This window comes from Ambystoma mexicanum, chromosome 1q, assembly GCF_040938575.1.
Source record: "Ambystoma mexicanum isolate Mex_15411 chromosome 1q, UKY_AmexF1_1, whole genome shotgun sequence".
In the NCBI taxonomy this organism is placed as follows: domain Eukaryota; kingdom Metazoa; phylum Chordata; class Amphibia; order Caudata; family Ambystomatidae; genus Ambystoma; species Ambystoma mexicanum.
The window spans coordinates 1040349451-1041459051 of NC_090922.1; the positions used below are offsets into that span (position 1 = coordinate 1040349451).

Sequence of the window (1109601 nt, forward strand, 5' to 3'; positions counted from 1 at the left end):
TTTGTGTGATGTTCTGGGGCAAAACCCCATTGTTTATTAATATTACAAACTCCCTGTTTCAGCTAGACAAACGAAAATGCATTGGTATGTGGGTAGATATGTGAGGAACAGTTGTATAAAATTTAATGAAGATCCAATGTTGTTTAGCACATTAAAAAGTGCTAGAAGTGGCCGTTTTTGAATGCAAGCTCCTAGGAAAAGCACATTTGGACAGAGACATGGCTAAATTCAGCCACACCATGTATATGTAATTTTAAACAAATGTGTACCTGTGCAAATATGTTTTTAGGTCAGATATAGATTGTGTGTAAAGTTGACAGGGGTGGGTTCTCTGTATCATAAACAGACCTCATCATGATGACACTTCATTTCATTCCCCCAATCAAGTAAGAAATGGAAGTTTGACCAATTAGAAGCTGAGAGAGAGGTAGGGTCAGTGATGCTAGAACACACCCACATTCTAAACACATAAAAGCAGACAGTCAGGACACATAGAGACTTCAAAATCCATCTGCCGCTGGAAGCCCTGCCGGAAAAATCCATACTTACCTCCATCAACCTCCAGAGAGCCAAACTAGAGACTTCAATCTATCCAGAACTAAGAGACCAGACCAGAGAGACCCAGACCAGCAGAGAGAGTGACCCAGATCACTGTGAAGTGCAGAGGCCAGACCAGACCAGAGCCCAGTCCAAAACCCTGACCAGATCCATGGCGAGGCCCATTTCACTCAAGAATATAGTGTGAGTACATAGCAAACTGTGTAGAACCAAGCTTTTAGTTTAAATTCATCTAATTCAATCTATTTAACCTAAGTAGAACTGCTTGATAGCTCCAAATCTGTCACCTGTCATTCTAGCTGCAAAAAGCTGCACTTGTCTTTTTGAAACTTTAAAATTTCAAATCTGAAAAACGACCTTTATTTAATCGCTCATATCTCCGCAACCGTTTGTGCTAGAGACTTGCAATAACTTTCATCTGAAAGGTTAGAATCGTGGCTTTCCTACGAACCTAGAACCGCATTCCTACCCCTTATAGTTTTACCGCAATCGCGGAACACGCATCCGCGAATTTTACCGCGATTTGCAATTTCTTCACATGTAAAAACGGCTGCTGCTGATTTCCATTTGCCAGAAATTCGTTTAACCTGCTAACTATCCCTGCATCATTGCTAGTGTGAGCCTGGACTAATATTAACTAGATACCACTCACCCTGAACCTCTAATAGGGAATTAAAAGCGTTTCCAGCATATTTCTCATCCATTGCTAGCACAGATCAAAGAATTTGGGCCTGTGATTTCAAAAACTCCTATCTGTTTTCTGTCGTCTAAAGCTTGCTGGATTGAACTGAATTACAGTTGATTGCATTTCTGAGAACTGCGTGTTTTCCTTCCATTTCCTTGCCTTGCATCAAGGGGGGGGAGGGGATTGCCAGAGGAAAGTGATTACATTGTTGGGTTGAAATCACATTGAGTATTTTCTGTATTGCATTCAGTGAATATTGCATCCACCTGAGCTACATAAAGCATCCTCTACCACAGTATACTTTTGTTCCTATTTCCCAGTGTGCTACCTTATCCATTTCATGTTAACTCATTAGTCATTATAAAGAAGTGTGCTAGTGCCAGATTCTCCGTTGTTAATATTTCCCATATCAGATTAAGTGTGATATTCAATTATTAATTTATTATAAAGTGTGATATCTATATTTTAATTTATCAAATAAACCTTTTAAACTTGCAAAACAGAACTACTTCTTGGCTCAGTGGGGTCAGGGGGATTCCAAGAGAGGGGTGTCATACAAGGGTAGTCATCCAGAACGCATGAACTGGACCTAAAGATATATCAATAAGGGTTTTCATTCAGTATTATAGACTAGGTGTTAATTTGGCTGTAGTGCTGAATTGAATCCTCTTACAATAAGCAGGTGGCATTGACTACTTATCTCAAGTTCCATCTCCCCTACCTCCTAATCATCGGTAAATAGCTGTTCATCAGTCATGCCTGTCAAACGCTGAGTAGGGTTGATGCATACAACAGCGTGCCATTCAATACCTTCGTCATCTCTGCCTTGTAAGATCACCTTACACTTTTTTGTTATTACTACATCTAGCTGTATGGCAATGACGGTGCCCAGCACTACTTCCTTATATACTGCTGGTCTGAACTGAACTGTTTGCAATTGAAATCTATGGTCATTAATTCTGGGCACCCATCCCAACAACACCTGTACCCCGTAGCGGAACAACTCTGGGTAAATTGGGACACCTCCCAGTGCACTGTGGGTGGAAAGTGTTTGAATCACTGCGCAAGCTTGGGTGTAACACCATCAGGTAGGACACTCTATACCTTTGTCAGTTAATCAAATGGTCATGTTCAGCCTGCTCCTGATGTCCCTGCCCAGTATGTTGATTAGTGTGTCTCCGGAATACAGCAGGGACACTACTACTTCTTGTGTGCCAATGGTAACCGGTAAATATTCAGTGAAAGAATCCATCACTACAGCCCCAGAGACTCCATGTGTGTCCGTCATTTGAGCCGAGAAATGTAATTTTCCCTCTCTAATGCAAAACATGGTAGGCCCTGTGTCGACCAAAAATAAAAAATGTCCTGTCGCCTATGCTGACTGCCACCTGTGGCTCCTCTTCCAGGCCTGCAGTTACTGATAGGATGGGGCATGCCAGTGCTCCCTACGGGTTGTCCTATTGCATTGTCATGTCTGTGCTTAGGGACAAGACAGGGTTGGTCCCCAAAACTGCTGCTCCTGTGTAGTGTGGTACAGGCCCCTGGGGCAAAAAGTTGCTGTCCCTTTGCTGATTGAGTGTTTGCCCTTATGTCTGTAGTTGGAGAGGGTTTGGTTGATGATACTGCTGCAGTGTGTTACTGAGTGCCGATGGGACAAATGGCTGCAGTAATTGTGGCGCTATCTGTGCGATGGGGGACTACTGTATAATCGGGGAGCTCTGCACACTTGGAGTGACACATTTGCTGCAGTGGGCACTCTGGGGAAATCTATGTTCTATGGGAACAACTTGCTGTTCTGTCTGTGGGTAATACAACATGTTCTGTTGCAGTGGGGCACCATAGAGGTCACATGCCATTTGATTTCTGCTCCTACATTTCCTTACAAAGTGCCCTATTTCTCCACAGGCTCAACATTGTCCTCCATACTGCGATATTGTTCCACCATATCCAACCCCCATCTCCCTCTTTGGAACCCCCCCAAGTGGTTGTGGAAAATATCCCCCCTTGTGGGACGAATCCCCCTGGTGGGCCAAATCCAGCTTGTGGTGCAAACCCTCCCTGTGGAGCAAACCTGCCTTGTGGGACACCCCCCTTGCTGAGGAAAGCTCCCTGGGGAGAATACCCCTATTGTGGTCCGCCCCTCCTTATGGTAGGAACCCACCTCAGGGAATAATACCTCCCAGTGATACAAACCCTCCCTGCGGAACAGCACTAGTGATAACAGTCCGATCCGTACTATATTTAGCCAATTTCTTTTGTACCAATGTTGCTTCTGCCTTCTGAGAGTCCTCTATCTTTCTCCTCTCTTTATCCTGCTTAGCTCTGCAATGATGTCCTATGTGAGCTTATATCTCAGACTATCCCTTATTTTCTATGCCTGTCTAAACAACTGCCGGAAGACCTTTTGTCAAAATGTGGTAAACAACAGGTATGCTCCTATCCCATGACTGCCATGTTTCTAAACACCATTTCTCCTTTATCTCTTGAATGTATCTGGTCCCATTGTGCCAGTAAAGATGGACTGCATATCAGACGAATCTGGGTATAACTGTTACCTTGCCTCTGCGGGAGCATTAGGAGCCTCGGGACTGGTGTTGCAACTGGGACGTGTTCTGTGCTGTGTATGGAGCTGCACCTATTGGAAGGGAACAGGTATTAACTCCTGTACCTTGCACTCCTCCCTGATTCTCCCGCTGGTTTTGTGTCCCTCTGGGGTTCTGCTCACCTGAAAGTTAGGATCGATGGGCTCTTCGTCCTGCTACCCTTTGCAATGAGTGCCTAAATCTTGCAGCAATATGATGTTTTTCAGTTACTTCACTGAAGCTCAAGCCCAGACCTGCTGCATCTTGAAAGCGCTACTTCAATGTCTTTATGTTGGTGCTCCAGTGCTGTGCAGTCTAATGTCCAGGTAAGTGCAGGTAAGTCCATAGGAGCTGAGTGGCTGTTGCAGTCCATACAGTAGTTGAAGCAAGTAAATTAGTTGGAGTGGTTGTTACTGATGGACATGGCGTAAATGCTCCTTAAATTGAGGTTTAGGTGATTAATTGCATACACGTAGGATGCAGTCTCTTTCATTGCTGAACTGGCGGTATGTCTCTTTCGTGTGGTTCGTTCCGTGTAGTGAAGGTGCTGTCTGCTATCCGCAGGGTTTGCTGTGTGCTGGGAGTGAGTGCAGTTAAAGTTGTTTGCTGTGTGCGCTGAGCGCGATTGCTCACTCGTGACCTGCCTGTTAATGCTGTCTTTTTCCCTCCAAGTGTTCTAATGCAGAAGAAGACCGGAGCAGCTTCCAGAGGACCTGGAGCGACTGGAGCAGAGGTTTCTTTGATCCGGAGCGAGGTGTTCGGAGCGAGGAGTGGGAACAGCTGATAGCCGGTGAGCAGAGGAGGAGCGAAAAAGCCGGGTTGAATTCCAGCGCTGAGGCAGAGGTTTCATGCAAACCACGCTACTTCAAGGGTAAGCGTGTGGGATGGGGTTCAGTTTACATGGAGATGAGTGCCTGCTAACTGTGCTGTTTCTCTTTGCAGGTCGGAGCTTTGATAAGCGTCATGCTGCTAAAACGGGAAGAAAAAAGCCAAGCACAGATTCCTGTCTCAGAGTGATTTATATGGCCAGCCACTCCCAGCAACAGTACAGTGCAGTTAAAGTCTATAGCTCATTAAACAGCCATCTTGGGGAGAAACCAGGAAGTCTCTATCCTACTTTACCAATGCATTATGAGATAAGCGCCAGTTGCGCCACGCATAAACCCAACTTGTTTTGCCCCCATGAAACTTGGATCTGCCGGCATCATGAACAACTGACCTCCACTGTTCGGGAGGCATCACCGCACATTGCCAGCTCTCCTCCTGTGATGCATGTACGAGTTCCTCCTCTGCCTCTTTAAACTCTTCCTCTCTCTATGTCTGTTTCTTTTCCCTATTTCTGTACACAGTGTACTATTAGCTGCATCTTTTGTTATGGTGCTGCTATCTGTTGTATAATTTTTCATCTGTTCCCTTTGCCTATCAGGGGCATATCGAGGTCTGGTGTAGCCTGTGGAGGGCTGTAGAGGAAAGAGCCAAGAGAGGGGCAGGGCCAGGGGTGTCACAACCTCTGACGTAGAGCTATCTGTGGTGGTTACGTTAACTTTAACAGGGGTGATAGCACTCTCTTTCCCTTTTTTCTCCCTTATCGTCACAGGCGTCCTTGCCTCCTCATACATCCTCCATAACTTCGATATACTCTGTCTGTTTTTCACTTTTTTCCCCTTATAAGTCATTTCTAAATGTGAATACATGTGCTCCAGGATGTCCCATGCATGTCTACCCTCCCAGGGCAATCATGAGGACATTTTCCCTGCTGTGTCCTGTACCCACTCTGCATGATACTTTAATATTTTCTCCCCATGCTGTGTAAGGGCTTCGCATATCTGCTCCAACAGAGTCACCATAGTGCTGTCGGATGTCAAACCCCTAACTTCTATGAACACTGTGCCAGCAGTGTCTTATGCCTCTTGTTTCTGCTCTCTCCCTGCTCTCTCCCTGGCCCAATAATATATTCAACACCATTTCAATTATCAAATAAAATCTCAAAGGCCAATTCTCAGCCAGTTTGTTTTTTGACATCTTTAACTCACACCACACCTTTCACACACCACCCCACATTAATGTCTATACTTTTCACACACACACACCCATACTTCCCCTCATATCCAAACAATCCATATCACACAAAACATAACTCCCAACACACATGCACAAACCTACACACATCAAATATCTCAACAGAAATCTTCCATATATAACCAAAATGAACCATCTCTAATATAATCATTCTAAACCACACCATTATCCACAATAATTCACCTCTCAACACAACTAATACCCCTACTTCTCCCCCACAAACCGGGGCACCGAAACATCTTCTCCTACTGTACAAGACTATAATTCTTCAACACAAAATCATTTCACATTAACATATCACCACTAGTCTACTTATCATGCCATCTTTCCTCCCAGCCGATGAGATCCCTTCAATAAATCCGCATGCAATACTACACTACTTATGATATCATCTTTCCTCCCAGTGGAGAATATCCCTTCATGAGAACCACATGCAGTACTTCATGGCTTTGTCTTTCTCCACCAGCGGGGAGATCCCCTTTGCAATCGGCATGCAATACTACACGACACTGCCTTTCACCAACTATGGGGAGGTCCCTGCACTATTTGCTCTACTCAATAATAATAAAACTAAAACAAAAACCCTAACAGCAATAATCAATAACAACTAACACAAAACACTGCACTGCTCTTTCATGCAAGAGTGCACTCATGTGTTGCCGATCCTCCAAGTTCCCTCGATGCTCAGCCTGCCCCAACTGATTGCACTACCAGGATCCATGCCTTAGGGGTCAGGCAGACCTTTGGGAACTAGGCATCTGCAAAACCTCCTTGCCCGTGCACACAAACAAAGGTGCCTGTTGCTCTTGTACCAACAGGCATACTGAGTCGAGCCCCATCTCCTTGGGCTGCTGGAATCTCACTGGGACTCCCAAACAATCCCAAAGAGTAATCCAGAATACGCAAAAATGGAGTGCACCACTTGCAAGAAAAAGCCCCCAATATATTTACACAACACGACCACTAGATAGAATTTAACAAAGCCCTCTGAACCACTCTACCACAATGAACAGAGCTTTTAAAGGCATAAACCATCACATTTGCATGCTCGCCAAAATGTAACCAAAAATGATGCATTTTCATTTCTATTGGCTGGTCATCACCAGTCCCCTAAAGAACACTATTCATTAACAAAATCTACTGGAAGGTTCCCTCTCGTCATAACAAAAACTACCACCTACGCACCTCAGCAGAAAAGGCACCAATCCCATTGGCTGCTATTTTCCAAAGCACAACTCGACTGAGGGCTTAATTCTGATTGGGCCATAGAACCTCAAAGAACTTGGGCCGCAGCATCCCACTGAGACCGACCAATTAAATGGCAAACATGTCAAACATGTATCTGTGCGGCCGAAAATTGTTGCAAATCAGCACACAACACTATTCCTTCAATTCATTTCCCGTTCCCACCATCTGCACCTGCTCGCCATGTAGCTCGCCATGTACCTCCCCACTCGATACATGTTGCCATTCCAGGCACACAAGCTTCTAGCTACCTCATTGCAATGAATGGTCTCCTATAAAAAAACATGGCTGGACCTCTGCCGAGGCCTGCTCCTGAACCATCATTTCTACCATGTTCTCCAAATCACCAAGCCAATGTTGCATCCCTCCTGCCTGAGAACTGCTCCCACCTCCCACGGTGGCTTTACAACTATTATGTATTTGTTCCCTATCTGGTGGTCTGGGATCTGATGGCTGTGACTGAGCTCTGGTCCCTTGAGAAATGCTTCCATAGCAATAATAATTGAACACCTATCTCATACCAAATCCCCCTTGTCCTTGATTGCTTGGAGCTGTCCTGCTTGCAGAGGAAGACATAATTCAGCTAAAAGATCCCAGCTGAAATCTGCGGTCCAGTACACTGCAATGGCAAATCTAAACCTTTGTCTGGGGTCTATTCAAAACATGACAGAGCTCTTGCTAACTAACACTGATAACTTCTTACCCAAAACACATAAAATAAATCCTAAACAAATTCCCAACAACATTGTCCTACGACGACCTTACAAATACTGTAACTAAAAACTATAGCTAAAAATATAATGAAATGTGCTGCGTGTCTTCTATGACAACACAGCTTAGGCAAAAATAAAATGAAATGGGTTACATGTGTTCTATAAAAAAAATGTTGTGCAGGGAAAAATATAATACAGTTTGCTACATAAAGAGAAAACACAGTGCAATGTGTCACCTGTATCCTCTAAAATTCCACTACCAACCGACAACTCTCCAATATGTGGCAACACTATTTCCGCCACAGCAAATGCTTCAGCTTGCCACAAAAAGCATGTGACCACCACTTGCTCCTGACGTCATCTGCTGTTATTTGGTGCCCTGCTAGAAGAGCTTGCTTAGGCGATAACTGTGCTTGTGGTTGGGGTGCTGCAACTGCATCTTTACAACATCAGCCATACGGGTCTGTTTTTCGACCATCTGACGGAAGCCTGGAAATGTTTCTGGGATGACTATTTCAAAGGCATCTTCTAGTTGGGTAGAGAGGTCTTTGCTCATGGTTTCTAGCTGGGCAGTTGATTCCTTTAAATATCTCATCTTCCAGGGTCTCACAGGTAACATCTTTTACTCCATAGGGGCGCAGGGAGTACACTATAAAATTTCCCCCATGATGAGTATAAACGTTTCTGGCCAGTTGCCACCAGTATTGTCACAACAATCTTCTGGCATGGGACGGATTATAGGATTGGCTAAATCAATGGAAAAGTGTTTAGAATAAACAGCCATCCCAATAGTGGTATGTGGGGATACAATGGTAATTTGGAGCTCATTATCAACAACTAGTATTCAGATGGTGTCATCTTTGTGATCTACTATTGGAGTTGGATGTAGAGACGGACCCTGTTACTGAAAAATATTATTTAAGTTGATAAAGGACTCTTCATTAAACAAGTTCTGCCCTTTTTTAGTTTTCAATGGCATTGTATATTGTTGCGTATTTCCTGTAATAATTTCTTTTTCTTTTATTTGAACCTCAGCAGCATAAGGGAGGTGACAAAATGCCTCTTCCATATCATTGAAATCCATTGGGTTTCCCTTGATTTTGGACCAGACCAAAGTATTAATAAGGTCCATGTTAACTGTTAATCAATGCAGTATTTCATTGCCATTGTAAAAATCAGAAGTTACATCTCTCACAACCGAACAATTAAGATTTATGTTTTCATTTCGAATTTCAGTATACACTGGCTTGTAATCACGTGTTTTGAATCCAGTGTACCACATCCAGATCCCATGCATCAATCAGATGAAATGTGTGAATCTTTGATCCTTTTGTAATTTACAGAGCAATCTTGTAGAAATGAAACTTCTTTCATGAGTTCAGCACACTTGAGAGAACTTTTTCCTTACGTTCATTGATTTGAATATAGAAAATATGGAGTAAGGGGTCAAGAGTAAGAGTCTGACACAGTGTTAGGTTATGTTTTTGACTATACACATTTATTGCCAAAATAATAAGAGGGTTTGGGGAAATCCTATCTGTCCCTATATCTATGAGGGTTTTCCCAACCTCAGTAAAACAAATAAAAGTCTGTCGCAGGATATCTACCAAATAAAGCGTCCTTTGCCCTGTGTCAAACCTCTAAATTGACCCTTACATGCTGAACTGAATAAAAAGTGGCAATAGGGTTATCTTTGGTCTCACAATGTATAATGTTCCAAGAATAAAGTTCTAAGGTGCACAAAAGGAAAAGGTGACTGTTGCTCCACCAGTAAGATAGGGGTTCTCCTTGCCCCTATGTTTCCTCTGTTTCTCTGAAGAAGTTCTGGCCTTTCGGCGCACGCAAGAGTGTTCCAACATTTTCCAAGGAGATTCTTCTCTCCATGAGGTATCTTTTCTGTCTGTTGATGTCACTCTTTTCCTCTCTTTATTGCCTCTTCAATGGATATGGCTCCCCCTCTTGTATCATTATTCCACAACTTCAGAGCTTGTTTACTTCCTTTTTTCCTCCTTGGTTACTTTCCTACAAGTGTTTTAGTATTTTGGCTTCTTCTCTTGGTTTAGCTTTGAAATTCTTAAAGGGGCATGAGTCCTCCCTTGCCTTCTGACCCCTGAACTTTATGAAACCTTCTTTTTTTTCTGGTACACTTTCCTGCCAGTGTATGATTCCTTCCCTGCTATACTCTCCTCCCAGGATATGTTGCCCTGTTGCTTAAAAAAAGGGTTATGGGTCCTCCCGTTTGTCCTTTGGCTTTTTTATTCCTGGTTTACTCACCTGCCAGGATGTCATCTTGATTGTGACTGGCTGATCAACTGGTTGCCTGGTTCTCTAAACTTGGCAGAAAGAGAAATTTGAAAACATTATCGCTTGTACTGTTATGTTGGAAGTAAATCCGGCTGTGGGTAAATGCAAGGTGTGGGTCGCCTGCCAAGCTTGCCACAATTTGTAAGTTATAGAGCAAAGATTGCATTCACACTGCACACAAATCACAAAGGTCCAGGTGTAAGTTGCATGTATTTAATTGATTGTAGGTCAGCCTGACACGTGTTTCGAGCTATGTGCTCTTCGTCCGAGGCTGACCATATCATATACAAATGAGTTTTAAAGCCACATCAAAATAATGTTTTCATTGAGGTAACACAAACCAAAAGACAGTTTAGCAGGGCAGAGAAACATAAACCCCATAACAATTCATTTGGGTTGGTGCAAATAAGAATTTCTGAATTATACATTCACAGAAACATAAAATGTTACCCATCCATGTAAGTATTGCATATAATATAAAAAGGATATCTGATAGCAGATATGCACATAAAGATGAAGAGATGAAAGAGATGGGTAGGGGAAAAGCAAACACATACAATTAAAAATAATGTTTGTAAACAAATCATACATGGTTCAGTGTGCGCGCTGTATCCAAGCCTTGCAAGAGCCTCATTGTATATAATAATAATGAAGGAAGTATACCTTGTGTAGTCTTGGTGTCAATCTATACCACAAAAGAATAAAATTACCGGTAAATAACGTGAAGCTATCACTGGTTATATACAATTCTAACTATAGTTTAGTTTAGTTTAGTTTAGTTTATTCATTTGTATTGCGCACCAGACCCGAGGGTATGAGGGCGCATAAGCAGCAAGGTTATTCAAAGCTTGGTTACAGGTTGCTTATACAGTGCATTACATAATTGCAGTGTGACAATGAAGGACATGTGTGCAGTTTGGCACGCAGGAAGGAGATAATGCAGTACATATATTTAGAGAATTACATATATTTTACAAATTTACATATAGGCATACAGAGCGGAAAGCAACCGTGTGGTGTAAGAGGTGTTAATTGTTCGTGTTCTTTATCCAATGGATGTAGTTGCATCTGAAAAGTGAGTAAGATTGGGGTGTTCTGAGAGATGGTGGTAGGGAGTTCCAGTGTTGAGGTGCTTTCACCTGGAAGCTGTTGCCGCCCATTTTGGTGCGTTTAAACCTGGGGACAGTGAGCAGGTTAGTGTTGGGGGTTCTGGCGGGTCTGTTGGGGATGTGTTTGCATATTCTGTCTGCCAGATAGCGTGGGGCAGCGCTGTTCAGGCATTTGTGGGTGAGCGATGCTACTTTAAGCAGGATTTTGGCTGTTGTGCTGAGCCAGTTATGGGATTTCCTGATGTTGGAGATGTGTTCCCTCCTAGGAATGTTGAGCGCTGCCCTAAGAGCGTTGTTTTGTAGCGTCTGAATTTTGTTGGTGATTTGCTTGCTGGCTCCTATGTAGAGGGCATTACAATAGTCAAGTTTGGATAACACCAAGGCTCTGGCTAGTGTAATGCAGCTCTGAGTGGAAAGGAAGGGTTTGGCTGCTCTTTTTAAGCTTACATGTGTAGGCCGTGGAGGATGCCATCGAGTTAATCTATTTGTGAAAGGTTAGGGAGGAGTCGAGGTATATTCCTAGAGTTTTCACTTCTTTGGAAACCTTGATTAGGTTCCCGTCTATGATGAAGTTGGCGTAGTTGTGGTCGAGTTTGGTTAGGTTGGAGGTTGAACCTAGGATGATGAGTTCAGTTTTGTCATCATTCAGGCATAGACTGTGCGAAGTCATCCATGCCTGGATGATGAGATACACCTTGTTCACCAAGGCCAAATCCTGGTTGTAATCTTCCGTCAGCGGGATGAGGATCTGTGTATCATCAGCATAATTGGTGTAGGTGATACCCAGACCATCTAGATCGTCAAACAGGGGCTTCGTGAACACGTTGTACAGAGTGGGGGAGACGCAAGAGCCCTGTGGGACTCCGCATGTGATAGGGATGGGGTCGGCGGCAGCAGAGGAGGAGAAGACGCGCATGGATCTGTTGTTGAGGAATGACTCAATCCAGCTGATCGCTTCTTGGGAGAAGTGGGCGGCTGAGTCTAAGTGCTTGCAGAGGATTTTATGGTCAACTAGGTCAAACACCGCAGAGATGTCTAGCAGGAGTAGTAATGCGGTTTTTCCGTTGTCTCTAAGGGCATCTATTTGGGCTTTCAGATCTATCAGGGCGGTTTCAGTCCCATGTTGGGGTCTGAAGCCTGATTGTCTTATGCCTAGCAGGTGGTTTGTTTCAAGATATTTTTGGATTTGTTGGTATGCTGTCTTGTCTAGTATTTTGAGCAGGAATGGGACGGTGGTAATCAGTCTGTAGTTGGTCGGGATGGACGGGTCGAGGGAAGGTTTTTTGAGAAGAGGGAGGACCCAGGACTCTTTGAGGTTGCTGGGGACTGTCCCTGAGGAGAATGAGGCATTGATGAGTCTGGTGATGAATGGCGAGAGGTCTCTTGCCGCATCTTTAATGATTTGTGGGGGGCAGAGGTCGCCTTTGCAATTGGAGGGTTTAAGACCAAGAATGATTTTTTCTACTTCGAGAGTAGAGACTTTGGAGAAGCTGAAGCGAGCGGTGTTGGGTGTCTGGTGTGGGGGTGGAGGGCTAGAGTGGGCGTTGAAGGGATTGGTTAGTTTGGTGAGGGAGTCTTTCTTTTTTTTAATTTTAGTTTGAAGGCCGGTGACTTTGTTGTTTAGTGCGTTTTGGACGCTGGTGCACCATTGTTTATTCATAATGCAGGTATCTGGGATTAGTACCGGTGTTTCCAATTCTTTCAGAATAGTAAATAGTTCTTTGGTGCTGGAATTGGAATGTGAGATTCTCTGGTTATAGGATTCTTGTTTGGCCGCTATGATTTCTTTTTTATAGTTGGCCGTTATTTTGTTGAGCAGTAGTTTGTTATAGACTGTCGGAGACTGTCTCCAGACTTGTTCCAGTTTACGCTTTTCCGATCTAAGGGTTTTAAGATGGCTGGAAAACCATTGGTTGAGGTGCTTTTTTGGTTTGCATTTTCTGAGTTTCAGTGGTGCAATGGCGTCTAAGGCTGTGCGCATGGTGTTGTTATAGCCTTCTATGACGTCATAAGGATTAGAGTCTTGGAGTTGGCTAAGCGTAGGAAGGATGAGCGGGATCAGTTTTTCCACTGTAATGTTTTTTTTGCTTCTCGCGGGGATGGCTGCTGCTAGTGCCATGTTGGACATGGGGCTTGAGGCCTTGAGAGAGAAGGAGAAGAGGTGGTGGTCAGTCCAGGATTGGGGAGTGTTGTTAGTGATCGGACTGGACTGGATACTTTTTGTGTGAAGCCTAGTTCAGACAAAGTGTTACTGATGAGGGTGGCTTGATTCGCTTTGCGGTCTTTGTAACCTAAATTGAAGACTCCTAAGAGGAGGCATTGTGAGGAGTTTTTTAGGTTGTCGGTAAGGATGGCACAGAGGTCTTCCTCGAAGGATCCCAGAGGTCCAGGCGGTCTGTATAGTAGGTGAATGGATATAGTTTGGGATTTGGCAGTGGGTAGCTTGGCTGTGAGTGATTCGCATGATGGGAGGTGTGTAGCGGAGTTAAGTCTGATGTTAAGGTAAGTCTTGGCAATGATGGCCAAACCTCCACCTCTAGCATCAGTTCTGTCCACTCGGATGATGGTGTAATCAATTGGGATGGCTAGCGAAAGGGCGGAGCATGCGTCTGCATGGAGCCAGGACTCTGTTATGGCTAGGAGGTCTAGATCTTCAGCTAAGATGAGGTCAGCGATGTCCATGGCATGAGCAATTATGGAGCGAGCGTTGATGAGAGCAGCTTTTATAGGTGGAGTAGTGGTTTTGGCAGGAGTATGGGTGGTTGCTGTGATGAGCGCTTTCTTAGTGGTTGTGGTGGTGTTGAGGTGTTTAAGTTTGGGTTTTTTTAGTTTAAGGTTAGCGCAGGTGCTAATGGAGGTCGGTTTGTGAGTTTGGATTGTGTGGAGTCCCTGGCTTTGGGCTCATGTATGTTGGGGAGTCTGGATCGTAATCTGGTCAGCCTGTCCGAGAAGCATGGGGGACAGAGAAGGGTAAGCATGATTCTGGAGCTAGGCTCAGTGAAGGTGGGTGATGTGGTGCCAGGGCTGATCAAGTTGAGGGGTGGGCTGGGCAGCATGCTGAATTAATGAGGTGGAGAACGATTCTCAGTAGTATAGAATAAAGGCCTAGGAGGAACATTGTGTATGGTGGGTAAGATGCAGTGTGTGCATTTGGTGTGTAGGTGGATAGTGTTGGCCACCTAGAGCTGAGCAGACTAGCATTTAAAATCAGAGTAGCATATGTTTCAAAGCATCTAGGACTAGAGAAGCACATAGGATCACTTAGTGGCACTTAGATTCAGAGTAACACCTAGATACAGAATAACACCTAGATTCAAAGTAGCACCTAGATTCAGAGCAGCACCTAGATTCAGAGTAACACCTAGATACATAGTAACACCTAGATTCAAAGTAGCACCTAGATTCAGAGTAGCACCTAGATTCAGAGTAGCGCAGGTTTGCAGATTGACATTTGGATTCAAAGTAGCATATGCAGAGCATCTAGGACTAGAGAAGCACATAGGATCACTTAGTGGCACTTAGATTCAGAGTAACACATAGATACAGAGTAACACCTAGATTCAAAGTAGCACCTAGATTCAGAGTAGCACCTAGATTCAGAGTAACACCTAGATACAGAGTAACACCTAGATTCAAAGTAGCACATAGATTCAGAGTAGCACCTAGATTCAGAGTAGCGCAGGTTTGCAGATTGACATTTGGATTCAAAGTAGCATATGCAGAGCATCTAGGACCAGAGAAGCACATAGGATCACTTAGTGGCGCATAGATTTAGAGTAACACCTAGGATCAGAATAGCGCAGGTTTGCAGATTAGCATTTAGATTCAAGGTAGCATATGTTTGCAAATTGGCGCAGCACCAGATTTTAGAGTGACACAGGCATACAACAGAGTAGTACATGTTGGCGACTGGGAGTATTAGCAAAAATACAGTTAGCTAGTGAACGTCATGGGTGGCATGTAGTTATAGTGTTGGGGCGTATCAGCATAATGAGTCCTGCTGTAAGAGTTTGATGCTGCTGCAATGTTCACTGGCTTTAAGAGGGGTTAGGTAGCGGCAGTGCAGTGAATGCGGCGGGTGCTTACTGCGCCAGGAGTGTGTAAGTGGCTGTGGGCCGGCGTGGATTCGGGCCAGAGATGCAGGGGTCCTTGCCTCTGACTCGGTAGACTCTGGTCAGGCTCAGGTCAGGTGCCTTAGTGAGTGCCTTGGGGGAGTGCTGGCTTCGCCTGCCGGCGTTCGTTGATAGGTAGATGTAGATTCAGTGGTGGCCAATGGGGGTTGGTGGCGTCAGGGGGCCTGGGGTCAGGCAAGCTAGCGAGGAGTGGCGGTGGCCATCTTGGAATGATGGGAATCTTGTGGTTTCTACGGCGTTTCGAATACAATCCAAGTGTGTAGCTTGGAAGCAAGTCAGCTGTTCAAGCTGCTATTTCCCTCAATGAGTGCACGGAGCTGCCTGCTCGACGTGCGCGAGGGGTGGAAAGGGATGCAGGAAAGCAGGAGGATGTCTGTGGTGATCCTCTGTCTTACCTTGGCATCGTGGTAGCCTGATGGAGTGCGGAGGGCCTCCTCTGCAACGCCCAAGGGTGGCGCGAGTTCCAGCTCTACCGAAGGGGGAAGTGAGGCACCGGCTAAATATAAATATATAGAATGGCTAATTATAAATACTGCCACTTACCAATTGTCGAGTGACCATGAGCGCACTTATTGTGCAAGCTGTCATCTTAAAGTAAATATAACAAACAATACTAATTAGATTATACACCTTTTGGGTTTTAAATTGCAACCAAACACATATTGATAAATTTAAATTGCACATAGCTATATAAACCGCTGTTGCGTGATTCCATTCAATAGGTTATGGTAATTAATGCAGTAAACTTACCGGTACCATTGTTACTGGACCGGCAAACTTGTAATGAGGCCCAATGTCCTCATTACAAGTTTTGTATTAGCATCTTGACTCTCTTTCTGTCACATTTATTTATTCACCATGTCATCTAATAAGCCTTCAGTATGGATGGTTTGGTTAGTTATTTTGGCCTGCAACTCATCATATGTCTGTAGACATTGCCTGTGAATGCGGTTAAGATCTGAAAGTTTAGCATCTAGGCACCGTTTGGCTTTTTGAACAAGCACTAACTCTGCATAGGCAATTTGTGTATTTTCTGTAAAGCGATGCAACTCATATGAGTTTTCAGCTAATCTCCACTCCATCTTTTGAAGGCAAAAGAATCAATGCACCGAAAAATTCACAAGATTCGGTTTCTCATCACCTTTTGTGGTGGTCAGATAGCATTTTTGAAGCACTTCATCTAGCGTTCTTTGTGGAGCCCAACTATCCATGCCCACGATTTGCACCAAATGTTTAATTTCCAATTGCCATTTTTGAAGGTCCTGCATCTGCCATTGACCATGCAAAAAGTATCTAGTTAGTGCATGGGTAAGTACTACATCCAAATGTGTTTCTGATGTACAATCCCACTCCACAATTCCAGGCAATAAAACAGACTGTGATTGCACAAAACTCTAAGGGCCTCATTACCACTTTGGAGGCAGCCATGGTGCCTCCAAAATCGTGTCCGGGTCCGGGTTCCGTGAATGGGGAAATACCAGGCCATTCCAACATCAGAGGGCCCGGTATTTCCTCCTTCAGGGAACCTGGGCCCGTTCCTTCCCCATTCCCATTCGAGCCCCCATCGGGCTCAATGGGAATGGGGAGGGAGCTAACAACGGGCCCGTTCATTACGGGCCCGTTGTTAGCTCCCTGGTCCCTTCGCGGGACCCGCTATGGACGTCTGGAAAAACCAGACATCCAGAGCGGCCCCCGCGAAGGGACCTCATAATAGTGCGGAGTTGGTTTAACGGCGCTGGCACCATTACCGGCGCCGTTAAACCCATTCCGCACTAGTCGTAATGAGGCCCTAAATGTATTAAGAGAATTAAAATCAAACAAAGGTGGTCTCCAACTTTAAACCAAGGAAATCACTGTAATGTTATAGACTCATACAAAAATAGTCAACCAAATTACATTTTCCCTGCCTGTATGAATCTCTCTACTAGCTCACACAAGCATTATTTTCCATTATAATTTCAAGGTATTGATACTATAAAAGGTAATAAGCAGTTCAAATACACTCCTTCTGTGATTGCTTATGTCTAGGCAACACAATTTACTTCAATAATAACATTGCCACTTTTCATCCAGTGCATGCATTTATTGATATAAAACACATTCAAAAGTCTTTGATAACACTTGATTTTCTCCAGTATCAAAACAAGTGTGATATACGAGAAATGTTACTTGAACAATTGGCATTCCTGAACCCATATTATTTCTATTTAACTCTCGTGTGTAAGTGTGGGTTTATGAATTTATTGGCAATGTGCAGGTCACTGAAATGTAGGCAAGAACAATTTACATCAGGCTACTACAGATTTTTGGATTAGGAAAAATACAATTCTCAAGTAATGTTTTCACACTTCCCTAAACACATGAATTTCAGTCTTCTCAGATAATGTACGTGAAGCTTTTAATGAACATGTGTGGGCAACTTTCAATCTACGTGTGTGTGTTTGTACAGTTTTCAATCTACAGGTGTTTTCGGCTGGAGATGTAATATTCTCCAGTAATAGCTACCTTGTTAAAACACACTTGGCCTCTCACTTTACACATAGATCTGTCTGAATTTAAGCATAAGGGATTACAGGGGTTTAACACGTTTCACGATTTTCTGTGACTAGAATAATTATCTGTGCTAATTTCTGTTGCACAAACATCTCATTTAAAACTAGACTTATAACAGCTGCACATTTGCATGATATCACATTAGACAATAGTGATATCATAGTCATGAATCCACTATGGTTGGGATAATTCCACACCGGCATGAGCCAAGGATTCTATCATAACTTCTACATAAGTAATATTCATTTAAGTGCACCAAATGATGTCAGTTTTAAACTGCATTGGGGTTTATGGGAATAACTTGGAATTCACTTTAAATGGGAGACACATGGCATTTTCTCTCTGACCGACCCTCCCAGGTCCAACTTGTGTCCTTCCTCTCCTCTATCTCTCACACTACCTGTGGTGTTCCCCAGCTGTTTAATCTTTCTCCCTGGTTGTTCAACTAATACCTGACACCTCTCGCCCACCACATAGCTGCTCTCTGCTCCAACTTTCAATGCTATGCGGATGACACTCAGCTTGCTTTCAGGCGCCCCTCAGCCACCTCTTCTCCCTCTCTCATCCCAGATTGTGTGTCCGCAATCCAGGAGTGGCGTGCCACCGATGATCTCTGCATTAATGCCAGTAAGACAGAGATCCTCCTCTCGGCTCACCAGCACCTTCCTTTCCTGTCACTCTGTGGCCACCCACTCTGGGCCCTCTTCCTCCGCCCACCTGTGAGGCTAAGAACCTCAGGGTAATCTTTGACTCCACACTCTCCTTCCCTCCTCACATCTCCGACGTCTCTAAGAAGTCAAACTACCAGCTGCACCTCCTCAGAAGTATTCTTCCTTTCCTCACTTTCCCCCAGAAGCTCACTGTCTCTAGAGCTATGGTTCTCTCTAGGCTAACTACTGCAACAACCTCTTTCTAAATCTACCTGCCTCTACTCTCCGTCCTCTACAACTCATCCATAACAGGACTGCAAGACCTGTTCTTGGCCTCAAGCCCAGGGATTGTATCTCTCCAGCTCCGAAATCTCTGCATTGGCTCCCCGTGGCGGCAAGGATCAAGTTCAAGACCCTCTGCATTGTCCACAAGGCTTACTGGGGTCTGGCACCACAATACCTCCAACTCTCTCTGCAGAAATATCTTCCTACTTGAGCTCTTTGCTCCTTCACCTCCAACTCTTTGAAGGTCAGTAGCTTCTCCAAGCAACGAGTTGGGGGCAGATCTCTTTCTTTGGCTGGTGCCTCCCTCTGGAACAGCCTCCCTGCCTCTCTGAAACTTGAGAAGAAGCATCTCTGGTTCCGGAAGCAACTCAAGAACTTCCTCTTTGCTTCTGCCTTCTCTCTTCCTCTCTCCTGCTGATCTCTTGTCTGACACTTGCACTGGTCACCTGGCTACCCTCTGCATTCTGGCCCAGGTCCCTGCCCATCCAGCTGCATACCTGTACTGCCTCCTGGAACTACCTGCACTTGTGGTCTGTATCTGTAACCCTACAGTCCCTGCCCTGCACTTAGACACCAGTTGTCTGCACTTCTAATATTCACACTTGCCACCTGTTGGCTGCACTACTTGTTATGCTGATTCCTTGTCCTGCACTTGTCCTTCCTCCCACACTCCCTCCACTGGCACTTCTCCCCTTCCCTCTCCCATGCACTTGCGATGCCTAGTAAGATTGTTGTTTTCTTTCCTCCCTCTGTTCCACTCCCTTGCCTTGTCACACATTTAAACACTTGTGTATAGGTGCGTTATAAATGCCATATCATATCATTTTATCTAACACAGCACTGAGTCATTGTCAAATTAGTATTCACCTTAATTACCAGCCCTCTATTCCCTGGATTTATCATGGGTAGTCTATATGGACGGTTTGGAATTACATTGGGGTTTCTACTTATATTTTTAAATGTGGCTTCTGATTTGGGTAAAATCAGCTTGGATCCACGATCTACAGCTGCTGCATCCAGCAAGGTTCTTTCTAGCTGTCTATCTGACAATTAGTCTTGCTGTGGCCTGCTCATCTCTCCAGTCTGCCTGCAAATCAGCCTGCAAGTCTCGGTTCTCCCTACCCATCTCCACTTTCAGTGGTATCCCCAAATATTCTTCAATATTAATCATTCATATTTTCTTCATTATAATCCATCCCCATCTGTGTGCATACCATTTTATAATAATTAATTCCTCCCCACACTTGTGACTGTGGTGTGGTTTGAACTAGTCCCTTGACACCGAATGGAGGTGAGGCATTTCGTTTATGACATATAACTTTTGATTAACCTGTGCTAGTTTAATAAAAACGCATATCAATGAAATCTACAAATCAGGAGGAAGAATTCAAAACCGCTATTCTCTAATTTGTTTGATTATGCACCGGGCAGATATTTTATGAAGTGAAAGTCATTTGTTTCTAGGTACTAACTGCAATTGGTCACACTTTGATAGGACCTTCCATCACACAGATATGATTTGTGTAATGATTAAATCACAATGCATCATGTAACTTTCCTATTGAGTTTGTAAATGAAGAAATGTTGACTTTGACCAACAGAGGTCACTGCTGTTACATCCAATGCACACTCTCCTTTGTGATTTTAAATATATGTGAAGGCTAATTTTCATTGGCTGCACAGACATCTAATAAGGTGTTTTCATAACTTTAGTTAATGGGCCTCAAAACGAGTTGGGTGGTATCTCGGTGGTATTACCGCCGGGATACCACCAGGGCTATTAGCGTTATCGCCAAACCCCCACTGGCGCTATTAGAGCCGGATCACGGGTTTGGCAGAACAGTAATTCCCCATTCCCTATTGGGCCCATTCGGGAATTCCCCATTCCCCATTGGGCCCGTTACCGCCGCATTCAAGGGTTAACACCAAACTTGTGATGACCCTGAATGTATTTTCTGAGGGGCCTTAAGTTGACATATATGACACATCCCATTGTGCAAAACAAACACTAAAAAGACATAGGGGAAAGCTTAAACGGCCTGAGATTCATCCCCAATTACCTGCATGCGATAGCTTCTTAACTTAACTTAAGGACTCTTGTTGCCTCCATGCTATGTCCCTTTTAAGGAGAGCAGAACACTGACATAAGTGTGCCCATAGGAATTATATCATGCACACATAAACACTGAAAAAATGTATTACAAAACTTTATTCTTTAATATATATAAAAGAACATATACACAATAGTTAAAATACAACACATTGCAGGAAAACTCCTGCGTAAATCGATTTCTCTTACTGTTTCATAAAATGCCAACATGCAAACTCACTATCGGTCTCGCATACAACCGCTATCTCAAAAAAAACAGCACTTTTCAACTCACACTTGTAATGACCACATCTATCGAATGCTCTATAAAGGGAGCTCCCACCTTGTGGGCTGCTCACTTTTATCAACACGTATTCTGGCTAGGCGAATCCTGGTGCCTACAAATCCAAGGTTCTAATCTATTCAATAGTTCATTATTTCATCCCATTGTGCGTCCTGGGCTCAGGTCCGGTAGCTGGCCATCTAGCAGTGGTCTATCGACCTATTCATCAGAACCAGTTTGAATCCGATGAATCCAATAGTTCTGCGTGGCCTTGGTCTTGAGATGTGGCCTGGGGGCAACTGAAGGGAGGTGACTATTAGGTCACTCTAGTCAACATCAAGCTGCACCTTTTTGAGTTACATAACAAATATTTTTCATAATGATGGAGTGACAGGAAAGGAAAAGTGTAACAAAACTTCTTCTGATGCTTCCTTTCTACATTACACATTGCATCATTTAACTTCAAAGGAAACATTTTGCAAAATGCATTTATTGAAATAAATGAAAAAAGATTCTGATACATAAGTGCATTTTTCTTCTATGCCTGAGATCCAGGAACATGACACTGTGATGAAATCCCAGACTGTTCATTTATAATTGCATTTTCGCATGTGTTCACCATTGAAAGGAGAGGAACACATTTTAATGTTTTACATATATTTTCTCTACACAGTGCATGTGACGTATTGGAACATGCAGAGAAATAAAGTACTTTTTAAGCCTCAGTCCTATGGAGATAAGTGTTCTGGGAACCAGGCTAAATTCTTTGGAATGCAAGTATATTCTTTTTACATGTGGCGCAGATCCACTTCCATGTGCATTTTTCCACATGTCTTTAGCATTGACAATTAACTGTTTTTAAACCAGCCTTAGAAATGGTCCCAGTCTGTCAAACGTTCTTTTACTTTGCTGAAAAATGTTCTCGGTCGCACACAGCGATTCACATGTTGCCTTATGCAGGGGCAGCCTTTTTCTCGTGGCTGTGAGCAAGAGGTAAAATTGAGCACAAAACAAACTCTTTTGGATAAGTCCTCTCTCCCTTGGTACCAACGCAATCTCCATGTTCTCAATTTACTTTAGGGGAGTGGCACTCAGTTTCATAATTCCCAACAAGGGGTGTTAAACATGGCATAGCCATTTAACAGCAGGTTTCCGCATCTATTTCTGCACTCTGCGGGACTGGAAAATGAACCCACACGAGTCTTCTCAAACATGCATGACATCATGAAAACATTCTGGGCAATCTCTTTTTTCTGTGTACACGTCCTAATGACGGAGAGATGATTTCATGAGCCAACGCCTCTAATAATCATAAGCACACTTTACAATGTACTGGTTAACATTTACCATTTGGCCCATATTGTTTGGGATGCATATATGTCATAAAGTTAAATAATGGTTAAACATTTCAATCAAACACGCAAATACCTGTTTACTGATCAAGTTGTAGTATCTAATAAGAGCTACATGTTATCTTAAAAATACAGTCTTTGAGCACTTTCTCCTGGAAACCAGTTTAGGTTAATATGGCCGAGCAACACTGATAGGGGCTCATGGGGTAGGGATCAGTGTTGTGAAACGTTGATGTATACCTTTAAATGTTCCTCACCCAGATGTTTTAGGAGCCGCTCATCAGTTTACAATGCTTCACTCACTTTTGCTAACTTTGAGCAGGGGTTTGCAGCAAGAATGGTAATAGCATTATTTTGGAATCTTGCCTCCGAGTTCTTGTCATCAGTTTGCCTAGGATTACAACTAGTCCCTTTTGAGGAGCCGCTTGAGCACTATCAAACTCTATTCCACTTGTGTTGCACACCTGCCGTGCACTGGAGGAGTCTTCCTGTGACAATGAAGAGCCGCCTTTGAAGATCATTCATAGACTGATGCAGTGGTTTTTACAATAGACCTGAGCTAGCTGATCAGCCTGTGACAGCCTGTTGTAGTTTAGTGTTATCCCAGCCCGTATGTTTCTCTGTGTTGACCTTCAGAAATATCTTTTCAACCACTGGCTACTGTTTGACTTGGTGTTACGCAGCAGCTTCCAACTCAGACTTCCTAGATGATGCTCCTTTGACTGTTGACAGTTCTTTGATTACCTTACACTAGTAGGCAGTATACTTCCTAATGTCAGCACTGCTAGCTTTTTCTATTAAATAAAACAATTGGTGCATACACTAGCCAGAATATATTGTAAGCATGGGTGAACTGAGAACCAATAGAGGCCCTGGAAAAAATGTTCAAAGTTGCGCCACATTACACATTTTCAGCAAGCCAAATCCGTTTCCAATGAGAAAAAGTGGAAATAAAAGAGGTTACCACACAAAAGAGGCCCCGCGTGTAGAGGCCTGCCGGGAAATCCCCAGAGTTCCCTCTAGGCCAGTCCAACCCTGAGTGTAGGCCTTCCTAGATGTCTAGAGCTGCCACTCATTGCTTCACTGTTGCTTGCTGCATAGATGTTCCTGTCTCTGCGTTTTTTCTTTTGTTTGCTTTCCTTTGTTAGATTAACTCTTGCTTTACAATCATTTTTATAAAGTTGTTGTCTTCACCTTGCACTTGTGGCAGACTTGTCGCCTCAAATCTTGATTTCTATTCTGTTTTCTTTAACGCAAGAATTGCCAGGGCTCTTAAATGTATTCGCAGCCACAGCATCTTGATCACTAATGTGCGCACCTGCTTCTGGCCAATATCTACTGACTAACTTTTTTGCAATTGTGACATGCTGTTCCCCTTGTAGTGTGCACTCTCTCTGACCTTGCTCTTCCCGAATCATGCCAGATCAGTGATTCATATAAGTAAAAGTACATATATTTACCTGATTTTTAGTCTTACGGTTTTTGAGTTTAAGATGAAGTTTAGGCAATTCATGTCTGCACCGGAATGAAAAAGGACAGTTAAGAGTTTTCATTCAGTGTCAATAACAGAGATATAGGTATGCCATAATGACAGACACCCAGCATGGGCATGAACGATGTCTAACCTGTGCGTGGGCTTGTGATTGGCGAGTGCAAGACCAGAAGCTGGAAGTATAGAACCGGCAGACTGCCATCTTGCAGTGCCACAGCTTCGCATTTTAGGAATGTTCTCCTGTTTAGGTTTTGCTTCATAGATGACACAAAGCAACACGCTGGTGTTGTCTGAAACGGGTCCTATGAGTAAGCATTCTTCGAAGAATATATCTACACCACTGCTTTCTCTCCACCCTCTCCAAAATCATGGCATGGAGGCATGGGTGGCCTACGTCCGTCACAACAGAACCAGCAATGTATTTGATGTATTGGTATGGAGGACAGCTCTGTTGCTGAAATTCAACTTATAATATCTGCTTGATGTATATCTCACCAATGGGTTGCAAAACTGTTAGCAGTTTACTTTCCTTGGCTGAATAGTTCCGAATTTGTATTGCTTCTGTGTAGATGGCTAATTATTGTTCCCATCCTATTGGCCTTTAGTGATGGCAAGACAGAGACAGATATCATCATGGCTCCTTGCAAGAAGACGACGTGCTCTTTTATAAATCTATTGTCAGCTGGTTGAATGTTTTGACATTGGCACATTTCGGTGTCACCATTGAAAACACTCTGAAGAGGGAAAATCCGAGCAGACCTGCAGTCCTGGACGAACCCCTAACCGGCAGAAGCACCAGCAACAATTTAGCCGCTGATCCTATAAACCTATGCCGATCTCCACTGCCCCAGCCATGGACAACTACTGTGAAAGGTACCCTACCAGCCGACCATATACTCCTGCTACTACGGGAATTCTTCCTAGAGTGGACGAAGAAACACAGGACAGAGTTGAAGACAACCGCATGGACCGACTCGACTAAAGGCATCGAACCAAACCCGCCATGATGGAGGTCGTAAGAGACATCCCGACGACATAGCTCAGTTGGACACGAAGCACACGCGCAATCCGCGCAATTGACTCACACACACACCCCAATCTACACAAAGAACATGTACAGTCCGATGAGATAGAGGACAGTGACACATACACACTATCAGCACATTTATTATTATGTTATTAGGCTCGCTATAGCACCGCAGAAACGCAAGAAGCAAAGAATGTGTATATGCTTGCAGATGCTTACATGCAACTAACACTATGGAAGGACAGAAGCACTCAAGGGACCTGACCAACCGTCAACCTTTTACTAACATATGGATACTATGAGAACTCCATAACCAAAGCCAGAGCAGGCCTTAGGAGAATACAGTAAGCCGCAATGGTCTCGGAGAAATCCCAAACCGCAAGTTGCTGTGCCAGCAGAATAACCCCTGGCGTGAGCAGCAGACCACCAAGGACACCAGATATTCCACATCCCGAGCCAAGGTGATATCGGCAACAGCAATGAATATTCCCTGTAAAATACACGTTAATTCAAGGCAATTGAGCTTGCAAGAGTGGTCTCCAACCACGTGACCCGGCCGAGCTGAGAACGGGGCAAAACTCAGAGGCTGGGAACGAGCAGCCGCCCCATGGCCAGACAGCTGCCCGCAACATACTGATACCTCCAGACACCTTGTACGATGGGAATGGAACTCTCTCATGGCATTAGTCGTCCTCACATTATTGTAATACACAGACACATAGTTGCAAAGTGCTGGGACATAGGAGACATGTACTGAGAACAGGTGTCTCGCGGGCTGGGAACTGAGCTTGTCCCAGACTTGGGGGCCCGCGGCCTGACCAATCAGGACACTGTGTTCTGGGGGTAGATAGCAAGGTTTGCCAACCAATCACTGGGCTTCCTTACTGTAACTATTTAGATGTAGCAAATTTTGGGGATGCTCCAAGTACAGCACCTGACACAGTACCATCCAACAACACTTCCTTTGTATAGGGTCCTATACAGGACCTACTACTCAGGGGCCAATCCTTGTCCTCGATAGGTTTTAGAGGGAGTTTGCCGAGTGAGGAAGGTATTGCATCACGGGTGTATAAAACTGGCCTGCGAGCCAGAATGCGGCGAGATGCGCCTGAATGTCATTCATGCATATGACCCCTGTGCGTTTCGTATAATAAACTACAGGAAAACTTTGCTCCTTTTGTGAACCTCGACTTCTTGGGACCAGGGAAGGACTTAGGGCCTTCCGTGAGCTGGGAGTCCATGGACCCTTGCCATGGCTCTGCCAGCCCCAGAAATTACACTAACAGTTGGAGGCCTCAGCAAGATCATTTGTGATGTCAGCTCGGCCAGGTACTGCCTCCTCTGCCGTCGGACCTCAGAGGACTGCAGGACCCTTACGGGAATTGCGAGATAACATGCCTGCGCAACCGGAATAATTGGTTGTCTTGGAGCCGACTTCAAATTATCCTGCCTGCGATTGGCGAGTTGTCCACGCAGTCCCAAGGGGGTGAGGCGAGCCAAAGGAAGGGAGTCAGAGGCCGAGCAGCGCTGGCAGGCGTGTAACAACGTAAGTGTGGTCCACACAACGAGCAACCCAATTTGTGTGAGTGGGAGAGGAATGTGTAAATCAGGAAGATGTGAACTTGTAATAAGAATTAGTGTTAAGGTGTCTAGTGTTTAGCATGCATTCAGGTTGCGTGGCAAAGAATGAATGTGTTGTGTAGGATCGGCCGCTTGACGTGCTTGGATCGTGAACGAAATATAGATGTAGTGGATTCCTATATATTGGACGTTTTAGTTTGGTGAATAGATGAAGTATTCCCATAGAAGATTAGCTGGAGCTATCTTATAGTACGAAATTTGCATTCACTGGTTATGACTCCCCGGCGAGAGATGTATCATCCGTTAGGTGACGCAGCGGGGGCAGTCTAATCACATAGAGATGATAAGCGGTTGAAACAAATACTCCACTCCTCGGAAGTGGGAAGACAGCTGTGGGGATTTTATGAGTTTTTGGGTGGGATTGAAATGATGTCTTGTTGTTTTGTTAGCGCACAAAATGTTTTCCTCTCTCTCTAACATTAGTTGGTGACGTCACCCATAGGCCATTGCATAGGGCCTTGCATTGTGAATTGGTGGAGGATTAGCAAACTGGTATTTCTTGGATTGCTAGATAGGTGAACGAGCGGCAGTGCGCTGATGGCGCCTGCGCACTATTGAGGTGGTGTGCCGAACTACGAGAGTACGCTGCGTAAGGTGCAGAGCCGCAGAGGCTCGTAAAGAAAAAAAAAGAGGAGAAACCGCATATACTGTATTGCATAAGCTACACATTTCTTTTTCCTTGCATTGATAGCGGAGTGTCGAAATCCTCAATTAGAGGTCAGGTAAAATACAAACTGGTATTGTTCCTCACGGAAGGGTAACGGGGGGAAATGTACGGTGGATCAGGAATAGTGTTAACCCCCATTCAGCACATGTGCCTAACTTTGCCCCCCTATAAGGACAAAATAATGAAATACAGTGTACAATGGTCTATGGGTACAGAAGAGAAGATAATACGACCATGGCCACCTAACGGCAGTTTCTCCCCAGGTATGCTGCAATCGGTACCGACCCACCTACAGAACACATACAAGGGAAAGAAGTTAGCTAACCGTATGGAGATATACGATTTATGGCGTATTTTCCAGGCAGAGAGGCCATGGATGATGAGCTTGTGGGGAGTGAAGGAGGAGCGTGTGGACTCATGCACGCCACCTCCCGCACCACCCAGAATCACCTCCAACAACATAGAGGAAGAGGAGGATCAGGGCTTATACCCGTTACTGGACCTAGATGAGGTGAAGGAGCCACGAGAATTAAAAGCAGCTGAAGGATACTCAAATCCCACGTATAAGCCACCTCCATAGCCCCCAAAGATGTACGCTCCGAACATCTCACAGCAAGGGAAGGGGGAAGAGGCCGGCAGCCCAGGCCTCAATGAGGAAGGGCTGCGGTGCGCTAAGATGAACTTGCAGGGATAGGCCCAGACAAATGGGTGGCGGCACAGGTACTGTTGAAATTGCAAAGGGTCACGACAGGGGAGGCAGAAGGGGCAGCAAAGGCAATAGCGGAGCTGGAACTGGGACAGGGGTGTAGAGGGAAGTCAACGCATGTGGTAAGTACAGCGCAGCAGTGGGAATAGTCGGAACAGAGGATGGAAGAGGAGAGGAGGGAGCGAAAGGAGGTAATACTGCGTGGACTAGAACTTCAGGGGCAGGACTAGAAGGAGCAGTTAGCATTATTGGGAAAAGAGCGGTAAGTGGCAACTGAGAGAGGTACGAAGGGAGCGGGCAGGTAGCAGAAATGGAGGAAGCAGAGAAGGAAATAGAGAGAGAGGAAAGGGAAGATGCGGAAAAAGAAATGGCGTTCTGGAGAAAAAGATATTATTGCAACAGACACGTAAGCACGAAGAGGGAAAATTAAAGGAGTTGAGGTTGGCACTAATAACAAGGCAACATAATGAGAGTGATGAGGAGGAGCGGGCACTCAGAAGGGTCAGAGAAGCAATTAAGGGGGAGTTAGATAGGAAGAAACGCGATGAAGAGCAACGAGAAGAGCAACAGGATGGGCAGGTCCCTCATGGGTGCACAGTGTATCATGTGGGTACATCCAAGGCACACTCGATAGGCAGCGGGATAATACACTGAGGGGTACGAGAGGAGAAATAATGCATGCGGGTCCATGAATATCGATCTTGAAATGGTGACCGTACATTATCCACATGCACGCGAAATTGACATTCTCTGACTGATTTTGTAGTGATGAGGAAGGTGAGGACGGGGATGAAAACCTAACTGACGAGGAAAGGGAAAGGCCTAGTAAACTCAAAATAACACAAACAGGCACGGGAATGTCATGGGAATGTAAGACACAAGAAGAGAGAGACGGGGAAAAGCACGCAGACAGCACAACTCAAGACGCATCTGAAGGGGCGGCCCGACAGACACCTTATACAAGCAGGCTCAAGCAGGCTCCGGGACCTTCCAGGGTGTAGGACAGATGGGGCGACAGTAACACAAACTAGGGGGCACTCATGCTTATGGGGTGGGCTTACTGGGACACAAAAAAACCCGCACCGACCACATGCAATACAAGTAATGGACATAGATGCAGAAGCAGAGGATGAGAAGAGGCCCATTCAGATACAGCAGTATAGACGCACACCAGAAGAGAGGGCTGTGTACTCGCAGATGCCCCTATTAGAGAGAAGTGGGACAAGGCCACAGTATATACCTTGGAACCACACAGACAAGGAAAATGTCAAGCTGAGGCTACCCTCCTTGAGTGGAGGGGCAGGGAAATGGATATATGAAATGGAGAAGCTGACAGCAGGACACAGGCTGGCGGTGGGCAATGTTAAGGGCTTACTGGTCTCTATATTAGATGACGCAGCGGTTGACATTTGGAAGAGGGTGGGGTTCCTGGGGCTGACCATCCACAACACCGCACATGATGGAGCCCCATTCGCAAATTGCAGACATGCATTATGGCAGGCATTATGGACAAAGTTTCCCGTCAGACATAGGAGCGATCACGTCACAAGATGCGTGACAATGAAGATCCTGTTAGTTATATTCAAGAGATTCAAGAGTTTTGGTGCCTTGAAACTCAGGAGCCGTGGGATAAAACGATAGCTATATTTGATCACATCTTGATACTACAGGTTACCAGAGCCGGTACAGAGACAACTGAAGAAATTGGTTTGGATGGAGGCTAAAGCATCGTCGGAAATACTACTCACAATAGTACACCATTGCAGGCTATGGCAAGAAAAGATGAAGCAAAAGGTTGAGGATAGAAAAAGCAGACGAAGCAAAACTAGTTCAAAAGAAGCTATCCAAGTATGCCGTAGAGGGTGCGCTCATAACTAGCCCCACCCTGCAACAACAGACAGCAGTGTCGCAACCCCAGCCCCAACTGCAGCAGCAGCATAACGCTATGCAGCCACTCACACCCCAAATGGGAGGAGTGTATATGGGAATGAGCAGTTATCAAACAAACTATAGAGGAAGAGGGGGGTTTCAGAGATGACACCCGGGTGGAGGATTCAGGGCTTACGCACAAGGACAGGGTGAAGGAGGAGCAGGGTTTCCATGGCTAGCATGAGAACCACAACAGTGCTGGCCCTACGGACAACTAGGGCAGATCTCCTGTACATGCAGAAGTAGGGGGATGCAACCAGGATGGGGCGAGCAAGGGCAGCAGAGTTGCCTGAGTGGGCAGAATAGGTATTATATGCAAGACGTCTGACAGATGGGACTGCCACAGAATGCGCCACAACAAAACTTACCTCAGCCACAGGTGCAGCAACAGACATTTTTTTTTATTGTTACAGTTGTCGAAACAACTTTTCAATAAATCATTTAGAAATGACATGAATCACATATATAAAAATAAATAAGGTTTAAATAGCATAATGCGTTGACCAAGTAGCGCAGGGCACTCAGTTAACATATGTGAGAGTGTTTCAGTACACTCTTGGTTGCAACAAAATCTACAGAAGTTCTCACTACTCGACAGTTGCTGCCTTCGATTTTTTTACATCTCTAGGTGGGCACAAATTCAGACGAAAGCGTAGAAATGTGCTTCGCAAGTTTGGATGGGGAAATTTAAGAAGATACATTTCCGTAGTTTTATGTCTCTTAGCCTCCAAAGGATTTTCTTTGCCGACTTTATATTTTTTAAAGAGATCTAATGTATTAATCCAATCCAGGCGCCATAGATTACTTTTGGCTTTGTTTGGATTTGTTTTCAGTAAGAATTCTGAGATATTCGTTGCAATCATCATAGATCGTACACGTTTTCTCTATAATTGTGGGTATATATGCTCGGATTTCAACATGTACCGTGCAAGTTTAGATGGTATCAAGGGTGAAACTGGAAGCATGATTAGTTTTCTGTACAAAGCCAATAGTTTCCAGTTAGCCATCACATAAAGGGACGGTAAACCCAGCTCATACCTAATGAGACACATGGGTTGGCTCCTTGGTAAATTCAGGACTCTTTTCCAGTAGATCCCTTCCATTTTAGTCCAGAATATCTGGTTCTTTGGAGCTTTCGTCTCACTTCCATAAAGGATTATTGCAGTCACCTTCTGACTATAGAAAGTGATTGCAGGCTTACAAGAGAACTTTCCATATTTCCCTTGGATCAATAGCGCTTGCGAGGCACAAAAAAAAATCTTTGCATTCACTTCATTAATGGAAGGATCATCATGCAGATCATTATTATCTCGATAACAAGATATTTGTACTCGTTCACAACCTCTAAGTACTTGTTATCCAGAGTCCATTTATAACTAGTTGATTTAGAGGTTTCTTTATGTATACAGCACAGGACTTTAGTTTTGTCGGTATTAATTTCAAGGCCATTGGTACTGGCGTAAAGTTCAAGAACAGATAAAAGTTTTTGGAGACCTGTCGGGGTCTTAGATAACAAGACAAGGTCATCCGCCTACATTAGCCAAGAAACCTTGGATGATCCTAAACGAGGAGGATCCGATGCTAATGTCAAGAAATTGCGATGTAAGTCATGAATAAAGAAATTAAATAATATCGCTGCCAGGACACAGCCTGGTTTCAGGCCTCGATAAGTCCATATTGGATTCGAGAACAGGCCCTGCAAATTTAATCTCACCTGAATTGAAGTATTAGAGTGCAATTGCATTATTATGGATAGAAGGGAAGAAGGGCAACCTGTCTCCGTTAGCTTACTCACCAAAAGTTCTCTAGTTACCGAGTCAAAAGTGGACTTAAAGTCCACAAAAGCAATGTAAAGGCAAAAGACAATATTGGGCCTCATTACACGGATGGATGTAAGGGTTTACCGGTACCAGTATTTTACCGGTACCGGTAAATCCTTACCGCCTTACTACGAGGTCCCTTTGCGGGTTGGGGAATTTAACGCCTGCTTTTTGCAGGCGTTAAAAACCCAACCCGCAAAGGGACCAGGGACCTAATTACGGTACCGCAATTTGCGGTTCCGTAATTTGCGGTACCGTAATTAGCGCCTTCCCCATTCCCATAGAGCCCTATGGGGCAAAAATGGGAATGGGGAAGGGCAATGGTGGAAGGGGGAATTACCGCCCCGCCAACCTTGGAATGGGGCGGTAATTCTCCTTTCCACCAAGGCGGTGGCGGTATTTTACCGGCATGAACCATGGCGCTAACAGCGCCATGGTTCTCCGCCATCCGTGTAATGAGGCCCAATATCAGTAAACCAGCACATACAAGCACCACAAAAACAACAGCTACAACCACAACACATGGCAGCACCACAACCCCAAAATGCACAACTAGTGCAACAGTTGACGCAAAAAAGTACGTCTCCCCACAGCCTATGGACACAGCAGCAATGGTACCCCTAACGAGGTTGGGTGGGGTGACACTGGTAGGGCATGACCCTAACACCGGGAATGGACAGTCATTGCATCCACAATAGGACAGCCGACAGACGAACTTGTGTCCCATCCTATCAGTCACACCTAATCCTGCAGACGAACCTTGCATACGGGTGGCAATAGGTGACAAAATGTTTTCCTTTCTGGTTGACACTGGGGCGACTAGGTCATGCATACGGGAGGGGAAATATACATTGTCAGGTGATGCCATGAACAGGCAAGGATTCTCTGGGGCTCGAGAAGTGGTTCCTTTCACTGATAACATCTCCTTATCAATAGGAGATCACGACTTGTCACTACCCCTACTTTACTCCAAGTAGGCACCTGTAACCATATTGGGACGTGAAATAATGAGCAGAGTGAGCATGACCATCTCTTTCACAGACAAGGGCATAATTTGTCCCACACCAGGCATTCACATGCTCACAGCTAGGCAAATGCGTGCAGAGGGCGGAGCCTGTTGACCCAGAGGTCTTCCAGTACGGGACATACATGGCTCTTTCATGGCTGCCCAGTATGGCAGGGAAGGTATGGAGAAGGCCCAGTGAGTACCTCTTTAGGCCGGAGACACCTGCTGACGAAAAGGAAGGCACATGTGTATCAATTGATATACAGGGGATTGTGGCACGGGACGATTGGTTCGCTGTTCACGCCCTGGATGACGAAGGGAAGGCATGCAGGTCAATAATAATAGCACTGTCAGAGGGTGCCGATTAACATAAGTGTCAGATGAGGAATTGTATTCACAGGCAAAAGGGAACAGTGAGATGATGTTGGGAATGAGCGTGTATGTCTGGCTATACATAACATATAGGGAGGTGGCACAGAAAATGGCAATAGCCTTAGAAGCTCCACCTTCCTTTTGTGAGGAGAATCTAGCAAAGGTACACAAGACACCATGGACCACCAGTCCGTATGACATTGGGTTCATAAAAAACACAGGAGGAGTACAGATAAAACTGAAGCCAGGAGATATCCTACCAATGGCCTGGCAATACTCCCTGACTAAAGAAGCAGATAAAGGCATCTATGAAGAAATCAGTGCCCTTATAGACAGAGGTATCCTGGTACCCTCAGAATCTCTGTGCAACACTGCTGTGCACCACGTTTGTAAGTTCAATGGGAGTTCATGGCATTTCATACAAGATTCATGGCCTCTTAACAGCATTGTAGAGGCAGAGTACCCAGTAGCTGCTAACCCTGCCACTATCCTATGTGGCATCCCAGTCGAAACCACATGCTTCATGGTTATCGACCTCAAAAATGCCTTCTCTCAATACCCCTACACCCAGATTCACAAGATTTAGCAAGCTTCATGTACCGCAACCAGAAATGGAAACACACCAGGCTACTACAAGGTTATTGTGAATCACCTTCCATTTTCAACAGACGAATACAGAGGGACTTGGCCAATGTACAAACAAAAGACACAGTACTGCAGCATGTGGATGATATCCTCATCTGCAGTATCACTGAGGAAGAATGTAGGGAAGACTCAATATACATGCTCACTGTACTGGCGGAAAAGGGATACAAGGTGGACAAGGCCAAGCTACAGTACTGACAAAGGGAAGTGCTGTACCTCGGCCAGGTGATTTCACAAAATGGCAAACAAATAGCACCTAGCATGACACAAACAATACTTGACACGCCCAAGCTGACAACAGTGAGGGGACTGCAGCGATTCCTGGGATTATGCAACCATTGCAGGGCAATATACACAATAGTACACCATTGCAGGCTACGGCAAGAAAAGATGAAGCAAAAGGTTGAGGATAGAAAAAGCAGACGAAGCAAAACTAGTTCAAAAGAAGCTATCCAAGTATGCCTTAGAGGGTGCACTCATAACTAGCCCTGCCCTGCAACAACAGACAGCAGTGTCGCAACCCCAGCCCCAACTGCAGCCGCAGCATAATGCTATGCAGCCACTCACAGCCCAAATGGGAGGAGTGTATATGGGAATGAGCGGTTATCAAACAAACTATAGAGAAAGGGGGGGGTTTCAGAGATGACACCCGGGTGGAGGATTCAGGGCTTATCCACAAGGACAGGTTGAAGGAGGAGCAGGGTTTCCATGGCTAGCACGGGAACCACAACAGTGCTGGCCCTGCGGACAACTAGGGCATATCTCGTGTACGTGCAGAAATAGGGGCATGCAACCAGGAGGGGGCGAGCAAGGGCAGCAGAGTTGCCAGAGTGGGCAGAATAGGTATTATATGGAAGACATCCGACAGATGGGACTGCCACAGAATGCGCCACAACAAAACTTACCTCAGCCACAGGTGCAGCAACAGACAATTTTTTTTTTATTGTTACAGTTGTCGAAACAACTTTTCAATAAATGATTTAGAAATGACATTAATCACATATAATAAAACAATGAATCAACCATGAGCTTATAAAGAACAAGGAAGAAGAAAGACTAAACAAGGTATTTGTTAAAATTAAGAGCATATGGGAAGAACAAAGGCAAGAGGCAAAAAAAATGAACAGATCAGAAGATTCCAAGATAAGAAAAAAGAAAAAGGACATAAGGATTTAAAAAACTATGTATACAAAAACTGAATAAAAAAATAAAATATCAGAACATAGGCAGCATTAAAAAAAAATCAGCAATTATTACCACTTGATAATTTTAGGTATAGCATATTACAGAGATGCTGACTTGAAAGAGAGCACTGTAGGCTGAGAAACAAAAAGAATCAGGGCAGATACAGACTAATCAATCATTTGATGTTAAATGCTTCTTCCAGTTAATTTCAATATGATCACGGATCTAGATCAAGTAGGAGAATATATTTAACAACAGCTATTTGCAGATGGAATAATCTTGTAGGATACAGTCTCGTCCAAAGATCATCTGCGGTTAGAGTTGTAACATTTGCTAAATAAGGTTTAAATAGCATAATGCGTTGATCAAGTAGCGCAGGGCACTCAGTTAACATATGTGAGAGTGTTTCAGTACACTCTTGGTTGCAACAAAATCTACAGAAGTTCTCACTATTCGACAGTTGCTGTCTTCGATTTTTTAAGATATCTAGTTGGGCACAAATTCAGGCAAAAGCGTAGAAATGTACTTCGCAAGTTTGGATGGGGAAATTTAAGAAGATACATTTCCGTAGTTTTATGTCTCTTAGCCTCCAAAGGATTTTCTTCACAGACTTTATATTTTTTAAATAGATCTAATGTATTAATCCAATCCAGGCGCCATAGATTACTTTTGGCTTTGTTTGGATTCGTTTTCAGTAAGAATTCTGAGATATTCGTTGCAATCATCATAGATCGTACGCATTTTCTCCATACTTGTGGGTATATATGCTCGGATTTCAACATGTACCGTGCAAGTTTAGATGGTATCAAGGGCGAAACTGGAAGCATGATTAATTTTCTGCACAAAGCCAATAGTTTACAGTTAGCCATCACATGGGTTGGCTCCTTAGTAAATTCAGGACTCTTTTCCAGTAGATCCCTTCCATTTTAGTCCAGAATGTCTGGTTCTTTGGAGCTTTCGTCTCACTTCCATAAAGGATTATTGCAGTCACCTTCTGACTATAGAAAGTGATTGCAGGCTTACAAGAGAACTTTCCATATTTCCCTTGGATCAATAGCGCTTGCGAGGCACAAGATAAAATCTTTGCATTCACATCATTAATGGAAGGATCATCATGCAGATCATTATTGATCTCGATACCAAGATATTTGTACTCGTTCACAACCTCTAAGTACTTGTTATCCAGATTCCATTCATAACTAGTTGATTTAGATTTTTATTTATGTACACAGCACAGGACTTTAGTTTTGTTGGTATTAATTTCAAGGCCATTAGGACTGGCGTAAAGTTCAACAGCAGATAAAAGTTTTTGGAGACCTGCCGGGGTCTTAGATAACAAGACAAGGTCATCAGCCTACATTAGCCAAGAAACCTCGGATGATCCTAAATGAGGAGGATCCAATGCTAATGTCAAGAAATTGCGATGTAAATCATGAATAAAGAAATTAAATAATATTGCTGCCAGGACACAGCCTTGTTTCAGGCCTCAATAAGTCCATATTGGATTCGAGAGCAGGCCCTGCAAATTTAATCTCACCTGAATTGAAATATTAGAGTGCAATTGCATTTTGAAGGATAAAAGGGAAGAAGGGCAACCTGTCACCGTTAGCTTACTCACCAAGAGTTCTCTACTTACCGAATCAAAATTGGACTTAAAGTCCACAAAAGCAATGTAAAGGCAACAGACAATATTAGTAAACCAGCACATACAAGGACCACAAAAACAATAGCCACAACCACAACACATGGCAGCACACGACCCCAAAATGCACAGCTTGTGCAACAGTTGACACAAATAAAGGAAGACTCCCCACAGCCTATGGACACAGCAGCAATGGTACCCGTAAAAAGGTTGGGTGGGGTGACACTGGTAGGGCATGACCTTAACACCGGGAATGGACAGTCATTGTATCCACAATAGGACAGCCGACAGACAAACTTGTGTCCCATCCTATCAGTCACACCTAATCCGGCTGTGGAACCTCGCATACGGGTGGCAATAGGTGACAAAATGTTTTCCTTTCTGGTTGACACTGGGGCGACTAGGTCATGCATACGGGAGGGGAAATATACATTGTCAGGCGATGCCATAAACACGCATGGATTCTCTGGGGCTCAAGAAGTGGTTCCTTTTACTGATAACATCTCCTTATCAATAGGAGATCACGACTTGTCACAACCCCTACTTTACTCCAAGCAGGCACCTGTAAACATATTGGGACGTGACATAATGAGCAGACTGAACATGACCATCTCCTTCACAGACAAGGGCATAATTTGCTCCACACCAGGCATTCACATGCTCACAGCTAGGCAAATGCTTCAGGCATATTGTGGGCAATGCGTGCAGAGGGGGGAGCGTGTTGAACCAGAGGTCTTCCAGTACGGGACAGACATGGCTCTTGCATGGCTGCCTGGGATTGCAGGGAAGGTATGGAGAAGGCCCAGTGAGTACCTCTTTAGGCCGGAGACACCTGCTGATGAAAAGGAAGGCACATGTGTATTAATTGATATAGAGGGGATTGTGGCATGGGACAATTGGGTCGCTGTACACGCCCTGGATGATGAAGGGAAGGCATGCAGGGCAATAATAGCACTGTCAGAAGGGTGTCGATTAACATAAGTGTCAGATGAGGAAACCGGAACGCCGGAAACCCCAGGCCACTGCAAGGCAAACAAGCAGTTAACACAGAACACCAATGTAAGGGAATATCACTAGGGACAACTGAATACAGGCCAACATGAATAGCTTACCTAGTTGTGGGAAGGGTGCAACTTTGACAAAACCAAGGACTCTCAGGGGCAAGTACCGTAGTAGGCGTTATTGGTAGTACCCTCAGTGTATTGTAAGGGTGACAGCTGAAGGATGTAGATGATTAGTCACTGCTCCAGATTTGAACGTACCAAACACTGGAAGTACCTGTAGATGTTTGAAGTTGCAATCGGGAATAGGAGGAAGGAGTACCTTGAGGCGTCGTGGTAAAAGGGAGGAGCCAATAGAAGTCTGTGACACAGATCCGAAATCGGGTTTATCCGGGAAAGACAGAAGACAACAACAAATCTGAGGATAGGAGCAAAAGGAATCCAAGTTTCAAATCCAGGGGACGAGGCAACAGGAAATCAGTTCATGAGGCAATAATCCAAAGGGTAAGGCAAACGGAAGTCTGTAGTTCGTAGTCAGTGATCGAAGATGCCAGTAGTCGAGGTTCGTGAAGTACGCCAAACAGTGCTAACAGGAACAGCTGTGAAGCACTGGAGAGCGCGGGACCAGGGCTTTTAACCTGTCGCCATGGGGACTACGTCACGTGAGCGGGCCTTCCGTGTCACGTGATTCGTAGTTGAACATGGCTGCGTAGCAACAGGATGCCTGACCCTGCCTGAACCTATATGCCAGGGAAGTTGCCAGTAAAGAAACTGACGTAAACGTCCCGTGTGATGCGAAATTGGTTTCCCCAGAAGATAGCTGGCTCCAGTCCATGAACGAGGCCAACGGACACTAAACTGCCGCCGCCCTGAATGGGAACTGGATGTAGATGTGGGTGTGCGTGCAACAGGGACAACAGTAGACTGAGGGTCGGAGTGCACGACAGATGCTAATTCCATCTTTTCTTTCTTAAACCACTGTGATCAATAAGGCCCTGCCATGCACCTTCATATCCCCATTGTGCTTCAGACAAAACCCCAGCACTCAGGAAAATAACCATGGCTGTAGGACAGAGTGGGAATCTGAGGGAGATGCAAAAACGAATGTAAAAGGAAATGCCAGCTGTGCACCACGTGTAAAAAATGGTCTTTGGCAAAACTAAAGGAGAAAAATGCCTGTTTAGAAAGTAAACTGTTGAATGAAAGCCTGCCTTATCTAGCAATGTGAAGGGGTGTTGTTGCTGGTGATAATGCACACATGGGCTATTTTATTCCACAGGTTTGTTTTAATTCAGGACCAACTATCAGAAAATAAAGGTTTTAAACTGCCTTGGCTGGATTTGCAAGCTGTCAAAAACAGGTTATTCCGGTTGGCAGAGTTAAAGCTTCCCCCTAGGAAGGGAGCCATACCATAAACTCTCAGCAGATGCTAACACCCCCAGGATAATTACAGGGTGGGAAGGAATCTAGTCTAGGCTGAGCCCACTGACAATGAAATTTCCAGGACACGGACATGTGAGAAGAAAGTCGCATGTCATTGTGATTTCTACAGGAGGCTTCAGAGGAGATCTCCATGATGGCCCTGGCCTTTCGGGGGTAGCTTGCAAGCTATGACCACATATGGCAGACAATGGATTGCCATTTGCTTCCAGAGACTATTTTATAAATAAACTTTAAAGACTTTTATCTCTGCAGCAAGAATTGTAAAAATGTGAAAATGTTGTAGTTTAAATATGATTTTATGGGCTTTCTTTTAAAACATGGTAGAATTCACTGACACTTTGGGGACAGAAATGGCAAAGGGCCTCATTACACGGTACCGGTAAATCCTTACCGCCTTACTACAAGGTCCCTTTGCGGGTTGGAGAATTTAACGCCTGCCTTTTGCAGGCGTTAAAAACCAACCCGCAAAGGGACCAGGGAGCTAATTACAGTACCGTAATTTGCGGTGCCGTAATTAGCACCTTCCCCATTCCCATTATGCCCTATGGAGCAAAAATGGGAATGGGGAAGTGCAATGGGGGAAGGGGGAATTACCGCCCCACCAACCTTGGAATAGGGCGGTAATTCCCCTTTCCACCAAGGCGGTGCCGGTATTTTACCGGTATGGACCAAGGTGCTAATAGCACCTATTTATTATTTATTTGTCCATTTCCGAGTGTCATTTTATAACATTGCAAGGGGTTTAAAATCTGTTTTCCTCTCTTATTTGGGGAGGGAAGGTCAGATTTGGATTCCGTTTCCTTTTTCTGATTCCTGATTACCCGCTGCTTTGGTTTATCCACTCAGAATGGATTATTTGTGGGTTGAGGGAACATTGCAATGGGAAATTCTAACTTGGGTGCTATCTTTCCTAAATCAAAAGTGCTCCTATTCCGCTGTGCTATGTATATGTTCCACTAGAAGGGTAAACCCTGTGCATTGCTCACATTCTCATTGTAATTATCACCCCATTGGTGATTGCTGCCCCATATGATTTTATTTTGAATTTTAAAATAAATAAATATTGTATTTTACCAACCAGCCTGGTTCATGGTGCATTGTGACCCGGGGTATTCGAAAAGGGGGTGTGATATGAGTGGTGTACCATCTCAATATTTAATCTATATCATATAAAGAGTTAAGCTTTTCAGTTTTTTGCTGCATACTAGGCCGAGACCAAGGTGTGTGTCGCCTGATTGAAATCCTTAACAAATGAGCACTCCAGACAGCTGTAATGCCCTAATACCAAACACTGCAGGCTCTGGTGATTCCCTAAGCACAAGTGAACAAGAACGTGCTGGCCAGCCAATGGTCTGGCGCTCACAAGTCCCAGACATCCCCACTGAAATGTCAGTGAAAATTGATCAGTAACATGAAAACTGCCCTCAGTACTAAGGAACAAAGAGTATCCCTCAGTACTAAGGAACAAAGAGTATCGAACTTGCTACCCTCTCCCGTGCCCCAGTGCCTTACTATGCCTGTTGAAAGTTATTTTGAATGCTAAAATAGAGTTGACCATACAGCACACACAATCTCATTAAGAATACACTGTGTTAACACTTTTTTCTGATGTTCTCTCTTTTCTCTCACGCACACAGCTTGTTGCGACTGTGACTGTTGATGTATAAGTAGTTTAGGATAAGGTTACATGATAATAGATGCTGCCCTCTACTGACTACCCGAAGCGTTGTCTCATCAATATATTTACGCTATACGGAAGGCCGCCCACACTAGACCACGGCCACCCCGAATTTACTACTATGCATTTCTCGAATACCTGACACAAACATACCCACAACTTCACCATATTATACCGACCGTTAGACATAGATCAATACGAAAATTTGGGAAGAAATGTTTGCGAGGGCATTAAATGATTATCTAGTGAACAGAGCTTGAAACTCGAACAAATATTAACACAGTAATGCTTTTTATAGTGATTTCCAGGCGGGCAACTTTATCATCTCATCAGCTACAAGATCAGCGAAAGGAAAGGTAAAATGGTTAAGTTAATAAAAATTGTTATCAGTGGGTGCTTTAGCTGCTGTCCTCTGGAAAATGTATATAGCTTTGCATGTCTCCGCTGCATCAAATACTAACATTTCTCCAACCCAAATGGCAAGGATAACTGTGTCAGGTGGTACAGATGACACCATTGGTAAGGTAAGGAGAGGTAAGCTTAGTGTGGGAACAGATATAAAGGGAGTAGACACATATCTCCCTGGCACTGCACACGTAGCTACCAACATGTGGTACAAACACATGTCAAATATTGGTAAGGATACAAGAAGGGAGAGCTGCTATGTCTGCTCATTAATCCCTTATGCCATGGTTGCCACCAGGACCTACGTGGCAACGGAAGTGCCAGCTGCGACAGTGCAATGCCTCCTGTACCTCGCAATGTTCCAAACACGGGGACGGTTCCAAGGGAAGACAGCAACATTAAGTTGGAGATGAAAGGAAACGTTTCCATATGAGGATAACCTCATCAAGACTCTACCAATGATGGACAATTACTGGCAACAGGCAGAGGCCCTACGTTATATCACTGACAGACCAGAGAAAGGAGAAACAAAGGAGGTGACATTGCAGTACCTACCATTCATGTGGGGAGCAAAGGAGATTGGCGGAGAGCCCGGTTGCTGGGAACGACCGCAAGTGCTGGTGTACAGGAAGGTATACACGAAGGATGGATGGGAGGATGGAGTAGTAGGGAGCAAGGCATTGACTTTAACAAAAGCCGCTGTGACCAAGGTCCAGAAAGAAAATGACAAATGGCCCAAGGAATGGGCCAAGAGTGCAAAGTTGCTGACCTGGGTGGACAAGGAAGATGACCCGCTCACAATAATTCCGCTGACCACACCTGCCTTAAGCTACCAGCACGATAGCACCGATGAAGTGGGACAAAACAAAGGGTGCAGAAGAATAGAGAAGATCCCATAAATTAGAATAGGAACGGTGGTGCTGATGGATCACTACTGGACCTGTGGTTCTAAGGCATACGAGAAACTTCCACCAAACTGGGGAGGGATATGTTCCTTGGTGCACGTCAACATACCCTCACTGGTAGTACCCAAAACACATGTGAACATAAACAATTTCCCCAAAATGGACGAAGGCAACAGCAGGAAGAAGAGATCCCTTTCATCCACATGAGACGCTAACAACAACTCCACAACTAAGAAGGAAACACTCAGGAGAGTAAAAAGAGGAAACTACATTTGGGGACAGTCTGAGGTGGCACTTGACGAAATACCGCCAGCACACAGACTATTCAGCAGAACTGCAATGTTCTTCTCAGCACTGCTACACCCAGGATTCCAGACATATGCCAATGCAAAGTGGCGCCAAACAATGCACTGGGAGCTGATGATGACTATAAATTCAACTGTTAACGGTTTCATTGTGATAAAGGAGGAGCTCAGAGCAATACGGCGGGTGGCACTTCAAAACAGATAAGTCCTGAACCTCCTCATGGCTATAGAAGGAGGAGTTTGCACCAAAATTGGAAGTTCCTGCTGCACGTTCATACCAGCAAAAGACGAGGACAACGAAACGCTACCTGAAGCAGTAGCGCAACAGGCACAAATGCATGCAAATATGGAAGAAGAATCAAAGGGTACAAAGAAAGATAAGAGCTGGTTTTCGTACATCTGGTCCTGGATGCCTTCCTGGTTATCTGATGGCCTAAAGGTGTGAGCAGGAGGATTAGTAATGGGAGTGGCATCCCTATTCGGCGTGAAGTTTTGCATGGCGAAATGCAAGAATGCAACTGAAGAAGCGGTGGGGATGACTGATGGCCATGGATAGCGACCAACACATGAATGAAGTAATAAGAGAAAAAGAACGGCTGAGACAAAAGATAACAGAGGCAGACGTGCATCCCCCTTTAACGTAACTAGAAATTCCATGCAACCCAAGGAAATAAGTAGGGAAGTGGGTCTTTTGCAAGCCTGGAGGTGGCTGTGTCTACATGTACTGGTCGTTTGAGGATCATGTCAACCACTATGGGCAGTTTCGGTTCGATGGCTTTTGTCAAGTCGGTCCATGCGGTTGGACCCTTGATGCAGAGTGATGCAGACCCTTGGCATGGCTTTGCCAGCCCCAGAAATTACCCTAACAACTCCATGCTAAAAGTATTGTAAAGTAAAACACAACAAAAGGCAAAAAAAGGCATTCCAATAATGATATCAACAACATTTTTTAATGTAACACTTTTTAAAACGATGTTTGCCATTTTAAGGTACTTACTGTTCATATTAGTGAAATGAATGATGCTCAATGTACCAACCCAAAATGCTTAGTGTCACGATATATTATTATGTAGCCCAAGCCAGTCAAGGATCTCTTTCCCTTGCAAATCGATGTGGTGCACAATAAAACTGCTTTTTATATTTACAATCCCAATTTTATATTTGAGGAGGCCTCCAACCCGTCTCGCACACAAACTCCACAAGCACCCCGAACCAGACCAGGAACCAGGCTGGTGTGTTATCAATGAATATTTATTAATTTGTGATTTAATGGGAAAATTGAATGAACAGTGACAAGAACCACCAAGGTGTGGTAGTACAGACTTCAGAGTATTCTTGGTCCATTTGCACATCAAGACAGCCCAAACCTAGGTATCTTTTTTCACTCTGTTGCTTAATTTGCACTGTATCAGTATTTGTTACGCTCACTGGCTCCCACAGGGGCGTCGATCGGACCCGGACAGCTGCGACCTCCTCCAATGTGAAGCGTAGTGCAGAGATGACAGACTGGACTGGACCACCTAATCTCGTCTGCTTGACCCGTAGAAGTATTCACCTGCAAGTGGAGAAGGGATTTAGCCACCGGTGGATTCTCGTAATGGCACCCCACTGTTCACCACCTATATTCACTTTCACTAAGCTCACCTTATGTTTTAAAATGATGAGCTCTCCATCCTGCGTGGAATGCAGGGGCGCTTAGATACCAGTTACTTCACTGGTTTCAAGGCGTTGGAAGAGTTCCGGATGAATATTGACTCCGAGGTTCCAGGCGAGAACCCGTAAGTATAAAGTTCAAAGAGTTCAATATGTCCGATGTTCACTCTTGTACATTCCTTTCTTGTGTTGCAGCTGGATCCAAGGGAGATTGTCTTGTGGCAGCTGATGGTGTTCAGGTAAGAGCCTGTATTACCCAACACTGTCCGGTAAAAGATGCGTGTGTTTAAATTGCTGGTTTCTCTCTCCTTACAGGTGCGGCGTAAGAAGTTGCGGTTTGTTACAGAATAATGCCTCCGGTTCTTAATCAGGTAAGTCTATGGTGGAGAAGTTGTGTTTGTTGGCTCTCTCAGCTCACCTTATGTTTCTTTTGTCACCTAGATGGTGGAATTCGGCGAAGAAAATGATGGAGGCTGCGCCAGATCGAAAAATGCTGTGAGGACTGGTGAGTATGGCGCGGCGCTGCAGCTGGCGATGCAATGCGTGAAGAATAATGTCCTTTTCAAGTTCGAAGACGTGATGGATCCGGAATTCAGGTAAGGATTGAAATAATATCTGTATTCTAACCTTTCCTTCTTCTTTCTTCTATTGCTAGGAGCTCTGGATTCGAGACGGGCGTGGCTGAAGACTGGATGCTGACTGCAAGCACGGTGAGCCTTACGCTGCTGGATGCAGAATAACGCGAAGCATGTGCTGCTGTTCGGGTGTGGTTTAAATAGCCTCCAAAGTAGTTCCAGGTAAGAAGTCCCTAGAACAACACCCGAGTAAATGATAGTCCCTGTAGTAAAATAGTCCGATCCGGCCTCACGTTGGCTTGGATTCATTTGCAGCATGGTCTGCATGAGGTAAGTAAAGCTATTGAGCCTGGCGTCTATGGCGCCAGGACTGATTTCTATTATGAGCCTGGCGCCTAAGGCGCCAGGACTGAACCCAGACAGCCCCCAGACGGGGCTTCTGGGGTTTTATTAAATATCTGGATGCCTGCTCCCGGGGCTGATGGGCTTGATCCGGATACCAGGGGGTAGGCATCATGACAGTATTTAAATATTGCATAGTGAAAAACCAGGTCTTTTCTCCCCTTTTAGGTTTCCCAAACCTAGGTGTCTTTTTTCACTGTGTTACTTAATATGCACTGTATCAGTATTTAAATATTGCATTGTGAAAAAGCAGGTCTTTTCTCCCCTTTTAGGATTCCCAAACTTAGGTGTCTTTTTGTTCACTGTGTTGCTTAATATGCACTGTATCAGTTTTTAAATATTGCATTGTGAAAAACCAGGTCTTTTCTCCCCTTTTTAGGATTCCCAAACATAGGTGAGCCCTCCGACCTGTCTCAAACTGGCACAATTAAAAAATCTTATCCTGAGTATTGGCGTCTGTCCTACTGCGCAACTTGCTTCCTCTCGCTGTCTGTCTGCCTACTCCTGTGACCTTCGCTAGTGTCTTCCCCTCTCCCTCTCTGCCCTCCTCTCCCACCTACTCTATGGTGCTCTCTGTCTCTCCTAACTTTTCTAACTGCTTCTCTATTGACTATCCTGCTCTCCTCACTAAATCTGGTAGGAAGAAGTTTAAAAAGGACATCCTGGTCTCCAACCCAGGCCTCCCTATCACTAATACATACACCAGTGCCTCTTCCAAGGAAACTCTCACCGACATCCTCTTTGTCGGGCCTTCGCCAGACCTATGGACCCTTCATATGGTCTCTGTGCTCTCCCCTTTCTCCTCTTCTCCCATTAATGGTGGCATCCGCTTGGACGCCCTCCTGGCATCCTTCCATTCCTCTAAAGTCATCATCAATGTCTACTCCAATGGGACCGTCCTGGTCCAAGGCCCTCAGGCCAACCTTCACCTCTTTGATAGATGCTTCCCGCGCCTAATCAACTTCCTTTCTTCTCCTGCTGTCCCCTCTCCCCTTTCCTTCACTACCTCGCCTCCCTCTTCTGCCTCCACCTTGGCTTCCTTGCCTTCCCCTTCCCTCTACGCCCCTTCCCGGGCTCCTTCTACACCTCCGCAGTGCGTAACTCTGATCTGTACCCCTCCCCGGAAGTCCTTCAAGGATGGCAACCTTCTCCATATTGCCACTTTAAACTCTCGCTCTGCTGTCAAACACTCCTCTGATATCTGCCGCCTTCTGGAAGTACTTGACCTTGATGTCCTCGTTCTCACCGAGACATGGTTCACAGCCGCTCTGTCACGAGCTTTGATACGCTCCTACCTGACGGCTACAAGATCCTTTCCGCTCCCAGGGCCAACCGCTCTGGTGGGGGTGTAGCCCTGATCTTCCCCGAGTGGATTCCTGCCTGTGGGATGTATCAACCCACTCATCCAAGCCCTGCAACATCACTGTGCATTGCTGGCAGCAGAAACATCAGAATAGACACCGGAAAGCATGCTGCTCGCTCAAAATCACCAGAAAATGCGCAGTGAAAACCCGAAAAACAGGCCACCATCCACTTTTGCCTATCTTAGTGAGCACAGGAGACCATTGCCTAAAACCACCATTGGGCTACCCACAAAGCAGCCTGAAACCACTTGGAAATAGCAATGCTGATTGCAAAAGAAACAGAACTAGTTTCAAAAATCAATTTTCTTGATTGTCAAAAATTGCTAAAATCCTGGCTCACAAATCACCTAAAAGATCCAACCTCTTTGTTAGGTGTTCCACATTACTCTACTGCAAGAATCCACACAAATACAATGTCAGCAAGAATCATATGTTCTCAGAGCAAAATCCCCTAATTTAAAGATACTGATGGAGAGACAGCTGTCAAAAATGGGTGCAGTACCGTTACTCGCCTCTACCAAGAAGCCGGCGTTTTAAAACCATTTTTGTAAAGTTAAACAATGGAACCCCAAACTATGCCAAAGAAATACTTGCTATCAGAAGCCTAAGGGGTGGAGGCAATTTAAAACTATATTCTGAAATGAAGGAAGAAATTGTTTAATGTGTGTGTTAAAAATGAGGGTTATATTGTAAGAAAAGACAATTTGCAGACATTGGTTGCAGAGTTCACAAGTTTCCCACACTGGGATCAAACAGATTCCACACCTTCCCCTGGACAAAGGAGACTTCCCCTGCCCTTGGCCAAGAGATTGACAGACTGGTGTGAACAGGAACTAGCCAAGGCACCGTGGCATGTTGCTCTCAGTCAAGACAATGGGGGCTTTGGGATGAATAGGAATATGCTGATTTGGGTGTGACTGGTCAACAACTGCTCTGGGTGAGACAGGACATGTGACCTCTGAGGCAGCCAGATCTGGGGGCGGAGACAAACCACTGATGTGAATTGAATTGAAAGCAAATATATGTTTTATAAAATTGCTTATAACAAAGTGTACCAAGCTGACAAAAATGTACAACTTTGAGACGGTTAAAATGAAAAATTCACTCACAATTTAAGACTAAGCTGGACACATTCCAATTCATTATAGTTTCGTAATCGCGATTTACGCACGCGGAAAAAGTGCAGCGAATTGCAATTTAGCTCAATTTCAACACATGTCAGAATAGCTGTTTCTTGTTTGTAACTGCTGAATTTCGTTTCCAATTTGATAATCATTCATGAATCATTGCTAGTGCTGACCGGAACCAATCTAAAGTAACTATCACTCATCCTGAATCTCTTTTAGTGAATTAAAATCAATTTAGCATATTTTCACTTTAATGACAATCACATTCAAAAGTATTTTTGCCTGCTTTAAAATCCTTCCTGTGTTTTCTCTAAGCTTGCTGGGGGAACTGGGATTGAATTGCATTCTTGATTGTATCCTGAAACCTGTGTGCCCTCATTTCCTTCTCTCCATATTGCATAGGGGGAGTGAGTAGTCACAGGGGAAAAAGTGACCATATTATCTTTTGATTGAAATCATATCGAGTCTATTTCTTTGTTGCATTCTTTCCCATTATTGCATTTCCTGGAATCCATATAAAGTAGTCTCTGATACAGTATCCTTCCTATTCCTACTCCTTACTGATTAAAGAGATTGTTCAGACTGTAATATTATCCATTGCCGATTACCGTTCATATTCATAAGTGACCTTTACAAATATTATTTCGTTCATAAAAGTGTGATATATATATATTGTTTCATTCTTCAAATAAACCTTTTAATTTGCAAAACAAACCTACTTCTTGGCTCAGCGAGGTCAGGAGGATTCAAAGAGAGGGGCGTTATACAAGGGTTCATCATCCAGATTTAAAGAACTTTGACATAAAAATATATAAATAAGGGCTTCCATTGGGCATCCCAGACTAGGCATTGACTTAGTTGGAGTGCTGCATTGAAGTCACTTACATGCCTCTGTCACTCCTACGCCAGCCTACTCCTCTTTTGAATGCCTTGTCTGCAGGCTATCTTTCTCCCCTAGCCATTCACTTACTGTGGCTACTATCTATCAGCCACCTGGTCAAATTTCACCCTTCCTCTCTGAGTGGGCAGACCTCTCCTCCTCACTCCTAGCCTCAACTTCTCAACTCTTCCTTCTTGGAGACTTCAACATCCACCTGGATGCCTCCTGTCCTCCCTCTGGACTCTTTTGCGACCTCTGCGACTCTCTCTCACTCACTATTCTCCCCTCTGGCCCGACTCATTCTGCAGGGCACACTCTTGATGTTCTGATCTCCTCAGGCCTCCCCCTCTGTGTCCCTCTCACCACTCCTCTCTCCTGGAGTGATCAGTCTCTCCTCTCCTCCCAACTCACCCACCCTACCACTCAGGCCAAGCCACTTCCATCACTGTCATCCGCCTTCTCGGTCATCCAACCCATAAAATGTGTGTGAGCTGCGGCTTTCGTCGCCACCTTCTCACCCCCTCTCCCCCTTTGGCTGACTCTCATCCTGACACAGCCCTTTCCACGCTCCACTTTGCTATATCTGAAACTCTTGATATCCTTGCCCCTGTCATGAGAATCCGCCTGAAGCCCAAAGCCAAGTGCAACTCCTGGTACGACTCTGACCTCATCACCCTAAAACGCAAGTGTAGGGTGGCCGAGAGGAAATGGTGTGCTTCATGTACATCCTCTGACAAACTGGCCTGCCACTGCCGGCTCTCTCTCCTAACCAAGAAGAGAGCGCATATCCAAGCCCGCGTCTCTGCGGCATCTAACAATTTGGCTGAACTCTTTAAAATCTGCAAGGAACTGGCCAATCCTGCCGCAGTCTCTACCTCTCCTGTCCCCTCCCAGGCCCTCTGTACGGCACTGGCTTCTCACTTCATTTCTAAAACTCAGGACATCCTGTCCTCTCTCTCCTCCTATCCCCACCTCCCCCCACTCCCTGCTCTTCCTCTGGTCTCTCTGCAGCCACCTCTCCCTCCTCCTTCTCTGCCTTTCCCCTGGTCTCTGCAGACAAGGTTTCTAGACAAGTCCAATCTATGAAAGTCTTGTCAAAACAGGTTCACCCCTGTTCCTCCAAAACTATCAAGGACCACATCGACTCCCTGGCACTTGCCTTGGCTGATTTCTGCAATCACTCCTTCACCACTGGAGTCTTCCCATCCCCCCTGAAGCACTCCTTTGTGCACCCTCTTCTTAAGAAACCCTCTGCTGACCCCTCCTGCCTGGCCAACTATCGCCCAATCTCCATCACTCCCTTCCTGGGCAAGCTCCTGGAGGAACTGGCCATCTCCCAGCTTAATCTCCACAGTGAATCTGTTGGTTGTCTTCATGACCATCAGTCTGGCTTCAGAGCTGCCAGAAGCACAGAAACGGCTCTCCTGAACATCCATGAAGACCTGCTCTCCAACCTTGACTCTAACACCCCTTGCGTCCTCATCCTGCTTGATCTCTCTTCTGCCTTTGACACTGTCAACCATGCCATCCTGCTCAACCGTCTCTGTGATAACCTGGGTATCACTGGTCAGGCTCTGGCGTGGCAGACTTCTTTCTTCTGCGACCGACCTTCCCAGGTCCAACTTGGGTCCTTCCTCTCCGCTATCTTCTTCTCTACCTGTGGTGTCCCCCAGGGGTCTAACGTACAGCGAATTTGAACAGAGGAGGGGTCCTGGCTTGTAGTTTGGGCGAACTGGTTGGTCCCACCAGCTCAAGGGAAGAAGTTTCCTGGAGGATGTTCTCTGTCATCGGATTTGGAGATTCGGACCTGCAGCAAGGCTTCACCGGGAAGTCCAGTCGTTGTAGGGGTCCTCTTCTTCCAGTTCCTCATTGGTTCTTTTGTTCCAGTGGCGACTCTGCTCTTCCAGTCCCAGAGACCTGCTTTTTATGCAGTTTCCCCCCATTCATACAGCCTGGCTGTCAATCACACAGCAGGATGGCTGGCCTAACAAGGCCAGTCCCCTTAGCCAATCAGACAAGAGTGCGACTTGGGTTACCAAGGGAACCAATGGCAGGGGTCCGAAGATCCCTCCCTCACATCCTGCCTACCTAGACTATCAGGCGCCTTAAGAAGGGCTTCTGTGCAGAAGCCCACGAAAAGACAGCGAACAATGGAGTCATCCCCGGTTGGCGTGCAGAGAAAAACACGAGAAAGTCTTTAACAAAATGAAATGGTGACTAAACGTAGCCATAACCGAAATAAAACATATATGGTGAAGCAGGTTTTATGTTTGAGGCTAATATAATAGCCTAAAACATTACCACGTTATGTAAGATAACCACGGTAGAAAGGTTAGGGTAGATACCACTGCCACCAGCCAAGTCTTAATGTTAAGGGAGCGAAACAAGGCTCCAAGAGGCACAGACAAAAAGTGGTAAGAGTTAACCCTTTCCAGTACTCCAAGTAAGATGGGGTGTACTGGGTCTGTGGTTTAAAATGACTATATAAAGTTAATGGCAACTTTACCTGTTTCTGGGGGACAGTATTCAGCCCTAGAAAAAAATGAGTCAGTGGGACGTCTCAAAGACAACCCGGTGTCACTGCACTGAAGGTGCTGTGTAACACACACAAAAAGTGGTGCACTTGGAGTAGGTGAGGCTCCAGTGCCCAAGATCACACAGAATGTAGAAATACACATAGCAAAACACATGTAAGAGTGGGAAAAAAGGCTCACACTCTTACCAGGTGAAAAAAATAAATCCTAGAAATCCAGCAAAGCTTCTGGGGGACTCTTTAGGTAAGGGAAATCAACCATTTATGAGAATTCTCCCTAACACCGTCCCCCAGAAGCTCACGGTCTCCAGAGCTCTGGTTCTCTCTAGGCTGGATTATTGCAACAGCCTCCCTGCCTCCCTGAAACTTTAGGAGAATCATCTTCAGTTCCGGAAGCACCTCAAAACCTTTCTCTTTGCTTCTGCTTTTTCTCCTCCTCTCCCTTGCTGACTTCCTGGCTGACACTGAAATTGTACTGGTTCCTGGTCATCCTCTGATCTCGGGCCCAGGTCCCCTCCCCGCCAGTCGCACTCCTGCACTACCTTCCCGGCAACCCCCGCACGTGGGGACTGTTTTTCTGTATCCCTACAGTCCCATTACCAGCATTTGACACCTGATGTCTGCACTTACCATTGCACTTGCCACCTGCTGGTCATACTTTTACTTATTGTTAATTTTGTTTTTCTTCTTATCCCATGTACTACACTGTCCTCTCCCCCCCACTGCACTTCTCCTCCCTCCCCTTCCCATGCACTTGCGCAATCTGAATGACATCCGGCCTAGTAGGATTGTTGTCTATCCTCCTATTTTTCCCCTCCCTTGCCTCTTCGCGCCTTGAAACACTTGTGTACAGGCGCGTTATAAATGGCATATCATATCATATCACATCATATCAGACATGGACGGAACACGGATTTGCTTTACTGATTTCACCACTACAATCAACAGTTCAAAACACCCTGTAAATGAATTTGACCCACATGAAAGTGCATGCACACGCAAAAGCTTCCTTAATCTCAGCAACCCTCACCCCCCGCCCCCGTTAGACCTTCACTAGGCTTGTCAGCTTTGAAGGGTAGGCAGTGGCAAGGACTGGGAACACCAGGTTAAAATCAGATTTTTTAATGGGGTTTTCAGAAACCATAGGGAACAGCAATGAATGGGACAATTTGTTTTTTCTGCACCAGGTGAAACGATAATTACTTAGTCAGGACAATTGCTATGGGACAGAACACAAGGGGACTTCGTGCTGCTTAGACTAGAGAACAAATAGGGCTTCAGAACAGACTAGCTAGCACTCCATAGAAAATTAAATTTTAGTACATGCAACACATGATATTTTTTTTTAAAGGGAATGCAATTGTAAATCTGTTATCAGAGTACAGTAGGGGAAGAGGGATAGACTAGGAAAACCAGGTTAAATGAAATTTCCAGGAAAATGAAAAAAATGCAAATGACACTCGTTTTTCTAAGGCTGGGAATGGCAGGCAAGCTCTAGGCAATGGACACGGAAGGAAATGCAATTCAAAATCTGCGCTCAGAATATGGTAGGGGAAGGGATAAGATAGGAAAAACAATAAGGTTAAGCAACATTTTTAGAAAAACGAAAATACAAACCACACTTGTTTTGGCTGAGGCTGAAAATGACAGGCCCGCTTTAAACAAGGGGAAGGTACATTGGAAAAACGGTGTTCAGTTACAATGACACCCACGCACATAAAAGGTAGACTTTGGGCAAAGGGATTACTCACAATAACAAAATCGGTTTGGGTTTAAAATGACAGATGCAGATAGAACTTCAATTTGTAAAACACCATTTAAACACATGGACACGTTCTTATTTATCTCGCAGTGACCTTAATTCTTTGGTGAATACTTTATACTTATAATGGCTCGCAAGACACTGGGAAGGAATAGTTAGTTTTGAATGCTAACTATTCCAATCCCGTGAAATAATGTGGAAATTAATTGATTTACTGAGACAAAATATACTAGGGATCTACACATGCAACTGGGATTCTTTCAATGGCAAATGACAGCAATGCACAGGCAAACAACAGATTTTAATTGGAAACAATTACTATAATACGCAGACAAGTGAAATATTTTTCAATGGGAAATAGACTGAATTACACCAACACAAAGGATTTTACTGGGGACAATAACCACAATGCACGGACAAGTGAAATATCTTTCAATGGGAAAATGACTGAATTACACAAACACAAAGAAGATAGGGGGTTTACCATGGGGGAATCTCTATGGTAATGCTGAAGAATATAGGGCTAATTGTATTTATTGCTGTGGAGGTCTAGACTTACAAGAGAAAAGGGCTTTATGGTCATCAAGGGGCACCAGGGCTTCACTGCAGGGACCATCAAGGGGTCAGTCAAGGCCTCTCTCTGTCCTCCAATAGGTCATACTCCAGCTCCTGGCTTTACTCCAAGATTAGGCCCAATTCTGCAAGGATGTTCCAGATTTTGGCAGCTGCCGACCTCAAGATTTTTTGGGAGAGTCTGGATTTGAGGTGGAGTGACCTATTTATAAGGCAAATGACATCACAGTTTTGTCATCTTTTTCGCAAAATTGATAGGGCAATGGTCAAGGGTCCCCTCCCATCTGCAGGCTGATAATTCCACAGAAAATTGGCGTTTTCTGGGAAGCCAAGGGAGGATACCCCATCCATCATCTGACTGGGACAGGGGTTGGATCTGGATTTTGCACATGGAAATCTCACATTATGACAAATGCCCTTTCTTATCATGTTATGCCACAAATGGCAGTATTTTTTAATACTATATTTTTCAGGCAGTCGCATAAACCTTGTTTGATGTCTCTGTTACTTACTGGTTACTGGTGCAGAGCTACAGTATTTTCTCATTTATGCCCGAACTATGTTAATGAAAAATATGGCATTCGGTGGGCATAATATTTATCGCCTGTTACACATTTTCTCGAATTTTTATGGTTGCCACATTTAGGCAGAGGTCACAATCCATTTTTTTTCTAATAAATGTTGGTACGTTGGTGTCACCAAAATCGTTTTGGTTCACTAAATGCAGCTCTCGGACAGCTTTTCAGAAATCCTAACATGAATATTATGGATATTACATGATGAAACGTATGTCTCCCAATTTACACAATGGGAAATCAGCTCCCTCCTTCAACCTAGCCCCCACCTTTGGAAAAGATCTGGTTTTAGCTCTGACATCAAATCAAGGCTATTGTTTAGATTAGCCCACATTCCGGGAGCTTCAAATGGCTACTTGCAAGCTAAGGCAAATTTTATGGTGGCCTTAAGTGGTTTCTGGTCATAAACCTGGTGAGCAGGAGCATTCCTCATCTCATCCCCCTGACAACGGGCTTGGACAAGCTAGTTTCACACTTGGGGAAACTGAAAATTAGGACATGTTTATTTTTCCACTGCTAAGCAGCATTTTACATTTAATCCAACCTTAGCAAATGCACACAATCTGAACAGGTAAACCCTTGAAAAAGTAATTTGCTGTACACAGTGAATACAGCAGGGCAACATAATGCATATTTAAAGACTTAAGCTGTACATGGGAATACTTAAAGTGTTGGTTTGGAAGGCCCAATTTGTCTTCTCGTGATTAACTCATGATGGACAAAACGTACAGTTCCTTTATTACACTTTTGCAGACATTTTCAAGAGCATGTCTTTAATATAAAGGGAAAAACAGATTTTCACATTTCCTTTCATATTTCTGCTGAGATGCACTCTGCTTCATAGTAACTGTAGCTCACAATGCTGCCATCCCATTTAGGGTTCTGTGGACTGTAGTTCTGGAGTATTTCAGCATTCTCCTACTTTGACAAAATATGTCATTTGTCATTCCCTTCGATGAGGCAATGAACATTTTAAGGCATCTTCAATTTATGATGCCGAATTTTGCTCCTTTTCCCTTGGAAATCGCAGGGCCTTATTTTCATGTTAATTCAAATCAGGCCTTTCATTTTGGGGAGCCCCCACACTGGCTTCGGCCTTTGGTTATGGCATTCAGGTCTATTTCACCCCACATTAGTTAATCATGCCCGAATTGGTCCCTGTCACCTGTTTAAAAGGGATCTCCACAGCAAAGCCTATCCTACTGAGCCAACTTACTGGTTAATGAAGAACCAAGTCAGAAAATCCCAGAGACCATGAATAGTAACCAACATGTGATTAAGAACACTGGTAAATTATGTTATTGAAAATGCCATTTATCATCAATATACTTTCTGCAGAGACCACGCCCCCCATTTACATGTGTGTGCTATGGAAATAAATATTTCTTGAACTATGGCTAACCAGCATGGATTTTGTTTCCACATATTTGACTTGCATTAAGGGTGCGTATGTGCTTGGATATATTCAAAGGCAACATACTTAAAAGCAATCTCCTCCAATTAATTGCTGCCTTGTTTGTGGATTATACATGTATACCATTGTAGCAGTATCTCGCTTTCTTATTTTATATAGGGTTTCGTTCTGGATTCATTGCACTTTCCAGTGCTGCAATAATTACCTAATACCACTCTTAACAAACTAGCACTCAACAGATTTGATACTTTAGGAAGTACCTTAGAAAAATGAAAGTCAGAGCCGCATCTATAAAAGTAACACACAGTCACTAATACTGAACACCACAGCTTCACTCTACTTTAACAAAGTATCACCTATGGTTGCCCCCAGAACCCCACCACCATAATATTGTATATGCTCGAATTGAACCAACCTTGCATTGTATTACAGAAACGTAATGTACTTAGCACTCTTAGAAAATTCACCATACAAATATAAAATAATATGGAGCAGTGCTGGGACATCATATATGGTCCTGTGAATAATATTGACAACCAATGAGACTACAGCACCACATTGGCTTCCAGTCTAAGAGTCCCATTTAAAGCCCACTACCATGCACAAAACTAGTCAATCATACCCCAGCAAACAATTCTTTATATCATTTGTATTGTCTTCTCGTGCCACCAATGGACACCACATTACAAGACACAAGACTTATTAAGAGCCTTCTGAGACTCATCACTTTCCCTCAGCGGATAATGGTTATGGGTGCTTGTGTCTCCCCTCAGCTGGATTTCAATTGCATCTATCTGGGTCTTTCCTCAGATTAGAGAATCCAGAATTCCCGACCTAGGATGTTGTGCGGGCTGGGGAAGTATGATGCCATCGTCCCTGGATTCCATTAAAGCAACATACCTATTGAAAGCTGTGAGCTTGGTTCATAAAACTTTACATACATTGAATGCTGCTTTCTTGCACAAACCTAAAACTGTACTGGCAAAAAGAAAGTTCTCCTTGTTTTCAAAAAAGAGACGATTGACCTAATTTACAAAAGTGTGTTTGTTTGTTTGTTTGTTTATTTGTATTGCGCACCAGACCCGGGGGTATTCGGGCGCAAAGGCAGAAAGAGGGTTGTTCAACTTAGGTTACATGTTGCAAATAAACAGGGAATACAGCTGCGGTTACAGTGCTGTAGACATGGTTACATTTTGCACACAAAAAAACAACAGGAAATACAACTGCGGTTACAGTGCTGTAGACTTGTGGTGTCAGAGGATCCTATAAATATGTACAAAAGGCTTACAAGAATACAGAATTGACAGATTAATAGAAAAGAGCACACATACAGAATATACATGAGATCCCAAAAGGCAGTAGCGCGAGGTTAAACGTCATTAACTTTTAGCCATTGGATCAGGTTGGATCTGAATTGCTGGTAGGGGAGATCTTCCCTTAAATCAGTTGGGAGGGAGTTCCATAGTTGTGCCGCTTTGACAGCGAAGCTGCTCCCGCCAGATTTGGTGAGTTTAAATCTGGGTACTAACAGGAGGTTAGAGTTGGCTTTTCGTAAGGGACGGGAGGCTGTTTGTCTGGTAAATCTATCTATGAGGTATTGCGGGGCTGCATGGTTGAGGCATTTATGGGTGAGGGAGGCTGTTTTAAGGAGGATTTTGTCTTTAGTAGATAGCCAGTTGGTGGATCTCCTAAGGTCTGATATGTGGGCATTTTTAGGGAAGTTTAGGGCGGCTCTCAGGTCATTGTTTTACAATGTTTGAATTTTAGAGGTGATGTATTTATTGCTGCCTATGTAGAGGGCGTTGCAATAATCTAGTTTCGACAGGATAAGTGCTCTTGCTAGAGTGACACAATTGTTAGGTAAGAAGAAGGGTTTGGCTGCTCTAATTAGCTTGCAGGTATAGGACGTGGCTGAGGCCATCGAATTCACCTGTTTATCAAAAGTAAGCATAGAGTCTATGTAAAAACCGAGGGTTTTGACTACTTTGGCTACAGTGATGGTGTTGTTATCAATTATGAAGGAGTCATAGTTGGTGCCTAGTTTTTTGATGTTGGAGGAGGTGCCTAGAATGAGGAGTTCAGTTTTGTCATCATTCAGGCATAGACCGTGAGCGGCCATCCATGCCTGGATGATGAGGTAGACGCTGTTCACAAAGGCAAAATCCTTGTCATAATCTCCCGTCAGCAGGATGAGGATCTGTGTATCGTCTGAATAGTAGGTGATACCAAGACCATCTAGATCATCGAAAAGAGGCTTTGTGAAGATATTGTAGAGGGTGGGTGATACACAGGATCCTTGGGGCACTCTGCAAGTAATGGGTGCGGGGTCAGACGGTGTTGACACCTTAAAACACTTAAAAGTGTTTTAAGATGGGAAAGCCCCATTGAAATCAGTGTATGATCCTTTTAGCTCCTGCAAGCAAACCAGGGGAATACTCTTTGCATCTAGCTAAGGTTAGAAAGAAACCTTCTGACTTTAAGCAAACAACTTAAGACCTATTAATTCAATGTTAGGTAATGCATCTATGTTAGCGAAATTCCGCACAGACGTGTTTTTATGTCTTCTTTAGCGCCGAGATGCCCGTAGGCAGGGTTTAAGTGGGCCGGTAAGGGGGCGTGGCCAGCACGCATGCCGTGAGGACAGGCTTCCATAGAGCTCCGTCCGTGATCCTATTCGGAACGAATAAATATCGCTAAGATCCAGTCTGCAGAATGAAATAAACGCATAAGAGCAAAGGGGAACCGACTGCTGCCACTCGACAGCGTTTTTGGGCCGAACCGGAGAGCAGACGGCCAAAAACGGGAAGCCCGAAACTGAGCCCCTGAGACCCGCAAGATGGCGGCACCCGCTGCGGAGCATAGCTGAATCGGCCACGGACCTAAGCCACCCCACAGACCGCCGCAGCTGAAGGCACTGCCGCTGGCGAGCCGACCGCCTGCTCCATCGGCCGCACCCTGGCTCTTGTGGACGGGAGGCTGGGACCGGGAAATTGGGGATGGAGCCCTGCGGCAGCCGCGGCGCTCCGAAGAGGAACTGGCGCGTGGCCGCAGATCAGACGAGGACTCGCCCTTCGCGGCCGGAGAAGCAGGGGATACGGAATTACGCCTGCGGCGCTGACCCGCCCGCACACAGGTGAGACCGGGCGGGCCCACGGCTGAACGAAGTTATTGGGAACATAGCAGGGGCCGCGGAAGCGGCAGGCTCCCATACAATACAGTGCACTGCCTCCCAGCGCTCGGGAGCGGGAAGGAGGCCATCTTCATCTTGGCCCCCGGACAGCGGGATGGCCCCAACGGCAAGGGGGGCCCATGACTAGCACGACTGCTCGCTCGGGTAGCAACGACTGCAACACCAAAGCCGCTAGAAGACACAGGAGTGGCCTTTGAACCCCCCGAGAAGCGGGACTGAAGGCGGCTGAGGACCGCCAACCCACCTGGAGCCCAGCGCTCCCCCAGCCACACATTGGGATTCACTGGCAGACAAAGGCCCCCCCCAATGTTAGCAGCATAATAAGCAAAGGGGCAACCATTACTGCCTGACGATCGGCCTCAGGGATACTTCTTACTGGAACAAGTTCCAACGCCAATATAAGGCATACGAGGCCAGAGCACCGAGGAAGGTTGGGCTTGCCCAAGACCTACCGGAGGACCAGTCCGAGCTACATTCCATCAGCATAAACCAGCAGGCAAAGAAAGTGAGGCTGAGAGGCCCACACTATAATTCAAGCAGCTAGACACTGACTGAATAGGGGGCCCCGCCCAGGGACATAATCTAGTAACGGCAGACCTGCAACACTGACTAAGGGCTGTAAGCAAAGATCACACAACTTGTGGACCAGGACCGGGAACAGACAACCGAAGGACCTGGGGCGATGTCTCCCCCCAAAAGTAAACCGAAACTGGTCACAATGGATCATTTCATGGCGGCCAGACCCCAGAGACAACCACAACAGGTCCAGGAAACCTTAGAGGAGCCCCCTCAGCGGGAAGAAGACCTTAGACACGCGCAGGTCCTACAGGCGATAGCGGCCCTCCGCACATCGGAGGAAGGGAAGATAGAGGAAGTGAAATCGGACATACAGCTCATACGTCAAGATGCCCGTAACCTCACTGAAAGGGTGACGGTGGCAGAAAATACTCTGCAAGACACTGTGGAAGGTACCCAGGAACTGAAGACGAAAGTCCAGGATCTTGAGCAAAAGGTGGCAAGGCTGGAGGCGCGCTCTGAAGATGCTGAGGGTCGGGCCCGCCGAAACAATATCCGCATACTAGGAGTTCCCGAGGACTTGGAGGGCCCAGACCCGACCGAATTTATCGAGACATTGCTACTACAGGAAATCGGTCCAGGGAATCTTTCCCAGGGGTTACCAGTGGAAAGAGCCCACAGATCCCTCCAGAAATGCCCACCGCCAGGCTCACACCCACAACCAATTATAGCCAAAATCCAAAATTTTCGCGACCGTGAAACCATACTATGATACTCCAGAGAAGGAGGAGAAATCAAACTGAAGGACTCGACAATAGTCATATATCCGGACTATACCCCCACTGTGCAACGAGCAAGGAACTCCTTCATTCCAATAAAAGCACAATTACGGAAACTCAACTTAAAATACATGTTGCTTTACCCGTCACGCCTCAAAATCCTCTATAAAGGAAGAGCGGTATTCCGGGAGTCCCCAGCCGCAGCAAATTTGTGGCTAGAACATAACAATCTGGCCGATGACAAGGAAGACCCACCAAGGTCAGAAATGGGATGACAACCCACCCGCTGTAACAAGAAGAGTAGGGAGATATCCCCATGCGAAGCCACCAAAAGCAGACACTAAAATTACAACTGAATCCTATTGAGATGAAAGCTGGACCGGACGAGAGCTCGAAGGATTACACGAGCACAAACAAAAGTGACCCACCCCTACAGAAACTGTGTAGGCAACTCACCTACACGCATCCCGATCCGGAAGGCCAGTAGTGGCCTGGAAGGCTCGGGACCCCCTGAGCATTGCAAGTTGGAAGCAAATGCTGGGGGCAGTTCAAAGTTGCACTGTTTGCTGTTTTCACTCAATAGAATGAACGTGACTACTGTTGGTAAGTCTCCAAAGGGGAAAAGGGTGAGGAGAGGGGCTGAACTGAGGGAAGAGGAAACTTGTACCTCGTCCCATACAGGGAAGGAGCCATCACCACTAGCACCACGTCCACGGACACAAAAAAGGGAGGAACAGAATGAACATTATGCCCATCTTAAACCACCATGACCACAAAGGCAATAAAAATATTGACATGGAATGTGCGAGGCCTGGGGACATATCTCCGCAGAAATAGAGTCAAGACCTATCTACATAGAAAAGGGGTGATGATAGCGCTACTACAGAAGACCCACTGTACAGCGGACTCAGTGGCCAAACTCCAAACACACTGGGGAGGGCAGGGATTCGGCACCACCTATTCCAGATATGCTAGAGGAGTGTATACCTGGATACACCCGCAGCTCCCTTTCCGCCTGACCAAATCAGAAATAGACCCGGAAGGCAGATTTGTAATGTTATGGGGACACATAGAGCAGACAGAAATATGCATAATGAACTCCTACTTTCCTAATAGTAACATACCGGCCCATGTGAACTCACTATACCCCAGAATTGCGCAACATAGAGATGGCCTGTTCATCTGGGGGGGGCCACCTCAACTGCATATGCGATCCGACATTAGATAGATCCATTCTCCACCCGAAAGGCCCATCAGCAGCAACAACTGCTCTAACTGCAATGATAGACAGGCTGGACCTGGCAGATGTATGGCGGGAAACACACCCAGCATTGAGAGGATACTCATACTACTCGTCCCTGCACAAATTACACACAAGATTGGATCATATCCTCATAGGCAGGGAAAATTTACCCCAAGTGGAAGGAGCGCAATACTTAGGGAGAACCATATCTGATCACTCCCCACTCTTAATAACATGGAACCACAATGGCCCCAGACCCCCGATTCCCATGTGGAAAATGCCGGCAGATGCCCTCAAAGATCCAGCCTTCAGAGAGGAACTACAAGACACTATAGATAGCTATATAGAAATTAACGTGGGAAGTGTAGAACACAGCAGTACGGTGTGGGATGCCCTAAAAACGGTGATAAGAGGGGAAACCATTGCGAAGGCCGGGGGAATCAAGAAACAGCTCAGGAAAGCCTTAGATCAGTTGGAGAAGGAGATAGAAATGCTGGAAGCAGCCCCCACAGACACCCGGGATAGGGAAACAGAACTTCGGAAACTCAGGGGGGAAAATGAGATAGCGTGGAGTAGGCTAGAAAAGCTTGACTACACGGCCAAAACGAGCAGAACGCACACGGAGGCGGTAGACCGGGCAGACTGCTAGCCTGGCTATGCCGCAGGGAACACCCTAGACACTCCACCACTTCACTGCGAGATGTGGAAGGGAATATACACCACACACAGCAGAACATAAATGACACCTTTAAACGTTTCTATGCACACCTCTATTCACACGAGGAACAAGTCCCTCAAGAACAGATTACGGATACTCTAGATGAGATAGGGCTTCACAGAATACCCCCCGAACAAGCCTTGACATTAGACGCTGAAATTACACTTGAAGATATAACAGAAGCCATCAGGTCCCTGGCCACGTGCAAAGCGCCAGGTACGGACGGTCTGCCCTCAGAGTTTTATAAAGCATACAAGCCCTCCCTTACACCCCTGCTACATAAAGTATACCAAGAGGCATACGAGAGGGGGATACTGCCTAAAAGCATGAGAGAAACACTAGTGGTTCCGATCCTTAAGCCAAACAAACCGGCAGACCTGTGTGATTCCTACCGCCCATTGGCAATGCTAAATTATGACGTGAAAATCTTAACCATGATACTAGCCAAATGACTGTCCAGAATCATAGGGGACATAATACACACCGACCAGAGCCGCTTTATACCGGGCCGCAACACCTCAATGAACCTGAGCAGGCTGCAACACATTATAGCGCAAACTAAGGAAGACAAGAGCTCATATGCGTTACTATCCCTAGATGCCATAAAGGCATTTGACTCCATCTATTGGGAGTGGCTTGTGGCCGTGCTCAAGGAATTCGGCTTCGGACCTGAGTTCATTAGATGGGTCCAGATATTATACACCAGACCAAGAGCAAGAGTGAAGTCCGGGAAACATGTATCAGAAGCCTGGGATATACAAAGAGGGACCAGACAAGGCTGCCCGCTATCCCCAATGCTGTATATACTGCGGCTGGAACCCATAGCGATCTATTTTAGGAAGCAGTTCTTCGATGCTGGCATAAGGCTAGGAGGGACAGACCACATCATTTCGCTTTACGCGGATGACGTCCTTATATATGTTAGAGACCCACACCTCAACGTGCCCACCATGCTGGAAGTCCTGGATAATTACTCCAGAGTATCTGGGATCCAATTCAGCAAGTCAAAATCTTGCATGTTCCCCCTGGCGGCCCTGAAACATGAGGACATGGAGGCACTCCCGGCGGTAGGGATAAGATGGTAGACCACCACATTCCGATACCTAGGAGTCCAGATAATGCACAACCCCACACTGATGCACGAACACAACACAAAGGCAGCACTCCCGGCCCTGCGCAGGTCCATGAACTTCTGGTCGCGACTTCCCCTGTGAATGATGGGGAGGGCCTCAATAGTTAAAATGATTGTTTTACCGCGATTCCTATATGGGTTTCAAAACGTACACTATTATATCAATAAACCCTTTTTCCGACAGCTGGAGTCGCTAATAAAAGAGTTCATATGTGGGAAAAACAGGCACAAAATAGCGCTGTCAACATTAACCCTACCATATGCTCAGGGCGGCATTCAGCTCGCAAATTTAGAAAAATATTATTTAGCAGCCCAACTCAGCTTTGTAACTAAATGGTTTTCAGATGAACCCACCAACAAAACACCCCTGCTACAGACCATGAGCCTCCCACTCCACCTGAAAGAACTGGTCTGGGTACCACCGAAACTGCTGGGAGAAACCCCCCACATAGTCACCCTGGTGAGGGACATCTGGCGTAGAGCGAGAACACTCACCCACACACAGAATGCTTACACTCCAGAAGTCCCACTGATTGCAGATCTATACACATAGGCCACTGACCTGAAACAGATCAGATCATGGGAAAGGGAAGGGGTCTGCACTTGGGGAGATCTCTATGAGGAGGGTACCTTTAAAGAGTTTACCACGCTACAGGACAGAGAAGGCATTCACTCGGGACAGTTCCTCTGGTATCAGAGGGTCCGCGCTACAGCACGAAGTAAATGGGAAACATAGCCGGAAGAACCGGATACTGAACCACTATTGACGCTACTATACAATATGGGGGAGGGATGCCGACCAATATCTCAAATATATAGACATCTGAGCGATATACCTAACCCCCGGAGTATGGAGATGAAAAGTAAATGGGAAACAGATATAGGCAGAGAAATGACAGAGGGGGAGTGGAACAGAGCGCTCATATTCCCCAAAGAGGTGTCAAGAAACCATAGATTCCGGCAAATCCAGATGAATGTACTGCATCGAACCTACCTAACTCCGAAACGAATAGCCAAATTTAGCAAACAAGCGCAGTCAAAATGCACCTGGTGCATGAGGGAGGAAGCAGACCTAATACATATGATGTGGGAATGTCCCAAAACGAAGATACTGTGGGATAAAGTGAAATAGACATGCGAGAAAACAGGCATGACCAAATACAAATGGATGCCCGAAGAGTGCTTGCTGGGAACCTATCCCAGACTAGCCAAGCTAAAGCACACTGTCAGACTCATGGACATAACGTGCATATTGGCCAAAAGAACTATAGCCATGTCTTGGAAAAAAACAGCAGGGCCACAATATAAAGCATGGCATTGAGAAGCAGCGCGATGGCTGCTGGCTGAGACCAAGGCCTGGGAGGAATGTGTGGCTAGATCTAACGATGAGTCCAGCAGAGCCCTAGAGGCATGGAAAGAACTCACCAGAAATATGTTTCTCCCTTCGGACGACAAACCCCCCTGAACCAACGGCCTGAAATGAACAAGCCTGCAAGTCAGGCATGGAGATCGGATGAGAATTAATAAGAGACATAGCGGGCCCCAGGAAGGCACCCCCCATACCCATGAGTAACCTGATTGCCCTCTCCCACACAACCCCCCTCCCCGGGACAAGAGACGCTGAAACATACGAACATAGCAAGGAGACAGTTGTTGTTGTTACAATGTTAAAGTTAAATCAAAATGCACTGTATTTGAACATGCGTAAGGCACAATCTGGAAGTTATGTAGGAAGTTATGTAACCGATATTACTGAAAATGCCAATAAACACATTTTAAAATAAATTAAGTGGGCCGGTGCTAGCAGGGGCTGAGCTCCAACAGTCTCCAAAAAGGGCTCACGCTCAGGGGCCCTGTCGGGGCACACCCCGACTAGCCTAAGCCAGGCGGACACCTCCATCAGGCAGCCTGTGTAGCCGAAGCTCTTCAGTTACACAGGCTGCCTGCAGGTGTCAGCACTTTGGAAGTACTGACACCTGCAAACAGCCTGTGTAACCATCCAGCGCTTCAGCTACACAGGCTGCTTGATGTCTCTGTACTCAGAAACCAGAGGAGGGCTGGACTGCTCAGCTCTCCTTTGGTTTCCGAGTAAATAGTCATCAGGAAGCATGAAGCTAAGGGGCTTCATGCTGCTTCATGACTATTTACACGAAAACCAAAGGAGAGCTGGGAAGTCCAATCCTCCTCCAGTTTCTGAGTACAGAGATATCAGCAGCAGGGTGACCCTTCATCAAGGAGCCGGTGGTTAAAAGGTTGCCTACCACCGGCTCCTTGCATGAAAGGACTGCCTGCTGTGTGTGAGCTGGGGCACGCTGGTGTCACACCTATGGTGCGCCCAGCCCTTCTTTTGTTTAAAAGGAGGGGCTGGGCGCATCAAAGGTAATAATGCCAGTGCATGCCAGCTCTACTTCTATTACCAGCACCCCACCAACCTTACACGAGATGGGGCTCTCCTACACTCCCTAAGGAGAGACCCCGTTGATTTCTAATCCCACTTAAAGCGCTGCCTGTAGGTGAATGTAGACACTTTTTAAAGCCCTCTATAGATACATATGTTGGAAGAGTTGCAGTAAAATGAAAAGATAGAAGGGTTTCTAATCCTGTTCCCCATACCAGAACAGGACACCAATTAAACGTGTTTGGCAGCTGCAGTGAAGTAAAAGGCGAAGTTGTAAACTGTTTATTACCCTCACACTGACCTCAAGCTAATGGCCTTGCGGGTGGTAACAAGCATAACATATATTTAGCAGGGAGGAGAATTGTGGTGATAGTTCAATTTAACAGGGAGCATTGACAAGAACATGCTGATGAAGCAAAGCTCACAAATAATCCATGTCTTTCTAACTCACTAATTGCAGGATAACAGTGCTCCACTGATAGATGGGAGAAATAATGTTTGAAAGGGTTAATCGTTCTACAACCAAGACAAATACAAACAATTATTATTAATTCCAGTAAAGTATGTGAAGAGAATACATGACGATGTTGAATCTTGCAATATTTTTGATTTGGACAGATTCTTTGCTATTATGCGGCGAAAGGATTGTAGCTTTTTTTCATTGACAATCTACCATTCCCTCCTGAAACGTGCACAAGAGGCACACCAGGGAAGTTCATGATTGTCAAAAATCATATTGTGTGAGAGACATTCCGGGAAGTTCATGATTGTTAGGAATCAGATTGTGTGTGAGGCATGCCAGGGAAGTTCATGACTGTCAGCAATCAGATTGTGTGTGACACATGCCGGGGAAGTTCATGATTGTTAGGAATCAGATTGTGTGTGAAGCATGCCTCCGATGTTCATGATTGTCAGGAATCAGATTGTGTATGAAGCATGCCGGGGAAGTTCATGATTGTCAGGAATCAGATGTGTATGATGTATGTCGGGGAAGTTCAGGATTGTCAGGAATCAGTTTGTGTCTGAGGCATGCCAGGGAAATTCATGATTGTCAGGAATCAGATTGTGTGTGAGGCGTGCCGGAAAAGTTCATGATTGTCAGGAAATGGATTGCGTGCAATGTTTCCTCTAAACTGTGCACATGTACACTTGCCCAGCTTCCCTCTGGGTGCCACTCAGAAGAATTTTAGAAGTGCACACCGACAATTCACACCTATTGAAAAAGATTTAATGAGGCACACACCACAGTAAGAACCTAATATTTGCTTTCTCTCCAAATAAAGCTAAATTATACTAACTAGTCTTTATATTACGGTCTAGTCTATTTACATTGTCCTACTATGCAAACCTGACCTTAAAAACAAAAGCAAAAAACTAAAAATGGAATACACCAACAAGAGGTTAAAAACGAATATGAAAAAGTGGCTCCATGAAGAAAGGATATCAATATATGACTGCACACATTTACCAAATTGTCTTCCCTCCCCTGCCATGACGCCTATACTTGACTCTATCACATTTATACCTTATGACTCAAACTTCAGGCCCAGGCCATTCATATTCAGATATTACCAGGCAACCTTGACTCTTCCTACGTTGGCTCTGCAAAAGGTTAACAGACTTGTACCTGCATCCACTTGTTTTATGTTTGTTGTAATATTAATGAGTCCAAGCACACACATTTCTGTGACTCATGGTGCCTTAGCAAAAGTTTCACCCACACTATGTAACACAACAGTCAGCTGAAATATTGTATACAGACTGCAAGTAAGCAGGCTAGTTGGATGTGTAACCTCATCTCATGCTTCTTATTCTTTGTACATATGTCACACAAGCACTTTGAAGCAACCCCCTTGAAAGTTGACGCATTATTAAACTCAAATATTAATTTGCCCTCTAAGAATTTTGTGTAGGCAAATGTCATGCTCAGCATATCCTACTTTAGCATTGCTAACATTACTCTGTAAGTGGAGAGCAACATTGCAATATCATGTACTTTGCCTGCAAGAGATAATGGTTATGGACTATGCCTGGCACTATTTGTGTATAGCATTAGGGCAACGGATGTTCAGATAACTAGAATGATTGTCACACAATCTGAAACCTCTCCAGGTTTTCATAGTTCAATAAGGCACAGACCTTAACGAATGATATAGTAACTCGCGGCTATACAAAAAAGGGTTCACTGAGCACTTGTATAATCTTGACCAACAATCTTGCACGCACTTCCTAATAATTGTGCACATGTAGATTCATGACATTTTCTTAAACTGCACAAAATATCATGGCAAGGCTTTAAATAGGTTTTGCTTGCAAAGTATTGTAGGCATGCAAATATCCCAGTTACCGTTTTACTGCTAGTCCTACACAGTGGCGGATGCTATGGTAGGGTGTAGGGGCGGAGCCCCAACTTGTTTGCAGGGCAAGTAAAATGTAATTTGTTCTTTAAAGCCAAAATAGATATAATCTGTTTCTCTGTAGCACCTCTGCCTCATAAAGCCAAGCACAGCACCATCAGGTGGTGGTTGGTGGCGATTGCCAGGGAGTCTGATGCTTGGCAGGGGATAGTCCCGCTGCCAGCAAATTGCATTTTCTTTTTTATCTATGAAGTGCTCTAGAGTATGCGCTAATGTCATAGGCTCGACCATGAAGAAGCTGATGTTTGGCCCTGCTGGCTCCCTTTGTCTGTGTGAAACAGGTAAGCCTTCTGCTGCGCCTCCATGACCATGGCTGAGGGGCGGCCTTTCCAGGTCATCATGTGGCATTGGAATTGGAAAGAGACAAGCAGGTCAGTGTTTCAAACTTTGTATTTTTAAAAAAATATGTAAGTATCTGAAGGGTTACAGGTGGAGTGGTGCGCTGGTAAACTTAAGAAATGTCCAACATGTGGGCATTTGTGAGTGACAATTAATGTCATATGGATGGGAATGCTGTTTATGTGGAACTGGGCTCGAGGCTGTCAAGGGGCAACATCAGGGGATCAAGGTCGGAGAGTTGCCAGAAGATTTCTGTCGGCCTCCCGCACAAAATATAGTCCTACACATTTTGCTTTATTCGCTGCCACTCAGAAAAGGCTCACTCTGAGGACACCGTTCAGAGTGCACCAAGGGCCATGAGCAAGAAGTTGAGCGGAGGCATGTGATCACCTTTCTTGGCTAGTTTACGTGCCACCGGGACTGGCTATGGTTTGCATGTTTCGTATCTGGCTTTGGGGACCATGCTGTTAAGCCTATGCAGCTTGGATAATAAGGACGCAACACCAGGATGTAGTTAATACGACTTGCTTTATTCCCTTTTGGTTACACCCTAACTTGACCTCCTCTCGCTTCTCCGTAATGTCTCGCATGACTCCTGTCTCTATCTTAAAGAGGCAGTGCCCCGTAACATCACCCCCAGACAAATGTCCTCACGTTCACCTAGCACTCCTCCACTAGGCGAATCAGCCTCCTAATGGTTCGCTGAGGACGGGCACTTGTATCACCACCCTGGATCAACCTGCCCACTCCAGCCGGCTCGAACAGATGGCAAAGGGTTTCTTTTGGGGGAATCCACAGGTCATCCCGGGATTCACGAGGCTCCGGATCAGAGTCAGGAGGTGGAGGCCTTTCATCCTCTCTCTTGACGACATGTTTGAAGAGGGCGCTATTCCTTGTCACCTCTTTTTCAGCATTGGCAGCAGTGACCATGGTTCCTTTGATGGATGTGAATTGCCATGGCTTTGTTGCAAATCGGGAATCAGTCTTTTTCGACATGGCTTGCTGCACCCACACTTCATCTCCTACGTCGAAACTCTGTAGTCCTTGCTCCTCTTCTCTCATCAGTGGCCACTCAAGTTTTCTCTTTTTGCTCTGTATCTCTTCTTATGACCTCTTGGTCGCCTTCTGGCTGGGCCATGGGGTGTCTCACAATCCGTGTGCGATCGTCGTACCTCATCATTCGTTCAGCCGGGGTCTCATTGGTCGCCTCATGAGGAGTGTTGCGCTAGTCACGGAGCAGGCGACAGAGCGCCTTAGGCGGGTCGCCCTCCCTCAATGCAGGCTCTCTGGAGCGTATTCTTGATCGAGGCCATAAATTGCTCAGCCATGCCATTGGCTTGTGGCCAACGAGGTATGATCTTCTGATGGGTGAAACCCATGTGCTTTGCAAAGGTCGCAAACTCATGTCCACTGAATGGGAGCCCGTTATCAGACTTGATGATGACCTGGATTCCCCATTTGCTCAGTACCTCGTCGAAGATGGCGGCCACGTGTGCGAACGCTGTGGACGTTGTCGTCTTCACAATGGGGAATCTTGAGTGCTCATCTATGAACAATGGCAGGTGCTCCCCTGACTCCCGGGGTCCATAGAAATCGATGGCAACTCTCTCCCAGGGGAGGTTAGGGATGTGTGTGGGCTGGATTGGAGCCAGGGTTTCTGCTCTGGCCGTGCATTCTCACATAATGGAAAATGCTGCTGTTCGCATAGTTATGGGCATCAAAAGAAGAGACCATATTTCAACAGGGAGAAGAGCGTTACACTGGCTTAGAGTGGAAGACAGAATCACCTTTAAGGCCATGACAATAATTCACAGGTGTCTATACGGAGAAGCCCCGAGCTACTTCAAAAGGCAATTCTCATTCTACATACCTCAGAGCTGTCTAAGATCAGCAGATCAGCAGACAGGGGCTCTCTGAATATACCACATGTAAATCGAGTACAAGGCAGAGGTACGTCTACGGCGAATTATCAGAGTTTTCAAACCACTCTGTTCCATTAACCTAGGCCAATATGGCTATAATTAAATCTTGCCCCCATGTTTGACCGATATTAATTTGTGAATTTTTCTTTCTGATCCTCCATGCCCTGTTGCCCGTGTGTTTTCGGCACATAAGAAGCATACACTTAAACACATAAACATAAACATTGGCACGCTACGCAGTTCTTCACCCACCGGTCAACCATTGAGTCCAGGAAGGGAAACCACACGTGACACTGGAGCTGTTTTTTTTGTGTTCCCGGCACCTCAGTGCTCATTGTGCGCCATCTTGATGACCTCTGATCTGAGGGTCGTAGGGATGACGAGTTGGTACCCCCGCATTAGTATTACCTTGTCCTTCACGTCCAACTCTATGTGTATTTTGGCGAGTCTTTCCAATTCTTCCCTGCATGCCCCTGGATAGTTTAGCACAGCTCTGCGGTAGTCCTTCCACCTGTTGTTCTCCATCAGGCTGATTGCCAGTGCTATAAGGGGTCTGGCACTGAAGCGGACATGACTGCTTCTAGTGAGATAGCTGGTTGGAGCGCATTTGAGGTTACGTAGTTGATGTATTCAGTGTCCCCAGGTCTGGATATTGGCTTTCAGCCGGATGTCTCGAATATGGTAATTAGCCGGGTTGTTTTCGCCTCCTGGTCTGTGAATAATTTCAAGGTCATATTCTTGGAGCCTGGTGCCCCACTGCTCTATCCTGGGGGGCATTTTAGTCCTGGGGTTCCAAATAAGGAAAGCAGAACCTGATGGTCCGTGATGAGGGTAAACCATTTCCCTATTACAAAGTTGTGGAAGTGTTTCCACGTCCACATGGCTGCCAGGCTCTCCTTCTCAGCCTGTGAGTAGTCAGACTCAGGCAGGGCCAGTGCTCTGCTAGCATAGGCAATGATGTGCCTGGGGTTTGAGTCAACTCTGTTAGTCTGGGCCAGTATGGCCCCTAGCCCCACCGGGCTTGCATCCACGCTGATCTCAGTGTGCCACTCTGGGTCAAAATTAGGCCAGCCTCCGGGCTTCCGCCAGTGCTAGTTTAATGGTGTCGAACGCTTCCTGACATTCAACTGACCAGGTAAATGTAGTGTCCTTTTGGAGTAGGCGGACCAGTGGCTCGGTGATGGAGGCAGGATATATCAAGCGTATCCTGCCATCCCCAGAAACGATTGCATGTCAGCCACCTGGGTAGGTTCCTGCAGGTGGAATATGGTAGAAACCTTATCAGGATCCGGTGTCAACCCATCTGCAGAGAAGATATGCCCGAAGAATTTTAGCTTGCTCTGCTGAATCAGCATTTGTCAATGGTAAGGGTCAACCTGCTCCTTGGACTTCTGTGCGGGTAGTGAGAAAGCAGCGTTGTGTTCCTCTCGAGACCTTCCAAAAACGAGAATGTCGTCGCTGTAATTCAGTGGCCAACGTATTGGTCTGATGATTTGCCTGATTGCTTCATGGAAAATTTCGGCCGCCGAAGAGATAGCAAAATTGAGGCGTTTGTAACGAAACAGGCCATCATGGCTTTGCGAAGGTGGTGATGCCCCTCGACTCTGGATGTAACACCATCTGATGATAACCTTGATTAAGTTCAGTTTGGAGAAAAGGACTGATTTGTTCAGCTGAATGATCATATCTTCAATTCGAGGTCCTAGATGTCGTTCTTTCTGGATGGCGGTGTTGGCCATTCTCATATCCATGCAGAGTCATACACGCCCCCCTTCTTTGAGCACTATCACTAGCGGTGAAACCCATGGAGTCGTTCCTGTGGCTGGTTCGATGATGTCATCATTCAACAACTGCGTGAGTTCCCTCGAAACTGCAGCTTGATAGTGGAAACCTACTGTCCTCGGATGCTGGGGGATGGGTCAAACTGCCATGTCTATGTGCAGTTTAGTGGGGGACCTTTCATCTTTCCCAACCCCTTGCAGAGGAGCGGGAATTCCGCCAGGATTGTGTCCTTCGATATGGGGTTGCTGAGTAAGAGTTCATATCCCATTGTGCAGATGCGTTACTTTGGGACATCTGGGGGTGCAGTTGATTGTATCATGTCCCCTTCATGGACATGTATGTCAATGAATCCTAGACAGGACACCGTGTAGAAACTCAGGAGACATCTACCTTTGGTTGGGCTTCGATCACGTGTATGATAGTAGTGATGGACAGTCCTTTGTGCATGAGCCATCGTCAGAAGTGCCCAATGGAGTGGAGGGGAAGGTTTGCTCCCCACTGGCAGATTTTGGATGCTGTCTGGGTCAGCGTTGGCTTGTCAGGCATCTGGAGAAATTCTTTCTCACCCATTATATTAACGGTGGCTCCTGGGTCGACCAGGAAACAGAACTGTTTGCCACAGATGTCGATGGGGATCCTGGGTGCCTCTCTCGCTTCTATGTCACCCTGGATGAGATTGACATATATTCGTCTTGCCCCCATTGGTCGTAATATTCGCCTTCATACACAGAACTATGCGTCGCTGCCACATATGGATTTTGGCGTAGCTAAGGTGATCCATCATATTTGTCCCTGAGATGTGGGCTTTGTTCATACGCTTCAATGTCTTGGGGGTCATATTCAGGGTAGTGGTCCTCCACTATTCTCATGTAACATCTTGGCCCTTGCTGGTATGGACGCATCTGGTATGCTGGTTTTTGCGGGTTAAGACTGAACACCCTTTACTGTGACGAATGCGGTGGTCGCGGTGTGGGGAAGGGCTTTCTTTGCAGACTGAAGGAAAATGTCCTTCTCTACCGCAATTGCCGCATCTCTGAGAGAGAGCGGGGCAGATTCCTGAATGGGGGAACGCCATCCTGCAGTGGTAGCTCTGCCTCTGCATTCTGGAAGGCATCTGGTACCCTCCTGCGGTGCTCCTGTCTCCAGATCTTTGACTGGTTGGCTGGACCACTGCAATAAGTTCGCTCTTGTCCGGTTTGGAGGTGGCGCCCTCCAAAATTTGGGATGCCTGTGCGTCCACTCTTTCGAAGATCCTGGCCATTTCACTGACCTCATCGATGAAGAGTATATTCTTGAGCAGCTGTTTCTTCAGCGTTTGGGACAGGCATCCTTCGATGACCCTCAGCCAGATTGCTTCATCCAGGGAGAAGGTGTGAAACTGGCAGTGTGCCCCTTTGATCCTCCGGCGAGTGATGAACTCATCAACCATTTCTTCACACCTTTGGGTACACTGATTAAACATGTACCTATTGTACTCACAAATGGGCTCAATGGCAAGACTCTTATTGAGGGCGGTTAGTAGTGCTGCGATGTCTGGTCGCTCCTCCGCGGGAATGGTCTTAATAAGCGTCTTAACCTCACTAACAGCAATGTTGAGGAACATGTTGTGTAGATTTGGTGAGTTCTCCTCACCTGCCACCTTGATGAAGTTATTAAAGTCATTTACCCATTCTACCCACTGTGGGCCTTTGCCTGCTTGCAGAATCATGGAGAACAGGGGGTGGCATGCGCTATGCTGTGACAGTGGACCATACAGGTGGGTCAGGCATGGCAGGGGGTTGTGGCGCAGGTATGACCGGTGCACTCATTATGGTGACTGCGTTGGATTTGGCGACTGTGTGCCGTTGAAAGCAGTCCTCTTTGCAGGTAGCAAGTGTTGGAAGTGTTCCTGGTGGCTGTTGTCACTGTCACCTTCATGGGCAGCAAATGCACGTAGCACGTGAAAGGAGAACATGTGGCGCGGTGCATCCGGCGCTCATGTGCACGTGTTTGGTGGTGTCCACTTGTGTTGGGCCTGCGGGGCCCCCTTTGCGACCACGAGAGAAGGGAAGAACAAAACATGCAGCGTTGTGCATCCAGCGCTCATGTACACTTGTATTGAAGTGTCCTTGAGTTTATTTTTTCTTTGAAAGTTAATTTATTTATTCTTTGGCCAGCAGGGCCCACTTTGTGGTCTCTGTGGGCAGATGGCCTTCAGCAGGCCGCCTGTAGCCTGTGGCAGGGAGGCTTCTTTGTATGGAGGAGCCTGGAACCACCTGCTTGCTGGGCCGCATGCGCTGCTGTGCTCCAGCACGTGGGGAAAGCCGGGCGCTGGCGGATTGCCGCATGGCGAGGAAAATTGATATTTTCACTCCACGTCAGCAGTGTGGAGCTTGTGGGCCGTGTGGCTGGAGGAGGCCCGGGTCGGGCCTAGTAGCGCCGGTGGAATAACCAGGCACGTGTGAGGGGCTGCTGTGGAAACAGTCAGGAGCCGGATGCTGGGAAGGAGCATAGTGCGATGGGATCACCCGCTCGTTGGAAGGAGGAGGAGGAATCTGGTGCGCGGTAGGATCCGCCTCCTCGACAGTTGTTGAGCCTATGCGGCTTGGATAATAAGGACGCGACACCAGGATGTAGTTAATACATCTTGCTTTATTCCCTTTCGGTTGAGCTCCTCTCGCTCCCACCCGCTCCCACATCATAGCTTGCATGACTCCTGTCTCTATCTTAAAGAGACAGTGCCCCGTAACACATGCTATGGCAGAGATGCCGGAAAAGGAGGACATTAAAACAAAACTACCTGGCTACCATGAGAAGTTACACTGTTACCGTTAGAAGTCTTCCACAGTGCAAAATACAATGGTGAGGATCCTGGGGGAAGCCCGAGGGTAAGTGGCACAGGCAGGCAGATCAGATGCCTGCAACGTGAGGGTGCGCGCCTTACTATAAAAAACGTGAGACATTGAGGAAGTGGCTCTGGGAAAGATTTCTCAAGTGTATAGAAAATAATTGTGAAATGTTCAACTGTATTTCAATTTGACATTTGACTTATATAGTTCAAAATTTTAAACAATTCAGGTGTCACGTTATTGCACAGAGAGCAATCCCAGAGGGTTTGCAGGCCTGCAAAAATTAGATGTACGCAGCACAAGGTCTCTTCGGGTAATATGCAAAGAATGTATACATACATATCAAAGACATAGCTGACACTGTCCATAATCTCCAACTGTAACTATTTAATTGACTTATCTAGTTTCAGAACTGGCTGACACCAACCGTTTTATTTCAGCAAGCATGGTTTTACTAGGAGACGTGCTGCTTGTGTTTTTATAGTCTGGTCCCTCATGCCTATGGTCGCAGGAAAACACTGTACACAGTGAAATGATTTGGTGGTTATATTCTGTGCTGGCTGATATCACTTAATACGTGACAGGCAGAGGCACGCTTTTCTTTGGAAGGCAAAGGATGGAGAGACCTTTAAGAGGGCAGGGCAGGGGGCTGTTTCATTTTGAAGGCAATTTCAAAGCATTCATGATTTTCATTGTTACACTGCTGGAACATGGCACCTGTGTAGTTACTGAAGTGCAGCTTATCAGGTTTCTGAATGGGCTGCAGCTTCTAGTCCTCACAGTATTGCCACTTGGCTAGTGCATAGTTTTACCAGCTTTTCGAGCTCAGTGTTTGCTGAATAGGCTGGCAGTCACACACTATTGTTTGCCATTGTGCTTGTCACCAAGACAGATTAGGCAAGCCATGCATACAATTGAATGCAACTTAAATTGTTATTATTTGCAAAGTTCAGAATTCCGTTTCTGTCCTGATGTGAATGGCTGTGCCTTTTTTCGACAGCTTCACTAAGGTACAAAATTTGTGACATGCTGATATTTTGACCAGTGGCCTCTGAAATCTAAGACCTTGAGAGGCACAGAAAGACAGAAAAACAGTTGCTCAGAGGTGAGAGACAAAGACATGGGCACAAAGGTGAAACCAGATAATGAGGTACAGCGGCAGAGAAATTAGGTAATAATGGACACTTATAAGGGAATAACAAATGCTGAGAGACAAGGGGCAGACAAAGGCTCAAATGTAAGAGACAGAGAGACAAACGTGTTTAAAGAGGTTTAGGCAAAGAGATGGAAAACAGAGAGAAAAATGGCTAGAGGTGTGTTTGTGTTAGAGCACAAGATGAAGACCGAGAGATGCATTAGGCATGGGCATCATAAACATGTTCTTTACAGTGGCAGTTCTGGCATATATTGTCAGCAGAGGCATCATGAACATGGGTTATAAAATGCTAGTGTGTACTATTGGTCACCAGGCATCTAATGGCATTTTTCATATGCTACCCTTCAGTACGGACTCTTCATTGTATGACATTTTATCCAATTTTCGTAACTATATAAGTGCGCAAAATTGCACTATTTCAAACTCAAACTATTATTTAAAAAATGTTCTCTGGTGTGAAACCTCCCTACACCAAACCCTCCTAGGTTGCTTTGGGCTCCCACGCTATGTTCAGTCACTCAAACAAATTTTCTAGGAAAATGTATTCCTCTCGACTAAACAATTTCACCAGCCGCCACTGGTCCTTCCCATTTTACAGAGCCCTGTCAGCTGGTATTGGAGACAGCAAAGGAGTCGGGAAGGGCACAGGTGGAAGGGCATAGGAGAACAATCCTTTGGGCTGAAGAACAAATCAGCAACTTTCAAAAATCAGCATAGTAAACTGGAGGAAATGTGTTGTTTGTTTGCTAAAAGATAGGAAACTCTAGTAACAGTCTAGGAAACTGCATCTTTTGTTTCTTTCTAAGCTCAGCTATGAAGGGCCTTTTCATATAATTATGTGTTTGCATTTATCACCTCTAGCATTCCCATGTATCTTGTTCAACTGATAACAGTGAATTTCAGAAGAAGGGTATGTAAAGACTGCAGGGGGTGGTCTGTACTTCTGGTCTCTATATGGTACAGGAGAGGCACAGAGGACCCCAGCCAAGATTCTCGATTATTGGTACGTGTTCGAGCAATCAAGGCCCAGCTTCTCAGGAGGTGATGCAGTCTGGTTCTTAAGTACAGTATAGTCCCCAAGCACCCACAAAGGAATGTCTGCACACTGTATTAGTTAAAGCACAGTCTTTATATAATTAATATTCAAGGTTATGTACAATATCGCGATAACTCACTTTGTTATCGGTTATATATAATGGCAAATATACAGTTCTACGTGGTACCACAATTACTATTAGATCTCTTTAAAGTGCATCAACTGTACGGTTAACTGTCACAAAAATCAGTTGTAAAGGAAATCAACAATAGGTATAAGAGGAAAGCAGTTGGTTAGAACAATTGGCAGAATACTGGCCCTGCTATCTAGACGCAGTTCTGTCTGGAAATCCCCCCACCTGGGCAACCTGTAGAATAAAGATATATCACAAGCCCAGTACATATATTGTTCACAAGAGCCTTTCCAATAGTTCTGCAACCCCAAAGTACCTGGCGTTGTAGCGTTCCTCGTCGGGGAATCGACGGCCCTTCTTGAGTGCCCTCCCTTTAAGGCAGGAGTCACGGTCGTCAAACGTCCAGTGAAGAACAGGGTGAACTACAACAGTGAAGTGGCAGCTTCTTTCCTAGTGGTGCTCATCGACGGGGAAGTGTAAACGTCCTGCCAGGAAGAGGCATGTGGGGCACCACGATGTCGATAGTTCTGGACCAGAAAGAGTTTGAAGAACTGTGGCTCAGCAAGGGTGTCGAGTCGTCGGCCTCTCGGTGGTCTTTAGGTGGTGGGATACCTACTGGCGGATGCTCTCCGGCACGTTGACGGCCTTGTCTTCTCCGGCGGGATAAGGCGGGTGGCGGTACAGAACAGAGCGTCCTTGGATCAAATGTTCTAAGGCAACGGGAGCACGGTGGCTAAGGTCAGTGACCGCGGTCATCGATGGTGGTCACCGACAGTGGCGGACAACAGTCTGGGCGCTTCTCTTTGGGACGCCGCGGCAGTCCCCGTCTCCGGTCGGCAGCCTCTCGTAGGTCTGTCTACCAGGGAGCTTTGGCAAAGATCAGCTGGTGGACGATGGTCCCTCGTAGCTCGGGAAGAGGGCGCCTTACCAGGTCCTCTCTGGGTAAGTCCTTGGAGACACAGCAGCTTTCAGATTGATGTAGTAGAGCAGCAGCATTCTCTTCCAGCAGGGCTTCAAGGTTAAGCTTCAGGTTTACTCCAGTGGTCGGCCTCTCGGTGGTCTTTAGGTGGCGGGATACCTACTGGCGGATGCTCCTCGGCACGTTGACGGCCTTGTCTTCTCCGGCGGGATAAGGCGGGCGGCGGTACAGAACAGAGCGTCCTTGGATCAAATGTTCTAAGGCAACGGGAGCACGGTGGCTAAGGTCAGTGACCGAGGTCATCGATGGCGGTCACTGACAGTGGCGGACAACAGTCTGGGCGCTTCTCTTTGGGACGCCGCGGCAGTCCCCATCTCCGGTCGGCAGCCTCTCGTAGGTCTGTCTACCAGGGAGCTTTGGCAAAGATCAGCTGGTGGACGATGGTCCCTCGTAGCTCGGGAAGAGGGCGCCTTACCAGGTCCTCTCTGGGTAAGTCCTTGGAGACACAGCAGCTTTCAGATTGATGTAGTAGAGCAGCAGCATTCTCTTCCAGCAGGGCTTCAAGGTTAAGCTTCAGGTTTACTCCAGTTACTCTTCGTAGTGGACTTCAGCTTCTGAACACAAATTCTAGCAGGGAGAGGCCCCCAGATATAATAGTTGATCTCCCATTCATCCTTCTGGGTCACACTCAGGCAACTAATCGGTGAGAAGGGCATTCATGCAGGCAGGCAGCCAATCAGGTGCATATTGCATTCAGGCCATTCACTTCTCTCCAGACACTCACAACCAGTTATCTGTATTGGGACAAGTACCCAGCCATTCAACACCCCACACTGCATTCATACCAGTTTTGGGCAGGGCTGTCTCAGTCATTGTGTCAAACACCAGAAACTAGACATCCACAACAAGAAGTGCATATTCGTCACACACTCCATTCACTCAGGTCCCACCCACAGGTGTACCCACAACATACGGTCGTTGGGAAGGCTCCAGCCAGTCTGGTCGGCACTTCCCCACACTCCCATATATGGAACTTCCACCCAACAGCCAGTCAGGGGGAAGTGACAGAGTCAGGGCTTCCCGGGACTTCGGGAAGATCAAGGTAACAGGCGATGGAGGGCAAGAGGCCTCAGGGGCCATCTTGTCTCCATCAGGAATCTACCGATTCCAATGACAGGGCCTGGGCATCCCAAAATGGAGGATGCTCAGGCACCAGTCAATTCAGCATGGAGTGCCTCCAGCCCGTACCCTGCTCTGTACACTAGGGGCACAGGGTTGTACCCCCACCCATGGGTGCCATAGGGTATCCCATGGGTCTGTTCACCAAACCAAAAGAGAGAGCTGTACCGCCAGGAGTCCCACATGAACTCCTGCACAGAAAATACGACAGAACACATGATAAAAAGCAGTAAAGGACAAGGATACGGAGGCCCTGTCCCTCCAATGCATTTCCAGCATCACAGTGTCCATAGTTCAAGAAGAAGGTACTGAATCACAGAATCTGTTGTGCCTGTGAGCATTGCTGCTATTGACTTAAAAGGCAAATATATTTTATTTTTATTCAACGGGGCTCCAGAAGAAACCTCAGTATTGAATTGTATCTAGGCTGTGCTTAGGAAGGGTGTAGTATAAATGTAAAGTGCATTATGTGTTGTGTCATTTCACTTTGTATGTCAGGATTACAAGCAGGGCTCTGATACGATTTTACTTCCTACTTGGAATTAATTGATTTTTCAGGGAGTATGAAAGTAATTAGCTTTGCCAGAGATCTTTCATGCTTATTAAATTGGTCTTCGCTTAAAATTCCTCTTGTTATCAGGCAGTAATATTATTCGAGTTACTACTCAGGCTACCTCTGCTTGGCACTGATTTGATAAAAAAAATCCATGGAACTATGTGGGTAGAAAGAAGCAGGGGGTAGACTCCTATATGTTCATGGTTTCCTGTTGTTGTTGTTGGGCACATTGTCCTGTTTTTAAGGCTGGTTTTGAGTAAATGTTGCCACTACTCACAGAACAACGTAATGTGAATAGTAGGCAGAGGTCCAGGAATTCTGATCATCATATTCTGTGGTGCAGTCATTCTAATGCAATTATCATACTTGCAAAAATTATGAGGCATGTTCTCCTGGCTCTTAAATTACTTTATAAAGTAGCACATAAACTCCTATTTACATGTTTCTGACACATACCTTTTGGTTACCATTATTCCATTTGCAAAATCGGTGTGTTGTCTGGATTATTTTCTAGCCCCATCAGTGATAAGCGATATTTGTTTTTTGTAATAAACAGGAGTGTTTTTCCCAATAGCATTAAAAACCTTCTGAATGTATCTGAACAGTGTTATGTTATGTTACTTGGCATTTATATAATGCCTTATATATCATTGGTATGACCTCAAAGCGCTGGTAGGTTGAACACCCTCGGGAACAGCAGTTCATGTCAGTAGAGAGAGAGAGTGTTTTATAGTGTGTGGGTGCACCGGATATGTGTGCAGCTGATGCGGTTTTGCCTAATAGCTGCTTCTTAGCGGTAGGTGTAGTGCTGAGGAAATCAGTTGGATGTGTTCAGTCTGGAGGGTGGACACCCAGTCTGAGTTCTGGCTGCGTTAGACCTGAGGAGACGCCTAAGATAGCCAGAATGTGCTCAGCTAGCTGTGTTTTATTAGGATGATGAGGTGTTTGTGGGGTCATGTTAGTATGAAAACAGCTAGCCCGAATTAATCATGGTTTAGCTGTGTTCTAGTTGATTGATGGTGTATAGGAGAGAGTAAGCGTAGTAGTGTGATATGCTGGTTATCAATAAAGCATCTGTGACCAGCTACGAAAGCGGGACAGAGGGGCGTACATGGCGGAATGCGTATATAAAGCGACAGGATGGATAGGGTGAACATGTGATACATATAACATGGGGATACAGGTAGAAAGCGTATATAGGAGATATGGATATGTGCCATCAGTCGCAGCATCCGTACCATCGGCAGCATCTGCATCATCCATGCCATCCGTGTCATCTGTAGCATCAGCTCCATCCGCAGCTTCTGCTGCATCTGCACCATCTGAAGCATCCGCACCATCCGAAGCGTCCGCACCATCTGTTACATGCACTCCCTCTGTTTCATGCACTCCATCCATCACATGCTCTGCCTCCGTTCCATGTACTTCATCTGTACGATATACTCTATCCGTGCCATGTACTCCATCCGTTCTATCTGTTGCATCTGATCCATATGTTCCGTCCACCCCATCCGTTCTATCTGTTCCCTCCACTCATTCCGTTTCATCCTTCCTTTCCATGTGTTCCATCTGCTCCATCCGTTCAATCCGCTCCATCCACTCTATCCGTTCCAACCACTTCAACTGTTCCATCTACTCTATCGGTTCCATCCACTCCATCGGTTCCATCCACTCCATCAGTTCCATCCGCTCCATCCGTTTCATCCGTTACATCCATACCCTCTGATCTATCTGCACCACCCGATCCATTAGTTCTGTACACTCAGTCTGTTCCATCCACTCTATCCATCCAAACACTTCAACTGTTCCATCTACTCTATCGGTTCAATCCACTCCATCGGTTCCATTCACTCCATCAGTTCCATCCACCCCATTGGTTCCATCCACTCCATCCGTTCCTTCTGTTCCATCCGTTCCAACCGTTCAATCTGCTTCATCGGTTCCATCCACTTCATCTGTTCCATCCACTCCATCCATCCCATCCATACCCTCTGATCTATCCGCACCATCCGATCTATTCATTCTGTACACTCCGTTATATCTGCTCCATCTGTTCTGTCCACTCCATCTGTTCCATCCACTCCATTTGTTCCATCCACTCCATCCACACCATTCGTTCCATCCACTCCATCCATTCCATCCACTCATCCATTCCATCCATTCATCCGTTTCATCCATTCCATCCACTCTAACTGTTCCATCCGCTCCATCTGCTCGATCCACTCCATCTGCTCCATCCATTCCATCCATTCCATCAGTTCCATCCGTTCTATTTGTTCTATCCGTTCCATCTGTTCCATTCGTTCCATCCATTCCATCCACTCCTTCCATTCATCCGTTCCATCCACTTGATCCATACATCCGTTCCATCCACTCCACTCATCCGTTCGATCCGTTCCAGCCGTTCTAGCCGTTCCATCCACTCCATCCACCCCATCCACTCGTACGTTCCATCCATTCATTTCAACCATCCGTTTCATCGGTTCAATCACTCAATCCGTTCCATCCACTCCATCCGTTCTATCCACTCCATCCGTTCCATCCATGCCAGCTGTTCCATCCACTCCATCAGTTCCATCCACACCATTCGATCCTTCAACTCTATCAGTTCCATCGACTCTGTCCATTCCATCCGCTTCATCCACTCCATCTATTCCTTCCACTCCATCCATTCCATCCACTCCATCCACTCCATCCACTCCATCCACTCAATTTAATCCATCTACTCCATCTACTCCATCCACTCCATCCACTCCATCCACTCCATCTATTCCATCCACTCCATCCACATCATCCGATCCGTCCACACCATAGACAAAGAACTCAGAAAGGGAAAGTAACTCCAGAGTCACATATTTTGTATGCTTTTTCTGTCCCCCTATTGGATCAACCTCAAATCCAACGACTTGTGTTTGGTATGTCTATTTTAATTTCTTTTTCCAACAAAATTGTACTTGTTCTGTTTCTTCATGAATCTGCATTTAATTATTATGAAATACCTTGTGTATCTTGTCCAATGTTAACAGCTTTGAAAACGAACAGTTCGGTCGAAACACATGTCGGCTGTACAATAACTGATTAAACATACTCATAGTATCAATCTATGTGTACCCATTATTAGAGACTTGAGAAAGAATAATTTGACTGTAGCAACTAATGTCTTTGGCATTGCGTATTTGACCACACTCCCAAACCAATTTCGCTAGATTTATTGAGAGTGTCTTGTGGCTTCTTTAGTCATCACAATGTGCCATGCTGACAAATACTTTTCTAGAACCTGGCAAAGATGATGATTTTGTACAGGTTGTGCTTCCCACACCTACTAAGTAATAGGGTCCATAATCCCTACCCTTAATCACTGTGGATAGAAGGTCTTTAGGGCAATAATTATAATTAGCACCCTGCTGGGGGGTGCCAGCCAATCAGGTGGCTAGGAATGCAGGCTTGAACCGCTGGTGCAAGCCCGCATTCAATACTACCCGACGGCCACTCCCCCCACTGCCATCTTCCTCCCACCCTCTATTCACTTATTTTTTTTTATGTTTTCCCCTTTTCCCACCCCCACTTCCCTGTTTGTTGTGGCAGCCCAGGCCGCAGCTGCTTTCCTGCTTCTCTGGCCGCCATGGAAAGGGAAGAGGGCCTCCAAAGACCCCTGCCGTCCCTTTCCCTGGCAACCATCTTGGAAAAGGATTTCATTCATTGAACTGGCACACCTCGCCCTGAGGCCTACGGGCATGTGTGGGCGGTACAAAAATTAAAATAAATAAATAAATGAATGAAATCCTTTTTTGAAAATTAAAGTTAATACCCCGGGTTGCCGCTTTTGGAACCTGGTGTGCTAATGGCATTAAGCACCTGTTCCAGGCTTCGCTCTGGCTTTTAACTCGGGCCGCTGGTCCGTTAACACCCGTTCCAGCCCCTGGAATGGGTGCTTAACGCCACATGAAGTCATACAGTTCCCAGTAATAAGGGCAAAAATTATAATGAAGTCGTCCTGCTCCCAGTAGTATAAGAATGTCAAGTTCGTTTAACCTTTTCAAATGATCAGAAAACAGGCTATTGTGCTTAATTTTGTAGATCCAAGCTGTTCCTGATCTTAATTCTACCCATGATCAGCAAGAGCTGAACATAATGCTCTATCACACAGTTCCCTGATACAATGTGCCTCATTATGAGTGTGGCGGTTCGCAAACAAGGGTGCCGGTAAGCTTACCAGTACCCTTGTTTTTTCCAGACCACCACACTACAAGTCTGCCTGCCAGGGCCGCTGGGCCCGGCAGGTCTGACCCTGCCGGGCGCAGCGGCCCCGGTATTCAGAGTTGTCATGGAAGCACTGGCACCGTTAACATAGCAGTCCTGTGGGCCTGAACGGGAATGGGGACTTACGTATCCCCCACCTGACTTCCCACTCTGCCAGGACTTGTAATGTCCTGGTGGCACCGGGAAGTCAGGTGGCGGATCCGGGGTTACGGGTACGGCGGCAACCCGCTGGTAGCACCAACGGGTTACTGCTGTACTCGTAATGAGGCCCAATGTAGTGGATTTGACATTAGCTCTTGCTGTCAACATCAATAAATCATGAAATAGAACAGTATTGCGCAACCTCAGCCAACTTGGGAGAACAGAATCAAAACTGCAAATAAAACAAAACATAATACAACCTAAAAGAGCAGTCTAAAAACGTAAAGAAACGAAATTCTAAAACCAAATGGGACCCTTGTTGCAGTGTCCTTATTGGGATCATATACACCTTTGTATTACTATTGTTCCCTCCTGCATCAGGCCCTACTTAACTACTAGGAAAAAGCAAACATTGAAACTGGAGCTGTCTTGTTCAAACATACACAGTCTTTGGCAAATTTGTGCAGTCCTGCCTCTTTGATTGTTGATCTTAGCTCATCCTCAAACTAGCATACAGTTATCTTTGTCGCTTGTTTGGAATTAGGTGTGGGACATCAAAATAGTTGGGATGCGCCCGGCTTTTAACAGCCACCATCAGTGACTTCCTCTTCCTCCTGGCTAGATAATGCTCCTTTACCAAGCAGACACACATCTTACAAGGATCTCTTGGTGCTCCCTTAAATTGCTGAGTCCTACCTAAGACTAAGATTCCCTTAAAACCATTAGCCCCGGCACCACAATAGTGCCTTCAAGCCATATGATGTCCTCTAGGGAACTAAAATACAGCAAAGCATAGGGATTGGTCACATGAAGAAATGCATCAAGGAATTTAACCAAATGTTGTCTCCTCTGGGCCCAATCTCATCATACAAGGGGACAAGGTCTCTCATGAAACCCCCAAATAGGCACTGGGAAAGAAATTGTGACTATCTCCCTGGTACTCCACATACGTGCCACATAAAAGCCTTGAGCAATGGTTCTGTCTCTATGGACTTCCACAGCTTGGAGACCTACCAGATGCCCAACCTGCTGATAAAATTAAGCACAGTATTGGCTGTCTGGGGAATAGGATCTTAGACCTTCCTGCACTGATGACCAGCTTTATCATCACCTAGAATGATTCCAACCCACCAGTTCCTTTTCTAGACTGGTCCCAGTCCTGCCCAGAGAATGGCATGTTGTGTGAAGAGAAGAACTGGGGTTTTCACTTCTATCTTTGACAGCACTCTCACCTGATGATTACTATTGATTTTAAAAACTAGGAGGTCCTTGACACATCTATGTCTCATCCCCTTGATAACCAAATATTGTTAGCTGTTTTCCCCCTTGTGGCATTATGGAACTGCCAAAATAGTTCTTGGTGTACATGTTCTGAATGAACTTCAGTAAAATCGGATCTACTCCATCATATGCCCTGTAGAGAGCGCCTCTCTTTGACTTGGTATATGTGGATATAATTAAATTCAAGACTAGGCAATGGTCCAGTGTGACAGTTCAATGCCTAAACCTGGCATAACGATGAGAAAGTAAATCTGCCTCTTCCAGCTGTATCTGAAGAAGCCTCAGAAGGACTTTGCCAAAGACCTTAGCTATTGAATCCATGAGCAATATCTTTGGTTGCAAGAAGGTTCATCTGTAACTCCCTTCTTGAATATAGCAACAAACTGAGCCACGTCAATTGGTGGGCACCCACTCCACATCTACCACAGTAATCTATGGTACATACACCTGCCATGTATAAATATGTCTGTGCAATCCCCATTCACTATCACCATTATGACACAAGGCCTAGTAGGACAGCTTTTGTTTTCTTCATCCCTGTTCCCTTCCTCCATCTTGTCTTGTTGTGCATTGAAACACCATTTGCTGTATAGGCATATTATAAATACCCGATAAATAAAATAAGTAAAATGATTACTTCGCCATTACTCAGTTAATAATTCGTGATTATCTACCTGTCCTTTTGTAAATCAAACTTAACTGAGATTGCCTACAATGTAATGTATCCTTATGAACAACGCGTTTGATTGGAAATCTCTTTCTCCTGGTACCTAATGAATACCAAATACATCCAGTAGTCTATATAAAAGGTATGCTCATAGATGAGAATTGCGCTTGAAAATATCCAGCTCCAGGGCTTTGTTAGCATGCTGTGATGAAAAGTTGGATTTTGTCTCCTCGAAATGTAACTGTGGGGTCCCTACTGGATCCGATACCTTGGCATTTTGCCGACTCACTCTCTATTGTCTGGCCATCCACTGATGAAGTGTAAACGAAATCTCCATCCCTCCTCTGGGATGGAGGTCTCAGCATGACAAAGAGTGACAAAGGGTGATGTAATTGCCTGTGATTACCAATTGACATCATTTTTCATTCATTTTCATTGGCTTCCAACTTGAGTCTCTTCCAGACTTCTTCCCATACTGGCGGTAATCATCTGCCTGTAGTTGGCCATGATGCTGTGATGTCCACCGAAAATGCCCTCCCGGTGGTGCTAATTTTAAGGGAAATTTGTAACTTTGCCACCTTATATTTCCTATTGAGCCATTCAGTAATCCCTCTCTTTCTAGCTCTCCTACTGAGCACAGAAACATATCCTGATACTGATTTACAAACTAGGAGAAACATACCTAAATTGATTCCGTTTCAGCGTCCAAGTTTATTATTGGATCAATTTGCAGGTAAACTGGGTTCCCACCTGGGACTTTTAATTCCTGTCGAGGCTCTACAATTTTACTACGATGTAGAGAGGTGACAATGTTTTCACTATCCGTAGACATGCATTACCCTAAAAAGCATAACTGGTGTGAAAATTATCAGTCAGTCCTAGAAAAGTCTTGAATATTAGTTTCTAAGTGTAACAACATCCACTACAACACAACAACTTTATTGTGATGGCATTTCATAATAAAAGGGGCCAAAACATCATTAATCTGAAACACAAAGCAAACATGTATGTCCATGTGCATGCAGTACTGCTAAGTCACAGCATGAAAGCAGTAGAAATCTCTTCAATACGATTTCTCTAAAATGTGCAATCAGTTATGTTGCAATTATATGATAGCAACGGTATTTGTATCTAAGAGAACACCATGACATAATGTTGATTAAAATTGATTATATTTATCAGGGAGATCCAATCACAGTCAAACAACTGGCTCTTCATGACATGGTACATTCAGGAAACTGCAAAACAGCCATTGCTATTTGCGTAGCTGCAAAGGATTGTGTTCTGAATATATTGCTTTTTTATTGGCCGACTCAGCCACAGATCTCTGTGTTGGTTTGACCCAAATCTACCTTCAAAAGTGATCATGCACAGCCATTTGAGACACTGTTCATCATTTCGCCACTAGGTGGCTCCTTCCCATTCAACACAGGTGAGAGAAACTGGTCCTTAATTTTCTGCACCTGGCTACAGGTGCACTGTAAGTAGGTGCAGAGTGTGACGTACACTGGATTGAGTACACCTTCTTCCGGTAACCACGAAAGACTGGGGTGTCTTAGATATATTTTCTGAAGGCGATATACCTAATTTTTTGGTATTTTGTTATTGTGGTACAATCGTGGTATATTTTATTGTGGTATCGCATTGGTGGCTTCCCTATTCATAGTGGTAACGCTCCCCTCAGAATATACCCTAACACCTGTCCTTCATCCCTTTGTCTTTCAAAATAATAGCTACCTGACTTATTACACTTATATGTGACAGTATCCCTTTTTTTTCTCAGCAACTTATCTACGATGCTGAGCTATGCTCTAGCAGCCAAATCACAAAACATCCTCCATTAAGAGCAACTTATTAGATACACATACATCACACACTTCCAAACTTAATTACTGTGAAAACCAAAAGTTCACTTCATGTTTTACCACCTGTGGTAAATTGAATTACCACCTGCAGTAAAATAGGGCTATTCCCTGTAACCTCGCAACCTCAGTGCCAGTGAGTGCATTCATGCACAGAAAACTCAACTCAATCAGTTTTAGATTTGTTTTATATACAATGATACTCATAGCTGTTCAGATAAAACATGTCATCTGGTGTAAAACCTGTGTACAAAAGAAAATATCTAAATTATGTTACATTTCACAGCTCGTCCGTATCAAGAGGCTCTTTCAGTTTTATCCTATCACTGTCCTTGAAGATGAATAAAGTTGGTATCAGATGCAGCTTGAGAGAAAGAAAGAACAAAATAACAGCAAAACAACCCCCTTTTTTATGAACTTTCAAAGCTGTGTTTGTTTCACATTAATGAACATTATGCATGAAAGAAACCTGCTGGCCCTGACTAGCTATAAAAAAATGCATCCATGCATCCATATTCACCTTAGAAGCTGGCGAGGTTCCTGTGCTGCTAGCACAGGAAAACCCCTCTTTTTGGGCTCACCACCGATCAGAAATATCATGACCTCCCGGGCAGCCCACAAAAAGTACACGACTTCGATGCCAGTGGATCTCTGCTCTCCAGTGACTGCCACACATCTCCTTGTCAGTACAAAATGTCATGCCTCAGTAATACATGGCTAGACTGGTTGCATTAAAGTTGCCAATCTTGCTTCTTAATAACACGTATCATGCTTGCTTTACCAAAGATGCCCAATACAAAATGTCAAAAGCAATCAGAAATAACTAGACTGGCTGCTTTGGAATGCCAATCTATCTACATAAGTCTGTTTTCTCAAATCAGTCTTCTGAGAGTTAATGACTTAATTGGAGTTGTAAACACGCGTCTAAATGTCTTAACCATGTCGATTTATAAGCACTATGGGTGTCTTTCACTGAAATCCTGTTAAAACAAACATTGAAAAAGTCAACAGTTTTGGCTTAGATTTAAGTATTAGGCATTTGCCAGGCACTGCTATTAGATGCCCAGGTACTCGCGCCATTTTTTACTATCAATAGCCACTTAATACCACTACAACAGTGCCTGGCAAGTATCTTTCCTATGCCTACACAAAAGCCCAAACAGTTGGTATTGACAATGCTTGTTTTATTTGCTCCCTGCTTTTTTGTGTTTTTGCTATACAGATTATTATTTTCTTGTTTTTTTGTATTGTGATTGCTTTAAGACATCACAACAAAAACACCAAAATAAATTAAAGGAACTTGAACTCCAAATTGCTTTGTCGGAGGTGAAAATCAACTGGCAAAGCTCTCAGCTACAAAATTACAGTCACTTTTCACTGTTCCATTTTAAGGTGCAGTATAGTAAACCCTCTTGATGGAATCATACATGTTTTGTCTCTTTCTATCCTTCACCAGCCCCCCTCCCACACTTGAATTTTCTCTTCTCTCTGACTGCTCTTACAGCAAAGTGGCACATTTACACCATGACTTTAATAAACTTCACTGCCATAAAGTTGGTAATGACCCTTTAACTGGATTATAGTTAAGCAGTGGTTATGTTCCAGGCACCATAGACTTTGCTCCCTCCCTCTGGTGTCTTCACTTTGGTGATTATTAACATTTGGACTACTGCTGTGCCTTTTATGGCCCTCCCCAAGACACAGAAGTTGCCCCATATGGCAGTGAACTCACTGATACACATTTGGGGGCAGACCTCCTGAATGGTGTTGGGGGATATGGTGGAGGCAAGATGTTTCCATGTACATTCATTGCAAAATTAAAAATTGAACTATAATATACTACAGCATTTTATTTAACAGGTCTTTATTGGCATAAGCAATGCCACACTAAAAGTTGAAAACTACAAACTCAGTGATTGTGGTGAGCTGAGCTCTTGGACACACAATTCTGTTGCGCCGAAGGACACGATTAGCATAGTTGGTCCCAATGGCAGATGTATTGTCAGTACATGGTGGAATATGCTGCTAGTTGGGTTCCTCAAGCTGCATCCTTTGAAGACTGGAAGAGAATACCTGAAATCATCAACATTACCTGGTATTAGACAGTGCCAGGGCCTTCCTACTCCTGCTCTAATAACGGATCTACAGCCTTCAACTCTGCATATGTTTCTGATTTCAGAACCCACTAGCCCTAACCAGCATAGAAAATGCTGAGTGCTAATGGGAGATATAGTTCAAGACATCTGGAGAGGCACAGGTTGCAGACCTCACCTGTTAATGCCATAATATATGCTTACTGTACAGTCCATGCATCAGGTGCACAGTTTGCATCCCTGGTCTCAGTCCAAGGGATACATGTTAGGATTCCTTAGATCGGATCTGTAAAATGGCAAATTGTGTACAGAGCATCTTTCTATTAATCAGGGGAAAAGGCTTAGCAGAATAGCCTAAAGCCCAGCAAACAAAGCCACAAGTATGTCCTATGACATACCTGCATGGACAAACAGCAAACAGATATCTCACTTTCAAATCTAGCATTGTTGTGAGCATTAAAAGAACTCAGTTCCTGGGACTGTATATAAGAAAGACCAGTGGAGGGTCCTGCTCCATGCCAGCGGCATGCACATACTGGGAGGCATGCCTGCCAGTGAGGCAAGAAGGCCAAAGCACAATGCAAAGCCTCCCCTCCTTGCATTAGAAATAATAAATAAAATAAAAGATTCTGCCAGAATAGACAAAGTCCTGCTCATTCCCCATCTGTTCACACCACATTTTCGGCATTGTCCATCTGTGTTGGTGTTTGAATTAGCATACACATATCTCGACGGCCCAGAAAAAGGGCAGAGTTTGTATAAAAGCCCAGGCAGTATCCAATGTACACTATCACACTTTTTTTATGCATTGATATTTTCCCTGACCAATGAAGCAAAATAACTTTTACAAGCAAACCAAAAATCTGCCTGCCAAACCATTCTCTTCTACACTTCTACTGGCTTCAACTTTTATAACAAGAAGTGCAGAGCCTGTCTGTTCGCATTGCTACTGTTTGTGGATTAAGCTTTCACTTAACAAAAGCAAACAAAATAATAATAAAGCCAAACAAGACAATGGCGTTGGTTGGCAAGGCGAGGAGTTGAAATATGGCAATTAATGTGCAGGTGGAATTGATTCCCCTCCCTCGACTTTTCCCCTCGGCCTTCCAATACCAGCTGCATACTGCATTGTCTATGACAATTTTTGGTAAAATGATAACTCAAAGTGGTGTCTCGTTATTGTGACATCTTTATTGAAATGGTTTGTGCTAGCTTTTTCAATGTCTACCTTTAAACATACAGTGGCCACTAATGTACTGTATTGCCTATGACACAAATATAATATCTGCTGTTTTACGATCCTCCTGGCTTTCTATACAGTATCAAGAAGTGTAGTGCATGTCTGTTCCCATTTCCATTCATTGATTTCACAAAAGCAAATAATATTTTTTAAAAAAGTAAATGACAATCAGCCTTGGATGGCAAAGGGGTGTTAAACGTGGTGCATTACATAGAATGTGATCTATTGTCCCTTGCTTGACTTCTCCCCTCAGCCATCCAAGCCGTGACATTAGCTGCATAATGCATTGCCTATGACACGAGTCTGCTTATTTTAAGTCACCATGCAGTCACTCCGGCAGAATCATGTTCATGGGCAGTGTAGTTTCTGCCCAGCGATGTACCCTGGAGAGGTGCAGTTACTTTCTCTTTGGGGAGATCAGTGATTGGAAAAAGCAATACATCAAGCAGAGTTCACACAGTGAAGTAACGTGCCTCAGTTCGAGCAAAGGGCGCTTAACATGTAAGCTGATATATGTGTTCACACAGAGAGTTACTGTAATCAAATAAGAAGGATAGTGACACTCTATCCTGGATAAAGCTCACATGTATAAAAACTGGCAGAGAGGATGTATTCCTCATGTGCACATAAAGTGGGAAAAAGAGGATCTGGGTCAAGACTTCCTGTGCCAGGTTCTCACAAATACCTGTATCGTCCAGTTTGCTGCCTCGGCATTTAGAAGCCACGCTAAGCAGGGTGCAGTGGTGTCCTCAATGTTACCTGTATGGCTTGCTGGCGAGGCAAGCCTCATGGCCAGAATGGCGCATTAACGGGAGGATATTTTGTACCAAAGATTTTGACATGTCACTGCGTTCTCTAATAGACACTAATGTCAGGACTAGGTCCTTAGTCTGAGCTTGTTTTAAATATCCATGGGTCTCTGATAGAAATGCAAATAGCTAGACCTACGAAATCCAGTCGCTATTTTTACTGCCGTCTCATTAGCTGCTCCACATATAATTTGACTTCCTTTAACGTGCACTGGGGATAAATCAGTGGCCCTCATTCCGAGTTTGGAGGTAAGTAACGGTACTTACCGCCATGGTGCAAACTGCCGGTTCTGGGCAGTCATCAGTCCGCTAATAGAGGACTATTAAGACTTTGCGGGCACGAGCTTTGCGCCATGCCGGTAAGGTCATTACCACCATGCCGTTAAAGGCACCTTAAAAGCCCTTAGCGGCATGAAGCATAGCGCAGATAGCACTAGCGGCATGACCCAATGCGGTATTTGCGGTGACCGTTATTAGCGGTGACCGCTAATAACGGTCACCACTAATAACGGTCACCGCTAATAAGCGGACCCGGAAGTAGCGTCATCGCACAGGAACGGGAAGGAGCACGGCGGCCATCTTTAAAAACATAATCCATTGCCAACCTCACCACACAGGACCTGTTGGACTCTGCTGTTGTTGTGAACCATCCTCCTATAACACCACTATGCCCAAGGCCCTGCAGAAGGGAGCTGCCCACCAGCGGAAGGAGAGATTTAATGAGGATGAGCTGCAGATGCTGGTGGACACACTGCAGGAGCATGCTGGGATAGTTTTCTCAAACAACATGAAGAGGGAGTCATTACTGAAAAAAAAGGAGATCTGGGCACTTGTTGCTCAAAAAGCCAGTGCTGTTGGGAACACCCCACGCACCATCAAAGACTGTCGTAAGCGCTGGGACGACCTGCGACTCAGAGTTTGCAATATACTCTCAGTGAACAGGAGCCAGGCAATGGGAACAGGAGGATGTCCCAGCTCACCAATCAAGCTGACACCATGGGAGGACATCTGCACCAGCATGATCGGGATGGAGGGGATCGAAGGTGTTGGCGAGATGGAGTATGATGCCACAACATCGGGTGATGGAGGTGAGTGTCCTAAGTAAACATTGTTATGCCGAGTCTGATGAAAGTCAACCAATTTGTCAGTCCAAAGAGTCAAGCCATGGTCCAACACACACACACTCCCAGAAAAGTAGGCGGACACATCACAGACACATGCAGATGCCTGCTGCAAGGCAATGCCGTACCTGACACATACCACACAAAGATGTAAATGGCATGAGTCACACAGCGGGCAGGCCCCAAATAATGTGCATGTCAGATAGCATAGTTCTTGGCCAACATGAGGGTGCCGACGTATGCCTGCATAACACCCCCATGTATCAAACAACGTGCTCATCCAAACACAAATGCCTATTACCCCCAATTGTGTGGATGATCAATTGTCCAAATGTATGTATGATGCCTATCAAAACATCACTCATGCCGTCCCTCTCTTCGACCCCCACAGGCTCTGACCATGACAGCGATGGGCAGGACGCAACCCCCGCCAAGACCACACCCCAGAAGAGGTTCCGGGATGATGCAAACCGCCCTTCGACCTCGAGGGGACAACCCAGGGGCCACCGTGCACCAACAGGCAAAACACCCCAGGTAGCCATTACACCGGTTCCGCCAAGGCCCGTAGAGGGCGAAGCACCACTACCACCCATTGGCCATCCTGAGGAATCGGGTGAGGCACCACATTCAGAGGAGTCCAGTTTGGCTGGGGAGGTGGCAGCCACAGCACCCCTGGCTGTGGAGCACCCGCTGGATGACATATGGGTGCCCGTTGAGGACGATGCTTCGGAAGTGGTCCATACGCCCAGTACACCGGCATCCCCCAAAATATCGTTACTCAAAAGTCACCACGCCACCACCCTGGAGCAGTCTGGTCAGGAGCAGATGGAAGGGCACATCAGTCCCATTTTGCCAAGTGTGGAGGCTGAGCAGGCTGAGCAGGACAGCCAGGGAGCATCAACCTCCACAGGTGCACCCGCAGGGCCGCAGCGGTCAGAACAGCTTACTGCCCTTGTGCGGCAGTTTGTCGAGGACAACAGACTGGCCAGACAGTAGTGGCGTGAGAACTTCGTCTCTCTAGGCAGGTCCATCACAGAGAGCACCGCCTCCATTGCCAAATCCATTGCAGATAACACCAGCGCCTCTGCCCTCCGCCAGGTCTTAGGCCGCATAGCAGATGCCATGGAGGCAGGGCATCCTGCTACCCAAACCCAGCAGGCGGCCACATCGTCTTCATCCAGTTCGACCCAGATGAGCCCGCTCCGCAGGTCGGCACGTACCCTGCGCCGGCAAAACATGCCGCCACCTGGACCAAGGAGTGCCAATTGATAATCGGGGCAGCCTCATGTAGGCATTGGTGACTCGATGGGACATGTGTGGGGGAGTTGTGGGGGGAGGGGGAAGAGGCTGAGGGTTGGTGGGGGAGGGGTGAGGGTGTGTGGGGGAGTTGTGGAGGGAGGGAGAGAGGGGTGAGGGTGGTGGAGGGTTTTTGCACTTTCGTTATCATTGTTACATTTAATACACCCGTTGTGTGAAAATCAAGACCTGAGTGGACATTCATCATTGCGCATGTGTCATTTATTCATATACAGTGCATAGTGTACATTTACCCCCACACCCAGTGCCCTCTGTCCAACTATCATGTCACCCTCTGCTGCCATGTGTGTCATAAATATTGTGAAACCACTGACTGGCGCACTGCACGTCCCTCCTGTGCATCGGCGCCAAGATGATATCCAGCCACATCGTCTTCATCCCTTTCATCATCATCAGGTGGTAGCAGTTCAATGTCAGGGGCAGGGGCACGTTCTGGCGGATACACATATTGTGCAGCATGACACATGTCATGATGATCTTGGCCACCTTCTCATGCCTGTAGAGGAGTGCCCCACCCGACTGGCTGAGGCAGCGAAATCATGCCTTCAACAGGCCAAAGGTCTGCTCGATGACCACACGGGTACGGGTATGAGAACGATTGTAATCCTCCTCGTGCCGGTTCTGTGGGTTTCGGACAGGAGTGAGGAGCCACGGCTTCAAGGGATAGCCACTATCACCTGCATGAGTGGCAATGAAGGGAAAATGTTAGGCGATTCATGATGGACAGCTGTACTAGTCAGACATGCCTGCAGATTATCGTTTCCCACATGCACATGTCCCTGGATGTATTTATGCCATCTTCAGTCCCTCAATGTGTCCTGTGCCATGGACTAATGGTGTGGGTTGCATCTTCAAGATGATACATGGTGTGCACTGACGTCTTGTTGCACATGCATCGTGTACACATACAGCTGTGTTCATGTCAAATTTGTGATGTGTTGTATTCTGTGAAATTTACTTAGATGGAGCGTTGGAAGTAGTCTGTGCAATATTGGCCAACCAGCGCTGTTCATTCCCATGGTGACATGCAGCACTCCTGTGGGTGTGGCGGCCCTGTGACACACAGTGGATTCCCTAGTTGGTTCAGTTCAATGCACTCACAGGGATGCTTGTCCTGTGTGGTGATTTGCTGGAGACAGCAACATAGTGCATGTACACTGCATGGTGCTGGATGGCGTTACGGAGGGTGAGGGCCGCAGATCAGTGGTGCACGTGTTGTGGGATGTGGGGTGGTTTCCTGTTAGTCATGTAGTGATAGGTGTCGACCTTACTTCATTCACATGGGATTTGGGTGTCATGTACCGTTTGTGATGCTTTGGGGCACAGTGTTCAGTGATGTGCACATCGTGCAGTCACATCAACATTGGCAGCATGGTGGTGTGTGCATCTCTCCCCCCATTTCAATGCCATTTGCCAGTCATGCAACTTACCAAGCAGCCAGGCACGTCGTCCAGCATGTCGCTCCATGAAGCGTGGTAGCGTGGAGTTCCGCAGGACCATAGAGTCATGAGTTGATCCGGGATATCGGGCACAACAATGTGTGATGATCTTGCTGGCGTCGCATACCATCTGCACATTGATGGAGTGGTATTGCTGTTACGCTCACCTGACTCCCACGGAGGCGCTGGCCTGGTTCGCGCTGCTGTGACCTCTTCTAAGGTGATGCGCAGGGTTCGGAAGACGGACTGGACCAGGCCCCCAAATCTGGCTTGTCTGGCTCGCAGAAGTATCCTTCTGTAGGCGAAAATAGGGGATTAACTGTCTGCGGGGTAATGCAATCGCCCTCCCACTTTCCCCTCTCAACCTCCTCGAAACCCTTCTGTGTTTTCTCATAGCGTCTCACCTTAGGGTCTGGAAGGATGAGCTCTCCATCCTGCTTCTGATGCAGGGGCGCGTTGGTATCCAGTTACTTCACTGGATTTTCGGATTGGTGAGAACCAAACTTGCTTGGCTTCCAGGTAAGTTTTTTGATAAGAGGTTCCCCTTGTGTCCATGCATTAATGTACTAATGCTAGTGCCTTTTTCCCCATAGGGGCCGGGGTACGGAATGCCGGGGAACAGGCACCGACCCGAGATAAGGTGAAATCCTTGTAGAAATCAGGTAAGTCTTTAATGAGCGTTTTTTTGGTAATGTCTTTTCATTCGCTCATTAACGCTGATGTCTCTTTTTCCCCTTAGGGGCCGGGGTCCGGAAATGCCAGTATGCGGCGCGGACCCGAAATGAAGAGGGAATGAATCAACAGGTAAGTCTTAACATGGAGATTTAGCTTTCCTTATTCCCTTCTCTCTCTCACCTTTTGTTCTGGTCTTTTTCTCCCAAGGCGCTGGGGCGTGACTGCGAATCCGGATGATCGCTGCTGAACATGGAGGCACCCTGTAAAGGTGAGTGGAATGCGGCGCTGCAGCGATCGACGCGATGAGCTTTTAAATTAAAGTCTTCCTTTTCAGGATTGTCGGGGAGATGTCTCCGGGATGCGGATTTAGCAGGTAAGGACTTTTCCTTCTTCTGTTCTCTTCTTCTATTCCTTTGCAGGTGATCCAGGATGCTGGCAAGCATGGCAGAAGTCAGGATGCAGGAGCAGACACGGTGAGCGTCCAGCTGCTAGATGCAGAACATCACGAAGCACGTGTGGCTGTTCGGGTGGGGTTTAAATAGCCTTGGAAGAAGTTCCAGGTATGTATCCTTCCTCCAATCAGGTATGTATCCTTCCCCGACCACGCCCGGATGGTAAATTAGTCCCACAGGTAAAGTAGTTCCTTTCAGGCCTCAAGGAGGCCAGGATCCTGCAGCATGGTCTGCATCTGGTAAGTGCACCCTAGCACTCCCATAATGAGCCTGGCGCCTATGGCGCAAGGACTGATGTCTTTTATGAGCCTGGCGCCATAGGCGCCAGGACACTGTCCAAAGGGCCCCTATATGGGGTTGCTGGGTCCTTCCTTGGGGGACTGGATGTCCGCTTTCGGGGACGCAGGGCTTGAACCGGCTCCCCCGGAGCGGGCATCATGACAGCACTCCCCCCCAAGGCCCCTCCCAAGGTTGTTCCCTCCGTGGGTTTTGGTTTGTCTGGGAAGAGTCAGTGGAATTTCCTGACTAATCGAGGTGCATGCACATGGTCGCTGGGTTCCCACGACCTCTCCTGAGGTCCGTACCCCTTCCAATCAATTAGGTAGAATAGATTTGACCTAAACATTTTTGAGTCTAAAATATTCTTCACTTCGAATTCGGGCTCCCCATCTATTAGAATAGGTTCTGGAGGTTTGAGTAGTCGGGTTCCGGGTACCACTGGTTTCAGAAGTGACACATGAAAAACAGGGTGAATTCGCATACTAGCTGGTAAATCAAGTTTAACAGCCACTGGGTTAATTATTAATAGAATAAGGTCCCAGATATTTTGGGTTAAAAGTTCAAGGCCCTTTGAGTGGTAAATGTCTGGTAGCTAACCACACTTGATCCCTAATCTGATACGGAGGTGCTTCACTCCGATGTAGATCAGCATTCTCCTTGTATTTTCTCTTGGCTTGCTGTAAATGCGTAGTTGCCTCTTTGAAGGCTTGGGTAATTGTAGAATGCAGATGTTCTACTGCAGGCATTCCGAGGTTCTGAGGTGAGTCAAGGTTTGAGGTTCGAGGGTGATGCCCAAACAAAGTATAAAAAGGACTGTGGCCAGTTCCAGAGTGTACCGAATTATTATATGCGTATTCGGCTATCCAAAGAATGTCTTTCCAGTTGCTTTCAGATTGCTGTAACATACACCGTAAGTACTGTTCAAGGGTCTGATTTGTCCTTTCGGTCTGACCATCGGTCTGAGGGTGGTGACTGGTCGATAATCTTACGTCGATCTGCGCCATTTGACAACATTTGCGCCAGAAGTGGGAAATGAATTGGCTTCCCCGGTCAGAGATTTGTATAGATGGGAATCCATGTAGCCGAACAATATTTTTGAGGAATTCTTTGGCCAGGACAGAAGCTGAAGGTAAACCTTTCAAATGAATAAAGTGGGCCATTTTGGAAAACAAATCCACAATTACCAGAATAGTATTGTACCCCGAACAAGGAGGCAGGTCTGTAATAAAATCCATTGATAGGGTGTGCCAGGGTGCTGGTGGTATGTCTAGAGGTTGAAGGAGACCAGCTGGTCTTTTCTTTTGACTTTTATTTTGGGCGCAAACACCACAGGACATCACAAAAGATTTAACATCTTTTCGCCAAGAGGGCCACCAAAATTGTCGTTTCACCTTTTCCTCTGTCTTGGCAATACCGGGGTGTCCCTCTATTAATGTATCATGATAACCGGAAATAACTAGTTTGTGTAATTCCTTATGTGGCAGGAATAAGCGTCCTTGGAAATAAGGTAAACCATTATCTATGGTAAAGTCTGATCCCTTTTGTATCCATTCCTGTAAGGTTGTAGGGTCCAGGAGTTGTTTCACTCTGGCTTGAATGTCTTCAAGCGTCTGTAACGAAGTCATGCCTAGAATCCTCTGTTCGGGAATTATTGGTACTGGTTCTGAGTTTGTATCAGATTCTCCCATTCCAATTCGGGATAAGGCGTCTGCTTTGCCATTCTTGCAGCCAGATCGATAGGTAATCACGAAATCAAATTCAGTGAAAAACAAAGCCAATCGGAGCTGCCGTGATGACTGAGCCTTGGCGGTTTTCAAATACTGTAAATTCCGGTGATCAGTGATCACTGTGATGGTATGTCGAGCGCCAAGCAGAAAATGCCACCAGGCTTTAAAAGCGGACTTAATGGCTAACAGTTCTTTGTCCGTGATTGCATAATTAACCTCGGGTGCCGAGAATTTTCTGGACCAAAATGCTATGGGATGCAGTTGGTTGGTTTTGGGATCTCTTTGGGACAGGACAGCTCCCATGGCTAGGCTGGATGCGTCAGTCTCGACGACATAAGGGAGATCTGGACGCGAGTGTTTCAATATAGGTGCGGAGGTAAACTTAGCTTTTAAATCCTGAAAGGCCTGCTCGGCTTCTTCAGACCATTCAAAACGTTTATTTTTCCTCAAGAGTGCAGTAATGGGTTGTACCACGCGTGAAAATTCCGGGATAAACCTGTGATAGAAATTGGCAAAGCCGAGCATGCTTTGAACCCCTTTTACAGGGCTAGGTGATGGCCATTTGAGGGTGGCATCCACTTTTCTTGAGTCCATACGGACTCCTTTGGGTGTCAGGATGAAACCTAGAAACTCGACTTCTGTGGTATGGAAAACACATTTCTCCAATTTAGCAAATAGTTTGTGTTGGCGCAGTTTTTCAAGTACTGCCCTGACGTGTTTTCTGTGATCAGTTTCCGAAGAGGAGTACACAAGAATGTCATCGATATATACGACAACACAAACATCGATGAGTTCCCAAAGGACATCATTCATGAAATATTGGAAGGCAGCCGGCGCGTTACACAATCCGAAAGGCATCACCTGTTACTCGAATAATCCGTATTTAGTACGGAAGGCAGTTTTCCATTCGTCGCCTTCTTTAACTCGTACCAGATGATAAGCCCCCCGGAGATCTAGCTTGGTGTATATGCAAGCGTCCTTAACCTGGTCAAGGAGTTCAGGGATCAGAGGCAGAGGATAACGGTTTTTAACCGTTATCTGGTTCAATGCGCGGTAATCGATACAAGTTCTAAGGTCGCCTTCTTTTTTGGGCACGAACAACAAAGCCGAGGATGCCGGGGACTTTGACGGGCGAATAAAACCATTAGCTAGGTATTGATCCAAATATTGTCTCAAATGCAGATTCTCAGGTTCGGTAAGGGCATAAATCCTGCTACAAGGGGGTTGTGCACCGGGCACCAGATCGATTTGGCAATCGTACGATCTGTGAGGAGGTAACGTGTTGGCCTCTTCCTTTTGGAAGACGTCCTGAAAGTCTTGGTATTCCGGAGGCAGTTGCATGGAGGCAGAGGTTACAGATTCTAGATTAATCTTCAGGTTTTCTGGGTAGCAGGTTTGTGTACAATCCGCAAAGGTTATTCTCTTAGCTCGCCAATCAATTCGAGGATTATGGGTCTCTAACCAAGGGATTCCAAGAATAACCTGAAACTGTGGAGCCTTGATTACATCAAACACAACACTCTCCCGATGGCCATCGGGACCAATAAGAGTCACCGCAGTAGTGGAATGTGTTACTGGTCCAGAGGCAATTTCAGTTCCATCGACTGTGGTGATGACATCTTTGCTGGTTTTAGGACAGAGAGGGAGGTTAATCTTAGAGACCAATTCACGATCCACATAGTTTCCAATAGCCCCACTATCGATGTATGCCTTTATTGCATGCAACCTTTTAGGCTGTTCTGGATCTACGAGAACCATTGGCACAATGAAATGCGAGGTCTGAGAGTTAGTTTTCAAGCTCGGCAAGTGGACCCCTACACTTGTCGGGCGGAGTCGTTTCCCGAAACAGAGTCTTCATGGTTTTTATCAGCGGCCCCTAACGCCTTTCGGGGCGGTTTTGCCGGGCAATCTCGTAGAAAGTGTCCAGAATTCCCACAATAAAGACATCATTTTAACTGCCGCCTCCTTTCACGTTCCTTTTGAGTTAAGGGTCCTTTAACCCCTCCAATTTGCATAGGCTCAGAGACATCAACTCCCTTGGGATTAGCATGGGTCTTGACCAACACCCGGGTCTCAAACCTGGACCGATCTGCTTTTCTGTTTTGAAGTCTGTGATCCAATTGGACCACTAAGTCTATATACTCTGTGCATTCTTGGGGCAGATTTACAACTTGGGCCAAGACATCTTTAAGTTCTCCGCGAAGGCCTCGATAAAACAACGTGACTCTTTTATCCTCTGGCCATCCCGTTTCCACAATTAGTCTATTAAAGGTTGAAATATAGAACAGGAGGTCCTGATTGCCCTGTCGCAGGGATAGAAGTTCGTCATCCAGAGCCTGCCCCTGAGAGTGTCGAGCAAATAACCTTTCCATGCTTGCTTGAAACCTTTGAAAATCACGGAGAATCGGGTCATCTTGAGTAACCAGTGGAACTGACCAATCGGCAGCGCAGCCGCTGAGATATGACAATACAAAGGCTACCTTGGTCTGATCACTAGAGAAGGCCCCAGGTCTGCATAGGAAGTGCAAACGACACTGATTCATGAATACGGCGAATCATTTGGGGTCCCCAGCAAAGCGTTCGGGTGGGGCCAGCGGCATGTTTCCAGGTAGATTAATCTGCACAGGGTTACTGGAAACCACAGGAGCGGGGTTCCCTCCGGAACCGGGTAGAGGAGTTTGCCCAGCTTGACCTTGCAAAAGCTGTCTGGCCAGGTCATCAGTTCTTTCCTTTGATATTATTAATTCCCTCCTGAGGGCATTAGTCTCTTGACGAGCGGCATGTACTTCGGCCCGTAATTCCCCCAGTAATTGGGCCAACTGATCAGTCTCAGAACTTTCCATAGCGCCTGGGTGGGAATTTGTAGGAAGGCTTCGCGTTCTGTTACGCTCACCTAACTCCCACGGAGGCGTTGGCCTGGTTCGCGCTGCTGTGACCCCTTCTAAGGTGATGCGCAGGGTTCGCAAGACGGACTGGACTGGGCCCCCAAATCTGGCTTGTCTGGCTCGCAGAAGTATCCTTCTGTAGGCGAAAATAGGGGATTAACTGTCTGCGGGGTAATGCAATCGGCCTCCCACTTTCCCCTCTCACCCTCCTCGAAACCCTTCTGTGTTTTCTCGTAGCGTCTCACCTTAGGGTCTGGAAGGACGAGCTCTCCATCCTGCTTCTGATGCAGGGGCGCGTTGGTATCCAGTTACTTCACTGGATTTTCGGATTGGTGAGAACCAAACTTGCTTGGTTTCCAGGTAAGTTTTTTGATAAGAGGTTCCCCTTGTGTCCATGCATTAATGTACTAATGCTAGTGTCTTTTTCCTCATAGGGGCCGGGGTACGGAATGCTGGGGAATAGGCACCGACCCGAGATGAGAGGTGAAATCCTTGTAGAAATCAGGTAAGTCTTTAATGAGCGTTTTTTTGGTAATGTCTTTTCATTTGCTCATTAACGCTGATGTCTCTTTTTCCCCTTAGGGGCCAGGGTCCGGAAATGCCAGGATGCGGTGCGGACCCGAAATGAAGAGGGAATGAATCAACCGGTAAGTCTCAACATGGAGATTTAGCTTTCCTTATTCCCTTCTCTCTCTCACCTTTTTTTCTGGTCTTTTTCTCCTTAGGCGTTGGGGCGTGACTGCGAATCCGGATGATCGCTGCTGAACATGGAGGTGCCCTGTAAAGGTGAGTGGAATGCGGCGCTGCAGCGATCGACGCGATGAGCTTTTAAATTAAAGTCTTCCTTTTCAGGATTGTCGGCGAGATGTCTCCGGGATGCGGATTTAGCAGGTAAGGACTTTTCCTTCTTCTGTTCTCTTCTTCTCTTCCTTTGCAGGTGATCCAGGATGCTGGCAGGCGTGGCAGAAGACAGGATGCAGGAGCAGACACGGTGAGCGTCCAGCTGCTAGATGCAGAACAAAGCGAAGCACGTGTGGCTGTTCGGGTGGGGTTTAAATAGCATTGGAAGATGTTCCAGATATGTATCCTTCCTCCAATCAGGTATGTATCCTTCCCCGACCACGCCCGGATGGTAAATTAGTCCCACAGGTAAAGTAGTTCCTTTCAGGCCTCAAGGAGGCCGGGATCCTGCAGCATGGTCTGCATCAGGTAAGTGCACCCAAGCACTCCCACAATGAGCCTGGCGCCTATGGCGCCAGGACTGATGTCTTTTATGAGCCTGGCGCCATAGGCGCCAGGACACTGTCCAAAGGGCCCCTATATGGGGTTGCTGGGTCCTTCCTTGGGGACTGGATGTCCGCTTACGGGGACGCAGGGCTTGAACCGGCTCCCTGGGAGCGGGCATCATGACAATTGCTTGCGGTTGCGGTACAAAACCTCCATGGCATGCGGGACCACCAACTCCACGTGGGTGCAGTTGAGGGCACCTACACAATTTGGCATGCCTGCCAGTGCATGGAAGCCAACTTTTGTATCATATATCTCCTGGGGAGTCCATGGTAGGGATATGCAGTCCCTGGTGTGTTTGAGGAGGGCATCCAGCACTTGGTTCAGAATCCGAGAAAATAAGGATTGTGATATGACATGCATGTGCCCCACTGTATGCTGGTAGATACCTGTGGGAAAGAAGTGGAGCACAGACACTACCTTCAGTAGAGGGGCGATGGCTGTGCGTATTTCAATGAGGCTGACAATGTCATTGTGTATCATGTCCACAATGGTGGTGGTGGTGTCCCGGTCCAGACGGTACAGAGTGTGGATCTGCTCAGGGGTTAGGCTGAAAGGACTGGCTCTGATGCGAGGGATTGGGGGCTGCCTGCTTGGTAAAGGTGGCTGCACTGGTGGGGCATGCTGGGCCTGTCTCACCCTTCTTCTCCTCCTGCGTCTCCTATGTGGTGCCGGCTGTTGATGTTGTGGCAATGCAAGCATGTCCTCCAGCTCCAGTCATGTTATTACTATTCGAATTATCTTGGTGTGGGAGGGGGTGTGGTGTGTGGGTGTGCTCATTTTGTACTGGGCCAGACTCCATTGCTTCCACCTGTGCTGATTGTGTGCGCCTGTGGCAGTTGGCAACACTGCCCAAGGCAGTTTACGGTAGGTCGGAGATGCCGGTATTTACGGCATGCCGGTAACCACTTTTAACACCTTCATGATGCCGTTATTTGCATGTACGCTTCACTTGTGATCTCCTCCAGTTTACGGGATGCCACTATTGCCGGCCTGATGGCCCGCGTGCCTGCGCCCAAGCCGCTATTAGAGGCACCGTACTTTACGATACCACTAATAGCGGTCAGGCTGGCCAGAATAGCCCGTAGCGGTGAGCGATGCCGGTAATCATTTACCGGCATCGTTTTTCCCTTAGCACCATACTCGGAATGACCCCCAGTGTAACCCAACCCCTACAATGACAAAGGAATCGACTTGGCTTTGCATATCTGCGTAAAGAGCTCACTAGAGGACTGGTAACTTGGGTTATCTTTTGCACTTGAATTTCAATATGAGCCACCCACTTTAACTTACCTGAGAATGTCATGGGTAGGTAGCAAACAATTTTTACACACTGAAGTTTGCCTCCTGCAGTGCAAATGCATCAGAGTTGTTGGTATGTCTTACAAATGTACGGTGAATCTTACATGGCAATTTTTATTTGTAGGTCTCATGCTGCAATACATTCAACATGCTGTCTGCATTTGCGAGGGGGAACATATTGTGTTTTCCTATCTTGAAAGGGTCTGCAGTACACTTAGTTATCTTATATGGAAAGGAGTTGATGTACACATAAAGAAAGAGGGCGTCGACACACATCCCTGCCTTAATCCCTGAGTTGTTGGGGAGGGACTTTAAATTAAATTAATATTTATTGTGTTATAGTTTAAATTATAAACTTTACACAAACCTTAAAAAAATAGCGTATAAAGTTAATACATAATCCGAATATATATCTAAGTACATATACAGAAAATTCATAGCCTAAAGAATGAAAAAGAAGACTAACATATAAAATCTATCCACATAAATTACATACATTCAGCTGAGAATTGTCTATACATAAATTGAGATAATCACCTAAAGTGTTATGCCCAATCTAACTTCAACTCTAAGTCAGATGGTATATAGTGCTGTCAACAGGCACATACTGTTGGAATTCATACAATGGTGCCAAAACAGATCATCCTTAATATACATAGTTTCATTAATATATCTGCCAAGGAGGGGAGTAAATGTACTGGCCATCACTGGGCATTCAGTCAAAAGGTGCTTTGCCGTCTCCGGCTGATCTTGAGTTTTACATAGGCGGCATACTCGCAGCTCGACAGCAATCTTGTCTTTTCTCCCCGTGATCGTTATTGTGGGTAGTTGCTCCAATCTGAGCAATAAGATAAACTGTCTGAGTCTGGCTGATGGGCAGATGTTCAAATATCTCTGGGGTTTCTTAAACTCATACAATCTGTATTGCACAAATTGATAACTTCTCAGGCTCCTAAGGTGTTCAAAATTCTCTAACCAGTCCCAGAGATCTAAATGTTTGCTCAGAGCCCTATTTACTTCCTCTGATTAGCAACATTTCCTAGGTTGCCAACCTACTTCACGAAACAGATTAGTCATCTGATCAATGGTCGAGCATACCAAGTGCTCCTTATCCATTTCTTGATGGACCGCTGTTAATAATCCATTACTTGCATCACGGGTCATTTTTAGATATAACGAGGCCCACTTCTTTAATATTAATGCCTTTAACGAAGTCAGGCCAAGTTCTAATCTAACAATGGCCATAGGGACACAGGGAGGTAAGCCAAGAATGCAACGCCAAAATTTACCTTCTTTCACCTGTAACCACTTTAAATCAGACTCAAAGAGGGCTTCCAATCCATAGATTATGGCCGGGGCAAAAGCTTGTACATAAAGTTGGCGTGTACCCCACAAAGTAAAGCCACCCTGTTTAACAGTAAACCTATAGAACTGGGCAGTCAATTGTGCTGCTCTGATGCTGCGTGATTGTTTACAGGCCACATAATCTACAAAGACTTCAAAGTCTATGCCCAGGTAACGGTACTGGAGAACGTAGGAGATGTTCACCAAGCCTACTTTAAGTTGCACACGGGATATCTTCTTTTTAGTGTATCTCACAAGTGGCTTTACCTATTTTGGGGGGGCAGTTGCTAGCAACGGTTATTGCTTCGGGAATGTCATAAACATATAGGTTGTAAATTAGAGGTGCTGTAACGCAGCCTTGTTTTACTCACCTATTTAGGGCGACATTATCAGTTGTATGACCTTCCTGATCTAACTTCAGTTTAACTGAGTTATTTTGATGTAAGAGTCTTAGGTAATATAGTAAACCTTCCGGACATCCCATTAGTTGCAATTTTCTCCACAGACGGCTTCTAGGTATGGAATCAAAGGCCGCTGTGAAGTCTATATAAAGGGCATAAAGTGGGGCCGCCCCTCCTTTTAATGCTCTTGTTCATAAAATGTCCATTACCATAATATCATGGGAGGTAGAATATCCCTGTCTGAACCCACTTTGGAATTTAGACAGTACCCCGGAACCCTGAGCCCATGATTGTAGCTCCTTCAGCAAAAGTGAGGCAAATATCTTCCCTGTGGCATCTAGCATTGAAAGCAGCCTATAGTTGCTTGGATCGAGTCTGTTTCCCTTTTTAAACACGGGGATTAATATTGCCGTTTGCCAAGAGTAGGGTATTTTACCTGATTTTAAAACTTTATCAAATAATATGCCCAACAGACTCTCCCAGAATTCAGGGTATGATTTCATAACAATATTGGCCAGTCCGTTAGGGCCCGGTGCTCGTGAAGATTTTATCTCTTTAATTTTATTCAGGATGAGTTCATGTGATATTAGAAACGGGGCCTTTAAAGGGGGACTGCCCAATATTGTTAATTCCTCTTAATAAGGGACTTTACTTGTTGCCCAAACAATTGCATCACGTCCTCACAGTCAGGCTGTGCATTTCATAGAAACATACCCGGCCTCCCAATCGCTTTCAAGGTGGCCCATACTTGTGATCTATTGATGCCATCAAATGCAGGAGTTCGGCCCATGAACCCTATGCAAATCTGGGTCTTATAACCCAAATCACACTTAAAGGATCAACGTCAGAGTCAATATTTGCTCTATTATCCCCATGACTTCCTAGAAGCTAGAGTGGGTATGGGGGAAGATGACAGTCTAAATGTTTGTTTTTTTGTCAATGCGGACATTCTATATTTGTCTTTAATCAAGAGTTTGCCAAGAGTAGGGTATTTTACCTGATTTTAAAACTTCATCAAATAATATGCCCAACAGACTCTCCCAGAATTCAGGGTATGATTTCATAACAATATTGGCCAGTCCGTTAGGGCCCGGTGCTTGTGAAGATTTTATCTCTTTAATTTTATTCAGGATGAGTTCATGTGATATTAGAAACGGGGCCTTTAAAGGGGGACTGCCCAATATTGTTAATTCCTCTTAATAAGGGACTTTACCTGTTTCCCAAACAATTGCATCACATCCTCACAGTCAGGCTGTGCATTTCATAGAAACATACCCGGCCTCCCAATCTCTTTCAAGGTGGCCCATACTTGTGATCTATTGATGCCATCAAATGCAGGAGTTCGGCCCATGAACCCTATGCAAATCTGGGTCTTATAACCCAAATCACACTTAAAGGATCAACGTCAGAGTCAATATTTGCTCTATTATCCCCATGACTTCCTAGAAGCTAGAGTGGGTGTGGGGGGAAGATGACAGTCTAAATGTTTGCTTTTTTGTCAATGTGGACATTCTATATTTGTCTTTAATCAAGAGTTTGCCAAGAGTAGGGTATTTTACCTGATTTTAAAACTTCATCAAATAATATGCCCAACAGACTCTCCCAGAATTCAGGGTATGATTTCATAACAATATAGGCCAGTCCGTTAGGGCCCGGTGCTTGTGAAGATTTTATCTCTTTAATTTTATTCAGGATGAGTTCATGTGATATTAGAAACGGGGCCTTTAAAGGGGGACTGCCCAATATTGTTAATTCCTCTTAATAAGGGACTTTACTTGTTGCCCAAACAATTGCATCACATCCTCACAGTCAGGCTGTGCATTTCATAGAAATATACCCGGCCTCCCAATCGCTTTCAAGGTGGCCCATACTTGTGATCTATTGATGCCATCAAATGCAGGAGTTCGGCCCATGAACCCTATGCAAATCTGGGTCTTATAACCCAAATCACACTTAAAGGATCAACGTCAGAGTCAATATTTGCTCTATTATCCCCATGACTTCCTAGAAGCTAGAGTGGGTATGGGGGGAAGATGACAGTCTAAATGTTTGCTTTTTTGTCAATGCGGACATTCTATATTTGTCTTTAATCTCAATGCTGATATGCCATTTTATAACGTTGTTCAATAGTTCAACTCCCTTTCAATGTATAATGGTTTAGGTGTAAAGAAAAGTGGTATTCAAATCCAAATCCATCTAATAATTTTGGCCAAATTCAGCCACAAATATATTTGGGGGTTGGGTAAGGGTAATAATTAAGGTGGGGAGTAGGGGCGGTTTGAGGGGGTCTCCCTGCGCATATATTTGCAGCCAAATGGCTTAAAAGAAAAAAGAAAATCAATGGGTTTCGATTTAAACAAATCTCCTCGATGAAAATACAGAGAACAGTACAGCCAACTCTATTCTTTCCCAAAAAACGGAATTTCTTGCAAAGAGGGAAAACACAAATGAGAAATGCTGATAATGACTGAAAATTGTTCCTGGAATAACTATATTTGAGCCATTAACAAATGTATAATTCTAATAAGTATATTGGGATCTTATATAGTTCCACATGCTTTAGCTTCTAAGAGCTAGTTTATTTTCTCATTACAGTGGCAATTAGGCATCGCTTGCGCCACCTATAAGCCCAAACTATTGCATTACTGTACAGATAGGGAGACATGGCATATGAGGAGGGACATAAAGCTTGTAGATGTTATTTAGTTATTTGCCCACCCGCTGACAACCCATGGTTATGCTAGTCCTCATGGCCATTCCCACCCAGTTCCTTCCCCTCTCCACCCAAAACACCTCCCCGTGTGACCTCTTTGAGCTCCCTTTAATCAAGCCTTACCATCAAACTTTGCATCGAAAGTGCCTGCCCGTGTTTTCGTGAAAACAGTCTTCGGAGAGTTAATGACTTAATTGGAACTGTAGACAAGCTACTGGTGTAATACTCATTTCTTCAGACACTGAATTTATAAGCACTATGAGTGTCCTTCAAATAAGGCCTTTTAAAAAAACAGCATTTGCAAAGCCAATGATTATGGCTTGTGTATAAATATTAGATGCCCAGGTACTGACACCAGTTTGCACCTTCTACCAGTTAAAACCACCACAGCAGTGCCTGGAAAGTGCTTTTCCCATGCCTACACAAACTGCTGGCATTGCCAATGCATGTTTTTTTAATGGCACTTACTTTATCACCCTTGGAAGGATGAAAGGCTAAGTCATCCCTGCAACAGAGGGCACTTGTACCAGAAGGAAACATGAAGGAAACATTGGTCGAACGAATACACAATTCTGTCCCTCAACATTCTGCCTGGAATTGTCAAAACAAAATAACACTTACACAAGTTGCAGACTAAGGGCTTCCCAACGTACATCACATTTTTCACCAAAATTGCTTCTTAAACAGATTGATGTATCGATGAAGGACCCCCTTCCTGTTTCACATGTGCTCGAAAGCCTTTCTTAACAAGGTCTCAAATACTGGTGTACTGCCCACGTATACGATTTACAGTCTCCATCAAGTAAAACGAAGAGGTAATCTTTACCAGCTAATTATGAACATGGCTGTTAGAAATGGTAAACCTCATAAAAGTAAAACAATGAAAGCAACTTAACTCCGTTCCTATTGGCTGGCACTCCCTTTTCTGTGGGATGACGTGCCATGTGGCAGCACGAGAGGGAGACAGCGAGAGCGAGAGGAGCACGGGAGGAAGCCGAGGGAGAAATGAGATAAAGAGGGGCATACCGACTGATGAAGACCGAGGGACAGAAAGAATGAACTGATGCCTTTGGGGAAGAAAACAGGGAAAGGGGGAAAGAATAAGGCAGGCGTGATATGAGAGGCGAGATGTGGTAGACAGACGTATGCAAAATGCATGGATTGTGAAGAAAGGAGAGGGAACGGTGGGGGAGTAGAAATTGGGGTGAGGATAGAAACATGAAGGAGTGTCTTGCAACACGTTTCATAAAGAGCGTCAGCGCAGATATTATTCCCAATATTGTCGTCCTCACTCATGCCAAAGGCCTCTGGGGTTATTAAAGTTCACTTTAACAATAAGGAAGCGCTCCATAAAGTCGCTGCATACACTTATCTAGCAATTGTCATAATCTACAAAGCAATCTACAAGTAACCACCCGGGTGCTGGACGATTTCGGGCAAAGTCCCGGGATACTGTTCATTAACTAATGCTTGAAAAGACCCTGCATTGACGGAGTTATTTGTAATGCATTAAACGATCCCACCAGAAACAATGGACCACTGTAGAACAAAGCCTAAAAGTACAGCTACTATAGATAAAATCAAATATAATACAATTATGGCAACTCTGGTGCAACCATGACCCATGCGATAATTGGTGATTGCAGAGGTAAAAGTGAAATGTTTATATCGTCGGAAGCACAGATTACGACACAGTTTAATGTCTTGATAAAGCGCCTAGATACACGAAACGTGTGCCTGCCTTGAGTGATGAGCAAGAACCAGAAAACTGTTTTATAGAAAATAACTTTTTCACATATTGGGGAAACTAACAACGAGAATTCAAAGGAAGTGTCGTGTCTGGAATAATGATTTACAACATCATGTTAAAGATACACAAATGCACTATAAAAAAATGAAATGCAATTACAAAAAAAAAAAAAGAATAAAAGTATGAGGACACCTGTGGCAGTGCAATATTAAGTACAGATATTTCATTTCCAGGGTATGTTTATGATAATGGAAGTGCCACTGTGTGTCCTCACCAAACAACGGGTGTTAAAATTGAACAAAAGAATCTTGAGAGCCCAATGCAATGTGCAGCCCATGAGAGTCTAAATAACATAAATAATTAATAACCTTTAAATACAGGTCTGGGCACTGACACGAAAGGTTCAAGAAGTCCTCTCGCTGAGAATGTTTTACTTGTGGCCTTGTCCCACTTCCTCGCCCCATTCCTATCAAACATGAGGCCTTATACCTTCCAAGCAGAATAAAATTACCTTGATGAAGTTGGCCCCTCAACCACGCACCTCCCACAAGGCCTTTCCTTCAACAGTGCTCCTCCATTATTTTGGCTTCTCCTGGCATGATTCAGTAAGAATTTGCCTATTCTCCCACTGGGTCCACCCTGTCGACAGGGCTATGGGAGTGGTGGCACGATTAGACGTTGTGCTAAGGCGGTTGGACAATCTGCACCTTGCTTTCAGGCTTTAAACGTCCTAGTTCAATGGAAGCAGCAATACTGGCCCTCATTATAAGGTCAGCGGTCGACCTCGTAACACCGTTCTGCCACCTGAGATCCTGGTGCGGCCCGGGATGTCAGGCGGCAGAAAGTGTAAGTCCCCATTCCCGTGAGGACTCCACGGGAATGGGGACACGGAAGCACCAGCATCATTGTTAACAGTGCCAGTGCTTCTGTGAAAACCATGCCTGCACGGGCCGGTGTTCCCGTCACTTCAGTCATGCCAGGAGCACTGGCCCCTGCAGGCATTCCTGTAGTCTTATGGTCCGGAAAGGGTGGTGGTACATGGCTACCTGTACCCTTATTTCCGGACCGCCATGCTTGTAATGAGGACCAATGTCTATCCCACAACCCCCTGCACTCTAAATAGAATTAAAGCACAGAATAGGGAAATGCTCACAAAAAGTCTATTTTTGTGTTATATGAACAATAGTTTGGGCTGTTTCAGGCAAGCTTACATCTGTAACGGTTTATTGAGAAGCCACCCTCAACTCAGAGAGTTCCTTCCCTCCCCGCTCCCCGTGTCATGCAACAAACTGTTTAATGGATTCTTTTTTTCAGCGCTATCTCCAGTTAATCTAATACCCCTTGGATCCCTCCCCCTGAGTTGCCAATGAGCCAAGAACCAAGTGGGTGAACAGAAAATATATTTATATTTATTTGAATTACATGTTCTGAAACTCGCACTGAAATGTCAAACACCACTTTATCCATGGCACGACACAATAAACTTCTCTCAACATAAATACATTACACAAGTGAGTTGTAAAGAAAACAAATCATAATTCTTTACTTTCTACAAATTTCACTTCAAGGAATAAATGGCACTGATCAGTGAACACAATTTACAAATGTTAGGCGCTTATACAACAGGTACATTGTGTTTCAAAGCGCATACATGGCAACATGGAGGGGACATTGGATTGAAACAATTTATATATACACTGGAGGATAAAGACAAACCTACTGGGCCTTGTGGGTATTCAGAACATGCAAGTGCAGAGAGAGAAGAGGGGAGGAGGGAGTGGGGTTAAGTGCTGGAATGTCCGTGCTCGTAGGTGAGCAGCAGATGTAAGTGCAAAGTATAGTGAGTGCTAGGGAACGTTGAGCTGCAATAAGTGGGCAAGTGCAGGCCTACAGTGGGGTATGCCGGTGTGAGCAGAGGCAAGTGCAGTGTGTAGGCTGAAGCTGAGGGGATTGGGTGTGGGTGGCCCAGTACCCGAGGACACAAAAGGGCCCTGGTTACCAATTGTAGCAACATGTGAGCTTAGCAGAGAAGGGAAGAAGGGAAGGAAGGAAGTGAAAAGGCAAGTCTTGATGAGTTTCTGGAATTTGAGGAGGTCCGGCTCAAGAGGAAGGGGGAAGCTGTTCCAAAAGTGGGAGCCTGCTGAAGCAAGAGATCGGCTTCCGGCCCTTTGTTTAGTGAACCGATTCACACACAGAGAGTTGGTACCAGAGGAACGTTGAGGTCTATGGTGATAGCAAGTTACCGAAAGCGTTTTCCCTGGCCCCAGACAGCCTTGCAGAGGGATTTGAATTTAATCCGTGCAGCAACTGCGAACAAGTGAAGAGTTTTTAGGGCAGGAGAGATGTAGTCCCTGGGCTTGAGGCCAAGAATAGGTCTTGCTGCCCTATTCTGGATTAGCTCGAGGGGGCGTAGAGAGAAAGAGGGTAGACTCAAGAGTAGATTGTTGCAGTAGTCAAGCCTGGAGAGAACCAGAGCTCTGCTAATATTGAGCTTCTGGGGTAAAGTGAGAAAAGGGAGAATTCCTTTGGGAAGGACAAGTTGAAAGTTGGACTTTTTTGCAATGTCCGGGATGTGATGGAGGTAGGAGAGAGAGGAGTCGAAGAGGACTCCAAGGTTTTTGGCTTCGGTTGGAGGAGAAAAGGGAGAGCCTGTAGAGGATGACCTGAGAAAAAGGGAGCAGGGATCCCAATAGGAAGGATCTCAGTCTTGCTAGCATTGAGGCAGAGATCATTGGAAGTGCACCAAGACTATATAGCGGATAGGCAGTTCGATATGATGGAAGAAGCAAGAGGGTCAGCAGGCAGTTTGAAGAAAAGTTGAGTGTCATCTGACTAGCACTGGAAGTTAGGAGAGAATCAAGAAATGATGCATGCCAGTGGAGCAAGGTAAGTGGTGTCCGCCAGGACGAGAGGTTGGAGCCCTGGGGGACACCACAGGTGGAGAAGGAGGTAGGCAACAGAAGGTGCCCAGAATAACCTGGAATGGGTGGTCGGTTAGGAAGGAGGTCAGCCAGTCCAGTGTCCACTCTGAAATCCCCGGGGTATCATGGAACCGTTTTATGAGGATGGAGTGGTTGCCCGTGTCAAAGGCGGAGGAGAGATCAAGTAAAATGAGGACAGCTGGATGGTTAGAATCCAGAGATGCAGGCAGTTCTTTATGGGTATTCATAAGAGCATTTTCATGCCTCTGGATGCTCGGAATCCAGACTGATGGTTGTGGAGACCGCCAACAAGTTCGGTGTGTGAGATAAGTTGGGGGAAGGCCAACTTCTCCAGGAGTTTTCCAAGGAAGGGGGTGATAGCAATAGGGCAGTAGTTAGCTGGACAATTAGGGTCCGGTGAAGGTTTTTTCAGGAGAGGGCGTACAAGGGAGTGCTTGAGGGAGGAGGGGAAGATCCAGTAGCACAAGAGTTGTTGCAGAAATCAGCAAGAGCGGAGGAAAGAAAGCCAATGTTGTCATTGATGGTTCTGGAGGAGCAGCAGGAAACCTGTTTGGAGGAGACCTTCATGAAGCAGACAACTCTGTTGACCTCATCATGCGTGACAGGGGAGAAGGAGGAGAGAGAGGAGGAAGGAGGGTGGGAGGCCATAGGAGGCAAGGGGGTTAGGCAGGGGTTGGGGGGAAAGACTAGCAAGGGTGTTCAGGATATCCAGAATTTTTGTAGTGAAGTGTGTGCCCAGTGCATTGCAGAGGGTTTGGGAAGGAAGAGGGGAGGAGGAGACTGCAGAAAGGTTGGCTACTTCCCTACAGTTTTTAAAGAGTTCAGCCGTGTTCTTGGATGCACCGGATACCCGAGCCTGGATGTGGTCCCTTTTCTTGGCACGAATGGAGAGTCTGTATTGCTTTGGAGCAGGCGGCAGGCCAGTTTGTAAGAGGGTGAACCTGAGGTTTTCTACTTCCCTTCCGCAGTTCTGCATTTGCGTTTCAGGGCTGCAAGTTCGGAGTCGTACCAGGTATTGCGCTTAGAGGCAGGTTTCAGGCAGATCATCATGACTGGGGCAAGTATGTCCTGAGTGTTAGTAATGGCCAGATGGAGGCTGCTGAGAGCAGAGTCAGAGGTAGAGTCAGTGGTATTGGGAGAGGGGGCAATGAAGGTGGATGAGAAGGCAGCAGCTGACACTCATTTCATTAGACGGATGTTCGTGGACGAGGTTGGCAGGGCTGGAGGAGGTGCAGTCAGAGGAGTGAGGGAACACAGATAAGAAGAGAGGAGAGAGTTGTCTGACTAGGAAAGAGGTGTGATCAGAGGGGGGAAGAGGGAATGATCAGAGTGGATGAGGGCATAAATAGTGTGTCCTCCCGAGTGGCTTGGACCAGCCGGGAGAATGGAGAGCGAGAGTGAGTCACAAAGGTCAAGGAAGAGGGTGGATACTGTGCTAGAGGAGTCCAAATGGATGTGGAAGTCACCCAAGAGAAGGAGTTTGTAGGTGAAAGTGAGGAGAGAGGAGCAGAAGTAAGTCCATTCTGAGAGGAAAATAGTGGTAGTGCCGGGGGGCCTGTAGACAGTGGTCAGAGACGAGGAGAGAGAGATGACCCACTTGCAGGCCAGGCTCTCAAAGGAAGAGTAAGGCTGAGTAGGTATGATGAGGCAGGAACCCACTCAGAGAAGATTAATGCAACCACACCATTTAAAATAAACACAGGGTGATTTAGCGGTTTTTTTTTCAGACACCACCATACTTTGGTCTGGGCTGGGGAAGTCTGACAGAAAAATTGTAATGACTGAAGAATTTGTGGATTTCAGACCACTTTCCTATAAAAAAAAGGCCTATGTTGGGGATGGTTAGATAAAAAGATTGGACTGACTTAAGAACAAAGACACCCCTCTTCCTTATAGAAATCGGGTCAACAGGACAAAAATTAAATATTAACAAAATCACTCCGTAGTGTTATGCCAAAGGGAATTTATTACATTAATATTTGTAGTTAAATAGGCTAAGGATCTACCCAGTTTTTCCCCCAACCCCCAACCACTATAAAGGAAAGGATTTAAGGCTAGCAGATTCCCCAACCTTTTGGTTACAAAGGGCTTAAGTCTACTTACATTGAAATGTTCAGCATAGCCAGCTGCATGTCAGGACCCTCTGGAAAGATAAGGCAGGGGCTGGTCACTCCACTCTCAAGGATGGCCTTCCGCTCTCCACCATAGGACCCAGTCAGATTTTAGGCCTTCCTAGAAATAGACAGCTCCACCCAGATGCAATATTAGCAATCTCCTCTGGTGTTTCCTTGCAGCTGTCAGATGGTAGGTTTCAGCAGCTCTGTCTACCTCAAAGTGCATCCTACTGTATATAGCAGCAATGACATCATCCAGTTAACAATCATGGGGAAGTACCCAGCAAGAGTTCTAGCACAAAGTATTGGACAGTTACCCTTGTCTCTACTACCAACTCCAGCCCATCTCTATGGATTAGTTTAAGAGTCTGGAGCAGTCATATGGCAGCTCCATTTAAAATCCCCATTTGTTTCCATGTCAAATGTTGGTGAAAATCTAGTTATGTGGCAAAACATCATAATTTTACTCGCAACTGCCATAATAAATATATTTTCTGATTCAGCTAAATGTGGAGAATTAAATAAGATGACAGCCAGGTCTGCACCATGTTGCACAACCGTGTGTCAATTTTCTGCCATGTTTACAAAAGCGTAATAGTTGCTAACATTTTATTACACATATTCCTAATTGTATCCTCCAATGTTCACCAACTTTCAAATTTGGAACATTTTCAGATCAGACAGAAACCCATCTTAGATGGTCATTACACTTCCCTGAGTCGCAGGTGGATGCATTTTATATCACCAGAATTGCCTGGAAATTATCAAAAAAATGCCACATAAAAAAGAAAATCCGATTTATGGTTGCTGAGAAAAAGGCCTACATGATAATAGTCCTTTTAAACAAAGGGAATCTTCATCTGTGCACATATGAACTTCCCTTCCTCCAGCGCCATTTTCCATTTCTGGGCAAGTGTTTTTATTAGTCTCTTTGAAGTTGGTTGCTTATTTGATGTAGGAGTGTCAGCCTCCCTTAAATGTAACCCCCATTTTCACACATCCTGCTTACATTCTGGTCATGCTCCAGCCAAGGGAAATTGTCCTGCAGAGACAGCAAGTCTAAAGGACACTTGGTTTTCCACACCTTTCAAGCAAGCCACATTTTATTGCAGTTGTAAAATAGCTTGGGGGATGTAAACCAGGCTAGAGTGGGGGAGTTCTTTGCAACATTTGTCCCACAGCAAGCAAAGGGTTTGCCTCGGTCCTACAGAAACTTTTTCATGGAAACAAAGTGGTATTTTGTTTTCAAATGTCTGCTAGTATTTTACATGCAAAACATAATATACATTACTTTTCGTCAACACGCGCCATGTCTTTTTCACTAACATTTTTATGTTAGCAGGGATACATTTTTCACATTTAAACTGCAAACACATATGCAAAGCTGTTTTTGTGTCAGTGTTTAAAAATCCTGTTTGTCATGTGAAAGGGACCTTGCAATTTCTTCTTCCTTTGTGAATACAAATTCTGCTTTTCCTTTGGTAATGACAGGTAGGCGTTTTCCACAGGGCCCTATAGTTATGTTATTTTTAGGCCTTTGATTACACCCCACAGCTCCCCCTGTTCTTCCCGGATTCTTTGGTAGGGAAGAGCAGGGCAGAGTGGGGTTTCTTTCAAAGTCCCATTTTCTCTTTTTTTATTTCTTATTTTTCTTTCTGTTGGAGACTGTTCAGCTCAATTTAATTTCCTTCATTAGGGAGTGGGATCTTCAGTCTCACCTTCCCTCTCTGAGTTGGGGTGTGTAGCATGGCACATCCTTCCATCTTTGGGTTGGGGGTGTGGCATGGCATCCCCTTTCATTCTTCTTTCTGGTCCCTGGGGTTCTCAACTGACTCCCCTTTCTCCTCTAGGCTGGAAGTTAAGGAGTTTAGTTCTCTAATAATAGAAAGAAAAAGAGGTTCAGTACTTTTTACACACATAATTCCCTGGAAGATTTACATAGAATTGACAAAAACAACAACAGCATACAAATATAAAAAGGCATTTCACCATTTCACAAAACACATTTTATTTATTTTCTTCCTTTTTACAATGAGCACCAAGTAAATTTCTCCCGGGTATATATGCTCTTAGTTTTCATCCGATTTGTATCCTTCCTTTTCATTCTTCAGATGGTTCCTTTGCTTGACTTTCATTTGGCTCCTCAATCAGTCATACAGATTGTCTGGGATGACAGCTTTTCTACTGATTGATGTGGATCAATTTTTCTTCTGTCTGTTCTCCTTTTGGGATGCAGATCTTGTAGGCAACAGGTGATATTTTATCTACAATTTCAAAGGGACCACGCCATGATCGAAGGAACTTCCACTCCTTGGCCTGATTCCTTTGTCAATTGTACAGGTAAACCTTGTCCCCTACTTCATTTTCTTTTTTGGTGGTCTTTTGGCCATAATAGGTCTTGATTCCTGCAGCGATATTTGTTTCTTTTTGTAATAAACAGGAGTGTTTTTCTCATAGCATTAAACACTTGCTGTATTTTCTCTGAACAGTGTTGACAAATGAATAGCCACAACTAAACCTATTGTTTATCCTGAGCATACAAAGCTTTTCTTGTGTGCATATAGGTCTTTTTCTCTGCACAAGAGTACATTTGGTAGGTACAATGGCATATCTCTATATTGATAAAATAAAGATTTATAAATTCCCTTCCAAACTCCCCAGAGATGGTATCTCACTAAGTACGCATGCTCACAAAGTGGCTTACCTCGTTATTCTGTTGTGCACATGGAAAATAATGTGCACACAACGGTAATCAGTTCCACACTTAGTGAAAATGAATTAGAGCGAACATTGTGTGTGTGGGGCGTCAATACATTTGTGATGATCGATGTTCTCTGCACACTTCTGCCAGCTGCAGTTTGTGATGCCATTTGTCCACATTTACCGCCTGAAGAGTAACTCTCATGATAAGCAAAGGGAAAAGCTTGGCACTGAAGCTTTGGAGAGGAGAGAAACTCTGGGGGTTCCCCTATATGCCACTTGTATGGTCAGCATTTTACAGTGGGTTTCCTCTGCTCCCAAAGTCTCCTGAGTCTCCTCCTCCAGCCAACGACATGTGACTTCCTCTCAATCCACAACACTTAATTCTCTGAACAGCGAAGGCAATCAGTCCAAACTGAATGTGCCTCACGTAGGCCTCTTGCATTGCCCATTGCTCATCACAGCAGTGACATTTAGGCTCACATAAAACACTATCTTGATGGTGAGCTTCTGTGGACCTTACTAATGAAAGAGGCAAATGGCTGCTTTTCAGATTATCCATCACTACATGCATGCAGTATGAAGGCCTGAATGCCAAATGGGAACCTGCCAGTGACATTCAATGGTTGGGTAATGATGGTGGTGTATTCAGTGATCTTTTTAAAGGGATCAAACGGTGGTGTAGCAGATTGCACATGGTGTTTCAATCAAGACCTTTTTGGACATTTCTAAAAGTAGACAAAAAAGCAAAATAAATACCAAAAAGCAGGTGTCAGGAACTCCATGCCCTCCATAAACTGCACAGTGTTAAAAATATGACATAGACTCCTTAACACGCTTGAAGGTATTTTATTTTCCTTGAAATGTTGGAGCATTCTACAGGTCAAGTTGACTTCAATTTGTTTTGACATGGAAGTTTCTACTTTCAAAAGCATGGAATAATTTTGACTTGGTCATTGCTGGTAGTTGAGGAAATGACTAAATGTTTGCTGTTCAGCACCTGCATACAAAGTACTCTCAAATTCTCTCCTTAGGTGCCTAAGTCCACCACAGAGATCTCTCGTAATGCGTAGTGGCCAGTGGGCACAGACAGCACTGTGCCACTGTTTTTCCCTATTTAATCAGACATCCTTATCTCTGTGCCTGCTTACCCATTTTTGTGCCCCCACAAGCTCTGTGCCCAGTTACTCGTTATGTGTGCCCTCTATGCGCCATCAACCAATCTGTCCCATCCACTATGACTCACCTCATTCCCCTCTTTGCCCCTCCCCATAATGTGAGCCCCTTACTCTTCCTGTCCCATCATCCAATGTGTTGCCCCTCATTTCAATTGGGTTCATATCCATTCTCTTCCCGTTGCCCACTCTTTGCCCTACACTCACTCTGATCCAATTACCCATTACCCATTATGTGTAGTGCTCTAACACTCACCTATCAGTGTTGTGCAATATTTTCCACTCATCACTTTATATCTCCCACTCTCTGCACTCCTTCATTTGCCCTTTCTCCTCGTTTGAGTAATCAAGCTCTCATCTAATTTTCAGTGTTGGTAAAAACAAAAGGCGATTTATTAGCTTGCATGCAAGACAAGCAGACAGCATACCACCCATTAACCATCCCTTTTTGTTTAACCCGCCCCACTCTCTAGTCCGGTATCTTTTATAGATGGGTTGCCACATAATCATTGAATGACCAAGAAGGCTTGGGCTAGTCCTTCTGGCACACTAGTCACACCTCACACCTTAAACAAATCAAACATTCATAGAGAAAGCTAGTCCTTTCTGACTATCTTTTACAAAAATGACTTATGGTTTTAACACTTCCAGTAATCATGGCTTTGTCATAGAACATCTGGTCTTGCCTCCTTAGGTGAGGGCATAGGGCAACTTCCCCAATGATGTCTTCTGGTCCTACCGAGTGACCGATGGTCTAATCTGTCCTGCATTAGTGTGGTCCACTGCCTTAGTCCAACAGCATTTTCCGGCAACCCGGGAGGGGTACATTGTTCATAGTCATCAATTTGGCACACATGAGCAGTCCAGTTCATATAGAACACTACCTATCCACAGCCAACAGGGACAAGGGTTGCCACCTAACCTAAGTCTGCTAAAAGAAAACAAAAATATTAAACACTAAGGAGTCGAGCAGGGACTGCTATCATGAGGGAAAGAGAGCAGAATAGTCCACAAGGAAGATATCGATCAAATGGAAAAAACACTGCCCCTCCCCCAACCAATCCCAGTATTTATTTATTTTTCTGGCCTGCCGACAGTGCGCTACCACACCCTCACCAACTCTATGCCCCCGCCCCACCTCCTGCCTCCTTAATCCACTAAATGCAGTGTCAACCACTCTGCCCTGATCTTCTTAGCGACTGCTCACCCACACTTTGTCCTACTAATCCACTCAATGCTTTCAGGTCTCCTTCCTAAGGATCCCCACATGCATGCACTGGATCCTTGTTTTCTCTCCACCATGCTCAATGCTGGCAAGGCAGAGAGAAAAGAAGGGTAAATGCCTAGGTTTCCACCTGATCCCTGGCATTGCAGTTTACTCCTATGCCGATCAGAGAGAAAAGCCATTTGCCTCACAATTTTCCTGCCTAGCTGCACAATGTATGTGCTGGATGTTCCCGGGTATTCCAAACAATCATAATGCACCTGCTCTCAGCAGACGTTTCAGAATTGGCAGGTATGCTAATCCTGTGGTATGTTCATATGTCGGCATTATAATCCCTAGAATGCGGACACATAACAGCTGGTTTCAAATTCTAGATAGAATATGAGGATGCATGGATAAAATGTGGTAAACCTTTTCCCTTTGTATTTCCCCTCACTTGGGTATACCTGAGTGATATGAGTCTGTGGTGTCCAAGGTACCATATGCTATTCTCCTTTATCACCCACTATGTACTTTTACCCACTCTTTTCCCACTTACCCATCCTCTGTTCCTCTCACCCATTCTATACCTCTTTGCCCATGATCCACTGACTGCCATCACTCACTTTGTTGCCTGTTACACCCTCCAAATGTCTAATCCACCTTTTCCTACTTACCTACTGTGTGCACTCCGGGTCCACAACCTCCTTGTGCTCCCCATCAACTAAGTTCCTCATCACCTATTCTTTGTCACCTCCCACGCTCTACCCTTAGGTATCCGCTCACCCACTAAGTAGCCTCTCATCCCATCTAAGGACTAATCAACTCTGCACCCTTACACATTAGGCTCCCACGCTCACTCATTGCAGCAAGGCAACTTAGGACAGTGTCTAGAGGATCAGGTGGGAGGGGCCTCAGGACACATCTGGCCTCCTGTTCACCTCTGGGGTTATTTGAAAGTGTTTTCACCGGGGAGATAGTGTCATAGCCAGTGCCAGCACAGTCATATCAAATGTATTAGAGTGCTTCTACTTTTACAAAGGAGTCTGGCAAATGTGGTATTGCCCATTTTAGGGATAATATAACCTACCAGGGACTTAATGTCTTGTGGTTTCTTTAGTCATCACAATGTGCCATGCTGACAAATACCTTTCTAGAACCTGGCGCAGATTATGATTTTGTACAGGCTGTGCTTCCCACACCTACTAAGTAATAGGGTCCATAATCCCTACCCTTAATCACTGTGGATAGAAGGTCCTTAGGGCAATAATGATAATTAGCTCGCTGGTGGGGGGTGCCAGCCAATCAGGTGGCTAGGAACGCAGGCTTGTACCGCCGGTGCAAGCCTGCGTTCTATACCACCTGATGGTTGTCTCCCCACCACCATCTTCCCCCATCCTCCATTCCCATATTTTATCATTTTTTCCCTTTTACCAACCCCCATTTACCGGTTTATTGTGGCAGCGCAGGCCACCACCGCAGCTGCTTCCCAGCTTCTTTGGCTGCCATGGAAAGGAAAGAGGGGCTCCTAAGAGCCCTGCCGTCCCTTTCCATGGCAGCCATCTTGGAAAAGTATTTCATTCATTGAACGGGACGCCTCTCACGTCCCGTTCAATAAATAATATACTTTTTTTTAGTACCCCGGGTTACATATTTGGTAACCCGGGGTGCTAATGGCATTAAGCATCCATTCCAAGCATCATTCTGGCTTTTAACTTGGGATGCTGGGCCATTAACACCCGTTCCAGCCACTGGAACGGGTGCTTAACGCCACATGAAGTCATACAGTTCCCAGTAATAAGGACAATAATGATAATGAGGTCATACTGTTCCCAGAAGTATAAGCATGTCAAGATCATTTAACCTTTTCAAATGATCAGAAAACAGGCTGATAAAATGTATTGGCTTTGACATTAGCTCTTTCTGTCAACATCAATTAATCATCAAATAGAACAGTATTAAGCAACTGCAGCCAACTCGTGAGAAAATAATCAAAACTGCAAATAGAACAACACATAATAAAACCTAAGAGAGCAGTCTAAAACCGTAAATAAAGGCAATTCTAAAAACAAATGGGACCCTGGTCGCAGCATCCTTATTGGGATCATATACAACTCTGTATTACTATCGTTCCCTCCTGCTCCAGGCCATACTTAACTACTAGGAGAAAGCTAACATTGAACCTGGAGCTGTTGTGTTGAAACATACACAGACTTTGGCAAACGTGCGCAGTCCTGCCTCTTTGATTGTTGTTCTTAGCCAAGCCTTTCTAAAATTTGAATAGAAATGTAAATAGCTCATCTTCAAACTAGCATACAGTTATCTTTTTCTCTTGTTTGCAATTAAGGTGTGGTACATCAAAATCCTCGGAATACGCCAGGCTTCTAACAGCCACCACCGGTGACTTTCTCTTTCTCCTGGCTAGATAGTGTTTCTTTAGCAGGTAGACACACCTCTTACAAGGATCTCTTAGTGCTCCCTTAAATTGCTCAGTATCACCAAAGACCGAGATTCCCTTAAAAACTTTAGCCTTGGCACCACCATAGTGCCTTCAAGCCATATGCTGTCCTCTAGGGTATTATGATACAGCAAAGCCTTGGGATTGGTCAACATGAAGAAATGCATCAAATGTTGTCTCCTCTGGGCCCAATCTCATCATAAAAGGTGACAAGGTCTCTCATGAAACCCCCAAATAAGGACTGGGAAGATATTGTATGCACACGTCAATGTGATGAGTCTCCCTGATACTCCATATACATGCCACATAAAAGCCTTGAGCAATGGCTCTGTCTCTATAGACCTCCAAAGCTTGGAGATGTACTAGATGCCCAACCTGATGATACAATTAAGCACACTGTTGGCTGTCTGAGAAACTTTGGTTTTCAGCTCTTGCTCTTTACAAAAAGGAGAGAGCCAGACATGTGATATCATCAGTGATATCATCAATGACATTTGTGATGTTATCTTTCATGTCCTGGGTGTTAGTCTTAGCAATGCACGTAGGTGGAGCGAGTTATGGTTGCTTAGCTTACCATAACTAGCGAATGTGAAGGGTTTTTCAGTTTTACTTTGAACCATAACGTCCCTTTAAGAAAGTTTTTTTAATGAATTATATATATATGGCAGTGAACAAAAACAAAGGGGCTACACATGTGATATCATCAGTGATGTCATCAATGACATTTATGATGCCATCTTTCATGTTCTGGGTGTTGTTAGCAGTGCACAGTGATGTGGGCAGGTACGGTTGCTTAGCCTACCATAACTGGCGAATTTCAGGGGTTTTTCGGTTTTGCTTTGAACCATAATGTCACATTTGTAAAGTTTATTTAGTGAATTGCACAGGTTTTTAGTAGCGCAACTTAACCACAACGTCCCCTTAACAAAGTTTTTTTTCGTGAATTTTACGGGTTTTTACTAGGGCAACTTAACCATAACGCCCCTTTAAGAAAGTTTTATTTCAGTGATTTTTTCGGGTTTTTAGTAGGGCAACTTAACCATGACGTCCCTTTAACAAAGTTTTGTTTACTCATTTGGACAGGTTTTCAGTACAACAACTTAACCATACCGTCCCTTTGCAAAGTTTTTTTGCTAAACATGTTCGGTTTATAGTAGTGCCACGTAACCATAATGGAATGCAACTTCTGACTTATTTAAACGCCTTGCGGAGAATACCACTTGACAATATGCTTGTGTACAGCATGGTAACGTGTCCCAGAATCCGTAAACGTTTAACAGTAAGATGTTTGCCTCGTGGATAATGTTGAAACAGATTTTATATTGATGTAGGAACGTCCACCTGCAAAATTTGCCTTGCACAGTGCAAACACGTATTGGCACTCAGCCATTAACAATGTAGTACACATTACATACTTTTAGCAAAAGTTTTAGTTATGTGAAACCTAATGTGTCCCTCCTCCCCAAGAAACAGCAGCACTACTGTAATGAAGGAGCATGACAAACACTGCCCCAACCTTATAAATAACAAACACACAATATTTTTGCACCTGCCACCCACCCACCCCAATTCACTGTTTGATGCGTCTTTCCTCATTTCTGTTCGCAAAAGGCCTTATTAGCTGTAATACCAAAAAACAAACCCATCTGTTAACAAAGTAAATGTTGCGTTAAAAACCACCTTTCGCAATGTAAATGTTTTTTTTTTAAATTGCATTCACTCCATGTACTTTACATTTTTCATCAAAGGATATAGACGCTATAAGATTTATCAGGAATAGTATAAATGTGCAAAGAAGTAACGTATACTACGGAAAAATAGGATTTCTGGTTATAAAGCGGCCCGCCGATTACAAAACAATATCTCTTTCCAAGATTGCCATCATTGAAAGGAAAGGCGGTTCTTGCATACATGTCCCGTATTCATTTTCCATGGCAGCAAGGTAAAAGCAAAAGTATGTGTCGAGACGCAGAACCTCTGCATAAACATACAGCGATTACAAATCAAAATCCGTTTTCAAAATGGCCACCATAGATAGGGAGAGCGGTTGTTACATACATTGCCCCTCTTCGCTTTCCATGACAGCCTCCAAAAAACAACAGTACGTGCCGTGACGCAGAACCTGTAAATAAGACGGTTGTTGCATACATAGCTGGTTGTCATTTTCCATGGCAGCAAGATAAAAGCAAAAGTATGTGGCGAAATGCAGAACCTGTACATAAACATACAACGATTACAAAACAAAATCCTTTTTCAAGATGGCCACCATAGAAAGGTAAAGCGGTTGTTATATACATTGCCCCTCTTTGCTTTCCATGACAACCTCCAAAAAGCAACAGTATATGCCATGACGCAGAACCTGTAAATAAACATACAGCGACGTATAATATGGTACCTTACATTTCCAAAAAATAAACAGGATTTTAAAAGAAAACGTTAACATTTAAGAATGTGTAAAGTACTTTTATTTAACAAACAACTATCAGAGACCAACGGACTAATCCCATTTCCAATTACATTGTAACAATGGTTCTAATGGTAACATTGACAATGTTTATGGTGAAACACACGCTGTCCTTTTCGCATACACAAAGTATGCATTTCTGTTGAAACAACCGCTTTGTTTGCACAGGTATTTGCAATACGCCGCAATGACCGTTGTCTTACACCATCATAAATGATGTTATGTCACTCCTAATCGCTAGTTCAGCGTAGGGACAAAGGGGGCCAGGCCTGTCATCCCATAACATTATAATGGACAGGCAGCCGGTCACAAGCAATTGCATCTGGCGTGGAAAGAAGCCATCACTTGGTAGCTGGAAACCATGGCACGCACAGTACGGCTATATGTAGCTAGGCGGAAAACGTAAAAGAAAATCTTTGACAATACCCAACCTTTAGGAAAACATTTCAAAACAGACCCAAACAATGTGGAAAGTAGTACACAAATGGAAGTGGACAAACATGACATTTTAAGGAATTATTGGCGTTGACCATGGGTACATATAGTGCAAGCCTACAAAGGCCGTGAAACAGCAGTCTCCGTAAGGGTTAAAAAAAATGCCAACTACACAGTGAGAGGGTAATTCAGTTATGAAGCCAACATAAATGGGCAAGGAAGAAAAAATGACATGTCTTGATGTTACACAAGACCAAAAATACATGCAACCTGATAGACAAAGCTATGTGGGGAAGTATAACATTTGAAAGATGAATAAATAACGGTCAACAAGTTAGACTCTACTCATAGCCTTCAAACGCTAACAATGGGCACTCTCTGTTATTGAAGGAAACATATAGTGCAAGCCTACAAAGGCCGCGAAACAGCAATTGCCGTAAGGGTTAAGAAAATGCCAACTACACAGTGAGAGGGTAATTCAGTTATGAAGCCAGCATGAATGCGCAAGGAAGAAAAAATGACATGTCTTCATGTAATACAAGACCAAAAAAACATGCAACCTGATAGACAAAGCTACATGGGCAATCATAACATTTCAAAGAAGAAGTAAGGGTCAACAAGTGAGACTCTAGTCATAGCCTTCAAACGCTAACAATGGGCACTCTCTGTTATTGAAGGAAAAATATAACTGCACCCAAAAAAATACTTCAGTTACATTGTCACAATTAATGTTGGGTAATATAAAATTAAAATGCGGGTCGGTGTAGAGTCGTCAAAATTAAACTTACATGATCTTGACAGCCTCCATTGCTTTTCGCAAAGTCAGACAGCAATGTGTTCGCAACAAAGAATCTTTGTGAACTGATATTTCAAGTTTCTTACAAACGATTTTACAACATAACCTTATCAAACGATATGTTTTTCCAAGCTCTCATTCCTTGCATAGCTTTTGAAGTTTCCCTTTGCCTCAAGGTCAAAAAACAATAGCCCCTTATGGATTGACTTGGATGCGTGGGCCTACTGAGCTTGCAACCAAAAAAGCAAATTAACTGACCTTCACTCAGAAAGCAAATACATTCTCACTTTCAACAACATATGACAATCCAATCATGAGAACTGCTACTCCCATGCGCCTCCAGAACCACTGTTTCCAACAAACACTCCAGGTGGCGGGCTCAGAAATCAAAATTTAGGATGCCAGTCCGACTTTAATATTAATCTGAAAAAACATTGTAACACAGATACAGGCATTGGGCGCCGTACATTGAGCACCAACTTTCACTTTACCATATGAATGTGGTGGCAAGAAAACACCACTTTTTCAGTTTGCGCTGCCACATTCCATCCCAAGCTAATTAAAGCTCACCTTCGGAAACAGTATTTCATAAGTATAACAAGTCCATAGGTATCTTGTTTTGTATGTGTTGCTGGCGATGTCCGTGTACACCAAAACATGAATGAAAGATTGCGGAGGCAGCGAACATATGTGACGCACTTCAAGCTGTTCCACAGCCAATCAGTGAAAACGCCACATGTCCGCGGACATGACTCTACAGATTAGCCAATCGATTTCTTGTCCACGGAGCGAACAGGGAAGTGTGACCGTGGAGCAGACATAGATATCACTACATTTTTCTGACCTACTTTTTGATCGTTTTAAAGGAAACTACTGGACGGATTTTCACCAAATTTACAAAATCACGCTTTCAGGACCAAGCCGCTGCCCCTGCTGCAAATTTGGTGAAAATCCGTCCAGCGGTTTGGCCTTTAGGCGTGCGCAAAGTTTTTCCCCCATTCAGTCTATGAAAAAAAAGATGTCGTGGGACCCCCCTATAACTTTTCCCCCCTGGACCAAACATCACCAAACTTTGCAAAAAAATTCTGAGGGGCCCATATACTTTTTTTGCAAAGTTTGGTGAGGATTCGTCCAGGGGAGCAGAGTTATAAGCCGCCCAAAAAGTGCTCTTCCTATGGAAACAGCAATTTAACCATACCGTGGCTGTGTAATATATATATATATATATATATACATATATATATATAGGGGTTGGGTGGGTGGTGTGGGGGGTGTCCCCCCACATATACAATTGACCTTCACAATTCGGTAAATTGTGCAAAGGTCAATTGTAATTCAAACAATTGTAGTTCGAACAATTTGTATACAACCTTAGAGAGCACCTCTCTTTGCCTTGGTATATGAAGAGATAATTAAATTCAAGACTAGGCAATAGTCCAGCATGACAGTTCCATGCCTGAACCTGGCATAACAATGAGAAAAGAAATCTGCTTCTTCCAGCTGTATCTGAAGAAGCCCCAGAAGGACTTTGCCAAAGACCTTATCCATTGAATCCATGAGCAATATATTTGGTTACAAGGAGAGAAGGATCATCTCTAACTCCCTTCTTGAATATAGCAACAAACTGAGCCATGTCATCTCTCTCTGCTGGTGCCTAATAAATATCAAAGACATTCAGTAGTCTCTATAAAAGGTATGCTCATAGATGCAGATTGCGCTTGAAAATATCCAACTCCAGGGCTTTGTTAGCATGCTGTGATGAAAGGGTGGATTCTGTCTCCTCGAAATGTAACCATGGTGTCCCTACTGGATCCGATACTTTGGCATTTTGGAGACTCACTCTCTATTATCTGCCCATCTACTGGTGAAGTGTATACAAAATCTCTATCCCTCCACTGGTATGGAGGTCTCAGCATGACAAAGGGTGATGTAATTGCCTGTGTTTACCAATTGATATCATTTCTCAGTCATTTTCACTGTCTTCCAGCTTGAGTCTCCTCCAGACTTCTTCCCATACATCCTCTTACCTGTCCGTAATCATCTTCCTGTAGTTGGCTATGATCCTGTGATGTGCATCGAAAATGCCCTCGCGGTGGTGCTCATTTTAAGGGCAAGTTGTAACTTTGCCACCTTACATTTCATATTGAGCCAGTCAGTAAGCCCTCTCTTTCTAGCTGTCCTACTGAGCACAGAAACAAATGCCTGAGACTGATTTACGAGAGGTGACAATGTTTTCACTATCCTATCTGCAATTATCTTAAAAATTGTAACAGTTGTGAAAATTATCAGGCAGTCCTAGAAAAGTCTTGGATATTAATTTCTAAGTGTAACAATATCCACTACAACACACCATCTTTATGGTGATGGAATTTCTTCATACAAGAGGCCAATACATAATTAATCTGAAACACAAAGCAATGTATGTCCATGTGCACGCAGTACTGCTAAATTACAACATAAAAGCAGTAGAAATCTCTTAAATACGATTTCTCTAAAATGTGCAATCAGTTATGTTGCAATTATATGATAGCAACAGTATATGTATCTAAGAGAACACTGTGACCTAATGTTGATTTAAATTGATTATATTTATCAGGGAGATCCAATCACGGTCAAACAACTGGCTCTTCATGACATGGCACATTCAGGAAACTGCAAAACAGCTATTGCTATATAAATATCTGCAAAGGATTGTGTTCTGAATATATTGCTGTTTTATTGGCCGACTCAGCCACAGATCTCTGTGTTGGTTTGACCCCAATCAACCTTCAAAAGTGAACATGCACAGCCATTGGAGACCCTGTTCATCATTTCACCACTAGGTGGCTCCTTCCCATTCAACACAGGTGAGAGAACCTGGTCCTTCATTTTCTGCACCTGGCCACAGGTGCACTGTAATTAGGTGCAGAGTGCGACATAGACTAGATTGAGCACAACTACTTCTGGTAACCACCAAAGACTGGGGCGTGCTAGATATATTTTCTGAAGGATATACACCTAATCTTGTGGTATTTTGTTATTGTGGTAAAATCATGGTATATTTTATTGTGACGCATTGGTGGCTTCCCTATCCAAAGTGGTAACGCTCCCCTCAGAATATACCCTAACACCTGTCCATCATCACTGGGTCTTTCAAAATAATAGCTATCAGACTTATTACACTTATATTTGACAGTATCCCTTTTTTTCCTCAGCAACTTATCTACGATGCTGAGCTATGCTCTAGCAGCCAAATCACAAAACATCTTCCATTAAGAGCAACTTATTAGATACACATACATCACACACTTCTAAACTTAATTACTATATAAACCAAAAGTTCACTTCAGGTTTTACCACCTGTGGTAAAATTAAGTACCACCTGCAGTAAAATGGGACTATTCCCTGTAAACTCGAAACCTCAGTGCCAGTGAGTGCATTAATTCCCAAAAAACTCAGCTCAATAGGTTTTAGATTTGTGAAAGTTTTATATACAATGATACTTATAGCTGTTCAGATAAAACATTTCATGCTGTGTAGTGTAAAGAAGAAAACATCTAAATTATGTTACATTTCCCAACTCGCCCTCATCAAGAGGCTCTTTCGGTTTTATCTTACCACTGTCCTTGAAGGCGAATAAAGTTGGCAGCAGATGCAGCTTCAGAGAAAGAAAGAAAAAAATAAAAGCAAAACAAACCCTTTTTTATGAACTTTCAAAGCTATGTTCGTTTCACATTAATGAACATTATGCATGAAAGAAACCTGCTGGCCCTGATTAGCTATAATAAAACACGTCCATGAATCTAAACCTCACTTATGACCATATTCACCTTAGAGGTTGGTGAGGTTCCTCCGCTGCTAGCTCTGGAAAACCCCTCTTTCTGTGCTCTCCACCGATCAGAAATATCACAACCTCAGCACATCCGGGCAGCCCACAAGAAGTACACGACTTGGATGGCAGTGGATTTCTGCTCCCCAGTGACTGCCACACGTCTCCTTATCAGTCAACCTGCCCATCTGGCAGGAAGTTTCTGAACCGCTGCACTGCACGTCTGACCCACACCCTCTCTCTCTCTTACTTTTAAAGCCTCCTACTGCCACTCAAAAATAATCCTTTCACTCGCTTCACCTCCTCTGTCCAGTCCAGTACTTTTCCCCTCATCACAATAGTTTTGCAAACATAGCTGCAACAATTGCTTCCTGTGCATACAATGATGCTTTCCAACTGGGCAAATTCCATCTTACAATTTAAGCCATGCTGAATGAAATCACACAGCCAGTAACTGTTTGCCCATTTTAACTCCATTGCAGAAAGGCGCTTAAAAATAATTTAAATTTTATTTCATCTGAACCGATTTGCACTCCATGTTAAGGATGGAGAATTCAGTTTGTTAAAATGGGATGATCAGTTAGTATATTGTTAATGTATATTAGTTATTAAATTTGATGCAAATTCAGTCAAATGGAATATTATTCCGAAATGAACTAATTTCAACATGTGCTCATTGCAATGATAGTAAATGCATTTCAACCTGATGCAGGCGCTGGCCATTTATGATGGTTGTATTTTCTACATGAGCCCATTAACACCATCTATACAATAACCTATGTCCTTCACTTCTCCCAATTATCCTACAGGTGCAAAGTCCAAACATTGTGTGAGCCTCATGAATTATGTGACCCTTCAATCTACTGTGACCAAGGATCTGACCAGCTCACCATTGCCACTTTGAATGATTTCATTAATTAATACACTTAACACCATCAGCATTTATTGAGCATCTATTGTATTTATTATTTCCATTTTAAGTTTGGGCTATTAAGTGGCGCTATAGTCAAAACTATTGCATTCAAGTACATATAGGGAGAAATGGCATGTGAGGAGGGGACACAAAGCTTGCAGGTGTTGTTTGGTTATTTACCCACCCATTGACTGCCCACGACCATGCTAATCCCTATGGCCATTCCAACCCAGTGCCTGCCTTTCCCCGCCCAAAGCGACTCCTCATGGGAACTCTTTGAGCTCCCTTTAATCAAGCCTTCCCATTGAACTTTGCACTCAAAGTTCCTGCCAGTGTTTTATGAAATCTTTCTTCTTAGAGTTAATGACTTAATTGGAGTTGTAAACACGTGTCTGGTGTGCTCAAAATGTCTTAAACCAGGTCGATTTATAAGCACTATGCGTTTTTTTACTGAAATTCTCTTAAAAGAAACATTGACAAAGTCAACAGTTTTGGCTTGGGTTTAAGTATTAGGCATTTGCCAGGCACTGCTATTAGATGCCCAGGTACTCGCACCATTTTTTACTATCAATAGCCACTTAATACCACTACAACAGTGCCTGGCAAGTGCCTTTCCTATGCCTACACAAAAGCCAAAACAGTTGGTATTGACAATGCTTGTTTTATTTGCTTTCTGCTTTTTTGTGTTTTTGCTATACAGATTATTATTTTCTTTTTTTTTTGGTATTGTGATTGCTTTAGGACATCAAAACAAAAACACCAAAATAAATTAAACAAAGTTCAACTCCAAATTGCTTTTACGCAGGTGAAGATCAACTGCCAATGCTCTCAGTTACAAAATGACAGCCACTTTCCACTGTTACATCTTACGGTGCAGCATAGTAGACCCTCTCGATGGAATCATACAGGTTTTGTCTCTTTCTATCCTTCACCCGCCCCCCTCCCACACTTGAATGTTCTCTCCTCTCTGCCTCTGACTGCTCTTACAGCAAAGTGGCACATTTACACCTTGACTTTAATCAACTTTACTGCCATCAAGTTGGTAATGACCCTTTAACCTGACGATAGTTAGGGGGTGGATATCTGCCAGGCACCATATACTTTTCTCCCTCACTCTGATGTCTTCACCTTGGTACCAATGAAAGTGATTATTAACATTTGTACTACTGCTGTGGCCTTTATGCCCCTCCCCCAAGACACAGAAGTTGCTCCAATTGGCAATTAACTCTGATACACATTTGGGGGCAGACCTCAGCCAGCACCCATGGTAATGAAAGGAGTTAGGGGGTATGGTGGAGGCAGGATGCTTACATGTACATTCATTGCAACATTAAAAATTGAACTGTCATAAACAACTGCATTTTACTTAACAGGTCTTTATTGGCATAAGCAATGCCACATTTTTTTCTTTTTTTTAAACTTTAATTGTATTTGGCACAATGCACCTTTACAAATATTTAGTACGATACAAATGTATCAAAAGTAGCATTTACAACCCATAAAAAGAACTGATTAATTCATGTTCCACAAAATTTCAATTGAACTGATATAAGATTCAACTTTAAATCAAATAGAAAAAAAATCACCTTTTTTAACGTTGCATCTCTCTTAGGTTAGTTAGGAGCTTGGGTTTCGAGACCAAGGAGCTTTTCCTGTATGACTATAATAAAGTGTGTTAGTGCAAGTATCAACATCTGTGATTTACCCCACATATATTGGGACCACAACAATTCTCTAGAGAGCAGCAAGTCAGCATTATAGCATGTACCCAGATGTAGGGTGCGCATAGTCTCAAAGTGACTACAGTATATCACCAGGTGTTTAAGTGACTCATCAATATCTTTGATATAACAGAATCTGCAACCACAGAAATCTCCCACATTTTGGTTTTTAGCCCAATGCTTAGTTATTTCTGCAGTATGGATTAAGCTTAACTTAAATCTCAAATATGCACTCCTTGCTTTTGTACAAGGAAATATTAACAAATATTGCAGACGAGCAAGTTGTTTGTGAAAAAACCAATATTGATCTCTGTATGATTTGTATTTAGCATTAAGCTCAATTGTATTTGCCCAGTCCATTTGAAAACATTTCTTTTTAACCACACCTGATCGTTCATAAAGTCCTTTTTGGTCCATAGCTATTAGTTGTAATATATCTTCCATCTTCTTCACATGACAATTAATTCACACCGGATATTCATTCGTCACCATATTACAGAAATCTTGATACAACGAATTACGCGGGGGGTATAGCATTTTCCCATAATTTGTCAACTTTTGCCACCAAAATTTAGACACCAAAGAGTTGAACCCAAGTTCATGCAGGATTAGTGAATTAGGAAGTGATTTAGGTAAACCCAAAACAGATTTCAAGATTTTACCTTGCAACTTGTTGAGTATCTTTGTTAAATCTAGTATACATAAGTCAAGACCATACAAAACAATACTTTTGACCTTTAACGTATAGAACTCCAAAATAGGTGAGAGAGAAAAATTTGAATACCTGTGGTAAATGATTTTCATGTGCGCAATGAGGGGTGTTGCTTTGTGATTTAGGGTACTACTCCACATTTCCAATGAATTGGAATCGCACCACATCATTCATCTTCCATGTGTATCTGCAGAGTTTTTTCCTATTTGAAAATACCATTATGTTTGATTTACTAGCATTAATGGCGAGATTGTTACTTTTTTGCAAAATCATAGAATACATTCAATTTGGTCTGCAGCCCACCTGGTGTGCGATCGCAGAGAATGATATCATCAGCGAAACCTAACCAAATAATTTGGGTATCACCCACCTTCACTGGCAATACCACCAGCTGTTCCCATATTTTATGTATATCGCAGATATAGAGGTTAAACAGAACCGCTGCCAACTGACAGCCCTACTTAACCCCTATCTCTGTATCAATAGGCTTGGTAATAGGTCTATCCTGTTTGATCCGTACCATGTATGATGTATTGGAATGTAATAATGCTATCAGCCCCATAATGTGACCTGGAATACCATACCCGAGTAGCTTATTCCACAGCCTCTCCCTTATGACACTGTAAAAGGCTGCAGAAAGGTCCAATGACATCATATAAATGGCGCCTGAGGAGGTGTTGTGCATTGTTTCCAGGAGATGAGCAAGGATCGTGGCGTTTAGTGTAGTCCCCATCGCCTTACGAAATATTACCTGATATTTAGATAGCAGCTGCATAACAGCTACATACATCTCTAATTCCCTTAAGAGGAGAGTAGCAAACCCTTTAGCAGGCACATCAATCAAGGATATGGGGTGAAAATTTCCCGGGTCATCAATAGGCCCTTCCAGGAGATAAACAAGGATCGTGGCGTTTAGTGTAGTCCCCATCACCTTACAAAATCTTACCTGATATTTAGATATAAATATCTAAATTTTGTGTACAGTTAACTGCATCCCCACCCTCAATACTTGCACTTTGATCCTCTTGTAAAGATATATTTTTGCATTACAAATAACTTTTAGCAGCTGCATATCAGCTACATACATCTCTAATTCCCTTAAGAGAAGAGTAGCAAACCCTTTAGCAGGCACATCAATCAAGGATATGGGGCGAACATTTCCTGGGTCATCAATAGGCACTTTTCTATGAATGGTCACAATTTTTGCTGGCAATACCACACTAAAAGTTAAAAATCACAAACTCTGTGATGACTGTGAGCTGAGCTCTTGGACACACAGCTTCTGTTTTGTCAAAGGACACGATTAGCATAGTTGATCTCAATGGCAGATGTATTGTCAGTACATGGTGGAATATGCTGCTAGCTGGGTTCATCACGCCGCATCATTTAAAGACTGGAAGAGAATACATGAAATCATCAAAAACATTCCCTGGTATTAGACAGGGGGTGGGACTTCTTACTCCTGCTCTAATAATGGATCTATGGCCTTCAACTCTGCAGATGTTTCTGACTACGGAACCCACTAGCCCTAACCAGCATAGAAAATGCCGAGTGGTAATGGGAGGTATAGTACAACCCATCTGGATAGACATAGGTTGCAGGCCTCAGCCTTTAATGCCATAATATATGCTTACTGTGCTGCCCATGCATCAGGTGCACAGTTTGCATTCCTGGTCTCAGTCCAAAGGATACATGTTAGGATTCCTTAGCTCGGATCTGTAAAATGCCAAGTCTATATTGATCTGGGAAAAAGGCTTAGCAGTATAGCCTAATGCCCAGTAAACAAAGACACAAGTATGTCCTATGACATACCTGCATGGACAAACAGCAAACAGATCTCTCATAGTCAAATCTAGCATTGTTGTGAGTATTAAAAGAATCCAGTTCCTGGGTCGGTATATAAGAAAGACCAATGAAGGGTCATGGTCCATGCCAGTGGCATGCACATACTGGGGTGCATGCCTGCCAACGAGGCAAGAAGGCCAAAGCACAATGCAAACCCTCCCCTCCTTGCATTAGAAATCATAAATAAAAGAAAAGATTCTGTCAGAATAGACAAAGTCCTGCTCATTCCCCATCTGTTCACACCACATTTTCGGCATTGTCCATCTGTGTTGGGGTTTGAATTAGCATACACATATCTCCACACCCCGCCGAAAAAGGGCAGAGTTTGTATAAAAGCCCAGGCAGTATCCAATGTACACTATCACACTTTTTTTATGCATTGATATTTTCCCTGACCAATGAAGCAAAATAACTTTTACAAGCAAACCAAAAATCTGCCTGCCAAACCATTCTCTTCTACACTTCTACTGGCTTCAACTTTTATAACAAGAAGTGCAGAGCCTGTCTGTTCGCATTGCTACTGTTTGTGGATTAAGCTTTCACTTAACAAAAGCAAACAAAATAATAATAAAGCCAAACAAGACAATGGCGTTGGTTGGCAAGGCGAGGAGTTGAAATATGGCAATTAATGTGCAGGTGGAATTGATTCCCCTCCCTCGACTTTTCCCCTCGGCCTTCCAATACCAGCTGCATACTGCATTGTCTATGACACTGGTTGTCTTATTTTACGTCACCGTGCCATATGTTTGGGCAACAACATGCGCGTGGGCATTGGACTCATGGAGCTGTGTTCGAGTTTCTCACAAATTCTAGTTACAGTCAAGCAATATCATTGCTGGCTTTTTGGTAAAATGATAACTCAAAGTGGTGTCTCGTTATTGTGACATCTTTATTGAAATGGTTTGTGCTAGCTTTTTCAATGTCTACCTTTAAACATACAGTGGCCACTAGTGTACTGTATTGCCTATGACACAAATATAATATCTGCTGTTTTACGATCCTCCTGGCTTTCTATACAGTATCAAGAAGTGTAGTGCATGTCTGTTCCCATTTCCATTCATTGACTTCACAAAAGCAAATAATATTTTTTAAAAAAGTAAATGACAATCAGCCTTGGATGGCAAAGGGGTGTTAAACGTGGTGCATTACATAGAATGTGATCTATTGACCCTTGCCTGACTTCTCCCCTCAGCCATCCAAGCCGTGACATTAGCTACATAATGCATTGCCTATGACACGAGTCTGCTTATTTTAAGTCACCATGCAGTCACTCCGGCAGAATCATGTTCAGGGGCAGTGTAGTTTCTGCCCAGCGCTGTACCCTGGAGAGGTGCAGTTACTTTCTCTTTGGGGAGATCAGTGATTGGAAAAAGCATTACATCAAGCAGAGTTCACACAGTGAAGTAACGTGCCTCAGTTCGAGCAAAGGGCACTTGACATGTAAGCTAATATATGTGTTCACACAGAGAGTTACTATAGTCCTGGATATGGCTCACGTGTCTAAAAACGGGCAGAGGGGCAGGGACGTCATTTCACCAAAATGCCAGGGGTAGCGGGAGTGACATCACATGACCCCTGATGACACCACATGAAGTGATGTCATTTGACCCATGCCTGAAGTGACATCACGTGAAGCAATGGAACACAACCGTTTACCCCTCGACAAAACAGGAAGTGGCATCACATAGCATTGTTTCTAAGTACACTATGAAAAATATGATTACAATATCACTGTAACGTGATATACATTTCATACAAGAATGGATCACCATATGTATTGGCAGAAAAAAAACATGCTATAACTGCAACTTGCAAAATGAATGCTTATTATACTCTAAATGCGTTTTGGAGGATTTTGTCTGCATTGTGAATTTGATGTGTTTAAGAGCAGACTAAATCAGTGACACCCCCTGAAGTGTGCCTGAAATAAACCTTTAATGAGTCTAGCAATTCTTGTATAGAATTCCAGAAAGACACATTATTTGTTATTCCTCTTAATTAGGGTTACTGTTCAAAGTGTTACACTTGTGGAACCCGATGTTTTTGTAAGAAGCCTGAACAAGAAAGACAGCCACTCTAGAAACAAAGAGCCACATGGCATTGGCCACAGGCCAGTAACTTCAATTTAATAAAATAAACAATAAAAACGTTTTTTTTGTACAGTTTTTTTAGGGGTGGCAAGGGAGACCACAGGGGTAGCAGGGTAAACCACAGGGATCGCAAATGCGACCCCTGGCGACCCCCCCAAATGACATCCCTGCAGAGGGGATGTATTCCTCTTGTGCACATAAAGTGGGAAAAAAGAGGATCTGTGTCAAGACTTCCTGTGCCAGGTTCTCACAAATCCCTGTATCGTCCAGTTTGCTGCCTCTGCATTTAGAAGGCACGCTAAGCAGGGGTGCAGTGGTGTCCTCAGTGTTACCACTATGGCTTGTTGGCCAGGCAAGCCTCATGGCCAGAATGGCACATTAACGGGAGGGTATTTTGTACCAAAGATTTTGACAACTCACTGCTTTATCTAGCGTTAATTAGTAGGCAGTAATGTCAGGACTAGGTCCTTAGTCTGAGATTGTTTTAAATATCCATGGGTCTCTGATAGAAATGCAAATAGCTAGACCAGTAAGCCCTTTCTGCAGTTACCATATCCAGTCTCTACTTTTACTGCCATCTCATTGGCTACTACAGATATAATTTGGCTTCCTTTAATGTGCATTTGGTGGTAGATCAGTGTAACGCCACCCCAACAATGACAAAGGAATCGACTTGGCTTTGCATGTCTGTGTAAAGAGCTCACTAGGGGACTGTTAACTTGGGCTATCTTTCGCAATTGATTTTCAATATGTGCCGCCACTTTAATTTAGCTGAGAATGTCATGGCTAGGTAGCAAACAATTTTTACCCACTGAAGTTTGCCTCCTGCAGCGCAAATGGATCAGAGTTGTTGGTATGTCTTACAAATGTACGATTAATCTTTCTTGGCAATTCCTATTTGTAGGTCTCATGCAGCTATACATTCAACATACCGTCTGCATTTGCCAGGGGGAAAATATTGTGTTTTCCTATCTTGAAAGGGTCTGTAGTTCACTTAGTTATCTGATAAGGAAAGGAGTTGATGTCCACATAAAGAAAGAGGGCGTCGACACACATCCCTGCCTTACTCCCCGAGTATTTGGGAAGGGACTTTACTAGTTGCCCAGGCAATTGCAGCACATCCTCACAGTCAGGCTGTGCATTTCATAGAAAATTGACAGGGACATCAAACGCAGGAGTTCGGCCCATGAACCCTATGCAAATCTGGGTCTTATAACCCAAATCACACTTAAAGGATAGTTCCGGGACTTTTTTTTTATTGTCCCTACGGGTCGGCCATGTGTTTGTAAGCATAAATCGGTAGATCGTAGGAAACTTTCCTATGGACCTTACCCGACTTTTCGCCCATTATCGCACTCGAAATCAGCCTCCATTTTGTGATAATCCTATCATTCCGCCGCATCGACCTGGCTCACCTGCCTTTGCGACACTAAATCAAATCCCCCGCCCCTGAGCCTGACATCAGCAGACGCGTACTGCCCATTTCAAGCACGTCTCGTGTCAACAATCGCTGCGCCTCAGCTATTGACGTGTTGCCATGGAAATGGCAGGACGCCTCTTTCCCCAATAAGTATAAACAGACCGTTTCACAACACACAGCAGCAGATTTTCGATTCCATTCCTCTCTCTGTGTTACTTTGAGTATTCTGTGACTCGTTTCAGTGCTCTGGTCAGCTACCTTCGCCGCTTGTAGCCCGTGTGAACACCTGTACCATCTCTGTAAATTATTTTACTATCTTTACCGCACAATGGCCACAATAATGCCGTATATGTACGAGCCCGAGTACACCGAGGAAGAACTACTGGAAAGGCAAGCACGCGAAAACGATGGGGATTCGGACGGCAGTTGGGAGGACCAGTCAACGGATGAAGAGCCTGGACCATGTCGCATGGACGGCGTCTCCACCTGGTGCACGTGCAATCGGTGCGAGCTAATGCCAACTGAGGAGGAGAACTGCTGCTGCCGTGAAAATTCCGGGTGCTTGGCCTACATTTCGGAAAGCGAGCAAAGTCTGCAGGAAGGCGAGCAAAGTCCGCAATGCATCACCGAGCTGCCAGAGTTCAGGGAAGCCTGCCTCTCACGGACCGTGTTGAGGATGATGATGGTGCTTATGCACGAACTTCGCGGCACTGTTCGTCCGCGTAATCCGAGTAACGAGTAAGTATACTCTGTTTGTGATGTCAGTGATGCCACCACTATTTCATGGTCGTCTCCCACATATAAAATTACATTTACATATCATTCGAACGCATGTAAATTTGTTCCATATAGTGCATTTTCTAGATATAATTTTTTTCTAAGAAAAATGACATGTGTTACCTGAATCGACATTGATAAGAAAGTTTGGTCAGTTTAATACAGTTTGCATCTTTTTTTTCACAGGTGGTACAGGCTGGTGGCCTATCGTTGCTTCACTTGGTGGCTTCACGGGAGGCTCGGACACCGCGTTCGGAGAGTAATACCTGCCTGTGCGGTACTTGCCATTAGACAACATTTCCCCAGTGACAGTGGACAATACCGCGGATTTTCCCTCGATGTGCTGCAACCTCAACTTTACAATGTGTAATGTTTATTATTTATGTTTAATTAAAATCTAAAATAAAGCCCAACATATATTTTAACAATGGTTGTTTTGATTTTTTAAATGAATCTAGTGTATATTCTCCTGGGAGGGTGAGGTATTTATAAACTCACCCCCCTGCATTCCAAGTAGTAGATCCTGCAGCCATCCTCTTACATTCAGTTAGATGGCCTCTCCTTGGTGAGGCCCTGCGGCAAACTGGTCTTGTCTGCACGACCACCGCCCCGATCCACCCCCCGCCCTATCAAAGGCAGTTCGCACCGGGGTACTTGTGCTGGCAAGTGGAGCTGTCAGGGAGCGATAAAGGCCAAGAGGTGCCAAAGACCATGTACACTTCAAAGTGGTCTATAGAGCATGGGTTGTTGTTCCCATGTCTACCTCCAGACCCCGTGTCTCCTGCCAAGCATCCCCCCTCACGCTGGACGCCCCCCTGCAATCCACATAAGTGTGTCTCCATTCACGAGTCTTCCTGTGACTTGTCTGCACGACCACCGCCCCGATCCACCCCCCGCCGCCCTATCAAAGGCAGTTCGCACCGGGGTACTTGCGCTGGCAAGTGGAGCTGTCAGGGAGCGATAAAGGCCAAGAGGTGCCAAAGACCATGTACACTTCAAAGTGGTCTATAGAGCATGGGTTGTTGTTCCCATGTCTACCTCCAGACCCCGTGTCTCCTGCCAAGCATCCCCCTCACGATGGACGCCCCCCTGCAATCCACATAAGTGTGTCTCCATTCACGAGTCTTCCTGTGACTTGTCTGCACGACCACCGCCCCGATCCACCCCCCGCCGCCCTATCAAAGGCAGTTCGCACCGGGGTACTTGCGCTGGCAAGTGGAGCTGTCAGGGAGCGATAAAGGCCAAGAGGTGCCAAAGACCATGTACACTTCAAAGTGGTCTATAGAGCATGGGTTGTTGTTCCCATGTCTACCTCCAGACCCCGTGTCTCCTGCCAAGCATCCCCCTCACGCTGGACGCCCCCCTGCAATCCACATAAGTGTGTCTCCATTCACGAGTCTTCCTGTGACTTGTCTGCACGACCACCGCCCCGATCCACCCCCCGCCGCCCTATCAAAGGCAGTTCGCACCGGGGTACTTGCGCTGGCAAGTGGAGCTGTCAGGGAGCGATAAAGGCCAAGAGGTGCCAAAGACCATGTACACTTCAAAGTGGTCTATAGAGCATGGGTTGTTGTTCCCATGTCTACCTCCAGACCCCGTGTCTCCTGCCAAGCATCCCCCTCACGATGGACGCCCCCCTGCAATCCACATAAGTGTGTCTCCATTCACAAGTCTTCCTGTGTCTTGTCTGCACGACCACCGCCCCGATCCACCCCCCGCCCTATCAAAGGCAGTTCGCACCAGGGTACTTGCGCTGCTGGCAAGTGGAGCTGTCAGGGAGCGATAAAGGCCAAGAGGTGCCAAAGACCATGTACACTTCAAAGTGGTCTATAGAGCATGGGTTGTTGTTCCCATGTCTACCTCCAGACCCCGTGTCTCCTGCCAAGCATCCCCCCTCACGCTGGACGCCCCCCTGCAATCCGCATAATGCCACGACATATACACGTCATTCATTCACAAACACACCCCTGTTTCGAATTCTTTATAACCCACTTCATATTTCTAATGAGAACTTCTTTGCGCTTTGCTAGTCAACCCGTGAAGGTGCTGGTTATCTGCTCTTCGTCTCTGTGAACTTCCGTGACCACTTTGAGCAAACTCGTCAGTTTGCAACCTGTGAACTGCTCCCTGTTCTACGACAAGAAACTACTCTGATCCCTGCATCTAACTGTTTGTTCGTCAAGGTAAGTCCATGTACCATAATCATTTTGCGTCCTATTTTTTGATTTATATCTATTTGCTAGTAGTCATCAAATTGCATCCATGTTTTCTTTTCGTTCACGACAGTACATGCAAGGAACTAGTCACATGTTCTGAGTTTAGTCAAATTACTTTTTCTATTTTTTGAAAGTTATTGAAATACTTATCCGCATGTGAATAACGTGTATAGTTCCAAGAACCAAAACGGACCTTGCATTGAACCTTTTATGTGTCATTTAATGTTTTAACACATTGGTATTCATAGAGAATTGTTGATCTTTACTTTTCAGAACTCGATGGAGCAAATCGAATCATATTTAGATATCCATTATTTATTTTAGACAACTGATCATTTGTGCAGGTCTATTTAGATGAGCCGTTGACGCCTGCAGAAAGTTTATGTTCTTTTAAACAAAATACAAAACCATACTAATGCAATTACTGTGTTTCAGGGAGTTGCTGAAGCCTCATCTTCAATAATATCATCAATGGAAGTCTATGCGGAGCCCGAGGTATGGATCTTGACAGTTCAATCTAACTAGATCAACAATGCGTGAACTATTGTCGTTTGAATGTTCTACACAATGCGTTCATTCGTGTTTTGCTATTGAGATGTACGTATGGGTATTGGTCCCCAAGTACATTTTGTGTTTTCAATATTATTATACATACTAATGAAAGTTCTATGTTTCAGCGAGTCGATGGAGCCTCAGTGAGTGATGGATGTGCTTATCATGAAAGTATAGTCGTTGCAGCGCGAGAGGAAGTGGAGACATGCACACACGAGTCGGAGCAACAGCGTCCAGATGTTGAAGTTCGAGGAAAGAAAGTTTCAAAGAAAAGAAAGCAAAAGAAGGTTAGTGTCCTGTTCACTATATTATGTTGTCTTTCACTGTCAATAGTTCAATACTGTAAGTTGTGTTTAAACTGAACATCCCTTTTCTAATCTGTCCTCTAGTTGCGAGTGGGTGTAAGAACTAGATCTACACAGACAGTGAAGCGAACGAGAGATGTTGCTTGTCAAACCTTTTGGCAGGGACTTGAGACTGGAGATGCATCGTGCCAATGGGAAGAATATGAAGTGATTGACAACGGAGCTATACCACCACCAGCCATTGATAGTGAATGTCCTCCTGGTAGTTTGGATGCAGTCGTAGATCAATTCACAGAATCCACACCCGCAAAAAATAAGAGCACGCGAAAGTTGAAGACATTGTTTTTTTCTCCCATCTCCGGACAAGGAACAGATGTTGCAATGGAAGAGAATGAAGTGGACGACAATGAAACACCATCAATATCACTCAGCATAGCGGAAGACGATATCAGAGATTGTACCTTTCATGCGAGTGACATGTCCTCAACGTTACAGGCCGAACCAGCTGGGATGCAGAGTGACAGTATAAGGAAAGAGGCCAAATTCATTGTATTCGATAGCTGTTTGATGGATATTATTATGATGATGAAATGTGGGCATTGGGTTGGTGGGGAAGTATGTGGGGAGCCATTGATTAATGTGACTCGTGCAATTCGAGGCACTAACCTTAAAATACATGCCACCTGTACACAATATCATCCGTTCGCATGGTCTGCACAACCCATGCTGGGGCAACTGCCAGCAGGCAATCTACTTTGTGCAGCGGCCGCACTTTTTAGTGGTTCAAGTTTTAAAAAGTTACAGTATTTCTTTCAGTTTGTGGGAATCCATTTCATTGCGAAAAGTCAGTTCTACAAATACCAAACCGATTATCTATTTCCAGCCATCAGCGAAGCTTGGAGAATGGAAAAAATGTCAATGGAAAGTACATTCGCGGGCAAACGCTTCAGGCTAGCCGGTGATGGACAATGCGACAGTCCAGGATTTTCAGCCAAGTACTGCACCTACCACTTTCAGGACATGGAAAGTAAGAAAATTGTGAGTTCGTTGGTCGTGCAGGTGTCACAAAGTACATCCTCAGTGGGCATGGAGAAAGTTGGCTTTGTATCATCATTGCAAGAACTACAATCGCGGGGAATGGTGATCGACCTGATAGCCACGGACAGACACGTTTCAATTGCCAAGACAATGAGAGAACAGTACAAAAATATAAATCACCAATTTGACGTTTGGCATCTTGCAAAATCAATCAATAAAAAATTGTCGGCTGCAGGAAAAAAAAAAGATATGCAAGGTATTTCACAGTGGTCCAAGTCAATCAGCAACCATCTTTGGTGGAGCTCAAAAACATGTGAAGGGTCGTTGGAAATTCTACTGGAAAAATGGCGGTCAGTAATGTTGCACTGCAGCAACGTACATCGATGGTCGACAAATGAGCATTTCCACAAATGTGAACATGGCCATTTGTCCACAGAGGAGGCACGGAAGAAGAAGTGGTTGATTCCTTCATCACCCACTCACAAGGCCATTGAAAAGATTGTATTTGATAAAACTATAACAAAAGCTTTGAGTGGACTCACGGAATTCTGCCACACAGGAGATTTGGAGGTGTTCCACAATATGTGCCTCAAGTACAGGCCCAAAAGATTGCATTTTGGCATGGAAGGCATGATAAATCGGACTCTTCTAGCGGTCTTGGCACATAACCATAATGTTGGCCGTCAACAAAGTAGGACGACCGGAACTTTAGGGACGCTTCGCTACAATAAGGCCTTCACTAAAAGAAGTAAACAATGGGTGATCAAACCAGTGTTTGAGGATATGCAATATGAGTTTATTGAGAGACTTATCGTAGATGTCCTCGATAGGCACATACATGGAGTGGTGAACGAACCTATGCAGGGGACAACTGCATTGCCACCCAACATTGCCTCTGTTCCATGTCCACCTAAAGCAGAGCTCATTGAGAAATACACATCACGGTTTAAATGATTGTAATTCGATTGTCTGTTCTCTCTTCTCTCGAGTCTCCTCATGTTGCAGGCCCATTGCAATTAAACCAAACAGTAATATAAATCATTTTTACAAAAATTATAGAATGTTTCCGTATTACAAACACATGGCCGACCCATAGGGACAATAAAAAAAAAGGCACGCAGACAAGATGCCCTTACACTAACTGGAGCTAACTAGAAATGTGTGCTCGCTCAAAGTGAAGGTCAGCTGCTTTGATGTTTTGCTCGGGTGGCGGAACGGCCCACGACCCAATATAAGGTTCTATTGTGATTTGACCTTGACAGGCCGGGACCATCCTGAAAGACTAAGAAAAGATAATGAATAAAATTTCAGAAACGAAACGATGAGCCACGTTCATTAGAAGAAGTAACGTCGGCAAAGAAGGAGTGGTGTTTCGGGTCTGCCCTACACAGAGACAAAATGGAAAATGCAAATATAATGTAAGTAACTTTTGATGAGTTTATACCGCAATTTCATTATACAGTGGCTTTAAAGACGGGTTCAGTTGTACTTGTTCGTTCTATGTGGCATAGTGTTTTCTACCGCGCTCTATCTGGAGGAGAAACATCTGCTTTTACTGAAGCACCTCAAAACCTTCCTCTTTGCTTCTGCTTTCTCTCTCCCTCTCCCCTGCTACAACTGGTCCACTGTCTGCGACCTCGGTCCTGGGCCCTTCCACTCTCCACCTGCACTGCCTCCCTGTCAACCCCTGCACTGGGGGACTGTCTCAGTATCCTACAGCCCCCCCTTCCCAGCACTTGTTCTGCACTTACCTTGCACTTGCCACCAGCTGGCCCTATTTATTTATTATTTTATGCTACTTACCTTGTACTCCACTCCCCCCCCCTCCATGCCTCGCCACGCCTTTAAACACTTGTGTACACCCAGTAGCGCTGTCCTCGCTATGAAATGAATAATTTTAATAAGGATCTGATGGTGAGACTAATTTCATTTTTTATGTTTTTAGGTACATCATTCACTACTGTCTGTGTCACGAGTACCAGACACCGGCGGACGGCTTCTACAGCCGCCAGTTGCTTCTCCGCGTGAACAACGTTACCACCCTGACCATTTTATGGGACGATCGCCAAGTACAAGTATGCCCTTACGCGGTACTAACGGTTAGATGCAACATACCTACCGTTGTGGTGGCCTAGTGCCTCGTTGTTGGAACAGCCATGCGATTATCAGTGCGACAGAAGAGCTTATTTTTATCGTAAACCAACACCCTGTGTACTGCACACGAACATCGCTTCCCTCAAGACGAACTAATTTGGATCGAGAGCAAAGAAAAATGCAAATCGCTGAATATTCTCTAAACATTTGATGTCCAATAAACGTACTTTGCCAAATGTACAATCTTGCCGTTTGCTTTTAAACCACGGTTTCACATTCCGAATTGTGGTGCTGTATTGTGAGATGCTCTAAGACCCTGTGTACAGCAAAGGACCATCGCGTTCCTCAATACGAACTTTTTGGAACATGAGCAAATAAAAATGCAAATCGCTGAATATTCTCTAAACATTTGATGTCCAATAAACGTACTTTGCCAAATGTACAATCTTGCCGTTTGCTTTTAAACCACGGTTTCACATTCCGAATTGTGGTGCTGTATTGTGAGATGCTCTAAGACCCTGTGTACAGCAAAGGACCATCGCGTTCCTCAATACGAACTTTTTGGAACATGAGCAAATAAAAATGCAAATCGCTGAATATTCTCTAAACATTTGATGTCCAATAAACGTACTTTGCCAAATGTACAATCTTGCCGTTTGCTTTTGAACCACGGTTTCACATTCCGAATTGTGGTGCTGTATTGTGAGATGCTCTAAGACCCTGTGTACAGCAAAGGACCATCGCGTTCCTCAATACGAACTTTTTGGAACATGAGCAAATAAAAATGCAAATCGCTGAATATTCTCAAAACATTTGATGTCAAATAAATGTACTTTACCAAATTTACAATCTTGCGGTTTAATTTAAAAGTACAGTTTCATATTCCCAATTGTGGCGCGCTGTGTTGTGTGAGCTCATCTGTGTTGATTTCCGGGGTCTGTGTGGAGTCGCGTAGAAGACGCCTGGGCGCGTTTGCCTACGCAGCTCAGTCACGTCACGGATAGAGGCGGGGAATATGAATGTTTTGATAAAGTCTGTTTCAGGGGCGGGGGATTTGATTTAGTGCCGCAAAGGCAGGTGAGCCAGGTCGATGCGGCGGAATGATAGGATTATCACAAAATGGAGGCTGATTTCGAGTGCGATAATGGGCGAAAAGTCGGGTAAGGTCCATAGGAAAGTTTCCTACGATCTACCGATTTATGCTTACAAACACATGGCCGACCCGTAGGGACAATAAAAAAAAAGTCCCGGAACTATCCTTTAAAGGATCAACTTCAGATTCAATATTTGCTCTATTATCCCCATGACTTCCTAGAAGCTAGAGTGGGTATCAGCTAATATATCGGTCCATTGTTATACAGTGGATCTCTCGTCCACACCACTAACATAAGTATCCAGACGAGAGATGGGTCCATAACATTTCGTTCAAGGCAGCTTTCATTTTGCATGTAACTGCCTTGAAGACTTTGGGAGGTTTTCAGGTTCTAGAAAAGTGTGTTGGGGGGGGTGGAGTGACAGTCTAAATGTTTGCTTTTTTGTCAATGCGGACATTCTATATTTGTCTTTAATCTCAATGCTGATATGCCATTTTATAACATTGTTCAATAGTTCAACTCCCTTTCAATGTATAATGGTTTAGGTGTAAACAAAAACCCGTAGTAGAATCCAAATCCATCAAATTATTTTGGCCGAATTCGGCCACAAATATATTTTGGGGTTTGGTAAGGGTAATAATAAAGGTGGGGAGTAGTGGCGGTTTGTGGGGTCTCCTTCCACATAGATTTGCAGCCTAATGGCTTGAAAGAAAATCAATGGGTTTGAATTCAATCAAATCTCCTCAATGAAAATACAGAGAACCATACAGCCAACTCTATTCTTTCCCAGAAAACGAAATTTCTTGCAAAGAGGGAAAACACAAATGATGAAATGCTGATAATGACTGCAAATTGTTCCAGGAATAACCATATTTTGAGCCATTAAAACACATACAGTTCTAATAAGTACACTGGGTTCTTATATAGTTCCACATGCTTTAGCTTCTAAGAGCTAGTTTATTTTCTCATTACAGTGGCAATTAGGCATCGCTTGCGCCACCTATAAGCCCAAACTATTGCATTACTGTACAGATAGGGAGACATGGCATATGAGGAGGGACATAAAGCTTGTAGATGTTATTTAGTTATTTGCCCACCCGCTGACAACCCATGGTTATGCTAGTCCTCATGGCCATTCCCACCCAGTTCCTGCCCCTCTCCATCCAAAACACCTCCTCATGCGAACTCTTTGAGCTCCCTTCATTCAAGCCTTACCATCAAACTTTGCACTCAAAGTGCCTGCCCGTGTTTTTTCAAAGCAGTCTTCCGAGAGTTAATGACTTAATTGGAACTGTAGACACGCTACTGGTGTAATAAAAATTTCTTCAGCCACTGGATTTATAAGCACTATGAGTGTCCTTCAATTAAGACGTGTTAAAAAATAGCATTTGCAAAGCCAACAATTATGGCGTGTTTATAAGTATTAGGCATTTGCCAGGCACTGCTATTAGATGCCCAGGTACTCCCACCAGTTTGCACCTTCTACCAGTTAAAACCACCACAGCAGTGCCTGGCAAGTGCCTTTCCAATGCCTACACAAAATGTTGGCATTGCCAATGCCTGTTTTTTAATGGCACTTGCTTTATCACCCTTGGAAGGATGAAAGGCTACGTAAAATTAAGAGCTGATATTTACCTGCTTAACTATGAACATGGCTGTTAAAAATGGTAAAACTCATGTGAGTAAAACAATGAAAGCAGCTTAACTCCGTTCCTATTCGCTGGCACTCCCTTTGCTGTGGGATGAAGTGACAGAGGACAGCACGAGAGGGAGACAGCAAGAGGGGCACAGGAGGAAGCCGAGAGAGAAATGAGAGAAAGAGGGACATACCGGATGAGAAAGGCAAAGGGACGGAAAGAATGACCCGATGCCTTTGGGGAAGAAAACGGGGAACGGGGGAAAGAATAATGCCTGGCGTGATATGAGAGCGTAAATGCATGAATTGTGAAGCAAGGAGAGGGAACGGTGGGGGAGTAGGAGTTGGGGTCAGGGTAGAAAGACGAAGGAGTGTCTAGTAACACGTTTCATAAAGCGCGTCAACGCAGATATTATTCCCAATATCGTCGTCCTACCTCTAAAGGCCTCTGGGGTTAATAGAGTTCACTGCAACAATAAGGAAGCGCATCATAAAGTCGCTGCATACACTTATCTAGCAATTGTCACAATCTACAAAGCAATCTACAAGTAACCACCCGGGTGCTGGACGATTTCGGGCAAAGTCCTTCAGGGGAGTTGCTAGGTCTGGAAAAGACCCGGGGCTAAGCTGATGTCGGAACTGTTGGGACTGGGGGCTAGCTAGTCTTTTGGCTGTAGCTCCTGAGATTCTATCCGGGGCTACAACCAAAAGATATGGGGCTACAGCCCCCTTAGCCCCCCCTAGCAACGCCCCTGCCTGGGATACTGTTCATTAACTAATGCTTGAAAAGACCCTGCATTGACGGAGTTATTTGTAATGCATTAAACGATCCCACCAGAAACAATGGACCACTTTAGAACAAAGCCTAAAAGTACAGCTACTATAGATAAAATCAAATATAATACAATTATGGCAACTCTGGTGCAACCATGACCCATGCGATAATTGGTGATTGCAGAGGTAAAAGTGAAATGTTTATATCGTCGGAAGCACAGATTACGACACAGTTTAATGTCTTGATAAAGCGCCTAGATACACGAAACGTGTGCCTGCCTTGAGTGATGAGCAAGAACCAGAAAACTTTTTTTTTTTATAGAAAATAACTTGACATATTGGGGTTAACAAAAATCGAGAATTTAAAGGAAGTGGCCTGTCTGGAATACTGTTTTTAATAATTTATTATAACATCATGTTAAAGAAACACAAATGCACCATAAAGAAAAGAAATGCAATTACAAAAAAAATAAAAAAAGAAAGTATGGGGACACCTCTGGCAGTGCAATATGAAGTACAGATATTCCATTTCCAGTCTGTTTATGATAATAAAAGAGCCCCTTTGTGTCCTACGCAAACAACAGTGTTAAGATTTAATAAAAGAATCTTGAGACCCCAACTCAATTTACAGCCCATGAGAGTCTAAATAAACTGAATAAATATTAACCTTTAAATACAGGTCTGGGAACTGACAGGCAAGGTTCAAGAAGTCCTTCTTGCTGAGAATGTTGTACTTGTGTCTTTTATTGCCTTACTCCCATTCCTAACAAACATGAGGCCTTAAACCTTCCAAGCAGAATTACAAGACCTTTATGAGTTTTGCCCTTCAACCGCACGCCTCCCACAGGGCCTTACCTTCAACAGTGCTCCTCCATTTATTTTGGCTTCTACTGGCATGATTCAGTAAGAATTTGCCTATTCTCCCACTGGGTCCACCCTGCCGACAGGGCTATGGGAGTGGTGGCACGATTAAAAGTTGTGCTAAGGCGGTTGCACAATCTGCACCTTGTTTGGAGGAGTTGTGGTCTGTTCTGCCAAGCGCGGCCTTTAAACGCCATAGTACAGTGGAAGCAGCAACAGTGAGCCTCATTACAAGGTCAGCGATTGACCTCGTAACTCAGTTCTGCCGCCTGAGATCCTGGTGCCACCGGGATATTACGGGCCTCATTACGACCCAGGCGGTAAGTTACCGCCTGGGCCGTGACTTTACCACCATGGCGTAAACTACGTTTACGCCATGGTGGTTGGTGGACTTACCGCCCCATTCCGACCTTGGCGGGGCGGTAAGTCCCCAATCCCCATTTACCCTTCCCCATTCCCATTTTTGCCCCATAGGGCATAATGGGAGTGGGGAAGGCGTTAATTACGCCACCGTAAATTACGGTGGCGTAATTAACTCCATGGTCCCTTAGCGCCATGGATTTTAACACCCGCTAAAAGCGGGTGTTAAAACCTCCATGGCGCTAAGGGACCTCGTAATTGGCGGTAAGGGGTCGGCGCAGCTAACGCTGGCGTAAACCCCTTACCGCCAGGGTCGTAATGAGGCCCTACAAGTCCCGGCGGCCCCCCGGGATGTTAAGCGGCAGAAAGTGTAAGTCCCCATTCCCATGAAGTCCCAGGAATGGGGACACAGAAGCACCAGCACCATTGATAACAGTGCCGGTGCTTCTGTGAAAACCATGCCTGCACGGGCTGGTGGTCCTGCACGTCAGACATGCCGGGAGCATCGGCCCCTGCAGGTATTCCCGTAGTCTTACGGCCCTGGAAAGGGTGCAACTACATTGCTACCGGCACCCTTATTTTCAGACCGCCAGGCTTGTAATGAGGCCCAATGTCTATCCCAAACCCCCCTCCATTCTAAATGGAATTAACAAAGCACAGAATATGGAAAAGCCCACAAAAAGTCTATTTTTGTGCTGTATGAACAATAGTTTGGGCTGCTTCAGGCAAGCTTACATCTGTAACTGTTTAATCAGAGGCCACCCTCAACCCAGGGATTTCCTTCCCTCCCCGCTCAGGGTGTCATGCAAAAAACTGTTTAATGGATTCTTTTTTTTTCAGCCCTATTTTCAGTTAATCTAATACCCCTTGGATCCCTCCCCCTGAATTACCAATAAGCTAAGAACCAGGCCAGTGTACAGGAAATATATTTATATTTATTTGAATTAAAATGTCAAACACCACTTTATCCATGGCACAACACAATAAACTTCTCTCAACATAAATACATTACACACGTGAGTTGAAAAGAAAACAAATCACAATTCTTTACTTTCTACAAATTTCACTTCAAGAAATAAATGGCACTGGTCAGTGAACACAATTTACAAATGTAGTGCTGTGCAATTTCGATTTTCCTTCGTGCTTAAAAGGCTAGCAGTTTGGTTTTTCAGATTTGGACAAATCCGTATGGCATTTATGATTTCACTCACATGTTTGGTTTATTTATTTATGTATTGTGCATTTGCTAGGCGCTTATACAACAGGTACATTGTGTTTCAAAGCTCCCACATGGCAACAGGGAGGGATCATGGGATTGGAACAATATATATACAGTGGAGGATAAAGACAAACCTACTGGGCCTTGTGAGTATTCAGAACATGCAAGTGCAGAGAGAGAAGAGGGGAGGAGGGAGTGGGGGTAAGTGCTGGAATGTCCGGGCTCGTAAGTGAGCAGCAGATGTAAGTGCAAAGTATAGTAAGTGCTAGGGAACGTTGAGCTGCAATAAGTGTGCAAGTGCAGGCCTACAGTGGGGTATGCCGGTGTGAGCAGGGGCAAGTGCAGTGTGTAGGCAGAAGTAGAGGCGATTGGGTGCTGGAGGCTAGGGCCCCTAGGACACAAAAGGTCACTGGTTACCAATTGTAGTGACTGTGAGGTTAGCAGAGGAGGCAAGTAGGAAGTGAAAAGGAAAGTCTTGAGGAGCTTCTGGAATTTGAGGAGGTCCAGCTCAAGAAGAAGAGTAAGGGGGAGGCTGTTCCACAAGAGGAAACCTGCTGAAGCAAGGGATCAGCCTCCGGGCCTTTGTTTAGGGAACCGCTTCACAGAGAGAGAGTTGGTACCAGAGGAACGTAGAGGTCAAGAGGGAGACTATTTGGTGATAGCAGGATAGCATGGTCCCTGACCCCAGACAGCCTTGAGGATGATGCAGAGGGATTTGAATTTAATCCGTGCTGCAACCGCGAGCAAGTAAAGAGTTTTTAGGGCAGGAAAGATGCGCTCCCTGGGTTTGAGGCCAAGGATAGGTCTTGCTGCCCTATTCTAGATTAGCTTGAGGGGGCATAGAGGGGAAGAGGGTAGATTCAAGAGTAGAATGTTGCAGTATTTAAGCCTGGAGAGAAACAGAGCTCTGGTAACATTGAGCTTCTGGGGGAAAGTGTGAAAACAGAGAATTCCTTCAAGAAGGAAGAGCTGAAAGTTGGACTTTTCTTGCAATGTCTGGAATGTGAGGGAGGAAGGAGAGAGAGGAGTTGATGATTACTTTTTTGGATTCGGATGAAGGAGAAGGGGGAGAGCCCATAGAGGCTGAAAGAGGGAGCAGGGGTCCCAATAGGATGGATCTAAGTCTTGCTAGAATTGAGGCAGAGATCATTTGAAGTGCACCAAGATTATATAGTGGATAGGCAGTCTGGGATGATGGAAGAAGCAAGAGGGTCTGCATGAAGTTTGAAGAAAAGTTGAGTGTCATCTGAGTAGCACTGGAAGTTAGGAGAGAAGGAAGAAATGATGCGTGCCAACGGAGCAAGGTGTTAAAGAACCAGGGGGAGAGGTTGGAGCCCTGGGGGACACCATAAGTGGAGGAGGTAGGCGAGGCGAAGGTGCCCAGGATATCCTGGGATGAGTGGTCTTTTAGGAAGGAGGTCAGCCAGTCCAGTGCCCGCTCTGAGATCCCCAGGGTATCATGGAGCTGTTTTATGAGGATGGAGTGGTTGCCAGTGTCAAAGGCAGAGGAGAGATCAAGTAGAATGAGGACAGCTGGAGAGTTAGAATCCAGCGATGCGAGTAGATCTTCACAGGAGTTCAGAAGAACAGTTTCTGTGCCTCTGGAGGCTCGGAATCCAGATTGATGGTCGTGGAGACCGCAAACAAGTTTGGTGTGTGTTGTAAGTTCGGGGAAGGCCAACTGCTCCAGGGCTTTCCCAATGACGGGGGTGATTGAAACAGGGCAGCAGTTAGCTGGACAAGTAGGGTCTGCTGAAGGTTTTTTTCAGGGTAGGGCGCACAAAGGAGTGCTTGATGGGAGGAGGGGAAAGATCCAGTAGCAAAAGAGTTGTTGCAGAAATCAGCAAGAGCGGGGCAAGATAACCAATGTCGTATTTGATTGTTCTGGAGGAGCAGCGGAAAACCTGTTTGGAGGACTCCTTCATAGAGTGGACAACTCTGTTGACCCCATCAGGCGTGACGGGGGAGAAGGAGGAGGAATGAGAGTGGGAGGCAATAGAGGAATAGGGGGTTGGGGAGGGATTGGGGGGAATGGGTAGCAAGGGTGTCCAGGATGTCCAGAGTTTTTATGGTGAGGTGTGAGCCCAGTGCGTTGCAGAGGGCCTGGGAAGGAAGAGGGGAGGACAAGACTGTGGAAGGGTTGGCTAGTTCCCTGCAGATTTTAAATAGTTCAGCCGTGTTGTTGGATGCAATGGATACCCGAGCCTGGATGTGGTGCCTTTCAAAGAACAAAGAAATATCGAGGGTGAGTACCACAGAAGAAATACACCAATCACGCGGTGAAAAAATACAAGTATCTTTTATTACTGTACAGTTTACAAAGCAAAACAAATAGCTATCTGGCTCCCAACACCTCACAGTGTGTACCAGCCAACACAGAGAGGAGAGAGAGTGCTGGACATCTAAACACTAGCATATTTATACAATTCCTGCAATATTGTCCAGCCTCGATTCATGTTAATAATTTGTGGGCTAGAGTTCATGCCTAGTTCACATGACATATATTACAATGTTATACAAAGGATTACAATAGTTTGCATGTCCATGAAGATACAATGGTTTCGTTGATTCTCAAATCCCCGTTAAGCCTTAGTCCAAGTGTCTATACAATGTAGTTAAGCTAAGACATACCATCGACATTTGTTCTTCACTGTTTCGATGTTTATACAAGGATGAGGCTTGTGAGTGCAGGCAACACTTGAATGGCAGTTCATATGAAGCACAAGGTCTCTTTGAACAGTCGGCCCTCGGACAGTCTAAACCTTAACAGAACTCAAAGGTCGTAAGGCTCGACTGCAAGTTGAAAACACAGTCCACCATTTTAGAACATGAAACATGAGTGAAAATCAAAATGGCGGATGAATCTTAAAATGGCGGTGAAGTTAACCCAAAATCGGAACTTTGCAATGCAGTTTTCCCGTTTAACGTGAATGGGCTTAGGCCAATATTCACAATAAGGAGGCACTATGATTACGGTTTAACAAACCCTCCTTTTGGCTAAGCCAAGAGCATTACTAAAACATTCGCTTTACTCAAAACCCCACGTTTCAATGTCCGTACATCCCGAATCACATTCATCAGATATATCGATCGCCATTAGATCCTTGACAGTAATATCCTTCATCACAAAAACATTAGTAATTTTCTTGGGTGCGTGTATTTTTGACCCCAGTGTACCTACAGTTTGCGCACAACATCCCTCTAACACCGAACATATGGCAGGAAGACATTGTATGCAACAAAAACAGAACAATAGAATACCAAGGATAACCACTAAGGCTGAAAAGATTTTCCATCCCCAAGACCGTAAAAAGTCCCTGAACCAAGCACTAAGATCCCAATTTCCCTCGGGAACCTGTACTTCTGTACTCAGGACGGGCAGATTTTGTATTGCCTTAAATATGGTAGGGGAGGAGTCAGGTAGGAAAACACAACTAAGCAGATCCCACCAATTTACATACTCCACCACGCTCACCCAAGATGATGTCTAGCACCATTCGGTTCTGTAGAGCCACTCATCTAATTGCTTTCTGTTCGAACGTCATACTGTAGAGTATTTTGGTGGTCCAGTTGACGGTTTTCTCCAATACTCTTGCCAGTCTCCTAATATCCTCGGAATTCATGATCTGTCCCCAAAATGGCACAAAGGATTTTGCTACATCACCCATGACCTGCGAAGGAGTATCACCGTTCTCGTCCAACCTTGGACGAGCTCTAGAGACCTCAGAGGTGCTAGCTACAAATACCCCTGGTAGCTAGATACCCAAATAACAAGTACCCTGCCAATCTCTAGGGAGCCAAGGATAAGCTTCATTGCCACAAACAAAATAAACGGGATCACCTACATACAAAGGTCTGTTCTCACTAGTCAAATTCACAATATTGGTACAACCCACAAAAGTACCCATTGACTGAGAACCATCCCTTTGTATGCAGAAGGAAACAGAGTTGGGACTGTGATTAATAGTGTAAGAAGGAGGCGAGGCATCCCGGTTGCCTACGGGAGCCATCTTGAAAGAGATTAACGATTGGAAGGGTCTAGAAAGTCTATCGGAAGGCCTAATAGAAGCATATGGGTATGGGTCGCGTTATGCGCATGGAGGGAAGAGCTAGGGAACAAGGAGTTGGCGGTATGGTCAGATAACATGGCGGTGGTGCACGTGTTAAACAAGGGAAGTGCGTCATGCTGTATAGTATTGGAATTGATGAGGGCAATCACCCTGGAAAGCCTAAAAATGAATATATGCATAAAAGCGAGGCATATCGCTGGGGAAGAAAATGTGGTGGCTGATGCAATCTCTCGCTTTCAGTGGGAGAAATTCAGGGAGCAGAGACCGGACGCCGACAAGGAAAGAACGACCACGCCGCGGAAGGCATGGGTCCCATTGGAGGCACTAGAAAGGAAAGCACGGTTGGCCTCAAGGTCGACTCAAAAGAGGTGGGAGAATTATTATTTTATTATTATTAACATTGATCTTGCTCCTATTTGCAAAAAGGGAACATCCCAGAGGCATCAGGACTCGATTTTCAAACTCATTCAAATTAGTCCCATCTAAATTCCCAGAGATGCTGTAATTCCAACGACCAAAGAATAGTGCCCTTACAGAGGTGTAGCATGCAGTAGTCAAAGGAAGAGGATGATTATACCAGCCCAACCCTTTTTCCCCATGTTGTGGCAAATGCTAACATATCCAGCAATTAGTTCTATTCAAGATCGCATGCGTCGCATTCATGATTAACAAAGGTGTATTATTGTGGTAACTCTGTCTGTGTTGGGAATCCCTAGAACATAGAGTGTGCAGATGCACAAAAGGAGAAGACGTACTGGGAACACTCTCAGTAGGTATCAAAGTTTCAAGTGGATTCACCCCTTCAATATACCAAAACCCAAGAGCGATTACTACTGTTAGACCAGTTAACATAATTACAAGAAAACTGTAAGTCCTCAAGGACCAAGAATTTTTATGTCCAATGTCTTTGTTAGCCACACAATCGATCGGTTGCTTCGTACGTACGAGTAGAGTTAGCGACAGGCATTGTTCCTCAAAGTTCATTCCAGAAAGTCTCTGTGACAGACTCCTTAAGTTTGTTTGTTGGTGATCTCCTGACCACGTGATTTATCTTGATTGAAGACAGCTTTGCCGGTCCCAGATCCTTACTTGTGTTTCAGTGAGAGAGTGGCAAAGGACTAGCTCAACAGTCGTTTCCTGCGGGCAGAGCCAAGCTGTGCTGTAAGTCTAGTGCCATGGATGCAGATCGTACCTCAAGACTCCAGGCACGGCGTGATCTGCGAGCAGAGTGACGTTGCTTCCTGATGGAAGTGGTGAAACAGAGGCAAGATTACTCAAGGGTGCAGAAAGATCCGAAGAAGAATACAAAGGCAAAGCACGGAAGAATCTCTGAAACACCCTTGATGTTGTTCAAGACAGGTTGATCACCAGAAGCAGAGCAAACAGTTTCATTCTTTTCTTCTTCATCGAGTGGCAAAGGAAAAGATATGTTCTTGATGTGTGTCGCGTGGATCCAGTGTCTCCTGCCAGTTACTCGTACAGCAGTCTGTGTGGCCAACAGGACCTGGAACGGTCCTCTCCAGCGTGGTGCGAGGCTGGATGCTCTTTCTTTTTTTTTTTACTTTGTTTTATTAGCATTTACATAATAGAACAAACGGGCATGAAACATTTTCAGCAGAAAAATTATACTTGTAACAGGCCCAGTGACCCCCCCACCAACTCCCCCCCGCGGACCCACCCCCCCAAACAAACTTAGTCCCCTTTACGCCTACTTCTTTTAAGGGGACGCGTAGAAAGCTCAATGTATCCGGAGCTTGAGAAAGAGCCTGAGCGTTGACTGCATATGTGGCTGTGTATGTCCGCCGTCCCCCGGGGCGTGGGCGCCCGTTCCTTCCATGACTCTACCCTGTGGATCAGTGAACGTCCCATCCCCATGTCTGCTGTACCCCGTACCAGTTGGCTTGGAATGTGCCCAGACCATTGTTCATCATTGCCGTGAGTTTATCCATCAGGAACATGTTTTTGACCTTTTTTAGCCAGTCCTCCTTTGAGGGGGTCTCCGGGCTCTTCCATTTCTGGGCCAGGGCCACTCTCCCCGCCCTCAGCATTGTTTCCCACATTCTTGGGTATCTGGCTATGTCCGCGTCCTCAGGGGGGAGGCCCAGTAGCATTGTTAGAGGGTTTAGGGGGAGTAGTTCCTCCGAGACTTCAGCGATCCAGCCTCTAACCTCCACCCAATACGCCTGTGCTTTCGGGCAGTGCCACCACATGTGCCCTCTTGTACCGACCTGGTCGCAACCCCTCGGGCATGCGGGGGACACTCCCGTAAACATCTTCGGCAACTTTGCGGGGTCTCTATGCCACCCCTGAAGGATCTTGAGGTTCTGTTCCATGTCCGCTGTGAATAGGTTCCCATGGAAGTCTATTTTAAATATCCTTGCCCAGGCGTCTTCAGAGATCTCCTCCCCCGCCAAGTCCTTCCAAAAAGTACGGAATCTCCTCCTTTCCCCCATGTTAACAGTGTTCAGTATTCTATACATCCCTGAGACCGCCCCCTTCCTGGTGGATTCCCTTCAAGCGGAGGTATTCAAATATGGTGAGGGACCCCTCCCCCAGGGCCTCTCTCAAATCCTCATAGGGCAGAAACTCTCCTTTCCTAAACATTTGCCCCGCCCACTCCAACCCCGAGTCGGACCAGGACTGTGCGTTGCGGAATCCCCTGCTTCCCACATTTGAGTCTATTCGGAATGAATTTGCTTGGGGCCCAAAGGAGGTCCCGAACCTTAAGCGGGTGAGCATCCATGTCCTCCAGGTACGACCAGTATGTGCCCATCCCCTCTTTCATATGTTCCAGAAGTACGCGCAGCTGGGCAGCCCGGAAGTAGAGTTGAAAGTCTGGCAGCCCAAACCCTCCCTCCTCCCTCGGCAAGGTCAGGACGGCCTTTGTGGTTCTCAGGGTCCTACCCTGCCATATAAATTTACGCACCGCGTTCTGGAGGACCCTGAAGGTTTGGTCGGGGACTTTAGTCGGGAGGGCGGTAAAGAGGTATAGTAAGCGCAGGAGTATGTTCATCTTCACCGCCGTCATCCGACCGTACCATGACAGAATCATTGCCCGCCACCTCCTAAGATCTGCAGTGACCCTTGACACAACGGGATCATAATTGGCCTGGTCGAGGTTGGACAGGTCCCGGGTGAGAAGGACTCCCAGGTATCGAATGGAGACCTTCCCTATTGTTATCCCTTCCAGGCTGACCAGCGGGTCCAAGACCGGGTCCAGGGATCTCATGGGGAGTAGGACTGATTTAGAAGCATTAATCTTAAGGACCCAAAGGCTGCCATCAGGGACAGGAGGGGGGAAGCGAGGACACCGGGTCCACCAGATAGGCCAGGATATCGTCCGCGAACAGGGAGAGTTTGAATTCCACTTCGCCTCGCCTTATCCCCCTTATGTCCGGGTGAGCTCTGACCGCAATGGCCAGGGATTCCATGGAGAGGACGTAGATCAAAGGGGACAATGGATAACCCTGCCTTGTTCGCCGCGAGAGGGGGAATGGTTCTGACAACTTGCCGTTCACTTGAACCCTAGCCCTTGGGGCCCTGTATAACACCGCCACCCATTCTCTAATGTGTGTCCCAAAGCCCATTTTCCAGAGGGTGAGTTCCATGAATCTCCGCTCAACCCCGTCGAACGCCTTTTCCGAATCGAGGGACAGGACGCTTGCGTCCAGGTCAGACACCTGGGCATAGTGGAGCAGATCAATAGTTTTACGGATGTTATCTGAGCCCTGTCTTCCCCTGATGAACCCCACCTGGTCACCATGGACCAGTTTCGGCAGGATCCCCTCCACCCGCCCCCCTATCACCTTGGCCAGGAATTTTTACGTAAATATTCAACAAAGAAATTGGGCGGTAAGAGGAACACTCCGCGGGGTCCCTGCCCTCCTTGGGGAGAACCACTATGATTGCCTCCATCATGGAGTCCGGGAGGGAGCCCCCCTCCAGCACCGCGTTGAACACCTTCACCAAGTGGGGGGAAAGGGTCGAGCGGAACCTCTTATAGAAGTAGACCGAATAACCGTCCTCCCCCGGGGAAGTGCCCACTTTCATACCTCGGATCGCCCGTTCCACCTCGTCCTCGTTCACCGGGCCCTCCAACCCCTCCGCCATCTCTCTGGACAGGGCCGGGATCTGTAAAGAGTTTAGGAACCCCTCAATCTCCGCCTCACCCCCATTGTATTCCGAAGAGTATAACTTCTCATAGTATCGGCGGAAGGCCTTGCCAATGTGGGGCGTATCGTGGCCCACCACACCCGCCTAGTTTTTCACTGCCTTCACCAATTTACTTCTCTGAACCTCCCTCAGTTTCCAAGCCAGGATCCTGTCGGCCCTGTCCCCCTTTTCGTAATACTTTTGTTTGACCAGTTGGAGACTTCTCTCCGTCTTGTGGAGGAGGAGATCCCTCAGCTGGAGCCTGTAGTCGGCCAGAGCGGCCACCTGAGCACGGTCCAAGGGGCCAAGGGGGGGCACCGGGCCCCGGACCCGCCGTGTCAGGCCTTCGGGTGCCAAGGGAGTCCCCGTCCTCCACCTCGCTGGGGGATCCTCGTGTGGTGCCATCCGGGTCGGGGGGAGGGGTGGAGGGCGGAGGGGTCCCGTCCCCCGGGCTGCTGTGGTGTCTCCTGGCCGTCGGGGGCCGGTCCCCATCCAGGCCGGTCCTCCGTTCCAGTTAAGGAGGTCGTCGTGAGGAGGGGGCAGGCCAAGTCAAGGATCCAGAAGGGCGCGAGAGAGGTCCGCCTCTTCTCCGGCTCCGCGGCCGCCCAGGCCGAGCTCTGCAAACTGCCCAGGAGTACCGGGTCCCAATCTACGGTTCCCCGGGGACCCCGAGCGCCGCTCTTACGCCTGGTGGGTGCCCGGGGGGGTCCCCAGGTGAATCCGTCGAGGTGGGCCTGCCGGGAGGGTCAGGGGGGACACAATCCCCTACGATAACCCGGTCAAGACGGGAGCTGTGAACTCAGGCAGCCATTGCCTGTGCGTCCCCTGGTGGCCTCCTGGATGCTCTTTCAAATACTTTCGTAAGCACCAAGTCGCCTGGTCGAATTCGGTGACCTGGCCCCTCGTATTTAACTGGGAGGGCTTCTCGCACCTCTTGATAAATCAAATACAAGTTTTGAGTTAACTGGCCACAGGATTTAGCAAAAAGCAAATGCTCCACATCCTTCAGTACTTTGGGTTTTGTCATGTTCAAAATGTTAACTGGCCTCCCCATCACGATTTCATATCGGGAGAGTCCAGTTCTAGTCTGTGGGGGTCCTCCGCATGGACAGTAAAGCTACTGGCAAGGCATCTGGCCATTTCAAGTTACTGCTAGCACAAATTTTTGCTAGCTTGTTCTTCAGGAAACCATTATGGCGGTATCAGGTAATAATATCCCCATATATATGGTCGCCGTAAATAATATCGCCGGGAAAATGTTGTGGCGATATTATTTGGGTGACTATATATATATGGGGACAGGGGCAAAAAAAGTTTGGGGGTTGCGGGGGTGTCCCCCGCATGTTCCATGCAATAATGTCGCCACAAAAAACGGCAATTTTTCGGCGATATTTTTGTATGGCGAGATTTTTGTGGTGACATTATTACATGGAACCATTAGGGCTTTCTTCAAGTCCGGCACTCTGAGCATGTTTAGCCGAATGGAACCGTTTATCGATCTGCAATCCCACGCATACTTGCAGGATAACAGCAGCGATAAAATGTGGACCATTATCCGACCAGATGACCCTTGGCAACCCAAACCTAGGAAAATATTCCTTAAGCATGGTTTTCACCATTGCCATTGATGTGGCATCTTTCACAGGGGAGGCTTCAACCCACTTGCTAAAAGCCCAAATTACTACCAAGACATATCAGTAGTTATAGCAGCGCTCCATCTCGATGAAGTCGAAATGAATCACTTCAAAAGGCACAGAGGGGGGACCAAAACTACCCCTTGGTGTCGTCGTACTCTTCCTCATATTATGCTGTAAGCCTACCATACAGTTTTGGACAAAACGCTCAGCAGTTTTTGAGATGTTTACATTTACCCAGACAGGTTCTAGTAATTTACAGATTTTTCTAGCACATATGTGAGTGGGACCATGAGCCATTGTAACCATAGCGGTGACATATGCATCGGGTAGCATCCATCTTCCTTTTAAACTCTCAACCAAACACCCTTCCTCATCCAAACTTGCTAAACCCTCAGCCCAGTGTTTAAGTTCTTCTGGAGTGGCATCAGCTTGAATATTTTTTATGGAATAGATTCCTTCATCTATTGTACAAATATTTGTAGTTTCTTTCGTTACATACATTTCTGAGCATAAATCAGTAGCGGTCTGTTTAGCTATCCTGTCAGCAAAAGCGTTTCCTCTCCCTACATCATCTGTTATTTTCGGATGTGCAGCGCACTGCATGACTGCTAGCTGAGTAGGAAGCGCAAGTGCTGTGAGTAGCTGAACTATCAAGGTGCCATGTTGGATTTTTGTTCCGTGTGAGGTCAAGAAACCTTGTTCAGCCCATAGTCTATCGAAGTTGTGAACAACCCCAAAGGCATACTGGCTATCTACAAATATATTTACTCTAAACCCTTTGGAAAGTTCACAAGCTCGAGTCAGTGTGATAATCTCTGCGGCATGCGCAGAGTTATGCGGAATTCTCTTGGTTTCCACAATCGTGCTTAGTGTAGTGATGGAATAAGCAGCAGTGGGTATACCATCCGGAAGTTTGAAGCAGGAGCCATCGCAAAACAGCTCCCCTTGTGGATCATTCAGAGGTGTAGCATTTAAATCAATCCTGCCTTTAGTTTCTTGCTCTGTGGTGTAGAGGCAGTCATGTGACACTTCGTCACTGCAAGCAATTTCTTGCGTAAGTGGTAACAGTTCAGACGGATTCAATACGCAACACCTCTTAATTTGGATATGCGGTGCAAATAGGATCAGTTTGTATCTTGTTAATCGTGCTTAAGTAAGGTGCTGCGTTTGTGTTCTGTTTAATAGAACGTCTACGGAGTGGGGTACCATCACGGTTAAAGTGTGACCTAAAACCATACCCTCACTTTGATTTACAGACACACCAGCAGCAGCGACAGCTCTCAGACATCTCGGCAAAGCGCATGCAACAGGATCAAGTGTGGAGGTAAATTAACTGCACAGTCTATTCTTCCCCCTCATGTTCCTGTGTTAATACATCCAAAGCACATCCATCACATTCATGCACATACAACACAAAGCCCTTGTCATAATTTGGTGTGCCCAAAACTGGTGCTGAACACAGTGCAGTGTTGAGCAGATCAAAGGATTTCTGGTGTTCTAAGTTCCACGGTAATGGCTAGAAAATGTCCTTCTTTGTCAATGCCAAAATTGGCTTTATCACTAGTGAAAAGTTTGGGATCCACTGTCTACAGTAAGAAGCCATTCCTATCAAGGCTCTGACCTCTTTCTGTGTATTTGGGACAGACATACTAGAGATGCTTCCTATCTGTTCAGGTGTCAATCTTCTTCCCTCCTTTGACAGGAGATAGCCTATATAGGCGACCTCCTGTCGACAATACTGAAGCTTTTTTAATGAAGCTTTATGCCCATGCTCTGCTAGATGAATAAGCAATAACACGGTGCCCTCCTTGCAAGCACTTTCTGAGTCTGCAGCTAAGAGAAGGTCGTCAACATACTGCAACAATGTACAAGTGGAAGGCAGCTCAAGTGTATCGAGCTGTTCTTTCAAAGCCCTACTATAAATGCTTGGACTCTCCGTGTACCCTTGTGGTGCACGGGTGAATGTAAACAAGCGTCCCTCTAGGGTGAACGCGAACAAATATCTACTATCCATGTGTAAGGGAATACTAAAGAAGGCATTCTTTAGATCCACCACACTGAAATGAGTAGCAGAAGATGGAATCATCGTTAATATCATGGTTACATCAGGCACAATCGGAAATTGTGGAGCAACAATCTTATTGATAGCGTGCAAATCGATAATGAAACAAAAAGGAATTGCATTATCCCCTTTTTTGTACACCGGTAAAATCGGGCTATTGCACAAACTTCCTGTAATTTCTTCAATTATTCCACAATGTACAAAATCGGAAACTATACTCTTCAAAGCTTGCTCATTATCAACTGATATCTTATATTGTGGAATACGTGGCAACTTAGCTCCTGGTTTCAAAACAATTTTAACCGGCTCATTTTGCAAAATGCCAACATCATTGTCGTCAACCGCTCACAAACACGCCGGAACTTCACTAAATTCAGGCGGCAAAGGTCTAGTCAAAAATTGTGAGGCAGAAGATTGCTGTGGTAAAATCGTCAAACGTACTCCATCTGAAGAACAATGAATTACCGCATTTAAATTCCTTCAACAGATTCAACCCCAACAAATTCTCTCCACAGTTTGTTATTAGAAGAAACATACAGTGACCCGTGAAAGGCCCCAGTGAAATTGGTACCGGCCGTGAAACCGGACTAACCACTGGCGTGCCAGAAAACACTACAGAAACATTATTCTGCCCCGACAGTGGGATGTCTGGAACCCTGCAAATGATCAATGGAACACTTCTGTGCTCCTATAGCTATCAAAAATAGATGCCCTTTCTGATTGACGGGAATAGGCGTTGTATCCAGACCCTGTTTCGGGCTGTTCTAACGAAACAATATATCGTCAAAGACAAGATCTTCAGAAAGATAGGCAGTTGAAGGATTATCGAAAATATTTCTGCTATCTATACTAGGTTGCTGATTATCTTGTGGGAATGACTGTGGGTTTTGAGCGAACTGGCTTCTACCAGGACCCTCTACCGCAGGGCAGCCTCTGGATCGTCTACCCATGAAACCATATGTGTTATTTGGTCTGTGATGAAGGATCGGGCATTGTGCTCTCCAATGACCCTTTTGTCTGCAATAAGCACATTGGTTCACGTGTACAGGACCCAACTGCGAGAGGAAATGGCGTGCTTCATGTTCATCCTCGGACAAACTGGCCTGCCGCCTGCTCCAAAGGCAATACCGGCTCTCTGTTCTCACCAAGAAGAGAGCCCTTATCCAAGCTCGCATCTCTGCGGCATCTAACAATTCGGCCAAACTCTTTAAAATCTGCAAGGAGCTGGCCAACCCTGCTGCAGTCTCCACCTCTCCTGTCCCCTCCCAGGCCCTCTGCACGGCACTGGCCTCCCACTTCATTTAAAAAACTCAGGACATCCTGTCCTCACTCTCCTCCTATCACCTCCCCCCCTCTATTCCCTGCTCTCCCTCTGGCCCTTCTGCAGCCACCCCTCCTCCCTCCTTCTCTGCCTTTCCCCTTTTTTCTGCTGACGAGGTTTCAAGACAAGTCCGATCTATGAAAGTCTCATCAAAACAGGTCCACCCCTGTTCCTCCAAAACTATCAAGGACCACATAGACTCCCTGGCCCCTGCCCTGGCTGACTTCTGCAATCACTCCTTCGCCTCTGGAGTCTTCCCTTCCCCCCTCAAGCACTGCCTTGTGCACCCCCTTCTTAAGAAACCCTCTTCCGACCCCTCCTGCCCAGCTAACTATCGCCCAATCTCTATCACCCCCTTCCTGGGCAAGCTCCTGGAGAAACTGGCCATCTCCCAGCTTAATCTCCATGCTGAATCTGTTGGTTGTCTTCATGACCATCAGTCTGGCTTCAGAGCTGCCAGAAGCACGGAAACTGCTCTCCTGCACATCCGTGAGGATCTGCTGTCTAACCTTGACTCTAACACCCCTTGTGTTCTCATTCTGCTCGACCTCTCTTCTGCCTTTGACACTGTCAACCACACAATCCTGATTAACCGTCTCTGTGATAACCTGGGTATCACTGGTCAGGCTCTGGCGTGGCTGACCTCCTTCCTCTCCAATCGACCCTCCCAGGTCCAACTGGGTTCCTTCCTCTCTGACATCTTTTTCTCTACCTGTGGTGTCCCCCAGAGATCTAACCTCTCCCCCTGGCTGTTCAACCAGTATCTGGCACTTCTTGCTCACCGCATCGTCGCTCTCTGTCCCAACTTTCAGTGCTACGCGGATGATACCCAGCTCATTTTCAGGCTACCCTCAGCCTCCTCTTCCCCTTCCCTCATCTCTGACTGTCTCTCTGCTATCCAGGAATGGTGTGCCGCCAATGACCTCTGCCTTAATGCCAGTAAGACTGAGATTCTACTTATCGGCACACCCACTCCCTCCTTCCCTGCAGCTCTCTGGCCGGCCTCCCTTGGCATACTTCCTGCACCTACCTGCAAAGCAAAAAACCTTGGATTCATCTTCGACTCCACACTCTCTTTCTCTCCTCACATATCTGACGTCTCTAAGAAGTCACACTACCAGCTACACCTCCTCAGAGGTATCCTTCCCTTCCTCTCCTTCCGCCAGAAGCTCACTGTCTCCACAGCCTTGGTTCTCTCGAGGCTGGACTACTGTAACAGCCTCTATCTAAATCTTCCTGCCTCTACTCTCCGCCCTTTGCATCTTATCCAGAACAGGACTGCGAGACTTGTCCTGGGCCTCAAGCCCAAGGACTGTATCTCTCCAGGACTGAAATCACTACACTGGCTCCCAGTGGGTGCGAGGATTAAGTTCAAAACCCTCTGCATTGTCCACAAGGCCTTCTGGGGCCTTGGGCCAAAATACCTTCAATTCTCTCTTCCGAAATATCTTCCTTCTCGAGCTCTTCGCTCATCCACCTCCAACTACCTCAGGGTCAGCAGCTTCTCCAAGCAACAAGATGGGGGTAGATCTCTCTCCACAGCTGGGGCCTCCCTCTGGAACAGCCTTCCTGCCTCCCTGAAACATGAGGAGAACCATCTCCGGTTCAGGAAGCACCTTAAAACCTTCCTCTTTGCCTCTGCTTTCTCTCCCTCTCTCCACTGCTAAAAACACTGAACCTGGACTGAATCTGCTACCGGGCTACTCTCCGATCTCTGTCCTTGGCCCAGCCACTCTTCCCTCAACTGCCTACCTGCACTACGGGACTGTCTCTGTATCCTACAGCCGCTTCTCCAAGCACTTACCTTACACTTGCCACCAGCTGGCCCTATTATTTATCTTGTATTCTACTAACCATTTCCTGCACTTTTCCTTGCACTTGCCACCAGCTGGCCCTATTATGTATCTTGTATTCTACTAACCATGTACAACACTTTCCCCCTCTTCCTTCCCCTTGCACTTTTTCCCAGTCCCCTCTACCCTTGCACTTGCACGATCTGAATGACACCTGGCCTTGAAACACTTGTGTATAGGCGCGTTACAAATGCCATATCATATCATACCATATCGTTACTTCGTGGAACAAATTGACCACGAAACTGTGTACTCGCACCTCTAGGTCCTCTAACTATCTGTTGCAATAATACTTTGGTTTTCAGATCTCCCTTTTTCTTTTCAATCCTCTCTTTTTCATTATTACCTCTATTTTGTAGTACTGAGCCATATGCAATACTTCAGACTTCGATTTAGCTTGCCAAGCACTCTTGGAAGTCGTGATTTGTGACTGCATATCAGGCAACAATCCACACACAAATGTATCCACACACAACCTTTTCCCTGTGCTTAAATCCTGTCTGCTAAAATCAGAAATACTTGTTTGAACCGATTAAAGAATTCGGTAGCACCTTCAGATTTTCCTTGGGTACAAGCAGTGAGTTTGTCCCAAACAATCCTTCTCTCGGGAACCAAAGTTTTTAATTTCATTACTATTCTGTCTGGCAAAGTCAGTATCACTTGCGGTGGTCTCTCACCAGCTTTCCTTTCTCTGTCTATCCTCACCAAGTTATCGCATGTGTCGCCCAGCTCCGCTTGATCATCTACAGTCCTAATCTGTTTCCATAAATCAGCAGGTAGGATCACAGGAAACAACAAGTCTATGGGCCTCATTACACAGATGGCGGTAAGGGTTTACCGGTACCGCTAAGTGTACCAGTGCTGGTAAACCCTTACCGCCTTACTACGAGGTCCCTTTGTGGGACCCTACCTTAATGGCTAGTTTTACCAGGTTTTGACCGCCTTCCCCATTCCCATTTTAGCCCTATGGGGGCTAAAATGGGAATGGGGAAGGGCCATGGTGAATGGGGAATTACCGCCCCCACACACCTTGGAATAGGGCGGTAATTCCGCCATTCACCATGGCGGACTCTGTAAAATACCGGCGGCAACCATGGCGCTAATAGCACCATGGTTACCGCCGTCCGTGTAATGAGGCCCTATATCACCCAGAGTGAAAACTGACAAATTCAAGACAGATTCGATTTCTTTGTAAAACCCTGTTGGATTTTCCCTAATGTCTGGGATCGACTGTCTAAGAGTATTCACTTCCTGTCTGGAGAACGGCACATGAACAAATTGTGATACGTAGTGAGCTTCAATAGTAGTGGCTGCTGTACCTGCTGCGACATTAGCCGGAATCTCAACTTTAGGAACAAATGTCGGAGGAACCTCTCTCATAGGCAACTGAGAAGTAGGCAATTCTGAATGTTTGTTAAGCAATAAAGCCAGATCAAGTGCTAAAGTGGTGGAAGCAGTATCAGACGCAAAAGCTCTCTTATAAATAATCATCAGTTCTGCGGGACAACATATCTTTTTCTTTATACACTCATCCTGCAGGTATTCTACCATTACCTGTAACACTTTCTTCTGCATTTCTGGAGTATACTGACTGTACATAGCATATACCTCTATGGGAGATATTGACACATCCGGAATCCATCTAAGCGCATCCCTAGTGCAACTTTGTGTCTCTTCACTCGTTGACTTACAAGGAGGAAGGAACCGTTTCTACACATACAGAGCGTCCATCCTATCACCATCTGTTTCATCATTCTCTTACCGTTCTAACTCCATTCTTAACTCGAAAATTCTCTCGACATGCTCATTTACTTTCTCCGCAGTATCCCTTGAATAAGGCAAAACATTGAAATCCCTCAACCCTTGTGGGACATCCATGTCCGTCAAATTATTCCACATTACAGCCAAATGTATTCCCATCCCCTCAATGAAAACATTATGTTCGGGAATACTTTCTAGATTAAGGAGTGTAGCTAAGACAGTTGATTTTTCACCTTTATCTATGCATTGCTTAGCCCATGCATTCAAATCTCTCTTCTTATCTTTAGAAACTGTACTCCGAGTCACTACTTTTGATTCAACACTCGCTCCTTCATGGGATACAAGCGGAGCAGAACCGCTTGGAAAGAGAAAGTAGACAAATCCTGTACAACAGGTAGTGGAGACACTACCGTTGGTAACAAAGACGGAATTACCGGAACAGTAATAGTCGGTGAAGGTGGAGATACAGGAAGAGAAACAACAATAGGAAGAGGCGCAACAGCTGGCACTGGCAGTGGAGGAACAACAGGAAGAACAGGAATTGCTACGGGAGGAGGTGCAACAGCGGGAAGAGGTAAGACAACAGGAATAGGTACATAAGGAGGTGGTGCAGTGGCACCAGGCCTATGTTTATTTAAAAGTTTATTAATTAGTTCATCTGAGACATGGAAATCTTTAGACGGATATATTTTCTCTACACCAAGTTAAAAAGCCCTATCCATGTTTCTAACAGACTCTGACTGTTTTTGTTGATCATACAATAATGTCTTTTCTGAATTTGACATATGACGACGTGCATGCTTCTCTTTACTCCTATGTTGCTGCATAGCTTCTTTTTTGCAATTTTGAATTACATCAAATGCTGGAGGTCTAGCTTTTTTCTTTAATAATATGGACTCTAAATACTCTATTCGGGCAATCTCAAAGCTACCATTGACTGGCCACTGAAATTCAGAAGCATGTCTAGATCGTCTTTGTCAAATATTGTTGAATACTATACTACCAATGCCGTACTTACAGTACATAGTACATGCCGGCAACTCCTCCTGTGGTGCCGGTCGGCCAAATTCCAAAGATTGTCTGTCTCTGCGGAATAATCCCCTAAAACAGGCAGACAATTTCCCAGGCATGTCAGATTACTGGTATTACCTGGTGTTGTTTGTGCTCGCAAGTACAAATCTGCAACCAAATATCAGGATACTTAGGAATCGAGGCACGACTCACCTGATTTCAAAGGACAAAGGAGGCCCAATCGGATTACAAAGGACAAAGGACCCTCATGGTTGGTGATTTCGGCGATTTTCGATATGTGGACCCTCGTCAAGATGCTGTCTCGGACTGGGTGCTCACCGTCCAGGGATCAGATTGTGCAGTACTGTTGAGGTATGTCGTCTCATCCAAAAGGAGCACCCTTTTTCTCACCATCCGATCCCCGTACAATAGCCGCGTCTTCTCTTCAACGAGGTGGCATCAATCTTGAGGGTCCCTATTTGTGCGCCATCTGAGAGAACAAAGAAATATTGAGGCTGAGTACTACGAAAGAAATACACCAATCACGGGCTGAAAAGATACAAGTATCTTTTATTACTGTACAGTTTATAAAACAAAACAGATAGCTATCTGGCTCCCAACACCTCGCAGTGTGTACCAGCCGACACAGAGAGGAGAGAGAGTGCTGGACATCTAAACACTAGCATATTTATACAATTACCGCAATATTGTCCAGCCTCGATTCATGTTAATAATTTGTGGCCTAGAGTTTGTGCCTAGTTCACATGACAGATATTACAATGCTATACAAAGGATTACAAGATTGTGCATGTCCATGAAGATACAATGTTTTCGTTGATTCTCAAATCCCTGTTAAGCCTTAGTCCAAGTGTCTCTACAATGTAGTTCAGCTAAGACATACGATGGACAGTTGTTCTTCATTGTTTTGATGATTATACAAGGATGAGACTTGTGAGTGCAGACAACACTTGAATGGCAGTTTATATGAAGCACAAGGTCTCTTTGAACAGTCGGCTCTCGGACAGCCTAAACATTAACAGAACTCAAAGGTCGTAAGGCTCGACTGCAAGTTGAAAACACAGTCCACTATTTTAGAACATGAAACATGAGTAAAAATCAAAATGGTGGATAAATCTTAAAATGGCGGTGAAGTTAACCCAAAATCGGAACTTTGCAACGCGGTTTTCCCGTGTAACGCGAATGGGTTTAGGCCAATATTCACAATAAGGAGGCACTATATGATTACGGTTTAGCACCTTTTCTTGGCACACATGGAGAGTCTGTATTGCTTTGGAGCAGGCGGCAGGCCAGTTTGTAGGAGGGTGCACCTGAGGTTTGCTACTTCCGTTCCACAGTTGTGCACTTGCATTTCAGGGCTGCAAGTTCAGAGTCATACCAGGTATTGTGCTTAAAGGCAGGTTTTAGGCGGATCCTCATGACTGGGGCAAGAATGTCTAGATTGTTAGTAATGGCCAGATTCAGGTTGTCGAGAGCAGAGTCAGAGGTAGAGTCAGGGGTAGGGGAGATGAAGGTGGATAAGAAGGCAGCAGATGACACTCGTTTCATCAGACAGATGTTTGTGAATGAGGTTGGCAGGGCTGGAGGAGGTGTGGTCAGAGGGCCGAAGGGACACAGATAAGAAGAGAGAGTGGTCTGACCAGGAGAGAAGGGTGATCAGAGGGGGGGAGAGTGAAATATCAGAGTGGATGAGGGCATCAAGAGTGTGTCCTCCCGAGTGGTTTGGACCAAAATGGATAATGGAGAGCGAGAGCGAGTTGCAAAGGTCAAGGAAGAGGGTGGATGCTGTGCTAGAGGAGTCCAAATGGATGTGGAAGTCACCGAAGAGAAGGAGTTTGGAGGTGAAAGTGAGGAGAGAGGAGCAGAAGTCAGCCCATTCAGAGAGGAACAGGGTGGTAGTGCTGGGGGCCTGTAGATAGTGCAATGGTCAGAGAGGAGGAGGGAGAGATGACCAACTTGCAGGCCAGGCTCTCAAAGGAAGACTAAGGCTGAGTAGGTATGATGAGGCAGGAACCCACTCAGAGAAGATTAATGCAACCACACCATTCAAAATAAACACAGGGTGATTTAGCGGTTTGTTTTTAAGACCCCACCCTACTTTGCTCTAAATTGGGGAAGTCTGACAGAAAAATTAGGATGACTGAAGATTTTGTGGATTTCAGACCACTTTCCTATAAAAAAAAGCCTATGTGGGGAAGGTTAGAGAAAAAGATTGCACTGACTTAAGAACAAAGACACCCCTCTTCCTTAAATAAGTCGGGGTAAACAGGACAAAAAGGATTACCCAATTAAATTATAGGGTATAGTTTTTCAGCGCAAACTGAGAAGTGAACTTTGTTGATTTAGAATTTTAACAAAAATCACCCCATAGTGTTCTGCCAAAGGAAATTCATTAAATTAATATTTTTTGTTAAATAGGCTAAGGATCTACCCAGTTTTGCTCCCCCACCCCACCCACTATAAAAGGAAAGGATTTAAGGCCAGCATAATCCCCCACCCTTTGGTTACAAAGGGTTCAAGTCTACTTACATTGAAAACTTCAGTTTAAATTCAGGACAGCCAGCTGCATGTCAGGACCCTCTGGAAAGATAGGGCAGGGGCCTGGTCACCCCACTCTCAAGGATGGCCTCCCGGTCTCCACAATAGGAGCCAGTCAGCTTTTAGGCCTTCCTAGAAATGGACAGCTCCACCCAGATGCACTCAGCAATCTCCTCTGATGTCAGATGATAGGTTTCAGCAGCTCTGTCTTCCTCATAGTGGATCCCACCTTATATAGCAGTAATGGCACCATAAAGTTAACAATCTTGGGGAAGTACCCAGCAAGAGTTATAGCAACTAGGATTGGACGTTACCATTCTCTCTACTCCCAACTCCAGCCCATCTTTCTACGGATTGGTTTAAGAGTCTGGAGCAGATATAGGGCAGCTCCATTTACAATCCCCATTTGTTCTCATGTCAAATTCTGGTAAAAATCGAATTATGTGGTGACACTTCATAGTTTTACTTACAACTGCCATAATATATATATATTTTCTGATTCAGCTAATCGTGGGGAATTAAATAAAATGGCAGCCACGTCTGCACCATGCTGCATGAACGTGTGGCAATTTTCTGAAGCGTAATAGTTACTAACATGTCATTTTATTGCCCATATTCCTAATTTTATGCTCCACCCGTTCACCAACTCTCACATTTGGAACATTTTCAGATCAGTCAGAAACCCATATTAGATGGCCATTACAGTTCCCTGATTCACAGGTGGATGCATTTTATATCACCAAAATTGCCTGGAAATAATCTAAAAAATACCACATAGATAAAGAAAATCTGACGTATGGTTGCTGAGAAAAAAGCCTAAATTATAATAGTCCTTTTAAAGAAAGGGAATCTTCATTTGTGCACATATGAGCTTCCCATCCTCAAGCACCATTTGCCATTTCTGGCCCAGTGTTTTTATTAGTCTCTTTGAAGTTGGTTCCCTGTATGAAGTTGGAGTTTCAGACTCCCTTAATTGTAACCTCTGTTTTCACACCTCCTGCTTACATTCTGGTCATGCTCCAGCCAAGAGAAATTGTCCTGCTGAGACAGCAAGTCTAAAGGGCACTTGGTTTTCCACAACTTCCAAGCAAGCCACATTTTATTGCAGTTGTAAAATAGCGGGGGGGATGTAAACTAGATTTTCCATGGGGGAGTTCTTTGTAACTTTTGTCCCACAGCAAGCAAAAGGTTTGCCTTGGGCCTACAGAAACTTTTTCATGGAAACATTACATTGCTTTTTGTCAACAATTGCCATGTCTTTTTTCCTGACATTTTTATGTTAGCAGGGATAGATTTTTAACATTTAAACTGCAAACACACATGCAAAGCCGTTTTTGTGTCAGTGTTTAAAAATCCTGTTTTTCATGTGAAAGTGTAATGACAGGTCTGCCTTTTCCACATGGCCATTTAGTTATGTTATTTTGAGGCCTTTCGTTACACCCCACATGCCCTCCCCTGTTCTTCTCGCATTCTTTCATAGGGAAGAGCAGGGCAGAGTGGGGTTTCATTCAAAGTCCCCTTTTCTCTTCTTTATTTCATATTTTTCTTTCTGTTGGAGCCTGTCCAGCTCAATTTCCTTTATTAGGGAGTGGGAACTCCAGTCTCTCCTTCCCTCTCTGGGTATGGGGGTGTAGCATGGCATGCCTATCCATCTTTGAGTTGGGGTGTGGCACAGCAGCCCCTTTCATCCTTCTTTCTGCACCCTGGGGTTGTCACCGGACTCCCCTTTCTCCTCCAAGCTGGAGGTTAAGGAGGTTAGCTCTTAATAATAAAAATAAAAGAGGTTCAGTACTTTTACACACATATTTCCCTGGAAGAAATAAATAGAATTGACAACAACAACAACAGCATACAAGTATAAAAAGACATTTTCACCATTTCACAAAACACATTTTATTTATTTTCTTCCTTTTTACAATTAGCACCAAGTAAATTACTCCCTGTTACATATATTCATCTTAGTTTCCTTTGCTAGACTTTCATTTGGCTCCTCAATCAATCGTAAAGCTTGTCTGGCATGACAGCTTTTCAACTGATTGATGTGAATCCATTTTTCTTCTGTCTGTTCTCCTTTTGGGATGCGGATCTTGTGGGCAACAGGTGATATTTTATCTACAATTTCAAAGGGACCACGCCAAGATGGTAGGAAAGACTGCTCCTTGGCCTGATTCCGTTGTATATTGTATAGGTAAACCTTGTCCCCTACTTCATATTCTTTCTTGGTGGTCTTTAGGTCATAATAGCTCTTCATTTCTTCAGCCGACGTTTCTAAAGTGTGCTGAGCATAAGCAAAAGCATGCTAGAGGTGCTCCCTTAAATTTTCAATGTACTCATGAGTAGTGAATGCATTTATCAGTGTCTGCTCCTGAATTCTATAGAGCAGATGCTGCAGTAACACCATTTTCCATCCAGTCATGAGGTCAAATGGAGACATCTTTGTTGCAGAAAATGATGTAGAATTTATAGCCATCAGGACAAGCAGTAATCAGATGTCCCAACTAGGTCCAGAGTCTGCCACAAACTTCTTTATGATGCTCACAATTATTTTGTTGTATCTCGCTACCCCCTGCTTGAGGCCAAGAGGTAGGCAATATGAAGTTTTCTGTTTACCCCTAGAATCTCCCACATCTGCGCCATCACCTCACTGGTAAAATTACTTCCTCGATCCGACTCAATCCTTTGCAAGAGGCCGAAACGAGAGAAGATGTGATTGATCATTAGTGCAGCAGCTGTCTGTGCCTTACAATTCAGGGCTGGAAGACATTCTACCCACTTTGTGAACAAGCATGTCACAGTCAACATGTACTTGTTTCGTCTAGAGGAACGAATCACTGGCCTGATGAAATCAACTTGGAAATCTGACCAAGGCAGTGTCATTCCCCTTTTTTGTAGGGGAGCTCAGTGTGTGAGTGAACTGGGTTGAAACTGAGCACATACAAGGCACCCCTTTAGATAAGTGTCGAGGTCCTGGCCCATGTGTGGCCAGTAGTCAACCTTGTGCAAGATTTCTAATGTCGTTTGAAATAAACCCCCTATGACCGGCAGTGGCCGCATAATGGGTATGATTCAACATCAAGCTTCGGAATGAGGTAGCAATTATGACCAGTTCATTTCATTGGTGGTGCACTGCAGTGAGGATGGTTTGATGAACTGCCATAAACTCTACAGCCTGGCTACTTCGGGGTCCTATTTTATAACCAGCACAGGGTTCTGGGGTATCATTCACCCAGGCATTCCCAATGCCAGCCACCAGTTATTTTTCCCTTTTTTTATCAACATGGTAGGAGCACCCATCCACATAAATGGTGGGTATCCCCTGACACGTGTCTTCTTCATAGACCTTGTATGGGGAAGTTAAGAACGTCTCCATGTTGTTGTTGGTCATTAGACTTTTGTCCTCAGGTTTTCTTGAGCACAATCATGCAAGTCTGCCAACCCTTGCGCTAGGGGACTCTTCTTGTTTTGGCCATATCTGACCTCCACAAGAAAGCGTTGTATGGACAGAATACAGGAAGTGATTCTGGAATTACTAACGTTCCCTGCCCCTATTCTGTCACTTTGTAGAAATTGCAAGGGTTGATGAGGAGTCTTGACAATGATTTGCTCACCCTGGATGAATGGGTGGTAATTTTTCAACGCCCACACCGTTGCCAGGAGTGCCTTCTCGCAGTCATTGAGTCAAAGAGGACAACGTCTTGCTCACGTACGAGATGACTTTGTTGACCTTGTCATGCTTTTGGTATGATATGACATGAAAGTTTATTTGTATAGCGCCATACACAATGGGTTGCAAAGCGCTTCAAGGCAAGGGAGGGAACACCGGAAAATACTAACAGGGAACATTCTTACAAGGCCTTGAACAATAATAATGTGAAATGTACTATTGTACTTGGCCTGGCGACTTTTCAGATAGTGCAAGAGCTAAGACACAGATAAGGGAGGGAGGAGGTGGGTGGGAAGGGAAAGGGAACAGACAGGCGTCTAACGTTCTAGGCCTGATGACATTTCTGATCGAGCCGGAGGATTACAAGAGGAGTGGGTGAGGAGGAGGATAAGGAAGGAGAGGAACAAAACAAGACATTATCGTACTAGGCATGACAACATTTCAGATGCGTGAGAGGAAGGGGGAGGAAGAGGAACGAGAGTGGGGGTCGGAGACAAACAATGTAGCTATCATACTATGTCCGAGGACAATTCTGATAGAGTATGTGCATGGAGTAAAGAGGGGAAAGGGGGAGAGGAGAGAGGGAAAGGGAAGAAGGGAAGAAGAGGAGAGAACAGAGTGAGCAGTGAGAAAGAGTGGCGAGGCAAGTGGGGAGAGACTAATGCAGTTGCAGAGCCGGTGATAACACATAATATTGCAGGGAGCAGCAAATGCAAGACAGGATTCAGGATGAAAATGGCACAGCATGATACAAGAGTCAAAAGTGTCCACAAAGTCAAAACCAAGCATTTGCAACAACACAGTGATGGGAGAGCAATAGGGTATGAAGACAAAACTCCTGCAGTGGTGTGATGTAGGGGGGGGCAGAGGGAGATGGCTAAGAGGGATGGGAAAGCAGGATAGACAGGAGTAATCCAAGGCAGGTAACACAAGCAAACAAGAAGGGGGGCGGGGAATGTGAACGGCACACAACATCACAGCATGCTTACCTGCTGTCTGAGCAGGGGTTCGGGCCCTGGGTCCTCCTGGTCAGAACAGGAATTGCCCTTTTCTTTGTCTGCCCTTCGCTTCGGACGCCTGGGCGAGAGATGCCATTGGTCTACGAGTTAAGAGATGGAAGGTAGAGGCAGGGCTAAGAAGGTGGGTGGGGTTTAGGCCAGGTGGCCTAGACCCACTTGCACCTGCCCCCATCTGCAAAAGGAAGAGGCTGGAGGGCTCGTTAAGTGGGGAAAAAGAGCGGCAAGCAAGAAGGCAGCAGGTGGGCGGGGCTTGCCAAGTGGGGAAAAAGAGCAGCAACCAGGAAGGTACCAGGTGGGGGGGCTTAGGCCAGGTGACCTAGACCCACTTGCACCTGCTCCCCATCCTCATCTGGTACAATGCTGCTGTTGGGCAAGTATCTGAGAACCCTGTCTTCAAGAAGAACTCCTTTTTCTTTATGGGGTAAGCCAAATGAGGAGTCTGGGAAAGGCTTCTTTTCAATTGTTTAACTGCCATGGCTTGTTTCCGGACCCCACTCCCACTTGACCCCAGCTTTCAATACATGTGCCATGGGTTGAGTGACCTCTGTGTAGACTTCAATGAACTTTCAACTATAATTAATGAGTCTAAGAAGGCTTCTTAATTCTCGCAGAGAAGTCAGGCCTTTTCATTTCAATAAGGCTTCCGCTTTCTTTGACTGGGGATTAAGACCTTCAGGAGTGATCTCGTGCTCTAAGAAGTTCACTCGGGTCTTACAACGCTGTGCCTTCTGCAAGGACATTTTTGCTCTGGCTTTCTGCAACTAGTTTAGAACATAGCAGATTTCTGCTTTGTGTTCCTCCACAGTTGAGCTCTTGATCAAAACATCATCCACATAGGCCAGGTTTCCCTCTTCACCCAAATCGGGCATGGCCTTATGTAGGAAGATGTTGAACTCCCTGCTGGAGTTTATGTATGCAAAGGGGGTTCGGGTCCACGTGTGCTGCTGCTGCCCAAAGATAAAGGCAAACTAGTACTGGTCTTCCCTACTCACGGGAACTGTCTAGTAACCGCTGGTCAGGTCAATGGCAGTGTACACTTTTGACCCTTGGGTCTTGGGCAGTCCCTATTCAATTTAAGGAAGGGGCCATCTTGACGTGTGAACCCATTTGTTCAACTCCATCAGGTCTGCACATAGTCTCCATTGGCCATTTGGTTTGAGTATCCCCAGTAATGGGTTGTTGAAGGTACTGTGGATCGGCCAAATTATCCCACTGGATTCTAAGTTCTTAATAATCTCTGTGAGTAACTCCATGGATGCCATCTCGGGGTCTATGGGAATGGTAGTTGAATGAATGGATTTGTGTCCACAGTCGTATGAGTCCACTGAAAAGATGTCTTGGAATTCCAGGAAGACCTTTTTTAGCGTTTGTCTTTGCTCCTCTGTCTCAGAGGCATCAGCAAGATTGATCCTTTCCTCGACCATCTGCTTGAAACATGGACAGATCTTGGGTGTGGCAGTTTCGGTGGTGTCTTCCAGTTGTGTGGAGAGATCTCTTTTGATGGTGTTAACCTGGACAGGAGATTCGAGGTAGTGGTCCTTGACTCTGAACACTAACTCGTCCCTCCTAATGTCACAGGTCTCGTCCACCCTGTAGGGGTAGGAAGAGTACACCATGAAATTCCCCGATTGTCAAGACCAGGATTCAACAAGGGTCTCCAGTCAGGGAGAGAATTTTCTCAAGAGAGCGCAGCCTGCAGGGTGCTAAAAACACCTGTCAGGCCAGGGACTCAGGTGAAAAGGCCAGACAGCAACAGAGCTAGAGGGAGAAAAGATACAGAGCAACAGATCAGAACTCTGTCAAGTCCACAGTAGCCCCCCCACCCCCAAACACACTCCCCAGATCCTACCTGTAGTTGGTATGGTGCAAGCCTGGAACCTACTTGCACTGTGCCAACCAATTGGACTGCTCTAGGATGATCATTAATTAACACTGAGGGTAGGAGTCGCAGATCCGCCAGTGAAGACTCGAAATGGAAGGAGTATGCAGCTGAGTGAAGACCTGAACCGGGCGGAACAAGGGAACAGCTAATTCCCCCTTATCAGGGGTGATGGCATGTCTGCGTAGTCCCAAATATCCATAAAGAAGGTCCACAATCCAAAAACAATGTCCAGAAAATCAGTGGCCAAAATCCAAGAACCAGAATCCAGAAAAGGTAGCAATGTATGCCAGGAGTATTATCAGTGGTGTGCTGTAGAACTGTAGTTATGAGTTGGGAAGAAGACTGAACCAGTTAATAGTGCAACTGAGTACCAAGATGCAGGGGATAAGTGCTAGCCCGTGTGAAGTTTTTCCGAGAGGTTGATGAGTGCGTGAGTCAGAGCGGGCAGAACACTGGAGGAAACAGGAAAGGTGAAGCTGCTTAGGAGATGGAAGGCAGTGCTGGCGGGGGAAACAATGGAACCTTGCGCCAGACCCGGAAAGTTCAGCAAGCAAGCCGTAGTCAAAGGAATGAAGAGCCAGAGGTTGAGGAGCCAGGTAAGCAGTCTGAGGGAAAGGATGCGCAAGACGCAGAGAGTTCAGCAAGCAAGCCATAGTCAATTGAATGTAGAGCCAGAGGCTGGGGAGCCAGGTAAGCAGTCCGAGGGAAAGGGACCGAAACACCAAAGAGCAGGCAAGGGGCACACAAAGAAGTAATCCAGGGACAAAAGTGTAGAGAAGGAGCTAAGTACCCCCAGCTCAACCACTTTACCCAGAATGCCTATATGTTGGAAACCAGAGTATGTGACATATGCAGAACAAGTGAAACAACAGATGCCAAAGGAAATCCTGGAAGCAAGGTTCCCGTTGAGGAAACCATAACTGCATTCAAGACAGTATGATGGCTGCTTAAACGAAATCCCAGAAGAAGCCGGACGCCTGAATTACGAAGCAGATTGGTGATGTCATGCGAGAGTCGAGCTGACGTACATAGAAGAAATACAGAGACGAGAGAATGTGAATATTCTATGAGGCATCAAGAAAGTATCAAGGATAAGCAACATCCTGGGCTCAAGATGAAGAGGCTTATGCTACAGAAACGATGAACATATTAAGCCAGTTCACACGTGTACAAAAGCAAAGTAACGCAAGCAGACAAAGTTTTCATGAGGCTAGCTTTATAGTGAATAGATTGCGGCAAGCGCCAATGTATTGATACATAGGAATGAGTAAAGAATGGATGGTTCCACTACAAACTATAAGCAGAGCTGAGCTAAAGGAGAATGGCCCTTTTTTCAGCATGGCACAGTTAGAAAACAAATGGATTACAAGCGAAGTTCAGAAAGGCGAGGTTGCATGAGCCAAGAAGTCAAGGTCGTATTCGGCTGAGAAGAACATAAATTAGTTACAATCTTGTGAAGGAAGGAACCTCCTGTTCAGAAGCTTGGAGAGAACAAAGAAGATGTCAGAGGCTCATTGGGAAATAATCTATTTTAATACACTGAAAGCTCAATTTTGTGGTCTTCAGTCACGTGGGGAGAAGGAGTTGGACGAGCAGGATGGTCACACCTATGCACTAGGGCAGAGCGTGCCTCTTCTCCCCTTTATCTTCCAGAGCAAAAGAACACTCCCAAGGCGAGTTCAAAGGCCCTAACTGACAACTGACCACTGAGTTGATGATGGATGATGTTCTAATTGGTGGGAAGCGGATGCTTAAGACTACCTCACCAGCACCTGGACGCTTGGCCTGTGTGCAGCTAGCGTGGGCAGAAGGATGCTGACAGAGGTTAGAAGCCAACCAATGATAGAGGATCACATGATTAGGGGTCCTATAATTTTGTAGCCAATAGGATGTTATGTATTTAGTGACGTTCATAGTGACCTGTTTTGAGGGAAGGGCTTAGTTGCCCCACCTGATGTTAAGAAACCTATCACCTTTCTCACACCCATTAGACGAGTATGGATTATATACTTAGATGTTCCCTTAAACCCTGTTACTCTCTTTAGTAGGTTTTTGTGGTTTGCCACTGCATCCCCATTCATCTCAAATGTATTGCTGACCCGTCTTAAAGGGCTGGAAGTTCTCCAGTTCTAAAGAGTTCAAGTGAAGTCAGCAACAGGAAACAGCATGAACACAAGGAGCGGAGCAGCCTTGCCGGGCGAACGCGACAGTTAAGCAGCGTTGCCCGGCAACTTCACTGAAGCTATATGCAGCCACTTCCGGGTCCTGTTGGCTGCGTGATGACGTTGGGGAACTGACGAGCACTGAAAATGGGTTCTATTGGGAAGTGTAGTCGTCCGTCGCCGAAGCGGTCTTTGAGCCAGGCACCACGGCAGTGACCACCGGTGCTTCATAAAAGAGTGTACTGGCGTATCATTGAACATGGCTGACAAGTTCCTGACACTGATGCCTAGTAAAAACATTTCTGGAGGAATACAGTCGCTGAGGTTGAGACAGTTGTTTGGTATTTGTCCCATGGTTTCATTACCTAAATCAATAGAATAATATTGAGTCTCAACCCCTATTCCAATAAAGGTGTCCGCACCCAAAAGTGATAATTCAAGGGTCTCTGTTATCCACCAATATTCGAATTGTGTCGTGTTCTAGGTCTACTAGATGTGTCGGATTTAAATACAAATGTTGTTGTTGGAGATGGGGATTTAGATTTATATATGTGTCCTGAGGTTTGAGGTTCTGTACTCACTTAATATTTAGGGGAAGAGTAAATTGTCACCCCTGTCCTGGGATGGTAACCTCTTCTCGCACTTGAACTTCAACCACATAAGGCCGCAGTTGAGCTGACCGGAATGCTTTTTCAGTGTTGTCAAAGCCCATGGGGTTACCCCCCTACGGGACCAGGCTTTATTATTAATTAGGTCCAAATTAATTGCAAATCTATTGAGAATGTCACTGCCTAAATAAAAGGCAGAAGGGACATCTCTCACGACCCAACAATTATGATCTATGCTTTTGTTACCAATGGAGACTTTTAGCATACAGCTGCTAGGTAGGAGATGTTTGGAACTTGGGGTTTCCAGACCTACTTCCCATTTGTCCATCAGTTTAAATGTGGGAATGGTCTGATCTTTTGGGAGATTCCTGAAAAATAATTCGCTAATGAAGCTCCTTCCATTATTCAGGCATACTCTGGGGAGCACCGGCTCCTCCCTCTGGTTTAACTGAATGGGGAAAAACAACTGTTCACCCTTGGCGTCCCCCAAGGTTCTGTCCTTGGCCCCTTTCTCTTGTCACTCTACGCTTCCTTCCTTGCCCCTATCATCTCCTCCTTTGGTGTGTCACACCATTTCTATGCTGATGATACCCAGCTCTTCTTCTGCTTCTCCTCCTTCTCTCCCAACATCCACCATGAGCTTTCTTCCCGTCTCTCTGCTATTAAATCCTGGATGTACTCCCACTTCCTTACTCTCAATGATGACAAAACTGAAGTCCTATTCTTCCCTGCCAACACTTTCCCTCCTCCCTCCCCTCCCCCTTTCATTCTCTTTCCTCCCTCCCAACTCTCCTTCTCTCCCCCATGCCCATAACCTTGGTCTTTACATTGACCCCCACCTCTATCTATCTCACCAAAATTCTCTTACTGCCAGATCTTGCAGCTTTCACCTTTAAAACATCCGTAAAATTCGACCCTTCCTAACCTTTCATGCGACTAAACTCTTAATCTCCTCCCTCATCTTCACTAGACTTTTCTACTGCTGTACTCTTTTCTTTGGACTCCCCTCCTCTCACCTCTCCCGACTTAAATCTGTCTACCACTCTGCGATTCGCTCCCTCTGCCTTCTCTCACCTCATGACTCCATCTCTTCTTCTCTCACCTCTCTAGGCTGGCTCCCATTTCCCTCCCTGCTCAAATTCAAGTTCCTCTGCCTAGACTTCAAATCCCTCTATGGTCTTGCCCCCCCTACCTATCCTCCCTCCTCACTTTCTATACTCCTTCTCGTTCTCTCCGATCTGCTGATCTCTTCCTACTCTTTCCTCCTCCTCCACCTTGCGCCCCTTCCCGCTTCCGCTCATTCCAACTGCTCGCTCCTTTCCACTGGAACCGCCTCCCCCTCTCTACCTGCTCTATTCCCTCCTACCCAACCTTCCGCACCTCTCTAAAATCTTATTTCTTCCATTCACCTCCCTAAACCTTCCACTCTACTCCCTCCTACCCTTCTTCCAGCATCTCTAATTCTCATCTCTTTCATTCTGCTCCCTTTCACTATTTGCTTCCTCTCTTACTTCTGCTTTTATCACTACTCATACCTCTTACCCCCTCTCACACCTTGATCCCTTTTTACTCTCTCCAATAATGTAAATTGTTTCTTGTACTGTTTTCTGGTTTGATTCAATTTGTTATGCTTGTTGTATCTTGCTTGTTCCTCTTGTAAAGCGTTTTGGATTGAAACTCTATATAAATGCAATAAAATACAAATAAAATACAAAAATGAGACGGCCTAGAGTGTTGAACCCCAGGATTGGTGCTGCTCCCTCGATGGTAGCGCAAGGTAATATGAGTTGGTAACCAATAGAGAGGGTCAATATAAACACAGATAATCAATAGGAGTGTAATAACATGCGCACTTGAAATGTGCACGAGATCAGTGGGGATGGTTATTGGCAGTGGTTGCCCACAATGTTTAAGTCCCACTTCGCAACAATATCTCAATGACCTGATTTCTTATGCTCATGGAATACAAAGGGACATTCACACTTAACCACAGCAGAAGGGTTGCTAGCTCACATAAACCTATGATGGATGGTGGCCCTGCAGGAAACATGGCAGCTTGAGTCTCGTGTATTTCGATGGTCGTAGTACTGTCCATCAAATATCTACTAAAGGTCCAATTGCAAGACCAAAGGGTGGTTTCTTGATCTCTTCTGGCCACCCTTGGGCCTTGAAAGAGTTACATGGCTCCTCCCCAATGGTGTTAGCAGCCAAAGCCTCCCATAACTGTGACCCGAATGTCCCCCTCGTGATCGTGGCCGACTTAAATGCGAAAATAAGTAGTGGTGACATAGAACTGGTTAGGTCTCCAGTCTCGTTCCCTGTTAAGTCACTGGGGCTAGAGCATCAAGGCAGGACCTGGCCGACATTTCTATACTCTTATCCATTAAATAGACTTAATGGTAACTGTAGAGGTGACTCTCCAAAAGCATACACACAAATTAGTGGCAAAAGTGCTTCCACTATAGACTATGTATTTGCAAATCCTGTGGCAATGCTGTTACTGGTGGAAATGGCTATAGAATTACAGGAGGAAAGTGACTATATGCCACTATGTATAGCAATCGAAATGGATAGATCTGAAATGAGAAGCAAGGACCATGATGAGAATGGGGACATCTATATTAACAACAGTAATAACCATATCCAATGGACTCCTAGGCATCTTGAGAAAGCTAATACGCTAGTGCCAGAGTTACTGCCGAAATGTATTGCCCACAACATGATAGGTAAGGGGAGGGGGTCTCCTACTATCATAGCTGATTTTTTAGAACTCACAAGTAAGATCAAAGCAACTACTAAAAAACAACGAACGATTAAAAGTTTGCATGAGCGATGGAACTCGTCAGTTAAAAAACATGCATTTTGATATTAACATACATGCAGCAAAAAAACAGTTGAGGAACCAGATCCCAAGTATACTGAAATCTGTTGGTAAAATTAATTCTGATTGGGAGGTAAGTATGTCCATTAAAAAAGCAAAGATCTCTTACCGGAGATGGTTAAAAACACATTAATTAGCAGGCGAAAGAGAAATCTGGCACCAGCTAGCTAATCATACTCGTAGCGGAAACACTAATGGAGTCTGGGCGGCAATTAGAGGTGCCGCAAAACGTGCACTACCTATACAACGTGCGGCTGAAAATGCACGGTCTGAACACATTGCCATCACATTGAACAGTCAGACACCACCAGATATGGCCATAGAAATATCGACGCAAATATGGAATTGTAAGTTGTCAGTAGAAGACGTGATAGAGATTATTAGTAAACTGAATTCATCACGTGCCACAGACCCAAATGGAACATGTAATAGCCTAATCAAAAAATCTCTGTTACTCTGGGCACAGGCGCTTCATCTCTTCTTTTTAGGGATTGGGAAGAGTGGCTCTCTCCCTACCTCGTGGAGAGCAAGTCACATCCTGCCAGCCTATAAGAAAGAATGTTGGACAAATCCTACACATTATAGGATGCTGCCAATGTTAGACATTCCTGCCAAACTGTTCGCCAAAGTTATATTAACTGAATTTACCCAATGGATCAATGGCAATAACATTCTTCCTCCAAATAAGATTGGGTTTAGATTAAATTCCAATACGACTCATAACTTGCTAATACTAGTATCAGCAGTTGAATATTTGTTTGCATTTTGTATTTGTATTTTATTTATATAGCGTGCCAAGCCCTGAGGCATCTGGGCACTTTTCTTACAGTTGCTGTTACATAGAATAGGTATTTACATTTGCATAGAATAAATATTTACATTACATATAGAAACAAAATTGACTTTTGACATTGTATAGGCATTTTGCAGGTGTGGTTACATTACATTAGATATGAGGCAAGTTTTGCGGAGCTTGCAATTTGCGTTGCAATGTGGGAAGGGGAATATATACGTCAGATAAGCTAATTGCAAGGAAGATACTGGGTGTATGTGCTAGTAGTTAGTCTTCATTCAGAGTGAGCCAGGATTTTACATTATTCCTGAATTTGTGGAATTAATGTTCAGCTCTTAGGGTAGGAGGTAGGGAGTTCCAAATTTTGGCTGCTAGGACCGGGAAATTACTGCCTCCTGCCTTTTGGAGTTTAAACCTAGGGATGATAAGGCAATTATCATGTAGAGATTAAGTCGATCAATCTGAGGAGTTTAGTTTGAATTTATCACAGAAGTACGTGGGTGCTAGATTATTTAGGCATTTGAAGGTAAGTGATAGAGTTTTGAGTCGAATTCTTTGGTTAATTGAAAGCCAGTGAACACTGCGTCTCAGCTCTGAGATGTGGAGTAATCTAGAAAAGTTGGTCGCTGCTCTAAGCGCGTTGTTTTGTAAAATGTGTAGCTTTTTTGTGGTGGTTAGTAACCTAGGTACAAGGCATTGCAATAGTCTAGTTTAGTTAAGACTAGTGCCCTGGCTAGGGTAATGCAGTTATCTGTGGTCAGAAATGATCTGCCAGCGTTAATAAGCTTGGAAGTGTAAGCCGTGGTAGAGGCAGTTGCGTTAATTTGTCTTGATAGTGAGAGTGAGGAGTCAATATGGATGCCTAAGGTTTTTACATCCTTAGACACTTTGATATTATTGCCGTCGATATTGAATACATTGAGTTGTTTGTCTAGTCTGTTAAGTCTAGCTTGGGTTCCTACAAGGAGTAACTTTGTCTTATCATTGTTAACATAGAGTCCATGTTTGGCCATCCAAGCTTGAATGATTTAGATGTCATTAAGGTATTTAGAGTCTATGTTGTGGTCACTGGTAATGGGGATCAGGAGTTGGGTGTTGTCAGCGTAATTAGTGTAGGAGACACCCAAATGATCTAGGTGTTCAAAAAGAGGCTTTATAAATATGTTATAAAGCATAGGGGATACACAAGATCCCTGAGAGACCCCGCAAGTGACAGGGGCGGGTATAGCAGAAGCAGTAGGTGTGAATACTCTTGTGGTTCTGTTGTTGAGGAAGGACTGGATCCAAGAGGTGGCATTGTCAGAAAAATGGGCCGCCGATGATAGGTGGTTACATAGCATTTTATGGTCCACTAAGTAAAAGGCAGCTGATAGATCTAATAACAGAAGGAGAGCTAGGTTGCTGTTGTCTTTATGGTTTCCATTTGTGTTACTAGATCTATCAGGGCTGTTTCTGTGCCATGTCTGGGTCGGAAACCTGATTGGCGGAGCCCTAGTAGATTTTTGCTTGCCAGGTGATGCTGAATCTGTAAATAGGCAGCCCTGTCCAGAATTCCTAGGAGAAAGGGTACTGTGGTAATTGGTCTATAATTTGCCGAGGTATTCAGGTCAAGTCAGGGTTTCTTTAAGAGTAACAGGACCCAGGCATCCTTCAGATTGGTAGGTACTGTATTGGTTGCAAAAGAGGCATTTATTAATGAGGGTGCGAGATCCTTTACTGTGTCTTTAATAATTGTTGCTGGGCAGACATCACCCAGGCACCTGGATGGTTTTAAGCTTAGAATTATATCCTCAACTTCCTTAGTGTCAAGGGGAGAGAATTTAAACAAGTCCTGTTGATCAGGTAGAGGTGTTTGAGTTGCAAGGTGGGATATGTTTTTTCCATACTAGTTGTTTTGGTCTCTATTTTTGTTTGGATGAGCTCAATTTTGTCAGAAAGAGCTTTCTGAATATTATTGCACCATGTGAGGTCTTTTGTGCAGGTGACAGGTGGTGCGGTAGGGGATTCTAGCTCTCTGAGGATATTGAATAGCTCTTTAGTATTGGATTTGGCTTTAGTAATCCGGTCTTTGTAGGAGTCACATTTGAAGATAGCTGTTATATAGGTGGACCAGGCTATTGTGAAGTTATCTTTGTTAGATGTTGAAGGGAGGCTTTTCCAAAGGGTTTCGGCAGCTCTTTTGTTCTTATGCAGGATTCTCAGGTGTGGGGTGAACCAAGTGCTCAGGTGTGAATGAGGTTTGGCTTTTTGCATTTTTTGTGGTGCAATCTTGTTGATAGCATTAAGTATTGTGGCATTGCATAGGTGCACTAGAGAGGTTGGGTCCTCATTGAGGGTGGAGGAGTTAGTAAGGGGTTGAAGGAGCGGGAGTAACTTTTGAGCTGTTACGTTACGCATATTTCTGGCGAGTGCGGTGCCATAGGTTTGTCAAGGTTAGATTGATTGTTGTGCTGTAGGGTAAAGAGAATAATATGATGGTCGGACCAGGTGCACGGCTGGTTGGAGAGCATGTTAATGTCACAGTTGATAGTAGTGATCCAGTTTAATAGTCTGCCTTTATTATGAGTAGGTTGGGAGACACATTGTGAGAAGCCTAGTTCAGAAATATTATTTGCGATAGCTAATGCGTTGGCATCTTTGGGGTCGTGGAGTCCTAAGTTAAAGTCTCCCAGGAACATGACTTGTGATCCTGGCTTGGAGTTGGCTGTGAGGAGTAAGGTTGTATCTTCATCAAAGGAGGATAGTGGGCCTGGTGGTCTGTACATAAGGTGTTCTGTTGTAGTTTGTGTAGGCGACATAGGTAGCTTGATTGATAATTCTCCCTAGAGCAAGGTTTGGGTGGGGGCAGGCCTAAGGCCTAATTAAGTTTTTGCGATGAAGGCTACTCCACCGCCTTTCGCAGATCTTCTATCCTGCCTGAATATAGTGTACTTTTCTGGGATAGCTAACGAGAGCAGTGGCCCAGATGTAGTTTGGAGCCATGTCTCTGTAATAGCTAAGAAGTCGAGGTCGTTAGTGGTTATACGGTCGTTGATGTCTAGATCATGGGCTGTTAATGACCTGGCATTAATGAGTCCCTCTTTGATGGAAGAGGTTTTATCCTCAGTAGCCACTTTAGTTGCTTGGGTATTTTTACGTGGGTGGGCAATTTTTTGGGATGTATTGTTGGTTGTACTCTCTTGTTTCTGACCTATTGGTATAGGTATGATACTAGTTTTATGGGATCTTATCGTTGATGAGTAGCTACCTCTGATGAATCTATGACCTAGTCTAGAATTTCTAGTTGTAGTAGGGCAAAGTTGATTAGGCGTGGGTCTGCAAGCATATGGTTTTACCCATTGGTCAGGAGTCAGTACTTGGCCAGTTTTGGGAATAGAAACAGTCACATTCTCAGGTTTAGTTATAGTTTGGTCCAGTTGACGTAGGAAGGTAGTAGGTTTAACACTCTCCGATCGGGGCAATTTGGTGGCCATGGATAAGGTGAGACTAGTTCCCTTTGGTGTAGTTTGGGCATTCTTTGAGAGTATTTGGTGTAGCCCAGTAGAGTGGTGTCAGAGTCAGGGTCAGCCATTATGCAAAGGATAGAAGCTACCAATTTAAATAGTACGCTTGTAATGTTTAACCAAGGTTGTTGCATGGCTGTGTTATGAAGTTAGAACAATTTAAAGGGCCAGGATATTTTGCGACAGAGCAGATGGGTAGGCACTGCAGTGCTAAGCTGTGTCTCTGGCACCGCAATGTTAGACTATACAAACATATAAACATACGTTAGGCTATGCAAGCATATAATCAAATGGTGCAGTGGGCACACACAATATACCAAGCAAGAGCGCATGCGGGTCACGTGTTAATCAATTGCAATAGGGTGCACGGCCGAGTATGATTTTGTTATTATTATTATTATTATTATTATTATTATTATTATTATTAATAGAGTATTATTATTATTATGATTGTCAGAGGCAGTTTAGCACCAGGACGTAAATTCTTCTGTTACAATAGGCAGTGATGAACCAGGCCATCAGAACAGGAACTAGGCAAGTAGGGTGGACGTGACTACGGTATATAACGATCCAGTATTGTCAGGCATAGGGGGGCTTTGTACTGAGTGTCAAGCTTTATGCTTATGCAAGGGTACTATTACATCTATTGATAACACAAATAATCAGGATGCGAGATCCTCACAAAACTCCACAGTTTTTGGACATATTTATTTCAATCTCATAAACCACGATGACATTTCATATTTATATTATTTCTTTTTTACTGCTTGATGAATTTCATTCACAATGCTTTGCATTTCCAATGGCTCTTATGTTAACATTGTTATCATTGTTTTTACCAGGTTTTCATTTTATTTTATTATATAAATGTTTACCATTTGTACAGCCTTGACAACAACCTTGATGGTCGAAACACGTGTAGGCTGGTTCCATTCAACATATAATATCAATATAAAGTCTTAATTTGCTATACAACAAAAGTTGATGTGCAAGACAATATTTTTTCCAAAGATTGACGTTAATAACAACTGAGTTGAGCTGTTTTGAATCAAAGATGCTTAAAATATTATTTAGAATGCTGATGAGTTTGCCAGTGGAATATCTCTGGTTAGGGTTCAATATAAAGAGTATAATGGCAGTGTATGTATCGAGAGTTACCTTATGGTTTGAAAAATTACTATTTCTAGATAATGGCACTATGATAGTGAGCTACCTGAAAGCCTATGCATCAATAGAAGCATACAAACACATGGGTACTATGGCCAGAATCGGGAAGATCCACATGACTTGGTTTGCAGGCTTTGGGCGAGACAGTAGCAGGAACTGGTTTCCTATAGTTATGAAGCAATTTAGTTAAGCTAGCGAAAAATGGGAACAGTGGTCGGTATTTAGCATATATGATGCAGCGTGACCTAATGCCAAAATATGTGATGGCTTATCGTAGCAGTAAGATAATCAGAAAATATCTGTAGATAGAATTCAATAGTAGTCCTGTGCTTGAAACCATGGGAGCACATCTCCACCTAAACAGAGCAGATTGTTTATGCCACCTGTGTGGTAATAATATAATTGAATCTGTAGAGCATATATTGACAGACAGCGAATGCTTCACTAATATAAGAACTACTGAGTGAAATCATATAATAACAAATGTGACAGTGTTGACACATCTAACATGTGGAAAACAAAAAGGGGAGGCTCCAACCACATACCAATTAGTTGACACTCATATCCAATTCGAGTATCTACTGTGCTGTATCAGTTATTGTGTATTAATGCTTCAAAAGTAAGCTAAGTATCCCATAGTAGGGTCATTTTACTCTGGATTCTAGTCCATGCACATACTTTGAGACATAAATATTATGCTAAGAAAAAAGCTGCTTTTATTTAGCAAATCCAGTCCTCTGACTAGATTTGTATCTATCATATTCATGTTTCAGCAGATGAACAGAGTATTGATAGTGTAATGTTTTTAACAGTACTTAATCACAGTGCAACGTTTGAATCAATGGTGCGTTAGTACTGTTTGTGAGGTAAATATAACATCATATTTAAACATTTATAAAAAAAACAACAGAAGGCAAAGTAACAGTGTTGACACATAGAAATGCAGTAGTCTGCGCAACTCATACTATATTTCTATATATATGTTCCCTCGTACTGATTCAAAACAGGGATGTCCTCATGCACTTTATCTGAAGGAAGATAGATGCTAGTCTAATAGTTCTAGGCTAGCTACAGATCTGGGGCTAGTTAATGTAGCCAGCTCTGGGGTGGGTTAAAATATTCCCACAGAGAACCAAACGCTGGTCTACGCCAGGGGGAGTGTTGGGTATTTTGTGGATATTTGGGGCTTTGCAGTATTTTCTTACCGCCAAAATACCTTTAGCAATAATCACTCTCTGTATTCATATTGGATCACACATAACAATAATACATTGCATTATTTCAGAATTCAGACCTATTTAGATAATGTGCGCGATAATTTGCGTGGTTGGTTGGTATAGTGGTTGGTTTTTTTGTGGCCCGAATATCCAACATCCCTTGTTTTTTATCTAGATTGTTCTTGATCACTAGAGAGACCTCAGGCCTACATTTTAGGGATACCACATTTTCAGTGTTAGTGTTGTGTGCCACCATGGGCTATTGCGGTATTTTTGTGGTAATTTCCACTACCTTATATACGGTATGGAACTATGTCCAGAGAGTCTCTCTTCCCGTTGGCTCATGTACCTCCAACAAGCTATGCTACAAACAGTCACTCACAACTGTCCATACTGAATATAATCATGCACACATCTGTTTTAAAATGACAATTGCACTGTTTAAAAATCTACCCACGTTTAAACCTTTTCCCATGCAAAATGAAAGAGAGAAATAATACACACTAGCTATCTGTTGTCAGATATTTTTGTATTATAGAAATTTCCTTTAAACACAGTTTAACCTTTTTTTACAGAAATAAATGAAATGGTACAACATTATTTGTGATAAAATGAACAGAGAACTGCGAGAATATATTCAATTGGTAACATTAAATATGCTGATAAGGCACTGGGACTCCCTTGAATACACTGACTGAACAGTTTCACACACTTTCGCACAGCTCCCACACTTCTGTAATTACCTTATCTGTTCAGCATGAGTTTTCTCCGGCTATTCTCTTTCTGAATTTGGCTCCCTTGAAGATTAACCCCAGTGAAAACAAGCGTCTGCCGTTCTCAAACCGGGGTTATTGCCTGGAATTCTCAGCTTTTGCAGCAGGAATGCTTCAGCCAGGAAACAGGTCCTTCTCCCAGCTCTGCAAGATCTCGATTTGCTCTCCCCCTCCTCAAGCTTCCCCAGCAAAACTCTAATCACAGCCTCTAGCATGATACTTGCTATGACGCTGCTCCAATCAGAATCAATCATGTCATCTCCTCCCTCACTACTAATTGTAACAAACTGATTTCCTGTTGCTTCGAGCTCTTTGCTTCCTGTAGTTATGTGGACAGAGCAGCAGAGAAAAAAAATGAATGTGCGTTTAAAAGTTCACTTTCAGAGTAGACCTAATTCTGCAGTGGAGACACATTTTTATTAGTGGGTTATGTTAAATGAAGTTTTATTAGTCAGGTTAGCTATTAATAAGGTTAGTTATTAATTTTCAAATGTGTCTCTTGCAACATAGGCATTTCAGGTGAAAAATAGTGTGCATTTTTGAATGTGCACATGTGTGCTTTTAACTGTAAAAATAGATTTGCATCTTATATGTAAAAATCGTTTTTGACTGAATAGCCTGTCTTTACTTATATGTCCATGTTACTCTGGCAACACATATAGCAATGCACCACACCCATGTGGTGGTGCTGCATCAAAAAAAAAAGTTGCTACCTGTGCAGTAGTGCTGTACTCTGTGCTGTAACACGCCAAATATCCTTACAGGAGGCGCCCCCTAAGGAGTTCAGGTGGATTGATTAGCAAAGTCTTATGCTTGAACCACAGGCATTTCGGCCCCTTGGTGAAAAGCCTTCATCTGGGCCTCTGGGTTTGTCTCTCTGAAGGCAAACAAAGCAGGGAGGGGAAGGGAGAGAAAAAGAAGAGGGAGAGTAAGACTTAAACATGGTCTCTGGAAATTGTAATGTGCATTGCAAAACACCTTGCTGCTGCATAGCTGGAGGGCTAATGCAGGGCAAGGGATACTTTATAAAAATTCATGACACACCATGCTAAATCTGGTTTGTGTAGCTGGATTTAGACAGGGACTGACCTTTTGAAGATCCTAGGGCAAGGGCTGAGGCTATGGTTGCCCTTCAGTTGAGGTAGTGGTGCTGGGGGGCATGGTAGTACCGGTTCCGGGAGTGTTGGTTCCTGCCGTCCTCTTATGTAGGAAGACCCAGGAATGAATGGTGGAGCTGGGTGTAAGATGAAAGGGGAGTTATACACATATTTCTGTAAATTAGATAGTACAGTTGGAATAGGGCTAGGAAAGCTACATACCTTCTGGATTCTGGGGGGCAGATGCCCTAAATTTGAAGGTTGACAGAATGGTGCGAGGGCTACTGAGGTCTTTGGAAGCCAGGGGCTCTGCCATGTTCCAGAGTGCAGGTCTTGCTGGCTACATAGAGAAAAAAGGGGGAGAGGAAAGGGGAAAAGGGAATTTAGCATGTAAGTTCAGGGGTGTATGGAACTCGCTGTGTCCGAGTGGGGCAGCTGCTTACCTCGAGCGGGTGGCTAAATAATGAGGCGGTAGCCGCAGTTGCAGACAGAGTGATGGTGCTGCAGCTCTGTTGTTCCTGTTCTTCGGGAGTGAGCTGTGTCGATAATCGTAGTGCGCATGTGTAGGAATGCAGTGTTTCATTCACCGCGCATGTGTACGATGTCCGCTCGAAGTCGGTTGCCCTGGTAACCTAATGAAGCAACTACGGCGATTTCTAAAGTGTATGCAGGGAAAGCAAAGGTCCCTGTGTGCAATGACAGGTCTGTGGCGCCAGAGGACGAAGCGACCTGTATCTAGCCTGATGTTACAGAGGCAAAGTGTCCATTTGAGAGGAATAGATGGGTGCAAAGGCTGCGGTGTGCACACCCATGGAAGGAGGCTGCGGGTTGGCGCTAACTCTAAACCACATGGTAAGTGTGTTGTGGGACCATGATATATATTGGGAACAAGAAGGTGTTAAGGTGGAAAGGAGAGGCATGTGAGGTGCCATAAAAATGAATGCTGATGCACGGTAGTCACCTACGGAAGCGTGTGATAAGCAAGCTTCCTGATAGGGATTTCACAAGGGAGACCGGGGCAACGGGGCGGGATGGTGTGGCAGATAGGGTTCCAGGTGGGGGTGTGACCCTTAATGTTGTCACCTGTGGATGTCGTAATACCAGGAAGAAACGTGGTCATATGTCTGTAGGTGGCACACAGGAGGCCCAGGTGTTGTGGGACATGTCACATACTATCATCAGGTGCAATTCTGTAGGTAAGGGCATCACACACGGCCCTCCTATGTCTATGGTCTATTCTAGGCTACCGTTTCAGAAGTGTATCTAGCATTTAACGGTATGTGATATACAGTTCCTCCCAGGGCACATTTGCCTCAACTAATCCGCATGTGATGGTTTGGAGCTTAAAGATCCACTCCGCTTCTTTATGATTTAATGCATTTCTAGTATTGGTGTTACTGTCCAATTTGTCAATGACCCACCAGGTGAAGTCATCAGGTCCATGGTGAAATTCCAAGAAATAAGACACCAATGGTGCATTATGTACTCTTCACCGGATCCTAGAACGATGTTCACTGATCCTTTTGTTGAATGGTCTTTGTTTTGGCCAATTTACCTGAGTCTACAAGGGCATGGTATTAGCGAGATAGCATTGCATGTTTTACAGTTGGAAAAGTGCTTTAGGACTTAGTCTTTGTTACCAATTTTGAAGGATTTGGTTTTCTTTGTAAATTTGCATGCTAGGCATGTCCCACAGGGGTGGTGGCCGGTTAGGTCCATCAGGTTCCACAGGGTTGATCTTGCTGTTTTCTTTAGGCGTGCATGACTTAGGTGTTCCTTCAAGTTTTTAGCCCATTTGAGCGCCATCCTCGGGGTGGTGTCATTCGGAAGGCTCAATTGTATGAGTGGCCAGAACTTTTTGATGGTCTGCTGTATCCTGGTTGTATCAGGTCCAAATGTTGTAACACATGTTAGGAGATAATTTTCATTGTTCCTGTTTTTTGGAATTAGTAGTGTCTCTCATGGAGTATAGAGTGCTCTTTTGTTAGTATTCCAGATCAGTTTTTTCGGGTACCCTCTTGCTCGTAGTCTCTCCTCTAGACTGGCTGCATGTGATTTGTACTGACTGGTTTCTGTGCAATTTTTCCCTCCCTTGCCTGAGGAATTGGCCATAATGGAGATTGTTCCTTAGGTTTCTATGATAGTTGCTATTATAATGCAATAGAGTATTCCGGTGCGTGCCTTTTCTGAACAGGGTACAAGATAGTTTGTCATTCTGAGTTAGTATCTTCAGGTCCAAGAAGTTGATGTCATCACAGCTGTAGCTCATGGTAAATTTGATTTCTGTCGTTAGTTGGTTAATCCAGTCGTGGAATTCTTATATATAAAGATGATATCATCTATGTAGCGATACCAGTTTGTGATGAAATTTCGGAATGGGTTCTGGCAGAGAGTACTTATTTCTCTTCAAACTCAGCCAAGTTGGGCGCAAAGGCAGCCCCCATGGCAGTTCCGCATATTTGTAGGAAAAAGTTCTCATCAAAAGAGAAGTCGTTTTTTGTTAGTGCCAATTCCAAATGTTCAACTATAAAGTTTACTGGGACACGCTTCTGTGTCAGATGGTGGGTTAAGTGATTGCAAATGCACTCCAGTGCTGCCTCTTGGGGTATGTTGGTGTAGAGGGAAGTTATATCCAATGTCACCAATAAATCCCCCCCCTTTTGTCTATGTAGCCAGCAAGACCAGCACTCTGGAACACGCCAGAGCCCCTGGCTTCCAAAGTCCTCAGTAGCCCTTGCACCATTCTGTCAACCTTCAAATTTAGGGCATCTGCCCCCCAGAATCCAGAAGGTATGTAGCTTTCCTAGCCCTATTCCAACTATGCTATCTAATTTACAGAAATATGTGTATAACTCCCCTTTCCTCTTACACCCAGCTCCACCATTCATTCCTGGGTCTTCCTACATAAGAGGACGGCAAGAACCAACCCTCCTGGAAACAGCACTACCATGCCCCCGAGCAACACTACCACAACCGAGGGCCTCCATAGCCTCAGCCCTTCCCCTAGGATCTTCAACAGGTCAGTCCCTGTCTATCTCCAGCTGCACAAACCAGATTTAGCATGGTTTGTCACAAATTTTTATTAAGTATCCCGAACCCTGCATTAGCACTCCGGCTATGCAGCAGCACAGTGTTTTACAATGCACATTACAATTTCCAGAGACCCAGTTTAAGTCTCCCTCTTCTTCTCTCCCTTCCCCTCCCTGCTTTGTTTTCCTTCAGAGAGACAAAGCCAGAGGCCCAGATTAAGGCTTTTCACCAATGAGCCGAAATGCCTGTGGTTCAAGCATAAGACTTTGCTAATCAATCCATCTGAACTCCTTATAAGGCACCTCCCCCTGGCATAGACCAGCGGTTTGGTCCTCTGTGGGAATATTTTAACCCACACAAGAGCTGGCTACTTTAACTAACCTCAGATCTGAAGCTAGCCTAGAACCATTAGATTAGCATCTATCTTCCTTCAGACAAAGTGCATGAGCACATCCCTGTTTTCAATCAGTACGAGGGAACATATATAGAAATATTGTATGAGTTGCGCAGACTACTGCATTTCTGTGTCAACTTAATTTGCCTTCTGTTTTTATAAAGGTTTAAATATGATGTAATATTTACCTCACAAATAGTACTAACGCACCATTGATTCAAACGTTTCACTGTGATTAAGTACTGTTAAAAACATTACACTATCGATACTCTGTTCATCTGCTGAAACATGAATATGATAGATACAAATCTAGTCAGAGGACTGGATCTGCTAAATAAAAACAGCTTTTATCTGAGCATAATATTGATGTCTTAATGTATGTGCATGGACTAGAATCCAGAGTAAAACGACCCTACTATGGGATACTTAGCTTACTTTTGAAGCATTAACACACAATGATAACTGATACAGCACAGTAGATACTCGAATTGGATAGGAGTGTCAACTAATTGGTTTGTGGTTGGAGCCCCCCCCACTTTTTGTTTTCCACTTTGTTTGAGCTCTGTTTCCTTCCACATAACCAGGGCTATCCCTTTTGTTATCTATTGACACATCTAACATGTGGCAGAAACTGATTGAAGGGAATGACACCACTTTTATATATTTTATGGTGTCATTTTGTATGCAATCTACAGAGATTTTAGAGGAATTGTCAAGAGGTGTATTTTACATTTTTTACAAATGGATTTTTAATATTGTTTAGCTCATGTTGAGTGATGTCACACTGCAAATATCTCATGTAAAGCTTTGGTGATGATATGATTTACCCGTATAGCCTAACGCAATGTGCCTGTCATGATGATAGTCTCCTATACCGTATAGATTGTATTTTAAATGATGTGTCAAAATGTAATGTATATATATAAAACCACCTTAGCTATAAGTACATTAAATAAATAAATAAATAATAAAGTAGATTTGTGTATGCAACCTTGACTAGACAGTCCCTTTTATCATTGGGTAATAATTGTATTTTTGCTGTGTTGCAACTAACCAACGATCCATGACCTTGCAGAGATAAGCCTGCGTTCCGCCCACGTTACAAAAAATTGGACATGGAGGTTTATAGTTTACTTGTGTTTCCAATCTGTTCAGATCCCTTCTGGTGTACTAGAGGTGTGTGGCTGATTGATGTTTTAGAAATCGATATTCATCTCTGGATCACTGGTGCCCTGGAAGTTGATTTGACACATTGGTGGGAGAGGTGGGATCAGTTGGAGCCGTGTGCACAGCTTAATCACCCTATGATAAAGGTACTGTTGCAGGCATTGTTTAGTCACTTCTAGGTATTAGTAATAGTCACAGAGCTTGACATGGGGACTGTAAAATGCATGACCAAGGATGTGCTGCGCGTCTTTTGTCAAGAAAGGAGACTTCCCCACAGAACTAAGATGAATAAACCTGAGTTGCTGACTAGTCGCCAAGCTTGGGTAAAAGCGAGGGCAGTTGGGGACAAGACCCCAGGGGAGTGACTAGGCCCCATGTACACGAACGAACAAGACCTTCCGGAGAGGGAAAATTATGAGGACGACCGTATGAGCAGTGTTTCTCGCAATCATCCTGCAGGGGGGCAAGTGTGGTTTCTCAACACTCGAGGGTGTCAGTGCCAGTGCTAATACCTAGCAGTGACTAAACATTGCCTGCAACAGTACCATTATAGTTGGGTGACTAAGCTGGGCGCAAGGATCCAACTGATCCCACCTCTGCCACCATGTACCTTTGCTTCGAGAGGTTGTTTCTTACCTCCATCGACCAGGTGGCCTAGGTAAATCATGGTACTCTGCGCTATCTGACACTTCATGGCTTTGATAGTCAGTCCTGCATTCTTCAGCACCTGAAGCACTTGTTTTAGGTGGGATCAATGATCCTCCCTGGTGTGGCTGAACACAGCAATGTCATCTAAATATGCGACACTGAAGTTTTCCAGACCGACAAAACCTAGTTAACCATCTGCTGAAAAGTGGCAGCGGCATTCTTCGATCTGAAGGGCATCACAGTCAACTGATAATGTCATTACGGGGTTGAAAATGCTGACCTCTCTCTCGCTCCATCGGTCGGGCTGACCTGCCAATAACCTGCCATGAGGTAAAAGGTACTCATATACTTGGCAGAGCTGAGCTTTTCAATGATCTCATCTGCCCGAGGAATGGGGTGAGCAGCTGTCTTCGTTACAGAATTGAGGCCCCTGTAGTCCACACAAAAGCAAACTTCAGTTTTCCCACCACTGGTCTTTTTAGGGACCAGTTACTGGGCTATCCCAGGGGCTGTGAGATGGCTCTATCATTCATAAGCACAACATCTTGGAAACTTCCTCCTTTATGGTGTCCCTGACCTTATCGGACATCCAGTGAATCTTAATCTTCTCTGGCTTACTGTCTCCAGTGTCCACATCATGGGTGCACCAATCTGCGTGACCGGGAGTCAGTGAAAATAGACTGATGGGTGCATGAAAACATCCAGAGGAGAAGGGCAACACCTTCCTCCTCCGATGGCCAGCCTAATTAAATATCAAAGGCTCCATGGATCTGCCCTGTTCTATTGTCTAAATTCTGTGTGGTGGGAGTGCATACTGATCAGAGTTAATTGAAGCAGGACTGCGAATAGGCCTGGTCAAAGAACTTAACAATAGGCAGGAAATCTAACACCTCTTTGATATACAATGTGTCACCTTGAAGCTAGCTCCCACCTCTCTGTACGAAGGGCAATGAATGCCATGTCTGCGACAACTGTTTACAGTAGGCAAACTCCCTTTCAGAGGGATGAAGTATGTGATTTGAGGGAGACAGAGCTCTGTTCTCACCACAAACTTCAAGGGAGACCTGCGCTTTGATCATGAGCCACAAAGGGCACAGCTAACCAGAGCGACACTTTGAGCTACAACAGACAGGAAGATGGGTGGGACCTAGGATTACATGTTGTCACAGCTCACCTTTCTTGGTGCAAAGCAGTCTGGTCCTGACCTCACATATAACAGAAGATTGTTGGTAGGGACCCCGGATTGATTTCTTAAGGTAGGCTTAGCTGGCACGAATCACTGGGCCCCATTTTGCTTTAAAAGAGGGCTCAGCCCAACACTTACCAGATCATTTGAAGTCTTCACCAGAAGCAGGAAAGAAGAACTCAGCATTGGACCATGGCTGAAGGTACAGTGTACCATACAGCTTCTGCCAGTGAAGGAAGGCCAGGATTTCCAAGAGGGAAGCAAGATCCCTGCCCTAAACATCTGACAGGGAACAGAGGGAGATATCAGACTCAGAGGACCCGTCTAGCAGCTCCAGAACCGGTACGCAGCTAGCACACAGCATGCCCTGTTAGGTTCTGCCAGCAAGATTCCTAGGTGGCAAGTGCCAGAGAGTCTCTGAACAAAGGACAAGGCCGTTGCCTGCAAACACTCTCCTCAGCTTTGGGCCACCCGCCTTGAAAGGACGCCTCAAGCCCCGTGAAAAAAATAGGAGGAGTGCCACACAAGCATTAACCAGCATCCATCTTTTAAGGAAATTTTCGAGTCAGTCGCACCCTCGATCCGCGACCGGCTGCACCACTGTTGTCACACTGCAGTCACTTAAGCCGAAAGAGACGCTTCAACCAGCATTCCACATCCGCCAACCAGCAGAGAGACACTGATTCTTGACCCTAAGGCGCCGTGTAGGCCAGCCTACAGCCGTCCGTCCAGCCTTGCTTGCCGAACTGCCTGCCGCCTGATACCCGCAGCTGTCTCCCATCTTGAACTCTGTCGCAGGAGCTGCAGAGTTTCCTGAACCGACTCAACGCTGTCGAGCATGAACAACATCTCAAGCACCAGGTACATTGTGGTTCTGTCCCCCTGGTCCTTTTCCAAAGGCCCCTAGTGACATTTACGGCCCCTATCTCCCTTTGTGGCGAAACCAAATAACCTTGAACAGTTAAGACTGATTGCTTTACCGGCTTCCCTCCTGTCAGTATCCAGAGTGCATCCCTTTGTATTTTCGGTGTGATGCAACTAACCAACGATCCACGACCTTACAGAGATAAGACTGCTGTTCCGTACACTTTACCAAACATTGGGCAAGGAGGTTTATAATTTACTTGTGTTTCCAATCTGTTCAGATCAATTCTGGTGTACTAGAGGTGTGGGGCTGATTGATGGTTTAGAAACCGATATTCATCCCTGGACCACTAGTGCCCCGGAAGTTGATTCGTCTGAGCCTGAACCAGACAAGGTGGCTTCGGGAGGTTTCCTCACCTGGAGAAAAAAAGTGAAATAATGGGTTAAAACTGTGCTTTTTACAGCATTTTCTGTGAAAAATTGGCCAAAAAGCCACAGTTTGCAATCATTTTCTTATGGCAGCACATGAAAAATCCAAATAGATGCAAGTCACCAACATTGCACAGGACAATTTTCTGACACATTTTCATGATGCCTTTGCCCACAACATAATCCAGTCCATAAAACATTTTAATACTGGCTATAGCCATAGATGTACATGTATTCTACACCATTATTTGTCAGTGTTACCATATAAGGACTCAGAGCAGGTAAAAAAAATGCCATGCCACAGAAAGAAACTATATCCAGACTGTCTATACCAAGATAGGACATGTACCAAGTAATTGACCTTGCTTGCATTTACCCTTAATGCAAAGCTTTTTTTAAAAAAAGATGACACACACATACAATATGGCTAGACTGGAGCCACTAAGATAAGCCAGTCTAGCCAGATAATAACACACATCATGTTTGCTTTACCCTTGACAGTAAGAAAGTAAATGCACACTGATGCCACAGGCCAAGCTAGCCATGCAATAACACTTATCATATTTGCTTTCCCTTGACGCCAAGTAAATCATGCCATACCACATTAAGACAGTATATGATATCATATGATATGGCATTTATAACATGCCTATACACAAGTGTTTCAAGGCGCGAGAATACTGCCACTAGTAGGGCCAGTCTGCATATAATTGCTTAATGTGGCCTGGCATGTTTTATTTTGCATCAGGGGTAAAGCAAACTTGATAGTGTTATTATGTGGCTAGACTGGTCCTAGTAACTTAATAACACTTATCATGTTTGCATTACCCTTGATGCCAAATACAAAATGCCCTGCCACAATAAGAAAGTATATGCAGACTGGCACCTCTAAAGTAGGCCAGTCTAGCCAGGTTATAACACTTATCATGCTTGCTTCACTCTTGATGCACAGGTACTGTGCATCAAGGGTAAAACAAACATATGTGTTAATTATCTGGCTAGACTGGCCTACAATGAATGCAGGCCAGCGACAACACTTATCATGTTTGCTTCATCCTTGATGCACAGTAGCTGGGCATCATGAGTAAAGCAAAGGACGTGGCTAGACTGGCCTACTTTTAATGTAGGACAGTCTATCCAGGTAATAACACTTTTCCTGCTTACACTATCCTTGATGCAAGGCACACACACACACACACATCGCTTTCTCACAAGCATTCACACATCATTCACACAACTCCTTGCATGCATGCCTTTATAAAAACAAACACACCAACTTGCATACATACATACATACATAAATATACATTACATTAAAAAGACACTTACCTTACCTGCATGCACTCTCCACATGCCCCGGATGGCCCTCCCATCCTCTCTGCAAAATAAATACGCATACTGAAAGGAGAGGACTCCCTAAAGGTTCTGTATAAAAGCAAACAAATAAATGTGATAGCAGGGGATGTGCCCCTGCTCAGAAGCAGGTAGCACTGTCCCTCGTGCAAATAAAGTACATAGGGGACTGTGTTGCCTAGACTCAGCTGCCTGCCGCTTTCGCACCCCAAGAAAAAAAGTGAAATAATGGTTCACTTTACAGCACTTTCTGTGAAAAATTGGCCAAAAAGCCACACAGTTTGCAATCGATTTTCTATGGTAGCACATGACAAATCCAAATAGATGCAAGTCACCAACAGTGCGCATGACCATTTCCCAACACATTTTCATGATGTCTTTTCCCACGACATAATCCTGTACATAAAACATTGTCATGCTGCTTATGCCCATAGATGTACATGCATGCTGCACAATCATATGTCAGTATTACCATACAAGGACTCTGAGCAAGTAAAAAATGCCATGTCACAAAAAGAACGTTAATCCATACTGTCTATACCAAGATAGGACAGTGCAGCAAGTATTTTCCCTTGCTTGCTCTTACCATTCTTGCAAAGTACAAAAATGCCATGACACACAAACAATATATGGCTAGACTGGAGCCACTAAGATAAGCCAGTCTAGCCACGTAATAACACACACCATGTTTGCCTTACCCTTGATGTCATGTAATAAGTAACACATTCCATGTTACAATAAGAAAGTGAATGCACACTGACACCACAGGCCAAGCTGGCCATGCAATAACACTTATCATATTTGCTTTACACTTGATGCCAAGTAGACAATGTCATGCCACATTAAGAAAGTAAATGCAGACTTGCACTACTAATGTAAGTCTGTCTAGCCACATAATAACACTTATGTTTGCTTTACACTTGATGCCAAGTAAAGCATGCTATATTTTGCTTGCTTCACCCTTGATGCACACTTATATTTGCTTTACCCTTGATGCACAGGAGCTGTACATCAGGGATAAAGCAAACATAAGTGTTATTACCTAGCTAAACTCGCCTACAATGAATGCAGGCAAGTGACACCCCTTATCATGTTTTCTTCACCCTTGATGCACAGTAGCTGTGTGTCAAGGGTAATGCAAAGCAAAGTGTCATTACGTAGCTAGACTAGCCTGCTTTCAATGTAGGACAGTCTAGCAAGGTAATAACACTTTTCTCGTTACTTTACCGTTGATGCAAGGCACACACACACACGCACACAAACCACACTTTCTCCCAATCATTCACACATGATTAACACAACTCCTTGCAAGTATTAATGTTTAAAAACAAACACACCAACATGCATACATATATGCATACATACATGTACATTACATAAAAAAAAATATTTACCTTACCTGATGTCCTATCCGTCATGTGTGAAAGGACATGAAGGAGGGGTGGATAGACTGGAGGGAACTGGGGGTTAACTCCATTGTAGAGAGAAATAATTACAAGGAGCCGTGGAACATTACAACCATCTTTATTCTTCCCTGCCGGCCACTGCCTGCGCGTGGAAAGATTAGTGAGCATGCACGATGTGCGCTCGCCTCATTGGCTGGCACCTCTAATGACATGATCGAGCTCTGGCTCTCCATTAACTGAATCCATGCCGGACACAACATCTCCCCCCTTCGGGCAAACAAAAAGTCACTGCCAGTTTTTGCTTCACATCTCTTCAATGAGGTGTACAGGCCTTCGAATACACCTGGTGGACCTGGTACACTTTTCCTCCTGCTGCTCTATTGGCTCATCTTCTCTCTCACTCATCAACCCTTCATGTGTCGCATCCACTTCTTCCTCCCCTTGATCTTCACAGCCTTCTTCTTTGTATAGTATAAAATGAGAGACATTCCGAGTAACCACTCTCCTGGGGAATTGAGCACTAATCATTGTTCCATTCACATGCAATATCGTCAGGTGTTCTGGATCGAATTTCGAATCTGATTTTCTGTCTTGTCATCTGCATACGAGCATCCTGTCACCTACTTGCAGGTCAGTACGATCTGCTTGCCGCCTGGTATCGGCGTAATGCTTCATCTCTTGTTTTCTGGGAGCTTCTACATCTCATTTGTTGCACGTGGTTGCTCGGTTCTTCTGTGAAATGAGGCAGCCAAGACCTTATTTTTCTACAAAACAGTAGTTCAGAGGCACATTTCCCTATCGTGCCATGCGGCAAGTTCCTATAGTCCCTGAGCATGTTTCACACTGTCTGACTGAGCCACATCTCTCTTAACTTATTTTGCTGGGGAACTCTTTTCAAGCTGCCCATGAATCGCTCCACTATGCCATTGGCCTGAGGCCATAGAGGAGTCCTTCTTCTGTGACGGATTCCCATGTACTGCATGAACATTGCAAATTCCAGACTGCTGAAAGGTGGGCCGTTATCCGACTTCAGGACTTCTGGAATGCCCCACGCAGAGACGATGTTGTCCAATACAGGTATGACAGTGCTGGCCGCGGTGGATGATACCAGGTGTAGAGGGAAAATATAGAAAACTCGTTCCATGATGACCAGCCAGTACTTGATTTTCTCGAAGGGGTTGAAGAAGTTAATTGCAAGATGGGTCCAGGGATGTTCAGGCATTTCCGATATTACCAAAGGCTCTGGTCTGTTTGGACTGAGGTGCTCTAGCATAGATGGCACGGATTTATGGTGCGCTCCACCATTTTATCCAGCCCCGGGAACGACATGGTGTCTGTAATTTGTCTCTTTGTTGCCACTGTCCCACAGTGGCCCTAGTGTGTCAGATCAAGCCATGCACTAACACTTACAATATGTGTTTTACACTTGATGCCAAGTAAACAATGTCATGCCACATTAAGAAAGTAAATCCAGACTCGCACTACTAATGTAGGTCTGTCTAGTCACATAATAACACTTGTGTTTGCTTTACCCTTGATGGCAAGTAAAGCATGCCATACCACATTAAGACAGTATATGAAGACTGACACTAGTAGGGCTAGTATGCATATACTTGCTTATTTATTTATTTTTATTTTTATTTTTTTTGTTTTTTTTTTTTAATTTTTATTTTTGTCGGCAGAGGTTCACAAGGCACATACGTCAAGGCAACAAATAATTAAAGCAAGCATAGCATAAAACATCGTAATGGTTACAGAATACAGTTACAACAGTGGATATAGAGCATCAACAATACAGAAATACACAGCAATAATCACGGTGCATGAGTAGGGACCGGAGATAAGCCGGAACCGGGCGTGTTCTCACTTTGATTGTTGAGATATGTGTTAAATTCGCTCCAGATGTTCCTAGGGCGAGACTGGGCGGGCAGCATTGTCAGGTATTCCTCCTCACAGTTCCGCGACCATGTGAGCATACCCAGCCATTTCTGAGAGGCCGGTGGGGAGGAGCGCTTCCAGTTCTGAAGTATACATTTTTTGGCAATCATGCAGCTTATATTCAAAAACTTTTTCAAACGCTTAGTTTCGTCAGACCCCCAGACTCCAAACAGAACCGCCAAAGGATCGGGATCAATTACAGTTTCAGTTACCGCACTCAGTGTATGGAGGACACTGTCCCAGAAACCGGACAATTTGTTACAGGTCCAGAACATATGCAAGTGATCAGCATCCACCGCCCTACATCGCGAGCAGAGGTGCACCTCAGAGCGAGCAAACCCCAATGTCCTGGGTGGCGTATAGTAAAGCCTATTGAGGAGCTTGTATTGCATGGCACAGAAACGGAAATTGAGAGACACTTTTTGTGTGTGGCAGCACATATCCTCCCACAATTCATCAGAAATGTCTAGACCCAGTTCAGCTGACCATCCGTCGCGCGCCCTAAGAGTAGGAATGGGGATGATGTCTAGTAGGATTTGATACAGCGAAGAGACGATGCTGCGTGCACCGCCCGAGTTGGCGATGTAGGCTATCGCCGGGTTGTCTGGGGGCTCATCCGGAAAGGAGGGCCACATGGTGCGGAACGCGGCGTGAAGCCTGTAGTATTGGAGAGTCTCTAGGGGAGATCTGGTGTGCCCCGGCCTCCTAGTCTGGGGGCCTATGAATTTGCCCTCGGGATAGAAGTCGGACAGGGCCCGATACCCCAGCGCACCCAGTGTCGCGCCAAAGCGATATCAAGTGTGGGTTCCAGGCCCGGAAAGGCCCACACGGGAAGCCATTTGTAATATGGGGAGGGCCCACTTGTCGAGTGTAGTAGACATGACCAGGCATACAGGGTCGCAGCAATGGGGTCAACCGGGGAATCAGATGTGTAGCGTCGGTGTAGTATCAGGGACATTAAGTTGATACCAGCGGAGGCAAGCCATTCCAGTTTGACATGTGGGCGCACTGGGGAACCCGGGTACCAATGAGTAGCATGCTGGGCCTGGGCCGCGATCCAGTATAGTTCCAGGTCTGGAGCAGCAACACCACCCCGTCTTTATGAGAGTGCCATGTCAGTCCACTTTTTGCGCACCGCACCGGAGTGCCAGAGAAATTGCACGCAGAGCTTATGCAATTTAGTGAAGTAAGCCCTCCCGGGCCATATAGGAATGTTGCAAAAGGTGTATAAGAGCTTGGGGAGCAAGATCATTTTAATAAGGGATAGACGACCAGCGACGGACAACAGGAGGGTGCGCCAACGTGAAATTTTTGTCTCAACTGTTTGTGCTACAGCTGAGTAGTTATCGGCAAGCAGGGTGGGCTTAGTGAGGGACATCTGCACCCCAAGGTATCTCACACCCTCAGGGGCCCAGCGCAGGGGATACTCAGTGGTGGACTGCCGTGTAGCTTTAATGAGCGGGAAAATCTCCGATTTGGAATAATTAATCGTAAATCCGGAGTGGGTGCCAATCCGGGTGATGTCTCTCAGTATGGGATCCAGATGGGCTGTGGGGTCTATGACGTATAATAGGACATCGTCAGCATACAGGGATATTATTTCAGGCTCGTCAACCTTACGCGAATGCCGTGCTCGGATAAAGTCCGCCATCGGTTCTATCACCAATGCGAAAAGGATGGGGGAGAAGGGGCAGCCCTGTCTGGTGCCTCTGAATAGAGTGAACATCTCGGATGTTAGTGAGTTGACTCGTACCCGCGCAACGGGGGAAGTGTACAAGAGTTTAATGAACCCTATCATGTTAGGGCCGACGCCCATTGTTTCGAGGACCAGCCACATATATTTCCAGGAGACCATGTCGAAGGCCTTCTGAGCGTCCAGCATAACCGCTACGGCCTGGACGTCTTGGTCTATACAGGACATGACATTAAATAGTCTCCTGATGTTATGGGAGGTGGACCTACCGGGGACAAAGCCTGCTTGGTCCTCTTGTACCAAGTGCGTCATGGTGGGCAGAAAGCAGTTGGCAATGATCTTAGCAAAAATCTTTGTATCTAGGTTCATGAGGGAGAGAGGTCTATAGGACCCACACTCGTCCTCAGGTTTACCTGGTTTGAGCAGTACCGTGATGGCCGCTTCCCGCATGGAAGGGGGAAGGATAGTGGCTCGGAGTGCCTCATTCCATACCTCCAACATCCGGGGGGCCAGAATAGCCACGTGCTCTCGATAGAAATCCGCCGTGAGGCCGTCAGGTCCCAGCGCCTTGCCTATGGGCAAGTCTGAGATAGCCGATACTATCTCATCTAGCGTGAACGGGGTATCCAGCTGGTCTCGGGTCTGTGGGGAAATTTCCGTGGTGGGGATCTGGTCAAGGAGTTCTCGCATATGTTGTTCAGTGTGCTCTATGGGCTGGGAATAAAGGGATCTATAGAACTCGGTGAATATATCAAGTATTCGATGGTCCGCCCAATGAGCGTCACCGTTCTGATCTTTTATGGAAGTGATCTGCGTGCGGCCCAGTTCCCCCCTCACAAGTGTCGCAAGTGTCTTGCCGGGTCTGTCCCCCTCTCCATATTTCCTAGCGGCCTGCGGGCGGCTGAAATAATGAACTTCGCTGGTCGCTAAAGTGTTGAACACCTGGAGCTCGTCAGAGATTTGGGCCAGAGTAGTGGGGTCAGATACGGAGGAGCAGCATTGCTCCAACCTTTTCAGTTTGGCCTCAGATCGTCCAAGGGCGGCCCTAATAGCTTTCAACACCCCTGCCTCTCGGGAAATGGACATGCCCCTAATGTAAGCCTTAAATGCCTCCCATCTGACCGCGGTAGTCGTGTCTCGAAGAGAGTTAAGCTCAAAGAAGGACTCAATGTCTGCTAAAATCTCAGATTTAAACACAATGGCCCTCATTACGACCCTGGCGGAAAGGGGAAAACGATGGCGGAAATGCAATACCGCCATCGAATAGCGCTCGGTGCGACTATGACCCGTCACCGCAAAGTACGAAGCCATTAGCGACACCGTAGTGAACGCCAACGCTAACTGCACTAAGCACGCACGCGCGCGCCATGCCAAACCGCAAACACCAACATGGTGCAACGGTACGCCAATTCCGACCCTAGCGGACATGTACCTAACGCCATCAGGCATGGCGGAATGGACCATTCCGCCATGGCGAGAAGTACGGCATCGCGAATCAACCGTAAACGGCCCCACTGAGTGCCTGTACACCGCTCCCTGCCCACAAAGTACAACTCCCTGTAGGTGCAATGAAGTCACAATGCAACCATTGAAATGTACAAAGCACCCATGCATGCCAACGAACAAAAGCAACACAAGAGGGGCCAATGGGAGCTGCAGGTCACAGATGGCACGAATACAGAAGCCATCCCAATGGACATGACCACAGTCCCCCACCAAGAAACGCACGCAAACACAGGCACCTGTGCCCAGCAACATTCCGAAAATCACATCATTCCACCAGTCCACCTGGCTGACCGCCATCTGTTACACAAAACCCAATCCCCCGCCCCTGAGCATGACAACATTCAAACTGTCATATAGGCAGCCCCCATCCCTGACATCACGGGCTCAGTAGGCAAACGCGCCCAGTACAGTACCACGCAACTAAACCCCGAAGCAGGAACCCAATGCAGATCTCCTCACAATACATCGCCCCACAAATAGGCACATGCCACATCACTTGCAAAGAAAAACGCTACACGGCCCAAATCAGAATAGAAATTTAATGCACAACAAAATCACCAAGCCCATACAGCCATCAGGCCATGAACTCCAAAACACATTTCACCATTGTGGGCTGCATCCGCAAGAAATGACCAGCCCCTACTTGTGTGACGCCCTGTTCCATCATGGTACACAGAGCCACATTCACGTACGAAAAGGCAACATGGAAGCGCACACAACCGCAGGGCCGTCCCAATGGGGAGGCACTAGTCCAGCTGAAAGGCCGAAATGTTGCTCCGAGCCACCAGTACTGCGTAAGGGCATGTGGGCCACTGGCGATCGTCCCATAAGATCGTAATGCTGCTCCACCGATTAACACGAAGCAGCAGGTGTCGGGAGTAAAATCCATCTGCAGGAGTGGCATACAGATGGCAGTGGCAAAAGGGGAGGAGATACCTGTCAACCAAAAGAAAAGAACAAGAACAGAATGGCCATCAGAACTACATTCGAACAACTCACTCCAATGAGCACACGAAATCCACAGCCATATGCATGCTAGCCCACTCAAAAGGATCATCACCACCCCAGAGCCACTTGCGACTCATAACTATCTATATCGAGGTGTAAACACCATCACAAACGAGTGTACCTGTGCATGCGTCTGCCAAAACAGAATCCATCAGATGGGAATGTTAACGTGCATGGACACAAGTGTCTGAGGGCGCCTCGAGACAGGGAGGGCTCAACAAGGCCAGATAGACGATGGTCCCACTATGGCAGCCCTGCATCACATAGCGTAGGGGAGGCGGATAGATCCCAAGAAGCCCTGTACATGGCAAACTCTGTATCAAATCACCTGCCCATGCATCCATTCATCATTCCCTCATCCCGGGATCAAAACGCCTGAATGATTACTCACATGACATTAGAAACATCCATTGAGTCTGTGCGTAATGCAGCCTGCTAAATCCACAGTGCCCCAGCCCGTAAATCCAGTGATGTGAAGTAACATGTTTTGGGAATGGCCGGCCTCATCGCCCACGTAGCCATTGCGCATCCCAAACTATTCATATCAATCATTGCTCCCTCGCCATGGGCCTTGTCTCAAGGACATAGAACAATAGAACGTTATATTTGCAGTCAGACCTGTGGGCATCTCCTCGCCGCTAGCTGGAAACCGAAAGCGCCGCCCTTCGAATTCCTCATTTGCAACATCACGTCGAGAAGGCATCTGTGGCCGTTTGAGATCACTAATTATTCCATCGAGTGCGGCTGTGTGTGAAAATGGCAACTGCCTTCACCCACAAATGGGAAGCCACGCCCGTCGTTGCAACTCGGTACAGTGATGCATGAGGGCCCACCGTTACTCGAGTACTACGTTCCACTGACCCTTCACAAGTCCGTTCGCGACTGCACAGATAGAATGGGAAACAATGGGACCACAGCAGAATGAACATATCAACCAATCTTACACGGCCATCGGGTACAAATACATGAATGCAATAGCAAGATACAATTACCCGATTTGCAGCGTTGTGCGCGGGACATGCTCGGCCAAAGGGGAGAGCAGTTTGCACAGGTGGAATCAATCACCACAGGTGGAGGCCATACAGCCTGTAAACACATAAATTGCACACCCAGTCTCCTCCCACAACCACACCGAAATGCTACCGGCAGGACTCGCGATGTTGGCCCTGGGGGACCTGATAGCACTGCAAGTGCTCCGACTCCAAGAAGAAGACGAACAACAACTACAACCAGCCGCACGGAGGAGACGCAGGAGGAGGAGGAGGCCAAGGCAGGGCCAGCAAGGCCCAGCAGCACAGCCACTACCACCACGCAGGCAGCCCGCAATCCCACGCCTCCGAGCACATCCGTTCAACCTCACTGATGAGCAGATCCACACCCTCTACCGTCTGGACCGGGACACCATAGCCGCCATTGTGGACATGACACAGGCTGACCTAGTCAGCATGATAGATAGCCCAACCGCCATCCCACCCCTACTGAAGGTGGTGTCTGTACTCCACTTCCTGGCCACAGGCACCTACCAGCACACAGTCGGACAGTTGCATGGCATTTCTCAGCCACTGTTCTCACGGACACTATTCCAAGTGCTCGATGCCCTCCTGCAGCACGCAGACGACTACATCTCTCTACCACGCTCGGAGCAGGAAATAACCAACACAAAAGTGGGATTCCATGCACTTGGCGGCATACCGGGTTGCATTGGTGCCATCGACTGCACCCATGTGGAATTGGTCGTCCCACATGCCATGGAGGCCCAGTACCGCAACCGAAAACAATTTCATTCCCTGAATGTACAAATGGTGTGTGACTCCAACAGGATCTTTACGCATTGTTGTGCCCGATTCCCTGGATCAACCCATGATTCCATGGTCTTGAGGAACTCTACCATACCACGCTACATGGAGCGACACGCAGGGAACAGATCCTGGCTACTCGGTGAGTCTCATTGCATGCATGATGATGTGGGGTATGTGATTTGGCAATGTACTGGCAGGAAGGGGAGGGGGTGTGCGTAGGTATCAATGGCATTCCACATCCTACGTTTCTCGTCCACATACAGGTGATGCTGGATATCCACTGAAGAGATGGCTCCTCACACCAGTCCGGAACCCACGGGACCAGCATGAGGAGGACTACAACCATGCCCACTCACGTACCCGTGTAGTCATTGAGCAGGCATTCGGCCTACTGAAGACTCGCTTCCGGTGCCTCAGCAGGTCTGGCGGGGCACTCCTGTACCGCCATGAGAAGGTTGCAAAGATGGTGATGGCATGTGTCATGCTCCACAACATGTGCGTACGTAGAAATGTGCCCATGCCCCCTGACGCAGAACTGCAAGCACCGGATGATGGTCATGATGAGGGTGGGGATGTGGCAGCACCTCAAGGAGTCTGCGAGGCACCGGAGGCCCATGACATTCGTCAGCATCTCATTGATGTATGCTTCTAGCACTCATGCCTGGTGGCTGATACATGGACACGGGACACGTGGCACTGTGTGTGTCTGGAACATGCACAAAATGGACTGTACGCCTATGATGGCCTAGTACACAAAGATCAATGTCCACACATCTCATTGGTTGATCGTGCACTGTTTATGGCATATGTGATATAATGTTGAACACCCTATCGACCCGCCACCCAAGTGAGCCCAACACACCCCCTCCACCCTCCTACCTCCCCCCCGAACACCAGTGTCCAAAGATGCTCATTGTCAGTGGGCTGTCGCTATTGCATGCCCCCTCTGCGGGTATCAGGGGCACCCCTGCCTGTGGAGCGCCGGGTCCTCCCAGATCTACGTTGGGGGCTGCCCTGGACGGAACTTGCAACGGATGATGTGTCTGCCTGCTCACGTCCATGCATGTCCCTAAGGGTTTGCGAGAGCTCAGTGAGCACACGGCGCACTGCGGCAAGTTCGGCACATACGTCTTTGGACGTCGCATGCAGTTCCCCCCTCAGGCTCTCGGTGCTTCTCTCAATTTGTGACCTTAGCGTCTCTGTGCCTCTCTCCATTTCTGCCCTAAGTGTCTCAGTTGATGTTTCTATGTCTGCCTTGGTGCCCCCACATTCATCGGCATGGTCCTTGAGGAGTGTGGCCAGTTGCTGCTGTTGTTCGATCAACTGGTCGAGGGACTGTTGCCTCTGCTGGGCCATGGCCATTTGCGGGGGTGTCGCAGAGGGGCTGTTGACCTCATGTTGCCTTGTCACAGGGCTTGGGGGGGATGGGCAGTCGTCGTCTTGTGGGTGCCCCTGCGTGGCATCCTCATGTTGTACGGGATGGGACAGACAGGGGGATTGGGACAGGTCATGGATGGATCTGACTTCGGCATCCCCGTTTTCTGTGTCCGAGCATGCTGCCATCAATGGGGTGTCACCTATGGTGCTGCTGCCACCAGAGGCAGTGCCTTCTGTGGCATCCATTGGGGGGACCTGTGGTGGTGGTGTTGTGGCCATGCTGGCTGCTGGGGTGCCTGTTGATGTTCCCTCCTCTGTGCTGCCACCTGATTTGTGCTGCTGCCGTGTCTTGATGCGTGCAGCTGAGGTGGAGGGTCTCTGGCCGTTGGTCTTGGCCCTCTTTGCAGGTGTGCTGGTAGGGGTGTCCTGTAGCTCGTCGTTTGGATCGGACCCTGTGGTGGAGTAAAGGAGGGCGAGGGTTATTGATGGGTCTGTGGGAATTGGAATGGCATTGTATCACATGCTTTGGGGTGGTACCTGAGGGTGATTTGGGTCGGGGCCTTGGAGGTGCTTTCATTTGTGTGTGGAGTGAGGGTGCAGTTGTTTGGCAGCCTGCAGTTAGGGTGTGCCTGCTGCACGTGTAGTGCGTGTTTTAGGGGATTTTAATTATTTATGTATTTATAGTGGTTTTTAACGTGCGCTATCAGGCCGATGTGTGTGGACGTTCTCCTGGACATGTGTTTCTGTAGCACTATGTGGACACATGGTACTTCACATGATTGGACATTGTGGATTTAGCATTGTTTTATCAGGCCCACCTACCTGAATCTTCGGATGTCTGCACTCCTTTCTCCATCCCTCCGACTCCCTCTATGCTCTCCATTCCGATGGTGGAGGCACAGATTTCTTCCCAGGGGGTCAACTTGATGGGTGATTCAGGACCTCCCCCGGTGGCTGTGGCAATGTTGCGGTTGGCAGAGAGTATGCTGCGGACGCGTATCCGCAGGTCGTCCCATCGCTTGCGGCATTGCTGTGGGGTGCGGGGTGCGGTCCCCACCGCACTTACCCGCTGTGCCACCAGAGCCCATATGGTCTTCTTGTTTGCAAGTGCCGTCCTGGTCATTTGCGTGGAGAAGACGACGGCAGCATTCTCCTGGAGGGTCTCTGTTAGCACGGTGAGTTCCTCACGGGAGAAGTGGACCTGCCGCTTGCGGTCGCACGCTTTCTTCGCTACTTTTCCCATTTTTCTTGGTTTCGCTAGGGTGGTTGACGGGTTGGGGTGTGTCTCAGGGTGGTGTTTTTAGTGGTTGTGTGGTTTTAGTGTATTTATAGGTGTACGCCGGGATGTTTCCCGTTCCGGGCCCGTGTTTTAACTTCCGTTTCCGTATATTTCCGGCCACCGTACTTTCCGGTAGGCGCACACTGCGGTGACCGCTAAGAGGGGTGGCGGTATTGCACCTGGGGCGCCGTACGGCGGCGGTGTGGGCCGTTTTGGGGTCATTTCCGCCATCGCGGACTTTGCACTTCCGCCATGGCGTGGTGCTCGTGCCCGATGGGTCGGAATGGGCCGGACTTTGCTCCTTCGTGCAATGGCGGAAACGCTATTTACGCTGTGGCGGTCCGGTCAGTCGCTTTCCGCAAGGGTCGTAATGAGGGCCAATGTCTTTTAGAGCTTCGGACTTAAAGCGCCAGGTGCAGAGTGTTGGGATGGGAATTCCCAGCCCTAAGGAGAGTATGATCGGAGAATGATCCGAGAATGTGCGGGCCAAAATGTGTGTATCCCCCACCCTACCCATAGCATCTCTCAAGACCAAAAACAGATCTATCCTGGACGAACTATCATGTACAGACGAGTAATAAGTGTAGTCCCGCTGCTGGCGGTGAAGTGTTCTCCAGGCGTCGCAAATATTAAGCGACTGCATGTGGCCATGCAGCCTGTGCGCCGCGCTAGACATGGCTGTGGGTGTAGTGGCAGTTCTGTCCAGGGCCATGTCGAGTATAAGGTTCAGGTCCCCCCCCATATGATCTGCACTCCCACGAAGCCCAGCAGTATGGTAGTTACAGTATCAAAGAATTCCGGAGAATCTACATTGGGACAGTAAGTGTTAACCAGCAAGTACTCTTTATTGACCAGTGTGCAGTGTATTAAAACATAACAGCCCTCGGGATCAACATAGCTTTTATGCAGCACAAACTTAATTGATTTGTGGATCATTGTGAGAACTCCCCTAGATTGTGTGGAGTAAGAAGTAAAGAACCTGGCAGAACCCCATGATGGGGCAACAGCTCTCGGAATGAGGCCATCGGAGTGTGTCTCTTGTAAAAGCAATATCTTACAGTTGTGTCTGTTAGCATATGCAACAATCTTGCGGCCCTTAGTGTGGTTGCTCAGCCCCCGAATGTTCCAGGACATTATGACTGTAGCCATGTCAGAGGTAGGTATCTACAGACACAGTACCCATAAATCAGTGAACATCCCAGCTCCCGTGATGGTATGAGCTCTCAGTGTTGGAACAGCAAGTGGGCGTGGGGCCCTTAAGCATGCACGCTGCGAAACCTTGTGTGCCTTTTTGTAAAACAACCCCTTTCCCACCCCCCACCCTCACCACTAACCGTGGATCAGCAGTGTAAAGATCACCCACCCCTAACAACGCACAGTTGGACCGTCCCCAACCTGGCCCAATTTTCCCCGAGGCCCAACTGGGGCCAACACACACCAAAAAAATTAGAAAAAACAGTGCAATCGCAATGGGGTGCGCTGTTGCCGTGCACCAGCACGCTTGGAGCCAAATGGCTCAGTTGCAAAACGAGCAATGGTGGCGGACTCGCGGCGCAGGCCCTACCCACTAAGCGGGTAATCGGGGACCGCACACGAGCCCCCGTGGTTCCGAAATAGACCAAAACAGTTTCGACAGTCAAATATCGTACATCCCCGCATCTCAAATGCGGGGAACGGAGTATATAACTGAGAGATTAAGGACCTGAACGATAGGAGAACAGAAATTGAGGTAGGACAACAGAACAGTGTGAGACCAGCTCTGTGAAGTGTGTTGTGAGGATGTGTGCACAAGTGCTGCAGTACGCAAGGACTGCAGGGGCAGAGTGTCACAGTAAACAGCGCAGCCTTACCAGTACCACAGTGCAGAATAAGTGTCCACAGTCCGCGCCAATCACAGTTAAGTAGCGTCCACTCAGCCTTCTCCAGAGCCCTGAAGCGGTATTTGCATCTCGATGAATTTCACTGCCTCGTCCTAGACTGTGAAAAAGTACAATTTGCCATTATGAGTGAGCTTGAGACGAGCTGGGAATAAGATGGCGTACAGTACATTGCGTTCCCTGAGCATTTTCTTGACGCCAAGAAATTGGCGTCTCTCCTGCTGTACCGCCACAGAAAAGTCTGGGAAGATCCTGATGACATGAGACTCCAGTCGCAGCTCCCCTTTCTCCCGCGACAGGCGAAGAATGAGGTCCCTGTACCGATAATTAAGAATCTTGGCTATAATGGGTCTGGGGATGTCACCAGGTCGGGGTCGCGGGGCAAGGGCCCGGTGAGCCCGCTCCACCGTGAAGTAAGGGGAAAGGTCTGGATCCCCCAGCAAGTCCTTGAGTAGTTGTTCGACTGCATCTTCCATGCGCCCCTTCAGGGCAGTTTCAGGGACCCCAATGATGCAAAGATTGTTTCTGCGGGAGTGGGACTCCAAGTCATCGCATTTTGCTTTAACACTCTTCATGTCGCGCGATAAGGTGGCTACTGTGTCCTGAAGTACGTGTATCGCATCTTCATTAGTGGAGATCTGACCTTCGGCCTCAGTGATTCTCGATCCAGCCTGGTCTACCCGGGTCTTGAGCGAAGCGACATTCGCGTTGATATCGTCAAGCTTCTCATGAAAGGAGGCAAAGTTCTTAGCCATCGATTCCATCATGGCAGTGAGGTCCGGCGCCGCCACCCCCGGATCAGGGTCATTGTCATGTTCTTCCTGCGGAGGCGACGTGTGGCCCACCTCCGGTCGAGGGACCGTCTTAGCGAATTTGTCCATAGCACCCCCTTTAGCAGCTCCTTTGGAGCGACTCGACATGGCCGAAACCAGAGGGCACGACAAAGCTTGGTCGATGAAGCCAGTTAGTCGGGTATGGAAGAGATCCCGTGAGGGCACGATAGCAGTCTCCGCCGGCTCACGCCAGGCAGCCCAGTCCAGGCCCCCCACGGTCGCAGATGGGGCGCCGGCGCGCCTCGGTCGTCAGCGGCCTAGGACCCTAGCGGAAAGGACCGTCCGGCGGGACTAGGGCAGGAGCGAGCCGGCCCACGAGTGTAGTGTGTGCCCCAGGTGTCAGGGCAGAGCAGCCAGCAGCGAGTCCAATGAGGGTCACCCGGTCAGGTCGCGATGAGAGCAGGGCCCAGTGTAGGCCCAATGGGGGCGAGGCACGGCGGGACCAGGATCTCCAGTTCCGAGAGTCCGATTTCTCCCAGAACTCGATGTGTGGATAGGGCTCGATGGCCACAGTACAGGGATCATAGCAGGTACACAGGATTGAAGGCAGAACCGCAGATGTCAGCGGATAAGAGGTGGCTGGGCACGGAGCTCTCTCGCTAGGCAGCCATCTTGCAGGCAGCTCAAAAGCGCCCCCTTTTAATTTTATTTTTAACGCATCAGGGGTAAAGCAAACGTGATAGTGTTATTATGTGGCTAGAATGGTCCTAGTCACTTAATAACACTTATGTTTGCTTTACCCTTGATGCACAGGAGCTGTGCATCAAAAAGCAAACATAAGTGTTATTACTTTGCTAAACTGGCCTACAACGAATGCAGGCCAATCACAACACTTATCATGTTTTCTTCACCCTTGATGCACAGTAGCTGTGTGTCAAGGGTAAAGCAAAGATAAATGTCATTACGTCTCTAGACTAGCCTGCTTTCAATGTAGGACAGTCTAGCAAGGTAATAATACTTTTCTCGTTACTTTACCCTCGATGCAAGGCACACAAACACGGACACAAACAACATTTTCTCTCAAGCATTCACAAAACTCCTTGCAAGTATTAATTTATAAAAACAAACACACCAACATGCATACATATATGCATACATACATGTACATTACATTAATAAACCATTTACCTTACCTGATGTCCTATCCATCATGTGTGAAAGGACATGAAGGAGGGCTGGATAGACTGGAGGGAACTGGGGTTAACTCCAGTATAGAGAGAAATAATTACGAGGAGCCGGGGACGTTACAAACATCTTTATACTTCCCTGCCGGCTACTGCCTGCGCGTGGGAAGATTAGTGAGCGTGCATGATGTGCTGGCACCTCTAATGGCTGGCACCTCTAATGACATGATGGAGCTCTGGCTCTCCATTAACTGAATCCTTGCCCGGACACGACATCTCCCCCCTTCGGGCAAACAAAAAGTCAATGCCAGTTTTTGCTTCACATCTCTTCCATGAGGCGTACAGGCCTTCGAATACACCTGGTGGAACTGGTCCACTTTTCCTCCTGCTGCTCTCTTGGCTCATCTTCTCTCTCACTCATCAACCCTTCATGTGTCACATCTGCTTCTTTCTCCACTTGATCTTCACAGCTTTCTTTTTTGTATAGTTTAAAGTGAGAGACGTTCCGAGTAACCACTCTCCTGGGGCAATCGAGCAATAATCATTCTTCCATTCACGTGCAATATCGTCAGGTTTTCTGGATCAAATTACGAATCTGATTTTCTGTCTTGTCATCTGCATACAAGCACCCTGTCACCTACTTGCAGGTCAGTACGTTCTGCTGGCCGCCTGGTATCGGCGTATTGCTTCATCTCTTGTTTTCTGCGAGAATCTACATCTCTCATCTGTTGCACGTGGTTGCTCTGTTCTTCTGTGAAATGAGCCCGCCGAGTCCTTATTTTTCTACAAAACAGTAGAACAGAGGGACATTTCCCTATCGTGCCATGCAGCAAGTTCCTATAGTCCCTGCTCATGTTGCACACAGCCTGATTGAGCCACATCTCTCTTAACTCATTTTGCTGGAGAACTTGTTTCAAGCTGCCCATGAATCGCTCCACCATGCCATTGGCCTGAGGCCATAGTGGAGTCATTCTTCTGCGACGGATTCCCATGTACTGCATAAACATTGCAAATTCCAGACTGCTGAAAGGCGGGCCGTTATCCGACTTCAGTACTTCTGGAATGCCCCATGCAGAGAAGATGTTGTCCAATACAGGTATGACATTACTGACCACTGTGGATGATACCAGGTGCACCAGGGAAAATAGAGAAAACACATCCATGATGACCAGCCAGTACTTGATTTGCTCGAAGGGGCCGAAGAAGTCAATTGCAAGATGGGTCCATGGTTGTTCAGGCATTTCCGACATTACCAAAGGCTCTGGTCTGTTTGGTCTGGAGGTGTCTGGCATAGATGGCACGGATTTATGGTGCACTCCACCATTTGATCCAGCCCCGGGAACCACATGATGTCTTTAATTTGTCTCTTTGGGGCCACCGTCCCACAGTGGCCCTCATGTGCCAGATCAATTACTGCTTGTCGTAGATCCGAGGGAATAACTATTGTGGGCGTGGACCTTAAACTCTGCCACCCTGTACCCAAATTAGGCCCACCTCTAGAATTCGTAAGTATGCCTTTTGTCCATACTGCAAGTTTATTGTACAGACGGCCAGGAGGGGGCTTAGATGACATCGAACAGTCACACTAACCCTGGGCTCCCTGAACCACACAAATAACACACATTATATGCAGTTTGCTACAGTTAATACACTCGCCAAGATACTGTTACAAGAGCATCCCTCCCAAACATGATTGGTTGCCCTGTAAAGAGAAATCTAAAACCCACACAGTTCATGACACAGACATTACAATACAATCCACTAAAAACGTATAAATACAAGGTTTACATTTTTAACACACCCGTTCCCAAAAACCTCTTCATATTTGGTGGCAGCCTTGCCTCTTAGTTACGCAACAACAGAATTCCTATTAATGCCACACACAGACCTACGCCAAAAATACATAAGCACATGAAGATGAGAGAAAGACACGTAGATTCCCTTTTGACCTATTTGTGCTTGCAAATCACATTTCCCAAATCTGTCCGGTGTCTGATTTTCATGACTTCTACTTGACTGAACTTTCCTATTCACATGAGTTACGCCCACTCTCTGACAACACAATCGCTCTCCTGAAATGTATTACTAATGATCTCTGCAAGTGCCCTTGGGAGAGGCCACCTGTTCCAAACAACCCCGCAAGTTCACAAAATGCCTATCACAACAATTATCTCTCCTATGTACCAGAGATCATATCTTCCCTTAGCCCTCCAGCACTTGAGCCATCTGCAAAGGGACCACAGCCACTCTGTTGACTAATTTACAAAACTTGTTCCCTGACTGCTGACAGGGCCTTTGCAATCCTTTGCCACAATTGCGAAAACACCTTTCTAATTAATCCACAATACGAAGACCCATGATACACAGAGCAACCACACCTCATATATTTCATATCTTTTACTAAATTCGAAAAATACTTCACATAAATGTATACCATTATGTATGTATTTTTATTCCTTTTATGATCTCCTCTCATGACAGCCATTCATACAGCTAAACTCCACGTGCAGATATTGATCGCCTGCTTCACCTGAGTGGGGAGGGGCCCTCCATGTGACAATGTTTCATTGTCATGTTTCTGTGCACATGCAAATCTATAAATGTATCGCCTCTACACAAAATAACCTAAAGTAACCTAAATGTAATACTTAGCCCATTTACCATAAATATTGTAATATTTATAGAAATTTGTGAAAGTGACAGAAATGACAATGATGACGTGTCCACCCTCCAGTCAGTGTTATGGCGCGCGAAGCTCGAACTTTTCCAATTTCCCAACACTATCCAGTGACCTCTCATGACAAGTCAATCTGCCGATATTGACAGTTCTTCTCTTACATTCTTGAACGCACGCATTTCCACTGCAAGATGAGTTTCTTGTACTTCACTGGTGCTGCACAGATCTCTCAGATTGGATCAGTTCTTGCACCTTCCGTAGTATGATGTCCCACTTCATGGGAGTTGGGATGTGATTGCCCTGGGAGGACCATGGCATGTGGGGAAATAGATGTACTCCTTCCCTGGCTTGTGGATGATCGTGAAGTCAAAGTCCTGTAATCTCAGGCCCCATCTTTTGATCAGGTGGGGCATCTTAAACCGCGAACTTCCATATATGGTTATCAATGCCTGATGATCTGTCACAATTGTGAAAGGTTTTCCCAGGAGAAAGATTTTAAAGTATTTGCATGCCCAGACAACGGCAAGGACTTCTTTTTCCAGTTGTGAGTACCTGGTTTTCCACCTTTGAGAGGCTCTTGCCGGCATAGGTTACAAGAGTCCAGTGAGATTCCCGTCCCGACTGATGTTGTGCCAAAATCAATCCCAGGCCGAATGGGCTGGCATCAACGGTCAATTTGGTGCACAGGTTTGGATCAAAGTAGGCCATTTGTTCTGCGGATGTCATCCTTCATCCGTGCAAAAGCACCTTTGCAGTGATGTGACTATTGGAATGTCCTGGCTTTCTTGGCGACCTCTCTGAGGGGCACACTGGTCGTCACAAAGTCTCTGACATATCGGCCACAGTAGCAGGCCATTCCCAGAAATGATCTTACTTCACTGTCATCTTTGGGGGGTGAAATCTCTGAGATGGCAGCAACCTTGCTTGGATCCGGGCTCATCCCCTCTTGTGAGAATATGTTTCTGTAACCCAGCATCCACCAGTGCCGTGCACACTTGACGCAAGGCATGATCGTGCTGTGCCAGCGTGGTATTAGCCTATCTGACCGAAAAAAATTGACCTAATGACTAATTTGGTCGAATTTGACATGGGTGATTTGGCCTTCAGGCCTATTTGGTCACATATATTGCTAAATACCAACCGTGGAGAGCAGGGGTTGCGGGGGTGTCCCCTGCTATCCAGGGTTGGTATTTAGCAATTTTAGGGATGCAGGGGTGTCCCTCGCATCCTTAAAATTGGAGGCGAGGGACAAAAAAAACTAAAACGCATATGCGTTTAAATTCGTTCTCTCATGCAATTGTTTTTCATTCAAATTGCAGAAACTAATTGCATAAGGTCAAATCTACATAAACTGCCAGCATGGCCCCTAATATCAAAATGCTGTTGCTATAATGGAAGCAGTCCTTTATATGGCGAATCACTCTCCTCATACTCTCTTGAAAAATCTCAGCAGCTGAGCAGATGCCAAACGGAGTCTTTAAAACCTAAAGAGCCCAACCGGCGTGGCAAATGTGGTGATAAACCTGAATTGTTCATCTATCACAATCTGATGATATCCTTTGTTCGGGTCAAGTTTTGAAAACACCTTTGCTGCATTTAGTAGGCTGATCATATAATCCAGGTGCATTCCGGGAGGTCTCTCACGCCCAATTGGCTTGTTCACCTGGCGCATGTGCCGACACCTATGCATATCGTGATGATGTACTCTCTCTTGGGAACAGCTACTATGGGAGATGGGGCCATCAGCTGGTTCTATTATGCTGTCGCTCAAAAGACATTGTATTTCTTCCTCCACCAGTGGTTGCGGGTGTATTGGAATCCTCCTTGGGTGGTACGCAACCAGTGGTACTGATTTGTCAATGTGGAGTGTCACAGGATTTCCTCTCAGGCACCCAACGCCTTCGAACAGGATCGGGAACAGTTGTTTGGCCAAGAATCTGGATTGCATGTTGTATGTCACTGCCGCTATCTCCATCTCAATGGCTGTAGGGCGACCAAGTAGGTTTCTCCCGGGAACTTCTCCTTGAAGCACATGGAATTCAGCTTGGGTGCACTTCTCCTTGTATTGTAACGATGTGGAGAATTTCCTGTAGTTCTGCACCAGCCCTCTTGCTGCCCACTGGAAAACCTTCAGGTCACACGGACATAGCCATGGCAGGGACATCATCTTCCACTATTCTGACACACACATGATGTTCAGGGTGGCACCGGTATCGAACACGCCATTCATTGTGTAAGCATAATCTCACTGAGTTGGTTCTCGGGGGGTGAGAGCGAAGGAGACCTTCCTGTCACTTGTCTCACCTGGCGCACGAGGTCTTGCCTCACAGCACCGTCTCCCCTTGGGCCATTGCCACGTGCACTGAACTCTTGCTTGGATGGCATAGAGTTGTTCCCTCACGATGGTCCAGGTGGAGTCTTGCAGACGACCGCTAAATGGTTTTCCCTGCCGGACTTGGAGCACGCACAACCAAATGCGGGACATTTCACTCCTTCTTGATGGGGAAACAGAAGACCACATCTATAAATATTCCGGATGATGCAGGCCCTCTGGCCATGTGGCTGTCAGGGGGTCCCCCTCTGGCTGATGATGATATTTGAAACATTTGTTTTTTCCCGGGTACCTTAGAAGTTTCAATCTGCAAAGCTTGTGCCTCCACCCTGGACTCTGTCCTGGACATTTGCAATATGGTAGCCAGCGGGAGAGGTTCTCGAAGTAACTTTTTCCTAAATGACGATGCAAACACCCGCCTATGATTCGCAGTTGAATGGCTTCTTCATTCGAGAATGTGTGAAACTCGCAGTGCGCCACTAACTTGCGAAAGTGAGTTGCGATAGCATCCATTGATTCTCCGACCAGTTGGCACGTCGTATTGAAGAGGTGTCTTTCGTGGTCGATGTTGACTTGGGGTTAAAATACGCACTGAGTGCCTTTTTGAGGCCTGGCTAAGTCTTAACGTCCTCTGGAGGGAAGGTGGGTATGAGTTCTTCTACCTCATCTCCAACCAATTTCACTAATAACCTTCTGGCAAATTTGTCGGGTGCAGTTTCGTCATGTGCGTGCAGGTAGTTCTCAAATCTTCTTAATCATCTTTCCCAGCCGGGTGCTAGGGCTTGCTGATCAGTCATGTCAAATGACCTAGGTCGGCGAAATGCTGCAGCACTGCATGCATCGTCTTCATTCAGCTCACCTTCTGACATTATGGAATGAGGTGGTCCATGTGAAGGCCTCAGCAGTTCATGTCTCAGAAATCTTCAGGCACTAGTGTTGCATTTACTGGAATCCCATCCTCATCGCCATTGTCCTCTCCTTCATGTTTGAAAGGACATGAAGGAGGGCTGGATCCAGGGGAGGGAACTGGGGGTTAACTCCAGTGTGGAGAGAAATAATTACGAGGAGCTGGAGAACGTTACAACCATCTTAATTCTTGCCTGCCGGCCAATGCCTGTGCACAGAAAAACTAGTGCACATGCGTGATGTGCGGTCGCCTCATTTGCTGGGATCTCTAATGACATGATGGAGCTCCAGCGCTCCGTTAACTGTGTCCTTGCCAGGACATGACACCTGCATGCACCCTCCATATGCCCCAGATGGCCCTCCGCTCCTCTATGCAATATAAACATGCGTACTGACAGGAGAGGACTCCCTAAGGGCTATGCATACAAGCAAGCAAATCAATGTCATAGCAGGGGATGTGCCCTGCCCCGAAGCAGGTAGCACTGCCCCCCATGAAAATAAAGTACATGGGGGACTGTGCTTCCTGCCACTTGGACGAGGGGGCGGCCTGCCACTCAGGTGAGGTGGCAGCACCCCCCTACCTATAGTGGCAGGCTACCATTGCTCTTAGGAGGAGAGCACCGTCGGAGACACTCAAAAGTATCTAGCATGGGATCCGGAAAGCAAGATAGGTTCCATAAGTTTTAAAGTGTCTACATATTTACTGCGCATGTAACACATCTTCTTTGATAAACTTAAAGCAGGGTATAGATCTAGCAGGAGGGGTCAGAGTCAGACTCAGGCACTGGGTTGTGGAAAGAATGTGGTTGCGGGATGTGCGTGCAGGCATGACAATAAGATTTTTAAAAGGTATGTCATGTGTGACTTTTGACATTGTAAGATGGTGGTGATGTTTGATTCATGAGATCAAATTTTACAGAGAAAACTGATATTTCCTTTTCGTATTTAATGGAACATGGAATGTTAACCTTAACTATGCATATTGCATAATGTGTTTGGTTATATTTTTGCACAAACCGCAGAGGATTTAAAATCCCTATTTCCAAGGAATGATTTTCCCTAGCTCACAGTATTTATGGTATTCTACAAATTATGGCTCTCAACCATTGAGAAATCCACCATATAAACTTGTTCAATTAGACTAATTGTTCTTTAAGCAAGACAATCAATTTCCACTGAGCACCAGCCAAAGTCTTTATTAATAGGCTGCCACTCCAGGACCAACAATGGGCAGGTCAAAGGGCTACATAAAAATAAACACAGCAGAATATCTCTCCGTGCAAATAGCTGTTTGTGGCTACACTTTGTGAGCTGGCCATTACTGGGAACAAACCAATTGTATAACCAACAGTCAGCTTTATGTATACACATATCCATTATTAGATAAACGCCACTATGAAAAAATGTGAACACATATTTTTTTCTGCAGAATTGAATATTTTTAAGATCTTCTCGGAAGAAAGTCTTCGGTAAACACTCACATTCTGATGAACTTTAATGACGTATAGTGTATGCTTGTTTTTACACAGTACACCAAACACACACATAACTTCTTCCTACAGCCTAATGATAACCTTACTGGGTTCCCTGCAGGGTCTCTTTGTGTGATGTAATTACTCTTTCATTATACATACAATGTATGCTATGCTCAGACTACAGTCTGCTGGGACCCCAATTAGGAGCAGCAATTCACTACTGAATGAAAGTGCTACTGGGGGCTTCCCATGGCAATTTACAAATACCAAAGTAGCCTATCATGAACAAACTTCAGTCTAACATAATGGATACAGTGTTCACCTTCCCGAATTCAGTAACAAATCAAACTCAGACTGTGTTATAGAAAATCAATACCAAACTCTTAGAGATGACAATTGTGAATGATAAGCCAATAGTGGCCTAGTACATCCGTGTTGGACTACTTGGTTACAGCATGTTACTCTGAATTAAGGATTTTTACCACTGGGAAGTTTAGATATTTATCATATAATATGAAAAATACATAACTGGTTCACTGTGCATCATGGGTGCAATAATGTCATCTCGGTGTCTGGCTGAGACAAACTACTCTGTTTAGGCTCCATGGTTTATCATGTTGCCCAAACCCCTGAATGGAATTATATGACCATGCTACACCATCATCTGTTATTTAAACTTTATGCATGTATTTGCTTAAGAAACATATTTTCAGTATGTCTTTCCTGCTTTCCTGTCATGTCGATGATATCTAGTAACACTGAGATTTTGGCATGTTTCCATTCACCTAATTTAAAAAGCAAAAATGCTCCAGAGCTTTAATCTTCATAAATGGCTCCTCCATTATTATGAAGCGTTTCATTATGTAGCTCCAAACCTAACTGGCACATCAACTGTACAATTTTCATGGTGAAAGAACATGGCTCTGAAAGATTCCTTTAACAGAAACTTTAAAAAAAGTTATGAAACATATTTCTTTTTTCTCTGATTCTGCCCAACCAGCATTCTTCTTTTGACAATGATTTGTTTCATTGCTTATGTGCTTCATAACATTCAGGGATGTTGCTACAAAGGCGCCATTTTGGCCTCCAAGAAATCAAATACAGTCCTACTGAAATGGATGATACGAACAGTATACATTCGCCACGTCAGCATACATTCTTCCAGAGGCCCTGAATATATAGCAATGCATTGGAACTCTAAAGGCTTTCAAAGCAATAAACTAAAATGCAGCCATGAGGAAGTCCATTATGAAGACCTCATGCAGTGTTGAAGGTCATAAAAGCAGGAGGGGTTTTCCCCTCTGTGCCTTTCAAACTCTGTTTGGAAATCTGAAGTCAAAGTTCTATGACAAGTGAGCACCAGAGTGCTGAGGTGTGATTTATGATCCAGGCAAAGTCCTATCATAAAGTATATTATCCTCTGATTAAAAGAAGATACCGGTATAAGTAGACTTTCTATGCGGACCTGCTCATCCATTTCTGGTTGGACTCAAGAGACGGGGCAACATGTCCTTCTTACCCAGGAGTTTGGCTATATGTGTGGCCCTTCAGCTGCTAGGCCCTGCTAAGGGCTCCATGGTGCAGCTGAAAGACAATGGCTATGAAGACCTCGTCATTGCCATTAACCCGGGTTTACCCGAAGATGGAAAGATTATTGACAATATAAAGGTAAGGACAAATCAATCAAGCTTAGCACATATGTTTAATTTCTGAACAGCCTTTAGTTATGAATGATGAACACATAGAATTTCGTGCTTGTGAGCTTCGTTGTATATGTGGGTAGTTTTAAGCAGAAAAACGCACGGAAAGGCAATGTGTGCACTGTGTTCGAATATTAGGGTCTTTGTTTTTTTTGGGAGTCTCCTTCCCATTGGTGGTGAAGGATTATGATACACAGTTGTCGTTGCAGGCATATGACCGCTCTACAAGCATTTTATTTGACATGTATTTGACCATTTGACTTGCAAATACCTTTGTGAATTGTCACTATCTTGCAGACCCACCTCTCGTGCAATAGAAATCGATTATCTACTGAATGATTGGATATAATACTGCATTAGGAGACCAATAAAGCCTGTGACTCTCAGGCTGGATGTGTTCAATCTTTCTGGAATTGAATGACTGTAAAACAGGAGGTTCTGACTGTGTTTTGGGGGGTGGTAGATAGGTGAGACCATGGACCCACCCATTTCCTCCTCTGGCTATATTCCAAGAACCAGAGTGTTTATGTGAGATTGCTGTGGCATTTTGTGTGCCTGGCATACTCTGTCCTGTGGGGGTGCTTGTGGAATGCTCAGAGTGGAATGTTGATTGTTTGTGTGTGTGAGAGTTCTAGGATAGGAAGAACGTCTGGGGCAGCCAGGATGGAATTATGGACATGGTGATGGCCTTCCACAGACTCTCATATCTAACTATCTGCTAATGCCATGTAACTACAATACAGACTTACCTTTTATATACCGCATACTCCAGCATGGTTCCTGCTAGGCCTGACATCATTTACAGGCTGGATTCCACAATCGCAACATGGCGTTATGAGTTGAGATCAATTGAATCTGGAAGACCTGTTTCGGATATCTTTAAGTTCTTACCCTCTAGCCGCTAGTCTAGCGTCTCTTTATGAATTCACTACAGTAATAATCTTAGCCTTGGTCTCGTGGAATATCCTCTCCAAGCATTGACAACGCCAATAGTTTTGGTACTATACAGGCTGCTATATAGGCATTTGTCAGTCATTCGTATTACACATGACTCCTCAGGCAGGGTAGTGGAGGATTCGGAACTCAGCTTGCGGGGGAGTGGCTAGTGGTCTTCTCTGTAGCATCAGGAGTCTTGGAGATTAGTGATGTCATGGAGGGTGAGAAGCAGGACAACAGACCATAGGGGTGGAAGGGGTCTAGCAGGCAGATTGTTGGGCTGGGTAAGGCTAAACTCAGTGGCCTGAGGATTTCACTCTATCAGGACTCTCTCTTCATGATACCCAAGATATCACTGCCACACCTGCACTTCAACGTTCGTACCCTCACCAACAGGCTACAATGGTAGGGCCCTAAGAGGACGGTGATTGCATCCTTTCTCTCCCCTGCTTTCCTTCTGTGTGCCTCACATTTGCCTTTCACACAAACAATTTTTGGCTGCGTCATCTCTGACAAATGGCCAGGCAGACCCCGTATCTGGGGCATTGAGGGCATTGTTTCAAAACTACGTGATCATCTTTGCTCAACACATTTAGAGGGAATGGCAAAGCACTTCTTGGTTCCATCATGCATTCATGCTTCACGGATTCATTAAAAACTTCTCTTTGAAGTTTCAGAAAACTGCCTTCATGGGAAAATATTTGTCTCCAATATGAAATACATTTTCTTTTTTTTCATCATGATCATTTTCTCCTCCATCGTGCAATACACATACTTATACACATAATGACATCACTTCCTCCATTACCTTCGTGCCTATCCCCTCAATAAAGCTCATCTCCTCATAGTTCCTGACTCTAATGTTCTGTTTGTCCTTACTACTCTTTCTTTTTCTAGTCTACGCCTCGTGACCCTGCTACGGTCACTAAGTCCGCTATTTATCGCACAAGATCTTGCTGCTGCATAACCACTATGGGGGGATTAGCGTGTCATAAAAAACTCAAACATAACATATGTGTTCAACTACTATTGCAAACATATGCACACAGAGAGCCATCATTTGTGTGGCTTTACCAAACATGCTTTAAGATCTCATATCACATGACAGGCATTACTGTAATATACTGTGCATTTCAATCAAATCTCCAGGTGTCCACACCATGTGCAGGTTCTGTTATTACCCCACCCGCCCCCTGACTTTTTTACCATTGACATTCAAAGCAGATGCTCTCACTCTGCTTTCAAATATATATTCAGTTAGCACAAGAGTGCAGGGTTGCATTATACAATATCAGCATAGCAGCTCCATATTTCATTGCACCCAATTGGGATAGAAGTGGCAGGTCACACTATGGCTAAAGTGGTCCTGCTGAGAACAAAGAAACCGATGTATATTTTTGAACAAAGAAATGGAAGGAATGTTAATGTCAACAGCCTAACAATGCATGCCTTTCAAATCAGGTGGCCTCCAAGAAATATGACAGTTTAGACCAGTTACCAAGCGCTCCTTCCATGACTTGAGTCCAAAATAGGTATTTCTATAGACGTTAGTAGTTGGGAGCGGGAAATGGGAGTCTATGAAGGGATCTTTTTGTAGAAGGAGAAAGGCACTGCAGCTTGAACACTAACACAGCCCAGCAGAGATACTTGAGCTGTGTCCAGGTTTGTACCATGCTTCCTTTTGCACTGGGCACCTACTCAATAAACATTGGCAATACCAACCCTTTGGGCTTTTATGTAGGCATAGAAAAGGCACTTGACAGGCACTGCCATCGTGTCATTAAATGGCCATTGATGGGAGCAGATCCAAAATGGTGCAAGTACCTGGGCATTTAAAAGCTGTGCCTGGCAAATGCCTGATACTTATACACAAGCAAAACTGTTGGCTTTGCCAATGCTTGTCTTTAACAGGACTTCAGTGAAGGACATGCATAGTGCTTGTAAATCGAGTGGCTGAAGGCAGACCTGGTTCTGACATTTTTATTACACTAGTAGCACCTTTACAGCCCCAATGAAATCATTAATTCTCAGAAGACTGTTTTTGAATAACACTGGCAGGCACTTCAAGTGAAAGGTTTGATGGTAAGGCTTGTTTAAAGCAAGCACAAAGAGTTCCCATGAGGAGGTGTTCTGAGTGGAGAGGGGCAGGAACTGTGTGGGAATGGCCATAGGTAATAGCAGGGCCATGGGCAGGCGATGGGTGGGCACATAACCAAACAGCACTTACAAGCTGTGTGTCCCTCCTCATATGCAGTTCTCCCTCTCTGTACTCTAATTCAATAGTTTCAGTTTATAGGTGGCGCAAGTGCCACCTAATAGGCTAAATTAATTAGATTAGTACATATCTCATGGAAGCTAAGAATCTGCTTGGGCTATGATTTTTGTTGGGCATGTTTGAAGTGTATTACGAATTACAGCAGTCACACTTAAATCAACACTGACAACACTGATTTAAGACTAGGACATCAGTCTGCGCTTTTGTATGGAATTATTGATGCTAACATTTAGACATTTCTCATTACATGTGCATACCCACAACCTTTGGTGGTGCTTTGACTGAGGGGATTGCATTTCTTATTAATATAACACCTATTATTTCACTTTTTATTACAGTGCTTAGAAGCAGGGCAAATATGTCATGCACACTTCTTATAAATGCCATAATATTAATGTTACATTTTGGATTGAAAAAGGACTGGGGGCAAACAGGGGCCAGGACTGGGTGCAGGGCAAATATGATAAATATTTCTTTGTATATGCACTAAGTGTATAGCTCAGTGAGCTCTACTGTGACATGTGCTTGCCTGCACATTCCAAATTCAAATCTTGGCAGCACCTAATCAGTCCTTCAGCCTTCTGAGGTTGATAAATTGAGTGCCATGGCATTTGGTAGTAATTCCATCATTGTAGCACCACTTAGAAGTCGAAGGGTTGAAGCATGAAGCGCTATACATAAACATGTGATATAATAACATATTCTGGCAGCATTAGGGAAACACTAGCCCACAGTAGCATCAAAATTGTGTATTTTGGCATGCCCAAAATGATAGGTCATAGAAAGATAAAACAGTCAAGTTATAAAAGAAGCACTTCGTGTGAAACATCCAGTCTGCCTGCCCTAAATAGACAAACCCAACTCTCTACCTGTACCCTTGCGAGAAAAGCACATTAGCCACTGAAAGAAAGCAAAAATGTATGTGAAATGAGCAAGGTTCCTGGCAGGGGGAATTGTGGTGCAAATGTCAAACTGCAGCCTGCATTAAATGCAATGTACACATATTTCACCTGACTAGAATCTGTAACAAAATCAGTTTGTGTGTGCTGCAGGTCCCCATCGCTAGGACTTCTGTTGCTCAATGCAGGGAAGGGTCAAGGGGGCGAGGGCAGGCTTTATGGAACAGGTCCACCCAACCGTTCCTACAGACTCTACTGCAGCCGCAACAGCCACTACTGTACTCCAAAAACTAGAAATACTTCCAGAAACCAGTTATGCTCAGTCACCAAGCAATCAGCCTGGTGAGGTTACTCACATGGTGATAATGAGGCATGACTCTCACTCAGAGAAAGCCCAGGGATTCTGGGTTTGTGCATCATGGATTTCCAGACTCTTGAAATCAGAGACTGAAGATTATAAAATGGCATAATAATGTGATTTGCATTACTAAACGTATTCTCCTTTTATAATCTGTGCACCCACAGCTGCCTCCCCTAACAGAAGTCCTTTAACTAGGTTGCACTGAATTCACTCTTCCCATTCCTTATGATACATGTATTTTGTGATCAGGTATATGCTCCTGGGATTTAAACAAAACCTCACCAAACGAAACTGCTTGTCCCCCAAAAAATGGGTTTACCATTTTCCAACTGCCGTTTTGCATTTTAAATTTCCCCTGAAGATTGGGACAATTGAGTCCTGAGGGCCCATTGAAGACATCTCATCCTCAATCTGGCTTCTGGCACCAAAATAATGCAGGATGCCATAAGATCGAGCAACCTGAGAAAATCGAAGGCCGGTAGATACTGGGCATTCTGGAATTTTACTACCATCTGCAGAATGTGGTGAGGCTTGCCCGAACAAGTATTCAGGACTGCTCCAATAAACTGGAGTTTCTGAGATGGTATCACGTTTGACTCTTTTAAATTCAGAGAAAACCTTAGTTTGTAAAGGAAGTGGCAAGTTTTGGACAGATGTTCCTGGGCTTGTTCTGGAGAACGTGTCCTGATCATCCAATCGTCCAGGTAGGGGTAGACGTGAATCCCCCCTCTCCTGAGACTCGTTGCCACCACTGCCATCAACTTGGTGAAAACTCTTGGGGCGGAGGTCACCCCTAAAGGCAGAACTCGAAACTGATAGTGAGAATTGCCAATCGCGAACCTCAGGTACTTTCTGTACTTAAGATGGATTTGCACATGAAAGTAAGCATCCTGTAGGTCCAATAATACCAACCAGTCTTGGAGTTCGAGAGCCTGAAGGATCTGAGAAAGTGTGACCATCTTAAACTTGTCCTTCCTGAGGAACTTGTTCAAGCCTCTCAAGTCCAAGATGGGTCTCAGTCCTCCGTCCTTCTTTGGTGTGAGGAAATATGGGGAATACCAACCCTTGTTCCTCTCCGCTACAGGTTCATGTTCTATTGCACCTTTCTGTAGCCGGGTTAAGATTTCCTGCAACAGGATTGGGTCTGGATGTTTGACAGAGTTGTATCCCAGCGGGTGATTCTGAGGTTTCTTTTGAAAAGGATGGCAGTTACCTTGGTATACTGGTTCCAGTGCCCAAGCATCTGAAGTAATGCCCCGCCATACTTCCAGAGCTGTGAGATCCTGCCTCCCACTGGGGTCTTGTGGGTCAAAACCTCAGAGTGGTTTGCGGCAGCTGCATAAGCGGCTGAAGGGACAGTTGGCGCTGCTGGGGCAGATCTAGCACTTTTTCCTCGCCTCCGAGGAAATTTCCTTTGCCCTCTCTGACTAACCTGTCCCCTTCCTTTCCCAAATGAGGAATACAATTGAAAGGGATGACCCCTCCAGGAAGATGAGCCTTTGTAGGGGCGTTGTTGAGGTTGTCATATAGCGGCACTAAGTGATTTTGCCGCTGCTTTGGAGGTCTGCAGATTCTCCAAGCTTTCATCCGCCTTGCTGCCAAACAACCTCGAGCCGTCAAATGGCATATTAAGAAGCATGGATTGCACATCCGGTGCAAAACCTGACTTTCTTAGCCACGCAAATCTGCGCAGCACTGTACTATGCTGTCAGCTGTGTCCAAACCTGATTGAAGGCATTCCCCCGAAGCCTCCTTTCCATCCCTTACTATGGATAGGAACTCTTCATGTTCCTCACCTTCCGGGATGTGTTGAGCTGCCGCTGACATGCAGTCCCACGGGGTATATGTAAATTTTGCAAGGATGCAAGTTACATTTGTGGATTTTAAAGCCATGTTCCTTGATGTAAAAATCTTTCTGGACCATGCATCAATCTTTTTATCATCCCTATCGGGGGGGAATTGTAGGGTATGCAGCATTTTTAGTAGAAGCAGCTGCTTGAACTACCAGACTTTCAGGAGATGGATGTTTACTTAAGTGTTCGGGATCTGAGGGACAGGGTCTATATTTGGACACATACTTATTATTTACTGCCGGAATAGATTGAGGGTTTTCCCATGCAGTGTTAACCTTCCTTTGTAAGGCTACATGAAAAGGAAGTATGGAGTCTTGCTGAGGTCCTCCTGAAAGGATGCCAGTCATGGCATCCTCCTGATAGACAGGTGAATTTCTACTCCATCGCATGAATTCAGTTACCCTGTTCATCAATTTTCTATAACCCACATCAGCATGTTCAGCTGGATCAGGCTTTTCAAATTCATCTTCTGGAGATGTATCAAGACCACTTGCTGACTGCAAGCACTCATATAAGTCTGGCATCTTAGATTGAGGGTCAATTAACTCCTCAGGGACTTGTTTTGTACCAAATTTAACACCAGCAGGTGAAACCTCTTCTTCTGCTGATGAATCTCCTTCATATATGGAGGACAGGGTTCTAAAAAAATCATGTCTATTTTCTGGATGAAACACCTTTTCAGGTGGCATAGACTTTGACATTGGTGTCGATTTTGTCATTGGAGTGAACGAAGACGTTGACAAAAGCGTTGATGGCGTCGATTTTATAGTCATTACTCTCGAATTTGTCGAGGTCATTTTCGACACCTTCGAAGGAATCGTCGACCCCGTCGAAGGAGTTGTCGAGACCATCAACACAGTCGAAGGAGCCTTCAACACCATCGACTGAGCACTCGACGTGACCTTATTGGGTTGGGTCATCGACACCTTGTGTTCGACCGCCTCCGATAGCGGCTTCAAGGACGTTTTAGACGAGGACTTTGATGGCGTATGAGAGTCTGACGCCATTTTCTTGAGTTCTACCTCCGATTTATGCACCGGTAGGCTTTTTCTATGAGGTGTCTGGGAAGATTCCCTAGAAGACACCCTCAATTATTTTTTGGTGGATTCTCTCGTCGTAGATCTTCCCCTGTCACTTTTTTGAGCAGGGGCATGGTCTGCGTTAGACTTTTTTGAGGGGGTCTGGGCCGCATTCTCAAATTTTTTTAACATAGATGTTCTGAAAGCCTCCCACTTTCTTGGGGAGTCATGTCTCGATGGACATGTAATGATTTCCTCAGATGATGTCGAGGAAGAGGGAGACCGGTGTCGTCTTTTCCTTGCCTTTTTAGAGGAAGAATAAGAGGACTTCCTGGATCTACTCCTCGACCTAGATTTTTTATGACTTTTTTCTGAAGACTCAGCCGAGTCATTTCTCCCTCTCGAAGAAAACTTCGAGGATTCCTCCCCCACTGACAGTTTACCTCTTCATTCTTTTAAGGCCTTATGGGTCATCGACTGACAGGAACCGCACTCATCTATACGCTGGTCGGAACCGTGGCACCAGAGCCAATTCCGATGGGGATCAGTTAGCGACATCTTTCTCCCACATTTCTGGCATTTCTTGAATCCAGTCTTCGGTGTGGAAGGATTAGATGAAGACGACATTATCGTACGAACTGAAGTGCCATTTTCTCGATCCGAAGCGAAGCTAATGGAAAAACGGAATTGAGGGAAACGCTCGAGGCATTTATACAGCGGATGACGTCGGCGCTCGACGGAGGCCGCCGAGGGACATCGACGCTGCAGCCTCGAGTGGAGCGCCCTCTGGTGGAGAGAGAAAACATTTCCGAAGCAGCAAAGCTGAAGGTAAGGATATATCTAAGATGAGGAATACGTGGGAGGACACAATCCATTTGAAAGAGAATTTTAACTCCATGTCGCTCTACATACAGTTGTACATTCCTCATCTTTCTGTAATTTCCAAGTCCCCTCACATTCCAACTCATACAGACAAGGTTATGATCAGCCATTAAAATACAGGGGTATTGCTAGGTATCGTAGCAGCATACAGGGGGCCCAGTTCAAATAGTAGAAGATGTGTTTATTAAGGAGGTGCGTCCTCCATGGTGTAGCCTCACGCTCCTCCTCCATTGTACATGTCAAGCATTTTTTCCCATAACACCCCAACTCAGCCGCCCCCACCCACAACCCTTTCCCAACCAGTGGGGTGAAAACCCAACACCCATCAAACATAACCAAGAACAGTGGTGTCATCGCCTGGGGACTCGTGTGCTGGTTAGGCGGCTTTGCTTCCTTGCTGGGGACATGATTAGGATTGATGTGGTACAACATAGGTAATAACCAAAACTGGTGGTTCAAGTACAACGTTAAGTTCTAATGTTAATGAACAAAAATACTCATTGAACAAAGTAGTTCGCACAAAGGCCTCACCACATAAGCAAAAACAGTCAGGGGTTTCTCGGATCAAAACATACACTTGCCCTTGATGCGTTTAACACAATTGTATTTACTAGGATAGATATAGTTATCCGGGGAAGTGCTCAGCTATAAATAAAAATAAAAAACCTGTTTTGAATGTTCGATCCGGAGCTTGGCTGGATACAGCATAGCATACTTGAGCCCCAGTTCACGCAATCTCCTCTTGGCTGTCAAAAAGGTTTTGCACTCCTTCTGAACAGAGATCGAGAAATCAGGATATAAGTGGACCCTGGAGGATCGTAATAGGAGTTCACCCTTGGCTCTTGCTGCCTTGAGTAGTGCATTGCAATTGTGATAGTTCAAGACGCTTGCAATGATGGGGTGCGGGGGTGCACCAGGTTTAGGTTTCGCCGTAAGAGCGTGGTGGTCCCGCTATATAGCAAATTGCGGGGACAGCTTAGGGGAATCAAGCAGTCGAAGCAAGTTGTGTTCAATGTAGTCTTCCATGGGGCCTTCGATCCTGTCTTCGGGGATCCCGATGATGCAGAGGTTATTGCGCCTGGAGTGTGATTCGAGACCCTCATTTTTCTTGGCAACCTCCGACACCTGTCTAGCTAATGTGGCGACCTCCGAACGGAGAACCACTATGTCATCCTCTGCCGTACCCACCCTGGACTCCGTTCTTTCCATATGGGCTTTGATTGATGAAATGGTCCCATTTATAACATCGAGCTTAGAATAGAGGATAGTAAACCCTTCTCTCATGAATTCAAACATCTTCTGGGATTCAACGGGGTCCGGAGGTGTAGATGTGGTAGGCTCTGGTTGCGAACCAGGTTCAGTCGGCTTAGTTGGGGCTTTGGCTTTGGCAAACATATTGATGGAGCTTTGATGGAGCTTTGTTTTTTTTTTTGTATTTTGCCGGCCCCCTTGGTCATAGTTCCAGCAGGTTTCACGGACGGCGAATGAATCGCCCACAGGTAGCTAGGGCAATCCCACGGGGGCTGCGTCCCACGCAGGCTGCAGGACCGGTTACAAACTCATGGACTGAAGGCAATACGTATGGGTGGATCAGCTGTGTAAGCTGGGACAGGCTCCTGGCAGGGAAATAGAGGTCAGAGAAACCTGAGGGCAGAACTCAGGTAGGTAACCAGGAACAGGGGGCCCCGAACGGGGAAAAGGCGCTGCAATGTCAATATGTATAGTTATGCCCTGGGATAGTGCAGGGGTGAGTGTAGGCCCCAGAAGCGGCAGAGGAGAGACAGTCAGGAAAATGTATAGCCACCAGAGCCCAGAGATGGAGGCAGTGTGTTCAGCTCCCAAGTAGATTCATGCAGGTGTGCAGGCGCCTGCGTAAAGATGCCAAGGAGAGATGGTGGTGTGACAGACCCTGAGGCCGAGGAATTTAGGGCAGTAGAGCTCAGGACTTGCAGGTGAAGCCCCACTCCGAATGGCCCATCCGGGCTGGGATCAAATTGCACTTGAATGAGCCATAGGATGCAGACCAAATAGGAAGTGATCCGAGGTGATTTGTAAGCTTGAACCCATCCCTGAGGAACCAGGTTTAAATGGCGAAATGCTCCGTAGATGATAATAGGTCTGAACACTTTGGTCATTTCAGGCAGGCCTCTCCGTGGCCGGATGTCTAGTGTCTCTCCCTGTGTCAGGGGAACCGGAGAATGTATTGTGTCCTCCCACGTACCAAGGGGAGAGAGGCGGTCCCAATCTCCCAAGGCGTTGGGCGAGCGTTAAGTGCTGGGGCGTGCAGCTTTTGTTATCTGTTGCGGAAAGCAGGGAAGATGGGGCCACTGCGTTGCGGGGGGAGAGCGAGAGCCCCGCAGCCTTCCTGTTGTTAGCGGCGGGCCGAGGATTTACACCGAGTGTTCGCACCCAAAGCAGAGGAAAGGGGGAGTTGAGGTCTGTGGACGGCAATAAGTATTAGCAGGTGGGGGGTCCCCAGTCACTCTATGCGTTTAGCCAGCAGCAGAAGGGATAGCCAGCAACTGTCCAAGGAACGGACTCACTGTGTGGTCACGGAGCTGCTGGCCTCTGCGCACCGGTCCATCGGATCCTCCTCGCACCAAGATGGCACAGGTCCTTTGACTTGGTGGATGTGTTGCTCTCGGAGGGGCACTGCGCCTCGCCGCAAACGGGGGAGTTATTGTTCGGGCCGACCAGGAAGCTTGGGCTCCGGGCCGTATCAGAGCACACGGGGCCGTCGTGTAGATGGTGGTCACGGGAGGAGGGGGGGACAACAGTCCAGGGTGGTGGTATGTGGGGGCCTGTGTGACCCCCGGGATGAGTGCCGGATACCTTCCTCGCACTGCGTTACACGGGTCGGTGGCCGCAATCACTCGCCCCTCCCCCACAGGAGGCCCCGCAGCCATGGAAAATCTCAGTGCAGGAAACGGACCTCCATGGATGCTGCAAGCGGATCGGGGCATCAACGCCTCTCGGTCCGCCAAGAATGCTAATATCTGCACGGGAGACTGGAATCTCGGCCCAACATTCAGGTGACAGTCGGGGGAGGCTAGGTAGAAGGAGCCCCCAGTCTTCTTTCTCGAGAAGTAGGCGTACCACAGCGAAAACTGATGTAGATATGGACGCCCAGCACGGAGCACCTGTTTAGGCGGCCATGTTTCTTCAGCGCCCCCCATTGTGACCTGCTTTAAGTCCGTCTAAAATAGCCTTCCCTGGATTCATAAATATTGATATAAAAGTTAAAATGACCAGAAGGTGCTTTAAGCATTTTAACCTTTAAATAGCTAGCCAGCAAAGAAGTGCTTGCAAAACTATACAGGGCAACAGACTGGAACCCAGTGCGCTTGTCAGGGCTGAGGCCACTTGATAAACCAGGTCCGAATTAGAAGGTCCGAATTAGAAAAGAAACAAATGTGTAGCTGCTGCGAGCGGTTGTGTGTAATAGGAACCTATGCCCAAGGTATCCAAAGAGTAATAAGATATAAGAAGGTACGCAACCACACTGCGGTCCTCTTCCACGCTAATATCCATAAAGTAACATGATCAATAATAACATACACAATCATAAATGCATAAATTAAACCAACATGTCACGTTCATAAGGTCAACCCAGGAGAAATACGGCTGGGATAGCAGTTCACATATAAGAATCCAATATAAATGTGATGAACAGAGGCATTATCCCCAAAGGACAGTACGAACATGAAATCATATACAATAATCACGAATAAATGTAATGGATACAGGATGCCATCCCGGTCATATGGAAGTAGCCATATATTTAGAGAAAGGTAAACAACCTCATTATAATAACCTGTTGGCAATAACACTTGTAGAGGAGAGTGGGATACTCCCACCTCTGACATAACACTGAGTATGAGTGGTACATGCGCTACCAACATACAACACCAAAGCCAACACCTCACTCGTGCCTAAACTATAGTGAAAATCGTTACATGGTTATAACATGAATAAGAACATGGTTGTGTATACTTTTCAAAGGCTTAGCTATGTATTCGTTTGTAAACCGCATAAGTGTTAAATTGCATGCTTGTATTGGCTTAGGAAGATAGAATTCCACCATAACATAGCTCAGTGTGCTAACGCACTGAGAAGTGGCTCAGAGCAGAACGTTCCACCTGCCAGCCACACAAACAGCAAGGCCTACAAACAACATTGAGGCCTGTCAACAAAATGAGCAAAGATATAAGCGGTCTCTTGCCAAAGCCTGCACAGCATAGGATACGTCCTGCCTCTAATAAACATTCTCTTTGGAAGCACATAGAGTACACTTGGGAGAGCACTGCTGTCTCTGTTGCATTTGTGGAACGCCAACTGAATCCAAGATATCGACCAGGCAAGAAATAGCCATATTCCAAAGATGTGGGAGACCCACGTTGCTCCATTAGTAACATATCTTAGAATTCAGCCACTCCCACAGAGTGAATGGAAATCTCACACCTGCAGACCCTCATCGGGAGCCCGGCACACAGGGAGGGGACAGGGACATACATAAGGGAGTCCAGGGAAGCATGGATAGGGGAGTTTGGCCAAGTAGATGGTGTGCAGTTGAAGAAGCCTGTAGAGCAGAGAGACTGGGGGAACACAAGAGTAAGAGATGGAAAGAGGATGGATCAAAGGAGGAGTAAAAGACAGGAGGAGAGAGTAGGGTCAGAGGAGGAGGTGAACGGTGAAACGGTGGAGCTGGAAGAAGGGTTAAGAGAATGTCCGAGTCGTTGGAGATGGTGAAAGAAGGAACAGCAAATTGGAAGGTGGGAATAGGATCTGACAGGAAGAGGAGGTCAAATGAGGAGCAGATGGAAGAATAGGGAGGGGAAAGGTATAGAACAAGGAAAGGTGAATAAGGAGGGAGCAAGAGCTGAGAAGGAGGTTATTTGAGGTGCAATGGTGTAGAAGGAAGGAATGAGGGCTGAGGGGGAGTTCGTGAAAGGAGAACTAGAGAGAGGGAGAGAAGCCGGTATGCACCCTACAGACAAGGAGTGTCTGAGATTGGTGGGAGGATGCAGTAGTTTATGGTCAGGTATAGATAAGGTGCCCGGGGATCCAGTGGGCTGTCAGGTTCCCAAAGAAGTAGTGAGAGGGAGAGGCTTCTAGGTATGAGGTTCCATCAGGGCTACTGGGAGGAGAGTGATAGTGGGCTTGCAGCAGGCACAGACAGGACTCTGGATGAAGGTGTTGGTGAGGAGCCCATAACCCAACCGTAAGCCCTATGATCAAGTTTTGCATCTAGGAGGAGTACATTTAAACGTATTAGGAAGCTGAAATCATGGTCTTCCCAAGCAGCAGTCACTGGAAAGACAACTGCTAAAGAAAGTGGCTGCGAGTATTTCTGGCTTCTCATTTCAACATGAATTTGGCGGAGTGGGGGGCGGAGAGGTGGCCTCGGGACCCCCTTTTCAAAAGACCCAAAATTTCGAGTGAAGTTGATTGAAAGAAAATACTGGTATATTTCCTGGGCGATAGACATTTTTTGCATATCATCACACTTCCATCAGAAGAGTATGTGTTTGAGATTATCCCAGAAAAATGCTACCCTGACAATCTGAGTTATACCATACTTATGTTAAATCTTGACGAGAGGGGAAAAGACATCAGCCCAAAGCATAGGCACCCAATATAATGACTGAAGAGCGGCTAAGAAGAATCCTGGGTTATATATCAAGCAAGTTGTCTTCATTGACATTTATTTTTTCCCCTTATACCAAGTTCCACCCTTTTTGAAATACTGTACATAAATCAGATTATTCAGATTTGAAGAAATCTGAAGTGTGTCACGGTCGTGCTTAGGTCAACACACTAAAAATCCTTTTAGAACAGGGAAACTCTGTCTGATTGGCTGTGGTGACGGGGTCCCAGGCCACTGTTCAACCAAAGACTGTTGGTACAGGCTTTTGTACTGGGAGCCTGTTGTTCCAGATTAAGTGGGTTAAAAGCCAGGTGGAACATGCAGCTGAGAGGACAGCACCAGTTGCATCAGAGTCACTTCCTCCAGTTAGAGAAGACCCTGAATTGGGACATAATTGCTGCCATTCTGAGCTGGGAGGTATGCTTGAACGGACTGCTTGGCAGTCAGATAGATTCTCAACCCAAGCAGACTTCTGGCCAGCAGAATAAGAATGTGCCACCCTTGAAAGATGGTGCCCACAGGCAAGGATACAGGCGCAGTGTGAGGCCCCTGATCTTGATGAGGTAAGAGCATAGGTACCTGAACCGTGATGCTAGGAACTCCCACCCAAAGACCACCCGGAGGCCTGCATTGTCTCAAAGGATCCACAAGTTTCCGAACCTAGGAACAGGTGAGAACCATGAAAGTGCACAGTATGAGTTGACAGATGCAACAGCCTCAAAGGGGGACCTGAATAATTCAGCTGAACAACTCAGTTCATGGTTGGGACAACTACACGTGTGTCACACAGATCAGAGCACAGGCAGGGATCCAGGGGTGACTCCCTGTTTTGAGGAGACCAATAGAAAAGAGGGGTCAAATGAGTGCAAAAGGGGAAATCAAAAGGAAATGAGGCACTGAAAATACTCCCTCCCTTCTGTCTTATTCAAGAACAGCTGATTGTCTGGGAGGTGGCGTTTAGGCTGTAATCCTGAACATTAAAACAAAAGCCACAAAATTATTTAGGGAGAGTGTTTTCTCAAAGTAGGCCCTTCCAGTTTAGCTCTGAATGCCTGCTCCACAGACAGATTTCCAAGATTTGAAGGAATGCATGGATTGGGTTATAGTTTTAGTATTGTGTGTGGTCTCCATGACTGCATTGTTCAGAAGACTTAAGGGCGAATTCTCCAATAGTGGGGCATCGTAAAATTGTTCGGATGAAGCGCTATTTTTAGATGCCCTAGTTTAGGAAATGCACAGGTCTCAAAGGTGGCCTGCGAATTCCCAGGAGGCTGAGCTGTAGCGCAAATGATGAGCATATCAGCCTCCTTGAATACATTAGTGTCGGGAGCATGAGTTGTACATTCTCCCAGAACTCTCCTGGGTGCTGGGAGTGCATTTCACTGTACAGGCTTGTTACAGTGAAATGTCAAATTAAAAAAAACATTTCTATCCCTGTTTTCAGGATAGAAATGCAACAGTGACAGTTTAGATCGTGGCTGTATGACAGGGTCAGAAATGACCTGTAATGATTTGTGTATGCCCCCGCGTCTGTTTCCAACAGGCGCAGGGGAATCTTCATCATTTCAGTGCACTTAAAATTGCATCCAGTTTCTGAATTCGTGATGCACTTTCAAATGTGCCCAAACACGCCATGATTTAAGCAAAGGCGTGAACAAGGGCATCTGAATTTGTGCATCTAAAATGCGCATATGCAGTTGCCCTAAACGTTTTGAGAATCTGGTCCTAAGTACCTATTTGTTTGGAAATCATTTCAGTGTAAAGAGATGACTGACTCTTTAGACAGTGTATCCAAATCAAGTAAGATAATATAAAACTTTTACGATTGTCTAAAACTCTTCATGGCTTGGATTTCACTTGTAAACACAAGGACAGGGATTCACCAGTCAAATGCAGTTGGTCTCTCCTGATAATTCCGCCTGGGTCGAGAGGACTACCAATAGATGAGTTAGTTCTTCTTTTACTGGGGGTAAGGGTAAGGTTTGAGGCCCCTTTCTGCACAGTTTGTCCTGTTTTTGATATCACTTGTAGGCTGGGGCCAAAATCTGATAACCGCAGCTCCTTGTGTTTCTGTAAATGGAAAGTCTAAACTTCAGACATTTACTAACCAAGTGAAGAGGGATGGGGAAGCCTGCTCCCTCCTCCCCCTCCTATGAAATACATGACACTGAAGAAGACCAGGAAACATCGCAATAACCCATTCTTTTCTGGACAAGTTCCCAACAGACCGATGGTTGACAAGTATGCCGAGAGGTACCCCCTCAGACAGCCCTACAGGCCAGGTGCAGTAAAAATCTACCCCAGAGTGGACGAGGAGCCCCAAGCTTCCGTCAAAGACACTTAAATCGACAGTATTGATTAAAGTGCCAAGAAGCCATGTTGCTGATTTTGTTAGAGACACCACTACCTAGCAGCGTTAGACATGAAGCACACTTCCCATCCACACTTCGTGACATTAACACACATCTGAATACATGAACAACACAAGCGTACAGACACATCTACATATTGTCATTGTTTTTATTATTTTGCCATTAGTCAAACGCAGCAACGCATAAACCGCAAGAAGCAAGAGATCCTGAGCAAAGCTTACAGAGTCTTACATGCGAATAACCTTATGGAACTGCATGAGCACATATGGGACCCGACAGAAGCAAGTGTGGCTAACCTACGGAGAATATAGTATAGCACGAACATTGTAGAAACCTCATTATAATGGTTTAGGAAAATTGCAACTGGCCGCAGGCCTCTCAGCAAGAGCCGAGCTGAGCTGAATTCAGGCTGAACAAAGAGCAAAACATGTGAAACAGGACCCGCTGCCAAGGGCACAAGATACGGATGACATTCCATTTCCTGAACGACAGTAGCACCAGCTGCAGTAAATAAGAATTCCTCATAATTCAGAGCTGCACAGCTCCAGATCATGGTCTTCGAACACGTGACCCGGTCGACGCAGACAATGGACACCGACCTGGCTGGGAAAGAGCGCCAATCTCACGCTACCAGACAGAAGACCACAACAAATATGCTACAATGTGAGACAAGTAATGCACCGGGCGAACAAGCACTCTCAGACTGAGGTGGTACAGACAAGTTACAATGCAGACACATAAATCATTCTGATTACCTTGAAAAGGTACACCAAGTGCTGAGAACCTTTGCAGATCCCAGACCGTGGAACGTGAGCTCTAGCCAACCACAGTTCAGTATCCTGGGGGCGGGTAGCAACGGGCAGATTGTGCTAAATAGAGCCCCTGAGGAGGATGAATCCTGCCTTCATGGGGTTCAATTTCAGGTGGGTTTCTTGGCATTGATGCTTGAATCAGTAAGACGTCGAATTCTAGATGATGTATGCCATTGCCCGAATTTACCATTAGGTAGAGCACTGGCTTATTGATGGATGTTGATGTCAGGGTTAGCAAGGAGTTTCTGTAGTGGTTCCATATAGATAGATTTTGAGGTTGACAATGGATAGCATAGACCCTTGTTTGATCATAGGGACCAACTGGTATCTGTGTTAGAGGTAGGAGATGAACTGTCATAGTACTTTGTTATTTTGCTATTGTGCTCCATGCATCTGGTACGTGTGCTGAGAAGTGTTTTCAGGTTGACAAAATTTAAAGCGGCTGATAGGTTGAATAGAACTAGCAAACAGGGGTCACCTTTACGCATAATAAAAAGAGCATCATCAATTACCTGCATGCTAAATATTGGCTGTTCAACAGATTGATAGGTCTCTAGGGGATTGTGTTTGGTGATCTTTTTCATGCAACTGATGGGTGACATCTTGTCTAAGGATCTTTCAGATGAAGGTAATATTTGTGATGGATCGATAATTTACCCGATTTTCTGTGCCAAGAGAGGACGTCTCGGTCGGTAGCTGTCTTCTACTGCGTGTCTATGTGTGGTTTGTTTTGTTGGTGCATTGTAGTGAAGTGTGTTTGGTTTGTTGTGCAGTATAGGTATGGTTGTGATTATGTTTAGAATTTGAGAAGTGTGAGCAGAGGGATGAGATTTTTTGTGGATTTGGTTAGTGGCGGCACTCCATCGTACCTCCTACGCTATGGCCACTTGTGATACACGTCCCTGCTGATGTTGCATATCGTGGTGGTCTAGAGGGACAGAGGGTCTCCCTCGTTTATTTAGTGTAGGTTTGTGGGTTGTCTGCAGGACTATTTAAAGGCAGTGCCCCCTCCACCCAATGTCCTGAATAATTTATTTCTGCCCCGTTGTGTCATTTGGTCTGTACTGATGTGCACCTGCCACCTCTTTCCTAGGCCTCTTTCAGGGGTGCATTGGGGGTACCTTTTCCCTGCACTCTCGAACTACCTGTTCCCCGTGGCTTTCCGTTTGGTAGTGGCGCTTTCTCCTTCAACTCTTATCGCCTCTGTCTGTGGTTCATCCTAGGTCGCTCCCATCTTCCTCTTTAGGCTCTATTAAAGCTCTCCAAGGACCCGGGTCTCCTTCCTACTCCGAGGCCTCTCCAACTCCCTGCAATTGTCATGGTATTCTTTAGTCCTTTGTCTTGTGAGGTGTGTGTTCATTCCGATGGGTGTGGATGCTGCTCATTCGTTTTCATCTGGTTCAGAGTTGAATAGCCAGGTTTTTAGGAGTTTTCTGAATTTTAGATGGTCCTTCATGTTGTGAATTTCTCTCGGGTGGGGAGTTCCAAGTTTCAAGTTTTTGCCGTTTGGCAAGGGAATGCTGAGTCCCCCCTGTTTTTTTTTTTGAAACATCAGTTTATACATTCTTATAGTCTTGATCGGTTGTGGTATATCAACTCACGCTGAGTGTAAATGCTGCTTTATAGCTCCCATGTGATGGATCTTATTGATTTCCAAATTGATATTGGGAACAAATAATATTGCACTATAAAACATAAGATGTCATAGATATTATAATGGTAGAATGAAGACCCTTTTTTCAACGGCGAATTTGTTTATAGAAATCATGTTTATGCATTCTAGGATGACTCATGTACAGTGACCTTTTAAGTTATTCACTTCTACGTAGGTTTCTACAAAAAGATGCAAAAGAGCTCAATCAAGGAGAAGGAGGTTTTTTTCTGTAAATGTTAAGGTAGTCTAATAACTAACTAGAATCTTTATTTCGGACCATATTTTATTATTTAAGGTTATGGGCTACAATACTTTTTTCACAAACAAACAGGGATGTGTGGCTTCAATTGCCGTTCTCGCTGGAGTAGAGAGAGACTGTACATACTCACCCACATTTCATTATTATTATTTTTTATTAAATCATTTGGTTGAATTTAATTAACCTTTAATTTACAGTCAAAAACACAATTTCACTACAATTCATACATAAACATTTAAAATCTTAAGAGCAAGAAATCATATTTCAAAGCATTTTACAAATGTTAAAAAACAAGTCAAAAGTGAACAATATCCTTTAAAATCTCAATAACATGTTTGAGTGCGCTAATAAAACCTGAAATCACTATCACTGAGGATGTTGTGTGTCCTGCAAGTAACAGAGACCAGATAAAATCATCTCCATCAACAAAATTCATTTAATGAAATACATAATATTAAGTAATAATTATGTAAGTATTTAACATGCAGAGGAGTTAGGGCACTACATTCTAAAACCCAGTGTCTTAATGTCTCAGTATCATTTGCACAGAATATACACCCTGCTTTAGCCAAGGAAATCAAACCAAAGTGGACCATAAGACCCCTAATTTGTACAACTTTCCACCGAAAATGCAGGAAAAAAACCGGGTACCTCTGTCTGGATAAATACTAAGGAATGGTGCTAATGTAGCCAGTTCTGTATGTTCCCCATGCAGATGTTGTAGGGAACTATACACTCATATGGATTCTATCGTTTTAATCCAGTCTCAATGAAACAATTTAGATTTAGTCTTCATAGGGTTATCACAGAGTTCCTTGGTTGTGCTTCCTATTTCCTCCAAGATGCTCCCACACAGAGTGTGGATTTCTTTCAAGTGAACCACTCCCTGTTCTAAATAGATCTTATTCCGGTCCAGATAAAGAGAGTTCCCCGCAGGGCATACACATTTCCTTACCAGCAAAAGGTAACTACAGTATGCTCTAGTCTTGAGGGAAATGATCCCCAGATGAAACCTAATTAATGTCAATGTGATGCACTTTGGAGCTTTTAGTACACTTCTCCAGATTTTCTCCTCTAAGATCTTGAGAAGCTTCCAGAATTTTCATTTGGTACACCTCCACTCCATATAATAGTTTCGGGACAACCTTTACCTCATAGTACGGACCTGCTGGTTTGAGAGACAATTTCCCAAATTTAGCGTCCACTCTGGATAGTTGTTTAGACAAAGCAGAGGCTTTAGATTTATACCAGCCAGTTAGACTAGAAATATTTGGGCCCGCATTCATCTTGAATCCCAGGTATGTAAGGGATTTAACCTTTTGAATTTCTGTTTACACAATGAACCACCTATGTTGGAATCGCTTCCTGGATTTTGTCAACTGAATAATTTTTCTCTTTTCAAGGTTGACACTTAATGAGAAATCCTTTACGTACTTGACAAATGCATCCATATGCCAACCATTTAATTCTTAGTCCTGATACTTTAGGGGACACCAAGCCTGCGGATGCCAGATCTTCACCTGCGTCTGCAAAATACATATTAAAGAGCAGGGGTGCTAACATGCACCCTTGTCTTACACCCCTGCCCACAGGGATACTTTCAGAAAGCGAGCTTGACTGGTTCAAACATACTCTTAATGTAGTTTCTGAGTACAAAGCTATTATCATTCTCAGTAAACCCGTCGGAATTCCCCATAATATAAGTTTGCGCCATAACAGGCCTCTATCAACTGCATCCAAAGCAGCCGAGAGGTCAAGGGTGACCACAAACACACTGTCAGACTTTGAGTTAACGTTGTCGGTAGTACCCAAAATACTCCTCTCTTCTTTCCCCTCCTCCTCACCTGTGTAATAGTGGTCACTGTTCTCTGGACTGATGGACCTCTGTGTTCTGTAGTCTTTTTCCTTCCTTGTTGGGCGTCCGTGTCTCCCACGAGAGGAAGCCACAGTGGAGGCCAAATAAAAGCCCCCCACTGAGACCCCGTTCCCGGGAGGGACAATTAGGGGAAAAAGCCGTGTGTGGCTGAAAAAACCCCTGCTGATGGCACTGGAGTCCTCCTGGAAACTGGGCTCCACAGGAAGATGCAATGGTTTGTAATTTGTGTAAGCACTGAAGGCAAGGAGCAGCGTGAAAGGAGGGAGAGCCGCTGGAGGAACAGTGAGGCTGACCAGGAGAGAGAGAGAGAAGAGTAACAGAGCGGGAAGCTGTGGGAGAACACGGCAGAGAGGAGGCGATGGAAGCCAGGAGTAGGCGAACGGCAGAAGCAGCAGGGGACCAAACGAGGTAAAAAAGCTGAAGAGGCGGGAGAAGGAAAGTAAACAGAGCATTAGCAACAGACGGCAGCAAAGAGCAGCTGACTGCGAGGTTGCAACGAGAGACGCTGCAGAGGAGGCGGGGCTAAATAGGAGCCGTGGCACCCAGGAGAAAGACTAGACAGCGCGAACGTGCGCTGCAGTGTACGTGTAGCGCTTTCCAGCGCTAAACCGGAATCTTGGCCACACACGCCAGGAAGGGACGCAGCGTGTGACACACACTCTCATATCCCCATTCCATGGCAGTGGTTGAAGACAATTCATTATGGTTCCTTTGAGGGATGTGCCCATATTACACCTAAAACCGGTCTGCCACTTCTTGAGTATCCCCGGCTCCGCCTGCCATGATTCAAGATGTGATCGCAAAATAGATGCGAACACCTTACTATCTATTTTACGCATCTAAAATTACTATCGGGCGGAAGTTCATGGGATTGGACCTATCTACTCTTTTGAAGAAAGGTATTATATGGGCTGTAGACCAGGAATTAGGGAACACCCCCATCTTTACGATGCTCTAAATAAAAATAGAAAGAACCGCAGACTATAGTGAGGGATCCCCCCGGAACAAAAGATTTGAGAGACCATTTGGCCCTGGGGCACGAGAAGAACTTATTTTATGCAGACACTTCCCAACTTTATCTTTACTAAAGTCATTGAGTTTTAGCTCTTCATCATTATTACACAGATCAAGGACTTCCTGTAGATCCCCTGAGACTCCTGCGAATAGTCTAGAAAAATGGGAAACCCACGTTGCCTCGTTGACTCCATTCAACTGAATATCTGGCTGAATGTTGTCGACCGCGTTTATGATTTTCCAAAATGTTCTACTATCTTTATCTTTGAGGAATCAAAGCATTGCCTCTGAGTCTTCCTGCAAACACTTATTTTTATTTTTTTATTTAAAATGATATAGGTTACATTTAAACTTTTCATTTTACATAGATACAAGAGATAAGTGGGGCAAGAGGGACCCTCTTTTTTGTTTAAGGGGAGCCTGTTTCGAGAGGGTAGGTTACATACAGGAAGAAGAGAGAGCCAGAAGCTACCCCTGTTCAAAGACGCATTGGAGGTAAGTGTGAGTTGCAGCAAAAGGCCTGCATTATTTAGATGTCTGTCCATATATGAATTAAAGTAAAACATTTTTGGATTCAATTTGCCCTTTTTTTTAACTTTGTTTTTTGGCTAGTATTTGCTAAACCTAGCTTTTTGCTGCAACTCACACTTACCTCCAAAGCGTCTTTGAACAGGGGTATCTTCTGACTCTCTCTTCTTCCTTTACATAGATACAGCAATTAAATTACATATAATTTAGGTAGCAGTATATTACTTTTCTCTTTCATTAATCAATTGTTAGTCCTTCTGTTTGAAATTTGCGTTCTTCTGGTATTTTGTTAAATGGCATCTTCACAATATGATTCCGAAATTGGATAATCGTAAACACCAGTTCTTTGTCCTCGCCAGCAAGATCTGTGCCCATCTTGTCTCTGGTTCCATTTATGTTTTCGAAATCCTGAAGAACTCTCTAAAGAGCTTTCTCTTCTATGTTAGTTCAGGACAGTCCATAATGATGTGATGTAGTGATTCAATGGTTCCAGTTTGCTGGCAAAACCGGCAATCTTGCTGGGTTATTGGAATCATTCTCGTTTTTGAGAGAAGTTCTCTTGTCAGGAGTAAATTTAGCCGCAGTTTCAAAAATAAATCTTGTATCAATTGATCCGGAAAAATTGTGAGGTACTTAGGGAGTTGGTTAATAGATCGTGCTTCTATTTCACAATTAAGATTCAGATGATATGTTGCTTTTAACTGGCTCGTCTTGATCCACTAATTTTGTGAGATCTGTTTTATAGCATATTGCGGGCGCCTTTTTAACATCTCTAATGATATTTCATCATCCTTCATTTTCTGCTCAATATCTTTTTCCAGTCGTTCAAAGCCGTATCGTTAATTGAATTTGATTTGTTCTGAAGTATTTCTATTGCCGGTATATGTTCTTCACTCATGACCTTTCTGTACAAATCTAGTTGTTTCCATACAATAATAGAGTCTAAGGACTGAGTCGCAACGTCAAACCTAATTTGTGGCATTGGAAATGCTGCTGGTAGTGCCAGAACCTTCCTCCAGAATATTGCTTCGAGTTTTTGCCACATTGAGCTTTGTACCTTGATCATTGATTCACTGCCATATGTCAAGGTTGGCACCACTTTTTGTCTATAATATGAGATCACTAGTTTTATGGAAAATGTACCAAATTTACGATGGAGAAATCTTCCTTGCCGAGCTAGTGAGTGTGCCTTTGTATTGAGGTGGACAGCCCATTCTTTTTCAGCTCTAGATTGATTAATCAGCACACCCAGATATTTTATTGTTTTCACCACTAAGAGTTTTTTCCCTTCAAGGGATATGATTGGTATTTAAATTTTCTTGTTTGTCGATTTTGTTAGCATCATAATCTTCGTTTTTTCTATATTAATTTTTAGCTCATTGGTTCTCATAGATTCCTCCATCATCGTCAGACTTAATTGTATCCCTTTTGTTGTGTTACCAAGTAGTACGATATCGTCTGCGTACATCATACAATGCAATTGTACTGCGTTAATTTTTGGGGGATTGGTGGCTGTTATTTGCATCTCTTTTTCAAAGTCTGACGTATACAAGTTGAATAGGGTAGCCGCTAAGGGGCATTCCTGCTTGAATCCATTCCAGGTCTAAATAGGTGATTTTGTAACTCCCTCTTTTGACATTCGCACTTTAATCGTTGTATTGGTATATAGCGGTTTCATCAGTTCGAGGATATCTAGCGGGCAGCTCCATCGCAACAATTTGTCCCAAAGGGTTTGTCTCTTTACCGCATCTAAGGCCATCTGTAAATTGACACATGCTGCAAAGACTTGTTTTTCATTATTGCTTCTTGTTTGACTACATTTAGAAGCAATAAGTTCACGTTGGTACCCACTTTTTGTACAAATCTTGTTTGTCTCACAGCTAACCTTTCATTCTCTTTGTCCTATGCGATTAGCTTTTTTAACAAAAACGTCACAAAACTCTTACCCAGTGGATCCAGCAAGGCTATAGGTCTATAATTAGCCGTGTCTCTCCTGTCTCCCTGTTTGAAGATAGGTATCAAGATAGCCTTTTTCCACGTGTTTGGAATTTGCTTGGTTTCTGTGATTAGGCTGAATATGTGGGTACAGATGTCAGCCCACAATGCAGGATATCCTTTTATAATAGCGTTGGATAACCCATCCGGGCCGGGGGCTCGAGAGGTGTTCAGATTGTTGATTATCTTCAAGATATCTTCAAGCTCCCAATCTAGCTTCCATTTCTTTGCTTCTCCAACTGGAACGTTTTTGAGAGGCTGTTTCATCGATTTGTAGAGGTCAGTGTAGTGTTTTATCCAGGGCTTTTCTGGTACATCTGGAATCATCAGTTGTTGTTGCTGATTTTGTGAATGTGGCAGGTTCCATAGATCCCTTGAATTTCTATTTTTTACAGCCTCTAGAATATTTTCAGTGCCTGTTTGTTGTAGTATCCTTCTCATAGATTTCAGTCAGTTACTATATCGCAGTTTTTCAAGTTTTATGGTATGGACTTTATCTTCACGATTCTGTTTCGCAATTGTTTTGAGTTTCTTACATAATTCTTTTTTTTCCACAATTGTGAGTTATAGTGATGATTATGTTTCTTTATTGTGGTTTCATCTGGTTTTATTACTTGTTGATAAGGGTGAAGTAGCCATCCATAATTTAATTTTGCAGTTCCTTCTCACTGAGTATTTTTAAAATGATCTGTTAATTGTCCCATTTGATGTTGTTTTATTCGCAATCTATTCATGGTGCTGTTTAATTCCAAATTTGGGAAAGACACTTTCTTGGTCAGAAGAAAGGTTCAAGCCATGATATTGTTAACATTTGATGATCGCTGTTAGTTGAAGGAATATTTCTAGTTTTGACTACCATGTCCTTTATTTCAGGTGATACATAGATATAATCTGTTATTGCCCTTGATTTTCCCCTGGTCCAAGTCGGTATCAATTGATCCATTTTATTGATTGCTTTGCCAGTGAGGCTTATCTTTCTATTAGAAAGTTCCCTTTTCCATTTTTGGGCTCTGCTGGTCAGGTTGTTAGACTCTAGAATTTGGCCATTGGGGTTGTATAAATGGATGTTTAGATCACTGCAAATGATGAATTCAAGGTTGTTGTATTTGAGGCTTGCTTCATCCATAGTCGTAAGAACACTATCTATGTATGTTTCATCATTTATTGCCACATGGTTCCAGTACAAATTGAGTATCCCCAATTTAACCCTTCTTTGGCATCTCATTTCCTCATTGTCCTTATTTGTGGTTTGGGCTTCAAATTGGACAATGGTGCATTGCACCCATGGGTTAACATTGATTAGTTCCATAATTTTCAGATTCGGGTCAACTTTGGTCAGCGTCAGCATTCCCATCAATGGTCTGCCTTTGTTACGCTGAATTGCCGGGTTCCCACGCGTAATGAATCCTTCACAGTATGGTTGTAATGAGATCCATGTCTCTTGTAGACAAATAATATGAAATGTATCGAACTCTGGCATTGGGTGATGAAAAAGATGACCATGCCCTCTGGAATCCCATGAGCATACTGTAATGAGAGCAGCCTGGTGTACCGCTAATGGTCATAAATGCATATTGTTTTCCATTTCCATCTAATCAGCTTTATATTCTGTAACCCTCCATATGAAGTATTTTGTGATGTTAGATTTCTGATTATTAGACCGGTTCTCATTATTGTTAGCTCTTGCTAAGGAATAATGTTATTCTCCAGGTGTACATCTTGAAGACTTCCTATGGCCAGCAGTCATTCGTGTTTGGATATCTGCATGATCGCGTTCTTGTTTGGTGTTTGAAGATTCCACGTTTCTGTTAAACTTTTCATTCCGTCTTCTTTGCATGCAAATCCCAACTGGTATAGCTGCCTTTCCATTTCTAGTACAAGTTTCATTGCTCTGAGGTTTCTGAATATCCCTCACTGACTCCTCGTTATCGGTTGTTAGATCGATCACTCTCTGTGATTCTAATGTAGTGATGTACACACTGGTATCCGAGATGTCCACACAAGTGAGGTCTATTGATACCGTTTGCAATGAGAAACCCTCTTCGTATTGATCAATGATTGTTAAGGATGAATCATTCCAATCTGAAGTAAGATTGATAATCGTCTCATGGGCATCGCCCGATGTATTGATAGGTTCATCAACTCTTCTTGCTGTCTTGAGTCTTCTGCTGGTGATAATTCTTGCTTTTGGCTCTTATCTAGTATCTCCATTCTCATAAGCTTATCGTTCTCCTCTTTGGATTTTTGCTTGATAAACAAATCCTGTTTTTTACCATGTTTAGTAATATTCGTCTGTGGGGTAGATAAATTGGGCAAAAATGCCCTCGATCACGTTTGCCTTTTGTTCTTTTTTTTCCATTATCCTTTTTCTGTCTGTTCAGAGTATTGGGATTCTTCCTTGTAAAAATGTCAGAAAGGCTCAATCGGTTTCTGCATTAGAGTATTGTTCTGTGTTTTTGCCACATCTTTCTCTTTCTCCACTAGGTTGGAGAGAATTCTAGGCTTGATCGTTAGTTTGGTGCACCCCACCATCGGCTGATTTAGTGCTTCAGATTGATTTTGTTGCAATAAGTTCTCCTCATTGTTCTCAGGAGTAGTCATTTCTTTGTTACTTCCCTTCGTCACTGCTATCAAAGCATCCGTCATCTATTTTTTGTCAGCTCGGTCTGACCTGGCGATATCAAAATGTCTTGCTTGCCACAACAGACTTGCTTCTGTTTTTGCTTTTAACCACTTTTGAATTTTTGTCATGAAAGTTTCGAGATAGATTTGCTTCCTGTGAATGAGGGCCAAGAGTGTTCTTTGGTCCTTAATTGTTTCAATATTCACTTCTTGTAGTTTAAACAAAGGGATCATCCCTGGCAAAGTAGTCATCATCAGCATGTTCTGTAGATCAATCATGGTAGTCTGAATGGGCTCTCCTTGGCATTCCCGTGCTGTGTCACATTGACATTTGTTCTCTTGTCTGTCATTTGTTCTATTCAGCCCGACTTTGTGTCCCACTTCTCCGTATCTGATGCATGATTACAATGTTTCAGAGGTTCTATCTGTGTTTTGCCTTTGGGTCTTACATTGGATGGAGTTGAGGTAAGGTGTTTGTCCATCATCTTTCTATCATATCATTCACCAAATACTTCTTTCCTTTTCTCATGGTTGCTCATGAGAGTTTTGGTAATATCTAATGATAGCCCAGCTGCACAAGGATTCAATAGCTGATTAGTTTGGATTACATTTGTTTCTGTTTTAATATCTTGGGCATATCCACCATTGCTTTGCTTGCTGGGCTTTTTCTTTCAAGGAGAAATCTCCTTTTGTATCGGGTCGCAGTATGGAGAATTTTTTTGGTTGTATAGCCGCACATTCTGCTGTAGAATTCAAAGAGTTGATGCTTTGCTTGCTGGGCTTTTTCTTTCAAGGAGAAATCTCCTTTTGTATCGGGTCGCAGTATGGAGAGTTCTTTTGGTTGTATAGCCGCACATTCTGCTGTAGAGTTCAAAGAGTTGATGCTTTTCCGCCCTACTTTTAAGTGTGCTTCTTGAACGTCATCTTTGCAACTTTTTGATCTCCCTGTTACAACCAGAATTCCTATCTGACCGTTCTGGGGATCAGCCGATTGTAATTCCTCTCTTGTATTAGCCTGAATATTGTAGTCTTCTAGAACAACTCCATAGTCTGCATTTACTTCTATGCATACTTCGCGCTGTTGCAGTTCGCGCAACTGTGTATTTATAGTGTCAACAGTTATGAATTTCCCTTTCAGTGAGCTGTTGATCTTGTGTGGGGGTTTTCACCTGTTGGTCATTGCCAAGCATTGTGAGCTTATCAACAATGTGCGGGCCGGGAGTCGCTTCCCCTTCTATTACTTGTATATATGTATCTTTGTTCATCCCTTGTGTGGTTGATTACACTCATCAGTAACCGGTGTCTCTCGTGCAAATGGGGCTTTCTCTCTCTCTCTTCCCGCGTGCCGATGGACTTCTCCCCCTTTCCTCGCGCAGTTCTATCTTGTGTTGCCATCATTGGGGAAAAAGCTGGCTCTACTTCTGTCTCTATTTCGGGCGTGGGAGTATTTCTTTCTTCCTTCCCACCGGTAGACTTCTCAGCCTTTTCTATCACATTTGAAACATGTAAAGCCGGCATAGGGACACTCACCTTCGTCTGTGCCGGATCTCCCAAGTTTCGACGTGTCTCTTTAGTCAGCTGCCACAGACCCGGTAATATCTGTGACGGCGGCAAGAACATCAGGGCAGGTTCTGTATTCCTGCGTGTTCTTGTTAATGGGGCCAATGTATTTGCCATCTTGATTGCTTTTCCCCGGATGTTTGCGGGAGTAAGAGAACTGTCGGAGCACAGCAGATATTTAGACAACTTTATTCGGTCCAGTTCTTAAGTTCTTTATCTTTGTCTGTTTTGGAAACAGGTTGCAGGTCCCTGGGTCCGGAGAGCCCAAAGACCCAAAGACTCTGCGACCCAACTCGGCGGCCACTCCTTGGAATCTATCAGTTTATGTAGGAACTGGATATAGAACGAAAACTGGTTGATACTGCTGTCTTGTTGCACGTAGAATCCAGATAGGAACCAAACAGAGTCTGCTCCGAAAGACTCTGCGACCCGACTCTTATTTTTATTCTGTACGCGTCAGTTTTTATAAGTTTGTCAGGCCTTACGCATCCCTTCCCTCCTTTCCAGCTCGGAGAACATGCATGCTTTTTTGCAGTAGACAATTGTTTTCCTCATCAAATTCTTACGGGCAGCTACTTCTTCACTGTACACATGGGCGTGATGGCTTTGTCCCGCTCCCTGGTTACCAATCTTCAAGTGTTTACCCTCAGTTAACACTAGGGAAACAAATTTCCCAAAATTGGTCGGAGTAAAGACTCGATATTTCCACTGTTCAGAGTTCAACTTCAGATAACCGGAAAGTGAGTGATTGAACCTTGTCACAGAAACCCTATTACAGGAGATCCTATTCCCACTATAATTGACGACCAGGTCCTTCCTTCCTACTAACCTGCACCTGGAGTCTCCGTCAGATAACTCAATCTGGACAACTGCCTCCACCATAGCATGGTCGCTGTGAACGGTAAAGCGAGTTTCAACCCGTATACATTTAGGGGCCAGCCAATCATCAGTATCCATGCAGTCCAGTACTGATATTTCATTAAGGTGAACGCGGAACGTACCTCGAGTTTGCCATCTACTGCACGGGATGATTAAGATGACATTTTGGGAAAAGAATCATCTTTCAAGACCTTTGGAATGTAGTGAGGTAATAACTTCATACATAAACCAGTGTGCCACCATTTAACTAACTAATCGCACTACTGGACTACACGGACATCAATGTTGATGAGAGTTCACCCTGTTAAATTTAAGCAATCTGTTATCAGCACATAAGAAAGCACTAATTGTACTCTATTTAGATACTCAATGTAATCCTTCAAAACAACAGAGACTAGGATATAAGCGATCTCTGCATATTGTGCATTACGTGTTTCTTAATAAGGTGTAGTCTAGCCAGTAGAGAAAACATTTCTCAAACTGTAGTGGAAAGGCAACAAAATACCTGATATACTTCATAGCCAACCCTTTCAGCAAGGAATCATCAGCTGATCATTCAGACCTGTCATATGTGACCCTAGTCTATGGATCCAATGTGCTTCATTAAATAGGAGGGAACTTTCCACATTGATATTATTGTTTACAGTGTCTGTTATCTACCAGAACATATCATTTTAGGACATTTTATTTCTCTAGGTAACGTTGGACCATTGGGAATATATTAATTTTGCATCTCATTCTGGATCTGTGTTCAGCTATTCTGATAGAGGTTGCTCTGCTAGTTTGGCCTACATAAAGATGTCATATATAACTTTTGTGGTTTTACAATTAGTTACTTTTCTCAATGTCCAATCCTTATTATGTACTTTGAATGTAGTGACCTTGCTTGTGAAAATACAAAAACATGTGCCACATGGCAAATGACCTACCTAAAGGCATGGGTTCCGTAGTGTTTATTTCCTGTGTTGTACTAGATGTCTAGAATGAACTAACAAATCTTTTATATTTTTTGTTCTTTTAAGGGCAAACATTGGTGGGTTTTCTTCTGGAAGTATTTGCCGGATAAGTGACCAATATCTTCTAACAATCCTTTTAATATATAGTATTTTAGGGAAACATGTTGAGACACAGTTGATTCTCTCTTTTTTCAAAAGTTTTTCTCTCATTAGTAGTGCACCTGTAAGCGTAGAGCCTGCTCAGTTCTTGGTGTGTCTAATATGTTTTTTTAAGATATCCTACATGTTGTAGTCTCTTATGTATGCCTGAGCTTGATAATCTTCAAAAGAGGTATAGTGTGTACGAAATCTAAGGTACTGGCCATGGTTTGTGGTCAAAGATTCGAATCAAAAGATTCAAAAACAAAAGTCTCGACATACTATTTTTGACATGCAAAAGCACATTTCTTTCAAAACCAATCCGTCGACAATAGACATGGATTGGTTTCAACTGAAATGCACTTTTACATGTTAAAAGTAGCATTTCAATGCCGTTTTGTTTGTAACGTTGAGACGTTACATGGAGCTGTCCAGTGCTGAAATTACAGGGCTGGACAGCTCCATGTAACATTTCAAAGTTATTTGTGTATATTGGCATTAAAATGCCTTTTTTAGCTTTGAAATGTTACATGGAGCTATCCAGTCCTGTAATTGCAGCACTGGACAGCTCCATCTAACATTTTAAGGTTTTAGTGTATATTGGGGGGTTCTCCCCCAGCTCCCTCAACCCCCACGCCAGCCTCCCACCCCAACCCTAACCCAAGCCCCAACCCTAACCCTAACCCAAGTTTCGAAATGCAAACTTTCACATTTTTTTCGAATAAATTGTCATTTGAAATTTTTTATTTCGAAAAAAAATATTTGAAAGTTTGCCTTTCCAAACTTTTGTATTCGAAAACAATGACTGGACACCACTGGCCATATGGTAGGTTGTCTCTTAAATCATGTAGATGAAAACTACGGTAGTGCAAAAGAGTATTGCAGTCTGTTGGTTTTCTGAAAAGAGGAACATAATAAGTGATCATCCATTACTTTAATATCTACATCTAGAAAATTGACTTGCACATTACTTTAATCCCTTGTAAATTATGTTTTTATTGCTATGATTAACCCAATCTGCAAACAGTAATAGCTTCCTTGCCTCTCCATGCGAAATCATAATAACATCATCAATATACATTTTCCAAACCTTGATTTCCTCACAGAATGGTTTAGTACAAAAGATAATACACTTAAGTAGCATGGCTGAGTGCAAAAGCTGCTCTGATTGTGGTACCACTCACTTGAAGATAGAAATTATCCTTGAATTCAAAGTAGTTTCTTTGCAAGACTAATGTCATCAGTTCAATGATGAATTCATTTGGTACATTATCTGCTCAATGGATAGTAGATAAAATATCTCCGACCACCAGTACTGATTTCATTTTCAGAATATTGGTATATAATGATTGGATGTCTATAGTGACAAGAAGATTTTGATGTTTATTAAATGTCATATTTTCCAAAATATGTATCACAGATGTGCTATCTCATAAATATATTCTAGTATTCTGGCTTTTTGGCTTTAGGAGGAAATCTACATATTTACAGATTGGTTTCACTACTGAGTTACAGCCTGCTACTATCGGCCTACCTGGTGGACTGGTACGATTTTTTATTGATTACGGAAAAGCACAAAGACTCTGTATTCTTAACATTCAGATAATCAAATTCATTTTTAGTTATCTAGTTTCTCTGCATGGGCAAATTATGTGATGTTGAGTATTAGGGCCTCATTACGACCCTGGCGCTAAGCGAAAAACGATGGCGGTAAATGCTTACCGCCATCGTTTTCCGCCAGGTCCGATCATGACCCGTGACCGTTAACTACGATGCCAATAGCGGCATCGTAGTTAACGCTGCCGCAAACTGCGCTAAGGGTGCGCGCACGCGACCGCCCACACCGTACTTAGCGCCATGGCGGAAAGGCACGCAAATGCCGACCCAAGCGGACATGCACCTAACGCCATCATTGAGGCCGCTAAGTACCTTACCGCCATGGTGCAAATAACGCCATCGCGAACCAACCGTAAAGGGCCAATTCAAGTGAATGCAGCTGCCACAGGTGCACAGAAACAGCACAGGTGAAGGCAATACAGACTCAGGGGAGTATAAAAAGAGCACACCCCACCCCTACCCACACCCAGTCACACTCCACAATGATGCCAATACGACTAGCAATGTTGGGGCTGGAGGACCTGATAGCAATGCATGTGCTACTACAACAGCAACAGCAACAACAACAACAACAGGCAGCACAGAGGAGACGCAGGAGGAGAAGGAGGGCAAGGCAGGCCCAGCAAGCCCCACCAGCACAGCCAGTGCCACCACGCAGGCAGCCCCCAATCCCACGCATCAGAGCCAATCCAAACAACCTCACTGCTGAGCAGATCCACACCCTGTACCGTTTGGACAGGGACACCATCACCGCCATCGTAGACATGACACACAACGACATCGTCAGCATGATAGAAAGTCCAACCGCCATCCCCCCCCTACTGAAGGTAGTGGCTGTACTCCACTTCCTGGCCACAGGCACCTACCAGCACACAGTGGGGCACCTGCATGGCATTTCACAACCATTATTCTCACGAACACTCATCCAAGTGCTCGATGCCCTCCTCAAGCACACAGACGACCACATCTCATTACCACGGACTGCCCAGGAGATTGCAAACACCAAAGTGGGTTTCCATGCACTAGCCAGCATACCCGGTTGCATTGGTGCCATCGACTGCACCCATGTGGAATTGGTGGTTCCACGTGCCATGGAGGTACCGTACCGCAACCGGAAACAGTTCCACTCTATCAACGTGCAAATGGTCTGTGACTCCAACAAGATCATCACACATTGTTGTGCCCGATTCCCCGGATCAACCCATGATTCCATGATCCTGAGGAACTCCACAATACCACGCTACATGGAGCGACATGCAGGCCCAAGATCCTGGCTACTCGGTGAGTGCTATGTCATGGAAGTGGGCATGGGAATGACGTACCAGTGCATACTCCACCTGGCAGAAAGGGGGGGGGGGATGATGCATACTCCACCTGGCTGAAAGGGGGGGGGGGATGATGCATACTCCACCTGGCTGAAAGGGGGGGGGGATGATGCATACTCCACCTGGCTGAAAGGGGGGGGGGGATGATGCATACTCCACCTGGCTGTGAGTAACACAGAGAACGGATACAGAGGAAGGCCACTCACAATGCACTAAACCCCTCTGCATACATAGGGTGATGGCATGCTAAACAGGCCATGGCAGCAATGGGCATATACTGGTTGCATAGTGTGAATCAATTAGTGCATGTAGAAGTGAGCCAAGGTAACAGTTCCATGCCAGCCATGGTGGGACATCATGTTCCTGGACAGACAACATGACTGACACATACATTCTCGCCTACATACAGGTGATGCAGCCTACCCCCTGAAGAGGTGGCTCCTCACGCCAGTCCGGAACCCGCAGAACCAGCACGAGGAGGACTACAACCGTGCACATTCACGTACTCGTGTGGTCATAGAGCAGACATTCGGCCTCCTGAAGGCACGGTTCCGAAGCCTCAGCAGGTCTGGTGGGGCACTCCTGTATGGCCATGAGAAGGTGGCAAAGATCGTCATGGCATGTGTCATGCTGCACAATATGTGCGTCAGACGGAATGTGCCCCTGCCCCCTGACGCAGAACTGCAACCACCTGACGATGAGGATGAGGATGAGGAGGGTGCAGAAGGGGCGCCACCACATGGAGGAGGCGATGCACAGGAGGGGCGTGCCATGCGCCAAAGTATCATCAACCACTGCTTCTAGCACACACGGCTGGTGTTCATCGCATGGAGACAGCACTTGGGGCACTGTGTGACTCTGGGGCATGCACACTGAGGACTGGACACCAATAAAGCACACATACGCAATGAAAATGTCCACACGTTTCCTTTTGTGAAACGAATAAACTGTATTTGAACTATGTACTGTCGTGTCACACCCCCTCCCACCTCCCACCTCCCCCCTGCACACCCCCCCCCCCAAACTCCCCCCTTAACTCCCCAACACACCACCCCGCCACCCCCCTGCACACCCCAACACACCCCCTCCCACCTCCCACCTCCCCCCTGCACACACCCCCCCCAAACTCCCCCCTTAACTCCCCAACACACCACCCCGCCACCCCCCTGCACACCCCAACACACCCACTCCCCCCTCCACCCTCCCCCCCCCCTGGAATCCCAACAAAGGTGTGAGTTGGTCTGTGCAGCAGTGTCAGTAGTAGGATTCCTACACTGTCCGGCCACTATTGGCAGCCCCCTCCACTGGCCCCCGGGGCACCCCTGCCTGTGCTGCGGAGGTTCCTCCCCGATCGGCGGATGGGGCTGCTCGGTGTCGAGCTGGCAACCGAGGAGGATCCTGCCTGCTCATTTGGACGCATGGCCCGTATTGTCTGCACAAGGTCAGTGATGGCGTGCCGCACAGCAGCTAGTTCCGCGCAGATGTCCTTTGTGGACGACTCTATAGCTGCCTTCACAGTCTCAGCACATTTATCCATTGCTGCACTTGACCCCCCACATTCAGCAACATGTTCTTCGAGCAGCGAGGAAAGTTGCTGCTGCCGGGTGGCAATCGCCTCCAGAGAATGGTTGGGATTCTGGGCCATGGCTAATGGCAGTGGCATTCCCATTGGGCTGATCTGCCCCTGCAGCGGGGATGGAGTGGCTGGCCAATCGTCATCCTCTGGCTGACCCTGTGTGGCATCCACATGCGGGCTGCTTAGGGACAGGTAGGGGGAATGAGGGTGGCCTGTGGGGCTCCTGACATCACTCTCCTCAAAGGTCCCTGCTTCACTATCGGAGGAGGCAGCAATGGCAGCAGTCTCCCCAAGTGTGCTGCTTGCAGCAGAGGCTGTGGCTTCTGTGGGCATGATTGGTGTGATGTCTGCTGCTGCTGCTGCTGCTGCTGTACTGCCTGCTGGGGTGGCTGTCTGTGCCCTGTCCTGTTTCCCTTGCATGGATTTTGCCTGCTGTGGTGTTTTCCTCGGGACGACAGAGGTGGAGGGTTGTGGCGTTGGCACAGTTGGCCTGGCCCTCTTGGTGGGTGTGGAGGCTGTGGTGTCCTCTTCCTCAAGGTCGGAATTTGAGCCTGTGGTGGGACAGAGGAGGGAGAGTGTTATTGATGGGTCTGCGGACATTGGCCGGGCATTGTGGCGACTGGCATCTCATCAGTTAGTACATGTGGCACATTTCATGCAGGGGAAAAAAGTTGACTCCCTTTTGTGTGGAAGTAGCATGGAGGTATGTGGGTGCCTGCAGTTAGGGTGTGCATGCTGCATGTGTACAGGGTGCAGATCGGATGTATCTGTGGGCAGTCTCCTGCTGATGTGTTGCATTCACACTATGGGCCAACATTGTACTTCACATGAATGGACTTTGCATGCCTTGATTTGAGCCACCTACCTGCATCGCCCGATGTCGGGGCTCCTCTCTCCATTCCTCCTACTCCTTCAATGCTCTGCATTCCGATTGTGGAGGCACAGATTTCCTCCCATGGCTGCAATTTTATAGGGGACTCCGATCCTCCCCCAGTTGCCATTGCCAGGTTCATGTTGGCTGATAGTATGCTCCTGACTCTGAGCCGGAGATCGTCCCACCGCTTGCGGCACTGTTTGACATTGCGGGGTGTCGTTCCCACGGCACTGACCCGCTGAGCTACCAGTGCCCATATGGCCTTCTTCTTGGTTATGGCCGGTCTTGTCAGTTGGTTGGAGAATACCACTGCAGCGTTCTCCTGTAGGGTCTCCGCTAGAATGGTGAGCTCCTCTCTGGAGAAGCGGTCTTGCCGCTGGCGGTCACAGGCTTTTTTCAAAACTTTAGGCATCTTCCTGCAGGTAGAAGGTTGAAGCCGGTATTGGCGGGGTCTCAGGCTCGGATGTCCAGTGGTTTCGGAGGATGGCAATGGATTGTGTTTTTAAAGATGGCCGCCGTGCTCTTTCCCGTTCCGCCGCGGTGACGCTACTTCCGGTTCCGCTTATCTACGGTCAACGCTAATTGCGGTGACCGCTAACTACGGTCACCGCTATGTACGGCGGTGGCGGTGGTGCACCTTGCGCCGCATACGATGCCGGTAGGTGCCGTTTTGGGGGCATTACCGCCATGGCGCTGTTTACATTACCGCCATGGCGTAATGCTCGTGCGCGATGGGTCGTAATGTGGCGCACTTTACACCATCGTCCCACGGCGTTAACGTTCATTACGCCATGGCGGTAATGACGGCGGATTACCGCCAGGGTCGTAATGAGGCCCTTTAGTCTCTGGGTTTCCTTCATTGGGTCATTTTTGAGGATTGTAAAGCGTTTATCAACTTCAGGGAGATCTTGAAACATTTGTTCATATTGAATAGTTTCCATAACTATGATTGCCCCTCCATTATCTGCTGGTTTTATAGTTTTCGTAATATCTTCTTTCAATGATTTCAACACCACCCGTTCTTCATATGTAAGTTTGTTCAAATTCATTTCATTAGGCGTATTCTCTTATGTTTAAATATTTTTTAGAACACATTTTTCAAAGGTTATTATTTCATTTAGTGTCTGATAATCCTGGTGGGTAAACACTGATTTTTGCGTAATCCAGTAGTAGAAGGAATATAAATGCTACAAGAAGGCTTGTAATCCTATTTTCTGAAAAAACAGAGAAAGGTCTTTTCCTACTGTAAAACAATCTGTGAGGAGATTCGAGACGGACGATAAACCATTACTAAAGGCTGATATTTCTTCATCACTAGATCAATTACTGGTTTGCTCACACTTATGTCTACCGTGCGTACGCTCTTCGTTGTGTTGAAAACTCCTTGATTAGGATGCTCTTGGAAATGTGGGTCTCTGAATCTGGTTTTGTTTCTTCTCTGGCCTCTTCTGCCTAAAAAAAGGATAGGTGTACTGTTCTTGCTGTATCTGAATACATTTATATTGTGTTTCAGTTCCAGAGCCATTGCTGGTGTCCGAGAAGGTCACCCATCCTCTCTGATTGGGCCTACCTCTCATATTATTATTTCTCATCTCCCCTACCCATAGTCGAGATTCGTAGCAATCCTTATCAAGGTTGGGGTTTTGTATCTCCATTTTAAATATGCACATGTCTCTTGATAGTTTCTTATTTTTCGTATTCAATATAAAAGACCGAAAATCATCTATTTGTTTATCTCTAGAAGTTTAGATTTAGCATTAATTAAGGCTGTGTTTTCTAGACATTTCTTCTTTGCTTCTTAAAATTCTTTTTGGAGTTGACTGCTAATACCTTGTGCTGTAGATATTATTAGCACCATAAGATCTCTACTACACTCAGTCGCGATACAACTAAAGTTGCTCTTATATTCTTGGTTATCTATAAACAGACATGGTTCATTTCTCAAGACTAGTCCGGCTGGAATTACTTTTCCTTTCAAGCATTTGTTTGCGAAATGCCTATGTAGTTCCATTCTGAAACATTTTTCTTAGGTTTCAGGAGTCCATCACCAGATAGTTGTATTGTGTTGTGATGTTAAGGCTATTTCCGGTCCGGTTAAATAGTGAGCTTTACAGAAGCCTCTATGGTTATAATGTTATGAACACTCACATCATTACAAAGTAGATATTCTTAGAACATTAAATGTAAAAAAATTACTAAATCCCTTCCAGTGCAACCACTGTACCAATAAGCGGCCTTAAAGGTGTTCCTCTGCTGTTTTAGCAGCTCTGCTGCATTTAATTCTGCAAGAAAAAATGGGGGTTGTTTAGTGCGAAAAATGGGCAAGTAGAAACCAATCCTGAGGTGTTGATTCATGCAGGCTAGAAGTGGCCCAATTCTTTGTGCCTGTGTTATTCTAAGGGGTTTGAGGTGGTGAGTTCAATGTTCCCTTTAATTCGTTTTCTCTGTCCGCGAAAATGAAATGGTTGTGTGCACTATTCTTGGCTGTGTGCACCCCATGATAGGAAAATAAATAGCTAAATGATGCATCTAAACCACATTTTTCTAACAGTATTGACTTACAAGTAATAGGTTTTAGAGCTGGTCCATATCAGTGGTATTCAAACTTTTTTATGCAGAGTCCCCCCCGCCCCCCTAAAATGTTGTTACCGAGCCCCCCTTGATGAAGAATATTGCTTCAGCCAAGCTGAAATACCAACCATGAAGTGCCCATTCATAGCATTATTTGCTCAGCGCAAACAACAAGTTTAATTTATTTTGGTTTTTCAGAGAACCGCATTCAACCCAGAGGCACACCAAAATATGTTTTGTGCACAATAAAAATCATTATCATCCTAAAAATGAAAACCTACAGTAGCACAAATATTGCACATGACATCATATGCCTAAAAAATTGCTTCCTTTATGCACCCAGTGGAGGATATACAAATGGAACCAGAATGACAGTTCCATAAAATATGTTCATGGAAATGCATGTTCCAGAAGAAGCTGGCCATCAGAACTCATGTTATAAGAAAATGCTTGCCTCAGCAAAGAATATGGCAACTAAAAGTATTCCCCCAATGAGAAGACCACCAAGAATACTGCAAACAGAAAACAGTGACACAAACTGCTTAGCACACTAAATAAGAATGCAATTAAATGAGCCCATCAGCTTTTGTCCCAGTACACTATGCTCCAGTCTCTGCCCCATTCTCTGTTTGTACACTGTCTATGAACCTCTGTCATCCATCTCTCTCTGTGCTTTCTTTTTCTCTGTATGCCCCACTGTCTATAACTATCACATTCTTCCTGCCGTTCTCTGTTCCCATCCCTCATGCTGCCTCTCTGTGTCCATTTATTTATTTATCACATTTATATAACGCCCAAACCCTGGGGTATCACACCATTCGTTACATATGCAGAGATTGGTTACAGACAGACATACTTATTCATATTTATTACCAATTTCTTTAATACATGATGTGATTGCTCATTTCTTATGCTCATCGGGAGTGTGTTCCAGAGGGTGGGTGCAGTAACTCCAAAGCTACAGCCACCAGCCCTTTTGTTTCTGAAGTGGTGGTGACCAAGGAGATAATGGCGTTAGATCTAAGGACTCTAACTGTGTGTTTTTGGATAAGTGTGTCTTTGAGGTAAGTGGGTGCTGCTGTATAGATGCATTTGTGGGCGAGGCAGAGAGTGCTTTTACTGGCAGCCATTGTATCTCTCGTCTGATGGCAGAGATGTGGTCAGCACGCTTGAACCCCAGCGCATATAGCATCACTTTGTCCTGTAGCAGCTGCAGTTTAGCTAGGTTAGCGGCTGAGATGCCTGTACAGAGCATGTTGCAGTAGTCCAGTTTAGATAGAATTAGGGCACATGCCAGGGTGAGGCAGCTGGCTGGCGTCAGAAATTATCTGCTCAGTGAGATAAGCCGAGATGTGTAGACTGTGGAAGATGACAGCGCATTTATGTTTTTCGCCATGGTCGGCTTGGCTTCAAGATGTACCCCCAGGGTTTTCACTTGTTTCAGGACAGGGATGGTGGTACCATCTATGCAGATGGAGGAGAAGGTGGGGTGTAGGTTAGTTAAGCGGTAGGGAGAGCGGACTATGAGGAGCTTGGTTTTCTCATCCTTCAAGCACAAATTGTGTGTGGCCATCCAGTTTTGTATGGTGCTGTAGCCTGTGATGGGAATGAGTATTTGGGTGTCATTTGCAAAGATGGCGTGAGACTGTAAAATTGGGGACTTCCCTAGTTTTTTTCTAACAGGGGATCAGCTTTCAAGTGGGAAGAATGTCAAGTTAGAATTTATAGGTGGAAAACTGATTACCCCTCTCTTTGTCCAGTTATCTTTTTTAGATTGGTGAAAGGTTGATTAACCTTTTAATAATACTGGTTAGTATATTTTCTCCACCACAAAAATCTTTTCACACTAAGAATTTATTTTGTACTTTCAAATGAACGTAAAACCAATACCAACATTAATAATTCATGATAAAATACACACACAAAATCATAAATTGAAACAGAGTGGGGTTAGTAAGTGACTTTAAGCCTTCATTCTGTAATTTCATCATTATTCAAGGAATATGATAAAACAGAGACTGATACATGAAAACTGGCATATTTTTTTTCATGTTTCACTTGATATAGATTGGCAGAACTGTGAGTATCGTCTGTAAGTCACATCGATCTAGTCTGTCAATTGGTTGATCTAATCTGGTGATTAGGTCAAATGGTGAGACTGACTAGTTGTCTCCTCGATAGTCGACATATGTTTCACCCTTGTTTTAAATTAAGTGCTATCTCTAGCACTCATTTGCAGAAATATTTTAAGGCCTTCTTTAGGACAGGAGGATGTTTTGGAGAGTCAATCGCATATACCCATGATTGTAGAGATGGCGTGAAAAGGTGATCCCGATGTAAAAAAGGTACTCCTGATAAATATATATGACCCCCGGGTGTTTCATATTCTGATACTATCTTTGCCTATATTGATGAGGAATTGACTTTATGGGTAACTGGAAATGAATTCATCATTGTGTGGGGGGGGGGATTTTAACGGAAAAATTGGTGAGCACCTGACTGATGAGAATCTATGTAGTTTGAATTCTATTGTGTGTAAAAAAAGCAAACCCAAAAGGGAAAACATGGCTTAAATTCCTAAATGATTGGGACTTGGAGGTTTTAAAATGGTAGAACCAGTGGTGATATACCAGGGAAGCAAACCTGGCAAGGAAGTAATAGTAGTGCTACTTTGGATTACATTGATTTTTTAAGGGACTTCGGTTTAGTCACCCTAAGTTTCCTAGGGTCCTCCAGACGTGGACCCCTTGCTCACTGTGTTCAGAGAGGCACAGCTCCACCTCACTGATGATGCCCAACAAGGCTGAAACACGTGTATGGGGTTGATGTTGGTACTCTTGTTCAGAAGGGAATTGCCATAGCATTTTGGTGCTGGACAGCCCATGTGGGTGGGACAAAGACTGAAATGCAAATGGGTATTTCCCATCTGTGAAAGGTACAGTGAGCTAAAGTGTGGCTGCGGACTCTCAAGTGGGTACCTTCCCATAGAACAGGCAATCTTTGCCCTGTTCGTTCTCGCAGAGGGGCACCTATGGGCTATTTTTTTTTATTTTTTAAGGGACTTAGGTTTAGTCACCCTAAGTTTCCTAGGGTCATCCAGACGTGGACCCCTTGCTCACTGTGCTCAGAGAGGCACAGCTCCACCTCACTGATGATGCCCAACAAGGCTGAAACACGTGTATGGGGTTGATGTTGGTACTCTTGTTCAGAAGGGAATTGCCATAGCATTTTGATGCTGGACTGCCCATGTGGGTGGGACAAAGACTGATATGCAAATGGATATTTCCCATCTGTGAAAGGTACAGTGAGCTAAAGTGTGGCCGCGGACTCTAGAGTGGGTACCTTGCCATAGAACAGGCCATTTTCTGCCATGTTCGTTCTCACAGAGGGGCACCCATGACTATTTTTTGATAGGATTACAGACTAGATTTCGAAATTGGCTGTGTAAGAGAACTTGGGAGGCGAGACGTGGGAACTGGGAACAGCTGATCCACACTTTGAGGACTTGTAAGGTAGGTGAAATGTGGAAGATTTTGTGAGGGGCAATGTCCCCTGTGAAATCTAAGATTTTAAATCCAATTCCTGAAGGGACTTGGATCACACAGGTGAAAGATATAATGAGATGGAGTTTTTTTGTTGTTGCTGTTGATCACCTTAAACCATATTGGCCTCTGAATTTTACCCAACATAACATTGCTCAGTATTTAGGTAATCCAAAAAACTCCATAGCCCCATGTCCTAACAGCCTTTCTACTGCGGTACTAAAGAGCGAAGCCCTTTATCCTTTGTTCACCAAAGTTTGTAAAAAACAAATGTATTCCTGACTTCTGCAATGAGGCCATATTAGAGGCCTGTTTTTAAAACAGGAGATCGCCTATGCCCCAATAATTATAGACTGCTATCCTTAATCGATGTCACAGGAAAGATCTTTTTTCGACTTATGTCTTGAAACATTTCCAGGCATGGGTGGATGCAGCAGAGATTTTACATCCATGTCAGACTGGCTTCAGACCTGGGTCAAGCACTGTACACAACCTTAGAGTGTTGGATACATTAATCTCTCAGGCGTGCAAAGTGTCTGGCCCTTCGTTGTATATTGTATTTGTTGATTTTCGTTCAGCATTTGACTTCGATAATTGGGATGCACCAGTTGGCTCTCAGAAGTTATTAGGGCATTAGATGAGGGCACTACTGGCCGTATTAAACTAAAGGGCTCTTGTCGGATAGAATACCTATTAATAGGGGAGTCCGATAGGGTGGTATGCTTGCCCCATTCATTTTTAACACTGATATAGCAGATTTATTAGCCAGGCTGTTGGCTATAGCCGGATGCTTCCCTAAGATTGGTAACAACAGGATTGGGGGCATGTTATATGACGATGATCTGATCACCTTTGACCATCTGGTAGCAGGTTTGAAAGCTATGCCTGAGGAACTGTCAAACATATGCAAATGAGTTTAAACTCTCAGTAAACCTCGGAAACACCAGAGGGATGCTCGTTTCTTCTAGAAAAATCTGTAAGGTAAAACTGGGATCCCATATGGGGATTATTGATTATGTGGACAGTTACAAATACCTGGGCCTGGAGATGGCTAGGTTTAAAGGGTATGCTGAGATAATCGATACTAAGATCATAAAGGCAGGACAGATTACTGGGGTTTGCCGTAAATTTGTAAAGGACCACTCAGGTTTTACAATGTCGGGAATATTAATGCTATATAAACTTCGGCTTTGCCCAACTGTATTATATGGACTTGAGGCCCTTGCCATGAAAGATCTTAAATGGCTAAATAGGGTGGAAGCCAGCTTTTGGAGAGAGGTTCTACAGTTACCCAAGTTAGAGATAGGACTTGTTTCTCTTAGAGCCCAACTTCTAATGCGAACAGGTAGCCTGATGCTAAAAGCCAGAACCTCCCCCACGTGTCCTTTATTAAGTATTTTGGGCGCTAGTTATAAGTCTGGAAACTATGGAAGTATATATGCCAATTGTGAATGTTTATTTAAGGAACTTGGTGATGAAGTGGGATGGGTCACTGATTATAACCTCTGTTCAAATTTTGAAACATTGCAAGGTGCTATAAAAAGAATAGTCAAGAAACAAGATTGGGTATGTAATTATGAGCATCTCAGTACCTTAAAAAGTTACGAATATGTTGCAAAAGTGGTTTATCAATACCTGAAGCCTGAGAGTTACTTAGAAGCATGTCCTGACCCTCGAGTCAGAGACTTTTTTTCTCAGAGTGAATCAACTCTATATGGCACCAAGAGAGCGATCCCTAGAGAGTATGGGTTCTGTAGAATTTGTGGCACCCCCTCCTTTCTCGAAACACCAAGACATGTATTAACAGAATGTCCTCGTTTGGGCTCGCTGTATATGGTGACATTGGGGCACCTAGTCCACAATTTAGACTATATTAAAACCAATGAGTTCTGGTCTTACTGTATCAATGCCACTTCCAAAACTGTAGGGTTAGCCCTCTATAGAGTCTGGAGATCTGTCATGAATTATCTGGAGAAGATTGAGACTGATATAGAATAGTAATCCGAAAAGAGTATGACAGAGATAGAGGTTTCATTACTATATGCGTTGGGTTTGTCAAGTTGTTCCCTAAAATGTTAAATGTTAAATCGATAACCTTTCTAAATGGGTGTTTTATTGTACTGTTTTGTTTTAAATGGAACATAGATTTTACAATTTTATATATGGATGGAAATTTTATGTGAAACTAGAAAATAATGATGTTTGATGCATTGTATGGATTATTTGTAAAGATTGCAAAGTTGTTATTATTGTAAAGGTTTAGTTCTTTTGAACTAATATACAATTATAATAAATAAATATATATATAAACATTATGTTGATGTTTCACAAAATGTGGATAATTAAAAAGCAAAAATTCCAAATGGATAATTTTGAAACAAGTTATACATTGAAAATCATTAGTGATAACGATACGTAATACAGATACATAGATTTAGAGTCGACGCCGAAGTAACACTAAATACAGTACAAGATGGCACTGCCCCATTAGAACAATGTAAATTATAGGTTGGAGGCTCACGCCATATGAAATTTCCATGCCCACATGACGCAAGGCTTAGAAGTAAATAGACAAGATCTGTGCGCGGTGTTCGAATTAGGAAACAACGAGAAGACGCATAGCGGGTGTAAATGGAAACAAGCTTGCCGTGCATCACAACTAAGTAGATTACAATACAATATAAGCCGGTCAAGTGGCACAGCGAGTAGCGCACTCGCTTTGCATCCGTGCAGAGCCTGTTAACCAGGTTCGAATCCCGGCGGGGCCAAACTCAGCCTTTCATCCTTCCGAGCTCGATAAATGAGCACCACACACCGTGGGTAATAATAAGCCACGCTCAGATACCTGAGGGTTCGTAGCGCTATATAAACGCCTAATTATTATAAGTCAGCAAGAAACGAATGAAAAATACATCTGTACGAGTCGACACGATAAATGAATGTTGATTAAATCTAGCACCATGACATTAAAAAAAAATCGTTTATATAATTATGAAATTGCAGAATGAAGGCTTGAAGTCACTTACTAACCCCACTCTGTTTCAATTTATGATTTTTTGGTGTATTTTATCTTGAATTATTAATGTTGGTATTGTTTTTACGTTTAATTGAAAGTACAAAATAAATGTTTAAGGTCCAAAAAAATGTGTGGTGGAGAAAAAATATTAACCAGTATTATTAAAAGGTTAATCAACCAGTCACCAATCTAAAAAGATAACTGGACAAAGAGAGGGGTAATCAGTTTTCCTCCTATACATTCTGAGCACGGGTGAGAGACAGGATCCCTGCGGTAACCAAGATGGGCTGTAGTGGGATCGGCGGCCACTTCCCCTATGAACACTCTAGTGTGGTACGGCCACTGAAGAAGGAGTGTATCCAGGCAGTAGCATCCGTAAAAAAATAAAATGCTGGCTTAGGTGCTGGCAGAGTGTGTCGTGGTCAACTAAGTCAAAGGCCTCGGATAGGTCTAAGAGAAGGAGAATGCCGAGATTGTCTTAGTGCCTGATGATGTCGATTTGATTTTTGATATCCAACAGGGCAGTCTCTGTGCTGTCTTTAGGAGAAAGCTTGATTTCCTCTTACCGAGCAGGTGCTTGAGCTCTAGAATATTCTGCAATGGTAAGTAGGCCATCCGTCCAGAATCTTGAGAAGAAAGGGGACTGTGGCGATTGGCCGGTAGTTGGTAAAGATGGTAGGATCGAGCGTGGGTATTTTGAAGAGTGGGGTGATCCATGATGATTTAATGTTGGGCGGGACTTCATTAGTTAGGAAAGAGGCATTGACGAAGCTCATAATGATTGGAGCCAGGGTGCGAGCACAGAGTTTAACTACATGTGCTGGGCAGGAGTCCCCTTTGTAGTTGGATGGTTTTAGGTTGAGGATACCTGCAAGCACTCCATCTAGTGAGACTTTGTTGAACTTGAAAGGGGGAATGCTGATGGGGTTGGCCTTTGGTGGTGAGTTAGGGGAGATGGCAGCGGTTGCTTTGGTGCATGGGTTGGCTTTCTTAGTGCTGATTTTAATTTGCAAGTTGGTAATTTTGTGAGTTATCGCATCTTGGATGGTGGTATACCATGATTTGTTGGTGAGAGTGGGATTGGAATAGGGTCTCTAGCTCTCTTAGGATGACAAACAGCTCTTTGGTGTTTGAGCCTGCATTGTTGAAGCGCTCATTAGATGTGTTGGCTTTGGTGGTGGTGACAGTTGCTTTTTAATTGCGTACGACAGTGGCGAGTGCGGTACTGGTGCTGGAGGAGGGCTTCTTTTTGTGGAGGTTTTCTAAAGCTCTTTTTTTCCTGCATCGGAAGATGAGGTTGTCATTGAACCAACTATTGGTTGCCTTTCGGGGTTTTGGTGTTTTGCCTGGCTGGGGGCGTGTTTGTCCATGGTGGTGAGGAGACAGCCAAGGTTAGCAATGTCCGGTGGGTTCAGGTTGGCGCACTGGGGGCCTGCTTCCTGTCAGCGTAAGTTTTAAAGTGTCAGTGACAGTTTACTAGTGTGTCTGACCAATATGGAATTGAGCTTGGTAGTCTGGAAGCGGAGGAGGGAGTGGTCTGACCATATGATTTCATTGATGGCAGTGATGTCCACATTGACATTGTATGTGAGGAGCCAATCAAGTATACAGCCTTAAGTATGGGAGGAGGAGTCTATTAATTGGGTGAAGTTCATGTCTTCCAAAGCAATAGTGAAGGCTGTTGCTTTGGTGTTAGCCATGTCCTTAAATCCCAAATTGATATCGCCTAGGATAATGCATTTGGTAGCAGGTTTTAGGAGTGGAGTATAAGGGGTATGTCCAGGTCGGGGTGACTGGTATTGTTGGGTTGACGATAGATAAGAAGTATGTTGATGGTGGTCTTTGGGTTGGTTGACAGATTAGTTAGGAGTCCATGTAGTTCTCTCTCTTTGATCATCTCTTTTCCAGTATCTATCTCTACACCCACCTCTCCTGCTAGGCTGTCCTGCCCACTTTTCACTTCACTATCTTTCCTGTAGCCATCTGTATTTGTATTTCTTTATTTGTATAGCGCGCCTGGCCCAAAAGGCATCGGGGAGCATATCTTAAGTTACATAGAGATTGTGCAATGACAGTTACAAGGATTCATGTACAAAAGCAGGTAGTTGCAGATCGAATTTACAGATCATGATAAACAAAGAGGTTTAGTGCAAAGGCCAAATCAGTGGGTGTATAGCTTTCATAACCAACACCACATACAGTTGCAAATGCAGATAACATACAAGTCAGGTATACAGAAAAAAGTTAGCAAATTAGAGTTGCAGAGGCGACTCAAGATACAGTGGATGCAGGTAGAAGGGAGTAGAGTTAAGGTTGAAGTGACGTGTCATGTGAATCTTGGGCAATGAGCCACAATTTGGCTTTGCTCTTGAAAGCTTGGAAAGAGGGTCCTAATCTAAGTGTAGTGGGCAGAGAGTTCCAGAGTTTGGAAGCAAGGACCGGGAAGCTGACACCCCCAGATTTCTGTAATTTGAATCTGGGTATGGATAAGCAGTGGACTTCGGCTGCTCTCAGTGGGCAGCTGGAGGTATGTGGAATGAACTGGCTGGCCAAGTATTGTGGTGCCTTGTCAGCCAGACACTTATGTGTGAGGGCAAGTGCTTTGAGAGAAACTCTTTGTGCTACAGAGAGCCAGCGCAGATTACGCCGAGTATCTCTCGAGATTTCTAGGGATGTTCAGCACAGCCCTAATGGCATTATTTTGGGTGACCTGAAGTTTACAGAGGTTATGTTGACTAGTCCCTAGGTAGAGAGCATTTCAGTAGTCTAATTTAGCCATAATTAAGGTTCTGGCCAGGATAATGTAGTTCGCTGTGGTGAGGAAAGGGCGACACGCTGTGATAAGTTTGCATGTATAAGCAGATGCAGAAATCACAGCGTTGGTTTGCCTCGAGAGAGATAAGGTGGAGTCAAGGTATATACCTAACGTTTTGGTGTCATTGGAGACCTTAATAAGATTACCGTCAATGATGAAAGATTTAAAGGTGTGGTCTAGTCGACTAAGTCGGTTGGGTGAAACCAGGATGAGGAGCTCTGTCTTGTCGTTGTTCAGGCAAAGCTCGTGTTGAGCCATCCGGCCTGACTTGATAAACATTGTTTAAGGCTTTGGAATCCACAATATGATAACCCGCGATAGGGATGAGAATCTGGGTGTCGTCTGCATAATTTGTGTATTAGACACCCAGATAGTCGAGAATATTGAATAAGGGTTTAGTGAACACATTGTAGAGCGTGGGTGACATGCAAGATCCTTGGGGGACCCCATATAATACTGGTGATGGTTCAGCGGAAGCAGTAGAGGAGAAGACCCTCATGGATCTGTTTGCCAAAAATGATCGGATCCAGGTAGTGGCTTTATCAGAGAAGTGGGCAGGTGCTTTGAAGTGTTGGCACAAGATTTGGTGGTTCACTAGGTCGAACGCGGCGAATAGGTCTAGTAATAAGAAGAGGGCAATCTTGCCTTTATCTTTGAGATCCCCAATTTGTGTTTTGAGGTCAATAAGGGCAGTTTTGGTTCCGTTCTTGGAATGGAAGCCTGATTGCCCGAGGCCAATGAGATTGTTACACTCAAAGTAGTCCTGGATCTGCAGGTATGCTGCACGGTCAAGGATTTTCATGAGGAATGGCACGGTTGTGATGGGTCTATAGTTCGTAGGTGTGTTAGGGTCTAATGTTTTTTTATTTTAGGAGTGGGATAACCCATGCGTCCTTATGGTTATCGGGTACAATACCTGTGCTGAAAGATGTGTTTATAAGAGCCGTGATGAAGGGTGCTAGTTTGTGGGTAGACTCCTTTATGATAGTAGCTGGACAGGTATCGCCCTGGCAGTTAGACGGTTTGAGTTTATTAATGATGTTTTCAACCTCAGGGACCGTTAGTGATGCAAAGCTAAACGGTTTAAAGGTGTGTACAGTGAGATTAGTTTTGGAGGATTGGGGGTTAAATTGGAGGTTAGACTGGAGATTACTATTTTCGGCATTAATTTTAAACTGTAATGTTGAGATTTTGCCAAGGAGTGCTCTTTGAATGTTCGGGCACCATGTGCTGTCTTTACTGCAAGTATCAGGAGGTGTGGTAGGTGTTTCAAGTTCTTTGAGGATCTTGAAGAGCTCTTTGGTATTGGATTCAGCTGTGTTATACGCTGTGTTATACGTGTCTTTTTTTGCAAGAAAGATAGCTTTATTATAGTTAAGAGTGGATATGATGAGGCTATCCTTGTTAGTAGGGGAAGGGTGGCTTTGCCAACAGGCTTCGCTCGTTCTTTTTATCTTTTCGTAATACCTTCAACTGTGGTGTGAACCATGAGTGGAGGTACGCGCGTGGTTTCGGTTTCCTAGCTTTAATAGGGGCATTGGCATCCATTGCTTTGAGAATGGTTTTATTGTAAGTTTCAACTAAGACTGTGGGGTCCGAGCAAGATGATAGTACCTTGTTCAAGGTGGGTATGATGAGGTGGAGGAGATTCCCTTTGGTTATGTCTCTTTAGTTTTTGGTGCATATGGGTGGTGCAATGTAAGGGTTAGATCGTTGATAGTTGGATAGGATGTTAAATGTAATAGTGTGGTGGTCAGACCAGGCGCAGGGTGAGTTAGCTACAAGGTTGATGGAGCAGTTACGGTCGACCAACCAACCAATTGAGGTCACCTGGAAGTAGGATTTGTGAATTTGTCTTGGTTTTATCAGTCAGTATGGAGGTAATGTCATCTGCGAATGTTGCACTAGTGCCTGGTGGCCTGTAGATCAGATGTAGTGTGATACTTAGGTTATGTGAGATGAGAAGTTTAGCTGACAAAAGTTCTGCTGAGGAGATCTGATGAGTAGGTATGATTCTCAGGCAGATGGATATTTTGTGGATGGAGGCAACGTCACTGCCTTTGAGTTGGTTGTTACGATTGCATCAAATGATGGTGTAGTCATTAGGTATGGCTAGAGAGAGGAGGGTTCCTGATGCTGCATGGAGCCAGGTCTCTGTGATAGCAAGGAGGTCTAGATATTGGGTTATGATGAGATCGGCAATGTCAAGTGCGTGGGCCGTAAGGGACTTGGCATTGATAAGAGCACACTTGATGGCGACGTTTTTGTGCGAGCGGGTTGTGCTGAAGTTGGTGTTAGGCGGAGATACGCGTAGGGCAGAGGGCGTGTTTGGTTGCATGGAATTTTGGTGAGAGGATCTGGGAGTAAGTGGGGCTTTCGGTGCACTGCAATGATTGGCTGACTGACATATAGTGCATAGAAATCTAGAACCAAGTCTATAATTCCTAATGTGTAGTGCACAAGGTTAGTTATGTGTCGGTTTAGTGGCAAGGTTTTCCAACTAGAGAGCAGGGGCATTCAAGTAAGGATTAATGGATGGTGTCATTTGTAGCGATGTGAAGCTGTTTTTGTGTTGCAGGTCACGAGGCCAGCATGCTGAGGTGGTAGCAGGCATGGTGCTATAGGTATTCTCTAGATTGGGGTGCAAGCCTGAGGAGGCGCAGCGAAGGTACGAACCCAGTACCATGGGTTTGTACCATGCTAATCACAATACAGCCCTCGATACTCCATCTACCACCTCTCATACTAAATCACTGCTAAGTGGCCATCCTCTCACTCCTAAAATTAACTCCAAAACAAGTACTACCCCTAGATGGGTGACCAAAACAACAGAAGAAACCCACACTCTAAAACTACCCTCCACTCTCAAAAGCTCCCTCATAAATGCTCGTTCCCTAGGAGCTCATGCTATTGAAGTACATGACCTCATTGTAGAATCGAAGCTGGACATTCTAGTCATCACTGAATCATGGCTTCACCAAGCCTCTGGCCCCCACCTCACCATAGCCATTCCCCCCGATTACACCATCCTTAGAACGGATAGAACAGGTAGGACCCACTCACATGGAGGTGGAGTGGCCATCATTGCAAAGACTAATTTCCATCTAAGATCATGCCAAATTGAAAGCCCTAAAGGATATGAACTTCTGTTAGCCAAGCTCCCCGTAAATGGTAAAACAACTATCAATGTAGTCGTCATCTACAGAGCCCCCAACTCCAATAATCAGCCAGAGACAGACATCCCGCTACTATTGGCACCCCTCATCAAACCCAACACCAATGTATCCTCTTGGGAGATTTGAACTTGGGATTCAATGATAGCCATGATCATAAAGCGGAAGCTCTACATTCCTCCATGAAAGATATGAGTTTTACCCAGCTAGTGAACTCCCCCACCCATTCCAAAGGAAGAACCCTTGACTGGATTCTTTCGCTCAACACAGATATCTCCATTGACTCTATAACCCCCGTAGACTGGTCAGACCATCATAATATCATGTTCACCATCAACTCTTCTGCACCCTTCACAACCAACTCAAAATTCTCTAATTCTTATGAAACCAGAAACCTCTGTAAACTCACTCCTGAAACCCTAGAACCACTGCTCTCCAAAGCACTAGATACACTTTCCATCCCCGATGACAACCCCAACTCACTGGCAGACACATACCACAACTGCCTCATGTTAACCATTAATGCTGTAGCCCCACTCATTACTAAAACCAAGCGCTCAGAAAAACGATTGTGTTTCTGGTTCAATGAGGAACTGGTCGCTCTCAGGAGAACCAAACGGGCCAATGAACACATTTTTAGAAAACATCCATCGCCAGAAACTGAAACAGCATACCAGGAAGCTAACAGAACTTACAAAAAAGCCATCATCACACATAAAGCAAACGCCTTTAACACTCGGATCAGTAATGCTGCATCCGATTCAAAAGAACTCTTCACAATTCTAAAAGAATTGGAAAATCCAATACCAATCACCAACTGCACCAATTCTAGCAAAGAATGTTGCACCACTATCCAAGACGCTCTCGCTGCCAAGATCAACCTCCTTCAAAACAAAATCCAAACTAAAAAACAACTCCTAGCTGATAAATATGACACTGACACCCAGTCACCTACCATCAATGGCAACTCCAAACTAACCTTCCAGTTCACACCAGTTTCATAAGACTAGTGCTCAATACCATACCATATCCAAGCTTAAAGCATCCAACTGCAAGGGAGACTCCGTCCCGGCTAAAGTAGTCACATCATGCGCCCATGCACTGACACCCATCATAGCGAAATTCATAAATGCCTCCTTTGACAAAAACATGGTGCCAGCTAGCATCAAGGAAGTTTGGGTTATCCCCTTGCTAAAAAAGCATAACCTTGACCCCACTGTGCCTACGAACTATAGACCAATAACAACGGTCCCATCCTTGATAAAATAGCTTACAATCAAGTCCAAGTACACTTGGAACAGAACTAACTCTATGGCACCAGACAATTTGGCTTCCGCCCTAACCATAGCACAGACACAGCTCTTCTGGACCTCAAAATACAAATGGACTCCATCAGAGATTCAGGAAAGCTCTGTATCCTTCTCTTATTGGACCTATCTGCAGCGTTCAACCTTGTGGACCATAACACACTCTGTACCACCCTAGCTAAAGACTTCTCCAAGGATGCCACCACATGGTTCAAATCCTTTTTGGCAGTACGTACTTCCAGAGGGTCCATAGGCAAAGAAGCTGCAAACCCCATACCAGTCCCCATAGGTGTCCCACAAGGATCCTGCCTATCTCCCACTCTCTACAACGCTTACACGAAGCTCCTCTTTTCAGCATTGGATGATATGGGTGTCATCTACACCAATTTTGCAGATGACACCCAGATCCTCATCACACTCACAGGGAACTACTGTCATGATGCCGGCCTCCAAAGAGCCAAACCAGGCCCGCCACCCTCAGAGACAGACACCATGCATTCAAGGGAAGTCCCAGCAGCCCCAGATGGGGGCCCTTTGGACTCAGTCCTGGCGCCGTTGGCGTCAGGCTCATAGGGGACATCAGTCCTGGCGCCATCGGCGCCAGGCTCATACAGAAGTAGGTTGGGAGTAGTGCTTGGTGTAAACTTACCTGTGCAGACCATGCTGCAACTTCCAAGACTGGAAGGAACTATTTTTCTAGGGACTACTTGATCTCTAGGGTGTGACCGGTGGAGGAATACATATTTCTGGGGGAAGAATACATACCTGGAACTACTTGAAAGGCTATTTAAGCCACACCCAAGCAGCAGACCACGCTTCGCATTGTTCTGCACTTAGCAGCTGGACGCTCACCGTGCCTGCTCCTGCCTTGTTCCTCCATCACGCCTGCCAGCATCCTGGAAACACCGAAAGAAGAAAAGAGAAGAGAACAGGAGAAAACAAGAACCTTACCTGATACATCTGCACTCCGGATTCTGCACGCCGACGATCCTGCAAAGAAGGCAAACATTTCAAACGCGCATCGCGTCGCGCGCAGCACGCTGCATTTCACTCACCTGCACGTGGCGTTTTCGAGTCCTGCGACGTCCATCCGGAGCTTCCACCGCCATCCAGCACCTATTGGAAGGAAGGAGAAAGAGAGGTGAGAAGGGAAACACGAATCTAAGTAGAACTTATCTGTGGTTCAATTCCCTCTCCGCCTTTGGGTTTGTGCCATACCTTCGGCATCTCAGCACCCCGGCCCCTAAGGGGAAAAGAAACAGACATTGTATTAGTGAGAGCATGTGAGAACATTAGCAATACGCTCACTCAAGACTTACCCATTTGCAAGAGAGACACAGCAGCTCTTTTCGGGTCGGCGCCTTACCTCCGGCATTGCCGTACCCCGGCCCCTATGGGGAAAAAGACATTGGACATTAAAGGAGATACTTAAAACTGCAAAGGAATCTCTCATCGGAATTCTTACCAGAATTTGGCTTCATCCAAATCGCCTGCAGCCCGGAATCTTCTCCAGCACCTGTGAAAGAAAAGAACAGATGAGTGAATATAAACCCAAACTTGCCATAAACATTTGCTGTACGACGGGAATGGACAAACTAGTTTTAACTCATCAATCCAGTGAAGTAACTGGAATCACAACGCGCCCCTGCATCAGAAGCAGGATGGAGAGCTCGTCATTTTGGTCCCTAAGTGGGATATTCCTCCGAGCCAGAAAAGCCAGGTTGGGGAATCCAGTCCAGTCCATCTTCCGGGTCTTACGCATCTCTGCAGAAGAGGTCACAGTAGTCCCAGCCACGCCCGCGCCTCCGTGGGAGCCAAGTGAGCGTTACAACTACATACAAGACACATCAACCATGAATAAAATCTATTCCATAATCCAAAACTGGATGGCTTTAAACAGCCTATTTCAATGATGGAAAGACAGAGATTCTCATTGTGGGTGCACAAGCTAAAAATAAATGCCCTTCAGCCAGACTATGCCACCATCAACATAGACGGCACCATCATCCTAGTACTCAAGCATGTAAAAACACTAGGAGTATACCTAGTTTCAAATCTCTCCTTGACCAAACACATCAGCGCACTCTCTTCCTCCACGTCCTACAATTCAAAGCGTATCTCACTCAGTCGCCAATTCCTGACCACCTCCAATTGCAACACACTAGCCAGGGCCTTGATTTTATCAAGACTCAACTGCTGCAACGTACTATTTCTAGGTACTTCAGCCACCAACCACAACAAACTGCAGTTGATACAAAATAAAGTCCTTAGGGTTGCCCTCGGAATAAGAAAATCTGATCACATATCCAAAATCAGAAGAGAGCACCATTGGCTCCCTATCAAAACTAGAATCTTATTTAAAACGTTGTGCACCACTTTGAAATGCCTACATGAAAATACTCCCATCTACTTAAACCACGTAATAACAAAAATAAACAGTATCAGATCCCTAAGATCTAATAACCACTCACTACTCGCAATACCCCCTTTAAAAAAGACTAGAGCAGGAGGTGCCAGTTTTCAGTATTTAGCCCCCAAACACTGGAACACTCTGACGCTCCCCATCAAAAATGAGACAACCCTCAAGGGGTTAAAAAAATTGCTGAAAACTTGGCTATTTAATCAATAGAAATTATATCGCCATCACAACTTGATGTACATATATCTTCCATTGTATTTATGCTTGTGTTAGGAACATGTGTCCCCTGCTTTATTTTATGTACGTCTCTTGCCAATTTTTATTGCGCCTGTCCGGCCGATGTAATGTATACATTATCAAGCTGTCTGTAACTTTGCTGTGATGCCTAAGGGTCTGGGCGAGTAACAAATGTAATAAAATAAATAAAATAAAAATAAATTAAAAAGTATGTATACAGCAAGGCCAGTATAGTTAGCAGCTTAGCACGAGGTGTGGTCAGCCCTCCAGATAAGGAGCGTATTGGTGCTTTCTACGCATTAAAATAATGTAAATACACCACATTTTATTTTTTATTTTCGCACCATTTACGCAGGCTGGCCACAGTACTTTGTTGAGAATTTCCCTATTCTTTCATTCCAGTAGATGGCGCTGGAACACATATTTAGCAAACGCTAGCTTTCATTTCCTCCTTCTACAGCGAACAGCGCAGCTGGAACAATGCATTCCTCTTCACATCCTGAGGCCCTGCATTAATATCTGTAGGTAAGCCCCCTCCTGGGCTCTATGTTCCGGTGCACGATTGCGCCACAGTTGACTTTGTGACTCTGGCTAAATTGAACTCTGAGGTGTGGCATGTGCTTCATGTTATGATTGTGTACTTTTTGAGCATTTTGGCAGAGTCGTGTGTCTGCTGATGTGCTTTTTGTGTGCTGGCTTCACTGACCCCACGAGCCATAGCCATTCCAAGATGGCAGTTTCCTTCCATCAGCACCGGTGTGCTTTTGTTTTCAATGTTGGGTGCCTGTGATTGGGCCTGCACTCCTCACAAGGCCCACTCGGACACTCCTGGCCCTGTCTACCCCTGTTCACCAAGGTACGCCGATGTGCCGCCCCCATAAGTGCCTGTGTGCCCCCACTGCCCCTTGAATGTGCCTGTGTGCCACCACTGCCCCTCGAATGTGTCTGTCTCTGCCCTCTTCCCCGTTAAGTGTGTCTGTGTACCCCCACTGCCCCTCGAATGTATCTGTGTTCCTCCTCTGCCCCCGTAAGTGTCTGTGTGCCCCCACTGCCCTTCGAATGTGTCTGTGTGCCCCCACTGCCCTTGGAATGTGCCTGTGTGCCTCCACTGCCCCTCGAATGTCTGTGTGCCCCCACTGCCCCTCGAATGTGTCTGTGTGCCCCCACTGCCCCTCGAATGTGTCTGTTCCCCCACGGCCCCTCGAATGTGTCTGTGTTCCCCCTCTGCCCCTGAATGTGTCTGTATGCCCCCACTGCCCCCCAGTGTGCCTGTGTGCCCCCTCTGCCCCCCCAATGTGCATGTGTGCCCCCTCTGCCCCTCAAATGCATCTGTGTTCCCCCTACCCCTGAATGCGTCTGTGTTCCCCCTCTGCCCCTCAAATGCATCTGTGTCTGTGTTCCCCCTCTACCCCCGTAAGTGTCTGTGTGTCCCCACTGCCCCTTGAATGTGCCTGTATGCCCCCACTGCCCCTCGAATGTGTCTGTGTTCCTCCTCTGCCCCCGTTAAGTATGTCTGTGTGCCCCCACTGCCCCTTGAATGTGTCTGTGTTCCCCCTCTGCCCCCGTAAGTGTCTATGTGCCCCCACTGCCCCCCATAAGTGTCTGTGTGTCCCCACTGCCCCGTAAGTGTCTGTGTGCCCCCACTGCCCCCCATAAGTGTCTGTGTGTCCCCACTGCCCCTCAAATGTGCCTGTGTGCCCCCACTGCCCCCGAATTGTGTCTGTGTGCCCGCTCTGCCCCCCTAGTGTGCCTGGGTGCCCCCATTGCCCCTCGAATGGGTCTGTGTTCCCCTCTGCCCCCTGAATGGGTCTGTGTGCCCCCTTTGCCCCCAGTGTGCCTGTGTGCCCCCACTTCCCCTCCAGTGTGCCTGTGTGCCCCCTCTGCCCCCGAAAGAGTCTGTGTGCCCCCTCTGCCCCCCCCAGTGTGTCTGTGTGCCCCCACTGCCCCACCAGTGTGTCTGTGTTCCCCCACTGCCCCCAGTGTGTCTGTGATCCCCCCTCTACCCCCAAGTGTGTCTGTGTGCCCCCTCTGCCCCCGGGTGTGTCTGTGTGCCCCCTCTGCCCCCCGGTGTGCTTGTCTGCTCCTACTGCCCCCCGCTGTGCCTGTCTGCTCCTACTGCCCCACTAGTGTGTCTGTGTGCCCCCTCTGGCCCCCTATTTCCCTCAGAGCACCCTCCTCTCCACCTTTCCCTTCTTACAATCCCCTCCTCTCCCCTTCCCCCCTTTTCTCTTAAAGTCCACCTCTCACCCCCCCTTGCCCTCTGTGATGTTTCCCTTTCCCCCTCACCCCCTTGCTGCCTTGCATCCTTTCCCCTCTCCTCCCCCCCTCGTCTCTCCTCCCCTCCCTACACCGCCTTCCCTCCCTTCTGTAATCTCCAGCACTACCCCAATTGCCGTCAGGCATAGTAAATTGTAGTCGCCTGTCTTTTTGCAGCCTCTCCGCCTCCCCCCTCCTCTGTAACATTGAAGCTGCACTGGAATAGTCTCATTACAATGAGTAATGTAGTTAGATGCCCCTACACAAGTAAGTTTGCCACTTCTCCACCGTTTCTGAAGTTGGTGCCCCTCCCAACATTTGAAGGGTTAACCCCGCCTACATTTTAGCCTAGGTGCACCCCTGGATGTGCGCACTTGCATTTTGTTAGGCAGAGAGGTGAGGGAAGCCTTTCCCCAAAACTGGTAGTGTTAACATTTTACTGTATTTGTTCAGAAAAATGAACTTTGAACAAGCGCAGTAAAACTTTAAAGCTGTTACTTTCAAGAAAGACTTCATCACCTCTCTGCATATTGCGCTTTAAAATATACTATTCGATAGTATGTGTTGGATACGTTTTACTCTCTTGCAGAGGAGAAAACACATTTTTACTCACTTGATATTGCATTTACTCTCTAATTTGAAAAAGCATGCGTAAAATACTCCCACCTCAAAATCTTATCTGGAGCACTGGGTGTGGCAGAGGGTAACTGTGAAGTCGGTAAGGAGTGAGCCTAGTGTGGGTGTAAATTATGCTGAGCAGGGCAAGTAAGGCCATGCACCCAAGACCAAAGTTATAAGCACTGCACTTATAAATACACCCTTAGTATTGCATATCGATCAGGTGGTTGTGGGGAGGGCGTAGAGTCTTGGTTGCATGGCCGAAGGCTATGCGCCCAAGAACAAAGTTATAAGCACTGAAGTTATAAGCCAACATGGGTTTCATATAGAGCGGTGGTTGTGGGCAGGACGTAGACTTTTGGGTGCTTGGCTGCAGGCCATAGACCATACACCCAAGAGTGTAGACCCTGGCCACAACCACTGCAGCATATCACAGCTATAGATACACCCGTAGTATCGAACATCACTCAGGTGGTTGTGGGGAGGGCCTGCAGTCTTGGGTGCATGGCTGACGGGCATGCACCCCAAACCAAATTTATACGTAGTGAAGTTAGAAGCCACAATGGGTGCGATATGCTCTGGTGGTTCTGCCAGGACCGAGAGTCTTGCACAGGCCATGCACCCAAGACTGAAGTCATAAGCAGTGAGGTTATAAGTTAGCATGGGTGTGCTGTGGTGCGGTGGTTGTGTGCACGACCTAGAGTCTTAGGTGCATGGCCCCAGAGCATGCACCCAAGAGTAAACTTATAAGTAGTGAAATGATAAGCACCATGATTTTCATATGATGCAATGGTTGTGGGTAGGACCTATAGTCTTGGTTGCTTGGCTGCAGAGTGTAGGTGGTAAGTTATACATCCAAGACGCTAGGCCCTGCCTACAGGCACTGCTCTATATTACCAGCATAGATTAGATGTACAGATTCGAATATGTATGACATGTGTGAAATTATACTTACTGTTTACTTTGTTGCGATTCCATATATTTCTTACATGACTTTAGTACTTGGCGGAAATATCCTTTTTTAATGTCTGTGATAAAAGAAAAGAGCATGTTAGTGTTTGTATTTTATAAAGCCTTATTACATTGTATAATAGACATTTTAGTTTTATCTTTTTTTTTACCCTCATATTTAGTATACAAACCAGTGTACTGTGCATTTTGCTCAGTTTCTGTGTTTGTTTTTCAAATCCTTGTCGGATTAAAAAAACCCTTTCTTTGCTATGCTAAAAAACTATTGCTTTCTTTCCTTTGAGTGTTTACTTGTTGTTTCTGATTAATGTTATGTCTGTTGGCTTGTTGCAGATTTTTTTAAAACAGTTAGATACCTGTTTGCGTATTCTAACTGTGCATTTTTTGTTACGGATCTGTGGTATTCATTTATCTGTGTGGTTGTTATACACTCTTGGGCAGTTAGATACCTGTTGGCGTATTCTAACTGTTTATAATCTTTTAGTTGAATTTTTGTTAATGGTGTAGTACACATTAGTTATAAAATGTTGGCTTTAAGTAGATTAAATATGCATTTGTAAGATTAGCTGGCAATCTCTGCTTTAGAGTAATGGTGCTATCATTACATTCGACCCATCCACATTTCTTTTTAATATATGCAGTGTAGTGACCTGCATTGGTTGTAGCACCTGTGTGGTAGATTATACCTATTGTTTTAAAGGTTTTCTTCCCAAGTGACACTTGACCGTGTGTGAATCCAGTCAGCTTGCAGTTGTTTTTGGTACCATCTGCATTGTAACGTAGAAGCATAAGTATCATGTAGTTACTATGTGTTTGTATCAGTAAGGTGGAGCGATTAACTGAATTCCACATAGTACATAATCTGGCATGGTTTGCATTCTGTAGAAGTTGCTGAAATGGAATGGATTCACAATTAGGTATGGATACATACACAAATCACTCATTTGGGATTTGTGCCTGAATCACATTGTTACAGAGAGTGCATGTATGTTTCAACATGTATGAAATCTGGAAGATTTCGTTTATAGGTATGTTTTTGTTTTCCAGTACTTTTAGTATGTACATTAGAAATTCTTGTGGATCTTCTTGTGAGTTTATAGTGAATCTCACCATTCCAGCACAGTAGTCCAATTCTTGTCTTATTCCGTGAACACTGTACGTGTTGTCAGGATTGTTTGTTGCGTTTCTATGAAGGACTAACATTTGCAAACACAATTGGTCTGTACTGTTTAAGTAAATATTGTTAACAATTGGTGGCAATTGAAATAGAATATTCATTGCTACATTTGCATAGCAACTTACACCAGTTTCATTTGAAAATTTGAATGGACCAGCTAGTTCTGTCTCTGAGTGCTTTTTTCAGAGTTTCTGTTCCTTCTTTGAAGAAGTACCTGATTTACTTTCCCTAATAGGTTCTTCTTTGCTTGTGGTAATTGATGAAGTTTTAGCTTCTTTTGTTTTCTTTGAAGGATTTGCCGTCAGATTCTGTTGCATTTCTGTTTCATTTAGTTTTCTTTTACCACGTTTTACTTTTTCTGGAACAGGCTATGATTTCAGATGGGGGGTGTACAGTGAACGCAGTCTATTGTATTCTAAAATGCAAGGAATATCAGCGTTCAGTTTACTTGCATCAAAGTTGAATATAAATAGACTGTCAAGTGTACGTAAGCGTGATAGTGCTACGTAACTCATGCCTTCTTTAAAGACTGTGTTTCCTATATCTATCAATGCTTTGTCTAGGGTAAGACCTAGGGATTTATGAATGGTGACTGCATATGCAAGAGTTAGAGAAAATTGTTCTCTACGTACATACATGTCTTTGAAGAGAAGAAATCGAGCAGTTGAGCACCCTATCCTTTTCACTTCTGAAAGTTTGTCAAAGCGAATATTGACAAACTGAATGTTGTTGTCACGTGGGTATGTTTCAAAGCCAACAACTGTACCCAGTGCCCCATTAACTAGCCCTTGCTCCACGTCAAGGTTACGTTTAAGCATTAGTCTACAATTTAAGGGTAATTGTAATATTTTTTCCAACCCAGCTGTGTTGGAGATTGAATTTTCTAAGGTATTTAGTCTTGTTGTGGCCTGTTGACACATGGGTAGTGTCATACCATATACGTCTAGTTTGTCTGTGGTGCAAATTTCCATTATTGGCTGCATTTCTTTTCTTAACATGGTTTTATTGAATTTGAAACAGCTTGCAAGTGTTGGCATTAAGGCCATACAATTGACATTTTTGTGCGCTAATTGTTCCATAACATTAGTAGCACATGCGTTATCGCCATAAAGTGCATGAATGTGCCGGTTTTTGAATATTGCTTGTGCTTCTTGAGATAGTACACCAACTCTAATACTTTTTAAAATGTTGGCGTAAGTGAGATCTGCAGATTGACGCATGTTTTCTGTTCATTCTCTGTATTGGAAATGTTGCCAAAGGGTGACATTTCCTGTGCTGCCAACAGTTTTACGGCAGAGTTTGTGTCCTAAGGTTTTAAAAATAGGTTCACCTTTCACCGGTGTCAATTGTAGAAGATCTCCGAAAACGATAACGTGTTTCCCTGCAAAGAGTTCTTCGTAGTTTGTTTTAAGTACTTCTTGCAATCTGAGGTGAATCAAAGCCAACATTAGGTTGGAGACCATGCTCACTTCATCTATTAGTAGCATTTTTATTTGTTTTAATACTCTGCGTAGTTCCATTGCAGCTTCTGCAGAAAGTTTGTAATAGTCTAATTTGTTTTGGTGTTCTACTGGAAGGAGTAGTAATCAGTGTAAAGTGACACTGCCTATGTTGTAGGCAGCTAAACCTGTGGGGGCAGTTACAACAGCTGACAGTTTGTTGTTTGTCAATTGTTGAAGGAACTTGCTGATGATTTTGATTAAGAATGTTTTTCCTGACCCAGGTTCATCACTCACGTACAGCAGTATAGGTTTATAATTTTGGCAGGCACATTATCTTTATTTTCGTGTTGTACACCATGTGCAATTTCTTTTGTTACTTCTTCAAAAATGGTGCGCTGATCTTTGTTAAGTTTTGCTTGTAGTACAGTTAAGTCTTCTATGGGCCTCCTCACGACTTGGGCGGTAACGCCGGCGGTATTACCGGCGGCGGTATTAGCCCTACCGCCGAACTCCCCGGCGCTAATAGCGCCGGATCACGAGTCCGGCGGTAATTTTAATCCCCATTCCCCATTGAGCCCATTCGGGAATGCCCCATTCCCCATTGGGCTCAATGGGGACATTTCGCGCTAATACCGCCAGTGGATTTCCCGCCGCCAGTATCAGCGCAAATGTTCGGCGGGTTTCCCCCCAGCTAAGAGCTGGGGCAAAATCCGCCGAAGTCCTGATTTGGCGGACCCTTAAATCCGGCGGTAATAGCGCTACCGCCGGATTTAAGGGTTACCGCCAAAGTCGTGATGAGGCCCTATATCTTCTTCATAGTGACACATGGTGTTTTCCACTTCTGTCATAGCTAATTCTGCCTCATTTGCTATTAGTGGTTGTCCTAGTGGTTCTTGGCTTCCTGTTACAGAAGGTTGACTACTGTCGGAAGTGTCCTTATCTAGTTGGGCCTGAAGTTCTTCTTTGTGTTGCTGTTCATTGTGCAACATTGTTTTGTACTGCGTAAAGTTCACATCAGTGATATCGCTTTCATTTGCTTTGAAAGCATCTTCATAGCAGTCATAGTTATCTATTATCTCTTCCTCTTTTCTGCATGGTTTAAAAAGTTGTAGCAGAGACATGTAATATAGTTCTTTCTGTTGAGGAGTTTTTAATGACGATTTGACATGATTAAGTAAGCTTCGTTTGGTAAGTTTCACTAAGCTGCCTTCACAATCTGTCACTCTATACCTACCTTTGCTTTCATCAGGTTTTATATTATTTTTGTATGCAAAGTTTTTAGCTATGTGGTATAGAAACATGGTTTCCAAAGTGGTACTCCTGTACGGATAGTCCAGTAAATTGTTTTTTTAAAATGTCTTGGCTGTTGGGATCATTTCTGGCAATTGTCCTCGTATGATTTCAGAACTCTTTTTCTAGATTTAGCAGGACCAAGACTTAGCCATACTATGTTGTCTGATTTTCCATACAAAGCAGTACTGGTTAAACGATCTGCCGCTTCATAGGCGCCACATTCTCTATGAGAGAGCATTTTTATGCCTAGGCTGTACAATTTCTGAGATAGTGTTTTGTCTGATGATAGGCCATTCCAGAGGTCTTGAAGCTCTGTTTTTTTTTGCTTTTGTTAAGTACTTTTTTAACTATGGGTTCTTGTTACTATATCAGGATTAATAGGAGCATTGTTAGCAGTACTGGTAGCTGGTTTTTTGTAAAGCGTTCTCTGTTTCGTGCCACATTTTGATAGAGGAGCCACAGTTTCGGTAGTTGAAGCTTCCTTTGTTTCGCTAAAGGACTGTATTAGCTGTTTTGTTCCAACGTTCTCTACAAACTCTGCTACAGAGGGATGCTTACTTTGGACAGTTTTATTTTCATTTGCTCTATTTCTGCGTTCCTTTCTACAGACTTACATTTTGGTAGGCATTCTTTGGGGTCTGTTGAAAAAAAGAAGGCATGGTTTGGTCTGTTGTACAATGTATGTGTGCTGTGTGCATGCGTGCATGAATTTGATGGGGAAGCTTTTGTGGTGGTGTGTGAATGTGCATTGAGCAGTTACAATTGAGAAGGCTATTTTTCTTTTTATATATTACTACACTGTGCTTCAGATGAGAGTAGAAAGCGAGCTAATTTTTATTAATAGTAAACATAATGGTATAAAATTGAAACAGCTATTTGTTTTCTAGTACTAAGATTCTAAGGCTTCTGTATGTTATTTGAGCTCCAAAAACACAGGGATTTGTGAGCCATTCTGCCTGTTATTCTTTCTTTAATAAATGGGGATTTGTGGGTAGAATGGTTCAGAAATAAATGTTTGTTTTGGTGCCCAAATTACATAAATAACCCACACAGTCTCTTTGAGGAACAGTAAGAATATAAAGGTAGTACTGTACTTACTTTTTTGTGGAATGACCAGGTTTCTTCGGATATGTCGTTTGCAGTGTAGATGCTGTTGATTTTCAGGAGAGTAGTCTTCACTGCAATTGTAAAAGGAAGAAGTTAGTAACTTTGTGTGTTTAAAGCAGTGATGTTACTGTACACGTTCTTTTTGCATCTTTCGTCAGAGTATTCTCCTTTGCTATCTCAACACTGTGCATGTGTGCATTTCATTTCACTATGTGATGCCTTTATATGTTATTTGCAGTATGTTAGTTGAACCTGATTCGCAAATTAGTACAATTTTCAGTTTATGCAAATGCCTTGTTTTTTTTAATCTGTGTTTTCCATAGCAGAGGTTTGTAAGTGATAGTTCATTATAGTAGATGGGAAATATTCCACTACTTTCATATTATAAGTACGAATCCGAAAAATCGGGATGACCCTCAGAGGGAGATGTCACCACAGCAATCGGGAACGTTTATTTTTGTCATACGATCACATTGGAAGTAGCATTAATTTAGGCGGTACACAGTAAAAAATTGTGACATTTTCTAATGGAAAATCGAGTTTCGCGCCTAAATTGGGAGGGTTGCTACGTATGTATAGGTTATGCGGGAGACAGTAAGGAGTAGTGCGGTTTGTCAATGAAAAATCGGAAGTCTTGCACTTAAAGGGGGAGCGTTGGTATGTATTGGCTATGCAGATTTACTGGCATTAATTTGTTCAAATGAAATCATAAGGGTTGCACATGTTCTCTGATTAAAATATGCACACCTGTACTTTGTACTCATGCATGTGCGCATGCATGGAGCTGTACGTAGAAATCCGCGACACTTGCACTGTAATTTTTGAAGTAGGTGATTGGCAATGATATGCGACTTGCATTCAGAGTGATCAATAGTACATTTGAAGTTTAGATGACAGAGTTAGATGTAGAGATGTTGAATGTGATTGGTGGATGTTTGTGTGACTGCTTAGCTGTGTCCAATGAGGGAATGGATTCGTGAGTGATGTGGAAAGGGTAGAAGGACTGGCTAAGAGTTACGTGCCGCACGTAGACAGCGCTTCTCTGTGGGCAGGGCGTGCCACATACGGGGTTCTACAGCAAATTCAGCATGGAAAGGGGACTGTAGGCATCAGCCAATCAGATGTTCACATTGTTCATTTGTGTCGAAAGACACTGTGTGTAGTGAAGATGGCAGAGGTGGAGACAGACAGGGTTTTGGTGCTCAGAGATATTTTTGTCGATGGTTTACAGCACTATTCCGAAAGTAGGCATGTGGCACACAATTTCGATGTGAGAGGAGTGGAGGTGGTGTGGAGCGCTGAGACTGATAACAATGTTGCAGCAATTCTGCAAGTTTGCAGAGATATGCGTAGGATGACCAGTCCCCATGTGGTACTTTTGCACTACGGTGCTTGCCATTTGGGCTATGTGAGTTCACGTACTTTGTTGGAAGATTTGGAACAGTTGGTGCAAGCAGTCATTAATATCTTTCCAACTGCAAAAGTATTTTTTTCTGGCTTACTCCATAGAGGAAAATGGGACAACAGTTCTGTTTTCTGTCCTGATCAAAGTATTGGGAGGTGTAACATCAATCGCGGCATGCATGCTTTCATGTTACGGGCTGGTATGTTTTTCTGCAGCCACGAGAACATTGTTCTCAGTAATGTGGCTTACTTTGAAGCAGATGGTGTTGCGTTATCTTCTTTGGGAAATGCCATGTTCTTTTGGAATGTAAGGCTTGCTTTGGAGAAGGTTCTGTAATGATTGTAGGAGTAAAGTCTGACGCAACTGTATCCCTATATACTCTTATTTGTTAGCTTAACGGGAAGCAGTGACTAAAGTGCTTTTCACGGGAAGTTAAATGCACAATAGCATTTCATTTCGTAAAACCACACGAAAAGTTAAATCTGAATAGACTGAGTAGTCTATTTTATCTGTAGCGGCTTGCAGGTTCTTGAATACACCTCAGAACTTGGATTGCTGTGTTCTCTGGCACTTATTCTGCCGCAGGCACACGAGCCCGCACAGCCAGGACTACAAGTCCCAGAGTGCTCTCACGCCCACATATAGAAACGTCAGGCGCTTCAGCGCCGGCGCTTCTGCAACAAAGCCGGTCTACGCCCGTCCCGGTAGACGCTACATAAACACCCTCAGTTCTATCCTCACTCAGGACTCGAATTCCCAGGAGGCACAGAGGAGGCAGTGCTCAGAGCACCATCCTGAAAGTAACTAAAACTTCATTCCGTCACGTTGCTTGTACTCGACTTGCTGCTTGTTCTTGTATTGTGGAATAGAAGCTCAGCCTCCTAAAGAATGACGCAACTGTATCTCTATATACTCTTATTTGTTAGCTTAACGGGAAGCAGTGACTAAAGTGCTTTTCATGGGAAGTTAAATGCACAATAGCATTTCATTTCGTAAAACCACACGAAAAGTTAAATCTGAATAGACTGAGTAGTCTATTTTATCTGTAGCGGCTTGCAAGTTCTTGAATACACCTCAGAACTTGGATTGCTGTGTTCTCTGGCACTTATTCTGCCGCAGGCACATGAGCCCGCACAGCCAGGACTACAAGTCCCAGAGTGCTCTCACGCCCACATATAGAAACGTCAGGTGCTTCAGCGCCGGCGCTTCTGCAACGAAGCCGGTCTACGCCGGTCCCGGTGGACGCTACATAAACACCCTCACTTCTATCCTCACTCAGGACTCGAATTCCCAGGAGGCACAGAGGAGGCAGTGCTCAGAGCACCATCCTGAAAGTAACTAAAACTTCATTCCATCACGTTGCTTGTACTCGACTTGCTGCTTGTTCTTGTATTGTAGAACAGAAGCTCAGCCTCCTAAAGACTGACGCAACTGTATCCCTATATACTCTTATTTGTTAGCTTAACGGGAATCAGTGACTAAAGTGCTTTTCACGGGAAGTTAAATGCACAATAGCATTTCATTTCGTAAAACCACACGAAAAGTTAAATCTGAATAGACTGAGTATTCTATTTTATCTGTAGCGGCTTGCAAGTTCTTGAATACACCTCAGAACTTGGATTGCTGTGTTCTCTGGCACTTATTCTGCCGCAGGCACACGAGCTCGCACAGCCAGGACTACAAGTCCCAGAGTGCTCTCACGCCCACATATAGAAACGTCAGGCGCTTCAGCGCCGGCGCTTCTGCAACGAAGCCGGTCTACGCCCGTCCCGGTAGACGCTACATAAACACCCTCAGTTCTATCCTCACTCAGGACTCGAATTCCCAGGAGGCACAGAGGAGGCAGTGCTCAGAGCACCATCCTGAAAGTAACTAAAACTTCATTCCGTCACGTTGCTTGTACTCGACTTGCTGCTTGTTCTTGTATTGTAGAACAGAAGCTCAGCCTCCTAAAGACTGACGCAACTGTATCCCTATATACTCTTATTTGTTAGCTTAACGGGAATCAGTGACTAAAGTGCTTTTCACGGGAAGTTAAATGCACAATAGCATTTCATTTCGTAAAACCACACGAAAAGTTAAATCTGAATAGACTGAGTATTCTATTTTATCTGTAGCGGCTTGCAAGTTCTTGAATACACCTCAGAACTTGGATTGCTGTGTTCTCTGGCACTTATTCTGCCGCAGGCACACGAGCTCGCACAGCCAGGACTACAAGTCCCAGAGTGCTCTCACGCCCACATATAGAAACGTCAGGCGCTTCAGCGCCGGCGCTTCTGCAACGAAGCCGGTCTACGCCGGTCCACGGCGTCCGATGGCTCACGGCCTGAAACGCTGCCATTTTCGACATAAGGGCGACACAGCAAGATGTAAGGTATGGGTTGCCCAAATCTAACTGAGCTACTGTCCCGAAATACAATCTTACAGCAACTAGGATTAGTTCAAAATTATCTCAGACACAGACAAGAGATAACACCCACTAACGCAACATCGACAAGTAGTACTACACCCAAAGCCGCCCTCAACACGAAACCCGACTTGGAAATAGAAGATGACAAAGTTCATCTCAAAATTGCACTATTAAACACCAGGTCCATGCTTAAACATGCCCAAGAAATCCATGATTACATCACGGACGAAAACATAGACATCCTATGCCTTACAGAAACTTGGCTACATGAGCCTGTTGGACCCACGATAGACACAGCAGTACCTACAAACTACAATATCTACACAAAAAATAGAGACACAGGAAAGGGTGGAGGTGTGGCGATCATCGCAAAAAACTCACTCAAACTCTTTGCCTCTCCTATTCAGTGTTCAGGTTGTGAGGTCATTCACCTCAAACTCACACCCACCCCAAATAACTGCATCAATATAATCACTATCTACAGACCCCCATCTTTAGTATCAGATTTTAACGATGAGATTGTGACCCTACTTAACAACCTTAAATCAACCAACACAGAGACCATAATGTTAGGCGACATAAACAGATGGAGGGGGAACATACAGGACCAGCAAGCCATTACTCTAGAAGAGGACTTAGAGAACAGTGATTTCACCATCATCAATAAAGAGCCTACCGCAACTACAGGGAATCAACTAGATTGGATCGTCACAAACAACCCCAAAGTAACTATACTCGGCACTTACCCCTGCATATGGTCAGACCATTTCAAAATTGAAATCTCTCTACCACTGAAATTCAATAAGGGAAAACTAGCTAATTTACCAAAACCAGTTATGGCCAGAAACCTGAAAAAGATCACGAGTAGTATGCTCTCTGAGGAAATGCAGAAAATCATGAACTCCACTAAGGACGAAGACCACAGTAAACATATAATCTTGACTTACAACCAAGGCATGTCAAAACTGTTAGACACCCATGCCCCCCTGAAAGATAAAAAAGTTAGACCCAACACAAAACACCAAAAATGGTTCACTGCTGAAGCCATTAAGCTTAAAAAGGACAAAAGAATTCTTGAAAGGAAATGGTTAAAAGATCCCTCCGAAACTAATAAAAGCAACTGGAAGACAGCAGACCACTCATATAAATCAAAACTAGTGGATTTGAAGAAAAACCACTATAATGATATCATAAGTACCGCGGCAAACTCCACTGGAAAACTCTTCCAAATCCTTAAATCCATAGATAAGCCTACAACACTCACACCACCGTTCCAGCCAACCGAAACAGACTGTGAGAATGTTCAGACTGCATTTCAAAACAAAATTACCAAAGCCAGAGAAACTATCATTAACTGCCAGACCACAAACACTTCAGTTAAAACTTACCGCATAGAACACAACATCGAGACAGAAACCCCTAAATTCCAATTCCGACCCACCACAGTTGATATTATGAAGAAAACGCTATCCACCATGAGGTGTACCTCGTGCTCAGAAAATGTTCTTCCCCCTAAACTTATTCTTGAAAACCCTGATATCTTTGGTCCCTTTCTCACAAGAATGGTAAATGCCTCATTCAGAGACCATACTGTACCCAACATCATCAAAACAGTCACGGTCACTCCTTTACCAAAAAAACCAGACCTTAACCAACAGGACCCTGCCAACCTCAGGCCCATCACAAATTGCAATTTTCTGTTGAAAATTATGGATAAAATAGCTACTGATCAACTTCAAAGCTTTATAGACGAAAACAACTTACTTCACCCACAACAATCTGGGTTTAGATCCAGCCACAGCACTGAGTCGGCGCTATTAGACCTCCAAACTGAAATGCTCTCCATTCTGGACAGAGGCAAATCAGGGCTACTGATACTGCTGGACCTCTCGGCGGCGTTTGATTTGCTAGATCATGTCAAACTCCGTGAGGCCCTCAAAAAATCAGGCAATTGCTCAGAAGGAGCCATCGAATGGATTGCCTCTTTTCTGCAAAACAGACAATCCAAGATTGTTTGGGGAGACAAAACATCTAACACCAAATTAGTCGACTGTGGGGTCCCTCAGGGAGCCAGTTTCTCCCCCTTACTTTTTAACCTCTATATGCGATGCCTTTGCACCATGCTATCCCAGATGGGTATATTTTTTACCAATTTCGCTGACGATACCCAACTGGTATTTGAACTCAGTGGGAACTACCAAATAGACAATGATAAACTTTCTCTCCTGTACAACACCATCGAACACTGGATGAAAGAAAACTGGATGTGTCTAAATGGCTCTAAGACTGAGCTCATGATCTTCGGATCTACACAGGCCAGAAAGAAATTGAGCCCTGCCTTTAACTCATTTACCATCAAAAACATCCAGATTCCAATATCAGCAAAAGTAAAGACCCTAGGTGTGTATCTTCAAGCCTCTCTAGGCGCTGAAGCACATACAAGCTACCTTAAAAAAAACTGTCAGTACCATCAGATCCTCCTTAAAAAGATCAGGCCATTGTTAGACCAAAAGAACAGCATCATCATCGCTAGGGCCACTATATTGTCTAGATTGGACTACGGAAACTCCCTACTCTTGGGAGCCAATAGTAAGTGCTTGAAAAGATGTCAAACCATCCAAAACAACGCCATCAGAACGATCGCTGGAAAATCATGGAGAGAACACATCTCCGGAGAAAGGAAAGCCCTCCATTGGTTGGCTATGGAGGAGAGAATCTCCTTCAAGTCTCTTACCACGGTACATCGCTGCCTATATGGCGCAGCCCCGGCCTACCTCAAGAAACAGTTTAAATGGTACGAGCCACCCAGGAGCCTCAGATCATCAAATACAGGCAAACTACAAACCATTATAACTAAAAAACAACATGGCCTTGGCAAGGCCTTCCCGACATTAGCCATCGGAAAATGGAATGACCTACCCACCTCATTAAAACTTGAGCCTAACTACCTCACCTTCAGGAAAAAACTGAAAACCTTACTTTTTAAGTAAATCCTGGTAACATACTGAATCAATTTGAGTTAACTTAGGCCTTCTCTCGCCTAGTCCTGTCTCTTTTTTCTGTTGTCCAGTCTATATGTAAGCGTTCTGATGCCCGCGGGCTTTAACGCTATATAAACAAATAAATAAAAAAATAAAATAAATAAAGTAAGAAAAAAAAAAAATAATAGGTGTCTGTAAGGCATCTGCCCAAAAAACAACAAAAAAGAAAAACGGCGGCTCTTTTCAGAGCCCACCTTAAAGGGGAAAAGGGGAATAATATTTAAATGTACAGTCGTCACGCTCAGATCCTCTACGTGTCCGCGGACATGGCGGTAGTCTGTAGGCAGCGCGTATTACCAACGGGGTTTCTGGGGTGGAGACTCATGCAAATGAGAATGTGCGAAGCTAGGGATTGGTCAGTAAAGTTCAGTGGGTGTGTTCTGAACGGAGAAATTTAGTGAGAACATATTTTCCCTGACAGGAGACCAGACAGCCATGGCTCTGTGTGCTCGAAAACAGATTATCTGGATTTTGGGAGACTCATGGATACATTGGTTAAAGGTGCATGCAGAAAGTTGCGGTCTATCTGCAGATCTTGGATTTTCTCATGTGGAAGTGCACTGGCATGGAGTGCGTGGAATGAAGTGGCTGGACTTGGTGTTACCCTGTGCTACTTTACTGACAGAGTGTCATCCTGATATAATTATCATTCATTGTGGAGGAAACAGTTTAGGCCATGTCTCTGGAATTTCTTTGCAATTTGCAATGAAGGAAGGACTTGCAAAGGTCATGGACATGTTTCTAAATTGCCAAATAGTTTTTTCGCGTATTGCACCAAGACAAATATGACTGCGTTCTTCTGCATTTTGTCCACAAATGGAGAAAGCAAGGCGCAATGACAATAAATCTGTTTGTGCCTTTCTAAGAGATGTTGGCATGTCCTCATTCCACAATGAAAACATTTTGTTTCGCAGCACTTTCATTTTTCGCAGAGATGGAGTCCATCTCACATATGCTGGCAATCAGATTTTTCTTCGCAATGTACAAAATACATTGCAACCTTTTTTGGATTCATAGTCACCTATTTGGCAATCCAATTTTTCGAATCCACAGTTTTTAAAACACACAAAACCACACCGAAAGGCTCTTTTCAGAGCCACCACTTACTCCCAGTGAAAAGTGCATTGGTTTTGCTCCGCTTGCACCCTCCATTTTTGTGCGTCCTACGACTGTCCGCAGACTTTTTGAAAAATGTGCGGGGGCCAACACCGGTCACTTGATAGTTCTATTGTTAAACTGAGAAAGGCGGCTCTGAAAAGAGCCTTTTTTGTAATTTTTGTTTTTTTTCTAGTTTAGTGCTTTTCAGCACACGACACACTAGGAGAGGAGGGCAAAGGAGGGTAAGGAAGGGACACCAACCACAGGGATAAGAAAGGGCAGGTGGAGAGAGAAAGATGTAGGGTGGGCTTTACTTAGTTAGGGAGCAGTTCCTCTGGTGCTCAGTGACCGTAGTCTCAAAAGCACTTCGAACACTCTCCCCCCGGCAGAGTATTGCGTCAGAGTACATACACAATATTGTGACCCTCGCAAGGTAAGGGTCAACAGCATCGCAAATGGCCTGTGAGGCAGCTGGAGGGATGCGCTCCCCCAGAAGAGTGTCTATTGTGGGGAGAGGATCGGACACGGAGGATGCTGTGGAGGAACTCAATCTACTACATTCTTCACATGGCACCACCTTGCAAATGTCTGCACTGTGGAACGAAGTTAGGTGTCGCTTCATGGTTGTCGTAACAAAGCTGTACGCACCAGGTCTCCCACGACTCAGCACCAGGTTGCACTGCTTACACATGACCAGGTTCACACGTGCTTTTGGTATGTTTCCAAAAACGGTAAACAATCGCCACACCCACGACTCCCGGCGAGTGCTTGTAGTGTAGAGTTCCTCCACCTCATTCTCTTCTTCCTCTTCTTCCTCGATCTCTACATCCTCACCCGTATTTCCCTCTGCTGGCCCTTGGGGAGGTGGTGGCAGTGGAGGGTTTGGGGGTGGTGCTGAGGCTAATGAAGCAAAAGCAGCCATGGATGCCATAAGGATTAGTCGGCTAATGTTTGCTACAGCAGTAAAGGCAGCACAACTCAATCTGCTATAGCCAGAAGCACAATGAAGATGAGCTCGGGGGTGTGGCCATTTATAGGGGTGGAGGGGTGCGGCTCGTGACCATATCGATCACTCAAAAGCGTTGCAAAAATTCTAAACAATACTTTGAAAGGTAGGGCCATTGTATGGAACATGTGAAAAGGTGATTTTATAGTGTAAAATAATTTCCCATGTTTGTATAAGTTATTTTGAAATGTTGCGGAAGCAGACAAACTGCGCAAATTAGTCCACACGCTCAGCGTGGGTGCGGTCACATGATGACGTTGTGAACACATCCGCAAAGGAAATGGCTGCCCGCTGGACACCAAATGCAGAGTAATGGATGTGCGCATGCGCGCGGGATTTCTACGGACAGTGTTCGGGTCCTGAAACTAATTAAAAGTGCAACACAAATGAGACGGACAGTTAGGGACAGGCACAATGTTTGCAGTACTTATGGGTGTGGTGCGCATACGCGTAGATGTTCTGCTGACTGCACGGCCAGGTGCAGTGTCCTTAGGACATCTCCATTTTGTTTGACTACGGACATGCCGGACACCGCGTCTGTTCTATGGACAGTTCCATCTTGGCTGCGGACGGTACGGATAGGTATACTGTCCTTAGGACACTCCCATTTTGTCCATTTACAGACATCCCAGACACCTGGTGTGTTCTAAGAACATGTTTTATCTTGGTTGTGACCAGTATGGAGAGGTCGAATGTCCTTAGGACGCCCCCATTCTGTTCATTTACGGACAACTTGGACACCTGGTACGTTATAACATTAGTTCCATATTGGTTGCGATTGGTACGGGTAGGTGTATTGCCCCTAGAACATCCATAATATATTGATTACGGCCAGCCCGAACAGGCGCGCTGTCTGCGGGCATTTTAACTCTTTTAAAAAAAAAGGTTTTAATCGAAAACATTCCTCTACAACTAACATAAACAATTTTTTTAATACACACACAAATACATCAATCAAGAGAATCACAGGGGGAAGCAAATACTGAAACGAATATAGGGGAATTAGGGTTTAACAAAGGCTAGTTGTGAGGGGATGAAGGGATGGATGTTTCGTCAAAACGTTTATGTTCCTCTGAGGGTTTGGGGATGGGTCACTAGGAAATGGAGAAGGGGGACAGTTACAGGTGGGACAGTGGTATCTTATTTTTCCTCTCACGTACTCTTCCACAAATTGCCTTAAGCTGTTAAAATTCTCATTCAGTATGTCCATTTTCTGTTCTATCTGTTTCAGGCTGTCTTGCTCTGTGTCCTTTGGTGGACTTTCTTCTTTTTTCACCTGTTCTGTTAAAAATGAATATATATATGTTAAAACATGCCTATAAAATACTGACTGTTTATTTGCTTATGCAAAGAAGTGTGTACCATTATTATCGCTATCTTCCCACATTTCCCCATGCGGAAAATTCTCCTCAAACCACTCCAAAGTACTGCACATTTCTGTATCGAAACAACAGAAATACATTACTTTTTTTGCACCTCATACAAAAATGTACACACACATTTAAGAAGGTAAAAGGTCTATATTTGTACTGCTTCCCCTTTCCATGTCTTCTTACAATACTTTTCTTAGGTTACGGTCACATCATATCATACATATGCATACAAAAAGAAGGAATCCAGTAACACAAAAACCTTTTCTGTGCATGAAGTTAATTAGTTCGGGTTTGAACATTTTGTATTAAAACTGCAGTTTTTGGTGCATGCTTTACGTGCCGTGTATATGCATATATTTGTATGCATTGTGCTCTCAATATGTTTTTGTAAGTAGTAGGTTAATTAAGCAGTAAAAGAAGCATACGTAGATACTTTTGTTTCACAGTATGTAAACATTTGTAATGGTAGCATTTATCAATGTAGTATGCAACATGGGAAGATTGCAAATATTGCATCTTTATAGTGCATGCTGCAGACAATGTCTACATTTCTTCATGAGTTCGTTCATGTACCAAAAGAACTCAGTAATGGAATTGTTTTTTTTTCCATCAATGCATTGCTTAATGAACTAGGTGGCATATCTTAGTTCTTCAATCATCTCTGATACTTTTCTGCCAATTATATAATTACAATCCCTTCTGGAGCCTCTGCATTTAACCTAAATGTACATGTGATGTCATCAGTGATGTAATCAATGACATTTGTGATGTCATCTTTGATGTCCTGGGTGTTAGTGTTAGCAGTTCACAGTGGTGCGGGCAGTAATGGTTGCTTTGCCTACCATAACTGGTGAATTTCAGGGGTTTTCCGGTTTTACTGTGAACCATAATGTCACGTTTATAAAGTTTTTTTTTGTGAATTTCACAGGCTTGTATTAGTGCAACATAACCGTAATTTCCCCTTAAAGTTTTTTTTAGTAAATTTATATATATATATATATATATAAAACACATAGGTATGTTTCCGTACTCAGCTGATGCAATTTGTCAGCGTTAGGTTGCCCTCTGCGTTCCAAATGGCAAAGAGCACCTCTGTGTGCCATTCCACTTCAACAACAGCTATACTTTTAACAACCGATTGAGCATGGTTCTACGCGGTCACCTTCACATTCCAATAACGCAAACATTCGATATAATTTCAAGTTACTTCTTTTCACCCCCATTTCTCTTCACACAGGGCACGGCGGTTCCAGTGTCAAAGAACAGTTAATTACTAGCTATACATTTCAGTCTTTAAAGAGCAAAACGCTGTAGAACAAATGCCTCCTAACGAGCTAAAACTGAAAGTAGGTGCTGTAATTATGCTGCTACGCAATGTTATGCCATCATGGGGACACTGCAATGGAACAAAGTTGACAATTCTGCATCTACAAAAACACATCATAGAGGCCTGTGTAATCGATGAATTAAATTTAGATCCTGTTCTTATACCGGGCATACCTCTCATTCCATCTGATACAAATATGCCTTTCAAATTCAAAAGAAGACTATTTCCTATATGTTTAGTCTTTTTGATGACCATTACTAAGTCAAAGGGACCTACACATTTAAGAAGAAGGGACATACACATTTAAGAAGGGGGACAGAACTGACTCTATGAAATACCAACCGATATTGACCAGTAAGATGTGTTGGAACGGCATATGTTATGCCGGGAATAGCTACTATTTACTCAAAAGGGGCTAGAATTCCTTTGTGCCAATGAGTTGCTAAGAAAGATTTAAAGCACACGCAAGCTTCATCTATCATTCCAATCTCAGCCAGAACAGTCAGCAAGATGGCATAGCTGATCATTTCGAAGACAGCTGAGAAAGTTAACAACATCAGTATTCTCACTTTTCCAGCATCCAGATCCCATCAGAAATCATCAAGTAATTATGTAATCAGTGATTCTGTGTGATGGATTAGACAGAAGCCAGCCAAGTCATCAATTGGAGGGAGTTGGTATCCAAGAAAGTTTGTCACTGCTGTGTGACTGTTTTATCTAAAGACTTTGCAGGTTAGGACAGGTTACAAACAGCAGATGTATTTATTTTTTAAGTGGAGTAATCTATGAACGTTTAAATGCATCAGCGACGGTATTTGCTGTTAGCAATGTATTACTAATATCTTGGAGATGAGAGGCTGTTGATTTCATACCTGCCAACTTCTTATAGATTCTTGATGGACAGATATCTAATGGTAATCCCAAGCATTGGCTATTCCTCTTCAGATTAACATATTGTCCATTATCAAATTGGTCAATGGCCTCAAGCATACAGATTTTCTTTTCTGTTACAACTTTACTTTCTGGTTTTCAAAAGGAATGCATCTCAGTGAAATTCAAAGCAATTACCTTCTCTATTTTACAACTTTTGAAAAAATAAATGATGCAGTATATTATTGCATGATGTTGAATTTGGTGCAATTTCTATATTGTCCCCATGAGATTTCAAAATAGCCTACCTTGCATTGAATTCCTTTTTCATTGGGCGAGCTTTTTCAAATCTTTCTTTTTTTTTATAACTCTGTTTATTAAGTTTTAAACAACACAACAACAAAACAAACATGAATCATAGGCATACATCTGACCAAGGCAGTATGGCAATTTCAAAGACAAGAGGAGCCCTGCAGGGTCGAGAGCCGTCAGACATTTGTGGGATGAGGCAGGTAACCAATGCTAACAGCGGTACATATCTACTTACATTAAAGAATTTCAGTGAGCATCAAGCCATTTACCCCATATTTTTTCGAATTTGCGGGGGCAGCCCAATGCGTTATATATCTGGCATTCTGAGGCATCGCATCTGTCCAACTCATTACTCCAGCGGTTCAGAGATAGTGAGTCGGCAGAGCCCCAGTTAGCTACGATCAGTCTTTTGCCTGTCCCAAATGCTATCGTCAAAAACATTTTTTTGTATTTTGAGAGGTCAACTTCAACCCCGATGCCTAGTAGTATCATTTTGGGATCCCTAGGGATTGGTGTCGCCAGGGTAGCAGAGATCATGTTAATACATCCCTCCAAGAAGATCTGTAACACCCGGCAGTCCCATATCATATGGTAGAAGGTGGCAGGTTCCGTTTTGCATCTAAGGCCCCCGATCTGGCCATGGCAGTGCGTGAACGGTATGAGCGGTGAAGGATTCTCAATTGTATTAGCCTGAGTTTAGATTCTATACCAATCTCTCTACGGGACATTAATGCATCAACCCAGTCTTCTGGTTCCAGTTGACCTATATCCCTTTCCCACTTCTCCTTGAGCCCGTCGAGCTGAGTAGCCCCGAAGGAGTTAAGGGCTTAATAGAGCGTGGAAGTGACCTTAGAGGGAATGCTTTGTGGAAGGATATTGGTCTCAATGGGAGTACAGGGGGGGTATAGTTGCCGTATCAGGGAATTGGGTACAGATGGCGTGGGCCAGCTCCGCATGTCGAAACCGGTCCATGGGTGCGAGGTCGAATTGCTATTGCATGGCCTCGAAGTCGAGGATGTGACCCCCTTGTATCACATGTGCCAATGTGTGTGAGCACGCCAGTGACCAAAGGAGCCCATCTTTACTATTTCTGGGAGGAGCGCGTTGTGCCATAAGGGTTGAGATAGTGCTGGCTTTCCTTTCCAGCCAATTAGTTATGCGCCTCCCGGCAGGCCTGGCAAATATGGTGTGTCATTCTGGGTAACATCGGGGGTTGGGTGTCGGTGGCATACAGGATCTGCAGTGGGGTTAGCGGGGTCATGATCTCTATTTCAATACGGATGTGGGGAAGTGTGGAGTCTGCGTGTATCCAGTCATTTACTACCCCGATCTGTGCTGCAAGGTAATCGGTGCGTATGCAGGGTAAACCGATGCCTCCCTCCCAAACAGATCGCTGGAGCATATCAAGGACGATTCTGGGTTGCTACCCGCCCCACAGCAGCGAGCAAAGGTGTCTGTCAATAAGTGCAAAGGTGTCTCGGGGAATGTCAAGTGGGGCATTTTGGAGTATGTACAGCAGTCTGGGGAGGGTCATCATCTTGAATAGCGCAGCTCTGCCCATTAGTGATAGGGGGAGTGATTGCCAGTAGGAGGTATCTCTATTGAACCGGTCAATTACTAGTTGTAGGTTAAGTTGAAGGAACCCACCAAGTGTCGGATTGAGCAGTATACCCAGGTATTTAAATTCCCTAATAGCGACATGATATGGGCAGGTCTCAGGGATCGCCAACTCGCCGCCCTGTATCGGGAAGTAAATGGTTTTGGCTTCATTCACCTTTAGGGCCACAAAGTTCTGGTATTCCCTAAGAATGAGGGAGACAATCGGGCAGGAAGTGCGCAGGTTACTGAGGTATATGAGGAGGTCATCCGCGTAGAGCGATAGTCGGCCCCCCCCCCCCGGCCAGGCGAATCCTGTCCAGTTAGTGTTAGCCCTAAGCTCAATTGCGAGCGGTTCGATGGCAAGGAGGAAAAGAAGCGGGGAGAGCGGGTACCCCTGTCTCGTACCTCGACCCAAGGGAAATGATTCAGAAGACCTGCCGTTCACCCTTACCATGGCCTCCGGGAGTGCATAGAGAAGTTTAACCCATGATATAAACGTTTGCCCCAGGTTCATCCGAGCCATGATTGCCCACAGAGCCTCCCACCCCACAGAGCCAAATGCTTTTTCAAAGTCCACCGCCAGGAGGGCAAGTGGTGCTGGTATTTCCTTGGCACTACTCAGCGCCAGTTGAACTCTACGTGGGTTCATGCGGGTGGACTTATTGGGCATAAATCCACATTGGTCTGGGTGGACGAGGGTCTCTATCACCTGCAGTAGTCTGTTGGCGAGTGTTCTGGCGAGGACCTTAGCTTCACCGTTGATCAGGGATATGGGGCGATAGGAGGCACATTCCTCTGGGGGTTTCCCGGGCTTATGTATGACTATTATGCATGCCTTCCTGAGGTCCGGGGGGAGTGCCCCCAGCTCTTTGCTGCGCAGGAACATACGGTGCAAGTGGGTGGGTAGTGTACCACCGAGGCATTTCCATGTTTCTGTAGGGAACCCATTGGGGCCCAGGGTTTTCCCGGGTTGGAGCTGTGCAAGCGCCTCTTGAACCTCAGTTACAGTGATTTCAGCGTTCAGGAGATCTGTTTGGCACTGTGAGAGTTTCGGGATCTCTATCTGGTCAAGGTAGCATGAGGTTTCGGAAGGCGGGCTCTCGGCGGGTGGGGTATAGAGCTTCTTATAGTAGGCGGCAAATGCCTCAACAATGTCGGAGTCATCTGTGAGGAGTGTTCCGTCTGGAGACTTAATGGCCCGTACGTGTCCCATGCTCTGTTTGCGCCTCTCCAACCAGGCCAGGGTCTTATTCGCCTTGTCGGCCATTCATAAATTTGGCTCCGGACTAGCTGATGGGCTGTTCGCGCATTGTCTTGAGCGAGGTTGCTAAGGGCGTCTTGTGCCGTAAGCAGAACCTCTTTTGTCTCTTGGGTGCAGTGTTCTAGGGTTTGCCGTTCGCACTCCAAGATACTTGCTTCTGCCTCTTTGATCCTTTGGACTTGTCGTTGTTGGTCGGCTGACACCTCCGAAATAGCTTCCCCCCAGAGGACAGTCTTGTATGCCTTCCAGAGCGAGAACGGGCAGTCAACTGAGCCTTCGTTGTTTTCAAAATATTCCGTCGTCTTCTTTTCCAGTTCCTCCACAATTTCAGGGAGGCGTAGGTGATATGTATTCAGGCGCCAGTTACGATCCGGACATCGGCAGGAGTTCTTCATGGTCAGAAGGAGCGGAGAGTGGTCCGAAATACCCTTTGTGAGGAATTCAGCTTCTAGGAGTCTGTGATTTAAGCTGCGGGGCATGAAGGCATAATCAATCCTGGAGAATGACTTGTGAACGCCAGAAAAAAAGGAAAAACCAGCCTCATCGTTATGGAGAGAGCACCATGTGTCCGACATTCCCATGGCTTCGGCGAACATGGCGAATGGTGTGGAGGCGGCGCGGGTTACAGATCTCCTGTGAGATCTATCGACTGCAGTGTCCATCACTTCATTAAAGTCCCCACCAATCACCCATACATCGGCCTCTTCTTCCAGTAGTAGATTCCGTAGTTCAGAGAGCAGTTCTTTCGTATGCGGGAGGGAGGGCATAGATTGCAGCGAGGCCCCATTTCTCGCCCCAGATGTCGGCAAGTATCATTATGTAGCGGCCCCGGGGGTCGGTTTGACCTTCCTAACCTGCAGGGGGACTCGCTTGTGGACGAGTATCATTGTGCCCCTAGCTCCTGTCGTGAATCCGGCATGGTAGGTGTGAGAGTAGTTGGATCTTTTGAAGAAGTTAGTGCTCGTGCCTATCAAATGTGCTTCGTTTAGAAGAGCAATGTCTGGCGAGTATCGGTTGAGGTACTGGAGCACCAATCTTCGCTTTATGCAAGAGCCGAGGCCGTTAACGTTCCAGGAGAGCACGGTTACCTCGTTGGAGTTCGTTCTATCTGCGTGGGTCTCTTCTCAGGGCATCTGGGAGGATCAGTGGTGGTCGCGCACTTTCGGGAGGTGTGAGGTAATGTATTTTTGGGGGAGAGGTCCGGGGGTCGTCTCGTATTGGTGTACCTGCTGCATGTATGATAATTGTGTCAGCGGTCTTGCCCATAGACAGTGCTTGATTTCCTTGTCTGTGTTTTTCTGTATCGTGCCTTCTCGTCCCTTGATTCTGTTTCTTTACAGTCCTTAAACTCCCCTCACCCTGTACTTCCCCCCCAACTGGGAGCACCTGTCACCCAAACATTAAAATTATAACTTGATAAACTTCTTCAGGATAACCCGGGCTGTGGGCGGCAGCCGCTAAGTGAGCACTCCCATTCTATTGAGCAGAAGTTTAGTCCCCTTGTTGCGTGGCCTTCATCCCTTTTCCTCAGGGGTCCCCGTCGCATCGTCGTCTGTAGTGGTCGGAGAGCAAGGGGGCGAGGGTCTCTCAGACCGAGGCCGCTGTGTGGGTGGGCCCAAAGGCATACGCCTCACTCTGGAGTCCATGAGGACTTGAGTTTCAAGCCAGTCCCATGCATCTTTGGGATTGTAAAACAGGTGAGTAGTGCCCTCATACTGGACTTTTAGCAATGCCGGGAAGAAGAGGGCATATGTGATAGTCAGCAACTGGAGCTTCTTCTTGACGGAGTCAAATGACTGGTGGGCTTTTTGGACTTTAGTGTAATCGGGATAGAAACCGACCCTGTAGCCGTTGTATGTAATCGGGCCCAAGGCCCTTGCCATTTGTAGGATCGCATCCCGGTTGCGGTAGTTCAGTAGACGTGCAATCATTGTTCTGGGCGGGGCACCCGGTGTAGGTCGGCCGGTGGGGACTCTGTGTGCCCTTTCCACTGAAAAGAATTTGGGTAGCTTCTTAGGGGCAAAGACATGGGTGAGCCAATCTTCTAAGAAGAGTTCTGTGCTGGGGGCCTTCCTTTTTCTCTGTTATTCTGAGGATCCTGAGATTATTGCGCCGCGCCCTCCCCTCACTATCCTTAGCGCGGTTTTCCAGTTGGGCCACTTTTTAGGCGATCGAGGTGAGTTGCTGTTCCAGTCGGTGGACCGTGTCTTCTGTGTCAGCCACTCTCTGTTCCGCTACTCCCACCCTGGTCGACAGGTTGCGGAGGTCTTGACGTATAAGGGACATCTCAGAGGATAGGCCACCCATTTTGAGTTCCAAGGATGTCCTCGAGTCCCCAATCGCTTTCATGAGGTCTGACAGAGAGATAGGGAAGCTCGCGCTGGGGAGGGGCTCCCACGGTGTAGAGGTCCATTTTATTTTGTAGCATTTGCCGCTTGGATTTCTCCTTTCCCATGTCTTGATTGAGCGGCCCTGTGTGGCAGGGATCCGGGTGCTTCTTGACCACTCACCGGGGTTGAATGCAGGATCGGGAGAGGTCCTATATAGATCAGGCGGTCGTGTATAGGCTGCGCATGGTGCTCACTGCGAATCCGTGCAAAGGTCATGTTTAGGGTGGCAACAACGCAGCCGCTGCAAGTGTCAATCTAACTTCCAATGGCAGGGAGCCAACGCGAGGGATCAGCCTGTGGGGGAAGGAAGTTCGCCTCACTTGTAGTAGTGCCTCATAGGGGTTGTTCTGGTGTGCCTCCACCAACTGCGGTTGCCACTTAGTGGAGGAGAGGGGTGGGGGGATCCCGGGGGTTCCACTTAGTCCAGGAGTGTCTCCCTTGGTTGCGGGGACGAGTGCCCTCCGCCCCACCACTCGTAGCCTGGCCCCGTACGGAGGATTGTGTCCTTGTCCGTAGAGTGGTATGGCACTGGCACGTGCCTATCCCCGACACATAGAGTGGTCCCCGTGGTTCCTGTGATCTTAGCCGAATTTGCTAGAGGCCTCGTGGGGAGGACCGTATCCTTGTTCATACGCTGGTGTGGGGCTGGACTGTGTCCTTGTTCATACGCTGGTGTGGAGCTGGCCAAAGTCTATCTTCGCCACATAGAGCGGCCCCCTGTGGTTTCCGTGTTTCTGCCGGTGGTTTAGGGTGCACAGGGGAGTCCCAAGGGGGAGACAGGGCAGTCCCTCAGTTCGCGCAGAGTCCGGAGGTACACCATGGACCAGGGGCGGCTCAGTTGGTGGTGAGGAGAGGTGCCCCCCGTCCCCACATTCCCAGTTCAATTGTGCTGCGTATACGCCTCGTGGGCGGGCCGTGACACTATTCTGTGCGCTGATATAGTGCTGGTCCGTGCCTATCTTTGGCTCAGCTGTGGCCGTCGCAGGTTCTGTGGTCTTTGCAGCTGGCTATTTGCATAAGGGGCCGTGAGGGGGAAGTAAGGCAAATCTCCCACCCCACACACCCGCGTTCCTTGTTATACGTTTGTCCATTTGCAGCGTGTCATCCCTCAGCGGGGGAGCGCAGCTCGCGGCCCTCCTTGCCGCGCTGCCGCTCGACCCCGGGTGTTGCAGTCTCGTTGATGGGGGAGAGGGGATTTCCAGGGGGAAGGCAGATAATGTGGGCCCGAGCCGCGGGCGGGTATGGAGGCCAAGTTCGAGCAGGGGGATGCGGTGTAGCGTTTCACCCGCTGCTTTCCGCGGCTGCAGGGCTTCGCACCATCTGCGGCACTGTCGGGCCAAGAGGGGAGCCATTATGTATGGCATCGGTTGTGGTCACTTTGTGTCCCGCACTCCGTAAATTAAGGTGAAGGGGGTCGCCGTTGGTTCTCCGGCGGTGTCAGCAGGGTGCCGCGGAGTCCTGGAGGCAGTCCAGCAGTGTGTCCCCAGTGCGCCTTCTCACACAGAATCCCCTGCGTTGGCCGTGCCTCGGCGCGGGGAGGGGGTGGGTGGTCTCTCCGCCTGCACTTCGATGGCCTTGGCTCGCTCGCCTGCAGGGTCCAGACAGATTCTTGCGTACACCGCACCGATTCTTTTCAGGGATGTGGCGGCTACTTCCCAGCAGTATCCACCACCACTCACGCGTCGCTGGGGAGAAAATATTCAGCAAAAGGAGAGTATTTTGAAGGATAAATGTAGCAGCGCTGATGAGATTAGCTCTGCATGCGTCGCGCGCGCATGCCGATCCAAACTTTCAAATCTTTCTTGATAACAGCATTTGTTAGTTTTAAGCAATTTTTTCTATACATTTTTGCTCGTCTATTAAGCTTGATTCTGTTTTCCGGGTGATAATTGGTTATCTGTTGGTTTTGTTGCATCTAGTACAGAAGAACACCAATTTAAAAATGTTTCAAAACTCTCAATAATGTTCTGAAAATCCTTTCTACACTTCTCAATCAGTGAAAGTTTACATTTCAGTAAGGGCTACTGGTGAACATTTTATCCAATCCCAAACCAATATTATATGACTAGAAATCCTTATTTTTTCCTGATGCAAAGTATTCCTAATTTTAAATACATCTGCACAATGACCTGACCATAACTGATGTAATTGGGTAGACTGCCATTGTCTCTTCTGGGACATACTGAGATCCAACATATAACCTTTATTATGGGTTTCACCCTTTACCAACTGAGTTTAGTGTAGATCTGCCATTTTAGAGATACATGTGACGTAGCGGCACACACTTGTATCTACTCCTATGTTAAATTCTCCTAAAACCATCAAATTTAAAAATTATGTGGAATTTCCATTCCATTCTTGTGATAGGGTTGCTTCTAGAATTGTACGGGCCACCTGACATGACTCATCTTTCAGCTAAGTAAGGCAGAGTTTGAGCTGCCACTGCTTGGATGTAGGACAAGCATTTTGAAAGGCAATTTGTGCTTCTACTGGTAGCCAATGAGTGTCTCTCAGGTTGGGGCAATGTGGTATGTTTTGATGCCGATGATTAGTCTGGTCGTAGCCGGATGTAGTGCACAGTGTAGTACTTCGAGAGGAGCAAGGGTTGTGGCGGGTATGACTGAGAGGAGTGAGCTGTTGCTGACCAGGTGATTCTGAACTGTGCTTCTGAATTCATAGGGTTCCAGGATGGGCTTGATTTTAAACAGCTGCGATAGTTGCAACTTGGGTCAGAGGGCCTTTTTGGAAATTCAGTCTGAATGACAGGCAACAATTGATAGCAAAGCCAAGAGATTTTGACTTTTTGTACTAACTTTGGCATGAACCCCTTGAGGTTCATGCTATATAGTAACGATTAGATGAGTATTTGACTGGTCACATTACAGAGGAGCAGGAACTTAATCTATTTGGCATTGAATTTGAGATAAGAGATAGTCATCCAGGATTGAATGAGTGTAAGGCAGTGTTTACAACGGATATGTCTTTGATGCAGCTGACTTTCAGGAATATCTCTGTGTCATCTGCATATTGATGTATTGATATATTGTGGGTTGTTAAAGAGATCTCATAGAACATCGGTATGGTGTTTAAAGATGATTGGTGCTAAAATAGACCCCTGGGGATCTTGCTGGGGCTTGGGCATCCCATCTGATCCGTGGTTTCCCATTTGTTGAAGTTGGTAGCAGTTCGACAGGCAGGAAGAAACCACCCCAATAGAGACTCTGAATCCAATTGGTATAGTGAGAATTGCGAGAAAAACATCATGGCATACTCTGTTAAATGCTGTTCAGAGATTGAGCAGGACCAAGGAGCAAGGGGCCCCTTCGTTCTTGTAAGGCTTCATCACTAATTAAACAGTTGCTACCCGAGTTGCACAAGTTGAGGACAGGCCTAAGTCTAACATGCTTTCATTGAGGTGTGTTGGACGTATGATGTGCTGTGGTCAGTTCATGGTTTCAATCAACCAATGCTGAAAAAACTGTAGCCACTCCATTTTCAATTGCCTCCTATGAAACAAAAGACTGGCTAGTCATCAGCCCTGCATGTTTGATGACCTTACCAAAATTCTCATCTCGCTAAAATGTGCTCCTTACCAGGACAACATCCTATGAACCATCATCATGAAGTATATATTGGGCACCCTACCCCACACTATTACAATTCATGAATGACTCTCTCCAACATGAGTTTCTATTCCAACTCCCTCAAAACAGGATTAATCTGACTACTACTGAGAAAAACACCACTCGCCACAGATGATCCTCCAAACTACCCACCAAGCAACAGCCTATCATTTGTAGATGAAATCATCAAGACAGCATTAGTCAGTCAACCCCTGGACAGGCTTGCTCAACACATGCTACTTCATGACACCCAGAGTGGTTTCCTAACAAAAATAGCAGAGAAACAACAACCATACAAGTTATTGTCTATGCTCTCTAGATTATCGACAAATGAGACTTCTGCCTGGTGGTCCTATTACATCTCTCAGCTCCTTTTGACACCCTGTTGATTAAATTACTCTAAAAAGAATGGGATTCACTAGCACATTTCTTAGCTGGTTCACCTCCCATCTGTCAAATAGGGATCACTCAATCCAAATGTGCATCAGACCACTTCCCAGTCTCATGCAGTGTCCCCCAGGGCTCGATCCTATCCCTATTAATCGTGAATCTCTACATGGAGCCACTAGGATCACCCATTGCCCTCTCAGGAATACCAGTACACAAGAATGTGGGTAACATACTGCTATATCTTAAAGAGAAATTCTGCACATGACATCTCACAACAAAGGGACTGCCTCACAAACATCCAAACCTGGATGACAAGTACATAACTAAAGCTCAGCCCGATGAAAACAGAATTCACCCTATTAGGTCACACCTTGAAATTAAAGTCCTTCCATAGTTGGAAACATTTTATACAATCCGATTAGTTCTCAACGCAACTGATGCCATCAGCAAAATCACTCAGCTTCATCATCTACATTAATCTATATTTCTGCCAACATATTGCACACAAATCACAAACTACCTGGTACAAGCTAGCTTTCCTCTAGATGATCAAATCTTTTCTCACTCAATCGAAGTTCTGGAGCATGGTTCAGGCCCTTACTACCCTCCCTGTTAGGCATCCAAGCACGCCTCAGTATGCTTAATGAATGGAACCAAAGGATTTGACCATATCTCTCCATTCCTAAAACAATTACATTGCCTGCATATTCCAGCCAGAACACGGCTCAAGACCACATGCATCAAATATAAGGCTGGTAATACCCGAACACCACCCTTTCTTGTCATAGAACTCTCACAGTTTGGTGGCTTGTGTACACCTAAGAGTCACACCATCGCCAAGTTAGTCTACAAGAAGAAAACAAAAAAAACAGGCATTCACATGCTATGTCCCAGCCAACTGGGACAACATCACAATTTCAAATAGAACAGTCCGGACACACCTTCATTTTATGAAAAGACTTAAGACTTTAATCTTTGAGATACACCTAGGAGATATCACAAATGCCTAACTCCTACTTTGGGAGAAGCATCCATGGGTCTATGCTACAGGCCCAACCGACCCATCTTCAACACACACTGTTTTGTAAACATTCTTTTATCATTGTATCACACTCTATCGCACCACAGCTAGGTTCATGCCACATAAAACCATATAAATTACAGGGCTTGGTTAAGTTGCTCAACTCATAGAAGGAGCACTTTTTGGCTGGCTTATAACTTCACCCCCCTGGATAAATCCTCATGAAACTTTTCAAAAAAAGGTAGATGGCCCCCTGTGAATTAAGTCTGGTGTGGTTTTGCAAAAAGGGGGCAAAGTTTATAGGGGGGTCCCAAAATGTGTGGAAATCCCCATTGATGCAATGGAAATAAAATGTTGCTCACACCTACAGCCCAAACCGCTGGATAGATTTTCACCAAATTTGCACCAGGAGCGGCAGCTTGGTCCCGAAAGCGTGCTTTTGTAAATTTGGTGTACACCCGTCCAGTGTTTTTTTTTTAAAACTGCCAAAAAGTAGGTAAAACAAAATATTGATATCCGAGTCTGGGTCCGGTCCGTGAATTCACTTCCCGATTCATGGTCCGCGGACACGTCTGGGCCAATCAGGGTCCAGCGTGATGTCTGCTGACACCACGCATGACCACTGATTTGATTGGATGCTGAAAGCGTGAGATGCATTATATTTTGTGAAACGGTCACCATTTTGGCCGTTGTCAGCGGATAGCACAGTGGAGAAAAGGTGTGGAAAACACATTTGGGGATATATGGTGATCGTACAAGGGGATGGAAAAGATGATATGGAGCTGTTTTTGTAGGTTAAGAAAGTGGGTGCAGGTGACGTCCAGTGCACAGACACCTTGATAGTTAGCTGACAACACTGTGAACGACAGTTTGGAAAACACATTTGGGTTTTTTTATGGCTGAAAGAGGGCCTGGAAAGGGCATGGGAGTGGAGTAAAGTTGAGATGGAGCTGTTTTCTAGGTGAAAAAAAGTGTCTGCAGATGCTGCCGAGTCTTTGGTCAATTCTTACTGTCCGTGGACATTATATGGCTGGCAGGAGGGTCTGGGTGAGTCTTGGTATTTGAAGGTGTATTGTATGTACCTGTTATATGGTTTAATTCTATTGTGGTGGTTGTCGCCAGTGGCCTGATTTTTGGGGGCATGGCCGTAGGGGGCATGGTCGTAGCCATAGGCCATGCCCCAGAATATCTGGCCACTGGCAGCACATTGTATAGGAATATGTGTATAGTAATTATAGGTACTGTAGGGAGAATATACATCATTTGTAATATGGTGGAATTATATAATTAAAGTGTATATGGTATTTATGATTGTAGTACAATTGAGGATAGTGCTCCTTGAGGTCTTCTCCACCTTCCAGACGGTCAAACATTGTATCCTTATTAAATGGTTACATGATACCTTTAGCATTATGGACCGGGCACTTAACTGGTGGATCCGTTTTCCTCTCCAACCACCCTTCCCAGCTGCATTTGGGCTGTGCATACTCCACCATGTCACTGTGTAACTGCAGAGTACCCCAGGTTTTTTTTATCCTACGATTGTGGCTCTTCTATATATAGTTCGTTCCTCTGGTTACTTTTTTCTTATCTCATTTCCAGTGTTATGTTAATGATACACAGCTTTCCGTAAATTTCCCTGAACTAATTTGTTCTCCTCGTTTTTTATCCCTGATTGTCTGACAGCCATCAAAGCATTGTGTGCGGCTAACAATCTCTGTCTCAGTGTCAGTAAGACGGAGATCTTTCTTATTGTAACACCGCCGTTTTTTCTCCTACCCTCTGGCCGCTGTCTTTGGGCCCTCTACTCTCACCATCCTGTGAGGCCAAAAACCTTGGGGTTATCTTTAAGTCCTCTCTTTCCTTAACATTTTACATTTTGGAGCTTAAAAAGAAAGCACATGCTTTCGGCGTGACCTCCATACAGGCATTGTACCATTCCTCACCTTCCCCCAGGAGCGCAACGTCTGTAAAGCCCTGGACCTGTGTAGGCTGCACTAGTGCAACAGCCTCTTCCTTAACATCCCCCTTTGTTGTCCATGCCCCCTTCGACTAATCTAGAATAGGGCTGCAAGACTTATTTCCTTGGCCTCAAGCCCCGCGATTGTATTGCTGCAGCCCTAAAATGTGTAGATTGGCTCCTGCTAATTGCAAGGGCTACATTATGTCCAACTTTGTTTCCATAAATATTGCCCTGCTAGAGCCCACCTCTGCTATAACTCCCATACTCTGCTTGTTAAACGCTTTTTGAAAAAGAGAGCGGGAAGCATGTCTTTGTCTTTGGCAAGTGCCTCTCTTTTGAACAGACGTCTTGCTCCTTTAATACTTACGCTGGACCTACTTAAATTCAGGAAACTTACGAAAACTCTGCTTTTGTGTTCCTGTGTCACTTAATCCTTTCCCTGCTAACTCATACCACTGCCACTGAGATTGCGACTGGTGGCCTGGTCCCTTAAGAAGCTCACAGGTTCCAGGCCCTATATCTATTCGACACCAGTACACACACTGCCCCACCCTTCAGCACTGCCCTTGCGGGACTACCGTAAGGCTGCTGTCCCAGCAGGTAGCTAATGTCCCAAGTCTCCCAATTTGGCATGTTTTGGCACTTTCCTTCTGGGCTTCTATAAGCACCTGGTAATCCCTACTCTTTCCATTCATGCACTTATTTTACTGCACACTACATATGTGCATTTATAGCAGCAGTGTGTACAATTTGTTTGGATAAGCAAGGGAAATGCATAGGCATAAAATGAGGAGAACATTTTTAAGTGGCAGTTGGTGTGTGGAAGTTAAATATGTCGATAACTGATTGTTCGATATATGTGTTCTTCATGGTCAGAAGGAGCGGAGAGTGGTCCGAAATACCCTTTGTGAGGAATTCAGCTTCTAGGAGTCTGTGATTTAAGCTGCGGGGCATGAAGGCATAATCAATCCTGGAGAATGACTTGTGAACGCCAGAAAAAAAGGAAAAACCAGCCTCATCGTTATGGAGAGAGCACCATGTGTCCGACATTCCCATGGCTTCGGCGAACATGGCGAATGGTGTGGAGGCGGCGCGGGTTCCAGATCTCCTGTGAGATCTATCGACTGCAGTGTCCATCACTTCATTAAAGTCCCCACCAATCACCCATACATCGGCCTCTTCTTCCAGTAGTAGATTCCGTAGTTCAGAGAGCAGTTCTTTCGTATGCGGGAGGGAGGGCATAGATTGCAGCGAGGCCCCATTTCTCGCCCCAGATGTCGGCAAGTATCATTATGTAGCGGCCCCGGGGGTCGGTTTGACCTTCCTAACCTGCAGGGGGACTCGCTTGTGGACGAGTATCATTGTGCCCCTAGCTCCTGTCGTGAATCCGGCATGGTAGGTGTGAGAGTAGTTGGATCTTTTGAAGAAGTTAGTGCTCGTGCCTATCAAATGTGCTTCGTTTAGAAGAGCAATGTCTGGCGAGTATCGGTTGAGGTACTGGAGCACCAATCTTCGCTTTATGCAAGAGCCGAGGCCGTTAACGTTCCAGGAGAGCACGGTTACCTCGTTGGAGTTCGTTCTATCTGCGTGGGTCTCTTCTCAGGGCATCTGGGAGGATCAGTGGTGGTCGCGCACTTTCGGGAGGTGTGAGGTAATGTATTTTTGGGGGAGAGGTCCGGGGGTCGTCTCGTATTGGTGTACCTGCTGCATGTATGATAATTGTGTCAGCGGTCTTGCCCATAGACAGTGCTTGATTTCCTTGTCTGTGTTTTTCTGTATCGTGCCTTCTCGTCCCTTGATTCTGTTTCTTTACAGTCCTTAAACTCCCCTCACCCTGTACTTCCCCCCCAACTGGGAGCACCTGTCACCCAAACATTAAAATTATAACTTGATAAACTTCTTCAGGATAACCCGGGCTGTGGGCGGCAGCCGCTAAGTGAGCACTCCCATTCTATTGAGCAGAAGTTTAGTCCCCTTGTTGCGTGGCCTTCATCCCTTTTCCTCAGGGGTCCCCGTCGCATCGTCGTCTGTAGTGGTCGGAGAGCAAGGGGGCGAGGGTCTCTCAGACCGAGGCCGCTGTGTGGGTGGGCCCAAAGGCATACGCCTCACTCTGGAGTCCATGAGGACTTGAGTTTCAAGCCAGTCCCATGCATCTTTGGGATTGTAAAACAGGTGAGTAGTGCCCTCATACTGGACTTTTAGCAATGCCGGGAAGAAGAGGGCATATGTGATAGTCAGCAACTGGAGCTTCTTCTTGACGGAGTCAAATGACTGGTGGGCTTTTTGGACTTTAGTGTAATCGGGATAGAAACCGACCCTGTAGCCGTTGTATGTAATCGGGCCCAAGGCCCTTGCCATTTGTAGGATCGCATCCCGGTTGCGGTAGTTCAGTAGACGTGCAATCATTGTTCTGGGCGGGGCACCCGGTGTAGGTCGGCCGGTGGGGACTCTGTGTGCCCTTTCCACTGAAAAGAATTTGGGTAGCTTCTTAGGGGCAAAGACATGGGTGAGCCAATCTTCTAAGAAGAGTTCTGCGCTGGGGGCCTTCCTTTTTCTCTGTTATTCTGAGGATCCTGAGATTATTGCGCCGCGCCCTCCCCTCACTATCCTTAGCGCGGTTTTCCAGTTGGGCCACTTTTTAGGCGATCGCGGTGAGTTGCTGTTCCAGTCGGTGGACCGTGTCTTCTGTGTCAGCCACTCTCTGTTCCGCTACTCCCACCCTGGTCGACAGGTTGCGGAGGTCTTGACGTATAAGGGACATCTCAGAGGATAGGCCACCCATTTTGAGTTCCAAGGATGTCCTCGAGTCCCCAATCGCTTTCATGAGGTCTGACAGAGAGATAGGGAAGCTCGCGCTGGGGAGGGGCTCCCACGGTGTAGAGGTCCATTTTATTTTGTAGCATTTGCCGCTTGGATTTCTCCTTTCCCATGTCTTGATTGAGCGGCCCTGTGTGGCAGGGATCCGGGTGCTTCTTGACCACTCACCGGGGTTGAATGCAGGATCGGGAGAGGTCCTATATAGATCAGGCGGTCGTGTATAGGCTGCGCATGGTGCTCACTGCGAATCCGTGCAAAGGTCATGTTTAGGGTGGCAACAACGCAGCCGCTGCAAGTGTCAATCTAACTTCCAATGGCAGGGAGCCAACGCGAGGGATCAGCCTGTGGGGGAAGGAAGTTCGCCTCACTTGTAGTAGTGCCTCATAGGGGTTGTTCTGGTGTGCCTCCACCAACTGCGGTTGCCACTTAGTGGAGGAGAGGGGTGGGGGGATCCCGGGGGTTCCACTTAGTCCAGGAGTGTCTCCCTTGGTTGCGGGGACGAGTGCCCTCCGCCCCACCACTCGTAGCCTGGCCCCGTACGGAGGATTGTGTCCTTGTCCGTAGAGTGGTATGGCACTGGCACGTGCCTATCCCCGACACATAGAGTGGTCCCCGTGGTTCCTGTGATCTTAGCCGAATTTGCTAGAGGCCTCGTGGGGAGGACCGTATCCTTGTTCATACGCTGGTGTGGGGCTGGACTGTGTCCTTGTTCATACGCTGGTGTGGAGCTGGCCAAAGTCTATCTTCGCCACATAGAGCGGCCCCCTGTGGTTTCCGTGTTTCTGCCGGTGGTTTAGGGTGCACAGGGGAGTCCCAAGGGGGAGACAGGGCAGTCCCTCAGTTCGCGCAGAGTCCGGAGGTACACCATGGACCAGGGGCGGCTCAGTTGGTGGTGAGGAGAGGTGCCCCCCGTCCCCACATTCCCAGTTCAATTGTGCTGCGTATACGCCTCGTGGGCGGGCCGTGACACTATTCTGTGCGCTGATATAGTGCTGGTCCGTGCCTATCTTTGGCTCAGCTGTGGCCGTCGCAGGTTCTGTGGTCTTTGCAGCTGGCTATTTGCATAAGGGGCCGTGAGGGGGAAGTAAGGCAAATCTCCCACCCCACACACCCGCGTTCCTTGTTATACGTTTGTCCATTTGCAGCGTGTCATCCCTCAGCGGGGGAGCGCAGCTCGCGGCCCTCCTTGCCGCGCTGCCGCTCGACCCCGGGTGTTGCAGTCTCGTTGATGGGGGAGAGGGGATTTCCAGGGGGAAGGCAGATAATGTGGGCCCGAGCCGCGGGCGGGTATGGAGGCCAAGTTCGAGCAGGGGGATGCGGTGTAGCGTTTCACCCGCTGCTTTCCGCGGCTGCAGGGCTTCGCACCATCTGCGGCACTGTCGGGCCAAGAGGGGAGCCATTATGTATGGCATCGGTTGTGGTCACTTTGTGTCCCGCACTCCGTAAATTAAGGTGAAGGGGGTCGCCGTTGGTTCTCCGGCGGTGTCAGCAGGGTGCCGCGGAGTCCTGGAGGCAGTCCAGCAGTGTGTCCCCAGTGCGCCTTCTCACACAGAATCCCCTGCGTTGGCCGTGCCTCGGCGCGGGGAGGGGGTGGGTGGTCTCTCCGCCTGCACTTCGATGGCCTTGGCTCGCTCGCCTGCAGGGTCCAGACAGATTCTTGCGTACACCGCACCGATTCTTTTCAGGGATGTGGCGGCTACTTCCCAGCAGTATCCACCACCACTCACGCGTCGCTGGGGAGAAAATATTCAGCAAAAGGAGAGTATTTTGAAGGATAAATGTAGCAGCGCTGATGAGATTAGCTCTGCATGCGTCGCGCGCGCATGCCGATCCAAACTTTCAAATCTTTCTTGATAACAGCATTTGTTAGTTTTAAGCAATTTTTTCTATACATTTTTGCTCGTCTATTAAGCTTGATTCTGTTTTCCGGGTGATAATTGGTTATCTGTTGGTTTTGTTGCATCTAGTACAGAAGAACACCAATTTAAAAATGTTTCAAAACTCTCAATAATGTTCTGAAAATCCTTTCTACACTTCTCAATCAGTGAAAGTTTACATTTCAGTAAGGGCTACTGGTGAACATTTTATCCAATCCCAAACCAATATTATATGACTAGAAATCCTTATTTTTTCCTGATGCAAAGTATTCCTAATTTTAAATACATCTGCACAATGACCTGACCATAACTGATGTAATTGGGTAGACTGCCATTGTCTCTTCTGGGACATACTGAGATCCAACATATAACCTTTATTATGGGTTTCACCCTTTACCAACTGAGTTTAGTGTAGATCTGCCATTTTAGAGATACATGTGACGTAGCGGCACACACTTGTATCTACTCCTATGTTAAATTCTCCTAAAACCATCAAATTTAAAAATTATGTGGAATTTCCATTCCATTCTTGTGATAGGGTTGCTTCTAGAATTGTACGGGCCACCTGACATGACTCATCTTTCAGCTAAGTAAGGCAGAGTTTGAGCTGCCACTGCTTGGATGTAGGACAAGCATTTTGAAAGGCAATTTGTGCTTCTACTGGTAGCCAATGAGTGTCTCTCAGGTTGGGGCAATGTGGTATGTTTTGATGCCGATGATTAGTCTGGTCGTAGCCGGATGTAGTGCACAGTGTAGTACTTCGAGAGGAGCAAGGGTTGTGGCGGGTATGACTGAGAGGAGTGAGCTGTTGCTGACCAGGTGATTCTGAACTGTGCTTCTGAATTCATAGGGTTCCAGGATGGGCTTGATTTTAAACAGCTGCGATAGTTGCAACTTGGGTCAGAGGGCCTTTTTGGAAATTCAGTCTGAATGACAGGCAACAATTGATAGCAAAGCCAAGAGATTTTGACTTTTTGTACTAACTTTGGCATGAACCCCTTGAGGTTCATGCTATATAGTAACGATTAGATGAGTATTTGACTGGTCACATTACAGAGGAGCAGGAACTTAATCTATTTGGCATTGAATTTGAGATAAGAGATAGTCATCCAGGATTGAATGAGTGTAAGGCAGTGTTTACAACGGATATGTCTTTGATGCAGCTGACTTTCAGGAATATCTCTGTGTCATCTGCATATTGATGTATTGATATATTGTGGGTTGTTAAAGAGATCTCATAGAACATCGGTATGGTGTTTAAAGATGATTGGTGCTAAAATAGACCCCTGGGGATCTTGCTGGGGCTTGGGCATCCCATCTGATCCGTGGTTTCCCATTTGTTGAAGTTGGTAGCAGTTCGACAGGCAGGAAGAAACCACCCCAATAGAGACTCTGAATCCAATTGGTATAGTGAGAATTGCGAGAAAAACATCATGGCATACTCTGTTAAATGCTGTTCAGAGATTGAGCAGGACCAAGGAGCAAGGGGCCCCTTCGTTCTTGTAAGGCTTCATCACTAATTAAACAGTTGCTACCCGAGTTGCACAAGTTGAGGACAGGCCTAAGTCTAACATGCTTTCATTGAGGTGTGTTGGACGTATGATGTGCTGTGGTCATTTCATGGTTTCAATCAACCAATGCTGAAAAAACTGTAGCCACTCCATTTTCAATTGCCTCCTATGAAACAAAAGACTGGCTAGTCATCAGCCCTGCATGTTTGATGACCTTACCAAAATTCTCATCTCGCTAAAATGTGCTCCTTACCAGGACAACATCCTATGAACCATCATCATGAAGTATATATTGGGCACCCTACCCCACACTATTACAATTCATGAATGACTCTCTCCAACATGAGTTTCTATTCCAACTCCCTCAAAACAGGATTAATCTGACTACTACTGAGAAAAACACCACTCGCCACAGATGATCCTCCAAACTACCCACCAAGCAACAGCCTATCATTTGTAGATGAAATCATCAAGACAGCATTAGTCAGTCAACCCCTGGACAGGCTTGCTCAACACATGCTACTTCATGACACCCAGAGTGGTTTCCTAACAAAAATAGCAGAGAAACAACAACCATACAAGTTATTGTCTATGCTCTCTAGATTATCGACAAATGAGACTTCTGCCTGGTGGTCCTATTACATCTCTCAGCTCCTTTTGACACCCTGTTGATTAAATTACTCTAAAAAAGAATGGGATTCACTAGCACATTTCTTAGCTGGTTCACCTCCCATCTGTCAAATAGGGATCACTCAATCCAAATGTGCATCAGACCACTTCCCAGTCTCATGCAGTGTCCCCCAGGGCTCGATCCTATCCCTATTAATCGTGAATCTCTACATGGAGCCACTAGGATCACCCATTGCCCTCTCAGGAATACCAGTACACAAGAATGTGGGTAACATACTGCTATATCTTAAAGAGAAATTCTGCACATGACATCTCACAACAAAGGGACTGCCTCACAAACATCCAAACCTGGATGACAAGTACATAACTAAAGCTCAGCCCGATGAAAACAGAATTCACCCTATTAGGTCACACCTTGAAATTAAAGTCCTTCCATAGTTGGAAACATTTTATACAATCCGATTAGTTCTCAACGCAACTGATGCCATCAGCAAAATCACTCAGCTTCATCATCTACATTAATCTATATTTCTGCCAACATATTGCACACAAATCACAAACTACCTGGTACAAGCTAGCTTTCCTCTAGATGATCAAATCTTTTCTCACTCAATCGAAGTTCTGGAGCATGGTTCAGGCCCTTACTACCCTCCCTGTTAGGCATCCAAGCACGCCTCAGTATGCTTAATGAATGGAACCAAAGGATTTGACCATATCTCTCCATTCCTAAAACAATTACATTGCCTGCATATTCCAGCCAGAACACGGCTCAAGACCACATGCATCAAATATAAGGCTGGTAATACCCGAACACCACCCTTTCTTGTCATAGAACTCTCACAGTTTGGTGGCTTGTGTACACCTAAGAGTCACACCATCGCCAAGTTAGTCTACAAGAAGAAAACAAAAAAAACAGGCATTCACATGCTATGTCCCAGCCAACTGGGACAACATCACAATTTCAAATAGAACAGTCCGGACACACCTTCATTTTATGAAAAGACTTAAGACTTTAATCTTTGAGATACACCTAGGAGATATCACAAATGCCTAACTCCTACTTTGGGAGAAGCATCCATGGGTCTATGCTACAGGCCCAACCGACCCATCTTCAACACACACTGTTTTGTAAACATTCTTTTATCATTGTATCACACTCTATCGCACCACAGCTAGGTTCATGCCACATAAAACCATATAAATTACAGGGCTTGGTTAAGTTGCTCAACTCATAGAAGGAGCACTTTTTGGCTGGCTTATAACTTCACCCCCCTGGATAAATCCTCATGAAACTTTTCAAAAAAAGGTAGATGGCCCCCTGTGAATTAAGTCTGGTGTGGTTTTGCAAAAAGGGGGCAAAGTTTATAGGGGGGTCCCAAAATGTGTGGAAATCCCCATTGATGCAATGGAAATAAAATGTTGCTCACACCTACAGCCCAAACCGCTGGATAGATTTTCACCAAATTTGCACCAGGAGCGGCAGCTTGGTCCCGAAAGCGTGCTTTTGTAAATTTGGTGTACACCCGTCCAGTGTTTTTTTTTTAAAACTGCCAAAAAGTAGGTAAAACAAAATATTGATATCCGAGTCTGGGTCCGGTCCGTGAATTCACTTCCCGATTCATGGTCCGCGGACACGTCTGGGCCAATCAGGGTCCAGCGTGATGTCTGCTGACACCACGCATGACCACTGATTTGATTGGATGCTGAAAGCGTGAGATGCATTATATTTTGTGAAACGGTCACCATTTTGGCCGTTGTCAGCGGATAGCACAGTGGAGAAAAGGTGTGGAAAACACATTTGGGGATATATGGTGATCGTACAAGGGGATGGAAAAGATGATATGGAGCTGTTTTTGTAGGTTAAGAAAGTGGGTGCAGGTGACGTCCAGTGCACAGACACCTTGATAGTTAGCTGACAACACTGTGAACGACAGTTTGGAAAACACATTTGGGTTTTTTTATGGCTGAAAGAGGGCCTGGAAAGGGCATGGGAGTGGAGTAAAGTTGAGATGGAGCTGTTTTCTAGGTGAAAAAAAGTGTCTGCAGATGCTGCCGAGTCTTTGGTCAATTCTTACTGTCCGTGGACATTATATGGCTGGCAGGAGGGTCTGGGTGAGTCTTGGTATTTGAAGGTGTATTGTATGTACCTGTTATATGGTTTAATTCTATTGTGGTGGTTGTCGCCAGTGGCCTGATTTTTGGGGGCATGGCCGTAGGGGGCATGGTCGTAGCCATAGGCCATGCCCCAGAATATCTGGCCACTGGCAGCACATTGTATAGGAATATGTGTATAGTAATTATAGGTACTGTAGGGAGAATATACATCATTTGTAATATGGTGGAATTATATAATTAAAGTGTATATGGTATTTATGATTGTAGTACAATTGAGGATAGTGCTCCTTGAGGTCTTCTCCACCTTCCAGACGGTCAAACATTGTATCCTTATTAAATGGTTACATGATACCTTTAGCATTATGGACCGGGCACTTAACTGGTGGATCCGTTTTCCTCTCCAACCACCCTTCCCAGCTGCATTTGGGCTGTGCATACTCCACCATGTCACTGTGTAACTGCAGAGTACCCCAGGTTTTTTTTATCCTACGATTGTGGCTCTTCTATATATAGTTCGTTCCTCTGGTTACTTTTTTCTTATCTCATTTCCAGTGTTATGTTAATGATACACAGCTTTCCGTAAATTTCCCTGAACTAATTTGTTCTCCTCGTTTTTTATCCCTGATTGTCTGACAGCCATCAAAGCATTGTGTGCGGCTAACAATCTCTGTCTCAGTGTCAGTAAGACGGAGATCTTTCTTATTGTAACACCGCCGTTTTTTCTCCTACCCTCTGGCCGCTGTCTTTGGGCCCTCTACTCTCACCATCCTGTGAGGCCAAAAACCTTGGGGTTATCTTTAAGTCCTCTCTTTCCTTAACATTTTACATTTTGGAGCTTAAAAAGAAAGCACATGCTTTCGGCGTGACCTCCATACAGGCATTGTACCATTCCTCACCTTCCCCCAGGAGCGCAACGTCTGTAAAGCCCTGGACCTGTGTAGGCTGCACTAGTGCAACAGCCTCTTCCTTAACATCCCCCTTTGTTGTCCATGCCCCCTTCGACTAATCTAGAATAGGGCTGCAAGACTTATTTCCTTGGCCTCAAGCCCCGCGATTGTATTGCTGCAGCCCTAAAATGTGTAGATTGGCTCCTGCTAATTGCAAGGGCTACATTATGTCCAACTTTGTTTCCATAAATATTGCCCTGCTAGAGCCCACCTCTGCTATAACTCCCATACTCTGCTTGTTAAACGCTTTTTGAAAAAGAGAGCAGGAAGCATGTCTTTGTCTTTGGCAAGTGCCTCTCTTTTGAACAGACGTCTTGCTCCTTTAATACTTACGCTGGACCTACTTAAATTCAGGAAACTTACGAAAACTCTGCTTTTGTGTTCCTGTGTCACTTAATCCTTTCCCTGCTAACTCATACCACTGCCACTGAGATTGCGACTGGTGGCCTGGTCCCTTAAGAAGCTCACAGGTTCCAGGCCCTATATCTATTCGACACCAGTACACACACTGCCCCACCCTTCAGCACTGCCCTTGCGGGACTACCGTAAGGCTGCTGTCCCAGCAGGTAGCTAATGTCCCAAGTCTCCCAATTTGGCATGTTTTGGCACTTTCCTTCTGGGCTTCTATAAGCACCTGGTAATCCCTACTCTTTCCATTCATGCACTTATTTTACTGCACACTACATATGTGCATTTATAGCAGCAGTGTGTACAATTTGTTTGGATAAGCAAGGGAAATGCATAGGCATAAAATGAGGAGAACATTTTTAAGTGGCAGTTGGTGTGTGGAAGTTAAATATGTCGATAACTGATTGTTCGATATATGTGTGACTGTTTCAAAGCACGCAATGAGTGAATGCTACAAACATAACAGTGATTTTGAATAGTTTTTTTAGGTTTTTTTGCAAGTGGGGACAGGAAGTAAGGTGGGGACGGAATTAGGGGAAGGGGTACCAACCACAGATATGGAGTGGCAGGTGTAGAGGGGAAGACTTTGGGCGTTCATCAAATCTAAGGTGGGGGCAGTGTTTCTCATGCTCCTTGATTACAGCTTCGAAAGCACTTCAAAATGGCTCCCCGCTGCAGAGTGGTGTGTTGCAGTATATACAAAGTACTGTTGTCTTCGAAAGATATGGATCAACAGCCTTTTTTATGGCTTGCAAGGTAGCTGGTGGGATGTTGTGCCCCACAGGAGTAGCCTGTGTGGTGTCAGTTTTGGTTGAGGAAGATGGGGTACAGACCCCTACTACTTCCTGAGAAAGGAACAGCCTTTCTCAGAGCATCCCGGTGGTTGGATTTGGTGTGGTGGTGCATGGTGTTGGTGGTCCTGTAGGAGTACTGCCCAGGTTGTCCGGGACTCACTCAGTGCATTTCACCTTGGTAGCCTTAGCCTTTGGTACACCCCCAATGTTGCTAAAGAACTGCCACATACATGATTCTCTATGGGTGCCAGAGGTAGCCATTTCCTCTACCTCATCTTCTTGGAACTCTTTATTGTTTTCTGCATGATTGTGCTTCTTCCACTATCTAGGCCCTTCAGCTGATGGTGGTGGTTGTGGTAGTGGCGACTACTGGAGAGGAGGGATGGCAATAGCTCAAGAAATTTTTGAAGATAAATAGAAGTTTTGCAAATATTCTTCCAAGCATGCGCTCTTTCCTAGATTGCAAATGGATAATCAGTAAGAATAGGTGTAGGAGCTGTGCAAGGGTACATTTTGAGCTTAAAACCTCCTGGATCAGCTATAAATTCTGTTACGAACTGTTCACGAAGCACGGACCCATTAGCAAAGAGCTGACTTGTTCGTAAAAATGTCATCATGACGCGCACAAGCAAGTGGTCACATGACACTGTTTGGAAAGTCCACAATCACGTCAGACGTTCACGAACATTGGCAACCAAAAAATGAGTGAAAAAAGTTGAAGAAAGTTTGTACAAGTGTTAAAAATGTTGGTAGGAGGTGTGGAATGGCATAGTTCTAAGTTCAAACTTTCCACATCGGCCCAAAATGCTGCTATATTGAGGGGGTGTGGGAGTATGATATTAGGAAGTTGTAGTAAATTCGGGTGCACTGGTAAAAGACCCATGAAATTCAGTAAATAAACTTTGTTAAAGGGACGTTATGGTTACACGTCAAACTGGAAAACCGCAGAAATTCTCCAGTCATGGTGAGCTAAGCAACCATAACTCGCGCCACCACCGTGCACTGCTAAAACTAATACCCAGGACATCAAAGATGACATAACAAATGTCATTGATCACATCACTGATGACATTACATATTAAGTTAATTGTGATAAACATTTCCTACAAGAGGTTGTGTTTTCATTGTTGGTAGCAAGTTGTAAGGGGTGAGAGGAGACCTATCATGAAGTACTTCATGTATTAAAAAATGTACTCATCTAAACAAAATATTATCTTGGAGTGTTGTTGTTAATACAGGAACCTAATAATACATACGCATAGGTAATGGCTGCAGCATGCACCATAGAAGTACAGTATGTTTAATATAGCAATTTTGGCTGCTAAAATAATGAATGCTACTTTAGCTGAGTTTTTAGTAATCTTAAACATGGAATAAATAGAAATAACTCAAGACTTACTACATAATTATGTTAGTACAAACAATACATAAGTTCCACAATGCATACAAATCAGAGGCACATACAGGAAAAGAAAAGTAAGCAAAAAGGAAGCATCACCAGAACATTTTAATACTATTAAAGTTCATGATTATGTATACAAATTAATTGTGTGTTTGAAGCCTGCTTATTGCTCGATATATGTGCACTATGAGCTGAGACCGAACTCTAAGGAAAGTACTAAGAACATACAAGAAGGTTAATCTCCACATATATAGCATCTTTTCGATTTTCATAATTTCACTGTCAGTAAATAAAACTGCCTGACATATGTCAGTCAACAATAACAAGGTCCCCAGATATGTTATGTCATCACTGATGTGTTCAATGACATTTGTGATGGCATCTTTGATGTCCTGGGTGTTAGTGTTAGCACTCCACAGTGGTGGCGCAAATTATGGCTGCTTAGCTTACCATAACTGGCGAATTTCTGAGGGTTTTCAGTTTTACTTGTAACCATAACGTCCCTTTAACAACATTTTTTCATTGAATTTCATAGGTTTTTATTAGTGCAACTCAACCATAACATCCCTTTAACAAAGTTTGTTCAGTGAATAAATATATACAAAGTCCCAATCTGATAAAGGGCAATCAATTTGAGACTGTTGGAATTTGAGCTAATATGTGAAAGTTACAGTGAGCAAAAAGCGTGTGCTGCAAACTCATCTCAGAACAGGTTATCATGCCATGTTCTTTCTGGAGAGGAGCGCCTGCTTCCTTTTTGAAATATTTGCAAGGAACTTGGGGTTCGTCATCCTGAGTTACCTGGGGGCAACCAGACATGGATTCCCTGCTCACTGTGCTCAGAGAGGCACAGTTTCACCTCACTGATGAGGCCAAACAAGGCTGAAACGCGTGTTTGGGGTTGCTGTTGGTACTCTTGTTCAGAGAGGAACTGCCATAGCATTTCGGTGCTGGACTGCCCATGTGGGCGGGACAAAGACTGATATGCAAATGGATATTTCCCATCTGTGAAAGGTACAGTGATTAAAAAGCGTGTACTGCAAACTCTCATCTCATAACAGGTGATCATGCCATGTTCTTTCTGGAGAGGAGCGCCTGCTACCTTTTTTGTAAAATGAGAATGATGGCCGCAGGGCTACCTACTGCTAATACTGAGCATGGGAATGGCCAAGCATGTGGTGGGAGAAGCCCACAGGGTCGGTGGGTCTGTGTGATACAGTAGAGAACGACTGACCACTCCTGGCTTGCACAGCCCAAAAATGAAGTGCACTTGTCTGTGTCTGCCCTTTGCTGAGATTGCCCAGATGATGGATGCCCTGGTTGTCTGGGAGAAAAACGTTTGCATGATGTGATAAGTGGTAAGGGACATGGGCCTGGGCACTGTCAGCATCACTGGCTCCGTAGTAGATGGGATGGGTAGCAAGGAGAGTGTAGATTACCCCTGGTATCTGCGCAGGGAGTATTAATTCTATTAAAGACTAAGGAGGCGAGCATTATGCTTCATCTTCATTTATTTCTACTCTTCAGCAGTTCAACAAAACACATAGGGCCTCATTCCGAGTACGGCGCTAACCAATGGCGCTATTAACGCCTTGGTTGACGCCGTACCCGGACCGGCAGCGCCTTGGTGGTTGGCGGAATTACCGCCCCATTCCAAGGTTGGCGGGGCGGTAATTCCCCAATCCCCATTTACCCTTCCCCATTCCCATTCTTGCCCCATAGGGCATAATGGGAGTGGGGAAGGCGTCAATTACGCCACCGTAAATTACGGTGGCGTAATTAACATCAAGGTCCCTTAGCGCCATGGTATTTAACGCCTGCTAAAAGCAGGTGTTAAAAGCACCATGGCGCTAAGGGAACTCGGAGTATGGCGGTAAGGGATTACCGCCACCGCTCTCGTTAGCGGTGGCCGCTATCCCTTACCGCCATACTCGGAATGAGGCCCATAGAAACCATGAAAAGTGTAAAGGCAACTTTTTTTTTTTTTCAAAACTACAACATCCCTGAGTCTCTGTAGTCCATGCCCTTTCCACCAGTCACAACCCACTTCCTGTGCTTGGACTCCTCCTCTGCTTTTACTCGCTCTGATAGTCGCTCAAGTCCATTAACTGATCCTCACCAACGGTGCGAAGGCTCTTCTGAACTTTAAACTCAACTGCCGGTGCACTCCCGGTCTCCTGATACTCTCGGTTACGACACTGTCTTCAGCTATTCTTCTGATCTTCCCCTATGAAAACAGAATAGGAAATCTTAGGGTGGTGCGTATGTAGTGTACTCCCTCATATAATGCATCGACATTTTATATATAGTACATTACTCGGGAGGGAATTTAATGCTCGCCTCCTTAGTCTTTAATAGAATTAATACTCCCTGCGCAGATAGCAGGGGTAATCTACATTCTATGACAAGACTGGAGGCGAGCATTATGCTTGTTCAAAGCTTCCCCAACACTGTACTAGCCAGACTCTCTGTTGGCTTAAAGTAAAACTCTTTAAATGTACAATCGCTTGACCAGTCTGCTGCTAGCATTATTTCACTCAAGGGCACTCCCGCTTTCGCGGCTGACGATGCCATTGCACCTCTCACCGAATGAGCTCCATACGTGGCCACATTCACACCAGCTGCATGCATGACCTCTTTTACCCATCTAGCTATGGTAGCTGATGCTACTGCGTGATAGGGTTTCCTGCGCGCTATTAACAACTGGGTAGTATTAGCTGCTCTATTCTCTGCTGTTCTGCTCTCGTATTCTTTAATACATCGTGCTACGCACCATTTCGAATTGTTCAGAAAATAAGGATAATGCACTGTGGAGGTGCCTGTCTTAGTTCTCCTGGCTATGGAGAATGTGACTCCTTCCGGTCCGAAAGCTCGCCTGTTACTCTCTAGAGCTTTAACGTCTGACACTCGTTTGCATGAAATTAGACTTAATAGCATAGCTAGTTTACCAGATAATTGTTTAAGGGAAAGGTATTTATCTGTTGGCCAATCTGATAGTAATCGTAATACTGCTGCCACGTCCCATGTTGTATTATATCTGGGCACTGGTGGCACTCTGAATTTCGCTCCTCTAACGAGCCTGACTACTGCGGGATGCTCTCCTGCTGGTACTCCTTCTATTGGCATATGTCCCGCCGATATAGCTGATCTGTATACTCCTATCGTACGGAAAGCTCTTCCGTTCTGCAGTAAGTTCGCTAAGAAATTTAGAATTTCTACTACAGATGCTGAAACGGGATGAACACCTCTGTTCTTGCACCAGCTTGTCAATTTTGCCCAAGCTGCGTCGTAGCTCCTCCTAGTGGAAGGAGCCCAGGATTCTGCGATAAGCTGAGCTGCCTGCGCCGAAATTCCTGGCAGGGCCCAGCGTCTCCTGATATCCTGCACGCGACTAGCGGGAGTGTCCCTCTCACTCTCAGAGGATGACACAACCCAGCTGGGTCTGTGATCAGTCGCTCTCCTTCAGGGAGGACTCTGGGTACGTCCGCTACTCGCTCCATCAGCGTTGGAAACCACACTTGTGACTTCCACAAAGGGGCAACCAACACCAGTTCCGCTCTCTCCCTCCGACACTTCGCTAGAACTCTGCTCAACATCGCGAAGGGGGGAAAAGCGTAATGCGGACCTCCTGCCCACTCCTGCAGGAACGCATTTGTTCCTTGAGCTTCCGGATCCAGCCTCCTGCTGTAATAGAGGCTCGTCTGAGCGTTGAGCCGAGAGGCGAAAAGGTCCATACGTAGTGGTCCCCATCTCCTGTCTAGCCTCTGAAACACTGCTGGGTCCAGTCTCCAATCGCTGGAGTCTGTCAGGTAACGAGAGTTCCAGTCTGCTACTACATTCAGTGAGCCTGGCAAGTACTCTGCCGTCACTGACGTCTCTGACTGTAGACAAAAATGCCAGAAGTCCTTCGCTAGCTCTGCTAGCATCTTGGACCTCGTACCACCGAGGTGGTTTATGTACCTTACTGCTGAAATGTTGTCCATCTTCAGCAGCACACAAGATTTCACCCTTCCTCTTGTGAAGGCCTTGATCGCGAACGATCCTGCCAGTAGCTCCAGGCAGTTTATGTGGAGACGGAGCGCCTCTTCGCTCCATTTGCCCCCGGTCTGTAGGGTCCCACATCTGGCCCCCCAGCCCTTCCGGCTGGCGTCTGATTCTATTATCAGATCTGGCTTGTCTCCGAATATGGCTCGCCCATTCCAGGCGTCCATATTCTTTAATCACCACTCTAGTTCTGTAATGGAGTCTTGATCTAGAGGTACCTGTTGGTGATACTTCAGACCCTGTTGTAGATGTTTTATCTTCAACCTCTGTAGTGCCCGGTAGTGCAGGGGCCCTGGGAATATGGCTTGAATAGATGCTGCAAATAGCCCGACTATCCTTGCCAATGTCCTGAGAGATATCAGTTGTTTCTCTAGGCATAATCTGATCTCCCTCTTTATGTCTTTTATCTTTCGAGCTGGCAGCTCCAGGGTCGCTTTCTTTGTGTCTAGTACAAACCCCAGGAAGTCTAGCCTCTGAGCTGGTATGGTATCCGATTTCTCTGTGTTCACTAGAAATCCTAGAGAGACTAGAAGTTCTTGTACCCATCTCGTTTGGTATACCAGCACCTCTCAATCTTCTGCTAGGAGTAAAAGGTCGTCCAGATAGACGATCAGCCTGACGCCCTTCTCTCTGATTGCTGCCGCTACTGGTTTCATCAGCTTCATAAATTCCCAGGGAGCCGAAGCAAGTCCGAATGGCATTGTCTTGAATTGCCAGAACTGTCCGTGCCAGCGGAAAGCTAGGTATGGTCTGTACTCCTCGAGTACAGGCACTGTGAGATACGCGTCCTTTAGATCTAGGCGCGTCAACCAGTCTGCTTCCCTTAGGGAGTCTCTGAGCTGATGTATGCCCTCCATCTTGAAGTGGCGATATATGATCCAACCGTTCAGCTCTTTGAGATTTATAACCGGGCGTACCTTCTCTTTCCTGTGCACCAGGAACATATTGCTCACGAACTTGGGTGTCGTCTCACATCTCTCTATCGCCTGCTTGCAAACTAATTGTGCTATCTCGCTGTCTAGGAGTGCTTGTTCTGCTGAACTGGAGTCTCTATGAAATCTAGCCACAGACCTCTGACGGTCTGCAATATCCAGGAATCGCCTGAAAGCTTGCACCAACTCTCTAAAAACATGCGCGTCCTCCCCCCTACAGGAGGATACTGAACCGCTCTCACCTGGTGTAAACCCTTGACCTCGTCCTGATCCTCTGGACCTGCGGCCTCTCGGGAATCTCCCTCTGGACGGGAAGAATGTATCCTGGCTCTTGTTCTCCCAGTATTGAGCCCTGGGGTTCTGAGGCCTTCTCCCTCCTTGAGTGCGACCGGCTGCACGGCCTCTGGAGCGGCCGGTCCCTCCAAAAACTCTACTCAGGAATATTTGGCGGATTGATACTTGGGCCTTCTCGAGAGAAGCGTATGTCCCGACGAATCGGCCCATCTCCTTCCCAAAAGTCTCCCCGAACAGGAGGCCTTGGGCTCCTTCTCCCGCTTCGTACGATGAAAGATGGCTGAGCTTTGAATCTATCTTGAGTAAGAGGCCCTTCCTTCTCTCCGAAGCAATGGCACAATTCGCATTCCCAAGAAGGCAGACAGCTCTCTGCGCCCATCCTGCGAGAGCTTCGGGGTCAACTTCTAACCCCGTGTCTCTTGCTCTCTCCGCCAGGTCGATGATTTTTGCGAGGGGGCCTGCTAAGTCTAATACTTTTTCCTGGCAGCTTTTCCAGGACCTGTCAATACCCTTGCGTGGATCTTTATTTGTTTTTGACACAAATGTCAGCATCTTCGGATCGAGCTCGGGGGCTTCCGCTACTTTTCCCGGAAGATCTGGACGCGGGCACTCTGCCCGCAGTCGTTGTCTCACCTCCTGGTCTAGAGGCTTGCGTAATCTTGCTGCCATATATTGAGCTACTCGGGGGGACGGTTGCCACTCGGTGGACCTCGGATTCCGTATACTATCTGGGTCAAACATATCCTCCTGCGGCTCCAGGAGGTGCTTCTCCTTTCGAGCTCTCTTGCCCCCACTGGGTTTCGCCCAGTCTTCCTCCTCTACCTCCTCGTCTTCTAGCGAGGCCTGATCGTCAACCTTCTCATCTTCCGAGTCAGGGTCTTCTCCTATATTTTCATCCCCTGGAGAGGGGGTCATGAGGTGTGGCACTGCCTGCCGTTGCAGATACGCTTCTTTCAGCTTCGCGAACGCGTCAGGCACCTCTGGGGGCTTATCTTCTGCCCCTTCCAAAGAGCCCCGGGGGTCGTCAGAGGATTTCCTCTTGAGGGCCAGTATACTCCCCTTGTGTCCCTCTTTCAAGGGATCCGTGGGCGTGCGCTTCCAGTCTTTGGTGCTGCTACTAGGCTGTGAAAGATAGCCTCCAGCGTCTCCAGCCTCTCCTGTAGGGGTCTGACGCCCTCTGCCACTGCATCAATAAGGGAGCTTCCTAGCACTTTCTTAAAGCTGGCAGCGAGGTCCTGGGACTGCTCCTCCTCGCTCCACTCAAATTCCGACATTTTTGATGTGCTCGTGCCTAAAATACCTGAACCAGGTGTCTTAGCACGCCCACTGCCCCTTCTTGATGATTCAGAGTCAGTAAAGTCGTTTTACTCTTTGCACTCTTTCTTTTTTTTTTCCTTTCAGTGGCTGCACCTTAAAAGTAATCACTTTGTGGCTCCTGTGAAGCCCTCTTCTCTGCCGCGCCAATCCTCTGCTAATTAGCAGTGTAAGAGCCCTGCAGACTCCTGGCCTCTCCTTATCACGTGGACTGCTGTCCCTCTATGTGCTCCCTAGGAAACACGGCGCTCGCGATCGTTATGACCGCTGCATCATGAAAAGTCTCTTAATTGAGATCAATAATAACGTCCTGCTCGCACGTGCGTACTGTTGCCGGTGTGCTCTGCAGATAACGGCGCATCAATGCGGCGTCTTGAAACGCGTGTCATACGCGTCTAACTCCTCCCACCCGCGGGTGGGGGCTAACGCTTAAGAGCGTTGTGTTCTCCACTTTGTTTGCGGTAGCTCCGCCCACCCGCGGGTGGGGGCTGCCTGGGGAGCACTCTGGCCGCGCTACGTGCTTCGCGGGAGCCGGCTCCGCCTACGCGAGGGTGGGGGCCTGCTCTCGGATGCTGGCGCGGCCTGTGCTGTGTGGTTCGCGAGGCTGGCTAAACCCCCGGCATGCCGATATTACGACACGGGGCCGCCCGCTTCGCGAACAAACTCCTGCCTGAGAAAAACTTCGGGGATTCTCCCGCGTAATCCTCGCGCTGTCCCGAGCGCCCCAACTTCTATGTTAACGCGTCGCCTGTTCTATAAAACTACGCGCATAACATTATGAAAACTACTTCAATTACTATGTATATAAACATTTTTTTTTCACACGCTATATAAGCGCCTCCTCTCTTTCACACACATACCGTGCCTTGACTATCCTTAATATTAGTCTCCCACTCAAACCCAGTCAATACATTTGCTGACATGCGGAGAGGGAAGAAATTGTACTTGTCTGCTTGTAGAGCAGTAAATGAAGAGGAGGAGTCCAAGCACAGGAAGTGGGTTGTGACTGGTGGAAAGGGCATGGACTACAGAGACTCAGGGATGTTGTAGTTTTGAAAAAAAAAAAAAAAAAAAAAGAAAAGTTGCCTTTACACTTTTCATGGTTTATATGTGTTTTGTTGAACTGCTGAAGAGTAGAAATAAATGAAGATGAAGCATAATGCTCGCCTCCAGTCTTGTCATAGAATTCTGGTGAAAGCAGGGTGAATTCTGCAGGGAGAAAAAGCAAAAGCTAAAGGGGACAGAAAGAGAGTGACAAGCAGTAGGGACGTGTGACCAACAACCCTCAGTGTTTATGAGCCAGGCCTATTGTCATGTGATCAGCAGCTGGAAAAGGGGGTCCTGGGAAATGGCAGTATTACAGGCTCAGACTTATGGGAGGTTTGCAAGTGGTGCGAAAGCGGTGTCTTTCTGCAGCAGGGAGGAATCAGCATTCAAATGTCTTATACCCATGCACTGATGGCATTCACTCTCTCATTCACACGCACACCCATACAACATACCCACTTTCGTTCATGTGTGCACCTAAACACCATAAGCTAATTCCTAAACACTCAGCCATGTACAAATACACATTATTTTTCTTTATCTGCAGCCCTGGTCCAGAATCCACTCTGCTGCCCTCAGGATAGGCCTCCAAGGTGGCTCTCCAGCTTTCACGCAACATGCACAGAACCAGAAGGCAGAACAAGCTTCCTTGTTCCTGCACATGCACAGAGATGCCAGAGAACTGCTTGCATGATGCCTCAGTTGCCCTGAATGTGCAGGCAGACACAGGAATGCCCCCTACACACAACTAGAGCTGGGGTACCCCAGCATGCATCCCCAATGGGCCATGCAAAGCTGGGGAAGCAAAATGTCAATGGCATTTCATGGCCCATTTAACATGCGTGCTTGGGTACATGAACTGTGAAAGGAAACCACATTTCACTTTGACAGTTCGAGCTATCCAGGAGCACACCCTCAACTCCTTTGTTAGGGTTTTCACAGGGATGCTTCCTGGATTATCCAAAATCCATGGGCAGACACCACGTTGCCCATTATGGATGAGACTCCCCTAATTCTTTTCACCTCGACATATCCCTCTTTTGATCCATCTTTCAGATATTCAAACATTATTTTATGCCTGACTTTAGTAAAAAAAAAGAGTTTGTCTAGCTTAGTGTGGCCAGATGACATCCAGTCACCAGGACATGCATTCCTGTACTTTCATCTAAAAAAAGAATGCATTTCTGGAGTTGTAATCTTTGTTACTTCGAATTGAGCACGTTTGACTTAAGCACTTGATATCAAAGATGTCTAACAGAAGATTCTAGAACTGTCAGCTCCAGGGATGGCTGTCTGAAAGCTGTGCTCCTGTGGCTGGACTGAACCCTCATCCTACAATGGCTGATTTAAATACAACAGATCCAACCCAGCCAGCAAAAAGACAAAAAGGGGGAGGAGAGGAGGCTCCTGATGAAAGAGAAGACAGAATATTGGAGCATTTAACTAAAGTGACATTGGACGTGGCTGAGATAAAGGAAAAGGTATCAAAAGCTGAGGAGAGATATGTGGAGCCGACATCAAATATCACTAGAGTTGAAATGCACCTATCTGAAGTGGATGACAAGGTTTTGAGGATGGCGGATCAGATGAGGGAGTTACAATCAAAGAATGATAAGTTAACCTTAAAGACCTCCGAACACGAAAACCTCTCAAGAAGAAATAGGGGGTCATGACGACCCTGGCAGTAGCCATGCCGGTAAAAACGGCACGGCTGCTGCCAGAGTCATTTTTTTTCTGCCACCCGGCAATGGGCAATTACTGAGGGATTACATCCCCGGCGGACCCAGTAATTGCCCATTGCCGGGCGCTGGAAAAAATTACTTCCCATTCCCATAGGACTCAATGGGAATGGGGAGGATGCTAGCTACATCTGTGTCTGCGGGCGGGTGCCGTTCCTGCCCGCAGAACTCGTAGTTTGCCGGTCCGGTAACAACGGTGCCGTAGCTTACCGGCACCGTTGTTACCGGACCGGCAATCTTTTAATGAGGCGCACAATGTCAGAATTGATGGCTTTCCAGAAAATATTGAAAAGGGCAAACCTATGGATTTCTTGGAGAAAGCTCTGATTACCTTACTCAAGTTAGATCCAAAAATAAGACTGGAGATGGAAAGGGTGCATAGGAGTCTGGGGCCAAAGCCGGCACTTGGTCAGAGACCAAGGCACTTTGTGGTCACATTTTTGAGGTTTCTAATTAAGGAGATGATCTTGAAGAAAACAAGTGAGCTGGGTGATCTCTCGTGGGGGGGGGGGGTCACAGGATCATGATTTTTGGGGACTTGAGCCGTGATGTGCTGGATAAAAGGAAAGAATTCAATATGGCAAAGGAGAAGGCAAGAAGCAAAAACCTCATGTACTATATGGTATATCCAGCTATCTTTCATGTTGCTATGGATGGTCAGTTATTTTCCTTTAATGACTGCAAGAGTGCTGAAGCTTTCCTAAGTGATCTAGAAAGGGAGCACGAGCTCATGGAAGCTACCAGTACTTCACAAAGGATTTTACCATGATAGAAGAAAAGATAAGAGGCAGTTGATTAACTTCATGGATGCACAGTGGACACTTTAGTTTATTCAATGGTGTTTTGATTGTTTCTAATATATACAAAAGGTTGGTTACAGCAAAGTATGTGGTCCTTGTAACCGTTAAAATTGTTTTCTGAGTTGTTTTCTTTTGCTCCATGAGCTCGGAGCAATTAGAGTAAGGGACCTGGCGATGTACTACCGCACGCCCAATTCAGGAAGTATGGGGATCGAATTGCTGTGCAGAGATTCTACAACAAAAGACTTGGGATAACGCCATCTAGGCATCCGGCTTCAGACTTCCTGAATCATACTGCAAGGGTTGTAAACTTTCGGTGCGGGGTTGCAGAGAATTCCTAGCGAGTTCTCTGCTCGATTGTCATGACTCCGGAGTCGGGAGCAGGTAAGCTCTGGCTGAATCGCGCACCTTCTCTAGCGCATGGCCGCCGCCAATCTGCGCTTCGACCATGGTCTCCCCCTTGGAGGAGCACATGACTAAACCGTGAAAAGCCCTTTCCTCCCAACATGCCCTATTTTTAATAAGGCTGCATTTGTTTGTGTAATGGCAAACAAATGCTCCTGGGCCAGGAGCGCTATACAAATAAACAAAATACAAATGCAAATACTGTGGCTCCGGTTCTGGAATTTACGGCTCATGGAAAGTTAAGCTGCTGCAGCCGAAATCCCGCTGTGTTTTACGAGTATATCTCTGTCCGAAGCCCTGACGGATGGTGACTCTTTTTCCTCGTTTTATGGGCTAATGAAGCTAAAACAGGCGGGCTAGGCCCAGTGACAGTTCACGTGCCTGAGTGGGTGCCTATGCTGCGATTGGCCAGGGGTAATTACAGACACACTCCTGGAGAGCTCAGGCACTCGGGACATACAATATGTATATGCGAGAGGTCAACATGGGGTAGATATGATGCCTGCATTCATTCAAGCTCGGGTGGTGGGAGGGGCGCTGAGGGCCTCTGCTTTAATGCAGTGTATAGGGTGTCTGAGGCCGGTTGTGTGTTAAACTTACTGCTTACATGAGCTGACATCAGCAGAGATCACCCAGAGGACAAGAGTGGATGTGTGCCTCTTCAGAACACCGGGATATCAAGTTTTCCTGACTTCTCAAATACTCTGAGATACTTTAATTGGCAGCGGACTGCGGTTGGCTGTTGCATTAGAACAGGAGTTCACAGGGGACACGAGAAGACGGTGCAGCTTCTAGGTGGATAATGTACGTGGGAGTGTGTGATGTGCAGTGAGGAATAGACAACTGTACACCTGACCAGCACACCCATGCTCGCATTCTCATATATATGGTTATACATGTATGCATAGTTTATGCAAAGAGACCTGCTGTTCAGATGTTTTGAGCTCTGCCACTCACTCACAAACCCAGGATGAAGCCCTGGCTTGGCTAGTGTGGATTTTGTGGGGAAATAAAGAGGGAATATGAACAGAGGGAAGAAAGTACTGCTGGCTATGTTTGGAGGCTACTTCTGGAATAGTGATGGCAGCAGGACTAGAAATTGGAATGTGAACTTTGGTCTTGCAATAGCCATGTTTGTGAGGCAAATGTTGTATATTGCTTGTAGGGGATGATCTGCATTAATACAATAATATTTTGAGGTTAGTTAACTTAACTGGGAATTCTACAGCTGCAGCAAGGTGTCATTTTTAATGAGCTGTGTGAGCTAAACTGCTGGGTGTTACCTACATATAGAATGGAATAGGGCTAGAGGTGATTCAATATGGGAAAGGTGTGGCGTTTGATGACCTATCAAGGGAAAATCGTTTTAAAAGGCAAAAGCTGAGATCCTTGTATCACTACTTGGTGTGTAGCAATGTGGAATTACAAAAAGAAAATGGGAATTTGGAAGGTTAATAGGCAAACTATAGGGGTGTTGGCAGAAGTAATAGATTTTGAAGGAAATAGTAATGCGCATGCAATTAATTACGAGGGGGAACATGATTGATGACATTGGCACACTATAATGAGAGGTTGGTGAGAAAAGGCAAAACCTATATATGCTGAAGAATTCCTTTCATAGCTAACTCTGTGCCTTGATGGTACCAGAACATTAATGGAGATTGAAAAGGTTAATTGAAGGGCTGGAGTTGTATTATTTGAATGATAACATGCCAACAAGCTGTTGACTGCCCATAGAAGTAAGACTGGACGGGAACGGAATTCATGTGGCGTTTGTGGTGAGTTAAAATGGGGGTGGGCTGGATGCTAAATATATTGCTAACAAGTAGAGGCGTGGACTGGGGAGAGTATAGTTCTGAACAATTGATACAATGTAAATATTGAGGCTCAAAATCATTCCGTGAAGATGCGGAATGTTAAGATAACATTTTTTTGGATTTGTTCTTCATGTGTTTTAGTAAGCTTTTATGTTTTGTGTTGTCATATGATTGTTGTCTGTTCGATATGTAAGTATGTATCACGTTAGAAGTTGGCATTTGCATGGATACGGCTGACTTTGGTTCGGTTCCCAAACCAGAACTTAAATGAGTATAGATACAATTGCGCATTATAAGGGCCTTAATGAAACCTTCAAGAGTTATACATGTTAATCAAAGGAAGAGAGATATAGAAGGGAAGAAAAGGAAAGAACAGGGGAAGTAGGCAGTGAGATGAGTGAGTTCACATTCTGTTCATGGAACGTTAAAAGTTTAAATAATCCCCGGAAAAGGAAGGAAGTAACACTGAGGCTAAAGAGGGAAAAAGCGGATGTGGTCTTTTTGCAAGAAACTCATTTATTGGAAGAATCGAAAAGCCTAATGACAAACATAAATTACAATAAGGTTTTGTTAAATTGCTCTGTCTCTAAGTCAAGAGGAGTGGGGATACTATTCGCAGAGAATTGGATATGAGTGTGTAAAGAGAGTGACTATGGATGATGAAGGGAGAGTGATTTTGGTTGGTTTAAAGTATGAGGGGAATGTCATTCCGATAGGGTCCATCTATGGTCCCCATGCTGCAGGAAACAACTTTTCCACAAAAATAACATCTATGTTGCAAAATATGTGTGGAGAGCATATTATATTGGGGGGTGATTGTAACTGTGTCCTCAATTGGATCACTCGGCACAGTGCTGATACACAACAGAGAGTTCAAGTAGAGCATGTGGAGATCTTTTGAATAGTTTTGTCTTAGCCGATATATGGAGAACGTTGAATCCCGGGGAGAGGGAGTTTTCTTTTTTTTTTCACCAGTCCATGATTCATACTCTAGAATCGATTATTTTTTAATCTCTGAAAAACTAATTGAAAAGACTATTGGAGTGGAAATAATGGGACACGGATTATCGGCTCATTCTATGATCAAGTTGAAGTTAGAGCTAGGTGGTGTAAGGTCGGCTACATCAAGATGGCGATTAAAAACATGTATATTAAAGGATCAAGATGTGCTGACATCTTTAAAATCATTTGTCAAGTCCTTCTATGAAATAAATAAAGGCACAGCTGATGAATTAGTGGCCTGGGATAGCTTTAAGGCGGCTAATCAGGGAGAAATGATGAATATTACATCCCGTACAAGGAAAGCGGGGATGATGATATGATATAATATGATAAGGCATTTATAATGCGCCTATAGACAAGTGTTTCAAGGCGCAATGTGGCAAGGGAGGGGGAACAGAGGGAAGACAGAGACAATGATCCTCCTAGGCCAAGTGGTATTCAGATCGCACAAGTGCAGGGGAAGGGGGAAGAGGAAAAGTGCAGAGTGGGAGGGGAGTGGGGACAGTGCAGTACATGGGAAAAATAGAATTAAAAAAACAATATGAGAAGTAGGGCCAGCTGGTGGCAAGTGCAAGGGTAAGTGCAGACATCAGGTGTCAAATTCTGGTGGGGACTGTAGGGATACAGAAAAACAGTCTCCAAGTGTGGAGGTTGCCAGGGAGGCAGTGCAGGTGTGTAACTGGCGGGGAAGGGGACCTGGGCCCGAGATCAGAGGGTGGCCAGGTAACCAGTACAGTTCAGCCAGGAATTCAGCAGGGGAGAGGGGGGGAGGAGGAGAGAAAGCAGAAGCAAAGAGGAAGGTTTTTGAGGTGCTTCCGGAACCAGAGATGGTTCTCCTCAAGTTTCAGGGGGGCAGGGAGGCTGTTCCAGAGGGAGGCCCCAGCCGAGGAAAGAGATCTACCAGCAACTTGTTGCTTGGAGAAGCGACTGACCCTGAAGGAGTTGGAGGCGGATGAGCGAAGAGCTCGAGAAGTAATATATTTAGGAAGATAGAGTTGAAGGTATTGAGGCCCCAGGCCCAGAAGGCCTTGTTGACAATGCAGAGGGTTTTGAACTTAATCCTCGCAGCCACTGGGAGCCAGTGAAGAGATTTCAGTCCTGGAGAGATACAATCCCTGGGCTCGAGGCCAAGGACAAGTCTTGCAATCCTGTTCTGGATGAGTTGTAGAGGGCGGAGAGTAGAAAAAAAGCAGGCAGATTTAGAAAGAGGCTGGTGCAGTAGTCCAGCCTAGGGAGAACCAGAGCTCTGGAAACAGTGAGCTTCTGGGGGAAGGAGAGGAAAGGAGGAATACCTCTGAGGAGGTGCAGCTGGTAGTGTGACTTCTTAGAGATGTCAGAGATGTGAGGAGAGAAGGAGAGTGTGGAGTCGAAGATGACCACAAGGTTTTTAGCCTCGCAGGTGGGAGCAGGAAGAGGGCCAAGAGCGGCTGGCCAGAGAGTGACAGGAAAGGAGGGAGCATGTGTGCCGATGAGGAGAATCTCAGTCTTACTGGCATTAAGGCAGAGATCATTGGCAACACACCACTCCCCGATAGCAGACATTCAGAGATGAGAGACGGAGAAAAGGTGGCCGAAGGTAGCCTGGAAATGAGCTGAGTGTCATCCGCAAAGCACTGAAAGTTGGGGCAGACAGGGCAATGCGGTGGGCAGGAAGTGCCAGGTATTGGTTGAGCAGGCAGAGAGAGAGGTTAGACCCCTGGGGGACACCACAGGTAGCGATAGAGATAGAGGAGAGGAAGGACCCAAGTTGGACCTGGGATGAAATTGAAATGTCTGGAGAGTAGGTTAGGCAAGTTAAAGAAGAAATTTAAATTGTCAAGAAGTAGTGAGGATAAGGTGGAGATGGATAGGGTGCTGGAATCCCTGAAGAGTGAAATGGATGTGCAGAGTGAGAAAGGCCTGTTTTATATGAAACAAAAATATTGGGAACAGGGAGACAAGGGTGGCAGATTACTTGCCAACAAATTGAAGTGTTTGATAGATAAGGCATATGTTTAGAAAATAGTGAATGAGCATGGAATATCAATGGTGAAAAGGGAAGATATATGTGAATGTTTCAGGAACTTTTATACATCCTTGTATACTGAAACCCCATTTCTGACATTAGACAATTTAGAAGGGTTTTTTAGGAAAATTGATTTGCCAAAGTTGTCTACGGAGCAAGCAATAACCATTGATCAGCTGATCACGGAGCAGGAACTATTAAGAGCTATTGATCAGTTAATGTAGGTAAATATCTGGGTCTGGATGGGCGGACAGTTAAGTTCAACAGAGCGGTTGGACCTGAATTTGCTCCATTGCTTTTTTTTTTTTAATGTTAATGAAAAATTATTTTTTATTGTGGTGCAGGTCTGTACAGCATTGGAAATTAAACAGAATGCAGAACACAAGGAGCAGGGCAACAAACAAACAATGCAGTTAAACAGGTTCTCGTTAACAAATAAACATCTTACAACCAAATTTACAGACATGTTAGTTTTATGCAACTTCCTCTTCTGCCTCCTCCTCAAACTCTCCTTCCTCCTCAGCTGTAGCATCCTGATATTGTTGATACTCCGACACAAGATCATTCATGTTGCTCTCGGCTTCTGTGAACTCCATTTCATCCATACCCTCCCCTGTATACCAATGCAAAAAGGCCTTTCGGCGGAACATAGCAGTGAACTGCTCCGAAATGCGTTTGAATAGCTCTTGGATGGCCGTGCTGTTACCAATGAAAGTAGGAGACATTTTCAACCCACGTGGAGGAATGTCACACACAGCAGTTGTAACATTGCTATGTAGCATTTATAATCATTTTATGTTAGAGGGGCTTATGTATCCAACGATGTGGGAGGTGTGTATTACAGTAATCCCAAAACCAGGTAGGGATCATAGTAAATGTGAGAATTACAGGCCAATATCATTGCTTAACGTGGATGATAAAATATTTACCAGGATACTGACCAATCGGCTGGACACGTGCATTGATGTATTGATTGAACATTACCAGGTTGGGTTTATGCATGGGAGGCAGGGCTATGACCATAGTAGAACTATCATAGATTTACTGGGGCTCCCTAAAGATGAAGCAGGGAATATTCTATCAATGTTTATGGACGCTGAGAAAGGGTTCGATAGAGTCAATTGGGGCTTTCTGGAGTACACGCTTAGGAAAATGGGCTTTGGAAATACTTTTCTGAAAACTATTAAAGCGTTGCACTCCTCAATCAGTGCAAGAATATGGGTAAATGGAGAACGCTCTGCTTCTTTTGCGTGGATTAGGGTACCAGACAGGGGTGCCCGTTATCGTCTCTCCTCTTTAATCTGGCATTAGAACCCTTGATAGCTTATATCAGACAGGAACAAGGACTACGAGGGCTTAGAGTGGGGGATAGGGAAATTAAAGTGTTATGTTACGCGGATGTTAAGATGATGAAAGATGATTATGTTGGCTAACCCGAAGGAAGGTTGGGATAAGCTTAAAAGTACGTTTGAGGAGGTGGGTTACCAGTCAGATCATAAGATCAATTGGGAGAAATCAGTGGTTTTTCCATTGGATGTCACTCATCCGTGCAGTAATTGTCAGTGGGCTACAGAAAGTGTGAAGTATTTAGGGGTCCATCTGGTCCCAGATTTGAAGAGGATGGTGGAATTTAATGTAGCCAGGATAATTGAGGTAATTCAGAGGGATGTGTTAAAATGGGGTTGTCTCATTCTTAATGTTTGGTCTAAGGTCAATGCAATAAAAATTGTGCTTTTGTCTAATGTTTTTCATATCATTCAATCTATTCCACTTAAATTCATGAAGAAGGTTATTAGGTGCATTAACAAAGTTTTTCAGAATGTTCTTTGGGGTGAAGGCAAGAGACCTAGGATTCCACAGTATGTCCTAATGTGGGCAGTGCGTGAGGGGGGCTGTGGGTATCCCAATTTGGAGGATTATTGCAGGGGGTTTGTATTGAAGAAATCAGCATTATACTTTAATGAGAGGAATAATTGTATGCCATTAAGGATGATAATAGAGAAAGAGAAATGTCTGCCATACTCTCTGCAAGATGTATATACAATGAGGAAAATGCCTAATCTGGTTGCTAAATTGCCTACAATAGAAAAAACTGGAGATGCACTGAGATATTTTATGACCAATGGATGAGAAAATATATGGATTCATTATGAGGCATCATTGTGGCACAACTTGGGGCTACAGATTGGAAACAGACCTTGTACTGGAAGAGTTGCGTAAAGAAAGGTATTTTATGGGTAATGGCCCAAAATGTCGCCCTCATAATTGCGACGGCCGAAATGCCCGACATTCTTTTTTTTTTTAACACCCCCTTTACACTATATATCCATGTGGGGGGTATGGGATATTATAGTAATATGAGGGGCTGCGGGGAGTCTCAGTGATCACATAGATCCTATTTTAAGGGTGCATGATGTGTGGAAAGATGGACAAATGGTCCCCTTTGACATGCTCAGAACAGAATTTGGTCTAGGGAAAAGAGAGCATGGTCGTTATATAGAACTGAAATCTCTTCTCACGCAAAGACAGAGAATGTTAAGCCGCCCTATGAAAGAGAGGCCGACAGCCGGCAATATATTTCATTCTTCTCCATGTATGGTATCGACCTATCTGAAGTTGATGCCAATAGAGAGTACATGGGTGACTTCATGGGAGAAACTGTAGCAGACATGGGTGAAGGAGCTGGGCAAGGACATAACTATAAAAGATTGGGATAGCTTGATAAGAATTGGCACAAATTCTAAAATGGATTTGAATTTGCGATATATGCGTCAAAGGATTTTGTGTCATCTGTACCTGACCCTAAGTATGGCTAATGATGACCCATGCTGGGCGTGTGGCCAAAAAGGGGGTACTCTATTGCATATGCCACCATAGGTGCAAAACTGGTCTATTGCAATGCCCTCTTACTGGGCACCTCCGCCAAAAACATTAGCAGATGACAAATAGTACAAAACAATGTGCTGAGGGCAGCTCTCAGCATTCCCAGGAGGGAGCACATCTCCCAAGCAGGACAAAAGGCCCACTCGCTCCCGGTAAAGGAACGCATCTTGTTCAAAACTCTCACAGTCACCCACAATGTCTATCCCAATCTGCTCCAACCTACCTAACGGAACAAATACACCAAGTCCAAACACTCAGACCAAAACGTGACATGTACATAGCCTTCAGAAAGGCACTGAAAATCACTTTATTCAAGTAAACTGCACTTGCCCCGCTGTTCCCCTGCAACCATGGAACATGAGCAATGTTTGTAATTAATCTTTTTTACCTGCATCGTAAAATATGGTACCTATGTTCTACCTATATCCAAGAAGAGGATTCTTTAACAGCGCCTTGATGCCCGAGGGCAGTTTGTGCGCTTTATAAATGCAAATAAATAAATAAATGCTGTGGGATTTTCCGAGAGTGGGGCGAGGTCTTGAACAGGTTGGACATAATACTGGGAGTATAATTACCAAGATCGTCATTCTCAACAATTCTGCTCTTAAATACTGGGAGGTGTATGGTAGCTCGAGAACATAGTGGGTGGATTAACAGAGTATTGATGGTGGCTGCTAAGCAAATTCTGAGGGTGTGGAAATCGAGGAAAAAGCCAGATGGGGAGTGTTGGTTATCTGATTTGCAAATCTAGGCTAGTTAGAGAGAGTTATGCTAAAAAACAGGAACAGGGGAAATACTCTGAGATATGGGGACCATTTCATGAGCTGTATAGTTGATGCTTGAGTTTCTTTTGATAGTGTCATCTTTGTAACCGTTGACCGTAAAGTACCACACATGGCCATTTATTAACTGGATCTAGACCTTTTCTTGTCTTAAACCTATTCTGAATGTGCATTAACAGCTTAGTAAAATAAATGAAAGCTCAAACCAATTTGGCCAGTTGACGTTTATTACGTTTTGTCTCCGCTACTAGTTTATTATGTGCCCCTGGTGCACTTCCGCTAATATTAATTACTAGAGACGCTACTAGTGCTGGAGGCCAAATTGGTTTGAGAAATCAAATATATTTTAGTGTGCTGTTAATGTACATTCGGAATAGGTTTAAAACAAGAAAAGGTCTACATCCAGTTCATAAATGGCCCAGTGGGGCAACCCGCCAACCAGAACAAGCATTGGCAAGTCCAACAGTTTTGACCTTTGTGTAAGCATGGGATGAGCATTTTCCAGGCACTGCCATAATGATACTTCTTGGCTATATGATTGCAATAGCTGAAACATCGTGTTACCTGTGCATATGATAGCAGTGCCTGGAAAATGCTTATCTAATACCCATAGACAAGCCAAACCTATTGGTTTTGTCAATGCACGTTTTTAAAATGACTTTAGTGAAAAGAACACATATAAATCAAGTGTGTGAAGCACAATTGATTGCGACATTTGTATTACGCCGACAGCACATTAACAGGTGCAATTAAGCCATTATATCGCAGAAGACTACTTAGAAATAACTCTGGAAGGCCAAAGTTTGAAACTGCTGTTTGATAGATCTAGTTACAAAAATACAGAGAATGTGTTATGAGTGGCAAGGGGCAAGTAATGGATGGGAATGGCCAAAGGGGTAGGCATGGCGCGCCATGGGCAGTAAATGGGTAAGGTTAAATAACTAAACAACACCCACAAGCTGTATGTCCCTCTTCACATGTCATCTCACTTTGCAAGCAGTACTCCAATGAGACACTTTGTCTTATACATGGGGTTTAAGTGCCACTAATAATCAAACCTAGATTTTTTTATCTCACAAATAGTTTATGTAGTCATTCCTTAGGTTGGTTGACTTTGTACAACTTAATAAATATCTAACTAAAAATGTGCACGGCATACAAATAAAATGGAATTATTGGATTCACAATACCCCTAGAGTTTTCCAGAAAATCTTGTAATAAACTGCTAACATGAACGCATCAAAAGAAAATATCAGTATGTTAGGTGAATTACACATCCAGAGTCTACTTCTATGGAGTTGCTTTTGGCACACCATGCACACTGGAAATTCAGGCATGCCCAAGAAACCCGGCCTAGGGCCTTACTGAGTGGCTTCGGGCGTGGCTACACATGCACTATCGGTGCCTCACGTAATGCTGTCGTCTCTTCGCAAAGCAGCATTTCTCATCCATCTCCTCTGGGGCTGAGGTAGCGTTCGCTGGGAGGACCAGACATTCCATAACGAGCAAGTGGCACTCAGACAAAGGAACATGTGTCGCATGCAACAAAAACAAAAGGGGAATCTGTATTAGGCACACGAGCACGGTTCTTGGAAGTCATATATGGTCCAGTAAAATCCAAATGTCCAAGAATTTAAAAACTTAAAAATGGAAAGAAAGGCCTCCCAAAATATCATTGGACAATTAATTCTTCCAGTCATATTGTAAAGGATGCTTTCCCCGATATGTATGATCAGGGCGGCACTTGGTATTTCAATGCCTTTATATAGCAGATTGCTACTACTTATTAATGTGCTATCACTGTTTTCTCTAGTACACATCGAAATGTTCGTTTCCTCTTGTAGGCCATGGTGACAGAGGCTTCTACTTACTTGTTCCAAGCAACGCACAGAAGAGCGTATTTCAAGACAGTAAAAATACTAATACCTTTAACATGGAAACATGCTCCGGCGTATTTGCAACCAAAGACAGAATCATTCGACAAGGTAAGATTTGTGTATTTTAATGAAGCACGCCGCTTTCCTTGTTTCATCCGTCTTCGCCTACACGCACGTCCTCTGATGCGAGTCCTTTTTCTACTGTCAGGCGGATGTCATCATTGCTGAACCGTTCCTGAAATATGGCGATGACCCCTACACGCTGCAATATGGCGGCTGCGGTGAACCAGCAAAATACATCCATTTCACTCCTAATTTTATGACAAATGACACCGTGCTGCAAGTGTACGGACCACGAGGTAAACCCGTTCTCTTGATAGAAATGTGTTTTATTGGCCGTGATACTGTTCGATGAATGTGTTTACTATTTGTTCCATAGTTAAAGGTCTATTTTTGCTATAAGTAAGAATAACTAATCCCCCACACTAACGTGAGATGGGGGTTTAGATTCTATTAAAGACAAGGAGGCGATTATTATGCATTACAATCTTTACTCTGAAACCACAGCAGCAAAGAAAATACTTTTACAAACAAAAAAGTTTCCACAACAGAACTAGATAGAGTTCAATGTCAATGTATGGGGAACTCCCCAAACCATCATGGAGGACAGGTCATGCCCTGCAGGGGACCAATGAGCAGGGACCCTCCTCTACATATGTCCATTACTCTAACCCCAACCCCTCTTTCTGCAGCTGTCTTGCACCAGAAGTCCAATGAAACGGTTGAACTGCGTAGCGCGGAGAAAGGATCCATCGAAAATGGAGATCTCCACCTTCCCGCAGCCTGAATCTATGCTGAAGTTCTTCTGGAGAGAACTTAATCACGCACTCCACAACTTGTAACTGCGAGCCACACTCCTGATCAGAACCTCAACTCGTAGCTGTAAGAACAAGCAAGAAGGGTGGGTGGTTGGGAAGAACAACAAACCAAAGAATGTTCTTACTTGAACCACCTGTGTACATGCGTATCACAATTGACATATATCATATCATATACAGGGTGGGAGGGTGGGATAATAATCGCCTCCTTGTCTTTAATAGAATCTAAACCCCCATCTCACGTTAGTGTGGGGGATTAGTTATTCTATGACAAGACAGGAGGCTCATATTATGCAAGTTCAAAGCCCTTGCATCTCATTAGTACAACATGATCCATACAATAGAGCCAATAATAAATAAAATAACTAATAGGAAAGGAAACATTTTAAAAGCCTTTATTAAATTAATCAGCTGACCGCAAGAGGATTGCCTAAGACTAGGCTGCCCGAAAAACTGTCTTATAAGGCAGTCAAATCCTGCAAGAAAACAAGAAAAGTGCCAATTCCAGCGTTCCTTACAGGGCACCAAAACCAACTGGTTAAAAGAGGGGAAAAAACATTGAACCAAGTTCTCCTATACTAATAGGTTAGGACAAAACTCATCTGAAATAAACGCCTCCTTTGTCCAGTCAAACATTTAAAACACTTAAATTCATACCATCTTTGGGAACCTGGATAGTGTACCCAAGAAAAAATAATAAGCACCTAACACTTCTAGAGATAAAGAAAAGTACCCCATAGTGGTGAAAGACTTGTAGGATCCATCCCATGCATTAAAGGAAGATATTGCATTGGAAACAGGGCATGTCACATCACTACACTGGGGAACCAAGTGGGAAAGACAAATCTTCAAAAGGTAAAATGAGAGTAAAAAGACATTTTGTTAACTTGTAATAGGTCAACCCATCCTGAGCAGAGCTGAAAAGCAATAGACTTAACCCACAATTGTCTTCAGACATATGTGTATACTAAGGAGGGATGACTCCTGGAGCAGAATGGAAGAGAGGGGCCCACCTGGGAAGCTAAAGCTGTCAAAACGCCAACACGGAGATCTACCGACCTCCCGAACTCTTGAAGGAGGACCTAGCTACCATGACAAAAGGCAGATATTTACAAACCTGATCCTTAAGAGGCCAAACTTGGCAAGGAGAAAAAATGTATCTTACATCCAATCGCCACCATTATAGTGATATCTAAACCCCCTTGTAGATATACCCGGTGCTTGAATCTTGTTCTCCCTCCCTGGGTGAAAAAATCCCCATAGGATCAAAAACTAACCGAAGGAGGACACCTAAATGCCAAAGTCTTAGCCAGACTCTAAACTGTAAAGCTGTGAGCACTAAACAGTTAAACTGAAGTTGCCCACCAGAAGAAGTCTAACCTCTATATCAGCCAATTTTGAAGATCCATGAAGCTCACAGCACCCTGAGCTGGCACCTTATTGCAAAAACAAACTCTTGTGAAAAAAGCAGGTGACTAGGAGAACCAAGTCACTAAGTAAACATACATATCCCAGCCCTTTGAGAATCGTACTGGCAGACACCTTCTGATAGTTAATGTAGAGACGCTGGAACGCATCGTGATAGAGGGTCTTAATAACTTGGATGGGAGATTAGTATCACTCCCAGACCCCTCTATCCCACCAAGGGATATTAAGCCTTCACAAATGAGGAGAACCCTCCACTCACTTATCCAAGGGAAAACCTTGCAACCTAGAAGAAGGCTATCCTGAGGACCATTAAGGCCCCACTTTACATCCTTAAGAGAAATAAATACATTCTAACCCCTCTAACCAATCCCCTGACCGTGGACAGGCTCCGCTTAACTTATTGAAATACCAGGAATTTGCGCAAAGGAAAAGAACTGGCGAGAGGGAAATGCACAGTGCGAGTTTGCACAGGTCACGAGCCAGAACTCCTGTAAAAAGGAAACAGAAACCATCGGGAGCAACAAGAGGTGTATATCATGATGCAATCTCCCCCAGGGATGGCGAGAAGGGGAATGAGGGGGAAAAAGACTCCTGTATAATTATTAATGCCCCGCAAATGTAGGGCTGTGAAGGAAAATCAGGGACACTGTCCCCACAAACCCTGAGGTCTGAGTTGCTGTATTCGTGTGAGGGTGACTGGCCACTAAGGGAATCAGGTGAAGGAAAAAATTAAACACATTGTCCATAGCAAAACAGTACATATATAGTACTACGAACCCACAGGTATATGAGTGGTGCTTATCACTACTATGAACGGTGTGGAGAGAGGTGTTCACTTATCGATCTCAGCAGGATAAAGACTTATTCAAACCTTTCCAAAATTAGGAATCTGTATCAGTAGGGTCAGCACTAATATGAAAAACAGCACTCTATTCGCTGCACTGTAGAAAATTATATATATATAAATATATATATATATACACACCGAAAGAGGTCAAGCAACGCTCTAGAGGGTACAGAAACCTGCTTAAACTCCTCGAGCAGAGGGGAAATTGCAACACACTGTTAGACCGTTAGCTGAACCATAGGCCAAGCTTTGGGAGGAAACATGGGCAGGTGCCATAAAGTTATTATTTGGCCATTCGGCTATCCAAAACCATCAAGTGTTTCCAAACACTTCCTCCAAGTAGAACATGGTTGCTCAAGTTGCCATGCAACAAACTGAACAGTTACCCTCGAGCTGACCCTGTCTCCACCAATAGTCCAATAGAATAATGAATGTCCATGGGACACATAGTAAGGGAAACAGGTCCCCACTAAAGAGAGCCTCGAGCCCTGCAGACCTCAATAGAGGCAAATCGCATCATCTTTTCATCCTTATGTTGGGAGAAAAATACTGCAGCTTAACCAGCCCCGGTATTGGGTGGAGCAATTGATATCGGGGAAAGCAAACCTAAGGAAAGGACTGAGTTGTCCTGCAACTAACTAAGGTAAAGGGCGACAGAATTTTAACTAAAAGACGAAGGATAACACCAGAGTGATGGCTAGAGAGGAAGGTAAGACCCCCCATTATGGGTCTGTGTACAACAACCTTTATACACTCTTTTCTTTAAAGTACTCAATAAATAATATAAAATATATAATATATATATATAAGATATCCAAAGAAGAGGGGTTACGCCCTCACAGGGGTCCGGACCTCCGGCCTTTATAGAAGCTGATACCTACTGAGCTATGCAGGCTACAGACCTTTCTGAAGATGCCAATGTGTTCCAGTCATCACTTAAACATATTGTTTATCAAAGTACACTGAGTTAGTGCATCTCAACTGCTCACCCTAACAGGGTGTGGCAACGAGCAGTACACGAGGGGGCACCTCGCAGTAAAACTCAGGCAAAACCTGAAACCGAGCAGGTTATGGTATGTTTACAGAAAAAACAATGACATCCGCCATATGCAGCACTTAAACAAAGTTGCCAACCTTAAGGGAGGAAAAACACTGAACAAGTGCACCTCCAACTGCTCGCCCGAGCAGGGCGTGATAACCAGCAGTACACGAGGGGTAACCTCGCATTAGAACTCAGGCAAAACCTGAACTCGAGCAGGGAATGGCACATACCAGTTACTGTAATCATCAAAGTTGCCAACTTTAAGGGAGGAAACACTGAGAAGTGTACCGCAAACTGCTCACCCTAGCAGGGTGTGGAACCAGGCGTATACGAGGGGCCACCTCGCAGCAAAAAACACAGGCAAGACCCGCCCCCGAGCAGGTGACGGTACTTAACCTGGGAGAAAAAGACATCTGCCACCAGCCGCCCTTAAACAAAACTGCCAAGTTTAAGGGAGGAATGCACTGAGCCAATGTACCTGAAACTGCTCACCCCAGCAGGGTGTGGAAATCAGCAGCAGACGAGGGGGTAACCTCGCAATAGAACTCGGGCAGAACCTGAAACCGAAACAGGGTATGGCACCGACAGTGAAGGCAAATCACCCATGCTGTGAGCCGCACTTAAATAAATAAATAAATAAAACCAGCAGAATGGCAGCGTATGAGGCTCTTCCGTCGGCGAACTGGTGTAAATATAAGCTGAAAATATCAAATTAAAACATGACATAAAATATCCACTTTTAAATATATATATATATATAGAAATATATATATAAACACATGTAACTACATATACATATAAATACACATCCATATGTGTACACTTGCAATGGCGGGCAGCGAACCCAGCTCCCTCAGTATGGTAAACCGGCAACCTTCCCCTTGAGCTATGTCGCTTGTGTGCTGAAACAGAAGCCTTCATATATATATATATATATACTAAGGAATATAATAGAAATGCTCATTAACGAGCTACACCAACGAAATGAGGGCCTAGCGAACTGCCTCCCAGCCGGGTCCCAAGAACATACCTGACCTGTGTGCATTTGGTTTCAAACGCGAGCAGCGTATAAAAGAAAACCACCCACACACACACGCGACGCGTGTGAAGAGAAATTAAACTACACAGAGCTGTATTGCCACCGTGACAAACATATGGGCAATGCGCACTGGACTTGCCATGTTATTATTACACACAAGTTAAACACTGAAGGTAGGATACGAACCTGTGTAACAGGCCATGTTATTACCCCAAGCTGGATCCTAGTGCAGTGAGCTATGCGAGAGAACCCACACTTCCCCTGAGGGGAAAGAATGTTAAAACACACGTGGGCAGGGCGCGCTGGATCCGGAGACTGGAGGCAGCTGCGCTAAAATAAACAAACCTCCCCTGAAGGGAAAGAATCCCACGTGTCGCCGCCTGAGATTTATGAGGCAGGTGACTGTGATTACACTGAACACAGCGAAAACGCCGCTGACTGCACTCAGCCAATTACTCATAGTACAAGAAAATACAACACTCTTTCACTGGTACAGTGCAATAAATAACTTTCAATATAAATAAATAACAGAAAATAACACTCTAAACTCCATAAATTCAACACAAAGTCAAGAACTAGGAGGAGTGACTTAGCTTGTGGATTTCAGCAGCAAAGAAAGAGGGGTTGGGGTTAGAGTAATGGACATATGTAGAGGAGGGTCCCTGCTCATTGGTCCCCTGCAGGGCATGACCTGTCCTCCATGATGGTTTGGGGAGTTCCCCATACATTGACATTGAACTCTATCTAGTTCTGTTGTGGAAACTTTTTTGTTTGTAAAAGTATTTTCTTTGCTGCTGTGGTTTCAGAGTAAAGATTGTAATGCATAATATGAGCCTCCTGTCTTGTCATAGAATTACGTATGGGGATTTTATTCACTGTAAAAGCAAAATGAATCTCTGTAACAAAGGGAGAGCCAATGTTTTTCAAACACATACAAACTCATCTAAAGTGCTTTAATAGCTTAATCTTTTTAAAATGAAAAGTCTTAGGGATGAAAAAACATGCAGTGTTGTATAATATATGGAATGATACACAGGAGGCTGCATAGCTGCTGATGATGTTTCTTTATTCAGTCAGGAACATCAGCTTGATAACTGCATAATAACTCTAATAACAACAGGTGGGCAACAGGCCCTTCAACCATGCTCTGGCTAGCATGAGTCTCTAGTCTTTATCCATGCTCCTTAGGCTAGTCCAATGGAGGAGCACCCGAGAGGCGATGTTGCTCCGTGCCTCCGCTCCAGGCGTCTGCCGCATACGAAGCGAGGGAGCCGCATTTCCTCTCCCAGTCCGAGATCTCGCGAGACTGGGAAGTCTCGCAATATCTCTACACACCTCCCTCTGATAATGCAAAACAGGTTATTGCAGGACATAGTCATTGTATCTCACTGGTCTTCTGTGTTCCCTTCTCGGCCGGTCACCTCTCTCGCTATGGGCGTCCTGCTTGTGGTCATCTTCTTGCTCTACTGTGGGTGCATCCGTTTCAACTTAATTTTCTTCGACTTCTCTTCTGTTTGTCTCCGGCTCTCGTTCTCTCTCTAATTGTCCATTACTTCCTCGGTTTCGGGTCTTTCATGGGTCTTTTCTCTCTCTTGCCTCTTTTCAAACATGGCTACTCTCTCCATGTTCCATGGGCGCCCGTCTTCGGTGCGGGCGTGGTTGGTTCCTCTGTGAATAACTTTTTTACGGGTCTGCTGAACCTTGAGCATGTCATTTGATCTTTGGTCGGCAAACGCATTTTGATCCAATCTCCTTTTATGTCCCACCCTTGTTTTGTCCTTCTTCTTCGGTCGCTCCACCTTTTCATGCGTGCTTTGTTCTCTATTCTCCACACCACTTCCGACATGTCTACTTCCTCATCTTATCTTACTCTGGCCAACCATGGTGGCACTAGTGTGGAGGCCGCTCTCCTCCCTCTCAACATGCGAAAAGGGGAGATTTGGGTGATCGCGTTGGGAGTTAGTCTGTGAGTTGCAATGGCCTCTTTGGTCATTTTGAGGGGATCCATAACCGAGGCGGTCGCTAACTGGATGGCTCCTTTAATAAACCTGTTGGCCCTCTCCATGAGCCCAGTGGCTTGGGGATGATACAGCGCTGCTTTCTTCTGGTGAATGTTATGCTTCTTCAGGAGTAGTTCCATGTCTCTGGATATTAGCTGTACCCCATTGTCATTCACTAACTCACTGGGGAGCCCTTCCCTCTGGAAGATGGAAGTGAGGACTTCTATTACTTGGCAGTCGTGATGTTGGGGGCAAAATTGGCTTCGATCCACTTCGATAAGTAATCCACTAGCACTATGCCATAGCGATGTTTGGGCACCATTGTTTCCAATGGTCCTATAATGTCCAGGCCTACTTTTGACCACACCGCTTCAGGGGTTTCTGTGGGAATCATGGGCGCTGTCACTGTTGAGACAATCATGACATCTCTCAATCATTGTACGGATCTTCTGATCCATGGAAGGCCACCATTAGGCTTCCCTCACTCTGCGACGTGTCATGGTGTTTCCTAAATGACCTGCATGAGCTCTGCACAGGATGGTTTTCCTCATGCCTGTGGGCGGAATCACCTGGTCTGTCTTCATAATTATGCCATCAGTCTCAGAGATGTCATCGGCCCCTTTCCAATATGGTCTCATTCCTTCTGGCACTGTCCTTTCATCTGGCCATCCATTTTTGACCCCTTCTCTGATTCTCACCATGGTGGGGTCTTTCCCATCTTCTTCCCTCCAATGTCTCTCACTTAGCTGTAGGTAGTCTGGGGCCTTGAGATCTGTAATGGATGCTATAATGCATTCTTCTTGCAAGAAGGTGGTGGCATTGTCATTTCCTTCTGGCAATCTTGACATGCAGTCTGCCTGCAAGTTCTTCCACCCCGAGATGTGTTGTACCTCGAAAGTGTATTCTTGCAGTTTGGCTGCTATGCGTGCTAACCTGGGTGTCGACACTTTGGTGCCGCCTGGGCTGAGCATATGGATGAGGGGCTTGTGGTCGGTGACTGACTTGAACTTTGTGCCCCACACACATGTCCTGAAATGTTCCACAGCCCATGCATACGCCAGCATCTCTTTCTCGATGGTGGAATAATTTTGTTCAGCTGACGATAGGGCTTTAGAGGCAAATGCTACCACATTTATTTATTTCCATTTATAAAGCACACAACGGCCCTCGGGCAACGTGGCGCTGTTACAAGAATATTTACTTAGGTTGCTGCTTACATGGAAGCAAGTCTTGGTATTAGGTTAAGCATAACGTATATCTGTTACATACATGCAATTTACGTGTTAAGTACTTGTTGGTTAGCATACATGTCATACAGTAAAGTAGTGAGGTTACAGGCATAACAGCAGAGAGAGTATGGTCTACTTGAAGAGCATGGTTTTCAAGGCCTTTCTGAAGGCCATGAGAGAGGTTTCTTTCCTAAGTCTGAGCGGAAGAGGGTTTCAAGATTTTGGTATTGGAACTTCAAAACTTGAGCCTCCTGCTTTGATTCTTTTAAAGGCAGGGTTTTTGAGTTGGTGTGAGTATAAGTCACGTTTGGGTCTGATGGTAGGTGCTTGGTGGATTCGTTTAGAGAGATATGGTGGTGCAGATTGTGATAGGCATTTGTGAGTCATTGTGAGAGCCTTGAAAAGAATTCGCTCTTTGATGGGGAGCCAATGGGCGTCTTGTCTGGCCTGAGAAATATGCTCTCTCTTAGGGATGCTGAGAGCGGCTCTGAGAGCGTTGTTTTGGGTTATTTGTAGTCTATTAATGTTTTTGGATGAGGTACCTAGAAGGAGGACATTACAGTAATCTAATTTTGCCGCTATGGTGGCTCTTGCAATATTGAGGCGGTTTTGGGATGAGAGGTGAGGTTTGATGGCATTAATGATTTTGGTTGTGAATGCTACTGAGGACGTGATATAGCTGACTTGTCTGTCCATGGAGAGGGTTGAGTCCAGGAAGACTCCTAATGTTTTCATCGCGGTTGAAGCAGAGATTATAGTACTTTCATTTGGAAGTTGCAGTATTTGGTGTCTAGTTTTTTTAATATTTCCTTGGGGCCTACAAGTAGGATTTCAGTTTTGTCCCCATTGAGACAAAGGCCGTTAGATGCCATCCAGGCCTGGTTGATAGCATAGATGTGCTGTAGGGTTTTCAGGTCTTCCTGGTAGTCACCGGACAGTGGGAGAAGAATTTGTGTGTCATCGGCATAATTGGCGAAGGTTATGCCAAATTCTTCTAAGTCCTTGAATAGAGGTAGAGTGAAGAGGTTGTAGAGGGTAGGAGAGGTGCACAAGCCTTGTGGCACTCCACAGCCAATGGGAGATGGGTTTGCTGAAGCCTGGTCGGAGAAAACACTCATGGCCCGGCCCTCCAGAAAGGATGTTATCCAGATGGTGGCTTCTTGGGAGAAGTGAGCAGAGTGTATGAGGTGTCTTGTTAGGATCTCGTGGTCGACTAGGTCAAATGCTGCAGAGAGGTCGAGGAGTAGGAGAAGCGCAGCCTTGCCTTTGTCCATGTTTTCTAGAAGCTGATTTTGTAGGTCTAGCAGAGCTGACTCTGTGCCGTGCCGGGGGCGAAAGCCAGATTGACTTTTTCCCAGGATGTTATGCATTTCCAGGTAAGACTTGATCTGTAGGTATGCAGCCTGGTCCAGGATCTTCAGCAGGAAAGGCACTGTGATGATCGGCCTATAGTTATTTGGCGAGTCTGGGTCTAGTGTAGGCTTTTTCAGAAGAGGCCGGACCCAGGCTTCCTTAAGGGAGTCGGGTACAATACCGGAAGTGACGGAAGCATTAATAAAGGCTGTTCCGTGTCGCCCTTTTTCTGGGTGAGAACAGCTCCTAATCCGTATGCGCTGGCGTCCGTGGTGATGACTGTACTCCACTATGTGTCATTTGATGCTTTCCACTGCTTTCTTCTGGGCTTCTTGCCACGTGTACTCTGATCCTTTTTTGAGAAGCTCACGGACTGGCGCTGAGGTTTCAGAGAATTTGGGAGGAATTTGGCGTAATATTCCGCCAGACCGAAGAATAACCTCACCTCGTCTTTGTTGGTGGGTTCGGGAGCTTTAATTATTGCCTGTAGTAGGTTTTGCTTGGGACTTATACCTTGCTCTGATATCTTGTACCCCAAATACTCAACTTTTTGTGCCTTGAATACAATTTTCTGTACCTTAATCTTACTCCCGCTTCTTGAAGCTTGGTGAGGACAGTTTTCAATGTGGCATCATGTGTCTGTTCGTCTGCAGCGTATACCAGGATGTCATCCTGGAAATAGGACACGTTCCTGACATTCTGTAGTAGGACGTCCATCATGCATTGAAACGGCGAGGCTGCGGATGATAGGCCAAACGGCATCTTTGTGAATTGATAGGTGCCAAATGGAGTGATGAAAGCGGTCAATGGCTTGGACTCCTTATGTAGTTGTATTTGATGGCACGCATTCCTCATGTCCAACTTCGAGAACACTCTGGCCTCCTTCATCATGAGGATTAACTCGTTGATGCTCGGTAGGGGGTAGCTGTCCGCAATTATTTCCAGGTTTAGACTGCTGAGATCAATGCACACCCTTAGCTCTTATGAATTTTGTACCACTGGGCTCAGTCACTCTGATGCTTCAATTTCCTCGATGGTGCCTTCCTTCTTCATTCTGTCCAGTTGGCTTCTGAGTGTGTCTCTTGCAGTTGCCGGTACTGGCCTTACCCTATGTTTCACCGGGACTGCGTTGGCTTTAAGTAGTATTTTGTGGATGAAGCCCTTGATGTGTCCTGGCTCTTCCGAAAATAGTTTTGGATAATCTTCTTTCACTACCAGCGCTCCTCTAGAACTGACTGACAGTACCTGGTCGTCTGTGCTGGGATCCAGCTTAATTTTCAGTTTTGCCTGGTCATCCCACCCTAGCACTGCTGGGCCTTCTTGACTAAAGTAAACCTTTGTGGTGGTCTTTCTCCCTTTGAACTCCACTTTACCTTTGATGTAGCCAAGCAGGTCTACTGACGCACCACCGAAAACTGTGGGCCTGTGCCGTGTGCTGAGCACTTAGACTGTCTCTGTGCCCATCATTTCCTTGTATGTGCGCAGCGGTATTATGGTTACGTCAGACCCCGAGTCTCCATGACTCTTGTTTCCAATCTGTTAATTTTGATGGCGCTGTGGGGCTTTTCTCTTCTAGCCTGTGGGCTGTTCACCATTATGATGGTAGGCCTCCCTTCTTCATCAGAGGACGATTCCCTCTCCGTATTGTCTTCAGCTTTGACGCTGGTGACTTTTTTGTTTCGCCATCGGCACACTATTGAAAAATGTCCAATCTTTTTGCACACTAAGCATTCTTTGTCCCTTGCCGGGCGCTCTTTATCAAACGCTAAGTGTTTTGTGCTGAAGCACCTGTGACATTTCAACGGTTCTGTCCTCACCCATTTCCCTTCTCTCGTGTAGAGGACCAGCCTCGCCTTCTTTGGGCGGAAAGCTACCGCTTGTACTTCAGCTGGACTGTGCCCGATTGCGTATTCTTTCCTTCTACCTGCTGTCTCTTCCACTGCTCTCACTATTTCAACCGCTTTCTCCAGCTGTAGTTCTTTCTCTAGAATGAACTTGTCTTGCACCTTTCTGCTGTTGGTATGAACCACCAGTATGTCACAGATCAGACCTTCCGAGTTGTTTCCGAAGTTGCATAGCACCGCCAATTCGCGCAGTTTGGTCACATAATCATCCACTGGTTCTGACGCCTCCTGTTTGCGGCTGTAAAACCTTATCCTGTGTAGGACGGTATTCTCCTTGCTAGCAAACCTTTTGACTATTCTTCTCACGGCTTCCTTAAATACATCATCGTTGTCGCCTGCTACTGGCTCCGGGGTGAGACTTTCAAACACCCTCTGTCCTTCGACGCCCAGGGCATTTAGTAGCATCGCTCTGCGTCTCGCTGCCGAGTAGCCTGCACCTCCCAAGGCCTCCACATACGTGGTGAAGAAGGGTTGCCACTGCGGCCACGGAATGGCAGGCCTACCTGGAGTTTGCAGGAAAGGCGGTGGTGGTGTTGCCCCTTGCATGGCACCGCTTGGGTTTCAGTGGTGATCCTCGTCGCCAATTATGTTGTATAATATATGGAATGATACACAGGAGGCTGCGTAGCTGCCGATGATATTTCTTTATTCAGTCAGGAACATCAGCTTGATAAATGCATAATAACAACAGGTGGCTAGCACGAGTCTCTAATCTGTATCCAGGCTCCTTGGGCCAGTACAATGGAGGAGCACAGAGGAGCCGAAGTTGCTCCGTGCCTCCGGTCCAGGCGCCTGACGCGCGCGAAGCGCGGGAGCCGCATTTCCGCTTCAAGTCTGAGATATCGCGAGACCGGGAAGTCTCGCGATATCTCTACAGGCAGTAACAGTACTACTTAATGTTTTTTCAGTCTGTTTGATAATGAGTAAGTAAACCCATAAGGGGTAAAGCGCCTGCGTACTGCGTAGTAGTCATCACCTCCACACACGGAAAAAAATAAATTGGGCAGAGCAGTAATATGTGTAGTATTTCCATATACTCCATGTTTCACACCTACAGCCAACCGTCTGAGTACCCTAGAAAGGTACTGAATTCCTTTGAACAGTAATAGTCAAGGCAATAGCGCCTGGTTGAAGATGGTAATGTTTGGACTTCACTGTGAAATGGATGCTGAATGTCAATTTCATAATTACAGCTAGTCATCTCCTGTGTGAATGCCAGGACTTAGGGCCTCATTACACGGAAGGCGGTAAGGGTTAATGGTCACCGGTAAGGGTACCGGTGACCGTTAACCCTTACCGCCTTACTACGAGGTCCCTTTGCGGGTCCCAACTTTAACGGCTGGTCCCGCAAAGGGACATTGGTGCTAATTACGGTACCGCAATTTGCGGTACCGTTCTTAGCTCCTTCCTTATTCCCATTATGCCCTATGGGCAAAAATGGGAATGGGGAAGGGCCATGGAGGAAGGGGGAATTACCGCCCCGCCAACCTTGAAATGGGGTGGTAATTCCCCTTTCCTCCATGGTGGTACCGGAATGGTACCGGCGGCAACCATGGTGCTAATAGCACCATGGTTTACCGCCTACCGTGTAATGAGGCCCTTAATGTAATATGCTCGTCTTGGCACAGTGGCTTGGTTACAGTATATATCCCTAATGGGAGAAGCGATGGCCCTCCACGCTAATATGCTAAAATGTCTTATGAGCCGAATGCTCACACTGTGATTATGACCCACAATCCTTTTGGGACTCTCCAGACATACATATCAGGCCACAAACAAGAATTTAGCTCACCTTGACAAAGACACTTCTATTGTCGAAACACGTGTAGGCTGTAGAGGAAAACTTCTGTGATACTTTTTTCCCTCTCTCCTGATGCTGGACTCTCCTGATGCTGGATGGCTCCTGCATCCTGTGGCCTGGAGGCCTGGGATCACTTCCCCTCTGCACAATGTCGAAGGTAAGCCCTCTGGGCTTTTGTGAGGACATTTCATGTTGTGCACTGAGCACCTGCACGGAATTTCGTTTTTTTTAAATAATGGATCTCCTTTATAAATGGAACTATTTTGGTCATCATCCTTGCTGAAGTGACTGCCTCATTGTGCACATGTTGTGCATTGCACCTTGCTTTGTGCACTACAGAAGGCCTCTCTCAACATGGCCGATTCATTTTTCGTTCAGCTGGGCTGGTTCTGCCTGTCGCCTGCTCGCCTGGGATTGGTCCCCTCTGGTTAAAACTGGGCCAATCAGGCGAGCCGGCAGTCGAATGCCGGCCCATGATGCAAGGCCCCTGTCTGTTCCTGTCCATCGTCTGGCCGGGTCTGGGACCCTCCACTACACACCCCCACATGCTGCATGGAGGCTAGGGGTTGTCCTTCACCTCGCACCCCCTTCTGCTGCCTCACTTGTTTTCAGCCACCTCGGCAGAGCCGCAAACATTATGAACTCTTGCCTTTGCCTGCCTGATCCGGCAGCACTGACCCGGCTGCCTCCATAATCTGCAATGCCTTTTGTAACGGAAACAGTCTATGGAGGTAACACTAATGATGGGACTTTAAATGCATTAGAGACATCTGAATCGTGGTGAGATCTACATCGCTACCATTGTTATGTTGTCTCCTGGACATTTGAATCTCATTGGCCTTTACCTCTGCTCACCATACTCATTTTGACTGTCTATCTATACCTCCTTTCTGTCCCTGGCTTTACCTTCTCTTCTTCTCCCCCCTCCCTCACTATTGTCAGTGCTCTTAACACTATCTGAAACGTCGCCAGCCCTAGTACGATAGTTATTGTTTTGTTTTTGTTGATTCATTCTGAATGTCTCATAGCCTTGTATGATTACTGTATTTTCCCTGCTCCCTCCTCCGCCTTTAAGCGCTTTGAAACACTCTGTGTATAGGCGCTATATAAATAAACTATCATATCATATCATACATATGAATTAAACCACAGTTTAACAAGCCAATCAGGATACTTGTGCTGATTTACATTGATCAAAATTGATTTATTTGAAGAAACTACCTTTCAGGCTAGCGCAATCACCTGGAGCCACCCTGTTTTTTGTTTACTTTGTATTAGAATGCAGTGAATTACAATTAACATGGGTACCTATAGGGGTCAAGGTTAAAAAGAGAAAAGTGGAAATGTTGGAAAATGAGACCTAATTAGGAGTATGGAAGAAACAGTAAAATAGGTGGTATTACCAAATACCACCAGTTGGGGAAACCCCATAGGCATGAAAACCTCCTGCATGTGTGGGGACATAATCCTGCAACAGGAAAGGCAGTATTAGTGGAGGCAGTATTACTGTTATAGTAATACCTCAATGCCCCAATTAATTCTTTGGGACTTCAGAATGTTGCGTTTCACAGCCATAGTCCAGTTTGGCGGTATAAGCACTGCTAGTGCTAGGCAGGCAGATGGAATCTTTCACATTTCTGTTTCTGATTTCTTATCTCTCCATATGACTTCCGGCACAATAAGTTGTTTTGCTCAGAAAATGACATTAAATACATCTATCGCTCTAGAAAGGTTCAATACTTTAAACATGCACACTCACTTTCCAAAATAATAGTTTACAACATTTTCCATTTCGTATGCCATCTCTATTGACTTTGCTGTCTACTATGGGTCTCCCGTTGTTTTCACGAAGCAAATTATTTTGTGGTAATTTATTTTCTGGAAATTACTTTGAATTTCTTCAAATTGATATATGTATTTGTGGGTTAAGGCATAAAGGGGTTAGAGGAGTGTGGATACATTTGCGGTTGGGGTGGTAGTGAAGGTGAATGGGGGTTGGGCGGAAACCCCCAAAAAATAACATTCAAAGTAAAAAATCAAAGTGTTTTCAACATAGTAAATTACCACTAAGAAATGTATTTCGTTGAAATGACATTGAACTATACTTTTCTTCTGGAGATGTTACTTCTGGAAATTAATTACTAGTGCACGTTACTAGTAATAGTAACGTTCACAGAAGTAACGTGTCTTCTGTTGGTTCTTGCTATGGCTAAGCATCACAAACAAGATTTTATCTGAACCTCTGGCTACAATAGCCAGTGAACAATGTGGGGTTTCACAGACTGCCTTTCATTTTTCTCCCGTCTCAAATAGTGAGGTAGTGGATTTGGTAAGAATCTTGCATCCAACTAATTGTCCGGGAAACCTTGTCCCGTCTAAATTAATCTTGGAGAATGGGGAAGTCTTCAATGCTTGCTTTGCACATATTTTTTTCCCTTTGCTCATCAAGGAAGTAGCAGTGACACCACTGTTAAAAAAAAACAGATTAAACCCTAAGGATCATGCAAATCTTAGACCAATAACTAATACTCCATTCCTCCTAAAGATTATTGATAAAATAGATATGTTCCAACTTCAGCATCACATGGAGAACATGGGTCTTCTGCATCAGAAGCATTCAGGGTTTTGTGCCGCTCATGGTACGGAGAATGCTCTTCTTGATCTACGTACTCATATGTTGAATTGTCTGGAAAAAAGTGAGTCAGGGCTGCTGATTCTCTTAGATCTTTCTGCAGCTTTCGATCATGGCAGATTGTTATACGCATTGACCCACACCAAACACTTTACAGAGAAAGCCAGGGAATGGATGGAATCTTTTCTTGGTGGTTGTTTTTCCAGAGTTTGTTGGGGCGATTGCTCCTATGACCCTGGACCCATTAGTTGTTGTGTTCCGCAGGGGGCGTGTTTGTCCCTGCTTCTTTTTAACATCTATATTAAGGCCCTATGTGTGGAGCTAGAGAATCTGGGGATTTTCTTTGTTAATTATGCAATGATTTCCAGCTTTCTGTAAGAATTAGCAGAGATCACGAATTTGACCAGAAAATTCTAAATACTATCTACCAGTTTATCAAAGACTGGATGACTACAAATTAGTTAAGCTTGAATGCATCTAAAACTGAATTAATGCTGTATGGATCAAAACAAGCAAGAGAAAGACTGGGACCTGCCTATAACAGTTTTAGTATAGACGGAGGCTCAATGCCTGTGCTCAGCAAAGTTAAAATCCTCGGGCTTTTCATGGAAGCATCACTAAATGTTGATGCCCATGTGAACTATGTAGTCAAAAACTCCAACTGCTACTTGAGGGTCTTGAGACAAATCTGTACTGTGATTACTCAGGCCAACCGGGTTGAAGTGCTGTTGTCTTGGCCAGGCTGGATTACTGTAATTTCTTGCTTGGCGGTGCCATTTGTTAACGATTTCAATCAGGCGACACACACTTTGGTCTCAGCCTAGTATGTAGCGCACAACTGAGATGCTTTTCTCCTTATTTTATGCAGATTCTATTTGAGATGGTACACAACTCGTATCACACCCCCTTTTCAAATAACCCGGGTCACTATGGACCATGAACCAGGCTGGGTGGTAAAATGTAATATTTATTTATTTATTTATGTATTTTAAAATTCAAAAGAAATCATATAATTATCAATATGGGGCAGCAATCAGCAATAGGAGCACTTTTTGATTTAGGGAAGATAGCACCCAAGGTAGGATTTCCCACTACAGTGTTCCCTCAACCCACAAATAATTGAATTCTGAATAGATGGAAAGACACAGCAGATAATCAGGAATACGAGGCAGGAGACAGAATAAAAATCCAAACTTCCCTCACAGAATAAGAGGCAAACGCAGACTTTAAAACCCTTAGCAAAGGCCTAAAATAACACTCGAAAATGGCAAATAATTATTTAATGTGTGGTTAAATTATAATATTCATATGTTTTATCACAATAGCATGTAAGTGTTGTCACTGGCAATCACAAGGCAATGTATCAGCAAAAGGCATACAATTTGAAAACAAGTGGAAAGTTTAGAGCATGCTGGAGCCAAATGACACGTTGGAAACTTTGCAATTTACCTAATTCCTGCTTTAAATTACCCAAACAGTTTTTAATAAAAACGGGTGAAATACTCTGATTTGGGTTGGGGGATAGAGGTATATCACGGGGATATTCTAGAAGTGAAAATAGGTCTCTAGCGATGAAACTGGATGGATTATGCAAGATATAAAAAGGTGCGCTTTGAGTAAAATGAAGCCGTGAAATAGGAAAGGAAATCAGTTGTGACAAGAACAGTTTTACTCTAAACTAGAGTATTCAGACTAGACCACGAAAGATGGACACAGTAAGATCCAAGGTTGATTCGCGAATACAACCCTGTCACCCCACCGTCCAAACCTGGCGGAAACCAGTTTGATAACTAGAAATAGGACTAATGGTTTAGGATTACACAAAACAAAATTGAAAAGAGATGGCGCTAGCTCTTTAGAAATTCACAGGCAGGGCGCGCAGGTAATTCTAACAGTTTTAACACATTGGGCCTCATTACGACCCTGGCGCTAATGGTTTAACGGCGCCGTAAAGAGCGTCGGCGCCGTTAAACCATTAGCGCCTGATTACAAGGTCCCTTAGCGGGTTGGAGGCTTTAACGCCTGCTTTTTGCAGGCGTTAAAATCCAACCCGCTAAGGGACCTTGGAGCTAATTACGGCAACCGTAATTTACGGTGCTGTAATTAGCGCCTTCCCCATCCCCATTATGCCCTTTGGGGCAAAATGGGAATGGGGAAGGGCAAATGGTGAATGGGGAATTACCGCCCCCGCCAGCCTTGTGATGGGGCGGTAATTCCGCCATCCACCATGCCGGAGACCGGCATGGACCATGGTGCTAATAGCACCATGGTCCAGCGCCTGGGTCGTAATGAGGCCCATTATCAGGATAAGGATAAGATGGCTTAGAGAGTGGGACGAGGACAAAGTCAAGACACGATAGGTATGGGTTTCTCTGGGGTAGGGATTATACTCACAGTCCACTTTTAGTTTGGAGATTTTTGGACCGTCAACCGGTTCCTGTCACCACACGGCTGGGCGCCTGGCAAAAGAAAACAGCTGGGCCGTTCTGGTCACCGGATGGCAAGGACAGCGGAGTTGCAATTCCTGTTACTGCATACTAATGGTCAGCTGGATGGCAGGATTGCAGCGTGCATGCAGTTAGTGGGCAGCAAGCCAGGTTGGATCAGGATGCTTCACAAAAAAAATACCACAGCTTTCCCCTTTTTAATGGGAGATTAGTGGGTTTTCATAATTGGGACCTTGCAGGGAATAGGATCAGCAATGCTTGGGTTTTGCAGTGGGCTCTGGATTAGGGTCAGCAATGCTTTGGCCTTGTGGTGGGGTCTGGAATCTGGATGGAGCAGATCAGGAACGCAGCGCAGGAACTTCAGGAAGCATGTGTCTAGAGTCTTGTCAGGGACTCTTATTTATAATGCATAGTGACATCATAGACTATATTGACTATATAGCACCTGAATAAATGCTATAATCAGGTTACATATGTTATGTAGAGCATAGCAGTCCAATCCTGCAATCTGTGAGACATTGTTTTGTCCTTTTAATCATTTTTGGTCATTTTGAGTATGAAAGATTCGGCCTAAAATTCCATAACGTTATACACATGTGTGGATTATCATAAGGGATGTAAGTAAAAAAATTAGCATTGGTAACATGGATACTTTTCTTACAGTCCGCAATACTTTGCCATTTCCATTCCCAAGGTGTCAGTGACTTCTACAATGTCTCAAATTATAAAACACAAAATCACTTTTGAACTGCGAGAATTTTACATTTTTACAAAGGCTTGCTGCAGAGATAAAAGCCTTTAAAGCTTATTTATATAATAGACTTTGGAAACAAATGGCAGTCCCTTGTTTCCCATATTTGGTCATAGTTTACAGGCTACCCCCCCTGAACGGCAGGGTCATCATGGAGATCTCCTCTGAAGCCTCCTGAAGAAATCGCAAAGACGTGTGACTTTCTTTTCACATATCCTTGTCCTGGAAATTTCATTGTCAGTTGGTTTAGCCTAGACTAGATTCTGTCCAACCTAGTAATTATCATGGAGGTGTTAGTATCTACTGAGACTTTATGGTGGTTCCCTTCCCTGGGGGAAGCTTTAGCTCTGCCAACTAGAATAACCTGTTTTTGAAAGATTGCAAATCTAGCAGTCAGTTTAAAACCTTTATTTTCTTTTATTTGGTCCTGAATCCAAACAAGCCTGTGGAATAAAATAGCCCATATGTGTTTCCCAGCAGCCAACCCCTTCTCATTGCTAGGCACAGACAAGCTTTCATTCAACATTATACTTTCCCTTTAAAACTGGCATTTATTTTTCTTTGGTTTGCAAAGCCCATTTTACACATGTGGTGCAAGCTGGCATTTCTTTTTAAATTCGGTTTTTGCATCTGCCTTCCCAATATGGTTCTGTAGCTGTAGCCAGCTTGTTTGCACAACAGTCTGTACACGGCAAAGGTCTCCTGGAATTGACATGTGCACAGAGCTATGATTTCTTTTTCGGGGTTCATTCCTTTGACACTTTGTAGCACAAAATAAAGCGTTTCCCGTGCACGGCAGAAAGTGAAGTTTCTTGGGCCTTTTTTTCAGATTATGCTTAACAGAGCCTGTCATTCAGGGGCCATGCTTGGTTTTGCTGAAGCAGAATGGGGATATGAAGCATAGCAGGGCCTTATTAATCACAGTGGTTTAAGAAAGAACAGATGCAAGTAGTGTCAGAACAGCATTTTTTTAAGGTGAAAATGTTTCGTTTTTAATTGGGACTTTATTCTGGCAGCAAAAGAATGCTGTTTTTTCACTCTGTTTCTCATGTATATGTAACAACACACTGGCACGCTCCCTCCGTGTGTCCCCTGGTTCCACCCTGCCCAATGGGTGCTTGGCAAGAAGGTGCAGCCTTATTTCTGTTGCTGCAAAACGCAGTTTTAAGGCCATGGTGCTCATAGGAGCCAGCGCAACCATTTTGCTGTTTCTGCGCGAATGCAGCTTGGTTTTGGCAAAATTCTATTCTGTGGGTCAATGTAGCCCACAGAGTAAGAAATGTCTGGGCAAGTAACAAAAGATTCAAAATGATGCTGTAAGAGTAGTTCACAACATTGGGCATAGAGAACCAGTCTCAGTGGCCTTCAGGGAACTCCACTGGCTCCCGGTAGCCGCAAGGGTCCAATTCAAGTTGCTTACTTCGTAGTGCACTATTGTATCTGCATGATAAATTAGTGATCCGCAGGCCTGTTTGCCACTATACTATATGCACACTAATGTCTTTTTGATCCCACGCTTTAAGCAAAGTGGGCGAAATGGTCGTTCTTTTCCAGTGCTGATAGCTGAAGCGTGGAATAAGCTCCCAGATTTTCTGCGAATGGAAAAGAACCATCTCATCTGTAAGAAAGGCCTGGCAACTTTGTTCTTTGCCTAAGGGAGGCCTTTGTCTTCCGCAATCATCCTTCTGTGGAGTTCTGTTTGTTTGTGATTGTTTTTTGTGGCGCCTAGTTGCTTTGGCGCAATACAAACAAATAGAAAGAGAAATAGAAAATAAATAGAAAAATCCCTTTTTGCCCTGGTGCTGAAATGTCATTTTATTTGTCTACTTTACTTTCACCTCATCTGATAAGATAATCAGAAGCTGCCTGCACAGCAAAGGCAATACCTTAGAGAGTTTGGCGGCGTGGCTAAAAACTGTGGTAATACAATGGTAACTGAGTTACCACTGCATTGTGGCTGCATTACCGCACTGCCGAGCTATGGGTTTAAAGGTAAGGTGGAGGGAAAAAATCAAGCAAAAATCCCCATGGAGTCCTATGCATTCCATAAATGGGGACTAAAACTGCCATACTGCCACTTGTAATCCAGCGGTAATTCCACAGACCAATTGGTGGCAACAGTAAATCTGTTTGGTGGTATCTCAGTGGATTTACTGCCAAGATATCACCTAACTCATAAGAAGGCCCCTAGTCTATACATCGTCCCCACTCATCACCTGCGCAGACCTTATCCGACTCAACTCGTACGATCACGCGGCCAACCCAATGTCGATCACCCACTCGACCACAGCCCACAAAGATCAGGCTAAATGCCCCCTCACTCACCACAGCACAATCAAAACCTTCCTGGTTGATGCGCTAGAAGCAAAATTTGCAGACTTCCCCACCACAGGGAATGCCTCGCTCCTAGACGTATTCAACTACTCTGCTATAAATCTGGTGGACACTCATACCCCCCTAAAAACTACCAGTGCGAAGAACATACAATCGATCCCCTGGTACATCTCAAGCTCGCCTCCAGCAAATGCTCAATTAGATCCCTAGAGAAATGGTGGTGCAAAAACAATAACACTGGAGATCTCAACAACTCAGATCTCTCTGCACCACTTGTAAGATTCTGATTTTCAAGACCACATTTGCTTACTACTCCACCACCATTGCAGCAGCCTCTAACAGGAGCAAATCCCTCTTTGAAGTAGTAAAGCATTGTACCATTTCCAAGCTGACCCTAAGGTGCCAGCAACTCAGGAAAAAATCGACAGAATCAACAACTATTTAATTGAATAAATAGACAAATCCGACTCATCATTGAATTAACCTCCCACAGCCTTAACTCCCCATGGATTCTAGCGTGCATACTGCCCCCTTCACTGAATTATCTCCTCTGTGTTCCCCAGACGCCTGTTAGGTAGAAACCTGTGCAGTTCCCTTAGGGACCACTGCAAAAGATTTAAGACTACAGGTGTTGGCAGTAAACCCACTTGGTAGCAGTCTGTACCACCCAGATTTACCTGGTAGCTGTGGCTGAGCAGTCAGACTTCTCTCAAGAAGAGTTAGGCAGTATGCAAAGTATACACAATAGGCACTCAGATACAATAATACAAGCAAACACTGACCAGAGCTTTGGTATCAAAGTATATAATTATTTATTTAAAAACACACAGTTGAAACACTCCAGCACTCATATTGTAAAATATTCTAAACACAGTTACTATTGTACTATATACACCCCTTTTTCCCTATCAGATAAATCACAGTAAAACACCACTTATTTTCATACAGAGGTGAGCGCTTAACTAGATTGCACTCTAATAAGTTTGTGAGAAAGGGAGGGAAAAAGACAGAAGATGAAGAGGTACACCACTCTATGATCCAGGAACACTGTTAGCAAGGCAGAGAGCAAAAATTCACTGGTGAGCCAAAGTCCAAAGGCTGGGCCCACTCTTAGAGGGAGCAGAGCACAAATGCGCCCAAGATCACACAGTTACACTAGGCTTAGAAAGTCTTGCAGAGGTTTCAAGAAGAGTTTAGAGAGGCTTAGAAAAGTTAGCCAATGTGTCCCAGGCTAACCCAGGTTCGAAACCCGGGGGCTAAATCTACCCCGTACAGTCGGTAGCAAGGGAAGCCAGGCTTCCTTAAGGACACGGTACCTTAAGTGGGAAGGATCCTCCAGCGGTAGCAGTTGTTCCTGGTAGTGGGTGCAAGTTGCGTCGTAGTCCAGGGGAGGAAAGATGAAGGTCGTTGCACTACCAGGGAAGAAACCAGCCGTGGAGTTTTCCGGTTAAAGGTGGTACCTTTGTTTCGCGGTCGTGGTAAAACGTGGTATCCCGGTTGCCGGGGTGCTTGGCACAGGCAAGGCGGCCACGAGGTACGTCAGGAAGGCGAAAAGACGGTGAAACTGGTTATCCCCACCAGTCAAAGGAAGAAGACTCTCCGGCGGGAGATCTCCTCTGTCGGTGGGAAAAGTGGTGAGGCAGTCCAGCAGGGCTCCACCGGTGGTGGTGTCGTGGCAGGTCGGCTCAGCTTCTCCCTCGTCGGATTCTTAGGTCCTGTGGCGACTTCTGAAGTTCCAGTCCCCAAAGCCCTGCTTTTATGCAGAAAACCCCCATTCACTCAGCCTAGCTGTCACTCAAACATGCTAAGTGGTGAGCCGGCCGGCTCACCACTTGGGCCAATCAGGACGGAGTGCGACTTGAGTTGCCTAGGCAACTCAGTCCAGGGTGCCTAAATCCCCCTCCACCCCTCCTAAGTACCCCAGACAGAGTGGCACCACTTTGGAGGGCTTCTGTGGAGAAGCCCACCAAAAAGTGGAACAAAGGGCTCGACTTGGGTTGGAGTCACAGAAGAGAACACAAATGCCATTTTAGAATCAAGTTTTGGCAAAAAATACCAACCAGAGAATTAATATTAATTAAATAAACCGGCGGTATGTTCGAGGCTACCGTAAATAATTAAATAAAGATAGTAGCCTAAAACAATGGGAAATCCCATATGAAAATATTCACGGTTGAATATAAAAAGTAGTATCCACTGCCACCAGCCAAAACTCGATCAGGGGGGACGGAGACGTGCCCCCTCGACTAACAGATCCTGGGGCAATTGAATTGCCCCAGCCAATACGTCCACAATATGATGGTTTGTACTGGTTCTGTTCAGAATTTAAGACTAGTAAAGTCAATGGTGACTTTACATGCCCTGGGAGACAGTAGTCAGTCCCAGAGTATGGAGTCTATACTGGTGGGTCACCATGACACCCCTGTGTTACTGCACTGAGGGTGCTGTGTAACACACATCACAAAAACACATGAAGCCCTATGGGGTAAAAGACCCCATAGCCCATTAAACACATCTAGATTCAAAGAAACACACTCAAGTCATGCCCAAGAGTGAGGGTAAAAGAGTCTCACTCTTGGCAGGAGAAAGAAATAAACCCCAAAAATCCAGCAAAGCTGCTGGGGGACTCACTAGGTTAGGAAATTCAGCCTAAACAGAGAATTCTCCCTAACACTCGCCCCCCCCCAGACTAAGGGACAGAAGGATTTAATACTCTCCTGGATGAACCTCATACCTCTAGTCGATGACATACATCCTAGAGAGTCCATCAGCATTTTGATGGTGACACCTTGACCTATGTTCTATGGCCCAAGCAAAGGTTTTCCTTTGTAAGCTAAATGACCTACAAACCCTTTGAGGAACATCAGTCTTTTTATAGTTATAGGGCACCTGGTTGACCAGTCCCTCAGAAGTGCTTACAACTTCTGAACCTGTGTTAGGCTTTTTCAAGGTGTCCTTATAAAGGATTCCCTTAGATCTAGAGGGGCCTCCAAGGTTCCTCACCACCTCTCTTGTGGGAGCAGGTTGGGTCTTAGGCCTCTTGGTTGGAGGGGTTGGGGTTAGGCAATTTACCTGCTTCCCCTTCCTCTTAGATCTAACCTTACCTACTTTAGGAGTTTCCCCCCTAATACTAGGATTTGAGTTGGGGTCTTCAGTAGAAGGTCCAACAGTCTGAAGGTTTTTGGCCTTGGACTTTTCTTTCCTGGTTTTCCACCAGCATTGAGAATTACCAGTTCTCTCAGGCCTAGGTAAGGGTCCAGTAGGTCTATCCTCCTCTTCCTCAGAAGCAGGGGGAGTCACGGACTCTGAGACTGGGGGAACAATGATGGAGCTTGGTGGGGGCTCCCATTCCCCTAATGTACTAGCCTAAAATGTGCCTGGGTTAGAGGTCAACTTACTAACACCAGGGCTTGTAGTGGGGGTCTCAGTAGAGGTTCCCACAGGCTTAGAGGGGTCCCTTAAGGTGTCCTCTCTAGCCAATTTGGTTAGGTTCTGGGTCTCCATACTGGGAGGCCTGGGGGTATGTGACACTACTCCTAGAGTTCTCAGTTCATTCCCCAACAGGACCTTCCCAGGCACCTCAGTCTGAACATTGACAGGGATCCTCACTGTCATGTTGTTACACTGAATGAGGGCTGGTAGAATAGGAACCATCTGGACAGGGCCTCCAGACATTTTAGTGGGACCTTTGGGTGCTTTTGCCACATCCTCAGGTTGAAAGAAGCTTTCATCCACTACTGTTCTGCTGGCCCCAGTGTCTCTTCTGGCAGGAGTATCCTGGCCATTGACAAGAACACTGTCCACATAATACACCTTAGAGTTAACAGGTAGGGAGTTATACACAACCCTATTCTGGGGACTAACCAGACCCATAGGCTCTACGTTTACAGTTGCTTGAAGACCCAAGGGTTCTTCAGCAAAGAGTTCAAAGTGGGCACTAGCCATCTGTACTTCATCCTCAGGAGTGAAGGCTAAGGAGACTGTACTGATCCCTGCACGTTTACCCTTGCATCTGGGATCCCCTTTGATATGGTCAGTAGCCTTACAGATATAGCATTGTCCAAATGCTCTCTGAAAGGGTGGCTTGTGCTGACCTCCTTCTGGTTGTTGACCAGAAGGTACATTAGCCTGATTCGGTTTACCCTGGGGCTTACCCTGGTTATTTTGTTGTTTGTGACCCTCTTTGGTATGGGAGGTATTAGAATTCTCTGGATTCACTTTAGGTGGCTGCTTTCCCTCATCCTTTTTCTGAGTGACCCCTGAATCCTTGTGAGTGGCCCTGTTGGCAACCCACAAGTCAGCAGCCTTAGCTAGTCTTTTGGAATCTAATTCCTTTGAATCAGCCAAGTGCTGTCTGAGCTCAGGAGAGCAGGCATCATAAATTGACTCCAACATAAAAAGATTCTTCATACCTTCATAAGTGTTCACCTTGTAACCCTTAATCCATCCCTCTAAGTTTTTCAAAAATTCACTCACCCAGGTAGCCCAAGGGGTACCATCATGCTTTTTGAGGGTCCCAAACCTCTTAAGATACTGGGAAGGGGTCTTCCCAAATCTAGCTATCAGAGCTAGTTTCACACATTCATACTCTTTCATATCCTCCTCCCCCAACTCAATTACCACACCAGTTGCAACAGGGGGATGCCTAGAGAACAACCAGGTGAGTAAGTCGTTTCCTGTGATGTTCTGGAGCCCATGATTATATTCAAACAGAGACAACCAATCCAACACATCCAACTTAGGCTCATACATACCAACCAATTCTTTAGGCATCCGGGGTCTTTTAGGACTGGAACTTCTAGAGGAGCCAGAGAGAGAAGCATTTTCGACAGATAATTTCTTCATTTCTAGCTCATGCTTGAGCTCCATTTCCCTTAGCCTTAGTTCTTGATTCATTTCCTGATGTCTTTGTTCAGCCAGAGTATTCCGTCTCTTGAACTCTAGTTCAAGTTTCATTTTCTCTAATTCAAGATATTGAGGACTAAGTGTGGGACTTGGCAAAGGCCCAGTAGGTACAGCAGGTAGAGCAGACAGAGGCCTAGGGGGGACAGTCACAGCAGCCTCACCCTCCTCTTCCTCAAGATTATCAACATTTTGATCAATATCAATTTCTATACTGTTATCTGCATTTTCTGGCATGGTAGGTTCCTCAGCCCCATCATCCACACTTTGGTTAGCTAACAACCTTTCTATTAATTCCATTTTCTTGCCTTTAGTCAGGAGGTTCATATGCTTACATAATACTCTTAAACAATCAGCAGTTTTTGTAGCAAGGGACTCTTGACTATACGTTTCCATAGTTGACATGTTAGAAAGATTACTTTTTCAGTGCTAAGCTTTGTGGTTAGTTGTACTAAGGTATCCTCAAGCACTCTAAAGTGTATACTCAATACAAATCCCACCGCTGCCACCAGTGTTAGGCAGAAACCTGTGTAGTTCCCTTAGGGACCACTGCAAAAGATTTAAGACTACAGGTGTTGGCAGTAAACCCACTTGGTAGCAGTCTGTACCACCCAGATTTACCCGGTAGCTGTGGCTGAGCAGTCAGACTTCCCTCAAGAAGAGTTAGGCAGTATGCAAAGTATACACAATAGGCACTCAGATACAATAATACAAGCAAACACTGACCAGAGCTTTGGTATCAAAGTATATAATTATTTATTTAAAAACACACAGTTGAAACACTCCAGCACTCTTATTGTAAAATATTCTAAACACAGTTACTATTGTAATATATACACCCCTTTTCCCCTGTCAGATAAATCACAGTAAAACACCACTTATTTTCATACAGAGGTGAGCGCTTAACTAGATTGCACTCTAATAAGTTTGTGAGAAAGGGAGGGAAAAAGACAGAAGATGAAGAGGTACACCACTCTATGATCCAGGAACACTGTTAGCAAGGCAGAGAGCAAAAAGGGCCTAAGTCCAAAGGCTGGGCCCACTCTTAGAGGGAGCAGAGCACAAATGCGCCCAAGATCACACAGTTACACTAGGCTTAGAAAGTCTTGCAGAGGGTTCAAGAAGAGTTTAGAGAGGCTTAGAAAAGTTTAGCCAAGGTGTCCCAGGATAACCCAGGTTCGAAAGCTGGGGGCTAAATCTACCCCGTACAGTCGGTAGCAAGGGAAGCCAGGCGGGACACGGTACCTTAAGTGGGAAGGATCCTCCAGCGGTGGCAGTTGTTCCTGGTAGTGGGTGCAAGTTGCGTCGTAGTCCAGGGGAAGAGAAGATCTCGACTTGGAGGAAAGATGAAGGTTGTTGCACTACCAGGGAAGAAACCAGCCGTGGAGTTTTCCGGTTAAAGGTGGTACCTTTGTTTCACGGTCGTGGTAAAACGTGGTATCCCGGTTGCCGGGGTGCTTGGTACAGGCAAGGCGGCCACGAGGTACGTCGGGAAGGCGAAAAGACGGTGAAACTGGTTATCCCCACCAGTCAAAGGAAGAAGACTCTTTCCGGCGGGAGATCTCCTCTGTCGTTGGGAAAAGTGGTGAGGCAGTCCAGCAGGGCTCCATCGGTGGTGGTGTCGTGGCAGGTCGGCTCAGCTTCTCCCTCATCGGATTCTTAGGTCCTGTGGCGACTTCTGAAGTTCCAGTCCCCAAAGCCCGGTTTTTATGCAGAAAACCCCCATTCACTCAGCCTAGCTGTCACTCAAACATGCTAAGTGGTGAGCCGGCCGGCTCACCACTTGGGCCAGTCAGGACGGAGTGTGACTTGAGTTGCCTAGGCAACTCAGTCCAGGGTGCCTAAATCCCCCTCCACCCCTCCTAAGTACCCCAGACAGAGTGGCACCACTTTGGAGGGCTTCTGTGGAGAAGCCCGCCAAAAAGTGGAACAAAGGGCTCGACTTGGGTTGGAGTCACAGAAGAGAACACAAACGCCATTTTAGAATCAAGTTTTGGCAAAAAATACCAACCGGAGAATTAATATTAATTAAATAAACCAGCGGTATGTTCGAGGCTACCGTAAACAATTAAATAAAGATAGTAGCCTAAAACAATGGGAAATCCCATAGGAAAATATTTGCAGTTGAATATAAAAAGTAGTACCCACTGCCACCAGCCAAAACTCGATCAGGGGGGACGGAGACGTGCCCCCTCGACTAACAGACCCTGGGGCAATTGAATTGCCCTAGCCAGTACGTCCACAATATGATGGTTTGTACTGGTTCTGTTCAGAATTTAAGACTAGTAAAGTCAATGGTGACTTTACATGCCCTGGGAGACAGTAGTCAGTCCCAGGGTATGGAGTCTATACTGGGCGGTCACTATGACACCCCTGTGTTACTGCACTGAGGGTGCTGTGTAACACACATCACAAAAACACATGAAGCCCTATGGGGTAAAAGACCCCAAAGCCCATTAAACATATCTAGATTCAAAGAAACACACTCAAATCATGCCCAAGAGTGAGGGTAAAAGAGTCTCACTCTTGGCAGGAGAAAAAAAATAAACCCCAAAAATCCAGCAAAGCTGCTGGGGGACTCACTAGGTTAGGAAATTCAGCCTAAACAGAGAATTCTCCCTAACAACGCCCTAAAAGAAATTGTCTCCCAAAACCCTACTTCCTACTCTGACAATATCACCCTGGCCTCCATCATTACATAATTGATGAATTCCTCCCTCACAGGAAGGTCATTCCCAGACACCCTCAAAACTGGTCTCATATGACCTCTTTCGACAAAACCGTCCCTAAATCTAGACAAACTGGCCAACTAGCGACCCATTATGAACCCCCTGTTTATTGGCAAAATCTTGGAAAAGTTTGTCTATACACAACTACTCGGCAGAATCGAGCAACTAAACGACTATTAGTCGGGGTTCAGTCCCAAGTATAGCATTCAGACAGCCACCATCCAGGTGGTGGATGATGATGGGCAACTCATGCCTCCTCATCATCCTTGACCCCTCGGATGCATTTGACCCCATTGACCAGTGCATCCTCCTCTCCCTCCTCAATGACAGGATGGGATTCTCTGGCACTGTTCTCAATTGTTTTACCTCTTATCTCTCAGGCAAACACCTGGCTGTCCAGATGAACACGTTGGACCTCATTACGAGTGTGCCGGTCCGGTAACAACGTGCCGGTAAGCATAGCAGCACCGTTGTTTCCTGGATTAGCACACTATGAGTCTGCAGGCGGGTGACGTTCCGCCGGCCAGGGTCAGACCTGGCAGGCGGAACGGCACCCGACCACAGACTTTCACTGGCTGCACACAAACTAAATGCACCCAAGCACTATCTACTACCCTACTCTCTCCACTGACCTGTACTACTTTCATGGAGAGTGTTCAACCCACAGCACTTTGAGATCATGCCAATAATAAAAAAGGCTTTAGACAAATCCCCAATAGCATACCATACCATAACATAACACTGATCATCGACTAATCCCAATGGATGCACAGACCACGACTGACGGTACTGCGCTACTGTTAAAAGAAGCCATCCTAAACGCTTGCTACACACCCCCTGTACAGCCCTCGCTGCTCTTACATTAGGTCGGCTCTTTACACAATAAAATAAAGCAGGAAATATATTTATTTTCTTGGCAACCCTCAGGACTTGGTGAGCGCATGTGGAGTGTCAAGCACTTAACTATTTAAGGCATAAATATGTACCTTGTAAGAATACTCAAAAGCTTAATTTTCTCACTAGTGATGTGGGGCTGACGGACCGAACCTTGCTATCAATAAAATAGCTCACAGATAACTGCTTTGCCCAGAGGTCTGTATGAACTCTGACACCAGTTACAGGTTCTAATTCTAGCAGTGCCAACTAAGACCTTTATCCATCTGACATTGTTAAATTGAGTACAATGTCATTGGGTAATAATTTGTGCTATTACAGTGCCTGGAAATGGGAAGAATATGGGGTGTATAACTAAATAAAAAGTGAAAATGGCATTGCTTCTTGTTTTGACTAGAGAGACTACACCTGCACTTCCCCAGTTCCTCTGACATGCTTGTGTCTCTAATCAGTGAGTGAACTGTATCCTGGTGCTGCTTCTACAGCCTATTCCCAACCCAAGAGTATCATTACATTTTCTTGAATAGCTAGCATTGTGAAGAATCCTGGCGATCCCTCACTAAAACCCTGCCTAAAGTCTCCTCCTAGGTGGCCAGGAGAGGGCAGATGCTTCCTAATCCCAATCCTGGGAGTGGTGTACTGCAGGAGGATAACCTGGGTGGAGACAAAGCCCAGGGTAGTGAGGAAATCCCTTGGGATGAGACACAGTATTTTTCTTCTGAAGGGGATATTTTTATCATTATGCCAGAAGGGGTTATGGCTTACTGTCATTTTAATATCTCTCAAGCTCCTGTTAAAACTAAGGTGGTACATTCTAAGGTTGTAACATCCAAACCTATTATATAAAAAGAACAAATCTTTTGTATCCCTGAAAACAAATTCCCTTTTCAGTACCAAAGTTATACTACAAGCAATGGCTGAAATGTTGCCTTCTCTACACGTTCTTCCTCTAGTAAGGTTGAAACCTACAATCCCTCTTTTAAAAATACTAAGGGAATTAAATCTACCCTTAACATTTTTTCAGAAGTAAAATAATCTAACTTTTCTAAAATGAACTACATGTCCCAGAATCCCATAGGAACTCAGACGAAAAATAGGGCTGAAGAGGCATGTAGACGCAAAGGACAGGCAAGTAGACCTAAGAGCAATTGACAATAATGAACTACACCTGAAATCAATTGCCCCACATAACAGGGATAAAAGGCTGTAGCAGTAGGGGGAGGATAGATGGAGCAGGAGCTGGAAGGTTGGTAGTAGTAGCAGAAGGAGAAGAGCATGGGACTGGCAGCTCATGAGGAAGTATGATCACTTAAGGGATGCCAAGACTTGAGGAAAGCAGATTTAATCTGCAAGTTCTGAGAGGGTCCTGAGTTCACAAACTCTGCCTTGCCATGGCTGCACACAGAGAGACGTGCCCAGGTGTGCTGTATTTGCAGAACCGGGATTGTGTTGCAACCCGAGGCCTGTGTACAGAAGCAAGCCGAGGGGAGGGGCAGAGGGGTGAAGGAGACTCCCCTTTGCAAGGCCGGATCAGAGACACCCATGCTGCAGAGGGGTATGGGTCCCAAGTGTGCCTAAAGTGGTAGAAGAAGGAGAAGAAGTCGGGAAGTGGAAGTAACCAGAAACCGCAGTGTTGCTGGAGCCGGTGCGCAAAGCTCTGTGTTCAGGTTCAATCTGAAAACTTTGCTCTATATTAACTCGTGTAACAGTGGGAGCGAGTAGAAACTGTGTAGAGGAGATCCCAGACATGGCCTACACCCCATCCCCACAGTTTGAGGTACCAGGAACATACTCGCCAAAGTACGTGATGTATGAGGAACAATTGAACCAACAGAGAGCTGCACTGAGCCTATGCCCAGTGACCATCAGAAGAGCAATACCTGTTGAAGTGCCTACAACCGGACAACTCTGGGCAGCTCGGTAACCACTGAGGCAACCATACCAGCAGCTGGCACGAAGTGAAGACTACTTACAGACTGTCCCCGAAGAGACTCAAAGAGCCTTAATGGAAGGCAAATGGTGATGACATAAGAGCTCAGGCAGTCGTACAGATGAACATAAACGACAAGCGAAAAGGATGACACACAAGTTGAAAAGTTATGAATAATGGTGCAACAGACGTAAAAGAAGAAACAACGTTGCAGCACAAAAAAACGTAACCATTAAGTGAGATGAAAAAGTGCAACTAACAAATGCCTGTAAATAGGCTTGGAACGCAAGAAGCCAAGGAAAAGGTACTGCTTGCAATGCTTAGTAGAAGAATACAGCGGCATGCGCCAATTATACATCTACCACAATGAAGCACAGTATACAAGTGCAACTCCATTTGTAAAAGCAGGATTAAGCTCAGACTGCAAGGGGCTAACAAGGCCAAGATTCATATCCCAGCCAAAGTCAAAGGAAAGAGCGGAATCGAAACTCAGTAAAAAGCAGCTCATTACTGGGAATTCGAGGTCAACCTAAGGAAGGGAGGAGAGCAGCAACCTCGGAGAATCTAAACTTCAGAGCATACCAGCCAGCCAGTGAAGGTCGAGATAAAGAGGCCCCAGGCAGTTGGCGAGGCTACAGAAGAATCAAATACGCGAATACAAGGAAAATGAAGCAGATACCCGGTGAACAGACACGCGACCAGCCAGGCGCAAAGAGGTACCAACGTCTGATGTCACCCAGAACCTGAGGATGCCATAACTTTTCCTGATAAGAAGCTACAGTCTCGAGACCATCCGAGCCAACTAATTGACACATAGCCCTAAAAGTACTGATTAATGGAAAGGAGGCAGGGTGAATCGTGTGGCACAAGGCACCTGGGTGTCCATTCTGCATCCTGCTAATTAAAGTGGAGATTTATGTCTAGGGGTGTAACCCACCCAATCACAACGGACTAAATAATCTAGGGTCCTATAGCTTGTAGAACCAATAAGACATTGTAGTTGTAGTGACGTCTATCACTAGTGATGTAGAGGGATGGGCTTAGATGCCCACCCGATAAGAGTTATCCAATCCTCACGCTCTGTTACCATATACAGATATAGCACCTATACTTAAGTTACCTTTTCCAACCAATAGAATTGCATGACAAACTTTGAGTTTTACACGTCAAATGATGACGATTTTTGCCTATAAGAATTGCTGTTTGAATGGAGAAAAAGGAAGTTGAAGCAAGACAGGCGATCACGAGACTGTTGATTTCCATTTGTTTCACCGTTTTTTGTACTTGTCATTAAACGGACTTCCCTTTGCCAATCTAGTGAGTTGTCCTTATTGAATTGTGTCGGAGTAAGAGAATCTTGCACCCCATCCTCCTCAAGGTGCAGCTATCTTGTCTTGCAGGTACTAGAGGGTGAGCTCTGACCTATGGGCCCATCAGAGGATGCGCCGCCCTCTTGTACAACTGTTCATCATTGTGAAGAGTCCTGCTAATAATGAAAATGTATCATGCACACTTGTAATACAAGTAATACAAGTTGGAGTGCTTGCGTATAACAAAAAGCTTTTAATTTCCCATTGTTAAACTGTTAAAACGTTACCGGAGTGGTCGCGTGCCTCCAGTTAAGAAGGTGAATGCTTTCCAAATCACTTGAAAATTCTAAAGCTGAATTTCACAAATTGGTATAAGACTTATTACATCAAAGAGTGGTCACATGTGAACACTTGTAGTTCCCGACCTGTGTCAAAGCCTATCTCTCTGTTAATAAAAGGGAATACAATTAATTTTTAAAGTCAAAGATCTTCCTGAAATAGTAGTTGCATGTACCTAAATCTGATTCACTTTTGAAGATTGAACCTTGTAACATCAAGAACAAGTATTCAGTAAATGTAGAAGTTATTAACCTGAAGAGAAGAACAAGCATTACCCAAGCCAAGAGGCAAACCCTTTGTATAGTGAAACCAGCCCTGTTAAAATCCATCCACCTGAATTTTGAGGTTGTTAAAGTTGTTAAAGGTCCAGTGCTTCTGATACAAGTGTGACGTGGAAGTGCTTTGAAACACATTGTGTATAGGCGCTATATAAATAAACTATCATATCATATCCAAAGCTAGAAGTGTGACAATACAGCTTCAGGGTAGCTACTGGAACCAAGAAGGTGTGAACAAAGCTGGGGAAGGGAGCTGGGTGCTTGTAAAAAGATTAAGGCAACAAGCTGTAATGCTGAGACTGTTGAAGCTGAGAGAAAGGCAGCCTGAAAGCAAAGGCAGATTATACTGGTGGCAGTAAGACAGACAAAAGAGGCAAAGAGGCTGCCCTTTCCTTACAGCATAGGAAAGGAGAGTGTCTTGCCTACCTGTGGAGGCCGAAGAGCCTTGTCTTTAAATAGCCTAATAAGTAGAAATACCAGAATTCTGGTTGTGTTTAATACTGTCAGTGGATGTTACATTAAGAGTGGTTGGAGAAGGGGCATACTGTGCAGCAAAGCAGTCGGTTCCCACAGTAACAGTAGTAGAAGGGTGGTTGTCAAGAGGAAAATAACATCCTAAGAAGCAGCATCCTGACAAGAATACCAAAGACACTGCAGAGGTTGTAAATACTTGGAATATTTTTGAAGAAGAAGTTGTTCATTTCTTCCTTGAACTGTGGCAAACCAATTTTGGAAAGAGTATATCCAGGATTAATATTGGTGCTGTTTTCTTGGCTCAAATTGGAAGGGGAACTTTTCACCAGAAAGCTGAAGAACTGTAACCAGTGAATTTTTTTTTGGTGAACTTTTGTTTCATTTGGTTCAAGACTTTACTTTTACTTTGGTACATTTGGGAACATTGACTCTGAACAATCCAGGGGAAGGGATTTACCCAGGACAGCTGAAGGTCATCTGAATTACTGGTGGTTTGGTACTCATTTATGTTGTATATGATTTATTTTAATGTTTTGATGTTCAGTGTGAGGGCCAGTTTTGTTTATGTTGTGAGGCTGCAGCGAGCCTCTCCCTGTTGCCTTCCCACCTTCCCCCAACCCACAAAAACCAACAAAGCCCCATCCCCTTCCAACTTACCAGCAAGACCGGAGCTTTGAACTCCGCTCTCTGCGCTCCTTCCGATCAGCCACCATATAAATGGTGAATGGACACACTCCTTTGTCCCAATGGCACAAGCAGCCAATCTTCCAAAGGTTAAAAAAAAACATTTGCACCATGGATAAACTCTCACGCCCGGCCATGGGCATGGTGGACATGGCTCGGGCCTACCATAGCTCGGGCTGGTGGCCCGTTACCGGCCATGTCTCCCCTTGCTGGGGCGTGAACGTCATATTAGCACTCTAGCTCTAACGTTGGAATCTTGACAAGCAATCAGGCTGCTGGATGATTTTGCCTTGGTAGACATGGATCTTGATGCCTATCAGAATTCCGACATTCGCCCTGCTGCACCCTGCTTCCTGCACTCCCTTGCCTGCTTCTCCCACTCCCTTGCTTTCAGCCTGCCTCCATTCATAAGTTACTTATCTCTGCCTGCATCGTAGTCTTCGCCCTGCCACTCCCTCCTCCATCGCCACCACTGCCCCTCTGCCTTCTCCAGAAATCCCCTGCGGTGCAGTCTCCATACCGCAGAAAGCAAGAACAGACTTCACTGCCCTGAAGAAACAGAAGCAGGCTGAGGCAGTGAAGTTCATTTGCTGTTTCCATGTCATGTAGGAGATGGCAGACAGGCAACGGGCCCCGCACTTGGCTTCCAAGCACCTTGGCTGTCGCTTATAGCTATGTTGCCCATAGCAGTGGGCAGCACAGCTCTTATGTGACCCACAACTTCGCTTATGCACCCTCGCCTTGCTCTGCCCCATAAGCTGGGCTTGCAAATGCAAAGGAGACCATATTGCCTACTGGCACGACAAATAACATTATTCCCTCACTACAAGGAATCTAGCATCTAACATCCAAATAGAAATAGCATTGCAATCATTCCGTCACCAAACTACATGTTTGAGAATGATAATGCCTACTTTCACATCTGTAACTTTTTAGATCTCCACTCCATACTGCGTTTCTTCCCTTTCATTCGACTGAGACTGCTCTACTAGCTGTCACCGACTCTCTCCTCTCTGCCGTCGCTCTAAGAATGTTGATCTTTTGATTTTCTCATTCTACTCGATCTCATTGCTGTTTTTGACACAATGGATCATACTCCCCTTCTATCCTCTCTCTCTTTAATGTGGCAGTAACAGTATTACTGCCTCATTTAGGGCTGGCCCTATCACGAGTTGGACGCTAAAGGGGCGGTTTTACCTCCAGCTTTTTGCTGGAGGTGAAAATCCGATTTAGCGCCCTCTATTTTTGGCGCAATTACTGCCAAATGTATTAGCGCGCAGAATTTGCACCGAAAATCTCCCATTGGGTCCAATAGACACAATTGGGATTTACCGTTCACACCCAACCCGTGATCCGGCACTAATAGCGCCGGACCGGTTGGCGGTAAAACAATTACATTTGGGCAGTATTATTGCCGGGGTACAGCCCAAATCGTGATAAAGCTCTATGTCTCTTGCTGAAATCATTAAACTCTTTGGCCTCTCTTGCCATTTCTACGCTGACGATTCCCAGATCTTCTTATCTTTTTCCTCCTTTTCTGATGCAATCCACAATAACACCAATGCCTGCTTACAGGCTGTACAATCACGGATGCACTCACACTTTCTTTATCCTACTCACTCACGCTTTTTTCATCTTGCTCCCTTCTAAAATAGAAATACTTTTTTTCCCTTCCTCTTACATTTCCTCCCTCTGCCACCTCCTTCCATTCGTCTCCTTCTTGCATCTCTTTATCTCCTACTGCCTGGAATCTTGGGGTCACTTTTGATTCCTCACTTTGTTTCACCTGCCATATCTCTGACACGGCACATGTCTTCCTATTTCACCTTTTCAATATACGCAAGGGTCACCCTCTATTATCATTCCATGCTACTTGGTTTCTTTCTACACTCCTACCCCCTCTCTACAATCTGAATCTCTTTTTCTTCTTACAACACCTAAGGCTTCCTGTGCAGCCATCTGTTTCCCTACTTGCTCACAGGTTCTGGAATGATTTGCTGCATTCTGTCGGCTCTTCTTCTTTTTCATTCTCCTTTCATTCCTCTCTCAAAACTGATTTACCGATGTCTCAATATTTGTTGTTGCTACAACGCTAGAACAGTTATTTGTATTTTACAGCGCTTTGTCAAAAGCACTATACAAATTCAATAAATGAAATGAAAAGTAAATAACAATGTATTTATATAGCACTTTCGCCCAAACTGTGTACATCAAACATTTTATAAATTGTTGGGATAAACTCCCATGCATGCCAGAGGGCCACTGGGAGTTTGCAGACGCTTGGAAAGCCCAACACCTTCCCCAGGAGGAACGTAAGACTCCGTCAAGCGGCAAGTTCAAACTGTGGTTTATTACAACAAAACCAACAGGGATCGGTACAGGGACAGAAGAAATTTATGGACGTCTCAACATCTCCTGGTTCGCAGGACAGTTTTGTATCCTGATTGCGTCATCGTGACGTCACAACCTGGGCCCTACTCATGAAAACCTATCACAAACTGGGATTGGCCGACAGGACCCTAATAATCTATATGATTATCTAACATCTTTCTTATGATATGGCATTGATAACGCGCCTATACACAAGTGTTTCAAGGCGCAATGAGGCAAGGGAGGAGAACAGAGGGAAGACAGAAACAACGATCTTACTAGGCCAGGTGAAATTGAGATCACACATTTGCAGGGGAGGAGGAATGGGGAAAAGTGCAGGGGAATGGGGAAAAGTGCAGGGGAGTGGGGAGAGGGCAGTGCAGTACATAGGACAAACAGTAAAATAAATAAAACTAAGTAAAAATTGCGGCCAGCTGGTGGCAAGTGCAGGGGTAAGTCCAGACATCAGGTGTCAAGTGCTGGTAGGGGCTGTAGGGATATAGAAACAGACCCCAACTGCAAGGGTTGCCATGGGGGCAATGCAGGTGTGCAACTGCCGGGGAGGGGACTTGGGCCTAAGATCAGAGGATAGCCAGGTAAACAGTGCAGCTTCAGTTTCAGCTAGGAGATCAGCAGGGGAGAGGAGAGTAAGCAGAAGCAAAGAGGAAAGTCTTGAGGTGCTTCTGGAACCGGAGATGGTTCTCCTCAAGTTTCAGAGAGGCAGGGAGGCTGTTCCAGAGGGAGGCCCCAGCCGAAGAAAGAGATCTACCACCAACTCATTGCTTGGAGTAGCGACTGACCCTGACGAAGTTGGTGGCGGATGAGCGAAGAGCTCGAGAAAGAAGATATTTAGGAAGAGAGATTTCAAGGTATTGAGGCCCCAGGACCCAGAAGGCCTTGTGGACAATGCAGAGGGTTTTGAACTTAATCCTCGCCACCACTGTAAGCCAGTGCAGAGATTTCAGTCCACGAGAGATAAAATCCTTGGGCTTGAGGCCGAGGACAAGTCTCGCAGTCCTGTTTTGGCTGAGTTGCAGAGGGCAGAGAGTAGAGATAGGCAGATTTCGAAAGAGACTGTTGCAGTAGTCCAGCCTAGAGAGAACCAGAGCTCTGGCGACAGTGAGCTTCTGGGGGAAGGAGAGGAAAGGAAGAACACCTCTGAGGAGGTGCAGCTGGTAGTTTGACTTCTTAGAGACATCAGAGATGTGAGGAAAGAAGAAGAGTGTGGAGTCAACGAAGACCCCGAGGTTTTTAGCCTCACAGGTGGGAGCAGGAAGCGGACCAAGAGAGGCTGGCCAGAGAGTGACAGGAAATGAGGTAGCAGGTGTGCCGATGAGGATAATCTCGGTTTTACTGGCATTAAGGCAGGGATCATTGGCGGCACACCACTCCTGGATAGCAGACAGACCGTCATAGATGAGAGAAAGAGAAGTGGATGCAAGCTTCTGTCTGGCGGCATGAGATCGGCTCCCTTTCCAGCGATAATCACTGTCCATTGTCTGAGTCGGCCGGGTCACATGTTCGGAGGCCATGATTTGGAGCTATGCACCTCTGAATTATGAAGAATTATTCGCATTTACTGCAGCTAGTCTTACTGTCGTTCAGGGAATGGAATGTCATCCGTATCTTGTGGCCTTGGCAACAGGTCCTGTCTCACATGTTTGCTCATGTCCAGCCTGAATTCAACTCAGCTCAGCTCTTGCTGAGAGGCTTGTGGCCTGCTGTAATTTTCCTAAACCATAACGCGGTCCCTAAAGTGTTTGTGCTATGCTATATTCCTCATAGGTTAGTGACACTTGGCTCTGTCAGGTCCCAAAGGTGCTCCTGCAGTTCCATAAAGTTATTTGCATGTAAGCATCTGCCAGATTTACTCAGGATCTCTTGCTTCTTGCGGTTTCTGCCTTGCTGCGTTGTTGCATTTAGCTACTGGGAAAATAATAAAAGCAATGACAGTATGTATATGTCACTGTCCTCTAACTATATAACTGTTTGCTTGTGTTCTTCATGTATGTGTATGTTTGTGTCCCGAAGTGTGGATGGCACGTGTGCTTAATGTCTAATGCTGCTAACTCGTGGTGTCTCTATCGACGTAAGCAACATGGCTTTGTGGCGCTTTGATCGATACTGTCATTTGAGGTCGCTTGGTCGGAGCCTGGGGCTCCTCGTCCACTCTGGGGTAGACTTGTACTGCACCTGGCTTGTAGGGCTGGCTGAGGCGTTACCTCTAGACATACTTATCAATCATTGGAGCACTAGGAATTGGTCCGAAATAGTAGGGGCAATCTCTGTATCTCCAGGCCTTCTTCTGCATCATGTTTCTTATAGGAAGGGGGCCAGAGGGCGAACTTCTCCATCCCTCTTCAAAACAATTGTCCCCCAACCAAAGTTGGTACACATTCATCCATCTCAGAATGATAAAAGGCTGGATTGAAACCTGCAGATAACACACAAATCCCGGCAGCAAGCACTAAACCCACTGAGCTACCTTACCAGCATCCACCAAATCGTTTTTGAATTTTTGCAGTAATAATTAAAGAAAAGACATCCTCTTCAACGTAATTCAAGAGTCTAATATGTCTTTAGGATTCCTAAGTTTTAAAAGCAAGGTTTATGTGTTATTGGTGTATATCACTGTCAGCTATTTTAAGAGGGGCTTCAAAAGGGTCAAATACTTATTACAAATTAATAAAAAGGGAAGCTGGGGTTCTTCTTCAGAGTCATCACATGAGTTTGATATGGTTTGACCTTGCCTAGTCTCTGTAAGATAATACGCTAATGGTGACTAGTCAAATCTGATTGCTGTAAACAATATACTCTCCTGGTTACAGAATACTGAGCACGTACATGTCTGTATCTCGAAAGGTGCATACATAAGTCAAGATGTTTTGCCAGCAGGATATTCTTTGACAAATTTGCCAAATTTTTAACCTCAGTATATACTTGCACAAAGTTCATTAGTATACAGCCATTATCTTCCTGTATACAGTATTTTTGGAACCACAAGTCTGGGACACTGACCTAGAACAAGCAATCTTGATTTAACTAGTGCAGCCTATTTAAATTAACATTAGTAAATACATCATTAAATAAAGATTGCTGGAATGTACCCCTTTATCCTTCATAAGTCTACACCAGTGTTTTAATAGGGTTTTTAATATCAGATCCATTATTTTCGTATTCCCTGTTTCAGCAAGAGCGATTTATTCTGGGGTTCACTGGGAGACTCATAATAGTTTCTGAGGACATAGATTGTTTATTAATTGTAAAGGTTCAGAATTCCTGTAACCCTGTGATTCCATGGCATAAGCCATTTGGGCCATCAATATAGAGCCTTATTACAAGTGTGGTGGTAATTCCGTTGGCACTACCTGCAATCATGCAAATTCAGCTCAATTACAAGTGGCAGGGTGGAAGGGTTTATACTCACTTCAGAATCCATGGAACTTTATGGGGATTTTGGAGGAATTACCTGAATGGTAATTGAGGCAATGCAATTCCTGTAGTTGTTGGTGCTAATGTGGGGGAAACACCTCCAGCCAAATGTGGGGGAGGGGTCTTCTCTAAGTCAATTCCAAACTAGTAGTATTGTGCTGTGCTAAAAGTGGCGGAAATTCCAATATAGTCACTTTTTCATGTACCACCATACTGATAATAAACATCTCTGTACCTAAAGAGCATCCTTTCGGTGAGAAGAAGTGATTTATTTCTAGTTGTGTTTAACTGCATTTGTAAAAAGCAGTAAAGACCATTTCTGGTATCAAAGCATGAACAAAACTGCAGGAGGTATTTCCAATGCATGACATAACTTCATATCATACAGATTAATGTGAGTCTTACAAATCCCCCTTGGGTTTTAAAGCTATGGGCATCATTACATGTTTGCCGGTCCGGAAACAAGGGTGCTGGTAAGCTCACTGGCACCCTTGTTTCCAGACCAGCAAAGTAAGAGTCTGCCTGCCGGAGCCGCTGTGCCCGACAGGTCTGACCCTGCCGGCGGCAGCAGCCACGTTAGGCATACCGGTCACGGAAGCACCGGCACTGTTAGTAATGGTGCCGTGCTTCCATGTCCCCACTCCCATAGAGTCCTCTGGGACTCGATGGGAAGGGGGTAATAAAGAAAAAATCAGGATGGGAGATCAACACAACAAGATCATGGATTAATTTATTTAATCCCAGAATTGTGGTACAAATACTAAAAAGTTTTGCTTACTCATAAGATAACAGACTACGGACAGATTTCAGATCAACAGTTAGGAGTAATGCTGCGTACCAACCTCTTGAGTTTTGAGGGTATTTTCCTCACAATGGTGCACAATCTATCCAGCAAATTTAGACATTTTGTTACAGACAAGAGTAGGTGCTACCCAGGACAACTGATGGTCCATGGGTATTGTCAAGCATAACACACAACAACAAGTGTGAACAGACGGATGAGATATGGTGTTGTGTCATAAATCGACACTGTAGTGTTTTGGCCAACTGTAGCGGTACGTGGGAGCTAGTTGTTGGCGTGGCCTTCTTCAGGATGGGGGTGAAGGGTAACACTGTCCGTGGGATATCTCTTTGAATAAAATGGTGAAAGGTAGTTATGGTTGTGTGGGATCTCTATATTATTTGTAATTTTAGATACGTATTGGTAACTGATTGGTGTCAACAGATGCACTGAAGAGTGCATTTCTAAGAGGCTTACCATCAAAAGAACGATGCTGCGGTAAAGAGTCTAACAGTTTCCAACTGCACAATTTAGTGGAGACTGGTGGAGCGGTGTGATGAATACACTGCTCTGTGGACTTGAGTGGAGGGCACTCTGCAGGTCCTGGATGTGGTAGGTAGTCCATGGTGCAGCAATGCCCATAAGTGGCGTGTGTCGCTCAGAAGTGCTAAGAGAAGGGATAATGGAAATATGATCCATGAGGAAAGGACCAAGGTTCTGTGCTGCGTGCCAATTGGTGGCATGCAAGAAGGTAAAGCCAAGTGCTGTGACACGTGAGGAGGTATCGTGCCCAACAGTGCTGGACATTGGTATGCAATGGATAAAGTGCCTCTGTTGACTAGGGGCTGCGTGCGGCATGTGCCAGTATGAGTGCATAAACCATCTTGAAGGGATGGTGTGTGTCCGTATCAGTCTAGATGTGGTTTGTGTGAAGCTAGAAAAAAGTATTAGAAAAGCCGCCGGCGTGTTGTGGGCGTCTAGTGCACGCTTGCAGGATGGATGCATATGCCGTCCGTGACCGTAAGAATAATGGTAGTGGGGAAGCATACTGAAGGTGCTTCAGTGATTAACCCAGGAGCCCGCCTCACTTACTTGCATTTGATGCACGTACGACTCGGTCTCACTGAGCCTTGCCGTGAACTGAGCAATACCGAGGTAAAAGAAACTACGGCTGTTCCGCCCCCCCAGGCCATCGCAACCAATCACGGTGTGACATATGGGCCAATGATAAGGGGGGTGTGTGAAGCTCGTACGAAAAGAGAATGAAAATAATTTGGATAGGCTGCTGATGACTGTAGGGCCCAGAACGAGGCACCCGATGCCCGAAGAAAGATGGGAAATGTGGTCATGGTGTATCGGCCCGTGTCAGCACGTAAAAACGAAAGGAGCCAGCCAATGTGTTTTTAAACAATTGGTTTGTAATTGAAATGCAGGCACAGATGTGGCATTGAAGTTGGTGATTTAAATGTACCCGAGTGATGTCCTTGTGTGGATTTGCATACTTTTGTGTGCACAATGGCTATTTAAAAAATGCAATACACATACAGAACGTATACTAAAGTGCAATACAAAATATTGACAAATTGGTCTCTCTGGCACACTCAATACAACCGAGTCATGTCCCTGTGACACTTTCATACTGTTGTGTCCACAGTAGCAATTAGCAAGATAAGACATATATACAGGACATTGGACTAAGGTATATGCTCAGTACATTGTAGTATGGACGCCACTACTAGAGCACAGCTAGTGTGTTTACACAAGAAGTATACGTAACTGGAATACAAAACATTGTTTGACAAAATGGTCTCTCTGGCCCCTTGAATGCATTTCTCGCACAGATGGGGATTGATGATACGACAAAGTCAGACAAGTGTTCTACATTGAAAAAGTGCTGGGGTGTGTAGCCAGCTAAACATGTTGTCAGAAAAACGCACTGTTGTGCATGCCACAGTGTTGAACGAATGTTCCATGTTTGCTCTGATAATTCAAAGCTTAGATCAACGTTTTCTCATGTGGCAATTGCATAGTTATCAACAGAGAGAAACACAGTTGTGCATACCAAAGTATCATCCACATTTACACTATTTCTAGATTTCTGGGTCCCTTGACATGTATACTGCAAAAGACTGATGCTTTCAGAGCGACATAAGTTTAATTTAGAACAAATATGGCCACGTGTCTATATTGATCAGCTTTCAAGGATTGGGTACCATGGCAGATAGTTTTAAATATCCCGGACAAATGGTTTATTCCAGGGGAACAGGTGTGTGCTTTACCAAACCTAGCACGTGTTGGTTGCGTACATCGGAGAAAATTAACCCACGGGTATGAGTGCAAGCATGGGACAAATTATAGACACATGGTGCACACTATGTTGGGGAACCAGGGCTTGGTATGGGCCCAGTTAGGTCATGAATGGCTAGACGGCTGTGGATTAGTTCCAAAAATGCTTCCATTCTACTGTGATATTCAATCCGTTTTTCACGGTGTCCAATCTATGGACCCACTTCTGTTCCAAACGAGTTAGAGATAGATTTATTTCGCCCCCTCGTTTCTGGGGGGCCAGTTGTTGTACGATCGTACAGGTGAAATGTTCATTGGTGTGTCCTTTTTTGGTGAAATTGTCAACAAGTGGGTTGTCAGAAACTGCATTTTTAATGCATGACCTATGTTCACCAATACGTTGTTTGATGGGCCTGATCGTCTTGCCAATGTAGAGTAGGTCACAGGGGCATTTGATAACATAAATAATGTATTTGCTTTTGCAGTTGGTGTGGTTTTTCAGAGTCCAGTGGAAGTCTTTGGAATCAAATGGTTTGCTGGATTTTGTGTATCTGCATGCCACACATCGGCCACAACTAAAGTAACCGACCATGGGTGGTAGATTCCATAGTGTTGGCATATCCTTTTTCGGGTCTAGGAAAGTGTGTACCAATGTATCTCGCAGGCTTATGTTCTTTTTGAAAGCAAAAAGAGGTTTTTTCAACAGGGTCGCCTCATTTTTGATCAAATGCCAATGTTTATTGATAGCAGATTTTGTCAGATTGCTTGTAGGACTGAATGTGGTGACGCAGACTGTTCTCTCAATTGGTTTCTTTTCCTTGAGGGTGAGGCAGATTGTACGGTTTGTATTGGCTGCTCTCTTTTTAGCCATTTTAACTGACTTCTTTGGGTAGCCTCGCTCTGTGAGACGTGTCTGTAGTTGTTGGGCGTGGAACTCGATGTCAAATGTACCCAGAAATCTAGAAATATCAGTGTAAATGTGGATGACAGTTTTGTATGCACAACAGTTTTTTTCTCTGTTGATAACTATGCAATTGCCACATGGGAATACGTTGATCTAAGCTTCAATTATCAGAGCAAACATGGAACATTCGTTCAACACTGTGGCATGCACAACAGTGCGTTTTTCTGACAACATGTTTAGCTGGCTACACACCCCAGCCTTTTAAAATGTAGAACACTTGTCTGACTTTGTCGTATCATCAATCATCATCTGTATGAGAAATGCATTGAAGGGGTGAGAGAGACCATTTTGTCAAACAATGTTTTGTATTCCAGTTATGTATACTTCTTGTGTAAACACACTAGCTGCGCTCTAGTAGTGGCGTCCATACTACAATGTACTGAGCATTTACCTTGGTCAAATGTCCTGTATATATGTCTTATCTTGCTACTGTGAACACAACAGTATGCAAGTGTCACAGGGACATAACTCGGTTTTATTGAGTGTGCCAGAGAGGCCAATTGGTCAATATTTTGTATTGCACCTTTATATACATTCTATGTATGTATTGCATTTTTTAAGTGGCCATTGTGCACACAACAGTATGCAAATCCACACAACGACATCACTCGGGTACATTTAAATCACCACCTTCAATGCCACATCTGTGCCTGGATTTCGATTACAAACCAATTGTTTAAAAACACATTGACTGGCTCCTTTCGTTTTTACGTGCTGACACGGGCCGATACACCAGGACCACATTTCCCATCATTCTTTGGGAATCACGTGCCTCATTCTGGGCCCTTCAGTCATCAGCAGCCTATCCAAATTACTTTCATTTTCTTTTCATATGAGCTTCACACCCCCCCCTTTTCATTGGCCCATATGTCACACCGTGATTGGTTGCGAGGGCCTGGGGGCGGAACAGCCGTAATTTCTTTTATCTCGGTATTGCTCAGTTCACGGTGATGCCCATCCAGTGAGACCGAGTCGTGCGTGCAGCAAATACAAATAAGTGGGGCGGGCTCCTGGGTTTCCCACTGGAGCACTTTCACTCTGATTCCCCACTACCATTTTTCTTACGGCCATGGACGGCATATGTATCCATCCTGCAAGCATGCACTAGACGCCCACAACACGCCGGCGGCTTTTATAATGCTTTTTTCTAGCTTCACACCAACCACATCTAGACTGATACAGCCGCACACCATCCCTTCAAGATGGTTTTTGCACTCATACTGGCACATGCTGCTAGGAGCCCATAGTCAACAGAGGCACTTTATCCATTGCATACCAATGTCCAGCACTGTTAGGCACAATACCTCCTCATGTGTCACAGCCCTTGGCTTTACCTTCTTGCATGCCACCAATCGGCATGCAGCACAGAACCTTGGTCCTTTCCTCATGGATCATATTTTCATTATCCCTTCTCTTAGCACTGCTGAGATACACACGCCACTTCCGGGCGTTGCTGCACCCTGCACTACCTACCACATCCAGGACCTGCAGAGTGACCTCCACTCAAGTCCACAGAGCAGTGTATTCATCACACCGCTCCACAAGTCTCCACTAAATTGTGCAGTTGGAATCTCTTAGAAGCTTTACCGCTGCATCGTTCTTTTGACAGTAAGCCTCTTAGAGATGCACTCTTGAGTGCATCTGTTGACCCCAATCAGTTATTAATAAGTATCTGAAATTACAAATAATATAGAGATCCCACACGACCATAACTACCTTTCACCATTTTATTCAAACAGATATCCCACGGACAGTGTTAGCCTTCACCCCCATCCTGAAGCTGGACACGTCAACAACTAGCTCCCACGTACCGCTACAGTTGGCCGAAAAACTACAGTGTCGATTTATGACACAACACCATATCTCATCCGTCTGTTCACACTTGTTGTAGTGTGTTATGTTTGACAATACCCATGGACCATCAGTTGTCCTGGGTAGCACCTACTCTTGTCTGTAACAAAATCTCTAAATTGTGCTTGAGAGATTGTGCACCATTGTGAGGAAAGTACCCTCAAAACTCAAGAGGGTGGTACGCAGCAGTACCCCTAGCTGTTGATTTGAAATCTGTCCGTTGTCTGTTATCTTATGAGTAAGCAAAACCTTTTAGGATTTGTGCCACAATTCTGAGATTAAATAAATAAATCTTTGATCTTGTTGTGTTGATCTCCCATCTTGATTCTTTCTTTATTACCCCCATTGCTAACAGTGCCGGTTCTTACGTGACCGGTATGCCTACTGTGGCTGCTGCCGCCGGCAGCGTCAGACCTGTCGGGCACAGCGGCTCTGGCAGGCAGTCTCCTAGTTTGCTGGTCCGGAAACAAGGGTGCCGGTGAGCTTACCAGCACCCTTGTTTCCACACCGGCAAACGTGTAATGATGCCCATAGCTTTAAAACCCAAGGGGATTTGTTAGACTCACATTGATCTGTATGATATGAAATTAGGTCATGCATTGGAAATACCTTCTGCAGTTTTGTTAATGCTTTGATACCAGAAATGGTCTTTACTGCTTTTTACAAATGCAGTTAAACCCAACTAGAAATAAATCACTTCATCTCACCGAAAGGATGCTCTTAAGGTACAGAGATGTTTATTATCAGTATGGTGGTACATGAAAAAGTAGCTGTATTGGAATTTCTGCCACTTTTACCAGAGCACCATACTACTAGTTTGCAATTGACTCAGTTGTCCTGGGTAGCACCTACTCTTGTCTGTAACAAAATGTCTAAATTGTGCTTGAGCGATTGTGAACCATTGTGAGGACAATACCCTCAAAACTCAAGAGGGTGGTACGCAGCAGTACCCCTAGCTGTTGATTTGAAATCTGTCCGTTGTCTGTTATCTTATGAGTAAGCAAAACCTTTTAGTATTTGTGCCACAATTCTGAGATTAAATAAATAAATCTTTGATCTTGTTGTGTTGAACTCCCATCTTGATTCTTTCTTTATTACCCCCATTGCTAACAGTGCCGGTTCTTACGTGACCGGTATGCCTACTGTGGCTGCTGCCGCCGGCAGCGTCAGACCTGTCGGGCACAGCGGCTCTGGCAGGCAGTCTCCTAGTTTGCTGGTCCGGAAACAAGGGTGCCGGTGAGTTTACCAGCACCCTTGTTTCCACACCGGCAAACGTGTAATGATGCCCATAGCTTTAAAACCCAAGGGGATTTGTTAGACTCACATTGATCTGTATGATATGAAATTAGGTCATGCATTGGAAATACCTTCTGCAGTTTTGTTAATGCTTTGATACCAGAATCGGTCTTAACTGCTTTTTACAAATGCAGTTAAACCTAACTAGAAATAAATCACTTCATCTCACCGAAAGGATGCTCTTAAGGTACAGAGATATTTATTATCAGTATGGTGGTACATGAAAAAGTGGCTGTATTGGAATTTCTGCCACTTTTACCACAGCACCATACTACTAGTTTGCAATTGACTCAGTTGTCCTGGGTAGCACCTACTCTTGTCTGTAACAAAATGTCTAAATTGTGCTTGAGCGATTGTGCACCATTGTGAGGACAATACCCTCAAAACTCAAGAGGGTGGTACGCAGCAGTACCCCTAATTGTTGATTTGAAATCTGTCCGCTGTCTGTTATTTTATGAGTAAGCAAAACTTTTTAGTATTTGTGCCACAATTCTGAGATTAAATAAATTAATCCATAATCTTGTTGTGTTGATCTCCCATCCTGATTCTATCTTTATTACTATTTACCCTCCTGGACATATCAGGATATAGCCAGGCGCCCTTTATTATTTATCTTGACCTAGCACAACCCACGGTTGTAGGGCCATTTACATCCAGAGTATGGATTTAAAACTATACTCACACTATCTTACACACAGTGTAAATCATGGAAAAAGTCAACATAATTTCATACACAGATAAATACTTCCAGAAACTGCTAGGTACTACGTCCTCTGTCAGATCACAAGGAGGAGCCATTGCACAAGGATCAAACAAAGATGATCTAGACGCTATACACCAAAAGAAAAAGAAACTGATCCGCACTGAAATGCACAGTACTTTCATGTTGGAATATTTAAAAGCCGGCATCAAATCCGAGGGACTCCAGGTAAAAAACATCCCACGAGTTTTCACAGACAACCCCAAATTTAAAATCAATTTCAGCGGATTGGGCAATAGGTGCAGTCGTGACTGGATCATCCTAATCATTGACACAGCGGAAGAAGAATGTAAAAAGCAAGAAGAAGAACTAGCCGCTTTAGAAAAAAAAGTTCTCAACGACACCACCATAGCTGACGCCAAGCTCAAACTTGAGAAATTAGAAGAAGTTGTGAAGTTGAAACAAATCACAATAGATCGGAAGGTGCAAAAATTCAAAAAAGATCTCAATAATTACGGAGAAAAGAAAACTTACCCATACCTTAGGGAGAACTACTACAGGGATCTACAACAACAGCAGTTCAACAACTACAACAGACGGAAAAGAATCGTAACTTTTTCTGGAAGCTCCGGATCATCAAGTGGGAATAACGCCAGCCCCCCTGGTGGGAGCAAACCAACAGCACCCCCTCAACATCCTTTTTTTTCAGAGGGGGGCCAATGGGAACGCCCCAAGAGGAGACCACAACAGATAGGCCGATACATGCGCACCAGCCAATGGTACTCCAACCAAGCTTAACACAAATACCAATTTTCAACCTCTCCTCCAGAATGCTAAACAATGCAGAACAAGCACTTTTAGAGAGAGGACTCTCCTTTGTCCCCACTACTAAAGCCGATTCATTCCAGACAGAAGCAGATCTGAAAAGATTCTTCAGGAACCTTAGATTGAAATACTTCTTTGAGGTTTATGTACCCAAAAACCAAGAGAGTGACAACATGGCCGAGCAAGACCAAGAAAAACATCATGAGAATAGCACTGGTCTGAGACCCCGGTCTACTTTCATGCCACCACCACATACCATCCCGGTGGAATTTGACACCTTTGAGAAAATAGTGATGAAAACGGTCATAGAGGGACTATCACACAAACATTTCTATCAAAACAACCTTAACCAAGAAGAAAGGAAAGCTATAAATGCACTTAACACCGATCGTACTATCACTGTCAAACCAGCTGACAAAGGAGGTGGGATAGTACTCATGGACACCAAGGACTACAATCAAGAATGTCTACGACTGTTGGCAGACACCACATCATAATAGAAACTCAACAGAGAGCCTACGCAACGACTACAAGAAGAGATTGCTAGCCTCACAAGACACGCAGAAGAAGAGGGAAGAGGGTTGGATCTGCAAGGACAAACGCAGATTCCTCAAAAAAAAACTCACCCCAGAATTCCTGCTTTTTACATCTTACCAAAGATACATAAACACACCAAGAAACCTCCTGGCAGACCCATCGTCTCGGCCTGCAACTCTTTGCTAGAACCACTTTCACTATATACTGATTTCTTCATGAAACCCTTCATAGGAAAAATGAAATCCTTCTACAAGACACCACCAACACCATCAAGATCCTACAGACCCTTGCTCTCACCTCAGACTGTATCCTGGTGACCATGGATGTAGAGTCCCTATATACCTCTATACCCACAACAGGAAGGTTTAGAAGCATTATCCATCCACCTCCACAGAAGACCTGATGTCACCACCACACCAACGAATTTCATACTGGAATGCATCCGTTTAGCCATGTCAGAAAATGTCTTCCTGTTTGAGAAACAGATATACCAGCAAGTGAAGGGGGTCAGTATGGGCACCACTTTTGCCCCAGATGTGGCTAATCTAAACATGGCCCAATACGAGGAAGACCACATCTACAACAGCAGCAATCCCTACTTAAACAACATCCAAGTGTGGCGTCGATACATAGACAATGTCCTCCTCATTTGGCGAGGCCCGAGGCCAAACTCATAGCTTTCCACCAGTGGCTCAACAAACGGAACCTTGACATCAAATTTACCCTTGAATGGGACTTCCAGACAATCAACTTCCTGTATCTACACATATATCGGTCTGGAAACAACCTTAAGACAGAACTCTTCAGAAAGACAACAGACAGGAACAGCCTTCTACACTTTACCAGCTACCATCCTGTAGGACTCAAATATAACCTACCATATGGCAAGTTCCACCTTGTACGTAGAAACTACACTGAAAAAGAGAAATTCGAGTTCCACACCCAACAACTACAGACACGTCTCACAGAGCGAGGCTACCCACGAAGTCAGTTAAAATGGCTAAAAAGAGAGCAGCCAATACAGACCGTACCATCTACCTCAGCCTTAAGGAAAAGAAACCAATCGAGAGAACAGTCTGCGTCACCACATTCAGTGGTTCAAGCAATCTGACAAAATCTGCTATCAATAAACATTGGCATTTGATCAAAAATGAGGGGACCCTGTCGAAAAAACCTCTTTTTGCTTTAAAAAAAAACAAAAACCTTCGAGATACCTTGGTACACACTTTCCTAGAACCGGAAAAGGATATGCCAACACTGTGGAATCTACCACCGTGGTCGGTCACTTTAGTTGTGGCTGATGTGTGGCATGCAGATACACAAAATCCAGCAAAACTTTTGATTACAAAGACTTCCACTGGACTCAGAAAAACTACACCAACTGCGAAAGCAAATACGTCATTTATGTTATCAAATGCCCCTGCGACCTACTCTACATTGGCAAGACGATCAGGGCCATCAAACAACGCATTGGTGAACATTGGTCATGCATTAAAAATGCAGTGGCTGACAAACCACCATTTCACCAAAAAAGGACATACCAAAGAACATTTCACCTGGACGATTGTACAACAACTAACCCCCCAGTAACGAGGGGGCGATATAAATCTATCTCTAACTCGGTGGGTCCATAGATTGGACACCGTGAAAAACTGACTGAATATCACAGTAGAATGGAAGCTTTTTTGGAACTAATCCACAGCCGTCTAGCCATTCATGACCTAACTGAGCCCATGCCAAGCCCTGGTTCCCCAACATAGAGTTCACCATGTGTCTATAATTTGTCCCATCTTTGCACTCATACCCGTGGGTTAATTTTCCCCAATGTACGCAAACAACACGCGCTAGGTTTGGTAAAGCACACACCTGTTCCCCTGGAATTACCCCTTTGTCCGGGATATATAAAACTATCTGCCATGGTACCCAATCCTTGAAAGCTGGTCAATATAGACACGTGGCCATATTTGTTCTTAATTAAACATAGGTCGCTCTGAAAGCATCAGTCTTTTGCAGTTTACATGTCAGATGTACCCAGAAATCTAGAAATATCAGTGTAAATGTGGATGACACTTTGGTATGCACAACTGTGTTTTCTCTCTGTTTATAACTATGCAATTGTCACATGGGAATAAGTTGATCTAAGCTTTGAATTATCAGAGCAAACATGGAACATTCGTTCAACACTGTGGCATGCACAACAGTGCGTTTTCTGACAACATGTTTAGCTGGCTACAAACCCCAGCACTTTTTCAATGTAGAACACTTGTCTGACTTTGTCGTATCATCAATCCTCATCTGTGCGAGAAATGCATTCAAGGGGCCCGAGAGACCATTTTGTCAAACAATGTTTTGTATTCCAGTTATGTATACTTCTTGTGTAAACACACTAGCTGCGCTCTAGTAGTGGCGTCCATGCTACAATGTACTGAGCATATACCTTGGTCCAATGTCCTGTATATATGTCTTATCTTGCTACTGTGGACACAACAGTATGCAAGTGTCACAGGGACATAACTCGGTTGTATTGAGTGTGCCAGAGAGACCAATTTGTCAATATTTTGTATTGCACCTTTGTATACATTCTGTGTATGTATTGCATTTTTTAAGTGGCCATTGTGCACACAACAGTATGCAAATCTACACAAAGACATCACACGGGTACATTTAAATCACCACCTTCAATGCCACATCTGTGCCTGGATTTCGATTACAAACCAATTGTTTAAAAACACATTGACTGGCTCCTTTCTTTTTTACGTGCTGACACGGGCCGATACACCAGGACCACATTTCCCATCATTCTTCGGGCATCACGTGCCGCGTTCTGGGCGCTACAGTCATCAGCAGCCTATCCAGATTACTTTCATTTTCTTTTCGTACGAGCTTCACACGCCCCCCTTTTCATTGGCCCATATGTCTCACCGTGAATGGTTGCTACAGCCTGGGGGCGGAACAGCCGTAGTTTCTTTTACCTCAGTATTGCTCAGTTCACGGCGATGTCTATCTAGTGAGACCGAGTCGTACGTGCAGCAAATACAAGTAAGTGAGACGGGTTCCTGGGTTTCCCACTGGAGCACTTTCACTCTGCATCCCCACTACCGTTTTTCTTACGGGCACGGACGGCATATGCATCCATCCTGCAAGCATGCACTAGACACCCACAACACGCCGGTGGCTTTTATAATGCTTTTATCTACCTTCACACAAACCACATCTAGACTGATACTGCCGCACACCATCCCTTCAAGATGGTTTATGCACTCATACTGGCACATGCCGCACGGAGCCCGTAGTCAACAGAGGCACTTTATCTATTGCATACCAATGTCCAGCACTGTTAGGCACAATACCTCCTCACGTGTCACAGCTCTTGGCTTTACCTTCTTGCATGCCACCAACGGCATGCAGCACAGAACCTTGGTCCTTTCCTCATGGATCATATTTCCATTATCCCTTCTCTTAGCACTGCTGAGAGACACACGCCACTTACGGGTGTTGCTGCACCCTGGACTACCTACCACATCCAGGACCTGTAGAGTGACCTCCACTCAAGTCCACAGAGCAGTGTATTCATCACACCGCTCCACCAGTCTCCAATAAATTGTTCAGTTGGAAACTGTTAGAAGCTTTACTGCTGCATCGTTCTTTTGACGGTAAGCCTCTTAGAAGTGCACTCTTGAGTGCATCTGTTGACACCAATCAGTTACTAATAAGTATCTGAAATTACAAATAATATAGAGATCCCACACGACCATAACTACTTTTCACCATTTTATTCAAACAGATATCCCACGGACAGTGTTACCCTTCACCCCTATGATGAAGAAGGCCACACCAACAACTAGCTCCCACGTACCACTACAGTTGGCCGAAACACTACAGTGTCGATTTATGACACAAAACCATATCTCATCTATCTGTTCACACTTGTTGTTGTGTGTTATGTTTGACAATACCCATGGACCATCAGTTGTCCTGGGTAGCACCTACTCTTGTCTGTAACAAAATGTCTAAATTGTGCTTGAGAAATTGTGCACCATTGTGAGGAAAAAACCCTGAAAAGAGGGTGGTACGCAGCAGTACCCCCAACTGTTGATTTGAAATCTGTCTGTTGTCTGTTATCTTATGAGTAAGCAAAACATTTTAGTATTGGTGCCACAATTCTGAGATTAAATAAATGAATCCATAATCTTGTTGTGTTGATCTCCCATCCTGATTCTTTCTTCATTACTATTTACCCTCCTGGGCATATCAGGACATAGCCAGGCACCCTTTATTATTTATCTCTATGTGAAGGGGGACTTACAGTTTACTGTCGCCTGAATTCCCAGGTCGCCAGACTTGAAATCTCCCGGTGGCACCGGGAAGTCAGGCGGCAGTCACATTTTACGAGTTCAGCGAGCAACCCGCCGGTATAACCGGCAGGGTTACCGCCAGACTCGTAAGGAGGCCTTTGTCATTATTTCATAAAGCATGCAGCATTATACACCCTTCTCATTTCTGATCACCCCCATTCACATTTTTTAAGGGACAAACATCCCTGCAATTGTCCCCCCTCCCTCCCATCAATGTCTAATGGCTCCCATTGTAATGCTCTGTGCCAGGTCATTGAGGGTTCTGAGCAGGAACACCATGCTCGGCACCCTAATTGTCCTGCCAGCGGGGTTTCCCACTGCTAAATGTCCCAGTCTGGCTCTAACAAAGCCACTGGGGGGCCCTCCCTGTATCCAGCACTCTGCACGCTACTGCCATCAGTGCTCACTCAGGGTTCACCGGGAACTGCCAATGACGGCCATTCCAGAGCCTTTTGTTACTTTTCTGCCTCAGTGGTATTTTTAAAATTGTAGCATTACCCTCATTGTGGCATCTACAGGGTCCCCCAGGATGTTCGCCAAGTCTCACCATGTCTCACATGGAACTATCAATGGCTGCTCGTCTTCAGTCCTTCACTAAGCTTTGCCCCCTGGAGGCATTTTTAAAATTGAAGCAACTCCCTCAGTACGGCATCCAGAATGTCCATCAGTAGGTTCGCCAGATCTCACAGTGGGACTGCCAATGTCGGCCCTTTTGCAGTCCTTCTACTGGATAGTGGGGCAGTGACCTTATTTCTTTTCCCCTGGGTTAAAAGGGAAATAATGTAGTAAATATTTGGTCACGGGAGGGCTATGGTGGGGGGAGGGAGCAGACATGTAAGACAAGAAACATGTGATGGTTCACGCTGCTCTATCATAGTTCTCCTTCGGAAATGGTTTCTCTTGGATTGACAGCATGATGTGAAAACATAATGTGAATGCACAGTGTCATTGACTAAGGTTTATATATGATCAATTGTCTTTTGTAGGGAGAGTCTTTGTCCACGAATGGGCCCACCTTCGATGGGGCGTATTTGATGAATACAACAATGACAGACCTTTCTACATCTCTGGAAGCATTAAAGTAGAAGCAACAAGGTAACCTTCTTCCCCAGTGCTCCAGTGTTGATCATTTCACTTGGATGAATACAGGTTATTTCGCTCATCTTCTACTGACTATCGCTACCTTTTACAGCATGTTGGCAAAGTCTGCATGATACTCCTCCGTTTGTTATGGTACTGACACATACTGTGGATGTCCCACCACAGTGGAGCTTAGTGGTTGGTTGTACTAGTTATGCAATGATTATTCAACCAATCACTAACCAGGCTGAATGGCACGATTCATTGCACTGAAGTTTATTTGAATTTCGATTAACAAAGCAGCACTCTGGGCTTAAGATCAGATGCTGCAACCTGGCAAATGCCAACTTTGTCTATAATATTTCAGCAAAAATATTTTAGCAGGTGAAGACTGATGGTCTGGAACTTTGCCCAGAGCAATGCCAGAGGTTAAGATTAATTCTAAACCTTCCAGTCATCACCTCTTTTATTTTGCGGTTATATTTCAGTCCTGAGGTCTTAAACCATATTTGTTTACCATCCTAAAAGTACATAGATGGATGTTATCCAGCAAATTTGGCCAAAGACATTTTTTTAACTCTTTCATTAAACAAAATGATGTCTCGACATAAGTTCAAAATATACAATTATTTGTCATCTAATTCATTGCACTACAAGTATACAAATCAGTTTCAAAGTGAATTAATTTCTTACAGTCCTCATGTTTCTCACAATGAAGTACATTGTCAAGGCAAAATCAATTGTTTATCTTTACTGGCCCAACACCAATGAATAGTCTGTTAAAAGGACCAGTTCTGTAACCAACAATCTCTTTAATGATTTAACTGTTCTAATGACCAGAGGTGCAGGCGAGCCGAAAGTCTGACACAGTTGTCCCATCACCATTGATATTAATTTTGAGGAAGGAAGGCATCAGCAGATTTTAATACCCCACTAATTGATCAAATGAATAAAGGGATGAGAATTTGAGACCCCTTTTAGAGAAAGCAGAATATATTTAAGAACAGATTGCTGGTTGCAGAAGTTACATATTGGGAAAATAATCTTCACTAAAGCCTATATTATTTGTAAATTCTATGTATCGTCACATTGTATATGGCACTCTCCTACCAAATTTTTTAGATACATGTCAAATGATACTGGTTACATAAAGGCAAGCCTTCTTAGCCACATAGGCTTTTGAGAAGGAGTGTTAATGTGGATTAATTAGGCAACAAGCAGTGGTGGAGTTAGAGGAGGGATTGAAGGGGTGGTTGCACACCCCAGGACTAATTATAGATTCTGATGATCCATGCTTGCCACCCATCAACTTATGAAATTATATTTACCTGTGCCTTAGAAGGGGGCCTTTTCCCCCAGGACCCTTGGTCCTGGGGGAAAAGGCCCCCTTAAGTTCCGGAAGCTCCTTAAGTTCCGGAAACTCTTCAAGACCATCCTCTTCTCTTCCTCTTTCTCTCTCTCTCTCCCTTGCTAACCTCCTCTCTCTGTCTCTCCAGCCCCAGTCCTCCATCTCTCCCTAACTCTATTCAGCTTTCGCTGACTAGTCACCTGACTCACCTCCAGAGCCTCACAGGTCCCAGGTTCCCTTGCCGGTCTTTGCACTTGTCTCCCGGTCTCTGCACTTGCTCAGCACCACTGCACTTTCAGCATACGTTCTATGAGAGAGGTAACCTCTCTGCACTTAACCTAGGGCCCTGCTGGACTGGGCACAAGTGTTTCCCCTCACCCCTCCCTTGCACTTCTGTCTGTACACTTGGATGACCTGTGTAAGTTCTGTCTTGTTCCCCCTTTGTCTCTCCTCCCTAATCTGTTTCGCCTGGTACACTTCATGCACTTGCACCAGGAGAAATGCCGTCAGACCTAGTACGCTAGTTACTTTTTTGTTAGATCATTAAGAAACTTTAAGGCCTAAGAATGACTACAGTATTCCCTTGCTCCCTTCCTGCCTTGAAGTGCTTTGAAACACTTCACTTGTGTATAAGCATTGTACAAATAAACAATTACAATTACCCCAAAATCTGCCTTCACTGCTGGATAAGAGCCTATACATCATCAGTAATGTTGGACATTGCCTTATTACTTGAACACATATTTGTGAATTCTGGGTTCTCTCACATAAACCATCTGCAGACTTTTTTTTCTATCTTTACTTGATGGCCGTTGAGTGAACTGGTGGGTGCTGTTGTCATTGCCAACCTCTAATATAGCAGATCATTCTGCTTCAGAACTCATAATTTCCCCTTTGCCACGATGAAGCTACTTTTGAAGCTCAATTAATGAGGAAATATCTGCAAAAAATCACATCATGTGTCTGTAATCTGTCTAACTGTTATTGTTTAAAAAATTGCTGTTCTGTAGCTCCATTGAGCTGCTCAGAGAATGGAAGCACTCCTTGCAAGCTCTGCAATTGAGGGAGCAATTGACATGTACATTTCCTTAAATACCCCCAAAACAGAGATATTAAATGTTCCTGTTTATTTATTTTATTTCTCATTTCGCTCCACATGCCCATGGGCCCCAGGGCACACAATTAACATAAACAAAACAGATAAAGATATGGCCAAGGTCAGGAATAATGTGGAGCATTTAACAAGGCATCACACGTTTAGCCTAGATTCAGATTGAACAGGTACGTTTTGACTGCCCCTTTGACAGCTGACACGGAGTTGGAAGCTCTAATTGTTAGTCTAAGTATATTCCATTCTTTGGGGGCCTGCACCGGAAAGCTAGCACCTTCAAATTTAGGACATGGTTGTTCAAATTTGTAGTTCTCGCTAGAGCAAAGATGTTGCAAAGAATGATCAACTGTAAGCTGCTCTGAAAGATATGAGGGGGTAATGGAGGTACACATTTATAGGATAATGGTAAGATTTTATGCAAAATCCTGCGCTTAACTGGCAGCCAGTGCAATGCCCTCCTGGAATCGGCAATGTGGTTCTGTTTTCAGAGACCAAAGACTGCTCATACTGCATTGTTCTGGGTAGTCTTAAGAGCCACAAGGTTAGTTTGTGTTGTTCCATTTAAAAGACTATTACAATAGTCAAGTCTTGGAGTTGATTAAGGCTGATGCCAAGATAGATCTATTGCTAAGTGAGATATATGGCTTGATTTGATTAAGAAGCCTCACCACACAACCACAAGATGAGCGCGTGTGTTGACACATGAGTCCTCATGTTCAGTTCTGCATCTAGATGGGCGACTAGGGTTTTGACACAATGTTTAACCCTAATCTGATTATTGGCGATATTGAAGCTCTCATTAAATGTATCGAGTTTCTTGAGTCCCAACAGTAGCCACAATAAGAAGTTTGTCATGCAGTGTAGACATTGTTCACATTTTTGGAATCCTTGTCATAGTTGCCTGAAGTTCAAATACCATCTGGCTGTTGTCTGCATAGTTGGTATATCGGACACCCAGGCAGTTCAGTAAGTCAAGCAGTGGCCTTATATAGAAATTGAAAAGAGATGGCGATATGCAGGATCCCTGTGGGACTCCAGCATTAACAACATCTTGGGATGATTGAACATTATACACTGTCACTATTGATACCCGAAGGCCAAGAAGCCTTGATGTAAAAATCAGCTAGGCCCTTCACTGATCGCCAAGAACTGCATGGACGACTAGGTCGAAGAGCGCAGAGATATCCAATAGCATCAACAATGCTGGATTCCCTTTTTCATCTATGCCAGTCCAGGTAGTTTTAAGATCCAGGAGGACTGTTTCTGTCCCATGCCGTGCTCTGAAACCGGACTGATGTGTGCCCAGGATGTTTTTTTTTTCAAGAAAGTCCTCAAACTGAAGATAGGCCACTTTGTCCAGGATCTTGAGCAGAAAGTGTACGTTGGTTATGGGGTGATAATTTTGTGCTGAGGAAGGGTTCAAAGGGCTTTTTTTCAGTAAAGGGGTGACCCAAACCTTCTTCAAAGAGGCTGGAACTATGCCCTCACTAAACGATAGATTAACCATTCTTGTGATCCAAGGTGTCACAAAGGTGAGCGATTCTTTAAGAATAGCGGTGGGGCATATGTTTCCCTTGCATGAAGTGGGTTTTAGGTTGGCAACTATCTTGAAGATCTCTGCTTCAGTACATTGTTTGAATGAAGTTTGAATTTGGATGTCTGAAAGTTGGCATTGCTGGTATCTGAAATAGGCCTATCATCTGATAAAGCGTTCAACGTCAATTTTTGTTATTGAATGATTTCCTGAGGACAATCAATTAGATTTGAAAATTCTTCCTGTATCATTTGGCACCAGGCTGTGTCTCATTCGATGACATGCTTGCTTTCACTTTTTTCCCTCAACTTGCTTCAGAACTTTGAATAGCTCACTAGAACTAGATTTAGTATTACTAATTTTAGTGTTGTGATATTTACATTTTGCTTCAGTAATGGTTTTCTTAAAGTTCTTGACTGCAACTTTATAGTTTGTTAGGGCCTGGGGAGACGGATTTCTATGACATTCTCTCTCAAGTGCACTTTGCTTTGATCTTGACTGTGGCACGTCATCATTAAACCAGGTATTCTTTGGGGTTTCAGGTTTAATTAGCTTGGATTATTCTGGGGTTAAGGTCTCTATAACAGAGGATATGGCAGATGACAAATGAGTGACCAAAGAAGTGACGCTTCCAATGAGTCGGGGGGGGGGGGGGCAGTTTTGTTTTCAGGAGTGAGATATATTTGGATTGAGTCCCATTCTTAAAGTTGCAACACTTTTGATACATTCTTGGCAATTTGTCCATACAAACAGGTGTTTCAGGGAGGCACACTGTTAAATGGACTAGGAAATGGTCAGACCATCGACATCTAGAAGAAGTGGGGTTCATGACATTCAGGTGATGCATCAGAACCCAGTCAATGATGTGACCGGCCCTGTGTGTGGGTTCTTTAACTCATTGGATATAGTTAACCATATTCATTGCTTAGAGTAATGAGTTGGCTGATTTGTCCTGTTTATCCTCTGCCCAATAGTTAAAATCCCCTAGAATAATAATAGGTGACTTTGGCTTGGTTAAAGTATTAAGAATAGCAAGAATTTGCTGCACAAAAAAGTCATATCTTTAGGCGGTCTGTAAATGGTTAGAATGGTGATAGATAGATTGGGATTTATTTTTATTTTAATGAGCAGACTTTCACAACCGTCTAGGGCAGTGTGATTTACTTCATGGCAGTCCCATTGTTTTTTAACCAACAGTGCCACTCCTCCTCCTCGCTTCTCTATTCAGTCAGCCCGGAAGATATTGTAGTCCTGTGGGACTGCAAATAAGGCAGAAAAATGAGTTTTTTTTTATTGCATATAATCAACAACTTGTGATTTTTACAAAGACGAGTTGATTTGTTGAGAATTGAGAATTTTCTTCGTAAAAGTAGAAATAAAAGTGATGAAAAAGAATAATTCCGTTCGTTGCCTCTTTCACACCTCTAAATTACATTTTCCTTCATTTTTTCGAAAGCTATTGTCAAAAGTTTTGCTGAGTTGTATTATTCAGCCAGGTCTCAGTAATACTCAGTATGTTGAGAGTAGAAGTGACAAGGTAGTCTTCTACCTCTGCTCCATGCTGAACTAAGGAGCCTGTATTTAGGAGCGCCATATTGAGAACTGATGACGAAGGGGGTGCTGATGTTGTATAGGGAGGTGTCAAATTGGGATTGGTATTGACAGGTTTGATGAGTAAGGTGTCTAAATCGGTGGTAATATGGTTTGTTATAGGGTTTGTTTCTAGGGGATGCATGTAGAGTTGTTACTGAGTTGTCCCCCTCATATTAGTGCTTGTAGGTGGAGGGACCTGTGTCTTTATGGTTTCATTTACAACCAGGTATGGCAAGTCAATAGTTGCTACTCCCATCTCTTTGATGCTAATCTGAGTGTTAGCGACGGGCAAACTATTCAGACTATTGATACTAGAACAGCATACTAATACGCTTTGATGTTTGTTCATGATAGCAATCACCATTACAATCACAGCAAACCACATGCACTTCACCACACTGCAACAACAAACAAACAAACAACACATAAGTCACACCGAGAAGATAACAAGAGGACTCACATCAATCTGATATTCACACCCAAGCTCAGCGCACAGTGAAAACCAAACTGAAGCTGCCAACAGGGCATCATCTTTCTCACTTTCCTACTCCCTCTTCACCCTACTAACCCCACCCCACCTTCTTGTTTGCAGATCTGCTTGAGCACCTGGGGACCAATTCCGTTGGTGATGTGCGCGGTACAAATACCTTTAACAAGAACATTATCATTATCTTGTACCACTGCCCTAGAACTGCATAGTTGATCAAATAACTCGCTCAGGTGAGCAATGGTAAAGAAAAATGAGTGCAAAGCTTACTTGATGGAGATAGGGATAGGGATAGGTGAGGATCTCTTACCACACTTCCCGGACACTAACCGGCACAAACCGCGGCCTCCCCTAAAGCGCTGGTGCTGACGTGCCGCTGAGGGCCTTAAGGTCCTTAGAGAGTGCTAGGGGAGGTAGTTCCCAGAAACTACGGTGCAAACTACTTACAGTGTAACAGTTTGCAACTAGGAAAGCTGACAGTGCGCAATGAGCGGATTAAGCTTGCTCTCTTACCACAAGACTTAACGTGCCTAATGGGAAAAGGCTGCTCACTCGCACAATAGCAGTGTAATGCCAGTATTAGTGATAGTCATAATTAAGCAGTAGGCCCGGAGCTGGGGGGACATTACCACTTCAGGTAATGCCCGGGCGCATTACCTGAAGTGGTAATGACCCCCCTGTAGGGGCCTATTGCTATTAGTACACCGGCACATAAGACCGGGGTACTAAAAGTATTTTTTTTCTGGTTGGAAAGGCTCCGGAACATAAACAGAATTTATTTTTTTAAAACATGGCCGGCGGGGAAGGGAAAACAAAGTAGTTTTTCATTATTGTCTATGTGCCCTATTAATGGGCTTCGGAGGCTTCCTGGGTTGTGGACAGGTTTTGGAGGTTTTGGAGATTGGCTTTCATGTGCCCTGAAATTCTAAACCAGTTGGGAACTGATGAGGATACACTATGAAATATACAGATGCAGTCAAGAGAAAGTTGCCGGAGCTTGACTGGATAGAAACCGGCGACCGAAGATTAACACACAAATCTATGAGAAACAAACTTTTGAAATACAAAAACTGACACAATTCTCACAAATAAACCTGCACTAAAATTAAATTTTTGTCACATACTCATTGAATGGTAATAAAAACAGAAGAAAGGTTTCTGCATAGTGGAGTAGATTATTCGTGTTTAAGGTTTATATTCTGACCATCAGTTCTCAATCACTGTTCACACTAGGAGGTACCAACTCGAACATCAACTGTAGTTGTTCTAGAAATTTCGTTATTGCTATCATCAGTAGTTTACTCTCATAGTTGTGTAGTTGGCACCACCGTTCTTCACTACAATAAGTGCGATGTTTTTCCATCTCTTTTCTTAAGCATTTCTCTCGTTGTTCACACAATTTACTGCAGAAGAGGACTAGATGTCTTAAATCTTCGTCCCCATTTGCGCAAAATCTGCAGATTGTGTTTCTTAAAGAAATCATCCGTCGGTTTCTCAGAACTTCTTTGGTTTCAAATATATTAAGACGGAATTTTAGATAGAGTCTTCTTAGATGTTTACATGGTACAATGCTCAGATATTTTGATAGAGTATTAACACTTCTGGCTTCTGTTGGTGTGTTTCTCATAGATTTGTGTGTTAATCTTCGGTCGCCGGTTTCTATCCAGTCAAGCTCCGGCAACTTTCTCTTGACTGCATCTGTATATTTCATAGTGTATCCTCATCAGTTCCCAACTGGTTTAGAATTTCTCTACTTTGTTGTCTCCATTCCAACAGAGCCGTTTTCCTTCCTTGTTTTTTGTTAATTCATATTTTAAATGGAGCCAGATCTGCATCCTTGTTAGTCTTTCAGAATAATGCTAGTTTATTCCATATTATTCTGACATTTAATGTGGAGGTCCCGATTTCATACAGGACACAAGCAGTTGGAGTGCTTTGAGGAATCTGGAGAACTTTCTTCCAAAAATAGCCTTCACATCTTGATCAGATCTTATACTCGCATCCAAACATATTTTCAGCTCCATAGGATAGTACTGGGATACATTTACTTTGATAGAATTTCCTGACCGGAACAACAGAAAATGTTCCATATTTTTAATGTATTATGATACCCTGTGATGTTAATTGCGTACAGTTACTTAGAAGTTTCTTCTTCAAGGGTTCATCATTTATTCTGGAATTGATCACCATTCCCAGATATCTTGTATAAGGAACCTTGATTAGTTTCTTTGTCCCCAGTGCCCAACTGGTTTTGAGTATCCTCATCAGTTCCCAACTGGTTTAGAATTTCCCTACTTTGTTGGCTCCATTCCAACAGAGCCATTTTCCTTCCTTGTTTTTTGTCAATTCATATTTTAAATGGAGCCAGATCTGCATCCTTGTTAGTCTTTCGGAATAACGCTAGTTTATTCCATATTATTCTGGCATTTAATGTGGAGATCCCGATTTCATACAGGACACAAGCAGTTGGAGTGCTTTGAGGAATCTGGAGAACTTTCTTCCAAAAATAGCCTTCACATCTTGACCAGATCTTATACTCGCATCCAAACATATTTTCAGCTCCATAGGATAGTACTGGGATACATTTACTTTGATAGAATTTCCTGACCGGAACAACAGAAAATGTTCCATATTTTTAATGTATTATGATACCCTGTGATGTTAATTGCTTACAGTTACTTAGAAGTTTCTTCTTCAAGGGTTCATCATTTATTCTGGAATTGATCACCATTCCCAGATATCTTGTATAAGGAACCTTGATTAGTTTCTTTGTCCCCAGTGCCCAACTGGTTTTGAGTATCCTCATCAGTTCCCAACTGGTTTAGAATTTCCCTACTTTGTTGGCTCCATTCCAACAGAGCCATTTTCCTTCCTTGTTTTTTGTCAATTCATATTTTAAATGGAGCCAGATCTGCATCCTTGTTAGTCTTTCGGAATAACGCTAGTTTATTCCATATTATTCTGGCATTTAATGTGGAGATCCGGATTTCACACAGGACACAAGCAGTTGAAGTGCTTTGAGGAATCTGGAGAACTTTCTTCCAAAAATAGCCTTCACATCTTGACCAGATCTTATACTTGCATCCAAACATATTTTCAGCTCCATAGGATAGTACTGGGATAACTTTACTTTGATAGAATTTCCTGACCAGAACAACAGAAAATGTTCCATATTTTTAATGTATTATGATACCCTGTGATGTTAATTGCTTACAGTTACTTAGAAGTTTCTTCTTCATGGATTCATCATTTATACTGGAATTTATCACCGTTCCCAGATATCTTGTATAAGGAACCTTGATTAGTTTCTTTGTCCCCAGTGCCCAACTGGATTTGAGTATACTTGACCTCCTTCCTCTTTTATTTTCGAGAACTAAAATTTCCGATTTTACTAAATTGATTTCAAGACCTAGATCTTCTGTGAAGGCTTTTAGAGCTGATAATTTTGGTTGCAAACCTATGGGTGTATGGTCTAAAAGGGCCATATCATCAGCATATAGGATATGATTAAGGTGGTATCCATTCACCTTCGGTGGAAATGACTTCACACTTGTTAATGCATCCCCAACTTCTGATATATAGAAATTAAAGAGTGTAGCTCCGAGGGGACACCCTTGCTTAACACCCTTTCCATTGGAATGGCATTTGTTAGATTTCCTAGGTTGTCCAACCGAACTTTGATGTGGGTTCCTGAGTATAGTTCTTTGATGGCTTCGATTAAACTGGTGTTGCAACCTCTTTCCTTTAGTTTTATCCACAGCGTTTCCTGATCTACACTGTCAAATGCATTAGCCATATCTATAAAGGCTAGGTACACTTTTTGTCCTGACCTGATTGCTTCCACCTTCAGCAAGCTCAGAATGAGGAGATTAAGGCTACAGCCCACTCCTTTTATGAATCCGGATTGTCGCTCATCGTAAATTTCCTATTGCCGGATCCATGCCATCAGTTGGATTAGTAATAAACTTGTGAAGACCTTCCCTAGCACATCGAGTAAGGCTATTGGCCGATAATTTGCGGGATTGGTGCGAATACCCTTCTTATAGATGGGAACTACTATTCCTGATTTCCACATTGATGGAATCCGTCTTTCTTTGATTATTTGTTGGAACAGGATATCACAGAATTCGGCCCACTCATCAATGTTGTCTTTCAAGTCGGCATTAAAAAGGCCATCTGGTCCCACTGCTCGCGAGGCACTGCTTTTTTTAATGCATGTTCGAATATCCTCCCGATCGATCTTTAGATCCCATGGTTGACTTAGTTGGGGGCTCAAGCAGCGTATGTTTTTCGTTTTTTTAAATAACTTTGTAAAATGGTTTTCCCACTCTTTTTCTGTTACCATGTTCATAAGAACTGCTTTCTCAGGATGTGTTGATTCATTTATTATTGACCAGAACCCTCTAGAATTTTTATGATTAAGCGCTTATAGCATTATCTCCGCATCTCTCTGTTCCATTAATGCTCTGCGTGCTTTACACCAGTTGTAATAGCTATTCTTCTCTTTCTTTATCAGACTCCTACATCCTTGCTCTTTTGACGCACGGAGTCCTCTTATTGTTTTTCTTAGTTCTCTTTTTTTTGTGCCACCTCAGGTTCGTATTGATGTTTTTGGTGACTTTGGTATAGGTCTTTTTTGCGAGTTCCTCTTTTTAGTTTTATAAATCTCAAACAAGTGATGGTATTCTATTGAATCCTTTAGAAGGGTATTATGTTTTGGTCTCAGAATATCGGTTATTGCCACAATATCATCATTTCTCAATCGTAATCTGTTGTGACCAGGTTGCACTGCTATTTGATGGTTCCATTGTTGGCGCTGTCTTAGATTTTGATTGTACCATTCCATTGACAGCACATTATGGTCACTTTGTTTGGTCTTTGTAACTTTAAAGGATCCAATTTCCTGTAGTATATTTCTAGAGACAAAAATGTAATCTAGGATAGATTTTTGTGTGCCTCTTTCCCAAGTCATTTCCGGCGGGATATCTCCCCTTGTAGTGCCATTCAGCATTACAAGATTTCTTGTTTCCATTTCCTCAAGAGATCTATCGCTTTTGCTCTTCTCGTCTTGGTTTGGTAATGCTCTTGAATTTCCAACTTGAATTAGCTTAATTTTGAAATCTCCACATATTATGATACGAGCATTCTGTTCCATTATTAAGATGTTATTAATAGTATCGAGTATTTCATCCTCAAATTTATGATGTGTTCCTTTAGTTGTATTCCAGTATATATTTAGTAAATAAAGTATTGTAAATGAGGATGATGTTTGTTCTACTGTTTCCAGATAGGTCTTTTGTAGATGCGACAAAATTATGTCTGATGATTTAATTCTTAGCCCACAGTTTCTTCTCACAAAAGTCAGTTGACCAGACATAGGGCAACCTTTTTTTCCCTGAATTGCTGGATTTATAGAAACATCAAAACCCTCCACACATGGGGTTTTAGTCATCCAGGTTTCTTGTAAGCATATCAAATCAGCTGTCACTATGACTTCTGGGGTCAACCTCAATAGATGTGAGAAGCCTCTCGTGTTCCAAGCGGCGAGCGAGACATTGTATGATTTCCCTTGGCATTAGCTCTGACTTGAGCCGTTTAATGATTTTGCTATCCATGACCAATCATTTCTTTCCTCATTGAGTATTTTTATCAATAAGATGCATCACTTTGTAGACGATACGAATACGAAACATAATCGACCTACTCAGGGTATGCACTTCCTTTTAGCATCATAGGAAAGTGTTAGAGAGAACAGGGTCAGCCTCTTGCATGTCCCCCCACCATAGATAGGCGTCCCACCAGCGCTTCCTAGGGATGACTACAACCACAAAAAAGGGAAAGTAAGAGGTTACGCACAGGGAAATTTAGGCAAACATAGGGACTTAGACCACCAGGAATAACTTTTCAATCAAACGGTTCTGTCAGTAATATGTTAAACATCATTAGTGAGCCCAGACATAAGGCATGAGCCAACGAGAAAGTTCAAGGCATAGGTAGCAGGACAAGTGCCCTTGAAAGAGCTGGAGAAATGATGAGGGAGAGGTTGATTGATACACAAGATGGGGTCAGGGGACACCCCAGCCAACGTGGATAACAAAACAAAGTCCCACAGAAGCAGACACAGAGTGAGCTGCAGCTCAGCAAATAGACACCGATCCCAGGTGAATGGAGGGGGCAGTGACAAGGCCCCAGGGTTGGTGAAACAAGGGAGCCATGAAACAGGTGTAATAAACAGGCAATAAACAGCGCTTTGGCTGTGCTCCCCAACCACAGAGCAGCCAATTAAGTAGTGCTTTCAAGCAACAGGGAACCTACTCACAGGTCCTCGACATCACAACAGTGAATGGTGGACAAGCTGAATCCAGTAACTAAGACACTGCCACATGGAAAATGGGTGAAAAAGCCAAGGGTATAATCTCCTTTGTAAACCAATGGGACCAAAAACGAGCAGATCTGAAAAGCCCAACCTCCCAGAAGTGCTGAGTATTGAGCCACAACCTTGGGGGAGGTAGGAAAAGGACAATAAAAAGGGAAGAAAAGAAGAGAAAAGTGCGGAGGAGAGCGAGAGAACAGGAGGTGATAAAGGGTAGACGAGAGGAGGCGAGCAGGGGGAGAGGAGGAAAAAAAAAGAAATCTGCATTTCTCCATCTAGCATTATAATATATGCTAACCTCGAACAAGTGCATTTACTAAGACCGGCAATACTGATTTGACCGTGGTGACTTGGAAAACTTTGCAGTCGTACGGAACGCATTTGGGCGGTCGGTCTGGACATGCAGAGGTGAAGGGAAGAATGGGCAGGGTGAGTGAAAGTTGACGGGCTTTGTTGACTGGTTGTCTGTTCGGGGGCAATGGTCTGCAGTTTCGCTGCCTTGGACCGGATGCTGTGCCTTGAGGGAGACCAGGGTTGGACGAGGCACCTGTTGAAGGTCGCAGTGTTGATCAGTGAGTGGAGTGTTCCAGGGCGGCCATAGTTTTGATTGACAATCATTGCATTGTTTAATAGATCGGTGTTGATCATTGACCCAGCAGAGTCATTATTGAACACACTTAACTGACCTTCCCAGGGCAGCCATCTGCCCGTGCAACCCCTGCGGCTAAGGGCCCCAAAGCAAAGGGCGGCTCCAACAGAGACGGCTCCTGAAAGTGTCAGTAGATGTCTGCAGGGCAGCCAGTGAAGCTAGCGACCAGCCATCAACCAGCAGCAACCCAAAAAGTAAGTGTGGCATGGGTGGGGAGTAGAGCAATCACTCTACTCCGGAAAACCCTGCCACTCAACATTACCTTACCTCAGAACGATGAATGTTAGCAATGCCACACTTAGTTGGAATTGTGAACATTGTTAGCAATGCCGCACTTAGTTAGAATTGTGAACATTAGCCTACGCTAGACCCATACTAGTTTGTGAATGTTAGCAATACTGCACTTAGTTTGAATTGTGAACATTAGCCTGCCCAGATCCATACTAGACTATGAATGTTAGCAATGCTGCACTTAGTTAGAATTGTGAACATTAGCCTGACAGGATTGTGAATGTTAGCAATGCAACACTTAGTTAGAATTGTGAACATTAGCCTGCGCCGGACCCAGACAGGATTGTGAATGTTAGCTTTGCCACACCTAGAACTGTGAACATTTGCCTGACAGGATAGTGAATGTTAGCAATGCCACACCTAGTTAGAATTGTGAACATTAGCCTGCCCAGGTGCATACTAGATTGTGAATGTTAGCAATGCCGCACTTAGTAGAATTGAGAACATTAACCCACGCCAGACCCGGACAGGATTATGAATGTTGGCAATACCACACTTAGTTAGAATAGTGAACATTAGTCTACTCCAGACCCATACTAGAGTGTGAATGTTAGCAATGCAGCACTTGGTTAGAATTGTGAACATTAGCCCGCGCCAGACCCTGACAGGATTGTGAACGTTAGCCTGAATCACTTCTAGATAGAAATGTAAATGTTAACATGCCCCAAACGTGTATCACTGTGTACCCTGCTTTCCTGTTCCCCATGCTGTTGCTATACATCTGTATCGCCCCCTTCCGTCGCTGTAAACACAACCCCCTGTCTGTGTCCGTGTGTTGCTCTTCCCTGCCATCCTGTTCACGTGCCTGGTCTTGGGTGCTTTAAAGATAACCACCATATGACATCACTAAGCTTACTCTCTAATATATACCATCATTCAACTAGAACACAGCTATAACCCTGATTAATTCGGTCTCGCAGTTCACATACGAATATGACCCCATGACCTCATCACCCTAATAAAACGCAGCTAGCCAAGCCCATTCCGGCCTAGTTGCTCACATTAGCGTAATTCAGGCCTAACGCAGCCAGAGCCCAGTCTGGGTGTCCACCCACCAGACTGCACACATCCAACTGATATCTTCAACACCACACCTAACACTAGGATGCAGCTACCAACCAGCAATTACATCAGCTGCACACATCTGGTGCACCCACACACCCTACAACACTATCTCTGTCTACTGACCAAAACTACGGTTCCCAAGGGCGTTCAACCTACCAGCCTTTGAGGTCATACCAATGATATATAGAGCGCTATATAAATGCTAAGTAACATAACATAACATAGCATAACATATATCAACCAAACTAGCAACACAGAAAAAAACAAGGACCTCACCATACATGAATGAATTGGAGGAGAGGCTGTTGAACCATAACACAACATCAGTACCATCACAGAAAGTGAAACGTGAACTGAAATGTTTAAACATTGAGGAGAGAGGAGGGAAAGGGGAAGAGGGAGAGAAGAGAAAGGGCTCAACCCCCATCCCTGGATCTCCTCCATGCCATAACCCCTCTCCCCTCTTAACAGAGCCAAATGTGAGCCAAATAAAATATACATAGCAGAGGCCCAATTCCTGCACAAAAATGTAGAAAGCAAATTGTATGGCCATAGTAAAAAAGCAAGAACATTCTAGCACACCTAATTAAGACTGGCACATACTCACAACACACCAGTCATAAAAGTGTGAAAACCACGTTGAAACAGACCCAAATAAAATAAATGTGTCTTTTAGATCCTTTTACCGTGCACTGTACTCATTGGATAGGAAGAGAGACGACTCACAGTGCAATGCCTTCTTCCAATCACTCACTATCCCTAAGCTGTTAGTAGAAGAAATGATTTCCCCAATTACCAAAAAAGAACTCCATAGTAATCTCCTCGCGTTGCTCTGGGAAAGCACCAGTTCTGGATGAATTCTCCCCAGAGTTCTTTAAAATATTCCAGGGAACCCTGGTCCCACACCTGACAACACTCATTAACAATTTTATAAATCAATCCTTAATTCCAGAATCCATGACCCACACCGAAATAGTGCTAACTCTAAAACCATGCTAAAACGTCATGGAGCGTGGGAGCATCGTCTATATTTCACTTGTTAACACTAATTTAAAGACACTAGGCCTCATTATAAGTAAGCTTGTCGGTACTGTAGTTCCCGGATCGGCAAACTACAAGTTATGCACGCTGGAGCCTTTCTGCCCACTAGGTCGTACCTGGAGGGCAGAAAGGCACCCGCGAGCACAGCATGGCGGATGCACCAGCACCGCTATAAACAGTGCCGGTGCATCTGACCTCCCCATTCCCATTTGGCCCTTTGGGACCGAATGGGAATGGGGAGCATCTTTTTTCCGGTGCCCGCAAATGGTCAATTACTGGGTCCGGCAGGGCCGTAATGACCCAGTAATTGCCCATTTGCGGGCGCCAGAAATAATTGCAAGTTTGGCGGCAGCCTTTCGGTTTTACCGGCAAGGCTACCGATAAACTTGTAATGAGGCAGTACTGACTAAAATATTTGTAGAAAGAGTTCAGACGTCTATCGCTACTCCAGGGATGACCCAGAGATAACCGGAATCAGCGTGGGTGATACAAACAGCAAATTACTCGTAATACGCTGATAATATCTTTTTGACAATCCTGAGATTACACTCCCATGCATGGTGAAAATCACTTCAGAGTATGGGCAATCTCTCTATAAAATCGACTGGAGCAACACTGAACTCCTCCGCCTAGGCACTCATAAAGAATGACTGACTATGTGAGAAATTCCCCCATTTCAGATGTACTCTACTCTCCAATACTTGGGGATAAAACCCCATAGATCACTAGGACAAATGATGAAAATAAACCTTGGGGAACTTTGGGACGACATAGAGAGCCACCTTAAAATATGGGGTAAGCTCTCACTATTACTAATTGATAGAATATCACTATTCAAAATGATTTAAGAGGGGCAGGGAGGCTATTCCAGAGGGAGGCACCTGTCGAAGAGAGAGATCTACCACCCACCCTCTGCTTGGAAAAACATCAGATCTGTAGAGAGTTGAAGCTAGAGGACTGAAGGGCTCTAGCAATGGAGGTATTTATGGAGAGAGAGTTGGATGCAGTGCGGTCTCAGGCCCCAGAAAGTCTTGTGTATGATGCAGGGTCTTGAATTTGACCCCTGTAGCCACCAGGAGCCAGTGGAGAGATTTAAGGGCTGGAGAGATGCAGTCCCTGGACCTAAAGCCAAGGATAAGTCTTGCAGTCCTATTCTGGATTAGTTGAAAGGGGGAAAGAGAGGAAAGAGGCAGGTTGAGGAAGAGGCTGTTGCAGTATTCAAGCCTAGAGAGGAGCGTAGCTCTGGAGGCATTGAGTTTCTGCAGGAAGGTAAGGAAGGAGAGACTACCACTGAGGAGGTGAAACTGAAAAGTGGGCTTTCTTGGCAAGATCCATGATGTGAGGGGAGAAGGAGAGAGAGGAGTGAAATATGACACCAATGATTTTAGCCTAACAGATGGTGAGGGGAGGGGACCCAAGAGAGTGGGAGGGAAAAAGGGAACAGGGGTCCCAATGAGAAGGATTGCAGTCTTACTGGCATTAAGACAGAGATAATTAGCTGTCCACCATGCCTGGATAGCAGACAGACATTCAGGAATGAGAGAGGAAGAAGAGGAGGTAGTGGAGGGAAGCTTGAAAGAGAGTTGTGTGTCTTCTGCATAACACTGGAAATGAGGAGAGAAGGAGGAAATCAAGTGGGCCAGAGTGACAAGGTAGATGTTGAAGACCCAGGATGATGGGATAGAGCCCTGAGGGATGCCGAGTGAGATGGAGAAGAGAAAAAGGCCCAGTTGTATCTGGGAAGGTTGATTAGCTAGGAAGGAGGTCAGCCAATCCAGTGCCAGATCCATGATACCAGAGGTATCATGGAGCTGCTTTATGAGGGTGGCATGATTGACAGTGTCAAAGGCAGAGGACAGATCAAGGAGGATGAGAACAGAAGGAGAGTTGGAGTCAAAGTTCAGAGCAGGTCTTCACTGGTGTTCAGGAGAACAGTTTCCGTGCCTCTGTATGCTCTGAAGCCAGACTGGTAGTCATGTTGACAGCCAACAGATTCAGTGTGGTGAGTCAATTGGGAGATGACCAGCTTCTCAAGAGTTTGCCCAGGAAGGGAGTGGTGGAGATAGGGTGGTAGTTAGCTGGGAAGGAGGGATCGGCAGACAGCTTTATTAGGAGAGAGTGCACAAGGGAGTGCTTGAGGGATAGTGGGAAAGAGTCAGAGGCAAAGGAGTGATTACAGAAATCGGCTAAGGCAGGAGTAAGAGAGGAAATGCTGTCCTTGATAGTTCTGGAGGAGCAGGGGAGCACCTGTTTGGAGGAGACTTTCTTAGATGGACAGCTTTAGAGATCTCATCCGATGCTATGGGCGAGAAGGAGGTGAGTATGGGTGAGACAGAGAGAGTGGCAAGGGATACCTAAGATCAGGTGGGGTAGTAGGAAGGGGGCTAGAGGAGAGTGTGGACAAGATGTCCTGAGTTTTGGTTGTGAAAAAGGAGGCCAGTGCAGTACAGAGGACATGGGATGGAGGAGAAGTGGAAACTACAGTATGATTGGTGAGTTCCTTACAGATTTTGAACAGTTCAGCCATATTGTTGGTAGACCCAGAAATGCAAGATTGGATATGGGCCCTCTTCGTGGAGTGATTGGAGAGACAATATTGCCTTTGGAGCATGCGACAGGCCAGTTTGTCAGTGGATTTGTTGATGCCTGCCACTTCCGTTCAGCAGCTCTGCACTTGCGTTTCAGACAGGCTAGGTCAGTATTATACCAGCTGTTGTGCTTTGAAGCAGGCTTCATAAAGATCCTAAGGACAGGGGTAAGGGTATCAAGGGTGTTGGAGATGGAGAGGTGCAGGTTAGAGAGAGCTGTGTCAGTAGGAGAGTCAATGGCAAGGGTGGGACATGGATGAAAGTGGCGGCAAAAGCAGAGACTGTCACTCGTTTCATCGGTCGAATGACCGAGAAGGAGACTGGAAGTGCGGGAAGAGGCTTAGCCAGGTGGCCCAAGAGCTCCAGGTGAGAGGAGAGGAGAGTGTGGTCAGACCAAGAGAGAAGTGTGGTGAGAGGGTGAGAGATTGATACAGTGGCCGCATCAGATGAGTCATGATGAATGTTGAAGTGTCAGAGGAGAAGGGAGGAGAGAAGAGGTGAGGTGGGACCACTCAGAAAGGAAAAGGGATATCAGGCCAGGGGCCCAGTGGATGGTGGCAAGAGTAAGCGAGAGGGTAGGAGAAACACCAAGCCTGCAGACGAGGCATGTGAAGGAAGAATAGGAGTGGGTATGATGGTAGCAGGGTCCCATCCAGGGAAGATCAGGGCCTCTCCTCCTCCTGACCGGTTGGGCCTAGGCTTGGAGAGGATCTTGTAGCCCTCAGGAAGAAGAGCATCAAGAGAAGTGACAGAGCTGGCATTGAACCACGTCTCAGTGAGGGTGAGAACATCAAGATCAGACTCTTCAAGAAGGAGACATATGTCAGAATAGTGTTTAAAGGCACAACGAGCATTGAGCGTAGCTGGATGCCCATTTGAAGGTTTTCCGAGGATGGGCACAGGGATGTGGTACACCCGTTGGTGGCGGCAAAGGGCCCAGGGGTGGCAGAAGGAGGAATGGCAGGTGACGGAAAGAAGTTGATCAAAGACGGAAGATACCTATCAAGAAGGAGGAGGTTGGGCTGAGAGCCCTGAGCCATGACAGTACCATTCTGATAGACATTAATGATACACCTAGATGATGGGAAGTGTGCCAAGAGTAGTTCCCATATGGTTCCTCAATTAATGGGTGAAGAGGAGAAAGGGGAGAGGATTGAGACGATATGGGGAGACCAAGAGGATGTCAGTGATAGTCTGCCTGGAGCGAGAATTGACATAGGTGTCAGTGATGGGCAGGCCTTGGTTGGAAGCTAGGAGTGCTTTCTTAAACCTTTTCCTTCCAGGCTTTGACAGAGCGGTGGGGTAGGTGATAGAGTAGCAGTTAGAGTAGACAAAGGAGATGGAGAGTACTATGGAGGCAGGGGAGAGAGAACCAGACAGAGGGACTACACAGTGCTCGAAGCACTCACCAGATGGCCTAGCAGCAAAACATGCGCAGACGAATCAAATGAACAATAAGTCAAGTGTCCACGAGGGATAGGGCCAAGGTTACAAGAGACAGCAGAAAGCATGACACCAGGAAGCGAGATGAGAGGACAGAGGAAAAAAGCCTAAATGCAGCCAACAATTGCAAGCACCCACAGATGTGACTTTGCAAGAGAGGCAGAAAACAAATATGAAGGTGCATCCGGTAGTTTCAAAAAATACAGATTTGTGTTTCTAAAATAAGGTAAAAGAGGCTTAACTTTTAAACCACATCCAGTAGATTCAGGACACCCAGATTTGACTTTCGAAAGAGAGGTAAAAGGGCTAGTTTTTTAGCACAGCAGCAATTACAGAAGCACACAGATTTGACATCTAAAATAAAGTAAATGGCCTAACATTTAAAGTCATCCAGTAGATTCAGAACACCAAGATTTGACTTTCAAAATATATGTAAAATGGCTTTGCTTTTTAGCACATCAGCAATTTCAAAAACATTGACTTTCAAAGAAAAGGTAGAAGAAAGGACTAATTTCTAAACATATCCAGTAGTTTCAGACACCCAGATTTGACTTTATAAAACAGGGATAAAATGCCTAACAGTTAAACATAGCAAGAAACTGCCAGTCAAAATAGCATTGGCATAATCCAGTTTGGAAGTGACCAGGAAGCCAACCACTGCTGGATGGTCAGACGGAGCAATGAAAGAAGGGCATGGAGTAAGGCGTATTACATAGATTGTGCAATGGATCCAATTTACTAAACACATCTCAAATTGGATTGCCAATAGCTTCCCGTGTTCTTTACTTTTTGAGAATAGGATATGGGCACATTAAAAAGGCAAGGGGGGAGGGAATACCTGTTACATCATCCATCAGATGGTCAGGCCCCAGTAAAATAATCCCATGTTTTAGTTTGGTTAAGATGAAGCATATGTATCATCAACCATTGAGATATTTCAGCAGTGCACAAAAAAATACTGGAAAATGAGTATGCAGACTTATTGACCTGCATATACATTTGTGTATCAATCAACAATCAAAGCAAGAACTAGCATGTACCAATTCATTGACAGAAGATTTGATCTTTAGGGCTTTCATGAAATGTACTCCTGAATATATTACATTTTTTGCAAAAAAAACGAATTGAAATCATTAGCCAGTGCAGCTGAATTTGCAATACTAGGAGATGAACACAAAGGCTTTAAAGTAGAGGAACGTTCCCTGTGCTTATTAAGGGCTGTAGAAATGTCGCTCAGCAAAAAAATAGTTTTGGCTAAATAATAGATGTCCTATAAGAATCCAAAGTTGATTCGAAAGGTCCTTAGAAGGCATCCCAGATTTGCTCCATTCTTTTTCTTTTAAATGATATTAACATTTCAAATCTTTAGTGCCAGGTTATACCAGGGATTAGAATATGTATCCGCTAATCCCTCCAGAGTAGAACATTCTCTCCAACATGAAAATTGTAAACTCCTGTCAATAGCAAATGCTAGTAGGACTATCCTAAGACATTGGAAAGGGTCTACGTCTAATTTGCCCTATGCATGGACAAACATAATATTACCAATAGCAGGATTAGATCAATACTTGCTAAAGGGCAGGGTAGTAGAAATAAAGGCAAATTAAACATGAGAAAAGTCCTTATTAACTATTTAAAAACTGGAAAGTCAGTGGGCCGTGGAGCAAAAAAGATGTGCTGGATCCCCTGAAGCCCATCCCGCTACACTGTTGTAGAGTAAATTTTGTACTAAACTGAGACACTGTTACAACGAAGTGTGATAACACTGCAGATTCTTACTCTGGGCACCTGGATTATATACGTTTGGTGTTTTATATTTTCAATTTTTAATTCAATGCTGGAGGTTACAGTCGAAAACAAATGAAAATATATTCTGAAAAAAAGGTTATTTCTGCAACTGTAACATGCACATCACAAACCACCCGCCCTAAAATGAACCCCCCTTCTTAATCTTTCATTCCATATGCCTGCCTTCTATCAACCAGGTTGAACACTTTGAGATTCTGTTTTAATGTAAAATACATTAAAAAACGTGTACTGAGGGACTCAGATTTGGAACTGGCAGAAGTAGAAATAAACACCACCATGTTGCTCTGCCTACCAAAGTCATTGCTAAAGAAGTAAATATACCAGGCAAATTATTATGCGATACACCGGAGCAAGATTCCATACAGGAAAATCAATAACGGTTGGACTGAATATCTATGGAAACGAGGGTCCTGCTGAAATAGCAAATCTGTCACTGGGGCCCCAGGGGACACAATGTGGAGCAAGAATTACAGGCCTACACAAAGCTCATATTTGTTGCTTTGCTTTCCTCTGGGGATGATGAGTCCTGAAATTCATGAAGGAACAGGATTTTGCTCCTAAATTCCTTTGAAACCCTATCCGTGGGACTATGAAATCCTAAATTTTATTTCATTGCTTATAGCATGAACCTAGCTTGAGAGCAGCTCTGTCTTTCATCCTCATGAGGTCAATACATTCAGTACCATTGAGTTGGGTAATGAGAACACCTATTGGCAAGTATTACGAGACATTTCATTTGTGATGTGCTCAAGAAAATGTCTGGGTAGAGCCACAATGGTTCCAATATCTGACCTATCAAATTATATGAGCACAGATCTTGAGATGGATAACTTGAAACCACCACCCTGTGCAGTTTCATGCCAAGTTAAAGCCAAAGTAACTGTGGAGCAGCACCCATCAGTACACCTGAACTGCACCTCTGCAACTACTTCCTAGCTACTTACTTGCTGGAAAGTACATCAACCCATTCATGTTCAGCCTGAATATTACAGCTTTCCAGACAGCATTTCTTCTCTCTCCTCCTATGCTGTAATTTCCATCTCTAACATAGGGAAAGAAGAAGAGAATACTATATATTTTCAGAGGGACTTACCTGCAATTCACGGAAGTGTATGAGATACTTCGGCAAGCATTGGGAAAGGCTGAACAGAGGTCGTTGCATAACTATGTTTGTTAAAATGTGAGTGAATATGGACAGTATGATCGGTTAGGTTGTGGTACAGTCTATGTATCATTCAGATTCCCATTGTTCAACTTGTGGAATGGAGGTAACATTGTTTTCTTTAGGTTGTGACATGTTTCACTTTCTGCTTTATATGGTAAAATATAATCCATTGAAAGATGGCTAGTAACTGAGCGTCGTGCCGGAATCTACAGGTGGTGAGAGAACGCTATTGAATTTGTACAGTTATTTGATCCTTGAGGTGAAGACCATGTTGATAACCCAGAAATCTGGAAAGGTACTCAGTTTAAGAAGATACTAGTAGATTTATTTAAGTATAAACAAGATTTTGTTTCTTTTCACTACATTAGCAAGCACAGGTTTACTGACATGTTTAATGCTAAGGTGTGATCATTCTAATATGGAAGTTTACCCAATGAGGCATGCTCCACTGCCTGCCAGTCTCTGGAAAGGTCCTGAGTTAAGTGCTGATGTCCATTACAGAGGAATAGCCCACAAGCTGGAGGTTTATCACCATTAGCACTTCAAAGTACCATTCAGATGATAATGGCTGTGACAAAATGACCACTGCTCTACAGGAGTACAGGGCTGAATAGTGGCTAACTCAGTCCCATGCTACTCAGCCTCACACTAGTAGTTCTAAACCAGAAGTGATTCAAATCATAAAATGAGCCCAAAAGGTATACCTTCTTTGGATTATGTGGTAGCACAGGCTGAGGACAGGCTATATTCTAAGGAGGGGTGTGAGCTGATAACATAAGCAACGCAGGCATCTTCAGTACAAAATTTTCAGTACAATATTTAGCGGTATGCTTTCGATTTCCATAGTGAGACACGGCTTGCCGGAAAGAAAATCCCTCCTACATTGCAACGTTAACGCTGAGTGTACGGAGAGTGTTTACATTGTTTGCAGTGTGGAGGGGTGCTGGGTGACAGGCACGCCTACGAACATCCTTCCGGATCCATAGTTTCAACTCTGAAGGAAGGTAACACTCCAGCCTGTATCGGTCTAGCAAAGGTGAGACGTCACAACTAAACACTGTTTGATATGAGCTTGGTGCTGGGAGTCGCAAGATCACTGTGCAGGACGATACTGTTTTCAGCGTGTGCAGGGAGATTGTGGATAGGGGATTAAGTGGTGCCCCTGACAATATACCGACACACCCTGGGAATAGAGCAATCTAATTACATCCTGTGCAACAAACCAGCAGCCGGACGGGGCTCAAGGAGGTGAGAGCAAGAGTGTACCTGCACTCCAGGAATTATGAAAGAGAAGAACAAAAGGTACCCACTCAGAACGAGGGGGTGGTTACAGGGCTGAAAGAGGGAACTGAAATTCCATCTAATATGAAAACTATGTCCAATGAACAGGCTCCAATACAAGGCCTTATCACCAAATTCTTCCCAAATTGTGAACCCAAAACTTACAAGCAAGCATTGGTTCGGGCCTCAGATTCACAGGTGAATGAAACTAATGCGCAAACAGAAATAACGATCTGTTAAGTTTCTGGGCCTGTGCTAAACAACATTGAACAGCAGATGAGCATACTACAACCAAATGAAAATGATTGCATATAAAAAGAACTATATGATGCAGAAATCAGGACAGACAGACTGAGCCCTTCACCAGGACTATTTGATATCCAGGTTACCTCCATATCACATGATTTATCCAATACTGAATATGAGGAGGGACTGGATGACCTGGAGAGAATGGAGCCCACATCTGTAACTTTTGAAGGAGAGCTGGAATGAGGAAACAACCATGAAGACTTGAGCCTTAGTTCTCCGGCAGCCTTAAATATGGTATAACAGTCCTTTATACGACTACACGATACAGTGGCATTTGAGGTCAGAGCAAATACGGCACACTTGAGGGACCTATATTCTCTGATAATGACACAGCAGAGGAACACACACGGCGCAAAAGAGAATGAACATATTCCAGTACACCAAAGAGTAACATCAGTCCCTAATATGGCCCCAAATACGCCACTACCAGTGACTAGAGACGAATCCAGAAAATTGTATTGCGGAGAAATTCTAGATACACAACAGCCTGTGTCAGTTAAAACAAACAGTAATGATGACGATAGGAGAACAAAATCCAAAAATATAAAGGGGCTAGTGAGACAAAGCACCAAAGGGCCCCGGAAATGTATGCGCAAAATATGACAAGCACAGAAAGCCAAACAAAATGGAAAGAGTCTGAATAACAGTACCAAGAACACAGTGCCTACAACTTTGGTTAATACAGCCACAGTACTAACTGGAAGTACCACAAGAGACAATCTTGGAAAACAGGCCAACCCAGAGAAGGTGACCTGTCAGTGTGGCACAAAGCAAGCAACCTTGAAGGCTACGAAGAGTGCCACTACAGACTGGCTTGGAGGGGCGAGGTCCTATGAAACCAAACAAAAGAACTCGATTACAAGGAAATGAAAATGGAGAGAACATCAGCCTGCCACTACAGATTACAGAGAATTGGCAAGAAAAGAGTGCACGTTTGGATGAGGATTTGCACATGGAGTCAAACTACTCGATAGGCCGGAAGAAAATACAGTATAACTCAGGATGGAGAGTAAATGAAAGGAGAACTTAGACACCTATAATTTTTGAGTCAGTATTTGACAATGAAACAAAGACGCCTTTATATAGATCAAACACTTCAAATTTACTTGCTGCAATGCCTGCCCTAAACACTGTTGCCTCGATGGATCTACAATGTGTACATCTGTATGATAGAGCCTGCTTAGGAAAGTGTTGGAAAATCTAGTAGAAACACACCTGAAGGATATACTGTTAAAATGATATGAGAGCTACCCTATGGAGGTATCAAGCAAAGAAAGTAGCTTTGCAAGAAAGAACCTAACAATCACTAGACACTTTGACAATGACCATCGCAGGCACTTTCCAAGAACACAGTCATCCTCCTCCGAATGGGAAATTCCAGGTATCCCAGCATGCCAACTAGGCTTCTAAAAATCAGATTCAGAGCTGGAACTTGCAGGGTTCAATTCCTTTATACAGAAGAAACAGTATGACAATTTACAGACTTATAATTTTATATTACTACAAGAAACATGGCTCACCAGTTGTCTAATGTTGGATGGGCTTCTGCTAGACTACAAACCCACCAAGAAAGGACTGAGAATGTGCCCTTGGGGGGGTGTCTGTTACCATCTATAGCCAATGGGCATTAATATTCTATCAAAAAATGGAAATCAGAATTGGGTCTGGTAAATTAAATAATTCAAGCTGGAAGAAACCGACCCATGTGTTAATTATGAATATATACTACAATCCAACTCACTGCAAATTAATCAGGACACTGGATAAACTAGAAAATATTCTACTGAACTAGGAACAACAAGCCCCATTATGTCCTATAATTATAGGAGGGGACTTTAATTGTGAATGTAATATATGTGACAAAGTCTTAGTTCCTTTTGACAAAGTTAATGGAGATGTCCGATATCAAACATGTGACAATTCAAGTAGGTCTTTTTTGGGTAAATCTTGGTCTGCTTTTTTTCTAAGATGGGGATTTGTACAATCCAATGTTCTTTTTGATGGGAAAAATGAAGAATGTACCCATGTGGCAAATCATGGGAGTTAGCTCTGTAATCGACTATCTCTTTCTGAAAAATGTAAATGTGAATCCTGAGAATGTAGATACCTTTGATATTATATCAACAGCAATAAGTGACTATTGAATGCTAAGATTAGAAGAAGAAATAGGCCCTGTAACTATAACAGAAAATGGAAGCCTAACTAATCTTAAAGTTACTGGGAATCCCCCACAAAGCTAACATCAGACTGGTGGCCTGGTGGGACTCCTTATCAGAGCTTCCTCAACAAACTGGTAATTCCACCTACATCGAGTCCCGTAGTATATGAAGACTTCATTCCGAAACATATAAACACTTTTACAGTTCAGATAAATGCAAGGAAACAATTATTACGCGCCACTATTAAAGCATTGTCCACTCAGACTCCAAAATTAACTGAACTAGAGATACTAAAGGGGACACAGAGCACGAAAAAGGTATACCAATAATGGGGTAAGACACGCAGGATACAAACATACATAACAAAACATCAGATACTGCCTAAGCATATTATTGCCAAGGACTCGAAAATGACATGGATATCTCTGAATTGTACGATATGGCATTTATAATGCGCCTATACACAAGTGTTTCAAGGCGCGACGAGGCAAGGGAGGGGTGTTAGGAAGAATCATATGCAGTACCCTTTGGGAACACCACATACAATTAAGACTGTAAGTGTAAGTACAAATTCACCTTTGGTACACGCCTGTACTACACAGTAAAGTGGTAGCGATGGTTGAGCAGCCAGACGTATCTCAATAGTAAAGTGAGCAGTATCAATAGTTACACAAAGGACAGCAGTTACTATGGTTCAAACAAACACTGACTCAAGGTTTCTGAGTAAAAGAATATACATTTATTTACACATCAGTTGTAAACTAAGTAAAAGCAGCAGAAAAATCATACTCTTATTATACTAAACACCCAATTAATTCTGGACAAGTTAAGCTCACAATGAAGTGTGAGCAAAATGGCATCAAAGTAATTAAAAAGGGAGGGAAAGACAAGGATATACAAAATTAAGCAGCACCAACAAGTAAGTAGGCAGGGCCATCTAGAAAATGCTTTCTACCATGAGGATTCAAATCAATAGGCCAAGGCTAAAGTTAATGGGTCACAGTCTTTGCTCAGGATCACACAGTTTAGGGTAGTTTGCGGTTAAGTCTTTGCCAAGAGTTTGAAACGAAGTTGGTCGGCAGAAAAGTTATTCAAGAGTAGAGAAGGACAAGCCCTCGGATTGCCAAAAGATTTCAAACACTTTTACCGCAGTTGAACGGAACGAGCAACCGGATTTAAACAGTACCTTAAATGAAGAAGGAGGCTGTAGCTGAGGCAGAAGTTCCTGGCAGGTCCTGCAGGCTCACGGTTCCTGAAGCGACTGTCGGACTGACACAAAGTAGGAAGACTGGAGGGTCCTGCACTGCCCAGGGAAGAAACTAGCAGCAGAGCACAGCAACAAATAAAAGGGGCATTCCTTAAAACCTAAACAGGGTCCGAGCCTCCTGGCTGTCCGGTTCACTGCAGCTGGGTACAGCAAATTCGACCAGGAAACGGAGGCCTTGCTTGGTATTTGTTGAACTGGTTGGGCGCACCAGCTCAGGGGAAGAGGATTCCTTGCAGATCTTCTCTGTCTTCGAAGTATGGAGATTCGGACCCGCAGCAGGGCTTCACCGGGAGATTCAGTCATGGTAGTGATCCTCCTTCTTTCAGCTTCTCTTCGGTTCTCTCGATCCAGTGGCGACTCTGCCTTCATAGTCTCAGAGACCTGCTTTTTAAGCAGTTTTCCCCCATTCACACAGCCTGGCTGTCAATCACACGGCAGGGTGGCTGTCCTGGCAGGGCAGTCACCTAGCCAATCAAACAGGAGTGCGACTTGGGTTACCAAGGGAACCCGTGGCAGGGGTCCTAAAACCCCTCCCTCACATCCTGCCTACCCAGACATTTAGGTGCCTAAGGAGGGCTTCTGTGCAGAAGCCTGCCAAAGGACGGTGAACAAAGGAACCAAACCTGGTTTGGCGAGCAGAGTAAAACACGAGAAAGACCTTTAGAAAAAGAAATGGCGATCAAACCCAGCCAGAACCAAATTAAAGTGAATGTGGTCCAGCGGTCTTAAATTCGAGGCTACCAAGATAGCCTAAAACAGTACCAAGACTATTTAAATAAACCGCGGTAGGAAAAATATGGTAGATACAACTTCCACCAGCCAAATCTTAATGAAAGGGGAACGAAACAATGTTCCATGAGAGACAGACAAAAAGGGATAACTATTAACCCTTTGCAGTACGCTATGTAAGATAGGTTGTACTGGGTCTGTGAGTTTAAAAAGACTAATAAAGTCAATGGTAACTTTACATGTTCTGGGAGACAGTAGTCAGTCCCAGAATATGGAGTTTAAAGTGGGAAGTCTGAAAAAGACAACCCTGTGTCACTGCACTAAAGGTGTTGTGTGACACACAGTAAAAAGATGATGCCTATGGAGTAGGTGAGGCTCCACAAAACACATGCAAGAGTGGGAAGAAAAGGCCCACACTCTTACCAGTTGAAGAAAATAAATCCTAGAAATCCAGCAAAGCTGCTGAGGGACTCAGTAGGTAAGGGAAATTAGCCATTCCGGAGAATTCTCCCTAACAAGGGGGAACAGTGGGAAGACAAAGACAACGATCCTACTAGGCCAGGTGTCATTCAGATCGTGCAAGTGCATGGGAAGGGGGAAGGGGAAAGTGCGGGGGATCAATTGCTATTGATTCACACCAAGCGCATCTACACTCATGCTGTGTGTCAGAAGAAGACTTGGTGGTGTACTACACAAAGAAATTGGAGATGAAGCATGGGTATCTGACATCTAAGGAGGAGAGCTCAAATATCAAGAATGCATGGGATTGTCCATTTGACAAATTAGACATAGTTATGATCATCAAATCGTTAAATAACTCCATAACATGTGGTCCAGATGGGATTTCCAATCTAGTATACAGGGAGAACCCTTCATTATGGTCAAAAATATTATATACACTCTTCACTCACATTGCTAAAGGGGTACATGCCCAACTTCATGGAAAAGAGCAGCAATAGTGCCAATCTTTGAAGGAGGCGCCAGAACCCAACCCCAGAATGATCTACCCATTGCCCTATTAGACACAGCTGCAAATTCTTTTGCCAAATTAGTACTAAACTATCTAAGTAATTGGGTGGAGAAGGAGGGGATATTGAGTCCTCTGGAAACAGGATTCCATAAGGGGGTTGGTACAACACTGAGTGTTCTAGCACTACATGATTCTACTTCAAACATCGGTGGGCCCTTTGGGAACTCAATCTATGCCACTGTAATAGTAACAGGCTTTTAATAACATAGATATTGAGTACCTCTGGCACAAGTTGAAACTTTGGGGTATCAATAGGAGGCTCATCCTCATGATAAAACGTCGGTACACAGACAACACAATAAAAGTAAGACTGGGTAAGCAGGGAACTACATCTAGGGCAAGTCCAACCTTCAAAGCGTACGGCAGGGATGTGTATTTGCTCCCACACTGTTTAACCTATACCTTGTAGATCTGTGGGAGGAAAGTAAATCATGGAGATGCTATGCCCCAAATGGGGCGGTCTTTTGGCCAACATAATCGCTCATGCCGATGATTTAGTCCTGGTGGATGCTACGGAGTCAGGTCTACAGAGACTATTTGTGGGGGTAGATAGTTACTTACTTAAGAATCATCTGACTATAAACTCAAAGAAATCTTTTGTAATTACCTTTACAAGCAGACATAAAGTAAAATTAAACGCATGGAAGCTCGAGGACATGCCAATTGGAAAGGTCTCTAGTATCATCTACTTGGGGTACTCAATCTCCTCAAAGAGTCAACTCAGTAATCAGAAAAAGAAAATGTAGGACAAAATACAACAGTGCATCTCTATGATGAAGGTTTTGAAAAGGAAAATGTGTGCTTATTCCTTAATCCCCCTTATTGATTTTTATAAATTGAAAATGTCAACCATAATGCTATATGGATGTGAATTTACAAAATTCAAGAATAGAACATGTCTTGATGTCTTAGAAGGCAAAAAATGGAAAGATGTTCTGGCCTTGCCTAGATCAACCCCAATTAGTGCAATCCGGTTGGAACTGGCAATCACATCTTGGCGGGCCCAGATTGCTAAGCAAAGCCTATCTCTGCTATACATATTAAAATTGGCTGAAAAACCTAGCCTAGGCTAAGCCTTGTCTGGTTCTCAAAAAAGCAATAGACATGACAGACACTGACTCTGACTTTGTGAAGAAGATCATGAGGTGGGATAGGTACATGGACTCTGTGGATTTGGATAGACTGAGCTGTACAAAGACAAGCAGGTGTACTGTGCCCCCAAGGACAAGTTAAGGGAATACTTAGCCAAAGTTCCATCACAAAAAAATGAGGGACCATCACCTGACATTTCGTCTCAATGTGCTTCCAACCTTTGAGGTGATAAAACCTTTGAGGTGATAAAATACCAAAGGAACTGGGAGGATATTGTGTCTGTGGCCTGGCACCTCTGGAAACAATGCAACATCTGGTTCTGAAATGTCCGAATTGTATCACTGACAGAATCAGGATATTAGGTCCTTGGGTCCACTCTATTTATTCAGTAATTGATTCTGCATTGTGGGAGAGACTAATGGCAACAGACAACCATAGCCTAATACTTGTAAAAAAAAACAATATTGGGGTTAATCCTTGTGAAATTAGAAAATGTGCTAAAGCAGGGGGAGCAAAACTGGTTGGAATGCTGCGACAAGTAAATATGATAAGAACTACAGAATGTGTAAAACATTGTACATACAGAATAATGATGAATTGTTACATATAGAATAATGATGAACTGTCATTTGGTCCCGACCAGGATGGATATCAGTGTATTTTCCAATTCTGAAATGAAAACATTTTCTCTTTTCTTTTATTTTGGATTTGTATTTTGGAAATCAGATTATGTTTCTTTTAACTTTGTTTATTTTAATATGGTTATGATCAGTGATAAATGTTTCTTGTAAACTAGAAAACACTGAATAAATCTTTTTTTAAAAAATCTTTAAAAGTAAAAGAATTTCCAATCAGGGTTCCATAAAATGCAGACTTTTAATCAAACAATAAATGCAAACAAATAGTCCGAATATAACCCAGAGAATGAAGACCTTTGTGAAAGGGAACTCTGGGGAGATTATCAGGGGTGTTTTGGCACAATGTCACTGTTCAAAATATATGTTTCTAAGAACAAGATAGAGGAGTGGGGGGGCTTAAAAGTCATTATGATCCCAAGAACGGGGTCAGGGGCCACTTCACAGTACCTTATTTCTTGCCTTTGGGGTTCAGTGGCATTGAGCCAGGCTTTTCAACCCCAGAATTCTGGGCACATTCGCTGCCGGCCATGTTCACGTCCGGAGGCAGAAGTGTCGGGTCCCAATGATGCGGTGCTGTTCAGCAGCAAAATCATCTTGGTCAAGAAATGCTGAGACTGGCAGGTTGTGTTGGGTCAGCAGTGCAGGCAGTCTCAGTAATCTCTGGAACTGAGAAGTGGAGAGTGGCCTGTGGTGGTAAGCAGGCTCAGATGGCTCAAACAGCATCAGGGATCTGCAGCAACCTGCAGCTTGAGGGAACTGGTGACCAGGCAGAAGTGTCGAGCTCTTGATGCTAGACGACTCACCAGGTCTCAGATGCAGAGATGGTTAAGCATTGGTGTCAGCATCAAGCAGAATTGGAGATAAGGAGGCAATCGGGAGTTGACATCGGAGAGAGGACTGGCGGTTTCTGTGCAGCGGTTTGAGTGGTGTCAAAGTGCCCAAACTGGTGTTGAGGTGTCTCTGAGATGTAGGGAAAGGTGAATCATTATCTTCTGTATTCCCTCTACAGGGACTATTGCCGACACCTACAGTGGATCCTTCAACTCCAGTGACAGGTGCCTGGTTCTAGTGCAGCCATGAGGCCTTGCTCCAACAGCTGTCACTCCCACTGTTTCCTGGGGATGCTTAGGGGACAGAGGTCTTCTCTGACTTGGATGCCTGCTGTCTTCACCTCTATGACAGAGGACTTTGAAGTAGCCGGATATGTCAGTGACCTAGTGAATCCTTTATGTCCTTGTACACATCCAATGATGAATCAGAGAATGAGAGGGTTGCCCTCTTCCTTTAGAGGCAAACTGTCACAGGGAATTGACCCAAAGAAAACCTGCTATATAGGGTCCGATCCAATTTGTTGTAACAAGTGCCCTTTGCCTTATGACATCACATCCAGAGTAGCTTGACCGAAGGACAGGAGAAGAGAGCCCTAAAAGAAATCAAGAAGGTGGGACCCTTCTTCAGGCCTACCTCCCCTCTCTAGCTGCTCTACCTTCACCCCCTTTCCATGCCTACTGACTTCAAAGGGACTCCAGTGGTCAGCACCCGTGTGTGAGGGGGACACTTGTAATATCAGCACCTGCCTATGAAGCACAGTTCCCAGGTGAACTCCTGGGGGAAGCTCCAGTGACTTGAGAGAAGGTGTTACCATTCCTGCAGGAAGATCATAGGGACAGCATCCTAGCTCTTGTTCAACATAGCTGTAGTGGAGACATTCAGACCAGACACCAATTCACATCAGTACTGCCATAGCTGGCCCTTCTCCCAGAGCTGACATTAGTGTGATCTCAAATTACTTTGTCTGTGTAATTGTGTGCTCTTATTAGGCATCATGCCACAACTAGGCATGGCTTATATTTAAACATGTACCTCACACCCGACTCATTAAGGCCTAGAGTTATCCCAATTTTGATCAGATGTGCAGAAGATTAAAATGCCATCTCTGACTGAAGAAACATGTTGACCCTTCAGCTGTCAGCGGGGCACAGGAGACCTTTGAACCTGCTCTGTACCACTACGGAGCAGAAACCTTAGGGCACCTGTAGGTTGTCAGAGCAAAGGCATATGTGTGCACAGTAATTTATTAGCATTTCTGCCTTCAAGCTACAGCATTATCTGCAACATTCTTTGTAAAAATCATAAAAACGAAGGCTATCCCTCTGTAACCTAATGGCCATTCTGTAGTAAAGGGCAAAACAAGCAGAGAATAAAAAAGGGCAGTGGGTGGCACACAGCCCATATTCTATCCTCATAGAATAAAAGACTATAATTAAGATGGCCACCATGACAATAGGGGTCAAGCCCCTCTTTCTTTACCATGCCAGTCCATTATGACAGCAATAAATGAGAGTCAGGCAGGACAGGAGACATCAGTAGAGGCTATATCTGAGGGGCGCTGTAAGTGCAGAATATAACTCTACTTAAGGAAGGGTATAATGTGGGGGAGAGGAGTTCCAGTGGAGGCAAGGAGAGGAGAGCAGGTGGAACCGGGAGAGGTCACAAGTAGCCAACTGCTGGTAAAGCCTACTATCTGAGCAAACCGTTTGGTTGCATGCACTCCCCCAGATGCTAATAGGCAGTTGATGAAACCGACACTGACTAGAAGATGCGAAATTGAGAGAAAAGGCTTGCATGCGATCCCCCTCATTGGTTCTTCAGTGATAAAGGTTAAACTGGTAGAAACATAATTGTATGCTGTCAACAATTAAATGAACAGTGGAAACACAAAATCAAATTGGTTACTTAAAGGTGTCTTTGGATGAGATGGGAAAGTGGAACCTAACTGTTCTCAAGCATACATGTAGTCTAGGCATCTTGATGTGCCAGACAGCCCAGACTCAGAAGGCGGTCAGTTGGGTGAACTAGCAGAAGGTTCAAATATGCATCTGAAGGCTGCTTGCAGTCCAAAGACAGGTTAAAATTCTTCTTGGATGAAATGTTCATATGCTTAGCAACAGTTTGTGTCGGGGGTAATGCCATTGGACTTAGAACATGATTAGGTTTCCAGTACAAGTTCCTTTAAACATTTGGTGCCGACTTCTAATATTCACAAGCCAGGGAAGGATGACAAAGTCACTTGCAGGTTGCTTACAACAAAGGTATCTTGAACCCTGGCAGATCTTTCAAGATGGGTCAGTTACAAGTGGACAACGGATGAGGCAGGTTCATAACTTGTATGGTGGAATCTTGGCAGGGGTTTGGTGTATTTTCACGTGATCCACTCAAATTGTCACATCAAAAGGTCTGCAGTAAAAAATATATATATATATTTATTTGTATATGGTTTAAAAAAACCTTTACAAAATTGTACAAAATTACAAAGATTCATAGACAATTTCATAGATTAATACAGAAAAGACTTAATACAAAATTTCAAATCTAAAATTCAGCAAATGATAAACGATTTTCACAGTATTGAGGAAACCAGAAAAAATAATAAAAGTTAATACAAAATGTCATCTAAAATTCACCATCATTTCATTAAAACATGACTCTAAGAACAAGCTAAGAACAAGGTCTGCAGTAAATCAATTGCATGAAAAGGAAAAGCTGCAAAAAGGTAGTTTTCAAGATGGAAGAATGATTCTTCCCTCAGTCACTGGCCTTTTAACTTCTCTTTACCCCCCACACTTTTCCCCTACAGATGAAAGAGTCTGCTTTGTAATTGTCTTCTCACAATTCTCCCACCCAACCCCTGCTGTGCAGTTCTATTTGAAGTGCATGCAGTCAAACCTTCTCCGGAAATCAGCACCCCACCAAAAGAGTGAGGTGTCACATTCTCAGTTGGCCATCCAAAGGATTTCCTTGTTGTGCCTGGTCATCTGTTAACAGTTCCTACGAGAGGAGACCAGGCATTCAGCAATTGATACTTTCATCGTTTCACCAATGAGTGGAGGGCCAAAATCCAAGATGAATTCATCAGCAAATGCTAGTGTGTCAAATGCCTCAATTCCTTTAATACCATTATCTCGAATTTTAGGTGGGATACAGCTAAGCTTTATTTTGAACAAGCCTCCGATCGTAGGAGGCTGCGTATATAGAGTAAGATGTGCCAAATAGACAACTGCAATGGTATGAAGTTGGTTGTTCCTTTAGTGCCACACAAGGGAACATGCATGTGAAGTTGAAACACAGTTTCTCCGCTGGCACTTGCTATGTATATGTTCATGTTAAGTAGCTATGGAGTCGGCCTAACAGCTGCTAGGATGCCAAAGATCTGCCACACGGCAGAAAGAATATTTGTGGTCTTTTATATATCAATGCTAGTATTTCAGTTACGCAGTTTATGGGTTAGCAGGCCCATCTGGAGAGAATCTGCTAACACCACTTTTTTTAAAGACACTGAGCTATTTATGAAAGTGAGTCTTTTCAGCAGATCTGGATCTCAGGCAGAATCCAATTACCTGAGCTCCTGAAATTTTGAAAAAAAAAACAGGCGGTTTCCCTTGCAGTTGGAAACCCGCTGCAACAGTGAATGAAACCTGTATGGTAAATTGTTTCTAAAAATGTGGGCGGATAAAAATAAGATTTTATATCAGGTTCTGGTAGGCATTAGCTAAAAGTTTGGGACAACAGAATAATGCTTTATTTGTAGGCTAATTCTAAATATCTACAACAATTATGCTAATTCAAAAATCTCATTAACACCTATGTCCACATCCACCCCACTCCCCAGCTAATCCGAGGCAGTGTTTTCTGCTCCTCATACTCCCCCTTGTTAGCTCCCCTTTTCTGCATCCCTTCCAACCTGCGTCCCTCATCGTGTATGTCCCACTATGATTTGTAAAGTGCTCTATTGCTTCCTGAAACAAGGTCTGCACTCAATAGATACTCTAATAATGATAATATTTTTTCATTGTTTTTTTTATTGTGTCAGTTCGACATTAACTTTTCACACTCAAAAATAATGTAAAATAAACAAAACAGACATAAAAAACTAAATTATTTCTACATAATCATACATTACAATTATAATCAATGTTCTCGAAAGCCTAAGATTTAGGCAATACAAAATACCATTTGAATAGACTATTTGAGGTTGCTTGTTGACAAACATAAAGCAGAGTCATTCCTTGTTTTAAGTTTGTGAGTGACAGCTTGCCAGACCTTTACAAAGGCAATAGCTCTCGAAAGGTTACAGCCTGAAAGGCAATTCAGCCAAAACATCTCACCAAATATATTATCCCTTTTATCTGTGAGATGTTTGTAAAACCTTATACAATACTTTAACATGGATTTACACAAAGTCAACACATGTCTAGTTAATTCAGTTGTTTCCAGGTCATTACATAGATGACACCTATGTTCCTCTATAGGTAATTGTGACCATGAACCCTTTACTTTCTTGACTGGTAATTTATTCAACTGCATCAGCGTTGAATAAGCGTCTAAATGTAGGACAGGGAAACTAAATATGTTTGCGGTCTCCTTTAGGGGAAATTCAACTTGGAAAATGTACACAATGACGACAGTCTTCTAATGTGGTTATGATTTACTAACCAGTCCCAGTCCAAGGCCTACTTTTTGAATGAGCTCAATGGGGCACCCAGACCATCAGACCAACCAGGGGGCCATGAAAGATACTCAACAAATCTTTTATTTTTGTTTTTAAAGTCCTCCAGAGTTCTACAGTTATCCCTTAATAACTATTCCTTAATCAACTGAAGGATTGATTGATTTTCTGCACACATAGTTTTAATGTACACGTTACCTCTATGCTTATGACAGTGAACAATGAGGTTAGACCAAGCTCATTTCCTATGGCCTGGATTGGAGTCGCTTTTGAAAGACCTAATATACAGCGCCAAATATGTCCTTCCAATACAGATGCCAATTTTTCAAATTCTGAGTACGAACACTCCAGGGCATAGATCATATGTATAATAACAATTACAACAATGGTAATAATAATAAACAGTCACACTGTGCGCCATATAGAGACTTAAAAACTGACTTTGATAGGGACCTTTACAAGGCTTTTGTAAAGCAAGGTATATTGAATGAAGTTAATACATTTGTTCACAGGGAGCAAAGAAAAAGTGGGATATGGGACTAACGGGGAATCCACAGGCCCTATAACTGTGGGGAGAAATGTGCACCAACTCTTTATCCTGATGCTCTTTGCCCTCAATCTTTCTATAAACAAAAATTATTCATGGGGTCTAATTACGAGGCTGGCGGTAGCCGTGCCTGTAATACAGGCACGGAAGCCGCCGGTATTTTATTTTTTCCGGCGCCCAGAAATGGGCAATTACCGGGTCATTACGGCCTTGCCGGACCCGGTATTTGCCGATTCCTGTGTGCCCGAAAAAATTCTTCCCCATTCACATTTGAGCCCCATAGTGCTCAATGGGAATGGGGAAGCCGGATGCACCGCACCGTTATCAACGGTGCTGGTGCATCCAACATGCTCTGCTCGCGGGTGCCGGTACAGCCGCCAGGTCAGACATGGTGGCCGCAATGGCATTCGCAAGCAGAACTCTTGGAACTGGCATGCTTACCAGTACCGTAGTTCCCGGACCGGCAAACCTATAATGAGGCCCATGATCCTGCTAAATGTGGCCTTTGAACCTATGTTAGACAGTTCCTTATGGTAGTAACTATGCCAAATAAGTAATACACGCGATTGGTCCAATTTAATGAAATAGCAGTATCCTACATTAAATGGTAGTATACTCCATTAAATGGTGGTTTATAATGTGGCTAAAGGATCCTTCAGAGTTGCTCTCAACATTGATTTTATGAAAATATGGAAATCAGCGTAGTGAAATTATTTCCGGAATAAAGCATGTTGTATCAAACTTGATGACATCTATCAGAATGCTAAAACCATGTGTCTTGACTCATATCACAAGCTTTGTCTTAGTGTAGCGTAAGTTGGAAGAAGTGTGGGATATAGTGACCCACTCAATGGCATTGCCCCACACCACTAAGCTGCATTTGCACAGAAACAACCACAAAAGGGTTGCGCTGGCTCCTGTGAGCGCCATGGCTCAAAACTGCATTTTGCAACAACAACAAAAATGGATGCACCGTCCTGCCAAGCACACATCGGGCAGGATGGAACCGGGGGCACATTAAAGTAGATTGCCAGTGGGTTCCCACATAAAGAAAAGGAAGAAAGTGGAAAAAGCAGTGTTGCTTTGCTGCAAAAGCCAAAATATCAATTGAACAAGAATCCCTTTTCTTGGCGCTTTTTCCCCTTGTTCATTAAAGCCACTGTGCTTAATAAGACCTACCAAGCCCTGTGTGTTTCACTGTACCTCAGCAATACCAGGCATGATTCTGATTTGACAAGCACCGGGAAAACCAACTTTAAAAAAATCAACCAGGTACCTTACATTTACTCAAACAGGAAACGCAGTAATTTTCTTTGCAAAAGTATCCAAAACTCAGCTGTTCAGAGAGAGACTCTAACTAGTTGAGCCATGCCTGCTTCAGTGTATCCATGCTTCAGACCAACTCCAGCACTTCAAGAGAATACCTATAGCTGCAGACAGTGTGTGAATCTGCTTTAGATGAAAAGTTTAGTTTGAAAAGGAAGTCCATCTGCACCACGTGTAAAAAAAAGGGTTTTTGCAAACTAAAGAAAAACAAATGCCTGTGTGTTGGAACAGTACACTCGTGAATGAAAGCCTGCCAGTTTTTGGCAATATGAAGGGGTTTGTTGCTGGTGAGATTATATAACATGGGTTATTTTATGCAAAAGGCTTGCTTTAATTCTGGATCTAAGATCAGAAATGAAAGGGTAAAACAATGGTGGCTGGAGTTGCAAGTTGTAAAACAGTATAATTTTCTGAGGAACCTATTTAGATGGGTTTCCCTGTAGTCGGACCTCTGCGCCCTAGTATGTATTAGATGATTGTCTTTTCAGGGTTGCATGGGATTGTAACAACTGATTATCTGGCTCCTCTACTCCGTTAACTTCAAAAACAATTCTTGCAGTTACATTGAAATATTTTCATGCACCCACATTTTCCAGAGAAAAAGAAGACAAATGACCCTTTTTCTCAGTGTTCCTGTGAGAATTTTAGTTTTAATTGCACATATTTTTATGATTTTAACAGTGCCCTTTGCGATAACAGGTGTTTCGACGATCTCATCGTCTTTTTCAAATCAGGGCTTATCGTATCACATTTGCAAATTATAATTTCAAAAAAGCGCAAATACAATTTTGATCACATTAACCATCACATGAAATCCACACATTCATTCAATAGTATTATTCATTTGGTTGGCCATTGAGGGAGGGGTAATGGGTAGGAGTGTTAGGGATGATAAAGAAAACATGAAAAAAAGAAAAAGAAAAATGAAAATACAATAAGTAATAATAACAGACAATTAGATCGTTTGTAATAATAAAAACAAATTTGCACAACTATTCCTAATAGACTTGGTGTGTATTGTATTTGGTTCATTCTGATCCTGCTTACCCAATGGTGCTAGTTTGAACTTGTGCTCTTTAGGTCTTTTCTCAAACTCACGGGTTAAGTCTCAGCCCCAATGGTGTGAGTCTGAACATGTACACTTAAATTCTTTGCTTTCAAGTCACGGGTTAAATCCCTGGAATGAAAGCGAAAAACGATGAGAACCGCTTTTATTCTACAGCTTAATGTTTCACTTGTCGTCCATCTGCAGTTTAGTGACATGCAAAATGAATCAAAGTGCAGGGTGCTTGTTTTTCTTAAACTTGATATTGTGTGTGGACCGTTCCATTAATGTGTAGAGCTTGCTAGGATGTATAATTTTTAAACAATATGCATATTAATTAACAGTCATGCTCGATTATCTCATGTGAGTCCATTTATAATTACGGGTACGCTTTTAACTGTACCAAATATAACAGACTGGCGTTTGTCATTAATTAGCTATTGCAGATGGATAATGTTAACTCAACAGGTCTTCTCGAGGACCCACGTGTAGCTAGAAACGCAGATAAACCCCCCCTAGGGAGCCCCTCTTGCACGCTTACCTTCAAAGTGAAATAATTTGCAAATGTGATACGATAAGCCCTGATTTAAAAAAGACAATGAGATCGCCGAAACACGTGTTATCGCAAAGGGCACTGTTAAAAGCATAAAACAAGTTGTAAAACAGGTTCTGCTTGGAGGGGTGGCACCAAAAGGAGGGCTCTCTCTCAGCAGATACTGACAGCCCCCTGATAATTACGGGGTTGAACAGACTTTCGTCTCTGCTGGGACCCGGACAATGAAGCTCCCAGGGAAGGAAGCCTGAAGTGTGAAGGGGCAATAAAAACTTCTATCAAGGGAGAAACCCCCACCTTGCTTTGAAGGAAATGAGAGTTGGTGCCAGCTGAAATGGTCCAGGCCAAGACAAAGGACTGCCATTTGCTTCTGAAGACTATTTCATGAATAAAATGTAAAGACGTTTATCTCTGCAGCAGGACTTTGGAAAAATGTCAATATTTCACTGTTTAGAAGTAATTTTATGGCCTTTCTTTTAAGACGTCGTAGGTTTCATTGCTGCATAGGGAACAGAAGTAACAAAATATTGCAGATAACCAGAAAAGTATACATGTCCCAAATGTTAATTTTTATACTTACATACCTTATGATCAACCCCACATATGTAAAAAGTTATGGAATTTTAGGCCGAACTTTTCATGCTTAAAATGATCAAAAAGTAGTAACTGTCCAAAATAATGTCTCACAGATTGCAGGATTGGACGGCTGTCCTTTACATACATTTATTTATTTTTAAATGTTTTTATTGGCATTTCTGATATATAGGGCAGATTGAATCACAATTTATTTTCATTGCCATGTGCATTTGTAAGGGTAAGTCAATAACAATAAACAACTTTACAACAACAACAAACAGTCTTCATCTTTAATTTTTGTTTAGGGGTAATTGGTGTACTTTCGTGAGGGAGGTTTGTTTCATGTAGGATGCTCCGTCGCTTTTCCTTCGGCACCATACTAGTTTAGGCTATTACAGTGGGAAGTCTTTTGTGCATGATACGCCTCCAGGGGGTAGCACCTGGGCCCCTGGGGCCTCGGCCCTTGGTCTGGTCGGTGCCACCGGGGTCTGCATATTTAGCCGCATTCCACCCATGAGGAGGCAAATTTGTGTGTACACAGCTTCTTCACTGCGAGTTGTCTGTTTCATGGGGGTCTGTTGTCGGACGGATGGACCTTGTCCCATATCAGTGTCTTCCAGGCCTCATATGCTGGGCCCGCTTCCCCCCTGCCCTTGCAATCCCCTCGCCCCACACTTTCATCTCCGCTTCTGCCCAGCGCTCCTGGTCTCTATACCATCTAGTGTATTGCGGGCCTCCAGGTCTCTTCTTTGCTATTGCATTGGCCCTCTTCGCTAATACGCTAATATGCATGCCATATCCATGAATTTTATTAAATGTCGGATATTGCTTATTCTCAGGTAGGCGCCTAATAGACATTTCTTTGGTGTCCATTCATATCTTGATAACCCTGCCCTTCTGCATGTTTGTTCTATTTTATGCCAGAAAAGTCATACCTTGGGGCACCCCCAGACATGTGTGTTATGCCCGCTCCCTCTGACCCACACCATGGGCACAGTGGATCAGTGGCACCGTGAAATTAAGCAATTCTACTGGGGGTCATGTATGTTTTGTGTTCAGCTGGATCAGTCGGAACCTGGCATTCCTTGACACTTTCCGGGGGTATTCCAGTATCCTTTCCCATTCTTTTTCAGATATGTCAACGCCCAGGTCCCTCTCCCACCCCTGTTTCATCCCACTGCTTTTAGGATTCGGTCTGTCTGCAAACTGTTCATATATCCTAGATATGCCTCCATCCATCTCCCAAGCTATGCAACAATGTTAGTATCAGTGTAGGTGTTGGCTCTTCCGGCCAGTATGTCCTGACTGTCGTCGCTATCTTCCTAATTTTCTGGTACCAAAGAACCTGGCCGTTGGGCAGTCCTTCTTTAGTCACAAGGGAGTCAAATTCTCTAAAGGCCCCCTCCTCATACATATCCCCCCACTTATAAATGCTATAACCCTCCCTCTGTCTGCACCTTTGCAGATCTGCTTTGGTTGTGAATATGTCAGCCACCATCGGGTGTCAGGCGAGTAGGGATAATCTAGCCTCATCAGTTTCAGGGCTCTCTTCCAGACCTTCTTGCCTAGCTGATCAATCATTGGGTCGGTGCCGAGGCACTTCACTGAAACCCACAGCACCTCCTTCAGGCGCACTGGTGTAATTAGATGTTTGAACAACCTCGTTTCTGAGGTTGTATCGTCGGCCAACCATTTGGCCATGTAACTGAGTTGTGCTGCTAGAAAATATCTCTCAAGATCAGGTAATTGGACACCACTGTTTTGCATGGCAGCATAAGTATCTCTGAGGACAGTTGGTCCCATAGCAATTCCCTCAGCAGCCTCTCCAGTAATTTAAAGAAGGAAGCAGGTATAACATAGTGAATGTTATGGAAGAGGTATAGGAACCTTGGGAGGACAATCATTTTAACCACGGCCACCCTCCCCATTAATGACAACGGGAGTTTGGCCAAGAATTTCATGGAGTTGCGTAGCCCTTGTATCGCTAACATCGTGTTACCCCCATGCATTTGTTCAGGTGCATGCCAGATATTCACCCCCAGGTATCTAAACATATGTCTTTTGCCACTTGATCCCGACCTCTGGGAGGTCCCCTTCGGTCTTATTAGTCAGCCCAGCTGGCGGGAATGTGCAAGATTTTTCTGCGCTAAAGCTGATCCCAGTTATCCGCGCAAAATTCTGTAGAACATCTAGGATCACAGGTATGTTAAGGTGTGGGTCTCTTATGTATAGCAGTACATCGTCTGCATACAGTGATATAACATGATCTTGCCCGCCACTCATACGCCTGCATCAAAAAATTGTTTCCTAATATATATAGTGGCAGGTTCAAAGCCCAGAATGTAAAGCATAGGTGATAGCGGGCAGCCTTGCCTAGTGCCTCTTTGGATATCCCACAGTGCGGACACCACCTTCCCCGTTTCTACCCTTGCTTCCGGTGTGTTGTAGAGCAGCTTGATCCATCTTATGAATTGATCTCCCAGCCCAAATTAACTTAGAGTAGCGATCAGTGTGGGATGTGTCAACCCACTGGTCCAGGCCCTGCAACATTACTGTGCATTGCTGGCAGCAGAAGCATCAGAAATGGCCGCCGGAAAGCATGCTGCTCGCTAACAATCACCAGAAAGTGCGCAGTAAAAATCTGAAAAATAGGCCGCCATCCACTTTTGCCTATGTCAGTGGTAACACAGGAGACCGATGCCAAAACCCACCATTGGGCTACCGACAAAGTAGCCTGAGAGCGCTTGAAAAAGCAATGCTGATTGCCAAAAAGAAACACAGAGCTGTTTGGAAATCAGTTTTCTTGATTGTCAAAAATGTGCAAAAATCATGGCTCACAAACCACCTAAAAGATCCAACCTCCTTGTTGGGTGTTCTAAATTGAACCATAGCTCGCAGGAAGATGGGAGTTGAACAGAAATTCACCTCAGGCAATCTGTCATGTAACTATGTATTATGAACAACTTGTGTATCTTGGAAAAATGTTTTTTGGGGAAAATAGATTTCCTAAGAAAAAGCAAAGGGGAGGGATTTCCTTTGGGCCATAAACACAGCATCACTCTGACGCCTGATGACACACTGCTCCTGTCCCAAATCAGGAGAGGGGAAATTCTCTGACCTAGCAGATCCTTAGAGGGTTGGGCATAGTAGAATCAACCTCCCCACCCACTTTGGAAATACATAAATAGGCACTGCTGAGGACAGACAAGACACACACTTTCCACTCCTCAACTGATTTCTTGGCAAAGCACCCTGCAGGAAGATCCAGGCTCCAGACATAGATCCAGAGACCAGACTCTGAACCAAACTCTGGAACGTTGAAGCAGAGAGGCCTAACCCAAGAAGCTGAACCCTTTTTCAGCAGACCTCAGAATATTTTGCAACCTGATTCTAACCCCTAAACTTCCACGGGGCCTAACTAAACCATTTAACAGCCTGGCTGAGCTGTTTTGCTTCTGGCCAAGGACCCTGTGCTAGAACCAAGATCCAGATCTGCAAGAGCAGAGCTGTAACCCAGAACCCGTCAGATCCAGTCCAAGAGGCTGCGCCGACCAGAGTGCCTTGCTGAGAGCAGAGTCCAGGTGCCCTGAATCCTGTCCGGTGGCGAGAGAATCCCAGTCAAACCCTTGACCAGATCTTTGACGGGCCCATTCCATTCCAAAGCCATAGGAGTGAGTATTTAGCATAGAACTGTCTATAGTCATCTCTTAATTTAAAGTAATCCTATTCAATCCATTTAACCTATCCAGAACTGTATTATAGAATCTAGTGTCCATCCTGAATTCTTATCATTATATAGTCTGTGATAATTGTAGCGATAATCATCTGTGCGCTGATATTTTCTGAAGAAAGTCAAGTGTCCTGGCGCACAGCAATCAGAGCGGAAGGCGCCCTGGTCTGGTGGTTGTCCCGTTGGGTATCTTGTACTTTCATAGCTCCTTAGTATAAGTCCATCTTGGTTCCTAATCTTTAAAGCGCAATCTTTCATTTTTGAAATCTTGACTCTGTTTCTGAAAAATCTACCTTCACAAAAACCTCTGTAACTTTTGAACCGCAGGTCCTAGAAACTAGAAATTTTGAACCTAACATCCTCAGCTTTCAAACGAACCCAAAACGACATTCCAATTCCTTATAGTTTTGCTGTAATCGCATTTCCCCCCATGCGGAAAAATTGCTGCGATTTCGCAATTTTGGTTACATTTCATTCCATAGAAAAACAGCTATTTCTTGCTTTCAACTTCTGAATTTCGTTTTCCATCTGATAATCATTCATAAATAATTGCTAGTGTTGACCTGAACCAATCCAAAGTAACTTTCACTAATTCTGAATCTTCTTTAGCAAATTAAAGTCCCTTTAGCATTTTCCCATCCAATTCATATTACATTTAAAAGCAATTGACCTGTTTTAAAATCATTCCTGTTCTCTCTAAGCTTGCTGGGGGAATCGGGATTGAAACTGCAATTGTTGATTGTTCTTCCTGATACCCGTGTGCCCTCATTCCATCTCTTCATATTGCATACTGGGGGAGTGAGTAACAACAGGGGAAAGAGTGATTACATTGTTTTTGATTGAATTCATATCAAGTTTTATTTCTGGGTTGCATTCTTTCCTATCATTGCATTTCCTTGAACCATACAAAGTATTCTCTGATATATTATCTTCCTATTTCTACTCCTAATTGATTAAAGAGATTGTTGATATTGTAATATTACCCATTGCTGATCATTGTTCATATTCATAAGTTTGATATTCAGATATTATTCATATTCATAAAAGTGTAATCTATATATTATTCAATTCTTCAAATAAATCTTTTAATTTGCAAAACAAACCTATTTCTTGGTTCAGTGAGACCGGGGGGATTCAAAAAGAGGGGAGTTATATAAGGGTACATCATCCAGAATTAAACAAACTTTGACATAAAAATATATAAATAAGGGTTTCCATTGGGCATCCCATACTAGGCGTTGACTTGGTTGGAGTGCCACATTGAAATCACTTACATCAGCCACTCCCAATATATGGAATCAAACGTTTTTATGGTGTCTAGCGAGATCACGGCGTAGTTTCCCTGTTCCCCTGTCGTCTGTGCAATAATGTGTGTGGCACGAACCCATTCTGATCGTCATGCACTATGGACCCTATTACCTTCGAGAGCCGTTTAGCCAGTATGGTCGTGAGGATCTTAATGTCGAAGTTCAACATGGCTATCGGTCTGTATGAGCTACACTCTTCCGTGGGCTTCCCTGGTTTTGGGATCGGGACAACCAATGTTTCCCTCATGCTCTTCGGTAGTATCCCAGTATTATAAAATTCTGAGGGTAGCCCATCGCTCCCCGGGGTTTTGCAGGTGGCCAGCGATTGTATCACCTCGTTCACGTCTTCAACTGTTAGTTCCACGCCCAGCATTTCCCTCTGGGTTGCGTCTAGTGAAGGCAACCCCATCTCCTCCAGCGTTTCCCTTATGGTTTCTTGCGAGCCCTGCTCCTCGTGGCTGTACAGCTGGGAGTAAAAATCCCTGAACGCATCATTTATCGCCAACTGTGTGGTGTGCATAGCTCCCGTGTCATCTTTGATGACTGTTGTGTTGTCAGATGCCTCGGGTTTTCCATCTTGCATAGCCATGATAGCAGTCTGCCTTCTTTGTCTCCTTCTGCATGAGCTCTAGTAATTTTAGCTATATAGTCACATTTTAATAATCTGTCCGTGGCATTTCGGCACTCTTCTCTAACACCCGTCAGTTCCTGCTCTGCCTCCTTAGTCTTCTGGCCCAAGGCTTCCAGCTACTGGATCTTTTTTTTCTCCTGTTTCTAGTTCACCCCTGAGCAATCTCCTAATTCCCCCTGCGCTAGCAACAGCTTCTCCCCTAACTACGACCTTCATAGCCTCCCATATCAAGTCCCATCCTTTAACACTCCCCACATTAATTTCTACGTACTCTATTTTGCGCCTGAGGTCCTCTGTGAAAGCAACATCTGTGAGGGCATCTGTCGGCATGCGCCACAGTGGTATGGGCGTTCTGGGTCCCTTCATTCTCCATTCCATTACCAATGGTGAGTGGTCTGAGATCGATCTGCCAAGATAGGATCCCCATTAGATCTGGGGGAGGTGTATTTTATCCATCAGCAAATAGTCTATCCTAGTGTATAGGTTGTGGGGTGAGGAATAAAAGGAGTACTCTTCATCTGTTGGGTGCATTTCCCTCCATACTTCTGCCCGATCTAGGTTCCTCATTACCTCGTCCAATGGGGATGAGGACCGGTGCAGCCTTTGCGGTGGGTGTTTGCACCTGTCTAGTGTGGGGTCCCGAACACAGTTAAAGTCCCCACCACAAATGAAAAAGCTCCCCCGATAGGCCGCCAACTTTCCGTGGTTGGGGAGGTAAGAGTTTACTATGCATCCGTCTAACTGTTCAATGCTCCCCCTCAATATTAGGTACCTCCCCTCTGGGTCTGCCTCTTTGGATAGGAGCCTAAAGGGCACTGTGCCGTGTATCCAGGTATATACCCCCGGGGCATATTTAGAGTAGGGAGCCCCGAAACCCTGCCTCCCAACGGTTCGTCACTTTATCGTTTCCCTCAGCGGAAAGGTGGGTCTCTTGTAACATGGCAATGGAAATTCTTTTTCTGCCCAGGTAGGATTTAATCCTGTTTCTCTGCATGTAGGTGCCCATTCCTGTCATGATGCCTACCCCCAGGCATCCGGATCGAGTCCATCAGCCCCAGGAGCAAGCATCCAGATACTCATTAAAACCCCAACAGCGCCGGTTGGGGGATGTTTGGATTCAGTCCTGGCGCCTTAGGCCCCAGGCTCATCATAGAAATCAGTCCTGGCGCCATAGGTGCCAGGCTCATAGACTTTACTTACCTTATGCAGACTATGCTGCAAATGAGTCCAAGCCAACGTGAGGCCTGGATGGGACTATTTTATTACAGGGACTATTTTTTACTCGGGTGTGGTTCTGGGGAACTTCTTACCTGGGACTACTTTGCAGGCTATTTAAACCACACCCGAACAGCAGCTCATGCTTCGTGTTATTCTGCATCCAGCAGCGTAACGCTCACCGTGTCTGCAAGTTAGCATCCAGTCTTCTGCCACGCCTGCCTCGAATCCGGAGCTCCTAGACAAAAGGAAAAGAAAGGAGAAGAGGTTAGATCACGGACATTATTTGATTCCTTACCTGATCACGGACCCAGCACAGCTCCGAGCCTGGAAAGGACATTATTTCAGCACGCGTCACTTCGCCAGCAGCGCCGCGTTATACTCACAAGTCTACCGCATCTTTCAACTCGGCACTGCCTCCATCATTTTCTTCGTCGAAACCCAGCACCTGGGGGGAAAACAAAAGGAATAACATGGTGAGCCGAGAAAACCGGCAAAGACAATCTCTTTGCCCCCATAGGCTTACCTGCTTTACCACCTGAGGTATTATCCTTTAATTCGTCGCATCTTTCTATGCCGCACCTATACAGGGAGAGAAAACAGCAAGTTAAACTCATGCAACTTTTACTGGACAGTGTTTGGTAATACAGACTCTTACCTGAACGCCATCAGCTGCCTCCAGGCAATATTCTTTTGGACCCCGCTGCAACCTAACGAGGGAATGGAACAAGAGTGAACATCAGACATATTGAACTCTTTGAACTTTATAGACACTGGAGTCAATATTCCTCCAGAACTCCTCCAGTACCTTCAAACCAGTGAAGTAACTGGTATCTACACGCCCCTGCATGCTATGCAGGATGGAGAGCTCATCATTTAAAAACATAAGGAGAATACTTCTACGGGTCCAGCAGACAAGATTAGGCGGGCCAGTCCAGACTGCCATCTCTTCACTATGCATCTTCACTATGCATCACGTTGGTGGAGACCGCAGCTGTCTGGGTCCGATCGACGCCCCTGTGGACCAGGTGAGCGTAACAATTCCCCTGACGTTCCACGTCATCATTTTTATGTCACCCACCATTATCATGCGTCCCCCATCCCCCGCTGCTTGCCTTATTTCTCATTTCCAGCTCCCTTCCATTCCCTTCACCCCACATCTCATTGGGTGCGGCATTACCCCGGGCGTTGTCCCCTGTCAAGCTTCTCTTGAAGACCATAGAATAACATAACGAACAAAAAGAACTTAACAGACTGCACCGAATGTGTGCAGTGTACCCATGGTACTTATTAAAAAACAAATAACTGCGCTCACCAGCTACACTCCAGATGCAGCACTCGAGCGCCCTCACACCGCCGTGGCCCACCTGGGTCATCGTGTGCGAGTCTGTTTGGTGTCAGCAACGTGCCGTCTCCTAAACGTTCTTGGGGTGGGTCGTTCTCCGGTGAAGCGTCCGGGTCCTCGTTCCGTCTTGAGTGTCACAAATCAGTTTGGCTTGAAGTGATAGATATTGCGCTTGCCATATTGTGGTTTCTCGTCGTGCAGTTATTAGGTTCCCTTCTCCTCCATTCTTCCGTTCCTAGCCTGCCCAGCTCGGGTGTCTCGATCTTCCCCTTGGTCTAGATTGTTGTGTTCCATCCACATCCTAGCCGCTGCTGGTGTCTCAAGGAAGACCGGTCTCCCTTTGTATATCACCTTAAGTCTGGACGGGTATAGCAGCATGTATTTTAGCTGTAGTTGTCTGAGTCGTGCCTTAATTGGAACGAAGGAGTTCCTCACTCGTTGGACTACTGGTGTATAATCCGGGTATATGGTTATGTTGGAGTTGTCGCGGGGGATCTCCCCACCTTCTCTTGAAAATCTCAGGATGGTTTCTCTGTCTCGGAAGTTGAGAATTTTATGCTTTTATAGGGCAGAGGTAGGATCCAGGCAGCGTTTTTTTTGCAGGGACCTGTGGACTCTCTGAACCACCAATCCTTGTGAGAGCTTTTTGCCCCTACTTCCTGTAGGATCAGACTTTCAACTAACTCAGTAGGGTTCAGGCCCTCCATCCCTTCCGGGATCCCCAGCAAGCACACGTTGTTGCGCCAAGCGCGGCCTTCAGCATCCTCAGCCCTGTCCTCCAGTGCCACATTCCTTCTTTCTTGTCACCTTCAGGTCCTTCTCGGTAGTTGTAACTCTCTCTGTAAGGTTGCAAATGTCTTGTCTCATCAGTTGCATGTCTGACTTAACTTCACCTATTTTGGTGTCAATAAAAGTTCTCAGAGCAGCAATTGCTTCCAGCACTTGATTGTCTTTAGTCTCAGCCTCTTTATCTGGTTCGGCTAGTTGCAATGCATCGCATTTCGGTTGCCGTTTGAGTGTGGCTGCGTTAAATGAGTCCATGATTGTGGCCTTGTCCCTGTTTTTTCTCCTGGATTGGGACATCTCGTCGCAGCCAGTCAGCCTCTTTCTATCTTGGCTAGCATGCCGTAAGTCGCATGTGGGTGTGATTATTTGAAGCACCGTTCCTCGTTACCGGTTAAGCTGGTCAATCCCTGGGTCATCCTCTGGGTCCAAATTGTGGGTGTGCTGTTAGATGGCACAGGGAGAGATGTCAAGGCCGCTGTGCAGTCGGTTGGCAATTCGGCATACTTCCTCTGACTCCCGGCACCGGACTCCCTTCACCGCCCCGCCTCTGCGCCCTCAGCGTGCCTCTTGCCTGTGCTGCTCTTGTCCCCCTCGGGCTGATCTCGGCAACGTGGCGGCTTGGTAACCCCGGCACGCCCGGTGCCTCCTGTTTTAACTGGCTCTGTGGGTATCTGTGGCAGATCCGTCTCAGAGGGCCCAGGCCCTCCACTCCGTTTCAGTTCTCCGCTCCTGCCCTGCGGGGGAAGCGGCTGCCGTGTGTGTATGCCTTCTCATGTAAGGCTTGAAGGCAGCAGAGTGGTTCGGTTTCAGCGTTGTTTCAGTTCCAGTTTGTCGCGCTTGCCTCACGAGTGGGGGCAGCCGTGCTTACCTTGCCTGGGGAGCTCTGTGTTCTGGGCCTCCTGCTCAACACGCTGTGTGGTTCCGTCGGGTCCGGGCGTCCAGGTCTCTGCTGAACTCCTTTGTCTTTCCTGGTGCTGCTGGAGGGTGTTTCCGAGCAGCCCGGCTTGTCTGCGCTGCTCCTCACTCCGGTCCCAATGCCAGGCGTTCATTGCCCCTGCTGCCCTCGTCACGTTCCGCTTCTGCGGGTATGGCCGGCCGTGACTAAGCAGCCTTTGGCAAGGTCCCCCACTGCAGATCCGCCGAAGTCACACTGGTGGTCGACCCTGGTATCCTCCGCTGGCCTGCCACCGCCAGAGTTTGTTTGTGTCTGGATTCTGGTGCTCCAGTTACCGTTGATGAAGGAAGGCCGGCTCGGTCACACGCAGCCGCCTAGATACGCCAAGGGCTCAGTGCGGGCTCCTTCCCCATTGCTCCCTGTGCCTCTTCTCAGGCCGCCATTTTCTTCGCCCCTCAAGAGCTCTTTTATAGCATTCGTTTGGGTTAATGCAGGCTCCAAATTGCGTCGGAACTTCGCTCGAGGGTGGTAGAAACGCTTGCTCTGCTCAGCAGTGGTATTTTTTGCTGTTAAAGTTGCAATAGTCGTCGAAGTAAGGATCGTAACAAGGATCAGGACGGGAGCTCATCCCCAGTGCAGCCTCACTCCATGAGCTCCAGCCACGCCCCTCCTGTCCTTTATATAAAATATGTGACCTGATTATGCAATTTATTAAGGTGCCACCATTGTACAAAAGTGTAAATACTGATATGACAGATTTTTGGCAAAAAGATCTGTGGGAAGTCTTTTTTCCATCATAAAATACAACCTCATAAACTGGGTACAACCCAGGGGAGGTAACCAACATTGATTGCCCAATCCAGTTGTTTAAAGGCGTGTTTAGCTTAGCCGGCCCAGCAATATAGTCAATGATGTCACTATGTTCTATATAAAGGGTCCCTGACAGGACTCCAGACTCACACTCTTGCTGATTTCCTGCGTTCCGTTCCTGTACCCGTCATCTTGTAGATCCAGACTACAACTACAAGGCCAAGCATTGTTGATCCAACTCCAGGGCCCACTGCAAAACCCAAGCAGTGCTGATCCCATTCCCAGCAAGGCCTATAATATAAAAAAAAAAAAATAAATTTACCATTAACAAGGGGAAAACTGTGGTACCTTTTGCATCCTGATCCAGCCTGGCTTGCTGCCTCTCACTGCATGCTGCTGCCATCCTGCTACCCTGATGACCTATGGTATCCAGTGACCAGAATTGCCAGTCCAGAAGTGCTACCCGGTAACCCGAACTGGCCAGCTGTTTGCTAGGCGACCTTGCTGTGTAGTGACCAGAACCGCTGACTGTCCAAAATCCAAAAGCGAAAAAGTGGACTGTGAGTATCAATTGCCACCCCACCTAAACCCATAGTCTATCTTGTCTTTGTCCTCATCCCACTCTCTAAGTCACTGTATCCTTATCCTGATAACGTGTAAAACTGCCAGAATCATTCTTGCAACCAGTGCTTTCCAGTGCTAGCGCCAGTGCTAGCGCCATCTCATTTGTAATTTTGACTTGTTAATCCTAAAGTATTAATCCTATTTCAAGTGATCGGACTGGTTCCGCCGGGGGGGGTGCTGGGGTGAAAGGGTTGAACTCGCAAATCAACCCTGGAGCTTACTATGTCCATCTTTGGTGGCCTAGCCCGAATACTTCAGTGTATAGTAAAACTATTCTTGTCCCAACTGATTTTCATTCCTTTTTCGCGCCTTCATTTACTCAAAGTTCACCTTCTTAGATCTTGCATAACTCATTCAAATGACCAGCTAGATACTTACTTTCACCAGTGATCTATTGCTACACCCCAACACATTCCGATGTACAATATTTCCCCCGTTTTTCAAAGAAACTGTTTTAGTAAATTTACATGGAAAACGGAAATATTTGCAAAGTTTCCAATGTGTCATTTTAATTGGAAACTATTTTAAACTTTCCATCCATTTTTCAAACTGTATGTTCTTGCTAATCCATTGCTTGTGATTGTTCGTACCTTTAGATCGTTGCTTTAGTGAAGAACTGTATTTGTTTCAAGGTTTTTGCACACATTCATTACTTTGTTCATCTATTTCCGAGTGTCCTTTGTAACATTTCAAGGGTTTCAAATCCGTTTTTCGCTCTTATTTGGGGAGGGAAGGTCGGATTTTAATTCTGATTCAGCTTCTTATTCCTGATCACCTGCTGCTTCCTTCTATCCATTCAGAATTAATTATTTGTGGGTTGAGGGAACTTTGCAGCAGGAAATTGTAACGTGGGTGCTATCTGTCCTAAATGAAAAGTGCTTCTATTCTGTTGTGCTGTGTATATGCCTCACTAAAAATTCAAACCCAGTGCATTGCTCACATCCTCATTTGTTACTATAACCCCATTGGTGATTGCTGCCCCATATTAAAAAGTGTGTGATTTCTTTTGAATTTTACATAAATAAATAAATATTGCATTTGACCAACCAGCCTGGTTCATGGTACATCGTGACCCGGGGTATTTTAAAAAGGGATGTGATATGAGTGGTGTATCATCCCAAAATTGAATCCACATAAATAAGGAGACAAGTACCTTAGTTAGGCGCTACATACTAGGGCGATACCACGATGTGCGTGTCGCCTGACTGAAATCCTAAAGAGCTGTCAAAGTTTTGCTTAAAGGATAATTACACCCAATACCCTACTTAAATCCTATTTGCATTTGAAATGACGGGGTCCAGCAAAGTTGAACAAAAATGAGCTTTGGTCTATGGCCACTGAGGCAAGAAAATACTACCCCCATGGTTTATGTAAACTTTGTTTTCATGGAATGGGTGCAACAGACTCTGCAATCCAATTACTTTTCTTTTGCCCTTTTGTATAGAGTATTGGTATCCGAACTAAGAGTATTGGGATCCAAACTTTCATTATGTTGGCCCTTCCCCTCTCCCCTCTGTAAAAATATTGATTCTGGGTTCCCCAGATGCCATTATTGCTTATATTTTAATTAAAAAGCAGTCACTACACTTAATTTCTCATAAGCCATGCACCCCCTTGACATCCTTTGGGACCCCTAGGGGATCGGGCCCTACAGTTTGAAGACCACTGATATAGATGTTTATGGAGAAACACCTACTGGCTGCATTACAATCTAGTGGGATAAGAAGTCTCAAGCAAGCATTATTCTTTATAATAACATTTGATGCTAGGGCATCATTTTGAAATTAAGCCTTATTGTGTGAGGCAACAAAGCTTAACTAAAAGAGGTTTTTGAAAATGTGTGACCCAATCTATTGTGCAGCAAATATTGCAGATCTGATCAAACAATTAGTTATTTAATTACAGCATCAAGGTGTTGTTAAACTTAAACCCACTCTAAGTAAGCAATTTGTACTTGTGGATACATGCACTGTACACTTTTAGCCTCATTTAGCGTGTGGCGGAAGGGAAAATCGTACGGTTTTCTGCGGAAAGAACCCTACTTAAAGTTTCTATTACACCGGTTATCTGCCAGCGGAAAGCTGGTGGAATATCTTCTAGGTCTAGTGCGTTGCAATGAGGACCAGTGTTTGTTCCATCAGCTTTCTGCCAGCGGAAAACCGGTGTAAAGCCAGTGTAATGCAAACATTCAATAGGGTTCATTCCACCAGTGGAAAACAGGCATTTTTTCACTTGCACCACACTCTAAATGACACCCTTTACATCGTGTCAGAATTTTAAGCCCCACTATCTAGTATCTGCAAGATTTTAGAATGCATTATATAATACGTATTTACTGCATGTACAACAATGCAACACCACTGAATGAGGGCTACCCACAAGATATTTTTGAAATTGTGTGGCTTAATGGTTAATGTGTACAAAATGTTTTATTTATTTAATTGCTTAGTCATTTATTTATTCATTTATTCTAACTAAAGTAACCTGCCCTGAGAGTCTACTTAGTATTGCATGCTATTGCGCATCATGCACCCTATTGCTGAAATTGGAAGTCTTACTTTAAGACATGCTTTATAAGGGCATTTTCATGTTTGTATGTGTATTGGTGAAAACATCCTGTGCATAAACATTTATTAATACTACTAGCAGTCATTATTACTTACATTCATAGTTGTTTGTTAGTTGATGACTTCCTTCTTATTTATTTGCAATTTTGTATGGTCACTATATAAAAATAAACCTTTCATCACCGGGCAATACGGGAATGGAGCAGCAGAACCATTTTGTAGAGGGCGAGGGTGAAAGCCAGGGCTTCTGATTGCCGAGAAATTGATAGTGGCTTGTCAAGTTCCCAAGATATTGCAAAAGAAGGTTTCAAAATGAAGTTCTTATAACTGCAAATCCTTCCCATCACATTGATAAGGATTTGAAGGGGTGAGTATCCAGCTAGCTCTTGTTGGAGACACAAAGGAGTGGGGGCGCTTTGTGGTGGGAAATCATATTGGATACATCCACCAGTGCATTGCTATGAAGGGCTTTGTATACTAGCACCACCACCTTCAATTTGCATCTTTTGCCAAGAGGAAAACAGTGAAGTAATTGGAGAGATGGGTGTATTCGATCTTGCCGGGATACGTTACTGATTAGTCTGGCCATTAAATCCCAGAGGATATGAAGCTTGTTCATTCATATGGTTTTATGGTCTTCAAATCTGGCATTGGAATAGCCCAATTTGCTAATGATGCGATCCTGAGTTAAAGTATGGAAATGAGGATGTGAGAGATCATGTTTTAGGTTATGAAGTAGTTTCAAGGAACAGTAGCCATTAGAGAGTGGATGTTATGTGCATCTCAAAGGAGAACGATGGGCTAAGTGTTGCAGTAATGTTGTTAACTTTTGTGTTTCTAAAGATGTCATTGTTTCATTTGAATGGATCTTCAGAAGTACAACATAGATTAAGAATGCGTTAGGGGCAATTGAGTTTGGGGACTTTGCTTTGGACCCTGCTCATTTCTAGCATGCTATCATTGATCTAAATTTTTATCTTGTTGAAGGATGAAAACATATATTCAAGTTGAGGTGAGCTGTAGTCTTGGATACCTATATTCAGTTGGGTATCATTGCCATAGATATGGTCTCCAACATTTTAAGAGCCGAGGATGCTTTCCAGCTGTGCATATAAATGCTAACGAGAAGTGTAATGGGTGGGGTGGAGGATTTCCTAGTTGCATTCCATCATTTAGGTAGGAGGGTGAAATCATGGATGAGGTGGGGGCACACAGCTTGGGCGGTGGTGATGCTAATTGTAGATATGGCACAAGAAGTAGTATCATGGAAATAGTAAAAAACAAATTCAAGAATAACTACAGAAATCTGAAGATGTTAAAAAACATATACCATTAGATACATTCAAAAAATGATTAGAAGAACTGAACAAAGAGATAGAGGAGTTGAAATCTTTTTCTACAACAGAACACATTAAACGATTAAAACAGATCTGAAAACTTTCGGTGACAAGGAAGTTAGCTATATGTCAGGGAGATTATCATAACCCGAAATCACAAGCATTACATAGTGATAATATGCATAGCAATGCAGAGGGGATGAGCAAGGTTAGGGATACCATATATATTAGTTAAAAAAGTGCCAACAGTGGATGCAATGATAATGAAGGGAATTATGAAAGGATTTACACTGAAAATAAATCCTCGACATTATAGTAGAGGAACAAATTGAGGGAGAATTAGAGGAAGATGGCCAATAAAAGGCAGGCCTTTTTGGAGACAATAGAGCAATGCTGCAATATTACCAGAAGTGGTCATCCTTGGTAAAATAATCTATCCAATAAACAAATTCTTGAAAAAACGGACTGGGATTTGTAATAGGAAAATGCCATGATTTTCTCTTTTACTTTTCAAATGGAGTTTCAATTAATGATGCATAACATTCATTTAGAGCAACATTTAAACAAAGAGTATATAAGCCTGGAGAATTATTATTATTATTTGTTTTATGTTGTTTATCTGTTTATTACAAATCTTAGACAATTGTAAGAACAATGTCCACATATAGAAATCATCTGCCAGAGCTACCATAACATCCACTGAGAATAACATGCTGCAGAAGTGATCTGTAGCAATGCTGGAACTAGAGATCCATAACCCCTAATATTAGCATCAAATAGTTTTGGACAGGTAGTAAAAATATGGGGACTTGATTCAACCGCTGTACCACAAAATCTGAAGAGCCTCACATCATAGGGCTGCCCTGTCCAAGATCCAGTAACCTCAAATGTAGGAATCTGAATTGTACCACAAAATCTGAAGAGCCTCACATCATAGGGCTGCCCTGTCCAAGATCCAGTAACCTCAAATGTAGGAATCTGAATAAGCCTAAGCCGGAGCATAAAATCACTAACAGCCTTGCTTTTACCAAATGCTAAATATTTTTTCAGAAGGGTGGAAGTTAAAACCCTGCCTGACGTAGTCCTTAAACTTGACTTTAGATGTTAGCTGGCCAGTGATCACACATGTATCCCAATCAATAGCTTTATGTTTGAACTATTTAATAGATACACCTAATGATAAGGGCGTATCTATTTAATAATCAACAGCCTCAAAAATGTCATTTTCAACTTTTTGAAATACTATTGTTTTTGTTTTTTTTCCTTATTTATATTGAGCAATTTAAGATAAAAAATACCTATATAAATTTTCCATTGAGTCAGTAAGGAAGACAAACCTAACCCGCAATTAATTGCTTCTATAGCGACGCATCGCGGGAGTACCAAATAATATTTCCAAACATTTCCTTCAAGTTGATGCAACCACTTTACTTCTTTTTAAAATATGGTTCCAGTCCATAAAGAACCCGGCAAGATTTATATAACTTAACCAGGGCCGAATCAGAATAGCTAACCTTATGTGACACAAAAGTTTTGATAACACAAATGTTTTTCACAGTCTTGGAGAAAACATAATCACGCAAAGAATCTGCACATAATCTAGTATGAATAGGGACACCTAAATATACATATTTATGGGTGACTTCTATAGGAAGTTCACCAAGTTTCCATATGTTTTTTTTTGTTTCACCTTCTCTCTTCCAATTAGTAAGATCTTGTTTTTTTAGGATTAATGATAAGCCCATTGGCTATAGAGTACTTCTCCAGAGCTGAAAGGCTTCTCTGTAGGTCAATAGCTGTGCTATCCATAAGCACTGTCATCGGCATAAGCAAGCCAGCCTATGGGGGCCATGATATGGGGGGGAAATTTGGGGCAATACTCAAAACAGAGGGGCATGTCAGCCACAAACAGATTGTAAAGCAGAGGTGCCAAGACACACCCCTGCTTTACACCACAGTCTGTACTTATCTCAGAAGAAATGGTGCCTGCATGATCCAATTGCACGCATACAGTCGTGTCTTGGTAAATTTGGTTAACCATATGACGAATGCCATTTTTCCCACAACAGGTTCTGTGATACTGGCTCAAAGGCTTTTGTAAAATCTATAAAGCAGACATACAATTTGCAATCTTTTTTAGCCAAACAAGATCAAATCAAATGAAGAAGGACACATATTTTAAACAGTGTCCCCACCCCCCTTCTAAAACCTGTTTGTTGGGGGGATAAAATACCAGCATCCTTAACCCATATCGAAATTTCTCTAGTAAAGAAGTAGCAAAAATGTTTGAGATACTATCAGATAGAGCAAGGAACCTGTAATTACCAGAGTTGATAAGTCTGTTTTATAGATGGGAACCAAAGTAGCCTTCTCCCAAGACAGGGGAATAATACCCATTGTGGCCATATCCATAAATAGTCCATTCAAAATAGACGACCACATCTCAGGTTGCTATTAATGATAATATTTGGTAGCCCATCAGGCCCTGGAGTATAAGAAGGTTTTAATCTGCCTATAATTCTCAAGATGTCATCATGATCAAATTAGAAACATTTCCAGTCATAACACCAACCCTCACTTTAATAAGACCTGTCAATAGTTATTTTCAGGGGACGTGGCCTGAGCTCATGCGATGACGACACGACTATTCGGAGCTCCCACTGTGATCCTATATTTAGATCCTACATGCAGTGACTAATGCTAAATTACCTGCTCCTACGGGCATCTCTCGATTGAAAAAATCAGCGCCTACACACAACTTTCCCAGATTGAAATAAGTTGAGGGGGCTGAGAGATCTGAGCCAAAAATCTGTGGAGCTTTCCTAACAATCACAGACTGAGCTGGCACCTTGATTAGCGCCAGACCTTTTCCTATAATATGCCCAAGGACACACAAGCTGGGGGTGAGAGGCTTGAACGACCTGATATTGCGATGAGCTGCTGCATGAGTAACCCCACGCCTGACCTGAGAGGCTGGTGCGCGCTCAGACCAGGTTATGTGTACCGCCGCTAACGAGGACAGCAGTAAGCAAAGCATGGGACCGGCTGCAGGCCCCCTGGTGTGGCTGCAGTTAACTTCCACCTCCGTCGGCTGAAGACTGCCCTTGGGGACGACATCAGCAAGCGGTTTCCCAGAGTATGCGCAAGGACCTCAGGGGAGATAGTAACCCAGGTGCTGCCGGCACACTAGCTCACAATGCGCTGCACTGAGAAATACACAGCGAGTTCCCTGCCATCATTGAAAGCCTCATCCACACCTCCTGGTTGATCTGACCACATGAAATCCAACCTCTGAGAATCCCTGGAAATACCCTGGAATCACTTGGCTGCTGGGCATGACACGCCCTGTGCCTGCTGGGGGCCTAGTGGATCTTGCCCTCTAGCAATTGCCCTACTCACGGGGTGCCTCTCCCCCTTGCAGTCTGGATCATTGCATAATATGTACCCATATACAATGGCACCTGGGGCACCATGTGCCAGGATATTTGCATCATAAAAGGACCTGTGATCAAAGAACTGACCCTTCCTGAGCGAGGCAAATGTGACATTGATAGGTACAAGGCAACACAGGATGTTTTTGCACTAAACCCTGCGATCCGCTCACCTGGTGGGAAAAGCCTCTGGGCCCCTATGGGCCCCTATGGGTGCTTAACACGTAGGCCCCTGTGTACATTGACAAGGGGTTGGAGGGCCCTGTTGAGACTCTATGCACGGCAACAGGTGATTTTCCCAATGATAGCCCTGCTGCTGACTTCCATCTGACCCTTGGGGGAACACTCTCTGCAAGCAAATCCACACTCCCACTACTTTACACCAGCACTATTTCATTAAGTTCCCCCCGTTTTCATGTGCAGACGTACATACGCTAGCTGAAAAAGTCACAAATAGAGAATCACTGTTAAAGGAAAACACAACCACTACAGAGGACCTTGTGTTGCGGATGAAGGAACTGGAGGCAGGAAATGCTATGCTGTAACTGAGGGATGAAGATGCGGACGGTAGGTCCTACAGAAACAACATTCACGTAATGGGCCTCCCAGAGGCTGCGAAAGGGCCAGACCCGACCACCTATATCAACAACTTGATTCTGCACAAGGTTTTGTAGTTGAGAGGGCTCACTGTTCCCTCTAGAAGAAACCACCACCAGGGTCTTACCATAGACAGATCATAGCCAGAATCCTAAACTTTAGAGACAGGGAAGTAATCTTACAATACCCCAGGGAAGGAGGTGAGTTACTGAGTGATAACTCCAAGATCACTATATACCCGACTACACCCCCACTGTCCAAAGGGCGGGGAACATGTTTGTACCCACTAAGACGAGGCTCAGACAATTGGGACTTAAATACATGCTTATCTACCCGGACAGGCTAAAGGTCATCCACAAAGGAACAACACATTTTTTTGGCAGTCCAAAGGTGACTAAAATGTGGATCAAGCACAACAACCTGCCTAACAGAAACACCACCAACGCCTGAGGGGAAGAAGCGCCACGCAGATTTGCTGCTCCACTGAACATGCTTGTGCATTTGAGCTCCTCCCCACTGCAGGGGAGACAACCTGGCACGCAACCAATGGCTGGTGCAGAGAGCACGCACAATGGTTAATTCTACTATGTAGGCAGATCATGATCTGTGACGTGCTGCCTCAGGAACTTCCAGATAATGCTGCGCTAACATGGGTCAATGCTGCATATGCTAATTATTTCTTTCTGGGGGGGCCGTAGACTTGTTGCCCACTGGTGAACTTGGCTGACCCCATTTAAGATTGACACTTAGTACCAGATTGTTGCTTGTTCTTTACCTGGTACACAATGGCCACAACAGGCCTTTGAGGTACAGGTGTGCCCGAACAGTGTGGGCAATGTTTAGTTCTTGTGTTTAAGATGTTGTAATTTTGTTTTTGTTCAGTTTATATTAGGTGGATTACAAGGTACTACTTTAGGAAGGAGGAGGGAGCACGAGGGATGCAATTGTGTGCTCCTTACAATCACATTATGCATGTCGGCTGCAGATATGGTTAAATGATCTTTAAGATGAGAGCAGGGTCACTTGTGATTAATATCCTACAACGCAGGTGGTGGCCACGTGCACACAAACGTGACAGCGTCATCTATAACTCGATCATGACGCAAATTAAGGTGCTGACCTGGAATGTAAGGGGCCTGGGAGCCTACCTCCTCAGGAACATGGTGAAGTCTTATTTACACCAGAGGAAAATAAATATTGCGCTACTCCAGGAGACCCACTTAATGGTGAATTACCAAGACGCAGTCGTGAATCACTAGGGTGGCACTGATCATGGCGCCATATATTCTAGATTTGCCAGTGGGGTACATACATGGATAGATGGGTCGCTACCGTTCCAACTGTTAGAAGTAGAGAAGGACAGGGACGGAAGATACTTGATTCTGCGGGGCGATGTTATCAACAGGGAAATTTGCATTGTAAATTCCTATGTCCCAAATCACATGATACTGACGCATACCCGCACAATGTGCAGTCGCATTGAATTAAGACAGGATGTTTTCTTGATCTGCGGCAGAAATTTTAATTGTGTGAGTGACGCAATGCTTGATAGAACCACGCCCGAGGTGGCCCCTCTCTGGCCACTACTGCCCTGAATACAGCACTTTCTGAGCTGGACTTGGTAGATGTCTGGAGGGAACTACACCCATACGCCAGGGGATATTCATTTTCTCCTCGCCTCACAAGCTGCCCACTAGGATGAACTCTTTCTTTGTTGGGACAAGACAACTGGCTGAATTCCTCGGTGCAGAGTACATGGGCTGCACAATGTTTGATTACTTCCCCCTGGTGGTAGTATGGGAGAGCGTGGCTCCCAGACCACCTATTCCGATGCCTTGAGAGACACTTTCTTTAAAGAGAAGTTACGGGACATCTTGATTAACTTTCTAGAAGACAACGACAGGAGTGTAGACAGCTGGGCATTGTCTAGGAAACCATGCAAGTTGTGATCAGGGGAAATCATTGCTAGCATGGGAGGTATCCGCCGAAAATTGTGGGATGACCTAGATGCCACCGAGAATGAAAAAGGCACTTTGGAGACGCAATGCTAGCAGAAATCCACTCTTGACTAGCTAAATTTGACTACACCACATGAATAACTGGAATGTACACGGAGGGGGATAAATCTGAGAGGCAGCTGGCATGGCTCTGCAAATATGAACACCCTAAAACCACACTGCTACACGACAAATGTGGTGCCCCGTGGAGGTCCCAGACCGCAAGTAATAGCATTTTTACAGCTTTTTACACCCAATTGTACTAATACGACATCCAGCTACCCCCAGACGATATAACAGGGGCACTCTCACTGATACGATTCCCAAAACTGGGAGGCTGCTGGCATGGCTGTGCAAATATGAGCATCCTAGACCACACCTCTACACGACAAATCTATTGCCCCGTGGAGGTCCCAGACAGCAACCAATAGCATTTGTACTGCTTTCTACACCCAATTGTACTAACACGACATCCAGGTACCCCCAGACGATATAACAGAGGCGCCCTCACTGATACAATTCCCAAAGCTCACTGCTGGCCAGAAGGCTTCCCTAGATCTGCCTATCACCGTGGAAGAACTAAGAGAAGCAATTACCTCTCTCTCCACCAGTAAAACACTGGGAAGTGACGGGCTTCCAGCTGAATTTTATAAGGCATACTGTTCCAACCTAGCCCCAGCACTTTTAAAGGTCTTTGAAGAGGCATACGATAGAGGCATATGATAGAGGCATACTCTCAGCCAGCATGAGGGAGACACTGGTAATGCCCACCCCCAAACTCCCAACCCCGGGAAACCGATGGAGAAATGGGACTCATATCGCACCCTCGCTATGTTAAATTACGATGTGAAAATACTTACCACAGTGCAGGCTGCGCGCCTCTGTAAAATTATCTCTTCCTTGATACATGCAGATTAAACTGGGTTCATGCCTGGTTGCAACCCTACCCTGAACCTCAGTCGATTACAACACATCATTGATTAAACCAGCCCTTGCACTGAACACAACATGGTGGCGTCTCTAGATGCCATCAAGGCTTTTGACTGAGTCTATTGGGAGTGGATGTTCGCTGCATTACAAGGTTTTGGGTTCAGGGAGGCTTTCATTTGCTGGGTAACACTACTGTACACATCCCCAACGGCCAGAGTGAAATCGGGCAGGCAGATATCAGAGTCATGGATGCCCACTTTCCCCCATGCTATACATACTGGCTCTAGAGACGATGACTGCATATTTATGTAAGAATAGCTGGAGGCGGGCATTCCGATAGTTGGATCCAAGCATCTCATATTGCTGTACGCCAACAACACTTTGCTTTATTTATGTGAACCACCATAACTTGCCTATTGTCCTGAGCATGCTAGATGAATTTGCAATGTTATACAGGATCTCTTTTAACCGACAGAAATCATGTCTTTTCCAACTGGCAGGACTTTGCAGGGAGGATAAAGTTAGCCTACCTGATCTGGAGCTGAAGTGGGAGACACATTCCTTTAGATATCTGGGAATCCAAATCACACACACGCCTAAAGACACGCATGCACATAACACGCTCAGGGTAGTCGATGGAGTTAAGAGGTCTATTTTTATCTGGTATAGGTTACCATTTTCCCTTATGGGCAGGGTTACCATAGTTAAGATGATCATCCTTCCCAGGTTTTTATACACATTCATGAATGTACACTATTGCATAGAGCGTGCGCTTTTCTGTTCCATTGATACCCTCCTTAGGAGCTTTCTCTGGGGCCCAAGGCAGCATAGACTGGCGCTCAGCACTCTGTGCCTACCCTACAAGTACAGCGGGGTGCAACTAAAGCTTGGGGCTTTACTATCTGACTGCCCAATTAAGTTGTGTTACGAAATGGCTGACAGACCACTTTACGTCTGAATCTGAACTGCTCCAGTCACTGGTGAAACCTGCTTGTCTCAAAGAGATTCTGTGGCACCCACACTGCAACATTAACCCTCAGCCTTTGCCTGTGAAACTGGGTGGCCGATCTGGTCCAGAGCGCTACAACTACTTCAGATACGACATCCTTACTCACCCAATATCTCAACTGCTGATGATGTGTGCTTGAACATATAGGAACTAAGTGTTGCAAGGTGCTACGAGGAACTAGGCATATCTACCTGGGGTGATATGTATGATAGTGGGACATTCTGCGACCGGGACAGTTTAATACAACAGGAGGGCCTCCCTAATGGCCAATTGTTTAGGTACATGATGGTGGTGAAGGTGCCTAGATGCAAATGGAATGTGTGGCCTGCTGAGCCGGAGGAGACTCCGCTCCTGGCTCTGATGTATATAACCTGGAAGATGGCTGGAGACCTGTGTCTCAACTGAGCAAATGCTTGCTGAATGGGACTAGCACTAGAAACTCCAAATTGAAGGTGCGCTGGGAAACGGATGTAGGCTCAGAGATCATTGACCAACCATCGGAACAGTCATTGAGTTTTACCAAGAATGTGACCGGCAATGCAAGATTTTGACTGCTCCAAATGAACGTGCTTCACTGTACGTACATGACCCCCAGCAGAGCGGCTAAATGTAATGCTAGTTCGAAGTCGTCCTGCCCATGGTGCAACCAGGAGGGCACAGACCTGATGCACATGTTCTGGAAGTGCATGAGGGCGCAGGGTTTCTGGTACCGAATTGAGCAAGCCTGTACGAAAGCTGGTCTTACTAGATACCACTGGAACCCACTAGAATTATATGATATGATGTGGCATTTATGACACGCCTGTGCACAATATGCTTATGATGCTGAAACAAGTGCGTGGCTTCGGGCATTACAGACCAACGATGACAACTCGAATACCACCTTCGAGGCCTGGACGATGCTCACGAGAACTATGTTTCATCTGCCTGATGATAAACCACCCTGAATGAAATGTAACTCAATAATTAACTTGCATCTTGTAAATATGTACTGGGTTCCCAGATCTCTCTAAGCAGCTATGGCTACACCAATCCGACCACTATGATTTTCGTGCCCGAAGGGCTACCCCTCCCCGAAATTCCCACTGACTTGACTCTACCTTGTATGCAAGCCTGATTAGTAGGTAGGAATGTTTGTTCTGGTTTGGTCAAGCCGTATCGTGTCACACCTGCAATGTACTGTAATGACGTGTATGTGATGCTGTAACTTGATTACTAAATGTGAAACTTGATAACTGTGACCACAATAACCACGTTAATAAACAGATTTAAAAATAAAATAAAAAATTAATGGGTATTTTCACATTAAGCAGATGGCTTTTAAAATATAAGCTCTCAATATAGTCAATCCAAATAACATCAGATATAGGATTAGACTCAGCATCATTATTTGACATATACCTATTGACAAGAGAACAAAACTTCTTACTGCCCTAGATTGTAATGCCTCAAACATGATCTCCCAATGAACATCATGTTGGGACTGTTTATATCCACATCTTAAACATGGTTTCTGGTTAACAATTGCTCTCATTCTGGCTAGAGCTTCAACTTGCACATCTTTCTTAATTATTCTCAGAGTTGACCTAAACAGTTTCCTTATCTCAGAAATATTAGCATCAGAGTTGGTATTTTATACCTTAGCGACCTTAGCGACCGGGTTAACCATGTTGTTACTAATCCTAATATGGGTCTTAGATAGCTGAATACAACGAGTCCAGTCACCATACTTTGAATTGCAATTATCAAGATCGGAGAAATCAGTTTACAAATGCCTATACACTAGAGTAATAAATACTTTAAAGTTACCAACAAACCATTTTAGTCAAGTCCCCTGTGAATGACAGAAGCCTTCTCTGAACAATAGGTTGTGTCTATTGCAATGTGAGATTTTTATTTTCACTTTGGGTAGGCATAGTCACTTGTATTGGTGGTGATAAGGGAATATTCAGAGGCAATTTCAGTTAAAGTATAGGATACATCTATGTAATAAATCCTAGACCTAGAATCAGCTCTATGCAAAGTGTGTAAATTGTAGTTCCTATTACAGTTAGTCGTTTCATCACGGTTGATAAAGGACATATTCCAACTATTCAAAAATATAGACCAAGACATAGCTCCATTTTGATTAGAGCAAGATGAATCAACGATTGCAGAGGGATTGTTATGACAGACTAGATTAAGAACACCCACCAACATGAGCAATTGGCCTCATCATAATCCATCCAGTGAGATAGAATCAAGTTTATATATGTTTGAATCTCCCTAGTAGTAGCACCCCCAGAAGGGTCATATATATTAATTACCAGCAACTTCAACAGTTTATCTTGGGTCAAGTCAATAATTAGAGTTGATGGGGCATTCATAATTTGCCAATGTGGTAACTATTCATTTGAGTTCCGGTGAGCTCTTACTACAGTGATAAGACCGCCCAAAGGCATGCCAGCAGATGTTTTAGTGGAAAATCTCTGTGAGAGAACAAAGCCATCAACATAACCAGGACAAGTGAGCCATGTCTTCTGCAGGCAGTATATATCAGAACATAGCAAGTAGATTTATCCTTCATGATATAAAAAAAGATTGATAACCCCTTGAATTCCAAGATAGAATTGCTATATCTCCTAATATAGTAGAATGAGTGACATTGACCTTGTTGAATTAAAGTTAAACACAGATCCCTTATAGGCCTCCTGATTTAGGGCAAGTTTAAAAGCTTCAAATTTAGATTCCAATTGCAGAATTACTTTACCAATGTCCGTCTTGACTAACTCCAAGTTTTTCAAATTCTTTAATTTCCATTCAGAGTAAGCTTCAAGGTCAGCCTTAATTGTTTGTATGGGCATGTCTTCAAAGCCACTGATTTTAAGTAGTTTGGCTTGCAATAATACATGTTCCTCCAATAGTGGAGCAGAAAAATTAACACTGGCCCAATTTTGATCAGTTACAGAATAAGGAAGCTCAATAAAGGTAATATCCTTGGTCGAAATAACTGTACGTTGTGGAATACTTTGCATTATTTTGAGAACACATGATCTATTGATATGATATGATATGATATGATATGGCATTTGTAACGTGCCTATACACAAGTGTTTCAAGGCGTGACGAGGCAGGGAGGGGGGAACAAGGGGAAGACAGACACCGATCCTACTAGGCCAGGTGTCATTCAGATCGCGCAAGTGCAAGGGGAAGGGGAGGGGGGGAAGTACTGAACAGGGTAAGTAGAAACATTTTTTTTAAAAAAAAATAAATAGGGCCAGCTGGTGGCAAGTGCAAGGTAAGTGCAGACAAGTGCTGGGAGGGGGGAGCTGTAGGGATGCAGAGGCAGTCCCGCAGTGCAGGGGTTGCCAGGGAGGCAGTGCAAGTGGAGAGTGGCTGGGCCAAGGACCGAGGTCGGTGAGAGTGGCCCAGGTGCAGGTTCAGTGCAGTTTCAGTGAAGAATTTAGCAGGGGAGAGAGAGAGAGAAAGCAGAAGCAAAGAGGAAGGTTTTGAGGTGCTTCCGGAACCGAAGATGGTTCTCCTCAAGTTTCAGGGAGGCAGGAAGTCTGTTCCAGAGGGAGGCCCCTGCCGCAGAGAGAGAGATCTACCCCCAGCTCGTTGCTTCGAGAAACGGCTGACCCTGAGGGAGTTGGAGACAGATGAGCGAAGGGCTCGGGAAGGAAGATATTTAGGAAGAGAGAGTTGAAGGTATTTAGGCTCCAGAAGGCCTTGTGGACAATGCAGAGGGTTTTGAACTTAATCCTCGCAGCCACTGGGAGCTAGTGTAGAGATTTCAGTCCTGGAGAGATATGGTCCCTGGGCTTGAGGCCAAGGACAAGTCTCGCAGTCCTGTTCTGGATGAGTTGCAGAGGGCGGAGAGTGGAGGCAAGCAGATTAAGATAGAGGCTGTTACAGTAGTCGAGCTTCGAGAGAACCAGGGCTCTGGAGACCGTGAGCTTCTGGGGGAAGGAGAGGAAGGGAAGAATACTTATGAGGAGGTGCAGCTGGTAGTGTGACTTCTTGAAGACGTCAGATATATGAGGAGAGAAGGAGAGTGTTGAGTCGAAGATGACCCTGAGGTTTTTTGCCTTGCAAGTAGGAGCAGAAGACGGGCCAAGAGAGGCTGGCCAGAGCGCTGCAGGGAAGGAAGGAGTGGGTGTGCCGATGAGTAGAATCTCAGTCTTACTGGCATTAAGGCAGAGGTCATTGGCAGCACACCATTCCTGGATAGCAGACAGACAGTCGGAGATGAGGGAAGGTGAGGAGGAGGCCGAGGGTAGCCTGAAAATGAGCTGGGTATCGTCCGCATAGCACTGAAAGTTGGGGCAGAGAGTGGCGATGCGGTGGGCAAGGAGTGCCAGATACTGGCTGAACAGCCAGGGAGAGAGATTAGATCCCTGGGGGACACCACAGGTAGAGAAAAAGATGTCAGAGAGGAAAGACCCCAGTTGGACCTGGGAGGGTCGATTGGAAAGGAAAGAGGTCAGCCACGCCAGAGCCTGACCAGTGATACCCAGGTTATCACTGAGATGGTTGAGCAGGATGGCATGGTTGACAGTGTCAAAGGCAGAAGAGAGATCGAGCAGAATGAGAACACACGGCGTGTTGGAGTCGAGGTTCGAGAGCAGGTCCTCACGGATGTTCAGGAGAGCAGTTTCCGTGCTTCTGGCAGCTCTGGAGCCAGATTGATGGTCATGAAGACTACCAACAGATTCAGCATGGAGGTTAAGCTGGGAGATGGCCAGGTTCTCCAGGAGCTTGCCCAGGAAGGTAGTGAAGGAGATTGGGCGATAGTTAGCCGGGCAGGGGGGGGTATTGGTGGTGATAAGGGAATATTCAGAGGCAATTTCAGCTAAAGTATAGGATACATCTATGTAATAAATCCTAGACCTAGAATCAGCTCTATGCAAAGTGTGTAAATTGTAGTTCCTATTACAGTTAGTCGTTTCATCACGGTTGATAAAGGACATATTCCAACTATTCAAAAATATAGACCAAGACATAGCTCCATTTTGATTAGAGCAAGATAAATCAACGATTGCAGAGGGATTGTTATGACAGACTAGATTAAGAACACCCACCAACATGAGCAACTGGCCTCATCATAATCCATCCAGTGAGATAGAATCAAGTTTATATATGTTTGAATCTCCCTAGTAGTAGCACCCCCAGAAGGGTCATATATATTAATTACTAGCAACTTCAACAGTTTATCTTGGGTCAAGTCAATAATTAGAGTTGATGGGGCATTCTTAATTTGCCAATGTGGTAACTATTCATTTGAGTTCCGGTGAGCTCTTACTACAGTGATAAGACCGCCCAAAGGCATGCCAGCAGATGTTTTAGTGGAAAATCTCTGTGAGAGAACAAAGCCATCAACATAACCAGGACAAGTGAGCCATGTCTTCTGCAGGCAGTATATATCAGAACATAGCAAGTAGATTTATCCTTCATGATATAAAAAAAGATTGATAACCCCTTGAATTCCAAGATAGAATTGCTATATCTCCTAATATATTAGAATGAGTGACATTGACCTTGTTGAATTAAAGTTAAACAGAGATCCCTTACAGGCCTCCTGATTTAGGGCAAGTTTAAAAGCTTCAAATTTAGATTCCAATTGCAGAATTACTTTACCAATGTCCGTCTTGACTAACTCCAAGTTTTTCAAATTCTTTAATTTCCATTCAGAGTAAGCTTCAAGGTCAGCCTTAATTGTTTGTATGGGCATGTCTTCAAAGCCACTGATTTTAAGTAGTTTGGCTTGCAATAATACATGTTCCTCCAATAGTGGAGCAGAAAAATTAACACTGGCCCAATTTTGATCAGTTACAGAATAAGGAAGCTCAATAAGGGTAATATCCTTGGTCGAAATAACTGTACGTTGTGGAATACTTTGCATTATTTTGAGAACACATGATCTATTGATATGATATGATATGATATGATATGGCATTTGTAACGTGCCTATACACAAGTGTTTCAAGGCGCGACGAGGCAGGGAGGGGGGAACAAGGGGAAGACAGACACCGATCCTACTAGGCCAGGTGTCATTCAGATCGCGCAAGTGCAAGGGGAAGGGGAGGGGGGGAAGTACTGAACAGGGTAAGTAGAAACATTTTTTTAAAAAAAAATAAATAGGGCCAGCTGGTGGCAAGTGCAAGGTAAGTGCAGACAAGTGCTGGGAGGGGGGAGCTGTAGGGATGCAGAGGCAGTCCCGCAGTGCAGGGGTTGCCAGGGAGGCAGTGCAAGTGGAGAGTGGCTGGGCCAAGGACCGAGGTCGGTGAGAGTGGCCCAGGTGCAGGTTCAGTGCAGTTTCAGTGAAGAATTTAGCAGGGGAGAGGGAGAGAGAAAGCAGAAGCAAAGAGGAAGGTTTTGAGGTGCTTCCGGAACCGAAGATGGTTCTCCTCAAGTTTCAGGGAGGCAGGAAGGCTGTTCCAGAGGGAGGCCCCTGCCACAGAGAGAGAGATCTACCCCCAGCTCGTTGCTTCGAGAAACGGCTGACCCTGAGGGAGTTGGAGACAGATGAGCGAAGGGCTCGGGAAGGAAGATATTTAGGAAGAGAGAGTTGAAGGTATTTAGGCCCCAGAAGGCCTTGTGGACAATGCAGAGAGTTTTGAACTTAATCCTCGCAGCCACTGGGAGCTAGTGTAGAGATTTCAGTCCTGGAGAGATATGGTCCCTGGGCTTGAGGCCAAGGACAAGTCTCGCAGTCCTGTTCTGGATGAGTTGCAGAGGGCGGAGAGTGGAGGCAAGCAGATTAAGATAGAGGCTGTTACAGTAGTCCAGCTTCGAGAGAACCAGGGCTCTGGAGACCGTGAGCTTCTGGGGGAAGGGGAGGAAGGGAAGAATACCTCTGAGGAGGTGCAGCTGGTAGTGTGACTTCTTGAAGACGTCAGATATATGAGGAGAGAAGGAGAGTGTTGAGTCGAAGATGACCCTGAGGTTTTTTGCCTTGCAAGTAGGAGCAGAAGACGGGCCAAGAGAGGCTGGCCAGAGTGCTGCAGGGAAGGAGGGAGTGGGTGTGCCGATGAGTAGAATCTCAGTCTTACTGGCATTAAGGCAGAGGTCATTGGCAGCACACCATTCCTGGATAGCAGACAGACAGTCGGAGATGAGGGAAGGTGAGGAGGAGGCCGAGGGTAGCCTGAAAATGAGCTGGGTATCGTCCGCATAGCACTGAAAGTTGGGGCAGAGAGTGGCGATGCGGTGGGCAAGGAGTGCCAGATACTGGCTGAACAGCCAGGGAGAGAGATTAGATCCCTGGGGGACACCACAGGTAGAGAAAAAGATGTCAGAGAGGAAAGACCCCAGTTGGACCTGGGAGGGTCGATTGGAAAGGAAAGAGGTCAGCCACGCCAGAGCCTGACCAGTGATACCCAGGTTATCACAGAGATGGTTGAGCAGGATGGCATGGTTGACAGTGTCAAAGGCAGAAGAGAGATCGAGCAGAATGAGAACACACGGCGTGTTGGAGTCGAGGTTCGAGAGCAGGTCCTCACGGATGTTCAGGAGAGCAGTTTCCGTGCTTCTGGCAGCTCTGAAGCCAGATTGATGGTCATGAAGACTACCAACAGATTCAGCATGGAGGTTAAGCTGGGAGATGGCCAGGTTCTCCAGGAGCTTGCCCAGGAAGGTAGTGAAAGAGATTGGGCGATAGTTAGCCGGGCAGGGGGGGGTCGGACGAAGGTTTCTTAAGAAGAGGGTGCACAAGGGAGTGCTTAAGGGGGGATGGGAAGACTCCAGAGGCGAAGGAGTGGTTGCAAAAGTCAGCCAGGGCAGGAGCCAGGGAGTCGATGTGGTCCTATAAGGACTAAGATTCATTGCACATGACTCTAATATTTTTATTTTAGAAACATTCAATTTATCAAGCTTGACTGTAGGGCCAAATGTTGCAGTTATTATGCCCCTACAAGTATCATTAAACACTCCTCCACTATTGTTTACTTTCACTGTTTTTAACCTTAGGTGTTTCCTCTGTTTTTGTAGTCTCTTTTGTTCACCTTTTTTGCGATCTATGAATATATTCAGTGACTTCTATAGAATGAATGTATGAAAAAGACTTGACACTTGCCTGACCATTTAGCCCAGTTGTATTTACTACATCCGATTCAAATATTATCAAGTCACCATCACCTTGAGCTAAGTCCCCTTGCTTATTGGACTTTGGGGTATGATATGATATGATAGTTTATTTATATAGCGCCTATACACACTGTGCTTTTACAGAAAGGATACTAATTAGTTCCCCCTCAGAATTCATATCATTATTGAACAAAATGTTATCAACAATCTTGCTAGTGACAAACAATAACTATTTTTGATCAGTGGACATTTTGGAACACAGTGCTAACAGTGCCTTACATGTAGCTGATAATTCAATCACTTCATCATAAAGAGAACCAGAGTAATGTAATATGTCCATTGAATCAGTATCTCTACAAACATCCTCAACAATGCTTTCCAACACTTGTGATTTAGACAGTCTGTCATCTTCCGGGTTGATGATATTACCTTGAGCAGAGGAAGACATATTAGTGCCAGACATAAACTCATGCCCCCCTATTGAGTACCTCTGGAGTGAATAACACATATTCAATAGCAAATGGGTATTGTCAATGGGAGGCAATGAAAAAGAGTTACTGATTCTCTGCATAGAGGGCGAAGATGTAATCAGAGCGGGATGTTTGAAAGATATTTGTTACAGCGGCAGGTTCTCTGGTTTGAAAGAACGCAATCATTTTACGTATATGATCCTTTAAAACATTGCCTATATCAGAAGGAACATAATTAATAGGAGGTAAGCAACATCAGCAGTAACGTTCTTCTCGGAGCACTAATTCACAGAATAAGGCTTAGCAGTTTCCTTACATACAGCATTTCTGTACTGATACTTCCTTGAGCTGACCGGCCTAATAAAAATGTTTTTATATGTACCAGAATAAAAAAGAATACCATGTCAGGCAATCAGCTAGGAGATAAACTTAGACAGCTTTGGCAGCTTAAATCAACAAGACAGCATGAGGCAAAGTAACACCACAGATTTGCTAGAGGAGAAGAGCAATACAAGAGCAGCTCTTGTGATTCAGTCACTAGGCTTATCCTATCAAAACAAGAAAAGCCACTTGATCTTAATGTATTTAGCCCGAGCTGCAGCCATCAGCGGGACAGCGAGACAGCACTTGTGATGCACTCGCTCAATTCGTGCACACTGATGCACGTGCTGTTTGCTTTTAAGGAGTTTCTGGGTCTGGGAGGTGGGAGCAACAGCAAAAGCCAATGGAATTAATTAAGCTCATAGCTTCCACCAATTAGAAGTCGGAAGGTTCGTCTCAAATTCCAATCCTCCGGTAGCGTTGCAGCAATGAACAGAAAGTAAAGGACTTTGCTTTTCTTCAACTGTATTAAGCAGTACCTCTAGCAGCGAGACAGCACTCATGATGCACTCGCTCGATGGAGAATTATATGGCTTTAAAAAGCTCTTTAAAGTTTAATCCTCCTTCACATATGGGCACAGTCAAAGCATTGGTTTTTCAGAACAAAATACTTAAAAAGACTGAGATTTTAGGAAGCCAAAAATATAGACTCTTTAGAAATATCAATAAAGCAGAAGATGAAGCACACAAGAAGTTAGCCAAAAATTAATCTTTTTATTTTTAAAACTTTTATTTTTGGCAGCAGAGGTTCACCAGGCACATACATCAGGGCAACAAATATGCCCGATAAACATATGATGGAGAAACACATTGATCACAGTACATTAATCACAGCAATGTCGAATGAGCTTCACATGAGAGGAGAGTACATAGGAGTTCCTGATGCAGGAATGGTCCCTAATGGAATGGGGGACGAGCCGGACCCAGGCGTGCCCTCACTTTGATCGTTAAGATACGTATTGAATTCAACCCAGATGTTCTTGGGGCAGGAATGGGCGGGGAGCATGGACAGGTACTCCTCCTCACAGTTTCGTGACCAAGTTAGCATGTGGAGCCATTTCTGGTAGACAGTGGGGGAGGGACTTCTCCAGCTCTGAAGTATGCATTTTCTATCTACCATACACCCTATGTTCAGAAATTTAGCCAAACGTCTGGTGCCATCCGTTTTCCAGACTCCAAACAGAACTGCTAAAGGATCAGGATCAACCACAGTTTCAGTGATAACAGTGAATGTTTCTAGAATGCTTTCCCAGAATCCAAGCAGTTTATCGCAGGTCCAGAACATGTGTAATTGGTCAGCTTCTGTTGCTCCGCAAGGGGGGCCGGGGTGCACCGTGGCGTGAGTGAACCTCGAAGTCCTGTGTGGGGTATAATAAAGCCTGTTTAGAAGTTTATATTGCATGGCGCGATGACGGAAATTAAGGGAGACTTTTTGGGTGTGTAGGCACATTTCCCCCCAGACCTTGTCGGATATCTCTAGTTCCAGTTCAACAGCCCATTCATCGCGTGCCCTAAGAGCAGGGGTAGGGGTAGCGTCCTGTAGGATCTTATATAGTGAAGATACTACTCCTCGGGCGCCACCAGAGTTGGAAATATATGCAATCGCCGGGTCGTCTGGGGGCTCATCTGGCAATGTGGGCCATTTGGTGCGAAACGCGTCCCGCAGTCTATAGTATTGGAGGGTCTCCAAGGCGGACCTGGTATGCATGTGTTTCCACGTTTGGGGGTCAATAAACCTGCCTTCGGGGTAGAAGTCCGACAGTGCCTGGTATCTTAACGCCCCCCAGTGTCGGGCCAATGCTGTGTCATGTGTGGGCTCCAGGCCGGGGAAGGCCCAAACTGGGAGCCACTTATAGCATGGGGAGGCTTCAGGTGTCTGGTATAGCAAGCGCGTCCAGGCTTGAAGGGTCGTGTTGATTGGATCTGTGGGAGAGTCAGGTGTGTAATGATGGTGTAGGATGAGGGGCATTAGGTTGATGCCAGCGGCTGCCAGTCGTTCCAGTTTGACGTGGGGACCCGCCTGAGTACCAGGTTACCAATGAGTGTTGTGTTGGGCATGGGCCGCAGCCCAGTAAAGCGTCAGATCCGGAGCCGTGAGTCCCCCTTGACTGTATGGGAGCACCATGTCAGTCTACTCCTTGCGTACTGCGCCAGAGTGCCAGAGGAACTGTGCACATAGTGTGTGCAGTCTAGCGAAGTATTCCCTCCCAGGCCATACGGGTACGGTACTAAAAGTGTAGAGGAGTTTAGGGAGTAGAATCATTTTGATGAGGGAAAGCCGACCAGCAATGGATAGTGGAAGGGTACCCCACTGTGAGACTTTAGCCTCGACTGTTTGTGCTACCGCAGAGTAATTATCAGCCAGCAAGGTGGATTTGGTTAGGGATATTTGTACACCCAGATATCTGACACCATTAGGGGACCAGCGGAGGGGGAATTCCGTGGTAGGTTGTTGGGTGGATGTAGTGAGCGGGAAGATCTCTGACTTTGAATAATAGTGAAACCGGAGTGGGTGCCAATGTGGGTAATGTCTCTCAATATGGGGTCAATATGGGTTGTAGGATCTCTGATGTACAGTAGAACATCATCCGCATATAGGGATACAATTTCGGGGTTGTCTTTCAGTCTTACTCCCCTGCGGGAGTGATGTGCACGGACATAGTCTGCCATCGGTCAGACGTCAGTGTATTAGCTCTTACCCACGCCACAGGAGAAGTGTATAACAATTTGATGAACCCAATCATGTTTGGGCCAACGCCCATAGTCTCCAGCACCAGCCACATGTATCTCCAGGAGACCATATCAAAGGCCTTCTGAGCATCCAGCGTGACCGCCACAGCTTGTGCATCTTGGTCTATGCGGGACATAACATTAAACAGTCTTCAAATATTATGGGAGGTAGACCTTCCAGGTACGAAGCCAGCCTGGTCTTCATGGACTATATATGTCATGATGGGCAGAAAGCGATTTGCTATAATTTTAGCAAAGATTTTAGTGTCGAGGTTCATAAGGGAGAGGGGTCTATAGGACCCGCATTCATCACCAGGTTTACCAGGCTTGAGCAGCACCATGATGACAGCTTCACGCATGGAAAGTGGGAGGATAGAGACACAAAGTGATTCGTCCCAGACCTCATGCAGCCTGGGGGCTAATATGGCGATGTGTTCTTGATAGAAATTGGCGGTTAGCCCTTCAGGGCCCGGGGCCTAGCCAAAAATGAATCAATAGTTGAATAGTTGAATGCAAAGCAGATAAGGAAGGAGGAATAGTATTCCTCACTAGGTAAGGCTATGTAGAAAAAGATATATATATATATATATATATATATATATATATATATATATATATATATATATATATATATATATATATATAAAGTCAAACTATGTTTGCTGCAGGATTTTTGGTGAAGTGTTGTTCCTTATACAATTCCACACCGTTTCATCAATCTGCACCACATTTTGCATAGTTGCATGTTAAGACCCTCTGGACATTACTGGATAAATGACAGTTGGCCACCCCACTCTGTTCCCTGGATTTCAGCACAAGTAAAAATGTGTTTGTGTGTTTGTGGCTTGGTGAAGCATTGTTTCTTATACACTTCCACACCGTTTCACCAATTTGCACCAAGATGTGCATAGTTACCTGTTAGGACTCTGTAGACATTACTGGCTAAATGACATTTGGATACCCCACCCCTTTCCCTGGATTTCAATACCTTCACACATGAGAAGGTTGCCGGAAATCGGCGAAACATCAATGTGGTCATAGAAGGACCCGTCCCAAACTTAAGTTCCAGGCCCTAGGATGCATGGTTTCCAAGATATTTGCACTGCAATGCACTGCAATGTACTGTACCACACCAGGGTGATGCGATAGGTGGGGAGAGAGCGCAGAAGGTCCCAGTGTGCAGCAGCACACAAACTCTCGCCTGCCCTCAACACCTGCTGCAGGGTATGTCAGCCAACCACACGCACCCATTCTCAGTGCAGTTTACTTCAGGTTCCAAAGTACATCAATCGATAAGCGAATCAGAAACAATGACCTACAGGATCAGTGTAATCATGTCTGTCTACAGAACCCGCTCAGAGAACGGGCACTTCTGCTAGTGTGTAATAAAACTGGCTGATTCAACTTGTTATAGTCATCGTAGTAAAGATCCTACAACTAGATTACAACAGATTTTATACAATCTTGTGCTATAACAGCAAAGGACAATTAGTGATATTAAATTGAGAAGCAGAATGTTTAATACCATATAATCATAGGAAACATGTTTTACATAGTTCCTAAAATACATAAGCACAAAAACTGACACCCCCGGATGTCCGATAGTCTCAGGAGTGTTATTAGTTTTAGAACCTCTATCACAATATGCAGACAAATATATGGAACTATATGCTCCTATTATGAAGTTTTTAGTAAAAAACTATTTCTATTAACTAGAAGATAAACATTTAAATAAACAGGTAAACTTGCTTGTAAGTTTAGATAGATTACTATATAAAAGTTCCTAAACAGACTACTTTAGAGCTAGTAAGAGCAACTTGGAAACAGATTCTCAGACAGGATATATTTCAATAGAATGTGTACATTGGAGAATACAAATAAGTCTTACATAACATTTCTTTCAATTTCAAGGATAAACGTTTAAATAGATAGAAGTCATGGCAATAGAGCCAACAATAAGCTCCTAATGTAGCCAATCTATAATAATGTGAACAGCTTTGAAGAAAAAGTAATTTACCATGAGAACAATCCTTATAAAAACAACAATACTATCTGGAAATTATTCATAGATGATATAATAATATGGAATTGCACAAAAGCTCAGGCAGGCAGGTGCATACAATGATGTAATGCACAAGATCGACATCTTCAATGTACATGTTTTACATGGATGTACATGTATATACATTTTAGATACAACTATATTCCACAGCAAATGTGGACTGAAAGCCAAACTGTTCCATAAAACAAAAGATAGAAACAACTCATTACATAAACATAGAAGCCTGCAGTGTGATAAGGGCGTAGTGTTTGCGCCACTGGTTTTCGCTGCAGGAAGGATTTCCACCATGTCTATCCACAAAGACATGCCCCCATGGACTTTAAAAATAAAAGCAGTCACCCGCAGATGTGGTGTCGCCAGTCTCATTGCGTTTGGAGGACAAGTCCTCTGTCTGTTGCCATTGATCAGTGGGCGGTGACCCACGAGAAGTTAAGGGGCGGGGTTACCACCCGACAGTTAGTTCGAGATACGCAGTTGATGAATAAAGACGTGTTGCACCCCAGCTCGGTGTCGGCTCATCTTTAGTGATGTATTGCATGAGTGACATGATAGCGTGAGGCGGTCCACGTAGCAGAACATCACATTGGCGACAAGGCGGACACAAAGTCCCACCGTGCCTGCCATCTTGGGCCCACCACACGCGTGGTGTGTTACCTGGCGCCGCTGGTCTGCACTGGGCCCCATCCTGCTGGGATCATCCGGAGAGGTGGGTGGAACGTGAAGGCTTCCCCACACTGTGCGCACCACATCGAGGCGTCGGTGCACATATCTCCAGCGGGTGGAGCGAACTGTGAAAGCTCCCCGCGCAGTGATCCGTCCGGGTGGTGGAGAGTGAATGTCTCCCGCCAAAGGCAACGAAGCAAAGAAACCCGACCTGTGCACGTGTGTGCACGGTGGAGCACTGGCAGGTGGAGCAGCGACTCCCTGCTCACATTCCGGGCGGTTGAGAAGCACTGGCCTCCCGCCGACGGCAACGACAAAAAGAATTCGACCATGAGACGAGCTGTGGAGGCGTGAATCTCCCGCTCCAACGCGAAACACACACAAGGTCTCACAGACTTCGCTTACATGCGGCACAGCGCCCCCCTCTTTTGGCACGAAACGTCAGGAGACACCGAGCGGAAAGAAGCTCACGAGCCACCAACATCTAGTGCAGCGCTTTCAACCAGCTCCACTTCATGAAACCCGAGGAAACTTCTCTCCAGCACTTTTAGCAAAGAGAAGGGTACGAGTGGCGACAGCTCATGAGCGGCTCGGAAGGAGAATCACTAACCGTTCCAGTGAATCCAGCCAGACCAGAACACCGGAAAATGACGGACAGCCTTCTAGCCCAACTGCCAGCAAATTTCGATCTCACAGACACCGGCACCCTTGGATCTAGATGGAAAAGGTGGCTGAGGGACTTTGAAGTGTGCCTAAAAGCAGCTGGCCCACTGGAGAAGGAACAGAAGCTCAGCCTCTTAAACCATGCAGTAGGGTCAAACGTGCGAGACATCCTAGAAGAAATTCCTGAGAACAGCACAGACACATACACCAAATGGAAGACAACGCTCACAGAGTACTTCACACCCCACACCAATGTGGACTACGAACGACACGTTTTCCACACCACAAAGCAAAACAAAGGGGAAACCATTGATGCGTTCGTCATGAGACTACGATCAAAAATGAAACACTGTGATTTCAACAATTACTCCAACGACGAGGCCCTCAGGTCACAAATCATAGTGGGCTGCGGAAGCGCTGACTTCCGCAAACGACTACTGCAACAGCCCCGCAACCTAGATGAAATTCTACGCCTGGCGAGATCGCGGCTCAAGTAGAGGGCCTGGAGGACATAAAGATCACCCACGGAAAAAAAACACGAAAGCCTCAACAGACTAGAAGGGACTGCAAGAAACAACAGTGACCCTTTTTGCTACCGGTGTGGACACAAATATCCTCACGAAGGAACATGCCCAGCAATGGGTCAGACCTGCTCCGCGTGTGGTGGTGAAAACCACTATAAGGCCGTATGCTTCATATTGCGCAGCAAAATGAGAGGGGCAGGAAGAAGCAACAAACCCACAACAGAACCAGAACAAAGCCTGCTGCCACATCACCACCGGACAGCGCACCAGCCCCAAGATCAAACGCGCCACAGACACTACGAAGAGCCTCTGGTAAGGAGACAAGACAACAAGGATTGGAGGGACAAGACCACACCTTCCAAAACAAGGAGAAGACCGCGGAGATACATATGATGTCTCATCGAGCAGTCACAATCTGACAGTGTGTCAAGCGCTTCATCGGACGAGAGAGCCCGCCGACCCGACAAACAACAAGAAACACAGCGGAAAAAGGGATACCTATATGCCCTCGGAAACAACACGGCAAAAGAACATAGCCCAATACTCAGAATACAGGTCAATCAAATGGCAGCCGAATTTCTAATAGACACCGGGGCAACCGTAAATGTAATCAGCGAGGAAGTCTATGAAAGTATACCAAACGCCCCCCACCTCCAGCCAGCACGAGCACTCATCTACCCATACGGCTCAAAGCCCCCCTAGAATGCAAAGGATTCTTCATGGCATTGTGCCGATACAAAGAACATGAAAAAAACATCCCCATGCACATGTTAGAAGCGGCTACTAAGAGTGGATGCATACTGAGCTATCAGGCAGCCATAGAAATGGGACTCATCCACATATTATATCGTCTCATGGTACACAAATATCTAGACCCAACGGCAAGCATTCACCAAGTCTTCCCGTCACTATTCAAAGGCCTTGGCAAGTTGAAGGACAAACAGATCGAGCTCCACATCGACACCAGCGTCCACCCATAGCCCAACACTACCGGGGAATCCCCATCAACATTCAAAAGCAAGTTGAAAATGAACTGACCAAACTACTAGATGCACACATCATTGAGCCAGCAGAAGGCCCCACCCCATGGGTCTCCCCCATAGTACCCGTGCCCAAAAGAGACTCCTCCGACATTCGAATATGTGTAGACATGATGAGACCAAACAAAGCCATTCTGAGGGAACGTCACCAAGCCCCACGAATTACAGATATGATATACCTCCTGAACGGGGCAACCGTGTTCTCCAAACTGGACCTAAACAAAGGTTACCACCAGTTAGAACTCTGCAAGAGCTCCCGCTACATAACAACGTTCGCAACCCACCTAGGGCTCTTCCGATATAAGCGGTTAAGTTTCGGGGTGTCCTCCGCGGCGGAAATTTTTCAAGCAGAAATTCACAACGTCATCAAGCACGTGCCAAATTGCTTCAACTACAGCAACGACATACTGGTCTTCGGCCAGAATCAAGAACAACACAATGACACGCTAATGAGAGTATGTATGGCATTAGAAGACGCACGGCTCACCCTAAACAAGGAAAAATGCGAGTTCCGCAAGAGAACACTTCGTTTTTTTGGTCACATATTTTCTGAGAAAGGCATGACACCAGGCCCAGAGAAAGTCAGAGCGCTCTGAGAAACAGAGCCACCCACCACCACCTCAGACCTCAGATCATTCTTAGGACTCGCAAGTTACTGCACAAGATACATACGAGACTTCGCCTCTATCAGTGAACCTCTCAGAGCTCTCACCAAGCTCAACACAGAATTTGTCTGGTCACCCCAACGCCAAAAGGCTTTTCAGATCATCAAGGACCGCATTTCCGACGCCAGGAACATGGCATATTTCGACCCCAAGAAAACCACAGAACTCATCGTTGATGCCAGTCCATGTGGCCTAGGTGCCATTCTGACGCAACTGGGTGACAAAGAAGAGAGCGAAAAGCACATAGTATCATACGCCAGTCGAAGTCTCTCCAAAACTGAACAAGCCTACTCTCAGGCGGAGAAGGAAGGTTTGGCAGTGGTCTGGGCCTGTGAACATTTTCACTTGTTCCTGTATGGAAAACCTTTTGTGGTTGTAACGGACCATCAGGCTCTCACCTTTCTATATGGCAACCCTGAGGCAAAAATGCCGCCCAGAATGGCCCGATGGGCACTTCGACTACAAGATTACCAATTCACCATCACACACAGACCAGGGAAAGAACAAAACCCTGCAGACCTCCTCTCGTGGCACCCAAAGGTAACATGCGGGCCAGAACCCTCCATAGCTGACCAATACATAAAATATATCATCCACAGCAACGCACCCCAAGGGCTCAACATGGATCAGATAGCTCGAGAATCCAACGCCGACCAAGGAATACAAACCATACTGAGATGCCTAGAAACAGGAAGATGGAAACACGCTAAACAAATCCAAGAATCAATGAATGATAACATGAAACAAGACATCACCTGTTTTCTGGCCGTGAAGAAAGAACTGGCAAAATCAGGTGAAGGGCTACTGTTGAAAGGCGCCAAGCTCGTAATTCCGCGAAGCCTGCAACGGAAAGTACTAGAGCTGGCCCATGAAGGACACCGAGGAATAGTGTCTACCAAAAGAATGCTAAGGCAAAAACTATGGTTCCCCCAATTAGACACCTCAGTGGAAGAACTACTGCAAGACTGCCCTACGTGTGCCCTAGTAAAGCCCCACACATCACCTGAACCCTTGAACATGACTGCACTGCCAGAAAGCACCTGGGAGGAAATAGCTGTCAACCACTTCGGACCCATGGAAGGGGGAGAATAGATATTGGTAGCGGTGGACGAATACTCGAGATATCCCGACCTGCAGATAGTCCCGTCCACATCGGCTCATCACACCATTCCAGCCCTAGATCGAATGTTTGCAACCTACGGAGTGCCCAAGGTAGTAAAGTCCGAAAACGGACCTCCGTTTACTGGACAAGACTTTCAAGGATTCGCGGAATACATGGGTTTCCGTCACAGGAAAGTAACACCCCTGTGGCCACAAGCAAACGGGACAGTCGAAAGGTTCATGAGCAACGTTAAACGCACGACCCAGATTGCACACATCACGGGAGAACCTGTCGAAAAGCTGTTATACCAACTCATGCGAGATTATAGAAACACCCCACATAGCACCACCGGGAGAACACCATCAGAGGTGATGTTCGGGTGAACGATTGGGACACGATTACCACACATAGCGGCTGAGGAGGATCAATATGAAAAGGACACCAAAATGAGACACAGAGACAAACTCATGAAAGAGAACATGAAGAGGGCTGCTGACGCCACCCCCAGGGCCAAGGAGAATGACCTGACACCAGGAGACCTGGTTGTGGTCCGCCAACCCCAACAGCGCAAAAACATGGCATCATTCAGTGAAGAACCCCTCATCACAGCAGAAGGAGACAGCAGGTCTGTAACACGAAACTCATCTCACTTCAGGCGAGTGCCCGGAATCCCACCCTCAGAGGACGTGAGCAGGGATGGCACCTTCTCTCAATAGGACGCTCCCTATGAAGGAGACAGAGAAGACTCTGAAGGTGACCCGACGTCAGGAGCCGAGACCGGCTCATCAGCCAGAGTGGAACGTCGACCCCAGAGAACAAGGAAGAAACCACATCGTCTCATTGAAGAGATAACTGATGGCCGGACTATATGTTTAGTGGCGGGAGGGTGTGGTGTTGCCAGTCTCATTGTGTTTGGAGGACAAGTCCTCTGTCTGTTGCCATTGATCATTGGGCTGTGACCCATGGGAAGTTAAGGGGCGGGGTTACCGCCCGACAGTTAGTTCGAGATACGCAGTTGATGAATAAAGACGTGTTGCACCCCAGCTCAGTGTCGGCTCATCTTTAGTGATGTATTGCATGAGTGACATGATAGCGTGAGGCGGTCCACGTAGCAGAGCATCACAGCAGTGCTGGCTGCGAGGGAGTGTGTCCCTTTTAATTTATCCTGCTATTAGCATATTTGATATTTCTCACATAGCAGCAGTTTGGCTTGGTGGATGGGAGCAGCACAGCGCAGAGGCCAGCGTGAAGACATGCCCCGGGACTTTTGAAAGAGAAAGGTGCTTATGCTTTGTTTTGCTTACGTTCTTCCTATCTTTTTTATGATTGGTTATTACCCAGAGGCTTCTAAGCGCGGACCCGGGGATCGAACTGGTGTTGCTACGTGTCGTTTTGCTTCCAAGGCGAGCACGTTGCCGCTGAGCTATTCTCCCGAGATGTTCACACGTTAGTGCCATTGAATGAATTTATGCAGGTGCATAATGCGCCGCGTAGACTCCGCTGTCATCCCTGGAGCGAAGGCAGGGAGTCGGGTTGTGGGATCACGTAAGCCACTCCAACATTGTTCGCTCAGGTTATGGTGCACTTATCATAATCGCTTTGGTATGTTAATCAGCGCCTGTAGCCTGTTTACAGTGTGAATATTGCCTCGTACCCCAGGGTACAAGTACTGCAAACATGAAGGACCTTAAGAACATCAAGTATTTGATATCTTTAGTGGTCTAGGGAGGTATTATTATACCCGTCTCGCAGGTCGTACCAGAAGTACAGAGGTACTGTATTCCAAGTGACTCGATCACTCATAGCGGTTTATTACTGTGGTCGACCTCTGACTTTTTACCAGCAGCAGTGCGCTAGTGGGGGGGTGGGGGAGGGGCGTTAATGGCCACAGGAACTTGTTATGGGAACTTGCTGGCTCAAGTGGCCATATTCTTTTGGAAGTGCGTACTAAGATTTTTATACCTTGACTATTTGCACATGTTAGTATACTGTTGACGTATACTGGATGCACACGTGGAGAGCTTTGTATGTGAACCAAGTGGCTTTCATACTCGAAGCGTCTCATCTATTTTAGGTGTTTTTATTCTGACGGTTACAAGTGACAGACATTTGTATGTTTTATGCTCATGTGTATTTAGTTATTGTAATGTATTAACGTATAGTAATTACACTACTTTTTCTTCCAACATTTCTTAGTCGCAGGGGTTGCCCAGGTGTATCTGTATTTCTAGTGGTAACAGTGCCGGTCACACAGACGTTGAAACATGTCTAAAAGGAAGGCCACTTTTGAAAGCTCTCCAGGGAAAGGGCAGAAAAAGCACTTCACAACGTTCCAGTCAATTCATGAAGTGAATGCATTCATCACTGAAACTATTGAAGGATGCACTGGGGCCATAGAAAAAAGGGGGCTAACATCAAACTGTGTGGTGTCCGAGGCTGATGGAGGATTGCTGGAGATAGCCAGAGATGACCCTGGCACCAGTGACCCCCTGTGGACTGGCAGACCACTGCATGGAAAATACTGATGCACTGTGTAGGGAAACCCTGCATGAGTTTGCTGTTGACTGGAGATAGGGGCAGGAAGGGGGAGTACATTACCTGTCAACAGTTCACAATACTAGTATGCATGTCATGGTGCTCCCATGTGTCATAGAGCACATTGCCAACCGAGTGGAACCCCCAGTATTGAGCCCTATGGTCCCCAGGGAGAATACTGACTTGGACCATGACATCACAGAGAATTATACTGGGGAGGATAGTGCTGATCTCCAGTCCATCCAGTCCTTGAAATGTACCAGGCACAGGCATCAGGCCTGAACGGATCTGAAATTTGGGACTATATAAATACTCTTTCCCTCTGTGTAATCCAAAGGAAGTTCCTCAAGAGTACTCTTACTGCCACAAAGCACTCCAAGTGCAGTAGTGTGAATGGAGTGCAACTTGGGTTTCCTCAGGGATCAGACCAATGTACTACTGGCTATGAGTGTGAAGCAATCTAGGCCTACCCAAATATCGGGAGGCCCTTGAGTATGTGATGTCACTGGGGGTGCGGTGCATGTAATCCAATTGCTCACCCATGTAAAAAAATGGCTCACGATATTAGGGTTAAGTGTGTATTGGGATGACCCGACATTGATACCTAGGAATGCACACCTGAGAGCAAATACAGCTTACCTAAGGTATAAGAGAAACAGGATGATCGTAATGTTTTCAGCATTGGTCTGTGGGTCCGAAAACCTGAATTGCAAGGGTATGGCAGGGTATGAAGAATATTTCAATGTCTTGCTCCACCTTATGCGTGAGCACTGTACATCAGATTTCGTATGGGCTGAATGTCGTTAAGGTCTTATACCTGCCATTGGGAAAGGGCGTTGGGTGCAAGCTGCTTGATTTGTAGTGCTGTGGCCGACAGTCCTCTCCACTTCATGCTTATATGTGAGGGCTTTGGAGACCTAAGGAGAAGATATCTAAAACCGCTGTTTACATTGTTTAGCATCTCAATGACAAGGGATGCCATGCCATTTTGAAAATCAACAGAAAAAAAATAATGTATTATTTTTTGTTTCAAAAAATATTAATCGGGCATGGCTAAAGAGGAACAAATTAACAACTTGCATGCACTGAACCCCCATTTACTGTGGACTATATGCACTAGCACTTTATGACCTGCGTCTTAAGCTCTTGGACTATGTGTATTTTAACTGGTTTTAGACTGTTGTCAAGGAGACATTGTAGTAGTATTGACTCTTCCTGTATTCCTACTTTTTGATCCTAAGTTTTTTTTTGTCTTACTTAGAAATGGTTGTATTACGTCTTATTTTTTTACGTGATGGCTGAAGCTGAATAAAGGTATATACATTATAAAAAAAAAACATAGTCTTCATACCAAACATACAAAAGACAATTTACGGTCTGGACCGTTTTTGAGGCATAAAAGAAATAAAATAGTTATAAGGCAGTATATGAGGAAAACGCCAATCAACTGATAGTTAAATTGCACGGGTATATTAATTGCTGAAAAGTACAGTCAAGAGAGTGTGTAACAACATCCGACAAGCATTACAAGAACCAAACACTTCCAAAAAAGATGCTGAGACAATTTTTTGTGTGTCGGTACATATACAAATCTTTCATATAAAATTAAAAACTGTATTAACGGGAATGGGAAAATTCTCAATATTCGTAATTCCAAATTTGAATAACCAGTGTTCATTTATAAAATGAGTACCAGCATAAGAGACAGAATAAACCAGGACTTATTTGAAGACAAAAGAAGTAAGAGGACTGGCATACCCAGAAACATGATTGATATCAAATGAAAAGGTGCATTACCCAGGTGGGAATTGTGGTACGTGTGCACAAACTATCAAAACAGATTAAGCTGATTTGAGTTTACAGAGAAAATGGACACTGAAAAATGTGACAAACTCTAAGTCCAAAATGGTCATCTCTCAATAGTGTGCTGATTCCTGTGGTAATGGGAGAATGCTTGAAAATTAGAGTCTTCCCCATCCTCCCTGGAACTCACCATGTGCCCCCCTCTTTTCTTGGTACCCCCACTACTCTCCTTTCAAGTTTGACCTCCATGGCACTGTCCCATTACCTCTTTTCACTCTTTGGTTCATGATGTATTACATCTTCCTTTCAGAGTGCATCCCGTGTCATTACTGCAGGAATCGCATGCGATTTCTGCAGGATTCCCCCGATAAGCTGAAAATGTTCTCCCCCAAATGGGCTCCCAAGCCTTTTCCATACACCTCCGCCACACTTCAAATTCTCCTTCCCCCTCAACACCTGTAGCCTTATATGAATGCATCCCTTTTCCTCCTTAAAATGTAATTTTGTTCACCATTAAGTTTGGGCTTCCTCAGTATTGCTGCACGAATCGCTCGCATTAAGCAATATAAAAATGACAGGTTCTCATTTCTGATAAGCCTCTCAACCTCTTTTCCACAAAGCACCAGGAGACTGTTTCTTTGCATAAGGGACTGTTTTTAGAACAGAGTGATAAAGCTACAAGAGTATGTCATCATGGTGAATGCTCATTCAATACACAGTAACTTGGGTGTTTAAGAATAGCATGGTTGCAAATGGACAGTATTTTAAAATGCAAACTCCAATCAAGCTTTTCATTTGAATCCACAGCAGAAACACACTTTTTAAATGTTGCATCAGTCTTACTTGCACACGTGATCTGCTGTACCAGTGATGTTACTGATGATGCCATAAGTGACATCATATGTGATGCCATCAGTGTGCCTAGGGACTACACAATGGGGCCTCTTAGGTAAGATGGTGTAGCTTCCAACATCTACTTAATTTCAGGGGTTTTATTGCATTAAATCGGGACCTTAACATGACTTCGACTATATATTTTTTTTCACTGAATGTCAAGGAGATTGTTGCACTGACCTTATTCACCGTAACTGTCTCCTAACTAAAGTTTGTTCTTTGAATATATATTCAGTGAAAAAACGTTATTACAGAGGCGCTATGGTTAAGTTGCACTAATAAAAACCTATGAAATTCAGTGAAAAACCTTTGCTAAAGGGACTTTATGATTACAAGTAAAAACCAAAAAAACCTCGCACCACAACCATGCACTGCTAAGATTAGCACCCATGACATCAAAGATTACATCACAAATGTCATTGATGACATTACTGATGACATCATATATCTAGACCACTTGTTTTTGTTCGCTGACATATTAGGCCAGGTGGTTTTGTTCACTGACAGTCAGAATATGAACATTTAAAAGGTGTTATATATCTAGACGTTAACCTTGTCATATGTTCTTAAAGTACTTTCATTAGCGTTTGGTCTCAGATTATGGTGCACATACACTGGGCAATAAGCAGGGCTCAAACATACAATTCATGTGTATACATATAGATTAACTATTTAGTCCATGTTTTATATTACTCAAAACTATAATAATGTAGCATTCTTTATTTTACGATCCAAAATTACCAGATAAAAAATATTGTACTTCTATGATGCATGCTGCAGCCATTGCCTATGTGTATGTTTGATTAGGTTCCTGTATTAACAACAACACCCCAATATAATGTTTTGTTTAGATGTGTATATTTTTTAGACATTAAGTAGTTCATTATACCTCTCTCGATCACCCCTGCAATCTTGTTAACAATATTATAAACACAACCCCTTTTAGGGACTGTTTATGAAAATGTATCTCATATATGATATGATATAAGTCATTTATTGTGCACTTGTGCAGTGTTTCTAGGCATGATAAGACAAGGGGGAAGACAGAGGGAGGACAAGACAAATGATTTTACTAGGCCATGTATCATTCAGATCGTACGAGAGATGCAAAGGGGGAGAAATGCGAGAACGAGAAGTGCCAGGGAGAGGGACAGGAAACAGAGCAGCGATTCTCAAAGTAAGTGCAGCACATGGGCAGTGCGGCTCTGGGTAATTGCAAGGAGGCAAGTGTTATAATGTAGAAGCTTATACTATGCATGTTCCATATTCTATTAGAGTGTTCATCTTGTGTGGTTCTAGAACCTAGATTGAGAAAGACACAAGAAGAGGATGAGTTAGACTGAGATATGCTGTGAGGGACTTCCTTACAATAAACCTATGAAACTTACTAGTAGTGTCACATTGTTATTGGTGAAACTACATAACAATTGGCGATGAGGAGCTGTCGGTGAAGGGAGTCCCTGGATGTGTGTTGGTGTGCGTTAATGTGAATTACAGCATGCACTCCGGGTGAAGATAGTTTGAAGTTTGGGGTTGCAGTGCCAGTTAAGACAGCTGAGCCCACGCGAACGGCGCTTCACAGAGAACAAGGTCAGATAAATAATGTGGTGAATGAGTGACGCTCACCAGAGAAAATAGAGAGGGAGACCTGCATTGCTCAAAACTGTGCGCGAGCCGTCATCTGAAGGAGACCGGCGTCGTTTGAAACGGTGCGCGAGCCGACATCTGAAGGAGCTGCACGGAACGTACGATGAGTGGGCGCATCATCGCTCACACGGAGTGCTTCCTGCAAAGGAAAGGACCTTGGTGCATACGCTACGTGCCGCCATTTTGTGGGAGTTTGATACCATGGTAACGGCATATGTTATGAACATTACGTTGAGGATCGGCGCTTGAAGTGCGTTACAGCACTGAGATCACAGTGAAAGATTAGCAGTTACGACGATGTTCGACACGCTGCACAGTAGACACGTGTGGAGCATGATTCAACAAAAAAAAACAAAAAAAAAAGAGAAACGTGCATGAACCAAGCTGCGGATGACATGCATTGGTTGAAGTGAAGGAGAAACAAGAGTACGGCATGCATATCATTTATTAAAGACAAATTGCCATTTCAATAGACACACATCCCACCACAGCAACAAAACAGCTACTGTAGCCATGCAGAACATTGTGGCCCCTGTAAAATTCCTTGCACAGCCGGGGAGTCCAGTATGCAAATGGGAGTAGTGGCTGGATAATTTTCAAGTATACTTAAGGGCAATTGGAGGGGCTAAGTTTAATGATGATTTAAAGGAGTCTACTTTGCTCAATTGTGTGGGGGCAGAGGCTTTGAGAATATTCGGAACTTTGCCAGATCCTGGTGATGCGGAGGAAGGGACAAGTGATTCCGCTAGCAGTGCTAGGAAATATGAGACTGCATTATCTAAGCTGGGCATGCATTTTGGGAACAAAACTAACATTGTACTTGAGTGGTACAGATTATTTTCTAGGAAGCAAGGCAAGAATGAATCAGTAGATACATATGTTGCAGCATTGAGAGGTCTGATATCTACATGCAAATTTACCGGGATTGCGGATGAGTATTTGAGGGACCAGATTGTCCTGCATGTAGTTGATCCCTGGATCCAGCAAAGACTATGGCAAGCAAAGAATCCAACGCTAGAACAAGTGCTGGAAATAGCCAGGTCAATTGAACTTGGGGAAAAGTGCATGAAAGAGGTTCAAAATAAGCCAGAGTATGTTGACATCAAGTCAGTCCAAGAGTTAGAGGGATCCAACAGAGATGAAGAGGCCTTAGTTGCAATTGTGAAGAGAATAGTCAAGTCGGATTTTGGCATGAACTCCAGGCAAAGCAGAGAAACATTCTGTAGGTCACAGAACAGCTGTGGTAACTGCGGATTGTACAGACTTGCAAACCCGGAAAGAGATTGCCCGGCAAATAGGGCTGAGTGTTATAAATGTGGACAAGTAGGACATGTTGGCAAAGTTCGCCGCACTTCCAGAGGAAGGGGAAGATTCAATTCACGCTACAACACGGCAAGGAATAACACTTAGTTTGGAAGAGGTGCTTCAAATAGCGTGATAGCACTAGAAGAAGTTGGTGGTTCAGATGATATAGTGGCCATTACAACTGGATTCAAAGAAGAAGTGCAGATATTTGCACTCACACCAATAGAAAGTTCTGTTGGCCCCTGGGTGCCTGTGGCTATAAATGGCATCACCTTACAAGTCATGGTTGATACAGGGTTTCCCTATACAATGGTAGACATGGAGACATATCTGAATGTGTTAAAGAAGAAAATGGAAGATGTACACATGACCAAAGTTAGAGTGAGTGGTTATGGTAAGACACCGATCAATATTGTAGGCTATACTTGGGTACATTTGGACTTTGAAGGGAGGAAGACATATTGCAGATTATATGTAGCCCAAGATGGTTTTTCAATTCTAGGTTGGTGGGAACAGGCATTGTTGAAGATCAAGATACACCCAGGTGAGGATGTACTCATATTGTGCATAACAGATAAGAGTTGTGATTCCACTGCAGATTTGGTCAAGAACTTTCTGAAGGTGTTTAATGATAATATTGGTTTGCTCAAAGGTTTCAAACGTCACATAATTCTTAAGAGAGGGGCAAAGCCAGTAGTTCACAAAGTAAGGAATATTCCTATTGGCACCCGGGAAGCACTACAGAAAGAATTAGAGACATTATGTTCACAGGACATTATTGAACCAATTGAGAGCTCTGAGTGGCTTTCTCCCATAGTGATTGTAAGAAAACCGGAAGGGTCAATAAGGATGTGCGTCGATTTGAGAGATATCAATAACAGCATATGGGTGGATCGGCATCTACTGCCTAATATTGGAGAAATGCTCACTAGCATGGAGCCTGCAAAAATGTTCACTACGTTGGACTTATCCTCTGCATACCATCAGGTGGTCCTGGAAGAAGAGTCTAGACACCTCACATCGTTCATAACACCCCTGGGTGCATTTAGATATAAAAGGATGCCATTTGGGTTGGCGTCAGCAACTGCTGTATTCCAGAGACTGATGCAATATCTTTTCAAGGGCTTACGGGGTGTATATTATTTTCAGGACGACATATTGGTGTCTGCTATGACTGAGGAGGATCATGATGCCAAACTACTAGGAGTGTTGCAGGTCATACAACAAAAAGGTCTTACCCTTAAGATTGAAAAATGTAAAATAAAGAAAAAGGAGGTGTCATACCTATGACACTCCATAAATGCAGAGGGAATAAAACCTAAAGAAACCCTTGTGAACACCATTCTTAAATTACCTGATCCTGTGAACAAAGATCAACTTTGGAGCTTATTAGGCCTGACAGAATATTATTCGAAATTTGTGGATCATTATGCCGACAGAACAAGTCAAATGAGAAACTTGATGAATAAAGGTACTAAATTTGAATGGTCCCATGAATGCAAGAAGGAACTGGAGACAATCAAAATGTTAATTAATAAAGCACCTGTTCTCAAGATGTTCGATTGTAGTGCCAATACCATGATATCTGTGGATGTAAGTAACATGGGTTTAGGAGGTGTTTTAGAACAAGTGCAAAATGGATCGGTGGTTCCAATTGTTTTTGCTTCTAGAACTTTGAAAGGAATGGAATGGAACTATTCAACTATTGAAAAAGAGGCCCTAGCAGTGAAATAGATCCTGGAACATTTCAAAGGACGTATTTGGGGAATTCCCATTGAACTCAAGACGGATCACAAGCCACTTATACATGTTATGAATCCAAAAAACCCACATTTGACATCTCCACGTATTAGAAGGTGGATCCTGATCATTATGCAGTACAACGTAATCATAAAGTATATTCCAGGGAGAACAAATCTGGTGGCAGATTGTTTTCCCATTTACCTTGTATCTGTGAAGGTGAAGATTCTAGTGAAAATGATGAGACAATGGAGGATCAAAACACTGATTGCGTCATTGCGCAAGTACATCCTAGTTTCAATAGAGAAGAATGGATTGAAGCTACGAAGACAGATTCAGAACAAGAACAGTTGAGGAGAGCAGTGGTGAGTGACTGGAAAGAGATTAATAGAAGCATAGGAACTTGGGAGAAGATAAAAGATGAAATTTCATGTGATGAGATATGCATCTACAGGGGAGATCGCATTATTCCGCCTGTAGCTTTGAGAGAGAGGATAATGGAGATTGCACATGAAGGGCATGTAGGGAGAAGTCTAACGAAGAGAAGAGTGAGAGAAGCATACTGGTGGCCCAACATGTGGGGAGATTTGGAAGCCATGGTCAAAGATTGTTCTGCATGTGCAGTGAGTGATAAAGGAAAGATTACCAGAATGACACCGCTGCAACCAATACCTGTACCTGATGCAGTTTGGACAAAATTGGCTATTGACATAGCAGACCCGTATGAGATACTAGAACCACAAAAGATTTATTTCATCGTATTAGTTGACTATACATCCAAGTGGGTGGAGTGTGGAATCATTGAAGAGTCTGTTTCTGCCAGAAAAGTAAAAACATTTCTAGAAGAAATATTTAGCAGAGAGGGTGAACCACAAGAATTAATATCAGATAATGGTGCTCAATTCATGTCACAAGAAATCCAAGAATTTCTAGAAAAGAGAGCAATCAGACACAGCACGACAGCTTTATATCACCCTATAGGAAATGAATTAGTAGAAAGAATGAATCACTTTATAAAAGATGCAATACAATTAGCCATTGTAAATAATCTTCTGTGGAACGAACCGCTTAAAGAGGCATTGAATACATACAAAGTTACTCCACAGTCAGTGACAGAAGTGGAACCTTTCACACTGATGAGAGGAAGAGTTGCCACAAACAGACTGAGACCTGCATGAATGACTCTCAAGAGAAGTAAGAACATTGATACGGAGGAGATTGTAAAAAGAATAAAGAAGAAACAAGAAGAATATAAAAAATATTATGCCAATCACAAGCATGTAAAGGAGAGTAAAATTCAGAGTGGGGATTGGGTTAGAGTAAGAGAACCCAAGAGAGTTCTTAAAGGAGAATCCAAGTATCATTCCCCACAGAGAGTGGTTAAATGCTCAAAAAAAGCGGTGACTCTAGAGGATGGCAACAGGTGGTCATGTGATGATGTCATATTAACAAGAATAAAAGGGCCATCTGAGAACAGTGACAATAGATACTCCTCACAAGGAACATGGAAGGATAGATGCATGGTGCCTGGTGATAAAGCTGAGTGTTCTGCAAATTCAAAGTGACGTTGAACAAGTGAGGAAGCCTACCCATCAGAGAAACAATGCAACCTCTATGAGACCTAGAACAATTGTGCACAATTTCAAGAAGGATTTTATTTATTATTGAGGTTGTCAAATATACATTAATGTACATTATTTATATCTGCCATCTGAGAACCACCAAGGAATCATCATGTGTATCCTTTACATGTAAATAATTGCAGTGTAAAGTTGGAAGTCATGTGTTGAGTCTAAATCTGTACATAGTTATAGTGTATATAGTTTTATAGTTACAATATTCATAAACAATGTGGAGGAGGAGATGTTATAATGTAGAAGCTTATACTATGCATGTTCCATATTCTATTAGAGTGTTCATCTTGTGTGGTTCTAGAACCTAGATTGAGAAAGACACAAGAAGAGGATGAGTTAGACTGAGATATGCTGTGAGGGACTTCCTTACAATACAACTATGAAACTTACTAGTAGTGTCACATCGTTATTGGTGAAACTACATAACAGAAAGGGAAAGTAGAGGTTACAGTTACAGCCTTAAGTGTGTGAAAGCCCAGAGGAAGTGCAGGGGTGACAGATCAAGAGAGAGCCTGGTACCCAGTGAGACTCTGAGGGAGGCAAATCAACCAATTGGTAACGCAGACAGGTAGGTCAGCAGGGCAGGGAGAGGGAGAGAAAGCAGAGGAGAAGAGGAACGTTTTGAGCTGCTTCAGGTGTTCCGGCTCAAGTTTGAGAGGGGAGGGGAGGCCATTCAAGTGGAAGGCACCCTACCGCCCACTCTCTGCCTGTAGAAATGCCTGACCCTTAGAGAGTTGGAGTTAGCGGATTGAAGGGCTCGAGAAGGAAGGTATTTAGGAAGCGAGCATTGGATGTAATGCGGGCCCTGGCCCCAGAAAGCCCTGTGGATAATGCAAAGGGTCTTGAACTTGATCCTTGCAGCCACGGGAGCCAGTGGAGGGATTTCAGGCTTGGAGAGATACGGTCCCTGGGCTTGAGGCCGAGCATAAGTCTCGCAATGACATTTGTGATGTAATCTTTTATGTCCTGGGTGTTAGTCTTATCAGTGCACGGTGGTGGCGTGAATTATGGTTGCTTAGATTACCATAACTGGCAAATTTCTGGAGGGTTCCTGTTTTACTTGTAACCATAATGTCCATTTAACAACGTTTTTTCACTGAATTTCATGGGTCTTTACCAGTGCACCCTAATATCATACCCAATATAGCAGCATTTTCAGCTAATGTAGAAAGTTTGACTATAAAACTGTGCCATTCTCCACTTCCAACTAACATTTTTAACACTTCTACACATTTTTTTTGCACAGTTTTTATGTTTGCTGATTATCGCAAACATCTGACATCATCGCAGACTTTCCGGCCAGTGTCACGTGACCACACGTGTGCGTGGGGTATGATGATGTGTTTGTGAACGGCTCAACGATTTGCGAACAGTTCGAAACTGCATTTTTAGCTGATCTAGGAAGTTTCAAACTGAAAATGTACCCTTTCACAGCTCCTAGACCTAGTTTTACTCATTATTCATTTGCAATCTAAGACAGAGCACATGCTTGGAAGAATATTACCCAAACTGTTATTCATCTACAATAATGGCATCAGCTATTGTCATCCCTTCTTGCCAGGAGCAACAACCACCACCAGCGCTTGGAATGCCTACACAACGGAAGAAGTGGCAGAAAACAATCAAGAGGACCAGGAAGATAAAGTAGAGGAAACTACTACCTCTAGCACCAAGAGAGAATCCTGGTTGTGGCAGTTCTTTACTACCGTTGGGGATGTACCAAAGGCTAAGGATACCAAGGTGAAATTCACTGTTGTACTCTGTCGCGGACAGCCTGGGCAGTACTCCTATGGAACCACCCCTTTCGCCGCCACACTAAATCCAACCACGGAATGCTATCAGAAAGGATGTTCCTTTCTCAGGAAGTAGTTTGCTGTCTTCCTCTACCTCCTTTTCCTCAACCAATACTACCACAACACAGGCTGCTCCTGTGGGGAAGAAAATCCCACCAGCTACCTTGCAAGCCATAAAAGAAGCTGTTGCTCTATATGTTTTCAAGACAACAGTACTGTGTATATACTGCAACACACCACTCTGCAGGGGGGAGCAGTTTCAAAGTGCTTTTAAGGCTGTAATCAAGGAGCATGAGAAACACTGGCCCTACCTTAAAATGTACACATGCCCCACAACTTCCCCTGTCCACCTGCCCCCCCATACCTGTGGTTGGTGTCTCTTCCCTTATTTCCCTCCCTGACCTTACTTCCTAACCTCTCGTGCAAAAATAAAAAGAAAAATACTAAATAAATACTAAATAAAAAAACCCAAAAAGGTTCTTTTAGGGACCAGCTTACACAATTTAATAGGGAAGTGAGTCCGCGGACAAGCCCAAGATAGCATTCATTTTAGTTTACTTTTTGTGCGTTTAAAAAAAATCTACTGAATGGATTTGCAAAAGCATGTTTATGGTACAAAGCCGCTGCTCCTAGTGCACATTTGGTGAAAATCCATCCAGCCATTTGGGCTGTAGGTGTGAGCAAATTTATTTTTCCATTGTGCCTATGAGGATTTCCAAAAATGTTGGGTGCCCCCTATAACTTTGCCTTCCCTTGCCGAAACTGCACTAAACCTCACTGAATCTTTTGCGGGGGCTATATACTTTGCAACGTTAAATGAGGATTCGTCCAGTGGGGCAAAGTTATAAGCCACATAAAACGTGCTCTTTCTATGAGTTGAGAAACTTAACCATAACTACAGGGCTGCTACTGCATGCCCTGTGATGTATATATGCAAATATATACATCTTTTTATGTATATTGCAGTAAATATACATTTTTTTAAAATATATAAGTTAGAAATAAAAAAACCTTTCACTGATAGGAAAATGTGAATATGCACTAATTAGGACTTTAGTTGTAAGGTTATAAGAAGCACAGAACACTGTTTATTGCAGTATTATGGAAATAGATCGACAATTATTATGATATGGTGCCGGGAGCCTTCTCTGAGGTTAAGGTCAGTATTTTGCCTACTGCACATCGTTCAAGTCTGTGATTTACTCCACTCATTCTTTATATTGCTCCATGCAATGTTTATGAGTTTTCACAATCTACCCTGTTCTCTGTGGAAAGTTACGGTTCCTCGTGTTCCTTGTTTAGTCACCAAACTCTATTTTATTTTCTGTTCAGCACTAAAATGTTTGCTGCGTTTTTGAGTACTCATGCTGCACTATCTAAGAGATTATTGAAACAATATGGTAAATGGGCTTTTATTGAATCTGTGCGTGCGGGTGCCTCAAAATTTCCAGGGCCCCCATGCTCTTTCTTCATTTTGCATCACTCAGAAACGAGATAATGCACCATCTCCTTGATAAAACTGGTGAGCTCATTCGACCCTTACTCCCTAATTTGTTTAATCATCCCTTTTTTATAGTCTCAGATTCTTTTCTATTCGCTTCTAAGATAGCTCTTATTCTTTTCTCACAATCTTCCAAGAGTAGGTCTGGCAGAAATGTGATTATGCTTTTCTCTAACAACTACTTATGTAGTTCACACAGAATTCACTTTTGTTTCCTGTTGTTTAGTGTGGGCAACAGTGTGTAATCTCATGGAGGAACCTGTGCATGGTGGGGTCTACAATTTAACTTTTACCTTCACCGGTAGGTAGACCCTACCAGTGCATCATTCCTTCAGAATTTTCCAAACCAGATATTGCTTCTATTTCCTTATCGTTTTGCAGCTGCAGCACCTTACTGTGACGCAGCATCCAATAAATGTTCAGGGATTTTCTTTCAGCCTGTCATTGCTATGGTTACTAGTGCTAACACCTTCAGTATTGACGCAGCAGTTCTTGTATTTATTTGCAGTTCATTAATGTTCTCATATTGCTTCCGTCATGGCTAGTTTCTCGAGATCTTTGTCAACTGAAATGGTGATTATGTGGGTAATTATGCCTGTGTTTGCACATTTAAACACATATTGCCAGCATTTTTCTTCTTTTATGTATAGACTTCAATGGAGGTGTTGAAGTGAAAGTCGTCATTGTGTAGAACTATTGCACTACCAAGCAAATTGGCCAAAGTGGTTCCACGTAGAAAGGGGCAGGGGGAGAGATTGCGTACCACCATCCTATTTTTTTTTCTGATCTCTCCACTCTCCAGATTCCACTTCCAAAGAGACATATCTGCTCCTTAAGGGCACACACAGAGCGGTATGGGTGCTGGCAGGCCACACCCCACTTTGTCACAGCCCAAATGTGTGGTAAAGACTCTCCCTTAAGCCCCAAAGGTAACCACACTGGTTCTTCAACTGTCATCACCATTTGCTGTAAACTGGGGTGGAGATACAGTTGGTGATGTGGAGAGTGGAGGACTGGGATGTCAAATAATGGGGTTAGGGGTTCAGGGAGGGGAGTTAGGAGTGAGGGAATTGTGACAGGAAAGCGGATCAGCAAAGGTTGAGGGTTCAGGGGGATCCCCGTGGCTAGTGAGAAATGGGGCCAGGTGGTTGAGATGGTGTTAAGGCAGGTTGCGGGGGGTGTCATTCAAAGATGGGAGTGGAGTGGCAGCTTGGAGAGAGGTTGGATGGAAGGTACAATAATGGGGTTGAGGGTTCAGTGATGTTTAGGGTTAAGGGATAGGTACAGGAAATGGAAGCAGCAAGCGACCACCTCCACTGACAAGTGAGAAGAAGGTGAGCTCGAATATTATACACACGATCTGAAAAAATCTTGATATTTTTATGGATTTAAGGTAGATCAGTTCTTTTGGACTGGCACTAGTTGGCGATAAAGTACAACCTTTTTTTCTATATTAATGTACACTAATCAGTTACTTTAAAAGGACGATCATGGAAGTCGAATCACTTCGAGGGTCGATTAATTCAGAATGACCAATAGACATAGAACCCTTCTGTGTACATTAACGTGTCTGCTTCCAGAAACAAGTGTAGAATCTTGGAGTGGCATTAACTTCAGGCAGGACACAGGTACCACTCCAGAGCCAGGTATGTAAAAAAGGTAGGTTTGCATTATTGTTTCAGTTCAAGTAGGAAGGTAAGTATGGAGAGCAGGTGATTAGCTTCTACCTCCTCTGGCTCTCTCACTGCCTGTCCTCCACCGTCATCCCTCGAACTCCCATGCCCTCAGGTTCCAGGCCATCCTGCCAGGTGCTAGGCTAGGTGCTAGGTCACAACAACAAGCCTTTGTTGACGATTGTTTCTTGTCCAAGGTTCTGTTATTTGCATTGAACTGAGATGTGTTTCCCTTTTCAGGTGATAACTGGTTACCTTACTGACGCTGACATGTTTACTATGGGCAAGAAGCTACATTTATCCATACTATCCAAGTTGAGCAGTCATTGTGGCTTTTACTACAATCATCCTAAACACAGTCCCACTTTGTGCTTCCTACTTTAATTATAATTTCCACACGTTTTATGTATTACCGTGTAGAAACATCTTCATTACATTTTAGTTACTTTTAATAGGCCTTGGTTGTATTTGTTCCTAATATGTTCAACCTCCCAGTGCACACTTTCCTCTTACAGAATAAACATAGCAATGGACGTTCTACAAGTAACGAAATGCATAAATATGTTTCTTGTTGTCACAATTCTGACCCTGAAGGTGATGTCCCTGGGTGAGGCCCTCAGTTACTGGTCAATGCAGATTTGTTTTAACTAACTCCAACACCTGCTTTTTGCAATACCTACATAGTAATATTTCATATCCTATTACCCTGGCTCCCGAATAGGTGTCCTCTATTGTGCATATTTAGGTAAACGCAAAATATGATGCTAAATCTGTGACGCATATCAGACGTTTGGTTAAGAGTGAACATCCTGCCTAATGGTATTCTTGCTACTCATAAAGGCAAGGAAGAACACCCAAGACAATAGTAAGTCAGTCAGTAGGACACAGGGTCGCAGAAGGAGAATGAGGACAGAGTTAGCAAAAAATGACACTCAGCATATCTGACTATGCACTGATAATAAGTGTGTGTCCTATGTGGATTCTGGTTTCCCATGCACACAATATTCTTGTTGTAGTATATGTACTACTCACGCTTGGGGTAATGGGCTTTCTTTGAGGGCATTTATACCGAAATCCTGGAAAATAATCATTAATAGGAGAAATGCGGGTTGGATCTAGCTAGGTTCTCGAATGGGCGCAAGTCCTGTAGGTTCCAGCGCAAGCTCCAATTGTGGGCCTGTTATGCCAGTGAGGAGATAAGATTTGGCTACTGTGCAGCATATCCTGAAGCCCTAGTACTGCAGAGTCCATGCAGCAGAGGCACTGGATTGTGGAGATCGTGCACACTATATATTTCAATTGTGCTTTTTTCTCCTGATATTATCTTGAGGGATCCAAGATGGTGCTGCCTAGTTGGAGGTGGTAAAAGCATTGGCATGAGCATGCCCATTGTGTGAGGAGGAGGCCAGGGTGGAGCACTCCACGTTCTGCCCTGAGACCGGTGAAGAACCATACATACCTATCTTGGATAGGGTGACACCTTTGGCATGGGATTTACATGGAAAAGAACCATGACGGGCAGCTGTAGGATGCGACTGCTGGGAACATTTCATCATCAGCAAAGGGCTCCTAGGCTTCCTGATCTCATTACGTTCTGGTGTTGATCATGGCAATCCACCTCTGTATTACCTTCTCTAATGGCAGATTAGCGAGAGCTCACCCCTGCCACATCAGCCTTCCTTCTGGTGGGGGGCCCTTTTCACGGTGGTACAGAGGATACCTTTCAATGACCATACGGCCAAATCCACCAGGGACTCTTTCTTGAACCAGAGGGCACCTGCTATGGCACTGACTTCATTTGCTGATGCAACAGGGGATGGATCTATGCAGAGAACCTCAATTTTCCCGAGGAGAGTCTGTCCTGATGTCTACACCTAGGGGACTTAAAGCTATCACCAACAACGGTAACAGTACTTGAGAATAGGTTTGAGTCCACAGAGGCCCATTTTCACTCCAACATAGAGGTGGTGCAGGTAGTGACAGGGAGGGTGGGTGCCATCACAGCTAGAGTGAGAGATATACACCCCGTGTCCTCATCTTACTTGATCTCTCTTCTGCCTTTAACACAGTCAACTATGCCATCCTGCTCAATCGTCTCTGTGATAACCTGGATATCATCAATCAGGCCCTGGCTTGGCTGACTTCTTTCCTCTCCGATCGACCCTCCGAGGTGCAACTTGGGTCCTTCCTCCCTTCTATCTCTATCTCTGGTGTTCCCCAGGGGTCTAACCTCTCTCCCTGGCTGTTCAACCAATACCTGGCACTTCTTGGCCACCACATTGCTGCTCTCTGCCCCAACTTTCAGTGCTATGCGGATGATACTTTGCTCATTTTCAGGCTCCCTTTGACACCTCTTCTCCTTCTCTCATCTCTGACTGTCTGCTATCCAGGAGTGGTGTGCCGCCAATGATCTCTGCCTTAATGCCAGTAAGACTGAGATTCTCCTCATTGGCACACCCTCTCCCACCTTTCCTGTCACTCTCTGGCCGGCCTCTCTTGGCCCTCTTCCTGCTCCCACCTCTGAGGCTAAAACCCTCGGGGTCATCTTCGACTCCACACTCTCCTTCTCGTCTCACATATCTCGGATATCTCTAAGAAGTCACACTACCAGCTGCACCTCCTCAGAGGTATTCTTCCTTTCCTCTCCTTCCTCCAGAAGCTCACTGTCTCCATAGCTCTGGTTATCTCTATGCTGGAATACTGCAACAGCCACTTTCGAAATCTGCCTGCTTCTACTCTCTACCCTCTGCAGCTCATCCAGAACAGGACTGCGAGAATTGTCCTTGGCCTGAAGCCCAGGGATCGTATCTCTCCAGGACTGAAATCTCTGCACTGGCTCCCAGTGGCTGTGAGGATCAAGTTCAAAACCCTCTGCATTGTCCACAAAGTCTTCTGGGGCATGGGCGTCAATATCTTCAACTCTCTCTTTTTAAATGTCTTCTTTCTCGAGCTCTTCGCTCATCCGCCTCCAACTCCCTCAGGGTCAGTCGCTTCTCCAAGCAACAAGTTGGTGGTAGATCTCTTTCTTCGGCTGGGGCTTTCCTCTGGAACAACCTCCCTGCCTCCCTGAAACTTGAGGAGAACCATCTCGGGTTCCGGAAGCACCTCAAGACCTTCATCTTTGCTTGTGCTTTCTCTCCTCCTCTCCCCTGCTGAACTCCTGGTTGAAACTGAAACTGCACGGGTCACCTGGGTACCCTCTGTTCTCAGGTCCAGGTCCGCTCCCTGCCAGTTGCACACCTGCACTGCCCCACCTCCCCCCCCGGAAACCCTTGCACTCTGGGGCTGTTTCTGTACCCCTACAGCCCCCTACCAGCACGTGACACCTGATGTGTTCACTTACCCTTCACCTGCCACCAGCTGGCTGCACTTCTTATTTATTGTTTTATTTATTTACTGTTTATCCTATGTACTGCACTTCTCCCTCCCCTCTCGCACTTTCCCCTTCCCCCACTCCCCTGCACTTGCGCGATCTCAGTGGCACCTGGCCTAGTAAGTTTGTTGTTTCTGTCTTCCCTCTGTTGCCTCCCGTGTCTCGTTGCGCCTTGAAATATTTGTGTATAGGCGCGTTGTAAATGCCATATCACATCATATCATAGAGGCAGTCCAATTCACGTGCAGGAGATTTCAGGAGGGTGCGTTGGGTTTATTATCTCCCTTCACTTCCACACAGAGAAACTGAAATCTGAAAACCATTCTTGTGTCCCTCACCTGTGCAAAATAGGCCTTTAGGTGCTGCCCAACAAGTTAATTGAGCAAAGATATGTTGCAGGCTTCCTATAGTGAAAATCTACTGGCTATTAAATTGGAGGAGGTGATTCTACACAGAGTGACTGCATGTGGGGCAGATGGGCATAAATACCCCGAAGGCACGGTGACTGCCCAGTTGGGCTACTCGAGGAAAAATAAGAAAGGATGGCCATGATCTCATGCTGAAAATCATATAAAGCTGCCTCTTCGTTGGTAAAATAGCTGGTAAAACAAACCTACAACAAAACAGTGTCTAAATTGCCATATAATTATATATTTCCAGTCCCAGGGCTGACACCAAAAGCATAAACACTGTAAATCGAGCTATGTCAATTTTACATTTTGAAATTAACTGTGGTTTAATCTGAAGAAAATGAATATTTAGCTAGCCTGTATCTGTCAGGCATGATAAAACTCTTTCATCCTGCTGAACACATCTCAAAACATAGCTGTTTAAGCACCAACTTCAGCCAGACGCTAATGGTACCTTCAAACCCAAAACATACTTTACATTTGGATCTCTACCATCCTATTGTGAACCGTGGCTCTGTATCTGACAGATATTGTAATTGGAGCATCCCCAGGAATAAAAAAACAGCCTCTCAATACAAACTGTCAAGATAAAGATACTCCCTGAATTCTAAGTCCAATGGCTTAGCGAACTCCTCAACAATCCTTAAATGTGTCGTCTATCTATATGAAAAGATTGTAGGGATGCAAATCTGTGGTGCATGTTCACCCCTTTACCGGGCTCTTGGATAGAGCAGCCAATAACAGGAGATAGGTGGGCACAATAGTTCACCCATCCTGGAACAAGTCATCCCCATGAACTAACCACTAATTAGACATCCCGAATGTTTAATGTACTAGAACTAAGGTCCTGTTTTTAAAGTGTAAATGTATGTGCAAGGACGACAACATCCATGTAGGATTAACAGAGTGACTTCACACAAGCCTGACACCCCGGGCCATACTACCAAGAAACTAACACCCAAGCCCCACACTAACCATCAAAGTCAATGGCGCACAGTTGGCTCCAACATCTCCAGATGCCATCCCTGCCCAACCCACACCAGATGCATTGTAGTTCCTGATGGCCATTCACTACATCCCCACTACTGCATTTAACATCTACTAGGCATGACTGCAAGACACGCACATTGTTCTTAATGACCGAGTAAGTGGTGTGTACATACCATGTGCAATGTTATAGCTCTCTGTGCCCACCTTATACAGGTTACAATGCCTCAGTATACAGTACATAAAAAGGGCATAGTAAAACCAGACTCCATGTTTCCCATGCATGTGATGTTCACAAGCAGGGCATTTCAGGAAGCCATGTTCTTTTTGCCCCATACCCCAAGATGATGTTCACATAGCAAATGACCACAGGCCAGCACTGTGTGCTACATACCACAGTTAATACCAAGACGAACACCCATCCATGTGCAGTAATAATGACCAAGCTGAGTGGACGCATCATCTGGTGGGAAATGACTGGCAATGGAGACTTTCACTCATTTCCACTGGCCACGGACGAGATTTACATCAGGGTATCCCCCTGATTTTGCGGGCACGGCACTTAATTTAGGGAATACAGTGCCAATGGATTTATGACAAACACTACCCAAAAGAAACTGCCATTTAAATCGTCTAATTTTGTGCATTGTTCAAGATTGTCGCTGTCAGGATTCTTCTAAACTAGCCAGAGTGAATATTGACGTGTTTTTATACAGCGCTTTCACTAAAGCGCTTTACAGAGAACATATTTACACATGCCACTGGCAGGACTCTTCTACACCAGTCAGGATATAGGGAGATACTGTCAGGACTTTTGTACACTAGTAAGTATGTACGGAGCTCCATCTTCAAGGTTGCTACTCTCGGGACTCTTCTACGCCAGCCAGACTGAAGGGAGCTCCTTGTCCAAGGTTGCCACTGTCAGGAGTCTGCTACACCAGCAAGGGTGTAGGGAGATACTGGCAGGAGTCTGCTACACCAGCCAGAGTTTATGTTGATACTCCTTGTGGACCCAGGCAACCCTCAATTTAGGATGCGCTATGGGCAATGTTTTTACGTTTCTTCAACCCTGGAGGGAAAATACTGTTGACGAGGTTGAAGATATACACTTGATTGAATCTTCTGCATCATTGGATATAAAATCAACGTTGATACGGTACACAACAGTAGTTGGGTCAGTAAGTAGATTTCTTGTAAAAGACTCCTATTTAAAAACATCTGTACTTCTATTTATGTTTACCTATCGGTCAATGGCTTTGCATTTTAAAGGTCTAAAGGTTGACACATCATTTTAATTTCTGTGTGTTAATGTCCTTCTGTTTTAGGTGCTCAAAAGATGTTCATGGCATTCACGGAATTACAGAATGCAAAGGGCGCTCCTGCACTACTAGACAATGTATGCCTGATACCTCAACAGGACTTTTGGAAGAGGGATGTACCTTCATTCCTGAGAAATACCAAACTACAACAGCATCTATCATGTACATGCAATCGTTGTCCACGGTGAGTGTTCCACAGGCAAGGTGCAGATCTGGATTTTCCTCTTTCGTTTGTGGATTATTACTTTTTATTGTGTGCTTTTGCATGTGTGTTATAAAAATGTTTTGATAATACTTTTATTCCAAATTAAAAAGATTACATTAGCTCTACTAACTGTTGTACAGGACTTTATGTACATGAGACTGTTGGTTTACCACCTAAATTAAAAATGCATAAAACATTATTCGGAAATAAAACAATTAACTGATAAAGTAACATAGTATCCTGTGACATTACGTGTCATGCTTTGTCCCAAGTTTCGGAAGCATCGTAGCAGCCTCTCTGTTGTGGTGCTTAGCAAACGTGCAACGGCATATGTGGTTTGACACGGTAGTGCCGGTGGGAATATTGGAGTCTCCGGGTTTTCGGATCCCGTCCAATCCTCCATCCGATTGGCTAACGGCAGCTGTCTTTTGCAGCCAATCGGATGGAGGATTGGATGGGTCCCGGAAACGGCGCGAATGCAGTATTACCGTGTTTATTTTTCTTAAACTTTTATTCTTTTTGGCCAGTTTGCCTTATGTTTTAGTCACCCTAAATTAAAGGGCAACTAAAACATAAGGCAAACTGCCCAAAAAAAAATGAAAGCTGGAACAAAAACAAAAAAACACGGAATACTGCTTTCGGATTGAAAGCAGTATTCCGCTTTTCTTATTTTTTTCAGCTTTCATTTTCATAGGCCTCTCAGTTGAGGCAGCATTAGCAGTCCCAGGTTCATGCTTCCTTGCACTAGCCAGGCTTACACTAACCCTTGATGATAGGGTGGCCAACTGTCCCGGATTTTGCAGGATTGTCCCGCAATTAGGGACTCTGTCCCGCAATTTGTCGAGTGGCTGTGCAGGACGGAAGTTGTCCCGACTTTCGTCAGGACAACCTTCCTCCAGCACAGCCACTCTGCAAACTGAAGTGGCTGTCTACACAGCACGGCAATGCCGCCTGCTGCTTTCTTTCTCGGACAGCTCTGCAGCCCTGGCTCCTTTTGAGCCTACAGGTCGAGCTGTAACGCTCTGACACCTGGCTTAATTCAAATTCTAATGCTTTGTTCCTGAGGTCCTGATGGCCATGTTTGCAGTTAAAAGCGTGACCATCACTTCCCAAGGACAAACCATTTGCATTACAATTAAGCCAGGAATTAAGAGCCATTTAAAAAAATTAAATTAAAAAAAGGGGCGGGCCAAACGTGAATGACATTGTGACATCATCACCGCCTTGTGGGCAAGTGTCCCGCGACAGACTATCAAAGAGTTGGCCACCCTACTTGATCATTCCAACCATGGGTTGGAGCTAGAACCTGACACCCACCTTACTGCACTTCTAAAATTCTTGATTTCTTAATGGAAGGGTTTCAGAATGTTTGGGCGGTTGCAACACACAAGATGCAGTGGTCTGCCATTAGAGTGTTTATGAGTCCTTTGCTGGGACTGAATGAAGGTCCTAGAAGATCTCATTCCACTTTTCACATTCAGTGGCTCCAGTTCTTGGAGTTTAAAACATGCACACATTCTAAAGTTTTCAAAAACAGTATTTGAAGAAAATATCCTCTCTTGGTTTTGTGTTTTTATTGATTTTATGGAAGGCGTATGTAATTCGTCCTATTCAATTTGGGTGGTTATGAATAGCCAATGTAATGAAATGTATTGCATTCCACTGTAAAGTGCAAACTGCAAAATGTTGACATGGGGACGGGGTGTGTGGGCGGAGCCGTGTGCTAAGGGGCAGAGTCTTGTGTGGCTCTGGGCGCGTCATAAATCTCAGGATTTTTGATTTTGAAATGTAGGCAGGTATAGGTGTCTGTGAGCCCTGAAGCCCGAACGTCTGAGCTGCGGAAGGCTCCATGCTGCTGCAGCTTTTCATGGCCAGCAGCGCTGAAAACCTCTGCCCCACATGGCAGTGAGTTAGAAACGGGAACAGCAGTTCTCTATCCACAGTGCCAATCATTCCGCTTGGCTGGCGTTCCAGGTTCACCCACAATTAATTTTACCACAGTAAGGACATCCGGAGCAATTATTAATATTGCGCTCATCATCTTCACTGCCCCCTATACTGGGTAACAGCTGATTCCATTATCTTATTTACCCTATACTGCCTGCCTGATCGGGTCCGATTTCCTTGCCAGACCTACGCGTGCCGGGCGCTTGGCGGCACCATAACGAGGCTGAGCCTCATATCCACGCAACTATTTATTTCCAAAACATCCTCCAGCATGCGGATACGCCGGCAGCCATATACTAAGGCCATACAAAGGCCCTGTTTGCACCTGTTAGCGCTCTGCTGTGCGTCCCACACCATATATCTCCTATCTAAAGCCCTCACTGCAGAAACATCACCCTGCTTAATGCTGACTTTTATTGACAATGACCTGCTAATTTATCGTGACTCATAGGGGGTCATTATAAGGTGGGTGGTAAGGGATACCGGGCACCAGTAAGGAGACCGGTGCCGGTAATCCCTTACCGCCCTACTACAAGGTCCCTTAGCGGGTCCTGCCAGTAACGGCAGGTCTGACCTGCCGTTATGGACGGGACCCGCTAAGGGACCAGGGCGCAAATAATGGGCTTGACATGCGCGAGCCCGTTATTTGCACCCTCCCCATTCCCATTGAGCCCTAAGGGGGCTGAAATGGGAATGGGGAATGGCATTTTCAATGGGGACTTACCGGTCCCGCAAAGGTCGGACTACACCGGTAAGTCCCCATTGAACTAGACCGGTGCCGGACCCGTTATTGGTGGCAGTCATGGCACAAATAGCGCCATGACTACCACCAATCTCGGAATGAGGCCCATAGTGTTTATACACTGACGGCAGCACCAGCCAGCAACACCAGTGGTACGTTATTGTGGCAATACACGTCTTTAGGGAAACCCAATAGAACTACCCAAGTAGTCGTTCTACCTTTTATTGGGGGTGGGTCAATATTTCGAAACATCAGAAGGTAGTTAACACATATCAACAGTTTACATTTGTATTCATTAAATCGAAGCTGTAAGTGTTATATTTAAAGTCATATTTTAATTCAATAATTTGTAGAAAAGATACATTTTGAGTTAAGAAATGATGGGACAACCCCATTCATTTGGTACAGTAAAACATTCACACAATGTCTAAAAAGAGAGAAAGACTGTTTAGTCGTGACACATTGATTTGTATATTTTGATATCAAATATCTAGTAGCTTTGAATGGATATATTGATCTATGCAGAAAAAAGATCTTACACTTGCAATGATCCTTAAGCCCTATTATGGGGCGGTTATTTCGTCAAGCTAGTAGTTGTTACACTAGATGGTTAGATAGAACTCGACATGTTTCAGTTCTCTGGTGATTCTGGGAACTTTCTTCAGGAGTAGTGTCACTGTATCTAAATCATTCCTTACAGTAAAAACAAACAAACATCAGTAGGAGGTGTATTTAATACATTTGTCATCAGATATCAATTCCTATTACTGGTATTGCATGGCGGGTTTGGATCTGCCTTCTGCAACTGTTGATATGAAACAGAAAAACAGAAAGAAAAGGGATATGAATATTCCAATTGGTTCTGTAATAATTTCAATTTACAAGACAGGGCTAGGATAATTAATGACCTAGTCTTGTCGGAAGCGAGTGGCTCTTGAGGAGGTAGGGATCCTGAATTAAGCAGGATTTCGATCTCCTAGGTCTGTTGATAACTCGAAGTTGAGTTATATTATGACCTGCAAAGTTAATATGCATATTTTAGTGAAAGTTACTAACAGGTTGGCTCTATTCATGTAGGAAAGTACACTGAGGGGGCAGTAGAACAAGGCTTACCTCATAGAATGAGATATTGGAACTTCAAAAGTCGTTCTTTATAGATAGGGGCTTCGAATGTTCAAGCCACGTCTATTCGTTTATCTTATGTTAAGCGAGTGGGAACAGAATGTTTTCATGAGTCGAAATCTGTAGTAGGGGCAGGAGCCTAGAAAACGCGAACTAGATCTATTATAGCGTCAAGTTTAGCTGTAAATTAGTAGTTTATTGATAAAAAGTAAGGATTCCCTTCGTATTTGTAAATCACTTACCTGTATTAGTTATCAGGTGATCTTCGTCTCATATGTGGCTTAGGGCAGGTATGTCCGTATTCTTTTTGTTTTCTGAATTCGGACAGTTCAATTTAAGGTCTGTGTAGATGAGATCCTCTATTGAATCTGTAAATAGGACGTGAATGGACGTTTTAATAACTCTAAACGTTTATAAAGCGACTGGCATGTATCCATTCATATCGCGTTGTTTTGGTCTATATTGATTTTAAATTGATTTTAAACGGTTAGGAAATGGCGGGTTACCTGTTTTAGTTAATCTTTGCACTAGCGTCCTTCCTTTTCCTGGGTCCTCTGCCCGGCGCTGTCTCGATTGCGGGCGCCATCTTGGGTAGGGGTTTTTAATATAGGCTCACTAGTCCTTTTTTAGTTTTTATTAGTGTCGGTTGTGTTTACTAATACTGGTTGTTTTAAATGTCTAAAACACATTTAAAATGAAGGGTACAAAAGGCGGTATTGTGTATAAAGAAATAGATTACACTATATATTCTGTGAATATCTATCCTGATAACAATGAAACGTAAGCAGGAATGTGAACTAATTACATAGCTTCTTATGTATAAGTAGCAACCAGGAGGTGATAATTAGCTATTGAGGTGCACATTAAACCCTTTATAGAAAAATGGTATCTGGCGCTCAGATCTTGTGCCATTCAATGGCTTCGTTTAGCCCTAGTTCATCACTTTTGGTTTGGAAAATAAGTCTCTGTTCTTTTTCTAGTAGAAGATGTTTCTTCTTTGTTATGTCGTTTCCTTTTAATGTTAGTAGTACTGTCCATTTTATGTCGTTACTTGAATGGTTTTTATCTATAAAGTGTTTTACCAAAGGCGCTTGGATGGTTTTATTGCGTATGCAGCTCCGATGTTCTATGATGCGTGTTTTTATTTTTCGAACGGTTTTTCCTATATACTTTAAGCCACATGGGCAGGTTATCATGTAGATAACAAATTCTGAATTGCAATTAGAGAATTGTAATTGTTTCCATGGTGTAGATAACCCTATTTCAATTTCTTTAGATTTGTTAGTGTATTTACACACTGAACATCCACCACAGGGGTAATGGCCAGTGACTGGGCTAAGACCCCATGTTTTAGTTAGATTTTCAACTTCTGGTGGTTTACTTCTGAATTTACTGCTACTCACCCTGTTTCCTATGGTGGTAGATTTGCGATAAGCAAAAAGTGGACAGGGGAGTTCACTACTAGATTGTGCAAAGATCTTCCATTGTTTACGTACTATATTAGTCATGGAGAGACTAAGGTTGGTGAATGTATTCACACTCACTATTCTTGTGTCTGGTGGTTTTTTGACTTTGTCTTCAAGTAAGGCGTCTCGATTGTTGTTATATGCTCTTTTAGCTGCCCTTTTTATCAGTTTCTTAGGGTATAGTCGATCTTTTAGTTTTATAGAAAGAGCTCCTGCTTCTTTCTCGTAAGCTTCTCGGGTGCTACTATTTCTTTTTAGTCTTAAAAATTGGCCATATGGTAAATTGTCTTTTAGATGTTTGACATGATGGCTATGATAATGTAAAAGGGAATTTCTGTCTGTAGCCTTATGATAAGGCCTAACTAGTAACACACCTTGATGGTGAAAGATGGTAAGATCTAGAAAGTTGATTGAACATAACAAACGTGTATCAGTGTGTGGAGTGAACACTGAATCAGTAATGGAATCGTCAACACTATGGTGTTTCGGCCCAAAGACAAGCTGTTCAGTGAAGCTTGTGTGTGCAGGCCTTCATCAGGACATGTGGTAGATTGTAAATCCAACTCCTTGGTTCTCTATCTACAAGTATTAATGGGAGAGGTGTTGATTAGAGGTTGTGTGACCTCGGAGATACTTAGTACATTATTTAAAGTGCTCAAAAAGATGCTTTAAGCTAAAAAAAAAAGGGGAACACTATGCTGGACTAGCATGGCGTGTGTCTTACCGTAGACTATCCTGTGCTATGGTAAGTCTGATGGTCCACTCTTGCGTGGATAAACACTGGTGTGTAAGTAGCCAACAAGAAGGAATAGCCATAAAACTGAGATAACTATGTGGAACCACACAAAAGACATGAAAAGGTATTGTTGAAATACCTGGTCTAACCAGCTCAAGTGAGGGTGACTTATTACGAGATGCAGGTCGGATCTTACCTCCGGATTTTACTTCTTGCGTGAGTCTTGAGCGGGTATCTGGATCCCGAAGTTGTGGTAAAAGCAGCTGTTTCGAGTACCTTGTTCAGCACTTTTACTGTCTTCCTTCCTCCTACACCAGAAATGTACACAGCACATCTGACTCTACATCATTAACAAAGCAGAAACAAGCCTCACTGATCAGCACTTTGCCCTCTTACTACCTCTCCTACCCTCATTAGAATCTGGTCTAAATGCATGTGGCAGTGGAACAAATCTTCATGCAGCAGGCATGCCTGGGCACTGCGAGAACACTACCATGGTGATTGACAAAGTACAGTTAACTATTGTCATATGCACATACACAAGTAACTGAGTTGGAATGCAAATGTCCATTCTTGCTGTCAGTTTGACATTATCATTTTCTCCCGGGGATCTGTAACAATCTACTAGAACTTCTCTGATGGCCTCCATGACAAATGCTCATCCTTTCCCTGGTCCCAATGTATGTTCTCTTCTCTCTACACCTTTCAGTGTTCCTTGGCATAATGGATGTAACATGAGCAGAATGGCTACTATCGCAGTGTGTAGATGGTTGTTCACTTATGTGTCTTTCTCTGAGCTTTGTCCGCACCTTCACTTTCGATGGTGGCAGCCTCATTAATGTTCACTGCTACAGACTCATTGAATTCTGGTAGTACACTTGGGTCTCCACCATTTCCTGGTGCATTAGATCTTTCTAGGATATTTTGTTTTTCTCACACATTTTGCAGTCTGGCTATCTCTTCTTCTAGTCATTGCGTGCTTATGACACTCATGGCCGTAACCATTAAAAGGCAGCCTTGGCAAACATGGACATTTTCCAGCCCTTCAAATCAAACAGGGTTCCCTCATGTGGTGTACATTGGTATACATTGGGAGTAAAGACGAGAGAGGAAAGGGATGGATTTTAAGCAAATCTAAATATGATCTTGAAAGGTCCTCAGGGATTGTGGCAAGGAGCTCCACAGAATAGCTTATTGAAAAGCCTATTTATGAGTTTGTATCTGGGCACCGTACTTTGTGAGGCAAGTCTTAACATTCTGGACGGAACATAAGGTGAGAGCCTGTCTAACAAGAAACCAAAGCCCTGGTTGTGAAGAGCTCTGTGAACCAAACATAGAGCCTTAAACTGGATATGCTCTGTGATTGTAAGTAAGTGCAATGATGGCCAAACATGCTCTGCCTGGCCCAACCACTGAAGAATTTTGTCTGGCATTAGCTGAACAATATTTGCCGATGAAAAGAATGCCTTCTTGAAGTAATACAGGGAGCGGGAAACAAAGGTGTTCATCAACTGCTCCTTAAATGAGAAACAGAAATAGTGTAGAAACCTGTAAAGGACATTTAGATAATAGAAACAATAATTATGATAATAATAGTCATTTGCATGTTATATACAAATAATATATGTCATATGTCAAATGAAGTTGGTACTAATTTAACACGCTGTGAAGGAGGAAAAGCAGAGTTGACCTTGCCAGGATTCAAACCTGTGATCTTGAAATCACACACAGATCTCAGTAGTTGGCACTTAACATGCTAAGAATTCTTATCAGAATGATCGTGTTACATTGCTGATGTTTTAAAGAAGGAGAAGAGTTCAACAAAGTAACCAGACTTTGGTTTGTGACCATCGTTGGTTTCACAGGTCCAAAAGCTACTGGTCATGAGTTGGCATTCCAGCCCTTCATGATGTTAACTTTCGATGAACCTGCATCAAAGAACAGTATTTAGACTTTGTGAAATTGCTTTTCAAGTAGTTTGGGATCATCCAGCAGCTCACGAGCCCCATACATTTCTGAAAATTATTTTCCAAATCATGCAGGTTGACCTTGGCTTTGTCAAAGACATACTAAACCTGATATCAAGGATGGTCAGAGAAAGAACAGACAGAAAAGCAAAGGACTTACTGACGTTTCCTGATGAACCCCACAGCTGAGAGTATCACTGCCTTATTAGAAGGAGATCAGCACCATCATCTGCATCTGACACTACAAGACGGAATGAATACAGGCCCAAGCTAGGTCTCAGATAACAGGTGCAAAAGGAAATTGGGAAGTATAGGAATGTCAATGGTGTCAATGTCTGCCAAAATATTTAAGAAAATCAGAGCTGCAGCATTGCCACCATCCACCACCAACAGAATCATAGAAGTCACAAAACCAGCCCACAATAAAAGCAAAAACTCAACCTGATATTTACCACCTCATCAGCCATCAAATTTCTTCACACTCTACCTTTCAACTACACACACAGTGCAGCCAGACCCATACTGTTCCACCACACATCTCCGACTACAGAGGTCAGCCAAAACCAACCAAGACACTGAAGGGGCCCCTGATGGACCCTCGCGTATGGAAACAAGGCACAATCACCACACACAAACTGATACGCCAGACATGAGGTTGTATTCCCAAAAGCTAGGGTTTATTACACAGAAAATAGTCTCAGTTGGGCCACTGGGTCCCACGCCCCGCGACGTGTGTTACCAGACCTCGGGGGATGCAAGAAGAGAGAGAATCGTACAACAGTTACATATATACAAAGCAAGCATCTTACAATCAGTAGTGACACATCCTATACCGCCCCTAACACATTTCCTTTGAATTGGGTACGATGATTGACGATGGTGACGAGTATGACACCTTCAAACATTCATTTAGCAACAGTTTGCAATTTCGGGGGCCTACAGACACATGTCTTTGTTTTAAAAAACATAATGCTTCTGTTTTTGCAAGCAAGCTGCGTGCAGGGGAGAGGCACATTCCAGGCCTTGCTATCTCCTAGATCCTATTCATGTACTGGGGGCCAACTTGCTCTCCAGGGCTCTCTCTACAGGGCTCAGGAAAGGGGTGCCGCAAAGCAGAGCATAATTCAAGCCATTTAATGTTCGCATCTAACATTTCTACTGTATTAACGAGACTAGCTGGCACCTGTGTTCTGATTAGAATGCCTTGCTGCTTACTTCCAAGGACTCCTGAGGGAGGAGACCAGGCATTTCTGTCTGGGTTGCTGCATTATGTTTCAACATGCCTCTCGCTGCCTTGCGTTATGCACTAGTGGAGCAGAATAAGTTTTCAGCAAAGCAGTTTTAACAGAAAGCAAAAGGTAAATGTTAGAGAAAACAAAATGGCGATTTCGGTCACCTTAAAATGGCCGCACTTTAGTCAAGCTTATGGCTATATATTTCTAATACTAAACAAATGAGGCGGTTGGTCTTTGACCAACAAAGTACCTTGCTTACGATTGAGGGGTGTCTACTTTTTCTAGACTGACAACACCTCACTGCCCCTTTAAGAAATTTACTATGGATGCACTGGAAGGCCTCCATGCACCATCCCTCTGAGAATGGCAATGCCCAGCTAAACAGACTAAACTACACCCTTACTGAGATCGTCAACACACATTCCCCACTGACATGTACAAAAACATAAGCTCAACATACCTTGGTACACACAAGGAACAAATCAAAAGCCATTGCGTTATTCTCAATCAAGAAATGTTCTGAAGAAAATTCCCCATCAATAAGACTATATCATTTTCAAAATACTCTGTTTTGCTGACATGACACTCATCACCATAGCCGCCGAAGCAATCTACTACACAACAATGATCATGGAAGCACCCAACAGAAGCAAAGCAATCTTCTCATCTGCAAAGGACTGCATCAACCTGTAGTCAGACCATGCAATATTGCAATCCACTGACAAATGCAATGTCATCAACAATATGTTCACAGTCAAAATATAAATGACTGCACATTGACCTCTCCGAGCACACCACAGATGTCCCACCGATATCAGTTTGCAACAGAACTAAATGGACCAATCTCAGGACAATTACTCCAGAATAATTTACCATCAATCTTGCAGCCATTAAACCAACCTCCTGGAAAGATGACTGCCTTCATTATGGAGGATATCACATGTGATGTACTCACATCACTTCCCAACATTATGCCTGACACAATGTAGAGAAACCCACACTTGACCCGATTGCCCCATCATGCATCTACCCTTCTTCAGCAGAGTAATTGAGATGACCGTCACCATCCAGTTGCTTAAAAGAATCATTCAGGACAATCACTTAAGGACTACAAATCCTTATTCTGATCATGATGCAGCACACAGACCGCCACTAACAAAGTTATTGATTATGCTCTTCAAATCTTGGATAAAGTACTCATTCTACTTGACATCTTTGCCACCTTCAATATTGTTAACTTTTAAGCCCCCCACACCATCCTCGCCACATACAGTCTTTGATGTAACACTCATACAGTGGTTCAACTTCTACCTCCCAAACAGAGATTTACTCATCCAGATGGACCCAAACTGATCCCAGTGCCACCTAGTAACCTGCAGAGATACGCAAGGAGCCAGCCTGTCACCTGTAATCTTCAAACTCTGCTTTGAACCTCTGGGGGAACTCCTCACCAACACTGACATCAAAATACACAACTACGTATATGATATGCATCTTTCTCTAAAGGTGAATCCCCACAACAATAAACATAGACTCGAGCACTATCTGTCCCCCATAGACAGAATTAATTTTCATAGCAAACCTAATCAGACATGCAAAAGTCCTGAATTGGTTGGCACACATGAAGCTTGGTGGATTCATTTGTCAGCATCTCTTCCAGTGCAAAATCCTTTGGCTTTATCGTTGACTGCGACCTCTCATTCTAAGCACATATCGCCAAGAAAACTGTAGCAGCATGGTGATAGTTTGTATCCTGCTGCAAAAGGAATCCTATCATCCCTGCCCCTTGTTTCAGAAATGTTGACCAAGCCCTCATCATCTACCACATTAACACTGTCAATGCCTTAATTGCACAAGTCCCCGAGACCACCTTGTCCCCTCAGAAAGAAAATTGGACCACCTCATCTTCATCTTCTATGAGCTGCACTGGCTACTCCATTCATGCATCATGCACAACCTACTAAACAGAAGCAAAAGAGGAAAACAGGAAGTATACAATTTTTTCCTTTCCTATACAGAGAATATTGCCTCCTATGTCCTACATGGCTCATATGTCCTAAATTGCAGTGCCTTGAGACTCTATGCTCCAAAGAACATCTCACAAATCACTGATCATTCCCCTACACCCTACTTCTCCTTTGGGGAGCTCCCATCTCCCCTGCTCCTCCTTGCCATAGCAGGTCTTCAACTATCTATGAACCATACTTGTACCTCCATGGGTGTGTACCCTATGTATAGCACTCCTTTGCTTCTCAGCCCGGTTTGTGTTTTATAAAACCCATACATACTAGACAGATAAGTATCAATAATCATTGATCGTGTGCTTTGCACTGGTGTAAAGTCTACCTGGGAAACACCTACAATTTGAACATTTTCAATAAATTCCTGAATCTTGTATGGGATGTTAGCCTCCATCAACTTGCTGGTGTAAAGGATCTAAGTGATAGCGCAAATGTCGGAACGTTTCACAGGATCCAGAGTGTGCTTGTTAAAAAGAGGGACAACTTTTGGTCTGTACAAGATTTCAAGGACAATGTGAGACAAATAGAGGCATTGATTATTCCACAACAGTCATGGACCCCCAGCATCCAAGCATCCCTAAGCAAGTAAGGCAGACACTGATCATTCTGTGAGAAGCCTGTTGGATGATGGTCAGACAGTTTCTCTATGAGTTGGTATTCAATGATTGTGGAAAAGCCAGTTAACCTGGGGGATATGGCACTGCAACGTCTGCGAAATTTACAGGTAGCATAAGGATCTCCTCCTGAATCAGCTAAAAGTCGGTCTGACTAAGTTCTTTGGAGACATTGCCGATTGAGAAATATCTGGAAGAATAATGACATTTCTCAGCTTTTACAATACTATTTGTATAGACCCTGAGCTTTTGAATTTAAATACCTTAAGGTTCACTTAATACTAGTTCAACATGCATACTAGACTTTATGCAAAAAAGATCTATGACTTGTCAACTACTGCATGAATCAGTGTTTTGGTAGCGAGGATGAGGTATGCCATGGCACATTTGGAAAGGAGTGAGCATGTCTACTGATGGAGCAATTGCATCTTAAACATTTTTTAGCAGCGCATCAGAGGAAGAAGTAACCTCGGCAGGTGCATGGTACATATCATCTAACCAGGCTGTGAACCAGGTTCCCAGATCTTTTGGAGTGATATTGGACTATTTGCAGTAATGGGTTGATGTAGGTAGGCAAAGTAGGAGATTATGTCAGCTTGCCATCATAGAGTAGAGAAAAGGGCAGACCGACATGGTCAGTGCATAGACACTGCTTTTTGAGAACGAAAGTGAAATCTGCATTACAATTGGCCATATGAATTGTAATATGGATCCATTATACAAGATCTATGGACATTAAATCAGGGAGGGGTTTATGAGGGGATGTTCCAGGAGGACAAATCAGAAATTAAAGTCTCCTACCACCACAGGATTTGGGCAACTAATTGTAGTGTGTGCTCTGTAATCAGGAATTAAAGAGAAAACGATAGGGAGTCTGATAAACAGTAATCTGAACTACTGATGTGCTGGCAGTGAGCAGACATTTAATGTGAAGTTAGTCAGAACCCATATTAGTGAGTGATTCATTAACCTAGATATTAAAATCATTTTTTAAAAGAAGAGCAATTCTTCCACCCATTTTACCCACTCAGTTTTGCAAGGTTGACTTATGCATCGTGCGGTAAGATCATGGCGCCCGGTATTACTAACGTGTGTCAGCCTATACTTTTGCTGAATTGCTTTTTGCTGAATTTTGTACCACTTACTTTTACCCCAAAATGCAGATGGTAAGTTGGTCTAAGGTATATAGAAGGGGCGTAAAGGATGTGCAGTCTGTCTCTTCCCACATTTTACAGTAAAAAAAGGGTACAATCGGTAAAGAATAAATCAGTAAAACTGTAGGTCGGTAAAGAAAGTCAGCAAACATTCATAGATCCTGACGTGCAAGATTTTTTCTTCAGTTAGAATTGATTTGCTGATACATTCAGAACCAAGAGCCAGGTCGCGAAATAAATCATGAGTAGAAAAACTATTTTGGCAGAATGTAGGGTTAAAAGGAGATCTTTGAGAAGGCTTGCAGTCACTAGCTCCTGCTTAATGTGTTGGCTGGGTCTCTGTACTTCAAAATTAGAAGATACCGGAGATTTAGCAGCAGTTGCATCCGACTGAAGAGGGATTGATTGGGGCTATGCTCTACAAAATGTACAAGGGTGTGGGAGCCCTTACAAAATTAAGATTGTGTCCAGAGGCAGACAAAAGGGCTGGTGCAGGGTGAATGAACTACATGCTTCACCAAAATGAAGGACAAAATGACCTTCACCCCAGTGTTTGGGGAAGTTGTCCTTCCACTTTGACTTTTGTGTTGCTTTCTGTGCCTCTTGTCCCAAAACATTTCTTCATGGGGGCCCTTCCTGTTGTCATACATATTATGAATAGGCTCACTTTATACATATATGTCAGATGTACATGAGTTTAACGCAATACTTTGCAAGTGACACCATTTCCATGATAAACTTGCCTATCCATTGATTCCATGTGCGTTTGGCCAAATCCGTCATTCTTTTCATCCATCTGGTCAAATATAATATCATTTGTGCACGTTGTGTCTGATTCACAGAACATTTTCCAATGGGATTGCGCCATTATACATCGATTTTGTGATTAAAGGCCCCGTATGTCTGTACATTTCATATTTCCGTACATGCCGATTTGCGATCCGTGCATTTCAGTTGCTGATCCCTTTGATATGCAGCACCACATTGGGAGGAGTGATTACACACATTAATCTACTCCATTGCACCTCTCTTTCCAATGCTCAAAATCTTTCAGAATAAGACCCTTCTTCACTAATATAGGACTTTTTTTTAACACAATATGATTTGTGTATCCGATTTCTATAAATATGTCTTCTTGTTAGAATAAGACGTACTCAAAATATGTAAATGTATCTCTTAATTTCTATTTATTTCTTCTAAACAAGAAATATATCTTCCTTCATAAACTACTTATGTGCACATTTACTGTATTTACCATCTCAACAACGAGTTTTCAAACTAATTAGTCAGTATCCTTGACATAAATGTCATCGATGCATGGAATTAGAATTTCCCCTCTTCCTCAAAGTGCCTCCACATCATGGGTAGAACACATTTGACAGAGTTCTTCTAGTTGACCCTTTTTTTCATCCCAGTGATGTCATTCACTCCCTTGGCTTCAGTACTGCCTTGCCCTTTGCCCTGTAGAACTATTGTCCATACGCTGTTGAACTTTAAATGCAATGTGGAACATTTCATTCATAACTTGCATCTTCTATTGAAGGTAGTGTTGTAAAGTTTGATCTGTTGAAGGTGCTGACGTTTGCATGGAACTGTTTCTACTTCATCTTGTATGAGTGCAGTTAGTATCTGCCTTAAAGCTTTGCTGGATATTAATACATTATTAGTCTCTACTGTGTCTAGGTTTTGCTAAGAGCTACGACTACTCATTTTGGGGGTGGGGAGAGCAGAATTATAAATAATGATAGTGAAGATAAAGTTGATTTGTGGGACCAAATTCGGGGACAATATTAAGCTGCACAAACCAATATTATACAAATTAAATATTTAATGGAAAATATATTTTATTGGGTAAATATTTAGTGCATCTAAATAACCTAAAACCTCTCCTAAACATAGAACTATGTTGTTTGACCCGAGAAGGAATTTGTTCAGCCTCTAACTGGATAGCTTATTGACCGTTTGGTAACATGAATTCTTTGCTTGCATATGCATTTCAGGTGGTTGAATTCTGTGACTCCAGTACCCATAACACTGAAGCTCCAAACCTGCAGAATAGAATGTGCAGTTCCAGAAGCACTTGGGATGTCATCATGAATTCCACTGATTTCAAAGGCGTTTCTCCAATGGGTGGTACTAACTTGCCTGCTCCTCCAATGTTCTCACTACTGCAAAGTAGAGACAGAGTGGTCTGCTTAGTCCTCGACATTTCTGGGAGTATGAGTTCAGTAAGTATCTAAAACAGTAACATTTGCATTTTGAACATTGATTACTCAACTAATATCTTCATGTTTCTGGGTCAGTTTAGATATTGTTGAAAATCAGGATATTCTGAAAAGTAAAAATAAAAAATAAGCCTACTTGCTTTAGAATGTTGACACCTTTATACACTGTCCACCCCAAAGTTAAGGCTTAAGGTATGCTTTAACATTTAATATAACAACAACTATAACCAACTTTTACACTAAGCATAATATAAAATAACACAATATAAAATCAAACCAACGTGCCTCCTGTCTTCTCTCCATATTTCATGTTTTGGTTTTATGGATGGGTTTTTAGGATTATATTTAAATAGATGTTTTGGATTGATTGTGGTTTGTCCATTTAATAGAGAGTGCCGTGGAAAGATTCTTCCATGCTTATTTTGTGTTTTTGTTTTATCTTTCAAATTCCACAGAAGCCTTTATTTGATTGTGATGTTATGATAATTGCATTCAGACGAATGAACGTGAGCAGTATAATATGCACTGGTTGGTAAATCGCCATTATTACAAATGCCTGTGTGTTATCGTGTGTCCCTTAGATGGGCGCATTATCATGTACAGTTAGTTTCAATGGTATGTATTTTTGCACCATGCATTAGTATGAGAATAATGAAGCTTTCTTGGTGGTCTTATTTTGCAATTTCTGTATGGATATTGTGGCGAATGGGCAAGTGAAAATGTGTTTATCATTTGCCATGTGGTACAGCATAGAAAAAGTGGGTTCCTATGCACATTCTACTTCACAGTGGAAGTTTAAGGTGTCATGCATCACAATTGTAATATCAGAAACCAGTTTTTGTTGAAAGAATTCAGATGGGATAAACATTTTCCGATAATGGCTCACATTTCTGAAATGCAAATGTAAAATTTTTGAGACTAATTTGATTTTGGTTCATTCTTTTATACCAACCAATATTGTTTGGGGTTTGTGAGACAGGCCTGGTATCAAGAGAGACACAGACTCAAAAGTATTTGTTTTAAAACCTTTATTTTCTAAGGTTATTGGGTTGGTAGAATGCCTGACTGGCCCTAACCCTGATGGGATGGTTCCCTTAACTGCTGTTTCTGATGGCCGCTGTTGTCTAATAGTCCAAAACAAAAGTCTGTCTGTGTCTAAGCCTATGCTTAGCCTCGGCTTTACAAAAATGTGATAGGAAGTCTTTTTAAAAAGGGAAAATAGTGGTTCAACAAAAACGGCAAAACCAGAGTTATTTTCAAGTAGTCTTCTCACCAGGTGCAATATGGTCAAAGTCACAAAAACAGGGCTGTTCGAAAGACCTTCTCCACAGGGCCCTTAAAGTGAATTCCAATGCCTTCAATGTCTTTGAGTTTCTTGGGGTTCCCTTCACCAAGCTTCAATGTGTTCACTTTACTTTCCTCAATGGGCCTCTTAGGGCTTTCAACACAAAACAAAAAGTCTAATTTTCTCAACAGGTCTGTCAGGGCTCCCTTCCCAAAGCTCAGGCCTCGTCCACCTTTCAAAACACAAAGCAATATGTATCACAGTTCCGTTTTGGGCTCTCAGGGTGCTCTTCCTCAAGCTTAGGCCACTGTAGTTCCAAACACCAGCTCAGTTGTTCAGGATGTGCCCTTTTCATATATATCTTCTTTCTTACATGCCAACCTCTGATGGGGTAGAATCAGAGGCTTTCGAAAAAAAAAGCCAGGCTCTTTGGTTTTCCTCAGCGCGACCACTCTGACCCTCTTGCCCCTCTCTTTGTTTTCATGTGTTCCTTTCCCTTTTGTCGTGTAAACGTGCACTATCCTTTACACCTTTTCTTTGTCGTGCGCCTTGCATGCATTTTCCGCTCTATCAAGCACAGGGGGTTTCTGTTTTTCCAGGTCACTCGTGCCCTGTTTGCATGATCCTTTCCTTTCATGCATTTTACACCTTTCCACGGGCTTCTAGGCCGCTTTTTATTCGCATTACTTCATTGTCCATTTTTACTTCCTTAATTCTTGCACACACCCGCGTCTCCCGAGTTTCGCGCTCACACTTTACACCGTTACTTGTATCAATGTCTTTGTACTCTTGAAATCTTCACATTGGCTTCAATTGAACACGCCCACAAATGTGGTCATCTTTCTTACGCATTTCCATTGTTACTGTGTATCGCGCTCTTCACAACGCATCTTCACAACGCAGCTCTGCACTGCTTTCAGACTCACCGGGCTGACTTCTGCACTTCGGCTCCACGGGACACTTCGTCCCGAGGTCATGGTTTCACCGCCTGCCCGTCAGACACTCCTGGGCTATCTCACCAGCCCAGGGGAACGAGCACTCTCACACACAGGTTCTGCAAGGGGACCAGCACGCCTCTCGGCTCCCATATGCGGACCCTTCTTGGCTCCCTGGAGACAAGACTCCCTCGCCACGCCTCTGCTTTCTCTCACTGAAGTTTCTCAGCGTCTCGGCTTCCCGGTCTCTGGCCTCTGGTCTTTGGCAGCTCTGGTATCTTGGTTCTCCTCCCAACTCGCTCTCCTGCTTTGTCTCTTACTCGCTCATACCTCTGTGTCAGACCACACCTTTTATAGTGAAAAGACAGTCAAGTGGAGTCAGCTGTGAATGGTTACTATCAAATGCCTAACCCTGCCTGACTCCATTAGTGGGACAACTTGAGTTCTTTCGATGGTAGGTTTTCCTTGTTTTCTTGTTTTCCCCATCTTATTCCTATGGGTAATCTTTGCTGATCTTAGTTGCCTCTTCCTCGTCTCAGAATTTGTTGGAAATGGGGAGGGGGCGATGGGGTGAAAGTGAAGATTCCCCATACAGGCTGAGGGAGAGTAGGTTGGGGTGTTGTTGGGGAAATACCATGTCTCACCCTTGGGTATCCTCCTCACAATCCCTTGTGACCCTCCACTCAGGTGATTCTCCCTCACTTGTCCACCCCAAGGTTGGGAGCCAAAAGCGAAGGCCCTTCCCTGGCCACCTGAATGGAAGATCCAGAGGGAGTGGCATGGAGAGCACCATCAGATTTTTCACAGTTTGCAGATTGTTATGCCGTTGCTGTGATTTGTGATTTTTTCTTCCATGCATAATATCTTATTCAGTAACAAAGAGATGTAATCATATTTTGTGTTGTGACATTCATTGACTGATGTTTTACTGAGTGCAACTGTATTTAGCACATTGTCCAATGTGTATTCTATTTTAATATATGATCTAGAAAAATAGATCTAAGTGTAATAGATTTAATAGGGTTTATAGGTGGATGTCGATGAGTTTGTGCGGCAGTTTGAATGCATGATACCTTATGTACAGTGTAAAGGTTTGGTTGTGCTTTTTAGCATAACACATTCTGTGAAGGTATTCATCTTCTTATTTAAACATTTCGTTTTTCTTTCCTTCTAGAACTAAACAATATTTACCAGTCATCTGTTGAATTAACAAACTTATTTTATTATGTTTTTCATATTTTAATGGACCTGTCAATGAATATCTAGGTGGGCGTTTTCATTTTGTGAGCAGCTTTTCAGAAATGTTCCTGCGGCTTCAGCAGAGACATAAACAGTAGCAACAAGGAACATTTCTGTTTGTGATATCCAGTTTAGTTCAATCAAGAACTTTACACAAAACACAATCAATATACAAATAGTTAACAATCAATTCTGCTTAAAACATAAAATATATGCAAACATACATACTGCAGCTTAATCACATTTAAATTTGATTTGAATCCATAATCAGATATCAATTTCTCTCCAATAATACCGAAGAGCCACAGTGTTACTCAAGTTACATAATGCAAAGCAGAGCATTAAACATTCATAATATAAAAATGTTACAATGCACACTTAGAATACTCATGATATATAATCATGCTTCATAAGAAACCACATGCCAGGCTCTCATGGGGGACTATTACCTCCATCCACACACAGAGGATCAGTCAGTCCTAGATCGTCTCCAACAGGAGCATCAGTTTATTTCACCAACCTAACTTCCGCATACAGAGCTCTACTTAGTTCTTCGTACCATCTTCACTCCTATCATACCTTTTATCAATTCACCGCTGCAATCAAGCTCTCTGTCCTTTAAGATAGTCAAACCTACATTAAACCACCTCAATAAATCAACAGGGTTTGTATATGTCGCCACACACGACACAAAGCAATTTGCATGGCAATAGTGTCTGCATTTAAACAATAGTCCCAGAAGAAATCTGCTAAAATCCCTTCATAACTATGCACAAGACTCCCCAGATTGCACATATACACGTGACACAATTTAGCACACTGCCTAAGAATATGTCTCGCAGTTTCAGGCTTATCCATTACGCCGCAAATGCGGCAGAATCTAGATGTACGACCCAACCGTGATCCAGTAATCGATCGAACCAGCAGTTGATTGATATGCAATTTCAGCATAATAGAACTTATGGCATAGTAACAAGTAAGGTTGCGTTTTCCTATACCGATTGACCACATGGGACACTGCCAGGACTCCAGATAAGGTGCGTACTAGGCCTTTTTACGCATGCAAATCTTGTAAATACGACAGCTTTATTATTTTCGTGTGTACATTTACACATGGGTTTAGAGCAGAGGGCAGTGCAATGGTTAGGTTACTTGACAGAAACCAGAAGGCTTTTTTGATTTGGATCTACATGGATGTAATTGTAAGCCACCTCTGAAACCGAATGTATTTCTCTGAAGCCTTTAAAAAAAAAAGAAACTGCACACTGTATGAGTTCCGGTGCTGCGTGCATAATCAGGCACAACATTTGTACACACTAATTTTTATACACCAATTATTAAAACAGTGTGTAAAATGATGGCTATGAACAGTCTAGTTTACATCCATTCAACCTTGCAGTCAATGGGGTACGTTACTATAAATGGTCAGTGGCAGCCGAGTCTTTGCTCAAGGGGGATTATCATTACACCAATCACAGGTGTTCTAGCCTTTCAAATATTCAAGACTACAATTAAAACATCCAAAACCTGACTCTCCAGGAAGTGCAAGCGCTGTTCAAAAACAAACAAATGAAAGTTACATTGGTAATTGAAATAGAAACTCAGCAAAACCTGTCCCTCTGATAATCCAGATAGGTATTTAACTTTATGCAGCGCTTCAAAAATGGATTCGTCCAACATCTGGGTACTGTGATTATTATACCTCAGCCGATACTCAGTTAACCAACCTCTGAAAGATTTTAGCCAATAAGAGAGCTTAGCCGGTTGAGCACTCGTTGCTGCAATCTGTGCGTGATCTGTAGTTTTCAGGTTCGAATCCTTTATCGGTCGATAAAGGAGTACCAACTTTCGTTTGATGATAATTGTGATACATATGTTCTATTTACAGCGCTTTGCCAAAAGCACTATATGAATAACCAATTGACCATTAGATTAGTATAGAATTTAGCATGAAGTCCTTGCCTCTCTGCACTGTTGGATCATAACATTGGCATTCCATTAGGTAGTAATAGCTCCAGGAAATTAGGACTTTCATTAGACATCAAAAGACAATTCTGCTATCGAACCTCAAAACGCACAATACAATTCATCTTAGCTATGTAATTGACTAGTTTTTTGAGATTTCTAAATTTAAATATATACAGGAGAGATCAAAAGGCCAGACCGTCGAGAAATAATGAAAGATGCATTCTGTCACAATACAGAAAGCTGCCACATAGTAATGATTTCCATACAGTTTTTGCACACGTCTGCTGGATGTCACATACATTTTACTCTCTTGCAAAGAAGAAAAGTCATTTTTACTCTCTTAAAACTTAAAATCACATTTACTCTCAAAGTTTAAAAATAGGGAGTAAAATACTCCCACCTCAAAATCTTATCTGGAGCACTGGTAGCCTTTTAGTTTGGCTAAATGACTATAGTTCCTACACCAATCTCACTTATTGAATTTCCTTTCAAATGATTTCTTTAAGTGGATATAAGGTGTGTCTTTACTAAAGTCGGGACACCAATTTATCTCTTCAAAGTGCTGCTCATTTAATGTCCCAAAATGAGAACCCTTATATACTTTTTCTGATTCGTAATTTCTGCCTACTGCTGGAAGCAGCTCGCAGACAGGGCTGGATTGAGATTTTACGTGTATGTGATACGTTAAGGCTTTGTTGCCTGAGGCTTGATCAATCATGATGGTTTGTATTTTCTGTTTTTGAAATGGGTGGTTGGGATTGGACTGCTGTTTAGCTTCATCTGGGTGTGTATGAAACCAAAATAGATATTGTGATGCAATGCTTTGTTGCCTGTCTGCTGTGTATGTGTTTTCAATTATTACAGAGTGTTCATATTTAGGAACAATATGCAGTATTAGTGTACTCTGATGCTGCGCATATGCTGTGTGGCATGTGTGAAGTGCACATGTTTTTTTAAATGTTGTGAGCCAGTGATACTTGTACGTGTACTTTTTGAGTCCATTTAATATTAGATGTGGTTTTTGGTTGATGCTTTGGGGTAATTAAATATAAGGTGTGGTTGTATGTTTTGAGGTCATGTCTGAAGGTGTATATTGTTCGCTCATCTTTATACTGTTAACTTTGTCCCTTTTCAGAATGCATTGAATGTTTGTTGTGCATGTTGTTTTATTATGTATGATGTTTCTTTTTTACTTTCTGAATGTGAGTCAACATACATACCATAATATGATATTTAACTCTTATTATAGGCCAAGATCCCTCTTTTCACATTGAAAACTGTCACTATACTTACCATCACTATACAAATGCATGCTACATTTCTATGGGTACAATACAGATCAACCTCAGTCTTTATTTGTATATCTCATTTGGGCATTTAACATTCTACATCAAAATGAATAGTTCAATTTGAGAATTAAATGGAATTTGATGTGACGTGTAGGCTCTATGAGAGTTAATTAATTGTTCATGCTGGTCACTCCCAAGGGCCATTTGAAACTAGGAATGTGATGGATGCACTTCTGTCTCTACAGTGAGCTATCCTCCCACATACCCCATACATCTGCCATGCTAGCACTCCACTGTAATATCCCACACCTCACACTCCTGCTCTTGGGGCCAAAGAGCTTAGGCACATTTGTGTGTGTACATATAATTTCCGCAAGGCCGCTCCCTCCTTTATCTTTCCCCTTGATTATCTCCCTCCCCTCCCCTACCATCCCACTCTCACCTTTTCCCCTTCCCTCCTCCTTCTCCTCCTCACCCCTCCCGCTCCCACACAGTCCTACTGCACTACTCTCCCTATTCCCTTCGGTTAATTGGTCTTCTTACTGTTTTGTTGACTGATTCATAATTGTAATTTGCTTCTACCGTTATATTGTTTATGTTTTATGTATTAAGTTGTTCAATTGTGCAGCGTTTTGGTGTAAAGCGCTATATAAACAAATAAATACAAATACAAATAAAAGCATTGTTGATGCATTGAAGCACATCGATTTCTAGTAATTTAAATGTTTACTGAATTGACTAATATACAGTGATCTACGGTTGATTTTGTATGATTATTCCAACATTATATGGCGTTTGATCAATAGTTCAGACTGTTCACATGAGTATGTCACCAAATAAAATGGGTCTACATACATGAGTCTGTAACATTTGTAGAATTTGTTTCTTCCAACCTCATCTCCTTATTCCTTGTGCACCAATTTGGATTGTTTTACTATGAGTTATAATATTCTCTTTGTGTGCTGTATGCTTTTTAATCAGCAACAATCAGTGAGTATCATCATTTAATGGATGATGTTTTGAATTATGCCACACTGAGAACTACTTTAATTGTGACACTCTGAGAACTCCTTTACCCATGGATGGATTTACCCATGTGGCACCTTTTGTGACAAGTAAACATTCAGCGTTTGCTGGTTGCAGTATGTATGTGTTTAGATGGATTTCCTAAATCAGCCACGGTGGGAGGATTTTGGGAGGTCACCCTATTATGGTGAACAGGGAACACACTGAGAGGCTAGCCAAACCCAATCAAGGTGATGTAGCAGAGCAGCAAGGCTCAGTCTTAGGAAGGGTGTAAGGATGGTCTAGGGGTACAATGAGTTCACACAGAGCAACATCAGTAATTCGAGTTAGTAAGTTATATAAAAATACAATTATTTATTAGGCCTTTACTTTACACCCTAAGCAGATAAAAATATTAGGCAACTATAGTCACACAAAACCCGTGTAAAACAGATGTATACATTTACCCTTATGAAGGATAGATTAGCATCTGATACTATGACCAGTGCAACACAGGTAAGTAGCTCAGATGCATAAGTATAGAAAGAACTCTTACAATCAACACAAAACAGCTACCCTACTTCTTATACATTCCAACCCTAAGTTGGTTGGGGGCCTTTTTCCCAAAGGTCACCAGTTCCAAAGCATATACCTCTTTGGGTAGGTATGTTTATATAGAGATGTGCAGTGCCAGTGGGCATAAGTCATAAAGAGTTCCAAATATAGACAAACATTCAAATAAAGTTCAGGTAAGTACTCAGCTCAATCCAATCCACTGCCATAGGACTAGGGAAGGGTTATTTACCACTACAACTACCAAAGGTAAGGTACGGGTGAGTTAGGTACTGAACTTTCTCCCCATGTAACCCTATGGAGAACAGGGAGGGACAGAAGCAGGTATATCAGCTTACCCCCTTGACTCTTTCTTCTAGCGACCACTACAAGTGTCCTGTAATTTGTTGGGAACACAATCTTCTGTGCTTGGTCCGGTAAAGAAAGGTGCCAGAGTCGTGGTTGCAGAGGTCACTTTCGGCATCAGGATTTAGTTTTGATTGGTCGCGATGCACAGGAATGGGTTCCAGACTGCTTCCAGAAGAATTCCCATATATGGAATGATGAAGACCACATCAGGACACTTCATGGGATTGAAGGAGTGTTGCAATGAGCACGGGAGTCGACGCTGGTCAGCTGCAGGAGTCGTCGTTGGCTCATCAGTAGGCGACTCCTCTTCGTAGAAGACCCTTGGTTCCAACAATGGCCAGATGAACCGTTGCAGAAACCGTCCTTTTACACTGAGCTTTGGACTGGGCGCAAGCACAAGTTCACCACTGGTAAGGATCTACAGCATTCAAACAGCCAGTATCTATCCAATCATTGATAGTCACTGGTCCCAAATCTGCCGAGTAACAACCCTTCTAGCACCAAAGGTGTGGATTTGAATGAGACAGTACCAGCCTCCTTCTCTGGCACACACACACAACACCCGATAGCCCCCGAAAGGCACAGCTTTCCCTAGGAAAGGGATTACCATATAATGTATTTCCTGGTCTAAGAAGGCAGGAAGAAGGCCAAAGAACAATATGGCCAAAGAGCAAGCGGAAAACCTTGTGGCATGGCCATCTCAGGCTACTTTCAACATTTGGTAGCCATTCACAGTAACGTATTTATTTATTTATAATGCGCCATAGCCCACAGGCATTTGGGCGCACATAAACGCTTAAGACAAGAACATCAACAAGAGGACAGGAATGTGAGATAAGGGCAAACGTTCACGAGTAACCCAAAAATGGTAAACATTGCACAGCTTGTATTAGGCATATTGTAAATGAAACCAGAAATCTGATAAAAAGATATAAGGATGAAAAGTATCCTAACTGCACTTCACTGTAAGGTGATGTGTGCAATTGCAACAATACAAGACCCTATCTAGGATTTTTAGCAAGAAAGGGACCGTGGTGATAGGTCTGTAGTTTGTGGGGATCATTGGGTCTAGCGTTTGTTTTTTGAGTAAAGGGAGTACTCACGATTCCTTCAGGTTGCTGGGTACAATGCTGCTTGAAAATGATACGTTGATTAATTTAGTAATGAATGGGGCCAGGTCTCTGGCCGCGTCTTTAATGATCTGTGCTGGACAGCTGTCACCCTGGCAATTAGATGGTTTCGGTAAGGCTATTATTTTTGTACCTCAGGTACCGATACATTAGTAAACTTAAAGCCTGGGGGCTGTTGCGTGGGGGTTGCAGATGTAGGTTTGGATGAAACAGGATCAATTAGTTGACGCTGTTTGTCTGCTATTTTAGTCTGAAGGCCGGCAATTTTATTGGTGAGAGCATTTTGAATGCTCGTGCACCAGGGTTTGTCTTTTAGACATGCATCAGTGGGCGGGTTAGGGTTCTTCAGTTCTCTCAATATGTTGAAGAGTTCTTTAGTACTTGACCCTACTTGGTTTATTCTATTTTTGAAGGTATCCCGCTTAGTGCGGATGATCTCGTCTTTGTATTTAGCAGTAATGATAGCTAGTTTACTTTGTTCTCTCATTAGGGGGTATGTTTCCAGAGTGTTTCAAGTTTTCTTTTTTCAGATCGTAGCGTCTTTAATTCAGGGGTGAACCAGGAATTCATGTGCGCTCTTGGTTTCCCTTTGCGCATTTTAAGAGGTGCAACTATATCAATAGCTTTGGCCAAAGAGGAGTTACAGACACCTACCAGTACTTTGGGGTCATTCGTGATGGGTAGTGCGCTTAGGGCAGGGATTACTAGAGGTATAATTGCCATGGCAGTGATATTACGTTTATTTCTTGTAGGGCACGGTGGTGCCATGGGGCAGGTTTTGTTCAGTAAATTATTAATGCTAAACTCAAAGGAGAGAAGGTAATGGTCAGTCCATAATTGCGGTAGAATCTTGTTCATTGTGATGTTACAATTTAGATCTGCTACCCAATCGAGGGTCCTTCCTTTCTCGTGAGTAGGTTGGGTGATTTTTTTCTATGAGTCCATGTTCAGTCAGGACATTAGCTAAGGAGATACTGAGAGGTTGTTAGGATCGTTATAACCTAAGTTGAAGCCTCCTAAGAATAAGGTTTGCATAGTGGTTTTAGTATTGTCGACAAGTAGTGTCGTAATATCTTTCTCGAAAGAGCCTATGGGCCCGAGAGGCCTATGTATTAGGTGGATTGTGGTGGTATTTTTGAGCGACGTTTGGAATTTAGCTGAGAGAAGTTTGCAAGAAGTGAGGGGAGCTGAGAGCGCTATTCTCATGTCTAGCAAAGTTCTGAAGATAATGGCGGGGCCTCCTCCTTTGGAATTAGGTCTGTCTGCTTTGATGATGGAATAATTATCAGGGACTGCTAGTCAAGTGAAGGGCCGGCTGCAGCATGCAACCAGGATTCTGTTACTGCTAGAAAATCTAGGTTGTTGGACAAAATAATATCTGCAATCTCAGTAGCAAGGGCTACTAGAGACCTGGCATTTATTAAGGCTCCTTTGCGGTGTTGCTTGTCTGCTGTGCGAGCCTGTGCACAATTATTTTTCATTGTTTCTCAGAAGTTAAAGTGTGTCTCTGCTGTGGTGTTGCACATTTTATTTATTTATTTAATTTGTTGGTAATGTCCAGACCCGGAGGTATCACAGCGTCAGTGAGGTTACAACAGAGGTTCCAATGTTGCAATTTCCGTTACATGCAGTACATTTCAGGTGAGGTTGTCCCTTATGTTTAGGAATATTTGTTAAACAGTGCAGTTTTAACTTTTTTGTGAAAGGTCAGGTAGATACAGGATGGGAGGAAGTTCCAAATAGTGGGAGCGCTAACGGTGATGCTCATTCCACCAGCTCTCTTTCTGTTGAGTCTGGGGGTTATTAAGGAGGTTGGAGGAGCAGGATTGCAAGGTTCGACTTTTTTCAGATGCAATGGGTGAGATATGGGGGGGGCAGTGTTGTGGAGTCAGCGATGATTGATAGGATTTTGAACTCAATGCGTGCCTTCATTGATAGCCATTTTGCTTCGCATCTCGCTAGAGAGATGTGATCAGATGGTTTCAAGCCCCACACTGCTCTGAAGGTGTTATTTCAGATCAGTTGTAGTTTATTGAGTTTTTTTGTAGAGGTTCCTGCAAGGATGGCGTTGAAGTAATCTAGTTTGCTTCCAATTATGGCCCTGGCTAGCGTGAGGCAGTTTATGGTGGTGTGTTTAGCTCTGAATCGAGATACATTCCCAGTGTTTTTATGTGGGTTGATACGGGGGTGATTTTCCCATCAACGCAGAAAGAAGCAAAAGTAAGGTCAAGGTGTTTGAGGCAGTGCGGAACACTGACAGTGAGGCGCTCTGTCTTGTCATCATTCAGGCAGAGATGGTGTGTAGCCATCCAGGCCTTGATGATGCTGTATATATGGTTGATATTCTCTGAGTCAAGTTCGTGGTTACCGGTGAGTTTGAGGAGGACCTGCTTGTCATCGGCAAAATTAGTGTATGGGATGTTTAAGCTGTCCAGATGGTCAAAGAGTGGCTTCATGTACATATTGTACAGTGTAGGTGAGAGACAGGATCCTTGTGGGACCCCATAGGAGACGGGGATGGGGTCAGATGCTTCAGCCCAAGCGAAGAACTTGGAGGATCATCCAGCCAAAAGAACTTGATCCAGTTAGCCGCTTCGATAGAGATGTTGAAAGTGGGAGTGAGGTGGTGGCATATGATGTTTTGGTCGACGAGATCAAAGGCCACCGAGCGGTCAAGAATGAGAAAGATGGAGAGATACCCAGCATCACAGATGTGATCAAGCTGAATCTTTAGGTCGAGGAGGGCTGATTCTGTGCTGTGTCTGAGCCTGAACCCAGATTGGCCAGTGCCAAGTAGATTGTGGGTTTCTAGATGGGTTTGAAGTTGGCAGTAGACAGTGCAGTCAAGAATTCTCAGGAGGTCGGGCACCCTCATGATAGGGCAATAGTTGGTAAGGAGGGTGGGGTCGAGAGAAGGTTTTTCAGGAGTGGCGTGACCCGGGCTTCTTTGATGGAGTTAGGTACTATGTGGGAGCTGAAGGATGCATTGTTGAAATTAGCAGTGGTGGGAGCAAGGGGATCAGTGCATATCTAGATGAGGTGGGCAGGGTCAATGTCGCCTGTGCAATCGGATGCTTTGAGGCCTTTGATGGTGGAGAGCACATCCGTTGGGGAGATGGGGTGAAGTAAAAAAGGGGGTTTGTGGGAGCAGGGGAGGCAGTGGATGGATTTGGGGTTGTTTTACTGCAGAGGAAATGTTCGAAGGAGAAACGACCAAAGATTATTCGTTCGAAATAATCTTTGGTTGTTTCTCCCCTGAACATTCCCGATGTGTCCGATGTTTTGTATGAATTGGCAAAGGTGCTAAAGGCCTCCTTACTGGTGGGGGCAGGGTTTTTTCTCCAGAGATGTTCTTGGGCACGTTTTAGTTTGCAGAGTGATGTTAATTCCTCTGTGAAGCAGTTATGGTGGTTGCTTTTTTACGTGCTGTGGTTTTGAGGGGGGCGTGCTGATCTAAGGTAGTGAGGAGAGCAGAGTTAGAGGTAACGAGAAAGGCTTTCGGGTCGGTGCTGTCAGGTCGCGACTCAAGGGAGGCACAGAGAGTGGGCTCCAATAGTTCTGTGGTCAATTTGAAGGGTGGGTGGTCACCAGTTATTGGTGTTGGGTGGATGCAAGGGACATGGTAAAGCAGATCAGGGAGTGGTCTGTACAGGGTCAATGGAGGTGACCTGGATGGGTGTGTTCATAAATAGGATACAGTCAAAGATCCGGCCTGTATCGTGAGTGGAGGAGAAAACAGCTTGGGAAAAGTTCAGTCTCATGCAGAGTCTTCTGGTCTGTAGGCTCTTTCAAACCTAGGTTAAAGTCACCTAGGAGCAGGAATGCGGTTTTGGGCTAAAGGAAAGGAGCAATGTGAAGGGGCATCTCAGCATCCAGAGCTCTGGGGTTGTTTGGTTGGCGGTAAAGGAGAAGGATGTTGACGCAGGCTGGGGTTTGGATTCAAATTTGGCTTTGGAGAGTTTGTAGCCAAGCAGGAGTGGGAGGAGTCGGCTGTCAGAATGGAGTAGCTAGTGGGTATGGCGAGAGATAGGGGGCAACAGCTGCCTCGTGCAACCAGTTTTCGTTATGTCCATTAAGTTAAGGTCATTGTCTAGTATGAGGTTGTGTATGTCAGGAGCATGAGCACAGAAAGAGCTTTCATTAATGAGGGTGCAGTCAAGGTTTTCTGACCTGGTGAAGGTGGTAGGGGAGGTGGTAGGTAGTCCAGGGATGGTGTTAGGTAGGGGCAGCTGTAAGGAGAGGCAGGTGGTAGGCCTGGTTGTTTGCTGAGTTCTTTGAGGAGCCATTGGAGGTAGTAATTTGGGCACATATATTCGGGATCGGAGACGTTTGTGCTTCGAGGGGTTGGTGAGGCTACCCAATCTGGAACGAAGCCTGTGTAGGACTGGTGCGCCCAGGCAGGGTGCGATGTGCGTATTGGAGAGGACAGTAGTCGAGAGTGGAGAAGGAGGTTGTGCATGTCCAGAATTTGGGATGTGCAATGGCAACGCTGTAGGTGGAGGGGCAGTTTAGAATTTCAAGCAGGTGCTAGGGGGGGCAATTAATGCTCTGGATGGTGTCAGAGTGGCAGTGCGACGGGCATGGCTGTCTTTGTGTGGTCGGGTGCCCAGTTTTGGTGTGAGAATGTTGGAGGAGGGCTCAGGAGGAGCTATCTGGTGGATGGGGGCAGCCACTAGGCCTCTCTGAAGCACCAGTGTACTAATCCATTCTAGAGTAGGCAAGAAGGGTGGAGGGTTGTTCAGGGGTACCTAGGTAACGTGGTTGTGAGTGCTGTTAGGCTACAGACAGTGGACAGTGGCAATGTGGTTCAGAGTGCTGTTTGGCTACAGACAGTCATCACAAATGGAGGGGCAGGAAGCTGAGGGGGAGTGGCAGTAACGTGACAGACATTGTGAGTATTACAGCCATCAGTGGCAATGCAGATCAGATTGGTACAAGGCAGGGGGGGACAGAGGTACATTCTTGCAGGCATCACAGATATCATTTGCATTAAGGGCATGCATAGCGTGAGTGTGTGTGTTTACAAGTTAATGATTGCATTTTGTTATGTTGTGTGAGTTTTCTGTTCTATGGTGATGCTATTTCCCTAGGATTCAGTGTACTTCCATGTTGTGGAAATCTTGTTGGGAGGGTTATATTTGTTACGTAATATATTCCTCATTTTGTTGTATCCCTTTCACCATATGTTTGGCATCTATGATCAAGTTGCTGTGTAACAGTGTGCATGACTGTATGGTGTGGGCATGTGTGTGCGCATATGCTGGGGGCTGTGGAGGTTTTTGTGCACATTGCATGTACATTTGTCCCACAGATTATTTGTTGTGGCAGTCGATTTTAGCAATGTGTGCAACATGTAACTTTGCTCTGTATGTATAATGTGTGTGTCCCTCCAACCATAATGTGCATGACTAAATAAGTGTGTGTGTGTGTGTTTGTACTGGGAGCTGCACATGTTTTTGTTTGTATTTTGGATTATTTATAATTTCTCTGAATGATGTTCTTTTCGTTCTATCCCTCTGACGTGTATGGTACGGCCGATCATCTTTTTACAGAATATGTATTATTTCACTGAATATTTTTGTAACGTTGACCCCATTGCACGTGTACAATGACCCTACTGCATGTTGGGTTCACCCGGTCAAAATGTTCATGTTTCAGGTATTTTTCATATTGCAGTATATTATGTAGTTCGTTCGATCCCTCCAACTCTGGTGTGCATGACACAATATAGTCTGTGTTTTGGGTGCTATATATATATATTCTGCAACGAACATTTTGTCATTCCATTAGGTCTGGTTGAAAAAGCAACATTTTTAATTCAACATTTCTTTGAAGAAAATATGTAATCAAATTACTTCAGTAGAACTGCTTCTCCAACACAATAACACATTTCATTTTAAGTTTCCGCTCCACTATGGGACATGACTGAGTACCTTTTGCATGTAATCAAACTCTGTCCCACCAGGAAGCCGTGATAAATAGACATTCGAGAAGCTTGCAAAACCTGCAGCCAAGGATCCATAATATCCAACCTGTTTCATCAAAAAAGAAGCCCACAGCTTGTTGCCTTTTCATGGTATTACTGAATTTAACTTCATTTCTCAATAGGGAATTAACCGTTGAAATACTCTGCTCCTTACCATTGATACAAGCAATTTGAACAGGAAATTCTTCTATATCATCTTGGTTAACATAAATAAAGTAACTTAACTTAAGATATTTAATAAAGCAAATAATAAACTTGGTACCAAAAGAACCCTGCAGATCCAAATATGTTTTCAATCTACATCAATCATAAAAAAAGTCGTATCATTGTAATTCCCACCCTTATCCAATCACCATCCCCAAGATAAAAATTGGAGGTACATTTGGATTATCCCAAATGGGACTGTCAGAAAAAACTGCTGTGTATTCATTCTTGACATTATCGCTTATCAGATACTAATAATACTGAACAATGGAATTTCTGTATGATGCATTAAGGCATAGGGTCCAATAAACAAAATATTTAGCGCGGCACAAAGGTGCTTTGCGTGGCAAAAGTACACTTTGCGCTGCACTAGAAACTATTTCCCGATTCATGGATTGGACTTTGTGCTGGTCCTTCCAACTTAGCGCTGTGCTTCAGTGCTTTGCGCGATACAGAGCGCAAAGCATGGGAAAGGCCAGCGCAAATAAATCGTTAGGGGGAGTAACATGCAAAATCACTGCTCCGTGCGGAAAATGAGGAAGAATGAGGAATAACATGGGCATGGGTAGGGAGGCACCATGCAAACAACAAACACGCTTTATCGAGCGCAAAGGAAACCCAATTCATAGAATCTTCTGTGCAATTGCCTGGAGTCCAAAGGAGAATGCACATCTTGTGATTTTACCACCACCTGTCACACGTCGCAAAGTAAAAAGTGCAATGAAAGCTCAATGAAAGCTCAAGTATAAAAGCTCAATGTAACCCTATTGAATATAGGACTTCCACAATGGCGGATCATGCTGCACTAGCACTGCACCTACTGCATGGAAGAAGGATGAGGCGGGTTAGAATCTTACATTCACGAACCACATTATTTGGGATGCCAGATGAGTAGGTGTATGCAAGGTATCAGTTCCCTACCCATGTCATCCTAGACCTGGTCAGGGAGTGGAAGAATGACCTGGCATCACCCACCATGTCATCGCATGCACTGACATCCCTGGAGAATATGCTATCAGCCCTTCACTTCCTGGCAACAAGAACGTTCCAGTGCACCACAACCATTGTAGAGGGCATATCACAGCACACACAATACAGGTGCCTCTACAAGGTATTGGGCTGCATCCTGGCACATGTGCATAGGAACATATACATGCCACGCACACTGCAAGCAAGGCAGAGAGTGTGCCAGGAATTCTATGCAATAGCACACTTTCCACAGGTTCTGAGAGCCATTGACTGCACCGATATAGCGCTCCAGCCCCCCGAGAGACTGAGCAAATCTTTTGAAACAGGAAACACTGGCATTCCATTAATGTGCAGGAGATCTGTACATGTCAATGCAAGTTTTCCAGGATGCACGCATGACTGCTACATCTTACGCCATTCCCCCATACCAGGCCCTTGCATCGGGAACCTTTGTAAACACATGACTGCTGGGTGAGTATCAACTATCACGTACATCCAATCACTCACACGACACACAGAAAAACAAGCAATGACAATCAATACTAACAACAACCATTTCCACCTTTGCAGGGGACAGTGCATACCCGCTCTCACCATTCCTACTGACACCCCTCAGGAGACCAGCCACCCCAGGTAAGCTACAACACAGCATACATAGCCACTGTGGGCATAGTGGGGCGCACATTCAGGGTGTTAAGTCACGCTTAGGCTCCCTTGAACACTCAGGTGGCATATTGCTATATGAACCACCTGTAGTATGCAAGATTATCATGGCATGTTGTGTCCTGCACAATATTGCCACATGTCATGGCATAGCAGTAGAGCTGCAGGGGGGACACACCACCCTCACCCTCATGTACCACCCATTCCCTTAGTAGGCCAAAGCAGACAGGGACAGGACACACGTAATCAGGTAGTACAAACATACTTCACCTGAACTGCAGCCCATATGGAGCACAAACAGTGAAGCCACATCCCTGATGCCCTATAATGATGAAATAGGGCCAATCCAGCTTGTTGATAGCAACAGCCTGAGAATGTGCAACTGTGAGAGGCAAATAGTGCATGCCCCATAATACAGAAACGACAATACTACCCCATCCAGATCCATCACATTAAGTGCACAAACCACCTACACAGTCATAGCAAGTGGAAATAACAGTATCCTTGTCACAGGCACAAAATCATACACAGAGTGAAGACATCCCCAGGCACAATGTCACTATACCATGTGTTGACAGCTATGGTCTACCCAGTGACACACAAGGGTGGGGTGACATCCCTGGCCATCCAGGGCCATGCCCTTGATGCTTTAGAGCTTTGCCCTCCAGAGAGGGCTGGTGTCCGTGAGAGGACCGCTGCTGAGTTATATGGCCGGCGCCCTGCATTGGAGTCTGGTGCACAATGGCTGGGCAGCACTCCTGGATGCCCAGGTCTCTGGCTGGGACACCTTTGAGCAATGTCCTCTGACGAGGTCATTGGGTCCCTGACCACCTGGTCCAGCCCTAGTAGTACTTCCCTTGGACACCTACCGGACCCTGGGTCCCACCTGGGCCTTCAGCTGCCTCTCCCTCTACAGCCAGGCCCGTGGTCCCCACCTTCTCTGCAGCCCCAGTCTGAGCACGGTGTAGCCCGTCCAGCTCTTGTGAAACACATCCATCCCACACGGAGACACTTCCCACAGACTATTATGGAGCCTGGCCACAGACAAATGTGGAGACAGAGGGGCTAGCCACAACTCAGGCCATCTGGTCCAAACACCATGGCCAGTTAGTTGGGCTCAGCCGAAGTCCCAGATGACCCCGGACAGTCCTCCCCAACCGCATGGCTCTGCGGCCATGAGGTCATGCCTACCTTAAGGCCTCCGCCCAGAGTCTAGAGTTCAAGCTGAAAATATAATCTACATTGCACACCTGCTAAGGTTTATTTTGTTGATCTCAATCGAATGTATTGGTTCTAGTCAATAATTATGACGTTTTAAGGTGCAGGGGAGAAAAGACAGCCTGGCACATGGACCGTAGAAGTATGTAATGCAGAATACAAAGTTCCCAGGATGTGGGAACTCCGGTCCCCTACACACTCTCAATGGCCAAACTACTTGGCTGAATTTCGGCCATTGAGACGGTGCAGGGGATGGGAGTTCCCACATGTTTTTTTTTTATTCTGCTTTCCATAGCTTAAGCTGCCACATCTGCGCCCTGGATCCTGGGCCTATTTGCCACATGCAACCAAAGCTCAGCATTTCTTCCCTGACTCCTACAGGCTGGGTCCTGCCACTCTGCCACTGACTGACCAGAAAGGGAGAAGACTGCTCCCCACCCTGCCCACATCTCCACAGATGCACCCAGGGTGGGTGGGAGTTTCCTGTGGACCCCGTGGTGCGGCACAGGCACCAGAGCAGCGCCTCTCACAAAACCTTGGCTCATAGAACAACTTCCAATAGATCTCAGCCTGGTAGCTACTCAGCTGCTTAGAAAGCCCTGAACCAGAATCAAATTGTCTACAAATGATTAAGCACCACATTCCCCAGAAACATATTGTGCACTATGGTTGATGAGGTTTCCCCCTTCTGTCCACACTTGAGTCCTGAGGCAGGCAGCTCTATACCCAGTGGCTGGCTATCCTAGACCAACCAAGGATCAACAGTGCTGTGTTACTGTTACAGTTTAGGGGGGATTCTGACTTCGAGGCATTCAGTCATAATCCCTTCACACCATTGGCTCCTCAGCCAAGCACATATACCAAATGTCAGAACATGCGTTTCTTCTTGTACTGAGCAGGATTCCTATTGCAACAACACATCATCAGTAGGGTAAAACTAATCTGTCACAAAACGGTCTAAACCCAGCTCACGTTCCCTATTAGTGCGTGAACAATCTAACGTTTGCTGAATTCTGCTTCACAATGATATTAAGAGCTAACATGGACAGATCAAAATGTGAAGTTGCTATGAGTGCTTTGCTGCCACACAACAGTCATCTCTGGGGTAATTAACTGACACCTCCTGTTGAAAACCAAAAAGAAAGTCAGACGGATCATTAGGCCTTGATTACACGGTCTGCCTTCATACGCAAAAATGAGATCCATCAAGATTTTGCCTCGTTTCAATTAGAACATCGGATTGCCCTGGTCTGCACCAATCAGCTTCTAGGCATCTGCTGAGGCAGAACGCCAGCCCAGAACCCTGGGATTGGAGCAGAGATAGGCCACCCCCTCAGCTGGCGTGATCCACAGGAACGGCCTGGCTCATATCTAGAGTTAGCAAGGCCCCCTCAGGGGCGGAGATACCTCATACAGCCGTAGTGCGCAGCCAGCCCTGCTACATGCACCAACCTGACCTACCCAACCCCTAGAGCCAATTATCATCCCGAAGTTAGAATTCTGACTTGTCGACTTCCCTTACCTGCATTGTTTCAACATGCTAGAGGTGGTTCACCTTGGAGCCTTGCTCTGGATTATCAAGCACCAGCTAGAGCTCACTGTATGGTGTGCGAACTGCAATGCTTTCCAAGGCTCAGGATCCTCTCTCGGGGCAAACCCATTCCAGGGTGCTCTTCCCTTCACAAAGAAAATTAGAACTCTCCACAGGGCACCCGCAGGATTCTCTGGGATCTTTTGGGTTACCACAAGGAATGGCGCTAGGGTGCGTGTCTACGTCACTCTGGGTTTGGGAATCTGAACCAGACTCCCTTTTTATTGGCTGAGGGGAAGGGAGGTCATTGCCTGTCCCTTCTCAGTGGAACTTGCCATCCGTAGGCATGGCTGACCCATGTGAAACAGCTTTTCACATGGTACCCTCCACCACTACAGCCTTCAAAGTTCCAGTTTGAATATTTTCTACTAATACCAAGAACTGCACCTGTGGTAGCGCCCTCCGGGCACTCGCCCTAGGCTACCCTTGCACACTCCTTCTCGTCCTGGCTTAGCCCCTGTGACTCTCAGCAATGGCAGTGGCTGGGTATGGGCTTGATGCTTCCATTGCCACGTTCTGCTGTCTATATCAACCAAAATCTTTTCTGGGGCTTGATGAGCATCTGCATCGTGCGCCTTAACCTGGCATTCAGTTCATCCTGCAGTGCCAGTTCTGCGTACCAAAGGTGTCACACTGGGCACTGGAATAAGATGCCCGGCTTCATGCCAGCAAGCTGGGCTCCTCACCCATATAAAGTCTGAGAATAGGTTGAGATCCTTTTGACCCCAAGACCTCTAATCATTTGTCTCACCAGATTCAACTGCTGTATTCAAGCACCAGCTATCATGAGTGAAACTTCAGAGGGAAATAGCTACTAAATAGCTCAATTAGTCTCCTGCCCCTATATCCAGGTCAGACAACCGGTTTGCATTTCAGGACTGCTATGGACCTCCATCAGAGTTCCCTCTGGCTTTGCCCTGCACAGGCATACTTCACCATCTTTCGGGTCCTATCACACACGGTCATGCTCCAACTACCCAACAGAGTGGCCAAGAGGTGACAGTGGTGTGCACAGTGCAACGGGATCCCACCCCAGCTGGTGTGCGCCGGCCCTCACCTTCATTGTGTCACAGGGTTTCGTTTGGCTCTCTGACTCGCGCACATGGTAGACTCAGTCTGTGTTCCAAGATGTGTCAGGTGGGTAACCAACATCTTTGTGGACACCCGGTGCCCTTTGTGGACCTCCTTGCCCATCAGTGTGATGTGGTCAGGGTACACTGAGGACAGTCCACCCCAGTCAACAGTTGCATCGGAAGCAAGGGTCCCTGTCTCCCGTCTCTGCTCTGGTGACCCCTGAGAGGTGCCAGACCGGTTGCTGGAGGAGGATGTGCCAGTGGTCAATCACCCTCGGCATTGTGGATATGGTGAAACTGTAGCCAGGGGGCTGTAACACTCTACGCCTGAGCCAAGAGCCACCTGTCCCCGGGGCATTCCCAGCCCACCTGGAGCCAGTCGCAGTGCACTGCCACAGAGGAAATTTTCCTGCCAGAGCTGGATGTGCCAGGGTGGTGGTCCCACAAGGGGATCCATTGTTCCGGCGACCAGCCTGCCCATCATGTTGAATCCCCACCCATTTACTTCTTGACAGCTTCACGTCCTCTTGAACTCTCTCTTCAAAGTTCTTTGCAACTTTGCAACTTTCCCTTACAGTAATTGTTGGCTATCGATCGTGCACCTGTAATTAGTCTTAGATTAAGTCTACCACCCTCTTTGGGCTGTATTTCCAAGCAACCTTACTCATAGAAGGGCTGCTACCGGCTGAACACCATAACCAAGGTGGGCCTTGATCAGATGAACTTAGTCCCCTTGAGTGAAGCCTGGGAGGAGTTAATCTGTTCACCACATTTCATGCACCCGCCGCACAGGGATTCAGAGCTGAGCTCTTCACTCGCCATTATTGAGGGAATTCTGGTTAGTTTCTTTTCCTCCGCTTAGTGAGAATCATACATCAGTGGGTCACCACCTCTGATCTGAGGTCGTAGTCAGGGAGCTGAAGCTTAGACGGCTGGCCTCAGTGCGGGGCTGTTGGGGGGGTTACCGAAGTCCCAATGGTGCAGTCAAGTGTGCATTGTCCTGATCAGCACCGAAGCCTGCCTGGGGAGAGGTTGCCAGACGGATGTGGTTGCAAGGCCTATGCTCCAACCCGTCCTTTGAAGGCAGCCGTGGGACCCAACAGACAGCCACACGTGCCGCAACCAGCTGCCCTGAGGTAGTGAAAGTTGTGTTGGTTTTCTAGGCTGCTGCACCACCCCCAGGGCACGCTGGGTGCCTGGACCTTCTGACCCCACATGGGGGGAAACAGGGAAGCCAGGATATGCCAGCAACAAGCCTCTGCACCAGTTCCATTGATCCTGTGACGGTGCTGATCAGGGTCTGACCTAGGGGAGCCAAAGGGAATGTGGTCCCTCCAAAAGCCCCAGTTGCACTCAGGGAGGGTCCCTGGGGTGATTGACATTCAAGCAGCCCTCAGGCAGGCATAGCCCCGGAAGGTGCCTGGGTCTGCAAAGTGTATTCGAAGTGTCGAGCAATGTGTCCTGCAAATCATACCAATCATTGCAGCTAGCTGCGTTATTCATCGATGCACAAGCCAAGTGATCCACCAACAAGAGTCACAGACAACTTTCCTTTATCCAGATGTCGGCCTGAAACTGTTGGTGCAGGAGATGCTGGGGGGAGGCTGCGCTGCCCGTTCTGCCCTCATGGCGAGACAGCCCTGTGCCCAGTCTAGCTTCCACATTTGGGAGTCGACCAAGACCATCGTGGTTAATAACAAACGGGTTTCCATGTGCTCAGCCTGTGAAGCCTGCCCGCCGTCTTCTGTGGCCGCAGGATGGGGCCTCCCACGGCGACAGATGCAGTGGCTGGGACAGGCGACAGCGTGCCTCGCGACGGACCGCCAGCTCCATCGCAAAGAACCAAATACAAGTTTTTTAAGTGCAGCATCCTTAAAATACGTTATTGGAGCTGGAATTACTCTGGCTGCTGGCTCCAGACTTGCCCTCCAATGAATCTTTGTTAAAGGCTTTGAAGTGTACACATTCCTATTACAGGGCCTGTAAAAATTCCTGTATCAGTCTTTTCTGTCACTACCTCCCCGAATTGGGAGTGGGTAAAGTGCATGCCTGCTGCCTTCCGTGGATGTGATAGCCATTTCTCAGGCTCCGTCTCTGGGACTGAATCCTGATTCCCCTTACCTGTGATCACCATGGTAGGCACAGAAAGTACCATTGGAATTTGACAGGGCAGACATCAAAATGTATCATTGCCATCCCAGAGACGTGCGTCTGACCAAGCTCAGCTAGAGTCATCAAAGCGACCGTGCAAGGCTGGATTGGTCTTTGACTGATAAATGCACGCATCACAAGAGGTCAGTGTTTGTCAGAATGTATTCACTGTAGATTTACCACAGTTGTCCAAGTAACAGATTGAGCCATCAAATAAACCATCACTAATTCAATGACCCATTTGCAGTGTCACTGTACCAGCCGTGTGTACTAACATGTGTATGGCTCAATCATTGAGACAAGCAAATACCATTGGCAGGATCAACCTGGTGTCTGCACCTACCTGAAGGTGGTAATGGGGGAGCCTTACATCTGCCTCAGGTGACCTTCATGCCCTTGGACCATCTGCAGGACACAAGCAACACAGCGTGCCCCCCACCAAAACTTGCGGGGTGGACAGGCAAACCACATGGGCACTGGCAGCCTAGGCTGCTCTGAGGGGGTGGAAGGGGATAGGCTGGGCCCAGGCACAATTCAAAGCCGAAAGGGTTTTTCACACTCAACCACGGCACCCCACAGTACAGTCATTCTGCTGTAGAAACGTGCTCGACGGAGAAGGGGGAACAGCATGGACTAAAGGGCCCGCACTGGAGCTAACACCACCCGACCCCGTCCACTCTGATCTGACCTCTAGTGAGCTGCCAGGCTGCTTGACCTTTTCGCTGCTTGTAGAGGTAGCCACCCACATAAGAGGCCCTCTCCCAGGGGGCATACCCTTGACACAGTTGCATGGAAGGGTGGAATCCAATTGCTTAACACAGCAGCCGAGGACAGTCAAGCAGTCCAACCCTAGACGGTTCAACTGTGCCAAATCGAACCCGTGGAGTGAAGGGAGGCATGCAAGCAGGCCGTCCTGCAATCCTTGTGCAAGTCTGCTGTGGTTCTTCTTTCAGCTAGGCACCCTGCTTGCTGGAAAAAAGTTGGACTCTTGAAAAAACACTAGAGGCTTTTTTTGTTCCACCCCAGGGTTCTATGCGATTTCACTTTTCTTTTTCTTGTAATCATTTTGGCTGCAAATATAGGCAGGGGAGAGCCCCCCCCCCCACAACCCCTCTTCCCTCCTCCCCCTTAATTATTATCCTTACTCACCTCCACATAAATTTGTGGCCAAAGTCGGTCAAAACAATTCAGTGGATTTGTATTCGACCAAATCTCCTGCAAATTAAACTTCCTATGCCCACCCTCAGCAAGCCAAGCTGTGCTGGGACATTGCATGGGGCATGGTCCTTGTCTGGCTTCAGGGGGTGGGGCTGTGTTTTTGCAGTTGGGACCGGGTTGGACAGCAATAACCAAGTGGAGCACAGACAAGATCCATTCACACTATCTACAGTACACCAGGAGAAGGTGACTAAGCTGTCCCTTTGTCTGTGTACCCTAGGTGACAGAGAGGCAAGTCTTGGCAAAAGTGACCACCCTCTTTATAAACCCAAATGGAGTAAATATACTAATTGGTGCCCATCTGGACTTCCAGAGCAAGCTGGCCACCTGGTTCTTTCATCCATTCATATGGCCCACTACCAGATGTCCATGCTCGGAGAGAGCAGCATCTGGTAGTGCAATATATTCCAATGAGCTCATGTGGGAAGGGCCCCTGGCACCAAAGCAATGCTACCCCATCTGTTGCACTGAGAAGAGGGGCTGAAGAAGAGGATGTATAGTCCTTATAGAATTTGATGATGAAATAAAGAATCAAGTAAGCTTTCATATGCAGAATGAGGATTGCACGTGTGAAGAGGACTGTAGAAAATGCCAACCGTTTTATAACCGTGCAGATGCAGCAATGCAGGTAGACTAAGTAATCTTAAAGGCTAGCTATACGTAGTGAATAGACTGCAGGCGGTACCACCATTAAATAGAATTCTGGACATCAGTGTCACACATTTTAGTAAGCTCAGACCCTCGGAGAAAGAAGGATTAATAGCTACGAGTGTGTTGCAGCAAGAAAACAGCTGAAGATCAAGGAAAGGCTTGGAATAGCTGTCTGGCCTGGTGTCAAGGGATGGAGCAGACAAGAACTGTTATCTACCCTTGAAGTACAGTGAACATGAGAAGCTGAATCTGCCTTGTTAAGGTGTGAGAAAAGAACATCATGAGTGGCAATTTTATTAATTCAAGACAATAAAATGCTGCAAACAGGCCGCAAATACAGTCTCCAGTCACGTGAACTATGGATAAAAATAGGAGTTAGGTGTGCAGACTTGAACTGCGATAAGAGTGTGCCTATACTCCCTTTTATTCTCAGGACCAATGATACCAGGCCAAGTTCAAAGAAAATCCGAATGGCAGACGGCATGAGTGATGAGAGATTATGGGCTAATTGGGTGGGGAAACATGGTCAAGTCCACCCACTGACACCTGGGGTACCAGCTTACAAGCTGCTAGCGAGCCGCATGTTCCAGAAGGGCATGAGCGTGCCAAACAATTGTAGAGGGCCATATAATGAGCCATATAATGAAGGGCCTTCTAGTTCGAGAGCCATTCATGAACCGTGTGTCTAATTACTGTTGAAGATGACTTGCACTAAATTGTCCACCGGACTGTAGAGATCCCACCCTTATAGAAAGTATACTTAGATGTATACTTAGATGTTCCCCTTAAGGCAACCACAATCCCACATAGGTTTTCTTAGTTTGCCATGTAGCATGACGTCACATATGACAAGTTTTTGTTATAAAAGAAATGTTTTTTATGAAATGCATTGATCCTTATGCTCTGCGATGTCCCTTGATGTCCCTTGTAACTCCCACTTTTAGACCATTGAAAATAAAAGTCAGATGAGACATTTTCCAACTTCCTGAGTCGGTCTTATTATTTGGTGCATGAGCTATTCTGCATCCCATTCTTGTATGACGTGTTACTGATTTAAGGGTCCCCCGTGGGATCACATATTAGCATTGTCGGATGGTTTTATAGAAGACCCATCGACCTGTAAACTCCAGTGTTTTGGACATCCTCCTCCATCTAGACGGAAGATCATGAGTTTCCTGTGGAGCGAGGCCGGATAGAAAACTTGCAAGAAAATCGAGACGGTGGGCAGGGTCCCTTTTTGATGAAATCCCTACCTGGTTTCCACAGGCGCTTTGCGGACAGAAGGGAAAGTGGTTGATTGGAGGAGGACGTCAATACAGAAGGCCTCGAGCTGAATGAGAAAATGGTGAGTAGACTAAGGGCAATGGCAAACTGAGGGGATGGGATTGTAGTAATTTAGAAAGTAACGGGAAAGTAACGGGAAGTAATGAAAGTAACAAGATATTTTTTTGTGATAAGGAGAGGTAAGAGCCCACAAGTACTAACCCAAGGGTTTTAGAAGAGATTGTCTCACTCTCCAATGGGAGTAATTTAGGTTACGTACAGGACAGGTCCGTATAAGGAGACAATCTAATCAGGGTATTATTACGGGCGGAGAGTAAGCGTGATCACCAAGGTTTTTATGTATTTGTGTTGAATAAAGGTGTTGAGGAGCGACACAAACAGTTGTGTAAAAATTGAAGCAAAGTTAAGGAATTATAATATCTACATTGGGAAAAGATTGGTACCAATCCATAGGTAGGCAGAATTTATTGGAGAAATAAACGGGTGTTGAGCGGCAATTGTTGGAGCGCGCTCATATTTGTTGTTTTTATAAAGGTACTTTGTAAACGCTAGTAAGTATTGACAGTCAATTGAGACTCATTACAATGGGAGATATTACTCCTCTGATGCATTTATGTAAGACATTGCCAAACATATTCCCAAGCTCAAACAATAGAGTGCAGAATGGGCAAAGGGCACGGCAGATAAGATGTTTATGCCATGGCCACAAGGGGGATCATTGTCGAAAGCGGTTTTGGAACACATGACCACATACTTGCACGCTGCGTACACAGGACAGAAATTAGAAAAGAGGTTAGCTATTTTAGAGCTTTGGAAAATGTACTAGGAAGAGAGGACAGATCCGCCACCTGAAGAGTGGATGCTTAGCCAGTGCAGGGAGGGAGGTGTTGAGCGGTGAGCCTTCTGCTCCCCTTACCTCGCCGGATGTAAACAGCGATAGTAGGGAAGACTTAGGATTGTATCCGTTAAAGGAATTGAAAGCAGCAACTTGGTATAGTAATCCAATATACGTACCGCCAGCTTCTAGCAGTGACAATAGTCCAGAGGAGACTAAGATAGACAAGACAGGGAAGGGGAAAAGAGATTAAAGGAGGATGAGAATAAAAGAAAGAGCAGACAGCAGCAAGAACAGATGTACCAAAGAGGAGCAACAAAAGAAAGAAGAAAGGGCTGAGGAGCAAAGAAAGTATGATAACAGGCAGAGAGCAATGGAAGAACGGGACAGGCAAGAAAGAAAAACAGAAGAGGAGGAAGCACAAAAATTAAGGGATAAAGAATACAGAGATGAAAAGAAGAAGAAAGGAGAGCGTAAGGAGAGAAGAAATAAGACAAGAAGGTGAGAGAGTTAGAAGGGAAGCGGGAAAGCGAAGAGAATTAGAGGAAGAATTATAGCACAAGAGGAGACAGCGACACCGCGATATTGACCACATTCAGAAGGAGTTAATGGACCCAAGTGCAGCAATACAATGGGGCAATATAGAGGAGTTTCTCCCGTAGGAAGTATCGGAGATAGTATTGATCAAGCTTATCAAGAGTTAAAAGGAGCAAATAGCAAAGCCATGGGAAAGGAGATCCAACCATAGTCCTCGAATCACGAAGCAAAGAGAGTAATCCATTCAGTCATGAGCATGGAGCCTTATCCCTAATTAGACTGACCTTAGATAAGGGTGAAGGGGACGGGAGTCTACTAGATATGTCAGACAAAGAAAGGGAATCCTTCCATAGGGAAGAGGGAAGAGGTGCATGTGCCCCTGAGGGAAGCATGCAGGCAGACAAGGAAGTGAGATGGTCTGATCTTGATCAACCTAAGGATTGGACGCCACATCCCATAGCATATCCATAGCGTCCCAGAGTACGATTGTATAGTGAGAAGGGAGAATCACCCCCATATGTAAGCAGGCTAAGATTGTTGCCAGGAAAGAGGTGGTCAGGAACCACTGTCCCTACTATGGATATGCAGACAATGGGAGCTGATTGCGGGTCAGGATTTACGCAGTTTCCCTTATTGGAAAAAGGAGGAGCAATATCACAGTATATCCATAGCCACAGATGTATAACGATAAACTCCCCAGTTTAACAGCGGGTGCAGGAAAATGGATTTATGAATTAGAAAAAATGACAGGAGGAAATCCCTTGGCAATTGGGGACATTGAAGGTCTCCTAGCAGCCATTCTTGGGGAAAGAGCTGATGACATTTGGAAGAGAGCAGGCTATTCAAGCGTGACAGCACCAAACACAGCGCATGATGGAGCACCATTTAATAATTGCAGAGCAGATGTCTGGAGGGCACTCAGAGTACAGTATCCGGACACATCGGACATGGGTGCAATCATGACACATAAGATGAAAGAAGATGAGGATCCTCTTGCTTACATTCAGGACATTCAAGAATGTTGGACTCTTGAAACTCGCGAGCCATGGGGAAAAACAGTAGCAGTATTTTACCACTTTTTATGTCAGGGGTTGCCTGAACAGTTACAGAGGCAACTCAAGAAACAAATGGGAATGGAAGCAGAGCTATGGGCAGAAATACAATTGACTGTAATGCATCACTGTCGATTGTTGCAGGAGAAAAACAAGAAGAAAGATGAGGCTAGAAAACTTGAGGAAGACAAATTAGTTCAGAAGAAATTGTCAAATGCCATCGAAGGGACGGTATTGACTAGCGGAGAAATGCTGGGAATACAGCAAGCAGCGGGTGCATCGCAAGCCAATAATCAGCACCCGACAGACCAAGGAGGGAAAGGGTTTGTACCATGAGGTAGAGGCATGGGATACAGAGGTAGGGGAGGTTTACAGAATAATCAAGGTGGGCTACCAAACTCAAAGAATGATAATCAGAATGCGCAAGGAGGGTTCAACCAAGGGTGACTTATTAGACAGGCTCCTCCTATATGTTGGACTTGTGGGATGGCAGGGCACATTGCGCGCATCTGCAGGATCCTGGGGTATGTACAGAATGGCCAATCTGCAAGAGGGGGCACAGCTTATCCTCCAGCATATAGCTCACAAGCTAGGGAAGGGTTCACCCAAAATCAATTAGTGTATCAGCCACAAGCGCCGCAAATGCAACAGGCACAGCAACCACAGCAAGCACCATTGAATCCAACGCAAGGGCAGTCGCAGCACGCCCCAATGCAAATACAGCAAAATGCAAACACAGGACAATTGCTGACACCTAGAATAGTGGATGTCACTGTGGTGGGGGGAAATCCTTTTACAGGTACAGGGATATGCATGTATCCACAATAGGACAGCTCACAGGGCGACTTGATGTGTTCAGTACTATCGGTGACACCAGACCCCCAAGAGGAACCAAGGGTTGATGTGATGATAGGATGCAAATACTTTTCTTGTCTAGTAGACACTGGGGCTACTTGTTTATGTATAAAAGAGGGAAAATACCCAATGTCAGGAATTGCCATGAATGCTCAGGGATTCTCTGGAGATACACGCCGAGTTCCTTATACTGATGAATTACCAGTCTCTTTAGGAGAGTGTGACATATCTGTTATTATACCATTATTATATTCATGGCAGACACCAGTTAACATTTTGGGAAGAGATCTGATGACAAAACTCAACATGACGATTTCTTTTACTGATGAAGGGATAGCGTGTTCCACTCCTGGAATACATTTTCTGAACGTGGGTGAATTTATATTGGTTTTCAAAGGGCAAATGGCTCTGCGAGGCGTTGCAATGGAACCAGAAGTCTTTCTTTATGGGGTGAACATTCTGTTAACATGGCTTCCTGGCTTAGTGGGAAGGACTATGAGGATACCTGCTGAATTCTTGCTTAGACCACAGATACCCATGAATGAAGGGGGGGCAGACTATCCCTCTAGAATTAGATGCAGCCATAGTACGAGGCGAAATGGCAATGCTTGAAGGAACAGATGACAAGGGTAGACTGTGGGGAACAGTGATTGTCATTGGGGAAGGATGCAGGCTTACTGACATCACTGATGATAGCATGCTCAGAGATGACTCATCGGATGATGTAGTGGTATTCTCTATGGGCATTACATATTGGATCAGAATAGAGAAACGGGAGATCCCACAGCGAATGGCAATCATGAGGCAGCATCCAGCATTTTTTGACAAAGAGGTGCCAAGTGCTTTATGTACTACAGGCCCTTATGACGTAGGCCTATTAAAAAGGGTTGGGAATTTAAGATAAAGTTGAAACCAGGTGCAATTTTACCTTGACTAAAACAGTACCCAATGTCTCGAGAGGCAGATGAGAGTATTTTTAAGACTATGTCAGCACTGATGGAACAAGGTATTCTGGTGCTGTCCGAATCATCGTGCAACACCGCGGTGTACCCTGTGAAAAAGAAATCAAAGGGAGGGTGGTGGAGATTCATACAAAACATGAGACTGATGAACCAGATTGTAGATGCAGAGTTTCCCTTAGTTCCTAATCCAGCGATGATACTATGCAGTATCCCAGTAGAAGCACAATATTTTTTCGGTGATTGATTTGAAAAATGTGTTTTTCTCAATCCCTTTGCACAAGGACTCACAAGACTTGACTTCATTTACGTTTCGCCAAATCCGCCTGAAACATAATAGGCTGCCTCAAGGGTAATGTAAGTCCCCATCGATCTTTAACAGAGTCCTGCAGATGGGCCTAGGCAATATTGATTTGAGGAGCGCTGTGATACAGTATGTAGATGACATTTTAATTGTTAGCACTACAGAAGATGAGTGCAGGCAAGACTCGATTCATTTGATGACTATTTTAGCAGACAAGGGATACAATGCAGACAAAGAGAAGTTACAGTATTGTCATGAAGAGGTGTTGTACATAGGCCAGATAATCTCACATGAGGGTAAGAGGGTCACACCTGAAATAGCTGAGGCGATTATGAACACAGCAAATCCACACACGATAAAGCAAATGCAGCAGTTTTGGGGATTATGCAACTATGTTAGAGCATGGGTGTTTGATTATAGTTCATATACAAGACCCCTTTAAAGGGCTGAGGCGATAATGAAAACTACAAAACCGTACACAGAAAACAAATGCAACAGTTCTTGGGGTTATATAAATATGTAAGATCCTGGGTGTTTGACTATAGTTTGTATGCAAGACACCTTTTGCATGCTTTAAAGAAAGCACAGGTGAACAAGGAAAAAAATGAACGGACTGAAGAGATGGAGGGAGGATTTGGAGAGCTGAAGGAAGCAATTTGTACAGCTCCTGTATTAAGAATTCCCAATTATGCTGAGGAATTGTACTTATTTTCACACACAAATGGGACAGTCATGACAGCAGTGCTTACACAGAGGACTAAATTAGGGTACAAACCTCTGGCATCTTATAGTGGGATTCTAGATCCAGTTATGAAAGGGCTCTTTCCTTGCGAACAGTCATTAGCAGCCGCTGCGTTCGCAATTCAAACATCTACAAGTATTTTAATGGGCTGCTCTATAACACTTTTTGTGGAGAATGCTTTCTTTGCCATTTTAGAGAAACTGAAGTGTACATTGACAGCCCAGAGAGCTTCTGTTTATGAAGTGATCATCTCAAACCCAGCTATTAAAATTGTCAGATGTAAAATAGTAAACCCTGCCACATTTATCTCTGAGCCAGTGGCATTGGGCGAGCATGTTCATGATTGTGCTAACTACGAAGAATTTTATGATGATAGACCACAAATTAAGGAAAATGCGTTGTCAGGAGGGGAAATTCTCTTTATTGATGGTTCTTCAAAAATGTATCAAACCAGTTGAGAAGGCATTCTGGTGCAGCTGTAGTGAGGCATAGAGAGAATGGGGAGTTTGAGGTTGTAGCAAGCATAAGGCTACCAGCTCTTTATTCAGCACAAGCAGCAGAATTAGTGGTGCTCATTGTCGCGCTCGAGAAACACGAAGGGCAGGAAGTGACGTGTACAGTGACTCTGCCTATGTGACGTCAACCGTACACGCAAGGCTAGCATGTTGGAAAAGGGGTGGTAGCTCCGAGCTGACAGCACTCCACTGCAGCACGCATCCTTATTGGGCAGGCTTATTAAGACACAACAGCTCGCAGCAGCCATAGCAATAGTTAAATGTGCAGCGCACACTAAGCAAACAGATTTTAATTCTTGCGGGAACGAAGCCACAGACGAAAAGGCCAAGAGTGTTGCTGGTTCTTCAGATATATCGAGATTTGATCCTCCTAGTGTAAGAAAAGGAGTAACTATGACTATGCTAATGCAAGAAGGGTTTAATCAGTTGCCAGAAACCCAATTGATGGAGATTCAAGGAAACGCTCCACAGGAAGAACAGGAATTATCGAAACTAAGGGGGTGTTCTTTATCCCCCACAGAAGCATTATGGTGACAGGACAGCATGGTAAATCCGTTGATGCCGGTAGCATTGTAAAGGGTAGCGCTTGAACAGCTGCACTACCCTGCGCATGTAACTAGGGAAAGTCTTGCTGCAACTATTGCGGAAGACTGGTTTGTTCCAAATTTGTTCGAACAAGTTGCGTTTTATGTAGTAAACTGCATTGTATGTCAAAAGTTTACCGCTGGGCATACACTGCGAACGATTAGTGGAGTAATTCCTCGACCAAATGGTCCTTTTCAGCATTTACATATCGATTATGTCGACATGCTGCAGGTGTGTAATAGATACAGGTATTTGATAGTGGTGGTGTGTCCCTTCTCCAGGTGGATTGAAACAGGTCCCTGTATACACCCTGAGGCCACTTGCGCAGCAAAGTTTTTAGTACATGAAGTCTTTCCAAGGTGGGGAGTGTGTGAAGTGCTGATATTGGATAATGGGCCACATTTTGTAAAGGACGTATTTGAACAGATAGGATTATTGTGAGCATTAAGCACAGGTTTTCTTTTGCTTATCACCTGGAAGCAAACGGGATATGTGAGAGACTCAACTGCCTCCTTAAAGAAAGAATTCCCAAGCTTAAGTTGTTTTCGAAAAAGGTATGGCTACATTGCCTGTCCTTAGCTTTATACACATTAAGGAATCAGCCCGGTTGGGACCACCACCTCACACCCCACAAACTAGTGATGGGGAGGCGAATGAGAACACCTTGGACTTCTCCATCGAGGAGTAGATGTGATCCCCAGAGTACAGAACCAATGTTAAGAAATGAATTAAATGAATATTTGACATGTATGACAGCTAGTATCTCTCTCATTTCAGATCAACTCAAGTGACAGGGGAGTCGGTCTCCGAACACAGATGAAAAACATTCAGCAACTGGACCTTCTGAAATTCTATCAGTACCTACACTCTTTGCTGGAGACACTGCGCTAATTAGAAACTTCACTAGGAAGTGGCACGAGCCAAGGTTTGATGGCCCATATGTTATAGAGAAAATTACTCCCTCAGCAGTAAAGGTGCAAGGCAGACGAGTTGGATCCACCTGAACAACGTGAAGCTGCATACCGGTGAGACCGTTGCACCCCCAAAGACCGATCCAGAAGCGAGACAAGAAGAAGAATGTCAGCGTGTGCAGACTCAATCGATGACGAGGAAGAAGGAAGATAAAGTTACTGATTAAAAATGCAAAGTGCATTTGGACTATGACTCGCCCTGGACACTCCTTATAGATTTTATAGCAGGCGTGTAGCCTGTGCCGAGAGTCATAGATATCTTTTGAAAATGAACTTTAGAGAAATGTTGATTATGCCTAAACGACAACACTTTGTTAAGAATTGGAAACGTGAGCGGTATCCTGATTCGTTTCTTACCAAATATTTGTTTTGCTGAATTTATGGTCCTCCCAGAAAGTGATGTACATTGTGTCATTCTTGCTGTATTTGTGTTTATTCTCCAAGCTTATACTGCCCTTTTTAGAAGAGACGTGGACATACACACTTTTTACAGGATCCTAAGAATGGCCCGTAATCATGAGGCTGCTCGTACCAATAGTGGAGGAATTGTTGCAATTGACCAATCTACTACAGTTGCCGGAGTGAAGTGTTTTTCTTTCCTTAAAACAATGTTGTAAAAATGAGTATGTTGAAAATGGTATGATTTCAGAGAATTAGCAAGCTCAAGAAATTCTAGAATGTCATATATGGTGTGTGTTAATATTCATGGGTGTAATATATGCATGCTCAGTTTCTTTCTTTGTCTTCCTGTTTCTCCTGGTTCACACTCTTTATTTTATTGGTTGAAATAAGACAGAACTCCCTTTCATCCTCCCCACTCCAGTAACTTTCGTAGGTTTGCCTGTCACTAATGAGCCAAAACCCTTTCTCTTGTCTCCCCAGAGCAAAGCTTCTTTAAGGTTGTTCCCATGGGCTGCAAACATTTTGTTAGGAAGACACTGGAGGAGTGCATAGGAAGACAATGATGGGATAAATACTTATTTAGACAGTACAGCACAACTCGTAATAACATGAGGTATCAGCACATGAAAAAGGTGGGTGGCAGAGCGTCTAAGGAGAGTTGCTACGTTTGTGGTCTCGTACCTTATGCCATGGGTACTTCCAAATTGTTCATAGCTACAGAAGTGCCAGTGTAAAAAGCTCACTGCCTGATGCATCCCACACACTGCATGACAAGAGGACAGTTCCAGGATCGAACAGCATCCTTAGAATGGCTGACTAAAAAGACATCTCAAAGAGAAGATAATTATGTTCACGATTGGAAGACAAGACGGAAGCCTGAAACAAGGAATCTAGTAATAAGATATGATCAGCCTCGGATGAGTGGAGCAGAAATCAGAAGGGAAGAAAACAAGATGCTATATTGTCAAGTCAAGAATAAAGAAGAGATACAGAGATGCTGGGAAAGAGGCCAACTGCAAATTAAAGGAACAGTGTTGACTCCAGAAGGATGGGCTGAAGGCCTGATTGTGTGCAAAGCACCAGCAGTAACTGGATATTTCGAGCCAGTTATAGACACTGCACAGAATGAATGCAAGAATCATTGGTCGAAGATCAGAAAGTTACTGTCATGGGCCGATGATAAATGAGGACTGTTGCAAATAATACCTCTAGCAAAAGCAGCTTTCGGTTTCAGAAATAATGGCACAAGAAAAGTTGGGGAAAATCATCAGAGTGGCCGAATTTCTGATGTAGCAGGAATGAAGGATGGAACCGTTGTCTTAATGGGCCACTATTCGGCCTGTGGGTCCAGAGCCTATATGAACCTGACCAAGGACTGGGGAGGGATGTACTCTATAGTGATAATCCATGTTCCAGCATTAGTGATTCCTAAAAGCAGGGCTCAAGTCGATGGTACATGTGGGTGGACAGAGTCCACCCACTTTATTCAGAGGGTGGACTCAGTCCCCCCTAGCTGAAATGAGAAACAATGAATGGCCGCTTTACATTAATGCTAACCTCTGGGTGAAACCGCAGTCGTCAGGTTTGCAGGCCTGACACTTCAATGCTGTACTATATAACCTGATGAAAAATAACAAACAACTAAAGGTGAAAGGTCCCATTTTGGTACTGCAAGTTCCAGGGAAAACATTTGTATTGGTTCTTGGAGTTTAAAACATGCACACCTTTTAACATTTTCAAAAACACTATTAGAAGAAAATATCCTCTCTTGGTTTTGTGTGTGTGTTGATTTTATGAAAGTCAAATGCCATTCATCCTGTGTAATTTAGGTGGTTATGCAAAGCCAATTTAATGAAATGTGCATATTTCACCTTGATATGCTAATTTCTGGCAACATCATAACCCATTGTGTTTGTTGATGAGTCCCCCTAATTTATTTTTCAGGACTTGACCGCTACCTAAAAGTGACCTGAACATTGGTGAATTTCCAAAAGCAGACACTCATTTGAGGAGAAGATCACTCAAAACTCTCAATCGGTCAAAAAGGGAGAACTATTTCTCAGCAAAATCGATAGAAACCTTTGATGCTATTCCATATGAGCACAGGTTGTTCAGCCAGACTTCAGCAATATTCACAACTATTTATATGCCAGGGATTCAGACGATGGCAAATGCAAAGTGTTTACAAATCACTTGCTGGGAGCTCCTGCAGATGTCAACACTAGCATAAAAGGATTCAATGCTATTAAAAAAGAATTGTGGGTCACAAGATTGATGACCCTCCAGAACAGATATGTCATTGATATGAGCACTGCGATGGATGGAGGAATTTGTGCCAAAATTGGAGAATCTTGTTGCACATTCGGACCTTCTCACGATGATGAGATTGGGACCTTGACAGAGGCCATACCGCTGTTGATGAACCTGCACAACAAAATGGAAGATGAAGAAGGAGACATTGTAGATGATAGTTGGCTCGCGTCTATCTTCTCATGGGTTCCACCATGGATGGTGAATATCTTCAAGTTCCTGGGAGCAGTAATAGTAATGGTGATGTTTGGATTCTATGTGATCAGGATAATAATCACAAAGTATAGGAAGACAGCAAAGACGGCTGTAGGAATGAAGATTGTGATTGATGTCGATTCAGGGTTTGGACCCACGGAGTTGACAGATGAATAAATCCGAAAATATGTGGGCCAGCATCGTAGCACCTGAGGGAACGAAGTTCCTGCATCCAAGAAATCACAGAAAGTACCTGGGACGATGGATTTACTGTAATCCGAACAGACAATGCAGTCATATGACTTGGAGTATTGATGAACATGTCAAATCAGCAGGATCCCTGAAAGGAGTGATAAGGATCTGGACTCTGAAGAAGCACTTCTTCAAAAGAGGATACCAAGATGTGAAAAGTGATGAAGGAGTAAATGATGGATCAACAAGAGCGGGGAGTGTAGAGGAGCAGCTGAATGCCTCAGCAGGAAGTCCCGCCCTGTCCTGCTGATATGCTAGAAGCCAGAAGTTACGACATGCGCAACGCCAGTGATGGTGCCTATTCCATGAAGAGCCTTTGAGACAAGGTATCCATTGAGAAGACCCTATATAATATATCCCCAAAGAGAACCCCGAAGGAATATGAAGAGAAAAGAACACCATGAGTGCCAAGTTTATTAATTCAAGATGATTAAATGCTGCAAACAGGCCGAAAATACGGTCTCCAGTCACGTGAGCTAAGGATGAAATTAGGAGTTAGGCGTGCAGACCTGAACTGAGATAAGAGTGTGCCTATACTCCCTTTTATTCTCAGGAGCAATGATACTTTGCAAGGCTAAGTTCAAAGACAATCCAAATGGCAGACGGCATGAGTGATGAGAGATGTTGGGCTAATTGGGTGGGGAGACATGGTCAGGTACATCCTCAAACATCTGGGGTACGAGCATGCGTGCTGCAAGTGAGGCGAATGTTTCAGAGGGGCAAGAGCATGCCAACCAATAGTAGAGGGCCATATAACGAAGGGCCTTATAGTTTGAGAGCCAATCATGAACCTTGTGTCTAATTACTGTTGAAGATGACTTGCACTAGGGCTGAGAATAACTTGTCCACCTGACTGTAGAGATCCAATCACAATCCCAACCCTTATAGAAAGTATACATAGATGTTTTCCCTTAAGCCAACCACAATCTCACAAAGGTTTTCTTAGTTTGCCACATAGAATGACGTCACATGACAAGTTTTTGTTATAAAAGAAGTGTTTTTTTTAAAAGTCAGATGAGACATTTTGCCAACTTCCTGAGTCGGTCTTATTATTTGGTGTAAGAGCTTTTCTTCATCCCCATCCTTGTATGACATGTTATTGATTTAAGGACCCCCCTGTGGGTTCACACGATACACAAACATGAATGAATAGGTACGGTAACACACCGCTTTCTCTCAACATTCCTTGAACATATTAATGGGAACACATTAGCAACATGACATATGACACATGAAAAGGACATACCTGCATCTGACAACTGCACCTCACCAGTATGCACTGCACACTACACACATCACCCACAATCATACATGTCAACTAGATAATCCACCTATGTGGAATGAGACAGTCAGGTGTTTTGCATAGCCATGCAACATGAACAGGGGTTGTACGGGAGCCAAAAGATGCCATGGAAATGATACCCAAAGTGACACCATATCACACTTCATATACAAGGCCAATCCAATTCCATATAAATAATGTGGAAACACCACCCGAACAAGGCCCAGGGTGTAGGGTCTGACCATGAGTTCACCAGAGTATCCAACAGGCCAGTCCACCCCTGATCACTGAACATGACACATGACAGGAGATAGCATGCACAGCTGACATGACAGGAATGCAAACGGAATGGCACACCTGAAATTGATGTACTGCATTAGCACCCACCAGAAGCATTTGCACAGGAACATCCCAAGCAGACTGACTCCAAGAAGCAAGCCATGGATGTGGAACCAGAAACCCAAAGCACATACATGGCTGATCCAGGAGACATGCACACACACAGAAATGTAGACCAACTCACATCTTCAGCGACATTGACCTTCACCCAAACATCACCAAATCACATAATTACTGCAAACCCTATGTGTCCCACGATGTACCACTATTGGCGTGTAAACGTCACCAGTCATGAACAAGATTGACAGTGCACAACCTTACCTGCTGGTAAAGTTTTGGTGCTGTGAATCCCTCACCAACACAACCTAACTCTGGGACTCCGAATTGCTGCAAGGAGGGCTAGTGTGCAGCAGAGGGAATGGGGAGAAGGGTAGACATAGGGTGCTTTGTGGTTCTCTCAGGGAGTCCGGGCACTGGATGAGGCATGATACCTGTAACAACATAGGACATTGGTGTGGACCAGCTAAAGGAGTCAGTCATACAGACTGCACATATAAGAATCAATGTAGAATGGTATATCAACCTGTATGTGGGAGGCTGTAGCAGTCCACAAAGCCACATCAGTTAAGTACACTGTGCAGGACCTCATATCCAGTCCTCCAAATGAAAATGCCTTTGGGTGGGCAATGGCCTTGACATGAGGGAAAGAATCAAAGAAGAAAAAATAGTCCACCTTAGACTGGAGTACACATCCAATAGAGTCCACCCTGGACAAAGACAAACACATTAAAATAGTCCACTTTGGATGAGGGCAACAGTCAAAAAAGAATAAACAAAATAGTCCACCCTGGAAAGGGGGGATCCTTTAATGTAAAATAATTAAAAATCAAAATGCATACCCCTCCACAGGCTCATGCACACCAGGGCTCATGAAGAAGAGGTGGCGTGGGTAAGAGGATAGAGATGTGTGTGAACATGACCAAGGCACACACCTCCGTGGTTCAACTGGAACCACCATCCTCCTGCTGGAACCTCACATAATGCACTTTGACCACGCAGGGACAAAGCCTGGGTCTCATTGGCTATGGTCACTCGTGAGAGTGATGCGTACATGAGGGTCCCAATTGGGACACGGTCCTGGTGATGTAGGTCGCAAGTGGCCAAAGTCATTATGCATGGTCGCTCTTGATGTCTCCAACTGCATGTCCATAGATTGTTTGAAGGTAGTAATCTCTTGGTGGTGGAAGTCCCTTGTGGTAAACCTTTGATCATGCAGAAAGTGTCTCAAGGTCTCCATGTCTTGACGACAGGATTGCCTTGATGCCAACAGCTCGGCCTTCAGCCATTTGCTCTGGGCTACCACACTATAATGTAGGGATTCCCTCAGAGAAAACATCTCTGCCTGCAGGCTTGACATATGGTCTTCCACGTTTTGATGTTGGTAGACCCTTGAGGACAACATCTCCACGGGCAGTGATTCGCTCAAGCTATCCATCATCTGCCGCTGGGGGTCCCTGGAGGCCAAACACTCATTATGCAGGCCTGATGGTGAGCCAAACTATCCTTGCTAATGACTTGACTGAGTTGCTGCATGCACTCTCTCCCCTCCTGGTGCAATAGGTGTTGTTCAGTAGTGTGTGCAGCTGTTGAGGAGACAACATGTTCAGTCAGGCAATAGATGTCCCTAGCCATCTCCTTTAGGACCTCGCACTATCGGGCACTTGCATCAACTCCTCCTCCCCCTCAGCGTGTCTGGCAGGCACATGTCCACCACTGGTGCAGGCCTACCAAGCGGGGATGCCGAAGCCCAGGACCGTTACAGTGAGGGCACTGTCATTGGCTGGCTATCTGCAGTACTCCATTGAACATCAGCATCCGCTGCTGGTTCCCTATGGGCGAAGGCAATCTTGTAGACACAGATTACACCATTGACGCAGGGCTTCCCACTGCCGGGCAGGCTCTCCTCCTCACACTCGGTGGTCTCAAGGAACTCAAGGAGCTCCATGTCATCAGGACTACCCATTGGCTGACCCTCTATCATGTCCCTCAGTATGAACTCCACATCAGCATCATCTGATGGGTTGGCAGGCCTGCTGATGATTGCCTGCAGGGGATTCTCACCAGGCACAGCATTCCGGGCTGTACTGGTGGACGGTAGTGTATCCTCCACCTTCTCCTAGTCCTCCTCCTTCTCCAACCCTTCCTTATCTGCTGTGTCATCACCTCCACAAAGACAGGCAATGATGCACAGAGGGAGAACATACATTTGTGAATTACAATACATACAGACACACTATGGCCAGCCATGCATAAATCACACATTGGAACTGAGAACACACTGGCCCTCATTACGACCCTGGCGGAAAGTAACTGACCTGACCGCCATAGCGTAAATAGCGTTTCCGCCATTGCACGACGGAGTAAAGTGCGGCTAATTCTGACCCATCGGGCACGAGCACTACGCCATGGCGGAAGTGCAAAGTCCACGATGGCGGAAATGTCCCCAAAACGCCCCTCACCGCCGTTGTACGGCGCCCTAGGTGCAATTCCGCCACCCATCATAGCGGTCACCGTAATGAGCGGCAATCGGAAAATACTGTGACCGTAAATATACGGAAACGGAAGTAAAAACATGGTCCCGGAACGGGAAACAGCACGCCGTACACCTATAAAATCAGAATTCCCACACAACCATTAAAAATACTACCCTGAGACACATCCCAACCCGTCATCCAACCTAGTGAAAACAATAAAAATGGGAAAAGTAGCGAAAAAAGCGTGCGACCGCAAGCGGCAGGTCCACTTCTCCCCTGAGGAACTCACCGTGCTCACAGAGATCCTCCAGGAGAATGCTGCCGTCGTCTTCTCGACGCAAATGACCAGGACGGCACTTGCGAACAAGAAGGCCATATGGGCCCTGGTGGCACAGCGGGTAAGTGCGGTGGGGACCGCACCCCGCAACCCACAGCAATGCAGAAAGCGATGGGACGACTTGCGGATACGCGTACGGAGCATACTATCCGCCAACCGTAACATTGCCACAGCTACCGGGGGAGGATCGGAATCACCCATCAAGTTGACCCCCTGGGAAGAAATCTGTGCCTCCATCATTGGAGTGGAGAGTATAGAGGGAGTAGGAGGGATGGAGAAAGGAGTGCAGACATCCGAAGAATCAGGTAGGTGGGCCAAATAAAACAATGCTAAATCCACAATGTCCAATCATGTGAAGTACCATGTGTCCACATAGTGCAACAGAAACACATGTCCAGGAGAACGTCCACATACATTGGCCTGATAGCGCACTTTAAAAGTCACATTAAATACATAAATAATTAAAAATCCTAAAAACACCCTCTACACGTGCAGCAGGCACACCCTAACTGCAGGCTGCAAAACAACTGCATCCTCAATCCACACAAAAATGAAACCACCTCCAAGGCCCTGACCCAAATCACCCTCAGGTACCACCCCAATGCATGTGATACATTGCCATTCCAATTTCCACAGACCCATTAATAACGCTCGCCCTCCTTTACTCCACCACAGGGTCCGATTCAAACGACGAGCTCCAGGACACCCCTACCAGCACACCTGCAAAGAGGGCCAAGACCAACGGCCAAAGACCCTCCACCTCAGCTGCACGGATCAAGACACGGCAGCAGCACAAATCAAGTGGCAGCACACAGGAGGGGACTTCAACAGGCACCCCAGCAGCCAGCATGCCCACAACAGCACCACCACAGGTCCCCCCAATGGATGCCACAGAAGGCACTGCTTCGGGTGGCAGCAGCACCATAGGTGACACTGCATTAATGGCAGCATGCTCCGACACAGAAAACGGTGATGTCCATGTAGGATCCATCCATGACCTGTCTCAATCCCCCTGTTTGTTTCATCCCGTACACCATGAGGATACCACGCAGGGGCACCCACAAGACGACGACTGGCCATCCCCCACAAGCCCTGTGTCAAGGCAACATGAGGTGATCAGCCCCTCTGTGACACCACCGCAAATGGCCATGGCCCAACAGAGGCAACAGTCCATCGACCAGGTGATCGTGCAACAGCAGCAACTGGCCACGCTCCTCAAGGACCATGCTGATGAATGTGGGGGTACTAAGGCAGCCATAGAAAAATCTACTGAGACACTTAGGGCAGAAATGGAGAGAAGTACAGCGACACTAAGGGCACAAATGGAGAGAAGCACCGAGAGCCTGAGGGTACAAATGGAGAGAAGCACCGAGAGCCTGAGAGTACAAATGGAGAGAAGCACCGAGAGCCTGAGGGGGGAACTGCATGCGACGTCCAAAGACGTATGTGCTGAACTTGCCGCTGTGCGCCGTGTGCTCACTGAGCTCTCACAAACCCTTAGGGACATGCATGGACGTGAGCAGGCAGATACATCATCCGTTGCAAGTTCCGTCCAGGGCAGCCCCCAACGTAGATCTGGGAGGAACCTGCGCTCCACAGGCAGGGGTGCCCCTGATACCCGGAGAGGGGGCTTGCAATAGCGTCTGCCCACTGACAATGAGCATCTTTGGACACTGGTGTTCGGGGGGGAGGTAGGAGGGTGGAGGGGGTGTGTTGGGCTTACTTGGGTGGCGGGTCGATGGGGTGTGTAACATAATTTCACATATGCTATAAACATTTCACAATCATCCAATGAGATGTGTGGACATTGATCTTTGTGTACGAGGCCTTTATAGGTGTACAGTCCATATTGTGCATGTTCCAGACACACACAGTGCCACAAGTCCCGTGTCCATGTATCAGCCACCAGGCGTGAGTGCTAGAAGCATGAATCTATGATAATCTGACGAATTTCACGGCCCTCCTGTGCCTCACGGACTCCTTCAGGTGCTGCCACATCCCCACCCTCATCATGACCATCTTCAGTTGCTTGCAGTTCTGCGTCAGGGGGCATGGGCACATTTCTACGTACGCACATGTTGTGTAGCATGACACATGCCATGACCATCTTTGCAACCTTCTCATGGCGGTACAGGAGTGCCCCGCCAGACCTGCTGAGGCAGCGGAAACGACCCTTCAGTAGGCCGAATGCCTGTTCTATGACTACACGGGTACGTGAGTGGGCATGGTTGTAGTCCTCCTCATGCTGGTTCTGTGGGTTCCGGAGTGGTGTAAGGAGCCATCTCTTCAGTGGATACCCGGCATCACCTGTATGTGGACAATAAAGGATGTTTGTGGAATGACATTGCTACGTACGCATCCCCCCCCCTTCCTGCCAGGTCATTGCCGCATCACATACCCCACATTATCATGCATGAAATGAGACTCACCGAGTAGCCAGGATCTGTTCCCTGCGTGTCGCTCCATGTAGCGTGGTATTGTAGAGTTCCTCAAGACCATAGAATCATGGGTTGATCCAGGAAATCGGGCACAACAATGTGTAATGATCCTGTTGGAGTCACACACCATTTGTACATTAAGAGAATGATATTGTTTTCGGTTGCGGTACTGGGCCTCCATGGCATGTGGGACAACCAATTCCACATGGGTGCAGTCGATGGCACCAATGCAACCCGGTATGCCGGCAAGTGCATGGAATCCCACTTTTGTGTTCGTAATTTCCTGCTCCGAGCGTGGTAGAGAGATGTAGTCGTCTGCGTGCTTCAGGAGGGCATCGAGCACTTGCAATAGTGTCCGTGACAACAGTGGCTGTGAAATGCCATGCAACTGTCCGACTGTGTGCTGGTAGGTGCCTGTGGCCAGGAAGTGGAGTACAGACACCACCTTCAGTAGGGGTGGGATGGCGGTTGGGCTATCTATCATGCTGACAAGGTCAGCGTGTGTCATGTCCACAATGGCGGTTATGGTGTCCCGGTCCAAACGGTAGAGGGTGTGGATCTGCTCATCAGTGAGGTTGAACGGATGTGCTCGGAGGCGTGGGATTGCGGGCTGCCTGCGTGGTGGTAGTGGCTGTGCTGGTGGGCCTTGCTGGCCCTGCCTTGCCCTCCTCCTCCTCCTGCGTCTCCTCTGTGCGGCCGGTTGTTGTAGTAGTTGGTGTTCGTCTTCTTCTTGAAGTTGGAGTACTTGCAGTGCTATCAGGTCCCCCAGGGCCAACATCGCTAGTCCTGCCGGTAGCATTTTGGAGTGGGTGTGGTTGTGGGAGGGGGTTGGGTGTGCAATTTATGTGTTTTCAGGCTGTATAGCCTCCACCTGTGGTGATTCATTCCACCTGTGCAAGCTGCAATCCCCTTTGGGCGAGCACGTCCCGCACACAACGCTGCAATTCGACGCATGGCATCTTGCTATTACAATCATGTATTTCATCCCGATGGCAGTGAAATATTGGTTCATATGTTCATTCTGCTATGGTCCCATTGTTTCACATACTATCTTTGCAGTCGCGAACAAACTTGTGAAGGGTCAGTGGAATGTAGTACTCGATTAACGGTGGACCCTCATGCAGCACTGTACCGCGGTTCACCGACGGGCGGGGCGTCCCATTTGTGAGTGAAGCCAGTTGCCATTTTCACACACTGCCGCACTACATGGATGGATTTGTGATTTCAAGCGGTCACAGATGCCTTTTCGACGTGATGTTGCAAATGAGGAATTCGAAGGACAGCGCTTTCGGTTTTCAGCTAGCGGCGAGGAGACGCCCACAGGTCTGACTGCAGATATAAAGTTCTATTGTTTAATGTCCTTAGTGGACGATAAGGCCGGACGTTCCCAAATACATGTTACTTCACAACACTGGAATTCCGGGCTGGAGCACAGTGGATTTTGCAGACTGCATTACGCACAGACTCAATGGAAATTTCACATGTTATGTGAGTAAATAATCAGGCGTTTTCATACCAGGATGAGGGAATGATGTATGGATGCATGGACAGATGATTTAATAGAGAGTTTGCCATGTACATGGCTTTTTGGAATCTATCCACTTCCCCTGCGCTATGTGATGCAGGGCTGCCATAGTGGGACCATCGTCTATCTGCCCTTGTTGAACCCTCCCTGTCTCGACGCGCCTTCAAACACTTGTGTCTATGCACGTTACTAATCCCATCTAATGGATTCTGTTTTAACAGACGCATGCACACAAACACTCGTTTGTAATAGTGTTTTCACCTCGATTTATATAGTTATGATTCGCAAGTGATTTTTGGGTGGGAATAATCCTTTTGAGTGGGCTAGCATGCATATGGCTGTGGATTTAGTGTGATCATTGAAGTGAGTAATTCAAATGAAGTTCTGATGCCCATACTATTCTTTTTCATTTCATTTGGGTGACAGGTATCTCCTCCCCTTTTGCCGCTGCCATCTGTATGCCACTCCTGCAGATGGCTTTTACTCCCGACACCTGCTGCTTCGTGTTAATCAGTGGAGCACCATTACGATCTTATGGGACGATCGCCAATGGGCCACATGCCCTTACGCAGTACTAGTGGCTAGGAGCAACATATCGACCTTTCAGCTGGACTAGTGCCTACCTAATGGGACGGCCCTGCGGTTCTAGGCGCTTCCATGTTGCCTTTTTGAACGTGAATGTAGCCCCTGTGTACCATGAAGGAACAGGGCGTCACACAAGAAGAGGCTGGTCATTTATTGCGGATGCAGCCCACAATGATGAAATACATTTTGGAGTTCATGACTTAATAGCTGTATGGGCTTGGTGATTTTGTTGTGCATTAAATTTTGATTATGATATTGACCGTGTAGCGTTATTCTTTGCAAGTAATGTAGCATATTCCTATTTGTGGCGCGATGTATTGTGAGAAGATCTGCATTGGGTTCCGGCTTCTGAGTATAGTTGCGTGGTACTGTACTGGGCGCGTTTGCCTACGAAGCCCAGTGAGGTCAGGGATAGGGGCTGCCATTATGACTGTTTTAATGATGTCATGCTCAGGGGCGGGGGATTAGCTTTTGTGTAACAGATGCCGGTCAGCCAGGTGGATTGGTGGAATGATGTGATTATCAGAATATGGCTGGTCACAGGTGCCTGTGTTTGCGTGCGTTTCTTGGAGGGAGACTGAGGTCATGTCCATTGGAATAGCTTCTGTATTCGTGCCATCTGTGCCCTGCAGCTCCCATTGGCCCCTCTTGAGATGAGCCTGGCTGCTCAGTCACTCTGCCAACTTGTGTGGTACATGCTTATGCTGATGGTTGGTTTGTTTACTGGCAGGAGTACAGGGCTGGTGCAGTCTCACTCAGGATACTGCTTTGAATGTTGCCTTACACTGGTGTCAAGCGATGGGGGGCCTGTTTTTGTTTGTCTCATATTTCAGTTCATGTTGCTGTACTTGAACCTTCACATGCCTGTGCTGCATCAGTACGGCAATGGTGCCATGGCAAATATGGATGGCCACTCACAAGGCACTTAGAGCCCCTACATTCATTTGTTCGTTGGCATGCATGGGTGACTTGTACATTTCACTGGTTGCATTGTGTGACTTCATTGCACCTACGAGGAGTTGTGCAATGTGGCCAGGGAGTGGTGTACGGGCACTCAGTAGGGCCTTTTACGGTTGGTTCGCGATGCCGTACTTCTCACCATGGCGGAATGGTACTTTCCGCCATGCTTGATGGCGTTAGGTAAATGTCCGCTAGGGTCAGAATTCGCGTACCGTTGCGCCATGGTGGTAATTAGGTTTCGCATGGCGCGCATGCGCGTACTTGGTGCAGTTAGCGTTGGCGTTCACTACGGTGTCGCTAATGGCATCGTACTTTACGGTGACGGGTCATAATCGCACCGAGCGCTATTCGATGGCGGTATTGCATTTCCGCCATCGTTTTTCGATTTCCGCCAGGGTCGTAATGAGGGCCACTGACTTGTAGGGCACAGATGACTGACATTCGATGACCTGTGAAATCATGTCAGTGGGCCTCATTAAGACCGTGCCGGTCCGGTAACAACGTTGTTGATTAGCCTACCGGCCCCATTGTTACCAGACAGGCACACTCTGAGTCTGTAAGCGGCTGCCGTCCTGACCGCCAGGCCTGACCTGGCAGGTTGAACGGCACCCGCTTGCAGACATACATGGAAGCACCGGCACTGTGTGCAACAGTACCGGTGCTTCCATGCTCCTCATTCCCATTGAGTCCTATTGGACTCACTGGGACTGGGGATTTACCTTTTTCAGGTGCCTGACTTCCCGGACCGCCGGGGCTGTAATGCCCCAGTAAATCCGGAAAGCCAGGCGCCGGAAAATCTTGCAAGTCTGGTGGCAGCCTGCCAGTTTTACCGGCACGGCTACCGCCAGACTTGTAATGAGGCCCAGTGCATATTAGGCCGTGCGACATGCCATGGTTTGGAGGATTAGGAGAACATACATACATACAGACATGAACGAGAGTGGAATTCCCACCAGTGGCTGGGTGGAGGTACGTGAATCATTACTGATCCCCTACTCTACTTCAAGTCTGACCTCTACTTCTGCTGACCTAACCTGCATGCAGGCATACTTTAATCCCCATAACCTCCGTCACCACTTTACCCTTGGCCAGGTAACTTATTAGTCACGCTTGCATGCATCTCAAGCATGTATGAGGAGAGTGCGACATAGACATGACCACTGCACACGTGCATGGCCATTGGTCCATTGACACTCCAAATGTGGAATATACATCACTCAAACAACTATTGGCCAGCCGCTGCAACTCCTATCTGGAACACGGCCTCATGCGTCTTTGCACTGACTTTATCGCTCATCCATGTCCACCGGCGGCCAGGGCTAGTGAATGGATGGTATTACCCAAATTGTTCGAACACGAATTGACCTAATGTCAAGGGTCCGAATTTACCTTTGCACAATTGACTGCGAACAATTGTAGTTCGAACAATTCGTATACAACCGAATGGATGACTCTGAAATCATCCACACCTTGGTGTAATTCCATGTGAGTCATGATTTGCGTTCACAATGCACTTTCCACAAGCATGACAATGTGAACATTTCCAATGAGATGTGTCTTGCATGCTATTGCTACACATAGGTATATTGGCGTAGCAGTAAAATCCTGTATACAGTGAGGTATACTGTGAGATCAATGTCAACTGCACACGGACAACACACATCCACCTCCCTGAATGCAGAACATGTGATGGAAGTGACCATGGTAGTTTTACTGCAGTACCCATGGATGGCCAAGGAGGACACCAGCCAACGATACCACAACATTTGTCAGCATATCATGTGAAAATGGTAGCACATATGCCATGCACACATTGACACTCACTTTATGTGGCTACATAGGTGTACATGCCTCCCGTGCCAACCACCTCTCTACTGCTGATGAGTCAACTGGAGATCGCTTCAAATGGAGTCAGCTCCTCCTGTGATGATCCGCCTCCAGTGGCTTGGTCCTTCATGTGATGTCCCTCATCCTCTTGCGGACCTGTGATGCAGTGCACCTCTCTACCCCACAGGCATCGATTAGGTCTGTGATTAGGTCTGTGACCTGCTGCCACATCCTTCTCCGCTGGCTCTGAGAAAGGGTACTGCCAGCCCAAGGGTACAGGTGGACATGGTGTTCGTCCACATAACCTGTGAGGATTTGCAACTACTCATCAATTAACCGCTTCTTCCTTGGCGGCCCCTTCTCATTCACCTGTGCCTCTTTGTGGGGTGCAGCTTCTGCCAGATCTGCATGTGGGCCCCTCTTGCCCCTAGTGGACCTTGTTGGTTCAGGGGCACCTGTAGGCTCACCATCATCCTTCCTCCGCCCTCTTTCCCGTTCTCTTCCTCTCCCTCTCAGCAGAGCCCTCACACTAATGGTGCAGTCAGGACAAGGTAGCCGTATTTCTGGCCTCAAAATCTGCATTGCACCCCCCAAAAAAATAGGATCCGCAAGGCAGCACTAAAAAAATAGGATCTGCAAGGCAACACCAAAAAAAACAGGCACCGCTAAATGCATGTGGCACCCCTAGCAATGTCCGTCCCCGGACATGACCGGAACGCATTATACCCCTAACTATATCCATGTGATAGGCGTCAACCCCCTGAATGTCTGTCTCCACATTAAATGGCACGGCAGAGATCCAGGCATGTAGGTGTGCTGCATTTGTTGGGTTAATTAGGTGCTTAGGCCCCTTCTTCTGATCTTCACACTGCTGCCTAGTGAATCCATGAGAAACCTGTTCCTCCTGACTCATGCAATTTGTTGCCTCCTCCTGACCTAGAGTGCCTCCACACCTCACAATCTGCTGCTGCCTGGTAGTGTGTGGGTGCCCGCTGACCACGAGCACTGCCTTGGTGTGCCTGCTATTTTCCCATTTCCTGTTCTTCTGTGGCTCACCTGTCAGGCTCTGTGACCACCTCATCTGCCATCTTGGGACATCTACCTAACTGGTCCACCACCATTACTGCACAGCACATCATGAGGGCCCACCTGCACCAGGAGGGAGCCATGTCCACTCAACTGACTCGCATCCCCCAAGGCAAGGCTGAGGGCTGCCAACGTCACCGCCAATGAAATTGGCATCTTGGGCGAGCAAGTCCTGGCCCACTGTGATGCCCTCTGCAACCCACATACGCAGCTTGGGATGTGCGGACGTCAGCAGATCTGGGAGGACATCACAGCTACCATCCTCATGGAGAGGGCAGTAGTCTGTACCATGGACCACATGAAGGAGCAATCGGATGACCTCAGGCTCCGGAGCCAGTGGAAGGCGGCCCTCACAGCAGATGCCACCATGGCGTTGCACCATGCAGGTCGTCATTGGGTGTCACCTCATCACCTCCGGTTCCTGGAGAGGGTCAACCCAGCTGTCCACGCCTGGATTCTCGACCTGCAGGCACAGATCCAAGTTGCTGGTGAGTACCCACAGGTTGCACTACTGTACAGTGTTTGCATGGGTATGCATTATTTGGGGTAATTTCTTCTGTGCACAGCATGCGTGTTGCACTAACAGCCATGCAGCCTCATGGCGATGCTCGGCGTATGTGATGGCAGACATCTGTGAAGTGGACAGGCATAGGTTAGTCCACTGTCAGTTCTTGGTGAGAAAGTATACTTGTGTGCATGCAGTGTGAGTTGCTGACTTCAAGTAATCAGACAGGAATAGTTGCCAGATTGAGATGTTGGTGGCATGTGAGGGATATTCATGCAGGACATCTCTATGGGTTACTCATTTGCAAATGATGATTGCATCATCCATACTCAGCAGCTGAGACTAACACATGTGTATGGATGTCGGATAATGTGCATTGGACTGTCATGGACGGCTTTCTTATCTGTCAGCCCACTGCACCAGGGGCAGACATGACATGTCATCATGGCATTTGTTAGGGCTGGGAGCAATAGCATTGCGGCTTGATCCCCAGCAATGGGTGCCCATGTGTTTTGCATGCTTTCAGGTCAGACTGTCAGGGGTGAATGTTGCTAGATGTGATTGGATGGACAAGTGCCAAGCTGGTCTCCTAAATGTGGGTGCTTGTGTGAAAGACTCTGGCTTATCCCCCTTTGTTTTGCATTGAAACTACAGATACCATAAGGCCGTAGGACAGCCGACAAAGCAGGTCAAAGTGGTCATACAGGAGGTCTAGCAAAATCTCTGTACAATCGAAAGACTTTGATCTAAATACAGTGTGAAAGTAAGGGAAGTGAATCCTGCAAACCTTAAGCAAAAGGCAAAGGTGAAGTGGCAAGAGTGAACCCGGCGGAGGGATGCCAGTAAAGAGGGGCGAAGTCTAAAGTCTCAAACAGTGTTTTGACAAGAGTGAACCCGGGGGAGGGATGTACACTATGAACTGTTTAAAAAGACATTGAAATTTGAGAGGCGTTTGCGCCCGGTAGAGGCAGACCCCGAGGTGAGGAACAATCACCTCAAGTGAAATCAGAAAGGAATTTTTTGTATGTTGTTTTGTAAACCTATCAGGCCCTTGGAACTAGTAGACTCAATCACTGAAGGCCCTGATATTGATAGGTATTGTTTTGAGATTAGAGGAGGGTCAGCGCCCAGAAGAAGGGAACCCAAGCCATAATGAACCTGGTGGAGGGAGGCTGAAAGAATCGAAAGGGGTCTACGCCCAGAAGAGGGAGACCCAGGTGTGAATCATTACTGCCCCACTACCATGTGAATGGAACTGTACGTTGAGGTAACAAGAAGGGTCAGCGCTCGGAAGAGGGGGACCCAAGAGTGAACCATTATCACCCTAAAGAACTTTCATTTGTTTGAAGGAACTTTTGTTTTGTAGTTTGATTAAGTCAGGCCCTTGAAGGCAAGAGACTTTCGAGAAACGAGACTTGGCCATCGACGGTCCTGAGAACCTGCTCTAGGGTGTCAAACGAAGAGCCCCAGACAGCCAGGAGTGCTGCCTCACACTTAGGTGCTGCTGGCTAGGTCATAACTGTCAAGTTACCCAGTTCCATTAGTGACTCCTTGTGCCAGTCCTGTTTGTATTCTTTACCACACTGAGAGCGGATGAGGTGATAATGCGAGCCATGCTATGGTGCTACTGAAACATGTGCGCTTCTCATGGCCCTGTCTGCAGGATACACTTGGGTCACTGCAGCATTGGTACTGTGAAATTATTTGTTGCCATGTGTATGTGAGCACACATCAATGTGCTGGGTTCAAAAGTGAGTGTCTGATAATAGTGACTGATCATTTTCCCTACACTTGTGTGGCTGTATTCATACTGATTCCAGGGCATGGGTGTGGCATTTGCTGGTTGACTCATACTGACTTCATGCTAATGTTACTATTGTTTATGCCACACATGCATTGCATGACTGATGTCTATGCTCTTTGTTCCCTTTTCCACAGTTGATGCGACTGGCAAAGAGGGCAGAAGCAGTGCTCTGAACAGAAAACCAGGGAAAAAAGGCAACCAGACCCAGGCGCCAATCACACCCTGTTGACACCACCTCTTGATACCACCTCTTCAGGTGGTGATGTGGCTGGGAGAGCATCAGTTCCATCGGGCAAGGCTTTTGTGGGGGACACGTTGGCAGTGGTGGGGCAGGGTGGTACTGCAACCTCACAGGGACCCTCTCTGGAGGCATCAATGTTGATGGGGGTTGGGAAGCAGCAGGAGGCCATTGCAGCCTAGCTCACGGGTTTCACCACATACCCTGAGACAGGAGGATGTGCAATCTACTGTGTAGGTGTTGGCACAACCTCCTGTCCTAGGGCCATCTGCGGCAGCGTTGACCACCTTCCGCAATGTCACCACCCAGACACAGGTCCCTCTTTTGGCTGATGTGGCCATCTGGGATCTGCTGCAGCCCCTACTGATGGGTACCTTGAGGCAGCAGGCTTTGATGCGCGATGTTGTACCACCTCGTGAGTTGCTTGTACAACATCACAAGCAGGTGGCGCACCCCTTTGCAGAATTGTCAGCGGCACTACTTTGTAGTGGTCACTCTAGGCTGGCCAATGCAATGGCTCCTTCTCCTCATTGGTGCCCCAGTCATTCTCCAATCAGGCCTCTGTGCCATCTACCACCACAGCCTCCTGTGCACTTGTCCCACCATCGCCCAGTCTGGATTGCCAGTGTCCCTAGTTGAGGTGGAAGTCTGTACAATAGCAAAGCAGGTGATCTCTGAGCCTGCCCAGGAGCCTACAGGTGAACAGGCAGTGAAGGGACAGCAGGCACTTGAGTGCAGGTGCTGTACTCCCCCAACAACGACTGTCATTCAGTCGGAGAGAGTGCCTGCACAGCACAAGCCATACCAGACAGCAGCAGATAGTGACTGTAAGGAGGCAAATTCTGCAGAACAACGCCACTCGGAGGAGGCCATCGGCACACTACACAGCACATGTGTGGCCGGAGGTCTGATGGCGTCTATGGACTCTGGCTCTGCCCAGGTGCAATGTGTGAGGCAGCAGGAGGTGGAGAGGCAACAGGCTTGGGATGCAACTATTGTTAGTGCTGAGGTGGAGGAGAGGATGGCAGGGAGGCGGGCTGACATCCTGGGGGAATCTTGCAGGGCAGCTGAGGAGATGGAGATGCAGATGAGGGACGCTCTGCAAGGCCTCCAGGAAACAACAGAGGCCTGTCTGCAGGCTGAGGAGGTAGCGGGAGAATCGGCCTTTGTCAAGGCATTGTCCAACATCCCCGCAGACTAGCCCGCTGCCAGTTGTATATAATTCTATAGTTGTAGGTTTTATTTTGTAGACAATATCACTCCTCCCCTTATTTTTGAGTACATAGTTTGTATTTTAATACAAGGTTGACCATGTTTCTACCACACTGCTTGCAGTATCTTTGTCCATGTGCACATTTAATTTGGCCATGTTCTCCAAGTGCGTATATCCCATGGCTGCCATGTGGGTTAGGGCCTCACTCTTTGTGTCATGTTGTTACTGTGATGTTTGTTGGGGGACTTGTGTGCATGGTCTGTGTGTGTGATGGATGTTGCATCCATGCTCGAGGAACATATATGGTCCTTTGCAGATGTGGAGAGGTGACATGCTTTGGGATTCACATGTTTTTGACAGCTTTGTCATGAACATCTGTGCCTTGCCTACTTCCATGCTTTGCAGTACAGGCATGTTGTTCCATGGTGTGGGAAACATGTATGTTGTGGCTGACTTTGTACTCCGTTGGTGAATATGTTCATGGGTGTTTAGTGATATTGTTTGTTGTTGGTGCTTGACATGGTGGCATTCTTTTTGTTGACTTGGATATGGGGGCATGTGTTTCACATGTAGTGGAGGGATCATCAGACAGCTGGTGGTTGCAAGGGCTGATTGTCTGATAACATTCCATTCGCAGGGTCACTGCATGGTTGGTGTCGGTGTGTCAGTGTTGGATGAGTGACTTTTTTGTTGTGTGTGTAATGGTGTCAATGCAGGGATGATTTTGTGATAGGTGAGATGTTTCATGAAGGGGTTTGGGATCCCTCACTGGGGATGGGTACTCACTTCTTCATGTGTCTTGCCACATGTTTCACATGGTTTAGATGTTTGTTGTATCTGGTGACAGCTCATTCACTTCTGCTCATTGGCTACTGGAGGTTCAGGTCATTGTATGTTGAGTTCCTTTGTGGTCCACTGATGTTTAGGTGTTCCTTTGACACTTGCTTGTCAATGTGGATATGCCCACACTTCCTTCACTGGTATGGCTGTTTTGCATTGTGGGTTGAGGAGGTATGTGGCATCACTGTGAATCAGTGGGCTACATTCATCACTTGCACACTATGTCACATGCACATCTCGTGGCCGAAGTGTAGCTGGTGAAACAGTATGGTGTTCTGTTGATGTGCAGCTGAGTGTGGTCCAACAGGAACCCATGGAAGAGGCTACAGTCCTGGATTCAGGGGCAGTGCTCCCAGGTGTTCATGTGGGATGATTATATCCTGCAGGTGTACTTCATGGTGCAGGCAGGCCAGAGAAGTTGAGGTATGTTGGTACTACACATAGGACTGTACACATAGGACTGGGGGGAGGGTGGACTAGCAGGTACTGCCTTGGGTTTTTAGGGTTGGTGCAGGGGGAAGTGGGGTACTAGGAGCAGGGCAGACCAGCAAGTGCTGCCTTGGGTTTGGGGGTTGAGTTAGGGGGCAGTAGGGTACTAGGATGTGTGGTGCTGCCTTAGGTTAAGGGTTGGGGGGCTGGCGCAGTGGGGTACTGGGAGGAGTGCGGCCTAGCGGGTGCTGCCTTGCATTGGGGCAGGGTGCAGTGGAGTACTGGGAGGAGTGCAGACTAGTGGGTGCTGCCTTAAGTTGGGGGTTGGGGCAGTGGGGTACTGGGAAGAGTGCAGACTAGTGGGTGCTCCCTTGGGTTAGGGGGTTGGGGCAGGGTGCAGTTGGGTACTGGGAGGAGTGCTAATTAGCAGGTGCTGCCTTGGGTTGGGGCAGTGGGCAGTGGAGTACTGGGAGGAGGGCAGACTAGCAGGTGCTGCCTTGGGTTGGGGGGTTAGGTATTGGGGAACTGGGAAGAGTGCAGACTAGCGGGTGTTACCTTGGGTTGAGGGTTGGGGCAGTGGCCAGTGGGGTACTGGGATGAGTTCAGACTAGCGGGTGCTACCTTGGGTGGGGCGAAGGGGCAGTGGAGTTTTTGGAGGAGTGCAGGCTTGCGGGTGCTGCCTTGGGTGGGGGGAGTAGTGTAGGGGCAATGGGGTACTCGTAGGAGGGTAGTCTAGGGGTGCTGCATTGGTTTAGGGGGACAAAGCGCAGTTTCTCTGGGGTTTGTGGGGGCTGGTTTGAGTTAGGGGTGTGAGGCATAGCTTTGTCGGGGTACACATGCACTGCTTTCAGTTATGGGGACCTGGCCAGTTTCTCCAGGGTTTGTGGGTGCTGCTTTGAGTTTGTGGGATGTGGCGCACTTTCTCTGGGGTTTGCGGGTGCTGCTTTAAGTTATGGGGACATTGCTCACTTTCTTGGGGGTTTGCTGGTGTTGCTTTGCGTTAGGTAGATGCAGCACAGTTTCTCGGGGATTCGCAGCTGCTGCTTTGAGTTTGGGGAACCAGGTGCAATTTCTCCAGGGTTTGTGGGTACTGCTTTGAGTTAGGGGGTTGAGGCGCAGTTTCGTAGGGGTACTAATAAGAGGATTTGTGAGTCGCAGGAGACAAATTGATTTAATTAGTATTATCATGTTTAGGGTATTTATTAGGCGTGGGCCTAGCTTTGGAAGCAGTGGAGCTCTTTACAATCATAGGGAGAAGAACACAGTGAGGGAAGCAGAGAAAAAAGGAGCGGGGAGCTAACAAGGGAGGGTGGGCAATTGGCAGCATGTGGGGAAGAAAGTGGAGAGCAGATCACTGAGTCTCAGGTAGGGTGGGGAGTGCAGGGTGTCTGGACCTAGGTGTTAACTATGAGCCATTCTTTGGAGAGGACGATCTTGAGCTCTTTCCTGAACTGTAGAATCGATGGGGGCAAGTCTGATCTAATGTTGATTACTTGTAAGTAATCCTTGATTACGTTTATGGTCCAGGGCAAAGGGTCTTTGACGGTGCTAATTTTTGCTTGCCATGGGGACGTGTTGGGGATGTTCCCAGGCACAACTCATTATTCTTTGCACTTTTGAATCGATGAATTGGCTGCCCGCACTATTCTTTTTGTCCACTCAGTGTTCTTTCTTGGCTCAAAGAAGTTAGCACGGACTTAGCGTTTTTATTTTTTGTAAATCAGGCCCATAGACTTTGTGCAAAAAAACTTTTCTCTTCTGATTGGATCATGGGATCAATAACTGCCGAATAGGGCCCCGAACCCATATTAAGTGAATTGCTGCAGCTATTTAATCATGTAAGGTGGGGAAAAAACTGCCACCATTGATGCTTCTTCAGAGCATATCACTACTAATCCTTCTACACTTAACCACCCAAACAAACATTGATATCAGTTCATTCAATTTAATTAAAAATGTTCTGTAAAATATTAGTGTAAACTAAAGTAAACAATGAGGAAGAATTGTCATTTTAATCAAATTGACTCAACCTTTGAGGGACAGGGGAAGGTTTTGCCATTAATTTAATAATGCCCTAATTCTACCGAGCAGCAAGAGCAAATTAGGGCCATATCGAAGCTAAAATAAGAAGTAGACCGGGGGGCGTGGCTAACCGCCATGTGAAGAGGTCTCATCCCTGGTGAGCTCCGTAAGATGTGACCATCATTTGCTGCAAAATATGCATTTTTGAACCTCAATATCCCTGTGCGCTGCCAAAATCAACGCTGGGAACATCTGAAGGACCCACCTGCAGAGACCGGGACACTGTGTGGCATACGCCACGGAGCCGAGCAAAAATGGCGGCCGTCGTCTGAAGACCTGCACTACACAGAGGCCACCGACGCTGAGCCACAGACTGTGCCAAAACAGGCCACGGACACCCGGGGGCAGACCGGAGACCCCTGTGAGTGGCCAGCGGCTTGTGCAAAGTGAACACCCCCGTGTTTGGCGTGTGAGAGCGGCGCTCCGGTGGGCGCGGACACATAGCCCTTGAGGCCCCGTGAACAGAGCTTCCCCTGTGAAGCTGGACAGGGCGCGCACTGGCGTTTAAGCCATGCTGAGAGGAGCCAGCTGCTCCAGGGGGCTGGAGGCCCGCATCCAGGCTGAGGCCATGCGAAGCGTGGAAAGGTGCCGGCGGCACTGCTGCTGGTACGCCCGGTACCTGCAGATGTTGCTGCCTCGCCCAGAGTATACGAGATGTGGGGCAACGGTAGAGGACTCAGCCGCCCACCCGCATAACAGCTGCAAACAAGGAGCCAGAGAACAGCGCGAAGGACGGCGCCTGGGCTGGATAGAGTGGTGGTAGCCGCCACGCAGGAGCAGCCCGAAACAAAGCCGCCACTGTGGGGTGCGGGGAGTCTGCCAAAGGAGCCAGGATTGGAGAGGCGAGGGAGTGGGCAAGCTTGCGCTGCGGAGGAAAGGGCCTAGAGCTTGCGATCGGGGCTGGCCCTGCGGGCGGTCTCACGAGGTGAGGAGTTGGGAAGAGTGAACCCACCTGGCCACCTATATTGCGGCTCCTGTCCCCCCCCCGCACATAGAGGAACGCGCTGCCTACAACACCCAGCCCGAACCCCAGATGGGGGAAGTACAACATAGGCTGGCAGTTGGGTGGCCTGCCTGCCCTAGCCGCCGGACATGCTAAGTCCCCTGCTGGGCCGGTCAGCACCCGGCTGTGAGCAGGATTCGACCCGCATGCTACAAGGCAACCACCTGCCTGCTCCCTAGCTGCTCCACTGAGCGCTACAGACAACAATAACTGCACCATTAGGGGTTGACAGCGCCCCAACAATAGATCTGCGCTCCCACCCCACACGCTCTGGAGAGCACATACATAAATGGCGCCAAAGACACTGAGTGCCCCATGACACGGTGCCACCACTCCGCCACTCCATAACAGGTCAGCAGTCACAGCGAATACAGGCTATCATCGGATTAACCGAAGCCCCCGGTGGCTCTGGAGAGATGTCCACGAAGGGAGCTAAAGCCAAACAGCACCAAACCACAATGGAAACCTATGCCGCTGGAGGGTCCATGGGACCTGACACTGCAAATAAAAGTGCGACGGAGGCACTCCCGGATCCCGCCAAGGTGACGGCTGAACCAGCCAATTCCCAGATCCTTGAAGCTATCATGATGCTCCAAACAAAAATGGAAAAAAAAATTGATGCAGTGGCCATAGACTTGGGCCTGCTGCAGCAGGACGTCCGCTCCATATCCGGCAGGACTGAGGTACTAGAAACCCAGGTCCGGAAAATACAGAGGCAAAACTACTGCTCATAAAGGATGTTGACGCACTACAACAAAGGGTAAAAAACCTGGAAGACAGGGCTGAGGAAGTCGAAGGGCGGGCATGCCAAAATAACATCAGACTCTTAGGTCTGCTGGAAGGTGTCGAAGGATCGGACCCCACAAACTTTGCAGAGAACCTTTTGATCCAGGAGATTGGAGCGGAGAAGCTCTTGCAGGGCTTCACAATTGAAAGGGCTCACCGATCACTTACCAAGCAAACGGCCTCTGGGGCCCCGCCCAGACCAGTGATAGCAAAGGTGCTAAATTACAAGGAAAGAGAGACTATTTTGGCTTTCTCTAGGTTGGGCGGCCAAATCCAAAGAGATTCGGTGAAGATAGCTATTTATCCTGACTATACCTTCCAGGTACAAATGAGAAGAGCGCAATTCATTTACTCAAAGGCAGATTGAAAAGAGCCGGATTGCGCTACATGCTCCTATACCCTGCAAGATTAAAAGTAATACATAACAATAGAGCACATCTATTCGATACCCCAACGGAGGTTTGGGAATGGATGGATAGGGAGCAGATCCCAGACACAGAAGACAAAGGGCGTAGTTGACGCCGAACCGTGTCATGAGTGACCATGCTTCGGACTAGCAACCTACAAATGCACAGAAGCAAATAGCAACCGGATTGAAGCGCAGCAGGAACGATTCTCTATGAGAGCAGCACCAGAGATGGAATGTCTGTCCTTCAACCCGCAGAATAGTTTCTTTTCTCTGGTGTATTATACCCGCCCGTAGGGCACCAGGAGACCAATGTGTGGTCAAATGGAGTGGAAATGGGGTAGTCATAACGGGGGAAACCTCGCTGGACTGTTCTTCAGTTTGGACTGTTCGCAGTTACAGGGGGGAGGGAACATGGACGTTGGGTTTAAAGTTAAGTTCATAGTTGGGGACGTTTTTTTAGGAGATCGAACAAGACCACTTAGGATGTCAAACAGCACCAAAGTCAACAGAAAGGACACCAGAGAAGCCACCCCCGCGTTCACCTGGACACCCATAACACATGGCGGACATGATTAGAATCATGTCATGGAACGTTAGAGGAATGAAAAGCTTTGTAAAACAACGCAGTGTCCACGCCTTAATTAAAGAAGCAAGGTTGGAATTGCCCTACTGCAAACGACACACTTGGATGTGTGCAAGTTAGAAGCATTAGCCAAATCCTGGAGAGGGACCCTGGTAGGCTCCACTTACTCCACTTATGCTAGAGGAGTCCTGATCTGGATTGCCCTCTCCATCCCCGTTAAGCTGATCAACACAAAAATCGACAACGAAGGCAGAATGGCCCTGGTTCATGGTTCCATTGAAGGTAGAGAGACATGTCTAATCAACACTTATGCCCCCAACCACGATGCCACGACCTTCTTCCGCTCACAACACAAGTGACTCACAAGTGAAATACTATTAACCCTGATGCAACAACTGGGCCTAGCATACCTTTGGTGTAAATAGAACCCCGGAAAGTACGAGTATTCATTCTATTCCTCTCCCCACTCTGTCTATACTAGGTTAGACTACCTATTTGTCAATGACGAACGGCTAGCGCTGTTTGAAAATGCTCATCACCTAGCCAGGGTTCTATCTGACCATTCCCCACAAGTGACCAACTGGGTGGTGTTCCCGCCCAGACTCCCTGTGCCCACGTGGAGGTAAAGAAGTGAAGCATTGCTTGAGCCAACCTTTTGCGAACAAGTCAGGAGCAGCACGATTGACTTCTGGCAGATAAATGAAAATAGCGTGAAGCATATAGGCACGGTTTGGGAGGCCTACAAAGTTGTCATGAGGGGTGAAATGATAGCAAACATAGACGGGGCCCAGAGATCCATTTTAACCTCTCTTACAAACACGGAAAAAGAGCTAGCCGAATTAGAAAAAAGGGACACCCTGGAGCCAAGCCACATGCATAATATGGTTGAGCTCAAACAGACCTGCCTAACGTGCTGGGACACGCTGGGGAAGCTCAGCTACACGAAATACATTGAGAGAACTCATGCCCTCGGAGACAAACCTGTGAAGTTATTAGCATGGCTCTATAAAGGGTAAACCCCCAGGATGCCTATGTGCCAAGTCTGTGGGCCCGATGGCGCCACAGCACATACGCAGCTGGACATAAACGCAGTGTTTACCGGATTTTATCAAGAATTGTATGCCAGCACCCCATCCCCCTCAGCCGTCGAAATCGACGACGTACTAGACATTACCAAACTACCCAGCTTGGAGGTACACTTAGCCGAGGCCTTGGACGAACCAATTACCCCGGAAGAGATAATAGCCACCATTAGGTCCATACCCTCTGGGAAAGCCCCAGGTACAGACGGGCTCCCGGGAGAGTTCTATAAGGCATATGAGGACATACTGGCACCCCTCTTGGCCAGAGTGTTTAATGAGGCATACGAAGTGGGCGTCCTTCCAGACACCATGAAGGAAGCCAACTTCATTCCCCTATTGAAACCAGGTAAGGACGAAAAAGAGTGCGGCTTGTACAGGCCCCTGTCCATGTTGAACTCAGATAACAAAATCCTAACGGCACTACTTGCTAGAAGGCTGCGTAGTGTAATCCCCCTCCTGATCCACCAGGACTAAACGGGCTATATGCCCGGGCGATCCATCACCGAAAACCTACGTAGATTACACCACGTTTTCTATAGCACCAAGGACAGACCCGAGAAATGCACAGTGGCATCTTTAGATGCCACTAAGCCTTTCGACTCGGTTAGATGGGAATGGTTATACGCAGCCATGGCAAAAATGGGGATAGGCCGGCCTTCCTAAAGTGAACCAAACTAATGTACACAGACCCTACGGCCAGAGTGTGCACTAATAACACCTTCTCCGACAAATGGCACCTCCACAGGGGTATGCGGCAGGGCTGTCCACTCTCCCCCATGCACTACATTTTAGCAGTTGAACCCGTGGCGGCATACCTGCGCCAGGAATACGGCGATGGAGGTATAGTGATCGATGGGGTGACACATCTGGTGTCAATGTACGCCGACGATACGCTCCTATACCTAAACAACCCAGAACACATCCTACCATACATCCTAGAAACGCTAGAGGGTTTTTCAAGATTCACGGGGATCCAGATCAATAAGGAGAAATCATGCCTCCACCCCCTAGCTGCCCTGAGCAAAGACTCCCCTAACATACTCCCCCATTGGCCTTTCATTGAACGGCCACATCCTTCAAATACTTGGGGATCACCATTCACCGAGACCCCAACATGGAACACACTTTAAACACTGTTAGAGCCAAGGAAAACTTAGAAAAATCAATGGCCTTCTGGGGGAAGTTGCCGCTTTCAGTGGCGGGTAGAGCTGGACTCCTAAAAATGGTAGTATTTCCCCACCTATTACACCACTTTACCAATGTCCCATTCAACATCCCCCCACGCTTTTTCGCGGAAGTAAATAAACTCTGCAGAAGATTTCTTTGGCAAGGAGGCAGGAATAGAGTCTCACTAGAAGTGCTGCAAAGACCTTATGACAGGGGTGGACTGAAAATTCCCAACTTCAAACTGTACTACTTGGCAGCCCAATTAAAACATGTCATACATTGGATGGCTGATGAAACCACGCTTGACACCCGACTTCTGCAACCAGCCGTCCCCCAGTTGCTGCTCAGAGACTTATTCTGTGTCCCAGCGGAGGTGATCCGTAACTGCGCCTACTTGGTGAAACTGGGAATAAAGATTTGGAAACGGGCCTGTAGGGCAGCCAAGATGGAAGTCCCATATTCCCCGCAGAATCCCATAGCGGCCATCATGGCGGGCGGACCCTGGGGGCAAAATGAGGTAAGGCTAAAATGGGAGCCCTATGGAGTGGCCACCCTGGGCGTCCTTGTGGAGGACCAGGGGATCCTCACATTTGATGAGTTACAGCTAACCTCGGGGCTGCTGCTGGGACAATTCCTGCTCCATGAAGCAGTGGTGCGTAAGCTCTTGGACCGGTGGCCTGATGAAGAGAACTTGGAGACTGGGCACGAGACCATTGAGAACATGCTGGCTGCAGCCGAGGGAGGGCATGAAACCTCAAGGCTTTACGACACACTACTGAACAGCACAACCAACGCAAGCCTCAAGAGCAAAGCTAAGTGGGAACGTGAAATGGGACTGGAGTTCGACGAAAAAGAATGGGAACCCATCACCCACTACCATAAAAAGGTTTCCAGGAACGCCCGACAGCAACTCATTCAATTTTACATACTCAATAGGGTGTATCTTACGCCAGAGGTGATCTCCAAATTTAACAGGGCAAGCATCATCGAATGCCCTAAGTGCTGCGAACCCCACGTGGGTATGACGCACATGTTTTGGGGATGCCAGGTGATACAATCTTTTTGGGCGCAGATTGCTGCTAAGGTGGCGGAGGCAGACATAGTACTAGAGGTGCAAACACCTGCAGCATGCATCCTGGGTAATTACAAAAGAGGCAAAAAGAACAGATCCCTTAACAAACTTAAAGATCTAATGTATATCCTGGCGAAGAGATGCATAGCCCTGGGGTGGAAGAGCACCAGGGGTCCCAGCATCGAACTGTGGTGGGAGGACCTTCGCAAATGGACAACAGCAGAAACCGGAGCATGGGAAAAGGCACTGCGCGAGCAGAAACTGGATAGCAGCGAAGACCTACATCAATGGGTGGCGATCACGGTGCCCCTATTAAACCCCAAGCAAAAAGAAGACGCTTCAAGCGACACAAACAGCTCATGATTGCAGTTTGGTGTGAACTAAATTGAAGAACAGACAGTGGTCTTGGGAGGGAGGGGCGGGTGGTTATAAATGTTTTTTTGCAAAATGCATATTATTGTTGTTTTGCTGTATTCTATGTTGTTAAAATCTAATAAATACATTTTAAAAAAAGAAGTAGACCTTACTGAGCTCGAATCGCAGCTCTAGGCGTTGTGTTGGCGAATCATAGTGTGCATTTTGCAGTATACTTGTCATTCCACGGTTTATTTGTCACATTGTGTTTGTGCTGCTGAACCTATTGCACGTGACTAAATGGAGGGGGGTGGCTTGGTGATTGCAAATGTATATGTGCATTTTGACGATTTTTCGTATTCTGTTTGTACCTCCGCTGCCACTGGCATGTTTTTAAACCACAATACATGTATCTGGCCCTAAATATTTTGAGTTGACGATGCAATTATGGACACTTTTTCTGCATGCACTTGTTCAGCCCAAGGCCTACGTGTCTGCCAAACATTTAAGCAATGAAAGTAGACAATTTTGAGAGATCGTGGGATAAACAATTTATTTTCAGCATCGATGGGAAGTCCAATTCCAAAAATATTATTTTATACAATGTTCGTAGACTTAAAACATTGTCTAGATCACTTGCCGTCCACACTTGGGGAATTTTCATGAATGGAAACAAAAGCTATAGATGAACGTATTTTATGTATAATGTTTTTTTTAACGTTAAGGTTACATCTATGGAAAAAGTTGAACATGCCAAAGTAAAGATTTGATGTTTACTTAGACACTAAACATTAGATCAACTAAACCCAACATTATAACCAACATCGCTGAAACCTTTAATCAGCCTTTCGTTTTGGAGTGTCGTTCATGTGCTAATGAGAGAATAGTGTTTTGTTTTTAAATTTATGTTGTAAGTGTGCTTGATTGTTATTAGGATGTGGTATATCACTGCCATCCTAATAGAGCCATTAATCATCCACTGCACATGATGTTGAACTGCTTGCCATCGAAAATCTGATCAGTAAAATAATCGGGAGACTTCATTAGGGCTTTGTTTGCTCTTAAATTCATGTAAAAGCGGCCCTAAACAGTGTAAAGTACTGTTTTTCCTTGTGTGGTTTTCCTCTTTATCTCCTGTAAGAAGTGTGGTTATGTACACGTCATTTGTGTTGGCAAATGTGGCATCATGAGCAGTGCATGTTGGTGGCCGAGTCATAGTTTGTTAGGTTGCCCGTGACTGAGATATAGTTTCCTTGGGAACCATATTTAGTTAATGTATGGGCTTTTGTATTATTTGCACAGCAAACATAATGGGCATTTAACAAAGGTTTTAACTGAATTTCAATGGTTTTTAAAGGTAAATGTAATCAAAAACATTTGTAATTTAATTTAAATCTTTTTTATTGTTAGATACAATTTTATACTGATATTATCCACTGGTAATTGTCAAAAGCCATGCTTAGTGGCCAAACCTGCTGTGGTCTCCCCTCTGCCACCCTGCAGAGGCCTTCTGTGCATTGCCTGTTGTCATAATTGACTTTACTTTAGATTATTTATAAGGCGCTACCAAAGTGGCCTGGAGGGATACCTATTAGCTACTCTGTACAGGACAGGGCCAAATGGCCAATGGACATTTTACCCATGACACTATTTTCGGCCATGTCAGGGCCACCATAAGCCACTTTAAATGCCCTCATAGCCATATTATTGCTGTTATTATTATCTATTTCTTGTATTGCGCCACATGCCCAAGGCCTCAAGGAGCACACAAACATACAAAAACCAAAACATACAAAGTATTCAAGATGTACACTAGTCAAGGAATTGATGATTAACCGAACCCTCTATGAAAGAGTTGTCTTAACTGCTCTCTTTAAGGAAGTCAGGGAGGCAAAAGACCGCAAGGAAGATGATAGTAAAGCATTCCAGGACCTAGGGGTGCAGATGTCAAAGCTAGTGCCTCCAAACCTTTGAAGCTTAAGGCGCAGATTGTATTATTTCAGATCACTATTGGAACGAAGAGACCTTCTGGATGATACAGGCAACAATTGGTCTATTGGTTGTTGAGGTGCCTTGCCTGATAGACATTTATAGGTCAACATAAGGATTTTATGAGAAATCCTGTGTTCAGCAGGCAATCAATGCAGAGAGCGTCTAGCAGTCTTAACGTGGTCTTGTTTGGCTAAGTCACAAACAGCTCTTGCTGTCCCATTTTGGATAGTTTGGAGCTCACACAAGTTGGTCCAAATGGTGCCTGTTAACAAGCTGTTAAAGTAGTCCAGTCTGGAGTTAATGAGGGCTGTGGCCAGAAAGGATCTATTTTCCTCAGCGAGGAAAGGCTTAATTTGTCTTAACAGCCTGGTGACTTATGCACAAGAAGAGCGTCGATGAGAAATGTGTGCCTTCATTGAGAGCTGCGAGTCGAGATACACTCCCAGAGTCTTAACTTAGTTGGACACTGCAATGGTGCAACCTGCGATAGAAAAGTGACTATACAGAGGATCCCGATTTTTTAACCTAGTGCCAGAGCCCACCATCAGTAACTCGGTTTTATTGTCGTTCAGGGCAAGGGAGTTAATAGCCATCAATGATTGAATTGATGAGCAGATTCTATTCATGAACACTGAGTCTTCAATGTAATCACCTGATAACTCAAGGAGGATCTGAGTATCATCTGTGCAGTTTGTGTACCTAATGCCCAGACTATCCAGGAGATCAAATAGGGGCCTTCTTAAGATATTAAAAAGTTTTGGCATGACGCAGGATCCCTATGGCACCAACCAGGACATAAAAATCAACACCGCTTGATAATTACCTACTGCAAGCCTGGATGAACGTGGACCTAAAAAGGATTTTATCCAGGCAACAGCTCTTTTGGAACAACACATGATTTCACCCCGCATCTGAGGAATGATTGCGTGGTCCACTAGATCAAAAGCTGCTGAGAGGTCAAGCAGCATGTGAAGTGCCTTATTCCCATTTTCAAACATGCCTGTGATGTTTAATTTTAGATCCAGGAGGGCAGTCTTGGTGCCGTCAATACCCCAAAAACCTGATTGACGGGCACCAAGCAGATTATTTGTTTCAACAAACTGCAGAAACTGGATATATGCTATTTGTTTCAGTATCTTTAGGAGGAAAGGCACATTGATAATCGGCCGGTAATTACTTGCTGAGGCTGGGTCCAAATTATCTTTCTTTAGGAGGTGAGTAATTCAGGCCTCCTTAAAACAGCGTGGCATGTATGACTCCCTTAGTGAGGCATTAGCAATCTGGGTGATCCACAGGATTAATAGAGCTAAGGAGTCTTGATAATGCTAGTCGGACATATGTTGCAGATACAAGATGTTGGCTTTAGACCTTTGACATTTTTTAGAGCCTCACTTTCAGAAATGTGTCTAAAGGCAAATCAAGGCTGGTCGGTGTTCGAGTTAAGGCCTATGGCAATGCCGGGTACATCGGGAGAGGGAAGATTGGCCTTCATTGAAAGTTGTCAAGATTTGACTGCTTATGTTTGGGTACTTTCCTGATGAATTCTTCCTGGATGTTTTGACACCAGAGGTTGCTCTTTTTGACCTTAGGGGCCTGAACCTTTTTTCCTTCTGACTCTTTCAATATAGTAAAACGTTCTCTAGAACTTGACTTTGCATTGGTAATTCTAGTATTATAATAGGCATATTTGACCAAATTGCTGGCTAATTTATGCCTGCCACAGCCTTCTTATAGGCTGTTTACATAGCAGGGCAAGGAGCTTTGTGGCAAGCGCATCCACACGTTCTTTTGTGCTTTCTAGAGTTGATAACCTCATTGGTGAACCATGTATTCTTCTTTAAGACAGGTTTTATTAGCTTCATATGCTCTGGGCCGAGCAGGTCAATAGTACCTGTAATGGCCTGCTGAAAGTGAGCCACTAACTCAGCAGTATCGGTCATAGATGCTAGCTTAAGAAGTCTGGAGCCGTCATAATGGAAAAGGTCTCCAGGGTAACTTTCCTAAAGTTCCTACTCTTCTTTGTAACCCAGGGAGGCTTATCCGGCTGCTGAAATTTTGAGGGAAGCAAAAGAGAAAAGTGGATCGGGATTAGATCTGACCAGGGTAAGGAGCCACTGAAATTGCAGAAATAATAGATAGTTATAGGTCAGGACCCAGTCTAGGATGTGACCTTCTCTATGTGCAGGAGATTTAATGAATTCTGTATAAACTACTACTTCTAAGGCTGAGCTTAGAAATTACGCTTGAGCATCCTCATCAGTACCGGTCCATAGGTTAATGTGAGCGGTTTAGTTGTCTCACTAAGGAGTTTTATGAGGAGGTCTATAAAGAATGGAAAACTCATAGATTTATTGTGATACACACTTAATTTAACTAATGCGGATTCACAGTCATCTAGAGCTAAAGCATTAGCCATGTGAAAGAATAGATTTTCTTTGAATTATTATAATTTTTTTATTTGTTTTGTTTGAATCGCTGTTGCGATTTTTACAAGTTGACAATTTATGTTTGGTGCAGTATAAAAATTGATACGTAGTGTGAACGATAAGTTTTATCAATTTCTTTCTGTTTCTACATCGAGTTGCAGTCTGCTGAAAAGCCAAATATCTGCTTGTTTCATGTTAGCAGTTGACAATTCTTTTCTCTTCCTTGTTTAGAAGTGTCAATTCTAAGATTTTAGCTGTCGCTGTCACCCATACGGTCTTTTCCCCGCTGATCAAATGGGCCCATAAGAAGTCTTCTTCAAGTAGGTATGATGAGGAGAGAAGATTTTTCACGTTCGGTGCTCTGATATGTTGGATTTCTGGGCACGATAGCAAAAGGTGTCTCATGGCCTCTATCTGATCCTGGTTTTCACAGAATCTGCACTTGTTTGAAGATGATAAGCCTCAGATCGCCAACATTTCATTTTTTCGGGAGGAGATTCAAAGGGGCTTTTATGAAAATATTCCTTCACGCCCTATTTGGGTATCTTTTCAAAAAGTCTTGTATTTCGTTGAATTTCCTCGTCTCTGGTGGTAAATGGGATACCAGTTTGTAGTTTGACACTGTGTCCAGGCTGTGGATCCAGTCTAGTTTGTTCAGTTTCTTTTGCACCTTTGTTGGGTTCTGGATCAGTTCCTCTTTAGAACTCAAGATCTCTGACAATTTTTCGTTGTTCCCTTTTTCCCCACTGGTTCAGAATTTTACATCGACCGCCTGTTATTTCCATGTTCATCAGAGCAAATAGCAAAGGTCGGTTCTGCAGGAGCATTTTCCTATACAGCATCAAGGTATTCCTCTCAATGATTAACTGTAAGGATAGTTGGCTTAATTCGTGTCTGATGCGAACCATTGGGGTCCATTTAGGCAGATTGAGGACTGATCTCCAAAAGTAGCGTTCCAGTATTTGCCAGATTCTTTTGGGAGGTATGGCATAGCTTCAACTCCGTAAGATATGGAAGGCACTACTTTCGCTATGAGAAGCAGACAAACATTTTATCGACTGCTTGCGCTTGTGATGTTAGTTTTCTCATTTTTTCATGTTGGATGGATGTTTCTGATTTTGAACTGCCTAGTGTCACTCCAAGATATTTGAATTTTGTCACTTTTTCAATTTCAGCGCATTCCAAGTACAATTTTAGTTTTTTCGCTTTCCCGTTACATTTTTCCAGGGACATGATTTATTCTTCCCTTTGTTAATTTCTAAGTCGTTGGAAGCAGTGTATTTCAATAACTTGTCCAACTGTCTTTGTATCCCGATAGCTGTATGGTCTAGCAAGATCACGTCATCTGCGTAGAGTAGTTGAGGTATCTTTGCTTTGCCAATTGTGGGGGGAAATTACCTTACCCTGCCCTCCACGTTTTTGTAGTCTCCCAAGTAGGCAAGAAAAAGAGCAGGAGCCAAGGGGGGGCAGCCTTGTTTTACCCCTCGTGGTGTTGGTATTTCTTCTGATAAAAGGCCCTGGTGGTTTAGGCGCACTTCCCTTCTGGTTTTGTATGTAGGGCCATTATCGGGCTTAGAATATCTTTGGGGCATTTCCATTCTAGTAGTTTGTCCCACAGTTTCACTCAGTTTACCTGATCAAAAGCTTGAGTTAGATCGATAAACGGGAGGAAAATTCAAGGCCCCGTCCACAATCTTGCTCTTAAGTATTCTCAAAAGCATGATGATTGCGCAGGTTCCCATGTTTTTCTTGAAGCCAGTCTGGCAAGGATCTGCACACGGGGCTTGAGATGCCCATGTTTGGAAGCGGCTTAATAAGAGGGAACCGTAGACCTTCCCAATTACATCCAGTAGTGTAATTGGTCGAAAGTTTTTTGGGTCGTCTTTGCTGCCCTTTTTAAAAATCGAGACTACTATTGATGAGGTACAGGATGTTGGTATTGTCTTGATCTCTCTACATCTTTTAAAGACCAGGCTGATGAAAGTGGGCCATTCCTCTGGGTGGTTCAGATCAATATTAGTAATCCCGTCAGGTCCAGGAGTTCTTGAATTTTTCAGCTTCCGAATAGTGGCTACAATGGAAACTCTATCATGTAGTTCGGCCCAACAGGTAATTTCACTGTTCTGTGTTGAAGGCATGGCAGTTGATAGTGATTGGAATAAGGTCTTGTAATGTTTCACCCAAGTGTCTTCTCCGATACTGATTGAAAGAGCGTCATTAGTTGGTCTCTCTGTGAACCGTATCAAAGACTTTTGGCCACACATCTGTCTCAGCATTTCCTCTGAGTCTTGTTGGTATAAAGCAAGTCGGTGTCCTTTCAGCCACGATTTGTAGTTCTTATTTGCGACGAAGGCGGCGTCTCTATTAGCTTGGTTGTTATTCCGAGTTGCCACTCTTTTCAGTCGCCGCAAAGTTCTTCTTTTTGGCACCAGAGTTTGATCAAATTTATGGTTATTGGGATTAGATGACAGCCCCAATTTGTTCGTGTTTATTTTATAGGGGACAAGTAGTGGTCGGTAATCAATTTGTAGCAATTTGTGGTTTGAAGTTTTGGCTTCTTGGAATCCGTTATAGGTTTTTGTTACAGCTGCAATGTTTCGAGCTCTCAAGTTGAGGCGATTTCTTTGCGTGTTTGTCTCGCGCTATGTTGACATTTTCTGCTTTACTATGTGGGTCGAATTCCAGACTGTAGTGAAGAGATTGTGGTCGCTCGATTTTGTTTTCATGACAAGATAAGTAAGTGTGAGACTTGATGGTCTACATATGCATTGTCAATGGCCTTTTCCATCACGTTAAGGAAGCTTTTGTTTGATATTGCTTGGGGATTCCAGTATTTGTTCAAAATTATCACAGGCGTACCACAGTTTTTGCCTGATTCCATATTGTGCTCTTCTCATATCACTAAAGCTGCCGGTAAGGAAAGGTTCGCCGTCAAGATTTGTTCCAGATATACCCCGCTGCCTGATCGGATTGCCAGAAGTAAGCCTGAACAGGGACGTCCTCTGTACCTGTTTTTTGGCCAGTGCAATCGTCAAGGCAAAGCCATCAAGTTTTGGTTTTTCTAGTTCCATGTCACCTCTATGAGTCACACTGCTCCTTCTTGTATAGAGTTTTTAAATTGGGCGTGTTTTGGGTTCGTTACGCACACGCAACACGTTCCCACTGAGGATACGTGATCTTCCACGTGACTTACCTCCACAGCAGCGACGGCTTCAGTCGGCTGCTTGCACACGGCCGATGTAGCATGGTCATTGAGATTTACGGCTAGGCTGTGCTCAGTAACTCCAGCCGCCCACGCCAATCCGGGTGTTAACTTCAAGTAAGTACGAACATGATCTGCCGTTCTTCACACTGCCGCTTTAGTATTGTACAATCCTTGTTCTGAGACGAAGTTTTGTCGTCTATATGAATATGCAAGTTCGGCTGCATTTGTATATGAAGATTCGGGCTTTACTTAGCCTGCAGTATCATAGACACTTCTCATTTACGTACTTATGTCTGTGTATACAGTTCGTCTGTCAGACTTCTGCCAGCAGCCAGCTAATTTTTCAATTAGTAGCCACTTTTTAAACTTTTTTAACTGTATATGACTCTATTGGGATATCTTTAGTTTGATTTTGTCATATGCGGTTTAGGCTAATATTATTTTTTGTTTGATAGTACACTAGGCGCACATCTGCTGACACGAGTTGCTTCGTTGCATCACCCTCCAGAAAGCCACCGTACCATAATCTTTGAAGGGGGCTACTGAGAGCAGTGTCATGTTAACTACAGGTAACAATTGACCGCTCGCATTTGATTCCTTTGGTTGTTGTAGTCACTTTTTTACCTTATGTGTGCTTCAATCAACTTCTCATTTTTCACTAGTCACAACTCCATTGGATTACACTCTCAGGGTCGGTGCCTCGCCTCTGGCTTTTCTAAATAAAACCCTGCTTCTGGGGTTGTTCTCATTTAGATATACTTCCCCAGCACAAATGTCTAGTTTTATTGGTTCGTAACAGGTGGCACATGGTGGCTATATACAATCTATTGTTGAGTTTAGTTCATGTGATGGGACACTGCCGCATATTTATGTAGTAATGTTCTTTTTCTGCAGCTTCTCGCTTTGTATCTCCTGATGAAGACGTTGTTTACTACACACTCTACGTCGAAACCGGTTGAGTTCATTCTTTTAGGGATGTGATCTACATAACACTTCTCCTCACAGATCCGCCCTTGTGATAGATTGTTTTTAATGAATTCTATTGCTGTTTGTTTAATATATTTGTAAACATTAAAATAATCAAATGGGATGTGATGAATGTTTGTCCCACTCCCAATTGGAAAATAATGTTAATTAATTTAGTTATCTTTTTAGCCATTGTTGGTTGGTTGAATGTCACTATGTATGATGTATGGTTTGGATGCTGCACTATGAATGTTTGTTGAGATGGATGTATTTTAGTCACAGTTATTTGTTCATCTATGCTGGTGTGTTACGTGATTTATTGATGTTCTGCAAAGTAGAATGCCATTAATTGACTTGTTCAAAATCTTTGTATCATGATAAATAAAATAATTTGATACTTTTGTAAGTAATAGTGTTTTGCTCTCTGGATATCTCTTCAGTTTCTCGTTTTACGATAATACTCTGGTCCAGAGGATAGAGTTTTCCTGCATCTTTCCGCTTTTGCATGGTTTTTCCATCAGCCAGGTTTCCTGGAAGCATCGTATGTCAGAGGCCCAGGTCCATGTCTCCGGGGACCGTCAAGTGTTGGAATTCTTGTGTGTTCCAGGAGCCCAGCCTCAGTACCGTAGGGGTTGAAGTTTGTTGGAATAAGGTCTCTGTTGTTGGAACTGGGCGTTGTAGGCTTACGGAATGCTATTTAGTTTGGTGGGTCAATAGGGCTTTTAGGATACATGCCCACAGTTGTTGCAGAGGGGTCGGCTTTTCTTTTGCTTTGAAGTTGGAGGTTTCTGTACAGTAATCTTGTACAATGGTCCTTTTTATTGCTGTCATCGGTCCAGTTGGGAATCTTCCAATCTCGTGGGTGTCCCTTGGAGTTCACGTAGCTGTTTGTTCTGAGCTAAGTCGAAGTCAATCTGGAAGTCTAGAAGCGGACAAGGTTGATTCTTTATTCGTTTTCTGGTCAGTCATTTCAGGTCGGTATTTTCATGGTAGGGGGTATATATAGAGTATAGAGTTTCCGGTCGGGTTTTTTGAAAAGTCTTCTCTTTTTTTCTGTCTCGCTTGTTTTGCGTTCTAAAGATCTTGAGAATTTTGAGGAGCCTTTGTTATTTTCATGAGAAGAAGAGCTGTTTGAGGTTTCTGTTACTTCCATTAAGTCGTTTCCCAGCTTTAATGCATTTTCAAATGATTCTCTTATCTTGTTTTCCACAGTTGTTGAAGCTATATACAAGTAGGTTGTAGCTTTTTGTCCCTCATGGGCCAGCTCTACTATTTGAAGATCTTCTGTTCTCATTGAGCAGAGGTTTGGAACACAGTGGAATACGTTTAGGACCGTTCTTCTGTTTAGGACAATGTATTCTCTGTTGTCCGAAAGTTCCAGTTTGAAGGATGGTTTGCTCATCGTGGGGCTCCTCCGTCGAGACGTTTCTTTTACCTCTCTCTATCTCTGTTCCCCCTCGTAGGGCTGTACTTTGCGGGGCACTTGCGTTTCTGAAAGGGCCATTTGTTTAATTGATTTCGTAGGCAAAACTATCTTTGCGTTTATTGCGCTCTTGCTATCTCCTTTCGATGGCGATCTTCGTGTCAGCGATGCGCTCGCCCTGATGTAGTAATGTTTAGAGTTGGCTTTCTATACTTTTCTGGGGTGGAGTCGTGGTACCGGTTTGAGGCCCCAGTTTGTTTCTGTGGTAATTTTCCTACAGCGGTCTTCCAGCGTAAGAAAATTTGCAGAAACCTCCAGATCTGAGGTACATGAGCTGGAGATTGGAGTCTTCTTTAGACTGGTAGATTGAAGAGGCAAGGTATTTTCTCCTGTGGAGTCTGCCACTTCTTCGTGTAAGTGCTCACTTAAGTCCATTAGTTATTATTATTATTATTATTATTAAAGTCCTCTACTTTTTTGGGAGAAGTGGGAGCTGGGGTGTCTTATTTCGGGGGTTTTGAGAGCTGGGTGTGACCATTTTTGTCCATTTGAAAACTGCGTTTGTTTGCTGATTCTCGGGGCCGGTGTTGGTTTCCGAGGTTGCAGGCCGCACGCCAAGTCGGTCTCTTCACCTTCGGTGGGATGTAGACGGAAAACAAGTTGTTTTTTGTTTGCCGGCTTTTCCTTTTGTTTCGACTTTGGGTACTCGAAGATTGCAAAGTCTTTGTTTGAGATTTCCTTGGAGGGAGAAACAGTAATGGTGTTACTCAGGGGCTCCACTGAGAGCAGGATCAGGTCTTCTTCCACTGCGCAGTTGCTCCAGGCAGGTCTTTCTTTATTTGAGGTTGAGGCGCTGTTGTCTTTTGGTTTGGTTTTAGTTTTTATTGCTTTGCACATTTCCTTTTCACGATTTTGTTCAGGGGTTCCTGGTGTTGAGATACTTTACTGCAGTTTTTAAGGCTTTGTTTATTCTTCACGATTTTCATCAGAGAGAACTATTTCAGTTTGAGAGCCGGTCTCAAGCAAGGTTTTTGTCATCAACACGTGCGTTGTATTTCCTTCCTCAGCTTTTCTGGTGTTTGTATGGATCGGAGCTGAGCTACTGTGTTCTTTGAATCTTTGTTCCATCACAGTAATACACCCTTCAAGGTATATTAATTTTGAATGCATCATAGCTGAAATTGTGCTGTGGTCTTTCAACGTGTCGTTTTCTAGACTCGTAGAGTTTGCTGATAGGATCGAGCGCTATGGTTACAGCAGACATTGCAGAAAATATGTCTTTTTTTTACGGTGTTTCTTTTGATGATAAATGTGGGAGTTCACTAAGTCTTCTGCTTCTAAGAAGGGATGACGGCGTTGCTGCTGACGAGTCCTTTTTTTCGGTGTGGGAGTTCCTAGAAGTGATGTTTCTTTTGCTAATGGTGGGTCCATAATTTGGGTCTGGGTGACTTTGTCTCTCTTTGTGTGTCCTGTAGTTGGCCACTTCACAGTTTCGACAACCAACGGCTCCAGGGAAGAGTGGCAGCATTTGTCCTGAGTTCGACTTTCGGACAGGAGAATAGGACACCATGCCGTCCGTTTTGTCTGTTTGTGACAGGCTTTTAGGATCTTCTAGACTAAAAAAGCTTTTATCATGCTGATGTATTTGGGTCTGAGAGAATGTTTTACTCTGTGGGGTTGTCCCTGCTCTGCGTTGTTTAGCACTGTCATCTGCGGGGCTTTCCGTTACTGTCGCCCCATTTTTAGTTGGTATCCTGGGGGACTTTCCAAAGTACCATCTGGCTTCCAATGAGTCTATTGGTGCAGAAGTTGTGTTGCCATCAGTTTTCCGAGATTTTGTAGAAGCCTGTGGATCTTGAACGGCTTCTAACAGTTCAGTGTCTGAAATTTCTGTTATTTTGTTGAACTTTCTTTTACACTGTTTGTTAAAGAAGTCCTTTAGGAGGTTTACAGAAAGATTCTTGTCAGAGCCTACGTTCGTTGGTTCTTTAGCTTTGTCTTCTTTCTTTTTAGTGGAATTTCTATGCTGCTTTCCACTTTTTGTTTGTAGAACAGACATGTCCACTTTTTTCTTTGCGGAATGCTTTGTTTGTAGGTGGGCGGAGTCTGTACCTTTCCCAGATTGTTTTTGACGGAAGCCTTTTACCTGAAACTTGTTTTTTAAAGACCCCTTGATTTTTTCTTTGGGGTCTTTAGAAGGCAAGTGATCTGAACAGCTGCTAAAGGCATCAGTCTTCTTGGGCGCTGTTTAAGCAGCTTCTTTGCACCGGAGTGAAGACCTCGTCTCTGCCGAGGTTTAGCTCCAAGTTCATTCCTGGAGGTTGTGTGTGCACTTGGGCTTGCACGGCAACGTGAGACTTTCCAAGGCAGGGAGGCTGCAAGGAACTCTCACCTTCCGCCACTATGGGAAGGGTTGCCGCTCCACCAAAAGCCTCTCTCTCGGTTTGGCACTCACCGATCCGGTGGGGGAGCACCGGCCATCTCGCACACCATCTCACTTATCGCTGGTTTCAGGTGGCCTGTTGAGGTCACCGAGCAGGTTGAAGATCGATTGGTGACTCCTGCTACAGGATCTGTGGAGTTTTTGGGCTCCTCCTCAAGCTCCTAATCCCGGGCTAACCGTGCCCCCGCCACGCCCGCCTCACCCGCGGCGGCTAACTCCGTCTCTCTTCTGACAGACGGAGTGGCTACACTGCTTTTAGGTGAGGAGTTGCAGTGGGGCACTTTATTGTTTTTGGTGTTTGTTTCAATTGTGTTTAGGGCCGTGGAGGCGTTTGAGCAGCTTCCAGTTTTGGACAGTGAGAGGCAGTCCGCAAGCCGCAAGTGGTTTTTGGGACGTTGGAGGAAAAGGTGCAGCAAGTCTGCGTCATCCAGAAGTCTAGCCTCAGGCTTGGCAGGTGAAGTAGCGGCAGCAGTCGGTGTACGAGGGATAGCGCCCTCAGACTGGGTCTGCAGATTTGGCAGGGGGAGAGAGCGGTTTAGGACACAACCCAATTCCATTTTGTCAGTTTTGTCCGGGTTCTCGTCACGTCAAATACGCGAAATTCGGAGGCACCGACCTTCCTCCTCCATGGCAGGGCAGAGAGCAGCAGCGTCTCTGGCATCCATAGCGGCCATAGACATCCGAGACTGCTACTTTGCTGGTACTCTGCTGCCGCTTCGCGGCTTCAAGGGGTTCTTAAGCAGTACTCCTCCCCCAATACTATAGAAACAGAAAACAGACTGGAGTCAGAAGCAGAAGGGAAGAAGGTAGCCTAGACTGCTACTCTGCCGCTACATCGCGGCCGCTCCATGGTTTGAAGGGGTTCTTAAGCATTACTCCTCCCCTAACACCATAGAAACAGGAAACAGACTGGCGTCCGGAAGCAGAAGGGAAGAAAGTAGCCGACACTGCTACTCTGCCACTACTCCACGGCTCCAAGGGGTTCTTAAGCAGTACTCCTTCCCCAACACTATAGAAACAGGAAACAGACTGGAGTCAGGAAGCAGAAGGGAAGAAAGTAGCCGAGACCGCTACTCTGCCGCTACTCTGCGAATGAATTTAAGGCCCTCCCCACCACCTAGCAAGCCTGCCCATTCAACCCTTATAATTGTTTACCCATTGGGGGTAGCAAGAGTGCCTGCATGAGCAGCCGCATCATGAAGCCATGTTTCTGTGATTGCCAAAATGTCAAGTTCAGTTTGCATCAGGTAATCTGCTATCTCAGCTGCATGGTAAACCAGAGAACGAGTGATCAGCAGTGACACTTTAAGAAGCGGGCCATTGCGAGGTAGTAGTTGGTCTGACTCTTAGAGGTTTATCAGGCCATCTAGGAGGAAGAGAACGGGTTTGAGGTATCCATGCAGGGCGGTAGAGGAATGGAGTGAAACAGAGGCATAAAGCCATACAGCGTAGATGTGGGTTTAATTGCCATGAACTCATTGGAGATAGAGGAAGTTGATTGTATCTCAAGGTTTTCCAGATCAGAGGATCCCAAGGCAGACACACTAACCTCAGTTATATTTTGCACAGGGGAAACGCCTGCATTAAAAGGCAAAGATGGAACGAGCCCATGTACTGACAGGATGTCAATGGAACGGGTTTGTGTTGGTGTAACTACCGTCTTTAGAGCAATGGGCCTGTTTGACAATTGGTACTTTCTGATCTATATTTAAAGTGCAATTTAAGATGATCGGGGGAGGGGTGGGCTCATAAGACTCTTCAAAGAGGATCACGATTGCCTATCCCGCATTCTAGCCAAGTCTATCCCATGGATAAATAACGAGAGGATATCAGATCTACTAAGGTGTCTCTTATGTGGCGCCAGAGAAGCGTGCATCGAAGTGCAGAGGAGAGTACAGGAGGATCCAGACATGCCCCGACCCAGACGCGAACCAGCCCAAACCGGCTTCACGCACCAGCATTCATGCGCCTATTTAGATGCTAAAAACAATGTTAGGCAGGCTGGAAAATGGAGTGCCCCTATAGAAAACAGCACCAGTAAAAGCAATTCAAATAACCCCACAGTAATCCCTAGCAAACACAACTGAGTTAAGAGCACTGCAGACACAGGGAACCTGCTAAGTAAAGTGGCAGGCGATTCTGGTCTAATAGATAGTGGCTGCACGCACTGCCACTTATGTACCTGTTTAGGTACCAAAAGCAGGCAGGCTGGGAAATGTAGTCCCCCTATAGCAAACAAAGGCAACAAAAGCAATTCAAATAACCCTGCAATGATCCCTAGCAAAACACAATTGAGTAAAGAGCACTGTAAGTGAACATAGTCTGTTGTTGTGGCTTAGGTCCTCTTCGCCTTTCGCTGGGCCACACCATGCCCCCGAAGTGACCACAGGGCCTGGGATGAGCCAGGAGCTGTGACCACTTTGCCCAAATTGTGAGCACACAGGAACTCACCATGGCCATAACCTGGGTAAAAGACCCACTTGCCATGGTCACAGAACATGCTCAAAGCTATTTTACCTGCCTCTTCAAAATAGCCACAAGGCACAGCCAGAAAGCTTACCCATTGGATCTGGGAGGATGAGGGTGCCTGAGGCAGGGCTGAGGGGCAGAGTCCTGCAAAACTCAAAGTAGTAGCCATTAGGCAGTGTCACAGGCATGCAATGCAACGATAGATTCACAACCATAACTTGGCCACCACCATGCACTGCTAATGATGCCTGTGCATGTGATTAATCATGTGTTTGATTTGTCAATGGACATTCCTCACAAAACAATCAGAATGAGACTAGCCGCCATATTAGGGAGCCCCTCTTTTACTTTATATCTGTTTTATTGCTCAAATTCCTGTTGGAAGACACTCTACATGCATGGTGTATGCATCGGCATTCGTGGCATCATAATCTGTGCTACACTGTGGTCCCACTTTGCATTCCCCTTGTCTACTTTCATGGTACTCACCACTTTTGTCAAAAGTAAATTGGTCGAATTATTTTTTACTGAATTTGTACTGCCTTTTTTACCACAACATGGTAGATGGTGGTTTGGGGTTATGTATACAGAAAGAGCGGGGGCAGTGAGGTGGTGTGCAGGGTCTCCCCACCATTTTGCTGTAATCAATTCGATAAAGAAAAGTCAACCATTTTACATTAGACCAAATAAATGTGGTGTTCTAATATAGATCAATTTTCACTGAAGCAGGGCCACTGGTCCTACCCTGGATTCCCCAAGACGCTTAAAACAGCTTTACTGTTGGAGTGGGTAGAGCATTCAATGATTTCCTGTGGGAATTCAGGACATATACATTTTTCAAGTATGCCCTGGGGTCGTTGTAGTAGATAGTGCGCTAGTTAGCACCGCCACTAGAGTATGATTGCTAAAATTATGCAGATGATCAGAAATGTTGCGTTGGAACTCTTCGTGTGGTACCCCCTATTGAGTGCCAAACATCAGGAAATAAGTAGCAGAATAAAGAAACATTCAACGCGCAAATCTTATGTATTTGGATGGGCTAAATTAGTCCAATATAAGTCCACATTGAGTCTGTTGTCTGTAACACATCTTGTTTATTTCACTATTAGAGAAGTCAGCCGACACGGTGGATGTCACAGAATCCAGCCATATCGATTGCTGCATTGGGGATCAAGCCCCTGCCACTGACCCATTGGATTATCCTCTTTATACAGACTCCTTTGATGACATCGACCGTATTAAGACATAATACTGAGCCTTTTATTGAATCCACAGGGTAGACTACCCTCTTACCACTAAGACAACTTTGCCATTTACTCAGGACCATTGCCTTGACAACGACCCAGTGGGTCGAAACACGTGTCGGCTGACTTCTCTAATAGTGAAATAAACTACAAGATGTGTTACAGAAAACATACTCATTGTGGACTTATATTGGACTAATTTAGCCCATCCAAATACATAAGATTTGCGCGTTGAATGTTTCTTCATTCTGCTACTTATTTCATATTAATTTTTCCACTGAGTATGGCCTTCAACCATACTAATGGCTACTACTTCGAATTGGGAAGGGTCCCCCCTTTAGTCCATGGGAAAACACAGTCCAAGCCAAGACAGGACTTTGGTTCAAAGCATGTGACCATGGGCCAACACAGATCTGGCGAATAACTGGCTCATACCCCTTGGCCCCAAATCCAGGCCCAGAGGAACTGTAGAGAATTGGGTCAGACTCAATTTAGTGGCTACAGGCACCAAGCCCGGTCCATAAGCCACTATAGACTCACATAAACCCGGTTTGTGCACTTCAACTTTCCTTTTATTATTTTTTGGGGGAATAACTGAATCCTGGTCTCACAACCCAAAGCTTATTCCCTGAATCCAATACCCACCCCAAATTATAGTCCCAGATGATGCTGCAAGCCATATGTTGGGAAAAATAAATTATCCTGAATGATAATGTCCTCTTTCAAGATCTATAAAGCTTTTAACACCCAAGACACAGTCAGGTAGCAAGTCCCTGGAGCTGCATGAGATACTGCAGTGAAGCTTAATGTGTTGAATGAGAGGTTCCAGCAATACCTGGCAGGATGGTCCACCTTAACTAATGAGGAAAGCAGCAGAGGAAGGCCAAGCTCACACTGGAATCTAGATGGAATCACACCATCAGATGAAAGAAGCCTAGTGCTTCAGGAGCTGCCTTTATTATCCATGGGACCTGTAGCACATTAAGGGTGTGGAAACACTACTATGGTCACTTTCTGGCAATATGGTGTCCCTGCACATTACACTTGTGATGTGAACCAGAGCTGTAACACCCTGCTCTATACCTGAGCTCTAGGAAACTCTGCTCACTGTTCCAAGTCTCAATGAACATAGCAAGGCTACCCCATCAGGGTCAATTGAACTACCTCTGACCTGTTGCAAGCAAAGTAATTATGCAGCTTTGCCACAGTGTCCTCAACTCAACCGCCTCATCTTTGATGCATTGCCACCTCCAGCGTCATCTCCAATATGCTGTCCTGAGTGATGGATTCGCACTAGTGGCTGGGATTGCAGATATGACATGCAGCAGAGAGACTATCCCGACTGTTTGAAGTGAAAGATGAGTTGCAGAATGATGCTGGAACAGGATTTGAAGTATAACTGCTGCTACGCTCTCACCCTACTTTGCACACCTCACCCTTCTTTTTGACATTTGGAGGTGTGAGTGCTGAGATGTTGTTTTACTTTGAATTGGGAAACAATATCTGAGTGCATAAGCAAGATGATTGATTCTGACTGCCTTCCTGAGCATTGTTATTGGCACAAAAGTGGCAAATAATGGACACAGATTCAATGCTAGATAGGAATTCATGGCAGATAAGCACCACTATTCCTAGCAGCCTGGTTTATTCTCTGCCCGGTGCAACCAAAGACTCACTACCTAATTTTCATATGTACCTTTGATCTTATATTAAACATGTTCTCAACAGATGTAAAACCCTTTGGCATCATATGTTTACTGGCACAACCATTGGCAAGTGTGATGAAGACAGTGCACTGTCCCCATCATAATAGGCAATGGGGACTGTAGAGAGCAGGGAAGCTGGCCTATCAGAGTTCACGGCCAGAGCAGTGGTCTACTTGCAGATCACGACTTGCAGATCACGACATTGAACCCACAGCCCTTTCAGAGAAGACAATAACAGGAATGCTTAGGCGATACCACCATATGCCCACTGTCACCACACCGAGCCCAGGCTTCATATGAAAAAGCTATAGCTGTGTGAGTATTGGAACACAGTACTGTCGGCAGGAGTCACCAATGCTGCCAAAGCCCTGTGGAGAGTGAATGTGGACTTGTGTACAGGGGGCTGAACTTCCACCCTACCCTTAAATGTCCACTTGGCCATTTAAATCCTTGGCAGCATGAGACCAGGCCAATACAATCTGCTCACACAATATTTTGTAAAGGATATATAATGCCTCTCGTTGTTCTTAGTGGATAAAGTACTGTATAAAGGAAACCAAGACCTCATCATGTTAGAGCGAGCACAGGCAGAAGGAAGCACCGGAGGGGTAAGATATCGCAAATTGAAAGTGAGTCACTGCAGGCTAGAGAAGTTAAGAGAGGTGAGAGGCCCAAAAGCTCTGAGAGGCCCAAGAGACTTGAGAGAGCTAAGATACTTGGGAAGACATAGAGAGCTGAGAGTCCTCAGATTGAGCAGGAATGAGAAGGCAAGCCATAGAGAGGGTGAGACTATCTGTTTTTCTGGAAGTACCAAGAAGTATCAAGAGAGAGAGCTGGCTCAATATCCTTGAGAATGTGTTGCGAGCATCAAGAAGTGGGTAGGGCCCTACATCTCTGAGACTGTGTTTAAAATTCAAGAAGATAGTTGGCCATAATAACCTTGATATTGTGTTTTGATCACAGGTCCAGAGACAGAAGAGTATCTCCAATGGACAGGAGAAGCCTGCTATACTATAGTTTATCTCTTCCTACACCTTTTGCTTACATTGTTCAGAGAGAGGAACACACTTTTAGTTGCAGATACATTTCTATAGGAACTATAGCCGTGTGTGCCTTTTCTCATCCAGACAAGAATAACATGCCTTGAAAAACATATGACTTGCCATGTGTTTGGCAGTTGATCCAGCAAGCAAGATATGATCCTATTTCTTCTGTGTCCTAGACACCTCAGGTTTAATAATATTTCTCTTCGCAAATACCAGTCATTCATACTCACATACGAACAAAGGGAAAAGGCACATCTTTTTGTTCTCAATTTAAGCTATTATCTATTACCACAAAGTCAAACCTGCTCTCTTTATCAGCACTTCTTTAGAAATGTCAAAGGAAAGATCTTGGCTGTTTTCGAAGCCTAAGAGAATTGGATAGATACCATTTCAAGGGACTAAATAGTAAGTTTAACTGTTCCCGATTAAAGAGGAAAGGTTAGAGTACCATATTGTACAAGGCAAACCTCACAACAAATCAAACATCTTGATGTAGCTAAAATGAATGCAAAATGGATCAGAAGATGGCCATAGCAGGACATCTTGTTGGACTAGTGACAGTAGTATTCAGAGTTGTGCATGCCGTTCCGCTACATGGCATACACTTTGAAGCTGGATTTTAATGCTCCAGCAGGCCTTGTGGCATGTTGCTAGGACAGTGGGACGCAGAAGTGGAATCCGCAGCTGTATTGTGTGGCTTGCTATGTTGGTTCTGTCAACATAGCTGCACTCATGGTCGACTGGGAAACAAATGTGGCCCTGGAAATGTTTTTTTCAAATTGGCCCCATATTACACTATTTGTGTGAGTGTTTCGAGTAGGACCATCTCCTCTTAGCAGGGTGGCGGGGTGGGGGATTCTTCAGCTAGGAAAATATGGAATCATCCGTTCAAGTGGCGGATTGTAAAGCTCATTTGTCCCTACAAAACGATTTTAAAGTAGTTAAATATAACAAAATACGGACATAAACGATGTGTTTGGCATTAGGAATATCATACTGTTAACTTTATAACATATGTTCTTCTTCAAATGGATGTAGGGGGGCGAGAGATGGGAGGAAGGGAGTAGTGTGGATGTGAGAGAGGGCGAGAAGAGCAGAAAAAGATGCCCATGGTGGACGAGCCCACCGTGAAATTACCACGTTCTGCATTTCCAGTCCCACAGCTAATTATCCTCCAATGAATTGACCAAGACCTAGAGTGAGTCTGCGACCCAGTGATTGGTTGGTGCGGCCTACAGAAAGCTGCTCTGCTGCATTAATTATCCATGCAGGGTCCTGCTTGGCACCAGCTTCTGGAATGTGTCGCATATTTGCATGACAGCCTCTCCCATGCTTACAGGCTGCTGTGATGAGACATCACTGCTACTCCCCTTACCTTTGGTGGCTCATGTCATCTAGCCGAAGCCACATTTCTACATGTCCCTCAACTATGAAACTTCACCTGAGGGTCATTGTCGGACCCCCATGTCATCTGTTACCCATTCTTGCCTTGCAGGACCCTGCTGTTGGATGATATGGAAGACATGGATAATTGTACATATCAATCTCCTTTTTGTACTTAGTCTTCCCAGTTCAACTGGTACATTTGATGCCGTTTACTATGGTTTCTTTTTGCTCTCTCCTCATTCTGTTTATTCTTTACTTTTGCTATGTGACCATTCCTTATGACACAGTTATGTTGGAACGTTCTAATGTTCGTAAAGGTTACGTTTTGTCCACATACATTGTGCTTTTTTAATAAGGACTCCTTTTGGATCTGATTTGATTTTTTTTATTGTGTTCAACAATTTGTTCCCTGTTTTTTGGCACTTGTATTGCCATTGTTATGTTTCAGTACATACATGTAGCACAAAGTGCAGTGTTATTTCTTTTTTTTGTCTGCTGATAATGTTGTTATGTTTGAGTTGTTTAATGTAGCACTGGGTGTGCACCATAATTTGCCTTTCTGCAAAATGACACATGTCATGCATTGCACCTTGAGCCAGTCTTTGCATTGTAATTTGTATGATGACACTTGAATGCTTTTTATTATATTGAGATACAAAAAACTACAATCCCAAAGAGATATATTGCCCTAACCTCTACAAAAATAAAGAGTGGTCAAACCTAAAGTACATGCAATGCAGATGCCACCAGCCACACATTTTGCATGAGCCAAAAATGCTTATTTAATACAGGCCATGGTTTGACATTGTTGTGGAGCCATATTTTTGTTGTAAAATGCACTAGAAGAAGGCAACTAGGCGCAGTAAAAGCCACATAGCTATTTGACTTAGTCGCTGATCAATTTTGCCCATATGAACATTCAACCGCAGAGGTTTGTTCTGTCACTTTTTGGTTGAGAGTGCTTGGTAATTCATGTTATTTATTACCATCATTAGTACTCACAGTGATATACACAGTTTACCACATGGGTGGTGTAGGAATAAGGGGGCTGAGTTGGTCCAACCAGGTATTGAACTCATGATGCATGGCATCTTCCTGTTCCCTAGACGAGCATGTTAAGCTTGAGCTATCAACCCTGTTTTGCATCACACAAACGTCCAGATACACACAACCTTCGACTGAGCCATAAATATAGATATTTGTTTGTATCTTTGTGTAGTATTCAGAAATGTAGCAGTTTATCTTTGACGCCATTACTGTGCTTTGTCTTTTGCAGTCTGATCGCATCACCAGGCAGTATCAAGCATCCGAGTTGTTCATACTTCAGATCATTGAAAGTGGTTCCTTCGTCGGCATCGTCACGTTTCATTCATACGCAAGCGAGGCGTCTCCCTTACGTCAGATAATCCATGAAAAATCAAGAAGGGATTTGGTTTCATATCTTCCGAAAACACCTGCTGGGGGAACAAATATATGTGCTGGAATATTAAAGGGGCTTGAGGTAAAAATGAAAATGTACGGATTATATTTGCGTATTTTCAAGTAGGAGTTTGTGAATAATCTATTAATTCAACATTTTCTTTACAGTTTCAAGGCAATATTTGATTTGCATGCAAGGAGGTGTATTGTATGGCACACTGTTCCAGGAAGCTAATTTAACAAGACGACATTGGGGGTCATTGCTACCCGGGCCGTAAGGGATTACCGGTACCAGTAAGGGCACCGGTAACGGTAATCCCTTACTGCCCTATTACGAGGTCCCTTTGTGGGTCCTGCCTTAATGCCTGGTTTTACCAGGCGTTAAGGACGGGACTCGCAAAGGGACTTTGGAGGTAATAACGGTACCGCAATTTGCGGTACCGTTATTACCCCCTTCCCCATTCCCATTGAGCCCTATGGGGGCTCAATGGGAATGGGGAAGGGCCCTGGTGAATGGGGAATTACCTCCCCCGCCAACCTTGGAATGGGGCGGTAATACCTCCATTCACCAGGGCGGAGTCGGTATGGGTTTGGAGGCAGCCATGGCGCTAATAGCGCCATGGTCACCTCCAAACTCGTAATGACCCCCATTTTGACAATAGTCCTCTCTCATCCTGGTATAGGTGACTTTGCCAGCAGTAGAGTAGTATAGATGGAGTGGTGAGTGGGAGGGAGGGGCAATTTAAAAAAAAAAGCAAATCAAATTGGTGACGTTCATTGGTGATATTTTCACCTTCAGACCATTTTGGCACATTTTGTTATAAAAAACACAATGCACTGTACTCACATTCTGTCCTTTTGCACTCTAATGGCTTTATCATGAGCACTGAATCCTGCAGGTGAATGAACTGTAAAAGCACAGAATCAACACATCTGCCAGCACAATAGCCCCATGCTTTTCAGAGATATAACATTTATTAGCACCCGGGGGTGGGGCAATGGGTGCAGCCAATCAGTTTGCTCGGATCACGGGCTGAATCCCACGATCCAATCCCGCATTCCAAGCAAGCTAGAAGCTGCGAGTGCCCGCCCTGCCATCTTCCTCTCACCCCACCTCCCCTTCCCTCCTGTCCCAGCTCCTTCCTTCCCACCAACCCACCCAGCTACCTTATTCCTCTGGCAGAGTCCCCACCTCTGATGCTGCTCCCGTATCCCAGGCCACCATGGGAATGGAAGAACGACTCCACACTGAGCCCTTTTTTCCATTTCAAGGGTGGCCATTTTAGGTGAGTATTTGTTTGACTGAATGGGATGCAGCGAGCACATGATCTGTTTATTCAAACAAAAAGATTGCTATCAGCAAAATCCCAGGGTGCAATAATACCTGCTCCGATGGGCTGGATTGGACAGTAGTGGCCACAGTCCAAGTTATAGAACAGAGCAAAACTATTGCTATATACATAAGTCAGTTTACAAAGTAATCATCATCATCATAGTATTAATTGTGTGTAGTACATGACCTTAGAAAAAATAATAATTTCTTAACATTAAACATCCTAATTGACCCTGAACAAGTGAAATAGTGCATTGTACTAGATTTTGAGATCACAACAAAGACGATGTAGAATAAAAATGTATCTAACAAAGATTGGCTCTAAACATATGGCTAATGTTGAATCTAGACAGTACTCCAACATCATTGAGTGTGCCCAATAGCGTCACTGTGTTAAAGTTGAACTTTGAAATATAACCTAATAGCGTCACTGTAGTAGAAATGAATTTAGTAGTTATTCCCAACATTCACTGAGTGTACCTGGGCGCATACACTTTACTGATTACCTCAATATCCCATTACTACGCTTACTCTCTCCTATACACCATCATTCAACTAGAACACAGCAGTACTATGACACATTCGGGCTAGCTGTTCTCATACTAACATGACCCCACGAACACCTCATCATCCTATATAACAGATAGCTAGCACACACCCGCTACCTTAGGCGTCTCCTCAGGCCTAACGCAGCCAGAACTCAGTCTGAATGTCCACCCTCCAGACTGAACACATTCAATTGATCTCCTCTGCACCACACCTACCGTTAAGAAGCAGCTTTCATGCAACAACCACACTGGCTGCACACATACCTGGTGCGCCCACGCACTCTACGGCGCGCTCTCTCTCTCTCAACTGACTCGAATTGCGGTTCCCAAGGGCGTTCAACCTACCAGCGCCTTCAGACTATGCCAATGGTACATAAGGCTCTATACAAATGCAAAATAACATAACACAACATATATCCTATGCCCAAGCATATCTCGAAGTAACACCTACACGCAATACTTCCACTGGGGCTAAAATATAATTGCAACCTCAAACTATTTGTTTCCTCCTTTGGCTCGAAGCTCTCCCGATTTAATGACAAAAGGGCAAAAAAGGGACTTTACCAAAAAGTGGATTTTGCTAGGAAGATAGGAGTATACGTCTTCCTTACCATATAATCTTTTTGACAGAGGTGTACGCCACATCACCTATATTTGTTTTACCCAGTATACAAAGAAGAAGTAGATCTGGGTTTCTAGCTGCTGCCCCCATAATAGTTATGAATGCACACAGTAAGAGTAAACATGGTCCATTTCCCAACTTCAATGGCTAATGGGAGATTGTCTAAACAACTTGTTAAGTAGGTTTTAGATATGCATCATATGACAGTCATATGCTCACTGTGTTGGGAAACCCACTAGAATAGTCCAACCATTAGTGCAAGTAGCAGTCAGGCTACTCCAGGGATTATTTTCAGGGATCTGAGGTAAGGGTCCTTTCAAGGTCCAGTTGCCTTGGCAAGCACCCATTTTTCTTATCCAATGCTTCGTGCGAAACAAAGATTGAAATTGCGGGCATTACTCTGGAGTTTACTCTTAGGAAGAAGATGCTAGTGCACAGCAGGCTGCAAAAACAACTTCCATTTCAGGTGCAAACTAATATTTTGTTCTTTGTATGGGATGCATTTTGCTTTAAACATCTTGTAGATATGTCCTAATGACCCTTTATATATTTTCCCAAACAGATTTAGTCAGGTAGGTATATTTGTATAACACCAAATGTATTAGCCTGGTTATTCTTGTTAAGAAAGCCTGTTAATAGACATTGCCGCTTTGCATTGTTCAGGAGGTGAATCTCATTTTCATCTAAGTTCAGCAGGTGGGCATTATGAGGTTATGCAGTCCCCACGGTTACCTCATTGTAAACATTGAAAAAAGACGTCTTGTACAACAGCGGACTCTAGTTATTTGGGATAGTCATGTTCTTCAAGGTGTGAAGTATCATTCTCATACCTATGCTATTTATCCCAACAATCATTACCTCGTGATCAAATAAACAGATTTTCATGTTGCTCAATTCATTTGTAGAAGGAATAGAACAACAAAAACTTGCAACTGAGCACACCTAAGACAGGAATAGTGTCAGTAATATTGTAAGCCAAGCCTTCATATTGTAATTGTTGTCGTCAATTATTTAGCGCCTTTTACCATTACTATAGTCTCAGACTGCTTGTGGTGGGAACACCCTTGTGGACCACAGAACAGAGTACGGGAAAATTCTCATAGAGGTTTAGAATGCGTCTGTGCATTTTGGCCAAGATAAGGAATTAGGTGGGCTGGCCGGGCTCCTGTAGGCAACCTTAGATATCAGGCATGTGGTCGGGTGCTGAGGGAGGTCAGGAGAGTTTGTAAGTGCAAGAGACTCGTTATATGTCCTGCTGGACCGAATTTTGTCACAGGTTTTTCACTGTATTCTAATGGTTGAGGTGTTGAGGCTTAGTCTGGTGCAAGTCGGTGAATGCTATGTGCCCAGATAGACTGAATTTGTCATTGGTCGTTGCTGCATTCTGGTGCATGAGTGCGGGTAGCCATGCCTGTGGCGATGTCCACTGAAGTGGTGCATTTATATGTACCTTGAGGCTCGGATGCAGCTTTGTTGTTGGCGTTGTGGTCCGTGAGAGGGGATCTTCTAGGCCCACTAGCCGGTTCTCCGTAATAGGCCTTCCAAGCGTCATGGACAAGCTATCCTATTGCATCTCGGGACGATAGCTCAGCGGCAACGTGCTCACCTTGGAAGCAAGACGACACAGAGCAACACAGGTTCGATCCCCGGGTCTGCATTTAGAAACCTCTGAGTATTAAGCACGTTATAAATAACCTATCATATCATCTTCGAGGCATGATTGATTGATTGTCTTATGTTCTAGATGCGAATACTAGGCTCCCCGCTTATCTTTATTTGTCATTTTCTGGCAGTGCTCATACCTAGAGGCGCATTAGATGGGCTAGATACAAGGTCTCATAGGTGAACTGAGAGAAGTGAGTCCAGAGGATAAGGTATGCTAATACCAGGTTTGTGTAATGGAAGAAACTCTTACATTTTGGTGTTTGTGTAGAGGGATTTAGAGGAATTCTGGTGTCCCAACGTGGAGGTGCCGCAGTCACAGCCGGCCTCCACCTAGTGCAGCGTGGCCATGTTTCTCATTGGGGCATTTGTAGTAGCAACATTAGCAACAGCCTAGCATGTCTGTAGTCGGTGGATGACTGAGTTGTGTGGATAGTGGTCTGTGGTTCCAGTTTGCGGGCCCGGGGTGCCGCGTTAACGTCCAGCGCCGCCTGGGGTGTCAGGTTATGTCTGTCGGTTTTCCACTGTTGTTGCTATGGGGATGGAGATGGCCTTGCTGATCCGTGTTATGCTACGCCTTATAAAGCGACTGGTTTTGATATGAACGTGGCTGTGGCTGGAAGAGTGATGTTGTATTGGAAGTACAATGGAATTCTGCTTCCACATTCTATTTCTAGAGCTATGTCAACAACATGTACGCTTTGCAAACTGACTCTGCATTGTGAGCTGGATATAAGAGCGAGCGGAATGTCCTGAGAAGAGCCACCTCCTAACCAACAACTATTCCCTAAACTTCAAAACATTCCCTACCACTTGGCAATATATATCATTCCACTGCTTTCAACAACCCGTTTGATCACAGTTGGGTCTCAAAAGAATAATCTCAACAAGAATCCCCTGTCTTTGTGGAGAAAACTTTACCCTGATCTGTAAGTGTTTTCCAGTTAAAAAAAAGGCACCTGTACCGGGCAATGAAGAGCTTTCTCAGTGAAATACCTGTGTTTGAAAGAGACAATGGGCCTCATTCCAACTCTGCTGGTGTGGAAATAACGTGCCAGTATTTCCGTATACCGGCACGTTTGCGCACCGTCAAAGTACAAGTTTGAAAGTGAGATGGAGGAATTACCTCCAGCTAGTAGATGGAGGTAATTCCTACACCCTACCAGCAAAAATAGCCTGTATTACTGGCAGCAATACAGGCAAATCACCACATGGAGTCCTATGGGACTCCATGAATGGGGATTTACACCGTCACCCAAGCACTCTGTATCCTGCAGTAATTCTGCGAAAAAGAGTTCTGGAACTGGTGTTACCATTTGCCGTTGTCCTGACAGATTTGCCACCAGGATGCCGGCAAGGTCGTAATGACCCAAAATGAGCCTGATTTACAAACCGTTTTTCAATGGGATTGCGCTATTGTAAAACACTGTTGTAAATCAGGCCCAATATCTCTCTTGAATTTCTGGACATGTTGTTTGAAGACGTACATATGTATAAAAAAAAGCAGTTGGCAATGAATATTCTTTATACATTCCTCTCATGATGAGTTTCCACAAACAGCTTTTGAGGTGAAGGTACTAAACAAAGGATATCTTTTAGAGAATAGGCCTGAAGTGAAGAGGTTATAATACACTAACCAGAACCCATAACCAATACCTAACATTCCACCCCTAGCGCCTCTCAACTCCAAAGGAGTTCTAAAGGTACTTCTGTATTTGTCCAATTCAAAGTCAAAATATAAAGGAGAAAAGCCATCCACTGTATTTTATTTATTTACAAGGGGGAAAGATAACAATAACGGTCTTACTAGGCCTTGTGACATTCGGATCGTGCAATTGCAGTAACAAGAAGTGCGAGGCAGAGGGGGTGGAGTGGCGATAGGGCGAAATGCTAATTGCTAAGATGGGAAGGGAAGTGTGGGGTAAAGAGGAGAGAGTGCAACAGAAAGGGGGGTGTAGGACGGAGAGGCAGCCAATGGGTTTAGGCGAGTGCTAAAGGGAGGGCAAGTGCCAGGGATTGCATGGGTATGCATAGGGCGAGGGTCCACATGCTAAGTGCGAGGAGGGGGATGGACTGGGTGAGGGGGAGCCTGGTGCCCTGTAGAATCCAGAGGGAACCAGACAGTCACTGCGGCAGACGGGGGTGTTAGCAGGGTAGGGGAGATAGAAGGAAGAAGAGAAAAGGAGGTTCCGGAATTTAAGGAGATCCAGCTCAAGCCTGAATGGGACAGGGAGACCATTCCAGGGGGAGGCTACTGCGGAGGAGAGAGATCTGCCCCCACTCTCTGCAAAGAGAAGCGTTTGATCTGCAGAGAGTGGAGATAGAAGACAGAAGGGCTCTAGCAGGGAGGTAGTTGAATGTAGCGGAGTCCCAGGCCCCAGAAAGCCTTGTGGATGATGCAGAGGGTCTTGAACTTGATCCTAGCAGAAACCAGGAGCCAGGGGAGAGATTTTAGGGCTGGAGAGATGCGGAGCCTGGGCGTGAGGCCAAGGATAAGTCTAGTATTCCTATTCTGCATTAGTTGAAGGGGCGAAGGGAAGATAAAGGAAGGTTGAGGAAGAGGTTGTTGCAGTAGTCCAGCCTAGAGATGACCAGAGCTCTGGAGACATTGAGTTTCTGGAGGAAGGTGAGGAAAGGGAGAATGCCTCTGAGGAGGAGTAGCTGATAGTGCGCCTTCTTGGCAAGGTCCATGATGTGAGGAGAGAATAAGAGAGAGGAGTCAAAGATGACACCAAGGTTTTTTGCCTCACAAGAGGTTGAGGGCAGGGGGGCCCATAGAGGGCGGCCAGAGGGTAGGAGGGAAGGGGGACCCTGGGGTCCCAATGAGAAGGATCTCAGTCTTACTGGCATTAAGGCGGAGATCATTGGCAGCACACCATGCCTGAAAAGCAGTCAGACAGTCAGGGATGAGAGAGGAAGAAGAGGCGGCTGTAGAGGGAAGCTTGAAAGAGAGCTGTGTGTTGTCTGCATAACACTGGAAGTGAGGAGAGAAGTAGGAGATCAGGTGGGCCAGAGGGGCATGGTAGATATTGAAAAGGTACAGCGAGAGGATCGAGCCTTGAGGGACGCCACATCGGAGAGTGATAGTGGAGAGAAAAGGGCCCAGTTGAACCTTGGAAGGTCATTCGGAGATGAATGAGGTCAACAAGCCCAGTTCCAGGCCCACAATGCCAAGGGTGTCACAGAGCTGATTTGTCAGGGTGGCATGATTGACTGTGTTGAAGGCAGAGGAAAGATCCAGAAGGATAAGAATGGATGGAGAGTTGGAGTCAAGATTTGAGAGAAATTCTTCACGGGTATTCAGTAGAGCAGTTGCCATGCCTGTGGTTGTGGAGACAGCCAACAGATTCAGTGTGTTGGATTAGTTGAGAGATGACCAGCTTCTCCTGGAGTTTGCCCAGAAAGTGAGTAATGGAGATAGGACGGTAGTTAGCTGGGTAGGAGGGGTCTGCAGAGGGCTTTTTGAGGAGAGGATGCACAAGGGAGTGCTTGCGGGGTAGCAGGAAGGATCCAGTGGCAAAGGAGTGATTACAGAGATTGACCAAGGCTGGCACAAGGGAGGCAATGTTGTCCTTGATAGTTTTGGAGGAACAGGAGAGCACCTGTTTGGAGGAGACTTTCATAGAGAGAACTTGTCTAGAGACCTCTTCCGTTGCTGTGGGCAATAAAGAGGAGAGTAGGAGGGGAGGGAGGGCCAAGGGAGGCCTGAGACCTGGGGAGAGGGGAGAGAAGTAGAGGAGAGTGAGGACAGGATGCCCTGCGTTTTGGTTAAGAAGTGCAAGGCCAGTGAAGTACAGAGGGTCAAGGAAGGCAGTGAAGAAACTGCAGCAGAATTGAAACAGTTCGCCTGTTTTGTTAGTGGCCACAGAGATGCAGGCTTGAATATGGGCTCTCTTCATTGAGTGGATGGAGAGTCTGTATTGCCTTTGGAGTACGCAACAGGCCAGTCTGAAAGAGGATGTGCCTGATTCCCGTCTCTTCCGCTCAGCACCTCTGCACTTGCGTTTCAGAGAGGATATGTCGGAGTCATACCAGGTGTTGTGCTTGGCGGCAGGCTTCATGTGGATTCTCATAACAGGGGCAAGTATGTCCAGAGTGTTGGTGATAGAGAGGTGAAGATTAGCAAGGAAGAGTCAGTGGGGGAGTCCGTGGCATGAATGGGAGAGGGAATGAAAGTGGCAGCAAAAGCTGCAACTGACACTTGCTTCATCTGTAGAATGACAGAGAAGGAGACTGGCACTGCAGGCAGACGCTTTGCCGGGGGACCTGAGAGATCCAGGTGAGAGGACAGGGGAGCATGGCCAAACCAGAAGAGAGGTTTGGTGAGAGGATTTGTGATAGGGATGTCTGCTGAGGTGAGAGCATCCAAGGTATGTCCGGCTGAGAGCGTCGGACCGGAGGGATGTATAGTGAGGGAAAGAAAGTCTCAGAGTCTGCGGAAGAGTCCAGTGGCTGAATCAGGAGAGTCAAAATAGATATTAAAGTATTTGCTTGCAACAACTAGAGCCCAGCCTGTGTTCCTTGATCTGCATTCCTCCGTTGATCTTCTTCATTGCAGTGTCCGAGGAGGAGAAGCTTGGAGGTGGAGGCAAGAAGAGAAGAGGTCAGACCATCTGAGAGGAAGAGGGAGACCGGACCAGGGGTCCTGTAGATGGTGGTGAGACTCAACGAGAGGGATAGAAAGAGACCAAGTCTGCAGACGAGGCATTCTAAGGAAGAGTAGGTCTGAGTGGGAATGATATTAGCACAGACCTATTCAGGGAAGATCTAGGCCTGGACTTAGAGAGGATCTTGTAGCCCTGAGGGAGGAGTGTGCCAAAAGCAGTGACAGAGCTGGCAGTGAACCACGGCTTAGTGAGAGCGAGAACATCAAGGTCAAAGTCTTCAAGGAGACAGATAACAGAGGAGTGTTTAACAGCAGGGTAGCTAGGTGAAGCTGGCTGCCACCTTTGAAGGTCTTCTGGGGAGGAGGTAAAGGTACGTGGTGTACCCATCGGTGGTGGAGAAGGGGCAAGAAGGGTGGCAGATGGAGTGGCAGGAGAAGAGAGGAAGTTGATGAAATCACCACTGCCATTGGCCTTATTCGTGGTGTAAAAATGTGTCTTGATTTACAAGCCATGTGATCAAAGACACTAAAACAATTAATCAGGCCCCATCCATGATCTCGTCAGTAGGTGATTCTTCTACAGTTTCATCAATGGTGGTCCACTAACGGTGATAAACACTATCATGACAATGTCTTAAATCTGTGCCAAAGAATCCATTATGTTGTTGGCTAAACTAAACATTATTCTGTCAGTGGCAAATACATACAAGTCTGCATCAATCTGTGTTCCCAGCAGCCAACCTCTGATGCTTCCATCATTAACACCTTCACTATCAACGGGCCCTCCCAGTGATGAGCACCTTGTCCACAATCCTCCAGACAACACAGATGATATTGAGCCTTATATAACATTGTCATCTCATCTGTCCCCATTCAAGGAGTTACCAACATTACCTGAGCACTTCCTAGAAGACATGCCTGAGGACTCTTCCAAAGCCCAGTCAATGTTAGAGGTAAAGAAACAGAAGACCTTCTTTCCTTCAGGAAAGGAACTGCTAATGACAGATGATAATACATTTCAAACCTCTTGAATCCCTTTTATTGCACCCACTCCAGAGATTTATATTTGCATACGAGTCAAGAAATAGAAATAAGGATGTATCACAACATTGACATTAGAGACAACAGACCGCCCCTGCTGCACTGACAGACACGAGAGAAACACCATTAAAGACATAAGAACCTTTGATGCCTCAAATTCCAGTGCAGGACCCGTACCGCCAGAGCCATGACTTCTAATGCAACAGCCGTTTCCTTAAGTGGCCTTCTGACAGCCTCCTGTTCCACATATTTCTCTGCCACCAATTTAGAGGTAAAATAATGTGTTTGGTCGCTCAAAAGAACCAACACCAGGATTTAGAAGAAAGAGATATATGCACAGATGACAAACTCATGGTCCATCGAGACAAACCCATGTATCCTCAGGATTAACCTTGGTCTTAGCTCAGATGATATTTGCAAACTGAAAGATGGATAAATTGCAGTTGATGTGGGGGACATATTGAGACATTCCATTACACTACTGCATGAAATGACAGTGCCACCTTTAGAGCATTACCATGGGTCAATTTCAATCATTTCAGCAACTGATATGAACAGAGTCGACCCCCTTTGGCCAAAAGGTGTCAGCATAAAAGAAACTTGCTTTCTTATATGAACGACGGGAACATCAGCAGAAAGTCATAACCACTGTTCTCATATATGGCAGTCTGATGCTCATATTTCTTAAGTACCTTTTTTGTTCTACCTTTTATGGTTAGGCCTAGCAAGAAAAAAGGGCCTCAAGCACAATGCCGTTTTTACAGTGGCAGCGCTATGGTGTTTACCAACTCCGATCTCAACACTTAAGATCCCACAAGACCACAAAGGGCAAACGCTGGAAGCCATTACAAAGAAGTTCCCTTCTGTGGACTTTCTTGCTGTCACGGATACCAGTGCTGTAACGATCCAGAATGGTGCAATAGAGAAATGTGGTAAAGAATTGACAAGTTTATTCAACATCTATCTCAAGATCCTTCTCTAAAATTGACTCCTCAAATATATGTATTAACTTGCTATCTCACTGCGAAACACAGAAGCAGTGGCCTTGATAGGGTTGAGTCCAGGACAATTCCTCCAAATGAGCACTCCCATGTTCTGTCTATTTGACAACAAATTGCCTTTCGCCTACCTGCCTGTGCCGTTGGGAATCCATGACAGGATTATTGCAAGCTGAGGACAGACCAAGGTGCCAGAGTCCCCAGAGCCAGAAACAAGGATAGGAAAAGGAAGGAAAGTTAAAATGCACAGAAACGTGTACCTCAGCATCTCTGCACACTGACAGATACAGCACCACTGCAGCCTCTACAAACTACCCTGCACAGGCCCAAGTCTTCACATGTCTGAAAACATTTATCAAGCTTACTGATTCCTTGCCTGCTGCGACCTCAGGTGGGAAAAACCTCTTTCCCGGCTGTGGGTTACTCAACGTTCAATGTATTTTGATTTTAGCACACTCAGAATGTATATGATTAATAATTAGATGAATCACTAATCTGCTAGTGATTGCAACCCAGTTGAAGGATGTTCTATTGCACTCCTCCGTGACTTTTCAGCGAGCCTCTCAATAATTAGCGAGCCCACAGTATAGGGTAGGGGACAGGGATTGTTGCATTATAAAAGCAACACTTTAATGCCCATGAATATCCTATCTTCAGCTTCCCTCCCTTTGAACAATTAGTAATGAACGTTCAAGGTAACTCAGAACATTCCTCTCGGGAAGTATCTGCTGTCCACCAAAAATGTGCTGCAGTTGTCGCCGCTGAGTTTCAAATTATGGGTGAGGATCTCTTTCCCTCACCTGGCTCCATCGTGTTTGCAAGGGATTTGAACTGTCACGTCGATTTAATCAATAATTTGGCAGCACACAATATTTTAGCCTTCTTAACTGCATTACATTTTCACCCCCACTAGGTGTTCCTACTAACACTAAAGGCCATGATCTGAAACTCATTTTAGAATGGGATGTTCGCTTTTCTGATAAATCTATAACTCTACGGCATTGGTCTTATCACATTTTAATATATATTCACTACTAGTATTGGTTTCTTATACTAAACGTTTTCCCCACCCCAGTTCAAAACCATCATGTAAAGATGCTTAAGTCTCCTTGTCTAATTATTGTTCATGGTTTTTATGGCACCCAGACTCTTGATACTGATTCATGGGTTCACGTGGAAACTCACGTGTCCTATGCACTTAAAGTCACAAAAATGATTGCGGTGACACGCATAAAAAAACATTTTTTAATTTCAATTATGGAGCGACTTCCTTTCACAGGCTCTGTAACGCAAACGTATTCTTTGCAGTTGGATTGAATCAAAACATATTTAGATTATTTTCAAATACAAAGAAGGGTGATTTTTCTGACATCCCTCACAGTATTGCATATGGGATAGGGTCAGGAATTTCAGCACCCAAGGCCCTATCACATTTACAGCATTTTGAAAGACCTGGTTGACCTTTCATCTTTATTGGTCTTCCAAGGACGTGCATCATTATTTCTCTTCCAAAGATGTTGGCAATGCAGGACCTGAAAGATAAACCACTACACTTAACCCCTCCCTCTCCCTCCCTCCCTCCCTCTCCCTGCCTATCGACCTACGATGTTGACTGCAGCCAACCCTGATTACACAACAGGGAAACAGAGGGGCGAAGAGAAGCTTGTAACCTCTGACCCCCTGTGTGGAGGTGGCGCCGGTTTCGTGAAATATATGTATTCTGCGAATGCAAAAACAGTCCAGCAGTGACCTCTGCTATGGTCTATATTTTGTCAACAATATACTCCTGTAATTAACAAAAGTTCAGGGCGGAATGATCAAAGCTCTTGCTCCAGTCCCAGCATTCATTGTATTTGATTTTTTTGCATGTGGGTATTTATTGAGCATAAACCTAGCTTTGGAAGGGGCATTACAGAGTAATTGATGACAGTTCGATTTGTATTCTTTGAATTTTGTTTATACATCAAGAACACTGGCCCAACTTCATGGCGATTTTAAAATACTGTTGGACGCTTAAACTTGCAAAAATACCCAGTGCGCTGAAATCATAGTGCCCATGGCCCAACTTCACTCCAATTTGAATTGGCCATGGGCACAATGGGTGTCCAGTCATTTGGTCGACTACAAACTGGTCGACTGCAATTTGGTCGACGCCATTTGGTCGAAAACCAAATGGTCGATATTTTTTTTTTTTATTTATATATGTGTTTTGTGGGTTTTCGTGTGGGAAAAAAAACAAAAAGAAAAAAAGGGGGTTGGGAAAACCAAAAAAGGGGTAAAAATAAAAAAAAAAAAAAATTCGACCATTTGGTTTTCGACCAAATTGATTCGACCAGTTGTCCAGTCGACCAATTGTTTTTGACCAAATGACTGGCAACCAGCACAATGATTTCAGCGCAGTGGATATTTGTGCAAGTTTAACAGTCTAACAGTATTTTCATGGAATTGCGAAGTAATGCAAAGGGCAAGTTTGCTTTGCTTTTACAATATTGCACATGCCACAGACCTGTCTAAAGGCCGATTTTGGTGTCCGTGACAACTCTCCCCAGGCACTGTGCTGCTGTGAAATAACAGCATGCCTGCATTTTCCTACTTGAAAGTGCCATTAAGGCACTGCTATACTCAGTGGTGGCTGGTGAATGTTTTAATTGGAGGGGCGTGAATAATTACTACAAATATGCAAGAGTGACCGAGCTTTGGAGGGACCCTGAATCAATCAAGGGGAAGTTCGTGGTGGTTCTTCCACTGAGAAATCTTTTTGAATAATGGTGCATTTTACAGCTCACTTTAAGTGAAAACAAGGGTGAAGAGCCAGACAGTTTGCAATTGGTTTTGTAGTGTAACTCATGAAAAAATCAAATAGATGCAAGTCACCAGCAGTGTACAGCAGCATTTTCCAACATATTTTCATGATGCTTTTTCCCACAATACATTTGTATATGCCAGTATTCCCATACATGAACATATTCATGTTTGCTTTACGCATAATGTCAGTAACAATACCTTAAGAAAACTTGTCCATGCTGGTTCTGGCAATATATGGCAGTATTCCCAATTAAGAACATACTCCTGTTGACTTTGCCATTATAAATGCCATGGCACAATATGAAAACATGTCGAAATTGTCTGCAGCAAAATGTCAGTTTAGCCATGTAATACCACATCATGCTGTGGTAACACAGATGCCCAGTAAAACAAGCATTGGCCAATCCAATAGTTCTAACATTTGTGTTGTTTATAGCATTTTACATTTAGCATGGATGAAAGGAATGAGGAATGACCGCCCCGAGAGAGAGAAATTACAGCATGGGAGGGAATGAAGGGCAACTACGGGGTGTTAAAGAAGCACTGTGGGAGGAAGAATAAGAAATAAATGGCATCACAAGGATGAATATAGAAATCAAATAGATGAAAGGTACGCCAGCAACCTTACATAGGACTATTGTACAACATTTGAATGAAGGAGTGACAGCGCAAATGGGGTAAAAGAGTGACAGGGCAAATGGGGGTAAAGCAACAGCACAAGGGGGGGCTGATCAACATCGCAAAGATGCATGGAGCAGCAGCGCAAAGGTGGGCCGAGTGACATCACTAGAGGGGGAAGAAGTGAGAGTGCAAGGGGATGGAGTGACCGTGCAAGGGGGGAGGAGCGACAGCACAAGGTGGGAGGAGTGCCAGTGTAAGGGGGGAACTCGGGCAAAGGGGGAAGATGCATCAGTGCAAAGGAGGAAGGAGCAACAGAGCAAAGGGGAAGGAAGGACATCACAAGGGGAGAAGGAAGGACAGCTCAATGTGGAAGGAGGGAAAGCACAGGTGAGAGGAGGGACAGTACAAGGGGAAAGGATGGACAGCACAAAGGAGAGAAGGACAGCGCAAGGGGATCAGGAAAAGCACAAGGGGGGACAGCACAAGGGGGAGAGGGCCATGGAAAGTGGCTGAGGATGGACAATGCAAGGGAGAGAGAAGGGACAATGAAAGAGAGGGAAGAGGGTCATTGCAAGAGAGAGAGGAGGGACCGTGCAAGGGTGGGAGGAGGGACAGTGTAAGGGTGTAAGGAAAGACAGCGCAAGTGAAGGAGGAGGGACAGTGCAAGGAGGAAGGAGCAACAGCGCAAGAGGTTTGGAGGAGTGACAGAGCATGAGGAGAGGAGAGACTGTGCAGGGGAGAGGATGGGCACCACAATGGCAGAGGGACAATGCAAGGGGAAGACACAACAGCGCAAGTTGTAGGGACAGCACAAGGGAGAGAAGGGACAGCACAAGCAGTGAGGAGGAAAAGTGCATGGGGAGGATAGAAAGCACAAGCAGGGTCAGTGCTTGGGCGAGTATGGCCAGCACAAGGGGGTGAGGAGTGTCAGCGTAAGAGTGGAGGAGGGACAGTGTGAGACAGGGAGGAGGAACACCACAAAGAAAGAAGGAGAGATAGCACAAGAGAGGGAGGCGGGACCGTGCAAGGGGAGAAAGGAACTATAGTGCAAGGATGAAGGAGCACCAGAGAAAGAGCAAAGGGGTGACAGTGCAAGGGGGAAGGAGTGACAGCACAAGTGGGAAGGTGCGACAGCACAGGGGGTGAGAAAGAGGGACAGAGCAAGGGAAAGGAGGGGCAGTGCAAGGGGGAGGACGGACAGCACATGGGGAGGAACAGCACAAGGGGGAGGAGGGACAGCACAAGAGGGCAGAAGGGGCAGCACAAGGGGTGATGAAGCAGAGCAAAAGTGGGAAAGGAGAAACGGCGCAAGTGGGGAGTGACATCTGTTGTTTGTATGTATAATTGCAGGCTTTGGTCATAGTTCTATACTGTAATTTTGATCTCAATGTGATTTCTTACAATGACACCTGTATATTATCAGTGGTACTGCACCTATTCAATGGACTGCAACATTCAGATGTCCTTACAACTTATTTCATTGGAGAGGTGCAGTACCACATAGAGATGTCCCCATAAGAAATCAGATTGAGATTGGAGAGGTTCAGTACTACTGACAACATACAAATGTCCTCATCACATTGAGATTTCTGATGAGTACATCGCTGTGTTTTCAGTACTGCACATCTCAAAGAAATAAAATAAAATCCAATAAACAAGAACCTGGCAAAATATGAAATATAAATAGAAACAGGTTGTGAGCAGGAGAAAGCATTTGTCAGTGGTAGTACAGCTCTCCAATGAACTACAACGTACTGAGGTCCTCACAACTTATGTTATTGCAGTGGTTCAGTACCACTGACAACCAATAGATATCCTCATAGGAAATCACATTGAGATTGGAGAAATCTCAGATTTCTGAGGAGGACGTCTCTAGGTTGTGTAACGAATCTGATGGTATCATCACTTCTTTCAATTATATGTGATTTTACAGACAGAAAATTCAGAATGGTACATTTCATCGCAACCAAAATACTTGCCCCAAAGCCTCCTGATTTTCTACCCTTAAAATGCCACCCCAACACCATCCCGACTCATTTTAACCCCACTACCCTTTATATATTGATGTACCACTCTAAATTATTTTTGGTAAATTGGCTGGGTTCCCTTCTCTCCTGGCGATGACCTGTCCCCATTAGGCCAGGGGATGGCAGCCGCTAATTGATCCGGAACCTAGGAGCAGCTATATGATGGAGGATCACAATGGGGGAGACAACCTCTGGGTGAATATCATGGTGCCATCAGATGAGACATGGTATCCCCCTTCTTCTTTTGAGGATATCCCATCCCTGCCTAAAGCCTTAATGGCTAACTGTAATACCTCCTCTCATACGCTTAAGAAAGCTGCTCAAGACCTTCTAATGAGGGCTGTATGTAAGTCATCACGATCTGACTTACCCTATAAATGTAAGGAAAATACCTTGTCAGCTTCTAACTACAAGTCATCTACAACTGATTTACCTTTAAAGAAAAGTTACCCATACTTTCCAGACTTTACCTATAAGAATTCAAGAAGGGACTACCATTCCCATAACGACCAAAGAACTTGGAGATTTAAATCATTGGCGCAGATGCTAGGGAAAGCTGTTGGACAGATAAAGCTGCCTCTCGAGAGACCATGAGGCTGGAAAGGGAGCTGTGGAGCAGACCCGCTCGGAAACTGCAAACAGGGAAGCTGACTGCAAAAAGTAACACGCTGCGGGAATGCCAGAAGTCAACAGAGAGCTCCCAGGCATTCCCAGGTGTTTGGAGGCAGTCTTCGCCTTACCAGAGCCTGATGTCACGAAGCAGAAGAGCCCAGAAGCGACTATGGGAACGCCAGAGGCCAACAGAGGGCTTATCGGTGTTCGCAGATGTTTGGAGTCAGCCATCGCCTTCCCGGAGCCTGAACATATGAAGCAGAAGAGCCAAGCAGGGACTGCAGAATGTAGAGAAGCCAAGAAGCAGATATGGCAACCGAAGAGGAGACGCCGAACAAACGCTGCTGGCTTTCAGCAAGAGAAGGAGAGTACACCAGCCAAAGCCGATGAGTCCACCCAGGGGAAGCGGGGAAGCCGGGGAAAGCCATAAAAACCACACTGTTCACCTGATCAACACTACAGTCCCTCTCCACATCTCCTGATAAACCTGCAAATGTATCTGCAACTAGTTTACTGCATTAATGTGCCACTAATGTAAAATATGTAAAATGTAAAAAATGTATATTGTACCTCCCTGTAACTAGGTTCCCTGCAAGTAACAGTGCCACGATGCCCATGGGCTGTTTGTGCACTATACAAATAAATGTAAACAATAAAATAAATAAATAAATAAATATTGGTGGCCACGTACATCTTAATGAAGTACATGAGTGAACGGGTATTTCTTCAAAAGGGAATGGAAGGAAAGTACAAAGCTTTCAAGATTACGAGTGTATGCAATATATATGTAAAATAAGCCCTGGCAGGATAACATTCCAGGCAAACAAAATATTAGAAAGAGCAGAAACAGGAGACTCTCCACTTTTGTGAGGTGCACAGAGATCACCGGAGACGAGTCCTGGCAGGGAAATATAGCAGGTAAGTTAAAAATATTAAGCACATATATAGGAAATCCCTGGCAGGAGAGTATACCAGGCAATTGGAAGTCTTGGGGGTGGGGAGTTGGGATAGTTTAGGGGCAACACGCTCATCTTGGAAGCAAGATGACACAGAACTACACAGGTTCGATCCACGGGTCTGCGCTTAGAAACCTCTGGGTATTAAGCTTGTTAAAAATAACCAATTATAATTATAAATCCAAGAAAGTCCTGACAGGAGAGTATACCAGGCTGTTGCAAGTGTGTGCACACAAGAAACCCCTGGCAGGAGAGAATACCTGGCAGTTGCAAGTGTGTGTATAAGAGGAAGCCCTGGTGAGGAAGTAAACCAGGCAAGGACAAGTTGCACGTTGTATAGGGAACACATGCAGTAAAGAGGTCCTGAGAAAAGCAAATAAGGATTAGCAAAAAGGCTGTGCTGATCACTAGAAAGAAGAGTGAAAACCTCAGGAGAATATCCTAAGAAGACAAAGACAAAGAACCAAGTTATTTTGTACACTAATTGTGTTTTCAAATCTAGCAGGAGAGTACACTGGGTATCTTGACAAGGCATATTGTTGTCTACTTATTGTGTTATTCAAATCCGTCAGGAGAGTACACCAAGTATGCTGACAAGACCAAGACAAAAAGCCAAGTTGTTGTGTACCAATTGTGTTATTCAAACCTGGCAGGAAAGTATGCCAGGTATCCGACAAAGAGCCACGTTGCTTTATACACTCATTTTGATATTAAGGCAAACTCAAGGAACAGACATTGTTGATAAGCAACCAAGGGAGAATACATCCAGGGTAAGGGAATCACCCTCTGGAAAAAGGAACTTGATCCTGTTGAAATGTTTGAGTTGGAGTTATGCCTTTTCCTTTTTTTTTTACATTTATGTTCCACGTAAGGCCAAAGACAGTACCCCTTTCTCTTTAGAATTTTCTTTGTTAGAAGTGAGGCCCAGAATAGTACTTTGGATCCAGGACGGTTTTTGCTTTGGAAATCCTGACCTTGACAGACCCTTAGTTTTGATTTTATGTAGGGAAACACCTCTTAGAGCAGGGACAGAGAAGCATTTTCCCAACCCCTTTTACTTTAAAAAATGTTTATAGCCAAAGATCATAAAGCCTCGGTGTCTTTGTCTCATTCCTGGGTTCTCACAGAAGTTAGTGGTACTGCACCTCTCCCAAAAATAATCATGACAACAGTATCCACAAAGGGAAACCTACATGTAACCTAACAGGAACAGGAAAGTAGCCCAAATATAGCAGCACTTCATCTGGCTGATGGGACAAGAAACAACATTTAGTGTGTCAGACGATTATGGCACAGCATTTATAGTTGTCATGCCAACCACAAAGACATCTTTCTGGCACCCTTCTCTGTAGCAATGGTGTTGGCTGCACCACCAAGATGTACCAAAACCAAAAATGCCACGTCACAGTAAGAAATAGTTCTATCAGTCTGTTTATTTTGGATTTGCTCAATCCATAAAATGACATAATTCATAAAAACAATACACTAAGCAAAAACAGTATGCTAAATATGTGAAAAAGGCAGAAATTCTTATTTATTAAATTGTAGGTCCTTTTAAAAGTGTGCATCAATAAAGAGCATGTCAAAATCCTTGGAGGCGAAACATGTAACAAGGCACAAAACACAATAAAAATGATCTCAATTAAAATATTTCTCATGAAGTCAATCCTGAGAATAGTGATCTGTGCTTCCAAGCAGTTAGCAGACACCATGCAGATTTACAGCAGGAAGTGACGGATGGGATGAGGAAGCTGTCTCCTTCGGCATCCACTTAGGAAATCAAGTAAATAGCATTTCCTTAGGTCCTCAGTGTGAGGAATTGCCATCTGGCAAGGGTGCAAAGTACTGTCTTTTTTGCTTTTTTTAGTACATAAAATGACCAGATTATTCCTTCTCCAAAGGGCTAATCTGCTAACCAGATGCCTCTTTGTTGCAACTCCATGCCAAAGCATAGTGCATGTGTGCCCTGCTGCATTAGTAGCCTGATATGCAGCAGCCATTCTGCTTGTGGCAAAGAGCAGGTTCAAAGGTCACACAATGCCCACTTGACCACTGCACTGACAGCAATGTCACTGCAGCACAGGGGTGGCATTTGAGATATGCCCCCTGTACCTAAACTACAATGATTATGAGTACCCCATGCCGGGAAATCTCTACAAATAAGCTATGCCTGAGTTTATGTACGGTGCAGGCTAATACTTATGATCATGGCCGCCCCATCCCAATTGATGTTGCACATGCGTCAGCTCCTGTTAGTCAACTCTGCTGTGGAAGGGAATGTGTAATCAGGTCAGATGGGACAATATTGGCAGACGGCAGGACAGAAACTCAGAGGACCCAGCCTCCATTCCATTCTACTTCGAAGGGCCAGAAGCCTGCACCCCCAAACACAGCCACCCAGCAAGCAGCAATCCTGGGCCCAGGTACCAAAGGAACACACCCATTCAGGAAGAGTAGCCTCACTTCAGGGTGCTGCATATCCAAAGGTCGTCGTAGTAAATATAGGCAGGAGTGCTCTGGACACTTGTAGAAGCCCTTCACCATATTGTTTCTCACTGTCTCCCTTTCTCTTTCCTGTTTCCTCCATTTCCTCTGGAGCAAAGCACTTTGGGTGTGACATCAAAAGGGGAGGTGTACTCCAGCAATGAGCAGGAATTGGTCCCCTAAAGCAGGCTAGCTTTAGACAATCACTGGAGGACTTGTGCCCTTAAAAGAAGGAGTCTCGCACATCTTCAAGAGCATTCCCTCAGTTTCTCAAGGATCCTTTAAGGCTGAAGAGATGTTCTGAACATTCTCAACTGGATTTCCTTTGGGACAGTTGCACTGTCCAAATCCCTCTACCGGAGGTGAAGAAGGCGCCTTCCAAGACAGAAGGAAGATCTGTCTATTAACCAATCCCTGTGAACAATGGAAACGACCAGTGCAGTGGACCAAGACCAAACATTCTGCACCGGATCTTCGGTGCCAGAAGAGCAGACCCTGAACTGGAGTAGCCTGTCCTAGAATCCTTTGCAAAGGCCTCAAAGCAACTGGTGGGCCAGACCAGACGAAGCTCCCTGTTTTACCACACCAAACCGGTTGCTCTATGTTCCACGCATCCTGAACAATAGGGAAGTTGTTGGTGCTGCTGTCTGCAATCCTTCAACCACCCGAACTGTTGCACTACATCTAAACCAGCTTGACACTGCATTGTGCCCAAGCTAAACACATCACCTGCTATGCCCAAAGTGTCTGCTTAATGCTGGAACCCGAACTGAATCTTTGGAGGGTCATTCGCTGACTCTAACCAGGGGTTACAACCATGGCTTGACCCAGCTATCCCGAGATCCTCATTGATTGCACATCGTCGCACCATCGAGCATCACTGCAACGACCATCGCCCGGCGACTCCAACCGCTGGAGCATCACTCGCTGACCCCTCCCAGCAGCCAAAACCGACTCGGCCTGACCAACTGTGAAGCGTACTTGGGACCACCCCAGTCTGCTTCATTGAACCGCTGCCTTTCGACCACACAGAGAACCCACATTCTACCCTACTTAATGCTCGCTTGGTGCCAGGGCCACCATGATCCTACATGCCCGACTGAGCCTGAGCGTCATCTTTCGACAGTGGGTCTGATGCGTCATCCCACCAAGAACTGAATCCAGATATTGTGACACTGAACGGCCCCATAGGACACTGGGACCCTAGAGACTAGCTAGGTCGTGATTGTTCCCATTTGTAACCCAATATCCTTTTTATGGTAGTACCTTACCTATCACCCCTGGAACTACACTCAGGGTGCTACTTTCTTCAGTGCAATTGCATCTTCTCTGTTTTCTTTGTGGTGGGTTTTTGTTTAATATTGTCTTTCCATTCTACTTGCATATGGTGTGTTTTATTTAAAGTGTTTCTATTTTTATAGAACCTTGATTGGAAATTCCCTTTATTTTGGACTGTGATATTGTGTTGTTTGTGTCACTACTGATTGACCTTCACACCCCTCTTGAGAGTATAGCTTTCCCTCAGCCTGCATTACCACATAAGGCGAAGGACGTATATCTCTTGGTTGTCCCTGTTTTACCTTTATGATTGTGTTGGGTTTTGGTTCGTAGACGTATGAGGGCTAAGTGACCCATTTTTACCTCTACTCATACTTGTACTCCAGCGAGGCAGAATCCAATTCGTCACCATCAAATAATGGGCAAAATAATACAAAATGTGCCAGGGTTTCAAGAACCACACAGACAACAGACATCCACTCCCAGCCTTGCGCCAAGCCTTTGACCGGCTAATGTCTTGACAGGGAGCACATTCAGACTTGTCTTGGTCAGGAGGATACGGTAGTATGAATTTGTGACTAAGGCAAGAAATCTAGCTGCCCCGGTTAAAGAGGTTGATAGCTCCTCACAGAGAATTTAGCCAGATTCATTACTCCACATAGTCAGAAATGTTCATTTAAGGAGCCCCTTTGACAATCTGATTATATTTTCATGGCTATCAAAACGTTGCCCTGTACCCTCAGACTTTAGGGATGTTCTGAAAAAAGCCAAACAGCTGATTTTATCACAGTTGCCCATGGAAAGTAAGTGTCTTATGAGTAGTATCATTAAACACTCATTCGATCTTAAAAGAAGAGTATCCCAAAGGTAGGCTAGTCTGGATTCCAAGGGTGTAACATGCGTGGACATAGAGGGGGGCACCAAAGAGACATGAAAGAAAAGCATTTTCTTCATTTTGTAACACGCCAAAATTACCCACACCCTATAATTCACTGCCATAGGGCCCCACTACTATGCCTGTTTCCCTATAAGCTGTCAGCATGTGGTTCACTGAGTAGTGATGTAGTGTTTTCACAAATCTAAAAAGACCGTGGCTTGTTCCAGGAGGGCCTGTTATTAAAAGAGATTTCCAAGTGCTCAAAATATTGGCAGTATGATAAACATTGGTCCTTTAAAACTGGGGCTGACTGGAAATTCACATATGTAACATTTTCCAGCATTGGTCTTAATTATGCAGATATCATAGGCCTCAACCATAATATGGCGACACCCTGGGGTTCTTTTTAATAGAGCTGCATCATCAGCACAACTCAGCACTGAAATGTTTCTTCCTTCACATTTAGGTATGTCTGCAACCAGACCTTCTAAGAAGGATGAAAGAGAATTAATATATAAATTGAACAGATGGGGCGCCTGCATGCACCCCTATCTGACCCTCTCCCTGGATCTGCACAACTCCCCCATAACGCACAGGAAAACCGCATATGGAGCGATTCCAGCGTCCGAAGTAATGGTCCTGGGACCCCCATCTCGTCAAGAGTGTTTCAGAGTGTTTCAGAGAAAATAAAGTCTGAAAATGCTCAACCCACTCCTTTTCATGGACATAGATTATTGGAGCCTCAAAAACGCCCAGATCTAACCCATTAGTGTTTCTTGCAATAATATTCCAGATGGTTGTAACATCATGAGAGATTGCAGCCGTACAAAGGGCTTCCCCGTATTTATTAGCAATCTCTGCCCTACTTATCACTAACTCTTTCTTGTAGTCCTATTATCTCTCCCTGATATCGGTAGCCTAGGCAGAAGCTGCCTTAATAGCAATAGGAAGAGCTCTTTTTTTTTACTTGCAGCTAGGTGATAACTAAGATGTATGTCTTGTCGATATGTTTATTGCCATTAAAAAACTCCCTACAATTTTTAACACATTTATTGAAGCCTCAATGATGTTCCGTGGAGTACTTTTTGAACTCAGTAAGTAATCTTTATTTGTTGTTACCACTCTGCTTAAGGTTTCTACTTCCATTGAAGCACCTTGTTTCCTGTTCTAGGTGTTTTACCCTCTTCTCCACCCCATGACCAAGTGAGTAAAAAGGGGTTATGATCGCTCTGATACCGGTCAATGATTTCCAATTTACATATACTCCCCTACCAGTGCACGGAGATTAAAATAACAGCAATAATGCTACAAAAGTGGCCATTATTAAAAGTAAAATTTAAAGTAAAATTGGCGGCCGATTTCGAGTGAAATCTCCCACTTACCGCCCTAAATCTTTAAAGCCTGGTTGGTTAAAACTATACCAAAGTACAAGTGCACCTCGTCTTTGTCATAGGGGAGATCTTCACTGGTATCCAATCTAAGGTTAAAATCCCTTCCAATAATTAAAATAACTTCTTATTTGAATAACTCCCTTCTCTAGGACTGTTTCTTGACGCCCCTGCCTTTTAGTTCTCTTTGTTGTCCCATCTTTTGATGTCTCTTGTGTTGTTGTGTGCCCAGATGCCTGCGGGCTTTGGTGCTATATAAATATATATATAAATATACAATAAAAAGGGAAAGTCCAAGTCAGAGGGTACAGTTATTTTTGCCATAAGCCTATGTAGAGTTTTAAGCAGGTTGAACGACGGATTGGTAATAATAATAATAATATTATTGTTATAAAATCGAGCGGTTTAGAGCCTGGGATACGAGCCGTGATCAGCAATATAGGGCAGAGTGTGCTATTTCCCAGCCCAACGTTCCAGCTATCTAGATTGCCAAGCCCCTAGAAGGTCTGCCCTTAGCACCCATTTTTTTCATTGCTGGTATATGGAAAAGCCATGTAGGTGGATAACTTCAAAGGGACATGTTTCCTGAAACATTACAACCTGATATTTTTTTATAAAGTCAAGCCATGTCGGTCCGTTAGCTTATACAAGCCAGCAACATCTTTCACTAGAATATTAATCTCTGCATTAACACCAGGGACAATTCAGAAGTGACTTCACCCCGCTTTCATATATCCCAGCAGAAGTATTCCTGAACCTCTGTGTTTTTCCCACTTTAGCAATAAGACCCTGCACACTAGTATCTGGAGGCCTCTGATGCACTCCCACCTTAACAGAGTCTGATTGTCAATCAACCTCTTTGAGGCGGCTCCAGCATTCAAATCTATTGTTCAGTGGTATATCAGTCATTTTATTTCATCCCAAGTGATATTTCCCGCCTGGCATAACTGTGCTGGTAACTGCAGACACCTGTGGAATCACAGTTGGCAAGTTCCTTACCAACCCTGGTTTATATAAAAACCCAAGGGTTACTAAACGTATATCAACCTGACTAAGCTATTATGTGTACCCTTCCAAAGTAGGTCAGATACCTTTGACAGATGCGTTCATGTTATTGTTACACAATCACCTTGGATTGTTTTAATACCTTTCCCCACCCAAGTAGAGCGTTTTGCCATCAGAAGGTCCTCTCCTCTGGCCAGGGTTTTACCACATACATTCTTCACACAATGCATCACCTTGTTCATAAGCAAAATGGTATTCTCATATTCTCAACTGAGGTAGCTTTGAGCTTAGGAACATTGGAGAGTGCAATCACTAATGGAGTGGCATTATGGGGGGGTGGTCCAGGGAAAATGGAGAGCTTCCTTGACCCCTGAATGTAAGCCTACAACTGTCAGCCTGGTAGCGATATTCCTCACCCCTCAACCTGGAACATACCTGACTGTCTGTGGTAGTTGTGGGTTTGGTTAAGTCTATTACTTCTTATTTTGTGACTGTGGCCCCAGAGGTAGTGGAGCACTCACTCCCAGTCTTACAGCCAGTCTGGATTGAATTCCTATTTCCTTCTGACCCTATACAATTTTTGACAGTAGGTTGTCCTCGTTCCACAGCCAGATTCCCGCCCACTTTACGATGCATGTTTTCACTACCCAGGCCCTTATTGCATTTAATGTTGTTCATGATTTTTGTAGCAGGGACATCAGTTGACGCATTTAGCCCAGACAGAGGGAGCACACGGCTTTACTAAAAGTCCCTTAATATTTATATTTAGTCAACTTTAATATAATTGTAGTATCTTTGATTTGACTTCGAGATGCACATTGCCAAACGGTTGACCCAGGCATATCCCAGGTCTGCTTCTTTCATGGCTAAACATTTATCTAAATGATTTCCTAGACCTTTAGTTTGTTTTTGAGTGGTTGGGGCAACTATGGCTTGCACACAACTAGAGCGTCCAATCCACAAACTGAGGGACCTACAGATTTGCTCATCTCATCTACTTCGCATAAGAGAACCCCATGTCTATAGGAATAATCTCAAGATTTTCTTTGGAGATAAGTGGTTTTTTAGCTTGTATTATTTTGGTCCCAAAAAACTCACAGCTGTTTTGCGAAAGCGCTCCAAAATACCGGGCCTTTTTGACAGTTTCGCAGCAGGATTTTCCATAGCATTATTTGTCGTTTTTCTTCCCTCACCAAAATGAGCCCTTTTTTACCTCACCCCATTCCTAGTCATTTTGGGTTTCTTCTTAACTGATGGCCACTTTTCCAGTCCCAGTTGGTCACAAGCATAACGTTTAGCCATCCTTACTTGCATGGGCTAAATCCCTAGTCACACTATGTAAAATTATATAAAGATAGCAAAAGGTGCACATTGCTACAGTGCAGATGGAAAGGTACAATGAGAAATACAGATAAGAAAAAGGCGTCGTGCTATGCTAAACAACAGGGTATTCCACTATGTAGGGTGCAAAAACGAGCAAAGATACCAGTGCAATCTATATAAAGTGGAGATAAAGTGCAAAGTTACAGTCTATACACTGTAAATGCAATAAAACACAGCATATGTTAAGCTCACATAAATTCACTTAAAACTCATAACATTTGTATCAGTTCAGGACTTCCACGAACATATAAGAAGAGTAAAATTAGCAACAAAACTGGATACAAGTACAACAAAATAAATGAATAGTGTATATAGTTTCAATCACCGTAAGGGGGATGTTAGGGAGAATTCTCCAGAATGGCTAATGTCCCTCAGCAGCTTTACTGTATTTCTAGGATTTATTTTTTCTACCTGGTAAGAGTGTAAGCCTTTTTTTCCCACTCTTACATGTTTTTCTGGCTATGTGTTGTACATTTTATGTGTTCATGGACTGTGGAGCCTCAACTACTCCATAGCCATCATCGTTTTACTGTATGTCACACAGCACCTTTAGTGCAGTGACACAGGGTTGTCTTTTTCAGACTTCCCACTCTGAACTCCATTTTCTGGGACTGACTCCTGTCTCCCAGAACATGTAAAGTTGCCATTGACTTTATTAGTATTTTTTAAATTCACAGACCCAGTACAAACTATCTTCCATAGAGTACTGGAAAGGGATAATAGTTATCCCTTTTTGTCTGTCTCTCATGGAACATTATTTTGTGCCCCTTTCTTTAAGATTTGACTGGTGGCAGTGGTATCTATCATTTTTTCCCTACCGGGGTCTATGAAAATAGCCTTGGTACTCTTTTAGGCTAAGTTAGTAGCCTCGAATTTAAACCCGCTGGACACCTTTTATTTTATTTCGGTTCCGGCTGGGTTTATTCGCCATTTCTTTTAGTAAAGGTCTTTCTCGTGTTTTATTCTGCGCGCCAAACCAGGTTTGGTTCCTTTGTTCGCCGTCCTTTGGCGGGCTCTCCTACCTCGCCATTACACGTCTTTGTATGGAGATCAAGAGTGCGACCATCACGTGTGTGTTGGGCCCCTCCTCCACCACCAATTAGTAGGAAATAGTTAGACTAGCTACACTGAAATGTCAGTCTGGCAATGAAGTAGCACAGATCATGGTTGCTTTATCATAGATGCCCAGTAAAAAAAGGCCATGCCAAAGAAATAGCTAAATTGGTTGCACCAAAATGCCAATCTAGCCCCAAAATAACACTTATTATGCTTGCTTTATTAAAGATGCCTATATAAAATCATCCACAAGGTCGTCTGGGACCTGGGACCTCTTTACATCAGGGGCATTCAACCTTTCCTCACCGTCCCCCAGAAGCTCAATGCCAACTAATCCAGAAAAGGACTGGAAGACTTATCCTTCGCCTCAAGCCCAGAGACTGCATCTCTCCTGCCCTTAAATCTCTCCATTGGCTGCCGGTGACCACAAGGATCAAATTAGACCCCCTGCATTATCCACAAGGCGGTCTGGGGCCTGGGACCTCTTTACATCCAGCTTTTCCGCCCTAAATACTTCCCGACCAGAGTTCTTCGGTCCTTTGGCTCCAACTTTCTGCAGGTGAAATGTTTCTCCAAGCAGAGAGTGGGATGTAGATCCCTTTCCACGGCTGACTCCTTCCTTTGGAATGGCCTTCCTTCCCCCCTCCGCCTTGAGCCCCTCTTCTAAAGTTCCGGAAACTTTTCAAGACTTTCCTTTTTTCCTCTTCCTTCCCTCTCCCATTATTTATTTAAATTCTTATTACGTGCCGCATGCCTGTAGGCCTCAGGGCGCACAAAAGACAAAGACAAGACACACATTCTTTACGTTCTAACTCTCCCTCTACCACTACGACTGGGGACTGGTGCCTTCAGAGTCATACAGGGGTCAGACCAACCCCCACCAGTCCCCCTGCATTCTTTTCCAGCACTTGCTCTCAGGCTCCCTTTCCCGAACTAGCCCACCTTGTTCCACCCTGCCCACCTCACTCATTCTCACTTTCCCCCTTTTTTCCCCTAGCACTTGCCGTCTTGGCCCCCCAGCACTTCCCCATCCCCTTACCTGGAGGCACCTCACTCCTGCTTGTCTCCCACTAACCACTCACCACCTGCACTTAGCACCCCCTCAAGCACTTGCACGGTAGGATTTTCACAAGGCCACTATAACTATTTTTTGCTTTTTGTTGTTACTACCTTGTGCCCCCCCACCCATCTTGTCTTGTGTCACCTGGAACGACTTGTGTATAGGCACCATACAAATGTCCAATAAATAAATAACTAAAATGCCATGCCACAGCAAGAAATGGTTAGATTGCATACACCAAAATGCCAGTGTAGCCATGTGATAAGACTTATCATGCATGCGTTATCAAAGATGCCCACTAACAAATGTCATGCCATAGTATGAAATGGCTAGACTGGTTGCACCAAAATGGGAGTTTAGCCACTTTATAACACTTATCATGCTTCCTTTATCAAAGATGGGCAGTAAAAATGATGTAGGCACACCGAGCATCCACCCATGCATCATACACTCTTTCATTCACACATACACACACACCATATATAATGCATATATTTCTTACCTTCAGCCCGGGTCTGCACTGTGCTCCTCATTGCATGCCGGCCTCCAAGGAACCATGGAAGCCCCCCGGTTCCTGCATCACATGAGCAGGAACCAAGAAGCAAAGGGTGCTTCCTGAACATGCACGCAGGAGCCAGAGTATACTGTGTCACTGCCCAAAATTGTCTTAATGTGTGTGGAACTGCAAGAGCACCTCCACGCACATTAAAATGTGCAGTTCTCCAACTTGTATTCCCAATGGGCCATGCAAGGCTAGGGAAGCAAAATAACCACAAACTTGGACATGCACGCTGCAGAACAAAAACTGTCAAAGGGAAACCACATTTCCCTTTGACAGTTTAAGTCAGCTCAGGGGCGCTCCTTTGGCTTCATAAAACATCCAGGAGAGTGCTCAATGTTTACAGTGCACTGGCTCGTCGGTTCCTCCTTAATGAGCGAGGGTTGTGGCGGGTCAACACTCCCTCGCCCATTTTGGGCGAGCCGCCACTAGCTATACTGCAGGTCAAGTAGGGGACCTAATGAGCCTCATACTGCTTGTGCATTCAGGGGAAAAACATTCACATGCAAAAGCCAGCAAAGAAGGCTAGTGAAAAACTCAAATGTGACATGTGAGGGGAAAAGGTCAGCACAATCCATACAGCGCTGATGAGGAGGAGCTGCACACTGATGGGAGTTTGATATTAATTTAGGCTACTCCTTCAAATGGGAAATGATAATTGGTAATTTTAACATCTGTTTCCAAGAGCTTTGGAACAGTTTCCCCTGTAAAAATAAATATTACGTATACTCTCCTTTCCCAGCGTTCCTCTTCACTCGTATGCAGTGTTTATAGACTGAAAAAGCACATATTTTGACATACACAAAAAATGTATCTGAGGCAGGACCAACAATCTAAAACTAAAATCTTTTTGAAAGTCACACTTGTGTTAACTTTGGTATGCACCTTACTCACCCTGAACACAAGGGTGTCCCTTTGACTGGAGATCAATTAACTCTGAATTTAAAGATGTCTCCATGAATGGTGAGGACATATTCTGCAGTTTAAGGGTGTATCATTGACAAGTTAATCTGGAAGATGACTTGTCCGCAGACACATACAAAATCTTGTAATGAACATCATGTCTCAAATCAGCAAATGTAATGGAAATATGAAAATTGTAAATGTTGTTTGGGTTGAAAGCATTACATACATTGTATAACAATCTATTTGATATCAGGTTCTCCCTGAAAATCCATTTCCAAACTGGAAGAGGTGCTACCAACCTCTGAGAGAAAAGTAAAGTTAAGGTTTGCGACTTAATCTCTTGCAGCGGAAAACAAACATGGGCCATGGTCTTCGGTGATGTTAGTTTGTCATAACTTTAATAGCAGCACTTCTGGTGAACATAGACAAGAAGAATATACAGGTTCCTGTGCAATCCTAGACCTTGTTCCACCATCCCCTAAATCAGCATCTCTTTATATATTTTTTATTTGATTACTTTCAAAGCACTAAGCAGAATATTCCTATAACCTCGTCAAGGAGGGTTCTGTCTTTCCCGATTACCACAATAAAAGGCTCCCTAATGCCTGTCTATTTCAGACATCGAAGGTACAAACCAAGCCTTCAATACACAACTGTTGCAGCTGCGTTCAACAACTACAGTTGAACATTAAGATATAACAGTGGTAGTCTGGAAGCAACCTTATTTATCTGCTTTTATATAAGCTGGCAGAGAAAGTGTTCTTCTAAATAATTGTGCTTGTACAGCAGTTTCAAAACGTGAGAATAAATACATTGTTACATTGCAAAAGTATTTGTTTTCATTCTGCCTGCATTCACATTATTCAAAATGGATTATCTTTCTTGTCTAAATGAAGGCCTCATTTTCTCAAAAGAACACACATCCAATTATTACCTTACAACAACTTACAGTCCCATTTCTCATCTTTTTGCTGAATATAAATGCATTTGCATTTTTCCCTTACAGTCTGTAAGAAAGGCAAGTGGAATATGTCTGACACACATGTCTAGTCTGGTGATGCAGCAGACAGTTAAGCAAACATTCAGATATTCTCTAAGTGGTCTTCTCTGGGTCACAGAGGTCCAATGATGCTTAGAGACTCACATTCAGCCTATGCACTGATAAGAGATGACACACAAACTCCACTCCTATTCTGAAGACTACATGCTGTCCTAGTGCCCATAAGCCTAGCTCCAGCTGCCAACAGATGTAGCTCAGAGATTTAAGTCATGAAGCAGTTGGTAGTTACAACAGACACCAGAGATCAGGAGCTGGAGCTACTGAGGAAATGCCAATTCTTTTTAGTTTTTCAGAGTTGAGTTCCCTGCCTTGCTCTGTTTCCCGCCAAGCTCGTGATGTACAGGGACCAGTTGCAGGATGGGGATGACCCCCTGGCCACCATGCCTTAGTCCTTCTCACATGGCCGGGGACACTCTCAGTGCCTTATTACAAGTTAATCCTTTAGGCTTGGATTCTGCTCACTCCACCGGCTAATTAAGGCTGTAAAGCTCTAAGAACTTTAACCCTCCAAAATCCCGTGTGGGACCATGCAGGGCAATAGTAACACACCCACCTGATCCACTATGGAGATAGACTTAAGCTCTCTTTCTGAGCAAGGCAAAAGCTCCAGTGTAAGAAAATATGCCTTTCCCTTTAAGGGAAATCACTTCTATACACTTGACAGCACTAGTTGGTGTTTAGATACAGTTACAAACTCACACGTAACATCAGAGAAGCCATTTTTCAGAGCTCTGGAGACACACTGTAAACTCAGACATTCCACAGAAACAATGTTACAAGTCCACAGCTTCAAAGAAACACATTTTCAATTGCATTATTCAGCAGCTGGATGTTCCCACACCAGTTATTTGATGTTGCTATTTCACTGTGTGCCTTGTATTATGAAGAAAGCAGAGTGAAAACAGCTTACCTAGTGTGTTTCCAGCATTTAATTCATATGATGGTATCATAAGAGATTTCTTGTCAGTGAAAGCAACAGAATGTGGGGTGGGCTGTCACAGGCCAGTTATGGGTTTGGTGCAGTCCCCTAAGCCCAAAGAAGCCTCAGTTGCAGTTTGGGAAACAAACCAATCCCAACCGTCACCCATAAACAAGCCACAGGTTCAAACACTCACTAGAAAGTATCACCCATGGAGAGGGGAGAACCCAGTATAAAAGCGCACAGGCCCTGTTGATGAGTGAGTGTTGTTGGAGCGGGAGGCTCAAGTTTGAAGGTAGTTTCAGAAAAGCTAAGACTGGAAGGGGTGCAAGCTAGAGATATGACAGTATTTGGAGAGACAGAGGTGTAGAAGGGAAAAAGAGGCTGAAAAGAGGACAGGGGGGTGGTAAAAGTGGTAACATCAGAAACAAAAGGTGATACACAGAAGGTGATGGTAACAAGAGGAGGTAAATAAAGATCATATCAAGGTGGGGGTGTTGGCCCCAAGAGGTGGTAATGAGACAAAGACAGAGGTTATAACATCAAGTAAGGGAGAGAATATTGAGGTGGAGATAGGGCCTCCAAGAGATCATAGTAAGAGGGTGGCAGTAACATTGGGTGGTGGATACAACACTGAGGTAACATCAAGAAGTGTTCAAGTGTTAGGGATCCCTAAAGTCTGCATCACCTCTAAGCCTGCACCAAGCTATTTTACGATAGAGGTTCTGAGATCCCCAAAGACCACAGGAGCTAGAGAACAAACAAGTGGCGATGAAACCCCTCTTGCTCACTTTAAGGACCAGAAAGGGCTTTCTGTGCACCTACAGAGGCTTGTGAGGTCCACTCAGGTCTAGAACTGTAGACTATCCTGGCACTCTTTGTTTGAAAGACCCCCCCATAATTATTTAAGTTGGCCATCCTGTGAATATTCCTCAGAATAAAAGTCTGTTAAGCCATTACTAAAGTAGTGGAGATAACAAGTAAGCAGCAGGTTTGGATGCGATAAATGTTGCTGTTCGTAAGAGACAGCAAGGAATCTGTAACCAGATAGTGGAATTGTTTTGACTTGTGCGTACTTCCAGTATAACGTGCAATGGTGCAGAGTTTACCGCAGCTAAATAGTAGTTTAGACCAATATATTGGAGGACGATTATGTTATCCTCTTAGAGTTCTGCAGAGCCCTGCCCGATAACCACTGTCCTGCAGGGTTTTATGATGCACAAGTTCATTTTGGCATGTTGTGAATCGGGATTGAATGATGATATAGGAATTTGTGTGAAGTGATACACACATTTTGAGAGTTATATGAAGTGAATGAAGTATTAAAACCATAGGGTATAATGATAGGCGTTATGAGTTGGTTTGTCATGCAAAATTGTGTTTCAATGGAAAATTGTGTTGGGTGTCATGTAGCAGCCATAAAGCAAAGGTGTGTGCTTTAGAATAAGAGTTTAGGTTAGTAAGTTGTTTAACACGTTTGTGCAAGGACTGAGTACAACAAATAGACATTTTTCCTGGAGTAAATGAAGCACAGTAGTGTACGGGTCCATGAGCAGTATGGTGAATTTTAAATGTTTTGGGTCAGGGTCATGGAGTTAGTGAAACACGTTTGTGTACAGTCCATGAGGGTCATAGTGATTTAGTAGTTGTCATTGAATTAATGAAATGGTAGAGTACGTGTCCATGCTATAGTAATATTGTATCATGTAAAGAAGTGTATTTGGTTATGGATAAATGAAGCACAGCTCTGTAAGGTCCTTAAGTTGTCACAGAGGGAGTCATTGGAGTTGACACAAGATCACATCTAGCGAATTGGTTTACCAATTTTAAATGTTTTACTCTCAGATTTATTAATGCGAGCATTTGGAGTTGCTAACCCATGTTCGTGTGCTTGAATAATGCACTGCACTCTTGCCGTTGCATTTGTTTTATGTGTTCTTGGTCTAGTGAGTCTCTTTTCTATCCATTTCGTTCTTATACAAGTTCGTTTAGGAGATGTGGTGGTGTGAGTTATTTTGGTAAGTTGTTTTAGTTGTGTTTATGGCACATGGGTTTGTGTATGTTTTCGGTTTGGCTGTAGGTAGATCTTCAAATTGTATGGTTTGACTGGAATTAAGTTGGTGAGAGTGGTTGCTCTTTTTTGAAGAGCTAGGTTGTGCTTGGGGGTGGTAGTCCTAAGGTTTGGGCGTGGCGAGAATTGCGATTGTAGAATGTCTTTTGCTCTTAATTGAAAAAAACAAATGAACAGGGTCATTAAACCTGGTGCATACACTTCTACTGATTTTCAAACAATGGAACTGTTTTGTTTTCCTTTAGTCAATGACTTAATATACAACATGAATTATATTTGAAATTAAAACATATTTACAATACATTCATCAATTCACAAAAAACATATCTACACTTGATACATTGGTGTTCACCCAAGATGATTGTCTTGGATCACAGTGCAAGACATACAAATACCCTTCAATCAGTGAGGAATAACATAGAAACAAATGTAAGAATTCAGTAAGGTGTAGTTAATTACCCAGCTTTAGCAGTGTGTGTATTGGACACTGGGACAAAGAGTCGACACAACTGTGTTGCGGTCATTTCTAGCTACACTGTGTAGCTGCAGTTTGGTAGGCCTTCATCAGGACGAAAATAATTGTGGTGGGAAGGTCCTGTTCGCTCGTGTTTAAATGGTGCCACGGCGTTGCTCTATGGCATCCAGACTGGAAAGCAGTCCAAAAACGGTGGCTGGCAATCATCAATTGTTGTTGCATACCACATGTATCCTCTTTTGTGAAATCCACCGGTGGCAGATTCTAAATATCTTCACTTCCGCGGGAGCGGGATATGTAGGGCACTGTCAGGTTGATATAGTCAGGCCTAAGTGGAATAAATCAACACGGAGAAAACGAGCGTGTCCAGCAAAACTGAAGGGCCTCCGGCATATGTTTATACAGTGTTCTGAAGCAGTCATTGTCCACTGCTACTTACCATGAGAGCCCCGCTGTCGAGATGCATGTTTACTATAATGGACGCTTTTATAATATCTTCTAGAGGTGGTCTGACGGTTAACTGGAATCCAACCACTTGTAACACATTTTTATATATCTTTGCCCAATTGGTCGAGACAGAGGGTACTAGCATTGATACATTCTTGGCAGAACAGTTCAGTGCAACCCTTAGCAAATGTTTGGCACTGCTGGCTAAAAGGGGAAAGTGGCAGGGTTTACAGACACACCTACATCGATACGATGGGAACATAGTGCAGGCAAAGAAGAACAAAAGGCATTATCTTAGAATACTAAGGACCCTAGCCCTGCCAGCACTTAAACACTCCAGGGAAAAAAGGACGATTCTCCATCGATATAAGGGAATCCTTAGATCCCTCAGAGTAGAAGCACATATTGAGCGGAATCAGGAAACACTTTGGGCCTTGGTGAAGAACAACCATGCTAGTTCAAGGACCAAACGTCTGCGCCTGACCAGGAAAGGGTCTCGTCGATACCAGAGCAGACATGGATGGACTATTATGGGGGGAAATGTGAGTTACTTGTGAAGAAGTTGGATTGCCAACTTCCGTCTTCCCATGACCCAGGTATATTTAGTTGGGAGAAAGACGACATATTGTGGGCCATAGGACATGCATCCCACTCTTCCTTATAAAGAAGGACCCCCTGCTCTGGGTAGGCCCCTTGATGACTCTTTACCAGAACATTTACATGGGGACGTAGCAGACCCTAGGAACTGTAGGCTGATTTAGGTTCTTCCAGCAAAATCATTTCCTCACTATTTTTAAGAGACTTAAACCATCAGCTTGAGCCATTAAATCTGCCTTCAATCTGCCAGGTGGGGTTACGTTCCGGCATGGGTGCTACACTAAACGCACTTGTCGACCACTGTCAAAAGAGGGTGGGGCGGGGCCGGTTATATGGCATCCATAGACATTTCGAGTGCTTTCGAAACCGTAAGCCAAAATACTTTAGGGAATAAACTCCATGACTGGAATATTCCAACTCCTTTGCTTGTTGCACAGTGAATCTGTTGTGAGGGTGAGATTGATCAGGGAGGGGGCCATGTTGGGCCCAATACCCACCTTTGCGGGGATAAGACAGGGCTGTGTCATGCTCCCACTCTATTCAATCTCTATATCTCAGATTCAAATGGGCTCTGGGATTCAGGAGTCACGTTTCCAGTAAAACTAGGCAACTTGTTACTAAACTGGCTGGCATTCGCTGATGATATCATCTTGTTTGATAAAACACCCATAGGACTTTATAGGAAGTTGATTCTCTTCCATCAATATGCCGTTGACAATAATCCAAGTCCAAGGTATCATTTTTGCAACGGAAAGGTGTGCAGTGGGTTTGTCTGGAAGGTGGTAGGCTAACCCCTGGAGAGAGTGAAGACGATGAGGTATTTGGGGTTTACTCTCACAAATAGTCACTCGAGGGAAGCATGGAAAATCTTTCTGAAGAACAGAGCAACACCTTTGTTGGCTCAAATGAAAAAAGTTTATTTCCAGCTATGCTGTTACTCCTTACTTCCCCTGGTCAGGCTTTATTTGAAGAAGGTGGAGCCGACCATCTTCTATGGGTTGTCCATAGTACCCTTCGATTTGGGGCCATGCTTGAACTCTCTGCAGGGCCTGTTCTGGAAGAAAACGCTGGGCCTGGCAAACTCCCGACCAAATGCGGTCATTAGGCATAAATCTGGTCTAGTCTCTTTGGCCAGAAGGGCCCTTTGGGAGAAGCTGGCAGAATATGCAAAACTTTTGAATCCTCCTAGGAACTCTCAAAACTGGGTGAACCTTCCACTCTACACTCAGCAACTTCAATTGAAGAGTTCAAGCAGGAAATGTGTCAAATATTCCTGAAAATAGGCTCAACTAGTGCAGAGCTAGAAGTCACACATAATCTAGCCAAAAAGAAGCTGTTCAGTGTAGACAGGTGTGAAACTTGTGGTCTATTGGGGACCTTCTCCCTTTATACTGAGTATGCAAAATGTAGAAGGAAGAGAGAGGAAATTCATCAGTATGTATTTTTATTTCGCGTTTCTAACATTTGGAGGGTCTACTTGCGTTTTGTTTAAATCAGATCCCCCTCGAACAGAGAAGCACGTGGGACAACTCCTTAAAAAACACATACTGTAGGTTCTCTACGGATCCCAGCGGGGAGGAAACACTGAAACATATTGTTTTACAGTGTACTGGTTTCAGGGACATTAGGCTGCATTACCTGGCATCTATGGAACTTGCTGAGTTCTTTTGGGCCAGATTAATGTGGGGGAATGATGTGCAATTGGTAGTAGCCCTACATGCTTTTCTTTGTGTGGCTACAAAAAGGTTGGAGGTATTATCGTCTAGTTAGTTCTTGGAATCATATCCTACATTTATGATCTTGTGTACATTTTATTGCATTGTACTACATTCTTTGCTGTTATTTTATTTTCTCTTTGAATTTTGTATTTTATTGTTTGTGAAAGGCTTATTTCTATAGGCTGAAACACAATAAAAACAAAACAAAAAAACAGTGTACGGTTCAGGCACCACCACCAGATATCATGGAACCTGCAGTTTCTCGCCATGAACTTCTTTTGTATTTTGTTACTCCATCTCTACTATGACAAACCGCAACAATTTGTCTTAAACATGTCTCCTTCCTTTGTTTTAAGATGTTGAATCCTTTCAAAATATGTTCCATGAGCTCTTTCAGAGGACTACTACTTTACTCCACAGGATCACCAACATGTGGAGTGTCTCTTCTCAAAGAGTAAACCTGTCCTATTTCCCCTTTCGACATAGAAATACCACCCAAGAGCAAAACTGCCACCCGAAAGTATAACATATTTGTGCAGAATGAAATGTTTTATTATGATATGGCACCCGTTTTTATTGTCAATTTTATGTGGCTAGGTAAACAGACAAAATGGAAACACGTTTGGGACAGAAATCGTACTGTTAACAGATGGTGAAGATGGTTCTGACACACGCCGGTGCATTCCCGACGTGACCAACAGTGGAGTAATCGTTCACATCATTGCGCTGGGGCCAAATGCTGAGAGAGCTCTTGAAGAGATAGCAACGCTGACAGGTAAACTGGTCTGCAGCACCTTGTCCATGCGTCTCTTTGAAGAGCTTCAATATGACATTGTTTAGTCAATTAAAAGGAGAGATCACATCCTTTTTTAGATCTTTCAAATGTGAAATGCAGCCTAACAGTGGGGATAGTGGCTTTCAGGTAATTCTTCATTAGACCTCAATGGCTCCACCTCACGCCTTTTGGCCTTCTTGATGCAAATTCCGTCCCTGTAAACTGATGAACAGGACCGTTGGCTCAATCGAAAACAAGGGGAGAGCCACATGTGCTTCTATGATGCTTCTCTTGTCCCTCTGCACGCCAGTTCCTCCATCCCCACCCCACAGTCATGCTCCTATTCCTACTCATTCCTTATCATGGTACCCTCCTCACCTCTCTGTCCCCGACATACCACACATTCTTGTCCCTGTCTGATATGGTCTGATCTCCTACCTGCTTCGTGTTACGGTGCTATCTAATCTGGTGACTCACGACCATGCTTTATGTGCTTCATAGACAGTGATGACTTTAGTATTGAATTGGACTATTTCGTAAATTGTATATCTGTTCCACCTCGTGCCTGTCCCCGCATCATCCTGTATCACTGCTCCTCGGGAGGTAAGCATTAGAGGGCTGTATTTAAATTATGGGTTTTGCCCAAGCAAACCGTGCAGTAAACATTTAGCTTAACCAATTGTGGTAGTATTATGTATCTGTAAATGCACCGGGTGGATGTTAAAATATAAGTGTCCGAGTGGTACATCATGTTTGTGTCCGAACAAGTTTTCGGAGGTGGTCAGCTAGACCTGAGTCTGGCAAGGGTGTCGATGGCCAGTGCTATATGTCTTGTCTTAATCTGATCTGTTATCCTGATATGTTATAACGGACAGTGAAGCACTTACCAGAACTTGACCAGTGTCTTCAGTTACTTGCAGGAACCTACTACATTTTGGCGATGGTCTGCTCTGGTTTGGAGAAGTTCATATCGGAGGTACCAGGAGTGCTGTGGAGGAGGGAGCACCCAAAGGTGGACCACTGCCCTCTAGGGACCCATCCGCACCCACATGTGTGGGTGCCAACTGGAAGAGGGGTGCCAGGCAGGAGTGTGCCACGGTCCAGAGAGTTTTATCTGGGGGACCTGAGAAGTACCTGGCTCGGGGGGCTCCCAGAATACACTGCCGTGGTATGGAGCGCACCGGTGGTGGGATGGCACCAAACTAGATAGCCCAGGAATCTTACAAGTACAGTGGCAGGAGCCGATGGGGCAGGTACTGTCCAGGGATGGAAGCAACAGTTTGCACAGAGCAGAGGGAAGCAGTGAGACGGCATGAGCTCCGTGCCGGAGCCTGGAATACGTTTTCGGCCTTTGTTGCTGTGGTGGGACCAGAGATCAGGGGAGCCCCTTTCCCGTTGGCGGACGGCAAGAAAATGGTGATGTCATGCCGTGGAGACATGCGCAAGTCATCCTGTGAGATGTTAGTCTTCGTTTGCGGCGTTGCAATGGGGACAATGTCTAACAAGGACTGAGGTTGCTTGACAGCAGGGGATGAAGTGTGCGTTGTTATTAGGAGTCTGCGTAGCATTGCACACTGCTGTGAGGGTGGCAACTGGGAGGACAACAGAGATCCAGAGTTGGACGAGGTAGATGGCTGATAAGTAATTATGCAAGCAATGAGAAGGGGACAAAAAGAAGAAGTGTGATTTTGGACCTTTCAAGAGGGAAAAGCGATAATATGTCTCGGATCGCTAACAACCTGGACCTCAGTTTGGTTAAGGAGGATTCGGATTCATGTGGAGTATGCAGTCATGGCAGTTTGGGAAGGACCTATTTATGTCTAGATGGTGACCGATTTTTTAAGAACCTGCAGGAGTTGGAACCCGGATTTATGGATGTTGTTTTAGTCAATGAGGAATCTTTGTATAGAGGAGGAGGCATATTTATAAGTTTAGTCTTGTTGGGGGAGGCCAGTGTTATAAATGCTGTTGTGTTTGTGCAGTGGCCTCAGGGGTTAGAAAAGAAAGAAAGGTGAGAGTCTTTTCAGGTGGGTTGAAAGGGATGATGTGTTGTTTGGGAGGCCTGTGGCATCACCATGTTTGTATTTATTTTATGGTCTCACTTCAGGTCAGGTATAACCCCAAGGTTGTAGGTGCAGGGCGGGATACACATGGTCTGCAATTTGGGTTTGAGAGCACACAGGATCTCAAATTAAAGTCGACATGTATTGTGGGACTGGAGGGTGAGGGTGTGGTGTATGCATAGTAAATATCTGTGACATTTCTGTTCAGTTATAGGAAACTTGGACATGAGGGTGCCATCGTCCTTTTGGGACGTGTTTTCTTCATGGGTTTTGGACATATGGGAGCGGGGAGGTCATCTAGGGTTCAATTGTGGACTTCTTTTGTGTTAGGTGGTGTATACCATCTAATAGAAGGTGTAATATTTTAGACACGTGTTCCACATTTGTTTTGTTGTCGTATGTGGTCTGTTGGTGTTTTGCTATGAATGGCCTTTTGGGTTCTGAAAGTTGTTGCAGTATGTCAGTGTCAGTTTGATTGGTTAATGTAGGGATTGTAGTCTGTGTTGCAATGTTTTACAAGGTGTAATGCATCAGACAATGTGTGTGGTACGCTGGTGTTTTGCCCAGAATGACCGGTCGGGTTCTGAGCACATTTATTTTGGTGTTTCTTTGAATGCAGTGTGGTGCTGTGAGAGGCTTGTGGCTGTGGCTTGTTGGCTGTGATCTACATGGCCTGCTGGTGTTGCAGTTCTGGGGTGCTGTGAGGTGCTGCAGGAGGTTTATCTGCTGGTGATGCAGGTATCGGGTGCAAGGAGGTGCTGCTGGAAGTTCTACTGCTGCAGTTATGGACTGCAATGAGGCGCTGCAGCTAAGGGGTTCTTGATTAGCCATTTTCATTTATGTTTGAGAGGTTGAAGTGAAGTGATGAGGTGCCATGGGTGTTCTATCCGCCAATATTGATTAAGTTGGCACCACCAGCACAATTGCACCAAAACTTTAGTCTGTTTGTTTTCGTTGCTCTGGTGTTGGGCAGTTGGTTTTTATTTTGTTACCCTGTCGTTATGAGTAGGGTTCTGACTGCACACATTGTGGGTGTACCTTTCGTTATTTTCCTGTGTCTTGGTTTCCATGAGTCGGTTTACGTGGTGGCCACATGTGAGCTGTGGAAGGAAGTCATTGGGCCTCATTACACGGTATGCGGTAAGATTTTACCGGCACCGGTAAGGGCACCGGTGCCGGTAATCCCTTACCGCCCTACTACGAGGTCCCTTAGCGGGTCCCTTCCTTAACGCTTGGTTTTACCAGGCGTTAAGGAAGGGACCCGTTGAGGGACTTCAGAGCTAATAACTATAGCTAATAGCCTATGGGGGCTCAAATGGGAATGGGGAATGGTTCCCGGAATGGGGAGTTACCGGTCCCACCAAGGTCGGAATGAACTGGTAAGTCCCCATTCCGGGAACACGGACCATGGCTACCGCCTACCGTGTAATGAGGCCCATTGTGTTTATTTAGGCTGATCACTCTGGTCATGTTCTTCCTGTTTTGGGATATGTGTGTGGTGGCGTTGTTTTTCGTGGTAGGTTTCCTTCTCTTTTGCCCAGTCTCCATGGAGTTAATCTGTTTGGTCAGAGAGGTGTTGTTTGGTCAGAGGTGAATGTGTTGGTTGTTCAACAGAGGGAGTCTTATGTATCTGCATGTGCATTGGGTGATCTCAGAATGTAAGTGCCAAGGTGGAATGCCATGTTTGTGTCTGAGGTGGTCAGTTAGGCCTGACCCTGTCAAGGGTTTGGATGGCCAGTGGTGGATCTTACCTGTACCTATGAAGTTATCCTGATATGTTACAACAGACATTAAAGCACTTACCAGAACTGAACCAGCATCTTCAGTTACTTGCAGGAACTCACTACACAAATCTCTACTTTGGAGCCACGAATATATTTCTCATAGTTACCAATATAAATACATTATTTTGTTATATGTGTAACCTACGCTCTATGACAACACATTACAATGTTACATACAGTGTGAGTGTGTATAGTTTGGTAATATTAAAGTAAACACTCTAATTACAGTGTAGCGGTTGTCGCAATATAGTTAAGGTGTTTACTAGTGTTTAACTAGTTCCATAGGAAACCCGAAAATGTTATTGCTAATAACTTTTTACCTGAAGGACAATTTGGCTGATGTTTTGCAAACAAAAGGTTTGTCACTGGCCCAAGACTGGACATATTGGAAAGTTTGGTTAAAAAATAAAAAGGTTATGAAGAAAGCAAAAAAATGCTGTTTTCAAAAATGCTGTTTTCGGTCTACTGTAATTCATTTTCCTGTAGAGAAAAAGTCAAAATTTCTGCACATCGCAGGGCAAAACCCGTTGGATGGAATTGGCCCAAATAAGAAACAACTTGGGGATGAAGCATTGATTAGATTTCCTGGAGGGGTTCGGGGCTATTCCGTTTGGTAGGTTTTTAAAAATATGACTGGGAGAGGGCTGCTCCTTCTCCCATAAATATAGCTATATTGCCCATGGACCATGTTGGTGCAACATGAACAGTAGCCACACCTGAAGGCCGTGGATAGTGGGCCCCAATGAAAGGTATTGGTGCAACATGTGGGTCCCAAAGAAAACTATTGGTGTACCATGTACAATGGCCAAGGCCGACGGCCGTGGCCAATGATCAAGGCCGAAAGCCATGGATAGTGGGCCCCAAAGAAAGCTATTGGTGCAACATGGACTGTGGCCAAGGAATAAGGCCATGGCTAGTGGGTCTGAAGAAACCTATTAGTGCAACATGTGCAGTGGCCACTTCCAATGGCCATGGCTAGTGGGTACCAAACAAATGTATTGGTGCAACAATTAAATTGCAAAGGGAGGAGAATCAAGTGCACACCTACTCTTTTGCAGAGATCATCAGGAGATTGAAAACCCAATTTGTTGAAAACGTGGTGCAGGGCCGGTAACGCAACCCTGACACGAGTTAGCACAAACAACAACATTGAGAAAATGTCATCCTTATGTAAGGACTCTCCTGTCCCCTGCACACCTTCTTGCTGTAAACAAAGCCGATCATAATTTAACAATAATATAATAGTTCAAAGAGTATTTTTGACAAAAAAGTTAGAATAATTCACAATACAGTCTTCAGTAAACAATGAAGCCTCTTTTAATTATCTAGAACTGAGCCTAACACATTTCGGGGGAAACGCCCTTCTTCAGGACCAAAACTGTAAATATAATAGGTAATGGTACAATAAGTGATGTATAAGAAAGTATTTTCCAACATTACAAGATTTAGCATGATAAGATTTCAAGAGAATCCCTAATTTGGAACCACATGTAACCAGATTAGCTAATGTCCCTATCATGAACTGGTTAATTGAAAGATACACACTCTATAAGTGATATGGATGAGGCACCCTCAATGAAGACAATCCAGATGAAAATCACATGGAAATAGAGTATAGAAACATGACACCATTTGTGAGAGATCAACACTGTCTCCAGTGAATTAAATAAAGGAACATATCAACGTGTGAACATAATCCAATGTAATGCTTACCTTATCTCTGCAGGAGCGTAAATTGCCTTAATACCCCGTGATCTGCAAATGCTGGATAAAAAGGAGTTCCCCCTGTCGTCAGAAAAAAGAACATGGAATGAACCTACTGTGGGTCACTATACTACGGCTCTACGCCCACTTGCTGAGTGCCCTTATAATAATCTGAATGCCCCGTTCTTTCCCTTCTCACCTGTGTTTCTTTTTGTTAGGGAGCTCTCCGTCCTGCTATCGTGCAGGGGTACGTTAGTAATGAGGCACAAGATTACTCCAGAATGGAGAGCATAGAAGAGCCTCGAGGTGGTAAGTGTCTTGGTGTTTGAGGCCTTTGCTGTAGTCAGTTTGGGGTTGAGCCTCTGAAGGAAAATATTAACTGGAGAGACAGCTTCTCTTGGTGAAAGTCTAAAATCTCTCTTTCCTCTTGCAGGTTCAATGAGGAAAGAATCACACTTGAGGAAACATGGGCGTCGAAGAAAAAACACAAAGTCTTCACTTGAGGTAAGATTGCGCGCTTAAATGGAAAGGCGCGCGGACATATGTGCAACTGCAGATTCTAGCATTTTGGAATGTTCTGTAAAGTTTTTAGGAGTTTACGGTAAGTGTCTTGATATTGGGCAAAATCTTCCTCGGGGCCAGCCCTTTGAGAGCAAAAATACCCAATTCAGCCCAAAATACAGGTTCTATTGTGCTGAGCAGTGATCTCATGCTAGTGACAAATGACACCCTCAAAGCTTTAGCATATTTATTCTAAGCAGTGAATTTCATATACATTTGGGATTCAAGTTAGAGAATATTACAAAGCATAAAACAAAGAGCAATGCAAAATATAGTGAAACATGGAACTTAGATAAACATAGAGAAACATAGAGAAATATAGAGAAACATAGAGAAACACAGTCTTACGTCCCTTTAAGCAGCACTGGGGAGACCTTGGGCCCTCATAAGCTAGCTGTAAACAAGCCCCGCTCAGAGGACAATGCTGAAGGACACCGTATGAGCCAATGCCGGGCACCTGTTTCTGCACGAATCAAGTCCACAGGCGATCTCCCCCTGATCCATGTGTGCATGGATATTTTATAATCTCTTGCTGTCAGTCACCATGACGCACAGTTCCAGAACTTTCCCTGTGCAACTGGCTCATGGAAAAAACCCAGCTCTCTCTGAGATGCTCCCTGCTCGCTCCTACCCCCTCCCTTGTTCCCATCTGCGCTGGCTGAGGAATGTCTTATCAGTACCTTCCCAGAGAAAAGGAAGATTAGCTTGGAGCCAGGGCTAACGTTAGTGAGGCTGAATATTCTAAGGGAAGCAGCGATGTATTAACCCCATCTGCAAGCTCTAAAAGGCATGCACTCATAGCTTAGTGTTTATAGCGCTTAAGACTGGCTATCTAAGCGCTATATAGGTGCCATGATGTTCCAAACACTCCAAAAACCTATTAGCTACATAGCTGGGGGCCCTCCCTGCCTGTCTATCAACAATGCTTAATTTGACCTATTTCATACTAGGCCTGCATATTCCTTGTAGCTCACTACTGCATAATGGAAGTGCTACAACAGACTACTGTCAGCATTTTTAGCACATACTTTGAATACACTATTGGCTTTCAGCGGCTAATGCTGTCATCTAAAGCCCTGATTGGCAAGGTTGCAATCTCGTGTATCACTACATTCCACCCCTATTCAACGTGTGTGCGACAAAATGCTGACTAATACCTATCAATATAGTATTTAGTGCAGTGATAAAGACCTTGGGGCTTTGCAAGAGGTTTAAGCAAACTATCTTCTAGCGGTTAGTTAGCGTGGCATGCAAGGTAAAACACTACCTAAACAAAAATGTACACAAAGTGAACAGTGACATATACCCTTGCCAAAACCTGGCCTACACAAAAAATACCTACACCAAGTGAACATGGACATTTACTCTAGCCAAAACATGGCCTACACAAAAATACCTAAATCAATTTTGTATAACTGATTGTCAGTTAAAAAGCAGCATGCAGTTAAAATGTCAAGGCAATCCAGTGTAGTCTAATCTACAATGCACTATTGCATTTATGTATGGTTACCAATTCTAAAACCTGGCAGCCTTTCACCCTAAGGGCCTACCCTCCCCCTGATCCCAGGGCATTCAAGCGTGACTATGGGCTGTGTGACTAGACACTTCCCCCAGGTAGGTGGAACCCAACCAGAAACCATCTAATTTCGTGAACAAGGTGAACCCATGGGCACCAGGTTGTCTAAATAAAAACAATTCTACTAATTTACATCAAAGCATGGCATGTGTTATTCATGCAATCAAAAAGCAAGCAATTCAATCCATATGTATGCTGGTAACTGTAGCTCTGCGTGCCAGTGTGTGGAGGATGGTTGCCCCCACCCAGTAAAAAGCCAACACCTGCTGATTTAACAATGTTTGCCATACAATGCATCGTGTGTATTTAGCAGTCTTGTTGACCTGCCCTATGGCAGACAAAAATGTCTTCATGTCTAAAATTCTGTTATCTTCAATTGGCTGTCAATACTTGTAGCAGTGCTGGGCATATCAATGGGCCCCACTAGGCCAGAAGTTCTATAGCAGAGCTGGCATCAGAACCCATAGTGGCTAGCTTATTGTGCACAGTTTCTATGTCACAAGCATATAAAGCTCCTGCAATTAATGAATCTAGCTCCCTAGCTACGCGCACTCTAGTGATGGGCCATAGAAATGGACTCCATTTGTAGCAGCTTGGTAGTACTAAGGAAACATTGCCTCATGATAAATCTATGTCTAAGTGTAGCACTGTAATAATGAAGGTGTGCATTACCAGTCTACAATTTACATGTTGTCTTACCACTGGAAAATCTAACAGGTTCACAGTGTCTACCTTCTGTGACTTGGAGAATACCCTTCTTCAAGTGGGATATCTACCATATACAATATTAACTTTAGCCACAAACACCATACTACTATCCGGCAGTGGCTGTTTCATCACACCATGGAAAAAATTCATTTAGTCAAGTTATAGTTCATTAAATCTTGGCGAGAACACTCGCTGCAGTTCTTGGTCAGAAAAACATCACATTAGACAAATTAAACAAATGGTATCCATTCAGTGACAAAAGATGCCTGACAATGTGCCAGGCCAGTACACTAGCAATTCCATGTGGATACTCATTTGCAGCGCTTTTCCAAAGAATTATTCCAAATGTTTACAATCAAAAGGTGACTCTTTGCATTAGTGTGCTGGAGACAGCTGTCCCCACAAAAACATGAAACTGGTTGGTTTAACAAAAACCGTGTCACACTCTGTGTCATAAAAATCAAACATCAAGTCAGTCATGGTTTCATTTACCTGCCTTAAGCTGGCTGTAAAAGTATCCAGTGTTTCAAAGATTACCATTTCAAATTATAGCTCATACACTTGGCAGCATTACTTCAATTAAGAATCTTAACCTACGCACAGGTGACTTTGATGTGCGCACTCATCTTATCTCAAAATTAATTACACTCCTGCTTGCATAATTCTGCTGCCCCAACAGTTCATAAATCATTCTCCTGCCTACGTGCAATGTAGAATATTTTTTTTTTTCAAAAAACAAAACATCTCTGGTTAAAGCCATTCAGTTGGAAGAGTAAAACCATTTGGTTTTTTCAGATTCATCTCAACAGTGCATTTAAAAACCATTTTTCAATGTGTTAGCATTCAATTGCTGTGTCACACAGCTGTATGTGGTGCCTGATGTTACAGTCCACAATTCATTGTCCATAGTCCTTCAAACAAGAAAGGGCAAAACATGTCATTTAAATGTGTAGCATCAAATACTTGATAATTAGCCAAGTCTGCATCGTGCCAGTTCAGCAAAAGTTATTACTCTGTTGGACACTATTCGCAGGTTACAGCATTGAGTGCGGTGCAGGGCACGTTAAAGTTGAAATAGCATGTCGCAGTGGCTCGCTTTCTCTGAGAATGCGTCTGACCCTTCTTTGATCAGTGTCACCCACAAACTGCATATTAATTTCTGATATTATGAAATGTCTTGTCGTGCTTTGCCTAGGCAAAATACAAACAGAAATGTTAGGATGTCATCAAAACTTCAATATCAGCGTTATCCACCCCTTCCCATAATACCACCCCCATCTTCAAAAAGTCTCATCAGGTAACTACACACTTTGTCATTGCTACTGCAATTATTTATCACCTTTCTGCATGTTTCTGGGGGCTTATTTACACTCAACCATACGGGGTGTAACTGCCTAATCACAAACTCATTTGTGCAATGCAATCATAGCTGGTCAATGGTACCTCAGACTGATCTGTGCTTTTACAAAGCCATATAGTAAGTACCCAGGTCGCACAATGCTTTTCTTTTTTCACCAAAGCGATCACCAATGCCAGGCGCCAACTTGCTTCCAGTGTCTCATGATCTTGGTTTAGGTTGCCCTGCTGGCATCACTCCATTTTTCAAAGGTAAAGTCTTTCAGTCCAATACCGCTTACAGTTGTACAAGCAGCTTTGTTTATTTATCTTTCTTTTCTTAGCAGTGTCTTTTCAAGCCTCTGGTTTTTTCACTTGTCATTTTTTCAAAGGGCGTTTGCTGTTTTTGAACCACCCCTTTGAGTGCGATAGTCTAAGCCAGTTTCTTTTGTTGCTTCAACAAATCATTCATTCTTGCACTAAGCCGTGTGGCTTCTGGATCATGGCTAATGTGCAGTGTTCATGTTGTACTTCAAAGCCCCGCTCTGCATGTTGTCTCTTGCAAAACGGCTAAGCACTTTTGTCAGTTTTGCTTCCATCTGGAATGCCATAATGTCTTTGTCAGTTACTCCATCCCCTGGCAATGTAGCTTGCAGTTTGCCAGATGTGTATTTTCTCTTCTCAAAGCGCCTAGAGGTTTCTTCTCCAGTGCACAGCGCTTTACTTCAGTTCACATCACATGGAGCATTGGAATGCAGCTTGCACAGCAATAGCGTTTTACTTCACTTCACATCACATCACATGGGAATGCGGTTTGCACAGTAATGTCTGTTGGAATGGGCAGCTGTCTTTTCTTGGCCCATTCACAGATGCATAGGTAAATGTTCAGATGTGATGTGCCCGTCTGCCATCCTGCATGAAGCCTTTGCTCCGTACCACAGTTTACTGGGCAAATTCTTTACTTTTTGAACAGCTCTCTGTTTTTGCTCCCCCTTCCTCAGGAATGCAGGCATGTTTATCTTTCGTGTGCACCTGGCAGCTTATCTCTTTTGCCTATAACTCTTATACTGTGGCGGCTTCACTCGTTTCAGACAGTTCATCCAAATTAACTCTTTCTTGTACTGTTTCTGCTTTTGTTTGCCTTCACGCACCTCGCCCAAGACAGCTTCAAGGCACAAGCTCTGCACACACAGCAAGACTCTTGTTTTTCAAAAGCGGCACTTTTCTTGTCATTTTTCTACTCCATGTAATTTTGCAAAATGTCAAAGCGTCTTTTTTTTCTTGTAATGTGCGATCTTTCAAGAGAACTCACAACCCATTAAATCTTTGTGCTATCTTATCACACACAGATGTTTCATTCTGTTGTACCATTGCCAAACTATAACCACTCAGTTCAGTGCATTTAAAAAATAAAAATGCCATATTTAGTGCAGCTCCCTGCACGTTTTTTTTTTTCTGCAAGAACAACCCACACTCTATTGCTTGTGGGCTGTTTAATGTGTCAACAACATTTTTCCCCATGTATCACAGTCAACAGGTCACTATTTCCAAATAATACATCACTTATAAGGCAACAGCACAAATCCATGGCATAGCATGGGGACAGTCAAAAATACTCCAGGGGCAATTTAGAAAAATATAAATTGTTTTTTCCCCCCAACCATTGCAAGCTGATTCTGCAATTTCAAATCAGTACACAAAAATCGAAAATCCAAATAACATTCACTCACTTTCCTTTTAAGTGAGTCTCTCACCCAATATAAGCATGGCACAGCCTAAAATGCAATATAACCATTTTAGTGTGTTTCCTTTAAACAGAATTTGCCACCATTAGCACATGGAATTTTACAGTTGCCAAAAGAAAGAAAAAACTCTTTAGGCTCTCAGCACAGATGTTACTCATTCTCCTAAGCATGGCTCATTCCCCTTCCTCATTATTCAGGAATGCCAACACTCAAAAGCATACATCAAAAAAGACGAACCTTCGCCTCCGAACATTACAGCCCCCACTCGCTAGCACACTGAGTCAATGGTTAAATCACTATTCACAATTTGCATGTCAAATCCCTGCAATTATATTTTTTTTTCCTGCCCTCATGACAGAATAGAGATGAGAACTCCGTCTCATTATGCATTCCAAATTACAACTTTAAACTGGGAAACCACATGATAAAATTCTTTTTCTAATTGAGCATACATCTTTCTTAACCATTCATCGGAGTGCTTTAAACAAAGCCATTTCCCGCTCGTTTATTGCCTTGTACTCCCTGGCACCAATCCCATGCAATAAGTCAGTCACGACTGATTTACTGAAGGGAGTCTTAACCACACAAGCTATCGGCCACGGCAAGCCGACACAACATTGCTGCCTTTTGAAGTCTCAGAGCTGCAGTGAGACCATCAAGGAAATGCGACAGCCTGCTCCCCACTCTACACTGTGTTCTCTCACACCATTTGTCATGTCATGGCACTGCTCTTCACAAATCCCACAAAGCTGCCACCAAATGTCTTGATATTGGGCAAAATCTTCCTCGGGGCCAGCCCTTTGAGAGCAAAAATACCCAATTCAGCCCAAAATACAGGTTCTATTGTGCTGAGCAGTGATCTCATGCTAGTGACAAATGACACCCTCAAAGCTTTAGCATATTTATTCTAAGCAGTGAATTTCATATACATTTGGGATTCAAGTTAGAGAATATTACAAAGCATAAAACAAAGAGCAATGCAAAATATAGTGAAACATGGAACTTAGATAAACATAGAGAAACATAGAGAAATATAGAGAAACATAGAGAAACACAGTCTTACGTCCCTTTAAGCAGCACTGGGGAGACCTTGGGCCCTCATAAGCTAGCTGTAAACAAGCCCCGCTCAGAGGACAATGCTGAAGGACACCGTATGAGCCAATGCCGGGCACCTGTTTCTGCACGAATCAAGTCCACAGGCGATCTCCCCCTGATCCATGTGTGCATGGATATTTTATAATCTCTTGCTGTCAGTCACCATGACGCACAGTTCCAGAACTTTCCCTGTGCAACTGGCTCATGGAAAAAACCCAGCTCTCTCTGAGATGCTCCCTGCTCGCTCCTACCCCCTCCCTTGTTCCCATCTGCGCTGGCTGAGGAATGTCTTATCAGTACCTTCCCAGAGAAAAGGAAGATTAGCTTGGAGCCAGGGCTAACGTTAGTGAGGCTGAATATTCTAAGGGAAGCAGCGATGTATTAACCCCATCTGCAAGCTCTAAAAGGCATGCACTCATAGCTTAGTGTTTATAGCGCTTAAGACTGGCTATCTAAGCGCTATATAGGTGCCATGATGTTCCAAACACTCCAAAAACCTATTAGCTACATAGCTGGGGGCCCTCCCTGCCTGTCTATCAACAATGCTTAATTTGACCTATTTCATACTAGGCCTGCATATTCCTTGTAGCTCACTACTGCATAATGGAAGTGCTACAACAGACTACTGTCAGCATTTTTAGCACATACTTTGAATACACTATTGGCTTTCAGCGGCTAATGCTGTCATCTAAAGCCCTGATTGGCAAGGTTGCAATTTCGTGTATCACTACAGTAAGTAAGCGCGTAGTTTTACTTTTACACGCGCACTAATGTTAAATGTCTTTCTTTAACTAGAATACTGAAGAAGAAGGTTGCGGACTGCCGCACGGTACTCAGAGGAAGGCTCCACCTGCTGGAAGACTGTTGCTGCGGAAATTCTTGTAAGGTACGTTGAGTCTTTGCTCTGTGGATTTAATGGTAACTCGATAAGTTCATAACATGACTTTTCTATTGTTTTTACAGGTCTGAGAGCAGAGCGCCGGTAAGCGTTGCAGAACTAACGCGAAGCACATGCTAAGGCGCAGGTGGGGCTGATATAGTCCTCCACCCCCAAGTACTAGTTCTCTATTGCTGTTCAGTCTGTGACCCTCAAGGCTGCCATCTTAAGCAAACCATTTAACCATTAGATCTCTATGGGAGCCCACTGTGAATCTGATGCTGAGGAGTGTGAAGAATGCCTAGCATGCCATGCTAATAACCATCTAGCCCCCACAGATCTGCAAAAAGAAAGACTCCGAAGGCACCACACCAAAGGCGCCTGTCCTGGGCCTGTCTGGAGCTGTCTCGGATCTCGGCCATAAACTATGCCCATTTCTTGCGCCATCTGAGCGCATCAGCAACTGACCCGGTCGGCGCCAAGCTCCCGAACTAGGCAAATCACACCCGGGTTGGTCCCGTCCATGCAACCCAGCTGCCTCCAACCGACTATATCAGTAAGTTTGATACGTGGTGCCAATTATCCCTCTTCAGAATACCTGGCAAATGTGCAACTCCTACTATGTTTTTCCCATCTAATGGCTTTGCCTGAATCTTCATGCACCACCAAGACAAACTTTGACCTAGCATGCATGTAATCTACTTCAGTTGCACTGAACATCTCTAATCCTAATCCTAAATATTGCATGTTGAAACTTGCCTTAAATGCAATAGGCCACGCTCTGTTAGATCTATATCACTGTGCACATAATCGCTTCCATGCCATAATTCCGAGTAGTACACTCGACAAAAAGTTCTGTTGTTGTTAAACATACCTGCTCAGCCCATACTAAGTCGCCAAGTACTGTATCCGTATTGTTTACATCTCCCGTAAAGGCCCAAGAGATCTGCTACATGCACCATAGTAACTCGCTCACCCTGTTTACTGCACAACGTTGCTTTCTTTGCAATTACGACATTGCGGTTACTGATTTTTTGATATTGTAGTCGCTAGCTCCATATAAACAAGCCTCTGCCTGCATGCCACCTACCAGCAGACCAGGCTCGCCATTCTCAACAAAGTGTAACCTTGTCTAATACAGACCATCCTCGCCTAGCTTACCTATACTTACTTACTCCTGCCTCGCCAGTTGCTTGCCGGCGCCCCCTCAAGCTAGCATTTTGTTACTTGTATCATCTGCCAGAGACAATAGCACGCCCGTCCCTACCCGTAAACTTACCATAGACCCGGGCTGTATATGACCCTATGACACGCTGTCACCAATTGCTTTACACGCCTAGCACCTACGCCTTGCACTTACGTTGCACCCATATGGGACATAATGGTGACCATACAATATATAATATGCTAGCCACTAAAACCTGTCTTATCCTCACACTCTTCACCCTACTTTGGGCCACCATTAACACCTCCCCTACAATGACCCCTCAGTACTTCACTCCCTGTACTCTGCAGGAAAGAAATGATCGACACGGAGCAAGATTAACCCGTCTACACGACCCAAAAATCAAAAGAACCAGACCACTGACCCTGATACCGAATCCAGCTGTCACAGACCTTAATACTGCTGCCTCAGCGTCCGAAAGACCGAAAAAACAGACCTACGCTATTCACAACCGAAAGAGACCCAATCATCCCAAACCTACACCTCTCCAAGTTAGAAACAAAAATTCCACCATTACAGGTGCCCTCATCAATGCGAGGTCCCTCATAGCGCACTCCACTGAAATTGCCGACATTCTCACCACGGATGATCTAGACTTCCTGGCGGTCACTGAGACTTGGCTCCATGACACTGCAGGTCCCGCACTAATGATTGCCATACCGGACAACTACCAGATACTGAGAGTTGACCGACCTAATACGAGAGGAGGTGGCCTAGCTATTATAGCCAAAACCAATTTAGCACTCAGACTGACCTCACCCCCTGAAATCACATTGTGTGAACTACTTTCAGCTAAACTTCCCATCTCCAACAATAGTACACTAACCATTCTTCTCCAGCATGGGGTCTGGCATGGATTCACATGCTCATGAATATTCCCCGTCGTCAGGCCGGGAATCCTCGGTAAAGAAAAAATCAGTATCAGTTTTGTTTCTGATCTGTCTTTCTCAGTAGTAACCAATCACTGGTCTCTGGGTCATACTGCCCCCAGCCAATGACTGTCCTCTCCCTAAGCCCTGCCTCTGGCAGCCATCCTCACATTTTTACCGCACGCTCAAGTGTTGTGAGTCCTCGTGTTTAGCTCTCCAGCTTTTGCTGCGTTTTCGCACTTTTTCAAAGAGAATTTCTCATTTTTCGGTCAAATAGAGCCTCAAGCTCCACCGTCTCTACATCCGATTAACAGGGATCTGTGTCAGATTTTTCTACACCCCTCAAGGGTGAAGATTTCGTCGAGTTACGCTTCTTGGAGGAGTCCAGAAGTTTCTGCGGCCTACCCGAACATGGCCCAGGAGAAAGGAAGCTCGACGCCCGGAAAGCTGTTCAGGGTTTGCCCTGGATGCCAGCTGCAGAATGTGTTCAAGGAGGACAAGCAATCGAAATGTCTCTACTGCCTTCATGAGGACAAAACGCACGTGGAGAAGGACTGTGCGTTTTGCACGAACATGTCGGAACGGACCATCCGGGACCGACACCTTCGTCTCTCCAACTGGCTGGAAGGAAAGAGCCCGTCATGTAAGAAGAAGAAGAAGTCTGAGCGGTCTTCTAAGTCCTGTGAGGGCGCCCCGGCGACGGGGGCCCAACAGAAGGCAAAGCACCGCGAGTCCGCGGGCACCGGGAGCGCCGAACGGTCGGGCTCCTCGGCTGCCAGGCAGGGCGCACCCTCTCCAGCACCATCAACCACGAGCCAACGCTCTGGCTCAGGGAAGAGGAAGGCCGAGAACCCGGCGAAGCTTCTGGAGAGGCCCCGGTCGAGCTCGAAGGATCCAGCCGAGGGGGAGCGAGGCGGTGACCCTCCCCCCAAGGTGAATACCACAGGCCCACACAAGGTGGTAAAGGTCTTGATTCACCCGGCCAAGGCCTCTATCGAGGAATTTGCGGCGGCCCTGGCGCAGCCTGTGGAGGCTACACCAGTGGAGGCGACCTTGGGGCCCAGAGTCCCCCTGCCTCCGCGGAGGGAAGCCTCTTTCAGACCCATCGAAAAGACCCCCGTGAAGACCCCGGCGGAAAAAGAGGGGGGGCGGTGGCCATTGTGGACACGGACACAGCATCCGAGGAGGAGCTGGTAGAAGTCTTAGAGGGCCTCGACGAGGGCATCGAAGAGGCCCGTCCCCACGGGAGGGATCCCGACGAAGGTGACGACGAGAGCGACGGCTGCACCGGCGAGGGTCCTAGTCACCCGTCGCTTCCGGAGCCGCAGGATATCTGGGCGGCCATTTTGTTGGCGATACAATCCTTATGTTCGGAGATAATGACGAGATTGCCCTTACCTCCCACGGAGGATCCGGAACCAGGCTCGACGGAGGAGCCAGAGCCAGGCCCGGCGGGAAGCCCCCCGAACAAGAGAAGACGGATCCATCCAGCCCCGCTTTTTCAGCCCTCGCGGCCTGCTCAGCCTTTACCCACGTCCCCCGTCCCTGGGGATGACACGGGAACGGACACGGCCACGACGGGTACCCATGACGACGGCGGTGACGACGGGACGGAGCTCCCATCGCCCCCAGCCCGGGCCTCCCCACCCGACGAGATCGTATCTTTCCATGCAATGATCGCCAGGGCATCCAAGCTTTTTCAGCTCTTCCCCGAAGAGAAGAAGAAGGAAGGTTTCCTTTACCAACGGCGCAAGGCCAAGAGGACAACAGTCTCGCCGTGCCTCTGATGGATGACATCTGGGACGAGGGTCTCACCCTTCTCAAGAACCCTTTCTACGACGCCTGCCAACAGGGATCGGTACGAGAAGAAGTACCGGGACCCCGACGCGGCCCCTTTGTGCCTTAGGGCACAACCGACCCCTGACTCGGTCGTCTCAGTGGCGGCCAAGAAGAAAGCAGGGGGGGCATCGGCCTCAACGACAACTTCCCCGCCGGACGGCGAAGGAAAAAAGCTGGACGCAATGGGACGACGAGTTATCTCGTCGGCGGCAACAACGATTAAGGCGGCCAACGCCCTTGCGATCGTGGCCCGCTACGACAGGAAGTTATGATCCAAGATCGTCCCCCTGTTGGACTTCCTACCGGACGACAAGAGGGCCGAGGGCCTGGAGATCTTGCAAGAAGGCGAAGTGGCATCGGACCACGCCATTACGGTGGCAACGGACATTGCCTACACTGGTTTCCGCCAGCTAGGCAACGGCGTTTGCTTTAGACGATGAGGGTGGCTCAAGGCGACGGATTTCCCCCAGGACGTACAAGCCAAGGTTTTTGACATGCTGTTCGACGGGAACAATCTGTTTGGGAAAACAGTGGATGAGTCCCTCCAAGCCATCAAGGTGGACACGGAGACAGCTAAGGCCCTAGGTGTTCTCCGGCAACGAAGGCCATCCTTTCTGAGCACCGGAGGCAAGCAGGGTGCCTCCAAGGGATACGGCGGTGACTCCTCTACGTACCGCCCAGTGGCTCGCTCCTCGTCGCAGGAAGCCTATAGAGGACGAGGCAAGTCGGGTGGACCCCGCCGTCGTCGACCAGGGAGGCCAAGGCGGCAAGGCATCCTCCAAGCAAGATTGAACCAACAGCAGTGTCGGGCCCCCACCGAAGCACCCCGGTGGGAGGCCAGTGTCATGATCACTACTTCCAAGAAGGCAGGACCTGCCCAACATCCGGTGGCGCCAGGCTCATAAAGATCATCGGTCCCGGCACTGGAAGCGTCGGGCTCATAAAATGTGTAAAAGTGCTTGGGTGGACCTACCTACAGCAGACCATGCTGCATACTCACCAACAAGATGACGTCCACATCCTCTTCTGACAGGGACTACTTTCTTACCTGGGTGGGGCAGGCTCCACTCCTTGGATCAGGAACACTGGGACTCTTCTGGAAACTGGAACTCTTTCCTTACCTAGGCGAGGCAGTGGAAGAAGACGCCTAAGCACTCCTGCACACTATTTAAACCACGCCCGATTGATGCAACGTGCTTCGCGTTATTCTGCACCAGCAGCAGGACGCTCACCGAGTCAGGTGAAAGTCTTCCAGTGAAAACTCCAGCTCCAGCACCTGTGGGAACAAACTCTTACCTTCCTGGGATCCTGTCTTCAGCCGCACCTGCCAGCACAAAAAAACAACAGGTTAGCAAAAGCCAACTTAAAGCCAAAAGCCAGCATTTTTACTAACCCGATCCATCGGCATCTTCCAATCCTCACGCTGCATTCCTTGGCAGTCCATCGATCCCTGTAAAGGCAAAGAAAATTGATCAGTCATTTTGCATATTTTGATCTGCTTACCTGTGCGACGCACGCTCCGGATTCCAACAAGCGTTGCATACCCGCACCTGCAAATAAAGAAAGACAGTAAGGAGCGCTTTTAAAACCATCAGCCACCATTCTACTTACGTGCCTTCACGCGTGCCAACTTCCTACTTACGCGCTTGCACGAACTTTGGCGTCCATGAACCAACGCCTACCGCATCCAAAACCTGCAAGAGAAAAAGAGACATTAAAGAGTGCATTTAAAACCATCAGCAGCCATTCAACTTACGTGCCTTCACGCGCGCCATCCACCTACTTACGCGCTTGCACGTACTTTGGCGTCCATTAAACAACGCCTACCGCATCCAAAGCCTGTAAGAGAAAAGGACTTCATTAAAGGTGTTCAGATACATATAAGGAACCGATCGTGCAGTTAACGATGGCCTCGCGCTCAAAGTTATCCTCTGCAAGTAAGAGGTTTACAATATCACCAGTGGAGTAACTGGTACCCGCGCCCCTGCACCACTCGCAGGATGGAGAGCCCAGCATTCACCTACTTAAGGTGAGCACACCTATCCTTTGGGCCTCAAGGAAAGAGAGAGTGAGGAAGAGAAGTCCGTCCAACCACCGGTCATTAACCCCTTGTTCTTCTGCCTGCAGACACCTCACTCTTCAAGTCAGGCATACCGTGAGAAGAGGTCCAGCCCAGGGAACCAGCCGAGTCCTGCGCTTTACAATTGAAGACACGGTAACAACCCAGTCAAGATCTGCGCCTCCGTGGGAATCAGGTGAGCGTTACAGAACGCGAAGCCCACCGCAAATCTCCCACCTGGACGCAATGGAAACCTCAGACACTGACCAACTAGCCCAGTTATTAGGGGAATTAAGAGCAAAGTAGAGGCAGCCCGTCAGGAAACAAATGCTCTGAGGAGAGAGTAAATTATATCCAAAGAGCGAACAGATGATCTCGCTAGACAGCTGTTACAAACGCAAGCGGGTCAAACACCCCTGCCTGCTTCGGGGGGAAGTTATACTTCAGCAACCTCACCTAATCCGGTACAAATTAATCTACCTGGAAATGTGCCTTTGGCTCCGCCCGAACGCTTCTCAGGTGATCCAAAAAAGTTTGCAGTGTTCATCAATCAGTGCCGCTTGCAATTTCTGTGTAGACCAGCTGCTTTTCCAACGGACCAGACTAAGGTAGCTTTCGTGCTTTCATATCTTAGTGGCAGTGCTGCGGACTGGTCAATTCCTCTGGTAACACAGGATGACCCAATTCTCCGTAATTTCCAGGCCTTCCAGACCAGTATGGAGAGACTGTTTGCAAGACACTCACAGGGGCAGGCATTGGATAATTAACTCCTTTCATTATGACAGGGTAATCAGGATCTCCTGGCTTATATTGCATCATTCAACAGACTAGTAGTTGAAACCAGATGGCCCGAGGATAAGAGGATTACGCTTTTCTACAGAGGTTTGCGTGGAGAACTCAAAGATGTTCTAGCCCAGGTAGTGAATCCTCCACAAGACTGTTCTGAATATATTGACTTGGTGGTTCAACTGGACCACAGATTACAGAATAGGAAAGCAGATCGTTCCAGGTTCAAAGCTCGAGTTTTTTCAAGACCACAGAGTTCCACCAAAGGAGTTGATACCGTAGAACCTATGCAAATAGGGATCGTAAAAGGACCATTAACCCAAAAGGAACGAGACAGAAGAAGACAACTGCAATTGTGCCTCTATTGCGGAAACTCAGGACATTTCCTTCGAGAATGCCCAGTGAAACCTTCGAAGAAGACAGTGGGTGCTTCCAATAAAGGTACCGAAAAGCCAGAGCCGGAAAACGACCTCGCCCGACAAGTGTAGAGGTCCGCTTGCCGAGCGTAAAAACCAGTTCTTTGACCCCGCATTTCATAGTGTCAATGGTCCTCATAAGCCCAGAGCGACCGGATCGTTTGCATGCTATTAAAGCATACATTGACAGCGGAGCAATTGGTAATTATGTGGACCGCGAAATGGCATCCAGGATGAATCTACCTCTTTGTCCCAAGGCAATTAAAGACATTATTACCACAGTGGATGGCACGGAAATAGCTTCCGGACCAGTAACTCATACCACCTCGGAAGTGACGTTGTTAAGCCAAGATGGACACCGTGAGGTGATCGTGTTTGACGTGATCAAGGCCCCTCAGTTTCAAGTTATCCTGGGAATTCCTTGGTTAGAGAAACACAATCCCCAAATTGATTGGCGAGCAAAGACAATTCGGTTTCCGGAGTGTGTCCCCACTTGTTATCCTCGGCTCGACATTAAACTGGCAGCAACTACTTCCGAGGATCCTCAACTACCTCCAGACTACAGGGAATTCCAAGACGTCTTCCAGAAAGATCAAGCTAACTCTCTACCTCCTCACAGGTCTTACGACTGTCAAATAGATCTGATACCCGGATTCACTCCTCCTTGCAGTAGAATTTATGCCCTTACCGAGCCAGAAAATCTTCACCTGAGACAGTGTTTGGACCAGTATCTGGCTAACGGGTTCATCCGTCCTTCAAAGTTCCCAGCCTCTTCAGCTCTGTTCTTCGTCCCGAAAAAGGAAGGGGACCTTAGAACCTGTATAGATTACTGTGCCCTGAACCAGATCACCGTAAAGAACAGATATCCTCTGCCGTTGATCCCTGAACTCCTTGACCAAGTTAAGTATCTATACGAAGTTAGATCTCAGAGGAGCTTACCACTTGGTACGAATTAAAGAGGGCGATGAATGGAAGACGGCCTTTCGCACCAATTATGGGCTGTTTGAATATCAAGTAATGCCCTTTGGCTTATGCAACGCACCGGCCGCCTTTCAGTACTTCATGAATGACGTCTTTAGGGAACTTATAGACGTGTGTGTAGTTGTTTACATTGACGACATCCTTGTATACTCATCCTCTGAGGCAGACCATCGGAAACACGTCAGAGCAGTTCTTGAAATGCTTCGCCAACATAAACTTTTTGCCAAGCTGGAAAAGTGCGTTTTCCATGTTACCGAGGTCGAATTTTTGGGATTTATTCTATCACCCAATAGAGTCCACATGGATTCAAGAAAAGTTGACGCAATCATCAAGTGGCCCTCACCAACTTCTGTAAAAGGAGTCCAAAGCTTGTTGGGTTTCGCCAACTTCTACCGCAGATTTATTCCAGACTTTTCCCGAGTAGTCCAGCCCATTACAGCCCTTTTAAGAAAGAACAAACGTTTCGAGTGGTCTGCAGAAGCGGAGCAAGCTTTTCAGGAACTAAAAGCCAAGTTTACCTCCGCACCGGTTTTAAAACATCCCCGCCCGGAGCTTCCTTACATCATTGAGACTGACGCCTCCAGTCTTGCAATGGGGGCAGTGCTATCGCAGAGAGATCCAGAAACTAACCAGTTACACACCGTGGCGCTTTGGTCCCGCAAGTTCTCGGCTCCCGAAATCAACTGCACCATCACAGATAAAGAACTTCTGGCTATTAAGTCCGCCTTCAAGGCCTGGCGGCATTACCTTCTGGGAGCCAAACACACAGTCACAGTAATCACAGATCACCGCAATTTACTGTATCTAAAGACCGCCAAAGCTCAATCCTCGAGACAACTCCGCTGGGCACTATTTTTCGCTGAGTTTGACTTTGTGATCACTTATCGACCAGGCAACAAGAACGGCAAAGCTGATGCCCTTTCCCAGATGGGAGTTGATGAACACATGGTCAATCCTGAACCCGTACCTATAATTCCCGAACAAAGAATTCTAGGTCTGGTCGTCGCGCAATCCATTGAAGATGTTGAAGCAAAAGTCAAACAACTCGTAACTCCGGCAGATTTACAGAACTGGCCACTTAAAGGAGAAAGCTTCACAGTGAATAAGAACCTACTGTACTTCCAAGGACGACTATATCTACCTTGTGCAGAGTTACAAAAACAGGTAATCTCTTGTTATCATGATTCCTTAATGGAAGGCCATCCCGGTATTGCCAAAACCTCCGAGAAAATCAAAAGACACTTCTGGTGGCCGTCTTGGAGGAAGGACATTAGAGACTTCGTAATTTCCTGTGGTGTGTGCGCCCAAAATAAGAGTCTGAAGGAAAGACCAGCAGGCCTCTTACATCCATTAGACATTCCACCATGTCCCTGGCATACCCTCTCCATGGATTTTATCACTGACTTACCTCTGTGCTCCGGATATAACACAATTTTAGTAGTTGTGGATCTAATCTCCAAGATGGCTCACTTCATCCCACTGAAAGGTCTTCCATCAGCTTCAGTTCTGGCCCGAGAATTCCTCGAAAACATTGTTTGGTTGCACGGCTTCCCCTCAGTGTTGGTCTCTGATAGAGGAAGTCAGTTTATCTCCCACTTTTGGCGAAATTGCTGTCGACTAGCTCAAATTGACGTAAGGCTTTCAACCAGCCACCACCCCCAGACCGACGGACAGACCGAGAGGACTAACCAAACTCTGGAACAGTATTTACGCTGCATGCTGCAGCAGTCAGAAGGCACTTGGAAGGACATCCTTTGGATCGCCGAGTACGCTTATAATAATTCAATCCATTCTGGAACCGGAAAGACCCCTTTTTTCCTCTTATATTGAATCCATCCTCGAACCTCCAGCCTTGATCCACCCCAGGATCTCGGAACGCCCGCCGTAGACCATCTACATTCTGCTATCACTCAAGCCTTTAAGGAAGCCACTACTCATCTTCAACAGGCTAAGGAGCAATACAAAAAAGGAGCAGACCAACATCGAAAAGAGGCCCCCCAATATCTAGTGGGAGACCAAGTCTGGTTGTCCACTAAACATTTACCATTAAAAGGACCACGCACCTTCAACCCGAAATACCTGGGACCCTATCCTATCACAGCCATAATAAATCCAGTGGCAGTTAAATTGGGCCTACCTTCCCACATGAAGATACATCCAGTTTTCCATGTATCCCTCCTAAAACCTATGCAACCTGAAACCCGACTGACCAGATCTCCAGAACCTATTCAAGTTAATGGAGAACTTGAATACGAAGTTAAAAATATCCTGGAATCCAAGATTTCGAACTCGAAGCTATACTATCTGATAGACTGGAAAGGTTACGGTCCCCAGGAAAGGTCTTGGGAACCTTCAGAACATGTCCACGCACCTCGGCTGATCAAAAGGTTTCATCGAACTTTCCCCAACAAACCAAAACCCCCGGAGAAGACAAGCTTGGGAGGGGCCTTGAGGGGGGGTGCTGTCATGATCACTACTTCCAAGAATGCAGGACCTGCCCAACATCCTTGGAAGCAGGCTCATAACCTTCATTCCGGGCACCAGCCGGCCCCTATTGGGACCTTTTGGACCTTGTCCTGGCACCAGTGGCGCCAGGCTCATAAAGATCATCGGTCCCGGCACTGGAAGCGTCGGGCTCATAAGATGTGTAAAAGTGCTTGGGTGGACCTACCTACAGCAGACCATGCTGCATACTCACCAAGAAGATGACGTCCACATCCTCTTCTGACAGGGACTACTTTCTTACCTGGGTGGGGCAGGCTCCACTCCTTGGATCAGGAACACTGGGACTCTTCTGGAAACGGGAACTCTATCCTTACCTAGGCGAGGCAGTGGAAGAAGACGCCTAAGCACTCCTGCACACTATTTAAACCACGCCCGATTGATGCAACGTGCTTCGAGTTATTCTGCATCAGCAGCAAGATGCTCACCGAGTCAGCTCCAGTCTTCCAGTGAAAACTCCAGCTCCAGCACCTGTGGGAACAAACTCTTACCTTCCTGGGATCCTGTCTTCAGCCGCACCTGCCAGCACAAAAAAACAACAGGTTAGCAAAAGCCAACTTAAAGCCAAAAGCCAGCATTTTTACTAACCAGATCCATCGGCATCTTCCATCCATCGGCGCATTCCTTGGCAGTCCATCGATCCCTGTAAAGGCAAAGAACATTGATCAGTCATTTTGCATATTTTGATCTGCTTACCTGTGCGACGCACGCTCTGGATTCCAACAAGCGTTGCATACCCGCAACTGCAAATAAAGAAAGACAGTAAGGAGCGCTTTTAAAACCATCAGCCGCCATTCTACTTATGTGCCTTCACGCGTGCCAACTTCCTACTTACGCGCTTGCACGAACTTTGGCGTCCATGAACCAACGCCTACCGCATCCAAAACCTGCAAGAGAAAAAGAGACATTAAAGAGTGCATTTAAAACCATCAGCAGCCATTCAACTTACGTGCCTTCACGCGCGCCATCCACCTACTTACACGCTTGCACGTACTTTGGCGTCTATTAAACAACGCCTACCGCATCCAAAGCCTGTAAGAGAAAAGGACTTCATTAAAGGTGTTCAGATACATATAAGGAACCGATCGTGCAGTTAACGACGGCCTCGCGCTCAAAGTTATCCTCTGCAAGTAAGAGGTTTACAATATCACCAGTGGAGTAACTGGTACCCGCGCCCCAGCACCAGTCGCAGGATGGAGAGCCCAGCATTCACCTACTTAAGGTGAGCACACCTATCCTTTGGACCTCAAGGAAAGAGAGAGTGAGTAAGAGAAGTCCGTCCAACCACCGTTCATTAACCCCTTGTTCTCCTGCCTGCAGACACCTCACTCTTCAAGTCAGGCATAACGTGAGAAGAGGTCCAGCCCAGGGAACCAGCCGAGTCCTGCGCTTTACAATTGAAGACACGGTAACAACCCAGTCAAGATCTGCGCCTCCGTGGGAATCGGGTGAGCGTTACAGCCGGCTGGCGAAGTTCGTCAGCGTGTGGGAGTCCATCTCCACCGACCGTTGGGTGCTGGACGCCCTGGCCCAGGGGCACGCCCTCGAATTTCTAAAAAAGTGTCCCCGCATTCCACCCGTGGCCAGGAAGGATAATCACGTCCCTCAACTGCTATTGGAGGTAAGGGCGATGCTCAAAAAAGGTGCCATCGAGCTCGTCCCGAAGAGGCTCCGGGGCTCGACCTGCGACGACTGAACAAGTACATCAAGGCACAGAAGTTCCGGATGGTGGGACAGCTGGAGGAGGGCGATTTCCTGTCGTCGTTGGATTTGGAGGATGCGCACTTCCACATCCCCATTCTAAAAGGACACCGAAAGTTCCTCAGGTTCGTGGTCCAAGGACGGCACTACCAGTTGAAGGCCCTCCCGTTCGGATTGAAGTCGGCACACAGGGTGTTCACTAAGTGCCTCGCACCGGTGGCGGCGCGGCTGCGCCTGCAGGGGATCCACATCTACCCCTACCGGGATGACTGGCTCATCCGAGCAAGGAGAAGGGAGCTTGCCGTAGATCACACAGCGAAGGCTGTCCAGCTGCTCACGGACCTGGGATTCTCCATCAACTTTCCCAAATCCCACCTGGTCCCGTCGCAAGTCGCACTGTTTCTGGGAGCCAAGTTCGACACAGTGGCGCGTCTGGCCTCGCCGTCGGAGAAAAGGACGAAGGCCATCCTGGGCAAGGTGCAGCGTCTGCTGGCCACGGACGTGGCCAGGGTGAGGTCCATCAAGTCCCTCCTCGGGATGATGTCCTCCTGCATATATCTCGTGCGCCTGTGCAGGCTTCGGATGCGCCCTGTGCAAGAGTTCCTCGACGCCCGCTGGATCCAAGCGACGGGCAGCTTCGAGGACAGGATCCCGCTCAATGAGACCTTCCGACGACCGATCCGGTTGTGGGGCACCCGCGCTCATCTGACGGTGGGCACAGACTTTCAGACCCCATCTCACCAGATAATGGTGACGACAGATGCCTCCATGGAAGGGTCGGGAGAACTTCACGCGAGAACTTCACACGAGAGGCCTTTGGCTCCCGGAGCAGAAGTCGCTCCACATCAACATCCTGGAGCTCCGTGCAGTGTTCTAGGCCCTCAGGTCCTTTCTCCTGTCCCACAAGGGCAAGGTGGTGAGAATCTTCACCGACAACACCACCACAATGTTCTACATCCGGAAGCAGGGAGGACCAGATCCCCAGCCCTCTCCAAGGAAGCCCAGGATCTGTGGCATTGGGCCGTCGCCCAAGGGATGTTTCTGGTGCCCTTTCATCTAGCAGGGATAAAGAACACCATCGCCAACTCACTCAGCAGGGAGCTGCGCTCGTGCCACGAGTGGGAACTAGGTCAGGATCAAGTGGATCGACTCTTCCGACGATGGGGAAAACTGCAGATCGACCTGTCGCGACGGTGACAAACTCCAAGTGCCAGAGGTTCGCCAGCAGGTTTCCCCAGCTGAGGAGCATGGGCGATGCTTTCTCGTTCCCCTGGGAATGCCTGTTCCTATATGCATTCCCTCCGTTGCCGTTGCTGCTCTGACTCGTCAACCAGCTCAAGAGGACCCAGTGCAGGATGATCCTCATCGCACCGGCGTGGCCGAGGCAGATCTGGTTCCCGGACCTTCTGGACTTGTCAGCGTCCCCACCAGTCAAGCTGCCGACGGACGCGGATCTTCTCTCCAGAGAAGGAGGCGCCATACTTCATCACGACCCGGAGTCGCTGAACTTGCAGGCCTGGCTCCTGCAGCACTAGAGTTTGGAGGGTACGAAATCCCAGCTGACTGCAGAGAGGTCCTTGCAAAGGCCAGGGCGTCCTCAACTCTCAAGTGCTACGGACATAAGTGGAAGAGGTTCTCTGTCTGGTGCCGTGCACAGAAGATTAATCCTCTACGGATTACGGCCCCTCAAGTGCTGCCGTACCTACTGTCGCTGGCCAAGGCTGGACTGGCTCACGCCTCCATCAAGATACATCTGGCTGCGATCTCCCGATACACCAGAACCACAGGACGGGTGTCCTTGTGGTCCCATCGATAGGGGGAAGGAATTTATGAAGGGACTGTTCCGATCGTTCCCGCCAGTGAAGGCCCCTGTCCCGACGTGGGAGCTCAACGTGGTGCTGATCAGGCTCATGGGGGCGCCATTCGAGCCCCTGCATTCGGCACCGTTGAAGTTCCTGTCGTGGAAGACTGCGTTTCTTGTGGCCATCACCTCCGCACGACGAATGGGAGAGATCCAGGCCGTATCCTGCAAGCCTCCATACTTGACTTTTCACGACACAAGGGTGGTGCGGAGGACGCACCCCTCCTTTATGCCCAAGGTGCCGTCGGACTTCCACCTCAACGAGCCCTTGGTGTTACCTGTTTTCTTCACATCGCCTTCGTCGCCGGCCGAGAGGACTTTGCACTCACTGGATGTGGCTAAAGCGCTGAAGTTCTACATGGACCGCACAAAGAGTTTTCGGAAGACATCACAGCTATTTGTGAACTTTGGACCTGTGAACCAAGGGAAGGCTCTCTCGAAGGCTTCCATTTCCAGATGGCTCTCCGGCTGCATCATGCACTGTCATCGGTTGGCAAACCGGCCGTTGCCTGGCCGTCCGAGAGCCCATTCGACCAGAGCTATCGCTGCTACCATGGCGTTCTTGTCTGGTGTGCCCCTGCTGGACATCTGCAGGGGTGCTACATGGAGGTCGACGCACACCTTCAAGAGATTCTACTACGTCTACCGGGATTCCAGGGAGGAGTCCAGGGTAGGCCAAGCAGTGCTGCGCAACCTGTTTGCCTAAGGTGAGCCTGGTGAGGAGGTAAGAATTGCTTAATGTTGAGTTTTTGATGTAATGCTTAATGTTGAGCCTTTGCCACCTCCCGTTGGTTGTGCATGTGTGTACTGCTATGTATTCTTATATTCATGAGCATGTGAATCCATGCCAGACCCCATGCTGGAGAAGGAACAAGTTACTTACCTGTAGCTGTTGTTCTCCAGCATGGGTCTGGCATGGATTCACATGCGAACCCTCCCTCCTACCCCTCTGCGGCTCTTCACTTGGTCATACTGCCACTTTGCGTGCTACCAAATCTGAGGATGGCTGCCAGAGGCGGGGCTTAGGGAGAGGGCAGTCATTGGCTGGGGGCAGTATGACCCAGAGACCAGGGATTGGTTACTACTGAGAAAGACAGATCAGAAACTAAACTGATCCTGATTTATTCTTTACCGAGGATTCCCGGCCTGACGACAGGGAATATTCATGAGCATGTGAATCCATGCCAGACCCATGCTGGAGAACAACAGCTACAGGTCAGTATCTTGTTCCTTCTAGTGTACAGACCACAGGGACCACTAGGTACCTTCGAGGAAGACCTATCCTGTCTCCTCACTAACAACATAAAGAACTCCACTCAGCTCCTACTATTAGGCGACTTCAACCTGGGCTTTAATGATCCTTTGGACAAACCGGCCCAAGCTATTGAAACCATATTAACTGAACATGGCTTGTCCCAAACAGTCCTAGCTCCCACACACATAAAAGGACGTACTCTATACTGGATAGCTAACCTGAACTGCTCCATCATCATCACCAATATTACTCCACAAGCCTGGTCCGACCACCACCTTATTGGCTTCTCATCCTCTATAGAACCCTTAGAGGCGGTTACCTGTGAAAAAGCACCACCACTCGTAACTAGAAGTAAAAAAGAAATTACTGCGGAAAAACTACTCCCACTCCTCCTACCAACTCTCTCTGTTAGCTATAATAATTCTGACCCGAATACACTAGTTGAAATCTTCAATAACACCATGTCCAAGGCGCTGGACGCCATTGCCACAGTCAAATTACGTAAAGGCAAACAAAAGTCCCACCTCAATTCATGGTTCACTCCCCATCTCAAAGAACTACGGATCAAAAAAAGGAAACTCCAAGCTATCTGGAGACACTCACCTACGGCTGAGAACAAAACACTACTCGCCAATTTTGCTAATAAATACAAGAAAGACATAATCCAAACCAAAAAGAACACATTTTACGAGAGAATCACTAAGGCCAACTCCAATTCCAAAGAGTTCTTCACTATTCTCCGGGAAATGGAAAATCCTATTGCTCCCACTGATAACACCCCAAAAGATAAACAATGGTGCACCAGCATCCAAAATGCCTTAGCAAACAAAATAATAACTTTGCAAACTAAAATAGCAAACAAAAAAAGCATCCCTGCATTCCCCAGGAATTCTCTCCTCCCCTCTGGAAGACCCGCCGAGCATTGACAAACCCTTCAGGTTCTCTAATATCTCCATACTGGAAACAGAAAAGGTGATACTATCCTTGAAACCTTCTAATTGCCAGGGTGATAGTTGCCCGCCTCAAGTTATCAAGGACGCAGCTAGAGACCTAGCACCCTTCATCTCTAAGCTAATCAATGCCTCCTTTAACTCTAGCATCGTCCCGACTAACCTTAAAGAGTCCTGGGTACTACCACTCCTCAAGAATCAGACTCTTGACCCAACTATACTCACTAACTAGAGGCCCATTACTATGGTCCCCTTCCTCCTCAAAATAATCTATAGAGTAACCTACCTCCATATCCAAAACTATCTGGAAGAGAACCAACTATTAGGATCACGCCAATCTGGATTCAGATCACAACACGGTACAACACGGTACTAATTGACCTTAAGACTAAAATCGACGAGTTGAAGGATAAAGGTAAAACAGCTATGCTCCTCCTCCTTGACCTATCGGCAGCCTTTGACCTGGTGGACCATGCAGTGTTATGCAAACATCTAGCGTCAGCCGCCCATTTCTCAAGCAAAGCCATAGCCTGGGTCCAATCCTTCCTAGCGAACCGTACTAGTGTTCTCCCCCTTAGCTTCAGCGGACCCAATTCAAATCACTTGTGATGTCCCACAAGGCTCATTGTCATGGGTTTTGACCCATGTTGAATCAATAGACTGGGTAGATGTGGGGATGAGCTGTCGCCGCCCATTATTCTATCCCAGAACAAACTAAATCAATAGACTGGGTGGATGTGGGGATGAGCTATCGCCGCCCACATTCACGCCAGAATAGGAGAACTGCGCAGTTGGCACGAGACCACTCCAAAGATACAACCTTCTTGTGGGGAATTCATTTTCTTAATCCCAAAAATGGCTGCATTACCAGTACTCACCAGTACTCACCACTATCAGAAAGCCGGCGTTTTAAAACCACCAGACTTTTGTGTAAAACTGAACAAATGAAACAAAACCAGACCAAGGAAAGACTTGCTAAGAGGTGGATACAATGTAAAACTATATTCTGAAATGACTTGAAGGAAGTAATTATTTAATGTATATGTAAAAATCGTCAGTTTGATATGAATGTATAAAACTGGGAACAAAAAGTGACATTTAGCTGAAACCTGATTTAATGAAACTGAATTCTGCCTGACAACTACCCCCGACAGGAGTTGATACTGGATCTGCATCCTGAGGTCACATGGCCCTGTTGATTAGATTAGGGGTGCAGCAGCTGGGGACTACAGGGAGTTAAACAAAGGCCTGTCCTGGACTCAGGCAAATGTTATATAGGGGGGCCATAAAGTGGCTTCCTCTTAGGGGAAACTGGAAGGGGCAGTGCCTCTGCTAGCAGCTGAGCTTGGGGGAAGTGGATAAACCAGTTATTTCACCCTGTGATGTGGGAAGCCACACCTCTTTTTGACCAGGGCATAACTTTAAAAAGATAGATAACTCAAAGTGCGGACTTGTCAGAATTATATAAGTAATATCATTATTTTTGTGATTTTTCTGTGAAGATTTTGAGATGCGTTAGGACCATGTGGTGTATTCTCGGGGGTTGCTAGCGGAAAATAGGGTCTCACTCCAAATGTCTGCATGTTAAAAATCTGACACTTCATTAATTAATTTCCACACTCCTTGCGCACATGTGTGTAAATTTGGGTAAATGTCCGATATTGCAAAACCAGTTAAAAAGCGCAAAATGTTGTCATTTTTGAATGCAAGCCCCCACGAAGATCAGAGGCGGACAAGCATGGACCATAAGGAATATATAATGTGCACATGTAATTTCAACAAATTGTATATCTGGGACGGATGTATTTGAATCAAATATAGATTTGTGGGCAAACTGACCAGGGGAGGTTCTTCTGACCCATAAAACCTACAGCATCACTCTGACTCACATTTCCTTCCCCCAATCATGGGAGAGGGGAGAATTGGGCCAATGACAAGTAGAGAGGGGCAGGCTTAGCTAGGCCCAGGCACACACCCATTTTCAAAACACATAAAAAGAGACTGCTGGGACAGGTAGGGACATTCAAATCTAGTTGCTGCGGAGCTATTTGCCGGACCACACAACATCCAGAAGATACCAGTTCCAGACTGACTCCAGCTATATACTCCAGAACCTAGAACATATACTTTAGAACCTAAATCAGAGGCCTAAAACCACAAGCTGAGTTCTCTGCAGCAGGCCTCAAATCATTGCAAGCTACTCACAGCCGGGCGAGCTGCTTGAATCCCTTGCCAAGAACTTTTGCCAGGACCAGTGCAGAGATCCAGGAGCCGTGCAGAGACCGCTGCATCCGGACAGACCAGACCAGAGATCCAGAGTGACCCAGACCGCTGTGAGCAGAACCAGAGAGCTGACCCAGATCACTGTGAAGTGCCGAGACCAGAACCGGAGTCCAGTCCAAAACCTGACCAGATCCGTGGCGAGGCCTATTTCAAATGTATATTGTGAGTACCTAGCAGAACTGTGCAGAACCAATCTGTTAGTTAAAATAATCTAATCCAAACTATTTTAACCTAAGTAGAACAGCCTCCTAGAAATCGTGTCATCTGTCATTTGTAAAGCTGCACAACTGTCACCTGTCAATTCTAAAGCTGCACAACTGTCACCTGTCAATTCTGAAGCTGCAAGCTGTCACCTGTCATTTTGAGTTTACTTTAAATCTGAAAAACTACCTTTATTTAATCGTCCGTATCTCTGGAACCGTTTGTCATAGGAACTTGGTTTAACTTTCCTCTGGAAGCTTGGGATCTCAGCTTTCCAACGAACCTTATACTGTTGCCGTAATCGCGATTCACACACTCGCGAATTTTACCGCGATTTGCGATTTGGTTAAAAATCCAGCCACGTGTAACCATCAGCAGTCATTTCTTTCCTTGCTAAAAATTCGTTTGCCTCTTAATCACCATCCCTGAATCATTGCTAAAGTGAGCCTGAGCTCATCCCAAGTATCTCTCACTCACCCTGAACCTCCTAAAGGGAATTAAATGCATTTTCAGCATATTTCTCACTTCATTGCCAGCACATTCAAAGCACTGGGGCCTGTGTTTTAAAACTCATACCTGATTTCTCTAAGTTGCTTGGGGGGAACTGAATTTCGTATTGTATTTGATTGCATTCCTGAGAACTGTGTGCTCCTCTTTCCATCTCCTTCCATTTCTTACATTGCATAGGGGAGGGGGGTGAATTGCCAGAGAAAAAGTGATTATATTATCTTTTGCTAAAATCATCTCAAGTATTTCTGTGCTGCATTTTATTCCTCATTGCTTTTTCCCTTGAAATCATAAAAGTATTTTTGTTACTTGATCCATCCTATACTAACTCCTCATTGATTATAAAGAAGTGTGCTAGTGTCAGATTACCCATTGTTGATTAACATTATATTTATAAGGGCGATATCGATTATTAATTTATTATAAAAGCGTGGTATCTATATTTTGTTTTATTTCTCAAATAAACCTTTTAAACTTGCAAAACAGAACTACTTCTTGGCTCAGTGGGGTCAGGGGGATTCTAAGAGAGGGGTGTTATATAGGGGTAGTCATCCAGAACTCATGAACTGGACATAAAGATATATCAATAAGGGTTTCCATTCAGTATCCCAGACTAGGCATTGACTTAGCTGTAGTGTTGAATTGAATCCTCTTACAAATTGGGGGCTCGTAGCCGGGGAATCCGGATTAGATCGATCACTTGTGCAGATTAATACAGTGTGCTAACTGACAAGATACATACATCCGGTCGGATCACCACGCTGTGTTACGCTGTAAAGCACTCCTCAAAGGAACGCTCTAAGGAAATGGTCTGTTTTGCAAAATAAAATACAAACTTCTGTAAGTCAGGAAGGAACTCAAATTCCAGAATGACGACACTGGTAGACATCAAAATAGCCAGAGAGCACATAAGCTATTTGTGAGAGGTGAGTGGACTCATCAGGACAAAACGGTCTGGTTGCAGGCAATCGCGCAACAGGTCACTGAAACATGGTCAAATACATGGGAAGATCAGGGTCCCCTACATGTAACCCTGAGTGAACTCTATATGGCCCCTAAAGCCAAAGATGAACATAATAAGATTGCCAGGATAGCGGCATATTTATATTTACATATGGGAGCCATGCAGGACAAATGTGCTGAAGGCCAAGATCTGGCGAGTAGGCAACTGCTGGCATTACAGAAGGCCCAATCTGATCTGGACTCTTCTGAGCAGAGGCTGCACAGAAGCCAGGAGTCCTGAAATGAGAGTAGACAGTACATCATTAAAATAAAGAAGGATATGGATATCCTGCAACAGGAAAAGGCTGACCTGGATACCAGAATTCTGGCTTTGCAGAAGGAGCACCAAGACAGTTTGGACTCCTTACTGCAGTGCCAGAAAAAGCTGGAGCAACAGATCAATTTCAACAGGGCATGCACAGAGCAGGTAGCCACCCTGCAAATCCAACTAGACAGAGAAAAATAGGAGAGCAATAAATTGATTCTGAAAGACCTGGATACCCAGGCACAGTTTGATGAAGAACGCCAAAAAGCTGGTGCCTTTCAAAGGCAAAGGGCCGACCTGGCGGCACAGATGCAGACTCTTAGTCAGGAAAGGGATACCTTAGGCCAGGAAGTCTTCCACTTAAAAAGGAAAATGGAAGAAAATCACCTGGCCCTCCAGGGACTGGGTGACCTCCAAAAAGAACACCAGAACTTGTTAGAGCACACCAGAAGGGTGGAGGATGCTCTGGCAAGAAAGGAGCAGGCCAATAGGGACGCAGCTCAGGAGGTAACCCCCCTGCAGCAGAGACTGGCCCAGTACTCCAGGACCAATCAGGAGGTACAGAGAGAAAATGAGGCTCTCTGTCAGCACAATGATAGACTCCAGCAACAGGTAGTCATGCAGGAGAGACTGATAGAGTCTAGTAAGGCCTTAACTGAGGAACTGAAAGCGCAGGCTCTTGCATTGCAACAGGGAGCAGGGGCGGATAGAGACCAGGTTCGCTGGGAGAGGGAGACTCCTGAGCATAACCTCAGGAGACCTACTACCAGAGGCCTTCATATCTCTCAGTCCCTGGACTCTGCCAACCCCATGTCCCCTGGCGCACATGAGCACCGGGCCACAGGGATGGCAGATTACTATCCAACCAGAAGTATGGGGCTCATAGGCCAGTACCTCCCAGGAATGGAGGGGCGGGCATCCGGGTATGAGCTCCCAAGCACAGTGCAATTTAGTGGGGAACCCCAGGAGAGTAGGCCCATTAAGGGCATCCTGAAAACTTCTGCCCAGTTAGGTCAGTGGGGGGGTACCCATCAAATCCTGGCAACAAGGAGGAATCTGAAGACTCCTCTGAATGGCGCAGGACACAGGAGACCAGGTCCCCACAATCTGCCAGCCATTTCCAGGCTTGCAGAATCCGGGAAAACCTGGAAGATCAGACAGGAACCTCTGGGAGCAGTGCCTCTGAGTCAGAGGATGAATGGACCAGGGTTACCGAACCAAAAAGGCCAATAAGGCAAAAAGGGCCTTGCTCAAGGACCCATTGAAGCAAATAAAGGCAATAAGGAGTGTTATCACGCCTTATCATAAGAACGCCAAGTATTCTGTTTGGGAGCACTTAGAGCTGTTTGAGCAAATGATGGAGACTTTTCATTTGAAGGACAGCCAAAGCTGTATTCAATATGTAAAGTGGACCTTCTCACCATAGTACTCCAGTTTCTTTGCGGGGCTGGAGGACCAAAATCATTGAAGGTGGTCCACATACAGGGTGGCCATCTTGAAACATTTTTCTGTGCACAGAAATCCCCAAGAGGCTCGCAAGGCAGCCTACAATTTGCAATTTGGGGAGGATCAGGCTCCACAAGAGTTTGTGCAAGAATTAAAGCGTGCTTTTGCGCAGACCACCAGAAGGGTGCGCACAGACAGCAAAGAGTTTGTCAATACATTTTTCCATGCTCTCCCTAAATATATAATGACCCAGCTCGTGAGAGATTTTCATGAGAAAAGATCTTTAGACTGGGTCATTGAACAGGCTACCCGGATCTATGAGGTGCAGAAGCCTATCGAAAATAAAAAGAACGCACCGGAAAACCACAAAACCAACAGCACCCCTGCTTCTGCCAAGGTGGCAGAGGTAAAGGTTGCCCCCGTTTTAGATTTGGAGATGGGGGGCCTAAAAACCTGCCTGCAACAAATAATTCACAGCCCAGAAGGCCCTCGGGCCAGTCACAGACAGGGAGTCGAGGAGGTAGTCCCACAAATGGGGTCCCCCGCTCCCCTGACTATGTAAGTCCCCGCTATAAGGGAGACCGACCAATCCTGGGTTATGTGTGGACTCCTCCAGCCCAAGGGGGGGGATCCGGCCAAGCACCTAACCCAGGGAACTTCCCTCCCAACTTCCCACAGGAGGGCAGAAATTCTCCAAATCCTGGGCAGAACTTTTTCCCCAGGTATCCACCCAATTTCCAGCCCCAAAATCATCCATCCTTCTTTCCCCAATTCCCTGAGCCCAGACAACCTAATCCGGGAGAGGGGAGGCCAAGGGTGGAGGGGTACCAAAATCTTCCCAACCAGGGGTACTACCAGAGAAGGGATAGCTACCCTTCCTGGGATCAGCCCAGGGGAGAAAATAGAGCCCCGTATCAGCCTGAGCAGGTTTCACAACTTGAGCGCCAGGTCCAAAATATGGCACGGGATCTGGGTCACATACTGAAGGCTCAACAGAACCCTCAGATGAGCATGCCACCGCAGAATGCCCCAAACTCTGGACCTGGTGCTCCAGAACAATGACGGGGCAGCACCCCGATAACCCACCGGTTCCCAGGGAGGAGGCACAAGGGGAAGGGGTGTGTAAAGCCTTGGAGGAAGCTTCCTTCCCAACTTGGAAACAGCCCCTGGAAAACCAGGAACCGTAAACAAAATCTCCTACCCCTGAAAGTCTGCCACCCAAGGAGCAGAGAGGAGGTAGGAGAAACAAAGTACCCAAAAAGACCCAGTTTGTGGAGGAAGTACAGATCTTCCAATTTGAGGGAGAGGGATCGTCAAAGGATCCTGGGGAAAGGATCTTCTCCTTTAGGATGGGGGAACTCCTCCCAAGGAAAAATGGGTCCCAAGGGACGCCAATTCAGACTGGGGAGATGTGGAGACTGAGCTACCGCCGCCCATCATCTCATCCCAGAACCCACAATACCGAAATCCCCTGGTTCAAACCCATCCTGGTGACTGCCTCCAAAAAGGGGGGGGCGGCCCAGAACCGGAACCAGGGAACCCACAATGGCTCTGATCTCCAGTTGCCAACTTTTTCTTTCAGATTCCCAAGGCTCTCCACAGAATTCTGCCCAAATCTCTTCGCTAGCAATGTCCAATAATAGAAAGTTAGCCCACCAGTTGTCCAAAAATGTGCGTTATCTGTGCCCCCTTGAGGAGAAGGAGGGAAGATACTATGCCCCGGTACAAGTACAGGGGCAGGGTACAATTTTGCACTGGTGGACACTGGATCCCAAGCTACCCTTCTGTCCAAAAGGGCCTCTGAGGAACTAAATGCAGGAAGGGGGAGAATTACCGAATTCCTCTCACCTCTCTTCCTGGACAACTGCAGAACTTTGACAGGAAGGAAATTCCTGTTGAGGGGACTGCAGACTTGGACATTAAAATTGGGCAACACAAGGTGAAACACCCGGTCATAGTAGTGACTCCAGAGAGCACCCCTTGTTTACTAGGGAATGACCTCCTGAGAAGGTTGTCACCCCTAATAGATTGTGTAAACAAGGTCCTCTGGACCCAGACTAGCCGACCAATAAAATTAAAACAGAGTGTCAACCATGTTAGTTTAAACGGCACCTGCCACATGGTTGAACAAAAATCTGACCAAGTAGAATTTCACTTTCAGAACAACCAAACTCCAGACGTGACAGTAATAGCAGTAGGACAACAGACTGGTGATGGTGGGGTCCTCTCTATTTCTGAAAATCAACCTTCCTTCCAGTTTAAGGTGGTATTCCACACTGGAAGGAAACATCCTGAAATTCTTTACTAATCCACAATCAGAAACTCCCACTCCTATCGTCCAGAAAGATGTGAAATCAGCTCAGAGCCTGGCTGATATTCAGCAAATTGGAGAGCAGTTGTTCATCCCTGTTCAGTTAAATGATGGGAAGGACTCTGTCCTCGCTCGAGTGTGTGTGAACAACGGTAAGAGCTTCATCAGCGAAGCCATGTTCCGCCAACTCCCAAAAGATCCAGCCATTCCCACATTCAAACTGATAGACAAATGGGAAATGGACCTGGAAGCACCTAATTCCAAACATCTCCTGCCAAGCAGGTGTATGCTCAAAATCTCCATTGGCAACAAGAGCATAGTCCATAATTGTTGGGTCGTGCGAGACCTCACTGCCGCCTTTTACTTAGGCAGTGACATTCTCAATCGCTTTGCCATTAGTTTGGACCTAATAAACTTCAAAGCTTGGTCCCGATTAGCGGATAATCCCATGGGCTTTGATGATCCAGAAAAAGCAATTAGGTCAGCTCAATTGCTACCTTATGCAGTTGAAATTCAGATCAAAGAGGAAGTCACCATCCCAGAAAGGACCCGACAATTCTCCCTGGAAGTGAAAGTTAAAAGAGGACAACATTTGAAAAACCCTGATGCTTACATACATCTAAATGCTTCTCTCCAACAGCAATGGTTGGGGGTAAACCCAACTCCATTAGTCAACATAGAACATGACACCATTCTAATAGAGCTGGATAACAGCGACTTAAAGAGTATTACTCTAGCCGCAGGCACCATTATTGGAATGGCGGTTGATGACCGACATTTTTCCATCGATTTAGGAAATGAACTGTTAGGACCAATCCCCAAGGACTGTTTTGACAGTGACAGTGATGACAATACAACACCAGACAGGATTTTTACCCGGCATGGGGGGAACTTCCTGGTGTACACTTCCTGCCCCTATGGTAAGGAAGATGTGACTAGTGACTTCAGGAGGGATGAGGTGATTTTCCAGGTCCATGAGGGTTGCCTTTCCCACCTGAGGCCTCCAGTCCAAATCAGCACTCTGACCAGGGACTTCTCCACCCAGCTGGAGGAGGCCGCTGAGATAACCAAACCAGAAGTCTTTCCAGGCTTCAGGCAGATGGTGGAAGAGAGAGTCAACCTAGCTGATGCCTGTGTGACTCTGGAACAAAAGCAAAAGTTGAAACAAGTTTTCTTGGATTTCCAAGATCTCTTTGCGGTAGACTCATATGACTGTGGTCGCACCGACATCCACACAACAACAATTCCCACGGACCCAGGAATGACTCCAGTGTTTGTGAAGCAATATCGTTTGTCTCTCACATCCATGGAGTCCCTTACTGATATAATTAAGAACCTTGAGTCCCGGGGAATAATCCGTCCAGTTCACAGCACCTTCAATAACCCGGTGCTGGGAATATTGAAGCCAAACGGCCAGTGGAGATTCTGCGCCGACCTCAGGGAGCTCAACAAACGGGTCCATACTTCCCGATGGCCTCTGCCCTACATTGACCAAGGGCTGGCCCAGATCCAGGGGTCACAGGTATTCACTGCAATAGACCTGACCAATGGATACTGGACTGTGCCTGTCAGTAGGGAGGACCAATACAAGCTGGCTTTTACCTTTGGGGGCCAGCAGTACACATGGACCCGGACTCCCTTCAGAGACCTCAACTCCGGCAATGAATTCAACATTTTCCTACATAAGGCCATGCCCGACCTGGGTGCGATGGGTAACCTGGCTTATGTAGATGATGTCCTCATCAAAAGTTCATCTGTGGAGGAACACATAGCGGAGATCCATTATGTTCTGACACAGTTGAGGGCCGCCGGAGCAAAACTTTCCTTTCAGAAAGCACAGTGGTGTAGAACCCGTGTTAATTTCTTGGGGCATGAGATTACTCCTCAGGGTCTCTGTCCCCAAGAAAAGAAAGTGGAAGCACTCCAGAAACTGAAAGACCCCACCATCTGTGGGAACTAAGGAGCCTCCTTGGACTGACTAATTACAGCAGAAAGTTCATTGAAGGCTACGCAGAGATCACTAGACCCCTGATTCATCTCTTGAAGGGGGGGGTCAAGTGGGAATGGGGTCCAGAACAATCCGAGGCGGTAAAACAACTCAAAAGAAGCCTCTCACAAGCGCCTTGCCTAGCTTACCCTGTCAGAAACAAGGAGTTCTTCCTGGAGACGGGGTTGACGGCAGTATTATACCAAAAGCATGACAAGGTCAATAAAGTAATCTCCTATGCAAGCAAAACTTTATCCTCTGTGGAGGAAAAATTCAACAATTGTGAAAAGGCACTCCTGGCAACGGTGTGGGCATTGAAGAATTACCACCCGTTTATCCAGGGGCAACACATCATAGTGGAGACTCCACACCAGCCTCTGCAATATCTCCAAAGTGACAGAATCCGGGCCGGAAATGTGAGTAATTCCCGAATTACTTCCTGGATTCTGTCAATGCAAGGCTTTCCTGTGGAGGTCAGATATGGGCAAAACAAGAAGAGTCCCCTTGCGCAAGGTCTGGCTGACTTGCATGATTGTGCCGGAGAAAACTGTCTCGAGGACGAAAGTCTAAAAATCAAGGACAACACGGTGGCATACCTTAATTCCCCACACAAAGTCTTTGAAGAAGACAAGTGTGAGGGAATGCCCACTGTCTATGTGGATGGATGCTCGTACAATGTTGACAACAACGGGTAGAAAGAACTGGTGGCCGGCGTAGGGAATGCCTGGGTGAAGGAGTTTCCAGAACCCTCCGCTGGATACAAAATTGGTCCCCGAAGTAGTCAGGTGGCAGAGTTTATTGCTGTGCATCAGGCCATCCTCACTGCTGTCCAACATCAACTCCACGAACTGGTCATAATCACCGATTCGGATTATGTACGGAACGGGTTTGTGGAGCACCTGGTTAATTGGAAAACCAGAGGCATGTTATGTGCTAATAACAAACCCCTGAAACATGGGAAGTTAATCCAAAACATTGATGTTCTGGTCACATCGAATGGGATGACCATCTACTGGAAAAAGATCAAAGGGTCATTCCAAAGTAGAGGGACCAGACAAAACTGGAAATGATTTAGCTGATCAGCTGGCCAAAACCGGGGCCATCCAAGGGGATCTAATCGAAATAGAGTCCCTGTTGGGGGAAATCCAGGTCACTGCTATCACTAGGTCCCAGACAAATGCTCACAATGATCTTTCAACTGCCCAATGGAGCAAGGAGACCCCTGATGCTGATTTAATTACAGCTCAGAAGGGGGATCCAAATATTGGTAAGTTTTACCAACACCTTGAGGACCCTGAGAACTTTCCCCTGACGGATAACGATTACATTGCGAAAGAGGACCTAAGAGTGTTGATGAAATGTCCAAAAATGTTCCGAATCCAAGACGGTTTGTTGGTAAGGAAATCCCAAGCTGGCCACGATCAGTGGGTGGTTCCTACCTCATTCCGAAGCCTGATGTCAAGTCACGCCCATGATGCGGCCACCGCCGGTCATAGGGGGTTTCACACAACACTGGAAATTTTAAGAGAGGTTGCATACTGGCCACACATGGGGCAGGACCTCGACCAATACTTGAAGGGGTGTCTTGTGTGTGCACAATTTCAGCCATCATCCCTCACACACCGTGCGCATCTCCAAAAGAGGGGGATGACACTGTCATGGTCAGATTTGCAAATCGACTTTGTAGGCCCTGTGATTCGCTCGTCTAGAGGAAACAAGTACATGTTGACCGTTACATGCTTGTTTACCAAGTGGGTGGAATGTCTCCCAGCCCCAAACTGCAAGGCAGAAACAGCAGCTGCCCTGATATTTAACCACATCTTTTCCCGTTTTGGTCTACCTCAAAGGATTGAGTCAGACAGGGGTAGCCACTTCACTAGTGAAGTAATGACAAAGATGTGGGAGATACTGGGGGTTAAAAGGAAGCTACACATTGCTTACAGGCCAGCTTCTTCTGGAGCACTGGAGAGATATAACCGAACCATTGTGAGCATCTTTAAAAAGTTTGTGGCAGATTCTGGGCCAAGTTGGGATATCCGATTACCTCTGGTCCTAATGGCCATCAGATCTACCCCTTCATCTGCAACCAAAATGTCGCCATTTGAGTTGAAGACTGGACGCAAGATGGTGCTTCCCCAGCATTTACTCTACAGAACCCAAGAGCAAACGTTGATAAATGCCTCCACAACTCATGAGTATGTGGAGAATTTAAGGAAACACCTTCAGCATGCTTTTGCCTATGCTCAGCGGAATCTAGAAAGATCAGCCGAGAGCATGAAGACCCACTATGATTTAAAAACTACTCAAAAGGAATATAAGGTGGGTGATCGGGTCTATCTATACAATTTCCAAAGAAACCAGGCCAAACAGAGAACATTTTTGCCTACATGGAAGGGACCGTTTGAAATTATAGACAAGATCTCCCCTGTGGCCTACAAGATCCGCATCCCCAAAGGCAGTTTGGCAGAGGGGGAAGACAAGTGGGTACATATAAATCAGCTAAAGTGTTGCCATCCCAGGCACACTCTGCAGCAACTGGAGGAGTCCTCTGCAATACCAGAGGGGACCGCTCCAGATTAATTCAGTTCCAACCCTAAAATATCCCACATATAGTCTCTAAAATATTATACACTTGTAAGCCACTGTCTTTGAATGATAACTTGTATCTCAAAAGTAAAATGTTAGGTATGTTAAAGTATAACATGTATATGTCTGCCACACCATTAATAGTGGTGGAAAAATGTCTACGAATAGGTATTGCCGCTTTTCCTTTGTCGTCCTAGGAGAAAGAAAACCTGGAGACTGACCAAGGAGGATGACCGGGGACCGGGAGCCGAGACCCGAGGGGCCCAGGGTACCGCCCAATCCTCCCATCAGGACCAGCAAGGAGAACTGATTGATCGACTGGAGGGAGGAAAAGATGCTGAACTGTGCCACCTACAGGATTGGAAGAAGATAATGGGGACATACCAGCGCAAGGGCTCAAAACCTCCTTTGCACCCGACTTCCCCTCGACTTGAATCAAAGCGCAGTCGGGCGGGGGGGATTTGTCATGGGTTTTGACCCATGTTGAATCAATAGACTGGGTAGATGTGGGGGTGAGCTGTCGCCGCCCATTATTCTATCCCAGAACAAACTAAATCAATAGACTGGGTGGATGTGGGGATGAGCTATCGCCTCACATTCATGCCAGAATAGGAGAACTGCGCAGTTGGCACAAGACCACTCCAAAGATACAACCTTCTTGTGGGGAATTCATTTTCTTAATCCCAAAAATGGTTGCATACCAGTACTCACCACTATCAGAAAGCCGGCGTTTTAAAACCACCAGACTTTTGTGTAAAACTGAACAAATGAAACAAAACCAGACCAAGGAAAGACTTGCTAAGAGGTGGATACAATGTAAAACTATATTCTGAAATGACTTGAAGGAAGTAATTATTTAATGTATATGTAAAAATCGTCAGTTTGATTAGAATGTAGAAAACTGGGAACAAAAAGTGACATTTAGCTGAAACCTGGCTTAATGAAACCGAATTCTGCCTGACAACTACCCCCGACAGGAGTTGATACTGGATCAACAGCTGTGTTCCGAGGCCTGGCTTCCAGGCCTGGCTGCATCCTGAGGTCACATGGCCCTCTTGATTAGATTAGGGGTGGAGCAGCTGGGGACTACAGGGAGTTGAACAAAGGCCTGTCCTGGACTCAGGCAAATGTTATATTGGGGGGCCATAAAGTGGCTTCCTCTTAGGGGAAACTGGGAGGGGCAGTGCCTCTGCTAGCAGCTGAGCTTGGGGGAAGTGGATAAACCAGTTATTTCACCCTGTGATGTGGAAAGCCACACCCTTTTTTGACCAGGGCATAATTTTAAAAAGATAGATAACTCAAAGTGCGGACTTCTCAGTATTATATAAGTAATATCATTATTTTTGTGATTTTTCTGTGAACATTTTGAGATGCGTTAGGACCCTGTGGTGTATTCTGGGGGGTTGCTAGCGGAAAATAGGGCCTCACTCCAAATGTCTGCATGTTAAAAATCTGACACTTCATCAATTAATGTCAATACTCCTTGCGCACATACATGTGTGTAAATTTGGGTAAATGTCCGATATTGCAAAACCAGTTAAAAAGCGCAAAATGTTGTCATTTTTGAATGCAAGCCCCCAGGAAGATCAGAGGCGGACAAGCATGCACCATAAGGAATATATAATGTGCACATGTAATTTCAACAAATTGTATATCTGGGAAGGATGTATTTGAATCAAATATAGATTTGTGGGCAAACTGACCAGGGGAGGATCCTCTGACCCATAAAACCTACAGCATCACTCTGACTCACATTTCCTTCCCCCAATCATGGGAGAGGGGAGAATTGGGCCAATGACAAGTAGAGAGGGGCAGGCTTAGCTAGGCCCAGGCACACACCCATTTTCAAAACACATAAAAAGAGACTGCTGGGACAGGTAGGGACATTCAAATCCAGTTGCTGCGGAGCGTTTTTCCGGACCACACAACATCCAGAAGATACCAGTTCCAGACTGACTCCAGCTACATACTCCAGAACCTAGAACTTATACTTTAGAACCTAAATCAGAGGCCTAAAACCACAAGCTGAGTTCTCTGCAGCAGGCCTCAAATCATTGCAAGCTACTCACAGCCGGGCGAGCTGCTTGAATCCCTTGCCAAGAACTTTTGCCAGGACCAGTGCAGAGATCCAGGAGCCGTGCAGAGACCGCTGTATCCGGACAGACCAGACCAGAGATCCAGAGTGACCCAGACCGCTGTGAGCAGAACCAGAGAGCTGACCCAGATCACTGTGAAGTGCCGAGACCAGAACCGGAGTCCAGTCCAAAACCTGACCAGATCCGTGGCAAGGCCTATTTCAAATTTATATTGTGAGTACCTAGCAGAACTGTGCAGAACCAATCTCTTAGTTAAAATAATCTAATCCAAACTATTTTAACCTAAGTAGAACAGCCTCCTAGAAATCGTGTCATCTGTCATTTGTAATGCTGCACAACTGTCACCTGTCAAATCTAAAGCTGCACAACTGTCACCTGTCAATTCATAAGCTGCAAGCTGTCACCTGTCATTTTGAGTTTTACTTTAAATCCGAAAAACTACCTTTATTTAATCGTCCGTATCTCTGGAACCGTTTGTCATAGGAACTTGGTTTAACTCTCCTCTGAAAGCTTAGGATCTCAGCTTTCCAACGAACCCAAAACCGAGTTGTCGCGATTCATGCACTCGCGAATTTTACCGCGATTTGCGATTCGGTTAAAAATCCAGCCACGTGTAACGATCAGCAGTCATTTCTTTCCTTGCTAAAAATTTGTTTGCCTCTTAATCACCATCCCTGAATCATTGCTAAAGTGAGCCTGAGCTCATCCCAACTATCTCTCATTCACCCTGAACCTCCTAAAGGGAATTAAAAGCATTTTCAGCATATTTCTCACTTCGTTATTTCTCACGAACCCAAAACCGACTTGCCACTCCATATACTTTTGCCGTAATCGCGATTCACGCACTGCGATTTGGTTAAAAATCCATTGCCACCACATTCAAAGCATTTGGGCCTGTGTTTTAAAACTCATACCTGTTTTCTCTAAGTTGCTGTGGGGGAACTGAATTTCGTATTGTATTTGATTGCATTCCTGAGAACTGTGTGCTCCTCTTTCCATCTCCTTCCATTTCTTACATTGCATAGGGGAGGGGGGTGAATTGCCAGAGAAAAAGTGATTATATTATCTTTTGCTAAAATCATCTCAAGTATTTCTATACTGCATTTTATTCCTCATTGCTTTTCCCTTGAAATCATAAAAGTATTTTTGCTACTTGATTCATCCTATACTAACTCCTCATTGATTATAAAGAAGGGTGCTAGTGTCAGATTACCCATTGTTGATTAATATTATATTTATAAGGGCAATATTGATTATTAATTTATTATAAAAGCGTGATATCTATATTTTGTTTTATTTCTCAAATAAACCTTTTAAACTTGCAAAACAGAACTACTTCTTGGCTCAGTGGGGTCAGGGGGATTCTAAGAGAGGGGTGTTATATAGGGGTAGTCATCCAGAACTCATGAACTGAACATAAAGATATATCAATGAGGGTTTCCATTCAGTATCCCAGACTAGGCATTGACTTAGCTGTAGTGTTGAATTGAATCCTCTTACATCATGTGTCTCCCCCACAATGTACAATATCTTTACGAAGCCTCTATTCGACAAACTTGACAGGCTGGGGATAACGTATACCAACTATGCAGACGACACCCAAATCCTTATACCCCTATCTGGCAACTTTGTCAAAGACACTGCCATGGTAAACAAGATTTACCTCATCATTCAGGCATGGATGGCCTCTCACAGCCTCTGCCTGAATGACGAAAAAACTGACATCCTGATTTTGGGATCCGACTCCAACCTCAAAAAGCTTAGCCCCAGCTGCTCTGCCTTCAATATAGATGGCAATATAATTAAAGTAATTAATGAGGTCAAAACACTTGGATTCTACCTTGATTTTGCACTATCCCTCAAAAAACAAGTCAGCTCCTTGGCTTCCTCTACAGCCTACACCTGTAAGCTGATCAGGGCCTGCAGACCGTACCTTTCCAAAACCAACTGCACCATGCTAGCCAATGCTCTAATAAGGTCTAAGCTTGACTATTGTAATGCCCTCTATGCAGGCGCCAACAAAAACATCATAAACAAAATGCAAATATTGCAAAATAACGCCCTCCGAGCTGCCCTGAACATCCCCCGCAGAGAGCATATAACTGGTTAAAAATCAGCGACAGAATACTGCTCAAAACGGTATCCCTTACACACAAAGGACTCAACAATACCGCGCCCCATATATCTCTGCCAAACTGACCAGAAGAACCACTAGTCATCACACCAGAGCCTCAAACCATCTCGTACTAGAAACCCCCCGATTTAGATTATCTACAGCAGGTGGTGCCAGTTTCCCAGTCAGAGCTTCACGTGCTTGGAACGCCCTACCTACTGCCTTAAGAGAAGACCAGCCCTACGCTAGATTCAGAGGTAACGTGATATCTTGGCTCCGGACTAAAGACTCAGAGTAACTGCATCCCCACTATGAATCTCAGACTTCTGTTCTAATCAGCCTGATCTTCAAGAAACTGTATTTTAGATGACCTTCCCTCTATATTTTTTATGTATCCTTTGCACCCACATATATATGTTCTCTACATCACGTACATCCTCTCTACCTTCACCCATGTACATATTTTTGTGTATCAGAAATGTTTTACTGCCATTTGTATCCTCTGCAATAATCATGTACTGTAACTAAGCTTAAATATTCTTGTACCACTGTGCCCGGCTACCTGTGGGTTTGGTGCACATTATCAAATAAAACAAACAAACAAACAAATAAATAACCCTTGCTAGCCTGCATACCTGGTCCTAAGAACTTAACACTTGAGGTGATTATAACCGTCCCCCACCCAAAGCCCCTCCTAAGTAGGGACCTTCCGGCCCTGGCTTAGTCGGATGGTTCTGATGAAACCTTTTAAGTAGTTGAGGAGCATGATGTTATAACTGGGTTCCCAAGTTCTGTCCTGCGGGCCAAACCCCTTCCAATCCACCAGGTAAAACAATTTCCTCCTGACCACCTTGGAATCTAAAATGTCTTTCACTTCGAACTCAGGCTCCCCCTCTATAACCACTGGGTCTGGGGATTCTTGCATTCTGGTTCCTGGACACACTGGCTTCAATAGGGAAATATGAAACACAGGGGGTATTTGCATTTGACATGGAAGAGTCAACTTCATAGCTACAGGGTTGAGGACTGCTTCCATTGGAAACAGGCCCAAAAAAATCTAGGTTAAAATGTACGCGGCCCCTTAAGAGCGATGTGTCTAGAAGCTAACCACACCTTGTTCCCCACTTGATAATCCAGAGTGTCTCTTCGGTGCTGGTCAGCAAATCTTTTCTGGCTCTCCTTTGCTGCAGCCAGATGTAGCAATGCTTCCCCTTTAGCTTGAGCAATGTTCTCATGTAGATTCTGCACTGCAGGCATCTCTAAAGGCTTTGGTGGATCGAAAGCTGAGGTTCGTGGATGGCAACCATTCAAAACGTAAAAAGGATTATGCCGAGTAGAGGCGTGCTCAGAATTGTTATAAGCGTGCTCTGCAATCCAAAGCAGATCCACCCTGGTGTTATCCGTTTGATGACATTGGAGATATTGCTCTAGGGTTTGATTTGTTCGCTCTGTCTGTCCATCAGTCTGTAGATGATGACTAGTGGACAAACGCACTTCGATCCTGGCCATCTCACAGCACCTCTTCCAAAATTGGGATACAAATTGGCTGCCTCTATCAGAGACCACAACCGATGGAAAACCATGTAGACGTACAATGTGTCCCAAGAGGACCTTAGCCAAGACTGATGCCGACGGAATTCACTTAAGAACTACAAAGTGGGCCATCTTGGAAAACAAATCCACTACCACCAGGATCATGTTGTAACCAGAACAGGGTGGCAACTCTGTAATGACATCCATTGAGATGGTGTGCCATGGGGTTGGTGGCGCAGCTAAATGTTGAAGAAGTCTTGCATGTTTTTGCTTATAATTTTTATTCTGAGTGTATATTCCACAAGTCTTAACAAAAGCAATGATATCCTTTCACCATGAGGGTCACCAGAATAATCACTTAATTTTGGCTGTGGTGTTAGCAATGCTCGGATGACCTTCCAGTAGCGCACCATGATAGTCTGCTAAGACCTGCTCTTGCAGCGCCCGTGTAGGCAGAGAAAGACGCCCCTGGACGTATGGTACGTTCTCCTGGATTGAACACAGAGGCCCTTTGGACCCCCAGGCATCTAACTCTGAGGCTGTCATGCTAAACCGGATCTTTGTCTTCAAGTCCTCTAAGGAGCAGCCGGTAACTCCCGCAACTCCCAACATTTTTTCTTCAGGAATGATGTTCACCAGACTTTGGGCAACATAGACATCTTCACCTTTCCCTATGCGTGATGAGGCTTCCGCCTTGCCGTTGCGCACACCGGGGCGGTACATGATGCAAAATCATATTCTGCAAAAAACAGAGCCCACTGGAGCTGTCACGATGACTGGGCCTTTGCAGATCGCAGGTATTGAAGGTTATGATGGTCCGTGAGGACAGTGATAGTGTGACGAGCTCCTAACAAATGATGTGATGTCTCCATTCTTTGAATGCGTTCTTGATAACCAATAGTTCCTTGTCTGTGATAGCATAATCCAATTCAGCTGCCGGAAAAATTCTTGGACAAAAAGGCCACTGGGTGCAACTGTCCGGTGTCTGAGTCCTTTTGGGACAGTACTGCTCTCATGGCAGCACTAGAAGCATCGGTCTCCACCACAAACAGCAGATCAGGTTGGGGATGCCATAACACTGGGGCCGTTGTGAACCTATTCTTCAAAGCCTGGAACGCCTCTTCTGCCTCGACTGTCCAATCAAATTTTCTGTGTTTCCGAAGTAACGATGTTATTGGATGGACGAGTTGAGAGAAACCAGGTAGAAAGCGCCGATAAAAATTGATGAATCCCAAGAAACTTTAGACTCCTTTTACCGATGTGGGAGATGGCCAGGTTAGAATCGCTTCCACTTTCCTCTTATACATCTGAATGCCCTGTGGTGACAAAACAAATCCCAAGAATTCCACAGAAGTCACATAAGAGCATTTCTCCAGTTTGACGTACAGTTGATGTTGCCGTAACTTAGTAAGTACTGCTCGAACATGGGCAATGTGTTCCTGGACTGAGGCTGAGTAGATCAAGATGTCGTCAATGTACACCACTGCGCACACGTCTAACAACTCCCAAAGCATGTCGTTCATGAAATTCTGGAAGGCTCCCGGGGCATTGCACAGTCCAAAGGGCATCACTTGATACTCCTATAATCCATACCGGGTGCAGAAGGCGGTCTTCCACTCATCACCTTTATTGACTCGCACTAGATGGTAGGCACCCTGAAGGTCTAACTTAGTGAAAACTTTAGCATGCTTGACTTGGTCCAACAACACAGGAATGAATGGAAGTGGGTATCTGTTCTTTACTGTGATCTGATTAAGCGCATAGTAATCTATGCAGGTGCGAAGGTCCTCCTCCTTCTTAGGCATGAAGAATAGGGGAGAAGCTGCATACAATTTCAAAGGTCAGATAAATCCGTTAGCGAGGTACTTATCAAGATATGCCTTTAGATGAGTATTCTCTTGCTCAGTCAAGGCATATATGCAAGGGGCCTGGGATCCAGGTATCAGATCGATCTGGCAATCGTAGGGCCGATGCGGTGGTACCACGTTGGCCTGTTCCTTCTCAAAAACATTCTGGAAGTCTTGATATTCCGGGGTTAGGATTCCCAACAACCCCAGTACAGGACCCCCTCTATGTACATCCTGTACCTGGTTTCCTGATTCTTCTTCCACTCTATAACATGAGTTTGTGCACTCGGCGAACATCTAGGTCCTGGCGTGCCAATCAATCTGTGGGTTGTGTTCTTCTAAACATGGAATCAGTGAAACTCCAGCTCTCAGCAGAACTTGCGCTTCTCATCCACACAATCTAAAGACCACCTGGCCAACTATCCCCCTTTGAGAATGACATAACTGGCCTCTTCTCTCAAGATACAAAACCTAACTCACAAATCTTACTTCTAGGCGATTTGAACGTAGGCTTGCATAGCAACCTAGATACCAATGCTCTAGCCATCCAAAATACCCTCGTAGAACTAGGTTTCTCACTGAAGATATCGGACCCCAACCACTGCAAAGGTAGAACCATAGACTGGGTTGCAGACCTGAACTGCAACACTAAAATACTAGCCAATGCACTGTGTGCTTGGTCTGACCATAATGTCATCTGCTTCGAAATCTCTGATTCCAAGCCACCATCACCTAAGGATATCCAAGCCCCTCCAACACTAACTAGGAACAACCGCCTAATCTCATTAGAAAGTATTCTCCCTTTAATTCAACCCATTACTCAGGGCCAACTGCCTCCAAATTTAGAACCTGCTGAAATGGTAGAGATATACAATCAGAACCTATTAGATGCTCTAGACCAACTTGCCCCTCTTAAACTAAGGAAAGCCAAACCGGTAGCATACTTAAACAAATGGTTCACCCCTGAGTTGAAATCACTACCTAAAATTAAAAGAGACGCAGAAGCATCTTGGAAAAAAAAACCTTCAGCTCAAAATAAGGATACATTTATAATTGCCTCCACCTCCTATAAAAGTGCTATCCTAGAAACAAAAAAGGAGAGCTATAACAAGAGAATCCCCAACTCTAATTCTAATACAAAGGAGCTTTTCACCATCCTTAAAGAATTGGAATCTCCTATCATACCACCTGACTCTTGTATCAAAGATACCCTCTCGTATACGAACATCCAAAAGGTGCTACTCAACAAAATCACAATGCTCCAAACTAAAATTGTAGCGAAAAGAGCTAGTTTATCGACAACAGCCAAATCAAGCTCCCCAATTCCTATGCAATCCAATACAAACCCCCAATCGACCTAACCTACCAGCCCAAACATTACCTTTAAATTCACTCCAGTCACTGCCCTAGAGGTGGAATCTATCATCAGAAGCCTGAAACCATCCAGGTGTCAAGGCGACATATGTCCTGCTTCCATCATAAAAGAAGGTGCCAAAGAATTTGCCCCATTTATCACCTCTTTTATAAACGCCACCTTTGCCTCTTGCACCGTCCCGAAAAACCTGAAGCCAAACCTTGACCCTAGCATCCCAACTAATTTTAGACCTATTACCACTGTTGCCTTTCCTTCTAAAAATATTAGACAAGGCTGCATGTATCCAGATTCAAAACCACCTTGAATCTAACAACCTCCTAGGCCTTAGACAATCTGGCTTCAGACCCAGACACAGGACTGAAACAGCCCTTCTGGATCTGAAAATCCAAATGGATGAGGCTAGAGATAATGGCAAACCGGCTCTACTTCTCCTACTGGACATATCGGCCGCATTCGATTTTGTTGACCATAACATCCTAACCAACCAGTTAACTACAGCCGCCTCATTCTCGAGCCAAGCTGCAGCATGGGTCAAATCTTTTCTAGCAGACAGATCTATGAGGGTCTTCTCCCCATCGCCTCAGCCAATCCAGGCCCCATTACATGTGGAGTCCCCTAAGGTTCCTGTGTATCACCCACCCTCTACAATATATACACCAAGCTACTGCTTGACCACCTAGATGAGTTAGGCGTATCATACGCGAATTACGCAGACAAAACGCAAATTCCCATCACTTTATCAGGAAACTACCAATCTGACACCAGACTCCTAAACGAAAAATACAGCAAAATACAGGGGTGGATGGCCAATCAGGGCCTTTGTCTCAATGACGATAAAACTGAGATCCTCCTCATTGGCTCCAAGCTACAACTCAGCAAACTAGGCCCTAAATATTCTTCATTCATCATAGACGGTAACCCCATCAAAGTTGACAAAGTAGCAAAAACTTTAGGCTTCTATTTAGATTCTGCGTTAAACCTCCAAAGACAAATTAATGCCACTGCCTCATCAACGGCTTACACATCAAAACTGATAAATGCCTGTTGACCTTTCCTGAACGCTAACAGCTGCCTCACCCTGGCTAGAGCCCTTATAATGTCCAAACTGGACTATTGTAATGCTCTCTATTTGCGTACCAGCCAAAGGAACCTGCACAAACTACAAGTTATGCAAAACAATGCTTTCAGAGCTGCCCTCAACATCCCTTGTTCTAGCCATATTACACAAATCAGACAAACTGCTAACTGGCTCCCGATCCAAGATAGGATTACCTTCAGAACTCTCATGATCACCCATAAGTGCCTTAACAATTCAGCTCCCAAGTACCTGATGAACAAATTCTCCAGAAAAGAATCAACCAGGCCTACCAGATCCCCATACGCCCAGTGCCTAAACATCCTGACTTTCAAACTAAACAAAGCAGGAGGCTCAAGCTTCCCAGTATTAGCAGCTAAGACTTGGAATAAACTTCCTCCTGCACTAAGAATTGACCCTATGTTCCTCTCGTTCAGGAACAAAACAAAAGGCTGGTTACTTGAGCAAGCTAACTAAATCTTCCTTGCTCCATCGTGACCCCTAGATCTCAGCAACTCTCCCGACCTAAGCCTGCACCATGGCAAGGTTTCCACTCTGGCCTCCTATGGCTAGGTGTACTCCTACCTAAGTGCCATTTGTGACCCTGTTTTATGTATATTCTGTAAAATTCCATGTCCTGTATATATGATATGCTTACCTTGACATTATGAACCTGTCTTCTGTATATTCTGTAAAATTCTATGACCTGTATTTATGTAATGCTTACTTTAAAACTGTATAATTCACTGTACTTCATATTGCCTTGAATATATTCTATGTAACCATGTACCAAGAAAAGCACCCAGATACCTTCAGGCTCGGTGCACTATATAAGCAAATAAAACAAACAAATACCTAAAATAACTTTGAACTGCGAAGCACTGATTAGGTCAAACGATATCTTTTCTCGATGTCCATCTTGGCAGAGCAAGGTGCAAACCTCAGTGCACTGTGTCACTAGTCCAGATATTAACTACCGCCGTGACGTTCTCAACCACTGGCTTAGGGTACACAGCAATACAAATCTTGCTTGCGAGTTCATGATCCATGTAGTTGCCTATTGCACCGCTGTCCACGTATGCTTCTAAAGCATGCAATTTGGAGGGTTGATGGTGACTAATCAGGGTGACGGGTACAACGAAATGAGAGATCTGAGGTTCCTTCTTCTGGCTCGACAAGCTGACCTATAAGCTTGCCGGGCGTTGGGGTTTTCAACCTGATCTTCTTTTTCGGCCTTATCCAAGGCACCTACCGATTTCCAGGGAGGTTTCACCTGACAGTTGCAAAGGAAATGTCCAGCTGAACCACAATAGAGGCACACATGCTGCTGTCTTCTTTTCTCCCTTTCCTCCTTTGAGATGGGGCCCCGAAATCCCCCCAATTGCATAGGCTCAGGATGGCACTCGGATGCATGACGGGCCCCATTTTCTTTCGGACGGGCATAGTATGATCCGTTATCCGAGTGGGAGTGATCCACTCGACGATCTTGCAAGCGGTGGTCCAGCTGAATGGTAAGATCAATGTATTCTGCACATCCTGCCGGAGGATTCACAACCTGAGCAAGAATGTCCTTCAGTTCCCCCCGCACACCCCGATATAAGAGCATTGTTCTCTTTTCTTCCAGCCAGTTAGTTTCTGCTACTAACCGATTGAAGGTGGCTACATAAACCAGCACCTCTTGGCTACCTTGTCGCAGGGATAGTAACTCATTGTCCAAGGCCTGCCCCTGAGTATGACAGGTGAAGATTTTCTCTAGTTCCTGCTGAAACCCTGGAAAATGTTGTAATAAATGATCATCCATGTTCACAAGAGGAATGGACCAATCTGCAGCATATCCCCCCAAATAGGGCAATACAAATGCCACTTAAGACTGGTGTGATGGAAAAACCCCTGGTCTGCACAGGAAATGCAAATGGCACTGATTCATGAACACTGCGAAACACTTGGGATCCCCCATAAACCGTTCTGGGGGTGCCAAAGGAATTTTTCCTGGTACAACCACCTGAACCGGGGCACTGGTTGAGGAATTTGCACTAGGGGAAGACTAACGGGAAGTGGGGCCTGGCCTCCCTGCATTTGAAGTAGCGGTCGGCCCAACTCATCTTTGCGATCCCTATTAACTACCAACTCTCGTCTCAAGGAATTGGTTTCAGACTGTGCTGCATGGACTTCAGCACATAGTTCCCCCAACAACTGGCACAAATGATCTATATCTGTGGTCTCCAATACACTCGGGCACAGTAATTTTAAGTAACGGCTTCACGTTCTGTAACGCTTACCTTATCTCCGCAAGAGCGAAAGTTGCCTTAATACCACGTGATCTGCAAATGCTGGATAAAAAGGAGTTCCCCCATCGTCAAAAAAAAAGAGAAAAACATGGAATGAATCTACTGTGGGTCACTATACTATGGCTCCACCCCCACCTGCTGAGTGCCCTTATAATAATCTGGATGTCAAGTACGTTGAATCTTTGGTCTGTGGATTTACTGGTAACTCATTAAGTTCATAACATTAGTTTTGTATTGTTTTTACAGGTCTGTGAGCAGAGCGCCGGTAAGCGGTGCACCGCTGTCTGCGGAACTAACGCGAAGCACATGCTACGGCGCGGGCGAGGATATATATAGTCCTCCATGCCCAACTACTAGTTCTCTATTGCTGTTGAGTCTGTGACCCTCAAGGCGGCCATCTTAAGGGAACCGTTTAACCATTAGATCTCTATGGGGACCCACTGTGATTCTGATGCTGAGGAGTGTGAAAAATGTCTGGCATGCCATGCTATTAACCATCTAGCCCCCACAGATCTGCACAAAGAACCCTTGCTAGACTGCATACCTGGTCCCAACCCCTTAACCCTGGAGGTGATCATGACATCCAAAGAGGTGAAACATAGAAAAATAGTTGAATATTTCAACCCCTGGGTCTCCCTAAGTCATAAAATCTGCATACCTCAAAATCACTGTATTATACCAGAGACGGTATAACTATAAGACTATGTTGCACCTTTCTATTTAGAAAAGCTAACAGTCAGAATACCCTTGTGTGGGGTCTGAAAACTACTGAGGAAAAAAATCACACATCATACCTTAGCGATAGAGGCTAATCAGGTACCCAACACCTTATAGCAAATGACTGAATTCCAGACAGTCCAACAGTTACGTAGTAAGTAGAGGAAACATAAAAAATGAAGATGAATGTTTAGAAAAAACAGTCTACCAACAGACAAATATAGTAAATGTTATCATGAACAAGGAAAATACTCCTGCTTACCAGTAGAATCCAATGTTCCTTCTTTGAAACTCAACCAGCAAGGATATTGTTCCATTGTTCTAGAACTCTGTGGATGGATAAAACAATCCCAAAAACAAATACCCGATTTAACAGATTACCAGTATCTGAAGGCCAGCACGAAAACTACAAAACAATAAGACCCTCTTAATAACCTTAACTTGCTCCCAATAACGAGCGTTAAATGAACATAGTGGAATCCTAATACAAAAGTGCTTACCCCCCTCTGGCCAGTAACAGGAAATGCTGCGCTATATCTTTGATCCATAAAGAATAGCCTGTCATGTGATGAAATATGTTTAGCTTAACAACTAGACATCGTTTCTTATGGTGTAAATATATGCTGCCTATTGAACACCAGAGACAAGCATTCTATCCTGATAAATCTAACTGTCATCTAAAGTCCATTTACATCCTGTGTTACGTAGGGTCAACAAACATAACGTCTAACTTGGTGTCATGATGCCTACCTCCAAGGAGCCAGGTCCGACCCAGCAACCCCAGAGGCAGGCATCATTCCCCCCAGGGAAGTGCCAGCGGGCCCAAGCTGGGGCCCTTTGGACACAGTCCTGGCGCCTTAGGCGCCAGGCTCATGTTAGACCCCTGTCCTGGCGCCTTAGGCGCCAGGCTCATAAAGCTAGACATGTGTTCAAGTGTTTTAATGTGCACTTACCTGATGCAGACCATGCTGCTACATCCAGGCCCTCTTGAGGCCTGAATGGAACTACTTTACCTGTGGGACTACTTTCCACCTGGGTGTGGTCGGGGAAGGATACATACCTGATCGGTGGAAGGATACATACCTGGAACTTCTTCCAAAGCTATTTAAACCACGCCCGATCAGCAACTCACGCTTCGCGTTGTTCTGCTCTTCGCAGCTGGACGCTCACCGTGTCAGCTTCTGCATCTGGACTTCAGCCACGCCTGTCAGCAACCTGGGTCGCCTGCAAAGGGAGATAAGAGAGAATTGGTGAGAAAGAAGACCTTACCAGCTAAAGCTGCATCACGGAGACATCACACCGACGATCCTGAAAGGGAAGACATCATTTTAAAAGCATTTCGCTTCGATCGCTGCAGCGCTGCATTTCACTCACCTTTCCTGGGCGCCTCCATCTTCAGCAGCGATCATCCGGATCTGCACCCACTTCTCAGAGCCTAGAGAGAAAAAGACAAGAAGACAAGGTGAGAGAAGGAAGGGAATAGGAAAGGCTCAGTTTCCTTCTAAGACTTACCTGTTGGGTCATTCCCATTTCATTTCGGGTCCTGCCGCTTCCTGGCATTCCAGACCCCGGCCCCTATGGGGAAAAAAGACAAAGACAGTGAATGAGCGAATGCAAAGACATTACCTGAACGCTCATCCAGAACTTACCTGTCATTTACTGGAACTGCACGTTTCACTTCGGTTCGGCGCCATATCTCCGGCATTCCGAACCCCGGCCCCTAAGGGGAAAAAGACATAAGCATTAGCGCTTGCTGCAATAAGACAATGAACATTATTATTAAGCTTGAACTTTTGAACTTGCAACAGAACTCTTATAGCGCCTCACCTGAATAGTCAAGCTTATTTTGAACTCCCATCAAACCTCAATCCAGTGAAGTAACTGGGTTTCAACGCGCCCCTGTATCAGAAGCAGGATGGAGAACTCATCCTTCCAGACCCTAAGGTGAGACTTCACGGGGAATCGTGGAAGGGTATCGTGGAGGGTTGGAAGGGAGTGGGAGGCTTGAGCATTATTCCGTCAGTAGGTAATACTCCCTTTTCACGCACAGGGGAATATTCCTGCGAGCCAGAAAAGCCAGAGTAGAGGGGCCCTTCCTGTCCATCTTGAGTCCTGCGCTTCACCATTGAAGAAGCATCAGCACTCGAAGCCAGACCTGCGCCTCCGTGGGAATCAGGTGAGCGTGACAGAACGCGAAGCCTACCCACAATTTCCCACCCGGGCGCTATGGAGACTTCCGAGACAGATCAGCTGGCCCATCTTTTGGGGGAATTACGGGCAGAAGTGCACTCAGCCCGCCAGGAGACTAACGCTCTCAAAAGAGAACTGATCCTACAAAGGAAAGAACAGATGACCTGGCCAAAAGGTTACTGCAGGCCCAGGCAGGGCACACTCCTTTACCTAATCCCGGAGGTACTTCCACATCAATGGGTTTGAATAATACGGTACAAATCAATCTACCTGGACACATGCCTTTGGCCCCGCCTGAACGTTTTGCAGGGGATCCCAAGAAATATGCCGTCTTTATGAACCAATGTCGTTTACACTTTCTATGCAGACCCGGGGCCTTCCCTAACGACCAGACCAAGGTAGCCTTTATACTATCTTACCTCAGTGGCAGTGCTGCCGATTGGTCTATTCCATTGGTAAATCAGGATGATCCCATTCTCCAGGATTTTCAGGGCTTCCAGGCCAGCATGGAAAGATTGTTTGCTCGACACTCTCAAGGACAGGCCCTTGATAACAAACTGTTATCCTTACGACAAGGTAATCAGGATCTCCTGTCCTACGTTGCCACCTTTAATAGACTGGTTGTGGAAACTGGATGGCCAGAAAACAAAAGGATTACATTGTTTCATTGAGGCCTGCGCGGAGAGCTTAAGGATGTTCTAGCTCAGATTGTAAATCTACCCCAGGGCTGCGCAGACTACATAGACTTGGTGGTTCAACTTGATCACAGACTTCAAAATAGAAAAGCAGATCGGTTCAAGTACGAAACCCGAGTACCGATCAAAACCCACGCCAACTCCAAGAGTACCGATGTATCCGAACCTATGCAAATCGGCGGTGTTAAAGGACCATTAACGCAGAAGGAACGAGAGAGAAGGCGGCAAATGCAACTTTGTCTGTATTGCGGGACTTCCGGTCACTTTCTTCGAAATTGTCCGGTTAAACCACCTAAGAAGGTGGTTGGAGCCACTGATAACGATTTATTAACACCTGATTCGGGAAACGACCTAGCCCGACAAGCGTAGGGATCCGCTTGCCGAGCTTGAAAACAAACTCTTTGACCTCGCATTTTGTCATGCCAATGGTGCTCGTGGACCCAAAACAGCCTCAGCAGTTACATGCTATAAAAGCATACATCGACAGTGGAGCTATTTGAAATTACATAGACCGTGAATTGGCTTCCAGGATTAAGCTCCCTCTCCGCCCGAAAGTAACCCAAGATGTCATTACTACAGTAGATGGAACTGAAATAGCCTCAGGGCCTGTAACGCATTCCACTGTTGAAATGACACTGGTGGGTCAGGATGGACATCGGGAAGCAATTGTGTTTGATGTGATCAAGGCCCCACAATTTCCAGTAATTCTTGGAATTCCTTGGTTAGAAACACATAATCCCAGAATTGACTGGCAAGCAAAGAAGATAAGTTTTCCTGATTGTGAACCAACTTGTTATCCAAGAAATCCAGTTATGGGTCTAGCCTCAGCAACTTCCACCCCTGTACAGCTACCGTCAGAATACCAAGAATTCCAAGACGTTTTTCAGAAGGAACAGGCTAACACGTTACCTCCCCATCGGTCTTATGATTGCCAAATTGATCTGGTACCCAATGCTCAACTACCTTGTAGTAGGATTTATGCTCTTACGGAACCTGAGAACCTGCATTTGCGTCAGTATTTAGATCAGTACCTAGCCAATGGTTTTATTCGCCCGTCCAAGTCTCCTGTCTCCTCAGCTCTGTTCTTCGTACCGAAAAAAGAGGGCGACCTTAGAACATGTATAGACTATCGCGCCCTAAATCAAATAACGATTAAGAATCGTTATCCTCTGCCCCTGATCCCTGAGCTTATCGACCAGGTGAAAGAGGCTTGTGTGTACACCAAGTTAGATCTCCGAGGAGCTTATCACCTGGTGCGTATAAAAGAAGGCGACAAATGGAAGACTGCATTCCGCACCAAATTTGGGCTCTTCGAATATCAGGTGATGCCCTTCGGTTTGTGCAATGCACCTGCTGCCTTTCAGTACTTTATGAATGATGTTCTTCGGGAACTTATCGATGTCTGTGTCATTGTTTATATTGACGACATCCTGGTGTACTCTTCTTCAGAATCCGATCACAGAAAACATGTTAGGGCAGTTCTTGAGAAATTGCGCCAGCACAGACTATTTGCAAAGCTCGAAAAATGCGTTTTTCATACCACAGAAGTTGAGTTTCTCGGATTCATCCTGACACCTCAAGGAGTCCGAATGGACTCGCGAAAGGTGGACGCCATCCTCAAATGGCCATCTCCTAGCTCAGTGAAGGGAGTTCAGAGCATGCTCGGCTTCGCCAATTTCTATCGAAGATTCATCCCGGAATTTTCCCGAACAGTCCAACCCATCACAGCTCTCCTAAAGAAAAACAAACGCTTTAAATGGACTCTTGAGGCCGAACAAGCCTTTCAGAACCTGAAAACCAAATTCACCTCTGCACCTGTATTGAAGCACCCGCACCCAGATCTCCCTTACATTGTGGAAACCGACGCATCCAGTTCGGCCATGGGACCTGTCCTGTCGCAAAAAGACCCAGAAACTAACCAACTACACCCTGTGGCCTTTTGGTCCAGGAAATTTTCTCCTCCTGAAATCAACTACGCAATTACCGACAAAGAGTTACTCGCTATTAAATCTGCTTTCAAGGCTTGGCGTCACTACCTTCTCGGGGCAAGACACACCATCACCGTAATTACGGACCACAGAAATGTACAGTATTTAAAGACGGCCAAAGCTCAATCTTCACGACAACTCCGATGGGCTCTATTCTTTGCGGAATTTGATTTTGTAATTACCTATCGCCCTGGCTGCAAGAATGGTAAAGCGGGCGCCTTCTCCCGGATTGGCATGGAAGAACCCAATTCGAGTTTAGAACCTGTGCCAATCATACCTGAACAAATAATCTAAGGCCTAACTTCATTGCAAACTATTGAGGACATCCAAACGCAAGTAAAACAACTTCTAGACTCTTCAGCCTTACTGGAATGGAGTCAAAAGAGTCCTCATTACACCGTTATGGATGATTTACCCTACTTCCAGGAGCGGTTGTTTCTGCCAAGTAAAGAATTGCAAGAACTGGTTATTGCCCATCATCATGAATCATTAATGGAGGGACACCCTGGTATTGCTAAAACGGAGGAAAAAATCAAACGCCACTTCTGGTGGCCTTCTTGGAGAAAAGACATAAAGTCTTTTGTATTGTCTTGCGGAATTTGCACCCAAAACAAGGGTCAAAAGAAAAGGCCAGCCGGCCTACTTCAACCCTTGGATATTCCACCGGCACCATGGCACACCTTGTCAATGGACTTTATAACTGACCTGCCTCCTTGTGCTGGTTACAACACTATCCTTGTAATTGTGGATCTATTCTCCAAAATGGCCCACTTTATCCCTTTAAAAGGCTTGCCTTCAGCTTCCACCTTGGCCAAGGAATTTCTGGAGAATATAGTTTGCATACATGGTTTCCCTTCCATATTAGTCTCGGATCGTGGAAGTCAATTTATCTCCCATTTTTGGAAGAAGTGTTGCCAACTAGCACACATAGATGTGCGGTTATCCACCAGCCACCACCCCCAGACCGACGGACAAACCGAGAAAACCAATCAGACTCTCGAGCAATATCTTCGGTGCATGTTACACCAATCCGAGTTAAATTGGAAAGACATCCTTTGGATCGCAGAATATGCATACAACAATTCAGTGCATTCTGGAACCGGACAAACTCCTTTTTATACTTTGTATGGTCACCATCCTCGGACCTCTGACCTAGATCCACCTCTGACCCTGATACCCGCAGTAAATCATCTGCATTCCACAATAACCCGAGCCTTCAAAGAAGCTGCAACTCATTTACAGAAAGCCAAGAAAAAGTATAAAGAAAATGCTGATTTGCACCGAAGTAAAACTCCTCCTTACCAAGTAGGAGACCAGGTATGGCTAGCAACGAAACATTTACCCCCCAAGGGCCCGCGAACCTTCAATCCCAGATTCATAGGACCTTATCCCATCAAGGCTATAATCAATCCCGTGGCCTTTAAACTGGATTTACCGTGTAACATGCGTATTCATCCAGTTTTTCATGCATCACTTTTGAAGCCAGTACAACCAGGGACCCGACTGTCCAAGCCTCCAGACCCAGTTCAAATTGAAGGGGAATTAGAATTCGAAGTTAAAGACATTTTAGACTCCAAGGTGTTAAAGTCAAAACTCTTCTATCTTGTTGACTGGAAGGGATATGGACCTCAGGAGAGATCGTGGGAGCCTAGTAACCATGTTCACGCACCTCGATTAATACAAAGGTTCCACCGGAGATTTCCGAACAAGCCAAAACCCCCGGAGGGAACAACCTTGGGAGGGGCCTTGAGGGGGGTACTGTCATGATGCCTACCTCCAAGGAGCCAGGTCCGACCCAGCAACCCCAGAGGCAGGCATCATTCCCCCCAGGGAAGTGCCAGCGGGCCCAAGCTGGGGCCCTTTGGACACAGTCCTGGCGCCTTAGGCGCCAGGCTCATGTTAGACCCCTGTCCTGGCGCCTTAGGCGCCAGGCTCATAAAGCTAGACATGTGTTCAAGTGTTTTAATGTGCACTTACCTGATGCAGACCATGCTGCTACATCCAGGCCCCCTTGAGGCCTGAATGGAACTACTTTACCTGTGGGACTACTTTCCACCTGGGTGTGGTCGGGGAAGGATACATACCTGATCGGTGGAAAGATACATACCTGGAACTTCTTCCAAAGCTATTTAAACCACGCCCGATCAGCAACTCACGCTTCGCTTTTATGCTCGCAGCTGGACGCTCACCGTGTCAACTCCTGCATCTGGACTTCAGCCACGCGCTGCATTTCACTCACCTTTCCTGGGCGCCTCCATCTTCAGCAGCGATCATCCGGATCCGCACCCACTTCTCAGAGCCTAGAGAGAAAAAGACAAGAAGACAAGGTGAGAGAAGGAAGGGAATAGGAAAGGCTCAGTTTCCTTCTCAGACTTACCTGTTGGGTCATTGCCATTTCATTTCGGGTCCTGCCGCTTCCTGGCATTCCGGACCCCGGCCCCTATGGGGAAAAAAGACAAAGACAGTGAATGAGCGAATGCAAAGACATTACCTGAACGCTCATCCAGAACTTACCTGTCATTTACTGGAACTGCACGTTTCACTTCGGGTCGGCGCCATATCTCCGGCATTCCGAACCCCGGCCCCTAAGGGGAAAAAGACATAAGCATTAGCGCTTGCTGCAATAAGACAATGAACATTATTATTAAGCTTGAACTTTTGAACTTGCAACAGAACTCTTACAGCGCCTCACCTGAATAGTCAAGCTTATTTTGAACTCCCATCAAACCTCAATCCAGTGAAGTAACTGGGTTTCAACGCGCCCCTGCATCAGAAGCAGGATGGAGAACTCATCCTTCCAGACCCTAAGGTGAGACTTCACGGGGAATCGTGGAAGGGTATCGTGGAGGATTGGAAGGGAGTGGGAGGCTTGAGCATTATTCCGTCAGTAGGTAATACTCCCTTTTCACGCACAGGGGAATATTCCTGCAAGCCAGAAAAGCCAGAGTAGAGGGGCCCTTCCTGTCCATCTTCAGAGTCCTGCGCTTCACCATTGAAGAAGCATCAGCACTCGAAGCCAGACCTGCGCCTCCGTGGGAATCAGGTGAGCGTGACACTTGGGTAGTTCTAGGCACTGCAATAAAGTGCCTGGATTCAAGGTAAACGTCGGATGACATTTTTCAAATTCAAGAAAGCCTGAACCTACGTATTAGCAGCCACAAGCGAGTCCTGTGTGAAGAAAGAATCCCAGAGTCAAAACCTGAGTGCTCTGGTGGGAAAATCAAATAGACAAAAATAAATCACAAAATTATGAAAAATGGAGAATGATATGGTAAGTACTGATGGGGGCGTTACAGAATCACCACGTAATCAAGAAATGTAATATGCACAATGACACAATATTGATACCAATTCAATGCAATCAGGACTTCACATGTACTAGGTCTCAAAAGCACAATGACGTTCCACCCACCTATATCTGCGTTATACAAATACTCGAACATAGGTAGAACCGTTTTACACTTATTTGATGGCATCTAACAACTGATCTTGGCAGACCACCTACGTTTCTTCAAACAGAACAAAATTGTATGTCCACATGTTTTCACATAGATCGCCAAGACAAGCTTGTGGGTTAAATAAAACAGTGTAGGCTGAAATCCTCATTTAAACCTTTCGGATTGAGTGTGTCTAACAGTTGTATCCAGTACATCTCGCGTTGTGCGAGACATGTAGATTCGTCACCACCACTATTAGAGAATTTTACCACTTCTAGGATCATGAATCTGATCTGAGAAATATTGCGATGTTTCTCCTAAAAATATCTAACAACTGGTAACCTTATGTTGTTAGTGCAAATGTTTGACTTCTGCTCAAGCCATCTCTCCCAAGCGGCTCTTGATGTCTGGCCTGTACATAGTAGGCCACACAGACATTTGATACTGTAAACAACGCCAGAGGTTAAACACTTACCAAAATCCTTGAGGGCAACTTTTTCAGCAGCGAATGAATGTGACATCGTACTTCCTTTTATAATGTTATTACAATTGCTGCATGATAGGCACAGAAATGTACCTCTCTTGCGTGCACAAAAAGTCCTCTGAATAAAGAGGGGTGGTTTCTCTGCCCTTACCAATCGCTCCCTCAAATTCCTGCCACCTTTTAAAAGCTATAATCAGTGGCTTGGGGAATAATTTCAACAATTGAGGGTCAAAATGTCAGCATTTCCAATTCCTCTTAATGATGCGAGAAAAGTGCGCTCTCTGTCTCGAGAATATGGAGATGTAGAGTAACGGAATATCATCACCTTTCTTTTTGTACTTAAACAGAGAATTCCTCTCCACCTGGTTGGCTCTCTGCATAGCCTCTGCCAAAACTTTATCAGGATAGTCTCTACCACTAAATCTCTCTTTGGGATTTACACTCTCATGCTAAAATGTCTCAGGATCAGATATGATCCTTTTTTAACCTCAATAGTTGGCTATAATGGAGTCCTTTATACGAGGATGAACCAAGTTAAGATTTTCAAGGCCGTGCCCACTTGTCATGAACGAAGGCCATGGCTAGTGAACCCTAAATAAACCTCTTGGTGCAACAGGTACAGTGGTCAAGGCCGTAGGCTTTGATGATGTGGCCCCAGAGAAACCTATTGTTGCAACATGTACAGTGGCCCCTAAGAAACTATAGTCTAACAATATCCTTGAAATTCAGTGAAAAAACCTTAGTTAAGGTGATCAGATTTAATGTGAAAAATACAGTTTCAAATAGTTAAAATGAACAATACATTGCTGCAAAACCTTTCATATTCAGTCAAAGAACTTTAGTTAAATAGATGTTAAGGTGAACATTTAACACAACAGAACCCTTGGCAATTCAGGCAAAACCATCTTAACTACTCACCTCCCTGTTGCGCAGCATAGGACCACAATGATGACGGAGAGTACATTACTGATGACATCGCTGGTGACATCCTACATCATTGGGTGTGTTCAAATATGTGTCAGTCACTCTATTGGTACATATGTTATTGTAGTATACTTAACCATAAGAACATGACATAGAACAATAGACGAATACACATGTATGATATTAGTACTTGTGGAACATTTATTTGTAGTATTTTTTAAAGGGTGGCATTTGAAATTTAAATACCTAATATTTTAGAATTATCTTTAATTTTGTTTGATAGCAAGCAATTAAAATAGTACATTCCATAGAATGTATCTGATCGTGGCAAATGCACTTGAGATATTTGTAAGATAATATAATATGTATATACAGTAGTAAAAGAAATGATAATATGAATAGATAGAATTAGAAACATGTTTAATCCTGATTGTTAGGAAAATGCTAAATGTACAGATTTACCTTTAGTATTGTGCTTATTATAAACATAGAAAATAAACATATCGTTCTCTAAACTAATTACATGCACTTATTTATTGTGATATATTATAAGAATTCGAAGCACGGGTATTCTAAAAAAATTATGAATACCGCATAATTACATGTATACAAAAGTAATGAAGCTTAGAAATTAAAGGTTTATTTTATTTTTAGACATGTAATTTGAGTATATATAATCTTCAGTTATTTGTTTATTGCTATACCATTTTATGTTGTACTCATTTTTATATGTGCTTCAAATTGTGGAATATACACTATATTTAAAGAAATTACAGCAGAATAAAATGTACTTATAAAAATATACATATATTGTATCTAAAAGAAAATAGTCCTAAAATTTAAAAATTGAATTAATGTAATCAGTGCTTTTATCTGTCAAGTCATATATGATGTTATGTCTGATGTCAGTGATGCCATCAGTGATATAATCAGTGACGTTATATAATATATAGAATATGCAATTAGTGATGTCACCAGTAATGTCATATCTGATGTAATCTCTGATGTCATCATTGTGGTAACACGCTGTGTAACAGGGGAAAGTAGTTCAGGTGGCTTTGCCTGAATTGTCTTCTGATTTTCAAGGGTTTTGTTGAGTTACATTTTCACTTTAATGTCTATTTAACTAAGGTTTTTTCACTTAATATATAACATCATTAAAATGTTTTTTCATGTCTTCTATGCTCTGTGTAGGCAATGATGCTCAGCAATCTTAGGCCCTGCTAATCTCGAGGACGAGTATACATAGAGACGCTTCAGCTTGCTAATTTATTTATTCATTTCTTTTGGATTCCTGCGTATATTGTAGATTAAGGAAAGATACCTTATAGACTGATATAGCCTGACTAATAGCTGACAATCTAACCTTAGACAAATAAACATTTTTATTAAGGTCCTTTTTTGGTGATTTTCACACTCCAGCAGCTCCTGTTTGTTTTAGTTTTATTAAAGTTAGGGTTGCAAAGGAGTCCCCATGGGTTGCAACTGCGGCCCCCAGTGTCAGTCTAGAAAAATAGATACCTCTCACGACCAATGGCAATGTATCATATTGGCCGACGACCAACCGTCTCATGCATTAAACGTCATAAATACAGACTCATAAGTTTGACCAATGTGCGGCCATTTTGATGTAGCTAGAATCGCCATGTTGTTCACTAACGTTTGCTCATTGCTTTTTGTTCAAAATTGCTTAGCCGAAAGCTTATTCTGCTTATTCTGCTTATTCTGCTTATTCTGCTTCACTGATTACTTTGTTGTTCAAAGCGAAAGAGCAAGGCCGCGAGCCCTGGAGTTATTCGTTGAAACATAACGTAGGCAGCCCCAGAGAGGAATGCCCAATCCCCTCCCGCATATAGCCTTGGAGGAGAGCAAAACGGCATTTAATGATTTCACTGATGCCAGCCAGTCTCGTTAATATGGTAGAAATGCTAGAAAGAAACAGCTAAAGGCTTGAATTAGTAAGGCCTGGAATGCGACTCTTCCCCCGTACGCAGCTTGCCTGCAAGAACAGAAGCACTGTGTTCTGTTCAACAAAGAAATGTGTCTCTAGACTCGCAATGTTGCATATTGTTGCTAAAATAGATGTTTGAAGGTGTCATATTCGTCGAAATTGTCAATCATCAGACCCAGTTCAAAGAAACTGTACAATGGGTGTAATGAACATGTCATGACTGATTGCAGGATGTCCATTTTGTATATATGTAACTGATGTACGTTATTTGCTCTCTTGCGTCCCTCGAGGTCTGGAGACACACGTCGCGGGGCATGAGACCGAGTTGGCCAACTGAGACTATTTGCTTTGCAATAAACCCTAGCTTTTGGGAATACAACCTCGTGTCTGACGTGTCAGTTCGTGTGTGGTGATTTGCCTTGTTTCCACTACGCGAGGGTCCCCTAGGGGCCCCTTCACCAGGGGTCGCAGCTGCAACACCTGGTGACCTCCAAATGACATCCCTGATCTATGTACACCGATATATATGAAGACTGCAAACAGACTTGCTTGACACATATTTCAAACTGTGAAGTAGGGGCGTCCTTCACCTTTTCCTATGTTTGAGTTTGCCTTATCCCATCCAACATCTTCCTCAGGCCTAGCCTTATTCAAACCCATAAAACTATTCCTTATCTAAAAACAATATAGCAATGTATCTTTTACATACAATGCATAATTGACAACAACATTAATTCCAAATTGCTCACACTGCATAGAGACACAGGTTCACCTCACTGATGAGGCCCAACAAGACCAAAGCATGTGTCTGGGTTTGCTGTTGGTGCTCTTGTTCAGAAGAGAATTAGCTAGCATTTCACATTTTGGTGCAGGACTTCGCCGGTGGGACTAAAATGATATTAACATGGTTATTTGTCCTCTGTGGAAGTTACTTTGGGATAAAATGTGGTTGAATACCCTCTTGAATGACAAACCTCACACAGAACAGGTTATTTTAACTGTGTTTGTTCTTAGTAGATGGGGATACACATTAGTGTATGAATTCAAAATGATCTTGTAATGATAGCCCATGTTTGCAGTTCCCCATTCAGTGAAACCATTCAAAAGAACATCTATACGAAAGCAGGATCACTGAACCCTACTGAGAACCACTTCCAAGACACAGTGAAACATTTCTACTCAAATCACCCCATACCTCAATGACATACACGTGAATAACGTCTTTTGTCTACACGTATGACCAGCAGTAGCACCAACCTCAGCCTGCAGGGTCCTACCATAATCTGGGGCTCAGTGGTCCAGCTTCAACAACTCCTCTTGGTCCCACGTCTGTTCTGCATCATGGAGTACACAATCAACTTGGAAAAAAGGCACTAAAAGTTCCATTCTGGTGACCAGTGACCATTGATGAACCCCTTTTCCCTCACATTAATGTGTGATCATTTTAATTAATTCCTCTACAATTTATACCATTATAGTTTCCTTTTCAACAACTCCACATTCTTAAAACAATGCCATTCATTTTTTGAATTATATTTACATTGGATAGATGCTTATTAATCACTACTCCCATCCCCCATCATAACAGGCTTACTTGGACCAGTCTACTCTCCTGCAAAGCAAAGCAATTTCCTGGCTCTGTAAATTCAAGGACCTTAGATCCAGCAGCATGCTCTATTGCCCTTAAAGCAAACAATACTAACTCCTCAGCATACCTGACTGACGGAAACAACATGGATTTAAACTCTCTACCGACTTCCCTTGATCTTACCAAATGAGCAAAGGCATGTCTTATCATATTCATGCTTTTGAAATATATTTCACAGCTCAATAGCAAAGAAATACTAATGTTGCACTTGCTTCATGTTTATCTTACTTACCTGTTATTCAAATGGATTTCCAAAATCAACCCTGGGGTTAGATTTTGGGAAGCAACTCTAATATGGTGAACAGAGAGACACTGGGAACTAGTCAAACCCAATCAAGGAAAGGAAGAAGAGTGGCAAGTCTTAGCCGCAGGAGGGCTGTGAGAGTGGTCTAGGGATATAATGATTCCATGCAGAACACCACAAATAATTCAAGCTATGCAGGTAAGTACAAAAATATAGAATGATTTATTTGGCCTTTAAAATATACATTAAGCAAATAAAACGTCTAGTCAAATATTAGCACACACTTACTATACAACAAATATATACATATATATACATGCACCATTTGGAGAAGAAGGAAAGCCTGTACCCTTGCCAAGGTGGGGTAAGTGTGCTGCTGCTACAGGCGACTGCTGCATCCATTTTAAGCATTCATTTCCTTTTTATTTCAAACCCTATGCTTTTCGGAGCTTTGATCCCGCTCCACACTCCAGCCCCTACCTGCTTCCTGTTCAAGCCCTGCACCCACGTTGCAGCCTGCCCACTGTCATCCAAGTGGCCAGAGAGGCCCAAAGTAACTACAGCAAGAGTCTAGACCCCGTAGTTGTAGCCCCATGACCCACTTTACGCATGCCAAGGTGGGGTAAGTGTGCTGCTGCTACAGGCGACTGCTGCATCCATTTTGGGCTTTCGTTTCCTTTTTATTTAAACCCTGCACTCCTCAGTGCTTCTCTCCCCCTCCTCACTCGAGTCCCTGCCCACTTCCTGGTGGAACACTCCACCCTCCTACCAGCCCACCCACCGCCATCAGATTGGCCAGAGAGGCCCTGTTCAATCAACCATTCTGGGCAGCCTATGCCCAGGCAGCCCTCACCTAAGGGCCAGAAGCAAAGGGCAGCTCCCAAAGAAGCAGCTCCACCCTGTGTTTGTCCGTGTTCGACCTGGGAAGCCCACTGCAGTCAACCAGCAGCAACAGATAAGGTAAGTGTGGTCTGGGCAGGGAGTGCAGCAATTACTGCACTCCATTAAAGCCCCACCACTTCTAATACCTAACCATCCCATACATACGTGCATCTGACCTAGAGTATAAATTGGTGGTCTTTCATTGTACTGTTGTACCCATGGGAGCTTTGATTCTGGGTGCATGTCCCCACTGCTGTGTATCTTGAATCCAGGTGTATTCCCCCACTGCTGCGTATCTTGAATCCAGGTGTATTCCCACCTCTGCTGTGTATCTTTAATTCAGGTGTATTCCCCCACTGCTGTGTGTCTTGAAGCTGAGTGTATTCCCCTACTGCTGTGTACCTTGACCCTGGGGGCATTTCCCCACTGCTGGGTATCTTGAATGTAGGTGTTTTTCCCCCACGGATGTGGGTCTTGAATCTAGGTGTATTCCCCCACTACTGTTTATCTCAGATCTAGGTGTTTTCCCCCACTGCTGTGTATCTTGAATCTAGGTGTTTTTCCCACACTGCTGTGTATCTTGAATCAAGGTGCATTTCCCCACTGCTGTGTACCCTGAATCTAGGTGTATTCCCCCATTGCTTTGTATCTTGAATCTAGGTGTATTCTACCACTGCTGTGTGTCTTGAATCTAGATGTATTTCTCACTGCTGTGTATCTTGAATCTGGGAGTATTCCCCCACTACTGTGTACCTTGAACCTGGGTGCATTTCCCCGCTGCAGCGTATCTCATATCTAGGTGTTTTTCCCCACTGCTGTGTATCTTGAATCTAGGTGTATTCCCCCACTGCTCTGTGTCTTGAAACTAGGTGTATTCCCCCGCTGCTGTGTATCTTGAATCTAGGTGTATCCCCCACTGCTGTAGGTCTTGAAACTAGGTGTATTTCCCTGCTGCTGTGTATCTTGAATCTAGGTGTATTCCCCCATTGCTGTGTATCTTGAATCTAGGTGTATTCTACCACTGATGTGTGTCTTGAATCTAGATGTATTCCCCACTGCTGTGTGTCTTGAATCTGGGAGTATTCCCCCACTACTGTGTACCTTGAACCTGGGTGCATTTCCCCACTGCAGCGTATCTCATATCTAGGTGTTTTCCCCACTGCTGTGTATCTTGAATCTAGGTGTATTCCCCCACTGCTCTGTGTCTTGAAACTAGGTATATTCCCCCACTGCTGTGTATCTTGAATCTAGGTGTATCCCCCACTGCTGTAGGTCTTGAAATTAGGTGTATTTCCCTGCTGCTGTGTATCTTGAATCTAGGTGTATTCCCCCATTGCTGTGTATCTTGAATCTAGGTGTATTCTACCACTGCTGTGCGTCTTGAATCTAGATGTATTTCTCACTGCTGTGCATCTTGAATCTAGGTGTTCTCCACCACTACTGTGTATCTTGAATCCAGGTGTATTCCCCCACTGCGGTTTGTCTTGAGAATCCAGGTATATTCCCCACTGCTGTGTATATCGAATCCTGGTGTATTTCCCCACTGCTGCGTAACCTGAATCCATAGGTGTAGCCAGGGTTGTCTAACAAGTGGGGTCTGAAGTTAATTCTTTTGGGACCATCACAGTGACATGCACTGCTGAGTGGGCATTTACAGATTTTGATGTGGGCCTTGCCCGCTTAGGCCCTGTCCTGTCTATCACTCTGCTTGAATCTAGGTGTATTTCCCCAATGCCCTGTGTCTTGAAGCTGGGTGCATTCCCCTACTGTTGTGTACCTTGAATCTGTGTGTATTCCCCCATTAACGTGTGTCTTGAATCCAGGCGTACTCCGATATTGCCGTGCGTTTTGAATGTAAATGTATTTCCCCACTGGGGTGCATCTTAAATCCAGGTGTATTCCACGTGGCCATACTCTGCTTAAGGACAAGTGTGTCCGCTGAACATACTACACTTTTAGCCTAATTTGTGCCAGGTGGACATAATCCACATTTATCCATACTGTGTCAGCCATATTCTGCCTTCGGCCAATTGTGTTAGGTGGCCATACTCCGCTTAGGGACAAGTCTATCAGGTGGCCATACTCAGCTATGCCTTCCAGTTAGCGATTGTACTTTCTGTGCTGCAACCAGTAGTTAGCCTCTGGGTCCAAACCTCCTTGCCGGCAGCCAACCCCTGTGTCCTTCCTTAATTAACAGGTGCTAAACAGGACTACGCCCCATAGCCAGCCTCAAAGGCTCCTCCACACAAGTTAGCCTCAGTCAGAGTTGCTGAACTGTGCTACACCCCATTGCCAACTGTTAAGACGGATTTCTGAACTCTGTCCTGGTGGCGCAGAAGTTCAGAAGGCCAACCTAATTACTTGGAACAGGGTAACCTCTGGACGAGCCAGACCAATCAAGGTAGCGATCGCGGCGGTCAAGACTAGGTCTCAAGAGGGGTGAGGGTGACTGAAAGCCCGCAATGAGCACACAAAGCAAGAACACTTACAAACTACTCCAAACAGTTGTTATATTCAAAATATATACACATTTATTTCAAGGCATTTAAAACAATGACCGTAGCGAGAAATTCACAATATAACGATAGTAAACCAACACATACCATATCAACACAATATATATACAAATACAACAAGTTTCAAGCGTTATATGCACGAAATGTGTAGTCCACCTAAAAGGGAGGGAAAACAGGCAGTGCGCAATAATGCTTAGACCCAGTTCGCCTTCAGAGGCACCTAACTAGATGGAAGTCCGAGCCCTGCGAAGAGTGGAGCCTTGTGCTCAAAAGTACCTGCACGTGCTGGTGCCAACGGGCAAAAGGAGAAGCTCTTCGAGGGAAATCAGGCAGTTCAGTTTAGTGCACAAAAGAAGAAGAACAAGTTCCGCGACTCAAGCGCAGCCTCCACAGTGGGCAGAAGCAGAGCGCGAGTACGGAAAAGGGTGCTGTTTGACACAGCGGGGAAAAGCAATGGGCTCCTGCAGGAGGGCGACCAGATCCTAGCTATGCTACTCACCGGTCCCCGATGCAAGCAGACCCAGGCTTCTCCGCGTCAGTTTCAGCAGCTGGCAGGTTCAGAAGAGCAGGGAACGCCTCGTCGTTGTGTTGAGTAAAAAGACCTCCCAATCGAAGAAACCCACACAGTTTGTTACCACAGGAGGGCAACGGAGCGGCCGTGTGTATCTGAGCCAAATATACACTACTCACTTCAGACCTGGGAACACCAAGTGTACGAAGCGTGTGAGAGTGACAAGGACTCGAAATACTACACAACCTGCCGGCGGTTACAGAGCAAGACTCCCGTGTAAGCTGGTCAGTCAGCTGGATGGCCCAGAGACGCTTCCGAAGGATTACTGGCAGGAGATGGTGACGATGCCGAGAATAGCTGTTCCCACTATTCCAAGGGTCGAAGTACCAGTACAGGCCTTCTGGTTCGATCAAAAGTGAAAAGGGTTTCACAAGGCGACAGCAGTGCAGATGAGAAGTCCTTCAGCGGGTCACCAGCGCTTCCTCGGTCCAGCCTCTTGGTTGCAGGATACTTGGCTCCTGTATTCCTTCGTTCGTGAGAACTCAGGAGATCGACATGGTAGTGGTGTTTCCAGCCCCCTCTTATCCACGGTTCCCTTCGCGCCAAAACGGAGGGGACCCAATGGGAGATCCGCTCATCAACACTCACACCATTCGTGGACCAATCACGGACCACGGTGGTCCCAGGCATTCACACCACCCTAGACTCTCTGGCACCCAGGATGTGTATTGGGACCAGACATCCCAGCCCACATCCTGGAGGCACCCACCAGACATGTAGAATCCCGCGAAAGCATCCGTGTTTCGCGGGAAAGTACATGCCCAAATAAGGAAGGCCCCGGGTCGGCTCGACCTGGGGAAGGTGAAGGGAGCAAGACGGTCAGCGGACAGGACAAAGGAGCCTCGTGGTCTGGCCATTTTGGGAGCCAGGCCACCATTTTGGGTTAAGCGCGGAAAACGCGCTTAGAACGCCAAAAGGAGCTCAAAACACAAGAAACGATCGCTGCCACCATTCCCGTCCCTGAATCACTTGCATCGATCAGATACAATCCTAAACAAGTATCTAGGGCCTGTAGAAGGCTAGAGACCCAAGAGAGCTGTAACTTAGCTTACAGTGCCCTCTTGTGTCATGTTGCACGAAAGCCGCAACATGATAAAAGAAACTACGGGAACAGCACAGCGTTCCCCGGTACTGACTGTCTTAAGGGCATGTCAGTTTCCCCGTAAGAAAGGAGCGAAAGCCCATAGGAGTGCGACAGAAGGCTGCACTTCTCTGGCAAAGTCGAGAACAAGGTGAAAAACAACAGCAAAAAGTTTAGGGGTTGCCACATGGAAGGAAAATTACCTACAATTACGAAATCTTTCCTAACACTCGCCCCTCCCAGACTATGGACAGGGGGAACTAATCCACCCCTGGATGAGTCTCTTGTTCAGGTCGGTTAAACATTCTGGACAACCCATCAGCATTGCTATGTTGGACACCTGGCCTATGCTCAATAGTGAAGTCGAAGCCTTGTAGACTTATGGACCACCTAAGCAACTTTGGATTCTCCCCCTTCATGTTCATTAGCTACTTTAAGGGCTTATGGTCAGTTTGCACAGTGAAGTGGGTCCCATAGAGGTAGGGCCTCAGCTTCCTTAGGGCCCACACAACAGAGAAACATTCTTTCTCTACCGTGGACCATCTGAGCTCTCTGTCCTTAAGCTGGCGGCTAATAAAACCAATAAGGTGTTCCTTACCCTTCTCATCTACTTGTGATAGTACAGCTCCTATCCCAGTGTCAGAGGCGTCCGTCTGCACGATAAAAGGTCTTTGATAATCAGGGGCCCTGAGGACAGGGGCCTGGCACAAGGAGTCTTTTAAGCCATTGAAGGCCTTCTCACACTCGTCAGTCCAAGTTACCTTCTTGGGTTTCTTCGGAGTTGTGAGGGCAGTCAGAGGGACAGCTATGGTGCCATAGTCTGCCACAAAATTGCGGTAATACCCCGTGAGTCCTAAGAAGGCTCTCACTTGGGTTTGCGTAGTGGGGGTAGGCCAGTCTTGTACTGCTTGTACTTTACTGGGAAGAGGCTGTATCCTCCCTCCACCTACTTCATGTCCAAGGTAAACCACTGAGCCTTGTCCAATATGGCATTTACTAGCCTTTATGGTCAGGTGTGCTTTCTGAAGAGCCTGGAGCACAATCCCGAGGTGTTTCACATGGTCTTCCCAGGTGACACTGAAAACTGCGATATCGTCCAGATATGCAAGACAGAATTCGTCCAACCCATTCAAAACATGATTCACAAGCCTCTGGAAAGTGGCAGGTGCATTCTTCAACCCGAACAGCATTACCCGGAATTGGTAAAGGCCGTCTGGAGTAGAAAATGCTGTCTTCTCCTTGGCATGCTCTGCTAACGCTATTTGCCAATAGCCAGCAGTGAGGTCAAACGTGCTGAGGTACTTGGAGGCACCCAAAGTATCCACCAGCTCATCTGTTCGAGGCGAGGGGTGTGCATCTGTCTTGGTGACAGCATTCAGAGCCCTGTAATCCACGCAGAACCTCAATTCAGAAGTGCCTGCCTTTGGAACCAAAACCACAGGGCTGGACCAAGGACTACTAGAGGGTTCAATCACCCCAAGGTCTAACATCTTGTTGACCTCGGTCTTAATATAAGACCGTACTTTGTCTGACATCCTGTATCCCCTACTTTTGGTAGGTACACTGTCTCCTGTGTCTATGTTATGTTTGCACCAAGGTGTCAAACCAGGCGACTGTGAAAACAGGGGGGAAAACTGCCTAAGCAAACTTTTCACCTCAGCCTGCTGATCAGAAGTCAGGTGAGGCGCCACTCAGACACCCTCAAAGGAGCTGTCTGAAGGACCGCTTTGGAACAGGTCGGGGAGAGGTTCAGACTCCTCTTCCTCAACATCTGAAGCCAGTAGCAGTGCTGCGATTTCGACTCTTGGGACGAAAGCCTTCAGCCTATTCACGTGAAACACTTTTGGAGCCTGTCCAGGCCTTCCAAGGTCCACTAAATAGTTAACCTCACCCAGGGGCTCCACCACTGTGTAAGGGCCTGACCATTTGTCCTGTAAAGCTCGAGGCCTTATGGGATTCATGATCAGGACTTGCTGACCAGGTGTAAAGTTGATGAGGGAAGCTTTCTGGTCGTACCAATGTTTCACCAGCGCTTGTCCTGCCTTCAATTTATCACTAGCCAAGCCCATCAGAAGTACCATCCGTTTTCTGAGCCCTAGCACATAATCAACTACGTTGGTAGTAACAGGGGGAATGGGCATCTCCCATCCCTCTTTGACGATGGCTAAGGGTCCCCGTACGGGATGCCCGAACAGAAGTTCAAAGGGGCTGAAGCCAACACCCTCCTGTGGTACCTCTCGGTAGGCAAACAGTAAGCATGGTAAAAGAAGATCCCATTTTCTTCTCTGAGGTTCCTCCAGAGCCCCAATCATGCTCTTTAACGTTCTGTTGAAACGTTCCACCAGACCATTGGTCTGGGGGTGGTATGCAGAAGAGAACTTGTAGGTGACCCCACATTCTTTCCACATAGCCTGCATATACTTCGACATAAAGTTGCTGCCACTATCCGAAACAACTTCTTTAGGGAAGCCAACCCTAGTAAATATGCCAAGTAAAGCTTTTGCAACTGACTTGGCAGTTACAGTTTTCAATGGGATGGCCTCAGGATACCTGGTTGCATGGTCGACCAGCACCAGGATAAACCTATTGCCCGAGGATGTTTGCGGGTCAAGGGGACCAACGATGTCGATCCCTACCCTTTCAAATGGTACCCCCACAACTGGGAGCGGTACCAACGGAGCTTGGATTGTCGCGCCAACCTTACCAGACAACTGGCAGGAGGCACAACTCCTGCAGTGACTTTCTACTTGCACCCCCATCTTGGGCCAGTAGAAGTGCATGGATAACCTTTGCTTGGTCCTCTTCATACCAAGGTGACCAGCAAGGGGAACTTCATGCGCCAACTGCAGGAGGAAGGGCCTAACAGCAAGGGGAACCACCAACCTCCTATGGTCTCCTTCTGTAGACTCTGTGGGCTCACTATACAGGAGTCCGCCTTCCCAATAAATCCTATGCGTCCCAGGAGGTTCACCCTCAAGCTGAGAGCAGGCCTGTCTCCTTAGGCCTTCCAGAGATGGGCACTCACGTTGGCCTTTACTGAATTCGTCCCTATCAGGACCTCCTTCAACTAACAAGTCTTTTAGTTCAGGATGATCGTTGGGGTCAAATACTTCAGGCATCCCCACCTCCTCGTCAGGCCCGGGCGATTGACCAACTTCCTCCACCGCAGTGGTAGGCGAGCTCGGGGGAATATTCTCTTTCCCTCGTCTTGACTTGTCGACTCCTTTCGCCTTGGGTTTCCCCTTCGGCTGGGGCAGCGTATTGGTCTGTAGGGTCTTTCGGCAGTGTCTCCTACGAGCCCTAGAGCTCTGAGATCATTACCTAACAAGACCTTTCCCGGGACGTTTCTCTGAATGCTCACTGGAATCCTGACTGCTGTACCATTTAAAGTAAGATTTACAGGTATTACTGGGAACATACGGAGTGGGCCGTCAGCCAACTTAGTGGGCATCAGAGTAGCTCTGGCAACTTCCTCTGAGTCTACCAAGTTAGAATCCACTACAGTGCGACTGCACCCACTATCCCTAAGAGCTGGAGTATCTACTCCATTGATCAGCACACTGTCTTTAAAGTATTGCTTGGTATTATCCGGAATCCTAGCATAAGCCTCTGCGACTTTAGGCTCCCAGGAACCCAGGGAAACTAAAACTACCTCAGCCTCTATCCCGCTGGGAAATGAGTCTGAGGAGAAGGATGCTCCTGTAATCTCTTCTTCCTCGTAGGAGGAGAAGGCCAGATTAGCGGAGTGGACCCCCAAAGGTCTAACCTTACACCGGGGATCCCCCTTCACGTTGTTAGTTGCTCCACAAGCAAAACAAGATCCATTGGGTCTGTTTACATAGGGAGGCTTATTGTAACCAGAGTTCTGTTTCGGAGGCTGACCTCCACTACCCTGTGAGTTCTCTTGTGTCTTACCCTTATTTTTCTTTTTGTGGCCCTTATGAGAAGAAGATTTATCAGATTCTCCACCCTCCATATCTTTGGACTTTTTCCCTTCCTCCTGCTTACCAGGATGAGTTTTGTCCTTATGGGACACTCGATGTGACACCCATAAATCGGCTGCAATGGCCAGCTTCTTAGGATCTATCTCCTTCGAATCGGCCAAATGCTGCTTAAGCTCCGGGGAAGAAGATGCAAAAATGTGTTCCAGCATGACAAGATTTATCATGCCTTCGAAGGTAGAAACCTTATAACCTTCGACCCAGCCAGTTAAGTTTTTCAAGGATTCAGTGACATAAAATACCCAAGTACCACCTTCCTTTTTCTTATACTCTCTGAAACGTTTCAAATATTGGGCCGGAGTCTTCCCAAACTTTAAAATGAGAGTTTGCTTTAACATTGCGAAATCAGCTCGCTCAGCCTTCGACATTTCCATAATGGCACTACAGCCAGAATGGGGCAGTCTGCTGAGTAACCAGGCAATCTTATCAGCATTGTCAACTTGTTGAACTTCGCATGCATACTCAAACGCATTCAGCCAGTCCATAATGTCATTCCTTTCTTCATACACACTGAGCAGATCTTTCGGAAACCATGGATGAGAGGAGGCCCCAGACCCATGTCCAGGACCCTTGGACCCATTTGCAACCTGAAGCTTGGCCAGTTCCAACTGGTGATCCCTGTCTTTTTGATTTTCTGCCTGTTCGATTTTTAGTTTGGCTATGCTGAATTCAAGCTCCTGCTGCCTAAACCGCAGCTCTTGCTTCTTGAATTCAAGCATAGCCTCCCCATCAGCACTGGCAGAGGAAACATTAGACATCTCGTCCTCCCTGTCCTTGTGGTCGCGATGGATCAGTGCAGCGGCAGAACCGTCGGTTCTACCAGTGAGAGCAGCCCCACCACCTTCCGCACTGTCCTCAGAAGTTATAGCGTCAAGCTGCGCTTCTTGCCACGCCACGATTCTTTGGATCATTTCCAATTTCGTGCCTTGAGAGGAAACACCTCTCTCCGCACACATCTTTTTCAATGTTTCTGATTTGGAAGCATTTAAAGTTAACAAGGTATTTGTTTCCATACTGTTAGATAGGACTATGGCCTTTTTAAAGTTATACTACAACAATTCACTACGTGTCCTGGTTGGAATAACCTGAAATGCCTTAGTTCGTGCGCAACACTGGATACCTTCAGTCGTATCCCACCGCTGTACACCAATTTGTTAAGACGGATTTCTGAACTTCTGCACCACCAGGACAGAGTTCAGAAATCCGTCTTAACACCAACCGCAAGGCCTACCCACCCAAAGATAGCCATAACGTTAACATGCAGCTCACCATCAACCAGCCACTGGGCTGAACAATACAGTGCCGTACAACAACTACAGCACAGTACACTCCCGGTCCACCAAAATCACATGGAGCCATAAAGGAAAACCGGTAAATGACAGAACCACAAGGGCTCATGCCCCTGGTCCCACAATTTAATCAACTACAAGTGAGAACTAACTACAAACTTACACCTCATCCACAAATTAAACTACAAATAGTGACGAAACAATCCCAGGGACCGGGAAGCAACCAAACCAAAGAGGATTCCGCAATTCAACCCACAACTCCAAAACACCACGCCATGCCTCGCCACAAGAAAGACAAAGAAGCTAGCATGGAAACAGGAAACCTTAACCCCACAGGAAGGAGCCCACCATCAAGATTTCACAACACTGAAAACACAGTGAAGACGAAGACAGGCGGGCAAAGGATACAAACAACGAAAAGAGCTAACAGACTACATCTCTTGCTACCTCTCCACATATGACTCCTTTGCAAGAGATAACAGACAATCAGCAACAAACCCACATGCAAGAATCGAGAAAAATAATGTCGACTCCATCGGGACGCTGAAGCATTCCAAAAAACAAACCACCCCAACCCGGAGCACACCATGGATAATACACCAACAAGAATGAGGGACAAACTGGAATTCATTACCTTCAACATGCCTAGATTTCCAAAGACTGGAACAAAGGAGGGGCACCAACACAACTCACCAACCAGAATGAGCAAAACCAAACAACCCTGCCATCAACCTAATCGGACTACTCGAAGATATGGATCACCCAAGAACAACTCCTTCCAACAAGCACAACCAGGGGAGAGTTGTCAGCAATGGAAACCCAACCTAAACTGAACCGACTCAGACAGACAAAAGAACAAACAACCCACAAGGGAAAATACACAAACTACACTGCAGCCTGCTCATTGTTAGATCTATGGCAAAACACTCAACAGAAATCAATGACCTAAACGAGGGAGGCACAGACGCACTCTTCCTCACAGAAACATGGTTATCTGACAACTACAAATCCACTGCGCACAAAGCCATACCGGACAATTTCAAATTAATACATTCAACAGAGAAAACCAAAGAGGGGCAGAATCACAATGGTACACAAAGAGCATATCCGAGTCGTACCACTCCTCTCAACCGACATCGAAGACTGTGAATCCCTCCTCATCAAGATCGAACTCAACGACCAAGCCAACATAGTGTTTTCCCACTGATCTACAGATCGCCGTCCTACAACCCAAACTTTGCGACAAAAGTAGCAGACTCCATCGCCATACTATCAACCTACCATGACAACCTAGTCATACTGGGAGACTTCACTCCACTTCATGCAAATAGTTAACGGATCCACCCACAATGCCGGATACACCTCTGACGCAGTCTTCTGCAGAGAAGGACTCTGCGCCACCTACACCAGTGTGTGGAGCGACCCCTACCTGATACCATTCTACATCAAACTCCAAACCCGCATATCAGATGGAAAGACAATACTACGTGCCACCAGGGAAAAAAAACTGGAAGAGTCTAGACCTGTAGTCCTTAACAGATCTGCAAGAATCAACCCAACCGAACACCACAGAGCCAAATGAAATGACCCCAAAATACTACACTAGAAGAATTGAATCAGCCACCAACTTAAAGAACTCTTCAGAATCAGAGATATAAAACCCTTCATCCTACAACAAAGTCATTATCCCAACACAAGCACTATGCGACAGCATCACCAACCACTTAAGATCAAAAATAGAAACAATCCAACAGACCATCAACACAAACCACGTTAATAGAACCACAACCGCTAAAGCACAGACAACGGGCGAAACACCGACTACAGCAAGACTCACCTGCTTCGAACCAATAACCAAAGAAATTATCTCCACACTTATCAAGGACACCAACCTTGCAGGATCTCCAAGTGACCCTTGCCCCCAGACATTTTCAAAGAAAACCTCAAATCGCAAGACCCCAATGACACACTTCCGGCACCTAATGAACCTGTCACTAACCACAGGAATTGTCTCAAACTCCTTCAAATCAGCATACCTCAAACCACTGATTAAAAAGGAATCGGAGATCGGCCACCAGGCGGCACACAGCTGACCTAGCACTGCTGCGTGGCTCCCCTTCAGCCGGGGCACATTTGGGAGAAGAGCCCCCTCATGTAGCCCCCAACATGCTATTATTGTGGCCCCCTGCTGAGCCCACACTGATAACTTTGTATGGGAAAAAGAACAGACCTGGAGCTCCATGGATTTCTTGTTTATTTCTCCCAGACATATACATCGGTGTTGCTTCTGTCCCCGATCAACAACTGCAGTTCCACACCTGTACTAATGAGGTCACTGATCGTAGGCGGCCCTACGTCCGCAAATGCAACGGAGGCTAACATGAAGTGAAACCCCCCTGAGGAGCATCCAGTGGTCGCAGCCTCCCCCATTCCCTGAGAGTGAGTCGCCATATAACGAGGGTGTCCTTCGACTGGGACCAGAGGCACCACAAGAGGAATATTGTGGGCCCCTGCCTGCTTGACACTTCCTCACCGAGACTGAGGGTGCAGGGTGAGTGCACTCCCCCATCTCAATGAGAAAAAAGACCCATAGGAGGTGAGAGAGGAGGCGAGACCGGGTCAATCTCTGATCACAGAGCCCAGGAGAGTGGTCACTGCTGGGAGGGAGGCGCCGACCAGCTGCAGCCCCAACAGGAGCGCCCCAACGGGAATGAGTTTCACATCATTTAAAATGCCGCATTTGAATGCTCCTCGAGACGCCGGAATCGGGGGAGCAGTGCTTCATTCTCCCGGCTTGAGCTGCTTGCTTCCCTTATGAACTAGGTGAGCCCTGGAGAGGGAGAGGTGTGCCTATTTCCTTGTTCCCCAGAGCAAAGAACCAGGAGGCTGAACTGCGGGGAGAGCTGAACTGCCACTGGATCCCTCAATTGGGAATATCCCTGCACATTTGAGTAGCGATCTGGGAGGTGAGGCGATCCCTATAATGCAAACACACCAAGCCTAAGCAATGGGGGTCTTGTGTCCTGTAAAGCTATATACCCCAGACCTTCAATGTGTACACAAAGAAGAATTGTCTCTACAGAGCACCTCATTGTTACAGATCACTTCATCCTGATCCCTGTATTGGATTGCAAGCAGGGGGGGTATACAGCCCCTACAACCTCGGTTCCACCCAAACAGATAGACAACTTGCCCAGCTGGACCCACCTCGGTCACTTGACCCTTAAGCATTGGTTGGTCACAACGCCTCTATAGGAGATGGGGCCCAAGGACACGAGTGGGCCCATCTGACCTCCGCCCTCCTAATCCCATAGTTCCCCAGCTTCCGAGTGAGGCCAGGTGGGAAACTCTCCCCACCCTACGCTTCTGTACGTCTTATTGGGATTCTGGAGACTGCACTGCATGATGGAGCTGGGGGGGTCACGCATGAGCTCCGCTGACATATTGCTACTGTGCGGCGCTCTCTGCATTGTCCCACGGAAAATGGATATCTGTGAGGAATCCGGAATGGAACCGCCAGCACCCTTGACTGGACACGCCAATTTAACAAAGGAGTATACTCAGCCACAAATTCATTAACTGGTTGGTCCGCTTCAGAAATTTAAATTCCCCCATCCTCCCGACCTACACAAGAAGTGATGGCCAAGGCAGATTCGACTATGACGGATGACGTGACGTCCATGAGGAGAGACATGGCAACAATTCTAGAGGAGCTCAAGGGCTTCCGATCCAACATCAGCCACCGGCTTGACGGTCTGGACAAAAAGGTAGATGACATGGACAATAGAATACAGGGGCTTGAGGCCAATCGGTCTTCAGTAGAGATCCTAGAAACCCAAATCAATAAAAGGATTTCAGAGCTAGAGAGAAGAGAAGAAGAATTTGCCTTGAAAATTGATGATTTTGAGAATGGGGATTGTCGTAACAACCTCTGATTCTTCGCGTTCCCAGAAAAAGAGGGCGAAACCCAAAGGGACATCACTAAAGCAATTAATGAAGTCATCAAAACACTTTTCAACGAGGATAACACCACAGAACCCACAATTGATAGAGCCCACAGAGCAGGTGGTGGAGCCCGGGGCCCACACTCAGTGCTGGCGAGATTCCACTATTACTCTGAGAAAGCAAAGATCCTGGACAGTGCCGGAACAGTGGGCCCGATAGAGTGGGGAATGACTTGCATCACCATCTACCAAGATCTATCTACATTCACTTTGTCTAGACAAAGACTCTGTGCCCCGCTGACAAACTGGCTTACCACTAAGGGTGCCCGATATAGGTAGGATTTCCCCTTCTCTCTGAATTTTGAATACGAGGCATACAAGTACAACTTGACAAATGAAGATGACATCAACAGGGTCTCCCGAGAACTGATGGGGTAATCGTCACAGAACTCTTTGACTGCAGTCGGGGAGAAGACACGTGGGAAATCTATGAAGAGCAAGGGACCTAAATTGTACAGACCCAGAGAGAGGACTCCCTGGATTCCATTATCTGCACAAGAACATTGCCATAGAGATTACAAGAGCGTGTGACTTTGTTGGGGCCTCAAACACGTAGATGTGGCACAGTTTTCAAGGAATGTCTTTGTCTGTTTGGGGGACTGAGCACATGTCCCCATATTTGGTTGTGTTTTGATAAGCCATGGGTTTGGCATTGATCTGACCCTTACAAGAACTGAAAGAAGTGTTACTTTGGACATAGTTGAACATTCTTCTGAGCCCCACATACATACTGGAACCATCCTGACCATGTTGGAGTTTTTCTTATGCACACTTTGATCCTAAGGCAATTGCTATACTTTGTGCTATTAACCCAAATAAAGACTAGTTGGGAAATGTACTCCACATCTGTTTCATGTCTGATCCTACTATTCATCATGCCCAGACGCGGGCCCCATGCCTTCTTGGCCTAGAGACCCAAGCTACTTCTCACTGATGACGCCCAATGAGGCCGAAACATGTCTGTGGATGCTTGTGGTCTTGTTCAGAAGGGATGTAAACTAGCAGTTTGGGCTGGACTGCCCCTTTGGGGTGGGACCAAGCCTGATTTGCATATGGTCTTTCCTCTTCCTGTAATGGCTTGGCAGGTGAAGAACAATGGTCTGGAGGGTTGCCCAGAGCAATTGCCAGAGGTTAAAGTTTAATCCTAAAACTTCCAGTCATCACCTCTTTGTTTTTGATTCATTGTGACACACCACATCATGGAGAAAGTGGAGAGCTGACGTTAGTTTTGTTTTAGGTGTATCATCGATAATTTAAAAGCATTGCAATGTTACAAATGTCAATGTCAAGCATATTAATTAAACACAACTGTGTTCATTTTGATGAAGGTTCATCGCTAGAATCAAGATGTATGAGATGAAATATGTGTTGATGTTTCATACAGTAGATTTTGGAGAAACACAGTCATGTACCGACATATTTAATTGACAACTGACAAAAATGTCCGAATAGGCCACTTGAAATTGCTATTTGCAAAACTAAAATTCAAGTATTCCTGTGAAATTAAACACCCTCAGTATACCGAACTAGTTGAAACTCAACATTACCGTGCTTTGTACCATCCTGACTTATTTCCTTGTCAGGTTTAAAGCGACTAACAATACCCCTTTGACCGAACATTCTTGCACTTACGCAAAATGTGGACACATTTCAAAATTACTTATTCTAGTCTTATGGGGTGGTATCCAGTGGCCCTGACCACTATTGGAATAATGTATTAGTTTCAAAAGGTGCTCACATTACGACTCGAACTTACCAAAATGGCAGCATGAGAATATAAACTGGAGTGCATGCTGTTGTCTGAAGTTCCTCGAAGGACATGGTAGATTTTTCGGCTAGACCTGCAGGGAATTCAATTAAGAAATGTTAACGAATTATTTATCTGTGCATTCATCATCGTTTGGCAAGAAATGTGAGCATTTGAGCATTTTAGTGTTGTCTTACTGTTTCTAGCAACCAGGCACAATTGTGAAATGCCGAGGACACTTTGCTTTAACAATATACTGTTCTTACGATGTAACTTGCTGTATTACAGGAGGTTTGAGGTTTTTGGCCACAGACAAACTGGATACCAATGGACTTGCCGATGCGTTCAGTGGGATTTCATCTGGAAACGGAAATCTTTCGCAACAGTCTATTCAGGTCTGTTCTTGAAGCACATTCACCTAACTCCTTCGTCAGTAATGTGTGCTTCATTTGGGGAAATCATTTTATGAACAAAATGCTGCTTCATTCATTTCAGTTGGGCTCGTTTTCTTTTTCTACGAAACGCACTTTATCAATTTTGTATTAGATAGTTATAATGCTCTGTTATTTCAGGACAGTTATTTAAATCCGTGCTAATATGCCAGTGACATATGTGTAGGCTATCGCATGGATAATGGAAGGGTGATCCTAATTGCAATCCAGGTATGCAGGTATTTTCGCTGAATGCAAAATGCGCTGACATGCATGACACTTCGTCGCGTAGTAAAGAATGGAGACTGAATTGGCTAAGGAAATATTTTACACTATCAATCTACCGGTAAACGTATTTACTTGCACTGTACATACTGTATTTATGCAGTGATGAAGCAGACCCCAATATCCAGCACCCTCCATATTGTAATTACTACCATCCACATGAAAACATTAAAGATACTGATACTAGACAATAGTCCATACTGCAAATCACATTCATTAATTTGGCGTTTTTTCAAAACGATACATGCATAACTTGATTCCACCATATCACACAAGTAAACTGGTGGGTATCTTCAATGGAGGCAATAATGTTGCATTCCGTCTATCCAGCTGTCAGCAACAAAACAAGCAAGTCTGGTTTATGGCCTTCAGCTTGAGCAGGCCTTACTGGAAAGAAATGTCTGTAAATTTGAGATTGTCTGGTTCGGGCCTGAAACATTGTGGAAATGTGTTCCTTAGATCTAGGCCTCTGGTAGACAGCATCTTACCTCCAATGCTTTCTCTTCTATAGCTCAGCTGAATGAGCCTGTCTGCTGCCAAAGAGGCGACTGAGTCTAATGAGTTTGCCTATTGATCAGATATTAAGGTCCAGTTTGCAAGAAAGCTTAACAGTTCATACAGTGTTTAAAATCAGTTCTTCTTTGGTCTCGGAGATAATGTACAGTTTATAAGGCCTTGGATGTGTGACTGTATTTAGCTGAGGCTTAAGATCAGGTGGGCTGCTCAATTCTGCATTTGCTATAGTAGCTAAATGTCCTTTTTTGAGTGACTACCTATGATCCCATTGCAGTAGTATACTGTTAATGGGATTAGGACACTCATCATTTCTCTCATTTAGTTAAGAATTAACCAAATGAAGGATTGTCTTTAGAATATGAAGTTCTAGGTTATAGCTCCCTTTTCAAACCTTGATTTGAGATGTGAAGGCAAGGTCAACATCCATGATTATACCAAGAGTTGTTACCCTTTTGACAGGATATGGAATGGGCCCCAGAGAGGTTGGTGAATTGAAAGATATCAGGGAATTCAGAGACCTGCTATAGAGTAAAATCGCTGTTTTTGACCCATTAAAGCAGATGCTAGTGCCATTCATCATCTCTGGATCTGGGCAATACAATTTGATAGTCTTGATTGGTTGCGCTTATCAGTTGGATAGATGTCAAAGTCCTCAATTCCAGTTAGTCCTTTTAGGTTATGATGGACAGTCATAATTCTATTAATGGCACAGATGCGAGCATTATGTAGTTCTCTTTTATAATCTTTTATTTAACTGGGAGAGTATTTGTGCAAAATGAAGTGTACAATTAGCACAACCACATTCTTCTGTGGCCCTCACTTTTGTGATTTCCAATAATGTCTATGTCCTTTCGTATACATTCCAGCCCTGAATACAGCAAGTCAATCAGGCACTTCCATAGTACATCAAAACAGAACGTAGACCATGTGAGTGGTGCAGAGGAGTTATACCAACAAATATATTTAAAACACATTTCTGGAAATACCTGAACCGATATAAGGATTAGGATTAATCTGTGTTGAATTCTAGGGTCAAACACAAGAAATAATCTCTGGGATCGGGGGGAGGGCGGTAATACTAATCTAGGTGCCATTAATTGAATCACAATTGTATTATACAATCTACAAGGAGTAATCAAAATTCAATGGCATGGCATGAAAGTGTCTGTTATGCATTCTTCAAAGCCTTGCTAGAGCCACAGCCAAAACATGAATCATAGGCCAAGAATAACATTTAGAACACATCAAAGTATTACATCAGACAATGTATAAATATCTTCCAATCTAGCCAAAATGGTTTTGAAATCAGAGCCTTGGTATATGAGTGGGTGCCAAAGATGGGCAATTTGACCCCTGCTCCCTACATAGTGCCCTTTACTGTCTGCCTTATGTAGGAGCGGAAACGTGTGCATAGGTCTTAAATAAACAGATTCCCCCTTCGATAATCCCAAACTAGCTCTTGGTGCTTCATACCGTCTAAGACCTCCAACAATATTTTTTTTAAATGTAATTTTATTTATAAAGCACCAAAGACAAGGCCCACAGACATAGGAGCGCTAACACAACAGACAACAGACCCGGGTCAAGGCATCAGTGGGTAGCAGGCTGTTCAGAAAAATCTATTAAACAGAGCTGTTTTCAATCCACGTTTTAAGCTCACAAAGGAGGGACAAACCCTCAGATCAGGAGGAAGGGCATTCCATCTTCTCGGATCCACACAGGGGAAAGGCCCTTGGGCAACCATGCTCAGCTTGGTCCTGGACACCTGAAGAAGAACATAATTATCACATCTCAGCACCCTCCGTGCGGGCTGCTAGCGAGTCTGCTGGATAAATACGAAGGACTACTGCCATGTAGGCACTTGGGTATAATGCACAGCAGACAAAAGGTTATTCTACTGGCAATAAGGAGCCAGTGCAGAGCCCTCCTGGCCTCAGAGATGGGATCTCTTCTGCGTAAGCCCTCACAGCCCGCACCACATTATTTTGCACAGCAGACAAAAGGTTATTCTACTGGCAATAGGTAGCCAGTGCAGAGCCCTCCTGGCCTGAGAGATATGATCTCTTCTGCGTACGCCCTCCACAGCCCGTACCACATTATTTTGCACTATCTGTAACCAGACGATTTCTCTAGTGCCAATACCTTGCAGAAGGCTAGAGCAATAGTTGTGTTTTGCATCAATTATAGCCCGGGCAATAGTGGCACAATTGATGCGATTAAGGAATGGCCTCAACTGAGCAAAAAGTTTGAGATAGTACGAGGAAGAAGAGACAAGGCTAGTCACATGTGCTTTCATGTTTAGTTCTTGTTCCAGGATTATTCCCAGAGTCTTCACTTTGGGAAGTGTGGATATAGCGCAACCTGCTATAAAGTCGAGACTCAACTTTCTCAACTGAGCTGCTGTACCAGTTATCTTCAGCACAGTTTTTGCATCATTTAGGGCTAAACTGTTATACGCCACGCAAGTCTGTATGAGAGAATAGACTGAGTTGATGGTTTCAGTGACTCTGGTGTAATCACAGAAAGGGGTAAAAGACATTGGATGTCAACAGCGTAATTTGTATAAATCACAACATTAGCATCAAGCAGTTCGAATAGAGGCTTGGTGACGATATTGTACAATTTGGGTGACAGGCAGGAACACTGAAGGACTCTGCATGTCATCACAAAGTCATCAGCCTTGGCGTCACTATGAAATACCCTAGTTGAGCGGTCTGCCAGAAAAGATTTGACCCAGTTGGCCACTGCTGTAGAAAAAGAGGCAGAATGTAATACTCTAGAAACCAGCATAGCATGGTCAACCAGGACAAAGGTAGCATAAGGAGAGCTGTACCCCCCTTCTCAAAGACTTTGGGAATGTTAGCCTTTTGGTCAAGTAAGGCAAATTCTGTGCTATGCGCACTCAGAACCCCAATTGTCGCTGTCCCAGGATGCAATATTTAGACAGAAAGTACTTGAATATAGGAAGCCTATCCAGCATCTTAAGTAGGAATGGGACGTGGGTAATAGGCCTATTACTCGAAGGGGGCATTGGGATCAAGAGATGGGTTTTTGAGTAATGGTGAAATCCACGACTGCTTAATGCAAGGCGGCACAAGGCCTTCACTAAAAGATGTATTGATACATTTAGAAGTAAGCTGGACAGCACATGTCTTTATAACCATTGCAGGACATACATCCCCCTTGGAATGGGTTGGCTTCAATTGCTGTAAGTCAGAGACCTCGAGTTCTGTAGCCAGTCTAAACTCAAACGCAGGGCTGGTGATCTCAGGTCTAGAAAGTTCTAAATTTACCCTATACCTATCTAGTATGGCACGTTTGGTCACAATACCTTCTTGAAATGTCTTGATCTTATTTACCATGGCATCCTGATTGGACATACACCAGGCTTTATCTTTATTGACCAAAGGAGCAGATGGACATGGGTCCTCTAGCTCTTTAAGAATCTTAAAGAGTTCCTTAGAGTCAGAGATAGTATTTTCATTCCTCTGGTCATAGGAATTTTATTACCCGGATAATGGAAGCTTTATGGGCCTTAGCTGCAATATTATATTTAGTCTTAGTTACCTCAGAGTTATTTTTTCTCCACAACTCAAAGGCTTTGCGTTTAACAAGGTTAAGTTCTTGAATTTCAAATTAATACCATACCTTAGTATTCGTTTTCCTGACTAGCCGAGTTTATTCTGGGTCCACTATGTTAACTGCATTAGACAGCATATTTTGGTATGCCTCTGTGCGTTCACCAGCTGAAGCATAGTTGGCCAGATTATTCAGTGTTGCTTCTAAGTGGGGTGCCATGGATGCAATAGAAAGCCTATGTATATTTCTTGATGTAATGACAATAGTATCGGGTTTATGTGTGTTTGTACTGTGACAGGCATACAAGATTAAAATGAATCAAAGCATGGTCTGGCCAAGGCCAAGAAAGCAGTTCCTGTTAATGATGGTATTATTGCTTGTAACACAATCAAGCGTTCTGCCTTTAATATAAGTTGCAGCAGTGGCATGGTGAATAAAAACCATGTCAGTCAAAGTGGACTCAATAGTCGCTACCATAGAGCCAGAACTATGAAAAAGATTGAAGTCTCCCAGTATGACAACTTTATACAATGGCCTGAGCAGAGGAGTAATTTAAGAGAAAATTCTGGTATTGTAGATGGCGTACGATAAATGAGAATTAAGTTAATGGTGGCATTATGATCAGATAACACCTTTGCATGCAGAATATCGCAGCCCAAAGGGTTTGCGATATCCACTTCATTTATCTCCAAGGAGGCATCACAAATCATAGCAACTCCTCCTCCACGGCCTGTTTGGCGATCTGCTGTAAGAATCTTATAACTTGGAGGAACTGCCAGGGAGAGCACAGGGCCAGCAGACTCAGTTAGCCAAGTTTCTGTTACAGCAAAAATACCAATTTGCTTAGTTAGTCAGTAGTCCAAAATCTCAGTGGCATGTTTAATTAAGGAACAGGTGTTTAATAACAAGCAGCTGAGGGTCCAAACCGGCCGCGAATATCAGAAAGTCCATCTTGAGTATCGACTAGTGTGCAAAGATTCATATTTGGTGCACACATCGCTTTAGTTCCAATAATATCTAGAACAGAAGTCACCAAAGTGCAAAAAACGGTGTGAATAGTTGTATTATACAAACAGACGCCTCCCTATCATACATACTATTTGGTGACTGAATCTGTGGCTGTGGGGATATGGTACCAACGTTTAGATTTAACATGTCCAACATATCTTCCCTGTTGAACATTTCCAAATCTTCCTGTGGTGTAATATACGGGAGGGTAGAAAAATGTCCTTCATTAGCTAGCTCAGAAGAGATGGAATTACCAGAGGCACAACTAGGATCAGTGTTTAAAACAATGTTTGAAACAGCGCACTGCGATGTAATATGGTTATCTGTATTTACATAATTGCAAGGCAAGGAGACATTAGTTTGGTCCAACTGGAGTCCTGCACCACATTGGCGCATCGTTTAGAGGAAACAACAGGGTCATTAACAATCTGGCTTTGCAAAGTTGGCCGAGAAGTAACGGCCAAAATTAAATCTGCATCATCCCTTTTTTTTAACAAAAGCTGAGAGCTATTCACACATGGAGTCGATACACACAAGTTCTAGGTCCATGGGACAATATAGCTCCAAAATCGAAGCAGACCTGCTGGCTCTCTGAATGGAATCTATACATGAGGGTGACATAAGGAGCATTGGTCGGAGGAAGCAAGTGTGTAACAGAGATCAATGATGTATCAAATAACAAGGTGCGTAACAGTGCTCGCTCAGAGTTGTCCGCTGCACCCATAGTGAACCGGATGCAAACGTGCCTGAATGTAAAAATATATACCTAAGGCACTGCTGGGAGACGTAGTACAGCTAATTAGGCAGTGAGACATTCCGCAAAGAGACCTTCCTGAAAAGTGCTTTGGTGCTACACTAATCTGGAAAAAAAAAGATTTCAGTTTTCAAATTACAATGATTCCAAACAAACTAACAAGCCTAAGCCAACTAAGTGGCACAAAGTATTCAGACATGTTTTTAAAGCACGGATGTGCATGCACTCACAGTTAAACAAAAGCAACATATAGGTTAGGATTCTCAGTAAAGTCTAGAAATTCAGTAGCACCTGAGACTTTCTTGGTACATAGAGGCAAGCGAAAAAAGACATCTGAGGGCATTAATACATTCAGACCTCAAGCGATTGCCACTCTCCCGATCACCACTAACACATCAGAGTAAGCTACTTAAAGGATAAGGATTTGAGTAATAAATCCTCATTATTCGGCCATATCTATTTAACATCCTCCAGATGGGAATATTTGGTTAATGGAGATGGTGATACCTTTCAATGATATACAAACCAAAGGGTGTTCCCCTGCTGACAGTCCATGCACTAATTCATAATGAGTGAAAAACGCTGATCAGTAGAGATGAACTCAGTGGCAGGAAGTGCACCTTGTAATCTCCACCAGGAAATTACTCACCTATACTTATAGAAGTTTTAGCGTGATATTGATTTTGTTTCTCACACCCGCTAACAAAGGTTTTCCAGGCATACATGTAGGACTATAGATGGGGGCTACGATTTTGTGATAAAGGATGAAACCAATTGTGTGGCTGGCATCTATCCCTGACACTAGCCGAGCCATAAGGACCAGACTGTTGTCCAAGAGTAACGGATAACTTTCAGCTCTCAGACCCATTAGAAGCTCAGGGAAGGATGGCGGGATGAGCAGACAATCGATGGATACGTCTAGGGTTACTGGATAACATGCCTGAGTCAGCCAAAATTAGTATATTATCTCCTTCTAAAATTATGACTTTAACAAATAACACCCTCATGATCAAGGAGAAAGGGGGAAGTGTATACAGTATCCTTTAACCCCAATATTGGGTGAAGAGATACACAGCAAACACATCCACAGCTAAGGACCTTGGATCCAACCACCAATTAAAACATTGTGGAATTTTAGCACTGAGATGGGACACAAATAGGTGGAATGGACCTCACAGTGCTGGTTATTTCTGAAATATTAGTGGAGGCACCAATCCCAATCCACAAGATCATCCCAGCGAATAGATCACCAACGTGCTACACCTTTGTATATCTGAACATACAGGTAGAAATCCCAAAAGGCTTTTGCTTGGAATATCATTTTCATACCCATTTGTTTGATTGTTTACCAAACTGCAAAGAGATTGTCCTTCTGTAACCTGATTTTACATTGGGCTTGGTCTTTTGTGAAGCACGGAATTATAAATGATCATGTAAGAAACTCTGAACAGTTGATTTGCAAGAGGATCTCTTTTTGTGACCATCTCCCTCCCATGATATGGGTGGCATAAGACTCAAAGTAAAGACCTGAATTAGAACCGAAAATTGCATTTGTAGGTGTTAGATTTTTTATCATCTCTGTAGGGCAATGTAATGTAAGCTTTCTGGAAAAACAATGTGAATGGAAGCAGCAAGAGGACCTATGAGCCTGACTAAGCAGGGGAATCTGAAGTGTAGCTGATACACAAATAATTACAAACCCCAGATATTGAATCATTTGTGAAGGATGTGTTGCTTACTTGTCACAGTTTATCAGAAAATCCAGATCCCAGATGAGGTAAAATACTCTATTCAGGTTTTATTTGTCAAGTGATCAGATCCTGTGCCATACCAAGAACATTGTCTAAGTAGATCGGTGCTCTGCAACCATTGGCTCTCCATATATTTCCAACTACAACTGCCATCCGGCCTAGCCAGAATAGTCAATGGAGAGGGATCACAGTAGTTGTAGACCAAAATATCTGAACATGCGCAGGTCGCAGGCCCCTGAAGTAGATTCATAATCTGGTAGCTTTGTCTTGCAAGAAGCTTACACTTTTGCAATAATACTGCAAAACACTAGTGCGCTGAGGATTACTTGAGGTGTAAGGAAAAAAGTGGTATATACGTTGTTGCCACAAAAGGCAATAAAAATCTCTGTGTTCTCTGGCAATGGAATGGTTAGACAAGCATCCTAGAGATCCATTCAAATCAACCAGCCATCTGGCCTCAACATGTCGTGTAAGAACACAATCGTCCTCATCTTGTAATGTCTACATCCAACATATTTAGGGCCTGATTCATGGAACGTTTTCCTATGGGATTGCACCATTATAAAACACTTCCATGAATCAGGCCCTTAATGCCATAATCCTTCAGGAAGGACCAATAGACCCACCTCTTTAAAGAACATCTTGCTAATCACCGAACACTCTGCTTCTCCTCCTCTCCTCTTCTCACCTTACCCATCCATCTACCTCTGATACTTCAGCAACCTTCAGCAACTTGTTTCAGTCTGGTAGCCTTTTTCTCCAATGGATCTTGAAATTCAAGGGAGTTCCATGCCAGGGTTCCTCGCTCTGTTTTCTGGCCAGGCATCATATGGTTTCAAATATCTGGAGCAGACTATGCATCTGGGAAATTGGGTTGAAGGTAATGATCCCAAATCACAGTAAAGTCTTCCATGCATTCACACATCCTGGCAGGCACCCAATCAGTGGTTGTCACTACGTTCTACATTTGAGAGATTCTAACTAGGCACACTATGAGGGTATGGATTCACTCAGAACTTCAGAGATACTCGTCACTCTGGCTTGTTCTGGTCTAGACCTGTGCTTTCACTTGAAGTTCCAAATTTCAGACAAATCATAATCATACATGGCCATATCCATGCCTCACACAAACTGCCCATAGAAATAATGTGGGTTTCAGGACTTCACCACTGACTTTTAGTAGGGCTCGCTGGTAAATGTATCCTGTAAAACAGCCATGATGTGTTCCCGGAACTTCTTCTACAGCAACCAATCGGAACGGAGTTCGTACATCAAGATGGGCAAGGTTACTCTCCTTGGGAGAAAATATGGTACGTGGTTTAAGCGCACATCATTGATTGCACCCCTGGAAATTTCTAGGGATAGAAAGGATCAAAGGTAACAGTGAAAGCACAGTTAAATAACGGAGAAAAATTAGAAATCAATTCCAGTATGCCACTTCAGCATAAGACGTTCTGTATCACAATAGGGCTATCAGAGTAAAGAAGGTTCCAAATGTGGGCCATGGGTTATTTCTAGCACTGGTTGTTAAGTAAGCATGAATCTCCCTTTTTTAATGATACATTGATACTCTTACCACAGAGTATGTAACATATCTTTAGAATATGTAAATATTAGTAGACATACATTTCAGCTATTATTGCTTATCGAGGGCAATGTCATTCCCACTTAGCATTAACATTAAGCTTCACACCGCTTCCCTTCCCACCTAATCTTCCCAGTCTAGTTAACCTTTTCAAGTGTATCAAGAATATCCTCCTCCTCAGGGGAAACACTTGTCTAAGCACTGAGACTGTGTTTTTATTTGTGTTTATGAGGATGCATTCAAAAAGACTGTATGGTCTCTATGTAATACTCTTGCCATCAAATTCCCCTAGTAGTGGTGATGGCATCATCCGGAAGGTCTTTCCCAAGAGTAATGCAGGAATATGCAGAGATAACAGAGAGGTCTTTGCTAAAAAAGGGGGGGGTCCATTTCTTATCCATGGTCAGGATCTGGGTTACTGTGAAGGTGTCATTGCATTCACACTGGTGTTCACCAGTCTCATATCCACCTAAACCATGGGTCTGCAACATTTTGCCCTCCACATGTTTGGGACTACATCTCTCGTTAGCCCTAGCCTGCTCAATCAATGGTGAGAGATTATGTAAGTGGAAGCTTACAATATCTGAGGAGCTGCAGGTTCCAGACGACGCCTAACCTAAACAATGTACATGCCTGAGACCTCTGGACACAGTTCTTCAGGTGGAAGAGGGTAAAGACTCTCAGATAGTGGTCTAGGTCAGGAAATCCAAAACCCATTTTGGATACAACTTTTGCATACAACTTCTACAAGCATCACATAAACAAATGGTAATTCTCTCTTCAGAATATTTACAGACAGATTGGAAAATATAAAAAAACATAATTGACATGCTCAATTTAATTATATTGATCGTACCCAAAAGACTGAGGTTTATGCATACAATTCTGTGGAGGGCTTCCTTGAATTCTTGCCTGAATTTCTGGGAGTTAACCACTTTGAGTTCCCTAATAAAGTGGACAGTTTTACAGCCAGCTATTTAACATTATCACCAGCCCATGAAAGTCCCTATCTATCAAATATTTGAAATACATTTTATTCTGCAGTTAGGAGAGGCCACAGTATTTTTAACATATAATTTGAATCCTGAGATGTTGCTATAATTATAATTGTATTATAATCGTTTTCGTATAACGCGCTTCATACCAGAGAGATTTCTAAGCGCAGACCCGGGATTCAAACCAGTGTTGCTCTGTATCGTTTTGCTTCCAAGACGAGTGTGTTGCCCCTGAGCTATCTCCCCTGGATCCTCTATATCATTCCATCAAGGTCCTACACTTTCTGTTGACATGGAGTATGCCTACAACATCTTGGTCAGAGCAAATAGCAGCCACCAGAGGCTCCTAGCCTAATTTAAACAGGATTGGAGATATTGGGGGCAGCCCTGTAGTGCCACTACCTTCACCTTGGTATTAGAATAATGTTCCATGATTAAGGTAACAAAATCAGATGGAACATTATGTTTTAATATTACTCTTGGAAAGAATGACCAGTTGAATGTCTCAAATGCCTTATCACCATCACTGAGACACGTTTTACCAGCCTCTAAATTATGACACGTCAAGATTTTTAAATCTGCACTCAGCTAATACGTAGGCTCATAATTGGCACATTTATTGAAATAGTGTTCACGTTTGGTTAGCAGGGTTATACATTCTATATCCATTGGACGAAGTTTGTCCCCCTTAAATGAAATAAGATTATATAGATTACATAGAGTCCAGAAGAAACACAAGTTCTCCTGACTATTCAGTGTACAGTTCGGACGGAAAACTGAATGTCAGGTGCTTTTTGCAGGTTCAATAGCTTATCTGCACAATTATCTCTTCAGCATATATCAGGCTACTAGTGCTTTACAGTCCACCTCATTCATCGGAACTTTAGGTAGGAAGTCATCAATCAAGTCCTCGCCAGGTTTGCTTTTATTGGAGTGGAGCGGGACAAGGCAGATTGATGTTTTTGTTGTTCACATGAATTGTACCTAATGCATCTTTAATCTATACTGGACACCTGCAGAATCTCGATTCTATATCCCCAGAGCCTGCTTGCCTTTTCACTTTTTTTTAAGGACATCTGATCTTTTCAGACTATTGCAAAAAAGCTCTGTGAATATATAGTTAGTTCTGGACATCTATACATTTCATCAAATCTAATAGATGTTCTTACCAATTAAACTACCTCAGAGCTAAAGGTCCCAAATGGAAATGAGGGAATCTCCAGGGCCCCCTTGTGATGCAGGTCGGGCATTAACTTTGTTCCAATAAGGAAGAAGGCAAGCAAGTATGTATGCTAGCCCAGGTAAATTGCCTTTTCTGGGCTTACCCTGCCTTAGATGGGGTCATAGCTTAGGGTCTTAAGAGCAACACTGCCTCCACCTGGTGCCACTTTGCCTGCACTGACCAAAGGAACCTCAATAATCACCCTTATGTAGCACTAGCGCTAATAGGACAGACAAACCTTTAGTCATGGAGATGGGATGTATTCAGATGACAATGCCTAGCTGATGGGTGTCATCCCCATAGCGAGAGTAAGAGAGCAAGAGCGAGAGAGAGACATGGAGTGAGAGAGACAGAGAAGTACACAAGTGGTCCAAGACAACACTCACTTATTAAAGAAGAAAACTTAGATATTTTCTAGAAGTGAGAATATCCCTACAGTTATGAGGCATTCTGCCCTTTGACACATTGAGGTGCCTACCGCAATGTCTTTGGTTGTCAGTTGTGGCGAATCAGAAGAAGGAGTCAGATTCAAGGATGGCATTTCAAGGGTGTTTATTAAACACCCATCCATCCCTGTTGCTAATAGGAATTTCCCCTACCTACACTACACTAAGGGTCAAAATCAAAAGTAGTCCTCAGTCCAAACCTAATAACTATCTGCCCTACCACTGTGGAAAACAACATACAAATATAAGCCAAAGCCTGATTCAGCAGTCTCTGTGGCCCTCACGTTCCAATGAAAGGAGTCATTCCTCCATTCTCTCCTGGCCTCAGCATAGTTTTCCCAGTCCCAGACCAACCACAACTGCAGCGTGGTCACGCTACCCGGAACAACCGTCCTTCAGTCCCTGTCTCTTGAATGGCTGTCTCGCCTTTGTCAGTGCTGGCCTTCTGCCATCTCTGACTTCTATCTGCGTGTCTCCATGCTACCGCTGGCTCTGCGGTCTAGCGCAGCACCCCTCCAGGACGTCTGTACATCAGAAGCTTGCGTAGAATTCTTCCTTCTCCATTCAAGGTTCCTCGTCCCTTTATTCTCACTGCCGTACTTCAGGTGGCGTGGTGCTTTTCCTCAGCTGCTGAGTTCAAGGAAATTGGGTTACCTTGAGCCAGTGATGTAAAAGCAATGTCAGTTTTTGCTGGAAGCAAAACAGAAGTAACATCAGTCTCTTTCCATACCCATATTTGCGGACAGCGTCTTCTTCATAGGAAGTTCCTTGTAGAAATGGGAGTTCTTGTCCCCAAGGTGAGTCACTCCCAGTGAGGTCCCACTTTCCCTGACCCCTAGGGAGGGTCTTGCTTAGCATGCTCACCTCCATAGCTTTAAAGGGTGCAGCTATCCCTTGAGAAGAAGGGATTAATTGTCCATATTCATCACATATTGTAGCCTCTTGATTTATTCATAGCAGACCCCAGAGTGACGTTCACATCTAACACCATGACCAGTAAGTCATATGACATATCTAAGAGTTGTTCCCCATTACTAGCTTCAGGATGATTTAAAATGTCTTCTCCAACACTTAATAGACAACATTAAGACCCCTCTGTTTTTGTTAGAAACATACTGGGTACCTGCATGGAACAGCCCTCTGATTGTGTGTTTGAAATCATTAAGTAGTATGTGAGCTTCCAGACCAATCGTAATATGTCTGCTATTTCTGTTTGGAATTGTGAATACCTTCTGCCCTTTTCTTGGCCCCTTAGAGCCATCATATCCAAAGCGGGGAATCTGATCAAACTCATTATGAGCAGCAGGCTACCTAGTGCCAATAAACAATGGCCATGGGTGACCACAGTGTGCATCAGTGTTATTCATTGTGGTTGCATAACACAAGATGATCAGGCCTCCAAAGGCACTGGTTACATGGGAACAAATAGTACACAACACCAGTCACATAAGTAGCAAAAGGCACAGTGACCCATGGTGGTAAAGGTTAGTATGCGCATAAGTAAGGGGTAAGTGCGATGCACCCTTGTTTTGAATATACATTTTAGATCCTTCTTTTAAACATCATCAATTTTGAAATTAAAGGGTCTGATTCAAGATGTCACATAGCCCATTACCTTTGTAGTATTGCAGTATTGTTTCTAAGTGTGTGTGTGTGTACCTGTGTGTCTTTGTGTATGTGTGCGTGGTGTGTTTGTGTTGTAACATAAATGTGGTCTAGCTGCTTGAAAATAGATGTGGTCGTAATCCAATGTCTTCTTTCCTTTGTTTAACAGCTTGAAAGTAACGGGTTAAATGTAATCAGTCAACAATGTTTGGCTGAAACTGTGGACATTGACAGCACTGTCGGAAATGATACATTTTTCGTGGTCACGTGGGAGGTCAGCACTCCAGCCATAGAAGTGGTTGATCCTAGGGGACATAAATACTCTAACAAAGAATTTGCACTGGACACCACATCCAAAACAGCTCGTCTCAGCATCACAGGCACTGCTCAGGTGGGTATCAATACTAACTATATACACGAGAAAAAGAGAAACACAATTGTCTAAAGTGGTCAATCTTAGTTAAAGATTATGTTGCATTTCCTACCTTTGATAACATCTCAGCCTGCCATCATGTTGCCTTGGGGGCACTCTCTTAATAGTTATGAAATCCGGCTTTCGAACGGGATGTAGTAAAATGTTGTTTATGGGATAATGAGTATCAACAGGGTGGTTCTATTATGGGCTAAATGTGCTTACCTCAGACAGGAGTCCGAGCTTGTGAGATTCTAGTAAGTCCTAATGTGCATAAAGTATACCGGACTGTGGACGCTCGTGAGCTCACGTCCAAAATAGTTCCCTGAGCTTTAGCTCCACACGAGATGAAGGGAGAGGGGGGCTATGCAGCATGAGTCCATAACGTAAGTACTATCGGTTTGGTGAAACCCTCAGGATCACATTGATCTGGATTTGGAGCTCTGAGCAGAAATGTTAGCATCCGGGGTAGTGGGTGAGCACCAGAGGCCCAGTCATCATTCCAACCTGTTTCTGTGCCAGACCTGGATTTGCGGGTGTCGGCTTCCCTGTGTCTGTAGGTCCCTGGCTCCCGGAAGCATTGGAATCCCGCTGCCGACATGAGGAGTTGAGCCCGCACTTTATACTGAAGGGGCTGGTGATGGCCTGAGTGGTGCCAGCAGGAACGGCCTCTGCTCTGGGTTTTATCCTGATTTCAGCACTCTATGCCCTAACCTGGCGTTCCTGCTGTTGGGGTAGCCAGCACACCTGGAGATGTTGCCTCCCTGCCGAACCTGATGTTTCAATGTGCGCTGACTGTCATGGATCCCCCCTCCCCAGAATCCTTGGGGCTCAGGACCCGTTACTTCTATCTGTAGGACTGGTTGTGCGACATGGTTTACTGTTCTCCTATGACCTGTCTACACTTTCTTCATCCCTAGCAGTGACATTACGCTATGCTATCTATCTAATGTTACAGTAAACTTCTGCTCTGCTGTCTGGTGGCTGTTTTTACCCTTGCGCCGTAGCCTGGAATGCCATAGCCTGGAATTGGCCATGGGCACTGCATCTGTCCCCACCAGAGAAATGCTTTTCACATAGCCATGGGTAAGAAGCAGCAATCTGGGCTGCCTTTCTCTAATAAAGACCTCCAGGCTGCCTCTGGGCTGAGAATTTCCACTCCCACAATGGCTGTGGCCACTGTGACAGTGTGGATGAACCCGGAGTCCTTATTCTCAGAAACTGGCCAACTGAGAGACCAATCTGTGGTATCCATTATCTTAGCACGAAGGAAAACAGGGTTTGAATCAGTTAAAAACAAATTAGATAATCTGGTCTTTAAATTCAATAGAATGCAGCAGTGGATCGAGACGGAGAGTGGGCATATATCCAAAGTGGACCACAGAGTGGTGGTGGTGGAGGATACCAGCTGTGAAGTAAGTGAGATCTTAAATTCACTACAGCAAGAGGTGAAGGTAATCTGTGATAACAATTATGACTTGGAGGTGAGATCTAGAAGGAATAATGTAAGGATGATTGGTGTCCCTGAGTCTGTTCAAGCAAATAATATGGAACTGTTCATGGAGTTCATCAAGAAAGTTCTATCTGATCCCCCACTCTCAGCTAATCATATAGCTGGTTGGATTCCTAATCTGGAGCAAAATCCCCACCCAGTGATAGTCAGGCTGCTAAACTACAAGGATCTGGATGTTATCCTGTGATGTTCCTGTGAATTGGGTGACCTACACTATCAAGAATCTAGGATCTCTTTTTATCCTGATTTTAGTTCATTGGTCCAGAAAGCTTACCTATCATTTGTGTCTGTGAAGACTAAATTACATGAATTGCAGGCTTACAATATGCAATGTTGTACCCTTCTAAGCTGACATCATCCATGGTAATAAGACCAACATTTTCAGTGAACAGGCTGAGGCACATTCTTTCCTGGTTAGCGGAGTAACCAGTGTTACATGTTGCTTGGAACGTGCTAAAAGAGTATGCTGCGAGAATACTTCGCTGTTGTGATTGACAATGTTCTGCATTCAGAAAGAAATTGTTCTCTTAGGCCTGTTTAAAAATGTAACACCTTAGCTCATTTATGGTTGATATTATATATGTTTAGAGCCCACTCTCCACCTCTCAGGGTGCGGTCAATAAGAGCAGTGACAGTCCCCTGGGTGGTTTCCCACAGTTTAAAGTTTGGGTTTGTTACCAGAAGTGGGTGGGGTTTTTCACTGTGGGTTGCGGTTTGGCAGTGTGGGTTGGTGAGGACATTGAGATGTTTTTGGGCTTTATTTTAAAGCTTCAAATTGATATAATCACGGTATAGGATTATTTTGCGCATGTTGTCTTTTACTTGCATCCATTACTTTTATTAAAGGCCATAACGCTTCACTCCTAGATGTCTGCACAATATTGAGCTGGAAGTTCAGGGGCCTCAAAAACCCATAAAAGCTTATTGTGAAAGGCTTGATGCGAAAATGATCCTTCTTCAGGAAACCCACCTGTCTGGTATTATCAAATAAGTCTTAGTTAGGCCTTGGAGTCCCTCCAGATTTTACAGTTTCTTCTCATATTGCTTACAGGGCATTCATATCCTATTCCACAGATCTCTTAGATTTAAGGTGCTAGGACATGTGGAATGCCCCGAAAGGCCATTATATTATTGTCACTGGCACTTTAGCCCACAACAACAATCATCAACACATATGCCCCCAACGTTGATGACCCAGCATTTTCTAAACACTTGATCAATAAATGTGTCCCGTATTTACACACTCAAATCATATGGGCTGGGGACTTCAATAAAATCTTGAACAGTTCCCTAGACCGATCCAGTAATATACCCAGAGCCCTCTCTTCATATGCACAGGAAATTGGTCGGGGTATGGTAGACTTGGAGCTCATCGATTTGTGGAGGATGCTTCGTCCGACGGATAGAGAATACTCATACTTCTCTTCCGTTCATGAAATTAAATCTCGAATTGACTATATTCTGACAGGACCACAACTTTTACATAGGACTAGAGACTGTACTCTCCTCCATAGAACTTTCTTGGACCATTGGCCAACTGTGTGGAAATTAAGTCTAGATGATGGGGCAATTGTGGGACTGTGCTTTAAATCTCATGTGCTTGTGGACATTGTGTTTTAAAGTGAAATTGAGGAGGTTATCACCATGTTTTTCGAAAACCAACATTGGTTTGATTTCCTCTATGTCTATCGTCTGAGACACATTCAAGGTTTAACTCTGTGATTGTTGTATTGGGATGGAAAACATAGTCCTTCAAGCCCTTTGTAGGAGCTTGTTGGAGCTAGAGGAGAAGGTCAGACAACTTAAACTCGATTTGAACCAATTGAATATTGAAGAGTTACAGTCATTTATTAAAGTCGGATCAATTTCGTTCTGTGGCAGGCAGGGAAATTAAATTAATCTCTACCCGAGACAGGCTCACAAATATGGAGAGGAGTGGAGACTGGGTTGGAACCTTGCTCAAATGTTGCATTCTGAACATGTCTGTATTAATACGCCCGGTGTATTAAACTAAGAGGGGATATTGGTATCTGAGCCAGATACCAGAGTTAACACCTTTCACGTTTGCAATGAGAAATTATATGCAAATTGGGACACTCCAGCTCCTAACGATTTCCAAACCTATGTCAAAATTATACCAATGCGCAAGTTAGGCAGAGACTTGTTGGAACTCCATAATGCCCTAATCGCGGCCAATGATGTTATGAAGGCTATACAGGCATTTCCTTCCTCTAAGGTTTCGGGCTCAGATGATATAACCGCTGAGTTTTTCAAAAATGTTTGGTTCTAGGGTAGCTCCCCACTTACTACAGGTATGGCAGGAATCGTTACGCACAGCTTTCTCCCTCCCACAATGTAAAAAGCAGTAATGACGCTAGTTTTAAAACCTGGAAAAGATCCAACAGATTGTGCCTCATACAGGCCCATTTCACTTGCAAGGATTGGCCTACTAGTTAAACGCTCCAATCCATTTCCATTAGGTCATGGGACCAGGCAGGGTGCCCCTTGTCGCCCCCCTTTTTTTTGCTATGGCAGTTGATCCTGTGACTTTTCAGCTTTGGCTCTTACAACGGGGACGGGTTCTAGCGATGGGGGGGGGAGAACTTGTTACCCTATATGCTGACAACATTATACTTTATATTATAGACCCAGACATTACTCTGCTACCGCTAATGCAAGAAATACTCAACTTTGCATTTTTTTTTTGTGTTTAGGATTACATTGGTTTGAGTCGATTCTTTTTCCTCTAACCAACAAGAGCCCTAGACCCCAGGAAAAAGGCCCCTATAGGTTGGAGAAGACATCAGTGAAATATCTTGGCATCACAATCAGCAGGGATAAGCATTATGCCTACCTAAAAACTCTCCAATGAAAAATTGAGAGATGGACCAAGCTTTCAATATATCTATCTATGGTAGGCTAGCCATTGAAAAAATGATGGTGATTCCTACATTATTTGTTGCAAAATATTCCAGTCTGGCCCAGTGCTACATTTTGTAGGCAACTGCGTTCCCTTATGGTGGGGTCTGGTTAGCACCCGAAACTAAAACAAAAACAAAGGGGTGATGGCTGGAAGGTTTAGACTGAATCTTAACCACTGGCATTGCTCGGGGCAACCCTCCAGACCATCGTTCTTCGCCTGCCAAGCCATTACAGAAGGGGAAAGACCATATGCAAATCAGGCATGGCCCCACCCCAAAAGGGGCAGTCCAGCCCGAACTGCTAGGTCACATCCCTTCTGCACGAGACCACAAGCATCCCCAAACATGTTTCGCCCTTGTTGGGGCTCATCAGTGAGGAGTAGCTTGGGTCTCTAGGCCCAACAGGCACGGGACCCACGTCTGGGCATACCCGTCCCACTCGGGGTGACAAAGCAAAAACAAAGGGGTGATGGCTGGAAGGTTTAGACTGAATCTTAACCACTGGCATTGCTCGGGACAACCCTCCAGACCATCGTTCTTCGCCTGCCAAGCCATTACAGAAGGGGAAAGACCATATGCAAATCAGGCATGGCCCCACCCCAAAAGGGGCAGTCCAGCCCGAACTGCTAGGTCACATCCCTTCTGCAGGAGACCACAAGCATCCCCAAACATGTTTCGCCCTTGTTGGGGCTCATCAGTGAGGAGTAGCTTGGGTCTCTAGGCCCAACAGGCACGGGACCCACGTCTGGGCATACCCGTCCCACTCGGGGTGACAAAGCAAAAACAAAGGGGTGTTGGCTGGAAGGTTTAGACTGAATCTTAACCACTGGCATTGCTCGGGGCAACCCTCCAGACCATCGTTCTTCGCCTGCCAAGACATTACAGAAGGGGAAAGACCATATGCAAATCAGGCATGGCCCCACCCCAAAAGCGGCAGTCCAGCCGGAACTGCTAGGTCACATCCCTTCTGCACGAGACCACAAGCATCCCCAAACATGTTTCGCCCTTGTTGGGGCTCATCAGTGAGGAGTAGCTTGGGTCTCTAGGCCCAACAGGCACGGGACCCACGTCTGGGCATACCCGTCCCACTCGGGGTGACAAAGCAAAAACAAAGGGGTGATGGCTGGAAGGTTTAGACTGAATCTTAACCACTGGCATTGCTCGGGGCAACCCTCCAGACCATCGTTCTTCGCCTGCCAAGCCATTACAGAAGAGGAAAGACCATATGCAAATCAGGCATGGCCCCACCACAAAAGGGGCAGTCCAGCCCGAACTGTTAGGTCACATCCCTTCTGCACGAGACCACAAGCATCCCCAAACATGTTTTGCCCTAGTTGGGGCTCATCAGTGAGGAGTAGCTTGGGTCTCTAGGCCCAACAGGCACGGGACCCACGTCTGGGCATACCCGTCCCATTCGGGGTGACAAAGCAAAAACAAAGGGGTGATGGCTGGAAGGTTTAGACTGAATCTTAACCACTGGCATTGCTCGGGGCAACCCTCCAAACCATCGTTCTTCACCTGCCAAGCCATTACAGAAGGGGAAAGACCATATGCAAATCAGGCATGGCCCCACCCCAAAAGGGGCAGTCCAGCCCGAACTGCTAGGTCACATCCCTTCTGCACGAGACCACAAGCATCCCCAAACATGTTTCGCCCTTGTTGGGGCTCATCAGTGAGGAGTAGCTTGGGTCTCTAGGCCCAACAGGCACGGGACCCACGTCTGGGCATACCCGTCCCACTCGGGGTGACAAAGCAAAAACAAAGGGGTGATGGCTGGAAGGTTTAGACTGAATCTTAACCACTGGCATTGCTCGGGGCAACCCTCCAGACCATCGTTCTTCGCCTGCCAAGCCATTACAGAAGGGGAAAGACCATATGCAAATCAGGCATGGCCCCACCCCAAAAGGGGCAGTCCAGCCCAAACTGCTAGGTCACATCCCTTCTGCAGGAGACCACAAGCATCCCCAAACATGTTTCGCCCTTGTTGGGGCTCATCAGTGAGGAGTAGCTTGGGTCTCTAGGCCCAACAGGCACGGGACCCACGTCTGGGAATACCCGTCCCACTCGGGGTCACAAAGCAAAAACAAAGGGGTGATGGCTGGAAGGTTTAGACTGAATCTTAACCACTGGCATTGCTCGGGGCAACCCTCCAGACCATCGTTCTTCGCCTGCCAAGCCATTACAGAAGGGGAAAGACCATATGCAAATCAGGCATGGCCCCACCACAAAAGGGGCAGTCCAGCCCGAACTGCTAGGTCACATCCCTTCTGCACGAGACCACAAGCATCCCCAAACATGTTTTGCCCTAGTTGGGGCTCATCAGTGAGGAGTAGCTTGGGTCTCTAGGCCCAACAGGCACGGGACCCACGTCTGGGCATACCCGTCCCATTCGGGGTGACAAAGCAAAAACAAAGGGGTGATGGCTGGAAGGTTTAGACTGAATCTTAACCACTGGCATTGCTCGGGGCAACCCTCCAAACCATCGTTCTTCACCTGCCAAGCCATTACAGAAGGGGAAAGACCATATGCAAATCAGGCATGGCCCCACCCCAAAAGGGGCAGTCCAGCCCGAACTGCTAGGTCACATCCCTTCTGCACGAGACCACAAGCATCCCCAAACATGTTTCGCCCTTTTTGGGGCTCATCAGTGAGGAGTAGCTTGGGTCTCGAGGCCCAACAGGCACGGGACCCACGTCTGGGCATACCCGTCCCACTCGGGGTGACAAAGCAAAAACAAAGGGGTGATGGCTGGAAGGTTTAGACTGAATCTTAACCACTGGCATTGCTCGGGGCAACCCTCCAGACCATCGTTCTTCGCCTGCCAAGCCATTACAGAAGGGGAAAGACCATATGCAAATCAGGCATGGCCCCACCCCAAAAGGGGCAGTCCAGCCCAAACTGCTAGGTCACATCCCTTCTGCAGGAGACCACAAGCATCCCCAAACATGTTTCGCCCTTGTTGGGGCTCATCAGTGAGGAGTAGCTTGGGTCTCTAGGCCCAACAGGCACGGGACCCACGTCTGGGCATACCCGTCCCACTCGGGGTCACAAAGCAAAAACAAAGGGGTGATGGCTGGAAGGTTTAGACTGAATCTTAACCACTGGCATTGCTCGGGGCAACCCTCCAGACCATCGTTCTTCGCCTGCCAAGCCATTACAGAAGGGGAAAGACCATATGCAAATCAGGCATGGCCCCACCCCAAAAGGGGCAGTCCAGCCCGAACTGCTAGGTCACATCCCTTCTGCACGAGACCACAAGCATCCCCAAACATGTTTCGCCCTTGTTGGGGCTCATCAGTGAGGAGTAGCTTGGGTCTCTAGGCCCAACAGGCACGGGACCCACGTCTGGGCATACCCGTCGCACTCGGGGTGACAAAGCAAAAACAAAGGGGTGATGGCTGGAAGGTTTAGACTGAATCTTAACCACTGGCATTGCTCGGGGCAACCCTCCAGACCATCGTTCTTCGCCTGCCAAGCCATTACAGAAGGGGAAAGACCATATGCAAATCAGGCATGGCCCCACCCCAAAAGGGGCAGTCTAGCCCGAACTGCTAGGTCACATCCCTTCTGCACGAGACCACAAGCATCCCCAAACATGTTTCGCCCTTGTTGGGGCTCATCAGTGAGGAGTAGCTTGGGTCTCTAGGCCCAACAGGCACGGGACCCACGTCTGGGCATACCCGTCCCACTCGGGGTGACAAAGCAAAAACAAAGGGGTGATGGCTGGAAGGTTTAGACTGAATCTTAACCACTGGCATTGCTCGGGGCAACCCTCCAGACCATCGTTCTTCGCCTGCCAAGCCATTACAGAAGGGGAAAGACCATATGCAAATCAGGCATGGCCCCACCCCAAAAGGGGCAGTCCAGCCCGAACTGCTAGGTCACATCCCTTCTGCACGAGACCACAAGCATCCCCAAACATGTTTCGCCCTTGTTGGGGCTCATCAGTGAGGAGTAGCTTGGGTCTCTAGGCCCAACAGGCACGGGACCCACGTCTGGGCATACCCGTCCCACTCGGGGTGACAAAGCAAAAACAAAGGGGTGATGGCTGGAAGGTTTAGACTGAATCTTAACCACTGGCATTGCTCGGGGCAACCCTCCAGACCATCGTTCTTCGCCTGCCAAGCCATTACAGAAGGGGAAAGACCATATGCAAATCAGGCATGGCCCCACCCCAAAAGGGGCAGTCCAGCCCGAACTGCTAGGTCACATCCCTTCTGCAGGAGACCACAAGCATCCCCAAACATGTTTCGCCCTTGTTGGGGCTCATCAGTGAGGAGTAGCTTGGGTCTCTAGGCCCAACAGGCACGGGACCCACGTCTGGGCATACCCGTCCCACTCGGGGTGACAAAGCAAAAACAAAGGGGTGATGGCTGGAAGGTTTAGACTGAATCTTAACCACTGGCATTGCTCGGGGCAACCCTCCGGACCATCGTTCTTCGCCTGCCAAGCCATTACAGAAGGGGAAAGACCATATGCAAATCAGGCATGGCCCCACCCCAAAAGGGGTAGTCCAGCCCGAACTGCTAGGTCACATCCCTTCTGCACGAAACCACAAGCATCCCCAAACATGTTTCGCCCTTGTTGGGGCTCATCAGTGAGGAGTAGCTTGGGTCTCTAGGCCCAACAGGCACGGGACCCACGTCTGGGCATACCCGTCCCACTCGGGGTGACAAAGCAAAAACAAAGGGGTGATGGCTGGAAGGTTTAGAATGAATCTTAACCACTGGCATTGCTCGGGGCAACCCTCCAGACCATCGTTCTTCGCCTGCCAAGCCATTACAGAAGGGGAAAGACCATATGCAAATCAGGCATGGCCCCACCCCAAAAGGGGCAGTCCAGCCCGAACTGCTAGGTCACATCCCTTCTGCAGGAGACCACAAGCATCCCCAAACATGTTTCGCCCTTGTTGGGGCTCATCAGTGAGGAGTAGCTTGGGTCTCTAGGCCCAACAGGCACGGGACCCACGTCTGGGCATACCCGTCCCACTCGGGGTGACAAAGCAAAAACAAAGGGGTGATGGCTGGAAGGTTTACACTGAATCTTAACCACTGGCATTGCTAGGGGCAACCCTCCAGACCATCGTTCTTCGCCTGCCAAGCCATTACAGAAGGCGAAAGACCATATGCAAATCAGGCATGGCCCCACCCCAAAAGCGGCAGTCCAGCCCGAACTGCTAGGTCACATACCTTCTGCACGAGACCACAAGCATCCCCAAACATGTTTCGCCCTTGTTGGGGCTCATAAGTGAGGAGTAGCTTGGGTCTCTAGGCCCAACAGGCACGGGACCCACGTCTGAGCATACCCGTCCCACTCGGGGTGACAAAGCAAAAACAAAGGGGTGATGGCTGGAAGGTTTAGACTGAATCTTAACCACTGGCATTGCTCGGGGCAACCCTCCAGACCATCGTTCTTCGCCTGCCAAGCCATTACAGAAGGGGAAAAACCATATGCAAATCAGACATGGCCCCACCCCAAAAGGGGCAGTCCAGCCCGAACTGCTAGGTCACATCCCTTCTGCACGAGACCACAAGCATCCCCAAACATGTTTCGCCCTTGTTGGGGCTCATCAGTGAGGAGTAGCTTGGGTCTCTAGGCCCAGCAGGCACGGGACCCACGTCTGGGCATACCCGTCCCACTCGGGGTGACAAAGCAAAAACAAAGGGGTGATGGCTGGAAGGTTTAGACTGAATCTTAACCACTGGCATTGCTCGGGGCAACCCTCCAGACCATCGTTCTTCGCCTGCCAAGCCATTACAGAAGGGGAAAGACCATATGCAAATCAGGCATGGCCCCACCCCAAAAGGGGCAGTCCAGCCCGAACTGCTAGGTCACATCCCTTCTGCAGGAGACCACAAGCATCCCCAAACATGTTTCGCCCTTGTTGGGGCTCATCAGTGAGGAGTAGCTTGGGTCTCTAGGCCCAACAGGCACGGGACCCACGTCTGGGCATACCCGTCCCACTCGGGGTGACAAAGCAAAAACAAAGGGGTGATGGCTGGAAGGTTTAGACTGAATCTTAACCACTGGCATTGCTCGGGGCAACCCTCCAGACCATCGTTCTTCGCCTGCCAAGCCATTACAGAAGGGGAAAGACCATATGCAAATCAGGCATGGCCCCACCCCAAAAGGGGCAGTCCAGCCCGAACTGCTAGGTCACATCCCTTCTGCACGAAACCACAAGCATCCCCAAACATGTTTCGCCCTTGTTGGGGCTCATCAGTGAGGAGTAGCTTGGGTCTCTAAGCCCAACAGGCACGGGACCCACGTCTGGGCATACCCGTCTCACTCGGGGTGACAAAGCAAAAACAAAGGGGTGATGGCTGGAAGGTTTAGACTGAATCTTAACCACTGGCATTGCTCGGGGCAACCCTCCAGACCATCGTTCTTCGCCTGCCAAGCCATTACAGAAGGGGAAAGACCATATGCAAATCAGGCATGGCCCCACCCCAAAAGGGGCAGTCCAGCCCGAACTGCTAGGTCACATCCCTTCTGCAGTAGACCACAAGCATCCCCAAACATGTTTTGCCCTTGTTGGGGCTCATCAGTGAGGAGTAGCTTGGGTCTCTAGGCCCAACAGGCACGGGACCCATGTCTGGGCATACCCGTCCCACTCGGGGTGACAAAGCAAAAACGAAGGGGTGATGGCTGGAAGGTTTAGACTGAATCTTAACCACTGGCATTGATCGGGGCAACCCTCCAGACCATCGTTCTTCGCCTGCCAAGCCATTACAGAAGGGGAAAGACCATATGCAAATCAGGCATGGCCCCACCCCAAAAGCGGCAGTCCAGCCCGAACTGCTAGGTCACATCCCTTCTGCACGAGACCACAAGCATCCCCAAACATGTTTCGCCCTTGTTGGGGCTCATCAGTGAGGAGTAGCTTGGGTCTCTAGGCCCAACAGGCACGGGACCCACGTCTGGGCATACCCGTCCCACTCGGGGTGACAAAGCAAAAACAAAGGGGTGATGGCTGGAAGGTTTAGACTGAATCTTAACCACTGGCATTGCTCGGGGCAACCCTCCAGACCATCGTTCTTCGCCTGCCAAGCCATTACAGAAGAGGAAAGACCATATGCAAATCAGGCACGGCCCCACCACAAAAGGGGCAGTCCAGCCCGAACTGCTAGGTCACATCCCTTCTGCACAAGACCACAAGCATCCCCAAACATGTTTCGCCCTTGTTGGGGCTCATCAGTGAGGAGTAGCTTGGGTCTCTAGGCCCAACAGGCACGGGAACCACGTCTGGGCATACCCGTCCCACTCGGGGTGACAAAGCAAAAACAAAGGGGTGATGGCTGGAAGGTTTAGACTGAATCTTAACCACTGGCATTGCTCGGGGCAACCCTCCAGACCATCGTTCTTCGCCTGCCAAGCCATTACAGAAGGGGAAAGACCATATGCAAATCAGGCATGGCCCCACCCCAAAAGGGGCAGTCCAGCCCGAACTGCTAGGTCACATCCCTTCTGCAGGAGACCACAAGCATCCCCAAACATGTTTCGCCCTTGTTGGGGCTCATCAGTGAGGAGTAGCTTGGGTCTCTAGGCCCAACAGGCACGGGACCCACGTCTGGGCATACCCGTCCCACTCGGGGTCACAAAGCAAAAACAAAGGGGTGATGGCTGGAAGGTTTAGACTGAATCTTAACCACTGGCATTGCTCGGGGCAACCCTCCAGACCATCGTTCTTCGCCTGCCAAGCCATTACAGAAGGGGAAAGACCATATGCAAATCAGGCATGGCCCCACCCCAAAAGGGGCAGTCCAGCCCGAACTGCTAGGTCACATCCCTTCTGCACGAGACCACAAGCATCCCCAAACATGTTTCGCCCTTGTTGGGGCTCATCAGTGAGGAGTAGCTTGGGTCTCTAGGCCCAACAGGCACGGGACCCACGTCTGGGCATACCCGTCCCACTCGGGGTGACAAAGCAAAAACAAAGGGGTGATGGCTGGAAGGTTTAGACTGAATCTTAACCACTGGCATTGCTCGGGGCAACCCTCCAGACCATCGTTCTTCGCCTGCCAAGCCATTACAGAAGGGGAAAGACCATATGCAAATCAGGCATGGCCCCACCCCAAAAGGGGCAGTCTAGCCCGAACTGCTAGGTCACATCCCTTCTGCACGAGACCACAAGCATCCCCAAACATGTTTTGCCCTTGTTGGGGCTCATCAGTGAGGAGTAGCTTGGGTCTCTAGGCCCAACAGGCACGGGACCCACGTCTGGGCATACCCGTCCCACTCGGGGTGACAAAGCAAAAACAAAGGGGTGATGGCTGGAAGGTTTAGACTGAATCTTAACCACTGGCATTGCTCGGGGCAACCCTCCAGACCATCGTTCTTCGCCTGCCAAGCCATTACAGAAGGGGAAAGACCATATGCAAATCAGTCATGGCCCCACCCCAAAAGGGGCAGTCCAGCCCAAACTGCTAGGTCACATCCCTTCTGCACGAGACCACAAGCATCCCCAAACATGTTTCGCCCTTGTTGGGGCTCATCAGTGAGGAGTAGCTTGGGTCTCTAGGCCCAACAGGCACGGGACCCACGTCTGGGCATATCCGTCCCACTCGGGGTGATAAAGCAAAAACAAAGGGGTGATGGCTGGAAGGTTTAGACTGAATCTTAACCACTGGCATTGCTCGGGGCAACCCTCCAGACCATCGTTCTTCGCCTGCCAAGCCCTTACAGAAGGGGAAAGACCATATGCAAATCAAGCATGGCCCCACCCCAAAAGGGGCAGCCCAGCCCGAACTGCTAGGTCACATCCCTTCTGCACGAGACCACAAAACATGTTTCGCCCTTGTTGGGGCTCATCAGTGAGGAGTAGCTTGGGTCTCTAGGCCCAACAGGCACGGGACCCACGTCTGGGCATACCCGTCCCACTCGGGGTCACAAAGCAAAAACAAAGGGGTGATGGCTGGAAGGTTTAGACTGAATCTTAACCACTGGCATTGCTCGGGGCAACCCTCCAGACCATCGTTCTTCGCCTGCCAAGCCATTACAGAAGGGGAAAGACCATAGGCAAATCAGGCATGGCGCCACCCCAAAAGGGGCAGTCCAGCCCGAACTGCTAGGTCACATCCCTTCTGCACGAGACCACAAGCATCCCCAAACATGTTTCGCCCTTGTTGGGGCTCATCAGTGAGGAGTAGCTTGGGTCTCTAGGCCCAACAGGCACGGGACCCATGTCTGGGCATACCCGCCCCACTCGGGGTGACAAAGCAAAAACAAAGGGGTGATGGCTGGAAGGTTTAGACTGAATCTTAACCACTGGCATTGCTCGGGGCAACCCTCCAGACCATCGTTCTTCGCCTGCCAAGCCATTACAGAAGGGGAAAAACCATATGCAAATCAGGCATGGCCCCACCCCAAAAGGGGCAGTCCAGCCCGAACCGCTAGGTCACATCCCTTCTGCACGAGACCACAAGCATCCCCAAACATGTTTCGCCCTTTTTGGGGCTCATCAGTGAGGAGTAGCTTGGGTCTCTAGGCCCAACAGGCACGGGACCCACGTCTGGGCATACCCGTCCCACTCGGGGTGACAAAGCAAAAACAAAGGGGTGATGGCTGGAAGGTTAAGACTGAATCTTAACCACTGGCATTGCTCGGGGCAAATTAGCACCCGAAACTAACCAGGTTCAAGTGGGGAACTATGGTCCGACCCTATGCTCAAGGTGGGTTCTGTGCACTGCATATCGAACTGTATTTCCTAGTGGCGGAGGCTCATTTTCCTTCATATTGGACGCCTGGATGCCAGCTGTTCCCTTATGTTTGGATTGAGAAAATGTCCATTCATCCTTATTTGGTGCTGACTGCCCGCTTGTCTTCGTTTCATATAAATAAATGAAAATGTGACCCACTGTCATGCACAGTGGGCACATCAAAGACGTTATAAAAGCTTCTGCAGGTGCAGTTCCCATATATGTCAGAATTGTCTATTTTGTAGTACACGAGACCTAAGCCCGACATGTGATGATTCAATTGCACTGACTTGGTGTGGGATTCATGTAGGACATGTACCCGGATAGTGTATTTGTATCCACGGATCAGTTCACTGGCAACGTGGGTCATGACCTTCGGTTGGTATTTCAAGAAATTAGGTTGAGAATGGTTTTTCGAGCATGGACTGTGCAATTTCCCCCAGAGCCTCCCAGAACTCCTATTTTACAGTGCATTGGGAAATCTGTCTGCTCCAGAAGAAATGTTGGTGCTATTTATCAAATGGTGCAAGCTTTCACTCCCCCTGCGCAATCATCAAGCAAGTTGAAATGGTAGAGGAATCTGCAAATGTCAAGTGACAAAAAGTTGTGGGAGTAATTGTGTCAGTACACATATAAGGTTGCACTTAACTCCATTAGCGCCATGGACCAGTCACTCCAAATTGTTAAGTATATAACAGAGAAACAATGCCCCTCAGCGACTCCCCCCTCTCTTTCCCCTGGGATGGCTCCTCCTTGTCCATAATCCATTGCCTCCATGGATCATTCGCCAACGCTCACTGCAAGTCCAGTAGTCGCAGGCGCTGAGGGCACCACCCGATCCAGAAGTCATCTTTAAGAAAGGCCAAAGTTAATACAATACAAAATTCTTCGCCAAGCATCTAGGACCCCAGCTCGCCAAATGAAGTTTGCTGTAGCTAATAATGCCATATGCCCAAAATGTCAGGTAGACGGCGTGGATTTTATTAATTTGATTTGGTCATGCACTACGATTGTTGCCTTCTGGGTCTTGGTGTTGTCGATGGTGTCCCAAATACTATCTATAGATATACCTCGCGACCATTTATGTTGTCTTTTTGGCAGGGTGCATGTAGTCTCAAAACTGCCAGCAAGGTACTGTCAATATATATGGTGATAGCCAAACGATGCATCCTCATGCATTGAACTAATACTGTCCCTCCCATGGCTAATAAATGGCAGACCGACTTGGCCTCAAGTTGTGATATGGAGCAGACCTATTGTTTGCTAGTGGCCCCAAATCAATGTCCTCATAATATTTGGGATCTGTTTCACCGATTTCTCCGAGTGTACCAGGGTAGATCAGCAATTGTAGCAATTGGTGATGTAATGACATCTGACCCCTATCTGAGTATTGCAGTAGGTGGGGGATGGTCTTCAGACAGGTTTAACCAAGCATGAGTATGGGTACACAGTGAAGGACAGGGACATCTACTTTAATTTTCTTTGTTTTATTTTATGTTTTCCAAGCTGATATAGTATGTTCTGAAAAAGTATTTTAAAATAAAGTTTTTTTTTTTTTTAAAGTACTAAGGACTCGCTACAGTAAAGAGTACGTAAACAATGTTATGTGATAACATTTTAAGCAGGGCCTTTACTAATACATTACACTGCAATAATCTGATTATTTCAGAAATCACTCTCTTTGTGATGTTTTGGAATAGAGTACCTTTATATGGTATGATCTGATATATGATATGGTATTTGCAATGCGCCTATACACGTGTTTCAGTAGTGCACAAAATACATCAAAAGAAAAAGCAGTTCCCCGGGGCTCGTCACTCAGGGGAATCTTTGAAAGTCAATTTAAGGTCCAATCTAAACAATCTCAGACAGTGCTTGGGTTTTGATGAGAGTTGGAGAAAGTTCCATTTACAGGTCGCCAGCCTGCAGAGCTTTGATGCTCTTTAATATGAGGGCACAATATGTAATTTCATTTAACAAGTTACACACGTCACAGTGCCACCTAGTTGCCATAGCTGGAAGTTCACCTCTAGTTCGGGCTTATAAAATGAGATTTGCAAAATTGTGTGAGACCCTCCACTGAGAACAAACTCGGTCAAATGCCCTGTTCTCTGACATGGCATCCATTCAAGAGGGTGTAATCCAAATTTGAGCTCTCTTCTCCTTTCACAGAGAAAATAGTACAATGTGCGTTTCAATCTGGTCCAACCCCCAAGGATAGTCCAGCACTGAAATGCTAAGCAATTCTTCTCTTAACAAGAGTACCAACAGCAACCTCAGACACATGTTTCTCGCTCGTTGGGCGTCATCAGTGCTAGGTTAAATGGAAATTTAATATATCAACTTGAGAAGTGTGAAGAAGTGACTCAGCTCTGCTGGGGTTCAAACCTTTTACAGCAAGTTGCACATAGAATGCTGAGTCAAGCACTGAGCTCGTTGAGAAAAGTTCCATTTAATTCCCTGTTAATACAGCCCATCAAACATTCTCTGTTGTTATATGCCAGGGTGGTGCCACTAAATGCAACAGAGCCAGCAATGTATCCACATCGAATGTGCAAGGCCACTTCACCCTACCTTACAACTGCAGAGTTCACACACAAAGCTAAAAGTGCAGAATCCCCACTGGAATCTGCTTCCGCCCGTTCTGGGAAATCAACATTGCGGTTCCGCTGTCACTGAAATTTCGCCCAGTTGTTTGTGCGGTTTCGTGCAGAGTGTGATATTTCGTTCCCATGTTAGTTTTGTGTAACACTATGAGAAACTTTTCACAGGTCTTTTTTTTCGATCCTTGCTAGTTTCATGCAGCGCCACAAGAAACTTTGTTCAGGCTTTTCGGAACAGTGCTTGTTTTGGCAGTGCCACACGAAACTTTGCATGGCTTTCGATTCGTGATAGGTCTGTGCAGCGGCACGAGAAACATTTAGTGGGTCTTTTTCGATCTGTGGTAGTTTTGTTCAGCGGCATGAGAAACTTCATGCAGATCTTCATGGTAGTTTTGTGCAGCAGCACAAAAAACCATTGCACGGTTTTCCACGATCCATGGTAGTTTTGTTCAGCAACATAAGAAACTTCAAGCCGGCTTATTTCATATCTGCACTAGTTTTGCGTTGTGGCACAAGAAACTTTGCATGTTTTTTCGAACCATGCTAGGTTTCCGCAGGGGCATGAGAATCGTTGCGCGGATTTTTTTTTCTATCCTTGGTAGGTTCACGCAACAGCACAGGAAAGTTTGTGCCGCTCGTTTTGCTTCATGCTAGGTATACGCAGCAGCACGATAAACTTCATGCAGCTTTTTGTTCTTGGTACTAGTTTCACGGAGCGGCACGAGAAACATTGAGCTGCACTTTTCGGTCCGTGCTAGGTTCGCCCAGCAACATGAGCAACTTTGCAGGGCTTGTTTTGGTTTGGGAGACTGCACGAGAAACTTTGTGCTACTCTTTTCGATACGTAGGGGTGGTGGAACAGCGGATTGGGGCAAAACAGATAGAAATCTTTGCTGCTGGCAGAACAGAATCCAAAATGTTTGCCAGCCCTACTTCCAGGTGGCATCCAAGGCCTGAGAGTAATTAATCTTTACAAGGAACCTCACGGGTGCGGGGGGGTTAACATCCAGGCAAACATTGGTTACCACAATATGCTGGTGACACACAGCTCTGCATCCAATTGCCATCAGCCACCAACATTCATCATCCCAGATCCTGTCTCGACACCACGCGTAATCACATAAAAACCTGGGACTTTCAGAACAAAGGAGTAATTTACTTCGGGCCTTAAGATGGAAATTCTCAAGAGCTCCAGCAGATCTTTATCTGACTTTAAAGTCAGGAATGAAGAATTTTTTTCTCGACTGGCATGACGCCCCATTTGGTCTGACGGCCTGGTGTCATCTATATAAATAAAAATATAAATGTTTGTTTGTTCAAAATCTTAAATCTCTGAAAGTTCTTCACTGATTGCTTTGAATTTTGACACTACGTTCCATTCGAATAGGCGTGTGTTTTGTATACCTCCTATACATAGATGTCACACCTGTGACAGGTAAAAACATGCCTTTCTGAAATACAGCACCATCTGTTGGACATAAAAGCAACACACGCTATACTAAGCATTTTACTGTAAACCGGCACCATCCGTTGGACGTAAAAGTAACACACGCTGGCTCAAATACGTGCCAGGGAAACAGCAGAGTGACATGCAGCCAGACTTTAGGATGCACGGTTGCGAGCATGGCGATCGCGTTCTACAACTTCAGATCTGCTTCGAACGCGACAGGCTGAGAGTAGCTGAAAGACGTCAACGAGAAACAGCAGATCAGCATCAAACACGACTCCGTGCTCAGCAATCAAGCGATTACACTCGCCTTGCATTCCGGTACAACCCAGCTGATGATTATAGTTTGAGCAGGCATGTTCTCATCAGCACCATGACTAAATTGTGTCCTTATTGGAAGGCCCTGAAATTTAATGCAGAAACAAAAGGAATGTGTTGCGCCGCCAGGAAAATTAAACTGCCTCAACTTGGAGAACTGCCAGAGCCATTAAAAACTACCCAAAAGCATTGTGAAATTAAACATATTACAAACGTGCGCTTTCTCTTTTCTTTCTTTTCGATTTAACCAGACTGAGCCACAGCAACGCGTGGCCGGGGACAGCTAGTTGCTAAATACATTTAAAAACAAGGCCCAAAAATGTGATTGGACATGTTGCCCTGATCACATAGGTAGACTATCGTCTTTGTGTACTTATTACCGGCTATTCTTTCCTTATCGAAAAGCCCAAAGGTAGGTCTATAATTTTACGACTTGTGATGCAAGTCTTTATGCATATGCGCCTAAATAAACTTCCAGTAATGGAAGTTAAGGGTCATGGATGAGTCTTCCAATAGAAAAACGAGTTTGTCCTTTGTGTAGTAGCATGATTAAGGTATACGTCAAATATTATATACATCTTGACGATAGTCTGCAGGAACTACAGGGTGAAACATTTTAGCTAAATTGCGTTTACAGTTGTAGTATATGTCGATCTATAGCTGTGGTTAATTAATGGCAGAGTTTTGAGTTTGAACTCAGAGAGAGAGTTGAATAGTCCTCAGCTGGATTGATAGGTGATGTTTTCCGTTTACGGCAATATACACTAAATACTGTGGTGCTGTGAATGCCTGGTAACAGTGATTTGTGTAAATATGAAATTAATTGATTTTATAAGTTGTACAATTTTTAAGATGCTGATTTTATTTTTCTGTTAGTTTATGCTGTTTGATATGTATTTTATAATATTTTATATTTCTAGTCTATTATCTTTTTTCCTTTCCTTTTTTTGTTATTATTGATGTATCTTTTTTTTGTAACTTCTTTTTATTGGTTTTACAACGCAGAAAAAGGAACATTTCCCAACTCCCCCCCCCGTTTCCCACCCTCCATCCCCCCTAAGGCTGCTGCGTTATGTCCGTAGTCCATTAGCGCCATCGACCAATCGCTCCAAATTGTTAAGTATATAACAGAGAATCAATGCCCCTCAGCGACCCCCCCCCTCTTTTTCCCCTGGGATGGCTCCTCCTTGTCCATAATCCATTACCTCCATGGATCATTCGCCAACGCTCACTGCAAGTCCAGTAGTCGCAGGCGCTGAGGGCACCACCCGATCCAGAAGTTATCTTTGAGAAAGGCCAAAGTTTCCTCCCAGTCCCCTGCAAAGGACTGTAGATTGTTATCCTTCGCATATGTTGCCCATTCAAATACCACAATTTCCCAGAGTTTCCACAACAAGTCTTGTAGAAGAGGGACCTCCTTACTCTTCCATCTCTGTGCTATTATTGTCATAGCTGCAATTGTATGGATCGCCCTCGACTTCCCCCGGGATTTAGGCTCTCATGCGCCTATAACCCACCCAACTCCTAGAAGGACCTCCTCTGGGGGTCTGCTACTTCCTGGTCCGTATGCTTGCTCTTGAGCCCTCTGGACCTCCAGCCAAAGGGGCCTGATTTTTCGGCATGTCCACCAGATGTGCTGCGCCGTGCCCTCCAGCCCACATCCCCGCCAGCAATTCCCAGAGATAGTAGGATAAATCTCCCTTGGTGTATAATGCCACCCGATCAAGATCTTATACCACATTTCCTGCAGCTGAGATGCTTTAACCAGTTTGGGGATTTTCCTCCATAACCTTTCCCACTCTTCTCGCTCGATCACCCTTCCTAAGACCTGCTCCCACCACCGCATATACGCCCATTGACTTCTGGCAGTTGCTTCGTCCAAAATCTTATATAGATTAGATATCAGACCCTTGGACCCATCATTAGATAGAAGGAACCTCTCAAACCGTGTCTTTTCCCTTGTTGCGGCCTGTTTATTCAAGGGATTCAGGACCCAGTGGCGTAGCTGCGCGTATCAGAGCCTTTCCCCTTCCTTCACTCCATACTCCCTCTTACTTTCCTCAAAGGAGAGAACCCTCCCCCCCGAAACATATCGCCCAGCCATCTACAGCCCCCCTCTTGCCACTGCTTAAATGCTCCTCCTTCCATCCCTCGGGTAAACTCTCCATTGCGAAACAGGGGTGTAAAGTGAGAGGGAAAGGTCATGATTCCCTTGTTCCTCACCAGTTTGTCCCAGTTCTCCGCCATCAATTTCGTGATGGTGCTTTCATACACATACTTAGGCCTATGCTGTTTTGGGAGCCACAGGACCTCCGCCAGGCTGCGGTGTGCCACCGCTCTGTCCATTGCCACCCATTGCTTATCTTGTGTGGCCTCACCCTCCCGCAGCCAGTCCCTGATTACCCATAACTGCGTTGCCTCATAATACTGTTGAAAATTTGGCAATGCCAGACACCCCTCCCGTTTAGGAACCATCAACAGATGCCTACTGACCTGCGTTTTTTTCCCTTCCCACAGGAAATTTCTAGTCAAAGATCCCTGTTCCTTAAAGAAACCCGTAGGAATTGCCTGAGGTATTGCCTGAAAGAGATATAATAAATGCGGAGGGGTTACCATTTTAACCGTTGCCACTTACGGAAGTCCCGTTTGATATCCTTCAACAACGGTGGGTAATTAGCTCGGTACCACCCTGCCAAAGTCGGTGTGATTTTCACCCCCAGATACCTAATTCCCCCCGGACTCCATGTGAATGGGGTAGTCTCCCTCAGGGATTCCCAATCCTCCACCCTTAGAGTCAGATTCAAGAGCTCCGATTTGTCAAAATTAGTCTTGAGACCAGAGACCTCCCCAAATTCTTCCAATAAGTTCCTGCTTAGCCGAATGGACTCTGTTGGTGCAGTCAGGGTTAATAACATATCATCGGCACAGGCTGCTACTTTTTGTTATACTCCCCCAAACGGAATGCCCTTTATCCCCTCTGCCTCCCTAATTGCCTGCAGTAAGGGCTCAAGCTAGATAGCATAAAGCATAGGAGATAGGGGGCAGCCCTGTTTAGTACCCCTGTTCACTCTAAAGGACCTACACATATCCCCGTTTACCGCTATTCTCATAGTGGGTGTTTGGTAGTTGGCCTGTACCATGTGCAAAAAATTCCCACTGATGCCCATCTTTCGCATTACCTTAAACAAAAAATACCACTCTACGCGGTCAAATGCTTTTTCTGCGTCCAATGATAAGAGGACCGCAGGAGTGTCTGTTCTGTGAGTCTTTTCCACTAAGTGGGCCACCCTCCTTATGTTGTCTGCCGTCTGCTGGCCTCTTGTAAACCCCACCTGGTTCAGGTGGATCAGATCCGAGAGAAGACCCTCCAGCCTGTTCGCCAATATTTTTGTGAAGATCTTGGCGTCTATGTTAATCAGCGCAATGGGTCTATAAGATGTTCTCTCCTTAGGGTTCTTATTGGGCTTCAGAACAAGGGTCAGTCTTGCTTCCTCCATAGACAGAGTTATTTTCCCTGTTGTCCTGAATGTATTGACAAGGAAAGTTAGGCGTGGGACCAGTACAGTTGCAAAAGTCTTATAGAAGGCTGCTGTGAAACCGTCGGGGCCTGGTGCCTTATTCAAGGGTAAACCTCTGATCACCTTCACTACTTACTCCTCTTTGATCTCCCCGCTTAGTAGAACTGAAGCTTCCTTCCCAATCCTTCCCAACTCCACCTTATCTAGAAACGCTAGCTGCGAGCAGTCCCGGGGGTCCTTTGACGCGTATAGAGATTCGTAAAAAGCCACTATGTCTCTCGTATCCCCCATGCCTCTGTTACCCTTTCACCCCGGCGATGTTATTAGAGCCGTAATCACGTTTCTGGATTTCACTCCCCTTAATAAGCGTGCAAGGAGAGTGTCTGTCTTGTTCACTTTAGCATAATATTGATGAAGAACCCTTAGAAGGGTCCCCTCAGCCTTTTTGGGTCGGAGAACTTCCAACTGTCCTAGCGCCCTGCGATAGTCCCTCATAGAGGTTCTAGTTGCGGTCACCCCTGCTTTCCGTCTCGCTGTTTAGACTTCCTCTTCCAATCGCGTTTCCAGCGCTTTCAATTGCTTCTCCCTATGGGTCGCCACCGCTATTAGTTCCCCCCTCAATGTAGCCTTGAAGGCGTCCCATCTTGTCTCTTCTCTTGTATCCCCCCTTCGTTTAGTTTCGAAGAAGTTCCTAATCTTATCTTCTATTTCCTGCCTAATTATCGGGTCTCTGAGGAGGTGTCCTAGATACCTCCACGTCCATACCTCTCTCTCCCTATGACCTAAGTCCATTATCATTGACACCACTTTATGATCCGCTATACCGATGGGACCCGTTACTGCCTCTCGGACCCGGCCCACAAGACCTGTGCTGTGTATTCTATCTTTTAATTCTGGCGACATCACTGCTCCACCTCCTAGTACCGGGCGCCCTGACCTGTCCCAATCCCTTTCCCAGGCTATGTTAAGGTCGCCCAACAAAATGATTTGCCCCCAGGCCCTGTCCTCTAATTTTTCTAGGACCCGCTTCAGAAACTGCTCCTGACCTGCATTTGGTGCATACACCACTACCAGAGTGTACAGACTGCTCTGGTACGTCCCTATAACTATTATATACCTGCCCCCCCTTGTCTCTTATAATGTCGGAGATCCTAAAGTCCACCGAGTTTTTGATAGCTAGGGCTACCCCTCCCTACCTACTCCCTCCCGATGCGTGCATAATCTGATCAAACCCCTGTAGCTTGAGGCGCTCCTGGTCTTTGGGTCTAAGATGCGTTTCTTGCAATCCCAGAATATCCGGGTTCTCTTTTCTCGTGAATTGTTCTAATTCTTTCCTCTTGAGGGGGGTATTCAGGCCCCTCACATTATGTGTTAGCCACTTAAGAGTAGATTAAAGTACCTCTACTTCCATAACCCTGTAGTTCTCCCAAGGGCTTACTCTTTTATGGGTGCCCAAGTGCTGGAACATTCTGGCCATCCCCTCTGCCCCCCCTTGCGTCTCCTACGTTGGATGGAATCTCTGCTCTCCATAACCTGATCCTTGGGCGAGACGTCTCACTAAGTTCTCTCTTGCGGTCTTGGCTGTCTCCCTCGCCTCCTGCATCGGCCATACGGTGGGGCAAGTACCTGGGGCATCTCCTGGGGCTGGCTGCGTTCTCCCACTCTTCTCCTTGGCTTTCGCAGCCATGTCGATGCAGGGTCCGGCCCTACTTTCCAGCGCTTTCAATTGCTTCTCCCTATGGGTCGCCACCGCTATTAGTTCCCCCCTCAATGTAGCCTTGAAGGCGTCCCATCTTTTCTCTTCTCTTGTATCCCCCCTTCGTTTAGCTTCGAAGAAGTTCCTAATCTTATCTTCTATTTCCTGCCTAATTATCGGGTCTCCGAGGAGGTGTCCTAGATACCTCCACGTCCATACCCCTCTCTCCCTATGACCTAAATCCATTACCATTGACACCACTTTATGATCCGCTATACCGATGGGACCCGTTACTACCTCTCGGACCCGGCCCACAAGACCTGTGCTGTGTATTCTATCTTTTAATTCTGGCGACATCACTGCTCCACCTCCTAGTACCGGGCGCCCTGACCTGTCCCGATCCCTTTCCCAGGCTATGTTAAGGTCGCCCAACAAAATGATTTGCCCCCAGGCCCTGTCCTCTAATTTTTCTAGGACCCGCTTCAGAAACTGCTCCTGACCTGCATTTGGCGCATACACCACTACCAGAGTGTACAGACTGCTCTGGTACGTCCCTATAACTATTATATACCTGCCCCCCCTTGTCTCTTATAATGTCGGAGATCCTAAAGTCCACCGAGTTTTTGATAGCTAGGGCTACCCCTCCCTACCTACTCCCTCCCGATGCGTGCAGAATCTGATCAAACCCCTGTAGCTTGAGGCGCTCCTGGTCTTTGGGTCTAAGATGCGTTTCTTGCAATCCCAGAATATCCGGGTTCTCTTTTCTCTTGAATTGTTCTAATTCTTTCCTCTTGAGGGGGGTATTCAGGCCCCTCACATTATGTGTTAGCCACTTAAGAGTAGATTAAAGTACCTCTACTTCCATAACCCTTTAGTTCTCCCAAGGGCTTACTCTTTTATGGGTGCCCAAGTGCTGGAACATTCTGGCCATCCCCTCTGCCCCCCCCTTGCGTCTCCTACGTTGGATGGAATCTCTGCTCTCCATAACCTGATCCTTGGGCGAGACTTCTCACTAAGTTCTCTCTTGCGGTCTTGGCTGTCTCCCTCGCCTCCTGCATCGGCCATATGGTGGGGCGAGTACCCGGGGCATCTCCTGGGGCTGGCTGCGTTCTCCCACTCTTCTCCTTGGCTTTCGCAGCCATGTCGATGCAGGGTCCGGCCCTACTTGCACTCCAGGGGGTTATCAAGACTCTTCTCCCCGCTGCGCCTCTTTCAGCCGTTCACTTCTCTGGACGCCCGGTTTGATGCTCCCCACCACCTTGGGCTGTGGGGTGGTATGCTTCTCCCCAGTGGCCATCCGACAGAGACCCTTCTGTGGTGAGAGACCTGCACTCAGCCTCTCTCCCGATGGGGACCGGGGGGGCTAATGGGCTCCGGGAGCTCTGAATGCTCTACTCGTTCTTTGTGCTACTTGAGTGCCTCCCTTCTCAGGCTCGGATCCTCCGCAGCTTCCCGTCTCCTATGGGCAATCACACCGGCGCCACTAGTGGACACTCCTCCAGGGTCGCCCTCTACCCCTCCACGCTGTTGGCCTAGCGCTGCTCTTTTTTCCCCACTTTGCTGGCCTGTTGTGGAGCCGTCTGCCAGCCCGCCCTCTTCTTTACAGAGAGCAGGCCTCTACTGTGCTAGCCCCGCTGGGCCATTTCGGCACCGCTGCCCGGTACCTTCCATGACCCTCAATGGGGCTGCCTTCTGCTCCTTCTCAGTGGCGGCTCCACCACTCCTCACCGTACCGCCGGGTCCCTTCCCAGCCCCACACCTCCTCCGTTGTTTATGGGGCCTTCAGCTCCCCGTGGGGCTCCCAGCCTGAGTGCCGCGGGCGGCCAGCACCCTTCTCGGGTCTCTCCGTGCACCAGCCCAGCTGAGCACCACTCTGCCCCCTGCTGGGCCCGCCGGACCCCAGCCAAGTCTCCTCTCTGCGGGTCCTGCCATCCCGCAGCTGGTCGCTACCCGCTCCTCTGCCGCACCATCAGGCTCTCCCCGGCCTCCGCTGCGACTCCTCCTCCCTCAACACTGGCGCACCGCAGGACGCCGCGTCCAGGCTTCCTCAGCCTTCCCGGCCCTTGGGCGCTGCGATGCTGCGGCAGTCGCCAGGAATGGACCGCTGCACTGCTCCCAATTTGTTCTGTTTTGCCGAGTAATGTCTGCGCTCTGGTCCACTGCTGTGATTGCTATCTCAGTCACTGGTTGGTGGGCATTCCGCAGTTACTGGATCCGGGAGCTCCGCCGGCGCATCTATCCCCTGCGGGCGGCCATCTTGAATCCCCAATGTATCTTTTTTTAACTGTTGCAAATTCGTGGAAACTTCGTAATGAGCTATACGACAATAAAACATTTGTTTTTCAATGGGAAAATCCCATTGAAATCTCTTTGTAAACCAGGTCCAATCTTTTTTTATTTTACAAAAAACCTATTTGTAAAATGGACGTGTGGCAATGGAAATAACACTGGTAGGCATTCACTGCACCGCATTTGATCGTACTACTTGACAAAGCTAGCTCAAAAGAACTTACAAGATGTGTTTTGGGCGGTTAGTGGCCGGAAATGTCCACAGGAATTAGCATGCCGTGGGAAATCAATGGATCAGTAAATTACCAAACAGCACCCAAAAGCTGTGTGCCCCATCTCACATCCCATCTCCCTCCTAACTGTACTCCAAAGCAACAGTTTTGGCTTCTAGTTGGCATTTTAGCGATACCTTATAGCCAAAACTAAAGAGTTTTTGTCTGATGCAATGTCGACCAACAAGTGGCCTCTTGTCGCTTATGCTCCCGGCTGTGTTGTGGATGTTACGCCAGTATCTGAAAGAGCCAATCTGAAATAGGACTTTACTTGTTTATTGACCTAATCCAGATGTTCCATAACAAAGGAACTAAACTGTTAAAAGCCTTTCCACCTAGTCAGCTTTTTTAAACCGAGAAACTGAAAATTGTTTGGTGAAACACAGTCATACTCGTACTAGGAATAATCCTGTGCAGTACCCTTTGGGAACACTACACACAATTAAGACTACAGGTGTAAGCACAATCTCACCTTTGGTATAAGTCTGTACCACACAGTGGGGCTCATTATGACTTTGGCGGTATGGCACCAACGGTGCCGGTATGGCACCGGCACCGTTGGCATGGTACCACCAAATTACGAGTTTTGCTTGCGGGTGCCTGACAGCCCGCCAGGTCTGACCTGGCGGGCTGTGTGCCACCCGCGGGCAAAACCAGCGGATGTACCGCCACCGTTATTAACGGTGCCAGTGCATTTATGCTCCCCAACCCCCATTCTGCCCTATGGGGCAGAATGGGGATGGGGAGCCCGGTAATACCAGCCATCCGCGAATGGGCAATTACCTGCCCGTTTACCTCGTAATCGGCCAGTAAAAGCTAACTCGTGGATGGCGGTGCCCGTAGCGAGTTTGGTGGTATCCGTGCCTGTTTTACAATGTGAGGGTTGGGCTCCAGCTGTCCTTAATGGCGCACCATTTGTGCCGCGCCCCAACATTCTTTCTCTTGTATGATGTATCCCTACCCAATGCAGCATCATGCACCGGAGATCCTTCTTTTTTTTGTTCCTTTCGTTTTTCCCCTTGGCAGGTGGTTAAAATGGGGGAAATAGGTTTATGCCATGGGTTCTAGAGAAAAGGCTAGCAGGCACCTTTCAAAGTTGCTTAAACCTGGCAATAAGTTATTTTGGGCTCCTCGATAAATGCAGTTGACATCAAATCATTAAAACTGGACCTCAGCCAGGATAGCTTGAATTTCTTAGGGTTTTGCAAGGTAGGAAAAGAGTTTTCTTAACATTTTTAGTTGGAAAGAAGAGGTCTTATCCACCTTAGTAAATGGAAATCAACGTAGGCCTCAGCTGCAATGTCGGCAAAAATGCAACAAGACTCGGGTTCGGAAATGGGTGGTCTTAGTGTTAGTAAATGCTATGATGTTACAGAGTGTGAGTATGTGCATTATAAAGGTAGCAACCAACATTAAAGAATATGTGAGTGCTCTAAACCTTTGGTTATTTGATTTTAAGAATGAAGTGGGTGCCTCGATGCTGTTTAGGGGTGTGGTTGAGCAAAATAATAAAACATTGCAATTGCATCATATCAAAGAGATCATGGGAATAATCTGTGAACTAATGTAGGGTAATAAACAGAAGGACCCAGGCTAAAAGTAGATCTGTTGAACGGAAGACCATCTGTTTAATAGTAAGACTTTTATGAAACAGGGTTCTATTTGATGTTTGGGAAGGCACTGAATGGTACGTAAATCAGGGTGGACACTATTAGAAGCAGCTAATAGTGGATTCTTGTGAGAGCCAAGCAAATCCCTTTCCACCAGATTGTTAATTACTGTGGGAATTGTTTGCTGGGACCTTGATAGTGCACATAATTCTAAAGAGTTGTGCAAAGATATTTATGTAGCTGTCACCCACACGGCGGGGGGCTGAAATGGCCGGTAACAGCCCGCCAGCCCTTGCTTAAATAGGCCAGTGCAAGCGAGGGCCTCGGCAAGGGCTGTGGGGCGTTATCCTCCTTGTCAGCCCACCATCTTTAGATGGGGTGAGAGCCACTCACACCCTGGGATTTACCTGTGTGCGGATGGTTTTCAATGTATTTATTTTTCTTCTGTCGTGACATGGGCTACTGCCAGAGAAATTGTGTTGCTACTGTGATAATCAATACCAAATGTTTTTCACTGCAAAATGTACCATTTTCTATAACGGCAAGGCGGACAACTTGGGATGCAGTGATATCTTTGCTTGGTGGTCAACACCGAAAAGTCACAATGCATAACTATATGAGAAGCACTTAATTTCCTGTTCTTTGTTTTGTGTGCTCTCGGTATGTCCTGCTTTGAGTATACTGGTACCAATGCTGAATATTTGTAATGAACTTTCCAGTTGTACATGCTAAGATTTGCTTTTACAGCTCCTGAGCATAGCACAAAATAGGATTTTTGTTTCATGGAGTTTGTTTTCTGTGTTGTGCCTGGGTGGACACCTTTCCTTCTTTGGCTTCCGCGGCTTTCGGTACAATAGCTCATTCTATTCTTATTCAGAGGCTGAGACAGGGAGGATTAGCAGGAGCACCTTTGGCATGGTTCACCTCATTTATTTCAGAATTACAACAAATGGTTTTGCTGTTTCATTTTTTGTCATCCACTACGTCGGTTCCCTGTGGAGTTCCCCAGGTTCCTCCGTGTCTCCTCTTCTATTTAATGTTTATCTCCGCCCCTTGCAGATCTTATCTCTGCTCATGGCGTTTATTTTTACACTTATACTTAGGATACTCAGCTAGTTTTCTGCCTCAGATCCTTATCCTCTGATCCACCAGGTAAATTTAGGGAGCGACTTTCAGAGATTGGGACCTGGATGGTAGAATAATGGCTGAAACTAAACGGCAGAAAAACAGAGGGCTTGGTGTCTTGCACCTCCGACCCTCTCATAGTCTAGAACTCTAATTATTGGCCTGAGTCGCTTGGTACGATTCCGATTCCTTGCGCAGTGGTGAAAGGTTTATAGATTAAACTGCTCCCTTCAGGTTCACGAGAGGCCCAGATTGCCTCAGTCTGTAGTGCAGGCTATCTCAGATGAAAATACTTAGGAACGTTCTACCATTCCTTCCATCCTCCTGCCCCACTATAGCTGTTACATCTTCTATTATGGGCTCAATAGATTACTGTAATAGTATCTACCTAGGCCAGCCTGACTTATTGATTCAAAGATTACAAACTTTCCAAAACTAAGCTGCCCGTCTGGCGCTTGGCATACCTTGGCTGGCTAGTTCTGCTCTACGGCTTGCTGAGCTTCACTGGCTGCCAGTCATTAGACGGATAGATTTTTAAATCCTTTGATTTTTAAATCCTCTGCATTGTTCATCCTGCTATCCACTCAGTCGGCCCAATGTTCTTGCAGTAAAAAATGAAGGCTTACATACCCTCCCGTAGGATGCGCTCACAAAAACCTCCTAATGGTTCCACAAGTCCAGATCTGGGGGACGCTCTTTTTCTGTAATAGCGCCCAGGCTGTGGAACTCTTCCACAGCCGCTACATGAAGTCTTTGACCTTTTTGGGTTTAGGAAACTGCTGAAAACTTTCTTGTTTAGGGCATAATTTGTGCTTGCTTCCATCCGGTTTCCGCTAGCGCCCAGAAGCCTTCGGGCCTTGGCCGCGCTTTATAAATCGGTATACATACATACATACGTACCACAGAATAGCACTCCCTTTCAGTTATAGTCTTCACGATTTCCAGGAGGTTCTTGAGATTATTTCAGCCACTTTATACCTACTCTCGAGCGATGAAGACATTAAAGTATTGTTTGCCCCTAGGGGAAGCACATGCAATGCATTCAGAACGACTACTAATCTCCAAGAAACTTTGAGAGGTATATTTGTTTATACCTGGAACAAGTTCTTAACCAGCTATTTGTGTTGATGAAAGAAGTATCAAGTTTGGTGATATCTACATACCATTTTCATTGCCCTGCAGAGGATCTGCCATGGTCAAAACAAGTGTTGGCTGAGTCACAAATGTGCTTTTACTCAATACAAACATATGTATTAAGGAAACATATTAGTCACTGATAATTAGAGGTCAAGCCCTAAAAAAGTCTCAAACAACCCTTCATATCTGGCCAATGTTAGACAAATCTCAAACCTCTGTGTTTACCTAGAGAGCGTGATTGGGTAACAGTTACAGTATTTTGTTGAATCATGTATGCTACTGGACGCTTTACAAGCAATTTTTAGGCATCTGTCAACATGTCTCACCTGGGGTTGTCCCAGATGCCTTTGTGCGTGAAGATATGGCAGATCACTCCTGGACAGCAGCATGCAACCAACCTGAAAGACAATTGGTAGTGGGTGATTCCTAGGAGGCATGAGAAGTCAGCCAGACGAAAAATACCCATGGAGAAAAACCTCCAAAATGATAGGAATTAGCATAGTCTTCTGGTGTAATGAAGACTGCGGGATCAAACAGCCTTCTGATCCACTGATGAGGATGACAGAAAGAACTCCAGGACTCATAATGAAAAACCATTATTGGTGCCAAGTAAGATTACTGCAGTGTGCTCCTTGCAGGCACCTCAGCTAAATCTCTAAACCAACTCCAAATTGTCCAGATTAACGCGCTCAGAGCAGCACTCAGCATCCCCAAAAGAACCCACATCACACAAGCCAGACGAGATGCCCATTGGCTCCCAGTTAAGGAAAGAATTACATTCAAGACTCTTACCGTAACTCAAATGCCTTAGCCTTTCTGCCCCCTCTTACCTATCCGAAACCATCAACAGAGACACTTCTGCACCCCCCAAAAGAGCACACCACGCTAACCGACTGCGCATCCCACCCATCAAAAAAGCCAAAGCAGGGGGTATAGGCTTCCCCCACCTAGCCCCGAAACTATGGAACGCCTTGCCCAACGCCCTTCAAGCTTTAACTCCTACGCTCCGCCCCTGTATTGACTGTAACTAAGTATGCATAACCAAACAGACCGCCTGTAATTAAGTTTGTTCACTGCATGTATCTGTCTGACTGTTATACTCACTGTAACCAGATATGTTCACTGTAACAGCGCCACAATGCCTCAGGGCTGCTGTGCGCTATATAAATGATAACAAATAAATAAATAAATAAATAAAAGAAGGAAACACAAGGAAACAGGGGGTATGGGAAATGGGACACAGGAAGGCAGAAGAGGAACATAGTCAGGAACAAAGAACAGAAAACAAGAACGTCAACTGCAGGTGCAGTGTTACCTGAAGCGTTCCAACGAGTATTTCATGCAACCACCATGTGCTGAAGTTAGGTTGGGCTTCCGTGTTCATGACGGTGCTGGAACTGAAAGGGTGGCCAATTTGAGTGTGGTCAAGGCACAACATTGTCCTGCCAAGATGGCCGTCTGAGGCAACACGGGAAGGCCAGACACCATGGTTTCCACGGACTGGAAGCCACTTTCATCTGTGCCATAAGAACCCAGGTAAGTGCGCCGTGTAGCCCATGACAGCATCTTCATGGGACACAACCAAGAGTGACAGATATTCTAGATGACTTGAGATGGGACGTTGACCATGAAGGTGACAAGATGCTGGTTCTGTAAGGTCTGTCAGCAGACTTTAATTCCTTCAGCAATATCATCCTGCTTACCAGACCTCAGAATATTGGATGTTAGGGATGATCATGAATGGGAATAAAATCTTTCTTTCAGGATGTCAGAATGAAGTCCTGATACCCTGTTTCACCCCAACATCTGGCAATTAGACGGTGGAATATCTTAGGGATAAGCCCTGTCAACACAATTTAAAACATGTTTAATCTTGCTGATCAAACTAATTAGATAATTTGATTTAAAGGTGTGAATTTATATCAATGATAATCAGCTGACCTTACAGTTTAGCCCAGTGTATGTGGATATAAGGAATAGTTTGTTAGTTGTCTTATGGCAATAAACAATTGAATGCAGAAAACTAAATTTAAAGATGCACCCAAACAAAGTCGAGATTTTAGAGGAGGATGAGCCTGCTGGTGCCTGCCCATTAGATCTGTAGTTCATGCAAGTGGGGCGTGAATCCAATCTTAATTTATAGCGAATAACTATGAAATCAAATCAATGAATGTCTGACCATGAGACATCATGTGTGCGCAATAGCTAAAAGGTCTTTTACTTCATGAACATTATAAATTGAGTATTTCCATATTTGTATTATTCTAGGTACAATTCAAGCAATCTTAGCTTTAGTTCTATCCCATTTGGAGTACAGCAATAGTATTTTTCTAGGGATGCCTAAATAGTTTATTACCAGCTCACCTACAGATTTTACAGAATGCAGCAGCCTGCCACTTTTTAAGACTGAAAATCTCAAGTCCATCTCTCCTGCTCAGAATGAAAATATACGAAGACCACTGAATTTTCAAAGCAAGGCATGGGTACTGAGTTCCCATACTAACTACAAAACATAATGTACTGCATTAATTTGTCATTTCTGAAGTTGAATGTTGCCAAACAATCTAGATTTAGCAACACTTGAATTATTGAATAAGATTCATCATCCAAAGGCAAGTGGCCAACCCACCATGGACGTTGTCCTTTCTAACTCTGATATTTTATGGTGGATCCTTATGTTCAGCATGTAAAGTTTAAAATAAATATTTGTATTTGAAGGAGATTCTGTTTTTTATTCAACTCCATCGTCCATCAATAAAAAGAGGATTATTTTCTAAAGGGCAAATGAGTAGCAACATCTTAGATCACCATCTTGCATTTTGATTTATTCTAAGGAAATGACATGCAAAACATATGTTGTAGCTGATACAACATAATAAAATGGGCCAATGTTAACTTTATTCTTATTTTAATTTTAAAGATGGTCACATGGTTAATTTGAATAAAAGCAGTGATTACCACTATTATATATTGTAATCCGTTGCATAATGTTATATTTCCTAGTTTAAATCACAGGAGTGACAAAGGGAGTCCTGCGTTGGGTTAATATTGATTCATTAATTAGAAACATTTGTTGTGTGTTTATTGCTTGTAGGTGGAAGAAGAAAATTAAAAAGAAGAACATTAAAAACACAGTAGATTTATTTTTAATAAGTAGTTTTTAAACATGGTTGTACAGAGTTACAAATAAAGAACCAAAACCAATATATATATATGTGATCATATATGTGTGACATTTCCCTTTCCAAAGAAAACATATTCTTTCCTGAGTTACTTAATTAATGTATTGATTGATTGTTATTTATATAGCGCTATGAACCCTCAAGCATCTGAGCGCTGTTTATTTCCCACGGTGTGTGGTGCTCATTTAGTGACTTCGGAAGGATGAAAGGCCGAGTTTGGCCCTGCAGGGATTCGAACCTGCATCAGCAGGCTCTGCACGGATATCAAAGCGAGTGCTCTACTCACTATGCTATCTGACTGTATTAATTGTCTACATATGTTTCGTACTGTGGGAGAATTTGAGAACCAACCACTCACATGTTTTTCTCTGGGGCTAAATGTTTACTCAATAACAATTTCTAAATAAAGGCAAATTCAAATTTTATCACATATTTCTGGTATTTAGTTCAAAAACTATGTTTGAAAAATAAATAAGAAAGAAAATGCATAGAAATGAAAGGAAAAACAAAGAAAACATTACTAGTGCTTGCTGTACATCAGTGAATATGACATTTTGCATTCATCTTAAAAATTAGCATCTCTTGAAAGCGTGTATTTATCCGTTGCATCTAATTTGAATGATTTGCAACCTGAGGAGCGATATCTGATTATAATTGCTCCAGTTATTAACATGATTTTGAAAATTATAGATAGTTACCCATAATACGATATTACCATATTACCATATATTTACTTACAAATAAAAATTTCATAAGTAAGCTAGTTGTTGAATGGTTCTGATTATTTCGTCTTTTGTATAATTGCTTGGTCCAATATTAGGGTTATTTGTACGATATTTGCCGGTGTTAGGCTTATGGAATCACATATGTCATATAATTATCTTTGTCTGTCTCTTCTCGCCTTCCCACTCACCTTTCGATGGTTGCCCTGGTATAAAAAATGTCTGTTCCTGCTTCTGTTTCCTTGTCCCATACGTCTATTACTTTGACCTCTTCCTCTGTTTGGTAGACTACGAGTAGATGGTCCTTCACCCATGTCTTCCCTCCCACTCCTATCCTCGCTTGTACTATACGAGCTGTCCCGAAATCTTACTCTCTGGTTTTTATTGTTAGGACTGGGAGGTTGGTACAGTGACTTGTTGCGATAGCCCTCTTTTATATAGGGAAATGTTTTCTCACGGTTCAAATTTGAGGGATCCTTCCTAAGTCTCAATTCTCTCAAATGTATTATTCTGCCTGAAATACTTAGTTTCATTTGTTGGGAAGATGGTTTCTTTTCTCAAGGATCCCACTGATGCCATTAAGAAATTTGAACATCTTGCTTTTGATCTCAATAAGAATTTGTTATTGGGGTTATATCTAGTATCACTATATAGCAGCAGTCCCCAACAAGCCACTCTAGAGGTATTGGAAGAAGCTCTCTGGAATAGAACAGATGGAGATGCAGTCCCTAATACATTCATCATGTGGTGTGTGGAGGTTGCGCTCACATACAATTATTTGGCATTTTTGGGGCCGTTTTACCACCAAATTGAGGGGACCGCAATGGGGGCCACAATGGTGTGGCGGATCTATATGTAGAGAGTTTCTAAAAAAACGTACAATATATGCAGATGGTAATACTTTTAAAGGCCAAATTAAACATTCGACCAGATACATAGATGACTTCTTGGTCATATGGGAAGGGACAGCTGTGTCTGCAGAGGAATTCTTTATTTGGTTTAATAATCAAAACCACCACCTTAAATTCACTAAAATCCAAAGTAATGACCAGACTAACCTTTTGGATATCACAATATACCATCAGGAAGGGCAATTGTTGGTTAAACTCTATCATAAACCAACAGACAAGAATTCATTACTGGCATATACTAGCCATCATATTGAACATCAATGGGATAATCTCCTGTTTTGGCAGGTTTTACGTTTAAAGAGGAACAGTAGCACTAAAGAATCTTTTGAGGAAGGGGCTTCCGTTCTCTCTAACAGACTACGAAAAAGAGGATATTCAAAGAAACTGGTCAAGAAGGTTGCCAAACTTGCTCATGAAAACCATAGAGATGCAAAACTGAAAAAAGACACCAGCATCCGCCTGGTATGCGTGTCCACTTTTACACATATGAATTTAAGAATAAGCAGTAATATCTGTAAACATTGGAAAATTCTGGAAGAAACAGAGACACAGCTCAAATGACTGATTGTTGCCTACTGCAAAAGCGCAAGCATTGGCAAACTCATCAGTAAAAGTCAGCTCCAACAAACAAGAAGGACTACTCCTACTGTACTCTCAACATAGGGTTTGCAGGGCATTGTTGGCCACCACTCTTGTGGGAAATGTGGCGTGTGCAAACTCACCAGCAAAAGCCAAATGATTGATATTGGATTAAATAAACCATTGAAGCAAAACTCATTTCAGAGAAACAGCATGGTTGGGAAGAGTTCCATTGGACCATAATTCAGAGTATTGAGGGATACGAACATAAAGCAAGAGAAGATAAACTCTTTAAAAGAGAAGAGGAACTTATCTTCCTTGCCAAGAGCAAATCAATAGGTCTCAACGAGGCCGTGGAATGGCACAAAATTAAATAATACCTCCCTAGGATCTTGATCGAGATAGGTGACATTGCTAGGAGTGTTTGCCTAACTACATCTGGTTACCTTTGTGATCCTGCAGGTGATGTAGGCTGGTATGGGGATGCCTACTCAGATGGCTACTCAGTTCTCTACCCGCATAAATAATTGACATTGTGCAGAACTTTACCAAAGCAAAAATGACCGCCAAGGTAAACTAGCGTAAAAGAGAAAACAGACATGTCGTTTTTATGGATACAGTGAATTAAATCCCTACACTGAGTATGTCACCTATCCAGAGACAGCATACCAATGAAGCAGTTCACTTTGGATTCATACCTAAGGTAGCAACTGCGTTTTTTGCATTTACACATTTAGGTTCACCACCACGTTGATAAGCTTTGATTTCTTGACGTGACTAGACACTTTGGGTGTTGGAGTTAGTCATTATTACTCTTTGAGCAATATACACAGTATACACAGTGCTTGTAGCGTGGTCATAACTAGGGGGTATGTTATAAGGCAGGCAAGGATACAGATCGCGCATGAGTAGCGCTAGTGACTATACTTGGTGTCTGTTCACCTAGGCATTTTACAAAGAGGAGGGCTGTGATATCTTCCACTGCATGCTGCCATTCATAATATTGCCATTCTGGAACATGGTACTCCTACTCCATACTTAGATCACAAGAGGGTCTGTAGGAAACCCTTACCGCCTTACTACGAGTTCCCTTTGCGGGACCCGTCCTTAACGGCTGGTTTTACCAGCCGTTAAAGTAGGGTGCCGCAAAGGGACCTCGGTGCTAATTACGGCACCGCAATTTGCGGTACCGTAATTAGCTCCTTCCCCATTCCCATTATGCCTTATGGGGGCAAAAATGGGAATGGGAAAGTGCCTTGGTGAATGGGGAATTACCGCCCCCGCTCATCTTGGAGTAGGGCGGTAATTCCACCATCCACCAAGGCCGACACGGTAAAATACTGGTGGCAACCATGGCGCTAATAGCGCCATGGTTACCGCCTACCGTGTAATGCGGCCCATTATCCTTTGGCTTTCCCTAGATTGTGAACACAGTGATTTTCTGTGGGAAGCTGGACATGGTCAACAGTAATATAAAAGTGGATTGAATAAAGTGAACATCATTCAGAATGTGGGACCTGGTGAGTGTATTTACCGAGTAATGGTCAAGAGTCTGTTTAGGCATTGTAAATGGTGCACATAGGGATGGTTTCTGATTGCACTTTATTGTGTATCGAAGTAATACCAGCGGTTATTGTTAAGAGAAACCGGCCCCCAAATCCCAGAGAAGTAATAACTTATTTATACCACTTGCTGGGGTGATTTAAGAGTAGTTAACCCCTTGAGGTAACCAACATATAGCATTAATGGCTATTTCTTTTGTTGTTTTACAGTGTGGGTATGAGGAGATGCTTAGAAATACAGAAAAACTAACCATTATGTTGGGGGTGAAAAATGTTTTGGGTACCATTAGTAGCTCAATTCAATAGTGACTATATGTGATGTTCCTGAGGAATGTTCTTCAATTAAATGATTCAAGAACAGAAACATGTTGAGTAGATTTTAGGTTACTAATAGTCTACAGTCCCTTTTTAGTATTCCCTTTTTGTATGTTATTTGTCTTCCTTTTCACATTTAGTATTGTATCTTTAGATGTGTATTATTTTTATCGGTGTATAGAGATTGTTTGACATTTTTGCCAAACCGTTTAGGATAGTCGAAGATACTTTAGCATTTTAATTGTCTCGTGCACTTTACCAAGTGTCATTTGATTTTTGTCACATTGTGCATTATTAGTTTCTGGTTGTTTGGGCTGCTGCACGTCCACATTGCAACACCCCGTTTTCCTGATCCGTTTTTCATTTTAAATAACGAATGAGAACATATTTTTGTGATAACCTTTTTTATGAATTGATGTTTTGTTGTTTGTGCCCTTACATTATATTTATTTCTGCAAGTAATCTCTATGATCAGTACATTTTCCTGTAAGATTTTTATTTATGTATTTGGAACAATAGGTTTGTCAAAACTGCATGTGTGCTCTTTTTTAATTCTTTTTTTTCAAATTATAGAGAAATGTCTAGCAATGTTTTTTTTTCTTTGAACTATGTGAGTCCCTTTCTTTAAAAAATGTTTATGTAATATTTGTAGTAAATGTTACTTTATTTGTCTTAATTAGTTAACATTGTTAGTCAATCCCAATGGGTTAAAACACGAAACACCTGATTCAGTTATGCAAGCCCCCAGTCGAGCGTCTGATGGACTTCAAGGCCCTGTATGTAATCCAGAGAGGGAGAGTGGCACCATTACCACGACGACACATTCAGGAAATATGCCCTCCGTATTCCTTGAGAGCCTGAGCTATTTTCAATCCCATAAAAATAAATTCTATACAAAAAACGGGCTGCCTTCTCTTTGTGCAAACGTCCTTTGTAACGGTCTCTATACAGGGCTATGAAAGACCACTGTGAAAACTCCTTGCCCTGCTAAATCCTTAGCTCCATAATGTGCAAACTGTCATTTGCTTAATGTATGTGTTGACTATTTCAGCGCCAAGAGACCACATTGATGACCTTTACAATTTCAGATAAAACAACAAAGCATTCCTTTTCGCTCCTGCTACACCACCCAGTGAGTGTTGGTAACTGGCAATTAAGTGCACCAGTCTTCCAGCAGATGCTGGCCATACTTCATTGCTCTTCTTCATTCATGTCTACACTCATTCATTATTAGCGTTGTCAATGTTTTCACTTGTATTTACTGAGATTACAACGCTCTTTCAAACCAAGATATGCATTATTTCATAAAAGGATGTCAATAAAATAAGCACACCGTTGACATAAAACAAATGTGTTTTTATTTGCAGGCTGGGATTTGGAAGTACAAGCTGTGCAATACATACACGTCCGCTCAGGCTTTGGGTATAACAGTGACCTCTCGGGCGGCCAACAACAATGTGCCCCCCATTACTGTAAAGGCCCACATGAATCAAGATACAACCGCTTACCCTAACCCCATGGTTGTGTACGCAGAGGTCAGCCAAGGGTTCCTACCTGTTGTTGGGGCAAATGTGACAGCCATTATTGATCCCGAAAAAGGAGACCCACTGATACTGAATCTTGCTGACAATGGATCAGGTAGGTTTACACTTTGACACATTTGCATGTATTAAGCGCTTTCACAAAAGCACTGAGCTAACAGAACTGGTACAATATTGAGGCTCAAAATGCTTGTGATCAAAATGAATGAGGATATAGATTTAAAGAGATGATATTTCAAATGACAACTACAAATTGAAAAAAAAGAAGAACGAGATAGAAGGGCAAGAGAAAGTGTGCTCCAGGAATTAGGTACCAGAAGGAAGAAAGAGTGGAAACTGGATGTAGCACAAGGGGAGACGGGAACTGTCAAAACGAACTGGGAGTGCGACCAGAGAGTTTGTTTGTTTGTTTAAAATGTATTAGGCGCGCCAGACCGGAGGGTATCAGGGCGCAAGCAGTAAGACGTCATACAGCTTAGTACACAGGTTACATTAGTTACAGAGGTATCAGAAAAAAACGAGTCTAGAAGTTATTCATTATATGTACAAACAGTAAACCGTAGTAGAGAAATACAGATAGTCTATATAAAGGAAGATATACAGTTATTTACAAGGGTACAGTTATTGCCCAAATTTAGTGAAGGTTTGGTCCATTATAAGTGAGGTAGGTAGTGAGTTCCACAGTTGAGCTGCTTTAACTGGGAAGCTGGTGCCCCCAATGGTGGATAGATTAAATCGAGGCACCTGTAGGCAGTTGGAATTTACTAGTCTCGTAGGTCTAGTATATGATTTCCTAGAGAATCTTTATATTAGATATTGTGGTGATTTATTGTTTAGGCATTTATGGATAAGGGATCCTGTTTTTAGTTTGATTTTCTCATGTGTAGATATCCACTTGTGCTTCCTTCTAGTATCAGAGATATGTTCTTTCCTGGAGATATTGAGTGTGTCTCTAATGGCATTATTTTGGAGTATCTGTAGTTTGTTAATAATGTATTTGTTAGCTCCAATGTATAGGGCGTTACAGTAGACTATTTTGGATATAATGAGGGCTCTGGCTAGGATCATACAGCTGTTAGATGAGAGGAATTGTTTACTGGCTCTAATTAATTTGCATCTATATGCTGTAGAGGAGGCTAGAGTGTTGACCTGTTTAGAGAATGAAGAGTGGAATCTAAGCAAAAACCTAATGTTTTTACTTCCTTGGCAACCTTAATTAGGTTCCCATCGATGATGAAGGATGAGTATTCCGTGCCAAGTCTAGTGAGAAGTTCTGTTTTGTCATCGTTCAGACAGAGGCCATGCGTGGCCATCCATGCCTGAACGATGCTGCAAATTCTATTCGCCAAAGCTAAATCTGTGCTATAGTCCCCAGTAAGTGGTAGGAGGATCTGGGTATCGTCTGCATAATTAGTGTAGGTGATACCCAGATGGAGCAAATCATCAAACCGGGGCTTGGTGAAAATATTATACAGGGTTGGAGAGACACATGAACCCTAGGGTACCCCGCAAATGATGGGGATACGGTCGGCAGCTGCAGATGGCGAGAAAACCCTCATGGTTCGGTCGCTAAGGAATTATTGTATCCACGCTATTGCCTCGCTTGAAAAGTGGGCAGCTGAGTCCAAGTGGCTACATAAAACGTTATGATCCACTAAGTCGAAAGCCGCCGACAGGTCAAGGAGGAGGAGTAATGCAGGTTTGCTTTTGTCTCTTAGTTTGTCTATTTGGGCTTTAAGATCGATGAGTGCAGTTTCTGTGCCATGTAATGGCCTGAAACCAGATTGACGGGAGCCTAATAGGTGGTTGATTTCTAGGAAGTTCTGGATTTGGATGTATGCGACTTTGTCTAAAACTTTCAACAGGAATGGCACGGTGGTTATAGGACTGTAGTTAGTTGGAATGGTCGGGTCTAGCGTTTGCTTCTTAAGGAGTGGGAGTACCCAGGATTCCTTAAGGTTGCTAGGCATCGTGCCGGATGTAAGAGAAGCATTGATAAGCTTGGTAATGAAGGGTGCTAGTTCTCCAGCGGCATCCTTAATAAGTTGTGCAGGGCATTGGTCACCCTTACGGTTGGATGGTTTAAGACCCAGTATGACTTTCTCGACCTCTGTAATGGAGACTTTGGGAAGGAGAGTACGGGAAGGAGAATGAAAGGAAATTAAAGCAGAAAGATAGGCCATGGCCAAGTCATGAAGACATTTAAAAACAATACAAATAAAGATAGGCAGGTTTACACATTGTACATATCCCATTCCTTATGCTAATTCAATTGCTGATACGGTATTTCAAAAAATGATGTACTCAATGAATGTTATGGGATTTGTACCAACTTATGTTAATAATATATTTAATGCATTGTATGCACACATGAATATAACAAAATTATGTTAACTACCATTGACAATATCGCACCTCTGAAACTTAGACAAAGTAAACCTAAATCTCACCTAAACAAATGGTTTACTCCTGAACTAAAGGATTTGCGACTACTCAAGAGGAGTTGCGAAACAGCATGGAGGCTTACCCCTTCAGAAGATCATAAAATGAAATTAACAGAAATCTCCTCCCATTATAAAAAAGAAATCTATTTGGCCAAACAAAACTCATTCAATATGCATATTGCCAATGCCAATTCAAGCATGCGAGAACTGTTCACCATCCTCAGGGAACTAGAGTCACCCATCCCCATTCCAGAAATATGCTCCAAAGATAAAACTTGGTGCTCCGATATCCAGCAAGCCTTATCAAACAAAATCTCCTTACTCCAAACAAAAATAGCCAAAAAGAAAGCCTCCCTTACACAGCCACCCAAGACTAACAACCCAACTATAGACCCTGCTCTAAAGGTACAGGACCCAGCTACACGATTTACGTTCTCTAAAACCTCCATCCTTGAGGTGGAAAAAGTCATCCTCTCTCTAAAGCCATCAAACTGTCAGGGTGATACCTGCCCGGTCCAGCTCATAAAAGATGCTGCTAGGGATCTTTCCCCGTTTATTGCAAAACTTGTGAACTCATTCACGTGCGGTACAGTGCCTACCAATCTAAAACAATCCTGGGTACTACCACTGCTTAAAAAGGAAACGCTAGACCCTCTCATACCTACGAACTACCGCCCCATTACGACAGTCCCCTTTCTGCTTAAGATTTTGGTTAAGATTGCCTATAATCAAATTCAAGGTTTTCTGGAACAACACAAACTCCTAGTAGAGCGCCAATCAGGATTCCGTCCTCAAAACGGCACAGAGACTGCCCTCAATGACCTGAAGGCACAAATAGACGAACTAAGAGATAAAGAAAAAAAATGGTTCTCCTCTTGCTGCTGGACCTTTCGGCAGCATTTGACCTCGTGGACCATGGGGTACTTTGCAGCCACTTAGACTCTGCTGCACATTTCTCCAGAGAGGCGATAACCTGGGTCAAATCCTTTCTCAGCGATAGGACCATGAGGGTATTCTCCCCATCAGCAGTGGCTGACCCAATCCCCATCCTGTGTGGGGTTCCTCAGGGTTTGTGTGTCTCCCCAACTCTGTACAACATATTTACCAAGACCCTTTTCGATGATCTGGACCTTCTCGGTATCACCTACACCAACTATGCAGATGATACCCAGATTCTCCTCCCACTTTCCGGGGATTATGGTAAGGATTTGGCCTTGGTAAACAGCGTGTATGTCATCGTCCAGGCATGGATGGCAACCCACGGTCTATGCCTGAACGATGATAAAACAGAGCTTATCATCCTGGGGACGCACTCTAACCTTAAAAAACTTAGCCAGGACTACACCTCATTTGAAATTGATGGCAATATCATCAGGGTGTCTAAAGATGTGAAAACACTTGGATTCTATCTGGATGCCACCCTTTCTTTCGACAAACAGGTGAAGTCCTTGGCATCGGCTACCGCTTACACCTGTAAGCTTATCAGAGCAGGCAAGCACTTTCTCTCTGACAACAACTGCCTCATCTTAGCGAGAGCACTAATCCTCTCGAGGCTCGACAATTGTAATGCCCTCTACATTGGAGCGAATAAATCCATCACCCACTGACTTCAAATTCTACAAAACAACTCCCTGCAAGCCGCCCTTGGTATCTCTAAAAGATCGCATATTTCAAAGATCAGACGCCAAAATAACTGGCTGTCCACCCGAAACAAAATCCACCTAAAAGTTGCGTCCTCGGTTCACAAAGCCCTAAACAATGCCGCTCCGAGCTATCTCACCAATAAATTCATAAAAATAACCCATACGCGCCCAGCTAGAACCGCAAATGCCAATAGCCTCATCAATCCAAAATTTAGGCTAACTAAGGCGGGGGGTAGTAGCTTCCAGGTTCAAGCAGCCCAATTATGGAACTCACTGCCAAACCCTCTACGTGAGGAACAGCCCTTTCTGAAATTCAGAACCAACTACATCAACCTGTTGAGGTCTGCCAATGATTAGCCCATTGGTGGACAATTATCCCCAGGCAACCCTAGTATTTACATTTCACTACCCTGCTCTTTTGATCCTATGGACCTCCTCACTCTGCCCACATGGTCATGGTACATATACTGTCCCTACTATACTTTGTAACCATCTCTGCCTTTTGTAAATTATAATTGCCTACTACCTGTGATATCTGTATTTGTATCCTGTACTTTGTATGTAACCGATGCTACCCTGTAACTTAAGCTTTGCATTTTCTTTACTGTTGCGCCCGGTTACCTTCGGGTCTGCCGCGCATTATAATTGAATAAAACAAACAAACAAACAAACATTCTTTTCTAGGATGAAAGAATGCACTCAGAATGTATAATGCATGGTATTATAGATCCCCCAGAACCCAATGCAATCCAACCCACAACTATGAAAGGATTCCTGCATGGACAAATTAAGGACTCGCCCCACCATTTTTCTAGGCTACTACCATGCACATCTTTAGTTTTGCAGGTTTTTCGGACCTATGCCCCACACAGTACAACAACCTGTTGGAATTCCACAGAATTTACTTGGTTTCTGAGGAACCTAGATACTAATTTGCATTCAAAGTATTTCGTGGTGAGCTGGTGATCACCCAGTGAATATGTAAGAGCAGAATTCAGCTCTCGTGCCTCAATTTAGGAAACGTATAAAGTCACATCTTTGACAGTAGACATTGGGCCTCATTATGACCCTGACGGTCCAGAAAGAACGGTGGTGGTAAATCCACCACCACCGTTCTTTCCGGACCGGCTGATTAAGAGTCCTGCAGGCGGGAGGTGTCACTCCCTCCAGGTCTGACCTGGCGGGTTTAACACCACCCGCCTGCAGGCGGACATGGAAACACCGGCACCATTACATCATGGTGCCGGTGTTTACACTTCCCCATTCCCATGGAGTCCTCTGTGACTCCATGGGAATGGGGATTAACAGAATTCTGCCTCCGGAATTACCGGGTCACCGGGGTTGTAATGCCCCGGTGATTCCGGCAATCACAGAGGCGGAATGGTAATACGAGTCATTGTTGATGTGCCAGCCTTTCATTGGCAGTTTCCCATCTGTAAAATTGCTTTCCAAGTTCTTTACCCATTAGCCACTGCAGACACTTCTAGGCAGCGGCAAGCACATGTAATGCTAAATGTGGTAAGAACATGTATGCAAAATTCTTATCACTGGGGACCCAGTGCCTGTTAAGATTGTCTCTATCTGTTAGACACACTCAGCCACTTCACAGCTCATTGTTGTAGGACTTTACCTGTACCATATGCATTCCGTCATTCCTTTGCATGTGTGAATTTTGTGCTATGAGCATCTTTAAAGGATAAAGGCCTTCAAGGGACAACATGACATATTTAATGATGTTGATGATCACAGTACCGGAAGAACAGGCCTTAATGAGCCAGTTCACATGACAAGACCAACCTTCAGAAAATATGGATTTTTAAAAATGTCGAAGGGGTTAGTGGGAAATGATTCTCTCTTACCACACGCTGGCCATGAAGAGGCAGTTGAAGAACCCATTTAATCCAGAAGAGTATCTGAAAACTATTTTAGCCCGAGAAACAAAGTCCACAGAGTTGGAATCATCAGTATAAAAGTGTCAGACTCAAACCAAAGGATAACATGATGGCTGAAAAAGGAATAGTAGAGTACTTGGAACTAAGCCATAAAGAAGTCCACAGAGTAAAGGTAGAAGATGATTCACCAGCTCAGACCACAGAATAGGAGCAGTTATAAAGGTAGGAAGAGAACCAAGAAAGCGCAGAACAGGAAAGGACAAAGGTAGCAATGGAAGTACCGGGAGTAGGGTGGTGATTCATGACAAAAACACAGATACATTCAGAAGAAAACGAAGGGATGATTTCCTAATGTGGTAAGTGGAAATTAGTGGTGAGTCAGAAATTTGTTGCACATAAAGGAGCAGCTTTAATGCAATGGATAGGGTGAAAATCAGTGGAGGTAGGAGTGAATTACAATCAAGGCAAAGGCAGAGATGGGAGAAAGCAGCTAGCTTGAGGAGCTCAGAACGAAATAGAAATGAGAGATGTATGATAATTCTAAGGAAGAAATTGATTAAGGGCCGTTTTCTTGAGGATATGAAGAATAGTAGCATGCTACAATGAAAGGGAGAAATACTGCAAGAGAAACAGGAATTAAAGAAAGAGGTGCAGTGGGGAGCAGGCAAAGTAGCACAGGCAAGCTACGTGCAGATGAAGATGCAGGTGGGTTAGAGCTTTAGTCTGAATAGGAGGGCCTGTATTGTGAGGGGGCACATGAGGAATGAGAGGTGAAAGAAGTAGAGGGGAGTAAGGGAGATAGAGATGATGGAGAAGTAGCACTAAAGGACAACTCCGTTAATCGATATTTGAGGTGAAATGTGAAGCAAATTCAAGAGCCATGACCTGAACTCAGGGTGCCTGAAAATGATTTAGGAGGATGAATAGATGGCAAATGTGAGGGGACAGGAAGGTGTGAGTGATTGATGTTGACCTCTTTGCCATGGAGAAAGTCCAGATGATCATCACCTAAGGAAGCCATTTAGATGAAACTACTTGGAAAAATGTAATAAAGGAGCTGAAGGGGAACATTTATGCAAATTAATGAGGTTCTATTTGGAGCAGAGCAAGCACTCCTTGGATGAGTGTCGAAATTAAAAGGCCAGGCCTCCAAGCTTATTTTTCCGGAGGTGCATTCAGCCTCAATTCCAATGCTGCACAACATTGTGACCAATGTTGGGGAGGATGTGCTGACATTGCAATGCTGCTTCACAAGTGTGGTTCTTCCCCAAACTGGTGTTCTACCGGGAAATAGTGTTAGAGTGCCTTTGAGGTGCTGGGGATCAGTTTTCCATTGAGTTATTGATCAGAAGGATCCCTTCACTATGATCCACAATGGAGAGGCTGGTTGCCATAATGCGCTGTCCGGTGATCTAGTACAATACATGACTGACTAACCCTTTCACTGCCAGGACTACGGGACTATATTGCTTTCCTATGCAAATAAGGATATACTCAGCAGACATCAATGTTCAGGCATACTCACTCAGGCGAAGTTGGGGTGTATGGCAAACGATAGGCATTTTGTATGTGAGGGCTCTAAACATATTTGTCTTGGATTTATAGAGATCAAATAATGACACAGATGAGAAAGAAGGGGTGAAATTGATCAGAAGCATCAATGTGGGTTGTTGTATTTCTCTCAACTAGGAATTTAAACTTCTGTCATGGAATTATGCAGGTTTGTGTAAATGCTGACCTGTTTCATGTTTAATCTGACCAGAGTTAGAGAGAGAAGTGACTGAGGAAATAATTTAGGAGCTGTCGTCATCTATGGATACATAATGTTTATTCTTGTATGCTTCTCCTTTGAAAATACCAGCAAAATGCAATTTGATATACATGTTCAGAGGTGCTTTAACGGTATACTTATAATCGTCATATTATTAAAACAACACGTCATATTTATAACAACTTATATGCATATGATCAAAATTAAATACATGTATTTGTCCCAAAAGGTGCTGATATTGCGAAGAACGATGGCATCTATTCGAGATTTTTTACAGAGTTCAAGGCAAATGGCAGATACAGCTTAAGAGTGCGTGTCCAAGGGAAGGATAAGACTACAAAACTTGGACTTAGAATGCAAAGAAGTCAAGCTTTGTATGTGCCTGGATATATAGAAAACGGTAAGAAGCAACACTGTCCTGAACTGAAAGACATATGGTACACAAAGTGATATGTTGAGAGAAATTTGGTTGCCATCCTTTTTTATTAATGCTACCAATCTGTAAACACTCTTATAAATGAGTACAGTGTCTTTTTCTGAATAGAGGTACAATTCTGGCTAAACTAAATGGCTGTAGTTTGTAATAGCACTCAAGTCTTGTGTAGCGATCGGGAGACTTGGCTTTTTTAATGATGCATTGTCTGTCACGTAACATAGATTAGCATAGGACTAGATGTGGCGCTGCAGCCATTTTCCCAACTCTTAAGACACCAGGAGAAATGTATCAATATTAATGAACATATATTTCTTTATTTGTTTTGTTTTACACTAGACTGCAAGGTTGTCCTATCTTCAACGCACATATGCAACATGGAAAGGCTTAGAAGGGTAAAGGAGGATCTGAGGGAGTGGAGATTCACAAACATTTAAAGCTAAGTTCTGAATCCGCCTGCCACAGCAAGCCATAGTAGCTGGCAAAGGAGAGCTGGGGAGTGGAAATAAGGACATTTCACACCTAGGTCATGTGGCCATATTACATAACCTCATTAAGAGGGGAGGAGATGGTCAGAAAGGGTGAGAGAAGGTGAGAACATTGGCCACTATGCCTTCAGCTCCTAACAAGGCGGTGGAGAGTGTAAGGGATGGGGAGCAAAAATAGGATGTGTATGCAGTTATAGTACATAGAACATTTGCAAACTTGTAACTTAACAGAAACATCAATATGTGACTTTGAAGGGCCAGGCGAGTACAGGGTTAATACAGGGACAGCTGGAGAAACAATAGACCTTGCCATAATAGTGGGGCTAGAAGCAAAGTTTATGAGGTGGTCCACTAAAGTCTAAGTAGGCTATGGTCTCAAGACGCTTCTCTTCTGTCCAATGGTTTAAAGTAATGTGAGGTCTTACAATGACTGGGCTCCTCTGTAGATTAGTACCTTAGAGTTTGGGATTGTTGAGGGTTGCTCAGTCATTTTACCTAAAAATAAATGTAGGGCAGTGGCTGAGCTGGCAAACAGGTGATGCCCTTTGTCGCTCACCCTGTAGAGGCATCCAGGGAAACACCAACAAGGGGTGAATGCAGTGTCACCTTTTATTGTATGGATTGATGTTGGTATCAGCCCATACTTCAGCAGGAGTGGTGTGCCGCCGATGATCTCTGCCTTAATGCCAGTAAGACCAAGATTCTCCTCATCGGCACAGTCGCTCCCTCCTTTCCTGTCACTCTCTGGTCAGCCTCTCTTGGCCCTCTTCCTGCTCCCACCTGCGATGCTAAAAACCTTTGGGTCATCTTTGACTCCACAATCTTCTTCTCTCCTCACATCTCTGACGTCTCTAAGAAGTCACACTACCAGCTGCACCTCCTCAGAGGTATTCTTCCTTTCCTCTCTTTCCCCCAGAAGCTCACTGTCTCCAGAGCTCTGGTTCTCTCTAGGCTGGACTATTGCAACAGCCTCTTTCTAAATCCACCTGCCTCTACTCTCCGCCCCCTGTAGCTCATCCAGAACATGAGTGCAAGACTTGTCCTTGGCCTCAAGCCCAGGGATCGTATCTCTCCAGGACTGAAATCTCTGCACTGGCTCTCAGTATCTGTGAGGATTAAGTTTAAAACCCTCTGCATTGTCCAGAAGGCCTTCTGGGGCCTGGGGTTTCAATACCTTCAACTCTCTCTTCCTAAATATCTTCCTTCTCTAGCTCATCGCTCATCCGCCTCCAACTCTCTCAGGGTCAGTGCTTCTCCAAGCAAGGAGTTGGTGGTAGATCTATTTCTTCGGCTTGGGCCTCCCTCTGGAACAGCCTCCCTGCCTCCCTGAAACTTGAGGAGAACCATCTCCGGTTCCAGAAGCACCTCAAACCCTTCCTCTTTGCTTCTGCTTTCTCTCCTCTGCTCCCCCTGCTGAATTCCTGGCTGGATCTGTACTGGTTACCTAGCCACCCTCTGATCTCGGGCCTAGGTCGCCCACCAATTACACACCTGCACTGCCTCTCTGACATCCCACACTTGGTGACTGTTTTCTGTATCCCTACAGTCCCCCACCAGCACTTGTCACCCGACGTCTGCACTTACCCCTGCACTTTCCACCAGCTGGCCCTACTTCTCCTATTGTTTTTTTATTCTATTACCCCTTGTACTGCACTGTCCCCACACCCCATCTGCACTTCTCTGCCACCCTCTTCCCCAGCACTTGCGCGATCTGAATGACACATGGCCTAGTAGGATCGCTGTCTGTCTTTCCTCTGTTCACACTCCCTTGCTGCGTCGCACATTGAAACACTTGTGTATAAGCGCATTATAAATGCCATATATCATATCATACCTGGACCTGAGAGGCTCCAGCAGGGAAGTGGGGGTAACCTGCACACGTACTGGCCAGCCAGCATACCAAGTGATGTGACATGGTATAATCTGAGGTGTGATCAACATATGGTTCCTTATTGGTGCTCTGGCATTGTCAACAGCCCCAGCTCCAGCTGCTTGGTTTAACGTTCACAAAGAGGGAAGTTGCTGTCATAATGCAGGCTGTCTTCTGTGGATTGTTGAAGATCCAGTCTCCTGTTGCCAGACATGACAAGGTCCTCCACAGCACGCTGTGGTGCGGTACATACTATGGTGCAATGTGCAAGTAGTTCTTCTGGGATATTATTGCTGTTGGTTCTAGACTTTGTTGTAGCTCCTGCATCTGGGGTGCACCACAGGGAAGAGCACTGGGCGCGTGCATTAAGTGTTTTACAACAGGACCAAACTGTACTTTTATAGAAATCCCCACCCTTCCTAAACTCAATATTAACCAAGTGTTGTGCTTTCCGTTAAACTAGATAATGTCCTATGGATTATCAGTCGTTCTTTGTCTGAAATTGTCCATTATATACATGCCTAAAGTACCAACATTTTATTTTACCTTGGAGTTCAGTGGCAATAGATGGGCACGAGGCTACACGTCTGGTACATTTATAAATTATCCAATTCTGAAATGACTTGCAATATCTTTTTTTACATGTATTTCTTCCATATCCAAATCGTGGGTATTTTTTCTTTTACACCACCATGTTGTAATGCTTTCACATTGATTTTATTATTTAGTATTTCCATCTATGTCTCTTCTTTTTAGGACTGTACCATTTTTACAATGTTATCTTTCCTTACCCTGGGGCTCATTTTGGTTTGTGTTGGTGGACTTTTCTTGATATGACCACTATTAGGGTCATGTGTCCGCTCGTCAGGGGCAGAATATCCCCATACTAAATGTGCCCATGCTGTGTTGATATGATATATGATATGATATGATATGGCATTTATAACGCGCTTGTACACAAGTGTTTCTAGTTGCTGAACACAAGCTTGCTGCAAGATGAAGTGGTGCATTGCGTCAGAAGTCACAACTTGCAAACTGGGCTTTGGATTTCAATTGTGTGGGCTGTGATAAAGATGTTCAAATTCATGATGTATTTTCATTGAGGCCAAAAAGATAAGCTCTGCATAGCTTAAAACACCATAATGTAAGGTTTTGATAGAACTTGTATAGTGTTTAGAGCTCAGCGGCTAAATGAGAGACTCGTCAGTCTTGCCCGTGGGACTCGGGTTTCTTGGTTCCAGTGCTAGACTCTAGTCATGTGTAGGAATGTCTCAAAAGATAGTGGAGCAGCTGAGGTAGGGTCTTGATAGATGCCACCAGGAATGTCTGGGTGCACCATGGCTAAATATTCCACATAAAATACCTGCAATAGTGTCAGGCTCTCTGGGAACGTCTAAAGGGTCTCTTCTAAAGAGGGTGATTTTCCTCCTGGAATTATGGCCACCATGTAAGAAACAAACACAAGAAGCAAGAGGTTCAGGTGAAAAGGTGGGATGCAGACCGCTTGGGAATCCAGGCTTTGGGAGCAAAGAAACACAATAGGTTAGACAGAGTCTAGGTACTCCCGTTATCCCCTTACTTCCTCCCCTCAAACACCTTGTCCTACCTGAAGTCTGTGGATGGAGGTTGCAACTAGGAATCAGAAATCCCATCTTTTGTAACACATTCCATTGAACAGACAGCCGCCTGTCGTCATGGAGCCTGCGGGTCGTGCAGTTAGTAGTTAATAAGAGTCTGCGGAGACAGAGGCAGGAGGGTGCAACACTAAAGGAGTAATCCAGGAAGTGCATTGGAAAGTGCACAGACTGTTGAACTGGCCATGCTGCTCAAGTCATCTTGTGCTTTGCTATTGTTTTCTACTGCTTTTCTACTGCTGTGGAGGAGATCAGAGGCAGTCAGCAAGAGGAAGCCTTGTGTGCCGTGAAACGCAAACTTACGTTATCAGACCCGTGTCAGCTACCTGAGAGCCCCCGGACAAAGACCCAACTTTCTATTTAATCCTGGTGCACGCGCATCCTGCGCACGCATCCAGGAAGTGCATTGGAAAGTGCACAGACTGTTGGGCTGGCCGTGCTGCTCAAGTCATCTTGTGCTTTTCTACTGCCCTGGAGGAGATCAGAGGCAGTCAGCAAGAGGAAGTCTTGTGTGCCGTGAAACGCGGACCGTTTGCGCTTCAAGTAATTGTTAGACTAAGAGCTTGTGCTGCTTTACACTGTCTGTTAGGCTGTCTGTTTGTTAGGCGGTACGGTTGTACTGCTGTACGAGTACTACGTACTACGTGCTGAACGAACCTTTTTTTTCTTTCTTTCAATAGAACTTACGTTATCAGACCCGTGTCAGCTTCCCGAGAGCCCCCATCCCCGGACAGAGACCCAACCTTCTATTTAATTCTGGTGCATGCATCCTGCGCGTGCATCCAGTAAGTGCATTGGAAAGTGCACAGACTGTTGGACTGTTCGACGGGGCGCGGGCCGGGTCGGGCCAGGTACTCTATTAGTACTGTTTACTGCTAATTCATTTTTCATGTGGATAGATCTCACTGTGGTTATAGTTTGAGCTTCATATTTTAATAACTGGATTTTGAGAAACATCTATTTAGGCGCGGCTGCCTGAAATATAGGTGTGGGCATTTTTCTTTCGACTGCGGTTTATATTCCGTAGCATTTTGTTGTTAAGATGGTGAATGGGCTTCATAGTGGTCGGAAGATACATGATGTGCCGAGTGGACAGATGAATGATCCATTAGAAGTTCACATTGAGTCGGCTTGTGTTAGTGTGTTGGATACAAATGAAATGGAAGTTTCTCAGGGAGCTGGTACGTCGATTTGTGACGAAAAGCAATATGGTGTAGGTCTGCCAAAATCGAAACATGATGATGCCATGATTTAAATGTTAAATGTTAAATGTTAAAGGTATTTGTACCACGCACCGTCACCAACGGTGAAGAAATTCACAATGCACAGGATGTTGATGTGATGATAAAGTAGGCGGAGCTTATAGCATTGCAGACTTTTAATATGGTTTATAGTGAAAATGTTGAAAACAAAAATGTCGAAAAAAATAATGTAGAAAAAAAAATATCGAATGTTTTTTTTTTTAATGGGGGGGTTCCCCCCAATCCCCTGTTTATTATTTATAGCTAAACCCAAAAAAACATACAAATAAAAAAAAACACATTCGATTTTTTCTTTAGACATTTTTTTTTCGCCATTTTTGTTTTCGACTTTTTGCAGTCAACATTATAACTGCACACCTTTTAATATGAAGGATATGAATCAAGATGAGCATAATACTGTTATGATTGACGACCCTGAAGTTCTTGATCATGGGGAATTATTATCTAAAATGGGTGTTACTACTACAAACCCTAGAATCTCTGATCTCTCAATGATTGCACTGGCTATCAAGGCTTTATTAGAGAAGCAAATGCGATTTTCGCTGGGCCCTTCGACCCCGGTCAAGCAAAACAGATATTCTATTGAGGATGTGCATATGTTTACCAAATTGCCAGTTATGCCTTAAAAATCAATCAGGGAAGGGTGGTTTCCCTTCTGAAACTGGCAGTTATCTCAAATGTAATGATACCATGCAGGATTTTCAGAATCTAGAATCCAGCTCACCATCCGAAATCCTAGGTAATGTGAATTCCTTGGGAACACGTACATTTTCTGAACCTGAAATACCTATGTTTCTACCTCCTTCAGAGCCGAGTACCTCTGAGCCAGATGCTGAGGCTGACCGAAATTTGTTGGAAACCTCAGCTTTAGGATCAGATTTTCCTGTGTTAACAAGGATTCTTAACTTGCTTGACAAGGGGCATGAACAGACCCACACCCAAATTGTGGTTGTAAATGGATGGTAATGGAGGTCTTAGTGAAAGTGAATAGGATGGAAGGACTTTTATTCACCTGTGATGAAGTTGCGGCATTATCGGCTGATAAAAGTAAGGTGAGCTTAGTTATGGCTGATAGAGGCTCTCAAACTCTAGCGGATCCTAGGATAGCTGGTAATACGATCAAATCGTTTGCTGAACTAGTGGCCTCAAATGATCATAAGGGTGACAGTGAATTGAGTCAGTCAAAGAACGACTTAGTCCAGATGGCTACAGCAAATGCGACTGCGATACAGCAGATACTGCAGGGACACATTTTTACTCAGCAAGGTGTCCTGGGAAAGATGGAATCGCCTCCCAAAATTACTCAGGAAGGATGTTTGATTTCCAACTACCAGACAGATAGCCCCTCAGCTCTCACCAATCTAATAGATTTGGATGATGCATTACAGAAAAATCATGGCCTAGATGAGCCGGCCATAGAGAATGTGGCTCAGGAACTGCCTCCTAAACCAGTGTTGACTAGGAAGCAAAAAAGATTGGTGGTTAGGGCCGAAAAACGTAGGGTACTTCAAGCGGAAACAGTAAGTGCAAATTAAAAAAAATTTAAAAAATGGTTTCTTGAAGTCATTAAAATGATTCTAAAAATCTAATTAGTGAAGAAGAGAATATTGATCTTCAACAGCTCAATCAAGAATCTAAATCTCTTTTGAATATTGACTTAGAAAAAACTGATTTGGTTCCGCGGGTGGTTCAAGGCAACCAACTAGGTATAACAACGAACAATGAACCACTGATGGACAAATCCCTGTGCTCGGTTAAACAAAAACAAACGGATCTATTGAATTTGTTTCCCACACTATGCATCAAGAAGGTGGCAAATAAAATTAAAGTGGCTGGTCCAAATAAGATCTCGAAAAGTGCAAACTCCAGCAAACTTAAATCAGTGGGGTCAAATGTCAAATTGGTCCATTCCGTTATAAATGGGACTAAGGAATGTGTGAAAAAATCTATTACTCAAGGAACGCATCTTAGTATTGTGGCTGCTGGTACCACTCCCGCACTGTTAGATGATGGGGGGGTAATGTAGAGGCACGCAAAACCAATTATTCAACAGATGACTCAATGGTAAGAGAGGCTAGAACTAATAACGATCAAAGGAAGTAGCAGATTGAGTCTGCGCCCGAGTCATATGTGGTGACCCTGACCCCTGAGATCCCATCGATAATGGGTGGGAACCAAGCTTTCATCCAACTCGAAAGTAAATCTAAATCGTTCTGCAATGCTGAAGGCATTCCAGGCAATCCCGGCGCTGAGAACAATTAGAACTGACAACATTGATTGGGTACGGTTATCCTCTAATAATCCGACTAGGATGATGTGTGGTTATCATTCACATATCATAATGAAAATGATATGGGAACAGCGAGAAGATTTTGAACTATTGGGTCTGCTTCCTTCTATATTTATCTCAGAAGAACAAGCCAAGACCTTTGTTGAAACACCACCGACAAAGGAGGAGGCACCGCTTGGTTTAATGCTTGATAATGTATCTCCACAATTTACTGAAGTTTTATTTAAGGAATTCATGAGTTTTGCGGCAGCCTTCTCAGGAATGACGGCTACAGGACTTGCCAATTCGACTCGGGTGCAGGTGAGGATTGAAAAGCAGTAGGATTCTGGGACTGGGCTGACCTTGATGTCATGGAATTCCTGTGGCAATTTGCGGTTATGGGCCAGCTATCTTGATGTATTGTCTCAACCAGGGATTTGTTTGATTCAGGAAACCATGTATCAAGGTGTTTTTCAGGTGGAGGGTTATGAGACCTACAATCAACCTGCCCAAAGGGGACTACAGGGACGCCCGTCTTGGGGCCTTGCCATTATGATTAACACAAACTTAAGGATTGAGTCCTCTTTGGTGTGTGCAGAGGATGCCCTCTTGGCAGTGGAACTCCGGCAACCAGGAAGTAATTATGGGAGTCTCTTAGTCATTCATTTTGTGGGATATTTTTATCCACGCATCCAAGCCCTACCTCAAAACTGTGCAGTACTGACATGGAAAACATCATGATGGCCAGAGCTTCCCAGAAAATGCACAGGGAAATGCATGAAGAATAGGCTGCCACTCATTTTTGCCGATGTTATGGGCACAGAAGGACACTGCCTAAAACCACCATTGGACTACCCACACAGTAGTCTGAAACCATTGGGAATGGCAATGCTGATTGCCAAAAGCAAACCCATAACTGTTGGGAATTCATTTTCTTAAATCCCAAAAAGGGGTGCAGTACCAGTACTCACCACTATCAGAAAGCCGGCGTTTTAAAACCACCAGATTTTACTTTTTTGTAGAAAACTGAATAAATGAACCCAAAGCAAGCCAAAGAAAGACTTACTGAGAGGTGGATCCAATGTAAAGTTATATTCTGAAGTGACTTGAAGGTTTATAACAAGACTGGCTGAGCTGTGGATTTCAGCAGTTTAAGTAAATTTGGACTGAAAGACACTAAAAATCTAAATGTTTAAATTGACTGAGTGACCTACTTTTGAGTGTCACATAGGTTTCAATTGTTTAAATGTCATAGTTTTAAACTTAGAATCAGCATTCTAGCTGCATATGTAAAAATGTTTAGTTTTATTTGAATGCAGAAAACTGGGGAACAGAAATGACATGTAGCTAAAAACTGGCTTAAAGAGATTCCAATTTTGCCTGGCAACTACCCCCCATCAGGAGTGAAACTTGAGTCACAGCTGTGTTCCCAGGCCTATCTGCCTTTTGCTGGCCACACTAAGGATATGCCATCTCTCTGATAATTGAATTAAGGGGAGCCCCCACAGAATACAGGAGCTCTGAACAAAGCCCTGTCCTGACTCAGGCAAATGTTTTATTGGCGGGAGTCGTAAATGGAGCTTCCTCCTGGAAGGACAGGGGAGGGGCACTGCCTGTGAGAGCAAGCTGGCTTGGCAGAACTGGAAAAACCAGAAATTCAACCTTGTGCTGGGGGGAAACCACACCCCTTTGGGGCCAGAACCTAACTCTAAAAAGATGGATCATTCATAGAGCGGACTTGTGAAAATTATTTAAATGATACCATAATTCTTGTGATTTTTCTGCCCACATTTTAAGACGTGTTAGGACCCGGTGGTATGTTCAGGGGGGTTTTAGCAGAAAAGAGGATATTACTCAAAATGTGTGCATGTGAAAAATCTGACACTTCATCAAGTAATGTCCATACTCCTTGCGCACATGTGTGTAAATTTGGGTTAATGTCCGAAATTGCAAAATCAGTTAAAAAGTGCAAATGTTGCCATTTCTGAATGCAAGCCCCCAGGAAGAGCAGATTTGGACAGGGTATACCTCCTGTGATATGTGATGGGTGCGTGTAATTTTAAACGAATATGTACCTCTGCAAATATGTATTTGGTTCACATCTAGATTTGTGTGCAAGTTGACAGGAGGAGTGGACTTTCTGCAGGCTGTAGAATGACATCGCTCTGACTCACAGTTCCTTCCCCAATCATGGGAGAGGGGAGAATTGGGCCAATGGCAAGTGGAGAGGGGTAGGGTCTAGTGATGCTGCACACACACCCATTTTAAAAACAGATAAAAGCAGACAGACAGGACAGATAGGGACCTTCAATTCCATTTGCTGCAACGCACTCTGCCGGACCATACCACATCCAGAGATCCAGACTTCAAATCCATCAATCTCCAGAATCCAGAGAGGCTAGAGAGAGAGCAGAGCTGACCCAGACCACTGTTAGCAGAACCAGAGAGCTGAACCGGAGTCCAGTCTAAAACCTGACCAGATCCGTGGCGAGGCCCATTTAATTCAAGAATATATTGTGAGTACATAGCAGAAATGTGCAGAACCAATCTCTTAGTTAAAATAATATAATTCAATCTATTTTAATCTAAGTAGAACTGCCTCCTGTCACCTGCCATTTTCTAGTTGCTAGCTGTCACTTGTCTTTTTGAACTTTAAAATTTCAAATCTGAAAAACGACCTTTATTTAATCGCTCATATCTCCGTAACCGTTTGTGCTAGAGACTTGCAGTAACTTTCCTCAGAAAGCTTAGAATCGTGGCTTTCCTACGAACCTAGAACCGCATTCCTACCCCCGATACTTTTGCCGCAAAAAATTCGTTTGCAACCTGACAACCATTATAGAGCATTGCTAAAGTGATCCTGAACTTATTCAAAGCATATACCACTCACCCTGAACCTCTAGAGGGAATTAAAAGCATTTTAGCATATTTTTCACTTCTTTGCCAGCACATATAAAAGCATTTTGGGCCTGTGTTTCAAACTTCTGTAGTCTAAGCTTGCTGGGGTGAACTGAATTACATTTGATTGCATTTCTGAGAACTGTGTGCTTTACTTCCATTTCCTTGCATTGCATAAAAGGGGGGAGGGGATTGCCAGAGATAAGTGATTACATTGTTTTGTTGAACGCATATTGAGTATTTTCTGTACTGCATTTTCATTCCACCTTGCATCCATTTGAAACCATAAAGTCTTGTTGCTATCTTATCCATCCTATAACCACTCATCATTGATTATAAAGAAGTGTGCTAGTGCCAGACTATCCATTATTGATTACTGATCAGATTAAGTGTGATATTCAATTATTAAATTATTATAAAGGGTGATATATATATCTATTGTTTAATTTATCAAATAAACCTTTAAACGTGCAAAACAGAACTACTTCTTGGCTCAGTGGGGTCAGGGGGAGTCCAAGAGAGGGGTGTTATATAGGGGTAGTCATCCAGAACGCATGAACTGGACATAAAGATATATTAATAAGGGTTTCCATTCAGTATCCCAGACTAGGCATTGACTTAGCTGTAGTGTTGAATTGAATCCTCTTACAATTTATATTGGAATTCCACTAAAACTCCCTTTGATAACCTGTTAGAACAGCTTAATAAAATTCTTGAAGCGGCATATTGCTCCAATCCAGGAATTGGAGTTCTGTTTGGGGGGGATTTTAATGCCACCTGCCAATATCTATCGAGGGATGATATGTCAGGTGAACAAGGTCCTGGACTCTAATCAATCAAGAATGGAAAAAGGTGGGTTGATTACTTCATGGGATGGGATATTCAACTGGTACCTTTTGAAAGGGAGACATATCGACATACTTGGTCAAGAGGGGTTTGGACCTCTATGATTGACTATGTTATTGTATCCACTAAGCTGCTAAGGCTGATTGACCCAGTATTGATTTGCAACTTGCATTATGGAGATCATTTCGCCCTGAAATCTAAGGTCCACTTGAATTTGGGTACTTTTACTTCACTACCGGCATTGACAGTGATTGAATTCACTTAGATGGAATCCAAATATATGTTACAAAATCATACGAAAAATGCAAGATGACCCGTTGTTTGTCTTGGGAGTGACCCAAGTTGGAATGGAATGTATTCTAGCTGAACTTCAAAATTGTTGTAGAATTCATGTACATATGAAACAAATAATGGCGGCGTATGTTGGGAGAGCTCCATCTATACATTGGCATTCCTACAACATTAAGATTGCGAATTTAAGCAAGGAAAAAGGAAACAGCTACGCCAGCTTAGAATAATGAAATATGATCTAAATGTTTATTATTCATGCAAACAACAAATCATGAAGACTTATCAAAGCAATTTGAAAACTTTAAAGTATGAAATTGCTATTACCGATAATCAAAATATTATTTTTTTACTACTGAGAAATGGTACTAGACAGGTGTGGGGCACACTTGGAACTCTTAATGGGACTTCTGAATCATTACAAGAACCTTCAATATCTGCTTCAAAATGCGTTGATGTTAAAAAAGCCAAATTTGCTATGCCACAGGTTTTAGAAAATGTATTGCCCAAGAACTTTGATAGCTCGATGGCTAGAACCTGTCTATGGTCTATTGAAGACATACGCGGGCTATTGTTAAATCTAAGAGTTCAAGGGCTCCAGGGCCAGATGGCATCCCTCCGTACCTTATTAAGGCTCTGCCCGACCTATGGGCCTCTATTTTAAAAACCAAATTTGATTCGATCCATCTGCTAGGAATTATCCCTCCTTCTTGTTGCTCGGCAATTATTATACCTGTATATAAGAAAGGGACTATGGATGATCCTAGTAATTTTAGGCCGATAGCACTGATGGATGCCTCATCAAAAATGTTCACCCGTCTATTACTAGAATCAATTGAGTCATATTTTTCTCTAGATAATTTGTTGCCTAGATTTCAAGGTGGGTTCCGCAAAAACATGGGATGTCCCCTAAATGCCACCATAATCGCTCACTTGTACCAACATACGAAACATTCTAAAACCGGGCCCATCTACATGGCTGCCCTCGACCTCACTGCAGCTTTTGATTCAGTAATTTGAGCTTTGTTGTGGGAAAAAATGTAAAAGTATGGATTTCCTGTGGACTTGGTTGCCACTATTGCGTCACTCCACCAGGGAAGCAACTATAGAATACGGCTGTCCAAGGATGGGGCAATTACTGATCCGATACCCGCTGACATTGGGCTCAAACAGGGCTGCAGTCCTGTTTAACTTATATCTGTTGGATCTCGATGTGGGCTGGTATGAGGAAACTATTTTCCCGGTCAAATTAGGTGGTTTATTGATAAATTAGTTAAGCTTTGCGGATGATTTACTATTCTTTGACCATACTCCGTTTGGTCTCCAGACTAAGCTTGATTTATTTTACACCTATGCTGGTAAAAATAACTTGCAAGTAAATCCAACAAAGTCCTTTATCATCTCATTTGTGGAGGGAAAGAGGAAGCGATTAGAGTTTACCTGGTGCCTAGATGGTACTCCTATTCCTGAGACTCTTTGCATGCGCTACTTAGGTTATAATTTTGCCATTGCTTATTCAGTGGATGCATGGAAGGAACTTTTGAACAAAAAAGCTAAGTCATTTACCTCACAGATGAGGATTATTTATCGAAGATTTGGAAAATGTTCTCCACAGCCGAATTTGCAGTTTTACTTATTAAAAATAGAACCCATTCTATTATACTCTTTGGACATTTGTTTATGTGACATAGAGGATTTCTAGGCTGTTATCCAGGGGACAATGTGGAAAATAGTGTTGGGGTTGGTTTTATCGACTCCTAATATAGTTATCTGTCATGAGTTATGGTTACTACCTTTGTCTGCCAAATGGCACTGAGGTCTTCTTTCTAGCTATGGAAAAATGCTGGATGCACCAAAAGCATCCCTCTACGAGGACCTGGCTGTCATGATCAATGAGGGGCATCCTCCATCGATTCTGAAATTCAGAAATAAAATGGATGCAATTTTACATGCAGCTATGATCTCCAAGGAAGAATTAGTCATGGGTCTTCCGTCTTGTAAACTTAAATTTCATCGATACTATTGGTGTCTTTTGGTTGATAGAATAAGCAATAGCAAGTCATGTTATGAATATGCTAAATGTATGTGTCAATGGGGTCAGCGGGCAAAATATCTAGAGATTTTTCCCTAGGAAAGCCTACCTGCAATTTCGATTGAATCAATTACAAACTAATAAAAAATTACAGCATTGGAATTGGACTAAAGAAAAGTCAAACTGGGTCGATGTAGATTCTGTGATTCTTTGAATGACCTTGCAACGCTGAAACATTTAACTGTTTATTGTTCCTTTTTTGAAGCGGATAGGATGCTAATACTTGGTGCACACCTGTTTTATAACTCTAGGCTGAGTAGAAAGTGCCTTTGGGAAAGATGTATGTGGGGAGAGAGCCAAAACCTTCTCCTCAGCCTAACAAAATGTATAACTGTTATGGAAGAAAAATTGTTAATTAAGAGTTTAATTTACTATGGTCCTGAGCCAAGCGATCAGGGCTAGTTATTCTTAGGACAACATGATCATTCCTGGAATTTAAATATGTTCTAATGTTAAGCTTGTGATTGCACCTTGGTAACTGGTATGAAAGAAAAAATTGATATTGAAGAGATCAATTTACCATGGTCTTGGCCCAAACGATCACAGTTAGGTATTCTTAAGACAATATGATCAGTCTTTGAATTTAAATATGTTTTAAAGTTAATCTTGTGATTGTAACGTGGTATTATGTGTATCAAAAATGATATTATTAACTATTTTGGAAATTTATGAACATTGAGATGCATCTGATAGGACATTTTTGTCCTTCTTTTCACTGCTCACTGTTGTTTTTACTATTGTAATATTATATGTATTGATATATATTAATTATTTTATGTAATGTAATTCATTGATGAAATCTTGATATTGTATTGTAAAGGTTTTTTTTTTACCATACACAATAAAAAACATTTTTTTAAAAAAGGAGTAAGATAATCTAGTGTGTAATCTTTATGGGGAATGGTGTCTTTGGCCAAGAAAATGAAGAGCTGGGTCCAAGCAGAAAAAGTTCCAGCAGCAGAACAGGTCAGTGCAGAAACAATCAGTTCAACAGTACATAATCTGTGTGACAACAGGGCATCCAAAAAGCAGGCCAAAAACAAAACAACTGAAAAAGGCAAGCAAAGCGAAGTCCAGGAACATGCAGAGTCAGTAGCGGGAAGACTGAAACCACAAGCATCAAGCATGAAGGGAGAGACGAGTACCCAAAGGATCTAGTATACACAGGCGCAAACACAAGACGGAATAGCCAGGACAAATGAAACAAAGGAACCTAATTCGTTTGAGAAGCACCAGAGAACTGCTCAGTGCCACTTTCATCTTCTCCACGTGCTCTCGAGTGCGACAATCCTGACAGCTTGATGATGTCACACGTATTGTTCTGACGTGTGACGTAGTGATTGTTGTGACTGCGTGTATTATAACATTTTTCAGTTTTTAATTGCTAGAAGGCACGAATGTAACCAGAAAATCAGTGCTGCTAGAAGTGGTTTGCCAATGCATTTCGGACCAAGTCCGTCTTCAGGGCTAGGGCACTGCATACATTGATATTTATTATCAGTATTTACAACATTGTGATCAAAAAACAGAATTCGAAACATAATACAAAATATAATTCACACCATTGTGTATATGCCATTAATATTGCGTGCAACCATCACATTAAGAAAATGATCATTGTCAACATACCGTGTCCAATTCAGATCAATCAGCAGGAAAAAAGATAAATGGAAAAAACATTAGCAGAATTTGTTTGTGTGTATTGTACAACACTGATTAAACCGATCTACATATGGTCACAACTAATGTTATCTGATAAACTGCCGAGTCGCCAAAGTTCTCAAATTCATCTGAAAAACATTTAAAGTAAATATCAATCACCACAATGTACGGGGCTAGTAAGCCATGTGATTACACCGTAACACTATAACACTAATAGGAGGCAGAGCCCACCTTGCGACACGTTCTGTACTTTATTCGATTAATTGCCCTCTGAAATGAAAACACTAATGAGTAGGCTCTCTTTAAGGTTAGGCTGAAGGTAATGCAGAGATTGATCGGCTGTGTGTAAAGGGACGTACCTATTTGTCGGGCGCATTCGTGAAACGCTGCATGGAGAACGAGCGGGTGCGTTTCTTTGTATTAGTAGTGAAGCGCTAGCTGCTGCTAAACGGCGTGACGCTGCGTGTCCGAGAACGAGGCGCATCACATACGCCTCGTGTCCCGCAGGCCCTGTTGCCAGGGGCTATGGGATGGCTTCCAACTCGCAAGTATGACATAATTCAAAATATTCCTGGAAATCACAACTCAACTTGTGCATCATGTGGATGGAATAACTCCTTGTGTTAAGAATCTATGTGGGAATAAGTGGAAATCTACCACAAATTAAATTGATATGGCATAAGAAACTCATAACAACTCATAACATGAGCCTGAAATGCATTGGTTAAACATCGTCTGCCTCAATGGATTATGATGAAAGTGTACATATAATACATCATTTTTAACACAGGAGAGACATACTTTTGTAAATTGTGTATACACAAATGTAGTGCGAAACAGTTATTAACTTCAAAGCTACACTGAGTATTGTGACTATCTCCCACAGTTGTGTTGGCTTATTTATCTGCATCTGGTTAAATATGGCAGTATTGCCATTTGACAAACTCCAGAATTCCTTACTGTCTTTTTAGTTTGGGCTATTAGGTATCACGTGCAACATCTGTAAGATGAAACTACTGCATTAGCGTACAGATAGGGAGAAAGGGCATATGAGGAGGGACACATAGCTTGTTGATGTTGTTTGATTATTTGCCTACCATTGATTGCCCACGGCCATGCTAATCCCTATGGCTCAAAACACCTCCTCAATGGAACTCTTTGAGCTCGCTTTAATCAAGCCTTACATCAAAATTTGCACGCAAAGTGTGTGCCAGTGCTTTTTTAAAGCAGTCTTGAAGAGGAGGAGTCAAGTACCGCGCCCAGCCTAGTTACTCCAGTTGCCCCTCCACCACTGGTTATTGATTTCGCATCTAATTATGTGACGTATGGAGAGCATTTAAATCAGCAGAGAGCTGCGTATGGGCTCTGCCCAGTACCTATTAGAATGACTGCTCCTGTCAATATACCAACACCGAAGAAAACCTGGACAGCAAGATATCCATTGAGGAAACCGTATGTACATTCAAGACAATATGATGGACACTTAAACGAAATACCTGAAGAAGTAAGGAAGATGATAAAAGAAGGTGAATATGACATCACCATTATGAAGTCATAAAGAATTGAACTGTCGCCCAGATAGAATAAATAATGACCAGAAAATGCTGACAAGAGACGAAATAGTAAAGATATGATCCCAAGATGTCATGGATCAAGATGAAGAAGACATGAAGATATTTAGTTAGTTTAAACGTGTACAGATGCAAGTAACCGCAAGCAGCAGAGTAATCATGAAACTAGCTTATGCTTAAGTAGTAAAAAAGACCGCAGCAAGCACCAATGTTTACAAATATATATACCTCAAATAGCACTTTAGGTGTGAATGTATGTTTCCACTACATCCATAAAGCAGAAAAATGAATAAAGGTTTAGGGCCTCAATGGAGTGTGTCGCAGCAAATAACTCGAGAATCGAGACAGAACGAAACTCAGCTGTGGATGACGGTGCCAAGAATCCAAGGTCTAACAGGACTAAGAAAGGCTAACATTGGATACAATTAAGGAGAAAAGCACAGAGGCTCCTGTTCAGAAAGGCTAAGACAAACAATTTACGTCAGAGAACAGGCCAAAGTGAATTAAATACATAAATTAAATTGTGAAGACCCGATTTCATGGTGTCCAGTAACGTGATGGAGGCAGGCTGGAGGGATGAGATGTCCACCTACTCTTGGGAGCTCACCATGTCGATACTCCTTAAAAGTTCTCGGAGCAGAGTACAAACTCAAGGCCAACTTCAAAGAACTAATTGACACATGACCACTGAGGTGATGATTGTTTGTACCATAATTGGTGGAGTGTTGGCTGAGTGTTGGTGAGGAGCAAACACGTGGAGCCTTACTGCTGAGTCTGTCTACCAGCTCTACCTTTCTATTGCTTCCTGTTCTTGCCACTCCATAAATACCACTACTAGGATGTGGAGCATCCACAGAGTGTTGGCTGAGTGTTAGCTGATGGGGCTGAGCTATGGAAATGCCCCCCGCTGAAAATGGCAAGCCTGCTCTCAGAACCAGAAGTCGCACAAAATCTATTCCAGTGGGACTTGAGAACACCTCGCCTCAACTCAAGTATGGAACTGTGCCTTCAGAGCTGAGCCTAACTAAAAGCACAAGTGAAAAGGACGTGGACCCTGAGGCTCGTATTCGCCTCACAGGCCCAATGGACTTCCCGGACCTTCCTAACGGCGTACGCACAGTTACTGTACAAACTCACAAACACGAATACCATGGACTTCGAGATTTTCAGGGTGAGTCTTTTTCCACTTCACAAGTCACCTCGCCCCTCCCCTGCACCCCGCTCGGCTTACCTTGTCAATGGCGTCCTGTCATGCACCCTTTCTGTGGGTTAGTCGATTCCCACAAGGGTTTTCTGTGGGCTTCCCGCTGGGTCTTCGTGCAGATGCGGGGTGGTGGAGGGAGGAATGGACGGGTGCACTGTCTGTCCGGCCGTGGTTTGGAGCTGCAGGGCGCTGTTGAGAGTGGGCTGCTCTCTGGGCTCCTTCCGAAGCCGGCGGCTGGCGAGGAGCGAGACCCCACTCACTGCTGCAACGTCCCTCACCGCCCGTAGCAGGAAGGACCGTGTTGTCGGGTCCCCATCTGGAAAAACAACGCAAGGAATCACCGGCATACATGGATGCCCTTGGTTTCTTTTGCGACCCCCTTCCAACAGGGAATACCGAGTTGTTGTCTACAAATGGAGCAAATAACAGAAAATGCACAAAAATATGCATAATGAAAGCCCGCTAAGTGCGCAAAAAGCTCCACAGCAAGAAAGAGAAAAAGTGCCCATGGTACGGCCAAAAGCCAATAAAAACCCTGCACAAATGGAACCCTTCACTCAACAAAGCAATAGTGTGTTAAAAAATCAAACACCAGCCTTTCCACACACAAAAAAAAATCACAACTTCCAGTAAAAGAGAGATCTCCAATTTATGAAAAAAAGATGTCAGCCCTCATACCTATTCAAAGATCTAAATTGGGCCAAATAAAAACACGAATATATCCATCGATGGAGTCAAAATCCATCAGATGGCACTTCCAACCAAAAGATCACCTGATAAAAAACAAAGAACCAGTCAGCACAGCGCAAAGAATAGTCACCTTGGTTCAAGCTGAGTCAAACACATGGAGAGAAGTAACAGACAATGAACTACTCCAAGCATCTGTGCGCCATGACCTCATACTGAATAATTCCATTGCAGCAACTTTAGAAGACTCTGATGGTTCAGATGGTGGAAGAAGCAGTGGGCCGACGTGTGCAAAAAAAGCAAACAACATGAATGCCGAGCCCTTGCAGAGACTCGAGAAAGACATTCATGCGCAAAACAACTATGGCACTCCTCTGTCGAATAAACACATAGAATCAGAAAAGGGCTTTGGAACGTCAGAAAAACATCTATACACATCCACTCCCGATGGGCGTAGAGACAAACGACCAATTGTTGAAGTAGACCCTAACCACTCCACTGCCCAAATGTCTCAACAAAAAAAATCTAAAACAACTACAAATAATACGAGAGAGAACGATTGGCAGGAAATCTCTGATGAAAATGCGGATGAGTGCTTAGCCACACCATTAAGGCAAAAGCAAACTACATCTAAGTTAGTGAGTCAAAATCAAATTGACCTAAGTGAAATTCACACCTCTACACCATCAACGTGTAACGACAACTTTGAAGAACAGGATTTGAGTACATACCTGACGAAAGAAAATAAGAAAGCCAACTGCACTTGTAAAGAGGCCAAAAAACATAAGAGTTCCGAAAGCCTTCCACAAGACCCAACAAAAGATCTAAGCTTAGCCTGGGCAGATCAATGTTCTAAATTTCAAATGGCAGTCAGCTCAATGCTGACAATAACACTAGCTCCGTTCCTCAAATTGTATGAAGGTCTACATGAAAACTACAAGGACCAGTCCACCTTATTGGCTCTCATGCAGAAAAAACTGATATATATAGAGGCACACGTTGATGCTATAAAGCAAAGAAGAGCCAAAGAAAAGGAGTCGGAAAATGTAATTTTTAAAACTCTGATTGGACTGATGGAAGACGCCCATGAAGACAAGAGAGCTTTCCTAAATAGCTTCAGAGACATAGTCAAGCTACTAACACCAGAGCTAAACAACAAACCAACAATAATAAATGACAACATGAAAACAAATGCTGAGCGCTTTCTCCTGGAAAGCTCCCCCCCCCCCGTGATAGGAGATTTAGTGGACCCGACCACCTCAGGCCCCACAAGGAACACACCGCAAGCGCATTGTATTGCCCCAGAGTTGTCAAACCGACGGTGTCAGCGATGCATCTACAGCCGACAAAAGGCAAAGACCCAATTCCCTTAAACTAAGTGGAGACAGCCATCTTAAAAACTGGCCTAGGTGCCATCGGGGGAGCCCAACCAGGTCCAACCAAAACAACAAAAAAGGTCTTTGCGGTATTTGAGCAAACAAAACCAAATGGTGACGCAAAAGGTAAAGATCTCGGAGCTAGAAAAAAAACCAATGGGAAAACTGTCTTGTAATAGCAGAGCCAAGAACTTCATAAGGAACATAAAAATAACAAAAGAACCAATTAGCGAAGTAGAAACATTGCAGTCTACAAAGTCGACACAAAAAGAAAATAAAGTCTTAAATGATAAAACAAACACAAGACAATTTACCGTCAACCAGTCAAATGTGACCAATACAACACACTCAGAGGAAAGAGACCAAGAGGCACTCTTAAATCTCTCAACTTACGAAGAAGAGAGCATTATAGAACTAGAGAGCGAAAACGATCTAGAATACCCCTATCCTGAATCTCCTATCTTTGAAACTCTGCAAACAAAGAGGGAACACTTGTTATACAAACAAAACCAAGAAACTAAACAAAGACAAATAATGTATGTAATGGTTGGCCACTCCAAAAACATCCATCATCCAAACAGTCATCTGACCAACGACAGCCAAAGAAAAACCGAAAATGTCAAAAAGTGGATATCCAAATCTAATCAAAAATTCAAAAGAGACCCAAAATTATCACTCGGGCAAATATGGAACGCCAAGGATGGTTTGATCCTAAATAGGGCAAATCTAATGAGGCTTCTACACTCGGTACCCTTTTTACGAGTGATAGAGCCAAAGGATATAAAAATAGTGGCGTTCCCATATGAAAAACAAACAGACTTCATACACATACATCTGGCCTCCAAGACAATCTTGAATCTGATAAAATCAGCAACGGAAGATTTAAAAATGTTGGGTTTCGATCTCAATAATCTGCAAGAGGACAAACAAAACCACAAAACCCACTGGAACTCAAACAACTCGGACAAAAGTTGTCTACACAGAGAGGCGGCGAAAGATATATATTCATAGATGTATGCTAAACCCATCAGATTCTCACCAACGATTCTGAGGGGTCCAAAAGCCCTACGCATCATTGTCAAATGCTCTCCTGAGGAAATGCTGACAACTCCGCAAGCTCACAAAAAATAATCACAAAAATTGATAACAAAGCTTCCTGGGAATGGTTATCTACAAACCTGGCAGGGCAACTATCAAATAGACCTTCAGCCAACAGGATCAAGCAAGAACACAAATTGCCTCATGGAACTCTAGAGGTTTTACACACCTGTTTAAGAACATAAATCAGAAACTCCTGTCAGCCGATATCATATGCATACAAGAGTGCTGGCTACAAAGTACCCCCTTTGTTGATGATCGCTCTTGTTTCTGAAACAAAGCTCAAAAAAGAGCCACGGGAAGACTGTCCGCTGGGTTGTTAACCATTATAAAAAACACAACAAAAAATAATTATACGTTGCTTCGCGCCGTCTCCATTAACACAGATTGTAATAATGCAAGATGAACAAGAATACATAACAACAGACGTAAAAATAACATACATCCTCTTCAACCTGTATTGGAACAGCAAGGCAAAAGAAGGTAACACATTTCTGCAGACAGTGATGAAACACATAGATGAACTCAGAGCAGAATTTTTTCCATCAAGCCTAATCATTTGTGGTGATCTAAATATCGACTGCATAAAATCAGCCAAAACGAGAACAACGTACAACAGCAACCGAAAAAAGCTCGATCAAAACAATGGCTGAAAGAAATCAAAATAAAAGACCGAAAATGGTAAATGGAAATGCCAAAGGCGACCTAACAGGAGTAGCCACATGGACCTCGTACAACGCTAGCGCTACACTGGATTACTTCTTTGTCGACTCTCAAACTTTTTCTCAAATAACTTCCATGGATATTGTAAACACTGACAAAAGTAATCACAAACAACTTATCATATCATTTGAACACCCGAGGCAACCATTGAGAAATCAAAAAAACAAACCCAGAGAACAATGGACGCATAGAATCAGCAGTAACAATAGTCTAAATAGACAGAGAATTACCTCGCCTAAACAAAGAAATCCAAAAATGGATAGGACAAAACAACTTACAGGTGGAATATGAAGAGTGTCTTAGCCTATTTAGAACTGCTGTCACAAAAGATGAAAACCACCAAGTAAAAAGACTCCACAAATATGATCAAAAATTGGCCGAAAAAAAGAAACAGCTGCAAAAAAATCTGCAGCTCTTAAGGAAAAATAAAAAAACAAAAGAAAGCAAATTAGAAGAAAAAGCAGTAACAACAAAATATCGAAATTGGGTTAAGGCTCATCGAGCCCAACTTTATCAACAAGATGGAGAAAATATGATTCGAGCTACTGAAAACAAGAACCCAAAGCTCTTCTGGACACTAATTAATGAACAGGCAAAACCGACAGGACACAAACAACTAAACCCAATTCAAGAACATCAATGGGTCCAACACTTTGAGAGAATATACGATCCGAAAAAAGAAAATTTAAGAGAACCAAAAGAACCTTTATCTAAAAGCTCATGGAAGATCCACTTCAGTAAAAGCGAAATATTATCAATTATCAAGAAGGCAAAGGGATTGCGTGCTCCAGGACCGGATGTACTATCAAATTTCACCCTCAAGTTAAATCCGGAAATGTGGGTAGAGTTATGCTACGCCTTATTCAGCAGAATCAACCTCACGCAACAAATACCCTTGTCATGGAAAACTGCCATTATCCCGATATTTAAAAAGGGGATCCTACCAAGCTGTAAAACTACCACCCGATTTCCCTTTTAGATGTGCTGGGAAAAGTATACGCGGGTATACTCCTAAAAAGACCAAAAGAGTGGATTACAATAAGCAGGAATTTTGCCCATAGACAGACAGGCTTCGTAGAACGGGTTGATTGTGACCTTAACATCCTCCTACTCAAAATTCTTAAAATGAAAGCATCAAAAGACAACCAACCTATCTATCTGGCATTCATCGATATGGCATCAGCCTTCGACAGGGTCGATAGAGAAATTCTTTGGGAAAAACTCAGGGCAAAGGCTGTCCGTCTGACTTACTGGAATCAATTATAGCACTTCGCACAAACACCAACCTTAAAATACGGCTAGACCAAAAAGGTAATCTCAGCAGGTCCATAAAATCAATGAGAGGGTTAAAGCAAGGGTGTCCCTTAGCCTAAATGTTGTACAACTTCTTCATACACGATATTGGGAGCTGGTTAAATCCAGAGAGATCATGTGCCCCTCGCATTGACGGTTCTGCCATAATCCACCTACTGTACGCTGATGACCTAGTGTTGTTGGATTTAACACTGATAGGGCTACAAAGAAAACTAGACGCCCTACAAGTGTTTGTTACAACCAGCAAACAAGAGCTAAACACAACAAGATCAGAAATCCTAATCTTCAAGAGACCGAAGTCAAATAGAAGCAAAGGATTCAAATGGAGGTTGAACGATACAGCAATCAAATTATCCAGCAACTTGAAATACCTAGGTGCAATGATCAGCGGTGACACTTGTGACAATCCATGGAAATTTAATCTGGAGCTAAAAATTTACCAATTTATTGCCCAAGCATTGATAATAAAGAAAAAGTTTGGAAAATTCTCGATACAATGGGGGTCATTCCGAGTCTGGAGGTAAGGTACAAACCATGCCGGTATTGATTTACCGGCATGGTTTTCCGCTCCATGCCATTCCGACCCCTCAGACCGTAAATTACGGCACCGTAAACTACAATGCCGTAATTCACGGTCTTGGGTCGCGCGCGCGCACCACCATGGCGAAATTAACGCCATGGCGTAAACCGGAGCTGATTCCAAGTAAGGACCACACGTAAATTACGTCCTCCTCAAGGCCGTAAAGTACCTTACCGGCATGGAGTACATACAGGCATCTCAGAGAAGGAGTAAAGAACCCCGAGCACTGGGACCCAGAGCCAGAGGTGCACACATGCAACCCAGACGGAGGCCAGGAGTCTGGCATAGTAGAAAAGGAACACACCCACACACCACCACCCTCCCACACCAAGATGACACCAATTGAACAATCAAGTCCACAACCACACAAACCCCTGCAACAACACCAGGCCCCCCCACTGAGGAGACACAGGGGTAGAAGGAGGGGGGAGACAGGCCCTGCATGCAGCACCAGTGCATCCTCCGTTACCACCCCTGCAGCCCCCATGCACACGTAGCATGACTTGACGCTCTAGGAGAAGGCCTACCAGACAGACACCCCTGACCACCTAGACTGTGACACCGTCACCACCATATTGCGGCACAGACACAAGACAAGCGAGCACCATACAAATGTACAGTGCCAACCCGGCACAAGTGATGGTGTTGCCTGTGCCCCACACCCATGCCAAAGGCACCCACCAGCACACAGTGGCATGTCACAACCGTCCATTATGCGGCCACATATCCAAGTGCCCTTACACCCCCCAAACACATCCCCAAACACACAAGGGTCCACCGATCCGCAACATGGACCACCTATGAGACACACAACAGTAAAGCTGGACCAAAAGCAAATGGAGGCATGGCAAATGACAATGTTGCCCCTGACAGCACCCACCGGTCGTATGTGGACCAGCTTGGCATGCACGTTGCGGACATCAACTGCAAACAATACCACTCCCCCTACGTGCAGATGGAATGCAACACTACCAAGAACCGCACACATGGGTGGGCCCGACACCAAACAACTACACATGACTCAAAGGGCCTGCTGAAATGACATGATATGATATGGCATTTGGAACGCGCCCATACACAAGTGTCTCAAGCGCGACGAGGCAGGGAGGGGGGAACAAGGTGAAGACAGACAACGATCCCACTAGGCCAGGTGTCACACAGACCGCGCAAGTGCAGGGGTAGTGAGAATGGAAAAAGTGCAAGTGCAAGGGGACGGGGAAGTGTAGTACAAAGTAAGTCGAATATACAAAAATAAATTAATAGGGCCAGCTGATGGCAAGTGCAAGGTAAGTGCAGACAAGTGCTGGGAAGGGGGGGCTGTAGGGATAGAGAGACAGTCCCACAGTGCAGGGGTTGCCAGGGAGGCAGTGCAAGTGGAGAGTGGCTGGGCCCAGGACCGAGGTCGGCGAGAGTGGCCCAGATCCAGATCCTGTGCAGTTTCAGTGAAGAATTCACCAGGGAAGAGGGAGAGAGAAAGCAGAAGCAAAGAGGAAGGTCATGAGGTGCTTCCGGAACCAGAGATGGTTCTCCTCAAATATCAGGGATGCAGGAAGGCTGTTCCAGAGGGAGGCCCCTGCCGCGGAGAGAGATCTACCCCCAGCTCGTTGCTCTGAGAAGCGGCTGACCCTGAGTGAGTTGGAGACGGATGAGCAAAGGTCTTGGGAAGGAAGACATTCAGGAAGAGAGAGTAGAAGGTATTCATGCCCCAGGCCCCAGAAGGCCTTGTGGACAATGCATAGTGTTTTGAACTTAAGGGAAGGAGGGAGTGGGTGTGCCGATGAGGAGAATCTCAGTCTTACTAGCATTAAGGCAGTGTTCATTGGCTGCACACCATTCCTGGATATCAGACAGACAGTCAGAGATGAGGGAAGGAGAGGAGGACGCCGAGGGTTGGCTGACAATTTGCCGGGTATCGTCCGCATAGCGCTGAAAGTTTGGGCAGAGGGTGGTGATGCGGTGGCCAAGGAGTGCCAAATACTGGTTGAACAGCCAGGGAGGGAGATTAGATCCCAGGGGAACACCACAGGTGGAGGAAAAGATGTCAGAGAGGAGGGCCCCAAGTTGGACCTGGGAGGGTCGATTGAAAAGGAAAGAGGTCAGCACGCTACCGCTCCACATGGCCCAACATGCAGGATGACCTGTCTGGCTGGCTGTTGAGTCGTCTGACTGTGTCATGCAAGTGCACTGGTGCCACAGGGTGGGTGCCTGCATGAACCAACTGTGTAGAAAAGATGGAGCCATTGTACGTTGTTCACCCTGACAACAAACCTGCCAAAGAACCAGGGCAAAGGCACATATGAACATATTTTCACTTTGCCAGAATAAGGCACCCACATCACACTACACCTACACCAACTGACAAGGGATAGGCACACTACACCAGCACCACTCATTGGCGGACACCACAACCGCAAGTGCATATCCGAGGGCACACTGGACATTCACATTGCGGCATCCCCCAGCCTGGCACCACATTGGAGACCCACCCCTGGAAGTGGAATTCACGGAGGACAGCAGGGGTACGATATCACGTCACCTTCATGGCACCCCCATAGGAGTGTTGGGAATCACCATAGAATGGATCAGAGCTGGATGATGGACATGATCCACAGCCAAATGAGAATGTACACAGTACACAGCACCAGAATGATCCGACATCAGAACAGCAGCATGCGACAAAGGAACATGTACCCCAAGATGTCCACACCACCGTTCACAGACCATCATGTAGACACGACACCCCACAGCATTACATTGCATCGGACACATATTTGTGTCCCTGATCGTGCCGAATATATCTATGTACATGTACATATGGCCATCATCGAAAGCCTGCCATGACAGCCAAGTACTGTTCACCACCATGACAGTCCACACACCCACCTCATTTTGCGACACATGCAGATGTTGGTGGATGTACCCTAACAGCAAGCCACATGACCCCTGTCATGAACCCCCTGAACAGACCCATGGGGCAACCAGACCATGGCCATACCCGTGCATGCGTGTAGATGCAGCAGTCACCAGGTTTCGTGATGCACATATGTGCCCGCGAACCAGGACTGGTGGCTGACCCCTCCACTGATATCTGGTGTCGAATGGGCCCATGCCATATGTGCAGATGGACAAAAAGTGCAATGAAGAATGTCCACAACGGTTCAACTTTGCAACACCAATTGTGTATTGAGATAACAAGAAATGAAAAAACAGTGCTTACTTCAGCAAATGCCCATGCCCCCTCCCCCCCCAACTCCAGAACACAACATCAACCCCCTCCCCCCAACCCCAGAACACAACATCACCCCCCTCCCCCCAACCCCAGAACACAACATCACCCCTCTCCCCCCAACTCCAGAAAACAACGCCACCCCCCTCTCTTCTCCCCCCAACTCCCAAGCAGTCGTCCATTGTAGGATCTTGGGACCACATGTGGCAGGAATGGCTAATGTCCCTTGGAGCCCTTGTCTGGGTGAGGCAAGTCCCGTTTGCGTAAGGAACGCCGGAGGCGTCTCTCCGGGCTGCCTTGCGTGGCCTCACTTGTCTCGGACGTGCCCTCCTGCTGTGGCTCCGTATTTTGACTCCCTGCCTCAAGGGCATTAGTAATGCGGTTGAGGACATGGCATAGCCGGGTTGTATTGTCCGTCAGGGAGTCGCACAATCTGCTGGTGCAGTCGTTGAGGGACTGGCGCATTTGATCGAGTTCCTCATGCAGTCCAGCCCTGGTCTGGTGATTATCCTCAATATAGTTCCCTATGAGATCGCTCAATTGCTGAACTCTGAACTGGTCAGGTGAAGGGGGGCCATGGGATGATCTACTTGCACCAGCATGCTGTGCAGGGGGTTGTATGGGTGGACTGGGGGGAACGACGTCACACCCCAGCGGGTCAAGTTCAAGGCTGTGCACTGGTGATGGTGCATCCCTGGAGTCACTGCATGATGCCAGTGTCACGAGGCATGATTCCAGCATTTGCATGCTCTCCTGGTCGTCCTCCGACATGGGCCCCTGGATGGGTGGCGGGCTGGGCTCCCACTCATCTGGTGCGGTAGCGGCAGCCTCCCCTGAAATGCTCGATTGTGCTGAGGTAGGGGTCTGCTCGGCTGCTGCCGTGGATGTTGTGTGGCTTGCTGGTCTGCCAGCTTCAAGTGGCCTTTCCGTAGGCTGAGGGGTGGCTTTCTTGGCTGCTGGCTTCGGCCTGGCCCTGCCAGTACCCGCGGAGGTGCTTGGCCGGCTTCCTTGGGGCTCTGTGCTGTCATGGTCTGTGCCTGTGGGGGTAGGAGAGAGGGACAACATTAGTGTATGTGCTATGTCCTATTTGCATACATGGTTGCATGGACATTTCAGTCATTCACGGGTTGTTCAGTTTGGGGGGTAGCTATGGCAGTGGTACATGTGCATGGTGATGACATATACACATGTTTGGGAGTGATTCGTTGTGCCCTGTTCATGTACATTTCGGCAGGTACTATGCCTACCACGCTGGACGGTGTGCATGATGGGCTGTGCAAGTCAGTCCAGTATGGTTGATGTGCGTTATGTACTCGCACTTGGGCCAGCATTAGGCGGCACTTGCCTCAGCATTTGTTGGATGGGGGGATGCGTTGGATGGGGGGAGGGCAACACGAGAGGGTGCCTTCGATGGCCCCTGGGTCAGTTTACATGATGCAATGGACATTGCCAGTGTGCACTGTCAACACTCACCTCCTTCTGCAGAAGTCGTTCCGCCGCACTCCATGGTCCCCACGCCCTCTATGGATTCCGTGCCAATGAGCTGCGTGCAGGTCTCCTCCCACGGCTCTAGTTGGACCTGTGTACTTGGCCCACCTCCAGTCTGCAGGGCCTTGCTGCGGTTGGTGGAGAGGAGGCCCCGCACCCGCAGGTCGTCCCACCGCTTGCGGCAGTCCCTTGAGGTGCGGGGGGTGCTTCCAACAGCGCTCACCCTCTGTGCCAGTTCCGCCCAGATGGTCTTCTTGCGGAGGGTTGATTCCTTGCGCATGTCGCCGCTGAAAACTACATCAGCATGCTCTGCAAGGTAGTCTACCATGACCTGCAGTTCATCAGTGGAGAATTTCACCTTGCGGACGCGATCCGCCGCCCTTTTTGGTGCTTTCGGCATGTCCTGCGGTGCCTGGTCCGGTTCACGACTTTACTTTCCTCACAGGGCTGCTGGCAGCTGTGGATGGCAATGGATTGTGTTTTTAAAGATGGCCGCCGCTCTCCTTCCCATTCCTGTGCAATGTCGTAATTTCCGGATCCGTTTTTCGGCGGAGACCGTAATTTACGGTTTCTGTAAATTACGGTCACCGTAATTTACGGTCACCGTTATGCACTGTCGCTAATGCTTACAGGGCGGTGTAGTACTTTACGTGTCGGTTGCATGCCGGTAGGGGTTTTTCGGGGGGTTTTGCGGCAGGCCGCGCGGTCCTTTTCCGGCATGGCGGAAAGCGCGTGTCCGTGAGCTCGGAATGGGCCGTAATTTTCGGACTTCAACCAGCACGGTGTCGTACTTTACGCCATGCCGGAAAATACAGATACTTACCGGCATGACTCGGAATGAGGCCCAATGTCTAATCGACTTCTACAACCGAAAAGTCACTCCTACAATCACCTATGGGGGAGAGTGTTGCCTGAGAATGCCATGGGAAACCTGGGACTGCTTAGAATCCAGATTCTGGAAAAGAACGCTAAGGCTCCCAAACTGTGTCCCCAGCGGAGTAATAAGACATGAACTGGGACTCTACTCGCTAAACGTACAAGTAGCATGGAAACTGCTGACAATTTACAGAAAAGCAGTTCCTAGTGATTGTCCAGCCCAATACAGGGTGCTAAAGTCCCAAACTTTGAATAAGAACTTCAGGCTGTTAAGTATCTGGAGAAACAAGTGCCAAGAGATAATGAAGGACATCGACATCCGTATGGAATTGTTGAAAATAATCCAAAAAAAGTAAAAGAAGCTCTTCTGGCGGTAGATTGGGCCCAAACAGAGGCTATACGTACAAAAGCAAAATCTCACACTCTCTCAGATAAACTAATTAACTTCCCAAAAACTCTTCCAAACTACCTAAAAAAAAGTGAAAATACAAAACACAGGGACTGTTTACTGCGCTTCAGATTGAATATCTTTAGAACTCGTCAGATTTTGAAGAAATATGGCATAGTAGAAAACAATACGTGTCGTCTTTGTAATGAAGAAGAGGAATCCTTACAACATTTGACGATGTTCTGTAAACAATTTAAATCTGAAAGAGAAAGAACTCTGCTACCAAACTTGCCAACAATGTGTGGGCTGGACTCCGATGCATGGTGGGAGGCCATGTACATAGTACTCAACAAAAATACGGTCAGAGGACTAGGCTTGTTCTTAATTGCAACTCAGGAAAGATTCTCTAAACAAGATAGCCCTGAAACTCGTTGAATCAGTGCAAACTGTACTTGGATACATCAGCCAAACATAAGATATCTAACATCGTGGAAAGAAGCAGGATGAACAATGAGCAGTAAAATCTTTGGCTTGATGATGAGAAAGATAAGAGAAATCAAAAGCAAAAATTGTATTCATTTGCGATAAATGCTTAAATAAAAAAATAAAAAAATAATTGGTGGGAAATGGGCGCACAGACAAGCGCATCCGCACCGGGCTGTTCTTTCTGCATGCTGCTAGACGTAGGTGGAAAAGTATGTGTGGGGTTGATGCCAACCCAATTAGAATGGACCATGTAATCTAGGGTCCTATAGTTGTAGAGCCAATGGGGCGTTGTACTTTTTGTGATGCTCATGTTAGCCATTTTGAAGAGAGGGCTTAGTTGCCCCATCTGTCATTGATTGTCCAATCCCCTCTCCCCGTGACCGTATACAGATATAGTCCCTATATTAAGTTACCTTCCCAGAGCCCATTAGATTGCTGATAGGTTTTTGGGTTTGCTACGTAGGTTGCCAAAGAGTGCAGGTCATACGCAAGTGATGACGAGTGTTTGCTATAAATGATGTGTTTTTTCTAAAAATCAAGAGCGCGAGAAGATCGAGCGACTGCTGATGTTCGTTGTACTCCCCGTTTTATGAACTTGCAATAAAACGGACCGACTTTGCCAAACTATTGAGTAGTCTTTATTATTTGATGCATGAGTATGAATCTGCATCCCCATCCATCTCACGGGTAATGCTACTCATCTTAAAGGGCTGTTAGTGCTGATTGGCAGACTTCCAGTTCACATGGTAGCAGAGATTGATGGTTTCGATAAGATACAATACCGATCGGCCGTCAACATAAGTAACTTTGAGTTTTCGGCAATATCACTGATATTGGTTAGTTTAAATTGAGAAAAAATTCCTGCAGGAGAAGGTTGAAGGGCCCCTAGCTTTCCCCCCCATAGACCCTTCCCACATCTACGAGCAGCAAATCGGGAAAACGGCTTGAAGAAGGCGGTAAAAGAGGCACTGATCCCGAGGATCCAGAGGAAAAACATACGAACGGTGAGTGAAAAAAGACTAAATGCCCTGGCAAAAAATGCATGCATAAGACAAGTAAAGGGAAGGTAACGGTGGGAGGAGGGATAAATATATGACGTCAGAGTATAAGTATAATGTATACGGGAAGAAATATTGACTTGTGAGAGTCCAAGCAACATAAACAGATATCGTGAGGGTGGCCACGATAAAACGATACACCCAATTTCCTAGGCTTTAAAGAGAGCTAGCAGAAGCCCTTATCTAGAGTCCTGTTAATAGGATGACGTAGGAGACCAGATCGATGAAAGACGATCTGAAAGAGATAGGCTTATGTTCCATAATCGGAGCTGACATTAGGGGTAAGACGAGTCTGAAGAGCAGATGGCGTAAAATAAATGTGGACCCGCCCTCCTAAGTTTGTCTTTTTTGTTTTATGTGATCAAATATATCTGTGATGTCACAAGTTTAAAAAGTTTTATGCAAATAGTATGAAAATGCACAATTGTTGAAAGGATGTATTGTATGATATGAACTGATAGTTGTTTTTTCGAAAGATTAAATTAAAATATATATATATATATATCTATATATTGTTGAAAAAGCGGGATTGGAGCTTGCGACTAATGGTGCTTGCTCATCCATATGTTGTCTTGAAACGTGATTTTTGTGACGTATAAGTGAAAGAAGGATAAACAAGTGCGCAAATCAAGATAAACATAGGTAAGCATGGAAGATATCACTCAGTTAGTGCACCTGTGTAAACAGCTGGCGAAACACGTGCCTAATGTTAAACAGTACAGTGCGGAATGGGTTAAAGGGACCACAGACAAAATGTTTATGCCGTGGCCACAAGGCGGATCGTTATCTAAAACGGTCCTGCAGCATATGACGACATATTTGCATGCCGTGTACACCGGCAAGAAGTTAGACAAACGCCTAGCTAGTATAGAGCTTTGGAAGATGTATCAGGAAGAAAGGTAGGAGGAGCCTCCTGTAGTTTGGATACTGAATATATGCAAAGAGGGGAGTGAGGAGCCTTCTGAGCCACCCGCCCCATCTGAAACAAAAGACAAAGCCAACAAAGACAAAGGATTGTACCCGTTAAGGGAACTTAAAGCAGCGGTGGGATATAGCAACCCGTCATATGAGTCACCTACACAAAGTAGTGATGAAAGTCCGGAGAAGGACAGTGAAAAGAAAATCACCTCCAAAGTCCCGAGGGACAGGGAGAGATGCGAGAAGGACAAAGATGATCAAGCACAAGCAAGTACATCTCTAAGTACAGGAAGAGAGGTAGGGCGATGGAAGGGAGAAGAAGATAGAACTGATGAGATGGCACTCACACAGAACAAGTGGAAGGGAGGTCAGATTTTATTGAAACTCAATGGTAAAGGCATTGAGGATATATGACAAAGGGGAGAATGAGACAAACAAGACAAGAAGGATAAAGAAAGAGAAAGACGATTAAGGGATTTAGGAGCAAGAAGAAAAGATAGACAGAGACGAGAGCAATTGTATCAAGACGAGCACGATAAGAAACAAGAAAAGGCAGAAGAACTAAGGACACTAATCAAAGAATGGCTGATGATCGCGAGAAAATAGAGTAGAAAAGAATAGAAGAAGAAGAGCAAAAGGTACGCGAGAGAAGAATAAAAAGATGAAAGGATGAGGCGATACGAACAGCGAATGAACAAAGAGATAGGAGAAAACAAGAGGAAGACAGGGTTAGAGAGGAAGCAAGAAAGCGTAGAGAGTTTGATGATGAAATAGATAGCCATGCTTGTAGGGAGTGATGATGAAGGCAGAACATGGTGTGCAGTAATCGCCATTGGGGAAGGTTACAGAATAACTGACGTCACTGATGAAGGCCTGTTTAAGGATGACCCATCAGATGATGAAATAGTGTTTGAAGTAAGCATTACTTATTGGGTAAAAATGATTGGAAGAGAAGTACCTCAGAGGATGATGCTAGCACGAATACGTCCTGAATATTTAGAGGAAGACATGGCAAAGGTGCCTGTCTCATTATGGACTACAGGCCTCTAGGAAGTAGGCTTGTTAAAAGGAGTTGGAGAAGTGAAGATTAAATTGAAACCAGGAGCAATTTTGCCAAAAGCACGAGAGTATCCCATGTCTAGGGAAGCAGATGAAGGGATTTTAAAGACAATTTCCGCCATGATGAAGCAAGGCATCTTAGTGGCGTCAGAATCACCATGTAATACTGCGGTTTATCTGGTTAAAAAAAATCAAACAGAGGGTCTTCACGGCTAATCAAAGATCTTCGCCCGATAAACCAGATAGTAGAGGCCGAGTTCCCTTTAGTCCCGAACCCCTATACAATTCGGTCTCATATACCTGTTGAGGCATGTTATTTCACAGTGAAATACATTTTTCTCAATCCCATTGCATAAAGACTCGCAAGAGTTAACATTTTTCACGTTCAGACAATTCCATCTGAAAAGCACCAGGCTGCCCCGGGGTACTGTGAGTCCCCTTCGATTTTCAACAGAGTCCTACAGATGGACTTGAGCAATATTGCATTAGAGAGTGTTGTTTTGCAGTACGTGGATGATATTTTAGTGTGTAGCATCACAGAGGAAGAGTGCAGATGCAATTCTATTCAGTTGATGATTATACTTGCTGAGAAAGGATATAAAGTTGACAAGGAGAAGTTACAATATTGTCAACCAGAAGTGCTGTACACAGGCCAATTGACTTCACATGAGAGAAAGAAGGTGACTCCTGAAAGAGCTGAGGCCATTTTAAAAACAGCCAAGTCGCACACACAGGTTTTCTAGGATTATATAATTACGTCAGGGCATGGGTCTTTGACTATAGTTCATACACCAGGCCTTTATTACAAGCCTTAAAGAAAGCACAGGTAACTCAAGAACAAAATTGTGTGGACTGAGGCAATGGAGGAAGGATTTGATGAGGTGAAAAAAGCCATTTGCACGGCACCAGTTTTAGGGATTCCAAATTTGCAGATGAATTTTACTTACTTTCGCATACAGATGGCACTGTTATGACAGCAGTATTAACACAGAGAACCACATAGGGGTACAAGCCCCTAGCATACTACAGTGGGATTTTAGACCCAGTGATGAGAGGTAATTTTCCGTGCGAACAAAGTTTGGCTGCTGCCGCATTCACCATAGAGAAGGCTACAACCATTGTAATGGGCTGCCCCATGACGTTATTTGTCAAGCACGCATTATTTGCCATTTTAGAAATATCAAATCCAGCTATCAAAATAGATGTAAAATTGTGAACCCAGCTATGTTTGTAGCTGAACCAGTTACTGAAGGAGAGCCAATACATGATTGTGCGAACTATGTAGAATTCTATGATGAAATCCCGCAAATAAAAGAAAATGCGCTTGCAGAAGGTGAGACGGTTTTCATTGATGTTTCTTCAAGAATCGATCAGAATAATGGGCAAAGATATACAGGAGCCGCTGTGGTAAAGCACACAGCAAATGGGGAATTTTGCGCGCTTATTAGTGCACGATTACATCTCATTATTCTGCACAGACTGCAGAATGATTGGCACTAATACTCGCGATTGAAAGGCACGAACACAAGGAAGTAATGGTGTACAGTGATTCCGCCTATGTGACGTCTACAGTGCACGCAGGCTTAGCGCGCTGGAAAAGGAGTGGCTATCTCCGAGCAGTGGCACGCCAGTGCAGCACGCCGCCTTATTGGATAAGCTCATTAGAGCACTACAACTCACAGTGCGCATAGCAGTTGTGAAATGCGCAGCTCACACGAAAGGGACAGATTTTATCTCACGTGGAAATCAAGCAGCAGATGCCGAAGCCAAACGTGTGGCGACTGAAGATGAAATGATGATGAATGTAGAAATGTCTAATGTGCATGAAAAAATTATTGTTGCAAGAGAAGAGCCAGAGGGCTACAGCAGTGTTTCTAAAACACAGCTGATGGAACGCCAAGGGGAGGTACCACAGGAGAAGAAAAATCTCTGGAAGCGAAAAGGTTGTTCTTTAAACCCATCTGAGGCTTTGTGGCGACAAGAAAGCACTGGTAAACCGGTGATGCCTATAGCCTTATTAAACATAGCACTGGAACAGTTACATTATCCAGCACATGTGACAAGAGAAAACTTAGCAGCAACAATTGCCGAAGACTGGTTTATACCGAACTTGGCAGAACATGTTGCATTTTTTATGATGAATTCTATAATCTGTCAGAAATGTACTGCTGGGCATACACTACAGGTAATCAGAGGAGTCATTCCAAGACCTAGTGGACCTTTTCAGCACTTACATATCGACTATGTCGATATGATTCAAGTATGTAGCGGGTACAGGTATCTAATTGTTGTGGTGTGTCCATTCTCTAGGTGGATAGAGGCAGGTCCATGTACACACCCAGAGTGTACCCGTCAATACAGTATTTGAACAAATTAGCTTGTTGCTTGGTATAAAGCACAGGTTTTCTTCGGCATATCATCCGCAAGGTAATGGAATATGCGAAAATCTCAACGGCTTATTAAAGGCAAGGATAGCCAAGTTGAAGCTTACTCTGAAGAAATATTGGTTGCACTGCCTTCCACTGGCATTGTATGCACTCAGAAACTAGCCTGCGTCCGACCACCATCTTACACTGCACGAAATAGTGACGGGCAGAAGGATGCGGATGCCATTAACACCTCTGACTAGAGCTAGAAGTGATGCTCAGCAGACAGGAGAAGTATTAGGGCTGGAAATGCAAATCTACCTGAACTGTTTAACATCTAGTTCTTCTGTAATTTCAGGACAGCTGCAGCGACAACGAGTAGGGTGTAGGGCAGGACAGAACACAGAAGGAGATGCTACAGCAACCGAATCTAAAGAATTATCTCTATCCCAGCTATTCCCTGGTGACACAGTCCTAGTAAGTAATCACACACGGAAACGGTGGGACGAACCAAGATTCCACAGTCCTTTCATAGTGGAGGACGTGACACCATCTGCTGTCAAGCTACAGGGAAGAAGAGCTTGGATCTTCCTTGGCGACATCAAACTATATATCGGAGAGACCCCTCTGCTGGCACCCCACCCCCAAGAGACTACAGACGACGGGGAAGAACCGCAGCACATGCAGACAAGATCTATGACGAGGAAAGAGGACGCATAACCAGAAAAGCGGAAAGAGCAAGGATCTTTTGATTTTAAAATTGTGGCTTAGACTTTGGACATTCCCTTTCAGCAAAATATAAAGGGCAAAAGGATCAAATTGGACACTCTTTGCATCCTAGTTGTAGAGTGAAGAAGAAGATTTGTGAGTATAAAGCCACGAATAACTCATAGACTTTGGACTTAGGCACACTTAAAGCCTTGATAAAAAAGATATGCCAGATTTTGATCGAGGATATACGAATTGGAAGGGAATACAATACCCAGATTAATTTCATACAGAGTCTTTGTTTGGACTTACTCATGGTGTCACCCAATAGTGACCTCACAAGGCATGTACAAACCTACTTTGAACTAGTGCTAAGATCCTTTCCTTCCCTGGTGGGAAGACTGACCAGCATCACTGAATTTGTGGAAGATCCTGATAATGAAAAGATTGTGAAAAGACTGCTCACAGTAAACATAGAACAGTTTTTACTGTTCCCAGAACATAGTGAGAACAAGACAAATGTCTCTATCAACCGTGAATCATAGACTTGCCAATGCAGTGTTCTTCCGTTTGATTGAAGACTTTCCAGATCTTGTTGGGAGACCCAAAAATGTGGATGTTTTATCGTTTATCCACGACCCAGCTAATACTGTACATCTGAGCACGCTTCTGCATGGGATTATCATTCAAGTGACACTCTATTCGCATCAAGACCAGAGAAGAGTGTGAGGAAAGAAACTTTCAGTCAAAAGATAAATCGAAAAGGTGTTGACAAGAAGTTACACTTTTGTTCTTGCTGACAAAGAAGCAACATGTCTTCTGGATTGAAGCAAATTTGTGGCATTGACTGAGAATTAATCTACGTAGCACATGAAATATAGACTGGCTTAATTCATTGCGTCATTTGGAACAATTACTTTGCAGACAGAACTGGTTCTAGAGGCAGTAGAATATCTTTGTTATCCTGATGCAGAGGACACGTGGTCCAGAGTCATTAATCAATTGAAGCAAGTTTGCAGTAAAAAGAAGCAAAGTGAAAGATGTCGTAAAACTTTCTATTAAAAAGATTTTACTTCCCTAGGGAAACAAGATGGGAAGCCAGAGCAGCAGTGGTATTGTGTTACCACATGAGGAGTGGAATTCAGTCTGCCCAAGGAGCAGATGTTGCAGGTTTACCTATCGCTGCACAGTATATACATGCATCATATGTATAATTATATTGTGGTCATTGACGATTAGAACAGCTTTCTTTATTGGTGCACAAAGTATTCAGACCCCAGTGCACCCACCTGAGACTGTCTGTATAGTTCCTACAAAACTACCCAGACCCTCTATAGTCATCCCTGTTCCACGAGAGAATGACAGAGTGACTGAACTTGAAATGGACATGATGAGCTGGAGGCTCAGTCAGGATCCAAGCCTTTTCTCAGAGCCTTCGCTCGAAGGCCGGCTCTCACCTGACGGTGTCCTGATTGCCATTTGATAGCTGCGTTTAGCCTGTTAGTGCATTGCCATTTGATAGTTGAAGTGCCATTTGATAGCTGCATTTAGCCTGTTACTGCATTGCCATTTGACAGTTGAAGTCCCATTTGATAGCTGCATTTAGACTGTTAGTGCATTGCCACTTGATAGCTGCATTTAGCCTGTTATTGCATTGCCATTTGGTAGCTGCATTTAGCCTGTTATTGCATTGCCATTTGATAGTTGAAGTGCCACTTGATAGCTGCATCTAGCCTGTTATTGCATTGCCATTTGATAGTTGAAGTGCCATTTGATAGCTGTATTTAGCCTGTTCCTGCACTGCCACTTGATAGCTGCATTTAGCCGGTTCTTGCACTGCCATTTGATAGTTGAAGTGCCACTTGATAGCTGTATTTAGCCACAGACCTGATTGCGAGCATGCCTACCCACAAAACTAACTACTAGACTTTGCCGACTGCTAGGCGCTGAGCTGCTCTTACAATTTAGTAAACCTCTGGCACCAGCCTATGCCCTTGACCTATCCGAAGACAAATTACCAGACATAGATAAGTATCCTTAGGTTAGGATGGCCACCACCCTCCTCTATCTGACCACTCTCTGGTGCAATGATAACAGTGAACCTCCTTACACAATTCATGCCCACTGAAATACCAATCTCTGATGAGTGTCTACTGACCCTCACCCTAGACACTAACCATCATCCTATAAAATCTCCTATCCCCTTCCACGCCTTAACAAATGTCCCATGTGACACCTTAAATAGAAATGCCAAATTACGATCAAGATTACCTAAAATCTACGAACCTCCAGCCAGACTAGCCACCAATCCTAGTACTAGAAGTGCCACCCAACGTAATGCCACTAAACTAAACATCTACCCCACCAACAATCCTATTAATACTCACTGCAAACTTAGTAATAGCACATCCAAAACGAAAACTCGTGCCACTTCAGCGATACCTAAACCAAACACCCCTCTGAAGGGGGCCCTTATTAATGCTAGATCACTAATAGCACATGCCACCGAAATTGCAGAACTCATACAAATAGGTGATTATGACATCCTAGCCATAACGGAAACTTGGCTTCACCAAGAAGCAGGACCCGCTCTGATGCTTACCGTGCCCCCAAACTACAACATTCTTAGAGAAGACAGAACTAATTCTCGAGGAGGCGGTCTAGCTATCATTGTAAAAAATAATCTCACCATAAAAATAGAAGAGCCATCAATCACCAAATCCTGCGAATCCTTAACCGCCAAACTTTTAACCTCATCCCCTCAATCCATTAATATACACTTCATCTATAGGCCACCAGGTCCAACAGAACCGTTCAGGATGACATCTCCATGATCCTATCAAATAACTTAAAAAACTCATCACAAGCCATCCTTCTGGGAGACCTGAATTTACGATTTAACAACCACAAAGACACACATGCCACTAAAATCGCCAATGTCATCACAGAATTAGGATTTACCCAAAGAATATTTCAACCTACCCACATAAGCGGTCGAACACTCAACTGGGTAGTCAACCACAATTGTAACGTAACTATTACTGATGTCAGTCCACAAATCTGGACAGACCACACGCTCATAACCTTCCTAATAAATGAAAATACTACCCAACCTAACGAAAACATACTAGCTCCCCCCTTAACAACCAGAAATAAAAAAAAACATAACCTTGGACAAACTGTTACCACTTATCCTCCCAACTCTAAACTCCCTACCCGAATCACTAAACCCGTCAGCTCTAGTGAATGAATACAACTCAACCATGACCATAGCCTTGGACGCTATCGCCCCCTTGAAAATTAGAAAAAAGGTAAGCCTAGAGCACACTTAAACAAATGGTTCACCCCCCACCTCAAATCCCTATGGATTGAAAAACGCAAATGTGAATCTGCCTGGCAATTAACTCCATCTGAGACTAACAAAGATGCTCTTACCAACGCCTCTAGGACTTACAAAAATGAAATAAAGAGAGCAAAAAGAAGAGAACTTTAACAGGTTAACTTTAACTTTACTGCAGGCCAAATCCAGAACCAAAGAGCTATTCATTATACTAAAGGAACTGGAAAACCCCATCCCTGCCCCGGACAAGTGTGACAAAAATAAAATGTGGTGTTCCAACACCCAAAAAGCACTAAATGGCAAAATAGTTACACTTTAATACAAACTAAATATTCCTCCCTCAACCACTCAGAGATAAACCACCCACACCTACCAAGCCAGAACAAAAATTCAATTTCACTAAAGTGACTATTCCAGAGATTGAAAAGATAATACTCTCGCTCAAACCCTCCAACTGTCGAGGTGACATCTGCCCAGCCCAACTGATAAAAGATGCGGCCAGAGACCTATTCCCATTAATTTCTAAACTCATTAATACTTCCTTTGCATCAGGCACGATACCAGACAACCTCAAACAATCATGGGTCCTCCCCCTCCTTAAAAAGCAAACTCTGGACCTGTCTATCCCGACTAACTATAGGCCAATTACAACGGTACCATTTCTGCTAAAATTTTTAGACAGAGTGACTTGCTTACAGATCCAAAAATACCTGGAGCTGCATCAACTACTAGGCACCAGACAATCAGGTTTCAGGCCTCAGCATGGCACAGAAACCATGCTCACTGATCTCAAAACCCAGGTTGATGAGCTGAGAGACCATTGAAAAACAGCATTACTCCTCTTACTGGATCTCTCAGTGGCTTTTGACCTGGTAGATCATGATGTGCTCTGTACCCACTTGGAATCTGCAGCCCACTTCTCCACATTGCCATTGCATGGATCAAGTCGTTCTTAATGGTAGAACTATGAGGGTTTTCTCTGCCTCCACAGCGGCTGACCCAGTACCCATCACATGTGGCGTTCCTCGGGGCTCCTGCGTCTCCCCTACCATGTATAATATTTTCACGAAGCCCCTGTTTGATGATCTGGACTTTCTGGGTGCCACCTACACAAACTACGCAGATGACACTCAGATCCTCATCCCACTTTCGGGGGATTATGAACAGGATTTGGCCTTGGTGAACAGGATATACCTCATCATTCAGGCATGGATGGCCCGTCACGGTCTATGTCTGAATGATGACAAAACGGAACTCATCATTTTGGGGAATGCACAAAACATCAAAAAACTGAACGATGACTATTCATCATTCATCATAGATGGCAATACTATCAAAGTAGCAAAAAAGGTAAAAACACTAGGTTTTTACATCGACTCCTGTCTCTCTCTAACAAAGCAGGTGAGCGCAATGGCCTCTAGCACTGCATATACCTGCAAGCTGATTAGAGCGGCAAAACCATTCCTGTCCACTACCAGCTGCCTCACCCTAGCAAGAGCTCTGGTATTATCCAAATTGGACTACTGCAACACACTTTGGGCCTCTTTAAGACCCTGGCGCTAAGTGGTTAACGGCGCTGTAAAAAGCTGCAGCGCTGTTAACCACTTAGCGCCTTACTACGAGGTCCCTTTCCGGGACCCGACCTGAACGGCTGGTCTAGACCAGCCGTTAAAGTAGGGACCCGCAAAGGGACTCTCGAGGTAAGTACGTTACCTCAATTTGCGGTACCGTACTTACCGCCTTCCCCAGTCCCATTGAGCCCTATGGGGCAAAAATGGGAATGGGGAAGGGCCAATGTTCAATGGGGAATTACCGCCCCGCCAACCTTGAAATTGGGTGGTAATTCCCCATTGAACATTAGCGGACTCGTTACAATACCGGCACCAACCATGGTGCTAATAGTGCCATGGTTTAGCGCCGGTGTTGTAATGAGGGCCTTTATATAGGGTCTAATAAACATACGTTGCAAAAAATCCAAACCTTACAGAATAATGCCCTTAGAGCCGCATTAGGAATATCAAAAAGAGAGCATATCTCAGACATCAGAAGACAATCTAATTGGCTCTCTACAGTGGACAAAATTACACTTAAAACAGTATCGCTTACATTCAAGAGCATTAATGATTTAGCCCCCAAATACCTAACAGAAAGGTTCAAAAGAAGAACGTCCATTAGACCCACTAGAGAAGCATATACTAACCAGCTAGTTGTGCGCCCATTCAAACTGAGTACTGCCGGAGGGAACAGCTTCCCTGTCAAAGCAGCCCATTGGTGGAACTCCCTCCGGACCTTGCTAAGGGCTGACCAATCTTTTTCACACTTCAGACTTAAATGCATCAAATGGCTCAATGAAAAGAACCTGTAACTGAATTACACCAGGACTACTCTATTGACCAATCTGTAACTGAACGTTTACTAACATACTCCCCCACTAGCCGATTCCACCTTGCCTTTATTTCTCAGTGTACACTGTGTATACATATGTATGTACAAGTATTTGTGAATATAACCCTATATATTACCCTCTGTACAAACCTTTTAGGGTAACTATGCTTCTTGCTGTCAATGTATTTTGTATTTACTTGAAATGAGTAACTGTAACTTGTAAGCGTAGAGTATTCTTGCATTTGCGCCCGGATACCTTCGGGTCTGGCGCGCATTATAAATAAACAAACAAACAAACAAACAAATAAGCAATGATACACACACATCACTTGTTTTGGGAAAAGAATCAAAACACCTGAGACAGGGTTGGCAAAGCAAATCTGACAAGGAGTCAACAAGGGCTACACCCACAAAGATGATAAATACAAACACACCTGATCTAGTATCAATAATTCCAGAATCAACTTCTAAAGCTTCTAAAGAATGGGAACTGTACAAGCAATTAATGATAAGAGGTTTCATGCCTATAGGAGTTCTGAGACAATTGGAAAAAGGAGGACTTCTAAGGAATCAAGAGGCGTTAATGAATTAACTCACACAAACAATACCTGTGAGCACGCCTGATCCTGTGTCGTATGATGTTAGGACAGTACCTAGAAGAATGACACAGATGGAAATTGGAAATTCTGAGAGACATCTTCATACCTAACTGGCCTATTGCAAGAATGAAGGCTTCTGAATCTCCTCCTACCCAAATGATGCAGACAGATGCACCCAAACATTGAAGGAGATGCAGGAAAATCCTCCAGGGGGAAGAAGTCGAATGGAAGTATTGCGTGACATACTTGTGAAGGCACATGTCAAGAGAATCAGAGGCAAAAGAAGCACAAGAGAAGATGACTCTGAACTCAAGGATTACCTGGATAGCACAGCACACTTGGGAAATAACATATGGTACCAACATATGAAAGAAGTTGGAAGACGAACTTCAGATGAAGGATGCTTTGTATGTGCACTTCTGCCATACAGTATCTGAAAGTCAAAAATCTTTGTGGCAATTGAAATAGATGTCCAGACGGCACACTGTCTGTCGCATGTAGCGATGTGCAAAACCAGAGGTCAAAATGTTCTAGTAGCTGCAGTCAAGTCTTTGCTTAACGATTTGAAAAGGCGGTTGCAGAAGGTGAAAGACAATGTTAGATGATAGGGGCGGCCAACCCAGTAGGTAAGAAAAGGAATTTAAAACACCGTTAGTAGTGCCCAACGAAAAGGGAGGCCTGGCAGAACAACGTACCTTAAAAGTAGAAGAGGCTCCTGCGGTGGTGGTAGTTCCTGGCAGTTCCTGCAGTTCGGGAGATCCAGCAGAGGAAGAGAGGCTCTCGTCGTGGAGGAAGGTTCGAGTTACTGCACTGCCCAGGGATGAAACCAGCCGCGGTGTTGCCAAATGAATAAAAGGTACGCTCCTTTAAACCGCGGTCATGGTGGACGGGTGCCTGGCTATCCGGTCTCCTAATGCTTGGCACTGGCGATCCGACCAAGGCAGGTCCTGGAAGGCGATTGGCGAACTGGTTGGCCCCACCAGCTCAAGGGAAGAAGACTCTTGCAGGTGAAGATCTTCTCGAGTCGTTGGAGAAAAGTGGTGAGGATCTGCAGCAGGGCTTCACCGGTGGTTCAGTCGTTGCAGATGTCTTTGGCTTCTCTCCTCTTCGGCTTCTTAGTTCCAGTGGCGACGTCTTGGCCTCCAGTCCTCAGGACCCTACTTTTATGCAGCAAGACCCCCATTCATACAGCCTAGCTGTCACTCACACAGTGGGGTGGCTCCCTTGGTTGGAGAACCCCCAGCCTATCAGGGCAGAGTGTGACTTGGGTTGCGTTGGCAACCCTGTCCAGGGTGCCTATTCCCCCTACCACACATCCTGTCTACCCCAGACTCAGTGGCGCCGAGAGGAGGGCTTCTGTGCAGAAGCCCGCCAAAAGGACGAACAAAGGATCCCTGACATGGACCGGAGAAAGACACAAGAAAGAATTATAATCAAAGTTCGAGCAATAAAAACCTACCAGAGTAAAGTTAATATTAAAATAAACCGGTGGTATGTTAGAGGCTGTCAGTAAAAGTGGTAGCCTCGGACAATGGGAAAATCCCATAGGGAAATATTTGTGGTTGAATATTTACGGTAGTAACCACTGCCACCAGCCAGAAACTTTTGAGAGAGAGACTGTACGGTACCCCCTCGAAAATGAACACTAGGGAAAAACTATTAACCCTTCCCAGTACCTACATAGTAAGATGGATTGTACTGGTTTTGTTCTTAAGAATTGACTAGTAAAGTCAATGGGGACTTTACATGCCCTGGGAGACAGTAGTCATTCCCAGGGAATGGAGTCTATGTTTGGGGGTCGCTACGACACCCCTGTGGTACGGCACGGAGGGTGCTGTGTACCACACATGTAAAAAGATGATTCCTATGAGGTTGAGAAAAACCCCATAGACCATGAGCACACAAGATAGCCTAAAACACACACTAGCAATCTGTCTAAGGGTGGGAAAAAGGGTCTCACTCTCAGCAGGAGAAAAAAATAAACCCCTCAAATCCAGCAAAGCTGCTGGGGGACTCTATAGGTAAGGGTATATTAGCCTTTTAAGAGAATTCTCCCTAACACAGACGATATTCGAAAATGGAAGAACAGAGGACAAATGCAGATTTGGGGATCAGTGCTATCACCAGATGGATGGGAAGAAGGAGGAGTTATTTGCAGAGCATGGGTGGCAATCGGGTGCTACCAACCTGCCGTTGATTATGCACAAAATGGATGCAAGCCATTATGGCCAAGACTTGCTAAACTAATGACATGGGTCGAAGACAGAGGAGGACCCTTGCAGATAGTTCCATTGGAGAGTTCTAAGCTATGTTTCAGAAATAATGGTACAAGAAAAATGGGAAAGAATCAAAATTGTGGCCGAATGTTTGATGTTCCAGGAATGGTACATGGTACTGCAGTGATTATGGATCACTATTGGGCTTGTGGATCCAGAGCATACATGAGCTTACCAAAAAATTGGGGAGGAATATGTACACTGGTGAATGTCCATGTTTCAGCGTTGGTGGTTCCGAAAAGTGACCTGAATATTGACATTTTCCCGAAAACAGATGCTCACCTGAGGAAGAAAAGATATTTAGAGAGTGTGAAAAGGATGAAGAGGTAGAATTACTTCTCTGCAAAATAGAATCCTTCGATGCTATCCCATATGAGCATAGACTGTTCAGCCAGACCTCTTCAGTGTTTACCTTGATCTTTATGCCAGCAATTCAGGTTGGAGCAAATACTAAATGGTTTCAGATAACCAGATGGGAGTTACTGCAGACCATCAACACTATCGTAAAAGGATTCAATGCAATCAGAGAATAATTGAGAGCAATCAGGCAAATGACACTTCAGAATAGATATGTTCTAGACATGATCACAGCTATGGATGGAGGTATTTGTGCAAAAATCGGGGAATCATCTTGCACATTCATACCTTCTTATGATGATGAAAATGGGACTTTAACAGAAGCCATAGATGTGCTGACAAAACTGCAGAATCAAATGATAGATGAAACAGATGAGGTTGATGATGACAGTTGGTTTGGAGCACTGTTCTCATGGGTTCCACAATGGATGGCAGAGACATTCAAGTTTCTTGGAGCCCTGTTGGTGATGATACTTCTTGTATTCTGTGTAATCAAGATAATCTTGCAATGCAAGAAGACAGCAACGAAAGCCGTAGGAATGAAGATTATGATTGATGTTGAACCAGGATGGAAGCCCAAGGACCTGACTGATGGAGAACTAAGAGACTTTGTGAAGACCATCATTCATGCACCAGAAGGTACAACGTTTCTATATCGAAAGAACCATAGAAAATATGTGGGAAGATGGATCTATTGTAGTCCAAGTGAAGAATGCCAAATTATGACCTGGAACAAAGATGAGCATGTGAAGACAGCAGAAGGCCTGAAGGGAGTCATAAAGATATGGACTCCCAAGAAGAACTTCTTCAGACCAGGATGTCTAGACATAATGGATAAGAAAATAGTGGACATAAAGGATGAAGTGAAAGTGGTCGATGAATCGCACAGAGGGGGGATTGAAGAGGAGGTGTCAAGTACAGCCCTATCCTAGTTACTCCAGTGGCCCCTTCACCACTGTTTATTGATTTCGCGCCGAATTATGTGACGTATGGAGAGGAGTTGAATCAGCAGAGAGCTGCGTATGGGCTCTGCCCAGTACCTATTAGAATGACTTCACCTGTCAATATACCGACACTGAAGAAAACCTGGACAGCAAGATATCCATTGAGGAAACCCTATATACATTCAAGACAATATGATGGACGCTTAAACGTAATACCTGAAAAAGTAAGGAAGATGATAAAAGAAGGTGAAGATGACGTCACCATTATGAAGTCATGAAGAATTGAACTGTCGCCCAGATAGAAGATATAATGACCAGAGAATGCTGACAAGAGACGAAATAGTAAAGAGATTATCCCAAGATGTCACGGATCGTGATGAAGGAGCTTATGCCACAGACATGATGAAGATATTTAGTTAGTTTAAATGTGTACAGATGCAAGTAACCGCAAGCAGCAGAGTAATCATGAAGCTAGCTTGTGCTTAAGTAGTAAAGTAGACTGCAGCAAGTGCTAATGTTTACAAATATATACCTCAAAGAGAACTTTAGGTGTGAATATATGCTTCCACTACGTCCATAAAGCAGAAAAATGAGTAAAGGTTTAGGGCCTCAATGGAGTGTGTCGCAGCAAATAATTCGAGAATCGAGACAGAACAAAACTCAGCTGTGGATGACCGTGCCAAGAAGCCATGGTCTTATCAGGGCTAAGAAAGGCTGAAATTGGATACAATTAAGGAGAAAATCACAGAGGCTCCTGTTCAGAAAGGTTAAGACAAACAATTGACATCAGAGAACAGGCCAAAGTGAATTAAATACACAAATTAAATTGTGAAAAGACCTGATTTCATGGTGTCCAGTCAGGTGATAGAGACTGGCTGGAGGGATGAGATGGTCACACCTACGCTTGGGAGCTTGTCATGTCGATACTCCTTAAAAGTTCTCAGAGCAGAGTACAAACTCAAGGCCAACTTCAAAGAACTAATTGACACATGACCACTGAGGTGATGATTGATTGTACCATAATTGGTAGGAAAAGGGCGCACAGACAAGCGCATCCGCAGCTGGCTGTTCTTCCTGCATGCTGCTAGAAGTAGGTGGAAAAGTATGTGTGGGGTTGATGCTAACCCAGTTAGAATGGACCATGTAATCTAGGGTCCTATAGTTGTAGAGCCAGTGGGACATCGTACTTTTCGTGACGCTCATGGTGGCCATTTTGAATAGAGGGCTCAGTTGCCCCATCTTACATTGATTGTCCAATCCCTCTCCCCGTTACAATATACAGATATAGTCCCTATATTAAGTTACCTTCCCAGAGCCTATCAGATTGCCTGATAGATTTTTGAGTTTGCTAGGTAGGTTGCCAAAGAGCATGCACAGGTCATACACAAGTGATGACAAGATTTTGCTATAAATGATGTGTTTTTCTAAAAATCAAGAGAGCAAGAAGATCGAGCGACTGCTGATGTTCGTTGTACTCCCCGTTTTATGAACTTGCAATAAAACTGACCGACTTTGCCAAACTATTGAGTAGTCTTTATTATTTGACGCATGAGTATGAATCTGCATCCCCATCCATCTCACGGTTAATGCTACTCATCTTAAAGGGCTGTTAGTGCTGATTGGCAGACTTCCAGTTCAGTCTTCTGAGAGTTAATGACTAAATTGGAGTTGTAAAACCACTATTGGTGTAATACAAATGCCTTAACCAGGTCTGCCTTCAGCCACTTGATTTATAAGCACTCTGCGTGTCTTTCACTGAAGTCCTGTTAGAAACCAGCATTGACAAAGCCAACTTGTGTACAACTAATAGGCATTTGCCATGCACTGTTAGATGTCCTGGGACTCACACCATTTTGCACCTGCTTCCATCAATAGGCAGTTAATAGTAATACGGATGTGCTTGTCAAGTGCCTTTGCCATGCCTACACAAACGCCCAAACTGTTGGCATTGCCAATGCTTGTTTATTTATTATCAGTAGTCACTGCCATTGGACGTGTGCTGCATTTTTCTTTTGCAATTTTACCCAATTTGTAAAGCCTTATTCAGCTTTCCTCATCTTGTCAGATAATGATTTTGCATGTTGGTCATTTAATGTCTTTAAAATTGTTCTCTTCTGAATTCTCATTTACAAGCAGCTATTTCAGGGTTCTAATGTGTCCAACAAAGCCAATTTATCATCTGGAACACCAGACGCAAGCCCAGTAGGTTTTCTGATCCAAGTAGAACATATATTTACATTGCAACCGGCGAAATCATTCATTTCATACACAGCTGTTCATCGTATGCACAATTTTGCCTGACCATCTAAAATGGTTTATTACACTGTTCACTGTACTGTACAGATTCTTGCATAGAATTCATGCTTAAATTCAATCTTGAACAAAGGTTGGAATGATAACTAGCCTTGTTGGGAATAATTCTGAGATTGTCTACCAGTGCAAAGCTGGTGATAAAAATGTAAAGATAGTCCAGGCTTGATTCAGTATTGTGGTGACATCTCGTAAAATCTCCCGGGATATCACCAGGCACCCTCCCATTAATCATGACCAGTCCCCAGACTGCCAGAGCCACCGTCCATATTTTACCAGCATGAGATACTGAACTGTGTTTCATATTAGCATCTCTAATCCTCAGCGATCCTGGCCATTCTATCTCACCATGGATGTAATATGGCTGGGTGCACATTTGGGATTTGAGTCACTTTCTAGTATTATCATCCCTGTATCCCACTGATACCAGTTTTCTATTAAGTTCACTAGCTAACTCAATAACTGTGAATACTGTACCATCAGCCAGGCTAGAAACATTTATAGAAAGGATTGTGGCCCTTGCATTCAAATATTGGTATTCATACTTATCAGCTGGCACATGTAAGACAGATAGCAAGACCCTCCTAGTTTGTGATTGTTAAACAATCCCAGGCAATGAGCACAAACGTCACTTGGGTAGGCCCCGAATTCCTATGGTGCCTGCTTGTAGAATTACTATCATCCCATCAATAATCGATGGCTTAGTCAACACCACATCATGTTTTACAATAAATGCCAATTCTGGATCCCGATTAATACATTTCCTAAAGCCCCGAGTTTTCTAGGAAAGAATGTTTAAATTCTAAGGCACACTATTAGGGATACTGCAGTAATGTTGTTTGCAGTTTTATAGTATTTATCCATGCTCACCCAGGTGAACAAGTGGAATAAACTACAAGCCTCTGCTCCATCCAATATTCTCTGATTTCCTCTTATGGGGGTGGTGCCACTCCAGGACATGAAGCACCAAACCTTCATGCGGTCTTGCGTTGGGCCCATATCATTACTGCCCTCAGGAAAATAATTATTATCCAAGTGTAACCTGGCTGGTAGTGTTTTGTTTCATTTTCCTTTCTACCTCCCCTCTTAACCCTGACCTTCAATAGTCCTTTTGATATCCCTCCTTCAGTTCCACAGGACAACCGGAGTGGGATCCTATTCTCCAACTATTCAGTCAAGCAGTTTTCCACTATGCATATATTTCCATGTATTTTTAATTATTGTATTCCAATCCCTTTTTATATAATCTGCTTACTATCTGTTCATTTACATTGTTATGTCTAAAACACTAATGGTCATGTGGCAGAGGTGTGTTAAATATAACGTGGACATTTGGACCCTTAATTTACTTTGGCTCCCTCTATCTTTACCTATATTCCCATTATGGTTAATTTGTTTAAATGCATATATTGTAAGGGAATTGCTTGGAGTCGTGTTTTCAAACTTGTAAAAGGGAATCTGTTTTTTCTAGGTGTCTTCAATATGAATCCATTGCGGCCTGCGCTCCCCGATGACGACATTCAGGCGAACCTGGAAAGCTTCAGCAGAACCGCCTCAGGAGGCTCCTTTGTGGTGTCTGCAGTTCCATCTGGACCGGCTTTCCCCGATATATTTCCTCCCTGTAAGATCACTGATCTTGAGGCCCGAATAGAAGAAAATAAGATAGATCTGTCCTGGACGGCGCCCGGGGGAGATTTGGATGCAGGTCAAGGTATGTCTGAGGTTTGCTTCCATTCTGAGCTTTCTGACTCAAGCAGAAACCAAAATCACAATCGACCAATATGTTTTTCAACTTCCTAAGTGTGCACACAATGGGAATAATAGACGCCTTTTATTTGTGGTAACATTACCTTTATAGGTGCAGTGTGGGCCCACGATATAAATATGCGTTTGAGCTGATGGATTTGGAGTTTATCCTTACTCAACAGCACATGACGGCTACCAACCAAAACTCAACCCTACGCTCAGCGAACAGTGTAAACCGAACTGAAGCTGCCAACAGCACATCACAGCTCCCTTGCACTTTCTCCCGCTGAGTCCTACTAACTTACACCCCCCCCTTATCCTCTTGCCTTACAGATCTGCCTAAGCGCCAAGGTACCACAGAGGTGGTGACAGTGCACGTGGGATAAAAACCTTTAACATAACATGACATAACTAAGGGATGCGTTCTGTCGCATGTTAGGGGCAATGGTTGCGAATTGTGATCAGGAGTGGCTTCAAGCCCCTAGCTTGGATTTGTATGTTTGGAATGGCGCAATGGAAATACTCAAGCTATGTTGTGCATTAGCATGTCCAATCTGTTTGGCCCTTTCACCATCCCTCTGCACCCTTTTTTATCGCTCCTTGCAGCCTATTGCTAGCAATGAGTACCCTGCAGGCCCTTGAGTGGATGCCTTACTCCAGGACTCTTCCATATGGGTATAGAAGCCCAATCCACATTGTGGTGTTGGGCCTGAGCAACACAGGTCAATGTGCAAAGCGTGGCAGAACTGAAAGTGCAAATGGCCCTCCTCCTGCAAGCAGAACCCTTTTGTGAATCAGGGACCTGCTTGCATACTATTCTGGTCACATGACAAAATGAGTACTTGTTTCTCGCATTTGGGAGTGTTGCTGTGGGTAAGCATTTGAATGGACAGACTACCCATTTCTTTTGACAGGCTGCTGGCCTACTTACACATTGGATTTATTTTGGTGGGCAAAGGGAGGAAAGTCTCTAGGAACATGGGAAGAATTTTGCATGTAGCCTGTTCCTTTGAGGGCCACTAGAGCTGGGCAGAGTTTGCTTCTAGTAGTCGATGTTTGGTGAAGCTGACAGTTCATGTACATTATGAGAAACTTCTTGTGCCATATTTTTGAGCAGTGTCACACATATGAATAGGTTTACACAAATGACAGCGCAATTTTGGTTCTCATTTCAGCTGCATGGTATGACATCAGAATGAGCACAAATCCACTGGAGCTAAGAGACCACTTTGAGAAGACGACCTCTGTGAATGCCTCTAATCTGACACCCCAGCCTGCCGGCTCTGCAGAAACCTTCTCATTTATTCCACAGAACCTTTCACTGGCAAACGGCACCATCATCTACTTTGCAGTGCGTGCCATTGATGACGCCGCCCTCCAGGCGGAGGTATCAAACACAGCACAAGCCGCTCGGTTTATTCCCTCACCCATGACTCCAACCTCCGCTCCTCCTCCAACTACCTTCACACCAGCCAAGTCTGACTCTTCCTCCAACAGTGTTATACTGTTGACATTAATAGTGTGCTCCACTGCTGTACTCATTTCCCTTGTCATAAGTATAACACTGTGTATTTTAAGCTGCAACAGTAAGAAGACAAGACCTCAAACAGAACTCTAAAAAGAGTGGCAAAATATGGGTGTTTCAGTTGAATTACACGCATCGCACCCACCCTTGCATTTGTTTGGGAATTTTATTGAAGGCAGCGAAATGTCTGGAAAAATAGGAAAGCTGTTCTCCATCACCTCTCCTTTACGTTAAAATACTCAATAGGGGTTTTATAATTCTACTGTTTGCAGCTTAAATCAGGGTCTGCGTAATTGAAAGCATAAATATGATGTTGCCTGTGACATGTACACGTTTGCGTCTAGGTTTCTAGGTTTCTGTTCCCTGGTGTATCAAGAAATTGTTTCCCTTCATATGGAAAGCCTGCTCACAGGTGCTGGCGAATGTGATGTGTACTCGGGGACTGTGGCCCTCCCCAATATCTCTGCCAGCGTTTCATTCCGTTGACCGTGTAAAATATAAAGAAGTGAATACTTCAGTGCCTTTTGAAAAACATCTGCCAGTCTCTCTTGTTAAAGATTTGCGCATCAACCGCGTCTTCAAACTGTTGTCGACCCCCTTGTTCATGTACATGATCCTAGGTATCCCTTACTTGCACATAGTTATGCAATTGCAGTGCTACTATTGCTGGGAGAGATGGAAGGAGCTTTGAAACATCCTTTTAGACTTTAACTCTTGTGAGCTAATGGCTAGCCTGAACTGAGGACCCACTGTACATGGCACTTTCTGTTGTTTATCCGATCACATTCCACTATATGTGTGAAGCTGCATCTGCTCCAAGTGGGACTAAGTTTAATATTGTTCAAACCTTTAATTCTAGGAAATAAACTTGATTTTTAACTGTGCTTGGCGATCACAGTAATGATCAATATTGCTTTAAGATATATTGTAATCATGCAGGAGGCAACGTCGAGGATGCCAATAGGCTAGGAATCAATGTTGAAAGGTCTTACCTCTGTTATTTGTAGACACTGAGATGCGATAATACCTGATGCCTGCTTTAGCTTTTGGAGAATTTGGTATGGAGGAGAGAACATTGACCATTGGCCACGTCACCGAGTAACTTTATTGCTCATAGCTGCTGGATGGTGGATTCCTTTGAATGTTTCAATGTCTCTCTCTTTATTGTATTCATACTAAGCTTCCTGTCAGTTCCCCTTGCTTTTTTTCTCAGTCAAATATACTTCTAGTTATGGGGGAATGAGTATGGCTCTTAAAATGCTCCCTGTGGTCAAAGGAATCGTGGTATTTAACTAGTCAGCAGCAACCCCTGCTGAAACCACAGTGGGGAGAAAAACTCTTACATTCTGTGTTTATGTGTTATTCAGAGTGAAAGACAAGGGATGTAACACCATATTGCCAGTGTCTTGGCCTCTTTCTTTGTCAAACACGATTTTCGGTTAGACGTGGCCATGTGGTGGACACGTCCACTTACATTACTTTTCCACCCTTTGTAAGACCTTGGGATTGGAAATTAGACAATCGACCTAAACAGACAAACAAATTAAGAGGGCACTATGCAATGCAATCAGAAATCATCAGAGGTATGTGGGCCAAAGTGTTTGCATGTAATAATTCGTCCCACACATCTCTCGAATGCTTTTTTTCTGCCTTTTTGTTGAAAACATCACCTCTACAAGCTGGTAAACAGTCGAGGGAAGTGACAACCCATTAGGCCAGGAATTCTATGCACAAGTAAGGGATACAGAGGAGCAGAACAAGTCTACCTTAAAATTAGCCAATAACATGTATACAAGATCTGCAGACAAACACTATTGAGCTGCTCCTAAGTATAACATAGACAATGAAGTCCAGCTATCCTCGTAGTACCCACACGTTAGGGGACACCTATTTTTTCTTCTACATTTTCTAGGACCCTACATTATAACCTCTCTTAGTGAGTCAGCAGCAGTGCACCCAGGCCCACCACCAACTATAAACACACACCCTATGTTTCATGCATCCCTAGTGAAGCCTGTGCATCCCAACTCCTGGCCACAACATCATCTGTCCCAATAGATATTTATGGACAAAACAGCTTAAAGAGTGTAGGGGGCATTATACACTACCTAATACACTGGAAATGGATGGTAACTGAGAACATGTATGGAACCAGCAACACACTCCCTTGTAGGCTGATTGCCAAGTTCCTCTGGCAGCACCCTGACAATCCAGTTTGGGAAGTGAGCGTTTTGGCCAGCGGTAATGTCACTCCAAACCCCCGAACTCAGCCACCCTGGCCCCTCACGCATGCAGCCAGCCAACTCACCTCAACTGATGGCCCTGCAGACAGCCTCTCTCAGGGGATCTGGGTGCCCATATGAACACCTCAGATCAAATTTGGGGAAGTGGGTCTGTCTTACACACAAATTGAGAACATTCAGATTACATATTACATTCAGCAAACTCCCCAAACACCCCTCAGTTCTCACAAAGTTTCCAAAACCCTGGTGGTCATCTTGGAATCAATAGTATTTAGAGCAACCCTGCCCTCACATGCCTACTTTCCATTCTTCGATATGTCCTGTGGGGTGATGGGATCAACAGTTCAGCCAGACCAAACGTTTTTAGTTTAAGTTTGTTATTTAAGGAAAGTGAAGAAAACAATGGCCAAAACAGCAAAGAAAATGGATCTTCATTCTACTGTACAACAATAACAGAAGCCTCTGTCAAAAGCAGAATCCACTTCAAAGCTGTTAAGCACTGCATCATCTTCTTCTCAGCTTCTGAAGCACCTGAAATCATGAACAAATATAACTTAATCAATGAGTTCTTCCCTGACAAAATCCACAAGATGTTATGCCACCTTAGATACCCCTATCATCAAACCCCTAACGCCACATCCTACATTCAATACCATATGAAACACAGTCCTTAGTTTGCTCAATATTATCGAAGCCTTACTCACACAAGGGAGCCACCCCTTTTGACCCTGCCTCCCCATTAAGTCAGCTATTCCGCCTAATACAGCAGACAAAGAATACCTATCATATTATGAACTGAAGAAGTTTCTCACATGAGTCATTGGGCTGAACATGAGATCTTATGTTCATAGTTTAAATGGGGGGACATGATTTTAAATGTAGCATTGTCTGGTTTCATACAATAAAGTTTTTTAAAGATAAATCTGAAAAGATATAATATAGGTTCAAGGGGGAGGGTGCGTTGTTATGTAGCGATTCCCCTCTATTTAATCAGTGTAAATTCAAATTACCTACATTTATTTAAAAAAAAATCATTAATATTGATAGCTTAATAGAGATTAACTCCACAAATGCATGTCAGATATACAGCTGTGTGGGTGGACTGTGGATTATAATAATCTGTGTTGATCAATATGTCTTTTTGCTTTGAAATAATATAAATAAAAATTGATTTAGAATTCAATGAATAAATCGGCCCCACCTTTTTCGTGTTCAGACGGAGATTGACAAGTGTATTAAGGTGGGAGAGTCGACCATTAGCTAAAGCAATGGAACATTTTGATGAATTGAATGTGGAAGGTGATCTAAGACAAAGTGGGGGGCATATGACAGATAATAAATAGGGAACACACAGGATGAGTGGTATTAATCAGAGACTAAATGAAGAGCTCGGATTCCATAAGAGCTGCTTTAGTGAGGATTCCTAATCCAAATGGAATGTGTGCTGACCCAGCATACTATCTGAAAGAGGATGGCCTTGTCCAGAAGGGAACTCAAAGAAAAGATAATCTGAGACAGTTCGAATTTCATGGAAGCAGACGAGAATGGGCCTAGCTGATTGGGAGATTACCTAAGAGATGCAGGTGTCCCTGCTGATTGCAAGAACTGAAAGAATTATTCGAAAGTGAGTATGAGAATCCCACAAACGAAATGATATACAGTCTTGAGAACAATTTTTCATTTATCCCTCACTGTTGACCTTCCACAATGTGACCTGCTTTACTCAGTGAAAGGGGAGGAGTACTCATGACTGCATCAGAAAACTCCAAAATCATTCTCCAAGGCTGGTTGGGTAAATTAAGATCCTGTACCTTCTAAATTGCTAGAACTGTTTGCAACCCCAAACCTGCAGAATTAGATGAAACATATAATGTTCTACATTTAAACTGAATGCACATTTCTGAAATCCACAACTCCACATTCTTACGGCGGTTTGGGGGGCTAATCTAAATATGTGTACATAAATGTCATTTTTCTATGAAACCTTTCTCTGCTACCAGTATTGTTCTTGAATTGGAACGACATTTAATATACTAACTGATAAGTTGTAAGTTTGCAATAGACTTGAGGATGCTGCGAAGAGGTGACATTGTATTATTTAGGACTATAAATGTTAGAAATATATTTCATAGATATCTCATGTTTGAATATGGGTGCTACCTCACAGCAAGATTGTCCCAGGCAGGCCAATTATGATTGTGTAAACAATTCATTATAGTTTCTGTATCTTATTACGGTGGCTAAGTGCCAGGCTATTATGCAAGTCTATGCAAAAAGGACGAGCATACTCGTCCTTGGCACTTAAGGGTCACCTTTGAATTATCGTTGTTTTAATTAATTCAGATTCTAATCACGAATAGCCTCTTTATTGCCCCAGAATTGTGCGGTGGGACTGTATATTAGGGGACATTAGATCTGTGATTGCCACTTAGAAAAAGAGAAGGATGTATCAACAAATATATGTCTATGCATTGCATGTGAGGGCGATCCTTTCTGGACGCTACCACTGCCCGACTGAAATCCACTGGAGGGACTGAGAGCTGCCTGGAGGAACCCTCAGAGAATTAAAGAGGTAATAACTGTGTTGGGGGAGACCCCTCTTTCTTGTTCTGTATGCTGACAGAGCTCCATAAATCAAGACGGGTGATCTATAGACAGTGCCATTAATGATACTAAAGTATGTCAGGAGCAAAGGAGGAATTTTTAGGAATGCTTGGAAGCAATAAGGGAATACGCATAGAAGGTTAAGGATAGAACCTATAAGGGCTTCCAGAAGAAAGCATGGGAACAGCATCAGACCCAGCGCCAGACTGGGTCACTCAAACAGAGGCTTGCGAAATAGAGTGCAGCTATGTTGAAGTCCAGGTAAAGCGGTGCACCTGGATGTGCAGTGGCCATGTTGAAAATGAATACACTGGAAAAATCCCATAGGAACATAGTGGAACATGACAAACGGCTTCCAATGTGCTTCCATTGTTGCCACAGCGACAAGCCCAAAATGGTGACAATATATTTAGGCTGTAGAGTGAGTGTTATGCCATGTAAGTTTAGGAATGCGTGTATGCTTGTGTGTAAAATTAGATGTGTGCAGGAGGCATATATGATTTTTAATGGCTGTGCATGATCTGTATGCACATGTACTTGCATATTTATTTATAAAAAAATGTATGTTTCTTGTGCACAATCAAAAACATTTAAACACTTTAAACAATCAATTTAAACATTTCTTTATTGTGCATCAATTTGTGATTGGTGCATGCCAAAACTATCCAAAATTGCAGCAACCTATTTTTCTTTCCTACGGGAAAACCCCATGTTGAGAGTTGTTCAAAACATGAGCAAAAACGTTTGTTTAAAATATGTAGCAGATCAAGAGAAGTTCTGGAATTTTACATGTAGGCACAGATGTCTCCATAATATACTCTGTGAATTGTTTAGAATTTTTCATGGAAGACTTAAAAAAATTATTAAGAAATGTAATTTTCTGAAACTCCATAGATAATTCGACTTACCCTTAACTTTACTATGCGCTAGTGTGGTAACATTATGTATACCTATACATTTAGTGACATTTTTTTTGTCAAAACAGTTTTGAGATGATCCAATTTATCACAAGAAAACCCATGAAATTCAGAGGGTGTGGGAAGTGGTGACCAGTGACAACTCAGCGTCCCTCCCTAGATGTCCCCCATGATGTTATTGGTTCTCTCATTGTTATGTGATGTAATATATGTGCCCATAGGCTGACTTATGGGGGGACTCTGAATTAAGATGGTCATCGCTTCACATACACGCGGAATTTCACGGGTCTTGTTGCAACAAATCAGTTCATTTTAACTCTGTATGGCAATGTAGAGGTGGAGCCAAGTACCCCCACTCAAAGCTCCGCCCCCATGCTTCCTATATGTTGGGAGCAAGAGTGTGAGACACGTGCAGTACCAGTGAAAATGCCTATACCACGAAGGATCATGGAAGTAAGGTGCCCATTGAGAAAATCATACATGCACTCACAAAAATATGATGGTCATTTGAATGAAATCTCAGAGGAACTGTGTAAAACGAGCAAGAAAGAAGATTGGTGACGTCATAGAAAGCACAGCTGACACACCCACAAAAGAGGCAAGAGGCTGAAGACTATAGACATTCTATAGGATCTAAGGAGGAGGTGTTAAAAGATGAGCAACATTTCGAATCGAGATGACGATGCTCATGCTATAGAAATAATGAAGAAGATACCAAGTCATTTTACAATTGTTCAGATGCAGTAACGCAAGCAGACAAAATATTCTTGAGGCTGCCTACGTAGTGAATAGATTGCGGCGATACGCCAACCTATATGCATAGGAATGTATGAACTATGGATGTTCCACAACGCACTTTAGCAGAGCTTGGGCCCTGTGAGCCGAAAGGCTTTTTCAGTGTGGTGCAGTTGGAAAAACAGTTAATAAACAGAGGTGAATTCAAGAAAGGCTCGGCTGGCCCAGTACCAAGATGTCAAGGCCACCGTGAGCCTGGATGTTCATGCAGTAGCTACAAAATGTGTGAAAAGGAAAAACTCCTGTCTGAGGTGAGGAGCAAGAACGTTGAAGACGTCAGAGGTTCATCATTTAATAGTATTTTATTACAGCAAAATGCTCTGAAACATGGTCTCCAGTCACATGGTTGGATGAAAATAGATACTGGGTTGAGCTACATTGTGGGATGTTTTTACCCATGCATCCAAGCCCTACCTCAAAAAACTGTACAGTACTGACATGGAAAACATCATGATGGCCAGAGCTTCCCAGAAAATGGACAGGGAAATGCATGAGGAATAGGCTGCCACCCATTTTGCCGATGTTATGGGCACAGAAGGGCACTGCCTAAAACCACCATTAGACTACCCACACAGTAGTCTGAAACCATTGGGAATGGCAATGCTGATTGCCAAAAGCAACCTAGAATTTGGGGAATTCATTTTCTTAAATCCCAAAAATGGGTGCAGTACCAGTACTCACCACTATCAGAAAGCCGGCGTTTTAAAACCACCAGATTTTGTTTAAAACTGAATAAATGAACCCAAGGCAAGCCAAAGAAAGACTTACTGAGAGGTGGATACAATCTAAAGTTATATTCTGAAGTGACTTGAAGGTTTATAACAAGACTGGCTGAGCTGTGGATTTCAGCAGTTTAAGTAAATTTGGACTGAAAGACACTAAAAACCTAAATGTTTAAAAGAAATGAGTGACCTACGTTTGAGTGTCACATAGGTTGCAATTGTTTAAATGTCATAGTCTTAAACTTAGAATCAGCATCCTAGCTGCATATGTAAAAAATTGTCTTGACTTAAACTGGGGAACAAAAGTGACGTTAGCTGGGGCCTGGCTTAAGAAACTGAATTCTGCCCACCAGCTACCCCCGACAGGAGATGAGACTTGCACAACAGCTGTGTTCCCAGGCCTAGCTGCCCTTTTGCTGCTCCCACCAAAAGGGATATGACACTTCTCTGATTGAATTACCTGGGGTCTGCAGGAAAAGCCCTGTCCTGACTCAGGCAAATGTTTTATTACGGGGGCCGTAAAAAGTGGCTTCCTCCTGGAAGTAAAGGGGAGGAGCACTGCCTGTGAGAGCAAGCTGGCTTGGCAGAACTGGAAAAACCAGAAATTCAACCTTGTGCTGGGGGGAAACCACACCCCTGTAGCCAGAATATGGTTTTAGAAAAAGATGAATAACTCATAGAGCGGACTTGTGAAATTATTTAAATGATACCATAATTCTTGTGATTTTTCTGCCCACATTTTAAGAGGTTTTTAGAACCGGTGGCATGATCTGGGGGCAAGCTAGCAGTTAAGAGGGTATTACTTAAAATGTATGCATGTGAAAAATCTGACACTTCATCAATTAATGTCCATACTCCTTGCGCACATGTGTGTAAATTTGGGGTAATGTCCGATATTACGAAATCAGTTAAAAAGTGCAAATGTCGCCATTTCTGAATGCAAGCTCCCAGGAAGAGCAGATTTGGACAGGGTATACCTCCTGTGATATGTGAAGGGTGCATGTAATTTTAAACAAATGTGTACCTGTGCAAATATGTCTTTTGGGTCAAAATATAGATTGTGTGTAATTTGACAGGGGTGGGTTCTCTGTACCATAAACAGACCTCATCATGATGACACTTCATTTCATTCCCCCAATCAAGGGGAAGCGGATGAAGTGGCCAATGACAAGTGGAGAGGGGTAGAGCTTAGTGATGCTGCACACACACCCATTTTCAAAACACATAAAAGCAGACAGACAGGACAGATAGGGACCTTCAAATCCATTTGCTGCGGGACGCTCTGCCGGGAAAATCCATACTTTACCTCCATCAATCTCTAGAGAAAGCTGTGCAGAAAGATCCAGACTTCAAATCCATCAATCTCCAGAATCCAGAGAGAGAGAGAGCTGACCCAGATCACTGTGAAGTGCAGAGACCAGACCAGAGTCCAGTCTAAAACCTGACCAGATCCGTGGCGAGGCCCATTTAATTCAAGAATATAGTGTGAGTACCTAGCAAAACTGTGCAGAACCAATCTCTTAGTCAAAATAATCTAATCCAAGCTATTTTAATCTAAGTAGAACTGCCTCCTAACTGTCACCTGTCATTTGCCAAGCTGTCACCTGTCATTTCTAGTTGCAAGCTGCACTTGTCACTTTGAATTTTAACATTCCAAATCCGAAAAACTACCTTTATTTAATCGTTCATAACTCCGTAACCGTTTGTCCTAGAGACTTGCATACACTTTTGCCGCAATCGCGAAAAACGCACTCGCGAATTTGCAGCGATTTGCAAATTTCTCAACGTGTGAAAACAGCAGTTTTCTTGCTTTCAGTTGCCAAAAATTCGTTTAACCTGCTAGTTACTCCTATATCCTTGCTAAAGTGAGCCTGGACTAATATTAACTTGATACCACTCACCCTGAACCTCTAGAGGGAATTAAAAGCATTTTAGCATATTTTTCACTTCATTGCCAGCACATATAAAAGCATTTTGGGCCTGTGTTTCCAACTTCTGTAGTCTAAGCTTGCTGGGGTGAACTGAATTACAGTTGATTGCATTTCTCAGAACTGTGTGCTTTCCTTCCATTTCCTTGCATTGCATAAAGGGGGGGTGGATTGCCAGAGAAAAGTGATTACATTGTTTTGTTGAACGCATATTGAGTATTTTCTGTACTGCATTTTCATTCCACCTTGCATCCATTTGAAACCATAAAGTCTTGTTGCTATCTTATCCATCCTATAACCACTCATCATTGATTATAAAGAAGTGTGCTAGCGCCAGACTATCCATTATTGATTACTGCTCAGATTCAGTGTGATATTCAATTATTAAATTATTATAAAGTGTGATATATATATCTATTGTTTAAATTATCAAATAAACCTTTTAAACTTGCAAAACAGAACTACTTCTTGGCTCAGTGGGGTCAGGGGGATTCCAAGGGAGGGGTGTTATATAGGGGTAGTCATCCAGAACGCATGAACTGGACATAAAGATATATTAATAAGGGTTTCCATTCAGTATCCCAGACTAGGCATTGACTTAGCTGTAGTGTTGAATTGAATCCTCTTACAAATTGGGGGCTCGTGCCGGACGTTTGGATTAGATTTATCACTTGTGCAGATTAATACAGCGTGCCAGCTGACCAGATACACATATCCGGTCGGATCACACGCTGTGTTACGCTGTAAAGCACTCCTCAAAGGAACGCTCTAAGGAAAAGGTCTGTTTTGCAAAAATAAAATACAAACTTCTGTAAGTCAGGACAGAGACCAATCTCTAGAATGACGACCTTAGTAGACATGAAAATAGCCAGAGAGCACTTCTTACATAAGTTATTTGTGAGAGGTGAGTGGACTCACCAGGACCGCACGGTCTGGCTGCAGGCCATCACGCAACAGGTCACTGAAACAGGGTCAGATATATGGGGAGATCAGGGTCCCCTACATGTGGCCCTGAGTGAACTATACATGGCTCCGAAAGCTAAGGATGAACAAGACAAGATGGTTAGGATAGCCGCATACCTGTACCTATATATGGGAGGCATGCAGGATAAATGTACTGAAAGCCAAGATCTGGCGAATAAGCGACAGATGGCGTTAGAGAAGGTCCAATCTGACCTGGTCTCTTCTGAGTAGAGGCTGCAGGGGAGCCAGGAGTCAGAAAATGAGAGTAGACAGCACATCATTAAAATAAAGAGGGATATGGACATCCTGAACAGGAAAAGGCTGACCAGGATACCAGATTTCTGGCCTTGCAGAAGGAGTACCAAGAAGGTTTGGACTCCCTACTGCAGAGCCAGAAAAAGCTGGAGCAACAGTTAGACTTCAATAGGGCATGTGCTGAGCAGGTAGTCACCCTGCAAAGCCACCTAGATAGGGAGAAGGCAGAGAGCAATAAACTGATTTTGAAAGACCTGGATACCCAGGCAGAGTTTGACCAGGAGCGCCAGAAAGCTGGTGCCTTCCAAAGGCAAAGGGACAACCTGGCGGCACAGATGCAGGCTCTTAGTCAGGAAAGGGATACCTTAGGCCAGGAAGTCTGCCACTTAAAAAGGAAAATGGAAGAAAATCACCTGGCCCACCAGGGACTGGGTGACCTCCAAAAAGAACACCAGGACTTGCTAGAGCACACCAGGAGGGTGGAGGAGGCTCTGGCAAGACAGGAGCAGGCCAATAGGGACACAGCTCAGGAGGTAACCCTCCTGCAGCAAAGACTGGCCCAGTGCTCCAGGACCAATCAGGAAACGCAGAGAGAGAATGAGGCTCTCTGCCAGCACAATGATAGACTCCAACAACAGGTGGCGATGCAGGAGAGACTGATAGAGTCTAGTAAGGCCTTAACTGAGGAACTGAAGGTGCAGGCTCTTGCATTGCAACAGGGAGCAGAAGCGGATAGAGATGAGGTTCGCTGGGAAAGAGAAACTCCTGAGCATAACCCCAGGAGCCCTAGTACCAGAGGCCTTTATTTCTCTCAGTCCCTGGACTCTGCCACCCCCATGTCCCCTGGCGCACATGAGCACAGGGCCACAGGGATGGCAGATTACTATCCAGCCAGAAGCATGGGGCTCATAGGCCAGTACCACCCAGGAATGGAGGGGCGGGCATCCGGGTATGGGCACCCAAGCACAGTGCAATTTGATGGGGAACCCCAGGTGAGTAGGCCCATTAAGGGCATCCTGAAATCCTCTGCCCAGTTAGGTCAGTGGGGGGGGTACCCATCAAATCCTGGCAGCAAGGAGGGATCTGAAGACTCCTCTGAGCGGTACAGGACACAGGAGACCGGGTCCCCACATTCTGCCAGCCATTCCCAGGCTCGCAGAATCCGGGAAAACCTGGAAGAACAGACGGGAACCTCTGGGAGCAGTGCCTCTGAGTCAGAAGATGAATGGACAAGGGTTACCCGAACCAAAAAGGCCAATAAGGCAAAAAGGGCCTTGATTAAGGACCCATTGAAACAGATTAAGGCAATCAGGAGTGTCATCACGCCTTATCATAAGAACGCCAAGTACTCTGTTTGGGAACACTTGGAGCTCTATGAGCAAATGATGGAGACTTTTCATTTGAAGGACAGCCAAAGCTGTATCCAATATGTAAAGTGGACATTCTCCCCAGAGTACTCCAGTTTCTTTGCAGGGCTGGAGGACCAAAATCATTCCAGGTGGTCCACCTATAGGGCGGCCATATTAAAACATTTTTCTGTTCACAGAAATCCCCAAGAGGCTTGCAAGGCAGCCTACAATTTGCAGTGTGGGGAGGATCAGGCCCCACAAGAGTTTGTGGAAGAACTGAAACGTGCCTTTGCGCAGACCACCAGAACGGTGCGCACAGACAGCAGAGAATTTATGTAACGCTCACCTGATTCTCACAGAGGCGCCGGTCTTGACTGGGCGACTACCGTATCTTCAAAGGTGATGTGTAGCACCCGGTTGGCTCTTTGGGCTAGACCTCTGTGCACTGTATGCCTGACTTCAAGAGTAAGATGTCTGCAGCCAGAAAATATGGGATTAATGAACTGGGGTTATTGGGGTGTCCCTATCTCTTTCCTTTTTTGCTCTCCTGTAGACCCCCAAAGGTTAACGCTCTCACCTTAGGTAAGTGAATGCCGAGCTCTCCATCTGCATTCGGGGCAGGGTGCTGTAACCAGTTTCTTCACGGGATCGGTAGCGCAGGCCTCTTGACTTCAGAGGACTGCTGTCCGTCGTTTACTGCACGAACGGTAAGTTTTGAGTAATTCTATTGTCTTTAAAGTCTTTAGCAATGATGTCTCTTGTTTTGCAGGTTCCGGCGATGGCGGATGACGGGCTGAAGTGAGTTGAAGATGGAGTCCGTGTGATGAATAGAAGCGCCTGGAAGCACGTAAGTAAGCGCTTGTTGCCTGCTTCACGATGCGCTCTAACTGTCTTTTATTTTGCAGGTACGAGTTTGGAGCGGCTGCAGGGTGCCGGAATACCCACTGGGGTTGATGTGGAAAGGAGTAATGGCACGTGAGTATTAAAGTTCCCCAATGTCTTTAAACGCACCTTGTTTTGTCTTTCAGATGCAGGATGCAGCGCCGAAGGCCTCCGGAGCGTGCGAAGAGTCGGTAAGCTTTTGTCTTTCAGATGCCGGAATGCAGTGTGAAGACCTCCGGAGCGCACGAAGAGTAGGTAAGCCTTTGTCTTTCAGATGCCGGAATGCTAACCTGTTCTTTCTTGTCTTTATAGGTGTTGCTGAAGACTGGATTCAGGATGGTAAGCCTTTTTCCTTAGGCCCAGGATCCGATGCAGAAGACACGATGAGCGTTCTGCTGCAGAGGATGCAGAATAACGCAAAGCAAGATTCATCCACCGGGTGTGGTTTAAATAGCCATCTGTAGTGCTTAGGTGTCTCCTTCCACAGCCACGCCTAGGTAAGAAAAGAGTTCCTGCTTTCCAGAAGAGTTCCAGTGTTCTGAATCTAGGGAGTGGCTCCTGCCCCACCCAACAGAAAAAGTAGTTCCAAACAGAAGAGGATCAGAGGCTCAGCTGGCAGGCAAGTAAGCAGCATGGTCTGCTGCAGGTAAGTCCACCCAAGCATTATGAGCCCGGCGCTTCCAGCGCTGGGACTGGGCATATTTATGAGCCTGGTGCCACTGGTGCCAGGACTGGGTCCAAAAGGTCCCAATTGGGACTGGTTGGCCCTCGGAACCTGGGTTATGGATCTGCTTCCAAGGGAGTTGGGAAAACCCTGACCTTTTGGAAGCAGAGATCATGACAGTACCCCCCCTCAAGGCCCCTCCCAAACCGGGCTTCTCCAGGGGTTTTGGCTTTTCAGGAAATGTTCGGTGAAATCTTTTGATTAGGCGAGGAGCGTGGACATATTCAGCAGGTTCCCAGGATCTCTCTTGGGGGCCGTAGCCTTTCCAGTCAATTAGGTAAAATAGTTTAGATTTGGAGATCTTGGAGTCCAGAATGTTTTTGACTTCAAACTCGAGTTCTCCATCAACTAGGATGGGTTTTGGAGATTTAATTAGTCGGGTTTGAGGTTGCACGGGTTTTAATAGAGAGACGTGGAAGACCGGATGTATCTTCATGTGAGGGGGCAAGTCCAACTTGACCGCTACTGGGTTTACTATGGTAGTGATGGAATAGGGACCAAGGTATCTTGGGTTGAATGTGCGTGGCCCTTTTAGAGGTAGATATTTGGTGGATAACCAGACTTGGTCCCCTACTTGATATTGAGGGGCTTCCTTCCGATGTTGATCTGCTCCTTTCTTGTATTGTTCTTTAGCCCTTTGAAGGTGAGAAACAGCTTCCTTAAAGGCTTGGGTGATTGTAGAATGCAGGTAGTCTACTGCTGGTGTTTCAAGATCTTGGAGGGGATCCAACTCTGAGGTTCGAGGGTGACTGCCGTACAAAAGAAAAAACGGTGTTTTCCCAGTTCCCGAATGGACAGAGTTATTGTAGGCATATTCGGCTATCCAAAGGATGTCTTTCCAAGTTTTTTCAGTTTGTTGCAGCATGCAGCGTAAATACTGTTCCAGAGTTTGATTGGTCCTCTCGGTTTGTCCGTCGGTCTGAGGGTGGTGACTGGTCGATAGTCTCACATCAATTTGAGCCGACCGACAGCAACTTCGCCAAAAATGAGAAATAAATTGACTACCTCGATCCGAAATTAGAACCAAAGGAAAACCGTGTAGTCGGACGATGTTTTCGAGAAATTCTCGGGCCAGAGTTGCTGCTGTTGGCAAGCCTTTGAGCGGAATGAAATGCGCCATCTTGGAGAATAAGTCCACGATTACTAGAATCGTATTGTATCCGGAGCATGGAGGTAGATCGGTGATGAAGTCCATAGAAAGCGTATGCCAAGGGCGAGGTGGGATGTCAATAGGGCGTAAGAGGCCTGCTGGTCTTTCCTTTTGACTCTTGTTTTGGGCGCATACTCCACAAGACATTATAAAGTCTCTGATATCTTTTTTCCAAGACGGCCACCAGAAGTAGCGCTTGATCTTTTCTGAGGTCTTGGCCATACCGGGATGACCTTCCATTAAAGAATCGTGATAACAGGAGATTACTTTTTTCTGTAAATCTGTGCTGGGTAGGTATAATCGTTCTTGGAAATACAATAAGTTGTCCTTTACTGCAAAGTCCTTTCCCTGCAGATGCCAATTCTGTATGTCTGCTGGAGTTACAAGTTGCCTGGCTTTATCCTTAACTCCTCTATTGATTCTGTGGCGATTACACCCAGAATTCTTTGTTCGGGAATGATTGGTACAGGTTTAGGGTTGATCAAGTGTTCTTCCACTCCCATCCGAGAAAGGGCATCAGCTTTACCGTTCTTTGTACCAGGTCGATAGGTAATTATGAAGTCAAACTCGGAAAAGAATAATGCCCAACGGAGTTGTCTAGAGGATTGGGCTTTTGCGGTTTTCAAATATTGCAGGTTTCGGTGATCCGTAATCACAGTAACGGTGTGTCGGGCCCCCAGCAGATAATGCCGCCAAGCCTTAAAGGCAGACTTGATAGCCAGAAGTTCATTGTCAGTAATCGTGTAATTGATTTCAGGAGGCGAGAATTTGCGGGACCAAAATGCCACGGGATGCAACTGATTGGTTACCGGGTCCTTTTGTGATAGAACTGCCCCCATGGCAAGGCTTGAAGCATCAGTTTCCACGATGTAGGGGAGTTCGGGGCGAGGGTGTTTTAAGATTGGTGCAGAGATAAATTTAGTCTTCAAATCCTGGAAAGCTTGTTCCGCCTCGGTAGACCATTCAAAACGTTTGTTTTTCTTTAACAAGGCAGTGATGGGCTGGACTATTCGAGAGAATTCGGGGATAAACCTGCGGTAAAAGTTAGCGAAGCCTAACATGCTTTGCACACCTTTTACGGAGGATGGTGATGGCCATTTGAGAACTGCATCGACCTTCTTTGAATCCATACGTACTCCGCCAGGTGATAATATGAATCCCAAGAATTCAACTTCAGTCACGTTGAAAACACATTTTTCCAACTTAGCGAAAAGTTTGTGTTGACGCAATCTTTCGAGGACCATTTTCACGTGTTTCTGATGTTCAGATTCCGATGAAGAATAAACGAGGATGTCGTCAATGTAAACAACAACACACACATCTATGAGCTCTCTGAGGACATCGTTCATAAAATATTGAAAGGCGGCCGGGGCATTGCAAAGTCCGAAGGGCATGACCTGATATTCAAATAGCCCATACTTGGTGCGGAAGGCAGTCTTCCATTCATCGCCCTCTTTTACTCGTACCAAGTGGTAAGCTCCTCTAAGATCCAGCTTAGTATATATGCATGCTTTTCTGACTTGGTCCAGGAGTTCAGGGATCAAAGGTAACGGATATCTATTCTTAACGGTGATCTGGTTCAGGGAGCGATAATCGATACAAGTTCTAAGGTCTCCTTCCTTTTTTGGAACGAAGAACAAAGCTGAAGAAGCAGGGGACTTGGAAGGACGAATAAACCCATTCGCCAGGTATTGATCCAGGTATTGTCGAAGGTGAAGGTTCTCAGGCTCGGTGAGGGCATAAATTCTACTACAAGGAGGAGTAGATCCAGGTATCAGGTCTATCTGGCAGTCATAAGACCTATGAGGAGGTAGAGTGTTAGCCTGATCCTTCCGGAAAACATCTTGGTATTCAAGGTATTCGGGAGGTAACTGGGGAGTCTCTGAAGAAATTGCTGCCAGTGCAACACCAGGTGGAGGGTGACAAGTAGAGACACATTCTGGAAACTGGACCGTTCTTGCTCGCCAATCGATCAGAGGATTGTGTTTCTCTAACCAAGGTATTCCTAGAATAATCTGAAACTGAGGGGCCTTGATCACATCGAACACGATCTTCTCATGGTGTCCATCTTGACTTACTAGCGTCACCTCTTGAGTGGTATGCGTTACTGGCCCGGAGGCTATCTCTGTACCATCCACTGTAGTAATGACGTCCTTTACAGCCTTGGGACAAAGAGTTAGATTCATCCTCAAAACCATTTCATGATCCACATAATTGCCGATGGTACCGCTGTCGACGTAAGCTTCAATTGCATGTAATCGATCCGGATTATCAGGGCTAATGAGGACCATAGGTATCACGAAATGCGAGGTCACGGAACTGGTTTTCACGCTCGGCAAGAGGACCTCTATTCTTGTCGGGCGAGGTCGTTTCCCTGCTCAGAGTTTGTAACTTTGGTAACTGCAGCTCCTACTGCCTTCTTGGCAGGTTTCACCGGACAGTCTCGAAGAAAGTGCCCTGAGTTTCCGCAATATAGGCATAATTGCAACTGTTTTCTCCTTTCCCGCTCCTTTTGTGTTAGAGGACCTTTCAGACCCCCAATTTGCATGGGTTCCCCGGAGTCTAATTCTTTGGAAGGAGTTGGCGGTTTGGAAAATACTCGAGCATCAAACTTGGAACGGTCGGCCTTCCTGTTCTGCAGTCTATGATCTATTTGAACGACCAAGTCTATATAATCCGAACAGTCTTGTGGGGGATTCACTACTTGGGCTAAAACGTCTTTGAGCTCTCCACGTAGACCTCTGTAAAACAGCGTAATCCTTTTGTCCTCAGGACATTGAGTTTCCACTATTAGTCTATTGAAATATGCAATATAAGCCAAAAGGTCTTGATTACCCTGTCGCAACGAAAGAAGCTCATTGTCCAAGGCCTGCCCCTGTGAATGTCTTGCGAACAGTTTTTCCATACTAAGCTGAAAGGCTTGAAAATCATGGAGAACCGGATCATCTTGATTAACTAGAGGGATCGACCAGTCTGCCGCATTGCCACTAAGGTACGAAAGTACAAAAGCTACTTTAGCTTGATCAGTTGGAAAGGCTGCTGGCCGGCATAAGAAGTGCAACCGGCACTGATTGATAAATACTGCAAACCTCTTTGGGTCACCAGAAAATCGTTCGGGCGGAGCCAGAGGTACATTCCCAGGTAGGTTGATCTGCACTGGATTCATAGAGGATGTTGAAGGAAGATTTGCCCCTGATGCTGGTAACGGGGTTTGTCCGGCTTGTGACTGTAGCAATTGTCTAGCAAGACCGTCTGTTCTCTCCTTGGAAATAATTAGTTCCCTTCTTAGAGCATTCGTTTCCTGACGAGCTGCATGCACTTCTGCCCTTAGTTCCCCAAGTAACCGGGCTAGGTGGTCAGTATCCGAGGTTTCCATAGCGCCTGGGCGAGAGTTTTGCGGTAGTCTTTGCGTTCTGTAACGCTCACCTGATTCTCGCAGAGGCGCCGGTCTTGACTGGGCGACTACCGTATCTTCAAAGGTGATGTGTAGCACCCGGTTGGCTCTTTGGGCTGGACCTCTGTGCACTGTATGCCTGACTTCAAGAGTAAGATGTCTGCAGCCAGAAAATATGGGATTAATGAACTGGGGTTATTGGGGTGTCCCTATCTCTTTCCTTTTTTGCTCTCCTGTAGACCCCCAAAGGTTAACGCTCTCACCTTAGGTAAGTGAATGCCGAGCTCTCCATCTGCCTCGGGGCAGGGTGCTGTAACCAGTTTCTTCACGGGATCGGTAGCGCAGGCCTCTTGACTTCAGAGGACTGCTGTCCGTCGTTTACTGCACGAACTGTAAGTTTCGAGTAATTCTATTGTCTTTAAAGTCTTTAGCAATGATGTCTCTTGTTTTGCAGGTTCCGGCGATGGCGGATGACGGGCTGAAGTGAGTTGAAGATGGAGTCCGTGTGATGAATAGAAGCGCCTGGAAGCACGTAAGTAAGCGCTTGTTGCCTGCTTCACGATGCGCTCTAACTGTCTTTTATTTTGCAGGTACGAGTTCGGAGCGGCTGCAGGGTGCCGGAATACCCACTGGGGTTGATGTGGAAAGGAGTAATGGCACGTGAGTATTAAAGTTCCCCAATGTCTTTAAACGCACCTTGTTTTGTCTTTCAGATGCAGGATGCAGCGCCGAAGGCCTCCGGAGCGTGCGAAGAGTCGGTAAGCTTTTGTCTTTCAGATGCCGGAATGCAGTGTGAAGACCTCCGGAGCGCACGAAGAGTAGGTAAGCCTTTGTCTTTCAGATGCCGGAATGCTAACCTGTTCTTTCTTGTCTTTATAGGTGTTGCTGAAGACTGGATTCAGGATGGTAAGCCTTTTTCCTTAGGCCCAGGATCCGATGCAGAAGACACGATGAGCGTTCTGCTGCAGAGGATGCAGAATAACGCAAAGCAAGATTCATCCACCGGGTGTGGTTTAAATAGCCTCCTGTAGTGCTTAGGTGTCTCCTTCCACAGCCACGCCTAGGTAAGAAAAGAGTTCCTGCTTTCCAGAAGCGTTCCAGTGTTCTGAATCTAGGGAGTGGCTCCTGCCCCACCCAACAGGAAAAGTAGTTCCAAACAGAAGAGGATCAGAGGCTCAGCTGGCAGGCAAGTAAGCAGCATGGTCTGCTGCAGGTAAGTCCACCCAAGCATTATGAGCCCGGCGCTTCCAGCGCTGGGACTGGGCATATTTATGAGCCTGGTGCCACTGGCGCCAGGACTGGGTCCAAAAGGTCCCAATTGGGACTGGTTGGCCCTCGGAACCTGGGTTATGGATCTGCTTCCAAGGGAGTTGGGAAAACCCTGACCTTTTGGAAGCAGAGATCATGACAATTTATTAATACGTTTTTCCATGCCTTGCCCAAATATATAATGACCCAGCTCGTGAGAGATTTTCATGAGAAAAGATCTTTAGAATGGGTCATTGAACAAGCCACCCGCATCTACGAGGTGCAGAAACCGGTGGAAAACAAAAACCAGCCCGAAAACCCCAAAACTAACAGCACCCCTGCTGCTGCCAAGGTGGCAGAGGTAAAGGTCACCCCCGTTTTGGATTTGGAGATGGGGGGGCCTAAAAACCTACCTGCACCTAATAATGCTAGGCCCAGAAGGTCCTCGGGCCAGTCACAAACAGGGAGCCAGGGAGGCAGCCCCACAAATGGGGTCCCTCGCTCTCCTGATTATGTAAGCCCCCGTTACAAGGGAAACAGACCCATCCTGGGTTATGTGTGGACTCCTCCAGCCCAAGGGGGGGATCCAGCCAAGCACCTAACCCAGGGAACTTCCCTCCTAACTTCCCACAGGAGGGCAGAAATTCTCAATATCCTGGGCAGAACTTTTTCCCCAGGTATCCACCCAATTTCCAGCCCCAAAATCCTCCACCCTTCTTTCCCCAATTCCCTGAGCCCAGACAACCGAATCCGGGAGAGGGGAGGCCAAGGGTGGAGGGGTATCCAAATCTTCCCAACCAGGGGTACTACCAAAGAAGGGATAGCTACCCTTCCCGGGATCAGCCCAATGGAGAAAACAGGGCCCCGTATCAGCCTGAGCGGGTTTCCCAGTTAGAGCGCCAGGTTCAAAACATGGCGCGGGATCTGGGTCACATACTGAGGGCTCAGCATAACCCTCAGATGGGCATGCCGGCACAGAATGCCCAAAACTCTGGACCTGGTACTCCAGAACAATGACGGGGGCAGCACCCCGATAAGTCACCGGTTCCCAGGGAGGAGGCACAAAGGGAAAGGGAATGTAAAGCCTTGGAGGAAGCTTCCTTCCTCACTTGTAAACAGCCCCTGGAAACCCAGGAACCGGAAACAAAATCTCTTGCCCCTGAAAGTCTGCCTCCTAAGGAACAGAGGGGGGTAGGAGAAACAAAACACCCAAACAGACTCAGTTTGAGGAGGAGGTACAGATCTTCCAATTTGAGGGAGAGGGATCCTCAGAGGATCCTGGGAAAAGGATCTTCTCCTTCAGAGAGGGGGGAACTCCTCCCAAAGAAAAATGGGTCCCTAGGGATGCAAATCCAGACTGGGGAGATGTGGAGACTGAGCTACCGCCGCCCACCATCTCATCCCAGAACCAACAGCAAGAAAATCCCCTGGTTCAAACCCATCCTGGTGACTGCCTCCAAAAAGGGTGGGGGGCGGCCCGGAACCGGAGCCAGGGGAACCCACAATGACTCTGATCTCCAGTTGCCAATTTTTTCTTTCAGATTCCCAAGGCTCTCCACAGAATTCTGCCCAAATCTCTTCTCTAGCAATGTCCAAAACCAGAAAGTTAGCCCACCAGTTGTCCAAAAATACGCATTATCTGTGCCCCCTTGAGCAGAAGGAGGGAAGATATTATGCCCCGGTACAAGTACAGGGGCAGGGTACAATTTTGGCACTGGTGGACACTGGATCTCAAGCTACCCTTCTGTCCAGAAGGGCCTTTGATGAACTGAATGCAGGAAGGGGAGGGAATTACCAAATTCCTCTCACCTCACTTCCTGGACAACTCCAGAACTTTGACGGGAAGGAAATTCCCGTCGAGGGGACGGCAGATTTGGACATTAAGATTGGGCGACACAAGTTGAAACACCCGGTCATAGTTGTGACTCCAGAGGGCACCCCTTGCTTACTGGGGAATGACCTCCTGAGGAGGTTGTCACCCTTAATAGATTGCGTAAACAAGGTCCTCTGGACCCAGACTAGCCGACCCATAAAATTAAAACAGAGTGTCAACCATGTTAGTTTAAACGGCACCTGCCACATGGTTGAACAAAAATCTGACCAAGTAGAATTTCACTTCCAGAATAGCCAAATTCCAGACGTGACAGTAATAGCAGTAGGACAACAGACTGGTGATGGGGGGTCCTCTCTATTTCTGAAAATCAACCTTCCTTCCAGTTTAAGGTGGTATTCCACACTGGAAGGAAACACCCTGAAATTCTTTACCAATCCACAATCAGAAACTCCCACTCCTATAGTCCAGAAAGATGTGAAATCAGCTCAGAGCCTGGCTGATATTCAGCAAATTGGAGAGCAGTTGTTCATCCCTGTTCAGTTAAATGATGGGAAGGACTCTGTTCTCGCTCGAGTGTGCGTGAACAATGGTAAGAGCTTCATCAGCGAAGCCATGTTTGGCCAACTCCCAAAAGATCCAGCCATTCCCACATTCAAACTGATAGACAAATGGGAAATGGACCTGGAAGCACCTAATTCCAAACAGCTCCTGCCAAGCAGGTGTATGCTCAAAATCTCCATTGGCAACACGAGCATAGTCCATAATTGTTGGGTCGTGCGAGACGTCACTGCCGCCTTTTACTTAGGCAGTGACATTCTCAATCGCTTTGCCATTAGTTTGGACCTAATAAACTTCAAAGCTTGGTCCCGATTAGCAGATAATCCCATGGGCTTTGATGATCCAGAAAAAGCAGTTAGGTCAGCTCAATTGCTACCTTATGCAGTTGAAATTCAGATCAAAGAGGAAGTCACCATCCCAGAAAGGACCCGACAATTCTCCCTGGAAGTGAAAGTTAAAAGAGGACAATATTTGCAAAACCCTGATGCTTACATACATCTAAACGCTTCTCTCCAACAGCAAGCGTTAGGGGTAAACCCAACACCATTAGTCAACATAGAACATGGCACCATTCTAATAGAGGTGGATAACAGCGACTTAAAGAGTATTACTCTAGCCGCAGGCACCATTGTTGGAATGGCGATTGATGACCGACATTTTTCCATCGATTTAGGTAATGAACTGTTAGGGCCAATCCCCAAGGACTGCTTTGACGGTGACAGTGATGACAATACAACACCAGACAGGATTTTTACCCGGCATGGGGGAAACTTCCTGGTGTACACTTCCTGCCCCTATGGTAAGGAAGATGTGACTTGTGACTTCAGGAGGGATGAGGTGATTTTCCAGGTCCATGAGGGCTGCCTTTCCCACCTGAAGCCTCCAGTCCAAATCAGCACTCTGACCAGGGACTTCTCCACCCAACTGGAGGAGGCCGCTGAGATAGCCAAACCAGAAGTCTTTCCAGGCTTCAGGCAGATGGTGGAAGAGAGAGACAACCTAGCTGATGCCTGTGTGACTTTGGAACAAAAGCAAAAGTTGAAACAAGTTTTCTTGGATTTCCAAGATCTCTTTGCGGTAGACTCATATGACTGTGGTCGCACTGACATCCACACAACAACAATCCCCACGGACCCTGGCATGACTCCTGTGTTTGTGAAGCAATATCGCTTGCCTCTCGCATCAATGGAGTCCCTTACTGAAATAATTAACAACCTTGAGTCCCGGGGAATAATCTGTCCCGTCCACAGCACCTTCAATAATCCGGTGCTGGGAATATTAAAGCCAAACGGCCAGTGGAGACTCTGCGCTGACCTCAGGGAGCTCAACAAACGGGTCCATACTTCCCGATGGCCTCTGCCCTACATTGACCAAGGGCTGGCCCAGATCCAGGGGTCACAGGTATTCACTGCAATAGAACTGACCAATGGATACTGGACCGTGCCGGTCAGTAGGGAGGACCAATACAAGCTGGCTTTTACCTTTGGGGGCCAGCAGTACACATGGACCCGGACTCCCTTCGGATACCTTAACTCCGGTAATGAGTTCAATATTTTCCTACATAAGGCCATGCCCGACCTGGGTGCGAGGGGTAACCTGGCTTATGTAGATGATGTCCTCATCAAAAGTTCATCTGTGGAGGAACACATAGCGGAGATCCGTTATGTTCTGACGCAGTTGAGGGCCGCCGGAGCAAAACTTTCCTTTCAGAAAGCACAGTGGTGTAGAACCCGTGTTAATTTCTTGGGGCATGAGATTACTCCTCAGGGTCTCTGTCCCCAGGAAAAGAAGGTGGAAGCACTCCAAAAACTGAAAGACCCCACAACTCTGCGGGAACTAAGGAGCCTCCTTGGACTGACTAATTACAGCCGAAAGTTCATTGAGGGCTACGCAGAGATCACCAGACCCCTGATTCATCTCCTGAAGGGGGGGGGTCAAGTGGGAATGGGGTCCGGAACAAGCCGAGGCAGTAAGACAACTCAAAAGAAGCCTCTCACAAGCGCCCTGCCTAGCTTACCCTGTCAGAAACAAGGAGTTCTTCCTGGAGACGGGGTTCTCTAATACGTGCTTGACAGCAGTATTATACCAAAAGCATGACAAGGTCAATAAAGTAATCTCCTATGCGAGTAAAACTTTATCCTCTGTGGAGAAAAATTTAACGATTGTGAGAAGGCACTCCTGGCAACGGTGTGGGCATTGAAGAATTACCGCCCGTTTATCCATGGGGAACACATCATAGTGGAGACTCCACACCAGCCTCTGCAATATCTCCAAAGTGATAGAATCCGGGCCGGAAATGTGAGTAATTCCCGAATTACTTCCTGGATTCTGTCAATGCAAGGCTTTCCTGTGGAGGTCAGATATGGCCAAAACAAGAAGAGTCCCCTCGCGCAAGGTCTGGCTGACTTGCATGATTGTGCCAGAGAAAACTGTCTCGAGGACGAAAGTCTAAAAATCAAGGACAACACGGAGGCATACCTTAATTCCCCACACAAAGTCTTTGAAGAAGACAAGTGTGAGGGAATGCCCACTGTCTATGTGGATGGATGCTCTTACCATGTTGACAACGACGGGGAGAAAGAACTGGTGGCCGGCGTAGGGAATGCATGGGTGAATGAGTCCCCAGAACCCTGCGCTGGATACAAAATTGGTCCCCGAAGTAGTCAGGTAGCAGAATTGATGGCTGTGCATCAGGCCATCCTCACTGCTGTCCAGCATCAACTCCACAAACTGGTCATAATCACAGATTCGGATTATGTACGGAACGGATTTGTGGAGCACCTGGTTAATTGGAAAACCAGAGGCATGTTATGTGCTAACAACAAACCCTTGAAACATGGGAAGTTGATCCAAAACATTGATGATCTGGTCACATCGAATGAGATGACCATCTATTGGAAAAAGATCAAGGGTCATTCCAAAGTAGAGGGACCAGACAAAACTGGAAATGACTTAGCTGATCAGCTGGCCAAAACCGGGGCCATCCAAGGGGATCTAATTGAGATTGAGTCCCTGTTGGGGGAAATCCAGGTCACTGCTATCACTAGGTCCCAGACAAATGCTCACAACGACCTTTCAATTGCACAATGGAGTAAGGAGAACCCTGATGCTGATTTGATTACCGCTCAGAAGGGGGATCCAATAATTGGTAAATTTTACCAGCACATTGAGGACCCTGAGAACTTTCCCCTGACGGATACCGATTACATTGGGAAAGAGGACCTAAGAGTGTTGATGAAATCTCCAAGAATGTTCCGAATCCAAGACGGTTTGCTGGTAAGGAAATCCAAAGCTGGCCACGATCAGTGGGTGGTTCCTACCTCATTCCGAAGCCTGATGTTAAGTCACGCCCATGATGCGGCCACCGCCGGTCATAGGGGGTTTCACACGACATTGGAAATCTTAAGAGAGGTTGCATACTGGCCACACATGGGGCAGGACCTTGACCAATACTTGAAGGGGTGTCTTGTGTGTGCACAATTTCAGCCATCATCCCTCACGCACCGTGCGCCTCTCCAAAAGAGGGGGATGACACTACCATGGTCAGATTTACAAATCGACTTTGTAGGCCCCGTGATTCGCTCTGCTAGGGGGAATAAGTACATGTTGACTGTGGCATGCTTGTTTACCAAGTGGGTGGAATGTCTCCCAGCCCCAAATTGCAAGGCAGAAACCGCAGCTGCCCTGATGATTAACCACATCTTTTCCCGTTTTGGTCTACCTCAAAGGATTGAGTCAGACAGGGGCAGCCACTTCACCAGTGAAGTAATGACAAAGATGTGGGAGATACTGGGGGTCAAAAGGAAGTTGCATATTGCTTACAGGCCAGCTTCTTCTGGGGCAGTAGAGAGATATAACCGAACCATTGTGAGCATACTAAAAAAGTTTGTGGCAGATTCTGGGCCAAGTTGGGATATCCGATTACCTCTGGTCCTAATGGCCATCAGATCTACCCCTTCATCTGCAACCAAAATGTCACCATTTGAGTTGATGACTGGGCGAAAGATGGTGCTTCCTCAGCATTTGCTCTACAGGACCCAAGAGCAGACACTGATAAATGCCTCCACAACTCATGAGTATGTGGAGAATTTTAGGAAACACCTTCAACATGCTTTTGCTTATGCTCAGCGGAATCTAGAAAGATCAGCTGATAGCATGAAGACCCACTATGACCTGAAGACTTCCAGGAAGGAATATCAGGTGGGGGACCGGGTCTATCTATACAATTTCCAAAGGAACCAGGCCAAACAGCGAAAATTTTTGCCTACATGGAAGGGACCCTTTGAGGTTATAGACAAAATCTCCCCTGTGGCCTACAAGATCCGCATCCCCAAAGGCGGTTTGGCAGAGGGGGAAGACAAGTGGGTCCACATTAACCAGTTGAAGTGTTGCCATCCCAGGCACACTCTGCAACAACTGGAGGAATCCTCTGGAATCCTAGAGGGTACTGTCTCGGATTAATTCAGTTCTAACTTAAAAGATCCTACATATAGCCTATCAAATTCTGTGTTTCTCAAGTTTACGTGTTCCTGTCTCTTAATTTAAAAAAATGTGCATGTGCATATCTGTTGAGTTCTAAAATTCGTATGCCACCCCACTATATCAATGGTGGGGGAGAAATGTCCATGAATAGGTATTGCCGCTCTTCCTTTGTCGTCCTAGGAGAAAGAAAACCTGGAGACGGGCCAAGGAGGACGATCCGGAGACCGGGAGCAGAGACGCGGGGGGCCCGGGGTACCGCCCAATATTCCCATCAGGACCGGCGAGGAGAACCGACCGATCAGTACCGGATGGAGGAAAAGATGCTGAACTGTGCCATCTATTGGAAGAAGATGAGGCAACATCCCAGGTCTTGCGAGTCCCATTAGTGAAATAGAATGGCCATCGCAAGAGGGGGGCTTGTGGGATGTTTTTACCCATGCATCCAAGCCCTACCTCAAAAAACTGTACAGTACTGACATGGAAAACATCATGATGGCCAGAGCTTCCCAGAAAATGCACAGGGAAATGCATGAAGAATAGGCTGCCACCCATTTTGCCGATGTTATGGGCACAGAAGGGCACTGCCTAAAACCACCATTGGACTACCCACACAGTAGTCTGAAACCATTGGGAATGGCAATGCTGATTGCCAAAAGCAACCTAGAATTTGGGGAATTCATTTTCTTAAATCCCAAAAATGGGTGCAGTACCAGTACTCACCACTATCAGAAAGCCGGCGTTTTAAAACCGCCAGATTTTGTTTAAAACTGAATAAATGAACCCAAGGCAAGCCAAAGAAAGACTTACTGAGAGGTGGATACAATCTAAAGTTATATTCTGAAGTGACTTGAAGGTTTATAACAAGACTGGCTGAGCTGTGGATTTCAGCAGTTTAAGTAAATTTGGACTGAAAGACACTAAAAACCTAAATGTTTAAAAGAAATGAGTGACCTACTTTTGAGTGTCACATAGGTTGCAATTGTTTAAATGTCATAGTCTTAAACTTAGAATCAGCATCCTAGCTGCATATGTAAAAAATTGTCTTGACTTAAACTGGGGAACAAAAGTGACGTTAGCTGGGGCCTGGCTTAAGAAACTGAATTCTGCCCACCAGCTACCCCCGACAGGAGATGAGACTTGCACAAGAGCTGTGTTTCCAGGCCTAGCTGCCCTTTTGCTGCTCCCACCAAAAGGGATATGACACTTCTCTGATTGAATTACCTGGGGTCTGCAGGAAATTGAACAAAGCCCTGTCCTGACTCAGGCAAATGTTTTATTACGGGGGCCGTAAAAAGTGGCTTCCTCCTGGAAGTAAAGGGGAGGAGCACTGCCTGTGAGAGCAAGCTGGCTTGGCAGAACTGGAAAAACCAGAAATTCAACCTTGTGCTGGGGGGAAACCACACCCCTGTAGCCAGAATATGGTTTTAGAAAAAGATGAATAACTCATAGAGCGGACTTGTGAAATTATTTAAATGATACCATAATTCTTGTGATTTTTCTGCCCACATTTTAAGAGGTTTTTAGAACCGGTGGCATGATCTGGGGGCAAGCTAGCAGTTAAGAGGGTATTACTTAAAATGTATGCATGTGAAAAATCTGACACTTCATCAATTAATGTCCATACTCCTTGCGCACATGTGTGTAAATTTGGGGTAATGTCCGATATTACGAAATCAGTTAAAAAGTGCAAATGTCGCCATTTCTGAATGCAAGCTCCCAGGAAGAGCAGATTTGGACAGGGTATACCTCCTGTGATATGTGAAGGGTGCATGTAATTTTAAACAAATGTGTACCTGTGCAAATATGTCTTTTGGGTCAAAATATAGATTGTGTGTAATTTGACAGGGGTGGGTTCTCTGTACCATAAACAGACCTCATCATGATGACACTTCATTTCATTCCCCCAATCAAGGGGAAGCGGATGAAGTGGCCAATGACAAGTGGAGAGGGGTAGAGCTTAGTGATGCTGCACACACACCCATTTTCAAAACACATAAAAGCAGACAGACAGGACAGATAGGGACCTTCAAATCCATTTGCTGCGGGACGCTCTGCCGGGAAAATCCATACTTTACCTCCATCAATCTCTAGAGAAAGCTGTGCAGAAAGATCCAGACTTCAAATCCATCAATCTCCAGAATCCAGAGAGAGAGAGAGCTGACCCAGATCACTGTGAAGTGCAGAGACCAGACCAGAGTCCAGTCTAAAACCTGACCAGATCCGTGGCGAGGCCCATTTAATTCAAGAATATAGTGTGAGTACCTAGCAAAACTGTGCAGAACCAATCTCTTAGTTAAAATAATCTAATCCAAGCTATTTTAATCTAAGTAGAACTGCCTCCTAACTGTCACCTGTCATTTGCCAAGCTGTCACCTGTCATTTCTAGTTGCAAGCTGCACTTGTCACTTTGAATTTTAACATTCCAAATCCGAAAAACTACCTTTATTTAATCGTTCATAACTCCGTAACCGTTTGTCCTAGAGACTTGCAGTAACTTTCCTTTGAAAGCTTAGAATCTCAGCTTTTCAACAAACCTAGGACCGCATTCCTATGCCATACACTTTTGCCGCAATCGCGAAAAACGCACTCGCGAATTTGCCGCGATTTGCAAATTTCTCAACGTGTGAAAACAGCAGTTTTCTTGCTTTCAGTTGCCAAAAATTCGTTTAACCTGCTAGTTACTCCTAGATCCTTGCTAAAGTGAGCCTGGACTAATATTAACTTGATACCACTCACCCTGAACCTCTAGAGGGAATTAAAAGCATTTTAGCATATTTTTCACTTCATTGCCAGCACATATAAAAGCATTTTGGGCCTGTGTTTCCAACTTCTGTAGTCTAAGCTTGCTGGGGTGAACTGAATTACAGTTGATTGCATTTCTGAGAACTGTGTGCTTTCCTTCCATTTCCTTGCATTGCATAAAGGGGGGTGGATTGCCAGAGAAAAGTGATTACATTGTTTTGTTGAACGCATATTGAGTATTTTCTGTACTGCATTTTCATTCCACCTTGCATCCATTTGAAACCATAAAGTCTTGTTGCTATCTTATCCATCCTATAACCACTCATCATTGATTATAAAGAAGTGTGCTAGCGCCAGACTATCCATTATTGATTACTGCTCAGATTCAGTGTGATATTCAATTATTAAATTATTATAAAGTGTGATATATATATCTATTGTTTAAATTATCAAATAAACCTTTTAAACTTGCAAAACAGAACTACTTCTTGGCTCAGTGGGGTCAGGGGGATTCCAAGGGAGGGGTGTTATATAGGGGTAGTCATCCAGAACGCATGAACTGGACATAAAGATATATTAATAAGGGTTTCCATTCAGTATCCCAGACTAGGCATTGACTTAGCTGTAGTGTTGAATTGAATCCTCTTACAACATCGAAACCAAGAGACAGAGTATGCCTATACTCCCATTTATTTTCAGGCACGAAGAACATTTACAAGGCTAATTGACTGGCAGATGGCAAGAGTGATGATAGATGACAGGCTAATTAGGTGGGAAGCTATGGTCAAGACCAGAACCTGGGTGCCAGCCTGCGTGCTGCTAGAGTGTGTAGAATATTACAGAGTGGATCAAGGGTGCCAACCAATTATACAGGGCCACGTAATAGAGAGCCCTATAGTTTGTATAACCAATGAGACGTTGTGTATTTGATGACGTTCATAGTGACTTGCACTAGAGAAGGGCTTAGTTGCCCACCTGATGTTAGAGACCCAATCCCTTTCCCAGACAAGTATGGAACCTATACCTAGATGTTCCCTCTAAGCCTATCACTTTCCCAAGTAGGTTTTTGTAGTTTGCCACGTAGATTGACATCAATGATGACAAGTTTTTAGTATACAAGCTGCATTGTTTATGAAACTCGCGGAGTGAGAAGATTGAGCGTATGTTCGTTGATGTTCATTATATTCCCTGTTTTAGACAATTGCAAATAAAACAGACCTACTTTGCCGACTTCCTGAGTCAGTCTGATTATTGATGTTTGAGTATATTATGCATCCCTATCTATCTCAAAGTATTGCTACCTCGTCTTGAAGGGCCTAGTGTTGGGTACACAGGTTCACGTTGTCGCAGAGAGATGATGGTTCAAGACTCATTGATTTAGTAGGTTTTTAAGGGTCTCGAAATATCGAGTGTTCTCCGCCATTTAGCTGGAGGTACGTGAAGCTCATTGTAGATAGTGGCCATTAGTAAAAACTTGAAGACAGGTGGGACTGGTCCCTCGTTTCAACGGAATCCCCTCCCAATTTCTACAGGAAGCTGAGCGGACCGAAGGCTGAAGCTGCTGGTTGAGGAGGAGGTGATCTCGAGGGTCAGAAGCTGAAAACGCGAATGGTGAGTAGATTGAGAGAGGTGGCAAACTGAATGAACACTGAGTGGGGAGAGTAATAATGGGGAAAGAGTAACGGAGGGTTGGTTGGGGTATTTTTATTTAAGGATGAAGAGCGTCATAATTTAAGCTATATGGATGAGGAGCGATCCATATGATAAAGCCCAGAATCCTTCCTCAAGTGATGTTTTAAGAAGAAATTGTTCAAAGTCCAAGTGGACATAACTAGGCTACAAACGATCAAGGATCATTAAAGAGAACAATTTGTACTCCGATCCGAGTCATTTTTAGGGGCGAGAGTAGCCATGGGAAGCATTAGCAGAAGAGTATGTGGACCAGCCAGTCTGTCAGTCTGTCTGTCTGTATATTGTATATGATGTATGTGGTAAAGAAATTATGAAATATTGAAGAACGAAAAGTAACAGAGTAAAAGGCTGACATTGAATTATTTATTTATTTGATTGATTGAGGGTGTTCATTGAATAGGTAGATCGAAGGAAAGTTAAATATAGAGGTTTGGAGCTGCGACGATTGGTGCACGCTCATATTGTATTATTTCTCTGAAAAGTATTTATCCGTGAAAAATAAGGGTAAGTATTGACAGTCGAATGTAACTAGTCACAATGGAGGATATTGCTCTGCTTATACACTCGTGCAAACAACTGCCAAAACACGCACCCAAGCTTAAACAGGACAGCGCAGAATGGATTAAGGGGCACAACAGATAAAGCCACAAGGGGGATCACTGTCCAAAGCAGTTTTTTCAAAGAATCTTTTTATTGAATTTTTAAGTACATGCTTGAGTATAGCATCAGGCATCTTTTAAGCTAATCAGTGCTTAATTCTTAAATTAAATGAAGAACAAAAAAACCAATACAACACACAATAACAGTAATAGATCTAGGGTGGGGTGGAGAGATGGATAGGGGGAGGAAAAGGGGAGACATCTGACTGCACATTATGCTATATTCGGGGAGGTGCTTTGTCTTTGAGTGGTCGGCCAAAGTTCTCGTGCAGTGGAGGTTTGTGCATGAGTTAGGGTGCAGGAGTTCAGATTGGCTTTCAGGGCTAGATCGGGTGAGGTGCCTCTCAGTCTATGCTTACTGCCCTTTTGATGGTCTCTCTAGTCCTGCTTCTCCATCCATCGAAGGGTGGGGGGTTTTCTCGGAATTGCTGCATATAGTCTAGGAAGGGAGCCCAGGTGTGATGCTTGCTCCTATTTCCAAAGCGAAACGCTCTGATTTTTTCCCAGAATTGCTGCGTATAGTCTAGGAAGGAAGCCAAGGTGTGATGCTTGCTCCTATTTCCAAAGCGAAACGCTCTGATTTGTTCTGCTTCTGCAATGTCCCAGCACTTGGACCACCACAACGGAATTGCTGGACCTTCAGGATTTTTCCATAGCCTGGCTATTGAGATTTTCGCCGCTGTGAGGAGATGTGAGCATAAGCCTGCTATAATATGGCCAGTTAGCAGAAATTGTCCTTCGCCTGTAGCTCCCAGTAGAACGATCCCATGGGATAGAGAGGCCGGTGATTTCTTTGATTTGTTGCAGAACAGCTTTCCAAAACTGTGGGGCTTTAGGACATGACCACATCCTCTCCAGCATGGTGGGGGAATTGAGGGGTTGCATTTGTTGAGAATCTCCAGAGTTCGGTACCACCTGTAGCACACTTTAATTGCCCCTTCTTTGTTGGTCACACATTTCGAGCTTTTGTTCGCTCGGGCCCAGATGCAGCCCCACTCCTCCGGTTCAATTAGCAGAAATGTAAAAGTTTGCAGTGTTAAATCTAATTTTCGTGGGCCATCTTTTAAAACTTGGTAGAACTCATTGCCGCATGGGGAACAGAAGTTACGAAATGTGACAGAGTCCCAAGAAAGTATTAAAGGGCAAACATAAGATTTTGTACATATATCCCTGGGGGACAATTCACATTTATGTATATAATTGTAGAATTTTAGGCCAAATCTTTAATGTGAAAAATTACCAAAAGGTATCAGAAAGGCGAAACAAGGTCGCCTAGAATGGAGGTTTGGACTAATTTGTGCTGCACATCAAATGTAACTTGTGGGTATAATTTGGCAAGAGATTACAAGTAAAGAAGTGCATGTTTTGCGCAAAGTGTTGGGTCATTGTAAACTTCACCTCATAAACCTGACATCATCCCCTTAGAAATCCAACCAGCAGAGAGCAAGGCAGATATTACTACCTTTGCCCAATCCTATTGTAAGGGTCGTGTGTAGCAAAACCTGCCCCTGTCATATACTGTGATGATGTCACCTGGCATTATAAATAAGAGCCCCTGACAATCACACAGAGACACACTGATTCCTGATTCGTACGCCGGCCTCCTGTTCCTGTCTGTTCCTGTCTTCATCTTGCATCTGTCCATTTAAACTCCAGATCCCAAACACAAGGCCAAGCAATTGCTGATCCTGCTTCAGCTAGTCCTCAATTCTAAAATAATCCCCATAACCAAGGGGAGCGCTGTGGTGTTTTGGGGAAGTTTTCTGAATTTACCTGGCTTGCTGCCACTCACTGCATGCTGCTGTTATCCTGATGCCCTATGGTATCCAGTAACCAGAATTGCCAGTCCCGAAGAACTATCCTTTGGTATGCAGTCCCTGCCCAGCTGACTCTGCCTCGCTGAGTTTGTCCGGCTGCCCTGTGTTAGACCAGACCCGTGTGGTGACCAGAACGGCTGACTGTCCAAAATCCAAACTAAAAGTGGACTGTGAGTTTCAATAGGAACCATAGACTCATAATAAACCTTGCCTTGCCTTGTCCTTAGTTCCAATCTCTAAGCTATCCTATTCTTACCCCAATAACATATAATATTGTCACAATCATACTTGCTACCCTGCTTTCATTCCTTGTGCTAGTGCCAATTTCTTTAATAATTTTGTTTTGTGAAATCCTAAACACTTATTCCTTCCAATGGGTAATCGGACTGGGTCAGCCAGGGAGGGCGCGGAGGTGCTAGGGTTGATTCCGTAGATCAACCCCGGAGCTTACTGTGTCTCAATCTGGTCGCCTAGCCTGAATGCCCTGGCGTAAAGTAAAACTGTCCTTGTCAAAATGTATTTCTGTTCCTTTATTTTTCCAAAAACGCACCTCATTCTATCTGGCATAACTCACTCAATTTAACAGTTAGAGACCTCATTTCACTTTCATATTGTACTTAGGATCCATAGATACACCCCAACCCAAAAACTGCATCCAGATATTTCACTCATTTTTATTAAAAACCGTTTAGTTAATTTCAGGCAGCAATGAGCATTTTTGCAAAGTTTAACACCTGTTATTTTTACTATCAATTGTTTTAAACTTTCCATTCATTTTCAAATTGTATGCTTTTGCTCAATCTATTGATCATGATTGCTTGTAACTTTCCAGTGTTCCTCCCGTAGAGAATTGTATTCACTTAGGGATTTGTGCACACATTCATTGTTTTATTCAGCCATTTCCGAGTGTCATTTTAACCTTGCAAGGGTCAAATCTGTTTTTCTCCCTTGTTTGGGGAGGGAAGGTTGGATTCAACTTTTGCTCCTTATTCCTCATTCCTGATTAACTGCTGCTTCCTTATATCTATTTAGAATTGATTATTTGTGTGTTGAGGAATATTGCAGGGGGAAATCCTAACTTGAATCCTATCTTTCCAAAAATTCAAAAGTATCTCTATTCCCTGGTGTTTTGTATGTGTGTCAATAGAAGGTTAAGCTATGTTCATTGCTTACATTCATATTGTTCTTATCACCCTATTGGTGATTGCTGCCCCACATATTAAAAATTGTATGATTTCTTTTAATTTTCCAATAAATATTATATTTTATCAACCAGCCTGGTTCATGGTCTATTGTGACCTGGGGTATTTGAACAGGGTGTGTGATATGAGTGGTGTATCATCTCAATATAGAATCTAATCTATCACACATAACCATTTCAATTGCGCGCTGCATACTGGGCTGAGACTAAGGTGTGTGTCGCCTGATTGAAATTCTTAATACATTTGGGGGCTCGAGTCCGGGGATTGAGTTTGGTTACCACCCGTGACAGTCTAACACAGCAGACTAACCTGCAGAGTAGTAATACTTTGTGGGGTTGGAATACTGTGCTACAATGCACAGGCGTCTCCCAAAACAAATACTCCAAAACCATGCCTGTCTGTAAAAGTCAAATTAAATCAACCCCAAAATAATTAATAAAGAAAGAACATCTCCAAATGGCGGTTCCAGTAGAAATCAGTATGGTTAGGGAACACCCTCTGCACAAGCTTTTTGTCAGAGGTGAGTGGCCAGAACAAGATGAACATGTCTGGCTACAGGAAATGACAACAGGTCACTGCCATGAACATGGATACATGGCAGGATAATGGCCAATTACACCAAGCTCTTAGTGAATTATACATGGCCCCAATAGTTAAAGAGGAGCAAAGCAAAATTGCCAGAATTGCGGCCGACCTATACATCCACATAGGAGTGATACGGGGAAAGCATGCTGAAAACACAGTTCTGGAACACAATCAAATAGAATTATTAGAGAAAATCCAGAATGATCTAGACTCAGCAGAACAAAGGCTACAGAAGAGCCAAGAATTGAGGGTAGAATCTAGAGATTATGTCACCAAATTAAAAGAGGATTTGGCTCTCCTACAGCACAAGAATGTAGATCAAGACACCCAATTACAGGCATAAGGGCTGACTCTCTGCAACAATTACATTATAATAGGGCCTGCGCAGAGCAGATAGTTACCCTACAAGACAAAATAGATAAATTGAATGAGGAAAATAATAAATCAATTGTGAAAGACCTCCACTCTCAAGAGGAATTTGATCAGGAGCGGCAGATTCCATACTATAGAAAAACAAAGAGATGACCTGGCGGAGCAGATGGGCACCCTAAATCAAGAGAAAGATGCCCTAGGCCAGGAAATAGGCGAGTTACAGGAAAGTAGGTTGGCTCTCCAGGAGTTAAAGGTACTAAGAACTGAGCATGGGAAGCTAATGGAGCATGCCAGACGGGTAGAAGGTGCTCTGAAAGAGAACACCCAAGCCAAAGACACACAAACCCAGGAGATGAATCACTTGCAACAGAGAATGTCCCAGTACTCCCAAAACATGCAGGAAGCGCAGAGGGACAATGAGGCCATCTGTGAAAAAATTGATGGACTCCACCAACAAGTAGCAGTGCAAGGGCGAATCATTGAGACCAGTAAGGCCTTGATAGATGAACAAAAGGCTCAGATTTCTGCTTATCACCAGGAAATAGGGGCTGAAAAAGAAAAGCCAGCAAGATTGGAGAAAGAGGATGCTAGACTAAATTCTAACTGGAGGGACCCTGAGCAGGTATAGAGGGTCAGGGCAACCCCTGATCATAACATAAGGACCTCTGTACTCAGGGACTCAAACCCCTTCAATACCATGAACACTGCCAGCTTCATGTCTACTGGCTCATATGAAACGGGGGCCATGGGGATGGCAGAATTCAATGGGGTTGGTAAAATGGCGCTGACAGATCAGCGCCCCCCAGAAATTGATGGACGGGCTTCCCTGTACAGATACCCAAATGTAAGGGCTGATATCTCTGACAAGGAAGACTCCTATGAGGGAAGGGTCAGGGGATTAGATCCCCTAAAATACTGACTTCCAAGGGACCAGTTTGTGAAATTTGGTGGGGAACTCAAGGAAATAAAGCCAGAAAGAGTATCCTGAAGACCTCTCCCCAGTTAGGGCAGTGGGCGGGGGGTACTCCGCCAATCCTGGGAGCAGGGAAGAGTCAGAAGACTCTTCTGAGCACCACAGGAAAAGAGAAACTAGGCCCCAACATTCTGCAAGCCCTTCTCAAACTCGCAGAATCAGGGAGTGCCTAGAGGATCAAGAAGTCACCTCCAGTAGCAGCACCTCTGAGTCTGAGGAGGAGTGGACTCGGGTGACGAAAACAAAGAAGGCAAACAAACTTAAGAGAGCCATGAACCAAGATCCCATTAGGCAGATCAAGGCCATTAGAAGTGTGATAACTCCATATCATAACAATGCAAAGTATTCTGTCTGGGAACACCTAGAATTATATGAGCAAATGATGGATACTTTTCATATGAAGGACAGCCAGAATCACATAGAGTATGTCAAATGGACATTCTCCCCTGAATACTCCAGTTTCTTTGCGGGACTGGAGGACCAGAACCACTCAAGATGGTCCGCCACTCAAGATGGTCCGCCTACAGGGCAGCCATCTTGAAACATGTCTCTGTACACAGACACCCCCAATTTCTCTGCACACAGAAACAGACTGCACACTACAATCTGCAGTGCAGGGAAGATCAGGCCCCACAAGAATTTGTGCAGGAGCTCAAACGCGCCTTTGCACAGTCCACAAGGAGGGTGCGCACAGATAGTTCATCATCACCTTCTTTCATGCACTCCCAAAATACATAATGACCCAGCTGGTGAGGGACTTTCATGAGAAAAGATCACTGGACTGGGTCATAGAACAGGCGACCTGCATTTATGAGGTACAAAAACCGGCAGATAACAAAAACACAACAAAAAAAAATAACCAGCCAACACCCCTGCTGCTGCTAAGGTGGCGGAGGTGAAGGTTGCCCCCATTCTAGATCTGGAGATGGGGAGGCCTAAAAATATACCTGTACTGAATCAACCCAATTAAAGACCCAGAAGGCCCTCCGGCCAATCCCAGACAGATGGTAGTCAGGGAGATAATGCCACAAATGGGACCCCTAACTCCCCTGATTACATCAGCCCCCGATACAAGGGTAAAAGACCCATCCTGGGGTATGTATGGTCTCCCCCAGCCCAAGGGGGGGTCCATCCAGGTAAGTGCTGTCCCAGGAAACTTCCCTCCTAACTTTCCCCAGGAGGGCAGTAATCCTCCAAATACTGGGTTGAGTTTCTTTCCCCAGTACCCACAAAACCCCAACCTGCAGGACAACCCTCCTTTCTTTCTCCGCTTTCAGGAGCCCAGACAGCTCAATCCGGGAGAGGGGAGGCCAAGGGTGGAGGGTTACCAAAATTCTCAATACCCAGGGTACTATGGGAGAAGAGATAGTTACCCTTCCCGTGACTCACCTAGGGTTGACCAGAGACCCCCATACCAGCCGGAACGGGTGTCACAATTGGAGCGCCAGGTCCAGAACCTATCCCAGGATCTGGGTCGCATGTTGAGGGCTCAACAGAACCCTCAGATGAACATGGCGGCTCAGAAGCCCACCAACCAAGGGTCTGGTACTCCAGAGCAATGACGGGGAGAGCACCCCAACAACTCACAGGTTCCAGAGGAGGAGGAACGGGGGAAGGGAGGTATAAAGCCCTAGAGGAAGCTTCCTTCCTCACCCGTGAAAAGCCCCTGGACACCCAGGAACCCGAACCAAAATCTCCTGCCCCCAAAAACCTGCCACCCAAGGAACAAAGGGCGGGTAGTAGAAATAAAGAACCCAAAAAGACCCATATTGTGGAAGAGGTTAGTGTCCTCCAATATGAAGGAGAAGAATCCTCAGAGAATTGTGGGAAAAAAAATCTTCTCCTTCCGGGATGGGGGAACTCCTCCCAAAGAATAATGGGTCCCAAGAGATCCAAATGAAGACTGGGTGAATGTGGGGACTGAATCAGAAGCGCCCATCATGGAACCCCAGAATGAGCATCAAGGAAACCACACTGTCCAAACCAAGTCTGGGGACTGCCTCCAAAAAGGGAGATTGGAGGGTGGCCCAGAATCAGAAGAAGTGGAGCCCAAAACTCCCCACATATCCCAATGTCAAAGTCTCCTTTCAGATCCCCAAACTCCAACACCGAATCATGACCAAACCACCAGTGTATCAGAGTCAAAAATAAGGAAATTGGCCACCAAACTTACCCAGAATGCCCATTACCTTTGCCCATTGGAGGAGAAGGAGGGTAGATTTTATGCCCCAGTCCAAGTGCAAGGGCAATGTACATTTTCGGCACTGGTGGACACTGGATCCCCAGCCACTCTTCTGTCAAAGAGGGCCTTTGATCAGCTGAATTCAGGAAGGAGGAGAGATACCAGATCCCTCTCACCCCTCCTCGTGGACAACTTCAGAACTTAGATGGGAATGAAAGGGGACTGCGGATTTGGAAATAAAAATTGGGCGACACAAGGTGAAACACCCGGTCATAGTCGTGACTCCAGAGGGCATACCCTGTCTACTGGGGAATGACATCCTGCGTAGGTTGTCCCCCCAATAGTCTATGTGAACAAGGTCCTCTTTACCTAGACTAACAAAATTAAAACATAGCATCAACCATGTTTAAATGGCCCACGCCACATGGTTGAACAAAAACCAGATCATATTGAGTTCCATTTTCAGAACAATCAAGTACCTGACGTGACAGTAATTGCTGTAGGACAACAAACTAGTGATGGGAACTCCTCTCCATTTCTGACAATCAACCTTCTAGTTTCAAGTGGCATTCCACACTGGAAGGAAATACTTTGAAATCTTATGCCAATTCACAATCTGTAAATCCCAATTCCATAGTCAAGAGTGATGAGAAACCAGCTCAAAGTTTAGCCGACGTTCAGAAAATTAGAGAACAGTTATTCATCCCTATTCAGTTAAATGATGGAAGGAATCTGTTCTCACCCAAGTGTGCGTGAACAACGGTAAGAGCTTCATCAGCAAAGCCATGTTCTGACAGCTCCCAAAAGATCCAGCCAGTCCCACATTTAAATTGATCAATAAGTGGGAAATGGCCCTGGAAACTCCCAATTCCAAACATCTCCTGTGTAGCAGGTGTATGCTCAAAATCTCTATCGAAAACAAAAGCATAGTGCATAATTGTTGGATGCTGCGAGATGTCCCTGCTGCATTCTATTTAGGCAGTGACATTCTCAATCGGTTTGCCATTTATTTGGAGCTGATACATTACAAAGCCTGGTCCCAACTACGGGGCAATCCCATGGACTTTGATGATGCAGAGAAAGCATTTCGGTCAGCCCAATTGCTGCCATATGCAGTTGAAGTTCAAATTGGAGAGGAGGTCACCATCCCAGGACGGAAACGACTATTCCCACTTGAATTAAAAATTAAAAGAAGACAGAAACTGCAAAATCCTGACACATATGTACACCTCAACGCTCATCTTCAACGGCAAGGGTTGGGGTTAAACCCAACAACATTAGTCAATGTAGAACACAACACCATTCCAATATTGATGGATAACAGCGACCTTAGGAGTATCACCCTTGGCGCAGGCACCATTATTGGAATGGCGGTTGATGACCAACATTTTTCCATGGATCTAGGTAATGAACTGATAGTACCAATCCCCAATGACTGTTTTGACAGTAATAGTGACAATGACTTACCACCAGACAGGATCTTCACCCGGCAAGGGGGGAATTTCCTGTTGTACTCTTCCTGCCCCTACGGTGAGGAAGAGGTGACCTATGACATCAGGCGGGATGAAGTGATCTTCCAGGTCCCCAAGAACTGCCTCCCTAGCCTGAAACCCTTTGTCCAGGTCAATACTCTCACCAAGGACCTCTCCACCCAGCTGGAGGAGGCCGCTGAGATATCAAAACCAGAAGTCTTTCCAGGCTTCAGGCAAATGGTTGAAGAGAGAATCAACCTAGCTGATGCCTGTGCGACTCCGGAGAAAAAGCAAAAGTTGAGTTTTCTTAGATTTTCAAGATCTCTTTGCAGGGGACTCATATGACTGTGGTTGTACCGAAAATCCACACAACAACAATTCCCACGGACCCTGGTATGACTCCAGTGTTTGTGAAGCAATACTGCTTGCATCTCGCATCCATGGAGTCCCTCACAGAAATAATCAAAAGCATTGAGTCCCGTGGGATAATTCGTCCAGTCCACAGCACCTTTCATAAGCCGGTGCAGGGGATTTTAAAACCCAATGGCCAGTGGAGAGTCTGTGGAGACTCTGTGCTGACCTGAGGGAGCTGAACAAACGTGTCCCTAAGTCCCGATTGGCCTCTTCCCTACATTGACCAGGGGCTGGGCCAGATCCAGGGGTCAAAGGTATACACTGCCATTGACCTGACCAAAGGGTACTGGACTGTGCCTGTCAGTAGGGAGGACCAATACAAGCTGGCATTTACCTTTGGGGGGCAGCAGTACTGCCATGGCCACTAACTAAGGGCCCTTATTTCCTCCTTCCAAAGGGTCCAAACGGACCCTGTTCTGGCGCCTTTGCCGCCAGGCTCATAAGAAAGTGTTGTGGGGATGACAAACTCTGGATCAGTTGGGTGCTGGTAGGGTGTGGTGGTCCAATGGTCGCTGTTGTGCGATTTGATCAATTATATGGTCCAGTCAGGTCATAGTCATCAATTTGTTTATTTTTGGTTAGTTAGCACCAAAGAAAACATCATTGTAGAAATGAATGACAGGTTTTTGACATGGTAACTCGCTACACAGCCAACGCGCGTTTCAACCTAAGTCTTTTTCAAGGCTGTGATTTGGTGATGTTGTGATGTGCACCGTGAAGTGACATGGTGATACCCATTGTTATTTATACCATACATATTGCCATTCAATAAGCATGTATTTATTAAATAGTTTCAGTAATGAGGAATGGAAGCACATTTGTGGCAACAGATTGGTAATTAGCAAAACCTGTGATCGTGAGTGGTGGTGACGGGGTGAATAACAGGGCAGAACATATAACAGTTGATAGTTACATTTAGGCATGACGAGATGTATAGTTACAGTTAAAGTAAAATTTGAGACAGAGTAAGTGACAATGTACCAAGGGAGACAAAGGAAAAGGAGAGTCAATTAGTTGAGTCAAGGGCCAAAAAGAATTTGGTATGACGGCCTAGTTAAGGTAATGTAGAAGAAGCGGAGTCTTACCCAATTGAGTTGAGGGGTGGACTTCAAAATGCAATAGGCTGGTCCTCCCAGATAAGGGTGCCAGGGGGGCTGGATAGCAGATCTGAACAGTAGATAGATAGGGTTCTCAGCAGGGATGGGACCCATGGACGAGTGGCCGATATTAAATAGATATCAAGCGGGAGAGGTAAGGGTGCTAGGTTGTAGCAATAAGGCAGGAGGCCATGAGGGACGTCTATGTGGGGGCGTCTGATGGGAGGCTTACCATTGGCCGGGTCCGGCGAGTTCGTTGCGTGGTCCGGGTCTCCTGCCTCCTCGACTCTCTTCTTCGTACCCAAGAAAGAGGGGGACCTTAGAATGTGCATAGATTATAGGGCATTAAATCAGATCACTGTGAAGAAAAGATACCCTCTGCCACTCATTGCGATTTACTCGATCAAGTGAATAATGCTAGAATCTACACCAAATTGGATCTCCGAGGAGCCTATCACCTCATCTGAGTTAAAAGGGGTGACAAGTGGAAAACAGCCTTCCGAACTAAGTATGGGCTTTTTGAGTATCAGGTGATGCACTTTGGGATATGCAATGCACCAGCGGCATTCTAGTTCTTCATGAACGATGAGCTTCACAAACTATTGGAAATCTGCGTCCTTGTTTACATCGACGATATCCTAATTTACTCAAAATCTAAGGAAGAGCATGTTGGTCATGTAAGGGCAGTCCTGGAAAAACTCTGTCAGCATCGGCTATTTGCCAAATTGGAAAAATGCTTCTTCCATGTCACAGAAGTTGAATTCTTGGGCTTCAGGCTTACCCCACAAGGAGCTCATATGGACACACATAAGGTGGATGCCATTCTTCAATGGCCATCTCCAACAAATGCCAAAGGAGTGCAAAGTGTGCTCGGGTTCGCTGATTTTTATAGACAATTTATCCCAAACTTTTCACAGATTGTCCACCCAATCACTTCTCCCCTTAAAAAGAACAAAACATTCTTCTGGTCTCACGAGGCAGAGAACGCCTTTCAAGAATTGAAACAAGCATTCACCTCAGCGCCAGTTCTTAGACATACTCAATCTGACCTGCCTTATGTGGTGGAAACGGCTGCTTCCAGTGTAGCCATGGGGGCGGTACTGTCACAAAAGGATCCAGAGACAGGGCGGTTACATCCCATAGCATTTTGGTCCCGCAAATTCTCAGCACCAGAAAGAACTACACAATCACTGACAGGGAATTGTTAGCAATTAAAGGGGCCCTAAAGACCTGGAGACACTATCTCTTAGGGGCAAGACACATGGTCACTGTTATCACACAGGAATCTGCACTATTTGAAAACTGCTAAGGCTCAATCTTCATGTCAGCTTCGCTGGGCCATCTTCTTTGCTGAATATGATTTCATCATAACGTATAGACCAGGTGTATGAAATGTTAAAGCAGATACCTTATCACGCATGGGAGAGGACAAAGACGCCTTCTCTCCATCAGAACCAGGAGCCATTATTCCTGAAGTACGGATTAAGACTCAGATTGCTACAACCACCTGCTGGGAAGACTTGAGGGCTGATCTACAATCTCAAATGGATCATTCCGCCCAACAGGAATGGTTGAATAAAGGAGATCAGTACAAGACAACTTACCCTATTTTCAAAGAAGACTATGGCCCTCATTACGAGGTTGGCGGAATGGGTTTTCCGGGACCGGTGATGGTGTCTTGTATGTGCACCATTTCAGCCAACATCCCTCACACACCGAGCCCCCCGCCAGAACAGGGGGATGACACTGCCTTGGTCAGATTTACAAGCAGATTTCATCTGGCCCGTGATTCGCTCCTCTAGGGGGAACAAGTTCATGTTATCCATAACATGCTTGTTTACTAAATGGGTGGAATTTCTCCTGGTCCCAAATTGCAAGACAGAAACAGCAGCTGCCCTGATGATCAATCACATCTTCTCGCATTTTGTCAGAATGAGGTAGTGACTTCACCAGAGAAGTGATGACAAAGATGTGGGAGATACTTTGGGTAAAAAGGAAACTTCACATTGCATACCGCTGTCCTCTAGTGGTGGAGTAGAGAGGTACAATAAAACTATTGTGAGCATTTAAAAAATGTTTGTGGCAGATTCTGGGCCAAGTTGGGACATCCGATTACCGCTTGTCCTGATGGCCATCAGATCTACCCCTTCTTCTGCAACTAAGATGCCTCCATTTGAGCTGATGACTGGACGAAGGATGGTGCCACCTCAGCATCTGTTCTATGGAACACAGGAGCAGACACTGATTAACGCCTCCACAACTCATAAGTATGTAGAGAACCTAAGAAAAAAACTCCAACATGCTTTTGCATATGCTCAACGGAATCTAGAAAGATCTACAGAGGGCATGAAGACTCAGTATGATCTAAAAAACACAAAAAAGGAATACCAAGTAGGAGACAGGGTCTACTTGCACAATTTCCAAAGGAACCAGACCATAGAGTGCACATTTTTGCCTAGCTGGTGGGGACCTTTTGAAATTGTAGACAAAATCTCACCTGTCGCCTACAAAATCCGCATCCCCAAAGGTGACTTGACAGAAGAGAAATGGGTCCACATAAATCAGCTAAAGAGTTGCCACCCCAGGTACACTTTGAAACAGATAGAGGAGTCCATAGAAAACCCAGTGGGGGATACATCTGAAGCATAGAAATATTTCAATTGTCACTGAATGCATGCGTATCCCATTGCTGTCATCCCGATTGGAGGACAGTTAGTGGGAAGTTTTCGTAACTGGGTTGTGTTCTCTTTTATAGATTCGTACTGGTTGCACCATCCTTACCAAGGAGGACCTACTCGGGGACCCGGAAGGAGAAACCCAAGCAAATCCAGAGTTTCGCTCCACACTATGAAAGGAAGATCCCAGGGAAAGGGAGTAGGTGTTGCTCTACGTTCCGACCAGAGACGACAAGAGGAGCAGGACGCACCGATCTCTGATGGACAGGGACTCATACCTGCCGGAACCTGCTGTCACCCAAGGAGAAATCCCACTTGCCCGACTCCCCCTCGACTTGGAAATCCCAGGAGAAGTTGGGGGGATGTGTGGGATATATTGACCCACTCAACGGCATTGCCTTAAATCACTGATCTGCCTGTGCGCAAGACTGGCTCCTGTGCGCACCAGGGCCTCAAAAATGCTTTTGGCAGCAACAACAGAAAAATTGCTGCAACATTTTGCCTCACACACTTCAGGCAAAATGGAACAAGGGGACACACTGAAAAATATGCCAGCGTGTTCAGAAACATATGTGGAATCAAGTGAAAAGGAAAACCTGCCATTGCTGCTAAGCCAAAACCTCTTCAAAATGAAACTGTTTTCACCCTTTCAAAATGCTGCTTTGATGCCAATTTCATATGTCATTCTGAAACCACTGTGAGTAAAAAGGCCCAGTTAAAACCAACTCTCAACTAAATCAAAAGCAACTTCATTTTCACTCACACAGGAAAAACTTCTTGACAAAATGTATCCAGGCGCAGCAGTTCAAAGATACTTTTTACCCTCTGAGCCAAGTCAAGGAGAAGTGTATCTATACTTCAGATAAAAGTCCTGCTGCAAGGAAAATGACTACCGCTGCCAGGACAGTGGCAATCTGAGAAGCTGCAAACCAAATTAAGGAAAGAAATTATGGCAGTTTTTGACACATGTGGAAAAATGGGCTATGCTGACTGAAGAGAAAAAAAAGGACCTGTCTAAAACTTGTTGTTAATGAAAGCCTGCTTACTTAACAATGTAAAGGAGTTATGTTAGTGGTGACAATTCACACATAGGATATCTTCTGTCATAGGTTGGGTTAATTCAAGACAATGTAAGAAATTAAACAATTTAAATCACATAGGCTGGAGTTGCAAGCTCTCAGAAACCTGTAATTCCAGTTGCCAGCTATGAAACTCCTCGTAGGAAGGGAGATACACCCTAAATCCAGGACACTTAGGACTGTCAAGTGTGAAGGGCAATAAAACCTTCAATTAGGCCTGGAAACCCCCTTACCTGGGAGGAAATGACAGCTGCTTGCAGTGAAGGAAGGAAAAAAAACAGGATCAAGTAACAAAGGGACTGCCATTTGGTGCCAGAGACTCTATTATAAAGAAACTTTAAAGACTCTTATTTCTATAGCAAGAATTGGCAGAAATGTAAAAGTTTGCAGTATTAAATCTAATTTTCGTGGGCCATCTTTTAAAACTTGGTAGAACTCATTGCCGCATGGGGAACAGAAGTTACGAAATGTGACAGAGTCCCAAGAAAGTATTAAAGGGCAAACATAAGATTTTGTACATATATCCCTGGGGGACAATTCACATTTATGTATATAATTGTAGAATTTTAGGCCAAATCTTTAATGTGAAAAATTACAAAAAGGTGTCAGAAAGGCAAAACAAGGTCGCATAGACTGGAGGTTTGGATGTATCTGTGCTGCACATCATATGGAACCTGTGGGTATAATTTGCCAAGAGATTGCAAGTAACGAAATGCATGTTTTTGGCAAAATCAAATTTTAAGTAAAATAAATGTGGGAGTGTTGGGTCATTGTAAACTTCACCTCATAAACCTGACATCATCCTCTTAGAAATCCAACCAGCAGAGAGTAAGGCGGAGATTAGTACCTTTGCCCAATCCTATTGTTAGGGGCGTGTGTAGCAAAGCCTGCCCCTGTCATATACTGTAATGATGTCACCTGGCATTATAAATAAGAGCCCCTGACAACACACAGAGACATAGTGATTCCTGATTCCTAAACCGGCGTCCTGTTCCTGTCTTTTCCTGTCTTCATCTTGCATCTATCCATTTAAACTATAGATCCCAACCACAAGGCCAAGCAATTGCTGATCCTGCTTCAGCTAGGCCTCAATTCTAAAATAATCCCCATAACCAAGGGAAGCGCTGTGGTGTTTTGGGGAAGTATCCTGAATTTACCTTGCTTGCTGCCACCCACTGCATGCTGCTGCTATCCTGATGCCCTATAGTATCCAGTAACCAGAATTGCCAGTCCAGAAGAACTATCCTTTGGTATCCAGTCCCTGCCCAGCTGACTCTGCCCTGCTGAGTTTGTCCGGCTGCCCTATGTTAGACTAGGCCCATGTGGCGACCAGAACCGCTGACTGTCCAAAATCCAAACTAAAAGTGGACTGTGACTATCAATAGGAACCATAGAACCATAGTAAACCTTGCCTTGCCTTGTCCCTAGTTCCAATCTCCAAGCTATCCTATTCTGACCCCAATAACTTATAATATTGTCACAATCACACTTGCTATCCTGCTTTTATTCCTTGTGCTAGTGCCAATTTCTTTAATAATTTTGTCTTGTGAAATCCTAAACCCTTAGTCCTCCCTCAGGTAATGGGACCGGGTCAGCCAGGGTGGGCGTGGAGGTACTAGGGTTGATCCCGCCTATCAACCCCGCAGCTTACTGTGTCTCAATGTGGTCGCCTAGCCTGAATGCCCTAGCGTAAAATAAAACTGTCCTTGTTAAAATTGATTTCTGTTCCTTTTTCGCGCCTTTATTTTTCCAAAAACGCACCTCATTCTATCTGGTATAACTCACAATTTAACAGCTAGAGACCTCATTTCACTTTCATATTGTACCTAGGATCCATAGCTACACCCAAACCGCATCCAGATTTACAATACTTCATCCGTTTTTATTAAAAACCATTTGGTTAATTTCAGGTGGGAATTAGCATTTTTGCAAAGTTTTACACGTGTTATTTTTACTATCAATTGTTTTAAACTTTGCATTCATTTTCACATTGTATGCTTTTGCTCAATCTATTGCTTATGATGGCTTGTAACTTTCCAGTGTTGCTCCTGTAGAGAATTGTACTTATTTAGGGATTTTTGCACACATTCATTGTTTTATTCAGCCATTTCCGAGTGTCATTTTAACCTTGAAAGGGTTCAAATCTGTTTTTCTCCCTTGTTTGGGGGGGGGGGGAATGTTGAATTCGACTTTTGTTCCTTATTCCTCATTCCTGATTAACTGCTGCTTCCTTATATCTATTTAGAATTGATTATTTGTGGGTTGAAGAATATTGCAGGGGGAAATCCTAACTTGAGTGCTATCTTTCCAAAAATTCAAAAGTATCTCTATTCCCTGGTGTTTTGTAGTTGTGTCAATAGAAGGTTAAACTAAGTGCATTGCTTACATTGATATTGTTCTTATCACCCCATTGGTGATTGCTGCCCCACATATTAAAAATTGTATGATTTCTTTTAATTTTCCAATAAATATTATATTTTATCAACCAGCCTGGTTCATGGTCCATTGTGACCCGGGGTATTTGAAAAGGGGGTGTGATATGAGTGGTGTATCATCTCAATATAGAATCTAATCTATCACACATAAGCATTTCAATTGCGCGCTGCATACTTGGCTGAGACTAAGGTGTGTGTCGCCTGATTGAAATCCTTAACATAGATACACTGGGGAGACATGAAGGTCCACACCGGAGAGGCCAGTGCACCCCCACCCCATTCGGAAGCAAGCCACGGAGAAGAAGTTCAGCATGTGCAAACTAAATCGTAGACGAGGAAGAAGGACGCAGAGACTGTCTAGTAGACAGAGGTAAAGTTTAGCTACTAAGCAAGGAGTGACAAAGCTATATGTTCTTGAGCCACAGGAGTTTGTTAACATTGGACTGTGAAGCATTGAGATCCTGAAGAAGAAAATGACAAATCTTGATTTAATTTTCGACAACTAGAAGAGGGAACAGTTTCCTGATTCCTTTCTCACTGAGTTTCCCTTTGGAGGCGCCCATGGTAGTGTCTGATGGCAACACTTATCGGCTCGTTCTTGCTGTTTTCCTCTTCATTCTTCACGCATATGCTGCGCTGGTTGGCAGAACTTGTGCCATTCACCTGTTACTGCAAGACCCTCAAAATTGTCCCATTGTGAGGAGATTGCTCGCAGCCATCATTGAGCAAATCCTCCAACTACCTGACTCTTGTACGGAAAGTACAGATGGTCCTATCTGATAAAGACGCTCACAAACTGCTTGGAGTGATCTTTTATTTTCTGCTTCAAGAGCATCCTTATCTTGTTGGACAACAGACCAATACTTGTGTCTTTCTGAGGGATCCCAGGAATCAGCCTGCAATAAATTGGCTGATACATGAGATAATCGAGCAGATTTGTTTGCTACCTGAACATCTCTTGGAACGAACAAATGGTTCTCTCGAGTGATGACATTCACGATCTACTGGCATTGATCTTTTACTACTTGCTTGAAGCTCATCCTCATTTAGTTTGGCATAAAGATAACACTTTTGTGTTCATTCGAAATCCTATCAATCGTCCTGCAATCAGCCAGCTTGTGGAGCAGATTCCACAGTTGCCAGAATACTTCATCAGATTGCCTGATTAAAGTTATTTTTTCCTTCCTTAAAAGTAATCACAGGCAAGATGGGAAATATTGATAGCAATAATAATGTAGCAAACCACGAGAGAGCACCACGACATGCGAGAAGCCATTGCTGTTGGAGCTGGATGTACTGGTATATAATATACATGTATTATATTTATCATTATTCTTCTATTTCTCATGATACACACTGTTAATTATGTTGGTCCAAAGAGAGCAGTGGTTCCTGTATATCTTCCTATGCAGAGGGAAAATACAGATCTAGCAAGTGTACGACAGCCAACGTCCTCTGTGATTGTTCCTCCACCAGTAGCTCATGTAGAGACATACGATTTCACCGAAGAGTGTCCCTATGATTCCCCCAGTGAGAGGAATTATGCTGATATACTTCATAAGATGATTATAAAAGCTCATGAGAGAAGAAAGAGACTTAAGAGAAGTACAAGGGAGGATGATTGTGATTTAAATGATTACCTAGATAGTACAGCACATTTGGGGAACAACATGTGGTATCAGCACATAAAAGAGGTAGGAAAGAGAACCTCAGAGGAGGAATGCTATGTGTGTGCACTCCTGCCTTACACAATGGGAAAGTCTACGATATTCATAGCCATTGAAATAGATGTTCAGACAGCACATTGTCTCTCTCACATAGCACTCTGCCGGTTAGAGGTCAGTTCATGCTCCAAACAGCATCTTTGGTATGGGCAACTGAATGGTTAGCTCCAGGTGAATATGATTATGTACAAGACTTGAAGGCAAGAGTGTTACGCTCACCTGGTATCCACAGGGACGCCACCCAGCCGGGTTACTCGCTGGTATGCTTCTCAGCTTTGCCCTGATGTGGTCTGCGGGGAAGGTTCTGCCTGAAAATACAGGAGGACTCTGTTCAAGACTGACCAACTGTGGTAAGTATCCTCCCTCCACCCCCATATCATTTCAGTCCCTCTGGCGCCCTCTCCTCACCTTGTGTTAGAATTAGGCATGCTCTCCCTCCTGCCTTCTTTGCAGGGGCACGTTGTCTTTCATGGACGGGTGAGGTCCAGTTACTTCACTGATGCCAGCCCGTTTGATATTGTTCAGGTAGGTCTTATTGCTGTTCTTTAGTTTTGTTGCTATCCTGCATGCCTTTCTTTGTTTAAAATGTCTCTTTTTTCTCCCTTAGGCATGCAGAGCTTCAGCACGGCGAACTGTCTTGGTTGAGCCCCGCTGGTAAATGATGGAGCATTAAGAGCGCTATGATGCGATAAGTAAGCGCTATGCGCACCACTGCAAAGTCTTGCCTTTGCTAACCTGTGTTTTCCTTCCTTGTAGGTCGCTGTGTTCTTCAGCGCAAGTGGAATTTCCGGAGTGGTGCCAGCCGAGAGGCGACCAGCCAGGTAAGCCTTTTGAGCAGTTCGTAATTTGTAAATGTCTCTACTGCTTTCTTTAATGTTGCCTCTATCTTCCTCCTTCAGGTCGTTCTGTCTGGGAGGCGTGCAGATTCGAGGAAGCTGTTCTCAGTAGCTGTGAGTGTTTAAAGATGAAGACTGCAGGTAAGATTCTGCTGCTAATGATGTTCCTTTTGTCTCCTTGCAGGTTCTGCTTCTCCGAGGTTCGAGGGAATAGCTGGACACGGTGAGCGTCACGTTGCAAGCTGCAAATTAACGCAAAGCGTGTTGTCTTGCTCGGGTGTAGTTTAAATAGCCCCAACAAAATAGTCCAGGTAAAGTAGTCCCTAGGCTACCACACCCAAAACACTAGACCGCATAGCTTGGTTCTTAGTTGTTGGCTGACAATACAATAAAGTAGTTCCCAAGCACATTGTTTTTTATGGTGTATGAGTCTGGAGCCAGGGCTTTTGAAGAGGATGCCAGGCTCCAGAGGCCTGAGTCCTGACTCCACCTGGCCAATGGGTTTGTCAGAGGGGGTTTTGGGCAAGGGTCTTGACAAAGAGCAAGGACATTTACCAGAAATCATGCGTATAGGCACGTTGTGAAACACTTGTGTATCATGTGAAACAATTGTGTATGGGCGTGTTATAAATGCCTTATCATTTCATATCATATCATGTGATAAGATATGACCACCCTGGAGAGAAAGGAGCTGGAATCAGATGGGAAGTGAATAGAATACTTGAAAGCCCAGGAAACACTGCAGAAGAAATTCGAAGAGGCCAGATGCATCTGGGGATCAGTACTTTCTCCAGATGGCTGGGAGGAAGGTGTGGTTATCTGCAGTGCCTGGGTAGTAATTGGTTACCGCAAACCAACCATTGACATTGTGGAAAATGGATGTAAACCTTTATGGCCAAGACTCGCAAAACTACTGCCATGGGTCAATGCAAAGCTGTGTTTCGGAAACAATGGTACAAGAAATGTTGAAGCAAATCAAAATTGTGGTCGAGTCTTTGATGTGCCAGGAATTAACATTGGGACAGCAGTGATAATGGATCACTACTGGGCCTGTGGGTCCAGAGCTTATATGAAGCTGCCCAGAGATTGGGGAGGACGGTGTTCTATAGTGAACGTCCATGTTCCAGGGTTGGTGATTCCTAAAAGTGACTTGAACAAGCAGATGAGAATTGTTGCAGACGATCAACACTACCATAAGGGGATTCAATGCCATCAAGAAAGAGCTGAGAACCATACGACTGATGACTCTTGAGAACAGATATATCCTGAACATGAGCACAGCCATGGATGAAGATGTTTGTGCCAAAATCAGAGAATCATGTTGCACGTTTATACCTTCTCATGATGACGAGAATGGTACCTTGACAGAGGCCATAACGTTGCTAACGAAGTTACACGTCCAGATGATAGACGAAGTGGAAGACATTGCTGATGACAGTTGGTTTGGATCAATCTTTTCAAGGGTTCCACAGTGGATGGCAGACATTTTCAAGTTCCTTGGAGAGCTGATAATGATGATTTTTGGTTGGATTTTGTCTGGTCAAGATAATAATCACACAGTGCAGGAAGACTGCACAGAAAGCTGTAGAAATGAAGATTATGATTGATGTCGAATCAGGATGGAAATCTAAAGAGCTGACAGATGTAGAAATCGGAGACTACGTGAAGGCCAGCATCCATGCACCTGAGGGAACAAAGTTCCTGTACCCAAAGAATCACAAGAATTATGTGGGGAAATGAATCTAATGTAGTCCTAATGGACAATGCATACTTATGTCCTAGAATAAAGATGAGCATGTGAAATCAGCAGGATGACTGAAGGGAGTCATAAAGATATGGGTCCCAAAAAGCATTTCTTCCCGACGAGGATGTCTAGATGTGAAGATTGATGAGAGAGTGGTCGATGAATCACCCAAAGTGAGAAGCGTAGAGGTGGAGCCAAGTACCCCCACTCAAAGCTCTGCCCTATGCTGCCTATATGTTGGGAGCCAGAGTGTGAGACACATGCAGTATCAGTGAAAATGCCTATACCGCAAAGGATCATGGAAGTAAGGTACCCATTGAGGAAACCATAGGTGCACTCACGAAAATATGATGGTCATTTGAATTAAATCCCAGAGAAAGTGTGAAAAACAAGCGAGAAAGAAGATTGGTGACGTCATTGAAAGCGGATCTGACGCACCCAGAAAAGAGGCAAGAGGCTGAAGACTATAGACATTCTATTGGATGAAAGGAGGAGGTGTTAAAAGATGACGATGCTCATGCTACAGACATAATTAAAAATATTCCAAGTCATTTTACAATTGTACAGATGCAGTAATGCAAGGAGACAAAGCATTCTTGAGGCTGGCTACCTAGTGAATAGATTGCGGTGATGCACCAACGTATATGCATAGGAATGTATGAACTATGGATGTACCACAACGCACTTTAGCAGAGCTTGGGCCCCGTGAGCTGAAAGGCTTTTTCAGTGTGGTACAGTTGGAAAAGCAGCTAATAAACAGAGGTGAATTCAAGAAAGGCTTGGCTGGCACAGAAGCAAGAAGTCAAGGCCACCGTGAGACTGGATGTTCATGCAATAGCTACAAAATGTGTGAAAAGGACAAGCTCCTGTCTGGGGTGAGGAGCAAGAACATTTAAGACGTCAGAGGTTCATCATTTAATAGTATTTTAATACAGCAAAATGATCTGAAAAATGGTCTCCAGTCACATGGTTGGATGAAAATAGATACTGGGTTGAGCTACATGGAAACCAAGAGTCAGAGTGTGCCTATACTCCCTTTTATTCTCAGGCATGAAGAACATTTCCAAAGCCAATGTTCAAAGGCTAATTGACTGGCAGATGGCAAGAGTGATAATAGATGACAGACTAATTAGGTGGGAAGCTATGGTCAAGACCAGCCCACCAGCACCTGGGTGCCAGCCTGTGTGCTGCTAGCATGTGTGGAATATTACAGAGGGGTACAAAAGTGCCAACCAATTATAGAGGGCCACATAATAGAGAGCCCTATATTTTGTATAACCAATGGGACATTGTGTATTTGATGACGTTCATAGTGACTTGAAATAGAGGAGGGCTTTGTTGCCAACCTGATGTTAGAGACCCAATCACTTTCCCAGACGAGTATGGAACATAAACCTAGATGTTCCCTCTAAGCCTATCACTTTCCCAAGTAGGTTTTTGTAGTTTGCCACGTAGATTGACGTCAATGATGATGAGTTTTTAGCATACAAGCTGCATTTTTATTAAACTCGCTGAGAGAGAAGATCTAGCGTATGTTAGTTGATGTTCGTTATACTCCCTGTTTTATACAATTGCAAATAAAACAGACCTACTTTGCCAACTTCCTGAGTCAGTCTGATTATTGATGTTTGAATATATTATGCATCCCCATCTATCTCAAAGCAATGCTACCTCGTCTTAAAGGGCCTAGTGTTGGGTACACAGGTTCAGCAACAATAAGGCAAAAGGACTGTTTCCCATATTTTACAGCCAGAACCGATATCCTTCTACCCATAGTCAGTGGGCAGGTATTCCTCTTGCGACCCATATGCGCTTCACTCAGACGTGGCACATATCACACTTGAAGAGGGATGGGAAAAATCACCCCTTCCGCCCCTCAATGAGGTATATGATGCTGAAGAAGAACAGGAGGTATTGTGAACGCCCATACTATTTCGGACAAATTCCTAGTGCTCCACTAACCGATAAGTATGTCGAGAGGTACCCATTGTGCCAGCCCTACAGACCAGGGGTGGTACAAACCTTACCTAGAGTGGATGAGGAACCTCAGGCTGCAACTAAGGAGGCCTCAATTGACAGTATTTACTAAAGCACCAAGAAGCAATGCCACTGACGTTGTTAGAGACACCACGACATAGCAGCGTTAGACAGGAAGCACACATGCCATCCGCACAACGGGAAATGAACATGCACCGGAATACATGAAGAACACATGCGTACAGCTCTATAAGTTAGAGGACAGACACATATACATAATGTCATTGCCTTTATTATTTTGTCATTAGCTCACTGCAGCAACGCAGAAACAGCAAGAGATCCTGAATAAAGCTTGCAGGTGCTTATGTGCAATTAACCCAATGGAATTGCAGGAGCACCTTTGAGGCCTGACAGAGCCAAGTGTGACTAACATATGAGCTGAATTCAGGCTGAACAAGAGAGCAACCGTGTGAGACTGGACCAGTAGCCAAGGCCACCAAATACCAACAACATTCCATTCCCTAAACAAAAGTAACACCAGCTGCACTGGAGACACATATTTCTTCATAATTCAGAGCTGCAGAAGCCCCAAGTCCAAACACGTGGCCTGGCTGACTTTGCTGATAAATCGAAACCACAGCTGGGAAAGCAAGCCGATCTCACGCCACCAAACAAAGAAGCTTACAACAAATCTGAGAAAAGTGTTGTACAATGTGAACGGGCACTCTCATAGTCTAAGGTGGTGAGCAAAGGATACAATGCAGACACATAGTCATTTGCATTACCTTGAGAAGGTACACAAAGAGCTGAGAACAATTTTAAATCCCAGGCCTGGGGAGTTCAGCTCTAGCCAATCACAGTTCGGTCTTCTAGGGGTGGGTAGCAACGGGCAAGAACCGATGGTAAGACCCTCACACTGCAACATTGTAGAAATAGTAACTTTTGGGGGTCAGGCCAGCCACCTGACATGCAAGAGCCAATAAACTAACATGTATAGGGCCCCCTATATGTGGACTATCACTCAACACCCAATCCAGAAGTGCGATAGGTTTTCAGGAAAGCGGCCCAGAGTGTAGCGTCACCCTGACGTCACATAGGTACAAAACTGGCTTGCGAGCCAGGAAGTGTTGAGACGTTCCAGGATTCTGTCTATCCTTGTACTGATTCCTGCTGGTTTTGACTGTAATAAACCGCTTTCTCACTGGGACCTTTTGGGGGAAGGTGATGGGCTTTCCAAGAGTTTGAGTCTGCAAACTCCTAGTAGCCCTCAACCTACCTGGGAGTTTGTCCCCAACAAGTTGGTAGCCAGAGGATGGTTGGTAACGCCAGCACGGCACCAAGTCGCCTCCTTCACAGCCGAACCTGTGAGTCTATGGGACCCTTGCATATTTCGAGAAAGATGGGAATACCTGTGCCTGTTGAAAGGGCATCGGGAGCCATTTGGAAATCATCCCACCTGGCGAGTTGTCCAACACAGACCAGGACGGGGAGGCACGCAGCGTAAGTATTGGTCCAGATCAACCACAATTGTGGGTGTCAGGGAGGGTATTGAGTATTGTGAAGTATAGTTGGGGACTTTTATACACAAAAAATTGGGAGCCCTAGGCAGTTGGTGGCAGGTAGGGCCAAAGGAACTAAAGGTAAACAAAAGAAACCCCTGCCAACATGATACACGATTGATCGTTAATTTGAACAACCTGTGTCTAATATTAGGACATTGATGATCTCACACATTTAAACCAACACTCTGTCTCATGAGCACTCCAGTATACTGTGTATGAAATGTTAAGAAATGTATTACTGTTGCACGAAAAATGGTTGTTACATTTACCGATCTTTAGTGCAAAGAATTTAAGAAAAAAGAGTAAAAACATGCAACTTCCAATATAGGGATGAAGTTGGTAGAAAAATAGCCGACCATGCACCAGTCTTAGACAACTCCTAGGTGTGTGTGGATCACTATGCCCCCCTGCTTGTGTATCACAAGGCCTTTGGGCACTGTGTTACTTCTAGATTACTCCTAACAACATACTCCTATCTTACTCCTATGTTCACGTCAGCACGCAGGCTCGATCAGCTGATTCAGGTATTGTCAAGTTTTCCTCGATAGATTATGACCGCAAGGACTGCTCTCGGCTCCGAAAACATCCGTGAATTAAGCTCCGGTTCATTCCTACTTCCTTAAACCAGGCTGCGTTTCCTTCTTATTTTCAGGTCACATTAAGACAGCTAGGCTGGAATTAATCACAACCACCCTCCTGAATATACCAACTTTTGGCGACTTGAAAGAATTAAAACGTCCACGTTCACTAAAGACTGCGTTCTAAGACGAATCAACATCGAAAAAAACTTCACCTATGGGTAGTTTTCACAAAAATTTGCTCATGTTGAAAATCGATCTCGATTGAATATTTACATCTTATCGACATCTGGTCTGTGCTGAACCTTTGCAAAATGTGTCCCTGTGGCTTTGGCCTGTATTTTACACATAGTGGGTTCCGTGTGTTTCTTGTAAAAAAAACAGTACGACTACTAAGAAGTATTCAACACCAAACCATCATACTCCCATTTTCTCTCTTTGTCCTGAAGACGGCTATACCTGCACCAACAGACAACGTCTTTGTGCATTGCCTGATTTCTTATGGTGTTAGCCGAAACATATGTCGACCATCACATAACCAAACCTAAGATATCTAACAGGTTATCCATGTGTGATAGATCTAGCTCAACTAAACAATGTTCTACCTCTAACTGTTTGATGCTACACATCAAGAGTTCACAAAAGTTTTTTTTTGCTCTTTAGTTTTTCTTGCCTTTGTCCTTCATGCACTAACCCCACTTTTTGTGTCTTTGTGACTATTTAACTCTAAAGAAAGAGTCTTTGTTTTAGTAAAAATGTGTATTTGATTCTGTTTTATGAACTTTTTAGATGCATTTTATCATGATTAAAAATAAAAATGTGTTTTTTTCACCAATATTAAGTGGTTGTTCTCTCTCAACTTTTGCTTCCAAAAGTGCTATGAAAAATGTCAACACATTTCTTGCACTTCTAATCTAGAACCATCTGAGCATAAGTGTCATGCTCAACTTTTTTAGAACAAATTAACGAGTGCTGCAGTGGTCGTCCTCCCGGTGACTGACATACCATTCACCTAACTGTGGTTCCGAGATCATAGAGTCACCACCTCTCCCTTTGTTGCTCTCCTTGCTGCCTCATGATCCCTGAGGGAGGTGCTCCCAGAAACTGGATCTTTCCTAACGCTTATACAGCACAATTACATAAGACACAAAGAAAACACATGAATCGATTCAATTATAACAATAGAATACATTTATTCATACATAACAATGCATGATACAAACACTACTAAAACTATGCAAATCTCGAATTTGCACCTTTATACTTTTGGTGCAAATCTACCATGCAGTGGAATAACTATAAGCCTTACAGGCTTCTAATGCAAACCTGTGATTAACTGGAACTATTGATTGATTGATTGATTGACTGATATTTTATTTCTATCGCGCTCGTACACAAGTGTTTCAGAGCGCGACAAGGCAAGGGAGGGGTACAGGGGAGAACAAAACAGCGATCTTACAAGGCCCAGTGACATTGAGAACGTGCAAGTGAATGGGACAGGGGAGGAGGGGAAAAGTGGATGGAAGGGGGAGAGGTGGAAAGTGCGAAGCAGAGGAGAAACAGATAAATAACAATAAATAAATAATAAAGGCAACAAACAGTGGTAATGCAGTCCTAGGTTTAAGGCAGCAGACAGGGAAGGTCTGATAAGTGCAGGAAGAAAAAGGGGGGGCTGTATGGGTACAGATACAGACCCCAGTGCAAGGGGTGGCCCGGAGGCAGTGCGGGAGGGTGGCAGGATGAGCAGGTACCTGGACCCAAAAGACAGAGGGTGGCCAGGTGCACGATGCCAAGAGAGAACAGATCAGCAGGGGAGAGGGGGAGCGAAGGCAGAAGAAAAGAGGAAGGTCTTGAGGTGCTTCTGGAACCGGAGATGGTTCTCCTCAAGTTTTAGAGTGGCAGGGAGGCTGTTCCAGAGGGAGGCCCCAGCCGAAGACAGAGATCTACCCCCAGATTGTTTCTTAGAAAATGACTGACCCTGAGTGAGTTGGAGGTAGAGGAGCGAAGAGCTCGAGAGGGGAGGTATTTGCGGAGGGATAGCTGAAGGTGGACCCAGGCCCCAGAAAGCCTTGTGGACAATGCAGAGGGTTTTGAATTTAATCCTTGCATCCACTGGGAGCCAGTGGAGAGATTTCAGAGCTGGAGAGATACGATCCCAGGGCTTGAGGCCAAGGACAAGTCTTGCAGTCCTGTTCTGGATTAGTTGCAGAGGGCGGAGAGTAGAGGCAGGTAGATTTAGATAGAGGCTGTTACAATAGTCCAAGCTAGAGAGAACCAGAGCTTGAGATACCATGAGCTTCTGGGGGAAGGAGAGGAAAGGCAGAGTACCTCTGAGGAGGTGCAGTCGTAAATTTGACTTTTTAGAGACCTCAGAGATGTGGGCGGAGAAGGAAAGAGTGGAGTCAAAGATGACCCCGAGGTTCTTAGCCTCGCAGGTGGGGGTAGGAGGAGGGCCAAGGGAGGCCGGCCAGAGAGTGAGGGGAAAGGATGGTGAAGGTGTGCCGATGAGGAGGGTCTCCGTCTTGCTGGCATTCAGACAAAGATCATTGGTGGCACACCAATCTTGAATGGCAGTTAGGCAATCAGAGATGAGAGAGGGAGAGGAGGTGGCAGAGGGCAGCCTGAAAATGAGTTGAGTGTCGGCAGCGTAGCACTGGAAATTTGAGCAGAAAATGGCAATGCAGTGAGCAAGAATTGCCAGGTATTGGTTGAAAAGCCAGGGCGAGAGGTTAGACCCCTGGGGAACACCACAGGTAGAGAGGAAGATAGATGAAAGGAAGGACCCAAGTTGGACCTGGGAGGGTCGATCTGAGAGGAAAGAGGTCAGCCAGGCCAGAGCCTGATCAGTGATACCCAGGTTTTTACAGAGACGGTTGAGCAGGATGGTATGGTTGACCGTGTCGAAGGCAGAAGAGAGATCGAGGAGGATGAGGACAGAGGGTATGTTAGAGTCAAGGTTGGTGAGCAGATCTTCACGGATGTTTAGGAGAGCAGTTTCCGTGCTTCTGGCAGCTCTGAAGCCAGACTGGTGGTCATGGAGACAGCCAACAGAATTGGAATGAAGGTTAAGCTGAGAGATGGCCAACTTTTCCAGAAGTTTGCCAAGAAAGGGAGTAATGGAAATTGGGCGATAGTTAGCTGGACAAGAAGGATCAGCTGCGGGTTTCTTGAGAAGAGGATGCACAAAGGAGTGCTTCAGAGGGGAGGGGAAGGATCCAGAGGCAAAGGAGTGGTTGCAAAAATAAGCAAGGGCCGGAGCCAGGGTGTCAATGTGGAGGAGTGTGGGTGGGGTGGGTGGACAGGATGTCCTGGGTTTTTTAAATGAAGTGAGAGGCAAGGGCATTGCAAAGAGCCTGGGAGGCAAAAGGAGGGGTAGAGACTGCAGCAGGGTTGGCCAGCTCCTCCTCTATAATGTCTAATGCAATATGCATATGGCAAGTGCCCGCATTCAGCATTCCTCTCCATTCCACACCATTCCTCACTCTCTCTCTCTCTAAGACAATCCCTGTCTGATTTCCCCTTCTCCAAACCCAAAGCTCTTTGTGTGAGTGTCGGTCCTGATTCCCCCATGCAAGTGTCTTTTTCAGCAATACTCCCCTTCTCCAAACTCTGTGTCTCTCATCTCCCGCTACTTCTGCAATCAGTCAGTCAGTGTCAGGGCCAGGTCTTTCTCTCAAGATCTGGTCACTCAAACTGCCTCAATGCCTCTGCCAAGCTCTCGAATCTCTGCCAAGCTGATCTGCCAGGGCTGCATCAATGCCAATCATCAAAGAGAGCAGCTCCATCCAAAACTCCATCTAGCACCATTTAGAACCAGCATCTCTCGATCTCATGCCAACCAGACGTCTCACTCTCATCGAACTCGAACTCCAACTACATCTAAAACTCAGGCTTCCAGTTATAGTGTCAATTCACGTCACACTTTCTCCATGGTTACATGTCTCTCTAAGCTAAAATGCCTCTCTCTGTCTGTCGGCAAATTCTATATCCGAGCCGTGCCTCTCTGTCTATGTTTCATGTTCTTTCACTCTGCAAGCACTCCGTGTTCTGGTCAATCACTGCGTGTTCTTTGTCAATGTGACATTTCGGCCTATCTATATCATGACCTTCTGTCTGCGGTACCATCCTACCATCTATTTCTCCATTCACTCCACTGTTAGCTTCACGAAATCCCTCTTTCCGTGTCTGTGTGCAAGGCAAAGCACTCCCTGCATGTGACTCCCACCTTTTCTCTCTCTGCGAACACCAGCCCACAGCTGATTAGGCCTCCATCCCTCTCCTCTCGGACAAAGGTTGTGTTATCTGTCTGCCTGCCAAGCAACTGTTTACATTCCTTTCTTCACACTAATTCATAACAACTTCGCACTCTGCAGCGCAAACAACTTCTGTGTGTCTCCATTCAGTGGAATCGCTTTATAATGCCATAGGCCTCATGCTTTCTATAGTGCCTACTCTCTCATTCACACAAACCCAAGCGCTACATTATGCAAACTTCATGAATATTCTAAGTGCACACTCAATGCGTAACAAATCTCTACATGTGTAACTACATATATAACATGTCTCTAAATGACTCTTTCAAATATAACAGGCCTCTCTCTATAAGCAAATGCCTACATATATGTGGCAGAATAATATGGATAGTCTAATAATGCTACTTCAGAATATATGATGGATAGCTAAACAGGATACAATGATGGAATGATTCCATAGCAAAGAGTAATGATGCCATAATGATAACAACCCAGGCTTCTCCGTTCTATCAGGTTCTACAATCTCTCCTCTTATCATTATATAATCATTACTAACTATATGTCAAACATGACATAGCAATGTGGCATGCTAGAACCAAGCGAAATTGCAAAGGGAAAAAACATTCTATTTCATGCAACAACAAAAAACTTCAAATGCAAGCATTTCACTCTATCAGTGGCAAGCTAACCTATTCAAAGGCATAGCTGCAAAATGTGTCAGAATTCAGAATAGCATAATTTAATTTTCTATTAGCAAAACCTCAAGTCAAAAGTGTGAAAGTGTGTCTACAAGCAGATATTTCAAAACGAAAAATGTAATGCATAAAATCAATGCATATGTACCTTGGATGTCAGGTGTTTTCTTTTTCAATGTGTCAAGCACAAAATGCAGTATCACTTTCACAGGTGTCAAAGCTCTTTTCAGATTTCAGTAGCCAAACAGGCCATATCAATTAATTATAGATCAATGCATACATATCAGTGAATACATCCAGTATATTGGTCATGCAGACCAATTCCTTTACATTCCAGTCCAAGTTATTAACATGTTCTCATGAGGTATGTGTGTCCTCACATCTGTGCACAATTCCAAGTCAGTACAAATCCAGTTCTAATGCAATTCTCTCAGCCAAGGAATGTCAACAAGGCATGTCAACCAAGCGAGTGTTCACAAATGGGTCACAAATGTGTCACAATGAGCATGTGTATGTGTTCAGCAAAGGTTTTCAATGTTCATCGCAAAGTTCTCCACAGCAACAAATGTTAGCAGATTTTACACAGAGCTCCAAAAAGGCAGGAGCAAGCATCATTTGTGTTGGTACCATATGTGCCCCTTTTGTTCCCATGGGGTGATCACACTGATCCTTCACTTTTCAATGGTATCACAGGGAAAACTGCGTGTCAGCACTTTCAATTTGATGCAGATTGATACAGTTCATGCGCTCCCTTTTCCCTAGGTCTCCGTTCCCACTCCAAATTGGGAACAAAGGCGAGTGTTTGCAAAACAATGCAGATGGCAACTCTCCAGTGGCAATTCCATGCACAGTGGCCCTTGGCATAGGCCAAACTCCAGCTTTCAAATTCTCCCCTTCCTTGCCAGGTCATGCTGTTGCCAGTTGTTGCCATATCATGCCGGTATTCCAGTTCATGCCAGTCCCTGCTCTTCAAATGAGGGACCAGCCAACGTTGAATGCATTACAAATTTCAAAGCACCATGGATCAATGCTCTCCATCTTTCACTCAAGAGACAAAGCTTCACTGCTTTTCAAATGTAGTTAGAAATTCAAATACTTTCAGAGCGTGTCTTCCTGCTCATTCCCATTTCTCTCTTCTCCTCAGGCCCAAACTTGTGTCTGGTTCTGGTTTACAAGGTAAGGCACTCCAAATGGATTCTCTTCTCGTTGCATATTGCAAAACAGCTCCCAAACGAATTTCTCCTTCTTTGCTGAACAATCTTTCACTGCTCTTTCTCTCTCTCTTGGCACAGAATGCTGCAAAGTGTCGGTTTCAAGTCAGTCACGATCTTCACTTTCCATGGTAATAGTTTTCATGTCACGAAGTCTGGTAGCAAGCAGGTTTTCTGGGTACATTCTCAGAGCACAGCCATTAGACAAAGCCACACCCTAAGGCCTCAAATCGGTCAGTCGGCATTCCCCAGAAGTGCTGCTGCAAAGCATAGCAAAAGTCAGATGGTGTCACATCACAAGGTGACAAAAGCCAGTCTCTTTTCGGTGCTGCTTCAAAACAGCCATGCAAAGTCACATATTTTCATCAAGGTCTGGTCAATCTGGTCTGGCCAGTGAATCATTCTGGTCATGCTGCTTACAGTCGTCATGCTGCTGCCAATCATGGTCTGGTCAATTCCTGCAATGTGATCTGGTCAGTCAAGGCAATCTCGGTCTGGGTATGGTCCCAGTGTCTCCAGATGTCATGGAAAGAAAACAAAAGTGCAAGTCTCAGTCTTCAAATCAGTTTCAGATAAATTCAAACCCAAAAACAATCCAGCATTTCTCATTGTGCACTGCTGCACATAGCTAGTTCTAAACTCCCCATGTCTCTCAAAAGACATCAATGTTAGTTTCTCAGTGTATCAATCAGTTCTTGTATATCAGTGCATCTGTCTAGCCATGCCTGTCTCTCCATGCTGCTTAATGCATGACTCCTGACTCCATCTCGATCCTTCTCAAAACAAAACAGAACAGCCAATTTCACATATTCCAAAAAATACAAATTCAAAAATTGCACATCCAAATGCTGCACCACTGCATATCTCTCATTCAATTGCACTCCATGTCCTGCATTGCTTTCTGTGTCATTTCCATGTCTTCTAGCCACACACTCCCCTTTCAACATTAAGTATTCACAAAGCTGAATCTCTCCATGTTGAAAGAACAAATCGATTTCATTCAAATAGACACTGCCTCCCACATGTGCAATACAATTCAGATTCAAACAACAATCCTTCACTTCAAATAAATAGTCTGCTAGTCCCGTGCGATGTCTCTGTCTAATGTCAGCAAACTTTCGCTCCATGCACTCATTCAAACTCAAAATATTCCAGGAATTCACTATCTCAAAACATCCAACTTTAACACAATTCACTTTATTAACGTTCTCCTTCAATGCTATCCAAGTTTCAATGTCAATAGACAAAATATTTTTCTCACTCGATAACGTAGGCAAAATACTGCTCTTATCAATGCTGCCAAAAATTTCATCACAAATGCTGTTTCTATTCAAATCAAAGATTTTCACATAACTGCCTTCATGCACAGGTGTCTCTGCTACAGTTTCATATTGCCTCAAATCTCCATAGGCAAACCCTCTATGCATTCTGCTCATGTCTATCAAAAATGCACTATCTCTTGTATTATTCTGAGGTAACTCTTTCTCCCCACGAACAATATTAATTTCTCTAGGAACTCTGTTCCCACCCATCACTGCTGTTGTTGACAAAGATTTCAATGGGTCTGCTACTGGGACATCTTCCCAATTTCTAATTACATGTCTGAGATGATATATTATTGCCTTCAAGTCACTAATATATTGACTCATGTCTGTCATTTCTGTTCCTGCTACTTCACTATTCACTTTCCATATGGTTGGTGCCGGTGATACTTGCCAGGCGTCAAGTATATTTCTAAGCCAATTTCTTATCGCTTTCAAATCATTAAAAAATTAGCTCATTCTGCAGTTTTAATTACAAACCTCATGACACTCAAGTGAGTTTAAAAAAAAACAAGTTCCAAGACTTCTCTAAACATGCAGGTACAGTCGTCGACTTGCCAAAAATGTGCACACAAATTTCAACCAATAGGAATCCAAAACAAAGGTCAGATTTCCCCAAAAGGTGTCAGTCTCTGTCTTAAAAAAGAAAAAACTGTATCTCTAGCTCGGCTAAATAAATGAACATCCATCCCAAATTAATTGGCAGTCATGAAATACTGCTCTGGATCAATTCCAAATTCAGTCAGTCAGACAATTGCGTCTCCCTTCATACGGTGAACAACATTGTGGACGAAGCATGCTCTAATTCATAACATCCCCAAAAAAGACAAAACACAACATAAAATATCTATTCCCACGACTAACAAAAAAAAAACACAGCTGCACACGATGTTCAAACTTCGACTGCTGCAAAATTGATGAGTGGACCAACAAAGCCAGCTGCAAAAATATGCAGACTAAACCCTCTGTTCCATGTTATCAGTCAGCATTAGTGAAGCCCCGCGCTACGGGTGCCATTTTGTGAGACCGTAAAACAAATCCTATTATGGTCTAGCCGCCCTTGGGCGACCATGCACCAGTTTTAGACAACTCCGGGGGGGGGTGGATCACTATGCCCCCCCTGCTTGTGTATCTCAGGGCCTTTGTGCACTGTGTTACTTCTAGATTACTCCTAACAACATACTCCTATCTTACTCCTATGGACACAATAACATATGACACAAAGAAAAGACATGAATCGATTCAATTATAACAATAGAATACATTTATTCACATATAACAATGCATGATGCAAACACCACTAAAACTATGCAAATCTTGAATTTGCACCTTTATACTTTTGGTGCAAATCTACCATGCAGTGGAATAACTATAAGCCTTACAGGCTTCTAATGCAAGCCTGTGATTAACTGGATCTATAATGTAATGAGGGAAGAGGAGGAGTGTGAGTGGGGAGGGTGGACAGGATGTCGTGGGTTTTTGAAATGAAGTGAGAGGCAAGGGCTTTGCAAAGAGCCTGGGAGGCAACAGGACGGGTAGAGACTGCAGCAGGGTTGGCCAGCTCCTCCTCTATACTGTCTAATGCAATATACATATGGCAAGTGCCAGCCTTCAGCATTCCTCTCCATTCCACACCATTCCTCACTCTCTCTCTCTAAGACAATCCTGTCTGATTTCCCCTTCTCCAAACCCAAAGCTCTTTTTGTGAGTGTCTGTCCTAATTCCCCCATACAAGTGTCTTTTTCAGCAATACTCCCCTTCTACAAACTCTGTGTCTCTCATCTCCTGCTACTTTTGCGATCAGTCAGTCAGTCAGTCAGTCAGTGTCAGGGCCAGGCCTTTCTCTCAAGATCTGGTTACTCGAACTGCCTCAATGCCTCTGCCAAGCTCTCGAATCTCTGCCAAGCTGATCTGCCAGGGCTGCATCAATGCCAAACAAACGCCTCTCTCTCAATCATCAAAGAGAGCAGCGCCATCCAAAACTCCATCTAGCACCATCTAGAACCAGCATCTCTCGATCTCATGCCAACCAGACGTCTGTCTCTCATCGAACGTAACTCCAACTTCATCTAAAAATCAGGCTTCCAGTTATGGTGTCAATTCACGTCACACTTTCGCCATGGTTACATGTCTCTCTAAGCTAAAATGCCTCTCTCTGTCTATCAGCAAATTCTATATCCGAGCCGTGCCTCTGTCTATGTTTCATGTTCTTTCACTCTGCAATCACTCCGTGTTCTGGTCAATCACTCTGTGTTCTTTGTCAATGTGACATTTCGGCCTATCTATATCATGGCCTTCTGTCTGCGGTACCATCCTACCATCTATTTCTCCATTTACTCCACTGTTAGCTTCACAAAATCCCTCTTTCCATGTCTGTGTGCAAGGCAAAGCACTCCCTGCATGTGCCCCCACCTTTTGTCTCTCTGCGAACACCAGCCCAAGGCTGATTAGGCCTCCATCCCTCTCCTCTCGGACAAAGGTTGTGTTATCTGTCTGCCTGCCAAGCAACTGTTTACATTCCTTTCTTCACACTAATTCATAACAACTTCGCACTCCGCGGCGCAAACAACTTCTGCGTGTCTCCATTCAGTGTAATGGCTTTATAGTGCCATAGGCCTCATGCTTTCTATAGTGCTTACTCTGTCATTCACACAAACCCAAGTTCTACATAATGCAAACTTCATGCATATTCTAAGTGCACACTCAATGTATAACATATCTCTACATGTGTAACTACAAATATAACGTGTCTCTAAATGGCTCTTTCAAATATAACAGGCCTCTCTCTATAAGCAAATGGCTACATATATGTGGCAGAATAATGTGGATAGTCTAATGATGCAACTACAGAATATATAATGGATAGCTAAACAAGATACAATGATGGAATGATTCCATAGCAAAGAGTAATGATGCCATAATGATAACCCAGGCTTCTCCATTCTATCAGGTTCTACAGGAAGGGGGGAGACCCAGTGAGGGAGTTGTAAGGAAGCAAAGCAAAGACTAAGGGGGTCATTACGAGGTTGGAGGTAAGTAACAGTCCTTACCGGCATGGAGCAAATACAGTGTACGTGTAGTACAGAGCCCGCTAATAGAGGGCTATTACGAGTTTGCATGCACAAGGATTGTGCCATGCCGGTAACAACATTACCGGCATGCCGCTAATGTCCAAAAAATGGCCGTTAGCGGCATCATGGAAAGCGCAGACAGCACTCCCGGCATCAATGGAAACGGCATTAGTGGGCACCACTATCAGCGGTGACCACTAATAGCGGTGCCCGTAAATAAGCGGAACCGGAAGTAGCGTCATCACACAGGAACAGGAAAGAGAACGTCCGCCATCTTGAAAAACACAATCCATTGCCATCCTCAAGCACACAGGACCTGGAGCATATTGCTGACTACAGACATCAACCTTCCACAACAAAATCATACTCAAGGCAGTAAAAAAAGGTGCCTCCCGCCAGCACAAAGAGCGCTTTAATGAGGATGAACTAACGATCCTGGTTGAAACCTTGGCTGACAATGCTGAGGTTGTCTTCGCAAACAGCCTCAAGGAAGAGGCAGTAATAAAGAAAAAAGAAATCTAGCAACTTGTTGCCTAAAGAGTCAGCGCGGTAGGCAACACCGCACAATAAAGGATGTTCGGAAGAGATGGGATGACCTGCGCCTGCGAGTCAGGAACATCCTGTCTGCAAACAGGAGCCAGGCCATGGCTACTGGTGGAGGACCTAGCTCACCAATAAAGCTAAGCTGGTGGGAGGAGATCTGTGACAGCATGATTGGCATAGAGGCCATAGAAGGTGTGGGTGGGATGGAGCGTGGCGCCACCTCATCGGCTGAAGGAGGTGAGTGTCCTAAGAAAACACTGTAATGCTAAGTATGATGATATTCCACCAATTTGTCTGTCCAAAGAGGCAACGCATGGCCCAATACACACACATTCCCTGCCTAGATGTCGTCCGCAACACAGACAAATGCACATGCATGCAGCATGGAAATCCCATACCTGACACATACCACACAAATATGAAAATGGCATACGTCACACTGCACGCAGGCCACAACAGAAATGCATGTCACGCCCCAACATGAGTGACCCCAACGGATGCCTGCATGCTCCACCCATATTGCAAGCAACGTGATTATCAAAACTACACTACCTAATTGGCGCTAATGTGTAGAAGAGCAATAATACAAATGTATGCATGATGCTTGTCAAACCATCACTCATGCCGTCCATCTCTTGGTCCCCCACAGGCTCAGATCCTGACAGCGAGGCCCGGGACTCACGCCCACAGGCGACTACACCCGAGAAGAGGGCCAGGGATGAAGGCAACATGCCTTCCACTTCGAAAGGACCAGACAAGCCATGACAGGCACTGAAGAAAAAAACAGCCCAGGATAACACGGCACTGGTGCCGCTAAGGCCCATCACCACAGTCCCCACGACACCTGTGACACTTGCCCAGGAGACAGTGGGCGATGGGGCACAATCTGCAGAGGACAGCTCTGTTGGGGAGGTGGCAGCTACGGCACCCCAACAGATGATGATGTGCAGGGCCAGGTGTGTGTGCCTGTCGAGGACGACTCCTCGGACCTACCTGCAACACCAAGTCCCTCCCCATCCCCCAGCTCACACCTGTCGACTCCTACCACGACACCACACCGGAGCAGTCTGGAGGGGAGGCTGTACAAGGGAGCATACATGGATTTGGCCATGTCACACATGCACCCTCCACCTCCACTGGTGTACAGGCGGGGGTGCAGGAGGCAGGACACGCAGCGCCAGGAGGAGCTCACTGCCCTAGTGAGGCAGTTGATCGCAGACAGTGCCCAAGCAAGGCAGGAGGGACGCGACAACACTGCGTCCTTGAGGCAGGTCATTGTGGAAAGCACCACTAGATTGTGCAAGGAGGTGTCTGCCCTGAGGCAGGTCCTCACCCGCATTGCGGATTCCATGGAGGCTGAGCGTCCATCCCCCAGACTGGAGCAAGCAGCCACCCATTTTTTGCCCAGCTCTACCCAAACCAGCCCTCTGCGCAGGTCAGCGCGCACCCTACGCCGCTCGGACATGCCGCCACCAGGTGCAGGAAGTGGAAGGATTTAGACGGGGCAGCCTGATTAAGGCAATAGACACTGACACCTGAAGCTTTTGCTTGGACACCATGTGTGGGGGAGTTGTGGGGGGAGCGGGAGGGGGATGAGGGTGTGTGGGGGAGTTGTGGGAGGAGGGCAATGGGGGTGAGGGTGTGTGGGGGAGTTGTGGGGGGAGGGGAAAGGGGAGAGGGTGTGTGGGGGAGTTGTGGGGTGAGGGGGGAGAGGGTGTGTGGGGGAGTTGTGGGGGGACAGGGTGTGTGGGGGAGTTGTTGGGGGAGGGGGAGGAGGGAGAGGGTGTGTGAGGTGGAGGGTTTGAGCACTTAAATCTTTTTTGGACAGTTAAATACACCCGGTGTGTGAAAAAACAATCTTGAGTGGACATTCCTTATTGCATATGTGTCATTTATTGATATACAGTGCATAGTGTACATGTACTCTCACACCCAGTGCCCTCTGTCCCACTTTCATGTCAGCCTCTGCACCCATGTGTGTTAGAAATATTGTGCAATCACTGACTGACGCACAGCACGTCCCTCCTGTGCGTTGGCACTGCGATGATGTGCACCCACATCTTCTTCATCCCCTTCATTATTACCAGGTGGTTGCAGTTCAATGTCAGGGGGCAGGGGCACGTTCCGTCGGATACACATGTTGTGCAGCATGACACATGCCATGATGATCTTGGCCACCTTCTCAAGCCTGTAGAGGAGTTCCCCACCCGACCGGCTAAGACAGCATAACCATGCCTTCAACAGGCCAAAGGTCTGCTCGATGACCACACGGGTACAGGTATGGGAACAATTGTAGTCCTCCTCGTGCTGTTCTGTGGGTTTCAGACAGGGGTGAGGAGCCACGGCGTCAAGGGATAGCCACTATCACCTGCATGAGAGGCAATAAAAGGTATATGTCAGTTGATTCATGATGGACAGCTGTACTAGTCACACATGTCTGCAGATGATTGTTGGTCACATGCACATGTCCCTAGTTGTAGGCACACAATTTTCATGCCCTCAATGTGTTCTGTGCCATGGACTTATGGTGTGGGTTGTATCTCCAAGATGATAAACGGTGTACACTGCCTTAATGTTGCTCATGCTTTGGGGACGCATACCGCTGTGTTTGTGTCAAATTTGTGATGTGTAGTGTTCTGTCTGATTTTCTAACTGGCAGCGTTGGCAGTAGGCTCTGCAATATTAGGCATTCAGCGCTGATTATTACATTGCTGACATGCTGCACTTCTGTGGTGGTGGCGGCCCTGTGACAAGCAGTGGATTCCCTTGGTGATTTTGTTCAGTGCACTCCCATGGATGCTTGTCCTGTGTAGTGATTTGCTGCAGACATTTACATAGTGAATATTCACAGCATGTTGTTGGATTGTGTTACGGAGGGTGAGGTACGATGATGGGTGGTGCACGTGTTGTGGGAAGTGGGGTGGTTTTAAGTTTGGCATGTTGTGATAGGTGTCCAGCTTACTTCATTGGTATGGCATTTGGTTGTGAGGTTCAGCTTGGGATGCTTTGGGCACAGTGTTTTGGGATGTGCACATCATGCTGTCACATCAACAATGACACCATGGTGGTGTGTGCATCTATCCCCCCATTTCACTGCCATGTGCCTGTCATGCAACTTACCAAGCAGCCAGGCACATCGTCCTGCATGTTGCTCCATGTAGCGTGCTGCCGTCACATACCATCTGCACATTGATGGAGTGGTATTGCTTGCAGTTGCGGTACACCACCTCAATGGCATGCGGGACCACCAACTCCACGTGGGTGCAGTCGAGGGCACCTATACAATTTGGCATGCCTTCCAGTGCATGGAAGTCAACTTTTGTGTCATAAATCTCCTGGGGGGTCCGTGGTAGGGATATGTATCCCTTGTGTGCTTCAGGAGGGCATCCAGCACTTGGTTCAGCATGCGGGAAAATAAGGGTTGTGATATGCCACGCATGTGCCCCACTGTGTGCTGGTAGGTGCCTGTGGCCAGGAACTGGAACACTGACACTACTTTCAGTAGAGGGGGGATGGCGGTGCGTATTTCAAGGAGGCTGAGAATGTCGTTGTGTATCATGTCCACGATGGTGGTGATGGTGTCCCACACCAGATGGTACAGGGTGTGGATCTGCTCAGGGGTTAGGTTGAATGGACTTGCTCTGATGCGAGGGATTGGGGGCTGCCTGCGTGGTACCACTGGCTGCACTGGTGGGGTGTGCTGGGCCTGTCTCACCCTCCTTCTCCTCCTGAGTCTCCTCTGTGGTGCCTGCTGTTGTTGTTGTTGCTGGTGTAGCAATGCAAGCATGTCCTCCAGCCTCAGTATTGCTACTACTAGTGGAATCATTTTGGAGTGGGAAGGGGTGTGGTGTGTGGGTGTGCTCATTTTGTGCTGACCCGGACTCCATTGCCTCCACATGTGCTGATTGTGTGCACCTGTGGCAGTTGGGAACATTGCACATGGCAGTTTACGGGTGCTTTGCGATTCCCGGTATTTCCGGCATGCCAGTATCCCCTATTAGCGCCTTCATGATGCCGGTATTTGCATGTCCGCCTGACTTGTGATGTCCTCCTTTTAGCGCCATCCCAAAATTGCCCACCTGAAGGCCCTCGTGCCCGTGTCCTTCCCGCTATTAACAGCACCGTTAATCCTTTACCAGCATCGTTTTTCCATTACCTCCAACCTTGTAATGACCTCCTAAATGTCATTAACATGAATCAGGTTGAAATATCTAGTTAACACATACTTGATCATCCACTGTTTTTGAAAAGGCATTACATAAGTGGTGATGTAATTTACTAAATATTTTCAAGCAAAAAGAAATGTACGTAAAAATAATTTTTTCAAAACCATGAAAAGACATGAAACAGCATGAAACAATAGAGACAGATCTCATTTATTTGTAGTTGAATATTTGCTTAATGATAAGGAGTGAATGTTCATTTCTCCTGTCTCCTGAAGGGTTCAGTCAATATGTCCCTTTCATATTTGAAGGACTGTCAAAAGGTAGAGAATCCTTGGGTCTGCTGACGTGACATCAGATACTAGTGCAACAAGAAAGTGCGGTTCGGCAGGTGCTGGTCTGTTACAAAGAATCAATCATCAAGAAAGCATACGCTCATGTAATAGCCCCTAGTAATTAACTTACCCTAGGTATCAAAAAATCCATATCCCTCAGCCTCAGTGCTGAGCCACATTGCATGCGGCTGACAGTGAGGACATCTGGTAATGAGGGGTGGCCAGCAGTCAAAGTGTGGTTGGGGGAAGAGAGGTGAAGCGTTGTTGTATATGGCAACCCTCTGTGCCAAAATTTGGAGAGCCTGACTGAGCTCGGCTCTGGAGTAGGAAAAAGGAAACAGGGAAAACGCTCTAAGTAGTGGGTAGCAGGGGAGGGGGGTATCCTCAAAAGTTGGTTGGGGTTGGGGGAGTGGTTGTGGTCTCCCTAGATAATGCAGGTTTGGGGTAGCTTACCTGTAAAGTAAGTAGGTGGACCAAGCCGCGAGTCAAGTTGTCATCTGGTCATCATTTACGGGGCACTGCGGAATGTTGGCTCTGTCCTAATGGATCTGGGCAAACAAAGGAATAATTGTAAATTGCTGGTATAAGGGGAACGAGATGGGAATGCGTAACAGCAATCTGTTATGAACTAAAAGAAGTAGGCTTAGAGGTGCAGTATACCGGCATTGTGTGCAAACTGCTTGGTCGTGGAGACATGGAGACAAGACGCAGTTTGAGCAGCATTGTGAAAGCGCACTTGTAGCAGCATTTATATGGTTGCCATGGGAGCCGCATGTTGCTGCTCCGTGATTGGAGCCAGCGAAGTCTCCTGTTCTGTGCAAGGCGTCGTTGTCATGGTAGCAGAGACGCGGTCCATCCAGACAGCTGTGAGGCGTTGCTGGAGCCTGCGGACTGGAATGTTGAAAGAGGACAGGGCAATGTCATCTTCGAGTCCCCTGCCCATAGTGGATCGATATTCCTGGGGTATGTGGCAATGAATGATATGCAGACAGGATATATTACTAAAAGAAAGGGGAATGGCTCGGGATAAAAAAAATCTGCTTGTCCTAATCACATTAGACGGGGAGAGCAGGATTTGAAAAATCTGCTCCCCCTGTGTGCGTAGCATGGACCACTATGCAGCGAATGGCAGGCACATCGCCAATAGACTCCTGTGACGGTCGCCAAGTGAAAGAAAAGCAGAGTCTTTTGGGGGGATTTAGAGTATGACATCTGCCCCAAACATGTGTATATGTGAAAACATGTTGCGCGAGACGATAGGGGGCAGAGTTAATGTGTGGAAAGTTCCATGAGTTGGTTGCCCTGATCCAACAAAGTAAAGGAAAAGGTTGCTCATAGGATTAGGGGTCCTGAATGCGGGGCGCGGGGTTGTCTTTTGTTTGGAGACTTTGAAAACCAGGCTGGCCTGGTAAAAATCTATCGCCATACTGGCTAAATAGAAGCATGTGTGAGGGAATATCTACCTCTGTGGATACCTCTAGAAGTCCTGGTTTAGAGGTAAAAGTTTATGTTGCTGCAGCAAAAATTGTTAGTTCAGACCATGTTTAAAAGTGTCTAATCTGTGGATCCACTGGCATTCAAGGTCCAGCAGCCATCTTGAAACATTTGGTGAACCTTTCACTTTTTCTACGACCCACCAAAGGAGGTCATCTGGTGTATGGTGTGCCTCTGTATAGTGTTCAACAGGGGGGGGCAGTAAGATTCTTACATCAGATCTTGGATCTATGCTTCGAAGTCCATGTATTTCCAGTTGGCATGGTTTGGCCCACTTATTTTAGGCCGCATGGACATTGTATGCAATAAACTACTTGGTTTGATTTGCAATTGGTCATGTCTTTTAAAGTCCATGTTCTGTTTCCAATTTGTAACGTTTGTATTTTGATAGTGAATTTGCAGGCCACGCAATTCCCACATGGATAGTGGCCTTGGATGGTGTGTAGGTTCCAAAAGGCCAGTTCTCGTGTCTCTTTCATATATTGAGAGTGAACTAGATATTCGTGTACCTTTGTGGCATGTTGGAATGCAAACCGTGGGGGTGATTCTTCTGGTAGATTTAGACGTGCCAGTGGCCAACACTTCTGGATAATCTTCTTAATTTGGAACTTCTGTGGACCATGTGTAATAACACAGGCAATACTTTCATGTTTGTCTTGTGGTCTCAAAACCTGTGGTTTGATTAATGCCTCCCTGTTGGTGAACCTAGCTTTTTTGATAGAATTAGTGAGTAATTTTTTGGTGTAACCTTGGTGCCTTAGTCTCTTATCCAAGTGTGCCGCATGGCTGAAAAAGTAATCTAAAGATGTGCAGTTCCTGCATAACCTCAAGAACTGTCCGTGTGGTAGATTTTCTCTAATGTGTGTGGCAGTGTGGCAGTGTGTCAGTCTGTGGGTTTCCGATACCAACTGCATTCCAGTTTGCCTTGTTGGTGCTTAATAATTAGATCTAGAAAATGGGTGGTCTGATTATTATAGTCCATGGTGAACTTGATGTTATTTTCACATGCATTGATCCATGTGTAAAATTCTTTCAACTCCTCTTCGCTGCCTTCCCAAATGCAGATAAAATCGTCGATTTATCTGTGCCAGCATTTCAAGTGCTGAGGCCAGGGGTTCCGTTCAGAAAGAACGTGATCTTTCTCAGATGTTGCCATGAATAGGATGGCTTATCTTGGTGCAAATACTGCTCCCATGGCCGTTCCTTTAGTCTGAAGGTAGAACTGATTGTCAAAAACAAAAATGTTTTTGCATAGAGCTATGGACATCAATACAATTATAAAATTTGTTGGAACTCGAGATTGTAAGTTAGTATTTGTTAAATGTTCTCAGATTGCCAAGTCTTGGGGAATACTTGTATATTAAGATTTGATATCCATGGTGACCAAAATTTGGGTGTTTGGATTAAAGTCTAGATGTTCAAAAATGTGAATGGTGTAAGTAGTAACCCTCAAATGCGTGTATGTCTTAATGCTCAATGGTTTCAGGAAAGTGCCTAAGAATGTACAAATAAGTTTGAATATGGATCCACAGCCTGACACTATGGGCCTTGCAGGAGGATTTTGGGAATCCTTGTGCATTTTGGGTAAAGCGTACATGCAGGGAGTTTGTCCTTGGGTATTGTTAAAAAAGACTGCTTCTTTTTCTGAGATCCAACCTCGCTGGAGGCCATATGTGACAAATTCTGAAATTTCTTGTTGAAGTACTTTTGTCGGGTCTTTCTTCAATGGGTTGTAGCTTTCGCTATCATTTAACAGGGACATTATCATATGTTTATATTGTGGTCCAGACATGAGAATGATACCACCCCCTTTGTCTGCTGGTTTTATGACCAAACTCTGGTCCTTGGATAGAGTGGAGAGTGCTTCTCTTTGTTCTTTTGATATATTGTGATTGAGTTAGATTTTTTGTTTCTTCAGTTTATCAAGATCTGGCAAAATACATTTTTCAAATGTGAGGCTGTCACTTGGGACTTGGTTATCTGAAGGTGTAAAAGTACACTCCGGATGAAGTCCCGAGTCCAGTTCTCTTTCTTGCTCCATATGATCTCTAAAGAAAGTTCTCAATCTTACGGAGCGTAGAATACGTCGTGGCTCTGTCTCAGTGTTATACCAATCTGTCTGGCTCGCAGGTACAAAAGAAAGTACCTTTATCAAGTATCGAAATCTGGGCTGGTGCCAGTTCTATTTGAGTCAAATTGAATATAGGTAAGCTAATGGACTCATCTGTTACTGGAATGCCCTCCTGCGGTATTGTGGGCGTCTCCGACCTGTCTGGTACTGCATTGCCCATGGTGGTGGCCCCCAAACACCTCATCCTTGTCCTCCTCTGCCTAATAAAGGGGCAGGGGGTGGCGGCAGGATAGATTAATTTTGTTGAAACGATCTTCAATGATATCTCGAACTGTCATCCGAAGACACATTTCTATTAGAGCCAGAGAACATAACCCACCTTCTTCTGTTGTCTGTTCTCCGTGCTGTTTAGTTTTGTTCAGTGTTTGAATGTAATCATCTGCTGTGTATGGATAGATTATTTGTGTTTTGAAATCCTTAATATCTTTTTGTAATTTATTTGTTTTCCTAGTGAGGGTGTTAGTCTTGAAAGTTTCAAATTGTTTTGTGATTTCTCTCAATTGATCTTGAGCATTAGTTATTAAAGTACTGGTACAGAATTTCTCTCTCTCTGTATCAAGGACCTTTTGTATTTCCATACTAATTCTTTGAGCGGTCGTGATAGTAAGGACCATCAGGTCCCTACTGCATTTAGTAGCTATCTGACTAAAGCTGGTGGTATACTCTTTGTCATTCAAAAATAGGGATGGTTCATTTTGCCGGCATTATGCTGGCCTTTGAATATTCACTTAGGAGGTGGCCATGAAGTTCAATTCTAAAACACTTCTTTTTTAGTTTGAGAAGGTCGTTGCCAGTGTTTGTTGATGTTGTCGATCGGTTGGAACCTCGTATTTGGGCCTGGGGTGACGCTGCCTGGGGTGACGTTGCCACACTTTAAGTGAGTGAGTAGCTCTGCTATGGTCTCCCTATTAAGGCGGAAGGGTGTGCTCCACTAAACTGCCCCACTTCTCTCTTATCTTATCTTCCCCACCACCCATGAGCTAGTAGCCTGCATGTACCAATCTCTATTTAGCAACTGTTACCCCATATATATCCACTGAGTTGTGAACTGTGTTGCCTAGCCATCTCTCACATATAGAAGAATAGGATTGTGAGCGTTGACCCGCATCACATCTGGGCAGAACTGTGAATATTACCTTGCGCAACATCTATACAGAAATGTGAATATTAGCTTGCCCCACATCTAGACAGACATGTGAATATTAGCTTGTGTCACATTTAGACAGAATTGTGAATATTAGCTTGTGCCAAATCAAGACAGAAATGTGAATATTAGATTGCATCAAATTTAGACAGAATTGTGAATATTAGCTTGCATCACATCTAAACAGAAATGTGAATATTAGCTTGCGTTACATTTGGCAAGAATTGTGATTAGCTTGCACCACATCTAGACAGAAATGTGAATATTAGCTTGCATCACATTTAGACAGAAATGTGAATATTAGTTTGTGCCAAATCAAGACAGAAATGTGAATATTAGCTTGCGTCAAATTTAGACAGAATTGAGAATATTAGCTTGCGCCATGTTAAGGATTTCAATCAGGCGACGCACACCTTAGTCTCGGCCTAGTATGCAGCGCGCGACTGAAATGCTTATGGTTATGTTAGATTCAATATTGAGATGGTACACCACTCATATCACACACACTTTTCAAATACCCTTGGTCACAATGGACCATGAACCTGGCTGGTTGGTAGAAAATAATATATATTTATTTATTTTAAAATTGAAAAGAAATCATACCATTTTTAATATGGGGCAGCAATCACCAATGGGATGATAATAACTATAGGAATGTAAGCAATGCACTTAGTTTAACCTTAGTTTAACCTTCTATTGACACATCTACAAAACACCAGGGAATAGGAGCACTTTTTCATTTTAGGTAAGATAGAATTTCCCCCTGCAATGTTCCCTCAACCCACAAATAGTCAATTCTAAGGGATAAACAAAAGCAGCAGGTAATCAGGAATGACAAATAGAAAACAGAATGGAAATCGGAACTTCCCTCCCCAAACAAGAGAGAAAAACGGATTTTAAACCCTGGCAATGCTAGAAATGACACTCGGAAATGGATGAATGAATGAATTAATGTGTGTAAAAACCTTGAAACAAATATTATTCCTCACTACAGCAACCATGTAGAAATACAAACAATCACAAGCAATGTATAACCAAGAGCATACAGTTTGAAAATGAGTGGCAGGTTTTAAAACATGTTTGCAGCGATGTGTTAGGGTGTACCTATAGATCATAGGTACAATACGGAAGTGAAATTAGGTCTCTAGCTGGGAAATTGAGTGAGTTATACAAGATCTAGTGAGGTTTGTTTTTAGGAAAATAGAGCAGAGAAGCAACAGGAAAAACGGCTTTAAAATTTTAAAATGGATTGTAAATTTTACTTAAACAGGATTTAATGTCTAAGGAAAAGAGAATGCCACCCGCGAATCTCCACATTTACGCGCTGTTTTAACTCTTCACGTGGTGTACCACGTTTCCTTTGTGGAAAATTAATTTATTTAATCCAAATCGCTACTGGTTTATGTTCTAGCAAAACAAAAATGAAGAGAAAATCGGCGCTAACACTAGGAATCAAAGGCAGGGATCCACATATAATGCTGACAATTTTAACAATATATCGGGGTCAGAATAGGATAGCTTAAAGGTTGGTATAGGACAAAGCAAGGCAAGGTATACTATGAATTACTATGTTTCCTATTCATACTCACAGTCCACTTTTTAGTTTTTGGATTTTGGACAGTCAGCGCCCTGGTCACCACACAGATCTGGTCTAACAAAGGACTGGCGGACAAAATCAGCGGGATAGGATCAGCTGGGCATGGACTGGTTACCGGGTAGCAACTCTGGTCACTGGATAAGATAGGGCATCAGGGTAGCAGGATGGCAGCACCATGCAGTGAGTGACCGCAAGCCAAACTGGGTCAGGATGACAAAAGTACCACCGTTTTCCCCTTCTTAATGGGAAATGTAGTGGTTTTCAGAATTTGAGGCCTTGCTGGGCATGGGTCAGCACTGCTTGGGTGCTGCAGTGGGCCCTGGACTAAGATCAGCAATGCTTGGCCTTGTAGTTCGGATCTGGTATCTGGAAGATGACGGGTACAGGAACGCAGCACAGGAAATCAGGAATAGTGTGTCTGTCTGTGCATGTGTTTTCCAGGGTCTTGTCAGGGACCCTTACTTATAATGCCTAATGACATCATCACAGTATATGACTGGGGCAGGCTTAACTAAACACACCCCTAGCAAAGGGATTGGACAAGGGGGGCAGCTCTGCCTTGCTCTCAGTTGGTTGGATTTCTAAGGGAATTATGTCAGGTTTATGAGGTGAGTTTTACAATGTCCAGAAACTCCCAAATTTACTTTACTGAAAATCTGCTTTTGGCAAAAACATGCATTCTTACAATTGCAATCTCTTGGCAAATCATACAAACATGTTACATATTATGTGCAGCAGAGATCAGTCCAATCCTCAAGTCTGTACGACCTTGTTTCGCCTTTCTGGTAAATTTTGGTAATTTTAAACATGAAAGATGTGGCCTAAAATTCCACAATTTTGTACACAGATGCGAATCGTCCCCATGGATGTATGTACACAATATTACATTTGTAATGTGGATGCTTTTCTTATAATCCAACATATATCACCATCTGTACACCAGGTGTCAACACATTCTACCAAGTTTTAGAATAAAGATCACAAATTCACATTTACACTCCGAAAATTCCACATTTCTGCAAAGTTCTGCTGCCGAGGTACACGTCTTTAAAGTTTCCTTATGAAATAGTCTTTAGAAACAAATGGGAGTCACTGGACCTTTTTTTTTTCTTTTCAGCTGACACCAACTGGCATTTCCTTCAAAGCAGGAAGGGGGGGTTTTCTCACACTTCGGCTTCCTTCCCTGGGAGCTTCATTGTCCTGGGTCCCAGCAGAGACAAAAGTCTGTCCCACCCTATAATTATCAGGGGGTTGCCAGGATCTGCTGAGAGTGATAGCCCTTCCTTTTGGCAGAAAACCTGTTTTTCAATTTTGCAACTCCAGCCACCCTAGTTTTAAAATCCTTCAATTTCTGATCCTAAATCCAGAATTAAACAAGCCTGTTGCATACTAACACATGTGATATAGTCTCACCAGTAACAACCCCCTTCATATTGCTAAAGACTGTGAAGCTTTCATTTATCAGTATACTAACATTTATTTCTTTAATTTGGTTTTTGCAGCTTCATCAGATTTCCACACTGTCTCTGCAGCCAAAGTAATTTTTCTTGAAGACAGGAGTTTTATCTGAACCTGATATATGAAACTGACCAGGCTCAGATAGTTGGAGTTCCTTTGAACTACTGGTGTTTGCTACATTATTAAGAAAGTAAACACGCGTTCCCGTGTGAGTGAAAATAAAGATCCTTGTTGATTTCTTTCAAAGCTAACTTGACAGGGCCTGTCATCCAGGAATTATGCCCGGTTTTGCTGAGGCACAATGAATTCTCTTGGGCATGGCAGGGCCTTTTCAATCACAGTGGTTTCAGAATTAATGGATGGAATTGGCTTCAAACAGCATTTTGAAAGGGTGAAAATGTTTCATTTGAAGGGGATTTTGGCTTCTGCAGCAAAGCAACGCTACTTTTCACTTGATTCCATTTATAGGTTTCAGAACACACTGGCATTTTTTTTCCAGGGGTGTCCCCTTGTTCCATTTTGTCTGAAGGGTGCTCGGCAGGATGGTGTAGCCATTTTTTGTTGTTGCTGCCAAACAAAGTTTTGAGGTCCTGGTACGCACAGGAGCCAGCACAGCCAGGTTGCTGTTTCTTGCCCAAATGCAGCTAAGTGATGTGGGGCAATGCCATTGGGTGGGTAAATATATCCCACAGCCACATCTAGACAGAAATGTGAATATTAGCTTGCATCATGTTTAGACAGAATTGTGAATATCAGCTTGTGTCACATCTAAACAGAAATGTGAATATTAGCTTGCATCACATCTGGACAGAAAGGTGAATATTACCTTGCGCCACACCCAGACAGGGCTGTAAATATTAGCTAGCCCCACATCTAGGCAGAACTGTGAATATTAGCTTGCGTCACATCTAGACAAAATTTAGAGATATTTATGCACCACATCTAGATATAATTTTGGAGATTAGCAGCCACCAGATCGGGTAAGAATTTTGAAGATTAGCATGCGTCACATCTAGATAACGATGCCACTAACCAACCCCACTAAAAAAGAAATCTCACCCTTTTGCATATACCTCTCAAACTCTAACCAAACACAACCACACCGCTAAAGCGCACCAAACTGCACACACTTCATGACACCGCAACAACAAAACAACTCACACATAGCCTTACACAACAGAACACGATGGCCACCAACCGAAAAAAGCACACCTAAGCTCAGCGAATGGTGTTAATCGAACTGAAGCTACCAACAGCACATCACTGCTCTCTTGCACTTTTCCCACTCAGTCCTACTAACTCACCCTACCCCCTTTCCTTTCCAGATCCACCAGAACACCAGGGGACCACTCTGGTGGTGATAGTGTGTGGTACAAATGTCCTTTAACATTAACATTATTAGCTGCCCATCAGTTAGTGCCCAGGGTGATGGCCTGACCCGAGGAATGGGCACTCTTTATGCCAGACACCTCGTTTGCCGCATGCTCTGTGTGGTGCTGCTGTGCATGCGTCTACAGCTCAGTGTACAGTAGGAGTTTGTGGATTTCCAGGTTTGCGACAGCTAGTGGTAGCATGGTGTTGAGAAGTGTGTTTGGTCTAAGTGTGGGCATTAAACACCTTTTCTGGCCCCATTGGGGGCACCCGCTGCATCATTTTCATCACCTGCATAAATTTACCTCTACCTTTTTGGTAGAGGTTACTGCACTGTTTTTCCACAGGCAGAATTCCAACCCATTTCCGGCATTATTTAGCCATTGGGCCTTATTACGAGTTGCGCGGTATCCCGACACTGAATCTGCTGTAATACCACCCAAACGAATTACCGTTACCACCACCTAGGGCCTCATTCCGGGTTTGGAGCTAACCATGGAGTAATTAGCTCCATGGTTGCCTCTGAAACCGTCCCAAATCCGGCATGGTGAATGGAGTAATTAACGGTCCATTCCAGGGTTGGAGGGACCGGTAATTCCCCATTCACCTTTTGCCCTTCCCCATTCCCATTTCTGCCCCATAGGGCTCAATGGGAATGGGGAAGGAGGTGATTACGGCACCGTAAATTACGGTACCGTAATTACCTCCGAGGTACCTTTGCGGGTCCCGTACTTAACTCCTGCTAAAAGCAGGAGGTAAGGAAGGACCCACAAAGGGAACTCGGAATACGGAGGTAAGGGATTACCGGCATCGGCACCCTTACCGGTGCTGGTAATCCCTTACCTCCAACCTCGTAATGACCCCCTTAGTCTGGTGGAATGTATGCCGGATTACAAGTGGTGGTGGTGTAATTCCCCATTTAATTTGAGTCAATTGGACTCAATGGGGCTTTTTTGGTGGAATTACCATTGCAGTAATTCGGCCGATTCTGCCGATTTTTCAGCAGTGAGAAATGGAGGATTTACCCCCAGGATTTTCGTGGAAGAAAATCCTCTACTCCATGCCCAAACTCAGAATATGCAAATAATAAGGGGGGTCCTGGGAGACTATGCCAGACATGAGTCCTGGTTACAAGATCCTTACCCAGAGTCTTTAGCTCACTATCTTTCACAGAGGAGAAATATCCTAAACATATCAGTCTTTGTCCTGCCCTGGGACAGTCCAGCACCGAAATGTAAGGCAATTCTCCTGGTTGAACCTCATCAGTAGGGTGTAGCTGTGCCACTCTAAGGGTAGTGAGCAAGGGGTCCACGTCTGGATTCCCCTAGTAATTTAGGGTGAAACCCAAAGTTACTTGAAATATGCAAATAACAAGGGGGGGTCCTGGGAGACTCTGCCTGACATGAGTCCTGGTTACAAGAGCCTTACCCAGAGTATAGTGGTAACTGCCAAACTCGTAAAGAGGCCAATTATGATACTGTGGAATGACCATTTTTATTTCGGGTGATAATTCCTCAGGTGGAATTAATGCCATCCTTATTCCTGACGATTTTTGGCAGTATGTCCAGCTGTGGAAATAGTGCTCATTTTCAGTTTACCTTAATTTGGTAGGGTGGTAAAAGTGGCTGACTCCCAACTCAGAATGAGGCCGATTATATTCAGTAGGTGTTTCTGTGAAGAGGTACATTTTGAAATCGCCTGTAGGTGGCAGCAGTGCCTTGCCTCTACTGTTGCATGTTATTGATGACACTTTTTTCCACACAGCTTGTGCAGTAAGCAGTTCTGTTTCCATGCTGTCTTTCCCTTGTTTTTTTAATTGACAGTGAAAATGTACTGGCTTCAACTTCTTTAAACATTTATTGCATTTTCCGAATCCTTTTCAGTAAGTGGGCTACAGTATCGCATTGTCATTTCCTTTATGACTCTGTAAAGGCCACAGCAGGGGCGGGTTGCAGGGCGGGAGCGAGAACATCTGAGGGGAGTACCAGAGGTCAGCGTAGGTGTGGGCCTTAATAAGGTGTGCTAAAGCAAAGTTGGAGAAGGTGGAAGAATAGAAGGGTGAACACCATGATTGAGTGGGTGAGTGGCGGGCGAGTTTCCCCAGTTTGTAGCATAAGTTGGGAGGTTGGGATGGGGGAGTGTGTGAGGGAGGTTTTTAAAAAAAATACAATGTGGGGGTGGGGACAGGAGGGGAGTTTCATGTCTTTGGAAATGGGGGCCTTTTGGAGTAGCAGTGCTTTAGGGGTGCATCTGTGAAATTATTTTGTGAAATGTCGAGTAAATATAGGTCTAGCAGACTTTAACCACCAACGTCAATCTAAGAACCTAGCTTTGTCTATTTTTATCTGAAATATTCCTTGTGCAACCAGATTGAGGGTTTCTAAAGTGTCTAGATATGCATCCAGGCTTCTTAGCATAGTTTATTTCTTGATCATATTAAAGAAACTGACGTTAGCAAATAATGTATTCTTAAGTGGGTTTTATGTCTCTATGTGTAATAAGAAGGATCTGGTCCAGCTGAATCACGTTTCCTTCAAATACCAAAATCCAAACCGGTTCCACATCTGTCTTATTCGCTTGATAATCAGCCGCTACCGCCGGCCACCAAAATTAAAATGTTAGGGGTGATTTAAGATCCATTGCTCTGCTTGATCAGCCAGACCGATGCTCTGGGCAAAATTTCCAACTACTCCGTTCGGCTCAAGCATCGGCATCATATCCAGAACTAGTATTGAATCTAAACTTGATTATGCCGACCCAATGTATTTGGCAGCTGCAAAAGTACTTAATGCAACATTTACGAACTATGTAAAACTGTCTAGCAAAAATGGTTACTCTCACCGCTTTTAGAAAGCATATCTCGTCATCCCTCTGTAATTTACACTGACGCCCCTTAAGGCCCAAATTAAAGTTAAACTAGCCACCCTAGTTTTCAAATATCTCCACAACGCCATGGTCCCTCAGTACCCAGATCCTGTAACAGACCTTCGAAAGTCTGCACGAATGCTGTGTTCTTGTTGCCTCACTTTGGCCACTCCTACCAGATTCACACTGGAGACGGCAGAAGAAAAAGCTTTGCGATGCAGGGCACTACTATCTGGAACTCCTTTAAGACTTACTTTTCCAATGGCCTTCTTTCGATAATCTTAGCTGAGTGACTTTCATGAACCATCTAGAAGTTGCGCCCGACAGCCTCTCTAAGAAAGTTGAACTTTGAAGTGTACCCAATTGCACTTAGAAGTTGCGCCCAATAGCCTCTCTGAGAAAGTTGAATTTAGATTTGTTCCCTCTTGCATTTAGAAGTGCCCCCAACTGCATTTAGAAGTGCCCCCAACTGCATTAGAAGTGCCCCAACTGCATTTAGAAGTGTATCCAATTGCAATTAGAAGTGTACCCAATTGCATCTAGAAGTTTCACCCAATAGCCTCCCTGAGAAAGCTGAATTTAGAAGTGTACCGAATTGCACCTAGAAGTGTACCCAAGTGCATCTAGAAGTTGCGCCCAATAACCTCCCCGAGACAGTTACACTTAGAAGTGTACTCAATTGCATTTAGAAGTTGCGCCCAATAGCCTCTCTGAGAAAGTTGAATTTAGATTTATTCCCACTTGCATTTAGAAGTGTACCCAATTGCATTTAGAAGTCGTGCCCAATAACCTCCCTGAGAAAGTTACATATAGAAGTGTACCTAATTGCATATAGAAATCACGCACATTAGACTCTCTGAAAACTTGAATTTAGAAGTGTACCCAACTGTATTTAGAAGTGTCCTCAACTGCATTTAGAGCTGTACCCAACTGCATTTAGAAGTGTACCCAAGTGCATCTAGAAGCTGCGCCCAATAGCCTCCCTGAGAAAGTTAAATTTAGAAAGTGTTCCGAATTACACTTAGAAGTGTACCCAAGTGCATCTAGAAATTGCGCCCAATAACCTCCCTGAGAAAGTTACACTTAGAAGTATACCCAATTGCATTTAGAAGTGTACCCAATTGCATCTAGAAGCCTACCAAATTGCAGTTAGAATTATAAACAATTGCTTAGAAGCACCAATCAATCTTTGACTAGTTGATCCTGGAAGTGTACCTAAAAGCGTGAGTCACCGATCCTAGAACTACAATCAGAAAACCCTCCTAAATCAACCCAAAGCTCACACCAATCATGAGCGCACCAACTCCACCAGTGACTGTCAGAAACAACTCCCGTGGACCTCCTTCACTCTCCGATCTGCCTTCCTTCCCACCCCCCCTCCGCAATCCCTGCCATCACCCTCTCCAAACACCAAGCCAGGGGGGCACGATGGCGTGCCACTCACCCCAAGACCTCTCATCCCCTGAACCACACCGCCAACCCGCCAGCACCGCCCATGCCCGCTCCACTCACTACCACACCCCAACCTGCAATCACCCACCCCCCGCCTTGCCATCATACCCCTGCCATCTTCCCCCCGACTGCACCCTTTCCCCTCCCTAAAAACTGCGCGCCTAGCCCTAGCGAGAACCGAAGCTGCCTCCCTCTCTCCCTCTGACCCCCCCTACCCTCTCTCTCACACCAGTTGCTGCAAAGAAACTAAAGAGGAAACGCTCCTGGTCCCCCTCAACCTCTCTGCTCTCCTCACCTCCCCTGTCTCGACCCACCACCTCTCTCCCACAATCGCCACCCTCCCCCTTGACCTCTCCCTTCCTGAAACCCCTCTCCCTCGATTTCTCCTCAACTGCAACTGAAACTCCAAACCGCCCACTCCCCATCCTCAAATCCCCCACCCCAAACCCGATCATCCTATCACACACAGCCCCCCAACCCCGCCCGAAACCTGCAAAACTTTCGGCTCGCCCACTTTTCCCTACCATCCCCAACCTTACCCCTCTCCCTCCACCCTCTCCCCCGCCGACCAATCCCGCTCCAGCACCGATACCAACCTTCCCTGCCAATTTGAACTGTATCCTATTTAACGCCCGTTCTGTAGCAAAAAACAGACATTGCATCTTTGACCTCCTCGCCTCTGCCAAACCAGACCTAGTTTTCATCACTGAAACCTGGTTCTCTGATGACTTCAGCCCAATTGCAAGTGAAGCCTTTCCGCCCGACTACTGCCTCATCCCACTGAACCGTCCGTCCAGAGGAGGGGGGGTAGCATTCGTCTTCAAATCTCTCTTCCGCGCCTCAATCATGGACAACTAACCTCCATTCCATCCTGCGAATCCCTCCTCGTTAAACTATCCCTCTCCCCGTCGCTCTCACACAACTTCCTAAAAATCTACAGGCCCCCTGGCTACGATAGACATTTCGCAAACAACCTTTGTGACTCTATTGCCACCCTCCAAATAAACCATCCCAACCTCACCCTTCTCGGAGACTTCAACATATGGCTCGACATCCCCACCAACCCTATGGCACTCGCCCTGGTGGACGGTCTAGATGCAATTAATCTCCAACCCCACATAAATGGCCCGATGCACTTTAAAGGACACACTCTCGATGCCATCTTTAGCTCCAACACCCTGATTCAGTTAAAGCCCCCCATCCCTATCATCTGGTCCGATCACTTCATTCTCTCGTTCGCCATCCCCTCACCTGGCCCCCTTCCCGTACTCGCATCTGAACCTCCGAACCTACGCAAATGCTGGAAAAAACTAATAATCACCCCGGACCTAGCCAAGGTACTCCTCCAGTCCCCACCACCTACCCGCCGCCCCAACAACCAACTAACACCTGAGGCCTTTGACCCATGGCTCAATGCATCTTTGGTGCGACTCACCCCCCCGTGCAAACCATCAACCCGCCGTGGCCCTTTCCCCAGATGGTTCACTCCTGAGCTGAAGACCACTAAACGACACTACACATACCTAGAACGCAATTGGCAGAAAGAGAGAACCCATGAGAGCAGGACCACCTTAGCCCGACACTTGTACCTGTACAAGGCCGAAATCCGGAAAGCCAAAAAAGCCCATTACAACACCCGAATCCTAAACTGCAAAAACCCAAGCAAAGAACTCCACAAAATCATCGCCGAATTAACCAATCCGGCTTGTAATACAACCGTCCCGACCCCGTCACAATCACTGTGTGACTCACTCTCCCTCCACTTTTACACCACAGCTATTGAAAGGACAAACACTCTAAACACCAAACTGACTCTCTTACAGCCAACCGACAATCCTCCACCCGTACCGGCCAGCCCGTCAGCTACAACCTCTACCCGACCAACATTCGAATCCTTTAGTCCAATATCACCAGAACAATTTCTCAAACCTCTATCTGCCTGCAAACCATCTGGATCCCCCCTGGACCCCTGCCCAGCCACAACCCTTAAAGAAATGTTTGCTTCCGCCTGCGCAGGAGAACACGCAAGATCTATCATAAATGCCTCCCTTTCCTCCGGTATTTTTCCCAAAGCATTCAAAATGGTACACGTCAAACCTCTAATTAAAAAACCTTCGCTCGACCCTCTCGAGCCCAAAAACTACCGCCCAATCTCAAACACCAGATTCCTTGCCAAACTCATTGACCGAACCGCCTACTCTCCACTAAATGCCTTTGTCGAAGCCAACAATCTCCTTGATCCCGCCCAATCAGGTTTCAGAACACGTCACGGAACTGAAACCACCCTAACCTCGATCTGGGACGACCTTAAAATGACAACTGACTCCGCGGGATGTGCCGCTCTAATCCTTCTCGACCTATCCGCTGCCTTCGAAACGATCAATCACTCAATCCTCCTAGACCGCCTCCACTCCCTAGGAATTAGTGGAACCGCTCTTAAATGGATAGCTTCATTCCTCAAAAACAGGCACCAAATAACGACACTCTCCAGCTTTACCTCCCAAGCTCGACCAGTCGACACAGGAGTCCCTCAAGGAGCGTGTCTATCCGCCCTCCTGTTCAATCTCTACCTGATCACCCTCCCATCAGTAATTCGTTCTCACAACATCCTTTGTTACAACTACGCCGACTACACTCAACTAATTCTAAAATTCCTGAACTCGAAACCCAACTCCCGACCCGGCCTGGCATCCTGCCTCCTTAACATAGAACGCTGGATGACCCAAAGCCACCTCTTGTTAAACCCCTCCAAAACTGAAATCATGGTTTGCGGCAACACCGATCTTCTTCCACACCCACTACCCTGGCCACCCGCCATGGGCAACTCACCTACACCCTCCAACACAGTGAAAAATCTTGGGTGCACCCTGGACTCCGACCTAACACTCTCGCGCCAAGTCAACAATGTCTCAAAGTCCTGCCACTACCACCTTAAAACCCTTAGACGCATCTTTCCATGCCTCTCATTTCCCAACAGAGTCTCCGCTGTCCAATCAATCGTTATTTCCACACTGGACTACGGGAACCCCCTATACCTCGGAATCCATGCCTACCAACTGAATAAACTCCAAAGAGCACAAAACGCGGCGGCCAAAATGCTACTTGCTCTCGTTCCAAGAGACCACGTATCGCCAGCTCTTAAAACACTGCACTGGCTTCCAGTAGCCCGTAGGGTGGCTTTCAAAACCTTATGCCTCTCCCATCGAGCACTGCATAAAACTGAACCTCAATATCTTCAAGACAAACTAATACCTTATCATCCCACTCGCACCCTAAGATCAAGCTCAGCCGGCCTGCTGGTAATTCCCAAGACGAACTCAGTCAGGCTAGGCGGATCATCATTCTCAGCCCTGGCTCCAACCCTGTGGAACTCACTCCCACCCCACATCCGCCTAACTGAGGACTTAACGTCCTTCCGCAAACTACTGAAAACCTGGCTCTTCCCCTAAAACCAAACTAGCATCATCACAATAATACCCACCCAACAAACTACCTGAAGCAAGAAAAGGACCGCCAAAGAAACTCGAATGTAAACTAGAAAGACAAACAGACCTAAACGAGTAACACAGATCAAAACAGTGAAACGGATAATAGGAATGAATCATTGAGAACCATAGGAGATGTGAACCGATGAAAGGGACATAATGAATGAGGAGGGAACAAAGTGAATGACATAAATGAAATAGTTAGAATGGATGAAACGTATAGAACAGACAAATACACTAAGTGGAAGCGTGCATTAGTGGAAGAACAGACGACTAGAAAGATCAAAAGAGTATGGTGACCAGATGAAGTAGTTGAACATAATAATGCCAATGAGTATGAAGAATGGTTGGATGTGTAGAGCGGCTGAGCGAATTGAGTGGATGAGTACGTATAGAATAACCAAGCACGCAAATACAGAGAAGCGAACAAAACGCAAGAGCGCATAGAACTCAGCTGGTTAGTGCAAGAGGGCAAGGGCGTGGAACTATATTGAACGGACAAACGTTTAGACATGGAAAAATTTTTTTTTTTTAAAACAACGATTGTGCGCTGAAGATCGGATGAGCATGGAGAGCGGATATGCACGGAGAGCGTGTGAGCGGATAAGAATGGAGAGCGGATGAGTGTGGCGAGCGGGTGAGTGTGGAGAGCGGGTGAGTGTGGAGAGCGGGTGAGTGTGGCGAGCGGGTGAGTGTGGTGAGCGGGTGCGTGTGGAGAGCGGGCGAGTGTGGAGAGCGGAGGAGCGTGGAGAGAGGTAAGAGTGAACAACGTCTGAATGTGGAAAGCGCAGAAGCAAGTGTCGAGAGCGACTGAATATGAACACTACAGAAACGTATGAAGTAGTTGAGCAGTGGAGAGCGACTGAGTGTGTAAAGCGACTGAGTGTGTAAAGCGACTGAGTGTGTAGAGCGACTGAGTGTGTAGAGCGACTGAGTGTGGAGAGCGGAGGAGTGTGGAGAGCGGAGGAGTGTGGAGAGCGGAGGAGTGTGGAGAGCGGATGAGTGTCGAGAGCGGATGAGTGTGGCGAGCGAAAAGGTGAATGTGTAGTGTGGATGAGTGTAAGGAGCGGATGTGTATGTGGAGCGAATGAGTGCTTGGTGCAAATGAATATGTGGAGCAGACAAGTGTGTGAAGCGGGTAAATGTGTGGTGCGGATGAATGTGCGTAACAGATGATTGCATAGAGCGGACAAATACATAGAGTAGATAAGTGTGTGGAATGGATGGACATATGGAGCAGACGAGTACTATTGTCAAGCCGACGAGTAGTATGTTGTGCCGATGAGTGGGTGGACCGGATGAGCGTTGTCGACTGAACGAGTGTCTAGTCTGGACGAGTATGTAGACTGGACGAGTGTGTAGACTGGACGAGTGTCTGGAGTGGACAAGTGTCTGGAGCGGACGAGTGTCTGGAGCCGACGAAGGTCTGGAGCAGACGAGGGTCTGGAGCAGAGGAGTATTTGGAGCGGACCAGTGTATGAGGAGCTGACGAGTGTGTGGAACGGATGAGTGTGTGTAACGAACGAGTGGAGCGGATGAATGTACCGAACTGATGAGTATGTAGAGCCGATGAATGCATGGAGCAGATGGGTTTGTAGAGCAAACAAAATGCATAGAACGAAGCTACCCGCACGGAATTGCGTGACATACATATTATGCCTTGGAATGAAGGGGACATTTGAAAAACATACATCATACCACACCCCACGCTTACTCTCTCCCTTACACCACCACTCAACTAGAACACAGAGATATTATGACACCATTCGGTATAACTGTTCTCATATCTACATTCTCCCGCTCACTCCACATCACTCTATGTAAACATTGCTGGAGCCAGACGTTCTCCTCAGGCCTAACGCAGCCACACTCACTCTGGATAAAGCCGGCCAGAGCGAACACATACTCCTGATCTCTCAACCACCACACCTACCGCTAAGAAGCAGCTACCACTTGAATTCCGCACCAGCTGCACACATACCTGGTGCACACACGCACCTTTTAGACTCTCTCTACTCTCTCTACTGACCCGAACTTCGGTTCCCAAGGGCGTTCAACCTACCAGCGCCTTCAGACCATACCAATGGTATATAAGGCGCTATATAAATGCAAAATAACATAACATAACATAAGCGTATAATGTCTTTGGCCTCAAGTGCTCTATAAGCACCAAATAACATAACAGCAGATTGATATTATTATTTTGCCTTATCATCACTCCCTGTTCATTTAATCCTTTCTATATTGGTGTAGATGACTTAGAGCCTAATTCACAGAAGCGTTTTATAATAGCAAAACCCCATTGGAAAACGTTCTGTGAATCAGGGCCTTAATGTGTGCGGTAAGTGCGTATTCCAGTGCAATGATTAATGTTGAAGATGGCGGGTGAAAAGGGCACAGGTACATCAGTGGCAAAATATAGCACGTTAGCGCCACACTAGAAATGCATGTGTTTCTCCAAACATGTATGAGGCATAACATTCCTGCATAAGTCTTATTGTGTTCACACACCTAACGGCAATGCACCTTAAAGTGGGACACAGGAAGCATAACACTGTTGATGGCACTTTAGGGCAATCTTGACATGACGGAAGCAAAAAGACACAGTTTGTAATCAACATATAGCATGCTGTACTCATTTCACTGGTAAAATCTAATTGTGCTAATAAATGTGTCTGCAACTCTACTCCTTCATCAAAGCTTTGTATTTCCGAACCATATATTCGTCTCCAGACTGTTTTAGACTACTTTAGAATGAAGCCTGGTATTTCTTTTTGAGCGCAACCCCAATTTCCTTGCAGCGGTTTTAATACCTGATGAAGTTTACAAAAAATATATCTTGCACAGCACGATGAAGATGTTTATGGCACTTTAAAAGCTCACTGATCCCAATTTCCCTGTACCCCAACTCGTTGGCTCTCCTCTAAATCTCATACCAACTTACACCACAGAGACAAACCGGAATCGTTAGAAATTACTGATAAAAAATGTTCGACCAATACAGAAAAGTCGAAAATGCATATCACCAAAGGTTCGAACACCAAAAGTTTGAACCTTTGGTGGCATGCATTTAAAAAAAAATAAAAAAAAAAGCGGGGGCTGAGGGGGTGCCCCCGCAGCACACCTGAAAAAAAAAGAAACAAAAAAAAACTGGGGGCTCCGGGGGCGTTCCCCGCGACACCCTGATCACTATACTACACAGTATAGTGAGCAGGAATTGCAGGGGGAAATCCTGCAGCTGCCCAAAAAAAAAAAAAGAAGGCTCTGGTTCCCATTCACATAAGTGAAAGGGAACTGGCGTAAGGTAAGTAGGGTGTGCATGGGGGGTTTTAGGGGTGTGGGTGTGGTGGGGGTGTGTTGTGGGTGTGGGTGTGAATTTTGTAGGGTTATTAATATTATGTTCGCATGGGAAATATACGAACATGTTGTGTTCCTGCATTTCTCATGCAAACTGTTCGGTCAAGAACAAAGCAACCGCGGTCGGATCACACAGATCCAGACAAATCACCTTACACATCGCAACTTCATGTCTGCTATATAGTGCCCTGCAGCTGCCGGCGATGTGTTTCGCCTTCCTTGTTCCTTGTCCTGCCTTTCTCGCATGGCTGAGCGCTCCTTCCTGAGTGCTCCCGGGCCTTGAGGGCGGTGAAAGGTGGGTAATCCGTGATCATAGCTAAATGGAAAAAAAAGAAATTCTTGCACTCCATGATCAGAGCTTAGGAAAAGCTAAAGGATGATCCCTGTGCACTCTGTGATGAGCAGTGAAGTATACTATGGCATTACACTCCAACTGTATAATTTGCATAAGCCTGAATTCGTCATACCTCAACACTGGACTTTTTCTACCTCTTTTTTTTGTGTATATACGGTTTATATTTGTTTCATATTCCCCAGTGGCACCCACCAGGGAACCGTTGTACACTTACCTCTGTAACCTATGTAACTTTAAGTTGAAAGTATTCTTGTATCGTCTTGCATTCTGCGCCCTGACATCTCCGGGTCTGATGCGCATCACAAACAAACATATGTTCCATGATTGGAGTGTGAACAGAAGATGGGAGCGATCTCCCGCCTGGAGGAGGGGTGTGAGGTGCAGCTATCGCTACAGCCTGGGAGGCTTCAGCTCCTGCCTGGGGGAAAGAAACTGTGTGACCTCTGTTGATGGAGGTTCATTTCGGTGTACTCCGTGGTCGGAGCAATGAAAAATGGAAAAGAAAGGGTTTGGTGCACTCTGTGATTGGAGCAGATAAACATGTACCTGCTGTGTGCCCTCCACAGAGGAGCTGGTAAAAAAACAATATAAAAAGAGTGAAAGAGTTTTCTGTGCGCTCCCTGGCAGGAGCTGGAGAAAAAAAAGAAGGGTGATGTTTGTGTGCACTATGTGATCAAAGCTAAAGTAAACAAAGGGGGAGGTGATCCCTGCATGCTTCGTATTTGGAACTAGAAAAAAGGAGGAAATACGGGCGGCACGTTAGCACTTGATGAGAGGAAGCAGAGAATCATAGTCCACTTCTGCATCCACTAGAAAGGAAAAGATCCACATGGACGGTGAGTGGCATATGCTCACCAGACACAGGTATGCCTAAAAGTGCCTGCCAGGGTTGTGCCTGCCAGGGTTGCGGCTCCGAGAATTACGTGCACGTGCGCCCTGGTCAATTACCAAAAGTAGTCCTGTAAAATAGACTGTGCTAATCCAGTTTCCAGCATCTGCCCCTCTTTATAAGGCGCTGGCAGTGAAGGAGAGAGGGAGGTGTGGCAAGCCATTTAAGAAACACTGCAGGAACACTGCTGCACACCGGAACTGCACCAACACAGGCTGTATTGTCCCCATGGGATACTGCCAAGGTAAAAGGTCATAGTGTACGTTTGCACCTTCTGGGAGGACAGCAGACATGCCCCAACCACAGATACTGGAGTTCCTGTGAGGGTAGCAGTTCCAGTGTCGAGTGCTTGTGTGCCCTGGACAGTTGTGAACATTTTGGCCTCTGTTTATTCCCAACACCTCGCCCACATGCTCCCTAAACCATGGCTTTGTGGGGAGTTGAATCAGGGCTGACGTGCCAAATAAAGCTCTCCTGCATTTGTACACCACAGCACAGCACATCACAGCTGTTAACCGAAGGGAGAGGCTGCGCAAAGAAATCAAGAGCTGTCAGTAGTTTGTAAGTAGTTTGTGACCCTCTGACGTCGCCGGAACCCGAAATGTAGTGAGAACCGGAGGTAGGCCACCAGCCATTACAAAAACCAGAATCCTCTTCAATCCAATGCAATCTACAGCCATCCAGGCCCAGAAACACCTGAAAAACATGTCCCAGGAGCACAGCAACCTAGGCAAGAACCTATGCCAACGCAAACCTAAGTTTGCAGAGGCTGAATGGACAGCCCTGGTGGAAACTGCTACAGTATGCTGAGGAGCTGTTTGGAGCAAGGCAGAGCAAGACAAGCTGCCAGAGGAAGCGCATCATATGGGGTGAGGTGGTGGCCAACATCACAGCTGTCAGGACCGTCCCCCGGACGAGAAAATATTGCTGCAAGAGATTGGATGACCTCAAGTCCCTAGGTCCGCTCAGCCATTGTAAATCATCGGATGGAGCGCGCAGCCACAGGCAGAGGCACTGTGGAGCCCCTATGACTCATGCCGTGGGGGGAGTGCCTGAGCAGCATCCTGCACATGGAGGAGATTAAGGGCATCGTAGGAGCTGAGGCCGGAGCTGGGACACAAAGAGAAGGCGGTAAGTACAAGTGCTTGTATATGTGCGCCCCTCACCCCCTTTTGCATGCCTTCACCATCAGGGTGCCAAGCAATGGGCAAGCCAAGTAGCCTGACCCATTGCATGGAATGCACTATCCACCCTTTGATGGCTGTACCACCCTGATAGACACACAGGCATGCACATTGCACACATCCTGCGTGTACCCCAAACCCATGAACCTCACCCCTGCAAGTTCATCCACCTAAGCAACAAGACACACTTGAGACACATGTCACCAACAACACTGTGGCCCACACTTCATGTGATGTGTATAATGCATGACTGAGGACATGTGTGAGGAACAGCTGACAGAACATCTCGTCTCCACAACAGGTACCTACTCCACGGACAGTGACGAGGTAGGACCATTGCATGCACCCACCGGGAGTGGCACTACACCTGCGCAAGCCAGATACACTGCCGGCTGCAGAAGGCAGCATGGCAATGGGGCGACAAGGCAGCCACCAGTGGGAACAGTGGCAGGTGCCCAGCCACCACCACGCCAGGCAGTGCCAGCCCAACCTCTACCACCTGTGGCAGCGTCAGCTCAGCCACCACCATCCCAGGCAGTGCCAGACCATTCTCCACCACCTGTGGTAGCATCAGCCCAGCCACCACCACCCCAGGCAGTGCTAGCCCAGCCTCCACCACCTGTGGCAGCATCAGCCCAGCCACCACCTATGCAACCTGCACACACTGGTGTCATGCCCTACGACAGCACAGGCACGGACAATACACACGTGATAAAGGACGGTGCCATGGCCACAGACAGATGCTGCATATGGATATTTCCGAGGAATCTGACTCATATGGTGAACAGGATGTGGCCATGGAGTCCTATAAACAATATGAGGGAGACACCACACCTGGATTCAGTCCAGCGACACACCCAAGATCACTGCCAGATGGTAACCTGAGTGCAATAAGGGCACGGCTGGATCAGATCGAACGCAGCAGGTGGACATACACACAGTGGCTGGAGAGCAACTCACAGAGATGTGCAAAATCCGCAATACCATACAGAGGAGCACCTGGCGCATGGCATGCACCCTCGGACAGGAAACATGTGCCATGGTGACACTTGGACAGAATGTGCGCGAGCAAACAGATGCCTCATCTGCTGCAGCAGAGTCTCTATCACATGCCATGCAGTTGACATTGCAGTACAGATGTGCCCAGGGTTCTGAGCCCTCAACCAGCAACACTTCCACTGAGGACTCACTAGAAAGCACACCAAGGTGAAGGTTCATCCGCCTCCTCAGCACAAGACTTCAGGAGTCAGACCCCAAGGCCAAATTTGCCCGGCAGTAATGCATGGACATGGTGGTGACGCTGATGCATACTGTTGGGGATTTTTAGTGGGTAGGGTGTTTTGGGGGATTTTGAGTGGGGATGGTATTTTGGCGGACTTTGAGTGGGCAGGGTGTTTTTGGGGTGGGTCTTGGGATGGGATGTACACTACATGTATATCCAGAATGACACTTCACATCATAAATATAAAATTCACACTTGCAACCTTGAATGGACATCAATCATTGTGCGCATGCATTTATTTTATTGTGTTCAATGAACAGTGAAGTTAGCATTGCCCAGATAAATGGCAGGCAGCATCAAAAAAAGTTCTCTATCAGCTCCTGGTGGATGATGCAACCCAGCATGCGACCCAGCCTGGCCTCCACACGTGCAGTATCTGCATGCATGCCTTCATGATCCTCTGGGGCAGCATGTCCACATTTGGGGGCAGTGGTATGTTGCACTGAATGCATATGTTGTGCAGCATGGCGCATGCCAACACAATCTTGCCCACCTTGTCTGGCTTGTACATGCCAACTCTGCACTCAATTGCCACCCTGGTCCTAATGTGTGCATGATTGTATGCCACCTCCTGTGGTGTTTGTGGATTTCTCACGGGTGTCATCAACCATTGGAACTGCGGATATCCAGAGTCACCTGCAAGGGGGACAGACATAGGGCATGTCACTGGATACAGTGGATGAGTGTACCTTTCAAGCACTGTGACAATGGTCAGAGTAAGTAGGGTGCCCATAAGCATGTTACACCTTAATGCATGTGGGTCATTGAATGAGTGGTGTATATTCCTGTCAGGCATGTCATTTTGGTACTACATTGATACCATGTTGCCCTGATACTATAGGATGGTGTTTGCATGCTCAACACGGGCAAATGGGTAATGGACAGGAGGTGCACAGTTCTCACACCATTGTTCAGTTCATGTGCATTTGTGGGCCTTGTGGAATTCTGACCTCCAGGTGTTGCAATGGGATGTGCATGTGACAGGGGAGGAGGGCAGATGGGATGTGCAAGTGCTCTTGCGGGCCCAGAAGTGTTTGCTGATGTGTGCCACAGTGGGGCACACTGGCTGGGTGCTAGGCCGTGGTGGACACAAATGTGGTGTGCACATGCAAAATGTATGGTGCATGCTGAGGCATAGGTGGGAAGGGGTGGGGGGTTATGGTGTAGAGTAGGCAGGGGCTGGTGCCCTGTGAGTGCCATGTGGCGAAAGGCCACATGTGTCAGAGGCAGAGGGGTGGTTTTCAGGGGAGTGAGTGGTGAGGAGGTAGGGATGGGTATTGATGGGTATCCACACATCAGTTGATGGTGCTGTCGGTTAGGGGCAAGGGACCATTCCAGTGAGAGGACCCGCCTACGGGGTGTGGGAGAGCATGATCATTGATGTGCATATGCCACATGAGTATGGGCCATGGTTGTGGGTGCACAGGACTGATCTGGATAAAATGCCATGTCTTTGCCTACTGAGGGGTCACCCTGTTTCTTGCCATCTGGTGCACTTCTGTAAAATGGAAATGTCCTGCACTGAGTGACAGAGTGTGTTCCCCTATTTGCCGGGCTTGCTGTACCATGCTGTGGTGCTCTAGCTTGCATGTGTCATTGTGTATGTACTCTGTGTGTCTGTGGCTCTGCATCCCATGCTGATGCACAGCACTATGCATTATCCCTGATTCGCTTTTTTCATCATGTGATGGGTCCCCTTGCTGTATGCGTAAGTTGCCATTGGTACAGGGGTGTGTTGTGGCATGTTGATGTTGAGCTAATTGTGGGACTTTGTCGCTCCCATACACATGTTCTTGGCTCACCTATGCACCCATGCCTGGGCACTATGATGGACCATGCTCTTTGTGCGTCTCTCACTGTTGCATTGCGATATATGTGGTCCTGTGTGTCTATATGCTGTTTGGGTAGCACAGTTTTGGCATTCAGTGCTGCTCTGTTTGTCAGGTCACATGACAGTGGACAATACCCACTGATGTTGGGGGTGTGTGGATTCGGAGGGGGCACATTCCCAGCACCACTCATTGCCATTGTGTATACCCCCCCACCGAATCCAGTCTCTGTGTACTGTGATTCCTACTCACCCAATGCACAGGTACGTTGTCCTCTGTGCCTCTCGATGTACGCTGGTAGTGTGCTGTTGGACAATATCATAGCATCATGTGTTGATCCTGGACACCGGGCACAGTAGTGGGTGATTGTGAGGTCAGCATCACAGGTGACCTGGACATTCAGTGAGTTGTACTGCTTCCGGTTCCTATAGACTTCCTCTTGGGCATGGGGTGCAACCAGCTCAACACGGTTACTGTCCGGGGCTGCCACCTTACTGGGCATACCTGGCATGTCTTAGAACCTAGACCACTATTTCTTTCTTACCCTCTACAGTGCTGATAATTGTTTTTCAGGCCCCTCAGATACCCATACACCCCATATGCAGTGCTTTTGTTAACGTGCCGCAGCGCGCTTGCTCCAGGGGCAATGGGGTCACGTGTCTATTTATTTCAGCATTTCTATAGCAACGCTTACACACAGAGATGCGCCACAGCGTTTCCACGGCCGCCGCAGACTTTGATTCTGACCTTCAGGTACCTACTAACGCTGTCTCCCCCTTTTCCTTGACCGTATCTCCCATAACCTGCACTAAACACGTCCTCTTTTTAACAGATTGAACATTTGATTTGATCGGGTATCACACGCTGTTGTTACTCGTAGCAGACTTCACGTCTGCCACTGACTCTGCATTTTTTGCCCCGTTTGGCCACACACTTCTCGTGAGGTAACCCGCCTTTATTTCTTTTTAACTATTTAGTAGTATTGTTGATTTCCTACATTATTTTACTCTTTGGTTGTCCTCTTTTCTATCTGCATATCACCACTGACCTGAACCCGCCTCTGTTTTTGCTTTGTGATTATTTATTTATCTATTTTTATGCCTTACTGTATGTTACAACACGTTGTGTTTCACTTCATGTTTTATGCTTTTATTTTTTGTCATTAGATTAGACTTACCCAGTGAATTAGTGAATTAGACAGCTGGGCGGTAGCAGAATCGAGTGCCTATGGGCCGCTGGGGCCGACAGCCTTGTTGACCACAAATACCAAGATTCAGGGTGGTGATTTGTTGGCAACGTCTTTTTTGCGCAATTCTTGGATTGCAGTTTTATCATGGCTTGGTCGGGATGCATTCAAGTGTAAGAGTGCCTCTATCTGGTTGAATCCTAAGATTAGGGACAATTTGAGGACTGTTTTTTGGCCTGAATGGTTTTTGATGGATATTAAACAGGTTTCTGATTTGGGGAATGATGATGGATGGTTGACTGCAGCAGAGCTGAGAGAGAGATGGAATTTTGAGGGTTTATCGGACTCTGCATATAGACGGCTTAAGAGGGCGGTTGGTGAGGTTGATTGGTCTGACTCTTTGGATGTGTGCGCTTTGCTGACAGACTCTAGTGGAAAGTGTGGCGGTCTGGCCAGTCGGCTTTACAAGCTAATGGTATCACATTTTCGGAGTAATGACAATTTGCGGAGAGTATGGAGTGAGAAGATAGGATCAGAGATTGATTTGGATGATTGGCAGAAAATGTGTAGTAATGTATCCTTGTGCTCTCTGAATCTAGGTGAACGGTCTCGACAGATCAAGATCCTGAACCGGGTATATTGGTGCCCTGAAACATTGCATAACTGCATACATTGATAACTGTAACTGTTGGGGGTTCGTCCAGGCAGTCGGGTCATTGGAACACATGTGGTGGGATTGTGTGAGAGTCAGAGATTTTTGGTGTGAAGTTTGTAGTCTGTGTGACAGGATTGCAGGAGGTGGGCTGGTCCTTGATTTTAGGACGGTAATCCTAGGTGATGATTCCAGGTTGGGAGATGTCAGCTCAGCTCACAAGAAGTGGATTTTTTGTGCATTCATTGTGGCCAAGAGGTTGATTCTCCGTGGGTGGAAAGGGCGGGTCTCACCTTCCTATGAGGAGTGGATACAGGAAATGCATAACCTGTCACGGACGGAGAAATTGATTTACAAATTGAAATGTAAATGTTCTACATATGAGAAGATCTGGAATGTGTTTAATGACTTCTTTTAGGTTATTTCTTCATTGTTTATATTGTTTTATTAATTCTTTTTGTGTACTTCCTGTTTTTGGTTTTTGTTAATATTGCTGTTGCTGATATGTTGTATATATTGTATATAATATAAATAAATAATTAAAAAAAAAAAAAAGATTTAGACTTACCCTGTTGAAGGAGCTCTATGCTCCGAAATGCATTGGTATATTAGGTCTATTCAAAAAAATATGAGAAGTGGCAGCCGCGTCCTCACTAAGAGGTGATTAGTGATTTCCTGTTTTTGATTTTTCTTGGAATTTATTTTTGATAAACATACTTTTCTTACCAAAACTCCGAATCCACTGGTATCTTGATTAAACCAATGTAGTTAAAAAAGTGATTCACTACTGCTACCAAACAACCTGCTTAGAACTACAAGACCCTTGTTGGGTACGTACGGAGAGTGGCTGTATGACTAGCTTTTCTATCTAGTCTTTTGCTTCAATGTCTTAGAACCTTGCCTTAGTGGCATTCACCTGTGCCAGAGTGGTTGGGAGTGCAATGTGCTGTCTCACATGAAGCAGGAGTGCGTCCAGCACCTCCACCAGTACTTTGGAAAATGATGGCTATGCTAATCCGTGCAGCTGACTCACAGTATGCTGGAAGGTGTCCATTGCTAAGAAATGCAGGACAGACACTACCTTCACCAGCGGTGGTATGGCTGTGTGGATGTCAATCCTGCTTTTGATGTCTCCCTGGATCATGCTGAGGGCATATGCTATGCTCTCCCTATTGAGGCGGTACAGGGTTAGTATTTCCATTTCACTGAGAGTCCATGGTGTGGACTGTACATGGAGTATGGGTGTACACCTTAGATGGCGCCTCCTCCTCCTTTGATTCCTCATCCTCACCCTCCTATCCAGTGCCTCTTGGGCCCTCTGTTGATCCTCCAGCCGCTGCAGCACTCAGTTGGCTTGGACCAGCTGCAGGTCAATGCTGACTGCAACTATTGGCAGCATTGTGGTGTTTGGAAGTGTGTGTGTTAAAGGTGTGGCCTTTTTCACCTACCCCAGGCTGCATTGCGTGCACCTGGATGCATTACATGCACCTGTGACCTCATTCACCACACCTGCATGCATTTACTGCTGTTTACCGCCTGCTTTCAGGTGGGGGTTTCATCGCCTAGCTTTGCCTGAATTACCACCATTTTCTGTCCAGTATTCCCAAATAGGTGAGGCTTGTGATGTGGCGGTCTTGCCGTAGTGGCGGTGTTACAGCCAATTCTTTGGCGCCCGTCCGTTGCACATCGGTGCCGGTTTCTCCAGGTCCTTACTTACCATATTTCTGGTGCCATTGACTGATTTCCTGCCTTCGAGGAGTTCCACCTAACCCTTAGTTTGCCAATCCGGTAAAAGTGGCGGTATCATGTATTACCAGACCGCTAGACTTGTAATGAGGCCCACAATGCGGCTATATTATTTTCAAGTTTTGCCTTGGGAATACAGGAAGGCAGCCGGTTCCATAGACACCTTAAAAGGCCACAACTCGTTACTGTAACACTTGAAAAAAGTGAAACGTTCGTCGGATTTGAACATGTATAAGTTTTAAAAAACAGTGACACCCAAAAGTCTTCATAATAGTAATTTGAAAAGTGCATATTTGCTAATAAACTTGAAATTAATACTTTAGAAACCTTACTTGCTGATAGGCTGATGTTTTCGTGTGTATGTGTTCGTGTTCATAAGGTGGGCACTTGCATCTTTTGCTGCATCCCTTTAACACGTTGGCCAGACATGCAAAATGTCCCTGCTAAAACCTTCTCCCAGCCCGCGTTGGAAACCATATGCTTCTCGTCAGTGTGTTGCCTGAAACATGCTGGCCTTTGTTTTTACTCGAAGGTCAATTTTGTGCTTTATGATGAACGTAGAATAGTACAATAATACCACGAAGCCCACAATATATCCAAAAGCAGGGCCTCGTGCTTATGTTATGATCTAGATGTGAGCTGAGGAGCCCCCCTAAGAAAAGCAGTCCCCTCGCAGTTAATTAGACCTTTCGCCGGCTGCCAGAGCCAGCACAGTTCAGCTGCCTTCACGTGGCACAAATGGGGTGGGTACAGCCTTGGCTTAAAAGGAGAATCTATATGCGGTAAACTATGGCGGAGGAAGTTGAAAAGAGAATCTGCTGGTACAGACAGAAATGTTCACATGAATAGGAAATGGCACACATGTTTCAAAGAGAAAGGAAGGGCAGAAAGTCACAAAATATGGAAATGTAGGTGAAGCTGTGAATGAGGAGCGATATGAAAAAATACCTACATTAAACCAAGGAGCAGAGTGGAAAAGTGAAAGTAAAACATTGGGACTGTTGGCCCGTTTGGGCCTGCTTGCAGTGAAAGGAGGACGTGCAGCTGGATCGGGTATGGATGAACCTCTTTATTCAACGGATTACAACATACTGGCTCAACGGCGCCAATCCCATTTCTCTCCACCTTGCGCCACTACTGTGCCGTCCACCGTGTGAGCGTGGCCCATCTCTTAAAGGGGCCTCACTCGGGTAACACCTCCCAGGACGAAACATTCTTCGACCCAGCGTAGTGGCCTCTTGGTGACCCGCTAGGGTCTGTCCCAGCTGGCTTGCGCGTCTTCTGCTCCAGGCGGATCTGCGTGGTGATCTCCTTTCGTTTCAGTCCCTGGGCGAGGGACCCACAGGTCATCTCACTCCTCTCGGGGCACCAGGTCAGGCTCAGGCAGAGGGGTCTCACTGCCTTCTCTCTTGGTATAGAGTTTAAACACTGAGCTGTTTCTCGTGATGGCATTTTCCTCGTTCTGTACCGTTATCATCATCTCTTTTACAGATGTGACCCTCATGGGGCTCGGTGCGAACCGTGAGTCTGTCTTCCTTACCATAGGTTGTTGGACGAGTACCTCGTCTCCAATTTGGAATTCCTTGGGAGCAGCTCTCCGTCTCGCGTCAGCATTCTGCTTTGCTTTCTCTTTGACTTCCACATCTCGTTGTCTCACTTCGGTGTCAGTTTCCTCGAGTTCCGACGGGCTTCTGACTATGCAGGTGTGTACATCATACTGGACCATCAGCTCTGCTCGGGTTTTGTTTGTGGCTTTGTGCAGAGTGTTGCGATAGTCTCTTAAGAGTCGACAGAGAGCCTGATGGGGGTTTACAGCTTCTGTTTGTGCCCTCTGTAGGGTTTTCTTTATCGAGGCCATGAAGCACTCGGCCATCCCGTTGGTTTGTGGCCAGCGAGGGGTTATTTTGAGCTGTGTGAACCCTAGATTTTTCGCTAGTGCCTAGAATTCATGGCCATTGAACGGTGGGCCGTTGTCAGACTTGATCTCTCTCGGAATGCACCATTCATTAAGAACCTCGTCCAGGACAGCTGTGAGTTGGGTAAATGCTGTGGTGGCTAGTTTTTTGACTATGAGGAAGCGGGAGTATTCATTGATGAGAAGAAAGTATTCCCCGGATTCAATTGGTCTGAAAAAAATCAAAGGCCACTCTTTCCCACGGTCGTTCTGGTATTTGCATTGGCTGCCAGGGTAACGGTGGCTCCGCTGGGGTTGTGCACTGGCAAGCAAGGCAGTTCTTGACCCACTCATCAACAAGTGTGTCTAGGAAGGGGAACCACATGTGGCATCTTAACTGTCTTTTGGTATTTTCTGCTCCTCTGTGCCCCTCATGGGTTGCACAGACCACTTCTACGTGTAGTGTGGGAGGGATGACAATTCGGTAGCCTCTTAGTACTATGTTGTTGTATTTGGCAGCTAGGCCTGTTTGTATTCTGGCTAGTCTTTCCATTTCTTCCTTGCACACCCCCGGGTGGGCTAAAATTGCACGTCGGTAGTACTTCCATTTGTCAGAATTGGTGAGGCCGATGGCCAGGGACATCGTGGGATCCGCGAGGCGGCCGCCACTGTTTCCAGGGACAAGGCTGGCGGAAGTGAGTTCGCAGCAATGTAGTTGATGTATGGGACGTCCCCTGTACGTGTGATTGGCTGGCCTGCCGGATTTCGGGACAAGTAGTCAGAAGGGCTCAGGTCACCTCCGGGTCTATGGATGATATCATAGTCGTATTCCTGCAACCTTATCCCCCACCGTTCGATCCTTGGAGGCATTTTGGTGTGGGGGTTGCCAAACAGGGACAGGAGTGCTTGGTGGTCGGTGATCAGGGTGAATTTCTTACCAATGACGAAATTGTGAAAGTGTTCACAGGCCCAGATGGTGGCCAGGCTTTCCTTTTCGGCCTGTGAGTACGCTGATTCCGTGGAGAACAGTGCCCTGCTGGCGTAGGCCACCATATGTCTTGGGTTGACGTCAGTGCCACTTGTCTGTGCCAGGATGGCTCCGAGACCCACAGGACTGGCGTCCACTATAATTTCGGTATGTCATGAAGGATTGAAGTAAGCCAGTCGGTGTGCATCCGTCAGAGCCTGTTTGATGGATTTGAATGCCTATTGGCAGGCTGGTGACCAGTCGAATGCTGCTTCTTTCTGCAGTAGTTTCCGTAGAGGGTCAGTGATGGAGGTATAGTGGGGGGGTGAACCGCGCGCAGTAGCCGGCCATCCCGAGGAAAGATCGGACTACCGCAATTTGCTTGGGCTCACTCAGGCTGGTAATGGTGTCAACCTTGTCCAGGTCAGGGGTCAATTCTTTGCTGGAGAAAATGTGTCCAAAGAACTTCAGCTTGGACTTGCTCAACCTGCATTTGTCAATGTTGAGCGTGAGGCCGGCGGCCTGGACAGCTTCACAGGCAGCAATGAGTGCAGCGTTGTGAGCCTCTTTGTCAGTCCAAAAGATGAGAATGTCGTCGCTATAATTAAGTGTGCCGGGAATGGGCTGGATGACTTGGCGTATTGCTTCTTGGAAAATCTCAGCTGCCGATGAGATGATGAAATGTAGTTAGCAGTATCGAAAAAGTCCCTCATGCGTGGCAAATGTTGTGATTCCTCTGGAGTCTGGGTGTAATTCAAGCTGATGGTAGCCTTGAATGAGGTCGAGCTTGGAGAACATGCAAGCGTTATTAAGTTGCACGATCATGTCTTTGATGACATGCCTGGGTGTCTCTCCCTTTGGATGGCAGTGTTTGCCATTCTCATGTCGACGCATAGTCGTAGTCTGTCTCCCTCTTTTGGCACGATGACCAATGGTGACACCCACGGGGTCGGCCCTGTGGACGGCTCGATGATATCGTCAGCTAGTAGCTGGCTTAGTTCTCTGGTTACTGTTTCCTGCAAGTGAAATCTGACTCTCCTGGGGTGCTGTGGGACTGGCCTTACTGAGGGGTCTATCTGTAATTTGATTGGGGACCCTTCAGTTTTCCTAGGCCGGTGCATAACTGGGGGGAATCTCTCCATGATGTCTGCTTTGGAAATAAGGTTTTGCTGCTCTTTGTGGGCAATGGATTTTATGGTCTCCTCGCAGCCTTCGTGGGTTGCCACTGATGTTATCACATCATCTGCTCCGACATGGATGTCTATGAGTCCTAGGCAGGAGTCTGTGTGGTAACTGAGGAGGCATCAGATGAGGCACCTGATGACGTGGATGGTGGTGTTGATGTGTCGACTTTTAGGAGGAGGCATCGCCTGAAGTGTCGGTGAAGCGGCGCCCCATTGAAAAATCCTCAACTGTGTCACCTCGAGTAAGGGTGCATCTGGAATCTTCAAGTATTCTGATTCCCCCATAATATGTACGGTGGCTCCTGAGTCCACTAGGAAGTGAAATAGGCAGTTTACCATTTTGACTGGGATTTTCGGGGCTTCTTTAGCTTCTTCGCAGTCTTGGATGAGGTTGACATACTCATCCTGTGGTGTTAGGTCGTAGTAGGATGCTGGCGTGACTGGCGGGAAGGGGTAATAGGTTTCCTCCTCGGTATAGCCTTCGGGGGGTTGTCATAGTCATCCGTCAGGGGTGGAAGCATCTCTTGGCTTCTGTAGATCGGCGGGTTCTCCTGATAGTGGTATTCATCCATGGCCCGGACGTACCTTCATGGGTTGTTTTGGGGTGTTCTCTGGTAAGCGTATTGAGGTTGTGGTGGCTGGAATGGCATTCTGGTGGGTCCTTGGGGTCTCGTGCTGGGAAACGGTGGACCTTCCCTGCACACGGACTGGAAGTGTCCTTCTCTTCTGCAGTTCTTGCATCTTTGTGAGAGTGCTGGGCATGATACGGAGTAAGGGAACGCCATGCCACAGCGATAGCACTGCCTCTGTAGTCTGGGTACTTGTAGATTTGATTGTCTGTATAGATATGTGCTTCTGTCTGTGAGTTTAGTGGTTTGTGTGGACTGCCTGCCATGGATGCCGCGTGGGCGTCTACTCTCTCGAAGATTCTAGCTTGTTCGCTCACCTCTGGGATTGTAAGGAGCTTCTTCAGCAGTTGCTTTTTGAGTGTGGGGATAGGCACCCCTCAATGATCCGTAGTGGTATGGCTTCGTCCAGTGAGAAGGCATGAAACTGACAATGGGCCCCTTTGATTCTTAGGTGTGTTATGTATTCATCTACGGTCTCTTGTGGTTTCTGCGTGCACTGATTAAAAAGGTATCTTTCATAGTCTCTGTTTGGCTCAATGATGAGTAGTCTGTCGAGGGCTGTGATTAGCGCAGCAAAAGTGTTCTGGTCTGCCGTGGGGATGGTCTTTGTTAAGTTCCGCCCTGCGTCCCGCTACGCGGTGACGCAGGGCGTCCTAAATAAAAGCCCCGCCCCCGCGTTCGGGAGGCAGTTCCGGGGCCGACCAGCAACCTGTGTGGGTGTGCCATTATTTCGGCTTCCGCCGGAGCTGCGCACCAGGCCGCGCGGCCTACTAGCATTCTGCCAGCCCCCGCGCGCGCAGGCCGAGGGCTGACAATCCAACAATGGCGACGAGGCGAGATGAACTCCACGACAGGCTCGGTGCTTTGAAGGCACCCTAACGCCACACAGCCATCGCGGCGAAATTTTTGGACACCCGGTGGGGGTGCAATCACACACGTGACCCCCCACCCCAAAAAAAAAAAAATAATAATAAAAAAAAAAAATTTTTTTTTTTCCCTCTATTCATGCTCTCTGCCACCAAGACCAAAGCCTTTCCCTCTGGACACTGGAGAACCAGGTGGCATCTGACATCCAACGCCAGAGGGCAGCAACACAGTGTGAAGGGAGCGCCAGGCCCTGATCTGTAACACGGCGCCTGGGTACGGCAGCACCTCCAAGGTAGGCCCAACGTCGCGGCGTTGGTGGCCGTCGGAAGAACTTACGACAACACGGATCAGGTCCACGCCAACATGGCGGCCGGCACATCCACGCCTGGGCCCTCCACGCCGTCCAGAATTGCGGCAAACCTGTCCATGACGCCACCTCCACCTCGCACACAAGGTACTTCGTCGACACTGGTCCAGCCGTTCGACCCATTCACGGATCCATCATCATGCGGACCCAGATGGCAGCTGTGGATTCAGAAGTTCGAGATGGCGATGGAGTGCAAAGAGATCACGGCGCCCAGGAAACTGAAGGCCCACCTACTACTCAGCGTGGGTGACGAGGTACTGCGCATCTTCAATTCCCTGAACGTTGATGATGGCCAGGATGGATACCGAAGCGCGAAAGATGCCCTCACCGATCATTTTCTCCCTCAACTAAACCCAGACTATGTGACGTTTCTCTTCTGCACCACCTTACAGGCAGCGGAGGACACCCTTGATGCGTACCACACCCGTCTGAGAAAATTAGCCATGTCCTGCGAATTCACGAACGTGGAGAGGGAGATCAGGAGGCAAATCATCAACGGGATACATTCGGAAAAATTAAGGCGCCTGATACTTAGCGAAAAGGGTATTCCCCTACAGCGGATCCTTGAACTAGGACGTCAGAGGGAACTGGCACACACCAGAGCGGCCAACATGGAGGCCACGCTACACAGTCTGCAACCTGCTCTCGACACAGCTATGGTGGCCCGAATCACCAACAAACAATCCTCGAGAGACGACCACAGTGGCGGGTACGGCCTAAACAGGTGGCACCCGCGCATTCCGGGACCCACAGAGTGTGGCTGGTGCGGTGGCCCACGACATGGCCGTCGCAACTGTCCTGCTCAAGGCACCACATGTGGAGCATGTGGCCGGAAGGACCATTACGCGAAGGTATGCCGATCAGCGGACACCCCCATACAGCCCCTGCAAAACCAGCCGGAGAAGGTCGCGACCAAGAAAAAGAAGCAAGCCAGTGCCAGAAGGGTCGCAGTGGCCAGCTCTTCCACGGAGGATGAAGGGGATGATGTCTCGGCGATGCAGCAGGACCCCTCCAAGGACATCGAGAGAAAAGGAAGGAAGGTATACCTGGTGTCTGCACTGTGCCAAGGCCGAGGACCTCGAAGAAAAGCCGTCCGAAGGCGCAAATGCATGGTCACCATCCAAAACCAGTGCATTCTCATGACCATCGACACAGGCGCTTCGGTGAACGTCATGCCCGAAAGCATCTTCCTGACTCTAAGTCCTCCACCAGAGCTGAAAAGCACAGACACTCTGTTGTATGCATACGGCTGTCGAAAGCCCTTGCCGGTGATTGGCAGGTTCCGCACCACGCTGGAACACGGAAAAAACAGACTATGGTCCAAGGTCTATGTCGTGAAGGCAGGTGTTGAGAGCCTCCTGAGTGGGGACGCAGCGGAGGACCTGGGAGTGGTCCAATTCATCTGCCATGTCAACGAAGACAAGGAAGTGGAGCAGATGCTGAACCAATACCCTGACTTGCAAGAGGGAATAGGCTGTCTAAAAGGCAAAACCATCAAACTTCATATTGATGAGACAGTGCAGCCGAAAGCCGTCAGGCACCGGAGAACGCCATTCCACATGAGAGAACAAGTGGAGCAGGAACTCAAGGCGCTGGAAGAAGCGGGCATCATTGAGGAGGTCACAGGGCCCACACCGTAGGTCTCTCCAATGGTGGTGACACGGAAGCCTAAGCAGCCTGGAAAGGTGCGGATCTGCATAGACATGCGTCTCCCCAACACTGCCATCAAAAGAGAACGCCACATAACCCCAACAATCGACGAGATCGTGGCTGACCTCACAGGGTCGAGTATATTCTCAAAGATTGATCTCAAGGCGGGATATCATCAACTCAAACTCCATAGAGACTCTCGCTACATTACAACGTTCTCAACGCATTTGGGGCTGCGGAGATACAAACGCCTAAGTTTCGGAATATCATCTGCTGCGGAGGTATTCCAGCAAACCATCCAGGAGGTCATCCGGGGCATCCCTGGTGTCCTCAACGTGAGCGATGATATTCTGATTCATGCCCCCGACAAAGAAACACACATCAAGAGGCTTCACGCTTTACTGGGCCGACTACAAGATGTTGGGCTCACAATACACCGGGAAAAGTGCGAGTTCCTCAAATCGGAGATCACTTTTTTCGGGTACAAGTTTGGCAGCACAGGCATCTCCCCTGACCCGCAGAAGGTCGCAGACATTCAGGCGGCAAGCCCACCGAGGACCCCCACAGAAGTGCGCAGTTTCTTAGGCATGGCCACCTACTGCGGGAGGTTCATCCGAAACCTGGCCACACTATCTGAGCCACTGCGGGAACTCACCAAGGCCAACGTCAAGTGGGAGTGGGGGCAGACATGCCAGGACTCGTTCGACAGCATCAAGGACTCCCTCTCCGCCGACACCAAGATGGCCTACTATAGCACCGAGCTGCCCACAGAACTGTTTGTGGATGCCAGCCCTGTGGGGCTCGGAGCCATCCTAATGCAAGTCACGAAGGAAGGGGAGAAGAGACCGATAGCATATGCATCGAGAGCCCTCACAGAGACCGAACAAAGGTACTCACACATCGAAAAGGAGGCCATCGCCATGCTGTGGGGGTGCTGGCATTTTCACCTCTACTTATATGGGCGTCATTTCACGACGATCACGGACCACAAGCCCCTACTACCCATTTTCATGGGAACGTCAGCACACCCTCCGGCACGAATCACCAAGTGGTTATTGCACCTCCAGCAATATGACTTTGATCTCATCTACCAACCGGGCAGCGGAAACCCGGCGGACTTTCTCTCCAGGCATCCGCGAGAGGCCACTCAACAAGAGATCCAAGTAGCTGCAGAGACGGAGGAACACATATGCCAAGTGGTGCGCGCAATCAGGCCCAAGGCGGTGAGCATCGAGGAAATCGAGGCGGAAACGCACAAGGACCCGTGCTGTGACTTAGTGAAAGATGCCATCCTTTCCGGTGACTGGAAGACCTTCATGAGACACACGCACAACAGAACAGCGGAAGCAAAAGGGTTTTTGTCCGGCATATTCACAGTACGGCAAGACTTGTCAATCACGGAAGGTGGACTGATACTACGAGGAAACCGCATCGTAATCCCTCTCAAACTACAAGACAGGATAGTGGCCCTAGCGCATGAAGGACACCAAGGACTGGTAAGGACGAAAGCCCGCATTCGGCACCGAGTATGGTTTCCCCAGATCGAAGAGCGGGTCGAGACACTCGTTAGCACGTGCCTATCCTGTCAGATAACGGGGGCCCCGCCAGACCCGGAACCCATCATATCAGCAGAACGGGGCCGCTCTCGCTGGGAGGCCATCAGCATTGACTTTTGCAAGCTACGAGAGGGCCTCCATCTGTTGGTGGCCGTCGATGATCACTCCCGATACCCGGAAGTTGAGGTAGTTGAATCCACAGCAGCTGAAGTGGTCATTCCGGCCCTAGAGAAAATGTTCGCAACTCACGGGCTACCGATCTCAATCAAAAGCGACAATGGGCCACCGTTTACGGGAGAGGAATTCAAAAAGTATCTACAAGAACTCAATGTTAAATATCATCACATCACTCCAAGACACCCCCAGGCAAATGGGGACGTAGAACGGTTTATGAGAACTATCAACAAGGTGCTCAGGGTGTCCAAGGCTAACGCCAGCCCCTGGAAGGTTGACCTCTTCCGATTCCTCCGGAACTACCGGGTCACGCCCCACAGCACAACCGGCATACCGCCAGCGGACCTCATGTTCGGCACCGTCATTAGATCTTCGATCCCGCATCACCCAAGCAGAACCCCGGACGCGGTCAACGAGGAACACACAGAAAGAAGGAGAAGGGATGCTAATGCACACATGAGTGGCAGCGGAGAGCGAGGCCGTCCCATCATCAAGTGGGTGACCAGGTCATCATGCTACGAAACCCCTCCAAGTCAAAATTTGACACCAGGTACGAAGAACTTCCATGGACCGTCAGCAACCGGCATGGAACCATGGTAACTGTGACACGAGGACGCCGCCAAGTGACGAGAAATGCGTCATGGTTCAAGGCCATACCCCGTACCCTGTGGACCGACAAGGAGGGCCATCGGGAAGGCGAGGACACTCCTCCCAGCGAAGAAGAGCCGGAGGCCATCCCTGAGGAGAAAGGAGTGGGGGATGGAACCTGGGAGCCGGTGGATGCACCCGGCCTCGAGGGCCCGAACAGCGAAGACGAACCAGAGCATGAAGCAAGGGGGAGTGGCCCCCGCGAAGGGCGATACAGGCTGAGAACAACGACGAGACCGCCAGCCAAGCTAAGTGACTATGTGTGGTAACTGGTGCCCCGGTGCCATGAACCCCAATGGCAGGGTGGCTGAGTGTTGAAGACTGTAAGCTTATATTGGACTTCGCCGTTGTTTGGCAGTTAGTGTGATGTTTTGTTTGTTTTATAATAATGGAGGAATGTTAAGTTCCGCCCTGCGTCCCGCTACGCGGTGACGCAGGGCGTCCTAAATAAAAGCCCCGCCCCCGCGTTCGGGAGGCAGTTCCGGGGCCGACCAGCAACCTGTGTGGGTGTGCCATTATTTCGGCTCCCGCCGGAGCTGCGCACCAGGCCGCGCGGCCTACTAGCATTCTGCCAGCCCCCGCGCGCGCAGGCCGAGGGCTGACAATCCAACAGTCTTAACGATTGTCTTCACTTCCCCCCCCCACCAGATTGAGAAAAATGTCCTGTAAATGAGGGGATTCACCGTCACCTGAACCCCTGACAAAGTGATGGAAGTCTTCCATCCATTCAGTCCACCTGGGCCCCTTTGTTGATTGTGGGGTCCTGGAGTATGGTAGTGGCATGAGCAGCTGAATGGAGTTTGCGCTGTGGGTAGGAGGTGGGGTGCCCAGATTGCTCATGATGGTAGTTGAAACTCACGTGGAGTGATCTTAGTTTGGTGGGGTGGGATGCACTGTCTCGCCTGTGGGGCCATGTGTGGAGGCGTACACCCCTGTATGTTTGAGGGTGGCTGGATTAGGAGTTGGTGCCACTGGGTAATAGCCCCTGGCTTGTGGGGAGCGTGTGGCGTGATCCTCGTTAGTGTGAGCGCATGGGAGACGTTTTTCTTTTCTATTTACGTGCTTGCAATGCACGTGGCATGACACTTGCCTCGGGCCCTCGAGGGCGATGTTGTGTGTCGTCCTGCTCCCTTCCGTGGGAGTTTTAATTTCTTTTTTTTCTTGCCTGGGCGGGCCTCTACGAGGAATGATGGTGCAGCGGGGCCTGTGATCTGGGGAGGCCCCGCCTCTGCAGGCACGGTGTCTTGCGGGTGGTAGCAGCAGGATGGGTGCAGTGAGGAGGACATCTCTCACTTTCGGGGAGGCCACCTGTAAAGCCGTGTGGGGGCTGGCTTGGGTGGCATTCGTCTGGACGCTGGGTCCGTCGGCGGGAGGAGCAGCATGGCGGGATCGCCGGGTATGGTGTGGAAGCGACCGGAATGGTGGAGGAGGACAGGCGCAGCGGGACTCGCCGGTCCGGAAGGAGGAGGAGGACGGTTGGCAGGGAAATGGCCTTGTCACCAGATGTTGGCCCGTTCAGGCCTGCTTGCAGTGAAAGGAGGACATGCAGCCGGATCGGGTATGGATCAACCTCTTTATTCAACGGATTACAACATACTGGCGCAACGGCACCAAACCCATTTCCCTCCCCCTTGCGTCACTACTGTGCTGCCCACCGTGTGAGCGGGGTCCTTCTCTTAAAGGGGCCTCACTCGGGTAACAGGGACTATAGTAATGGGAGGGAAGGCACTGTGATGGTCCTGGCTTCAGAGCTAAAGGGGGAGGATGAAGAGAAGTGCAGAAAACGACGATTGGAGGCAAGGTAGCCAAGTGAACAGCGGTTCACCTAGGTACTTGAAAATGAGGGCTTCTGCAAATCTTATAGACCCTTGTCCTGCAGCCTCATGCCATCGTATTGCTACCACCCATGACATTGCGTGCCCCAAGCAGAGGATCGTGCTCAGTGTCGGGCTCTTTTCTTGACAAGTACTCTGTGAGGCGAAGAGGGGGTGGGGTTCATGCAGTGGAATAACTTTGCTGAAAATGTTGGGGGGGATCATGATATCTAAATGAAAGGATTCCCTGCCAAATGAGTGTGACAAAATGGTGTGCCATAAAAGATGGAGGCGCCTCTAAAATTAGGCCAATTGGTTAATGGGGTCTTGGTGGTGGCAAGGGGACGGGGGAGCTGGAAACAGGTCACAGCTCTTAAGATGGAATGGACTGGGTGGACAAACAACAGGAAACCCCTCTGGAAGGAAAGGGATAGAGAGCATGCTGATAAATAGCAAATTCATCACATTTGAGCAGTAAAGGGAAAGGCATGACCGACATGGTGGCAGAAAGAAAATAAAACAAGTGCAGAAAGAAAGGTAACACGACGATGTGGGAAACTGTGTTTGTCGAGTTTTTTGGTTTTGGAGAATTTTTGTGGCACTTGTGCCACAAAATTGCAGAAACCATTGTTAGAGTAGAGAGAGAGGGAATGGGAGTTAGGAACTGAAAATATCTGGTTGGCATAGCAACAGGCAATGCCATGGCAGGACACTGCCAAATCACTAAAATCTCCTTTTCCAAAATTCTTCTCTGTACTACCCAATAAGAAGTTCCTTAACAGTTTTGCTCCAATTAGCAGGTTTGTAAGAAGCAAGCGAGGCGCCTCGGTTTCCATTTCCCAACTACGCAGTGATTTCACATTGGGCTACTTTTTGGGCTACATTGGCCAGCCCGGCAGATCTGTTTTTTTTTACCTCCCGAGACTGCCTTTCTACACCCACCTACCACCCCATGCCCACTCTCTCTACCACACCCATCCACCCTACCTCCACTCTCTACTCACACCAACCATACCCCCACTCTCTATACCCCAACACACCCTACCCCAAATCTCTCTACTCCCACCCATCCATCATACCCCCACTCTCTCTTCCCCACCCATCCTATGCCCACTGCCTATTCCCCACCCACCTCTCTAGCCCCAATCTCTCTGCCACCACCACTGCACACCTACCCTACCCCCACTCTCTACCACCGCCACCCACCCTACCCCCACTCTCTATAACCACCCACTCTCTCTACCACCACCTACCCTACCCCAACTCCACTCTCCCTACCCCCCACACCCTATATCCCACTCTCTCTAGCCCCATACACCCCCCACTCTCTCTACCACCACCCATCCATCCTACCCCTGCCCACCCTTCCCACACCCATCCAACCATCCTACCCCCACCCACTCTACTCCTACTCTCTTTATCCCCACCCACTCTACCCCACTCTCTACCCCACCCACCATACCCCCACTTTCTCCTCCCCGATGCTACCACACTCTCTCTACCCTCACCCTACCCCACTCTCTCTAACTGCACCCACCCTTCCCCCACTCTCTGTAACCCCACCCACCATACCCTCACTCTGTCTCTACCCCTGCCCACTCTACCTCCACTTCCTATACCCCAACCCCACTCTCTCTACCCCACTCACTCTACCCCACTCACTCTACCCCACTCTCTCTACCCTTGATCCACCGACCCTACCCCCACACCCTAGCACCACTCTCTACCCCCACTCACCCACTCTACCCCCATTCTCTACCATCACCCACCCTACCCCACTCATTCTCCCCTCACATACCCTATCCCCACTCTCTCTACCCAATCCACCCAGCCTACCAACTCTCTCTACCTGCACCCACCATACCAACGCTCTCTACCCCCTCCCACCATACCAACTCTCTCTACCCCACCCTACTCTCAACCTCTTTATTCCACCAACACACCCACCCCCTCTCTCTATCCCCACCCACCCTACCTCCTCTCTCTATATCCACCCACCCTACCCCCTCTGCTACCACCACCAATCCTACCCTCTCTTTCACTACTCAATCCTTTCACCTTTTGCTTTATCCCCACCACCCAACCTACACCCTTTATTCCCCTCATCCGACTCTACCCATCCTACCTTCTGTTATCCCCTCTCCCTACCCCCTCTCATCCTTCCTCTCACACTCTCACTTTATTTCTTACCCTCTCACTCTTACAATTTGTTGCTCATATTTCCTCTTGCTCATCATCATTGGCAACCCCTATCAATGGCTTCCTCCCTTGCTCTATTCGCCTGCTTGTTCCATTGCACATCTGCACCCCTTATCACATCCTCCTTTCAAACTTTGCGCTCCCCTCCTGCAAAAAACAAACAACAGCAGTAAACACCAAAACTATTGGCATTACCAATGCTTGTTTTATCAGACTGTAGTTCTCCCTTCCTAATAAAACACACAGTGACATATCACTACCAAATATAAACTAGACTAACAAGGTGTCAAGCAAGTTTTGAATATTCATTCCAAAAGCAAATTTCAGGAAATATTAAAAAAAACACTGCGGGCCTCATTACAAGTATGGAGGCAACCGTGCCCTTAATAAGGGCATGGCTGCGTCCATACCGGGTTCCAGTACCAAGTTCCTCCAATGAGGATTTACCGGCTAGACCAACCTTGGAGGACCCGGTAAGTCCTCATTGGAAAAACCCATCCCCATTCCCATTTGAGACCCCATAGGGCTCAATGGGAATGGGGAGGGAGCTAATAACGGGCCCGTTAATAACGGGCCCGTTATTAGCTCCCTGGCCCCTCGAGGGACCCGCTAAGGATGCCTGGTTTTACCGTCCTTACCCGGTCCCGCAAAGGGAACCTCGTAATAGGGTGACCCGTAATGAAGGGTGCTGGTCCCGTACCGGCACCCTTCATTATGGGAGCGCCAGCCTCGTAATGAGGCCCTGCAATTTTGATTGGAGGCAGCCCCAACCTAGAACCCAATCTACTGTGACAAAGTGCCTCCCTAGAGCAGCATAAAAACACACTAATCTGTGATATGCTGACTTTTGGGAGCTGAAAAACAACAAGTGTTGTTTTGATGGCATGGAAATATCCAGGTAAAACAGTATGTCCCTAAAGCGTAGGCAGTAGCCAGCAGATTATCCACAGACTTGTGGAGGTTCACCATGTGATATAGTCTTTTCACATCTTGGAAATGCATTATATTCCAATGTAAGGACTGTGCATCTTCAACTCCTTTTCTGCTCACACAGAGCAGAGGGAAAGCACCCAGGAGAGAACACATGTGGCTGAGATGTCAAAGCAGACTTAAATTGTCATTGATACTGATGTTATAGCTCCCTCAAGGGTCCCGAAAGACTCCAGTCTGTCTCAAGTGGGCCAGCACTTGATGAATTCTGCCAGCATTAGGCCTCCTGTTATTTCTTTGCATTTTTGTGGACATCTGTTTTTCTTTTGTGTTGCAGACCGCATTCTGTTAATCCCCTTATTTAAACTTTTCTTCATTCCCCCAACTCTGACTGATCTGCCACACCCTCATTCCCTCACCTTCGGTTGTTAAATCTGGCACCTGATGCCTGGAACCACCATAGCCTGCCCCATAGCCTAGTGCCTCCTCCTCCCTCCGGTATCCACACGCAATACCTCCAACCATTTAACTGTCTGCTCCTGCGGGCCAATCTTCTGGCCATCTTCATGCCTGATGTGGAGAATCCTGCAGATCTCCCACTAACACCCAGTGGTCGAAGTGTATGCAAAGAATTAGTGGAGCTATGTTCCCTGCCGGTCTGCCCTGCTCTCCACAAACCCCATTGCTGCACCCCACCGACACACAATCCAAACCCCCAAACAATCACAGTTGTTTTTAAAGGGAATGTTCAGTGCAGTGCACTGAAGTGCAAGCTTCAACTTCTCCCTACACTTTTATTTTAAAACTAAACCATTCCAGAATGGTTTATTTTTAAAATAAAAGTATAGGAACGGTAAAACTTAAAAATAAAAAGTATAGGAGCACTGCTCCCGACCGCTCCCGCCCACTTCGACCTCTGCTAACACCCTGCCTAAAGTCTCCTCCCAGGTGGCCAGGAGAAGGCAGACGCTTCCTAATCCCAATCCTGGAGGTGGTGTACTGCAGGAGGATCACCTGGGTGGAGACAAGGCCCAAGCTAATGGTGAGACTTTGCAGGACAAGACACAATAGTTCGCAGTATTTCTCCTTGAAGTGAGAACCTCTTAACACTGGGTTAAAGGAGGAATGGATTTATTGTAATTTTGATATATCTTGGCCTCCTAAGGATGGAAGGGTAAACTCCAAGCGTGTTATCCAACAAGGTATTGTGTCCAAAGAGCAGGTCTTTTGTACACCTAAACCACCATGTCCTTCCCAACGCCAAGAGTACCCCAAGAGGAATGACGAAAATGTGGCCCTTCATGTCCCAACTGTCAAAGGGTGCTACCTCTGATGTTTGGTGAGAGAGAAATAAAAATTGCCCTTTGGAATTTGTCATCCAGATTAGTAGAAGTTAAGAGAGGCTAACTGGCTGGACTTTTGGTACATGAAACCCCATGGAACTCTCTAAGGGACGTTATGGTTCCAAGTAAAACCGAAAAACCCCTGAAATTCGCCAGTTATAGTAAGTTAAACAACCATAACTCGCGCCACAACAGTGCACTGCTAAGACTAACACCCAGGACATCAAAGATGACATCACAAATGTCATTGATGACATCACTGATGACATCACATGTCTGGCTCCCTCTTTATTCCTTTACTGACATATCTAGGCACATGGTTTTCTTCAGTGGGAGGCAGGAAATAACAATTGAAAAGGTACTATATTAGTAGAGTTATCCCTCAAGTTTTTTTTACAGTAATTCTCTTAGGGTCCATTCATATCATATGAAACATATACATAATGGAAGACATAGGCTTGAAAGACAGCAATTGTTTCTGTGCATTAAGATAATCATTAGGGTTATCAGCACTTTTGATATTTCTTTTTTTTATTACTATACTTTCCCTGTATATATTCATATTTGTACACATTTTACTCACACTACTTTCATTAGGGTGCAGTCACATCATGTGATACATAGGGTAAATTGCACCTTTGAAACAGAATAATCATTTCTCTACAAAAAGATAATTAGTTAGGTTATGAAAACGTTCTGCTACTGCTATTGTTTTTTTGCTTATTTCACTTTCCATGAATATACTCATATTTGAATGTGTTGTTATTTATTTGTGTTTTGTCTGTAGTAAGTAGGTTTTATTAGCTACTTATTACATGTGTAACAGTATGCAAAACTGTAATAAGAAAGTAGTTATCATTTCAGTATTGAATATCGCATAATTATGTATATTACACTTCCATCATGTATGTTGCACACAATGCGTATGTTTCTACATGAGTATGTTAGTATACTTGATAGAATTTATAATAGAATGTATTTATATCATTGTATTGATTAATGCACTCATCATGAGCAAGTAGCTCATGATATTTATGCAAATGATCCTTGACAATTTTTTGTGAACATTATATTAAGAATGCATTGCACAGACTTTTTATGAAAAGTAAATGCACATGTGATGTCATCAATGACATTTGTGATGTCATCTTTGATGTCCTGGGTGTTAGTCTTAGCAGTGCACAGTAGTAGCGCGAGTTATGGTTGTTTAACTTACCAAAACTGGCGAATTTCAGGGGGTTTTCGGTTTTACTTGGAACCATAACGTCCCTTTAACAAATATTTTTTACTGAATTTCATAGGTTTTTAGTAGCGCAACTTAACCATAACGTCCCTTTAACAACGTTTTTTTGCTGAATTTCATAGGTTTTTAGTAGCGCAACTTAACCATAATGTCCCTTTAACAAAGTTTTTTTACTGAATTTCATAGGTTTTTAGTAGCACAGCTTAACAATAATATCTCTGACTTTATGTACATGTAACATCGAACATACTGAACCCCCTTTACTGAATTTGATGTCCACGAGCTCTTCTAATGTCCGCGGACATGTGCGGACAACAGCAGCACTACCCAAAAAGTCTGGGGGGTATCTTTAATTGTTATATCATAACATATGAACACTGCACAAATTCCCAAACCAGCACACATACACAAGAAGTGTAACCCATATATATAACACATCAACCATTCATTTAAATACAATATGTTCTAAAATTGAATATACCAAAAGAAGAAAGATAGGCTTCCAACATGATTACCTCACAGAAACTTCACAACTAAGAGCAACAGCAGATCTACAGACCAGTAAGAACACACCTTACCAGAAACTAGTAAGTGTACTTCATTTTACTCATATATTTCTAAAATGTCTGTATAAAATACAAAAAAAGTGATATTATTTTTTTTTCTCACAGAAATGTCTAGTACTCTGGAGTGGCTAGAGGAGCATTTCCCACGTGAGGAAATGTCTGAAGATAGTGAACCTAATGGTAGACACTTTTCTATATAAACCAATTAATAAATATTATTTTATATACATTTAACATATATATTTTTTTTGTACAGACCATACAAACATTGAAAATAGTAAACAAAAAGAAATATTATTTTTTTAAAATTATTTTTATTGGTTTGTTACAAACCTTTAAAAAATAGAAAAAAAAAGAAAATCTCAGAATACATTCGAAAGTTCATTCTTGAAGAAGAAAGATTTGCAGAAGGAAGATTTGCAGAAGGAGCTCCAATCGGAAAATAAGGGCAAAGATAGACAGAAAGACTAGAGGAAGGCGAGAGGGAGAGGCATAAGACTAAGTAAGGAGCGTTTGCAGTCCAAAACACTCTTAGATTGCCAATGTTCAAGCTGAAGTTACAGCGACTTTGATGTCGTTTTCATGTTTTTCCAGCTTTTCGATCATCTTTTCAAGAAGGAAAGTCAATTCGATTGTTAGGCTGCGTTCCACGTCTTGATGCATCATATCCCACCAATCCTCAGCAGACAGGGTTGATTTTGCCACAATATATTTTCTCAAGTGAATAGATCGTTCCTGTCGCAGTTGTGTGCAGAACAGAATAAGGTGTTTCAATGTTTCATTTTCCTCCCCGCATAAGCGACAGGTCAATATTGGAGCTCCATCTTTTTGTCGAATTGCCAACATTTCTCTTTTTGGGAATTGGTTAAAGCGAAATTTCATATAAAGGAGTCTACGGGCAGTATCTGGGAACTTAAGCAAGTAAGATTGAGGATCATTTAATTTTCTTGCTTCGGCTGGAAATGTTTTCATAATTCTATGAGTTCCTCTTATGTCCCCTGTATCAATCCAATCTTGCTGCCATAATAGTAATTTTACTTTGACAGGATTCATATGGAGTAACTCTCTATTGGTGCATAGATCACTGAGTATGGTGTCACAGCGTGTTATCCATTGGGACAGAATACAGTTCTGTGTCCTGTGTCTGCACTGGTTAAAATCTGGTATTGAGGAGCAATTGAATCAGAGGTTATTTTTCTAAATTCATTTAGAGTGGTCCACGTTACTATTGCATTGATTGACAAGAGACTTAGCTCGTATCTTATGCAAGCAGTTGGTACGCCCATTGGGAGACGCAAGACTTTGGACCAGAAGTGATGTTCAAGCGATGACCATAATGTGTCTGGACATCCCAGAGCACTATTGGCTCCATGTGTAATTGCTGGACTGAATTTCATTTTATAGAAGTCCATGACAGGTTTTAATGAATGTTTAGCAAACTTCTTGTTAAGTATACAGGCCTGTGCTGTTAGTTGTTTACATTTATCCTTTGTTTTCGCAACCCAAGGAGACTCGTTGATACTTGAGCTAATGCACATACCAAGATACATGGTCTGGTCAATGCTTTTTAAGGCCTCCTTCCCAATTCTCCATTTAAACTTTTTCAGGCCCTCTCTCTTTTTGTTTTTTTGAAGATCTTGCAGAGTTAGGATTACAGATTTTTTGGAATTCACAATTAATCTGTTTTGCGTGACATATTGATCAAGGATCTGCAATTTCCGTGGCAGTCCTATTGGTGTTAAATCCAATAGGACTAGATCGTCCGCATACAGGAGCCAATTTACTTCATTTCCGTTTATTTTTGGAGCAAAGGCATTGTTATTTTCAAAGGCAGCCCCCAAGTCTGAGATGAACAGATTAAATATTATGGCAGCAAGTGGGTAACCATGTTTAACTCCTCTATAAGTTTTTATTGGCTCAGAGAGGAGTCCTTGTTGATTCAGTCTCACCCTTATCACTGTGTCGGTGTGAAGTGCTTTAATAGCCAAGAGTAGACTGAGAGGGCAGTTCCAGGTCACCATTTTCTTCCATAATAATTCCCGGTCTATGCTGTCAAATGCCTGGGATAAATCCACAAATGCAAGATAGATTTTCTTGTTTGCTCTTATAGCATCCATTTTCAAAATGTTCAACAGTAGCAGATTTCGGCCGCAGCCAACGCCTCAGACAAAACCAGTTTGACGGAGGTCCAGATGTTTTGTAGATTCAATCCATTTCATTAGTTGGTTTTGTAGCTGGGTAGCAAAGATTTTTCCAAGGACATCTAATAATGCAATGGGCCTATAGTTTTTCGGATCTGCTCTGTTTCCATTCTTGAAGATGGGAATTATAATTGCTGATTTCCAGCTAGATGGTATAGTGGCTTCTTCCGTGATCTGTGTAAACAGTAGCATGAGGAACTCAGACCAGTCCTCTGGGTTTTGTTTTATTAGATGGTTGGTAAATCCATTGGGACCCGGTGCTCTTGAGGAAGATGCTCGTAGGATGCTCTGTGCTATGCTCTCCTTGTCGAACCTTAAATCCCACTTGGTGAGCTTCGGAAATTTAGGTTCAATTGTTGAGCTGTTTTTTCTGTAAACCGAATCGAAATGAGTAACCCATTCAGCTTGCGGGACCATGTTTGTCTGAATTGCACTTTGTTGACAGTTCATGTTGTTAATCAGATTCCAAAAGTCGGCTGAATTCTTGTTGCTAAGCACCGCTAACATGGCTTCGCTATCCTGTTGGTATTGGATGGTTTTATGCGAAATTAGCCAGTTTTTATATTGCTGCATTGAGGCTTTTTTTGCAAGCTGTCGCTGATCAAGATCAAGTTTTGCGTGATGTCTTAGCTCTTTTCTCAATTGCCTCTTTCTTACTGCATTTTCGTGATTATAGCAGTGTTTGGGAGCAAAGTCCGGTCTTTTTGAACCATTATGTATAGTCATAAACTGTTCTAATACAACAGTGTATTCAAGGCTAGCGTCTATTGACGTTGTTATGAGGTTATAGTATAAATCTGTAATCCGCTTCACCTCAAATGGCTTTATTTTCAGGCGAATTCTGTTAGATTCTACTTCAACCTGATTCCTCCAGCTGTTTGGTTTCACTACGATCGGAGAAAGCAGAGTGAGTGTTAACTTACTGTGGTCACTGTTTAGATCTTCTAATACTGTTAGTTCCACAGCTCGTTGGCTCAGATTGTCAGAAATAAAGAAATAGTCTATAGTGGAAGATGACTTTCCACTTTTCCATGTTTTTTGTGCTGGAATATCTCCACTAGTGTTCCCATTTGCCATTGTTATGTTTCTTTCTTGCAGGGCCGAGCACCATTTTGCTGCCAACTTTTGCGTTGTGGTTGATGCTGCAGAATCTTGCACGTCCCTTAAGCATGATAGATTGAAATCACCACAGCAGATTATGTTGGGTACTTGTTGCTCGCTATTAATCGCGTCAATTAGATCCAATACTGTATTCATAAATTTGTATGTACCAGCTTCTTTATGATGCCAGTATAAATTGATTATGTTGAGCTGGATTTTTTTCCCGGGATTCATTGAAGTAGCCTCTGCAATTGTGTGTTGGATGTATGGAGTGTAATTACAGGCACTTTTCACTGTCCAACCCGAGTTTTTTTTCACCATTGTTATTAAACCAGCAGATGGGCGACCTTTTTTTCTCGCTATGGCTGGGTTCATAACTATTTCATACTCATCTGATAATGGGCACAGAGTCAGCCACGTTTCCTGCAGACAAATCACTGTTCGATTCAATGGATTTCTTTTAGATTCATTAAATAAATGCATGAATCCTCGGGTGTTCCATGAGAGGACATTCATGTGGGGACTACAGCGTCCCTGATGGCATTAGGTAGATTACCCTCCCAGAACGCCAGCTAGCCAATTCCAATTTTTTGTCGTGTTATTATCATCCAAAGTTTGTGTATCAATGTTTTGCTCGCTTGCAACTGCAGAATTTGTTCCCAAAATTGTAATTTTGATGTTTTCTCCCAAGTTGCACATTTCTTTTTCCTGTGGGAGGCTGTTTAATCCCTTGTTGGTTTCTGGCTTGTTGTTCGGTGTCGTAATGACAGCTTTATTGGGAAGATTTAAGTTAGAATTGTTTCCAAAGGTAACCTTGTAGGTTGAGGACGAATTGTTATCTATTGCTACCATTGCCTTTGTGGAACAAGGGTCTGCAATATTGTTTTGAGAGACCTCATGGATGTCGAAGCCCAAGGATAGCAGGAACGAGACTGCATTTAGGAGTAAATCACAGACAAGTCTGGAATTTATATGCAGTCCGACTTTGTCATTCTGATGATCATTGATGAAGGCCACTGTTTGAATGTCATTGGACACAATTGACTGAAGTCCAGGAACATGATGTAAAAGTCTAAGGACATTTTTTCGATTCAAAGTTAGGCCATCTTTAGTGTCCAATATTCTTTCCAATATTAGCATATACTTGGCAGTTTTTACCAGTTTGTCTTTGTTTACGAAAAGGTTTTGTTGCGAACTTCGTTGGTTTTTGTTAGCCACGTTTGATGTTGCGGTTGTTTTGGGATCCTTCAGGATGGGCTGAATTGTACCAGCCATGTCAGTCATGTTAAGTTTTGATTTATCCATTTCTTCAGTCTGCGTTTTGCTATGGTCATTCCAGCAAGCTAAGCTATTTTCAGTTCCAAATTTTGGGGCTTCTTTCCGAGCACCCAGGCACTTTCTTTTTTCCGCCATAGTTTCGAATTTGTTAGAGTTTTCAATGGGGGCCAACGGGATCGCTTCTGTTGGCGGGAGTATTAGTTCACAAACTCGCCCGTTACTGGCTCGGGGTGCCCCATTCGAAGAATTTGACCGGTCAATTTTTGCCAAGGCCTCAGGACTTGTGATTTTGTGTGCCGACTCCTCATCGTCTATTTCGGCATTTGTCACATCTTCATAGACTGATAAATTTAAGAGCTCTTGCTCATCAGTTTCGGCGCTTTCATCTATCACAATTGTCGGTTCAGAGTCGTCCGGGCACTTTTGCAGGACATCTATGTTGGTCTTTTTTAGATGGTTCATTTGCTTTTTCTGTATTAACAAATACATTGACTGATTTTAGATTTCTTAGAAATTTCCTTGATCCCATGTTGTTACCTTTTCGTTTGCATTTTTGATTCTTTGATTTTTTTTCCTGCAGTTTGCTTACATCGGCAATGCTTGCTTTCTGGAATATTTCATAAGTTTTATCTTTTGTGTCAGAACAGCGGCTTGTTCTGAGAGTCCAGTAATTCCTTCAGTATTAGCAGACGTAGATGGCACAGGGATACTTACATCCAACAAGTTGTTTTCAGGTTGAGTAGATGGAGTAACTGAGGGAGGTTTCATTGGGGTTTCAGATTGCACGATAAGAGGTGATATAATGTTTACGTCTGGCAGACGAATAACAAAATCAGCAACCCGAATAGTCGATGGTAGCTTTTGTGACGAATCTGAGTGAGACACATCCGAGGGATTGACTCCCTCGCTCATAGATCTTTCATCACCCAGGGGAACCCTCTGGGGAATACTCACAGTCGGCTGCGTTATTTGAGGCCTAGAGGTATTTGCCTCCTCTCGTCCATTCATTGTTGAAAATGGAGCAATTGTCCTCAACGACTTTCCTGGATCATTTTTGCGAAGGACACACCCTTCCCGCACAGTTGATAAAGTGTCTGCCATTAGTGTTGCGGACTCAGATTCCCAAGAAGCTGGATGGGAATCGTCATACGTTCTCTTTGGTGGTTGAGCCGGTTTCAGCAGGCTTAACGCTGCCAATGTTATTTCAGACATTAGACGTTTCTCATCAACGTTTGAGCGTTTCTGATCCGCAAGATCCTTGGTTAAGGTTTCAAATCTTTCGATACAATCTTGTATTTTGGTATTTCCTCCATTATGCGACAATTCTGCTGTTGCAAGTTTGGAGTTTGTCAATGCTGCAAGTGTAGTTAGATCTTTGACATTGTGATTCAATTGCTTATACAGTTTGAGCATTGGAGCAATAGCTATGGTCAGCGAGGACAAAACAAACGGTCTAAGATCATTTAAGGCTTCTTTCACCATATTCTGCAGCTTGAGATCTTTCAATGTTTGGGAGGCAGATTTTCTGTAGTTGGATGATTTCCCTTTGGGAGGCTGATGTCTAATAGGAGAGGCATTCAGTGATTCGTCCAGAGATGAAAAGTCAGACAGCTCCTCATTACATGAAGATATAGGCAGCCTTGTATTGGTTTTCGTGTAACCTCTAGGTGACGCTGGAGAGGTTTGAGGCAAAGAAATTCCGTTCCGTTGGTTTCTATTTTGGGAGCAAGGTATGGGGGAAGATTTACTGGAAGCCATTCGTCTTCTTTTTCTAAGACCCCTTGGCCATTCGCTGCTTGGTCGTACGTTAACCTCAAGCTCATTTGCCATAGAACAGGTTTCAATGATGGTCAGTCCACTTTTCGGATCAATGTCATTTGATGTTAATTTGGCATTCAATGAGCTGTTCATTTTTGTTAAATCCAAGAGGAGTTTGTTCACTATGGCCAAGGAATTGCTTTTTCAACGTAAGGAGTTTTCGAGTCATTAAGGTTGATACAGTTAGAGGAGGGATAGTTGCATTTAGCTTCTCTAACACCTCGTTCCTCTGCTTCTGTCATAATTTCAGACAAATTACTTATCGGTACTTCGTTGACGTGGACTCTTTTCTCCGCTTTGGAGGAAGTTTTATTGGGAGACGAGGGGCTGGTAGCTTCTAACAGAGGTTGAGAGACACAAGACTTGGGGGACAGTGAAGAACTCCCTGTGTGAGAAGTCATGGTTATCAGGGAAGTAGTATCGGAAGTACATTCAAGCCATGAGCCAGTAGCTTCCGAGGTTAGCCGTTGCGATTTGCGGTTTGTTGACCCCCGCATATCAACAGCTAACACTGCATCTCCCGGTAAGCATACAGGCCCTGCCAAGTCAACGGATTGTACGCATGGGAGTTGGGCTCCGTCAGAGCCGACAACATCGTCTACAAATGAAGACTCTCCCAGCGCTTGTGCACCACTCCCAGGAGGATAACTTACACTCGTGTTCATATTACTTAGCTGGACTCCATTACCTTCTCTCCATACTTCACTATCACGGGGCCCCCCTTCATTCACTCTGCAGGCAGAGTTAATAGAAACATTTCCTGTTTTTTTTAAGCTCAATAGGCTATCGGGAGAAAGGCAACAGTCTGGCTCACTGTAGGAGCGATTAACACAAGAAACAACAGCATGCGTGGTTCGCACATCGCTAGCACAAACGCTCGTGTCTTCCATTGACACGCGCGGCAATGATATTATGCGTGCGGCTGGGGAAGAGTGAGATTTGGATTTCCTTACTTGATTGCTTACTTGATTGCTCCCCGCTGTTGTAGTAGACACGGCAAAGCGGTTCCAGGGCACAGGTAAAGTTCCTTCAGATCCTTCTTCAGCGCGTTTCAGCTGCAGACGGGTAAAGGGATGATGTATGATTCTTGTCAGCACTTTAGATATTTTTCCTCGATCCATGGGGGTTGTGTGATGGGGGTTGTGCCCCTTGAGCCTTAGGAGCCTCCAGAGACTCACGAGACTCTGCACCGACTCCGCGCCGCTCCACGGAATACAGGGGGTTATGAGTACACCCCTCTCAGTTGATGAAGGTAGAAAGAGGACTGTAAAGTTCCAACAGCGGTCCAGCAGGCAAAGCAGACTCACGAGACTCTGCACCGACTCCGCGCCGCTCCGCGGAGTACAGGGGGTTATGAGCACACCCCTCTCAGTTGATGAAGGTAGAAAGAGGACTGTAAAGTTCCAACAGCGGTCCAGCAGGCAAAGCAGACTCACGAGACTCTGCACCGACTCCGTGCCGCTCCGCGGAGTACAGGGGGTTATGAGCACACCCCTCTCAGTTGATGAAGGTAGAAAGAGGACTGTAAAGTTCCAACAGCGGTCCAGCAGGCAAAGCAGACTCACAAGACTCTGCACCGACTCCGCGCCGCTCCGCGAAGTACAGGGGGTTATGAGCACACCCCTCTCAGTTGATGAAGGTAGAAAGAGGACTGTAAAGTTCCAACAGCGGTCCAGCAGGCAAAGCAGACTCACGAGACTCTGCACCGACTCCGCGCCGCTCCGCGGAGTACAGGGGGTTATGAGCACACCCCTCTCAGTTAATGAAGGTAGAAAGAGGACTGTAAAGTTCCAACAGCGGTCCAGCAGGCAAAGCAGACTCACGAGACTCTGCACCGACTCCGTTGTGGAGGATCATTTGAAACAAAAAACTAAATACCATTGTCCCACATGTACCTGTCCCCCCTCACCATATCCCAGTCAATTATCCACAAACCCTCTCCATGAACAAAAACTTTTTGATGAGACATCTATCCCTTCTTCACCTCATATGAATCCTCTTGAAACCCCCAATGCTCCTGTGTTTGTCTCAGTTTCTGCTTCACCTTCTCTGTCATAAATTTAACATCCATATATAATAAAGTAAAATTATTATATGTGTCCTAATTCATTTCTTGTTTTTTTTTAAAAGCAGTTGATGTGTCTGCGGACAGCGCGGGTGTCCGGAATGTCCGTGAAGAAACGAAAATGGAGGTGTCCTAAGAACACTATACCTGTCTGTACTGTTCACTAGCAAGTTGAAACTGTTCTAAGAACATACGAGATGTCCAGGATATCAGCAATGAACCAAAATGGAGATGTTCTAAGAACATTATGCATGTCTGTAATGTTCGCAAACAAGTCCAAACTGTTCTAAGAACACATTTGTGTCCGGGATGTCCGTAATCAAACTAACACACGCGGTGTCCTGAAAAGTTCGTAAATAAACAAAATGAGGGTGTCCTGAGGACGCTAGACCTGTCCGTGCTGTTCGTAGGCAGGTTGAAACTCTTCTAAGAACACATCAAGTGTTCCGGATGTTCATAAATAAACAAAATGAGGGTGTCCTCAGGACACTATGTCTGTCTGTATTGTTCGCAGGCAAGTTGAAACTGTTCTAAGAACACAGGCAATATCCTGAAATGTTCGTAAATAATCAAAATGGGGGTGTCCTGAGGACGCTGTCCGTATTGTTCACAAGCGAGTTGAAACTATTCTAAGAACACACGCGTTGTCCTGACATGTTTGTAAATAATCAAAATGGGGTGTCCTGAGGACGCTATGCCTGTCCGTATTGTTCGCAAGCGGATTGAAACTGTTCTAAGAACAAACGCCTGTTCTTAACTGTTCGTTTCGCTTGTGTCGCACTTTTAATTAGTTTCAGGACCCGAACAGTGTCCGTAGAACACCAACGCGCATGCGCAAAATAGTTCCCGTGCATTTGGTGTCCTGCGGACACCGGTTCCCTTTGCGGACATGTTTGCAAAGCTATCATGTGACCACGCCAACGCTGAGCGTGTGTTCTGACTGCGGACACTGTTCGTGTCCACGAACAATTTAAAATGACCTTTTCAGGCAATCCACAATATTTTTCAATAATAAATCACCATAGCACAAGTCCCAGACAGTAATCCTAACTTTCTACATACTTTTTGGGACTTTTTGAACCTTTTTTTGGTGTTCGATCTGTCCGCGGACAGCACGGGTGTCTGCGAACCGCGCACAGGCACCCCTATAAAAGGCCACACCCTAGAGCTCATCCTCATTGTGTTTCTGGCTATCTTACAGAACACAGTGCATTTCTGGTGCCAATTTTCCAGATTTATTTCTGAAACCTGATGGCATCCATGGCTGCACTACTGTCCCCTGGTGCTACATCTGCCTCAGCACCACCCCCACCCCCTCCACCACCACCACCTCCCCAAGGGCCTGAAGAGGGGAACAGGAGTGAGGATGCAGAGGTGGATGAAGAGAATGACGAGAATGAGGTAGTGAAAGTCCCTACTACCAGCACTCGCCGTGAGTCTTGGGTGTGGCGGTTATTTACCATTCATGGTAACGGACCTAAGGCGCGTGCGAACCAAGTCACCTGCAAAGAGTTCAAAATGGTGCTCAGTCGCGGGAGGCTTGGTTCGTACAGCTTTGGTACGACTACTATGAAGCGACACCTAAGGTCATTCCACGCTGGGGCCATTCGCAAGGTTGTACCTTGCGAAGAGCGTAGTAGGTTGACTTCCTCTACTACATCCTCCGTTTCCGATCCTGTCACCACAAGGAACACTCCTGTGGGACAGCGTATTCCTCCAGCTGCCTCACAGGCCATTCACAATGCTGATGACTCTTACCTTTCGAGGGTCACAGTTGTGTATATGTACTGTGACGCAGTACTCTGCAGTGGGGAGAGACTTCGAAGAGCTTTTGAGACTCTGGTCTCAGAGCATGAGAAGACCTGCTCACTACCTAAGTAAGGCCCACCCTACATCTTCCTCTCCACCCGCCCTTTCTTATCACCGTGGTTGGTGTCCCCCCTTACCCTCCTTTTCCCTCCTATCCTAGTGTGTCGTGTGTAAAAAAAACAAAAAAATATATAAAAAAACAAAAATAAAAAAAGGCTCTTTTCAGAGCCGCCTTTCACAGTTTAAAAATAGAAGTGGAAAATAATGGAGCAGGGCTTTGTGTATTTTTTAGAAGTCTGCGGACAGTTTGCGGACATCTAAAATGTTGGGGCTCTGCCCTATCATAACCATTGCTCTTTTGTCTGGAAGGAAGTGGTGGCTCTGAAAAGAGCCTTTTGGTGGTGTTTGTTTGTGTTTGAAAAACTTGAAATGGTCAACACCTACTACAAGATGGATGCTGTAATTCCAAAAAAGGCTGCAATGCATTTTGTACATTTCTCAGAAAAATCTGATTGCCAGCATAAGTAAGATGGACTCCATCTCTGCGAAAAATGTATGTGCTACAAAACATAATATTTTCATTGTGAAAAGAGGGCATGCCAACATCTGTTAGAAAGGCACAAACAGCCTTATTGACATTGCGCCTTGCTTTCTCCATTTGTGGATCAAATGAAGAAGAACGCAGCCACATTTGTCTCTGCGCAATCCGAGAAAAAATTACTTGAGAATTTGGAAACATGTCCATGACCTTCCCAAGTCCTTCTTTCATTGCAAATTGCAAAGAAATTCCAGACACATGTCCTAAACTGTTCCCTCCACAATGAATTACAATTATGTCTGGATGATGCTCTGTCTCCAAAGTAGCACAGAGAGGTAGCAAGTCCAACCACTTCATTCTACGTACTCCATGCCAGTGCACTTCCACATCTGGGAATCCAAGATCTACAGCTACTCCGCAGCATGTACCTTCAACCAATGTATCCATGAGTCTCCCAAAATCCAAACAATCTGTTTTCTGAAACACACAGCCATAGCTATCTGTTCTTCTCTCAGGAAAAAGAGTATCTGACAAACTCTCTCCTGGCACAACACACCCACTAAATTTTACTGACCAATCCCTTGCTCTGCTCATTCTCATTTGCATGCCTCCCCACCCCAAAATCCCCGGATGTAACATGCGATGTCCGCGGACTACCGCCATGTCCGCGGACATATCGTAACATGGACAGTCCTTCTACCATTACCATTTCCATTTCACTCTCTGTGCCATTCCCTCATTGGATATAGCTAAGCAGTCACACGATCATCCACCAATCACATCCAAGACCTCTACATCTAACTCCATCTACTTGCAGCTGCATGCATATCCATATGCATGAACACAAACTACAGGTATGCATATTTTCTGTGTAGTACATGTACAATTCTTATGCATTCATATAAACAGATTAACTGACCTTTAGCTTGTATAACCTATAAAATGAACTTACTGTCATTTTTCCCATCTGCTATAATCAACTGTCACTTCCAAACCTATCTGCTATTTAATTTCTTTTTACACACACATTTGCAAAGCATGTTGAACTAACATATTTAAAGTAAAATATAAAGAGTGCACAAAGTCAAACAAAATTGCATGCACACACTATGTTCAAATATCAAACAACAATACTTACAAAAACATAAAAATCAATGTCTAAATTAACATCAGTGCTATATACAAACAAAATTACTAATTTATTTCCTTTACAATTGCAGTGAAGACCACTCTCCTGAAAAGCAGCAGCAGAATTCGAAGTACAAACAACAACTAAGAAGAAACCTGCTCATTCCACAAAAAAGTAAGTTAAATACCACCATACCACCATAATATTCTGTCCACAAATCCCCATTTGTTAAACAGAGATTTACAGGCAGAATGTCGCACAAATTCAAATTTCTCGGCACACAAATGACATAACTCAGCCCCTAGAATTTTAATATTATAGAACAAACAACTATTTTAATTGTATACTATTAGATTTACTATTTGTGCTTCTCCTCACCTCTAGCTTACTTTCTACTGTCATCTGAACCCCAGTTTAGTAGCACATAAATTCAAGAATACCCATCCCAACTAGCTGTAGTTGCACAATGCACAATCACACACCATCACATACATCTTTATCATCATACTCAGACACTCATGCACACAGCACACATACATTGCAGAACATCCCAACCCATACCTTCTTTATTTTTTTAAACAGACCCTAAAGAATGCCGACCAAAAATCAAGGCCGTAGAAAACAGCAGTGTCCAAAATAAGCATCCATCTCTAGCAGAATTTGTAAAAAAAGTTCAAACAAAACAGCTAATACAGTCATTTAGCGAAACAAAACAAGCTTCAAGTACAGAAACTTTGCCTCCTCTATCAAAATGTAAAACGAAACAGAAAACAATTAACAAGAATATAGCTACCACTACTGATAAAACTGCTCCTATAAATCTTGATATAGTGCCAAGTAAGCATACCAAAAAAAGTATTTAAGCAAAAATGTTCCTCCACAGAGTCCTTCAAAATCTTATAAAAACAAGTCATGCACAACCCTTAAAACCTACCGTAGGAAATTAATCTTAGAAGCTTTGATAGACAGTGTAATCCTTCTCAAAATAAAGTTATTTATTTTAGTGTTAAACAAAATGAAACCACTAACAAAACTAATGAGTAAATTCCAAAAAAGACTTCTCAATAAACTAAATGTCAACAAAAATAACTTCCTAAAAATCTGTGGAGGTGAGTGGAGTCACACTACAAGCACAGCACCATATTTTATTGAAGAAACATACAAACAAAAGCAAACAAATACAATTGCCATACATAGCAGTGGACGAGGTTATGAAAAAGTTAATAATACCATAATAGAACAAGAAATACTTCTTACAAAATATCCCCAGAAAACTTCTATTACCTCTCCGTTCAACTGAATCAGAACGTCTAGTATACAAATGGCCATGCACGTCAATGTGTAACATTCCCAAAAAGTCTTTCAAGTCTTTACGCCAATTCCTCAATCAGTATGTGAAAGGCAAAGACAAAATCAACATTAAACTACTGCAAAATATGGATACCTGTCCAGTGCGCAAGTACACAGGACTACAAGGACATTCATTGGCCTGCATTTCAAGACCTACTTGCAAAACCACCTTCCATCATATCAAAATGGTATCAACACATCATTCAACTATAAGAAATCTAATCTTTAAACTGTACTATGCTGAAAGTCCTGCTTTAGCACTAGCCAATTTAAATGACATTCTTCTACATGGTACAGCAAAAGACCTACTTGAAGGAATCGACTATATCCAGAAAAAATATTTTGGAAGTGAAAGCCACTTACAGAATGAAATAGCTTTAAAACAAATTAGCAACAATTCTATGCATGGCAACCTTTTACTACACACATACAAAAAAGAAATACTGAAATTTAAAAGTACATCTGCTGAAGTACCAAACCATGTGTGTGTATGTTGCGGCAGAACTTTTTATAAAAGTAACACAAAAACTGTAGACCTAACATACAAAATAGAAGACAATGAAGATTCTAAATTGTTTGAATTAGCTCTCTACCTTATAGCAGAAAACAAATACCAAATAACTGATCCCTTAATACTTTGCAGTTACTGCACTACAAAACTTAACAACAACCAAACTCCTTCACGTGCTATCACAAATAATTTGGAATTATTTCCACTACCAAAACCCCTACAACAACTCAATTTATATGAGAGCATCATAATTCAAACAGTGCACCCCTTTCAAGCAATAATACTCCTTTAACCAAAAACAGCAAAATTACCTCCCTCTGAATTGGTGAAAGGCATTCGTGGAAAAGTAGTGTATTTACCATTAGATCTAAAACAAAATGTGCACACTCTGTGAGTGCAACGTCCAATGGAGCAATCTTTAATTATCTTAGTAAATGGTGTACCTACAAATGTCAAAAAAATTTGGCAACAACTGGTAGATTTACATAAAGTTAGACAAGACTTGCAATATCTAAAAGACAATAATGAATACTACAAAGAAATTAATATTGAAGAAAACTTGAAGGAAACCACTGAAATAATTCAAGAGTCACCAGAAGCTGGTCAAGTTGAGCTTCTAGATCCTGCTACAGTATCCAATACTTTAGACCATTATACAATTCATCCATTGCACTCTAATGACACCGTAGAAGATGCACTAGAAACGTACCAAATGCGACAAACAAAAGGATCACCAATCAGCATATGGGAAAAAAGTATAGAAGCATGTGCTTTTCCTCTACTCTTTCCTACTGGCAAAGGAGGAAGGTACGATGATAGACCTATTCAAATAACAGCATCAGAATACCGCTCGTTACGGATGTACTCTGAAGATCCCAGATTTAGACAAAATGTGGATACATATTCCACCTACTCTTTGAAAGTGAACTAGCAACTCTATGTTACGGAGTTGCACACACATTAAAATCAGGAACCCACTTTCAAAATATGTCAGCTACACAATTATTACAAAAAATGCAACAAAAAGATGAAGTTTTACAATCAAGTATTACAAATCTATTAGCAAACATGCGTGGTACTAAAGAGTACTGGTTCCGACGTCATGGAGATGTACGTTGTATGATAAGAAACCTTGGCCCACCCACTTGGTTTGTTACATTAAGTTGTGCAGAATATGCATGGGAAGATTTACATGATTTCCTACGCATATCAAACAAAAACAAAACAAACATAGATATACTAACACCTGGAGAACTTTGTTCTCTAGATCCTGTTAATGTTTCAAGATATTTTCACCATCGCTTCATTGCTATGCTACACTTTATTTGTAATAAAACTGTTCCTCCCCTCGGAGAAGTGCAACACTTCTTATGGAGAAAAGAATACCAAGCCAGAGGAGCACCACATATCCACATGCTTTTATGGATTAAAGATGCTCCTAAATTTGGTCAAGACAATGATGCCACTGTGTTACAGTTTATCGAAAAATATGTCACTTGTGAAATTCCATCGGAAGCAAAAAATAGTGATCTTCATGCACAAATATTACAATTTCAAAGACACAAATGTGGCAAATATTGTCGTCGCAAATACAAAAACAAAGGGAAATACTACACCAAGTGCCGCTTTGGTACCCCTAGACCAGTTACAAAAACAGGTCAAGTAAACAACTTCATGTCTTAAGTTAGATATAGTGTTAAAGGTAAATCACCTAAAAATACATATTACATAAAAAGAACAGAAGAAAAAAATCATTGCCCACTTACGGAATGCAAACATAGATGTGCAGTACATTGTAGACAATTCCACTGCAGTTGCACGATATGTTCCAGAATACTTAACCAAAGCAGAAAAAACAGAGCTCCAAGACCTCTGGAATGACCTGTTATCAGACAAAACACTGTCTCAGAAATTAAACAGCTTGGGCATAAAAATGCTCTCCCATAGAGAATGTGGCTCCTATAAAGCAGCAGATCGTTTAACCGGTACTGCTTTGTATCGAAAATCTGAAAATATAGTATGGCTAAGTCTTGGTCCTGCTAAATCTAGAAAAAGAGTTCTGAAATCATACGACGACATAGAAACAATAGCCAAACATGATCCCAACAGCCAAGACATTTTAAAAAACAATTTGCTGGACACATACTACCCAAACAGAAGTACCACTTTGGAAACCATGTGTCTATACCACATAGCCCAAAAGTTCAAATACAAAAATAATATAAAACCTGATGAAAAAAAAGGTAGATACAGAGTGTCAAATTGTGAATGCAGCTTAGTAAAAGTCACCAAACCAAATTTAATTAATCATATCAAATCATATCAAATTGTCCAAATTGTCATTAAAGACTCCTCAACATAAAGAACTATATTACATGTCCCTGCTACAACTCTTTAAACCATGGAGAAAAAAGAAGAAATACTAGATAACTATGACTCCTAAGAAGACGCTTTCAAAGCAAATGAAAGCACTATAACTGATGTAAACTTTACACACTACAAAACAATGTTGCACAATGAACAGCAACACGAAGAAGAACTCCAGGCCCAACTAGATAAGGATACCCCTGACAGTAGTCAACCTTCAGTAACAGGAAGCCAAGAACCACTGGGACAGCCACTAATAACAAATGTGGCAGAATTAGCTATGACGGAAGTAGAAAACACTGTGGGCCTCATTACGAGTCCGGCGGTAACCGAGGCGGTAAATCCGCCTGGTTACCGCCGGACTCGTATTACCATTCCGCCTCCGTGATTCCCGGAATTACCGGGGCATTACAACCCCGGTTTCCCGGGAATCACGGAGGCGGAATGGTGTTAATCCCCATCATATAGGACTCAATGGGAATGGGGATCATGGAAACACTGGCAGCATCTCGTAATGCTGCCGGTGTTTCCTTGTCCGCCTGTAGGCGGGCGGTGTTAAACCCGCCAGGTCAAACCTGGCGAGAACATCACCTCCCGCCTGCAGGAGTCGGCATCAGGCGGTCCGGAAACAACGGGGGCGGCGGGTTTACCGCCACCGTTATTTCCGGACCGCCTGATTTGTAATGAGGCCCCATGTGTCATTATGAAGATAAAGAAGACTTAACTATACTACAATCAAAACTAAACAATGAGCAACGTAGCATTTTTCAAGAAGTAACAAAAGAAATTGCACATGGTGTACAACATGAAAACAAAGAATGCACCTGCCAAAATTACAAACCTATACTACTGTACATCAGTGGTGAAGCTGGTTCTGGCAAAACATTCTTAATCAAAATCATCAGCAAATTCCTTCAACAATTGACAAACAACAAACTGGCCCTCATTACGACCCTGGCGGATTTTTTCCGCCATCGGCGGACTTTTCCGCCATGGCGTAAAGTCCGTTTACGCCATGGCGGATGGCGGACTTACCGTCCCATTCCGAGGTTGGCGGGGCGGTAAGTCCCCATTGACCCATTTACCCTTCCCCATTCCCATTTCGGCCCCATAGGGCTCAATGGGAGTGGGGAAGGCGTTAATTACGCCACCGTACATTACGGTGGCGTAATTAACACCAAGGTCCCATAGCGCCATGGATTTTTACGCCCGCAAAAAGCGGTTGTAAAAGTGACCATGGCGCTTTGGGAACTCGTAGTTGGCGGTAAGGGGTCGGCGCAGCTAACGCTGGCGTAAACCCCTTACCGCCAGGGTCCTAATGAGGCCCACTGTCAGCTGTTGTAACTGCACCCACAGGTTTAGCTGCCTACAACATAGGCGGTGTCACTTTACACCGATTACTACTCCTGCCAGTAGAACACCAAAACAAATTAGACTATTACAAACTTTCTACAAAAGCTGCAATGGAACTACGCAGAGTTTTAAAACAAATGGAAATGCTACTAACAGATGAAGTGAGCATGGTCTCCAACCTAATGTTGGCTTTCATTCACCTCAGATTACAAGAAGTACTCAAAACAAACTACGAAGTGCTCTTTGGAGGAAAACACATTATTGTTTTCGGAGATCTTCTTCAATTGACACCAGTGAAAGGTGAGCCTATTTTTAAAACCTTAGGACACAAACTCTGCCGTAAAACTGTTGGCAGCATAGGAAATGTCAACCTTTGGCAACATTTCCAATACAGAGAATTAACAAAAAACATGCGGCAATCTGCAGATCTCACTTATGCCAACATCTTAAAAAGTATTAGAGTTGGTATACTATCTCAAGAAGCACAAGCAATATTGAAAACCCTGCACATTCATGCACGTTATGGCGATAATGCATGTGCTACGGATGTTATGGAACAATTAGCCCACAAAAATGTCAATTGTATGGCCTTAATGCCAACTCTTGCAAGCTGTTTCAAATTCAATGAAACAATGTTAAAAAAAGAAATGCAACCAATAATTGAAATTAGCACCACAGACAAACTAGACATACACGGTATGACACTACCCATGTGTGAACAAGCCACAACAAGACTAAATAGTTTAGAAAATTCAATCTCCAGCACAGCTGGATTGGAACAAATATTAAAATTATCCTTAAATTGCAGAGTAATGCTTAAACGTAACCTTAACGTAGATCAAGGACTAGTTAATGGAGCACTGGCTACAGTTGTTGGCTTTCAAACATACCCACGTGACAACAACATTCAGTTCGTCAATATTCTCTTTGACAAACTTTCAGAAGTGAAAAGGATAGGACGCTCAACAGCTCGATTTCTTCCATTCAAAGAAATGTATGTACGCAGAGAACAATTTTCTCTAACTCTTGCATACGCAGTCACCATTCATAAATCACATGGTCTTACCCTAGACAAAGCATTGATAGACATTGGTAACACACAGGCCGATTCATGGAATTAATGTGCGCTGAAAATATCGGCGCAAGCGTGCGAAAATGTGCGATTCACAGTGAAAGTGCGAAAATCGCAGTGCAAGTGCGAATATAGCAGGGAAACCAGCGCACATCTATTCATGGAAGTCCGTGCGCGAGTAAAATCTGGGATGTGCGCTGAAAAAGTGTGCGGCACATGCCGGCGCACAGGTCATCTAATGGCGTGCGCTAAGGCCACAGTGAAAGCGCATATAGCGCGGCGCACATAACAAAAGTAGGCGGAACACGGGGTGTGACACGCGGAATGGGGAACAACTCATGAAAATGTGGGCGTCACGGGGGAAGTACAGGAGGCAAGTGCGCGGAACGCCCACACGCTCGCCTACAACATGTATTCATGGAATTGAATAGTGCAAAACAGCGCACGAGCAAAGACGCGCACAGGCCTAAACACGTCCGCCACACGAAGGCAGGCGGTCGCGTCCCTGCGCATGAAAAAAATGTGCGCCAAAATGTGCGCCCACAAAAAGCAGGTATATACAGCTATGTAGAATGTCCCATACTGTGGGCCTCTAGGACAAATGACGTGCAAAGGGGTACGCGACAAACTCGGACACCCACTGTGTGAAAAATAGCGTGTGCGTGTATTTCGGGGGTGCGTGGGAAGTTCTACATGCTATTTGCCCTGGGGGAGCGGGGCACGTGTATTACAGGGGTTCGCGTGAAGTTTCACACGCGATAGGCCTTGGTCGAGCGGGGTACGTGTAAATCTGGGGTTTGCGGGAAGTTTTACACGCTATTGGCCTGGATACGTGTATTTCAGGGTGTGCGTGAAGTTCCACACGCTATTGGCCTGGGTATGTGTATTTCAGGGGTGCGTGTGAAGTTTCACACGCATTTGGCCTGGGTACGTGTATTTCAGGGGTGCGCGTGAAGTTCCTCACGCGATTGGCCTGGGTACGTGTATTTCAGGGGTGTGCGTGAAGTTTCACACGCGATTGGCCTGGGTACGTGTATTTCAGGGGTGCACGTGAAGTTCCACATGCGATTGGCCTGGGTATGTGTATTTCAGGGGTGCGCGTGTAGTTCCACACGCGATTGGCCTGGGTACGTGTATTTCAGGGGTGCGCGTGAAGTTTCACACGCGATTGGCCTGGGTACGTGTATTTCAGGGGTGCGCGTGAAGTTCCACACGCGATTGGCCTGGGTACGTGTATTTCAGGGGTGCGCGTGAAGTTTCACACGCGATTGGCCTGGGTACGTGTATTTCAGGGGTGCGCGTGAAGTTTCACCTGCGACTGGCCTGTGTACGTGTATTTCAGGGGTGTGCGTGAAGTTCCACCAGCGACTGGTCTGGATACATGTAATTCAGGGGTGCGCGTGAAGTTTCACACAGGATTGGGCCTGGGCGAGCGGCGTACCACTCACCGTCTGCCTTGCGTGTAGAAGAACGCGTAACCAACACCCACACGCTGTGAAGTAATAGCATGTGAACCCCAACACCTGGAAAACACACACACCACACCCCACGAAAAGCACGTACAGGCCCGTGCATGATACGTCAAAGACGCGCTTACGCGCTGAGGGCCTTTGGTCCAATGAAATCACGTATGCGTGCTGACGTGCTTACGCGCTAAGGGCCTTTCCTCGAATTACACGCTTACGTGCAAGAATTTCACGTGCCAAATCACTCTGTATCAAGCTGGCCACGCAAAAACACACGGAAGACCACGCTCCTTCCCAAAAGGCCGAATTTTTGCCCCCCAGAGCCCCGAGCAGCCTCCCACGAGGCATCTGCTGCTGCATGCCTGCCTGCTGCCATCGTGCCCTGCCATTTTGTGCCTGCACATCTGCCATCTGCAGGGGTCCAGTTGTTGTGTCCACCCCTGCTGGAACAGAAGACTCCCGACTGGTATACCATTGCTCCACAGCCCAGCCCCAGGACCCAGTTACCCACCCACGCCTGCCTCGGGGGTCGCCATGTCAGGGCAAACACCATCTGAGACCACTGGCGACCCCCAGCCAGAGGGGCAGAGGGCCACCATCTTCAGTCAGAAGGAAGTTGGTGTCCTGGTGGAGCTTGTCCTGGGGCACTATGATGCCCTCTTCGGATCATCACGCGCCAACAAGGAAGGACGGGACGGGATCTGGGACGACTTTGTGGTTGCCATCAACGCGGAGGGGGTGGCAACCCGCAACATCAAGCAAGTCAAGAAGTGCTGGGAGGACTTGAGGTCCAGGACCCTCTTAAAGGCCCGGTGCCTTGTGGAGGGGGGCCGGGGCTGCATGAGTACCATCCAGCTGAGGGTCCTGGAAGGCGTACGCCCAGCGCTCCACGCCCAGATCCTTGAGAGGCAGACCCATCTGGAGTTGAGCGGTAAGTGGCCAAGCATTGCTGTGTGAGACAGGGCATGGGTACGTGTATTTCAGGGCTGTGCGTGAAATTTCACACGCGATTGGCCTGGGTACGTGTATTTCAGGGGTGCGCGTGAAGTTTCACCTGCGACTGGCCTGTGTACGTGTATTTCAGGGGTGCGCGTGAAGTTCCACCTGCGACTGGCCTGGGTACATGTATTTCAGGGGTGCGCGTGAAGTATCACACGCGCTTGGGCCTGGGCGAGCGGCGTACGACTCACCGTCTGCCTTGCGTGTAGAAGAACGCATAACCAACACCCACACGCTGTGAAGTAATAGCATGTGAACCCCAACACCTGGAAAACACATACACCACACCCCACGAAAAGCACGTACAGGCCCGTGTGTGATACGTCAAAGACGCGCTTACGCGCTGAGGGCCTTTGGTCCAATGAAATTGCGTATGCGTGCTGACGTGCTTACGCGCTAAGGGCCTTTCCTCGAATTACACGCTGACGTGCAAGAATTTCACGTGCCAAATCACTCTGTATCAAGCTGGCCACGCGTAAACACACGGAAGACCACGCTCCTCCCCAAAAGGCCGAATTTTTGCCCCCCAGAGCCCCGAGCAGCCTCCCACGAGGCATCTGCTGCTGCATGCCTGCCTGCTGCCATCGTGCCCTGCCATTTTGTGCCTGCACATCTGCCATCTGCAGGGGTCCAGTTGTTGTGTCCACCCCTGCTGGAACAGAAGACTCCCAACTGGTATACCATCGCTCCACAGCCCAGCCCCAGGACCCAGTTACCCACCCACGCCTGCCTCGGGGGTCGCCATGTCAGGGCAAACACCATCTGAGACCACTGGCGATCCCCAGCCAGAGGGGCAGAAGGCCACCATCTTCAGTCAGAAGGAAGTTGGTGTCCTGGTGGAGCTTGTCCTGGGGCATTATGATGCCCTCTTCGGATCATCACGCGCCAACAAGGAAGGACGGGACAGGATCTGGGACGACTTTGTGGTTGCCATCAACGCGGAGGGGGTTGCAACCCGCAACATCAAGCAAGTCAAGAAGCGCTGGGAGGATTTGAGGTCCAGGACCCTCTTAAAGGCCCGGCGCCTTGTGGAGGGGGGCCGGGGCCGCATGAGTACCATCCAGCTGAGGGTCCTGGAACGCGTACGCCCAGCGCTCCACGCCCAGATCCTTGAGAGGCAGACACATCTGGAGTTGAGTGGTAAGTGGCCAAGCATTGCTGTGTGAGACAGGGCATGTTGCAGCGTGCTGGTTGTCTGATACTTGCCTGTATGTGTGGCATAGGCCATGTACGTATGTGTGTGTGCAGGAACATCATGGTCATGCATCTGAGACCAGTAATGTGTGAACCACATGGTTGGTGCATGTGTTTAAATGCAACATGGGGAGCTCTATGCGGAATGGACACATGAGAGCATGCCAGTCTCTGTTCCTGGGCATGGGTGGGGGTGAGGGATGGGTGCTGATGGCATGTACATGTATGGTGTCCATGTCTGTGTGTCTGACCTGCGTGTCTGTGACTTGTGAATGCCATGGATGCATGACACATGTCTGTGACAATGTTCAGATTCACTGATGCAGCCTAGTCATCCTTGTATCCACTGTGTCCGGGATGAAACTATGGTGAAGTGTGTGCATGTGATAGGCATGACCCATGATGCATGTGAGTCTCAAACCAACATTGTATGTTTCAAGAGTCCCTTAGACATGTATGCTAATGTCCATAGCATGCGCCATGCCTGTTACTGCATGTGTTTTGCCTCCACTGACCCATGTGTTGTGGAGGGACATGATGGAAGTGATGTTTGACAGTGCCACACATCGGCTATTGCTTCCTGTCTAGGGGACCATTGTACAGTACCATGATGCTTGTGTTCTATGTCTTCCTCTACACAGCGGCAAGTGAAGAAGAGGGCGGAGACGGCGCTGTGGAGCAAAGCGGCGGGGATGCCCCCACGGCTGCAGCGGAAGGGGTGGGTGAGCCCCCACAGGGGCTTGCAACGGCGGGAGACGGTGTGGAGCCATCCAGGTTGGTGGTTTCCACAGAGGAGGAAGAGGCCGCTACTGAGCTGCACATGTGGCCCGATGGGGGTGGTACCACTGGTGCAAGTGGTGCAGTCCAGGGGCAGGGGCAGGAGGCAGCACAGGTCGCCGTGGAGGGGCCTGTGCATGTCACTGTCCCTGACACTGTGACTGCACCACCATGCACCAGCAGGGATGCCCCATCCCAGGCCCGTCCGCAGGTAGGGGGGATATCCATGTCATCTGACACTCCTCTACCTGCGGACGAGGGGACCCCTGGCCGTATGGAGAAGATCCTGATTGGTGTCGTGTTGCGCGGGTGTCATTCGTGATGACGTGCGTGCTTTCCGGGGGGAGCACGCACGTCATCATGAAGAGCAGCGTGCCAACATAGCCCAGTTGGGAGCGACCATGGTCGGGGGTTTCGTACATGTGTCGGCCACTCTGGCGACCCTCTCCTCCTCTGTTGAGGCTATGCGCCAGTCGTTCTCCATGCCGTCTTCCGGCCCAGATGCCACCAGGGCCCCCTGTGGACCTGCCCCGACCAACACAGCCAGCTCGGTGGGGCTCCCATCCCTGCCACAGTCGGGAGTCGGAGGTCCAGCAGGGGTGGACATACCAGCAACTGGACCCCAGCAGATGGAGGATGTGCCGGCATCATCGGGCAGGGCACGGGCACGACGGTGTCGGTGGATTCCATCAGCCTGGATGCCGTCGTGCTGGCAGAGGCAGTTGCGTCGGAGGCAGCAGCAGGCTCGACGTGGGAGGCATCATGGCTCGGGGCCACCTACATCAGAGGGGCAGGCATCGGTCGGAGGGCAGGAGAACCCTGGAATGGGAGTGTCTTCCATGTGGCAGTGGTTGGGCCAGCAGATAGGTGCGGAGCGGCGGCGGGTGGAGGAGGAACAGCTCACAATGGTCAGGGCGGAGAACTCCATGCGCAGGGCGCTGAGGCGGGCTGAGTGCCTCGAGGGTATTCGCAGGGAGTTGGAGCTGGACACCGCATTATCCCTGTGAGACCTCGGGGCCAGTGAACATGCCCGCCTCCAAGCCATTGAACAGGAGTTCGATGATGCCCTGGCCCATGACATCAACCAGTGAACCGTTGGACTTGCCCGCCGCCATTGTATATAGTTCATTAGTGTTAAGTTTCCTTTCTTTTTTTCTTTCCTTTGGGGCGCATGGACTATGCCCCACATTTTTGTATATAGTTGTTTATTCTGTAGGCTTTTTTGTAGGTTTCCTTTGGACAGTTGGGCTCATGGACCCAGGATTTCATCCTTGTAAATAGTTGGAGTATGCATTTGTCGGCTTTTTCTTTTTTGATTTTTCCATGGAGCAATGGATTTTACTTTTTCATTTCTGTTTGGATTTGCTTTGTTGGAAGGAGACTTTGGAGACATTTTTGATTTCATATATTTTGGATTCTGATTTCCTTTTTTTATCATTATGTGACATTGTGCATTGTTTTCCTTATGTCCATTGTTTCGTATTTGATTTTCTTTCACCACCTTTTTTGTTCAATACATTTGTTCCCGTACTTCAATGTGTGGTATTCTAACATTGGTTTCATGCATGTCACGATGTGGGTGTTCACATTCACTGGCACCCATTGTGTGTGTGTGACGGACATGTGCTGATGTACATACATGCCATTTGGGTTGTTTCATGTAATGGCCATTTCAATGTGGGGTGTATGTTATGCTTGGTTGGTTATTTGGGCAGGGGTGGCGTGCCGTGGGATTTTGGTGGACATGAGGGCCATGATTGTGGGTCATGTTGACATGTTGGGGGGGACATGAGTGGGGGCATGCTGGCAGGTGCCCCTGACTGCTGGGGCGTGGGGGTGCTGGGGGACATGAGTGGGGGCCTGCTGGCAGGTGTCCCTCACTGCTGGGGGGTGGGGGTGGTGGGGGGACATGAGTGGAGGCCTGCTGGCAGGTGCCCCTCACTGCTGGGGGGTGGGGGTGCTGGGGGACATGAGTGGGGGCCTGCTGGCAGGTGCCCCTGACTGCTGGGGGGTGGGGGTGCTGGTGGACATGAGTGGGGGCGTGCTGACGGGTGTCCCTCACTGCTGGCGGTGGGGGTGCTGGGGGACATGAGTGGGGGGCCTGCTGGCAGGTGCCCCTCACTGCTGGGGGGTGGGGGTGCTGGGGGACATGAGTGGGACATGAGTGGGGGCCTTCTGGCAGGTGCCCCTCACTGCTGGGAGGTGGGGGTGCTGGGGGACATGAGTGGGACATGAGTGGGGGCCTGCTGGCAGGTGCCCCTGACTGCTGGGGGGTGGGGGTGCTGGGAGACATGAGTTGGTGATCATATTGCAATGTGACATGTGGCTTGGCTGGGGGGCATGCCCATGGTGGATGGGCTGCCTGCGGGACATGACCAGGGATGCAGGGTAGTCCCCTGTGGTGTGGGCTGCCTGCAGGGGCCGTGGAGGGGGTAGAGGGGACACCTGGGAGGACCCACACTGCCAATTCACGTGTGAAACTTCCTGCGCACCCCTGAAATACACGTACCCAGCCCATTCGCGTGTGGAACTTCCTGCACACCCCTGAAATACACGTACCCAGCCCGATCGCGTGTGAAACTTCCCGCGCACCCCTGAAATACACGTACCCAGGCCAATCGCGTGTGAGACTACCCGCACACCCCTGAAATACATGTACCCAGGCCGATCGCTTGTGAAACTTCCCGCGCACCCCTGAAATACACGTACCCAGCCAATGCGCGTGTGAAACTTCCCACGCACCTCTGAAATACACGTACCCAGGCCAATCGCGTGTCACACTGCCCGCGCACCCTGAAATACACATACCCAGGCCAATCGCGTGTGAAACTTCCCGCGCACCCCTGAAATACACGTACCCAGCCCATTCGCGTGTGAAACTTCCCGCACACCCCTGAAATACACGTACCCAGGCTAATCGCATGTGAGACTACCCGTGCACCCTTGAAATACATGTACCCAGGCCGATCGTGTGTGAAGCTTCCCGCGCACCCCTGAAATACACGTACCCAGCCCATTCGCGTGTGCAACTTCCCGCACACCCCTGAAATACATGTAACCAGCACGATCACGTGTGAAACTTCCCGCGCACCCCTGAAATACACATACCCAGCCCATTCGCGTGTGAAACTTCCCGCGCACCCCTGAAATACACGTACCCAGCCCATTCGGGTGTGGAACTACCCGCGCACCCCTGAAATACACGTACCCCACTCACCCAAGGCCTATCGCGTATGAAACTTCACGCGAACCCCTGGAATACACGTACCCAGGCCAATCACGTGTAAGAATTCACACGAACAACAGTTATACATGTACCCCACTCGCACAGGCCCTTTCACGTGTGGAAGTTACTGCGAAACTCGTAATACACATTTCCCGCTTGGCGTTTGCTGTTTGGCAGTCCGGTAAACTGGTCCAGGGTTGGCACAGCCCTTTGCGCTGGATTGGGGATTTTGATGGCTTTTCCTTGCGCGAGGGCGTTCTTGGGGGCGTAACTGGCACTGCTGCAGGGTCGCTGCGCCACTCTGCGCCATGGCTGCTTTTGGAGGCTAAAATCCATGAAATCGCTGTGCGCGGAAATCGATTTTAGCGCACGCGGCTGGCGCAGACATTCGCACGGGAACACTGTGCGCCAGCCGCGTGCGCCACTTTTGTGCGAATTTCCATGAATTACCCTGACAGTCTTTAAAGAAGGCATGAGCTACATAGCACTATCACGCTTACGTACACTTGACGGTCTATTTCTAATCAACTTTGATGCAAGTAAAGTAAACGCTGATATTCCTTGCATTTTAGAATACAATAGACTTTGTTCACTATACACCCCCCATCTAAAAACATATCCTGTACCAGAAAAAGTAAAATGTTGTAAAAGTAAACTAAATCAAACAGAAATGCAACAGGATGTCACTGCAAATCCTCCAAAGAGAGTAAAAAAAACGAATACTTCATCAAGTACCACAAACAAAAAATAAACTATTAGGGAAAGTAAACCAGGTATTTCTTCAAAGAAGGAAGACAAACTCAAAAAAAAGCACTCATATACAGAACTACCTGGTCCATTTAAACTTTCAAATATAATTGGTGTAAGTTGCTACGCAAATGTAGTAATGAATATTCTATTTCAATTACCACCAATTGTTGACAACATTTACTTACACAGTACAGACCAATTGTGTTTGCAAATGTTAGTACTTCATAGAAACGCAACAAACAATCCTGACAACACGTATAGTGCTTATGGAATAAGACAACAATTGGACTACTGTGCTGGAATGGTGAAATTCACCATAAACTCACAGGAAGATCCACAAGAATTTCTAATGTACTTACTACAAGTACTGGAAAACAAAAACATACCTATAAATGAAATCTTACAGATTTCATACATGTGGAAACATACATGCACTCTCTGCAACAATGTGACACAAGAACAAATCCCCAATGAGCGCTTCTTGTATGTATCAATACCTAATTGTGAATCCGTTCCATTTCAGCAACTTGTACAAAATGCAAACCATGGTAGATTATGTACTACCTGCAATTCGGATAATCGCTCCACCTTACTAATACAAACACATAGTAAATACGTAATACTAATGCTTCTACGTTACAATGCAGATGGTACCAAAAACAACTGCAAGCTGACTGGATTCACACATGGTCAAGTATCACTTGGTAACAAAACCTTCACAACAATAGGTATAATCTACCACACAGTGGCCACAACCAATGCAGGTCACTATACTGCATATATAAAAAAAATGTGGATGGTTCGAATGTAATGATAGTACCATTACTCTAAAGCAGAGATTACCATCAAATCTTACAAACGCTTATTTAATCTTCTTAAAACCAAAATGTATTAACTAAACTGTACTTAAACCTTAAACAAAACTTCTATTAAAAAACTATAAACTGTTAGAATATGCCAACAGCTATCTAACTGCCCCAAGATTCTACAACAACTAAACAGATAAATGAATACCACAAAATTATATAAAAAAAATAGACAGTTAGAATACGCCAACTGGTATCTAACTGCCCCAAGATTTTACAATAACCAAACAGATAAATCAATATCACTTAATTATAACAAAAAATAGACAGTTAGAATATGCCAAATGGTATCTAACTGCCCCAAGATTTTACAATAACAAACAGATAAATCAATACCACTTCATTATAACAAGAAATAGACAATTAGAATATGCCAACAGGTATCTAACTGCCCCAAGATTCTACAACAACTAAACAGATAAATGAATACCACTAAATTATATCAAAAAAGAAACAGAATACGTCAACTGGTATCTAACTGCCCCAAGATTTTCAATAACCAAACAGATAAATCAATACCACTACATTGTAACAAAAAATAGACAGTTAGAATACGCCAACTGGTATCTAACTGCCCCAAGATTTTACAATATCCAAACAGATAAATCAATACCACTTCATTATAACAATAAATCGACAGTTACAATATGTCAACAGGTATCTAACTGCTCCAAAAATCTGCAACAAGCCAACATATAGAACATTAGCCAGAAACAACAAGTAAACACTGAAAACAAACAAACAAATAGACTGTAGCATAACAAAAAAAGGTTTTTTTTATCCAACATGGATTTTTTTTTCCACAGACCCAATGATTTTAGCAACAAACACAGTAACTGAGAAAATTGCACAGTACACTGGTTTGTAATCTACTAAATATGAGGGTCAACAAAAATAAATTTGATTATTCAATGTTATAAGTCGTTACAAAATACCAATACTAACATGATCTTTTCTTTTATCACAGAAATTAACAAGGAATACATGTACTCCAGTTACTAAACCAAACAGTAAGTATATTATAATAAGTATAACCATCGCAGCATACCACACCCATAATAGCTTATAACTTTGGTACTTATAAATTTGGTCTTGTCCATGCACCCAAGACTGGATAAGCCACTATGGGTGTGATATGCTGCGGTGGTTGTGGCCAGGGAATAGAGTCTTGGGTGCATGGCCGTATCCACAACCACCGCAGCATATCACACCCATAGAGTCAAACATTTTAACTATGCCATATGGGCACTTTTAATGTCCACGAACATGTCGAGTGTTCTTAGAACAGTTTCAACTTTCCCACGAACAGTACGGACAGGTATAGCGTCCTCAGGACACCCCCATTTCGTTTACTTATGAACATTTCAGAACACTGCACGTGTTCTTAGAACAGTTTCAACTTGCCTGCGAACAGTAAGGACAGGCATAGTGTCCTCAGGACACACCTATTTTGTTTATTTATGAACATCCCAGGACACTTCATGTGTTCTTAGAACAGTTTCAACTTGCCTACGAACAGTACGGACAGTTATAGCGTCCTCAGGACAACCCCATTTTGTTTATTTACGAATATTTCAGGACACTGCGTGTGTTCTTAGAACAGTTTCAACTTGCCTGCGAACAAAACGGACAGGCATACCATCCTCAGGACACACCCATTTCGTTTATTTACGAACATTTCAGGACACCGCGTGTGTTCTTAGGACAGTTTCAGCTTGCTTGCGAACAATTTCGGACAGGTCTAGCATCCTCAGAACACCCCCATTTTGTTTATTTACGAACATCCCAGGACACATGTTCTTAGAACAATTTCAACTTGCCTACGAACAATACTGACAGCAGCCTCAGGACACCCCCATTTTGTTTATTTACGAACATTTCAGGACATCGTCTGTATTCTTAGAACAGTTTCAACTTGCCTGCGAACAATACGGACAGTCATAGCATCCTCAGGACACACCCATTTTGTTTATTTACGAACATTTCAGGACACCGTGTGTGTTCTTAGGACAGTTTCAGCTTGCTTGCGAACGATTTGGACAGGTCTAGTGTCCTCAGAACACCCCCATTTTGTTTATTTACAAACATCCCAGGACACTTGATGTGTTCTTAGAACAATTTCAACTTGCCTATGAACAGTACGGACAGGTATAGCGTACTCAGAACACCCCCATTTTGTTTATTTACGAACATCACAGGACACATGTTCTTAGAACAATATCAACTTGCCTACGAACAATACGGACAGCGGCCTCAGGACACCCCCATTTCGTTTATTTACGAACATTTCAGGACATCGTCTGTATTCTTAGAACAGTTTTAACTTGCCTGCAAACAATAAGGACAGTCATAGCATCCTCAGGACACACCCATTTTGTTTATTTACGAACATTTCAGGACACTGTGTGTGTTCTTAGGACAGTTTCAGCTTGCTTGCGAACAATTCGGACAGGTCTAGCGTCCTCAGAACACCCCCATTTTGTTTATTTACAAACATCCCAGGACACTTGATGTGTTCTTAGAACAATTTCAACTTGCCTACGAACAGTACGGACAGGTATACCGTACTCAGGACACCCCCATTTTGTTTATTTCCGAACATCCCAGGACACATGTTCTTAGAACAAATTCAACTTGCCTACGAACAATACGGACAGTGTCCTCAGGACAGCCCCATTTCGTTTATTTACGAACATTTCAGGACATCGTCTGTATTCTTAGAACAGTTTCAACTTGCCTGCAAACAATACGGACAGTCATAGCATCCTCAGAACACACCCATTTCGTTTATTTACGAACATTTCAGGACACCGTGTGTGTTCTTAGGACAGTTTCAGCTTGCTTGCGAACAATTCAGACACGTCTAGCGTCCTCAGAACACCCACATTTGGTTTATTTACAAACATCCCAGGACACTTGATGTGTTCTTAGAACAATTTCAACTTGCCTACGAACAGTACGGACAGGTATAGCGTACTCATGACACCCCCATTTTGTTTATTTACGAACTTCCCAGGACACATGTTCTTAGAACAATTTCAACTTGCCTATGAACAATACGGACAGCGTCCTCAGGACACCCCCATTTTGTTTATTTACAAACATTTCAGGACATCGTCTGTATTCTCAGAACAGTTTCAACTTGCCTGCGAACAATACAGACAGTCATAGCATCCTCAGGACACACCCATTTCGTTTAGTTACGAACATTTCAGGACCCCGAGTGTGTTCTTAGGACAGTTTCAGCTAGCTTGCGAACAATTCGGACAGTTCTAGCATCCTCAGAACACCCCCATTTTGTTTATTTACGAACATCCCAGGACACTTGATGTGTTCTTAGAACAATTTCAACTTGCCTGTGAACAGTACGGACAGGCAGAGCGTCCTCAGGACACCCCCATTTTGTTTATTGACGAACATCCCAGAACACTTGATGTGTTCTTAGAACAGTTTCAACTTGCCTACAAACAGTATGGACAGTTATAGCGTCCTCAGGACACCCCCATTTTGGTTATTTAGAACATCCCAGGACACTTGATGTGTTCTTAGAACAGTTTCAACTTGCCTACAAACCATACCGACAGCCGTAGTGTCCTCAGGACACCCCCATTTCGTTTATTTACGAACATTTCAGGACACCCGTTTTGTCAGCGGTCAGAACGAACACAACAGGGGTGCCTGCCACCTAAATAAATACAACATTTAATCCATCTCTTACTCCCCACCCTTCCCAAAACAGTCTTACACACCAAAACACTTTACTAAATAGTATTTTTCCACCAAGTTTCACCGCACTGTCCGTGGACGTCCGCAAATTCAAGTTGGCGGGCGTTTCCAAAAATCTGACGCACTTCACGCTCTTCCCCGTCCAATCAGCGAACACGTTGCATGTCCGCGGACATGACACAAGCCGATTGGCCAATCAGGACACTGTCCATGGAGCAAACAGGGAAGTGTGTCCGTGGATTGAACATAGATATCACTAATTTTTTGTGACCTACTTTTTGGTCATTTTTCAAACAACTACTGGACGGATTTTCAAAAAAAAAGCGCGCTTTCGGGACCAAGCCGCTGCTCCTGGTCCAAATTTGGTGAAAATCCGTCCAGCGGTTTGGGCTGTAGGCGTGAGCAAAGTTTTTTCCCCATTCAGTCTATGGGAAAAAAAGAAGTTGTGGGACCCCCCCTATAACTTTGCCCCTCCTGGACCAAACCTCAAACCTCACCAAACTTTGCAAAAACATTCAGAGTGACCCATATACTTTTTTTTGCAAAGTTTGGTGAGGATTCGTCCAGGGAGAGCGGAGTTATAAGCCGGCCAAAAAGGGCTCTTCCTATGGAAACAGCAACTTAACCATAACTACACAGCCACTATTGTGGCTGTGTAACAAGGAGATGGAGAGAATACAGAAAACCAATTGGAGCTGGAGGGGCAGGCATTTTGCACCTGACTCACAGTGTGTAACAGAGAAAATCTAGTTACACACAGAATGAGTTAAGCTTGATACAGGATGAAAATACAATTCCAGAAATCTCCATAAAATCAGAGATTTCTCTCCCTGAGAGAGCAGGAGATTGTAATCCACTTGAAACTATGGTAGTTCCAGTTGATACTTTAGAGAGTGATCTAACATATGACCAGATAATAGTTGTCTCTCTATTGAAGACTCCAGATAAAGAAAATCATGACATTTTTGTCTTACCTATGGAACCGCTTGACACTTTGGAGATAGAGAATTGTGACGTATCCCAGTCCAACATTTATCAGACCTCAGTGAGGGATATTTCCACTCCGTCTGAGGAAGTTATTTGATCACAGTGAGCACATTCCTTAACAGGAATGAAGAGGAATATGTTGTCTTATGTCAGGACATTGGGTTTCCTATTGGTTGTCGACTACCCAAAACGATAAGCATCTGAGGAATATATACCATCTATCCTAACCCTATCTCTGCCCTTGGATCAGAAATTATGTTTTTCTTGTGGGGAGCATGGTCATCAGGCGAGGTATTGCCCCTTGAATAGTATTGATCTCCCCACTACATTATTGTTAAAAGATCCCAGTCAGGGTGGGCAAGATAAGGACATAAGGGCTTATCTATCTTATACAAATATTCTCTGTGTTCAACCCAGGGAAGTGCTAACAGAAAGTCTAGAGAACTCTCTCCCAAAAGGGAAGAAAAATAAGAAAAGTGTAAGAAAAAAACGGAGAAAATGTTTTGTACTGGGGATAAAACCAACTCTAGAGTCCCTGTAGTGTTTCAAGAGGGGACTATTTGGGCCCAGTTAGACACTGGGAGTAAAACCTCAGCGATACACATCAGTGTGTTACTAGAAGGCTGGAAGATCATATGTTATAGGGAGGTCAACTGTGTACATGGACAACCTGAGAAACATCCCATAACTGTTGTTAATGTCATCATTTTGGGGGAAAAGCTGCTCAATATTTGCGATGCTGATAGATGATCTTCTCATTTCCTTAGTTTTGGGTACTGAAGTCCCATGTTTTAACACATGAGTCTTTAACATCGGCCAACAGAACTTAAAAAGTGAGGAAACTATTGTCAACAGTGGGAAAATAATGATGTTCTTACACTTGCCTGGTGAATCAGAGATTTGTGAAACTACCAATTATTGTGAACTAGTCAATAACAGAGAAATTGTAATTTCTACAAAACATGCAGGGGTGGCCAAAATGAAGGGGAAGGCGCAATCTGGATGGGGAGGTCAGGTCTTTAGGGGAAGGGTATGTGGAGAATCCTGCGGATCCCCTACTAAAACCCTGCCTAAAGTCTCCTCCCAGGTAGCCAGAGGAGGGCATAGACTTCCTGATCCCAATCCTGGGGTCGGTGTACTGCTGGAAGATTACCTGGGTGGAGACCAGGCCCAGAGTAATGGTGAGACCTAGCAGGATAACACACAGTATTTCTCCTTGAAGAGAGAACCTCTTAAGACTGGGTTAAAGGAATAATTTAATTATTGTCATTGTGATATATATCTCGACCTTCTAATGATTGTAGGGTAAACTCCAAGGGTGTAATCCAACAAGGTATTGTGTCCAAAGAGCAGGTCTTTTTTACACCTAAACTCCCATGTCTTTGCCAATGCTAAGAGTACACCAAGAGAAATCATGAAAATGTGGTCCTTCATGTCCCATCTGTCTCTAGAAAGATTAAACGCCACAATCTCTCCTCCAACAATATCAGGGGAAGTAAAATCCTAGTTAACAATAATGAAGAAGTAGGAAAACCAAATTTCCCTAGAAAGAACTACATGTCCCAGAATCCCCCAGCGACTGTAACAAAGAAGAGGGCTGAGGAGTCATGTAGAGTTGAAGGACAGGCAGGCCTAACAGCATTTGGCAGGGTCAGGCAATTCATTCTAAGGGCCTGCACCTGAAGCCAATTGCCTCACCTGAAAGGCATAAAAGGTTGCAGCAGGAAGGTGCAGTTGAAAGTAGTTGGAGCAGGAGCTGGAAAGTCAGCAGCAGCAGAAGAAGCAGAGCACAAGGCTGGCAGATCACTATGAAGTGTGACCACAGAAGGGACGCCAGTTGCAAGAGAAATGCAGATTCCTCCTGCAGGCTTTGAGTTGGTCCTGTGCTCACAAACCCTGTTTGGCTGTGGCAGCAATGGAAGAGTAATGGTAGAGTGTCAGGGAGGTGAAACAAAAGGGAGGGGAATGGTGGGGGAACCAAGAAAAGAGCACACATGGTGGGTGCCAGGGAGGATGGGGAAGACTTTGAAATTTTCACAGTGGGAATTGGCAAATGTTATGTTACCGCCGGAATGATGTTCGCAGAAATAGAGGTTAGCAGCAGAAGTTATTATTAACGTGATATATTATCACTAGCATAAAAAGAGGAGGAAAAGTGGTATATTGGTCTTTTTAGTTTGGGCTATCAGGAGACGGAGCCAAAACTGTTGCATTAGAGTAGAAATCGGGAGAAATGGCATATGAGGAGGAACACACAGCCTGTAGGTGTTGTTTGGTTATTTGCCCTCCCATTGACTGCCCATGGCCATGCTAATCCCTATTTCCATTCCCACCCAGTTCTTACCCCTCCCTGCCCAAAACTCCACGTCAGTGGAACTCTTTCAGCTCACTTTAGTCAAGCCTCACCATCAAACTTTCCACCAAGAAGTTTAATGTTAAATGGTTTAGGTTAATGTTTAGTCTTGACTACAATGCATTTTAAAGCTTATTTGGTGTACAATTATTGACTAACAGTCTCACAAGATAAATCTCAGGACAACCCAAATACAAATGTTCTCATGTACGAGAACCACTAATGGGAAAGCAATATATCACCACACAGATGGATCATACATGCCAAAATGTTAAGGTACAAGCAGGGGGTATGTAGAGAGGCACAAATAAACGTTGTAACCTACAGAGGAATGCTGACATAGAGAAGCTTCCCATTAGATTGTACTTCACTAAGGCTGGTAAGGCAAGACTTTGCCCCAGCCCTAAGGGTGATTTAGAGGCCTGGGTCTATTAATGCGCCTTCCAGTGTACATAGGAGTAGTTCTCCCTCTTCGTGCAGCTGTGTTATGTACGTTGAGTTGGTATATTTGACTTTAGAGAGATCCACTGCTCTGATGAGCACAATAACATGCCAAATCAAGTCGCCTACCCACACATACAGCCATTTCACTTTTTCCTCGGGTTGAAAACTCCTCTAAACATCAATGTGTACTTCAAAACATGTTGTCCAAAGACGTCAATGGGAAACTAATGCAGTCTGCTGCTCTAAAACTCAAAAATGAAATGCACACCATGAAAAGAGAAAAGGAACATACGTTTCAGCATTGCAGAGATCTAATTGGGAGTTGTGGAGTGGACTGCATTAGGAGGGATTCATTTAAAAGCGATTGGAGTGCCTTCTATTCTAATCTATTGTCTTGTTTTGGGGGGATATGATCCCTGATTCAAGCTTTGGATTTTAACTGATTTCTTATGGCCCTTGAATAGGCCAGGCGTGATGATTGAATATGAGTATTGGATGTATTGGCTGACTCCTCCTCTGCTCCTATGGAGATGAAAGCTCTTTTGTGTGTGTGAATATATGGCAGAGTTCTACCATCCGGGGACAGGGACATCATGACGCTCAACAGAAGACGGGCACACAGAGTTACCCGAGTTTTAAATCAGACCTCCCTTTTAAAGATATGGAGCACTGGGGCAGGAAAATAACAATGTAGTTACTATTTTTTTTTTATGTTGGGCTATCAGGTATTTCTTGCGACACCTGTAAGCGGAAACTATTGCATTGGAGTACCGATTGGGAGGAATGACATATGGGGAGGGACGCGGGGTCTGTAGCTGTTGTTTGGTTATGTGCCCTCCCATTGCCTGTCCATGGCCATGCTAATCCCTATGTCCATTCCCACCCATTCCTGCCTCTGCCCGGCCAAAACGCCTCCACATGGGAACTCTTCAAGCTTGCTTTAATCAAGCCTTACGTTCAGGCTTTGCAATCAAAGTGCTTGCTAGTGTTTGTTCAAAGCATTCTTATGAGAGTTAATGGCTTAATTGGAGTTGTAACATGCTACTAGTGTAATAAAAATGTCTTGCCTGGTCTGCCTGCAGCCACTTGATGTATAAGCACGATGCATGTCCTTTGCTGCAGTCCTGTTAAAAAATCATTGGCAAAGCCACTGAAGTCCTGTTTAAAACAAGCATTGGCAAAGCCAACATTTTTGGCTTGTGCATATGTTTTAAGCTTTTGCCAGGCACTGCTTTAGATGCCCAGGTACTCGCATCATTTTGCATCTGCTACCAACAATGGGTAGTTAATACCACTACCGCGCGGCCAGGCAAGTACCTTTCCCTTGCCTACACAAAAGCCCAAACAATTGGCATTGCCAATGCTTGTTTTAAAAGTGCCACCACCTACCATTAGAATATATGGGGCTGGTAAGTGCACTTGGTCCCCTATACAGTTCATCACAATGATTTCTTTAAAAAGGAACTCCAGTAGAACTTTAACTTTACTTAAGTAGTATGCCGGCTCAACTTTAATCTCCAACCTAGTGCACATATCAAACTATAAACATATACAATAGTGGTGCGTTCATGAGTCCTAGGCAATGTATTGAAGAAGGCAAAGGATTTTTCATATCCACAGGTAATCTGAAGTTATGAAGTGGTACATTCTCAGAATCTGAATCTGTTGGTAATCTTCATGACCATCAATCCGGCTTCAGAGCGGCCAGAAGCACGGAAACTGCTCTCCTGAACATCCGTGAGGACCTGCTCCTGAACCTCGATTCCAACACTTCCTGTGTTCTCATTCTGCTCGATCTCTCCTCTGCCTTTGACACTGTCAACCATGCCATCCTGCTCAACTGTCTCCGTGATAACCTGGGTATCACTGGTCAGGCTCTGGCATGGCTGACTTCTTTCCTTTCCGGTCGACCCTCCCAGGTCCAAATGGGCTCCTTCCTCTCTGACATCTTTTTCTCCACCTGTGGTGTCCCCCAGGGTTCCAACCTCTCTCCCTGGCTTTTCAACCAGTATCTGGCACTCCTTGCCCACCGCATCGCCGCTCTCTGCCCCTACTTCCAGTGCTATGCCGACGATACCCAGCTCATTTTCAGGCTACCCTCGGCCTCCTCCTCTCCTTCCCTCATCTCCGACTGTCTGTCTGCTATCCAGGAATGGTGTGCCGCCAATGACCTCTGCCTCAACGCCAGTAAGACTGAGATTCTACTCATCGGCACACCCACTCCCTCCTTCCCTGCAGCTCTCTGGCCGGCCTCCCTTGGCCCCCTTCCTGCCCCTACCTGCAAGGCTAAAAACCTAGGGGTCATCTTCCACTCCACACTCTCCTTCTCTCCTCATATATCTGACGTCTCTAAGAAGTCACACTACCAGCTGCACCTCCTCAGAGGTATTCTTCCCTTCCTCTCCTTCCCCCAGAAGCTCACTGTCTCCCGAGCCCTGGTTCTCTCAAGGCTGGACTACTGTAACAGCCTCTATCTTAATCTGCCTGCCTCCACTCTCCGCCCTCTGCAACTTATCCAGAACAGAACTGCGAGACTTGTCCTTGGCCTCAAGCCCAGGGACCGTATCTCTCCAGGACTGAAATCCCTTCACTGGCTCCCAGTGGCTGCGAGGATTAAGTTCAAAACCCTCTGCATTGTCCACAAGGCCTTCTGGGGCCAGGGACCTAAATACCTTCAACTCTCTCTTCCTAAATATCTTCCTTCACGAGCCCTTCGCTCATCCGTCTCCAACTCCCTCATGGTCAGCCGCTTCTCGAAGCAACGAGCTGGGGGTAGATATCTCTCCGCAGCAGGGGCCTCCCTCTGGAATAGCCTTCCTGCCTCCCTGAAACTTGAGGAGAACCATCTCCGGTTCCGGAAGCACCTCAAAACCTTCCTCTTCGCTTCTGCCTTCTCTCTCCCTCTCCCCTGCTAAACCTGCTTAACCCCCCACTGAATTCAGCACTAAACCTGCATCTGGGCCACTCTCAGGAACCTCGGTCCAGGGCCCAGCCACTCTCCACTTGCACTGCCTCCCTGGCTCCCCGTGCACTGTGGGACTGTCACTGTACCCTACAGCCCCCTTCCCAGCACTTGCTCTGCACTTACCTCGCACTTGCCACCAGCTGGCCCTTTTTATTTATTATTTATTAATTATTATTTCTTACGCTACTTACCTTGTACTGCACTTTCCCCCCCACCTCCTCCCCCTGCACTTCCTCCTTTTCCCCTTACCTCTGCACTTGCGCGATCTGAATGACACCTGGCCTAGTAGGATTGTTTGTCTGTCTTCCCCTTGTTTCCCTCCCTCCCTGCCTCGTCGCGCCTTGAAACACTTGTGTATAGGCACGTTACAAATACCATATCATATCATATCATATCATGCACACAACGGTTCATTGAACTATTTCATTTCTTGAGCACCCGAGTGGCACTCAAGAAGCAGTACTAGTATAGCGATTTGAGCACAAATTATACTCTCACCAGGAACAACTGTGTGGCACTGGAGAAGAAGTGCTGGTGTAGAGCTTTGAGCACTAATGATACTTTTATCCAGGTGCACCAAATTACTGTCCGTCAGGCAAAGCCAACAAGGCAAAGTGGTTTGCGTTTGCTGAGATGCAACTCACAAAGTGGCAAGGAAACACTAGGGGGTTTGAAAAAAACCCACTATGTTATAACGAATTGCTCTACTTTCTCAGAATCTACAGAACAGTGGTTTATGGGCCATTAACTCCACACTGTAAATTAACCTCTATTCAGTCATCTGCCAGTCAGCGTGTCAGTTAAATCACTACTTTTCCAACAGATGCCCACTCTCGCCAGGAGTTATACCAAGGTTAACCCCAAAATATCCTTGCTCTTGATGAGCTCACCTGTTTGCAGTAAGTCATACAATTACAGTATAAGGAAAGCATGTATATGTATGTTGGGGCTCGATCTCCGAGTTTAGGACAGGGCACCCCACCAGGTTTTTTATACATTTTCCTAGACCTGAAGGATAAGTTGTGCTTCCTGAAGAGAGGGTCCCTGGAATGGCCCTCATGTCCCCTATGCGCATGGCAGCACGAAGGATGAGAAACGAGAGATGCAACTCGCTGTTCGGCCAACCACCAGTGTATTCTACATATGGGAAGAGATATTCGCTCAGACGACCGTTCAAACCCTATCGAGTTGACAGCTTCAAAGAGACAGGTGTCTCATCACTGGATCACTAGTGACAACACGGCATAGCAGCGTTAGTCACAAAGTAAACTCACACTCCTGCACGAAGTTGCGCAGGCACACACATGCACACACAAAGAACACGCTTGCACCGTTCTGTATATAGAGGACAGATACATAAACATACTGTCAAAATCTTTTCCATTTCACTAGCCAAATGCAGTAACACAAGAAAGCTAAGCATACATGGACCGAGCTTGCAACCGCTTTATTGCAACTAATCATAATGAGCTATGGGGACGTATAAGGAACCTATAGGGCTCGATCATTACTAATCTCTATAGGAAATATTAGAACATATAGGAAAACCATTGAATTAGTGTAGTGAATTTGCATGAAGCCATAGGCCTCAAAATATGGAAAAAGAGATGCAGACTCTGCAGCGCGAAGCACAAAGACAGTGTTTGCAGCCAAGGACAAGGGCGGGTGGAAGATTCCTGATTCCCGAGGTGGTGTGCCACTTGTGAAATACAGAATAAAATTCTCTATAATTGCAGTCCAAAAAACTTATTTTTGTGGTCCTCGCCCACGTGACCCAGCCGAGTCGAACAATGGCTAGTTACTCATGGTGGGAAGAGGAGCTGTTCCCAGCAAAGCAGACAAGATTGATACATGCATTGTGCACTGAACATTGCAACCTACAGGCACTCTCCCAGGCTAGGTCACGGTGTGCTGCAAACAACCTCTGCCTCAACACCAGTAAGAGTGAGATCATTCTCATTGGAACCCCTGCTCCCATTTTTCCACTTTTACTGTGGCTGGGCTCCCTTGGCCCTGCGCCCGCACCCACCTGCAAGGAAAAAAACCTCTGGGTTATCTTCGACTCCCATCTCTCGTTCTCCAATTACATCTCTGACATCTCTAAAAAGTTTAACTATCAGCTACACCTCCACAAAGGTACTCTACCCTTTCTTACTTTCCCCCAGCAGCTCATCTCCACAGCCTTGGTTCTCTCTAGGCTGGAATATTGCAACAACCTCTTCCTCAACCTTCCTTCTTTGGCCTTGTGGCCTCTGCAACTCATCCAGGACAGAACCACAAGACTTATCCTTGGCCTCAAGTCCAGGGACTGCATCTCTCCACTGAAATCCCTTCACTGGCTCCCTGTGGCTGCAAGGATCAAGTTCAAGATCCTCTGCATTGTCCACAAGGCTTTCTGGGGCCTGGGACCTATCTGCCTACAACGCTGCCTACCTAAATACTGTTCCTCATGAGCCCTCCGCTCATCTACCTCCAACCTTCTGCGAGTGAGCCGATTCTCCAAGCAGAGATTTGGAGGGACATCCTTATCCTCAACAGGTGCCTCCCTCTGGAACAGCCTCCCGGGTGCCCTACGCCTTGAGCCTGACCTTCCTAAATTCTGGAAACTCCTCAAGACCTTCCTCTTCTCCTCTTCCTTCGCTCTCCCTCTTCCCTGCTAACTTAGCCATCTGCTCTCTCCATCTCTCCCTCCTCTTCCTTACAGCTTGCTGACTGGCCACCTGGTGTACCAGTCTCCCCGGTCCTGGGCACCCCCACCAGTCCCCTATCACACTTGCCTCAGGGCCCTACACCCACCCACCTTCACGGCACTTAGAAATAACCCAAGAGAGTGTCTCTCTCTGCACTTAACCCAGTCTCCACCGACTGGGTGCACTTGGACCGCCCCCTTCCTGCTACCATCTATGCACTTGCACGATCCACATGCAATGTGCCTAAAGATCGTCTGTTCTGCTCTCCCCTGTCGTCTCCCCATAATTTGCACTGGTAAAACTATTAATCACTGTCAGGCCTATTTGCTTTGTCTCAACTGTTAAATGCATTTTACACACTTCTGCCTGTGCAGACTAGTATCGGCTCTGAATTTCAAGGGCTCTGAGCGACTGTTGTTTTTTCCCTTTGTCCCCAACCTTCCTGGAGCGCTTTGAAACACTTTCCTTTGTTTAGGCGCTATATAAATAAACAATAGAATATAATACAAGATGGCCATATCAGTGGCAATAATGGGACACACAGTCTTTCTCGTTACCTTGAAAAGGTACACCGAGCTCTGTGAACAGAACAGGGTCCCAGGCCTGGGGAGACCTGCTCCAGCCAATCCAGACACTCACACCCTGGTGTGGTGTATAATGTTGCAGGACCAATGGCCATCGTGCGACCCTGCAACAAAGTAATCGATAGCTTTTGGGGAAGTCTCAGGTGAACCCACCTGACATGGGAAGGCCAATCGAATAACCCACAAAGGGGATTTCTATAGGTAGTATCACCCGAGCTATCCAATGGGGTTGGCCCTTAGATTTTTGGGATGGGTTGGTGGTTGTAATATCACTAAGGGATAAAACCAAGTGATGCAGGTTCAGACACTGTGATTGCCTGAGATTTTGTTGTTTCCTGCTTGATCCCTGTCTTTTGGAGAATAAAGACGGTTTAAATTGCCCCATGGCTGAGTTCTCTGTTATTACCGGGGGAAGGGTTCGGATGGGCCCCAGATACTCTGCTGACCTAGTATAATATTGATATGAACACCCCAAATCCTCTGGTATACTGTTACATTCCCTTACAAGAACCTCTGATCCCAGCTGGATCCAGTTAACATCTCCTCACTCTATCTCTCAAAACCATGGCAGAGACTACTTTATGGCCCAATTGTCAATTCCGGAAAAAAACACATGTGTGATTGTTTTTTTTTTAACTAAATCTAGGGGCCTGCCATCTGCAGGGAGGAATAGGTCACTGAAGGGCACAGTAGCTTCAGAATGCAATGCATTTCTGTAACTCTAATTAAATTAGGTAGTTTACCTCATTGATTTTCTCCATTACCACATACTAATCCTGACGGGCACTGGCCTTGACTCGTACTATGATCCAGACCATCTGGCCTGGCGTGTACTCAGTCACAGCAACCTTCTGGTCATGCCAATGGCATCCTTCCTGCACTAAACTTAGAAGATCCTAAAAGGGTGAGCAAGCAGGAACTCAAAGGGACTGAACCCAACACCATTCTGGGGCACCTCCCAATAGGAGACTAGAAAGCATGGCAGGAGAATATTCCCTCTGAGGACCTTCAATACCTGAAGAGTTTTGATTTTACTCAAAGGCACAGCCTCTGGGTACCAGGTGGTGTGGTCTACCACTACCAAGATGTACCAGTTCCCAGAGGCGGTCTGAGGATCCAAAGGACCAACAATGTACATGCCTATTCTCTAAAACGGCTTACCAATCACTGGTAGTGGAATTAAGGGGGCCTCTGGGGCTCCGCCAGACTTACCAGATGCTTGGAAAGTGTTGCAGGACCGGACAAACTCTCTTATTTTTACTCCCATCTGAGGCCAATAAAAATGGGCAGACAGCTGTCAGATTTCTTGATGATTCCTAAATGACCCGCCAGAGGAATGTCCAGTAATAACCACCTGTGGCATTGTGAAACCACCAACCTCAGTTGTGGTAAACCATTGAAGTGTGAAACCTCTGTATCCTCTACACAAGTTTTGGTTTTGCACCTGTAGGCAATCCTAAGATCATTGTGTCTGGTGCCATAACAGTAGGCATATCAGTGGGAACTAGGCTACCAGCAGTTGGAGCAGGTGCCTCTGTGGACTCTGGATCTGGAATGCGTAGTATCGTTGGAGAAGGCCTTGCACCATCTCCATCCGGATACGCTCCTGGGACCATGTAAACCAGGGCTGCTTCCTTTGCCCTAGATCTAGTGATGGTGGAAATAATTTCTTCATCAGCCTGTCATTCCCTAGCAGACAGTCCACTGGAACTGCTGTGTCCTTGACAGCATGAAACATAAAAGTGTCCTAACAGGAAAATATTTTTTTTCTTGAAGAACGTGGATCCTCTAAGTTGTAAATTATCACTCACTAGTTAATACTCCAAATTCATGTAACTAGTCCTGGGCATCTTACTTATAGTCCAGGAATCAGTTTTATAGGATCGGGAAAGGAGAAAGAAAAACAACACATTTGCACATCAGTGTAATTTTCTTACTTGTATCTAGCAAGTTATTTATTCTGCATAAATGTTGTACAAGATTATTTTATGTATCAAAATGTATAAAACAAAGTCACAATTTACAGTGATATATACAACATGTACAACGGTAAAACGAGAAATTGAGAAAAGGCTGTCTCAGGGTCAAGGCCCTGTATAGGTCTACCTCTCTATGTAACTAAATGTCTAAATTCACATCTTAAAACCACCCACATTAGATAATGTATGGGTTCAGGGGTCTACGTCTGACAGAGTTACATCAATTAAGACTGCATTGCCACCTTTCTGTGTCTCTAACTGTTACACAGGGGCTGTTTGTTTCATCAGTAATATAGTTCTATCTCTGCCTTCCTCAGGACCAAAAGAAGCTGAATGATTAGCTACGACCCCTGAGGAACAAAAGAAAACTGAAAAATATGATGAAAAAAGGGGGGGCGTATAGCTGCCGCTTAAAACATCCTAATTGTGTAAGAAAGTGCTCCCTTAACCAACAGAAATTTAAAAACCCAAACATGGGAGAAAAGCTAGTGTTGGACCTCCACAGTGAAAATGATATAGTACATAGACTAGCATGGAATGGCATGTGTGCCTCTCCGGGTGACAGGCGTAGCAGACACCCAATTAATAAACATACCCTAACATAGGAAGAAGTTTTTAGTTCTATCAAAGTGCTCGATGCCAGTCTCTTGAATGGGGAGGGCAGTTAAAAGCATCAGGCTTTTGAAATAAAACAAGAGATTTTGGAAACAACACAGTATGGTGCAGATAGGGGATGGATCTACAAAAAGGAATTGGAATATCTCAATTACTCGGATCAAATAACTCCCTGCTTTTATGCTCTCCCTAAAACACATAAAGATCCAGTAAAACCCCCAGGAAGACCGATAGTTTCGGGATGTGGCTAAATACTGGAATCACTGTGCATGTTTGTGGACATATGTTTGCAGCCAAGGAGCGAAGAGATCGCCACATACATCAAAGATACCATGGCCACACTAAAGATCTTTGAGGGTCTGCAGTCAAATCTAGAAGGCAGCTTCTTGGTGACCATTGATATCAGATCGCGCTACATGAATATACCTCAGGAAGAGGCAATTGAAAAAATCAGGCAAATATTGACTCATGGAACCACACAATACAGTGTCCCTGTAGATTTAATAAATTATCTAATGCCTTTAGCTTTGAAGAAGAACTTCTTCCAATATGTCAACCAATGCTATCTACAAATTCAAGGTACAGCAAAGGGAACAGCCTTTGCCCCAAATCTAGCCAATATTTATGTCAGCCTTCGAAGAGGAATTTGTTGTGACTGAGAGGCATTCTTTCCAACGACAGATCCCAAATTGGTATCATTATATAGACGATATAACTTTCATGTGGACAGGTGACCAGCAATCACTACATGCCTTTTTTAATTGTTTAAATGGTTATCAATTTATGATGGAATTCGACAGACACATTTTTTGGATTTGATCATTAAAGCAGCGGGAGGAAATCTGTACTGTTCCTTATACCAAAGAATATGGATATGAACACTACGCTGCACTTTTCTAGTTTTCATCCCAGGTCATTAAAGGAGAACTTACCTTACAGTCAGTTTCTACGTCTAAGATATCCATAACAAAACTTCTATGAACATGCCTACAAACTAAAGAACTATTTGAAAGAAAGAGGTTACCCTCATAAACTTGTCTCTCATGCTTTGAAAAGGGCAAGATTTACAACAAGAGACATGCTTCTGAAGCCGAAAGAGATACAGGACACAGTGGATAAACTGACATTTGTTACCACAAATAAAATCAATTCATACTATATCAAATAGATGGTCAAGAAGTACTGGTCAATGGTGAATTCATGTTTACCAAATATACCACTCACCTTGTTTGCATTTAAACATTTACAAAATCTTAAGGACAAATTGGTCCATTCAAGATCTAAACATTCAAGGAACAACACTGTAAATTGGGAACTATGCCCACTCAAGGGTCATTTCCCATGTGGGAACTGCAAGGCTTGCAGATATACCAAAAAGACTCTTTCCTTCAGGATTGCAGACAGGACCTGGGAATTGAGATTTATGTCAAACTGTAAGACACTGTATGTTGTCTACTGTATTGAAAACACTTGCGACCTGAGATATGTGGACAGACAGGAAGAGCAATTAACATCCAGATTAACAAATACCGGTCGAGAATTAGATGCAAGAGCAGAACAGCTCTGCTTGCTTCACACTTCCTAGAATATCAACATTCAATGGATGATCTCAGATGGTGTGTCATATATTTGGTGCAATATCAATCGAATCCTCAAAGAACGTTTCTCAGTAAGCAGGCCAGATGGAATCACTACCTCAACACACTAGAATTGGGACTCAATGAAGAACTGCCTGTGTTCTAGACATTGGACATGTATTATATGGCAACATTAAGCTCTCCAGATTTACCCCTTAACATTATTTTGTCTATTGCATTTCATACACACCCACTTCACTCCAGCCCAGGGAGCGTTACAAGGTGATTTCCCCATTAATGGGTGGCAATTAATGCAGCTGCGAATGGATTTTTACATTCGTGCACTTTCTTCCCCCACAACATCTAGACGGTGACGCAATGTGAGCCTGACCCTCGTCCTGCGGTAGACAGATGGGTTTATATACCGGCATCATGGATACATGCCACAAAAAGGCACATATCAACCTGTTAATGCCACATCAGAAGTGGGTTGGCAGAATCAGGTACAGCATTTCCATGTTCTAGTCTGTTTCGCAGAGTTCGATTTATTTCCTCGGGTGATAGTGTATTTTACTGCTCAACATTTATTTTTATTTTTTCATTAGTTGTTGCTCATAGATGCATAGACCTGTAGCTAACTGGATCTTTTCCTTGCTCTGCATGGCCAACTCATTTTTACGATCGTCCCACTTCAGAATGGCATGGCGCCTGAGCTGTGTTTTCCATCAAGAAATCACCCATACTTGGGCGATCCTCGCTTTGGAGACTTGCACGCCTGAGCTTCACTTTGGTCCCTAGATGACCCATGCAGAGCAACTTATGGACGAACACACAGCACAGGAATCAGGTAAGCAGACATGGCTTCCACCCCACGTCCAGACTCAAGTTTTTTGTCAGCACAGGGTTAATTTCCTTCATTTCATGCCCCTCTCTCTTTCAGCGCCGACATAGAGAGGCTTGGGCTCGCTAAACAGAAGCCCCTTATTGAGAATAATCGAGTCACGGCAGCGATTACTTTACATCACAGGTTGAAGTGACAAGCCATTTTCCTATCCAGCCCCAGTTTTTTAGCAGTGTTACAATGTTCTTGTTTTGGTCTCCGCCCATGCAGCAGCCGTGACACATCCTGTGTTGAATATTGAACCCTGACAGATGCTAACAGCAGTGGAGAGTTTTCACCCTGCCTGCTTATTTTTGGATGCATCCGTTCTTAGGTTGGTCCTTAAATTCCATTTACAGATTCAGTGTCCAGCAACACTTAAGAAATGTTTAATTTACATTAAGCCCTGCACTGCTTGTGTCATATACACGTTTTCGGCCTGACGCTTTGACTGCCCTCCCCATTCACGAGAGTGACATCTAACACTTTCTGAGTAAAATATTGTCATGGGCTGTTAGTGCCGGCAATCTTGTTGGCTTTATTGGAGGCATATGGGCTTGCTCTACCGTGGTTCCCCCAAGATGGCGCAGAGTGTACCATGCAACGGTCTAGGTTCTTGCAGGCTCTGTGCATCCCGACTTCTCAGATGGCATTGTTAGCAAGAGTTGCCAGGACAACAGTGCGTCGCTTCAATCAAGCATGACACTCCATACGTTTGTTCTTCCTCTATTACACCTTCTGTTTCACCCCTGCAATTGATCCTTTTCTAATACTTTCCTTTCCTTGTAGAACCATACAATCCACATAGTGGCACCAGGCTTTCCTTCCAGTATCCCCGATTTAGCCAAACTACCCGCTCCTCTTCGGTAAATATTCCCTAAGACTTCCCCCTTGCTCCCTAGACAAGCCCACACTGATTTCTTCATCCTCTTCCAGCGCATTGGAATGAGAAGTCCAGTCATATACAAGAGTCCATGGGAAAGCATTTCAAGGGCAGCTAAACAACCAAAGTTGCCGGAGAAGAATGCTGCAGGATCGAGTTTTTAAAGTGGCAGATATAAGCCCCCCCCCCTTTTTAATCAGATTTTTTGGTTATCTTTTGTTTCCCAGGAGTCATAGATAATCAATCGGTTTCTTTTGGTCCTGAGGAAGGCAGAGTTAGGACTATATTACTGCGGAAACAAACAGTCCCCCCTGTTACAGTTAGAGACACAGGAAGGTGGCAACACAGTCTTAATTATTGATGTAACTGTGTCAGATGTAGACCCCTGAACCCATAAATGATCTAATGTGGGTGGTTTTCAGGTTTGAATTGTGACGTTTAGTTAGAGAGGAATGTGTTTTCAAGTGCTACCACAAGTAACATGACTTATACAGGGCCTTGACCATGAGACAGCTTTTTCTCCTTGTTTTGCTTCAACTTTGTATATATATGTATATATTACTGTTCATTTTGTCTGTGTTTTATAAGCTTTGATACATGAAATAATCTTGTCCAACATTTATGCAGAATAAATAACTTGCTCGATACAAGAAAATTACACTGATGTGCAAATGTGCTGTTTTTCTTTCTCCTTTCTCTGTCCCATAAGACTGATTCCTGGACTATAGGTGAACTGCCCATAGCTAGTTACATAACTTTGGAGTATTAACTAGTGATTGATAATTTACAACTTAGAGGAACCAACTTTCCTCAATAAAAATATTATTTTCTTGTCAGGACGTGTTTCATGCTATTATACATCTCTGGTCCTGGACAGAGTAGGGGTTAACCCTCTAGTCAGTAATGTCCTTGACAGCTACACAGAGCTGTGAGGTTTCACCTCTCCAACTGAACTCTGCAAAGGCTATTGGGAACCTTTGTCCTTACCCTCCATTGGTTTACTTTTATAATTTCCCTTATTTGGTTTGGATGTTGTCTCTAGAGCCATTTTCTGGCCTTGAGTACTCACATACCTGTCCGCTGTCTTTGCAAGGTCCATTCAGTCTGTAATAGTCTTGTCCATAAAATGCTGTTGCAGATCCATTTCACAGATTTTAAGGATATTATTGCATACAATCAAATTTAACACACCCTCAAAAGTGGCAACGTTGTTATCTGTGACTCTGCCTCTGAGATATTTCAGAGACTGATGTGCAAACGCATCAAATGTTTGACCCCCTTTCTTTGTCAGCTCTCTACAGCTCCTGAGATATTGTTCTGGGGTCTTGCAGAACTTCCTGTGGTCTTGAGGACCATGTCCTTCATCCTCTGATGAGTGGACCTCTGCTCAGGAGCCAACTGAATGATAACATCAGCTCCCTTCAGCCATTGGTAGGTGGCTTATAAGGGCTGCACACCACAACTCTTCTTCCACCTTATGGAGTTAGAAAGTAAGCTCCAGAGTCTCAAACCAATTAAAGATGTCCTTCCCCATCCCATATAGTTGGAAAATGTATTTGAGGATGTGTTAACTAGGTGTCCCTTGGGTGCCACTGCTAGAGATGCTTCCCCTCTCACTGGAAGTTCTTCTAGTGTCCCTTTGCTTATCGAGCTACATTTTGCAAAATAGCTCTGCTGTGTGTTTTCAGAGCAGCAGCATCCCTCTACTTCAGTTCCTCTCAGGCCAACCTCCTTACCTCAAGAAGGAACTTCCTGTCATCTAGCATGTCCTCAGTGCAACTAACCTGGGACATACCGTAATTTTTGGACTTCACAGAATTGATGCATGGGACCTGACTGAGACCTGGGATGGGTGGGGACCTTGGGACTCTGTGAAATAACACTTCCTTTTTTCTAGGCAGAGTGTTCGCAAGTGCTGTCACTGTTACTTTCCACATTCATTTCCACACCCCTTAACTGCCACTAAAACTTAGAGGCTTTTCAACAGTTTAGCTTTCCTAACATTACTGCTGTATGGGAGTCCCCTTGCCTAGAATAACTTATGCAGCTCGCCTACTAAGAAGGTGCGTGCAGAGCTCAAGTCAAGTTCCAATGCAGCAATGAAGAAATGCTTGTTAGTGATTGTAACATAAACTGCACACTTTTATTTTGGCTGACTAAGCTGTACGGACAGTCTGTTTCAAATCCAACTACTGCCACCAATGTGACCAAATTACTTCTGCCCCTCAGGAACACAAGGTTGAGCAGTTACTAAAATGGCTACTCAGCCCTTACATTTCTACAAAATAAGAGTGATTGCAATCATAAAGATGAAACATGCACAGTTAATCAATGTACCTCCTTTGTCTTTTGTAGTAACATGGCAGAGGCAAGACCATACTCTCAAGAGGGGTGTGAAAGTGATCCAGTAGTGACCCAAAAAACTAAGTATGACAGTCCAAAATAATGATATGTGCAATCAAGGTTCTACACAAAAATGTATACTTCAATTAATCACACCATGTGCAAAAATAAATAAATAGAATACACTACAAAAAGTGAACATAAACTCGACAAAGATAGAAAGATGCAGCCCTCGGGGTGATGAAACGGGGGTGAAATGCAATCAAAAGACACAATGTTCTTAAAAAGCAAATGTGCTCCAGTGCAAATTAAGGATTAAAAGTGACCTCACCAGACTCTTAGGACAAAAGATGGACCAGAGGGGCAATTATACCTTTCACTGCTCTTGGTAGTTTGACAGCATCAAACAAGGCTTCTCAGTGCTGATTGTGTGCTTCAAAGCTTGAATGTGGTGGTTGCCATGTTCTAGACAGTGAGCAGTGTCGAGCCAGGGTTGAGCTGAAATTCATTCATGGGAGGTCGCCATTCAATGAGGAAACCAGGGTAAATTTGACAGTTGATGTAGACCAGCAATAAACATGTTGGTAGTTCATAAATGTTGTTAAATGAGAGATGGGTACAGCAATGAGTTTAAAGTACAAGCTCAGGCAGTGACATGCTCATCTGGTGCGGTGCAATGGTGAATTGGTTTGAGGGTGCAGTACAGCAGCTAGAAGATCGGTTGAATGCCAAAGGCAGCTCCATTGTGTCCTATTGGTTTGACAGGGTTGAACGTCATCCAATCACAGATTGCAGAGGTTGTATAGTGAAAACACAGGGAACCTAGCTGTCTTGTCTGTGCTGTGCCAATCAATGGGCTCAGGTACAAGCTTTATCCTTTTCTTGGGCTCCCAAACATGGAGGAGGGCTGGTAATACACCTGCAGGAGTCCCTCACCTCAAGTGAAGCTCAGGGAACTGCTGTAGCTCTAGAGAGGCAGGTCTTGTTCAAGCTGCAGGTCACCCCCAATATGCCCTGGAGATTGGTTAGGAACAGAGTTTGCCTCTGCCTTGGACACACAGTCTTCAGCTGGCTGGTGGAGGGCATTGGAAAGTCAACTCTCTCAACAGAGGTCCAAATGAATTTTCCTTAAGTGTTTGTCCAAAAGTAAATCAAGGAAGGAGTGGGAGTCCATTTCTTGTATAGGCAAATGTCTGTATGTGATTGGACTAAAGCAAGCCTGCTTTAGGGTTTCCCATCCCTGTACTCTTTGCCTTCTGACATAATACCCAATCCAAAGTGCTTTGTGCTAAAGGAAGTGGGGAATACAGGAAGGAAAGAGAGATATATAGAGAAACAAGATGCTGGAATTTTACTCCAGCTATGCTGATCTCCCTTTGTCTACACTAAATCCAACCGCTTCCCTTGTTCATAGCAACACAGGTGCTTTTCATATGAATCACCCTGGTATAAGGCTAGTCCATGTGGAATGGGTGTGCACTTTGATTCCTGTTTCCCAGGACAGCTCCTGCTGGGAGCTATCCTGCTGGAGAGTGGTGTTGTCAGACCTCACAAAGGATCAAAGTAGAGACAAAGTCATTCAGGCCCATGTCTGCAGTTTGGCAAGGCCAGGCTATCTGACCGGAATACACATAACACTTCCAACACAAAGCTGGGCTCACAGTGCTGACACATGCATGCTATCAACTTGACCAGGCTTTATTATGAAAGATACTAGCCACCATATCGTAAACTTGGGTATGGCTTTTATTTAAAGTGCGCAATTGCCACCAGGATAGTGACTCTCATGTGTATGTTGTTTGGGAATAAGGAGCATGCTTTAAATGCAGCCCATGCACTGAAGTCACTTGGCTGCCACTACATCTGTCAAGACGGCACCTGTGACTTCTGAACGTGCTCTGTGCACTGTAGAGCAGGAGCTGCTGATCAGGATACTGATTCAGCAGGGCACTTTTGTACACTATGATTCTGACATGGAGTTTGCTGAAAGTGGGGCCTGGTTGGCAGGTCACTTTCTGAGAATTACCTGCATCATATTGTTATTCTTATAAAAATTAGAAAGCCAAAAAACCCAAGGCTTCTACACCCTTGCTAGATGGAAATCCGTTGCAGTAACTGCTCAAGCAGGCAGGGGGCAGCAGAAGCTCCTATGGGAAATCGCATATAAGTCACAAGACTCACAGGGTTACACAGGCCGTTTTGCATTATGCTGGCCTCCAAGGCCAGAAAGCACAGTAATATCATGTAATTGCTTTGTTGCCTACTCTGGTTAACACTTTCCGCTGCCATCCAGTTCAAGGCAGCCTGCTTTGAGTACAGAGCTCTGTATCAGTCTATATTTGGAATGCAAAGTATCTGCGGCAGTTGTTGTTCATGACCTGCGAACTTTACCAACTTACAGCAGCTTTGCAAAACATCTCAAGGCGAGGCTCCTTCAAACATTTTTACGTCATAGAAAAATGAGCGTGTGAGTGCTCGAGCAGCGCGTTTGTGACTTGCCGTGCGTCACTATCAGGTGCAGCAGGGCAAGCAGTAGAAACACCACTGTTCAGTCGCATTGCTGTGCTTATTTTTATGTCGAAGCAGAGCACGATACCAACCTCTCTGTTTTACACTGCACGGTGTGCTCTCTGATATATTACTTGTTAGATTTGCTATATATAAAGAAGTCCATATATGAATAAAGGTGGCGCCAATCCAAGCAAGAGAAAATAGGGCAAATGTGCTCCATGTCAAGCATGTTATTTTCCCAACATAAGTGTCAGTACTACAAGGAATTGTGAAGTAATTGAAAGCCTGCAAAAGATATGACATGTTTTATTTGCAAGGTGAGATGTCGAAGTTCAGTGGGCTCTGCCCATGGGCATACGATGGGAAACCCTGGCCTGTAATGTGAGTGCATAGCAATACCTGGCGTACGAGGGGAGTACTTAGAATGTGAGTGGAATACCCATCGTATGGTGTGAGTACCAGACCGCTTGTGTGAAATATCGTGCATAAGGACCCTCAGTCGAGAGCCTTGTCAAGCTTACCATACTTTCAACGCGCCCTCTTAGCTTAACGCTGCATTACTCGGTGCCACCTGTCCCGCCTACACAAGGGGGGCAGTGCCTGCCAGTGTAGCATAAGATATCCTAAAACCCTACTTGTGACAGACAGGCATTGCAAGCATGAAACAGCGCTTATGTATTATTCCATGTTTGAATCAGGAGCATAAAGGTTCCTCCTTCACGAGCTATTGAGCGCTTTGATTGGCTTTTAAGGAAATGTAGGTGCACTTAGCAAAATGATTAAATAGTTAAATAAATAGATGATAAGAATACCTGTCATTTAATTAGAATTCTGGCTGGGTGAAACATAGTGACCGAAAAACGAAAATAATGAAATATGACAATATTCATAAGCCGTGTTCCATAATTAGCGATGCGTTGAATCTGTTCGTCATTCGGTTCTTATTGAATAGAGTGCAACAGGTCAGAGGCATAGACAGTGTAGGGCCTGAGCGGGCAAGGCCCACCCACAATCTGTAAATGTCCACTCAGCAGCGCCGTGTGGGCATTTACAGAGTTTAATGTCCGTGGGGTGGGCCCAACTACTTCAGATCCAGGCCCCATATGTTAGACAATCCTGGCTACGCCTCTGCAACAGGTTATTCCAATCGGCAAGAGTGGAGTGGTATTGATTTTCTACATGATGTCTAACCTCTAATCTGACCTGTTGGCACACAGTAACCTTTGAGTTCTATTGGGATGCAACATTCTGTCATTGGATGAACTATTGAGAGTGTGCTCTTTTTTCTTTTGCCCCCTTGTTTCCCTCAGTTGTTCTCCTGGTGTCTCCGTGATGTACAATGGTCATTTTCAATTCATGTTATGCGACTGCTATCTTTGATCTATTTTTTCACCTTGATTATTAACAGCCTTGAAATGTTGATTGATTTTTATCAATTCACAAATAATAACCTACATTTTCACATTAACATGTGTGTTGTTTTCAATACTTTCAATATTGAGAATTGTCCCCAGCGCTTTGGTCTCAAGATATGCATTCGCTTTTAAGCACTCTGTCTACATCAGGGCTTTCTCCACCAAATTTCCCATGTACAAACACACGGGTCACTCAGGAGATAAAGTAAAAATTTGGTGCAGTTAGAGAGTTGTGTTTTGCCGCTCTCCTTTTTTGCATACTCAGAATTCGTCATTACTTATTTTCTTATTTTTACTTTTGTAATTTACATATTTTATTTTTCTGAACAGAAAAACCTCAATGGAGACATTTTACAGTTACAAACATATTAAACAGTACACCTATAACTTTAAATCACAATGTTACGTTTATATAAGTGCCCATGCAGAATTTGTGGGATGTGAATGGAGGGGTGTAGGCAGATTGCATGTAGTCTAAATGTAACCCTCAGTGGAGTTGCAGATTGGGGGAGGTGGAGGATAAAGACATGTATACAGATGCATAAGTGACTAAAGTGTGTGAGTAAAGATATGTGTATGGATCTGTAAGTCGCTGTTACAGAGAATTTTCAGTTTAGTGCTAAATTCCTCCCACCTTAGAGACCCCCAGCTCTTATTGCTGAACGTTGGGACTTTGCACTTTTTATTCTGTGTTTTCTGTTTCTTTTGACTTTGGAGTCTGACAAACTCCATATGCATCATCTTTACATTGTGAAACACAGCACCTCCAGTGCAGTGGCACAGGGAAGTCTCTTAGATTTCCCAAAGATTTAAATACCTTCTCTTGATGAAACTACTGTTTCCAAGAGCAGTGAAGTGAAATTGACTTTACTTACATGTTGTAACTTTCTAGACCCAGCCCACACTATCTTACAATAGGGTGCTGGAGGCGTTACTTAGTATCCCCCTTGTCTAGTTTCTTATGTAACATTTCTATGCTACTCTTTGTACAATTACTGGCTGGTGGCAGTGGTTTACTTTTTCCTACCATTGTGTGTTTTTACTGCGGGCTGCAATTGCATCTGCAGTAAGACACTCATGGGTGCCCATTTCGTCAAAATGGCTGGTCTTCTTTTTTCACCATTGCTTGTTGGAAAGGTCCTTCTTGAGATTTACTCTGCGCGCCAAACCAGGTTTGCTCCCTTTGTTCATTTTGTCTTTGAGGGGATTCATTGGTGAAGCCCGCCTCTGGCTCCAGAGAAACTAAATAACACTTTTGAATTATACTTTTTATTGATTTGCTGGCAGGGGCAGGAAGTGAAGGAGGTGCCCGAAACTCCCTGTGCTTAATCTCCTTGGTTACAGGAATGCACCCAAAGGTAATTGTCCGGCTGTCTGTCCTTGGAGGACAGCCCCCCTGCTGTGTGAGTGACAGCTAGGCTACCTATGAATGGGAGAAACCTGCATAAAAGACGAGGCTTTTAGCTTGCAAGGCTGAGTCGACCACTGGACGAAGGAATCCGAAGAAGAACTTGGAAGAGATGCTTGCTGCAACTCCTGGACGGTTGGTTTGCCTGGTGAAGCCCTGCTGCATTGCTGAAGTTCCGAATTCGCCTCGACTAGAGAAGCCCTGCAACGGACGACTTCTCCTTTTGGTTGGTTGGACCAATCAACCCCAAAGTGAACTCGTCTGGACATCCTCTCAGAGCTGGCTGTACTTCCATTGCTGCTGGAGGAACTGATTGCCAGAGAGAGGAACACCACATCAAGTGCATCGCTTTTAAGTTGGACCCAAGCTCCAGGAAGATCCTCCGGACTCCCATGAAGCAGGAATGACCAAGCCTGAGCCACCTCAACAGAGTGCTGGACCCCAGATGCGAGGAAAGTCGATTAAGGTATCCGAGAACCGCAGTGGTGCTGTTTGCGAGAGCCCGAAGGAGCTGAAACCGCGAAGTGGCTCTGATCTGAAGTTTGCCCATTGCTGCCACCAACCTTCCATTCATAGTGCTGGAGTCCCCAGATGTCCTCCCTCTTGTGCCCATGACTGAGGCCCAGGAACACAGAATCTGCAGACTGGCACTCTGAAAGACTCTTCTTACGTCTGCCTGTGTGCTTTGCCTTTCCCCCAGGAAAGGGTTAATTTACTTTGCAGTGCAGGGGTTGAAACGTAATTGCCTGTTTAAGAATATTTGTTAACCATTGTTTTCTCCTTCTAAGACCTTTGCCTTTGACATCCCACTCAGTATTGCTCTAAATGTGCCAGTGATAACTCGTCCACAATGTCTTAGTTATTTTAAGTCGCCTGAGGCGGTAGGAAGTGTCTGTGTGCCATCCCCAATGGGTTTCAACTGATTTAGTGAAACTGAGAGTGTGTATTTATTGAAGTATATTTTGTATTATATGATTGCTCCCTTCTAAAGAAGGCGTATTCGACTGACTGTTAAATAATTTCATAATTGTTTAATCAAGAAACCTTGAGCGTAAGTGTTTATTTGGATACTTGTCACTGTGAATCTCTGTGTAACAACCCTACAGCTCACATTGACCCCTCTTGAGATAGCCTGGCTGTTCAGTCACTCTACCAACTTGTGTAGTACGTGCTTATACCAAAGGTTGGGTTAACTATTGCCAAGAGGTCAAGGCTGGTGCAGTCTCCCACAGGGTACTGCATACAGTCTTGCCTAAAAGTCGTGATAAAGACCTGGGTGGACTATGAAGGTGGTGCATGGAGAGAACACACGTGTTAACAGCACTGAGAGTGCAAAGGAGAGTGGGATGAGAGTGCAGATGTGCATGGACCTGTGTGAGTGGAGTTCTGTGCATGGTGTACATGGTGGTGTAGAGTAGGTAGATAAAGACCTGAATGAAGATGTAGGTGAAGACGAGGATTGTGATGCAAGTGGATCTGAGTGAGTGGAGCTGTGAGTGGAGTATCAACATGTAAGTGGAGAGGTGGCTGGCACTGTAAGCGAAGCAAGCAGAGGGGGTGAGATGATGTGAGTGCCGCAATGTGCCACAGATGTGAATGGGGATACGCGCAGGCATAGAGCATTGATGTGGCTAAGGCATAACCAGAATAATTGGTTTATCAGTGGAGCTGTGAGAGGAGTTGTAAGTAGAGCTGTGAGTGGTAGTGAAAAAATGATTGGAATCTCACTTTGGAAAAGGGTCATTTTGTGAACAATGCAAATTGCCTGGAGGGGGGAGCCAATGTTAGCACGTGCCTCACATTGGGTCCTTTGCATGCAATTTCCAGCTTTTGCAAAGTAGAGTGAAGTATAAAATAGGCAAAATTACCCTTACTATTCGTTTTTAGGCTTCTGTTGATAGACAATGTAAACACTGTCTATAAGTCATGCTTTACAGACATTTACAGTGGTTTCCTAGGGAATCGGCCCGCTTTGCCAGGTGATAAAAGCAGGTGTATTCCATGGGAATCCGGTCCTTTTGCACCTGCATGAAAATCTCATACATGCGTAACAGAGCGTGCCCTTTGAAGGCAGAGGAGGACCACACAGTGGCAATACAAAATCTGCTTCCGGGCCCCTACTCTGCCTCCAACTGGCTTCCACATTCGCTGGGTGCAAAAGTAAGGTGTAAATGTGTAGCACCCTTGTGTCTTACTTTTGCAGGCTGAGACTCTGAAAATAATACCCGAAACGTAACAAGTAACCTTTTCAAGGCTCGAACAGCTAACTGAGTGGTGCTTTGCCTGTGAGGGAGTCGAATGGAAAAGGGGTAGAGGGGTAGGGTTACAGCCATGAACTGAGCTGCAACTAGAGACTGCAGCGAGGATAAGTGAGTGGATGAGACATGACTAGGGTGACCAGACGTCCCGGTTGTGCTGGAGCGTCCTGGTATCTGGTGCTCTGTCCCTCTTTCTCAAGATTATGTTCCCATTGGAAACTGCAGTGGTCCCGGTTTTTGGTAGTAGGCCGTCATAGCTGGCAGGCAGGAATGCACAAACCCCCACGTAAGAAATGCTGCATTTTACAACTTGAGATACTGTTAGTTTCTGATAAATGATATGTTTCTTTGAACACTTAAACCCCCTTCTCCAAACCCTACTGAAGTGTAGTGCCTTGACAGCCACTTTCAAGAGTTAGTCCTACTTTTATGTTAGTTGAGCTGTCCTGGTTTTTTACTTTTTAAATCTGGTCACCCTAGACATGACTGAGAAGTCAGTGAAGGCACAGCTGGGTATGCTAGTGGAGGTGGGGGCGGGGCTGTGAGAGTAGAGATATTAACGAAGAATCGAATGCGGAATTTGCTCCATCCATTCCTTGGAGCTCATTTTTCTGCGCAATGTAAATTGCCCAGGGGGATCGGCTTACGTTTGCAGAGACGGTGAAATTCTCTTTACACCTCTATTTTGCACTCTGTAGTGCAAACAGAATAAACGCCCGGTGCCATGTGCGCATGGCAGCGTTTACATGATTTTCTGTGGAATCTGCCTGCTTTTTGCTGGAGCAAAAACAAGCACATTCCATGGGAAATCCTTGGTTTTACGCCAGCGTGGAAAATCTCATGCTAGCTAAAACCATGATGTTTTTGAAGGCGGACGGGTGGAGGTGCAAACAGGAGACGAAAAGGCAACGCCTGCTTTTAGAGCTTCCATTTATCCTCTGGTTATGGTAAAACACAGAAAAAATGAAAATCTCAAGGCCGAATGTTAACTATATGACTGAAGGTGCTATTTTCAAAGATTAGTGTCAGAAGGTGGATTCGTGTTCAGGGCTTTTCTTGGCAACACCGATGCATGTGTAGGGCAACAGTGTGTTTTCTTTGGGGTGCTTTCTCTGCAACTCTTACTGAGTTTAGAGTTTAGAAGGTAGGCCTCCGTGTCTAAGTAGGTTCTATATAAATATAGTAACTAAATAACACTTTTGAATTATACTTTTTATTGATTTGCTCATATATACATAAAACGTTGTGATCTTGTACGTGTCTGAAAAAATAAAAACAGAAGTAACAAGCTTACGAATTCCAGCCAAGACTACACTTGTTTTTACTACTTGCACTGATTGCTTTCCTGTCTGTCTTGAGGACTAAGCGATCCCCACCCCAGAAAGGCCGGAAATGGTAGGGGGGAGGAGAGGAAGTATTAGACCCTCGACACTGGAAGATTATTTCCATTCCATGATCTTATTTCTTCAATGCAACCACATGCTGCCTTCGCTCCCCTGCACCACTTCTCCCAGTAAACGTACTTATGGAAATAAAGGGAGAAAACATTATTCAGATGCGTTCAGTCTACTTCCTTCAGAGACCCAACACTTCTGTGGTGTATGGCCCATTTAAGTGTGGGCCTGTCATGACACTCCTCAAATAAAAGGGGCTCTGCTGGCACGTGACAGGCAGTGCAGCAGAGCCCCAGGAAGTGGCAACTCGCGTCTGTGTTGGTTATTGTTCTGAGTTCGCCGTGTGATCATGGCCTGGTCCACCCTAGTCAAAAAGGAAGATCATCCTGGAATCATTCTGGAGTCATCCGATGACTCCATTCTAGAGTCATCCATGGAGAGTTTAGGAAGATCATCCCAAGTCTGCGTACAAGCCAAAATATTTAATGAGATGATGACTCTAGAGTTATCACAGAAACTACTCCAGGATGAGTTCGGATTACTTCCAGTGATGATCTTGGATTACTCCAGGATGACTCCATGACAACTTCATGATGAGTGGGGGATTACTCTAGGATGACTCTGACAACTTCAGGATGACTCCATGACAACTTCAGGATGAGTGGGGGATTACTCTAGGATGACTCTGACAACTTCAGGATGACTCCACGACAACTTCAGGATGAGTTGGGATTACTCCAGGATGACTTCAGGATGAGTTGGGATTACTCGAGGATGACTTCGGAATACTCCAAGACAACTCCAGGATGACTTCATGACAACTTCAGGATGACTCCACGACAACTTAAGGATGAGTTTGTATTACTCCCGGATGACTTCGTATTACGCTAGGATGGCTCCATGACAACTCTAGGATGGGTGGGGATTACTCCAGGATGGTTCCATGATAACTTTAGGATGGGTTCTGAATTGTAAATGATTAATGCAGACTACTCCAGGATGAGTTTTAATGATTTCAAGATGCTTCCAAAAGATTTAGGAAAAGTGGCTGGATTACCCCAGGATGTATCCCTTTTGAGTAACATTGGTGGCATTACTTTACAATGACTCTAGTTAGACTTCTAGATAGTTTACAGGGAAAATAAAATTATATGGAATTTTGCAGGTGTCACTTCATCTTTGCTAGAGCACCCGTTAACTAAGTTCCCTCGATTTAGTGCACACAACTACAAACACCCCCACTTCCCAGGTCACAAACCAACCTGTAAGCTCCCTCATTTCAATTCTCACCTCTAGCCAGCATGGCCTCACCCCCAATAAACTCCCACAATTGCAAAGCACTGCACTAAAATACACTCTTCCAGCAGCCTACACAGAATCTACCCGCATGACAGACTGCCGCTAGTCACTTCACCCAATATCAATAAGAGCAGCTAACAATTACCCAGTTCATATTATGATTGTAGCAGCTATAAATTGTTGATATTTTAATATAGTATTGCTCTTGTTATAAGATATCTTCAATCAAACATAGGCTCAGAAAGTGTTCAGCATTTTTTTATTCAACAAATTCGGTTTAACAGCATAGCTGTATTCCATAAGAATGAATAGGTTTGAAAAAAAACCAACAAATATCATCGATCCTGCATTTCAAAATGCAGAGTCTTCCTTAGGCCTCTTCTGGCATTGCAAATTTTGGTGGCGAGCTTCCTTATCACCCAGCCGTCCATAGTAGGCCAACTGTTAGCCTTGCAGACAGATCTCAAAGATTCTACAAAAAAAGAAAGGATATATGAACCTAAATGGACATCTGAATAGGCATTGTTAAATTCCTTATTGTAGAATACATACCAGATTAATGTTAAAATGTCAATTTACAAATGCATCACTACATTTAAATGCATTTGTACACAAAGGATGAAACGGGCTTAAAGATAGATTTGAACTGAAAATGAATTATGGTTTTCTGTGGCTGCATTCAGAATTTTATTGTCTTTAGTGTAGCTATATTGATTTATATCAGTTAGAAATAGAAGGCATAAGTGAAAATGGGGAAATAGTCTTTCAAACCCTTTGCTAATTAAATACCTCCCCTTTTGCCCATACCATTCTTACACCCCGATACATATCTACCAACAACGCGCACATATCTTGTACCCACACTCACACTCCCATCTGCACAACCTCTGCCACCCACCCGGCTACTCGATAACTTCCTCTATGCAGTTGAAGGGGCCAAAAAGTATTAAAAAAAACAAGAAAAAAAAAACATGTTAAAAGAAATACAAATTTGAGATACTCTTCTTTAAAAAGGTAGCATATTTGCAAGGTAGCATATTTGCATTGGGGTAACAGACTACTTCCTCCCAAGAGTTCACTCTTGTTTTCTTTATCCATCCTACTTTCTTTGCAAATGATATATGGCATTTATAATGCGTCTATACACAAGTGTTCGAAATGCGACGAGGCAGGGGAGGGGGAACAGAGGGAAGACAGACAACGATCTTACTAGGCCAGGTGTCATTCAGATCGCACAAGTGCATGGGAAGGGGAAAAGTGCGAGGGGAAGGGAGAGGGGAAAAGTGCAGTACATGGGAGAGGGAGAAAAAGTGCAGTACATGGGATAATAGAATAAATAAGAAAAATAAAGGCGGGATGATGGCAAGTGCAGGGTAAGAGCAGACATAAGTGCTGGTGGGGGACTGTAGGGATACAGAATACAGTTCCCAGGTGCGGGGGTTGCCAGTGCAGGTGTGTAAATGGCGGGGCCTAGGCCCAAGGTCTCAAAGGGTGGCCAGGTAGCCAGTGCAGTTTCAGCCAAGAATTCAGCAGGGGATGGGGGGGGGGGGAAAGGTTTTGAGGTGCTTCCGGAACTGGAGATGGTTCTCCTCAAGTTTCAGGGAAGCAGGAAGGCTGTTTCAGGAGGAGGCCCCTGCCGAGGAGAGAGATCTACCACCAACTGGTTGCTTGGAGAAGCGAAAGACCCTGAGGGAGTTGGAGGCGGATGATCAAAGAGCTCGAGAAGGAAGATTTTTGGGAAGAGAAAGTTGAAGGTATTGCGGCCCCAGGCCCAAGAAGGCCTTGTGGACAATGCAGAGGGTGTTCAACTTAATCCTTGCAGCCACCTCGAGCCAGTGCAGAGATTTCAGTCCTGGAGAGATACGATCCCTGGGCTTGAGGCCAAGGACAAGTCTCGCAGTCCTTCTGGATAAATTGCAGAGGGCGGAGAGTAGAGGCAGGCAGACGTGACTCTCAACCTGTTTGACGGATACCTGCAGCAGGTGCATTAACCCACTACACCATGAAAGGAACCCTAAACTGCGGAAAGGAAAAGACGTCTAGCTGTTTGTGAGCCATTTTTCTTGTTTGGCTCATTTATCTCATACAGAATCACAGTTGCTGATACAGTGGCAGGGCTTTTAACGGGATAAGTTTGGGGGCTGCGTCGCCCCTGAAGTTCCCTTCAGGTCAAGCCGAGCACTATGTCAAGAATTGATGTGGTGTTCACGGGCGCCGCATGAGGTTGCTTGCTCCACTCTGGAACAAAGCCCTGACTCGGCTAATGCGTATTATTGGCCAGCAGACTCCATGATTTGACAGACACGGTGAATAGCTCAGTCGGTTGAGCACCTGTGAAAAGAGATTTACGTTCAAACAACTGGCTTGAGCTCCTTTTTAGGATTTCCTTATTCTGAGGTTGATGTTGTGAATGTTATTGAGTTTAGAGACGCCCTCAGCGACACCAATCACTTAAGCGCCGAGAAGCAGGCTAGTTTCTGGTTTGCAAATGTATACACTGGCATGACACGAACATGTGTGTGTTTGTTCAAAAGGGAAGTAACCACGTCCCCCATCTCTGAAACTCCCACCCCTTGCCCCTGGGTGCGTTATTCCTGTCCCCTGGGGGAGGGGGCGCATAGTAGGTATGCTTGCCCTGGTGGAGAATTAAAATAGAAAGCGCTCTCACCACCCAGTAGCAGCTTCATGGCTCCTCTCCCTCCTCGGTGGGTGGTCCAGTCCTTCTGTAACACAGGAGGGGGTGTGGGAGGGAAGGAAAAACAGGTCAAGTGGGCGCACATATGAGCAGACCCAGCCTCGCCCCCTCTGCCAATCCAATTCAACCTCACGCCATTATTTTGATCGGCTTTACCTGTTTTGTACATCACAAGGCAAACCTGAGCAAACATGCATATCGCACAGAAACGGTCTTTTCGAAACAAGGCACTAGTTCCAATGTTGGCAGAAAAAGGATCTGAAAGTGATTTGACAAGGATCACACCGAGTTGAAGTGGAGATAGGACTAGACTCGGTCTGCTTGGTCCAGAGCCAGCACGCTGGCAGACTGGCCACTGCACCACTTGCCGCCCGCAAAATACACACCCTGCTAGAGGCATCTTGCCAGGTTGAACACATCCTACAGAATGCTGTGTTATTGTGGGCACGAGGATGAGTATCTCGGCAGGGGGCACTGAGTCTGGTGGTCAGGAGGGCATGATAATGGGAAGTCTCCCTGGTTTGGAGCCGTCCCTGCATGCAGGCAGGCACCTTGCCCCCTGACTGCAGGGGCACTTAAGAGCCGCAGCCTGAGAGGGGCAGCTGTCCACGTGCTCTTTAACATTTGAAGAGTTTAACAGCCATCCCCGCTGTCCAGGCTGACACAAATGAAATGCAGCCTTTGAATTTCAGAAGCACCGCTCTGTCCTAGTATACCCGCGCTGCTGGCTAGCACCGGGGCTTCTGCACAGCCCAGAAAACCCCCTCACCAGGCGTGCACCCACCTTGTGTTTGTATTTTACCTTTACTAAGCGCAAAATAGGTGCTGTGTATGTACTTAATAAAGTACGCTGAACCGTGACATCTGTCCGTTTTTAAGGCGATCGAGCCTCGGAAAAAGCACTTCTGCCGATAGTATCGAAAACATAATGTCACAAAAGCACAGCATCAACCTGTGTACAGTAATATGGGGATTGGCTAGACTGCTAACAGATTACATCCCTGCGGGTCTTCCGTTTTTTTTTTTTTTTATTTCCATTGTGTTTGTGAGCTTCGATCCTCTCAGCCAGTGCAGCGCCATCTTCTCCTCGCTGGGGAAGATCGAGGCCGGTCTGCCTCGTCAATCAAGATAACATATATGCGTCCTGGCACAGAGATCAAAAAGATGCGCGAAAGCAGGGACTCTAAAAGAAACAAACCTAGAAATGCACGCATCATCTGCTTACCTAATTATTCTGGCGTTTGTTTTGCGATTCCCACGCTGGAATCTTGACCTCCGCCATTGCTGCTCGTGTGGTGTGGTGTCCAGTCTCGAGTGTTTCCGGTCAGAAAGAAAAAACAAGCTGCATCTCTTTCTGAAACAAGCCCTAAACAAGCTGACTCCCATTAAAATAATCCAAAAAACGCAAGCACACATAAACAGTGTGGGTGCGTCTCAAAAGAGACAATATCATAAACATAGAGAACACACACACACACACTATGTTACAATAAAAAGAAGGAATTGTAGCTTTTCAGTGGGGATTTAATGTTTCAGCTCCCTCTGGCTGACCATCTATTGTATTGTATTGTTTATTTATATAGCGCCTATACACCGGAAAGTGCTCAAGGAGGGTGGGAACATGGTGAAAAAACAAAAGTCGCTCAGTGCCCTTGAAATTCTGAGACAAGTAAGTGTGTAATATACATTTAACAGTTCAGACACAGCAAATAGGCCTGACGGCGATTCTGCAGTTTTACCAGTGCAATTAAGGGGAGAAGAAAAAAACACGCTTTGTTATGAGCAGCACAGTTAAATGAAATCCTCTTTATTAACCAGCTGCATGCCTCCATCAAACAATGACTAAAAGTAGGTGACCTTATTATCACAAAGGTGATCCCGGCGAGCATGCTTAAGGCAATCGGACCTGGCAAATAACAAGAAGATTAAGATTTATCAATTTGGCATAAAAGAAACCCACTTTTCAAGTTTTGAAATCAAAAAACGACTATTTTTCAGAAAAAAAGAAAGGAATCTCTCCTGAGGAACCACGGCTAAAAGCTGTGGTGAAACACGTGTTGGCAGAATAGAAGTGTTTTCATGTAAACTTAGATGACTGGAATGTATGAAAATAATACATGAAAAATAAAACCATTCATGATTTAAATAACTAAGAGGCTAAAGTATCACATCTGGTGCAGGAGTCGCACAAATCACAAGTGACAACATATGAGGAAAAATATCACAAAGGTTATGTTTGTCAGCTTGCTTTATCATGTGATTTGCATACTTTTTAAGTCATCTCCATCAAAACCCAAACATGTCCACAAACTGCAGATGGGTAGATATGTGGTTAAGTACTTCAATTGCAAGACTGGACTCCAGTCACTTGCCACTTGCCTAAAGCGTCTTATCATGGGAAAATCATTTAGATCTTGCTGTTTCTAGGCTGACAAAATTTGAGGTACCTGGGAGTGAATTATTTTGTAGGGAACACAGTTCTAAAAAGGCCTCAATCATGGTATTGCTCAAATGTTTCCTTGCCTCCCATATGGTCCTGATATCTCCCTTTCCAGTGCAGGGAACCACACAAGTGAAAATTCTGGGTTCAGACTACTCTCCTCCTGGGCTTCACCAGTGGCTCTCCTGACATACCACACTTGGCATTTAACACGAGCAAATCGATCACCCAGACCCACCACACAACCTCATGGGCCGGGAGGATAGCTCAGAGGCAAAATGCTCTATATACATATATTATGCCACCACCACCAATCTCACCATAGCAGCTCACTTAGGCAACCCAAACACCCTACCTCACCACAGCAGCTGACCCCATTGCCCCAAGTAGCTACCCCAGTAAAATCAGATTTGCCTAACCTCCAGGACCTCCAGGTGGCCCCTCCCACCCCCCATCCTCTGGGTTTTCAAGCACTTCTTGAGGTCTCAAATGTAGGCAGGTTTCAAATGTAGGCAGGTCTGCAGTAACTCACCGACCCGTACTTCCCAACATCACCTTGCATTGCTCTGAACGACCCACACCACCCACCTTGCCAACAGCAACTCCACCACCCAAGCCATATGCCTCTCAACCTTTCAGAGCCCCAAGGCAGGTGAAAGCAGATGATTTTGTTTTGGACGGGTGAGAGTCCATTGAATTATATGACAGGGACAGGTGAGAGGCTTGGTCACAAGCTTTACCCCTGCCACATTGGGGATTTTGAGGGTGCTGGGTGTCTGCTTTTGACTGGGATGGCAAAGGATTCTCACCCAGGGGTTGCATGCTATGTTAAGGCCTGTGGCTTCTATTTTTGCCCAACATAGTCTCAAGCTTTACCCTTGCCACATTGGGGATTTTGAGGTTGCTGGATGCCTTTTTAAAACAATTTGGATGGCAAAGGATTCTCACCCGGGGGGTAGGGGGGAATGCTATGTTAAGGCCTGTGGCTTCCATTTTCGCCCAACATAGTCTCAAGCTTTATCTGTGCCACATTGGGGATTTTGAGGGTGCTGAGTGCCTGGTTTTGACTGGGATGGTAAAGGATTCTTACCCAGGAGGTGCATGGTATGTCAAGGCCTGTGGCTTCCATTTTTGCCCAACATAGTCTCAAGCTTTACCCTTGCCACATTGGGGATTTTGAGGGTGCTGGAGGCCTGCTTTTGACTGGGATGGCAAAGGACTCTCACCCAGGGGGTGCATGCTATATGTAGGCCTGTGGCTTCCATTTTCGCCCAACATAGTCAAATAGGTGTGCTTAGCAAAGCATTTGAAAATCATTCAGCACAAGGGCAACTAAGCAAAAGCTGACTGACAATCAGTATTAGTCCGCAAATCATCCTACAAACTCTGATGCTCTTAAGAAATCAGTTAGCCATCCCCAAATCATCAAGAACAAACATGTTTCATGGCGATGCTCTTGGAGTAATCAGTAGGCCATCCCAGGATCATCCCCAAATCAACAGGGACAAACATGTTTTTGCTCTTGAAGTAATCGGCAGGTCATCCCAGAATCATCCCCAAATCATCAGGGGCAAACAAGGTGATGCTCTTGAAGTAATCGGCAAGTCATCCCAGAATCATCCCCAAATCATCAGAGGCAACAAGGTGATGCGCTTTTGAAGTAATCGGCAAGTCATCCTAAAATCATCAGGAACAAAGTTTTCTAAAATACGGATGATCTTGGCATCATCAGCAAGTCATCCTAAGCTCATCTCCAAATCATCACCCACCATTTGGAGACATTTGCTGATGACTTTAACAGCCTGATGACTTCTGATGATGTGGGAATGACTTCTAATGTAGTTCGATGATCATCGGATGACTCCAGGATGGTCTCTAAAGTCATCCTTTTTGACCTGGGCCAGCAGCCCCCGGCCTGGGTGCCCCCAGAGCTGAGACTGCCACATCCTGGGTACCCCCAGCCACGGTACACTGTCCAGTGATCCGGACATATCGCAGTGTCCCCTGCTGTCCATCGGCTGTGTGCCCGCAGCATTATTGGTGAGTCGGGTGACCCCGACATCTGGTGCGGCCCACCCTGGTGACCTGTGGCGGGCTGCTAACAAATTCCACAGTGCACCACCCAACCGTAAATCCGACTCAACTGCAAGGTGAAAAGAAAGATAAAGACACAACATGTCACTGTTTTCCACTGACTGTGAGATTCGGATGATGAAATGCCAAAGAAAGAGAGGGCAAACCTAGACAGACTCATTCCAATGGGGGCAGATGTAGAGAAACAAAGTGGAAAATGCGCTTTCCACGGCATCTTCTCATTCACAGGCATTATTGCCAGAAGCGCGGCACACATGCAGTGATCCTTGCACTGGTATCATAGGGCTGGGCAATCAGGCGTGGCAGGGATTCCCAGTGGTACAGGGATTCCCAATGGTACAGGGATTCCCAGTGGTACAGTCTATCCATGCGGAAAATCTATCTGGGTGCAGATGATCCTCATGCCAATACCGTTGCTTGTCTTTGCTGATTTTGAAATGATACCAGCGGATCGAATAAAAGGCATCCAAAGACCCCAATACAATGCAACCTACACCAGGAATGGATCGTGAGCTCTCTTCATCGAATTGTGAGAAATACAAATGATTAGTGCCCGCTAGGGGGCATCGACTGGCTTCCTAGCCAATCAAGGAGCTCTGAATGTGAGCCCCAATCTAAGTCCCCTGATGAGTATGATGCTACCATCTTCTTATGTTAATAAGTTTGCGTTTAGAAATTCAGTGAGAGAGCTATGAATCTTGTAGAAGCATGTTCAGAGTTGCATGCGTGCAGTTTTCAATGCCTTGGTGTACTCGGTTTTTGGCAGTTGCCTTTTCCCTTTTTAGCACCTTGATTGCGTTTTAACATGACTTTCACTGTCAGCTGTACTGGGGCAGGTTGAAGCTCAATGGGCATAGAAAAGAGGGGTGTGAGTGTGCTAGTGGGTATTCTTGACTTTGTAGGAAATGTGTGTGTGTGTGTATGTATATATAGGCACATGTTTGTGACTGCCCCAGGAATAGTATTTGACTTTTATAAACTTTTCTTACTCCCAGAAGAGTTCCTATGGCTAGTCATACCCTGTGCTTCAACATTCCCGTCGCCCGGGACCATAAAAGGACATTGAGATGGGATTGAACAGTTGTGTCCCAGCTGTGCCACTATAGGCAAAGGCCTTCCCCTTCTCGCTAAGCCCAATATCTGCTGTTAAGGACTAAGGGGGCTCCAATTAAGCCCAGTGATACTGGTTGTGTCATCAATCCAGTCACCCACTTTTCACTAAACCTGTTGGGTTCTAGGACAGCAAGCACTGTTATTCTAAAAATACTGCTGTGTACAGTATAGTTCATTCACAGGAGCTGCAATATTGGAATCAAGGTGTTGGGCTGCACCTCTGTGTTTCTTTGTGGGATAGAATAGGTGCCCCTTCCTTAATGCCACGTCGCCAAAAGACATCAGTCAAACTAGACTAGGATCCCCTCAACCATCAAACCACAACAGAAGCAATACTACAAAGCATTCAATACAATCTTCTTTTTTATTTGTTTATTTCAGGTCTCACCTAACACAATTGGCAAATACCATGTCCTGACGTTGAGAAAGTGATGTCAAAAAATGGAAAATAAAACACAATGCACAATGCTGATTAGTATAAGACCCTCCATCCATCTTAAACCTTCAGACTGTTCAACTCTCCAACAACAAATCATAGGTTGCATTCCAGATGCCACCAGGAATGCCAGCTCCTATTGTGAAAATAAACGCGTTGATCCGCAATTGTACATCCTTCACACCATGGGAAAAATATAAAGTGTAATGCCTGCGTCCTCGATTTTGAAGTAGGCCACCGAGGACTACCAATCCGATCAATGCACATGATAGGCACCTCCAGTCAATGAACTTTGCAGAGCAGAATGTGCCAATACCAGGAATGTGTACACCGGTGGTTGCCTTAGCAAAGATGTGCACAAGATTGAGGGAACATTCCTTCAAATCCTCAAGTGGCTGGAGCCAAGAGCTTATCTGCGTTATCCGTGATTCCATGGCACACTCCTAAACCTAACACTCTTCTTCCAGCAACCCTGGTTGAATGCTGAGCATAGCTACTGGCAAAAAAACAACATGTTTGTCTACTTGGGATGGGTGTAGATCACCAGCTGAATATCATTGGAGGACTGTCCTTATCAGATAGGTATTACTGCACTAATCTGATGCTGATTGCGTAGTCCGTAACGAAAGGATCACTCAGAATCATCGTAATTCTCCATACACAAAACATAAGTGAAGAAAAAGCTTGAAAAATCAAAGTCGGGCAAAGATGGCTATCGTAGCTCACAGTATTCTATTTCTGATGAGTCCCAGCCCGGGTGTACATTATCCACAGACAGAGTGAAACTGAAGCCATCATTGAGAGTTGAAGCAGTGGGTGCAGACATATTTGGGGAGGTGGCCAGGTGATTAAATAGATTGTTGTCACGCACATGATGTAAGCATCTGTTTAAGGCACAAGCAAACCCAACCACATGTCCCACATCATGACATGAACACATGTTTAGCCACCTGAGTATCAGAATATGGTTCGTGTAGGCACTATGTTCATGATCAGGTCTTAATCAGCGTAATGGAACGATCCGCTAGAGTCTGCTACAGGTTTGCACCCAAGGTCAGAGGATACCCTGTTAGAAAGTTCATAGCATAGTTAAGGTTACCGACCAATTGTATCATACTAACTATGTTTGTAAAAGGCTCATTGCGTAAAACACTATAGAAACCAACAGGATTCTGTGCTAAGTGCTGCATTTTTTGGGATGGGGATACTGTGCCAGTTTTCCCTGTCTCCGTTTTTGCTGCCTGGATTGCTTATTGGATTATATGATGATGGATTTGGGTTATCATGCCTCAGATTTGCCATGCCCAGCTGAGATGGTAACAGAAGTAGTTGGCTGCTTTCCCTCAAACCCCAGTGTCCACACACAGGATAGGTAAGAGGCCTAATTGAAACCCTGACATAAGGGTTTTGAAGGAGGGCCATCCTTGAAGGATGGAGCTTCTTCTTAGGTTCTGTGAAAGTCTGCACTATGTAATTGTGGACAGCATCGGGAGACAATGGAGTACAATAAATTGAGTTGGTCAAAATACTGGTGGGAATTAATGGTCGAAATGTGGAAGACTAAGGAAACAATGCATACATAATATGTTTTGGGATTATAGGCAAGTAGAAAAATTAGGCAGAAGGGAGCTAAGGGTGGAGCCAGCCGAGCAAAGATGCTGAGGGAGGGATTCATTTGGTACGTTAATCACATTTTATTTAGATCAGACATGCGGCTGGCTGTTCCCTGCTCACTGACCGTGCCTGGATGCTGCTTAAAAGCATTTCCCCAGAACAGAGCGGACATGGGGTGGGCTGTTCCCTGCTGTTCAACTGCCGAGAGACGAGGCTTGTGGGATAGGTCCATGAAAGCAAGCTTGTATAGTTCCCCAATGTTCCTGATGTGTCTTTGATTGGAGGGTCAAGCAGTGTCTCTTTGGGAGAAGGGCGAAGAGGAGTTGTCTGCAGTGTGCTGTCTGGATTAGCTGGGAGGCTGTTGGACGCTGCCAGAGGCTACTGGAAGGAGTGGAGAACTGTGTTGATGCACCTGGACCACATTCAAAGACTCATGCTGGCAGCGAAGAGTGGGGAGGAGCAGTTGGGGTCTGGAGTTAGGGTCTAGGGTTGTGAAGCGAACTGAACATTAAGGTACTGACCACTGGGCACTAGGCCACCAGTTTCAACAACCTTATGATATGATATAAATATGTCATTTAAAACACGCCTGTACACAAATGTTTCTGGGCATGACAAGACAAGGGAGGGGAGACAAAGTGAGGACAAGACAAACAATCTTACTAGTCCTTGTGTCATTCAGATCATACAAGTGCGACAACGCAAAGTGCAGGGGCAAGGGGGAAGGTTGAAGGGGAGGTGCCAGGGAGAACGAAGGGAGAAGTGCAACAAGGCTGTTGCAACCTAGAGAGAACCAGGGCTAAAGGGGCCAAATACACTTTGAAAAGCCAGGGTAAGAGGATAGAGCACTGGGGAACACCACATGTGGAGAGAGAGGTGGTGGAGAGAAAGGACCCAAGTTGGACCTAGTAGGGTCGGTCAAGGAGGAAGGAGGTCAAACACTCCAGGGCCTGATCCGTAATGCCCAGGTTCTCACAGAGTCGATTGATCAGGATGGTGTGATGAACCACATCAAAAGCAGAGGAAATGTCCAGGAGGATGAGGACAGAAGGTATGCTGGAATCAAGATGAGTGTGCAGATCTTCATGGGTGTTCAAGAGAGCGGTTTCTGTGCCTCTGGCTGCTCTGAAGGCAGACTGGTGGTCACACAGACAACCAACAGATTCAGTGTGGAGAGTAAGCTAGGAGATGGACAGCTTTTCCAGGAGATTGCCCAAGAAAGGAATGACAGAGATTAGATGATAGTTGGCCGGACAGGTAGGATCGGCAGAAGGCTTTTTAAGGAGGGGGTGCACGAGGGAGTGCTTAAGGAGAGAGGGAAAAGATCCAGTGGCAAAAGAGTTATTGCAGAAATCGGCCAAGGCTGGAGTAAGGGTGCCAATGTGGTCCTTAATGGTTCTGGAGGAGCAGGGGAGCAACTGTTTGGATGACACTTTTATAGATCGGACTTGTCTTGAAACATCGCCAGGTGTTGGGGAGAAAGAGGAGAAAGGAGGAGGAGACGGAGAAGTGGCTACAAGGGGTGGAGAGAGGTAGCGGGATAGGAAGAGGAAAGAGAGAACAGGATGTCATGAGTTCTAGTGGTGAAGTGAGAAGCATGAGTGCTACAGAGGGTCTGGGAGGGAACATGAGAGGTGGAGACTGTAGAAGGATTGCCCAGTTCCTTGCAGATTTTAAAGAGTTTGGCTGTGTTGTTAGAGGCTGCACAGACGCAGGCTTGGATGTAGGCTCTCTTCTTGGACAGGACAGAGAGTCTGCATTGCCTTTGAAGCAGGCGACAGGCCAGTTTGTCAGAAGATGAGCCCAAAGCCCTCCACTTCCTCTCAGCCATTCTGCACTTGCGTTTCAGGGTTGCAAGGTTGGAGTCATACCAAGAGTTGGAGGTAGGCTTCAGACAGATTCTCATGACAGAGGCAACAACGTCCAGAGTGTTGGAGAGAGAAAGATGCAGGTTAGAGAGCGCTGTGTCAGAGTGTGAGTCAGCCGCAGGCTTGGAGGAGCAGAGAAAGTAGAGGCAAAGGCAGAGAGTATCAGGTGAGAGGAGAGCAGAAAGTGGTCAGTCTAAGAGAGAGGAGTGCTGAGAGGGTTACAGAGGGGGATATCTGTGGAGATGAGAACATCCAAGGTGTGTCCGGCAGAATGTGTCAGAACATAGGGTAGAATGGAAAGAGAGAGAGTGTTGCAGAGGTTGCGGAAGAGCCCAGAGGAGGGATTAGAAGGAGAAGTTGAGAGGTCAGCCCACTCTGAGAGGTAGAGGGCAACCTGGCCAGGTGGCCTGTAGATGGTGACCACAGTCAGAGAGAGGCAATGAGAGATAGAGAGCCTGCAGACCAGGTATTCAAAGGAGGATTAGGCCTGCATAGGAAAGACAGAATGTCATGATCTCTGCTTCCAAAAGGTCAGGGTTTTCCCAACTCCCTTGGAAGCAGATCCATAACCCAGGTTCCGAGTGCCAACCAGTCCCAATTGGGACCTTTTGGACCCAGTCCTGGCGCCAGTGGCACCAGGCTCATAAATATGCCCAGTCCCAGCGCTGGAAGCGCCGGGCTCATAATGCTTGGGTGGACTTACCTTCAGCAGACCATGCTGCTTACTTGCCTGCCAGTTGAGCTTCTGATCCTCTTCTGTTTGGAACTACTTTTCCTGTTGGGTGGGGCTGGAGCCACTCCCTAGATTCAGAACACTGGAACTCTTCTGGAAGGCAGGAACTCTTTTCTTACCAGGAACTCTTTTCTTACTTAGGCGTGGCTGTGGAAGGAGACACCTAAGCACTACAGGAGGCTATTTAAACCACACCCGGTGGATGAATCTTGCTTTGTGTTATTCTGCAACCTCTGCAGCAGAACGCTCATCGTGTCTTCTGCATCCGGTCCTGGGCCTAAGGAAAAAGGCTTACCATCCTGAATCCAGTCTTCAGCAACACCTATAAAGACAAGAAAGAACAGGTTAGCATTCCGGCATCTGAAAGGCAAAGGCTTACCATCCTGAATCCAGTCTTCAGCAACACCTATAAAGACAAGAAAGAACAGGTTAGCATTCCGGCATTTGAAAGACAAAGGCTTACCTACTCTTCGGCGCTGCATCCCGCATCTGAAAGACAAAACAAGGTGCGTTTAAAGACATTGGGGAACTTTAATACTCACGTGCCATGACTCCTTTCCACATCTAATCCAGTGGGTATTCCGGCACCCTGCAGCCGCTCCGAACTCGTACCTGCAAAATAAAAAGACAGTTAGAGCGCATAGTGAAGCAGGCAACAAGCGCTTACTTACGTGCTTCCAGGCGCTTCTATTCATCACACGGGCTCCATCTTCAACTCACTTCAGCCCGTCATCCGCCATCGCCGGAACCCTGCAAAACAAGAGACATCATTACTAAAGACTTTAAAGACATTTGAATGGCTCGAAACTTACAGTTCGTGCAGTAAACGACGGACGGCAGTCCTCTGAAGTCAAGAGGCCTGCGCTACCTATCCAGTGAAGAAACTGGTTACAGCACCCTGCCCCGAGGCAGATGGAGAGCTCGGCATTCACTTACCTAAGGTGAGAGCGTTAACCTTTGGGGGTCTACAGGAGAGGAGAAGAGGAAAGAGATAGGGACACCCCAATAACCCCAGTCCATTAACCCCATATTTTCTATCTGCAGACATCTTACTCTACACGTCAGGCATACAGTGCACAGAGGTCCAGCCCAAAGAGCCAACCGGGTGCTACACATCACCTTTGAAGATATGGTAGTCGCCCAGTCAAGACCGGCGCCTCTGCGAGAATCAGGTGAGCGTTACAGAACACAAAGCCTACCGCAAAACTCTCGCCCAGGCGCTATGGAAACCTCGGATACTGACCCCCTAGCCCGGTTACTTGGGGAACTAAGGGCAGAAGTGCATGCAGCTCGTCAGGAAACGAATGCTCTAAGAAGGGAACTAATTATTTCCAAGGAGAGAACAGACAATCTTGCTAGACAAGTGCTACAGTCACAAGCCGGACAGACCCTGTTACCCGCATCAGGGGCAAATCTTCCTTCAACATCCTCTATGAATCCAGTGCAGATCAACCTACCTGGGAATGTACCTCTGGCTCCGCCCGAACGATTTTCTGGTGACCCAAAGAGGTTTGCAGTATTTATCAATCAGTGCCGGTTGCACTTCTTATGCCGGCCAGCAGCCTTTCCAACTGATCAAGCAAAAGTAGCTTTTGTACTTTCGTACCTTAGTGGCAATGCGGCAGACTGGTCGATCCCTCTAGTTAATCAAGATGATCCGGTTCTCCATGATTTTCAAGTCTTTCAGCTTAGTATGGAAAAACTGTTCGCAAGACATTCACAGGGGCAGGCCTTGGACAATGAGCTTCTTTCATTGCGACAGGGTAATCAAGACCTTTTGGCTTATATTGCATCTTTCAATAGGCTAATAGTGGAAACTCAATGGCCTGAGGACAAAAGGATTACGCTGTTTTATAGAGGTCTACGTGGAGAGCTCAAAGACGTTTTAGCCCAAGTAGTGAATCCCCCACAAGACTGTTCGGATTATATAGACTTGGTCGTTCAAATAGATCACAGGCTGCAGAACAGGAAGGCCGATCGTTCCAAGTTTGATGCTCGAGTATTTTCCAAACCGCCAACTCCTTCCAAAGGAGTAGACTCCGGGGAACCCATGCAAATAGGGGGTCTGAAAGGTCCTCTAACACAAAGGGAGCGGGAAAGGAGGAAACAGTTGCAATTATGCCTATATTGCGGAAACTCAGGGCACTTTCTTCGAGACTGTCCGGTGAAACCTGCCAAGAAGGCAGTAGGAGCTGCAGTTACCAAAGTTACAAACTCTGAGCAGGGAAATGACCTCGCCCGACAAGAATAGAGGTCCTCTTGCCGAGCGTGAAAACCAGTTCCGTGACCTCGCATTTCGTGATACCTATGGTCCTCATTAGCCCTGATAATCCGGATCGATTACATGCAATTGAAGCTTACGTCGACAGCGGTGCCGTCGGCAATTATGTGGATCATGAAATGGTTTTGAGGATGAATCTAACTCTTTGTCCCAAGGCTGTAAAGGACGTCATTACTACGGTGGATGGTACGGAGATAGCCTCCGGGCCAGTAACGCATACCACTCAAGAGGTGACTCTAGTAAGTCAAGATGGACACCATGAGAAGATCGTGTTCGATGTGATCAAGGCCCCTCAGTTTCAGATTATTCTAGGAATACCTTGGTTAGAGAAACACAATCCTCTGATCGATTGGCGAGCAAGAACGGTCGAGTTTCCAGAATGTGTCTCTACTTGTCACCCTCCACCTGGTGTTGCACTGGCCGCAATTTCTTCAGAGACTCCCCAGTTACCTCCCGAATACCTAGAATACCAAGATGTTTTCCGAAAGGATCAGGCTAACTCTCTACCTCCTCATAGGTCTTATGACTGCCAGATAGACCTGATACCTGGATCTACTCCTCCTTGTAGTAGAATTTATGCCCTCACCGAGCCTGAGAACCTTCACCTTCGACAATACCTGGATCAATACCTGGCAAATGGGTTTATTCGTCCTTCCAAGTCCCCTGCTTCTTCAGCTTTGTTCTTCGTTCCAAAAAAGGAAGGAGACCTTAGAACTTGTATCGATTATCGCTCCCTGAACCAGATCACCGTTAAGAATAGATATCTGTTACCTTTGATCCCTGAACTCCTGGACCAAGTCAGAAAAGCATGCATATATACAAAGCTGGATCTTAGAGGAGCTTACCACTTGGTACGAGTAAAAGAGGGCGATGAATGGAAGACGGCCTTCCGCACCAAGTATGGGCTATTTGAATATCAGGTCATGCCCTTCGGACTTTGCAATGCCCCGGCCGCCTTTCAATATTTTATGAACGATGTCCTCAGAGAGCTCATAGATGTATGTGTTGTTGTTTACATTGACGACATCCTCGTTTATTCTTCATCGGAATCTGAACATCGGAAACACGTGAAAATGGTCCTCGAAAGATTGCGTCAACACAAACTTTTCGCTAAGTTGGAAAAATGTGTTTTCAACGTGACTGAAGTTGAATTCTTGGGATTCATATTATCACCTGGCGGAGTGCGTATGGATTCAAAGAAGGTCGATGCAGTTTTCAAATGGCCATCACCATCCTCCGTAAAAGGTGTGCAAAGCATGTTAGGCTTCTCTAACTTTTACCGCAGGTTTATCCCCGAATTCTCTCGAATAGTCCAGCCCATCACTGCCTTGTTAAAGAAAAACAAACGTTTTGAATGGTCTACCGAGGCGGAACAAGCTTTCCAGGATTTGAAGACTAAATTTATCTCTGCACCAATCTTAAAACACCCTCGCCCCGAACTCCCCTACATCGTGGAAACTGATGCTTCAAGCCTTGCCATGGGGGCAGTTCTATCACAAAAGGACCCGGTATCCAATCAGTTGCATCCCGTGGCATTTTGGTCCCGCAAATTCTCGCCTCCTGAAATCAATTACACGATTACTGACAAGGAACTTCTGGCTATCAAGTCTGCCTTTAAGGCTTGGCGGCATTATCTGCTGGGGGCCCGACACACCGTTACTGTGATTACGGATCACCGAAACCTGCAATATTTGAAGACCGCAAAAGCCCAATCCTCTAGACAACTCCGTTGGGCATTATTCTTTGCCGAGTTTGACTTCATAATTACCTATCGACCTGGTACAAAGAACGGTAAAGCCGATGCCCTTTCTCGGATGGGAGTGGAAGAACACTTGGTCAACCCTAAACCTGTACCAATCATTCCCGAACAAAGAATTCTGGGTGTAATCGCCACAGAATCCATAGAGGAAGTTAAGGATAAAGCCAGGCAACTTGTAACTCCAGCAGACATACAGAATTGGCATCTGCAGGGAAAGGACTTTGCAGTAAAGGACAACTTATTGTATTTCCAAGAACGATTATAACTACCCAGCACAGATTTACAGAAAAAAGTAATCTCTTGTTATCACGACTCTTTAATGGAAGGTCATCCCGGTATAGCCAAGACCTCAGAAAAGATCAAGCGCTACTTCTGGTGGCCGTCTTGGAAAAAAGATATCAGAGACTTTATAATGTCCTGTGGAGTATGCGCCCAAAACAAGTGTCAAAAGGAAAGACCAGCAGGCCTCTTACGCCCTATTGACATCCCACCTCGCCCTTGGCATACGCTTTCTATGGACTTCATCACCGATCTACCTCCATGCTCCGGATACAATACGGTTCTAGTAATCGTGGACTTATTCTCCAAGATGGCGCATTTCATTCCGCTCAAAGGCTTGCCAACAGCAGCAACTCTGGCCCGGGAATTTCTCGAAAACATCGTCCGACTGCACGGTTTTCCTACGGTTCTAATTTCGGATCGAGGTAGTCAATTTATTTCTCATTTTTGGCAAAGTTGCTGTCGGTCGGCTCAAATTGATGTGAGACTATCGACCAGTCACCACCCTCAGACCGACGGACAAACCGAGAGGACCAATCAAACTCTGGAACAGTATTTACGCTGCATGCTGCAACAAACTGAAAAAACTTGGAAAGATATCCTTTGGATAGCCGAGTATGCCTACAATAACTCTGTCCATTCGGGAACTGGGAAAACCCCGTTTTTTCTTTTGTACGGCAGTCACCCTCGAACCTCGGAGTTGGATCCCCTCCAAGATCTTGAAACACCAGCAGTAGACTACCTGCATTCTACAATCACCCAAGCCTTTAAGGAAGCTGTTTCTCACCTTCAAAGGGCTAAAGAACAATACAAGAAAGGAGCAGATCAACATCGGAAGGAAGCCCCTCACTATCAAGTAGGGGATCAAGTCTGGTTATCCACCAAATATCTATCTCTAAAAGGGCCACGCACATTCAACCCAAGATACCTTGGTCCCTATTCCATCACTACCATAGTAAACCCAGTAGCGGTCAAGTTGGACTTGCCCCCGCACATGAAGATACATCCGGTCTTCCACGTCTCTCTATTAAAACCCGTGCAACCTCAAACCCGACTAACCAAATCTCCAAAACCTATCCTAGTGGATGGAGAACTCGAGTTTGAAGTCAAAAGCATTCTGGACTCCAAGATCTCCAAATCTAAACTATTCTACCTAATTGACTGGAAAGGCTACGGCCCCCAAGAGAGATCCTGGCAACCTGCTGAATATGTCCACGCTCCTCGCCTAATCAAAAGATTTCACCGAACATTTCCTGACAAGCCAAAACCCCCGGAGAAGCCCGGTTTGGGAGGGGCCTTGAGGGGGGGTACTGTCATGATCTCTGCTTCCAAAAGGTCAGGGTTTTCCCAACTCCCTTGGAAGCAGATCCATAACCCAGGTTCCGAGTGCCAACCAGTCCCAATTGGGACCTTTTGGACCCAGTCCTGGCGCCAGTGGCACCAGGCTCATAAATATGCCCAGTCCCAGCGCTGGAAGCGCCGGGCTCATAATGCTTGGGTGGACTTACCTTCAGCAGACCATGCTGCTTACTTGCCTGCCAGTTGAGCCTCTGATCCTCTTCTGTTTGGAACTACTTTTCCTGTTGGGTGGGGCTGGAGCCACTCCCTAGATTCAGAACACTGGAACTCTTCTGGAAGGCAGGAACTCTTTTCTTACCAGGAACTCTTTTCTTACTTAGGCGTGGCTGTGGAAGGAGAGACCTAAGCACTACAGGAGGCTATTTAAACCACACCCGGTGGATGAATCTTGCTTTGTGTTATTCTGCAACCTCTGCAGCAGAACGCTCATCGTGTCTTCTGCATCCGGTCCTGGGCCTAAGGAAAAAGGCTTACCATCCTGAATCCAGTCTTCAGCAACACCTATAAAGACAAGAAAGAACAGGTTAGCATTCCGGCATCTGAAAGGCAAAGGCTTACCATCCTGAATCCAGTCTTCAGCAACACCTATAAAGACAAGAAAGAACAGGTTAGCATTCCGGCATTTGAAAGGCAAAGGCTTACCTACTCTTCGGCGCTGCATCCCGCATCTGAAAGACAAAACAAGGTGCGTTTAAAGACATTGGGGAACTTTAATACTCACGTGCCATGACTCCTTTCCACATCTAATCCAGTGGGTATTCCGGCACCCTGCAGCCGCTCCGAACTCGTACCTGCAAAATAAAAAGACAGTTAGAGCGCATAGTGAAGCAGGCAACAAGCGCTTACTTACGTGCTTCCAGGCGCTTCTATTCATCACACGGGCTCCATCTTCAACTCACTTCAGCCCGTCATCCGCCATCGCCGGAACCCTGCAAAACAAGAGACATCATTACTAAAGACTTTAAAGACATTTGAATGGCTCGAAACTTACCGTTCGTGCAGTAAACGACGGACAGCAGTCCTCTGAAGTCAAGAGGCCTGCGCTACCTATCCAGTGAAGAAACTGGTTACAGCACCCTGCCCCGAGGCAGATGGAGAGCTCGGCATTCACTTACCTAAGGTGAGAGCGTTAACCTTTGGGGGTCTACAGGAGAGGAGAAGAGGAAAGAGATAGGGACACCCCAATAACCCCAGTTCATTAACCCCATATTTTCTATCTGCAGACATCTTACTCTACACGTCAGGCATACAGTGCACAGAGGTCCAGCCCAAAGAGCCAACCGGGTGCTACACATCACCTTTGAAGATACGGTAGTCGCCCAGTCAAGACCGGCGCCTCTGCGAGAATCAGGTGAGCGTTACACAGAAGCAGGGACACACTCCGGAAAGATCACAGCTGCGCCACCTCCGGGTCGGTTGGTTCTGGGTTCGGAAGGGATCTTGCAGCCATCAGGGAGGAGACTGTCAAAACTCATGACAGAGCTTGCCGTGAACCATGCCTCGGTAAGAGCGAGGACTTCTTAGTCAAGTTCTTCCAGGAGGGGACAGACGTCAGAGGAGTATTTGACAGCAGAGCGAGAGTTGAGAGTAGCGACGTGGAGCAGGTTGACACACCTGAAAGACTTCCAGGGTGGGGTACAGGCTTGAGGTCCACTCAGCAGAAGTCATAGAGGGGCCAGAGAGTGGGCAGAGGTGATAGCAGGAGGTGGTATGGTAGCCCGAGAGGAGGAGGCAGATGCCAGAGCGGCGGCAGAAGAAGGAGGTGTAGAGGAGACCAAGAGGTGTTAGTAGTAGTAGCAGGAGAAGGAATGAAGTTAATAAGGCATGGGAGACATCTATCGAAATGGAGGAGATTGGGCTGAGGGCCCTGGACTAAAACAATGCCATTCAGATAGACATTAATGATGGTCTTGGAGGAGTGGAAGGAGGCCAAGAGGACATCCCACTGAGTGCCACCATTAATGGGAGAGGAAGAGATAGGAGAGAGAGACAAGACCATATGTGGGGTCCATAGGTCTGGTGAGGGAACAACAAAGAGGATGGCAGTCATAATCCGTCTGGATGTAGCACTGATGTAGGTATCAGCGATAGGGAGGCCAGGATTGGGGGCCAGGATGTCCCTTTGGAACATCTTCCTTCCAGACTTAGTGAGAGGGATATGGATAGGATAGGATATAGAGTAGAAGTTACAGAAGATGGGAGGAAGAAAAAGCACCATAGCAGGAGGAGGAGTGAGCGAAAGAGAGAACGAGAGATGCACAGCACTGCATCATGCAAGATGCACAGAGGGGGGGTCACACAGTAGGGAACACACAGGAGGAGCAGACAGGTAACACACAACAGTGCAACAGTACCCCCAGCGGGGTGTGGACTTAGATAGTGGAAGAGAGCCTAAAGGGACACGGTTCACAGTACAACAGTAACGACAGTGGATGGGAACCTAGAGAGTGGGAGAGAGCCTATAGAGACACAGATCACAGTACAACGGTAACCACAGATGAATGGGAACCTAGAGAGTGGGAGAAAGCCTAAAGGGACACAGATCACAGTACATCAGTAACCACAGATCAATGGGAACCTATAGAGTGGGTGAGTGCCTAATGGGACACAGTTCACAGTACAACAGTAACCACAGTTGAAAGGGGACTAGAGATTGGGAGAGAGCCTAATGGGACACAGTTCACAGAACAACAGTAGCTTCAGTGTATGGGAACCGAGAGAGTGGGAGAGAGCCTAATGGGACACAGTTCACAGCACAACAGTTACTGCAAAAGAAGAGTACCTAGAGAAGGGACACACAACACAAAGTATGGCTAACCACTAGAGGGGAGAGCCTACGGTTACGCAGAGACAGTGTACATTATGTCAGACGGTTAGGTGGAAATATGCACAAATGCCAGGTAGTTTAGTAAAGAGCAGTATTGGCTGCTCCCACTTCCCGCACCTTTCGGTCGCTGATGGTCAATGGCTGCGCATCAAACTTGCACTCTGCACCACTGCCCCTTCCGGTCGCTGCTGGTCGAAGGCTGTGCAGCGTGCACACAATCTGCACCCTACCCCTTCATCGCCAAACACCTGCAGCGCACAACACTGTGGCCTTGTTCTGCATGGGCTTTGCTGCAGAGGGTCATATCGTTGGTTTATAAAGGATATGCTTCGTGGACATAGCACAACATGTGACGTATCAAATGGCCAGCGTCTCCTGGGGTCCTGCGGCACGCAACACTGCTGCCTTGACCCATGTGGGCTTCGCCGCAGAGGGTCCGATCCTCTGATTATAAAGGATATGCTGCGGGACGTAGCAGAACGTGTGACGTATCAAACGGCCAGCGTCTTCTGCGGTAGTTGTTTACTAGCAGTTTGTAACCTTTTCAAGCGATATTTAGTAAAGGCGGGTGGTTATCCGCTATTGGCTGGTGGCTATTGCCTAATGGTTACTGGGGACAATATTGTCAAGAGGACCCTGACTGAGATAGGAAACGTAGTAAAATTGTATTTTTTCCCTGGTCCCGCAGAACTTGGCTTGTCTGCTGTTTTTGGTGAATTACTTTCCTATCATTTGGGAGCAGTACTGAACGAGATTGGAAATACCCTCCGACGTTTGAAAGAATGGAATTGTTTTTGTTCTTTTTTTAACTGTGAACATAAGTGAACACGTACGACAATGAAAGTTGATTGTCATTGCCCTGCACTAAAGCACTAAAGCAACCAAACAACCGTGCCTGCCAACGTGAAAAGTCGGAAACTCGTAAACTGTGAACATAATAGAATATGTACGACAAATGATCACTTTCGTTTTGTGTTAAAGTAACCAACAATTACAATCCTGAAATAAAGAACTGTTAGAGCTCTTAGCACTATCTGATATTTGTCACACAGAGTAGTCTACAGAGAATGAGTTGTGAGCAGGGGTTAGCTGTAGGAAAAGCCATCACCCCCTGCAGCTCACAACAGTGCATTGAATATTTAACTGGAGGTAGAGAAAGGGTTGGTGCGGGTGGCGGTAAGAGGGTGAGGGAGTCGGTCTCTGGTCTCCCCTTGACCTGTCGAGTGTCCCTCAGGGCACGAAGTTTATGTATGTCGCAATGGAACTTTTAAGGATTCTTAAGGGTTTTAACTGAGTTAACCTTTGGAATTGTTAATTGTTGATCTTGATCCAGCATTTGAATTTTCCTGTTCAGGTTTATTGTCAGTTTTTCTCTCTGAGGGCTATTACACTGACCACTATTTTATATTAGTACCGACGAGGGTCAATCAGAATGTAACAAACAATCTGATTGGCCCTTGCCAGAGCTTTACCCGACCGGAATCCCTCACTGGGATTCCCTTCCTTTATTCCCGGCAGGGGGGGCGTGGCAGCTCCTCAGCCAATGAGGAGGATCGAAATGTGCCAATCCTCTCCCGCTGGGGATTCAGGTATGTGTTTTATTTCTTCCTCCCCCCTCCCCTGCCTCAGGGGCATTACAGAGTCAGGTAATGCCCCGGGTCCTTCGTTAAGACCCTCGCTTTGCTTGGGCCTATAAGTATGGGCCCCGGGACATTACCTGACTCAGTAATGCCCCCACGGCTCGAGGCTTATTGCTTAATTCTTGCATGGGAATATAAATTGTGTTTTTCGTCTTTTTGTCCACTTTGCACTTTTATATATAATCTTGCAGGTACTTGCGAATATTTAATTTCTTATTGTATGCTTTTGGACACTGCACCAGGCAAATCTGTCACAGAGATTCGCCTCATTACGAGTTACCAGCAATTTTACTGCTACGCAAAATTATAAGATCGGGCCATGCAGTGGAAGATTTACCTCCAGGAAAATCCTGAAGGCTGCCACTCACCGCTGAAAAATCGGCAGAATTGCTACAGCAGAAATTCTGCCACAGTAATTCCACCAAAAAAGCCCCATTGAGTCCAATGGACTCAATTTAAATGGGGAATTACACTGCCACCGCCACTTTTAATCCGGCGGTAATTCCGTTGGACCAATTGGCAGGAACAGTAATTCAGCTAAGCAGTATTCAGGCAGATTTACCACCGGAATACTGCACAACTCGTAATGAGGCCCTAAGCACCTATGTCGGCCTGTAGGGCCACAAAGCCGCACGTTAGAAAGTGTACTGTGTATAACGTAAATACCAGCAACTACTATTATTGTATTTTAGTACTCCAGCACTTGGTCACTTTATAGCTTGTACTTTTGCACTCTGCTTATTTGCAGTAGCCATTTTGTGCATAGTTCTTATTACAAAGTGCAAGCATTTGTAATTATTATTATTGTATTCTAGTACCCTGGCACCCGGCCACCTTATAATTGCACCTTTGCACTCTGCATATTTGCTCTTGTAAGATCTTATACCTCCTTTTGCACGTTGTATTTTACGGTATAAGATACCTTAGTGTCATTTTGCAAATGTGCCAGCAAGGTTGAAATACGGAAGTTTAATTCGAAACACTGCTGCTATTACCTGGAGAATTAACTGTGGGACTTTCTGTCTGATTTATTTTACTACTTATTTTTGTCAGCTTTACTGTAAGTTTTATTTAGCTATGTAATAACGGTGAATAGATTTTTTTTTTTTTTTGGAGAGTGCTAGAGACATGAAACCTCCCAAAAATCGAGCACCATGAAAAGAAATAAATAGATAGAAGCCTTCATTTTTGACTCTTGTTAGTAACATTCTTAGAGTAATTCAATAATGTCCAGAAGGAAGGAAACAACCGAAGTATTTCCAGGAGAAGGCTCGAAGAAAAACTTTCAAATGTTCCAGCCCCTCCAGGAGGTTCATGTGTTAGCCACTGAAATAAAGGACCTACTCTTTGATATTGAGGACGTGGGAAACATCTCCACAAAGAAAGTCACGAAATCTGATTGTAGTGTCTTTAATGTAGATTTAGCAATCAACTTAGTGGATTGCACTGATGTCATTCCAGGTAGCACAAAGCCAACCAGGGAGGGTGGAACTCAAGCCCAAGGGAAAACGGTTGCGCTGCTTAAGGAATCTATGGATGTTTATGAGACCCACAAAAGTCCAGACCTAGAGGGGGGAAAACAATCTCCTACCAGCGGCGAGTATGAATATGGAGTCCAGTAATATGCCATGAGTGATAAAGCATTGCATGGGAACAACAAGTGGGGGTGTTCGGTTGATAGCTCCCCTGATAGCAACCTTCTGATTGACCTAGAAACGTCTCTGTGTGATCAAATTTCAATTTCCCCCTCAATGCCAACCCTAAATAGATTTGCATGATTAGAGGATCTAGAGTTAGGTCAGAATACAGAAGGCACTCTTGCCACCAGAGGGAGTAGGTCCGTAGAACCTGGGCTAGGCCCTAAACTACATTCTAAGAAACTAGTTCAGGAAAGGAGGAGAAGGGGTATCCCAGTTAAGACAGATACATCTAAAACTAAAAGGGTGGGAATACATCAAAGAGATGATTGAGGTGAGGAGTTTAATAGCATCAATCTTTCTGGGGAATTAAGAACCCATAGTAAATTAGTGCATCAGATAATGGCCAGTGTATTTTAGTTGAAGAAAGAAGTGGGGACTCTCTATGGGAAGTCCTCGGGAATAAACCCATTAGCCATGAATGTAGTGAAATTAATTGACAGGGGCCAAGGGCCTGGTAATTGCAACAACAGGGCCTACGTGGGAGCTAAATACAGTAGGCAGAAACTAGGGGACAAGAAGTGAGAGACTGTAAAAGCAAAACATATGTCGAGGTGGGCTGACCCGATTGTTAACGTTATTAAAAGATATGAGGAGGTCAGATCTAGGGCCGGCCCAAACAGAGAATCCCTAGCCGGCAGATTCTCAGATCTGTCCCCCTGTCAAAGGTTCCAAGAGGGGGACACCCATACTCAGATGGAAAGCAACTCAGACGTCCTGGTGGCCCAGCTCCTGTGATGAGGCCCCCAGAATTCTGTTCTACGAATTGCTATGTAGTAATGTGTAATGTACCACGAGTGGATGAGGGCTCCTTTGAGAACCAGGAGGCCCAAATTAATAAAACTCTACATTGAATTAGGCATAAGCAAGGTTGTCTCTCTATCATAGGTGATGGCATTGTTAAATGCTTCTGAAATATAATGCCCAAAAGATTACATTCAGATGTTCTTGACAGGGGAGGAGCTTGGTCAGGGATTGTTATCAATAGAGTTGAGGGCATATCCACCAGCAGGGTCCCATATTGTTCTGAGGGCTTCAGTTCACCAACCAGAGGATGAATATTCATATAATGCCCCATGGAAATAGGCACTAAGATACCCAGTGGGGCCCAGCAGTTTATTGGCCGCTGGGTTCAAACACTGATGACTCCTCTAACAAGGTCAACAGCACCAATGGGTAGTATGGTAAATGGGAGAGGGATCCCCCAGTCGAACAGTGGGGCATGAGGGGCTATGGCATGGGATTGTGTGAGCTTTGACACCCCCCGCCTCTTTCCTGAAGCTCCATGGTGATGATCAGGCCTTCCTAGTGGAGTCTGTGGTTCACATCTTATCCTGGAACATCACCAGGTTGGCCAGGGATAGGGTGGATAGCCAGTGGCTGGACTTTGTAAGAGAGCATAAAATCATTTGGGCAACAGAGATAATTCATCTCCAGAGCTATACAGTCTTCACAATACCTGCAATCAAGGGAAGGCACAGAAGATCTAGTGGGGGCCTCCTAATATGGATAGAAGCCTCCCAAGATATCCAAGAACAACAGATTGATAATATATGTAACAAATTATTAGAGATCCCTGTGAATGCTAGGGATGGATCTAAAATAGTATTACTAAATGAGTATAATAAACCAGCTCAATGAAAAGAGTTCAAACCTTTTGGTCTCCTCAAGGACAGAGTTAATCATTGGAGAATGAAACACCAAGTTAACCTGAAGGTCATTATTACTGGGGATGATTTTAATCTCCAAAAGGAGCCCATGGCATTAACTGAGGGAATTTGTGAAGAAGAAGATCACTTTTGGAATGTGAAGAGCCTCAATACCGCACCCCTCAGATGGCCCAAAAAGAACGCCATTGATATTGCCAGTATTTTCATGTTTATAAATATGCAAGCCAGCCAAACATACAGATGCGAATGGCCCCCAAGTCTCGCTGATTGATTATATTGTGATTAACCTAGAAATGTGGTCGGAGGTAATGGGGTTTGCAGTGCACATAAGGGTGGAGAGCGACCAGAGGCCATAGATCGTGAGGACTGCTCCTGATTCTTTCGATTTGATGGAATTGAGTGAACCGCTGGATAATGTAGCATTGAGGCTAGCCGGAAATATTAGAAAAGTGGTAAAGTGAGCATAAATCAAGACAACTGAGAAATTGGCTGCTCGCAGGACCCGCTAAGGATGCCTGGTTTTACTCCAACTAAAGTATAAGATTGCATTTAGCTGGTCTTCTGTTATTCTGTGTTGCTTTGAGAACTTTTAGAACTGTTTCCAGACATACAAAGCTCTTCAAACATTAAGAAATAACCTTGCATTAACAAAGAAAAGAATGCCTTTGAGTTAGAATGTCAAACTGTGACCATGTGTACCATGGATAGAGAAAACCGCAGCCAGAAGTAAGAGATGACGCTGTGACTGCAGCCATGTTTGGGGATTCCACGGTGAAGGAGTTAATTTTTTGGCACACATTAGAGTCCACAGAACCATGGGGGCATGATGTTAGGTGTCCAAGGTGCAAGTATGCTCAATCACATGCCCGCTTCGTCAAATGAAGGAGTGTTTTGCCACCTAAGAACCAGAATAGGGGTCTTGTGGGCACTAGATTCATGATTTTAGTTGTGTGTGGAGGTACATTCCTCCTCACAAAACCAGGTGTTTTTTCAAGTGTCACTCATGGAACTCTAACTTTGATAAAAGTAGTAGTGATTCCGTTACTGCTGCTTTTTTACTCTACAGCAAACCTCTTAATAGGGCCTCAAAATTGGAGTGCATATAGCAAGAGAATGCACTACAAACCATTAATGTCAGTAAAAAACCTTCTTTCCACCAGACGTGAGATTGTAGGCCCAGACCTGTCTGCATTGCTCACTTCACCACTGGGAACAAAGCCGTGCGTCACTCATGAGGCCCAACAAGGCTAAAACATGTCTATTTCTTTATTAAAGATTTGTAAAGCGCAAACTATGGCCCGAAAGCATCAAGGAACAGTTTTACAGAACAAGAACCACAACCTAAGGAGCAGTGAGAGAACCAAAAACATGGGTCTTTAGTAGCTTCCTGAAGGGAAGTTATATGGTCTGAACTCTCAAATGAATTGGCAAAGCATTTCATAAGGTGGGGGCCAGTACTGAAAAAGATCGACCACCCAGACGCTTGCAACGAAATTTAGGAATTTTCAACAAGATGTGTGTTTCCGATCGTATGCTTCTAGCAGGATAATACCGTACCAGTTTTTTCCTCAGATAATGAGGCGCAACATTATGAAGAGGTCGATGCACGATACACAAAATCTTAAACAGAATCCTCGCTCCCACCAGCAACCAGTGAAGCTGGAGAAGCAGAGCAGTAGAAGTGGTCAACCGCAGAGCTTGGAGTGCAAGTCGGGCCACCGCATTCTGAAGAACTTGAAGTCTCTGAATCTGATGCTTCGGTTGTCCTAAGTAGATACTGTTGCAGTAATCTACAGACCCCATTATCGCAGATGTTACTAATGTAGTACGATTTTCCAGGGGTAGCAAGAGAAGAATTTTTCACGAGGCTTTCAGTTTTCCAAAGCCCGCCCCACATATGGAGGAGATTTGAGCTTCACGCGACCCATCAAGTAAAAGTTTCACACCCAAGCTTTTAACACAAGCACGAGGACAGGGGCCAAGGGATTCTGGCCAATATTTATCATTCCTAAGATGGTCACTGTCCTTTGGACCAACCACCAGCATCTCGGATTTGCTACCATTTAGCTGGAGCCAGTTAGCTGCCATCCAGGAACCCACTCTCTCCAGGCAGTTACGCAGCTGACTGGGAGGCGTGGTCAGAGAAGAATCCAGTCGGAATATTAGCTGTGTGTCATCTGCGTAGGAATAAAAGAGCACACCGCAATCTGAAATGAGGTTGGCCAACATCTGCACATACAAGTTAAATAAAAGAGGTGATAAGGTCGACCCTTGCGGGACTCCACAAAGCAGCTGAACAAGGGAAGAGAAACATCCCTGGAAGGAGACTGTCTGAGAGCAACCCTCGAGGAAGGACTTAAACCAGGCCAAGATGGGTACGGTGACACACACCAGCTCCAACCTACCCAGCAGAATATGGTGGTCTACTGTATCAAAGGATGCAGAGAGATCAAGGAGAATAAGAACTCCAGTTTCGCTGTGGTCCTGAAGCAGTGCGAGATCATCTAGCGTTGCTTATGTTTCAATGCAGAGGTGACGCCTGAAGTTTGGGCTCAGCTATACCCATTGCTGGCAGAGTCAAACTGATTTGCATATGGATGGTCCTGACCTGTAATGTCAAAGAAAGTATAAAAACAGTGGTGTGGAAGGTTTTGCAGAATAGTTTGTGGTTAAAATGATTTTAAAACCTTCCACCCATCACATTTTTTGGTTATTGTCGGCAGTCTTCAAGAAAATATGCCTTCCTGTCCCCAAAAAAGATTCTAGGTCTCTACCCGGGGCATGTATTCCAAGATGAACCTAGCTTCTTAAGGGTAGCACACATGATTTGCTAAAGCCTAATCATAGTTATTCTCTACCTACCGCACTTAATCCTTCTCCCAAGTGGTTGGGCACCAAAAAGTAAATGTTTTCTTTCAAAAACATGAGGATGTCACAAAGTGCAGTTACTGAAGGTCAGGCATGGTTGCAGCCTTCTAACAAGGGGTGTTCTACCCAGGTACTCCTGAGCCTGCACCACGCTCATTGGTTTTCCTGTCAAGCTCTTCAGATGTACATGGCATACCCGGAAAGTAAAAGCTTTTTACAAGATACCAAGAAATTAGCAATGTAATCCTTGGGGAATTCAGCCGGACCAATTGGGAGTAACAGTAATTCCATTTGGTTGTATTCCAGCAGATTTCCAACCGGCATACCGCCAAACTTTTAATGAGGCCCAATATCCCAAAGTTAATTATGTGCTTAATATAGCTCAAACAACAATTCTAAAAATATCAAAAGGGAAGCATACGCTTGTTGCTTTTATTTTAAAAAAAACTCATTTTAAGCACTCAATGCAAGCACCGAAAAATGATTGCATTTTTTTCTTTTTTCTCTTGTAGGTGTAAAAGTGAAAAATAAGTAAGCGACAGATTTCGAAAAACAACTATTTTATACTAATGAATACAAACAGTGCTGCAATATTTGAAATGAAAACAAATATTTATAACACCTGGACATATTTACATCAAGTTATCAGTCAATTCAGAATGGTCCAATACTGGTTACACACTTTGTACAGTCAAAAATCGACTAATTTAAATTGTATCTAGTTGATACAATAATTTGTGAGGATCCTGCTTTTATGGTAAATGGAGAATCTGGAAGAAGGTGGCAATCACCAACTGGATTTTTACAGTCCAGAATTCATTGTTCCCCGACACAGAACCATTACCAAAGCTCAGCAGGATGCCGTACACAGTGTTGCTACAATTTAGATTAACACAGTGTGCAAACCTAGTGAGAATAAACTGAGCTGGATTGAAATATTTTCTAAGGCTTAACAAGGAAACATAATGGTGGCTTTGTAAGGACTGTGAATTGAAGGCAGGACAACATATAGGCAGAACAGGTGTTGAAAAAACTTGGGTTAAATTACTTGAAATGAGTGACAATTCTGTATCATACAACAAGGAGTGCGGGAACCTGAACAAATATTACCATATCACTGTAGCAAATAGAGAAGTACAGTGGCTCCCAGTCAGAGAACGTATCAAGTTCAAAATCCTCACCATTACCCATTGCTGCCTGGCCCAGAGACTCTCCAAACCCATATGTACTGCCCATGCCAATATGCCCTATCCATCCCTAGGTTCAAGCATGCCAAAGCCGGCGGCGCCAGCTTCCTTTGCTCCGCGGCCACGCTCTGGAACTCCCTCCCACCTGCCTTGAGATCCGAGCCCTCCTACATCTTGTTCAGATAGAGACTGAAAACCTATCTGTTTCATTAGCAACCCACCGCCTGCTAACTGTTGTATTAACTATGTAAGCTGTAGCTAGCGCCTAGATGTCCACGGGTTAAGTGTGCTCTACATATATATAAATAAAACAATGCTGTCCGTTTATGCTCTGATGGTCTGTTTTGTTGTCTGCCGCAGCAGCATCAGTCCTTGCACCGGACACTGACCCAGCAGCACGATGATGAGTGAAACTGTCTCAAGCTGGTGGGTCATGTTGTCACTCACTGACTGTGTAAACTAAAGGTCCTAGAATAGCATGTAGTCATAGCCTCACGCTCATTCTACTTTATTTGTTTTATTTATTGATAACATTTAAAAAGTGCTACCTATTTGGAAGGGGGCTGAAATAATCAATTGAACCCATTTCTTCAACTTATATTTTCTTTACCGTGGTTGCACAATTAAGAGATACCATAATGTATTTTTGTTTGGCTAGCCTTTCATTTCTTCATGTGCTGGTGACACACTGAGCTTTAGGGTGGTACTGAGTTTCAACACAGTATCTATATACAACCAGTGTTGCCCTGTGTACTTGTTTTGCCAGGATAAGTTGATCCATCAAAGCACAGAGGAAAGGTGAGAAGAATCCATTGCAGGAGATTTGAATTGTTATACCTGTAATATTCTTTGATCCATGGCTCTTCAGCACTTTTAGGCTGTTCCTAGTTACGTACCGATAGGAACCAAGGACTTGTTGACATAGTTTGTAACCCTTTCCACCTAATGGGTTATCCAGGGGTTGGTCAATACCTCACCTGTCCCCTGGTTTGCCAATATACAGCATCACACTTGTGAGCCTGATTAAGTTTTACTGGGCCAGTGTGGCTACATACACATCTGCTATTGATAGTTTTAATAGTTTAGGAGAGAGGGATGGTTGGTATTTACTCCACAACTTTATTGCTAATGTAAGGAATTGTATGGAGTGAGAGTATTATTAATATGTTTCTGTTTATGAGTATAAAAGACACTGGGCCTCATTACAAGTAGCCCGGTAAAAACTGGTTCATTACCGGCATGCCGGTAAGAGCGGGTCCGTGCTCGTATGAACCCGCTAACAGCGGGTGATTACGAGTGTGCGAGCACAGACGAATCCCCATGCCAGTAATGGTAATACCGGCATGCTGCTAAAGGCCCTCCAACCCCCCGATAGCGGCATCACGGGACCTGCCGATACCGGCACCGCCTCAGAGCAACCCCTAAATACCGGCCCGGTAATACCACCATGCTAATACCGGGTTCGCAAAACCGGACCCGGAAATGACGTCATCGCGGGAAATGAGCCCGCGGCCATCTTTAAAAACACAATCCATTGCCATCCTCCCTAACCACCAGTCTTTTCGTGTCGTGCTGTGTTGGAAAACCCTGAGGATGTCCAAGGCCACCCGGAAGACGACCACCCAGCAGCGGAAGAAGCGTTTTTCAGACGCTGAGCTCAATATGCTTGCTGACACTCTGGCTGCACATGCAGCCATAATGAAAAGCAATGATATGAAGCGAGAAGCCCAGATGAGGAGAAAGGAATTCTGGCAGGAGGTTGCCCGGAAGGTGTCGGCCGTGGGGACCACCCCACGCACCGTGCGTGATTACCGCACGAGGTGGGATGACCTCTGCTTGAGGGTGCGAAACATCCTATCGAGCAACAGGAGGACGGCCATGGAGACAGGTGGGGGTCCACATTCACCTGCTAAGCTGAGGCCCTGGGAGGGGACTGCCAGCACTTTTATTGATCCTGAGTCAATAGAGAGATTTGGAGAGATGGAGATGAGTGCGGCATCATCCACAGAAAGAGGTGAGTGACCCTGCACATCCCTGTAGGGGAAAACATGACTTAGCACTAGTGATGTGGATGTGAGACTAGGCAAGGCAATGCATGTCCCTACACCCACATCAACATATCCAAGTCAAGATTTCGGCCCAAACCCTGCCACACAGAAATGCATGCTGAGTGCCAATCCCATAACCTACACACGGGCAACATACCGGGACCATGCGCATGTAACCCAACACACAAACCCCATATCAACGGCATGCCACCTGCCATGCAGTGAATGCTAACATGCCCCCTCTGAATACCCTGCGTGACACACCTGTAAGACATGATTGCATGATCAAATTAATAATGAACAGCACCATCGTATGCCTTTGCCATGTCACACCATCACTGATCCCCTGCATCTCTTCTACCCCCCAGGCACCAATGAGGAAGAAGCAACCCAGAAGACCACCGCAAGGGCATCCACCTCACACCCTAAGAAGAGGGCTACCACCACCACCACGACCTCCGCTGAAGGCAGGCAGGCCACAGCCACTGCCAGTGTGCCTGTGCGAGCTGGGACACAGCCAGCAATACCTGCTGCCAGTGCGCCTGACACACTACTGACCCAGCAGGCCACACCTACACCTGTCGAAGGGGAGTCCCTGGAAGCACCCGGCTCCACTGGGGAAGAACTTGGTGCCAGTGTGAAGCCTGAGGGAGACACCGAGGTGACATGCCCAGCTACCACGAGCTCTGTGCCCACCCCCTCGCCCTAACACCTGCAGTCACCCACCTGCAGTGAAGCTGATCCCTGCCTCCGTGACTGTGGCCTACCCACCTCTGATGAGTACAGTCCCAAAAATGCCACCCACGTGACTGCACAACCCACCACTCCTGCCCCCTACAAAACCCTGGAGACACGATTGTCGACGGTGGAGGCCCGACAGGAGGCCATGTTAGACCTACTCCGCCAGTACATAGCGTACGGGGAGGAAACCAGGCGGGGTATTGCCACAGCAATTGCGGGGACCACAGCGGCCATCGCAGCCAACTCAGCCGCTGTTAATGCATCGGCTCGGCTAATGAGGGACTGCCTGGGGGCGGTGACACAGGTGCTGACTTCAATGCTGCTCCATATGCAATGGCCACAGCTTGCAGGAGGTGTGGAACCTGCCAGCGACTCACCTACTACCTCCACACCAGCTTCATCTGTCCCCACCAGCCCAGTGCGCCAGACACGTAGGAGTGCAAGGCACACTGAAAAGTCCCGGAAGTAGTGTGGGTGGACAATGGGAATGGGACACAAGGTTAGGAGTGAAGGGGTGCATCTTGTGGAGTCTATTGGGGGTATTGGTGTTGGTTGGAGGGGTTCTGGAGTTTGTCGGGGGGTTTTGGAGTTTGTTGGGGGGGTTAGGGAGGGGGGAGTGGGCACATTGTTGCTGTTGTAAATAATACACACGTTGTGATAAGAAAAATCCATGGCTGGACAATGTTATTTTCGTGTGCATCCATTTAATGTGTTACGGTGTTCAGTGCCCAACTCCCAACATTCCCTGTGTGCATGTCCACATTGGCCCAGTGTCTGACTGACACATGTCTTTCATAGTCCCTGTGGGTCAGGAGTATTCGTGAATCTGTGCTTGGCATACTGCATGGCCATCCCATGCATCATGTACTAGCAGGGGGGCAACTTCACCTCAGTTTCCATCCTCATCATCCTCACCCGGGGCATGCATGTCAATGTCAGGTGGCAGTGGTACATTTCTCCGGGCGCACATGTTGTGCAGCATGACATAGACCATGGTGATCTTTGCCACCTTCTCAGGTCTATATTGGAGTGCCCCACCAGACCTGCTTAGGCAGCGGAAACGCGCCTTCAACAGGCGAAAGGTCTGCTCTATCACAAAACGGGTGCGGGTGTGCACAAAAATGTACTCCTCTTCATGGCTGTTCTGCGGGTTCCGCACAGGGGTAAGTTGCCACGGCCTCAAGGGATATCCTCCGTCACCTGCAAGCAAATAGAAATAGATGTGTGTCACTCTGAGCTGGCACCTTCAGGAAGCACAGTCATGGCGGCAGCAATTTGGTGTGGACATGCACATGTCCCTGTACGTATGCAAAATTGTCACCTAGATGCATTCTAAACTGTTATGAGGTGTGGTAGTCTGGATGGCGTTCAATAGATGATGCAGGTTGTAATCATGCACGCTGAGGCGGATGTACTGTGGTAGTACGACAATGTTTAGCCTCCCATTCAAGCAGTTAGTTCTATGCATGGTCACACTAGCCACATTGGCCCAGTTGCCATCCGGTACAGTCATGCATTGCTTGCCATCACCATGGTGGCCTGGTTGTGCCTCTTACTTGTTGTCATCGATATGCATTATTTGTTTAATATGTGCCAGTGATGTGTCATGTTCCGTTTGTTAGGTTCAGGTCTGGAGTGTTTAGCTTTGCATGCATTCTCCAATCACCGACAATTGCCACCCAGGTGGGGTATGCATCCCCCCACCCCTTTCCCAACCAGGTGGAGTATGCATCCCTACACATCAGTACCCCAGAGCACTGCCATGGCCCAGTTGTGCAACTCACCAAGCAGCCAGGCACGTGGTCCAGCATGTAGCTCCATGTGACGGGGTAGGGTGGAGTTGCGCAGTACCATGGCATCATGTGTTGATCCGGGATATCTGGCGCAGCAATGTGTGATGATCTTGCTGGAGTCACATGCCATCTGCACATTGATGGAGTGGTATTGCTTGTGATTGCGGTACACCGCCTCTATGGCATGGGGGACTTCCAATTTAACATGTGTGCAGTCCAGGGCACCAACACAATTGGGCATGCCTGCCAGTGCATGGAAGCCTACTTTGGTGTCAGCTATCTCCTGGCCAGTCTGTGGTAGGGATATGTGGGTGCGTGCGTGCTTCAGGAGGGCATCCAGCACTTGGTTCAACATACGTGAAAGAAGTGGTTGGGAAATGCCATGCAGCTGCCCCACTGTGTGTTGATAGGTGCCTGTGGCCAGGAAGTGGAGCACGGACACCACCTTTAGTACCGCGGGGATGGCAGTGCGTATTTCTATGAGGCTGCCTATGTCGTTGTGTATCATGTCCACTATGGTGGTGATGGTGTCCCAGTCCAACCGGTACAGGATGTGGATCTGCTCAGGGGTTAGGTTGAATGGGCTGGGTCTGGTGTGAGGGATTGGTGGCTGCCTACGAGGCACTGCTGGCTGCGCTGGTGGTATTTGCTGGGCCTGTCTCACCCTCCTTCTCCTCCTGCGTATCCTCTGTGCTGCCTGTTGTTGCTGCTGTAGTTGTAGCAGTATTGGCATGTACTCCAGCGCCATGATGGCAACAGCTAGTAGTGGCATTTTGGTGTTGGAAGGGGTGTGGTGTGTGGGTGTGCTCATTTTATACTGGAGCAGCCTCCATTGCCTCCACCTGTGGGGATTGTGTGCACCTGTGGCAGTTGGCTTGTTTCCTGATTGCTGTTTGCGGGTGGTCCACGATGCCTGTATGGCCGGCATCGTGCAGCCCGTGATTAACGGCTTCGCGGTGCCGGTATTTGCATGTCCGCGTGGGTTGGGATGTCCGCCTATTACCGACATGCCGGTATTTGCTCCCCAAAGGGGCGCATGTACGCGCCCATGCCGCTATTAGCGGCGCCGTTATTTAGGGTGCCGCTAATACCGGGTTGCTTGGTCAGAATACACCTGAGCGGTAAAGGATGCCGGTATTACCATACCGGCATCATTTTTGCCTTACCGCCAACCTTGTAATGAGGCCCACTATATTAAAAGTGTAAACACTTATTGGTTTAGTGATAAAACTGTCTAGGGAATATATTGATAACGTCAAAGGTTTATCATACAAAGGTAATACGCATTGATACATGGATTCACCCAGAAGGTGGACTCATGACAATATTGTTGTCCAATAGTAAGCCTGTCAGGTGCTCAGGTGTAGCAGGTTCGCTTGAACTAAACCAGAGACCCAACTTTCTCCAAAGCCTTGCACTACATACAGCACTATTCTTGCAAAAACTGCCACATCCCTAGGTGGGCATTTAGACTGCCTTTGGGGTGGAGGTTAGCCTCTGGCATTCAGGGTATGATGAAATGCATGATATTAACATATGCAAGAGTGCCGCTCATTGACAGCAACATTCTGTGATTTGCCAACTCATAATTGCACTAGCACCGTTATAAAAAGTGCCGGTGCATCCATGCTCCCCACTGCCATTCTGGCCTATCGGGCAGAATGGGGATCGGGAGTTCGGCAACACCACCACCCGTGAATGGGCAATTACCGGCCCATTCATCTCGTAATGGGCCAGTTATTGCCCAATCGCGGGAGGCGGTGCCGGTAGCGAGCATGGCGGTAGCAGTGCCAGCCATACAGGCACACCTACCGCCATGCTCGTAATGAGACCCATTGAATCGAATTTTGAATCTTACCTATTGAGTTGAAAAGTCAATTGAACTGAATATATATCAATCGACCATGTGACACCTTGAACTGTACCTCGTGAAGAACCGCTTAACATTACAGGTGGGGAAACACGTGTCGAGGTTCAGAGTTTCACAAATTTGAATAAACTCATGTTACTCCCAGCAAGGAGCATATCATTATTTGATCCAATTCAACTATCAGTGAACTTAACTGAGGTTTAGAGTTTTATGTATTTGAACATACTTATGGTTGAATTATCAGTGAATAAATTGATGTATCAAACTATCTGGCAGTGTTTATTATTCAGATTGTCACTAAATGATTTAAGGTCACAGCGCAACTTGGGACTTTCTTTCTTTTAAAACAGGCTGAAAGATGAATGTCTGTCTCACGCCCTAGGCAATCGCAGAAGGTAATTTATTGGAAACATGCAGCACCTTCGAGGTCGCTCCCACCACCTTGAGTTGTTGCACTTGGCCTGGCATCTGTCCAAGGCTCCAAGGCTGAGAAGACCCCTTCTGTCCAATCCCTATTCACCATCCATAACAAGCTCACACAATGCTGCATTGGCCAACCACCTTTCACTAACCTGTAACTTCACATTTGATACGTTTGGAGGTGATATCAGGAGGGGCCACCAGATATGGTTCACCTAATGAATGTATTAATCCCCTATATCAAATATATATAGTTCACGTCACTAACCAATCCTTGCCCTTGTTAGGTTTTTTGGGATGTAACTGCATTTTCTGATGTCATGTACGAACAAAACCAGCTGACAATCGCCTAGACACTGAGAGAGTGTCATGACCACTGTGAGGGGGCACAAGTTGTGCCACAAGAGGCTCCCACCAGAACCCAGAGGGCCTTAAAACCACTACAAAAGGGCTCCTGGAGCCAGTCCTGGCACCTTTGGCCCCAGGCTCATATCTAGGAAGGAAGGGTTATTCAAACTAGGTCACATTTATGTACATGGGCCTTTAAATCCAACATGGAAGCACCCACACAATCTAGTTCTAAGAACCAGCCATGCGGTCTAGTATTTTGGGTGTGGCAGGCCTGGAACTACTTTCCCTGGTACTACTTTACCTGGGCTATATACACCACACCCTGACTGCAGAACACACTTCGTGTTATTCTGCAACCCGCAGCGTGATGCTCACCATGTCCAGCTCTTGGTCTTCAGCATCTTCCTGTAATCCTGCAAGAACAAGAACAAGAGTATTCTGTTTTACCTGAGAAAATACCATCCAGCCTTCAGCATCTCAACTGGGCTGCAATCTGTGGAAACCGAGAGAAGAAACATCACTCACCTGTGAGTACTAGCTTAAGGACTTCCAGTGAACCGCTACCACAGCTGCTGTTCGAACATTGCAACCTGCAATAACGGGAAAGGGAAAAACAATATTAGAACGCACGCTTCAAAAACATCATATTCCATCAGTCTTAGCTGAATTCCATTGCGCTATGCCACGCTTCCATCCGGAGCACCACAGCAACATCTTCAAAGGAAAAGAGACATATTCAGGTTCACTTTCAATATTAAACAACCGCATAGCACTGTACTTACCTTAAAGGATTCCGGGGCCTGTTTTCATCGCGCTCCCATCCACTCACAGCACCACAGCGGCCTGTGAGGAGCAGAAGAAGAAAACACAGGTTAGCTTTAAAAGACAATAAAGGCGCTGCGCTTCACGCTTTCTCTTACCTAGAAAACGTGCCTCTCGATCCGGCACACCAGCATCAAGACCTTCTCACCTGAAAAGAAGGAGATAAAGACATTAACGAATTCCAACCATAAACAGAACAAAGACATGCAATTAACAAACCTACCTGCCTACCAGCAGATTCGGGGTCACAGCAGGCCTGGGCCCAAGGAAGGCGTACTGCACCAGTGAAGCAACTCGGGCAGCTTGCCAACAAACGTCAAGCGCCCCTGCACAAGAAACGCAGGATGGATAGCTCACCCTACAAATAACTAAGGTGAGAAAAGAACCCAGTGGGAAGGGAATCGGTCAGAGGGAGGTGGGAGATTCACCCATTAGAGACAGTTATCACAAATCCTCCCTTCTGTAATTGCAGATTCATTATTCAGCACTGGGCAACTACGCATCCAGGGTTCCAGATCTCAGAGCCTTCCAGACGCACCCGGGTATATCAGGTGAGCATAACAGAGAGAGCGTGGACAATGTTACAATGTTCATGCTTCAATCCCTGTCATTAGAACTTATAATAAAGACAGTGTTCTCCCTTGCTACGCCTGCAATCTCCCTTGCTACCCCTGTAAAAAAAAAATCTTTCACAGTGTAATGTACCATTTTAACCCATTAATCAAAACATTTTCTCATGGAAGGGGGAAGAATCCCTCTGACCCCCCAAACCTGTTCTTGTTAGTTTGGGCCCCCTCACTATACATACAATACATGTTAATAATACAAAAAAACTTAAAACTAAATAACACACCTTAAAAACACATTTATCAATCTCAAATGGCATCTCTATGAACATTCGCATCAAATTAATAATCACTTCCCTCCAAAACCAGAGCAATTGACTTCCATACCAAATACGCAGCATTAGCAATAACTCTGGATTGAGCTCCTACTACAGACGCCCAAAATTGATCAAGGATAACATCTTGGGGGTCATTACGAGGTAGGCGGTAAGGGGTTAACAGCACTGGTAAAGGTGCCGGAGCCGTCAACCCCTTACCGCCCTATTACGAGGTCTCCTCGCGGGACCCGGTAAGGACACCTGGTAAAACCTGGCATCCTTAGCGGTTCCTGCGAGGAGACCAGCATGCTAATAACAGGCCCGTTATTAACAGGCCCGTTATTAGCATGCCCCCCATTCCCATCAAGCCCTATAAGGGCTTGAATGGGAATGGGGATGTTCAGGGTCTTGGTTTCTTGAATGAGGAATTAGCGGGACCTCCAAGGTCGGAATGGCCCGGTAATTCCTCATTCAAGGAACCCGGACCTGGTACCCTGTAAGCGTAATAGAAAATAGCAGCATGGTTACCTCCTACCATCTAATGAGGCCCCTTGAATTTGACTAATGAATTTCTGGTAGTGTGTTGCATACAATGGGCCTCATTTTGACTTTGCCGGTTTGGTGGTAATGCCAAGATCTGGAGGTAATTCCACCACCCTACCGGGAAAAATAGCTAGTATCACAGAGACATATATTACTGGTGCCAGTGATACCAGAAAATCCCCTCATGGAGTCCTGTAGGACTCCATGGAATGGGGATTTACCACCCTTACCATCAGTCATAATCTGGTGGTAATACCACCAGACCGAGTGCCGGTAACAGTGTTACAATTTGCCGGTATCTTGGTGCAATTGCGACCAGGATGCCGGCAAAGTCATAATGAGGTTCAATTTCTTTAATTCAGGGCATTGCTTCCGAAGATGCATAGTATATTCTAGATGCCTACTGCAATTCCTGCATTTCCTTCCGTTAACTGGGATAGGCTCCCTAACTCTTATTATCATTAGTGAGGGGATTAAAACGTAGGAACATAATAAAATGATGCAACCCCTGATCAACAGAGAACAGTGCTTGGAGAGAGGGGGGTTTCTCACTTGTGTCTTAGCCTTATATTGTCATTGGTTTGTTTTTGTCCTTTTGCTTACTTTTTATTAATCAATTATTCACCAATAAACCAGAATAGTCAGTGGTCATTTTTCCATGACAGCGATGAGCCACCTATCTGGGAAGGGAAGAAAAGAACATCAATCTGATTAGGGTCTGTTTTCTATTTCAGCGCATTTTTCTAGTGGCAGAATAGGCCCGCTTAGTATGATGTTACATTGAAATAGACATTTCAGGTGTTATATTCTGTGATATGGTGGAGGGCGTATAGGGTTTGAATTTGGTGCACTCTGTCTGGTATAACAGTAGACATGTATTTGTTGTATATTTGGCGTATTAAATATTCAGAGGCCAATTGTACCAAACAAACCCGTAATCACATAAACTAGAAAATCTGGTCAGTGTCATTAACATGCACATATTACAGGTATTTTGATTTATAGCCCATAATGCCAAATATTTTCTCAAAGCAAGGTTAATTCCTGAAATCCTCTTCCTCCTCTAAATCCTTCTTTACCCTGAACCCAAAGTTTTTATATATAAACAACATTCATGCATTTTGGACTATTTTGTAATAGGCTTTAGCAGCCTACTTTTCTAGATTGTTAAAGGTCTATCCAAGTGTTAACTGTGACAAATCCAGGGTATTCATTCCTATCCCCCAGGGGGAAGCCACCCCCTTTGAGGCTGTGCAATGTACATTATCTGCATATATGAGGCCTGGGAAGACTGTTGTTACTTCTGTTTTGAATACTCCCATTTTGAAGCCACCAGTCTTCCATCTCTTTGTCTTCAGGTAATACTGGATCTCGCCTGAATGCCAACATCAAAGAGCAGCAACAGAACCCTCTTATTTGGGACATCACATTGGCTTCACTGAATAGTGAGGTTTCCTCAAACTCTTTGGTCACAGGCAATGCTGAACACAGCCTGCACACCATAGTCAGCGAAGGAGACTGTTCTGTTTATTCTTGCAAAATACATAAGAAGAGAGACTCCTACGGAGGGTGAGAACTTTTATGCAGAGGAGAGCCTCTGCAGAATTGATGTCCTAGAGGGGCAGAGCCACACAGGGCTGCAGAGCCTGTGGCAGCAAGGAGCCCAAGCAAAACACGAACCGAACACCTGAGGGTTTGCGTTTTAGCCGACTGAGAAGCCGAGGGCGGAGGAGAGACAGTGACAGAAACACAACCGTCTCATCTGGTGGCGCTACCACGAAGAAGCTGTGGTGGGTCAGTAGGCCTATAATGAACACCGAGACTCCTCACATGTCAGGAAATCGCTACTGAGCCTAGTAGCAACAGGGAGAGCCAACAAGGTTACGAGAGCCCAAGAGACCCAATGGAAAATATACTGCTACAAGGTACGAACTTTGTGATTAATGAATGGAAAAGATATCAAGGTTGCGGGAGACTGAGAAACCTGAGTGTGCAAACACCCTATGAAAAGGTGGATCAAGAATGATGGGAACATTGTTAATAACAGCTGTGAAGGCTAACAAGGTAAAGAGAGCCCAAGAAACCCAGAAGTGCAAAAACCCCAGAAAAGGGGGACTGAGAATAAAAAGAATTTTGTGATTAATGATTGGAAAAACTATCAAGGTTATGGAAATCTGACAAACCCAGATGTGCAAAAACCTTATGAGCGAGGGATTAGAAGTAAAACAAGAATTGTGAACAAGAGTGAAGGAAGCTATAAAGGTCACGAGAGCTGGAGAAACCCGAATGAGCAAACACCTGGTGTGAAGCTGAGGAACGAAAATATGAACACTTTAAATCAAAGTTAAGAGAACCTATGAAGTTATGGGATCCGGATAGGCCGGACGAGCAAGCACCGGTATGATGCTGGGGAATAAAAATATGAACTGTTTAAATTAAGGTTAAGAGAACCTATGTTGTGTCTTGACTGTCGTGTAACCGAAGAGTCCTCTGTCCACAAGTGCCGCACAGAGAGAATCAAAGTCACTCTCTGTACAGCCTTTGAGGCCACAGGTGGGAGATGTTCTTCCGGAACTGCGGTACTCGTAGAACCCCAAACCACTGTAAAGGAAACACCGGTTAAGTGTCAAGCCAAAACAGAACCAACAACCAATCAACAAGTAAGTGGAGCGGTTTTACCAAAAGGCGTCTGTGGAGTAGCGGTTGTACCTATGGGGAAGGTTCCGAGACCCAGCAAGGCTGTTCTTGTTATGCTCACCTGACTCCCACGGAGGCGCTGGCCTGGTTCGCGCTGCTGTGACCTCTTCTAAGGTGATGCGCAGGGTTCGGAAGTATCCTTCTGTAGGCGAAAATAGGGGATTAACTGTCTGCGGGGTAATGCAATCGGCCTCCCACTTTCCCCTCTCACCCTCCTCGAAACCCTTCTGTGATTCCTCGTAGCGTCTCACCTTAGGGTCTGGAAGGACGAGCTCTCCATCCTGCTTCTGATGCAGGGGCGCGTTGGTATCCAGTTACTTCACTGGATTTTCGGATTGGTGAGAACCAAACTTGCTTGGCTTCCCCTTGTGTCCATGCATTAATGTACTAATACTAGTGTCTTTTTCCCCATAGGGGCCGGGGTAGGAATGCCGGGGAACAGGCACCGACCCGAGATGAGAGGTGAAATCCTTGTAGAAATCAGGTAAGTCTTTAATGAACATTTTTTGGTAATGTCTTTTCATTCGCTCATTAACGCTGATGTCTCTTTTTCCCCTTAGGGGCCGGGGTCCGGAAATGCCAGGATGTGGCGCGGACCCGAAATGAAGAGGGGATGAATCAACAGGTAAGTCTTAACATGGAGATTTAGCTTTCCTTATTCCCTTCTCTCTCTCACCTTTTGTTCTGGTCTTTTTCTCCCTAGGTGCTGGGGCGTGACTGTGAATCCGGATGATCGCTGCTGAACATGGAGGCGCCCTGTAAAGGTGAGTGGAATGCGGCGCTGCAGCGATCGACGCAATGAGCTTTTAAATAAAAGTTTTCCTTTTCAGGATCGTCGGCGAGATGTCTCCGGGATGCGAATTTAGCAGGTAAGGACTTTTCCTTCTTCTGTTCTCTTCTTCTCTTCCTTTGCAGGTGATCCAGGATGCTGGCAGGCGTGGCAGAAGTCAGGATGCAGGAGCAGACACGGTGAGCGTCCAGCTGCTAGATGCAGAACAACGCGAAGCACGTGTGGCTCTTCGGATGGGGTTTAAATAGCCTTGGAAGAAGTTCCAGGTATGCATCCTTCCTCCAATCAGGTATGTATCCTTCCCCGACCACGCCCGGATGGTAAATTAGTCCCACAGGTAAAGTAGTTCCTTTCAGGCATCAAGGAGGCCGGGATCCTGCAGCATGGTCGGCATCAGGTAAGTGCACCCAAGCACTCCCATAATGAGCCTGGTGCCTATGGCGCCAGTACTGATGTCTTTTATTGGGCATGGCACCATAGGCGCCAGGACACTATCCAAAGGGCCCCTATATGGGGTTGCTGGGTCCTTCCTTGGGGACTGGATGTCCGCTTTCGGGTACGCAGGGCTTGAACGGATCCCCGGGAGCGGGCATCATGACAGCACTCCCCCCCAAGTCCCCTCCCAAGGTTGTTCCCTCCGGGGGTTTTGGTTTGTCTGGGAAGAGTCGGTGGAATTTCCTGACTAATCGAGGTGCATGCACATGGTCGCTGGGTTCCCACGACCTCTCCTGAGGTCCGTACCCCTTCCAATCAATTAGGTAGAACAGTTTTGACCTAAACATTTTTGAGTCTAAAATGTTCTTCACTTCGAATTCGGGCTCCCCATCTATTAGAATAGGTTCTGGAGGTTTGAGTAGTCGGGTTCCGGGTACCACTGGTTTCAGAAGTGACACATGAAAAACAGGGTGAATTCGCATACTAGCTGATAAATCAAGTTTAACAGCCACTGGGTTAATTATTGCGTAATAGAATAAGGTCCCAGATATTTTGGGTTAAAAGTTCGAAGCCCTTTGCGTGATAAATGTCTGGTAGCTAACCACACTTCATCCCCAATCTGATACGGAGGTGCTTCACTCCGATGTAGATCAGCATTCTTCTTGTATTTTCTCTTGGCTTGTTGTAAATGTGTAATTGCCTCTTTAAAGGCTTGGGTAAGTGTAGAATGCAGATGTTCTACTGCAGGCATTCCGAGGTTCTGAGGTGAGTCAAGGTTTGAGGTTCGAGGGTGATGCCCAAACAAAGTATAAAAAGGACTGTGGCTAGTTCCAGAGTGTACCGAATTATTATATGCATATTCGGCTATCCAAAGAATGTCTTTCCAGTTGCTTTCAGATTGCTGTATCATACACGGTAAGTACTGCTCAAGGGTCTGATTTGTCCTCTCGGTCTGACCATCGGTCTGAGGGTGGTGACTGGTCGATAATCTTACGTCGATCTGCGCCATTTGACAACATTTGCGCCAGAAGTGGGAAATGAATTGGCTTCCCCGGTCAGAGATTAGTATAGATGGGAATCCATGTAGCCGAACAATATTTTCGAGGAATTCTTTGGCTAGGACAGAAGCTGAAGTTAAACCTTTCAAAGGAATAAAGTGGGCCATTTTGGAAAACAAATCCACAATTACCAGAACAGTATTGTACCCCGAATAAGGAGGCAGGTCCGTAATAAAATCCATTGATAGGGTGTGCCAGGGTGCTGGCGGTATGTCTAGAGGTTGAAGGAGACCGGCTGGTCTTTTCTTTTGACTTTTATTTTGGGAGCAAACACCACAGGACATCACAAAAGATTTAACATCTTTTCGCCAATAGGGCCACCAAAATTGTCGTTTCACCTTTTCCTCTGTCTTGGCAATACCGGGGTGTCCCTCTATTAATGTATCATGATAACCGGAAATAACTAGTTTGTGTAATTCCTTATGTGGCAGGAATAAGCGTCCATCGAAATAAGGTAAACCATTATCTATGGTAAAGTCTGATCCCTTTTGTATCCATTCCTGTAAGGTTGTAGGGTCCAGGAGTTGTTTCACTCTGGCTTGAATGTCTTCAAGCGCCTGTAACAGAGTCATGCCTAGAATCCTCTGTTTGGGAATTATTGGTACTGGTTCTGAGTTTGTATCAGATTCTCCCATTCCAATTCGGGATAAGGCGTCTGCTTTGCCATTCTTGCAGCCAGGTCGATAGGTAATCACGAAATCAAATTCAGCGAAAAACAAAGCCCATCGGAGCTGCCGTGATGACTGAGCCTTGGCGGTTTTCAAATACTGTAAATTCCGGTGATCAGTGATCACTGTGATGGTATGTCGAGCGCCAAGCAGATAATGCTGCCATGCTTTAAAAGCGGACTTAATGGCTAACAGTTCTTTGTCCGTGATTGCATAATTAACCTCAGGTGCCGAGAATTTTCTGGACCAAAATGCTACAGGATGCAGTTGGTTGGTTTCGGGATCTCTTTGGGACAGGACAGCTCCCATGGCTAGGCTGGATGCGTCAGTCTCAACGACATAAGGGAGATCTGGACGCGGGTGTTTCAATATAGGTGCGGAGGTTAACTTAGCTTTTAAATCCTGAAAGGCCTGCTCGGCTTCTTCAGACCATTCAAAACGTTTATTTTTCCTCAAGAGTGCAGTAATGGGTGTACCACTCGTGAAAATTCCGGGATAAACCTGCGATAGAAATTGGCAAAGCCGAGCATGCTTTGAACCCCTTTTACAGAGCTAGGTGATGGCCATTTGAGGATGGCATCCACTTTTCTTGAGTCCATTCGGACTCCTTTGGGTGTCAGGATGAAACCTAGAAACTCGACTTCTGTGGTATGGAAAACACATTTCTCCAATTTAGCAAATAGTTTGTGTTGGCGCAGTTTTTCAAGTACTGCCCTGACGTGTTTTCTGTGATCAGATTCCGAAGAGGAGTACACCAGAATGTCATCGATATATACGACAACACAAACATCTATGAGTTCCCGAAGGACATCATTCATGAAGTATTGGAAGGCAGCCGGCGCGTTACACAATCCGAAAGGCATCACCTGATACTCGAATAATCCGTATTTAGTACGGAAGGCAGTTTTCCATTCGTCGCCTTCTTTAACTCGTACCAGATGATAAGCCCCCCGGAGATCTAACTTGGTGTATATGCAAGCATCCTTCACCTGGTCAAGGAGTTCATGGATCAGAGGCAGAGGATAACGGTTTTTAACCGTTATCTGGTTCAATGCGCGGTAATTGATACAAGTTCTAAGGTCGCCTTCTTTTTTGGGCACGAAGAACAAAGCCGAGGATGCCGGGGACTTTGACGGGCGAATAAAACCATTAGCTAGGTATTGATCCAAATATTGTCTCAAATGCAGATTCTCAGGTTCGGTAAGGGCATAAATCCTGCTACAAGGGGGTTGTGCACCGGGCACCAGATCGATTTGGCAATCGTACGATCTGTGAGGAGGTAACGTGTTGGCCTGTTCCTTTTGGAAGACATCCTGAAAGTCTTGGTATTCCGGAGGTAGTTGCATGGAGGCAGAGGTTACAGATGCTAGATTAATCTTCAGGTTTTCTGGGTAGCAGGTTTGTGTACAATCCGGGAAGGTTATTCTCTTAGCTCGCCAATCAATTTGAGGATTATGTGTCTCTAACCAAGGGATTCCAAGAATAACCTGAAACTGTGGAGCCTTGATTACATCAAACACAACACCCTCCCGATGGCCGTCGGGACCAATAAGAGTCACCTCAGTAGTGGAATGTGTTACCGGTCCAGAGGCAATTTCAGTTCCATCGACTGTGGTGATGCCATCTTTGCTGGTTTTAGGACGGAGAGGGAGGTTAATCCTAGAGACCAATTCACGATCCACATAGTTTCCAATAGCCCCACTATCGATGTATGCCTTTATTGCATGCAACCGCTTAGGCTGTTCTGGATCTACGAGAACCATTGGCACAATGAAATGCGAGGTCTGAGAGTTAGTTTTCAAGCTCGGCAAGCGGACCCCTACAATTGTCGGGCGGAGTCGTTTTCCAAAACAGAGTCTTCATGGTTTTTATCAGCGGCTCCTACTGCCTTTCGGGGCCGTTTTGCCGGGCAATCTCGTAGAAAGTGTCCAGAATTCCCACAATAAAGACATAATTTTAACTGCCGCCTCCTTTCACGTTCCTTTTGAGTTAAGGGTCCTTTAACCCCTCCAATTTCCATAGTCTCATAGACATCAACTCCCTTGGGATTAGCATGGGTCTTGACCAACACCCGGGTCTCAAACCTGGACCGATCTGCTTTTCTGTTTTGAAGTCTGTGATCCAATTGGACCACTAAGTCTATATACTCTGTGCATTCTTGGGGCGGATTTACAACTTGGGCCAAGACATCTTTAAGTTCTCCGCGTAGGCCTCGATAAAACAACGTGACTCTTTTATCTTCTGGCCATCCCGTTTCCACAATTAGTCTATTAAAGGTTGCAATATAGGATAGGAGGTCCTAATTGCCCTGTCGCAGGGATAGAAGTTCGTCATCCAGAGCCTGCCCCTGAGAGTGTCGAGCAAATAACCTTTCCATGCTTGCTTGAAACCTTTGAAAATCACGGAGAATCGGGTCATCTTGAGTAACCAGTGGAACTGACCAATCGGCAGCACAGCCGCTGAGATATGACAATACAAAGGCTACCTTGGTCTGATCATTAGGGAAGGCCCCAGGTCTGCATAGGAAGTGCAAACGACACTGATTCATGAATACGGCGAATCGTTTGGGGTCCCCAGCAAAGCGTTTGGGTGGGGCAAGCGGCATATTTCCAGGTAGATTAATCTGCACAGGGTTACTGGAAACCACAGGAGCGGGGTTCCCTCCGGAACCGGGTAGAGGAGTTTGCCCAGCTTGACCTTGCAAAAGCTGTCTGGCCAGGTCATCAGCTCTTTCCTTTGATATTATTAATTCCCTCCTGAGGACATTAGTCTCTTGACGAGCGGCATGTACTTCGGGCCGTAATTCCCCCAGTAATTGGGCCAACTGATCAGTCTCAGAACTTTCCATAGCGCCTGGGTGGGAATTTGTAGGAAGGCTTTGCGTTCTGTTACGCTCACCTGACTCCCACGGAGGCGCTGGCCTGGTTCGCGCTGCTGTGACCTCTTCTAAGGTGATGCGCAGGGTTCAGAAGACGGACTGGACCGGGCCCCCAAATCTGGCTTGTCTGGCTCGCAGAAGTATCCTTCTGTAGGCGAAAATAGGGGATTAACTGTCTGCGGGGTAATGCAATCGGCCTCCCACTTTCCCCTCTCACCCTCCTCGAAACCCTTCTGTGATTCCTCGTAGCGTCTCACCTTAGGGTCTGGAAGGACGAGCTCTCCATCCTGCTTCTGATGCAGGGGCGCGTTGGTATCCAGTTACTTCACTGGATTTTCGGATTGGTGAGAACCAAACTTGCTTGGCTTCCAGGTAAGTTTCTTTTGCTAAGAGGTTCCCCTTGTGTCCATGCATTAATGTACTAATGCTAGTGTCTTTTTCCCCATAGGGGCCGGGGTACGGAATGCCGGGGAACAGGCACCGACCCGAGATGAGAGGTGAAATCCTTGTAGAAATCAGGTAAGTCTTTAATGAGCGTTTTTGGTAATGTCTTTTCATTCGCTCATTAACGCTGATGTCTCTTTTTCCCCTTAGGGGCCGGGGTCCGGAAATGCCAGGATGCGGCGCGGACCCGAAATGAAGAGGGAATGAATCAACAGGTAAGTCTTAACATGGAGATTTAGCTTTTCTTATTCCCTTCTCTCTCTCACCTTTTGTTCTGGTCTTTTTCTCCCTAGGCTCTGGGGCGTGATTGCGAATCCGGATGATCGCTGCTGAACATGGAGGCGCCCTGTAAAGGTGAGTGGAATGCGGCGCTGCAGCGATCGAATCAATGAGCTTTTAAATAAAAGTTTTCCTTTTCAGGATCGTCGGCGAGATGTCTACGGGATGCGGATTTAGCAGGTAAGGACTTTTCCTTCTTCTGTTCTCTTCTTCTCTTCCTTTGCAGGTGATTCAGGATGCTGGCAGGCGTGGCAGAAGTCAGGATGCAGGAGCAGACACGGTGAGCGTCCAGCTGCTAGATGCAGAACAACGCGAAGCACGTGTGGCTGTTCGGGTGGGGTTTAAATAGCCTTGAAAGAAGTTCCAGGTATGTATCCTTCCTCCAATCAGGTATGTATCCTTCCCCGACCACGCCCGCATGGTAAATTAGTCCCACAGTTCCTTTCCATTAGTTCCTTTCAGGCCTCAAGGAGGCCGGGATCCTGCAGCATGGTCTGCATCAGGTAAGTGCACCCAAGCACTCCCATAATGAGCCTGGCGCCTATGGCGCCAGGACTGATGTCTTTTATGAGCCTGGCGCCATAGGCGCCAGGACACTGTCCAAAGGGCCCCAATATGGGGTTGCTGGGTCCTTCCTTGGGGACTGGATGTCCGCTTTCGGGGACGCAGGGCTTGAACAGGCTCCCCGGGAGCAGGCATCATGACAGTTCTTCTCACTGTGTAGCGATCCCAAAAACGTTGCAAGTGCTGGGCCCACCTGATGCCAGAATCCGCACAAGAAAGGTGAAACATAGTAGGAGACCGTGAAGCAGTCCGTGGTCGTAACGATAATCCAAAAGTAAGTATCAGAGCCAAGGGTTATCTGCTGCCAGTCCGTGAAACAAATCCGAGGTCAAGATCCAAAAAAGGTGAGACAGAAGGTAAGTAGCCCCGTACAGGAATCCGAAGAAACAGCTGTGAAGCACTGAAGCACCGCGACACAGCCGTTTGAATACTGGCGCTGCTATTTCCTCCCGGTCACATGACCCGCGACCGCATCACGTGAGTGTAGTCCAGAAACACGTGAGCGGAAGGTGGCGGTCATGTGACGTGGAGGAAGCCGGTCTAGCAGCCGCCACGGAAGACGCCAAAGGGGCAGACGTCTCCGCGGGCAAACAGCATGCCGACCCAAGCTTTGTGGCAATCGGCGCCGTGGCAACTGGGACGAAGAGAGAACCTGTGAGTCCCGGAACCGGGCAAGAGGGCGAGGGGTGTTAGGGGCACGGGGATGAGGAATGGGACCCCCAGGGGGACGAGTGGAGTGCGTGACAACCTATGAGTCTACGGGGGCCTGAGAAACTCGAAAGAGCAAGCATTTTGTATCGGCAGGACAAGAGGAATACAGACATTTTGTGTACAGGTTGGGTGAACCTACAAGGCAACGGGTACCTCAGAAACCCGAATGGGCGAACGCCCTTATAAATCTGAGTGACAGAAATATAAACATTGTATATCCAAATTGCGGAAATTGATAAGATTGCAAGAGCCTGAGAAATCCAAAGGGGCAAGCGTCCTGTGTGAACCAAATTGAATTGAATTGAATATGAACATTGCACATCCAAGCTGGGGAAGCCGGAAAGGTTACGGAAACCTGAGTGAACAGTGTGAACAAACGCCCTCTATAAAGTTTATACCTGAGAGTGAACAAGTCTCCCAGAGAGCCATAAGACTTTGGGGAGTCCAAGAGCCACAGACAATTCCCAAGACATTTGGCGTAAGCGAAAACGTATTGAAGAACATTTCTTTTGAACTAAGATTTGCAAGAAAAATGGAAACTGTTGTTGAACTTCCATGAACGTATTCAAAAGCATTTCTTTTTGAACTAAGGTCTGCAAGAAAGATCTGAACTGCTATTGAATTTTATGAACTATTGAGAACAATCAAGTATTGGGCCAGGCAGAAATCTAACCCAGAGATGTGCTCTGGTCTCCTCATCTCTGTTTGCTTTTATAATGTGGTAGGGCCAGTTAGCAATTAGGATTTGGACATAAGAACTTTAATTTGGACGCTAAGCCCTAGCTTTGTGTTTGCTTTGTTAGGCAGGGAACATCCCTTGAATAAATAGGGCTAGTTGGGCGTTTTGGTCCTTTTTATTTGAATAAAGTCCTTAAAATGACTACCACTTGTTTGAGTCTTTCTTCTGGGTCGCCTAATATCCCAGTCAACCATACCTTTCATTATACTTAGGTTAGTCCGAGCACCTCTCAACAGCTCATGCACCAATGCAATATAGCTCCATGACATTATTTACTACCTGTCCACTTACATATTTGCATATGTCAATCTTCCTTAAACTTCACTTTTCCCCCTTTATCTTCCCATGCTTTCTCTCCCATCTTCCTCACCTTGTTTTGATTTATCTTCAGCAGACTAAGGTCCGGTGATCGCAGGGGTGCTGGGGCACAGAACACACTATGCATGCACATTGACACCATTACAGTGTTGATCTGGAACATTATAAAAACTTGGGAGTAATTAATTAATATATCATATTGCCTGAATGTATGGACATACAGCACTCTGATCCTTAGCAGGTTTTGCACTAATTTTGCACTTTATTAGATACCCCAGAGGATTGTATTTAAATCTCTTATGAATCATAGATCACATAGAGATGGCTTTTTTCCGTCCCACACAATATAATGGTATCCATTGGATAGCTTGTTTGCACATCACAATTTAAATAGAATGTTTACATGTTTTTCTTGTCTATGATGATGTTTCGTACCCACGTAGTGCAATATCGCATAGTTTTTTAACAATACCTCATGTTCTGATGAATCATGCAATGAACATTTGGTTACTTTTTATATCATGTTTAACATATTGGTCCACCTCCCTTTCCACCAGTGGAAGTCTGCTATTTATACACTACTATTCCTGTTGTTCCGTGAGACATAATCCCCCTCGTGTTTTTGTCTATTTGCTTCCCCCATGTCCAGGATGAAGGGGATACCCATCTTTTCGGTACACACTTAACACCAGTTATCTGGCATTTGAATGTCATATAGGTGTGAACATTCTCAAGTACAGCCTGGCAAGTTGACATGAAAATGTATGTATCTTTGACACATTTGAGAAATGTGCATGTAATTTGCATGCAGTTGCATGTGTTTTGTGGGATGTATTGACCCACTCTGCTATACTATGCAGCATCACTCTGCTATGGTGCGAGAAACAGTAAAATGGCGGCAAAACCCTTGTGCGCTCCAAAACCTCCAAAACCATGTTTTTCAACACACAAAAAGATGGCTGCACAACCTGCCACCCATGGTGCATGAGTGGTGGGACAGAGCACACACTGCAGAAAAAGTGCCAGTCGGCTCCATGACAAGTAAACATGGAGTACAGAAGGAGAAGCAGCGCTTTGCCAGTGAAACTCCAAAATTTGCCTGTAAATGACATTTAGTTTGTTGCTGAAACTTCAAAATGCCTGTACATAACACTTTCAAATACTCAAAATATTGCTTGGCACTAAAATTCAGTTAATCTAATGAAGCACTGTGAATTTAAAAAGTCCTGAAATGTTAAGAGCAAAATATTTTCTCAGCAAAACTGGATTGCCTGTGAATGACAATTCCTGTAAACAATCTGTGTGCAGCCACACTGGGCTACCTGTGAGTGACAGCCCCTGTCAAATGGGCTCTCCTGATTAAAACTTTAAAGTTGTCTAAAACTAAAGATCTGCCGGATTAGCAAATTTATTTATTTATATATTGATTTATTTATTTATATTTATATAGCGGCAAACAGCCCAGGGGCTTTGAGGCACTGTTACCTACAGGAGCTTAGTTACAGAGGTACAGGCGTGGTAGCAGTCGTTGGCAAATTATAAATCAATACAGACATAGTTATCATTACAGCTTATGCAATTGGTCTTTACAGTTTATGCAGTGGATCATATGTTTAGTATTCATGCTGATATGATGGACCTTATGAGAAGAGGATGGTTTTCATTGCTTTACAGAAAGTGAAGAGGGAGGCCTCGCCTCGGATTGTGGGAGGTAGGGCATTCCAGTGTGTGGGTGCGAGATATGGGAAGCTGGATCTGCCCGCTCTGGCTCTTTTTACTAGTGGCACACAGAGCTTGTTGGTATAGGGTAATCTGGTTGGTCTTGTAGAGGAGACGGGGTGGATCCTTTGTGAGAGGTAATCAGGAGCAGTGAGGTGAATGCACTTGTGGGTGCGTGTCAGAGCTTTGAAGACAATTCTTTCCTTTATTGGGAGCCAGTGGGCTAGTTTTCTGGCCGCCGAGATGTGTTCCCTTTTAGCAATGCCTTGGGCTGCATGGAGAGCACTATTCTGGATGACTTGTAGCCTCTCCAGGTTTTTATTGGATGTTCCTAGAAAGAGTATATTGCAGTAGTCTAGCCTGGAGCCAGTGATGGCTCTGACTATGTTTGTGCAGTTCTCTTTGGAGACAAAGGGCCTGACTGCGTTGATCAGTTTAGCATGAGGAGGCAATTGCAGTGACTTGTCTGTCCATGAATAGGTTGGAATCCAAATAGACTCCAAGAGTTTTGACTGAGTCTGATACAAGTATTTTGATGGTGTCGATGGTGAAGTGGGAGTCTAGATTTTGTAGCGTGTCGGGCAACCTACCAGGAGACGTTCGGTCTTGTCAGAGTTGAGCTATAGTCCATTGTCTGCCATCCAGGCTTGGATGGTGTTGTAGAGCTTGTCAAGGGTCAAGGAGTCGGTGTCATAGTTGCCAGTGAGGGTGAGGAGGATCTGGGTATTGTCCACGTAGTTGGTGTAGGAAATACCTATAGCGTCGAGGATGAGGAAGAGGGGTCGTGTGAAGATGTTGTAGAGGGTGGGGGAGAGGCAGGAGCCTTGAGGCACACTGCAGAGTATGATGGTGGGTGAGGCGGAGGCTAAGTCAGAGAATACTTGCATGGTTCTGTCTTGTAGGAAGGAGGTGATCCATGCTGTGGCATCAGGGGAGAACTTGGCAGTGGAGGAGAGATGATAGCATAGGACGTCATGATCTACGAGATCAAATGCCGCAGATAGGTCAAGAAGTAGAAGAATTGCTGGTTTGCCCATGTCTCTGGCATCGTCCATCTGGTTTTTCAGGTCAAGTAGGGCGGTTTCAGTCCCGTGTCTGGGGCGGAAACCAGATTGGTGGAGTCCCAGGAGTTTGTTCTCTTCAATGAAGTGCTGAACTAGCAGGTAGGCTGCTTTGTCCAGTATTTTGAGGCAGAATGGGACAGTGGTGATGGGTCTATAGTTGTTAGGGGAGGTGGGATCGAGAGTTGTTTTTTTTTAAGAGGGGGCAGACCCATGCTTCCTTGAGGGAGACGGGGACTTTCCCTGTGGCAAAGGAGGCATTGACAAAGGCTGTCAGGAAAGGAGCTAGCGCTTCAGTACAGTCCTTGATGATAGTGGCTGGGCAGGCATCACCTTTACAGTTAGAGGGTTTGATATTCCTCATTATATTGATGATGTCTTTTTCCTTTATGGATTTGAAGGAGAAGGGTTGGGGGGGGTCTGAGGCTGGTGGTGGGATGGGGATATGCATATTAGGCAAGGCTTGTTTAGTAGCTAGTATTTTGTTTTGGAGAAGGCTCAGTTTGGTTTGCATGGCTGTTTGAATTTCATCACACAAGGCTTTGTCTTTGGTGAAGTTCTGGGGGGCGGGAGTGGGATTCTCTAGCTCCCTGAAATTGGTGAAGATTTATTTTGTGCTAGATTGGGCTTCCGAGATTCTGGATTCAAAAGATTTGGCCTTTGCTTGGGTGATTGCCTATTTGTACTCGGTAGAGCAGGCTTTAAAGATCAATTTATCTTTGTCAGAGTGGGACATTTGTCACTGTGTAAGGGCAACCCTTTTTTTGTTGCGGAGTGTGAGAAGGTCCGGGGTGAACCAGGAGTTGGACTTTACGGGGTTTAAGTGGGGCAATGGCGTTGGTAGCTGCTTTGATGGCAACATCATAAATTGAAGCAGCAGTTTCTGGGTCTGTGAAGAAAGGTGGTCTGAAGGCTGGGCCTTGGAGGAAGGGCAGTGCCTTTCCTTAGTGAGCTGACAGGAGCTTCTTGCGAGGCAGGGTGGTAGGGGTTGGGGTGACGGAGTTGAGGAGCTGGTGGTGAGGATGCTAAAGGTGATGATATGGTGGTCAGACCATGGGGTGGGAGTGTTTCCAGTGATGATGAGTGGATCCTGTGAGTGGATTTATGCTGTGCGATCCACTCGAGAGTTCTGCCTTGGGTGTGAGTTGGGCTGAAGATGGTGTTCTTGTAGCCTAGTGCCTTGAGGGCTGAATCAAGGGATTTGGCTGCTAGGTCTTTGCTGTCCAGGAGGCCTAGGTTGATGTCCCCAAGGAGAATGGCTTTCAAATGTTTTTTAAGGTTGTCAGAGAGGAGGAGGATGAGGGAGGCTTGGAAGTCTCCTGTTGGGCCTGGAGGGTGATAGACAATGTGAACAGCAATGGTACAATGAGGAGAGAGGTTGATTTTGACATGGAGGTAGTTGTCGTTGTTGTGTAAGGATTTCTCTACCTTTCTAATAGAGAGGCAGTCTTTGGCAATGATTGCTACGCCTCCACCTTTAGAGAGGCGATATTGTCTAGTGATGGAATAGCCAGAGGGCAGTGCAAGGGAGAGCACAGGGCCAGAGGCCTCATGTAACCATGTTTCTGAGATCATGAGCAGGTCGAGGTCATGGGTGGTTATGAGGTCGTGGATATTGATGGACCTAGCGTTGATCAAGGCGCATTTGAGGTGGTATTCTGTAGCAGCTGGGGAAGGGTCCGTGGGGAGAGTGGGTGAGGTGGTGGGCATGGTTGGTGTCGTGCTGGGGGAGGTAGGGGAATTGGACATCACAGATTTTGCAATTGGGGTCTCATTTTCAGTGGTGGTGGACACAGGTGGAATCACATTTGGCACAATAGCATTCAAGATGGGGGTAGAAGAATTGCACATCACAGATTTTGCACTGGGGGCTCATTTTCAGTGGTGGTGGACACAGGTGGAATCACATTTGGCACAATAGCATTCAAAATGGGGTAGATGAATTGCACATCACAGATTTTGCACTGGGGGCTCATTTTCAGTAGTGGTGGACACAGGTGGAATCACATTTGGCAAAATAGCATTCAAAATGGGGTAGAAGAATTGCAGATCACAGATTTTGCACTGGGGGCTCATTTTCAGTGGTGGTGGACACAGGTGGAATCACATTTGGCACAATAGCATTCAAAATGGGGTAGAAGAATTGCACATCACAGATTTTGCATTGGGGGCTGTAACGCTCACCTGACTCCCACGGAGGCGCTGGCCTGGTTCGCACTGCTGTGACCCCTTCTAAGGTGATGCGCAGGGTTCGGAAGACGGACTGGACCGGGCCCCCAAATCTGGCTTGTCTTGCTCGCAGAAGTATCCTTCTTCAGGCGAAAATAGGGGATTAACTGTCTGCGGGGTAATGCAATCGGCCTCCCACTTTCCCCTCTCACCCTCCTCGAAACCCTACTGTGATTCCTTATAGCGTCTCACCTTAGGGTCTGGAAGGACGAGCTCTCCATCCTGCTTCTGATGCAGGGGCACGTTGGTATCCAGTTACTTCACTGGATTTTCAGATTGGTGAGAACCAAACTTGCTTGGCTTCCAGGTAAGTTTTTTGATAAGAGGTTCCCCTTGTGTCCATGCATTAATGTACTAATGCTAGTGTCTTTTTCCCCATAGGGGCCGGGGTACGGAATGCCGGGAAACAGGCACCGAACCGAGATGATTGTAGAAATCAGGTAAGTCTTTAATGAGCGTTTTTTGGTAATGTCTTTTCATTCGCTCATTAACGCTGATGTCTTTTTTTCCCCTTAGGGGCCGGGGTCCGGAAATGCCAGGATGCGGCGCAGACCCGAAATGAAGAGGGAATGAATCAACAGGTAAGTCTTAACATGGAGATTTAGCTTTTCTTATTCCCTTCTCGCTCTCACCTTTTGTTCTTGCCTTTTTCTCCCTAGGCGCTGGGGCGTTACTGCGAATCCGGATGATCGCTGCTGAACATGGAGGCGCCCTGTAAAGGTGAGTGGAATGCGGCGCTGCAGCGATCGACGCGATGAGCTTTTAAATAAAAGTCTTCCTTTTCAGGATTGTCGGCGAGATGTCTCCGGGATGCGGATTCAGCAGGTAAGTACTTTTCCTTCTTCTGTTCTCTTCTTCTCTTCCTTTGCAGGTGATCCAGGATGCTGGCAGGCGTGGCAGAAGTCAGGATACAGGAGCAGACACAGTGAGCGTCCAGCTGCTAGATGCAGAACAACGCGAAGCACGTGTGGCTGTTCGGGTGGGGTTTAAATAGCCTTGGAAGAAGTTCCAGGTATGTATCCTTCCTCCAATCAGGTATGTATCCTTCCCCGACCACGCCCGGATGGTAAATTAGTCCCACAGGTAAAGTAGTTCCTTTCAGGCATCAAGGAGGCTGGGATCCTGCAGCATTGTCTGCATCAGGTAAGTGCACCCAAGCACTCCCATAATGAGCCTGGCGCCTATGGCGCCAGGACTGATGTCTTTTATAAGCCTGGCGCCATAGGCGCCAGGACACTGTCCAAAGGGCCCCTATATGGGGTTGCTGGGTCTTTCCTTGGGGACTGGATGTCTGCTTTCGGGGACGCAGGGCTTGAACCGGCTCCCCGGGAGCGGGCATCATGACAGCACTCCCCCCCAAGTCCCCTCTCAAGGCTGTTCCCTCCGGGGGATTTGGTTTGTCTGGGAAGAGTCGGTGGAATAACCTGACTAATCGAGGTGCATGCACATGGTCGCTGGGTTCCCACGACCTCTCCTGAGGTCTGTACCCCTTCCAATCAATTAGGTAGAACAGTTTTGACCTAAACATTTTTGAGTCTAAAATGTTCTTCACTTCGAATTCGGGCTCCCCATCTATTAGAATAGGTTCTGGAGGTTTGAGTAGTCGGGTTCCGGGTACCACTGGTTTCAGAAGAGACACATAAAAAACAGGGTGAATTCGCATACTAGCTGGTAAATCAAGTTTAACAGCCACTGGGTTAATTATTGCTGTAATAGAATAAGGTCCCAGATATTTTGGGTTAAAAGTTCGAGGCCCTTTGAGTGGTAAATGTCTGCTAGCTAACCACACTTGATCCCCAATCTGATACTGAGGTGCTTCACTCCGATGTAGATCAGCATTCTCCTTGTATTTTCTCTTGGCTTGTTGTAAATGCGTAGTTGCCTCTTTGAAGGCTTGGGTAATTGTAGAATGCAGATGTTCTACTGCAGGCATTCCGAGGTTCTGAGGTGAGTCAAGGTTTGAGGTTCGAGGGTGATGCCCAAACAAAGTATAAAAAGGACTGTGGCCAGTTCCAGAGTGTACCGAATTATTATATGCATATTCGGCTATCCAAAGAATGTCTTTCCAGTTGCTTTCAGATTGCTGTAACATACACCGTAAGTACTGCTCAAGGGTCTGATTTGTCCTCTCGGTCTGACCATCTGTCTGAGGGTGGTGACTGGTCGATAATCTTACGTCGATCTGCGCCATTTGACAACATTTGCGCCAGAAGTGGGAAATGAATTAGCTACCCCGGTCAGAGATTAGTATAGATGGGAATCCATGTAGCCGAACAATATTTTCGAGGAATTCTTTGGCTAGGACAGAAGCTGAAGGTAAACCTTTCAAAGGAATAAAGTGGGCCATTTTGGAAAACAAATCCACAACTACCAGAATAGTATTGTACCCCGAACAAGGAGGCAGGTCCGTAATAAAATCCATTGATAGGGTGTGCCAGGGTGCTGGCGGTATGTCTAGAGGTTGAAGGAGACCGGCTGGTCTTTTCTTTTGACTTTTATTTTGGGAGAAAACACCACAGGACATCACAAAAGATTTAACATCTTTTCGCCAAGAGGGCCACCAAAATTGTCGTTTCACCTTTTCCTCTGTCTTGGCAATACCGGGGTGTCCCTCTATTAATGTATCATGATAACCGGAAATAACTAGTTCGTGTAATTCCTTATGTGGCAGGAATAAGCCTCCTTCGAAATAAGGTAAACCATTATCTATGGTAAAGTCTGATCCCTTTTGTATCCATTCCTGTAAGGTTGTAGGGTCCAGGAGTTGTTTCACTCTGGCTTGAATGTCTTCAAGCGTCTGTAACAAAGTCATGCCTAGAATCCTCTGTTTGGGAATTATTGGTACTGGTTCTGAGTTTGTATCAGATTCTCCCATTCCAATTCGGGATAAGGCGTCTGCTTTGCCATTCTTGCAGCCAGGTCAATAGGTAATCACGAAATCAAATTCAGCGAAAAACAAAGCCCATCGGAGCTGCCGTGATGACTGAGCCTTGGCGGTTTTCAAATACTGTAAATTCCGGTGATCAGTGATCACTGTGATGGTATGTCGAGCGCCAAGCAGATAATGCTGCCAGGCTTTAAAAGCGGACTTAATGGCTAACAGTTCTTTGTCCGTGATTGCATAATTAACCTCGGGTGCCGAGAATTTTCTGGACCAAAATGCTACAGGATGCAGTTGGTTGGTTTCGGGATCTCTTTGGGACAGGACAGCTCCCATGGCTAGGCTGGATGCGTCAGTCTCGACGACATAAGGGAGATCTGGACGCGGGTGTTTCAATATAGGTGCGGAGGTAAACTTAGCGTTTAAATCCTGAAAGGCCTGCTCGGCTTCTTCAGACCATTCAAAACGTTTATTTTTCCTCAAGAGTGCAGTAATGGGTGTACCACGCGTGAAAATTCCAGGATAAACCTGCAATAGAAATTGGCAAAGCCGAGCATGCTTTGAATCCCTTTTACAGAGCTAGGTGATGGCCATTTGAGGATGGCATCCACTTTTCTTGAGTCCATTCGGACTCCTTTGGGTGTCAGGATGAAACCTAGAAACTCGACTTCTGTGGTATGGAAAACACATTTCTCCAATTTAGCAAATAGTTTGTGTTGGCGCAGTTTTTCAAGTACTGCCCTGACGTGTTTTCTGTGATCAGATTCCGAAGAGGAGTACACCAGAATGTCATCGATATATACGACAACAGAAACATCGATGAGTTCCCAAAGGACATCATTCATGAAGTATTGGAAGGCAGCCGGCGCGTTACACAATCCGAAAGGCATCACCTGGTACTCGAATATTCCGTATTTAGTACGGAAGGCAGTTTTCCATTCGTCGCCTTCTTTAACTCGTACCAGATGATAAGCCCCCCGGAGATCTAACTTGGTGTATATGCAAGCATCCTTCACCTGGTCAAGGAGTTCATGGATCAGAGGCAGAGGATAACGGTTTTTAACCGTTATCTGGTTCAATGCGCGGTAATCGATACAAGTTCTAAGGTCGCCTTCATTTTTGGGCACGAAGAACAAAGCCGAGGATGCCGGGGACTTTGACGGGCGAATAAAACCATTAGCTAGGTATTGATCCAAATATTGTCTCAAATGCAGATTCTCAGGTTCGGTAAGGGCATGAATCCTGCTACAAGGGGGTTGTGCACCGGGCACCAGATCGATTTGGCAATCGTACGATCTGTGAGGAGGTAACGTGTTGGCCTGTTCCTTTTGGAAGACATCCTGAAAGTCTTGGTATTCCGGAGGTAGGTGCATGGAGGCAGAGGTTACAGATGCTAGATTAATCTTCAGGTTTTCTGGGTAGCAGGTTTGTGTACAATCCGGGAAGGTTATTCTCTTAGCTCGCCAATCAATTTGAGGATTATGTGTCTCTAACCAAGGGATTCCAAGAATAACCTGAAACTGTGGAGCCTTGATTACATCAAACACAACACCCTCCCGATGGCCGTCGGGACCAATAAGAGTCACCTCAGTAGTGGAATGTGTTACCGGTCCAGAGGCAATTTCAGTTCCATCGACTGTGGTGATGACATCTTTGCTGGTTTTAGGACGGAGAGGGAGGTTAATCCTAGAGACTAATTCACGATCCACATAGTTTCCAATAGCCCCACTATAGATGTATGCCTTTATTGCATGCAACCGCTTAGGCTGTTCTGAATCTACGAGAACCATTGGCACAATGAAATGCGAGGTCTGAGAGTTTTCAAGCTCGGCAAGCGGACCCCTACACTTGTCGGGCGGAGTCGTTTCCCAAAACAGAGTCTTCATGGTTTTTATCAGCGGCTCCTACTGCCTTTCGGGGCCGTTTTGCCGGGCAATCTCGTAGAAAGTGTCCAGAATTCCCACAATAAAGACATAATTTTAACTGCCGCCTCCTTTCACGTTCCTTTTGAGTTAAGGGTCCTTTAACCCCTCCAATTTCCATAGTCTCATAGACATCAACTCCCTTGGGATTAGCATGGGTCTTGACCAACACCCGGGTCTCAAACCTGGACCGATCTGCTTTTCTGTTTTGAAGTCTGTGATCCAATTGGACCACTAAGTCTATATACTCTGTGCATTCTTGGGGCGGATTTACAACTTGGGCCAAGACATCTTTAAGTTCTCCGCGTAGGCCTCGATAAAACAACGTGACTCTTTTACCTTCTGGCCATCCCGTTTCCACAATTAGTCTATTAAAGGTTGCAATATAGGATAGGAGGTCCTAATTGCCCTGTCGCAGGGATAGAAGTTCGTCATCCAGAGCCTGCCCCTGAGAGTGTCGAGCAAATAACCTTTCCATGCTTGCTTGAAACCTTTGAAAATCACGGAGAATCGGGTGATCTTGAGTAACCAGTGGAACTGACCAATCAGCAGCACAGCCGCTGAGATATGACAATACAAAGGCTACCTTGGTCTGATCATTAGGGAAGGCCCCAGGTCTGCATAGGAAGTGCAAACGACACTGATTCATGAATACGGCGAATCGTTTGGGGTCCCCAGCAAAGCGTTTGGGTGGGGCAAGCGGCATATTTCCAGGTAGATTAATCTGCACAGGGTTACTGGAAACCACAGGAGCGGGGTTCCCGCCGGAACCGGGTAGAGGAGTTTGCCCAGCTTGACCTTGCAAAAGCTGTCTGGCCAGGTCATCAGCTCTTTCCTTTGATATTATTAATTCCCTCCTGAGGACATTAGTCTCTTGACGAGCGGCATGTACTTCGGCCCGTAATTCCCCCAGTAATTGGGCCAACTGATCAGTCTCAAAACTTTCCATAGCGCCTGGGTAGGAATTTGTAGGAAGGCTTTGCGTTCTGTTACGCTCACCTGACTCCCACGGAGGCGCTGGCCTAGTTCGCGCTGCTGTGACCTCTCCTAAGGTGATGCGCAGGGTTCAGAAGACGGACTGGACCGGGCCCCCAAATCTGGCGTGTCTGGCTCGCAGAAGTATCCTTCTGTAGGCGAAAATAGGGGATTAACTGTCTGCGGGGTAATGCAATCGGCCTCCCACTTTCCCCTCTCACCCTCCTCGAAACCCTTCTGTGATTCCTCGTAGCGTCTCACCTTAGGGTCTGGAAGGACGAGCTCTCCATCCTGCTTCTGATGCAGGGGCGCGTTGGTATCCAGTTACTTCACTGGATTTTCGGATTGGTGAGAACCAAACTTGCTTGGCTTCCAGGTAAGTTTCTTTTGCTAAGAGGTTCCCCTTGTGTCCATGCATTAATGTACTAATGCTAGTGTCTTTTTCCCAATAGGGGCCGGGGTACGGATTGCCGGGGAACAGGCACCGACCCGAGATGAGAGGTGAAATCCTTGTAGAAATCAGGTAAGTCTTTAATAAGCGTTTTTTGGTAATGTCTTTTCATTCGCTCATTAACGCTGATGTCTCTTTTTCCCCTTAGGGGCCGGGGTCCGAAAATGCCAGGATGTGGCGCGGACCCGAAATGAAGAGGGAATGAATCAACAGGTAAGTCTTAACATGGAGATTTAGCTTTCCTTATTCCCTTCTCTCTCTCACCTTTTGTTCTGGTCTTTTTCTCCCTAGGCGCTGGGGCGTGACTGCGAATCCGGATGATCGCTGCTGAACATGGAGGCGCCCTGTAAAGGTGAGTGGAATACGGCGCTGCAGCGATCGAATCGATGAGCTTTTAAATAAAAGTTTTCCTTTTCAGGATCGTCGGCGAGATGACTCCGGGATGCGGATTTAGCAGGTAAGGACTTTTCCTTCTTCTGTTCTCTTCTTCTCTTCCTTTGCAGGTGATTCAGGATGCTGGCAGGTGTGGCAGAAGTCAGGATGCAGGAGCAGACACGGTGAGCGTCCAGCTGCTAGATGCAGAACAACGCGAAGCACGTGTGGCTGTTCGGGTGGGGTTTAAATAGCCTTGGAAGAAGTTCCAGGTATGTATCCTTCCTCCAATCAGGTATGTATCCTTCCCCGACCACGCCCGCATGGTAAATTAGTCCCACAGGTAAAGTAGTTCCTTTCAGGCCTCAAGGAGGCCGGGATCCTGCAGCATGGTCTGCATCAGGTAAGTGCATCCAAGCACTCCCATAATTAGCCTGGCGCCTATGGCGCCAGGACTGATGTCTTTTATGAGCCTGGCGCCATAGGCGCCAGGACACTGTCCAAAGGGCCCCAATATGGGGTTGCTGGGTCCTTCCTTGGGGACTGGATGTCCGCTTTCGGGGACGCAGGGCTTGAACAGGCTCCCCGGGAGCGGGCATCATGACAGTTCTTCTCACTGTGTAGCGATCCCAAAAACGTTGCAAGTGCTGGGCCCACCTGATGCCAGAATCCGCACAAGAAAGGTGGAACATAGTAGGAGACCGTGAAGCAGTCCGTGGTCGTAACGATAATCCAAAAGTAAGTATCAGAGCCAAGGGTTATCTGCTGCCAGTCCGTGAAACAAATCCGAGGTCAAGATCCAAAAAAGGTGAGACAGAAGGTAAGTAGCCCCGTACAGGAATCCGAGGAAACAGCTGTGAAGCAACGAAGCACCGCGACACAGCCGTTTAAATACTGGCGCTGCTATTTCCTCCTCACCGCATCACGTGAGTGTAGTCCAGAAACACGTGAGTGGAAGGTGGCGGTCATGTGACGTGGAGGAAGCCGATCTAGCAGCCGCCACGGAAGACGCCAAAGGGGCAGACGTCTCCACGGGCAAACAGCATGCCGACCCAAGCTTTGTGGCAATCGGCGCCGTGGCAACTGGGACGAAGAGAGACCTGTGAGTCCCGGAACCGGGCAAGAGGGCGAGGGGTGTTAGGGGCACGGGGATGAGGAATGGGACCCCCAGGGGGACGAGTGGAGTGCGTGACAACCTATGAGTCTACGGGGGCCTGAGAAACTCGAAAGAGCAAGCATTTTGTATCGGCAGGACAAGAGGAATACAGACATTTTGTGTACAGGTTGGGTGAACCTACAAGGCAACGGGAACCTCAGAAACCCGAATGGGCGAGCGCCCTTATAAATCTGAGTGACAGAAATATAAACATTGTATATCCAAATTGGGGAAATTGATAAGATTGCAAGAGCCTGAGAAATCCAAAGGGGCAAGCGTCCTGTGTGAACCAAATTGAATTGAATTGAATATGAACATTGCACATCCAAGCTGGGGAAGCCGGAAAGGTTACGGAAACCTGAGTGAACAGTGTGAACAAACGCCCTCTATAAAGTGTATACCTGAGAGTGAACAAGTCTCCCAGAGAGCCATAAGACTTTGGGGAGTCCAAGAGCCACAGACAATTCCCAAGACATTTGGCGTAAGCGAAAACGTATTGAAGAACATTTCTTTTGAACTAAAATTTGCAAGAAAAATGGAAACTGTTGTTGAACTTCCATGAACGTATTCAAAAGCATTTATTTTTGAACTAAGGTCTGCAAGAAAGATCTGAACTGCTATTGAACTTTATGAACAATCAAGTATTGGGCCAGGCAGAAATCTAACCCAGAGATGTGCTCTGGTCTCCTCATCTCTGTTTGCTTTTATAATGTGGTAGGGCCAGTTAGCAATTAGGATTTGGACATAAGAACTTTAATTTGGACTCTAAACCCTAGCTTCGTGTTTGCTTTGTTAGGCAGGGAACATCCCTTGAATAAATAGGGGTAGTTGGGCGTTTTGGTCCTTTTTATTTGAATAAAGTCCTTAAAATGACTACCACTTGTTTGAGTCTTTCTTCTGGGTCGCCTAATATCCCAGTCAACCATACCTTTCATTATACTTAGGTTAGTCAGAGCACCTCTCAACATCTCATGCACCAATGCAATATAGCTCCATGACATTATTTACTACCTGTCCACTTACATATTTGCATATGTCAACCTTCCTTAAACTTCACTTTTCCCCCTTTATCTTCCCATGCTTTCTCTCCCATCTTCCTCACCTTGTTTTGATTTATCTTCAGCAGACTAAGGTCCGGTGATCGCAGGGGTGCTGGGGCACAGAACACACTATGCATGCACATTGACACCATTACAGTGTTGATCTGGAACATTATAAAAAATTGGGAGTAATTAATTAATATATCATATTGCCTGAATGTATGGACATACAGCACTCTGATCCTTAGCAGGTTTTGCACTAATTTTGCACTTTATTAGATACCCCGGAGGATTATATTTAAATCTCTTATGAATCATAGATCACATAGAGATGGATTTTTTCCGTCCCACACAATATAATGGTATCCATTGGATAGCTTGTTTGCACATCACAATTTAAATAGAATGTTTACATGTTTTTCTTGTCTATGATGATGTTTCGTACCCACGTAGTGCAATATCGGATAGTTTTTTAACAATACCTCATGTTCTGATGAATCATGCAATGAACATTTGGTTACTTTTTATATCATGTTTAACATATTGGTCCACCTCCCTTTCCACCAGTGGAAGTCTGCTATTTATACACTACTATTCCTATTGTTCCGTGAGACATAATCCTCCTCGTGTTTTTGTCTATTTGCTTCCTCCATGTCCAGGATGAAGGGCATACCCATCTTTTCGGTATACACTTAACACCAGTTATCTGGCATTTGAATGTCATATAGGTGTGAACATTCTCAAGTACAGCCTGGCAAGTTGACATGAAAATGTATGTATCTTTGACACATTTGAGAAATGTGCATGTAATTTGCATGCAGTTGCATGTGTTTTGTGGGATGTATTGACCCACTCTGCTATACTATGCAGCATCACTCTGCTATGGTGCGAGAAACAGTAAAATGGCGGCAAAACCCTTGTGCGCTCCAAAACCTCCAAAACCACGTTTTTCAACACACAAAAAGATGGCTGCACAACCTGCCACCCATGGTGCATGAGTGGTGGGACAGAGCACACACTGCAGAAAAAGTGCCAGTCGGCTCCATGACAAGTAAACATGGAGTACAGAAGGAGAAGCAGCGCTTTGCCAGTGAAACTCCAGAATTTGCCTGTAAATGACATTTAGTTTGTTGCTGAAACTTCAAAATGCCTGTACATAACACTTTCAAATACTCAAAATATTGCTTGGCACTAAAATTCAGTTAATCTAATGAAGCACTGTGAATTTAAAAAGTCCTGAAATGTTAAGAGCAAAATATATTCTCAGCAAAACTGGATTGCCTGTGAATGACAATGGGCCTCATTCCGAGGCTGGCGCTATCCATGGAGTAAAGAGCACCATGGTAAGCAACCATGGAGCTATTTACTCCATGGAAATCCGGCATGGTGAATGGAGTAATTACCGGTCCATTCCAAGGTTGGAGGGACCGGTAATTCCCCATTCACCATACCGGTTCCCCATCCCCATTCCTGCCCCCATAGGGCTCAATGGGAATGGGGAAGGAGTAAATTACGGCACGGTAAATTACGGTGCCGTAATTTACTCCAAGGTCCCTTTGCGGGTTGGATTTTTAATGCCTGCTAAAAGCAGGCGTTAAATGCCAACCCACAAAAGGGAACTCGGAATATGGTGGTAAGTGTTAACGGTCACCGGTGCCATTAACGGTGACCGTTAACCCTTACCTCCAGCCTCGAAATGAGGCCCAATTCCTGTAAACAATCTGTGTGCAGCCACATTGGGCTACCTGTGAGTGACAGCCCCGTCAAATGGGCTCTCCTGATTAAAACTTTAAAGTTGTCTAAAACTAAAGATCTGCCGGATTAGCAAATTTATTTATTTATATATTGATTTATTTATTTATATTTATATAGCGCGCAAACAGCCCAGGGGCTTTGAGGCACTGTTACTTACAGGAGCTTAGTTACAGAGGTACAGGCGTGGTAGCAGTCGTTGGCAAATTATAAATCAATACAGACATAGTTATCATTACAGCTTATGCAATTGGTCTTTACAGTTTATGCAGTGGATCATATGTTTAGTATTCATGCTGTTATGATGGACCTTATGAGAAGAGGATGGTTTTCATTGCTTTACAGAAAGTGAAGAGGGAGGCCTCGCCTCGGATTGTGGGAGGTAGGGCATTCCAGTGTGTGGGTGCGAGATATGGGAAGCTGGATCTGCCCGCTCTGGCTCTTTTTACTAGTGGCACACAGAGCTTGTTGGTATAGGGTAATCTGGTTGGTCTTGTAGAGGAGACGGGGTGGATCCTTTGTGAGAGGTAATCAGGAGCAGTGAGGTGAATGCACTTGTGGGTGCGTGTCAGAGCTTTGAAGACAATTCTTTCCTTTATTGGGAGCCAGTGGGCTAGTTTTCTGGCTGCCGAGATGTGTTCCCTTTTAGCAATGCCTTGGGCTGCATGGAGAGCACTATTCTGGATGACTTGTAGCCTCTCCAGGTTTTTATTGGATGTTCCTAGAAAGAGTATATTGCAGTAGTCTAGCCTGGAGCCAGTGATGGCTCTGACTATGTTTGTGCAGTTCTCTTTGGAGAGAAAGGGCCTGACTGCGTTGATCAGTTTAGCATGAGGAGGCAATTGCAGTGACTTGTCTGTCCATGAATAGGTTGGAATCCAAATAGACTCCAAGAGTTTTGACTGAGTCTGAGACAAGTATTTTGATGGTGTCGATGGTGAAGTGGGAGTCTAGATTTTGTAGCGTGTCGGGGCAACCTACCAGGAGAAGTTCGGTCTTGTCAGAGTTGAGGCATAGTCCATTGTCTGCCATCCAGGCTTGGATGGTGTTGTAGAGCTTGTTAAGGGTCAAGGAGTCGGTGTCATAGTTGCCAGTGAGGGTGAGGAGGATCTGGGTATTGTCCACGTAGTTGGTGTAGGAAATACCCATAGCGTCGAGGGTGAGGAAGAGGGGTCGTGTGAAGATGTTGTAGAGGGTGGGGGAGAGGCAGGAGCCTTGAGGCACACCGCAGAGTATGATGGTGGGTGAGGCGGAGGCTAAGTCAGAGAATACTTGCATGGTTCTGTCTTGTAGGAAGGAGGTGATCCATGCTGTGGCATCAGGGGAGAACTTGGCAGTGGAGGAGAGATGATGGCATAGGACGTCATGATCTACGAGATCAAATGCCGCAGATAGGTCAAGAAGTAGAAGAATTGCTGGTTTGCCCATGTCTCTGGCATCGTCCATCTGGTTTTTCAGGTCAAGTAGGGCGGTTTCAGTCCCGTGTCTGGGGCAGAAACCAGATTGGTGGAGTCCCAGGAGTTTGTTCTCTTCAATGAAGTGCTGAACTAGCAGGTAGGCTGCTTTGTCCAGTATTTTGAGGCAGAATGGGACAGTGGTGATGGGTCTATAGTTGTTAGGGGAGGTGGGATCGAGAGTTGTTTTTTTTTTTAGGAGGTGGCGGACCCATGCTTCCTTGAGGGAGACGGGGACTTTCCCTGTGGCAAAGGAGGCATTGACAAAGGCTGTCAGGAAAGGAGCTAGCGCTTCAGTACAGTCCTTGATGATAGTGGCTGGGCAGGCATCACCTTTACAGTTAGAGGGTTTGATATTCCTCATTATATTGATGATGTCTTTTTCCTTTATGGATTTGAAGGAGAAGGGTTGGGGGGGGTCTGAGGCTGGTGGTGGGATGGGGATATGCATATTAGGCAAGGCTTGTTTAGTAGCTAGTATTTTGTTTTGGAGAAGGCTCAGTTTGGTTTGCATGGCTGTTTGAATTTCATCACACAAGGCTTTGTCTTTGGTGAAGTTCTGGGGGGCGGGAGTGGGATTCTCTAGCTCCCTGAAATTGGTGAAGATTTATTTTGTGCTAGATTGGGCTTCCGAGATTCTGGATTCAAAAGATTTGGCCTTTGCTTGGGTGATTGCCTATTTGTACTCGGTAGAGCAGGCTTTAAAGATCAATTTATCTTTGTCAGAGTGGGACATTTGTCACTGTGTAAGGGCAACCCTTTTTTCGTTGCGGAGTGTGAGAAGGTCCAGGGTGAACCAGGAGTTGGAGTGGGTGGTGGGTTTGTCTTTACGGGGTTTAAGTGGGGCAATGGCGTTGATAGCTGCTTTGATGGCAACATCAAAAATTGAAGCAACAGTTTCTGGGTCTGTGAAGAAAGGTGGTCTGAAGGCTGGGCCTTGGAGGAACGGCAGTGCCTTTCCTTAGTGAGCTGACAGGAGCTTCTTGCGAGGCAGGGTGGTAGGGGTTGGGGTGACGGAGTTGAGGAGCTGGTGGTGAGGATGCTAAAGGTGATGATATGGTGGTCAGACCATGGGGTGGGAGTGTTTCCAGTGATGATGAGTGGATCCTGTGAGTGGATTTATGCTGTGCGATCCACTCGAGAGTTCTGCCCTGGGTGTGAGTTGGGCTGAAGATGGTGTTCTTGTAGCCTAGTGCCTTGAGGGCTGAATCAAGGGATTTGGCTGCTGGGTCTTTGCTGTCCAGGAGGCCTAGGTTGATGTCCCCAAGGAGAATGGCTTTCAAATGTTTTTTAAGGTTGTCAGAGAGGAGGAGGATGAGGGAGGCTTGGAAGTCTCCTGTTGGGCCTGGAGGGTGATAGACAATGTGAACAGCAATGGTACAATGAGGAGAGAGGTTGATTTTGACATGGAGGTAGTTGTCGTTGTTGTGTAAGGATTTCTCTACCTTTCTAATAGAGAGGCAGTCTTTGGCAATGATTGCTACGCCTCCACCTTTAGAGAGGCGATATTGTCTAGTGATGGAATAGCCAGGGGGCAGTGCAAGGGAGAGCACAGGGCCAGAGGCCTCATGCAACCATGTTTCTGAGATCATGAGCAGGTCGGGGTCATGGGTGGTTATGAGGTTGTGGATATTGATGGACCTAGCGTTGATCAAGGCGCATTTGAGGTGGTATTCTGTAGCAGCTGGGGAAGGGTCCGTGGGGAGAGTGGGTGAGGTGGTGGGCATGGTTGGTGTCGCGCTGGGGGAGGTAGGGGAATTGGACATCACAGATTTTGCAATTGGGGGCTCATTTTCAGTGGTGGTGGACACCGGTGGAATCACATTTGGCACAATAGCATTCAAGATGGGGGTAGAAGAATTGCACATCACAGATTTTGCACTGGGGGCTCATTTTCAGTGGTGGTGGACACAGGTGGAATCACATTTGGCACAATAGCATTCAAAATGGGGTAGATGAATTGCACATCACAGATTTTGCACTGGGGGCTCATTTCCAGTAGTGGTGGACACAGGTGGAATCACATTTGGCAAAATAGCATTCAAAATGGGGTAGAAGAATTGCAGATCACAGATTTTGCACTGGGGGCTCATTTTCAGTGGTGGTGGACACAGGTGGAATCACATTTGGCACAATAGCATTCAAAATGGGGTAGAAGAATTGCACGTCACAGATTTTGCATTGGGGGCTGTAACGCTCACCTGACTCCCACAGAGGCGCTGGCCTGGTTCGCGCTGCTGTGACCCCTTCTAAGGTGATGCGCAGGGTTCGGAAGACGGACTGGACCGGGCCCCCAAATCTGGCTTGTCTTGCTCGCAGAAGTATCCTTCTGTAGGCGAAAATAGGGAATTAACTGTCTGCGGGGTAATGCAATCGGCCTCCCACTTTCCCCTCTCACCCTCCTCGAAACCCTTCTGTGATTCCTCGTAGCGTCTCACCTTAGGGTCTGGAAGGACGAGCTCTCCATCCTGCTTCTGATGCAGGGGCACGTTGGTATCCAGTTACTTCACTGGATTTTCGGATTGGTGAGAACCAAACTTGCTTGGCTTCCAGGTAAGTTTTTTGATAAGAGGTTCCCCTTGTGTCCATGCATTAATGTACTAATGCTAGTGTCTTTTTCCCCATAGGGGCCGGGGTACGGAATGCCGGGGAACAGGCACCGAACCGAGATGAGAGGTGAAATTCTTGTAGAAATCAGGCAAGTCTTTAATGAGCGTTTTTTGGTAATGTCTTTTCATTCGCTCATTAACGCTGATGTCTTTTTTTCCCCTTAGGGGCCGGGGTCCGGAAATGCCAGGATGCGGCGCAGACCCGAAATGAAGAGGGAATGAATCAACAGGTAAGTCTTAACATGGAGATTTAGCTTTTCTTATTCCCTTCTCGCTCTCACCTTTTGTTCTTGCCTTTTTCTCCCTAGGCGCTGGGGCGTTACTGCGAATCCGGATGATCGCTGCTGAACATGGAGGCGCCCTGTAAAGGTGAGTGGAATGCGGCGCTGCAGCGATCGAATCAATGAGCTTTTAAATAAAAGTCTTCCTTTTCAGGATTGTCGGCGAGATGTCTCCGGGATGCGGATTTAGCAGGTAAGTACTTTTCCTTCTTCTGTTCTCTTCTTCTCTTCCTTTGCAGGTGATCCAGGATGCTGGCAGGCGTGGCAGAAGTCAGGATACAGGAGCAGACACGGTGAGCGTCCAGCTGCTAGATGCAGAACAACGCGAAGCACGTGTGGCTGTTCGGGTGGGGTTTAAATAGCCTTGGAAGAAGTTCCAGGTATGTAGCCTTCCTCCAATCAGGTATGTATCCTTCCCCGACCACGCCCGGATGGTAAATTAGTCCCACAGGTAAAGTAGTTCCTTTCAGGCATCAAGGAGGCTGGGATATTGCAGCATGGTCTGCATCAGGTAAGTGCACCCAAGCACTCCCATAATGAGCCTGGCGCCTATGGCGCCAGGACTGATGTCTTTTATAAGCCTGGCGCCATAGGCGCCAGGACACTGTCCAAAGGGCCCCTATATGGGGTTGCTGGGTCTTTCCTTGGGGACTGGATGTCTGCTTTCGGGGACACAGGGCTTGAACCGGCTCCCCGGGAGCGGGCATCATGACAGCACTCCCCCCCCAAGTCCCCTCCCAAGGCTGTTCCCTCCGGGGGTTTTGGTTTGTCTGGGAAGAGTCGGTGGAATTACCTGACTAATCGAGGTGCATGCACATGGTCGCTGGGTTCCCACGACCTCTCCTGAGGTCTGTACCCCTTCCAATCAATTAGGTAGAACAGTTTTGACCTAAACATTTTTGAGTCTAAAATGTTCTTCACTTCGAATTCGGGCTCCCTATCTATTAGAATAGGTTCTGGAGGTTTGAGTAGTCGGGTTCCGGGTACCACTGGTTTCAGAAGTGACACATAAAAAACAGGGTGAATTTGCATACTAGCTGGTAAATCAAGTTTAACAGCCACTGGGTTAATTATTGCCGTAATAGAATAAGGTCCCAGATATTTTGGGTTAAAAGTTTGAGGCCCTTTGAGTGGTAAATGTCTGGTAGCTAACCACACTTGATCCCCAATCTGATACTGAGGTGCTTCACTCCGATGTAGATCAGCATTCTCCTTGTATTTTCTCTTGGCTTGTTGTAAATGCGTAGTTGCCTCTTTGAAGGCTTGGGTAATTGTAGAATGCAGATGTTCTACTGCAGGCATTCCGAGGTTCTGAGGTGAGTCAAGGTTTGAGGTTCGAGGGTGATGCCCAAACAAAGTATAAAAAGGACTGTGGCCAGTTCCAGAGTGTACCGAATTATTATATGCGTATTCGGCTATCCAAAGAATGTCTTTCCAGTTGCTTTCAGATTGCTGTAACATACACCGTAAGTACTGCTCAAGGGTCTGATTTGTCCTCTCGGTCTGACCATCGGTCTGAGGGTGGTGACTGGTCGATAATCTTACGTCGATCTGTGCCATTTGACAACATTTGCGCCAGAAGTGGGAAATGAATTGGCTTCCCCGGTCAGAGATTAGTATAGATGGGAATCCATGTAGCCGAACAATATTTTCGAGGAATTCTTTGGCTAGGACAGAAGCTGAAGGTAAACCTTTCAAAGGAATAAAGTGGGCCATTTTGGAAAACCAATCCACAATTACCAGAATAGTATTGTACCCCGAACAAGGAGGCAGGGACGTAATAAAATCCATTGATTGGGTGTGCCTGGGTGCTGGCGGTATGTCTAGAGGTTGAAGGAGACCGGCTGGTCTTTTCTTTTGACTTTTATTTTGGGCGCAAACACCACAGGACATCACAAAAGATTTAACATCTTTTCGCTAAGAGGGCCACCAAAATTTTCGTTTCACCTTTTCCTCTGTCTTGGCAATATCGGGGTGTCCCTCTATTAATGTTTCATGATAACCGGAAATAACTAGTTCGTGTAATTCCTTATGTGGCAGGAATAAGCATCCTTGGAAATAAGGTAAACCATTATCTATGGTAAAGTCTGATCCCTTTTGTATCCAATCCTGCAAGGTTGTAGGGTCCAGGAGTTGTTTCACTCTGGCTTGAATGTCTTCAAGCGTCTGTAACAAAGTCATGCCTAGAATCCTCTGTTTGGGAATTATTGGTACTGGTTCTGAGTTTGTATCAGATTCTCCCATTCCAATTCGGGATAAGGCGTCTGCTTTGCCATTCTTGCAGCCAGGTCGATAGGTAATCACGAAATCAAATTCAGCGAAAAACAAAGCCCATCGGAGCTGCCGTGATGACTGAGCCTTGGCAGTTTTCAAATACTGTAAATTCGGGTGATCAGTGATCACTGTGATGGTATGTCGAGCGCCAAGCATATAATGCCGCCAGGCTTTAAAAGCGGACTTAATGGCTAACAGTTCTTTGTCAGTGATTGCATAATTAACCTCGGGTGCCGAGAATTTTCTGGACCAAAATGCTACGGGATGCAGTTGGTTGGTTTCGGGATCTCTTTGGGACAGGACAGCTCCCATGGCTAGGCTGGATGCGTCAGTCTCGACGACATAAGGGAGATCTGGACGCGGGTGTTTCAATATAAGTGCAGAGGTAAACTTAGCTTTTAAATCCTGAAAGGCCTGCTTGGCTTCTTCAGACGATTCAAAACGTTTATTTTTCCTCAAGAGTGCAGTAATGGGTTGTACCAAGCGTGAAAATTCCGGGATAAACCTGCGATAGAAATTGGCAAAGCCGAGCATACTTTGAACCCCTTTTACAGAGCTAGGTGATCGCCATTTGAGGATGGCATCCACTTTTCTTGAGTCCATTCGGACTCCTTTGGGTGTCAGGATGAAACCTAGAAACTCGACTTCTGTGGTATGGAAAACACATTTCTCCAATTTAGCAAATAGTTTGTGTTGGCGCAGTTTTTCAAGTACTGCCCTGACGTGTTTTCTGTGATCAGATTCCGAAGAGGAGTACACCAGAATGTCATCGATATATACGACAACGCAAACATCGATGAGTTCCCGAAGGACATCATTCATGAAGTATTGGAAGGCATCCGGCGCGTTACACAATCCGAAAGGCATCACCTGGTACTCGAATAATCCGTATTTAGTACGGAAGGCAGTTTTCCATTCGTCACCTTCTTTAACTCGTACCAGATGATAAGCCCCCCGGAGATCTAACTTGGTGTATATGCAAGCGTCCTTCACCTGGTCAAGGAGTTCAGGGATCAGAGGCACAGGATAACGGTTTTTAACCATTATCTGGTTCAATGCGCGGTAATCGATACAAGTTCTAAGGTCGCCTTCTTTTTTGGGCACGAAGAACAAAGCCGAGGATGCCGGGGACTTTGACGGGCGAATAAAACCATTAGCTAGGTATTGATCCAAATATTGTCTCAAATGCAGGTTCTCAGGTTCGGTAAGGGCATAAATCCTGCTACAAGGGGGTTGTGCACCGGGCACCAGATGGATTTGGCAATCGTACGATCTGTGAGGAGGTAATGTGTTGGCCTGTTCCTTTTGGAAGACGTCCTGAAAGTCTTGGTATTCCGGAGGTAGTTGCATGGAGGCAGAGGTTACAGATGCTAGATTAATCTTCAGGTTTTCTGGGTAGCAGGTTTGTGTACAATCCGGGAAAGTAATTCTCTTAGCTCGCCAATCAATTTGAGGATTCTGTGTCTCTAACCAAGGGATTCCAAGAATAACCTGAAACTGTGGAGCCTTGATTACAACAAACACAACACCCTCCCGATGGCCGTCGGGACCAATAAGAGTCACCTCAGTAGTGGAATGCGTTACCGGTCCAGAGGCAATTTCAGTTCCATCGACTGTGGTGATGACATCTTTGCTGGTTTTAGGACGGAGAGGGAGGTTAATCCTAGAGACCAATTCACGATCCACATAGTTTCCAATAGCCCCACTATAGATGTATGCCTTTATTGCATGCAACCGCTTAGGCTGTTCTGGATCTACGAGAACCATTGGCACAATGAAATGCGAGGTCTGAGAGTTAGTTTTCAAGCTCGACAAGCGGACCCCTACGCTTGTCGGGCGGAGTCCTTTCCTGAAACAGAGTCTTCATGGTTTTTATCAGCGGCTCCTACTGCCTTTCGGGGTGGTTTTGCCGGGCAATCTCGTAGAAAGTGTCCAGAATTCCCACAATAAAGACATAATTTTAACTGCCGCCTCCTTTCACGTTCCTTTTGAGTTAAGGGTCCTTTAACCCCTCCAATTTGCATAGGCTCAGAGACATCAAATCCCTTGGGATTAGCATGGGTCTTGACCAACACCCGGGTCTCAAACCTGGACCGATCTGCTTTTCTGTTTTGAAGTCTGTGATTCAATTGGACCACTAAGTCTATATACTCTGAGCATTCTTGGGGCGGATTTACAACTTGGGCCAAGACATCTTTAAGTTCTCCGCGTAGGCCTCGATAAAACAACGTGACTCTTTTATCCTCTGGCCATCCCGTTTCCACAATTAGTCTATTAAAGGTTGCAATATAGGATAGGAGGTCCTGATTGCCCTGTCGCAGGGATAGAAGTTCGTCATCCAGAGCCTGCCCCTGAGAGTGTCGAGCAAATAACCTTTCCATGCTTGCTTGAAACCCTTGAAAATCACGGAGAATCGGGTCATCTTGAGTAACCAGTGGAACTGACCAATCGGCAGCGCAGCCGCTGAGATATGACAATACAAAGGCTACCTTAGTCTGATCATTAGGGAAGGCCCCAGGTCTGCATAGGAAGTGCAAACGACACTGATTCATGAATACGGCAAATCGTTTGGGGTCCCCAGCAAAGCGTTCGGGTGGGGCCAGCGGCATGTTTCCGGGTAGATTAATCAGCACAGCGTTACTGGAAACCACAGGAGCGGGGTTCCCTCCGGAACCGTGTAGAGGAGTTTGCCCAGCTTGACCTTGCAAAAGCTGTCTGGCCAGGTCATCAGTTCTTTCCTTTGATATTATTAATTCCCTCCTGAGGACATTAGTCTCTTGACGAGCGGCATGTACTTCGGCCCGTAATTCCCCCAGTAATTGGGCCAACTGATCAGTCTCAGAACTTTCCATAGCGCCTGGGTGGGAATTTGTAGGAAGGCTTCGCGTTCTGTAACGCTCACCTGACTCCCACGGAGGCGCTGGCCTGGTCGCGCTGCTGTGACCCCTTCTAAGGTGATGCGCAGGGTTTGGAAGATGGACTGGGCCGGGCCCCCAAATCTGGCTTGTCTGGCTCGCAGAAGTATCCTTCTGTAGGCGAAAATAGGGGATTAACTGTCTGCGGGGTAATCCCCTCTCACCCTCCTCGAAACCCTTCTGTGATTCCCCGTAGCGTCTCACCTTAGGGTCTGGAAGGACAAGCTCTCCATCCTGCTTCTGATGCAGGGGCGCGTTGGTATCCAGTTACTTCACTGGATTTTCGGATTGGTGAGAACCAAACTTGCTTGGCTTCCAGGTAAGTTTTTTGATAAGAGGTTCCCCTTGTGTCCATGCATTAATGTACTAATGCTAGTGTCTTTTTCCCCATAGGGGCCGGGGTACGGAATGCCGGGGAACAGGCACCGACCCGAGATGAGAGGTGAAATTCTTGTAGAAATCAGGTAAGTCTTTAATGAGCGTTTTTTAGTAATGTCTTTTCATTCGCTCATTAACGCTGATGTCTTTTTTTCCCCTTATTGGCCGGGGTCCGGAAATGCCAGGATGCGGCGCGGACCCGAAATGAAGAGGGAATGAATCAACAGGTAAGTCTTAACATGGAGATTTAGCTTTCCTTATTCCCTTCTCTCTCTCACCTTTTGTTCTTGCCTTTTTCTCCCTAGGTGCTGGGGCGTGACTGCGAATCCGGATGATCGCTGCTGAACATAGAGGCGCCCTGTAAAGGTGAGTGGAATGCGGCGCTGCAGCGATCGACGCGATGAGCTTTTAAATAAAAGTCTTCCTTTTCAGGATTGTCGGCGAGATGTCTCTGGGATGCGGATTTAGCAGGTAAGGACTTTTCCTTCTTCTGTTCTCTTCTTCTCTTCCTTTGCAGGTGATCCAGGATGCTGGCAGGGGTGGCAGAAGTCAGGATGCAGGAGCAGACACAGTGAGCGTCCAGCTGCTAGATGCAGAACAACGCGAAGCACGTGTGGCTGTTCGGGTGGGGTTTAAATAGCCTTGGAAGAAGTTCCAGGTATGTATCCTTCCTCCAATCAGGTATGTATCCTTCCCCGACCACGCCCGGATGGTAAATTAGTCCCACAGGTAAAGTAGTTCCTTTCAGGCATCAAGGAGGCCGGGATCCTGCAGCATGGTCTGCATCAGGTAAGTGCACCCAAGCACTCCCATAATGAGCCTGTCGCCTATGGCGCCAGGACTGATGTCTTTTATGAGCCTGGCGCCATAGGCGCCAGGACACTGTCCAAAGGGCCCCTATATGGGGTTGCTGGGTCTTTCCTTGGGGACTGGATGTCTGCTTTCGGGGACGCAGGGCTTGAACCGGCTCCCTGGGAGCGGGCATCATGACAGGGGCTCATTTTCAGTGGTGGTGGACACAGGTGGAATCTCATTTAGTATAGGAGCATAACAATTGGAGGTGGGGTAGAATGCATCATTATCAGCTATATTGGAGGTAGTTTTAATGGCTTTGGGCTTTGTAGTTTGGCAAATGAGTCTGGCCTTGTTAGCAAGTAAAGTGGGTGGCAAGGTACATGAGCATAGCCGTGCATTGCTGGGGCTCGTGGGGAGGGGCTGGGAGCTGATGGTGGCCTCTAGAGTGCGGGCACGTAGTCTGAACTTCCTGGTGGCAAGGCATAGTTTTGAATTTAGTTGGCAATAGTCAGGCTCCTTACCTCCAGGATGCGGCATAGCTTTGTGGCAAACGGCAGACGAGCAGCGAAGAGCTGCAAAGAGGAGTGCAGGCCTTGTCCTCTAGCCTTCTCCTCGCGGCTTCGCCTAGTGGTTCACTCCCTCTCCCTTTAAGGCGGGGGGGGAGCCGGCAGGGCTGAGGGCCGAATCAGGCTGCGGGCTGCTGGCGGGAAAGGGCGCAGAAAGGGCAGCAATTTCAAAAGATGCTTTTTGAATTCTTGGACACACGGCGACCAGGCCTTCCATTAGGAGGGGCTCTGCAGTGTGTGCAGGGCGCGCTGGGGCACCAAAGGTGATTTGAAGGGAGAGATCAGCTAATCCGGCTGAGCGGATGGTGGCACTCGCAGCAGAGCTGCAAAGAGGAGTGCAGGCCTTGTCCTCTGTCCTTCTCCTCGCGGCTCCAAATATAAAAGGACTGTTGCTGAAAGGAACACTGATCACAGTTCTTTTGATCCCACAAGTTTAAATCTAAGAATGTAATTTATCTATGTCATCTGATGCAACAAGTTTGTTTTATGCTGGATTTCAAGTCAAGAAATTAAGAAGTTAACTTAGGCTGGCTGGGCCTGCAAGAGGTTGAAAAACAGGTTTCCACCGATGGGGAGGGCATTCCTCTCAGCAGATGCTCACTGACACATGATAATTGTGGGGTAGGACAGACATTTGTCTCCAGCCAGGGACTGAACAATGGCAGATTCTCCAGGCCAGGAAATGGACATGTGAAAAGGTCGTAAACTAGGCTTGCAGAAGGAAATCCCAAAGGTGGGGCTGCTCCTTGCCTACAGAGACAGACAAAGTCTGACCATTTGCTGCAAAGAATATGTAATGAACATTTTTTTAGAGACTTATAACTCGCTATCAGAAGTGGTGAAAAATATAAAAAGGGCAGAGTTGTTAATCTAATTTTCGGCCCTACCTTTCAAAACGTGGTGGAACTGTGTAGCATATTCTGAACAGGAATGGCAATATATGTGGTTTTATGGGAACTGTATTTATGCTAGAATTGTTTTGCATAAACTGTATTTATGCTAGAATTTGTTTGCTAGAATAGAACTTTGCACACACATTCCTATGGTAAACACGCATATTTGTGGAAATTTGGAGAAAGTTTGGAAAATGTTTTCATGGTGAAATGGACAAAATGCTGCAGAAAGGTGAAACAAGGTCTCACAGCTGTGGGATTTTGATGAACAGATACTCCATAAAATATGTAATCCTTGTATGTGATTTTCATAGAAGTTACAAATGTATAAATATGTATTTAGGACAGAATTCGATTTTGATACTAGTGGTTTGGGGATGTTTCTAAGGATTGTAAAAACCAAACCAGAAATTTGACATCATCTGTCTTTGATCCAATCACTCGGATGTAAGGCGGAGATGAGGCTCTGATCCAATCCCAGTTCACAGGGGCAGGTTTAGTTAAGCCGGCCCATACACCCATTTTTGTGATGTCATTGGAAAGGATAAATAGAGACCGCTGACAACACATAGACACACCCTCTCTTCTGATTCCAGCGAAGCACTCTGATCCAGCATTCAACATCCAGCCTTTAACATCCTTCCAGATCCAGATGCCAATCACCAGGCCAAGCAGTAGCTGAACCATTTTCTGCTAGGCCTCAATCCTTAATAATTAATCCTCAACAAATCCTTACAACCCAGTGGAGCGCTGTGGTGTGGGAAAGCATCCTGAAACTATCTGGCTTGCTACCATAATTCTTGCCTGATGAACTCGCCATCCTGCTGATCTGAAATATCCAGAAACAAGAAGCAGATCCCGTGCAGTTCCGGCGACCGGCCTAGCTGATGCTGTCCCGCACCTGATGTGTTGTCCTTCCTTGATAAACCCGATCCATTGACCAGAATCTTAACGGGCCTAAAATCTTAAATCCTAGTGGTTTGTGAGCATTAATAGGACGCTAGAGAACTATTGTATACCTTGCATTATCTTGTCCCACCCTAATCTCTGAACTATCATTAATTTCATAACCAGTAACAGTGTCAAAATGTTAGTGCTATCGTATTCTGTCTATTTGCTAAAGCGTCATTTTCATAGTCATTTTTATTTGTGTAACTCTCATTCACAAATCCCACTACGAGTGTTTGGACTGGTTCCGCCGGGGAAGGCACTGGGGATCTGTTACTGAAGTCGTGAATCAGTCTCAGAGCTTACTTCGTCCCGACCTGGTTGTCTAGTCTGCATGCTCTAGCCTTGAGTAAAAGCATAAGCAATATTTTCTGATTTTGAACTGAAGTTTTTGTCCAAACTCGTGTCTTTATTTCCGAAAACACCTCTGACTAAAACCTCTATAACTCCCTCAGTTGTAAAGATAGAAACGGAATTTCAATTCTCACTGATACCTAACATCCATATCTAGCTCTACAACCCAGAACCGCATATGAAATAGTGTATTTGACCCATTTTAATCAAAAATTGCATAGTAAAGGTTTGCCGTGAATGTACATATTGCAAATGTTTTACACGTGTGAATTGTCTTTAAATTATTTCCCACTTTGCCTTTGAGATTCCAAATGGTTTCTTTTGATTAAATCATTGTTTTTGCTTGCTTCCATCTGTTCAAAGTGGCCCCTGTAGAAATGTATAATTATTTAAGCATTTTGGACACATTTAGTGTTTTTGCTCAGCCAGTTTCAAAGCCATCTTGACAGTAGAAAAGTCAAATCCATTTTTCTCTTTTGTTTAAGGGGGTAAGGAGGGAGTGATCTTCTGCTTGGTCTGTATTATTCCTACTCTCTCCTCACATCTATTTGAATTGCCTATTGGTGGGTTGAGGAGTGTTGCAGGGGAACCTCTAACCATAGTGCTATCTGTTCAAAACCAACCCAAAAGTATTCTTTTCTTCATTCATTGTTCTTGTCACCCCTTGGTGATTGTTGTTACCTATGAAAAATATATTGTGATTTTAAGCTCTAAACAATTAAATAAATATTTGCTGTTACAAACTAGCCTGATTCCTGGTTCAGTGTGACGGGGGGTGGAGGGGTGTATTTTGAGAACGGTGTGATATGTGTGGTATATCATTCAGAATGTTGAACTTATAGACAAAAATAAGGGTTTCATTTGCACACTATATGCTAGGCGGAACTTGGGTGTGGGCCTGATTGAAATCCCCTACAGTTCTGCAAGTATAGCAGTGGCCCCAAATAGACCCTTGGGGTTGATTGATTGCTTTATACTAGCCTCCATTCCACCCTTAGAGCTGCACCCCATAGACCGAGTCCCATAAAGAAATGCAGTCCATCTCTCACAAAGTCACTGACATAGCGATCCACACCAATCTGGAACACCCTTGACACCACAGCTAACATAGTGTCACTACCTTAGATCTCTCTGCTCATAATTGAACAGTGGCTTAAAATTATAAATACTATTTGCATGCAATGTAATGCTCTGTTTATGTCATGCCTGAGCATACCACGGCCCACGGAAGGGGCTTTCACCTTGCAGCGCTTCGAAGCCATAAAAATGGCATCATGGCGCTGTACAAATAACAAGTAAAATAATATAACCTAATAAAAAAAAAACAGCTTGGCCTGCCGTGCACACTGTGACTAGTGACCGAAGACAGGGAACAGCGGCTGGTGCCAGAGGTGACCTCGGCTCATTATCCTTTCACCATCCTAGAAAGGATTGGAGGACGAGCACAGCACGTCCACCACCATAGCACGCAGGCCGCACTCTCCCTGCACAGCACTTGAGAAGATCGGATGCATCCAATATGTGGTGGAATCAACACGCTGCTAGGACGGATTCATATCTCATGAAGGCAAAGATGTACATATCGCATAAGGCCATGGTAAGTATATGAGACCTAAGCACATCCAAAGAGCTTTGCAAGTCTGCTCTTTTGTCACCAAGCTGTACGTGCTTTGGGTTTTCCAGAACTCAAACTTCTAAAAATCCCTATAATACACACTAGCACTGCCTCTCCCCCCCCTGCCCCCAGCGTTGACTAATCCAGATGCTGGTCTATA

At 45.2% G+C, this 1109601-nt stretch overlaps 2 protein-coding genes and 1 long non-coding RNA gene across 3 annotated transcripts; 1 reads left to right on the forward strand and 2 right to left on the reverse strand.

Moving 5' to 3' along the window:
• Positions 1-227354: 227354 nt before the first annotated feature.
• LOC138560069 (calcium-activated chloride channel regulator 1-like) lies at positions 227355-848135 on the forward strand. Its single transcript, XM_069642744.1, has 14 exons — positions 227355-227516; positions 349918-350058; positions 350159-350309; positions 405559-405667; positions 510403-510580; positions 525606-525833; positions 611187-611411; positions 649041-649218; positions 734683-734789; positions 748741-748962; positions 787769-788039; positions 795922-796092; positions 846243-846482; positions 847693-848135. The coding sequence occupies exons 1-14, from the start codon at positions 227355-227357 to the stop codon at positions 848133-848135; spliced, it is 2826 nt and encodes a 941-aa protein (XP_069498845.1).
• LOC138541058 (nuclear apoptosis-inducing factor 1-like) lies at positions 262269-264298 on the reverse strand. Its single transcript, XM_069641726.1, has 2 exons — positions 263469-264298; positions 262269-263154 (listed from the first exon to the last, which is right to left on the reverse strand). The coding sequence occupies exons 1-2, from the start codon at positions 263887-263889 to the stop codon at positions 262313-262315; spliced, it is 1263 nt and encodes a 420-aa protein (XP_069497827.1). The 5' UTR covers positions 263890-264298; the 3' UTR covers positions 262269-262312.
• Positions 848136-1027431: 179296 nt separating the features above from the next.
• LOC138522009 (uncharacterized) lies at positions 1027432-1030034 on the reverse strand. Its single transcript, XR_011283211.1, has 2 exons — positions 1029858-1030034; positions 1027432-1027661 (listed from the first exon to the last, which is right to left on the reverse strand). It is a non-coding gene; the product is annotated as an uncharacterized lncRNA (long non-coding RNA).
• Positions 1030035-1109601: the final 79567 nt, after the last annotated feature.

Coding starts and splice junctions, on each gene's coding strand:
- LOC138560069 (XM_069642744.1), top strand. CDS start 227,355: ATGTCCTTCTTACCCAGGAGTTTGGCTATATGTGTGGCCCTTCAGCTG. Junction 227,517..349,917: donor AGATTATTGACAATATAAAG/GTAAGGACAAAT, acceptor TTCCTCTTGTAG/GCCATGGTGACAGAGGCTTC. Junction 510,581..525,605: donor ACATGCAATCGTTGTCCACG/GTGAGTGTTCCA, acceptor TATGCATTTCAG/GTGGTTGAATTCTGTGACTC.
- LOC138541058 (XM_069641726.1), bottom strand. CDS start 263,889: ATGCCTAAAGTTTTGAAAAAAGCCTGTGACCGCCAGCGGCAAGACCGC. Junction 263,155..263,468: donor CCCGACATCGGGCGATGCAG/GTAGGTGGCTCA, acceptor GTCCCACCACAG/GCTCAAATTCCGACCTTGAG.